General features: G+C 37.3%; 4 protein-coding genes and 2 long non-coding RNA genes across 55 annotated transcripts; 2 read left to right on the top strand and 4 right to left on the bottom strand.

Annotated features, from left to right (window-relative positions):
* Positions 1-73,610: 73,610 nt before the first annotated feature.
* On the bottom strand, positions 73,611-140,091 carry LOC140845406 (uncharacterized). The gene is made up of 3 exons (XR_012124191.1): positions 140,040-140,091; positions 92,802-92,904; positions 73,611-73,700 (listed from the first exon to the last, which is right to left on the bottom strand). It is a non-coding gene; the product is annotated as an uncharacterized lncRNA (long non-coding RNA).
* A 137,255-nt stretch (positions 140,092-277,346) lies between these two features.
* LRP12 (LDL receptor related protein 12) lies at positions 277,347-356,799 on the top strand. Of its 2 annotated transcripts, XM_036995734.2 has the most exons (7): positions 277,347-277,559; positions 312,983-313,039; positions 331,018-331,153; positions 344,447-344,649; positions 345,982-347,086; positions 348,573-348,705; positions 353,207-356,799. In XM_036995734.2, the coding sequence occupies exons 1-7, from the start codon at positions 277,481-277,483 to the stop codon at positions 354,071-354,073; spliced, it is 2,580 nt and encodes an 859-aa protein (XP_036851629.2). In that variant the 5' UTR covers positions 277,347-277,480; the 3' UTR covers positions 354,074-356,799. The 2 variants fall into 2 exon arrangements, with proteins under 2 accessions (XP_036851629.2, XP_036851630.2); XM_036995735.2 differs by lacking the exon at positions 312,983-313,039.
* Positions 356,800-362,704: 5,905 nt separating this feature from the next.
* Positions 362,705-371,464, bottom strand: LOC140847972 (uncharacterized). The gene is made up of 3 exons (XR_012128354.1): positions 371,328-371,464; positions 364,722-364,995; positions 362,705-363,426 (listed from the first exon to the last, which is right to left on the bottom strand). It is a non-coding gene; the product is annotated as an uncharacterized lncRNA (long non-coding RNA).
* On the top strand, positions 371,328-832,622 carry DPYS (dihydropyrimidinase). Of its 12 annotated transcripts, XR_012128351.1 has the most exons (11): positions 371,328-371,682; positions 386,925-387,083; positions 392,536-392,715; positions 393,882-394,071; positions 410,082-410,238; positions 411,457-411,598; positions 413,671-413,813; positions 451,825-452,032; positions 491,254-491,430; positions 500,344-500,397; positions 502,653-503,234. XR_012128351.1 is itself a non-coding variant. In XM_073229947.1 (10 exons), the coding sequence occupies exons 1-9, from the start codon at positions 371,419-371,421 to the stop codon at positions 468,888-468,890; spliced, it is 1,560 nt and encodes a 519-aa protein (XP_073086048.1). In that variant the 5' UTR covers positions 371,328-371,418; the 3' UTR covers positions 468,891-468,904; positions 470,248-470,672. The 12 variants fall into 12 exon arrangements, 10 of the variants coding, with proteins under 10 accessions (XP_073086048.1, XP_073086047.1, XP_073086053.1 ...); XR_012128352.1 differs by lacking the exons at positions 500,344-500,397; positions 502,653-503,234 and adding an exon at positions 491,902-492,127; XM_073229947.1 differs by lacking the exons at positions 491,254-491,430; positions 500,344-500,397; positions 502,653-503,234 and adding exons at positions 468,774-468,904; positions 470,248-470,672.
* DCSTAMP (dendrocyte expressed seven transmembrane protein) lies at positions 492,271-502,657 on the bottom strand. The gene is made up of 3 exons (XM_036995474.2): positions 499,166-502,657; positions 494,103-494,411; positions 492,271-493,222 (listed from the first exon to the last, which is right to left on the bottom strand). Exons 1-3 carry the CDS (start codon positions 500,330-500,332, stop codon positions 493,148-493,150), a joined length of 1,551 nt encoding a protein of 516 aa, XP_036851369.2. The 5' UTR covers positions 500,333-502,657; the 3' UTR covers positions 492,271-493,147.
* RIMS2 (regulating synaptic membrane exocytosis 2) lies at positions 547,120-1,117,782 on the bottom strand. Of its 38 annotated transcripts, XM_073229921.1 has the most exons (35): positions 1,116,692-1,117,782; positions 1,028,733-1,028,765; positions 1,028,236-1,028,322; positions 998,722-998,932; positions 985,899-985,910; positions 935,269-935,579; positions 845,641-846,566; positions 813,370-813,578; positions 811,764-811,883; positions 809,597-809,696; positions 808,679-808,802; positions 806,974-807,020; positions 804,468-804,580; positions 798,370-798,417; positions 794,617-794,747; positions 789,734-789,905; positions 775,243-775,396; positions 766,082-766,108; positions 750,353-750,421; positions 749,066-749,222; positions 747,294-747,410; positions 738,913-738,978; positions 724,096-724,275; positions 723,085-723,194; positions 722,243-722,275; positions 699,539-699,571; positions 680,263-680,363; positions 656,805-656,977; positions 655,688-655,939; positions 625,163-625,404; positions 555,977-556,118; positions 552,303-552,415; positions 551,883-551,984; positions 550,390-550,529; positions 547,120-549,991 (listed from the first exon to the last, which is right to left on the bottom strand). In XM_073229921.1, exons 1-35 carry the CDS (start codon positions 1,116,865-1,116,867, stop codon positions 549,773-549,775), a joined length of 5,250 nt encoding a protein of 1,749 aa, XP_073086022.1. In that variant the 5' UTR covers positions 1,116,868-1,117,782; the 3' UTR covers positions 547,120-549,772. The 38 variants fall into 38 exon arrangements, with proteins under 38 accessions (XP_073086022.1, XP_073086023.1, XP_073086024.1 ...); XM_073229922.1 differs by lacking the exon at positions 655,688-655,939; XM_073229923.1 differs by lacking the exons at positions 655,688-655,939; positions 699,539-699,571; positions 722,243-722,275.
* Positions 1,117,783-1,153,433: the final 35,651 nt, after the last annotated feature.

The raw sequence follows: 1,153,433 nt of genomic DNA, 5'->3' as shown, positions 1-1,153,433 counted from the left end.
AGCAAAAGAAAAGGGTTGCCTCAGGCAAGCTCACCTTCTCTAGGGGGAAGGCTGGAGGTCTTATCCTGTTGATTACCTCACTAGTGCTGATCTGGAAATTCCAGACTGATTGGTTTAAAATTCCACTCCTGCGAAAGGCTGAAATGCAATTAGGTATTAAGTCTTGGTAGGGCATTACATAAGTGACTCCATTTGGGGCCTGTTTTTCTTTTTGCAACAATTTCCTTCTTTTGATGAAACTCTCAGCCTCTGAGATGTGATCAAAATTTAAGGCATCAGTGCTGCTCTCAGCTACTGCTCTGTAGTTCTTACAGCTTTTGTTGGTTCTGGTTTTTCCTGAATTTCTGTGGTATTCACAGGTCACATCTTCAACTCACAATTTTTTAGTCATTTGCTGTGTTCCTTTACTGACATTCCAGGCTTAGGAAGCTCATTTGATTGGTGGTTAGCAGCTGCAAACATTCATTTAAAACTTCTGAGAGAATACAATGCACCAGTTATTATGATAACTGTAAGCAGGATCATTCCCAGTGCTTGGAATGCACTCTGGAGCCAAGGTCCCCAAGACCCAAACCAATCAAAGAACGACCCCGTTGAAGGAGTCACCCTTTTAAGCCAAGAGGCTTGCTTACTGATCTTATATAACTGAGTTTCAGCTTTCCCAGAAGCGCTAATCCAGATACAGCAGGTGGTCTTGGCCGTAGCACAGACACCTCTTTGCTAAGCTAAAAGATAATCCTATTATCAAGAACAACTTAGGTCGGGGAGTCTAAGGATCTTTGCTTGGGCAGCTAGTGTCTTAGCAAAGAATCTGCAATGTCTCCAAGAGTTAAGGAGAGGTTTCTGATTATATTCTCATTTGTATTTACTCCTAAACCAGGGGCCAGTCAGATTTTTAACACATATGGAAAGAGAATCTCCTAGCCTGAAATAAAAATTCATTCTAAATACCTTATATAGGTGAGTGCAGCTGGGAAGATCTCTTAGTGAGTGGGGTCATATCTGATCTACATAATCAGAGGACAGTGGGGGTGCAAACATACTAAGATTTATGTAGGTATATGTGTCTGCTTGGATATATGATTCTAACAGGAGTTGATTATAGTTTGCAGTGACATTGGAAAGAGAAGAGAAATTGGTCACAGGATGGACCAGGGGATCCCTGGCATCATGAAAAATCCAGAAGTCTGAAAGTTTACCCCCCTTAGCAATGCCCTGGGAGATACAGAAAGATACAGATGCTATCTTTCCAGGTCAATGCTAGAGTAAAGAAAAATAAAAAAGAAGAAGGAGAAAGGATTTCATGTATAAGTCTTGATCCTATGTCTTGGGTAGAAGCAGTCTGCTTTGATGTCAGCTGCCTTTTCTTTTCATCAGTTTGATCCACAGGTCTCCAACAACTGTACAGGACCAACATCAGGTGGAGCTTTCTTTAGCTGTGAGATGTGTATCCAAGGCTGAATACCTTCTAGTTTTGCATTAGTGTCAGTGGCCAGGAGTACTTGGTAAGGTCTCTTCCAACAGGGCTCCAGGACTGTCTTTCTCTGATAACACTTTTGGAACACCCATCACCAGACTCTAGAATGTGACCAATAGGAATCCTTGAATTGGGGTCCAGGAAAGCCTCTTTAATCTGTTGATGATATGCATAAGACATTACAGACGTACAGCAGTTAGTCATACTAGCATGAGGCAATAAGGGATCAGCAGAAGACTGTATGCCAATATTGGTCTACCACTGGCTATCTCATGTGAAGTGAGTTTATGTTTCCCAAAGTGGGTATTGAGAACAGTCAGCAAGACCAAATGCAATACCTTAGGCCAGGGGTTTCTAGTGCATTGGGCAAGTCCAGAAATTTTAATTTTGGGATCCCATTAGTTCTCTCAACCTTGCCTGATGATTAAGGGTGATAAGTGAGCATTCCTTGAGGCTTGCAAGGTTTCCATTAATCTCATATGATTTGCCCAATGAAGTGTGTGTGTTGATAACTGGAGATTGTGGAAGATATATACCAAGTGGGAAACACACTTAATAACAGTTTCTTTGCCACTACAAGGGCATCAGCCTTGCAGCAGGAGAAGGCCTCACTACATTCAGAAAATGTACATACAATAACAGGAAAATATTGGAAATCCATACTAGGTAGCAGTTGAACCAAGTCCAGCTGCAGGTGTTCAAACCATCCAGAGGGAGGGCATCTGAGGCCACAGGGGACAAAAACAGTTTTTCCAGAATAATGAACCATACAGGTCAGACATTGATGGTAAACTGTTTTCACAATTTTATAGAAATCTCTGCACCAATGTTAATTTATAGTTTGTCATCTTAAATTGCATATGATAAGTGAAAGAATGCAAAAACTAAAAAATGGGGTTTGTCAGGGAGTCAGGAAGAACCAAGCAGCTATTCTGCATTTCCTGTAGCCCCAATTGTTCATTTAATTCATAGCAATTGTTTGCTCAGCTTAATTTCTCTGATTCAGGAGCAAACTGTTCCCATGTTACAAGGAAATCAGGCTGGCAAAAATCTGATAGTTAAAGATCATTTTATTGCAGAAGCAGAATGTACCTCATCCACATGTGCCACAGACTTTATAGATCCTGTTGCCACTGCCTTTGCATGAAAGTCAACTGGGGCATTTCCCTGATACTTGGGTTCAGTCCTTCTAATTTGAGCCTCAATTTTGATGACAGCAATTTCAGAAAGTAAGAGAATAGCACTAAGAAGATAATTTACTTATTGCCCATTTTTTATTGGGGTCCCAGCGGTCTGAAGAAAACCCCTTTGTTTCCAAGAACATCCCCAATTCATGGATGACCCCCAAAGGCATACTGGCTATCAACATAAATATCAAGTTTGTCCTGATACCTGGCATGCTCCAGTGAGGCCTGGAACTCTGCTAATTGGGTGAATCTGCTAGCATGTGGGAGATTTTCCCTTTCCAGTAGATCATATTGGGTAATAATTGCATAACCAGATGGAAAATTCTCTTTTTTATTTCTACAATATGACCCATCAACAAACAGACCAGGTCAGGATTAAAGGGTATCTGGTAAATCAGAACATGGGGTCACAAAATGGGTTGTTATTACCTTATAGTTGTAAGGCTCGCCTTTGTCAGATAGAGGTAATAACATAGCCGGATTGAGGATTTTGCAGCATTTAATATGTTCGGTAGGTGGTGAAGGCATAAGAAGCTCTAAGGAATTTAGTCTACCTTCAGGGAAATGTTGAATCAATTCAGAATTAAGAAGACTTTGGACAGCATGTGGAATTTGCAAATAAACACCATTTCCTAGTGTCAAATCTACTGAGGCTTCCACTAACCTTGCAGCTGCAGAAGTAGCCTTAAGACAGCTAGATTGGGCAAGCAAGTGAATCAAGCTGTATGCTATACTAGGCAATAGGCCTATGTTCTTGCATGAGCATCTGAGGGCTTGAGTATCCCTTTCACACACAAATAAAGTGAAAGGTTTTGAATAGTTAGGTACTCCTAAAACAGGCAATTCTGGCACTACTTGTTTCAGCCTTTTGAAGTACTGCTCATGTCCTCCCAAGGAAAGGGCTCAAGAACTGAAACTTTTGTAAGTTCTTAGAGTGGGAAAGCTAATAGAGAAATACGGGAACCCATATGTTCATAACCAGTCAAGCCTAGAACTCCACAAAACTGTTGCTTAGTTGTGGGTCTAGGAAATTTGTGGATTATTTTAATTCTCTTAGGAGGCAGCTGGACTCCTTTAGTGCTTAGATCATGACTAACTCTGGAAGCTGGGGCAGGGGGTGTTGGGGGCAACTGAGATCCCAGTCCAGGGCAAATAAACCTTTGAAGCCAAAATCAGTCAAAGGGAAAAATAAAGTGGAAGAAACCTGTTTATTGCTTATAAGAAGTCATCTACTCCTGCTTCCTGTGTTTCTTCCCATCCTGGCTGGGAAGAACCCAAAAAAAACCCTCTCTAGTCCCCATGCACACAAGCCTGTCCATGATATGGAGATGGACTGCTTCTCTCCACCCCTTGGAAACACCTACTGATATGGAGATGCACTGAGGCCAGGTGAGAGTTTCTGGAAATATTTCAATTTTATCCACAGCACACAGCACATCCCTCTAGAAATCTGACCTCACAATTTACTTATTCCCCATCTTTCACAATGGTCCCTGTGCGAAAAAACTGGAGCACTGTAACTATACTAATAACATACAATAAAAACAGCAATAAAATCGTGATAATTCTCAAGCTGGAGGATCCAGCTAGGTTCAAAGTCCTATGCAGATTAGGCCCATAGCTCACCCATTCCACAGGTGCCAGTAACTGAATGGGTAGGGAGTTCAGAGCAATCATCATGCAGCAACTGCAGCCAGGGGGCAAGTCCAGGCCACAGGGACTGTAGAAGAAAATAAACTTAACGGTGATAAGATACATGTTTTAATGACACCAGCAGAGGCAAATCTTGTTCTTCTGTGCTCGTATTGTTTCAACCTCTCCCAGATCTGCTAAAGTACAAGTAGCCTCACTTATGGGTTTTCCTATGTGGGGGGCAAGAAGAGTCACTAGGGACCCGAAGAGAGATGGGGAAGCTAAATGAAGCACCAGATTTCTCATCCCCACTGTGAATGACTCCTCATCAGGACCCTGGGGGTTCACATTATAGATGATATTTTTCATGCCCAACTCCTGAAGCACCTGCTGGAGCTCTGCATACATTTTCCAGCTAGTAGGTAAGTATGGTAAATCATGCTGATTCAGCCAAACTGCCCTGAGGGCTGCTGTCAGCCAATCCAGAAGCATTTGATTCCCTGGGGTGTAACAGGCACTTTGCAACTGCTGCCAGAGTGAGGGGTGAGTTGTCAGGGAAACCAGTCTACCCACTTCAGGACCCGACATAACCATGTTTTCCATCCCCATATCCCAAAGTTGCAAAAGCCATATGGGCAAAGGTTCCAAAAGCTTCTTCTAAAACTGGATACTCAAATCTACGAGCTCATCCTGGATATAGGGATAGAGCATGGAGTGCTCCACAACCTGGGGAGGGGGGTGCTCCTGCCCATGAGGAACCAGTGGCTGTTGCATTTTTATTTTCTTAATTATAGCTGGGCAGGCCTTTAATACAGGAGGAGGTGGTGCCTTGGGCAGTTGTCTGGGCAATGGTTTGGCCCTCCGTTCCACCAACGTCTCTTCTACCAACTCTGGGGCTAAAGGCTACTCTTTCATCCCCCTCCCCCATGGCCTCCTGCAGTATGGAGTCTCCTGCCACCTCCTCCCTCACTGCTAGTGCATCTTTCAGCAGCACAACCTCAGTTCTTAACAGCTGTCTTTCTTTCTTAAAGGCATCCCATAGTTCATCACCCAGCTTCTCCAAGTGATGTAGAATTTCATGTCTCTCCTCAGTAACCCTTTCCACTACCTCAAGAAACAACAATCCCACAATCCCTGCTAACACATGGCCATTCAGGGCCCTTAAGCAGTCTCCTATCTCATGGAGGGCTAATTCCACAGCTTCTGATGTCTATACCCTTCCCCAATTCTGGGGAGGGACCCACTCATCTAGGAGGTACTTCACCCTAGACCAATTCCCCACTAGGGGCTTCCTAGGTGAAAGCCCTATGAATGGGGGGTTCCTGGGTGAAGCTGTACCAGCCACAGGGGAGCCCCCCACATGTACCAGCCACCAGTGGGTCCCCATCATACACAGGGGGATTTCCAAATATCTCCCCACCATCTTTAGGGGCAGCCCACCCAAGCATTGCACCCATGAAGGCAGATTTCAGGTTCAGAGATCCTGCCAACTATGCCAGATGTAACTCCAGGTGGGGGAAAGTGTGTTCCCATCGTGGGGCAAATAAACCAGGGAAACCTGTGAAGCTGAAATCAAAGAAAACGAAGTGGGAGAAATCTGTTTATTGTTCACAAGCAGTTGTCTATTCCCACTCACCCATGTCTCTCCCTGGGCAGAAGCCAAAAAAACCTCTCTGATTTCAGGTCATACTTGCCTCTTCCCCTACATCCCGCCCTCCGGCCCCTTATAAGCACCTTTTGATATGGAGATGACTACTTCTCTCCACCCCTTGCAAATACCTATCCATATGGAGGTGGATTAAGACCAGATGAGAGACTCTGGAAATACTGCAATTTTACCCACACCTATGCACCTTGGAAACAGCTAGAAAGAGAACTCAAAGTGTTCACAGGCACCACATCTATCGTTCTCACTGTCCTCAAAGCTGCTGGAGCCTACTTCAGTCCCACCACTGCTTCCATATATGTTAAAGAACAAGAATTCAAACAAGTAAATTGGAAGATCTAATTGGCTTTATTTAATGATTCATGAATGGATCAGCATCCCACCTAACAAATGGAAGGGTGCTTGGAGGAGTTGTACAGAATGGAAGGCTTGTATATGCAGAAACAGGGCAGGTGGAGGGGGTTATTAGCAAAAGAAAGGATTATATCAGGCAAGCTCACCTTCCCTTAGGGGGAAAGGCAGGGGGGTGTTATCATGCTGATTACCTCCCTAGTGCTGATCAGGAAATTCCAGACTGAGTGGTTTAAAACTTCACTCCTGGGAGAGACAGAAACTGCAGTTAGATTAGGTATTAAATCTCAGTGGGATATTAGGTCTTAGTGTGGCTTAACATAGGTGACTCCATTTGGGGCCTGTTGTTTCTTTTTAACAGAAGAAAGGCCAGTGTCTTTCTGAAAGTAGATCCCTTAGCTGAGTCCTGAAAAACGAGGCGAAGTTCACCAAGTGAACAGTGTGAAGTAGCAGGTGCACTTATTTCTCATGCATCTGCAGGCCACCAGGGGTAGCTGTGCTTCAGGCTCTGGCGGCTACAGTCTTCTTGCCAAAGGCTGTCCTTTAACTGGGGCAGCTCTCCTCCACGTGTGCTCATTACAGAGCCTGGGTGGAAGGGGAAGCCTTAACTGGGAGAAGCACTCTTCATGACAATAGCAGAAGCACAAAAGGGTCAGGGTCAGGGGAAACATTCAAGGCTTGAAATCAGGGTGGAGTCAGCACACTATCATGTCCACCCTGTGCCATTGGCTGAAGCAATATGACCAAAGCCAAAGTCAAGGCAGCAAGGAACAGGGAATTGCACTCTGCCTTTAATAAGAGCTACTGTGAAAAGTTAAATAGATACAGGGCTTACAGGGGCCAGAGTGGGAGGCAGTGAGGAATGGCTCAATGAGTCTGTCTACATAGGAGCATGTGCATGAACCTGCAAACAAACCATACAGGAAATGAAAAACCAGAACCCAGTTTAGTTCAGTTTTAGAGCACAATGGGGAGATGGAAGAGAGTGTGAAATTCAGATGAAGAAAAGTGGGCATGGGTTTCATGAAGGGCTTATTTTAAGTCATGTAAGGTACAAAAATGCAAATAAGCAAGGGGTGCTCTGGGAACAGATAAGATAGCCCTAACCCAGTCTTAGGGAGTTTTTAGGGAGACCTACCAGATAGAGAAGCATGAGCCAAGACTGTGGAATGGCAAGTCCTTTAACAAAGCTAGAGCTTGCTGACTGAAAGTACAGTGTGTTTGTGGGGTTATTATGCGTATTTTGACAGGGTTTGTACTGCAGCAATGTAGCCAGGTCCTTCTGTTCTGAGAGCCTGGGAAAGGTCCTATACCCTCAAAATAACCACTCAACATATTTAGAAAGCCAGTAGAACCCAGGGTGTGTGGAGGAAGTCTGGCTTCATGCTGTGCTGTGCCCAGCCCACCGTGGACAGGTGCTCTGGTGGGATTAAACTGTTTGTTCTCCTGTTAGCAGGCTAGTTAATCCAACAAACTCTTGCCAAAGATATGCACACAGTAAACACTGTTCTGGGAGAGATGTCCCGTCAAAAACCAAGAGAGCTGCTTCCCTTGTGGGACTGAGTACCTCTCCTAGTTTCTGCAATCACCAGAGGTGATAATTGAGCTCCCTAAATGATGCCAGATTTCATAGGAAACTTGCTAATACCTCCCCTTTTTATCATCCAAGTAAAATACTGTGTGTGTATGTGTGTGAGAGATTGAGTGAGGCCAACAACCTCCAAAGACGTGCTTGAGGTCACCTAGGGTCCGTGACTCAATAAGGATTAGCAAAACCCCTTGCCTTGTCTGTGCCCCAATTCCTTTTATCTAACCACAGAACGAGTTGCCATTTGAAGAAAACATTAAAGGCAATAACCTCTGATAAGTTACATTTATTTTCTTGTGCATTTGGCATTTATTTTGGTTGTTTCCATTTGTGTGCCTTAATATATAGAGTACTGTATGGCTGTCCTCTGAATTCTTTCACTTCTGTTGGCATTTTCCTTATTCTTTAGTTATTATTTACTTCAATAAAAGTTGTCTCAAAAATTGTCCTTGGCTTTGATGTCATCACAATGTGGAACTGAGCAGGATTTTTTCCACTCCACATTAAGAAAGTCGTTTTAGCATCAGCCATTCTTGATCAACTGATTTGAATGTTTCCTGGGAGAATAAATTAATTTAACTGTGGTTGCACATATTTTCTTTGGTCATTTATCTCTTTAGTGAAAGTCTCTGGCCTTTAAATACGCTCTAACATTTTCCCACTCACAATGTAGTTGGTGTCTGCATAAGGCATCGGTGCATCTCATGTCCGTGCATGCCTGCAGCTAATTTTCTTTGAAATGTAGAGCTGCTGGCTTTAGTGTGGTGGCACCACAGGCTGGACGCAGGGGTCTCAGAGCCATTAAGAGGCTGCTTTCTGAAAACAACAGAAATAACCCCTGAAAATAAAGGGTTTCACTTGACGCAATCTAAGCAGCACATATGTATCTGCTTTGCACTAACTGCCAAGCAGCCAAGCATATGTGGTGAGATTCATATTTTTCCAAGTAGAGATGGGCATAAAGATGAACTCATTTCTCTTTGCCACAGCATTTTTTTCCAAAAGATTGAAGTCTCCTTGAGAAATATGAAGTTCTCTATTTCTAAAGATTACTATTTAAATGATCATGTCGAGATGGACAAAAAAAATTAAAAGCATCACAATTTCCAATAACGTGGTTTGTCATAAAACAGTTGGGTTTCTAGATTGGAAAGAAATCACTGCATGTAATTGTGATGACACAGTCATCCATGAGCTTCATGGTTGTCCGCATCTAAGGACATTCTTGCCCGCCATGCTAGCAGAGCTGGAACGACAGTGAGCTTTCCTTAGGTGCAAAATTTAAGGAAGGAGGGGTGCCAAAACTGAGTAATCATGTTAAATAGTCGGCCATATTTAAAAACTCAAAATCAGTGCAAAAAACCCATAATGAACAAAATATCAAAACTGATTCATCGAAGTGGATTGACTATCAAGTTCCTACCCTTCAAATGGACACAATACCACAAGATGCGCAGAAAGGGCAATTATTTTGAAACCTATGGCTATAGGGGCAACATTCTGTATGTTCCAAGGGACTTTACAGAGAAAGAGAGAACCTATGCTTATTCAGTATTGTGCTTTATCAACCTCAAATTAAAGGAGATGGAAAATTGGAGAAAAACAGAAAGCTCACAGGAAAAGGAAAAAAGAAACTTCACAGCTGCTCGAGGCTGTCATTAACCTTGATCTGTTCCAGCTACTTAGGGCCCCCCACTTTGAAGAGGAGATGACATTATCTGGCTTCGGTTCATGTTCTGCACTTGGCTTCATTACTTCACTCATCAGCATCCTACCCTGGGAACTATCATTGCGTTCATACCGTAACCCAGTCTTCACTGAAAGCCTGGCTACCAGGCCAAGGGGACATGGAAAGTGACAACAATAGCTCAGATAATTAGGCAAATATATCTGGCCTAAATTATCTTGAGAACCATTTTGCAGGACATATTAACCATTAAAATTATATTTAGAGACAGTGGAGAAAAAAATGTGTGTTATGAAAAGATCAGGTGTTATGTGTGCTGAATAACATTCAACTGCGTAGAGGTATCCGTCGCAATCATCAGGCAGGGAGTCCTTAAGCAGAGAACAAGTATGCATCCCAGGCAGGGCAAGATGAGGCCAGCACCTGGGTGCTGCTTGATATTTTATTAATTTCCACTGCTGAGAATTTCAGCAGATCTTTTCATTATTAGTATGTTTTACTGAGCATGTGATGTCAGGCTTTTCAAGTAAATGGCACAATTTTAAAAAATTACACTTTAAATTGTCATGCATTAAAAGTTGTTTGTTACCATGAGTGTATTTTAAAATGGGGTGAAGTTATCATATAACTCCCCCAAACTGCAATGCAGTAAAAGGAAAATGTGTCTTTGAGGAAGGGAGTCTATGGATAAACAAGTCAGATCAAAGTGGACGAGGCCCTCCTTGGTTCAGTCTGACCACCTTTATGTCTAGTCAGCCAAACACAATGAATGGATTCAGAAACCCATTCCATTGGTTCATGCATTCATTCATTCACTCAACAAATATTATTGAGTGCCTATTATATGTCAAGCACTGAACCAGAAGACCCTGAGCAAAACAGAACCATTTCTTGTACACATGGATCTTACAGTCCTGTGCAGAAGACAGCCTTTAAAAAGATCATCCAGTGGGGAAGGATATACAGCTGGGAGACCTGAACTAAGTTAGGGTTCAAGGAAGAGACATGTATGTTCAGACATAGATGGACAAGCTACAGCTAACTTGGTAAAAGGGTGCCTGCATGGGAATAAGGGAAACTTTTGAGACAAAGTGCAAAGAAAGATCCTGTGATGATAGAAAATGACACATTTTTTTTAAAGGTTTTAAAGTGAATTCAGAACCTTAGCAAAAGAGGTAGCAGGTGTGGGCTAACAGGAACTAGACCCTACAGGAAAGTACAAGAGCCAGACAGGTTAAAGTCTGGAAGGACGCAACTGGAAAATCCGAAGAAAAGTCACCAATGGCTTCAGCCTGGAGTACTGGATTGTGAGTGGGACACGAACTCTCACTTGAAAAACCCACCTCAACACAAAGTGAGAGCTTCCACAAAGGTCTGAGGTTCTGCAGGGTGTGACAGCCCCACGTCTGCATCCCACGGCTGCCTGAGAACAATGGCTTCCCCTCCATGTCTGCCTTTCAAATCTCACACCCAGTCCTGTCATCAGCCATTTCCAACCCAGGACGATAAAGGGGAGGGGATTCTAGATACCATTACTGCCATTTCTAGCAGAAGGGTGGTGATCAGAACAGCAAAGCAGGCATAGAACACTTAGGGCTCATTATTCAGCTTAGAATTTGAGATTTAATTCTAAAACCAATGGGAAGCCTTTGTGGGGGATAGTGTAATTAGGAGTTTATTTTTCCTCTTTACTGTGGCTGTACCACAGAGTAGAGAGGAGAAGGCAGCCAGAGACAGGCAGAAATACAAGTTCGAAGCCTGCTGTAAAGCAAGAGGTGATAATTTGGACTCGGGCAGAGACTGAGAGAAATAAAAAGATTAAAATGTAACCTAAGACTTTGTTGTGCATTAGATTTAGGTAGGTAGTGAAGAGGAGAGGGGAAGCAGTGCAAATGCACATGGGTTTCCCCACTGGGGCAACTCTCCCACCATCTTTAGATTCAGAGACAATCAGTATTTCAAGGGCTTGGGATCAGCTGTCTAACTCGTCCTTAATTCTGAATGATTACTATCTTTATTCAACACCACGATGTTGATTAGGTGAAGGGTGCATGTACGCTTATTTCAGAATTACTTTTAGCCCACATAATTTTCATGTCATTCCATGAAAAAGTCACTGTAACAGCACGGATTCAAGAATCATAGTGCAAACATTTTCTTTTTTACTGCAGATGGATTGTAGTGGGAGCAGCATGCTAGACAAGAACTAGGACAAGGGAAGTCCAGCGCTCAGTGAGGACAGGTCCCTCCCTCCTTCTGAAGCTGTGTCTGGATCAGTAGTCAGATGATCAAGCTTAGAGATGGATAAGAGTGCTGCTTAAAGGGGATTTGAAGGTGATGAGAAGAAACCCTATCTCTATGTGGATAGGGAAAGAGATACAGATACTGCAGGCAGCAACGCTGACGTTCCTCACCATCTCCTTTATCTGTATTGGAAGCTCCGTGGATGGGCAGGAGCTGCCTCACTTGCAGAGTGCTAAATTAATTATGTGTTTGTATTTGATACCATTTGTTAGGAAAAAAATACCAACTTTTTACCGTTCAGCAATGTAGGTGTTGTAAATGAGAAATACTGACAATATAAGTGTGCCTGGTTCTAAGTAAATTTGAAGGCAAGCTTTCAAGTTATAAAACTTTATCAAATTAGTAGGAGGGTCATATCTTCCTAAAACCTTGAACTTGGGGATTTTCGGAATCAATTGTGAGCTGGTGAGACCTAATGGCAAAGTGCAATGTTGCAGCCTCATACACTTATGAAGAATAATGACCTAGGCTTGGTTTTTGCTTATAAATCAAGAAAGGGTGCAACAAAGTTTTTCTGGCATTGAGTGTGAAATCAAGGAATTGCCAGAAAGAAAATATTTGTGGATACACCTGACCCAAGAAGAAAATAAGAGAGAGAGGGTAACATCTAACACTTAGAAGAATGGATATCCTCAGGTTGAAAAAAAAAAGGCTTAAGGGAAAAGCACATTTCTAGTTTAAAACTTTCTCTGGCCAGTAGTTTATAATCCAGTGGTGTACTATGAGGCTCAGTAGTTCTAGAATTGGCAACATCTTAACTGCTTTTACCTCAAAATACATCAAATCATGCCACTGGTGAAATATTCTTCTGGAAAAATTTAGTTTAAATTTTATAAGAAACTCCAATCAGAAATAGCATTCACCTTCAAGAAATACAAATTTTATAAAAATCTTCATTATAAGATACACAATTGTGTTTTATAAACATCTTATTGGCATCTTATAAACAATAGGTATTTATTCTTATGAAAAGGTCTGAATAATCAACCTTCTCTAAAACATCTCAGAACTATAAAAATATTATTTCAATTTTGAAATAAAAATGTGATGATACACAGTTACAAAAATTGATTTTTCAACACTGTTATTCAGAAATGCAACACCTTTCTTCTTTATGACTCCTTAATATATTGTTGTCAACCAATGAAGCATGAAACATTCAAATTACTTTCAAATATAAAATAACAACATCTTGAAAAAATAATTTTATTTCCTGTACTGAAAGCAAATTTTTAAAAATTGTCCTATGTTCTTCAAACATGGAAGGACCAATACTGAAGATTTTAGAAAAAGATTAGTGGCAGTATCTAAAATAATTTTCAAGTTGATGAATGACACAAAAACATTTTAGAAGGACCTGTTTGCATCCGGAATGGGATCATGATGGCTCTTATCATGTCGAATGGTAATATATTAATGCTCCAAGGTGGTCTGAGATTATTAACCCTCAAAAACCTCTTAACAGCACCCCCAGGTCACATTCCTGCTGCATTTCTAATGTTGTATTGTCTGAAAAATAGCATAATGGTAATAACCTCCAAAGTTTTTGCAAAGATTGAATGAGATAATGCATGTAAAGCACTTAACACCATACCTAACAGAAAGCTAAGGCTCAATAAACAATTGCTATCATTATAAGTTAACCTTCCTGCCAGCCAGACAAATTCCATTAACTAGAACATGAATACAATTTTTTGATTGGGAGTTGAGATGCTCTCAATAATTTATTCTCTGTCATCTTCATCTAACAATTATAAAAGAGAATTAATCCAGCTCGGTTTGTTATCCTTTGCAGGTGAATTTCAGGGGGATATAAAGTCATACAAATATTCCAAATCTGAAAGAATTTAATAAAATGCCTCCAGGACTTAAAAACTATGAAAAAGTACTTGAAAGTCCACATAACCTGGGCTGTCTATGAGAGCTGAATCAAATTTATTCTTAATTTACATAGGAACTTATATGGGACCATGAGACTCACCAGCAGACTTCTTGATGCAGATGCGTTTCAATCTGTAAAATAAGATTGATTCTGTTACCTCATGAGCAAATTGCCACCGAGGGCTGTGGGGCTGAATCCAGATAATAACAGTTCTCTTGTTTTGCTGCGGCTTCTTTTCCGGAGCCCCAGCAGTCGCCACAGTTGAGTTTGGCAAAATAAGCAATACTTTTGGCTCCCAATTAACAAACAAGCAAACAAACACACACAAATATCAAAGCATCAAAGTGGTGTGAGTGACAAGGGCACTGTTTACTTATGTAGCAGAAAAACCCAGAAGCAAAGCAGCTTCAGAACCGTTTTGATCAGTGCTATTAGCTCCGTTTCTGCACAAATGTATTGCCTTTCTGCCCTCTACAATTAGTCTTGCCCTCAAACTGACTGCCCACATGGGGCAAAAGGGTCTTGTGAATCCAGGAAGTACATGCACACATGACTTTTTTCCAGGAAACAGAATTTTTCTTCTCCTGCCCATCAAAAACAAGTCCTGAACTTTGCTTTGACTGGGTTGCCTCTTGTTCTGTGCCATCCTGCAAACCAGACCTTATGGCAGAGGAAAAAATGATGCTGGCGGACACGGAGGGTAGAGGCAGAATTACCACTACCCACAGCAGAACTACTACCCAGGGAGGCAGTGATGGATGTTAAGACAATCAAAAGGTGCATGAATTGTTAAATTCTGCCACAGGGCCAGAAAGTAGCTTCAAGGGACTTACAGAAATTCTTTTGTTACTCAGCTCTGCTATATTTACCACCTTTGAGACCTACTGAAGTCTAGGATTGCTAGGAACAATGTGAAATGTATATTTCTTTCTGTGCTAAAAATTGGCACTCCTATGACAACAGCCCATTATCCTGGGACCTTGCTTGTGTACTGTTTCCATCTCCTCTTCACTTGGAATGAATTCTTTTCATAAATTGCCTCCATCCTTTATACAAATAGGCCCCTGATTAATCCCTCTCACAGTGCTGGATGAGTGGTTTAAATTGGTGCCTAGCTCTTCTGCTGTATGTTATTTGGAAGTAAATAATTTTATAAAACTAATTAGAATTCAAGATTCCTGGAGAAAAGTCAATGAATGAGTAAGGAAGCATAAATAGAAATCATATGGATTCTTCCCTGGATGGATTTCAGCACCCAGAATGTGTGTCCATTCTTTTAAGAGTGTAATGTAGGAAATGCTGCAATGTCGTATTGCACTTTGTCTGACCCTCATTTTTAAGATTGGAAGAAATAACCCAAAGACCTTCAGGTTCTGAAATTTTCTCAGGAGTTTTCAAAAATGATTTAGAATGTGAATGAAATATTTTAACACGTTTAAATCATTTTCAAAAGAATTGTTTTCCACTGTGGAGTTTAACTGAAAAAGTAATATGCTCAGTTCTTTTCCATGTGTTTAATGTGTCAAAAATACCATTTTGCTATTCATCTTCAAAGGAATAAATGCAGATCACCTACCAAAAGGAAAGACAAACACCAAAAATACAGCTTATGGGGAATTGAATGGAAAGGTCTATATATATATTTTTTCAAACTTTCTCAGGCCACCCAAGCTATCTACTTAACAGTATATGTCTTTCTTAGTATGTATATGTGTCTGTGTCTTTAGAAAATTCTGAGTTTTCTGGAAAGGTTGTGTAATCTTTTGAGTTATGGATCCCTTTGGCTCTGGTGAAACAAATGGAAGAAACCCTCTCAGAAAAGGAAAATAATAAGGCAATTGAGTATATTAAAATAGTCACCAAAATGATACATGTGTGGTATGGTAATACATGTACTCTTTATTAATATATTCAAGAATGATAAAATTGTTAGGAATTGAATATTTGTATCCCCCCAGATTCAGTCCTATCTGCCCCCTTCCGTGTGGTGGTGCTAGGAGGCTGAGTCTTTGGGAGGTAATTAGCATTGATGAGGTCATGAAGCAAGGGCCCTCATAAATGGGACAGTGCCCTTACAAGAATCAAAGAAAGCTTGCTTCTTTCCTCTACTCTCATCCACGTGAGGACACAATGAGAAATTAGCAGTCTGCAACCCAGAAGAGGATCCTCACCAGAACCTGACCATGCTGGCGCTCTGATCTCAGACTTCCAGCCTCCAGAGCTGTGAGAAACAGTTTCTGTTTATAAGCCACCCAGTCTGTAGCACTTTGTTACAGCGGCCCGAATGGATTAAGACAAAGACCTAGCAGCAGGTCTACTAACCACCATAATTTTGATTAGAAATGACATTCTGAAGTACCTGCAGAATTATCATGTGACATGAAAACATCTGTGATGGTGAGAACTGTGTCACAGATACGGCTGATTCTACAAAGGTTGCTGACGTGACTAAGGTGACACAGCTGAGGTTCAAATGCTGGGAAGTCGGGCTCCAGGGTCTGCTCTCTCAGCCATGTTGCTCTTCCGCCTAAAGCAGACCCATGAGACAATTTAGTTCAAATCCATCATTTTGTAAATAAGATAACTAAGGTTCAGAAAGCAGGAGTAACTTGCATCAGCAGCTACACCTAAGGAGAGCGTGGCTTTGATTTTAGTTTAGTGGCCCCCAAATATATGTAATTGGACTTACCATAATCATTGCTCCAAGACCTATCATCTTTACTGTTCCAAGCATAGCCCTCCTTTTGTTAATTAATGAAGTCATTTAAATAAACCAATGGAATCCATAAACTCACCCACCAGCCCAACATGCAATACTGACAATAACTTATATCTACCACCCCATAATGTCCTTGTCCTCCCTAAGATAACCAGAATGTCTATTGTTCTCTTACATACACATACACACTTAAAAATATTACAGTGTATGCATGCTTAAGCATTGGTCTTTGGTTATTAGTACTTTTGGAACTTTATCATACATACAATAGGTAATCTTATGGAGCTTATGTTTCACATTCAATATCATATTACTAAGATTTATCTGTATTGCTGAGTATACCTTTAGTTCAATCATTGGTACAAATAATTCACACACACACATAGACACATACTCACACAGTCCAGCTCTATGTGGGGGATATATTTGAACTGCAGTCTCCTAACTGAAAGACCAGCACTTGCTCCACTACCCTAGAACTACCACTCTCTCCAACATCCCTTTCTCTTTGGAGCAACATATTTATTCAGAAGGAGCTCATCTCAGGAACCCTGAGCCACAACATTAGGTGGTTGCCAACCATACTTTGGGTAAAGCTGGCTTGTTATCTGATACAGAAATAAATTGGCATTCAGAATTTCTGGACTGGTGGAGAAAAAAGGAAATCCAGCTCACCAAAGTGTACAGAAGCCAGGGGTATGGGCCCACCTAGGGAGGAAATGTTGCTCAAAGTCACAACTGATTGAACTGCGAAGAAGGCCCTCATATTGCTTCACTTGGGCGAAGACCAAAAGCCAAGCATGGCTAGACGTTTGGGGGCAGGACTCCATGCCAGGTTGCTATGGTGATTCTTCCACCAGCTCAGAGGCTTCCTCTGCCCTCCTGCAGAGCCCAGCCTCCAAGATGGGAGGGGATGAGAGTGCTGAGGAAGAAAAAAGAGGGCTGCTAAAACCAACGATAGAAAAATTCTATGAAGAGAAGACCATGAGATGAAAATCCCTTTCTTCTGTATGTATGCACATTTGAGTGTGTGTCTGTGCATGTGCCCACACTGGGGAATGAAGGATGAAGGATGGATTCTCTGCTATGTGCCCACCATAACACATAGCTTTGACTAATTCATTCCAAACTCTGCCCTCTTGCCAAATGGTGATAACTAAGTCAGGTGACTCAGAATGTTGCAGAATTTTTCTCTTCCTGGCCTGTGAAGATATCTTACATGAGTATCCCCCTCCACAACACACACACACACACACACAACATACACCCTTCTGCTATCTTCTCTGAACAAACAACAGATTGCATTGCTGCTGTTCAGAATATTATGCCAGGAAAATTTTTTTTAAACTTCTTCATCAAGATTTAAATCAAATGTATGTGCCTACAAAGTGATATACGGAACAATTACAAGTATTTCATAAATGTTCTTCTAAGCCTATGCCTGAAAAGGTTCAGGAAAACTGTGGCCAGGCCTTACTCTCTGGAGAACAGCCATATGTGAAAGTGAGTCATATTTGCTGTCTGCACAGCACATTCCAGAATGCTCAGCATTCTCTTTAAGGTCACTCACAGTCCCCATTTTACAGAGGGACAATCCAAGTAAGAAAGAGAGGTGATGTGACATCTTTCTCCACTGTTTCTCTCAGGATTCGTGGAAACAAGTAAGTTCCTTTTATTCATTCAAATGATTTAAAAAGAAAAAAGCAGTGACTTCTGCCAGATTACAGAGGCAGAGTGCAGAGTGTGATGATTTTTCAACAGGAAATATATCATCCACCATGACTGTAACCAAATATAAAAGGAAGACCAAATTTTGTTCCCCTTTTTGGGGTAACACAACTTGAAACTTCTGATGGCAGATAATCATAGGCCATCATACAAACCAATGACTCTGCGCAGGCCCCTCACATGAACTAAGGCCATGCTGTGTTGTGGCATCATTGTGATGATATTTTAAAAGTGAAATAAAATTAAAATGCTTGAAACCCATTAATTTTTTCCAAAAAGAAAATTTATAACCTTAACAACAACAAAACAAACACCATTAAAAATAAAAAGTCTTCCTATTTAGTAAAACTCTTTAATGACATTCCTAGACTATGTCATTATTCTATGAATCCAGGCAAGTTACTTTAATCTTTCTCATTTTTCTCATCTGTAAAATGGGGATTTAATAATATCATCCTCTCAACTCAAGGGACTATGGTGATTAAATGACTTACCATGCATGTAAAGATCTTGGCACAGCATCCAACACATGATAAGCACTGAGTCAATTTTAGGAATTCTTATATGGTGCCAAGTTCAAATGTCTTACTTGAACCAGCAAATGATTACCTTTCCCCATGGAAGTGTAAAGAGATCCCTACTTTGTGAATTAGTGACAGGCATTAGCAAAATACTGCTCATTGACAAATACATTCTCAAATTAGTGTTGAACATTCATTATTTATAATTTTCATGAAAAGAGGACCACTGTACAATTCCTAAAATCATGACAGTACTTTCTGCCCTGCCATGAACTCAACGCAGGCTTGGGTGAGCTGAAGTGGAAAAACCATATGCAGGGAAGGATCCAGGTTGTTTCAGGGCATAGATCCCAACTTTGTGGCAAGGACGTGTACAGCTGGGCAGGCTGCATCAGCCTGGCAGCCGCTAAGCCTCGAGCAGCTACTTTGAATAAAGGTTTCCAGCTGACTGCACATCTAAATGGCAGCAAGGTCATGAATGGCCTTAGGTTCTGGGAGACAAGGCTGTATCCACAATTTGAGAAAAGCGTTTACTCGAGGAATGTACAAAACAGGAGGGCAGTACCATCAGTCTCTTGAGCTACAACACATATGTTAAGAAAAAGGATCCCCAATATCTGCCACCTTTGAATAACAGGAAACAGCTACTTATTACAGAGACTTCCATAACTCATTCAGTGTATTTGTTGCATGGGTTCTGATGTAACAATTTCTCTCTTTAACTACCCTAGGAAACAAATTGCTATTTATCAGTGAGCAATTCATAAAAGTGAGTAATTAAGTTTTTTTGTTGCCAATGTCATCATGGAATCCTAAGCCTGTAGCCTAAACTTTTCTCCAAAGAGAACTTAACTAACATATCACTTAATTCACTGTCTTCATTGTATGAGGAAAATACAGTCAAGAGAGATTTGTTGACTGGTCCAAGCCTTCCTAATTTATCACAGTAGATGCTTCCAAAAACATCTAAAAGTAGGACTGCTTCCAAAACTCAAAACTCAAGTAGGTTATTCATTCAGTTGAGGAACTCTCACCCCCACCCAACCTGAGGACCATTACTCAAATATTCTATCAGTTTAAGTCAAATATTCTATGAGTAAAGAACATTCTATGGACACTCACTATTTCTAGAAAATGGCCAACCACAGACTGAACAGCCTCTTCCTCTCATCAAACTGTTTTTCTGTTCACTTGCCACCCAGCAAGGACAACCAAATATACTTAAAAACCAATCACAAAACTTCCCCATCCCCCTTCCAAAAATCTCACTCTAATAGATGGTCCCCTTTTTACTCCATAAAGTTCACTCCCCTTTCAAGCCCTCTTTGAATTCCTGCAGGAGCAAAAGTGATGGGAGATGGTCCTCTTGCAAGCATATGCATAAATATCTGTCACTAATTTGGTTTCTATCTTAGTTTGGTTTGCAAACAGTAGAATTTGAATATGAAAATACTAATAAAAATCCTTGCTCATTAAAAACAATTTTAAAATATAGATTTTAGAATTCAGTGGCTCTTCAACATCTTAACAGCTATCCCTCCATGAGCTGTTTGAGCTGAGGCAGTACAAATCTCATGTATAATTTTCCAGACTTTTCATCCTCTGTTACAGCTACCAAGAACATTCCAGATGCCAACTTTTCTGTCATCTTGTACTGATGGTACAGAAATCAATATTGGTCCATTTTGCACATGCAGTGTGAGATATAAACTCATTTGTGTCAAACCCTGGATATTTGGGGAGGTTGCTATTACCCTATCCCATCCTGCCTAACACATATTGAACAAGTGCACACAAGAAATGTATTCACTCAAATTTTTTGGAAAGATTATATTTAACATAGCTAATTTTTCCAGTTTATGGCCCATGTCATGTGAACTTTAGGAAGCCTTAGTCCATGCCTGGGGACTGAAGAAGGCATAAAGGAGACAAAGACATGAATACTGTAAATTCAAAGTCAGCCTGTATTAAATGCTGTAATAGAAAAATAAAGTGCTCTGAGAGCATAGAGTGAGGCTGGATTAGCTCTGACTGGGGGATCCATAAAGGACTCAAGAAGGATACATCATTAAATCATCAAATCTAGACCTAGAAGAACTTATCTGGGTGAAGATGAGAGGCAAGGGAAGAGAAACAGTATGAGTAAAGGCCCACTCTGCATTTCTGTTGAGAGCTAAATTATAGTCCCCTGTGGCTTTGCAAACTCATAAAATCCAGAGATCATTTTCTAGGTGCTCAATGATTGCACAAAAAGTCTACTTGAAAAGGATGATACTTTATTTGGTAACTCATGGAGGGATAGTTGTTATGGTGTTTTGGATCCATGATTCTGAAATCTCTATTTTAAAAAATGTTTTCAGTGAGCAGGACTTTTAAATAACACCTTCAAATTCAAATTCTACTGTGTCAAACCCCAAATTTGTTGGCAACCAAATTAGTGAGAGCTTTTTATTTGTCTCTATACTTGCTGTAACAGAGGAGCTATCCACCAGCACTTTCGCTTACATGTCGTTGTGCCCACCACCCCCACACTGTTTCATCACAACCCTTCCTGAGGGGCTCCATAAAGGTGCTGTTCTCTTATCTCAGTAAACAGTAAATTCAGCTTTGTCTTATAAAGAGGTCATTTTGGGAAGCCAGCATTCAACAGTCACCACCTTTTGAGTCTCTAGTATTAGTTTATTCACTACCCATGAACTGAACACTAAACCAAAGTGTGTATTTTCATATTTTTGTTCTGCACTACCCAATTTCTGATACCAATTTCTATACTAGTCAAGATAGACTCTTATACTGTGATAACAAATAACAGTAAAATCTCAGTGCCTCAGGACAACAAAAGTATATTTCTCTCACACTACACTACACTACACAGTGAGCACACACACTACATGCTCACTGTGAGTCAAAATAGCGTATCCTTCACACAGTTACTCCTGAACCAGACTGACAGAGGCACCACCAGCTGCATCACTGTTATTCTCCTAAACAGGAGAGAAGCACTGCAGGATGGTCCATGGTTTTTTTTTGCCACCTCAGCCCAGCACTGACAAGGATTATCTCATTGGCCAGAACTATCCAGATGGTCCACCTAACTTTGTGCGGCCAGGGAACGTGGAGAGCATATTTGATGAGAGTCACTGTTCCTGACACACTAAGGTTATGTAAAGTATCAACTATAAGAAAAATAGAGAGACTGCCAGCAAGAGCCTTCAAATCTGGTGAAGAAAAACCACTATAATAACACAAGACACATGATAAATACCTTTTTGAAGTCACTTCCCTCTGCAGTTGCCTCGAAACCAAGCCATGATTAACTGCAGAGAAGCATCAGCAGTTAGGTGGGATCTAGACACCAACCCCCACGCTTTGCTCCAATCCAGGCAAGAAAGAGTCTAGGTGATTTGTGCATGTGTTAAACTGCTCCTCCTTTACCCACCCCAATATTCCCTTGATCAGATTTGAACTTGGAAGATGTGGGACCTTAAAAATGACCAGCTAATCTAGGAAACCTCTAAAGCTCAGGATAATAGCACAACCAAGTTTAACCTACTCAGAACCAATGTGAATAAAGCAATTTGAAAACCTCTAAAATCATCGCAGACACTGGTAGGTATGAATAAGCCTACCACTCCCAGGCTGGAAACTCTGTTGGATTTAATCATCATTGTCATCCCTACTTACTCCTGGGGTCAGGGATGGAGGCCTCTCTTTCTCTGTCTGCTGGGAACCTGCCTTGTTCCTGAGGTTCTGTGTTCCAGAGTCCCATTTCAGTGCTCTGGAGCCTAGGCATGGGTCTAATCAAGTCCACATACATTCGTACATCTGTTCTTCATTCAGATGGCAAGATGTCTGTTGGAATTACCATGATCCTGAGGCTCTGGATGACAAAGCCCTGATAAACCAAGACAAACCACCTCAAAACATGATGAGTGATGTGTCTGCAGGACACATCTGCAGGAAGTGTCTTCTGAGCAGCAGTGATGCCATATTGACCCCATAAGGCTCTCTCCATAGTACCCTATCTATTCGCATGTCTACTCCAAATCTATGAATAACTGCAAGCAAAAGAAAACAGTACCCAGAACCTAAATGCATTTCTCTCTTGCCAGGAGAACAGACTGCAGAGCCGCAGGTGCCCAGAAAACCCAAGACAGCCCTCTCCAGCCCAGCCAAGGCATGGAGAAAAACAAACGCATTTACATTTTTAAAAAGTAAATATTTAAAGTGTATGTTTTCTCCTATTACTTCACATTTCTTTTTGTCATTCCTGTCATCTCCCTGAAGGCAAGGTGTGCTAGCAGTTCCTACCGTTATTTCAACTACCTGAAAAGGTACCAACTTCATCTGTGGAATCAGCCTGTCATGCTGTACATATCTATTGAGTATGGTATGTAATCCTTTTTTATTAAACTGTACAAATAAAATCAGACTGAGGATCATGTGCTCATATTTCACATAAGGAGGGACTGTGGGAGCCCCAAAGAGAGGCCAACTCTGACTACATCAGGACAAAACAAGGCTGGCGAGAAAAAGATAGGGGTTTTGCAGAGAAGGGCCTGGAATCCTGAGCTCTATAGCTAAAGCAGCAACTGTCAACCTTAGAGGAGGAGGGAGCAGTAGGAGGAACTGTACCGAGTCTGAGCCGATACCAGGTGAGAACAGAGCACCCAAAGAATGCACCCAGCAGAAAGACTTTTTGGAATCTCTGAGTGCATTGACTAAGAGGATGCTCAAAGAGAATTCCTTTCACCAGCACAGAGTAGTAACTAATACTTGGCAGTAAATTGCAGAAATAATGTAAGGGTGAGGGAGAAAGAAACCCTAATTCAGGTCTTAAAATAATAGAATCTTAGAGTGAGATTATTTATTCTGTCTGTTACATTTGTAAATAAGGAAATTGAGGCTCAAGAAGATGCTGTGAGTTGCTCAAAGCCACAGAGTTCCTGGAGTATTGCTTTGCAAAGATGTTCTATTTTCCCATATATTTCCATCTTGAAACAAAAGTGAAAAAAAACATATATCATTGTCAATTATCATAGTTTGAGTTCCCCCAGAAGTGGCCCCTAAGACAAGGACACATTTGCAAGTTTAGGAGGTGCAGGGAAGACTGGTAAGGGAGTGGGACAGTAACACAGAGATGGAAAGGGTACCAATATAGCAATAACACAGTGAGGTGTGTTATTGAGCAAGTTACCCCTCTGGGAACTGAGACATGATCCAACTGGGAAAGTCATAGAGATGGAATAGAACACATACTTCAGATTTCTCCCACTTGTGGAGAAGGGAGCTGAGGTATTAATCCACCCTCTTGCATCCATCACTGGTTGAGGGACATACCTAAAAAAGAGTAAATTCCCTGACCCTTCCAGTCTACTCTGCAAGTGGACTGCACAGATTTCCACTGCTTTGGGAAAAGTCCTTAAACCAAAATCTAGAGATGCTGATCACTATATAGCAGCATGAGTGAAAGAAACGAAAAGGTTTGAAGGATACATATGAGACATCAACAGTATCTGCTGTACCAATCCACTATATATTTAGCTATATTTCTGCTCACCACTATTCCAGAGATAATGGAGAGGTGGAGGCACTCTGTTTTCTCTTATTCTCTACATGAATTCATTCCTTACAGGGGTTATTGGGGTGGTACGCACTAAAAAGCTGCCTCAAAAACCCAGTTTTTCTCTTGACCCACTTTTGCCAGCTCTGGACCATAAATGCTACATCACTGGCTTAAAATACACATAATGCATTTTATAGCCACCCCACCCCCACCATTTATCAACATGCATTAGCATACAGCACAACACAGACACTCAGGTATACAGTTCATTTTGTTAACTTCCAAACTAGTAGAAATACGTCCTAAACTCCTGAACATTATATTTTTAATTTTTAATTTTATATTTTAAATTTTAAATTTAATGGACTGTAAGAAAATTCAGTTGATACTTACAATTCACCTCACAGATTTTGGAAACATGACCTAACCCCCACGGTCTTTGTTAATATATCAAAGAGATATATAGGCATATGTCACAACAGCTTTACAAGTTAACAAGTATATCTCATTGAATTTAAAAAGAAGTCTATATCTCGAGGAAAATGTTACAGCTTCTACTGGCACTGCCTGTAATACTATTGGGAAAATTGACTCCTAGAATAGTTAAATTTAAAGTCATTTTAATGTACAAATCTCTAACAAGAACTAGAAGTGCAACTTTAAAGTCATTTTAATGTACAAATCTCTAACAAGAACTAGAAGTGCAACCTATCACCCTGAAAAAATGATAAAATAAAAGTAGATTTAAAAAGGACTTGAATTTCTTTAAAGCTCTCAGAAAATGTTACCATTTAGTAATGACATTCCCTATCCATTTGACCTCAGCTTGACATGCTGAATTGCTCTGAACATCTGTGGCCAGACACATAAGTTCTACATCTTAACTCTTGCTTTTCTAATTTGTATAGAAATGCACATTAAAAGAATGCCAAGGCTAGAGCCAGAGACAATAAAAGAAGCAAAGTCATAAGTAATTATAAAATTCACATCTACCAGTGCAAAGAGGTTACCAACATTTCCCTGCCAACTTTGATAACATTCCACATGGAAACAGCTCAGACTTAGAGATACGTCATGCTTCTTACCTGATTCCATGGATTCAAAATGTTTGGATTAATAATACTTGAACTTATGTCTCTCAAACTAAAATAAAAATGTAACACTCTCATAACTGTTGGACTATTTATTAACTAGATTGTAATATGATTGATTATAAGAGATGTGAGGTAAAGAGAGGAGGTGTTGGATTATTTCAATATAGGCAAGACAATTTAGGAGGTCAGTAGATCTACAAACTAATTTTCATGAATATGTTAGCTATTCCCAATAATGTGACACTAGTGTACACAGCCTCAAAAAGCTGGAAGTGAGCAATAGACTTTGTGTCACAGTTTTCCATGATTCTTTATGGTTCTCAGCCCTGGCCACACATTAGAGTTATGTGAGGAATACTGAAAAACAGCACTCAGGCCTCACCTGGCATCTCTAAGATTAAAGCCAGGAATTAAGATGGTTCTAATATTCAGTCAGAGTGGAGAATCACCACTCATTTTTGGTAGTAAATAAAAAACAACAATATAAGTGGCCTCCAGAGACACCACTTATTAATTTCCAAAAAAGCCATGATAAAAATATTCAGTTGTCCATAAAAATAAACATTTTAGTTTAAAAGTAGGTAATTAATATATTGATTAATTCATTCAACAGAAATTCACTGACCACCTATAATGTGCCAGATATAGTAAGTAATAAATAATATGTGTGTAAAGATTAATAAAACATGGTTACTGACATCATGTGTATATGAGAGGAGCCATACTTGGTTGATTGGATGATTGTAAGATACCGGAATTAATGCTTTAAGAGATTATATAAGCCATAGATGAAAAATGGAAAAGGAAACAACTAATTCTACCTAGAAGGGACAGGGAGAGCTTCACAGAAGAGGAAAAAGTTAACTGTTCATTAAAGGAAAGTTAGATCCTAGGAACCTTGAAAAAAAGTGAAAAAAGATTAGATGCAAGGTTTTAAAACATATGCTCCTGTGAGCAAAGGACACAAATGGACATTTATCCAAAGAAGATATACAAATGGCCAAAAAGCACATGAAACATGCTCAATATGACTAATCATTAGAGAAATGCAAACCAAATCCGAAATGAGCTACTATTTCACACCAATTAGAATGGCTACTATTAAAAAACAAAAACAAAAAAAAAACAAAACAGAAAATAACAAGTGTTAGCAAGGATGTGGAGCAATTGGAATCCTTGTACACTGCTGGGAATGTAAAGTGGTATAGCCAATGTAGAAAGCAGTATGGCAGTTCCTCACAAAATTAAAAATAGAATTACCATATGATGCAACAATTTGTTATATATCCCAAAGAAGTGAGGGTAGGGTCTCAAAGAGGTATTTGTACACCCAGATTCATAGCATCATTATTCACAATATCTAAAATATAGAAGCAAACCGAGTGTCCATTGATGGGTGAATGGATAAGTTAAATATGATACATACATACAATAGAATATTTTTCAGCCTTTAAAAGGAAGGAAATTCTGACACATGCTATAATATGAATCAGCCCTGAGAACATTATGGTAAGTGAAATAAGCCAATCACAAAATATCAAATACTGTATGGTACCATTTACACGAGGTAGCTAGAGTAGTCAGATTCATAGAAACAGAAAGAATGGAGGTTCCAGAGGCTGGAAAGAGAGGGAATTATTTTATGGGTATGGAGTCCAGTTTTACAAGATGGAAAGAGTTTTGGTGATGACTGTTGCATAAAAACATGGAAGTACTTAATATCACTGAACTGTATAGTTACAATGGTTAGCATGGTAAATTTTATATTACATGTTTTTAACCATAATTCAGAAATTGAGAAGATAGAAAAACCATAGGCTCTTAACTTTCACTTGATAGCAACATTTTCTCTTCAGATTGAAAGTTTTTCTGGGGTTACCCAGAGATTCTGAATAGTCAGTTCTTCACAGGGTGAGGGAAGTGGTCCAGGTAAGTACTAATGCAATGGGTAGGATTAAAATTCAAGGTACAGTAGATCATCAGAGTCAGTTAGGAAATGCTGTGATTTAACCAAGACATACCAAGTATAAAAATCAATTTCATAGAACCTCATGAGTAATCAGAGGTAGGATTAAAATGAAGGAAGATTGGAAATAGAAGCAAGAGGGACTTGGGGACATTTCTGAAAGTCCTAGATGGTAATTGGGTTAAGTTCTCCTCCCCATTCCCATTTATTAAGGTAATGGCAGGAGTCTTCTCTGTATTCAGCTTGTATCCATCTTCTCATCTTGAGTTGCTGGAACTAAGCCTGATTATAGGATAGAAGACAAACTGAGTTGGCTGATTAAAACAGGAAGAGGTAGATTTTCATGGAGAAGGACACTTAGAGAAAGAAGGCCATGGAGTTGTTGCCTTACGAATTTTGGAGGAGTTGGTGTTTATTCATTCAACAAGTCACCTTTATGTGAATTTGTTATTTGTCAGGCACAAAAAACAAAGTGCTAGCTCTACCCTTCCAAAGTTTGCAGTTTAGTGGCACAAATAAACAGATCTATTCTTGTAAATTACTGGAAGATTAGAATTATACTTTATAATCTGTTTTTCTCCTTCCATCCCATCCTGACTGCCATTCCCATTTTTCTCAGAAGTGTTGAGAAACTTAAAGAAATATACATAAATGAATGGTTTAAAAGTCTAACATCAGAACTCTGTATGTAAAAAGCCTGAGTTGAAAGAAAACTTAAAAATTGTGTAGAATAAATCTTTCACTTTACAAATGAGAATGTGGTATTAAAAGAAATTGTAACTTGTTCAAGGTCATCACTAGAATCTGTCTCTCCTATTTCCTTTGGGTTTATTTTTTCATAAGACCTTTATACATTTTCAAAAGCCTTTCTAACAGAGTCAATGAAAATTTCTCTTGGGGGCAATTCAAAACCTGAGAAACACATAGAATACCACAAATTATACCATATTTGTCAAAGAAAAAATAAATAGTATTACATGGATAAAGACATTTTGAAAAACAAGCTTAGTGGAGGAAGGGAAACACTAAGCTTCCCAGAGCTCAATATATTATTAAGGTGATATAATTGACTATGTAATAAAACCAGATAAGACAAATTAACAGAAACAAATAGGTAGCCCAGAAACAGAGGTAAGAACATATGAAAATTCAGTATGATATAAAATTAATATCACAGGTCAGAAGGCAATTTAAAATTATTTTTTAAAGGTGCCAGAACATTGAGAAGTATTTAAGGAAAAAAATAGATTTTTCCCTTTACACTGTACACAAAAATTCCAGATGGATTAAAGAACTAAATGAAGAACAATAGAATGACAAGAAAATTCAAAACAGATTATAAGAAATATTTATTAAGAGATAGGAAGACTTTTATAGCTTGTAAGTATAAGGAAAATGGAAGTTCCATGGCCATGATCCTCACCTGATCCTAATCTAATCTACCCATTGTATACATGCAATGATGTAATACTTCACCTACTGTGTAGATGCATGCTTGTATACCCATTGGCAATAAGCCATTATTGCCTGTGTTTGTATAAAAAGAGTTCCCCTGGTGCTGGGAGCACAGCCTAGAGAAGAGAGCAAGAGAGCAGAAGAGAGGAGAACAGGGGCTGGAGGCAAGGGCAGAGCCTGGAGTGGAGACAGAGCCTGGAGCAGAGGCAGACAGAGACAGGCTTGCTACTTGGTGATTGCCTGGTGCAGACATGATGCAAACACTTGACCTACTGCTATGAGAATAAAGCTGGGTATGACCCCCTTTTTACTTTCAACATTCCATTGTCATCCTTTGGTCTCAGTGAATCCAGAGTGAACTTGCCCGGGCTGAAACCCTCAGGGAAGACAATAAGTAATGAAAGAACTCACAAAGAAAGCAACAGACATGGTCATAAAATACTGGAAATTTCAAAAGTTTACCAGAACTAAAAAAAAAATAACAGAAAGTATTTGTAACAAGTATAACAACAGTTTAATACATTTATTCTACTAAAAACTCATATCAATGAAAAAAAAGCCATTAACCTATAGAGAGGAAACATAGACAATAATATGACAATTATGAACACAAAATTAGTGACAAGTTATGACCACAAACTCAAATTGCTAATAAGTACATGAGAAAATATTTTATGTCAAAGGCCACCAATATGTATATTCACCCAGGAGCCAGAGATAGGTCCCTGGCTATACAACAAAGAATAAGAAATGATTATTGGCAAATTTTCTCTTAGATTATGAAACCAAGGGATACTCATTTGTTTCATGTAGTGCCCTCCTCATAACAAACTTCTACCTACACACGACACCTTGGGGGGTCTACCTCTTAGGCTGCCTTTTCAAAACAAAGTGATCTAGTGTTATAAATAAATAAATAATTGTTGAGGAATGAATAAATGAACAATAAGTGGACAGATGGATGGGTGGGTAGATTAATCAGTAAAACCTTAACATCATTTATGACCAAAATTCTGACAAAATGTAGAAGAAAATCAACAAAGAAAGCAACTGTAGGTAAATTTAAAGTATTGTTGGGCACTAAGACGGTAATTTCACTTATTGTGGTGAGCATTTAGTAACATATATAATTGTCAAATCACTATGTTTTACACCTGAAACCAATATAATGTTGTATATCAACTATATTTCAAAAAAGAGAAGCAGGTTGACTAAATGTAATATATGGCATCCTGGATTGGTTCCTGAAACACGAAAGGACATTAGTGGAAAAACTGACAATATTTGAATAAAGTCTGTAAGTAAATAAAAATATTCTTAAGACTTACACCTCAAAGAGCCTACCTTAACCAAACCCCTATGGAAGGTATATAAAATCAATCATGTTTCCAACTAGCCTACAAAACCCAAAAGAGCAAGGATCATACTTATAATTATTGTTTAAAGATATACTGATCTCTTCCTGTAGTTCAGACACGATACATAAATAAATAAATAAATATTGTTTGCTTCCAAACTATGCATATTTATTTGGTCAAGACCACAGAGGTAAGGCCATGTCTAGTCTATGGCTTCTGCAAAAAAAAAAAATAGTTCTGTGAATAGAAGAGTAGGCTCTGATAATACAGAGAGCGTGAATTACTATGAAATGCTCAAAGAAATTGTATAGTCCTTTTTGAGGGTAGTTGCAGGGTAGATGTGAGTATTTAGCTGGAGGAAGCATCCACCTGACTGACATGCAGGAAGCAGGGGCAGAACAATGGTGTGTGTGCTACAGGAGACGCCTGACCTTACATTTGTACTGGGTTAGGATGACACTCGGAAAAAGACTGAGGGACAGGAGACTGATTTCTGGTCCTGGAAAGGGATCAAGGACAGAATCCTTAGAAAACACAAAATGGACTGGGAGGGAAGAGAGAAGACTGCTCAAGGAGAAGAGTTTGGTAAAAACTGAAAAGAAAGGAGGATGATAAATAGTGAGTGATTGACAGAAAGCCATGCCCTACAGAAATCAAGAAAAGATTATGGTTAAAATAAGACATAAAGATTGGGTAAGTAAGAGATTATTAGTTAACTTAATGAAATTTGTCACATTAGTGTAGGAGGAGCATAAACCACAATATAGTGTGGTGAAAACCCAATGTGGAGGAAACAAAAACATCAAATATAAATGTTTTTTTAAGATGCCTGATGATAAAGGAATAGGGGATTGTTTTGAAGTAAAATTGGTGAATAAAAAAATTAGCAAATAAATTAATAACTGGCAAAACAATATGTGCACATTTACTGGTTATGACAATTAATTCCGAATAAATTGTTCTGATTTTTAAAAAGTTGGTTCAAATTTCATGTTCTATTTTGGATTCAGGTAACCCTAAATATTTCCAAATTTGTTTAATAATGTTCTTATGTCTGTTTTAATAACCCCAGGACTCTAATGTCTACTAGATTTTTGTAAGTGGAATCAAATGATCTCATGTCCCACCCCACTTCTTCATTGTAGCATTATTTAACATTCACTAAGCATCAGTAACTTTATTCCAAGGCCTTTTGATTTTGCTTTGCCCATGTAACCCTTGGGAATGTAACCCTTGCCATGTAACTCTTTGATCAGCCACCCTCTTCTACAAATGTCTCTTAGAGATGTTCCTTTCCTGTGCCATCTGACTTGCAGAAAAAACACCCCTATTATAAGATTATAAGAAGAAATTTGGTTAACAGAAAAAAATCATTACAAAAAAAAGGCTAAGTACTCACAAAAGCACTGTTCTTCTTGTGTAAGGATTTTTGTTAAATCCCCAGGCAATGAGGGAGAAAAAATTATTGGGAACCAGGGACATTCCACAGTCCTTTACATTGTCCACATGCATTTCTAAACCTTGCTTTTGTTCATTATTCTTCCACAAATATTGCCTTGCTCCCTAATCACCATCTGCTCCATTTCTGCTTATTATGCATTATTGGCAAGGCCACAGCAGGGAACTACAGAGGGTACTACAGCTACACATGGGCCCCTAGGTAACTGGAACCGTTTTGAACATGGCCAGAGGCTCATTACCAGGCCACCTCTCAGGAAACAGACACCACCTATTTGACATGGAACTTCTATTATGAGAAATGACTATGCTTTGTAAGAGCCTCCCTGTCAATTGTTCTCATGCCCAGCACAGGTCAAGTAGGTTTCCTAACAGGAAGTATTTTCTAACAAGGTATCCAAAACCTATCCCTCTACAGGAATATGACTAGACAATTAATCTAGTACCTGGACTCACATTCCAAAAATTCAGAGCATCCAAGCCTAGCCCTGGGAGGCACAGAATGCCAAAGGACCTATTCTAGAAAAATCATTGACTATATAAACACACCAGGAAAAGCTGAATCTAGACACTGTGATTATGCTATGGTGCATTTCTGGCTGGCCAACTTGGTGCTTGCAAACCTTTTAACAAGGTGTACAGAGACTGTTGGTGGGCACACCCATGACAGTAAATGGTTCGGTTGTCAAGTATAGGCCTAGCCAACCCAAGGGAATACTGTTCCCAGAATGTCCCCAAATATTACCATATTGTGCTGCATCTCTGACTACTGCTTCTCTCAATCACAACAGCACCCAGATAGCTGCGGTTCATTTGACTCTTGTTTCACCTTGCATTTTCTTTACATCTTATCCACCTGCTCTCTCTGACCAAAGGCTCCAGAGGGCAACCTTTCTTTAGGTAATGTTGTTGAAGGTCTCCCACATTCATGCCCACCCAGCCATTGCAGTGAGATGGATTCATGGCCTAGAAAAAGTCCTCTGCTGATACTAATTTACAATACAAATATCCCACCTATAGCATCCCTGAATCTTCTTCATCACACACTTTCACAGCAGTTCAGGCATTCACCCTGACTTCCGTCATTTACCAGTAAGCCTAGTCCAATAAAGCCCTGCCTGACTCTGATGGCCCCATATCAGGAACCCTAGTATGTGTAGGGGAGAGCTGGTCAGACCATCTGGGAGTACAAAACAGAAACATACTGGCCATTAGTAACTTTCCACACATAAACATAGGGAAATCTCGGTGTGATTCTAAGGGGGCGGTCAACTAAAAGTGCACAACTTACTGTGTCTGTCCCTTTATTTGGTCTCAGTTCATCCCTACAAGGGACCCCAAAGCAACAGGAAAAGCCTCCTCCACTTGGGGATTGCCCCAGGCTACCTCCCTTCCTCTGGCTTTTCTACAGCCTCATTCTTAAGCCTCCATCCGCCTCAGGCTCATATGATGTTATAACTAGCTTGCTTGCTTTCTCTTTTTTTGTTCTCTCTCTTTCTCTTTTTCTCTGTACTGATTTGTCTTGGTGACCAAGTTTTCTATTGTTTGCGTGTTGGTGTTCGGCATTTCTGACACACAGCTCTACATCCCTCAAGCCCTGCTTGGGTTCCCAATTCACCATGAGAAAGAAGACAAGTAGGGCCCCAACCTTATGATTATCAAAGTGCAAGAGATACAATGAGGAAATTGCCACTTGGTTTCTTCCCAGCGCCTGTCAGCTTCATTAACTAAATTACAGTCCTGGAACTTGGAGCTATCCCAGTTCAGCCCAACTCTGAACTTTATGAAAGGAAAATGCCACCACCCCACCAGGTGACCAAATTGAAAAGGAGGTCAATCATAACCCTTCTACATTCAAATCCTAGCCCTTCCACTTAACAGCTCCATGAAACTTTGTGCCTCTGCTACCACTTCAGTAAAGTATGAATAATAATACCTGTATGTATGATATATTGTTGCTTCAAGAGGAGGGGGTTCCCCACTCTGGGCAAGTTCACTATGGATTTCATGAGACTGAATAATGACCACAGAACATTGGGGGTAGGAAGGGGCTCACACCAAGCTTCATCCTCACAGCAGTAAGGCAAGTACTGGACTCCAGCCTGCCTGTCTCAGTCTCTGGCCCCGGCTCCAGGCTCTGCTCCCCAGGTGCTGCCTCTGCTCATGGCTCCTTCTCTGCTCCCTGCTGCTCCTCGCACTGGGCTCTGCCCTCCCCTCCCTCCTTCTTCCCTCTTCTCTAGGCTTCCTTCTCTCTTCCTAGCATGGGGCTCCACAGCTTCTCTTCTTAAAGCAATATTGGCAATAAATAGTTTACTGCCAGGGGTATGTAAGCAGGCTAAGTATTACCTCATTGCATGTATACAATGGGTGATATTAAGATCAGATGAGAATCCTGGCCATGAAATTTCCATTTTCCCTACATACATATACCACTAAGGAGATTAAACTACTTAAAAGTCCATCCATCCATCCATCTGTACTTCCACATGTATTCATCTATAGCAAATGCTCAATAAATTACAGCTTCATTACTATATCTGCTCATAGACTCTTACTAGCAAAATATTAAGACATAAACCAGCTCTTCTAAGATTTATATTTGGTACTTATTATAAGATTTAATGTTGTTCAAGAAAATGGCAGAAAACAAAAAACAAGAGCCAGTGAGTCCTTTAACTAACCCACCAAGCTCATTGTATTTATTTAAAAAATCTAAAGAATCTCATATCTTAGGACAATTCTTTCAAAATTCTCATCTGTTTGCATTTGTTTCAGGGAAGTTGAATAATCTGCCCCATTTTTCATCCTAGCTCCCATGCCTTTCTCTGGAAAGTCATATTTTTTAAAATGCCTCAGAAACATACTATTAGGTGAGTAATTTGGAGCCAGAAATGTCTGTTTCATTTTATTTGTTTTCCTCTAGATTGATAAAGTGACAAATATTACTTTACTTGTCCCTAAAGTATTCAGTGTTAGATTTCTTTCCTTACTGAGAAAATAGTGTATACAGTAATTCTTCCTCTGCTACATATAAATTCCAAATGCTACCTTAGCAGAATTATGAAATAAAAATGAATGCTTTCTTAAAGCATTTATGGGGACCAGGGAATAAATGATAGAATTTTCTTATATTTCTTGTATATGCAGATAACAGATACATTTAATGCAAGAAGGAAATAGAATTTTAATAGAATTTTTAACTAAAGATCTTGAAACAAAACTAGACATACATTTTAATTGAATTTCTGGCTCAAATTACAGCAAACCATTATAAATCATTAGGAATCAGTTTTAAAACTGCTTTCACTTTTCCCCATATTACAAACACAGAGGTAAGCTTTTACAGCTTCAGATAAGTGTTAATAAATTACCCGAATTTCAAAATTAATGGCTGCCCGGCTGCTTGGGGGAGATATCATTGTGTTTCATGAATATTTTGATTTTGTGATTAGATCAAAATGCACTGAATTCCTAAACAGTCATAACCAAGGTCTGCTGATCATAAACTGTTCTTTTTTAATAAATTATATTCCTCACAAATCTGCTGATATGGAATAATTAGAAATTGGTTGCCTGCATTTACTGTAATATTTGCATGACTTTAGATCTCCACCTACTGATCTAGAGACAGGCAGGAAATGTACATTTTGTACATTTCTAAATATACCTTGCCTGCAGAGATAATGGTTTATATTGTGATGGTAAGAAGGTTTTTATTTGCAAAAAACAAAGAGGTGTCACTTGCCAGTTCTGGAAGACATTGATTAGGCAGTTTATGTCATTCCTATTCAGAACTTATTATTTACAGCTTTCTTGTTTCCTTTCCTTTGTAGAAGATAAAGATCTGCATCTTGTAAACTGCTTTAAGAGTGTCTGTTTTGTCTTTTTATGGAGTCTTGAAATACATTTTACAGAATGCAAGCATCCTGAAACTAAATGTAAACTGAGTAAAATACAATATTCCAATTTATTCTATCTCCAAGTATAATCTTTAAATTAGGTGACTCATAGTTACACTGAGTAAAAAAAGAAAAAAAATCTCCAGTGTAAATCCATCCTTTACCATGTACAACACATGTAACTAAATTTGAACCTTTGTAACCTATGCTATGTAATCTTATAATTAAGTACATTCACATTGTGGAAACCACTGATTGCAAACACATAGGACTATTTTCATTCTTCTAAATCTATGATCCTTTACAAAGTTGAGTGACTCAAGGAGCTAAAAGTTTGTGTTTTAGAATATTCTAATACAACAATATTTGTGCAGTATTTCTGCAAGCCTTGTAGGGAGAGAGGTTTTCAGCAAGGTAACAGGAACAGTTCTTGATAAAATTCAGCAAAGGATTCAGGAGAAGGGTACAGGGCACTTTTAGCTGCTTCTCAGTTACTATTTAGAGGCCTGGGGGAATACACAAGGGAACCCCGAGGGCATTGTTTTCTCACTATGATACAATTGTCTTCCTCTGAGTCTTCATAAACCAAGGCCAAGGAGTTCAGAGTTCTCTGAGCCTAGTACAAGCACTACATAGAGCAATCCCTCCAGGGGTCTTAGATGTGGGGATTGGGCTTGAATCAGTTGCCTTGATTGTGGATCATGGCACCTGCCATTTCCTCAAAGAGCTTTGAACCTTGGCCAGTTATAATTGCTTACTCTTGAAATTTGCTGCAACTCCTCAATTAACCACAAACACACAGGGAAGGATAAAGAATGACTAGATTCAAACGACTGAGAGTCCACAGAAAGGTTTTCAATGAACAATATTAAACCTTAACATAAGATTCTGCCAGTCCAACACAGTAAATGTACAACTTTTCATTTGTTTGTAGGAAAAGTAAAAGTGGGATAACAGTCATATTTATAATTGGGAAGCCAGGCCTACTACAGCTTGGCATACTAGCAGATATATCTAAGAATCAATCTCAAAATCATGATTAGAGTCCATGAAAGCTAATAACAAACTCAGAGCATAAACTAAAATCAACTGGTTTACCCACCCCAGGGCTGTTCTGTGGATTAAATGAGATAAAATACGTGAGATGCTTACAGGCCAGGAGCAGATACACAGACAGTCCCAATGTTCCAAGTTAAAATTTTTTGACTTTTCAAATAGAAAAGCAATTCATATTCAGTAGAAATTGTACTTTGAATTTTGAATTTTGATATTTTCCTGGCTGCTAATATGTGGTAGACTATTCTCTTCTGGTTCTGGGCGCAGCCTCAAGCTGCAGCTCCCAGTCAACCACAGGATCATGATGGAAAACAACCAACAGACTCACAACCATTCTGTACCCAGACAACCATTCTATTTCTCACTTTCAGTACACTAGTCAATAAATTACATGAGATATTCAACATCTTTTCATAAAATAGGCTTTGTGTTAGATTTTTCCCAAATGCAGGAGGAGTGTTCTGAACACATTTAAGATAGGCTAGGCTGAGCTGTCATCTTGGGTAGGTTTGGTGTTCTAAAACATTTTCTGTTATTATTTGCTTCACATATTTAGGTGCTCCTATGTTGGGCGCATAGATATTTATAATGGTTATATCCTCTTGTTGGACTGACCCCTTTATCATTAAATAATGTCCTTCTTCATCCCATCTTACTTTCTTTGTCTTGAAGTCTATTTTGTCTGATAAAAGTACTATTACTCCTGCTTTTTTCTCCCCATTATTTGCATGAAATATCTTTTCTATCCCTTCACTTTAAGTCTGTGTATGTCTTTGGGTTTGAAGTGAGAAGTGAGTCTCTTGTAGGCAGCATATAGATGGGTCTTGCTTTTTTATACATTCTTTAACTCTATGTCTTTTGATTGGTTCATTCAGTCCATTTACATTTAGGGTGATTATTGATAAATATGTACTTATTGCCATGGCAGGCTTTAGATTCGTGGTTACCAAAGGTTCAAGGGCAGCTTCCTTACTATCTAAAAGTCTAACTTAACTTGCTTATTATGCTATTTAAAACACAATCTAAAGGTTCTTTTTTTTTTTCCTTCCTTCTTCTTCCTCCTCCACTCTTTGTATATTAGGTGTCATATTCTGTACTTTTTGGGTATCCCTTTAATGACTTTGTGAGTAGTTGATTTAATTTTGCACTTTCTTAGTAATTAACTGGCCTACTTTTCCTTAACAGTAGTTTTATTTTCTCTGGTGTCAGCTATTTAGCCTTAGAAGCACTTCCATCTAGAGTAGTCCCTTTTAAATACACTGTAGAGACATTTTGTGGAAGGTAAATTCCCTCAACTTTTTGCTTATCTGGAAATTGTTTAATCCCTCCTTCAAATTTAAATGCTAATCTTGCTGGGGAGAGTATTCTTGGTTGGAGGCCCTTCTGTTTCACTGCATCAAATGTTCATGCCACTCCCTCTGGCCTGTAAGGTTCCTGCTGAGAAGTCTGATGATAGCCTGATAGGCTTTCCTTTATAAGTGATCTTTTTCTCTCTCTGGCTGCTTTCAGTGCTCTCTTCTTGTCCTTGATCTTTGCCATTTTAATTATTATGTGTCTTGGTGTTGCCTTCCTAGAGTACCTTGTGTTGGGAGATCTCTGCACTTCCATGACCTGAGAGACTCTTTCCCCAGACTGGGGAAGTTTTCAGCATTATTTCCTCAAAGAGATTTTCTATGCCTATTTTCTCTCTCTTCTTCTTCTGGTACCTCTATAATGCAAATATTGTTCCATTTGTCTTATTCTTTCATTCCTAGAGATCCTTTTTCTCTCTGTGCCTCAGCTTCTTTGTTTTCCTGTTCTCTAATTTCTATTTCATTTACCATCTCTTCTACCCCATCTAATCTGCTTTTAAATCCCTCTATTGTATGTTTCATTTCAAATACTGTATTTTTCAAAGTTTCTACCTCTTTCTTGAAGTCCTCCCTGACATCTTGAATATTTTTTCTGTAGCTCCATGAGCATGTTTATGATGTTTAATTTGAAATCTTTATCAAGAAGATTGGTGATTTCAGTTTCACATAGCCCTCTTTCTGGCATCTTTTCCTATAATTTTGTTTGGACAATATTTTTTTGCTGTTTCATTTTTTTTTAGTGACTCCTATAGAATAACTTTCTGTAGGCAGTACCCTTTAGTGCCAAGAAACTCTACTCTCTGGAGCTACCAAACACCTGTAGCAATGGCAGGGGTTGCAGGTGAGTAGAACTGGTGCCTGCCAGGAGGAAATAGCTCTTTCCTGCCTTCCATCTGTGGTGCCTGCCTTCTCTGCCAGGTCTAGTGGGCCAAGCATAGGGAGGAGCCTCTGTGCTGCACCCCTGTAACTACCATAGGGAGAGCCACCCTCTGGCTGGCCTGGCATAATGGCAGGGACAGCAGGTGTGCAGGAGTGGTGCCCGCTGGGAGGAAGGAGCGGTAGGCTGTGTACCACAGTGAGGGGCCTCAGGGCTGCATTGCCAACCATGGGATGGAGCATCTGAAGCTCCTGAGAACTCCCAACCTACTGGGCTGAGTGGGCTGGGACGATTTTGTCCACCTGCACTTTCTCCCTGAGCAACAAGCTTTGTGTAATTTTTGCCCCTTTAGCACCCCTCCCACTTGTTGGGAAGTCCTTCAAAGTGCCTACCTTTCTTTTGTCCTGAGGGGCCGGTCTGCATACCTGTTTTCCACAAGAGACTGTAATCTCAGTCTCTCTGATTATTCCACTTGTCTTTGCTTTCCAGCCCCACTAATCTCCAGAGCACCATGTAATGTGGGTTTGTGTTCCTGGAACTGGGTGTTTAGCAGTCTTGGGCTTTTCTACTCCCTCCCCTCTCCACTTTACTTCCTCCTGCCTGGTGTGGGGGGAGGGCTTAGGTCCCATGGATTGCAGCTTTGCTACTTTCCCCTTTTCTGTGAGGTCTTCTCTTTTCCCCCGATGTAGGCAGTCTACTCCGCAGTCTTCAGGTCATTCTTTCAGGATTAGTTGTATTTGCTATATTTTTGTGTTTTATGTGGTTTTGGGAGGAGGTTCCTGCCTGACTTCTCACCCCGCCATCTTTTTCCTAAGTACCCATTCATATTAATACATTTTCAATGTATGATATTTTCAACTTCCAATGGATTTGTCATGACATAACCTCATCATAAGTTGAGGAAGAGCTGTAGTAAATAATAAATATTACTTAAAAACACAGGCCAAATAACCACAGAACTACTAAGGTTTTTACAGAGACAAACTTTCAGCATGGATTTTTTTTGTTCTCATCTGACCTCTTTTACACATTCATTCTGTTTCAGCCATCTGCAATTTTGACATAGATCTTTACATATGCTTCTATTTGCATTGAAAAAAATTTAGGGTATAATAATTTTTTTAACTCAAAAGAGAGGGCACCTACATTAGTTACACATGTCAGCATTTGCATACACAGAAGGCATCTCCATAGCCACAAACAGTCCTGTACTCCTTAATATAAGGAGGATCTGCTTTAGAGAACCATGTTTTCCCAAAATCAACCCCATCAATAGGAAGTTTAAGTCAAATTAAAATATATTCTTCTTGTTTAATATGTTTATGTACCACAGATGTATATATTTTTAAACATTTTAGCTTTTTTCCAAAAATAATGTTTTGCTATTTTGAAATAAAGGAGGCATTTCTACTAATAGAGAGTATGTTTCTCAAAAATGATGTATCCATTTAGCAAATATTTATTGAACATCTGTTCTATTCCAGGCACAGTGTTGGGCCCTTGGGATGTAGAGATGAATAAGGTTAGGTACCACCTTCAGGAAGCTGAGTTTATTGGGCAGACAGAAGACTACATACCCAGTTATAGTTTAGAGTGATCAGTTCTGTGATGGCAGCATGCACAGTATATTGTGGGAAAAAGGGAAGGTCTCTACCAACTGACTGAGTTATCAGGCAAATCTCTCTGAAATACTTGGAATTTAGGAAGACCAGGAGGATTGCTATGGACTGAATGGATTGAATGTGTTTCCTCAAACACATTCCTTTTATGTTGAAATCCTAACCCTTGTGAGGTGGGAACTTTGAGAGATAATTAGGATTAAATGAGTTCATGAGGGTGGGGTCTTCATGGTGGGATTAGTGTTCTTATAAGGAAAAGATATCTCCCTCTCTCTCTCCATGTGCACACAAAGAGCTCATGTGAACACACAGCAGGAGGTGGCCACCTCCAAACCAAAAGAAGCCCCAATGAAACCTACTTTACTGGCACCTTGACCTTGGACTTCCCAGCCTCCAGAACTGTAAGGATAAATTTACGTTATTTAAACTGCCTAATCTATGGTATTCTGTTATGAATGTCAAGCTGACCAATACAAGGAGGGAGGTCAGTGATGGAGAAGGAAAGAAGAGCATTTAGAAGACCAGTGCTTGAGGAAGAATGAAGTAGTAAAATATGTTTGAGAAAGTTTATATATTTCATAAAGGTCAAACCAAAGGTTACTGCTGGGTACCTACAAACACACTGTTCCATTCACAATCCACTGAGCCATGTCTGGGCATTGTCTCAAGAGGCCCAGGTATAGCTATTAAGGTAGCTGTATTCACTGCTTTTTCACAGCCAGTTGAGGTCATTGGGAAACAAATATCTCAAACACAAGATATGCAAAATGGGATTCTTGATCTGCTCACAAGACTTACTTCTTCCCCAACTCTTCCCCTCTTAGTCAACAGCACCATCTACTCAATCCCTCGAGTTAGAAACATAGAAGTCATTCTATATATATCTTTCTCCTTCATATAGCCCTCTTCCTTACTCTTATACTTTCTCAAAATAGGCAATTATACTCTCAGAGTATATCTCAACTGATTGGCTTCTCTCCATTTCTGTTACATCATTATAGTTCAAAGTACCACTACTATTTCTCATCTGAACTATTGCAGTAATTGTCATTCCAGTCTACCTCCTATCTTAAGCCTGTATGATCAATTTTCCTCATAGAAGCCATTGTAAAATTTAATCCAGTCATACCTGCTTTGTGCTTAAAATCCTACAATACTATATACTGCTCTCAGAATCAAGTCCAAATCCTTACTAAGGCAGAAACTGCTAATTTTCCACTAAAATCCAGCCTCCCCTTCTTCTCTGATTGTATCTGGGTACGTGGATGTCTAACAACAGTTGAAATTTTTAGTTTCTCTAGGACCTAAGTATGAGCATGTGATTAGGTTCTAATGATGATTCCATATGAATGGGATTGATGTATGCCATTTCCACATCCAGTAGAACATGGGATACCCAACCGCCTCATGTTCTCTTACCTTCTGATTGCTAAAAAAATGCAACAAGTGGAACAATCTTGGAAGAGATGTATTGAGAATGGCAGGACATTTCTGTTACCCTAGGTCTCTGGGTGAATTTGCCAGAGAGAACTATGAAGACTTTCTGGTTCCATCCTAATGTGGTAATGGACTAGATCAGCCTTGTTTAAAATAACTCCTAGGGCACATTTTTGATCCTAGATATTGAACTGTTCCAGCCCCACTTCTCGAAAGGTACTAGCTGTCATTGGTCTTGCTTTAATTTCTTGTTTCATTTTGATATTTATTTTAAAGTCTAAAATTATTATCATACTAATCCTTATATGTTATAGTACAATATAGAGTAGTGGTTAAGAGCACGCATTCTGAGTCCTAGTTTCCTGGGTTCAAACTCTGGCTCTTCATCTTAGCTAACTGTGTGACCTTGGGCAAGTTACTTAGCCTATCTGTGCCTAAGTGTCCTTATGAAAAACAGAGATAAAAATATCCACATAGGGTTTTTATAATGATTAAATTAATAGATATATTAAAAGTATTAGTGGAATGCCTACCATATAAGTGAGTACATTTTGGTAATAATTATTTTCTAAAAAACAATTATACTTACAGATCTTATTTAATTCTCAAACAAGCTTCAGAGATATAATATTCTCATTCAACAAAGTGGGAAACAGTGGCCCAAAAGCTGAAGTTTCCTATGGATTCATATTAGTAAAATGGGTTGTTTTGTCCTCCCTAGTCCAATGCTTTTCACACTGCCATGATGGTAGAAGGGAGCAGAATACACTGATGAAAGTACATGGGCTCCAGAGCAAGGTAGACTTGGGTTGAGCCCCCAGCTTGTCCACCTTTTGGTTATGTGTCTCTGTCTAAGGTACTTTACTTCTGAGTATGTTTATAATATGACTGTACTGATTCCTACTTCATGAAGTTTTTATAAAAATAACAGAAAAAATACATAGCAGAGTGCCTGTTACATATTATGTGATCAGCAAATGTTAATTCTCTTTTTTTCACATCCCCTTTTAACAATGAAAATGTTCCTTCTTTACAGGAAGCTGTGCTCAAGAGGATCTCTCTGTGACTCTCAGATCAAGAGAGTCAGCTTTGAAAGCTCTCTCACTGCTTTGTAATGTTAAACATTTAATACAATTATTGTGACTGAGATGTGCTCATTATTAGTGGATAGGATGAATGTAAAAAGGAGACTTCTAATAGTAAATTTGTCAAGATTTTAATTTACCAAAATGCCGTATGTAGAGGCAGGAAGAAATCTGGTTTTATTTTGTTTTTGTTTTTTTTGAGTGCTGCAAAATACAAACAAACAAAAAGCAAATACATTTTAAAACAAACCAAAAGAATGGCAAGGGTCCTAGGGGATATAAACATATATGTAGATAGTAATAATCTAGTTATGGGGAAAATCCCATACACTCAGCCTTTCTAATGGAAATTGAATGTCCAGGCTTATGTGACCCGGTTGAATATTCATTATAAATTAGAAGACTTAAATGATTGGAGAGAAAAATTACTGAAAGTATAAAACAAAATTTATGTCATTGCATGTAATTTTTGTGTCTTCTAAACACAAGAAGAGAATAGATTAAAAAGTACTCACCAATTAAATAATCAGAGCAAAGGGGAAAAAATGAGAAAGATCCACTTAATATTGATTTCCAGGAGGAACCTGTAAACAGACAAGAAAGGCAGCCCACCCACCCCTCTAAAGCTGAAGATGGCAGTTATTTTCATTTGCTCTGAATGAGAGGGGAAGTAAACAACAGTTCAGAACAAAGGATGTGGAGCAACTGAGATGTTGGGTTTCACCTATGGAAAATATGCTTTTGCCAAGAAATCTGGATAAATGAGATTTGACAAAAGGCCATCTTCAAAAGGATGGAAACTTTCAGGTCATTTCTAGATTCCGTTTTCAGATGGGGGGACCCAGACCAGAACCATCAACAAAAAAGATGTAATAATTTTTTTTTTTTTGTCTTCCATGATTACCGGCATTTGAGTTGAAAAGAAGACAGAAACATTCCAGCCTTGGCTGTGTGGCCAGATCTGGTGACTCTGGAAAAACAGAACTCTGATGGTCATAATATGATATAATGCATTTCATCCAACTTCATCGATAGGGCTCTCCTTCTCTCTTACATTTTCAAAAGTTATCATCCACGCCTTACAAAATGGACTGAGCACTTGAAGTGGTTCCATTTCCCAGGCATTTAACAGGAACCAGGGGCATTTGCAGAATTATAAGAATATTTCTTTAGTCAAGGGAATATTTTATTAAGAAAATTTAAACTTCATTCTAAAGTTTGAATCACTACCATTTTTGTGTGTGTGTGGTTAAAATACTGAATATGAGATCTGTCATATTAATAAATTTTAAGTATACAACACATTTCTGTTGACTATAGATGCATTGTTGTAAAGCAGATCTCTAGAGCTTATTCATCTTCCTTAATTGGAATATTAAGGACATTGATAACCAACTATGTTTCCCTCTCCCCCAACCTGTGGCAACCACCATTCTGCTCTCTAATTCTATGAATTCAATTGTTTAAGATATTTCATATAAGTGGAATCATGCAATATTTGTCTATCTGAGACAGGTTTATCTCACTTAGCATAATATCCTCAAGGTTGTTATCCATGTTGTCATATATTGCCCTATTTCCTTCCTTTTTTAAGGCTGAATGGTATTCCATTGTATGTGTATACCACCTTTCTTTATCCATTCATCTCTCAATGAACATTTAGGTTGTTTTCATCTTGGCTATTGAGAATAGTGCTGTAGGATGGCTACTATTTAAAAAAAAAAGGTGAGTGTTGGTGAGGATGGAAAAATTGAAACCCTTTTACACCATTGGTGGGAAAGCAAAATGGCATGGCCTCTATGGAATACAGCATGGACTTCCTCAGAAAATCAAAATTAGAACTATCATATGATCCAGGAATTCTATTTCTAGGTATGTATTCAAAAGAGCTGAAATCAGGTCTTGAAGCAGTCCCTTGTTCATTGTCTCACTGCCTTTTTACATCTCATGTGCTCCAGTTCTGTACAGTTATCCTTTTTATTTAACTGCACATTTGCATCAGCTAGATTATAAACTCCTTGAACACAGTAACCCTGTTTTTTATTTAATAGTAAAGAAAGTATTGAGAAACTGGTGACGATGTGACATATCTTTGAGAATCCCCAAATCATTATAATACATGATTGCCTTACAAAAACTAATTAAATTACAACTGAAAAATTTATGTGAACCCTTCAGCCCTAAGGAGAGTTATTGTGTATAAACAGAGAACAACATTGTTGGTTTGAGCCAGTGGTGTTGGGTAGTCAGCTGTTTATTCCACAGTTAAGAGACTTAATATTCAGCTTTAGATTCCTATCACCAATGATTCAAATTCATTTTTAAGGAAATTTAAATCAAATAGATCATGTGTGTGTTCAAAAGTAGAGTTGATTGCATAAAACATACATACACACACAGATCTAAGTGATTCCCTTATCACTGGGAAAGGACTTCTGAGCAAACAATAAAATGAAGACACTAATATGTCATTCATGACCAATCAGACAAAAAATCAGTGTACTCACAATAAGCTAATGGAAATCTTAGGTATAAAAAAGTAACATCTAAAAGGAGCTAAATGAAGCACAAAAAAATAAATAAATACATAAAAGGAGCTAAAGTACAAAGGCACTACCTCATTGCAGGTTCTTGTATGTGTTTTAAAAATAAAAAGTATGTTGCATATTCTCCATAAGTCCTTGAATTTTTCTCCTGATTATTCTCAAAGCCATGACACCTCTCCCTCTTTACATTGAAATGCAGATCCCCAAATACTTTAATAGTGTTAGTAGGTACTGACATGACTGTAGGAAAGCTCCATACATTGTTGAGGAGGTACGACATCATAATAATAGACTACAAGACATTGAATGAGGAACATTATAAAGCACTGAGTTATTAGGATAAAATATATATACTTGCACAAATCTTGGCTTTGTCTATGATCCTGACTTAAAATCACAGTTGTAGTCAGCATACAAAATGCTGTCAGTTCATGTTTCCAATACCTCCTTTCAGTAACCTTCAATTTAGAATGATGCAGGTTGTCATAATCTTAGGATCTGGCATTTTGTTAAATATGAAAATGCCTTTAGTCATTGTTAAAATGAAATTTCAAAGAGTCTCAGGTACAACAGGGTGGATACAATATAGGCAGAAATAACCAAAATATAAAACATCAACATAAAATATAGTTATAGATAAACATAAATACATCAAAATATATAAAGTAAAAAATGCCACAAAGGAGTGCAGAGGAGGAAAGACAGGAATGCCTGAATTCTACCTTTACCTGACAATTTCTTCTGTCCCTTAAGACTGAGGAAGCAATACATACAAGGGACAAAGATGAATGGGTGCATTATCACTTCAGAATTAGCTGGGCTGGGGCCCACTACTCCAGTGTAGGGTTCTCTGGTAAAGCTGTTTTGGGGAATGTATGTGATGCCCAAAACCCATACTAGGCTACTATGTCCCATTCTTAATTACCCAGCTGCTCACCAGAAGTGATGAGAATTTAGAGGCGTGTAAGAAAAGAGGAACAAGAAAGGCTTTCAAGAGAGCCCTGGTACAGCTTAGCAATTCCATCTCCTGGAGGCAGTGGGAAGAAGAAAAGGGTCTTGGCACAAGAGGACATCAATTTGCAATGGTAAATCCATCCAGTAGTAAACATGGTGCAGTAAATTTCCTGAAATCTGACCAGATTAGGATATTGTAAAGAATAAGGGAGAGAAGGAACCCCCTGCTTCTCCCACAGAAAAAAGTGTCAAATGCTTTGGGAATTCAAAGGAAGAGGAACATTGAAATCAAGGGAAAAGTATGTTTCTAATTGTTTTTTCTCTCTTCAATTATTTCTTCCCTATCAACTTCAGCTTCTAATCCTCCATCTCTTCCTTAAGATTTTCGGGGTACACTGCTCTGCTACAGATGCGATCCAGGTATAAAATGCCACCTGGGTGCTAACTAATCCCAGCTGTACAGCCCCGTTCAGGCCTCGCTCATGAGCATCAAGAAGCATTGTCATTCATCCCCACCTGAGGAGATGATGGAACCATTCAAATTTGTCTTTAACTTTTCCCTCTCACTTCTCTCAACAAGACTGCTCCTCATGCACTATAATTTTTTAATCTCACTTTGTAGGACCACTATCCAGCCAATTATGCACACTGGAAATCTGGAAGTCACTGACTGTCTTCCTAATTTCCAACATCAATTTAATATAGTGTTACCAATATTAACTACTAGGTATTTTTGTTTCCCTCTTTCTCATTCTCTCCACCCCATAGATTGTATTAATGTTTTCCACTTCCTGTCATTGGCTGTGTACTCCTGTCCCTCAAATCAATTCTTCCTGCTTGGTCTATGTAAAATGCAAATCTGGCCATATCGCCCCGTGCTTAAATTCATTCATGGTTTCCGTCACCTATAGAACAAATTCAAAGTTTTAAACATGGCACAGCAGTTTCTACCCAAATGCTGCCTACCTCTCTGATCTCATCTGCTGCTGCTCCCTTCACCCCTCCTTTGAGCTCAGGCAACACTTGCCTCCTGGTGGTTTAAGCAAACACCTTTTTTTAGCTAGCTTGTGCTCCTACTAGCTCTGAAATTTGGAAAACCCTTCCTTTTCTGCTAAACTTCTGGGCAGTTATTTGTCACACTTTAAGATTTAGCACAGAGCATAGCTGGAATATCCTCCAAAAAGTCTCCTATGATTCACCCCTCAACTTCCTGAAACAAGACTGTGTTATAGCCTTTTCCACTCTGCTCCCATAGTTGCTTGTACCTATTGATGTACTGGTCATCTCTGAACTGTGAGGTCCTTCATGGCAAGACTGCATGACTTTTTGGACCATAATAGGTGCCTATGAATGTACTTATTCATACAAAAGAAGGAATGAATGAGGGAAGAATTTGAATAGAGTTTTGAAAATGATATTTGGAACCAAAAGTTATGTAGAAGGGAATTAGAGGCAGAGAACCTCATGAGCAAAGGCATGAAATGCAAAACTCAAGGCAATGGGTAGGGAGAGAAGAACATATGGAAAAATATATATGAGAGGAAGATAAAATTGAAAGTTTGAGCAGGTTGTGTAGGACCAGAATACTAGATTAAAAGGTTTGAACTTCACAGAGGTGAACCACTGAAAATTTTTGAGCAGGGATGACTGTATTAAATTAACTTTATGAAAGTAATCTGTGGTTATGGGTAGGCTATAATAGAAGAGTGAGAGTCTGGGGAAATCAGAAGTGTACTGCAGTTCTCAGCATGAGATATAATGAGGAGTTGAAGTAGCGAAGTGGATTTGGGAATAGAAAAACATTCACCCTTAAGATAAATTTCAGGGAAAAGAATTTCCAGGAGTTGGAATGGATTGGAAGTAGAAGAGCAAAATAAGGAAACTGTTTGACTTAGAGAATGATAGCATCATTAGTGCATGGTGAAATTACCAGATGGTACTAGTGTAAGAGGACTGGTGATGAATAAAAACCAGGTTCTTTTGGAGATGCATTTGAAGATAACCAACAAGCCATTGGAAATTCAAGGTTGGAACTCAAGAGAATGACCTTTGCTTCAGAAATAAATTAAGGCAGTCATTCGCACAGATATGAGAAAGAAATATGTCTTTATGACCCATCACCCTGAGGGAATGCCTTTACATTTTGTCTAAGTCATACCTCATCACCTTACTATCTAAAACTTGCTAGCATAAAGCTTCATGAGATAATATAAGAATGCAACCCTTCTCTCTCAACTTTACACACTTAATTCTGGATGATACATATCTAGGGATGTCTCACATCAGGAATCATTCATACAATATGCTCTGCTCCAGCCTCTTGTTGATGTCTACAAGCCACCTAAGAGAGCAGGTAAACCAATAAGAATTCAGAGATGGTCAAAAAGAACTTTTAAGAGAACAATATTGAAGAGCTCATGATCCCAACTAAGTTCCATGGAAGAGAAGTACTTAAGAAGTCTGAAGTGGGATGAAGAATAGGGTCAGGGCAAGTTTTAAAAACATGAAACCAGATCATGATGGTAGAAACACTGGCAAAGTGGATATGGAAGTCACCAAGGACTTCCTGAGAACAGTATGGAGACAAAGGCTGTGGGCCAGTTGCTAAAATCAGCATGGATGATGTGTAAAGTGTCCTTAATATTTCAGCAATGAAACTGGATAAAGAATGGTGTGAATAGACTTTGAAAGAAGTACATAAAGAATACCTGGAATTTACCAAGTGGAAACATTTGTTGTTTTATTTGTTCTTTCTCTCTCTCATAAAAGCTAGTATAATCACACTATTTTGAGAAATCCAGTTACTGCGATTTCAAATACAGAAATTATAGTATGTGGGGCTGTATTTTCTGTATATTTTATATATGTAGGAAGTTCCACTTGCATAGAGATTAATATTTGTTGAATTAATTTGACCCAAAGATAACAGTACACTTGTAATTCCATGTAAGGCAAAAACAATTTGTAAAACCCAAACCCAGAGGACACAAAATACAGGGTAAAATAGGGCATTCAGTCTTAACAATTATCCATGAGAACTTCTACACTAAAATAAGCTTTTCTCATTTGCTTAAAATATTAATTTGCAAAACTCTGCTCTAAAGACACATTTAAGGGTTAGTAAGAATGGCGGTAGAAGGCCATTTTCCATTGGGCTACAGGCATTGTTAGAAGTTTGGACTGTTCAGCTTATCAGATGTAGTACATCTTTCTGAGTCCCAGTGTTGTTAATCAAGATAGATGGCAGACTAGTTAAATGCTGTTGTTACTGAGACTGTGGTTAAAGATTAGAAGGTTATCAAACAGATACAAACAGGAGTTCTAGGATTCCTATCTAACATATGAAATTAACAACTAATAGGTATCTCTCTTTGATAGTTGATTTGATTGAGTGCATGTGGATAAAAGTCAACAAGTGAACAAGTTGTCTGCTGAATTAATAGAATGGAAGAACTTTAAATGATTCTGAAAGCTAATTTAATTCAGAAACCTCAGTGAGGTTCCAGCTCTTTAGTGAAACTAGTGAATAAAATGTTGGCAATTCATGCAGAATAAAAATGTGAGCATTAGCTTCTTCTGTTCTTGGAATAAAAAATTGGTGTTTAAAAATGGTTTGTCAAGGAGGGAGTATTAAACTTATGAGTATGCTCCTATGATCCTCTGAATAAACACTGGAAATTAAAATAAAGGAAAACTGCTCTTTGAATTTGCCTTGAGTTTACAATCATTTCTATTTCAATCCCTCTCTTGCATTCATCTTCCCAGATGTTTTCTTTTATTTGTATTTCCTTCCCTAGAAATTAAAATTGTTCCTTTTCTAGGCCCATTTAAATTTCATTGCAGTGTGATTTGGATGTTTCAACCCTTGGTGGACATTTATTAAATTCTAGTGCAGCATCAATCAGAGGATACAAAATAGAATATACTACTGCATTTGTCTAGACTCTTGTCAAGTCACTTCATCATGCTTCAATCACCCTAGCCTCTCTTTTCCCCAAAACCCAAATTGCTATCTTCCTTGGGGAAATTGTGTATTCTCTTCTCTCTACCTCAATTCTCTCCTTACCTGTGTGTCTTCTGGACAGGTCTTACTCATCCTTCTTCTCCAGAAAAGGTTTCCTTAACTACCCACTCTCCACCAGCCCCTGCCCCAAGGCTCACAGCATCCTATGCTTTATAGGTAGCACTTCCCATTATGGTATTTAGTTAAGCAGTTAGGCAAGCAAATAGTGGTCTACGGCTTTTCGCCCACACTAAAAGCAAAAGTCATGTTGGCCTCACTAATGTGCCTAGTAGAGTGCCTGGTCCAGAGAAGGAGGTCAGTAAGCACTGTGTTGACCAGATGACCCCAGAGGACAGGCAGGAAGCCCCAGGTTATTCCAGAACAAATTCAAACCCAAGACTGACCTCTGATTTGGAGTCCACTTGGGCTCACTTGGAACCCGTTACAGAAAGCAGGTCCAACATCAGGCTCCTTGCTGTGTCTCTAGGAAGCCCCTCCAAGAGGACTGCCCCACTAGAGAGCCTGCTGTATATGAATGGTGCTTTAGTTTGATGAATTCCAAAGTCACCTAGTACCTGCTCCCTTTCTGCAATGTTTTCTAAGAGACTGGTAATTTGGCATTTTCATTCAACCTTTAGTTAAATCAAACCTCCTTCTTAGTGAAAGAATAATTTAGGACAAATTGTACTTTCCAAAACCCTCAAGTAGCCACTCAAATTCTAGCTTGAATAGTGTATAAGACATCGTGTTAAATGGAAAAAGCAGTATTCAAAACTGCTTGTATTGTATGAGCCCTGCTGGGTCATTCCAGATATCTATCTGTTAATAGTAAAAAGAAAAGACTGAGGAGAAATACACGAAAATGTCAACTGTGGTTATCTCTGAGTTGTGAATTGCTGTATTGTCTTCTTCTTTGTTTTCCTGTATTTTTAGATTTTAAGTTTTTTTTTTATGATGCTCATGTACTATTTCTATCATCAAACAAATAAGTTATTTGAATTTATAAGCAATGCCTGGCACATAGCATATACAGTTGACCCTTGAACAACATGGGTTTGAACAGCAAGGATCCACTTGTATACAGGATTTCTTCAATAAATATATTGGAAAATTTTGGAGTTTTATGACAATTTAAAAAAGTATATATTCTCTAGATTATTTTATTGTAAGAATATGTATACAATACATATAACAAGAAAATATGTTTTAACTGTTTCTGTTATCAGAAAAGCTTCTGGTCATCAATAGGTTATTAGTAGTTAAATTTGGGAGGAGTCAAAAATTATATACAGATTTTTTACTTTGAGAGGTCAGCACCACTAACCCCATTGTCGTTCAAGGGTCAACTGCAGTAGACACCAACATGCCCCTCCTGATTCTCCCTTTCCCATCACAGGCACTTAAGTACATGCTCTCAAAGCCTAATAGACAGGTCCTGATAGCTTCCCATCCCTCTTCACATGGAAAGAATGTGGGTTTTGGCGGTAGTCTGTCCATGTTTTAGTCCTACATCTGTCACTTACTAATTTTATAATCTGAAAACAAGTTACTTACGTCATCTCAGTTGACTCTTCTGTAAAAGAAGATAATAATAATTCTATCCACTCCCATTTAAACTAATATCCTTGTGCTTTTCTGCAAGTGGCCAGAGGTACTAATTCCACCCCACTTTATGGTATTCCCAGGAAAGAATCTTCTGCCTTGGAAGTTGCAAGGAGGAATGCTGACATTGGGCAATAGTGGTAACTCATCCTGCCTAATGGAATAGGAATAAGAGTTGCTTTGAACATGTAGACATTAAATTGCAAGTAACTCCACATCAGGAGGGGAAACCTAGAGATCCCACATACAAAATTTCAAGATGGTTATCAACATCTTCATGGAGGACCAGCCAAAGAGAAAACAGTGCTTCTTAGTAACAAAGCAAAAAACCAAAATCACAAAGTTTTGTTATAAAAGTCAGAGAGGGAGAACTTAAAATGTTTCTATTTAAAAGATTGTGGATGGATAGATGGAAATTAATTTCAGAAGAACCATTATTTTCACTTTTTTTTTTTTTTGCTTTTTATAACAGTTTTCATAGGTTCATTCCCCAATCCCATTTTTCTCTCCACAAGTCTTAAATTCCCTCACTCAAGAGTCTGTAATCATATATGTTTCAATAATTCTCATGTCTGGGTAAGGTGAGCTTGGGATTTTTAATTGAACAAGGAATTAATTAATTAAGTAATAATAGCATCTTACATAAAGCTTAATGTGCCAACCATTCTAATTTTCATAAAATTCCTATCAGATAAGTACATAATCCATTTCACTGATGAAGAACTGAATCTCAGAGGTTAAATACTTGGTCCAAGATCACAGAAGTAATACATGCTGGAGCAAAGACTGGAACCCAGCTGTTCCCATTCTACAGTCTGTTGACTACACTGTCTCTCAAATGAAGTGAAGACTTGTTAGAGGACTTCTCAAAATCTAAGAATTGTAGAGAAAAAACAGAATTTAAAAAAAATGCAGTCTAACAACCATATCACACAAAGAGCTAATATAGAAGTAAGGTGAAAACCCAGGGACACATCTATATGACTTTCAGTATAAAATATGGTCTCTTATTTAAAATAATACATGTGCAAGTCAAACTTTGTTAAGTATATACATATCTCAGATATTCTAAATGATTAGCCATTCAAAAAACTCCTATCATAAATCCTCTTATAAGTAAAGAATTTTTTGGCAAAGAAATGTCCATAATTTATTGTTTAAAGATTTTCAAAACACTCAACTTAGAAGGGGATCATGGGAAGATGGCAGAGTGAGTAGTTCAGAGGAAATCTCCTCCCCAAAACATATATATTTATGAAAATACAATAAATACAACTATTCCTAAAAGAGACACCAGTGGATGCAGTACAACAGCCAGGATACATCTATATCTGCGAGAACTCAGCATCACATGAAGGGGGTAAGATACAAGCCGCAGCCAGGCGGGACCCAAACCCCACCCAAAACACACCGGGAAGAAAGGAGTCGGAACGGGGAAGGAGTGAAAGCCCAGGACTGCTAAACAACCAGCTCTAGAAATCCACACCCAGAATGCAGACACAAGGTGCACAGGGTGCTGGATATTAGAGAAATGGAAAAGCAAAACCTGTGGGCAGGTCCCTGCAACTGGCGCCCTGAGACAAAAGAAAAGCGAGTACTTTCTGCAAGTCTTAAAGAGACAGGGACCCCATAGCTGGACGAAGTTGTCCCGGCAGCTGGGAATACCGGGGAAACTTAGGTGCCCTAAACAGAGGCAGTGAAGCTCTGAAGCCCCTCACAGGACTAGGCAGCCTGACAGTTGTTCCTCCAACTGCTGCAGACCCTGACACATGGGCCCAGGAGCAGGAGAGTGGGAGCACAAGCCAGGGGCGGAAGCGCTAAAAGGAAATGAGAGCAGATCCGTGCGCTGCGGGGCTAGCCCGCAGCGGCGCAACCGAACATCCTGGGCATGGCTCGCACGCACCAGTGGCAGTGAAGCCAGAGCCCGGTAGAAGCCTGCATGGAAAAGCCCCACACACACTGGCAGCGGAGCCAGAGGGAGCAGGCGCGCTCCCAGGAATCCCAGCCCAACGCACAGCTGCTCAGGCTAGACCCAAAGGCCGCTGCTGCTACACAGCTGCCCAGCAGGGTCGCCTCTACCACAGAGGAACGCACCTGGCATGCCTGCCACTCTCCGCAGGGTTCCGCGCTGCTCTGACAGACACCCCACCCGCAGCAGTTTAGGAGATTAACCAGGTGGCAGCTTCAGGAGTGCAGGTAGCCATCAGAGGCAGCGGAGAAGGGCAAGGCATCCAGCAAGCAGGAAAGGACTTTCTTCTCCCAGTTGACACACCCGCAACCTGCCTACAGCCACTGCAATAACCATGAAAAGGCAAAAAATCTGGTCCAGTCCAAGATAGTTACACTTGAGAAAGGATCTGCAGATGCAGACCAAACCAGTCTCCCTGAAAAAGAATTCAAAATAAAAATCATAAACATGCTGACAGAGCTGCAGAGAAATATGCAAGACCTAAGGGATGAAGTCTGGAGGGAGATTACAGACATCTGGAGGGAGATCACAGATGTCCGGAGGGAGATTACAGAAGTGAAACAAACTCTGGAAGGATTTATAAGCAGAAAGGAAAAGATGCAAGAGACCATTGATGGAATAGAAACCAGAGAACAGGAACGCATTGAAGCTGATGCAGAGAGAGATAAAAGGATTTCCAGGAATGAAACAATATTAAGAGAACTGTGTGACCAATCCAAAAGGAACAATATCTGCATTATAGGGGTACCAGAGGAAGAAGAGAGAGAAAAAGGGATAGAAAGTGTCTTTGAAGAAATAATTGCTGAGAACTTCCCCAAACTGGGGGAGGAAATAGTTGCTCAGACTAGGGAGGCACACAGAACTCCCGAGAGATGGGATCCAAAGAGGTCAACACCAAGACATATAATAATTAAAATGGCAAACATCAAGGACAGGGACAGAGTATTAAAGGCAGCCAGAGAGAGTAGAAAGGTCACCTACAAAGGAAAACCCATCAGGCTATCAGCAGACTTCTCAACAGAAATCTTACAGGCTAGAAGAGAATGGCATGATATTTTTATTGCAATGAAGGGCCTTGAACCAAGGATACTGTATCCAGCACGATTATCATTTAAATATGAAGGAGGGATTAAACAATTTTCAGACAAGCAAAAGTTGAGGGAATTTGCCTCCCACAAACCACCTCTACAGGGTATCTTAGAGGGACCGCTCTAGATGTGAGCACTCCTAAAAAGAGCACAGAACAAAACACACAACATATGAAGAATGGAGGAGGAGGAAAAAGAAGGGGAAGAAATAATCATCAGACTGTGTTTATAACAGCTCAAAAAGCAAGTGAGGTCAGACAGTAAGGTAGTAAACAAGCTAACCTTGAACCTTTGGTAACCACAAATCTAAAGCCTGCAATGGCAATAAGTACATATCTTTCAATAATCACCCTAAGTGTAAATGGACTGAATGCACCAATCAAAAGACACAGAGTAATAGAATGGATAAAAAAGCAAGAGCCATCTATATGCTGCTTACAAGAGACTCACCTCAAACCCAAAGACATGCACAGATTAAAAGTCAAGGGTTGGAGAAAGATATTTCATGCAAACAACAGAGAGAAAAAAACAGGTGTTGCAATACCAGTATCAGACAAAATAGACTTCAAAATAAAGAAAGTAACAAGAGATAAAGAAGGACATTACATATGATAAAGGTTCAGTCCAACAAGAGGATATAACCATTATAAACATATATGCACCCAATACAGGAGCACCAATATATGTGACATAAATACTAACAGAATTAAAGGAGGAAATAGGATGCAATGCATTCATTTTGGGAGACTTTAACACACCACTCACCCCAAAGGACAGATCTACCAGACGGAAAATAAGTAAGGACACAGAGGCACTGAACAACATGCTAGAACAGATGGACCTAATAGACACCTATAGAACTCTACATCCAAAAGCAACATGATACACATTCTTCTCAAGTGCACATGGAACATTCTCCACAATAGACCACATACTAGGCCACAAAAAGAGCCTCAGTAAATTCCAAAAGATTGAAATCCTACCAACCAACTTTTCAGACCACAAAGGCATAAAACTAGAAATAAATTATACAAAGAAAGCAAAAAGGCTCACAAACACATGGAGGCTTAACAACACGCTCCTAAATAATCAATGGATCAATGACCAAATTGAAATGGAGATCCAGCAATATATGGAAACAAATGACAACAATAACACAAAGTCCCAACTTCTGTGGGACACAGCAAAAGCAGTCTTAAGAGGAAAGTATATACAAATCCACGCATTTTTAAAGAAGGAAGAACAATCCCAAATGAATAGTCTAATGTCACAATTATCGAAATTGGAAAAAGAAGAACAAATGAGGCCTAAGGTCAGCAGACGGAGGGACATAATAAAGATCAGAGAAGAAATAAATAAAATTGAGAAGAATAAAACGATAGAAAAAATCAATGAAACCAAGAGCTGGTTCTTTGAGAAAATAAACATAATAGATAAGCCTCTAGCCAGACTTATTAAGAGAGAAAGAGAGTCAACACACATCAACAGAATTAGAAATGAGAAAGGAAAAATCACGATGGACCCCACAGAAATTCAAAGAATTATTAGAGAATACTATGAAAACCTATATGCTAACAAGCTGGAAAACCTAGGAGAAATGGATAACTCCTTAGAGATATACAACCTTCCAAGACTGACCCAGAAAGAAACAGAAAATCTAAACAGACTAATTACCAGCAACAAAATTGAATCGGTAATTAAAAAACTACCCAAGAACAAAACCCCCAGGCCAGATGGATTTACCTCGGAATTTTATCAGACATACAGAGAAGACATAACACCCATTCTCCTTTAAGTTTTCCAAAAAATAGAAGAGGAGGGAATACTCCCAAACTCATTCTATGAAGCCAACATCACCCTAATACCAAAACCAGGCAAAGACCCCACCAAAAAAGAAAACTACAGACCAATATCCCTGATGAATATAGATGCAAAAATACTCAACAAAATATTAGGAAACCAAATTCAAAAATACATCAAGAGGATCATACACCATGACCAAGTGGGATTCATCCCAGGGATGCAAGGATGGTACAACATTCGAAAATCCATCAACATCATCCACCACATCAACAAAAAGAAGGACAAAAACCATATGATCATCTCCATAGATGCTGAAAAAGCATTTGACAAAATTCAACATCCATTCATGATAAAAACTCTGAACAAAATGGGCATAGAGGGCAAGTACCTCAACATAATAAAGGCCATATATGATAAACACACAACTAACATCATACTGAACAGTGAGAGGCTGAAAGCTTTTCCTCTGAGATCAGGAACAAGACAGGGATGCCCACTCTCCCCACTGCTATTCAATGTGGTACTGGAGGCCCTAGCCACAACAATCAGACAAAACAAAGAAATACAAGGAATCCAGACTGGTAAAGAAGAAGTCAAACTGTCACTATTTGCAGATGACATGATATTGTACATAAAAAACCCTAAAGACTCCACTGCAAAACTAGTAGAACTAATATCGGAATTGAGCAAAGTTGCAGGATACAAAATTAACACAGAAATCTGTAGCTTTCCTATACACTAACAATGAACTAATAGAAAGAGAAATCAGAAGACAATTCCATTCACAATAGCATCAAAAAGAATAAAATACCTAGGAATAAACCTAACCAAGGAAGTGAAAGACCTATACCCTGAAAACTACAAGACACTCTTAAGAGAAATTAAAGAGGTCACTAACAAATGGAAACTCATCCCATGCTCCTGGCTAGGAAGAATTAATATCGTCAAAATGGCCATCCTGCCCAAAGCAATATACAGATTCAATGCAATCCCTATCAAATCACCAACAGCATTCTTCAATGAACTGGAACAAATAGTTCAAAAATTCATGTGGAACCGTCAAAGACCCCGAATAGCCAACGCAATCCTGAGAAGGAAGAATAAAGTGGGGGGGATCTCGCTTCTCAACTTCAAGCTCTACTACAAAGCCTCAGTAATCAAGACAATTTGGTACTGGCACAAGAACAGAGCCACAGACCAGTAGAACAGAATAGAGACTCCAGACATTAACCCAAACATATATGGCCAATTAATATACAATAAAGGAGCCATGGACATACAATGGGGAAATGACAGTCTCTTCAACAGATGGTGCTGGCAAAACTGGACAGGTACATGTAAGAGAATAAAACTGGATCACTGTCTAACCCCATACACAAAAGTAAACTCCAAATGGATCAAAGACCTGAATGTAAGTCATGAAACCGTAAAACTCTTAGAAAAAAACACAGGCAAAAATCTCATGGACATAAACATGAGTGACTTCTTCCCAGGCAACATATCTCCCCAGGCAAGGGAAACAAAGGCAAAAATGAACAAGTGGGACTATATCAAGCTAAAAAGCTTCTGTACAGCAAAGAACACCATCAATAGAACAAAAAGGTATCCTACAGTATGGGAGAACATATTCATAAATGACAGATCCGATAAAGGATTGACATCCAAAATATATAAAGAGCTCGCATGACTCAACAAACAAAAAGCAAATAATCCAATTAAAAAATGGGCAGAGGAGTTGAATAGACAGTTCTCTAAAGAAGAAATCCAGATGGTCAACAGGCACATGAAAAGATGCTCCACATTGCTAATCATCAGAGAAATGCAAATTAAAACCACAATGAGATATTACCTCACACCAGTAAGGATCGCCATCATCGAAAAGACAAACAACAACAAATGTTGGCGAGGTTGTGGAGAAAGGGGAACCCTCCTACACTGCTGGTGGGAGTGTAAACTAGTTCAACCATTGTGGAAAGCAGTATGGAGGTTCCTCAGAATGCTCAAAATAGAAATACCATTTGACCCAGGAATTCCACTTCTAGGAATTTACCCTAAGAATGCAGCACTCCAGTTTGAAAAAGACAGATGCACCCCTATGTTTATCGCTGCACTGTTTACAATAGCCAAGATATGGAAGCAACCTAAATGTCCATCAGTAGATGAATGGATAAGGAAGATGTGGTACATATACACAATGGAATATTATGCAGCCATAAGAAAAAAAACGGATCCTACCATTTGCAACAACATGGATGGAGCTAGAGGGTATTATCTCAGTGAAATAAGCCAAGTGGAGAAGGACAAGTACCAAATGATTTCACTCATATGTGGAGTATAAGAACAAAGGAAAACTGAAGAAACAAAACAGCAGCAGAATCACAGAACTCAAGAATGGACTAATAGTTACCAAAGGAAAAGGGACTGGGGACGATGGGTGGGAAGGGAGGGATAAGGGCGGGGAAAAAGAAAGAGGGCATTACGATTAGCATGTATAGTGTCAGGGGGGGCGGGTGGCACGTGGAGGGCTGTGCAACACAGAGAAGACAAGTAGTGATTTTACAGCATCTTACTACGCAGATAGACAGTGACTGTGAAGGGGTATGTGGGGGGGACTTGGTGAAGGGGGGAACCTAGTAAACATAATGTTCTTTCTGTAATTGTAGATTAATGATACAAAAATTTAAAAAAAAACTTAAAGAAAAACACTCAACTTAGTTAAAGCAACATACCTGAATTAACTATGAAATTGAAATCAGTGAAGTACAATCAATATGGATCATCAACTAAAAGTGATTTTTTCCATATTTTTCGTAAAATTTCTTAGTATACATTGTAGCTTAAGTCCAAATCCCACTGACATTAAGGCAAAAAAAGTTCAGCTGACATCTCTTTCTAAAAATAAGAAATTGAAGCCTTCAATATTGATGTTAACCATATCAGGACAATCTAAGACAAGAGAGTGTTAGCACTTCCAAAGTATAGCTGACTCTTTGAACCAAAACAATCTGAAATCATTCTCCCTAATTATTTTTACCCTATATAGGGTTTTTCCCCCTTTTGCAATAATTTAACAGATACTATGAAACAAATATATATATAATCCCGAATTTATAGATAAGTTACATGTTGTCTTACTCAATGAATACTTCAGTACACTATAATTATAGCATTAATTAAAAAGTGTATATTCCAATACCTTCATTCCTAGAAATGTCGTTACATAAAGCAGAAATGCATGAAATAGAGCCATCAATAAATATTATTCATAGAATAATAGTCATGTGGCTGTTGTTATCATCACCACCATTATCATAAGAACATTGAGTAGTACCAGCACAATGAGAGGTAATCCAAGATACAGCCTCCTTCCCTCTTAGGGATCTTGTAGCATTCTCTATTTCTTCCATATAAGACAAGCCATGGCTCCCCAAATCTCTCACACCACATGAAAAGGGAGATCTACAGCCTTTTTAAAAAAGATACAGTGAAAAACAGTTATTTTCCATGTAATGTTGTAAAAGCAGTAGTATCTACCTTGAAGAGATGATGTGGGATTAAATGTTAAGACATGTACATGAACACACTCAGAAACAAAAACCAGGTACAAAGTAAGCACAAGCAATTGACAAATATTTACTATTTGTATAACTATTGCTTATTACTAGATCTAAAGAGCAGAGCCCCCAAATTCCTGAAAAGAACTCTTTTAAATATAACATTGTTTTCAGAGTCAAATATCCAGTGGTGAAATATCTAATAATATTCATTACAGTTTCAATTATCATTTGACTGTCTCCTCTATTTCTTACTTATAAATTAATTAAGAAAATCTAGCCCCTGATGTTTCTGTCCTTCACCAGAATTTTTCTGTATGCAAAACTACAATCATGGGTAATCTTTCTTATGTATTGCTTCCCTAAGGGTAAAGGATAACTTGTTTATAAATATATAACACTTCAGTTCTAGCCTTTCATTTAACTTGACATTGATTCATTTGATTCTCACAAATCCTCAGTAACACATACCAATAACTGGCTTTTACTAAATTACTACTATGTGCCAAGTTCTGTCCTTGGCAGTTAGAAACCCATGTTCTGTAATCCTTCCCACTATACTGTAAGGTACCATTATTGTCATTTTACATAGGAGAACAAAGTTAGATCACTTTCTCCAAGCCCACAGCCCAGATGGCCTCCACTGTGGCACACTCCACCAACAGAGCCAGGAAAGATGGCTGGCTCCTTCCTGGGTTCTCAGGATGTTCCTGAGCCACGGACAATAAGAATATCTACCTGATAGGCAGCAAAGATATTCCTTAACGCCTTAATTTTCTGGATGATTGCTTTCACACAAAAATGGACAGAAAGGAGTTCTATGTAGGGCTCCTATCCCTGGGAGCAGCTACTGATGCAGGACCCCTAATAGCAGTTCTTAATGAAGGAGAGGCAAGCAGACATAAGCCAAACGATGTTACCTCTGATGAAGGACATCTCATGGAGCATATAACCTGGGAGTGACAATGAGATAAAGAGCCAGGACATCTCTGGCCCACATAACCTGCTGTTACACCCATTTAAATATTAAATCTGACTCTTACAATAAGTAACATATATATTGAGTGCTTATACTGTGATCCACATGGGAATAAATATTCTACATATTTTTATTCATTAATCTTCCACAATATCTCAGTAAGGAAGATATTACTACTCCAGTTTTGCCAATCAAGAACTGCAAGAAATTCACCTAATGTCACACATGTACTAAAAGGAAAAGCCTGGATTCAATTCCAGTCATCTGACCAGCAGGCTATACTGAATATAATGTATTACACATTCCTTTTATTACCATTTGCCATTTAAAGCAAAATAATGTGAGCTTTCAACAAGACACCCTATTTCCTTTCAGCTGAAAGGCCACTGAAGACCATGTAAAAAGTTCTCTGTAAAAAAAAACAACCACCACATGTTTCAGACAGGCTAGAAAACCAGTTGGAAGGCACTGCTTGGCATTCTAGTTTTGAAAGGCCAAGTTCCACTAAATAAAACTTTCATTCTGTATATGTGTGTGGAAGTGATTATATTTAATACTGGAAGCTCTACCTGGAACACATTTCTTAATACATTTTTTTTCACATGCATGATGTCTTTCCACAATTTATTGCCACATTTTATTAAACTCTTGTTACCTAGCGTGTAATTGGAATCATCACTGATACATGAAACATGAGTATACAAATCTGAAACAGAGTGGAGGCAGGTCAAAGTAACAGCAAAGCTAAATTTTAAAATGGGGGGAAAGACAGTGACTGTAGTGCTATGAATTGCTGCACTCTTCGCCAGCCCAGGGCAATTGCTTCCAGGAAAATAATTGCCCCCTCTACTCCCACACAAACTTGATCCTCTGTGAATAAGAAATGATGGGGAAAAACACAAAAACAGACCAAGAACTAAATGAGTAAGAAAATAGGTGAATTACCACAATAGATGCCTTTACATGTTTGACTCTTCAAAATAGAAATTTACCAGAGTCAAATACAAATTTAACTTCACCTTTTATTTCATGAGGTTACTACAGTTTCCGTCAATGTCCTGGAACCTCATTTCACAAGCTCCAACTTGTATGTTTGCTCTGAATCATGTCTGTCGATCTCCTCATTCCTTTCTGAGATCCGAGCACAGGGCTTGCCACAGTATAAGGCAAAAGATGTGTTATGAGTGAGAGCATAGATAAATAGTAAAGCTAGAAGTGGAATTTTTTAAACTTAAATGAAACATTTGGAGGCTTGTTGGGGTCCCATGGAACTCTTCACAAGCAAAATTAGGTCTTCAGCTCTTTTTCTAAAATAACAGTCTCTTTTTTAGTTTCAGTCTTTAAGAATATTTTTCTGAATTCAGTGTCTTCCTCTTCTTTCACCTCCAGATTATAGCCTTATTTTCAGTCCAAAGCATTATATCTATTTCCAGATACACTTAAGAGCCACACTCAAGTTTCACAGAAAAGATACTGTCACCTGTAGACAGAAAATACTGCACTTGTTTTACTGAGAAACAATGAACAAAAAATGAAAGAGGAAAAAATAAAGAGCTTTTCTGACAATTCCTATCACTGTCAGACACCACCATTCTATTCTCTAATTACCATGTTTATCATCACTGACATCATAATTATCAATCATCCTCTGTTGCTTAAACATGGCTATGTATAAATTAATACACATTGTCATTATTTCCAATTGCTATCTAGGTATATATGAAGATATACAATCACAATTTTTTATCTGACCAAATTTTTATAGTGTTCTTTAAAATACTGCTTGATTCTAGAAAGAATAGGTTTATGGAGAAAATATATAAAATGTGGGAATTGTAAGTAGAAAGATTTAAACTACTTTTAATTTCATATCCACAAATAACCACCATTATCACTTTATTGTATACTATGAAAAATTACAATTATGCTATGCATAAAGTAAATAGTGAAGTCCCTTTTTTCTACTCTTTCAAATTATGTTCACAGTCAAAGACAAGAGTTAGTCAACAAAGACCTCCTGAGTGACCCCCACACAGCAGGAACTGTTCTGATCTCTTCGGACACAATGTTGAACACAAGAAATAAAGCCACTCTCCTAAAGAAACGTACATTCTACTGGCTAAAAAAAAAGTTTATAAGTGGAATAAGAAGATAAGTTAGGAAGATAAAATAGGGTAAAGGGATAGAAAGTGCTTCTGGAAGCTGCTATCACTAGGATGGTTTTGAAGGCCTCTGGGGAGAGATGACATTTGAGTTTAGACCTAGCTCTCAGGAAAGAACATTACAAGCAAAAAGAATGTTCATATTTGAAGGGCAGAAAGACTAGCATTTCTGAAATGAGTTGAATTAGGGAAAGGAATTAAATGGAGAAAGATAAAGCTGAAAAGTTAGGGAAGGGCCAGATCAAAGAGAGCCTTGTGGGAGTTTAGATTACACTCTGGTTGCAATGGGAGTGACATCATTTGATTTATGGTTTAAAAAGTTTACTCTGGCCATGTACAGATGGGCTCTAGGAGGACAAGAGAGAAACCAGAGGCACATCAGGAGCCATCACAGCGTTCCAGGCAAGAGATGATAGTGGCTCAGACTAAGCATGTGGCAGTAGAGGGGATGAGTGGTTAGAAGTAAGAACTATTAGTAAAAAGGTACAAATTGCTACAAGATCAGATGTGGTGAGGAGGGGAAATAGAAGAATCAATTCCCAGGTAATTCCTATTGACAGGCAACAAACATCCATCTAGACATCATTCTCACATATACCCTATTACAATCTTTATGAATTTTCTAGTATATTAAATATTGATAATAACAGATACACCATTTACTATGGATCAGGTATGCTACATAAATTATCTCAATTAATTAATATCCATTTAGCAAACCTATAAGACAGATACATGTTATTATTAGCTCCATTTTATGAGTAAGGAAGCAGAGTTAGAAGTTAGGTAGCTTATCCAAATTCACACAACTAATAAATGGTTGAAGTAGAAAGAAATTAAACCCAGGCCAATGCCACACTAAAAGCCATGCCCTTAATAACCATGCAATATATCTGACAAATGTGCCAACATTTAATCCCATTGTTACCCATTTAGCTTGTTTTCAGATTATCCCTGCTAAAAATAATGTTACTAGGAACATTATTGTACATACATTTTACACTTTTGCAATTATTCCTTAAGGTAAATTCTTAGAAGCAAAATTGGTACAATAGAATTATGGAAATTTTTAAGGCTTTTGATTCATATGCCAATTTTCTAATATATGTTTAAAGTTTCACCAGGAGTGAATGTAACCAATTTATGCACCATCGTTATTTTCATAATCACTTTTTTAAATTTCTCATTCATATTTTGAACTGTATCACAAACTATGAAAGAGGGAGAGCTGGAATGTGAACTCAAGCAAGCTGACACCATGTACCCAATCTTAACCAATACATTATGCACTTTCCTTGCTCTTTAATATAACATGGAGTGATTGAGTTAGGGATCTAATTCCATTTTTTTCATATTTTTAGCTATGCAATGCAGCACCATTTTTTGAATAATCAGACTTTCCACAATCTATCTTAAGTATCTGAAAGGCCAAGTTAATTGTCATCATCATCATTACTGTTATTAAATTAACCATTCAGTATATAAGAGGTGCTACACAAAACCAGGTTCACAGCAATCATAAACTAATAACTATTATATCCCATATTTTAATGGACTAAATTTATCTATAGACAACATACGTGAAAGTCTGTTTATTAGTTTGAGTAAGGCTAGCTTCTATAAGAAAACATGCCAAAATAATGGTGGATTAACACAATAGATGTTTACTCCTTGCTCACGTCAAACCCAAAATAATTTTGCAGATTGCCAAGTGGCTCTTCTTCAAGCAGGAATTCAGAGACCCAAGGCTTTCCATGCTGAGACTCCATTTTTTCAGCATGTGCTTGGAAGGTGTCTATGGTGGTCTGTCTCAGGCTGGCTGAAGGGCCGTGAGTATGGAAGATTCTCCACCTCCGAGGGAAGTTTTATGGAGAGGTGGTAAATTCCATTGACGGTAACTTAGACATGGGGTTACATCTAACGGCAGGAAAGGAAGGGAAATGTGCATTTGAAAACCACTTCAGCTCAAATCATATTCTATTTATTACAGGGCTTGGTATCTTTTCCATTTATTCAATACACTTAGGCCAGTTCTGCACTGATTCATCTAGTGGCCATTGATCTTCTTCATTATTATTTTTTCTCAAAATTATCTTGACTGTGCTGATAAACTTCACATTCCCTTCTCATAAAAGTCAAGTCATGGAAGTAGAAATATGAATGTCTATAAGCAGTTTAAAATATTATTTTATAAATATTGTTAATATAGTGGTATTCAAACACTATATATATTTAAATACATCAAACTAGTAACTTGAAAATAATAGTTAAAGTTGGGCAGATGCTATAAAACATATTCTTGTACTTCCTGGTGACAATGTACATTAGTACAAACTTTTTATATGGGGGGGAGAAAGAGGGGGACAGAATCTGGATATATACAGAAAAAAAGTATAATCTCCATAACCTTTAATCACTTATTCTGTCCTTCTTAATAATGAAAACATTTCTTAAAATCTGTTCTTTTTCTCAGACTATGACTCCAGAAAAAATCTCAGATTTAACACTACACTCTCATTGCTAGTATTCTCTAATCTTCCATTAACTACAATTTTAATTTCTTAATCAAGAGCTATTTAGAACAATATTTAAATTATAAGTGATTGCAAATTCAAAAATATTTGAATTTTATTTCAGTATGGTTTGAAGAAAGTGCCTATTTAAATTGTTTTGGATAATGTAATGAGGCTTTCTTATGGCCTAATGTGTGATCATTTTTGTAGATGTTCCATGAAACACCTTGAAAGCAGGTGAATTATTCTCCACTATTAGTACACAAAATTCAACATACATATAATCAATTTAATACATACTAATTAAGTCCTTTAATAACTGTTTTCTCAAATTTGACCTACGAAATAAGGGATGTATTTAAGTCTTCTAATACTATGCTTCTCAAATTATTCCTTATATTTTGATAACTTTTGTATTTGAGTTATATAGTTTAGCCATTTTTATAAATACTAAAATCTATATTGATATAGTTTCAATGCCCACTTTCTGTTCTTACATAGATTTTTCTAATTCTTAAGGTTCTTATTTTGTTTCATTTCTCATTTAGTAGGACATATTCTGAGTAACTCTTTCAGACAAGGACATGTGAAGTAAATACTATGGTTTCTGCTTCTCTTCAACCTTCCGATTTACACTAATTTTCTCCCATTGTTGGCATTTAATACTGAACTCTAGCGGCAGGAATTCTGGGAAAGGCAGTCTCTAGGTTCCCAGCTTCCAGGATACAAGAAAGGGCATAAAAAGGAATAATGTTGCAATGTGACAATAAATGATTCAGTACAAAAACATAATCAGAAATCTATTTTAAAAGCATCACTCTGGCTTCAGGGTTTAGACCAGCCTGGAGGAATAAAAACGTGGAAGCAGGGAAGTGAGTTAGAAGAGTGTTGCAATAATCCATGCAAGAGATCATAGAGACTCAGACCAGGATATGAATAGTGGATAGTTCAGTGGTCATAGTCTAGTAATTGAAGGTAAAACAACAGGATTTTCTGACCTACTGGATATAAGCTAGACAGAAAATGAGAAATTAAGGATGACTCCAACATTTTTGACCTGAGGATCTAGAAGAATAGTCTTTCCACCAACCAAGATCAGGAAGACAGCAGATGGATAGGTTGGAAGGAGAGAGGCAATCAGAAGCTGGAGTTAGGTCAGTAGTTCCTATATTTGCTTCTATGAGAATAACCCAGAGGTATTACTAACGCAGGTATTATTAAAACACAGATGGCCATACCTCACCTTAACGGTTTATGATGTAGTAGTTTGTTATGGGGACTGAGAATTTTCTTTTCTGGGAAGTTCCCAGGTAATACTGACATTACTGTGCATTTTATGTAATTGAATCCACACATAGCTACTTTTTGGAAGATGTTAACTTTCCCCCTTTAATGATCAGGAAACTGATTTTCAAAGAAGTTAAATAATGTGCCCAGGTTCACACAGCTGTTAAGTCTTAGACTCTGATTTCACACCCTGGTCAGGATGATTTTAAAGTCATAGGCTCTTTCCATGGTAGCGCAAGCTTATCTGAAAAAATAATCACCTGGAATGCATGTTAAACATACAGAGTTGTAGACCCACCCTAAACCTAAAGAACCAGAATTCCCAAGGAAGGGTTCAGAAATCTGTACTGTTCAGCAAGCAACCCAGGTGACTCAGCACAGGCCAGTTTGGGAAGCACTGTTGCCCTCCCTTTCTAGAATGCCTTGGGTAGACATGGGGAAGGGAAGTTGCAGAAACTTCCAGATTTTATCTCATTCTTGCAGTATTAATTTTAAAAAGGTAATTATTAAGATACATGTATCTTTATTTACAGCTCTATTATAGTTATTCCCTTACAACAGTTTTTGAATAATGTTAGACATTTCTGTAATCAAAACACTAACTTTCCCATTTTTCTTTAACTGTTAATTTTTATTCTTTACCAGTGTTGCTCAGGAAATATAAATGTTATGATACCAGAATAGCAGAGACCATAAATCCTGTAGATGGATTTAAATTTTAAAAGAATACGTTTGCTATTAAGGAAAAAAAAATTCAGTGGAACTAATTATATCTTTCATGAAGCTCATGAAGCTCATGGAATTTTTGGATAAACGCACTGAGCAAATATTGTACCAAAATTGTAACTCCTCAATGCTGGAAGACTGGACTGATCAAAAAAATTCTTGGTCTACAGAGAAAAGAAAATGTCTCAACTTTAAATTCACTTCTTTTTCCTGAGTAAAAGAGAATCATGTTCAGACTGCAAAGGGTATTATTGATGTCAGTAAGCCCAAAAAGAGTGAAAAAATCATAAAAAGATGTCCTGATATCCTAAATAGTTTAAGTCATTTGTTTTAAACAAAATACATTCCAAAAGCGGGAGGGGAAACTTGTACTGGTGGTGATGTTGCCAGGAAAGATTCCAGAATATTTAAGATATATAAATAACATTTCAATTTTTAAATAGGAGAATGGAAAATGTGAGTAGGGACTATACAAAACATATACCAGATAGTTAGATGTTAATTCCTGAGCAACATTCAACTACAAATCATAATGGGATAAACAACAGATGGTTAAAGCACCAGGGTCCTGAATTTGTCTTCTAAGAACTTAAGTAAAAGTTACTTTTCTTTAATTTCAGTAAGAAAATTCAATGTGAAAGCAATCCTCGTAAATTTATAAGTTATAGTACAGTTTTGTTAACTATAGGCACTAGACCTTAACTCAGCTTATACAACTGAAACTTGATACCTGTTTAACTTTCCATTTCCTTTTCTCCCAACCCCCTAAGCAACCACCTTTCTACTTTCTGCTTTGATGAGTTCGAATACTTTAGATACCTTTTATAAGTGGAAGCATGCAGTAGTTGTCCTGTGACTGGTACGTCATTTAGCAAAACACCCTCTGGGTCAACCTTGTTGTTGCATCTGGCAAGATTTCCTTCTTTCTTCAAGGTTGAATAATATTCCATTGTATGTATATACCACATCTTCTTTATCCATTTACTCATCTATAGATATTTAAGTTGTTTCTTTATCTTGTCTATCATGAATAGTGCTATAATGACATGTAAATAAAGTTATTTCTTTGAGATCCTGACTTCTCAGTTCTCTTGGATTGTACCCATAAGTAAGATGCTGGATCATTTGGTAGTTCTATTTTTAGTTTTTTGACACACCTGCATGTTCTTTTCCATAACAGCTGTATCATTTTACATTCCCACCAACACCGTATAAGGGCTCCAATATTTTCCACATCCACATCAGCACTTCTTTTGGGTTTTAATGTGTTTTATTTTTTGGTTTTTGGTTTTTGGTTTTTTTTATAATAGACATTTTTGGATGGTTTCTTTTTCTCTTCCAGCTGACTGTCCCACTTAAATACCCTGTAACTTAAATCCTGAGATATCTTATCACACAATTTATTTAAAAATATAGTAAAAATAAATATGTGTTTGGGATGGTAAAGGGGATGAGAGAAGAGGAAAAAAAAGAAATAGTTGGTATATAACCTGATATATTCATTTCACTATAAGAAAATACAACTCAAAATACCCTTACCAACTTCACTCAAACCATTAGAAGTGGATTTTGTTTGCACTGTAAATTGTAATATTTATTTTAATTATAATTATGTTTATGAATCTTTCCCACTAGATTGTGAGTTTCTTCATGACAAAAACTATATATGGTTAATTGCTGTATCCATAGCAACTAGCACAATATCTGACATGTGCTCAGTATATACGAACCTTGCATTTCTACATTTAGTATTAATAAACTGTAAACATTCTTACACTAGCTCTCAATGAATAAAACACTGCTGATATAGTGCTTTTAGGTCTTTGACTATCAGAGTAAGACAGAAAATATGTGGGATAAAGGCCAGGGTATGGAAATTTAAGAATAGAAGCATTGAATCATGCATGGTCTATGAGTTGAGGAGTCCTATGGATGCAACCAGCAAGAAAGCATCTGTTAACAGAGACAATAGGTACAGGTGGAAAAAAGTCAAAACACTAGGAATTAGAATACTCAAGTTCTAGTCTCAGCACCTAGTTTAATTCATTGAGTTACTTTGGAAAATTTACTTAACCTATGTGGGCTTCAGTTCTATCTCTACAATGAGAAATTAAGTCAGAAAAATCTCTCAGATCTTTTCCAACTCTATTATATATATTACAGTCCGTTTTCTACTTTTGTATTCTACTATTAGACACTTCCTTCCAATTAGGCCAAAACAGTAGGGCCCTGATCACCGGAAGACAGTGATTCTTACTTGGGCTAGAACAAGTGTTTTAGTTACATTATCAGATTCTCTGTCAGGTTGGAAGACAGCAGATACAGTAGGCTTCAAATATTAGGGTAAAGTAGAATGACTGAAATGAATGTACCGAGATCCCAATGTATCCCAAATTTGGACAGACGGTTTCATAGCACATGTAAGAACTATGGCAGTCTCGTAGAGGCCGTGCTGTGACCAACAGACCCTACGTGACCAGGAAGCATCTTAAGGCTGTAAAGAAGAAAGCAGATCCTTGTGGGATACTCCATCATGACTACTGTCCCCAGATTTCCTGGAAATATATGCAAATAGGTGATAAAAACAACAGGTTGGAGACAATGAGATACAAGCCAGGAAGCGGTTGCCAAAAGATAGTGCCGGGAAGAGCTGTCAGCATGGACTCCCTATTAATGTGTTTTAAGGTTTTGTTCTGACTTATACAGAGATCATATCCCATAATCCTCCCAACACTCAATTAAGTAGGAATTGTGATCCCTTTTACAAATGAGGAAAGAAACGTTGAATAACTTGCTCAGCCAGGGTCCACCATTTTTACAGATCACTGACAAAGAAGCAAATAATTTTTTCAGTCAATTTAAGATCAATCAGAATGAAGATAAAAATAACAAGTCCTGGTAGAGAATCCCTGGACACTTCTTTCTCCCATAGGCTTACTGTCTTCTTGTGAGCCTCCCAAGGATGAGATATTCTTCTGTTCGCCACTAGACTATCTCCTAAAGTAGTTATAGACTGTAAGCCTTAGACACAAAGACGGCCAATATAATTTGACAACACAGAAGGTTGTTTTTAGCTGATAAGGCTTTGTTTAAAATGAAAGATGTAATTGTCACTTGGCATAATTTTTAAGGATAAATTGAGTATTTTTCCTGGGTGTTGGGTGATGGGCTAATCCTCATGTATCTGAACTCATTTTTACAAGCTTCAGTGATCCATCAACCCCTGGACAATTGACACAGTTAGATGCCAGACACTTGCTTGCCTGGCCATTACTATGAAGTACAGATATTTGCCTCTGTGTGTGTGTGTGTGTGTGTGTGTGTGTGAGAGAGAGAGAGAGAGAGAGAGAGAGTGAGAGACAGAGAGACAGAGAGAGACAGAGAGAGACAGAGAGAGAGAGAGAGAGAGATGTGAACATACTGCAAGCATGACTGTGGATCACATTTATTTTAGAAATTGAAGTTTATTTAAATTTTTATCCATTCTCTGAATTTCTGCCTCTTAAATTTTTATCTTTGCTCTATGAATACATGTCTGTTCATTTAGAAAGGAAAGAGCCTACTCCAGCTTGCACCTTTGGAACTAAATAATATTTCATCAGACTAATACTAAGCATCTTTGAAAACATAAGCTTACATGAAAGTTCCATTCAATTTATAAACATGTTTCACTCTCGTGTTTTTAGTATTACATTCACTATAAAACAATAATACCTAGACAGGCAATAAAAATATACAATGGAAGAGAAGGACAGAGTATGTTATCAACAGACAAAGTAGGATATGATGCTGTTAAGACAAGAAGAAAACCTAAACAGATGACAGAACATGACAAAAGAGCTTTAATAAAGAAACAAAAGGAAACCTTTCAAAGTATTAAACAGATGAGGACACTCTGGGGAATAGAAAAGAAACAGTATAAAACCAGTTAAGACTGGAATGAAGTCCTATACATGGAAAAAAGGAGCTTCAGGTCCTTTCAACTCACAAATTCTGTAGTTTTTTACTGTATGGACCTACACATTTGCCCAACGGTTATCTTCAAACTCTGACACATTTTCCACGGAGAAGAAGCACAACTGCTGCTGATACCCAGGCTCCAACTGAGGAGGACAAAACCTCCTTTCTGGCTTCCACCTGAATCCACAGCTTAATGAACATGAGGCCCACATTTAAAGCCCATTCTTTTCAGACAAGTTGAGAACAAGTTAACATGTGTGGCACATACAGAAATCTACAAAAATATAAACACAAATTTCAAAGACCTGAAGACCTTGCCCTGTCGGATGGCTGGGGATGGAAAGTACCCGAGACTCCTGCACTCTGAAACTTTCTGAGAGTATCAACATAAAATAATAGACACTTCAAACCACCAATGTTACAAACTTCTGCCACACAAGAGCTGCTCACAAGTATGTCCTTGAACAGAAAAAGCTCACCATGAATCTTTCTTGCAGGCAGTGTACATTTTAATGAATGCTAACATGTTTGCAAACATAATGAAAATAGCATTTCCCACAGAGCACTGTGAGATTATTTGAATAAAATATCTGCCTTTGGACATGAGTCTCTGCTGATGATCACAGTAGGATCTGGGCTTTATTTGTGGATTAGAAGCCACAGAGCAGGCTGGACATGTGCTTTATGAGAACTGGCTGTGGAAATGTCTCACCCGCTGACATCTGCCTAAATTGCCACTGGTTTTAAATCTCTGCATCTGAATTTTAGAAGCTAAAACTTTGGCACTGCAAAAGAGCCTTGCCTCTAACTGGGAAAGTCTCATGAGGGGATGAAATTCAATACCAGAATTTCAAATATTTTATCATTGTAAAACAGAAGCCGACACAAGAAAGGGATTACAAAGAAAATGGCTGGATCGCAGGACCCCAACAAATGGAAAAATGGTGGCATTTCAATTATAATGGAACTACTACACCCTTGGGAAGGATTAACACATGTCTCATAGGCATTTGCTTCGATGGAAGATACCTTCTTCATTCTCAGGGAGCAGGTTCTAGATTTGTGTTAGACTGCATTTGCTCAGTGCATATAGGAATCTGGACTATTTATTTCTACTAAAAACTGCTTCAGATAGCAGTCCACATTTCTCTCCACATCTCCCCCCTCTTAATACTCTTTAGTTACTTCTGCATGCATTTGATGTACATCTGGCTAGTATCATAGGCTTCCTTCAATAATTGCTCATCTTCCTTTGAACAAGGCCCTGACTTAGACACATCTATAAGCAGGAGCTACAACAGAAAGAACAACAGGAAGCAGAGAGCTGGTCAGGCATCAGGAAGCAAAAGATAACTTGAACTAATAAAATGTCATTAGAATACACACAAAGATAAGTTCAAACCCTGGTCCATAGAAGAAAGCAACCGCCACAGATCAATTCTGAAACCTCATTGGTTTAACACAATAGAATTGTATCTGTCACTCACATGAAGCTTAGGGGCTAAAGTTGTGGTGCAGGTGGGCTTGGGTTCCATGCTGTCCTCAGGGTCCCAAGCTGGCATAGTTTCCAAAGTCACTCAGTGTCAGCATCTAGCCAGAAATTGGGGAGAGAAAGAGTGGAGGATCACACCAGAAGTCATAAATGGTGTACCTTTCTTTTGCTTGCATCCCACTGGCCAGTACTCAGTCATATAGCTACACCCAAAGTGCAAAAGAGGCTGAGAAGTGTAGTCCAGTGACATGCTTGGAAGGTTTGGTGAACCCACTGCACAGCCCTTGTTACAACCAATTAATATGAGACAGATTTTTTTGCATGTTTCAAGAGAATTTGAACTGATGTGTAATATTTGCAAATTAGTAACAAATCTGATGGTAGATATCAGATTTTGAACAGTTTCAATTAATCCTTTGATTCTCCAGAATTAGAATAAATTGGAGTACAATGACAATGTATAATGTAACATAGACCATGTCCATTTGCTATCCACTGAATCCCAATAACACATCTGGTAAATCTATGTGCTCAAGAAATATTTCTTGTATAAATACAAGAAACCTCTACTTCAGACTGAAATTCAGAGGGGTGTGTTCCATCATCTAGAGGCCAAGAAAACTTTTTCTGACAGACTAAGACTTACTTTTTTGGCTTCAAGGAAGTATAAAATTGGCTTCCATGTCTTCTATATGTCACAAGACCCTATGCTTTCTAGGAACAGACCTGCAACCAAAATACAAACTCTAGGCCCATAAGCTGCCAGTGGGTCCAAAAGTCGTCAGCGCACCATCCTAAGCAAGGACAGGCAGCAGGTATGTGGGCCTGACTTCAGAGTTTGAATCTAACTTTGCCAGTTACTATCATGTGACCTGAGGCAATATGGTTAATTTCTCTCTGGTTCAATGTTCCCATCTGTAAATTTGGGATAATAGCACCCTCTGTATGTTATTGTTGGAAGTATTAATTAATAGATGTAAAAGCATTTACAAGAGAGTTCATCCAATAGTAAGCACTTCATAAATACTAGTTGTAAATGATGGCATGTACTTGGGATTTGAAGAAGCTTAAGATAAACCATAGTCAGGGTTGCCCCATTCGCAGTTTCTAATACTCACAAATATCTTTATCAGATTTGCCATGTTGTCATAATTATGGCTTGCATTTAAGTAAACATTCCCTTCATCTGTTTGATATCCAAGGTCATAGGAATGGTAATTAAATTATGAGAGTATTCAGTATTTTCCACAGTTTACATGCATTAACTTACTGATACTTAGGAAAGTTTAAATATTTGCTCCAAGTAACATAGTAAATATGAGAATTTTTAATTTGAAGACAGAGAATCTTATAATAGAATCTGTGTATTTCTCAAGCGTTGGGCATCATGATTTCCTACAGGCTCTTAGAACAGGTAGACACACCACCTTAGCTTGTGTTCCCTCCACAGCACCACCCAGGGCACATGTCGGTACAGCAGAATTTTCCTAGACATCTGTAGAATAGATGGATACCTGAGTGGGCGAACGAATGGGCAGTAACTTGATATATGAACCATGGCACATTTGTGCTTCCAAATTCAGATACCACCAAATTTCATCACAATAAATTCAATTTAAAAACCTCTGAGTGCCTTATACTATGATCCACCGAAGAGCACAAATGGAGTGAGCAGCATTAACAAGGAGGAGGCCATTCTAAAACACTTTGGAATGTTTTCCCTTTCTTGGACTCCCTGATGGTGAAACAGGGTCTTCATTGCTTAGCATACCTATCTACTGAATATTCACACTGATGGAGGGGTAGTGATGCAGAAAATATATAACATCAGATAATCCAAAAGTCATTTATATTTGGCTCAGGAATGCTTTGCATAATAATTTTTCAGCTGATTGATCCTCCTGGGTTTGTTTGTACTGATATTACGGCAATTTTCTTCCTGAGAAAATACTGACAGGAAGTAGTGGGATGAATAGCCAAACATAAATGCAAGAATTCATTCATTCATTCATTCATTCATTCATCACATTCTGGATGACAGTTTACTTATGCCAGGCACTGTTATAGGTATTAAGGAAAATAAGAGAAATGAGTTGTGTACAGTCATTGCTCTGGAGAAACTCATAATAAATACTATAAATAGTTAGCCATATGTAATTTTAACCCTCTACATATGTATGCCATTGCACCCCAGATTCATGTTACCATATATGAATACATTTATCATATCTGAAATAAAAGTTCATTTGGATAAAGTATTTAGAAACCCAGGTTATAGTATTTATTCTTATGGCTCATTAACAATATTAGCAGAACATATATATAACACATTATAAGACTGTTCTAAATGCTTTGCATAAATTAACTAAGATAGCCCTGACAAAAAACACCTATAAAAAGTAATATTAGCATCACTCCTGCTTTACAGATGAGAAAACTGAGGCTCAGAAAATAACCTGCCTAAGGCAACAAAATTTGTCAACGGCAGACGTGGGGTCTGAATTGAGGCAGCCTGGCTACAGAACCTGTGTTCTCAATTAATTCTCTGTTGCCCTCTTCCATCAAAATGTGAAATCGAATGAGACCTAAAGAATATCAACGATCCTTGTAGAAAATATTTACATTAGATCCCTATTCTCACACCAACAAAAATTAAATTTCATTCATTAGAAAACTTCAAACATTATGTATGTCAAAATATAAACAAATTTCAAAGAAAAGTAACAACCTATCAAGAAAAGGCTTTTACAAAATATGTTATAGAGAAACAATTAGTAAACTCCAATTGGAAAGTGAGGAAATAATACAAGGAATTCAGAGAAGAAATTCAAACATTTCTTTAAAATGATGTTCATACTGATTAGCTATTGAGGAATAGCAAATGAAAAAAACACATCAAATTGGCAAAAATCTCAGAATTCAACCACCATAGGATACCAAAACAGTAATAAAAGGAGTGTTTGTACTAATCTGTTTATCTCAACATCTCTATGTAATGCAAAGAATCAAAGTGTGTGATAGCACATAAGTTTATTTGCAAAAACAGAAAAACATTATACGTGGATAAAATACATGTGTGGAGAAATATGAAGCAAGAGACAGAAGGACACATACCATCTTCATTAGAGTAACTGAGACTGGATACAGGCCTAAGCATACAGAATTGGAGGATCAAAGGAAATTTCAACTTTGTCTTAATTTTTCCATAAAAAGGCTCACATAAATATGAAAAAAATAATTTAAAAATAATCAGTCTGGAATGGCAGAAATCTGGTGTTTTTAATATTAACCTATTCTAATTTCTTATTTTTTTTCAAAGGCAAAGAATGAGAACAAGACCATCCTCTTGGGTGGTGATCTTTTTCTTTAAATGTGCATATGAACTAATTACTCAATGGCACATATTCCTTTCCACTTTTTTTTTTTTTTTGAGAGGGCATCTCTCATAGTTATTGATCAAATGGTTGTTAACAACAATAAAATTCAGTATAGGGGGGTCAACGCTCAATGTACAATCATTAATCCATCTCAAGCCTAATTCTCGTCAGTCTCCAATCTTCTGAAGCATAACGAACAAGTTCTTACATGGTGAACGAATTCTTACATAGTGAATAAATTCTTACATGGTGAACAGTACAGGGGCATTCATCACAGAAACTTTCGGTTTTGATCACGCATTATGACCTATAAACAATCAGGTCGAATATGAATATTCGTTTGATTTTTGTACTTGATTTATATGTTGATCCCACATTTCTCCTATTATTATTATTTTTATTTTTAATAAAATGCTGAAGTGGTAGGTAGATGCAAGATAAAGGTAGAAAACATAGTTTAGTGCTGTAAGAAGGCAAATGTAGATGATCAGATGATCAGGTGTGTGCCTATGGACTAAGTATTAATCCAGGCTAGACAAGGGCAGCAAGACATCCACGGATGCAGAAGATTTCTCTCAAAGCAGGGGGGGTGAGGTTCTGAGCCTCACCTCTGTTGATCCCCAAATTCTCACCTGATGGCCCCCCTGCGACTGTGCCTGTCTTAGGTTGTTCCTCCCTTGAGGAATCTTACCCGTCTCTGGCTAACCAGTCATCTTCCGGGGCCATACAGGGAAATGTAAAGTTGGTAAGTGAGAGAGAAGCCATATTGTTTGCAAAGGTTAGCTTTTTACTTCTTTGCAGATTTATGCCCTGTGGCTTCTATGCCCAGCACTTGTCTCGAGGTATCTTTACCACCTGGAGGAATTATGATACTCGGTAAATTCGATATGAGGCACAAATTCTATTTAAGGGTTGTAATTAGGAAGGAAGAAGAAAAGCTATAGATGTAGCATATGAAGGAAACTTGGGAGGATCGATTATTTCTTTGACCTATCTTCTTGTAGAGTACCTTAAGTATGTATAGGTTTTAAACTACTAACTAATTTGCACACATATATTAACATAATAGGAATACGGTGACATAAACAAAGCAAATCTATAATTACCATCCATCTCCAGTGAAGCCAAGAAAACCATTTAGGCACCCTAGGCATTTGTGAAAATTTATCTATGATATGATGGATATTGTCCAACTGTACTTGAACCATCAGACAAATTAAAGCAGCCCATTTCTGGGATCTGTTCACATCCCATATGTTCTTTTAACCATAGATAGTCTATAGTCATGAGATTTTGGAGTGCTACAACTTGCACCCCTCCCAACTCCTGGTTGAGTTCCAACAGTACAGATCCGGTCAAATTCGTTGTCTCACTGTATGCACATGCCAGCCTAGACATCTCCCTCCTCATTCCTATGGCAAGTCCAGGAGACGGTGGGCTGGATGCAGCCACAACCGCAGCATCGTCCGGATCCCTGTGGAGGCTTTTTGATGATCATCCCCTGGCACAAGTCCTCCAGAGAGTGCTGATGCCAGAAGCTCCTCCTCATATCGTATCTTAGTTCATTTTCTGGGTATCCAAGCTAGGCCTTGATCTTCTGCATAGAAACAAACAGTTTGACATGCCCTCTATACCACTGTGCAGAACTCATAGGAGGTCAGCACACAGTAACTGCTTTTTTTTTTTTTTTTTAATTAAGAGAAAGGAATATTATCAGAAAAGAGTACCTCCATAGCTGATCATCTGACACCCTTTAAGTGATCAACATTAAGGATATTTAAAGCATGCGTTGATCTTTGATTTACCAATAGTTTTATCCTGTTAAGGAGTAATCCCCCTTTTCTTTCTTTTTTTCTTTTTTTTTTTTTTTTTTAAATTTTTAATCTACACTTACATGAAGAATACTATGTTTACTATGCTCTCCCCTATATCAGGTCCCCCCTAACAACCACATTACGGTTACTGTCCATCAGCTTAGCAAAATGTTGTAGAGTCACTACTTGTCCTCTCTGTGTTGTGCAGCCCACCCTCCCCTTTCTCCCTCCCCCCCATGCATGCTAATCTTAATACCCCCCTTCTTCTTCCCCCCCCTTATCCCTCCCTGCCCACCCATCCTCCCCAGTTCCTTTCCCTTTGGTACCTGTTAGTCCATTTTTCGGTTCTGTAATTCCACTGCTGTTTTGTTCCTTCAGTTTTTCCTTTGTTCCTATACTCCTCAGATGAGTGAAATCATTTGGTATTTCTCTTTCTCCACTTGGCTTATTTTGCTGAGCATAATACTCTCCAGCTCCATCCATGTTGCTGCAAATGGTTGGATTTTTCCACTTCTTATGGCTGAGTAGTATTCCATTGTGTATATGTACCACATCTTCTTTATCCATTCATCTACCGATGGACATTTAGGTTGCTTCCAATTCTTGGCTATTGTAAATAGTGCTGCGATAAACATAGGAGTGCATCTGTCTTTCTCAAACTTGATTGCTGCGTTCTTAGGGTAAATTCCTAGGAGTGGAATTCCTGGGTCAAATGGTAGGTCTGTTTTGAGCATTTTGATGCACCTCCATACTGCTTTCCACAATGGTTGAACTAATTTACATTCCCACCAGCAGTGTAGGAGGGTTCCCCTTTCTCCACAGCCTCGCCAACATTTGTTGTTGTTTGTCTTTTGGATGGCAGCCATCCTTACTGGTGTGAGGTGATACCTCATTGTAGTTTTAATTTGCATTTCTCTGATAATTAGCGATGTGGAGCATCTTTTCATGTGTCTCTTGGCCATCTGTATTTCTTTTTTGGAGAACTGTCTGTTCAGTTCCTCTGCCCATTTTTTATTTGGGTTATTTGTTTTTTGTTTGTTGAGGCGTGTGAGCTCTTTATATATTCTGGACGTCAAGCCTTTATCGGATCTGTCATTTTCAAATATATTCTCCCATACTGTAGGGTTCCTTTTTGTTCTATTGATGGTGTCTTTCGCTGTACAGAAGCTTTTCAGCTTAATGTAGTCCCACTTGCTCATTTTTGCTGTTGTTTTCCTTGCCCGGGGAGATATGTTCAAGAAGAGATCACTCATGTTTATGTCTAAGAGGTTTTTGCCTATGTTTTTTTCCAAGAGTTTAATGGTTTCATGACTTACATTCAGGTCTTTGATCCATTTTGAGTTTACCTTTGTATATGGGGTTAGACAATGGTCCAGTTTTATTCTCCTACATGTAGCTGTCCAGTTTTGCCAGCACCATCTATTGAAGAGACTGTCATTTTGCCATTGTATGTCCATGGCTCCTTTATCAAATATTAATTGACCATATATGTTTGGGTTAATTTCTGGGGTCTCTAATCTGTTCCACTGGTCTGTGGCTCTGTTCTTGTGCCAGTACCAAATTGTCTTGATTACTATGGCTTTGTAGTAGAGCTTGAAGTTGGGGAGTGAGATCCCCCCTACTTTATTCTTCTTTTTCAGGATTGCTTTGGCTATTCGGGGTCTTTGGTGTTTCCATATGAATTTTTGAATTATTTGTTCCAATTCATTGAAGAATGTTGCTGGTAATTTGAGAGGGATTGCATCAAATCTGTATATTGCTTTGGGCAGGATGGCCATTTTGACGATATTAATTCTTCCTAGCCATGAGCATGGGATGAGTTTCCATTTATTAGTGTCCCCTTTAATTTCTCTTAAGAGTGACTTGTAGTTTTCAGAGTATAAGTCTTTCACTTCTTTGGTTAGGTTTATTCCTAGGTATTTTATTCTTTTTGATGCAATGGTGAATGGAATTGTTTTCCTGATTTCTGTTTCTATTGATTCGTTGTTAGTGTATAGGAAAGCTACAGATTTCTGTGTGTTAATTTTGTATCCTGCAACTTTGCTGTATTCCATTATCAGTTCTAGTAGTTTTGGAGTGGAGTCTTTAGGGTTTTTTATGTACAGTATCATATCATCTGCAAATAGTGACAGTTTAACTTCTTCTTTACCAATCTGGATTCCTTGTATTTCTTTGTTTTGTCTGATTGCCGTGGCTAGGACCTCCAGTATTATGTTAAATAACAGTGGGGAGAGTGGGCATCCCTGTCTGGTTCCCGATCTCAGTGGAAATGCTTTCAGCTTCTCGCTGTTCAGTATAATGCTGGCTGTGGGTTTATCATATATGGCCTTTATTATGTTGAGGTACTTGCCCTCTATTCCCATTTTGCTGAGAGTTTTTATCATGAATGGATGTTGAATTTTGTCAAATGCTTTTTCAGCATCTATGGAGATGATCATGTGGTTTTTGTCTTTCTTTTTGTTGACGTGGTGGATGATGTTGATGGATTTTCGAATGTTGTACCATCCTTGCATCCCTGGGATGAACCCCACTTGGTCATGTTGTATGATCCTTTTGATATACTCTTGAATTCTGCTTGCTAATATTTTATTGAGTATTTTTGCATCTACATTCATCAGGGATATTGGTCTGTAATTTTCTTTTTTGGTGGGGTCTTTGCCTGGTTTTGGTATTAGGGTGATGTTGGCCTCATAGAATGAGTTTGGGAGTATTCCCTCTTCTTCTATTTTGTGGAACACTTTAAGGAGAATGGGTATTATGTCTTCTCTGTGTGTCTGATAAAATTACAAGGTAAATCCGTCCGGCCCCGGGGTTTTGTTCTTGGGTAGTTTTTTGATTACTGTTTCAATTTCTTTGCTTGTAATTGGTTTGTTTAACTTTAGTGTTTCTTCCTCGGTCAGTCTTGGGAGGTTGTATTTTTCTAGGAAGTTGTCCATTTCTTCTAGGTTTTCCAGCTTGTTGGCATATAGGTTTTCATAGTAGTCTTTAATAATTCTTTGTATTTCTGTGGAGTCTGTCGTGATTTTTCCATTCTCATTTCTGATTCTGTTGATTTGTGTTGATTCTCTTTTTCTCTTAATAAGTTTGGCTAGAGGCTTATCTATTTTGTTTATTTTCTCAAAGAACCAGCTCTTGGTTTCGTTGATTTTTGCTATTGTTTTATTCTTCTCAATTTTGTTTATTTCTTCTCTGATCTTTATTATGTCCCTCCTTCTGCTGACTTTAGGCCTCATTTGTTCTTCTTTTTCCAGTTTCGATAATTGTGATGTTAGACTATTCGTTTGGGATTGTTCCTCCTTCTTCAAGTGTGCCTGGATTGCTATATACTTTCCTCTTAAGACTGCTTTCGCTGCATCCCACAGAAGTTGGGGCTTAGTGTTGTTGTTGTCATTTCTTTCTATATATTCCTTGATCTCTATTTTGATTTGTTCATTGATCCATTGATTATTTAGTAGCATGTTGTTAAGCCTCCATGTGTTTGTGAGCCTTTTTGTTTTCTTTGTAGAATTTATTTCTACTTTCATACCTTTGTGGTCTGAAAAATTGGTTGGTAGAATTTCAATATTTTGGAATTTACTGAGGCTCTTTTTGTGAGCTAGTATGTGGTCTATTCTGGAGAATGTTCCATGTGCACTTGAGAAGAATGTATATCCTGTTGCTTTTGGATGTAGAGTTCTATAGATGTCTATTAGGTCCATCTGTTCTAGTGTGTTGTTCAGTGCCTGTGTGTCTTTACTTATTTTCTGCCCGGTGGATCTATCCTTTGGGGTGAGTGGTGTGTTGAAGTCTCCTACAATGAATGCATTGCAGTCTATTTCCCTCTTTAGTTCTGTTAGTATTTGCTTCACATATGCTGGTGCTCCTGTATTGGGTGCATATATATTTAGAATGGTTATATCCTCTTGTTGGACTGAGCCCTTTATCATTATGTAGTGGCCTTCTTTATCTCTTGTTACTTTCTTTGTTTTGAAGTCTATTTTGTCTGATATTAGTACTGCAACCCCTGCTTTCTTCTCACTGTTGTTTGCCTGAAATATGTTTTTCCATCCCTTGACTTTTAGTCTATGCTTATCTTTGGGTTTAAGGTGAGTTTCTTGTAAGCAGCATATAGATGGGTCTTGCTTTTTTATCCATTCTATTACTCTATGTCTTTTGATTGGTGCATTAAGTCCATTTACATTTAGGGTGACTAGTGAGAGATATGTACTTATTGCCATTTCAGGCTTTAGATTCGTGGTTACCAAAGGTTCAAGGTTAGCCTCTTTAGTATCTTACTGCCTAACTTAGCTCGCTTATTGAGCTGTTATATACACCGTCTGGAGATTCTTTTCTTCTCTCCCTTCTTATTCCTCCTCCTCCATTCTTCATATGTTGTGTGTTTTGTTCTGTGCTCTTTTTAGGGGTGCTCCCATCTAGAGCAGTCCCTGTAGGATGCCCTGTAGAGGTGGTTTGTGGGAAGCAAATTCCCTCAGCTTTTGCTTGTCTGGAAATTGTTTAATCCCACCATCATATTTAAATGATAGTCGTGCTGGATACAGTATCCTTGGTTCAAGGCCCTTCTGTTTCATTGCATTAAGTATATCATGCCATTCTCTTCTGGCCTGTAGGGTTTCTGTTGAGAAGTCTGATGTTAGCCTGATTGGTTTTCCTTTATAGATGAGCTTTTTCTCTCTAGCTGCCTTTAAAACTCTTTCCTTGTCCTTGATCCTTGCCATTTTAATTATTATGTGTCTTGGTGTTGTCCTCCTTGGATCCTTTCTGTTGGGGGTTCTGTGTAATTCCATGGTCTGTTCGATTATTTCCTCCCCCAGTTTGGGGAAGTTTTCAGCAATTATTTCTTCAAAGACACTTTCTATCCCTTTTCCTCTTTCTTCCTCTTCTGGTATCCCTATAATACGAATGTTTTTCCTTTTGTATTGGTCACATATTTCTCTTAGTGTTGTTTCATTCCTGGAGATCCTTTTATCTCTCTCTATGTCAGCTTCTATACGTTCCTGTTCTCTGGCTTCTATTCCTTCAATGGCCTCTTGCATCTTATCCATTCTGCTTATAAATCCTTCCAGGGATTGTTTCACTTCTGTGATCTCTTTCCTGACATCTGTGATCTCCTTCTGGACTTCATCCCACTGCTCTTGCATTTTTCTCTGCATCTCATCCCACTGCTCTTGCATTTTTCTCTGCATCTCATCCCATTGCTCTTGCATTTTTCTCTGCATCTCTGTCAGCATGTTCATGATTTTTATTTTGAATTCTTTTTCAGGAGGACTAGTTAGGTCTGTCTCCTTCTCAGGTGTTGTCTCTGTGATCTTTGTCTGCCTGTAGTTTTGCCTTTTCATGGTGATAGAGATAGTTTGCAGAGCTGGTACAAGTGACCGCTGGAAGAGCTTCCCTTCTTGTTGGTTTGTAGCCTTTTCCTGGGAGAATAGCGACCTCTAGTTGCTTGTGCTGGGCAGCTGTGCGCAGACAGGGCTTCTGCTTCCTGCCTAGTTGCTTTGGGATTTATCTCTGCTGTTGCTGTGGGCTTGGCCTGGCTGGGGCTGTTCCTCCAAAATGGTGGAGCCCCGTTGGAGGGGGAGCGGCCAGGAGGCTATTTATCTCCGTAAGGGGCCTCTGTGCTCCCTGCTGCCCAGGGGGTTAGAGTGCCCAGAGATCCCCAGATTCCCTGCCTCTGGTCTAAGTGACCTGTCCTGCCCCTTTAAGACTTCCAAAAAGCACTCTGCAAACCAAAACAACAACAGCAACAATGAGAGAGGGAACAGAAAGAAAGAAAAAAAAAAAAAAAAGGAAAAAACAAGCGATTTTTTTTTTTTTTTTTTTGTCCTCAGGTGCCGGTCCCAGGCACCCACTCACTGGTCCTGCTGCCCTGTCTCCCTAGCACCAGGGTCCCTGTCCTTTCAAGGCTTCCAAAAAGCACCCACCCACCGGTCCCGCAGGGAAGGAACGCTCGATATTCTTTGTCCTCAGGCACTGGTCCCAGGGACCCGCTCACCAGTCCGGCCGCCCTGCCTCCCTAGCACCGGGGTCCCTGTCCCTTTAAGGCTTCCAAAAAGCACTCGCCAAAAAGAGAGAAAAAAAGGGGGAAAATGCGCGATTTCTTCCGTCCTCAGGTGCCGGTCTCAGGCACCCACCCAACGGTCCCACAGGGAAAAACGCGGGATATTCTTTGTCCTCAGGTGCCGGTCCCAGGCACCCGCTCACCAGTCCCGCCGCCCTGCCTTCCTAGCACTGGGGTCCCTGTCCCTTTTAGGCTTCCAAAAAGCACTCGCAGAAAAGAGAAAAAAAAAAGGGGAAAAACGCGCGATTTCGTCTGTCCTCAAGTGCCGGTCTCAGGCACCCGCCCACCGGTCCCACAGGGAAAAACGTGGGATATTCTTTGTCCTCAGGCGCCGGTCCCAGGCACCCGCTCACCAGTCCCGCCACCCTGCCTCCCTAGCACTGGGGTCCCTGTCCCTTTAAGGCTTCCAAAATGCGCTCGCCAAAAAGAGAGGAAAAAAAAGGGGAAAAATGCGCGATTTCCTCCGTCCTCAGGCACTGGTCTCAGGCACCCGCCCGCCGGTCCCGCAGGGAGAAACGCGGGATGTTCTTTGTCCTCAGGCGCCGTTCCCAGGCACCTGCTCACCGGTTCCGCCACCCTGCCTCCCTAGCAACGGGGGCCCGTCCCTTTAAGGCTTCCAAAAAGCGCTCGCCAAAAAAAAAACCGCTCCGGTTTCTTTCCACCTGCCGGGAGCCAGGGGGAGGGGCGCTCGGGTCCCGCCGGGCCGGGGCTTGTATCTTACCCCCTTCGCAAGGCACTGGGTTCTTGCAGGTCTGGATGTGGTCTGGATGTTGTCCTGTGTCCTGTGGTCTCTATTTTAGGAAGATTTTTCTTTGTTATATTTTCATAGCTCTATGTGTTTTTGGGAGGAGATTTCCACTGCTCTACTCACGCCGCCATCCTGGCTCCCTCTCCTTTCCACTTTTGATTGTAATTGTTTGTATGCATGCCTTAGTTCTTACACTAGACCAAGCTCTTTAAAGGTAGGATTAGATCAATGTCAGCTTTGCAGTTCCCCTAATTTGCATACACGTACACATGCACCTGTACATATATATATACATGCACGTACATAGACACACCATTCCCACACATGCACATACACTCATGTTTTCACAAAACCAAACAGTACTTTGCATGCAGTAATCTTCCAATAAACATTTGTGGAGTGAATAAAGAGTTTGGATAAACTACCCTTTCTTTGAATAACTTGACTTGGTATTTGTTTTGCTATAGCAAGCCAATTTTAATAGGAATGGGGCAACAGGTGGCTAACCAATCTTGTCTCACTCAGTCAAATCATCTATTCCAGAGGTTTTAAATTGTTTTTAGCAGTCATTGTTTTTTCAAATAGCATCTTACTTTGAAGCATAAGCAAATAAAACATAATAGGAGAACTTCTCTGGTGGAACCAGGAGAAGTGGTTCTATACCATTCCCAAACACACATACTCCCCCACCCCTCATTTCTGGACAAAAGCTCCAGAAATCCCTTAAAATGCATCCAAGCACTGTTTAAAGCATTGCTGTATTTAAAGTGAAATTAGCACCATGTTTTAATGTACCATTAGCAAATGGCTTGCACAAGAAGTGTTGATATTTCCCTCTGTCTTTTGCTGCTCTGTGCATTAACGTGGCCTTTCTTTCAGCCCCACCCTCTCTCTCCTTTGAAACCATTGTCTCTTTGACATGAAAAATGTACTTCAGAAAGCCTGATGGCTAATTACATCAAAGGGAAGAAAGTCCAAAGCTCAAACAAGGAATGATTAACTGCATGAGCTTCAACGGAAGTTATCACACCCTCGAAACTACTCCTCTTCTTTAATAAAAACGTTTCCAGTAATTTATTTTCTGACAAACTTTATGTTCTCTGCCCAGAAGTGACTCCTGTTTTGTTCACTCCAGGGCTGTGCCCTATCTAGGGCTGGCCCTGGCCATGGGCAAAGCAGGCAGTCACCTACATGATACGATTTATGCAAATACAGCACATTGAGGGAACTGATACCAGGCCTTATGGGAGAGGAAATCCTGCTTGCTTCAGTGGTGTTTCCCAAGTTGTGTTCCATGACATCTTAGTGGGTTTGCATGAAATACAAAAACAATGACAAGAGGTGTCATTCTATGATCAAATAACCATGAGAAATGCTGGGTTAAATCAATATAACAGGTTTAATTATCAACAGAGATTTTAATACTGTATTTTCTTAAAACAAGTACCATGAAATATTATGTAAGCATGTGTTTCCTTTACTTCCTTGAAAGTAAAGACTATGTCTGTGATCATTCACAGCATATCCCCAACACTTAACACAATGCCTGTAATATAACCTTCAGTAATGTTCCTGAATAAGTTAGTAAATCACTATCATTGTTATGAATAATATTTTGCACTTTTACAGTGACCTGAGTACCTTCATAAGCTGCATCTCAACTGTGCCTCAAAAGAATTCCAGAGAGAAGCAAGACTAAAATTAGAATCTCAAAGAAGTATTAAAGATGAGAGGAAGGAAGGAAACTAAAATTTTAGAGGATCTACTGTGCGGCTGTACTACACCTGGGACCTTAAGTGACAGCTACATGCTAAGTTCTTTATGTAATGAGAATTTTATCTTTACAACATTCCTATAAACTACCTATTGCAGACAAGGAAACTCAACATTCCAAGGTTAAATAACTCACCCAAGGACACACAGAGAGGCAACGGAAACACTAAGGGTAGTACCTGGTCCCTGACCTGAGTTTAACTGGACTTTCCTTGCTAAGAGGACATCACCAAGAGAGTAATGGGAGCAAGGGGGCATCAAAGGGAAGCACCATACAGACTTCTGGGCATTTTGTCATTTTCTTTCTTTATTGTATTTTACTTATGTATTTTTTTGAATCCTTCAGATTCAACTAGAGATGATTCAAAGATCACAGGGCCCATGGAACAATCTGGATGAATTAGGATATGTGAATTTGAAAAGATGGTGGCTGAGAAGAGACACGACTAATAGTCAACGATATAAATTTCTTCACTACATCCTAAAATAGAGTCATGTAAATTCAGGTACAATATAATGTTAAAATGATGCTTGAGAGTGACTCCTTCAGGTTGTCACACTATGGAAGATAAAAGATTTCATATGCTGCTTCCTATTTGCTAGACTTTTGCACCAATTGTCTGAGTTTAACCTTAAGACAGCCTTGTAAGGTACCTGCATTTCATAGGCTCTTATACAGATGAGGAAACCAAAGCAGAAAGGGGTTAAGTAACTTGGCCATGATGACACAGTAGTAAGTGGGGGACCAGGAAAACAATCATGATACTCTTTTTCATACTTGATTTAATTAACACTTAATTTCAATAGGCTTTGATATGACTAATCTTTCTTCCCAACAACAGCTCTGTAAGGTAGGCAAGCAGGTGTTATTATCCCGGTTTTACAGAGGAGGAAACTGAGGTTGCATCCATGTCAAGATCACACAACTAGTAGTGAGAACAACAAAAACAGAGGAGATTCAAGTCTTCAGACTTCACTCATTGCTTTTCTATTTCATATTCATTCTCTCTTTCCTCAGAACAAATATTGAACGGAGCCAGAAGAGGCCCTCTGTGCTCCTGGGCATACGACGCTGCCCCAGCACAGCCTTCCCTTTCCTCTCTCCTCCAAAAAAACAAACCCTGTGGGATGAAGCAATGCAATGGGACAATATTGGAAGCACACTACTGTTGAAACACACATATTCTGCCCCAGAAATGAACAAGGCTTCAGCAGCCTCCTCTGGCTTCCTTCTTGAATCATGGGTCACTGATCCAGAGGATGCGTCAGCCATTCTAACCACAGGAAGAGCAGGCCCTACTCACACACCATCCCGAGGCACAATGAGCCACTGTGAACTCTCAGAACATGAATGCCAGCTATCACAGCCATGTTTTCTTCAGTCAATATAGGTAACAATTCCAATTTTCATCACAACAATACTAGAAGGGTCAGGAGCATCTAAAGGTGGTCAACAAGAGGAAATCCTCTCAGTGACCCCAGTAGACTCAGATTTCTTCCTTATGTCTTTTTCTGTACCCATGCGCTCTGCCCTAACTTCAATGATTTCTGCTTACAGGGCCCACATCTGCCATGCTTCTTCAGAGGACCACTCTTGGGCTCTCGGAGCTGTTGTGTCTGCAAGCCCTGAGAATGGATCCTGGGTGACCTTTAGGCAGCAACAGTCTAATGCAAGAGTAGGAAAGCCCAGACCCCTTCCATCAGACTGGGACAACATAGAAGCAAAATCTGCACTCCAGAGAGCCCCTGTGGCATCAGGACTTTTCCAGAAATCACACTCTCATGTGGTTTCTCCCCCTTTCCTATCCTGTTCCTTCTAGCACCCTATCAGATTTTCTTAGGAGCACTTCTTAACCATTCACTTTGTACATGAATTCTCACCTCAGAGTCTACCTCTGGAAAACCAAAGACACTAACCTAGCACAAGCCTAAGAACAGAATATAAAAACAAGGGGGCTCTTCTCTCTTCATGCAGAATTACCATATATATTAATGCTGCACACAGTCCATAGCAGGAAAGAAACAGAACCTGGATTTAATGCTGGGGTTTGCCTTAATTATTACATTATAGTTCTCCCCTTAGATATCATAGAGGAGGCTACAGATTCCATTTACTATACTATACAACTTCATACACATACTTAATTTTATCCCACCTTTACCTAAAATGTCTTTATTTTTAGAGATAGCAAAATTTCTAAACATATTAAAATTCTGAATTCATGAATTGTCTCTGATCCTGGCCCTATATTCAACAAGTATTTATGAAACATCTACTAATGCTAGACTCTACAAAAAAAGAGAATGTGGCACAATTATCTCCTATCCTCAAGAAACCAACATCACTGCCCTATAAAGACAATTCTGGTCCTTCTGACCAGATACTAATGACGTGGAGACAAGATTCCAGGTCTCAAAATTCTCAATCTAGTGTTTTCCTAATTTTTTCAATTTCTCATTACCTAACCTATTTGCTTTATGAGATTTTCCTATAAAATGGACTGAGAGTATGGGTGATGGCAGTGGACAAGGTGAGAAGACGGATGTAAAAAGTGTCATAGATTAGCCTATAGATGGATTTGGAGGTTGACACTGGATCACAGAACGTTCAGGGTGAGGAGGGGAAAGATGTCAAAAATGGTGCCCAGGATGTCTGGAGCATGAACAGATGCTGGTTTTTCCTGAGACAGGGAGCACCCAGAGCAGATTGCCTAGAAGAGGATGGCAGAGGTAAGAGGGAGAGGAGCCCAGTTCCAAATGTGTTGAGTCTGAAGAGTTCATGGAATGTCTAGCCAAAGAAAGTAAAACAAATGTAGACAGTATGGGTCTAAAGCTCAAGAAAACTTAGGACATCTGAGAAGCCAAGAGATAGGGATGTTCTAGAACGAGTGCGCAAAATGAGCAGGGTTCTACAGGCAGGAGCCTCGGGAGCAACGACACTCCAAGAAAGGGAGGAGGGAGATGAGACTGCAAGTGCCCTTGAGAAGGACTGGCAGGAGGGGAGGAAAATCTGTCAGCTATGGTGTTGGAAAGGCAAGGCAACACACATTGTGGAGGAGGGGAGTTTGGTCAACTATGAAAACTGCTGTTGAGACGTCACTGGAGAAATTTTGAAAAGTTCTCATCAACATTTAATGAACACCTGCCAATTTTGATCGCTCCTCCTATATGTTGAAAAACATATCTGGCATTGTTTTCCAGAATCCCTTGTGAGGACCTTAGAAAAGGGGCAAGACCAATCACAACCACTATTTGCCATCTCTCACTTCCTTTTCTTGTTCCTTCCTTTAGGGCCTAGCCTCACTGCTAGAAATGCTCTCATAATGTCAGTTTAGCATACGTCTTTTTCTTCTTCAGAGAAGACTATGTTCCCCCGCCAGTTTGGACCTACATCCTGGAAATGCATGTGCTGATCTCCTGAGACAGCAGCATGCATGAAGGCATGAAAATGGTGCTCAGTATACAGCAAGTGCTTCCTAAATGCCGGCTAAATAATATTCTCTTACCAGGTGCAACAGCCAGGATTCTAATTTTTTCATCTTTCAAAATGTTTCTTTGTGTCCAGAAAAGATTGTTAAGAACTTCAAGAGCCACATGTGTGTGTGTGTGTGTGTGCACATGCATGTGTGGTACATATGCCATTTATGACAATTGGCAACACAGAACACTTACTGACTTGGAGGATTAAGTTATGAATGATACAGTACAGAGAAAACCTGAAAGAACACATTTTTAAATGCAAGGTCTCAGTACTGATTGACATACTTTGTACGATAGTAAAATCTGGCAGGTGCATTAACTTGCATTCCTCTGATCTGTACACATCCACACTTGTCTTCTTAGGGTACTTGGTAATAAGCTTCTTTAAAGATCCTTGAGTAAGCACTGAAGATAATATCTGGAGTATGTAGCACTCAGTCCTTTTAGAATGGCTTTCTCCTGCTCCTTTCATTTTCTTAAGAAAATGTCAGTTTAATCATTTCCTAATGCTTTGATAATGTGTTTCTTTACATAGCTGTAGAACACTCACTTCAGTGTTTTAAAAGCATGAATGTAGATGTAAAAGTGCCAGTTAAATGAGATTACTTTTTCCTAATGAAATAACCAAAGAGGAGTTTAAAGTTTTCTAAACTTAGATGATATTTTCAGAGCAAATAATTAAAGCCCAAGCCCTCCAGTGAGTTTCTTATTCAATAGATTAGCATTCTAATACCATATCTTACTAGAATATAGTCAATTATTGGAAAATAGGGAATTCGTTGATCTGAGGCCATCTGTCATACATTAGGTAAGTTAGCCTCCAGGTGAGTGGGGGCTTTAGCAGCACTGGACAATAAAAAGGAGGACATGGGGTCTGGACAGAAAAGGAAGCTACCATCGCTGACCTTGACGTAGGACACATCCAGGTCAACCTCAGTAAGTTTAGCAGGTCTTCAGCAAACTCAGATTTGTGGATGCAGGTGAGAGTATAAAACATCTAACACAGAAAGTGAAGAACAAACGTAAGAGGCCCTGTGACAGTGAGTACAATAACAGAGACTGTTTCTGGTCAGTCTCTCCATGCACATCCATCTCAGTGGGGGCCAACTCCTTGCCTTGGAGGCAGAAGTCCTGTCCCATAGGCTGGGACAAATGGCAGGAATGGGGGCAGGAGGAGGGAGGTGGAGAAAAAGGAGCAAGTTGCTTATTGGAGGCCCAGTATGGTAGGCAGAGAACAACAGCAGAAGCCCAGAAAAGCAGCAAGAAAGATGATGGGGTTGTGGTCCAGATCCTGCTCAGGAGAAAGAAAGAGTATGGCAAAGACTAGGGAAAAATGCCAATTTCCTGGTCAAGCAGTTAAAGTTCAGGGTAGGGCTATGAAAAGTGACCAGTTCTAAACTTAACTTGTCAACTTAAGTGAGACCCCACCACTGGTGCCAGGGAAAGCTCTGGGCACTCAAGGATCACCCCAGTACTTTAGATTCAGAGAATGAGTCAGTGAAACTAATTCTAGCCTCCAACAAATATTGTCCTCAAAGTGTTAAAATGCTCCCAGAACTGGCAGGATTGGGCTTGGGAATAGGACAGGATGAAACTGACACAGAAAGTGGACAGGAATGAGGGAAGACAGGCATTCATGTTCTCCTGCATATTTATGTGAGCTCCAGAAATCCTCTAGAACATCTTTTCCACTAAGGTAAAAAGAGAGAAAGAGACAGAGAGAGAAAACTGCATTAACACAGGCTCTTCTCTGCTGTTGAACCCACACAAGATTAAAATAATTAAGCCATAATACTTTGTAATACTTCTGTAAACTTTATGGTATCACAGTTCAGTTTCTAGCAGTAACTGAATCTCTAAGAAAAGCTCATGTTAATAATTTTCATGTAGCTAATGATACAAGTCACATTATCTCTAGTGAGCCACTGAAATACAGGAGTGTGGCCATTTACCTGCATCTGAATTTCAAAAGGGACAACAGAAACGCTTCCTCTTCTAATTGGCCTATGGAATGGCCATGCATTCAGATTTCATCAAGGAACCTCTGAGGACTCTCTGTTGATCAAAAAAAAAAATCATCACAGCAAACATTTTCTACCACCCCCAAATTTAAACAGTCAATGAGCACTAACTTTCCTCTTATTACCCCTCTCTCTCCAGGATGAAAGACTGTATTTCCAATACTTACCTGTTACTTAGGTGAAGATGGCCATTTCCTAGCAAATTTTGTTTTGTTTTACCTTCTGTCTTGATTGGCTTTCTAAAAGTGTCTCTTCTAAAAGATGTGGTCTTACGCTCGAATGCAGGGCCCATTAACTGTGACCAGCTGACCTACCTGAGGTCATTTGCCTGGTCCCCTCTGCACTGGATATTCTGTGTGTCCCTCCAGGGCACTCTCCATCCTACTCCACCCTGCTCTGTGCCCCAGGACCCTGACATCTCTGGGTCACATGAACAGCCTCCCTTTCTTTCTGGCTTCCAGGTGGGTTCAGCCAGTGGGAGTCGCTGGCAGGAGACAGAAGGCGAGAGGAGAGCGAGGCTGGTGTTGCCTGTGTGCAGCTCTGGTTGCCTTTATCACCTTCATGCAGGGAGACCACTGCCCTGGCCAAGCAGCCCTGTCCTACAGGCAGGTCTTCTGGGTTCTGCTCACAGCTGTGACTTCTTGCTGCTCCATGCCTAGGGGTGGGAACAGCTCCTGGCCAAGGGCACCCCCAGGATGTTTCCTCAGCCATTTGTCTTCCCTTGACCTTGCCCAAACCTTTGAAAATGGCCCCTTGATTAAAGTTTTTTCCATTGCCTTCTGAGCATACCATCAGTTTCCTGCAAGGCCCCTGAATGGTACAGCATCTTCTGTGTATTTATTTAATAGTTTCTCAACGCTTGCAGGATACGCAATGAGCCAACATCACAGAGAGGAGTTGCAACTCTTTCCTGGGTCTCCTAAAAGGCTTGCAAAGCAGTCAGTTACAATCGAGAGCTAAAATGGAACCTGTGGATTATCTGTGGGTTTCAGTTATCATTGTTACCCTCGTTCTTTCTTGCACAGAGAAGTGGGAATTAGCTATGTCAAGACACACATCACAGAGGCTACACAGCAATCTACCTGCTCATTAGGAGTTATTTGCTGCATATGCCCCACTGCTCTCCCACGTCTTGCAATGCTTTTGATGTGGGTTTAATTCTAAGTTCTAACAGAGAAAGGGTCTCACATCTGCTGTCCCCAGTGCAATCTTCTCATGACTGTCAAAAATGCAACTATTTGTCCCCAGGCTTAAAGTGCCAGCTCCAAAAAAGGTCAAAGATTCTCCCTAGGAACATCTACAACATTCAAGCACATACATAAGATCTTCATTTTATCTTGCACTTTCCTTCAATTTCATGTTAATTTAGGTATCAGATTTCCATAGGCCCAATCTGTGCTGAGCACTTTCTAAAAATATAGAATAATTCCACAGTTCTTATTTCCTTTCTAAGACCACAAGTCAACTTGCTGTGCTATAGAAACAATGATAGACCAAATTTAAACCCTGAAAATGTAATGAATCATTCACCTTAATGAAAGTCACTTTCTTCAGCAAGTTTCTCATATAACTCTTAGAACGATTTCTTATTTCCATCCTCAATAGCTTATGATTTGATTTAAAGAGAAAGCTGAAGAAATAAAATCTTAACAAGTAATAAATAGCAAGTCTTTGTTCACTAACTATCATGGAAATAAAATGTTTCTCCACATGTGGCATAGTTTCTTCCCATGTAACATAATTTTGTTTCATTTTCTTAAAACTTTTGGTCAAAAATTATGTAAACAATGTCTTATAAGTAATAAAATTCCCCATCTTCAATGTTTTAAGAATTGGAGTCCCTTGAAATTCAGAATTTCTCTAGAAATCACAATTAGCAATACCACAGCTAATTAGTTTTCATTAACAGCCCTTCTGTGAAATGAGTACCTATTTTCTTTATAGAAAGGGCTCGTAATGTGGCCAATTTGTGCTTCAAGATTTCACTAGAAGTACTGCAACTGTTGTCATACTTATGTTCAATCCATAATTCATTTTCATTCTCTCCTTCTCTTTTAAACTTGAGTTTGAAGAAAATTATGTCATTTGCTGGACCCTAAAATGAGCTGGAACTGCATAGGGCCAAACCACAATGAGATATCACCTCACACCAGTTAGAATGGCCACTATCCAAAAGACAAGAAATAACATGTGTTGGTGAGGATGTGGAGAAAAGAAATCCTTGTGCACTGTAGATAGGAACATAAGTTGGTACAGCCACTATAAAAAACAGTTTGGAGGGTCCTCAAAGACTTACAAATAGAAATACCATACAACCCAATATTCCACTTCTGGTATTTACCTGAGAAAACCAAAACACTAATTCAAAAAATATGTGCACTCCTGTATTTATTGTAGCATATTTACAACAGCCAAGATATGGAAGCAAGCTAAGTATCCATCAACAGATGAATGGATAAAAAAGATGGGGTATATATATATACCACAATGTAATATTACTCAGCCATAAAAAAGAATGAAATCTTGCCATGTGCAACAGCATGGATGGACCTAGAGGGTATTATGCTAAGTGAAATAAATCAGAGAGAAAAAGTCAAATACCATATGATTCCACCTACATGTGGAATCCAAAAAACAAAACAAATGAAAAACTAGAAATGGGCTCATAAATACAGAGAAAAAACAGGTAGTTGCTAGAGGGAAGGGAGCTGTAGGATGGGCAAAATGGGTGAGAGGGATAAAGAGGCACAAATATACAATTATAAAATAAATTAGTCACAGGGATGAAAAGTACAACATACAGATTATAGTCAATAGCATGGTAATAACGTTGTATGGGGACAGATGGTAACTATATTTACTGTGGCTGAGCATTTCATAATGTATACAATTATTTAATCACTACACTGTACAATAAAAGCAATATAATATTGTATGTCAACTCTACTTCAATAAAAGAAGTATATGGAACTGTTTAAGATCTTATTCATTTGTTTGGAATCCTGGCTATTCCAAGCCATAGCAGTCTAGTTCTCAATATGGACAAAATGATATTTTTCTGACAAAAAAATAGTTATAGAAAAATGTGATACTCTTCTCACAAACCTTGCTGATTCTAAAAACAAGTAAATCTCTACTAAAATTTACATGAGTCTGACTTTTGCTCAGTTACTGAGTTTCCAAATAAGGCAAAGCATCCCACATCTAATTCTGTTACTTACACCCCTCTCTTAGGCTCTATCCCCAGTAAGCAGTATTCCTCTCTACAGTTTGAACAAGGATGTCTCTTCTTTGGTTCTAGAATTTGTACATCTGGTAGCAGCCCATTTTTTCTAATGAAGGAAAAGATGACTTAATTATTTTACGGTCCACCCTGGCCTCATCTAGTGCTCCCTGTCTCAGTCCATCTTGTTCCTGTCAGAAATCTGAGAGCCCCTATATCCTCCGGCTCCCACAGCTCTTTGTCCCAATCAATTTCACTTTCAAAATATCTCTCCAATATGTTTAGCTTTATCTCCACTCCCACCACCCCTGTTTGAGTCACTGGTGACTGCTGCTGGGACCACTGAAAGCTCTCCTCACCAGCCTTCTTTTCTACCCGCCAGACAGCCCTCTGTTCTTCCAACATGCCCATCTGTCCATGTTACTCCTTCTGCTCAGAACCTATTAGGATATGCCCACTGCTTCTGGGATAGACGTGTGACCTTCCTCCGGCCCACAGGGCCCTGCTCAGGCAGGCACCCTGCCCACCCCTCAGCCTCCCACTGACAGCCGCCCTCCAGCCACACTGACCTCGTTGCTGTGCCGTGAATGGGCCAAGCCTCCCCAGTCTGGGATGCTTTTTTCTCTGCCACTGCCTTCTTTTCTCTTTATCCTTCAGACCTCCCTGAGCATCATTTTGTCAGGCAATCCTTTCCTGGACTCCAGGTACCTTTCTTTAACAATACCTATCAAAAGGTATTCCAATTCTTCATAGCACATGTATGCTGGTAATTTTATATTCATTCCTTTTATTTTTTGCTTAACATCTACTCTATCCCCTAGACTGTGAGTCCCACAGGCTAAATTTATTTATCTGATCACTACATCCTCCATGACAAACGCACTAGCTGGCACATACTTGGCTGAATAAAAAAATTACCATAGTGTAAACTGTGGTACATCCAGACAACGGAATATTACTTAGTGCTAAGAAGAAATGAGCCATCAAGCCATGAAAAGATATGGAAGAAACTTAAATGCATATTATTAAGCGAAAGAAGCCAATCTAAGAAGGCTTCATGCTGCAGGACCTTCTGGAAAAGGCAAAAATTATGGAGACAGTAAAAAGATCCAGTGGTTGCCTGAGGTTAGTGGAAAGGGAGGGACGAGCAGGCAGAGCACAGAGGATTTTCAGGCAGTGAAACCACTCTGTCTGATCCCATAATGGTGCATACATACTATCATGCAGTTGCCAAAACCCAGGGAACACACCACCTGGAGAGTGAACGCCAATGCGAACTGTGGACTGTGGATGACAATGCGTCCAGGCAGGCCCACAGACGAAGATGGACGTGCCATGCTGGTGGGCATGTTGTTAAGGGGGAAGGCTCTCCCGGGCGGTGGTGAGGTCAGGCGACACGGGTATATGGAAGCTCTCCTGTAGTTCCCATTCAATGTAGCTGTGAACCTAAATGTCTCTAACAGGTAACGTCTATTTAAAAAAATTAAGGAGTGGCATGAGTGAATGAAAAGATCTCAGCTAGGTCTCTCGTTCCGGCGGCCCCCTGGCCCTTAAGGTAAAATTCAAACTCTTTTCACTGCTCCCAGGGAACAGGCACCTGTCAGCATTTCCCTTCTTCTCACTAACCTCCAACAACCCTGACTTCTTTCTGGATTTACTTGCTCTTAGAAAATCCTTCCTCCAGATGTTACATGGCTGCCTTCTTCCACCTTTCAGGTTTCACAGCAACGTCTCCTGGGAGAAGTCTTCCCTCAAATTAAAAATACCTGCCCCTCCCCCAACTGCCTAATTGAAATAGCTCCCTTACACCCCATTTTATTTTGTTTATAGCACATAACTATGTAATAAACTTAATCATACATATATTTCTGGTCCTTTCTGTTTTGCCCATTAGATGGTAAATTTCATGAAAGCAGGAACTTACTGAATGCCCAGCATTCAGGCACCCGGCACATAATAGGTGCTTAATAAATATTTGTTGAAAGAAAAAATAAATGTGTTAGGCTACTTTTTATTGTCTTGAGTTCTTTCAAGACTTCCTTTAGCCTCTGCTTTCCCCTTTTCCCCACAAAATTTATATCTGCATTGTGTTCATATTTATCTCTAATATGGTCTTAATAAACTCAAATTTGTTAAAGATTTTGCATCTTCTGAGTTTTTTTTAACAAACCAACTCTGTGTTAAGAAAAAAATCCTTATTACAGATGCTTAATTACTTTTAAAACATTTTTTAATGTACAATTTTCATAAAGGCCTAAAAACTTGTGCATATAAAGGAGTATCATATAAGGCAGGACAGAGAATTTGGCTTCCCTCCACTCTAGGTAGCTGTTCTGCCCCTGAAAATGTAACTTTTGGTTAATGTAATCTGAAGTACATAAGGCAATGTAACTGTCATTTTTCTAATAATTGTATTACTTGGAAAAAGAGCTAATGCATCCCTAATATGTATTAGACACTGGAGCACAAAAATAAGGCAGTTTCCGCCTGTATGGAGTTTATAGTCTGAGGAAGGGATTTCTATGCTAAAGTTTTGTTCATTAATAAAATAGTAATTTTTCTCCCTTATCTCTGCCATTTTGCATTTGTTTATGTCCATCTTCATGTAAGTTTCCAAAAATCTAGGTATAACTGGACATTCAGAAAATTTTGCAATGTGGATTGTCCTCCGCTCTGTTTCATCTTTAAAATAATCACATGATCTCTTAGGACTTTGGTTTCTTTATATGTAAAATTGGGAAACTTATTCTTCCTTTCAACTCAGAATATTTAAAACAACACAATGAAAACATTAAGAATAGCAAAAGCCAACAGCTAGATATTTCAAAAGGCTGAGGCATTCTTCCCTTTCTGGGACAAGTTTTCTGGTAACTGCCCTTTAACCAAACAATCCACTGATCTTAATGCCACTTTTTCTTATTTCTACATAACTGATAAATTTTGTAGCAGTTGTTCAATTTACTCACCTAGTCAGTTGTTGCCAAATTCCTGGGCATTTCCCATGGACAAAAAATTGTTAAATATAAGTTAGCACACAAAAAATCAGCATTAAACTTGTGTATCTTCTAATCATAAAATGTTTAAAAAAATATGTTGAATATTTTCATTTGAGCAGAGCTTTAAGTAAACACTCACTTAGGACTTTAGTCCTTGAATAGGCTAACTTGAGCTGTTAATGAAATGCAAATAACTATGTTAATGCAAATGTTAAAGCTACAAATGCAAACATAAAAAAGTCAAGAAATACAAAAGTTAAGGTTCTCCTAGAAACATTAACTCACTCAAATTGTACATATAGAATATTTTCAATTACACTGAAGACAGCAAAATGCTATCCCTTAATGTACTGTATGTACAACCCGGGTAAGTTAATGCTGTTATGAGAACGTTAAATTTTACAACCCCTGACTTTGTTTTTGAAGTTACTGCCTAAATATTGCATCATTCCTATCCGCATTTGTTTCTTTAAATAGAAAGATAGAAGAGGAACAAATGTCATTATATTTTCCACAATATAGGATTCTAAATTTAGACTGTATTTTAGTTAATATGTGAGAAAAATACATGCCTGGAGACTTTCTGAAGTTTCTTTCAGTTGGAAAAAAAATTCCCTTTTTGCTTCATTAACTGGATGGCACACTGAAACAGTCTAGGTTATAGATTGGTAGAAATGTATAATAAATATGTGTGAAGTTGTATTTGCAATTATTTATGTATACTGTGTAAATCATTCAAAGAACAGAAATTCCATCTGTAAAGGAAGTCTTTCTAAGAAGTACAGATGTGGGAAGGAAAACATCAAATGATTTTTTAAAAATGAAATTCCATGCAACTTTTTCCCTGATCTGGTACTATACTTGTTTTTAGTACAGTTTTCCTCAGGGTCATTTTTCTTACATTTTTTAAGGAAAGCATAGTTTATTGTTTAAGTATTTTGATAGCTGAAAATAATATATTTCACTCTCTTTGAATTTAGCTAGTATTTCCTATAAATATTCAGTGGTGCAACAAAACGTTTCATTAGTTGCATAAGTTTTGATTGGCTAAATCTGCCTTAGTTAAATTGTAGTATTGCAGAAACAAGAGAAATGAAAGAAGAGCAATAAATGTGCAAGCCAGAAAAATATGCAGTGGTGTTTTATGGAGTGATGATCTCCTGGGTGAGGACAGAAAGGGGTCCTGAGTTTCCTGAAGGGTGTCCTAGTTTCCTCTTTGTCCCGCAATAAATGAGATATTACACTTCCTGGGTCCCACGCAGGAAAGGTGTTGTAATGATGGGGACTTTAACACTGGAAATGCAGGCATGGATGAGCAAAGCCCCCAGCATACACTGTAACCACAGCAGATAATGTTCTAGATTGATTACTCATTTCCAGCTCTTTGCTGAAAGCCCTTATTACTGCAATTTTCTACAGCATCAGTACCCCATTTAGCAGGTTCTCATTAAAAATTTGTCAGGCTTTTGAGTTCCCAATACAAACTTGTATTTTCTTGTCTTCTGAGGATAATTATTCAATCAGACTTCTTTGTGAAGACCGGGAGATAAATACCTCCACAGTCTGAAAACTATAGTGTCATGCCTGAGACTTGATCTTAGACTTTATGTTAAAAATAAATTGGTATGTTCTTAAATAATTACCAGGCAGTTTGTCTACCACCTCTCTCGGTGGAAATGCCCACATCTCTCTAGCTTTGCGTTAGGGCCCCAGTTCCCACCCATGCCTGTTGTTTTCTCTTTGCAGGACTGTTGCATACACAGCATACAAGGCCTGTGGTTAGAAAAAGGCTGGGGGACGAGAATTTGAGCTATGAATAACTTAACCTATTTGTTTTTTGTCCATAAAATCAGTGTCGTTCTATGGATTTACCTCACAGGGTTTCTTGAGAGACTATATTTACCAATGTTTGTTGATGCTTGGGAATTCGCCAAATCAGAAATCCCAATTTGTATCATGTATTAATTTCTTACTGTTGGTCTGTTTCCCCCACCCTCAACCTGAAGTCAGGGCTATTTTGAATGTCTGTGACAGTCTTTTTACAAAATACTCATCCTAAGATTGAGGGTTAATGCTATAGTGCCTGGAATGGTTCAGAGATTGCTCCAATTTTAAAAGCTTAAATCGATGTTAATAGCAAAGATTTCACAAAATAGAGGCAAACCAAAAAAAAAAAAGGAATTAATAGAATTAATAAACAAAGAGGCAAAGGGGAAAATTTGTTTCCTCCATTTCTAGTTGGAACTGCTATTTTTTACAGCTAGCTGAAATATTTCAAGATTTGAAAAACCTCAAAATAGCTAGAATTCATGTCTAAGGAGGGGAAAAGAAAGCACTTCTCTAAAGTGAAGGAAGTTCAGCGTGTGCAATGTAATTCAAATTGCACTTGTAATTCAGGTCCTGGAATTAACCCACTCAACCAAAGCTTGAAAAGATTTAGATTTAGTCAGACTAGCAACAATACAATACTCCCTTACAATGGCACAACCACCCTGTCTTTTGGTGATACATCCAATACACTCTAAATTATAATTCTAAAACTCAGTTTGTTGTTAAAAAAAATACAATCTGTGCATCATATCAGAGTCTGTCTTGTTGCAATTTAAAGGTGGAAAGGGGACTCACCACCCATTTTAATCAGACTAGAGTAGCACCTAAACCCTTCCTATAAACACTTTAGAAAAATGACTTTCACCACAATTTTTAAATACAGAAAGGTAAATTTGAAATAGAATTCCTGTATTTTCAGCCTATTGACTACAAGGGAAAGAGTAACGTTCCAGATATTGTGGTGTTCAGGGTACAGTTCTGGTCATCCAAGCTGCCGTTTTATTTTTCCAGGTTGATTCTAACAGGGTACATCTCATCGAAGGTGAATAGTTTGGGGAAGATGGAGTCATGGCCCTACACATTTAGACTGCCTGTCCATGAAAGTTCTTTGTAGGTTTTCCATGCAAGCAATTTAAGAAAACTCAGCCATTTTTACCTTTATCTATTTGGACAACAGTTCAAAGCACCAAGAAAAGTTTTGTTGTTTTTTTTTTAAAAAAAAAAAACCCCACCTACTAAGCTTTGTAAAAGGCAATTCTAATTTCTTCATTTTTACCCCGGACATTTTCTGGCAGTAGTAAGCAAAAACGTAGGTGGTTCTTATGATATTTGATAATGAAAAAAATCTTTGTAAAATTTTATAGCCAGGCCCTGAATGGAACTCATTTATTTTAGATCAGTAGCACATAAAAATTGAGAAGATGCTACAGTATTAGTGAAAATAGTCAGATTGGAACTTACATACCAGGCACAGCAATCGAGGTAGGAATGCAGAGACAATATTTTGAACTACATGTGGCAGTTTTGTTTTGTTTTGTTTTGTTTTAAGAAGAATAGCAAGGCAGCATTTTCATGCTATACTAAAAAATTGATATTTGATAGGGTAAAATATCTTCACCTTATAAATCGATTGTGTGGTAGAGAAAACGACCTCAAATTTTACTTTTTTAATCTTATGCAGAGCATCATAGCTTCATATTTATTTAGCCTAGTGTTTTCTTTCTATTTAAAACATTTATTAACCAAGAAGACCTCAGTGACATGTAAATTTCATTTTCTATGCCCTGTAGATTAAAATACATCTGTTTGAGCCATGATTCAGGAAAGAAATAATTTTAATAGTTCATTTTATTTAAAAAAGTTTTATGCCAGCATTCAGGTATGACAGGAGAAGGCAAGTGGCTTGCACATAATACTAAGAGATGCCTTTTTTATTCCAGAATTTTATCCAAATTGAACAGAACTGTGTCCCTAAAATATATGAGGGGAGCCAAGTAACTTTGCCTCCTGGTAGACTGTTACTGGTGGTGATTCACTAAAATAGGAGGTAGTGTTCTTTGTTAAATTTAATCTGTGATGTTCTGGCATTTGCATTATCCCATAATTAAAATAATATGACTCATTCCAGTGAACTTCAGTGGGCTTCTCTCCCATGTTAAGGCAAGATATTAGGGATGCATTTTGAATCTGGCATTTAATGAATGTTTTTTGCTTCTAATTATGTATAGTTTAAAAGCAAATGTTTATGTAAAGAGTCCAGAATAGGTAAATTGTAGAGACAGAAAGTAGATTAGTGGTTCCCTAGGACTAAAGTAGGGACAATTGAGGAATAGAAGAGTGACTGGTGATGGATACAAGGGATTATTTTGGGGTGACGAAACACAAATTGATGGTTGTACACCTCTGTGAATGTGCTAAAAACCACTGACTTGTACACATTAAATGGGTAGATGGCATGTTATGTGAAGTATATCTCAATAAAATTATGTTACAAAACAACAAACAAAAAGATGAGCTCAACCCCAAGACGTGGTAGCTGAAAAAATTAAGTCTTGCTGGGTGGGGAGACAGATGTATAAACACGTAATTATAATAACAACATGATTAATGAGAACCCACAAAAAACAAAGCTCCTTATTAAAGAGTTTTCTGTCTTAGAGACTCCCTTATAAGGAAGATGTTGTTTGAACTAAATCTCAACATCAAGGATGACTAAGGAAGAGCTTTCTTGACTGAGGGAACAGCATATGCAAAGGTGGGAGGGCAAAGAGGCAGGAGAAAGCATTAGATTTCTAAAAAGATAAGAATATTTTAACTCCAAAGGCCAAGGAGTCAGTACCTGGGAAGAGACCAGGCGTCAGGGAAGATATGTAAAAAGGAATTGCCTGAATGTTTCCATCTTTGTTTAAAGTTCTAAAGGAAAGCAAGGGAAACAATTAACATTTGTAACAGCTGAACATTAATAATTAAGGCATCAAATTATAATTAGGGGCTTGTTTTCTTTATTATCTTGTCTAATTGTGTATTCTATATAAGAAAGTTAGTAGCTCTGGCCTATGTTCATGCACAGTTTTAATAAAGAGTTCTATTTTTCTTCAAATGAATTATAATAGTTAAGTGTGAAGAGCCTATCAAATTGTTTCACATTCTTTTTCTTGAAAGATTAACTGTGTAACCACACCCACAGTGAAGACCACTTAGAACACCGGGACCGCCTGTGAGGCACCACAGTCCTCTGTACAGTAGCCTGTTTCATAACAGGAGACAGAAACAGCCTGATGAACCCAATCCTATTACTCAATGGCAAGGGCTATTTGGACCTTTTTAAATCAACTTTAAAGGAGAAGAAATCTGGGAAGAAATATCTTCTGCAATAGCAAAACTAAAATGACTATGATGATATATTGAAAGAATGTTAATGTCCAGATTGGAAAAGGTTGTTGCATGTAGACCGCTTCAGTGCTGGTGGCTCCCCATGCCCAGCTCATCTCTTTCCGGGAGAACACGGGTGTAGGGATGCTGTTAAAGAGAGAACTGCCCCCTACTGCAAAGCCTTTGTGAGCGTCAGTCTTTCCACCCCCATCTCCTTCCTCCCTCCTCTTCTCTGTTTCTCAACACTGGGAACACTGAGAAGACACACAAGGAAACAAAAGCTCACATGCTGTCAAGACTTCTCCCCAGCCAGTCCTTAATGCTAAGTGCTTAATTCATGAGCCCTCTGTACCAAGTTTCACTTCTTGAAAGCAATGAGCTTCCCACATAATGCCTTTATCATTTGGTGCTCACATCAGACATCATCTTGTTAATCCCTCAGCAACCCAACAAGAAAGGCATGATTACTATCAATGCAAAAACACAGAGGAGGAAAATGAGGTGGAGCTAGACTAAGGAGCTTGGTAAGGATCAGATACATCAAGGTGGCAGATCCTGGACTTACGCCTAGACATGTCTGAAGCCCACACCTGAATTCTCAACCCCTTTATTGCTCTGCGCATTACCGAGAAGCCCAGGCTTCACACTGATGCGAACAGAGGGCAACTGAGAGAGGAAGAAGCCCTCAAGAGACTGTAAGGCAGACAGGCTGGGAAGTAGCCAGACATCCGGGCTCTGGGGCAACTTAAGAGGGAGCTAGACAACTGGATGATGATGCTCCCTGCATGGTTCAGACTTGGCGCATCATACATGCCCACCTCCCCAAGCTCTCAGGGCTGGAAAATGGGGATTCCCTTGCCTGCTGTGGTTGAAAATCAGCATTGCTCTACCTCCTCCCTCTCTGAACACATACTTTATTTTTTCAATCAATGCCATCATTCCACAAATATTGCTTAAGGCCCTACTGTGTGCCAAATTCTCTTCTAGGCACTAAGGATACAACATTGAATGAAACAAACAGATTTGCTGTCATATTCCTTACATTCTCGTGGAGTTAGATCATAACCCTGGGTTACAGGTCACTAAAAATGAATTTTACACTGTCTAATAAAGTCTTCAGATTTAGAAAGGAAATATATATCTTTTTTAAAAAGACCTAGAATCAAATTATAAAATAAGCACTCTGGAATCTCTGTTGACCATCCTATACAAGGGCTGGGAGGCTAGAGTTACCTTTAACCACTACACCAACTTATTTGTTTGAAAAAGCTAACAGAAAAGCCAGCTCTCATGAATTACTAAACCTAGCTGTTCCCATTCATGCACACAGACGGTCACCATCTCTGATGTAATCAAATTATTAAGGCTTCATCTGTTTTTGCCTTTCCTTTTAAATAAATTAGCTGTTGACCTTAAATGGAAGACAATTGATCTTCACTTTCTCACACCATTACAGCATTTAAATATCTTCTAAAATGTCTCCTAACAATTGAGAGCTACTGAACAGATACAACTCAACTTCCAAAAAATTCACTTCTTGAAGTAAAGTAATTTCTATTGCAACTTAAACTTTAAAACAGATGGTGTCATATTTGGTAAATGACCTATGACCAATTCTGAGGAAATTTTGATGAAGTGTAAGTACAGAAAAAATTTCCCATACAAAATTGAATGGAGAAATCTTTTTATTACAGGGTAGACATTATTTAAATTATTTCCTATATGATAGTTATAAAAAGAGCATTGTTTTTAAATGTACATACAAAGGAATCAATCTAACTGTATCTATTATCAGGAAAGATAAAAGAAAATTAGAATACATTTACTTAAAAACCAGATTTGCTAAAATTCAGAGCCCACGTGTGTATAAGGTTAAGAAATCTTTTCTCAGTCATTCCTGCTCGTCCTCACTCACTTTCACTTAAAGGGAAATTTCAGTGGAAAATGACAACTAAGAAAAAAATGGAACAAATTCATTTTTCTTACACAGCAAGATCGACATTTCAAAAAAATAAGGGCATATTTTTGAATGAACAAGGACCTACTCAAGGAGCTGCATTTATATAATAAAAGAGCAAATTCAATGAAATAAGGTTATTAACTTATTAATACTTTATAAAAGATGAAAGAGTTGCTTTTGAAATTTTACAAATCAATTACTTTCAGTTAAATTTTAAACCAGTCTTATAGACAAAATCAAAGATTTTTTTTTTATACACTGAGATCAAAATCCAACTGTTCATGTTTGGAACCAATTAAGTTCCATTTCGAAGGCACAAGAGATATTCTTGCTTTTTTAAATTTAAAGGTGCTTCATTAAATGATACTTTAGGCAGCTTTTCCTATTTTCAATAAGTTACATTTGCTAAAAGCCATTATGAGAAGACATTTGTGATAAGAAGACATGCATCTCAATTGAAGGCTTATTTCACTGAACAGATCAGAGAGAAGTCAAAACATCTAGACCTAAGTTGTATGCTTTTGTTTCTACAAATGTAAATGTCTCTGAACTAAGTTTCTGAGGGATTTTTAGTTAGTTGATGACACAATAATTCTAACCAAATAGGCTGAAAAATATGCAACAACCCTTACCCATAGGTATTTCATTTAGGCGGCAAGTGTAGTTTCACTCAATTAAATATTCACCTGTGATTGGCCAACTTTTCAAACAATAGTTAAAAATGTATTGAACTTCTCTGTGGCAAGCACAATAGTGCACAGCTTGCATTTCCTCATTTAATCCTCAAAACATTTTCATCCTTGTTTTTCAGGTGAAAACCCTCTGTATCACCCCATGGTCAGCAAGTAAATGGTTGCACCCAGATACAAATGAAGTCCCTCTGATTTCAGAGGCTGCACCATTACCTGTTGGCCTGTATTCTCATGTGAGCACATGGAAATTTCTAATTCATTATTATTGTTCTTTGTCAAAATAGACCAAACACAAACCATCTGTTTATCAAAAAACTCACCACAGACATTCTTATAATTTAGGGAGGACAGTGAAAATTTATGAGTGCCCCCATCAGAACAACTGATGACTATGTGGGCTGAGCCTGAAATACAGAATTTGCATCTTAAAACATCATTTTAAAAAAAAGATGATGAAGAAGAACAAAGGCTATTTAATTTTAAAAGTGGGGGCAACTTTTTAAACACCACCATGATAGCACTTAATTTCTGTTTTTCCTAGCTTTGGGCTAATACAATGTACTGTGGTGTTATTTGGAGTTTGTGCTTCAGAAATTTCCATGGACACATTAGCTTAGATGGTTTCATTACCCACCCTCATTATTAAGTAGCATTCAATTACTGAGTGTTGTAATGCCAGAGAGCATAAAAGAGAGACAAAATCTCGGTAAGATCTAAGGGCGAAATGGCATTTTTATATTGCTATAAAGATTACTTAACTCCAGTGCGGTACTAATGATCATTTCTGTGACTAAAAACATTCCCTTATGATTAATTATGTAAACTCTCATCATTTCAAGCCCAATAAAGACTTTTAAACATTTTTCATGCATCTTATATTTCTAGTATATTTTTTTCCATTTGCCCACATAAGAATTGACTCATAATTAAAATAACTATTTTCCATTACATTAAAATGGTATATCATTTGGAAGTATTTAGTATATATACAATTCAGGTAAATATATGTGGGAAGTGTTTTTACAGGGGGGAGAGGGAAATTTTGTGCTCTTTGTAAATACTGATTTCTGTTCCTGTAAAAGGCACAGTTCCTCACATTAGAAGGAATCTCTCAGTGGTCAAGTATTTCCAAAGGGGATACATTTGAAAATTAGAATATATAGAATAAATCACCCTCAGATGTTAATTATTATTTCATTTGTATCATCAATAAAACTGGGGGGAGATCCTGCTGTTCAACAAGAAGGGACTGTTTATAATAGAATACAACACAGCTGTTAAATATGAGGTTATTATAAATGCTTAATAAAATGGAAACATATGCTTTAGCATTTTGGGAAAATAAAAGTCATAAGGAATTTTCGTAAAAATTTTATGTATGTATACACCCTTAGACCTTTGACTGAAGGACATACAGAAAGGCATTAGAATTTGTATCCAACGGGGAGGATTACAAATGATTTTTAGTTTTTATTTCTTAAACTATCCGTATTTACCAGAATTATTCTTTTTAATGAACACGATTTGCTTTTCTTTAGGAAAAAGACATGTAAGGAAAAACATGAGAGCAAACCAAAATATTCTGCCCTGAATTTACAAGTCTGAAATTGGAGACATTTCTTGGATAGTCCCCATACTTAGGAAAATTGGTTCAGAGTTATACCCAAATGATGAAGCCCTTTCTCTAGCTGCAAACAGGCTCTGGTGCCTATTTCTCTAGCTGGACAGACGGACGGAAGACAAACAGCTAAGAGTGAGCCAGTGGGCCTGTGAACATTTGCCTACCTAGCTACTCTGTGAGTAGGAGCTGCGGCGGGACAGGTAAAGTGAGTAAGAAGTCCATACCAGTCTTTCAAGCAGCTCTGAAGAAGCTGAAAAGCAGAACACAAAATGGGAAAGCAGAGTCAGGTGCTCCCTGTGACCTTATGCCTCCCAGATTCCCACAGGCTGCAGGTTTGAATGAGGGGTCCTTGGAACTGCTAGGGCCTTCAGCCTGGTCACCAGAGTCATTTCCGCCAGAATGATCCCTCATGGTTTACAATTGTCTCTTCTTTCTTCCTTCCTCCCCCTCCAACTGGACCTATCTGAAAGTACCAGAGTCTCTATCTATGTGAGACAGGAATTTAGTTTTCAGGAAACTAGTCCTGGACACCCTCTGAACAGAGACTGGCAATAATCCCACATTGCATGTTTTATTATGTGGGTTTTATTTGTGTTTCTTATGAAATGAACTGAGACAAAATCATTTCAGATAGCAGCCAAAGCTAAATGGCCTCATGGTCCCTACATGGAAGGCCAACGTGTAACAGGCAAAACTGTCCAGCTCCTGAGTTTTCTCAAAAACTTATACATGAAGCCAAGCTGCTTCAGTCATTGTTTTCAGCAAACTGAGGAATGTATTCCTGAATGGCATGACTGCCTTGGCATGTAAAAGAGAAAGCAAAGGTTTTTACTTCACATTTCTAGATTCCTCTATAAGGTCAAATTGTGATTGAATATAAAAATCACTTTAGAATTTCACTCAGAATAAAGAAGGACAAAAAGTCATTAGCTTTCACTGCTACAGTTTTGTAAGTACAGATATTGAAACTGCTTGTTCTATGGAAATAGAATGTTGGGCTCACTTGCTGGCAGCTGCAGAGCAATTTCTAGTGAGGATTTCCTCTTTTAATCAGCTATAAGATATAATGACAGTCTCCACAACCAGCCACACCCTGTGGGGGCAATGTGAATAAGCACTGGTAGTTTCTGCCAGAAAAAAACACCACATTAATAGCTGGCAGCCTGCACAACAGGCTCCCTGAGACCCCAGATGAGAAATTAATTAAGCTAATACATTTAAAACTAAATCCATTTTACTCCAAATTACCATCCCGAAAAAGTTCAGCAAAAAAAATGTGAAATGCCAAAATTGTAAACTTGCATTATACGTGTATTCAGACTCTTGGTAAAAAACAGTTTCAAATAAAGAAAACCTGAGATACGAAACCCAGCAAGTGATGATTGACTCAAGATCTCCATCTAGTGACGTTATGTTGAATAGCAGGTTGTTTGTTTGCATTTCTGGGTAGGCTGGTAATGAAATAGGCATTTACTCAAGTTCATTATTCAGAAGTGAGACATCTCGTTTTATACTTTTTTAAAAAAGTACCCTTGGGAACAGTTTAGCCACTTTACACAGTTATGGCCATTCACCTCTGAGCCTGGTTCATCTGCTTTCCACAAAGTCAGGCTATCTCCCTGGACTCACCATATATTCCCTAACTTGTGGACCCTGATCAAAGAGGTGGGAAACTCTTGACATGAATTTAAGTCGTCTGAGTAAAACTGTACAGTGCATGTTGCATGTGACAGTACATACATGAGGCAGACAGCATGTACTGTATGTCAGGAACTGTTTAGTATAGTAGCACCTAGTCTATAGCAGGTAAGAAGGGAGTTACAGACCAGACAGTGAGATAAGTGGTTACAAGAGACATGAACCAAAGGATTTCTCCCAACAGACCCAAAGTGTACATTCCACATGAGTCCATTATATGAAGTTCAGGAACGGGCAAAAACAATCAGCAATTATAAAAATCACTGGAGGAAGGATGTGAGTAATTAATTAGAAAAGGGGCATGAAATTATTCTGAGGGGCCAGAATGCTCTCTCTGTTCATTTGGATTATGATTATTCGGTGTATACATACATAAAATACCTAACTATACATTTATGATCAATGTACTTAATGCATGTTATACCTTTACTGTGTTTACGAGAGTTCTCAGAAACAATTTTTTAAAAATGAAGTCCCATAACTGGTTTCCCCTTAATCTTGAGAGATCACACAAGATAACATTTTTGTATCCTATGAAGAGCCACATCCCACAAATTTCTTATGGGTATTCAGAAATTTAGATAAGAAGTTGAATATCTATCAAACTACACATCGTTAAGGATCTGGGGTATTGTCATTTCAGTAATTTGACTGAAGATTTTAGAGTGATCCCTTTGCCCAGATTTTAAATGAACAAAGGGAATTGTGCCTATCTTAGTTTGCATGAGGGCAGGACCTGCTTCTATAAGGAGCTATGAGAACATCTGACAGTCATTGATTGCAACAGATGGTGGAGACAAACGCAAGTGAAAAATTGAAATAGGTGAGTAAATTTGTAATGTGGCCACCCCAAACAAACCCTGCCTGCCCCTCTTCAGAATGTGTGTTTTTATGATTTGTAGGAAGTAGAATGTTAGAGCTGGTAGGGAACTTTGAAACCTCATAGTCCATATCCATGTTTTCAAGGGAGATTAAGTCAAAATCACACTATTGACTAATAACAGAGCTAGACTTCTGCCCAGTCTTTCTGACTTCTAGTCTTTCACATTCCCAGGGCCCCAAAAGCTCCCTAAAGGCCTATATGGAGAAACCAGCCCAAGGCCTTCGAAAGTCTTTACAATGACTTTTAGAGATAGTAATTGCAAAAGTTCCCCACTCATTTTTCTTCCAGGTTATTTTTTTACTTCTTACATTTCTTCATTCCTTCCATCCATTAATCCTTCCTTCCTTTCTTTCCTCATATATTTTCATCTTTCATCACGTTCAAAGTTGATAGAGCCCATGTTCCCCCTCCAACCCAAGAGTAAGAGGTTTGCAACACAAGCAGAAGCAGATGTTCAGCATCATAAGGACCAGTTTCCCAGGCAGTGCAAAAGCAGCTTCTGTGTTTCCTACTAGGAAGGAGGGAAGAGAAGGGTCCCCAGCGGAAGGGTTAGTGGCATTTATCTCACCATAAAGCTCTCAGTTCCAGTCACCACGAGGTGCTCAGCATTGACCCTACTCCAGTCTTGAAGCCCCATTTGAAAAATGCCATCTAAATGCAAGATGGTCTTTCCCTCCCCACAAACTATCTACACCCAAATCAGCCCACAAAGGTTCATCTGTTGCCTCCTGGGTTCTCAGAAGTGTGTAAGCAGTGACACATCAAATAAACGTCATTGTAATACTTTATTCCTGCCCTCAAATATTTTAGAATCTAGTTGAATTAACAAAGTTGTTAGAGAAACAGCACAGGACAGACTCATCACCGACAGCATCTGCAATGGAAAAGCTTTACTGAACTCCTACCCTGGGCAGAGCTTAGTTTTTAACTGCCCCAAGTGTTCAGAGAAGAGAGAAAATAACATGAGGTGGGGAGAGTAAAGCTCAGCATAGCAATGGGGAAGGACCCTGGTGGTTACCTGGTCCAATACCCCCTGGTATTTAAATTAATATAAATACATAACTCATACTCATTCTATAAAAGTTCTCCGGATAATTCATTAAAGTGAAAAGGAGAAGGTAAAAATCACTGTAATCATTTTAATAACACCATGCCCCCTGAAACACCAGCCCTCAGTAGTTTGGCCTGATGACCTCCAGATTTTATTTTATATATGCATTTGCATATTTTTAACATTATTCAGGAGTAAACAGTAAATATAACTGTACATATTTAAAGTATACAACATGATGATTTCATATACATAATCATTGCACAATTATCACCAGGACCAAGATAATTAACACATCCATCATCTCACAAAGTTTACATAGGAGCTCTGAGTGTGTGTGTGTGTGTGTGTGTGTGTGGTGAGAATGCTTAAGATGTATTCTCAACAACTTTCAAGTACACAAGACTGTATTAGTAACTATAGTCACCATGCTGTGCATTAGATCCTTGGCTTCATATCTCTCTCTCTCTCTGCAGATTTTTAATTCATTCACACCAAATATGCTGATTCTAAACTGCTTTTATTACTTAACAATAACTATATATCTAATTAATAACAACCATACTATGCTAATAAGTACAAAGCTATAGAATCATTGCAATGCCTACATCACATCTCTAGATTCACTTACGTATAGATTGCCAATTGGCATATAGATGCTCTAAGCCACTTCACTCTTTATTATTGTTTGTAGCTTCTAATGCTTCACTACTATAAACAAAGCTGGGATTAACTTCCTCACACATGTTTTCGTACTTGTCTGATCTTTCCCTTTGGATAAATTCCTATAATTGCTGCCTCAAAAGGAAACAAGCAGTTTACATTTTGATCCATGGTACTAATCCAGAGGGCACTGAGGAATCTGTACTCCCGCCAGCTTTCCTCACCAGCACTAGGTGTTATTCTTATTTTTATCAATCCAATCATCATAAAACAGTAACTATTGTTTTAACTTGTATGTGTTTGATTCCTTGGGAGTATTTTTCACTTGTAGACACTCCCACCAACCTTTTGACCTGATGCATGCTGTCAGCTGCATCTCTGGTCATTCTCCTCATGGCTTCCCCCCTGCTGCTGGAGGGGATCCTTCCCCCCTGCTGCTGGAGGGGATCCTTTCCCCCTGCTGCTGGAGGGGATCCTTCTCCCCTGCTGCTGGAGGGGATCCTTCCCCCTGACGCTGGAGGGGATCCTTCCCCCCTGATGCTGGAGGGGATCCTTCCCCCTGACGCTGGAGGGGATCCTTCCCCACCTGATGCTGGAGGGGATCCTTCCCACCCTGATGCTGCAGGGGATCTGTCCCCCCTGAAGCTGGAGGGGATCCTTCCCCCTGACGCTGGAGGGGATCCTTCCCCCTGAAGCTGGAGGGGATCCTTCCCTCTGACGCTGGAGGGGATCCTTCCCCCCCTGATGCTGGAGGGGATCCTTCCCCCTGATACTGGAGGGAATTCTTCCCCACCCCCACCCCACCAATGCTGGAGGGAATTTTTCTTCCCTGATGTTGGATGGAATGTCTCCAGGCAAATTTTCACTTGATTGCAAAGCTAGTAAAGTTGTCTAGAAAGTGCCCTGACCCCAGCTGCTGGCCACAATGCCTACAAGAACTATCCATGTCCCTCCTGTACATGAATTTGCCTCAAGCTTTGTGAGGCTGAGAGCAGAGGGTTTCCCAGATTAGAGAAGTGGTTCCCAAAAAGGGGTTAAGTGGAGCTGGCCCAACCATCAACTCCACCAGCCTCTTTCACTTATCTCTGAATATTCCTTCACAAACTCTGATGTTCTGTCTAAACTGAATTTAATTTTGGTTTTGAGCCCTATTTGAGAGGTGGTACCTTAATGTGCCCTCACCTCACCAGATCTAAATTGAGTTGGGTGAGGAGGGTGTTCCATGGTATTCAGGGCTGGGACAGGGTCTTGTCTTGTCCACCTCCACCAACATGCCAATGTCCTCCTTCTTATTTGGGTTATCAGTCCACACCGTGCAAAGCTATGTCTTCCACATTCTCAGCTGCAAGGCCCCTGAATCTTGTGGCTCCCCAGATGTCCTGCCCAGGCTGTTCTGGAAGGACACCTACCAACCCCACATGCCCTGAGCTGCAGGCACTGTGCTGGGCTCCTCTCAGCACAGGGCAAGGTTACAGGGCCCACTGCAAGTGGAGGCACGGGGGACTCTGGTCCGGGGGCAGAGGCCATCTCAATGCTCAGATTCCCCAGACAATGCGGGAGTCCCTGAACACATCTCAGCCTCAGGACACAGCCTCATGAGGGCAGCCTCTTTGGGACCCACCTACAATAACCTCTAGCCCTCTGCCTCTCTTCTGCTCTCCTCCTCACCCAGCCCTGGAAATCTTCATCTATTTTCAGTTTTGCAACCTACTAATGCAGTTGTCAGAATATCTTGTTTCTTCCCAGGACCAGGCTTTTTAAATAAGTCCCAACTATTGACTTCTGCCATCTAAGCCAGGGATGGAAATCGCAGGTCTAACTGCTAACACTGGAGGCAAGGAGGGAAAGAAATAACAAGAAATGGGGAAGGAAGCATTTGTTGCTTCATTGGCAGGAAGAGGCCTTCCCAGATGTGTGAAATAGCACAGACAAGAGAGGGGAATATGTTGGGAGTTCAGAGTCTGGCCTGGCTAGGGCAGACGCCCCCACTGCGGTCCAGTGGAGTAAAGGTTTGGATAGGTAAGATGGGTCAGAACTTTCAGGGCACTGTTAAGTAAACAAAGTGATAATTAGCATTTTAGGTTATCTCAGTACAACTTACTGCTGTAAAAGTTCCATGTCACAAGGCAAGTTTTTACTGTTTAAAGGAAACTAGAGCATGGTGCTAATGAACAAGATATGGGCTTCAAAATCAGACAGTTCTAGGCTTGAGGCTGGATTCTGCTGCTTATTGTCTGTGATGTTAGGCATCAGCCTAATGGGAATAATACTACCTCTTTTATAAGTTCATATACTTCATGTGAATGAGAGAATACATACAAACCAACTAGACTTGGAAAGGTTCCCTTCCCTACTGAGTTCCCTTGTCCCTTTCCTATTTTAGCCCCAACCCTCAGACTAATTTGTAACATGCCCTATCCCTACCCAAATTAATCTACTGCTAATATTCCTTGGGCTACTAGAAATGCATTCATGAATATGTATGAGTTGTATGCAAAAATGTGTAGGCTGGCGGATCGCACGTTTCGTATCTTCTCCCAGGAGCTCTTTCTGATTTTTAATATTCAGTAAGACTTACAAGAAACACTTTATAAACTAGAAGGAATCATCCAGGCTGGCATTGCATAAGTTCTACAGCATCACTTATTCTAGGACAAGCTCAAGACTCCTCACAGCTTTCCCGCCTCCTGACCCACCCCCAGAAGGAACAGAGGAGGACACGGCAAGGTCGGCGAGGGCCGCGCAAGGGCGGGAGCAGGGCTCTAATCAAGCCAAGCAAAGAGGCAGAAGCCCCGGCTTCCCTGTGAAAGGCCTCTCTGGCTTGGCTCTTCGGAGAATGTATCTGCTGTGTGACTAGTGCCCAAAGAGGTGAAAAAATGTCTCTCTCTGGAGCTGTCGGCACCCCGGGAAGGCCGGAGGGTGAGATGGTCAACTCTGCTCCAGAGAGGAGGCTCTAAAGCCAGAGGCTCTAAAGCCGGAGACTCGTAAAGATTTATTTGTCCTTCTGTTTTCTCCTCACCACAGGTGGGATAAGAGTGCAAACACAAGTTCAGGGCCTGGATTTGGGGACAAGAGTTCTATTTCCAGTATAATTCACTTTAGTCTGATAATAATAATAATAACAGTAGCAACAGCAGAAGCTAATGCGCACCAAGCGTGACCCTGTGCTAGGTATGGATGGTGCTGTTTTTACAATGATTTCCTTATTTAATCCTCACCACAAGCCTGTGAGGTAAATGCTGTTATTATATGTTTCTTACAGATGAGAAAATTGAGCTTCGATGGGTTTATGTAACTTCCTTGAGATTAGAAAGGTAGGGAATTACAGAGCCCGGTCCAAACCTGTGCAGTCCGACCTCTCACACCTCCACGGAGCCCGACCCAGCTCACCAGAACCAGACATGCGGCGTCAAAGATCCCGTGAGCGTCCTCTCCTCAGAGCTCCCGAGGGAATGTACTGGTGTGCGGTGCCAAAGAGCCATTTGAGGACTCCGAGCCCTCGATCCCAGCAATCTCTGGTCTTTCTCCGCACACCATGGTCACTCCCGCAGCCCTTCAGCCTGGCTTATGGCTTAGAGCACAGTGCTACCGTGAAGCAAACTCCAAAGGTCTCTCCTAAGAGAAGAATGTCCTTCACTTCCTTGTTCCCAGAGAAATGCGAACATCCTGGTGTATCTTCACTACCGCAGAGACAAGGAGGAGGCTATCTTGCAAGGGGCTCTGTCAGGGCCGTGTGGCTTCCCAAAAGGGTTGACACTCACCATAGACCATCTTCCAGTCTATGAAAAATGATTATTTGTATTCTCTATCTCTATGAACTGTGATCTTTCATGAGGAATGTCAAGGAAACATCACTGGCACCTCCCTGTACATGGAGAAAACATGCAGGAGAGACCTGATTTGTCTCCACCCCACTTCTCCAGAAGTCTCTATAGTTGGCTGTGTTTTAAAACAGACCCAAACCATTCCTTCTTTCCTTGTCTGCTCTCTCATCCAAAATGACCATAAGGCTCAGGCCTCTCAAGTTCATAGCATGGAAGGCTGTCAGCAGCAATCAAGGCTACAGACTCTCCCGTTTTGGTCCTGCAGAAGGGAGACAGTGTCTCTCCTCCACCATCACAAAGGCCCTTCCCTGACATCTGACTGGGCCACTGTAGGTATTATGACTACTTCTGAACCAGAGTAATATTATGCACTGGTCAGCTTAGGCCTGAGTTAATGCCCACCCGTCCATCAAGAACCAAAGTCTATCAAGAAGGTTGGATTTTCTGAGACATACACCAATTAAGAACCATTCCTGGAGCAGAACTGGGTCTGTTCTACCTAACTACATGGTTCTGAGGTAGGGAGTGTGCGTATCAAGATCCAGGTACAGTTCAGAGGGAAAAGTGATGGTTATCAGTACTAAGAGATAGACACCAAAAACAAAAAACAAAAACAAAAAAAAAGGTTAGCAGTGGGTATCTCAGCGATAGGATTGCAAGTATTGTTTGATCTTTACATATGCACGTAATTTTTGCATAATCAGTGAAATAATAAAGTTACTTTAAAATTTTTTGAATATAAAGTATTTGTCAAGAGGGAACCCAGGAGGAAAACCCTTCACATGCCATACTGTGGTGAGGCAACAGCAACACACGCAGAGAAGAGAACGTGTTTCTCCCTGTTTCAACAATTGGCCACTTGGAGTGAAGACACATTGGCTTAGAGGTGGGGAAGGAATCATTTAGGACCCATGAAAGCCAAGCCTCGCAGCATGAGATTGCTACAGAATACTGAGCTGCAGCCTGACAGATTGCTGAAACAGGTGACAGTCCCAGGTAAGGAGGATGTGTAATAGTAAGTTAGCCAATATCTGTTAAAATGTACTAACATGCAAGTGTTTTTGTGTCTGTGCACATTTAATACAATAGCATGTTGGTATTCCTGTGGGAGGGAAGGTTGCTGACGCCCCGCCTGCACGCCCTTACACTCAGCGTTATCCATCCTACCCATCAGCAGCTTTCTCCTGCAAGTCCCAGCCCTCCTCAGCTGTGGGAGGTGGCTGCAGGCGCATGGGGCTGGCCAGAACTACCACAGAGTTAGCATCCCTGGGGGTAGCCCTCAATAACACACAGGAGCATTTGGTAAATAAATAGCTTCCTCGTCCCCTGGATGGGTTAACTCTGAGGCAGGCTCTGCATGTGCCAGGATCAGAGGATCCCAGTGGGATCCAGTCTCACTTACCCACAGTAACACCTGCTCAGGGACACACCTGTATTGGCTTATTTCTTCTCGTCTCACTTTCCCTTTACCTTTGCTTTCTAGGATCCGAGAGTATCCACTCAAGACACCCATTTAAAAGATAAAGTAACTGAGACTTAGCAAGTAAGTAATCTGCCCCAGTCACAATACTAGTAAGTCAATCAGGCCAGATTCCAACCCACAACTGACCCCACCTAATCACGACGGTAATATTACCCCAAACACAGCACAACTGGAGGTACCTGAGGTGTCTTTAGGTTGTCATCAAATTTAGGACACTTTCAATTGTATTATACACTAGCATCTTATGTCCTAAGAAGAACAAAAGAAAACGTGGCTATGACCCATTATTTTCTTTCCTTTCACTTCCCATATATAGTTTATTCTTACTGAAAGAATTCTTTTAGGCTTCTTTGAACATAGCATTTTAGAATAAATTTCACTTGAGCATACATAAAGAAGGACATAGAAGCAAATTTAATTGTCTAAAGTATTCCCTAAATTTATTTACAATCAAGTGTCCAATTCAGCCTTTAAAACTTGAGGTCAACCACGTCGGCGATTGCCACGTGACATCATCATCTATGCCGCCAACAGCACTGGTGTGGCTGTTTCTTCAGGATTCTCATCCATGCTGCTGACATCCATTCTTCAGGTTTGTATCTGGTGCCTTCTTCTTCTCACCAGAAGGGGTCAGGCAAAGTCAACTCTGTCCTGAGTGCCGCCTGGTGCATAGAGTGCCAGCATAGCCCCTGGCATCCTCTCTAAGACCCATCACGACCTCAGTGATGTTCACCTTAGTGTGAAAAAATGTGTACCATAGACCTAGTGAAATAAGGTATACAAATGGCACATCTAATCTCTGATACATGAATATTATTACTTAAGAGGAGGCTAGAGTAGTATGTAAATTTTTTAAATATGAATTAATTTAAAGGATGTTTTAATTTAAAAAAATTGCAGAACCAGTACACAGATACGGCAAAAATTGTGAATTTTTTATTGCCTGTGAGCAGTCAATATCTGAACTTTGAGAAAAGCAGCTTTGTAACGCCCCAGAGCAGGAGAGATACGTGCACAGCCACAAAGAGCAATGACCACAGCATCTATAACCAGCAATGGCTGCAGCCTGTCCACTACTCACATTCACTCGTGACACCACCCCTGGGCCTAATTCCTAAGTCTCTCAACAATTGCATCTACAGCATGAAAGGGGGCTTTAGATTACGATTTGAAGAGTAATTAAAACTTGGGGATGGGGTAGCAGAATGTATACCAAAAGAACAGCACCAGAACAAGGTAATAAATGCATCAAGTTGGAGTTCAGCTTAGGGCCAATGTTTGTGACTAAGGAATATCTGCTAGCAGCCTCTATTTAAGTCAGACTTATACTTCTTTTCAGCTGGACTTCTTTGCATGTAACTGTATGCTTTTTTATTAGTGGTAAGATTAACTTTCATCACTGAAGCGAAATTGTACAACATACTTGCTTGCAGAGTACATGGCCTTATACTTTCACATGAAAGATGTTTCCATGGCAGAGGGACTTATGTAGACTAATAGTTATGCTCATTATCCTTAATAATTGACCTCAAGCAGAACCCCAATTAAGGGATTTTCTCATAATTGTCCCTTCAAGACATTAACTCAGGTTCAGAAACTATAACAGACATATGTTCAAGTTGAAATATGAGCAGAATAACCACTAAAATACATGACTGTTTAAGTCTATTGTGAGGCTTGAAGGAGGTACGAGGCCATGAAAAGAAATGATTCAATGGGTGAATGTTCCATCTGCCAGAGATGTTCAGGTCCACTACCTAGAGCTACTTAAAGGATCTGCAGGATGGAAAGTAAAAGGGTGGATTGCCTTCTTCATATTTTAGATAGGTCAGATGTTGTAAACATCTCAAAGCTCTGGGGTAAAATAGAAACTTCACATTTCTTCTCAAATGAAAGCATTCTGGTCAGTTTTTTTAAATTTCTTCCCAGATCGTCCAACTGATGATGCAAAGCATAAAGAGGTCTAAAACCAATCGTAGGATTTAGGAGTAAATTTTTCTTTATCTTTCCTTACCCTCAAAGCAAAAGAGCTCTGCATACCCAGCGGGGTATGCTGAGTGTTAAGTGTCCTGAAAGGGTATATTATGGAAACACACAAAAGGGGTAACTTAACTCCTTCTTATGGGCACAAGGCAGAAAGTGGGGACACTAGTCAGGGAAGAATTCCTAGAAGAGGCAATCGCTGACCTAAAACTTAAAGGAAAGCAGAAGTCACCAGGTCGACAAGCATTCCAGGCAGAGGGATCAGATGTACAATGAGCAAAAGCAAGAGAAAGCATGGTCCATCAGGGGAGTCCAGGAAAATCTGCACAGCTGGAGCGGTGATTGTTTACACTGTCTAAGTACATATTCTGCCTCAGTGCTTTCTCTGAGCTAAGGAGCATCTGGAAGTCTGCAGGGAGAGCAGGCAGCCCAACTCCAGGCACAGCCCTCCAATGAATGGAAATGGAGTCAGCAGATACACGCTAAATCCCATCCATGTGTGACGGCTCTAATAAGGATACTACACTGATCCTCAGATGGTCTGCAGGAGACTGAGCCCCAGTTACCCACCACAGGAAGCAGCTAAATAACAAACTCTGTATTGACTTCCCTTTTTTCTCAATCTCACTCTCCTGGTTTTATCTCCCAAATAAACCACCAACATCCAATCCAAGGCTCAGGCTCTGCTCTCCGGGGAACCCAAACTAACGCAATTGTGTGATTTGGATATTCTCCCAAGAGCAGTGGGCAGCCAATAAAAGCTTTTAAGCAAGAAAAACATAATCATCAGTGTACTTTAGAACAAGAGCAAGAGAGGATGATGGCCCCGATGAATGGAAGTACAGGCTCAAGAACCTAAAGTAAAGTGGAACTGACAAGCATGACTGGTTGGATACGGAACTGAAGGGGAGGAAGGAATTGAGAACGGTAGAAGGAAAAGGAGCAAATGGCTACAAAGAGGCCCTCAGAGGCAGCTTTGCGCCCTAAGAATAATCAACAAGTGACTAATCTCCATGACCTCCTTTACTCGTTTATTCAAAATTATTGTGTCTTCTATATGCCAAGTTGTAACATATCTAATTCTATAGTACCCACAGCACTGCAAAAGGTGCCTTACAGTACACACACTCACACACATGCACACAGATATGGTCCTTGGTCTACAGTAGTTTGCAGTCCACTTGAGGAAAAAAGGTACAGCTATTGTAAACAAACAAGTAAACCTAAGAAATTTAACAATTACAACATAATATTACATAGATGGTTGTATAAGTTCTAAGGAGTTCACCCAGAGCAAAAGAGTGGTCAATGGGGACTGAGTTGTATGGTGTGGAAGAGCATGAATCAATAGTTTATTTACTTATTAAAGCTCTTTCTGTGCCATGAACAGCATTTCACGTGTCCTACTATTTAATCTTTTTAATAGTCCTTTGCGACTGGTATTATTAATACCATTTTTTTTCATTTTTAAGGAAGAATTCCAAGAGAGAAGAATAGTAAATGTGTGTGTGTGTGCACACGCATGGGTTCGCGTGCCCCTGTAATGGACAGTAAAGAGACTAGTCTAGAGGAAGTGGAGGAATTATGCTGGAGTAAGATCCTAGAAGGAAGGAGAGGCAGCTGGTCAATGTAGAGTCCCTTGTGCTTGGCTAGAGTTAGAATAGACAGTGTGATGGATATTTTTATATGTCAATTTGACTGGGCTAAGAGATGCCCAGAGAGCTGGTGAAGCATTATTTCTGGATGTGTCTGTGAGCATGTTTCTGGGAGAGATGAGCATTACTCAGTGGACAGAGTAAAGAACATCCAACCTCAGCATGTGGGTGGGCATTATACAATCTTTGAGAGTCCAAATACGACAGAAAGGCAGAAGAATTCACTCTCTCTTCTTGAGGTGCAATGTCCATTCTCTCCTGCCCTTAAGACACTGAAGCACCTTCATGCTCAGGCTGAATTATCCACTGGCTTTCCTGTGTCTCCAGCTTGCAGACAGTAGATTATGGGACTTTTTGTTCGCCAAATCTGTGAGCCAATTTCCATTATATATATATATAGTTCCTATTGGCTCTGTTTCTCTTGAAAACCCTAATACAGATGAGATATAGATAAAGAGAATTTACATATTCTTAGGGCAATGGAAGACTGTTAAACATGCTCATAAAGTACGGCTCCAGGAGCTTCCTGCCACGTGTACTGGATTAGGAGCAGTTGCTCAGAAGACTATTAAGAAATTAAAACAAGTGGCCATGAAGACCTGCACTGTCAGCATTAGAAAATTAGAGAAACCTGGAGAAATATCTAATAACCATTTTGGTGCAAGTATAAAGGAAAGAATAAGGCAATCTTCAGATTTAGACCAAGCATTTTGGAAGGATGTTACCCTTACTGGAAAGGAGAATGAGGCAGTTAGGAGTGACAACATAGAGGGCAGGAGGGGTCTAGGAGAACCTCCCAGGGTTCCTTAGGACAGGGACAACTTTTCCTCCCTGTTGCCTCACCTCCCTCCTCAGTAAGCACCTGCAGCAAGAATGGGTAGAAGGAGGTGGAATGGCCAACAAAGCCCAACCAACAGTATCCCCTTTTCTCCATTGTCTGTTTACTCCCACCTGTAGGGTAGACCCTGTAGAAAGGGGGAAAACATAAACTCCAAATCAGAAGATTCAGTTTCCAGATCTTGGCCTCTATATTTGTCACTTTTATACTCTGGGCAAGTCACTTACTGTCTCTGAACTTCATTTTCCTCCTTTGTAAAAGGAGAATGGAAACACTTGTCCTCCTGCTTCAAAATACCAAGTCACATGTTTTTGGTGGGCAGCGGCCACCAAGGACCTGATCATCCACATGGGGGTATTCCCTCCCCACCGGGATCAGGCAGTTTTCTTTCAGAATCCCAACCTTCCTCCCTCATTAAACTGACAGTAAGAGCATGACGATATTTAGTACATTTAAAGGAACACCCATTAGGACTCATTTATTCACAACAATGAATTAACAAAATGATACACAAAGAGGATTTACTCTACCCAGTTCTCACTTCATTACACCAAATGAGTACATTCAAGGCAGACCATGGTCACAGAATGCCGTCAGAGCTTACAAGGTTGCACCAGTTGCATGTCAGTTAACTCTTACACTCTTTACTTTCTTCTTTTTTTTTTTTTTAATAAATAGAAAAAGCATGTGCCTTGTCTCTTCCATGTTACCTCAAGTAGATTAAACTTTCAAAGAGAGACTCCACCTTCCTCACTTTTAGGCCTTTAAAGGCTCCTAGCACAATTCTCTACTCAGAATAAGCACTCAATTAGTACTTATATATTTATACGAGGAATGAGTGAAAAAAAAGAATGAAAATTATTAGCATTTCTCCAACCTATAAAACAAATACTTTAAAGCAGAGGAATGTCACTGACCCTTTTCCTCTCATTCTGGCAAAATTCCATGAGATTTTACAAATCTGTGTATAACTTTCTCTAGCTATATATCTCATGTCATTCAGCCACACTGTGAAATACAGGAGAATGTCTATAATGGGAATTGCTACATCTTCCTTTGGACATGCCAATTCAGGTGTGAATAAGGTGTAAGAAAACCTTAACTCTCTAGTTCCTACTAGTGAATTTGGCTACATTTATGCACACATGCCCCTTGTGAGGCTCAGAGGTCTTCGTTGCAGAATGAGGATAAGTCTTCCTGATCTAGCTGCAGCTGGGAGGAAGGTGGCTGAGGCTTGGAGGTGAGAGGATATCGGAAAACACGCACAGTCCCAGCTAATGTTTTCTGCAGATTGATGATGAGTGTCACAGACCATGTTGAAATGTTGGACCTGCCTCACTACACAGATCTGTTCTATAAGGCTCACTTCCCAGTGACGGCAGAGAAATTACTTGAAATGCTATGAGGCTTTTTCCCTTGTCCTACCATTACCCAACACAACTTGCCTGTCTATGCATGAAATTCTTCGTGGGGACCCATATTTTTGAGTCTCAAATTGCATGTATCAATCCATTTTTTCAATGGATATTTATTAAGCATCTATTATGTTCCAAGGAACAGCTAGGGGTATGAAGGCAAACAAGATAAGGTCTCTGTCCTCCAGAGACTTCAAACTAGTGAAAATGCTGTTAAGACAGAAATAGCACTGAGAACAGTTGTATGTTAAGCTGTTATCCACACCACCATGTCCTGGTGTTGCTATTGGGGTGGGGAGGGGGATTTCTCTGAAAGCAGTAAAACTGCCTGCTAGGTTTTCAAGAAATTGTCTTAGGATCCTTTCATCTGCAGTTTGAGATTTGTAACACCAGATTGTACAATTGAGTCTCATACCAAAAAACTAAGTTCTCTTTGTTTGGGATATTAAGAAGTAAATAGCATGGCTGAACACATCCCTTAAAGAACAAAATATTTATTAATATAAGTTGAATGAAGTAACAATACATCTTCTTATGAAATAATTAAATATAACAATAACAGTTTATGTTATTCTTATTCAGAGAAGTCAGAATGCCCCCTGTCCACTGAGTGGACTTTCAGTCTCCTGAACACATTTATTCTTTGTTACTTTGTAATTCCCAAGTATTTCCTAACCAGGCAGCTCTTCCCCACACCCTAATTTTCACATCTTGAACATTAGGTGCTAGTTATGTTGTGCTCTTCTGCCTACTTCCTGGCCTTCAATGTTGTTTCAGATAGCTACCCTATCAACCGGATTCCCTTATTAAACTCTGTCTCAAATTAGGGCTTGTAGTCTCCATTCCAGTTCAAATCCTGACATTTTCTCAATCTAAAACATAAACTCAAAATCAACTGGAGATGATTTTGCATCCCCCACTCACCCCCAAAAACATTTGGCAATGTCTGTAGACATTTCTGATTGTCACAAGAGCAGAGGGTAGGGTGGGGTGGGAATGCCTTTGGCAAACAGAGGCCAATGGTGCTATTAGACATACTGCAGTGCACAGGACAGCCCCTGTAAGGCTGGAGGCACCAGAGGGAGGAAAGCGAGGACAGTGCAAGCGGAACAAAGACAGCACCAAATAGCTCTGTGCCATATAAGGAAGGAACAGACAGCTCTTCCTGGATTCCAGTCCTGTGATGTGCCGACAAACCCCGGAGGCAGACCCCCTCCATCTGGAAGTAGGAGACCTCTGGCTGTCCATCACCTGACCCTGAGCCAATAAAAAATTCCCCACATACCCCTGGTGCAGCCCACTGCCCCCTCCCGTCCCTGTGCTTATAAAAACTCCCCGCCTATCTGGTTAGGGGTGACTTCTCCAGCCTGTGTTTCAGACTGGTGAACCTCGTCCGGGATTGTGCTCAAATAAACTGCCTGGCCCTTTGTTGCCTCTCATCACCTGCTCATTTCAGCTAGAATTTATCTTACATTTGGTGCCAAAAAAACCCGGGAAGGGGCATGAGCATGGGGCCCCAACCGGCCATCGGTGGCCCTGCCCCCCTCCTTCCCTGACCCGGGACCTCAGCCTGCTCTCCGCTGCATGGACTATTTTCTGGTGAGTTCCTCGGTATCCTCCAGTCTGTTTCCCTTCGTAACTCCTTTTCACCTGGTCCAGCCAAAATCGTAGCTATGTTTAGGTTGGAGCATTCAGCCCCTGCGCATCTGGCCTAGCCACTGTGGGCATCTGGGATACCCGCCCCTGGCCCTGTGGTGTGGGAGACGTCCCTCACCCAGCTCCCAAGCTGTCTCCCCTGACTTGGCACGATTGGGATGCTGGGCGCTCCTCTCAGTGGGATTAGTTGGGAAGTGGTGCAGACATGGGGAACCAGCCCTCGAAAGCAGAGGCTCAGACTCTCCTGCGGTGTCTCACTTCTAATATGGCTACTCTACATTTGTCCCGGGAAGTTCGCAAACCGAAGCTGGTCTTCCTTTGCTCTCAGGCCTGGCCTCAGTATCCCTTGGACAATCAGTCTCGCTGGCCCCCTGAAGGAACTTTTGATTTTGGCCTCCTCACTGACTTGACTAATTATTGCCACCAGAGCAGAAAGTGTGGTGAAATCCCATATGTGCAGGCTTTTTGGACTTTGCGCGCCCGCCCAGATCTCTGTGTTAAGTGTACTCCTTCCCAAGTTTTGTTGGCCGAGGCCTCCACCAAGGATGCCAATCTCTACAGCTCCTATTACTGGGAGGCTGTTCTCTGACGGACTAGGCAGAAGATCTCGGCTACACCCCCCTTCCTGCTCCTCCAGGCCCACCATGGGAGCCAGCTCCCTTCCTCAATGTTCATGTCCTCACCCCTCCTCCTCTCTCTCTCTCTCTCCACCATCTTGTTCCCCTTCTCTTCTGGTCTCTCCACCATCTTGTTCCCCTTCTCTTTTGGTCGCACTACAGTCTTGCTCCACAGATGCCAACTCCACCTCAGAAAAAAATGGATAAAACTCCCCCATATCCTAGTCCCCAGCCTTCAAGTTCCACATCAATTTCCAAGTTGTATCCCCCACTGCCAGTGTCGCCCCCTCCATCCCCTCCTTGAAACCCGCCACTGTCCTACTCACCGCAGTTGACACCCAAGTGGTCTAGCCCTCCCATAACCCACTCTAAGTCATAGCAGTTTCAGGCTCATGTGATGGCTCCTCTGAGGGAGGTAGCAGGGGCTGAAGGGGTAGTGCAAGTTCATGTTCCCTTTTCCCTAGCAGACTTGCCCCAAGTGGAACAGCAATTGGGGTCCTTTTCCTCCAACTCCGTAATGTTTGCTAAACAGTTTAAATATGTCACTCGAGCTTACAAGCTCACCTGGCACGATGTACATGTAGTCCTCCAATCCACTCTAACCCTGGAAGAATATGACTGTGTCATGGCAGTGGCACAGCACTGTGCCAATAAGGCCCATGCCACAGATGAATGGGAACCTATGGGCAGGGAAGCTATTCCTCTACAGGAACCCCTGTGGGATAATTCTCCCAAGGGTGAAGCATGCCGGGATCGCATGGTTCACTACTTGTTAGCGGGTATGAACTCAACCACCCAAAAGGCCATCAATTATGATAAGCTTAGAGAAATTACCCAGAAGCCTGATGAAAACCCATCAGAATTCCTCAACCACCTAAAAGAAACCCTAGGAGCTTTTACTAAGATTGACCCCGCCTCAGTGTTAGGTTCCTCTCTCCTGGCCATGCATTTTATAACTCAGTCGGCTCCCAACATCAGGCACAAACTTAAAAAGGCTGAGGATGATCCCCAGACCCCTCTAGGAGACCTAGCAGATATGGCATTCAAAGGTTTTCATGCCCGAGAGGATGAGAGCGAAAGGAGGTCAGCTGCCCAAATGGCAGAACAGACTCACACCATAACAGCTGCTCTGCAGCCAGCTCGTGGAGATCATCGGGGTGTCCCTGAAGATTGACTCGAACCTCCGGGCCCCTTGCTTTTGATGCAGCGAAGAAGGGCACTGGGCACAGAAGTGCCCCAACCCATGCAGACCAACCAAACCATGCCCCAGCTGTGGTAATTGGAAAGTAGACTGTCATTGGAAAGTAGACTGTCCCCTAGAGGGTGGTCCTCCCCTGGCAGCAGAGCCCCATGGGGGGCAGACGCCCTCAAAAGACTACCCTTCAGATGTGCTGGGCATCCTCGAAGATTGAAGACGCCTGGACTCGGACACCCCAATCACCCTCGCCAAGCCCAGGGTCAAGCTTTGGGCAGCAGGTAAGCCCATCTCCTTCCTGGTGGACATGGGGGCTACCTACTCTGCTCTCCCCTACTTTAAAGGGCCTTTGAACCCTGCCAGGGTCTCCGTAGTTGGGGTCATGGGAACCCTCTCCAAGCCTTTAGAAACGGGCCCGGTGGCCTGCACCTTCCAAGGCATCCCGTTTACCCATTCCTTTCTGGTCATGCCTTCCTGTCCTACCCCTCTGTTAGGATGGGATCTGCTCTATAAGTTAGGAGCCTCTATTTCCTTCCCACTTTTTAAAAGCTTACAGGACACCAGAGACTCCCTCATTGCTTTGGTCGGCAAAGAGGGGTTAGACGATGGGGACCTGAGTCTCCCAATTTCCTGGACTGCTGTCAATCCAGTCATGTGGAACATCTCCACCCCTGTGGTGGCAACCCACCACACCCCAGTTTTAATACGCCTTAAAGACCCATCCCGCTTCCCTTCTCAGCCTCAATTTCCTATTTTGCAGGCTCACTGAAGGGAACTACAGCCTATTGTTAATCATCTGCTCTCACAGGGGCTTTTAGTACTAACTCTCCATGCAATACTCCCACCTTGCCAGTAAAAAAAAGCCTTCTGAAGAATATCGCCTCGTTCAAGACCTCCGAATAATTAACGAGGCTGTTATTCCCTTACACCCAGTGGTGCCTAACCCATATACTATTCTGTCTCAAGTCCCTTCTGGTACCTCTCATTTTACTGTACTAGACCTTAAAGATGCCTTTTTCACTATACCTCTCCACTCAGATTGGCAGCCACTATTTGCCTTCACGTGGGAAGACCCTGACACCTGTCAGTCTAAACAATTAACCTGGACCGTTCTACCTCAAGGTTTTAGAGATAGCCCCCATCTTTTTGGACAGGCCCTGGTGGAGGACCTCTCGTGACACTCAACAGGCAAGAGTACTCTCCTCCAATACATGGATGATCTTTTACTTTGCAGCCCCTCAAAGGAGGCCTTCGTTCTGGACACCACATCCCTTCTTAATTTCCTGGCAAACATGGGAGACAGGGTATCCCATGCCAAAGCACAGCTGTCTCTACCTCAGGTTACATAGCTCGGGCTAGCTCTAACTCCCACCACTAGAGCCCTAATGACAACCTAGCGGGTGCAATTAAAGCTCTCTTGCCACCTACTTCAGGAGCCCAGATACTACCCTTTCTAGGATTGTAGGGGTTTTTCAGACACTGGGTGCCTAACTTTGCCCTTCTAGCCAGACCGCTTAATGCAGCTGCCACAGAGACTCCTACTGGGCTGCTAACTTCACCCACCAAGGTGGCTTCTGCTTTCAATTAGTTGTGGGATGCGTTGCTCTCATCCCCCCCATTGATGCTCCCTGACTTAACTAAACCCTTTACCCTATATACAGCAGAGAGGGCAGGGGTGGCAACTGGAGTGCTGGTACAGCCAGTGGGGCCAGGGTGCCATCCCACTGCCTTTCTCTCCAAACAGTTAGATACCACCACCAGGGTGTGGCAGCCTTGCCTCCAAGCCCTGGCAGCTTGGGAAGTCTGGCCCAAGAAAGCCTGAAATTAACTCTCCAACAGCCCATTACTGTGTATTCCCCACACCGGTTCCAAGATCTTTTGAGTCATAAATCCCTGGCCTCTTTGAGTCCTTCAAGAATACAAGAATTCCATCTTCTGTTCATTGAACATTCACAGGTAACCCTACAAGTTTCTCCACCCCTTAACCTAGCCTCCTTGCTTCCCATAAGTGATCAGGCGGATCAGCCCACTCATTCCTGTGTAGATATTGTAGAGGCTCTTAGGAAACCTAGAGAGGGCCTACAAGATGTGCCCCTCGAAAACCCTGACTTGACTTTTTCATGGATGGAAGTTCGGTGAAAGAGAGTGACGGGGTGTGAAGGACAGCCTATGCAGTAGTGACTCCATTGCAGGTGATAGAAGCAAACCTACTCCCATCTGGGACCACCTCCCAGAAAGCCAAATTAGTGGCTCTTACCCGGGTGTTACAGCTGGCAGCCAGGAAGAGGGCCACAATTTATACTGATTCTAAATATGCCTTCCTAATTGCACACACTCATGCTGCAATTTGGAAAGAAAGGGGCTTCCTTACCACTAAAGGAACCCCAATCATCAACAGCAGGGCTATCAGCCATCTGCTACAAGCCCTACAGGACCCCAAGGAGGTGGCCATCGTGCATTGTAAAGGACATCAGACTGGAAACGATCCAGTAACCAAGGGTAATGCATTGACAGACGACACGGCCCAACAACTAACATCCAGGTCTAGCCAACTCTCGGTGCTGTTTCTTTCCCCCTCTCTATTGCCCCAATACCCCGATGATGAATGGCAACTGCTTCTACATCAAGGGGGATATTAGGAAATGAGGGATGAATATACCTTGGGGGACGAATTGCCCTCCCCCGAGCCCAAGGCAGGGATATCATATCCAAAATTCCAGTTTCTACACATTGGGCCAGAGGCCATGCACCAGTTTCTCTCCCCTATATTTGCCCCTTATGGTCTCCACAAGGCAACAGATCAGGTGCACCAAACCTGCACTACTTGTCATCATGTCTCATCTCAAGGTGCTCTGAAGACCCAGATGGCACGCCACCAGATGAGAGGAACAATCCCCGGACAAGACTGGCAGGTCGATTTCACCCATATGCCTAGGCATAAAAAGCTCCAGTATTTACTAGTTCTGGTTGATACCTTTTCAGGGTGGATCGAGGCCTTCCCCACCTACCGAGAGACTGCATCATTAGTGGTGCAGGTGCTGGTAGAACACATCGTTCCTCGTTTCGGGCTCCCCACTTCACTCCAATCTGATAACGGACCTGCCTTCATCTCCCGGGTCATTCAGCTAACAGCCGAGGCTCTCAATATCACCTGGAACCTCCATATACCCCATCACCCCCAATCGTGGGGTAAAGTCAAAAGGGCTAATGGTCTCCTAAAAGACCAACTAACTAAGCTGTCTCTGTAGGTAAAGCTCTCGTGGCCCAATCTTCTCCCTATCGCTCTCACTCGGCTGTGTGCTGCCCCCCGGGGACCAGCTGGACTAAGCACATTTGAGCTAATGTATGGCAGGCCCTTCTTACTGGACACAAGCTTGCCCACTACCTCTCCTCCTTTGGCCTCCTACCTTCTGTACTTTTCACTGTTGAGACATCTTCTCAGAGAACACACAGACCAGCTCCTACCCCAGCCTACGTCGTCCAACAACCCAGAGGATGCAGCAATCCTTCAGCCAGGGGATGAGGTACTTTTAAAAGAACTCCAGCCTCAATCTCTCCAGCCTCGCTGGACAGGACCATACACTGTAATCCTCACAACCCCCACTGCTGCCAAACTATTGGGACACCCTGTGTGGTACCATATTACCCGACTAAAGAGAGCCCCTCCCCCTGATGATATTTGGCAAGTGGAACAAGTTGGACCTCTACGGATCCAACTCCGACAGGCTCCTCGTCCTACTCGTCCTCCTACATAGTGAAGTAGCCTCACCTTCTCCAGTCAGGTTCCTTCAACCGCGCATAGCAGAAACGTCACACATAAAGGTCAATCAACTGTTGCTGCACAAGTACCCACCCCTCCCGACTGAACCTCCTCTGGCCATCAATCAGCCTTAAAAACCACCCCCCATGATGCCCCTGGTCAGCCAGAAGTAGCCAGATCGAGTCATCACCCATTATGACCAAAAGGCTGGAATGTAAGGCTGAAGGCACCGGAGGGAGGAAAGCGAGGACAGTGCAAACAGAACAAAGACAGCACCAAATAGCTCTGTGCCATATAAGGAAGGAACAGACAGCTCTTCCTGGATTCCAGTCCCATGATGTGCTGACAAACCCTGGAGGCAGACCCCCTCCATCCGGAAGTAGGAGACCTCTGGCTGTCCATCACCCGACCCTGAGCCAATAAAAAAATTCCCCACATACCCCCGGTGTGGCCCACTTCCCCCCTCCCTTCCCTGTGCTTATAAAAACTCTCTGCCTATCTGGTTAGGGGCGACTTCTCCAGCCTGTGTTTCAGACTGGTGAACCTCGCCCAGGATTGCACTCAAATAAACTGCCTGGCCCTTTGTTGCCTCTCATTGCCTGCCTGTTTTGGTTAGAATTTATCTTACAGCCCCCATGACAAAGAATTAGCCAGCCCCTGAGGTTGAGAAGAGACTGCGGGTGCTACAATTACAAGAGACCTATCAGAGCACACCCAGCTGTGTGAAGGAAATGCAAGTCGTGGCAGAGACTTCCATGTAATAGTCCAAGTGAGCCATTGTGTGTCAGGAGTTCAGCTTTTAGAGATCAGAAGTCATAACATAGTCTGAACATAACCTCACAAATAACACTTTTACGTGAATTAGAACCTTAGGTGTTTTACACTTTATTAAGACTTAGCTGACAACTAGCCAGAAACCAGACAGGAGGTCAGCCATGGGAAAAGCAGCCTTTAATGGTAGAGGTGGGCAATAGCAGCACATACATTTGCTTTGCAGTTTTCCCTTGGCCATGCTGAACTTTAACCAAGCCCCGTGTTCCCAGAGCCCAGCTACAGTTAACAACTCCCCCTCCAAGCCTACTGTATTCCAAGGGCAGGCAAAGTGTACTGCCTGCCTTCACATGTGTGCACAAGACTCGCTCACTGTCCACCTTTCCTCGGGACTCCTTGCTTATGTGCTTCTCTACAACTTCATGTTTTCTCCCTTTTCTTAGAGATGGTGCCCACTAATCAACATTTTCCCTAATGTGACAGCCTGAAAGAATCACCTCCTTGATGTCTTTTGCCCTCTCCTCATGTCTCCCTGCTCTCTCACTATAGTGTAGGCAGCTGGCACCTCAGGGCTTTTCTGAGGAAGGCTAATATTCCCAATCTCTTCCAGAAGGCAAACCATGAAGGGAGAAGGAAAGAAGTGGGGTCTCACTCTCTCATCAGCCTGCCATGCCTGACAGTCCCTGAGGTGTCAGTAATGAGAGTCCTGACACTCAAGTTCCAATGTTGGGGGGTCTCTCTCGTCCACACCGCTGTGCCCTACTACACTAGAATCTCCCATTCCCTCTGTTTCTGGGGTGCTAACATGTAGGGGACTTGAGATAGAAGGCCTATGGGATAATCTGTGGATGAGACGAAGTGCCTGGATGCACCTCCCTTCTCCAAGAGCTGTGAGGGCTGCAGCTGGCTGGATGTGTGGCAGCAGAGGGCTTGACTCCCAGAGACTCCTTGGCATCTGCCATTTTCCAAGCTTTTCACATACCTAAAATTGTTTCCCAGGCCACTGCCCATCTAATCCACCTGGTCTTTACCCTTTACCTCTTTCCATCAGTTCTCTTTCTAATCCTTATTACCACTGAATAAATAGTAAATCCATCCTGCCCTGGGGCTTTCCCTTTTGATTTGCAAGAATGTAGTTTGAAAGTTCTTCTGGAAGAACTGACAGCTGTCTCTTCTCTTTACACTCCTGCATTGAAATCCCAGTCCTGCCTAGTCTACCTTGGACAGAAGGTGTGGGCAGGACAGCATGAAAAGCACTGAGACCAACACTACGTGAAACCTTGATGCTAATTCTTCCAGAGTTCAGTGATAGGTAGTCCCTCAACCAACAAGTGTTGGCAAGTGGCTGGATGTAAGGCATTAAGAAGAGGGAGGAGGGAAAGATGATTCCAAAGCTTTGTGCCAGTAACTGTGAAGATGGAAGGTGGTGACACTGGCAGAAATGGGCAGTCTGGGAGGTGAGGTGCACCTGGGAAAGATGAAGAGCATGACTTATGCTCCAGATTGTCATGTGAGATGACAGGAAGGCAGCCAAAAGGAGTATCTTCTTGCCGGGGCAGAAATGGAGTTAGCGATCCGGCAGGGGCCAGGGTGGCAGGCATTACCTGTGAAGGCGTGTTTATTAGCAGCCTATTTTAGGAGAAACTGCCCAGAGATAAACAAGAAGACAGAAACAAAACTGTTAAAAATAAAAATAAAAACCACCCACATTTAGAAGGCAAGAAGAATAAGAAGAAAATTCATCAATGGTGACAACAGAAACTAAAAGAAAATTAAGTGTTTGTCACAAAAGTCCAAGAGATTTTTTTTGTCCAGTGGATGAAATAGTCCCCGGTGTTGGCAGTCCCCTCATTAGCAGCAAGGTCAAAGTAGATGAGTTTGAGAAAAAACTCTTGTATTTGGTCATCAGAACATCACTGGAACCTCAGAGAATGGTTGGGGTGGAGAAGGTAGAGTAGTAATCAAACCTCTGACCCTGCTTATTTTATAAGCCCTAGGACATCACCCAGGAAGTTTGGGATGCTTCTGAGGGCATCACTATTTGCAGGATTGACCATTAAGCAAGCTTTTTTTGCATAGGAACAACTTTTTAAATCAAGGGTTATATTCACAATTTGGGTTTGAGGAGGCATAAGCATATGGTGGGAGAAGCACTAGATCTAAATTCCAGGTTACCAACTGTGAGGACTTGGCCATGGCAGTCACCTGGGCCTTTATTCCTTCATCTGTGGAGGGAATATGGAGCTATTAAAGGATTAATACACAGTAAAATTTGTTTGTTTTGTATTACAGTATTATATATAGGTGTGAGTAAAATTGTAATATTTCCAGAATATCTTGCCTGGCTTTAGTGCATCCTCAGGGGTGGAGAGAAGTATGGTTTTAGTGCATTTGCATATCAGTAGGCATTCCTCAGGGGTGGAGTTAACTTCATCTCCATATCAGTTGTAATTACATGGGCAACCCAGGGCTTATCTGAACCTGAGAGGTTAAGGGGAGGGCTGGTTTTGCTTCTGCCAGAACAGGAAAGAGAGACACCCTGGACTGCAGTTTGTAACCAGTAAACAGTAGTTTTAAACTTTATTTCTCCAATTGACTGATTTCAGTTTTAGAGGTATTTTGCCCTGGGATTTCCTTTCCCTGGATTTACAATGGGTAAGTTATTTAATATATATTTGCCATGGAAAATTGAATCAAATTAGTCTAGAAACCCATAATCCCTCTGTTAATGACATAATTTCAAGTCTTCTAGGAATGGAATAAATAAAATAAAATAAAATGAAGAAGATATACGCACTTTACACACAAAGTGTACAGATCTGAAAGAGAAATAGATCCTTTGGGACAAAAGTCTGCTTCTGACTAAATGATTTATTACATGTTTTTCTCATTGGGGTCCCTAGCTTATCAACTGGGGTGCATCTTTTACAGTGCAAATCAGATGCCTAAGGACACCTAAGTAAATTCAGCAAGGCTGCTTGAAACATGAAATATGTTCAGTTTTTGAGTGAGGGTACAGTGTATTTTTATAACACAAAGTAATAGGGTACATTATGGCACAGAATTCAAAATGTATATGATGTTTTGGATAAAGCCCAGGAATCTGAAGTAATTTCAAAATCACAGCATCCCATTTGGGGCAACATAGCCCAGATGGATGGGAATTTTTTTAAACTATTATTTGCTATTACACACACTTCAGTGAGAAAGTTTGAATGGCAACATTACCTTGTTGCTTATTCTTTTTCAACAGCAAAGACAGAATTGTAAAGTTTATTTTACCTCTATTTAGGATTGACATTCAGTTTTACCAGCAGACTTCTCATTGTTAGCTGCCTATGTCACACCAATGGTTACATAATTTGAATAGTCATGCAATATACTTATTTTTCTATTTGTCTTAATATGTTCTCCTTTTATCATATCTTATAAATCTCTTAGAAGAGGGTCTATACCTAACTTTTCTAGGACTCCTGAGCATGTTCACACCTATATCATTCATGCAATAGGCAATCAATTTAATTGAACCAAACCAAAGACTACAGAAGGCTAATTATTACCATTCATTTTAAGGTCACACTGTGGAAATTTACTATTTAAAAGCACTAGTTTGAAGCACACAATCTCATCTGATTCTCACAGGGACTTAGTGAGACAGGTCAATACACAAGCCACAGAGTCAGAACTAGAAACCATGTCTTCAGAACACTTTTCATTTAGACAATTAACCTAAAAATATTTACTGAGCACCTACTATGTCCTAGGCCCTCTTCTAGGCTTTGGGAAACATATATATATGAATATACACAGTATTTTCAGTATATATATCTATATATAAATATATAGATATATAGATATATATACACACACATTTATGTGTTGTATATATACACACACAGTGTATATGTAAGAAAATTATAATATATATGACATATAAAATAATTAAGTAATCACCAATATGCACTTACTGCTTAAAGAAGTTCAGGGAGCCATGGAGGCATATACAGGGAGGCTCTATTTAGATTAGTGAATATTAGAGTCCCACCTGCTCTCAACAAAATCTCCTTCTATAAGTCTCTTGTCTATTTCTCTGGGTCCATTTTATGTGAGGGAGAGAAAATGTGCCTAGGAAGTCCTAGGAAGAGCTGCAATAGCAGAGAGCTAAAGAATGGGAACAAATATTTAGCCAAAGATCTATTCTCACTGGGGGAGAACAAGGCCCAGTACAGCCTTACTAACCTAAGAATATGCTTCTTCTTTGTTATCTTGTTTGCCATAGGCTTGAATTTTGACAGGGCAATTTTCAGCGCTTAAACATTTAATTGCTACTAATAACCAAAGTAATAGCACAATGTGTTAGGTTTAACTTACTGATATTTAACATAACTTCAAATACTGTTTCTCCAAAGGCACTTGCTATGTCATTGGTGTTAACCTCCACGGACATCCAGTCCTGCTGGAGCAATCACAAGCAATGCAAACAGCCACATATACTCATCTCAGCCCGACAGAACCCTTGTAATACAGAGTATGATGACCAACAATTACTAACACAGTTTGTACTCTTGTTTTAGTAAAGCTTCAGGAGTAGGTACAAGGCAAAGTTGATTTTTTGAATTCCTCTGTCTTTTTTAAAGACCACTTTACCCTCATTTCCTCTAGCACTCTAACAGAGGGTGCTTGCCAAATGCCTGTACGAACAGTTCGACCGGAGAACTTCACATGAAGTCCACCAGGGGCCGCTGTTCTGCAAGCAGTGACATCTCCATAGGCCCTGGGCCTTCCACCTCCAACGGGAGGAAACTGAGCGGACGCAACAAAAATTTCTAAACATGTTTTTCCAATCCTGAAAACACTATGTTAAAAGAAAAAAGACAGATACAAAGGAGCCTAGTGTGTGATTCCATTTATATCAAGTTCAGAGTAGGCAAATCCACAGGGACAGAAAGCCGGGGGAAGGGGCCAGGGGTAGCAAGTGACTGCCCAATAGGTTCAGGGTTTTCTGATGAGCTGGTGATAAAGTTCTGAACTAGATAGTGGTGATGGTTGCACAACATTATGACTATGTTTAATGCCACTGAATTGTACTTTTTAAGATTAAGATGGTAAATTTTTTTATGTACATTTCACCAATAAATATAAATCTCCAGTATTCCTTGCTCTCTGGCATTTACAGCTGTCCTGCTTCATGTAAGTCTCCTATTTAGAAATCATAAATTGATGCCACAAGAAACAGCATCAGGTTTATGTATGTTGCATCTTCCACTTGGAGGAAGCTCCTGACCCAAGCCCCATGTTCTGACACCCCTCATCCCCACCTCCCACCCTCTCCAGCCACCGTTTACTCCAGCCCTGCATCAGCATCTTGCTGCACCTGCACTGGCAGCTACTCTGATACCACAGGAGGAACCCTGAAGGGTCCTGCCATGTGTGTTCTCCACCTGGACATGTGAGGAGTGAACACTCAGGGATTAGGGGCTGGTGGGCAATGGCACCTTCCTGTCCTTGGCCAGATAGCCCTGAGACGCATTCCGCATGGCTCCTTAGAAGGTTCCAGCAGAACTAAGCGGACTCCAGTTTCTCACAGCAGTGACCCACTGGTCAAGATCACACCCCTAGAGCCCTGGAGGGTACCCCTCGTCACCTCTGCTCACTTTCCCCAGTCTCCACTCCTGTTCTCTGGGGTCCCACCCAGGATAAATATCAGATCACAAGCCACTGCCTCAGGAACTGCTTTCCTGAGGTGACATTATGCCTTCAGAGGGCCCACTGTGATGGGGAACATTAGATGGGCGAAGGGATCAGAGGTTTACAGCTTCAGATGCAGCTCCTCACCTTGGCATTCAATGCTAGAAGTCAATGTCCACCATTCCCATCACATAATCTACAATTCCACCCATATACATTCCTCTCCTGACTTCTTAATTCATGTGAGGAGCCTGCATGAATGAGAGGAAGGCACAGTGCCCTTGAAATCAGGGTTTGCCTCCCTGCAAACTGAGGCTTCACCATTACCACCACCTGTGCAGCTTGGCGACGTATTCGCTGTCAATGGAGCTGCTCTGACTTCCCGGGGGAGCCATGAGAGTAGATGACTGAGTCTTCACACCAAGTTATAGAGTTGATAATTCCCTTCTCATACAGCACATGTTACCTTCTCCTCTGCCTAAAATTATTTCAGGATGAACCTAGAAGCAGCAAAGGCTTGGACAGCCATTGGATCTAATTCTTGAAGCCTGTGTTGCCCAGTTACTAGCTGTAAGGCAAATTACTTTCTGGTGAAAAACTTTTATCTATAAAATGGAATAGTAACTTGCTTCACGTGAGGTTGAAATGAAATATAACTAAGTACTCACCTATCACCTATGCTGAGTGAAGACTTATTTCCATGCTACCAGCCTGTACCAATCACACGTGGTCCTCGTTTTCTTTCAATGTCCCTATTAAATACTACTTCCTGTACAAGTCGTTTCTAATACCTCCCCTCTTTACACCATTCATGTCTTTTAACTTTCATAAAATATACATACTTCTTATATATATATATCTCGCTTATATATCTATATATATATATATATATCTATAGATATATATATATATCTTACTCTGCCTTACCCAACGATCAAAACTATGTCTTAGATACCTTCCCCATTCTATCCTTACATGCAATCTTAAGTGTCTCAGGTAAGAACACTTATCTATGCAGCATCTGTATATCTGTGTGGCATCTGTATATCTGTATATCTGTGTGGCATCTGTAGCTAGGGCTGCCTCGCTGCACACCACCAGGGTGGCGGTCACACTGTGGTGTATGGTAACTGCCTCCTCTATTTTTATCCACACCTTACATATGTCACTATAATTATTTATTAAAGCATCCTAAATAATACTACTAGTTGACTGAACATACTAATTTTTAGAGCACTTTCAAATGTATCACAGCACTAATCCACACATCAGTCACTGGGGTATCATTACTCTCATTTTACAAATGAAGAAACTGAGGCTCAGAGAAGCTTAGGGATGACTTAGGGTCTTAGCATCTGGCAGCCAGTCATCAGAGGAGCTGAGATTTGTACTGAGGTCTCACATCTCGATGTACATGGCTCTTTCTGTCTGCTCTTTTCCAGTGATATAACCTGGAAGCTCCAGATTGGCCAGTTTCAGAAGCTCTGTTCCCTTGTCCCCATAAATACCCTCATACTTGACTTATCAGGTAACCCAATTTCTAGTTCAGAAAAAGTAATCACACTTTTGATTCCACGCTGGGCAATGCTGACCACAAAGAGTCCTCAGGCAGTCCCCTTACAATGAGGATAAGTGGCTTCAAGCTTTCAGACGCACACCACAAAAAGGAGGAAGCAGCAATATTCCAGAGGCCATTTGCTAGGCTGGTTGACTAGGTCTGTTTGCATTACACTGACAGAGCCTTTTAAAAGCCATATGTGATCAAACTGGGGCACACATCCAAAGGGGGAACCTCCCCTTCTTCCTCTCGCCCATTACCTCACCATTTCTTCCTATAGCTTCATTTTCACAGGGTCTGCTCCCGCGGTAGGGTTTCTCAGCCTCAGTGCCCTGGCCAGATCATCCTTGGTCAGGGACTGACTTGTGCATTGTGGGCTGTCTACAGGCATTCCTGACCTCTGCTTCTGCTAGATTTCCGTAGTGCCCTTCCAGCTATAACAACCCAAAATGCTTCAGATAAAACCAGATGTCTCCTGCAGGCAGTCCTGGCCTGCATGTGACTAGGAGGGAAGGTGGGAAAGCACAGCCACACTGGTTTCTCTCAGCAGGGCAAACGGCAAAGCGGCTCACCCCACCTGCCAACGGCCAAACCCACTGCAATACGGCTCCTATCTCTGTAACTCTATTGAGATGGGACTAGAAAAATATGATTAAAGACCTCCTTGTTTAGAAACCCAATGCCCTGTTTTCTCTCTTTATCCAATTTGATCCCATCACAGAGTTGACATTACATACCAAGTTTCTTCTAACTCGCCTTTCCAACGTACCATCTTCCTGGATCTCGCCCCCTGCCGGCCACTGCATTTCAAGCGTCTTGACAGGAAGTCCTATTCTGCTGATTTGTTAAGGTCTGGTGGATCCCTGGGTCCCCTGTTAGTTCTCCCCTCATTTGCTGTGCTCTTCCTGGAACATCTTTATGCTTCAGTTTCTCTTTACGACTTCTGTTCATAACTGTGACCTTATTCTTTCCTCTGAGCACCAGACTTGCACAGTGAATGCTGCCACTTGGATGCTTCATAGGCATCCCAAAATAGCCTCATCAGGATGATGCTCATGACATTGCCATTCACCTCATTCGCTTATTATATGTTTGTGGACCATCTACTATGGGCTAGGTGCTATTCTTGTACTGAGGATATACTCATGAAAAAGTTCTTACCCCAGTGAAACCTGTATTCTGTCTAGAAATTTTACTTCTTTTCTTCATCCTCCAATCCAACTAGTCTCTGCTTCTGTAAATTTTTATTTGTTAAATAAATTATAAATTCTGACTCTCCTCTTCATCACTACTGCCACCCCTCTTCTCTCATCCTTTTCTTAACAGCCTCCTCTTTGCCTTTGAGGATGTTTCATCCTCCAATTTATTCTCCACACTGGTACTTATAAACAGAAAAATTGTTTATTTTCATTTCTTTATTTCAAAATCCCTGCTGGCTCACTATCGCTGGATAATAAAAATTCAAATCCCCTAATTAGACACATTCAGTTCTACACAATCTGGTCAGAACTTACCTCTTCAAATTCATCAGTGCTGCCCATCCTACACCCGCTGTACTCCATCCCAGCCGCCCCCGCACTCCAAGCCTCTTGTGCGTCTCTGAACACAGCAGCACTTCCCCATCTCATCTGTTTTGCACGTTCTGGGCCCTCAACTAGAAATGCCTTTTTTCTCCCATTCCACCACTGGCCTTTTTTCCACCTATTGATGGCCTACTCATTCTTCTCAATTCTATAAAATGTCATCCTCTGCAATATAATTGATTCTGTAACATCTCTCTATGTTAATAGATAGTAACTGCACTAGAGGGGGTGAGGATTTAATAATATGGGTAACTGTTGAACCACTGTGTTGTGTATTTGAACCAACATAAGATTGCATATCAATACTTCAATTTAAAAAAGGGACTGAACAGCTATAAAAAAAAGTCATCTCTCTGATCCAGTTCACCAAGCCACTGTTACTCACTCCATCCTTTGGTCCTCAAAGCATTTTGGTGACAACACATAGTGCTTAGACCATTTTAAAGTATATCCACTTATGAGTGAGTCTCTTCCACAAAACGAGGTCTTTAGGCATTGTGTTCCATTCCTTGTGGCATTTCCTGCGGTCTCCATAGAATCTATTTATATGTCAGCGCATATATAGTCATACTGGGGAGAAGGACCATACCAACTAGCTGCGTTTACTCAGTTTTGTTTCAGTTACAATTTTAGCTAATTTTAGCTAGCAGAAATCACTATCTCTAGTTTAAGAATAATAACGAGATTTACACAGGTGTTAGGGGGCTTACACAAGTGCTGGAAGAGTTGGAGAAGCAAGCTCTAGACTAAGCTTCCACGAAAAACTCCCAGTCCTCAGAACCACACATAATAAGGTGAGTGGATCCTCTGGAAATCGTTGACAGCCATCACCTTGTCCCTGTCACAGTCTACATTAGCAAAATGGGCACCTCACTCCCTGCCAGTATCTCTCTCTCTCTCCTTAACTCCATTTCATAGTCAAGTCTTAGTTGAGTGCCTGTAATTGATAGAACTCCAGTCACATTCAGAACTTGAGCTGCAAGCAAGTCTGAGAAATGTTTCACCTTCCAGCCTCTGCTCTAAGGGGCACCCCACTGGGGGTTTGGAATGCATGTTGACGAGCCAATCCACTCACCCAGAAGAGTCTCCTGTGTGGCAGGCACTTTGTAAACTGGGTAAGATAGGTACTATTGCCCCACTTTACCAATGAAGACCCAGAAACTCAGAGTAAAAGCCTTGTCCTAGATGATGTAGCTGGGAGGGGCAGACTCTAATTCAAGGTCAAATCTGCCTCATCCCAAGATTGTGTTCTCTCTACCACACTAGCTATCTACAAGTACTTTAGTTAGAGATACTTCACACATGGTCTAAACAAAATGAAACAACAGATATTTAACCAAGTCTCTTCTTTATTTTTAACATCTTGTCACCCTGACTATAGATTTTAGGGAATATGTGTTTGTGGTAGAAGTCTTTGTCTTTTTATCTAGTCTAGTTATAGGGTTGGGTAAATGTAAGGTTGCATGGAGCCTGTTAAGAAATACTGCATTTTTACTGAAAGTTCACAGATTTCAAATGTAGGCTGTGTGAGAGTGACACCTGGAAACACCTGTATTTCCCAGTGACCTGCCCACGCTCTAAAGCACAGCCTACCCTCCTATTGACTCAAAAGTCCATGCAAAACTGCCCACATCAGCACAGAATCAGACTAGGTCTGCATCTTCTGCTTCTATACTGAGTGTCCCTTTTGTGGCTTCCTGAGTCATTTATTGATCACTCTGAGAGTTAGGAAAGGCAGTTGAATCGACTAATTACAAACAGCATAGGGAAGAGAAAATCCTTAGAAATGTATCAAGGATTTAGCTCAAATCAGGCTATCTCGTTAGAGAAATGCTGAGAAAGAGCAGCAAGAAGCAGGTCATCCCCCAAGTGCCCTCATATCACTACTAAGGGCAACTGTGTTATTTAAGGTCTGGGAGAGTCCATGGGGCCCAAAGTTAGAGTTCTAAAGAGTTCATGACCAGAGGATGAAACAAAAGGCCCTTGGGCACAAACGGAAAGCCAGTCTCACATGCATGTACGGGAACATGGCAGTGCATGTTCGGAAAGGCATTAGACTAGGAGGCAAGAAACCTGACATCTAATTCCTCTGCACAGACAAGGTAAACCTATGAAGATTTCTGTCCAAGAGATCAGTGTTGATGTGTGGCGTAAACACCAGGTATTCATTTGGGTGGCTTCCTAGAGCAGCCAGCAGTAAGAAACACCAATAGGATAGTAGTCTTCTAACAGCAAGATTCAAAGCCGGAGATGCCACATTCAAGGCACATGTGGAAGCTATAAAGTGGAGACAAAAATAAGGCAATCAGAGGTTAAGTGGAAACCATAATGCAACCAGGAGGAAAAGTAACGACTGAATTAAAACCTGGGGTGAGTAGCAAATCAGTCAATTTCAGGTTACCTGAAGCCCATTTATATTGATTGTTTCATATCTGAGTTCTTGTCCTGAGTTTGCAATTTACCCTCCAAAAGTCCTAATTCAGAAAGTCATCCCACTCTGATCACACCCTCTTCTCCTTCCAGTTTACCTGCACCTGTCCTGGGACCTCACTGGTGCCTCTCTTCATTGCCCTCCCCCTTCTGCTGGCAATTCATGCCCTATTTTTTCGATCACTCCCTTGTCCGCACATTCACCATCCTTGCTCACTTGCCCTTTCTTCATCTACTCTCTTGTCAAACCCCCACCCATGGTTGAGCAGCCCTTACTGCCTTCTTCATAACTCATTAAGGATCCAGAGGGGGAAGCTGCACAGGTTGAAAGACAGGTATCTACAAGAATTCATAATCAACACATTTAAATGGGCACCCAGAAAAAAAAATCTGATAAAGAAAATCTGACAGGGGCCACACATGTGTATGTCTAAAAGCTGTATGTATAATGATTCTCATGATGATGAGACCCCTGAAAGAGGATTCTCTCCCTCTCTTTTCTCTCCCAAATATTTATAATAATCCAAGTTCCTGATTGATCTGATATTTTAAGAATTCCTATCTAGAGATAAGCACATGAGGAAAACAACTTTATAAAAGAGAGAGAGCTGGTCTCTCAAGCAGCAGTGATGCCCAATAGCACTGGGGGTCCCTGGGAAGCCAGCGCCCTGGTGTCCGTGGGAGGGAACACTAGCAAGAAGTAATGCTAGCACAAGGGCACGACTAGACGGAAGATCTCCACGAACCCACGTAATGAGGCCATACCATCACTGTGTCCCTTGGGTAAACCATTCAGTCAGGACCAGCCCAGCATAAATCTATAAGGGAAAGACTCAAGAAAACATTGGGTAAAAGTGGATACCATCAGTGCACCCTGGGATCTAATGAGCACTGGTGACACCCAGCTTAGACTGTGTCCTCTGGGGAACCCTCGTGGGTGAAGCCTCTCCCACACAGAGGGGAGGCTGCTTTCCCCTGCCTCCCTTCCTTCCTCGGAGCAGTGGGAGTCAGAACATGGCTCATTACATCTTAACAGGTGCTCCCAAAGCAGTTCCATTAGGTTCTAAAGAGGAAGATATGGCAAAAGAACTGAACACAACTAAGAACAGATACAAAATGTATACCCTAATCTCAACTGGATTAAGCCATTGGTCAGATAAATTCCAAGGGTTTGGAATGAAGAGAGGGAATGCCAGGGTGATTTGGAGACCAACAGGATCAGACTTCGAAGGGAAGGTGAAAAAAATTTTTGGCAAACGCTAAGAGGAAAGCAGAGAGCTCTCTGAAAGGCATGGGCTCCTGAACTCCCATGACCTCTCACTGTTTCTAACGCCACTTAGGGAATTTGATGAAACCAGAGCCTTTCTCTATATATCATCAAACCCCTCCCTTCTACCAACTATTGTATCTGTTTTATAGAGTGGTATGTTCATAATCTATGCATTCAAAATTCTCTGTAGCAATATCCAACACTTTTGGGAGATTAGCTGTAACCTTCTGGGCTCACTGACACCCAAAGTCAAATAGACTGCTTCTAATCCATGGTCAATAACCAAGTCTTAGCACCATCTACCATATTGTTGCTACCATTTTTTGAGCCCATCTATGTACCAAGCTCTTTATTTCATTATTTTATTTAATCCTCACAAAAACTCTATGAAATAAGTACTATTATGTCTTTGTTTTTATATGAGGAAATGAAGGCACAGGAAAATTAAGTAGTTGCAATAAGTCATGGTAGCTCTTAAGTGTCAGAGGGGAGATAAGGGCCCAGGTCTGACTAACCCAGAGTCTATCCTCTTAATTCCCATGCCACGACTCTAATCAACCTGAAAGGGATAAAAACCACACCAGAAGAGATATACAGCCGAAAGTATGCAGCACCCTTTCTGGAAAGGCAAAAGAAATCATGGCAGCCCTAAAACAAAGTAAGCCATAGTTCTAAGAGAAGTTGTATATATTTTGCCTCTTATATCGCCTCCTGAGTTTGGGTTTTACGAGAGCCTGTGGTCTAAACTCAGAAGCAGTCAGAAGTGTTTATCTTCCATCTGTCTTGTAAGTTGATGTACAGGAGAAAGTAATAACAGCTCACAGTCTGGGGACATTAACCACGTGGTAGTTGTTATGCTCCAGTTTACATGCATTGCCTCATTTATTCTTCCAACAACTTTATACGGTTGGTACTTTTAGAACCCCTGCTTTACAGATGGATATACAGAGAAAATGGATATACAGAAAGATTAATCATTTGCCTTAAGTCACATAGCTGGCAAGTAAAAAAAACAGATTCAGACCTGGGCAATATGATTCTAGGACCTGTGATCTTGTGCCTCCTTAGGACATTTCTGGGGTCAGTGCAAACTAGATACTAAATGACACTTTTGTTCTCAGCAGAGATGCCAAATACTCTCACATTCTCTGCAGGACCTGCTGAGACACTGTGTTCTGTCACCTTATTCCCCCTCCAGCCCCAGACTATGTAAAAGATACTAAGAAATTCACTCAGAGTTTGCAGACAGTCAGTAGGGATCACTTTAGATTGGTTCATTTCCCTTCCCTTGGAGCTGCCCATCCACAGCAAAGGCCAGGAGCTGATCCTGCCCCTGCCATGTTAAGCCAAGTGAGGGGGCTACAAAAGAACCATTTGGGGAACAAAACACATGCTCTTTGGAGTTTGTGGGCTGCAGAGACCAGTCCCTGACTTACATATGAGACATCTAAATGGGGAGATTCTGGTGCTAGCCAACATGCCTTGAGCAGTCTAGTGCAGAGTGAATGAAGCTCTTTGGGGACTGTTGGGAGAAAGAGTTAATGCTGTACATTCACCATCCACAAAAGGGCCCCAAACCATATGACTTTCTCTGAACCCTGTCTGTCCTCCCTGGCCCCTATAACCAAACCAGTAAGAGCCTGAAATAGATGCTCATAACTGAGGGAGGGAAGTTTGAGCAAGGAAGAGAAGCTGGTGATCCTCCTCTGCCCCACCATGGGTTTCCCAGCCAGACGCTGACCAAGCTGGGTGAAAGGAGGAGTTTCAGCTTTTCCAAAGACAAAACCCCAAGACAATTAGGATGAGGCATGATGCTCTTTAGAGCCTCAGATTGGAATAAGATAATTTGAGAATGAAATTCTGCTCATCCACTAGCCAGCCCAATGATTTGGGCAAGGAATCTAACACTTAATTTTCAGTTTCCTTGAACCAAGAAAAATGAGAATGTGGGTTTCTTGTGAGAATTAAATGAGATACTGCATGAAATCCCTTACATTGCCTGACACATGGTGAGCAATCAATAAATAGTTATTATTATGACTGCCTGTGATGTCACATTTTGTTCAACAACTCTGGCAGAAGCCTAAGCAGTTGTTTGCAGAATACTCTGCATTCCATTACTACCGCAGCATAATAAAACAGTGTGTAGTTTGGAGAAAGATACATCTAGGCTGAATTGTAGCTTTATCACTTTCAGATTATGTGATCTCAAACATGTTATTTACTTTTTGAGACTCAATGTCTTCATCTGGATTTTTGTCTGTCTTATTCACTGTTGTTTTTTTTCTCTAGAGCCTAAAACACTTTAAGGCAGAAAGAAGATCGTCAATAAATATTTACTGAATGAATTAATTCTTCTGTAAAATGTAATAACAATACCTATCTCACACTGTGATTTGGAGGATTAGAGGAAATAATCATACAGCAAGATAATACATTGGCATATGAATTTTTGTCTTATCCTTGCTTCTCTAGGAAACTCCAAAACACATAAAGCTGATTTTTTACTTTATTTTCCCTCTTCCTTCTCCCATGCCATAGCATCATAGGCCTCTGTCTTGGACTTCCTGGCCACAGAGGGAAAGAACTTCTTTGGTTGCGTGAGCTGCCCTGAAGACGACTTGCACACATGCCTGTCTGGGAGAATGGGATGCTTGGAGGGGAGCTCCGGAAAACGGACGCAGAGGAGGTGGGTGCTCTGAGGAAGCAGGCAATGCCTCACCCCCAGGTACTATGTTGAACAGAGCCTGGAGAAGAGCCAGAAACCCACTCCCAAAGATAATGGACACCGTAATGGGAGAGCCTAGTGGACCTTAGGCAGGGATTTAACACCCAGGCCTCAGCTGACAAAGAGAGAAGATGCACAAAATAAACATCTTAACAACAGTAGATCAAAGACCAGAGGTCCTTTCCTAAACTCCCAGATTGTGTAAATCCTGAAGCTGTGCTATTCCCCCAAGTGAGGGGAAAAAGCCAATTTCCCTCCGGCAAAAGTCAAAATTGAATTTCTCACCAACCCTGACTGGCCTGGGCCAACCCTGAAATAATGTGATGTAATAAAAGAGAAATATGGTGTTTGTGCACATAGATATATGCACATTAGGTATTGTGGAGCTAATTCATATAGGTCCTCTATTGCACAGATCCTCATCTGATGTCTGACGCTTAAGAAACTCAACAGATGCTAGTTTCCTCTTCTAAATGACAGAATATTCTGCACTGGTCAAATTTGTTGATCTTGGAGATGACAGAAGAAGGTTCCTGCTCAAAATTGGAGCCCCATATTGCAAAATAAAGAATTCCTTTATTGACCTCTTACCTCTACTTCCTGCCTCTCTACTGTACAGCCAGTGGATGCTTCCCCCAAACTACTCCAGCCACTGTCTCTTTATTCTTTAAAGGCATTATGTATACACCTGTCCTCTTCACTTTCCTTGCATCCATCTTCCTGCCTAGAATATTCACTCTTCTTTCCATTCCTCTAAGTCCTATCTATCCTCCAAGTATCACCTCCTATCTTTATTCTTTTACAAAGACTTCCCAGTGACTATCAAATATAGTGCTTGTACTTAATGGGGGCTCCATTCATGTAGACATACTTCTTGCTTGAATATTCACTCATTCAATTATTTTTCCAAATGCCTACTAGAGTCCAAGCTCCATGAAAGCCAAAAATTTTTGCCTAATTTGGTCACTGTTATATTCCCAATGCCTATTAGTAGTATACACTTATTAGGTGTCAATAAATATTTGTTGAATGAATGAATGAGTGAATGAATGAATGCTGGGATACAATGATGAACAAAAGAAATAATGTTCTTGTTATTAATTATGGTTGTCTTTTTAGTGAAAACAGTAGCAGGACTACTAAATGGTAGTCCTTCCCCATTACTCATAACTGGTAATATCCTCAGAGGTTCTGTTCTAGATGCCCTTCTCTCTACACACACTGCAGCGACAATACCATCCACTCCAGCAGCTTCAGCCATCATCTCCATGCAAGTGAATTTGTGATTAGGGATTGATTTTTCTTCTCCCAGGGGAAAAGATAAAAGTAACTTCTTTATGTCTATGTGAGTGGACTTAAAGCAGAGACACAATCCTTAGACTAAGGATATAATGGGCTTCATATCATAACCAACTAATCTCCCAAAATATAGAAGAGACGAAAGAAGATCTACAGGCAGACAAGTTAGGATTGAGTTTCTCACCACTCCAGGTAGATTCAACTCATGCTGGCAGAGAGAAATGAGTTTCAGATGAGATTTTGGTTGGGCAGGAGAGGAAGACTGTTCTGGTATCTACAGCCAGAGGATCTCACTGGAGGAGGAGAGGCATGTCCATGAACAGTTCCAGGAGTGTAGCAACAGCAGCCCGGCTGGGTATTTCATGTCTATTAACTTAGTTAACACAACCATCCTGATATTATTACTCCCAACTTACAGATAAAGAAACTGAAGCATAGAGAGGCTCAGCAACATCCCTTATATTTATGGAGTCTGTAAATAGCTGGGTTATACAAAAGCTTTTAACCACTGTATCATATTGTCCTTGTAAATATGAAATGACATTTACAAGGCAAGGACTCCAAGCATAGGATCATCCCACATGTACCTTACCAATATACGCTGAGAACAACAGGATGGAAAAGTGTGCCTTATCTTTTAAAAAGCCCCACTCTCTGTATCATGGGGTCTTTGCCAAAAGCGTGCCCTTAACCAGGCATTCTGGCAATTCTGAGCTGACCCTGTCCACTCTTGGTCATGCTCTGGTGACCAGAAACTTGCTACTGTGGTAGCTTTTCCTCTGGGTACAGAGAGGGGCTGGAATAACATCTCTCCTAACTTACACTCAGCAGCTCACAACACACCATAACTGGCCTGGGCTTCCAAAGCCAGCATCTGTTGTTGACTGAGCTTCTTAAGTTTACACACACACACACACACACACACACACTCCTTGGCGTGCACACACACACACACACACACACACACACACACACTCCTTGGCGTACACACACACACACACACACACACACACACACACACACACACACACACACACACACACACACACACACACACACACACCCATACCTTGGCCAGGAGGTGTTAGCACCAGCCATGCCCTGAGTCTGTTTCTAATGATGACACTGGCCTTGGCCATTCCTGTAGACAGCCCTCTTCTTAAGGTGAGTTTCCTCCTGAGGCCTTCATTTATAAACAGCTGTCCTCACCATGGTTATTGCAATCCATCAGACAATGTTACAGAACACTGAACCTCAGACACAAACTCAAACACAAAGGTATCTGTTCTCTTCCTCCAGGAACCATCTTGGTCCCTGTTCAAATGTACCCTAATAACTACATAACAATGTGCCACAAAGTTGATCCTTTCCAAAACAAAGAAGGTGCACTCCAAAGTAAATTTTAGTATTTTCACCTCTAGTAATTATTAATGCCCAGTTTTTCATTTTAAAATTGTTTTGAGTACCATGCGCCTTGCATCTCCTTCCGTTACTTGTCAGGAAATATATCTGAAATGAAGCAATGAATAAGTAATCAGTTCTCCCTTGATCCACGAATCCTGTCTTCCTTTCACTGTAGGCCTGAGGAATTTCTCCTGCATCTGAGATGGTATTTTATAGTATTTATATTTAATAAAAGTACATAGCAATATCATTTTTGGCCTGTAGATATTGGGTGTATGTGGTTCAAGTCCTTCTGAAACCCAGGCAAGGGAATTTGTTAATTTGGGAAGCAATGGGGAGGCACTGAACCTGAGCACTTAATTTCAAAGTAATAGGAGACTCATTCTCTGCTTTATCAAGACTACAAACTTAGCACACTATATTCCAGTAATTTTAAAAGTAAGAGATAGCTCTGCTACTTTTTTTTTTTTTTCCTTTACAAGATACTAGTGGTAAGCCTTTCACACCTACAGGGCAGAATCAGAGTTTCCATAAACTCCTGCAAAAAACAGTTCCAGATCAGAGAATTTTCAAATACTCCTCATTTTTGCAAAGCACATTTCAAAAGAGAGAGCATTTGCATATTCAAGGTGAAATCCCATGAAAGCATACTTCATGTCCAGTTTTACAGAGTGATTATTTCTACATTTTTGAACTGGCACCACCTTCAAAATATGTCGTCTCAAACTACACAATAGACAGAGGCATTAATTAGCCAGGCTAATAATTCCAACTTGTTTAGACTAATCAAGTGATGAAACACTTCGATCCTTTGGATTTTTCTTGGACAACTAACAGTAAAACATGAACTTGTTATGACTAGTAAATTGCACAAACACAATTTGCAACCAAGAAAGAGATTCTGTGTTCCCTGAATGAAGGTCCTTGCTCATAAAGCCAAGTCCACAGCCAGCTCTGCCTCCAAAGGTACTTTGGAGAAAGGTCTTTCTGTGTCCTTACAGCAGAACATCAATACTGCATGCTGGAGGGGAAGATGGAGAGTGAAAACGTCCTCTTCATATGGGTGAGTGAACACCACCTCTGTGCTAGGGATGGCGCAGCACAGAACTGCAAGGTTCAAGACAGACGCCAAATAAAGCGTGTCCTCAAGCAAAGGGGCAAGGCAAACACTCAGCCCTGAAGCTGGCTCCACAAAGCCCTTTGCCTCAGATCATTTCATTTCTGTGCAACTGCAGATCCGTGTGCGCATGCAAAATTGCATAATGTGCCATTTACCCAGCTGTTCTCCCAGCAAACCTATTCTTTGCATACCGATTTGCCTGCCTGCCTAATAAATCCACAGGAAGGGAGGGAGGGAGAAGCAAAGTTCTCATCATTACAGCGTGTTCTGGGCCTCTCCTTCATCTCAAACTACCTGCTCCTCCCACAGTTAGAGAAAATCACAGGGCTCAAAGCTTCAGTGAATAGAAGCTTTACACGGGTTGCCCTTCACACAGCTCTTATCACTTTCTAGGAAAGATGTATGTTTTTCACGTCCTTTGTGTTTTAGCCTGATTATTTCTCCTCCCCAGATCTAAAACAAAGCTTCCTTCTCTCGGTTCTCCCTTGCTGCTCTCCTGTTTTTTCTGATTTGCTCTGTTATTACTGGCTTCTCCCCACATTGAGTCAGATCAGAGTATGGGTTGCAAAAAGCTTCTCACGTCATCACTAAATACTAAAGGTAGGCAGGCTCTGACAGCTTTCAGCAGCCCACATCCTCAGGCTAGTATTTTTCTGCCACAATGCTGATAAAAGATAAGACATTGTTCAAATGTTCATATGCTGGGAACCATCGAAGAGCAGAGCTTTGAAAATACAAAAACATTGCTGGTTCCATGGGACAAAAATTCACATCTTTATTTTTGTGCTACCACAAAGCTCCTCAACAGCCTGGTACAAGGGAGTCCTAATTACTCACAGCACCCCAGATGAGCTGTGAGAAGCACAAAAGGGACCTGGTGCATAATGATGAGGGACTGGGTGAATCAGAAGTTAAAGTCAGCTGCTCCTGTTTTTTCCCACCAGAACTCCGTAAGCCCTGCTCAAAGGGAACCGCTTACTTTTTTCTATTTATCTTTCTTGCTATTAATTGAACTGGAATATAAAATAATTTCTGAACTATTAATCTCTCCTAATATTAAACTATGTATGTATATGTGCTATTTTGGTTATAGCACATAAAGTAAGGTACACACATGTGTGTACTTGGATTTACACAGTAGAAATGCTTTTGGAAAAGTGGATGAATAATATTTTATAAGTCAAATCAAAGTCTTTGGGGATTTCATTATGTAAGATGCTTTATTGTATATCTGTTTATAAAACACAGTAATATGGTTTTTCCAATGTGTTTTTTTCAAGTGGGAACATGTTTTCTCATTTTAAAATGAGCATAGTACTAGTGTACTTCTTCAAATAGAAAATTCTGAAAATTTTCCTAGATCCCTGCTCACCTATTGCAGTGCTCATTAGGGCTAAGTTTTGGATAGTATACATCCAAGTTCTGGGATACTCCCAGGCATTTCTGCCTCCCACATTAGCCCTTTAGTTTCACAACCTCAGGAAAATGTAGCAACTCTGCTTTGAGTTGGAGTGAACATTTACCTAACTGTCCATGCAAGACTGTTGCCTCTTGCCCAGAGTTGTACCCACTCTGAAGTAAATATGAGGAATATCTGAAATTCCTGATACCCTTTTATCCTGATCATTCAGCAATCTCACTCGAGAATATAGATTTTAATTTCCCTTAATAGTGTGTTTTCTGACAATTAAGGTTCCCGTAAAATGAAATAAGCTTATTTTTGAGCAAATTTTTTCCTCAGGGAAGATACTCTGATAAAATCTGGATGACTACTCATCAGATACGTTGCAGAAATACCTTAGAGATGGAAGTCAGGATTAACCAACCAGTCAGGTACTGTTTTAAAAAGTCTGTGTTTGTGCATGTGCATATATTTTTTTCATTACAATAAAACACACCAAACATAAAAATCACCATTGGTGACATTTAGTACATTCATAACGCTGTGGAACCATCACCACTGCCCAGTTCCAGAACATTTTCGTCGCTCTACAAAGAAACCTGTGTCCATTAAGCAGTCACTCCGCATCCTCTCTCCCCATCTTCCCAGCGCCTGGCAACCAATGATCCATTTTCTATCTATCTCAATGAACTTCTCTCTTCTGGATATTTCATATAAATGCAATCATATGATGCATGGTCTTTGTGTCTGATTCCATTCTCTTGGCATCAGCCACCCTTCTGGACACCCATCACCTCTAGTTAATTGCTTTGAGATCATTTCTGTCCTCTCTTCCCTTTGCAGGCCCAAGAGGTTTGCATCTCATTCAGTGTGCAATCCCCATCCAGGGACTGGCACCCGTGGGGCACCTCAGAGGCACCACGCTGACAGCACTTCTGCAGTCACTTGTTTCCAGGCTGTCTGGGGCCGCTTGTGGGGATGGAAGAGCAGCAAATCACCCCCAGTCTTTGCAGAGATTTTCATATTTTAAAATAAGATGTGAAAGGCACTTTTCCCTTCTTGACAAATTTAAGTGATAATTAGCTGGTAACAGAAAATCTCCCCTGAGGTGTCACAACATGCTCACACTTAACAGAGCCACCCTCAGATCCACACCACAAATTAGCTCCAAGTAGAACATTTGCTTATGGCTCAGTAGCTGGCCCTGCTCACCTCATTCAGAAATTCATCACACACAAAATATGCCTATATGCCTATCACACCTAGATTTCCTTTTGGGGGATGGAAGCCACACAAGAAAGAGAAGATTGTGGTGGCTGGTGAGTGTGCTAGGTCCCAAGTGAGAGGATTCTGGCTCAAGGCTTATTGCTGCCATTTATTAGCAACATAACCACAGGCAAATCATGGAACAACCTGAACTTTAAGTTTAAAAGAAAGATCGTTTTAAACAGTGGCTAACCCCACCAGATCATTGCCAAGATCAAAGCCAAGAAAACAATCGCATATACAAAAGCTTTGTAGTCAACTGTGGCCATACTCCCCAAATGTCCACTAGCAGGTAAGCATCATGTAGGCAGGAAATTTGTAGTATTTTCTGCTTCCATGCCTAATGCATCACTCAAGACATGGTAAACACCGGGGAAGATATTAATGCATTAATGAAAGAAAGAATCGTGCTATTATTACCAGTAACCAGAGCCACACAATTTGCTTCCAATGAGTTCCCCCCTATAGGAGCTACCTGGGTCATTTTTATGCATTGTCACCAAGTTATCACAAGGTAGTGACCTGTACCATTGCGTTTCTTCCAAATGATATTAAACTTGTAAGTAAATAAGAAACATTGTTCTACTATTGTAGGGAATATGGGGAAAAAAGGTGACTTCAATTTCGAATAATTGCTTATTGTGAGTCTAAAAAACTGACTCAAAATTTACCTCTCTGGGGTTCCTTCTTGGTCTCTACTCACGCTGTGACTATGCTTCTATTTCATGCTCCCGTCACAAAGCAAATTTACTCTATGGTGTCTGTAACATTGCAAATGTTTGTTTTCAAGTCTAGAAGCTTTTCCTGGACTGGGACTAGCTAGCTTCCTCCTTCTCTGCCTCCCTCCTTCCTCCCTGTCCTCTTCTTTCATTATTTTTCTGGTAGTAATTTTTAATCCTTTTTGTTTTTAAGCAAACTTTTTGAGGCATTGTGACAATACTTTAATGCAAATCCCTGGCATCATATCATTTCACCCCTAAATACTTCCAGTTTTAACAGTACATTTTTTAGAAAGGTATTTTGTCATACAACCACAATGCTATTATTGCACATGACAAAATAGTCTCTTTTTAACTAATACTCATTCCAAATTCAAATTTCTCTAAACGAATCAAAATCCCCCTTTTCTCCTTCATATATTTTACCTTTTATTGAAAAAAAATAGCATGCAAATAAGAAAGCATATTCCTTGGACTACATATACGTAAGTATATACCTCAGCAAATCTTTATAAACTGACCTAGGTAATCACCACCCAGATCAAGAAAAAGTACATTTCAGGACTCCAGAAGTCCTCCTCCTGCCCGTCAGTTGCTTCCCCCTCTCGTCAAGTTTCTATTTCTATCCTGATTTCTAACACCATAGATCAGTTTTCCCTGTTTTGATCTTCATACAAACAGAATCATACATAGTAGTTTGTGTCTGACTTTTTTGGCTGGACATTATGTTTATGAGACTTCACCCATATTGTTTGTTCATGTTCATTGCTAAATAGTATGTCATTTATTTATGCATTCTCTGTTTATAGACATTTGGATTGTTCCCAGTTTTGACTATTCGGAATGCTTAAGAAAATGCATATTCATGTACATGATTCTTTGTTGTCCAAATATCTGTTACATATATAACTAGGAGTAGAATTGCTGAATCATTGGCTGGGCATTTTCTCAGCATTAAATATTTCTTACCAAAAGGTTTTCCAAAGTTGCCGTATCAATTTATATCCCAACTAACAGTGTGTGAGAGTTCCAGTTACTCCAAGCACTCCTTGAGTTTGGTACTGAAAATCTTCTTTAGACCTCCCGTTGGGTGTAGAGTGGTATCTTATTGTGGTTTTAATTTGTTTCCCTGGTGACAAATGAAGTTGAGAATATTTTCATATGTTACTGACAATTTGGATATGCTCTTTTGTGAAGTGCCCGTCTAAGTCTTTTGAAATGTTTTCTATCATTTTCTTACTGATTGTTGAAATTTTTTGTGTATGTATTCTGACTCTGAGACCTCTGTTGGTCTATGTACTGTAAATATCTGCTCCTGTTTTGTGGCTTACCTTTTCACTTAATATTATCTTTTACTAACAGAAGTTTGAATCTAGAGTGATTTTTCAGTTCTCCTTTTTCCTGAAGTATAGTTGATATACAATCTTATATTAGTTTCAAATATACAACACAGTGGTTCAACTTATTATTGAATATTATTAAATCCTCATCCCCTCTAACGGAGTTACTGTCAACATTGGAAGATGTTACAGAATCATTGGCTATATTCTCCATGCTGGACTACCATCCCTGTGACTAACTTACATATGATTGAGAATTTTTGTGACTTCCTTCCCTCACTCTCCCCACCCACCCACTTCAACCCCTCTCCCATGGTAACCCTCAGTCACTTCTCAGTGTTCATGAGTCTACTGCTATTTTATTCATTTTGTTTTGTTTTGTTTTTAGATTTAACATGTAAGTGAAATCATATGGTATTTATCTTTCTCCACCCGGTTTATTTCACTTAGCATCATACCCTCTAGGTCCATCCACATTGTCACAAATGGCAGGTCTTTAATCCATTTTGAATTTACTTCTGTGTATGGAGTTAAGACAGTAATTCAGCTTCATTCTCTTGCATATAGATGTTCAGTTTTCCCAACATCCAGTTATTGAAGGCTCTTTTTCCCATCATATATTCATGGCTCCTTTATCATATATTTATTGACCACATACACATGGGTTTATATCTGGGCTCTCAATTCTGTTCCATTGATCTATATGTCTGTTGTTGTGCCATACCACACTGTTTTGATTACTGTAGCTCTGTAGTATAGCTCAAAGTCAGGGGGCATAATACACCCAGAATTGATCTTCTTTCTCAAGATTGCTTTGGCTATTCGGGATCTTTTGTGGTTCCAAATGAATTTTAAGATTATTTTGCTCTGGTTCATTAAAAAATGATATTGGTATTTTGATAGCAATTGCACTGAATATGTAAATTGCTTTGGGCAGGATGGCCATTTTGACAATATTAATTCATGAGCATGGGATAGAATTTCATTTATTTGTCTCTTCTTTAATTTCTCTCATGAGTTCTTATAGTTTTCAGAATATAGGTCTTTCACCACCTTTGTTTATTCCTAGATATTTTATTATTTTTGCTGCAACTGCAAATAGAATTGTTTTCCTGATTTCTCTTTCTGCTTGCTCATTGTTAGTATATAAGAATGAAACAGATTTCTGTGTGTTAATTCTGTATCCTGCAATTTTGCTGAATCTAGTTATTAGTTTTAAAAGCTTTATGGCAGAGTCTTTAGCATTCTCAATATATAATATTATGTTATCTGCAAATAGTGACAGTTTTACTTCTTCCTCACCAATTTAGATGCCTTTTATCTCTTTATCTTATTTGATTGCAGTGGGAGGGACTTCCAGTACTATGTTGAATAAAAGTGGTAAGAGTGGACATCCTTCCTTGTCTTGTTCCTGATCTTAAAGGAAAAACTTTCAGCTTTTCACCTTTGACTATGATGTTAGTTGTGGATTTGTCACACATGGCCTTTATTACATTGAGGCATGTTCCCTCTATACCCATTTTGTTGAGAGATTTTATCCTGAATGGATATTGAATTTTCTCAAATGCTTTTTCAGCATCAATTGAAATAATCATATGGTTTTTATCCTTTATTTTGTTAATGTGGTTTATCACATTGATTTATGAATATTGTACAATCCTCACATGCCTGGAATAAATCTCACGAGGTCATGACAGATGATCCTTTTGATGTATTTTGAATTGTCTGCTAATATTCTGTTGAGGATTTTTGCAGCTATGTTCATCAGGAATATTGGTCTATAATTTTCAGTTTTCTTCTTTTGTAGTTTCTTTGGTTTTAATATTGGAGTGATGCTGGCCTCATAGAATGAGTTTGGAAGTATTCTCTCCTTTTCTACTTTTTGGAATACTTTAAGAAGGATGGGTATTAGATCTTCTTCCTCTTTGGTAGAATTCAGCTGTGATGCCATGTGGTTTTGGAATTTTTTTTGTTGGGAGTTTTTTGATTACCAATTCAATTTCATTCCTGTTAATCAGTCTGTTCATATTTTCTGTTTCTTCCTGGGTCAGTCTTGGAAGGTTGCACTTTTCTAGGAATTTTCCCATTTTCATCTAGGCTGTCCAATTTATTGGCATATAATTTTTTATAGAATTATCTAATAATCCTTTGTATTTCTGTGGTGTCAGTTGTAACTAGTTCTTTTTTGTGTCTGATTTTGTTATTTGTGTCCTCTCTTTTTCTTGGTAAGTCTGGCTAGGAATTTGTCTATTTTGTTTACCTTCTGAAAGAACCAGCTCTTGGTTTCACTGATTTTCTTTTTTTACTGTTTTAGTCTTCTCTGTTTTATTTATTTCTGCCTGATCTTTATTATGTCACTTCTCCTACCAACTTTGGGTTTCATTGTTCTTTTTCTGGTTTCTTTAGTTGTGAATCTAGGCTGTTTATTTGGGATTGTTCTTGTTTCTTGAGGTAGGCTTGTATTGCTATGTACTCCCCTCTTAGAACTGCTTTTGCAGAATACCCCGTATTTTGAGTTGGTGTATCTTTGTTTTAATTTGTCTCCATGTATTGTTTGATTTCTTCTTTGATTTGTTCGTTGATCCATTGGTTTAGAAACATGTTGTTTAGTTTCCATGTGTTTGTGGGGTTTCGTTTTCTTTGTGTAATTTATTTATAGACTCATACCATTGTGATCTGAAAAGATGTTTGATACAATTTCAATCTTTTTTGATTTATTGAAGTTCTTTTTGTGTCCTAATATGTGATCTCACCAGGAGAATGTCCCACGTGCACTTGAGAAAAATGTATCCTGCTGCTTTTGGGTGGAATGTTCTATATATCTATTAAACCCGTCTGATCTAGTATTGTTCAGTGCCTGTTTCCTTATTTTCCTTGTGGTTGACCTGCCCATTGATATAAGTGAAGTGTTGAATTCCCCTGGTAAGACTGAGTTTCAGTCTATTTCTCCCCTCAGTTCTGTTAGTATTTGTTTTACATATTTAGGTGCTCCTATGTTGGGTGCATAGATATTTAAAATTATTATATCTTCTTGGTAGACTGATCCCTTTATCATTAGGTAATATCCTTTTTTTTTCCCTTGTTACTTTCTTTGTTTTGAAATCTATTTTGTTTGATGCAAGTACTGCTACTCTCCTTTTTTCTCCCTATTATTTGCATGAAATATTCAAAATCCCCTTTCATAATTGTTTGTTTATTCTAGGTCCAGTTGCAACCTTTAATGCTTTAGAGGCTGAAATTTTGCATTTTGTTACCATACCTCTTGGCCTTACTTAGTTCAGTTCATACTTACTGCTCAGTGGGCACTGTGTGAACATTTTTTTTTCATGGAACAGACATTACTGACCTTCCATATACCAAACAATGTTTTCATTGCTAGTGACATAAATATAAATAAGACATTTTTACATTTTTATCCTCAAAACTTCAAAATTTGGGTGAAGCAAAATGAATATTGAAGTTAATGAAGACAATTAAGGTGAATCTATCAAGCTTACTATCTGCTATTTTTCCTTCAGAGAAGGCTTTGGGGTGGAGTTTGATGAATGTTTCTAATAGCAACATCAAATTGTCATTTCATATAGCTAAAAATATAGATTTAAAGTTCCACTGTATGACCAATACTTCAGGAAGTTTGCTGAACACACATTATTTTTTGTTGTTGGTCCAGAGCTGCTCTTTATGTTTTATTTTTAGAAAGAAACTGGGTATCTAAACATTAGATCACCCTGTTCAATGGCAAAACAATCCATCACTTAGTGGCTTTCTGCTATCTACAAAATAAAAGGTCATCTCCTTAAGCAGCCTGGCAGATTCTCTATAATCCAGTCTTGTCCATTTTTCCAGATGTATCTCCTGCCTCAAAAATTAGGTTCCACCAAAAGTGAACAGCTAATGTTACCCCACCCAAAAACCTCCCCATATTCACCCCATGATTTATGTCCTTGGTTTCTTCCAGGCTTCTGTTCATGCCATTTCTCTGCAAGTAATGCTCCGCCTGCATTTTTCATATCCTCTACCTCCTTCACTTGGTTCATACACATCATTTAAAACTTTGTTCAGATGTCTTTTCCTCGAGGAAGCCTCGTGGTTTTCCTCCATGACCCTTTTGGCCTGCCCTAGAAGCCTCCCTGGGCTTCTAGAACACCATGTATAAATTTCGTTCAGCACATAACATATAATGCTGAAATAATCTGCTAAGAGTCTGGCCTCTCCCTCCTTCCTTCCCCCTAAGCCAGACATAACCCTCTCCAGGGCCAGGAGTATGTACCCTGCATCTCAGTTTCCCCAAGGCATAGCCAAGGCCTGGCAATAGGAGGCCCTCAATAATTATTTAGCCAGAATTGCTAAAAAATGACAATGGGAATTAAGTAGACAGTTACAAAAATTCAAGAGATATTTATTATGATCTTTTCAACTACTTTATGATGTTAGAACTGAAAAGATGTAAGGGAATGTTCTAGTGGAACCTCCTCCTTTGGCAGTTGAGGAAACCAAAGCTGAGAGAGGACATGGGTCTGAGTGTTCATGGACACCAGTGTATAACTCAGAGTCCCAGCAGAAGAGAGACAGCACACCTGAATAAGGTAATTGCAGAACGGTGTGTTTATTTTATGAAAGGACTATTTACAAAGGCAGAGATGAGGTATATGGGAACCACTAGAGATAGCTCAGTTACCTGAAGACAGAAATAGCTGGCAAGCTGTTAACCCTTTCTAGGGCTAGGGTGACCAACTCATCTGCTTGCCAGGACTGTCTTACTTTTAAAAGTCAAAATCCCAGATTCTGGGAATACCCTCAGTATTGTAGCAAACCACGGTGGTTGATCTCCCTACCTAGTGCTAAGGTAGGAAGGCAGGAAATGGTTATTAAACCTGAAAACATAGACAGTCCCCTTTAGAGGAAGCGGTGATCTTCAGACAAGGCCACCTGTAACCCAAAATGACCTCACAGTGGGGAGGTTAGAGGAATAGAACACTGATCTCACTCTCCTCCTTCCTTCATAACTCCTACAGAGTCTGTGCATAGGGCTCCCAGGAGCCAAAGCCAACCAGAAGCCAGGCCCCTGCTGGCCAACCTCCTGGGGCAGTGTGCGGAACGGGCAAGGGCAGAGGTACAGCTGGGCAGCAGAGTAGCCAGCCCAGCCTGTAGTCCCACAAAAGACCTCGGGAAAGATGCCAACTCCCCACCCAATAGGGACATCACATTACCCCATTAATGTGAGTAACATGATGGTATTGCTCAAACCCTCAAACCCTCTCCATGATTTACAAACATTTTCATCAAATGGTAGAGTGACTCAATTCCTATGCTCCCCCTGGCTCCCATCCCTTCTTCAGTCTACTCATCACCTGATCTCTGGTCTGCACTGCACAGATCCAGGTATAAGATGCAGCCCCTTCCTCAAATTCCACAGAAAACACCCACTCCCTTTAGGCAGTTTTTGTGTTTATCAGATATTAGAGATTTGGAAGGAGACCAAAGAAGAGTTTATATTACAAAGAATTTCAAGTTGGACAAGATGCCCTTAGGCTTGGAAGCTCTTCAGCTTCCTCAACCACCCAGAATGAGTCATGGATGACCTAACACTCTAGAGTTCCTCAGCCTTGCCCCATGTCCTCATGCCCCTCCTTTGTGTCTTGTGTCAAGCAGTTTGCCATTTTCTTCTGGGCCTGCACAGGACAGCCACCACCCCAGCCTGTAGAACTCATCGCTTCCCCAAGAGACACCCCTGGGTGCTCTGCCTGCCAGAGCCAGCTCCCTTCCTGTGGAGAATTCTGCTGCCCACCATCAGTTGACAAGTTTTTGACCTCCAGTTGTACATTATACTAGAGAAAGCAGTTGATATTAGTGTAGTCCTGTGAGAAGTTTATTAATCAACTTGCATAAAAGTCTGTATCAATGGCTTTCTTGTCTCAGGGAATTGAATTCTTCCTCTGAACATGTCACACTGCATTACCCCGCCCAGAGTTAGCATATTTAAGCATCTTGTAGTCGCTGGAGTAGCACAGCCATGGCATACTGAGCTCGTCTTTTTCTTTCAAAATCTGATTCAGGCAGCTAGGATCTCAGCTCTTTAAAATTACTCTGAGATGAATCTTACTGAATACAAGCTGTCAGTCCAAACGTAATTTTGATTTCCAAATCCTATAAGGTTCTGTAGCTTAAAGTTATATCCAAAATGCCATCTGTACACCTAGGCATTTTACCAACTTTATGTTTGCCTTTAATGTAGGAGCAATTGTGAACAAAAGGCCAAGTCCTTTCAAGAATGTTCAGAATGTTAGAGAAAAGCATCCTTTTCAATACCGCTAGACCTGTCATAGAAAGCCAAGGGGAAGTGTATAAACTGGGCTCAGAGATCTAGGGGTGCTTCCAGTTTACATTGTTTCTTTTGTAGATAAAAAGAGAATGCACCCACTAACAGCTGGACTTCAAGCTGGAGGATTCAAATGAGACCCCAGAGTTCAAGGGCTGGGGACAAATGAAATTGTTGATAACTCATTTAAATCAGAGAGTATGTGATTTCAGTGCTTCTGCATTGGTTTGCCTTAATGCAGACCTACGTACTGTTATTTTCATCCTTATAATCTACTCTCAAGCCTTGTTTTGCTGTTTTATTTGCTGGATTTCAGCAGTTTTAAAGATTCTTATCAATTAAACAGAACCTGAGATATCTCTTCCTATTTATCCTTCCATACATCTTACTGTTCAGTTTAAAAGTATTTTCTATTTCTTTAATTTTATAAACTATATATACAGAGTTAAAGAGGCATGAAGAAGGGGTTCTGCTAGAGAGCTTTCCTGGCTTTGGCATTAGCTCTATTAATGGGTATATGAACTTTGTTGATTGAGTTTTAGTTACTGTCAGTTGCTTTTAGCTACAGATTATAGAAACAACCTGGGAAATGCCTATCACTAAGGAAGCAATAAATGTCCTTATAGTTTAAGCTCTGATTAGCTGGGTTTCCTATTATGTCGAGGTACTGGATCTGGCATCTCTGCAATTCTCTTGAGGAGAGACCTTTTCCTCATGGTCACAAGATGGCTGCCACAGCTGCAGCCATCTCCCGTGGCTATAGCCAAAGGCAGGAAGAAGGTGGGTAGTCAGCACAGTTAGAAAACATTGTCCTCATATACTACTCTATTAGTGGCTAATTTTATTAGATTTTATAGTGGCAGGCAGACAGGGGAGAAGGTATTTAGGTACTAGGACAATGGCTATACCTGAAAACCTCTTATTACCACATGAGACCCCTCCAGGAAAAATTCTCCAGAGCTGCTGTATTAAACCTTTATCAAAGCCTCATGACTCTGTAATAATAGAGAAGTATATAATAAATCAAGCAGTATCTTGAATAATTCAAATGATGACTATAAGGAAAACTTTCCTCTAAGGAAATAATCCAAAAAGAAAACCAGGAAATGGAATATGGGAGAAGATTCAGAAGTGCTTAAAGTTGTCAAGCAAATAGTATCTTGGGTCTTTCATCATCCGGGAAACCAGTTACTAATAAATCAAAAGTTGAAGATGAGCAATTCTATCACAAAATTATAACATGCCCTGAATTAAGAATAGATTTTCCTGATGAATTTAAATCAGAAAACAAACGTAAAAGTCTGCATGTCTTCCTTTTCAGATAGCTCACTATCCACCCAAGGAGCCACTCCTGAGTCCACTTTCTGAGCACCACCCCAATGGGATTTTGTACATAAATCTGAATTAGTCAACACAGAAATTAAGCTCCAGCTTAACAATAAGCATTTGGTAACTTACAGAGACACACATCATGAGAGAAATGTCACCAACTAGGCAGACATAATTGAAAAAAAACATTCCAGTAGAATGTACTGAAACACAAAATCCAAGCAACACACCAAGCTTTCTGAAGCACTCCAAACATATCCAGGAGGTGGGATGATCAGAGATAAAAAATATATATACGATACATAAAATACAATTCCAAATTAATGACTCCTCATTGGTGTATGGAAATGCCACATCCGGGGTATTAGAATGTCACAGCTGTGCTGAGCAAATTTAGGTTCAGTATTCATTAAATGCTTTGTGATTGACTGGTGATAAGATTTTTCTACCAAGAAATACCCATCAGGCCAACAGACACATGAAAAGATGCTCCACATTGCTAATCATCAGAGAAATGCAAATTAAAACCACAATGAGATATCACCTCACACCAGTAAGGATGGCCACCATCCAAAAGACAAACAACAACAAATGTTGGCGAGGTTGTGGAGAAAGGGGAACCCTCCTACACTGCTGGTGGGAATGTAAATTAGTTCAACCATTGTGGAAAGCAGTATGGAGGTTCCTCAAAATGCTCAAAGTAGAAATACCATTTGACCCAGGAATTCCATTCCTAGGAATTTACCCTAAGAATGCAGCAGCCCAGTTTGAAAAAGACATATGTACCCCTATGTTTATTGCAGCACTATTTACAATGGCCAAGAAATGGAAGCAACCTAAGTGTCCATCAGTAGATGAATGAATAAAGAAGAGGTGGTACATATACACAATGGAATATTATTCAGCCATAAGAAGAAAACAAATCCTACCATTTGCAACAACATGGATGGAGCTAGAGGATATTATGCTCAGTGAAATAAGCCAGGTGGAGAAAGACAAGTACCAAATGATTTCACTTATCTGTGGAGTATAACAACAAAGAAAATACTGAAGAACAAAACAGCAGCAGACTCAGAGAACTCAAGAATGGGCTAACAGCTACCAAAGGGAAAGGGACTGGGAAGGGTGGGTGGAAAAGGAGGGATAAGGGGAAAAAAGGAGGGCATTACTATTAGCAGACATAATGTGTGTGTGGGGGGGGCACAGGGAGGGCTGTACAACACAGAGAAAACAAGTGGTGATTCTATAGCATCTTACTACACTGATGGACAGTGACTGTAATGGGGCATGTGGGGGGGACTTGGTGATGGGTGGAGTCTAGTAAACATAATGTTCCTCATGTAATTGTAGAGTAACAATATCAAAATTTAAAAAATTAATTTAATTAAATTTAAAGAAAACGAAATACCCATGAGCTTCTTGACTTGATCAGAGATCAATCTGGTTGAATCCAAGTGTATAACATTTTCCCCTGCAGTTTGACACTTACATATATCTGCTCACCATTTACTGATAGACACAAAATCATAGGAGAACCCCAGAGGTCTGTCCTTTGCTTTCTTTCCTGGACCCTGGGATGACCACAGGTAACAGAGGTGAAAAGGCAAGGGTATAGGAAGCAACTGCCTTAGAGGCAGTGATGAGTAAATGAGAGGGCCTTGAGGAAGAGGCAGTGCAGAGGCCCACCAGGCAGGAGACACAGGCCAGCCATGGGACCCTCAGAGCCTCCAAGCAGAGTGCATGCAGCCCAGAGCCTCAGGATACCTGGGCACTTGGTCCTGCTGGGGAGCTGCTGAGAGGGGCCACCCCAGGCCCCGGCCAGTGGAGTGAAGACCCTAAGCCAGTGGTTTTCAACAGCTGCCTTCCCCCTGCCCAACCTCCATCGGGGTTTTTGACAATGTCTGGAGATATTTTTTGTTGGCACAACTGGGGTGGGTGCTGTTAGCATCTAGTAGGTAGAAGTTAGAGGTGCTGCTGACCACTCTACAATAAGTAGGACTCTCCCAACAAGGCATTATCCAGCCTGATGGCTGTAGTGCCTACGTGGAGAGGCTCTAAAGCTGGGGCTGGGAAAGAGGGAAGAGCTGTGTGCCACTCATCTCTTTGTCACCAGCACTCAGTAAGTTATAGGGAAGTAATAAACTCATCCTAACCCCATCTCTATTGCTAATATACTTGAAAAGCTTGGACTTGATCAAATCCCTTCATCTCACTCTGCCTCAACTTCCTCACCTGTAAATTGAGCATAACAATATCTACATCTTAGAGTTGTTGGAAATAATTCATATATTATTTTCTGAACTGCATTATGAACTTTTGCTAATACTATTTATCTCCTGGTATTTTTCAAGGATAAGGCAAAATAATGCATGTGAATTTATTATGGAGTTTTAAACACTACACAAATATAAGGAATAAAGGATCAAAAAGTTGCCTCTGTGGTTCATATATAACTAATATTTTAGAGAGGAGAAAAAGCAGTGTGCTCATTTTCTTACTGACAGTTTTCTATTCATTAGAGTAGGACAGCTAGATTATATAAATATATATTCCCCACTTTACCACCCATTGAACAGAGTGAAGGTTTGTTTGCTTGTAATTTTAAAATACAGGGCTCAGTCTCGGGAACCTCTTCTCTGTCTACTTCCATGCTCTAGGCAAACTCATAAATCTAAAACTTAAGTACTAGCCTACAACTGTGTCTTCCAGTCTGGACCTCCCCCCAGAAATACAGACTCATAGATTTTCATTTAAATATAAAGTTGTCATCACAAGTTCAGCATGTTTAAAATTGAACTCCTGATCGCCCCAAACAGTAACTCCATCTTTCTAACTGTTCAGACCAAAAATGTAGGAGTCCTCCATGACGTCCCCCTTCTCACACCCACATTCAATAGATCAGCAAATAAATTCAGAATCGAACTTCTTCTTGCCCCTTCCACCATATTAATCCTGATCCAAGCTACCATCACCTTTCCCTTAATCACAGTAGTTTCCAAATGGTCTCCCTCCAGCTGATTTTCAATAGATCAGCCAGACTGATAGCATTGCAAAATAAGGCAGATCCTATCAGTCCTCTGCCAGAATCCCTGCAATGCTCCCCATCCCCTTAGAATAAAAGCTACATACAGTCTTTACAGCATCTTGTAAGGTCCCTCCCTGCCTTGCCAACTGGGCCCTATCGCTCACTTTTCCCCAGACTCTCTTCTTCCCTAACCTCTCTCGCTGCCATGCATTTCCTGGTGGCCTTGCATTTGCTGCTCCCCTACCTGGAACACTCCACCCTCATAATTGGCCTCAAATGTCACCTCCTCACTGTTCTATTTAAAATTATAACCTCCCCCACCCCACACTCACTTTTGTCCTCTCTGCTTTATTTCTTCCTATAGCAATCCTCTGCATCCAACACAGCAGTTATGTTACCTAATTATTGCTTTGTGTCTTTTCCCCCACTAGAATGAACACAATTCATTAGAGTAGGAATTTTTGTCTTCTTTTGTTCACTACATCATTCCCAGCAACTACACCAGTGTTGGAGGCACAGTAAGCACTCAGTATTTATTAAATAAGTGAATGAATGGACAATACACACACACACACACACACACACACACACACACACACTTCATGAACAATAATTCTTGGAGGGACAGTCTACTTTAACAAAAGAAAAGGAGATTATTCAGTAATGTAACCTAGTCTGTATAACCTTCCCCTCTGAGCATGGATACACTGTTTCACATTGGTTTGTAAAGAAGTTTCAGTTCCCTAGTTTCATACAATGGCCGGGAACCCGCAGATCCACAGAAAACAAGGCGCATTACAATACATGTTCAACGGAAATTTTATTCTCTTCTACCTTCATTTACAGAAAAACCTGATGAAAGTCTGTGGTTAAATTTTCCTTTACTCAGATCAAATTCTTTAGCAGTATTCTCTCCAATGCTCCCCAAACTCTTAGCTGAAAGGCTATAGCGAAAGAATTTATTTTTAGATTGTACTGAGAAAGCACTAAGGTGTTGGGATGGAAGGAGAGCTCAACATGTGTATAACTTGGCCCCAGCTCTGTTTAGATCATGTATTTTAAATGTTAAGGGACCTCAGGATATCACCTGCTTCAATCCAGATAGGTAAACTAGGTATCCTGAGGTCTGTGTGTTTTGGTTTAGTTATTCAGATCTTGGGGTCAAGGTCCTTAATCTCTTGGAGCCTCTATTTGCTTCTGCACAAAACTGAAACAGTAATACTGCCTTAGTATTTGTTAGGATTGGAAATGGCTCTATGTCTGAATGGAGCCTTACTTTATTTCTTTCAGTGCAAAGAAAAGGAAGTTGCAGGACTCCAAGAGCCAGAGACCAGTTTAGAAAGTTTTCTCCCTCTTTATTTCCCATCCAAAAAAATGTTATAAAAATTCAGACGTTACCCTCCCTGCTTCCATTTATCTGCCAAAGTTGGAATACTTTGGGACGGCTAGCAGTCCCATGTCTCTGTATTAGAACAGCTCACTTGGTCGGAGAGAAGGGCCCAGAAGAGTTTGCCTACAACCCTCAGACACCCTGTATAAGACCTGCCAACTGCTTCAAAAGCAAAGGATGTCCCAGCCCTTGAAGAGGTTCCTGAGTGAAAGCGGTGGACCTGTGGAGATAACAAGTCACACCTCTCTCCCATCATTTGGGATATATTCGTTCTTTAAGAGAGATATGGCAAACCAGCATACTTTTAGATAGACCTTTCCCAGGAAATATGCAAACATTACATGTTCTATTTTTTCCATTTTACTATGCATCTTCTTGGAGAGTGCACACAGATCTTTATAGAATCTTCACTAAGAAACAATCATCACCACAGCCTGTTAATTCTATATGCTTTCTCAAAAAAATAAATAAATAAATAAACTACATTGTGAGTATATGTGGTGGGCGTGGAGGCAAGGAGGTGCTTCAAGCCCATGAAGAGGATTCACCATGGAAGCTAAATAAATAAGACATATTTTATAGGGGTCCTGTGAGGCTTTAGTGAAATCAGTATGTAAATGCATAGCACAATACCGAAGCACTCTGCACTTAACAGATGCGGGTTCCCTTCCGTCCCTTTCTCTTCTATCATAACACAATGATGGCTATGAAGTTGAATACCTCAACAGCTCCTCTAGAAAACGGGGGCAAACCTGATGATGCCCTTTATGTAAGCAGCCAGCAAGAGCAGGGGGAGGCAAGGCCTGGTGGGGACGGGATTTGTTCTCTCTGTGGACTGGTTTCAATACAGGCACATGATGTCATACAGACAAGTTAGAAAAGTAACAAGTGAAAACCTATTAAGACATTTTTGAACCATAGAAATGATTAAATTATTCCTCATTAATAGAAGAATGATGAGTTATGATACATCCATACCACACAGGTATTACAAGAATGAGATAGATCTCTATGCAGTAATTTTACACATACACATTAAGTCTGATATATACTTACGATATATGTATGCTCATGTGTTTGTGTGATAAGTCTGTACATCTAAAAGTGCACAATTCAAGCAGTTAAACATGGAATATTTGATGGAGGAGAAAAGTGGTTCTTCATTTTTGTTATTCAGTCACAGAAACATGAAATCCTCAACAACTACCCATATTCCCATGCACTATGTGGAACCGTGTGACTGGTTCCCACCCTTGAAACATGCATAGAAGTGACACACATAATTTATGTCTGGAATACTACTTAAAGTTGTGAGTCCTCCAGGCAATCTCCCCACCACAAAAGGGAAGCAGCCTGGATTACTAAGTGACCCAAGGAGGAGGACAATTTTCCAGGGAGTCATAAATTTGAATCAAAATTATAGTGTGTGCTAGTGTATGTGTTGTGGGGACACTTACTGTGTAAAGCTACTGAGATCTGGGAGTTAATTAATACAGTGTAATACTTATCTATTGGACATAATAAGGTACCTGCCAGACTTAGCAGCTAGAAGCAAGAAACATCATCTCACTGGTCAGGAGTTCAGGAGTGGATGTGACTGAGGACCCCTCATGAGGCTGCAATCAAGGTTTTGGCCAAGGTCGTAGACATCTCAAGGCTCTGCTGGGCCTAGAGAATCTGCTTCCAAGCCCACTCATGTGGCTGCTAGCAAATCTCAACTCTTTGGTGGCTGCTTACCAGAGACATCATTGTCTATGCATTGGGTGACTCAAGGTAAGGCAGCTTGCTCCCCTAGAGGGGAAGATCTGAGAGAGAGAGACTCCAAGATAGCCTTTTTATAACCTAATATCAGAAGTGATATCCCATCACTTTTGCTTTATTCAGTTTGTTAGAAGTCAGTCATTAAATCTAGCCCACATCGGAGGGTATGTGAATTTCAAGACTGTGAATACCAGGCGGTGGACCATTAGAGCCATCTCAGAGACCGACCACCATATGCAGCATAGCTCGCCCACCCAGAGCACTGCAACATTCTTCTCTACGGTTTGACGTTTCTTACAGCAAGCATGAGTTACTTTTATAATTTAAAAACCAAAAATTAAAACATAATATACAGTGCTTTCATACAGAGAGATAGATGACTGATAGATAGATCCCGCTAGAATCTCAGTTCTTTTTCTCTCCCCACCCAAAATAACCACTTCATATGATAGCCAAATGGTAAAATTATCCATTTTGCCTCTACTCCAAATAACCCATTACTCTCCACTTCTTAAGTGCACATCTTGGAAGTGACCCATTTTATCCCTGCTCCATTTGGGCTTTTGTCACACTAGAGACATTTCCTTTGCTACAATCTAAACTAACTGGGAGGTTTCCAGAATATTTTCTCCAGAAAAATACTTTCTTCTACCTTTCCTGAATGTTAACTGTATAGAGCAGCAGCCTCTAAAATACAAGTGAACCAGCTAGTGGTTCCCCTCCTAACATCAGGTGCCCAATGTTTATGCCAGCCTTTGAAGATGCTGTCTTTCAGCAAATTAGCTACAGATTGCTCACAGATAGGAACCTCACTGTTTACCTGCATCTGTGCCATAGTGCTTCCAAATTCTAAGATAAGGTTACCAGGAGATTAAGCTAAACTAGGAGCTGTCAGCTCACCAAGCCAGGAGGATCTGGGTCGATCTCATCTCAGGTATCTTTTCCTTGATGAAAGTGAAAAGGAAGAAAGGAAAAAAGTGAATGTAATCACATAGCTAATACCTTTCAATAAAGGGTAAAGATAAAAACTTCGAGGGTTTCCTCTGTATTTGGAAGGAGAGGACTAAACTGGTAAAAATCCAGAGATATCTTTAATGAAAGAAAGCTCCAAGGTACAAAGAAGCTGATATAAGAGAGAAGATCTAGGAGACAGGAAGTAAGGTCAAACAGAACAAGGGATGTTGGAGAGGTAAGACTGACCTTAGTAGTGGTGTAGATTTCAACTCTGGAAACAGTAGTCATCAAAACCCATGCCATTTTGAGAGTGGACACACTTTGACCAGCTATGCTCTTTTTAAGAGCAGGGTAATATTCAAGTGAGTCCAACAGAATCGTGAAGTTGGCAAGTGACTGTAAATCATTTTTAATAGTTGTAGTTTATAAAATAATGGGTCCTGTGGGAAGAGAATGAGGCATTTTCACCACAGCTGGGTAGTCCCCATAATTTCCCACAATTTTCCTCTAAAAATCTCACATCAGCAATGTAATTGTCTGCCTCACTGTCTCTCTTCCACCCCAGATGGAAGAGAGAAAGCACTGAAGAGAATAATAATATCACATTCAATAAAGTATTCTCAGCAGAGCCCTGGGCTGGGCTGGGCTGGGCTGGGCTGGGGAGTGTGGACAGAATCCACAGAAGAAAGGGTTGCAGCACCACTTCTGGGCAGGGTCCAGTGCTTGGCAAGGTCGGGGTGACTCAGCAGAGACCCTGCCCAGGGCCAGGGGAGGGAAGGCTTACAATGCCAGACTTTGTCATCATCCTTTCAGAGCATTTTAGCTCATGTTTATTTTACTTATTGGCTTTCACTCAGGTTTCATTTGAAAGAGCTTGGAGGAAAAATAAAAACCTTTTTTAAAAAGAAATTGTCTGATGGAATATCCCAGATACCAAACAACCTTAGCACTTTTGTTCTTTCTTCTAAGAGTTGAAGTTCTTTTAGGCATAGGAAGGGGAAAAATATTCAAATTCTTTACAGACTCTAGTCTGGTAATAGTCCAGGACCATCCAGGGGGCTGTAAAAGCAATTCACCTGAGCTTTCTGCATTTGTCTCCCCCAGGTCTTCTAGCCTTAGAGTCTGCAGAAGAATAAGGGTTTACTGTTTGTTAGGATTAAATGTAGCTGCACATGTCAGATAATCTAACCTCTCAGTGTTCTGAGCAATTAAGGACTATGACAGCTCCCCCAAGCCCTTAGGGATCTGTCTGCCTTCCAGTTCACTACCCCACCATCCCCACGTTCTAGCCTGTATCCACACTCCCCACAAAAGTGGCTAGAACTTTAGGTCCTATTCTGGTTTATCAGAGAGCAAAATAGACAAAGGAACTGAGGAAAGGAAACACCACCTATTCCTTAGAGAGGTTTCCAGGGCTGCCTGAATGCGTTACACTACTCCATGGTATCACCGTGTTAAATTCCTGTTGTACTCATGGCTAACCAACCTAGGTTGGGCTCTGCAAGGTGATTCTGCTTCAGATTGTAGGTCTGACCAGGCTTGGCACCCTGCTGCAGTTGGGACTCAGGTCTGCTTTGTGGGCATTCATTCTGTGGCCCAGGCTGACAGAATTAGCAGTTTCCTGAAACATGTTTTTCCCATGGAGGAGGTCAAATGCTCCCAGAAGGTCAAATAGAAACATGCAGTGCCTCCTAGGGTCTAACCTGGAACCAGCACAAGTTGCTTCTACCCACATATCATTGGCAAAAGCAATTCATACAGCCAAGTTCAATATCAGATGGGAAAGTATACTTTTCCCATCAAAGTTAAGGGAGAGGAGTGAATATTTTCTGATTAATTATATAATCTACTATATTATCTGTGTCAGAGTCCCCAATACCACCCAGTGGTTTGGTGATTCACTAGAAGGATTCATGGATCATATATTCACAGGTATGGTTTATTATGGCACAAGTTCATTATGAAAGGGTACAAAGCAAATTCAACAAAGGGTGAAGTCCAGAGAAATCAAGAGTTGACTTCCAGGAGTCTCTCCCAGAGGATTCACCCAGGACACACTAAGACTACTTCAGCTACAATGTATGACAATCCATTCAAAGTGTCACCAGTCAGGGAAGTTTGGCTGAGCCTAGGAGTCCAGTGTGAACCAGGTCAGCATATAGTGCCTGTGTGACTAACTGCAGTCACTGAAGTTCCAGACCCCAGGAAGGAAATTGCACAAAATATCTAGACAAACTGATATAGTGGGATTCAAAGCCCTGAGCACACAAAACACTCTTATCAGTGAGAAGATTCCAAGAGCTTAGTTCCCAGGAATCAGTCCAGGGCCAGTCATAGAACAAACCCTTCTTGGCCATGTGCAAAGTCTGAGACATTTGGGCTTCACTTGGTTTACACTCTCCTGCATATTTTCCCATATGCCTTCCTCTGATAAAGATCAAAACAATCATGCTGTTCACACCTACGTACAGGGGAGTCTGGGAAAGGTAACTTTTTCTCAAGGTATATACATACCATGCTAACAAACAGGAGTGTTACTCTTAAAACATTGGGAAGTGATTTTGGGGTGCCACACTGACCATTTGAGGTGAGCTGGAAAAGTGAGAACAAGAGACAGATCAGAGTCAGAGAAATACTACAACTTGACTACTAGCGATAAATAATAATAGTAATACCATATTTTACCTCAACCAAGATGCTATCAATTGTAACCCACATTATTATTTCAAAACTGCTAAGAAAGGGGGAAAATGCTGCCAATTAAATGACACAATGCTTTCATTTTACATAATTACCAAAAAGGATGAAACTCATAAAATACAGCTCAGTGAGTTTTCATGATGTGCACACACTCATAAATTAAGAACAAGAACTTCCAGGAGCCCTAGGAAACACTGCCTGCTCTCAGTTACTACCTCCCTCCAAAAGTAACCAATATCCTGGCTTCTAACAACATAGATAATTTTTACCTATTTTTGAATTTTATATGAATGGAATTATACATTACGTGCTCTTGTTTTGAGTCTGGCTTTGTTTGCTCAACACTAAGTTGATGATATTCACCAGTGTTATTACATATAGTTATAATACATTCATTCTCCTTGCTATATAATATTTCATGTAAGAATATACCACAATATAATTATCCATTATATTTTTAATGGACATTTGGCTGCTTATTGTTTGGAGGTATTACAAATAGTGCTGCTATAATCATACTTATTTTGGTGAAAATTTATACGCACTTCTGTTGGGTACATACCAAGAAGATTGCTGGGTCAGAGTGTTTAGTAAATACACCCTGTTTCCAAAGCAGTGGTCCAATTTACATTCCCACCAGCGTGTAAGAATTCCAGCTGCTCAACAACCTCACAACTTGATATTGTGTATCTTTTTATTTTAGCCATTCCAGTGGGTATGTAGTATTACCGACTGCAGTTTTAATTTGCATTTTCCTACTGAGTAATGAAGTTAAGCCCCTTTCATATGTCTATTGACCATTTAATAACCTCATTTGTAGTGTGTCTGCTCATACTTTTGCCCATTTTTCTTATTATTTATTTGAAAGAGTTCTCTTATTGTATGGAATATAACTATTTGCAATATATATATATATATACAGTAAATATTTTCTCCCACCTTTTCACTTGCTTTGTCACTCTTTGGTGTGTTTGATGAAGAAAATTTCTTAATGAAGTCCAGTGTCCTTATGTTTTTCTTTATAATTAGAGCTTTTGAGGTACTGCTTAATAAATATTTCCCCATCCTAAGTTCATGAGGATAGTTTCCTACATTATTTTCAGTAGCTTCACTGTTTTAACTTTTACAGTTATCATATGGATATATCTACAGTCCATCTGAGGTTGATTTGGGGTATGAAGAATGTGGACATCTCAATGTCTCAGTACATTTATTGAAAGACCATCACTTCCCATTGCACTGCAATATCACCTTTGCCATAATCATCATTCAGAATGATTTAAATATTAATATAGTTCTTATAGATTTATTTTGATCAAACCTATTACATATCACAGATTTGCCTTTAATATATGCAAAAAGAAAACAAAAACAAAATAAATAGATTTAAATATTTCTAAAATTTTACTCCTTCAGAGCCTGACTCTTCAACTTTTAGACCTTTCAACTGTATCATTGATGACTGTTATTCCACAAAGTATGGTCCTTTGTGCCATCAAGAATGTTGACAATGCAGCAAAAGAATGCTCCCCATTGTTATCCCAGGATTTTCTGTGCATTTTTATTTCAATGTACAGAAAGTGACAACTTTAGCCAAGTCACAAGTGATTTTAAGATGCATGCTGATTTCAGAATTGTTTAACTATGAAAATATATGTGGCTTACAACCAAAGAAATATGGTTCTTTTCTTAGGTCAAGTTACTAGAAGCCTGAAACAGACTTTGAAGTGCATGTGGTTTATTGAGGAAGTACTTTCTAGGGGGAAAAAAAAATCCTGTAACGGAGGGAGAGAATCAGGAGAGGGTAGCAGAAGGAGCTGAGCAAGAAAGTGATCTCCAGAGAAGTCCCACTCTGGCCTGCTCGATGCTGGGAAGGGAGCCAGGACAGGGAGGCCTGTAGCCTTTTGTAACACATACCAATCATCGGCTGCCAACAGCAGAGGGCAGGGTGGCAATGTCCCCAGTCAAGTTCCTTCCCTTGACAAGGACCAGTTCTCAAAGAAGGGGTTAGCTGGGATCTTTTAGCATCAACATTCAAAATAGCTAGAGGATGGATATGCTGGTAAAGGGAATAAGGGCTGGGCACCAATAGTATTTACTATAATCATACCTAAAATTTATTCAGCTCTTACTATGTGACAGGCACTCTCCCCTTTTTATAAGTGAGGAAAATGAAGTGTGGAAAGGCCCTTTAACTTATCTAGGGTCCACAGCTGGCAACAGCAGAGCTGAACACAGGCAGCCTGACTCCAAAGCCCAGGCTCTTAATTTCTATACTGTACCACTTCCAAATAAACTCAAAGAGATGATCAAGTGCATTATTTAAGTGGTGAAAAGGAGAAGTCCCTGTGTACTTGAAGCTGGCCAAGTAAACAAGGTGGGAAGATTATATTCATTTTTAAAATGTTAATTATTTTTCCAAACTCACAATTTTGATATTCCTCTAATGCTGTTTTCTTTAGATTTCTAGACAGGCTCTCATTTCACCTTTGGAGCCAAGGAAGATTGAGAAAAGTAATTACTAATACTTCACCACACACCACACACCACACACCCTTAATTGTGAGCATGTACCATCACACTTAGTTTAGCCCTCCTGGGCAGTTAGGAGTCACCATTCAATGCCTGCTCTGAGGAATCAGCACTTAAGGCTTTGTCTTGGGATCTTGAAGGATCTTTGTAATAAACAGGGCTGATTTTCTTATAGTGGCAATGATTACTTTGGTTCTTTGTAATTTTGATTGTCATTAAATCCCCTCTTTGATGTTCAAAATTATTTTCTTCTTATATATCTTTAACAGCTTTAAATAACATTTCATAGGCACAGACAGCAGAAGGCTGAAAACCACCTTTGTGTCTATTTGACTGACTTGCCCTCAAAAGCAGCACAAAAGTTAGTTCTTTGCAAAACTGCCTAGTCTCATATTAGAATTCTAATTTCATTTTTTGGCTTCAACCATCACTGATTCATCTTCGTTCTTCTTTCCCTTTCCTCCTCACCCTCCCTAACCTTATCCCAAAAAAAGATGCTATGAAAAAGAGAATAGCACCTTAAAGTAACAAGTCCCATAGAAATCAAGTCAGCATGTAAATCTATAGCTCCAAGTACAAACCAATCACCAATGGGTTGCACAGGAATTCAAAAATCAATCCCAGGGTAACCCAGGCTTCTCCTACAATAGCCAATGCAAGCTCAATATTATCAGGGTTAATTAGGTACTATTTGGAATCCCAAGGTAGCTCTTTGGTTAACACCTGGTAGAGATCTAGGCCCTCATAACTAACCTCATGCTTTATAACTGAGCCAAGTCACAGTCAATCCAAAATCCCCAGTGGTTCCTTGATGGCACATACAGGAGAAAAATGGCCCTAACACATTGGCAGGAATGACCACTGGCAGTTGACTGGGGGTGGGGTGTCACAGGAGCCAAGACACTCTAAGGACAAACTGATCTCCATCTTGAAAATGGTGCGTAGCACTTCAATATGCAAGTAAAACACCTAAGGAAAGGTTAAGAACTCACATTTGTGCTTCAGTTCCTGCTGTTCACCATGTGTATAGGCAGGGAAGGGGCCACAGGAATTGCTGCTCTGCAGGATAGCTCAAGGTAATAATAGAGGGGCTAAAATCCATTATCTTCTCATTTCCTTTTTAAGTGGTTCTTTCCTTTATATAGCCAGTGCCTCTTCTCCTGATACTCTGGACCTCGTTTTTCTCTTTCTTCTGTGTGACAATTCAAAGAGATTTGAGCAGAAATTAATGCCTTAATGCAAAGAAATAGAATCTCTAATGGCAGATGGTTAGGCAACAATGGTAGAACTTTTAAAGAGTAGAGGGACCCTGGGTTCATGCTGATGTCACAGCACTGATAACACCCATGACAAAAACTGCCGATCTGGAAAGTACTGTAGATGAAGACATTTAAGCAAGTCTAGACTCTTTATCTTTTACTCATACTTGTGTTTTTCCAGTTGCCACTGTTGTGTTTCTTTATATTGGCGGGAAGGAGGATAGCTGAGGGCTGGCTTCCCCAGCTGATGAAATGTAGGTACGTGAGAGTAAAAGGATTTGCTTCCGTGGAGTAAGGAAATGGAACAACATTGAACTTTTTCATGGAGATTCAAATGAATCTAGCGTGTTTGTTTGGAAAGCTAATAAACAAATCCCCTTACTCCTGGAATAAACTGTTCCAATATTTATGGAGCACTTAGGAAAGTACCTCCCCAAATATTTTCTCATTTATCTTTCCACAACTCTGTGAAATAGGATGTCCTATATATCATTTTCCCCCACTTAAGAGATTGACAGGCCAATGCCCACAGAAGAGTTAGTGGACCTGTCAGGATGCAGCCCAGTCCTCTGGCTTCATGTCCTGTGGCCCTCCCACAGCCGTTTCACAGAGCAGCACAAGGACTCAGTATTTTCACTTCTTCCTATTAGTCTGAAGTTTGAGCATATACTGAAATCTGTGACAACAGTTACCTCATCCTGTTTTTATGAGCCTGGCCTTAGAGATTGGCTTTGTCAACAAGTCCATTCTAACAAATTTCATGTGTCTTTACATTTCTTCTTCCTAGTTCCACTGGTTTTTGCCTAAGTTGGCTTACTTGATCCTCTTCCTTCTGTAAGATAAAACACAAGATGAGTTGTCTCTTCTACCTGAAAAAAGGAGTGGAGTACATTGAAAAGACAAGATAGAAAAAGCAAAAACAAGACAGAAAATGTTTTTTATTACCTATGTCTCACAGGAGAATGCTTTTATGATAAAGTTAAACTGAATAGCTTCTTTTAAACCCTTCTGAACAATAGTGAAAGTCTATTTAGTAAAAGGTCCATTTTGAAGAATTAAAGAGCAGATATGTGAGTAGGAGTTGAATCTAAGCTAAATATGGTTGTTATGGGAAGTGAGTTTAAGCCATCCTTTCTATCCTGGAAATTCTGACTTAGCTAATGACTAGAATAGAAAGCAGGTGTATTCTATACTTTGTCAGTACAATGGGTGCTTCATGAACAGAAAAGATAAACATCCTCACCCTCAAAGACAAACAATAAACCATAAAGTAATGAGTAATTCAATTGCATAGTGTGTTACTGCTATGGAAAAAGAAAAAGTAGAGCAGGTATGAGGAATTAGGAGTACTAGCATTTATGGCTTGCAATTTTAAATAAGGTGATGGGGTAGGCCTCAGTAAGAAAGTCATGCTTAAGCAAAGACTTGAAAGTGAAGAGGTTAGCCAGGAAAAGGTGGTGCAAAGGCCCTGAGGCAGGACTGTGCTTGCATGTTTGAAGAACAGCAAGGAGGCCAGTGTGGCTGGAACAGAAAGAGTATGAGGAGGCTTAGCAAAAGATGAGTCTCAAGAAGTAAATGAAAGCTGCTTTTGTTGGATCCCAGAAGCCATTTCAAGGATTTGGGCTTTCAATCCACATGAAAGTCCTGGTGGTTTCTAAAGAGATGAGAGGCACAATTGACAAGCATCACTCTGGTGACTAAGAACACAAAGGAGAAAGGATGAAATTGGGGAGACTGGCTTAGAGATCACTTCAGTTAATGAATTCATAATATTTTCTTTTGTAGTCTAGATATTGCTGATAGAACTAGTTTTTATTACTCCTTTTGTAAATTCTGCATAGACTATCTAACATCTGCCTTAGAATGTGTAGATAGTTGAAATCCATTGTTCTCAGCTTTCAGGCTTCAAACAATACCCCAAGACAGGAAAAGTCCCATGTTAGCCCCTAATTGCACTCCTCTTATGCTAATGGGAAGACTTCTCGGGCCTGGCTGTCCCAAAAGATACCACTGTTATGTGTGCCAGCCTCAGGAAAAGCTAAGTGATATCAGGGTCACCAAATAGCACCCTACACAGACCCAAATCACGAAGGCTTTAATTGTATCTGATTTGTTGTTTAACTGATACCAGGATATGTGCTAGGGATATTTCAACCAAAAAAAACCAACCAAATTAACAAACAAACCTAATCTTGGAATGTTTACAGTCTATTGGGAAAAACAGTTCTGTAAATAATAACTAATACTGGGAAAAATGATGGGTGTGTCAAGTGCTGTATTTACCAAGTACTATGAGAACAGATGGGGTGTGCTTCATTCTGCCTAGCTGCCAAAATACTCCACAGAAGGGGCAGCATTTGAGCTCTGCCTTGGAAGTTCAGTTCAGAGAGGTGGAAAAGGACACAGTTTGACCCAAAGCATAAAGGTTGGCAATTATATATTTTATTCAAGGACTCGGGAGAGGGGGCTAATGGGGCTGGCTAAGGGCCAAAACAAGGGCAGGGTTGTGATGAGGGATGGAAGGGCATATCACGGGGGATGAGCCTGGAAAGTGCACTGAGTTCAGGTCATTAGGGTGTCAACATCATGCCAACCAGTAGAAGCCAGAAGCAGTTTTATACCAGGGATAAAAATTGCATTTCCAATTTTAGGAAATGATCTGGAATGTGGAAGATGAATAGGAAAGGAGAAAGAATCACAGAATGGCATCTTTCAAGAGAAGAGATAAGAGCAGCCTAAGCTGAGGACAAAGTCAATGGACATTTTGCAGATAGAATATGAAAGGGCTGGAGTATGATTATCATGTATATGACAGAGAAAAGGAGAGAGAAAAACATGCAAATGAATTGCAGGACAATGATACCACTAGCATGCTAATAAACACAGGAAGAGTAGCAGGCTAAGGAGAGAGGTCAAGGCTGATGATCAACATGGTTTTCTGCATTTTCTGCACTTAACCACTGCTTATTACCATGCCAGTATTTCTCTACGGCAACACATCATGCTCCCAGAGCTTGAACATAAGAAATCAGATTAGTTGGAAAGCAGAAAAAAAACAGGTAAAGCTGGCAAGTTGTATACAAGTAAGAGGCCACATCTCAAGAAACTGGTTAGGATCTCTAGTGCCCCTAGAAATGTCCTCAGCAAGCATGGCAGGAGCCCTGACATAGAATTATTGCTCTGGGATGCCAGGACAATGGCCCTGTGTTTCCTGCCTTGTCTCATGCTGCCCAATGAGATGGTGTCCCAGTCAGGGAGTGTTTGTAGCAGCTGAAAGGAAGGTGGGAGCTTGGGGATGGCTCCTGCTCCTGCCAGAGCCACTTTCTGCCAGACTCACTCTTCCACACAGATCATAATTTGTCACTCAGTGAAACCAAGATATTTCTTTTTGAATATTTTACAACATATCAATATATGTAGAAAATTCAGAACTAGTTGTAAAGTGCAGTACAGCAAATTGCCCCTGATAGTGGGTGCCAGGGGTACACAGAATAAGGTATTCAGGCCTTGAATTCCCTTACTGTCCTTCTTTCTCTTCTCTATGGAGGAGGCAGAAAGAGGAAGAAGCATTTCAGGGAGAGAAAGACGTGGGTGGACTAAAAGGGAGGTAGGAAGGCAAATCAGAGTGAGTCAGGAAGAGGGAGGGGAGAGAGGAGCCAATACAAGACCTAAGCAAACTGTGTGATTAAGAGGGAAGAAGGGAGGGAAAGAGGGGCAAAAGGAGGGAAGAAGGGAGGGAGGGATGGAGGGAGGAAGGGAGGGGGGATGGAAGAGGGAGGGAGGGCAGGAAGAATTCTCCTAAGATGGGAGCAAGAGCAAGGGGTGCACAACATCTTCAAACTTGAGTTCTCTGATCCGGTTCCCCATGAGGCTGATATCAAAGGGTTTGCCCAGAGTGGGGGATGAAGGTGGACCCACACCTCCTTTGAATGTGCCTGGAATTAGACAGAATAGTATTGCCTTATTTATTTTCTGACTTTAGCAATTCCAAGCCTGCTTTTCCGCTGCACATCTGCCTCCCTTTTCTCAATTAATTTAAAAGCCCTCTCTTGCTCTTCTGCCACCTCATCTTCTTCTCCTGTTTCACTGAGTCCTTCTCTCAGACTTCTGGCTGACTCCTGTGTCCCAGATCCAGGGACAGTTTCTCCCTGGATCATTTGTGCAGTAGCAAGAATACTCAGACACATCAGGAGCGCCTCATCACAGAATCCCTGTTCACTCTGTGCCCTTCCATAGTCACCAACAGCAACCCAGCTTGTGTTTTAGAAGTGGAACGACTCAAATGCAGTCACACCTGTCTTGACTTCCTCACCGACGTTCTGGATGGTAGCACCTCTGGGGTCCTTACAAGTCTGGAGGCACCACAGGAGACAGTGCAGTGTGCTTGGCCAATGGGTTGTTTCTTTGTGGCTGGAATGCCTGGTGCAGGTCCCTGCTGAGTTGAGTCTAAGTGGACCACTTCCTTCAGATCCCTTGGCCGCATGTCCTCAGCAGGTTATGATGATACCAGTCTTTTGTTAGAACCAATGGGATAGAGTACAGAGAACGCTGTTGTAAGCTAAAAACACTGCATCAGGGATTTTTAATTTTTGTTTCAGAAAAGCCTAGGATTCCTCAGAAAAGCCTCAGCAGGATAAAGAGAAATTTCGGGACTGGCTTCTTGGCTTCCTACCCCGTGTTCAACCAGAGAAGTTTAGCTTTGGTAGAGTTTATATACAATTTAACTCAAAAAAAAGGGGGGGGCGCTGGTAACCTTAAAAAATAGGAAAATTGTATTTCCAAACTGTTTTCTTTTCTCCCACTTTTCCTCTGCAGTGTATCCGGGTTAGGACAAACCTTCCCTCCCACCTACTCTATTTTTAAAAAGGAGGGATGACAATCCATCCTTAACTCCAGCCAAGATACCTCACCTGCATCTTTTTCCTTTCTTCTGCGTGGCCCTGGGGGAGGGTGGAGGACGGTGGTCCCCAGCCCACAGGAAGGGCCCCGTGTTCCAGAACGTTTATCCACTTGCCCTCCAGCTTTCTCTCCTTTAGGCAGCCTGGAGTGCTTCCTTCCACGGCCTCATGTGTCTGTTCCGCCCTTGGATGGCTGCCCTGTGCGCCACGGCTCCGGCGCACCAGTGCGAGCAGGCCACCGCGGGACCTGCTGAAGGCGCTGGGGGCCGAGGCAGGGCGGTGGGGAGGAACCCGGAGGAGGGTGACAATCTGAAGCGTCGGAGACTCGAGTAGCAGGACCACGGGTGCAGGCGGGCACTCCGCGCAGGCCCTCCCGCCCTAGTCATGTGTCGCCAGGACCGCGCAGGCGCAGGCGAGGAAGCCACGGACAGCCAGAACGCCTCCCCTGCCAGAGGCCCACCGGCTGCCTTGCGGGGCAAGGCCCTGCGCGCTTTAGAGCTTGATGCTTGGCATCCTCTCAGCCCCTACTCCTCCCTCCCCACCAGCCTTACCCTTCCAGATTCGTTCACACTGCGGTGTTAAGTGGCTTAATGAGTAGCCCCTCTTGAGAAGACTTGTACTTATAAAGAGACAGCTCAGCCAGGCCAAGGTTTAACACACGGAATGCAACACAAAACATTAGACACCAGTTACATACCAGTGACGGAAGTAAATGGCTGCTGAAATTCACAGCGCAGAGAATTCTACCTTCTCTATGCAGGTCCCCGTGGAATCTGCACCTGACACCAATTCCTGGGTTGACAACTCTTTCTGTATCCTCCATTGCACCCGCCCCCAGGCCTCCTTACTAAAAAAAAATGCTCTAGCCCTTCTTGTGGTAGGGGAGGGCAGGCGGTGACTGCAAGGCTCCTTCTCCAGCCTCCCATCCGCGCGCCGTTTTCTGTCTCTTTAAATTGCGCCAGGTGATGGCTAGACAGCTGTAGCTTCTGAAACCATGTAATGAAGTGAGACTGCAAGAGGGGCAGCTTGATTGCTACTTTGATGAGAGTGCCATTCTTCTAATGTAAACAACTGCAGAAAGCATTTGAAGGCGTTACTTGACCTTCCATCCAGCCCCTAGGACAACAATATAATTAACTTGCTTAGCCACCCAGCTTCCCCTGAAAAATATTTAGTACTCTGGTCTATGGACATATTTATGGCCTGTATTCCTTGGAATAGAGAGTTGTTATTTTCCATGAGAATTGCAAACATCTTTATGTTTATTTTAAGCTGTCTATTCTCTGCATTTGTAATTCTTTAAGTATTAGTTATGGCTTATCTGTGTCTTAAGAACAAGAGAGAGGCTACTACTCTGAAGTGCAGTAAATAATGTAGTATGTAAGCTCTAGCTGGGTGAAGAAATTGTAAAGCTAAAGAATTCAATTTAGTTTCCAACTCCCTCTGGAGCATGTAACCTTACAAACCCTTTGAGGTAAGTTTCAGAAATGCAGCAGGGTTGAAGTGGGATATTTTTTAAAATATTGCTTGAATTAAATGGGGATGGGGTACCCAGGATTCTACAGGAGACAGTCCAAGGTTATACAATAGTTTTCCCATAATGAAATGTCTTCTTGAGCCAAGAAATAATCCACCTCTAAATGAATGCTCTCAGTCTTTTGCCGAATCCCAGGAAGTCACTTTTCCTCCAACCCACCTTCTTAACAGAGACCCATTGACCCATTGTCCATCATCATTGGAGCCTAAAATTTTAAGCTCATTTAATATTTTCTGTACAGACTTGCTCCAAGATGTTTCAAACGACCTAGATGCTGCTGTCACAATCGAATTTGGGCTGGTTATCTGGGAAGCTCCCAACACAGCAAATTGAGGACAAACACAAAATTCTTGCAGACAGTTGTCTGGAAGGAGAGAAGAGAACTGTCCTGTCTCACAGGGTTTGCACTGTAATTTAGCATCTGCCCTACAAGCCTAGCTATCACACTGCCTTTGAAAGATGCCTAATGAAGTGCCCAGAAGTGGAAGAAAAACAGTTCTGTTTTCCCATGTCTTGAATGTGCTTGTGAATACCTCTTTACTGGAGAAGAGCTAAAAATATTTCCAGAGCCATTGTAACTCCTTGCCCCTGTGCACACACACATAGCCTACAATAAATAAGCTCCATTACCATAATAACTCCTGCACTTCTGTTTATGGCATACAAGATATGTTCATATACATTGTCTATTCAATCCTCATAAAAATCCCATGAGAGCAGATATTCAACCCCTATTTTATAAAATGTTTGCACAAGGTCATAAAGCTACTGAAATGTAGTGCTTGGGTTGAAACCAATGGATTCTCATTCTGATTCTTGGTTTTGTGCTATTTTTATTACTGGGTATTGCTTCCCAGCCTGACTTTGCAGTAATCTCCTTAAGAAATACAGAGTTAGGGGATAAAACTGTCTGCCATACCACTGAAGACAGAGTTAACCAAAAGGGAGAAGAGAGTAGCTGGATGTGAAAAAAATCCTCTGGAGCAAGTTAACATTTCTAGGTGCTCAGAAGAACAATTTGCCTAAATGAGTGAGTGATTCATTATCTGTTAGGTGCTGGGAGAGAGCTGCAAACACCAATCAAAATAAATCAGCTCTCACTTAAGATGGCGGCGTGAGTAGAGCAGTGGAAATCTCCTCCCAAAAACACATAGAGCTATGAAAATATAACAAAGAAAAATCTTCCTAAAATAGAGACCACAGGACACAGGACAACATCCAGACCACATCCACACCTGCAAGAACCCAGCGCCTTGTGAAGGGGGTAAGATACAAGCCCCAGCCCGGCGGGACCCGAGCGCCCCTCCCCCCGGCTCCCGGCGGGTGGAGAGAAACCGGAGCAGTTTTTTTTTTTTGGCGAGCGCTTTTTGGAAGCCTTAGAGGGACGGGCCCCCGTTGCTGGGGAGGCAGGGTGGCGGGACCGGTGAGGAGGTGCCTGGGAACAGCGCCGGAGGACAAAGAATATCCCGCGTTTCTCCCTGCGAGACCTGGGGGCGGGTGCCTGAGACCGGTGCCTGAGGACGGAGGAGGTCGCGCGTTTTTCCCCTTTTTTTTTTTCTCTTTATGGCAAGCGCTTTTTGGAAGCCTTGAAGGGACGGGGACCCCAGTGCTAGGGAGGCACGGTGGCGGGACTGGTGAGCGGGTGGCTGGGACCGGCGCCTGAGGACAAAGAATATCCCCCGTTTTTCCCTGCGGGACCGGTGGGCGGGTGCCTGAGACCAGCACTTGAGGACAGAGGAAATCGCGCGTTTTTCCCCTTTTTTTTTTCTCTTTTCTGCGAGTGCTTTTTGGAAGCCTAAAAGGGACAGGGACCCCGGTGCTAGGGAGGCAGGGCGGCGGGACTGGTGAGCGGGTGCCTGGGACCGGCACCTGAGGACAAAGAATATCCCGCATTTTTCCCTGTGGGACCGGTGGGTGGGTGCCTGAGACCAGCACCTGAGGACGGAAGAAATCGCGCGTTTTTCCCCTTTTTTTTCTCTCTTTTTGCCAAGTGCTTTTTGGAAGCCTTGAAGGGACAGGGACCCCGGTGCTAGGGAGGCAGGGCGGCAGGACTGGTGAGCGGGTGCGTGGGACCAGTGCCTGAGGACAAAGAATATTGAGCGTTCCTTCCCTGCGGGACCGGTGGGTGGGTGCTTTTTGGAAGCCTTGAAAGGACAGGGACCCTGGTGCTAGGGAGACAGGGCAGCAGGACCAGTGCGCGGGTGCCTGGGACCGGCACCTGAGGAAAAAAAAAAAAAAAATCGCGTGTTTTTTCTTTTTTTTTTTCCTTTCTGTTCCCTCTCTCATTGTTGCTGTTGTTGTTTTGGTTTGGAGAGTGCTTTTTGGAAATCTTAAAGGGGCAGGACAGGTCACTTAGACCAGAAGCAGGGAATCTGGGGATCTCTGGGCACTCTAACCCCCTGGGCAGCAGGGAGCACAGAGGCCCCTTACGGAGATAAATAGTCTCCTGGCTGCTCCCCCTCTAACGGGGCTCCACCATTTTGGAGGAACAGCCCCAGCCAGGCCAAGCCCACAGCAACAGTGGAGATAAACCCCAAAGCAACTGGGCAGGAAGCAGAAGCCCTGTCTGCGCACAGCTGCCCAGCACAAGCCACTAGAGGTCGCTATTCTCCCAGGAAAAGGCTACAAACCAACAAGAAGGGAAGCTCTTCCAGCGGTCACTTGTACCAGCTCTGCAGACTATCTCTATCACCATGAAAAGGCAAAACTACAGGCAGACAAAGATCACAGAGACAACACCTGAGAAGGAGACAGACCTAACTAGTCCTCCTGAAAAAGAATTCAAAATAAAAATCATGAACATGCTGACAGAGATGCAGAAAAAAATGCAAGAGCAATGGGATGAGATGCAGAGAAAAATGCAAGAGCAGTGGGATGAGATGCAGAGAAAAATGCAAGAGCAGTGGGATGAAGTCCGGAAGGAGATCACAGATGTCAGGAAAGAGATCACAGAAGTGAAACAATCCCTGGAAGGATTTATAAGCAGAATGGATAAGATGCAAGAGGCCATTGAAGGAATAGAAGCCAGAGAACAGGAACGTATAGAAGCTGACATAGAGAGAGATAAAAGGATCTCCAGGAATGAAACAACACTAAGAGAAATATGTGACCAATACAAAAGGAAAAACATTCGTATTATAGGGATACCAGAAGAGGAAGAAAGAGGAAAAGGGATAGAAAGGGTCTTTGAAGAAATAATTGCTGAAAACTTCCCCAAACTGGGGGAGGAAATAATCGAACAGACCATGGAATTATACAGAACCCCCAACAGAAAGGATCCAAGGAGGACAACACCAAGACACATAATAATTAAAATGGCAAGGATCAAGGACAAGGAAAGAGTTTTAAAGGCAGCTAGAGAGAAAAAGGTCACTTATAAAGGAAAACCAATCAGGCTAACATCAGACTTCTCAACAGAAACCCTACAGGCCAGAAGAGAATGGCATGATATACTTAATGCAATGAAACAGAAGGGCCTTGAACCAAGGATACTGTATCCAGCACGACTATCATTTAAATATGATGGTGGGATCAAACAATTCCCAGACAAGCAAAAGCTGAGGGAATTTGCTTCCCACAAACCACCTCTACAGGGCATCCTACAGGGACTGCTCTAGATGGGAGCACCCCTAAAAAGAGCACAGAACAAAACACACAACATATGAAGAAGGGAGGAGGAGGAATAAGAAGGGAGAGAAGAAAAGACTCTCCAGACAGTGTATATAACAGCTCAATAAGTGAGCTAAGTTAGGCAGTAAGATACTAAAGAAGCTAACCTTGAACCTTTGGTAACCACGAATCTAAAGCCTGCAATGGCAATAAGTACATATCTTTCAATAGTCACCCTAAATGTAAATGGACTTAATGCACCAATCAAAAGACATAGAGTAATAGAATGGATAAAAAAGCAAGACCCATCTATATGCTGCTTACAAGAAACTCACCTTAAACCCAAAGATAAGCATAGACTAAAAGTCAAGGGATGGAAAAACATATTTCAGGCAAACAACAGTGAGAAGAAAGCAGGGGTTGCAGTACTAATATCAGACAAAATAGACTTCAAAACAAAGAAAGTAACAAGAGGTAAAGAAGGCCACTACATAATGATAAAGGGCTTAGTCCAACAAGAGGATATAACCATTCTAAATATATATGCACCCAATACAGGAGCACCAGCATATGTGAAGCAAATACTAACAGAACTAAAGAGGGAAATAGACTGCAATGCATTCATTGTAGGAGACTTCAACACACCACTCACCCCAAAGGATAGATCCACCGGGCAGAAAATAAGTAAAGACACACAGGCACTGAACAACACACTAGAACAGATGGACCTAATAGACATCTATAGAACTTTACATCCAAAAGCAACAGGATATACATTCTTCTCAAGTGCACATGGAACATTCTCTAGAATAGACCACATACTAGCTCACAAAAAGAGCCTCAGTAAATTCCACAATATTGAAATTCTACCAACCAATTTTTCAGACCACAAAGGTATGAAAGTAGAAATAAATTCTACAAAGAAAACAAAAAGGCTCACAAACACATGGAGGCTTAACAACATGCTACTAAATAATCAATGGATCAATGAACAAATCAAAATAGAGATCAAGGAATATATAGAAACAAATGACAACAACAACACTAAGCCCCAACTTCTGTGGGATGCAGCGAAAGCAGTCTTAAGAGGAAAGTATATAGCAATCCAGGCACACTTGAAGAAGGAAGAACAATCCCAAATGAATAGTCTAACATCACAATTATTAAAACTGGAAAAAGAAGAACAAATGAGGCCTAAAGTCAGCAGAAGGAGGGACATAATAAAGATCAGAGAAGAAATAAACAAAATTGAGAAGAATAAAACAATAGCAAAAATCAACGAAACCAAGAGCTGGTTCTTTGAGAAAATAAACAAAATAGATAAGCCTCTAGCCCAACTTATTAAGAGAAAAAGAGAGTCAACACAAATCAACATAATCAGAAATGAGAATGGAAAAATCACGACAGACTCCACAGAAATACAAAGAATTATTAAAGACTACTATGAAAACCTATATGCCAACAAGCTGGAAAACCTAGAAGAAATGGACAACTTCCTAGAAAAATACAACCCCCCAAGACTGACCAAGGAAGAAACACAAAAGTTAAACAAACCAATTACAAGCAAAGAATTTGAAACAGTAATCAAAAAACTACCCAAGAACAAAACCCCGGGGCCGGACGGATTTACCTCGGAATTTTATCAGACACACAGAGAAGACATAATACCCATTCTCCTTAAAGTGTTCCACAAAATAGAAGAAGAGGGAATACTCCCAAACTCATTCTATGAAGCCAACATCACCCTAATACCAAAACCAGGCAAAGACCCCACCAAAAAAGAAAATTACAGACCAATATCCCTGATGAACGTAGATGCAAAAATACTCAATAAAATATTAGCAAACAGAATTCAACAGTATATCAAAAGGATCATACACCATGACCAAGTGGGGTTCATCCCAGGGATGCAAGGATGGTACAACATTCGAAAATCCATCAACATCATCCACCACATCAACAAAAAGAAAGACAAAAACCACATGATCATCTCCATAGATGCTGAAAAAGCATTTGACAAAATTCAACATCCATTCATGATAAAAACTCTCAGCAAAATGGGAATAGAGGGCAAGTACCTCAACATAATAAAGGCCATATATGATAAACCCACAGCCAGCATTATACTGAACAGCGAGAAGCTGAAAGCATTTCCACTGAGATCGGGAACCAGACAGGGATGCCCACTCTCCCCACTGTTATTTAACATAGTACTGGAGGTCCTAGCCACGGCAATCAGACAAAACAAAGAAATACAAGGAATCCAGATTGGTAAAGAAGAAGTTAAACTGTCACTATTTGCAGATGATATGATACTGTACATAAAAAACCCTAAAGACTCCACTCCAAAACTACTAGAACTGATATCGGAATACAGCAAAGTTGCAGGATACAAAATCAACACACAGAAATCTGTAGCTTTCCTATACACTAACAACGAATCAATAGAAACAGAAATCAGGAAAACAATTCCATTCACCATTGCATCAAAAAGAATAAAATACCTAGGAATAAACCTAACCAAGGAAGTGAAAGACTTATACTCTGAAAACTACAAGTCACTCTTAAGAGAAATTAAAGGGGACACTAATAAATGGAAACTCATCCCATGCTCATGGCTAGGAAGAATTAATATCGTCAAAATGGCCATCCTGCCAAAAGCAATATACAAATTTGATGCAATCCCTCTCAAATTACCAGCAACATTCTTCAATGAATTGGAACAAATAATTCAAAAATTCATATGGAAACACCAAAGACCCCGAATAGCCAAAGCAATCCTGAAAAAGAAGAATAAAGTAGGGGGGATCTCACTCCCCAACTTCAAGCTCTACTACAAAGCCATAGTAATCAAGACAATTTGGTACTGGCACAAGAACAGAGCCACAGACCAGTGGAACAGATTAGAGACCCCAGAAATTAACCCAAACATATATGGTCAATTAATATTTGATAAAGGAGCCATGGACATACAATGGCAAAATGACAGTCTCTTCAACAGATGGTGCTGGCAAAACTGGACAGCTACATGTAGGAGAATGAAACTGGACCATTGTCTAACCCCATATACAAAGGTAAACTCAAAATGGATCAAAGACCTGAATGTAAGTCACGAAACCATTAAACTCTTGGAAAAAAACATAGGCAAAAACCTCTTAGACATAAACATGAGTGATCTCTTCTTGAACATATCTCCCCGGGCAAGGAAAACAACAGCAAAAATGAGCAAGTGGGACTACATTAAGCTGAAAAGCTTCTGTACAGCGAAAGACACCATCAATAGAACAAAAAGGAACCCTACAGTATGGGAGAATATATTTGAAAATGACAGATCTGATAAAGGCTTGACGTCCAGAATATATAAAGAGCTCACACGCCTCAACAAACAAAAAACAAATAACCCAATTAAAAAATGGGCAGAGGAACTGAACAGACAGTTCTCCAAAAAAGAAATACAGATGGCCAAGAGACACATGAAAAGATGCTCCACATCGCTAATTATCAGAGAAATGCAAATTAAAACTACAATGAGGTATCACCTCACACCAGTAAGGATAGCTGCCATCCAAAAGACAAACAACAACAAATGTTGGCGAGGCTGTGGAGAAAGGGGAACCCTCCTGCACTGCTGGTGGGAATGTAAATTAGTTCAACCATTGTGGAAAGCAGTATGGAGGTGCATCAAAATGCTCAAAACAGACCTACCATTTGACCCAGGAATTCCACTCCTAGGAATTTACCCTAAGAACGCAGCAATCAAGTTTGAGAAAGACAGATGCACTCCTATGTTTATCGCAGCACTATTTACAATAGCCAAGAATTGGAAGCAACCTAAATGTCCATCTGTAGATGAATGGATAAAGAAGATGTGGTACATATACACAATGGAATACTACTCAGCCATAAGAAGTGGAAAAATCCAACCATTTGCAGCAACATGGATGGAGCTGGAGAGTATTATGCTCAGTGAAATAAGCCAAGCGGAGAAAGAGAAATACCAAATGATTTCACTCATCTGAGGAGTATAGGAACAAAGGAAAAACTGAAGGAACAAAACAGCAGCAGAATTACAGAACCCAAAAATGGACTAACAGGTACCAAAGGGAAAGGAACTGGGGAGGATGGGTGGGCAGGGAGGGATAAGGGGGGGGAAGAAGAAGGGGGGTATTAAGATTAGCATGCATGGGGGGGAGGGAGAAAGGGGAGGGTGGGCTGCACAACACAGAGAGGACAAGTAGTGACTCTACAACATTTTGCTAAGCTGATGGACAGTAACCGTAATGTGGTTGTTAGGGGGGACCTGATATAGGGGAGAGCATAGTAAACATAGTATTCTTCAGGTAAGTGTAGATTAAAAATTTAAAAAAAAAAAGAAAGAAAGAAAGAAAGAAAAGGGGGATTACTCCTTAACAGGATAAAACTATTGGTAAATCAAAGATCAACGCATGCTTTAAATATCCTTAATGTTGATCACTTAAAGGGTGTCAGATGATCAGCTATGGAGGTACTCTTTTCTGATAATATTCCTTTCTCTTAATTAAAAAAAAAAAAAAAAAAGCAGTTACTGTGTGCTGACCTCCAATGAGTTCTGCACAGTGGTATAGAGGGCATGTCAAAGTGTGGGCAAAGGGTCTGTTTGTTTCTACGCAGAAGATCAAGGCCTAGCTTGGATACCCAGAAAATGAACTAAGATACGATATGAGGAGGAGCTTCCGGCATCAGCACTCTCTGGAGGACTCGTGCCGGGGGATGATCATCAAAAAACCTCCACAGGGATCCGGACGATGCTGCGGTTGTGGCTGCATCCAGCCCACCATCTCCTGGACTTGCCATGAGAAGGAGGAGGGAGATGTCTAGGCTGGCATGTGCATACAGTGAGACAACGAATTTGACCGGATCTGTCTGTTGGAACTCAACCAGGAGTTGGGAGGGGTGCAAGTTGTAGCACCCCAAAATCTCATGACTATAGACTATCTATGGTTAAAAGAACATATGGGATGTGAACAGATCCCAGAAATGGGCTGCTTTAATTTGTCTGATGGTTCAAGTACAGTTGGAAAATATCCATCATATCATAGATAAATTTTCACAAATGCCTAGGGTGCCTAAATGGTTTTCTTGGCTTCACTGGAGATGGCTGGTAATTATAGATTTGCTTTGTTTATGTCACCGTATTCCTATTATGTCAATATGTGTGTGCAAATTAGTTAGTAGTTTAAAACCTATACATACTTAAGGTACTATACAAGAAGATATGTCAAAGAAATAATCAATCCTCCCAAGTTTCCTTCATATGCTACATCTATAGCTTTTCTTCTTCCTTCCTAATTACAAACTTTAAATAGAATTCGTGCCTCATATCGAATTTACCGAGTATCATAATTCCTCCAGGTGGTAAAGATACCTCGAGACAAGTGCTGGGCATAGAAGCCACAGGGCATAAATCTGCAAAGAAGTAAAAAGCTAACCTTTGCAAACAATATGGCTTCTCTCTCACTTACCAACTTTACATTTCCCTGTATGGCCCCGGAAGATGACTGGTTAGCCAGAGACGGGTAAGATTCCTCAAGGGAGGAACAACCTAAGACAGGCACAGTCGCAGGGGGGCCATCAGGTGAGAATTTGGGGATCAACAGAGGTGAGGCTCAGAACCTCACCCCCCCTGTTTTGAGAGAAATCTTCTGCATCCGTGGATGTTTTGCTGCCCTTGTCTAGCCTGGATTAATACTTAGTCCATAGGCACACACCTGATCATCTGATCATCTACATTTGCCTTCTTACAGCACTAAACTATGTTTTCTACCTTTATCTTGCATCTACCTACCACTTCAGCATTTTATTAAAAATAAAAATAATAATAATAATAGGAGAAATGTGGGATCAACATATAAATCAAGTACAAAAATCAAATGAATATTCATATTTGACCTGATGGTTTATAGGTCATATTGCATGATCAAAACCGAAAGTTTCTGTGATGACTGCCCTTGTACTGTTCACCATGTAAGAATTTATTCACTCTGTAAGAATTCGTTCACCATGTAAGAACTTGTTCGTTATGCTTCAGAAGATTGGAGACTGACGAGAATTAGGCTTGAGATGGATTAATGATTGTACATTGAGCATTGACCCCCCTATACTGAACTTTATTGTTGTTAACAACCATTTGATCAATAAATATGAGAGATGCCCTCTCAAAAAAAAATAAAAAATAAAAAATAAATCAACCTCTGAGGCATTGATTTTAGGATTCTGTAGGATTGCTTGCTTAGGATACTTCCACTGGATGGATGGTAGGAGATAGGAATGGACAAGTCACAGTGGATTAGCCAGATTCAAAGGAGATAGAAATCCTATTATTTGCATTTAATCTTTGTATTATAAAGCCAATTGGCAAAATAAAGCCAAACCTAAAAATTTCCAGAAATTTTTACTGCTTGAAATTTTTTACATTATTTCAAGCAACTGAATTCTTAACAGATTAAGGTGATTAGTTTGTAGTTTTAAAAAATGTCATATAATATATATACAGAAAACTCCACACAGTATAACTATGTGACTCTATTTTCACAAACCACACACTCCGTGGTCACGACCAAGGTCAAGATCATTATCAGCACCCAGATTCCCCCTCCTCTTTCCTTTAACCCTGTACTCTTCCTCCTCCAAGGGTCACCTCTCCCCTGACTCCTAGATTTGGTCCTTCCCTCTAAAATAAACAAACAAACCTCCTGCTAAAATACTTGATTTTGAAGCACTTCTCATCAGTGGGAAAATTAAGAAAACCTCAAGTAATTACCAATTTACACTATGCTGATACAATAACGATCCAGTTGGTACAGCTGAAGCACATAAGACCTACTTTTTAAGGCTTTTTATTCTTCACAGAGACCACAGGGGAGACACAGACATGCCACATTTGGAGATAGTCAGACCTGACATCTGAATCTTCAACTTTTTCTCTGAAAGAATTGTTTTGTAAGATGATAGGCAAGAGTAAATATTTTCAGATCATTTCAAGAAATGCTTTTGAAATCCCTCCTAGAGGAGGTTGGGTCAAGCTCTCCATTTCTATCTGTCGTCATTCTGTCTGTTAAAATCTTAATCTATTGTTCAGCTCAAGGATTGTTCCCCGTCAAAACCAGATCTACAAATGTGTTGTTAGAAAAGTAGTTAGTATTCACAGCACCTGGAGAAGCCCTTTCTAAATTAAATGAAATTTCAGTGAGGTTATATAATACCAAATCAGATTGTCTGATTTTAACAGAGATTCGGTTAAACTCAATTTGTATGTAATTTTCTATTTGTAGAAACTAATAGAAGGAAATGGTAATGGACATGAAAAAGAACAAGAGTCTTACAGAGTCTGTCATATTCTGTTATGTATTAAAATGATAAAACTGATTTCATGGTCTACTATTTCATTAAATTTCCTGCTGTCATTAATGCTTTTATAATTAAAATACCCTTAAATTTAATTCAGAACTTACTTACATATTTACAGCTTTCCCCTAACACTTGGCAATCAGATTTTAGAGGGTCTTCCTTTAAAGGGATGTGATTAACCTTTGCACCAGAGCCTGTATTTGATTTTGGGAGCCTGAAGAAACAGGAAAGAAACAGGAAAGAAGAGCTTATTCACTGAAAATTTGCATAAAGTATTTCCTAGTAGGTAGGATTACATATCAAATAAGGTTTAGTGTGCTTTAAGGGATCTTCTTTTGAATTATTAGTCTACTGGGAAGCTTTATTTACTTTGAATGCTGAACTGACTCCCAACCTTTTGAAGCTGACAACTACGTGTATGAAGCATACTATAGATATAAACACACACATATATGTTTCCCTTGTCTATTCACTGTCATTGCCTTTATTATAGATGTTTGTGTGTGTATATATATGTATTTGTATATGTGTATATGCATTATATCTACATAATGTATATAGTGTATATGTCTATATGTATTTGCATGTATGGATAAATACATGCATAGTAATACATAAACATTTATAATAAAGAAAATATCACAGGTGAATCAAGAAGGGAAATATATATATAAAGTTTGTATCTATAGTATGCTTATTCATACACACGTACACGTACATATAATGAGGTGTCAATTTCAAAAGGTTAGGATTCAGTACTGCATTCAATATACACAAATATACATGTGTGTGTTCTCTCACTAGTTATCTATGATATTTCCTTTATTATAAATTACATTCCTTACATGGGTGGATGGATGGATCAAACACGATAGACAAATTCTGATTCATTTCTCTGAATTCTTGCTTTTTGTTACATTTAAGTACCAGTTAAAACTAATAATAGTTCCACACATGTTGCTAAGTGCTTCAATCCATACAACAACCTCACAAAGTAGCTGCTGCTATAAGCCCCCCTGTACACAGGAGAAAGCTGAGACTTATGGAAGTTGAGTACCTTGGCCAAGTTCCACATTTTAAGTGACATAGCCAAGGCTTAAACTCATACAATTCTAATGACAAGGCCACATTATTATCTGCTCTGTGACCATACTGCCACCTGCATAAATTTAACCTCTGTGCTACTTACTTCTCTTTTCTAGAATTTTGTAGATAAACCCCTTAGACTATTCTCCCACATTAACTTCAGAATTAAGTATCATCCTATTTGAGTTTTGAATGAAGTTACATTTAACTTATAAAAATATTTGCTTGTTAACATTAAAAAAAGGTATAATGTTAATAAAATATGGCATTTTTCTTTATTCAAGTCAATAGTACCTTTTCCATAAATTACCTGTATATACCATAATTTTAATGGTGCAGACAGTAAGATTTATTTTATTATGGTATTAAATATCTACTATAGTTATTTTCAAGAACCATACAGGGTCTGAAATTTTACACTAATTACAAGCTAATATGCCAGCTTGTTACTGTTTCATGAATGCTGGCAGAAGACATGAGAATCCTGTGTCAGAAAAAGAACTTTATTATTCATAGTAGAAGCAGTAGCCAGAATGTCAGCATGATGCTCATGTGGCCTCTCCATCTCCGGGCATAAAGCATGGGCCCATCACGGACACCTGCACACATAGCAGACAGCACTGGCAGAGGAACGTAGAGATTAGAGTATTCTCCATTTGAATAATCAGCAGAAGTAAGCTGTTCTTTCCTTGAGTGGAGATTTTATTTCATCCCTCAAAGTAGCTGGCTGCAAACACAAGCCTAAAAAATGGACAGAGGAAGAAATGGTCGGGTCAGGCCCTTGAATTCTTGGCCTATCCAGCAAGAATATGCATGGGCACTTAGGACTGATGGAAGGTAGCCTCTCAAGAAAGGTATGTATGAACATTTTTGGTTTTTATGTACTTGTCTCATATGCATCAACATTACTGAACTCTGACTTTAATGGCTTTTCAACTTATTCTTTTGGATAAGGTACAAACTACCTTTTGTATATATTTGTTAAAACTTATATGTCAGTGTGGTCAAATAACATAATTAAGGTTACCTGGATAGTAAATACTCTACTGGAACTTCAACCCTGTTATTCTAATTTGAAATGCTTAAATTAATCTTTTCAAGATCAATTGTATGTCCATTCTGTCTGAAAACATATTGTTATAATAGCATTTACATTAGCACATAGTATTGCCAACATCCATTTATATATGTGTCTCTGAACTTAGATCCTAACCTCTTTGAACAGACAGGCTAAGTTTATTCATCTTTGTAGCACCAGTGTCTCATACAGTGCTTCAAGTGAGCCAGAACAGATATGGATGGATGGGTAGATCAATGGATATATGACTGCATCTTTGTTCTACATTTTCATTATATCCAAGAATACTTTTTTCTTTGTCAAATGTGTTCCTAGGAAATTTTATCTAAATTTTATTAGATTGTTTCTGGATAAACTGAAAGCACCAGCTTGAACTTCTAATGTAGCTGCATAGGTTAATTGATTTGTTTGATTTTTAATGAAGACTAAAATATTGTATTGAGCTAATAAATATGGGTACTCACATTTACTTTTATGTAACAGAAAAAAGTAAATACGAAGCAAGGTCAGCAGATTTTAAGCACTATCATTCTTAGCTTTTATTTCCTGAGTAACCACAGCATTTGTATAAAATGAAGACCAAATGGTCTAAATGGTACTGTCAAAGTGAGTTCTCAAGAATGTACGTCTGATCACATCACTCTTTAAGGAGGAAATACACAGCTTTCAGAAATTCTCCTTTGTCTTCAAGATACAAATACTGCTTAGCAAGATATCAAAGCTTCTATGAACTGCCTATTTCTCAAGCTTTGCCACTTAATATAACATTCTCTAAAACTAATCTTCAACAATGTCAAAATGGTTGGAGTTTCTCAAGCAGGTCCAGGCCTTCAGGACTTTTCATACCCTGTTTCTGCTACTGGAATACCTTTCCTTGTGCCACACCCTGACCAATTAATTTGCAAGCCTGTGCTTTCCTGCTGTGTCTAATTTGGTGCTTCATATCTAGAATCTAGCACAGGACCTGGCACACAGTAGGTCCATTCATGTAACTATTAGCTAGCTTCTCTTTCCTGTCCTGCTCTTCCCTTCATATGAGGCCCAAGTCTTTTTACGAATAAGAGTATTCATGACCTTTCAACTCCGAAACCTACCTCCTGTGAAAACATGCAAAGACTTGTCATCTTAAAGTTGCTCAATGTGTTCTATTAATGCTTTTCAGCAACCAGAAAGTCTAAAGAAAAAGGTATGATATGCTGTAAGTGAGAGCACAGATCTTGGGGTGCTGGGGAGACAGGCATCAGCATATATTGCAGGGGGTAATGCATCAGTGATTGTATAAAAGCAAAGGCAGCTCCAGCGGATGTTGTAGTGCACTTCCAGAGACCCCTTGGAATACAGGAGCTGATGACTCCGCTCAGTCCCTTTCTGGAAATTACCATCATTCTGAAGGGTCATCCCTATTCCTGAGTTCTCATGGGATTAGTGGGGGGCTTCAGCATTTCCACAGCACTTCCTTCACTAACTCACAGGAGTAGCTCCTAGGAGCACTCCCCAGGAAACTTCCTGCTTGAAAACCTCCATCTATGGAAATGAATTTCCATCAGAATCTATTTCCTGAAGAGCCCAACCATGGAAGAGAAGCCTTGCACTGTTACAGCATGTTTGTGTTTTGAAGGCTTTGGAATGCTTTTAATTCTGTTGTCTAAATGTTTCTGGGAGTAATATCTCAACCTACTATTAGTTAAAATGACCAAATCAATGAATAAATACACTCCATGGTTTCAAGTATCTTGTTTCTTTTTTATTTACCAATAATATAACTCCCAATCTTAATTTCAATTCAACATGAGTGAACCAGTGTTAAAAAATGAACTGCCATTCTTATTACCAAAAACCAAGACGCTTAAGTGGGTTTCTTCTGTTAGCTTATGCACTTTCACTACAAAGCAAATATATAGCAAATATATAATGTTCAATCCTGGTTTCTTTTACAGGTATTGAAAATAGCACATGTACACCCATTATTACCTTCATGTGTCCCAATAATAGAATCTACTCCAATCTCTTCCATTAGATGTTAGGTAGGAAATAAAGAAACTGAGGAAAAACAGGAACTGAAACTAAAATTATGATGTTTCGTCAACAGGACTTCCATTCTTGATAATCAGACCTACAGGTAAATTGAAATAACCTGCTGATTTAAATGAATGTATGTGTGTTCTTTTTAATTAATTATTAAGCTCTCTCTTCTTTGACATAAACTGGCTTTGTATTCAAACCAGCAAAATATGAAGGCCAAAGAATCAGTATCAACTTTTTGAGTGGCATCACTATTTGAAGTGCCACAAAGAAAACACGAACTTCTGTAACTGTTTCATGAAATTGTAGTAATAAAGATGGCTTTTGATGACAGTACATTCTCCACTGATGTAGCTAAGAGCAAAACCATGAGGTAGGCAAACTATTTTGGAAACTTCCACTGCCTTTTTAAAGTCTCCTCATTTACTCCCTCCTTCTGAAATCTTTATTCTCCCAAAAGACAGAACAGTTCTGCTACTCTGCCCTTCCTTTCTTCCTAGGAAGGTTAATCAGGCATGGGAAGTATGTCTGGAGTCTGTAAGAAATTCCAAAATCATTCAAATACCTAAAAAGTTTTTCATAAATACAGATGTAAGTTCACATCATTAGATGTTCTGATTCCTCTCCAGGTCTGGGGTGAGGCCCTGAAATCTGTATGTTTAACAACTACCCCAGGGACTTGGAATGATCAGCTTAGATTTGGGGACCACCAATCTGAACATTCTTATCAAGCATTTAAAATGTCCTGGTTAGCCTTCTCAAAAGGTATGCCTTTTATAGAGCCTCCTAGAGAAGGTAATGCTTACCTCAAAGGAATAAATCAGAGCAAAAAATGGAGAGGATATATGGGGCAATTGGACAATCCATGTCCAACTTACCGAATCAAACCCCGCAGAAATCATCTACTCCATCTCTCCTTTGAAGTCCACTAAGGTCATTTGTGCCTGCTTCACAGTGTCCAAGATAAAGGAAAAAGAGAAGAGCTGCCTCCCTCTCTTTGCTCCCCCAGCTCGCTCTCCCTCTGTCTCTTCCCATCTTCCCTCTCTCTCTCTCATTTCAGAGATTTATATACTAGTCCTTTCCTTTTTGAAAAAGAAAAAAATAATCATCACAAGACGCTGTTATTTATAAAGGAACTCAAAGGACAAATTTAAGCTAAAGAGCTCAAAATTAAACTCTATACATAAGCACAGGCAACCTAAAATGGCCTGGTTATAAAGTACTGCAGAGGAGGCGGCAGCCACCTCCTAATGACTAACACTAGACAAATGGTTCCCATGCTCTGAAATTGCATGTGTGCGTCCTAGCTGCCCACGCTCTGATGCAGGAAAACAACACAAGGCCTTGGTACCAGTTGTTAAAAATAAACTGTGAGGTCTCAGAGGAAAGACAGTCTTTGCATTGCAGACATACTGTGGGGCCTCAGCAAAGAAGCTCTCAGTCCCCCCGGAGCAGAGGACAACCTCAGTGGGCACAACTGGCCCAGCCCTCCAACCAGCCCTGAGATTAAACCCAGAGGCTGCTGCTTCCAAAGCTGGAAAGGGATGACGAAGGGACATAGTCAAGTTCCCTCTGGGGTAACCATTTTTGCCTCAGAATTTTAAGGAGAGACAAAGCCAGCCAGATGGGGGTTAGGAGTCAAGCACCTGTAATATTCTTGCATTTGACATGTGGGCTCAATAAAAGCCTCCACACTTTTTTGAAGATATTTTTCTCTGTGTCTTGAGCTCATGGGCTGTTTAAGAGAAAATTAATCCAAGGCCTTGCTATATACTTACCTCATTAAAATATTGCATTGGAAGACGTGTTTAATACCCTGCTGATTTTATTAAGCTTTTTAAAGAACTCTTTAAATAGTGAACAGAGTTGAATATTACAGTTTTCATTTAGGCTCAAGTTTCACTTCACTACCAGGGTGCTTACTTCAAGGCTAGATGATCCCTGAGGACATTTATTTACGGGCTCTGTGATCTACGTAGTATCCTGATCTTTCCCAAAGATAAAGTTAAGAGAAAGATCTATAGGAAGAGAAAATCAACTGGGTTGCCCTACCTCACTCCTGAACCACACTAGGTGTTCATACAGGATATAAACCAAAATAGCAAATTTTTAGGAATCACTTATTATGTGGCAAGCACTGTTCTAACTCACATAAACCAACAATATTATGAGGTGAGTGCTCTTGGGAGGTCTGTTTTACAGATGAAGAAACTGAGGCACATAACTTGCCCAAAGAATTTGCCTAGGAATCTACAAAGTCTACCGTGTGGTCATTCAGGATGTCACCAATTCATTAAATGTCTCCCCCACAGCATCCCTAGTCCTGAAAGGCTCTTCCCAGCTTGTCCCAGGTATGCCTATCCTTCATTACTAAACTTCAGCTTCTCCCCCTGGGCTCCTTCATCTCACAGCCATGCACAGTCTAAAGAGGGTTCAGCACATCGCAGCACAAAGAACTTTCCTTGACTTCAGAAGAAACTGTTCTTTTCCTGACTGACCACTTTCTCCACAATCATCTCAGGCAAGTCTGAGTCTCGAAATTCTCATTTTTTAATGGGGGTTGTTATAAAGCTCATACGAGATAACATATGTGGAAAGTAAACTATAAATTGGAAAATGTTGACCAACATTAGTCATAATTATTAAACATGTGAAGACATATTCAATAGCAATGAGAGAAAATGTTACTGTTCTGACCAAGTCAATATATTTGGTGGAAAACCTGGTTATGTTGACAGTTGAATAAGGCAATAAAATAGAGTAGGATATAAATATATTCCTAGGGCCCAGAGCCAGTAATATTGAAAGCGGGTAATGAATAAATCTTTGTGATCATCGTAAGTTATATTGGTACAATAATTCACAGTTTATAAGGCTCTTTGGTGATGGTGCTTTTATTTGATTATGTAAAAGTTATGTAATATAGGCAGGGTACTGTCCAGTGGAGTGTGTAAGCCAGGAAAATGATTGCTACGGGCAGACAGGTCCAGATAAACAATCACTGCGATGGGCTAATTACAAGTCCTCAGGGGAGCCTGAGCCCCTCGAGTAACCCGACTGGCTTTGTGAGATATCACAGGGAAGCAATGAGAGTAATGGAGGAATCTCAGAAGTATTTCCCCGTCCTCACTCCGAGCCCTCATTTCAGAAGTTCTTGTAAGATAGTAGTCCTCTCGGAGCTGCGCCTGTCCTGAGTCTTGTTGTCTGTGTAACTCAGAAATCACCAGGCTGAAAACGAAGGCGTGGCAAGTTCACACCCAGTTTTCCAGAACCCTCTGTGTAGACTTCAGGGTGCTTGCATAGAAGGGTTACATTAAAGGGTCCTAGAAAAAAAAATTCAGCCCATGATGGGAGGATCACCTATTTTGGAGGGCACTGGCTCAAGCTTGCTTTCTGAAGAACCTGTCAAGGACCTTAAGGCTTAGCAAGAATAAAAACCAGAGTGACAAACATATCAGATAGGGTGTTTTCAGCTGCAAATAACAGAACACCCAACTGAAAGGTCTGGTTTAACCAATACAGATACTTAAAATCTCCTAAGCAATTACATGTGCCTGGTACATAAAAGTCTCTATAGAAGTGTTGTCTACTCTCGTTGCTGGTAATAATAATTCCTATGACTATTACTACCATCATTATAACAAGATAGTCAAGATGAGGAAGTTCCAAGTTTACTGCAATAACTCAGGGACCCAAGTACTTGTCTTCTTTGTGCTCTGACAGTCACAGTGTGACATTGATGCTACCCGCTAATCACCCCGAAAGGCTGCATTGGCTTCAGAGGTCGCATGCAGATTAATCATATTCAGAAAATGAAAGTGGGATGCTTCCTCTCTTCCAAAAAGAGCAGCCTTTCCCCAAGGCCCGTGAATTGGCTGTCAGTACTGAGGGGCGTACCTGTGCATTAAGTTTAAAGGTAGGTTGGGAAGAGTAACTGGTATTTTCTGTAGTAACAGACAGGCTTGTCCTATAAGGAAAGAGCAAGTGGTTCCTGGGAAAGCAACTAATTAGGCTCTTTCTCCCACTAGACCCTTCTCAGAAAGGGTGGAATGCCCTCGGAGCACTGGGCCTTTCTCTGGAGGGGGAGTTCCCAGAACAGGAAGAGATGCTACTGGACAACTTGAAGTAGGCCCTCTTTTCCCTTCTGCCTATGTTAGTAAAAGGTATTAGGAGGCTGAATAAGGGGTGTCACCCACTCCCCTAGCAAGAGATCAGTGTAACATGAGTGTGGGTAAAACTAATATTTCCAGAATATCTCACCTGGCTTTAGTGCACTTGCATATCCTCAGGGGTGGAGAGAGAGGTTCATCTCCGTATCAGTGGGTAATTACCTGGCTACAGGCTGGCTGAGCACACTGAAGGAGGGTCTAGGCCTCAGGGAATTCCAGGCGAGCAGTGAACTGGATGTTTGCCTCAGGGCCGGCTATCAGAAGGCAGGAAGAACTCAGTCACCCGGCTGGTGAGCATCAGAGAACATAGCCTCTGGTTAAGAATTAAGTCTCTAATATCAGACAGATATCCTTCAAATCTCACTTATTACCTGAATGAACTCCAGTCAATGTCCTTGCATACAAAAAGAGAATGATTATACCTTCTTAGAGGGTTGACATGAGGAATAAATGAATTAATATATGTACGTTTCCTAGATCAGCACCTGCATATATAAATATTAGTGATTCTTATTATTAGAGACCAGGTGAAGAGAAGGCCTGTAAGTAGTCTGAAATCAATGAATTAACTAACTTGATTGTAGTAAGTCAGTTAACAAAAGGACTCAATGCTAGTAGGTGGGAGTTGACCAAAGAAATTTGGGGGATACACACTTTTTCCCCATGATTTAAATTATTTTTTATTACATTGATTGGGCTTTTACAAAGCAACTTCCCTATATTGGGGATGAAGGTCAACCTCTATGAAACATGCTGGAACGTCTCTGAGACATGCAAAGCAAAGAGGCTGAGCTGAAGAGGGTTAGATCATTTACAGTGCTTATCATCACCCCTGCAACCTGGAGACCAGGCATGTGTGCTGTTTAAACTCCCCTTATGTCACCTTGAAAGACAACACCTGGATAACATAAGGGTGCATATGGAAATGAAGACAACATAAATATCTGTGGAACCTGAGAATACCTGAAATATTTGGCCTCTCAGAGAAGGAATGAAGCTCATGAACTGGGAGATGGCCTGGAATCCAAGGCCATTTTAGATCGTGGTTACCTTAGCAGCCCCTCCGCCCCAGGAATTCACAGAGTTCCACCAGTATAATGTAGTCAGCCTTTTACTGTCTCGCCTTATAAATTTCCTACTGCTATAAACAACTACCTACATCATCTGGTTCTTTCACTCATTTTGGTTTACTCATGACTTTTGCTTGTTCATAATTTCTGTTTTTCATCACCTTTCATGACCCTTCTGCCCTACGGCTTTGCTGCCTTAATTCTCTAGGGTTTTTTTCCCCAGAAATTCTGATTTTTCCAATTTAATTACCATTGTTCTGGTTAAACGAAGCTCTTGCTCCATGACCTCATAACTTACAGATTGTCCTGGATCAATGTCCACAGCTGGCCTAATCAGTCATAGCTAAGAAGATGTGGTCACAATGAGGCCAACAGGAACATATTTGCTTAAAGATCTGCCTAGAATCTTTCTTCAGCAAGAAAGGAAGTGGCCCTCTAAATCATCTAGAACCTTTGAACTCAGAAGTTTAAGTTTTAATAAAGAAAGGATTTGGCACTTGACTGGGCATAAAAGGATCTTCAGCGGACAGGAACACAGACAATGACCAGACAATACCATGCTGAGTCACCTAGGACACTAGGAGGGAGAAAAGCCATACTTTGGTACCAACTTTATGTTAGAATAAAGACCTTCAGGGGTCTAATAAACATATTGATACTTCCATTGGGGTAGTAAATACTAAAACTGTACTAGAGAGAATTTGTTATTGTTGAGTTGTTTGTGTTTTCCATATATTTTGAACATTTTTTATTCTTCACTTTTTAAGTCATTTGTGAAGATGACAGCCTGTCTTACCAGTGCTAAGCTGCGGGCCAATGTAAGGGAAGAGTGGGGTGTGCCCAGTGCGAGAGCCACAGGAAAAGGTGCATCTCAGTACCTGTGTCTCTAGAGGTTATTCCTCAGGGCTCCAATTTATTTTGGTTTTTTGTTTTACACAGCCAAGAGCAGCCTAAGGAAGCATGGCAATTATATGCTCTATGGAATTCTGGATGGGATCCTGGAACAGAAAGAGGACATTAGGAAAAAGATTTAAAAATCTGAATAAACTATGAACTTTAATTAATAATGTATCCATATTGGTTCATTAATTGTAGTAAATTGCTTCATTACTGGTTCATCGATTATTATTGGTTTATTAAATGAGATGTCGATAGTAGGGGTAACCTGGTGCTGGGGCATGGGGAGAGGCAGATGGGAGCTGCCTGTACTAGCCTCTGGATTTTCTGAACTATTCTAAAAAATAAAACCTCTAATAAAAAATACCTGTCCCTAGCATTATATAATTTAGATACTTCTCCAGTTCACTTGAATGGCAAGTTATTTAGGATACTGCAAAAAGCCCACACTTCTGGTATAATGGCAAAAGATGAGTTATGCAACTAGGAGAAGATTATTAGAGCAAATATTCAGATCATCATATGTTGGGTCACCATTTGACCTTGTCAACAACTGAGTATCCAAATTGTCATCCTTGACTCTTCCAAAGGCAACCTTAGCTTACAACAGAAAAACTTGATCAAAAGAAGCAGTACACTGTGATTCTAGTGCCATGACTGAGCTCCAAGTCCTCACATAATGGGCCAGTTGATTTAAAAAAAAATAAGAGTAGAAAGTGCCAAACAGGTGGTACTTGACAGAGGGCTGGACAGAACAGTGAGTTCCCTGTAATGAGTAAGCTTGTAACAAGAACCATTTCAGACATAATCAGCTCAGGACAGAAACTCGGCAGAACAGAATGAACATTCCAATTCAATTTATATTATTATATTGATGATGCATTTACATAGTGCTTTTTTCTCCAAGGTTGTCAAGCACATTAGGCTAAGTTCTGCACAACAAAATTCAGAATATTGAAAGGAGAGCTGCCCTGTGAAATTCCTCCCCTTCAAAAGTCTTTAAGGAGATTCACAAAATGGCATTTTTGGTAAGGTATGACTTAGGAATTACAACTAACCCCAGAGAAACATTTGTCAAGATTTTACTCCTCAGTTTTTTCAACCAGTTCTTGAAAAAGAATTGCCACATCAGTTTTCCAGTCTTCATGGCTAAAGATGGAAAAGTAAAAGCCCAGTTTGGTGCTGGACATACGAGAGCCTCTAGTGGAGGCTGTGGACAGTGGTGAACTGGTGAGAGCAGCCTCCTCAGGGCCCCTCCCTCAGCCCTGGCCTGCTGCTGCTCTTGGAGTACACCTTTCTGTCTTTATTAAGCCTACCATGTGAATAGGAACTCATCCAATCCACTCAGGTAAAGGGATTTTAAATAATAAAACAAAAAATTTCATAGGTGTTCTAAAAACCAAAAATGAAATAGACTCAGGCTGTGTTGTACAGGAGCTGGAGGTCCGATGGAGAGGCTGCTCCTTCCGCTTCTCAGCAGCCCCCTGGGTCTGTCAGTTCGGCTCCCCTCTGGCAGCTCCCTTTGCCCCGGTTCCCTTTGCAGGCTGGCTCTCAAGGCTTGTTCAGGGCCTCTCTGCTGGCCCCTAGTTCAGCCTTCCCGTAGCTGTGGCTGTCACAGTGCCAACTCTGGACCTCGTTCTGTTTGTCCACTCATCTTCTGGTTCTGTCTGTCACGGTCTCAATCCCAGGTCCGCAGGGGAGATGTCCAGGACAAATGGAGTCTACGAATAGGAAAGAGGTGAACATAGTCTCTAAAAACAGAAACTGAGAAGGCAGGAAGTAATTGACTTATCAATGCCCCCAATTCCCCTTTAAAACCTAGATTAATTTATGCTCCAATTCCCCTTTAAAGACAAAATCAATTTATATTATTATACTAACAACTTGCATTCTTTATAGAAAATCGGAAATGAAGATAAGCAGATACATTTTTAAATACCCTTAATCCCAAGTATAACCACTACAAACATTTTGGCACAACTTTTCAGAATTTTTAAATTCTGTATTGATATGTATATATTTATATGTATGCTTATTTTTTAACTAAAGTAGATCACTTCATACACACTACTTTAAAATCTGCCTTTTCACTGAAAATATATATGAATATATTATACATATATATATGTATACATATACAAAGAATATAAATCAATATCATTTTTAACTGTTGCATAATATTCATTTTATGGATGTGCCATAATTCAACCAGGCACCTCTTATTGATGTTTAAATTGTCTTAATTTATCTTGTTATTAACAAAACACACCAGTCAACATCCTTATATACATATGTCTGAACAATCAGTCTCCTGAGATTTCCCTTAATATAAATTCCCTCAAGTGGATTTGCTTGGTTAGAAGGCATGAGACATATGACTAGAGGATTTTGCACAAATATGGTTCCAGGATACATTTCCATGGGTACTATATCTATATTATGTGCCAGTTTCTCCATCTCCTACATACTATCATTCTCTTTAAACTTCCTCAGTTTCTCTTTAACTGGCTTGTTTTCCCATAATTTGCCATTTGTGTGGCAACTCAGGCTAAAGACATGGGTTACAGCTCCCTTTAGACCAAAGAAAGTGTACCTGTGGTTCTCCATGACCAGATGCTTCATTTGAGACAGCGTTATTTTCAGTCTGACCTTTCCTTCCTCACTGTCTTTGTAACTTGCTAAAATATTTGTATTGAGCATCTGTCTTTCCTTTACCAGCTGGGGTGAATCCAAAAGTGTAGCTTTCTTTTTCTATTTAACAGTGTCAAATATACCATTACCAGTTTAGCCCAGAGAGTTTAGTGAATATTCATCTCAAATAGTGCAGATAGATCTGCTAAAAGAAACTGACAATCTGGCGAACTATCTCAGGGTCTTATATTGAATCAGGCTTTACTATAATGGTATCTGCTTTCTGTTGAGGGGAAACACTCATTCACCTACCCATTCATTTCTCCTTCCATATTTACCAAGGAGAATTAAGCTATAAGTCTCTTGACTCTCTTAGGAGAAATATTTTGAGAGTCACCCTTAGATAAATCTTTTAATACTAAACAGTTTACCAATAAGAACAAATAAGAAATGAGTAGGCATTTATGAGACTGATTTAGGTGATCAATGTTAAAATAGCCTAATGATTTTTTAAGGAAAGCAAAACATGCTTATTGTAGAAATTTCCTCAATTTTAAGAAAGCAAAAAAACCAAAAAAAACATTGGGAATTATATAACCAGAAGTAATCAACAGTAACAAAACCACTTATTTCTGTTTGTTTTCTGAATCTTTATCTTCAACATAATCCAAATAATAGCCATCAAAGAATCATTTCCAAACATCTTCAAACTTGTTTTTTTACATAAAATGAATGACAATTATGATAATTAACCACCAGGAAGGAAGAACAAGCGGGCAGTTGGGCAGTGTTAAAAAAAAAAAAAGGAGGGAAAAGGAAAGAATGTTAGACCAGAGAAAAAGGGAAAGGAAATAAAACAGAAAATTACACAGAAAGGAATGGAAATTGCTGGTGGCTTATGAAAGCAAAGGGAAGAATATAGAGGAAAGGGAGACAAGGAGCCAGCATCAGAGATCCATTTGTTAATTCAGGATACTTTGAAGGTTGCAAAAAGTCAATATAAAGCAGAATAATAAAAATGGGGAGATTGTTTGGAAGCATCCTGGTATATTTCTAGTAACTAAAGAACTCATTAAACAACCAAATCATGCAGAGTTAAGCTGGGCCTCCTGAACAATAGGAACCAGGGACACAAACACCACTAGGATTCTTATATTATCTCTCTTGTCTTTGCTTTTCTCTGTATATCACATGCACCATATTCCACTGCGGACCATCTGACACCACGTGATAGAAAACATAACCGTCAAGACTTGGCAAGCTTCCTACCTCAAGCATCCCACAACCTTACTCTCTCTCTTCAATTACAGTTGGGAATAAGACCAGGAATTACTTTGACTTGCCGACTTTGGATAATTTGCACATAATTGAACCAGATCACCTGTGCAAAAGAGGTGATGTCAAGTAAGAGCATGGCGGCTCCCTGTAGAACTGCATGGAGTGTAGAAAAAGTAGTTCCCAAGAGTGAGTGGGATTGTTTCCAGAAGGCTCTGGACACACATACTAGAGGTGCTCACTACTGTTCTCAAAGCAGCATGTGATTCCAAATCATGTGAAAGAATTTTGAGAGATAACAGCAGGTTATTGTAGCTTCCTGTATCCTTAGAAAGTTTAAAACAAGCAGGCTCCTCCATGGTTCATTCTACCAGTGAATGTTTGGTTTGGAGGTTTCATTCAACTCCTGGCAGTAGCCCCCACAACACTGACACAGTGCCAGTAAATAGTGAGTACCCATGGCCTTTTTAAGTGTTTCTTTGCTCAAGGGTGTTTTACAAATCTCCAACTCTGGAAACTGATCCCTTAATATTAGAGTTCATGAGAAATCCACACCAGTGGCATCTGTGAGGCATGGAGGACCGAGAGAGGGTGGTACCATTGCTGGGTGGGAAACTCCCTTGTGCTGAGCAGTTTATGCCAAAGTCCAACAGAATTTTTCATGAAGAGATGGGAAGATGGGTAGAGAGTCAAGTTCCCATTGGAGAAGAAGGGAACCAGCCTGTGAGTCAAGTCTTAATTGTGGAACAAGAAGTCCTGGCTTTTAGTGGAATGGCTCAAAAAGCATTTTTTTTACCCTCAGAGAAACACGATGCACCCAAACCTTTTTTTCTTTTTCTTTTTTTTCTCAATCTTGTACTAAACATTTTGTTTTCCCCTCATTTACCTAGTACTCTTTGAGTAAGGTCAAGTAAAATTTTGCTTCAAACACATTCTGTCTCTGTTACCCAACTTTTAAAAAACAGACCATCATTCTAGTCCATCTGTCTTCCTAGATCATAAATTCCATGACAGAAAGGGGTCTAATAGCTTTGTACTTCTCTCTCTCCCCACTTCCCAGGCTCTTGGTGAAGTGTGGCTAGTAGGATTCAGGAAATATTTGTTAAATTGAATCAGTGTATATTCATAATATACTTGGATCTAATAACCATGCCTACAATTAAAGGAAGCTTACAACACAATAAATAAGATTTTGCTAATCCATTCTCAGTTTCTTCTCAAATCTGACACAATTCACTTCAACCAATAATTTATCAAGTGACCCACTCATACTAGGCACCCACAACATAGGTTCAGTAAAATTGTCACTACATCTCCAAAAAAAGGTGGATGCTCATAAGGAAAAGTTAGACTGCTACAAAAATAAAGAGTAGGCAGACTAAAATGTAATGACTATTTGCTATCAAGATGTGGGGGATGAAGCTGATAGCTTCAAGCTGGCTGGAGATGCCAGCCCCCTTCAGCAGCTCTTACATCAAAAATCCAATAGGCTAAACCCAGCATTTTGTGGTTGCTGTTATTGCTGTTTTAAGAACAAGCAGAGTGAGTCAGAAGGACCAATTTTTTTTTTCTCCAGTGTATTCTCCAGAGAACAGCATGGAAAATTACACCATTTGAAGAGTCACATTTAATATGGAGCCATTGCCATATATTAACTAGATTATTCAGGAACCGTTTTGCAGGCCACGTAGAACTCCAAGGTGCTTAATTGCACATTTGGACAATTAATGGCACTGTCCAGTTTTTTTTTCTTTGTGTTATTTCCTTTCCTGAGTTTAAAGGTTCTTTCTTCATTTGGTGAAAGCAAGTTCTGTTTGGTTTGTCTGGTTTTTAACTCAGTATCACGTGCATTGTTAAAAAGAGAGTCCTTCCTCTTCTCTCCAAATATGATGCTCCCAACGTCGAAAAAATTTCAGGGAAAAAAGTAGCAAAGCCAGTCCAAACAAGAAGCCTCAATGTCCAGGTCATCCATCTCTAGAAATGCCATGAGATTGAATTTTTGCCTCTTAGTCATCCTGGGAAAAATAGGTATGACACAAGTTACGACATAAAGAGGGAAGATAAAATACAGGAAGACCTCAGAGATAGTACAGGCTCAGGTACAGAGTACCACCAAAAAGCTAATACTGCTATAAAGTGAGTTAAATGAATTTTCTGGTTTCTCAGCTCCTATAAAAGTTATGTTTACACTATAATGTAGTTTAGTAAGTATGGAATAGCATTATGTCTAAAAATACAACATACATACCTGAATTTAAAACTCTTCCATTGCTAAAACATGATAACCATCACCTGAGCTTTCAGCGAGTCATAATCCCTGATCACAGAGCCCCATAACAAATATAACAATAATGGGAAGGTTGAAATATTGCAAGCATTACCAAACTGTGACACAGATACAGGAAGTAAGCAAACGCTGTTGGAAAAACGGCGACAATAGATTTGCTCTTTGCAGGGCTGCTACAAACCTTCAATTTGTAAAAAATGCAGTATCTGTGAAGCTACTGGAAGATGTGGGACTTAGGGAACAGTAAACAGAACTGTTCGCATGAGCACATCTAAATTCTGCCATTACCTCCCATGAAGAACTGGCCTCTTTTTACCTTGACTACATACAGAGGTGGTAACAATGCCTGTAGCCTCTCCCCGCAACCCATGTTCAATGTGAGAAGAGATTATCTCCTCCTGTTCTATCAGAGAAAAAAAAAAGAATGTCAAATAGTCAAATACCAGTTAGAATTTTAGATTTATATATCTATTATATATATGAATAATGTATATATGTATAACATGCATGTACTTGTGTGCATGTGCACACACATGTATATGTATGTACATGTGCGTACATGTGTTATGTATATGATTTTTTCTTTGTGACTAGATTGCGGACTGCTAGGAGCCTCTGAATTTAGTTCCTTGACTACTTGGATGCTTTGTTCCTTCACATATTCCTTTGCATTTTTGCTTCCCTCTCCTTGTTCTGTAGCTCTCTAGGCTCTAGTTGTGCCAGCTGACTTCAGCTTGTTTACCAGGAGGTAGCTCCCCTCAGGGATTTTAACACATGCTTCTTTCTGACTGGAATGCCCTCTTCCCATCCCCTGCCACCAGCCTCTGCTTAGCTATTTACTAATCCTCTTCACCAGTGCTCCATACCATTTCCTCAAGAAGCTTCCTCTGAGTCCTTCAGACTCTATTTGTTTTGGTCTGTGAATTTTTTTTTTACGTGCTTTCCCCAGATGTCTGTTGAACATTAGAAATGAGATACTCAAAACTTTAGTAAGCTTGAGTACATGGTGGCACTTGTCCACCGTGGGTTTTACTGCAGTGTGATCTGACTGAACCATTGTATTGGCCAATCCCAGGTGTGAGCATCTTTAAGTACTCTGGACTGATTAGGTTCCTAGAGAAGACACTTCCAGGCTCCTGCCTTAGATAGAGGTAAAGGCTTGGCTGTTGGTATTCTGGAAACTATGTTGGCCAAGACTAATGGAGTCTCAGCATTTAGTATGTAAATATTTTCTAGGCCTCTGGCTTTCAGTAAACACCTATATTAGTTTCCTATTTCTGGTCTAACAAATTACCACATACTTAGTGGCTTAACAAAATATAAATTATTGTGTCGTTCTGTAGTTCCACATCTGAAAGTGTTTTACCTTGGATTAAAATCAAAGCATCAGCAGGGCTGCGCTCCTTTCGGAGCCTCTAGAGAGAAACTATTTCGCTTTTCTTTCCAGCTTCTAGAAGCTACCCACACTCCTGGGCTCCGGCTCTTCCTCCTGCTTCAGAGCCAACAAGAGAAGTCTAGTCCTCGTGCTGCCATTATTCTGATTCTCCCTCTTCCACATATAAGGACCATTGTGAATGCATGGAACCCACATAGATCATCCAGAAATTATGTCCCGCTTCAAGGTCTGCTGATTAGAAACTTTAATTCCACCCACAACCTTAATCCCCTGTTACCGTGTAACCTAATAGAAGATTTGGCGATTAGGATATGGTATCTTTGGTGGCCTTTATTTTGCCTACCACAACATCTCAGTCCTTATTTGTGCCCAGGATGTCAGCAACTCCAGAGACCCTTGGTTTTATCCTCTTCATAAAATAATCTGTTTCCTCTGTGGTAGGATGTAGAGGTGGTGGCAGTTAATGACGAGCAAGACTGGAGAATAGATTTTGAGGGTCTGACTAAAGTACTTCTTGGAATTTCAATGAGTCCTGCTTTTATCTCCACCTTCACACCCCCACTCCCATAAATGCCTGCAATAGATACCAAATATCCAATTCCTAAGCCTTTAGAAACTTGTGAATCACACTAGGACACTGAGCACTGAGTGGCTCCTTGGCTTTCCCCATGGCCAGTTTAGGATTCAGCTTTCTTGGGTATCTTTAATTCAATTGCCACTCATGTGCTTCCTTTCTAGCTTCCAAAATTTCATTAATGTTATTCTGTTCTCTTTGTCCTTGTGGGTTTGTACCTTTATGGTAGATTGATTACAGAAACATCTCTAGATATTCCCCACCTCCCATTCATACTCCTAGCAATGTAAATTTGCAGCTCCTCAATTAAGATGGGAATCAGTTTTCCCATCCCGTAAATCTAGTCAGGCCTGTAACTTGCCTGGGCCAATAGAATGATGCTGAAGTAACAATGTGTCAGAGGATAGACCTCAGGAGATACTATACATTTCCATCCACTTTGTCTGTATGAATCTGGCCAGATAGAGGATGGTAGCCTGAGTGAGCCCAGTGGTCCCAGAGATGGGGGGAACCCAGCCAAGATCAGCAAAGTTGGATTTGACTTGCAGCTGGCAAGATACCTGAGGGACCCCCACTGAGACCAGGTAAATCCGCTATTTGAACCCAGCTCACACTGCTGACCACAGAATCATGAGCTAAATAAATCGTTGTTTTAAGCCACTACATTTTGTGGCATTTTGTTATGCAGCAAAAGTGAACTTTCTGTCTTTAAAAAATCCATTTATTGAGTGGAATTTAAGGTCTGAATGTAGATGTGTATGTTCTATTCTTCATCTTTGCCTAGAATTCTTGATTAGGATGAGGCCAGTTCAATAGGGATCCATACAGCTATGCATGGATATCACCTTAGTAGTTAGTTCTTAAAATTTATCCATTTATTTTATTCACATTTTTCACTTATTCATTATTTTTCATTCATTCATCTGATTTTTATAGAACAATAACTTTGTCCAAGGCTTGGCAGACACAGCTTTTGGTTTATGACAATTCCAGTTGATCAAAGAAGCTGTCACCATGATGATACTGAATAAAAAGTTATTTTTATTCTTGATTCATACAAATAGAATACACTGTGTGTCTTCCCTTATCTTACTCTTCCTTACTTTCTCATGGTGTTCTTAAATAGGAAGGCTTGCAGCATATTTTGTCACAGGTTAATAAGGAAAATTTTGAAATATATTTACTTGACAACACATTAAAATACGTTCTACTGATTTTTTGTGTGTGCTAATTTTGCATTAACAGCCCATTGAAAATTGGGTAGAAATAACCCATCTAACTAAAGCTTTCTACCATAGTAGCCTTGTATATACCACAGTTCAATGTTTCAAATCAAAGTAGTATTAAGATCCAAAAACCTTAATTTATACTTCCTAATATGTACAATGCCTGTTTTGTTGGCATTCATTAATTGATTTTATTTTTGTCAATGCCTCATCATCTGCATAGTTATTTATTTTTTAAGTTTGTTTATAAAAGAAATTTCTTGAAATATTACAGTAAGTCATTCAACAGAACAGGCCTTTCATATATTTGAAGGAAGATTGTTACATCTTGGCTCTGATTGTCAAACAAAGCAGAATATAGCTCTAACCAATACAATAATTATTGTATCCCATTTTGAGGCCCAGGAATGTAATCATCATTATATAGAAACTTTAAAGAATGTTTCTCAGCACTTAGCTTTTGTTAACTTGGTTACAATTAAATGTGCTTATTTTAGCCCTAAATTCAGTGATGATAGCTAATTCCCAGCCACTGTAGGCAACATTAAAGATTTCTGAGCAATATATAGCAAGTAATTAAAGGATGCAATCACCTTGTGACCTCGGTTACTAAAGGATTTGGTGTTTCTCTTGCATCCAATGATCATTACCACGTCCCAGATAGAACAAAATGCCAATTTCTTGGTTGTAGCAACTCTACAGAACATGTAAAAGATAAACAATACGGAAAACCTATGGAAAAACCAAGTCCTGGTGAGAATACATGCTAAAAATGAGAAAGATGGGATATGATAAGAGCCCAAAGAGGAAATGATGAATGATAATAAAAGCTAGCATTTTTGAGAGCTGCCCATTTTATACCCCTCAACAATCCTATGGATTGGTATTATTATCCTCATTTTATAGATAAGACAACTGAGAAACAGAGCAGCTATATAAGTTTTTAAATGTTATGTAGCTAGAAGGAGGTAAAGCTGGGCCTCACCCAGGCAGCCTGTCCCCAGAACCCAGGCTCTTAACCACCACGCTACATTGGCGAGGATTCCACTCCAAATGAAGCTATTGCTTGAACGCACATTGCTTCCATGGAATTTGACCTTCTCTAATCCAGCTTCCTCTGTTAACTCTAAAAATGCTTTACAAGACATGAAATGTGATTATATTGATGTGAGTGTATGCAGAATTATATCATCTTCTTTAAAAAAAATTCTTTGTCTTGGTGATTCTTCTTAAACCTCCTTCTTATAGCCTGCTTTTCACTTATTGATTTTATCTGACTTTATTTTTATAAAATACCCATGTTGGTGGCTTATTTAATTAGTGAAAGAGTGATTTGCCTTCCTGATTACATGCAGTAGTCATATGCAGTTGTATAATCTCTTTTATGTTGTACAGGTGTATAATCAATGCACCTTTGAAATTCTACCGGCGTGTGGGCCTCCTTCTAATTGCAGTAAATTGGTTGTACTAATCACTTCAAGTTGTTGGCCAACATAGTTATAGATTTCTACCAGGTGTTATACCAGAGGATAATTGCTTAACAGTACAGAGTATTTCAACAGTGGTGATTATAAAACAAAATCCAATGGTAACTCCAAATGGGGACTTCATAGTTCATGCACTCATTCATTGATTTACTCATTCAAAAAAAACACAATGTGCATTATGTGTGTGCCAGTCATTGAACTAAACACTGGGGAAATTGTTGCAGTCCGGGACTGCGAAAATGAGGAACAGAGTCAGAATAACGTTTTATGCAGAGGGCTTAGACTTCCTTGAAGACTAAGCACCGAGTCAGTGCTCCCCTGCTCTTTTATTAGGTTACAGCAAGCAAAAAACAGGTATGGATCAATGATTATAGGATGAGTTTCTTCACCAAGCTAAACAATTGCAGGCTAATTATTTCTTAGAGTTTCTCTTATGTTTCATTAAGTCATCCGGCCCCGTGTGTCCCATGGTGTGTTCCTTATCTGGGTTTGCCTCAGAAAGGATCACGACACCTGCTCATGACTCACACCAGATTCCACCACTCAACACTATTCTCTAAGATTAGTTTCCGCTACAAATCATATTGTTCTTTCTCTTAGATTAGTTTTCGACTATAGATTAAGTTTAAGCAGAAACTAAATTACAGCAAGGTTAACTACTGGGGCATCTACAGGAAATGAAAGATATAAGATACATTCCCTTCATTCAAGAATCCCACAATTTAGTGGATATCATAATGTAATAAACTATTTTATGAACCATGAGAAAAAAAGAGATATAAAAAAATTCCCACAAGACCCCCAAAGAATGAATGACTAATTAGTTTGGATTATGAAGTCAGTCAAAAAGGAAGTAATGATACTTGTGCTAAATACTGAAGCAAGTGTAGGAATTTGCCAGTTGTAGGTAATGGGGCAGGTCCCAGGAACATCAGCACATTTTATGTGACTGACACACAGGATGCCCATGGGGGAGGGCATGAAGATGAGGCTATTTTGATAGAGTGGATTCAAATTGTGGAGGATCTTCTATTTTATGGGAACTACTTGAACTTCTGTTCTTAGTAGAGAAACATAAAAAGGTTTTAATCACATAAAACACATAGCACAATTTTCTTGTGATTTTCTGTGTATAAGTGTGCCTTCCCAACTAGACTTGTCACAGGGCCTTCACATTATAAGTGCTTTATAAAGATAAGTGAATCTTGAATGATTGGATAGTGTTTTTTAAAAGATAACTTGTTTGGCCATACAAGCCATAGATTTGATTAGGGTCAGTTGGAAGGCAAGGATACCATTTAGAAAACTTGTATTTGTGCACCTGTGATGTAATGTGAGACTGAGCAATACCATGACAGTAAGAACAAAAATATGAAGCCACTTTAGCACTGTCTTAAAATGGGCCACCAGCCATACTACCAACTGACCTTGTGCAGTCCTGTGCACAGGTGTGAAGAAAACCTTCAGGCCTGGGACAACATTGTGCTATTTACCCAATTTACCAATGGGAGGGCACTTACCTGTTTTGTTACCACCTCCTTGGATGCCCCATAATCTTCTTTGGGGCTGAGGCTGTCAACATCTCATAAGAAAGTGATGCAAACAGTTCTTTCTTGAACTTAAAACTGTGTTGCTTGTTGTAACCCACGTTTTGAATCAGACACTTGAAGTATAATCGCACAGCTTTGATAAGAAGTCTATCCAAACTGTTGAAAATTCAAAATATATCTTTTCCAGCAAAATTCTGTAGCAACAGTAATACTAGGCAAAATGGCTTAGAAATAAGAGAGGAGCTGAGAGTTAACAACACAGGGAGAATGTAGATGAGAAACTAATAGTGAGGGCTCAGGGCACGGTTAAGTACCATGCTTTATAGCTGGAGCAGGAACCTTTGATGGCCCAAAGAGCTTAGGAATAAATGAAACTCTTGCAGGAAAAGTGCTTAGAGAATGTAACAGACCAATATTAAAAACCATTACAAAAGGGAAACTGCCCCTTTATTATAATACTATTAACACTCTATACTTATAAAGATGAACAGAAATTGTTTTTTACCTGATTCTTGGATGCACCTCTTGAAACAAAAGCAGTAGAAACATTAAAAAAAAAAAAAAGCTATTTTCACTCCACAGAACAAAAGCAAAAAATTCTTCCTATGGACTCAAATTGTTTTTGAATAAAGCTTTTCTCCTCTCCAAATTCAAACCAAGAGTATAAGCAGCTTTCATCATTCCCTCTGTCCCCTACCTTGCTCAGAAGCTCAAAGGGCCTCAAAGGTACATTATTACCAAGATACCTTGCAGTAAGAAAAATTTCTTAAGTGTGAAAATTTTAAGTGAAAATAATCAAGCACTTAGAAGTGAATGTCTTTCCATCTTAATCACAAACATGATTAATGGTCACATCACATAATCATAAGCAAAAGTACAATCAATATTAGACCACTATGTTGAGACAGAGGCAAATGGCATTTGAAAAATCACTAAGCAATGAACAGAAAAAAGAAAACAAGAGAAAAAAGCTGGAATTGGTGAGAGATGAGTCTGGCCTCAAGCAATGTTGTTTTTGAAGGAAAGAAAATACCCAGTCTCAGTAAATTGTCTTCCTCATTCCCTATTCAGTTTTAGATAAGAGTTTAACAAAATGAGAAAAAAGCCCAAGTGCTTAAAACCTATAAAAACATTGTCTTCGTTTGCATTTTAAGAAATCAAAATAAGAGCACTACAAAATAATTCTGCTCAAACTTGCCATTTTTTTTTTGAGAGGGCATCTCTATATTTATTGATCAAATGGTTGTTAACAACAATAAAATTCTGTATAGGGGATTCAATGCACAATCATTAATCCACCCCAAGCCTAATTCTCATCATTCTACGATCTTCTGAAGCATAATGAACAAGTTCTTACATGGTGAACAAATTCTTACATAGTGAATAAGTTCTTACATGGTGAACAGTACAAGGGCGGTCATCACAGAAACTTTCGGTTTTGATCACGCATTATGAACTATAAACAATCAGGTCAAATATGAATATTCGTCAAACTTGCCATTTTTATAGAGGACTCTCACATCAAAAGTTTCTACTTCATCCCTTGTTCTGAAAGTCTATTTGCTATCTTGGTATCTCCTTCGTTAGAACCACACACTTGAAGATACACAGGAAATGAGACATTTTCATATTAAAACGTAAACCTCACCAACCTAAATGTGTACACAGGGACAGTCAAATAGCTCCAGAAGTTGATGAATAAGAATAGGAGTATGCATCTGCTCTGTCACTTCCATCTCAACTGACTCATCTGTGGGACCTGACAATCAGCAGTTTGCCAAAAGCCTCACGGGCCCAGGCTTGGGCCAGGGTGACACTGCATAACCTTCCTCTCAATGGAATCAGCAGCACATTCAGCTTGAACAGGAGTCCAGAAATAGGTTAACAGATTTTCTCATAAAAATGCAGAAGAAAAGCACGTTGTTTCCTGTTGCTTATTAGCATCAAACCATAATGATGCTGATCTGCCAATGGGTCTCAGCCCCGGGCAAGTTCACTATGGACTCAGTGAGACCGAGGAATGACAATGGAGCATTCTTGGGGTGAAAGGGTATATACCCAACTTTATTCCCAGGGTGGCAGGTCAAGCACTAGAATCCCATTCACTCAGATCAAATCTGCATGCAGCAAGCCGGTCTCTGCCTCTGGGCCTCTCTGCCCCCGCAGCCGTCTCAGTCTCTGTCCCCAGCACTGCCACCACTCCAGTCTCTGTTCTCCTGCATCCGTGCCACCGTGTCGCCCAGAGTACTTGGTGGAGCTCTTTATATAGAGTCAGTAGCAACGTATTGCCCACACGTGTGTAGTGAGCCAGCCAACCAGGGCCAGGTAAGAATCCTGGCCATAGGAAACTTCACTTTATCCACAGATGCCTTTAATTATTATTTTGGTGAAGAGGTCACATTGATCAACCCACTAGTTGGCTTGTTAATATTTTGTTTTGCCAGTTCCTCAACTGATATGGAAATGTTGCTTCATTTATGCAGCTATATGTTAACAATGTACTTTTAAAAATACCAAATACACAAATCATCTCATCACATACACACACACACAAACACATACACTCAAATGTCCTATGTGTCTATGTATGTATGTGTGGGAAAGACAGAGATTTATTTCTGCATGAGATGAGGGTGTGACATTCAGCTGCAAATGTCAAACAAGTGGCGTGATACTTGGTTCTGGAGTCAAGGAGAGAGGTTTAGTATGGAGACAGGAACATAGGAGGCATCTGTGTAGAATTAACAATTGAAGATATGTCAGTGAGTAAAATCGCAAGTGGAAGAGAAAGAGGCCTTCATGAGTGCCATCATTCTAAATTTTATGTTTATTTCAAATAAACGAATGTGAGTTAATAATGTGGTGAGCATTCATTTTGGTTTGCTTTTTGGGGTTGGGAGGAGTGCTTGTTTTTTCCAATCTTGGATGCTCAGCATCCAGTTTCATTTGGCAATCGGATGATTACACCTCCCCTTTCCTGAGTGAGCACACCTGCCGACTCCAAACTGGGCCAATAAAAGTCAATCCAAAGACTTTTGCTGTCTGGGAAGATCACCCACTTTCAGCAGCAGCTGCTCAGCTGGAAGACTGCATAAGGCTGAAGCTATTGTTCAGTCTTAACTTCACCCCTTGAAGAGAGCTTGCCTTAGATTCCAATAGGATACCAAGGGGAAAATAAACATTCTATCACAGATTAATAGCTGTTCAAAGAGTGAAATATTTTCTTCACAAAATGCAAGGTTTCCAGCAAATTACTATATTGTATGGTTTTACTTGTTTGTTTGCTTGCTTGAGGTATACAGGCACTAGTCTTCCCAGATCAGAGCTGGAAAGATACAAACATTCAGAATTGTGGGAAAGTAACCAAAGCAAAGGAAACAATGGAGTGGTGATCTAGTATGATGGCCTCTCCTTTCTCAGATGGCTGCCTCTCAAGGGCCTCCAGGCAGCCAGCATACAATTACAGTTAGCCAACTTGTCCCAAAATCTTCACTGAGACTTACTTAAAACATACATGAGATTTTTTTTTCAACTGTCAGTTTCTCAATTAACGTATTTCTCCATTCTTGATCTGTTAATCTATGCAATCTCTCAGCAAAATTCATAGATTATATTATTCAATAAAGTAATTTATAAGAAATTTGAACATTTTTGGTGTTTGTATTATCTAGTAAATGCTCAGAAGAGAAATATCAACCTAGCTTCACTGACAATGATTTGCAGTCATTAGAACCTAGAAGAATAATTCCTATCATACAATGAGCCTTACTGTGTGCCAGGGACCATACTAACTGCTTTAATCCCAACAACACTAAGGGAGTGATAGCCTTATCCCATTATACAGATATGAAAAATGACACACAGATGAATTGAGTGACTTGCCTAGCTCATAGAGCAGTGAAATGATAAGCTATTTCATGGATGTTGAATCCATAACCAACGTCCTTAGCCGTTGCTGCTTCTCCAGTACACTGCTTCTAGTTACCATCTCTACCTGAGGGATTATAAAATGACCACCTTTGCTACTGGGACTTGATTTTTGAGACTTTTCTAGGCCTTAAACAAACAGTGGGGAATATTAAAGAGAAACTTAGAATGTTTTCCAAGCCCCTAAATTATGGTGTTTAAGACATTGCAAAAAGGGAGTGATGAGCTCAGAATTCACTCCCTAAAGTGTAGCAGCATAGCTTTATTTTGTCACTTACAAGAATTTGTTACTTCCTTGTTTTCTTCCCCAGTAGACTACGAAGTCCTAGAAGAGAGCCCTGCTCCATTTATCTCTGAATGTCTTGAACCTGACTAAATGGCTCCCACAAAGAAGGAGTTTAATCCACTTCTGTTGACCGAGTGAACATACACATAAGGGATCCATTTGGAGAGTGTGTGGCAGATTCCCCTCAAACAAGAGTAAGTCAGTGGAACTTTTCCTCACCATGAGGTCCCAAGAAAGGACTTCTGGGGCAGCAGAATCTAGGATGCCATGTGGTTTTGAGTAAATTTACTTACTTAATGCAATGCCAAAGGAATCTTTTTTTTTTTAATTATAAAGTAAAACTTGTTCACTATAGAAAAAAAAAAGAACTTTTAACTACCCATAATCTTAGAACCAGAAATAGCCATAGTTAACATTCTAGTGTTTTTCCTCACAATCTTTTACATACTTGTATGCATACAACTACAAGTATATGCTTCTATGTAACATATTTTCTCTTAACATTATACTATGGATATTACCCATATGTTTACAAATTATTAGAAATGCAACTTTAATTTCTATCATGTGGATGTTTCAGATGCATTTAATCTCCCAGCAATCATAACTAACAATATTTATTAAGCACCTACTATGTACAGAGACCAATGCTAAGTTCTGGAGAGGTACACCATGAATGCTATGGACATGAAATGCACGGAGATTATAATTCCCTCTTGTAGAACATTTAATTGGATATGTTGTTTTACTACTTTAAGAAAAAGTATGATGGACACCTTTATACAAAAATCTTCTTAGAAACTTTTTTATAATTATAATCTAAGTCAGTGAGGAAAACACTTTTTATCACAAGTGTATATACTTTTATATATGTGTGTATGTATATGGGTACAAATGTATGTGCAAGCACATATATATACAATAGAATAAAAATTTTATAAAACAATACTAATCATTTCTACCTACAATGTAGTCCTATTTTTCTATTCTATTATAGTGTAGTCTTTTTAAAATTCCTTTTTCAAAATGACTACTCTTAACCCACTATACTGATTTATGACCCACTAGTAAGTAAGGAGCCACAGTGAAAAGCCCTGTCTTAGAGCATGGTAAACACCACGGGTTTCACCAGGGGACCTAATAAGAACTCAAGCACCTACTAAGAGTCAGACTCAGCTATTAGTCTGGAGGAAGCATGGAGCTTTCTGAAAAAAACAAAACGCTCCAGCAAAATCTTATAAAAGCTGCTTTTAGAAGGATTGTTACTATCAAAGAACCGCCAGAAGAATCGTCTCTTTAAGTTGCAACAGGTAATAGGATGAACTAAAGGCAGCGGCCTAAGGAGGGACTCCTTGCAAAGAAGTGCGTGGCCAAGGAGAGTAGGTGCCCGCAGCCCCACTGTCAGGCTCCTCCTCTGCTGGCAGAAATTGCCAAGAACCGCGGAGGCATCCCTGACAGATGATTTCAGGTTACCAGGAATCTTCATTAAGCACCAGTGCATCTGGATGAAGAGACATAAATGCCCAGACACCGTTACCTTTCTTTCACTTCACAGACTTTGTCATCTTTGAAATCAGGGCAGTTGAGTTTCCCAACGCAGTCATCACCAAAGGGGAAGAATAACAATTTTCTGCCTGGAAATCCAATAGGGTTAGAGGCCCAGGAAACCACAGGGATATGGAATTGTCAGTGTTTCGATTTCCTGTGGCCCAGAAAACAGCGTAAAATGGGCTGCAGTTTGTAATAAGAGTCATGCAGTAATGGTGAGCACAGTCTGCTGATGCAATTTATAGAAGAAGGTGGGTAGCTGAGGATTACGGGATCTGGCAGGCTGAATCTTTTAGGGAAAGTTAAGTATTTTAGAATCTGAAGTGAAAAAACAAAGAGCATAGAGTGTCTAAAAGTCAGACACTAGAGTGACCAACCACCCTCTTTTGCCTAGGACTATCTCAGTTCTTCGCACTGACGGTCCTGCATCCCAGGAAACCCCTTAATCCTGAGAAAACTGGGACAGTTGGTCACCTGAGTTTGACTCCAGTTAGTTTAAGTTTACTCACAGTGTGATCTGTTTACTCAACATCTGAATAATTTACTCAGTATCTGTGTGCTTCGGTTTCCTCCTCTGTAAAATAGGGATAATAGTACTTACCCAACACCAATAAAAGGAGATCCTTACTACTTTTTATTAGTTCTGTCAGATACAGAGGCTTGTCTTAAAGCCTGTTTGAACCACAATAGCACCTAAGAAAAGTGCAGAGAGCTGACAGAAATACATCTTTAGGTGGAGCAGGGTCAGAAGGATTGCAGTACTTGGGTTCTATACCCATGGCAGCATTTTGCACCCCTGGTAAGTTAGAAATTATTTAAATAGCACAAAAATGTCCTGGAAGCCAAGCTTTCACAAACAAGAGGACAGAAGTTTGTAGAAAGAAGAACAAGTTTGCTATAATTTTATACCTGTGCCCTGAAATATCTGTGACAAATATGGAAGCTATTCAGGTTTTTTTGCCTTAAAAACAGACTAAAAATTATGGATAATTCTATTGGATGTAGCCTATCAAGTGCAAAGAAGGTGATCTTATTCCAGGGGCGATATTATACACAATTCACATTTTATTGCTTTGCATTGTCTCTGCTTCCCTTGCTTGGATTCTTAGAGCCAGCTATTTTTATCTGATTGGCTTCACTCTCATACTCATATGTTCCAACAAAGTTAATGGCCCTTGTTTTCATTATTGATACAGGCCATGACTAAGCCATTGCATGTTTGTATTTTTGCTTCTTACCGCAAATGTTTCTACGTAATGACTATAAAAATGATCCAAACTTCCTAAGGTAATAAAAACAATCTTTTAAAGTCTTGGGCCCCAGCTTTTCAGAACTATGGTTTGAGAGGGAATCTTTTAGAATAGTGTCAGAAGAAACTGTGGCATAGACTCATAAATGGTTAACAATGGTGAAATGTAAGCCATCAAACAAAGTCCCTGGTCAGGGATGAAGTCTGGAAGGTTCAGTGAAGGGAAGAGATGAATATTATCAGTTACCGTGATGGCCAAGAGTCTTCCAGACCAGTGATGCACAAATCTTAGGAAATGAATTAAGATATTAAATTGTACCTGAGGAGAGAAATGAAAAGAATAGAAATAAAATTTTAACATGAATATTGGAAGAACACAAAATTTAGAAAACAATAAAACTTCACAATCCAAAAATTCCCAACCTTAATAAAGAAAAAGAAATCATCTTTTGCAAACCATCTTATGTGCCAGTCCCTGACAAAAATTTTGTGAGATAGATATTGGAACCCATATTAAGTCTTCAAAGACTTACATAGGTATTAAATGACTGTTGGCATTTGAACCCAAGTCTGTCTCCGAAGTGCATATATAATTCAGGTCTTTCAAAAATTGATTTGCAGAAGACTTCTATTTTTGAGGACTTAAATATGACAATTTAAAACCTGATTTCCTTCTTAACTTCTAAACCAAGTTCCAGCCAACATCCCTTAGGCCCATCCTTAGACTGTGAGCATTCATTCATAACAGATAAACACAATTTTCCTAGAGGTTAAAGCTCTCATCAGAATGGGGCATAAGATGTTTGCCGATTAGACAGTGAGCATCAGCTTTGGGAAGCATCAGCCTGGGTTGGCATCCCTTCTCCACCAGCTGTAGGATGTGGGAAAATCATTTATTCTCTCCAAGTTTCAGTTTCCTGAGCTGAAAAATGAGAATAGTAATAGCATCTGTTTCTAGATGTGTTTGAAGATGAAATTAAAAGGTATTAAAGCAATTAGCATACTGTCTGGTGAATAGGAGGGTTTTATCTGGATCCATATGTACAGTCATTTGTAGATATCCAGGAGTTAGGTCAGTTTCAAAGCAATCTACAAATATCCTACACTGAAACAGAAATCCCCAGGATTAGTTGAGGTCTATTTAATGCTTCAAGAGTTATGAGTACCTACTGAGGCTGCTCTGCCTTCATACAAACCAGTAATGCCTACAGGGAACTAGATAAAGATCACGTCATGTTAGGTACTTGGCCACTTATTTAGACAAGCAGCTAAAAGCTAATTATACTCACCTTAGTGGGCTGAGAGGAAAAGAAGGCAACAGAGCAGCTGGCAAAGAAGGGAATGCTGACATACGTCTTCCACCTGTCTGTGACTGGGACCACCAGTACCCGGCCCTTGCCAGTCTCTCCCTGTTTGAGGATCAGTGTCATACCATTCACCTTAGTCTGCATCTTGAAGAATATGCAACAATTCATCCAGGGTCTGAAGATGCAGAGATAAATCAGACGAATAAAGACAGTTCTCCTAAGAAGCTCCCATATCAGTCAAGGACACAAATGAATAGAAAACATGATTTTGAGTAGCAATAAAAGTTACAAAGTAAATGAAATAGGACATTGTAATTGCGAGTGATGGGAGGGTCTAGAGTCACCTTAGAAGGCATCTGAGGGATAATATCTGAGCTGAGTCATAAAAAATTTCAGGAAATACTTTGGTATTATACAGGAAAAAAGAGGAGGTGGGCATTAAAAGACCAAATTAACATAAAATATGCTGCAGAAGACCCTGGAGTGGCTTAGAGATAGTTATGGGACTGCAAAATTAATGTACTTACATACATCCATAATGAAACATCTTACTTTACAGATGGAGAGTTAACCATAAGGACCTGTTCAGTTGTAAAGTATTCTGTTGGAACATAGCATTCTGTCTGCTTATATGTTCTTCCATCTCTTTTAAAGACCAAAGTACTGTCCTTAAATGGAAAGAACTTTTACAACTATACGCCTCCGCATTCTCATCCATAATATGGAAATAACCATCTCCGAGTCGTTCTGTGGGCTTGTGATAAGGACTAAAATAGAAAATGGACACAAAATACTTAGCCCATAATAAGTTGGTCAACAATGGCAGCCATCACAGAGCAAGTGCCGCTAATCCAGCTGAAAAAAAAAATGACAGATTTGCTCAGCTTTGAACAGACACAGGAGAAACCCTGAGTCTTGTTTTGTTTTTAATTCATCCATGTGGAATTTTCTTAATAAAAGTTTTAATACATGAGATCTTTATATTAGCAAAACTACACAGACCAAATAAGAAAAAGAAAAACAGATGAGCATTAGTGTGTCAGGAAACAATGGGGAGAATAAAAAATGGTGACATCAAACCTTCAAAAAAAAAAGAACACAAGTCCCAAAAAGATCTGATGCTGCCTCACCATCCAGGAAAAACACCATGTTCCTGAATCCCAGGGTCTCATAGGACTTGTTACTGAAAGATGCATCAAGGGGCCCTGGTAGAAGAACTAACAGGCCTGGATTCATATTTTCTCCCACACAAAATCACTTCCCATCTCCTCTGGACTGAATTGATTTGGATGTTTTGTGAGCAGACACATTATGGCAGATAATCACAGTGGTTATTTTTTCACTTAGTCTACAAACATCAATTGGCCTCCTCTTCTGTGCCTGGCACCATGCAGGGCCCTGAAGTTTGGAGGGCTGGGAGACCCCCTTTGCTCTTACTCTCACCATGTCAGGATGATGCTTCTGTAGTTGAAATCCTGATAGAATGAAATCAGCTTACACGGTGCCTGTGCACAAGTTCCTGAATTAATTGTGAATGAAAAGAAGTAGAATGTTAAGCCCCTGCTGTAACGTTAATAATGCATTAGCCTATTCCCTTTGAAGTGTGAAGAGGAGAGTGAGAAGCCTGGTTGATTCTTAGCCTCCCACAGGAGCTCTGAGAAAACTAGTCAGTTACCTAACAACGCAACATTTTTCGATGCTGTTTAACATTTATCAGCTGTAAATGGAAGCCAGCCCTGGCTACTACTTAGTAAAACTTACAGGATGTTATCAAGACAGATTTATGGCTTCAGCATCATCAAAACATGCATCTACAACAAAAAAACAAAAATCAAATGGAAAGAAAAAAATGTTATTTGGGGCTTTGCAAATACTTTGGTATCATCTATAATTCACATTACAAAACCGTTAAAAACATAGAATGTATCAAAAAGCAAAATATCCACTCAGTGGTGAAATCAACATATACCAGTTCAACATTATGCATTATGAATACCCATTTTCTTTCCAATGGTCTTAGTGTGTCTGCATTTTAAATGGCTGTATTCTCAACCTGAGTCAGTGTTAATGCATTTCTTCCCAGATTAGTCTTTGGTAAACCACAACTTCCTGTGATTGCCACTTACTTTGCTCAAATAAATCTAAACTCGGGTAACTGTTTAAAAATGCACCTGCATGAGGGGGAAAGGGTGTCTTACACACAAAACATGTAAGAGAAAGATTCATTCCAAGTTTAAATGAGGGAATCATTTACACAAAAGCATAACAGGTAATTTCAGAAACTTTACTTATAACTAAGTCACTTTCACAGAATGTTAAAACAAAAACTGGAATTCTATGCATCAACATTCATTAGATTTAGTATATGGTATTTCACTTGGTCTTCAATAATGGAATATGTATTGCTATTCCCATTTCACAAATGATGAAACTGAAATGTGGAGTGGTTAAGTAAATTTCCTAGGTCATAGCCAGAATTAAAGTCCCTGTCTGTCTGGCTCTATGATCTATATATGTTGTACAGTATCGCCCATGGCTTCCTTTCAATCTTCCCTATGTGATTACACTATGACAAACCAAATTATAACCTTTATCTGCATAGTTGGAAAATACTAAGAAATAATCTGATGAAATATCTGATCTCGGATGAATTTATGGCATTTATCCTCAGTATTCAAAAGTGATAGTAACACACTGAAAATTGTAATCTGGTAGAATCTTTTTGCTGCATAGTGTATCATTTTTAACATTAGAAGGAATATTGTGGTGTTTTTAGCTTAGAATTCTTTTTGTCTCGATGGACAGGAACCACATTGATCAGATCAGTTATTAGGATTTTAGCAGTTTAGAGGAGTCTTCAGTTTAATAGCATGATGCTTAGTTTTGAATTTCAAAAAGTTCCAGAACCTATCTAAATAGAAATCATTTGATTGCAAGTGATGGGAATACAACAGAAATTGGCTTAAATAAGACAATAAATTTAATGGCTCATGTACCTAAATAATCCAGAGGCAGTGTGGCTTTAGGCACAGTTTGGCTAAATAAGTTCTCATCATTTCTTGGCAAGGTGACCACCAGAACCTCCAGGCTTATGTTCTAACAGGTTAAGTACCACTAGCAGAAGGAGAAAGTCTCTTTCTTAGTACTTTTGGCAAAGTCTGAGGACTGAGCTTCACTAGATCAGGTCACTGTTGAATTAAGTGCCATGACTAGCAACTGAAACATGCTGAATGGCTAGACCTGTGTCACCTGCTCATCTCATGGCCTCAGAGTTGGGAGTGGGAGGGGGATTCCAAAGGAAAACTGAGAAACAGTTTCCTGGAGAAAGGAAAATGGATTCTGAACAGACAAAAATAGCATGTATGTGGGTACTGCATAGTTCTTACTTTTACTGTTTGTTATGCATTGATTTTTTTGTTTGCTAAAAACATAACAAATAATAGAAATTCATAAAATATTTCCTGAGAAACACCTTTTTGTTCTCAGGTCAGCTCAGTCTAACCAGTTCAAGAAGTACTTGGTATATAACATACCTTTTAGGCAATGAATACTCAGTTACAAACCCTGATTTTGCCAAGCTTTGAATGGCTCCCAATGTCTGTGGCCTTCTAAAAGTGATCGGCTCAACCATTTCCTACCTGAGGACCAAACGCAACCAGTAGGCAAAAGAGTTTCCAGGGATATGGGTTCAAGACACTGAAATTCAGCATCAGAGTCTGGTTTGGGTCTTGCCTCCTTTCTGGCCTGTGTCATAACTTGAGTGTGCTTGGCTGGAGAGCATTTTGAGACTCCATAAAAATAGATCAGTAGGCAAGAGAAAGATCAGAACAAGCACTAAATTGAGAAGGCAACTTAAATATCCAAGAAGAGCTAATCCAGCAAGTGAGTCCCACTCAGGGAATTACAGGCACTGGTGTTACTTAAACTCAGGCAAATGGCAGCCTCAAGGTTTCCTGTAGTTTTTTTAATCAACCATCCAGCAGAGGATGTTGGCAGGAGGGTCTAGGAAAGGGGACCAAGATTTAGATCTAGTTCCAGTTCCAGTGGGACAACTGACGTGCTACTCGGGAAGACAAGGTAATCAAGGCATACTGGAGACTGGGTTTACAACCATCAACTCAGTTCACACACAACCTGCTAATGGGCCCTTTGTCATGGGGAAATTTCAGCAGTCTTGGAAATGCCAACAAACATTGTGTGTATATATTATACGTGCTTCTCACTAAGCCAAGTCCTTGGCATGCAATGTAGAAAAAGAAACTGGAACCCGTGAAGATGAAATAGTTTATTCCAGGTCAAAAAATTAATCAGCAGCAGGACCAGAATTTGTAAAGTAAGTCTGTCTGATTTAGAGAATCTAAACATCTCCCAGAGATTCATGGTTCCCTGCTGCCCAGTCCTGTGCCTGGGTCCTTGCTTCTTTCCAGCACGTGTCCCTAATGCTAAGCCCCTGCCTACCGCTTTCCTGGGTTCCCAAATATCCTTGACTCCTGAGTCTCCCCTTGTTGGGTTTAGCCTTGGCCTCCCTGGCACCACCCGCTCTGGCTACTGCTGTTCTAATGAAATGAGCTTCCTCATTCCCTAAGTTACCATCTAGGCCAGATTTCTACTAGAGTTGTTAGCTGGGCTTGTTCATCTGCTCATTCCTATCTAGGTAGACTTTCCAGATTGTAGTATCTCCCAGTCTATCCTATTTTGCTGAAGTTAATAAAATTATCTTTACCAAGTTCCAAGGCAATCACTGTAACCTTCTATTGACTTAAGGGATATGTTTGTCAACAGGAAGAACAGGTCTTCAGGCATTCTTTATAGTAAAAAGCTTCAACTTTGGCTTTTGACCCACAAACTTGAAGTGTGAGTGCCAGTGTAGAACGATAAGATTGTAACCTATGCAATTTAAAACTATTCTATTATTGAGAAAATCTCCAAGGGATAAGAATCACTGTAGCTACTCTGGACAGCAGCCTGGCAATAGAAAGAAATTTGATTATATATGACCTTCACTCTCCCAGTCCTGCTTCTGTGATTCTATAGAGACAAAAGCTGCAGAGACTGATGTTACCTAACAAGGATGTTTGTTATGGCACTGGGGAAGTTGGCAAAAACTTACAAAAACCTGCATGGGGAAGAGTTGAATAAATGATGGCACATTCAAGCAGCCCTTTAAAACAATAAGCAAGATGAGTAATTATTAAACTGCAGGGAATCTGGTCTCTTAGACCAGCCTGGCTCTCACACATACTTGCTGGCAAATAGCCACAAGCCATGGACCATCCCTACATGTTCCTCACCTGACCTCACCCTGTCCAAACCATCCAGCTCTAAATTTCTGGCTCATTCCCTGACTTTGAACCTATCCTTGGCTCTTTGGCTTTTGGTACTTGGTCATCCTAACATATAACTCTCAATGTTCTTCAATAGATTCGACATGCAACCCCTAAAAAGAATGAATTCTATCTATAAACACGGAGCTAAAGGTAAATCTAGGATATTGTAGAGGAACTGTATTATATGCTTTCATTTTTGGAAAAATAAACAATGGCCAAAGACATAGATAAAGCTATAGATATAAATATTCACATTTGATATTTGTATGAGCTTGAAAAAAGGTGTTGAGTTTTGGGGTTTTTATTTTATACCAAGCTGTTTTCACTGACAATCTCAGATGGTGAGGATGGGAATGGAAACATGATAAAGATATATTACTGCACTTACTAAAATGTAGAAACCTTTGACTTATTCAAAAAGTTAGGTGATCACATAAAAATAATATAATTTTGGAAGAAGATTTTAAAGGAAATTGTGTGTGTGTGTGTGTGTGTGTGTGTACATATACCTATGAAGGAAAGGAACCATAACTGAAAACATGCTCTAGTACACCTTTGGGGACACTGTTCACCAGTGTGAATGCCAATCCCTCCTGCTTCCCAGAGGACAACTCAAAAATACAACAGAAATGGTGCTCTCTGGAGCTAGACATTACAGCAGGCTAGGATTAGCCATTCCAGGCAAAAGGGAGGGCACGTGAAAGCGTGGGGAAGTAAATCTACAAGCAGTGTGATAAGTCTAGCACACCCAAAGAGGACAGAGAAGACTGAGGCTGTATGGGACTACCATGCTTGGATTTTGCTAGCAGATCTCAACATATTCTTCTCCAAAACAGATATGACAGATAATATTTTTGTTCACAACACACGCCTACAGGCATACCACAGTTTGATGAAGCCCGGCATGTTAATAATTCATAATCACCTTTTGGTAAATACTATGATTAGGAAAGGTAGGAGCTCTCGAAGGATTCAGGCCTTCAGGACAGGCCTCAGATTATATGACATTCCCGAGGACCTACTTGTAACATGGTACCTTTCATTTCCACTCAAGAAAACACCTCAAATGTAAGGGAGACTGACAAAATATGTATTGGAGAGTCAATTTTCTCTAATTCATATTGGAAAAAAAAATGCTTCACAAACTTCAGCACTTCATTACAAGCAACAAATTACATGAGACATATCTAAATGTGACTGAATGCACCTCGTTGATTGCAACACAGCAGGATATTGTGACTCCATGTCAGGGAGTGTTACAGCAGGTAGTGGAGTTCTCAGCAGAAACCTAAGCATGTTTGTTAAAACGGGAGTTAAATGATGCAATTCATGTATTAGAAAACCCCTTGCATAGGAAGAGAACATCCTGCCCAGACACAGCCTGACCCTCCAATCACCATTCGCACATCCGTTGACCAATAGACATGACCCGTAGCCCATCCTTGTATGTCCCTCACCTGATCTCACCCTGACCTAGTTCTACCCAACTCCAGGTTCTTCACTCATCACCCAACTTTGAACCTGTCTTTGGCCCTTTGGTCTTAATATTTGGACCCTCCAATACTTATGTCTTCATAGTCACCAGGGGACTCAGATTTCAATATGGTGATTTATTTCCTCCACTTCTAGACCACCGTTGTGGGGAGAGTCTGTGCTGGGCTTGCCTTCTCATACTCAGTTCCCACCACTGGCCTCTTGGTGGAAATCCCACTTGGCCAGTACCAGGCCATCCCTAAGGAAGTGGCTGGAAATGAATCAGAGAAAGAGGAGACTAAAGGCAAAAGAAACAAAAATTGGAGGAGAGCAAAATTACAAGAATTCTAACTAGCAATGATGGAGAACAAACTAAACTTGGCAATGTAGCACCACAAAATAAAAAGGGCTGAGTAGACAATAACTAATTCTGTGCTAAGAAAGAAATTGTGAAAAGTTCACTAAAACTGCTAACTTAGGCAAATATATAGCACACACAGGCACCACGCATAGAATAAGTAACATAAAATGAACTCTTGATATTAACTCCAATCCTTCCACATTTGGAAATTCATTGGAGGGGGGGTAAAAACCCTTAAAATGCGTGCCTTTAAAATATGATTCTGAAATATTCTTTTTGTATCTTGCTTGCTCCATTAGAAGAAACTATTTCTGGTTGGTTTCAGGACTTACAGTCCTTGTAGGAAAGTCTCTCACTGCATGCAACTGCGGAAGTTCAAACTCTAAGCACAGTACATTAGGGGTCACAAATCAACCTCAGTGCATTTTATAGGGTCATTTTTTCTTTTAGCTCAAATTGTATCTAAAATGGCATCATAGCTTGATGGGTATTGTACTGGGTAGCAATAAAGACACCAGTATGTTCCTTACAGCCTGCCTCACACCTTTGTGGAACCCTCCTGCTCTCTGTTTACATTTATATTATTTGCTTGGTTGCTGCATGCACTTCAGTTTACTATCCCTGATAGGATTTTCATAGCCTTACCTATATATCTTTCTATCAGATCTAGACAATATGGCATTTAAAGTGGCTTCACTCTCCTCCAATATTCAGTCTCAGGAGCTGTCTGTTGCAGCTGCCTGTTACCTAAGAAGTCTGCCCCCTTACTCTATTTCCTCCCTTTCTATATCTCCTGCCCTTATTCCTTCCCAAATCTTACCCAAGGGCTATAAAGAACTGAGACTGAGTACTATCTGAAAAGTACCCCCCCACAGGACCAATGCCACGACACCAGCTAGCTGGGTTCCACTGTTAGGTGCTAACCTGCGTCCTGGGCAGTCAACTAGTGGAGGGACACTATTTTGTAGCTGCAGGGCCTCTCGTCTATAAAGCCTGAAAGAAACTATTTTTCAAAGAGGCAGATTCACTACAGCATTTGAAAAATCTTTCACTCAGCTCAGTTTGTAAATCTATGTGACCAGGCAGGAGTGACACATTCTAATCAAGCATCTGATCTCATCGTATCACATACAAACCCCTCAGCATCACAAATTGTTTATATTACTCATCTTCAGACATAACCTAGTTTTTTTAATTCCCAATGTTTTGTGTCTCTCTACCTGAAGAAAAGAAAATGTAGCAGCATGAATAACATTTTTAGTTTGGGTGAGGGTGGAATGAACACTGTTCATGATGGCAATTACCTTACTCTCACAGCAACAAATGGAATAATCAAAAAAATCAAAATGAATAAACTGTAGTTGCAAACCTAATGACTAGTCACCAGCACACTAATTTCCCTGTATGCCAAACTAGCCATGTCGCTTATTTGTTGGTGACACTGAATGAAATGGGCTACATTAAGACTGCCATCTGTTCCATTTGATTTGATAAGTGAAATTAAGACAAGAAGCCGCCAATTTATAGTCAATACGACTTAAACTTATGTAACAGAAGGTAAACGATCTTTAATTTGGGAGGACTGAACAGAATATTCTCCAAGGGTGTAACTTAAATTAATGCTTGTTCATAGCAATTTAAGTGGGATTTTTCATGTAGACAGTTTCATCTCCACTGGACATGATGAACGTTGAACATTCACACTTTTTTGACCTAACATTCAATTGTTGCATTTTGTCACTCTTCTATGCTTCATTTGCGATAAGAAGCAACAAACGTTAATACAAAACTTTCAAGGCCAATTAGGTTATTCAATAATGACTTTTTCTTCTGTATAGACTCTTGGTGGCATCTTGTTTACACAGCTTCCTGTTGATTTCCGCATTGCAGAATCCTTTGATTCTTTCATGACAGAAGTGGGGCTATCCCTCATTTTCATCCCCCATGAATGGCCATCCTCCTGCAAGCTCTTTAAATAGATTGTCAGTAGCCATTCTGGCAGTAGAACTTAAGGGCATGAGGAGCTAACTAGGAACAGCTGCTTTGCTGAACCAAACAACATAGAGCTTTCAGAAGCAAAACAACGCTGGACAAGATGTGCTATTGTTCACAATGTGTTCTTCCATGAGGCCTGACAAATTCTTAGACGCTTTATGTATGTGCACACAGAATTTCAGGATGATTGTGGTTTTATTTAACTAGTTATAATTTTTCTAGAGCTTTAAAATATGTCTTTTTCCACTTTTATGAGTAATCCCCTACTACTGCCTGCAAGAGTAATCAAATTATTTTTATCACTTCTTCCGGGTCATTAAAAAGGACATCCAATATAAGTGGCCTCATAATAGTAATAATCCCACTAGCCTTCTCCTAGACAAAATTCTCTCTCCCAGAGCATCATCTTTCATTATGGTGCATGTTCTTGCTGCCCCTCACCCAATCCATTCTCCACACAGCAGTTCAGAGCCATCTTTTGAAACATGTCACTCCCCAGCTTTAAACCCTTTATGGCCCTCCCATTACACTTAGGAGAAAGTCCAAAATCTTAAACCCCCCTGAAAAGCCCTACCTGAGCACGTCCCCCACTGCTGTCTGGACTCACATTGTGCCAGTTTCTCATTTAATCATCTGGGCACCTTGGCCTCTTTTTCATTTTTAAAATATGCCAAAGTTCACTTCATTTGGGTGTCTTTACACACACAAGGAATGGAGACTGCATCCCAATGCCTGAAATTCATTAGCTATACATTGGCTTCCCTCTGAATTTCTTCATAATATGTAATACAATTTAGGAAATCGTTTTCTGACTGTGTCCCCAACTCGCCTGTGAGCTAGGAGGGAAGGCCTGTGGTTGTCACGTTCACAGCAGTCACCTCTGTACACAGATCACAGGCACTTGATGAATATTTGTAGAATGGACGTATGATTTTTAATATTAAGCTTACACCTGAATGATTTAGCATTTCCCTACAGATTAAAAAAGGCAAAGAGGACTTGTTTTGATTGTAGTAGTAACAAGCTTCACTTCAGAAAAACATAACTCTTTCTTTTTCAGTCATCACAGCAGAAAGCGCCCCCAAAATGACAATGTAGAGAGAATATATTTGTGACACAAAACCAAGGCGATATTCCTTTTATGCTTGAAAGTTTCGAGTTTTGGACATATCCTAAGGAGACTGTCTAGTTCTTCCAGTCATCTGCCTGCGTATGTGGTAAGTTCCACTAGGTCATCTTTCACTTCCGCGCTTGAAAGGGACATAATTGCTTACATAGTCGTTGAGTATAAAAAATATTATTGATCAAAACAAGACTGTATCCAGTGATGAACTAGTAAATGTTTAACAACCAGCTGGGTACAGGAGACGGAGAAGAATGACCTGCAGCACTTGCTGGTTTCTGTGACATAAATACTCTTACTGTCTTGCCAATGGGTTTCTGCCCCGGGCAAGTTCACTATGGATTCAGTGTGACCAAAGAAATGACAGTAGAACATTCTTGGGGTGAAAGATTATACTCAACTTTATTTCCACGGTGGCAGGTTAATCACTAGAATCTCATCCACTCAGAGCCAGTCTACATGCAGCAAGTCAGTCTCTGCCTCTGGGCCTCTCTGTCCGCACAGCTGTCCCAGTCTCTGTCCTCAGCGCTGCCACTACTCCAGACTCTGCTCTGCTCTCCTGCAGCCTTGCAGCCATGCCACCGTGCCACCCAGAGCACTGGGCAGGGTTCTTTATATAGAGTCAATGAAAATGCATTGCCCACACATGTGTAGTGAGCTAGCCAACCAGGGCCAGGTGAGAATCCTGGCCACAGGAACCTTCAATTTACCCACACCTACCTTGGCCAATTTAAGCTGTGTTTAATAACCAACTTGTAAGAGTCTAAGAGAATTTAACAGTTGCCTCTTACAAGCCCATATGAGCTTCTCTAGCAGACCACTGGCTATATCATTCCACAAAATCACCCATTTCTCACATGCACATACAATCAGATACAGAATAAATTGTTAAATTCAGTTTCAAAAACTGTGCTCTGTTCAATATAACATGGAAGAAGGAAAAAGAAAAATAACTTCCAGATACAAAGAAAGTAGTCCCTCAGTTTACAATGATAAAATGTATTTTGCAACCCTTTGATTTCTTATTCCCCTCTAGATTCTACCATGAGGCAATTGTACATTTTAGACCCCATGTGTTTCACTTTATTCTAGATTTTTAAGTAGTCAGATTGCAAGTGTTAAACATCACAGTAATACATTCCTCCTAGTTACTAGGAGTGACAAGAGCTCACCATTTTCTGTCTGCCCCCTTCACTGTCTGCTGTAAGTCATTCATCATGGAGCATATGTGAGTGTGTACCATGAACGACTTACTGGGCTGATGGGCTCTGGGGATTCAGACACAACCTCTCCCTTCGAAGAGCTCACAGCCTAGTAAGGAGATGGGCAAGCACACCTCCAAGCAGAAAGCTCTAGGACAGAGGTACCCACAGGGACCTGGAGAGCACACAGAATGTAATGTAATGCCACCAACATTGAAGGAGCCAACATCGACGCTGGGCTGGAAGGATGAATTGGAAGTGACTATGGAAAATAGAGGAGGGGAGGCGGCATTCCACGGAGAAGGAAGAGCAAGTACGAAGTCGTGTGTGGGAGAAGACGCAACTGTGATGGGCGTAGCTGAAGCACACGTGCAGGCAGAGGGCAGGAGGACGCCGGGGGTCGCGAGACAGGCAGTGGTGCAGGTGGGGGTTCACGAACACCCCTGTGCGCCTCTCAGAGAGGCTTGGCTTTACGCTGAAGACAACGCATCATGGAGCACTTCAGGTTTCGAAGGAGGTAAGAGATGGGACTGATGCCTTAGAAAGATTACTCCGGTCACAGTGAGGACCCCAGATCAGAGGAGCGAGCAAGGGCTGGGGCCATGCCCTCTGCCCAGAAATCAACTCTCTCTCCATCATCATTTTCCAGTTGTCTGCTCACTTGAAATCTCTGCAGTTTCAAAGTTACTTCTTTTTATATTGAACTCTATTGTCTCCCTTGGCCCCTAATGATTTCAGGTCCACTCTCCCTAAAAACATTACTCAGCATGAGTCATCATTACATCATAAACTTCAGAGAGGAAGAAAGCACAGGCTTAACAAAGTAAAAGGATCAAATGCTCAGCACAAGCTTGAGTTTTACCGGGGGAGTATCATTGCTTTTCTGGTTATCTACTGCTAGATCAGGAGCCACCCCAGATTTTGTGGTGTAGAGCTAACAATCATTATCACTAGTATCTCTCACGGTTCTCAGGGTTGACTAGATTCAACTAGTACGTTATAGTTTCAGTCTGTTAAGCAGTTGCCGTCTAAGGTGGCTGGGGGTGGAGGCATTTCAAAGGCCTCCTCACTCACAGGTCTGGCAGTTGCTCCTGACTTGGTTGGGATCTTGTTAGGTTCTGTCAGCGAGGCCTCTCCATGTGACCTGGGCTGGCTTCACTTCCGCTACATTCTGTTCTTCAGACATGAGTCACTTTCACCACTCCACAATACGGGCAGGGGAATTAAGAGTCCACCATCTTGATGGGAGAAGTGCCAAAGAATTTGCAGACATGTTTTAGAACCATCACAATTGCTTTTGTGGTTTTGACCTATACAAGGGTCAAATTTCATTTTGACACATCAAGCAGAGAGTGGCAAAATATAAAATAACCAACAATTTCTAGAACACACTGAAAGGGAACAAAACCTCCCATATATGCCCTCTGATAGTGATTCAGGTCTTAAGAGACTTGACTGAAAGATAAATACATAAGCAAAAGTTGAGACCAGGTCATAAAAATCCCTCTTAAGAAGCTTACATCTAAGGGCAGTAAGAAGAGTCCAAGACTGTTCCCTTAGCACTGTGGGAAAAGGTCTAATTCAATTCCAAAGTGAGAAGAATCTGAAGACTGAACAGCAGAATCTTTTCACTTTGAGATATGCATGAATGTATAGCAAGTTGTAAATAGCTGTCATTATAGACTATGAGTTAAATAATTCTCAAAAAATCCTTTTATCACCTTCATAAAGGTGATAAATAATGCCTCTAGCTGTTATGTTTATAGATACCTGGATCCCAGAGTGGACAAAACTAGGTAAGAAGCTTCCTTAACAGAATTTTCTCTTAACAAGATTTATTTCTGTCCAGGTGTGATGTGCTTTACACATCTCTACCTTATAAGATGAGGAATATTTGAAATTCACACAGCTTACAAATAGGTTGAACTAATGTAATTTACAACATCTAAACACCCAACAGGGATTTTTTAAAATTCTGAATAGAAAAGCAAAAAAGTGAACACACTAGTTATGAATCTTAAGAAAAAGGCTGAAGGAAGCTGTTCCTTCTCCCCAGTTTTGAGTACTATTGGGAGATAAGAAGAAAGCAGTTCTATTCCTACCCCTTTATAGATTGCACAATTTCTCAATCTGTTCTTCAAAAAAGCCAACTCTGGTTAATAGAACAGAATCAGAGACTATTCCCTAAATCCGGCAATACTTGGTAGCCATATATTTATTGATCTAGTAACGATCATTGTGATAAATGATTCTCAAATTTTAAAGCTCATTAGAATCATCCACATTGTTTATTAAACTTGCAGATTCCTGGGCACTATCACAGAGATTCTGATTCAGTAGTAGGTTTGAAAAGAGAACTAAAATTTATCTAAGGACCTGCTATGTGCCAATCAATGTTGTAGGCAGAAGGGATATAACCATGAACTAGATAAAGTCTCATGGAACTGACATTCTAGACAGGGAGACAGACAATAAACAAATATATATAGGGAGGTAGAGAGTACTGAGTGATATTTATTTTAAATGGAAGTGTCTTTATTATTTATTATAAATGTAGCCCATCTAAAAGAAAAAAACAGTAAAACACCATATGTGCAAAACAGAAAGTGAATGCCCCTTCAGAGATAAAAATGATTAAATTTTGCCCATTTCCCTGTGCTGATTCTTGAGAAGAATATGATAGGAAACATTTGAACATAATTTTTGTGCAGAGATCCTGATTCATTTGTTCATTTAACAAACATTTATTGAATTATAAATTCAATATGCCTGCCACGTTCTAGGAACTGGGAACAAAGCCATGCGGGAGACAGCGACCCTGCTGTCTTAAGGCTTAGGGTCTCTCTAAAAGGACAGAAATGCATGTATGAAATAAATAACTAATATAATTTCACATTGGGGTGAACGCTATATGGAAAAATTAAGAAGGGATGGAATAGTTCAAGTTTGGGCTTAAGGGATAATTGGGACCAAGAATGAAAGATTTCTTGGTGAATAAAAGCAAGAAATTTGAGGTGAGGCTTAGAACCTCACCCCCCCGTTTTGAGAGAAATCTTCTGTATCTGTGGATGTTTTGTTGCCCTTGTCTAGCTTGGATTAATACTTAGTCCATAGGCACACACCTGATCATCTACATTTGCCTTCTTACAGCACTAAACTATGTTTTCTACCTTTATCTTGCATCTACCTACCACTTCAGCATTTTATTTAAAATAATAATAATAATAGGGAGAAATGTGGGATTCACATATAAATCAAGTATAAAAATCAAATGAATAATCATAATTGACCTGATTGTTTATAGTTCATGATGAGTGATCAAAACCGAAAGTTTCTGTGATGACTGCCCTTGCACTGTTCACCATGTAAGAATTTATTCACTATGTAAGAACTTGTTCACCATGTAAAAACTTTTTCGTTATGCTTCAGAAGATTGGAGACTGTTGAGAATTAGGCTTGAGGTTGATTAATGATTGTGCATTGAGTCCCCTATACAGAATTTTATTGTTGTTAACAACCATATGACCAATAAATATGAGAGATGCCCTCTCAAAAAAAAAAAAAAGCAAGAAATTTTGCACCAGAAGTAGGATAGAAACAACAGAGATAGAGAAATCTTAAGGTGAAGAGAGAGAACCAAGTGAGCACATGGCTGCTGACCTTGACTTCCTTGCACCAGGAGATGGTCTTGCCCTTAAGAGCTGATAGGAAACTGGGAAGAAACCCAGGGAACCTGGGCTGAAACAAAAGCTTTTAATGGCTGCACTGGAAAAGTTGATCGAGAGTCAATGAGATAGGAACTAACAAGCAGAAAAGCTCTGGAGAGCATCTTCAACTCAGAATTCTTGGTCCAAGCTCCCAACTTCTCCCTCTGAACCATTCCTATTTCGTCTCCCCATAACCCTCAAAATCTCCAGTCTCATCTCCCCATGGCCTGCAATTGCTCTCTCCAACCTGCAGCCTGCACAGTGTGTCTTCATGTGGGCCTTTTTTCACCCATCATGCTGATACCTCACTGTACTCCTTCAATCTGGAAATTCATGACCTTCAACTCTGGGAAAATATTTTAAAACAACCTTTGATATTTGTTGTCTCCCCTCATTTAAAAATATTTTTTACTGTGAAATATAATACCAATTAAAAACCGTATGTTTATAACAGATGTTATATGTGTGCATATATATATATGTTATATGTATGTTTATATATGTTATAAATACAACATTTATAACATAACCTGTAAGTAACAATTTCTGTGTTCACTATTTAAGTCAAGAGCCAAAACACCACCAGCATGCTAGAAGCCTAGGAAAACTAAATAGGACAGTGAGGGAAGCCTTCTCTGAGAGATAATATTTGATGAGAGACCTGAATTAAACTTTAACATCTGGGGGGATGGCATTCCAGACAGAAGGGATAGTGAGGGCAGGGTCTCTGAAATAGGAAAAATCTTTACATGTTCCCAAAACAAGAAAGTCCTAGAGCTTTAGGTCTAAGGCTAGAGCAGACCAGAGAGCATCATAAACCATGGTGAGGAGTCTGGGTTTTATTTTAAGTCTGATGGAAATCACTGGAAGATTTTGAGTAGTGGATTATGTGATCTGATATATTTTTGAAATTATCATTCAGGTTATTATGTGGGAAGTTGACAGGGTACAATGGGAGTGCAGGGAGACCAGTGAGGAAGCTATTTCACTTGTCTAGACAAGAAATGGTGGTGGTTAGGGTGGGAGTGTTATGGATGAAAAGTGACTGGATCCTAGAAATTATGCAAGGTAAACCAATAGGATTTGCCAGTGTGTTGACTGTGGGGTATGTAAAAACAAAAAGCAAAGGGCCAAGATGGCTCTGAAGTTTTGAACCTGAGCCATTAAATGCATAGCGGTGCCATTGGGATACCTTGGGGAAGGAGATTTTAAAGAAGACATAGAAGATTTAAGTTTGAAATGCATATTAGATACTCAAGCGGAGATGTTGTGTGCAGCATCCAGAGTTTATAGATGAGGAAAAGGAGGTAGGTAAATCACAGAAAAATAAACCATTGCATAGGAGAGAAACCAAGTTAACATCTTATCTCTGAAGACAGTAAAGAAAGTTTTTCAAGAATAAGAAAGTGATCCATAAGACTTGGGGGGGTTGTGGCACAGGGAAGGCGGTACAGCACAGAAAAGACAAGTGGTGACTCTACAGCATCTTACTATGCTAAGGGACAGTGACTGTTATGGGGTATGAGGTGGGAACTTGAAAACAGGGGGGAAGGTAGTAACCACAATATTGTTCATGTGAAACCTGAGCGTAAGATTGTATATCAATGATACTTTAATTAAAAAAATTTTTTTTAAGAAAGAAAGTGATTGACTGGGGTAAAAGGCTGGGAAGGTAAGACTTGACAGTGGAGTTTGCTAAGAACTGAGGTTATTAGTAAACTTAGTAACCCGAAAAAGATCAGTTTATTGGAGTAGTGATTGAAGTTCAAGCCTGACTGAAGTGAATCAGGGAAAGAATGAGAAGAGAAAGTATAGAGTTTTTCAAGGGTTTTTGCTGACAGGGTACCTGAGATAGAGGGCAGTAGCTATGTAGAAATAAGGGATCCAGAGAATTGTTTTAAGGCTGGAGATAATACAGCACTTCTGTATGCTGAAAGGAATCTGACAGAACTTGATGATGCAGGAGATTCAGGGGGATAACTGTGATAACTGCAATACACAGTCATTGGGTGGATTAGAACTGACACGACCCAGTATGCAGGTGGAAGAATTGCCTTACACAGAAACAAGAGCAGGTCATCCATCGTAAAGAGGAGGAAAAGCACAGGAATATAGATTTTTCATGACCCTAGTTAATTCTGATATGGGTGGGCCTCTAACCACATTCAGATAAGCAGATATAGTAATTCATATAAGCAGTTCTTACACAAGGAAAGGAAAAAAATAGAGTCTGTTCCTGTGCCAATGTGAGATGAGGAGTAGGGAACAACAAAATTACTCTGCAAAGGGTTGATCCACTTCAGAGCAACCTGGGCTGTCAACTTCACCCCCAAAAGGAGATGTAGCTCAGAAGCAGGAAGGAGTACAGTGAAGTTTTGTTTTCATCACTCAAATTCTAGAGAGAGCAGACTCCAGTTCCCTGCCCACCGTCACCTCCTAGAATGGTGACAAGTCCTTTCCCAGCTGCTCCAGACCAACAATGTTTAACATTCTTGGGATCCCTGACTGAACAGAAGGTCTAATGAAGGTTTTAAACCTTCTCCCCAGAAAAAAAGTTACACAGTCACTAGAGTCCTTTGGTTGCAAGCCATAGAACTACTTTTGATTACAAAACACAAAAATTCTTTATGGAAACATATGGGGGAGTTCGCAAAGCAAAGGGGAGGTTGATCAATTGACTTAAAAAAATAGGAGTCAAGCAATTCTAAAGAGTCCTAGTTACAGGATTTGCTCCACCTCTACTAGAATGGATAAACTCCAAATGATTTCATTCTTGTGTTACTTGGGTCATGATTCGAATTCCAAAATGTGATGGTTTAATTAGCTAAATATAGTTCATATGCCTAGACCTGGGCTGGAGATGTGTGGGGCAGTTTCATTAATAGTCTAGCAGTGCATATGCAATAAAGACAAAGTTCAACTCCAAAAGGCAATCAGGGTGATGCTATTACTAAAAGAATGTGGTATACAGCATCCTAGAGTACCAAAAAATATCTAATGTTTGAACTACATGAAAATGCAAATTTTACATATAATTTTGGAAGGTTCACAGACCCTCTGAAACCCATCTTCTGAGATTCTTGCCCCCACCAGGTCAAAGAACCCTTAATATAAACATAACTACTGTATATTCATGCTTATCACCTCACAAAATGCTTCTGTTATTCTGGAAAAGGGAAAGAAAGAGATGCCGTTCCTTGCCCATCTCCTTCCAGCCCTCCCAGTCTCGGGAGATTGGTTTTTCTCCCTCTCCTGAGGGAGAAAGATGGCATTTAACTGGTGGTAAGACTTTACTGTAGCCCCAAGTCATAGAGAAAAAGGGCTGAAGCTCTGAAACAACATCTGGGTTTGAATCCCATTCCTACCAACTACAAACCAGGAGAACTTCAGCTTGAGTCCCTCTTTGAGCTCCAGGTTTTGTTCTTAAGTTTCCCATCTTGCTTCAACAGATACTGTGAGGCTCATGCAATTGCCTCAGAATATATTTTGTAAACTGTAACATTATGAACAAGTTTAGAAATAATCTTGTATCTATATAGGTGATAGAATAGATAAAGTATCAGTGGTTGCTAAGTATGTTTAATGATAAAAACATCTGGAAATTTTTTCAATTCAAATTGTCAGGCTCCTTCCTAGACCTAATAAGTCAAAATCTCTAGACATGGGGATATATATGCATGCATATATGAAAAGCTTCTACCACTATTCTGAAGTTAGATAAGTTTGGGATCCTATCACATTTCAAAATAGAACTATGCATAGTGATTTGCTGTGTGTTGATGATTCCGAAAAAATGGCAATATTATTACTTATGATACTATCTAAAATTTGACTGGATAAAGAAATATGCTATTAACTTATTTTATACCATAACATATAGCCAATCATATGTAGGCAGAGAGCCCAACAGCCTCACTGAGAAAGTGCCAGTATAGCAATAACTTGCTTAGAACAAATTCTGTTCTCATTTATATGCTAAGAACCATTAAAGTAAGATTTTACAGCTCATGATCATTTTAAGCACCATCGATTTATGAGTATGGCTCTTTCCACAGTTTCAAAAACTTTGCAGGCAAGTCTATAGCTTCCTGCAGTCCTTTCATGTGGAGATGATGTAATGGATTCTTCCACTGGGGGTAAATGAGAGAAATTAATGAAAATGTAAAATACAAAATAATGGGTGTCAGGCTTAGGCATAACAACATTCTCTTTAATATCAGATGTGGCTTTATAATTAAGGTATGAAATTAATTTTTTTCTTCAATCTTCCTTAGAGGAGAAAGAAATTGCAAAAAGTATTTAAAAATCAAGGCAAGGAAGCCTTCCATAAATAACTTCTCCAATCTCGGCTTTGCACTGTTTTATACTAGATTTTAATAACGTCCTCACACTGTTTCACATTTTTTAAAATGTTAACTCTTATAACATAAGCCATAGATAAGCATGACAAAGGCCCTGTCATCCTTCTTGCAGTGAATATTAAGTTTTCTTCCTGAGGGCAATGTTGATTTTAGTCCTATTTTGCTGAGAGAATAAAGGCAGCATGTTTCCACCAAGTGCTTTGTCACAGTCTCCCACAAGGCTGTCTCCAGAGAGGAGCACAACTCCTCCCTTGCTAACATCTACCAAACAGAAGGCCATTTTAGGGCTGCCAGTGTGGAGTCAGGAGTACTGTGAGTCAGGATGCTGATTTGTGAATTAATCAACAGAAATGTTTTAAGTCCTACATTGTAAACAAGAATAAGTAAAGATGCAAATTAAAAAATGAGAATACCTCCTTGCATAACTAGGACATCCCCCCCTTACAGGCTTAGGTGCAAAAGATAGCTCCCTGCTGTGCACCGTGCAACGCAGGAGCCGCCAAGTCACAGAGCACACGTAGTTCAGTCTCTCCTCCTGCATCCACCTCCCCGGAATGTTCAAAGAGCCCTCCCAAGACTGCTTTTCAGAATCCAAGTTCCAACTGACCTATTTTCAAATCATACTGACGCCAGACTCATAGAAGTTCCCTTCGAACTGATAGAAACGAGCAGTAATGGAGGCTGGCTTCTACCGGAAGTTCACACAGTGCTGCATTCACCACCATCATCCAGCCCGCACATTGGTCCTTGGCGTGTCACTACCTCCTGATGGCTTCACTGGTACTAGGGCTCATAGTCACCACCTGAGGATTCCTAAAGGGCCAATCTGGGGCTTCTCACCCTATCTTTAGATCCTTGAAGCTGAGGATTCTGCCGCCTCTTCTGGAATCTGGTTGCTCCGAGATGGTGGTTCTTACTCCGAGTGACCTGGAGCACTTGTCAACATGCTGATCCCCACTCCCAGAGACTTTGATCAGCAGGGCTGACGTGGGACCTAAGAACACGCATTTCTGACAAGTTTCCAGGTGAGGTTAATGCTGCTCTTCTGGGGACCAAACTTCCCCAGAACAACAGCCTCGGAGAAGCCCCTTCCCAAGACTGTTTGCAGGAATTCCCCATTTCTTCCTGCTATTGCTTCTCCACAGACATCAACACTTGCCAGTCCACCCCAAGGCAAGGGAGCTGGGCCGAGCCTCCTCTGTGGCAGAGACACCTGGCTGCACTTCTTCAGTTCTTCTTGGAGTGAGAGAGGAAGGTCCTTCTCTGGCCAGGCTTCCTCGCATTGTAGTTCTTGGAATCAGCCACTCAGACACTTTCCCAGGACTCGTCTGCCACCTGGATATAGGTATAGGCAGGTTGTGAGCTCTACTCCCTCAAAGATGAAACACACAGGAAAATCATTGTTTTTTAGCCATCTGTATTGTCTCCCAAGCCTACCCTCTGGTTTTAAGTCTTTCAATCTTCTATAGTAATTTTATCCCACAATTTCATCACTGAAGTTTTTATGCCTACTCTGTCCCTGAACCTTACTCAGGACCAACCAGGTAGCCTCCATAGATTTTTATAACTGATTTTAATGTCATCACAATCCCTTCTGTCCAAGAAGGTGTCTGGGTTCCTAACGCAGTTCAGTTCACCTTTGTCTTAGCAGCCTTTATGTTCCATATTTGAGGTGCCAGAAAGAGACCAACAGACTAAGGGCTGTTAATAGATTTTATCATTTTGGGAGATAAACTCTATTTAATAAAAACAGTAAATTTTTTTGTGAAAACACATTTGCATGTACACAAACACACACACAAAAGAAAAGAGAAATTGCAGATTTTATAGCAGAACAAAGAAAAAACATGCAAGGTTTTCCATTGCAAGGAGATTGCTATACACCTGGCAGTACCATGCAGAACAGTGGATTGAGCATTAAATTATTCAGGAATCAATAGTTCTCGGTAGCATTGTCTGACACATTCCCAATTCCTGACACTTAGGAGAAAGCATTGTGATGTTAGTGCAAATGGGAGCATCATTACCAAGTAGATAAGTAGCAGGTAAATCTCTTTTATGATTATTGACCTTATTATTTCAGCATGGTGTTTTATTAGTTATGCAACCCTAGTAGGCTTGAAAATAAATATTAATAATAACAAAATCTTGCATTCTAGCCAATATTTTCTTATTTCATATGTATAAAGTTTTAAATGCCTAACAATGGTAAAATTTGCTCAAGATTATTCACTACCCATGTTTACTTTGTAAAGCGCCTTTAGGCGCTCTCAGCATAAAACATATTGTATAAAATATTATTTTCTATTCCTGTTACTAATCTAATAGCTAGAACATCTTCTGGTATGGTTTAAAATAAGAATAAAACACTCATCAACATCTTTCACAGGTAAAAGCAACAAGGTAGCAAATAAAAAAAACAATATGAGACTTTTCTATTACAGATAAAAATCATATTTGTATTTAATAATTTAAACATAAGTGCAACATTAAAATCTCATCAATTTTTTAAAATTCCATCTTCATATATGCTTTTCTTCATCTTTTATATTTTGAATAGTAAGCTTTGATTTTTTTTAATCCTATTTTATATGTAGTACTCAATAATGCATGGGTTGTACTTCTGTGAATTTTTTCTTCTGTGAAACACAACAAATAGGTATATGCACAAAATAACAATGTAGAGTTCACTGAAGTATCACAAAGGAGGATCTACCTAACTATAGCCCAGGTCAACAGAGACTATCAGGCTGGGGGAATTATTCTGCAAGTCACCAGATACTGTGAGCACCCCAAAAGCTTCTCACTTATCCACTGCTGGGCATTAACCCCCTGTTCATCTAGAGGTAACTGCTCTCTGGACCTATATAACCACCTCTCTGCCTATTTTGAAACTACCACACCCACTTACATTCCCTAAACCCTAGAATTTAGCTTTGCCTCCTTTTTGAACTTTATGTAAATGGGATCATACACCATTTACTCTTTTGTATCTGGCTGCTCTTAACATAGTTTGTGAGATTTATCCATGGTGAGTATGCAGATGTAATTCATTCATTTTCATTGCTGTGAAGTATTCCACTGTGTGAAGTAACACAATTCATTAATGCATTCTGTTGGAGATGGACACTTGGGTTGTTTACAGTTTGAGACCATGAAAACGTGAAACCCTGTAGATATTTGGAGCAATATATTTTTCAGAAATGTACAACACATCCCAACTTCTCACCTACAGTATTGAGCACTGTGAAGCTAGCACAAATGGGAACATCATTACTAAGTATACAAGTAGACAAATAATCCTTATATGTAATTCTTAGCACAAACTTGCCAACATTTCTGTTGAGTATATACCTGGGAGAGGAATTTCTGAGTCATAGGGCAAGTGTGTCTTCAACTTTCCATTGATTATACCAAAGTGCTATATTCATAAGATTTTCACCAGCCTTAAATAAGTATTCCTGTTGCTCTTCATGCAGGCCTCAGATAAAATTTTATCTCCTTTAAACATCCTTCCCTCACCATTCTAGTTAAAATATCCCATCCCCATCCCCCTACTCTTTAGTCCATTACTCTAATTTATTTTCTTCAAGCTACTCCCCACTATCTGAAATTATCTTAAACTCTATGAAAGAGGAACTTTATCTTGCCCATGACTGGCACAAAATGTCTGGAATGTAATAGATTCTTGATAAATGTTTGTTGAGTGAATAGTTGGTAACTTCCTGAATATAATCAATATTCACAATAATCCCACTCTTTCCAGAGTATAAACTTTGACTCTCCTCTTTGCAAGGAGCAATGCTTTTTGGATAAGAGTTTCATGCTCCATGTAATATGTTTAATAGCCAGTATTTGAGAAAATAATTATCCATTTAGATTTTCTTGTAACATGGCCATCATGACACGTTGAATAATTTTTCCTGTGTCATGAACACAATGGGAGGCAACATTTCATAGAGAAAACAGGTGCCTATAAATCAAGCCTTCTTATTTTTTTTTTTAAAAAACATTCTATATATAATCAATTGACATGCGTGCTATAAATAATAATGCATGGTCTCTCAAGGAATCTAGCATGTAATTGATTCTCTGGTCTGAAGAAGCTGTAGGCCTGTGATTTTTTTGATATTCTATAGAATCCTCAACCAACTTTATTGTTTTGTTTTTAGCTAGCACTTAAAATAAAGGTTCATGAATCTTTATTGTACATCTGGCCTCTCTGGACTAGAGAAACAGTGTGTGACTCTTGAAATATGATCAGCCTATATTTGCATTTCTATTGTAAGGCCATGGTGACAAATGCCCAGTGACACAGCCAACCAGGAGCTACTTTTGTGTCCAGAGCCATCCCCACATGAATCCAAATACTTGAGGAAGGTAATGATGTATTAGACTATGTTTTCACAATAGGCTAAAAATAATCCCAACACAATAGGCTATCCCAACAGACTCAAATCATCAAACATCAATATTAGAGAGGTATGTTTATGTTCTGAGGTCTTTTTTTTTTTTTTTAAGAAGAAATGACCACAGTCACTACTCTGGTCACATTTAATTGGAATAAGGATGGGTGCCTGACTCCATGATGATCAGGGGCACAGGAAATGGCATAAGACCTCTGTCAACAGGATTACTGTACTTGGGAAAGGGACCCACTAACCAAGTCAGGTTATCTCTTGGGGTGTTTAAATGCAGGGCATGTGAAGTGTTAGAAGAAGATGGGGAAACATAATGGAATATGTTATTGTAATTATATGAATTAGGAAATATAAAGTACAGATTTATTTCTTCTATAATCCTAAAAATATTAAAATTATTCATGGGGATAGAAAATAAAAACAAATGCAAACTTTGAGCATATCTACTAATCTCTGATTTAAGACCTTGTGCACCAACTTTTGCCTGGTCAGTGTCAAAATCATCAGTTGAGAGGGAAGTCAGAGCAGGTAGTAATCCAGAAAAGAGAAAAGGCAGGGACCTATGAAGCAGTAGAAGCTTCAAAGTAGTAGATACTATGAATAAGCAAAAATCAGGAGGTAGCAAGCAGGAGAGAAGAGAATGCTAGTTATAAGAGCGAAAGAGGTTGTGATTGAGCTTAAGAAAACAGAGTCATATGGTGAGATATTAAGATAAGTAATACCAATTAATAGGTAAGAAACTATTGTTGGAATCACACCAAATCACAAAAGTTCTTAGTTTTCTGTGAAGCCTGATTTGTATGTCTATAATATTTATTGGTCTTCCTTTCATTAAAAATTTGGTGTACATATCCATCCTTCTCAAACTATTCCAAAAACTTGAAGAGGAAGGAATGCTTTGAAACTTATTCTATGAGGTCAGTGTTACCTGTACCAAGCTTGTTCCCTCTAAGATCTCTGCTCCAGTCAAACTCATCAACTGCCAAACATGGATCAGTTTTTTTTCATATCTGAACCCACCTATATCCCCACCTACCCTATCCCACTTAGGGGAAAAATGAGGAAGGATGCCTAGTGTTAGTTTGTGGAGAATACTGAGTGAAGACTGTATTGGGTCCCACAAGACTGAATTTGGGGAGTGGAATAGAAATTAGAACTGCCTGTGAGAGACAGTCCAACAGACCAAGAATCAAAACAATAGCCAAGTCAAAGTCCACTGGGGAATACCAAGTTTTAAGACTGGACAGAGAAAGTCCAAAGTCCACCAGAATCCGGAGGCAGGAAACAAGGCAGAGGTCTCAGAGCTTGAAGGATAAAAGAGGCAGAAATAGAATCCAAGTAAGAAAGTATTGGGCAATTCCAGGCCAAATGGCAAAAACATCACTGGGTGGTTGCGACTTGAATTCATGGGCTGGTGAATGCATGATTCAGGTCAGAGTAGTGTATTAACCCATCTCCTAACAATCTGCCTGGTTCTCAGATCCTTGTGGAGCTAGAATTTTACCAAGACAGCGTTTGCCCATATATTGGTACTATTTGTGGACAGAATTTCCTTATGCCATTTAACCGGTAAGTATAATCTACTTATGGAGTGATGTCTACATGTCCTGATCTGTACAGTGGGAATTATATTAGTACCTAATCTATAAATTAGTGAGGATCAGAAGGATTAATACATAACATGAGATAATTTAATATAATAATCCTGGTACTTAGCAAGTGACCAAAATTGTTGGTTACTGCAGCCACTATTATTGTTGCTGCTTAATTGTCTTTGTGCCATAATTAACTCTTATTTATGTACAATCACTTATCTTGACATCTTTCTCTTTTATGCTGGACCTCTTGATACCAACTTCTTGCCAAACCATGTCACACGTGTTGGCTGTTAGTTTCCTCCTAGATGCTATAACAGACCAAACTCCCCCCCAGCAATTTCTCTGTCCAGTCCTGGTGCTTGACCCATACTATGGTCTGAATGTATACCCCAGATTTGTTGAAATCTTAATGCCCAACGTGATGGTAACAGGAAGTGGAGCCTTTGGGCGGTGATTTAAACATGAAGCCAGAGCCCTCATGAATGGGATCTGTGTTCTCATAAAAGAGGCCCAAGAGAGCCCCCTCATCCCTTTCACTATTCAAGGGCACAATGAGAAGTCTGCAAACCGGAGGAGCTACCTTGATCTCAGAATTTCCAGCCTCCAGAACTGAGATATAACTTTCTTTTGATTATGAGCTACCTCATCTGTGGTGTTTTGTTACAGGAACCCAAACAGAATAAGACACTGACTACCTACTAACTCCTGATAGTGTTACCTGTCCCACCAGGTAACAGGTCCTTCGCACTTATGTCCCTAAATAATACAAATTCCTTCTTCCTTCCCAGATACTTTTAAAGGCTTAACTGAAATACTTTCTTCTTCATAAGGCCTTACATAACCTTCGTGGTGTTCTCCTCACTCTCTGGAATGCCTACTATACGTAGTCTGAGTAATTAATCTGCCAATTAATGTGAAATCTCTTCAAAGAGCCTTTCGGATTGTTATTTAAATCATGCATTATTATTTAATTTATCAAGCACCTGTCTCGGATACCCAATAAGAAAATACCCTCATTGATGATAGCAACTATATCTTACTCATCTTTGTATGCCCCAAAAATAAGCACCATGCTTTGCACAGACCTCAATAAATGCATGTGATTTGACTTGCAATGCTTAAGTTAGAATACCATAAAAGATTATGCCATTCCACACTCTGAGGAAGTCATTAAGATTTAAAGAGACTATTAATCACTAATTCTATACCTGAGAAGAGAGTAAACTGCTTACTTTTAGTCAGATGTGCTAACTTCCTAGGCCACTAAGGTTCAATTTAAGTAATTTACTAAACGTAAATTACTAAATGGATCCAGGTAGTTCCAAAAGGGTAATACCTGTTACTTCCTCCTAAGAGGTAAGGTCTGCCTCCCTTCCCTGCTCTGAGCAACTCCAGCCAAATCCATCTATTACTTATAAAATGTTTAGAATTATATTTGCATAGAGTAACCATTTGGACTAAACTTATACAGCTAAACAAAGCAGTCCTATAAACTGTAAGACTGAAAGAACTGCTGGTTCCCAGTTGCTGCTGACTTGCCATTTTATTAACATCACTTTTCCCTTCTTCTTATTCCATATTTCAAAATGCTCATATGTAAGATGGGAGAAAAGGAAAAAGAATTAATTCAATTGCATTTGCTATTAATTGAAAATGGGACTAAATTCAAGAATAGGGATACAAAGAGATCAAAACATGAAACCATCGTGCCAGCTTCATGAAACTGCCATCCCAGTTGAGGGTGAATGGGTGGAGAGAGGAGGGCGGAGTAGGAAACACAAGCACTTACGTGCAGTGTGGCACATCCTATAATGGTGATGTTTGCAAAATGCTCTGGGAAGAAGAGTCAGAAGTGCTGCCAGCTTTAGGGGAGAACTGGAAGCAACATATATTGAGCTATGCCTAAAGGGGTTATTAGGAGTTCTCCAAGGGAGACAAGAGGAGAAAGGACATTTCAAACAGAGAGAGGTACATGACAAGAAATGGCTTGACTGGAAAATGGTAAAAATCCTGGAAATGCAGGTCAGGAAGAGAACTTACTGAACTTTAATCCAAGCTCTGGATTTTATATAGAAAAAAAAGTTGCGGGATGTTAGGTGAGATAGTCACAAAATTGAGAATAGAAAAACAAATCCTGAACCTGCATCTATCTGATCTATGTCAAATCTAGTGCTTAGCCTACCTTAATAGTTGCACATTTAATCAAAGCACAATGCAAAAAGGAGTATGGGTAAGTGAATGCTGCTCAACTGGAACTTCTCAACCAGTGCGTTCATTCATTCATTCACTCACTCATTCACTAAGTACTTATTGGCATCAACTATGTGCAGGTATTCTACTAGGAGAAGGAAGCTAGGACTGTGATAGTGGTCGAGACAGACATAAATCAGGGTCTCTTGGAGGTAACAAATCAGTGGAGGGTATGTACAAGTACCTAGGTAGGCAGAATCGAGTTTCAGTGTTGTGACCAGGGAAGCAGAGTGCTATGCAAGCACAAAACACTTGGGAGAAACTTTACTGCAGAGAGTAACATTCCTCTGCAGGCTAAACCTGAAGGTTGATAAGGGTTATCAAGTGTTCCATGAAGAGGCAACATCATGTGTAAAGGCCCAAAGACAAAAATACAAATGTAAGAGGGTATGCACTATGCATGAGGAGAACTAAAATCATTGTATTTTAAAGTACATATGAAGAATGGAAGTATGGTTAGCTTCCTCCCTGACCCCGTGCGATCCCTTAGCCAACTCCCACTTATCTTTCAAGTTGTAAATGATATTATTGCCTCCCTTCTCTGATCCCCTGAGTGCCATGGGCTTTCTCTCATTGTCAACCGCAATTGTTGATTCATTGTCTAGCTTTTCCATCAAACTGTAAGTTTCTTGAGGGCAGGTTCAATGTGCTGGCTCACTGTTGCACCTCCCATACTTTGCAGTGTTTCACAGAAATATGCAAGGAGGTTAATGCATGTACATTGTATAGATGGAAATGTGCCCCCCAAAGATATCCAAGTCCTAATTCCTGGATCATGTAAATGTTACCTTATGGATAAAAGGGTTCTTTGCAGATATGAATCAATAAGAATCTTAAGGTGGGGGGATTATCCTGGATAACCCAGGTGAGCCCTAGATGCAATCACAAGTGTCTTTATAAGTATGATGCAGAGGGAGATATGACTATGGACAGAAGAGAGAAAAACCATGTGACCATAGAGTTAGAGATTGGAGTGGTACAACTCCAAGCCAAGGAACACCAATAGCCACCAGAAGCCGGAGGAAGCAAGAAATAGATTTTCCTCAAGACCTCGGAGGGAGCATAGCCTTGCTAACACCTTGATTCAGCCCAGAAATGATTATTTAGGACTTCCAGACTCCAAAATTGTGAGAGAAATAAATTTCTGTTGTTTTAAGCTACCCAGTTTGTGGTAATTTATTACAGTAGCCATGTGTACTAATATAAACACAGATACAAATATTTTCTCATAAAGGGTTGCTTTAGTTTTGCTTTTAGCAATTAATTCCTTTGGCTAGATTCATAGAAATTGAATTGTGGGTCAAAATATAAGACCATTATTTTAATCTCAATGAAGATTGCTAAATTGATTTTAAAAACAATTTGTATAAATACAAATAATGTAAGAAGAATGTCTATTCACCATACCTTATCCATCACAAAATATTTTCATTAATTCTAATATATGCTATTTTGATATGCAAAAACAGTATTTCAGTCTTGTTTTAATTTACATTTCTTTGGTTGTCAATAAAGAAATATATCTTGCCATATTTTTCAGTTTTATTTCTTTTTTTATGTCTGTGAAGCTAATTTTTAAGAGAGATTTATATATTTTTTTCCTCTAGTAAAGATACTATGAAACTTTTGTTTCATCAGTTGTCTAAAAATACATCATCTGTATTGTTTGCCAGTTAATTTAGGTTGGACTTAAGTTTTTGTGTTTTTAAAGGGCTGTGCAAAACTTGTATCTACAAGAATAAGCCAAAGCTGTTGACTTACCCTTTGGTGATTTCTTCTGGTACTTCTAAACTTAGAAAGTCCTCCCCCTTCTAGAAGCCTGATAAAAAAGCAAATTCTATTTTCTTTTAGGTTACCGATGGGTTAACTTTATATTTAACCTTCTATCTGCCTGAAATTTACTTTTGTGTTTGGTACAGAGTGAATGGCTTTTGCTCAATACAACAATGCCAATTGTTGCACCATTTATTGAATTATCACTTTCTTCTCCACGCCTCTGTAATGCCTCTTTTGTTAAGTATTAAATTCTCATATACAATGGAGTCTGTTTCTGGTGAATATATTGTGTTTTTCCGATCTATTACGGTATTAGTATCATACAGTTTTAAATACTGCATGTTGAAATTAGTTTTCAAACACGGCAGGTAGGTCTTATCCCCAGCCATATTACTTGTTATTTTAAAGTTTCTCTTTGCATTTCCAATCTTCCAGTAACTTTTCAAAAATGATTTAAAAATAACTTATATTCCTTGAAAATAGATTTACTTACTAGTTTTCTGCACAACAGAAGGTATAGTCACAGATCCATGAGGTGTTTATAGCTATTATTAATATTGTCAAACAATAGCTAAAAATAAAAACCACCTTTTGTGCTATGTAGAGTAGATTTTCATGTTGCAAGTTAAAAAACTGAGTCCAAAAATTGTCACCCATTTCTTAGTGAACAAAGTTTTTGCTAGCATCTCCCATACACACACACATACATGCACGCATGCACACACGGTTAAGTGGTGTCTGTTTTAAGACTTTATATGAGTCAGAGATTGGTTTTTCTGATCATAAACTGAACAGACCCAGAGTCTTTTATAGGACTCTTCTTCAAGTTTCCCAAACTACTGAGCTCTGCTTGCCTGTGAGCCCTGAAACAGCAAAGGTACTTCAGTAAAAATTAGGTCAATGGTGAACTTTGACTAGTGTGAGAAACCACTCATTTCTATATATTACTAAACATCTACCTACAACTTTTACAACATAACCATACAATATTGCTTCTTAGAGTTGGCTGATCTACCAGGCTCCTCCTTTTCATCTTATGAACAAAGCTAATCCTTAGGGTCACCTCGTTATGCAGTTAATGTTATTCATCCTACGTCATATGTATCTTCTATGAGTTAAGTACTGGGAACACAAAAATTATTAAGACACTGACCCTGCCATTAAGTAGGTCAGGTGTAGCAGAAGGAGACAAGAAAGTAAACAACTATAAAGGAGCCCTGAGATAACAGCTCGCTTCTTTCAAATGGAGTCAGCAAAAGTTTTTATTTTGAGAATGAGGCCGGGTAGAAACCACAGGAATCCCTCCTCCTTAACCTATTTCATTTTCTTTGAAAAAACAACTGGCACTTCCTATAATGACAAATATTAGGGTAAAAAGTATAACAATAGACATTAGGAGCACAAAGAAGATGCTATTTAAACTGAGCCCTAAAGGTAGGTAGGGTTTTTTTTAATGTGGGAAAAAAAGATGAGAAGAATTTCAGGGTAATGGAACATGGAATGTTCTGGGGAAAGAAAGTACTCCAGCTTAGCAAATTGAATTTCAGTTGTACACATATATGGAAAAGGTAAGATACAGTGTAGGGAGTCAAGTCTTAAAAAAAAAAAAAGAGTTGCAGATAGACTGTAAAACATCCTTAAATGAATTTAGTCTCTATCCTGTTGTCAGCAAGCATCATGTCAGGCTCTAAAGTAAGGGAGTAAAACAATTCATTAATTCAGGCCTTTCTGGCTTTCCTTGCCATCAGTCCATGAAACCCACTGTGATCAAGGCCACAAACAGTTTCCATATTGCAGAGAAGTGTTTTAAAAAATAATGCTGGTGGACATATGGAAGGTTGATTGGAGAGAATCAAGACTTGTGGCATTAGTACCAGTTGGGAGATTGTGGCCACAGTCAAAGCAAGTAAAGATGAGGGTCTGAAAGAAGGAAGCATCAATGACATATTTGATAGTAGGATTATTTACAACAGAGGAAAGAGAGAGACCTGTGATCTGGGGAGGAAAGCAAGAGGGAGGTAAGGCGAGAGAGGAAACAGGAGAGAGGGAGGAGAGAACAGAGAGAGAGAGAATAGGAAACCAGAAACGAAGGGTTTGATTTTCAGGAAAACTGGAGCACAGTGCATAAGGAACAGAGCTTCAGTTTTTGTACTTTGTAAAGGCTATAAGAGAGGAACTTCCGTAAGCAGAGATTTGTGACACCAACACTTACACAATCGAGAGACTTAAAGGTGGTAATTAAGGCTGGCAATCAGAGCTGTCAGCTCTTGTGGATTTAATAACCCTTAATTTGCAAATGTTTGTGCCAGAAAGACTGCATCTTCAAAAAACTAAAACATGAAACATAACTAATAAACAAGCACCAAGGTTTAATTAAATACCAGAGGAAGAATGAAACCCTGAAGGAAACATTGCAATGACTCCATGTATGTCACTAACACAGTAAGGAAAATGTGGACTAGAAGGCTTTGTAGGCTGCCTGGAAGGATGCTGGGAAGAACCACCGTTGGGCCAAATCTCCCCTCTTTCACCAAAGTCTCCAAGGAAAAGGTTTTGGACTAACCTCTCTTCCTGGATTCCTGAACCCATTCCTTCCCATCTCCTCTGCTACCTTGCTGCAAAGGTTATTTCCTTTCTCCTGTATTTCAACATCTTGCTCTTTCCACCAGCTCCTTTCAGAAGTCTAAGCAAGCTCAAGTTCCTCTATTAGAAAATGCCACTCTTAGGCTTTTAATTCCCCATTAGGAATGCCTGTTCCTTCTCAGAAGCTCCTCCAAAGAGCAGCTTTTCTTCTCTTATTGACTCTTTGGTGAACTGTAGTCAGGATTCTGTTCTCACTATTCCCCCAGCACACTGCTTTGGCAAAGGTCGTCTTCGACATCCTCAGCCCCTGGTCTCTTTTTATTCAAAATCTTGACCTCTCTGAATCACCTCACCTTACTGACATCGCCTTTCAGTTGAATAAGTCTTCTTTTGGTTAACAGAAAATAGCCCTCTTAAGTCCCATGCTGTTAATCTTGCCACTCCCTCTTGGTTTATTTTCCAGGCTCCCTGCCTACCCAGTCCTCTAATGTTGATAAGCGCCAGGGATGACTTCTCTATTGCTTTCTGATATTAACATTCTCCTGTATGATCTTATTAATTCCTGTAGCTTCAATAGCTGAACACCTGCTTAGATCAAACTCATGCAGACCTCTCTCCTGTATTCACCAGTATTTATTTTACTGCCTAGATTACTTCCAATCTTATTTGTGCCTCTCCTGAACTTTCCCCATCTTAGTGAATAGTCATTCAGACCAGGAATCTGGGAATCATCTTAGACTTCTCCCTGTTCTTTATTCAGATCAACAACAAATCCTATTGATTCTACCTTTTCAAAATAATTTTCCTGGTCTGTCTCCTTCTTTCCATCCTGTGGCTAGTCCCTTCTTCAATCCCATGGGAACAGTATTCTAAGGCTTCCAATCTATCATCCCTCTTCTCCATTCACTGTTATGGTCGGAATTTTTTTCACAAACTGCAGTTCCTTCTCCATGCCCACCTGTTTGTAGCTTTGAGTTGCAGCTCACCCACATTCTTTGGCCTGGAGTGCTTTAATCTTTGTTTACAAACAGAGCATCTACTCACCTTTCAGGGGCATTTTAAGGATAACCTTCTCTGTGCAGAACTCTTCACCCTCCCAACTCCATAAAATTGACAACTTATCCTTATACGCCCGTTGCATTCTATGCCCACCCCCAACACTTCACTGCACCTAAAAATAATTCTATTATAGTCTAAATTCCCCAAACTTTATTTTAGCTTCCTTGATGTTGGAACTGGAACTTACTCATTTTTCTACTCCCAGCACAACCACAGTGTGCGGCATATAGTTGGCAACAGCATAAGCTTCGTGAGTGAGTAAATAGCCCTTACATTGTCAGTAGAATAAAAACACTACCGCAAAAGGCAGTCCCTTGCCTAAAAATGGCAATAATATATAACATTAAAAATTCACAACATCAACGCTTGTCTCTACCTCAAAATTCAGCTCTGCTTTCAACTACAATCCTAACCCTAATAATAATGAAATATTAAATACTCTTTGAATAATATTTTCCAGGCAGATGGAAAATGTGAGTTTCCCTGACTGCCTAGAGATTTGCTGTACAATCATACTAAGACCCTTCTGACAACCACAGTCCCCAGCTCTTTCCCCACGTGGAAGCAGCATGCCCCTGCTGACCTTGGGGGTTCCCTCAGGCTCCAGCTACACACCCTGAGCCATCTATGTGCTGCTGGCACATAAGAGTGTGGATGGTGCAGAGCAGAAGCAGCATTCTTTACGCCATCACTCTGTGCTTTCCAAGGCAGACTTGGCCTGGAGCCAGACTCACACTGGAGTTCCCCTGAAGGTGTTATCCAGTGCTCATGACTGCACCTTACATAACTCCCTGCCCTCCTGAATTTAGTTGGACTACCTATATCTGACCCATTCCTTACTCTAACTTCCATTCTTTCTCAGAGTTAATTCCAGGAGGACCTGCACCACATTCTATAAGCAAAAGGACACTGCTGCTAAGTAAGGTGAATTCACTGAGATTTGGCAGGAATAACAAAAATAGAGCCAGAAATAGGGTCACTGATGGCAGAGGTCAAGACATACAAGGAGCTACATGCAGGGGCAGTTCAGTCTCAGATCTGGTTTCTTGAAATCAAAGATGACCTTCTGTGGGGGAATTTGCTGGGTGGACTTTCAGAAGTACAGCTAGAGAGAGTCGACCTGTGAGAATCTGAAGCAGGACATTTTAGGAATTGGCCTAGCCCCCGAGAACAGGCAGGTGTGGAGTCCTAACAGAACTGACAGTCAGACTCCCAAGCCTGTGCTTATGGAACAAGTACCTTGAACCTTCAAGAGTATTGGTGAAGATCAGAGCTTAAGCACATAAAACAGCTTGCTCAGCACCTGGCACATAAGATGTGTTTACTATTCATTGTATTATTATTATCTCACAAGGTCATCAGCCACTTTTTCCCCCCTGAAATTTAGCTTAATTGCTTCAACATTTCACTATCTGAAGAAGTTTTATGTACTCTTCAAACCATGCAACTTCATTATGCTCACCTTCCTTATGATTTTTTAAATTGAGGTACATACCATGAAATGCACAAATCTTAGAGTACAATTCAATGAATTTTGATGTATATGTATACTCATGTAATCAGAATATTTTAAGAGGTTGCAATCATGACCTTTCCTAGGGAATTCGATTATGGATCTTTCTCTGTGCAGAGTTTTCTGATATGCTCAGCCTTTATCCAATATATTTAAATAATAACTGCTTTAAAATATGGTCCTCATTCTATGGTGACTCCATTTTGCTTTGTTTTGATTGTAAGCTCCGGAGCTCTCTCTGGATACACCTTCTCAGTGTCTTCTGTGGGCCTCTCTTCCTTCAGTTGACCCTTAACTCTTAGACTTTCAGCCCTGATCCTTCTCACACTCTGATGAGCTGATATATATCTTATCAGGTGCTTAGTGAAGTTATTAAGTATTACTTCACAAATAGCTGAATATCCAGAATGAATCCATTCTAACACTTTTTTACTAACACACTGATGAAGTCAGCTATGCTTTTTTCCTGTAAACATATGCAAAAATCACACTTAAAATATATTTTATTAGTATATTTGATAAAACATACATTTACAGAATGATCTTGCTAAAATTAAATATCCTATCACAAGAACTACATCAGAAAATGAAACAGCCTTTAAAATGTTGTCATAACTTACACAAAAGATATATCTACTTCAAAGAAGCTTAGAAAAGATCAAAAAAGAGGAATTTGTTCATTTTTGTCATGTTTGTATTTTGAATTTCAAATAATTACTTCCACCTAGAAACTGAAGTGTCAGAGATTTTAAAATACATATGTCATATGTATTGTCCATGTCATATATATTGTCACTCAATGATACTCAATATAAGTTTAGGAATACAGAACCTTTCACACAGGTAAACATTAATATTTTACCAGACTGATAGTACCTTTTTAAAAAAGTTGGTTATGATTTTCAGGGAATTTTAAAATTGAAATCTGACCTTCCATAAGAATATAAATGTCTGTTATTTTTCCTTTATCTGTCTCAAATTTTGTTATTGATCCATATGACATGTGCATGGATGAGTGCAGAGTTTCTACCTACCTGGATCATGACTACTGAAAATAGTAGAACATTAACCAGATAACCAGGACTAAGATCAAGTTCTGCCTAAACAATAATTCCTTTATTGCTAAAACTTATTGTTGGTAGTCAATAGTTATACTCAATCCTGAAAAGAAAAGCGCTAGAAAGAATTTGGAGTTCAGAAGTGGACTCTTCTAGGTTCTTTAATTTTGGGTTACAAATTTCATAGCATTATATAGGAAGTCATGATTGCCTCCATTTAAAATATGGGGAAAAAACTGAGCATAGTGATTTGGCTATTAAACGTGGAGAAAAGAGAACAAGAAAGATTTAGACTTAAAAGGTTATACTTATTTCAAAGATTAAAAAATATCTTTGCAATTGCCAGTGACATTTGTTTCCAAAGAGCAATCCAATTTCCGATTTCTGCATGCTTGGCTGGACTGTCTTTTATTTCTGTTTCTCAACGGTCCTTCATGGTGTGAAATGGCTCTTCAGTGTTCTTAATGTGTTTCCTCTGCATTTCTTGCTTGCATTCAGTTCATTAAAGTTTTATGTGCAGTAAATGCTCAGAGTTATTACACAGCTATCATATCGTTCGAGAGACATTAAGAACTCTGCTTTTTCTTTTTTTTAAGTAATTTTTACTACTCTTATTAAAACCATCAAATTTGGACCTGTGAGACCCAATTTTACCCCTTGCCAACTTTGTAAACATGAACAAATCATTGATCTTTATGAACTTCTCTGTAAAATGAGAATCATAGCGACATCTCCTTTCCTTGTTCAACCTCCACCAGCAACTAGCTGTTGGTTTTGGCACATTACTTAACTTTTCACTCCATTTCCTCTTTTTCATAATAAGGGTAATAACACTATCCACCTCATAAAACTGTTTAAGGATTAAATGAGATAATACATGCCAAACATATAAAACAGGTACATAATTGTTCAAAATATCAACTCTTGTTATTGCTAAAAAGATAAAATTAGCTATTGTATGCAGCATGATAGAATGGAAAGAGGAAGGGCTTTAGGATTCAAAACTCGGTTCAAGCCATGCCCTGCCATTTTTTGGCTGTGGCATCTTACATAAGTTACTCTACCTCTCTAAGCCATAGTTATCTCGATTGTAAATTAAAACTTATGAATGTTAATGATAGCATTCATAAAGAATAGAGTGTGTACTCAAAAAGTAGTGGTTATTATAAGTATTAAGTGAAAGTAACCTGCAAAACAAAAATCGTTACTCAAATAGTACTTATAAGAGAGTAGGAATCAGAGATATGTGAAGTCACTGTCTCAAGCCTTACCAGGAAGAGTAAAAAGAAAGTATATTGTAAAAAAAACAGGAGAAACAACAACAGTGAAATAGAACAAATCTGTGACCATAAGAATATGATGAATATGTCAGCAAAATTCACAAAATTAAGAAAAAGGTCACTGTACTCACAGATACAATCTTTTCTGCTTGGTAGTTTTATCAAACAGCAACTTGTAAGTTATACATAGATTTCTTTCTAAGAAAATCAGACTTAGTGAGGGTGGCCCTCACCATAATCACAACAAACATATTTACTATCCGGAACTAAAAAGGCAGGCGTCTATGTCACATAACGTAATTCCAAGAGAGTTAGGATGATACTTCTTGTTGGCCTAGTCTGGCATCTAGGCGAGGACTGACATTATATAGTGAGCTACCCAGCCCTATTTGCTATAGGAAAGTTAGTAGAAAAAAAATAAGCATAGAAAATTCTTTTGTTCTGTTACAAGTGATACGTATCTTATGTAACTATGCAGGAGGAAATTAAATGAGGTAAAATGTCTCTAAGCAAGAGTAACTTCATCTTGTCAAATCTGTTATGTTGACTTTACATTCACTTTCCTTTGACATGCAAGTATTCTGTTGATAATATCCAGCTTGGAATAATTAGCATGGCTCCCTGGGGCAAGTCTCCTTAACTCTAAATTCCAGCAGTAAAACTTGGGCATCAGCCACTGCTCCACTAAGCAAGCAAGTGGTCATCCTGCATGGAGACCCTTCTTCCTATGCCTACCCCTGCATGTAGACCCTTTGTTCTTGCTCTGTGTATTAGTCTTCCTAAACACAAAGCAGCACAGAGATCTAAGCATCCTGCGGCTGCCCCGGACAAGCCTCTGTAGGTAATATCCCTTCAGGAAAATTTTATTGCATTCCAGCTGGACTGGTCAATACCCTTCCCAGCCACTTCAGCCTTTCAGGGGTTGGTTTGGTTATATCTCCCCCAAAGTGGAACAAGTGTTATGACTAGGTAAGTATATTCAACATACATGGCTAGAACGTCAATGACCGTAGCTATCGTGCCCCACAGTATGTCCATCTTGTATACATGTGTGTGTGTGTGTATGTGTGTGTGTGTATGTATGTATGTTCTGTGTCTTCAGAGAACTGTCCATGATATGTCCAACTTGGGGCATATGATTAGGTCACATTTAATTTTGTTTAAAACCAACCAATTCAGATCCCTATTTCCATTTATCTCAGTAATGTATTTCCTTCCTCAGTAGAAGTTCTCACCCCAACTTCCCAACCACAAAATAAGTTGAGAACTCCAATGGGCTGGAAAATTTGTCCTTCCCCATCCTCCCTCAGCTGATAGTCTTGCTCCCTATTTCACTGAGAAAATTGAAGAAACCAGTAGAGAATTTCCTCAAGCTCCTACCACCTCTACCTACCCACTTCTTTGCTGTTGGTCCACACACTCTGCCTTCCTCCCAGTGTACTTCTGTCTGAGATCAGCCCTTCCACTTACTTGCTGATCCCATCCCTTCTCGCCTACTCCAGAAACCCCTCTGCACACATGCCCCTCACCACTACCACTTGCCTCATCAAGTTTTCCACTCTCTCTTCTGGTTCAATGGCAACAGCATAACAATATGCTGTCACTTCTTCCTCACTTCCCCCCTTAAAAAATAAGTTTTTCAAAAACTCTTTGATTTCACAGCCACCTTCACCCAACACCTCAATTCCCTGTTCCTCTTTACAACAAAGCACCTCAAAACTGCTGTCTGTACTTGCTGTCTCCCCTTTCTTTTTTGATCCTTTCCCCACAATTCCATTGAACCCATCCTGTCCAGGTCACCAAAGACCTCCGTGTTGTAAATCTAGTGGTCAATACTCAGTCCTCATTTTACTTGATTTGCAGCTTTTGTTTTACAATTAATTGTTCTCTCCACCTTGAAACCCTTTCTCTTGGTTTTCACTCACCAACATCCTCCTGGGCTTCTTTCATCTGCTACTCCTTCTCAGTTTTCATTTGCTGATTCCTCCTCTTCTCCAAAATGAGAAGGACCCCAAAGCCCAGGGGCCCTATCTTCTGTATTTATCCTTACTTCCTCAGTGATTTCATTCAGCCTCATGACTCACAAATTTGTAATTCTAGCCTGCTCTGCTCTTCCCTCAGAAATGCATATGGCTCATTCTCTCACTTCTTTCCAGTGTTGGTTTAAAAGTCACTTTCTCGGTAGGGCTTTCACCAAAGGAAATTGTACCTTCCTCTCCTCACCTCCCAGCTCTGATAATCTGAGTCTGAAACCTCGGGAGCTTCCCAAGCAAAATCTGAAACTAGCCTTGCACACAGAGGGCAAGAAAAGACAGAAGAAAGAGGCAGACCACTCCAGATTGGTAGGTGGCAGCTTAAGTGAGTAAGAGAACTTACATATGAGGCTTGTCTTGGGTGGTTACAAGATGAGTAGATCTCTGCAACCACCCACCAGAGTCTTAAAAGTTTATATAGAGGCTTTAACTGGGTTCAGTTATATATTCATTCCAGATGGTCTCAATAACACCTTACTCTCTCAAGGTTGCATCCTTGAAATAGCTGCTAGCATGCAAATAGCAGGTGTAACGTACATTCCAAGGACAGGGAAGAGGTTAAGGATCTTCCGATTTCCCTGGTCCAGCTTACAGGTCAGTCAGTGGTCACATCTTCTGGATGACCACCACCAACACTATCCTTATCTTACCCTTGTTTCCTCCTTTATTACTCTTTATAACATTTACCATGATCTGACATGCCACACTTACTCATTTATTATATTGTGTGTCCTCTTTCACTAAAAGCTACATTCCATAAGAACAGGGATCAGGGTTCTCTTGGCCCACTGCTTTATGCCCAGGGCCTAAAACATGGGACACATTGTGGGTGTTCAGTATGCCTGCCGAATGAATGGTCTTGCCTAGCTTTGTTCCCCACTCTCCTTGTGATAGAGGAACTGAGATTCCTTGCTCAGTTTTCCTACAAAAAGGGGTCTTCAAAATCTGTTGGTGGACTTCCCTGATTCTGAACCTGCTCCTGCCACCTCAACTACCTAATTGCCTGCCATTCAGATTTCACCAATTATGTACCCCTTTTCTGCATGAATGGGATCTTCCGAGCATTTTATTAACAGTATTCATCTCTGTCCTGAGGTGGGGGAATTACTGGTCTATTCAAGAAACAACAAGGTGGCCAGTTTGGCTGCTGCAGCAGGCTGAGCTAGGAAGACAGGGGAAGGCAATGAGGTCAGAGGTCAAGTAGTGGCTTATATAACTTGAAAGGACACTTTTGAATAGGTATAACATGATCTTATATGTTTGTAAAAATTCACTCTGGCTGTTGGATTGAAAATAAATCACTATTCAAAGTCATTTAATTTTTCTGTGCCTCCTTTGCAAAATCAGGAAGCTAGATTAGAGAGCCTTTTAAGTCACATAAAATTTTAAGAAATCATACAAATATAAGTGGAAAAGGATTTTTTTAATCCCTAGTTTAATTATATGTTTTGTGATGGACAACAAACAATAAATCAATTGCTTAACTTGACACTGATATTTAATAAATGCTTGGCAAGAGTTAATTCTTAATGATCTAGGATGCTCATTAAAGTGCCCTTCAAATTCTCATTCTCCTATTTGCCATGGCTCCCAGATTATTTTCACATGTCCCCACTAAACCTTGGCTTGAAGAGCTCCTGAGAGGAAAAATGGCAGCCATTCAGCAGATGCAAGATTTATTGTAACTCAAATTCAAACAAAACTAATCAAGTCTTGGCATGAGAAACTGAAGTACACTTTCTCATACTGAGATGTGTTGTTCTCCTGATAACACCGTTATGAGTGCAAATGCTCCTGGGCTAACCACATCAAACTACCTAAGACAATGAAGATTCATCTGCATTTGACTGATTCTCAATGTAAAAAATAGATCATATGTATTAGCCAGGGTTCTCCAAAGAATCAGAACCAATAGGATAGATGGTATTGGTTAATGATTGATTGATTGATTTTAAGGAATAGTCTCATGTGTTTGTGGGGGATGATGAGTCCAAAACTTGTAGAATAGGGCTGCAGGCTAGAAATTCAGGCAAAAGGTTCTGATGCAGTCCAAATTCCACAGAGCATCAGGAAGAAAACTAAGGCAGGATATCTATGTCACACATCTGAGAATTCCTTCTTCAAGAAACCTCAGTCTTTGCTCCTAAGGTCTTCACCTGATTAGACAAGGCCCACCAATGTCACAAAGGGTAATCTGCTTTACTCAAAGTCAACTGATTTAGATGTTAATTAAGTTCAGAAAATACCCTCAAAGCAACATCTAGGCTGGTGGTTTACTAAAACTTTTGGAACCATAGCTTGGTCAAGTTGACAAATAACAATAACCATCATACCATGTTAAACTTGTTCAAAGCTCCTTCACGTGGTAAGGTCTCAGTAAATGCTGAACTAAACAATATTCTCAACCAATACAAATTATCCCACTCATCTGAAATTTTGCATACTATTCCAATTACACTGTCTTTCTCATTTTTCTTTTTGCTGGAAACAAAAGCAAGAGCTATGATTGAAAGTTCTATTATTAAATTCATGCATGAGAACAATCAGTATTATTAATGAGGGAGGAAAGGATAAACTTTCTTCTATTTCTCCATCCCTATGTTGCTAATATGACTTATATCTGAGAATTGCTAGGGTAAAATCTGTAGATTAGGTTCATCTATTAAATGTGAAGAATAACCTAATAATGTACCAAAGTGTTCTACATGAAGTTGGGGCTGCAATATTAAAAGCAACTAAATGTACTTCCATTGGACTTCAAGCCTTCTTCTCAGAGCTGTAACCACTGGATTCCCACATTCTTAGGAAAATCCATTTCTTAAGAGGAATTTAAGGATTTCCATCTTAGTATCTTGGAGTACACTGTCTATTTTGCTTCTGTTAGCTCTCACCCTATGTCCTGGTACTAGGAATCTCTCTTGCTCTAGAATTGCAAGTATTCATCTTACACATACAGTTAAATTCAATGCTAATTATATATTTTCATCCTAACTGGCATACCACTTAGGCATCTTTCTGAAATTGGAGCCCTGTGTCGCTCTTGATAGACTTCCCTCCTTTCCAGGGATGGGACACCTGTATCTGTGGAGATGAATAATGAAGGTGCAAATTACCTGCTCAGGATCCACTCCCTCCTTTGGTTTCCCAGTCCCAGCTGCTGGCCTCCCACTAACAGCTACATGCTATCCATCCATCTGGACGGTCCTGCTGCCTCTGCCCTTCCAGCTGAGAAGAAGGATTCCATCTTCTCTCTGTTGTGGTAACTTTTGTACACCACACTCTTTCTTTGAGATTGGCTTCCTCTCCCCTGCCCCATCTCCACCGAAGTGTGCAAGTACAGTTCTAGGTCTCCACTTCTCCCAGAATGCCTGTCCTCTAACAGAATTCACAGTGTATTGTTACCCTTGTAAAAATAGGCCTGGATTTTCTCACCTGTAAAATTAGGAGATTGGACTAGAGATGACCCTTTCAGCTCTGACAGTCTTATGATTCTATAAATGCCTCTTCTATTTAATGGTCCTTGACAGCACCTCAGAGAAAATAAAATCACACTAGGTTCTGAGTAGATAATTTCTATTCCTACACTTCTTTGCCTCGCTCTCTTTTCTGATGATAAATTTCTCTTCATTCCTTTGATGTAATGCTTCTATTTCCTAGAGAGTACTTTTCTTAAATACTATAGTTATTATCTGTTCACCCAATTTATTCTAGTCAGACCATTAAGGGATGTGCTAAAGATTTTCCTTCTGTGTTCCTCACACAACACAAATTGACCTTAAATGGAAAAGCATTGCTAATCTACTGCTTCCTGCCCTTCAGCAGCTCATCACTGAGCTTTCTGGCCGGGACCCACACATGCCTCTGGTACTGTGCCTTTGCTGGCAAGGATATGTTCAGGCTTGTCCACCTCCTCCTCTCTTTTGGTAAAAGAATATTTTTACACAATGCATTTATTAGAACCCCATTCCCCAAGGCCTAAACATAAACAGAATATTAAGAGCATAACTAATTAACATGAGACACAAACATATGCATGAAAACTTAACACATTTTAAATAATATACTGAGAAAAAGTTAATACAGTTTTCCACTGCATATCCAAACAGGCAAATCCTCTTGTCCTGTTCCTTTACTTTTAGAAATGAACTTCATAACAATAAAATATTTAGCTCACTGAGTTGCTCTTTTTCTCCAGTCCTAGAACTTCAGCAGAGACTGTTTCAGAAACCCTGGTATCTATGCTGCACACATAAACTGACTCTTCAAAAATGATTAATGAGATTATTTCCCTTTCCTGAGCAACTGAATTAAATTAAAAGCATGATCAAGCTACTTGGCTGAACAGAAGTTGGTCATTAATATTGCTTTAAAAAATTCAAGAGGAAACAGCTGATTCAGTGGACATGGATATATAGCCTCTGTAGAGTTGAACTTGTCTGTCCCAAACCACATTTGAAGTTATTCCAATAGCTCTGAGGAAAATAGTGACAGAGTAATTGGCATTAAACAAGATAAGGGATATGTGTTTCTTGGCTATTATGTTAGCAACTAAGTACATTGAAATATTATCAGCCAAAAATATAATTTCCATAAAGAACATTATGGATATAATAAATGTTTGTGACCTTTAAGTCTTCTAAAGGTTCAGTGTGGTTCAAGGAAGAAGAATTAGGCATTCTTGCAATGTCATATCTTCTTCCTCAGGCAGGATTGTTCTCTGTTAAGAAGTCAAGTCACCTTAAAGGAGCGTTAGGAAAACCTCCCAGGCTCCAAATCTCTCTCCCATACATTGACATTCCGCCCTGGAAATACCCACAACCAGTGTTTAATGTTTTTGCCCTTGTGCTCCTGGGAAAGAAACCCTGTTTGGCTTCAAGCTGTATTTGCTTATAAAGTCTTTCCTGAGAATTATTTCTAGAGGATACAGGAAAGGTAAGGGTGAGCAAACATGAGCATGTCATCAGAGGAAGAGCATGTAAGCAACACTGGGAAGAGGAAAATAATTTAAAAAGAAAATGTTGGATAATGAAGATTAATTATGTACTTCAATGTCATGTACAGGGTCCACACTGAACTTAGAAATTCTTAAGTTTAAATTCAAAGTGGATGATGTTGTGACACAATAGGCTAAGGGGGAAAAATGAGAAAAGGCTTGATGAAATAAGAAATGAATATACAGATCACCAAGAATTCAGTGCTGATCTAAATTAAAGGCCCAACAGGTATCCGGAGAAGCCTTCAGATTAGTACATTAGACTTCCTTGTAGCCAATCCTGTCAGCTCCCTTCACATCTTGACCTCTCATTACCTGCGCAGTCTTTGGTACTGATACTCTTTATCTCTCCTTTCTTCTTAAAATTCCGTGTACGTGTTTCTGTAAAACCAGGCTCTTCTGCATTTCCTCCTACTTGCGGGCCATTTCTTTTCACTCTCTTATTGTTGGTTCCTCTTCTCCAATTATTTCTACTCCCTGAAATACTGATGCTTTTCATATTCTCTAAGGGAAAATTCTCCTGCTCCAAAAGTAATCTTATTGATGCCAGTAGTTTTCTTTCTTTAGCCCAATTTTCTCCTCTGATAGATACAGTATATCCAAGTGCCTATTAGACTGCTCTACCTGAATGTGCTGGCTCAGAGTTGTTCTCATCGTTTTCTCTGTCCTCTTCTCCCCACCTATGTAACACTGTATATCAACTATACTTCAATAAAATATATATACATATATATCAGGAAAAGAAAGCTATGGCTTCAACACCAGAATCTTTTTTTAAAAACCTCATTAAGTAGTATTTTGATAGCAGCAAGCAAGGTTACATGGGCCTCATCCTGCAGTGAGGTTTATTACCTTTTGAAGATGGCTCACTCCATTTGTGCCTAGGCTCCAAGACAAGCAGCCTCCTCTGCAGGCTACCTGGGCACTGACGTCAGAACAAGACTAGGTCCTCTCTGCATTGCCTGACACACAGCTCTGCTTCTCCTTTTGCCCCAGGGATCTACTTCATTCCCTAACTCCCTTACTCACTCACTCAACCAGTTTACTAAGCATCTGCTGGGAGACAGGCCCTCTTCTAGGTGCTGGGGATGCAGTAGTGAAGACAAGAGGCCCTCTCTTGATGGAGCTTTCTCTCTCTCTCTTTACCCACCGCCGACCAGGAAGGTGGGAGAATCTGAGGGTGCCAGTTCTACTGTTAAGGTTAGTAGGTATGCCAATCCACAGGCCATAGATGGGATTACTGAATTTAGAGCACCTATTTGCAGAGATTGGTCCTCTTCTCGATTCTTAATATGCTTTTTCTGAGTTGATAAGGGACACCCATGAAGTAGCTTGCCAGAACAGATCTGAAACCTGCACAAGGAGTCTCCTGAGGGGATAAGTTAACTGTTCTGATGAGGGTAGACAACACTGACAACAGACTTTTTGGAAGACATAATGCACTGAATAGGATGAGAGGAAGGAAGAGGGGAAAAAATAAATGTGTGTGGTAGACAGCCTGACTCTCTGCTCTCCCTGTGTGAGGCAATGAAAAAAAGGACAAAATGGCCTGAGAAGCCTCATTCCCACACATCCTGGTGCCTGGAGTCTGGCAGGTTAGAGCTAACCTTGTTTGCTTAGATTAGAGCTGGACTCTAATCCAGACAGGCAGTCAGCAGCTGCTCTGGGACAGTGTCCTGTTGCTCATTCATTGGCCTACTGAAGCAGCCTCCAAAGAACTGGGTCTCTACCTGCTAATTGCCATTAATTACCCTCAAGTCATGCATTTAAAGGTCTAAAAGTATTCTATGAAATTTTGTACTTGTGAGTATTTATAAATTGAGGTTTCCATCTCAAGAGTGTCTGTATTGAAGAAGAGCAAGTAATAACATGGAACAAAGCTGTGGTGACTGTGGTGTATTGTGTCAGATGAGAACCACCTGACACAATATTCTGAAGTGCTTGACTTTCTTTAAGTTACTTAATTCATTTTATTGAGTATGAGAATAAAATTTTTATATTAAAATGCTTTTTCTTTCACATCCCCTGCTGTGCATTGAGGCAGTGGACTATGGGAATCGAAGGGATTAGACTGTTCTCTTCCATCACAGCTAGTACATATTCAAAATGCAAACCCGCCTGGGTATTTCCAAGGGGAATATTCTTTTCATGATGAAGCTAGAGTAATCTATTCTTTAGTAGAAATGACCTCTGTTTTCATGGCTTGATAACTGAGCAGTTTCATATGATTTGATATATTCTTTGGGATCAGAAAATTCTGTCATAGATCTTTTCTGAAGATTAGGGCAATAAGCAACCTGAGGTTCTCTGATCTTCAAAGGAAACTATAAATAATGACTATAAGTTAGTACAAGCATCAAAAAGCCAGACTTATGCTTTACCTGACTGATACTCACTTGGCATTTTTCAAATTCAAGAAAATAAAACTTTAAAAATGACTTCTTTTTAAAAAGAAATCTAAAGAGGTTCAGTCTAAATTAAAACAAACTGAAGGTAGTATCAGTTATCTCCAAGAAATAAAAGACAGAAAATTATTATATATAATTTTAAATTGCATAATATTAGAGTGTAAGGACTATTTTGCTTATGTCATTTATGTATTTAATAATAATTATGTGTTTACTGAGTACCTCCTAAGTGCCTAGCATTGCATTACTTTACATACAACATGGTAGAATGATTAGGAGTGCATACTCTGGAATAAGACCGCCTGAGTTTAAGTTCTAACCACTTACTATCTGTGTGATCTTGAGAAAGTTACCAAACCTCCCTGTGCCTTAGTGCTCATTTGAAAAATGGGGATAATTACAGTATCAGCCTCATAGGGTGTTCGATGACTAAATGTGTAGCATATTATAAGCACTCACTATGTATCTGCAATTATAATATCATTTAAGGCATGTAGATGATTTAATGAGGTCCTCCCTTTTTCCCATTTTGTAGGTGGGAATATAAGGTACAAAAGCTTAAGTTACTTGACCAAGGCTAACTACTTAGGCCAAGCTCAGCCCTGTCAAATTCTTAAGGCTGATATTTTGAATAACTATAGCCTATGGTATTGCCAAATACACTGGCAAACCTCAAATTCTTTTTGATCTTGGCAAGAGTATGAACAAGTAAGTTATACGTGGCTGAAATTAGCAGTATTTCCCTATGAAGACCCATTGGGTTGCAATGACAGTTGTCAAATTCACTTCTGATGGGCTCATATGGGGTAAGAGTCCATCCTATGAGTATTTCCAGTTCATATCCTCAATCAATCATATGAAGAATTTAAAAAACACAGCTACGTGAACTTTGAAACCTAGCAGTTAAACCACAGAAACGCTGAGTATCTCTATGAATACCAGTGTCTGTAGTCATTCCCATCTTCCTTCCTCTTCTCTTGCTGGAGGCAACTGTTTCATATGTCTATAATACATACATGTTATTAGCACTTTAAATCCATGCAAGCTTTGTGGAAGGGTTTTGCAATTAAGAAGCTTAGTTTATGAGGGCCAAACTAAATCTATGTGGATTGGGGCCATTTAATTTAGAGCCAGAATTACTTCTCTGTTTGGTACAATGCTGGGTATGCTGTCAGAGCACAAAGCATAATAAATAATAACTATAATAAATGTACTAGAGTATGGGTATAGAAGTTGCCTATATTGCTAGATCTCATTTGCTACCCTGTATTATTCAACTCCAATGGAAATTACAATTTGCTTGTAAAAACTCATTTACTTTCAATCTTAAAAAAAAATTTTCTTTCCCTTTTAGTTATTTGTATGGGCTTATCAAGTTTGTTTTTCTTTTTAAACATAATATTCCTTTGAGGGGGAGCTAAAAGATTTAGCTTTGCTTCTCAGTATGACACATAAAAACACACTATCATCAGTTCTCTAATAAAATAGGATGCTCAGGGTGGCTTTAAATTTCCAGTTTAACCTCACAGTGTTGATGAAATTCTCAAGCGCTGCTAAGTGGAACAGAGTCTGCACCAGGAAGAAATGAATTTTTATTGGTGACAAGAGTAAGAAATTAAACCATTATATATGGTAATAATGAAATGAGGAGGAAAAGGAAGTATAAAATAAAAACAAAAGGACTATTTATGGGCATGTCTCCATGAAGAAAAGAATTGTCGCCCTATCCTGAATTTGTCAAGGGAAAAAGAAACAGTTCATGTATTTCTCCACTCCCAAATGTATGTATTTGAGGAGTCTGGGAACCATTTGGAAAAGGAAGCAACTCAAATAATCGTCTCATTCAATTTTTCTTAAACATTTTTTTAAAAATTATTGACACAGCTCTTCAAGAATCTGCTGAAAATAAAACTTCTGCCTATAGAAACACATGAACACAAAATTTTCCTATAATTTCAGAAGATTTATGAGACTCCTTGAAGCCTATCTATGGATTCAGGAACCCAGATTAATTTTACCATTCTAGTCTCAGGAGCATACTTTATGCTTTATAGGGTGCAGATCAGAACATTGGTCAACTTAAATTAGCAGTACAACTGTTAGCAATACTAACCACTTTATACAGTTTTTATAGATTTCTAAGTGCTTTCTCATATATGAGTTATTTGATGCATCAGCCCAGAAGTAGATATCTAGAGATCCAGGTAAACAGGTTTAAAAAAAAGGGTAATATTGAATACCTATTCTGTGTCATGCTGCTTATCAATGTTTGATATTTTATTAGAATTATATTTTATACAAATACAACTGTTCCCTCATGAAACATAAACATTATTGGCTGGTGAGCATTGACACATTCAGCTGCAAATAACTTAGAATGAATATTTATTAGATTCTTCCAACCAGAAACAAAGCACTTAAGTTTTGAACCTAAGGTTTGTACTGGTTCAAAACAAATGAACCAGTAAGACAGACACCTAGATCAACAGTTCTCAAAGATTTATCTGAGGACTTTGGGGAGGTTTATGAGGCCCTCCCTTTGCCAATTATTTATCTGTGTGAGGCTGGATTGTCTTCATATACTTTGACAAAAACAACATATTGTAAAAGATTGGATAAAGAAGCAGATATAAGAATCCAGCTATCCACTATTTACAATAGCCAAGAAATGGAAGCAACCTAAGTGTCCATAAAGCAACCTTTATCCATCAGATGAATGGATAAAGAAGACGTGGTACATATACACAATGGAGTATTATTCAGCCATAAGAAGAAAACAAATCCTACCATTTGCAACAACTGGATGGAGCTATTGGGTATTATACTCAGTGAAATAAGCCAGGAGGGAAAGACAAGTACCAAATTATTTCACTCATCTGTGGAGTATCAGAACAAAGAAAAAACTGAAGGAACAAAACAGCAGCAGACTCACAGAACCCAAGAATGGACTAACAGTTACCAAAGGGAAAGGGACTGGGGAGGATGGTTGGGAAAGGAGGGATAAGGGGAAAAAGGGGCATTATGATTAGCACACATAATGTGGGGGGGTGGCACAGGGAAGGCAGTATAGCACAAAGAAAACAAGTAGTGATTCTATAGCATCTTACTACGCTGATGGACAGTGACTATAATGGGGTATGTGGTGGGGACTTGATAATGGGGGGAATCTAGTAACCACAATGTTGCTCATGTAATTGTATGTTAATGATAACAAAATTTTAAAAAAAAAGAAAAGAAAAGAACCCAGCTGTCTTCTACTAAGCCAGACATTAAGGAGATTTACAAAGATGGAAACAATGCCACACTTCTATTATTATTATTACTATTGGTAAAAATATCTTGTAATGAATTTTTAATTTTAAATGAATTTACAAATATTTAAATTTTTTATCTTATTTCTAAATGGTAAATATCAATACACATGATCCACATAAACCAGAGCTCTTTGGAGTCCTCACTGAGTTTTAAGTGTATTTAAAGGGACATTGAGAACAAAGAATTTGAGAACTCGGTAAGCCCCAGAAGACAGCTGTGGGTGGATGAGGAAGTGTTGGAGTGGGAGAGGATAAATACATCTGTCAAGAGACTGATGAGGACACTGTCTTCTCTTGGGGATAAGGTTCCTTGAATTAACAAAAAGCAGAGAGGGAAAGATGCAATCCACAGTGCCTCTTCATTTTGTTTGTGGCGTGTCCTAAACACAGCCGTCGTGTCACCACAATTTCTAGGACAACATCTTAAGAAACAAATAAGTAGAGTTTAGAATCCTAAAACTAGGAAAAACAACTGCAAGTTGGTTAAGGAAAAACACTGAAGCTGCTTTTTTTCAACAAGAGTGAAAAATGTTTTTGCAGTTTCCGATTATTTATTTCCAATTTTTAAAAATCTTTTTGGAATATCATTTCCTGAAATAAAAATCTTAAAGGGGACAAATCTGTAGGGAATAGAGGGAAAGCCTAAATGTAGCTTCATAAAAGTATGTCTTAAAATTTATTATTTACCTGCTATGCGCTAAGCATTGTGCTACTGAATATGCTGTTATAGAGGAAGCAGCCTTGAATTTGGAATGAGAAAAATTGTTTTAAACTATTTACTTATCACTTGGGGTAATTTAACCTGAGTGTTATTTTCTTATTATAAAATGTGGATAATATTTATCTCACACAGTTGTCAGGGATTAAATGGCGATAACCTATGTCAATAGGACAGCATAGGGTATTAAAAGGTCTTCAATGAATAACCGGGAGAGAGTGTAAAGGCCAATGGTAAGTAAGCCAGCCCAGCAGGGAAGAAAAGACTTGCAGACAAACACTAAAAATAAACGGCGGAAGATCTGACACACCAGTGCCACTACAAACGTGTTTAAAAGGTGCTACGGGTATCCAAGGGAAAGAAGGATGGGTCACACTAGCTGGGATGGGGGAAGGCGTTTAGGGAAATTCGGGAGTGCTGAAGGAACCGCCAACCGCCCTCACCCCTCGCATACTCCACTTCTCGACCCCCAAGGTCGGCTCCGGCCGGGCACGGCCACTCGCTGCAGCCCCGCGCTGTCAGGCCGCTTCCCGCGGCTCCCACCCGGACAGGAGGAGCCCCCCACTGCGCCCGGCCCGGCGCAGCCCGGGCACCTGGAGTGCGCCGGAGCCCCGGTACGCGCTCCGCTGACCCTCGCCGCCTCGGCCGCTCGAACTGGCGCCCACTCACCCCGATTTCCGCGCCGGGATTAAGCGGAGGCAGGTAGGGGCAGGGGAGAGGGAACTCCACGCTCCCGGCCTCAGACCACCCACTCGGCGCACCCACCGCCACCCCCAGCCTCCCGATCCGCCCCCAACCGGCCCGCAGGGGAATCCAGCGGGTGCCGTTCGCGCGCTCGCGCATCGATTGGCGCTGCCTTTCTCCCCGGCTCCGGTGCGGGGAGCCTGGCCCCGAAACTCGGCAGGTCCGGCGGAGCGCGGGGCGGGAACCAAGGCAGGCGGACCAGGGGACTGCCGATCGCACGGATGAGCGCCGTGCCGGCTCGCGCGCTGTCTGGCGGCTGGCGGCGCCGGGGGGCTGGTGCGGCGCGGGGCCCGAGTCCGCTTCCGCCGCCCCCTCGCCTCGCGCCCGCACGCGCGTGGCCTGCGCTGCCCCGGGAGAGCGCCCCGGGTGGGAGCTAGTGAGCTGCCGAGGGCTGGCCGCAGGGAGGGCGCGCGGGCGGCGGCGGCCCCTCCCGTGCCCCCGTCCCCCCACGCCGCCGCCGCGGAGAGTGCAGGGAGCCGCCGGGGGCTCGGCGGCGGCGTCTGGCCCCAGCTCCTCCTCCTGCTCCTCCATCTCGCTCCCTCTATCTGCCGTGGTTATGGCCCGTCGCTGGAGCACAAAAGAGTCCCCGCGGTGGAGGTCTGCGTTGGTCTGGCTCTTCCTCGTCTGGGTGTACGGTAAGTGTCCGAGTCCCAGCGCGCCTCTGACCGAAAAAGCCGGGGCGACCCTGGGCCCCGAGGCCTCCAGGACGGGGGTTCCACAAGAGAACCGGGGAGAGACCCCGGGCTCCGGCGGGACAAAGACCTGGTGAGGGGCGGATGCAGCGGAGGCGGTGACCCGCACGAAGATGCTTTGGTCTCCGCGCTCACCTCCAGGTCCTCGACGTGCTGTAGAGGGGCTTGGGCGTCCCGGCCCTGGGGAGCCCGGGTGGAGCGAGGGGGTGGCGGGCGGACTTCCTGATCTGGGCTGGAGGGCCCCTTGCACATTCCACACACAAAGATGTAGGACTGTGAGAAAGAAGCGGAGGTCGCCCCCGCTGCTGCCGGGACGGTCCTGCCACCCTCTTCAGGGGGTCAGGAAGTTCTCTCCCGGGTGAAATCCCACCGTACCAAACCCGCATCTCTCCCATACCTTGAAAAAGCAGCCCACTGCTTTCTTCCCACCCCTGCACCTCGGGCGTCCAAGGCTCTGTTGATCCCGGGCTTGCAGGATCCTGTTCCTTCCCCAGGGGCAGCACTCGGGGAGAAGGCCAGAAAATAGTTTCCAGCTCCACCTCAGTCTCTCCTTCTTAGGGCGTACAAATCTGACTTGACTCGAGTTCATTTGTCATGTCATCCATCATTGCCCGCTAATGTCACCCTGCTTTACTCCACTCTATGAATTGCGTTACGTGTATGCCTTTTAGGTTAAGGGAAGGCTGAAGTCTGTGTGTGAGGACTAAACTTTGTATTATATTAGGGTCCCAAGGGCTAAATGGAATTAACTGGGAAGAACATACATTGCTTGAGAGACTTGAGTTCCACCTTAGACCTCACCGTTCTTAGTTTATCAAGCACATGGAATAAGTGTTTCAGAGAGCACAGTTAACCTTTACTTTTGGCCGGGTGGAGGTGGAGGGATGCTTTGATTTCTAAAGAAAATAACTAGAAGTTACTATTCTTTGATAAATTTTACTTTTAAAAAGTCTAAGTCATTTGCTGCAAACACTAATTCCACTAATGATGGTGGTAGTGATGGAGTTGTCAGTATAATTTATGAACAAGTATTATCTCTTTAGAAAGCACTTAACCTGTGGATTTGAATGTTATGGTAACCTTTAAAAGTTACCTGAGACATTACACTAAATGAAGAATTTAATAAACTTAAATTGACATTTATTGATGTCAAGAAATAGTAGTTATTCAGTGTAGTTCAGAATGTATTGATCCCTAACCTGATTACTATATTACTGTTTTTGTTTGGGGCAGGGGAAGGTTGGTCCACATTTGATGTGATAATTGTCAATGCTATGCTTGTGTGTGCCCAGAAAACCCAGTGCATGACTTTTGATTGTTAGTTGTATCAAGTGGCTGTGATTCCTACTTGCCTGATGACTTGTGGGTTTGGGTCTATACCAGAGATCAATAAGCTATTATCTTGTTTCTTCTAGCCTGAAGATGGGTATAGTTCTGCTGTAGGTTTGGTTTAATGGCCCAAGAGAGAGAATAAAGTGAGAGGCATCTTTAATCTAGGGTGGTTAGGAGTGTCCAGCATTGTCCTCTACTATAATCAGAGTTGAATCTCACTTGGATCAGAATGGATAAACAGGTTCTTTGAGTTCTTCTTTCATTAAAACCTACGTCATTAGTGTTTAAAAGTCTTCTTGCTTGTAGGGATTAAGAGCTCTGAACTCTGTAATTTGTTCTGGTGTATTCTTTTGTACTCGTATACAAAATTACTTTCTGGTAGGTGTTTATCAAAGATTTGTCTTTTTGGAATTTGTGTTGAGTGAGGAATTGTTAGGCAACGACTGACACTCCTTTTTCCAATAGTGTGGGACCAAATTATAAAACTAGCAAGTGATTATGTCAAGGGTTGTTGTCTGAAGCACAGCAAGTTTCAAAGTATAAGAAAAAAGAAGGTAGTGAGCCTAGGCAGAACATTAAACTGTGAGCAGAGATTAAAGGAACCCTTCACCTGCAACTGGGGGTATTCTCTTTATAGCTGCACTTTTTGTCCTCTTTCTTTCTCCCCAAACATCTGTGGGTTTGTATTAGAAAACACAGCTATAAGAATAGTATTAGAGGGTGGGGGTGTTTCCATAACAACAGTGAGGTTTAACTTGAATATGCCCTAGTTGTGATGAGTAGTGGTTGCATCCTGAGAAATACCCATCACCTTGAGCCTTTATAATAGATACTAGCTGTAATTTATCAAACTGTTCCTTGTACATCAAAAAAGTGTTTTTTCTGATAATTAGAAAGCCCTGTAAAACAACTGAGTGTTCAGAGTAAGTCTTGATCTACACCCAGTGAAGAAAAGCGGGTCAATGGGCCAATATATTTAGGCAGTTCCTAAACTAACTCATCATAGAGTGACTCCCTCTTATCTATTAATGGCTTGAATCTTTGACATAAGTCATGTATCTTTTAAAAAATTCTGTGTTTATTTTGGTGTTTATTCTCTTTACCTGGTCATTTTAGCGGACTATGTCACCATTAAGTGCAGCCATTTTAGTGGAATAATGTTGACTATTATACTCCAAGTTATTTTTCTGAATGCTAACGCTTTATTTGAAAATCTAAATTGTGATATGGAACTCAGTTATTATTTTCTAAAAATAGTTGTTTGAGCAACCAATAATTATCTTTCAGGAGCTGCTGTATCTTAACTGAATGTTCTTGAGAGTGAGTAGAAAGTCACAGTTGACCTTTGGAATTTGAAGGGCTAAAAACATTAATGGGGACAACTGTGAGCTTTCCTGGACAATGTTTTAGGCCCACTGTAAAAGAAGTGCATCTTCATCTCTCACATTGGGGTGTCTGGCTTTTACAAATGTGCAAATGTGTGGAGGTTTCCAAAACTGTCTCCAAGTCTGTAGAAGCTGTTAGTCTTGCTCACCTCCCAAGCCATAATTCGGTAATTGTTAACAGTTTCATTGCTTTGTCTTTTATCGCTTCTGTTTCCTAGATCATTGTTTTCTAACTTTTTTAAAAAACTAAAAAAAATCCATTCTTAAAGTACAATTTATGTTACTCCTGGTGTACAGAACAAAACAAAGTCCATGAAATAATCCTTACCCTCACTACCTGCTGTACACTTTGACATTTTATAGTTTATTCTTCCTCCCCGCTCTCACCCTTCCTTTTGTTGTCTGCTGGTTGGGACTCATTAAATTAATTTTGGACCCAATAATAGATTGCAATCCTTACTTTGAAAAATACCGCCCTAGGTGAAGCCTTAAAATGTAATTTAAGGTGCTTGTTGTATTTGTTTATCATTTTACAGTAGCCTTGAAGAGTTGAAGGTGGTTAGTTTTCAGTTACTTACTGCCAGACCATTTGGTAGCAGTAAGAATCCTTCCTGGCATATACTGACTGATCTACGATAAAATTCTTCTTCACACTGGTTTTCAGCATCTTATAGTTTGATGTTTTTGCTGTACACAGCACTGTTCTGATGTTGTGGTATCATAAAATATTCTTTTCCTCTTACATATTGTATCTAATGGGTAAATCTTTTCCCATGAATTTTATGGAACATTCAGCAGCATTTTATACATTTCCAATTTACGGATAGACCAGAAGTTCCAATATTAGAAAGGTTGTAGAAATAACTGACTCATAAGAAAAAAATCTAGAACAGATTTTGGTTACTTCTCAAAAAGTTAAAACTTGATTGCATAAAATATGTTGAATAAAACTAAATTAATTGCTTAACATAAACCCTTCCTTGAGTTTAGACTCAAAATTATGTACATATCCTAGGAAGAATGTGAAGGTATGCGACACATCTCACAAAATTTGAGGTGGTTATCAGGCAGCAATATTAAGTGAGCACTTTCAGAGGGATGGCTGTGTTCCAAGAAGAGTGTGGAGGAGATTTGAATGATGTACAGTAAATGACTTAGAAGGTTCTTAGAAAGTAAAATATCTGAAGAAAATATAAAGTGATGTCAGGCTGGAAAATGAGCAGCAGTAAAGGGAAATGTTTGGGAAGAAAAGACTGACTTCCGTAATTAGAAAATTTAAAACTTATCAAGAAATTAAGGGAACAGTGATTCCTTTTTGTGTTTCTGATCTGAGGTGTATTTGTGGTTGGAGTTTTTTGTATGGTTTTTTTCTTATTTTATCAATAATATTAGAGTTAAAAGAATGAAAAGTAAAAAGGAGGTAAACACATTTAATATCCAGATAAGATTTATATAGACTTAAGCAAATAGAAAATGTTTTTATTTCAGAATTTTAAAATGAATATTAACCCTGTTCTTACAGTTAGTCTTTATAGGTAAATGAAGGTTGTTTCTAAACTTGGGAATTGAAGTTGAACTAATGATCTCTAATTTCTAAGGTTACCTTTTCCTCCTGTTTCTCCTCTTCTCCTCACCCTTACCCTCCACCGTTTTTGGAAGGGGCAAGTCATAGATGTATATATACTACTTACTCCCATTTTCTAAGGTATAGGATTAGATCCTGCAAATAGAAGTTACCGATCTGTTTAGATTCACATCATCAGTCTTTTTAAGTAGATGCAACAGTAGATGTGTATATAGATCTCTCTCTCTCACTCTCTCTCTGTTTTTAGTTTCAATGCTGATTTGACTTAGAGTTCTCACTGTCTTAAGCTATAGGAGGAAGGGAAGGAAACTAACATTTATTAAATTAAGTTTATTAATTTATTAAATTAACTGTGCTTGGTTTTTATTCATAGCCAGATCTTTATTAGATTTTGTTGATCAATCCTATAAGGTATTTATCCCTTTTTTATAGAAGAGAAAATGGAAGCTCAGAGAAGTTGTGACTTACCTAAGATCAAACCACCAGGAAGCAGTAGAACTGGGGTTGCAACATACTGCCTTGTTCATTCATTTATTTAGAAAATATTCTTTGAGCACTTGCTTACGTCTGGTGTTATGTAGGACACAACGGCCTCATAGACATAGTTTCTGCTTACATGAGGCTTACAGTCTAGTAAGGAAGTTCTAATAAGTGCTCTAACAGAAACAAGGAGCAGGGATAGTGAATAACAGACAAGGGTGATTAAGGAAAGGCTTCTTTGTCAAAGAGACATTTATAAGACCTAAAGGATAGCTAACCATGTTATGCTTAGGCTAAGAGAGCCATGGGAACAACATGGGAATCAGGAAAGAGCTGATGTGTTGAAGATAAATTAATAAAATTAAGTGTAGCTGAAGTGCAGTGGTCATTAGGGAGAGTAACAAGGTGAGGTTAGAATCTTAGGTGGGAGCTCAGGATTTTGGAAACCATGGTAGAGTTTGGTTTTATTTTAAATATAACTAACCATTGAAGAGGTTAAAGTGGACACAGTGTGATTTATGTTTTGAAAATAGTCACTTTTGCCACTGTGTGGAGGATTGTTGTGAAGTAGGCAAAAGCAAACACACAGCTGGGGTGATGAGGTTTTGGATGTAATCCAGGTAAGAGACAGGAGCTTGGATCAAGGTGGTAATAGTGGTGATAGGAAGAATAGGGATTGCTCTTTCGTTAGGAAGGAAAGGGCGCTTCCTCTCTTGTCACCAGCGGGAAGCACGATCATACTGATGCAAGTGTACTTAGGTCTGTAGGTTTTGGGGTGGGAAAATGGAGATTTCTCAAAGCAGTATGACATGAGATCATCAGATGAGAGTGAAGAAGAGGCATGAGAGGCTGAGGGTAATTGCTGTTTCCACACAGTTCAGTAGAGCCCTTTAGACCCTTGTGAAGTTAAGTTTCTGTTACTTAATTTTGAAATGAGAAGGTTAAGAATAAGAACATTCAATGCAAGAAGGGATATTGTGGCGAATAGTTGAGGAACGCATGACAAGAAGGGATGAGGACATGTTATAAGGGGAGAGGCTTAAGAAGGGTTCTCTGGAGAACTCAGTTCCATCATTTTTGTCAATGAAATAAGTACAGAACATAACTTCCTACAGTATTTTAAAGAGTATTTCAGACAAGAAACAGAGAGTGGGACAAAAGTTAGATTTCAAGGACCTTTTTGCCGAAGTTAAATGTGTTATACTAAATATCAGTTAAATACTGCTCTATGTCTTAGAATAGTCAAGAATGTATTGTACAATAGAGAATTTCAGAAATTTTTGGAAAAATAAAGTGACCTTTTATCTTTATCCCTGGATTGTATAGTTTTGTTTTTACAGAAGATTAAACTTTAGAAGGTCCTGAAACTTTAAAATAAATGAAGCTGAAAGAACAGTTTTCTAGTTTTCCCTTAAATATTTGATAACTCACTGCCCTGCTAGTATCAGTTTGGTGAAGAAGTGAAATTGTTTTACACTGATGTTCATACCATTGAATGAGAATAACTTGATATCTACCTTTAATTCACTTACAGTTCAGTTTTTAGAAAAATGCAAAATGGTGCCAGTCTTTTAATATTGGGGTTAAATGGAGCACAATACAATGTTTAATAATTGAACAATAAACTTTTCTTACATGACGTAACTTCATTGATGTTAAAGCATCTTTTAGATTTTAAGTTAGTACGTTGAAGAAAATATGAATCTTTGTAAATAGTATATTCTGAAATAAAATTCGGTTTTTTGAAATTTTTACTGCCTATTTTAGTAATACCAAAAACTTTTATCAAGAGTTAGATACAGAACACTTTTACAAAAAAAATGCCTTGCTTAAATAATTCTGTGAAGAAATTGAAGTTTTGAAAGTAATGATTTTCCTGAGGTTCATATCTGTACTGCTGTTCTCTTTTTGTACAAGCCCATTATTTTTTATCTGTATTATTATAGCAGTCCCCGGCTATTCTTGACTCTAGTCTTGCCCTGATTCAGTCATGTCACACATAGCAGCTACCAGAGTGACTTTTCTAAAGTACAGGTAAGATTATGTAACTTTCTTGCTTAAAACCAAACAGTAGTCCTTCCCTATTAAATACAAACGTAACTCAGTAGGCCCTTCATGATCTGGCTCATTTTGACCTTGCTTGTTTCTTGCTGCTCCTTTTCACCACTCGACTAACTCCTGCCTGTTCTTTGTCTTTCCTTTTGATGTTACCTCTTTTGGTAAGTCTTTCGTGGTTCCTCAAAATCAGCACCCTTCTCGTAAGCACCTCAGACTACTCTTATGTGCAGTGTTATTGGCCTGCTTAACTTCTCTCTGTTTCCCCCTAGAACAGGACTGTTCAACACATAAATAATGCAAGTCATATGCATAGTTTTACATTTTCTACTAGCCACATTAAAGAAAATGAAATAGGTGGCATTCATGTTAATAATATATTTAACCCAGTGTATCTAAAATATTATAACTTTGACATGTAATCAATAAAAAATAATTACTGAGATATTCTGCATTAATATTTTTCATATTAAATCTATTCAGTGTAAATTTTATACTTAATAGCCCATCTTAATTAGACCAACCACAATTTCAAGTGCTTAATAGCCACTTTGGGAAACAGTCACTGTCTAATAAAGCTGAATGTGAACTGCCCTGTAATCTACCAATTCCACTCCTAGGTATAAACTCAACAGAAGTGGGGAATGTGCAGCAAAAACATGTAAAGAATATTCATACATCCTTATTTGTTACAGTCCCAGACTAGAAACAAGTCTGTATGCCCATCAGCAATAGAAAGGATGAGTTAATTATGGTATATTAGCATAAGGGAAAGCTGTACAGTTCTCAAATTTTGGGTCTCAGAAGTCCATGGTCATTGAGGAATCCAGGGAATATTTTTTCATATGGGAGGTATATATTCTTAAATAATAATAGAAATTAAAGTTGAGAAATTGTTAAAATAAGTATTAACCCATTTAAAATGACAATAAGAAACCCCATTACATGTGACCATAACAGCATACATTAGATAAAAATATGTAAAAAGACAACTGTATTTTCCAAAACAAAAAAAATGTTTAGTGAGAAGAGTGGCATTGGTATACATTTTTGCAAATTATTATAATGTCTGGCTTAATATAAGATAACTGATTTCTTATATCTGTTTCTGTAATCAGTCTGTTGTGACATATCTTAGTTGAGGTATAGGAAGAAAATCTTGCTTTACCTAGATATGTAATAGTAAAGGGAGAAGTATTTTAATAGCCTTTTCAGATACATGTGAATATTCTTTGGTGCTACGCCAGAACTTTAAAAGTAGTCGTTTATTTTAAAGTTCAGTTGCAACATGGAATCTGAAACCATGTCAGTGAACTTTCAGTATTCTGTTAAACTCTGGAAGGGCCTTGGAGATTCCCAGGAATCCGGTGACCACACTTTTAGAATAACTTGCCATATAGTAATGTAAACAAACAAACTACTGGTACAGGTAGCAGGGGTGAACTTCACATGTTAATCAAAGGAAGTCGAACACAAGATTATAGGTCCTACATGATTACAATCTTAAGAATTCAGAATACAGGAGAATAACCTATGGTGGGTAGGATAGATAAATGGAAGGGTTACAGGATAGCTTTTACTGTATTTTTACCTAAGTGGTACTTTACATGGATACAGTTTTTTTGGTGATAACTTGCAGAACTGTAAACTTTCAATCTGTGTTTTTGAATGTATATTTCAATTAAAAGCTAAGTAGTAAAATTTTTTTAAGTAGAACAATGTTCAATGATAGTAACAGAAGGTTTTCTGATCATTTGGATTATCTAGTGTTTTGCCTTTTGCTTTTGTTCTTTGGATATTTTCCTTTGTGTATGATAATTAAAAACAATTTTAAAACTTTGTACTTAGGAAAATTTCAAACATTCAAAGGTAGAATAACTAGTATAATTAACCAACATCCAGTTTCAACAAATGATCATTATATGGCCAGCCTTGTTTCATCTAGACTTTCACCCACTCCTTAAACACAGATGATTTTGAAGCAAATCCCAGAAGTCTAACTCAGCCATCTTTCAGTATGTATCTCTAAGAAGTGCAGGCTTAAAAAAAAAAGAAATAAACAAATTTCAGCCCAATACCATTATCACACTTAAAAAATTAAAGATTTTTAGTTATCATCAAATACCCACCATGTTCCTGTTTGTCATATAAACATGAACTTTCAGAAAGTGTTTGGATCAGGATCCCATAAAGTCCATGCTCTGCAGTTGTTGATTATCTGTTAAGTCTTTAATTTAATGGTTCCCTATGCCTGTTTTCTTTCTTACTTTCTTCCTTTTTTTTAAAGTGTGGTATTTGCTATAAGTTTCTGGTATTCTTAATCAAATTGGAGATATTCCTTAACTTCCTATATTAATAAGTTTTTGAGAATAGGTATTTAATTTTGTCACATAAATTTTTTCATTTCCAAGATGATCATAAGGTGTTTATGAGGGCCAGAGTTATATGTGATGCATACCTAGCATAATGCCAGACAGTACTTGTTTATCCATGAATGGAGTAAATTATGTTCATGCGATTCCTAATGTTGAATTATTTTTGCACTTAAGAAATAGGCTGTAACAAATTGGTAATGATATACTGTCCTCTAATCTGCTAGAGTACATTTATTAATTTTTTTAAGCCTGTTCATATTTATGAGATAAGGCTGTATGTAGTCAGTTCTAGCTTTCTTCTTTTCTTGACTGTCTCACTCTGTAAACTAACCTAGCCTCTCCTGCTGCCTAATTTTCATAGTTGTAAATCCATTCTTTTAGATACATATGTAACCTTTTATTGTTGATGTCAGTGGTTAGGAACAGTGTAAAAGATTTTAGTGTTCCAGTTGTGATTATTTTGCCTTTTAAGATTAGGAAAAAAGAGTAAGTGCTTATGAACTGTGTAATTTTGCCTTTTAAGATTAGGAAAAGAATGCTTATGAACTGTGTAATAGGAAACTGTGTGATAGGAAAGCAAAAATTCACAGCTTTGTCCTACTGACAGGAGAAATGTTTTCATTTCTAGTGTGGTTAAACTTTGTTTCACTAAACAGGATAATAGGTATGAGCCTATAAGAAGTAGATCCTTTCTTATGAATGGGCCTTAGAACTGAATAAGCTAATAAGATACTTTAGTAGAGACAGATTGGTCCCATGAAAAACAGAATTCACATCTGAAGAAAGAATCTATGTGGGGTAAAATGGAGATGCTAGATGTGAAACTTAAGTGAAGCAGATAGGACTGCAATTGAGCATCTGTCATCTGCTGGGGATTATACTTTAAGGCCAAACTTGCTTGTTCAAAAAGTAGCAGTTAACAAGAGAGTTAACCAAAATGTGGCCCCAGTGCTGTCTAAGCCATGGCCTAGTATGATGACTTGTACATAAGAGTATTCACCCTGGTACAAAGGGTGGGAGATTAAGGGGGAACCTACTCATATTCATATACAGTATACATGTTTTGTATATTCAGTGGATAGTGCACTTTCATTAAGAAAACATCCAGTTTTCTCTCTAGCATTGGTACAGAATTTTGAGCACCACATAAAATGGTTGTATTTAGGAACCACATGAAAAAAATGAGTGAGTATAGTGAAACTGCATAAAATGAATTCTGACTTGGATTCAATTCCATATTACTTTTTTGCACTGCAGTGCAATGAGGGACTGAGTGATCTGATTGATGTATGTGTTGCAGAGAATTTGTATTAAGATACATTATTTAGCCTTGCATTTTGTTTATTTATTATTTGTTTGTTTTATTCCCTGGCCTAAGGAGGAGGCTAGCTACAATAAAATTTAAAATAATAGAAATGACGTTTCTTAAAGGTTTGTTACATCTGTACCTTAAAACTATAAGGACATGGTGCTTTTGTGGAATAACTCTTTTATCTTTTCAGTTTCTACCTCTTTGAGTCAGTTTTGCTAGCATAGTATTATATTTTCCTAGAATATTGTAATTTCATCTGCATTTCCATAATTGCATTAAAGTTATAAGTAATGTGCTCTCAAAAATAATTTTCTACGTGTGTGATTATATGCCATTGTCATTCCTAATACCTATCTGTCATTCTTTTTGAGGATATACTTATATCACAGGCTTCTCTATTTTAGGTTTCCTCAGAGAAGCAGCTCTTGGTTTTATAGTCTGCTGATTTCCTGTGTTCTATTTTATTCATCCCTTGTTTTAATGTAATTCTTTTTCTTTTTTTTATTTTATTTTTGTAGCTTTAAGATTGTTCAGTTTGCTTTTTTAATTTTTATTTTTAAAGTTATGATACAGTAAAATTGACTTTTTCCTTCTCAGAGCTGGTATACAGTTCTGTGAATGTTAACAAATACATATGGATTTGTGTATCTACCACCCAAATCAGCATACATCACCTATAAAAACTCCCTCCTGCTATTCTTTTATAATCACACTTTCCCCGTCCATAATCTCTGATAACCATTGATCTGTTTTTTATCACTACAGTTTTATCTTCTTAAAAATGTCATGTAACATACATGTAAGTCATGAAACCATAAAACTCTTAGAAGAAAACATAGGCAAAACTCTTGAATATAAACATGAGCAACTTTTTCATGAATGTATCTCCTTGGACATGGGAAACAAAAGCAAAAATGAACAAGTGGAACTATATCAAACTAAAAAGCTTCTATACAGCAAAGGACACCATCAGTAGAACAAAAAGCCATCTGACAGTATGGGAGATTATATTCATAAATGACATATCCAATAAGGGGTTGACATCCAAAAGATATAAACAGCTCACATGCCTCAACAAACAAAAAGCAAGTAATCCAATTTAAAAATGGGCACAGGATCTGAACAGACAGTTCTCCAGAAAAGAAAATCAGATGGCCAACAGGCACATGAAAAGATGCTTCACGTAGTTAATCATCAGAGATAGCAAATTAAAACCACAATGAGGTATCACCTCACACCAGTTAGGATGACCAACATCCAAAAGACAAACAACAACAAATGCTGGCAAGGATGTAGAGAAAGGGGAATCCTCCTATACTGTTGGTGGGAATCAACCACTATGGAAAGCAGTATGGAGGTTCCTCAAAAAACTCAAAATAGAAATACCATTTGACCCCGAAATTTCACTCCTAGGAATTTACCCTAAGAATGCAGGATCCTAGATTCAAAAAAGACATATGCACCCCTATGTTTATCGCAGCACTATTTACAATAGCCAAGATATGGAAGCAACCTAAGTGTCCATCAGTAGATGAATAAATTAAGAAGAGGTGGCACATATACATAATGAAATATTATTCAGCCATAAGAAGAAAATAAATCCTTCCATTTGCAACAACTGGATGGAGCTCAAGGGTATTATGCTCAGTGAAATAAGCCAGGCAAGAAAGACAAGTACCAAATTATTTCACTCATCTGGAATATCAGAACAAAGAAAAAACTGAAGGAACAGAACAGCAGCAGACTCACAGAACCCAAGAATGGACTAACAGTTACCAAAGGGAAAGGGACTGGAGAGGGTTGGGGGGAAGGTAGGGATAAGGGGATTAAGGGGCATTATGATTAGCACACATAATGTAGTAGGGGGGCACGGGAAAGGAAGTATAGCACAGAGAAGACAAGTAGTGATTCTATAGCATCTTACTATGCTGATGGACAGTGACTGTAATGGGGTATGTGGTGGGGAGTTGATAATGGGGAGAATCTAGTAACCACAATGTTGCTCATGTGATTGTATATTGAGGATACCATAATGAAAAAAAATAAAAAATAAAAAAAGAGAATGTCATGTAAATGAAATTGCACAGTATGTAACCTTTGGGACTGGGTATTTTTTTTTTTTTACTCACATAATGTCTTTGAGATCATCCACATTGTTGCATGGATCAGTAGTTTAGTATTGCTGATCAGTATCCATTGTACCACACAGATGTGCTACATAGATGTACCACAGTTTGCCAGTTCACCTGGTGAAGGACATTTGAGTTGTTTTCAGTTTTTGGCTATCATAAATAAAGCTGATTATTTATTTATCATTATAAATAAAACATTTATGTCCAGATTTTTATGTGGACATACTTTATTTCTCTGGGGTAAATACTTAAGAGTGGAATTACTGCACCAAAAATTACACATATATGCTTAATTTTATAAAATGCAAAATCATTTTCTAGAGTGGTTGTACCAGTTTGCATTCTGATTAGCAATGCGTGAAAATTCCAGTTGCTTTGCATCCTTGCTAGCCCTTCATATTGTCAATATTTTAATTTTTGTCAAGCTAATAGATATGTAGTAGTGCTTCATGTGATTTGTATTTTATTTAATGACTGTGTTCAAAATCTGAATTTTCATATACTTTTTTGCCATCTTTATATCATCTTGGGTGAACTGTTTCTTTAAGTTCATTACCCATTTTTAGTTTGGTTGGTTGCTTTCTGACTGTTGAATTTTGAAAGTTTTATATCTATATAGATACCAATATGCAGCTGACCCTTGAACAACACGGGTTAACGATGCTGACCCACCATGCGGTTGAAAATCCAGGTGTAAGTTTTGAGTCCCCAAAAACTTAACTTCTAATAGTCTGTTGTTGACCAGAAGTCTTACTGATGACATAAACCATTGATTAACACATATATTGTATATGTATTATATACTGGATTCTTACAATAAAGCTAGAGAAAAGAGTTAAAACCATGAGGAAGAGAGGATACATTTACAGTACTGTACTGTATTTACTGAAAAAATATGCATGTGAGTGGGCCTGCACAGTTCAAACCTGTGTTGTTCATGAGACACTATGTGTATGTGTGTATGTGTGTGGTGTGTATGCTATTGGCAAAGCAAACATTTTTTAATTGATGAAATTCAATTTACCAACTTTTATTTTATGAATTGTGTTTTTGTTGTCACTTGTAAAAACTCTTCATGTAATTCCAGATTATGAGCGTTTTTTTTTTTCTAAAAGCTTTAGAGTTTTATGTTACACTTTTTTATTCTTTTATAAGATGTAAACTTTAAGAAGAGGTTTTATTTTTGCATATGAATAACCAGTTCCAACACCATCAATTGAAAAGAATATCCATTCTCCATTAAGTTGCTTTTGTACCTTTGTCAGTAATCAAGTAAGTGGTCATATCTGGATGGTTCTATTTCTGGACTCTATTCAGTACCATTGATCTGTGTGTTATCACTTTACCATTACCACACAGTCTTGATTTCCATAGCTTTTATAGTTAGTCTTAAAATTGGGTAGTGTGATTCCTCCAACTTTATTCCTTTTCAAATCATCTTAACTACTCTAATTCCTTTGCCCTTCCACTATAAATTTGTTTCAATCCACAAAATTTCCTCCTGTGATTTTGATTAGCATTGTGTTGAATTTATAGATCACTTCAAGAAGAATTGACATCTTTACTGTGTTGAATTTTCTAATCCATGAATATGGGATCTCTCTATTTAGGTCTTTGATTTCTTTCATTAGTGTTTTGTAGTTATCAGCATACAGATCTTATATAAGTTTTGTAAGGTTTATATTTATTTCATTTTTTGAAGATGTTTAAAGTGGTATTTAAAAGTTGTTTGTTTCCATTTGTTTTTTGCATGTGTATATGATATGTGATTGATCTGTGTTGACCCTGTATCCTGCAATGTAACTAAGCCCACTTATTCTAGTAGTATTTGTGTAGATTTTGCTGGAATTTTCTAAATAATTACCATGGCATCTGTGAATTTGGAAAGTTTACATTTTGTCTTTCCAAACACATGCCTTTTATTTTCCTTTTTGCTTTATTGCATTGGCTAAGACTTCCAGTATATAGTTAATAGGAGTGGTAAGAATATTTGCCTTATTTCCCATCATATAATGGAAAGTATTCACTTTCCACTGTTAAGTACATTAGCTGCAGAGTTTTTGTAGAATCCTGTTATCAAGTTGCTGGAATTTTCTAACTAATTACCATGGCATCTGTGAATTTGGAAAGTTTCCATTTTGTCTTTCCAAACACGTGCCTTTTATTTTCCTTTTTGCTTTATTGCATTGGCTAAGACCTCTGGTATATACTTAACAGGAGTGGTAAGAATATTTGCCTTATTTCCCATCATATAATGGAAAGTATTCACTTTCCACTCTTAAGTACATTAGCTGCAGAGTTTTTGTAGAATCCTGTTATCAAGTTGAGGAAGTTCCTCTCTATTTCTAGTGTGCTGAGAATTTTTATCTTAAGTGGCTGTTGTATTTTGAAAAATGCTTTTCTGCATCCTTTTGCTTTCCAAATTATATAGTAAATTACACTGATTTTTCAAATATTTACTTAGCCTTTCATTCTCAGGATAAACCACTATAGATTTACCTGTTCTAGACATTTCATGTAAATGGAATCATATAATATGTGATCTTATGTGTCTGGCTTCTTTAACCTAGCATAATGTTTTCATGGTTCAAACACGTTGTATTTCATTACTTTTCATGGCCAAATAGTATTCTAGTGTATGGATAGACCTCATTTTGTTTATCCTCTCTTTAGTTGACAGACATTTGGGTTATTTCCACTTTTTTGAGTAACACTGTTATATTTATTTATAAGTTTTTGTGTGAACATGTTTTCAGTTCTCTTGAGTAAGTGCATAGAGTGGAATTGCTGGGTCTTTTAATAGCTCAATGTTTGCTTTCCTAAGTAAATGCCAAACTATTTTCCAAATGGTTGTACAATTTACATTCCCACATGCAATGTATAAAGGTTCTAATTTTTCTACGTACTTGTCAACACTTGTTATTGTCCATCTTTTTGTTTGCATATCCCTAATGTGTAGTGAGCTCTTTTCATGTGTTAATGGCCATTTCTGTATGTTCTTTGCAGAAATGTCTATTCAAATCTTTTGCCCATTTCTTATTTGGTGGAATTATTTGTCCTTTTTTTCGATATTGAGTTGTAAGAGTTCTTTATATATTGTGTATATTAATTTCTTGTTAGATATGTAATTTGCAAATTTTTCTCCCCTTCTGTAATTTGATGTTTTTACTTTCTTGATGGTATCCTTTGAAGCACAGTGTTTTTTGCTTTGAGACGATCCAGTTTACTTATTTTTTCTTTTGTTGTGCTGTGGTGTCATTTCTAAGAATCTATTTCCTAACCAAGGTCACAAAGATGTACTCCTATGTTTTCTTCTAAGACTTTTATTGTTTTATCACTTATATTTAGGTCTCTGACCCATTTTGAGTTAATTGTTGTGTACAGTATGAGATAGGGGTCAAATTTCATTCTTTTGCATGTGAATAATCAGTTCTCTCATAAAATTTGATGAAAAGATTATTCTTTTCCCATTGAGTAATCATGGCACTCATGTAGAAAATCAATTGAATGTAAGTGTAGGGGTTTATTTCTGACCTCTCAATTCTATTCCCTTGATTATGTCTGTCTATTCCTATGCCAGGATCATATTACTATATAAGCTTACTTATAGCTCTTATTACTATAGCTTTGTAGTATGTTTTGAAATCAAGAAATGTGAATCTCCAACTTTGTTCTTTATCAGGATTGTTTTTGTTATTCTGGATTCTCTGAATTTTTGTGTGAATTTCTGAGGGAGAAGGGAAGGTAGGTAGGATTTTGATAGGGCTTGCATTGAATCTGTAGGTCAATATAGGCAGTAGTGCTGTCTATATTGCATATAAGTGCTGTCCATATTGCCCATGAATATGAGATGTCTTTCCAGTTATGTAGGCCTTCTTTAATTTTTTTCAACAATGTTTTATATTTCAGAGTAAAAGTTTTATACTTCTTTTGTTAAATTTATTTCAATTTTTTGCTATTATTGTAATTGTTTTCCTAACTTGAATTTTAGATTGTTCATTGCTAGTGTGTCAAATATAATTTTTCTTATATTCTGCAGTAATACTGAAGTTATTTATTAGTTCTAAGTCTTGTTTGTGTGTGTGAATTCCTTAGAATTTTCTGAAGTTCTAAGGTCATAGCATATTTGCACACAGACATGGTTCTAATTCTTCCTTTAAGCTACAGATATTATTTTCTTTTTACCCACCCCCGTCAACTTCTCCCCCATTGTAACCACTAGTCACTTCTTAGTGTCTGTGTTTGTTAATTTTGTTTTGTTTTTAGATTCCACAAGTATGAAATCATATGGTGTTTGTCTTTCTCCACCTGTCTTATTTAACTTAGCATAATACCCTCTAGATCCATCCATGTTGTCACAAGTGGCAGGATTTCTTTCTTTTTTATCACTTAATAATATTCCATTGTATGTATATGTACCACAACTTCTTTATCCATTTTTTTGTTGATGAACACTTTGGTTGCTCCCATATCTTGGCTGTTGTAAATAATGCAGCAATAAACAGGGGTGTATATATCTTTTCAAATTGGATACTTGGTTTTCTTCAGGTAAATTCCTGGGAGTGAAATTACTTGATCATAAGGTATTTCTATTTTTAGTTTTTTTGAGGAACTTCCATATTGCTTTCCATAGTGGCTGTACCAATTTACATTCCCACAGTGTTGGAATGTTTTTCCCCATATCCTCACCACTTGTTATATCCTGCCTTTTGAATAGTGGCCATCCTGACAAGTGTGAGGTGATAACACTTTGTGGTTTTGATTTTCATTTCCCTGATATTAGTGATAGGGAGTGTCTATATGTGTCTGTTAGACATCTGTATGTCTTCTTTGGAAAAATGCTTATTCATGTCCTTTACCCATTTTTTAACTGGGTTATTTGTTTTTTTTGGTGTTGAGTCATGTGAGTTCTTTCTGTATTCTGGATGTTAACCCCTTATTGGATATATCATTTATTCTCCCATGTTATATGTTGCCTTTATGTTTTGTTGATAATGTCCCTTGCTGAACAGAAACTTTGTAGTTTGATATAGTCCCACTTGTTTATTTTTGCCTTGTTTCCCTTGCCCAGGAAGATGTATCCAGAAAAAAATTACTCATGCTTATGTCCAAGAGATTTTTGCCTGTGTTTTCTTCTAAGAATTTTATGGTTTCATGTCTTATATTTAGGTCTTTAATACATTTTGAGTTTACTTTTGTATATGGTTTTAGGGAGTAATCCAGTTTCATTCTCTTGCATGTAGCTGTCCAGTTTTCCCAACACTATTTATTGAAGAGACTGTCCTTTCCCCATTGTATATTCTTGCTTCCTTTGTTGTATATTAATTGACCATATATGTGTGATTTATTTCTGGGCTCTACTCTGTTCCATTGGGCTAGGTCTGTGCTTGTACCCATACCATACTGTTTTGATTACTGTAGCTTTGAGGTATAGCTCAAAGTCAGGGAGTATGATACTCCCCACTCTGTCTTTCTGTCTCAAGTTTGCCTTGTCATTCAGTCTTTTATGGTTCCATATGAATTTTAGGGTTATTTGCTCTAGTGCATTGAAAAATGCCACTGGTTTTTTGATACAGAGTGCATAAAATCTGTACATTGCTTTGGGTGGTATGGCCATTTTGACAATATTAATTCTTCCTATCCATGAACATGAGATAGATTTCTACTTATTTGTGTCTTCTTCCATTTTTTCATCAGTGTCTTACAGTTTTCAGAGTACAGGTCTTTCACTACCTTAGTTAGGTTTATTCCTAGCTATTTTATTCTTTTTGATGCAATTGTAAATGGAATCATTTTCTTGATTTCTCTTTCTGATGGTTCTTTGTTAGTATATAGTAATGCAACAGATTTTGTATCCTGTGACTTTGCTGAGTCCAGTTATTCTGATAGTTTTTTGGTGGAGTCTTAAGAGTTTTCTATTTATCATGTCATCTGCAAATATTGAGAGTTTTACTTCTTTCTTACCAATTTGGATGTCCTTCTTCTGTTCTTGTCTGATTGCTGTGGCTAGAAATTTTAGAGCTATGTTAAATATAAATGGTGAGAGTAGACATCCTTATCTTGTTCCTGATCTTAGAGGAAAAGGTTTTCATCACCAAGTATGATGTTAACTGTGGGTTTGTCGTGTATGGCCTTTATTATGTTGAGGTATGTTCCCTCTATACCCATTTTTAAATGTTGAAAGTTTTTATCATGAATGGATATTGAATTTTGTCAAATGCTTTTTCATCACCTATTGAGATGATCACATGGTTTTTATCTTCCCTTTTGTTAAAGTAGTGTATCACATTAATTGATTTATTAATTGTACTCTCCTTGCATCCCTGGAATAAATCCCACATATTCATGATGAATGATACTTTTGATGTATTTTTAATTCAGCTTGCTAATATTTTGGAGAGGATTTTACATCTGTTCATCAGGGATAGTGATCTGTAATTTTCTTTTTTTGTAGTGTTTTTGTCTGGTTTTGGTATTAGAGTGATACTGGCCTTATAGAATGAGTTTGTAAGTATTCCCTCCTCATTAGCTTTTCTTTAAATGTTGGGTAGAATTCAGCTGTGAAGCCATATGGTCCTAGAATCTTACTTGCTGTGAGTTTTTTGATTGCCATTTCAATTTTGTTACTGATAATAGGTCTGTCAGATTTTTTTATCTTCCTGGGTCAGCTCTGGAAGATCATACATTTCTAGGAATTTATCCATTTCTTCTAGGCTGTCTAATTTATTGACAATTTTTTGTAGAATTCTCATATAATTCTTTGAATTTCTGTGGTGTCAATTGTAATTTCTCCTCTTTCATTTCTGATTTTGTTTTGTGTCCTCTCTCTTTTCTCTTGATAATTCTAGCTAGGGGTTTGTCTGTTTTGTTTATCTTCTTGAAGAACCAGCTCTTGGTTTCATGGATTTTTTTATGTTGTTTTCTTATTCTTTACTTTATTTCTGCTCTGATCTTTATTGTGTCCTTCCTTCTACTGACTTTGGACTTTGTTTGTTCTTTTTCTGGTTCCTTTAGTTTTGAGGTTAGATTGTTTATTTGGGTTTGTTCATGTTTCTTGAGGTGGGCCTATATTGCTATGTACTTCCCTCTTAGAACCACTTTTACTGCATCCCACATATCGATGCTCTTTACTATTATTTTTTTCTTGTCTTCATTGCCCCTGCTAGAATCTCCAGTATAGTGTTGAATAGAAGTGGCAAGAGGGAGGCATCCTTATATTTATTTATAATCACCTTTAAAACAATTATAGTAAAACATGGTATTGTTTCTGAAGCTGGGAGAGTGATGCATGAGAACTTAAATACTTCTCTACTTTGTGCATATTTTCAAATTCACATAATAAAACCCAAAAAACATGTTAAAATACTTGTCAAAATAAATTACATTAAAATTTCCTTCCCCATTCTCAACAATTATTTTGATTTCTTAAGGTTTCTTCTCCTCCCTTACCATTTTCTTTGTTCCATGTCATTTTTCTTGAAGTCATAATTAAATTGATTTTTTAAATTTTGTTGAAATACACTCATGAATTGTGTTTTCTCTCTAAGAAATATGTACTGGTTGTATATATTCTTAGGTGTGTACAGCTGAAAATGGCTTTTTTATTTTGCCATGTCACTTGAATAATGGTTTAGCTGGGTATAGAATTCCAGGTTCTCATATTTTCTGTTCAGAATTTTGTGTATGTTACTTTATCATCATGTAACTGTATGTTGCCATTTTGGTTCTCATACCTTTGTTCCTTTTGAAGCTTATAATTCCATTTATCTTTGGAGCTCACAGTTTTCACCAGTGTGTTTTTGTATGTATCTTTAGTCACTATTACTATTTGGCATTTGGTGGGCATTTTATCTGAATGTGTCTATATGTATGTTCTAAAGATACTTTTCTAAAATACATACATGTACATATGTGTCAGTATACACTTGTGTTTTGACTCCCTCTTTCCTGAAGATTCTGTACTTTTAAAACTTCTATTAAGTGAGTATGATATATCTTGGCTTTATTTCTTTTGTTGCTTAGAATTTTGTATTCTTGTCATTTTATTCTAGAATTTAAAGATTCTTCAGTTTAGTTTGTTGTAATTGTCTATAATATAGAATTATGTATGATTCTTCAGTTTAGTCTTCTAAATTTTAATGTTGTACAAATATAAATATAAATTTGTCTTAACAAATAGTTTTCCTTTTTTATAATGACAGTTTTGTTGTTTTCATTTAACTATGGTCTTTCTCACCTCTCCTGCAAATTCTCTTACCTGTCCTTTCCTCCACTTGCACCCACACTCCCAAGAGTATGGCAGGAACTCTCAGTGCTTTCTGGAGAAAAATAATCCATGTATGCACATTCACAGAAAATTTTTCATATGATACGTTGTGATTCTAGAACTCCCTAAAGCTTATTCATGACCCCTAATAGTGCTATTTTTGAATGAATTGCAGTGGTACTACCTGAGAGCTTGTTAGAAATACAGAATCTCAAGTCCCTGCTCAGACACTGAATTCTAATCTCTATTTTAACAGGATCTCCAGGTGATTTTCTTCATATTCAAGCTTGAGAAACACTGCTGTAGGAGGTTGTGGTGTCTGTGATCTACATTGATTGTTGTGTTTTTTAGATATTATATCTGGCAGATCATCAGGAGTATATTTTTTTAAATCACACGTTGATATCCCAGATATTTCAAGGGTAATTAAAGTAGAAATATTTATAAAGTACACAGTATTTGAATGGCAAGCTATGCTACATTAAGTTTCAGGAGACAGAGGGACTTATTTATAAACTCATTTTTGTATCAATAGCAAACATATGGCAGTTGCTATTAATCGCTGTGTATATATATGTGTGTGTGTGTATGTGAGTATGTACACATTCTCATTTTCTTCTCATAACAACTCTATTAGCCTAGATATCATTATTATTTCCATTTTACAGAGAAGGAACCTGAGACACAAAGAAGTTAGTATTTTAGTTAAGGTCACATAATTAGTAAGAAGAGCTAGGATTTGAACCCAGGTAGCATGACTCTGGAGTCTGCTCTTAACCATTGCACATACTGCTTCTTTGTAGTTTTCTTTAGAGATGTCCTTAAACTCAATGCAGCTTATATGCAAATGGATTAATTCCTGATAACATTTGCTCTTTTTTAATTCATTACTAGAACTCATCTGCTTGTGGTACTGATATATGAGCCACAGATGCCAGATCGTTAGTGTTTTCTGAATTAATCTGATTTGCTATTAATTGAGATTTCTAAATGGCACAATGCTGGATAATTGGGTTTTATTCTACTTACCCTCAAGGTTTGTTGTGAGGCTGTTAAGTAACTCATGCAAATACTTTTTACATGAAATGTTCATTTTCTTCCTTAGTAGACGGACAAAAGATAATTTATAGGATTGGTAATTAGATGACTAATAAAATTAGAGGCAAAAATTGACTTTATAAAGAAATGCAAATTAATGCCACATACTAATGTAATAAATTTGTAAAAACCAAACTGTTCTGTTAAGTGTTCAAAATATTTTTTTAAAGATGTAAAACATCAAAATTGTGATTAGAGTGCAATGAAATGAGCATTCATACTTGACTAATAGAAATGGTAATCTTTGGCTGATGGGTTTATTTGTATTTCTTGACATGTATCCTGGGTATTTTTCCGTATTACTTTTTCTCCATAAACTTTCCCTACGGTTGAATACTAGATTATTTACAGTTTTGTTCATATTTATAAACCCTATAATTGACTTGCTTTATTAATTTTTATCTTAATTTTTTTCTTTTTTTGTTGTGTTTATCATAAAAGTAGAATTACTGAGCCAAAAGTTGGAGTATTTCATACATGTCAGTACAGAAAAATAAGAATAAAACCTGATTTTGAGTGCTTACCATGTGCTAGGCATTGCTTTAAATGCCATATATGCTCATTTAAGTCTTTATATCAAAACTATGAGATAGGCCCTGTTTTAACTCCATTGTGCAAAAAACAGAGGGATTAAATATGTTTCTTAAGCTCATACAATTACAAGCATGATTTGTTTTCCAGAAAGAATATGCTACTTTAAGCTTCTGCCCATAAAATTTTAAATTACATACCTTTTTATACCCTCATTAGTGAAATATTGAAATAATAGCATAATATTAGTAAACACAGCTAGAATCCTCATTATTGTCTCTAACTACCATCCTTCACTGAAAGGATCTTAATGTTATAGGTAAATGGCTTATTCACTGGGGCAAAGGATGAGCCTAGGACATTCTGTTGTATCAGAAAACAAGGAAGCTCTCAAAGACTAGTGGTTCATGCCAAAAGGACTCGCACTGTAGAGTCAATATAAATGGGCTCTCATTGGCTGAAGGTGAGAAAGCTGAACTATCACAAAGAGTAATGAGGATAGTTGGTTGAAATTCACTGAATATAGGAAAACTCCATGCTTCATAATAATGACAAGACTTATAATAAGAAACACAAACATACATACCACTACAAGTGACTAGAGACTAGTGGTAACAAATAGGGCAGTAACTCCATATTCTGAAAATAAGCTATTCTAAAGAAAGAATTAAGCATTTATCCTCTCTTTTTCTGTATGAACTATGTTTCAAGGTAAGCAAATAACATCTGTTGAGGAGAAGTTTTTGCGGAATTTCAGTTAATAAATGTATAAAGAATGGCAGGGTTAGAAAATCATTTTGCAATCCCTACTGAAATAATTTAGTCAAAATCTAACCATTAGTAGGTAAAACTATTAGACAGATGGTTGTGGGGGAATTTTACAATGAAGGGATCAGATTACCCTACCTGAACCTATTGATTAGGACAAGCAGATGGTATGTGTGTCCTCCTGTGCTCCCTACAAAGCATACAGTACCAGCTCTGAAGTATCCTAGCTGAAAATGTTGACCCTGTGTCAGATCAAGCTTCTGCAACAAGGGTTGGGAACTATGGCCTTTGAGCCAAATCCAGCCTGCTGCCTGTTTTTTGCTTTGTTTTGTGTTTTTCATAGTGTTTTATTAAAACACAGCCACTTTGGTCTAAGTATTGTCTTTGGCTAATTTCATGCTACAGTGTCAGAGCTGAGTAGTTGCAGAGACTGTAATGGCCCACAAAGCCTAAAGTATTATTATCTGGCCATTTTACAGAAGAAGTTTGCTGACGCTTGAGCTAGATGAACATAGTTAAGTGACCCCAAAAGGAAATGACACCATAGAATATGGGCCTCTTACAGGACAACCGATCTGATGTCTGTAACCAGTCAGTGCTGTGGAAAATAAGGGAGTATCACTGTTGGTTAAGAGAGACGTAAACACACCAACCAAATGAAACATCGAGACTTTGTTTGGATCTTGCTTCAAATAAGCCAACTGTAAAAACACATTTATGAAACTATGAAGAAAATCTGATATGGCCTGGACTATATTAATATTTTCAAGAATTATTATTAATTTTGTTAATAACATTATAGTTAGGTAAGAAGTCTGTATTTTTAGAGATGCATATTGAGATATGTAGAAGTAAAATTATATGTGGCATATGCTTTAATTACTTCACAAGAAAAAGAAAGTAAGTAGCAAAGGCATGAGCCAAACTTAAGACTCTTTGATGTAAGACTTAGAGAGTTCCACTGTGTCATCCTGTCATACTATACTATCTATAGTAGATTTTAGTATTGCCTTCTGGCTTGCTTTTAATAATTACTGACCCATCTTTCTAAAATTCTGTCATCTCTTAGAATCTTTGTCAGTCTAAGCATACCCTTGATTTTCTCCTAATCCACTATATGTAGACATTATTACCAGAGAGGCATCTATCAAGGATGGATGTACATCTCTGGTCTTAGCAGCAGAAGAGCCTGGTATTCCATTCTTAATTCTACTCCTCAATACCTATAAGAGTTAGTCCTGTCAATTTAATTGCTGAGTCCCAACATAAAATGGGAATATCAGTTATTCCTGGGATTGTTTTAAAACTAAAGAATATGTATTAGGAAAATGTTTTGTATGTACTTGATGAAATTACTCTCCAAAAAATGACTCATTTATGTTTTGGAAAGTATAGTGATGGAATTAAATGCAGGAACTTTGTGATAAGACAGACCTTGGTTTGGATACTATTTCTTAGCCATGTCACCCTGAGCAGGTTATTTACTATTTCTAAAATTCAGTTTCTGCATTGTAAATTGGAGACAATACCTACATGAAATATTAATTATGATGATTAAATTAAAATCTGATATATAAATTAAAATCTGAAGGTACATAGTATAGCAATAAATACATACTGAGTAAATAAATATTTTATCTCTATTCACTTGAGGAAATTATACCTAAATAGCAGGGATAGATATATTTTCATTGGGTAATTTTGTACAGTTATATGAAAAGGATACCCTCAACTTCATATATGATACTTATATAGGAAAATGCCAAGTTGACAAGATTAAACTGCAAGATACTATTTTAAAAGTCTATGAAATTATAGATCAGTTAGAAGATGAGCTTCAATAGAGATAAGTGAAAACTTATCATTTGCCCCAAGGAAAAAAATTCTTCAAATATATTTATTGTACTGCTGGGCTGTTTTTCTTCTATAAGCTATTAAGAACCCAAGAAGGTCAAAAATGATGGAAGCATCATGCCTTTGACTTGGTGTCCTTTTCTCCCCCCAAGCAAGTTGCTAAAGCTAATACAGAATAGAGTCCTTACAATAAATTTGCTCAAGAACTTCTAACAGTCATTTGAGAAATATTTTACATTTTGAAGAACAATGATAAGAAATAGCTCGCTAAAGCTTATAATCCAAGTGAACAATTGGATCTGAAATTTCTCTGTCCTCTTGTGGCTTTCTAAAACTTCATTCACTAGTAAAAGAATGCCTGTCTTCCTTTTCATATTTCTCTATCCTTTTCCTTCTTTTCTCTTATATCTGAGCAAACTATAACATGAAGCCAAAATGTTAATTATACAGAGAGTATCTCATGCTTAATTTTAAACTCTGATACTTTTGATCCTATAAATCAACAAACCTTCATTGAGCTCTCAGTCTGTACCAGAAACTGGGAGATAGTTGCCAGGAAATAAGAAGGCAGGAAGAAAGATTGAAAAAGAAAGAAAAGAGACAAGAGAAGGAAGGAAAGACTTCCTTTGCTCTTAGAACACTCAAAATTTGGTATGGAAGATGGGCACTTAAATTAATAACCCAAAGTAGAATGATAAAGACCGTCATCATAATAGGCTCATAATCCAGTACCAGTATGATGTACTGTGGGAACATCAAGGAAAACTCCTAACTTGCCTGAGATGGATGGAGATCTTGTTCCTGAGCTAAGCTGAAGGAGTTAGGTGGCTAACTGGTGGCTGTGCATTAGACTGTTCAGGCAGAGAGAACATCGTGCTCAGAGATATCACAACTTCAGAAACTGTATATACGTTATCAGTGCTGAAACCAGTATATATGTAAAAAGTAAAAGCAGACAAGGAGCAGTAAGAGTCAAGAGTAAAAAAAATGGAGATGAGCCAGATTATGGGGAGCCTTTTAGAGGCTCTTCATGCATATAAGGAGTTGAACCAGTTACAGTTTAATAAGTTGAAGGTGAATATCAGTATGCATTTAAAAAGATCTCTAGTGCCTTGTGAAGAGTGGATCAGAGAACTGTAAGACCAAAAGAAAGAAGCTTGAAAGCAAATGCACTTATGCACACATTCAGTAGATATTTACCATGTATCTAATATAGGCCAGGCACTATTCTACACTTCTGTCCTTGGGAAACATATCAATACAGTAACACTGGAAACAAATAATCGATGACATGAAGGAAGGGAATAGCAGCAGGTCTGAAAAGTATCAAGAGGGCCTAATATATAGTGCATGAGGGGAAGAAAGGGATGGTAAAGAAGAAATCTAGAATGACTTCCAGGTTTCTGCGTGGACAACTGAAGAATGTTGGTATCATTCACCAAGGTAAAGAGTACAAGAGAAATTACAGAGTAAGGGTAGATAAAAGGTTTTCAGTCTTAGACATAATGAGTTTGAGATACCTAGTTGACATTAAGGTAATGCAGATTCCTATCCATTAGGAAGTTTAAAATACAGCTTAGGATGAATATGATAATAGCAGATCTTTCATAAGGTGATTTTGAAGATTAAATGTACTGAAACTTGTAAACTGCTTAGGCCATCATCTCTTACATAGTACACACTCATTAGTTTGCTCTTGGTATTTCAAGAATCTGGGCTTTGAGCTAGACAAATCTGCTAAGTTCTAGCAATGCCACTTACTACTTGTGTGGCCTTGAGCAAGTCTCTTAACCCTTTTGAGTCTCGTTTCTCTGCATGTACAATGAAGATAGTATTATTTTACAGGGCTACTATAAGAATTAGTAACAATGCATGAAAGGCACCAACCACGATGACTGGCACAAGGCAAATGTACAATGAATGTTGGGGGTGGGGACATGTCAAGTAAATATTTGCACCTCAGGAGAAAGATCTGATTAGGTGTAGAAATTTAAGAGGTATCAACATGGAAGATTGGAACCTTTAAACATATATGCTGAAAAGAAAGGGTTTCTGGAAAGGGAGAGGATAATACGCCAAAAGATCTCTGAATGGTTGGCAAGGGAGATCATTTACTAAGAGTATTGTTCTAGGAAGTTGTTTGGAGCCTGAAAGAGAATAATGAAGGACTAAAGTCATTTTTGAGGAAATTAGAGACACAGTTGAATGAGGCTTTATTAAAAAGATTATACTTCAGCACTGAGTATGTAGATGAATTTAAAACCATGAATTCATAATGACACTTACTCATAGGATTTTCTCAAACTATCAGAAAACTGGATTCAGAGTTGGTGTTTTTGAGGAAAAGGTGTTTGATAGGTCATTGGTAATCTTGCTACATGCGTTTTGGAAATGTACTAGGGGTAAAAGGTAGACTGAGGCAGATTGAGGAGCAAGTGATAGGTAAGGAATTTCCATTAGTGAGTGTAGGTTCTTCCTTCAAAAAGTTTGAGAAAGGGAAGACCAAGAGAGGAAGATAGGAAAGCAGAAATGGGTGATACACCGGCAAGACAGAGGGTTTTTTTTTTATGGAGGAGAAAGATGTCAAGGGGAGACAAAGGAACTAGAAGAGGAAAGATCTGAAGGGGAAGGAGAGGGAGAGTAATGAATGACTGCAGGATTCAGAGTGACTCTAGACTGGGTGTCCTTGGCTCCCATGACGGAGCCCCCGGTAATCTTAAGAACAGCCTTTCCTGTCAATCGAATACTTACCGTTCATAATGCCATGTTCTGTAGTCACAAATATTACCAGAAGTAAAAACACTTACTTACTGTCTCATCTTTTGTAAATAATAAAGGTAGGAAAAAGAAAACAAATGTGGATATCTGATTCAAAAAGAAGAAAACGTGGTTAATGTCAAGAAAAACTGAAATTATAAATGGTATAGGCTGATTTAAACAATTTAGTAATTCCTTTTAAATATCATAAGTATACTTTAAAATTTAGAATTTTACTGATTTCTAAATTCCTTATAATTCTACCTCTAATAAGTTATTTTCCTGCAGTCTAATATTTAAAAAACATTTATCTTTGTTGTTATTACAAAATGCAACATTTCTATTTGCTTTAGCCGCTGCATTAACACCATGATGTTATTAATGATGTCGGGAAGAAAAGGAAAGTTGCAGCCACGCTTTAGTCTTCTCATTATTGAATCTCATGTATGAGAACATTTTAATAAAAACACTCAACGAGGTAGGAATAGAAGGGAATTTCATCAGTCTGATAAAGACCATCTATAAAAAACCCAAGCTAACATCATATTTAAAAGCAAAAGACTGAAAGCTTTCTCTCTGTGATCAGGAACAAGATAAGGATATCTATTCTTGCTCCTCTTATTAAGTATTGCATTGGGGGTTCTATGCAGGGAAATTAGACAAGAAAAGGGGCATCTTAATTGGAAGGGAAGAAGTAAAACCATCTCTGTTTTAATAGATGTTACATGCTCATATAAAAAAAAATTCTGAAAAATTCGCAAAAAGCCCATTAGAGCTAACAAACAAGTTCAGCAAATTTGCAGGATAGAAGAAAAAACATATTCCTGTACATTAACAATGAACAACTGAAAATCAAGTTAAGAAAGCAATTCCATTAACAATAGCATGAAAAAGAATAAAATACTTAGACGTAAATTAAATGAAGTACATAACTTATACTCTGAAACTGTATTTATGGAAAGAAATTAAGGAAATCTTCAGTAAGTAGAAAGGCATCCAATATTATTTATGTATCTGAAGAATTAAGATTAAGAATTAGTATTTTTAATACTCTGCAAGTTGATCTACAGGTTCAACACTATCCCTATCAAAATCTTAACTGTCTTTGCAGATATTAACAAGCTATCCTAAAATTTGTGTGGAAATTCAAGTGATTCAGAATAACCAAAACAATCTCAAAATACAGGAAAATCGAAGTACTCATACTTCTCAATTTCACAACTATCAAGCTACAGTAATCAAGAGTGTGTGGTACTAGCATAAAGATAAGCATTGTAGATGAAGGGAATAGATTTGAAAATCCGTAAGTATTCAGAGTGCCAAAAGAAAAAAAACCCTGCTAACCAAGAATAGTTTAGAATTTATCCCCACTACACTGGCATTGTAAGAAGTGTTAAAGGGATTTTGTAAAGTTGAAAAGGGCGCTAATTAGTAATAGAAAACCTAAAGTATGAATCTCACTGGTAAAAGTAAATGTATAGATAAATTCAGAACACTCTAATTGTTGTAACTGTGGTGGGTAAATTACTTACAACTCTAGTGTGAAGGTTAAAAGAAGTATTAAAGATATATAACTACAATAATTTGTTATGGATACACAAGGTTAAAGGGTAAAACTGTGTCATGAAAAATATAAAATCGGGGGGAGAATAAAGATGAGGGTATGCATTTATTGTGCATCTGAAGTTAAGTTGTTACTAGCTTAAAATAGACTTACGTTTTGTCAAAACCACAAAGATAAAACCTGTAGTAGATACACAAAAGATAACAAGAAAAAAATTAATTATACTACTACAGAAAATAGTCAACTAAGACAAAGGAAGAGAGCAAGAAAAGAAGGAACAAAGGAATTATAAAAATGGCTAGAAAATAATTAACAGAATGGCAGTAGTAAATTCACTTTGGATTTCTTTCTCTCCTTGCTCATCAGAATATCAGGATCTTCCAAATCCTGTGGGATGAAAGTTATTAAGCTTCCAGCTTCCAGTAGTTGTTCTTTGCCTATCCTTGTGAAGTCTCACTTAGCATTCAGCCTAAGTTTAGAGCCCTGATACAGATTTTTAGAGTTTTTTTTTAAATAAGGTTCCTCCCTCCCTGGCACTCTGAATATTTCAGCTGCCTCAGCATCTCTGAACTCCAATCTCTGTTTCCTCAGTTTATCAGGAACTTAGTTTCTCTCTCAATGGGCCAGGGTCTAGAAAATCTCCAGGCAGAAAGTCAGTACAGTAATACATTCATCTTAACTTGTTTCCCTTTTCTCAGAGATCACATTCTTATACTGCCAGCTGTCCAGTGTCTGAATTTTTTTCACATATTTTTACCAACTTTTTAAATTGTTCATAACAGAATTGCTGGCCCATTGCCAATTACTCCATCAAGACCAACAGAAGGAGTTCTGTGTCTGAGTTTTTAAAAATCTTTTCATGTTGCTACTAATAATGAAGTTTTCTGACGTATCTTCTGACTTGCTATTGTTTGTATTTACAAAAGCTTCTGTATGCTTATTTTATGTCCTGCTACTTTACTAAATTTTCATATTGTTTATAATTGTTTTTCTATTGATTGTCTTGGGTTTTCTAATAGATAAACAATCATGTAATCTACAGATTCTTTTAACTTATTTATTTTACCTCTTCTTTTCCAATTCTTAATGTCTACAATTGTTTTTCTTGTCTATTTGCACTGGTTCATATCAGTAACTATAGTGGGTACTGCTGTCTTCCAGTCCCTTTTTTTAGTGGAAAAGCTTCTATGGGACACTTGAGTAAGAAGCTTGCTAGTTTTGTTTTTGTATTTTTTGTTTCTGTTTCATATATATTTTTTAATTTCTAATAGATTGTTAACTCTTTGGGGCAGGGACTATGCATCTTATGTATGACTTGACCTACCAGTCATTCATACCAGCAGATGTGGACTATGTTTCTCCTAGTATGTGTTATATTCTGTGCTAGTTGTCAAAACAAAACAAACCAACCCAGCTGTCTCATCACCATATCACACTCACATTCCCATCAGATTAAGATCTGGTGGGAAATACAGACATTACACAGATAACACAAATATGATAACTTTTCAAAAAGTGACAGTATTGGATAGTGTAGGAGCCTATAACAGAATGACCTAACCTAGGTGGAATCAGGAGGTGCCTCCCTAAAGAAATATTAAAGTCCAAAGGCAAGAGAGAGCTGACACTTTCCTAAAAGAATTCTACTATTTCTGGAGAGAAGAAATTGAATGTAGAAGTGGATCACAAGAGATGAAGCTTTTGAAGTAGTGAAGAACCAGACTGGAAAGTTTGGTAAACCCTGTTGTGATTTTGGACCTTTTCCTTAATTATAATAGAATAGGAATGATGTTTGCTTTTGCGGTGTATATATGTATGTACATATTTATGTTTGATAACTGTTCTCACTGCACATTGAAAATAAGGATGCTGAGCATATAAGTTACTTGTAACTGCTGCTCGTTAACTTTGAAACTAATGATTTTCCCCCATACAGATGGGAATAGCTGTGCCAGGTGGGTTTTAACTCCAAAAAGCTAAGTACTGTTTCTTTTATAAGCAAAAAACATATTCATGTCTGAATTCTTTTAAAATAAGGAACACAAACTTCATAATGACTATAGATTTGAATTCTCATTCCATCCTATTTCTGTTTATAAAAAAATGACTAAATTGTTAGAAGCATTGGTCTCACCTGTTAAATGAGTTGTTGTTCTAAAGATGAAGTAAGGGAAGCCTTGTAAGGCACTAAGGATTTGGATGGCACATCCTATCAAATATTACCTGTATTTTTTAGCTATTCTTGGAGAACCTTAGTTCTTAAAAAGAAAGAACAGAAATAGAAAGGTACAAAGCATCAGGGACACAGAGACCCTAATTTTAGACATTTTCTTAATGATGACATCCTAATTATTCAGGTGTTTAAATCAAATCTTAGAAGTAGTTTAATTAAGGTTCATGACTAAATAAATACTAGAGCTGGGGTTTGGTTCCAGGTTCTGGTTGCAGAGCTCAAACACACCACCCTGTGGCCTCTTTTCCTAAACAGCAACTCCTTTGGAAGATTCTTTCTCGTATTGCATTAAAAAATTACAAAACCAAGTTTCAACTTGGCAATAATAATAATAAATGGGGATGATTGATCACCCTTGGTATTTAGTTAGGTGGACTTAAAAAATATTAAGTTAAAAAAATCATTTCCTGATTTAGGTGTTAATGAATCTATTCTTACTTGAAAAAGTAAAGTTTTTAGGAGTTCTAGTTAATTAACTACTGAGTGACTAATGTATAGTTAAAGAAATAATGTTTGATCAGACTGTATATTTGTCCAGTATATGCTAAAGGGTGACTTCTGCAAGAACATCTAATATGGGTGTATTTGGACACTGTAGTTACAGTAAGGAGATGGTGTGTATACATCCCCATATGCATGGAGTTCTGGGAATTAAGTGAGGGGCATTAGAGAGAATATACTTAGATTTGTATCAGCAAAGCAGTTTGGAGCAGGGGCTGTCAGCTTAGGACGTGCAAATAGTTGTGTTATATAAGTGGCAGCTTTGTAAAAATACTTTTTAGAATGGCAGGACACCTAAGTTAAGTAGCCCACTTACTTCAAATGACACTTAGAATAAGAAATATCTAATGTAACCAAAAAAGGTCATAGTTATTTGATATTAACAGAAATTATCATTGATTTTTTAACTTTGAAATTGGATTATTTTTTATTTAATGTATGAGGAATTAGCAGTATCATGCTTTATGTTTTAAAATATTGCTTATCAATTTTAAAGATCAGTGATACTTTCATGAAATTAAAATATTTTATAATCTTTCTCAGTATTTATCAGACATCTCCTTATTCAGAATGATGGGAAATGAGCTACATTCTCTTCACCTATTCCTTTTTTTTCTTGGTAGTAAGTTTTCAAAGAAATCTGTACCTACTGTAACAAATTTGGTCAATGATGTAGTAAAACTGGCCTTCCTCTCTAATTCCAGTTCCAGAGGTTTTCTTCCAATATTTGTGTATATCCTTAGATTCTTCTATTTATATCTCTCTATGTATAATGTATATATGTAAATGTATATATGTATATGTCAGATGCTTATGTAAATGTATGCATGTTAACTGTGCATACATCACTTTTAAGTTAAAATTAGATGATATTCTAATGTCATTCTGAAATACATTTAGCTAAATGTGCACATCTTTCCAAGTCAGTACATATAAAATTACTTAATTCCGTTTATTGAATATTTTATTATAAGGCTATATTTATTCATGGGCATGCTAATGGAGATTTAGATTAAATTCTATTATTTTTTATTGTAAAGGACTCCACTAAGTCCTGTAAGATAGTTATTATCTTCCTTTTAGAGATGAAATTGAGACACAAAGAGGTTAAGTAACTTGTCCTAAATTGCAGTGAGTCATAGAGCTGGAATTAGAATCCTGGTGGTCTAGACCACAATCCACAGTTTTAAATACTACATTATGATACTCTTTTGCATCTGCCTGTATTTACTGTTTACTAAATTGGGGGGTAAATGTAATGTGTAAAATCTTATCTAATATTAAAACTCTCCTGAGGATAATTTAATATGCTACACTTAAAGATACTCAAATTCTTAGGGTCACAAACTGCACAGCTATAATTTGTAGTTGTATCTAATATAGAAGTAGAAGGTTTAAACTGGTGCTTCTTAAATGGTAATGTGTATACAAATCACTGGGAGGGGTGATCTTATTAAAATGTAGATTCTGATTCAGTAATCTGGGATAGGGCCTGAGACTCTGCATTTCTGGTAATCCCAAAGATGCCAGTGCTCCTGATTTATTAGTGAGTAGCAAAGGTTTAGGCAATTTACATATACTGAGCTTTGGCAAATCTTGTTAGTTGTTTTATTGAATCAGTTTTTTATGCTACCAATTTTTATAAGTTGTGTGCAATAAAGAGGTGAGGGCTTTCTAGTACTTTCAATTCTATGACTGTAGCTTTTAATATTGCTGGGAAAAATAAATCATGGCTTCTGTGGTATTAATGTTGAGTACTTAAATAACAGTAATCAGATTTTTTTGTGTACTAAATAAATAGGACTTACACATCTATATCACTATTTCCATTGTATCATTCTCAATGGAAACACTTTCATTTTGAAGTCTGTAGTTGTAGTTGAACTAAGAAGTCTGTTTTATCACTGTTATTTTATTCTTTAATCCTAATAATAATTGTATTATGTTTCAATAGTTACAAAAGTGAATACCTGTTCACTGTTATGTGCCAGGTACCATATCAAGTATCAAGTGCTTCATTGACTTGATTTCATTTAATCATTGTGACTTCCTTCCCTCGTTTACTCGTTCACCAGCTCTCTGAGCACTGCTCTGTTCTAGGAACTGTGCATACAGTGGTGAGCCAAGTAAGTGCGGATTCTGCTCCCCGAGAGCTTAGGGCATTGGGGGAATGCTGTACAACAGTCAGGCAATCAGAGAAGAATCAAGCAGTTGTCTGTGCTCTTAAACTGTCTAAGAGAGGTCGGCTTTGGTCTCTATGCTTCTCCCACCTTGCTTTCTCCCCTGCCCACTCCATGAATTCTTTCTCTGTCAGCTGGGTTCCTGAGCTCTTGTGATGCCAGTTCAACCAAGAATAGAAAGAGAGAAAATTTTAGAAGTAATGATGAACATATGTAAAAGAAAAGAAAGAACAGAAGTAGATAGAAATAATTTGTAATTAAACTAAATAAAAGTAATGCCTGAAGGGGCAATATTCACATTAATTTGAAGAAGTAAATATCCTCAGTACTTTAAATGGGAGTCTTTTTAAAACAATACTTGTATTTTTTTAGGTAACACTCAGTAACTCATTTCAGTGAATTACTAGAATGCTTCCATGGGCCAACTTTGTGGTAAGAGGTCTAGAAAATCAAGGGTGACCAAAATAGGATATGATGTTGTCCCTACCCTTAAAACTATTAGAGTTGTTGGTTAGACAAGGTTGAAAGATTTATTAGAAGATAATGAAGGACACTCTTTTTTAAAAAGCACCACCATGTGTGACTCTAGCAGCAGCATGTTGTGGACTGGTTGAGCATGCTCATAGAGGAATGCTGTTTTTAAAATAATGTGATTCTCTCTTTTCCAGAAATAGTGTTGAGTTCTCTTTTGATAGAAAATTCCCTATGGTATTAATCAGATCTATATATTTGATCTTTATATATTATTCTCCATTGTTGTGATTTCCAAAATGTTTCTTTATCCTTACTACCATAATGTTGGGCTTCCTGTGATTGTTTTGAAGATTATTATGAGACTTTAATTCAGTTTCTGAATATCGCAAGTAGCTCTATGTAGTTGTCCTTTAAAGGGAGAATGTGAAAGCTTTTTTATAAATTTTATCTTGGAAATTAGTTTATTCATTATGTTTAATTTTAGGAAATGGTGCTCTTGCAGAACGTTCTGAAAATGTGCATATTTCAGGAGTGTCAACTGGTAAGTCATTTTTTGTAATGTTTAAATTTCATGCATGACTTATATGGTAAATATTGAAAGCCACCTGGTATCTTACGAAGTGATATTTGGCTATAAAAACGATTACTGCTTTTTGCAGCATGTAATAAGGAATGAAATAACTGGAACATGGAGAAATTCTTATAAGATAAAACTGATACTACCATGCCATGGATTGATTATACTTTTCCTAACAGACAGCATAATTATTTTTTCATACAAACATTGAATCAAGAGAAAAGTTAGTTCAAGTTGAATGAGTCTTTTCTTTTCACACAAAACTAGATGAGATGAAATTTATTAAAATATGATTTTGAATGCTATTTCCAGTATTAGAACCTTAGAAATTAAGCATTTTGCTTGATTTTTAGAGAGCTACTATACATTAAACTGTTGTACTTGAATACACAATTTATCTGCTATTAAAAAGCAACCCAACAACATATTAGTGTCCATGTAACCCAGAAGCTCATTGAGGTAAATGCATTTTTTTCAAGTCATCAAAGCTTTTATAACTTAATTACTTAAAGGCCTAGACTATTAAATTTTTATTTTTTAATGTGACTTCCACAGCTTTGTTACCATTTTTGCTATATCAATTAAAATTACTAGGAAAGCAAATCTTTTATTTTTCCAATTACTGAAATAGAGTTTCTTACTGTTATTTTATTGTTTCCCTATATTATTGATAAGTTTTGTGTAGTTAAGAAAAGTATACTTTATGCATTTATCAATCTACTGATTGATTTCTTTATGTCATCTTGTAATTTGATTATTTTTCCTCACATGAAGGACTGCAATTTTCCTCCTTTGTTTTATGTCTGGTTTTATATTCAGAAAGTTAGTAGACTTAACAAAATACTCTAGCAGTGAGTTTGCATAGCCTGACTCACCAACAAGCCTGGTTTTCTGAAAGTGAAAAGCAAGCGCCTTAGTAGCCTGTGTTAATCCTTCACAATTGTCTCACTATTTTCATATCTTTTCCAATGGTACATAATTATATACATCAAATAAAAATTGGTTATTTTTAAAATGATCTTAATTTTCTTCCTATTTTAAATAGCTAATGAGAATTATAATTACTTTCCCAAGTTCTAACTAAAGTAAGAAGATTGTGTACAAACTTGTTAATTTACACAACCACAGGGTTTTGGCTAATTCACTGATTTTCAAAAGTTTTGGTCTCAGGACCCCCGTTAAGCTTCTAAAAATATTGAGGATTATAGTAATCCCTTGGGGCTTCCTTAACAAAATACCATAGATTGAGTGGCTTAAATAACAGGTTTTATTTTCTCATAGTTCTGGAGGCTGGTTACTGGCTGGGTTGGTTTCTGGTGAGGCATCTCTTTCTGGCTTGCAGATGGCTGTCTTCTTGCTGTGTCCTCACATGGACTTTCTTCTGTGCCCTCAGAGAGAAAGAGGTCTCTGGTGACTCTTCATCTTCTTATAAGCACACCAATTTTGTGGCTTTACAGCTCCATCCTTAGGACCTCTTTTAACCCTTTACCTCCTTAAAGGGCCTGTAACAAAATGTATGTTTTAATTAAGTGTATTTATGCATCAATAAAATGCTTAATTTCAGAGGTCAGGGAAAACTTATTAATGTTGTATTGTTTTTCCCGAAGGTTGATCTTATAAAATCTTTCTTATGTGAAAAGAGAAGGATTAATACAAAACTATTCCAATTTTACCATTAAAAAATAAATGGATGCTGTCTCAAAAGGTGCTTTTGGATGCACAGATCCATCACAGTTTTGCTTTGGTCTATATGGAACTGTAAGATGTAATGTTCTAGTATAAGCCTTCTGAATTCCTTGCATCCCATGTTGAAATGGCAGCCCTCTCAGTGCTGGTCTAAATGGAACCCTAGCCTTTGGAAGAATCACTAAATGGAGGACTTGCTTTTCCTTGAGACTAGCAAACAGCAGAAGTGGTGAGGTAGCTGTTTCTGCTCCTCGCCTGCCCTTTTCACGGCTAGTACTCCATTTGATGGTGCTCAATGCCTTCGTCCAGTCATTCCTTGCATTTTGGAAATTTTACTGGCAACTTTAGAAAGAATTTTAACTTGTCTGCAATTAGTGTTTCCAGGTATTTTATTATCCAAATCAGGACACTTTGAAAGTGAAAGGGTACACTGTTAATTGTTCTGTCACCACAGACAGATCTGGGACTGTCCGAGGCAGTTCAGTATGCACAGCCACCCTGCCTATAATGAGTTAATTCATTTAGCATGTATGAAGCTCCTGGTAGGGACCTTGTGCCAAAAAGGGTGGGAGTAAGCAATGAAGAAACATTCTTCTCTCAAGGAACTTACCATTTTATGGAGGGAATAGACATGTGCAAAATGCTGTAATGTGGTCTTAATGTAGTAAATCCTGTGATGAATAATAAGTACACTGTTAGATAATTTATAAAAGCCCTCATTATAATGTCTAGTGATAAATTACAATGTTAATTTTTCTTATTTATTGTAAGCAGCACTAAATGCTTAGTTTTAATTATTCATATTATTTTATGGGAATTATTCTGATTGATAGTATATTATTGGTTTCCATACTCATAATAATTCATTTCTATTTCTAATATTCTGTGCATTTTTATCTTCCTTCTCCTCAAATCTTTGCCAAGAGAGTAAGTCTTTGTCCTTTTGTTGGGTCTTATGCTGCAGGTATTGGTTGACATAAGAAAATGTAAAAGATGTATTTACCTGGAGATTATATAATGGGAAAGACTTATTGGATAAAATCTCATTTTTATACATTATTTTCTTTATTTTCAAACTTTTTATGATCTGGAATTTTAAATCTGCTTTCATGTATAAAACAGAGAAAAGACAAATGGTATTCTTGTAAATTTAATAAATATGAAAATCATTATGAAGTCACAGGCATCCCTCAGAGATATTGCAAGTTTGATTCCAGACTGGTGCAATAAAGCAAATACTGCAACAAAGTGAGTCAAAAGAAATTTTTGGTTTCCCAATGCATATAAAAATTTATATTTACATTGTACTGTAGTCTGTTAAGTGTGCATGCAGTAGCATTATGTCTTAAATGTACCTACTTGAATCAAAAACACTTATTATTAAAAAATGTTAACCATCATCTGAGCTTTCAGTGAGTCATAATCACTGATCAGAGATCACTGTAATAAATATAATAAGAATGAAAAAGTTTGAAATATTGGGAGAATTACCAAAATTTGATAGAGACAGGAAGTGAGTAAGTGTTGTTGGAAAAATGGTGCCAATAGACTTGCTCTACACAAGGTTGCCACAAACCTTCAGTCTGTTAAAAAAAAAAAAAACAGTATTTGTGAAGGACATTAAAGCAAAGTGTAATAAAATGAGGTTTGCCTGTATATCATGGAAACTGCCAAGTAATTTAATTGTATATATAGGAGACTGGAAGGCTATTTTAGTGTTCTTTTTTTAATATCTAAATTAAATATTTTGTATTCCTTTTAAATATCTAAATTTTTAAAACAGCTAAATTACTGCTCCTCTGCTACAGAGAACAAAACATTCTTTAGGTCCAATTGATTTTATAACAAGACCTTTGCCTACGTTAAACAAATATATATGATTTTTTAAATCTACTTTAAACTGAATTTTATTAGTCTGTGACCTGAGATATTTATTTAATCAGAATAATTCTAGAAATAATTTGATGATGCCCTCCTTATTCTTAATTACTTCCAAATCAAGTTTTTTTACTTGTCTTCACAATTGTATTTATTCATTATACAAGTTTCATTAAATATTTAGAAAAAAACCCCAAAAACTAAGAAAATCACCCATTAACCTTTTATTCTTAGTGTAATTAATAATAGTATTTTGTTTCATTCATTCTTTTTCTGTGCAAACCTTAAAAATAATTGTGTATGCATTTGAATCATAACTAATTTATCTCCTGCCCTTTCTATTTAATATTTAATAGAATACTTTTTTATAACCATTATTTTAATACCTGTATAAAATTTCCATCCAGCAGCTATATAGTAGTGTGCCTAAACGTATCAGTGGATAATTTCCAGTTTCTCCCTAGTCTGGGTCATGTTGCAAGGGACATATTAATATATATCTAGCCCTTTTTTATTTTGAAGACTGTTTCTTTAGCATAGATTTCTAGAGTGAAATTATTGTACCAAAGGTCACAATTTAATGACTCTAGAAGCCTTTTGACAGATTAATTTCAAAAAGAATTTTAGCAATTTGGGACTGTCTTGTCCCCTCCTGGCTGAGCTGGGAGCTCTGTCCTTTTACTTTATCTCTAAATAAAAGCCTGTACCTTGCTCTCCTACAGAAAAAAAAAAAAAAAGAATTGTAGCAATTTATACAGCAATGTGCAGTGTATGAGAGCACTTACCTACTACCCAGAGCAATCTACAGATTTAGTGAAATCCCTATCAAAATACCAATGGCATTTTTCACAGAACCAGAGCTAATGATCCTAAAATTTGTATGTTACCACAAAAGACCCCAAATACCCAAAACAGTCTTGAGAAAGAAGAGCAAGGTTGGCATCATATGCTCTGCTTTTGGACTATACTACAAAGCTATAGTAATCAAAACAGTATGGCACTGGCATATAAATAGGCACATAGGTAAGTGGAATAAAATTAAAAGTCCAGAAATAAACCCTTATATGGTCAATTAATATATAACAAAGGGGGCAAGAATATACAATGGGGAAAAGGCAGTCTCTTCCACAGATAGTATTGGGAAAACTAGAGAGCACATGAGAGAGATGAAACTGTATGTAAAAATAAATTCAAAATAGATTTAAGACCTAAGTATAAGGTCTGAAACCATGAAACTCCTGAAGGAAAATACAAGCAGTGAACTCCTGAACATCAGCATTAGTAGTTTTTTTCTGGATATTTTCCCAGAAAGTGAAACTTTCCAAGCAAGTGAAACAAAAGCAAAAGTAAACAAGTGGGACTACATCAAACTAAAAAGCTTCTCCACAGCAGAGGGAAACATCAAGAAATGGAAAAGGCAGTCTACTGAATGGGAAAATATGTTTGCAAATGATATATCCAATAATGGGCTAATGTGCAAAATTATATATAAAGAACTCAACACCAAAAGAATAATCCAATTTAAAAATAGGCAGTAGACCTAAGTAGACATTTTTCCAAAGAGATATAAAGATGGCCAACAGACACATGAAAAGATGTTCCACATAAGTAATCATCAGGGAAATGAAAATCAAAACCACAATGTTATATCACCTAACACCAGTCAGAATGGTTAATATTGATAAGACAAGAAATAAGAAGTGTTGGTGAGGATGTGGAGAAAAGGGAATGCTTGTGCCCTGTTGGTGGGAATATAAATTGGTACAGCCACTATGGAAAACAATATGGAGGTTCCTCAAGATATTAAAAATTAAAGTACCACATGACCCAGTAATTTCACTTCTAAAAATTTACCTAAAAAAACCAAACCCACTAATTCAGAAAGTTATATGCACCCCTATATTTATTGCAGCATTATTTACAATAGCCAAGAAATGGAAGCAACCTAAGTGTTCATTGGTAGATGAATGAGTAAGAAGATGTGGTACATACATACATACAATGGAATATTACTCAACTGTAAAAGAAAAAAAGGTATGAAATCTTACCATTTGCAACAATGTGGATGGACCTAGTGAATAAAATAAGTGCAACAAATCAGAAAGAGTAAAACAAATACCATATGATTTCACTTACATGTGGAATCTAAAAAATAAACAAACAAGACAAATAGAATCACAAGCATGGAGAACAACGGGGTGAACAACCTGGTGGTTGCCACCAGGAAAGGTTGATGGGGGGATATGCAAGATAGGTGAAGGGGATAGAGAGGGACAAACTTCCAATTATAAAATAAGTCATAGGGGTAAAAAGTACAGCATAGGAAACATAGTCAATAAAAAGAAAGGAGCACTTACCTTGGGCATGATCATGTTTTTCCCATTTAACTTTTTTCTTACCATGTTTCTATTAAAGTCCCAACCGTTTCTTACCCCAAACTGTCGAGAAATATAACTGTTTACTTCTCCTTTTGATTCATGGCCTAGAGTTCTGACATTACAAAGAATAAGAGTTAGATTGACTTCCCTAGTAATTAAGCAAAAACTACCCTGAAACTTTACAAAGATTTACTGGTGGCTGTAGGAACAGATGTTGGGGCTTGATGCTTTCTCAAGTAGAAAGTTTTTACATATGAGGATTAACAGCTTATTCCCAATTTGATACAGCTTCTAAAAATGTTTCTATTTCATAACCTCTGCAACTGAGGGTGCTAGTAGGTTAGCTTCATCTTGAGCCTACTATACATTCAACTTGGAATCTTTTGTCAGGCAAAGCAACATTTCTGAGAGCTGAGAAAGAGAATACCTTCTTAGGTTTTTTTTCTTAATCTGTGTTAATATTAACTGAATTAGAGTCTGTGAAATAGACTTCAAGTAATTTTAGCATTGTTCTCCCTTTACTCTGTCAGAATTTTTCTTCTATCAACATTATCACCCTTTCTTACTTTGGTGTGTTTGCATTTTATAATTCCTTATTCTAAGACTCAAAAGGCCTAGCACATTGCTAATCTTAAGCCTTGTAAAGCTAATAACTTAGTTATAGCCTTTTAAATTAGGATGTATTTTCTAAATTGTAATTAATTTACTTACAAATTAGCAACATTTTTATGTTAGTGTAGAGTATTATAGTAAGGTGACTTGTTTTTAACCACAATTTCAGGCTTAAATACTATATAACATGGTATTTTGACATCTCCCTTGAAGAACTGCTAGTCTTATAACACTTTCATTATCCACAAATTTTCAGGTGTTCCAAATAAAGAATCTGGAAGGAAATAAAGCTTTAACTATAATTATTTGATATCAATTTACAATTATTTTTAAATATATAAAATTTATATGAATAAAGCAGCAGGTACATATGGTTCTTTGTATCATCATGCCTATGTGATTTTAATATTTTCAGTTATTCATTCAAATACCTTGACCTCTTGCTAAACTTACTAAAATGAATTTCACCAGTTCCTTTGGCCTATATTATATGGTGTGTCTTTTATCCATGTTTCAAATAAAGAAGGGAAAAAAAGCTTATATTTTGGGCAAGAATAAATCCATAAAGGTTTTTAGGATTTCAGAATATAAAAACAGTACTTAATGTGAACCCAGAAACTATCCTTCAAATGAATAGAGTGAGTGGAGAGTACAAGACTACATTTTTTGAGGAAGAACACACACATTACTTTAGGATACTATTAATTCTTAAAAAGCATTGTCAGTCTTCAGAGAATTTATTTATGAAGCACTTAAGCTTTTGGAGTAGAGCACTACCTATAAATCTTAGAAAAGAAAGCAATGGTAGTGTTATAATTTTCTATATCATACTTTTATATACAATATTATATACTGTAATTAAGTCTTATAATGTTTTATTATACAATAATATTTTAAGAGAGGCATATTTCTATATTATATAATCATAACATTCCATGTACTATCAAGACTATTGAATAATTATGTAGTAATAGCAAGATGATTATTTAGTATAATTTTCTATTACATTATTATAATAAACAATGAATAGACTAAGTAGAACAATAAATGTGAGTACCAGGACCACAGACAGAATAGGTTGTAATATGCCAGAAGTATGCAATGCCTAGATGGTAGAAGTGAAGATCATCCGCTCAAGTGCACCAGATCCAGTGAAGGGATAAAAACAAGTTGCATTCAAACGTTTAACATTTCCTTTCCACTCTGTAACTTGGAGAATAATTATTTTTCCACTTTGAGTACAATTCTTCAATGTGTGATAGCCTGTTAATTATTTGTAGTTTCGCTAAAGCATGAATTTGAATTGGATGTACTATACAACTGTAGTGCAGAAGACAGACACTTAGCAGGGGAGCAAATTAGGCTTTGGATTTCAGTTGACTAATAACCCAATATAAGTTAGGGGGTGATTTGATCTTAACCTGCAGTAATAGCAATAACAGTATCAAAGCAAAGTAGACAATAGTTGTTCCTTACTCCTCCCTGAAATACATGCAGAGTATTATATTTATTTCTGGGCATCACCTTTGAAAAAAGACACTAAGACTGGAACACTCCCAGAAGGTGTGAGTGTACTGTGCTAACAGCTATGTCAAGCTGATAGAGATGGCTTAGAAAATCCTTAGCTCCAATCCCGTTGGCCCAGCTGCTGACTTCCGCTGTCTTCTTCTACAGTTCTAGCAAGAAAAACAAGAAATTTCAAGAATTAATTTTTTGCCACTCAGGAAATAGTAGTAGCTTGTTTAGCATTTTAATCTTCTGTAGTTCTTAAAATTTGAAAATAAAAACCATTTTTATGCCATTACAAGAAAAAATTGCTCTTTATGCCCGTCAAAAAAAGGTGTGAAAGATTGAATCTTCCCTATTCATCTTATCTTATGCTTTGCTAGCAAAATTCAGAACTGTTCTTACACTTAGAAATTTTAGGGTAAAGCTGGTTTGATAGCTCCATTAAGGGTACTCTCCTCATCTTATTCATATTATTCTATGACCCTATTGGAACTAGTAAAATTGTATATTTTTTCTATTTTTCCTTCTTTTTCCATATTTTGTGTCTGGAGTTTTGTTTTGTTTTTTTTAATGCATTTTATTGTACTGCCATCTAGCCCTTAATTATTATTTATTTTGGACATTAGTGACCTTCAAGAAACCAAAGAATTAATCACTTGCCTTCATTAGAACTAATGATCAAGTGAAATATTTCGGTCCTTAAAAAACATCACTTAGAATAATAAGAATAAAGATACTGCTTCATTCATTCTTAAGTATCTGTGCTAAATGCAGAGGAATATTCATTTAATTATAAGCAGCTGGATGTAGGACCTCCTGCTTGCCATAGAAATGTGCAATTTCTGGTAAGAGGACTGTGAGTAATGAGAGCAAGTTCTACATGTTGAGTGATAAGTTAATTTAAAGTTTTCTGCTTGCACTGATTCTTACCTTTTAAATGACAAAAACTTTCCCATCCAGCCTAGTAAATACTGCTGTTCGAGTGCTGGTAATTGTTTGTATAAAGGAGAAGTTCAATTTTCTGACTCCTTGAAAAAATTTGAATGAAATTTGTAGTAATTCTAATTACTACTCATGTCCAATCTCTGTCTCCTTCCAGCTCTGTCCATCCTCAGTATGTTGACTGTTCTAACATTTCTATTATGTTGGAGCTCAGCTCACGTACCAGGTACTCTGGGCAACACAGGGTCAAAGAAATGAAGACACAAGGTATGGGCAACAACCCAGTCAAGTTGGAAGAAGACAACTTAAACTGAAGTCGTTTCTTCCTAACCACGGCCTTCTTGCATTTCCCGTTGAGGTTGCAGGGCTTAGCTATGTCGTATGGGGTAGTCTGACCAAGGGTGGCTCTAGTACTTCATCTTGTAGATTCTGGCACACACTTGATATTCGCCCTGTGTTCTCAAAAGCTTATAAACTTCATACTCAACTTACTTTCTAAACTATCAGTCCAACGGTAACCATTTTTAAAAAATCTACCACCTTTCATTAGTCACCCAGCCTTCCCTACTTTTCCCCTTCTCTGTTTCTCTTTCCTTTCAAATATCTCCCTCAGCCTCCACTGCATCCCCCTTTTGCTACTATTCTACCCCATGCTCTGATCATCTGTAATTCATATATACCTGTACATTTTCCTTATTATTAAAGGTGGGTTCTGGAATGCTGTTTACAAAGCCTTGCTTAATTCCAAAGAGACTAAGAAACAGTTTAGGCCTGCCAGCAGTTCCTACACAGATTGGTAGCAGATAAGACTCAGTCTTAAGCAACTTTAAAATTAAGTATATGCTCTTCTCTACGTTATCATAAATTCTATATTTTTCTCCTAATATAGAACCAAGAGATTTACTTATTTCCAAAATAGACCACTTTTATCTTTATTGAAATTCTATAGCGTCAGTTCCTCTCCTCCTCCCTGATAATTATCTCTAGCATCCTAGGGAGCACCCTAGTGGGCAGTGAAGGGCCCCCACCAGTAAGATGGCAAACTTACGGCTTCTCTTCGGGGGTGGGGGGGGTGGTCCTCGGTTCCCGCCGGCGCCACCTGAAGCCCAATCACCTCTCGCCCCCCTCCCAATCCCAGCACCTAGCCAACAGCCAACAGCCCCGTAGAAGTAACACCACAATCACCCAATGCCCCTTCCTATATAACCCATCACCTTTCCCTAATAAAGCGGAATTCTCCTGTGAATTGCTGCTGTGTGTTGCTCCTTTCCTTTCAGGCAGTAGTGTTTCTTACTGGGTTAGGAAGGCAGCTTCTGAAGGCTGTTTCCTGGGTTCCAATCCCAGTTCTGACACTTACTAGCTTTTTTGTGATCTTAGAAAATTACTTAGTTTCTCTGTACCTCCATTTTTTCCTCATCTGTTAAATAGGGATAATAACACTAAGAATTAAATGAGGAAAGACCTGTGAAAAGGAAGTAGTGACAAGTAGTAACATTATCCTCAGCCACAGAATCCACAGGCCTGGCCACACACTCCTCATTTTGATTAAATTCACAGGCCTCAAACTTATGAACCATGAACTTCTAACTTGCAACAGAAATCTCATCTTTAGCACTGTATGCTGTACTTAGCTTTTATGTTTTCAAACTGCTACCCTTCTAAATTCACAGTGGGCCAGTAGGAATCTGGTTTTCATGCTAATCATCTATCTGCATATTCTAATTTTTCCATGTCTCGGTGCCTTTTATTGTTTTCATTGGTGCAGTATTTTCCATGTATTGCGTGATTCACTTGTTAATCTCAGAGTCATTCTTATTCCATGTGGTCTTTCAACAGTCACCATTTGCTTACTAATTTTCTATTTTGGAAATGGTATTTTTTTAAGTACATTTATTTCCATTGGAATCAAACCCTTCTTACTTAGTGTTTTCAACATTTGGAATTGCTTTTTTATTCTTCAGTCATAATGGAATTAGTTTTATAATGCACTCTATACTCTGAAAAATGAGAAAACCAAATGATAGTGACCACCTTTGACTATGAATACAATCCTTTGCTTATAAACAGGGTAAGCATGCTTTTGTTACGTAGTGAAATTTCATAAAGTAAAATTTTACAAGTAAAGAATCTTCTGTATTTGCTTTTTAGCTGATCACACCAGTTTCCTTTCCCAGACGTTACACTGAAAGTAATCATCACAATATATTTGTATCATACCGCTTTTTTTCATAGTAGCCTGCCTTAGCTCGACTAGTGTCTGTGGGATTGAGTAATTAAATTCTTCTCATTTGGAATGTGATCCTTCCTCTGGTTCTATCTAATTTTGTTCTATGAAAAAAAATTGTATGTTAATTATCAAGTAAACCCTCCTGTAATATAGTTCAATAATGCAGAGGATTGTAGGAGGAGTGGGGGCTTTGTTTCTGTTTAGTAATACCACATGCCCATATGATACATTGTTTAAAAGTACTTTATGCATTATATCATTTAGGACTATATTATTTTGTATGCTCTCATAATTGTTTCTTGGATTAAGCTAATTAGAATATCTCATTATTACAAATCTACCATTTCCATAAGAACATGAATTCTCTTTTGTGCTTTTCATATGTGTCTTGTGTACTTAGGTGGTCAATAGGATAGTTTATCTTTACTTGCATTTCCATTTTGTGATTTATTAAAATCGAAGGCACAAAGATTGCATGCCATTTTTAGTCTCAACTACTTGTAGTCATAAAGTGTCAACCCTTGTCAATTTTGAAAAGAAACCCAGTTCTTCATCTGTAGAGCAGGAAGTTGTACTTTCTTTTTCTTTTACAAATAGTTTAGCTATAATCATAAATTTCCTTGCCTGTCTCTTTTTTTCAGGTTTTAAAACCATGAAATCTCAAATTGAAGGACACTTTGACATTATTTTGAAATCATCCTTTTCTCTCCCATGTGCCTTCTAAAATAGAGGTTGTTTGAATACTTTCTACTTTTTAAATTATTTCTTTAAAAATAATAAAGTGTATTAATCTAATTAAAACCATTGTTCTTTGCTTTTCTTTAAGATTATTGAAATAGTGTCAGAATAAACGTGAAGAAGTCTCAAGTATTGCTCAGTTTTGCCATTTTCTAAACTGTACATTGAAATCTTTGTGTTTTAAAACTGGAAACTAATATCAAAATCTTATTAAGACTCCATCAGAGAATCTCTACCTAGTCATTCTTCAGTTAATTCTCCCTTTCTTAACCGACAAAACACAGGGTAAATTAAAAACTGTATGTATTGTTTATTGTCACACTGTTTTGCAATAGCCAAGATAATGGAAGCAACGTAAGTGTCCATCAGTAGGTGAGTAGATAAAGAAGATGTGGTACATGTAGACAATGGAATATTATTCAGCCATAAAAAGAAAAGAAATCCTGTCATTTGCAACAACATAGATGGATCTAGAGGGTATTATGCTCAGTGAAATAAGCCAGGTGGGGAAAGACAAACACCATATGATTTCACTTATTTGTAGAATATAAAAACAAAGCAAAACAGAAGGAACAAAACAGCATTAGACTCATAGACACTGAGAAATGACTAGTGGTTACCAAGAGAGAGAAGAATAGGCTAGAACTGTAGTGTGGGGGGGCATGAGGGTAGGGACTGTTGAACCACTGTGATGTACATTTGATTTAAAAAATTTTTTAAAGCAAACCTGTTTGTATTTAGTTTATCCTTTTAGTGTATTGTAATAGTGCCAGTTTATTTTCTACTCCAGATGTCCTGTACACTAGAACCACTACCAATTAAGTTGGCTTTGGGGGGAAATAAGCAGATAACCTAATCAGTACTGAAAGGAAAGGAGCGACACAGCAGCAATTCACCGGAGAATTCCGCTTTATTAGGGAAAGGTGCTGGGTTATATAGGAAGGGGCATGAATTGATTGAGGTGTCACTTCTACGGGGCTGGTGGCTATTGGCTAGGTGCTGGGATTGGGAGGGGGGCGAGAGGTGATTGGGCTTCAGGTGGCGCCGGCGGGAACCGAGGACCCCCGAAAAGAAGCCGGAAGTTTGCCATCTTACTGGTGGGGGTCCTTCAAGTACATAATCCTATAAAGAAGATGCTGCCCAAGTTGAAAGTTGCTATCTGTTGAATGAACATTTGGAACTCCTTTAATTTGGGCATTTCTGGAGTTATGGGAAATTTATCAAAAGTTTACATATGTCTCATCATTACCCCAAATACTTGAATGTTTGTTTATATCTAGAGATACTGACCAAAGTAAATTGATAGATAAGTTTTTTACAGATGTTTGTATTCCAAGAATGAAATTTGATGCTGGTTATTAAAAGATATGATATATTAAAGGAGCAAAATGAACAAAGACCAAAATACAGTCATTGCTTCCATAATGCTATGTATGTGTTCTGGAAAATCTCATTCTGTAAAATCAAACACTAGACTAACAGAACTTAGGAGAAAATTATTGGTATAGATCACTTAGAGTGATGTAACTTTGTAAGTATAGCCCTAACAAATACAATACCAGTCCAGATACTAGCACAGTCAGATGTCCTCTGACATTTCTAAGGATCAGTCCATACTTTGCAGCTGTATACTCTGGGGTTCCCACCTCCTGCTTGAAGACATTTGCTTCTAATAGAGACTAGTTTAATCAAAATTAAAAATATTGTTCAGAGATATCTTTGATCAATTAAGGTGTTTTGTTTTGTTTTGTTTTGTTTTGTTTTTATGTGAGGGAAATCTTTCCACATCTCCATCTATACTTGCAGACTCTCAAAATAGCTTAATAGAGAGGAAAGTCAAGCAGTTCTTTAGGCCAGTCAAGTAACCACTTTACAATAAAAGAAGGCTATTCAACAGGGTTTTTTTTTTTTTCCTGAAATTGTGAAGACTCTTGCCTCTTGTTATTTCAAATCACTAACGTGCTGGAAAAACATTTTTTCATGACTTTATATTATGCTGACAATATTCCTCTATTTGCCAATTACATACAAATCTTATTGCAGAATTAATCAGACTGTGGCTAAAATTGCTTCTCGATAAGCAGTAGAGGAGGAATGGGTAGAACAAACATAGGTTAAAGAATGTTGGGTTTGGTATACCCTAAATTGGGAATATAGTCAAAATCTAGAAAGATAATTTTTAAACTAGCAGAGTCACATAACCACTTTGACTTAAAACAAAAAAATTAATTTCCTGTAACAGTGTTTTGTGAATATGTATCCCAGCCTGGTCTTTATCCTAGCTTCAGCCTGCCAAATAACCTGTTATTCGTGGCATAGCTTCTCATTCTTCCAGAGCAGAGCAGTGCCCAGTACATATTAAATTAGCAATCACTGCCCTCTTTGCAGGTTTAGTAGCCATCTCAACATAGCATTTCAGGCATTATTATCTGGAATAATAATTTGGAGTATCATGTATTATTTATTGACAATTTACTGTAATCCCAGCAGTGTACTAAGTCCTTTACTAGAATATTGTATTTGATCTTTGTAACACTCTTTGTGGTAGGTAGTATTTTAACCCCCATTCACAAGTGAGGAAATGAAGGTTTAAAATATTATCAAATTGATTGCAATGTAAATCACCCCAAATCTTTTATGTAGAAAGGTATAAAATAAGATAAATAACATTAGTATAAATATAACAAAGAAAAAAATGAAATTATAGTTGTTGACTACATATGAGCTAAAGGGTTGTGATGAGCTGAGAATGAGAAATTTCTCTAATGAATGAGAAATCATTAGAACTCTGATAATGAAAAAATAGAAGACTCAGAGGAAGCCAGTTGGAAGATTGGAGCAAATGTTAGGAGATAAAATAGGCCTTGATTCCCTAAGAGGTGGAAGTAGTGAAGGAAGCTTCAATTTCTGACTTTTAAATGTCTACTTTTAGTCATTATGAGGTGTGGCTTTGTTTATTTCCTGTGCTTCAAAATCCTTAAAATTACCTGTGGTGTTCTTAAAAGTAAATTTCTTTTTTATTTGAGTTAGGTGAAGTAACTATTCTATTAGCCAACGATGCCTAAGACAGTAAAGATTCAGAATATAGGATAAAAAGAAGGACTTGAGAAACAGTCAGTTCTGATCATGTTGGATTTCAGGTTGGAATGTCCAGTGGGCAGTTGGCTATGCAGAATATCGGTTAAAGATTTTAAATGCATTAATTATAAATCCTAGTTGAAACTGTAGGAGTGAGTGAGATTGTCAATAATGAGTGAGAAGAGCAGAAAGCTTGGGAATGAACCTTGAATATAAGCATACCAAAATTTATCAGTGCATCCTGATGAGCTATCAGAAATATAGTGGAACTACATCATGGTGATGGGGGGAGGAAGTATGATTTAGGGCTGAAGTAGACATTAGAGATACTCAGATAGCAACTCCTTATTTTAACACATGAAGAAACCAAAACCCAAAACATTTTAGTAGCTTGCACTATGGCAAAGCCAGTAAATGGCAGGTAGAACAGAGAGCATCCAGGACTTTTGTTTCCAAATCTACCAGTATATATATATATATGCAAACTTTTAACCCAGAGAGGGAAACATTTTTAAATGTCTGATATATATATATATATATATACACGCAAACTTTTAACCCAGAAGAGAGGGAAACATTTTTAAATGTTGTCTGTTAATCTTACTTTTTTGGCATTTGAATTTATTCCTTGTCAGATATAGAAGGGAATAAGAGTTGTACTAGACTATATATCTACGTGCTCAAGTGTATTGCACATGTAAAAAATGGGTTGATAAAAAGCCACTAGCTGGATCTGAAACAAAAAGCCAAGCTCAGTCATGTTGCAAATGTGTAAAATTAAAATATGTATTCATAACCAGTTAAAGGAGAAATTACACTGTAGTTTTGTTTTTAAAGTACTTACTGAATTAGAAATGTAAAATACTGAACCTTAAAATAATCATTCTTATTTATGGGTGGTGTGTTTTATCCTTGTGCAGTTGTATGAAAATAAAATGTTCACAACAGTATTTCTAAGCATTTATACCAGAACATTTCTTTAGTTTTTTGGCAAAAGAGCACCACCTATGGGTTTCTTGGGTATTTGGGGAAAAAAATTTTAAACAAAACCTAATAAAACAAAAACCCAACAAAGTTCTTTCTAGTTTTCCCCTATAACTAGTCTATCTACTTATTTAAAGGTTAACAATTGTCTGCTTTGTCATAAATCATTCCCACCTAGTTTTTGAATGTATCCCACTGCTATTAAATCAGTTAGTATTTGAGTACTTAGATATGTTTTATTATTCTAAGTTAAATATAATTAAACTCAAAATTATTCTCTTTAATGTAGATAAATCTTTTAATGAAATTAATAATTTTCTATATTCTGGAGGGTGGGATGATGATTGTTTTGCTATTCATTTCTATGTTAGTATTTTCATGAACTTAAGAACTCCTTCAGTATGCTACTCCCAAATCCTTTGCCAAGAGATAATGTAGAAAAAGTTCTTAAAGGTGATTTAGGTTATCTTTTCATTAATTGTGATGGTAACTCATTAGAGCAGATTTAGAAGCAAAGCTCTTGCACTTGATCTGCTGAGCTCTTAAAATAGAATTATATTTTGATGGATTTAATCTTTTTCTAAAGTATGCATTAAATTTTAAAAAATTAAAGGGAGATTTTACTCTTAATGAAATTTAACAAAAAAATTAGAAGCTTTCATTATGGGTAGGCAATAAGATGTATGCTAGGCCTCTATATACTATATCCTTGTATTCTCTGCTGTGAAACTCTGTTCTAAAAGTGATTGAAAACAAGGTCCTTTGGCACAATGTACCCTAATTCCAGGGTAGACCCATTTGAGGCATAAACATTTTTTCTGCAGTAAAGTGTATATTAAAACCTTGATCACATGTTTTCTTCAGGAAATGAGTTACTCCATAGAAATAAAGAGTGACTCTTTGAGTAATAAACTTGCTTTATTTTGATCAGTATGAATAAAAACTTTCTTAAATTATATAGTATATTTACTTCCTAACATTCTAACCTAAACTGAACACCTACTTTCCTGGCAACTACTTTCCCCACTTCTAACTTGCTGCTTCTAATCACTATTATTTTCAAAAGCAGACAATAAAATTTGTTGAAACTGTATCAGATTAAAGATTCTAGGATTTTACATTCTACTGAAGGTTTAAACATTCTTCACATATTTTTTTTATAGCCCAGTGGCCATTTTTTGAATTGAGGGAAAATAAATTGTCACACTGTCAGCTGAATTCTGGGGAAGTTGAATGCTGACTGTATTATTGCTGGAGTTCAAGATAATACAAGGAGAATAACCCAAGGAAGTGTTGGTAGTTTGAACTTACTCTGTATTTTTCTATGATACTCAGATATTTAATCACATAATGATATTTTAATCCCTATTTCAAGCCTCTGTTTCTAAAATAAGCTAAGAATCATTCATGACCTTGCAATTAAATTTAGAAGTATAAGTAGAATACATTGAAGAACTGGTTTGGAGTAATTTTGAAGTAATGTCATTTGAAGTGTCTAAAAACCAAAATGGTACTCCTAAGGATCTAACACAGTAGTTCTTTCAATATTGAGCTTTAGGTAGTTTACAATAAGAAAATTAAGGGGAAAGGATGGGTCGATGGCTATATGGGTTAATTAGTAGATCTCCACAGCTAAAGCTAACAGTCCTGACTCAAGTTGTTATTCAAAGATCCAGTTTGAAAACTTGCATGTCTCTCCCAAATGTGTACTTCATAGAATAAGATACATTGACTAAATGGAAGAAAAATAAAATATCATTAGAATAACAAAAGCTTTTTAAGGTTGATAATACCGTATTTTATTGTTTATGATTTGCTGTCTTAAATGTTGTTTTTAATAAACACTGATTTACTTAATGCTTTGTTTTAAAGTATAATAATTAGCTAAGATTGCTTTGGCTATCTTCCAGCTTGTGGAGAGACTCCAGAACAGATTCGAGCACCAAGTGGTGTAATCACGAGCCCAGGCTGGCCTTCTGAATATCCTGCCAAAATCAACTGTAGCTGGTTCATAAAGGCAAACCCAGGGGAAATCATAACTATAAGGTAATTCTAATACCTTTCTAAATCAATATATATTTTATCACAAAGTTTAAACTCAGTTTCTAAGTATCATCACTCATCATGCAGTTACATGAAAAGGCAATTTCAGAAATGTACTAAATTATAGTTCTCAGTACCATCTTAAGGGTAGGAATAATGGTCTGTCCTTCCCCTACTGGTAATACATCTGTTTTGAATATTTTCTAATGATGATAATAGATTTATACTGAGCCATTGTATTCTTCCAGGTCATTTGTTAACAAAAGGTACAGATTTCAAAATAATAGGATCAGGAGTGTAATTTTTGGCCATGGGACAAATAGAAAAAAACCTCACTACTTTACTTGGAGATCTTTGGTTTCATTAGTACGGTCCTTTATCTTAATGAGTTAAAATGTGATTTTAGGGTATGTCTTTGTATATGCATATATGTATAAAACTTGAAACAAGCTGATAATGGGTAATACTGCATCTAGGAAAATCTCTTTTTTCATAACTTTGAAACAAAAAAAATTTGTTAAAAATACAAAGTGAAAGATATTCCCAGGGGCAATAATCAGATATTTAAGGTTCTAAGAATCAATATATAAATAAGAAAGGCAAAGATTCATTTTTAAAAACATTTAAAATTGCAGAAAAAACTGTGGGAATAAGATATAAAGGAGGAAGTAGTCAGTGGAACTAGATAATGCTTGCTTAAGGAAATTATATCAAGGTTATTTGGGAAAAAAAACTTGCCTGAAGGGAGTGTGGGGAAAGCAGTGTACCTAAACCAGGAATTGTAATCAGAGCTGAAACACAAACGAGGATGCCCATCCGTCACAGACACAGTATTCTGCAACAGCGCAAAGGCATCTCCAACATTCTTTCATTAATAACATTTTTTATAGGTAAGAATCATGCAATTTTAGATTTAGAAGAGACTTGGCAGCTCTTAGGCTCAAATCCCTTCATTTTACATTTTTCAAAAATGAGATTGTAAATGTAGCCTACTTTTGAATCTTTCCGTCTTCCTTTTCTATATCCATTAATTAATGGGAGAATCAGTCTCTCTTAAGAAACACAACTATAATCTCTCCCCCTTTTTCTGTGGGAGCCATAAAACAGGAGCCATATGGTTTGTTTTCCTTTGGTCCCCTCTGCCTAAGGCCACATGTCCTGGAGCACTGGAGCTAAGCTTGTATGAAAGCAATTCTACTCCTCTGTGAGAAGTGATTGACTTGCCTAATGAATTGGTAGGATGTGTTATTAAGGTTATCCTTGTGCAACAGTACCAACAGTATCTGAACGATATGCCTAGTTTCTGTTACTTATATATGACTAAGTGTAAATGTTTTTACAAAATAGCATTTTTACCATAGGAATTCCAAGTGTTCTCAAGTGTTGGGTTTCTTTCAACATAAAACTAGAAATTTTGGAGATTTTAATTTTAACCTAAAAATATCCAACCCCAAAATTAAATTTGTGGCCTACCAGTTCAGTTACATAAAACTTAGAAATTCTTGCCAACATAGAGGACACTACGTGGAATACTGCCATCCGGATCTGATCATGCATTGGATCCTTGGGATTTCACTAAGTAAGATATGCTAAAAGCAAGCACAGTTCTGAAATACAGAACATAAACAGAGGTGAGCACTACATCTCAAGGAAAATTTCCTAAATTCTGCATCAGTTAATTGCTTTGGATTTATACAGACTAATAAAATCAGAAAGTGACTTTAGTGACTCTCCTATTTCCTACTGATGTCATTATCATAATAATTCTAAAGTTTAAAAAGACGACACACATATACAAAAAGACAGTCAAGAGTTACCTGTGTTGGCATATTCTTAATAAATTAGTCAAAAGATATTTAAATCATAATTAAATACAACTCATTTGGACATGCAAATTACTCAGTATTAGGAATTTTTCAATTAATTTATGATACAAGTCAAAGAAAAAGCATATGATTATCTAGAAGATAGCTATTATAAAGCATTTTGGCAAAAAGAAAATCAACATCCATTCCTACGTTGAAAATAAAATTAAAATCAAGATAACAGAGGGAAACTAAAATGATGGACTAGAAACAAATAATACTTACAGATCTCCATATAAAACTGGTTAAAGATGATGATGTAAAGATATTTTTACTGTCTTTACTACTCTCCCCTGAAACCTACCAGCATCAACACAGGCCACCTTTTCCACAGGAGATAGAGGATTGGATTCTAGTTATCTGCTTAACGTCAAGGACTAAGGTCAGAATATTTGCTTAAGAAAGGAGGCTGAAAAAAAACTTCCACTAACCGTTGCCTGAACTTTTATAGGGCTGAGAACTTACAGAGGTGGGAAGACACACCCTAACAAATGGGAATTTACCCAGTCCACCCACTGACTCTGTGACAGGATCTACAATACTCTGAACCACCATGTTAACACTGGTTCTAGAATGAAGACCCAGGAGGTAGTTATAAAGCATGTAATGGGAACACAAAGGAAGAGAGGATTAAAAAAAGAGAACCAGAAAACCTTCCACAAAATTAGCCTGCAATCCAAATTTTCAGAATGTATGGAAAAATTTAATGCTATAAAAACAGTCAACAAAATCAAGTTGGAACACAAATTTACTGGAGACCTTACATACTTTATTACATTGGGGTTTTTTTCTTAACCTTTTTATGGCATGAACACTTTGGTATTTTGGTGAAACCTACAGATCCTTTCCTAGAATAATGTTTTTTAATTCATTAAAAAAATACATGGCATTACAAAGGAAACCAATTATATTGGAATAACTTAATCAGAAATTTTTACAAATTTGTAATATAGTAATAAAAACTTATTTATTAAACTTATTTATATATTAGCAAGTGATGATTCTAACAACTATAAATTAGAGTAGTTCTGAGTATAAATAGCCTAGATACCATTTAAAACTGAAATGTAATGTGAAATTACCTGTGATTTCTGTTGGTGACACGTGACAAATACTGGAAATACTATTATGGTTTGTTGTTTATAAGTGAATGAAATGTCAAATTTCAGTTAGAGATTAATAAAAATAAAGTAAATTTTCTACCAAATTTGAGAATTTGAGGAGGACACAGAAACACTAGCTACTCTTACTCGGACTTCATTTAAATAAAAGTTTTAGTACTTCAATTGCAACATCTAAAGATTACTGAAAAAAATAGAAATAGCAGTCTTGAGCATCTGGTAAAGAAAAAGAAACTAAAAAAAAATCCAAAAACCTATTAATACAGAAAAGCTGGTAAATGAGAACTCTCCCCCAAATAGAAAGGTATTCAATGAAAAACTTATTTAACCTTTAAAAGATAGACTAGCTGATCAGTTTATTGGTTTGTTGATTGGATGATCCTCCTATTAAGAGCTTATAGCAAGATACCTAAAACAAAAACTAACACAAAGTGTAAAAACATGGGATAGAAAAAGTTAAGCTTTGGAAATACTGATCAATAGAAAGCTAGTGTAAGATTAACATTAGATATAATTGGGTTTAAGACAAAATATTAGTAACAAATGGGTTAATCCACTAGGAAGATATAATCATGGCAAACTTTATGTACCTAATAACACAGTCTAAAATACGTATAAAGAAAAATGTGGGGCATTACCAGGCGAAATTTACTAATTCACAGTTATAACTATATAGAGATATAGATATACATATCTTCAATCAGAGCTTAGATTAAAAACAAAAGAAATTAGTAAAATTAGAAGATTTGATAATAATATTAACAAGCTTGTTAAAAGTAACAAGCTCCAGTAGGAGCATATATTATATATGTGTGTAATGTTTATACCTATTTCAACAAATAGAAAATTCACATTCTTTTCAAAAACATGTGGAACACTTAGAAAAACTGATTAGGTATTAATCACAATGGAATTCTGAATGCATTGCCAAGACTTTGCATCATTCAGATTGTGTTCTCTGACCTCAGTGCAATGAAGTTAGAAACCCACAATAACTGAAGAGAGAGTAACTCGGGAGCCAACGTGTGGCATGAGTAGGACAGTGGGAATCTCCTCCCAAAAACATACATATTTTTGAAAATACAACAAATACAACTAATCCTAAAAGAGAGACCAGAAGACACAGGACAACAGCCAGACTACATCCACACATGCGAGAGCCCAGCACCTGGTGAAAGGGGTAAGATACAACCCCTGGCCCAGCGGGACCCGAGCACACCTCCCCCCAGCTCCCGGCGGGAGGGAGAGGGAGCTCAGGACTGCTAAACACCGAGCCCCAGCCACCCGCACCAGAGCACAGACACAGTGCATGCGTGGAGGGCTGGAAACTAGGGAAATAGGGCATCAAGACCTCTGAGCAGGTTCCGAAGCTGATGCCCCTGTGACAAAGAAAAGCAAGTGCTTTTTGAAAGTCTTAAAGGGACAGGGACATAACAGCTGGATGGATACAACACAGGTCACAGCCCAGTGGCTGGAAATTACAGGGAAAACTGGGCGCACTAACCCCCTGGGCAACAGCTCTGAGACCCCTCACGGAGGTAAACAGCCAAAAAGCACCCCCCCCCCCCCCGGTCCATTACCCCTCCGGGCACTGCGAAAGCAGAGAAACAGCCTAAGGCAGACCCCGCCCACAGAAAGGGAAATTCTTCCATATCAGCCGGGCAAGACACCAAGACCCAGTCTACACGCAATTACCCAACACAAGCCACTAGGGGTCGCAGTTGTCCCAGTAAAGAAAGGCCAGTAGTAAGTGAAAAGTTTGGCCCTCCCAGCTGACAGTCAATAGCACCTGTCAACATGAAAAGGCAAAAAAATATGATCCAGACAAGACTAACCCGGACAACTTCGGCATCTGCTACATCTTCCCCTGAGAAGGAACCTGGGGAAATAGATTAAACCAGTCTTCCTGAAAAAGAATTCAAAACAAAAGTCATAACCATGCTGATGGACTTGCAGAGAAATATGCAAGAACTAAGGAAGGAGAATACAGAAATAAAACAAGCTCTGGAAGGACTTCAAAACAGAATGGACAAGATGCAAGAGACCATTAATGGACTAGAAAACAGAACAGGAACACAGAGAAGCTGATGCAGAGAGAGATAAAAGGATCTCCAGGAATGAAAGAATTCTAAGAGAGCTGACTGACCAATCGAAACGGAACAATATCCGCATTATAGGGGTATCAGAAGAAGAGAGAGAAAAAGGGATAGAAAGTGTCTTTGAAGAAATAATTGCTGAAAACTTCCCCAAACTAGGGGAAGAAATGGCCTCTCAGACCACAGAGGTACACAGAACTCCCATGACAAGGGATCCAAGGAGGGCAACACCAAGACACATAATAATTAAAAAGGCAAAGATCAAAGACAAGGACAAAGTATTAAAGGCAGTCAGAGAGAAAAAAAAGGTTACCTACAAAGGAAAACCCATCAGGCTATCATCAGACTTCTCAACAGAAACCCTATAGGCCAGAAGAGAATGGCATGATATACTTAATGTAATGAAACAGAAGGGCCTCGAACCAAGACTACTGTATCTAGCACGAATGTCATTTAAATATGAAGGAGGGATCAAACAATTCCCAGACAAGCAAAAGTTGAGGGAATTTGCCTCCCACAAACCACCTCTACAGGGCATCCTACAGGGACTGCTCTAGATGGGAGCACTCCTAAAAAGAGCACAGAACAAAACACCCAACATATGAAGAAGGGAGGAGGAGAATAAGAAGGGAGAGAAATAAAGAATCATCAGACCATGTTTACTCAACAAGTGAGTTAAGTTACACAGTAAGATAGTAAAGAAGCTAACCCTGAACCTTTGGTAACCACAAATGTAAAGCCTGCAATGGCAATAAGTTCCTCTCAATAATCACCCTAAATGTAAATGGACTGAATCCACCAATCAAAAGACACAGAGTAATAGAATGGATAAAAAAGCAAGATCCATCCATATGCTGCTTACAAGAGACTCACCTCAAACCCAAAGACATGCACAGACTTAAAGTCAAGGGATGGAAAAAGATATTTCATGCAAACAACAGAGAGAAGAAAGCAGGTGTTGCAATTCTGGTATCAGACAAAACAGACTTCAAAATAAAAGAAAGTAACAAAAGACAAAGAAGGACATTACATAATCATAAAGGGCTCAGTCCAACAAGAGGATATAACCATTATAAATATATATGCACCCACTACAGGAGCACCAACATACCTGAAACAAATACTAACAGAACTAAAGGAGGAAATAGAATGCAGTGCATTCATTCTAGGAGACTTCAACACACCACTCACTCCAAAGGACAGATCCACTAGACAGAAAATAAGTAAGGACACAGAGGCACTGAACAACACACTAGAACAGATGGACCTAATAGACATCTACAGAACTCTACATCCAAAAGCAACAGGATACACATTCTTCTCAAGTGCATATGGAACATTCTCCAGAATAGACCACATACTAGGCCACAAAAAGATCCTCAGTAAATTCCAAAAGACTGAAATCCTACCAACTTTTCAGACCACAAAGGCATAAAACTAGAAATAAACTGTACAAAGACAGCAAAAAGGCTCACAAACCCATGGAGGCTAAACAACACGCTACTCAATAATCAATGGATCAATGACCAAATCAAAATGGAGATCCAGCAATATATGGAAACAAACGACAACAACAACACTAGGCCCCAACTACTATGGGACACAGCAAAAGCAGTCTTAAGAGGAAAGTATATAGCAATCCAGGCATATTTAAAAAAGGAAGAACAATCCCAAATAAATGGTCTAATGTCACAATTATCAAACTTGGAAAAAGAAGAACAAATAAGGCCTAAGGTCAGCAGAAGGAGGGACATAATAACGATCAGAGAATAAATAAATAAAATTGAGAAGAATAAAACAATAGCAAAAATCAATGAAACCAAGAGCTGTTTCTTCGAGAAAATAAACAAAATAGATAAGCCTCTAGCCAGACTTATTAAGAGGAAAAGAGAGTCAACACAAATCAACAGTATCAGAAACGAGAAAGGAAAAATCATGACGGACCCCACAGTAATACAAACAATTATTAGTGAGTACTATGAAAACCTATATGCTAACAAGCTGGGAAACCTAGGAGAAATGGACAACTTTCTAGAAAAATACAACCTTCCAAGACTGACCCAGAAAGAAACAGAAAATCTAAACAGACTAATTACCAGCAACGATATTGAAGCGGTAATCAAAAAACTACCAAAGAACAAAACCCCCAGGTGAGATGGATTCACCTCAGAATTTTATCAGACATATAGGGAAGACATAATACCCATTCTCCTTAAAGTTTTCCAAAAAATAGAAGAGGAGGGGATACTCCCAAACTCATTCTATGAAGCTAACATCACCCTAATACCAAAACCGGGCAAAGACACCACCAAAAAAGAAAATTACAGACCAATATCCCTGATGAACGTAGATGCAAAAATACTCAACAAAATATTAGCAAACCGAATTCAAAAATACATCAAAAGGATCGTACACCATGACCAAGTGGGATTCATCCCAGGGATGCAAGGATGGTACAACATTCGAAAGTCCATCAACATCATCACCACATCAACAAAAAGAAAGACAAAAACCACATGATCATCTCCATAGATGCTGAAAAAGCATTTGACAAAGTTCAACATCCATTCATGATAAAAACTCTCAGCAAAATGGAAATAGAAGGCAAGTACCTCAACATAATAAAGGCCATATATGATAAACCCACAGCCAACATTATACTGAACAGCGAGATGCTGAAAGCTTTTCCTCTGAGATCGGGACCTAGACAGGGATGCCCACTCTCCCCACTGTTATTTAACATAGTACTAGAGGTCCTAGCCATGGCAATCAGACAAAACAAAGAAATACAAGGAATCCAGATTGGTAAAGAAGAAGTTAAACTGTCACTATTTGCAGATGATATGATATTGTACATAAAAAACCCTAAAGACTCCACTCCAAAACTACTAGAACTGATATCGGAATACAGCAAAGTTGCAGGATACAAAATTAACACACAGAAATCTGTAGCTTTCCTATACACTAACAATGAACCAATAGAAAGAGAAATCAGGAAAACAATTCCATTCACAATTGCATCAAAAAGAATAAAATACCTAGGAATAAACCTAACCAAAGAAGTGAAAGACTTATACCCTGAAAACTACAAGTCACTCTTAAGAGAAATTAAAGGGGACACTAACAAATGGAAACTCATCCCATGCTCATGGCTAGGAAGAATTAATATTGTCAAAATGGCCATCCTGCCCAAAGCAATATACAGATTTGATGCAATCCCTCTCAAATTACCAGCAACATTCTTCAATGAACTGGAGCAAATAATTAAAAAATTCATATGGAAACACCAAAGACCCTGAATAGCCAAAGCAATCCTGAGAAAGAAGAATAAAGTAGGGTGGATCTCACTCCCCAACTTCAAGCTCTACTACAAAGCCACAGTAATCAAGACAATTTGGTACTGGCACAAGAACAGAGCCACAGACCAATGGAACACACTAGAGAATCCAGACATTAACCCAGACATATATGGTCAATTAATATTTGATAAAGGAGCCATGGACATACAATGGGGAAATGACAGTCTCTTCAACAGATGGTGCTGGCAAAACTGGACAGCTACATGTAGGAGAATGAAACTGGACCATTGTCTAACCCCATATACAAAAGTAAACTCAAAACACATCAAAGACCTGAATGTAAGTCATGAAACCATTAAACTCTTGGAAAAAAACATAGGCAAAAACCTCTTAGACATAAACATGAGTGACCTCTTCTTGAACATATCTCCCTGGGCAAGGAAAACAACAGCAAAAATGAACAAGTGGGACTATATTAAGCTGAAAACCTTCTGTACAGCAAAAGACACCATCAATAGAACAAAAAGGAACCCTACAGTATGGGAGAATATATTTGAAAATGACAGATCCGATAAAGGCTTGACGTCCAGAATATATAAAGAGCTCACATGCCTCAACAAACAAAAAACAAATAACCCAATTAAAAATTGGGCAGAGGAACTGAACAGACAGTTCTCTAAAAAAGAAATACAGGTGGCCAACAGACACATGAAAAGGTGCTCCACATCGCTAATTATCAGAGAAATGCAAATTAAAACTACAATGAGGTATCACCTCACACCAGTAAGGATGGCTGCCATCCCAAAGACAAACAACAACAAATGTAGGCGAGGCTGTGGAGAAAGGGGAACCCTCCTACACTGCTGGTGGGAATGTAAATTAGTTCAACCATTGTGGAAAGCAGTATGGAGGTTCCTCAAAATGCTCAAAACAGACTTACCATTTGACCCAGCAATTCCACTCCTAGGAATTTACCCTAAGAATGCAGCAATCAAGTTTGAGAAAGACAGATGCACCCCTATGTTTATCGCACCACTATTTACAGTAGCCAAGAATTGGAAGCAACCTAAATGTCCATCGATAGATGAATGGATAAAGAAGATGTGGTACATATACACAATGGAATACTACTTAGCCATAAGAAAAGGGCAAATCCTACCATTTGCAGCAACATGGATGGAGCTGGAGGGTATTATGCTCACTAAGTAAGCCAAGCGGAGAAAGAGAAATACCAAATGATTTCACTCATCTGTGGAGTATAAGAACAAAGGAAAAACTGAAGGAACAAAACAGCAGCAGAATCACAGAACTCAAGAATGGACTAACAGGTACCAAAGGGAAAGGGACTGAGGAGGATGGGTGGGTAGGGAGGGATAAGGGGGGGGGAGAAGAAGGGGGGCATTAAGATTAGCATGCATGGGGGGGTGGGAGAAAGGGGAGGGCTGTACAACACAGAGAAGACAAGTAGTGATTCTACAACATTTTGCTATGCTGATGGACAGTGACTGTAAAGGGGTCTATAGGGGGGACCTGGTTATACAGAGGATCAAAGCCTAAGTTGGCTACCCCAAAATTGAACTAAGATACGATATGAAAAAGAACTTCCAACATCAGCACTCTCTGGAAGACTCATGCCAGAAGATGATCATCAAAATACCCCAACAAAGATCCATGCGCTGCTACGGGTGTAGATGCACTCATCCCACCGGTTTCTGGACTTGCCATGGGAATGAAGAAGGAGATATCTAAGCTGGCCTGTGCATACAGTAAAACAACAAATTTGACTGGATCTGTACTGTTGGAACTCAACCAAGAATTAGGAGAAGTGCAAATTTTAGCGCTCCAAAATCTTACAACTACAGACTATTTACTGTTAAAAGAACATATGGGATGTGAACAGTCCCCAGGAATGGGCTGTTTTAATTTGTCTGATTTCTCTCAGACTGTTCAAGTTCAGTTGGACAGTATCCACCATATCAGATAAGTTTTCACAAATGCCTAAGGTGCCTAACTGGTTTTCTTGGTTTCAATGGAGATGGCTGATAATTATAGGTATGCTTTGGTTATGTAACTGTACTCCTATTATGTTAATATGTGTGCACAATTAAATTAGTAGTTTAAAACCTATACATGCTTATGTTACTCTACAAGAAGATATGTCAAAGAAATAATCAATCTTCCCATTTTCTTCCGCCTGTTACTTCTATAGCTTTTCTTCTTCCTTCCTAATTACAACCCTTAAATAGAATTCGTGCCTCATATCGAATTTACGGTGTATCATAATTCTTCCAAGTGGTAAAGATACCTCAAGACAAATGCTGGGCATAGAAGCCACAGGGCATAAATATGCAAAGAATTAAAAAACTAACCTTTTCAAACAATAAGGCTTCTCTCTCACTTACCAACTTTACATTTCCCTGTATGGTCGCGGAAGATGACTGGTTAGCCAGAGACAGGTAAGATTCCTCAAGGGAGGAACAACCTAAGACAGGCACAGTCGCAGGGGGCCATCAGGTGAGAAATTGGGGATCAACAGAGGTGAGGCTTAGAACCTCTCCCCCCCTGTTCTGAGAGAAATCTGCTGCATCCATGGATGTTTTATTGCCCTTGTCTAGCTTGGATTAACACATAGTCTACAGGCACACACCTGATCATCTACATTTGCTCTCTTACAACACTAAACTATGTTTTCTACCTTTATCTTGCATCTACCTACCACTTCAGCATTTTATTAAAAATAATAATAATAAAGAGAGAAATGTGGTAGCCACATATAAATCAAGTATAAAAATCAAACAAATATTCATATTTGGACTGATTGTTTATAGTTCATAATGCATGATCAAAATCGAAAGTTTCTGTGATGACTGCCGTTGTACTGTTCACCATGTAACTTATTCACTATGTAAGAATTTGTTCTCCATGTAAGAACTTGTTCGTTATGCTTCAGAAGATTGGAGACTGACAAAAATTAGGCTTGGGGTGGATTAATGATTGTGCATTGAGCATTGACTCCCCTATATACAGAAGTTTATTGTTGTTAACAACCATTTGATCAATAAATAGGAGAGATGCCCTCACAAAAAAAAAAAAAAATACATTAACTCACCTCGGAATTCTACATACTGGTGGTTGCCCTGAGGGAGTGCAGTGGGGGGGACTGGCTGGGGATGAGAAAGATCACATTTTCACTGATCACTCCCTTGTACTGTTTAAATGTTTTGCTGTGTATCTGTGTAATTTTTGCAAAAAATAAAACAAAAAAAGAACTGAAGAGAAAAATAACAAAACCAATATGTTTGGGAACATATTCCTGAATAACTCCTGCTACGTTGGATATCACAGTAGAACTAATAAAAAACTTTTTAAATAACCATAATGAAAGTATTACATACTAAAACTGTTTGAAAACATTGAAAGAGTACCTAGAGAAAAATGTACAGCTTTCAAGAATTGATAAAAATTAGTAAGATGGGAAACTATAAGCTCAGCATTTACTAAAGGGTTTAAAACAAGCAAAAGCTACAGGGTAAATCTCAATTAGAAAAAAATAGATAAATTCAGCAAATAATTAAATAGAAAAATATATAATAAAACAGAAAACTGGCTTTCTGGAAAACTGGGGAAAATAGACAAATCTCAAGGCAGGACTGAAGAAAAGAGAGATAAGGTAAAAATTAAAAAGAGCAAAAGTGTCTATAAATACAATAAAAGATTTTAAAAGTCATAAGGGAAAATTATGAATGGTTATGCTAATAGTTTTATACAGTTACTTGAATTTGGATCTTTTTCTGTAAAATGGATATTACCAAAATGGACTGAAGAATCAGAAAGCTGACTAAGTAAGTAGCCATAAAGGATGTTTTCAGTGAACATTCAAAATAAGATTCTACACCCAGATAGTTTTACCAAATCATTTTTGTTCACCTAACTGGCAATAATTTTTTTTTCAAATAGAAAATCTCATTTTTTCAGAGCTGTGAGATATGAGGTACTTCATACACACTCAATGGAATTCTGAGATGAATAAGCATTTCAGTTTCTTAGCAAATTTAAAGTGGAATTACGTCTTTCAACCTAGCATTTCTACTTCTAGAAAAATTTGTCCTGAAGAGATATTTGCTCATGTGTATACAAAGAGATACATGTATAAGAATTCTTTAATGTTCATAATAATGAAAAACTGGAAATAATCAAATTATCAGTTTTCATTATGATTATTCAGAATATTTAAAGAGGAAATATCCTGGTATAGTAATCCTTGGGTAAGTAAGCTCATTATCACTTAGTTTAAGGCAGAAGCGAGGAAAGAAATATCTTCATTTTTTAGTGAGACGTATTATTGGAAAATGATACCTTCATTTCTCTTTTTTCATAGCAGTCGCTACTTTTGTATTTTTGCACTTTGTAGTCATACCCATAATTTATATATGATAATGTCTGGCTATGAGGTAATTTAAGGTAAAAAAAAAAGTATTCCCAAACTCAGGGACTTTTCACTGAAAAAGATTTTTTGTTTGTTCATTTTTAATTTCTTTATTCAGATTTGTGTTATTTGCTTCCTTAAAAAATTTAAGCTGTAAACTTTCCATTGAGCAAGCAAATGAGCCAGTCTAATCTAAGAGAAGGCTGTCTTTCCCCGTGTGTGCTTCAGTTAGATTATGGAGTGGTGTTTCTGGCTCAAACAACAATTTAGGATATTCTGAATTAGAAGTGCTCTTTCCTAAACACACAAAGAAAGAAGAAAAAGAAAAAAGGTGCCATCTACCACCTGTTTTTTAGCCTTTTTTAAAAATCTGGTATTACTTATGGAATATATGGAGGCTTATAATGAAGTCCTTAGTTACATTATATTATCATGAAGTTTTTTTCTGAAATTAGCCTTCTTAAAGTCTTTCTGACTTTGCATTTGTAGTTTTCAGGATTTTGATATTCAAGGATCCAGAAGATGCAGTTTGGACTGGTTGACAATAGAAACGTACAAGAATATTGAAAGTTACAGAGCTTGCGGTTCCACAATTCCACCACCATATATTTCTTCACAAGACCACATCTGGATCAGGTTCCATTCTGATGACAGTATCTCCAGAAAGGGTTTCAGACTGGCATATTTTTCAGGTGTGTTTTAAGTAAGAAGAAAGATATTAAACAGAATTCTGTAGTATTAAGTGCCCAGTCACTTTGGGGCTAGTCTCCTAAACAATGTCCATTTAATTGTGACTGTCTTCAAGGTAGTTGAGACTGAAGAATAGAAGCTAAATATTCAGATGCCCTAAAGCTGGGTCTCAAAGTATAATACTAATAAAATGATTAATTTTATAAACTGAGGTCAGTTTTCTTTTTAAATATGTTAAATACATTTATTTTTAAAGTAACTTTTTTCTCCCTCAATGGTTTATCCATATACTGAAAGTTACTTCAGAATTATTTCTCTGTGTGTGAATTACCATTGTCTTTATACCTTCAAAGAAAGGACATACTCAGTTTTACCTTCATAGTTTGTAGTATCAGAAGTCTTCTTTTGCTACTCGTAAACTTTGTCCAAAAAGGGTGACTAGATATACAAATTTAAATAACTCAGAGCATTAGGGTTATGTATATTTCTTGCTGAAAATCATTTTACATCTTCTGTAAGTACATGGTCTCCCTTAGCAAATACCTTTTTTCTCCTTTTTTCTTGCGAACAATCTTTGTCAGATTTATCTAGCTTCTGAAGCACCTATGTACCAATAAATTTTCTCTCACCTGTTTAACAATATGTAAGTTGTTAATGGAGAAGTATGTATTGTTCTGACATTATCAGTTTGGGACTATAGGGATCTGATGTTTGGTTTTCTTTCCCTACCTCATTATTGTTACATATTTAGGGTGGTACACTAAAATAATTAGAATTATAAAAGCATTTCCATTTTTTCTTTGTCCTTACCCCTGATATTTTGATGACTAAATTTATGCCTGACTCAGACTCAGATAGGATTTTGCAGCTGTGTTAATACAATAGAATTATAGAATGAAAGTATTGTATTATTACATGAAACATGATCAAATGTATAAAATCTTACAATAATCTAAGCAAAAATTTGGGTCTAAATAAGGGGATAGCAAAGTACACTATAATATACATAGTAAATACTGTATATGTGTCAACAAGAACTAGGAAAGAATACAAAGGATTGATTGAAAAGGTGATTATTGTGTATGAAATTATCTTTATGTCAAAATGTCTCATTTTCATGATGTTTATACAGGAGGTTTATACAGTATATTCTGTTGGCTCATGTATCTTATATTACTTTACTAAGTGATCTTTTCAAACAAGCATTTTTAAACCCCTATCACTTGGGCTTAATCAATATTTATTATAAAATTATCACTTGCTATTTTTTATCTTCTCAAAATACGTTTTTTCCTCCTTTCCTCTCCGTCTCCCTCCTCCCCATGTCCTCCCAGGGAAATCGGAGCAGCCAAGCTGTGCCTGTGATCAGTTCCGTTGTGGTAATGGAAAGTGTATACCAGAAACCTGGAAGTGTAATAGCATGGATGAGTGTGGGGATGGTTCTGATGAAGAGATCTGTGCCCAAGAAGCCAGTCCTCCAACATCTGCTGCTTTTCAACCGTGTGCTTACAACCAGTTCCAGTGTCTGTCTCGGTTTACCAAAGTTTACACTTGCCTCCCCGAATCTTTAAAATGTGATGGTAACATTGACTGCCTCGACCTAGGAGATGAGATAGACTGTGATGTGCCAACCTGTGGGCAGTGGTTAAAATATTTCTATGGTACTTTTAATTCTCCCAATTATCCAGACTTCTATCCTCCTGGAAGTAATTGCACCTGGTTAATAGACACTGGTGATCACCGTAAAGTCATTTTACGCTTCACTGATTTTAAACTTGATGGTACTGGTTATGGTGATTATGTCAAAATATATGATGGGTTAGAGGAGAACCCACACAAGCTTCTGCGTGTATTAACTGCTTTTGATTCTCATGCTCCTCTTACAGTTGTTTCCTCTTCTGGACAGATCAGGGTACATTTTTGTGCCGATAAAGTGAACGCTGCAAGGGGATTTAATGCTACTTACCAAGTAGATGGCTTCTGTTTGCCATGGGAAATACCCTGTGGAGGAAACTGGGGGTGCTATACTGAGCAACAGCGTTGCGATGGGTACTGGCATTGTCCAAATGGAAGGGATGAAATCAACTGTACCATGTGCCAAAAAGAAGAATTTCCATGTTCCCGAAATGGTGTCTGTTATCCCCGTTCTGATCGCTGCAACTATCAGAATCATTGCCCAAATGGCTCAGATGAAAAAAACTGCTTTTTTTGCCAGCCAGGAAATTTTCACTGTAAGAATAATCGTTGTGTGTTTGAAAGCTGGGTGTGTGATTCCCAGGATGACTGCGGTGATGGCAGCGATGAAGAGAATTGCCCAGTAATCGTGCCCACCAGAGTCATAACTGCAGCTGTCATAGGGAGTCTGATCTGTGGCCTGTTACTGGTCATTGCGCTGGGATGTACCTGCAAGCTTTATTCTCTGAGAATGTTTGAACGAAGGTCAGTATCAAGACAAAGCTATAGGGTTGTGCCCTCTGCAGTAAAAACATGCACAAATATTTGCAGCAGGTATTTTAGTGTGACTAGCTAAATATTTTTTTACATTAATTTATAAATAAATGTGTTTTTATGACTTACAAGATTAGTGTGAAGAGACTTAGACTCAAAAGCCTAAGCCCATTTAAAAGTAAATAGCTTAGAGTCATGAGGGGAGAAAAGGCAACCCATGTTTACCAGTTCCTGTTTTCTGATTCATTTGTTTTATAGGAACTTTGCAACCTGCAACTCTCAGTTGTATTTTTTAACCTGTGTTTCTACAAATATTATTCAACAATTCCAGATATGTGAGGACCTACTGTGTTCAAAGCACTATACAAATAGAAAAATGAATAAGTCATAATCTCACAGGCCCTTTATAGTTAGTAGGAAGGACTTAGTGGGTGGAATAAGATGACAAAAATATAAGTGCTGTAAAAGCTATAAAACAAAGTGACAGAAAAGATAACCTAATCTGTTGGGGGGGATGTGGAATGGCTTCCATTGAAGAAGTGCCATTTGAAATCTCCTAGGAGATGTAGATAGGGAAAAGGTGTTGTAATTGAAAAGCAGCCTGGGAAAGTACACAGAAGTAGGAAGACCCAGCATTGCTTGGATAGTCAGGACATAGTTCAGTTTGTCTGGAGCCTAAAATACATACGAAGGACTAAAAGGTAAGGCTTGGAATACAAGGCTAGTGTCATGTTGTAGAGCTCAGTGAGGGCCATTATTTCAGTTAAATAAGAAATGCTTAAGCACCAGAGGGTGACCTTGACAGACAGTTGTCTTCTGTGTGGTGCAAGATGGATTGGACCTGGGAGAAGCTGATAGCAGAGATAAGTCGCCTAGGAGGCCTTTAGACCCTCAGTCTCAGGAGAGTTGGGAATAATAGATTCAAAAAAGAACTTCACTTACCAGACACTTAGATGCACACAGATGCACAGTATCACAGTAATCATGCTGCATCTTTTCTTTGGGTGAGTATAAATGGCCAGAAAACTTTTCACTACATTGCAACATAAAAGCACAATGAAGAAACAGAGGTTTTGGTTCAGAAACAAGCTTAGCTATTTCAGAAAACTTATTGGTGACTCATTTCACTCTTTTCCTTATCTGAAAATAAATGTTAGATTTGATGAACTACTAAAGTTCCAAACCCCTTATGTTCTTAGGATATTAAAAATCCAATACCTTTACCTTTCACTGCAATTTCTCATTTATTAAAATTTAGTGATCCAGACTCACAGTGTGAAGCCCCATGAGGATAGACTGTCTGCTTCATCTTTGTCCTCAGTGAAGTAGTAGCATAGAAAACCAGTAAATGTTGGTTGACTAAGCTTTAAGATCAAATATATTAAGGTTCAGATTGTTCTAATTGTTGATTTAAAAAATTAATGGTTTTGCTTGCCTTCTTTTAACCCTTTTTATCTTCCTGTTTCCTCTCTCAAAGATCATTTGAAACGCAGTTGTCAAGGGTGGAAGCAGAATTGTTAAGAAGAGAAGCTCCCCCTTCTTATGGACAATTGATTGCTCAGGGTTTAATTCCACCAGTTGAAGATTTTCCTGTTTGTTCACCTAATCAGGTATATTGCAATTTACGATTACACTTCAGTACCCCTTAAATGAAATCTATACTTTACTGTGTCAGAATTTTTACAAGCAAGTCAATGATTAAATATATAGAGAATTTGAAATTATAATTTATTTCATTGTATTTTAACAAATCTTACAAAATACAAAAGTATACTTTTAATTCTTCTGATTTGGTTATGTGATTCTTAAGCATTTTATTGTTTAGGATAATTTAGTGCATTAAAATTCAAAAGTAAAGTTTGGTGAACTATTTTCTACTTAGACTGAATGTTTAGAAGATGAATGAATATTCAAATTAATATGCTAGTAACACATAAGTAAAATGCTAGATTGACCATTTACAAGTAGAATTGAGATTAGCTTAACATTTCTACCTGACTTGAGAGAAAACTTCCTCACAGCTGGATTTTATAGTGTTTAAGAATTTATATCATTTTCTTTAAATAGTAATGCATTATTAATCTTTCTGAATTCTTTAAATTTCTGTTTGTAATTTTTTATAATTACTTTTTCAGTCCTTAAAATTGTACCACGGTCAATAAGAATATAAGGGTATATGCATTTAAAATATATTTAAATTTACATTTAAGATGTAAATTTATCCAGAAACATAAAAATTGTTTCCAATATTAGAATTAAGATAATTGGTAAACACTGTAATGCTAGTTATGCAAAATGGAAGACCCTTTCCTTTTCAGTAAGTAAGATTTCTGATTATAGTCTGTTACCTTATTTGAGTCTTTTAGGAGATCTTTGGTGAGAATTTGTAGTTTTAAAAACATTTCTGTGGATATAATTTGCTAAACAAATTATTCAAAAGTTCCACTGGTGTAACATTTCCTGCGCAAGTAGGAAAAAGATAAATTGTAGTTTCTATATGTTGTTGGTCCTGTCATAGTAAAGGTTTCTTTTTAGATAGGAATTCAGATGATAGTTAATTCCATCCACCCGCTCACCATCTACCACCCACCACCCCTGTATCCTGAGGCCACCTTCAAGAGGTCAGCCAACTGTGAAGTAGGAGGAAGAGGGAGCACAGCCCACACAGGACAGCCCTCACTTCTCACACCAATTGCAAGTCCAGGGGATCCCCAAACCATCCTCATGTTTGATAGTTCACTAGATGGACTCAGACCCATTGAAAGCTGTCACACATATGGTTATGGTTTATTACAGAGAAAAGACCCAGATTAAATCATCCAAAGGAAGAAACACAGGACAGCGTTCAGGAGGGTGCCAAACACAGAGCTTCCTGTGTCCTCTCCCTGCAAAGTCAGGACAGTGCTACTCTCTCAACACAAATGTATGATGGTGTCCTGCCAATGGGTTTCTGCCCCGGGCAAGTTCACTATGGATTCAGGGAGACCAAAGAAATGACAGTAGAACATTCTTGGGGTGAAAGGTTATACCCAGCTTTATTTCCACAGTGGCAGGTCAGTCACTAAAATCCCGTTCACTCAGAGTGAGTGCATGCAGCAAGGTGGTCTCTGCCTTCAGGCCTCTCTGCCCGCGTGGCTGTCCTCTGCGCCTCTCGGCCCGCACAGCCATCCTCTGGGCCTCTTGTCCTTGGTGCTGCCACTGCTCCAGCCTCTGCTCTGCTCTCCTGCAGCCTTGCAGCCGTGCCAGTGTGTCACCCAGAGCCCTGGGCGGAGCTCTTTATTTAGTCAATAACAACATATTGCCCACACATGTGTAGTGAGCTAGCCAACCAGGGCCATGTGAGAATCCTGGCCACAGGAACCTTCATTTTATCCACAGATGGTATGCTGGAATACTGTCAACTAGGGAGGCTCACCCAAGCCTCGTTGTCCAGAGTTTTACTGGGGCTCCATCACCTAGGTATGGTTAGGTGTACATGTGGCCAGTCTCAGTCTCTAGCCCTGCTGGAGACTGACTGATACAGCTGACCCAAAGCTCCCACCCTACACCCGATTGTTGGTGTGGCTCAGAGCCTCCGCCTAAAGCGTAGTGTTAACTGTTTGGCTGGCCCAAGGCTCCACGCAATGATAATCCTATCAGAGATGACATTGTAAGGTCCAGAAGCAGAGAGCAAAGATCAGACCGCACTCTGGGTAAGGTTTAATTCTTTATGACATGCTACACCATTCTGTTCTCTAGGGTTATAATTTACTCTTGGGAAGAAATTCTCCTTCAACAAAGTTTTAAGATAAAATAATGTTTTTGAATGGTAACCAGATTTTATTTAATTGATGAGATTAAACTCTTTAAGTTTTAACCTTTTGGTAACATTATCAAATTTCCATAGCAGTTTTTAAAGAAAAAACTAATCTTCTAAATTACCATCTCATTCAAAGTAGATACGCTTTCTGAAGGTTTTTTTCTGCTTCGTAAATTGAAGAATATAAAATTCCTAGAACATTCATGAGACCACCTCATAGAATCTAATGTTAAATTGACAGTCTTTTAATTAAAACAGACTTTAAAGTAAAGTAGTAAGTATCACAGACTGTAATGTTAAGGTAGCATTATTGATCTTGATGTAGCTGCATGAAAAGGAAGCATATCTGGAGAGTATTTTGTTCATGGCTACATGTAATAACATAGTGCTCACACAGAGCCTTAGAACTTCAGTGTCTAATGGTAAGGACCAAATCTATGGAGACGTTCCCTAGGGATGTGAACCATTTTTTTATTTTTAATGTGTAATCAGGTACTTCTTAATTGGTGAAAAATCTTTCTTGTATAACATATCTATATGTGCTGATATCCACCTTTCTTATTGATAATCTGTGGTTTATTAGGACTAAACTGTGAAATATTCCTATGATAGTAGCCTCTTAGCTTTCTAGGAATTACATTCTTGGGATTATGTTTGAAAGGCCTGTATGGAAATCACAAAGAAAGTCAATACCAGTCATGAAGAGAGATGAACATAGGCTCTCTCCTCTAATTTTTTCTGCTCTTGTTTTCTGTGAGTGGAAAGGCAAGATCCATTCATTTTGGCAGAAGGAAACTATATCATCATTTGAAAGGGAGTGTATCAACTCACCATTGTTTCCTGGAAACACTGTATTTTAAATACTAAATGCCAGATGGGTGAAACTATGTGCTCCAAGTTTTAATACTCTTTTATAACCACTAGATGGAGCTTAAAGACTTACAGAGAGAGAGAGAGAGAGAGGGAGAGAGAGAGTGTGTGTATGTGTGTGTGTGTGAATCCGTAATCTCATTCATCCACAAAGGTGTTTTCCTTTCACTTGGGCCATATAGTTACCTCTCCTATGCACTAATTAAAAATCACCAGATTTCAAAGAATAAGGATATGATAATTTATGCTTAACACTATGCTGGAGAAAATAAAACTTAAAATCTTTAAAGATTGAGAAGGAATCAAATACCATTGTGTGGTGCTATAAACAAATTAATTTCTTTAGCTTTTTTTGTTTCCTTTGCTGTATTACAAATTAAATTCTTTACTTATGATAAATAAATCCTTAGTATCCATTCATTCAAGAAATCCTTGAGAACCAACTGTGAAATACAATCTTCACATGTTTTAGAAAGTGTTTCAGCCTTGTAAATGAAGTCTAACTTATTCTGTGTTTTAAAAAGAAGAAGAAAAACAGATAAAGGGTGTAGTTTTGACACTGCTGTAGGTCATTAAATGATTATGGTGGAGATTCTTCCTTCCTAGCTAAAGAAGTATCAAATACTTTTATTTTTCAGCTTGGGTTGGATTTTTCAGCTTGGGTTGGATTACTATGTGAAGTTTTGAAATAAAATAATTGTTAAAATTGACACTAATTATCACTTGAAATATCAAGAAAATCTTAAAAATGTAGTACATGCACACCATGGAATATTATTCAGCCATAAAAAAGGAAGGAAATCTTGCTGCTTGTGACAACATAGGTGGACCTAGAGGGTATTATGCTAAGTGAAATAATCCAGGCAAAAGATAAATACCATATGATTTCACTTACATATAGAATCGAAAAACAAAATGAACAAAACAGCAGTAGACTCATAGACACTAAGAAACGACTGGTGGTTACCATGGGGGAGGGATTTGGGTGGGAGGTTGCAGTAGGTGAGGGGAATAAAGAGGCACAAAATCTCAGTCATAATATAAATTAGTCATGGGGATGAAAAGTACAACAAAGTATATAGTCCATAGTTCTGTAACATCTTTCTGTGTTGACACACAGTAACTGCACTAGTTGGAATGAGGATTTAATGTATATAACATGAATCACTATGTTGTATACTTGAAACTGTATGACATTGTATATTTCATATATCAACTGCAATTTAAAAGAAGAAAATCTTAAACAGTGAACAATGGTTCAGATTATAACTTAGATTGTGTAATAGAGTGAACCTGTATAGGTGAGAGAATTTAATTCATCTTTCATAGCCCCTAACAATGAGTAAGAAAATGTTTAGCCACAATGCATTCTTATTAGAGGGGTGTTTTCTATCTTAACACCTCTTCAGTAGCTATCTTAAGATCTTTTCTTATTTCTCTAGGCTTCTGTTTTGGAAAACCTGAGGCTGGCTGTAAGATCTCAGCTTGGATTTACTTCAATCAGGCTTCCTATGGCAGGCAGATCTAGCAACATTTGGAATCGGATTTTTAATTTTGCAAGATCACGTCATTCAGGGTCACTGGCTTTGGTCTCAGCAGATGGAGATGAGGTTGTCCCTAGTCAGAGTACCAGCAGAGATCCTGAAAGAAGTCACACTCACAGAAGCTTGTTTTCCGTGGAGTCCGATGACACAGACACAGAAAATGAGAGGAGAGATACAGCAGGAGCATCTGGTGGGGTTGCAGCTCCTTTGCCCCAAAAAGTCCCTCCCACAATGGCAGTAGAAGCCACGGTGGGAGCAAGTGGAAGTTCCTCGACTCAGAGTACCCGAGGTGGTCACACAGATCATGGAAGGGATGTGACAAGTGTGGAGCCCCCAAGTGTGAGCCCAGCACGTCACCAGCTCACAAGTGCACTAAGTCGCATGACTCAGGGGCTGCGTTGGGTACGTTTTACATTAGGGCGGTCAAGCTCTGTAAACCAGAACCAGAGTCCTTTGAGACAGCTTGATAACGGGGTAAGTGGTAGAGAAGAAGATGATGATGTGGAAATGTTAATTCCAGTTTCTGATGGAGCTTCAGACTTTGATGTGAATGACTGCTCCAGACCTCTTCTTGATCTTGCGTCAGATCAAGGACAAGAGTTCAGACAGCCGCACAGCGCAACAAACCCTGGCGTAAGACCGAGTAACCGAGACGGCCCCTGTGAGCGCTGTGGGATTGTCCACACTGCCCAGATTCCGGACACTTGCTTAGAAGCAACACTGAAAAATGAAACAAGCGATGATGAGGCTTTGTTACTCTGTTAGGTACGAATCAATAAGGGAGGTTGTGTACAAGTTGGAGCAATATTCATTCACTGTTTTGTTACTTTATAATTATACTATATTTAATTTAAAAACAAAAAAGATGCAGGGTGATTTCTTATTATTATATGTCAGCCTGCATGGTTAAATTAAACAACTTGTAACTCTATGAACTTTAGAGTTTACTGTTTTCGCAGCTGGAAATGCATTATGTATTCATATTGTTCAACAATGTTCTTCCATTCATTTCTAATTTTTTTATCCTAGTACTGTAGTTCACAGTAGAAGTGTGGCTGCTGAAACTCATTTGACTGTCCATATATCTTCCCTATGTTACATTTGTCTGTACAAAATCATATCTGCTTTTAATTGACCTGTTTATGTTTTTGTCAATACATCTTGTAACTTGATATATTAGATGTTAAGGTTGTTAGTATACAAAAAAAAGCCCCTTATATTCCTCCCATGTTTTTATTTGTGTATAACATTTGTCTACTTATTACTGGATTTCATCATAATATGAGCTTGTCAAAGGGAAAAACCTTTGTTTAAAAATTTTTCTCTTATGTTCAACCTTCAGTGGTATGAAATTTAGAGTTAGATAAATTAATGGCAAAAACAGAACTCTTTTATAGATTTTCTAATGTTGACTTTAATACTCTAATATGATACCAACCAAATGGTAAAATACCAAGTCATTTCTTTTTTCATCTCTATTTAGGGACAGAATTAAACAGATGAAGATATTCTACTATGCATTAAATCTTGAACTTTATAAAATATGTACAAAAATTGTACAAGATAAGTTCCAACTGCTAATGTCTTTCCCTGATACAGGGTTATGCTTGTATTGGACCCTAGGGATTTGCACTAAAATCATATCAAGGTCTCAGATGAGTTTAGTGCACAAGCACTATCACTTTAAATACGATTATTTGCTATCACAATGACTATATATTTCCATAGCTTTCTTTTGGGGTTGGGGGCATTTTTATTACAACTTGAAATTGCTTTGCTAGTTTCATATTTATTTGTTGTATTTAAAGACTGCATTATTGTAAGGATGTGTTTTTTTCAATATATTTTACTAATGGGGGGATCATGCTACATGTTGAAAAGCAAATTAAGAAATCATTCGGATCACCCCCCTTTTTTAAGTAGAGTGAATTGCAAAACCCCACATATTTTTTTAATTGTCAATTCCTATTTATTTATTCTTTAACTGTCTGTTTTATTAGCTTAATGATTGAGTATGAAAAATGTATTTGTGTGTGATTATTGCTATTTATTAAATTTTAAATATTTTGCTGAATGTCATTTTAAAGCATGTTTGAGGTCTTGTGTATTTGTCCTGTTATGCTGTCAGGAAGAACTGACAAATGTTTTAATATGTATCAGAATTAAAACGACTTATTTTGTATTGCCTTGAGGTACTCCTTAAATCAGAGTTGCTCTTTGTTTTTGTTGTATTTTGGTACATTACAAATTTAGGCCATAAGATATGTAATCTGTGTAGAAGAAAAATTAAAGGGGAGCTATTATTAACTACTTTGTAGTAAAGTAGTAACTTATACCAGTACTTGAGGGTAAAAATCGCTAAGGACCTGAATATTATTTTGCCTTTGAGAAAACTGCTTCTTAATTGATGAACCTTATAAATTGCAGTAGCTTAATCAATTCTCTTTTTATATTATTTTCAGATAAGTTTCAGACCCCTTTACTGGGCAGAATTTGTGTTAACCAAATTAACCTTGCTTAGTCCTCCTAATAATATACTGCAGTATATAGGTATTTCGGTTTTGTTTCTGGCATATGTTTTTATTTCTTTTTTAAATTAACATCTTCCTGGGTGAAACAGCAAAAAGTAAGCTCTGTCCTATCCCTGGCACTCATTTTTTAGTTCCCTTTCAAAGAGACAGAAACTAATATCAGATCTTTGTATGCCCCTCCATGAATCTATCCATATGCATAAATGCCAAATATTGTAATGCAAATTATACTATGCATACTTTTTCTGCACCTTTTTTTTAAGGGGAAAAAAGTATCAGTTTAACTACTGAAAGTAAAGTTGGGCATTTCTGTTTTTTGTTTTTTCACATTTAAATCATTTAAGTTGAAGGCTCCACTTTTTTCTCTCAGGCAACTTTATCCTGAAGCTGTTTATTAAATAATCCAACCTTTCCTTACTGTTTGAAATGACCCTTTTATTATATAGTAAATTTCCATATTACTTGGATATGGTTCTAGATTCTAAGACCTATTCAATTGATCGACATTTCTTTTTTGTACCAGTCCTAAACTATTTCAATAACTGATTTTTAAATATTTCAAATGTTCTTACTTTTCCACTTGAACTTTAGAAGCAACCACAAAATAAATCCAACTTTTTTTTTAAGTTTTAATTTTATAGATTAATTTGACATAATCATGAAATGGTGTCCATTTGTTCAAGTCTTTCTTTTATTGCTGTTTCCTTCATATATTTCACATTTTGCTCATAGAGATCTTGTACATTTTACAAAAGTTTATTCTTAGGAATTTGATTGTTTTTGTTACCATTATTAGGAGTCCTTTCTGTTTATAACTTAGTTTGATTATAGTATGTATGAAGCCTAACGATCTTTCTATGTTAGTTTTCTACTCAGCTACCAGACTCTTGATCCCTGGTTTTTAATATTATTTCCGTTCAGTCTTTTGTGTTTTCCACTGACACAGTTATGTCTTCCAATTTGCATACCTCTTTGCATCATCGCCTGGTACATCAAGAATAATGTTAATATGTTGGCTATAATGAATTGTATTGAGATAGAGACATTTAATCATGTCAAGGAATATGCATTGATCCCTATTAAGAAAATTTTAATCAAGATTGCATGTTGATTTTATCACATGCCTTTTCACTATGGAGATGATCATATGATTTTTTTCTCCTTTGATCTTTTAATATTAATTTTATTAATATATTTTATAATTTTGAACCATCCTCCATTCCTGAAATAAACTCTACTTGGCCATGTGTGTTATTATTTTAATATATTGCTATATTATGTTTGTTTAGGATATTTGCATCTTTATTGATCAGTGAGATTAGTCTATATAGTTTTTATGTATGGGTGTGCTCTTTAAGAATTCTGTTATTAATTTTGTGCTAGTGAACTTAGAAATTCCCCACCTTTTCCTATGCTCTGGAAGAGTTTAAGTAGCATTGGAATTTTCTGTTCATTGAAATTATCTAGGTCTGGTGGCTGGCAAGTGACTCTGAAAAATTTGTTGGTATCTTCTATGGTAATTTGTCTGTGTAGTTTTTTTATCTTAGTTGAGATCATAAACCATTTCATCCAGGTTTTCAGATTTATTTGCCTAGAATTGAGCAAAGTTACCTCCTTCTCTCTGTGCATATGGCTCTTTCCCCCTTACTATATATTATGCTTGCTCCCTTATTTTCTTAATTAAGATCGCTAACAGTAGACCTGTTTTGTTACTGTTTTTTTGTTTCCTCAAAGTGATATGCTTTGAGTATCTCTATGTTTCTGTTTTCCAGTTAATTGATTTCTGTTTTAATAAATTTCCTTCTTCCTTTCCTTATTTTGCTTTTTTTTCCCTGACTCCTTGAGTTAACACTTCATTCATTTTTATTTTTTCTTAGTTATTGATAGGAGATTTAAGGTGTAGGCTTAATCCTGACCACTGCTTAAGCTGAATCATTTAGATACATTAGTGTTGTCATTACCTTTATATTCTAGGTGTTCTGAAGTTTAAGTTTTTATTTCCTCTGTAACCCAAAAGTTGTATAAAAGAGGAGGTTTTTTCCCCTTCTTTTTCTTGGCTCTTCATTTCTAGACAATGGGATTTGGAGTGTGGGTAGTAATTTTGTTTTCTGATTCTTTTATTTTCATTTTTATAGCATCAAGATCAGAGAATGTTATGTGTATTATATCTGGAACAGTTTAAGCTCTGGGGAGTTTATTATAGTCTTCTCAATTTTTTAAATGTTCCAGGAGCACTTTCAAAAAGTGTATTCTGTTTACAGGATGCAGATTTAGTAGCTATTACTCAGGTTTATTCCATATCATTTAGGTTTTTCCACAGTATTTTGTCTTGTCAGTCTGTTAGAACTCCACGATTCGTTTGGAAAAGAATAGAAACAAAGGGGCTGTGTTAGAAGGGTTCTGTGGGCCAGCAGCCCCTGCCTTAGCTCATGTCATAAGTAAGGACTGGGAACAGAAGCACAGGAAGAAGGGGAGTCTTCAGCAAGATGTTCTACTGCTTACCACCATCGTCTGCCATTAAACTGGAGCTAAATGGGTAGGTCAGGCTGAAAGGGTAAAGGAGAAGACTACATGCAATCGTCCAGAACTGAGTACCTACCACCGACTCGGTGATGCTGACAACAGGTTGCCTTACTGCTGTCCATTCAGGTGCTTGGTCATTCTCTCGTACCCTTTCTCCTGAATTCCAAGGGAGAGGATGACAGCAACTTGATAGTACCTGTCTTACTCAAGTGGGTCACTGTTTAAAAACTGATAGAACCAGGCAATAGAGGAAGGTCGGTTCCCAGAATATCCGATCACTTGTTGAGGAATAGCACACGGATTACAAATTGCATGTAGATAAGGTCGAGGGTTGGAAGAAGGCTAATTGCATTTTCTTCTAAGGTACTCAACATTCAAGGTGACAGAATGAGGCAAAGTAAAATCACAGAATTTTAGAGTTGTAAGGAGTCTTTAAAATGAAGTCATTGATGAATGACCAGTGTTCTCAACTCCAAAGAAATCTGTATTTTTCTATATACTATATAACATAAGCCATATATGATTTAACCATTGTTATGTTACAGATTTTTTCTTTAAAAGCAGGTCATTGTTTTGACATATTTGACACATACTTGATCCTAAATTTGAGTATATCCTGTGTTCATACTATCAAAGGCCATTTCTGAGAATCTTGTACCACCAGCTACTTTTTCATCATAGGAAAGAATTCTCAAAGCAGATGTTCACCCATTGTTGAGTACCTACCACCTGCTAAGTCCTTTATATGTAACTTTGGATTCTTCACAGTCCTACAAATATGAACCACATCTTCTATTTACCAGTAGGGCAGAACTAAAAATTGACCTTAGTCTTGGCTGACTCAACAGTTGTGCTGTGAATGAGATGGATCATGAAGTGAAATATTACCAATCAGGAGAAATACCCACCTTCAAACTGAAGCCGATGGACCTGGATGATTATACAAACTCACTAGCCTGAGCCTCCTCATCTTAAAATAAGGATCCTACTAGCTACCTCGTAAGATTATTGTGAGGAACGAATTAAGAGAACATTTGTAAAGGCCTTAGCAAATGGGCTGGATGTCTTGCTGTGTAACAGAGTTCTCCCAAACTTTTTGTTGAAATCAACCAAAGTCATTCAGCTGCTCACAAATCAATATTTTGGGAAGAGCTCACCTGTGCGTTTGGCAGGTCTATGTGGCTGTCTGGGGGAGCTCAGCCTGGGCCAGCAGCCAAGAACCTTGGGTGCCCTCCAGGGGGCTGCTTGGGTTTCCTTATAGCATGAAGCTGGGATCCAAGACACCTCTGCAGAAGCTGCAATGCTTCTCAAGTCCCCAAACATCACTTCTGCCATATTCTGTTGATCAAACAAATCACTAAGGCCAGCTCAGACTCAATAGAGAAATAGACTCCACTCTCAATACTAGAAATAACAGAATTTGTGACATGTGTAATCTACCACAGCACAGTACCACATACATAAGAAACACTAAATTGCCAGAATTGATATTTTAAGCAGAAAAACAGTATTACAGTCCCAGTAGGAAGTTCATTTGCTAAAATATATTAACTCAGATCCTCTGTCATAGGTCAAGTACATTAATTGTACATATTTTTGTTACAAATACAAGGGTAAAACAATTTGCCGCATCATATAATCTGAGTCAGAAATAGCACTGATGCCAGTTTAAATAAACATTTAGGCAGTTGTAAATATTAATTAGTTTTCAACTACATTTAAAATAAATTGTATTTCATCATGAGATGCCTGTAAAATCTTTATTTTTAAGTTTATTAAAGGCAACAGAGTAGGTAAAAATCTGGAGCAAGATCGCTTGAATTTTAATTATCCTGCTCCTCATTAGCATGCGATTTTCAGCAAGTCCCTTAATCACTGTCTACTTCAGTCCTTCATCTGTGAGTGGTATGGATAAAATGAGAGTTCCTGTGGCCAGGATTCTCACCTGACCCTGGTTGACACCTATGGGCAATTTGACTCTATATAAAGAGCTCTGCCCAGTGCTGTGGGCGTGACACAGTGACAGGGCTGCAAAGCTGCAGGAGAGCAGAGGTTGGAGTCATGGCAGCACCGAGGACAGAGGCCCGGAGGATGGCTGTGCAGGACGACTGTGCAGAGAGGCCCAGGGGACGGCTGTGCAAGCAGAGAGACCCAGAGAACAGCTGTGGGGAAAGAGGGGCCCAGAAGACGGCTGTGCGGACAGAGAGGCCCAGAGGACGGCTGTGTGGGACGGCTGTGCAAGCAGAGAGACCCAGAGAACAGCTGTGCGGACAGAGGGGCCCAGAGGACAGCTGTGCGGATGGAGGGGCCCAGAGGCAGAGACCATCTTGCTGCATGCAGACTCGCTCTGAGTGAACAGGATTCTAGTGACTGACCTGCCACCTGGAAATAAAGTTGGGTATAACCCTTTCACCCCAAGAACATTTTACTGTCAATTTCTTTGGTCACATTGAATCCATAGCGAACTTGCCCGAGGCTGAGACCCATTGACAAGACAGTGGAGATACTCATACTGTTGGAGGATTAAATTAATTAACGTATGCGATGCACATGGAGCATGGTCTGGTTCATAGTAAGAGTTGTGTGTTTGCTATTACAGTCATCATCTGAATGTTAAACAGAGAATGTCAGCCATGCTTCAATTAAATGAGACACTATATGAAAATGACCAAGAGAGTCATGGTTTCTGAAGATCATGAAACTGTACTCAGGTGCTTCTGGGTGCAGTCATTTCCCTTGGGACCATGGAAGTGAACTGCAACCCAGAGTACAAGTCAAAATGGGACCAAGAAAAGGAAGAAGAAATAGGAGCCTACTGTGCTGAGCTGAAAGGAATTCTAAGAATGAGGAGACAGGATCCTGCTGAGTTTGGGGCTAAGGAAATTACCTTAGTGACTGGATCTGGAGAGAGTTCTTTATGGCAATCCTAGAACCTAATGATTTTGAGATCACTTAGTTCTCTCATTGTAGCAAACACTGCTAGTTGTATACCCAATATCCACTATGAGAAAAGCCTCATTTTAAGAGTTTGGGAAAAGGAGAAAACCTTGTATCTCTCAGCACCTGTACCAGCCTTGGCTTGACTACCTTGACTGCTGGTTACATGAAGTAACTGCAGTAGGCTCTTTAGTTACCCACAGAATACATCACTACCTCATCGACTGGTTCCTGAATTGGGAAGAATAACTGATTTGGAGAACTGAGCCAATGTAAGTAAGCCAGTTAGAATAGTGTCAGTTAGGAACAGTGTAAATTCTCAGTAAGAGTAACTGGTTGATAGGTTATCAATTGTCTGCTCACCCTGTTCTCTTCCAACAACTTTGTATCTTGGACTTTCCTAAAAAATTTCACTTGAACAAAGCATTTTCAGGATTAATAAAATTTAGAAACCAGTGCTAGAACATTACAGGACTGCTCACAATATGCTAACCTAGGGCACACATGGCTTATTGATAATGAAATACATTTTGTATATAGAACTTACTGAGTGATTTCAAGTAAAGATACTGAGATGTCAGTTGGCATGGATTTTCCTATGTGCTGAGGGAGGCTCAAGCCCAAAGCTTTATATCCTCCAAAAAGTGACATGGAAGCTTTATTGAGGATAAAGGCTGAGAAGGAAAAGCGTGGGCTTTGGAGTTGGACATGTCACAGCTGAATCCTGGCTCTGCTACTTAAGAGTTTTATAGCTGAATAAATCACTTGGCCTCTCTAAGCCTTGTCTCATCCGGAAAATAGGAAAACACTACCCTTAAGGGTTACTGTAAGGACTAAACAAAAGGAAAAAAAAGACTTTCTGCAGAAGCCTGTCCTAAAGCCTTAGTGATGTTAAAAAAATTTAATTGTCAATATTATAGATTCATTTTTGAAATTAAAACTTTTTTGGATCTCCCCTCCACTGTGTGTTAATAATGCATTTTGTGTATTAGTGGAGCTTTCTGAAAGAGATTTTTCATAGCAGTTTTCTTGATTATGGAGCAACTTGTGGCTGTATCTCAATGAAAAAGTAAACTCATTAAACAAAGGTAGAATGATATCTTGACACAGATTTTTTTTATCATAAAAAGTTCAAAATGAAGAAATTCCATACAGCCCCAAAACATGAAAGACATGGCTACATGCTATGGACTTTGTAACATGTATTGAATATAAATAACAGAAATGCAGGGAATTATTTCTATTCAGAAATTATGGCAAAAAGTATATAAACAATATTCAAAAAATTTTCCCAATTTTACTACAATAGGATCAGGTTTTACCTGAATATATATATTTCTATCTTATCTACTGAGCTCTGGTTTCAAGGAACATACAAATTCCGTATGTTCCCTATACAAATTCAAGGAACATATCAAATTTGCTTTTAGATTTAGTTTTCCAAAGTTTGACTTAAAAATTTGCATTTCTTATTGTGCATCAGGTGAATTTTAACTTCATGTTCCATTAGTTTCCTTTGGTTGGACTGGGTTTGCTTTATTGCCATTTTTTTATAGAGGTTTTACCATACAACACAATTTCCATTTCTCTAGCTCATGAGCGTCCATTAGAGTTGTTAGCCAAGTGTGCAAAGCAATTCTTTGTAATCATTTTCTTTATTTGAAATGAAAATAAGCATCCACATGTTGACGGTTCCCTGAGTACCAACCGCAGCACTAGATGCCTTATGTACTTCATGTCTTATTCTCAGGACAAATCTGTGGTAGGTTTTGTCCTCTCAAACATCAGCTAAAGCATCAGTAAGTCTGTTGTCATTGATACTGGAAGTGGTATAACTTTTGGAACTTGAACTAATTCTTTATTAGATTGTTACATAAAGAATAATGAGGAGATGTAACTTTATATTTAAGATTTTATTATAGCCATAAAGATTTGTTTTATTTGGAATCATTTGCTTCATTAAAAAAAAGTAACATAAGATTAGAAAACCACTTCAGAATCACTAGGATGGCTCTAATCAAATAGGGGATAAACAAGGGCAGACAGGGATGTGGAGAAATTGGAACCCTCATCCATTGCTGTTGGGATGTAAATGGTGCAGCCTCTTTGGAAAGCAATTTGGCAGAGCTGCAAAAGTCAAACAGAGTTACCATATGACCCAGCAATTCCACTTCTTGATATATACCCAAAAGAAAAGTAAACATAAGACCACACAAAAATGTTTAAAGTAGCATTATTCATAATAGCCAAAACCAAACAACCCAAACATACTTGATTAATGGATAAAGAATGATAAATTTATAGAGTGAAATATTTGGCAATAATGAAGTGCTAAAACATACTACAGCATGAATGAACTTTGAAAATCTCATGCTAAGTGAAAGAAGCCAGTCACAAAGACCACAAATTGTATAATCCTATTTACATGAAATGCCCTGAAATCTACAGAGACAGAAAATAGATTATTGATTACCTGAGGCTAGGGAATAGGGGATGAGGATGGAGGTGGTTAGCTTTGGTGACTTCTAGTGGGTACAGTGTATTTGGAGGTTGATAAAAATATTCTGAAATCAGATAGGTGAATGTTGTAAAACTTTGTAAACATTAAAAACCACTGAACACTTCAAATCGGTGAACTTTTTGATAAATTATATCAATAAAGCTGTTAAAGATTACAGAACAAAAGCACAAATACTTTTTTTCTGTTTCCTTTTAGAATTGGGTCTAAACAATTCCTCTACAAATAATCTTGCTTATTCTGTATGATAAAAGTAGTTGTTTCATCAAATTAAAGACAGAAAATGTATCTTCATCTTCTGAGCAGTATAATGTAGTTGCGGGTACCATTGGCCTTGAAATCTGATCAACTATATTACTTTGACAATGTCTCTGAGCAATAGTTTTTACATCTGTAAAATGGAAGTAATACTTCCTACTTCATGGAGTTCTTGTAGAAATTAGATAATATATATAAGGGCCTTAGCCCCCCATGTGTGATGCGTTCAAATTCAACAACTAATTTTTCCATAAATACTACTTGAGGGATTACTATATGCTCAATAATCAGGCTCAGTCTATATGTTCTTTTAATCATAATGTGAACATTTGTTTAATGTGTGGAATATATTTCAAAAACCTAGAAAGTCATAATTTTAAAATATGAAATTATATTTTTACATTACAGATGTCTACAAAATAATGCATTAATCATATTCAAGGGAACAAAGAAACAATCTATTTTCCTTTCCAACTTTAAAGAAAGGAAACAACTATGCAAGGTCGCCAGGAGTGGCTGACCTTTCATTTATAGCAAATTGCTGAACAGACCAAAGGCAGAGTTGGTTGTTTCAAGAAGCCATCTAGTGGGTTTATTGCAACATTTCAGTTATTTTTTTTGCAACACAATTAGTTGAATACTTAACCATAACACTCAAATGAACTTCTTTGAAGGTGAAAGTGTGAATTGAAAATTAAACAAGGCTGAAACTGAATTTGGAGCTCCAAAGAAGTCTGAAAGAGACTTAATTGTGTTCTTATTAATGCAGACCCAACGCTAAAAAAGTGAGACTCCATAGTCTCCTACTGTGGTGTGACAAGGTGAAAATGAAGTTAGCGCTTATGTGCCACCAATAAGTCTTTGAATGCAAAGATAAATATGATGCAGTTTTCATTTTCCAGAAGTTCACAGATTAGTGCCTGTAAGTACACAGATATGTAACAGATGAGTAGTTAGTTATTATCCTTCATCCATAACATTTTCACTGGGTCTAGTACTAAACACCTCTTACAGCAAAAGAGTAACTTTACCCCAAGAAGTATGTAAGATGAACAACATTTTTAATGAAAGAGGAAAAATACATTGTATTAGAGAAATTAAAATGTAAACTTTATGTCATAGACAGTGCAGAAGTAGAAAGGTTCAAGTCAGAGGGAGTGAGGCCAGGCGGGACAGTACAGGGGCCACACCTGACTGCTGGCTTTCTATGCCTGGTGCTGTTGTTTTTACAGTGGTTCCTCCTACATCTGGGGCATCAGAGTCTCAACTCTGTCACGTCTACATAACTTAAGTGTTGTGAGGGCTCCAGAATAGTGCCTGCTGACCCTGCTCCACCCAGCTGTGGTGTGGCCTAGGGCCCTTGGGGTAAACCCCCGGAAGGTCTGCCTTGAGTACCTTTTCCTTTAGATCTTGACAGTATCAGGGGATTTTGCTTTAGATGTAGGGCACAGAGAGACTGCTACAAAGTTGCAGATGACTTTTAGAACCAAAGTAGATAAACTTGCCAGCAGATACCCTGCAGCTCACTTTGTAACCAAGTCTAAAGTCAACAAAATTCAAAGGACAGAAAGGAGACCCAGTTGTCAGGGGCCAGGGGCAGCAGGGAGAGGGGGCAGCGGAGGGGTTGACTGCACAGGGACACAAGGGAACTTGTTGGGGGCTTGGGAATATTCGTTATCCTGAATGTGGTGGTAGTTACTGACAAAAGACTGCATGCCTTTGTCAGAATTCATAATACTGTATGCTTAAAAAGATGAATTTTCTCTATGCATTCTACTCTATTTTTATTTTAAAAGTTTAAAAATAAATAAAAAGTAATATCCAAAGCCTATTTGGTCTATGTAGTAAAAGTCCAAATAGTATTTTTTTTTCAAATAATTTGCTTTTGTTTAGAATAGTTAAGAAACTTAGCCAAGAATCCACAGAGGATAGGTAATAATCCTTAAATCAAACCCACATCAGTTTGGCTCCAAAGTGCAGACTTATTTCTTTATTTTACTTTCTTGGCTCCAAAGTGCAGACTTATTTATTTCACTCTCTTATATTCTTTCTAATGAAGGGAGCACATTGCTATTTCCTTAAGTATTATTATATTGCTGGAATATGTTTTGCTAAGAAAGCTCAAAATAAGTTGGAAGCCATGGCACACTGTAAGTTGAAGGACCAGGAGAGTTTCTGGAAGCACAGGTTAGTGCTGCTGGCAGAATGAACCCTCTGAGCCTAGCCTGTTGTTCCTAACACCATCACTTGAGAAGGCAGCATCTCTGTTCAAGGGGAACAATGACAGGTGCTGTGCCAGGCAGAAAAATGGGCCCAAAGCTATCTAGATGTCTTTCTAGAAAGTGCCTGGAACCTGTGAATGTTGCCTTAATATAGCAAAAGGTACCGTGCAGATATGAAGTTAAGGCTTGGAAACGGGGATAGTACCCTGGATTATCTAGGTGGGCCCAGCTGTAATCACAAGAGTCTTTACAAGAGGGAGGTGGAGGGAGACTTGACACAGAGGAGAAGGCAGTGTCACTGCAGAGGCAAAGACTGGCACGAGCGGCCGCAGCCCTGTGGGCACCGGCGCCCACCAGAAGCTGGAAGAGGCAAGGAACAAAAAAATTCCCCCCCAGAGCCCTCGAAGGAATCGCTGCTGCCAACATCTTTGACTTCAGCCCAGTGACACTGACTTCAGACTCCTGACTCTAACTACAAGAAATTTGTGTTCCTCTCAAGCGCATTTTGTGGGCCTTTGTTAGAGCCGCTGCAGGGCATGAACTTTCACTGCCAGAGCCAACGGCTCCAGGATGTGCTTGGAACGCCAGCTGAGCACCAGAGTATCTTCAACAAACAAAACAAGCAAGCTAACAAACAAAAACCATGTAATACCACCGGACTGTACAGGAGATAAAAACTTACTAAAAAGCATTTTCTTGATTTTCTTTGTGTTTTGCAACAGTATTTCCTGACAGATTCCCACCCCCTGCCCCACACCCCCCTCCAGGCAGGTCAGTGTTAGTGAGTTGGATTTGGCCACACCAAAATTGTTCATTTATTATAGGAAAGATCCCTTTATAATTTTTTCAGATCTCATGACATTAATTATCTGACTAAAAACATAGAGTGGCTGAATAATATTGTCATCCCAAGCTAGGTGAGCACAGAAGCAACTTTGAGGCAGTGCCAGGGAGGCTGAGGTAAGTGTCAGGGGTGTAGGATTTCATTCTCACATCATTTATCCACTGACGTAACCTGAGGCCCAAGTTGATTTGAACCTGGTTTTAGAATTTGGAGTCACATAATGGGTAAATTATAGGTCCCACAATGACCTCCAGCATTACTGCTCTGTGACTGTGGGCAAATCACTGTACCTCAGAAGGCTCATCTATTATAGGCACAAATAGTACTTAGGCCAGAGTAATGAGAATGAAGCAGTTCAATGCACATGAAGAATCTAGCCCAATACTGACTTGATGTGAGTGCACAGCACATGTTAGCTGCTGCTGCTGGTGATGTTCTTCAGGGCGGCTGCTTCTCTGCTGCCCAGGAGTGGTGCTTCAGCAAAGGGCATCCTCTGGAGCTGTGCAGTGGCCAGCTCTCCCTTCCTGGCCTTCCAGAGTCGGGGGGCCATTCCCTGCCATGCATTTCTTTGCCGAGCAGTGATAAAAATGTCCCTGCACATCCCCACAAAGACTTCAGGATCAGTCCCACCAAGCGGCTTCCCAATGATTGCAGGTTTTATACTCTGTACGAGGCACCCTCTCCAAGCAGATCCTGTCTGCCTCAGTGGAGGACCCAGAAATAAAATAGTCCTGAACAGAAGCCAAGTCCTATTTAGCCTCCAGTTCACTCATCTTGACCCAAGAAGAGTTCAACCCTAGGACTATGCTGAGCGCTCTCTGGATAGGCTTCTGTCCTTGTTCGCAGAATGACAACACTCTAGAAGTGCAAAGGGTGGTTTTGCAAGCTCTTGTACACCTAGCTCCTTAGTTTTCAGTGAGAGTAAGTGATGTGTCCAAGCTTACACCAGAAGTTGGCATCAGAGCCAAGAGTAAACTGCCAGTTCTAATTCCTTTTTCACTTTTCTTTTCTTTCAACACTTCCATGTTTCCTACACTCCCTCTTCTACCGCTGCTGATGCAGGGTTAGCCTCATTACCCTGCCAGGGACTTCAGTCCAAGTGTGGCCCAGCAGACAGAGGCTTTGCACAGACCCCAGCTTGGCATGCTGTCTGGAGATGCCCAGCTCTGTCCTGCTCTGTTCTTGCTCACACTGTTCCCAGCGCTTACTCTTCCACAGGGACAATAGCCTGACACCCTCTCAGGGCCACAGGGACCTAAGTGGGAGTGGGGAGGGGAGGGAAAACAAACTCAGTGGCTCCAGGATTGCTGGGAACTTAAAAAGCACTGGACCTGGCAGGTTTGCATCCACTCAGTGAAGGAAGTCACCTCGCTGTCCCTTTCAACCATCAGTCAGGGCTGGGAGGCCTTCCTGATGACTTGCTCTCACCTATACTTCAAAGTGGATAGACTTCTGTGGTTGAGCATTAATTGTTCTAGTCCTCCTTTAAAATTAATGCTCTGAAGAGTAATGTGTTTGTTGGTTAATCAAACAGATTCAGATTCCTACGCCAGCAAGAAGAATGCAAAACAGCAGAGTCTCGCTTCCCACCTTCCTCCCAGTGCCCACATAGTGTCTGTCTCCATGGCCCTTCTTTACTGCCCACTGAGGCTGCAAGGGTCCAGGTAGGGAGGTGGCTGAGTAGGGTGAGGAAAAGGCAGGTGGCAGTGGTCTGAGGACAAGCTTCCTCCATGAGTACGTATGCCCAGGCTTGTCCTGCCTGGCAAGCTGGCTGGGACACTGATGGTCAGAAAGGGGGGTGAGTTCGGTGAGCTAACATTTCTACTTAAACTCCCCCACCTCTCTCTTCTGCTGCTGTCAGTGACTCTCAATGAGCCATTCCCTCCTGCTTCAGTGACATTCTTCTACAAACTCCCTTTTCTGATAAAAGTTGGGGTTAATTAAAGGTGGGAAGTTTGTTTTGTGCTGTGTTGCAGGGCATGTCATGGCATAGAGTATCTAAGATGAAAAAAACTTTGAAATCACTCATCTGGACAGTTTCAGAAAGGATGTCACAACCGTTCATTATATTTATAATGACTCCTTTCACCTGTACACAATAGTCTTTTGACAATAATTGCATAACTTCCTGAGTTTCTTGTTTCTGGCTTGACAGCCCAATCTGGAACTTGAAATTATGTAAACTTTCTAATTTTTAATCATTTTGAGGCTTATATAATCTGAGGATTGAGGAAATCTGGAAATAATAACATCTTGCATTCCACTATTAGAAAAGCCATCTCTGAGGTCATGTGTGACCACACAGTCTTCAAATTCGATGATATCTTCCTGGTTGCTGTTGGTTGACAGCTGAAAATGACAAAAGTCCCAGAGTAAACTAGCGTCAGCCACCAGCAGGAAGTCTCGAGGAGGGGGGTGCAGGCACGGCCTGTTTCGAGCTCCAACAAGGCCGTGAGAACCTAGTCTCTCGCCCTCTCCCCATCCTATCTTCTTGTTGCCTTTGTTCACAGGACTGTTTCACTGTGTTGTCTAGATGGCTCCCAGAAGCCTGTCGTTCATATTTTCCTGGATTCAAGTCCAGCAGGGAAGAACAGGCTTCTCATCCGCCCAGCCTGATGACGTCTTGGAATCGCTCTCACTGAGCACACTCAGTCTGCTTGGGAGCATGCCCATCCCTGCGGCTGTGAGGACATCCCGCTGTGATTGGCAGAGCCCAGGGGCCCAGCAGCTCACCTAGGCAAGGCTCCTGAGAATGCAGGGACTGGTCCCACGATGAGGCAGAGAAGAGATGCCCAACAGCAGAGAGCCACCACACTCCCCAGCTTCCAGCTTCATCCAGTCCTGGGGCCCCACTTGAAACTCTATACCGCTGCCTTCCCTCGCCCTGGGCTTCCGGGTCTCCCTTCTCTCTGCTCCTCCTGCGTCTCCTCTCCCTCCTCCTCCCCTGTGAAGAAAGGGGTGGTCCACACTTGCCTAGCCCTATCCCCCCAGCTTAGCTACCTGGAGTTCAGACTCAGCTTCCATCACCTCCTCTGCGCCTTTACCTACACTCTAGCATACCATGCCTCTTTCTGCCCCTTTTTTCTGTATGTTCACGTTCTCTACAGCCTGGTTCAAATACCTCTTTGTGAATCTTCCATATCTAATTTTCTTCAAGGCAGAAATTAACTCTTCCTTTCCTCTAAACTCTTATCTTTATCCTCTCTCAAAGGCAGAACTTTTTTTAATGTAGTCTGTTAAATAATGAAATATGTTTGTGCGTCATGGTTTGCTCTTAGCTCCTTGAGGGCAGGAATATCGTTCATCTTTATCACTTACCCCCTATCCAACCCCCTTCCACCATCAGTCCTAACAAAGCTAGTATTCGTTAAATACATGTGTGTGGCATTTCCCATTTTATTAAGGTCCACTCATATCCATCACTGTATGTGCGTCTCAAAACAAATCTGGAACGGAAGAGCATGCATTCTTTCAGTTTTGTAAATGAGAAAACTGAGGAATCAAGAGGACAGATTTCCCTAAAGACCTCTGAGCTAATTTTGTGGAAAATCTGGGAGTGAAAAACCTAGATCTTTAGAGTTATATTACCTACTATTTTCCAAGGAAAAACTTGCTGGTATACATTGTATCATTAAAACCTGGAGAATAGTTCATACCAAATAGTTTAAGTTTCAAACAATGAACTATTTCACCCTGAACTTTCATACTCTGCCAGTTACTGGAATTATGTAATGATTTGCTTCTGGTTGTAGTTAAAGAATGTTTCAAAGGAAATCCAGACCAAGTGGTTCTTTCTGAAGAGGGTATTTTCATTGCTGCTGTTGCCCCAGCCAGTGAGAGAGAGAGACAGAGACAGAGACAGAGACAGAGACAGAGACAGAGAGAGAGAGACAGAGAGAGACAGAGAGAGAGAGACAGAGAGAGAGACAGAGAGAGAGAGAGAGTGTGTGTGTGTGTGTGTGTGTGTGTATGTTTGGCACAAACAAACGCTCCTCATCAAGGGAAGCTACCAGGTGGGTTTTGTCTTCCCAAAGTACCTCTTCTCATGGTCAGGGAACCAGCACCTGGGGTCTGGCCCGGGCTCCTCCGTTCTGCCCTGGCTCCCAGCAGCACCCGACCCGCCCCGGGGGTGGAGCCCGCCCCGCCGGCCCAAAAGCCCGCCCGCGCGCCGCCGCCCCGGACTTGCCCGCGCTCTGCAGCCGGGGCAGGAGGGTCGCGACTGTCCTCGGAGGCCGTGAAGGAGGACGACCCCGCGTGCAGCCCGTGCACCCCTCGCCATGGCGGCGCCGTCGCGGCTCCTGATCCGCGGGGGCCGCGTGGTCAACGACGACTTTTCGCAGGCGGCCGACGTGCTGGTGGAGGACGGCGTGGTGCGCGCGCTCGGGCGCGACCTGCTGCCGCCGGGGGCCGCCCCCTCCGGGCTGCGGGTCCTCGACGCCGCTGGCAAGCTCGTCCTACCCGGAGGCATCGACACGCACACGCACCTGCAGTTCCCCTTCATGGGCTCGCGGTCTATCGACGACTTCCACCAGGGCACCAAGGTACGCGCCGCCGAGCCCGCACCCCGGGACGCCCCGCGGCGCCCTGTCCGTCGGCCCTGCCAGGGCCGCTGCGCGGAAGGACGAGCGGGCAGGAGCCACCGAGCAGGCGCAGGCCTGCGGTTAAGGGTCCCCGCTCTGAGCTCCCTTCTAGGCGCCCCTTCTCCGTGGCATCAGCTGGGCTTCGGCCAAGCCTGACTCCCCCCACTCCTCCTTAAGGAGGGTAAGGTTATTAACCTAAGTGATTTGGCAAGTTTAAAGGAACCCTAACCCTCGTTTCTTTAAATAGTGTACTCTGCACCTCCTACCCATTTTCATAGGTATTTTATGTACATCCACAAATCTTTTAAAATTTCTATATAGAATCTTTCAGTTTAGTGGCCACTCCCAGACATTTCTCCCCATCCTCCATCACTAGCCAAAACCAATTGAAAAAACCCATTCATCTAATAGCTCCTGCCTGACTCAAAGTCAGCCATGTGTGCTGGGTGATGGTAAGTCCGGGAAGGCTGAAGTCCATTGTGCCCACAGCCCTTGCCTCCGCCCTCCGGTAGAAAAAACACAGCCTCTGACAGGGTTTGGAGGAGAAATATTACAGGAATGGTCTCCCAGCCCTCACCCTTGCACCAAGACAACCTGGTCCACATCTTCTCCACCTGTTTGCCCTGAGAACATCAACTAGAGACCCTGATTCTTGCTGCTTGAGCACCTTCAGCTTTGCTGATGGTGTGGAAGGATCAGATCACTGGTGCCCAAGTGAGGGAGGCTTGGGTTTCTCTAGACACAGAGGCCTAGAGGCTCGGGTCAATGAAAAGAACCTCAAGCGTTTCTCCAAAGCTTCTGAAAACAAGGACAGGAGATGAACAGGGCTGCCTCACAGGACTATGAAGTTGAAACTCCACTGAACACTTCAGCTAAAAGCCAAACCCACACACTCCTTGAGGCTTGCGTTTTGGACCCTTCCAAAATGGAAGTACCAACTCCCTAAGGCCTAAACTCAATGTTGTGCCTGTATTTACCCCAGGGCCATGCCTTGCTGTGCATGAAACAACTCAGGCTATGGAGCCCAGGCTGTGTGGCAGGTGCAGGTTTAGCCTGGGCAATCGTTCATTTACTGTACTCCTTTTTAGCAGTTTTACTGTCCTTACATCTCCCCCCTCCAGAGTCCCCAATCATCTATGATTGACCTGAATGTTTAATAGAAAAAAAAAACGACTCCACCCAGAGAGAAGGGTCTGGGGCAGGCTGCTCACATCAATATTTGGAAAGTTTCCTCCTACTTACTAATTATCAACCTTCACCATCAGAGCATAGTCAAAGTCTGTTGTAGGAGAGATCATTATCTGTTTTGAAAATTGACTTCATTTTTTCCTTTTGCTAAAAAGTGAAATTTGCTAAGTTTTAATGAACTTATTTTTACGATTTAAATACATTTTTCAGATATCAAGGCAATACAAGATTATATAAAATTGGGAAAATATAGGAAAATAGAACCAAGAAAAAAACTACCTGTAATTTAACACTTGATGACAACCAATGTTTTGGTGTTTTCTCTTTATGCTCTTTAATATGCTTTATTTGACATAATTGAGATTGTTTTGTGCATGTGTGTATGTGTGTGTATATCTGTACATATGAGTTTGCAACCTACTGCTTTCAGTTATAGAACTGAAAGCGTCGTTAACAAAGCACTTGGCTCATGCCAAGCCTTGCACTAATACCTCCGTTTTCCAGGTGAGGAGCCACTATTTTTGACCATCAGTTAGTTGCCAGACCCCCCAGCATCATTTCTTCCCTCCATCTCCCTTTCTTTCATCAGGGTTCTAGAGGAAGCAGTCAAGAAGAGGGGGGGGTGGAATGTTGTGGGGGAGGGACATTCCCTCCCTCTCTCAAGGTTATCTGTGCTTGCCCCAAGGTCCTGGGAAGTGGTTCTTAGTTATCTTTGTTATTCGGCCATTCTGGGATTCCTAGGTTGGAGAGATTTACAGTTTCATACTGAGAAGGCTGATCTTTGTAGCATATGACAGTCTGTTGTCAACATCTGAAAGAATTTATCCACCAGCACATTCTCTAGGCACTTCTATACATAAAGGTTGTCAAAACATTAAATAAAAACATGTTCTTCATGAGCTTAGGGATCTAAGCAGAAAACAGTATGGTCAGAGAGATTAAGGTCAAAGATTTAGCAAAGGCTAAACTCATGTTAAATATTAAACATTACTCACAAAGGTCTTAAGTTGCAAAAGTCTGCTTCAAAATTGGTTGGATCCCAAGAGATAATGGCTCCTGGCCCACAAACATGAGATTCCATAAGAGAGCCAGATGGGTAAATAAAGATCAAACGGAGCAGGAAAGCACTGCCTGAGTTCTGAAAGGAGGGCATCATGGCATCACCTTGTCCTCTTCTCCAGAGTCTTCGCAGTAATTCTCAAGGGTTGGTGGACTTTCTGGTTTAGGGAAAGAGGGACAAAGAAGTCTTTTATAAATGCTGGTCATATTATATCTTAACCTTGAAAAACATTTTATTAATACTGTTAAAAAACATTTTATTAGTACTGTTATTTTATTAAACACTTCCAACATACGAGGCACTGTGCTAAGTTGTGCATCTTCCAACAATCCCATGGGCCCTTATCTACTTTTTACAATTGAGGAAACTGAATCTTATATCACACATAAGGTCACATACCTATTAAGTGACCAAGTGACTTTTTTTTATTAAGATATCATTGATATACACTTTTATGAAGGTTTCACATAAAAAACAATGTGATTACTACATTCACCCATATTATTGAGTACCACCCCATGCCCCATTGCAGTCACTGTCCATCAGTGTAAATAAGATGTCACAAAGTCACTACTTGTCTTCTCTGTGTTACACTGTCATCTCCATGATCCCCCCCACACCATGTGTACTAATCATAATACCCCTCAATCCCCTTCTCCCTCCCCCACCCATCCCCTTTCGTAACTTCTATCCCTTCTCGGAGTCTGTGATTCTGATGCTGTTTTATTCCTTCAGTTTTCCTTTGTTGTTATACTCCACAAATGAGGGAAATCATTTGGTATTTGTCATTCTCTGCCTGACTTACTTCACTGAGCATAATACCCTACATCCATGTGGTTGCAAATGGTAGGATTTGTTTCTTTCTTATGGCTGAATAGTATTCCATTGTGTATATGTACCACATCTTCTTTATCCATTCCTCTACAGATGGACACTTAGGTTGCTTCCATATCTTGGCTATTGTAAATAGTACTGCAATAAACATAGGGATGCCTATGTCTTTTTGAATCTGAGAACTTGTTTTCCAAGTGACTTTTCAAAATCAGTGCTGCCTGCCATCGCTAAAGCACTTACCTACCCACTCTGTTCTCTTCCTTGCGGAAAGGACTGTTGAAAAACATCTAATGTTTATATTTTTCAGAGTAGCAACTGATGGGAGAAAAAGCTGTATAAGCTGCATACAAATGTGAAATTGCTTTTCTCAAAAATACGGCAGAGTCATCCTTAAGAAATACAGTGGCCCTTCACCTCAATACTAGAGGCAGATAAGGTTATCAACTTAAATGCACATCTCAGACATTAGGTTTTGGAGGCATTTGTACATGCATTTGTACCACATTATCTGTGGGGGTGCAGAAATGTGTACCTTAAGGATAGAAAAAAAAGTAAAAATGATGCATCATGCTTTCAGAAGATGGGCCCCAAAATGTTAGACCAATAGGTATTTGCTTTCTGTATCCACCAGGCCGATCATTTGTAATACCTGACAAACAGAAGGATATTATTTGTGATATTCTATTTATTGATCACTAGATTGTGATGGGGCCCAATTTAAACAATGAAATATAGGTCAACCAAAGGTTATATTTTATAAGTCTAATTCATGCCAGAGGTTGGCTTAAAGCCTATAATTGATTTACATAATTATAGGTAAAAGCTTTCTCTCTGGTGTAACTAATGGAATTAATGTTCTGCTTTAAAGAAATCATATTTCATGTTGTTTGTCTATAGAGGTCTCCAATAATTCAGTATCCTTGAGGAAAGACAATGGGATTTTTTATTCAAATGAATATGGTAAATTAGATAAACTTGGAGGAATTATGACCTTGCTTTTACTACATGCTGTGATAAGAGAGTGAATTACAAGAGCTCAGCCAATTTTCAAATACATATATTTATATTCAGACATATATGCAGCTTGGAGTGGGTGGACTTGCAGTAAAAACCTGGCAGCAGCAGTAAGTGGTGGAAGGATCTTTTTTTTAATTGGAAAAACATGCAGAACACTTTTTGGTAAAGAACAAAAAGTCCTCAAAAGCACTGAAAAAGGAAGTTGTACTTTGCTCTGGAACTTATTGGTAAAAATGCCATCAAAATGATGACTTAGAATAAAGCAGTGGAAGGTCTGTGACTAAGCACACATTTATGGTTGTATTTATAGTGCTTCCACACCTTGTAGAAGAACTGTGCTTCAGAAAACTTGATTACAAACCAAGACCCTTTTCTGTTGCTTGCCCAAGGTCCACTCTGGGCTTGAAAGGGTGTGTGGGCTGACTGTGTGACCTGTGACCTTAGACGCGTCACTTCCTCTCAACTTGTCAACATTTCCTCATCTGTAAAATGAGGCACTGATTGGAAGAACAACTTCAATTACAAAAATATTTTTAGAAGTGATGAAAACATATTCATTATCCAGCCTTCAGGAAAATGCTAGCACATTATAGCTCAATATGTAGTAGTTGAATTAAACTTTTTTTATAAAAGGAAAATTGAAATGAGTATAAAGGAAAATAATACTTAAATCACCTTTATTTTAAACACTTTGCTTCCTGTCCTTCCAGGTTTTTCTATGGGGGCACATAAACATTTCTCCTTCTGCTAAATTGTGTGTACTCTTTGAAGTCTGCCTTGTTCATTAAACATTTCCCCATGACCTTAACTATCCTAGGAGAATGTGATTTCCATGGCATCATCTCCTCTGAGGCTGGGTCTCAGAGCTTTCTCTCTGGTCTTGGTATTTCTTATGCATCAGGCTTCCATTTGTCTGTCTGAAGACACCACAAGCTAGTGTTGTGGGACAACTGCGTCTGGGAAGGGTTCTCCCTGCGCAGTAGGTGAAACCTCAGCCTGGATGGGTGGGGGCAGTTCTTGACTCTGAACAAGTAAGAATTCTCCAGCAGGTCAGATGAATGTAGGTAAGGAAGGAGTTCATTAGAGCAAGAGCAGTAGGAAATGGCAGCTGCCTTGCAGGCAGCAGAAGACAGCAAAGTGCAGAGGGAAACAGGGGAAGTTCTCAGCCTAGGGCAGATTCCCTTGCCAACTCTTAAAGCCGGGGTCACCTGGTGTCCTGTGTCCAGTTGGATCGGTGCAGTGTGAGGACTAAGCCTCTACCACCCCAGGATTTGGGGAGCTGCAGAGCATGGGATGGAGTGAGATTATGTTCTGAGAACTTCCCAAAGAAAAGGGATTTTCATGCAGGCTCCTGCAACTGCGATTCTGCCGGGCCACCCAGGTGAGGGGAACTTGCAGGCCCAAATCTGAGCTCTCAGCAGCCCCTCCTACTTATCAGGGGTAAAATGGAGACCTGGAAATAGACTGAAATAGCAAAAAGACAAAACGCACTAAGTTGAGCACTGAGAAAGCTTTATTTAAAAGTATGCATTTAAAGAAAGGAAAGTGCGGGCCTCCTCAGAGAGGAGGCAGTATGAAAAACTGGGGATTCTGTCTTTTTAAGGCTCTCTAGAAGGGGCAGAGGGTGAAGGGGGTGTTGTTGGGCATAGACTTGACCTGTGGTCTCATGATGTCTCTCTCTGGTGAAGGACACTACATCCTCACCACAGTCAGGCCTCTAGGTGATTCAGTAAGGTAAACTCAGCACAAGGGGTTTATTTCTGTTCTTCTCCAAGATAGAAAGAGTGTAGGTAAGGAAGGAGTTCATTAACGGTCCCCTCAGCAGTGGGGACACATCAGTTAAGACTGCTTTCCTGCCTTAAGATTGGGTGGGTTACTGTATGATTACCAAAGAATATGTTTGAAATCCTACTTCTCAACTCTCTGCTTTTTAAAATGGAATCTTAGCCTTAAGATAGGGTCCCTCCTACCCTTACTATACTGTTTATGTCTCAGCATTTTTCATCATAGGCAGGAAAAGTTACCACGATGCTTGTCCCATGTCCCTGCCCTGCCTTATTAGATGCCCCGCCTTATTAGATGCCCCACAGGCGCCTCAAACTCAGCATGTTCCAAACCAAACTTATCCTTCCCTCCAAGTGCCCACTCTATTTTCCATCCTGTTTCCAAAACTGTTAACCACTGTGTTCTCATCTTCTCAGTGTTGGACATTTGGGTGGTTTTTTGCTTGTGTATAATGGTGCCATGATGTGAATCACCACTTGGAATCTTGGTGATTGACTTAGAAATCACCCCTCAGAAGATATGACTGGGCCAGTGAGTATTATACGTGACTTAAGGAGTTAATACATCCAGATTGCTCTTCAATTCATGCTTCTATGAGAAATTCATTAGAATTCTTATTTCACGGCATCCTAGCTAATTGTGGATATTGACTTGAGAAAAAATCAATGCCAAGTTAGTAGGAAAAACAGAATTTCTTAATCTTCTTAAATGAACATTTCTTTAATTGCTGGTGAGACTGAACTTTGAATATTCTGTGCTAATAGCTTGCATGTACCAGCTCTAAGAGTTTATAATTCCGTGATTTCTTTGAGTGGCTCTTTACTGGTAAGAAAGTTAATGCACTAATTAGAGGAAGAAAAAAAAACTCAAAGATTAATTTGAGACCATTTGGTGGTGTAGGGGCTAAGAGCAGGCCACCCCAAGATTTGCCACTTTAGCATGTAAATTTTGTCAGAGCTGAAAAGAATCAAGGCACAAAAGACTTGGAAAGAAACCTTGACCTTCCCCTTAACTGCATAAACAGGATTTAGATAGAATGAGAGCTATAACTGTAGGTAAGTATTTTTTGATATGAACTAGGTAAACAGGAAAGAATGTGGCAGTCTGTTAAATTCCTTTCTGTCTGTAACTCTGGGAAGGAAAATCTTTCTCCCAGCCTGGGGCAAATTACCTTTGAAACCGAAATCAGTCAAAGGGAGAAATAAAGTGGGAGAAATCCGTTTATTGGTTACAAGCAGTCATCCACTTCTGCTCGCCAGTGTCTCTCACCACCCAGCTGTGCAAAAGGGGACCCATAGAACCTCTCCTGTCCAGATATACCCTTGCTCCCCCAACCCTTGTAATTACCTCTGATTGTGAAGATGGACTACTCTCCAGCCCTTGTAAACACCTGTTGATATGGAGATGCACTAAGGCCAGGCGAGAGATTCTGGAAATACTACAGTTTTACCCACACTGTCCCATTGTTTCAATGAACGTTTGTATATCAAACATTTACTCTCTCATATTCCTGTGAACTGCTTCCCTTTGCTTTTGAAGTCCCAGACCCCTAATTTCTCCTTAGTTCAGGATGACATATATACTTTATTGTTCCTCATTATCTTTGGGATCTCACGTCTGTGGGTTCTCCATACATACTTAATTAAACTTTAGTTTTTTTTCCCCTGTTAATCTGTCTCTTTTCAGTTAGGAGAACCTTGAAGGGTAGAATAAAATTCTTCCCAACAGTGTTAAATACACCAAATGAGGATGTTGTGTATTAGAAATCCTTTCACAGAATCTGGGACTTGCCTTTTCTCAGGCCTTAGCACTTGACTTCTCCCTGCTTTTGTTCCAGCACTTGCTTCCTCCCTCATTTGCCTGGACTGGTTGTTTTCAACATCTAACACAGGTAGTATTGAGATCAAGGTTTCCATGAAAACTTTTACTGTAAACTCTTATGTTTAGTTCTTAGGGCATGCAAGTTAAACTGACAAAAGATTAACAAGAGAAAAGACAGATTTTAAAATTCAGGAATATGTAGTTCACAGAAAAATGTGACTTGAGGCATTTAGAATTTGGGGCTTATATACAACTTTGACAAGGGAAGGAGAGGAGAAGAAGGGCATTTATGGGAAAATAAATGACTTCCTACTAAGAGAAGGAGGTAACAGGAAGGGCACTTATGGGAAAACACATGACTTCTGGGAAAGACAAATGGGCTTAGGGTAATAGGTGGGCAATATGATACTTTTCTGAAGAGGGCTGTTAAGGTGTGGTATAGGTTTCTAGTTTCAGGTGATGAGTCAGTCTTCCCTGGTGCTGAAAGTTCCTGGAAGAGGATTTATGAAAATTGGATACCATGGGAGGCTTTGCTTTTTAGGCAGATAAGGGTATTCAGGAAAAAAGGGCCTATTTTCAAATTCCTTCAGCTCAAAATGATTTTTATGCCACAGTGGCATATTCTGGACCATGTCACTGCTATTAAATTCATATTAACCCTAAACTAAGGGTTTTTCAAGTTAATGGTTAAATTCTATTAATTCAGTCAATGAGTATTTCCTGGTAACTCATTAAGTACTGTTTTAGTCCAGTCAGAAGATGAAGGTAGTTGTAGGCAGTGGAGGGGAAGATGCCAGCAGCAAGGAGACTCATGGAATCTGTTGGGGTGGGGTTTCCTGGTGGCTCGGATTTTGGGGATGTAGGAAAGAAGAGAGGTTAAAGTCAAGGGTGATTCTGAAGTCTGGTTTGCACGGTTGAATGGATGATGGCATGATTAATATTCCAAATTTGAGGAGACAAGGAGATGAGCAGGGAGAGGCAACGTGGAGGTCATCCTTACAAAGTCAAATGTGCTTCTGGAGGTGGAATGTAGACTGGGATCATGACGTTTGTTTTCTTAAGTCTTAGTGGCTATTTGAAAGCTGAGAATTCAGCCAAGTGTTTTTCTCCCTAAGGCTCAGATGTACAGTTGGATTTCTTTTTGCCTTATTTGGATTGAGAAGGTCCTGTGCTTGATTTTAGTGAAAAAAAAGTCACTTGTTCCAGGATGAGCCTAGAAATGACAGTTCAGTGGCACCACTGAAAGAAAGAACATGCTTGGGATGCTTTCAGCATGATCTACGACCTAATACAGTCTTACATAAAATCTTGTGTTATGTAATACTGTGACCCCCACTGTTGGTTAGAGTTTATCTCAATTTATGTTCTATCACATTTGCACCTGAGACAACACATGCTCTCCTCCCTGCAAGAGGTTTTAGATAAATTGGAAGGTATTCAGGAGAGAACAGCCAAAGTAATTAGGAGCTGAAAGAATTGATTTATGAGCCAAGATTAGATAAGGTGCAGGCACCATGTTTGGCTCTGACAAATAAAAGTGGAGCTAAGTCAGTCAGCAGTGAAAACAAAGGAAACAATTAGGTTTTGTAGGGAAATATGAAAGAAATCCACCCTGTATGGCTCTTCCTCCCCTACTTAACCTCTCTTCATTCTCTTCAAATGTTAGGTAAGTCCTGATGAACATTCATGAAGTGAATCTAAAAGCATCTGATCCTAAAAGCAATTAAATGAATCTGGAGAATATCTAAGGTGCGCCAGGAATATGTGTTCTCACCAGCTGGTTTGCTGGATAAAAGAGATTATCCCAAGGATAGCAGGTGTGTGAAGGTGAAGAAGCACTAGTATAGGGCCCTTCCTTATAAAGCTTTTAGGGACACATTATTTCAATAGCAATTATCTCAGGGATGAACATCAAATGAGCTTAATAAAATTGTGTTTCATTTGTGGATTTACAATTTGTAGTTTGATGGGATTTTTTTCTTTCATTTTGTATGGCTTTTAGTTTCCTAAGTACTCGATTCATTTCACCAACCTATGCATTTCTGTAATGATTCACTGAGGACCTGGAGCAACCAGTCAGAAATCAGATCACAATAAACAGAAGATGGATAAAGGGAAATGGCCTGCCTAGTGTTGACACCCAGAGTGGGCTGAATATAAGATTTATTGCTCAAAGTTGGATCTTCCTCCACGTTACCAATGAGGGTTTACCAGCCATGTGTCCTTGGAGAGTCGTCTGACATCTCTGTGCCTCAGTATCCTGAACTGTAAAATCAGAGAAACAATTCCTACCTCTCTGAACCAAAGCCAGGCTTAATAAATGACCTAATGTGTATGAGAAGCTTAGCCCAGGACTGGGCATTTGAACAAGCTCCTCTTCTGGAGGCAAGTAACTCCTCCAAGGAGCAAGTCACCCTTATACCCTCGGCGGGGCTGCTCTGATTGGGATAACAAATCTGCAGCTCTGGCGTCCAGTGGAAAGAAGGGAACATGTCAGTTCCTAAAATAATATTCAGGGATTTGAGATAACTTTGGGCAGTGAAGGGACTCTAGGTAGCCAGAGAAATGAGAAAAGGCAGAAGGTAGAAGTTCAAAGGAGGCTGGGGCGCAGGCAGAGCCTGGCGGCCACTTGCCAAAACCCAAAATAGCAGCAGGGATCCTGCAGCAAGTGACAGGTACTCGGTGGTTTAGCAAAGACAGATGCTGTCTTTCCCCTGTTGGTCCATGCTTTCTGCCCCATTCAGTACAGCTTCTCTAAATTCCTTTGCATTTTGAAGGTGGGGAGAGGGAGGAAGAGTGAAGAGCAGAAACAGAACAAAGTAAAGTAAAAAAGTAAAAAAATAAATGATGAATAAAAGTAAAAAAACTAAATAAAAAATAAATGGTGACTCCTTTCATATTCCTGGTGAATTAGGGAGGTGAATAAATCCTTACTTAGGAACTTTCTTTCAAATTATAGTCCCAGGAATTTCCATCAGCTGTAGTTTTAGAAAATGGCCCTTTGACCGTCACATCTACAGTCTACTACTAAGGCCATCAACAGTCCGTGTGATTTATACAGCATATACATGTAGTGTGTATATCTGTAAAATCTTTTTTTTAAAAGAAGTTAAAACTTAGCAAATACTGAAAATGAAATTTAACTAGAGGAAAGTTAAAACAACCAGTAACCATGCCTCCCAGAAACAGGCACTGTAAATATTTTGCCTTGGCTCAGTACCATTTTGTTTTCATGCTGCATGTTGGCATGTTCTGGAGCATGTGCTGTGGCTCATATGTCTCGCTTCTCTCTCCCTGGGCATTTTGGACCCTCAGGATCCATGCCCAGGGCACTGCCGCATCTTTCTCCCGCCCCTGATTGCTCTTACGCATCGCACCTACCTTTCTTTCCATCTGCAGATACACAGAGCACCTCATGCTCAGGATTCTGCTCGGAACTCATGCTCGCTCTAAATGCCAGATCTCCTCCCCACCTCTGTCCCCGGCTCCGCCACCCTCTCAGTCATCCCAGTCAAAATGGGCTCTTGGATTCCCTTCACGCCTGCATGCAGCCACTGCCCCAGCCTCCCTCCTCTGAGAACCACTGCCTTGCACTGTCCAGAGTCATCTTAATTCTGCCACTCTTCACCACCTGCTGCCAGATGGCTCTTCATCATGGGCCCCTTCCTCAGAGTTCCTGTGCTGTGGGCTGTCCCTAAAAGCACAGCTCTGGAGCCTGATGACCTGGTTCCAACCCTGCCTTTGTCACTCGTGGCTGTGAGGCTTTGGGCATGTGACCGGAGCTGTGCTCAGTTTCCTTGGCTGTCAGGAGGGGTTGATGGTACTACCTGCCATGGAGCTGGTGAGATGATTACAACAGTTAAACCATCTAGAACGTCAGCATAGCTCCTGGCACCTCATAAGCATTCACTGCAAGTTAGGTATTATTATCCTACCGGCAATGTCACGTGGGGGTCCTAATGCCAGTGTAAGTCCAAGCCTCTTCTAATCTCCGAGTCTATCTTTTCTTCCTCTGAAAACCTAGTAGTCTTCTCCTTGGATCTATTCTCAGGAGCTTAGCAATTTTTACCTCCCTTTAACAATTTCTATATTACTGTTTATTATGGAAGTATACTTGCTACCTGTTGTGACAATCTGAATATTTTATTATGATTACTGATTCATATTTCCATCTTCCCCTCCAGACTGTCAATACCTAAGGGCAGAATCTTGGATGATTTGTGTACTCCCTTCCCCCATGCCCCTCACTTCATGCAATGAGCATGTGGTAGACTTTTTTTCGGGTAACCCTGTTACTAAGATAAAATTCATACACATTCAACTCAGCCATTTAAGGTGTACAGTTCAATGGTTTTTAGTATATTCACAGAATTGTGCAACCACCACCACGATCAATTTTAGAACATTTTGATCACCCCAAGAAAGAAACTCTGTGCCCTTTAGCTGTCGCCCTGACTGTCCCCAGTCCCTCCGGCCCCAGACAAGCACTATTCTACTCACTGTCTCTATGGATTTGCATGTTCTGCACATTTCCTATAAATGGAATCATATAACACGTGATCTTTTGTGACTGGCTCCTTCCACTTAATGTTTGCAAGGTTTGTCCACACTGTAGCATGTGTCAGTACTTCTTTTTATGGCCCAGTAATACTCTGTTTTTAATATCGGTAATAATATATCACATTTTGTTTACCTATTCACCAGTTGATGAGCATTTAGGTTGTTTCTACTTTTTGGCTACTGTGGATATGCTGTGTACAGGTTTTTGCACGGACATGTTTTCATTTTTCTTGAATATATACCTAGGAGGAGAATTGCTGGGCATATATAGTAACCCTATGTTTAACTTTCTGAGGAACTGCCAAACTGTTTTCCGAAGTGCTGCACCATCTTATTTACATTTCCGCCAGTAGTGTATCTAGTCTCCCCACATCCTACATGTGGTAGACTTTTAATATGGAAACAATAGTTCTTTAAGCTTGATTTTGTATTTCAGTAGAGACTAAAAAAGTACTTTCTTCTAACACTTTAATTAAAAGCACTTTGTGTTAGAAAAATGCCCTTCATCCTCAAGGGATGTCTGTATCATATTGGGAAGGCACTTTAAGAAGGAAAAAGGTGAGAAGATTAATCTGCATTCAAATAAAAACACAGAGCCTGGGGAATTTTTCCTAGTTTTGTCATTACACCATTTGGAATTTCTTAAAAAATATAAATATGTTTTTCTTACCATGAATAAGGCAATGTTATTTAAAGGTAGAAACATAGTATAGGACCTTGTACAGACAGTGAGGTTTTTGAGAGTAAAAAGAATTGGAGTGGGGCCAGGGAACTTAGGAAAAATAGCAATCTATTGAAGTAAGCAAGAAAAAGGAGGTAGAATAGAGCTAGTGGGCCAGGTGGGACATGGAACCACTCTCAGCATGTTTGGGGGGCTTTGGGGGAGGGTGGATGGGTGCAGTTGGAGGAACCTGGGAGAGAGGCTGGTGGCACTCTTTTCTGTCTTGTCACATAACTACATTTCCGATAGTGAGAAGAAGAGATGTATGAAAATGTGAAACACGCCTAATTCTAAGGCAGTGGTGCAAAGGTTCATGAACATTATGGGCTGAAGCTGGTAAAGCACTTACCATGAGTCTAGCACTGTATCAAGTACTTTAGACATATCACCTCAATTTAATCCTCCTAACAACCCTATGGTTTGGGTACAATTATTGTCCTCACTTTATAGATAAGGAATCAAAGACACACAGGTTAAGAAATTACTGGTACCTGCACCACCATATCAACTGCAACATTGTGCACAATAGCCATAATATGGAAACAAAGTATCTATAGGTGGCTGGATCAAGATGTGGCATATACAGTGGAATATTATTCAGCCATAAAAAAGAAGAAAATCTTGCCATTTGCGACAACACAGATGGACCTCGCAGGCCTCATGCTAAGTGAAATAAGTCAGACAGAGAAAGACAAATACCATATGATATCATTTACAATGTGGAATCTAAAAAAGCCAAACTCAGAGAAACAGAGGGTTAAGTCATGGTTGCCAGGGGCAGGAAGGTGGGGGAAATTGGGAGATGTTGGTCATAGGGTACAAACTTCCAGTTAGAAGATTAGTTAAGTTCCAGGGTTCTAATGTACAGCATGATGACTGTACTTAATAATGCTGTGTTTTATACTTGAAAATTGCTGAGAGAGTAGATCTTGAATGTTCTCACCACAGAAAACAAATGCTAATTATGTGAGATAATGGAGGATGTTAGCTAACTCTCTGTGGTAATCATTCACATTATGTAATTGTAGCAAAGCAACATACTGTACACCTTACACTTACATTATGTGATATGTCAGTTGTATGTCAGTGATGCTGGGGGGGAGCAATTCTTTTCTTCTGCTCTCAGGAAAACTGGAAATAATTAAATTATAAAGGAATGGAGGGAGGGAGGGAGAGAGAGACAAGTAAAAAGAGAAGGGGAGGGAGGGAGGGTGGAAGAAACGGTGAACTGCTCAGGGTCCCATGGCTGGTGAGCACTGAAGCCAAGCCTTGTGCCCAGAAGCTTCCTTGGTCAGCACTTCTGAGCCAATGCTGCCTTCACCTGCATTGTTTGATAACAATAGTTAAAAGTACATTAGTCACCTCCTGATTTTAGTTTAAATAATATCATCTTCAGTAATTGGTCAAAGACACTTGATTAAGCAACTTGATTTTTAAGTTAGTCATAATCTAATATAATAGGCGAAGGAGAATGTAAGCATTGAGGCAGAGGTCACGTGGGGTCTTGTAGACCATGTAAGAACATTAGACTTTATTCCAGAGGCCATGAGAAGCATTCAGGTTTAAACGTCGCATGTGTGCTTTGGGACACGCCTCTGGTTGTAATGAGGGTTTATACTGGAGGGAATGGGAGCAAAACTGGGGACAGAAAGATGGGGGATAAGAGGAGCCTGAACTAAGGCCAGAACAGTGGGGATGGACTCAAGAGGATGGCTGGGAGTGAGGGAGAGGTGGCAGGGTTACCAGTTGGTTGTGGGGATTGCAGCTGAGGCAGGAATCATGTGAGTCTCCCAGGGTTCTGCTTGGAGCACAGGGTATTTGGAGATAGAACTTGCCAAGACTGAGTCTAATGGAATGGGATTTTAGAAGAATGAATAAAGTTTTCTTGAGAAGGAAAATATTTGAATCTTCTCCATTTTTCCACTTGGGGTTTTTCTTAGTTGTCACTCTGTTTTCTTTGCATCAAAGCCATTTTCTTTTCGTCAGATATGTCATTCTTTTAACAGAAGGCATTCCAGCAGTTTTAACACTTCAAGCTTTAATTTATGGAAAGTCTATTCATATCCCTCTGGGTCTTTTAAATAGGCAACATTTTTGTGCAATTTCCTGGACACATCAAGTTTGCTCAAATGCTTGCAAATGCATATTGTTTAAAAAGATAAATGACTTAACTAGAAAATTGATGGCTAACCTGTTGAAACCCTCTTGTAATTTCAGGCTGCCCTGGCAGGAGGCACCACCACAATCATTGATTTTGCCATTCCTCACAAAGGCAGCTCCCTCATCGAGGCCTTCGAGACCTGGCGAAGCTGGGCTGATCCCAAAGTCTGCTGTGACTACAGCCTTCATGTGGGAGTGACATGGTGGAGTGATCAGGTGAACCCCCTAGGGGTCCAGTTTCTTCCATTAAGTACCCTAGTCCTTGCTCTGTACAAGCTCAAGAAACTGATAACATCAAAACATAAGACACTGGTGAGGTTAGTTGCTTCCTGGATGACTGGAAGTCAGAACTGGAAGAAATACTGTCTTTTGCATATTCTTTTGAATTGTGAATTTTGAATCCTGTGAAGCATTATCAGTGAAAGAACTAAAACTTTTTTAAAAGCATATAGAGGTGATAGGATAAATCTTACATAATCATTCACAATAACCTTTCCTAAAATTTCATTCATGAATGTAAGTACTTTAATTTTAAAAAGTACTGAACTTTTCAACTTCAATAGCTACAGACTTTTTTAAGCAGTAGTTTTCTGCAGATTATAACTTCAATTAGAAATACATAGTATCTGGAGAGAATCCAAGGAAAGGGACGGTCAGGAACGATTCCAGGGCCCTTTTCCCAGCTGCATTTATTGTCATCTGGAAACTCTGCTGATGTCAACACCTGGTCAGGTCAGGTCGCAATATAGCTTAAAACCCAGCTTCATCGCTGACAATTAGGCCATGGTAGAAATGATAACATGATTTAAATAAAGACTGTTTTGAGAGATGTTAAAATGTGTTTATTTTCCCCCATAAAAAAGGGTATGTGTACTTTAGGAGAAATTCTAGTGATTTAAGTCAACATGTTTTTCTATACTGAACTGAATTGAGAACTCTTTTGACCAGAAAGGGTTCAAAAGGGTGACTTTATTTGAGATTACCATGCAACTGATATCCTCTGCTCCCCCTAAAAGTTGGGTTTTAGACCAAGTTAATATAAAACAAGTAATTAATCTTTAATAGATAATTGAGCAAACAAATCAGGAAGGTTTATAGTACACAGCAAAGTTAATTTTTCTCCACAAATGTCATTCTAAGGGATGCATCTGATCTCCTTTTTGCTTTTTTTCACCTGCCTTCTTCCCTCCCTCCTTCCCTTTCTTCCTTCCTTCTTTCTTTCTTTCCTTCCTCTCTTTATTTTATAAGATAGAGCAAAGGTGAAGATGTTTGCCCTTACCAGTGTTTATCACAGTTTTAATATGCAAATGGTTAACTGGTAAATATTGTTAAAATACAGATTATGTTCAATAAGTGTATTAGTTGGTCAAGACTGCTGTAACAAACTACCACAGACTAGGTGAATTAAACAACAGAAATTTATTTTCTCACAGATTTGGAGGCTAGAAGTCTGAGATAAAGGTGTGGACAGGGTTGGTTCTTTCTGGGGGGCCAGGAGGGAGAATGTGGCTCTCCCTGAACTTCTGCTGGTTTGTTGGTTCCCTCATTTGTAGAGGCACCATTCCATCCCTGCCTTCATCTTTGCATGGTGTTCTCCCTACACACACGTTCCTGTCGGAATTTCCCCTTCAATAAAGTAACTAATCATATTTAGGGCCTACCCTAATGACCTCATCTTAACTTATCATGTCTTTAATACTTCTATTTTCAAATAAGGGCACATTCTGAGGTACTGGGGGTTGGGATAGCAACATATGAATTTTGGGGGTACACCAGTGAACCCATACCAGTAGGTCTGGGGAAGGCGGGGCATTAGGTTTTGCATTTCAGGCAGGCTCTCAGGTGGTGTGGACACTGCTGGTTCAGGTACCACACTTTTGGAGGAGCAAGGCTTAAGCTAATGTGCACTAGAGTAGTTTACCCACAGCTGAGGGTGATTAATGAGGCTGCCTTCAGAAAGGCTCTTCTGCTCAGAGAGAAATAGGTATTTCATCTGAACATAATCCCCTCTGGAAGCCCACCATGTAAGTATGTGTGGATAAAGTGAAGGTTACTGTGGCCAGGAGTCTCACCTGGTCGTGGTTGGCTGACTCAAAGCACATGTGTGGGCAATACATTGCTATTGACTCTATATAAAGGGCTCCGCCCAGTGCTCTGGGAGACATGGTGGCACAGCTGCAACACTGCAGGAGAGCAGAGCAGAGGCTGGAATGGTGGCAGCGCTGAGGACAGAGGCCCAGAGGCAGAGACCGGCTTGCTGCATGCAGACTCGCTCTGAGCGGGTGGGACTCTAGTGATTGATCTGCCACTGTGGGATTAAAATTGGGTATAACCCTTTCACCCCAAGAACGTTCTACTGTTGTTTCTTTGGTCACAATGAATCCATAGTGAACTTGCCTGGGGCTGAAATCCATTGGCAAGACTATTGGTAACAGTAGGTGACCAAGGAAAAAGAACAGGTTACCCTCCTGGAAGGAGTGTTTCAGCGGGCTGCACGTATGTGGATGGGAAGACATGTGGTACTGTGAAGGGGTGGAGGACTGGGGTACACCCCAAGAGAAAGCTGACTGAAATGGCATCACAATGAAGTGCTGTGGCCCAAGAGGAAGCAGCAGGAGAAGGAGCAGTGGCCCGAGAAGCAGCAGTGTGGGCGTGCAGGCTGCCAGGCGCCATGGAGCAGGGGAAGAAAGGGGCCCGAGAAGGAGCAGTGCGGGCGTGCAGGCTGCCAGGTGCCGTGGGGCAGGTGAAGGAAGAGGCCTGAGAAGCAGCAGTGTGGGTGTGCAGGCTGCCAGGTCCCATGGGGCAGGGGAAGGAAGAGGCCTGAGAAGCAGCAGTGCGGGCGTGCAGGCTGGCAGGTGCCATGGGGCAGGGGAAGAAAGAGGCCCGAGAAGGAGCAGTGCGGGCGTGCAGGCTGCCAGATGCCGTGGGGCAGGTAAAGGAAGAGGCCTGAGAAGCAGCAGTGTGGGCGTGCAGGCTGCCAGGTGCGGTGGTGCAGGGGAAGGAAGAGGCCCAAGAAGCAGCAGTGTGGGCGTGCAGGCTGCCAGGTGCGGTGGGGCAGGGGAAGAAAGAGGCCCGAGAAGCAGCAGTGTGGGCGTGCAGGCTGCCAAGTGTGGTGGGGCTGGTGAAGGATGTAGTGGAGCCGTCAGCCCCAGAAATGGAGGAGCGGAGGTTTGACGAACAGGTAGGCATGGAGGCCCTGCCAGTGCCGAGGCATTGGCCCGTCCTCGGTTGAGACCCCACCTGGTTGAAGGCTGGTGGAAAGCCAGAAGGACTCAGCAACCGTGGGTTCTTCCAGGAGAGGTGCAGCCCCCTCCTCAGGTCATGGAGGACTCCATGCTCTGCTGCTATCCTCAGGCTCACGCACAAAAGGAAATACGGTCTGCTTCTCGAAGAAAGAATTTAAAGGGCTCCATGAAGGTCACAAGGACCCAGATGTGGGTTGGTTTGAAAAGGCAGAAGCAGACAGAAGGAAATTGGATGACCAGCTGTGGCAGCGATTGAGACCAGAGCAGTGGTTCCAGCTGCTGAGGATGAAGCAGAGGCAGAGATAAAGCAACAAGATCAGCCTGTGCATCTGCAAGACTTTTTGCTGGAAAGGCTAGAGAAGGTGGATATTGCAAGACCCACATGGTCCTTTTGGTTTTGGTTAACTCCTTTGAGTAGAACTGGTTTGAATACAGCCAGGATGACCACTTGATGGCAATGGATCTCAGGCTTGAGGGTTATTATAATTTATTGTAATTTTTGCTATTTGTATATTGTCATAGATTATAGAATTGATTACAATGTTCCAGCTTCCTTGCAGAGGGGACCATTGCAGAGGACTTTGGGCACACAGATTGAGAGGCAAGAATCCTGGAGGGGTGGAGTGTGGATAAAGTGAAGGTTCCTGTGGCAAGAATTCTCATCTGCTCCTGGTTGGCTAGCTCACTGCACATGTGTGGGCAAGATGTTGTTACTGATTCTATATAAAGAGCCCTGCCCAGTGCTCTGGGCGACATAGTGGCACAGCTGCAAGGCTGCAGGAGAGCAGAGCAGAGGCTGGAGTGGTGGCAGCGCCAATGACAGAGACTTGGATGGCTGTGCGGGCAGAGAGGCCCAGAGGACGGCTGTGCAGGTAGAGAGGCCCAGAGGCAGAGACCAGCTTGCTGCATGCAGACTCGCTCTGAATGGCTGGGATTTTAGTGACTGACCTGCCACCCTGGAAATAAAGTTGGGTATAACCCTTTCACCCCAAAACGTTTCTCCTGTCATTTCTTTGGTCACACTGAATCCATAGTGAACTTGCCCGGGGCTGAAACCCATGGCAAGACAGTATGCTAACAATGTTTAAGACATATATATATATTATTTTTTACTATAAAAATAGGATAGTCATGGTAGAAATTGAAACTATGGAAAAGTAAAAAATTAAAAATGAGGCATACTGTATCATGTTCTGTCCCTTGCTGTTGTCACTTAACATATCTTGGAACCCAGGTTGTTGCTTCAGTGATGAACATTCTCAACGTTTTGGTATATTTTCCATGTTATGTATATATACACACACACACTGTACATGTATTCATTCACTCACTTATTCATTTAACACATGGTTATTGACTGGCCGCTATGCATCAGGCAGTGTTCTAGGATATGGCAGTGGACAAACTAAAAAGCCCCTGCTCTCAGGGGGCTGAAATTCTAGAGGGAAAGGCAGGCCATTACCAAGCAGATATAAAATATGCCAAATGATAAAGTACCATAGAGAGAAGTAAAAACAATTAGTAAGAAATAAATAGTGATGGAAGTGAGGAACTTAACATGTAATATTGTCAATGATAAACTTTCCTGATTCAATGGAAAAAAATTGCATTTTAATCAGAAAGGTTAACTTTTTTCATGTTTATTAGATGTTTGCATTTACTGTTTGAATTGTTGGTTACATTTTTCACCTGGGATGTTAGAGTTTTCTTATTAAGGTAGTAAAATATCAACTAAGAGCAATAATCCCATGCCTAGTATATCTGTGTGCATGTGTGTTTTAACATAGAGAAGTTTAAACAGTTTTATTTGGTCAAATCTCCTGATTGTTCCTTTGCGGTTTTTATTTATTATTGAGACTTTAATTGAATCTACAGTTACTAAGCTTGTTTTGATCTTAGCATGTTCCTTACAAACCAGAAGGCTCCTGAGAATTCTGGCTGGTCCAGGATCTCTCACCTCCTCAGAGCTTCCAGTGGGCCAATGCACATCTACTTCCTCTAAGAACTCATCCTGTGGGTTTCATATTCGAACTCAAACTATCTCACGTTAGCTTCGATTCCTTCTGGAGACAAGATTGCTTCTTTTGCTGCCAAACAACTTTGCTTCCATTTTCTAGAATAATTTTCTCACATTAGGAGATAGATGCTGACAATTTTATGTCCAAGTATAGAAATGAAGTAGTTTGGGGAAAACCATCAACTTTCATAATTTAAAAGTATCATAGCAGCAATTCATCAGATGAAAAGGGGTCCAACCTGGGGGAAAGATCTAGACCTTCATTGCATTTTTTCTGGAATTAAACTGTTGTCCTTATTTTACTTAATTCTCTTCTAAAAGCAACATTTTTGATGTTGAAGAGAATGTTGCAATGATCATTTAAATTAAAGAGTGACATATGTTGTGGTTGTTAATTCCCGTTTAGGTCAAAGAAGAGATGAAAATCCTTGCCCAAGATAAAGGTGTGAACTCTTTCAAAATGTTTATGGCCTATAAAGATCTGTACATGGTGAGAGATGTGGAGTTGTACGCAGCCTTCTCTTGGTGCAAAGAAATTGGAGCAATTGCTCAGGTCCATGCAGAAAATGGAGACCTAATTGCAGAGGTAAGCATTTTGCATACCAGAGCTTCTACAGCAATGAAAATGACCATAATTTAAGGTGAGGAAACTCATTTAATGCACTGGAAATCCAGAAACTAATATTCTGTGGCTTGGAAACACTTGACTCGGTTTACTTGAGTCCCTGTTCTAAGTTTTATTCAGGTAGTATATTCATTTGAATGAAGATTTCCATTTTACAATTCAGCTATTAGATATCAGATACGTTTTATGATAAAAGCACAAATGTTTTTCTTTGCGTATCTCAGCACTTTTTTTTCATTTTAGGAGCTCAGGCTACTGGCTCAGAATGCCAATCAGTGGATATTAGGGTAGTCTGATGACTTAAGCAGCATATTAGGTAGCTGTTTAAAGCCCAACCCTTTTCAGCAACTTGGTATTAAAATGTACTCTGGAGGAATCTAGATGATATTTATTCCTCACATTAGTTTCATTATTAATGCCTGAAGGGTATACCATCTGCAAGATTTAAAGAGCTGTCTCTTACCCTTTGTATTAGCTGATTTTTTTCTCTTCCTAGGCTCAGTTCCCATTAAAGTCAGTAAGAGTGAGGCTTAGTGCCAGGAGGCAGTGGGGGAGAATGAGAAGCAAGAGTATGAGCTATAGACTCAGACGGGGCTTAAACTGGACTCTTCCTCTTCTGAGCTGTGTGACACCGGGCCAGTCATTTTACCACACAAAGTCTTGACATCCTGCCTCTTCTGAAAAGAAGAAATAACATTTTGGAGAGGGAAAATAACTGGTACAGTATCACATAGTGGGTAGGGGAAGGCATAAAGACAATAATTTGGGAAAAAGTACAACTAAATACATGATATAATATGAGTGACTTGAACATGATCTAATACTGGGAGTTAGTATGTTTTGTTCTAAACCAATCATAAGAATGTAATTAGAATTCACCTCATATCTTTTGCAGCTTTTCAATGAAAATAATTTAATCATGAACCATGCATATGAAAAATTAACACCTAATTTCAGAGTATAAAAATTATTATTACCAAATACACAGTATACACACACATATTCCCATACATACACACACCCCTCTATCAGATCTCAAAGCAGTCTATTTAATTTCCAATAAATTATTGGTATTTCTCAGTAATAAACCTGGCATGTATGTATGTATGCCTCTGCTGTCTTTTTAGGGGGCAAAGAAGATGTTAGCATTGGGCATAACAGGTCCTGAGGGCCATGAGCTGTGCCGCCCCGAAGCAGTGGAGGCAGAGGCCACACTGCGGGCCATCACCATAGCCAGCGCCATCAACTGCCCTCTCTACATCGTGCACGTGATGAGCAAGTCGGCAGCAAAGGTGATAGCGGATGCAAGGAGAGAAGGTAATGCCCGAACCAGAGCCTTCCTTGTGACTCTGTCTCTGTGCTAGCTAAAGAGTAAAGTAAAATAGTGGTAGCCGCAGCCTCTGCTTTGCTTATGAGAGAGTTGCACATGGATTTCCACAACGTTTCCTCCTCCCTTTATGAGGCCTCCTTTCTGGTTTCTATCCTCCTTGCACATGACTCTTTTCATCCTCCTTTTTGCTCATCTTCATGACTGTTTCTTTTCCTTCAGTTATTTTTTGCCATCCTTGGAACCTCAGGACATTTTTTTCAGCCACAGTCCCTATCCTTGAAGCCACTAGCAGCCCACTTTTTAATCTGCTGCCTAAATGCCAGCTCTCCAGTTCACTTTAAGATACCCTGTTTTTAGGCATCTCCACTACCCCCAGTACCTGAATCAGGATGGTGCTGGGTACTTGCTAGGTGTGCAACATATTTCTTTTATATTGAATTGGTTTGTCTAGTAGCACCTTGGATATTGGAGAGATTGAACCAATTATCCAAGTAGTATTTTTATGACAATTATTGTAAGATTTTAAAACTAGAGGAGGAAAAGAGGGCGGTATGAGTAGGATGACAGAAATCTCCTCCCAAAACCATATATATTTTGAAATTACAGCAAATACAAATACTCTTAAAATAGTGAGCAAAAGATACAGTACACCAGCCAGGCTACATCTGCGAGAACCCAGTATCTCAAGGAACAGGGTAAGATACAAAGCCGTGACCCACCCCACTGCAGCTCACTGGTGGGAGGAAAAGAATCAGAGTGGGGAGGGAGTGGAAGTGCAAGACTGCTAAATAACCAGCCCTAGTGATCTTCCCCAGAAGCACAGCCACATATTGCATGGTGCTCTGAATATTAGAGGAGCAGAAAAGGAAAATCCAAGACTAAGACTGCGAACAGGTTCCCACAGCCAGCTGCCCTGGGACAAAAGAAAAGCAGGTGCTTTAACAGTCTTAAAGGAACAAGGATTTAACAGGTGGACAAAATCGTCCTGGCACATTCAGCCCAGCAGGCTGGGAACTTTAAGGAACTTCAGGTGCCCTGATCCCTTGGTTGGCAACACAGCTCCAAGGCCCCTCACAGCAATAAGCAGCCTGCCGTTCCTTCCCCACTGCCAGCACTGCAAGCAAACTGGCTGACCTGCCATTACTGCAGACCAGCCGTGGGGCAGCCTCACCTACAGCAACCACACAGTTTAACAAAGTGGCTTCTCCCTGTGCTCGGCTAACCGGCCCAGACCCAGAGGCTGCTCCCTACATGCGGTTGACCAGCACAGACAGAGGAGATAGCGCAGAGTCCGGGCGACATGAAGGGGCCCTGTTCTCATGGCAGAACATGTGCTGCTTGCCTGTGACCCCTGCCAGTGCCCCAGGCCATCCCAAGGGCCACCCCACCCATGACAGCTTAGGGGATTAACCCAGAGGCTGCTCCCTTTGCACGGTTGACCAGGACAGACAGAGGAGATGGCGGCAGAGTCTGGGAGGCACGGATTCTTAAATCTTAAAATCTTAAAATAATTCTCACAGCAGAATACACCCTGCTCACCTGCGATCCTTGCCAGCATCCTAGGCCATCCTGAGGGCTGTCCCACCCATGGCAGCTTAGGGGATTAACCCGCAGGCTGCTCCCTGTATGCAGTTAAACAGCACAAACAGCAGAGACAGGCAAGGCAACCAGTAAGTAGGAAAGGACTTTGTTCTCCCAGCTGACACACACCCCACTCACCAGTGACCACTCCCATCTCCATGAAAAGGCAGAAGAACCTTGTTCAGTGCAAAACCTCTCAAACACCAGAGAGAGGGCTTGGTGAGACTGAAATCACCAATCTTCCTGAAAAAGAATTCAAAATAAAAGTCATAAGCATACTGATGGAGCCACAGAGAAATATTTAAGACCCAAGGGATGAGTTCAGGAGGGAGATAACAGAAATGAAACAAACAATGGAAGAGTTAAGAGCAGACTGGATGAGGTGGAAGAGACTGTTAATGGAATAGAAATCAGAGAACAGAGAAGCTGAGACAGAGAGAGAGAAAAGGATCTCTAGGAATGAAAGAATATTAAGAGAACTGTGTGACCAATCCAAACAAAACATTATTCACATTATAAGGGTACCAGAAGAAGAAGAGGGAGAAAAAGGGATAGAAAGTGTCTTCAAAGAAATAATTGCTGAAAACTTCCCCAATCTGGGGAAGGAAATGGTCTCTAAGACCATGGTAGTCCACAGATCTCCCAACACAAGGGACCCAAGGAGGACAACACCAAGACATATAATTAAAATGGCAAAGATCAAAGACAAGGACAGAGTATTAAAAGCAGCCAGAGAGAGGAAAAAGTTCACACACAATGGAAAACCCATCAGGCTATCATCAGACTTCTCAGCAGAAACCTTACGGGCCAGAAAGGAGTGGCATGATATATTGAATGCAATGAAACAGAAGGGCCTTGAACCAAAAATACTGTACCCAGCAAAATTATCACTTAAATTTAAAGGAAGGGATTAAACAATTCCCAGATAAGCAAAAGTTGAGGAAATTTACCTCCCACATACCATTTCTACAATGCATTTTAAAGGGACTGCTCTAGATGGAAGTATGCCTAAGGCTAAATAGCTGTCACCAGAGAAAAAAAAACCACAGCAAAGAAAGTAGACTAACCAAACACTAACTAAATGAAAAATAAAACCAGCTATCCACAAATTCAGTCAAGAGAAACACAAAGAGTACAGAATAAAATACCTAACATATAAAGAGTGGAGGAGGAAGAAAAAGAAGAGAGAGAAATGAAGAATCATCAGACTGTGTTTATAATAGCGTAATAAGAGAGTTAAAGTTAGATGTTTAGATAGTAAAGAAGCTACCCTTGAACCTTTGGTAACCACAAATCCAAAGCCTGCAGTGAATAATTACATATCTATCAATAATCACCCTAAATGTAAATGGGCTGAATGCACCAATCAAAAGACACAGAGTGACAGAATGGATAAAAAAATAAGACCCATCTATATGCTGCCTACAAGAGACTCACTTCAAACCCAAAGACATACACAAACTAAAAGTGAAGAAATGGAAAAAGATATTTCATGCAAACAAATAGGGAGAAAAAAGCAGGTGTTGCAGTACTAGTATCAGACAAAATAGACTTCAAAACAAAGAAAGAAACAAGAGACAAAGAGGGACATTACATAATGATAAAGGGGTCAGTCCAACAAAAGGATATAACCATTATAAATATATTCATCCAACACAGGAGCACCTACATATGTGAAACAAATACTAACAGAATTAAAGGAGGAAATAGAATGGAATGCATTCATTGTAGGAGACTTCAACACACCACTCACTCCAAAGGACAGATCAACCAGACAGAAAATAAGTAAGGACACAGAGGCACTGAACAACACACTAGAACAGATGGACCTAACAGACATCTATAGAACATTCCACCCAAAAGCAGCAGGATACACATTCTTCTCAAGTGCACATGGAACATTTTCCAGAATAGACCACATACTAGGCCACAAAAAGAGTCAGTAAATTAAAAAAGATTGAAATTGTACCAAACAACTTCTCAGATCACAAGGTATAAAACTAGAATTGTACAAAGAAAACAAAAGGCTCACAAATGTCTGGAGGCTTAACAACATGCTCCTAAATAATCAATAGATCAATGACCAAATTAAAACAGAGATCAAGCAATATATGGAGACAAATGAAAACAACAGCACAAAGCCCCAACTTCTCTGGGATGCAGTGAAGGCAGTTCTAAGAGGAAACTATATAGCAATCCAGGCATATTTAAAGAAGGAAGAACAATCCCAAATGAACAGTCTAAACTCACAATTTTTGAAATTGGAAATAGAAGAACAATTAAGGCCCAAAGTCAGCAGAAGCAGGGACATAATAAGATCAGAGAAGAAATAAATAAAATTAAGAAGAATAAAACAATAGAAAAAATTAATGAAACCAAGAGCTGGTTCTTTGAGAAAATAAACAAAATAGGTAAATCCCTAGCCAGACTTATTAAGAAAAAAAGAATCTACACACAGAAACAGAATCAGAAAAGAGAAAGGAAACATCACTACAGACACCATAGAAATACAAACAATTATTAGAGAATACAATGAAAAACTATATGCTAATAAACTGGATAACCTAGAAGAATTGGACAATTTTCTAGAAAAATACAACCTTCCACGACGGACCCAGGAAGAACAGAAAATCTAAACAGACCAATTACCAGCAATGAAATTGAATCAGTAATCAAAAAAATAACCAAGAATAAAAGTCCCAGACCAGATGGATTCACCACTGAACTTTATCAGACATTTAGAGAAGACATAATATCCATTCTCCTTAAAGTTTTCCAAAAAAAAAAAGAAGAGGAGGGAATACTTCCAAACTCATTCTATGAGGACAACATCACTCTATTACCAAAACCAGGCAAAGACCCCACAAAAAAAGAAAACTACAGACCGGTATCCCTGATGAACATAGATGCAAAAATACTCAACAAAATATTAGCAAACCAAATTCAAAAAAACGTCAGAAAGATCATCCATCATGATCAAGTGGGATTCATCCCAGGGATGCAAGGATGGTACAACATTCGAAAATCCATCAACATCATCCACCACATCAACAAAAAGGACAAAGACCACATGATCATCTCCATAGATGCTGAAAAAGCATTTGACAAAATTCAGCATCCATTCATGACAGAAATTCTCACACAATGGGTATAGAGGGCAGGTACCTCAACATAATAAAGGCCATATATGACAAACCCACAGCCAACATCATACTTAACAGCGAGAAGCTGAAAGCTTTTCCTCTAAGGTCGGGAACAAGACAAGGATGCCCACTCTCCCTGCTTTCATTCAACATAGTACTGGAGGTCCTAGCCATGCCATCAGACAACACAAAGAAATAAAAGGCATCCAGATTGGTAAGGAAGAAGTCAGACTGTCACTATTTGCAGATGACATGATATTGTACATAAAAAACACTAAAGAATCCACTCCAAAACTACTAGAACTAATATCTGAATTCAGCAAAGTTGCAGGATACATAATTAATACACAGAAATCTGTTGCTTTCCTATACACTAATGATGAACTAGCAGAAAGAGAAATCAGGAGAACAATTCCATTCACAATTGCATCACAAAGAATAAAATACCTAGGAATAAACCTAACCAAGGAAGTGAAAGACCTATACCCTGAAAACTACAAGATACTCTTAAAAGAAATTATAGAGGACACTAATAAATGGAAATTAATCCCATGCTCTTGGCTAGGAAGAATTAACATTGTCAAAATGGCCATCCTGCCTAAAGCAATCTACAGATTCAATGCAATCCCTCTCAAAATACCAACAGCATTCTTCAACGAACTGGAACAAATAGTTCTAAAATTCATATGGAACCACAAAAGACCCCGAATAGCAAAAGCAATCCTGAGAAGGAAGAATAAAGCTGGAGGATTATGCTCCCAAACTTCAAGCTCTACTCCAAAGCCACAGTAATCAAGACAATTTGGTACTGGCACAAGAACAGACCCATAGACCAATGGAACAGAATAGAGAGTCCAGATATTAACCCAAGCATATGTGGTCAATTAATATATGATAAAGGAGCCATGGACATGCAATGGGGAAATGACAGCCTCTTCAACAGCTGGTGTTGGCAAAACTGGACAGCTACATGTAAGAGAATGAAACTGGATCACTCCCTAACTCCATACACAAAAGTAAAGTAAACTCGAAATGGATCAAAGACATGAATATAATTCATGAAACCATAAAACTCTTAGAAGAAAACATAGGCAAAACTCTCTTGAATATAAACTTGAGCAACTTTTCATGAACATATCTCCACAGGTAAGGGAAACAAAAACAAAAATGAACAAGTGGACTTTATCAAACTAAAAAGTTTCTGTAAAACAAAGGACAACATCAGTAGGACAAAATGGCATTCTACAGTATGGGAGAATATATTTGTAAATGGCATATCTGGTAAGAGGTTGACATCCAAAATATACAAAGAGTTCATGCATCTCAACAAACAAAAAGTAAATAATCCAATTGAAAAATGGGCAAAGGATCTGAACAGACACTTCTCCAAAGAAGAAATTCAGATGCCCAACAGACACATGAAAAGATGCTCCAAATCGCTAATCATCAGAGAAATGCAAATTAAAACCACAATAAGATATCACCTCACACCAGTTAGGATGGCCACCATGCAAAAAACACACAACAACAAATGTTGGCGAGGTTGTGGAGAAAGGGGAACCCTCCTACACTGCTGGTGGGAATGCAAACTGGTTCAACCATTGTGGAAAGCAGTATGGAGGTTCCTCAAAAAACTCAAAATAGAAATACCATTTGACCCAGAAATTCCACTCCTAGAAATTTACCCTACAAATGCAGGAGCCTAGTTTCAAAAAGACATATGCACCCCTATGTTTATCACAGCACTATTTACCATAGCCAAGATATGGAAGCAACCTAAGTGTCCATCAGTAGGTGAATGGATAAACAAGAGGTGGTACATATACACAATGGAATACTATTCAGCCATAAGAAGAAAACAAATCCTACCATTTGCAACAGCATGGATGGAACTAGAGGGTATTATGCTCAGTGAAATAAGCCACATGGAGAAAGACAAGTACCAGATGATTTCACTCATCTGTGGAGTATCAGAACAAAGAAAAAACGGAAGGAACAAAACAGCAGCAGACTCACAGAATCCAAGAATCGACTAACAGTTACCAAAGGGAAAGGGACTGGGGAAGATGGGTGGGAAGGGAGGGATAAGTGGAATAAGGGGCATTAAATTAGCACACATAATGTAGAAGGGGGCACAGGGAAGGCAGTATAGCACAGAGAAGACAAGAAGTGATTCTATAGCATCTTACTATGCTGATGGACAGTGACTGTAATGGGGTACGTGGTGGGGACTTGATAATGGGGGGAATCTAGTAGCCACTGTGTTGCTCATGTAATTGTATATTAATGATACCAAAATGAAAAAAAAATTTCCCCCTCTATATAATAGACCCTGCCTTGGGATGTGCTAGCAGCTTCTGACAACTCACTTTTAGGAACCAGGAGAATTAGAAATAGTCTTATAAATCATCCTGGCAGTTTGTTTACACTGAAACTGACTTCATTTTAATAATATGGATTATAAAACTATGAAAATAGGCTTGACACCTCTGTCATTGATACTAAAATAAACTTAATCAAAATTGCTTCCTATTGCATGAGGTTTCAATAAGGATTTTGTACAAGCCTAATGTATTTTTAAAATGTAATCAGTATGTGTGTTTAGAGTAAAGTCATTTTCACAAAGGAACTAATAAGGTCTCACTACCAACGCTTTCTCCCCCCATGTAATATAATTTCAGTATAAAAGAGGTCAGGACTTCACAAAGAAAATACTGCCATTTTAAAGTGATAGTACTTGGTTTCTGCCACCAGATGGCTCTGTGGTCAGCTTCCTAGAATTAGTTGCATAAGTATTTGCTTTGTAAATTGTATGCTATGCCTTATCGACTGCCAGTCAGGTTCATAATGTCAGAATATGATTTAAGAAATAGTAAAATCAGCAGAAATGGTCAATTTGAACCTACCAGCAAGCTACGATTTTGACAGTTCTGTCAGGAACCACTTTTTAATCTTGGTTATTTGTTCTGTACTGGAATAGAATTCCATTAGGAGCAGAGTAAAAGTCTAGGAAAGATTTTGAAATGAATCATAGGCAGAAGCCTATTAAAATTAAATATGGACTTTAAAATTTTTCATTTTCATTTTCATTTTATTTTTTGAATATGTAACATTTACATAATTCAAAAGTCAAAAATATATATTAAAAATGTATTCTCAGAAAAGTCTTATTCCTTCCCAAGCTCCTTCATCCTACACCCTGTAATTATTTTTATTAACTTATTTTGGCCTATCTTTATAGTGGTTCTCTTTACCAAAAAGCAATATATGTATATTCATATTTCTGCTTCTTTCCTACATGAAAGATAAAAATCTGTACATAATGTTCTGGATCTTGCGTTTCTTCCCACTTGAAAACACATCCTAAAGGTCAGCTTCTATTAGGTACAAAGCATTTCCTCATTCTCTTTTAAAGGTGCAGAGTGTGCTGCTGTGTTTGTTCTGCTAGTCCCCGCTAAGAGTGGGAATACTGGTTCGTGTTTATGTGCTTTTTGAATATTGTTAAATCCTCTCCCAAAAGCATTATAAATATGAAATACAGTAAATATCAACCAAGATGTTTTAGTTGAGTCACACTTTCATAGCAGTTGTAAAAAATACCTAATGCACAACTGTCAGGAGCAGTAGTGGGCCAGAGTAAATTAGCATGAGGTTTCCCACCACGGTACAGGACCTCTTGCATATGATGGAGCAGGAACCCCAAGGGAGCAGGGGAAGAGTTGGGCATAAGCAGTGCCAGATTGTTTGTTCACACAGTGACTGCATCAGCCAAGCGAAGGGCAGATCCCTGGGGAGTACACAGGACAAAGAGGTGGTAGACCATACAGAAGATTCACCTACTCTGCATTCATTTATTGTCCAAAATAATTTGTGAATATAAAAGAGCAATTGTCTAAATAAGAAACAATTCAGCCTTTTAGATTTATAGTATAAACATTTCCTGTCTATAAATGCCTTTGTCAACCCATGCCACCATCTAGGGCCTCACCGTCCAGAGTATATATAGTCCATAGAATGCAGCACTGGCATCCACTGAGAGACCTTGGACCCCATCCCAAACCACTGAGTCAGAATATGCACCCCAGGTGGTTCATATGCATATTAATGTTTGAGAATCAGCGTTCTAGGAGACACAAAAAGTATCCAATTATTTTCTCTATTTAAGTAGCCTAGAAATACAAAGTTGTTACATTTGATTTTATTGTGGAATTGCCAACTGTATGCCCAGAAGAGAGAAATAGTGAAGGTTAATGATTATATAACTACCAACATTATTTGTTGAATGCTTAATAGGCCTGACACATATTTTAGTGTATCTTATCTTATTTCAGATTTTATTATATTATTACTGCATTTTAATATGTGCTATCTTTTTAAATTGTCATAACAATGTGTTTTCTGGCTGATGAAACTGAGGCCTGGAAAAGTTTGGTAAATTAAGCTCAAGACCACTTACTAGTAAGTGCTAAACCTAGAATTCAAGCCCTATCCCAAAGCCCAAATTTTTTCCATTATTCTCCACTCTGTTCAGGAAGAAATTGGCTTACAGAGTTGGGAAACATGGCTGTCAAATTTACATTTGATTGGTTTTGGTTTTTGGATTTACGTTTAAAAATTTATTTAAAACAGTATCATCATTTTGTTATATTTTATCATTGTCATTATTAAAAGAAACAAACATGGTAGGAGTGATGTCCCCGAGGTGGTGACATAGGTTGTTCCTGACTTCACTCTCCCTCACAAAAAGAGCATCTAACAGCTCTTCAAGAACAAGATGCCACTGAGAGACTCCTAGAACACAGGGTGAGGCTGAGGCTCCCTGCAGCACGGAGAGCGCTCCATGCACCGCCCTGCTGCTCCCCCAGGCCAGTGGGGCGCCTGAGACAGGTCTCTCTTGAGCCTCAGGTTCTTCCAGTGGGAAGAGAGAACCCAGGAGGGACAACCAACCCCACCCAGCATGGGGGTCACTTCTAGGAGCGCCTACTCTGGCCTGGCACCACAGACATCACAGAGGAATCTGTGGGGCCCGACCACTAGGAATCTGTGATGGAGGGAGGGGCTTTCAAAAACCCACAGGTGGATCTTGGCTGACCAAGTTCATACCCGCAGTGCCCAAGTAGTAATCCCAACCAGAGGCTTTCTCCATCTGCAGAACCAAGTCAGAGGCTCACTCTGACCACGGAACTCAGGCAGGTCCAGATCTGCCTGGTTTGGGTCCACAAACAAGGAGTTTTGCTTACCCTAGAGCCCAGTTTGCCCACACCGGGCAAGGTGCTGAGTCACAGCTCCATCCGCCGAGGAGAGTGCCTTCATCTGACCACTTGAGAAGGGCTGGTGAGCACTCCTGGAAGCGGTGCAGTGCCTGAGCTGAGAGGTGGCCCAGCAGCGCTGATCGCCCCCAAAGCAAAGCCAGTAGCACCGGAGTCGCATTCCTGGGCCACGCGCGCTGGCAGGGGGATTAATTAACAGCCAAGGCTGAGCACAGCTTCCAGAGCCTCCCCCTCCCCATCCCACCCCTTCAAGCAGCTGAGACACAGCCTCACCCACTGTGGGGAGTGTCTTTCCTGCCCCTTCTGACGAGAAGGTCTAGCAAGAACATCTGAAAGCTGAGTGGCCGACAGCGCTCTAGCCAAGAGAAACGGCTGACAGAACCGATAGTTTGCAGGGCAAAGCCAAAGAACCCGCTTCAGCTAAGGAACTTGCGGTATGGGTCTGCTTGAGCTGTGATAGCAAAAAAGAGCTTTACCAGCTTTGAAACTGCCTCTCCTGCTGCACCCAGGCAGGGAATCTAATTTGCAGCCCTGCTTACCACTGAATACCACTTCCAGCCTCTGTGATCAGGAACCTAACCAGAACACACAGGAAGCTGCATGGCACATTCAACAGACTGCATACATAGCACTTGAGCAGAGAGCAGAATGCGTGTTTTCCCTGTGTGCAGCTCAAAACCAGTGGCCTCACCTGACCAGGGAATTTGGTGGCCTGATCCAGGTCTCCCACAAAAGTGCTATATTGGACTCGGGTCCTGTTCTGCTGCCCTGGCAGGACAAGGAATTTAATTCATCTATTAACTGAATAGAGTACCCAGTCCTGACCATCTAGTTAGGCTGAACAGAGAGTCCATGCAGCCATGGAGCCCATTCCACAGCCTCACACAGGTAAGGGACTAAGCCAGTAGTCCTAGCCAACTGTTCTCAGCTAGCGGCCCCCCCTCCTCACCCCATGTTCAGAGCTTGAACAGATCATAGTTGCAGGCCCCACCTGCCCAAAGGCATTACCAGCAGGCACACCCAGAGCTGTCTGGTGAAGACAGGCTTGCCAAAGCAAGCCTGTGAAGCCTAGAGGAGGACCTGCCTGGTCACTCACAGATGCAGATGCCAGCGTAAGGGGTCAAGTGTCACAAAGAATCAGGTGAACAGGGCACCACCAGAGGAAACCAATAAAGCTCCAATAACTGACCCTAAAAAAATGGAAATCTTTGAACTGTCAGACAAAGAATTCAGTTTAAGGAAGTTTAGTGAAGTACAAGAAAACACAGATTGACAACTAAATGAAATTAGGAAAATAATGCATAAACAACGTGAGAAGTTTGACAATGAAGTAGCAATCCTATCAAAAAAAAAAAAAAGAAAAAAGTAGAAATCCTGGAGTTGAAAATGCAATAACTGAATGGGAGAATTCATTAGAGAGTTTGGAAAGTAGACTTGACCGTGTGGGAGAGGAGCAAAGAGGAAAAATAAATGAGAAAGAGTGAAGAAAGCCTGCAGGAATTATGGCATACAATGAAAAGACACAATATTCGCATTATGGGAATTTCAGAAGAAGAGAAAGGGAAATGAAGTGTTATGTTAAACAATAGTGGCTGAAAATGTCCCTAACCTGGGAAGAGAAATGGACATGCAGATCCATGGGGATTGAAGGACCCCAAAAAATTGAACCCAAATAGGGCTACCCTGGGACACATTATAAACGTCAAAAGTCAAAGAAAAAGAATTTTCCAAGCAGCTAAGAACTTGGCTACATTGTGGTTGGGTTTTTTTGTTTGTTTGACTTGGTTTGGTTTTGGTTATCTTTGTTTTCCATTGTAGAAAGCTTTGTTTTCCAGGCTTAATACTGTAAAATATGAACTTCTCTTACAGAGAGGCTTTAGATGTCTTATTTTCCATTTTATTTAAACTCTGCCTCTCATATATTCCTCTTGTGTTTTAAAAGATGAGGAGAAAGGTCTGTCCAAGAGGCCACTCTCTCCCCATGTGGTCACGTTGACCCATCGATGGTTAGAGCTGAACAAGAGTGAAGTTCGCACACACAGGATGAACGGTGTTCAGTAACTACTGCTGTTCCTAAGGAAAGATTAAAAGTGTAGCTGAGTCAAGATGGATTTGAATCTCAGACTTTCTTTTTCTTTCATGTATATGAACATCTGAACATCCCTTGTCCTTTAAGTTTAGAACAAGATGATTGACCTAATGTCCAACGGCAAAGCAGTTGGAGACCGGCCATTTTAAAACTTAAAAAAAAAAATTGTGTAACCATGAGGACATTAACATTTGTTAAATGTATTTGTTTGCTGCTGTAACAAAGACCCACAGACAGGGTGGCCTACAGGACAGAAATTAATTTTCTTACTGTCCTGGAGTCTAAAAGTCCAAGAGCAAAGGGTTGGCAGGGTTGTTCTTGCTGAGGCTGTGCAGGAGGATGTGTTTCTTTCCTTGGCTTGCCGGTGATTGTCTTCTCCCTTCACATTGTTTCCCCCTCTGCGTGTGTGCCTGTGTCCAAATTTCCTTAGTCATACTACAGTAGGGCCCAGCCAAATTACCTCATTTTAGCATAATTACCTCTCAATGGTAATGAACTTAGTTACCCCATCTCCAAATACAGTGACATTCAACATTCAAATGTAGGCAAGGGACACAATTCAATCCATATCATGAAGTGACATCTGGGTCCCAAGAACGTGCTATGTACTTTCATATACATCAAAGTATTTGATCCTCCCAGAGTTGTCACACTAGAGGGACACTGTGGTCCCATTTCATAGATAAGGAGAAATTAAAAAGTAGCAAAATCAGGATTTGAACATTAATCTGTGTGATCTACTCCGTTATGCTGCTTCTATGTAGTATCCTTCTCAATTACTTTCTTCCTTTGTAAATAATGTTTTGAATCAAAGCAAAGCTCAGGAAGGTTCTACTCTATCCTTCTAGCCAGGAAAATTTATTTTTATAAATGTGTGCGGCTTTCTGTTTGGCAGCTGTGCTTCCAGTCCTGGGCAAGTGTGCCACCCTCCGTGCATCTTTCAACCTGCTCGACCGGGTCTCGGGACTTAAGTGTTGCTGCAAAGTCCAAGCAAGGTGTTAGCATCTGCCCTAGCGCTTTCATCTAATCAGTGGGTTGTCCAGTCAGGGGGATGTTTGGGTTGGTTTGACATGTTTCCTTATTTGGAAATCTTTAGAATCTCTCAGAGGGCAAAACTCCTTTAAGTGGGAGATTTGCCTCGTAAGTGCAGAGTCTCTCTTGGTTTTGCGCCGAAGGATGGAGAAAGGGGAGCACCCGTGTGTGTAGACAGGGAACTATCTAATGTGACACTTGCTGAGACAGTGGGAGATTAATGAGGAAAGATGTGCTATCTCCCAGAGTTGGTGAAACCATCTGGCCTCAGGTGTAATCAGGAGAGAACAGACTAGGACAGATACAACGGTTTTCATTACCTCATAATCATAGCAAATGAAACCGGGAAGTAAAATTAGTAAAGTGCTCGGCCACATCCACAGGTAGCTTGTGGTTGACTTAAACATTTAAAAATACATGCTCTTTACCAAATGAAAATGACACTTCTAGTAACATCGTGCATGTGTGCAATATGTCAGATACCAGGATTCTAATTGTAGTGTACCACTCACTACCTGTGTGTCTCAGGCAAATTAGTTTCATGAGATGTCAGTCTCTTTATCCATCAAACCAGCATGAGGTTTGAGTTGAAGGTCAAATGAGATATATGACCTTCATCCTATATTTGCAAACTATACAGTGCCATACATATGTTAGCTATTTTCATTATTATATTATTTTTTACCCAAATCTAACAGAATCCACAATTATGCTGAATTATCCAGTCTGATTCTCTAATTTACGAATTACCTAAGCTCCTCGTTTTCCTTTCCCTTTGCACTTCCTGTTTGCTGTTTAGTCCTTTAAAAATGTCCTAGAACTATTACAAAATAGGGGAAAGAGTAGTTAGGAATTGTTACTTTTTCATTAGTTTTTTAAAATATATTTACAGGTGCTTAATGGTGAGACAGTTGAAAATAGCTGAGTTAACAAAGAGCTTGTATATATACCAAAAAAGTGGCCTGTCACATTGTAAAGATGCCAGGGTCCTTCCAAGGAAATTACCTGTCTTCTGGTTTTAAAACAGTCCTGGTAGACTCCTGGTAGATGCTGACACTTTTAATTTTTTCTGAGAGCTATTAAAATTGTAGAACTTTTGGAATTATATTCCCATATCACCTTGATGGGCCAAATGATTGAATAGAACATGTGATAAGTATCTTTCCTCTCTGATGAAGCACCGCAGAAAACCCTGAGCTGGCAACTTGTGAACTGACTGCAGATCAACTCTCTTGAGTTTCTCTCTGGTCAAGCATCTGTAAGAAGTTCTCTTGCGGGTCTCTTCATACCTGCAAATAAAATACCGTGTCCATCCTATTATCTCTGCAGTAAATAGTACATTACCTCCTAGTTCACATTAAGAATGATTGCTTTTTGCCCAACACTCCAGAACACTAATGGTATCTCCTCTTTTCTGGGAGTAGGACAGTAAGAAACAGGAGGGGAATGAGATTCTCCTAGTATATGTGAGCATCATGAAAACAAAGGATCAGAATAGTGGCTGAGTTCAGGGGGACAACTTGTATAGACCTGGTTAAATACTTGGTTACTAAGAAAGCACTTTGTTAGTCGCCTGTAAGTCTTGCTTTCATGGTTTTTCAGATTCCCAGATGAGCTAGAGGGAGGTGGCTGTTTTGGGGGAGAAAAGATCTGTGAGCTAATAGGGTGCTACATTCCAATTTAATATGACTCAGGCAGCTGGTGGCCTTCCACGGTCAGTACTCTCTGAGCAAATCAGTTAATTTCAGTTATGTATCAGGATTTTAACTAAAATCTGGCATGTGATTAACCAGAGTGAACTAATTTGGTATGCTAGTATTTCTTTACTATGCACACTCCTTTATGACTGCTAGATATGATCAGGTGGATGCCAGTGAATCTATTATTCTGACAAATGCTAATCAGAGATAGGACTCTGATTTTAAAGTCAAATTCACTACACACGATTAACTTATTCTAACATTGTGTGCTTTTTGATGGTCTCATTTGCATGATTTTTAAAATATCCACTTCTGGCTACAATTTTATTATCTGAGTGTTCTTTTATTTAAGCTTTTAGAGGAGATTTCTTTTTCCCCTTAGGGTGTGAAAAGACTATCAATCTATTTGCAACAGAGGTATACTGTGGTTGAACTCCATATGACCATATGATAATCATCAATATAGTATATAGCATAGAAGTGGGAGTCAAAATGCCTAGATCCAAATCCTACCTCCACCCCTCCACCAATGTCAAGTGCATGTAATGTAACTGTAGAGGTTATTTAACCCCATAAGCTTTGTCCTCATCTTTGGATGGAGATAATAATAGCATTTTCTAGATAGGGTTTTGGAGGACATTCCATTAGAATGGTACTTACATCAGCCAGCTTTTGCTAGGTTAAAAAGCAATAAAAAATGAATCTTAAGTATCAGTGACTTACAACCACAGAGATTTATTTCTCACTCATACTCATGTCCCTCAGGAGCTAACTCAGCTACTCTATTCCATAGTCTTTTCATTCTGAGACCGAACTGGCGAAGCAGCCTCTGCTGGTCTCATGACAGAAGGAAAACTCAGTGTGGCTTTAATACTTCCTACTTGGAGGCAGCACATGTCACTTCCATTCATATTTAATTGACTAAAGTAAGCCATATGGCCAAGCCTCATGTCAGTGAGTGGGAATGACCTTCTACCATGACACACAATATATACATTGACTGGAACATAGGAAGTACTCAATGAACAGTTGTTAATTTTAAATCCTTTCTACAAAAGGGAAGTTATAGTTTGGGACTACTGTTATCCTTTGCTAAGACACAGAACACTAATATTATGTGTTTGGCAGATGGTTCTCTAAAGAGCCAGTTGTGGTGCTGAATGCTTCCTTTGACATTTCCAGGGAAGGTGGTGTACGGAGAGCCCATTGCAGCATGTCTCGGCACGGACGGTACTCACTACTGGAATAAAGAGTGGCACCACGCAGCCCACTATGTTATGGGCCCACCCCTGCGACCGGACCCATCAACGCCAGACTTCCTCATGAATCTCTTGGCTAAGTAATCATTTAGCAGATGACTGTGAAGTGTTTTTCCAAAATAGGGTGTTCTATGAGTCTCAGGTTAAATGTACGAGGCCTTGTCCTGCCATCTGGACCTTCCATTCACCTCCCACTATTCTGTTCTACTTGGCCTGTCAGTCCTTTGGGAGTCTCTCACCTGGAAGCCAAAAAACTCTGGTTTATTTATGATATGGTAACAAAAATCTCTCCTGGACAAAGAGAAATCAGATAATTTTGGCTGAAATATTACTATTTTCTGATTTCTTCCTTGTCTCTTCTATCTCTTGTTGCTTAGTGCCAGGTCTTTTCATTAGGCCTTGTTGTTATCCTTCAGAATATTCTTGAATATTTTTCTGTGCTAAGAAAACCTAGGAACCAGATGTGCCTGTTGTATAGGTACAGCAGGTCATGATCTGGGGCGGAGCCACCATAAGCGTGAGATGCAAAATCCTGCTCTCAAGTAGGTTAGCCCCATGAAAGGCCACCCAAACTGTTTTCAAAGATGCACCTTTCTGGGATCTTATGATCATTTTTCTTGAGAAATAACACCATCCATGGGTATCTGTCTACACATGGTTCACAAATATTCAGATCCAAATTAACAAAGAGCTTTTCACAACAGACTGTGCAGGAGTACACTTGCTCTTTCCTGTCAGCCTTCCTCCTTCGTATACCTGCACCCCAGAGATGACGCACAAGTCAGAGCAGAATTCCTGCCGCTGGTGATGCCAGCACCCTCAGCCAGTGTGCCACCTTCGCTCATCACAGCTCTGCTGTTTGGCCAGGGGCTGCCCCTGTTTCCATGTACCACCATAGCTCATCTTTGTGTAGTTCTCTATTCACAAGGAATTTTCACTTACATTATTGCCAGGGACCCTGAAATAATTGCTATCCTGTACATGTAATTATCAATTTCTAGATGAGAAACCAAAACATTGGACAAACTCATAATTCCAGAGCCAGTAAGCAATGGAGCCCAGAACCCAGTTTTTCTGATCTAAGTGTGATCCTGCATCACGCGTCTTGTAAGAGTGCTTCCTATAATAGAGACGGTGTGGAGCAATGTGTATACTGAGAAAAGCTGTTCACTCTCCATGGCAGCTCCCTGACTTTCAGCTGAGAAGAGCATCAGGAAATCAGGAAAGATTATGGTAGCTTCCTCCTGACGTATCCTACCTGCTCACGCTCATCCGTCTTGTGTGTTTTTCTTTTACAGCGATGATCTCACCACCACAGGGACTGACAACTGCACTTTCAACACCTGCCAGAAAGCTCTGGGGAAGGATGATTTTACTAAGATTCCCAATGGGGTGAATGGCTTGGAGGACCGGATGTCAGTGATTTGGGAAAAAGGCGTGGTGAGTTTCACTGGATCCAGCCTGCTTTGCTGACTTCTTCAGTCAAGATCTGGCCCATTGTAGGACCAGAGTGCCACAGGCCTTCACATGGAAGCTTTTTGGCTGTTTTTACTAGAGTGGAGACTGAAAATGTGACACCACCTCATCCCCCAGGACAATAATAAGAATAACTTTCTTCTCTGAATAGTTTAGTTAAGAAGATGCATTGCACCACGTTGGAGACAGTAGAGGATAGATTTAGATTGGGTACAAAGAGGGTTATTCTTGAAGTCTTTGAAATGCTAGCATTCTTCTACTTGATTTCTCATTTTTTTTTTTTAATCCAAGTTCCTCATGTGTCACTGGTATAAATACTTGGAATGATTGAAAATATATGAAGTATCTTAACATGTTCATATCCCCTTTTCACAAAATCTTTGTAGATAAACCTTTTAAGAAACTTTGAGTATCATATTTTAAAAACTGCTACATGAGGTCCCATAAGTAATAATCCAAAGACTAGAAAAAGAGATTTTTGTAAGATTTCCATAATTTAAAAATTTCTCCCTGAGGATGGAGAAGAATCAAAAGGCTATATGTTCGTACGTTAACTTCTCCAGCCGGGTGATGGGTAGTTGTGAAGACCATCAGGGGAGACTTGCCTGGTTACTTCTGCGGTCAGCATTGTCATGTCATGCTCACCCATCCCACAGAAAGCCTCCCTTGGGTAGTGCACTACTCGTATCTCACATCTCAGAACACCTACACGTACCACACACTTTTAACTCTAATTGTTTACCAGTCTTGTCAGTTTTATTTCCCATATGCCTCCTTATTTCCATCTTCATGTCTACTGTTCTAGTTTCAGGCCCATCTCTTATTAGGACTATTGCAGTAGTCTCACAGCCAGTGCCTCTGCCTCTAGTCTCTCACTTGCTGCAATCTGTTCTGTATTCCAGTACCAGAGCTGCCATTCAGAAATGAAGGTCTGTTCATGCTACTTTCCTCTCTAAAATCCTTTAATTTTCTCCATTACTTATAGGATGATATTTGAGGAATTAATTTACATGTTAGGGTCTCCAAAAACATCTCTGAAATAAAGCTCTATCATCTGCTAATTTTCCTCTTCACCCCCTTTGACCTCTACTCTAACTCTTATCATCCCAGAGGTTTCTCTTCTCCTTCTTTTTGCTTAGATTTTCTTGATAACAGTTCAGTCTTTTTTTTTGACCTTGTATTGTTACAATGAGTATCTTCATTACTATACATTTTCATCATACATAAAGTGTGTAAATGGCTTTAAAGTAATCAGATATTTATTAATAACATAGAAAGCTGTATTTTTTTCTGGAAACATTAAGGAGACTTACTTATGAGTTTATTATTTTTAGAACATGGCCCTTTTTTTGAGACAGGGACCCTTTGATAATTAAATAAACCTTAAGGATGCTCTTAGCAATATAAATGTACATGGGGATAAACTCAACATTAAAAAAAAATCATTTTACAGTGATCACATCCATCCAAAGTTTATCCGTGTTAAAATCTCTTGCAATGACTACCCATGATTGTTAGTTCATGTAAATTTCAATAGCACAAAATCGAACCTCTTGAGTTGATTTTTCCTCTTTCTGAAAGCATTGTCAACTAATTTAAAGGTCAATCTTATTTTAACTCTATAATATTCCATCTATATGATCATCTCATAAATCTTAAGTCTGCAGATCATAATGTAGTAGGTGCTGGTAGTAAACTTGAAATAAGGATAGAAAATACCACTGCCAACATTTAACTATTGTTGGTGTGATTCTGGGAAGGACAGGAAAAGTTAGAGTGGTTGTTTTTTTAAGCTAGTAGGTTTGTGAAAAGTTATCTTCAGGCTTCCGTATGTTACCACATCATTCCCCTCATTATCAATATGATTACTTAAGATTTATCAGCATCAACAGATGTGTTTGGTTTCACAATATAAAAAGTTAGGTGCAGTTCTGTTTGATTTTAAGAGATATAAGTCTTATACTTCTATCAATAGGAGATGTTTTTGTATTTGACCATTAGAGCAAATGCATTTTCTTTCTTGGATTGTTTTATAGCATAGTGGTAAAATGGATGAAAACCGATTTGTGGCAGTTACCAGCACAAATGCAGCTAAAATTTTTAATCTCTATCCAAGAAAAGGAAGAATAGCTGTGGGGTCAGATGCTGACATTGTGATTTGGGACCCAAAAGCCACAAGGTAAGACTCAGTTCTTGTATTCCTTGGTTTCCCCATGAAGAAAAAGCACTTAACTTGCAAAGAAATTGGCCCTAATCAGCCACTTCTTACCAGGCGATGTATTTAGCCATGCTCAGGTATTTTGAGATTGTGCACAAATTAATGGTATTGATATACAAATATTCCTTTGTTTTCCTTGGCATAGAGGATGTAAAAGTTGTGTTGCTTGTCATTCCATGGAAATGGATATATGTTTAAAACCAATATGAATTTACCACTCCAGTGCTTGGCAAACACCTGAGTTCACATGGAGGAAATGAACAGAGCAATGAAGAAAATAAAAGGCTTAGTTTGAAAAGGACTCAATTGAGAACTCGAAATAATTACAGCCTTTTTAAAACTTTCAGATAGAAAAATTCCAGTGCAAAGGGTATCACTTTTAGTCAGCCAGATTTTCCAGTTGAGTTCATCTTGAACTTATCATTCCCAGTAGACTCCAGCTTTTTGTTTCCAATCTCTGTAATTCTATGTTAATACTGCAGCTTTGGCAAATTCCACCAACTCAGGAAAGCATTCAATAGAGCCTGAAGCTCTGGTAATTTCTCCTTATAAGATGTTAGCACTGATAACACCTGCATCCTGATTTGTGTTTTTCATAAGCTTTGCAGTTGCAATGGAGAAAATCCCACACACATTTTGAGTATGTGTGTGTGTGTGTACACTCACATGTGTGTAAACAGGAACCCATAGGAACTTCTACCTTCATTGAATAGATATTTATTCAAAGTTTATTAGGTTTTTTTATTACAGTAAGCAAAATCTATAGTTCTTTGGGGGGTGATGTCATCACAGAGACCCAGTTTCAGTTGATGCATTTCTGGGGTACCCTCTGGGGAAAAGAAGACCTTCAAAGAAGCACTAGGCCACCATTGCTATGAGCCCCAGATATTTCCTTAGATGACACCTGTCTTTCTGAGCTTAACATTCTCCTCTGGACACTCATTATCCCAACTCGAGCACCAGCTGACGTACATAACTGGCTGCTCATGGTCATTGCAAGTAGCCTCTAGTGAACGGCTATCACTTTGTTACTGACTTGTAATTCATGCAATGCAGCAAATGATGGTATAGACATTTTATTTATGTAACTGTCCCAAGATATCAGCAAGGCACAGCTCAGTATCATTGTTATGATATTAACAAGGAACTATTGCCCATTTAAGAACTAAATATCTGCCTTTTAAATGGTCTAGACTTCTCCCCCTGCATAAGAGATGAAGACAAATAAAACCAAATGCAGGCAGCATATCGACCAGGCTAGAAAAATTGTCCTTGGAAAGATAATGGAGAAAAAGATGGCTTGGATTTGGATTGGTCTGTGGATGAATTGAACATGCTGTGTTTAGAGAGCTCCTGGTATCTTAAATGACTCTATGAGGGTTGTTGTATGCTCAGCAGAGGATGCCCAGGTATGTTTCTGCGGCAGTTCAAACAGTTTAGGCTTCTCCAAGTGCTGGGACCAGATAGGTCTTTTGAAATAACCTATGGCAAGGAGATCATGAGACTTAATACAGAAAACCGAGAAATTCGAAAAGGGTAAAAGCTCTCATGTGGAAGAAATATCTGTGGGAAATGGCATTTTTGAAAAAAAGCATCTGAGAAAGTCATAATAATGATAATTATTAGTAATAATTTGCATTTGCACAGCTCTCATTAGTTTTTAAAAGGGCTTTGGGTATTTAAAAATGTAACTTACAAGAAAGACAATATGACCACCTTAGGATGATGAGAAATCTATAGCCCAAAGGACCTTCTGGTGTAACAGGTTTGATACAAGAACTCTGATACAGGGTCTTTGACTTTGCAAACTCATGGTATGTTTTTCATGAGCTTCGGTACCAAGGTATCTCCTGATATCAAAGCAGAACACTTTGTATTGTACTGGATTGTTTATGTTCCATTCTGTCTTCCAATCAAGTAGGCCAGTAACCAGAGCTCTATAATTCCTCTTCAAAGGTGTGGGAGACATGAAAATACTCTATAGTGTGCTGTGACCATCCAGTCTCATTTCTGATAATGTCAAGGGCCGAGGGAGGCAGTTCCCCGTGGCTCTTCTCTTCCACCTTACACATGGTTGTTGCCAGCAGTATCCACCGTAAGAGTCTCCTCAGCAGTTTTAATTTCTGAGGGTGATACCAGCTCAGGAGCAAAGCATTGTCTTCTGTAGACAACTGGACAAAGAGAAATGACCTCAACCTAAGGGTGTGAATAATTCACTTACTTTATTTTCCACATATATTATTGCTTGGAGGATATTTATAGGCTGTGATTGTGTCTCTTTGAGTCATGTTTTTAGACTATATAAATTTAGACCACTTTCTTGCAAGTTTTAGCTACTGTTTTCTGTAACATTGCTTTGTCCTTCCCATCCTATTCGGTTGTTTCAGAAGAGCAAAGAATGATCCAGATGTTCAGTTCTTGTTTTTTTAAGGTCTATATATCTGGGGGAGTGGATTGACTGAGAAGGAATAGGAGGGAACTCTCTGGGGGGGTGACATAAATATTCTATATCTTGAAAGGGGTATGGGCTACTGGAGTATATTCATCATTATCAGGATGCTATGAATTTTGATTTGTAAATTTTACTGTATGTTAACTTCACATTTCAATGTCTGTAAAGAAATAATGAACTCTAATAAATAGATTGGCTTTTGCAGATAAAAAAAAAAGATCTATATATTACCTGCCTAATTTCCTTCCTTTCCAGTTAAGAATAACTAACTTAAGGTCAAACTAAAAAGCTTTGGTGCTTGTAAGTTCCTTTCTTTCTCTTCCTCTTATCAGTTCTTTAATATTTCTTTGTAATACCTGTCCTTCACTTTATGATCCTAATGGCAACAGAAAATTCAGTGTTTTCATTTTTGTATATGTGTCTTTTTCTAAGTCTTCTTCATCTCCGTCTGCTTTTTGTGCACACCTAGGTGCCGGGCATGATGAAGGCCAGCAGCGACTGTCTGCAGGCCTGATGTGTAGGTTCTGGTCCAGCTAGGGGACCGGGGCAGGTCATTTAAGGTCTCTGACTATCTAGTCTCTTCTCATGTATAAGATGAGACTATTAATAATTGTCATGTCTACCTCATAAAGTTCTTGTTAAAAATCACATGAGATAATATATGTGAAAATGCTTTGTAAACCAAGAAAGTGTTTCACAAAGCCAAATATATATTATTATGGTAATTTTCTATTTATCTAGTTTGGTTGGTGTCATTCTTTACAGTATGTTTTCATTTTTAGGTATTCTTGGCTATTTGCCTGCGGCGACCAGGGAGGCAGATGAACCATAGGGTTCTATTTCTCTGACCCTCAGATTATCTTTAAAAACTGGACACCTTTTTGTTTTATGCTTCTTTTTTTTACTGTCCTTTTGAAAAATGTAGAAATATTATCCTTTCTTAGCAGGATGTATTGAAACGATATAGTCCCCTTTGAATTTATTTTACTCTTTCTACATGTTGTTTGTTTCTCCAACCCTTCATCTTAGGAATTCTCTCTAAGCCACCATCAGAATATTTTGCAGTGTCATTATTCATCTTTTTCAATGTGAAACCTGCAGAATATGTGGGAGGCAGGAGAGAAGGGGCAGTTGAAGAAGAGGCTTCATAGAATAGTGGATATGGAAGAATGTGGATCTTTGAACAGGAAGAGAATGCATTTATTATGGTTTATTTCAGTTTGTGGAAACTGTATGCTGATTCCTTATCTAGACTGACCACAGCACCCACTTTCTCTATTCTTAGCCTGGTTGTTATGAGAAAGTTGCTTATCTGGGCTAGCTGTTCCTGACCAAAATTTATGCTGATGACCTCAGCGAGGATCTTTCTGATGCACCACAATATTTTTAGCCTTCTCTCACTGTCCATGCATCACCCACAGCTTCCTACTGCCCTCAGCCACTACCTCGCCACCGTCACACCTGCCTCTTGTCCCTGAGCAGACCGAGTCCTGGGGACCGCTGCACGCCCACTTGCAGTTCTGTACCACAGTTTTCATTTACTGTTTTCCTCCCTCATTAACATTCTTGAAGCCTAATACCATTTTGTAAAATAGCTGGTTTATTTCAGAATAGTTTCAGATTTGCAGAGAAATTGCAAAGACAATACAGAGAGTTCCTGTATACCCCACACTCAGGTTCCATTATTATTATAGTATATTCCTATGGTACATTTGTTATAATTCATGAACCGATGCTGATATGCTGTTATTAATTAGATACCATATTTTACTGAGATTTCCTTAGTTTTTGCCTACTATTCTCTGGTCCAAGATCCCACCCAGGACACCACAGGACATTTACTCCTCATATTTCCTTGGGCTCCTGTGGTCTATGAGTTTCTCTGGCTTTCTTTGCTTTTGATGACTTTAACAGTTTTGAGAAATAGTGGTCAGGTATTTTGCAGAATGTCTCTCTCATGATTTTTCTGATGTTTTTTCTCATTATTGGCCTGGGGTTGTGGGTTTTTGGGGAAAGACCATACAAGTAAAGTACCTTTTCATTATATCCTTTCAAGGGTACATTCTGTCAACATAATCCCTCCCTGCTGATGGTGCCCTGGATCAGCCGGCCCAGGTAGACTGTCAGGTTTTCCACTGTACAGTTACTCACTTCCTCCTTTTCCATATTGTACCTTTTGAAGGAAATCACTGTGCACAGGTCACACTTAAGGAGTGGGGAATTATGTTTTAGTAGATCCTGCATCCCCAGGGCCTGGCTCACTTCAGCACAGAGTAGAAGCACAGTAAATGTTGAACAGGTGAGTGAGAAGAACACAGCTTTCCACATGCATGGAAGATTGCTATGATTCAAAAATGGCATAAACTGCATTATATACTTGAAAGTTGCTAAGAGAGTAGATCTTAAATGTTCTCACCACAGAGAAGAAATGGTAATTATGTGACATGATGAAGGTGTTAGCTAATGCTGTGGTGGTGATCATTTTGCAATATATAAGTATAACAAACCAACATGTTATACACCTTGAACTTACACAGTGTTTTATGTCAATTATATCTCAGTAAAGCTGGGAAAAAATAAAGAAATGATATAAAAGAAAATTGGAAAGATTTTATTCAGCAACAGTTATGGTTAGAGGAAAAGTAAAAGTTGTACTTCCTCACCTCATGTTTTTAACTTATTGCAAGTTATCAGTAAATGATTGTTGCAAGAATGAATGAATAAAGATGACTGTCAGTGGAAAGGATTTTCCAAAGAGAGAAGAAAGAACTGCTTCACTGGTCTTATTTTTTTGTGTCCTCTTCATATTTGAGGTCGGGGAGCTATTAACTGGTTAAGCAGCTCTTACAGGGAAAAAAATTAAGTGAATAGGAGCTTGTGCTCTTTCACTCACAGGTTCACTCAGCCAGACATGAGGTCAAGATCATGTGAGAGCCTGGTTCTGCCTTTAGGAAGCTGACGGTCTAGGGAGAGGAGAGGAGATATAAAGTCAGGTACTCTCAGTCTCAGAAGGAACGTGTTAAGAATATGACATGAGAGGCAAAAATAAAATGGCACTGAAGACAGCTGACATTGGTGCAGTCACATCAAAGAGGAGAGTCAATGGCACCTCCCGCCCTGAGAGTCAAAACTAAACAGGCGAGATAAACTGAGGCACTGATGGGAGGCCTGGGAGGAAGCAGTTAAAGCCAGACATTCCAGGAAACAGAGACAGGTTCAAGCTGTGCAAGGGAGTGGGAAGGTGAGGAGGTCATAGGCTGATCTCTCCAGTTTTCATTTTGTTTATTACAATTTTACGCAGAACTCCTTGAGTGGAGAAATACTGTTTAATCAAATGAATAAATGGATACACTTAAAGGGGTTTTTTCCTTGCAAGATGCTCCTTTTTAATATTAAATTTTACCTACTTGATTTTAACATTAGCTGAAATCTGGCAGTGTGAAGGCTTACTGTCTGAGGTAAGTAGAGGTTTGCCAAAATTTTCCTTTGAAATTTCTTGAAAGGTCTAAGCAAAAACAATGGTCCAGCCAGTTAGTCTCCTAAGTGAGAGCAACATGCATTTCCACTCCAGGCCCTGAAGGGGGCACCCACAGCCCACACTGAGCTCAGGCCCCAAGCAGATCCCTCCAGGGGGCCGGTTATGCAAGAACTGGCCAGCCTCAAGAAGAACGGATGCATTTGCTGATGATTTTTGGCTTCACGGTACACAGATGTTTTTCTTTCTTTCCTTTAAAAAAAATTCTCGTTACTTATTAATAGCATGGAGTGTTAAGTATGCTTGCAACATAATCTGTAACCTTAAACATGGACTGCATTGAAGTTACTGAGAAAGACGAGGGGAAGGAAAGCAGTGCAGCCATGCTTTTTTTCTTTTAAACCTGTAAAAAGCCCAGATGATTCAGAGTGAGGGTTCTGACACGTGGGATGGACGGTGAGAGAGAACTGGGAGTGGGAGTCAGTAGAGAAAGTCTGGACATCCTGATGAAAGATTATCTAAGACGTTACTAGCCTGTAAAAAGTTGCTGCAAAAATCAACTGCAGTAGCTCTTCTGTGTCATTGAACAATAAAAACAAACTACATCTGGTGCATCCAGAGCACCTCCCTTTCCAGAAGTAAAACGAGTCTGCTGGATTCAGCTTGACAGCTCATTGAGTCCGCGTCTATTGCTTGTGACAGAGGTATGTGTCCTCACGCCCCACTACTTGGGTCAAAGCTTCGAATTTAAGGACACAGTCCCAATCTAAATGTTTGCCCTGTTTCTGCAGAATATCTTGTGTCCTTAGAGTCCAGGGGAAGAAGCCAGGGGTATGATTTTCATGTGGTATCAGGACAGAATTTTGTGGTGTCATGTGGTCAAGACAGAGGGTGGTCATATTGGCCAACTTCTTAAAGGTCTTATTAGAGAAGATGTTCTGCAAATTACTTGCAAGCCCATAGCAGCAGCAGTAACTCATGTTCTGTCAATTTAAGACTATCCTGTGAGCCTCAGTTCTTCGGTATTCATTAAAGAGCACTTAGTTTCTATGGCAACTGTCCCTTTTCAGTATTTATGAGCTACAGGGTATCTCATAGAATCTCAAGCACACAAGCACACAACTAACACATTGTGTGAACTGGAACATTTAATGAAGACTTGTAGCTGGGCTGTATCTGCAGAGCAGGCATAGTTTGCTCATAGTTATTTTCATTTATTATTTTTGTAACTCGATTATAGCAGGCTTTGACCTTGAATACACCATTCTTGGAGGCATTGTGCCGCCTTTCCTGCTTAATTTCCTTCCCTTTCTCATTGACTGTAGAGATAAATGAATTTAACTTTATATTCTGTGAGGTGTAATGACTTGCAGCTCGTGAAAGTGCCCCTCTGTATTCTAGAGGGGGTGTTGTGTGTGAAAGAAAGCAGGGGGAGAGTGCCTGTTTGATCCTTGGGATTGTGGAGTGTGGGGGTAAAGAAGAAACAGTGTGCAAGGTGCCCTTTGGCAGAGCAGTGCTTATATTGTATTATCCTAGGTGTTTCACAGAAGCTACTGGGCATTTTACCTTGACACTGCACAAAGGTGTGTGTATCATCTGACCAATTTGTGCACCATCTTCCTTCTCCTCAAAGGAAGTGTAGGTACACATGCTCGCACACACTCACACGTGCCCGTAAACACAGCACCTGCCTTGCTGCTCATACAAATTGGTCAGCCAAAGACTCAGCTGTTTCTAAGTGTGTTTAGAACTAACTCCTCCCTCCCCCTGGCCTCAAGCCCCCACCACTGCAGAGCACATTGTAGGGAGGAGGGGGGTGGGGAGTGTGGAGGCCTTGTACCAGATGCATGAGTGGAAGTGAAGATGGTTTGCGGCATCATTTTCACTGTGTTGTTCTGCATATGTTCATGGAAGCAACAGGCCATCAGGTTAGGTTACCCGGGTTGTACTTTTGCACAGCTGCAAGCCACTCTTCACACAGTAGTTACTGCAGATTTCTATAGTAATCACAACAATTTTCTGGCTTTTGATAGCAAAGAATCTTGAGGAATAAGTGTATTTTGCTAGCCCACCTAATGTCCAGCCCTTCATCCAGGCTACAGGGGACAGAAGCAGAGCCTGTAAAGAGAAAGTCTTTGGAGTTAAATTCCTACTCTGCCACTTCCTAACTGGATGTGACCTTAGAAATGTTATTTAATTTTTCTGCACTTCAGTTTATTTGTAAAGTAGGGATGCTGCCAGTGATACTTATTTCATAGTGCTGTTGTGAGAGTTTAAGATAGGGCACATAAAATGCTTGATATAATAAATAAAAAACAAAATAACTAAAATGCTTGGCACATAGTGTTCAGTGGTGCTTGGCATGCAGTAGGGCTCAAAAGTATTAGATGATCAATTTATCAAATAAGGGGAGCTGTTATTAGCTAGAGTTGTGATTCAAAAGTCTGTACAGTAATGCCTTACTGCAGACATGACCAAAAGGTACTAGAATCATATTTCATGGGAAAGCTTCACCTCTTGTATTTCATGCACATCTCCAATTTGCATCAAGAATGACTAACAGTAAGAAGCTTGGATGGATTCATTTGGCTAAGATAACCTGGTTAAACCAGAACTCTTAAGTGCCCCCAGAGCTAAGTCCTTTGAATAATTATTTTTAGTGGAACTGTTCTAACCAACTACCTAAGATCCATTTTGTGGCCTTCAGAAAGACATTTGCTTTAAAGAGAGTTTTGGACTATGCATAAAAAAATGCTAGCTTTGCTGATTACATACGAGTACATTTTTAGCCTCTGTTTATTCCAGGTTGTTTATTTAAACATGTTCTTATGCAACTGTACCTTTCAAGTGAACTAGAAATGATTTTCAGGGACTTTGCTACTAATAGCTGCATTTTTTTTTTTTTGCAAATCATACAAGAAAAACAGCTTAGGAACAGATCACAGCAACCCATTCTATCATTGATCATTTGCCTTTGCCAGAGTAAGCACAGTTTATTTTAAGCATTAGGATTTGGGCAAAAAATAAGCACCAAGGGAGGGGGGTGTTTGTGTGAAAGGCATAGGCTTTTCTGACTAAACACGTGTTGTATTTTTTTCTATACCTGATATATATGTTTCTGTCTTTGACATTTTATTGTCTTAGTTGCAAGCTGTGTCTGTAGGTTCCAAAACAGTGCCAGGCATACATAAGAGTGCAATAATTATTTGTTGAGTGAGTAAACCAGATACTAATAATCTTGGATCAGTGAACAGATGTGTGATTTAAAAATTTTGGTTGGGCTTTATTTATCTGTTCCTGGAACTGGTTCAAGATCCAGGTTTTACATTTTTTCCCTTTGAGTTAAAAGAAAAAAGAATTATTGGTTCTTCTGCCTTCTCCTTCCCCAGTGCAGTGCATGACAAAGGTGCATTCCAGAGTCAGTGGCCAGTAGCACTGCTGACCTGGCCATGAATGTGGTCTAAGCCTGGTTGGAGCTTTTGTGGGCCGAACAACTCTATTTTTTCTATCTCAGACACACTCCTAATTCTGACCAGCTATCTTAAAAACATGGACCCTCGGTTATGGAAGAAACAGAAGATGAAGTGAAATGGATAAAAGGAAATTTAATATCACTACCTGAAAAGAAAATCCCAAGGTCCTTGTATTCTCAAACATAGCAAAGAGCCATGGCTTCCTATAAAGAGCTTTGGAGAAAGTATCAGTAAAAATGCACCCTTTCCTTCAGAAGAGGATCACAGTGGACATCTCTTTGGAGGCAGTAATTTAGGGAAGGGCAGTCTTTTTAATAGCCTGAACAAAACTCCACAAAACTTACTTTAAGCTGATTTATCTTTTTCTTTTTTATAAATCAAGATTTCTCCAAGTATGGTCCCTGGATCAGCATCATCAACATCATCTGGGAATCGCTATTCTAAATGCAGATTCTCAGGTGTGAGCCCGGAGCTGCTGGCTCAGAAACGCTGTGGGTGGAGCCCAGCCTTCTGTGTTTTAAAGAGTTCTCCAGGGATTCTGATGTGCACCCAAATTTGGAACTCATAAAGTGCAGTTAGCTCCCCAGAGTTCCTCATAGCCTTGCTTGATTACTACTAGTTTTAGGGAACTTACCATCTAACCAAAGTGTTCAGTCCTTTCTGAGATGGCTGTGATTGTTAGGAGCGTCCCTTGGTTGCATTAAAATTACCTACTTCCATTTCCTAACATGTTTGGCCTCTAGAGCTATGCAGAATATATCTGAGCTCTCATAGGACAGTCTATTCATTCATTCATTCATTCATTCATTCATTCAAATATTTGAAGGAAGTCATTGACCCAAATAAACCTTCTCATGACCAGGTAAGCATTCTCAGATCCCCCAGTGGATCATTAGGTCTATGACTAGCAGAATCCCAATGTCCTGACCACTCTTCTGAGCTTATCTTGACACACACTTGCCAATGTCCTATGAAGATGGGAGTCTCAGAACTGGACGCAATTCTGCCTGTAACACTACCAGAGCAAGAACATGTGAGACTGTTAGTTTTACAACTCCAATGTAGAACTTTTAATTTCCTTTATTAGATTTTCCAGGATGCATCTTATGAAATTGCTGTTTGAAGGTTAAAAACAGTGAAACATGAGCTGTTGCATGAAGTTCTAATATCACATTTATTCAGTCAGTAATTTTAAAACTTCTTGATGTTTATGTTAAGATGACTGGGATTATAGTAAATTATTGCTTTTCCATATTGCACTTTTAAGTTCACTTGAGCAGACAGTAATTTACAATGTCCATAATTTTAAAAAGGTGCAATATTTAATAAAAACAAAAGGCAGAAAGAATAGTGCAGTTAACACTTGCATATTAACCTTCTCAAGCCCATCTCCTTGCCTCTCCCCAACAACTGCCTTGGATCTTGGCTTTGATGTTTATTATTCCCGTGCATTTCTTTCTGTTGTACTATATATAGATACATTGCAAAGCCATTATATATATGTGTATATATATCCATATATATTTTTAGCTTTATATTTTATGTATTTTTATCTTTGTATGAATGGTATTGTACTGCAGGTATTATTGTATAACTTTCTCAGAATTATGTTGGTGGGCCTTATTGTGTAGGTTGTTGAAATGTGTAAGTTATTCCATCCTTTTTCACTGCTATATAGCATTCTATTTTATGACTATAGCATAATTGATTATATATTCTTCAGCCAATAGACATTTTGGTTGTTTCCAGTCTTTCACTGTTTCACTATGTACATCCTTGTATATGTGTGTGAGAGTTTCTCTAGAACATCCATCTAGCCCCTGATTTGTTTTAGATCAAATGCTGCCAAATTCTTGCCAGTGGAAACATAAAATTGCTGGATTCTTGTAACTAAATGCAAGACTTTCCATTTGTCTCTATTATATTTTATCTTGGCCCACATCTGTTCATTCAGTAATTAAAAGCCATATATTGTGCCCCTGATATGTGCCAGAGACCATGATAGCTTGCTGAAGACAAAAGTGAATATGGCATAATGCCACCCTTTACCCAGGGCTGCAAGGGCAGGGCAAGTAGACAGGTGGTGGCTTTACTTTTTGCTGCAGTTGTTGTGTCTTGAAGTGTGAGTCTGGTGGTCCAGCTATTAGGTCTCACTGCAGAGTGAGATGGGCTGTGGTACTGGGATGTGGGGTTGGAGGAAATACAGTTGGACGAATTGGGTTCATGACCCCTGCTACACCCTGAGGTGACACAGCAAGTATTCACTTTAGAGCTGCCTCTGTATTTTGTTGTTCTAACTTCATACCTACTTCTTGAAATAGAGAATATGGGCACTCACCCAAGACACGTGCACACAGACATAGAACTCTTTCCTCTCAATCAGGGTCTCTGCTTACAGCCACATGGATTTTGCACAATTGTGCAAGAGGACCCTGATTGCCCCACTCTCATCATGTATGAACTGAGGTTAAGGAATATACATATATATATATGTATATAGGCTCATGCGGAGCAGTGAGCTGGGGCTGCTGAGCAGGCTGCCAGTGAATTCAAGGTCAGAGTTTCCTCACTGCACTGCAGGGCAGCAGATTGCATGCTCTGTCCTCAGTGACAAGTGTGCTCTTGGCCAGAGGGAGGCACGGGTCCTTGCAAATCTGCCAGCTCCTGGACATCACTCCCCAGCACATCCTGGCAGTGGGATTCCTTGGACACCAGAGGGCAGTTGACTTGTTTTTCTAAAAGATTCCATGTGCCTATGAAACAGCTACTCAGTGCCTTCCCAGGAGAGTGGCCTGTGCAAACCAGAGAGAGCTTGGGCAGGAAAGTCAGGGTACATTAGGTTTATTTTGCAGCTGCAGTTGGAGTCACATTAAAGCTATTGCCTAATTTCCTTTATCTAACTTGATTTCTCTTTGGCCAGGAGGCAAATGGATCAATATTGTTTTTTATGCTGAGATTATGTTGCCTGAAGGAAGTTTTCCATCGGTTCATTGTGCCTGCCTTCAGTCCTGTAATTGGGGCTCTGTGCTGCGTGGGCAATGAGGGGCCTCCCCAGACATGCATATGAGGTCTGCCATCTGCACAGAGCGCTCTGAAGGCGCCCTTCTGGAGGGGTCAAGCAGGCTGCCCCTCTCTAGGCAGAGACTGGCATCTGTGCTGGCCTTTTTGCACATGTTCCCCTGGCCACACACTAATACAGACAGCTTCATTTTACTTTTTTCTGTACTGTGAAGCCCTTTTTATCCTACCTTTCCTCTGTTTTTTTTTTTTCTATATTTGGAAGGCTCTCTGCCTCTCCAAAAGTTCTTCAAAGTGGTTCCTTTACATTTCTAATATTTCCTTCCTGTCGTTCTAATATTTCTTCCTGTCCCTCTCCACCCCCACTGTGATGCTGCCCTTTTCCTATCACCATGGGAGGAAAGCATTCATCCTTGGTTCTCAGTTCTATCTTCTACCAGACATATAAGGAAAGCTAAGATTCTGGAGTCAGAATAATGAGAAGGCTATTTACCCACCCAAAAAAATATCAGAGGCTTTATTTGTGTGGAAGGTTTACTGAATTCCTCACATGGCCAGTTTGGAGAAAGTATTAATCAGTTATCTATAAACATGTATTTATTGCATGACGATTCTATATAAGAAATGGCATTGCTGAGTACTGTGGGGGACATAAATATAAGGTGTCACAGCTGCTACCAAAGAGACTACATTCTGGCTGGACAGACAAAATATAAGCATGGGGAAGGATAAATAACTCTTGGAAGAGGAACAGTAATAGCTCAACACAGCAGTTCAAGTTCAAGAACTGGGAGGCTCCCATGTGCCTGGCTCCTTGACCAAGGGGCTGCCCGAAGGATTGTCCTGAGGTGAGGTCCTTAAGACCTTATGGAAGACGAGCTTGGGCTTCAGAAGTGGCTTTCAGCCAACTGAATCTTTGGGGGTGGCTCTGAGTAAATGAGGGAAAATGGAAAAGCTACATTCAAGGGGTAATCAGGAGACTGGAGAGATTGGGCAGTGGGGTCAGGATGGGCAGATAGTTGAAGGTTAGTCCTGGCCAGACTCCCAAGGGCTTTGCATGTTAGTTTAAGATTGGAGGATTTTCTGTTAGGCAGCATGAGCTATTGAAAGGGAGTTTGAATTGTTGTAAATCTGCGCTTCCCAATTTTTCCATGGCACAAGTAGAAACTGATGATATTTGCAGAATGCATAGCAGTTAAGAGAAGAGGATTTGGAGACTGGGAAAAGAATGTAGCATAACCAGCTCCCCTGGTTTAGCCCTGAAAGCGCCACATCCAGGCAACCCCTTCAGTGTAAGCCTCTAGCGCCACATCCAGGCAACCCCTTCAGTGTAAGCCTCTACCAGGATCCCTGATGCCTGGAGCTCTGCCCACACTCGGTCACCCAGGGACCTGGGAGTTTGGGGCTTGCATCTCGGCTCACCAGATGGGAAGCCTTTTGCTTAAATGGTATTTTGAGGTGATGAACGTGATGGACGGGTTGGAGTCTAGAAGATTGGTCAGGAGGCTATTGGTGGAACCTGGGTGAGGAGATAGAGTCTCAAACAAGATGATGTCACCAGAAATGGTTAAAAAAGGTATTGATTTAGATACTCTCCACTGGAAGAAAAAGCTCCCCAACAAAACAACTTAAAGATTTAAATTTGAATGAGGTAGAAGATTCAGAAGTGACTTCAAAACAAGTACAACTTTGTTCATTTATGACTCAAGCATTTATTGTCAACTGGGTATAATACATTTTACTCTTAAGTTGAGTAAGAAATGTATTCCCCTAGTATAACTTAGGGCCTAATTCAATAGATTAAAAAAAACATCCAAGTAACTATTATTATAAGGTCAAACATCGTAGTGTGTGTGGCTCAGAGGTCAAGGAACCTGGGATTTAGAGCAGGACTGGATCACTGCCAACACTGGCTGCTTGATTTTGGACAAGTTACTCACCTCTCTGAGGCTCAGTTTCTTCCCAGCAAAATGTAGATATGCTAATAATAGTACCAACCTCCGGAAGGAGATAATGCCTTCAACATAGAACATGACATATAGTAAATCTTTAAGAAACATTAATATCATTATTCTCATGATCATGTACAGAATGACAATGTGAGCTATTTACACACTAGCAGGGAGGTATCGAAGTAAATGGTTTGTGATCTGAGATGCTAGAGGAATAAAAACCGGGATAAATCAACAATAGTCTCAGAATTACAGCTTGTTTTGTCAATCGTAGTTTCATCCCCGATTATACATATCCTCTTCCACACATTCAGTTTGTAGTCGGCGTGTTAGTGGGGCACAGTTGTGCCTTCAGTTTTGGCAGAGTGCCCCTTGGCCACTCCGCGCAGGACTGCGGCACAGTCTGCATGTCTGACAGCATGTGGCACTGGTCTCCTTCCAGGGAAGGCTCGCAGTACGATTTCTTTTCATTAGGTGCTTCATCTAGGTTTCATGTAACTTGGATAACATTTGCAGTTTTAAAATCATTTTGCTATGGTAAACCCAAATCTCTGATTATTTCTGTTGGGTGGATAACTGAAAGCAAAATTACTGTGTTAAAGGGCACATGCATTGAAGGGCTTACCATGCTGAAATGCACCAAGGTCACCACCTCCTGATTCCTTACCAGCCCTGTGCACAATCTTTTCTCTTCATTTTTGTTACTTTTACAGGTAAAAATTGTTACTTTTCCACTATAAATTACATATTTTTGAGCACTTGAAGCTGAATGCTTTTTCATTTTTTTCCTTTTAAAGAAATATCTGTTTATCCCCTTTGTTCCTTTTCCTTTTGACAGCATAATATTATTTATCACTCTATTTAAATGGTCTGTTATATTTCTTGCAAATTCCCCAAAGGACCTTTTGAGGAATAAATGCTATAGTGACATGAAAGTGTTTTTGCATAAACTGTAAAGTACTGTATACATGTTATTAATGTTGAAAAATTGACCTTGTTCATATGTTAGAATCATGTTTATAACAAAGAGGTTCTTGCAAATGCAGAAATAGTCATGGCTAGAGTGTGAGCTTCATTCAGCAGGAATTTTTGTCTGTTCTATTCACTACTGCATTCCTAGTGCCTAGGACAGTGTATGGCACTATAATTTTGACATATAATAAGAAGTAGGTGATCAAGAAATATACATTACATGAGTGAATAAAGATAAACACACAGGTGAATAGGGATTTTCTACAGTGTTCCACCAAGATGACTTCTTCATTTTATTTTCTTTTTTGCCTCTAGCCAGAAGTGAATAGAGTTGCATAGGGCTGTGAAACAGTGTTCTGCAACCTGGGTTTATGAAATGCCTTTCTTAGAACCTAGCTGTATTTATTGTAACCCTGTAAGCCTAATTAGTACTTCTACCCCATTTATTTAATGACAAACCAAAGACAAGAAGAGTTTAATGACCCGAGCATGGCTTTTAGCAATATGATTAAAGACCCAAGTTGTTTGTTTTTAATGTAAGAGCATTTTTAATTCCTAAACAAATGGCAAATATCCTAGTCCTCTTATGCTTAATTTATTGTTTTCTGGCACCTATGAGGATAAATTGTACACAGGTCTAAAAGAAATCATGACTGCATGCCTTGAATTTGATTCATTCTTTGGCAGCTTTTTTTTTTTTTTGGAGAAAGGTTTTACATTTAAATTTATGCCATAAGTATAATCTCCTGTATAGACCTAAAATACTACCCACAGGTGTCTGGTACCATCTTGTTTCCTAAACTTTTTCTATTCTGTTTTTATCCCCAATTATCCTCCCTTGCATTACATTTTCCTTTTAGTATTTCTGGAAGAAGATGGGGTAAAATTTCACATAAATATGCATTTCACTTCAAGCTTGTGTTCTGGGTTGATCATTTGTAGTGGGAGGCAATACACAGTGGTTAAGCACTTAGTGTTTGAGTCACAGATTCTTATGATCTTAAGTGAGTTACTCAGCTTCCCTGGGCCTCAATCTCTTCATTTATACAACAGATACTTTTTTAAATCCCTGCTACCATTCAGTAATAAGGAGGATTTAATAAAATAATGTATGAAAAAATGCTCAAATAGGATTTGACATATAATAAACATGCAGTAAATGGAGGCTGTAACTGGATATTATTATTTATCATTATCAGGTTCATCATTAATGATTTGGCCATGACTCCTAGCCACTGACTGCTATTAGTCAATGTAAGAAAAGCAGGTAAAAATGTCAAAGGTGAATGCTTTTGGATAGCAAAAGGCAAGGAAAGAGAGATCCCTGCAAGAACTATGCCAGGCATGTCATGTAAACCACCCATCCGGAATTTATTAGTCAGGGTTTAAACAGAGAAGTAGAGCTAGATCTAGATCTAGATACATAGGTATAGATAGATAGATCTAGGTATGGGTATAGGTATTGATATAGATACAGCTATTGATATAGATATAGGTATTGATATATATGCACACATTATATACATACACACATGTGTGTATATACATACATAGATATACATACACACATAAACATGCATGTGCACATACATATATGTATATAAATTTGACCTTCCATAATTGTAGGAGAAAGTTAAGCAGTGTCTGTAAGGCTACTGTCTTTGCATCTGAAGCTAGAACTTGAAGTTCAGAGAGCAAGCAGCCTGGAAGGAAAAACAGAGGTAAAGTGGGAAGAACAAGGACAGGTGGGACCCCAAGCACAAGCCGGAGCCCCAGCGGATGGAGTGGAAGCAGTGCCTGTTCTGGCTGCCTCTGCCCTGGGTCGTGTGGGTGGGTCTCTGCTTCCGGTCATGGGGCCCCGCCCACACCTGCCCAGGAGTCAGAGCAGCTGGAGGAGGATCCAGGGGAAGAGGGAGCAGGTGCAGCTCGGGTGGCTCCTCATGCCAGGAGATGAGCCAGCCAAGAATTTGGGTGGCAAAATGGTTGCTGCTTCACTTCTCCCTCCACCTTCTGAGGCATAGATGCCATCAGCATTGTGGGTATCCATTTTAAGATGACACGGAGGCTCAGAGGGGTAGTCACTCGCCCCAGATCACTCAGCTGGAAAGGGCAGAGCTGATATTCCGAGCAGGCCTGGCTGATGTGTCAAATTTCTTAAACAATACACACTGCAAAGGTAGCCTCCCAAAAGGGCAGGGAAGGCAGGGGCACCGCAGCACAGAGGCTAAGACTTGGTGTCTGGAGTCCGACGTCCTGGCTTTGTCATCTGGCACGTCAGCTACCTGACAGTGTACGGGCAAATCCCTTCACCTGGGTTCGCTTCAATTTCCTCCTCTGTCAGGAGCAGGATTATGATACCCATATCAAAGGCTGCACAGTAGAGTCAGGGCATTACTTATGTGAGTTCTTTGCAACAGTGCCCGGGGCTTTAAGCACCCCATGAATGTTGGCAGTTACCACTCCAGTTTGCTCAAGTCAGCAGGTGTCGGCAGTGGCAGAGAGCTGACCATAGCATTCCCCTAAGCACCCCCTGGGTGTATATCCCCTCCCCTACCTCCTTTTTGGCCAGGTCTGCCCTTAGGTGTGCTCTGGGGTGTGGCTGAGCCAGTTTCATTGGCTGCATTTCTGTACCTTCTCAGCATCACCGCCTTGGATTCTGGGCCACCTGCCCTGCTATAGGCAGACCGAGGTGGCATTGCAGTGACAACATCACCCCGAATAACCCGATGGTGCTGATGCTGGGGTTCTTGTTCACGGAGCCAAAGAATAAACTTCGTGAACAGTCAAGGTAGGAGAGCAAGGCAGAGGCTTTTATTTAGAGAGAAAGTGAAAAGACAGAGCTCCTGCCTCAGGCCAGGAGGGGACAAGAGAGTCTCTGGGTGGTGCGTTGTCTAGGGGTTTTACAGGCAGTTGAGAGACAAAGGGCTAGGCATGTACCCCTGCTAAGTGGTCTCAAATACTCTGAAGAAATACTAAGTTTCTTATTAGTCTTCCTGGTTATTTACAAGAATTTTACTGCTCTGATTTCCTCCCAGGGTAGAGCTTCCTGGTCTGGGAGCATATCACTCAAGGCTGCCTGCTTTGCTCCCAAGATGGGCTGAGTTATTGTCTTACTTTTAACTTTTTGGGTTTCAAGATGGAATCCTTCCTGTTTTTTACTATGTTGTTCTGGGCTTGCAGTAGTTTTGGGCTTGCTTGCTACATTGCCCAAGTTGCAACAAATCATTTGTTTAGGGCTGGAGGAAGGAAAGCAGCACTTGGGTAAAGTTAGAAAAATAAGCTGGGCCCCCCAGCAGGCTAAAGCAAATCTCACAATGGTTATCTTGCTTAGTCTTTTTCCAGAGGCCCTCACCCTGCTCTGTCTAAGCCCAGGGTCCCTGTCTCAGTGCTTTGCAGAAGAGGGTACCTTTGGGTGGGGTCAAGTTTGAGCTGTACAGCCTTGTTGCCAGTTGGTTCTCTAGGGCCATGCTTCTACCTCAGAGCCTCCAAACTGCTCTTTTTTAAGGGGGGTTGATGAAACACTAGAATGTACCAAATTCTTGCCCAGATGGAAAGCAGATAACTCTATTGCAAGCATTCTGGTAACCTTTCTAATGAGTGAAGAAGGTGGTGATTTCATCCTTTCAGCAGCAGAATGGTCCCTGGCAGCTGGATGTGGTGGAAGGAGAGTGGAAGGGGCAGTCAGCCTGACTGTGTGTCATTTCTGGCCCTGTCACTTACTTACTGGAGACTCTAGCAAGGTACAAGCTCACCTTGTTTTATTGGGCTTTGCTTTGTTGCACTTTGCAGATAGTGAGTTTTTATGAATTGAAGGTTTGTGGGTAACCCAGTATCCAGCAAGTCTACTGGCACCATTTTTCCAACAGCATTTGCTCATTTCCTGTCTCTGTGTCACATTTTGGTAATTCTCTCAATTATTTCAAGCTTTTGTTACTATATTTGTTATGGTGATCTGTGACCAATGCACTTTGATGTTACTATTGGAATCACCACAAACTGCTCGTGCAAGATGGTAAGCCTGGTAAGTGTGTGTGTTCTGACTGCCCTACTGACTGCCTGTTCCTCTCTTTCCCTCTCCTCTGGGCTCCCCATTCCCGAGATGCAACAGTATTGGAATTAGGCCAATTCATAAGCCTACAGTGGATTCTAAGTGTCCAGGTGAAAGAGTCACACATCTCTCACTGTAAATCAGAAGCTAGAAATGATTAAGCTCAGTGAGGAAGGTACATCAAAAGCTAAGATAGGCCAAAAGCTAGGCCCCTTGTGCCAATGGTTAACCAAGCTGTGAATGCAAAGGAAAAACCCTTGAAGGAAATTAAAAGTGCTCCTCCAGTGAACACACAAAAGCTGAGAAAGGGAAATGGCCTTATTGCTAACAGAGAAGGTTTTAGTGGCCCGGGTAGAAGATCAAACCAGCCGTAACACTCCCTTAAGGCAAAACCTCATCCAGAGCAAGGCTCCAACTTTCTTCAATTCTATGAAGGCTGAGAGAGGTGAGGAAGCTGCAGAGGAAAGGTTGGAAGTTAGCAGAGGTGTTCAGGAGGGTTAAGGAAAGAAGCTTCTCCACAACATCAGAGCACAAGGTGAAGCAGCAAGTGCTGATGGAGAAGCTGCAGCAAGTTTTCCAGAAGATCTAGCAGAGAGAACTCATGAAGGGGGCTATGCTGAACAACATATTTTCAGTGTAGAGCAAACAACCTTATAGTGGAAGAAGATGCCATCTCGGACTTTATTGCTTGAGAGGAGAAGTCAATGCCTGGCTTTAAAACTTCCAAGGACAGGCCAACTTCTTGTTAGGGGCTAATGCTGCTGGCAACTTTAAGTTGAAGCTAATGCTTAGTTACCATTCTGAAAAACCCTAGGGCCCTTAAGAATGATGCTAGATCTACTCTACCTGTGCTCTCTAAATGGAACAGCAAAGTCTGGATGACAGCCCATCTGTTTACAATATGTTTACTGAATATTTTAGGCCCACCGTTAAGACTACTGCTTAGGAGAAAAGGGAAGCACCAGAGTTCAGCAGATGTTTAATGGGCAGTGATGATACCTGGAACCTGCAGGGATGGTCTCTGGCATGCCTCTGCCTCACAACATTGCGGTCACTTTCCTTGTCCTCCTTTGCACTCTTTTTATTAATTGTTTTTCCTTATCCCTCCTCCTTTTCTCTCTCTCTCTCTTTGTGGCACTTTTAGTTTTCTCCTTGTGGCTCTTTCTCTCTTGTCAAGGTTTTAGGTCTTGCCATCTTCTCAGGGTCCTTGTATTTCTCACCAGTGGAAGCATGTCGAGCAGGCATTAGCAGACTCCTTTTGTAGGGCCAGATAGTAAGTATATAGACTTTATGGGCTGTAGGGTCTCTGTTGCTGCTATTCAGTTCTGCCACTGTAGTGCAAAAGCAACCCCAGACAATACATAAATGAATGAACATGACTGTGTTCCAATAAAACATTACTAAAAAAGTATAGCTATGGGCCCGATTTGACTTGCAAGCTTTAGTGTTCCAATTCCTGATTTAGAGTTTTGGAGATTACAGGTTCCTCTCATTGAACATCCAAAGTCAGGTGCCTGATAGACATCCTGGTTCTCCAGTTCATTCCATGACACCAAGGAAGGCTTTCATACCTCAAGGGCTCTTGGTCTGAATTTTTCCACAGTACAGTCTTTAGACAGTGAATCAGGAAATGGTTGGAAAGAGTTACCTTATTATTCATAACTGAATACCATTCAAGTCTGAAAGATTCAAGAGAGAGTCTGTTTGGATCATAAGTGACTCCATTCATTTAAAACTGACTGATGGTTTTTGAGCAGTGGGCATTAGGTAAAACTTGCTGTCCATGGCAGAACTATATAAACATAGTGCTGGCACCACACCCTTTGCATAGTTATCCACTGATTGTCTCAGGCCACTTCTGAAAAAACTTATACACTTTGCAGTATGCTTAAAATGAGCTGTTCTTCATCATTAAAGCAAGTCTTCTTACTTCACAGACCTCAGTTCAACATCTAACTTTGCCACATGCTAGCTGCGTCCTAGGCAATTTGATCCCTTACAGCCTCAGTTTTCTCGTCCATAAAATAGGGGTAGTAATAATAGATGAATATAATACTGTGAGGATTAGAGGAGATAATGCTTTTCATGCCTATCACACAGTAAACATTCCATAAATATTTGTTATGGTTATTTTAAGAAAATGTTTTTGATGATTGTGGAGTTTCTGAAGTCCCTAATTAAAGTATTCAGGAATAGAATCATGTGCCATTACATCTGCCTCATCCCCTCTCAGTAATGCCGAGGCCAGGCCTCTGTTCTTAGGATTTCAGAGCTAGAAATTCTCTGACGTTTGATGACATCCTGCAGCCCATTGTGGAGTCCACCAATTCCTTGGCAGTCTGCACTCACGGTTCCCTCACCTGGCTACAGACTTTGCTTTTCTCCTTCACTAACACACTACACTCCCAGTTGCCAACAAGTCATTTGCCAGGTCACACTGCATTTCGTATGCCAGCATTTGTACTTTCTACCTCTTTTCATGGCCCTCCGTAGAGACGGAGGGAAAACAGGTCATCTTCTTCCTTTCAAAAAAAATTAAAGTTTAGAAGACCCCAGCCATTTCTGTTATCGACTTCCTCTTTTCCATCCCTTTAGTAGAGACCATCACTGTTCCCTTTATACTGCAGTCATTTCATTTCCTTCCGAAAATATGGAGTTAGAGCTAAGCATAATAATAAGTACCTGGCCTACTTGGAATTTTCAGGATGGATATTGTGAATTTTACCTAGTATATTCCTATGTGAAAAACCGACATCCTTTTCTGCCCACGTTGTGCCCATAGATCGGCTGTCAAACAACGTCAACTGGCCAAGGGCAGGGCAGCTTCATTAAGAATGGTAACAATGTAATTACAGGATCAAGTCCACACACCATCCCGGGAAGTTATTTCTAACTCTTACCAATATGTTAGGCCAGCAGCCTGGCCTTTGGAAAGCCGATGATCATCCCTCACTATAAGCACTTAGCTGTTTAATATTCATAGGGCATACATCCCAGTACCATGCTTGCCTTGCTGATTCACATTCAGTTCCTGTTCCTTCAAGACACTAAATTATTTTTAGTTCTTCTTTCTGAAAACTAGTATATAGAACATGTGTATTTATATAGGGTAGTAATGTAGAAATTTGCTAATAACTAGTTTTCAGATAAACAAATATGAATAAAAATGCCTCTCTTTGGTCAGTGCCTTATGAGACATGGGGTGAAGGATGTGGTGCCTACTCACAAGATCAGCTTTCCAGGGTCCAAATCCAGCTCGTCTCACCATGATCTACACCACCATCCGTGACCTACGTGATGTAACTCCAAGGACAAAATAGGGTGTTACCTGATCAGTTTCTTTCCTTAAACCAATGTTTGGGCAGCATTTTTATGAACCTGCATTAAGTATGTTGGCATCCGTTGAGCACCAATAGAGCTCCAAGTTATTGTCTAATTTAAATTTCATAACGTGGCTGAAGCAATTCCCATTTTCTCTTCTGTGGAAGGCGGGTGTAGAAGTCTGAGCAGAGGGCGGGAGATTGATGGGTGCAGTGAGCAGCAACTCAGTTTAATAATGATGATGTACGTGAAGTTGCACCATTAGGTGTTTTCAGAGATGAGGCTGCTTTTCTCCTCATTTTATATCTCCTCATGTCCAAGAAATTGACACAAGAGGTAGTTTGGAACACTTGTCAAAAAAATATCTTCCATCATGATCACACTGAGAATGAGCAGGCAATTTCAGTTACAGGAAGTTTTAATAGTATCCTAAATTCCTTGCTGCTAAACAGAAAACAGACCAAGAAACATCAGGATGTATGGAATGACCCACTTCCCATTTGTTTTCTGGTGGATGAAGGCTCTTTCTATTGATAGAATGCTTTCAGGTAGCTTCAAGGGGCTTTACTGTCCAGAGGTTTCAAGGGGCAATACTGTCTACTTGTTAGGAGCCCACACTCTGATCTCATCTGAGCTGAATGAACATATTAGCTATGCAACATGGGGTGAGTTACTAGCCTTTTTGTATCTCATCATCCTCATCTTTTGCATAGGAGTACAAATAGTGCCTACCTCATAGCACTATTGGGAAGATTTAATGATGATTATTCTTTGTTGCAGACACACGATATTATATAATACAATGCAGAGATATGGTGAGGTATAGATTTAAAGAAGCCATGAATAGACCTGGCTTGATCCTTTTAACTCTTTTTTTGTTCTCATGGCAACATGGTAAGTATCCATCTGCACCACGGACAAAGTGACTGAGTTGGGGAAAATACAACAAAATACCTAAACAAGTCATTTCTCTAGGGTCAGAAAGACCCACAGGTGCTCTAAGAAATTCCCTTCCTTGCCACAGTGTTCTCTCTGCATGCACATGGGTGCTGGTGCAGACTCCTGCAGGCTTTGCTTCAGTGATTTTCCCATCTAGAAGAGCTCACCGCTCTTGCATAGAAAGCTATTTGCAAAGGGACTGAATGTTTTTCTGCAGCTGTGATGTGAGTGATATCAAAGTCATTGACTAAGTTGGAAAATAGCTTAATGTTATCTTTAGGTCTCTTGCTTCCCTGTCAGCTTGAGCCTTGGAGATGTGTATAATTGGGATTCAATAAGACAACCTTGACACCCCTCTGCAGAGAAGCATGCAGTGTGATAAAGGATTAAAGGAAGCTTGACAAAGAGCAGCTTTTCCGTTGGGGCAGAATGACCACTGAGAATGCCCTTCCTGTGAGTCTGCTAATGAAGAGTTAATGGCTGGGAAGCCCTGGCCCCACTTACCAGATGAGGCATTAATTATTCCTCTCCTTCCTGTCACCTCAGGGACAGGCCAATAGCCTAGACATTCAATCAGTAATTAGAGAGAAGGTATTTCTCATAACTGCTGCTCTCCTGAACTGATGTGCATATTGTTAAATTTGAAAAACATTTGATGATGTACCTTGCCCCTAGGTTTTGCTTACAAATGGAATCAGAGCATGACCCCATATTTGCAACTGTTCTGCAGACAGGTTTGGGTGAAAACAGCTGCTAGGTTCTTTTTTAGTCAGAGCCTTTTTGAACCCTGCCTCAGAGACATCATGGACTCTTCACTGAGGGAATTACTCTCCGAAGGTAAGGTCTTTATCAGTCAGGGTCTTTGGCTGCAAACCATAGTAAAGACCTTGCCTTCACTTAAGCACAAACACACTCTGCAGGAAGGCCATGGGGAGCTCACAGACCAAATGACAGTCAATGCGGCAGGCTTTGCGAGGGCACAGCCCAGGCCAGCTCTCAGCAGCATGGCGCAGGAGCTGCTCTGTGTTGAGGGATGCATCCTCCAATCTCTTTTAATATCTTTGTCTCTCTACCAGACTCAAATTCCTGGAAAATAGAATGCAATTGCCCATCTCTTGGTTAGGAAGAACAGGGCACCATGCCTAACCATCTTGCCAAATTATCTCCAATAGGGGAACGAAGTTTCCAAAAGAAGAATTAGAGTGCCAACACCAGAGGAAGGAAGAGTGGTTGTTAAGGGATAAAATCCCAGTGCTTGTACCCTGCATTTCTCAGGATGGGATCATGTATGCAAATCACCTAAGATCTGTTATACACTGTAAGCTCCGTGACACCTGCTCCAGTTTATATTACAGTGTCTCTGAAGCTTGTGATGACATGTTAGTCCATAGACTGAATCTCCCTTTTAGTCAGAGCCTGGGCATGTGTGTACTTGCTTTCTTCTAAGATGGGCTCCAGGTATTCAAAGCACTGCCAGCTCACCGATGACATGAAACCCACCAGCTCTGCATGGGGACATTATATGAGCCTGACTTTGGCCTTCACACCTGGACTTGTGCTGTATCCAAGGGAGCCCCTTTGAGCAATGTATGAAAACCTATGGGATGTTTCAATATTTTCCATAACATTCTGAGAAGGATGGGTCTGCTCGTGTATTCTGCATGGTCTTAGATGGAAAATCAAGAGACAGTGCTTAATGCTCTCATGTCCAGAGCCTATCACAGGGATGAGACCCGGATGGCAGCTGAGCTCAGACGCATGCTCAACAAGTGCCTCAAATGTATACTTTTGGGATTATCGCAAAGGGAGATTTTTCTAAAAGTCTCAGAAATACACTGCAATTATTAAAAGAAAAAGATGTATCAGGCAGGATTCTTAGCTGCAACCAAGGGAAATCTACCCTAGGTACTTAACAAAAGGGGAGTGTATTAAAGGTCACTGGGCAGCTCAGAGAGTCTCCAGGAGCGCCCGAGGGCCAGGCTGAGGGGCTGTGCAGCCAGGACCAGTGCTCCAGGCCTGCCGCAGGGAACAGCTCCAGTGCTGCCCTGGGAACAGTCACCATGGACCGCTTCACTGAGGTGGAACCTGGACCGAACTGCACACCTCTGTCACAGGTGGCACTAAAAGCAAGATTATCCATCTCCCTCCTCACCAACATGGATTCTTGTACCTGCTCCTGGAGTCGTTAGCCTGCCATGTAAAGTCTGGTGCCAGGACACCATTTTGGAGGAGGCCAGGTCCCATGACTGGGCCCCAGTTGCAAAAGAGGCTGGGAAGGCGTATTCCTGGCTTCTGCCTTCAAACAGAAGACCTCTGCTGTGGAGGAAGCATTTTCAAAGGAACGGCAGGTGTCCTTACAAAGGCAGTTGTTTGAACTTGTGTTCATTCCAGTAATGGACCAAATCTTCCATACTGCATTAGTAATGAGTAGATTTTAAGTACAGTGTATAATAATTTTATTAATCTTATGATAGTATTGCATTCTATATTTGTTTAAAGCAATCAAATATTGAAAATGCACACATTTTTAAACTCTTGGCAGGGTTAGAGATAAACCACATATTCTCAAAAACTGGAAGTGATTCCAACCTCTCAGAGGCTCGTTCAATATCAAACTTTGTGATTCTAGGGCAAACTTATACTTAGCTCTATTTCAGCCTTGTCAGGGACATGGGATAATACTGTTACTGGGAAGTAGATTATGGAATTCCTCAGTCTTCTTGAAGGTAAGAATTCAGTCAAGAGACCCTGTAGAGACCTAAAGCTGCAGGAGGCTTTAGTTAGCACACCTTAATGGCAGGAGTAGCAATCCAAGTAATGGCACCAAATATGCTAAGGTCGTGTTTGTTCTCATCTGTTCTTAACCCCACCAAAACAAATAATTGAAAGGCAGAGACACAATAGCAAAACAGTGAAAGTTTCATTTTCGTACACTCCAAGGAAGGAGTGAATCAGAGTCAAGGTAGACAAAGGCCCCAAACTTTTAGGGGAGGGTCTATTAATCAAGTCCTAGCCAGGAGGTGCATCTTTGATTGACAGGGTGAGGTCATTTGATTGACAGTTCTAGTTATATTCCCATTCCTTTTGGTGTGCCTGTCTTTTCTCAAAATGCACACAGAAAAGCGTGGAGAGTGGTTGGCAGTTGTTGTGGGGCTGGTAAGACCACAGTTTTAAGGAGATTATGATGAGGGGTGGTGAAAGGAAAGGAGCGACACATAGCAGCAATTCACCGGAGAGTTCCGCTTTATTAGGGAAAGGTGCTGGGTTATATAGGAGGGGGCATGAATTGATTGAGGTGTCACTTCTACGGGGCTGGTGGCTGTTGGCTAGGTGCTGGGATTGGGAGGGGGGCGAGAGGTGATTGGGCTTCAGGTGGCGCCGGCGGGAACTGAGGACCCCGAAGAGAAGCCAGAAGTTTGCCATCTTACTGGTGGGGACCCTTCATTCCCCCCTTTCTCCTCTATGGGTTTGTGGATGTTGCTTTCTCTCTGGCTGCTTCCTGCTGAACAGGGGCGGAGAAGGGAGTGAGGGCTTGAGGATTGGGAGGAAAGGGTTGATAGGACTCCCTACAGTAAGGACGAGTAGATGTGGACTTCTTCAGGTTGGAAATCAATGAAGGTTCCCTGTAACCATAGGTTGGCCAAGAGGATATGGGTGTCAGGAGCCAGGCGTCTGCGGCTATTGTTTCCAGGAACAGTTTCCAGTGGAGAGAGGGGTCCATCTCAGCGTGTGGTGAGGAGGTCACGTGAGGGTGAGGGATCTTCTGTGGCCAGAAGCTGGTAGTTCCTGAGTAAAAGCTGGTTGAAAGCTTGATGTAGAGATTTTTCTCACTTGGGATTTGATGAACTTTATTATACAGGGTAAGAAGAGACAGGCGAGAAGAATGATTATTATGGGGCCTGCAATGGGCCAGAGCCAGGTGAGGAGGGGGTTTGTTAGTATTGACGAGAATGGGTTGGAATTGGAAGCAGAGTAGAGACTGGAGGCAAGGTCGGTAAGTTTGGTAATGTCAGTTTCTACAATGCCGGATTCGTTGATGTAATAGCAGCACTCTTCCCAGAGGAAGACGCAGGTGCCGCCCTTCTCGGCTGTAAGCAGATCTAGGGCCTGCCTGTTTTGAAGGGTGACTTTAGCTAGCGAAGTGACCTGTCTTTGGAGAGAGGTTAGAGAATCGGCAGTGGATGTCAGGGCTCCCTCAAGTTTGGCGTTGAGATCTCTAACTGCCTATAGAGAGTGACCCAAGGCTTCTCCCGAAAACCCTGCCCCAATGGCTGAGGTGATCAAAGAGCTACTGACCATGATGGGAAGGAAAGCAGCTCTTTTTGTGCGCGAGAGCAAGGGAGGTTGGAGCTCAAGGAATTCTGCCATGCTGTAAAGTGTTAACTGTGGGATTAGGGTGACGAGAATGCAGGGTGTATCGGAGTTGAGAGGCAGTGAGTTGAAAAGACTGCTATTACACTAAAAGAAGTGTCCCGGTTGCGTAAAAGTCTTAGAGCCGGAGGTAGGGGTGTAGACAGAGAGGCAGTGAAGTGCGCTGGAGGGGGGGTGGAGTTGGGCTTACACAGTGGTGGATGGTGAGATTATCTGCGTATTCTGGTTCCCATAGGGGTATGTCTGCCAGGGGGCAGAGGGGTTGTCTTTCTGCATGGAAGGAGTAGTTGGAAATATTAAGGGGCATGGCGGCCAGCAGTGGGCGCTGTAGTGATGCGCACAAGAAACAATTGGCTGTGTTAAGGGTGTGGTTGAGAAAGATGGTGGTGTCCTGAATGAGCTGTAATGAAGAGTAGGAGAAATGGGAAGAGGGGTGGGGATAAGAAGATGAAGAGGCGCTATCAAGAGTTTGGATAATGACTTTTTCGGAATGTCTGCTATCTGATGCAACTTGAGAGATCTGGGAATGAGAGGGAACATACTTTCGAGAGATATGAAGGGTACTGTGGGGGGTCGAGGACCCCCCGTAGTAAACTGAGGCTGTGACTCTGGCAGCCCATCGAGAGTCCCAGGGATCTGGGATTGATAAGGAGAATGAGCCATTGGGATATTTCATGAAACGGTTGGAGGAGTAATACTGTGGGTACTGGAAGTTACTCATGTAGTGAATGTTGCAAGACTAGTAGGGACATCTCCTGTAGGTATCTGGCCATCGCCTGCAATAGGCTTGTTTTTGGTCATAGAGGAAGCAGAGGTAGGGAGAATAAGGGTAGCTGCTAGTGAACACTTCAGTGGAGGGAGGAAAGTGGAGGTATAAAGGCTCAGAGCAGCTTTTCAGAGGGCAGTCTGGTGTGGCAATGAGGGCAGTAACTTTTGTTTGATGCTGTGTGTAAGTCTGTCTGACTTTGAATCGCCATACAAAGGAGGCTGGGGTGGTGGGGAAGACAATAGGAATGAGGAAAAAAAGCAAGAGAGCAGTAAAGGAGGAAAAAGTCATGATTCGGGTATGGATGGCAAAGGGGGTGAACGGGATTTTGGAGGAAAGAGGACAGTAAGGTCAGGAGTCTGGAGGGAGGGAGAGTCTGTAAACTTTTGTAGGTTAAGAGATCTTTTAGGTGATGTGGGGACAGAATGGTAAGGGGCGCCCTGAATGTCAGTTTATGAGCTTCTTCCTGCAAGAGCTGTCTAGCGGCTAATGCTCGTAGGCAGGGGGCTCATCCCCGAACTGTGGGGTCTAATTGCTTGGAGAGATAAGCTCCTGGGGGGCAAAGGATGGGCCATAATATTGGCCTAGGACTCTTAGAGCTTGACTGGACCTCTCATGAATGTATAATGAGAAGGGCTTCGACAAATCAGGAAGATGGAGAGCTGGGGCTTCCACAAGGGCTTGACAGAGCTTAATGAAGGAGTGTCGGGGTGAGGAGGATAATGGTTTTTTAGGGGGGCTCTTGCTGAGGTTGTATAGGGGTCTTGCCAACAGGGTGCAGGGAGAAGTTAGGGATCTACGTTCTAAAATATCTAGCTAGGCTTAGAAAGGGCCTAGAAAGGAAAGGATTTTTGTCTTGGTTTTGGGCATGGGCAGGTCAGAGAGGAGCCATTTTCTGTCTAAGGTAATGGACTTTCTTTGTTGAGATAGAAGGAATCTGAGGTAAGTGATAGGAGGGGAAGAGATTTGAGCTTTGACGGGGGATACTCGGTAACTTCTGGAAGCTAGAAGGTTAAGTAGGGAGGCAGTGTCAAGTTGAGACTGTTCCCACGAGAGACTGCAGAGTAGAAGATTGTCTATGTATTATAAGGTGGACTTGGAGTGATCATGATGAAACTGTTTGAGGTCCTGAGCTAGGACCTGTCTAAAAATATGGGGACTATCTCGGAAGCTTTGTGGCAAAACTGACCAAGTGAGTTGTTTAGAATGTCTTGTGTATGGGTCCGTCCAGGTGAAGATGAAAAAATCTTGGGAGCAGGGGTCTAGAGGGATAGAAAAATGGGTCTTTGAGATCTAGGACTGAGAAGTGGGATGCTGAGGCTGTATGGATTTGGAACTAAGGGATGGATAGGGACAATGGCTATGTTGATGAGGCGAAGGTCTTGGACAAGGCGGCAAGATCCGTTGGTTTTTTTAACAGCTAATATGGGGGTATTAAATGGGGAGTGAGTGGGTCTGCTTGAATGATGGGTTGGAGGCCTATGAGGGCTGAAGTGGTTAGGGGGTATTGGGCCTGACAGATATACTGAGAGGGGTCACATAATTTGATAGAGGCAGGGCTACATAGGGCCACGGAGGGACTTGTAATGTTCCAAACTTTGGAATTTACAGGGTGTATGAGGGCAGAACCGGAGCTTTCATTGGGTAGAGGGGGGTCGTCGGCTATGAGGGCCATCAGAAAGGGAGTACTGGGGGCTGTGGGATTGGATATAGTTATGGAAACGTGGAGGAGGGAAAGGATGTCTCGTCCTAGTAAAGGGATGGGACACTGGGGCATAACCAGGAAGGAGTGGGAGAAAGGTATGGGATTGTCTTGGATTGTGCATAAAAGGGTGGGTGGGGGGGTTTAATGGGAAAATCTGTTTACCTCCTACTCTGACTATAGGAGTAATGGCTGGCGTGGTAGGGCCCCGGTATTCTCACAAGACTGAGAAGGTGGCTCCTGTATCTAGGAGGAAGGAGATGGGGTGACCGTCTACTGTTAAAGTAACCCTGGGCTCCTGTTTGGTGATGGAAATGGTCAGGCGAGAAGCCCCCGGACCCCATCAATCTTCTTCTGGCAGCCCCACTACGGCGGGCTTAGGATGGGGGTTGTTCGTCCAGCCTCCCCTTCGGGTGGTTGGGCAATCAGACCCCCAGTGGCCCTTTTTGTGGCATCTGGGGCATGGGGTGGTAGGAGATCTGGGGGAGGGGCACGCCCTTGACCAATGTCCCTCTTTTCTGCACTTGAAACAAGCTCTTGGGGGGGCTTGTTTGTAGAGGGGCGCCCAGGTTGTGGTTTTATCAGCTGGGCCAACATCTGGAAATTGGCCTGATCAGCCTTTTTTTATGGCATTCTTTCTCCTCCTCCCGCTTATGGAAGACTTTAAAGGCCACTGTTAGGATCTCAGTCTGTGGGGTAGCGGGGCCCTGTTCTAACTTTTTGAATTTAGCTTTAATGTCGGGGTAGCCTTGAGCTAGGAAGTATGTCACAAGGACATGTCTTCCTTCAGGTGTTTCTGGGTCCAGGCTGGTATACTGTAATAGGGCTTGAGTGAGTCTGTCTAAGAACTCGGAGGGGATTTCATCTCTCTTTTGAATTATGTCTTGGAGCTTTTGAAAATTGACTGCTTTACAAGCTGCCCTTTTTCAGACCTGCTATTAAGCAGGAGGCAAAAATATCTCGAGAGCGGAGACTCATGGTGGTGTTATAATTTCAGTGTGGGTCTTGTTCGGGGACAGCAGTGGGGCCAGGGGAATAGGTGGGGTCAGTCCTGTGGGTTTCAGTAGCCTGCATTTGGGCGAAGTCCTAAACTCGTCTACGCTCTTCAGGGAGGAGAGTATTGGCCAGGAGCATGAAAATGTCATGATGTGTGAGGCTGTAAGACTGGAGGGTGTATTGAAACTCCCTAATGTATGTCATGGGATCAGTGGAAAAGGAACTTAGGCGTTTCTCTAGTTGGGCTAAATCTCTTAAGGAGAAAGGGATGTGAACGCGCACGCTGCCTTCGGATCCTGCTACCTCCTGGAGGGGGGCGATAATTTTGGGAGGCTCTCGGGACTGAGTCTGAGGGGGACTGAAGGGTTCTGGCTCAGTCTGTGGGGGAGTGACGCGGTCTAGCCGTGCCTAGTCGAGCAGGTCCTGAAGTGCAGAAGGGGGGCAAAGAAAATAAAGAAAGATAGAATCGGACCCACATGTTGCCAGCTAGCAGCCCAGCTGCTTACCTCTGCTGCTTTAGTTGGGCTTGAACTCATGACTCTGAGGTTAAGAGTCCCATGCTCTACTGAGCTACAGCAGGGCTCCAGTTAATTGCTTATGGAATGTGTTGTTTTCTATTCCTGCCACATCGGCAAGTGGGGGAAGGGCATAGCTAGAAGCAGGGGCGGTGTTTCTACACATCTTCAAGGCCTCCCTATTTTCAGAGTGAGGAGTCTTGGCAAGATATGTTTTTGTGGACAGATAACTTCTAAGGACTGCACCGGTTGTTCTCTAGCTTGTGCTTTCCCATGCTGCGTTCAGACATGGGGGGAGGTGCTTTCCCATTCTCTCTACAAACATGTGAGAAGATAAAGGCGGTCCCTAACAGGGGAGAAACAGGTGATGAGGGCAAAGACGGAGGAGGCCTCTGGGACCTAGTTAAAGGGGGGCTGAAAGGCTCAGGCTTAATCTGCAGGGAATGAAGGTGGAGGAGGTGAGATGGGGGAGGAGATGGTTGGGGAGGAAGGGAGAAGGGCTGTTGTAGGAGAAGAAGGGGAAGGGAGTGAACAGGAGGCTTCTGCGGGGGCTGCGGCTTGCAGGCTAGGAGTACTTGGGAGGGGGCGGGGAGAGGAGGAGGCAGAAAGCTTCGATATAGGGAATCTCCTTCCATTTTTTCAGGCGCTGGCAGTAGTTAAAAAGATCGCGAGTGATGTTAGGATCAAGAGTTCCCCCTGCGGGCCATTGCTTGTTATTGTCTAGGGGGGTATGTCGGCCAATCTTGGGAGCAATATTTACGGAGAAGTTTTGGTTTTATATCAGGCATCAGGGAGAGGGTAGCCAGATGCTTAAGCAGGCATTCAAGAGGTGAACTTTCAGGGAGGGATGAGGAGGCTCCCATGGCTAAAGGACAGAGAAGGAGACAAACAGGGGAAGACGAACGGAGATCCTCGGACTGGAAGCAGACCACAAGGAGACAAAGGGCGTCCCCGATGATCCTTGGTGGTCTGCGGAAACTCGTATACGAGTCGGAATTTCTTGGAAAGTGTGGGTCGTCACCCAGACTTCCCTAAGAAGGCAGAGTGCCGGAGTCTCGAGGTACCTAGCGCTAGGCGTTTTCGGCGGACGGAACAGAAGGAGGAGGGTGGGGAAAGGGAGCGTTCTCATCCACAAAGGAGTCACCTCATTTATGGCTGTTGGAGGGGGGTGCCTGAGAGTCAGCTGCAGCCGTGAAGGCCTGAGGTGGGGATTTATGACTGTCAGAGCAGGGGCCTGAGCGTCCGCCGCAGCCGTAAAGGCTTGAGGCGGGGATTTATGGCTGTTTGGGGAGGGGCCTGAGGGTCCACCGCAGCCGTGAAGGCCTGAGGCGGGGAGCATTCCCTCCTCATCCCCGAGCGTCAGGGCCTTGCCGGACGATCACGGTCAATGGCACTGCGATAGCTCGGGGAAGAGTGGCCCACTCCGGGGGGAAAACTTACCTAAAGGCCAGAGAGGAGTGGTGAGTGTGATGAGCCAGCGCCGGAAAAAGAGGACAAGGGCGAGCTGCTGCTGGTGTCGGGGGAAGACGGGGCCCAGTTGAGGTGTCCCGTCTCCCGGGTTTCGGCACCAATGAAAGGAAAGGAGCGACACATAGCAGCAATTCACCTGAGAGTTCCGCTTTATTAGGGAAAGGTGCTGGGTTATATAGGAGGGGGCATGAATTGATTGAGGTGTCACTTCTACGGGGCTGGTGGCTGTTGGCTAGGTGCTGGGATTGGGAGGGGGGCGAGAGGTGATTGGGCTTCAGGTGGCGCCGGCGGGAACTGAGGACCCCGAAGAGAAGCCGGAAGTTTGCCATCTTACTGGTGGGGACCCTTCAGGTGGTTTGGGCAATTCTTAGTTTTGTTCGATTGCTCCTGCATTGTGATCTGGTTGGGACCTGTTTGGCCTGTCCCAATAAGCAAAGCCTTTGTTGTCTTCAGGTGGGACTCCTTAACTGGGCACTTTTCTCCTTGAACCTTATCTTCTCCTTTCCCAACTGTTCATGTGTATCTTTCTACCTAATAATACTGCTTAGTTGAGTACTTATGAGTGCTGGTAATATTGGTATTACTAAATATTGCTAGGTATTGATGAATAAGCATTTCATACAACTTGATAAGCTGTAACTAAGAATGATAATCATAACAATTTTATTTTATTTATTTATTACTAAGGAACTTCTACAGCTCACCAGAACTGTTAATTACACAACCGAACTTTGGGGGTGGTCTCTGTGTTAAAGTGAGTACCAAGTAGGAAAAGAGGGACGTACCACACGATGATTACAATCGCAGTTCAGATAATGGTAAGGCCACGGAGAAAAGAGGCTCAGTTTTGCCTAGGCTTTGCCCTGGGTCATCAGGGTCGGCTTCTAGGGGCCAGGGTACCTTTTTTTTCTTTTTTCTTCCAGCTTTATTGAGATGTAATTGACATGGGACAAGATTCTCCAGCAGAACCTTAGTTAGGGAAGGGAGAGGGGCAGACATGTGCATGAGGAGGGCATTCTGGGTAAAGGGAATCGTGCATGTGAAGATTCAGAAGTGAGAAAGCTGCTAAAGACTTGGAGAATTGCAGCTCCGACTGGAAGGAAAAAGTCGGGTGAGGAATGACACCCTGTCAGACACCTTCCAATGTGAAAGCAGAAGCACATTCTTTTTGTGGCTGGTGATAATGCCTAGAATTTATATTTTGAGTTAATCTGACCTCATTTACGTAATGCCTTATTATAAAGAATCACTCAGATGTTGCCTAATTGTCTTCTTTCTCTTGCTAACCCCAAGGCTGAGAAATGTCCAGGTAATGACCTTTGTTTGGCTGAGATAGAGAAATCTGATTTGATATTTTGCTGTCATAGACGTTTTGCTTTCATAATTTTTTGCATATTCCTTCTTTCTTAGCACACAAAAACACTTTACTTTGTATATTTTCTTTTATATTTGCCCACATGCATATGTATTTTCTTTGTAGATATAGTGTACATATTTTCTATAACTTTTTTCCATTCAATACCATATAATTATCGTTTTCTTTGTTTCCCCAGTGTAGTCTTAATTCCAGTCTTTCATAGTGCCCAATATTCCATGGAACAGTCATTAGAAAATTGTTATGCTTCAGTTTTTCAACAGTTCAGGCAGTACCATAATGACAATCTTTGTATATAGAGCATATTTCTTCTGTGATTATTTTCCTAAGAGCATCAGTAATTCTTAACTTCTCATTAAGAAAAATGGAGTTCTATGATTTAGGGCTTTCCCTTTCTCACTCCCATCCTTGTACTTTCAGTAACCATTTCAGCATGAATTTTTATGGATTTTACTTTCTCTGTATAGCAGCCTTACTAATGCATTAGTCCAGACATGCTTATGTAATATTTTACAATGTAAGTTCAAGAGTATCTGCCATCAATATAATTGTGATATATAGGCAAGCAGCAGCCCAGAGTCTGGAAGTACCACAGAGAGATCAGATGGTCATAAAAAGTCACTTTAATCTGAGGCACCTCTGTATTATTCACTAGATTTCTTTGAGTTTGTGTCTTTCATCCCCCACTCATAACTTATCATAACTAATTTCTGTACTTAGTAACCCATTAAATATTTTATTCATTTTCCTACTTTGAAGACATTACTTACTATTTGATCAGCATCCCTCTCTCCTCCTTAGTGTTTGAAATTATGTGTACAATACTTGTACCTACTTCCTATTCATTAGTGATCTTTTAAACTTGTCCTTTTAACAGCAAGTTGGATCCTAAAGCAACTGAAAGCTTTTTTCATTGTAGCATACACTGGCCATGTGACCCATTGATTCCACTCCTGGATATTTACAGTACAGATGCAATCACACAAAACAAGTACATGAAAGTTTATAACAGCTCTGTTCATTATCATCAAAAACTGGAAACAACCCAAATGTCCTTCGGTAGATGACTAGGTGAATGGATACACACTCCACTCTGTGGTGTATGTCTACAATGGAATATTACTCAATAATTAAAATGGAGTGAACTACTGATAAACACAAGTTGGATAAATCTCAAAATAGTTACCTTGAAGGGATGAAGTCAGTCTCAAAAGATTACATACTGTCGGATTCCATTTATATGACATTCTTGGAAAGAGAAAGATCCAGTGATAGAGAATAGATCACTGGTTTCCAGGATCTATTGGGTGGAAAGAGGGTGTGACTACAAAGGGATAGGAGGAGTTTGGGGGCTGATGGAACTGTTTGTGTCCCAGTTGTTGTGAGGATAATAAATCTTACATGTGTGTCAAATTCATAGAACCATACACCAAATAGGTAATTTTTTATTGATATTAATTTTAAAAGTATAAAAAGATCCCAGTTTCCTCAAACTATTCATTATGTCTTTGACAAGTTATTTAACCTTTTTAAATCCCAATTTGTTTGCCTATATTATGTAGACAATACTGTGCCTTGAAGAGGTGTTATAAAGGTGAAGTAAGATGTTCAAGGTATCTGTCTGACATACAGGAGGGCCCCTCTTTATCTTTTCCATGGTGATATTTCTTACAAGGAGCAGATTCTTGTTATCCTTTGTGCTTCTTTACACAGTTACTTGGCTCTTGGGGAGCAGACTGGACCTATTGGGAGTTTCAAGTAGGAAACTGACGTGATCTGATTTTCATTTTTGGAAAACCCTGGTGCAGCTTTGTGGAGAGTGGTGAGGGTTGTGGGGGAGGGTAAGAGTGGAGACAGAGAGGCCAGCAAGAGGCCTTCGGTCGTCCAGATGAGAGACCTACTTGGGTGAGAGCAATGGAGAGGGAGAGGCAGAATTAATAGGTTTGATAATGGCTTAGGGGTGCGGAAAGGCCAATGGTGCTTTCGTTTGCTCAGATGAGAAACCCAGCGTGGAGCAAACATGGAGCAAACTTGAGTGAGTGGTTTGTGGTAGCCATTGAAAATCATGAATTCTGTTTGGATATATGTTAGAAGTAAAAATCAAGTAGGGGTAGTTGGGTGTAGGATTCTGGGGCCAAGGACCAGGCCAGCATTGTCTCATTCATTGCCAGGATGGCGGTTCCCAAAGCGGTGCCTCCCAACTCTGCCCTTCCAGATGAGGGTTGGGGGAGCTTTGCTTACTCTTCCTTTGAAACAGCCTAGGGGGTTTTAGCGAAGTACTTCTCTTCAATTCTTTCCTGAGAGGGGTTGTAGAAACTTCTATGAGAATTCAGATTATGCTCATATTATTCACTGATGCCAAGTTCCCTCCACCCCTTTTTCCACTTAATGAGATTTAGGGAAAGGAGACATCCAACATTTCCAAATATCCAGCCTGGAAGTCATCAGTCATGTTCTGGAAGATAGAAAGCATTAATCAACTACTGAGTGATGATGAGTATGCAAATGCATGACATAGAATATGCTAAGAGATTGTATGCTAACATTTTGTTATTTTTATTATCCTCAAATTTCCACTTTTGCCACCAACAAGGGAAAGAAATTCAAGATACAATTTTCCTTGAAAACTACCAAATTCTATTGGATAACTACTAACTAGTGATTGCATCTGGGAAGGGAGGGACAGGAATGGAATTGGGGGTGGGAACTGAGGGATTCTCACCTGCATCCTCAAAAACAGTAAAATTCTGCAGAGCTGGGGATTGGGTCAGTGTATACATGAGATTTGTCTCTGTGGGAAATGCTCTACAATTAATATTTGTTTTTTAAACACATAAATAAAAACAATTATAAAATGTATGCACAAGAGACAATGCCATCTTTCCCTGTGCTCTGTCCTCATTAATCACCATAAAGAGTGATTGATCCGTTAGGTTTTTCTCTCAGAAAATGTAATTACTTTGTAATGAAATGTTAATGCTATATTCTATTCTTAAAGTCATTTGTTCCAGAGATGAAGCTATGGCTTAATAGAGTTGCTAAATTTTCTTCTAAGTCATTCTTTGAATATTTTATCTTTGTCAGATGAGCTTGTGATGAGCTGGATCTTCTTTGTTTTTACAAACAGGACTATTTCGGCAAAAACTCATCATCAGGCTGTCAACTTCAACATCTTTGAGGGCATGGTTTGCCATGGGGTGCCGCTCGTGACTATTTCCAGAGGCAAAGTGGTGTACGAAGCTGGAGTTTTCAATGTCTCAGCAGGAGATGGGAAGTTTATTCCTCGTAAACCATTTGCTGAATATATTTACAAGCGGATCAAGCAGCGGGACCAGGTGAGTTGTGCCAACATGGGCTGGTACCACCAGCTGGACCCTTCAATGGCTCCTGGACATTGTTGGTGTTCTTGTCACATACAGTCAGTTTAATACATTCCTGGGATGTCAAGATTGATAGGAAAGTTTCCAGAAAAATGCCAGTTTTCAAAGAAAGATTCACTGGATGGATGCATTTTCCCTTGCCTATTGGTGTCTTCAGGGTTTCCTGATGGACCAAGTCAGGTTTTCTCCTGCAAATTCAAGGCCTCTGGGGGCAGGTTGACAATTGCATCAGTAGGGGTTCTCTGAGAAGCAGACTCCAAGAGGGATAAAGTTGTGATGCATTTACAAGGGGCAACACCTGTGAGAGAAAATGGGAGGAAGCCAGGAAAGGCTGGGAGAGCCCTCAGACTGCAATTCATGTCTGACCCCAGTGAAGGAGAGAGAGAGAGAGAAAAAAAAAAGGGGGTGGAAGCATCCTGGTCTACCTACAGTCTGAGGTGGGCTGAGTGAGGCCTTTGGGCAGCCTCGAGCCAAGTCTCCTGTCAGCCAATGACATGGGTGGGCTGTCATTGCCTGGGAGCAGCCATGGGAGGCTGGCCTCCATGCAAATGTGAGGGTGGAGTTCAGAAGTCAGAAGTGGCCCCTTGGAAAATTATGCGCCCTTGAGTTGAATGTCTCAAGGTGTATTCTAATGACCACCAGAGCAATGGTGGAGTTTTGGGGTCAGGCAGATCTAAATATGAATTCTACCTTGCCCTCCCATTTCCTAGCTGTGTGGTCAAAGCAAGTTTCTCTTTCACCCGTGAGCTCAATTCCCTCATCTAGAAAATGTCAGCAGCATTTCCTCCTTAGCACATGGTAAGGCTCAGATGAGAGTTTAAAATATAAAACACATAATAGGAGGTGAATAAGTGCTTGTTCTGCCTCTTTGCTTTCCTCTTTTGTTGATCAAATCTATAATAAAGTTCCCCTAACTCTTTGTAACAGTTGTTATTATAAAAGGGATATTTTCTCAATATATCTTAGGCTTGTGAAATTTAATTTTCACAAAATTGAAAATTAAAACAATTTTAAATTTCACTTCAATAAATACACTAACATGTCAGAAAATTTCATATTAAAGCCATCTAAATTGCTGGACTTGGGGGGGCACAGACCCGTGCCCTCAGTGCCCCATGGGGAGAATAGGCCAGAGCTGGATGGCCAGGCCCTGCAGTGGCCGCCTTTCTGATTCTCACCAGCAGGCTTCGCTCATTAATGCTCCTTCCCTGCCACGTAGACATTCAAATGTGCAACCCCTGAGTTAGTTCTAAGGCGTCTCTCTCTTCTTTCCATTTTAAAATATGCTTTTCTTTTCCAAAGTTCTCTGGCTGTTTTTTGATTCATTTTATTTGGGTCTTGTAATCTGTTTGATTTCTCTTCTAACATCTTGTGAAAAAATTTTACTTGTGAATTACCAGAGATCCATACCCAAGATTCATCTATTTAAAAAAAAAAAATTTCCTAATGCTTTAAGTAAGTGAATGCTCTAACATACTTTAAACTCTCACAATGCTATAATTCTTTATATATTATATTTCAGTCAAAATGTCCAAGGGTATGATTCATTTTGCTGGGGACTAATTTGTAGATGTTGACACTGACAGATGACAGGTAGGCAGTAACTATAAGAATCCTATGTGTTTCTGCGTACTGATGCTATAGACAAGGGCAATACTGACATTTCCTGATGCTTCCTGAATGCAAGGCATGGTGTGAAGGTTCCCCTCTGAGGGAAGGAAGTATTATTTCCTCCATTTGAAAGATTCAGAAGCTTCAAAAAATAAACTTATCCAAGTCACACAGCTAGTATAGGGCAGGGCTGAAACATCAACTCTGGTGATCTGACTCCAAAAACTAAACAATGCTGTAAATCATAATGATTGCAGTAAATGAGTTAATGGGAGACAAATTACTCAGCACTAGGTTTGGAAAATAATAGTCTCTCAAAAACACTACTCGGGATTGGAGGCGCTGATGGCAGCTGGTGCACTCATGAAGCAATAGGAGTAATCTAAGGGATGAACAGCAAGGGGCAGAGTCAGCAGTGGGCTGGGTGATCAGTCCCAGTTGCTCACCAGCAGTGTCGCCAGACTAATTGGGAACACCTGGTAGAATACATCTTCCTCTTGTAGGGACGTTTGAAGCAGTGGAGACCACCAAGTGACTGGCTTCATCAACTCTTCTGTTTAAATTATCATATTATGTTTGCTGGCAAAATTAATGTCGACTTCCTTTTTTAAGAGTTCACTGTCAATTTCATGAGTTTAGTTTCATAGAATTTCTTCTGATATTGTCAATTTTGTAGGCATTCCAGTGCATTATTGCTCTTGAAACAACAATAAGTAATAGTTGTCATTATTACCATATGTTGTTGTGAGCACCTACTGCTAGGTGGTTTATACTTACTATTTTTTTTTAATCTGCACAACAGGCCATGTGGTAGATATTATCATCCCCTATTTACAGAACAGAAAGCTGAATCTCAGCAAGATTAATAATTTGCCCAGGGCTGAGCAGTAAGTAAACATATGTAGAGAAAATGGAAGTTCCTGTGGCCAGGATTACCCCCTAACCCTGGTCAGCTAGCTTACTGCACAAATGTGGGCAATACATTATTATTGACTCTGTATAAAGAGCTCTGCCCAGTGTTCTGGGCTGCACAGCTGCAGGAGAGCAGAGACTGGAGTAGTGGCAGTGCCAGGGACAGAGACCGAGACAGAGAGAGAGACTCCACCCTGCAGGGGCAGAGAGGCCCAGAGGCAGACCGGCTTACTGCATGCAAGCTTGCTCTGAGTGGGCGGGATTCTAGCACTTGACCTGCCACTGTGGCAATAAAGTTGGGTATAACTCTTTCACCCGAAGAGCATTCCACTGTCATTTTTCGGTCTTACCAAATTAAGAGTGAACTTGCCCAAGGCTGAAACCCACTAATAAGACAAAACAGTAAGAGCCAAGATTTGTGACAAGGCCTTTCTGATTCCCCCAGTATCATGGGAGCTCTGCAGGGCAAGAAAGGAGAAGAAAATGATTGTGAAATTCAAAGCAAGGGGAAGTTCATTACTTAAGAAAAGTTGATGTGAAAAAAGTACCAAATAAAATGGGGAAAATGAGGTGTGAGGATCATCTGGAGGCATTTCAAATGTTTTTATTTTCCATTAGGCAAAGATAATTTTATAGAAGAAAACTATCACTTTAGGGTTAAGAAAAGAGTTTTAGGAATCCTTGATTTAAATTCACATGAGGTTATTAGGGCTCTTGCTTTGGTTTTCATTTAAAATATTCAGATTTTTTTGTGAGTGAGGGTAAGAGTTTGAAAGCAAGTAGGAATGACCATACCATTTCTCCTGCTCACCTCTCATCCTTTGCAAGAAAATTAATCCTTTACCATTCTTGACTCCTGAAGCACAGATTATAGAGACTATCAGCCTTTGCCAGCTCGAGAACTTGGCTGGTCTCCTGGCTGGAATGTTATAGTTCCTGGAGGACAGCATCTTAAATTTTCATGCCCAGGGCTTGGTACATAGTAGGTATTTAATAAATGAATTAGTTGAAAATGGAAGGAATAAAAACTATAGTTGCAGAGCCTAGAAGGAAATTTACATCAATTTACCCGGAAGATTATCCCCGACTCATCCCAAATACTGGGTTTATCTGTGGGCTTGATTCTTGTCCTTGATTTTATTACTTAATAAAGCTTACCGGTATCATGCCAGGAAGCTATCACTGTTACTGTATATTGTGAGGAAATTCAAAGGAAAGAAATGACATTTTAATGCAATTGGATAGCTTTGGGAAATTGTTACTTTATTCATTTTAACATTTAAGCAGCTGATCCTTAAGGGAAAAAATTTAAATCAGAAAATAAGACGTCAAACTTTATTTGATAAATATAACATAATAAAATACATATTCTAGTTTTATATATAAAGGAGAGTTATATAAGGAAGATTTTATATAAAGAAGAGCTATAAAGGGATTTTAATTTTTTTTTGAGAGGGCATCTCTCATATTTATTGATCAAATGGTTGTTAACAACAATAAAATTCTGTATAGGGGAGTCAATGCTCAATGCACAATCATTAATCCACCCCAAGCCTAATTCTTGTCAGTCTCCAATCTTCTGAAGCATAACGAACAAGTTCTTCAATGGTGAACAAATTCTTACATAGTGAATAAGTTCTTACATGGTGAATACTACAAGGGCAGTCATCACAGAAACTTTCGGTTTTGATCACCCATTATGAAATATAAACAGGTCAAATATGAATACTTGTTTGATTTTTATACTTGATTTATATGTGGATCCCACATTTCTCCCTTTATTATTATTATTATTTTTATTTTTAATAAAATGCTGAAGTGGTAGGTAGATGCAAGATAAAGGTAGAAAACATAGTTTAGTGTTGTAAGAGAGCAAATGTAGATGATCAGGTGTGTGCCTGTAGACTATGTGTTAATCCAAGCTAGACAAGGGCATTAAAACATCCACCGATGCAGAGGATTTCTCTCAAAACAGGGGGGGGTGAGGTCTAAGCCTCACCAGTGTTGATCCCCAATTTCTCACCTGATGGCCCCCCTGCGACTGTGCCTGTCTTAGGTTGTTCCTCCCTTAAGAAATCTTACCCGTCCCTGGCTAACCAGTCATCTTCCGGGGCCACACAGGGAGATGTAAAGTTGGTAAGTGAGAGAGAAGCCATATTGTTTGAAAAGGTTAGCTTTTTACTTCTTTGCATATTTATGCCCTGTAGCTTCTATGCCCAGCATTTGTCTTGAGGTATCTTTACCACTTGGAGGAATTATGATACTTGGTGAATTCGATATGAGGCACGAATTCTATTTAAGGGTTGTAATTAGGAAGGAAGAAGAAAAGCTATAGAGGTAGCAGACAGAAGAAAACATGGGAGGATTGACTATTTCTTTGACATATCTTCTTGTAGAGTAACTTAAGCATGTAAAGGTTTTAAACTACTAATTAAATTGCGCACACACATTAACATAATAGGAATACAGTTACATAACCAAAGCAGATCTATAATTACCAGCCATCTCCAGTGAAGCCAAGAAAACCAGTTAGGCACCCTAGGCATTTGTGAAAATTTGTCTATGATATGATGGATATTGTCCAACTGTACTTAAACAGTCTGAGAGAAATCAGACAAATTAAAACAACCCATTCCTGGGAACTGTTCACATCCCATATGTTCTTTTAACAGTAGATAGTCTGTAGTTGTAAGATTTTGGAGTGCTACAACTTGCACTTCTCCTAATTCTTGGTTGAGTTCCAACAGTATAGATCCAGTCAAATTTGTTGTTTTACAGAAAGCACAGGCCAGCTTAGATATCTCCTTCTTCATTCCAATGGCAAGTCCAGGAACCGGTGGGATGAGTGCATCTACACCTGTAGCAGTGCATGGATCTTTGTTGGGGTTTTTTGATGATCATCTTCTGGTATGAGTCTTCTAGAGAGTGCTGATGTTGGAAGTTCTTCATATCATTTCTTAGTTCATTTTCTGGGTAGCCAAATTAGGCTTTGATCCTCTGTATAAACACAAACAGACCCTTTGCCCACACTTTGATATGCCCTTTATACCATTGTGTAGAACTCATTGGAGGTCATCACACAGGAACTGCTTTTTTTTTTTAAGAGAAAGGAATATTATCAGAAAAGTGTACCTCCATAGCCGATCATCTGACACCCTTTAAGTGATCAAAATTAAGGATATTTAAAGCATGCATAAATCATTGATTTATAGTTAGTTTTATCCTATCAAGGAGTAATCCCCGTTTTCTTTCTTTCCTTTTTTTTTTATCTTTAATCTACACTTACATGAAGAATATTATGTTTACTAGGCTCTCCCCTATACCAGGTCCCCCCTATAAACCACTTTACAGTCACTGTCCATCAGCATAGCAAAATGTTGTAGAATCACTACTTGTCTTCTCTGTGTTGTACAGCCCTCCCCTTTCTCCCTCCCACCCCATGCATGCTAATCTTAATACCCCCTTTCATCTACCCCCGACTTATCCCTCCCTACCCACCCATCCTCCCCAGTCCCTTTCCCTTTGGTACCTGTTAGTCCATTTTTGGGTTCTGTAATTCTGCTGCTGTTTTGTTCTTTCAGTTTTTCCTTTGTTCTTATACTCCACAGATGAATGAAATCATTTGGTATTTCTCTTTCTCCGCTTGGCTTATTTCATTGAGCGTAATACCCTCCAGCTCCATCCATGTTGCTGCAAATGGTAGGATTTGCCCTCTTCTTATGGCTGAGTAGTATTCCATTGTGTATATGTACCACACCTTCTTTATCCATTCATCTACCGATGCACATTTAGGTTGCTTCCAATTCTTGGCTATTGTAAATAGTACTGCAATAAACATAGGGGTCCATCTGTCTTTCTCAAACTTGATTGCTGCGTTTTTAGGGTAAATTCCTAGGAGTGGAATTCCTGGGTCAAATGGTAGATCTCTTTTGAGCATTTTGAGGAACCTCCATACTGCTTTCCACAATGGTTGAACTAATTTACATTCCCACTAGCAGTGTTGGAGGGTTCCCCTTTCTTCACAGCTTTACCAACATTTGTTGTTTGGATGGTAGCCATCCTTACTGGTGTGAGGTGATATCTCATTGTAGTTTTAATTTGCATTTCTCTGATAATTAGTGATGTGGAACATCTTTTCATGTGTCTGTTGGCCATCTGTATTTCTTTTTTGGAGAACTGTCTGTTCAGTTCATCTGCCCATTTTTTAATTGGATTATTTGCTTTTTGTTTGTTGAGGTGTGTGAGCTCTTTATATATTTTGGACGTCAAGCCTTTATCAGATCTGTCATTTAAAAATATATTCTCCCATACTGTAGGGTTCCTTTTTGTTCTATTGATGGTGTGTTTTGCTATACAGAAGCTTTTCAGCTTAATATAGTCCCACTTGTTCATTTTTGCTGTTGTTTTCCTTGCCCAGGGAGATATGTTCAAGAAGAGGTCACTCATGTTTATGTCTAAAAGGTTCTTGCCTGTGTTTTTTCTAAGAGTTTTATGGTTTCATGACTTACATTCAGGTCTTTGATCCATTTTGAATTTACTTTTGTGTATGGGGTTAGACAGTGGTCCAGTTTCATTCTCCTATATGTAGCTGTCCAGTTTTGCCAGCACCATCTGTTGAAGAGACTGTCATTTCCCCATTATATTTCCATGGCTCCTTTATCAGATATTAATTGACCATATATGTTTAGGTTAATGTCTGGAGTCTCTAATCTGTTCCACTGGTCTGTGGCTCTGTTCTTGTGCCAGTACCAAATTGTCTTGATTACTATGGCTTTGTAGTAGAGCTTGAAGTTGGAGAGTGAGATCCCCCCTACTTTATTCTTCTTTCTCAGGATTGCTTTGGCTATTCGGGGTCTTTGGTGTTTCCATATGAATTTTTTAATTATTTGCTCCAGTTCATTGAAGAATGTTGCTGGTAATTTGAGAGGGATTGCATCAAATCTGTATATTGCTTTGGGCAGGATGGCCATTTTGACGATACTAATTCTTCCTAGCCATGAGCATGGGATGAGTTTCCATTTGTTAGTGTCCCCTTTAATTTCTTTTAAGAGTGACTTGTAGTTTTCAGGGTATAGGTCTTTCACTTCTTTGGTTAGGTTTATTCCTAGGTATTTTATTCTTTTTGATGCAATTGTGAATGGAATTGTTTTCCTGATTTCTCTTTCTATTGGTTCATTGTTAGTGTATAGGAAAGCTACAGATTTCTGTGTGTTAATTTTGTATCCTGCAACTTTGCTGTATTCCAATATCAGTTCTAGTAGTTTTGGAGTGGAGTCTTTAGGGTTTTTTATGTACAGTATCATATCATCTGCAAATAGTGACAGTTTAACTTCTTCTTTACCAATCTGGATTCCTTGTATTTCTTTGTTTTGTCTGATTGCCGTGGCTAGGACCTCCAGTACTATGTTAAATAACAGTGGGGAGAGTGGGCATCCCTGTCTAGTTCCCGATCTCAGAGGAAAAGCTTTCAGCTTCTCGCTGTTCAGTATAATGCTGGCTGTGGGTTTATCATATATGGCCTTTATTATGTTGAGGTACTTGCCCTCTATTCCCATTTTGCTGAGAGTTTTTATCATGAATGGATGTTGAATTTTGTCGAATGCTTTTTCAGCATCTATGGAGATGATCATGTGGTTTTTGTCTTTCTTTTTGTTGATGTGGTGGATGATGTTGATGGATTTTCGAATGTTGTACCATCCTTGCATCCCTGGGATGAATCCCACTTGGTCATGGTGTATGATCCTTTTGATATGCTGTTGAATTCTGTTTGCTAATATTTTGTTGAGTATTTTTGCATCTACATTCATCAGGGATATTGGTCTGTAATTTTCTTTTCTGGTGGGGTCTTTGCCTGGTTTTGGTATTAGGGTGATGTTGGCTTTATAGAATGAGTTTGGGAGTATTCCCTCTTCTTCTATTTTTTGGAAAACTTTAAGGAGAATGTGTATTATGTCTGATAAAATTCCGAGGTAAATCCATCCGGCCGTGGGGTTTTGTTCTTGGGTAGTTTTTTGATTACCATTTCAATTTCTTTGCTCGTAATTGGTTTGTTTAACTTTTGTGTTTCTTCCTTTGTTCAGTCTTGGGAGTTTGTATTTTTGTAGGAAGTTGTCCATTTCTTCTAGGTTTTCCAGCTTGTTGGCATATAGGTTTTCATAGTAGTCTTTAATAATTCTTTGTATTTCTGTGGAGTCTGTTGTGATTTTTCCATTCTCATTTCTGATTCTGTTGATTTGTGTTGATTCTCTTTTTCTCTGAATAAGTTTGGCTAGAGGCTTATCTATTTTGTTTATTTTCTCAAAGAACCAGCTCTTGGTTTCATTGTTTTTTGTTATTGTTTTATTCTCCTCAATTTTGTTTATTTCTTCTCTGATCTTTATTATGTCCCTCCTTCTGCTGACTTTAAGCCTCATTTGTTCTTCTTTTTCCAGTTTCGATAATTGTAATGTTAGACTATTCATTTGGGATTGTTCTTCCTTCTTCAAGTGTGCCTGGATTGCTATATAGTTTCCTCTTAAGACTGCTTTCGCTGCATCCCACAGAAGTTGGGGCTTTGTGTTGTTGTTATCATTTGTTTCTATATATTGCTTGATCTCTATTTTGATTTGTTCATTGATCCATTGATTATTTAGAAGCATGTTGTTAAGCCTCCATGTGTTTGTGAGCCTTTTTGTTTTCTTTGTAGAATTTATTTCAAGTTTTATACCTTTGTGGTCTGAAAAATTGGTTGGTAGAATTTCAATATTTTGGAATTTACTGAGGCTCTTTTTGTGGGCTAGTATGTGGTCTATTCTGGAGAATGTTCCATGTGCACTTGAGAAGAATGTATATCCTGTTGCTTTTGGATGTAGAGTTCTATAGATGTCTATTAGGTCCATCTGTTCTAGTGTGTTGTTCAGTGCCTGTGTGTCTTTACTTATTTTCTGCCCGGTGTATCTATCCTTTGGGGTGAGTGGTGTGTTGAAGTCTCCTACAATGAATGCATTGCAGTCTATTTCCCTCTTTAGTTCTGTTAGTATTTGCTTCACATATGCTGGTGCTCCTGTATTGGGTGCATATATATTTAGAATGGTTATATCCTCTTGTTGGACTGAGCCCTTTATCATTATGTAGTGGCCTTCTTTATCTCTTGTTACTTTCTTTGTTTTGAAGTCTATTTTGTCTGATATTAGTACTGCAACCCCAGCTTTCTTCTCACTGTTGTTTGCCTGAAATATGTTTTTCCATCCCTTGACTTTTAGTCTATGCTTATCTTTGGGTTTAAGGTGAGTTTCTTGTAAGCAGCATATAGATGGGTCTTGCTTTTTTATCCATTCTATTACTCTATGTCTTTTAATTGGTGCATTAAGTCCATTTACATTTAGGGTGACTATTGAGAGATATGTACTTATTGCCATTTCAGGCTATAGATTCGTGGTTACCAAAGGTTCAAGGTTAGCTTCTTTAGTATCTTACTGCCTAACTTAGCTCGCTTATTGAGCTTTTATATGCACTGTCTGGAGATTCTTTTCTTCTCTCCTTTCTTATTCCTCCTCCTCTATTCTTCATATGTTGTGTGTTTTGTTCTGTGCTGTTTTTAGTCGTGCTCCCATCTAGAGCAGTCCCTGTAAAATGCCCTGTAGAGGTGGTTTGTGGGAAGCAAATTCCCTCAGCTTTTGCTTGTCTGGGAATTGTTTAATCCCGCCATCATATTTAAATGATAGTCGTGCTGGATACAGTATCCTTGGTTCAAGGCCCTTATGTTTCATTGTATTAAATATATCATGCCATTCTCTTCTGGCCTGTAGGGTTTCTGTCTAGAAGTCTGATGATAGCCTGATGGGTTTTCCTTTATAGGTGATCTTTTTTTCTCTAGCTGCCTTTAAAACTCTTTCTGTGTCCTTGATCCTTGACATTTTAATTATTATGTGACTTGGTGTTGTCCTCCTTGGATCCTTTCTGTTGGGGGTTCTGTGTATTTCCATGGTCTGTTCGATTATTTCCTCCCCCAGTTTGGGGAGACTTTCAGCAATTATTTCTTTAAAGACACTTTCTATCCCTTTTCCTCTCTCTTCTTCTTCTGGTACCCCTATAACACGGATATTATTCCTTTTGGATTGGTCACATAGTTCTCTTAGTGTTGTTTCATTCCTGGAGATCCTTTTATCTCTCTCTATGTCAGCTTCTGTACGTTCCTGTTCTCTGGTTTCTATTCCTTCAATGGCCTCTTGCATCTTATCCATTCTGCTTATAAATCCTTCCAGGGTTTGTTTCACTTCTGTGATCTCCTTCCTGACATCTGTGATCTCCCTCCGGACTTCATCCCATTGCTCTTGCATTTTTCTCTGCATCTCCATCAGCATGTTCATGATTTTTATTTTGAATTCTTTTTCAGGAAGACTGGTTAGATCTTCCGTCTCCTTCTCAGGTGTTGACTCTGTGATCTTGGTCTGCCTGTAGTTTTGCCTTTTCATGGTGATAGAGATAGTTTGCAGAGCTGGTACGAGTGACGGCTGGAAGAGCTTTCCTTCTTGTTGGTTTGTGGCCTTCCTCTCCTGGGAGAATAGCGACCTCTAGTGGCTTGTGCTGGGCAGCTGTGTGCAGACAGGGCTTCTGCTTCCTGCCCGGCTGCTATGGAGTTTGTCTCCGCTGTTGCTATGGGCATCGCCTGGCTCTGGCTGCTGCTCCAAAATGGTGGAGCCCCATTGGAGGGTGAGCGGCCAGGAGGCTATTTATCTCCGTAAGGGGCCTCCGTTCTCCCTGCTGTCCAGGGGGTTAGAGTGCCCAGAGGTCCCCAGATTCCCTGCCTCTGGACTAAGTGTCCTGCCCTGCCCCTTTAAGACTTCCAAAAAGCACTCTCCAAACCAAAACAACAACAGCAACAACAACAACAAAAATTTAATAAATAATTAAAAAAAAGAAAAACACACGATTTTCTTTGTCCTCAGGTGCCGGTCTCAGTCACCCACTCACCGGTCTTGCTGCCCTGTTTCCCTAGTATTGGGGTCCCTGTCCCTCTAAGCCTTCCAAAAAGCACTTGCCAAAAAAAAAAAAATGGCCGCTCCTGTTTCTTTGTTCTCCGGCGTCGGCCTCAGGCACCCGCTTACCGGCCCTGCCACCCTGTTTCCCTAATATCCAGGACCCCACGCATGCACTGTGTCTGCGCTCTGGTCTGGATGGCTGAGGCTGGGTATTCAGCAGTCCTGGGCTCCTTCTCCCTCCCTGCTGACTCCTCTCCTCCTGCTGGGAGCTGGGGGGAGGGGCACTCGGTCCCGCCGGGCTGGAGCTTGTATCTTACCCCCTTCACGAGGCACTGGGTTCTCGCAGGTGTGGATGTGGTCTGCATGTTGTCCTGTGTCCTCTGGTCTCTATTTTAGGAAGAGTTCTCTTTGTTATATTTTCATAGATATATGTGGTTTGGGGAGGAGATTTCTGCTGCTCTACTCACACCGCCATCTTGGCTCTCGGATTTTAATTTTATATAAGGAAGAGTTATAAGGGATGCAGGAATGAGAAATAAAAGAAGAACAAAAGTAATAGCAACTTTGATGTTCAAGAGCATCTTGAAAGAACAAAGTGAAATTACATAGTGTCAATTCTTAACCAAAAACTATAGCTCTTTAAACTCAAATGGATTATTCTAGAAATTTTGTGTGTTTTGAGTCTTATAATTTTCACCCAAAATTGTAAGTACAGACATTCTTTGAGTCATCTTTTCTTTTTTTTTTTTTTTCTTTTATAAGCCACCCAATCTATTCTGGAAAATAAAGGTCACATTGCATTTTATAAAAAAGAAACAGGAATAGCATCATGGAGTAACGCACAGTTTCAGAATACTGCTTCCAAAGCTTTTTAACTAGGTTGTAACTTTGCAATTATAAGCATAATTTGCCCTTCAGATAAGGTAAAAATGAGTGGATGGCTTAGCTGGTCTCTGAAATGGGTGTTCTCCATTTCTGAAATAATAGCTTGCCAATGTTTTTGTCAATGTGGTAATTCAAGAAAAATAAGACATGTCTTTAACTGCCATATAATCCTAATTTTCTCACATTGATTGTTAACAATTATAAAAGGTGACATGTATGTTGGAATCGATTCATTTTGGCTCATGACAGAAACTTGTATTATCTCTTCCAAGCTCCTCATTCAATGATGTCACTCAGATAGCTTGATATCACTCAGGGTGGAAGTATTTACACCACAGAAATAGGCACATGCTGCAGATCAGGGCTTCTGGGATGGAGGGAGAAGGGGAGGTAGGGCTGGCTGTTAACATTTGCCACACAGCACAGTACACAGGGGCTTTCTAGATACTCACTGTTCTTGCTTTATGTCTGACCATTCAGCATTCATTCAGCAAATATTTATTGATGATCAATTATGTACCAGGCATAGTTTAAGCCTTACAACAACCCTCTGAGATAAGTAGTGGTATTCCTATTTTATAAAGTAAGAGATTGAGGCTTATGGAGCTTACATAGTTACTAAGTAGAAGCACCAGAGTTCAAACCCTGATTTTTCTACCTGCAAAGCCAATCCCTTTCATTCTACCTCTGTATTAATTACAGTTTAATTCCTACTCAAACACAGAGCCACCCACCTCCCATCCTCCAGACACTGCCACCCCAGTTCCCCTCCTGCACATGGAGTTCAGTTCCTCCAGACTGGCTGACTTACCAGAGGAGCCAGTCCTGAAATGAGAGGGCCCAGCTTTGCCCCAACGTCCGTAAGAAACAGCTTACCAGGTATTTGGAGGATTAAGTGGAAATATTTGGTGAACTGTAAAATAAAACATCATCGAAATGCAGATTTTCACTGTTACAGATCGCCTCTACTGAACCTAGTCCTCGCGTCCTAGTGACTCACTGTCCCTGGGGAGCCTAGCTCACTGTGAGCTCGGTGCCTCTGTTCACCAGCCACCCGAGGATTTCATTCTCAGGGAGTTGGTGTTCGTGTGGACTGCTTAGTGCTGGGCCAGTGTCTGCTGTTTGGTGTTTGAGACATCTGTTGTCTTCGTTGGTATTTTAGTATCTTGGCCTCCCTGGGCAGCATGGTAACAATAAACGGTATCTCCTTCAGGGTCTAGGATTCTTCTTTGTGGGTCTTGCTAGTCTCAGAAAATCCAGTATCCCAGTACCCCACTCTCTGTAGACAACACAGTTAAATTTTCTATCAACTTAAAGCTTCCTCTATCCCCTGATCAGCTAACCAAAGAGCATTTCTGCAATTATACAAGTGTGAAGACTATTACAATTAACATTTGTTCACAGCACTGCATATATTATGTTATAATTCTCATTTTTGTCTTCCTATTAACTCATCACAATGACAATCATCATTAAAACACCATGAACTTAAAATGAACTCTCATCTACCAAAGTAAACCACCAGTACCCTACTTGGTAAGGTGCTGTCTCTCTTAAGTCACACATCACTGATGAAAGACTCTCGTGTTTGTACCCTCAAGCCATTTTACTTGTGACATCATCACATCATCAAGATGGGAAGACCTGCTGGTGGGGTGAGAGCATCTAATTGTGACCAGCCTGTCCTGGGGGGAAAAGATGCCCAACCCAGATGAGCCCTGCAGTGGTGTGTTCTCGGGGCTCTTGGGTCTTGAGGTGCACCTTGAGAAAGCTGACAAAGAATTGTAGATGGTGCTGCTCTCAGGTGATTCTATTGACCAATGCCACGTAGAAAGTTCTGAGACCTTCCTTTGTTTAACAAACATCTCTTGAGCACCAAGCACTATTCTAGGCACTGGAGATACAGGTATAAAAGGTCAGCAGTCCCTGATCTCAGGGCTGAAATTTGCCTTCTGATTCAGCTACAGTTTGTGGTGCTGATGTTCTCATTCTGTTTGAGTTGCTCACACCTCCCTGTGATGTGCTCAGTTCGCCACTTGGATAGGGGAGTCTAGAGATTGGGAAAATCAGGGCTGGACATAAAATTTGGGTATCATTGCACAGACATTGACAACCGTAAGTCTGAGGCCACTAGGGAGACTGTGGAGGCCGAGAAGAAAGGATCCCTGGGGTTGCTGACCTTCAGAAGTGGAGGGGAAGAGGACCCGGCAGAGGAGCCTGAAAAAGCTGAGACATGAAGTAGGAAAAAGACCCCTCAGATCCTCCATCCTGCTCTTTCTGTGTGTGTCATGCTGCAGAACTGGCCTCTAAAATGTAGGTACATGTTGAGCTGGGAGACTCAGGACAGAGTCCATGTCATCACCCTATTCATCTGGCATGCCGCGGAAAGGAGCCCAGTCTGTTTTGGACCCAACAGCAAGGATAACCCGTAGTCATTCTGCAATGGTCCCACCACATGCCCAGGGCCTTGCTCAGCCCTTCACACTTCAGACGGACCTTTGTCGTGGTCACCCACAGAAGTCACAAGATTACTTCTCCTAAGAGTTGTAGCTTAGGTCTACTTAAAAAACAAATGTGCCCCTGAACCTCTAAATAACACAGTGATGGCTTACCATTCTGCAGAAGGAGTGCCGTCACCTTTCCATTTAGTCACAGTGAACATTTACTGAGGTTCTAAAATATATGTAGAGCACAATGCCAGGGGCAACAGACAGTACAAAGATGAACACGATGTGAGTCTGGCATTAAAGAGTTTATGTAATCCATTTCTAAGGATAAGAAAATAGTTCAAGGTTAAAAGTACTGGGAGGCTTGAGACCAGAACTTAAATTGTCGTTGGTTCCTGTCAACTTGTCTATCAAAGGAGACTGTGAAGTGTGGGAGAGAAGAGCCTGCCCAGAGAGGCTGGTTTGTTTCTGAGGTGGCGGTGCAGGCGTGAAGGAGCCCACCTGGAAATCCAGCAGAGCGCCTACCCAGACGCAGAAAGTGGACAGTGGCTCAGACTGGGGAGCGAACGGCAGGGGTCCTGCCTTCCACTGAGTGCTCGGGGCACACCTGACACTACGCTTCAGATGCCGCAGCTGTGGGGACGGCCTCTGTCTTGTTCTTTGCTTTATCCTCTGTGCCTGGCAGAATATCTGGGGCTGGTTGTGCTCAATAAATACCTATTGAATGAAGGAAATGGTTTATATCTGGGAAATCTCATGTATCTGGGAGAGATGGCTTTTAATCTCTCCATTTCATCGATGATGAGGCTCAGAGAGGTTTATAAGCCTGCCAGTTTGCGGCAGCTAGTGAATGGCAAAGCTAGAACCCAAACTTAGATCTGTTTTACTCTAAAGCCCACACTGTTGATCACTAAATATATTAATTTTGCTGGTCCAAATAAGACAAATGTTATTATTTGTGTGTGTGTGTGTGCATGTGTGTTTACATACACATATTTATTTATTTGTTAGGGGCTTTTTGTATGGTAGGCCTTATTCTAAAGGTTTTGCTCATATTTAATCTTCTTAACGTTTAATCCTCACTACCACCCTGTAAAGTAGGTGCTGTTATTAGTCCCAGTTTACAACCAAGGAAACTGAAGCACTGTGCTAAGTAACCTGCCCAGCCAAATTGGTTCCTGAGCCTCTGCCCTTGATCACTGTGCTTTATTGCCTCTCGACCTGCCAGTGAATTTGTGTCTGTGTTTACAAACAGTTATGATTTAGTTACTTTGGGTTAATTCTTTTGTTTATAAAGTCCAGATTTCTAAACTCTGTTCAAGTGCTGCCTTGACTGCAGCTGAATCCAGTCACAGATTCTGCTGCCCAGGGGGCCACACAAGAGATGTAGTTAGAGATGTGAGATTCAGGCCTGTTACACACAGGCAGTTGGGAAAAAGAGAAAAATACACAGAAGTTACTGGGATCTGAAGAAATATGCTGAGAGTTTTAGAAGAGGTACAACGAAGTGCTCTAGGACAACAGGCATCTAGGATTGAAATGAGAAGAAAAGGGAGAATGTTGAGAGGACTGAAGGCTCCTAATAGAACTCAGCAAGGTGTGCGAATATGGCAGAGGCCCCACTGCAAGTTGCAGTGGAAAGAATCACCCTTAGAAGTGTCCCTTGGCCCTTCGTCTGACGCAGATTAACACCAGCAGAGACTGGGGAAACACAGGTACCTGAGGTTGCCAGGAATTTCTGGGAAAAGACAAGAGGTGGGAAGCATGTAAAAAATATACAAGTTTCATTTTTCCTCTCACAATTCATTAAGGGAGCTGCAGTTAGCTTTGAAATCTTGAATTCAGTAAGCGACAAGAGGAAAATGAAATGCTCTGTTTCAGACTTGCACACCCACCCCTGTGAAGCGTGAGCCCTATACGGGAGAAGTCATCACAGTGAAGCCTGGAGGGACGAAAGGAGACGCCATGGCCGGGCCCGGGAAACAGGCCCGCCCCTGAGCCGGGTGCCTTTGGTAAGGGACAGTGGGCAAAGCCTTCCTGCAAGATGGCACATAAAATTAGCATCTATCTCTTCAATTTAAAAAGTCCAAGGTCAAGGTCAAAGCCTTTAAAGTGATGTAAGGACAGTTTAGCCAAGGGAAGATTGATAAAAGGCCTCTTGACACAGAACACTTAGATCAGCCTCCAGACTGAACAAGGCCTTGGGCTAACTCAAGATTTATTCTCGGAGATGTCAGGAAACATGCGGTGTAGCCTTGAAGAATCAAACAGGAGCAAGAGGCATGCAGGCTGGTAACATAGAGAGGGACCTGTTATTGAGGAAATCTGGCACTACTTAAAACAGAGAGTAGAATTTCATGGTCAGAATATATAAAGTATTTGATTAGGACTTTATCTGGTTAAACATCTTCACATTGTTGAAGCAACCATGTTCTAGAACTTTGAATGAAAAATGAACCAAATGTTACTTTTGGGGATATAATTTTTCAGGAAAATTGATAGTGTTTGAGGTACTTTATTTTACACTTAATTTTTAGAATAATATTATAGATAGAGTCATTTTGGAAAAAAATATTTGAGTTCTGCATCAGTTTTCTCTAAGACTTTTGACATTGAGATGTTTCTCTTTGGAAGCTCCTGTTATCCTCATCCTTGTCAGTTTTCTTATTCTACAGTTGTTTTCTGATTCTGCTTTGCCAGATGCCTATTTGGGAGAAGCTTTGCTGTGATTCAAGCACAAACTTCTATTTGGGAGAAGCTTTGCTGTGATTCTCCAACATCACGTCCACTGTCTTCATGTAATCTATGTGTTTTGCTATTGCAGTTTCACTCAACTCTAAATTTTTTTGAATTTATGATATGTTTTCAGATGTTTCAACACAGCAATCTGCAAAAAATCAACACAAGAATCATGATGGATGGGGATAGATTTTGTGTTAATTTGTGACACTGTTTGGACTAGTTTTATACATACCTAGTTATCTTTGGTACATTTCCACATTACAATAACCTGTACTTCCCTACATAAACTCTCTGACTTGAATGAGGCCCTGTACTCCCAATAAATAATATTGTGAGAGTTCAACAATGTTGTATAGCCGAAAGTGTCAGCTTTTTTGTCATTTCTTGACTATTGGAATTATTCTTCCAATCTAGGAAGATTGTGTTAAAAATTCAGAGGAAGATTAGCAAGAGAAAAAATGTCTGTGGCTTGCTCTAATATGCTATTAACAGCATTTGTAGGAGCGGGATGGGTGTTTACTTTGATTATAGCATTTCTTGGGGGTTAGGCTTGAGTTCTGCATCTCTTTGTGAGGGAGAATATTACACTGAGTTCCTTTTATTCTCTTCAAAGGTAAAATCAGAGAGAAGGATGCTGCTCTTCCCATCACAGTTAAATGTTGTCAGCCCATGGGGAAGCAGGCCTTATTTCAACTCCCCAAGATCCTTTTGAAAAAATAATGGCTCTAGGTCTCTTTGATTCCCTTTCAGAAGCAATTCTGTCTTCCTCACTGTGACTGTTGCTGTGTAAGATTGAAGATATAAATGAATATTATTGTGATGTAAAGTCTGTGTGAAAATTCATTGATGACACTTTAAAATGTCACCTTGCTTGTGCTAGATTTCCTACCTTGAATTTTTTAAAATTACTTTCTTGTTTCAGGTTTTTTAATGGCTCCATTTGCTTAAAAATAGCAAACTCTGTGGTTTTACGTTCTATTATAATTGATACACATTTGGATCTTCATTGAACTAATAAACATTTACATCTTTAGTTTATGTTCTGTTATCTGAGTTATGTGTATCTTCTTCTAACTAGTAGGATTGGGACTCTGGGAGGTTGGGTTTGATTCAAAAGCATAATTTCCTGGGTGACATCTGCTTCAGCAACTCCTGGAAATCAGGTCCCTCAGCAACCCCCAAGTACTCAAACTAGACACTCAACCTCAGAATAACTCCAAGCAAATTATCCCATCACACCGATGAGAGCAGGATTTGAGGGAACTCAGTGGCATCAGCACTGCTGAAAGATGCACAGAGATCCCCTCCCCCCCGTGGCCTTCCTGGTCTGAACTGTAACTCCTCTGTGTGTGCAGGGAAGCTGGGCTTTTATTTCTTCGCCTGGGCAACTAGGTCAAGAGGGATTTTAAAAACATGGAGTAAAATCAGGGCAATTATACTCTCATTGCAGATACATCTGCCCCTGACTAGCTCACTAAGATCAGGGGTGTATTCAAACCTTTGAAAAAGAGTGGTAGGAAGCCAGTTTATTCAACTGGGATTTGTTTTGAACACGCAGAAAAAAGGGTGGTAAACAACAGCTACAGAGATTTACAGGTCTTTTTTCTCAAGTAAGAGATACACTAAAATATTTTCTCCTCCTCTTTGGTTGACAATAGAAACTCCACATTAAGAAGACTGAATTCTCTGAAAAGGAATAATTAAATTGCTTTCTTATATAGAAGCCAATTCCCACTCATCCTTTAGAATTCAGCTTAAATGTCACCCCTTCTCAGAGGCTTTCCCAGATGGGCTTGACAGGCTTCTGTCCTGCTCCCCCATTGCAGGGCTGACCACGTCCACCACTGCAGCACCCAGTCTCATTGCATTATAACCACTGGCTTTCTGGTCTGTCTTCTCCAGGAAACTGAAAGCTCAGGGCAGGGCCTCTTTGGTTCGCTACTGTGCTCCTGGCATCTTGCAGAGTGCCTGGCAATTGATGGTCGTCCGATGGATATTTATTAATTTTTAAATAAAGGAGGATGTAAAAGAGCTCCTGTTAAGTCCCTAAAGTGATGTCGATGAACTTAGTGAGAACTCTTCACAAAATAGATACAAATTTTGTGGAGTATTTTAGTGTAAGTGTGCTTTAAATGAAGACTACATTATCTATGGATAGAGCTGTTTGGGGGAATGAAATGGCTCTAGGGTTTGGCATTAACAAGGTCATTCAAAATGAAGGTGGGGATCCCTTGTTGCTTTTATTAGGCTTTGTTGAGAATATTTTTCTAGAAACAGTTGTAAATAGTATAAGTCAATAGGAAAACATGATACAAGCTATTAATATTTAAAAGAATGTTTTTCCGGATCACTTCTGGTAAAGTAAGATCCCATCTCATAAGTGCATTGTTAAGGTCTATACAAATAGGTGGAATTAGTAGCATTCCTTCCTCACATTTATGTGCCACCACCTACTCCCTACTGAGCAATATGAGGTACTGGAAAGCCAAAAAATTGTGAGCTCTGAACTTCCATTTATTAGCTGTGAGGCCTTGAGTAATTTTTAACATTAAAATATGAGTGTATTAAAACACACAAAAAGCAAAAAAGTGAACATAATCACACCTGTTACCTATCACCCCATTTAAGAAATACAACTTCACCAATAAAGCTGCAGGGTCCTGTGTTCCTCTCCCTTTCCATTTCCCCTTCCTCCCTGTGGTTCTGGGAGGAAGGGGTTTCCCTGCCCGGGGCAAATTTTCTATGAATCTGGTGAAGGAAGACAATGGAAAGGGTAGGTTGGAGGTTAAAGGTTTGTTTGTCATGGCTCAGTCTCGCTTCTGCATGGCACTCTCTCTGAGCCCCAGCTGCCCCACTCTCTCTCTCCCTGCACTGTGCCCCACCTCCCTTGGCTCTCTACCATGCGCTCCCTCTCCAGTCATGCCACGCTCTGCTTCACGCTGGCCCCAACTTACTGACAGGAACTCCGTGGGCTGGTCCTTAGTGACTGGCAGGCACCTGACCAAATACATATCAGGAAAGGAGGGAAGGGGAAAGTGGTTGCTGCTCCCCACCCCTTACCCAGGACCTGCAATCCCCTGACAGACACACCACCACCACCACCACCACCCTGCCATGGTAAACATCACCCTGATGTGCAAACAGGTGATTATATGCATATCACTATCAAGGCCAGGCAGGAATTCTGGTTGAAAACTTCTATTTACCCACACTCCCCCAAGGTACCCAGGGTCCTGAATCTGTTGTTTTTTCCCCTGCCCATCATTGATACCTTTCCTCTACAGGTACATATTTCTAAGCACTAACAGTAGGTGGTTAAGCCTTATAAAAACATTACATAGTATGTACTAGTTTTCTTGCTAGTTTTTAGTATGTATTGTTTGATCCCTGCTTTTTCACAATCAAGGTGTTCAAGAGTTACTTGCTTTGACAGGTCTAGCTCTTGTTATCCATTTTATTGCTGCATAGTATTTCATTGTGTAACCACATCACCATGAATTTACTCATTTTCTAGTTGATAGGCATTTAGGTTGTTTCCATCATTTTGCTATCAAAACACAGGCTGCTATAAGCATTTTTATATGGATTTCCCTCTGTACACTATGGGAGGTTCTCTAGGGGACATGCCTTCAGTGTGGAGGCTCCTAAGGTGTACATGGCCTCCCCTTTCTTAGGTCCTGGCAGACTGTCCTCCCAAGTGCAGTCCTGCCTTCAGTAGCAGAGGGTAGGTCTTTCTGTTACTCCACATTCTCACCAACATCGGATATTGTCCAATTTCTTAATTTCACTACTCTGATTTGTGGAAAAGGTATCTTACTGGAGTTGTGATTTGCATTTTCCTGAGTCCAAATAAGGTTGAGCTCCTTGTCATTGTGCAGTTTAATTAAACTTACTATGCTCAGTTTCTCCATTTATAAAATAAGAATAATAGGTTGCTGTGGAGGTTATGAAGCCCATACTGTATGGTCAGCACATGCCAGTTAGGATTATAATGCTAATAGCCTATGACAAAACAATAACAATGTGATCCCTGGAGACTGCCAAAGTCTTGACTCTTCTCTTCCTGTGGGGAAGCTCACCAGGCTTAGTAGTGCCAGCTCCTTTGGCAGCTAGGGGCACATGGACGCCAAAACTAGAAGGGCAGAATGAGAGCAGGCATAGGGCAGGAGCGTAGTGTGGGTCTGGAGAGGGCTCTGAGGTCAGTGGCCCTAGGCCTGGCACCACAGGAGCAGTCTAGCAGGGGCATGGGTGGGATGGGTGGAGCTGGCTCTCAAATGCCACCTGCAGGTCCAGCAGGTCCCCAGCTCAACATCTCCAGCTACAGCTGGGATGTCTTTCCCAGTTGTTTCTCCTCCCTCTGCCTGCCCACTGTCCAGGAGGCAGCATCCTGTAGGGGAAAGATCATCGGCCTGTCACAGGCTCTAAAGCCGCAAAGGCTAGATTTGAACCAATTGATCAACATCCTTGATCCCCTGGACCTCAGTCTCTTCACTAGTAAGGTGGGAACAATTCCTACCTCCTTTGCAAAGATTAGTTGCCTCTAGGGTTTGTGGGAGAATTCAATGAGATACGGCATAAACGCTGAACATGGTGCTGGAGCAAAGAGTAAGCCCTCAATCCACATTAGCTACTGTTATTTCTTTGAGCTTGAATGCTTTTTTGTTTATTCTATGTTGAGGCGGAACAAGGCCATCTAATGCCACCTTAGGAAATTTCCATCTCCTCTGAGTCATGGTTTATGGCCATTGTTGCTCAGTAGTACAGTTACAAAATGAGAACTAAAGCACAAAGCAGATCTCTCTGTGGAAGAGGTTCCATAGTGATTGACTATGATCTTCCCATTTCCTTCTGTTTCCTCTCCAACTTAAAAGTGAGGTGTGGGGAAGCCCATCTTATTGCCCCAGTAATTTATGAAGCTACATGAGAAATGAAACTCACTGTGTATCAAATTTTCTCACAAGCCAACTAAACATAAATCTGTCAGTCTCATAAAATATATTATTTGAGTTAATTATTAGGGAATGAGATGTTAACAATAAATGGAATTAAACCATTTCTGCAATCAGTTCTTTCAAAGTCATAAATGTTTTGAAATTTTATTTTCACAAAAACCAAACTTGAATGCTTGGAGTTCATGTGTCAGAACCCATACTAGAATGGGAAGAGAGAGGAAAAAACATTTGTTTGTTGGAAGCATTCAAACGTGGTTCAGACTTAAACTTCATTCAGACAGGAAATGAAAGAGTCACAGAGATAAAAAGACCTTTCAGCCCCACATAAGAGAGAGGAAGCAATGTGGCCCCATGGCTATCCTGCCCTCAGTTCCACTCCTGGCTCCACTATTCACTGCTAGCTCTGCTCTTGGACAGCGAATATTTATTGTTTATTATGTGCCAGATATTGGCACCAGATATAAAATTATAAACAAAAGCAGATATGGTCCCTGCCATTCTGGGAAAAGCAGATGTTGATCAAATAATCACAAACCGGCCTAAATTTATAATGATTCCAAGGGCTGCAAAGAAGAGGTATACAATGAAACAAGAACCTGAGAGAGAGCTGATGATTTGGAGAATGGTCAGGAAGAGCTTCCCAGAGAAGGTGATGTATGAGCTGAGACCTAAAGAATAAGTAGGAGATAGCCAGGAAGAGCAGGGCAGAGAACATTCTATGAGGCTGGAGATGGGGAGGCCAGGACCTGGTATTATGAGTAAGGGAATGAAGGCTGAAGAATCTGATGGATGGCAAAGAGAGAGAGAAGCACTGGAGAGGCAGGCAGGAGCCAGGGCAGTGTTTCTTCATCCTAAGAGCAATGGGAAGCCTTTGAAGGATCTTCAGCAGAAGCATGGCCTGATCACCTGATCAGATTTGCATTTGGTAAGGATCGCTGGAGCTCTAGTACAAAGGGTGGATTGGCTTGGAGGGCAGCAGAATGGAAACTGCAGACCAGAAAGGAAGGAAGATTAAACAGCTCAACTGTAGCAACCTCTTAACTTACTGAAATAACAAGACATAAAGGCTAATTCTTCTGGACAAGAAAGCCCAGTTTCTGAGCAGTAGCATCTAACACACTTTTTTTCAGGTAATGTGCTGGGTTCAGGAAATAGGAAATCACCTCTTTATGGATGAGCTGGGCTTGGAAGGGTGCAGTCAAAAAGTAACTTTAATCTCCCTCCTCCCTTGGGTTAAATTTTGAGCAGATGCCATAGCTCTGATGAGTCTGCTTAGATACCAAGTAATAGGAGCCTTCTTCTGGCATTAGAAAATCAACTCCAGGCTAGAGATGACAAAATGACAGTCCAGTCTAGGATAATAATTGAAACTCTGAATCTGATTACATAAATTGACTCTTCTCACCATCCACACCCATTTTCTTCTCTCCTCTGTGCTCCCTTTCTCCCCACTCATCTGGTGCAGTTTCTTCCAGCAACTCACAATCCCACCTGTGACTCTGGGCAAGCCACCGAGCCCCTGCTCCTGACATCATCAACTCTAAAATACTGATCGTATTTTGTCTCCCTCCCTGAATTGTCAAGAAGCTTAAACTGATTGTATTTTGATCAGTGTCTAGCACATAATAAACGTTCAGTAAGTGTTAGCCTAGCAATTACTGTTTTTAGTGCCTTCTCTTTTCCTTAGGTTTTTCCCATCCTAAAGGAATTCCTCAACCCTATTTTCGATTCAAGCTGCAGTCTGTCTTTCCTTCCCACCCATTTTGAGGAGTCTGTATTCATTCCTCAAAACTTTGCATTTTGGGACCTACGTACAACAACTAGACTAAGACTTCTCCCTCCCCTTAAGTTCACCAGTCACTATGCACAATGACTGTCTCCTCACATTCCCTGTTAGTCACATAAAATCTCTCGTTGAAACTCGCATTTCATTTGACTTCATTGACACTGTGCTGATTGATTTCTTAATTAATTTAACAAGCAGGGGACTTTAAGATACTTGCTATGATTCCCTTTGTTAAACCTCACCAGGAAGGAACTCTAGCAGGTCTTATATTCAATTAGGGAAAATGAGCAGAGAATGGAGAAGAAATCAAGGTCACACTCTACAGTGGCAGGAAGGGTGGACTGGGCCCCCAGCCTCTGGGCTCATGGTCCAAAGCCCCTCTCTGTGGTCTGAGCTACAAAATAGGAGAGGATGTGTTCAGTCCTTTTGCTGCAGAGTTCTGGTGTCTTTTGTTTGGTGTGCCAGACAGCTGAACTAGATGCCAGAATATAACAACGAAGGGCCAGCTCAGAGTCCTGGAGACTAGACAGACCAGGAAAGTAGTGTTTCCAGTACAGTATGGTAGGGACTGGGGCAGTGGCAGGGGGCTTTGGGAGCAGAGAGGGAGGATGTCAGTCAAAGATCCCCCTTGTATCTCCAGCAACCCCTTCTCAACCTTCTTTGCCCATCTCACTGCCTCTGTCCTCTCTCCTTAAGCTTCCTCTAGTTCCCTCAACTCTTATGCCACATTGTAGTTATGGTTGGCCTCACCCCCAGAAAGAGCACTGTTATTTGTCACGGCGATTATTTTGCACATGCTGGGGGTGTCTTCTCAATAGGATTTCCTCATCACCAAGAGCCAGATCTTTTGCTTTCTTTTTATTCCTCATCATAACCTGTAACTTGATGGGTAAATTCATCACCGTTCCCAAGCATCTAACGGTCCCTGGCACATAGTAAGAATTAAAAAAGCTAAGCTCGTTAAATAAACACATATTGACAGTTAACCATAATGAAACAAAACTGGTGTAATTAACAGATTTGGGGCCATGTAAGGGTTGAATCAACCCTTCTCTCTCTCAGATTGTGGGTCCTTTTATGTCTTACTGTGCCTTTGGGATGGAAAGGTGTTGTGTGTGTGGGGGGGTGGCAATAAATCAGTGGTAGCTGTTACCTTTTTCCTGTTTTTGTGTCTAGTCCAAGCTCAAAGCAATTCCTGACTCGCACAGTCTGTTCTCTGAGCTCTCATAAGGCATGACATGTACAATTTTGACAACCATCAGCCATGAACATTCTAGAAGAGTTTGGAGTTCTAATAGCCCACCCAGTTCACTGTCCTCCCCAGAGTCCTCACCTTGGCAGTCTTTGAAAGGGTTGAGTTTGAGTAAACCAAGTCCAGTTACACACTCCTGTTTTTCCCCCAACCATGTGCCATTCTTCCAACTGGGCTATGAATTCCTCCAGACAACGACCACAGCTTACTCATCTTTGCGTTTCCAATGCCTAGCATTGAGGCCACGCCAAAAATAGGTACAGCTGTGGAAGGCAGATGGCAATTCCTCAATAGATTAAACAACAATTATCATATGACCTAACACTTCCCCTCCTAGGTGTATACTCCAAATAATTGACAAGAGGTGTTCAAACAAAAATTTGTACACTAATGTTTATAGCAGCATTATGCATAATAGCCAAAAGGTGGAAACTTGAACATCCGTCAGCTGTTGAATGCATAAACAAAATGTGGTATATCCATACAATGGAATATTATTCAGCTATAAAAATAATTTAAATACTGACACATACTACAACACAGATGAACCTTGTAAAGATAAGTAAAAGAAGCCAGAAAATATTGTATGATTCCATTTATATGAAATACCCAGAATATGCAAGTCCACAGAGGCAGAAAACAGTTTGGTGGTTGCCAGGGGCTAAAGGAAGGGAGAAATGGGCAGTGACTGCTTCAAGGGTATGTATGGGCTTTCTTTGGGGGCTGATAAAAATGTTCTGAAATTAGAGAGTGGTGATTGTTACACAATACCATGAATGTATGGAAAGGCACCGAATTGCACACTTGAAAAATGTTTGCAAAGATAAGTGTTCTGTTGTATGTATTTAATCACAATAAAAAAAAAGCACACAACCATTTTAAAAGTAAGACAAGTGAGGGGTTCAGGAGTTTAGGTGAATGGAACGTCTGAAGGACAGATGGAGGGGGAAAGAATAGTGAGCCTCCTAATGACATCACACACATTAAGGGGCTTAGCTGCAACCCCCTCAGTGGTCTTCCAGGGCTGAAAAACCAAGTCCTTCCAGGTGATATGAGAGAGAGAGATGGGAAATGAGTCGTCAGAGAGCTAGATGTAGCAGTAGGCACTGTGCAAACTCCCTTAGGTCCTGGGCTGGGTGTGGAGACGATTTGTGATGGTGAAGTTGCTATAAAAGCATTCTTCCTGGTCAGATTCCTTTGTTAGTTCAACAAGAACCTCTGGATTGCCCATCTGGGCCAGGCATTGTACCCTGCTTGCTCTATCCTTACTGCCTCTGGGGTCATGGACCTGTGCTCTCCACCCACTCCCCAGGCTGAAACCTGTGGGGACCTCCAAAAAGTGACTTTGCTCATAGTCACAAGACGTGACCACCACGGAGTAAGATTTGGCAGCCGCAGGCTCCTAACATCAGTATCCACAGGCCTAAGCTCTCTGCCCTCCTCTGCCTCTCTCTAGCTGTGTGGCCTGAGGCAAGCCACTCAACCTCTCTGAGCTTCAATATCCACGGGGAAGTGATAAGATTGACCCAGCCTAGATCACAGGGTTGTTGTGAGGCACACAAAGATCATGTCTGTGAAATTGCTGCCTATCAGATGTCCTATAAGGGCTCATTTTCAGAGTGGGCTCGGGGCACAGGTTTTGAAGTCAAAAAGCCAGAGTTCAGCAGCTGGGGCATCGTGGACAAGAGACTTAACTTGTCAGGGAACCTCGGGTTCTTATTCCGTAAATGCGGCACGAGCGCGCTTGTCAGAATTTTCTGTGAGGTCCAGAGGAGACGGTGCCCACAAGCAACCAGCACGGAGCTGGAAGGGGGCGAGCAGCAGGTAAAGGAGGGCGACCGCGAATTTCCCAGCCAGGGCCATTTGCCTTAGTCACTGCGGGCCCCCTAAAGGGACTGAGGGAAGAGAGGAAGGCAGCGCAGCCTCCCGCACACCCCGTGACGGCGCCTGTCCCTCTCAGCGGGAATCCGACTGCGCTGTCCGCGTCCCAGTCGGGTGGGCGTCTCCTCCTCCGCATCCGCATCTCTGCAGCTCTCGCGGGCGCTGCGGACAGTCGTCGTGGGGCTTTGCTCCCCACTCCCCCACCTCCCCCAAGGTCGAGGCTCTCTTCTCTAATGGTTTACAGTACTCGGGCTGGCCTTACACCTTCCGGCCAGTCGCACTGTAAATAATTTTCTTGTCTTGGGAATTCTAGAATGAAATAGAATGAAACGGCTTGCTCCCCACCCCCCCACCCCCTTCTGAAGGAGCGCGCCCCGCCCCGCCCCGCGGACTGACAGTCCGTGGCCCTGCCTGGGTCTGCTGAGCCGGGGAGAGCCTACAGCACGTTGGGAGGATGGAGACGCAGCCCTGGGGGAGCTCATCATAAAAAGGTTACCAGGAGTCCAAAAATTACTAGGCTTCTTGGAGTGTATGGATACTATGCAGGCAGTGCTGGGATTTCAAGAGCTCCTGAAAAAAAGGATTTTCTTGTTGTGTTTCTTTGTTAGGTGTGGCTTTCTCTTTTTTTCTTGTTGGTAGTCAAAAAATGGAAGATGGAGCTTCCTGAACCTGAGTTGCAAGATCCTAGAATTACCATGGAATCTAATGGGAAAGGGTTAAATGTAGGAGTGAGCTGGCATTTCTCTTTATTGAAATCCTTTGGCAGACAGTGGTTTAACACTGAGAATTAAAAAGCACCCTTAGAATAAAGAGTGGGGCCTGGTGTGGGCCAGGACTCAGCCCCAAGTCAGTGCCTCTTACACCAAAGGACACGCGACGTGGGCCAGGAGCCCACAGCTTGGAGGGAGACAACAGCTTTCATTGCTTCTCAGTGCGTGACCTGGGGAAAGTCACAAAACCTCTCTGAACCTCAATTTCTTGATCCATGAAATGGAAATGATAATACCTGCCCTGCCTGCTTTCCTGCACTGTCAAAAGCACCAAATGAAGTGAAGGTTTTGGACAATAAACAATGAGTGGAATATCATTACAATTCAATGTCATGAGCAAAAAGCCAGTTACTCTGGGAAGGTGGTTTCTACTGAAAATGTTTCAGACCAAGAGAGATTATAAAGGTCATGGGGATTTAAAAATAAATTGGTGAGATGACAGTAATAATGGAAGGGCACTTTTGAGGTGCCAGTAATAACAGAAGGAAGAGTGCCAAGGAAGGGAGAGCAGTGGGGCACTCAGGGAGTTCAGCGATGGCAGCAGGGAAGGAGGAGGTGTGGCCGGGTCCCGCTGGCGGAAGCTGGGGGTTTGTTCACCCCAGGCAGAGGAGTTGAGTGGGTGGTGACAGCTTGTGATGTGAGCTTATGATTCTGTGAGTCACAGCACCGTCCATACTGAGGGTCCCATACAAAAAGCCAGAGCCAGGAATAGGCATGCCTTCAGGACTGCTCAAGAACCAGGGAGAAGCTGGCTGGCTGGGAGGGCCAGGACGCTGCACTCAGTGGGTGCTGCAGGCAAGTTCTGGGAAAGCCCAGCAGGAGGCCATCAGGGGAGATCAAAAGCATACAGACATGTGAGCTAACAGGTGTAAAGACCAGCCACAGGGATGGGATTGGAGGCCAAGACCAGTTCTGAAGGAGGTAGAACGCTAGGCAGGGTGAAAAGAATGCCACTGGGCAATAAGGAAACCTAGAAGGCTCCCTGGGACAGAGCCAGGGCTGCAGGGCAAAGGGAGTCTTGATTCCCAGCAGTGAGACACCTGTGTTTAGGTCATGCTCCTCCAGAGGGCAATTAGGGACAGCGGGCTCCTTGAGACCTGGTGCAGTGTCTCATTCCTCTCTGTGGCCTTTCTGCCTTGCACATTGCCAAGCATGCAGAAGGCATTCAGTCAGTGTTCACTGGAATGAACCAACACATGAACAAGGCCAAATTCAAAATACCCAGTAAGCTTTGAATTTTATTCCCCACTTTGGTGACTTTTGACAGCCTTTGGCTTTCTTCTTAGTGCCAGATAGCTAATCCCAAGACCATCCACACTGTGCCTCCTGAGAACTCCTGGCCATCCAGCTCATCTCTGGTCTCCTTCCCTTCTCTTTATATGGTAGATGTGCTCAAAATAGTCACAGTCCACTTAGTGGCTTGTTTCCATGGCATCTTGCTCCTTCATTATGCCAAACCCAACCTGTCTCTAGATACCAGGCATTGTTGTACCTTATTCAGTTCCCAGCTGCATTTATATCCTTTCCCGATACAGAATGTCTTACATTAGAAGTTAACTTTTAAGATGCACTTAAATGCATTTAGGACATGGGTTTTTTTCAACTAGAAATAGAAAACTTCTCAATAACTTCCTTGCAAACCAAGTTTCCTTGTCAGCCCTTTTCAGTGACTCTTTCAAAACTTTTTCCCACACATAATGTACATGAGCCCTGGAAAGAGTATCCAGGAGAAGCATCTGGCTCCCCAAATAATGTCAGGTTCTCAAACTTCCACCTATATCTGGGAACTCAACCCCAGCATTGGTCACTGTCATAATCAGCAGTCTCACCCTCAATACTGAAGGAGACTGAACAATGTCTCAAGAAATGTAGGAGCAAGAGTCACAGTGACATTTAATTTTATTTTACTCTGTCATTCTTATTACACCAGACCATTTGTATTTTTAAGGTTTCCAACATGGTTTTCAGCACTATAATGAAGAAGGATCTATCTGGCCCATTCTTATAATCCATTTTGCTCCACTCAGAGACTCTGAGTGACTTGCCCACAGCTACTTTCTCAGCTGTAAACTTCTAAGACTTAAGAAGCACTCAGATGGGGCCCACTACTGCCAGTTCAGGATATTTTCAAGGTGGATTTTTACATCTGTTGGCAGAACTGTCTGCCACAACAGTGGTCACTTGTAGCAGCCAGTGTGGATAGGCTTGTCGTTGGCCCAGCAGCTAGTCTTGTTCTTCACTTGGGGTCCTTGCCTGCCATTCCCTACCTTCCCATAAAGCACCATATTGATTCCCACATTTGGTATCTCTCACTTAAAAGACTTCTCATGGCTCAGCTCAATGTATTGCAGAAGTCTTCCATCCTTACCCTTCCTTCAATGCTCAATGGGCCTCTACATAGCAGACCATTTATTGTGGCTAAGGTATAATTCCAAGTTCCTTAGAACAACTTCCCTCTGAGTATGCATCAAAAATCCAATTTTGATTTCCCCTGCTCTTTCTATGCCTGCACTTAGAGCTAAAGTGGATATATAAAGTTCATGTGAACTGCAACTTGTAAGAGAGATTTTTCTAAAGGGCTGGTTGTGCATACTGCACATGTAGTAATTCTTGTAGGGGAAAGTCTTTGCTGCTTGCTCACTGTGCTGGGTTGAATTATGTCCCCCATAAAAATATATTCAAGTATGTCCTAATTCCCAGTATCCCTGAATTTGACTTTATTAGAAGTAGGGTCTTCAAAGATGTAACCAAATGAAGATGAGGACATACTGGATTAGGGTGGGCCTTAATCCATCAACTGCTGTTCTTAATGATAAGAGAGACCATTATACACAGAAGGAAGGTGGCCAGGTGCAGACAGAAGCAGAAATTGGGAGTTATGCTGCCATAGGCCAAGGAATGCAAAGGATTTCTAGCACCTGCCAGCAGGTAGAGGAGACAGGAAGGAGTCTTCCCTGGAGACTTTATTCAGCTTCTAACCTCCAGACCTGTGAGAATATACATTTCTGTTGTTTCAAACCCCCGAGTTTGTGGTAATTTGTTATAGCAGCCCTAGGCAGCTAATACCTATTCCCCAACCAGAAAACTAGATAAAGGTGTGGTTTGAATCTCTTGAATTTTGTCCCGCCTCCAGTGTTCAACTTCCCCAAGGATAAATGGCAATTTGCCCAGTTTTTTTGGGTGATAATATTTTTTGTACTTTTGGAAGAAAAAAGTGCAGATTTCCTTGTCCCCTGATATTGGTAACATTATTATCCATAATGCATAATACATTTGAGATACTACCTAAATATTTATAGCTCCCCCTGGAGTAGAAATGCCTGACTGATACCCTGATGAAAGGCTGCTTGGGAGCTGCTCCTAGCTGTGCCACAGACCGCTGGAACCTTCCCTCACACCCAGCTAGTGCACTAAACGTTGTGGCTGCCTGAGTTGACTCATTAACCTGCAAGGACAGCAGGCAACTTGGGGGTCACATGTGATAGGTAATGGGGAGTATAATGACCATTGTAAATTATCTTCCAAGGAAAATCTCTAAACAAAGAGCTTTTTTTTAATTTTTTTTAATTTTGTCTTTGGAGAAAGAATTCTAGAAAATATCTAGGTCACTGACTATGGTGGGGAATTGGTCTTTGAGATCAAGGAGGGCAAGTAAGAGGGGATGAAGATGAGGATCTATCAGATTCCCGGGCTACCAGAGCTTAGCAGAGCCCTCAAACTCATTGACTCCAAGTGACATTTTACAGACAAGGGAACCGAGGTCCAGAGAAGGAAAGCTACTCAACTAGAGCTCCATGTCTAGCAAAGGGCGGAGCCAATATCAGAGTCCAGGACTCCCATCATAATCCAAATTAGAAATCAAGCACTGAAAAAGTAGGAGGGTTTAGATGCGTGGATATAAATTTTGTAGAACCCCACTTTGTAGCTGGTGACACACGTTTCCCAAGGGAGAATATACTGAGAAGAAGCCACAAACCACAAACTCATGGTTTGACCTCTACTTTATATTTTTTAATTATATTTAGCTTCATTCTTAACATTGAAAGATTCGGTGAGTTTCCGTAAAACTCTGGCCTCTGGCTGCTCTGCGAAAAGTCAGCTGATGTGTGAGAAACTCAGGAAGAGCTGCCCTCCTCTCAGATGGGCCCTTGCGCCCAGGCTGATTTGTCCCACCACCTGGTGGCTTCACAACTCATCCCCCGCAGGCCCTGGAGTTTGCAGCCCCTGGGAGCTGGGCAAGAAGGGCAGATGCCCTGAGCCCAAGGCTGACAATTAGGATTAGAAATGGTGGAGGGTTAAGGGAAGCTAGCAAAGGAGCCGGGAGACAAGAAAAACCAGAGAACCTAGGTCACATCTTGTCCAAAAATTCAGGGACAGAGTTTTCAACTATTTTTAGATAAAGTAACAGGATGTGGAAACCAAAAAAAGTGATCAGTTCTCTGATACTGCACAATGGTGATGACTTATGCAAAACATCCTACTTCCTATTTTTAACTAGATCAGAGAAGCTGCGTCAGAGGGCTCACTGCTGACTCATCCTGTTGAGGGGCCTTTCTCTGAATTGTATAAATACCATCTACACAAGCTGAGACCATTTGAAAAGGAAAAAAAAAAAGCAGTAAAGACTACTTCACCCAGGGTGTTCTTATAAATAGTGTTCTGAGTGGGATCGGGGTGTTTCGGGCCACAGTTTTCTGGAAATTGTCTAGGATTTCATGGTTGAATGGTGCAGACATTCAAAAAGAAATCAATCACTTATTTAAGCTGAATTAATGATCCTGTGTCTTTTTTTGCACTCTCTAGTGACAATTTTTTCAGTAGATAACAGGGAGAATTATGCTGATTTTTCAGCAAAATTATTTTCTAGGTGTATAAATATCCCTAATCCAGGGCTAAGCATTTTATTGGAGAAAAGGAATCAGGAGCGAGAGCAAAGGATTCTCAATGCTTTGTAGGTGAGAACTACACCATGACTCCAGTGGGACTTGAATGAGACCTCAGCCGCCATGGAATGCAGCCCCTCCCCAGCTCACTAGTAGGAAATGGAGCCTTAGCAGATGCTGTGGGGGCCGAGTTCCACCCCGGGGCTGCATCATTCAGTGTGCTCCAGTGATTTCCAGCTGCCCGGCTCTGCTGTGCTTCGCCTGGGGGCTTTTTCATAACCAAGGAAAGCCAGCTATCCAGGGAATGAATAACACCCAGGAGCTACAACAGCCCACAGCCAGCAACTGGCAGGAGTTGGTGTATAGATACCCCAGTCCTGCACCTCTCAGAGAGATAACCTCTATGCATGGGTCCTACAAGACGTTTAACACAGAGAGTAGGATGCTGGCTTTGGTAGGGAAAGATCTCACTAGAAGTTAATGCTGTAAAAATGTTTTGTTTTCATTGTGTGTGCAAGTTGTCATTTTATGTATGTATATATACAATGTACATACTATGTGTATAATGTACATATAATATTTGCATATAATAATGTGTATATGATGTATACACACACATTACTTTCTGTTTATGGAAGGTGATACTATTTTTCCATTTACAATTATGTTATAAGGTTTCCTCTTAGAATGGACTTATTTAAGCAAAAATTCTGAATTGACTGAAAGAACATTTAAGTACATGAGAGAGCATGGCCTCCGTCAATATGATAAAAAATTGCAGAGGGTGAGCATGGATGACCACAGTTAGTCCGGTGTCCTCCTGCTCCATTTTGCAGATCCCTCGAGTGTTGTAGCAACGGCCAAGAAGCACAAGAGGACAGAAGGCTGGCTGTAGGCCACTTGCCTCTATTTCAAGCAGGGCAAATGTGTCTTCACTCAGCTGGGAATCTGTGATTGAAAGAGTGAATCAGAGGAAGAATCTGCTGTTTAAACTTCAGTTTGAAAATTTCAGATGGAGTCCAACACTTAATTGATCCAAGAGATTGAGGCCCAGAGAGGGTCAATGACATTTGGCAGTTCCCATGTGGAGTTGATGACAGAGCCAGGACAAGCCCCCAGTCAGTCACATAACTCCCACCCGCGTCCTTCCCCCTGGGCTTGCTTCCTGAGGAGGCAGGAACTTGGGGAGGGCCTTGCAGGAGGCGGGCAGTGACTGGGGGAGAACCGGGGAGATCCAGGAGGGCCCAAGTGTGAAGGGACCTGCAGGTGGCTCTGCAGGGGGGGTAGGTGGGAAGAGCTTGTCACTAAAGGGAGGGTTCAGACCAAGGGAGAGTGAGGCATGAGGTGGGGAAATAGGCGGGGTCAAGCCGGAGGAGAGCCAGAAGGTCAGCTCGCCAGGACGTGTGGATCCAGATCTCCAAGCTGGGAAATGACACATAAAAACCATGCTTTAGGAGGCAGCGTGATAGAGAGTAACTATGTCCAAATATTGCTTCAGAACACACTGTGGACAAGTTTCTTAGCCTCTCTGTGCCTCAGTGTCCCCATCTATTCAATAGCAATAGCATGAGAACTTCCTTCAGAAGATTTTGGTGAGCACTAACGGAAATAAGACACCATAAAAAGTGCCCGGTACCTAGTAAGTGCTCAATAAATACTGGCTATTATGATGTTTTCTCTGAAGGACTGAATTGAGCCAAGAGAGGGAAGGGCTTTGGCTAAGCTAGGTCATAGCAGAGCTAGAATTAGAAGTCAGTTCTTCTAATTTCTAATTCAATATTCTTTTTCTTTCATTGCATCATGTTTTTAAGCAGGGTATTATTTATTTTATTGAATGTGTTAGCATTTCCACTTGCAAGATGTAGCACCAGTATTGTGTCAGTACAAACATACTTTCACAATGGCTTCCTTCCGGAAAAACCATGCTGACTGATTTATTTCACTCCCTCATTAACATCGCATTTAGAGTGAGTGCACTGCTTGCTTTGAAAAGCGAGACTTCCCATTTTCAGGTCTTCAGCCACTGACATCGAAGCCTGACTTCGAGCTGTACGAAATTACACATGACATTTGGAATTTAATAACAAATCTGGTAGCTTCTTTGTGTCTGTGGAGAAAATAACATTATTTTGACCAAATGTTATCTTTTTTCCTTTTTTTCATCAAATAAATCATACTTAAAATCCAAGAGCTTCTGTTGTTCTTTATGATTCACTAATCAACCATGAAAGAACAAAACACCCAAATGCTGAAACGTGGATGTCAGCATGTAGGTGGCCCTCTCCCGGAGACTACGGGCTCCCAGAGAGTCAGGACTTGAAGAGACAGCCACTTCCTCAGAGACTCTGTAGCCCACCGCCTTCATCGTGTAGACGAGAAAATTAAGCTCAGGAGGGTGAAGTGAATTCCGCAAAGTCACCAAGCTAGTTGGTGTGTGAAAAGGGATTTTGAACCCATTTTTTGCTGACTTTGAGTTTCCATTGCATCATGTCCTGCAACAACTCATGGATTCCTAAGAAGTCTTCTTGCCTTGTTAAGCACAGCAAATCCAGTTTGCTGCTTGTTTTGGCAAATAAGTTTTACTGAAGCACAGTCATGCTCCTTCATATACTTGTATCCTCTCTACAGAGGCAGAGCAGCTGCAGCAGAAACCCCCTGGCTACAAAGCCTAAAATACTGACTGTGTGTCCCTACAAGGAGAAGTCTGCCACACCCCGCTGTGTACCAAGCTTAGCTGAAATCCTTTTTGCTTTTATTCTTTTTGTATCAGACTCTACTGTCAAAAGTTGAAGAAAGTGGATTGGGCAGGGAATAATGGAAAAGGAGAAAAAAGAAAGAGCTACCATTTCTTTATCCAATTTGGGGAGACTTCATATGTGTCATCTCATTTCATTCTCAGGAAGATGCCTTTCAGATTGCTGTTTTTAGCCCCAGTATATAAATAAGAAAACTGAGGCTCACAGAGATAAGAGCTAAGTTGTCTAAATTTGATGTCACTATTAGCAGAAGTAGGGTTTTGAGTCCAGCCTTCCCCATTCTAAAAATCTCTATCTACTATACCATATGATTCTCAGAGTCAAGGTTACTTTCAGTGTTTAAAAAAACTTCATACACCATTGCCTAAATTGAAATAGTTTAATTAAAAAATAATGCTGTTTACCAAATTATTTGATAAGTAGTTAGTGATGGGTGAAAATGGTCTAATCCATGATGCTGTAATCAGTTTTGTGTTTGGGTGTTCAATCACACAAGTGAGAGAGTTGGACTGCAGAAATTGAGAACAGAGCATTTTTTAACAATTAGCATTTTGCATATTTGAAGAAACTTGATGGATTAATGATCCCTTCAGCAACAGGCAGAATGGGAATCCCATGTGTATGTCTACACAACTAATTACATAGGCACCATGTTGATGTGTTTTTATGTGATCAGTAATCCCTCCTGTCCAAGACTTGCTAAAATTTTCTAAAGCAGTGGGTACCAAATACATCTAGCCGTCTGAATCACCAGTGAAGTCCCTTAACACATGGACTCCCAGGATCCTCCCCCGCTGTCTAGTCAGTATATCTGGGTTTAGGTTTGGGAATCTGTAATGTTATTTCATTTGTTAACCTCTGGAAGAGACTCTGATGGTCAGCTAGCCTGAGGAACCACTGCTGTGGGAAGTGAGCTGAGGGACACCTGTATCTCTGTGGCAGCCCTGCTGGCCCTCCCCTCCACCCTCTAAGCCTATCTACTTCCTGAGCCCCAGGCTGGGGACAGTGGGCACATTGTTCTTTGTCTTGGCTGGATGAGGCTGGGGACCAGGGCACCACACCATGTATTTCTCAGCATCCGGTAAAGCAGTGCAAACACATTCTGCCTCCATTGTAATTACTGTGGCTACTTATGCTTTCATTTCCATCATGGCCTTTCTGCTTTCCATTTGCATTTGTGAACATTCATCAAAGGACACCTCAAATGACAGATCAAACTCTGATTTCTTCTGCAACCTGACTATAAAACTCAGGTTCATGGACACCCAGAATTTAGATGACAAAAGGCTATTATCCTGTGTACCCTATTATTCATCTCCTTTTCCTCTCCCACTTTTAAAAAATGTCACTGCAACCATTAAGGATTAAAACCAAAAGGGACTTCAGACCCTGAACGTTTGGTAGTCTCAGTCACCCATTAACTTAAATCTGTCCTCTCCACTACATGGAGGTTATATCAGCCTGATACAACAGGCTTTTACATATAGGTATATAACCACACTTAACCCACATTAATTTTTTTAACAAGTTTCTCTCTTTTCCATAGTATAAGTTAAGTGAAATAATTACTGTCAATGGTCTTTGCCAGTGTTATTGAGTGGATGAGAAAGCTAGTTCTTACTCATTTAGGATTAGATATTCTTGTTTCTTTCAGGTGAGTAAGACAAAAATATATGATGTGTGAAGATTTCAACATATCTCATATTATAATTAGGATTGATTAAGTCCTAACAGAGAAAGCTGCAGATATATAATCTACAAAGAGGGAAGACAATGTTTAACATTGGATGTAGAACAATAAAATAATTATATTACTATGAAAGTGTTTCAAATTATTGTATCTGACTGCCAGAGTGAAATATGGCTGACCACAAACATGGAGTCAGTGAGGACATCAGAATGACACTTGGAAGACCCCAACCCATTATAGCCACCATGGTGGGGTTCATGAGATGAGAAACAGTGACTCCGGTTAAAATGCAGTACACTTTTATAAGCCATTAAAATCAGAGGTGAACAAGGAAGCTCTATTAAATTACCGTGGGCAGTATCTTTTGGCTTCTACAAGATTAACAGCACATTTCACAATAGATGTCTTAAGAAATTTAACTAACCATTCATTTAAATCTAACATGAATAAGCTGCAGTTAAACAAGTATTTTATGTCCCAAGTTTAACTGGCTCTAATAGACAAGCCTAAATCATGTTTTCAGAATCAAAATTGTCTTTTGTGACAGCATCTCCTTGCCAGACGGTCCTTCCAATAGGGACAAGTACTTCAGAGTAAGGGCAAGCGTGCCTAACAGGTAAAGACAGCAAGATACTTCCCAGAAGTCTGGTGAACTGTTCAAAGTCCCAGTCTGTTGGAAACAAAGGAGATTATGCTACTTCAGAAAGGTAGTTTTGTTTTGAAGGAAATTAAGATCCCTTTACCAATCTCTCTAATGCCCTTCTCATTGAGAAGAAGGGTAAACTGAGGGAGAGAACCTGGCCATGGGTCCCTAAAGGGACTGCCTCCCCTGTGCCTTGGCACTTACTATATTATATATAGTATAGTAGCACTAAATGCTACTATATAATGTTAAGTATTGTCAAAGCATTAAACAAGGACTTCCCAACTAGACTGGGAGCATACCAAAGTCAGGGACCAAGGTGAACTATCTGAACATTACCAGGACCTTCTTTGAGATCTGTTCAAATGTTTGCTGTAGATGTTGGTAATGTTGTTAGGTAGATGAGTTAGTTAATAAATAGAATTTAGAAGTGCAAGAGCACCCAATTCCCTCTAAAAGTTGAGCAGTTCACTCTTTGCCTTAGTTAATATGGAGCATATACCTTCTGTGTAGGAGCAATACATGGAAAATGAGGGTAGAAGTTCACACATTGTATCCATTTATTAATATATTTATACACACTTGGTTATTTAGAAAATGCAACAAAGTGTAAAATCATCAGAATATTTAAATAGGCCAGAACCACAAATGCATCTTTACTTTCTCCAATAATTTTTTGGTTGAAAGTCACGCCAGTTATATCACCATTTTGCTGAGTATAGGCTGTAGAACTGGTCCTGCTTGGTAATAGTTATTATAGGTACAATTATTCCATGGTTTAATAATTTAGGGAAATTCCAGGTGAAACAAAGTTAAGAGAGATTTCTTTATTACAGAGTTTCTCAAATTTTTGAATTATGCCAACACGCTTTCTGAATCTTCAAGGTTGGAAGGCAGGTAGGATGGATTCACTAGCATCATGTAATTCTTTATGGAACAATTAAGGGACAAGGGATCTGAGGAACACACTTTGGGAAATGCTAAATCAGACACTTTTCTATTGTAGGCTCCTTCTGTTAGAGAAACTTCACCATCCAAGACCTGAAATGCAAGACCTGCAATTCTGTAAAACTTCCTGGAGTGGTGGTTCTCTATCCTGGCTGCCCATTAGAATCACCAGGGAGCTTTAAACAGGCCAGTGCCCAAGCCCCATCCCAGGCCAGCTACATCAGCATCTATGAGGGTGAGTTTTCTGATCTACAAAATGGTAATAATACCTACCCCCAACAGGGTTGCTGTAAAACACAAATGCGATCATGCATGTAAAATACCTACTCTTCAAAAAAAATGTTTCTTTCTGGGGATAGTATAGATTTCCAATTCAGAAATATAGAAAATATTATGAAAATAGAAAATCACTATTTGGCCTCCCTGGTTTTGCACCCATGGATGCTAAAATTAGAGGGTAAATGAATAATGGCGAACAAGATGTTTGCATTGTCTCAGAGTATTTCTCCACAATATACTAGTTAATTGCAAAGGGAAACTTAGTAACTTTCCTGTGAAAGACCATGACAGACCCCATCTTAACCCAGTGATGTAAGGCAGCCTCACCAGTAATGAGGGACCTCAGCGTCACGATCCAGAGGGACACTGAGCCGAGCACAGTCTGTAGTATTCTTGCAAATGTACATTATCTGGGTTTACTTACCAGGAAACATCAGACAAACCCAAATCAAAGGACATTTTACACAGTAACTGGCCAGGACTCTTCAAAAGAGTCAAGGTCATGAAAGAAGACTGCAGAGCTGTCCCTGAGTGGATGGGACTGAAGAACTATGAAAATTAAAAGCAGTGTGTGAGTCTAGATTGAACTAAGTACTGGAAAAGGGACATTAGTGGGACAATTGACAAAGAGTCAATAAACTCTGTAGATCATGCATTTTTCACTGGTTTTTTTTTTACCTGGTTTTAATAATTGTGCTATGGTTATGTAACATGGTAATATTTGGGGATGATGAATAAGAGTAAATGGAACTCTGTACTATTTTGTAACTTTTTTGTAAGTCCGAAAAATTTTCAAAATGAAAAGCTAAAATATAAAAAACTTAATGTGTCTATTTCTTTCTCCTTCTGGGACTTGAGAGATAATAGAATCAATATTCAAGGAGGTTTTTCTCCCTCCTAAGTACTTGGAGTATAGGGAAAATAGGCCCCTGTACTGTATAGTATATATTGAGCAGAGGGAAAAGGGGCCCAAGATGTGCTTTTAAACAAGCATTTCATATGACTGTACCCATGTGGTTCCTAGGTAACCTCGTCGTAACCACCAGATAGAGGATTTGGTAGAAGAGGAAAAAGCAGAAGCGATCCAGGAAAGTAGAGGGTAGGAGCAGAGGGGGTGGTGAGAGGAAGTTAGGAGCTGCTGGTGGTGGGTTTCAGAAAGAGTTATTGGCTTTTGAATTAAGGGGCGACGAAGAGAGACAGTTGTGGGGGGTAGGGAGTCACTATGGAGATATTAGGAAGGGCAGAGAAGGGACAGGGAGTTTAAAGATATTTTACTGGCATTATGCATATATGTTCTTTTTGCCATTTTCCTGTGAGTCTGCAATAAGGTTTTGATTTTTTATATATATTTTTTCCTGTTTTTCCTTCTTTGAGTAGCAGTCTATGCTGTGACTCGTCCTCAAAGGGCCTGTTTATAATCCTGTTACACTGTGACACGGTCCCGAGCATGCGCCTTGTACAGAAGACAGACAACATAACCATTTACCACTGACACAGGTAGATCTGGCCTTATGAAGAAAAACAGTTTGGCTCTGCAGGCTCAAATCCCACACGTCCGTGCACTACATCCTCCATTGCTGGGTGGGGATAGAGGCCCCACCCCCACCCTCCCCGTGAGTGGACCCGAGGAGGTTCTGCTGGGGCAGGGCAGCCAAGGGGCGACTCGGGCTCCTTCAAGGATCCCCTTCACCCTCAAAGCCCCTTTGTTTCTTCTTCACCATTTTCAGGACTGGAAACCAGAAATCAATCTGGAAAGAAAAAAAGGTAGATGAAAAAGCATTCAAGTCATTTCAAATGCCTCTGGCATAACCTTCTCACTGTGTGTTACTGGTGTCAGGAAAAATGCAAAAGCCTTTGAGATGGCTTATCCCTGTGGGTTATCTTGGGTTTTCATTGTCTTTGAGCTATTTTCCAATTCTGTACGTTGTAGATAGCTCATAGCAACAATGCAAATGATTCTCGGTCACGGACATACAAATGAATTTCACCTTATAGAGTATAATTGATCCTCCCATCCACCCATGTGGAAGAAGTTAGTCTTGCATCTATCAAGCAAACTCTTTTTGGTATTCCCCTTGGCCTATATATGTGTATGCTTTGAACTGTTTGGAACTTCTTACTGTTCCCTCTTTAATAAGTTAAATAAAATCTTTAACAAGTGTTCATTTTGTATGTGTGTGAAAGTCATCATTACCATATATATGTACAAGTGTATATATATGGTATACATTTATATATATAAATGGTGGAGAATGAGGAAATTCTAAGTTGCAGTAGATATTTCCCTCTTTGTTACTTATTTAGTCTTGACGTGGTAAAGTCACTCTTATTGGGCCCTGCCCTTTAGTGGCCACTACAGAGCATCTTCCCAGGTATCCTCTCTAGGATATGACTGAATAGACTCACTTGAAATCAGTGTTTTGAAGGATATCTTGTAGAATTCTCTGAACCAGCATGCAAAATCACAAAGCTAAGAGTCTTAGCCGTGTAAATCTGTTGATTTTTTCCCCCGTGTCCCATCTATTGCTGGGATATAAGCCCTAATGTGAAGGTGAAGAACTTTGAAATTCCGCATGTCCTTCAAACTCAAAATTTCCTTAATTACCTTATACCACCATCTGGCCTTACCTTTGTAAAGTACAGACTCAATTTCCTTTTTACTTCTCCCACTGGCTGCTTTGATCTTTTCTTCAGTAGCTTTGCATGTAAGTATTGGATACGCTTGCTCTGCACGCTAGGGTAGAAGGATGCTGATACCAGGATTTTAAGTTGCGTCAGGATGGAGGCCAACAGTCCTAGCAAGACTAGCATCACAAGAATAATACTGAGAGGAATCCAGATCTTAGACAGAAGGAGCTTTGGTTTAGGGAGGCAGTTGGGTTCAAACAGAGATATATTAAAGGAAGAATCATGAATGATGTCCTGAGTTCCTTGCTCCTAAAATTAAAGAATAAAATCATCAATATCCATGCCATTTTCATACTCAGTCCTCATCTTTCTCAATACTGCCCTGCAACATGTACCAGTTATCTTAAAATATGCAGGGAGCTTTGCTGAAGGAGTTCCACTTTGTGAAAGGAGAAGGGCTGAGTCCTATTTGTACCTATTGCAGTGTTATCCCAAGTGATTTTGTAGAAACAGAGATGTCCTTGAGAGAAAGGCATCAAAAAAGCTTGTCTGCTCTGTCCCTTCTTTGGAGAATCAGGATGCCCTTCTTTGAAGAGTCACTGTTGAAGCCTCTAACTTCAGCCAGCAGTTCTTCCTAAATACTCATCTTGGGCCCCTTGCTCCTCTGCTCGGTATATACTACATAGAATGAGGTTCGATTTCCCTTATACTCAGAGTACCTAGGAGGGAGAAAAAGATCCTTGAATACTGATACTATTGCCTCTAAAGTTCCGGAATGAGGAAGAAATAAAGATACATTAATTGTTTTATATTTTAGCCTTTCATTCTGAAAAAAAATTAAATAAAATGTCAAAAACAACCTGTGTTTCTACACCTTAGGGTATGTGGGAATAATGAAAGATGGCTTTAGCTCCACTGGGGGAGATTTTTCGGAGCATAGCCCCTTAAGACCCAGTCAGGGCCTCTCCATCTAGACATATGTACGGTCACAAGGATGCAGAGCGCTAAATTATGTTCTAAGTCAACTTTATAGAGTTTGGGATCTGGGGATTACTCTTAGCGAGTAATATTTATATTTTAATATGAATACTAGTTTACTAGTTAGTATTTACTGAAGGTGGCTGTAAAGTCTTATTTATAGAGGTCTTAAAATAGGACACTTTCTCCTCTCTTGGATGCTCAAGAGGAGCACAGTCCTTCCTGCTGGGAGGCAGAGAACAAGCCAGCTGCCCCCCGAGACTGACACGGAGGACAGAAGATGACGCTGAGCCACTGAGCCAAGCCACCAGCAAAAGAAATGTGTGCTGACTCAGCTCTTTCTTTTCCCTGACCTGAGAAAGTCATTTAATCTCTTGGTGGATTTGTTTTCTAATTTGGTAAAACAGGAATTAATGGGCCAGATCATGCCCATGAATAAACTACTCCCAGTGTAAATGAAGCACCTTGGGGATGGAACATTAACCTTACAGACTGGAGTACTTAGTAAGTTATTATTGCCCCAGCACCCCAGAGCCCTGGGGCCAGGAGGAGGTGAATGACTTCTTGGAAAGAATCCAGCCACACCCAGAGCACCTAGTGCACCTGGGATCTACCCCAGCACCTGTGAAGAATCTGGAAACCCCAAACCTGGGACCTCTACACAGATGTCAAGACAAATCTGTAATTTCCCCAGCACTGTGCCTAAGCAATGAAAAGCATTTGCGTTGCCTCTCCTTCTCTCCTATTAAAAAGACAGTTCACCTACAATTAGAGAGATTTGGGTCCCCAGAGCAAAGGCATTCACTCTTTTTTAATACTATTGGAGAAACAAACACATAGATTGAGTCAGTGATAAGAAATCCTGCAATAAGAAAGCAGCGGGTGTTTGGTCTGGGGAGAAATTATTTAGTCTAGGACTCTAACTAGGGATTCTGCTGTTGGGAGTTAGGGCCTCATAAAGGTTGAATCAACATTTTTGTATGGGGTTGGTGAAGGGTAATGTGGAAGACAAATGAACTCTCTCAAAATGCTGAGCAATATCCTAAATGGTACCCTGATGTTTTAAAATGTGTTTACCTCTCTTAAGTAAACAATTTGCTAGGACAGCATTAAAGAATGGATGGAGGCCCCGCTCTGGTATCAGTCCTGAAAAGTTAATGTAGACAGTGCTGTGCTCAGTAAGTAACAACTATGGCTATTTTTATTTACAATGCCCACCCATCCAGCTCGCTGATTTGTGTCATTCTCCTTTCTTCTTTACGAAAAACATTTATTTAAAATCCTATGAAAGTGGGAGAGAAATGCTGGTAAATCCTTGAGCTGATGTTCCTCATCCTGCTTGACTTCTCCTTGGCAAATCTGCAGCAACAGACAGACCAGGAGCCTCCAGGGGCATCGGGGGATAAGGGTGGGCAGTGCCAGGCATGTGGAAGCCAGCTGCTGGCAGTACCCCGGGCCGGCAGGGGAGAGTCTGAGAGGGCCTCCCAGGGCAGTCTCACACTCACATCTGCTCCGGAGCCCACCACCCTCCTGCCATGAGGGTGCCTGGCAACCTCCCCAACCAGGACGTGAGCCTCCGTGGCAGCCCGCACACCCTAGACATTTTTGCATTCCTACCCAGCAATTCCCCAAAAGGTATTTGTCAGGACATTGTCATTGGAACACTTCTGTGCTTTTTCTGGAAAGCAGAACTTGGCTTTTTTGCCTTCTGTCTAAAACAGTGAGAATTCACCAAAACAGGCATGGGTGTTGGCTGACAGAGAAAAAAATGAGAGACACAAACGGAGAAAGGAAAGGAGGAACTGAGAAAAGAAGACCAAAAAAGAGGATAAGGAGAAGAAAGGGATGTGGGAAGAGAGGCCCTTTTATCAGCCCACCGTCCCCCATGTACAAGCACGTCTGAAAACCTTGTTAGGCTTCCATTTCAAACACGGCTTCCATTATCTGCCCTGCCGCAGATATCTAGAGCAACAGGGTTCTTGTAATTAGCTGAATTCTTCAGGGGAAGCAGAGTGCTCAGAGTAATCAACTCTGAGAAGCAGCCCAGGATTAGGAGGGGAGGGAGCCGGGAGGTACCTGCTGACCCAGAAGAAAATGGGAGGGAAAGTGTGGGTGTAGCAGGAGGATCCCAGGCCCAGAGAGACAGAAATGGCAAGTGGGCCTTCAAAGGAGGGTCTACAGGCACTCCTTCTGCCATTTTCCCTCTGAGATTCCTCCAGCTGCCGGCATAACGTATTGTAGCCCCATAAAAAGGAAGGACAATCAGACATGTGCCAACAGCTGTTAGTGTTTTCACCTGCCTGGGCTAGTGCATCCCACCCACAGTGCATGCATGACACGCAGCACACACACAAACACGCACAGATGTGCACATCCCACCTAGCTCAGATTCACAATCTCTGGATTTAGAAAATAATAAGACTATACCTGACTATATCCAGATCCACTCAAGTGGCCACATAATCACAAATTTCCACAGAGGAAAAAGGAAAAGAGAAAAGATGGAATGTGCAAAACCTACAGTTTTCTCAGTTGGAACACAGCTGCCCAAAAGAGCAAGAACGGACGAGGGGAGGCAGATTGCCTAAGACTCAGGGGGCACCAGCTCAGAGGAACACACTGTTTTGGCTAATTAAGATTTTCATAGATCCCTCCAGTGGCGTTTAGAGGTTAAACTTTGGCTCCATTGTTTAGGTGGCGGGTTTAGAACAGTGGTTCTCAATCCTGGCTGCACATTAGAATTACTTGGAGTTTTTTTTTTTAATTGTTCCCCTAGGCCTCACCCCAGGCCAATTAAATGTGAATCCCTGTGTGGCCAGAGCAGAGCGTCAGGTTTGTTTGCACGTTAGCTCAGTGCCGAAGCTGGGCAGCCCTGGTCAAGGACCACTGGTTAGAAGGCCCTTGCTCTCCAGCACATGGGCGAGTTTCCCAAAGAATACTACGAGCCACCTACTTTGAAATCACTCAGAGTGCTTATTGTAAGTGCTCTCCTGCTTACAACAGAGTTTCTGTAAATCGAGGCCTGAGATTCTGCATCCATTCCAGGAAATTGTCAACACATACTGACAGTTGAGAGCTACTGTCCTAAAAAGACAGAGTAGCTCTTTCCATTTTTGTAGTGGATGTTACTAGCACCAGCCATTTTATTGCAGCCCTTCATCAATGACCTATCACTACACTGATGCATTGGGAGCCTTCCAGGCTTGATAAGGACTCAGGATGTAAAGAAAAGAAGTTCTTATTCAGAGGAGGTGCTCGAAGGCCACCTGCACAAGTTGGAGGGAAGGAAGAAGTCAGGCACTAACTTACCTCTTAGGCTAATCTTAGGTATTCCACTTAAGAATCAACTTTACGTTCCACATCAGAGACCCCTATTCCACGTTTCAGTATTTGCTCACTGTAGGCAGCCAAAAAATGCCTGTCTGAAGATGTAACGTCCTAATCCCTGAAATCTGTTAAGTATTACTTTATTTGGAAAAAAGGAACTTTGCAGATGTGACTAAGTTAAGGATCTTGAGATAGAAAAGTTACCCTGGATTATCCTCATGAGCCCTAATTCGATTTCACGCATCCTTTAAGAGGGAGGCAGAAAGATTTCACACACCAAGAAGTAGGCGATGTGAAGACAAGCAAAGTTAGAGTGAAGCAGCCAGCAGCCCAGGAATGCCAACAGCCACCGGAAGCTGGCAGAAGCAGAGGAGGTCCCCCCAGAGTCCAAAGGGAGTGTGGCTCTGCCAACACCACCTTGATCTCAGCCCAGTGACACTCATTTTGGATTGTTGCCCCTAGCACCATAAGAAAGTAAATTTCTGTGTTTTAAATCACCCAGTTTGTGACAATTTGTAACAGCAGCCACAGGTAACTAACAGAGACCAAAGATTTCCAGAATGATATCATTTTCTAACATCAGAACTTTGATTCGATTTAACCAGCAATTGGGCTCCTTCTGCATGCCCGGTGCTGTGCCAGCACAGGGGCCCCGAGGTGAACAAGACACTGGCCCACCTTGTTTGAATCATGATCTGTTGCGAGACAGACCACCAATGGGCTGGCGGATGCTGCAAGAAGTCCCTGTGAGGGCTTACCTCTCTGTGCAGTGTCAGGTGAACCTCAAGCCCTGGTAAGCTTTGGAAATGTTTGCTCACTGAGAAAATGAGCCAGTACAGCAGGTAATCTATGGCTGCGAACAGCACCCAGAGGTAGAGATGGATAAGTATGGGGAGGAAAAACAGCCCCAGGTTCTTCCTTTCTCCAGGAGTCAGCCAGAACGACGGGATGATGACATACTTCTTCCTTTCCGTCCTGTTTAGCGGGAGGACACAGGGCCTCTGGTGATGCCTCTCCCTTTCATCGAACCTAACAAATTGTCTGGTGATGTAGATGTTTTCAAACTTCCAACCACAAGGGTCCAGAAATCGCTTCATGAAGAGGCCAGTGCCAAGTAGCGCCAGGAAAAGCCCCGTGAGGGCAAGGAGCTGCTGGCCCAGGGAAGACAACACCTCACTTGCCGTCACCATCCTGTACAAGACACCCAGAACTCTGCCTTTGGTGTCATTTAGCTGTGCCTCCAGGGCCTGGCTGGGACTGGAAAGAGACACTGCCAGAGTCTGGTTCCAAGAAACAAGGTCATCAAATAGACTTACGTGTGTGGCAAGGCCATAAATCCACTGAATTGCTTCAATATATTTTTTCAAAAGTGGAAAATATATGGAAAAGCTCTTTGCCCTTAGGTTGCAAGTCATACTGTCCAGGAGAACTTTAAAGTTGTGAAAAATATTTTCCACATGTCCAAAGATGACCATCCCCATGCCAGCTGCAATCAAAGCACCCCGGCCTTCACGCAAGCCACAGGAGAGGACGAAGAGGAGCACGAAGCACCGGGCGTGCCTGGAGCAGCACAGCAGAGTGCACATGATCATCCAGGAGGCGGCAAGGACCCCAAATGAGGACAGAAGCCAGTGGGAGACCACAGAGAGGAGGCCCACGGAAGTGAAAGCCATACAGCAGCAAACTCCCAAATGCTGGAGGAGGTCCCTCCATCCTCGGCTTCTGGGAGCCACATAAGTCCCCCAAAGACTTAGGATTATATCAGTGCCTGAGCTCCAGACACCCATGCTTCCTATTTCCCTGGAAATGAAAGGGAAACCATGGTCAACTGTTGCCTTTGAATGTCCTCTATCACTTTGTAAAGGGCCTGGTGGTGGATTGATTGCCAAAAATAGCCATAATTCTTTACCCCTCTCTATCTCCATATGCCTTCAAGGTGACTTTACAGCTTCTCTCATCAAGAAGTGAGAGAAACAGAGTCCATCAAGAGGTGAGTCTATTTCTCTGACCCTTGCATTTGGAATGGCTTTGTGATGTCTTTGGCCAATAGAATGGCCAAGTATGGCGGAAGTGGCTGCAGGCCCATCCTGAGTCTATGATTCACTCCTGCTTCTCTCTCAGAGCCCTGCTGCTAACTTTTTTAACAAGTCCAGGTGTATTAGTCTCCTACTGAGGCTATAGCAAGTTACAAGCTTAGTGGCTTATGAAAACACATGTTTCTCTCTTACAGTTCTGGAGGCTCCAGGGGAGAATCCATTTCCTTGCCTTTCCCAGCTCAAGAGGCTGCCCGTTCCCTTGGCTTGGGGGCTCTGCTCCCTGCCAAAGCCAGGAGCATTGCATCTTCTTTTCTCTCTGTCTGCTCTCTTCTCTTTATGGCTCTGACCCTCCTGCTTCCTTTTTATAAGGACCCCTGTGATTATATTGGGCTACCCCTCCAGATAATCCAGAATAATCTCCCCATCTATGGATCCTTAACTTAATCACACACATATAGAGTCCCTTTTGCCACGTAAGGTAACACATTCACAGGTTCTGCGCGTTAGGGCATGGACATTTCGTGGAGGTGGGCATTACTCGGCCTGTCACGCCAGGTGGGGCTGCTTCATGACAACAGGCACACGACCAGTCAATCCCACCAACTCAGCCGATAGCCAGCTACCTGGCAGACGGGCGAAGGATGCCATCGCCTAGACCAGCCAGTCCCCAGCCAGCCCACCAGCTGAGAACACACACTTTAGTGATAATAGATAGTTATTTATTTTAAGCCACTGAATTCTGTGATTTGTTAGGCAGTGATTGTTAATGATAAAAGCAGCCATACCGCCTCAGGGGTCTTCAAAGTTGAAATAAACCCTATGCTGATAGATAGGCTAAACTGTCAATTAACTGTATTATGTAAGATTGCTTTTTGATAGTCATCTATTTTCTTGTGCTCCAGTTTTATGACCAGAAAGAACACCAAGGGCATCTGAGCTTCAGTGTGGTGGTGCCCTGAGGCCACTGGGTCTGCTCTGTGACCGTTGCATCTTCCACTTCCTCTCCCCCTGCCCCTCCCCTCTGAGGGGAGTTGCCGCTGGAGAATCTTACAAGGAAAACAAGAATATTTTGTCACTGAGTTAATCATATTTTTTCTCCCATATCAGGCGTAATTCAAATGAAGGTTCTATGAGGCTGCTACTGCCCTGTCAGTCATGCCGAGTCTGTGATGAACTCAGAGAACCTTGGGTTCATTTGGACTGATATAAAATCAACTTGAGACATTTCTCTCTTGATTGACATGATATATCCTATTGTACCGTATATATGCATGCATCTAATTATACCATATGTGTGCATTGAGTATACCATATATATGCAAGCATTATACCATATATATGGTACTTTAATAAAGACATTGATCAGTTTTTAAACATCCTCAAATAAATCCCTTCTCACATTGAATATGAGGGGACTGGATTTTTGCAGTAGCTTAATACTGTTGGAACCATGCATTACACTGAGAGTGTACGAGGGGTGTCTAGGCATTGGCTAGAGGGTGTGAACTGAGTAACCGAATTCTCTCTCTGTGTTGAGGCTGAATGAGGGTCATGACAGACAGAAATGGGATGGAGACATTGGCAGGTTAGGAACAAACGTGTGGGATTTTCTCCTGCAATAATATAGGGGGGCTTGCAGCTCCTACCACGTGATCTGAAGGCAAATGCTCACACAGAAAAGAGATATGGGGAGAGATTAAGTGTTGAAGAAGGGTCATTTCTATATGGGACTGGCCTTATCAGAGATTCAAGACCCCTCATAAAAGGGTGTTCTCACTCTCTCAGGAAAAAAGGGGATTGAAATGGCGGAAAAAAGGGGATTGAAATGGCCGTTAGAACCTAAAAAAGGATGCAGCTTTTTTCTTGCAAGCTTGCTTCCTTTCGGAATCTGAGGCTGCTCTGAAGGTTGGTGGTGCTCCACGCACCAACCCCCAACTCTGACCCCCAGAAATCACCAAAGGGCATCAGTGCTCCTGAGCCTTCCCAGCATTGCCAGCCTGAGTCAGAGCCTCCTCGAGGCCTGGCAGCAAGACCTGAGCAGTCAGCAGCCAGCAGGAGGGTAGCAGGCAGGACGCGAGCCCCAGAGCCAGCCGCAGTGCTGCTGCTCCTCCCAGATGCATCCCCATTTGTCTCAGCTTCAAATTTGACCCCAAGCCATTGTTTGACTAATTGATACACTAACAGGGATTAATTACCTCTTATGTTTTAGGCACTTTACATAAAGCAGCTCTCTACATCCTCCCTGAAGCCTTTGGAGAGGAATACTCTGCATTTCACCCAGAGGAAAGTGAGGCTCAGAGTGCTGATTGAAATGTATCCGCCATCACACTGAGAGTAGGTGGTACGGTGAGATTCCACCCTGGTCTCCCAGACTCCTGGCTGAGCTCCCTGCCGCCTGCTCCAGGCCCAGATTGAATGACTCTGGGTTGTGTGACAGGACACTCAATTCACTCTTTCTGCTGGAAACACATTACACTTTCTGCCAGTGACCACCGAAGAGCAGGCCTATGTATCACGAATGCATTTCTATCCCATTTTTTTTCCATTTTATAGTTGGCCCTGTAAAGACATGTCTCAAATTAGCATATTCAGAGATCCCAGCTATTTTATTTTTTCTAATATCCTTTATGAGGCATCCTTTTGCTTGCTTCCTAAAAAATTAATAATGTATATTTTGGATTCATTTTTCCCTTGTCTTGCTTTCATTTTGTACAGTGTGTTCTTAATACAGATATTTCTGTGAAAGTAAGAAACAGATTTATGGATACATTAAAACTTTAACATTCAGCAATAAAATCCGATATCAATTAAATAAGATATATGACTGCAATTTTGTCCTGCAAGAGGCACATATTTTCTTAACGCGCAACAGATCTAGTATTATCCTTCTTGTTTTTGTGCTGCAAAGAGCACGTCACCCAAGGACACCCAAGGAACTTCTGCAGGAAGAGAACCAAATGCATTCTCTCCTACTTTATAGTTCAAGCCACAAAGAGCAGGACCGTGGGCTCCAAGCCCAGGGGCTGGTGTCGCACTCCTCCCTTCCTGTCACTCTTGAGTGTGGCCTGCATTTCTTCTCCATCCTCTCTGCTCTTTATTGTCCCTACTTGAATATAAGACCTGCCTGATCTCCTTCCAGGTAAGCTTTACAAGGTGAGGTTTGGCAAGCACTTTAAGATGCCCTGGAGAGAAAGTGTCCAGTAAATGCAGCCCATTTCTTCTTGTTTCCTTGCAGCCACAGAACATTGAGCCCTTCCATTCTCTGAAGACCTTTAGGCAGGGACTGAATGCCCAGGTTGACAGGAGGCTTCGTGCTAGGAGCTGGGCCGGACTGCCTCCTCAGCACTGGTGTTTACACGTCTCCTGCAGTTGTCTGCTGAGGCTCTCCTCTGGTGCTTGCAGTGGTGCAGCGGTTCTGATCTTTCTTCACATAGTCCAGCTCTTTCCTATTAGCAAGTCACTGAGTCAGAATTTGGATAAGCCAGTTGCTTGTTTCTTTCTCAAAGACTTTGTCAAGCGGATATCTGATTCTTAAATTTTATTTTTAGAGCTAGAAAGAATCTTACTGATCAAAGTCTCTTAAAGCTGAGTATGTAATTACTGAGGGAAACTTATTAAAATGCAGGTTTCAATTCCAAAGGTCTAGAGAGACACAGGAGATTTTGCATGTCTAACAAGTTCCCCAGATGGGGCTGAGGCTGCTCATCAGAGAGCCAGACACTGAATAGGACGTTCTAGAGCTCAACACTGTCTGACAGGCCTTTCTGTGATGATGGAAATGTTCTGTATCTGTGCTGTCTTACACGACCGGCACTAGCTGTATGATGATTGAGCACTTGAAATAGTGCCAGTGTGACTAAGGAGTTGAATTTTTAACTTTATTTAATTTTAATTAATTTAAATTTAAATAGTCACGCGTGGCTGGTGTCTAGGTGTTGAAGAGTGCAGCTCTAGACGATTGACACCTAGCTGGCTGGTTTCCACAGATGAGGAAATGAAAATCCAAAATGGCAAAGGGACTCACTGGGGCCATCCTGGCATTGGAGGCAGAGCTGGCAGGGAGACCCCAGTTTCCCACTACTCAGTGACACAGGGTTGCCGTCTCATCTCTGACCTCTCATGAACCCTGTTTTAAAGTCCTTACCGGTACTCCTGAATAATGGAGTTTAAATTTCCCACATAACAAACTTGCCTCAGGCTCCACAAAATAAAAACTATAGCCTATGCCTCTATCTGAGACCTGGAAAAAAAAGAACCATGACAGATAATAGTTATAAATTTTTTAACCAAGTGCCTGGCCACTGCTTTAGCATCTCACATGCATCAGGTCTAATCTTCATAGCAGCTCTTTATTATTATGTATACATCTTTTAGATGAAGAAACTGAGGCTCAGAGAGGTTAAATAACTTACCCAATCTCACACAGCTAATAAGTGGAAGAGCCAGGATTCTAACCCATGTTTAAATGACACGGAGGGTTCAGGATGAGGAGCCTCTCAGATCCTCTTTTAACATGGTCTTCAAAGAGGAGCTTCTAATTTTGGTTGAAATATTCCCAGCATCAAGCACATATCCTGAAATGGATTCAGTAATGCTGGCATAAGCTCTCCTTGTGCTGTCACCTGCACCTGGGGTCCTCCACCTTCTCTGCCAGCACAGCCATACTGAACCCTCCAGAACCAACCGTGAATCTCCTTTCCCTGCGCCAACTTTTTCTCAGCTGTGTCATGCTGCCACGTTCTACCTAGGCTGCTCCAGCCAGCGTTAGGTTTTCACTTATGCATCCCTTAAACCAGGCCCATCTTGGTATCAGGCCCATCCTGGTCTGAGGTCCTTGCTGCAGGGCCCTCATTCTCAACTGAGCCATCGCTCCAGGTCAGGGAGATAAGAAGTGCATTAAGTAGTGGTCCCACCTTCTCTGTTGTGCTGGGGGTCAGGATTGGGCCAATCAGAGCAGGGAGGGCAGCACTCCACATTTCAAATGCTGACGAGCACTGTACAGAGTGAAGTAAATCAGGAGTTGCAGATGCTTCCTGGAGGTGAGAGCCGTGGTCTCAGGGGCCAGAGAGCCCAAACCCCAGTTTAAATTACAGGGGCAGCAGGCCCTAGCCCAGTAGATTTTCTTCAAGGCTATATAGAGACCCAGTGTTGCTAGATTTCCTGATTTTTTTCAAAGTGAGGAATCTAGATTTCTTTAGGTGACATCTCCTAATTAGAAAAAAGAAAAATTGCCTCAAATTATTTTTAAATGCTCTGACTGGCTGGTTTTGGTTGTTGACTGCCAGTCTGCAACCCTTGGTCTTTGGGGAATCCTCATTGCCCCTCCTTTGCCTTCTGCTCTGCCTCCCTGCTCACCATATGTTCCCTCTTCTCCTCTCATCTGAAGTACCTTTCCCTCTTTTTATCCCCTGGCATTTTCAAATCATGCTGTAGGTCAGTTTCCAATCTCATGCAAAAGACTTTTCCTTATGCCTTGGGAATACTTATTTTTGCCCAAAGATCTCTCACTCTATTTTATGCCCTCCTCTCATGCTGCTAGATGGAGCCCCTCCCTCCCTCTTTCAATGGCATCTTCTGGCAGCTTCTAAAAGGCTAACCTGATTCCTTTAACCGCAATTTCTCTTTATTTTGTCTCCATTATCAATAATGTCTACTGCCTGAGTCAGCATCCTTGTCTGCCCAGGACAGAGCACCAGCTTCTTGCTTTTACCAACAGCAACATCCTGAGAGTCATGACCACTTTCCTGCCTTTATCCTTAAACTACACCCTGGGCTGGGGAACCACTTCTGAAGTCCACAGGAGAGTACCACCAAGGCCCCACCTCTTCCATGGGGTTAAAGCAACTTTGGTGGCTGGGTGGGAGGAAACAAGGGCTGGTGATGAGGAGACCCTGGTCCAAGCTGGAGCCATGCAGTCTGTGCGGTCTGTGTGTCCAGCCTGAGCCCCCCACTGTCTGCTTTCATGTAGGGCCAAGCTGTTGCCATGGGAAACAGAAGCAGCCTTCTCCATCACCCTTGCACATGCTAACAAACACCGACCGTGAAGCACACACAAGGCGGCCTCATTGTTTTCCCTGGGGGATGCCAGTAGAATCCCTGGCATGGAGGGCATAGGCTCCCAGCTGCAGCCCCACCCTCAGAGCCCTGTTAGCCTGCTTTGTTGGGAGTCAAGGAGAACAACATTTTTGAACATCGTCCTTTGAGCACAGGTCAGCTGTCAAGGTGCAAGAATGCATCCTTGGGTCAGACAGAAGGACCGCTCAGCAGCCAGGACAAACGCAGCCATGAGCTAATAACTAGAGCCTCCCAATGAATGGCCCACCCCATGAGCCTACTAGATGGGGACACTGAAGACGCACAGCACCAGTGCCACTCCAGGTCTGCCCAACAGAAACCCACAGGATTGCTGCTTTTGCAGGTGTGAGAGAGATCAATGTGGCCTTCTCTGTGGCAGGATCTGGAGATGAGGACCTCGGGAGCTGTCCTATTGCTCCCACGTTTCCCCACTTGCAAATCACCCACCTTGTCTGATATCCAGAAATTTCCATTAAATGAGATTAGCTCATTCAGCCCCTGCTCCTCATGCAGAAGCCGTGGCTTAAGCTCAACAATCCCAAATATGGTCTGTAGACACCCTGGGGAAAAATAAACCCAGGCTGACGATCCCTCTATTCTTCCTGTGCTCCTCCAACCAGTCCCTTGTGGGAACATGGTCTGAACCCATCAGGCACTCTCACTGTCTTTAGGACTTGATAAGAATAGCATTTTAAAGGAGACTGAGACAAAGGGCAGAGTGGAAAAGGAAAAAAGCAAGGAGCAGGAAGATGGGAGACATGTGGTCCAGACTGCCTCCACCCGGAACAGGCTGTGAGACCTTGGGTAGGTCACTTCCCCTCTCAGGACTACAGCTCCCTCAGGTTAGCCAAGTTCTAAGGTCTCTGCTAGCCCAATAATCTGAGATAAAAGGCAAAGGAGGCTGCGAGCTGTCTCCAGGCCCTGGCGTTCTGCAGCAGCCCAGCACCTGCAAGCGGGACCAAAGAATAGAGGGTTTCTCATCCTTTCCTTTCTTCCTTGTTAAACTCTTGCAACCTTATAGCCTGGTCGGGAGCAAACCGTTCTTTCAGACTGTCAAAATAGCTCAAGCAGGCACCGAGGCCTCTGTTTGAGGCAGAATGAATTCCTCATAACTTTGTTTTGATCATTTTTGCCTTAGGAAAGCCAGCAAATGCCTTCCTCTGTGAAAGCAGCCTTCACACAAGAAAGGGAAGGTTAGTGAAAGCTACCGGGCAAACGGAAGAGCATTACAGGACAGTTCAGCGCATCACTGTGCACGGCGTTGTCAGCAAGGCCTGGCAGCTCTTCTGTGGCAGGACAGGGCCAGCCCGGCTCTGCCCCTCTGCCAGGAGGCTGGGCGACAGGGATTGAGCCTTCCAAAGCTGGGGTATGGTGCGTTTACACAAGCTGCTCTGTGAGGTGGATATTCATGCCATAGTCTTCCCTGAGATGGGAGTATTCATATCCCTCAGGCCAACATTAACCAAGATTTTCTGCTATTTCTGCCCAGAGGTAAACTGCCAGGGGTAGAGGAGGGGGCTTAAAGTATCCTCTGGTCTCAATTGTTTATTTCAATTTACTAAATTTTTCCATAAAAAAGAGTAATTGCAAGAACGAGTATTCTGAAGGTTTACTTACGGGTTCTTGTCAGGTTCTTCTTTGAGTGCAAAAATGCACTTCCCATGGGCTCTGAGTCTTGATATAGAACAGGAAAAAAGGAACCAGAAGTGACAAGAGGGTCACATCGCCATGAATCAACCTCTTTATTTCCCCTGCAAAGTGACTAAGTCATTTAATATTGACAAAATCCGTGCAAAGGAATTGCATATTCTTTCTAGTATTGTCTTCAGAATAGATGCTACAGAACTCAATTGTAGAAAATAATGAAATAGGACATTTTCAAACACAAGGCAGTAAGTCATGAAAGCCTGGATAGTCTCTTTCTCTCTTCCTTTCCCCTCAGTTTTCTACACCCCACTCCCGCAGCAGGGCCATGACAGACCTGCACCGTCCTCACTCCCATCCACAGCTGAAGAGGCAGACTGCATGGAGGAGCCCCCTCTGCACTGATGACACAAGACAGGTGTCATGATCTGTGCAAGGGACTCTCAGTCTTGCAAGGGACTTTCCATCTTATAAACTCCGCTTCCAAGTCAAGAGGAGCAGCTTGTGTGCTTCCAGATGTTGCTGGGCAGCTGTGTCGGGGGAGTTCTCTCCCTGTGCACTAGGTGAGACCTCAACATTGTGAGGGAAGGGCTCTTAATTCTGATCAGGAAAGAATTCTCAATCAGGTCAAATATCTTCCAGTGAGGAAGGAATTCTTTAGAGCAAGAGTAGAAGCGAATGTCAGCAGCCATGCAAGCAGTAGAGAGCAAGGAAGAACAGAGGGAGAAAAGGAAAGTTCATTGAACTACTGAGCAGCATAGGGCAAACCCCTTGTGAACCTGGCATCCACCGTCTGCTTGATCTGCACAGTGTGGAAATTACTTACCTACCACCCCAGTTTGGGGAAGCCACGGAGCACTGTACGGAGTGAGATTGTGTTCTGAGAACTTCCACTCTCCTGCTGGTCTGAAATAAAACAGGGAGAGAGGAAAAGGACTGTGTTAAGACTAGAAGGCTGAATGAAATAGCAAAATAACAGACATTTACCACTGAAGGTGGAGGTCAGCGATTTCTTGTCTTTGTCATGAAAAAAGTTCAGAGACCAAGTGTAATAGGCTTATGCAACAAGAAAGTTGATTTCATTGGACAGTACACACTGATGGGGGGTGCAGGTGACCTCAGAGAGGAGGCAGGCTGAAGGGTTTAGGTTTGGGATTTATAGGGTCTTTTGGATAGTGTTGGCATAAGGCATGATGTATTCAGATGATTAATAATTCCTTCAAAGTTTTGTCTTAAGAGCAGGGTTGATCCAGATTTGGGAATTCCTCACCCATGTAGATTCATTTACACTCTGGAGGTCTATGTCTTGTCCTGGTTACAAAATTACTATTGATTAAGGGGCTTGAAGAAGAGAAAGAACAGCATATAGATTAAATTAAAGAATAAACTGGGCCTTTTTTGAAGGTTAAATAGATTTTACAATGGCATGACCCTTGTCCCATTTCCCTGCTCTATCGTACAGGGATAGGAAAGCCTCAAAACCCTTCTACAAAATTGGTGTTCGCCTTTGGATTGAGATTCATGCCAAAATGCAAACATTCCTGAGAAGGGTTGATATAAAAAATAGGTACAAAATAAATAATTATATAGATGGGTCCCTGAAAACTCTTATCAAACATCATGGTGAATAGACACAAATGCTGGGATATCACGTGACTATCTTTCAAAAAATAGTAGAGATCCAGTGAATGTTGTGAGCAAATTTACATTACAAAACATCAGTGGCCATCACTGGAGTGTGTTGGAGGGGACTGAGTATAGGGACAGGGAGCTGAGTTAGGAGATAGGATCAGTGTATTCATCAGGGTTCTCCAGACTAGTAGAATCAATAGAGTGTGTGTGTGTAGAAAGAGAGATTTATTTTTAAGGAATTAACTCACATGATTGTGGGGACTGGCAAGTTCAGTATCTGCAGGGTGGGCAGGCAGGCAGGAGACCCAGGGAAGAGTTGATATTGCAGCTCAAGTCCAAAGATAAATCACAGGTAGAATCCCTCTTTCTTGGAGGATCTAAGTCTTTTTTCCCTTAAGGCCTTCAACTGATTGGATGAGGCCCACTCATATTATAGAGGATAATCAGCTTTACTCAAAGCCTACTGACACAAATGTTAATCTCATTGAAAATATACCTTCCCATTAACATCTAGATTAGATGTTTGTCTAGGCTCTGAAGAGTGAATGGATAGACTGGTAGCTGAGGGAAGAAAGGAAAGGAATCAGTGATGATCAGGACTTTCTGTTTGAGCTGAGAAGAATGTGGTGGTTCATAGGAAATGTGGCTGGAGAAATCAAGTCCTAGGAAGATGCTGTAAACAGCCAGGAATGTGGGCCTGGGCTTAGGAGAAGATGTGAGGTACAAAGACAGAGAGATGAGAATTAGCCAGACAGTGTCTGTAACATAGCACCCAGAGCATTTCTGTTGAATTGAGTTGTAAGTTGAAACTATGAAACCAAATGGATTTTTAGAGGGGACAACGTGGAGAGAAAAGAGCAAAGAGTGGGGATCTCGATCTAGCGTGTACTGGGCTGCAGGGCACCCTCCTGGCCCTCAAAGGGCTGGGGCTGCTCTCACAGATACCTTCAGGGAGTGCTTCAGAAGCCTGTGTGCCTCCAGCAAGGCAAAGAGGCCTGTCCTGGCCTCAGGAGGGGTGATGGGGGGAAGGAAGGCATTCCAGGCAGAGGAAACAGTGTATACAGATGCCTGGAGACCAGTGAGAGCTGCAAAAGTCTGGTTGTGACTGAAGTGTAAGGGACTAGGGACAGGTGGTCACAAATGATGCAGGCACGCCTGCCAGGTCCATATGCTTGACAGCCCTTCATGTCAGCCAGCTGGCTTAGTCCTGAAGGTGAAGCAAGCTATCGAACCAAGATATTTTTCACTTGAATAAGAAAGTCCAGACCACAGTGTGGATGCCTGATTGGGTAATCTAGAAGCTACGCTGGGAGCCCTAAGGAAGGGATGCGTTGGGGAATGGAGAGCCAGAGGCAGGCTGGAGAACATGAGGGTGAAAAGGAGAAGGAGGCGCAGGAAATGGCCCCAGATTTTGGTGGGAGGGTCACTAAGTGCCCTTGAAAGAGCCATTTCGGTAGAGGGCTGGGAGTGGTCCAGAGGCAAGGAGGGGAGGGGCAAGCCAACCATCACTTCCTAGTAGTGCTGGGGAGGGAAATGGAGAGGGAGAGGGCAGCAGTAGAGAAGCAATGGTTTGGGTTTTAGGAAGAGCAGAGAAAACTTTGTATATCAACTTTGCAAAGGAGAATGAAATAGGAGTTAAGAAGGAAGGCTGCTGAGGACGGTCTCAGTCCTCCTGGGGAAGGAGGAGAGGGGGCTTCTGCTAAAAGAGGGGAGACAGAGGGTGCTCACTCATGGAGAGCAGCAGCTAGAGGGAGCACAGGGCTAGAGAAAGAAAGCAACGGCCCCCCAGGCTTAGGGGCCATCACGGGAAGAGTGAGCACGGTTTAGAGAGCCCCCAGCAGAGCCCAAGCTTTGGAGCCGGAGAAAACGCCAACTGAGTTTAGATCTTGGAGACTCTGAAAAGTGGGTACAGCTTAGAGTCAGGGGGCTGGAGGCAAGAGGATGAGATTTTGCTGTTGCTGCAAGATTCCTTTCCTGGGCTTCCCAGGAACTTAAGAGAATGGGAAAGCTATGCTCAGCAGGGAAGTTTAACCTGATTCAGCTCAAATGTTCCTTAATGATTTTGAAAGTCTGAAATTAGTGAGCCTCACTCTTTGAGAGTGTCTGTACACCTCAGATAAATAGCTTCAGAGCAGCAATGGTTTAGAAGGCCTGATATGCAGGGTTCATCCTGATCCCAGTGCCAGGGCCTGGTGGCCACCAGCCAGCTAAACCAGGGCCGGATGTCCAGGGCACCTCTAGGGCTCTGCCTGAGGCGGCTGACGAGCAGCAGTGAGTCAGGGGTGAGATGACTCTAAGGGCCCAGGGCCAGGAGCAGCTGCCATCGGCGTCTCTGTCCCACAGAAGGATTTTCAATTTGATGAGTCATGAAGTATGGATAAAACAAGGATCATGTAAGACTCATGATTCATTCAACCAAGGGATCCTTTTGGAGGACTGAGATAAGGAGAAGTTGTTTTGTAAGGCCTTGCATAGACAAGTGTTGCCATTTTGTCCATTTAGTAGCTTTTAGCCCCTTAGAAATTGCTGTAGTCTTTCCTGAACTACCTCTTAGAGGTGCTAAATTTCATATGTTGAATGACCAATGAAAGAATTCTGTCCCATGAATCCAGTGTACCGTCTCTACTCTAAAAGTCCCTCCTTTTACTTTTGGAGTGATATTCCCATGTCTATTTTTCTAAGATGGTCAAGTTATGTCCTTTACAATGAAAAATCTTGTTCATTTCTGCTGTTTCAACACTAAAGTCTTCTGGTGTTTTGCACCCACATCCCCTGAGTCCCACTTCACCTTTTTTGTCCTCTCCAGGATATTTTTCTAGCTCCATCAGCTACTTCTCCTGTTTCAGGCGTAACTGTGCACCAGGCCTGTGCTGGGACCCAAGGCTCCCTGATTCCACGAGCTTGGTCTGGCTCTCACAACAGACGCACATGCCAGGAAGTCTAGACAAAGGAATGAAGAAGGTACATAGAAAGGCCAATGGAAACCCAGAGAGGATCCCTGGACCGTCTCGGGGGTAGAGGGTGCAGTGAAAGAGAGCCATAGAGGAGAGGGCACATGAGGGTGAGGATGAGTTCACCAGATGCGGCGAGTGGGAGGAGCATGAGTCAAACCACAGAGCCCGGCGACTGCCACTGTCCAGCCCTGCTGCAAGCTCACCCTCCCTGCGATCAGACTGTGGGTGCCTCAGCCCTGGCCAGGGGGACCCAAGGGGAGTCTACAAGGAGCTTGTAGAAGAACGTCCCTCTCTCTTAAGAAGACACTCAGGAAGAAGTAAGTTCATCTTACTAGCCGTGGTTGTGCCTGCCTGTGACTCCAGAAGAGCTGCACCATTTCTGTAATGCAAAGGGAGGCAGCGCCAAACGATGGGAAGCACCTGGGTCCTCAATGACATGCAGTCCCTGAACAAACCCTTCATTCTCCTGCCCCCAGACCCCTGACAAAATATCCCCCCAAATATCCCAGTTGCTTGAGCCACTTTTTAAAAACAAACTTCATTTTTTAGAGCAGTTTTGGGTTCACAGCAAAACTGAGCAGAAGGCACAGAGATGTCTCATACACACCCTGCAGGACACAGGCACAGCCCACCACCATCAACAGCTCACAGCAGAGTGGGCAATTTGTCACAGTGGATGGCCTATACTGACACATTATAATCACCCAAAGGCCATAGTTTATATTACAAATAACTCTTGGTGCTTTATAATCATTGTATAATGTATAATGTATTATCAAATGTATAATGACTTGTGTCTGCCCTTACAGTGAATATTTAGTCATACTGAATAGTTTCACTGCCCTAAAAACCCACCTGTGATCCCTCGCTTCCCCCCGACCACTGCAACCACTAATCTTTTTACCGTTTGCATAGTTTTGTCTTTTCCAGAATGTCATAGAGGTGGAATCATACAGAGCATAGCCTTCTCAGATTGGCTTCTTTCACTTAGTAATATGCACTTAAGTTTCTCCCATATCAGCTCAAGGTCAAGCCACTTTTAAACACCACTTATTAATGTATACATACAACAAGCTGCACATAGTTAAAATGTATAATTCGATATTTTGACATATGCGTATACCCACAAACCATCTTCACAGTCAAGATAGTGAACATACCCATCACCCCAGAAGTTTCCTGGTACACAATTGTGACCCCTTCCTTTCCCCCACCCCCTTTTACCCCATCCTCAGGCCACTGCTGATCTGCTTTCTACCACTGTAGATAAATTTTTATTTTCTAGAATTTTACAGATGGAACCACACAGTATGTGTTTTCTTTTTGTTGTTGTTCTTTTCATGCAGAGCAATTATTTTGAGATGTACCCATATTGTTGCATGTATCAGTAGTTCATTCCCTTTTATTGCTCAGTAGTACTCTAAGAATCATCATATGAGAAGTTCATGAGATGCATATTTTCAATTTTGTTCCTCTGATGAGTAGAACACACTTTCTAACATGCACACCTGGTCCCCATTGCTACAGGTCACAGTTCAAACTCCTCCTCATGACTCCTGAGACCTCCACAGCTCTCTCCTGCCTCTCTTCTTGCCTCTTTGCATACCATGCCTAGCAGGCCCACTGGGCTCCAGCCTGGGTGACTGGGTGACCTGTGTAGTATGCAAGTGACAAAATGGTGTAAGTGTACCACCTGCTAAGGGACACCAAAGTGAAAATAACAAACTGAATAATATGTGCAATGACAGAATGCCACCTCACACTCTGTGAACAATGAAGAGCTATATTTAACATTGCCCAGTTTCAGCTCAACAAATGTTTATTGAGAACAAATGACTCACCAAATGCCAAGCTACTCACTAGGGCTATAGAAGGAATAGGCCACTATCTTCAACTTTGAGGAACTCCTAATCTGGTGGAGAACTCAAATATGAAAAAAGGATTTTTAGCATAGAAAGATAACTATTTTAACAGAGGCATGTTTTAGCTCACTCACCAGAGTTACATCCTTGTTTACCCTTCTTGATGCTTCCATTATGTTAGCATTCATTAGAAACCACCATATTATTTATTTTATCAAAGAGCAGAATCTGTTAAGATTGCAAAGTGCCCTTACCAGTATTGACTGTAATGATAATATCTGACAGTAGTCATTGGTAAAATTGCTATAAATATCCTGAGCTCACATTGAGAAGCTGCTGGCATTTGCTTCTTTAGCCACATCAGCTGCCTGGTGGCATGAAGTCCAGCAGCCAGTGTAGGAAATGCTACAGGTGTTTCTCTGGTCATCACAGACACCTCTGCCACTGGCTGTCAAACTGCATTCTCAATGAAGTCACCAACTGCTCTGAGCTTCTGTTTTGCATTTGCAATGTGGCACTGTACACCCAAATGACCTGTAGAGTCATTTCTAGCTTTAAATTCTATTATACCAATTCTCATTCACTGCTAGGAATGTAAAGTGATTCAGCCACTTTGGAAGACAGTTTGGAAGTTTCTTACAAAACTAACTCTTGCCATAAAATCCAGCAATTGTATTCCTTGGTACTTACCCAAAGGAGTTTAAAACTTATGTCCACACAAACTCCTGCACACAGATGTTTATAAAACCTGGTAGCAATTGAAATGTCCTTCAGAGGTGGATGGATAAATAAACTGTGGTACATCCAGACAATGGAATATTATACTGTGCTAAAAAGAAATGAGTATCAACCATGAAAAGACATAAAAGAAACTTGCATGCATATTAATAAGTGAAAGAAACTAATCTGGTAATTCCAATAATATTATATGCTGAAAAGGCAAAACTATGGAGACAGTAAAAAGTTACCAGGATTAGAGAGGAGAAGTGTACAAATAGATGGAGCATAGATGGTTTTCAGGGCAGTGACACTACTCAGCATGATGCTACAATGATGGATATATGTCATTATACATTTGTCCAAACCCTCAGAATGTAAAACCCCCAAGTGAACCACAATGTAAACTGTGGACTTTGGGTGATTATGATGCATCAGTATGGGCTCATCGATTGTGTTCTACCTGGTACAGGTTGTTGATAGTGGGGGAGGCTGTGCATGTGTGGAGGCAGGGGTACTTAGGAAACTCTCTGTACTTTCCATTCAATTTTGCTGTGAACCTGAAATTGCTCTAAGAAATAAAACCTATTTTTAAAATTACTATTTATACCATATTCTCTATTACTGAAAATTCATTGAATGTTTAGCTCTCACTGACATCAAAAGTTACAGCATTTCCCAATATTTTCTCTTTAAACCCATAAGACTTCTGGTGTCAAACCACCTTGACTTCTGAGAACATGGGCCCTGCACATGGCAGGATAATCCCAGAAATGCTTCTTGCTCACAGATGGAAGCAGCGATGACCCGGTCCCAGAGGATGGCTGAGGAGCCTGCCCTGCAGAAGGCAGGGACTTCAGTTTGTGCAGTGGGCCAGACAGAGGCCCGCAGAGACCCTGCCAAAGAGCAGGTCATGTAGGGTCAGACCTGGGGTCCCCCACTGCATACCCCACACAAAAAATTCACTCCAGACTAGAAGACCTGAGTTCAAAGTGGAAAGTTAAATTCAACAGAAGAATGAACTTTTTAAATAAATGCTGAAAACAGGAGGGGGCAGAGAATTTGCCTCTTGAGATTAATACATAATTTAACATAGTATCTTCACACCATGAAGCCATAAATAGAAATGAAGAGGCTCTTTTTATTATTTTATGCACTAAAATTGAATATTCTCCAATAAATTCTCCAAAAAACAAAGAGCAGAATGAGATATACTGCATGCACTATTTATATAAAAAAGAGTAGAAAAGAATATATAGGTGTATTATTTTAAACCTCTATCATTGTTTCCGAAAGAATACACAAAAAAACCTGATAAACTGTGGTTGCCCCTGAACATGACCTGGGTGGCTGAAGGACAAAGGCAGAGGAGGGCAACTTTTCACAGCATTCCTTTGGTATAGTGTGAATTTTGAATTTTGAATACCATATAACTATTGCTTTTCAAAAGATACATAACATAAAACCCCACCAGTAATTTTAAAAAAACATAACAGAAATATATTAAATTAATATGTTTATTTTATGAATATATTTATGTAAATATATAAGCCAATAACTTACTCTAATATAAATACTGGAAAAATAATAGGTAAATCATAAAGCAGATGGACCTGCCTTTGAAGCCAGTTACCAGCTGTGTGGTCCTGGACAAGTCATCTTTCCTGATGCTCTGTTTGGCTCTGAGCACAATGACATCAATGACCGTCGGGGAAATTAAATGTGAGGCAGGTGCATTGCGTGCCGCGAGGCCAGCGCAGCGCAGGGAGCAGGTGGCTGGTGTATCAGCTCTGGGACCGGCTCCCAGGGGTCCAGAAGGCCAGGCACCAGATGGCGACAGAGCACGGCCCCCCTGGGGGAGTAAAGCGTCCCTCAGCATGACTCCACCTTTGGGGAAGTTCTGGCTTCCAAGGTGGAGGCGGCTGTAACTTCTTCCCACTCTGGCGTTTTCTTAGTCCCTGGCCTCATCTTGGCCTCTGTCCTTTAGGCCAACAGGATAAACACTTGGCCTTTACAGGGCCACAGACACCTGCCCACGCTGAGTCCCTAACGGCCTCCTGGCTCGGCCTGCCGCTGAGAAGCCAGGCCAGGCGGCTGCCTGGGCCCCAGCCCCACCGCCGAATTTCTCCTCCCTCCGCCGTGCGGCGCCGCCAGCGCGCGATTAGTGCCCCGTCGGCGCCTGGCCTGCAGTTTTTCATTCTCAAGAAGAGGGGTCAGGAATCAGCTCATGGGTCCTGAGTCGGGGAAGTGGCTTCTCCCCTAGTTCTGCTCGAGGGTAAAACTGAGACAGCAAAGCCTGGGTCGGAAGCCCAGGGTGGGGCAGCTGCCCTGCCCGGCTCCAGCCCCCACCTGCCCGCTCGACGTGCACGGGCGCTTGAAGGGTCCCCACCAGTAAGATGGCAAACTTCTGGCTTCTCTTCGGGGTCCTCAGTTCCCGCCGGCGCCACCTGAAGCCCAATCACCTCTCGCCCCCCTCCCAATCCCAGCACCTAGCCAACAGCCACCAGCCCCGTAGAAGTGACACCTCAATCAATTCATGCCCCTTCCTATATAACCCAGCACCTTTCCCTAATAAAGTGGAACTCTCCGGTGAATTGCTGCTATGTGTCGCTCCTTTCCTTTCATTGGTGCCGAAATCCGGGAGACAGGACACCCCAACTGGGCCCCGTCTTCCCCCCGACACCAGCAGCAGCTTGCCCTCGTCCTCTTTTTCCGGTGCTGGCTCATCACACTCACTACTCCTCTCTGGCCTTTAGGTAAGTTTTCCCCCCCGGAGTGGGCCACTCTTCCCCGAGCTATCGCAGTGCCATTGACCGTGATCGTCCGGCAAGGCCCTGACGCTCGGGGATGAGGAGGGAATGCTCCCCGCCTCAGGCCTTCACGGCTGCAGCGGACCCTCAGGCCCCTCCTCCAACAGCCATAAATCCCCGCCTCAAGCCTTTACGGCTGCGGTGGACCCTCAGGCCCCTCCTCTGACAGTCATAAACGCATTCACCGTCCCTTCCATCAGTGCTGAAAGATTTTAAGCAAAATTTCCCCGGGGTGGGCCACTCTTCCCCGAGCTATCACAGTGCCATTGACCGTGATCGTCCGGCAAGGCCCTGACGCTCGGGGATGAGGAGGGAACTCTCCCCACCTCAAGCCTTCACGGCTGCGGCGGACCCTCAGGCCCTTCCTCTGAAAGCCATAAATCCCTGCCTCAGGCCTTCATGGCTGCGGCGGACCCTCAGGCCCCTCGTCCGACAGCCATAAATCCCTGCCTCAGGCCTTCACGGCTGCGGTGGACCCTCAGGCCCCCCCTCCAACAGCCGTAAACAAGGTGACTCCTTTGCAGATGAGAACGCTCCCTTTCCCCACCCCCTCCTCCTTCTGTTCCGTCCTCCGAAATCTGTTCTGTCTGCCGAAAACGCCTAGCGCTAGGTACCTCGTGACTCCGGCACTCTGCCTTCTTAGGGAAGTCTGGGTGACGACCCACACTTCCCAAGAAATTCCGACTCGTATACGAGTTTCCGCAGACCACCAAGGATCATCGGGGACGCCCTTTGTCTCCTTGCTGTCTGCCTCCGGTCCGAGGATCTCCGTTCATCTTCCCCTGTTTGTCTCCTTCTCTGTCCTTTAGCCATGGGAGCCTCCTCATCCCTCCCTGAAAGTTCACCTCTTGAATGCCTGCTTAAGCATCTGGCTACCCCCTCCCTGACGCCTGATATAAAACCAAAACTTCTCCATAAATATTGCTCCCAAGATTGGCCAACATACCCCCTAGACAATAACAACCAATGGCCCGCAGGGGGATCTCTTGATCCTAACATCACTCGCGATCTTTTTAACTACTGCCAGCGCCTGAAAAAATGGAAGGAGATTCCCTATATGGAAGCTTTCCGCCTCCTCCTCTCCCCGCCCCCTCCCAAGTTCTCCTAGCCTGGAAGCCGCCGCCCCAGCAGAAGCCTCCCCTTCACTCCCTTCCCCTTCTTCCCCTACAACAGCCCTTCTCCCTTCCTCCCCAACCATCTCCTCCCCCATCTCACCTCCTCCACCTTCATTCCCTGCAGATTAAGCCTGAGCCTTTCAGCCCCCCTTTAACTAGGTCCCAAGAGCCTCGTCCATCTTTGCCCTCATCACCTGTTTCTCCCCTGTTAGGGACCGCCTTTGTCTTCTCACATGTTTGTAGGGAGAATGGGAAAGCACCTTCCCCCATGTCTGAACGCAGCATGGGAAAGCACAAGCTAGAGAACAACCGGTGCAGTCCTTAAAAGTTATCTGTCCACAAAAACATATCTTGCCAAGACTCCTCACTCTGAAAATAGGGAGACCTTGAAGATGTGTAGAAACACCGGTGGCCCCTGCTTCTAAATATGCCCTTCCCCCACTTGCAGATGTGGCAGGAATGGAGAACAAAGAACATTCTGTTTACGCATTCCATAAGCAATTAACTAGAGCCCTGCTGTAGCTCAGTTAGTAGAGCATGGGACTCTTAATTCAGAGTTATGAGTTCAAGCCCAACTAGAGTGGCAGAGGCAAGCAGCTGGGCTGCTAGCTGGCGACATCGTGGGTCCGATTCTATCTTTCTTTATTTTCTTTGCCCCCCTTCTGCACTTCAGGACCTGCTCGACTAGGCGCAGCTAGACCGCGTCACTCCCCCACAGACTGAGCCAGAACCCTTCAGTCCCCCTCAGACTCAGTCCCAAGAGCCTCCCAAACTTATTGCCCCCCTCTGGGAGGTAGCAGGATCCAAAGGCATCGTGCGCGTTCACGTTCCTTTCTCCTTATGAGATTTAGCCCAACTAGAGAAACACCTAAGTTCCTTTTCCACTGATCCCATGACATACATCAGGGAGTTTCAATAGACCCTCCAGTCTTACAGCCTCACACATCATGACATTTTCATGCTCCTGGCCAATACTCTCCTCCCTGAAGAGCGTAGACGAGTTTGGGACTTCGCCCAAACGCACACTACCGAAACCCACAAGACTGACCCCACCTATCCCCCTGGCCCCACTGCTGTCTCCGAACAAGACCCACACTGGAATTATAACACCGCCGTAGGTCTCCGCTCTCGAGATATTTTTGCCTCCTGCTTAATAGCAGGTCTGAAAAAGGCAGCTCGTAAAGTAGTCAATTTTCAAAAGCTCCAAGACATAATTCAAAAGAGAGATGAAACCCCCTCCGAGTTCTTAGACAGAGTCACTCAAGCCCTATTACAGTATACCAGCCTGGACCCAGAAACACCTAAAGGAAGACATGTCCTTATGACATACATCCTAGCTCAAAGCTACCCCGACATTAAAGCTAAACTCAAAAAGTTAGAACAGGGCCCCGCTACCCCACAAACTGAGATCCTAACAGTGGCCTTTAAAGTCTTCCATAAGCGGGAGGAGGAGAAAGAACGCCATAAACAAAAGGCTGATCAGGCCAATTTCCAAATGTTGGCCCAGCTGATAAAACCACAACCTGGGCGCCCCTCTACAAACAAACCCCCCCCAGGAGCTTGTTTCAAGTGTGGAAAAGAGGGACATTGGTCAAGGGCGTGCCCCTCCCCCAGATCTCCTACCACCCCATGCCCCAGATGCCACAAAAAGGGCCACTGGGGGTCTGATTGCCCAACCACCCGAAGGGGAGGCTGGACGAACAACCCCCATCCTAAGCCCGCCGTAGTGGGGCTGGCAGAAGAAGATTGATGGGGCCCGGGGGCTTCTCGCCTGACCATTTCCATCAACAGGAGCCCAAGGTTACTTTAACAGTAGACGGTCGCCCCATCTCCTTCCTCCTAGACACAGGAGCCACCTTCTCAGTCTTGCGAGAATACCGGGGCCCTACCATGCCTGCCATTACTCCTATAGTCAGAGTAGGAGGTAAACAGATTTTCCCATTAAACCCCCCCCTTTATGCACAATCCAAGACAATCCCATACCTTTCTCCCACTCCTTCCTAGTTATGCCCTAGTGTCCCATCCCTTTACTAAGATGAGACATCCTTTCCCTCCTCCACGTTTCCATAACTATATCCACTCCCACAGCCCCCAGTACTCCCTTTCTGATGGCCCTCATAGCCAACAACCCCCCTCTACCAAATGGAAGCTCCGGTTCTGCCCTCATACACCCTGTAAATCCCCAAGTTTAGGACATTACAAGCCCCTCCGTGGCCCTATGTCCCCCTGCCTCTATCAAATTACGTGACACCTCTCAGTATATCTGTCAGGCCCAATACCCCCTAACCACTTCAGCCCTCATAGGCCTCCAACCCATCATTCAAGATCTCTTAAACAAAAATTACCTCAGACCCACTCACTCCCCATTTAATACCCCCATATTAGCTGTTAAAAAAACCAACAGATCTTTCCGCCTTGTCCAAGACCTTCGTCTCATCAACATAGCCGTTCTCCCTATCCATCCCTTAGTTCCAAATCCATACAGCCTTTTATCGCAGATCCCTGCCTCAGCTTCCCACTTCTCAGTCCTAGATCTCAAGGACCCATTTTTCTATCCCTCTAAGCCCCTGCTCCCAAGATTTTTTCATCTTCACCTGGACGGACCCATACACAAGACATTCTGAACAACTCACTTGGACAGTTTTGCCACAAAGCTTCCGAAATAGTCCCCATATTTTTAGACAGGTCCTAGCTCAGGACCTCAAACAGTTTCATCATGATCACTCCGAGTCCACCTTATTATAATATATAGACAATCTTCTACTCTGCAGTCTCTCGTGAGAACAGTCTCAACTTGACACTGCCTCCCTACTTAACCTTCTAGCGTCCAGAAGTTACCGAGTATCCCCCGTCAAAGCTCAAATCTCTTCCCCTCCTGTCACTTACCTCAGATTCCTTCTATCTCAACAAAGAAAGTCCATTACCTTAGACAGAAAATAGCTCCTCTCTGACCTGCCCATTCCCAAAACCAAGACAGAAGTCCTTTCCTTTCTAAGCCTGGCTAGATATTTTAGAACGTAGATCCCTAACTTCTCCCTGCTCCCTGTTGGCAAGACCCCTATATGACCTCAGCAAGAGCCCCCCTAAAAAACCATTATCCTCCTCACCCCGACACTCCTTCATTAAGCTCCGTCAAGCCCTTGTAGAAGCCCCAGCTCTCCATCTTCCTGATTTGTTGAAGCCCTTTTCATTATACATTCATGAGAGGTCCAGTCAAGCTCTAAGAGTCCTAGGCCAATATTATGGCCCATCCTTTGCCCCAGTAGCTTATCTCTCCAAGCAATTAGACCCCACAGTTTGGAGATGGGCCCCCTGCCTACGAGCATTAGCCGCTAGACAGCTCTTGCAGAAAGAAGCTCATAAACTGACATTCAGGGCGCCCCTTACCATTCTGTCCCCACATCACCTAAAAGATCTCTTAACCTACAAAAGTTTACAGACTCTCACTCCCTCCAGACTCCTCACCTTACTGTCCTCTTTCCTCCAAAATCCCATTCACCCCCTTTGCCATCCATACCCGAATCATGACTTTTTCCTCCTTTACTGCTCTCTTGCTTTTTCCCTCATTCCTATTGTCTTCCCCACCACCCCAGCCTCCTTTGTATGGCGATTCAAAGTCAGACAGACTTACACACAGCATCAAACAAAAGTTACTGCCCTCATTGCCACACCAGACTGCCCTCTGAAAAGCTGCTCTGAGCCTTTATACCTCCACCTTCCTCCCTCCACCGAAGTGTTCACTAGCAGCTACCCTTATTCTCCCTACCTCTGCTTCCTCTATGACCAAAAACAAGCCTATTGCAGGCAATGGCCAGACACCTATAAGAGATGTCCCTACTGGTCTTGCGCCATTCACTACATGAGTAACTTCCAGTACCCACAGTATTACTCCTCCAACCATTTCATGAAATATCCGAACGGCTCATTCTCCTTATCAATCCCAGATCCCTGGGACTCTCGATGGGCTGCCAGAGTCACAGCCTCAGTTTACTACGGGGGTCCTTGACCCCCCAAGGTACTCTTCATATCTCTCGAAAGTATGTTCCCTCTCATTCCCAGATCTCTCAAGTTGCATCAGATAGCAGACATTCCGAAAAAGTCATTATCCAAACTCTTGATAGCGCCTCTTCATCTTCTTATCCCCACCCCTCTTCCCATTTCTCCTACTCTTCATTACAGCTCATTCAGGACACCACCATCTTTCTCAACCACACCCTTAACACAGCCAATTGTTTCTTGTGCGCATCGCTACAGCGCCCACTGCTGGCCGCTGTGCCCCTTAATATTTCCAACTACTCCTTCCATGCAGAAAGACAACCCCTCTGCCCCCTGGCAGACATACCCCTATGGGAACCAGAATACGCAGATAATCTCACCATCCACCACTGTGTAAGCCCAACTCCACCCCCCTCCAGCGCACTTCACTGCCTCTCTATCTACACCCCTACCTCCGGCTCTAAGACTTTTATGCAACCGGGACACTTCTTTTAGTGTAATAGCAGTCTTTTCAACTCACTGCCTCTCAACTCCGATACACCCTGCATTCTCGTCACCCTAATCCCACAGTTAACACTTTACAGCATGGCAGAATTCCTTGAGCTCCAACCTCCCTTGCCCTTGCGCACAAAAAGAGCTGCTTTCCTTCCCATCATGGTCAGTAGCTCTTTGATCACCTCAGCCATTGGGGCACGGTTTTCGGGAGAAGCCTTGGGTCACTCTCTATAGGCAGTTAGAGATCTCAACGCCAAACTTGAGGGAGCCCTGACATCCACTGCCGATTCTCTGGCCTCTCTCCAAAGACAGGTCACTTCGCTAGCTAAAGTCACCCTTCAAAACCGGCAGGCCCTAGATCTGCTTACAGCCGAGAAGGGCGGCATCTGTGTCTTCCTCTGGGAAGAGTGCTGCTATTACATCAACGAATCCAGCATTGTAGAAACTGACATTACCAAACTCACCGACCTTGCCTCCAGTCTCCACTCTGCTTCCAATTCCAACCCATTCTCGTCAATACTAACAAACCCCCTCCTCACCTGGCTCTGGCCCATTGCAGGCCCCATAATAATCATTCTTCTTGCCTGTCTCTTCTTACCCTGTATAATAAAGTTCATCAAATCCCAAGTCAGAAAAATCTCTAATCAAGCTTTCAACCAGTTTTTACTCAGGAACTACCAGCTTCTGGCCACAGAAGATCCCTCACCCTCACGTGACCTCCTCACCACATGCTGAGATGGACCCCTCTCTCCGCTGGAAACTGTTCCTGGAAACAATGGCCGCAGACGCCTAGCTCCTGACACCCATATCCTCTTAGCACCATTAGAATCAACAGGTCCTCGACCTATAGTTACAAAGAACCTTCATTAATTTCCAACCTGAAGAAGTCCACATCTACTCATCCTTACTGTGGGGAATCCTATCAACCCTTTCCTCCCAATCCTCAAACCCTCACTCCCTTCTACGCCCCTGTTCAGCAAGAAGCAGTCAGAGAGAAAGCAACGTCCACAAACCCATAGAGGAGAAAGGGGGGAATGAAGGGTCCCCACCAGTAAGATGACAAACTTCCGGCTTCTCTTCGGGGTCCTCAGTTCCCGCCAGCGCCACCTGAAGCCCAATCACCTCTCACCCCCCTCCCAATCCCAGCACCTAGCCAATAGCCACCAGCCCCGTAGAAGTGACACCTCAATCAATTCATGCCCCTTCCTATATAACCCAGCACCTTTCCCTAATAAAGCGGAACTCTCCGGTGAATTGCTGCTGTGTGTCGCTCCTTTCCTTTCAGCGCTTTCATCTCCGTCCCTGCTTTTAAGAATCAGATTTTGTAAGGGAAAATAAAAGATTGAAATGAACGACTCCTGTTTTTCATCTGGTATTCGTGGGACCCTCCAGCCCTGCTGCCTCCCCCAACTCCACCACAGTTGTTCACTTGAAATTACGAAATTATTTTTTTTACAAATAAGCAGGGGAAAAATGGAAATGTCTAAATTTAATTGTTCCTTTGGTGTAGGCATCACAGGCTCACTCAGACTGGTCTCCCTCAGTGCCTTGAAGAGCCAGATTTAGAAGAAATATTACTTCAGCTCTCAAGATGGAAAAAGATTTAGCCCGGAGGCAGAGGCTCTGGAAAATTGCTAATAAATTGTTACTGCCTGCTATTAAAAGGATCGATCAGATAAGGCGGTAAATGACTGATGGAAGGGACGTGTGCTTTGAGTGCTAATGGGGGAAGTGGCGCCTGACAACTCCCAGCATCTCATCTCTGGCTGGGGCCATACATGCCCATGGCCCTACTTCCACCGAACCCGGGCAGTTTCATTCATTGCCCTGAAGATCAGGAGTTTCTGATGGTGCTTATGAATAATTAAATCAAACGTCATGTGGGTATCAGGGAAATTGCCTGATTTGTGTCTGTAACACTGAAAATGCACCAGCATGCATGCCTCCTCTCTGGCATTATTTGTGATGCTCTCATGGGGCAGAACTGGGGTAGGGGGTACTGGTTCCCTATGAGGCTGCCAGGCAGGGAACCTGGCAGGGCCCCCGGCTCAGCCCCTGCCCAGCTGCCCCACATCCTGCCTGCTCACACCTCTTGTTCCTTGAGACCCTCCCTTCCCTTCTTCTGTAGGTGGGTGGCCCTGAGGGAGGCAGCATGGGCCACACATCCAGATGGGTACTTGATGACCAGGCTCTTCTGTGGGACCAAAACTACTTTCTAGCCAGTAGACCTTCCAAGCTCCAAGAGGCTGCATCCGTGTATCCAAGAGCCTGATCTTTCAGTCATACACATCTCAGTCCATCTTCTCACGTTTTACCTGGCTGTCAACTGTACTAGCACAAGGCCTGGGAAGGATTCCAAGGTGGCCCAGGAACCTTGTTAGCAGCAAGTTCTCCCCGGCCCCTCATTCTTCCATAGGATTTCCATCCTGAGAACCTCCTTAATGGCTTGAGCAGGCCACATCTTTCTGCTACCATCCCCCTAACACAGACAAGTGTTTGCATTCTCAGGGAATCGGCTGCCTCTGCAAGAGCAACGCAATGAGGCGATGGGACCTGAGTGGGCTGCAGCGGGGTGTGGGCAGGGACCTCCAGAATCTGGACTTCACCTGAGGACAGCTCATCCTCGGGCAAAATGGCAAAACAGGCAGTCATTTGCATTGCCCTTGTCATCTCTTCTCTTTCTTTCCCAAATGCCTTCAGTGTCTCCCTCTTCTGCTCAGGGCAGCTATGGATTTTGTTGCTGTCCTTTTAAGGCAGAGCCTAGGCTCAAGGTGACACCCTACCTTTTCTCCCAGCCTCACATGAACCCAGCCTCCTTTCAGCAGGACCTCATGCCCAGCCAGTGGCCATGCTTAATGGTAGATGGGCGGTAATGAGCTTAATGGTAAATCGTTTAGCAAGCAGCTAAGGAGTTCAGAGTGTGTGCATGTCCTGTGCACAGATCGCTGTGCTGTCACCTGCTCTCATAATGACAGCAGAGCTGCTACTCTTCTGTGCGCAGAGTGTGCTTTAGAGTAGAGCTACCCCTTGCCCAAGGCTATATAGCACTGAAGGTCTAAAGCCCAGATCTGGCCCCAAGCCAGGTTCTACCCTCAACATCCTTCCATCCACTTCTGTAGGGGCCTCCAGAAGATGGATTAAAACAGGGGCAGTGAAGGCTCCAGAATAGCAGCGGCATGACGTAGGATCCCAGATCCTTGACATTTGCTGAGATTGCCAGGCAGGCAGATTGGCAGATTCCTTGAAAGTGATTGACACCAAAGACTCTGGTAGCTTCTAAAGTCAACCTGGGGCTGCCTTGCCTACCAAGACCAGCACTGGTGTAGCCTTTATCTAGGGAAATTCTTCCTATCACAGCCCCTCCTCAGGCGATGTAACCAGAGACTGAAGAGAGAGATCATCAGGGGCAAGGGCCTGGCCTCTTTGGTGGGAAGTACTGGGCACAGAAGGCCCCGGGAGGCTTTGCTGGCAGGTTACAGACATGCAGCTCCATCTACCTCACATCCCGCGCACAGCCATCAGGAAACCTACACCGCTGGCATTCACCCACACCGCCCAGCTTGTCAGAGGCCAAGTGCAGCCTGGAATCTTGGAGTGGCTGCAGACACTTGGCTTTTCTACACTGTTGGGCAGCCACTAACTGAGGCAACAGACGGTGTGATACAAACGAACTAGGAAAATGCAGAGGCGTGGCTGACAGAGAGAGCTGTGCATCCTCCTGGCAGGGGACTGGATTTGACACGGGCAGAGGCTTTATCCACACAGGCCCGAAGTGGGGCCACATAGGGAGTCAGCAGGCCACAGGCTCTAGCTTGATCCTGGGGCTCCTTGTCAGTGGGCAGGAGCAGAGTTTTGTGAGGTGTTGGGCCCTACAAGGGTCAGACTGGTGCCAGAGAATTTTAGGAAGAGGCCCTATCATGTACACTTGGCCTGAGGGTGGCGGCTCACCCTGTGTCTGGAGAAGGTTGGGAACTTTCTTTTCTGAGACTTGTAAAGTAGGCCAGCTTCTCTTTCCTGGAATATCTCCAACCTTTGGAGGTTATAACACAGCCTCATTTCTGCTTTCAGAGCTTGTTGGTGGGATCATCCACGATACTCACCAATCCATAGCCTGGAATTGCCCAGAGCAGCCCCTGGCAATGGGGCCATCACCCAAAGGAGCCTCATCGGCAAGGGTGCCCCTGGGAGCCAAGCCAATGGGGATGTGAACCCCTCAGTGCCACCTGCTAAAGCCAATGGGGATGTGAACCCCTGAAATGCCACTTGCTAGTCAGCGGCCTTGGCCCAGTGACTGAACCCTTGTTTCTCCCTGCCTGCCTGGCCTCCTCAGACAAGTCATATTCCAGGGATCACCAGGACAAGCGGGTTGGAGGGTTAAGGAAGGAGCCTGTGAAGAGAGGGAAGCACCAGTTGGTCCAAAGGAACCCAATATGTGGGTACCAGGCAGTTAGCATCTGGTGGACAGGGCAGTGCTGGCTGCCTCCTCCACACACCTTGCGGGTGAGATGCAGGGCACACCCTGCTGGGCAAGCTGGGCATTGCAACTCCAGCCTCTGCATCCAGGCCAAGCCCAGGAGGGACTAGTAAGGGTAACGGTGATTGCAGCCACCCTCTCTGATGCTGTTTCTTGCACTCTTCCAGGCAATTTATATCTATTAACTCGTTTAATGCTAACAACAGCCTAACGTTGCTAACAATGTCCTGTTGGTACCCAATTTACAGATGACAAAACTGAGGCACAGAGACGTTAAAGAACTTGCCCAGGGTCACACCAGCTGGTAAGTGGTAGTTCTGAGATTCAAACCCAAGGCAGCCCAACTTAGCTGTAGATTGTGCTTCACAAGGCTAAACTTAAAGATACGGTCAGACTGCCGTTGGCAGAAGCCAGACATGGAATCGTGGAGAGCAGGTGTTGGGGACGAGAGTCTGTTCCATGTACAAAGCACAGGGCTCTGTCACTTGGCCATCAGTGTAGAAGGGACACTGGCAGCCAGCAGAACTAATGGGCGGCCTACCTCTGGGGCCAGGAGGGATGAAGCCATGGGTAGCTCATTTCCAGGGCGCCGGGTTCGTCTGAGCCCCCACCACTGCCACCTGAGCTCTGAGTTATGCCCCCAAACCGTGGAGTGGAACAGCGCAGGGCCCTGACAGAACAGCAGACCCTGGGGACAACAGTAACAGAATTAGAATAATAATATCTAGTGATGGTGGAAACTACATACACATTAGGATGGAAATTAAGTTGGAAACGAGACAGCAAGAATGGACTTTGGGGACTGCTTTCTTTCATTCCAGAGATTGCCTTTCAAAGAGAAAATTAAACACTAAACATAAAGCAAATGTTCAAGGGAAGAGGGACTGTGTTTTCCTCCTGGTAGCCTGGATGTTCTAGGTTGGGGCTGCCTCTGAGGTCCCTGCCACGCCTCAAGCCTGGTGCCATGGCCTAGATATTCCCCACCACCTTTGGCAGACACTGTGGGTGTGGGGGGTGATGAGGGTATATTGCTACATAACTGAGCTCATCAAAGGGTCTAGCTCAGGGGAATGGGGAAAGTTATAAGGCATCAACTGAAATCTCTAATTGCTCCTGATGATCCAAGCTCTAACTGGGGCTTTCCTGAACCTGCAGAGTTCCCAGGGAGCCGGCAGGGCTGCAGCTTCCCAGCTTCCTCCTGCAGAGAAGCAGCAGCCATTGCACTGACCACAATGTCCTCAGCCTGCCATCCCTTCCCTCCCCTACCTCGGTTCAGTTCCCAGCATCTTGCAGCCTAATCATTGCAGGGATGGGGGTGCATATGGAGGTGGGACTCTGGTAATTATGTTAAAAGTTTTTGACAGGACCAACCTTTCTGTCTTCTATTTCTGTCTTGTTGAAATTCTACTGTGCCATGATAGTGGCTGAAATAAATGTGAGCGGAAGGATCCATCAACCCTTTCTCGAAACAAGGTAGACAGCAGAGTGTATTGTGTGTCCAGCACTTGCATCCAGAGGAATTTACAGCTTGTTCTCTTGACTGATAGGGAGAATTCCCAGACTTAGGTTGGGTTAGCAGGGTGGGGGTGGGGGGGAGAGGATCCATGTTGTCTCCCTTACAGTTACACTTATCACATTACTCAGTTTGACTCGAATAGCAAATCATATGGCTGCAAGGCCCCCAGAGGGTATTTGGCCCACTCTGTTCCGATCTCATGGGCTGGCTCTGTCCTCAAAGCCCTGCTCATGTCCTGACCTAACCCATGGCACTGCGTCCTGTTGGGTAAGAAGGTTAGCACTGGCGAAGTCAAGGCTGCTGGCCAGGACCCCCAGCTGGCATGTTGGCCATGGTCCTGACCTGACTGCCTTCCATCCCAGCCACCTGCTTCTCTGACCTCAAGGGGAATTAACAATATAAAACAATAATGGCCGGCACAGCAGGACTCCAGCAGAGAGCAGTAGTTAGAGGCAAGATGGCCTCCTCCATGTGAGAACAGGTCAAGAAAAGCACTGTGGACAAATGTGGACAAATAGCCACCTGCTCTCCCTGAAGACCCTAACAATATCTAGCATCATCAACTATGTGCCATGTGCCAGTCCCGAGTTACACACATAACTTGGCTTATCCAATTTAAGCTTCATGATCTAGCTCATTTTGTAGCTGAAAAAGTAGAGGCTTATGGAACATAAGTAACTTGCCGAAAGTCATATGGAGAGTAAGTTTCATGATTAGAACTGTATTCATAACTGAGATGTGACCCAAGCAATCTGAAGCCTACCCTCTTAGCCTTGCATTAAATTGCCAATTATACACCCAAATGATGGCTAGAGAGTGGAGGAGGAAGGAGCTTGCTAGGCAAAATCCCCAGTATCCCCACATTTCCTGGAACTCCCTGGGAAATGTCCCTTGGGGTCTCCAGCATTGACTTCTGTCCTCCTTAACTGCTCTCCTTTCCATCCTTCTCAGGAAGGTTTCCACCAGGGTTTGACAGGATCTCGAGGGACTGGCCGCAGAGAGGAACCGCAGCCCCTGACAGCTTTGCTCCCTGACAGTCCACTGATTTTAGCTCATCTGTGCCTGTCCATTGATCTGTCTTTCATGGTTTTTACTTTGGGGAATTGAAGCACCACTTTTACATAAATCTAGTTATGCCAAGAGTTTCACAGTCACATCCAAGATCTTTATTTCTGGAGAAGGTATGAATTCATATCTCAGCACTAAATCAATAGATACAACAGGACTAGGGCAACAGAAGGTGCACTGCTGCTCCATTCTCCCCTATAGGGCCCTGTGTCCGACAGGAGTATGCTGGGCTGACAGCAACGGAAAACCAGATGCACAGGGGTTTAAACCAAAAGGGTACCCTTGCTGCATCCCAAGAAGTCTTTGGTTAGATAGCTGATCATGTTGGTCCAGTGGCTCAGTGGCCTCAGGGCCAGCCACTCTTGGCCTTTCTTACAAGACTGCACAATGGTGGGTGTTCCTCAAGGCACATGAGCCCATTAAATCAACCAGCAGGCAGGAAGAGGTAGAGTTAACAGAATCAGCCCTTCCATCAGAAAGAGCAAGGACCTTTCCATAAGCCTGTAATCGACTTTCACTGATATCCCATTGGCAGGAACTGTGTCATGTGACCATACCAGGGCCTGAGAAAGGCAGCAGCTGCCCTTTATAAAGGGTTGGGGGGAGCCAAGGTTAAGGCAGTGGGACTATCTGAAAGTCAGTCAACAAGTAGTATCTGCCAGAAGACCCATTTTTCAAACACTTTCTAGCCAGCAACGATTCCTACCCAAGCTCTGCCTTTTACTAGCTATGAGGCTGCAGTAGAGTCACTTCACCTAGGTAGCCAGAATTGACCTGCTTTGTAAAATGGAGATAATTACTCCTACTTAACAAAGTTATTCTGAGAGTTAATCAATGTCATAAATGTGAGTGCATCCTCCCAGTGCCTGGCACACACAGCTGAATCCCAACTAGACGGGGACAGATGGCAGAGCTCACACCCAAGCTGGCCTTCCACATATGCAATGCCCTTTCTCTGCCTGTCTTCAGGACCCACTGCCTGCCATGTGCAGCAGCCCAGACAGGATGCACTCTTAAGATGAAAGTCAGCAACCACTGGACAGGGCACTGGAGCCCACTGGCTCGGACTGTGTGGGCCCTCATGTCAGACAGGCCTGGGCTTGAACTTGATTTAGCCCAGTTCAGCTGTGGCCTGTGGATAAGTAACTGAAGTTCCCAGAGCCCTTGCTTCCTAAAACATTGGTAATGATATCATAGGATTGTAAAAAATTAATGCACTACTAATGGTAAAACACAGGCTCGACATAGAGCAAGAGTTTGATGAAGGGCAGCTGTTACTTTTGTGGTAGCAGCTGATGTGGACTGGATGGCCCCAGTGCAAGGCCACTTTTGGGCACCAATCAATCTAGGCTTAGCCTTGCTGAGCTGGAATTAAGTTTAGCAGAAAGAGTAGGCCTGGGTTCAAATCCTGGCTCTGTCCAGCTGGGCTGCCCTTGACTGCTCTAGGCTTGAATTCATCCACTGTCCAATGAGGACAGAGCCTTCCCTGCTGACTCTGGGAGGGCAGGAGAGCCCTGGAAAAGCACCAAGCAGAGAGTCAGTTGCAGGGGAAGTACTCAGTGCACAGTAGAGGCTCTTACCTCCGGGACATTAATCAGGGCTGCCAGGCTGTGACGAGTGTGACTTTGGGCACAGAGGCGCTTAATACCTCTTCTGAAAAACAGCTTGGAGATTTCTTTGGCATTCTTTAACAGGACACCTGCTTTATGAAACCAGACAACACCACAACCCCTGGAGCTCAGCCGCTTAATGTTTATGTAAAAGTATACAAAATATATTAAGAAATGTTATATCAAGCAATAGAATATAAAATGGTACATGAATTATGGTTACAATTGTGTGAAAACTACACATTGAAAAATATTAGAAATTATATAGAAATCGAAATTAATGCCAGTGAGGGGAGGCAAGCAAGCAAGATATCTTACAATTTCCGTGTGAACCTCCTTCCATAAACAAAGGAACTTCAGCCTATGGGTCAGGTAAATCTCACTGCTGTTCCCTGTGATTTAAGAGGGAACCTGATGGTGGAAGACAGCTTTGCTCCACACAGACAGAAACAGCAGCTTCATTGCTGAGGCTGTGTAAAATGATTTCTGTGAGGAGTTCATAGGATCGCTCTGCACCCTGCAGGAACAGGGCATCAGAGGGCCAAGCAGACACCGATCCAGGGAATGAGGTGCATATTTTCTTTGCAGGACACAAAGGTTAAAGCTGATGCTATTTTATGTTACCTCCTAGAAGCATTATTTCTCAATTCACCAATAGTTGAATAGGCCTTGCTTCACAGTAGTTAGAATAGACATTGTTAGTTTGTGTGGTACTTATACAAACCAGGAGGAGTTAATGAAGACTTTCTATACATATTTTCCCATTCAGCACTCACAAGAATTGGTTGGTAGTATGAAAATTGGAAAAATGAAAAAACTAGGGCACAAAGAGTTATACAATGTTTCTAAGGTCCTAAGTAGGAAATCTCAGAAAGGGCTCAAACCCAGTCCTCAGACTCAACTCCCTTTATTGCACCATTTTGCACGTTCTGTACCCATGCACAGTAAGTCAGATTGCCAGTCCACAAGCTGGTTTCCTCATCTGGACCCAGACCTGTGGCTTTGCCACTCACTACTCACTCTGTAGTAGTAGCTTGGATGGCTTCACAAAGTCTGCCGATGACAAAATAGGGATGGCACCTCTCAAACACCGTTGTTGCCAGGCACAGTAAAGATGCTCAGTAAATGGTGTTATTACTAATATTATTAATAAGAATATTGAATAGTCCAGCTCTGACAAGAGGGATCACCCTTGTTGGGTAAATAAAAGTTTCTTCTACCTTTCAAGGTTCTTCTAGCTGATCTAAGAATCAAAGTGATGTGAGACAGATAAGCAGAAGAAGAAAATAATGTTTTATTGTGTGTGCACAGGGCCCAGTGATGAAACTGAGACCCAAGGAAGTGACCAAGCAGGAGGAGTGTGCTGAGATGGGTTTATATATCTAAAACGAATAATCAATAGCTCTGCGAGGCAATGATAGGATGAAGAAAATTTATATCTGGGAGCTTCAAGTAGTAAGGAATTCTAAATGGCATTTGGGTAGTAAATTAGAAAAAAGGAACAAGATTTGGTTGTGCAGGCTTCTCAGCTCTGAGTTCTCTGCCTCTGGTGATGAGGCCGTCCCTCTGCCTCCTGGTGCTGGGAGGGCACCCTTCACAGGGAGATTTACTCCCTGGTCTCAGGGGCGGACAGAGGAGGGACAGAGGGTCCCTCCTGCACCAGCTGTGTCTCCAGTCACTTTAACTCAAGGTAATCATTGGGTCAAAGTGTCACATCCTGGGGCAGGCTCCCCTTGGCCCCTACACGCTCTCGTGCTGTATGTATTGATTTAAACTGATCTATTTAAAGATTAGATGGTTACTTAATTTGAATTCCTCCTGGAGTTCAGGAACTCTCATAATTCTCTGTGATGCTGAACTTCTCCCCTTTCCTCACCCCCACAGCACCCGCTTTGGTCTTAAATTAGGTGACAGAAAGGGTGAAACTACAACATACAGGTGTGTTAATGCGGTCGGCACAATTATCCACAAGCAAACCACAGAGAGCTAGGGGAATTCATTCTAACAACTTTGAGAAGAGAAAATGAGGAAAGATTTAGAAGACTAGACCCAGTGGCTTTAACTAGGCATGACCCTCTGGTCTGGATGCTTTGCCCTCCTGCAGAACCAACCAGCAGGTCTGGCTGCACTCTGCACTTGCTGGGTCCTGCAGCTGCGGCTTAGGAAAGGAGACAGCCCACCCGGTAACCCTCCTCCCCGCTGTCCAGCTTGCAGAGTACTGGGGGCAGGCACCGCAAACAAACAGACAAAATGGAAATAATCTCATAAACACACAGAACAGACTGGGGACTGCTGTAGGGGAGAGTGGTGGGGGGAGGGGCACGGAACAGGCGATGGCTATCAAGAGGCGCAAACTTCAGTTATAAATAAGTCACGGAGGTGAAAAGTACAGCATAGGGAATATAGGCAATGATGCTGTAATAACTTTGTAGGGTGACAGTGGTAACCATACTTACCGTTAGGGGCTCTTCCTGGTGTATATAATGTTGAATCACTATGTTGTACACTTGAAACTGATATAATGTATATCAACTATACTTCGGTAAAAAAAATTAAGTGAAGAAGTTCCTCTTAAAAGTGTATGTTGTCACATATAGCTCTCAGAAAATCAAAAGCAGGTCTTTGGAAGAAACCTCATTCCAGCACAGTTGGTCCTGCGTGACCATCCCAGCCAGCCTTGGAAGTGAGAGTGGAGACAAGCCTCAGCAGCCGGGACTCTGCACCAAGGTGAATGAAGGGTGGTACTTAAAGGGGAAAAGACGCGTTAGAGCATATTCATACTCCATTCACTGGGTTTCCTTCACCCTTCTTTCATTCTTCTACTAGATTCATTTTTCTAAGATCTACAGCAATTTTCTTGAAAGGAAACTTCTTTAAACATTGCACCTTGCTCACAGCAATGAGGCATTTTCTTTTCTAAATTGAGTCAACCGTTTTATATTATATCCATCCCTCCTTCTTCCAGGCAAGTCATTCTCTCCCCAGCCCCAGAAACAATCCTGCATCTCCCCTCACCCCGTAAGGAGCCATCTTGGGCCAGAATCACTCATCTCTCCATGTCAGTGATGGCAGGAGGCGCTCGGGGTACATATCCAGAGGCTGCAGGCAGGAGGAGTGTGCTGAGATGGGTTCACATCCTGGGTCCCTATTTAGAGCGGTGTGAACTTGGGCAGGTCATTTAACCTCTCTGAGCTTCAGTTTCTTCATTGGTAAAATGGTGACACTTCATAAGATTGTAATGAGGATGAGAAAAATTAAGCAAAGCATTGCCTAGTGCAGTGGGCAGCAGCTTTGAGCAGAGGATTAGTCTGCTCAGGCTGCCATAACAAAATGCCACAGACTTGGTGCCTTAAACGACAGAAAGTTATTTTCTCCCACTTCTGGAGGCTTGAAGTCCAAGATTCAGGTTCCAGCAGGTTTGGTTTCTCCAGAGACCCTGGTTTCCAGATGGACCCTGCCTCAGGAGTCCTCACAGGTCCTTTGATCTGTGCATGTGCGTCTCTCTGTGCATCTAGATTTCCACATCCTGTAAGGACACCAGTCATACTGAATTAGCTCGCCCTAATGGACTCATTTTAACTCAAACAGTTCTTCAAAGTCCCAGTCTCCAAATACAGTCACATTCTGAAGTCCTGGGGATTCACAATTCAGCTCATAACCAGCTGTGTAAGAGCATGGAACACAGAACCATCAGCTTTGTGGGTTTGAAAGGATGGGAGTGCAAAAGAAAGATGTGGTAGCAGTTAGGATCAAGGGTGAGGTGTGGAGTTTAAAATCATCAGTTAGAATTGAGATTATGTTATTGACTGAATGGTGCTTCCCTTCCCCCCAAAAGATATATTGAAATCCTAACCTCCGGTACCTCAGAATGTCACTTATTTGGACATAGTCTTCACAGAGGTAATCAAGTCAAAATGAGGTCATTAGTGTAGGCCCTAATCAAATTTGATTTGGTGTCCTTATAAAAAGGAGAAATTTGGATACAGATGGAGGTGACATAGAGGCCTGGATGATGGATCTATGAGCCAAGGAACGCCAAAGATTGTTAATAAACCACCAGAAGCTAAGAAGAAGCCAGAAAGGATTCCCTAGAGTTCTCAGAGAGAACATTAGCTCTTTTTTTTGACCTCACAGTTTGGGTATTATTTTTTATGGCATCAGTGTTAGGTATTTGCAAATTTAGAATTCCTTAAAAATTTATTTACCTTTCTTGCTTGTATCTCAGAACTATCTTCTGGAATCTATTTTTTCTTTTTCTTTTTCTCTTTATATTACAACCTCTGTAATTTCCATTAGTGGAAGTTTGGAGGTCAACTTTCTCAGGTAAAATGTCTTTACTTGCCTTTGTTCTTGAGATGTAGTTCTGCTAAGTATTTCAATCTAAGTTGATAGTTATCTTTTTTGATTTATTTTTTGAATTGAAGTATGGTTGATATACAATATTATATTGGTTTCAAGTCTACAATATAGTGATTCAACAGTTATATACATTATTACATCCTCACTCCAACTACTGTAGTTACTATCTACCAACATAAAAAAATTACAACTATTGACTATATTCTCTATGCTATACCTTCATCCCGTGACTAATTTATCTTATGATTTAGATTTTATGCCTCTTCATCTCTTTCACCTATTTGACCCACCCACCCCTACCTCTCCCCCGTGGTAAACACTAGCCATTTCTCAGTGTTATGAGACTATTGCTGTTTTGTTCATTTTGTTTGTTTTTAGATTCCGCAAATAAGTGAAATCATATGGTATTTGCCTTTCTCCACCTGGCTCATTTCACTGAGCATAATACCCTCTAGGTCCATCCATGGTTATCGCAAATGGTAGGATTTATTTCATTTTTATGGCCGAATAATATTCCATTGTGTACATGTACCACATCTTCTTTATCCACTCATCTATTGATGGACTCTTAAGTTGCTTCCATTATATGTACCACCTCTTCAGGTCCTCTGCCTATTTTTTAATCAGGTATTTGGTTTTTTTGGTTTTGTATTTGAATTGTATGAGTTCTTTGTATATTTTTGGATGTTTATCCCTTATTGGATAAATCATTTACAAATATATTCTCCTGGACTGGCACACCTATTGGTCATCTCCCTGCTCCATTCTCTTCACTCTGTGACCAACCGTGCTTCCTTTGTCACTGGCCACTCATGAATGTGATACAGATAAATATTTAGATCATATTATTCCTTTCCTCTAAAACTTCAGTGGGTCCCCATTGTCTACTGAATAAACCCTCAATCCTTAATCTGGAATTTAAGAATTTCTTACCTTTTCCTCTCATCTCCCCTCCTGCTGCTCCTTTGCATGGATCTTACATGAGCACTAAACCAATTTCCTCACTATAAATGGAACGTTCCCTGAGTGGACGCCTCTCCTGCTCTCAGAATTAATTCCCTGTCCATGCTTTTCTTCCCACATAGGACTACCAAATTCCTGCCGAGATGCCACTTTCTTCATAGAGCCTTTGATCCCTTCAACCAGAAGCAACTCCACTGTCCTCTGACCCCAAGGGCATCTGCTCAGCTCTGCTTCTTGCTGTCACAGTAGTTCCTGCAGAAACTGCATCTCTTCTACTGGACAGCAAGCTTTCCTCGGTGCATTTGCCACATCCTAAACATCCTTGTCTTCCCCACAGAGCACAGTTCTTCACTGTCGGTGGTTTGCCATAAACATTAGTTGAGTAAAGAAGCACCAAGACGTGGCCTTGATTCACAGAAAAGCTGTGTGACTAAGAAGGGAATTCATGTGGGAATTTCACCTTTTGACAAAACAGAGCTATATAAATCCTAGGCAATAATTAGTGTTATGATTGTTGCTTTTTAGTTTTGTAAATAATAAAAAATGGGCCGTGATTTGGTTGTGAAATTTCATTTTATATGAATTAGAGACATACTGCTGGTGATAATAACCCCCTAAATATTAGAAACATCTGTAGTTCACCATCGTTAGCTTCCCCCTGAAAAGTCTATTAAAGAAATACTGCTAGACCCCAGTTGTATACTTACCATTGTTTATGCATAACACAGTAAACACTGGAGAAGTAACTGGAAACCCTCAAATCTCCCTGATGCTATTTCTTCCAGGAAAAAAAAAGTCATTATTAATGAAATGGACCCTTAAAATATTCTCCTTGCTCTAGGATATCAACTTCCAAACCTACCCATCTAACGCTGGGAATACAGATGACGTAATGTTGTACAGTAAGTAATGAGTGACCGGGGAGCTGGTGACTTTCTAAAAGGTGGGGAACAAAAACGCATAAACATAAACATGAACTTGCTCTGAGAACTCTCTGTATCAGTGATTCATAAAATGTGGTCCCCAGGATGTGGGGGGGACTTGGTGAAGGGGAGCCTAGTAAACATAATGCCCTTCATGTAATTGTAGATTAATGATACCAAAATAAAATTTAAAAAAAAATTAGGTCCCCAGACCAGTAGCACCATGAGCAACTGGATGCTTATTGGAAAAGCAAATTCTTGAGGACTTCATTAGACCTGCTAAATCAGAAATCTGGCACTTGTATCTTAATGAATTCTTCTTGGTGATTCTGATGCACACTCATGTTTGAATACCACTTCTCCAGATCATCTATTAAGATATAAAGTCATGAGAACTGAGTAGATTTCACTACCCAGGATGGTCAGAAAATATTTCTGGGCTTCCTGTTGCTCATCTGCTCATAACACATCAGGCTTCTAGCTGCAGTGACACAGGACTCAGCTTTAAAGAAAGGACTGGCATTATGGCTTAACAAATATCCTGAATTATAATAGATTATATTACCAATTACCTTCTTCCATTTAACCATGTTTCTGATCTCCCATAATTTTGGGTTGCAGAGCTAATTCTTTAAAGGTTTTTCCCTTGAGAGAGTACAATCAGTCTACATTATCGGTCATTTGTGGTGATAGTTAAATATCTGGCAGCTGACACAGCACAGACATCACCCAGTCTGAAAGGGAAAGCGGCCAATGAGAACGAGGCGTCAGCCGACTCGAGCGCACACCGACTTCCCACCCCTGCACAGCACAGCCATACCGGGGCTGCCTGCTGCTTCCCAGGCTGAGAGAATGGCTGTGCAGGTTTGTCCCTTCAGAAGGGACTTGGGGCACAGCAAAAAAGATCCAGGTAGGCAGTAACTATGGGGTTTTTTGGTTCAACAACACATCCGCAGAGCTCAGCACAGTGCCTAGTACACAGAGGATACTTATTAATATTTAAGAGAACATGTCGGAAAGCTTTATTTCTAAGTATTTAACTAATACCAATAAATATACTTAACATACAAGCTCTAAGTGCGTGTTCCTTCCTTACAAAGGTGTTTGAGTCTCCTTGGTTGCTCCTCTTGCCCCGACAGCTGCCTCACCCCCATGCAGGGGCAGGACCGTGACCCTGCGGAGGAAGCTCAGGAGCTGAGCCCAGGGACGCTCTGCTCTTCCATCCGGGACACTCTGCTGGCTCAGCATAAGGAGGCACAGCCAAGCAGTTTCATCCTGCGGGGCTAAGGAGTTAGGGAGATAGGTTCTGGGCTGTTATAAGCTAAAATTTGTGGGCTAGAGCACATGAGAAAAGGGAGCTGTACGGAGAGGTGACCCCAGAAGTCAGCAGAGAATTCACCTCAGTTCCTTGGCTAAAGGCCAGACTATGCATGAAAGGGCTAGACTCCAGAGATCAAATATTTTGAGGATATTAGCTGAAAGATGATGCTGGGAGATGGTGAGATTCTAGAGCAGCCAAAGTAGAGACTCCTCATCGAGTACTTTATATATTCAGTTTTGACTCCATAAAGACTGTGGCCTAGATACGAGGCCTTCAAACTAAGTTCAAAACTGAAATGACCTTAACAAAGAATGAAACAAGCCTGACAGAACCCTAAGAACCCACCTGTGACCTAATAGCAATGTGACTACAGAGAGAAGCACACCTGGGTACACTGCCGTCATTCACTGAAAACCAAAGATGAAGAGAAAACTTTAAAATCAGCCATACTTTTAAAAAAGTTGAAAAGGGGAAAAAAGGGCTTGGGTGATGGCTGACTTCTCATCAAAAATAATGGAGGCCAGAAGGCAACGAAATAACACCTTCAGAGTTCCGCAGGAGGGGAAAAAACTCAGTACAGAATTCTTCACCCAGCAAAAATATACTACAAAAATTAGGGTGACATAAAGAGATTTTCCGAACAACAAAACCCTAGAGAATTTGTTGACAGCAGACCTGTATTACAAGAAATGCTACGGAAAATTCTTTAAGCTAAAAAGAAATGATGCTGGACAGAAACCTGTATCTCCAGGACAGAATGAAAGAACCACAAACAGTAAATATTATTGACCCTTTTTCATCTCCTAATTTTTTTGAAAAAACATTGACTATTTAAAGCAAAATAATATATTGCATTATGGTGTTTTCTTACTTTTGTAGACAAAATAAATAACAATAGCAAAAACAATAGGTAGGGTAAATAGAATTTACTGTTATAAGGTTCCTACATTTTATGTGAGCTAAGAGAATATTAACTGTAAGTTGACAGTAATAAGTTAAGGATTTGTTTGTAATCTCTCCAAAAGCAACAATAAAAAAATCAATGTAAAGCAAATAGAGTAATTAAAACGGGATATTAAACAAAATGCATTCATCTAAAAGACAGGGAAAGAACAGATAAACACAAGTAGGTAGATAATTTGGAAATAATTCCATGATGGTACTCTTAAACCCTGTCATGTTCATAGATAAGCTGACCCAGAGAGGCTAAGAGTAAAAGGGTGGAAGAGTGAAGCCTAAGCAGCATTTCAGCACAAAGTAAAATCGCAGACAGGAATATTACCAGTGGCGAAAGGGTACTGCATAGTGATAATTTGGTTAATCAGGAAAATATAACCATCGTAGATGTTATGCAAGTAGTAACTGAGGTTGAGAGCATAGGAAGGGAAGCAGCTGACAGGACTGGAGGCAGCAGTGGGCAGACCTACCTGTGGCTGCAGATTATTATTACCTTGCTCGGTAACTGACAGGACCACTAGGCCATCAATAAGGAAGCTGAAGATTTTAACAATATCAACCAACTTGGTCTAATTAACATTTGTAGACCATTCACGCTGTACCCACTCACCTGACTCACTCTGAGCTCAGTGTGAGAACCAGGCACCAAACCCTAGATAAGAAAGCAGATGGAATTCTAGCTCAGGGCTAAGTGGTTTTTGAGTTTTCTTTCCCTCCAAGTTCCCTCCTTTCCCATCATCTTCTTCTCCTCTCCCTCCTTCTCCCTCTACTTTCTCTTTCACAAGGCAGTTTCTTGCTGCCTTCACTCCTAGACAGGCCCACGTCATCGATGGTTCTGGGTTTGGTACCCCAGCACATCATTATGGCCCCATTGCAGTCTACAGGGGTCCTGCTGTCTTTGGGTGGCCACCCAAGAAGCCACTGGGCAGCCCACCATTAGACCTGCAACAGAGGGGAGACCAACCTCCGGATGTGAGAATGGGAGAAGAACAGGCCCTATTTTTTTGCTTGGGAAATAACCAGAGAAGCTGCATGATAAAAACTCACGGATCTGCCCATGAGCCTTCTGTGGTCAGCCTGTCCCCATGCAGTGTTACCTTCCAGGAGCCGGGACTTCCTCTCTGCAGCCATTACTGGGCCAGCCCACACAGAGACCTCTCCCAGGGCATCTTTAAGGGCCTATCTTTTGGATGACTGTAGGATGCTGTCTGTCCAGCTGCTCCCTCTGAGAAGGCCCCGAGGTGCTTGCAATTCCTCACTGGGGTCTGTATTTTATGTAGACAGTGGATTGCTGAATCCACTCAGGGAAGATTCAACAAGACTTGCTTTAGGGAGCTCGGCAGAACTACCTCCAAACGCAGCAGCTGACAACCCAGCTTGGCCCTGAATGTTCCAGGGAACTATGTGTTTCCTTAGGAGGACTTGTAGCCTTTGATGAGACAAAACCAGCAAAAAACGAAATGGTCTTTAGGACATTCTAATCAATTACTTAAGCTTGTAGCAGTTGGCATTTACTAGCGTTTATTTTATATCACTCACAGGGCTATGTGTTCTAAATGCATTACCTCATTTAATCCCCAAGACAACCCAGTGACCTGGGTGGTTTTACTATTCCCATTTGGAGTTGTGTGTAGTGAGACTCAGAGAATATAAATTACATTGTCAAGGCTGAACACTAAGTGGCAATAGAGTATATCAGCCAGCAGAGTATGATTCTAAAAGCAAAACCCAAAGCAAACTAAACAAATAAGCTGCCACCCAAACTGGTCTGTGATACAGAAGTTACTCATTTACACTCTCGTAAGTCACCATTTCTTTTATAGTCATGACAGTGAGGAAGGAAGACACTGGGCATTATCAGACATTTTAATACATGTGGCCTAGAGTTTTTAAACTGATGTATTAAACAATTCCGAGGATTTAGGATGATTCCCCAGCAAGATTGGTAATGGCCAAAGAGGCATGGGAATATCTAGGAATAAAAAATTCTAATATTCCAACAAGAATAAAAGGGAAAGGCAGGCAAAACAGAAATATATAAAACAAGTATATGAATAAAAATAGTCTAATTCGGGAGAGGCTCCACTGATGAGCTCTGATGAGAAAACAAGGACTCAGGGCCTGTGCCTATAGGAGTGGCTGGAGGCTGAAGGGTAGGACACAATGAGGCTAGAAAAATGCTTAAGGTAATAAAAATGGCCCTTTTAGTTCTTTTGGGGCCACCATGCTTTGTTAGCACATAGATGGCAGAAGGAGGGAAATGTAATAAAGGCAGTAGGTCTGTATTCCAGCAGGTCATCTGAGAAAGGGCCTGATAAATGCCGTGAGGATAAAGCCAGGAAATGTCCAGTGGCTGATGGTAGGGGAAAATGGTTCTACAGTTGATTGAACAGGCCGATTTATTGCCCGAGGACCTGGGTTTGCATCTGAACATGCCACTATCAGATGGGGGACCTTCTTCCCATTTTCTAAACTCTCTGAACTACAGTTTCCTTATCTGCAAAATAAAGATAGTACGACTACTCACCTCATAAGGTAGTCATAGGATTAACTTAGATCATGTATATTAAAGTCATTTTGTAAACTATAAGGTATTACATGACAACAACTAAAATAACTATGATTGAAACTAATATTGTCAGTAGAGAATTATGAAGCTTTGATCTTGACCCTATTTTAGTCGACATTTTACCAAAGACATGGATGAAGATAGAGGAAACAATCTTATCAGATTTGCAGGTGACCAGAACTGGCAATGAAAGCGAGTACATTTGACAGTCTTGACGACTCAGTTTATGCTAGAGGTAAGATGGTTATAATGATTTTGGCAACCTGGACTACTTGATAGAACCAATGAGAAAAATATTTCCCAAGAATGAACTTTTACATCTGTGCTTGGCCCAAACCAAAATTCATAAGGACAAAGAGAAGCCATTCACACGAAGGAGGGTCTGGGAGAAATGGTCAACCTCCAGTCCCATCCTAAGGAACTATGCAAGGTGGCCACAGAGTGAATGACAGGTTGTGTTTATAGAAGTAGAGGCCACAGCATAGTACTCTCCTTGGGTGGGGCAAAGTCCCCCATCTGATACGGAGTCATTTGCTAACATAAGTATATATAGTAGGCAATAAGTATAGGGCCATGTGTTAGGAAGAAGAGTCGAACTGGTAAAGACTATGGAATGAGGGGCTTCGCAGAGCTTATTTCTCCAGGCACTTACCAAGCAGGGCTTGATGGCTACTTCTTAGGGCTCCTCTTAATGCTATGACAGTGTCCTAGGTAACCTCAGTGACTCCTCCAAGATTCACAGCTCCATTAGGCTTTTCCTGGGCCCAATGTATTAACTAGGACTCCTGCCTTCAAGTAGCAGGAATCCAACTAGCTACAGCTGGAATAGACGGACTTCCTTGGAAGAGCCAGGACGCAGCAGATCCTCGATTCTAATGGGATCGGGAATATGCAGCCTGTAGGACTGTCTTCCATCCTTGCCTTCACTTGGCTTTGTTGACTTTCTTCTCCGGTAATTCAATTTCCATCATATATATATATCAGAAAACATAGCCACTGGCAGCCCTGACCTTTTTTTTCCATCTAATAGTTTCTGTCACAAGAGATGGACTGTTTCTCTGGTACCAAGGCAAAATAAAATGAAACTAAAGATGACGAATCTTCACAACTAAGGATACAGATTGTCTATACCCCCTATACCACTGTCAGTGGGGCCAAGAGAACGGGATTAGTTAGAAAACGGCAGGTCTCATGGGAACAGGATGGATGGATCAGGAAAGCACCTTACTCCACGGCAAAATGACAGAAAATTGGTACTCAAAAAGCATTAAGAACACCACATGTTTAAAGGCTTTCTGACTCAACCACATGCAAACTATGAGCATAAACTTTAGACTCAGGAATCTTCCATGGCAATAACAGTAATCTTTCTGAGAATCACTGATGGAATATTTGTTGTTAAGTCTGACACCTATCACGTGCTCTGAGCAGGTGCTATGCTGGGAACAGAAGAACTACAGGTCCTGGTTCCTATATTCAAAGATCTAACAACTGAATGGGGTTAAGGACTAAGCAGCAATCTGAGAATCATTTCAAATACAATTATACATAGGATTAGACCTTATCAATTATCTCACCTACAAGTAGACCTTACACCAAGTTTAAATTAAAACTAACTTCTCAGAGAAACTGTCAAAGGCTCAGAAATAGCTCAAGCTGCAGAAATCTGTATTCAGTTGTTTATTCATTCGCCAGTATTCACTTAGGTGCTCACCCATACTTTAGACACTCTATAAGGTAGTAAAAGTTGTAGTCATAGTTCTCTTCCCTCAAGTTTCTTATCTGCTGCCCTGCCTTGTATGTCCTTCACCTCATGCCCGTCTCCCACCGCTGTCATCTTTCATTTAACTCTGGTACATTTGTTTAGATACCGGCTTTCCTTGACTCTCTCAACTGGGTTAAAATACTTTGCTGTGTGCTCTATAATACCACAGGAGTTTCCCTTTTGGAAAGTTATCATACTTGTCATTTTTTACCCAATGTGTGTTTTTAATAGAATGAAAGCCCTGTGAGGAGAGGGCCATGCTTGTTTGGTTCACTATGATTCCTAGAACTGTGTCCCAAAATAGCAGGCACTAAATATTCATTAATTTGGAAGATATTTACTGAGCATCTATGTGTCAAGCATTGTTCTTGGCCCTGATGATAGAACAGAGGAGAAAAGTGGACGTGGTCCTTGCCTTAAAGGAGCTTACATGTTGATCAAAGTGCTGCTTTTGATGGTAGAAGAGTATGTAACTCAAACTCCGTATTTCCCAGATGAAGGAATAAATGCTAGAAATTAAGAGACTTGAGTCCAGCCACATGGACAATGTGCACGGCACGAGTATTACTGTTCTTCTTTAATTTCCTCTTTCATACTGCTTCTCAATACACATTTCATAAACCAAAGGCAGGCATGTGAGCTTTTTTTTGTTTGTTCAGTCCATTAATGCCAGCAGGATGTTGAGGGCATCGTGAGCTGAGTGAGTGGGGACAAACAAGCAGAGAACATGATTTTTACAAGCACAGAACATTGAAGGTTAAGTCTGCACAGGCTTTGGTGCTTTCTTGAACAATTCTCTCTCAGTCCCCATGGGAGTGACACTGTGTCCTCCACTGTTGCCTGGGAGCGTTGGCATCGGGAGTTCCTGGGACAGCGAAACTGTTGGCATCAGTGGCAGCCACGTTGTTAGGGTTTCGCCAGGAACTAAAGAACTCATCCGAAAACGGAGTTGAAGGACGGGACTAACATGGGTCATTTCCGGGAAAGTAGAGGGCTTTTCCGGAGAGGGCATATGAGAAAGGCAAGGGGACTTTTATAATAAGAGTGTATGGACAGCAAAGAAATACCTCACTCGAACTGAAAAATGAAAAATACCGGATAGGTATGGGGGACTGGGCTGGAACTGAGTCCTTGGCAATGGAAGAAATGGCTGTTTCCAGGAATGGGGAGAGGACTAGATTTGGATTTCAACTGGATTTCTGATTAATCAAACTAGCTCTTAAATTTAGGGCTGGGGAGGACTCCAGTCAAAGCGCCGCTGGGGTGCTCTTCGTTAGAGCAACTGACCTACGACACGGAGAAACCCTCCCATGCATCCCCTACTCCCACGACAGAAGCCAGTCTCTGGGCAGGTTTGTTACAGGTCAGGTTATCACATGTCTCCCAAAATGAAAATGCAGCCGCCACCCCTCCAAAGCCGAAATGACACGTCAGTGGAAACACGCAGCGTAAAGCCAACCGCCCCCCTTGCCGCCTCCACCCGGGGACCGGCAGAGCCCGTGTGTGATTCTCTGTGACTCAGCCACCAGTCGGGGTGACACTGACACACCAATCTCACTCCTTCCTGCTCATAAAATCTGCGAGTCATTTAACCAGAAAGCACTCAATGCAGAATAACAACCTTTTTTAAAAAACAGCAACTTGTAATGAGGCCAATGAGCAGGAATCCTTCAGCATTTTAAAGAAATGCTCTACGGAGGGCTGTCTGCAAAGACCAGCAGTCTGTTTCTGCCTTGGAGAGGTAGCAGAAGTTTTTTCGTTGTCTTTAAACGATGTGTGAGGTTAGGGAATGGGTTGCAGCAGGCTTAGGGATGTGTGAGAAGAGAAGCCAGAGAAAGTCATGCATACAACGTCTGTAAAGAAAATGTTTTATTTAAAGTGTTAAATACCATCACCAGAATGAATTTGATTTACATCGTTGGTGTTCATTACAGGACTGATCTGCCCCTTTTTTTCTTTTTTCCAACTGGAATTCCCTTGACTTTGAAACACACTATGTACAGGGCAGCAATGGTCACTGGAATAGTGCTATTTACATGACTAAACCACAAGTCGAGGTGCAGACATGTGAAAATTAAAAAAAAATACACCAACTTTTAAATAAATACTGCATAATGACAAGTATGTACAAATATTCCATACGGCCATGTCCTTCTTATTAAAATTAGAAATAATTTATATAGGAATATGCACAAAAGATGATGTGACTGCCTCTTAGTATCAGGAAAATGGTAAATGTTTATTCTAAGGGAAAGTATAGACACTATAGGTCTATTAAATCAATTGTTGCTGGTACACAAGTGACTAAATTATTTCCATAAGGTTTTATTCATTCTTTTAACAACTTGACCTGGGTTCATCGTAGATCTCAGAAAGTCAAGACACAGTCTCAGTGTATTTCATATTGCACCACATAAAGAGAAGGTATTTTTAGTGACAACTTATTTTAACTTTTGTACCATACCAAGCATGACAGTTTTTAATAGTCAGTACTTAATTTAAAAAAAGGAAAAAAAAAAGCAGTTTTTGTGCATGGCCTGAAGCCAATGGCATGTATGTGGATTTCAAAAATTATTCTAAGAAATTAATACCAACCAGTAGGGACGTGTTATCCAAGTGTGCATAAAGAAACAAAGTATGGGTGGTTTATTCCATTAACCAGTGCCTTTTCCTCTAAATGGGGGAACTTAAGAGAAATTTGACCTTGCAGCAGCACCCAATGGTAATAGCTGTCTGTTAAACCAAAGGCAAGGGTTGACTTCAGGGGTTGGTGTGGACTTTGGTGACGGCATCAAAGAACTATTAATAGGCAGACGGACTTTGTTTGACTGTCCTAAAAATTGGAGCTTTAAAATTATTTGTTGCAAATTCACGCTTACTATATTTCTTTAGAAATATAATTTGTGAAAAATTGAACTTTACCACAGAAAAATGAATTAATAAACAGCCCTGTGTTTCAGGACTCCAGATTTTTAGCAGTGTTTCTATTCACATAGTAAATGGAAATTGGCTAAAGAAATTGCTTTGATTAATTAAAAAACAAAACCTAAGACCTCCTAGAAATAATACTCTAACCCCTGTATGAATAATGCTGGTGCTAAAAACAAATTTATTAGACATTACAATGGCCACATGATTTTAGGATTTTCCTGTAAACTGAACTTTGAAGGTGAAAATAAAATTACCATGCACTGTACAATAAATTGCAAAAGTTCAAATATCTTCTTTATCAAATACATGCTGATTTACTTTAATGTACTCCCAAGTCATGTTGCAAAATCCTTTTCAACATGCTTGAAATAAAGAAAGCTCTTAGTTTATTTTTCCCTTGAGAAATTAATAAATTCAGAAGCATCTATAGCTCTGAATCAAACCTGGGATGTAAGAGAGTATCAGGTCAAAACTTGTAACTTTTTTAGTATAATGTTCACTCTGGTAGAGAGAAAGAAAATGAAAGATTAAAAGAGGGAAAAGAGGAAAAGTGAGATAGAGACAAGGAGGAAAAGATGTGAACAATATGCACATAGTGAACTTTGTAAGATTTGTATATTTAATTTGGAAATAAATTTTCAATATACTATGCATATTTGTCGGAAAGAGAATTGTAAGTATCTTCTAGAAAGTATTTTATTTGTAATGTCTGCCAAAACACAGACTATGATTAGTTTAAAGAATAAACATGGTGTGTCTTTGTACCACCCTGTTGCATTCTCTCCCCCTTTTAAAACCATGCACTAGTGAAATTTATTTTTAAAAATAATATAAATTGTTGAAAACGGCTGATTTTTATTTTTATTTTTTGCAAGTTGCAGCCCCAAGAAAATAATTTAAGTATTCAGCTTAATCTGTGTCCATGCAAAAAAGGTTTCTTTAATTTCATTCAGTACAGTGTAGCCACAGAATTTCGTGTTTCAGAGTCCAGCACATCTTGGCCTTTGTGAACGGTGTGCCTGCTGAAGCTCTGAAGTCTGCCACTGTTCCCGTTGGACTGGCGGCTCCTGGTCCCCCTCCAAAGGAGGGCTGATGTCTTGTCCTGGCCCACTTCTTTGGTCTCTTGCTTTTCACCTGATGCTTCCTAGCACTTCATTCTTTGATTCATAACATGGTTTAATGGCTGTACAGCTCAATTTCTGTGGCCTAACAGGGCTTTGGGTTCAGAGAAAGGAAGAAAAAGGAATGATAAAAATATAAAGGTGCCATTGAAAAGGGCTTTTGTTGCATGAAACTGACTGATGCTTTGCAATTAATCCATGGCTCCAGATTGGACCAAAACTTGAGTGTTACTGAACTCCAAACCTGATAGTTCTTCACAGCTCTGCTCTTTCACCTGAGGGCCTTCTTTAGGGCACAATGTGTGCAACTTCCTCTGAGAACACAGGATCGCTTGTATCCCTAGAAACAGGCTCAGAAGACACAACATTAAGCATGCAGTGTTACCAGGGTTTGCGACCTGTGATTTTTTTTTTTTGTAACGCTGGTTCCTATGATAACAGTTTTACAGCTGCTATGAACGAGAGTAGGAAGGTCCAGTTGAACTTTCCAGAGATGACTGGGAAGCTCTTCTTGTCAGAGGGGCCAAGGTTGGATCTACTAGGGAGGAAGGGGGGAAAAGTTTGAACCACCCGATTACCATATTGGATAGCTCCAGTTCATCTAAAAGTATCTGGGCCACCCCCATGAAGGATTTGTGATCCATGCGGCCATAATCTCCCCAGACGATGATCTGTTGGTAAAATAGAAAGGTGATGAATGTCAGCATAATTACGTACATGAAAATTTGTAAACTAAAATACATTCAGTTAATGTGTAGACTAATATTAAACATTAAGTTAAATAGTTGTATTTAATTACTGGGATAGTTGTGCTTACCTACTAGAATCCACAAGCACACTAGAAAAACTGTACTGGAGTGTTAGGATGATAAGCAGTCCAGGGAGCCTGGGGTTTATGTGTGATGGCGTTTGCAAGTTCACTTTAAAGGAAACTACAGTGTCTACAGCATTGAAGTTTCATGATAATTTCAGCAGTTAAGAACAGAAAAGAATGTGATAACAAAGATGGTGGGTACAAGCTTTGACTCCAAGAGAGTCACAGGTAAGAGATAAACAATTTGGTAAATACCTGTAAAACTTTTCCTTGGGGACTTTCTTCGAAAGATAATAGCTGCTGGTAAAGGGGTTCCAGCGTTTTTCTTGCCACTTTTGTTTTCTTTTTGGCTATGCAGACTCCATTATCTAATAGATACACCTTTACATACGGTGCTTGGGACAGAAAGCAGAAGAGAGAGAAGTGAGGAGTAGTGGCGATGGAGCACCCAACCCCAGGTGACAGCAGCAGCAGCCTGATCGTAGGCGGAAGGAGCTAGCAATCAAGTGACTGGCTTTTCTACATTAGGTCAAAATAATTAGATACGCAATAGGTGACTATTAGCCATTCACATAGTTTTAGGCAATGTTGACACAGCCTCTGAGTTGATTACTGTTTTGTGATCAACTTGTTACACAGATTTGAACATTGCATTAATAAGGTGAAATGCTTCCAGTCCTGAACAATATTCAAGAGTGATGTCTTCATCTTTCATTTATCAACACTTAGATCTAATTATATTGTCTTATTCACCCATCCCCACAAGTGATTTTTTTATTATTCAAAAGAGTTTATTTATTGATGGTGGTATGGGTACAAATCATAGGTAGTGCTTGATGTATACGATGTTCAAATTAGCTGAGAAGAGGCAATTAATTAGAATTCCATAGCTTGAAATTTATCTGACAGACTCTTCATAGAAGCATTTTTATGCATGTACAATTTATGACCGCTTTATAGCAGAGCGGGTTGATTAGCTCCAAGACCATTATAAACACAAAGGTCTGAATTACCACTGCAAGGTTGTACAATGGGTGATACATATTGTAATTTAGAATTTCTGCAAAGATAGGCAAGTTAAGAGATTCAAAATTACAGTTCAGTCACTGGGGGCACTGTGGTGAGAAATCAAGTTTCGGAATCCTCTGTAACTGTTCTATACATCAGACCCAACGTTCTATACATCTTTGTACAATGTAGCTAGAGGCTGTGGCATTTTCTGTGAATCCACACAGCTTAGACTATGGCATTTCAGTACAAAATATGTGATAAAAACTTACAGTGTTGCCTCTCTTGATGCACTATAGGAAGTAGAAGTCTTCTAATTTGAATGTACTTCATACATAGGCTTGTGTTACTTTGGGGGCCTGCATCTATTTTTATGCTAATTCCAGAACTCTAAGGATTCTCAAGGAGAATTTTAAAGCTCCAGATAAACTGAAGAATAACACAAAATACCAGCTTAACAGAAAAAGAACTTCTCATGTACATGCTGTACAAAATGAATGATTTAACTGTACTAGTTTTTATTTTGCAGTGGTTTCCACTACATATTACCTAACACCTTGTATTATCCCCCCAACTGGATGCTCACGCTGGAAAAGCAAACAAACCACTACAGATAAGTGACGTATTTATTAATATCCCTGATTATCTAAAAATTACGTTTTCAACTCTAGTCAAAAACAAAGTCTCTGAATTGAAAAGTGTGGATTATGAAGAATAAGAGAAGAATTTCATGTTTTTACCTGGCAGTGTCTTGGAACCTGGTTTTACAACAAGGCCACGGGCCCGGATGATTTCCACCTCCAACTGTCCCTTTTTGTCCATCATTCCTACCTGAATGTCACCTAATGTGAGGAAGAAACAAACAGGACTTAATATACAAGTGCACTGAGAAAAATGCTTATGCTGAAGACCTTGATTTAACACAATGGTCTGAATTTCATCATTTCCCATATATTTTCCTAAATTCAAAGACATTTAAAATTTTATCAATGATATCTTACTTTAAAAAGCATATAAATTAAAATGGAAGAAAATTAATTGAAGATTTTTTTTTGGTTGAAGTCTAAGCTGATAATACTGTTAAGGATCCTATAAAATTACAGTGTAATTTTCAGTGATCTAGAAGAAAAACAAGGAAATCACATGACAGAAATTCTTACCCATTGCAGGTGTAGCCAGAGTCTGGCGTCCCACTAGCTGGGCGGGGCCAAGGCCATCCAGAAAATCGCTGAACTGGCTATCAGAGGCCAAGCGGACACCAGGGAAAATTAGACTAAAAGTAAAATAACACATGGGATTAAATCCTCAACTCCTATTTACTTTTAGCAGCTCAGGTTTCCCTCTCTCCCCCTTCCTGTGGCAGAAGCAGTTGGTACCACTATCTTGTCACTTCTATAAATTGGACCCGAACACCCTACTCCGCCTCCGATGCCCATCCCTCCTTATCTTCTAGCAGCCCATGTACATCGCCAAGAACACTTTCACACTGTATTGCAGGCTTCTGGTTATGTGTCTCTCTCTTCTTTGTCTGGAGGGCATGGACTGTGATTTCTATCAATAGTACTCAATACTTACTGAGACTTAATTCCAGGAATTATCATACTTAATCCACTTAGCTGCACTATGAGATAGATTCTCTTATTTAACTTATTCTATAGATAAGGAAATTCTTCTGGATCATTTCCACCATCACACAAACATACTGCTATTTCTTCCACCTTAAAAAAAGAGTCCCTCTCCTAACCTCACTTCCCTTTCCAGCGACCACCCCATCTCTCCTGAAACCCCTTGAAAGAGTTGTGTCCATGTGCTAGGTTTAATTTTTTTCCCTCTCATCCGCTCTTGAAACTCTGATCAGTTTTTCCTTGCTTTATTTTTCTCCTCTATACCAAAATTTCTCTGATCAAGGTTACCTAATAGCCACAGGGGTGACCTACCTGTTAACACTCATACTTGTCTAATTTAGCTTTAGCATCATTTGACACAATGGATTCCTCCTTCTTTCTTCAAACACTTTCTCTGCTTTGCTTCTGGGATGTTCTAGTCTCCTGGTTTTCCCCTGTAGCCATTACCTTAGCCTCCTTCACTTGTTCTACCCTTAAATACTGGAAGCTTGATTTGTTGACTTCCTTTCTTTTCTCTATGTCCTAACTCCCCCGGTAATCCCACCCAGTCTCATGGCTTTAAATGCCGTCTATGTTGATATAGTCTAGATTGACATCTCCAGCTTGCACCTCTCTGCTGGGCCACAGACTTGTCTTCCAACTGCTTTGTTTACATATCTGCTTGGAAGTCTAGTAGGAAATTGAAACTCAACTTGTCCCAAACTGACTTCCAACCCCTAAACAAACAAAAAAATAAAACTCTGTTCTGCTCTGTGGATTCCCACCTTCAGAAGAATCGCAACTTTATTCTTTCAACTGCTCAACCTTGGAGTTTTCTTTCCTCTGTTATGGACTGAATTATGTTCCCCCTGTTCCCCAGTTCATATGTGGAAGCCTTAACCCTCTGTATGACTGTATTTGGAGACAGGGCCTTAAAGAAATAATTAAGGTTAAATGAGGTCTTAAGGGTGGGACCCTAATCTAATATGACTGGTGTCCTTCTAAGAACAGGAAGAGACACCAGGGCTGTGCATGCATGAAGGAAAGGCCATGTAAAGAGACTCATGAGAAGATCAGAGGAAATACTCAGAGTGAAAAGGCGGCCATCTGCAAGCCAGGACTGAGGCTTCAGGAGAAACCAAACCAGCTGATACCCTGATCTTGAACTTTCAGCCTCCAGAACTCTAAGAAAATTAATTTCTGTTGTTAAGGCACCCAGTTTGTGGTATTTGGTTATGGCAGCCTAGGCAGACCAATCACTCTCTTTCTCTCATTACCTCAAATGCTTCCATAAATGCTACTGGCTTTACAACCAGAATCCGACCTCACTAATGCTGCCATTCTGGCCCAAACCATCATCTGTCTTCTGTATTCCCTGAGAAATTGTGAATGGTCTCCCTGCCACCACCTTTACCCCCCACACCCACAGCACTTGGCGTGGTCTGTTAAAGCTGAATACAGATGATGTCAGCCCTCTGTTTAAAATCCTCCATTCGTTTCTCATCTGTGACAGAGTAAAAGCAAAGTCCTTACAATGCTGTATAAGCACAACAGAAGCTGTCCACCTCCGCTCCTAATTCATTTCCAGTTTGTTCCTATGTGTGTCCTTACTCCACAGTACTGCTTGCTCTTCTCACTACTGACCAGCATTGCTTCAGCCTGGAATATTCTTCCCTCAAATACCTATATGCTCCCTAACTTCAGATCTTTACTAAAATATGTCCTTCTCCCTATCTTATCCTACATAAAACCCTACCCTTATCCTCTTACCCTCTGTCATCTCTCTTACTTAATTTTCTCCTTAGCACTTATACCAACTAATCGACTATGTCTTTTACTATTTTTCTTATACATACATTTTGACAACTTTTCTTGTTTATTGTTTATCTGATCAATTAAACTGTAAGTTTGCTGAGGCTAGGTTTTTGTTTTTTCTCTGTTTTGTTCTCTGATAAATCTCCAGCACCTAGAATCATGCCTGGAATACTGTTAAGCAATGAATACTTGTTAAGCTCCATCAATTAATTAAAATAAAGCTCAGAAAAATTAAGTACTTGCTCATGTTTCCACAGAACTGAACAACAGATGAGATTGGAAGCCTGTATGATTCTAAAGCCCACAGTCTTAACTGTCAACTGATTCTGTCTTCTTTGATTTATACCCCTGACTCATAGCTCAGTGCCTAGAAGGTATGGGAATATTTATTGAATGAATTCCTGAGTAGTCATCCCATTTCTCCAATAAGACTATAAACATCTGGAGTGCGGGTCATAGTTCACACATATCTATACCCCTAACAGCACCTAACACTGCACTTCACAACAACAGTGCTCGGTGCACATTTATTTTTCACTTGATTCTTCATCTCTTTTAGGACTTCCTTGATTAACATCAAAAACCTTTCTTCCCCCAAACCTTAATTCCCAAATATGCAGTTAATCCAAACATTTTAATGTTTCCATAAGTATACCACAAAGCCTTATTTATAAATGTGTGGAAACCAGATACATCTCTTGTATTTATTTGACGGTGCTAGAAAAATGATCTTCAGAGCATATCAGCAGTACTCTGCCCAGCTCCTATGGTCTCACACCTGTGAATGGCTATATATATGTTGTCCAAACATCTGATACTTCCATGGTGATGACAGAGTGAGGTCAGTAAAGCTCACTTTCCTCTATTAATGTCCTTTATGCACCCATCTACCAATCTGTAGTTGCTCATTTTTGTTAATTTGTTGGTGACAGGGCTACACAATCTTCACCATTTAAAAATACCTCAGATACAGGTGGTTCAAGAGAAAGCTACATAACAACTACATAAAGGAAAAGCTTACCAACTTATTCTGTGGCATTTCTTTTTGGTTATTACATTTATCTGAACTGTTTGTTACTGCACAGAACTAAGTATGTATCAGTATTCTATATTTTTTAGTAATAACTCTTAGAGCAATGATTTTAAAAATTACCACTGTTCATGTGGTCTGGGACAAGTGTTTGTTATTTCTATGCTTTTCTATATTACTTCACACTATCACAAAGTTTTATTTGCCTGTATTGACAGTCACATTTTAGCATCTTGCCATTAAAGCAAAATACTTCATCCCCAAACCTATTTCCCTTGGTATAAAAAGCCAGATACATCCCATTTCTGGTGGCAGAGAGTGAGAATGAAAAGGTGGTCTCTGGCAAGGCCTGGAAGAGACACACAGCACAGGCGGCCTCACTCACTTTCCTTCTGAGCTGTAGCTATTCATGCTGCCATCTGTGGATTCTCGGCTTGCCTGCCGGGTCATCCAGTGCCGCATTTCCACAGCCAGTCCTGTTTCTGTGCTTCGCTGGACGGTGCTCCGGAGCTTTTTACCCCCTGCTTCTGCACAGACAGAAAACACAGTGGTGATGGTTTTGTCACCATCTGGTAACAAAAAATGTCAGCCACATCCTCAGGTGAAAAGAGCTGCATAAATATAAAGTGCTCTTATTAAGGACACAGAAAGAATAGGTATTTCAAACAATGCCTTATTGAGTGGGATGAAAATTTTCCTAAACATCTTTAAGAAGCACAAAATACCATTGTTTTATTTCCATTTAAAACAGTGTTCAAATCGGTAACAAAAGGAATAAAAAGGTTCAACCTAAGGAACAATATAATAAGCTTTATTTTCATTGTAATAACTTAAATGCAAGATTTTTTTTTCCCCTTTCTTTGTATCGTGGTGCAGTAACTAGGCCTTCCACATTAGTTCCAAAGAACAGGTGGTGAGCTATCCTCAATTCCAGCCCTACCTTCCACACAAAAACCTGTTTTTTGTAGCATGATAATATTTGAAGGCAAAAAAAGCTATAAAAGGAGATAGCCCTATTTGATAATTGTTTCACGTCTGTTGGTAACTTTCAGAGAGCTTCTCAATGGGAATGCAAAAACCCAGCCAACTCATGTGAAAAAGAGCTTTTTTCAGTTTTGGTCATAGAAAGTCATGTCCTTAAAGATCTTCCACAGTTTGGATATGAGGTTTACTTACGGAAGCCAATTAGAAGACCAAAGAGGAAAATGAGTCAAGCACCCCAGATGTGACAGAGGTAAGAAATGCTATCTAGAGAAGGAAGCAAGAAAGGAGCTTCAAAGAGGGTGCAGGACTTGAGCGGGGCTTGAAAATGGGCAGACTGGGACCTGAGAAGAGGTAAGAAAAGAATGTTTTTGGCAAGGAAAGAGCATGGACCACAGCGTGGAGACAGGAATGAACATGTGCAGCTGAAGGATGGTAGAAATAACCCAAATACCTGGTCAAATAATGGCGAGGGTGGGCCAGACAAGAAACTGAGCCCGAGTTATAAAGGGCCTTGCACGTTGGAATGTGGTATTGAGAAACTACAAAAGCTGGAGCACAAGGCGATAGTCCAAAATACTTGTATTAATTTACTCCTCATCAGGCCTAAATACTTATCCACACTGACTATGCTTATCATTAGCTTTTAGGGATGCAGTAAGTTCTTTCAGTTCCTGGCATTAATAATTTCATTTTAGATCAATAAATATTTGCTGATGTTGGTGGAGACTTGGTGAGATCCCCTTCACTAAGCCTCTTACAATATTTGCTCACCATTTTGAAACACTGTTTTAAATTTCATCTTTTCTCTACTTTCAACTTTCATGTACATCAAAATATTTTTTAAAGTGTATATATAAATATTAGTTATGACTGATCGACAACTCAGCCCCATAATCTAAGGCTGATATTTTACAGTGTTGATGCTGGTAAACATGTTGTACTGATATGAACTATAAGATGATATAAAGCATCCCCCACTGATGAGGTAAAGCTCTTCTTTGCCAAGGAATGTTAGTTAATACATGTAAAAGGAATGAAGATATTTTTAAATTACCAATCTGTAACCTCCAATGGAATAGTTCAAGTGAGGTACATCAATAGACACTAACACAATTACATGAAAGCATAATCATATGAATCAAAAGAAACATTCCACAAGTTGGTTCTACTTATTTAAAGAAAAACATATACTTTTAACACTTAGAGACCTGGCTATTACCATCTTAATTAAGTGACCAAACTTTTATACACTAATAGTGGGGCAATCATATGTACACAGTTGTTCTGGACAAAAAAGACACAATACATTTAAAATCAGGTCTTTGGAAATAACTTTCAGTATTCAAAAATACGGAGGATAGAGTAACAAAAGAGACACACATACAATCAGACAAACCAAAAACATGGGACTTTGTTTAAGAGAATTGGCCTGGTCTCTTAAAAAAGCTGGTATCATGAAAACAAACTAACTGGGTGGGGAAGTTCTAGATTAAAAAATATCAGAGATGTAACCATTAAATGCTAGGACTATAAATATGTGTGTGTGTGTGTGTGTGTGTGTGTGTGTGTGTGTGTTTGTTTTTTAGTTGGGGAAAGCAAAAGAAGAAACCCTAAAAGCAAAACACTCAAGTAATTTTAGGACAAGTAGGGAAGATGAGTATGATTGGCTATTAAATGGAATAAGAAAATCATTAATTTTCCTAGGTAGATAATGGCATATATTATAAAAAAATCTCCTTAGCATTAGGAGATACACACTAAAGGGTTTAGATCTGAAATGTTATACTGTCTGCAATTATTTTCAAATGGTATATACAAGTACATAAAGAGGATTGGATGTCTAAAAAAAAGGACCAGGATGAAGAATAGACCTCATAAGTTTATATATATGATTTCATTTGACAGTGATCCCCAAATGGCCACACGAAAAAGTAATAAAATTCTATCCAGATGTGAACTGGAATCATGGAAGGTGCTGGCTGGTGTGTGGGAACCAGGCCAAGGGCTGAGTCCTGACCTTTCCATGAAGCTTAACTGTGACAAATACCTGTGTGAAAATTCACCAACAAGTGAGACAAACAACTTCAGCAAAGTCTGAAATGTGGAATGAGGATATATACAGGAAACATAGGACTTTCAATGGAAATGAGATTCCTAAAGATCTCAGGATATACATAGCCTCTGCAATGTCAAAGATCGACTGCTTTTTATTAAATGTCTTACTATCACAGCAAAAGTGACTTGGAAAAGCTATTACAGGGTAACAAGATGGAGACACCATTTATCAAAGAACAACAGTACAATGAAAATGTAATCCTTTTGTTTATGGACTGCTTTTTATATGCATCCTCTTCAGAGCAAGTCTAACAATCTGCATTTTATAAATGGAGCATCCAAGGGCCCCAGGGGGTCACACAATTCCTTGAAGCCACTTCGAAAGTCACAAAACCAGAGTTTAAACACAGTTCCCTGACTCCAAATTCTTGTTCACTTCACTGAATCATTGTCGGAATATAACCAATGCGTAGCTTGTACAGTTGTCTATGGAGACCATGCCAAGCCAGCTCTGTGATGACCTATGGAAGACCCTGTTAGCAGCAGCCAGTGGGGTGGGAAGAGCAGAGCAGAGAGCACAGGTCAGGACCTGGCGTCGCTCTATTTCTCTTTGAATCCCCACTCAACCATGTGCAAGCTGGGTGACGATGAGCAAGTTACTTACCCTCTCTGGGACAGTTTTCTCAAACTGTGAAATGGCAGTGAAAATAGTAATGCCTCCCTTACAGGATTTTTGTAAGGATTAAGGAAAATAATACGTTTAAAGTACCTGTGGTAGTGCTGATACACAGAAAAATCTCAGTTAATGGTGGTGTTGTTACTATTACTAACAGATAGGGAATCAGAAAACATGTATTCTAGGTCCATCTCTACCACTAACTAGCTGGCTCTGTGGCCTTCTCTGAGTCTCTGGCTCCTCATCTTTGAAAAAGGCAGAGAAGAGAGGAGGGAAACAGATGACCTCTGATCTCTCAGCTCTAAAGTCTATGAGTTTGTGTGGTTAGTGTATGAAGAGCATGCTTAACACCATCCCTTGAGATTATGCTACTCATGGTCATCTGAGGGAAGTGAGGAATTCTAGGCAATATCCTAAGCATTTATAATAGCTCTTTAAAATATGTCTGTTAAATGTACTTGTACCTGATACATTTACAGACTTATTTAAAAAATAGTATTTTTCAGTACCACAAATCCTTTGCATCACATTCACAATATAAGTAATTTAACCTAAATATAATTCATCATGGTGACTCACATTTAATGTTCCAAATGCTTTCTCATGTTATTCAGCCTAAGACAGAATCTATATAACAGCAAATGTCTCTATAAGGGCAGTGTGGTAGGCAGAATTCTAAGCTAGACCCCACGATTAAGTTACACGGCAAAAAGGATCTTGTGGATGCAGTTAAGGTTACTAGTCAGTTGACTCAGAGATAGGGAGATTATCTGAGTGGCCTAACCTACCACATGAACCCTTTAGAAGCAGAGTGGTTTCTATGGCTGGTTCCAGAAGAGTCTACTAGAGAGATCTGAAACACAAAAAGGACTCAGTGTGCCTTTACTGGCTTGAAGATGGAGGGGACCCTGTGGAAACGACCTGAGGGCAGCCTGCACCTGCTGGCTGATAGGCAGCAATAAAATCTGGCCTGTAACTGCAGTGACCTGGATTTGGCCAACAGCCTGAATGACGCTAGAAACGGATTTTACCCCAGAGCCTCTGGACAGGAATTCAGCCTAGCCAACACCTTGATTTTAGCCATGAGATACTTTAAGCAGAAAACCCAGCCATGCCATGCTGTACCAGATGTGTGACCTATAGAACTGTGAACTAATAGATGGGTGTAGTTTTAAGCTGCTAAAATTGTGGTAATTGTTAAGCAGCAAAAGGTAATTTTTTAGATAATTTTTCAATGGGGAGATCTATAAAAATAACCTATTGTGACCATAAGAGTGAATCAACTGAAATTCTGTGTAAGAACTCAACAGCCATGATTAAGAGAAGTGCATTTTTTAAAGTATATATATGTATACATATATACATAGTATATACTACATGCATGTATAATATGCATGTGAACTGAGATTTTAAAAATTACTCAGGCAACAAAACTGCAGAACTAAGCCCCGATTATGCAGTTGTAGAGCCTTGAAACAGCTCACTCTGGGGTTAAGTGCTGTGAGCCAAAGGGTCTTTGGAAAAGATGCCTTCAGGTAAAAATCAAGTTCTTGAATTGCAAAATATCACAGGCAGAAAACAGAACACAGGAAGTGTCCTTTTTATTCTGCTCTGCTTAGTCTGATGACTCATTTCCTTGGCACCCTCTGCAGGAAAAGCAAGCTACTAGTTAGGTCAGTTTCCCCTATTCCCCTACAGCATCAGAAAACCCTCTGAGTGACTCGACAGCAAAAACCAAAAGGTTTTCTCTGCTACCGATCTGGAAACTTCCCCAAACCCTGAGAGGAGGCTCACAGTCAAATCCCAAGCCTAGTGTCATGGTGGCCTCTTTCCTATTCTTGTATCTGCAGAACCCACTCCTAATTGCTCTCACCTGCCAGGTCTCATTTCCTATTGAGGACAGACTTTAGAGTCAGGATTTCCTTATTGTTGATAAGGGAAGGGTTTATGGAAACAAGTTGAAAACAAGTTGGTAGATTCTGAAAACTGACTTTAATTTTTAATTTGACCACAATTTATGTGCTTTGAGTTATTAAGGCACTATATATTTGCATTTTACTCAAAATTACCATTTTTCCAGAGTGTGCATAATTTAGAGAAGCCATTTCATTACATATATTTTTAAAAATGCAGTAAAAGTTAGAATTTCTAAAATTATCGATTCATAGAATTTCAGAAGCGATCTTAGGGATCCAGTTTATGTACTTCTAGTTTATGTACTCCCACATTGCAGCGATGAGAATAGTTGAGGTCCACAGTGAGTAGTTCCTCTTTAGTAGATTTTCATCTTTAAAAACCAGTAGTAAGTTCAAATGTACTTTAAATATCTTCCACCTTGCTCCTCTAATTCCTCAAACCTTCAACCGTAAGAATTGCTTCCAAAAAACAACCAGAACAGCTTCCAGTACTCTCCCCAATGTCCATGGTGGCTACTGTGGACATAACTTAGTGGATTTTTATATCAAGACATGAAAAGGGCTGATTTATTTACCTGTTTGGTCCCATGAGACCTCAATATGGGACAGTCATGAAGAGACTACTGTAACTGCATATAAACCCGTACACTGACATTTATGTTTGTCAGGGCTTCTTACTATAATGGATACAGTTCAAACCTCTGAAAGTCTATCTCAGTTATGTCCACAGTAGCCACCATGGAGACTGGGGAGAGTACTGGATACCTGATTATTTCTTTTGGGCTAAAACAGGTCTGCATTAACAACTAAAGTAAGATAGAAACTAATAGAAATTAACAGTTGATTTCCAAAATTGTTTCATAGTTTAACACAAATCCACTCATTCTAACAGCTTTGTCACAACACTTTGAAAGTTATGTAATTAATAGCTACAGCACAGTGAGCTACAAGCATAGGTCACAATTAAGGCAGACATTAGGACTGTTTCACTTTTCACTTTCTCCCCCATTTCTGAAGTTAGGTGTGGTTTGCTTGGCCAATGAACTGTGAGGAAATCTGCCCATTTAACTTGAGGGCAGAAGCTTAAACAATACATGACCCACTGTGTCCCTCCTTTTCTATGGGGAGGCAGATAACAGGTGCCTCCAGCCTGGGTGTCTGCCTACAGCCACAAGGATGACCCTCAGTGGACACACAGCAGGAGTGAGATATCCATTTTTTGTTAGGCTACCAATAATTTTGAGTCACTTGTTATTTCCACCTAACCTAAAGTGTTCTGACAGATACACATACAATGGCCATAAGACAGTATTCCATTGTCCTGTGACTAAGAGATTGTCACATTTTGTAACTTTTCCTTTTTTTAATATCATTGAAATATTGATACTTTGAATACAGCTTTGTTTATAAAAACTCTGCATTTAATATTCTACTTTGTAACTCCATTTATGGCTTTTGTCTTACAAGTTGCTTAAAGACATTTAATTGTTGTTCTTAAACTCCAGATTCATATTTTAAATACATTAAAATAATTTTAATAAACTTAATTTTAGAATAATTTTAGACATACAGGAAAATTGTGAAATAGTTCAGAAAATTCCAGTGTACCCCACACTCAATTTCCCCTACTATTAACACTTTACATTTGTCACAACTAATGGTGATAACTGGTACATCTATTACAATTAATAAACTAATAATGATACATGACTATTGACTAAAGTCCATATGTGATTTAGATTTCTTTAGTTTTTCCCTTAAGTTTTTTTTTTCTTATCCATGATGTCACATTATATTTAGTAATCTTATCTCTTTAGGCTTCTCTCAGAGACAGATTTCTAATGTCTCTAATTCCTGACATTCTTATATATTTGTAACTCCTTTCAGTTTGTGCTGTTTGTAAAGTTAACATGCAATATGATAATTCACTGTAGTATAAATATACCCATAGTGTGAAACCACTTTTTTCAGTAAAAACAATACATAAGTTGAAAATACTCATCTATAGAAAAATAGAAAATATTACTTGCCATGAGTGAAAGATTCTGAAGTATGAAAATAAGTTTTCAATATGAAACTAATTTATATGGCATAGCATAATGTAAATGTGCAGGGTTAACATACTATTTCTAAATAGTTTATTAAAATAAGTTTAGGTACACTTCAGATAAAAATTAAATTAAAATCACCACTTCAGTGTAATAACAGATTCACGTGAGGATCGGCACTGGATGTTGAAATCATTGGACAAGAAGTTTATGGGAAACAGGTTATTCACATGGTACTAAAATATCACCTCACCCCAGCAATTACTTAGCAAATATAAAGGGAAATATATATTTCTTCCAGAGAGAAACTGGCAGCCACCTCTCAACCAAGTGATCAAACTGCATGTGTAAGAGTGAGAAATCTTGACATGATTTGTCTACTGATGGGTCCAAGAGGTTTACATCATCTGTGACATTTATACTGAATCTAATCATGGCACAAGACCTAATATCCATTTTACAGGAAACACAAGGAATAGAGAAAACGATTAGACAAACCCAGATTGTTGGACATTCTACAAGACAACTTTGGACTGTTCAAAAGTCAGTATTTTGAAAAAAAGTAGAAGTACCATTTTAGACTAAGCATAACAATCAAATGCAGTGAATGAGGGTCAACTAGGTCCTGGACTGAGGAGAAAAATAACACAGAAAAAAATCTATAAAAACATTTGTGGGACAACAGAAGGAAACTGAATATGGAAGGAATATTAGATGATAGAGATTGTTAGTTTAACTGTTCGCATTGTTTTTTTAAAACTAGGAGATGCATACTTTAGTACTTTACCTGTAAGTATCATGACATCTGCAACTTACCTTACTCTCAAATGTTCAGCAAAAAATATGTACCATATGTGTGCATTTGAAGGGAGTGGGGAGAGAGACAGGAAAGATAAAGTCAACTAAAAGTTAGTCTATACAGTGGATGTTCATTGTACTACTCCCTTTTCTTATGTTTAAAATATGTCACAATAAAAGTTGGGAAATTTTCAATTATTAAATTCAAAACAAAAGGGAGGAAAGAAGGGGCTGTTATTTCTTGACTTACCACTACATGAACACACTTTGGATATAAATCTCCCTGTCTCTAGTCCTCATAACAGTGTTACATGGTGGGTATTATGGCCATCACTTACTGTATGAGAATACTGTCTAATTCACACAGCTGACAAATGATGTAGATGAGACTCGAACCCATATCCTAGTGATATCAAAGCTTAGGCTTATTCCATCTTCAGTATCTTGGACAGTAATTTCTGATTCCAGAATAATTAGTAACTTGAAACCATCTCATGTTCTCTCTGCATGTCCAAAGAAACTTCAAATAAATTATTCTATGGACATTGTTGAGACTCAGATCATCTGTACTCTCTTATTCTCATGAAAAATGGGAAAATGTCAATTTCATTGCTAAATTCTAACTTCAGGAACATGATAGCAACACATTTTTATTGTAAAATTTAAACAAATGTGATGAAAATAGCTAGTCACTAGTATATACATTATGTATCTCTATCTTTTAGCATGTTGCTTTGAAACTAACCACACTGAAAAGTAGAGATTTCATCAAATGGTGCCACAGCAGTCAAATAGTACCAAACACATTGTGAAAAACTGTGGATTTGCCAGTATGTGGACTTGAAAAGGACTTTGACCCTTTTGTGTCCTGATCCTCATCTGTATAAGGACAGAAAACTATAGATCAGTATCTCCCATAAACACAGATGCAAAATCCTCAACAAAATATTAGCAAATAAAATCCAACAATGTATAAAAATAATTGTATGCCATGAAGAAGTGGGATTTATTCCAGCTATGCAACGCTGGTACAACACTGAAAATCAACTAATGTATCTATCACATCAACATGATAGAAAAGAAACAAATCACATGATCGCATCAACAGAGGTAGAAAAAGCACTTGACAAAATCCAACACCTACTCATGATAAAAACTCTCAGCAAATCAGGAATAGAAGACAACTTCCACAACTTGATAAAAAAAACCTTTAAAAAACTTACAGCTAATATCATCCTTAATAATGAGAAACTTGAAACTTTCCTACTAAGATCAGATACAAAGCAAGAATGTTCCTTCTCACACTCCTTTTAACTTTGTACTAGAAGTTCTAGCTAATGCAATTAGAGAAGAAAAGGAAATAAAAGGTATAGAGATTGAAAAGGAAGAAACAAAACTGTCTTTGTTTACAAAGGCCATAAATGTGTAGAAAATCTGAAAGAGCTGACATAAAAACTCCTGGAACTAATATATGAGTATATCCAGGTTGCAGTATACAAGTATAATATACAAAAAAACTATTGCTTTCCCTTAAACCAGCAATGAACAAATGGAATTTGAAATTAAAAACACAATACCATTCTCTCAAGGGACCCCAACGAGCCAAATCTACATAATAAACATTGTAATATTGTGATTTATAAGAGGAAAAAAACAAAAAAAAACCAAAAAACAAACCACAATACCATTTACATTAGGATACAAAAAATAAAATACTTAGGTATAAATCTAGCAAAATATGTATGAGATCTCAATGAGGAAAACTACAAAAATTATATGTAAAATCAAAGAACTAAATTAATGGATTTTTCCTGTTCATGGATAGGAAGACAATATTTTTGAGATTTCAGTTCTTCCCAAGTTGATCTCTGCATTCAAAGCAATCTTAATCAAAAGGCCAGCAAGTTATTTTGTAGATATCAAGAAATTAATTCTAAAGTTTATATGGAGAGTCCAAAGACCTAGAATAACCAACACAATATTAAACAGAAGAATAAAGCTGGAGGACTGATACTACCCAACTTCAAAACTTATAATGTTACAGTAATTAAGACAGAATAGTATTGGTGAAAGAACAGACAAATAAATTAATGGAACACAGCACAGGGCCCAGAAATAGATCTACATAAATAAAGTCAACTAATATTTGACAAAGAAACATAGGCAATACAATGGAGCAAAGATAGTCTCCTCAGCAAATGGTGCTGGAACAACTGGAGAGCCATGTGCATAAAAATGAATCTAGACACAGATATTACAACTTTCACAAAAATTAACACAAAATGAACTATAGACATAAATGTAAAATGCAAAATTATAAACCTCCTGGAAGATAACAGTGGAGAAAACCTAGATGACCTTGGATATGGTAATGACTTTTTGGATACCAATGGTATGACTCATGAAAGAAGGAATTGAAAAGCTGGACTTCATTAAAAATAAAAAGTTCTGCTCTTCAAAAAACACTGTCAGGAGAATGAGAAGACAAGCAACAGAATGGGAGAAAATATTTGCAAAAGAATATACAAAGAACTCTTGAAACTCAAATAAGAACAAATACCCTGATTAAAAGATGGTCCAAACACCCTAACAGACACTCACCAAAGAAAACACACAAATTCAAATAGGCATATGAAAAGGTGCCCCATATCATATGTCATCAGGAAAATGCAAACTAAAATGAAATGCCACTACCCACACATTAGAATGGACAAAATCTAGAACACTGTAAACACTAAATGCTGGCAAGCATGAGAAGCAATAGGAACTCTCATTCATTGATGGTGGGAATGTAAACTGGTATAGCCACTGTGGAAGACAGTTTGCTGGTTTCTCACAAAACAAAGGGGCCACGTCACAAGATCAGAACACACTGTTCCCACTGAGAGTGCCTATAATTATTAATCCTGATTTTAACAAGAAATAAAACCAGGTTTATGACTTTCACAGTGAGATCATTCAATTTTTAAAAAAATAAAAGTTAAGGTTTATCATTTTGGTATTCTTAACATATTTCAGTACAAGAAATTATAGCTCTCATTGTTATTCTTTTGGGACTTGTCATTTTTATGACAACTTTCTTGTTCCTACTAGATGTTGTTATAATGGCACTAATGGTGATCAAGTCAAAGCTTACTAGAAAATAATCAAGTCCTGATTCAAAGTCAAATTATTCAGAAAATTGATTCCCCCCAAATTTTGGCTTTTTTTTAAAAAAACTGAGCTATGCATCAGTCCACTGATATCTGTGCCTGCTTTTCTCTCACGAATGGACATGAAATGCCACCAACCTCTTAACTCTCAAGTTAGCCATTTTGAGATGGCATTTTGTGGGAAAAGCATGCCAATTTAGAATCAGATTATATGAGTTAAAATGCCCATTTGCCTTTTGTAAACTCTGGGCAGGTAGTAACTGCCTTTTTGAAGCTGAGTTCTTTCATGCAAACTTGAGATGATACTCAGCCTATGTTACAAGATACATTACATGTTGGGGTATTTAATGAACAGTGATGAATAAGGATCAGATACAATAATCTATGTTGAAGAATTTTGAAAACTGTAATATGCTATACAAATCCTATTTGAAAAAGTACTGGAATAACTGAGACAATCCTAAACTTACAGGAAGAAAACTATGCATGAATAAGTGGGGCTTTGCCATACATGGGGGAGAGCCTGCTGGCCAAACTGGATTGACAAGTTGCCTTCCCATCTAACCCATTGTTTTCAGATATCAGGTGGCTGCCATGAAGTTGAGGGCAAAGGAAGTGGGCAGGGCACAGAAACTAGAAACTAAAAGAACAGAATCTTGAGGCTTAAATTTTTACCCAATGAGGTATTTGATGGGATTGTTCATACCTGAAACTGAGTGGAATCAAACAGACTGTAAGCCTACAGTATTTCTAAAGGGCCTGTATAGAAAAAAATAGCCCCCGCACAAAAGTCTGTTTAGCCCTTCAGGTAACTACTGAGTTTCCTAATCTGCACTAGCAAGAAGCGAACTATGGAAACTATGAAGTCTCTTCAAGGCAGATCTTAGAGGCCAGGAGGAACAAAGGGCAAAAGAAACACTTTACAGAAAACAGACCCAAGGTTGCCCGATGAGTAAAACAAGAAATGTATTCTACTGTCAATCTTTGGCATTCTTTCTGAGTGGGATTTGATCATTCATATGGATGACTGACTGCTTTGTGTTTCTTATTCTGTCCTCTTGAAAATGAGAATTTTTATTTTGGTAATCCTTTTGCTACTGTACCATTTCAATTGGATATATTGGAGGAAGATAGCTTGTCCTTAGGTTTACAGGGCCTTAAGACATGACAGGCCACATCTAGGTATGAGGGAGAGGACTACACCCACTCAAAGATTCTGTATTCAACCTGCATGCAGTAAGTAGATAACATTTAAAGACTGTCTTTCTGGGGAGGAATTAACTATGTTCTATATGCAAAATTAGAGGGTGTATAGATATTTAGGTGGCCAATTTTCAGAAAAAGTTAAAATTAAGAGAGCCATGTTCTTTACCTGAAGCTTCTTTCATAGATTTTTTTTCCTTCCCTGTATGTTTATGCTTATTGAGCAAAGAGGAAAATAACCAAATAGAAAACTAAGATTATTAAAAAATTGGTAGTTAGGCTGAGATTAATGTTTTTTTCCCACTGGTAATTATTTTATGTAGATATTTGTTAATGTTTTTGTCTCACCAGCATTTTGAACCCTCTTCCCAGGTATGAGAAACAATCCATCCTTCAATTGTAGAAGCTAAAATTGTTAGGTCTCATTTTTCCAGTCTACCTGGCAATTAGGGCAATGAGCAAATGGCTGAGGTTCTGCTGATAAGACATCAGTGCCCCAAATGTTGGGACTGGAGCTATGGAAGCAAAGAAACCAAGACAGAACAGGTACCCATTTTAGTGAGGGTGGTAACCATGGTATCTAACTTCCAGGAGGTGTCCTAAGTAATATGCAGATTGAACGTCAAATGTTGATGACAGTGCAGGCTGTGATGTCTGTGCCAAGCAGCAGTGGAAGTTTGGTAGGACTAGCTCTCCAGTATGGTGTGGGGCAACTTTCCTAACCTCTAGCCCAGGATACACAGTCTTCCTAGAGATTCTGTGACTAATACCCCTTAGCAAATACCCACTTAAATTGCTAAAATCAGTTTCTAGGCACCCTAAATGGAACACATTGCATATAAATGTTTCATTTGCAATTTATATTAGAAACATATATATATATATAGTTTACATGGAGCTAAGTAAACCCAACTTTAATGTGTAGCACAAAGAACACGTCCCTTTCAAGCATTCTTATACCTACAAGAATGGAAATAGTTATTTAATTAATCTGGTCCCTTCTGGTGCTGATAGCTTCTTTCCATTCCATGATACGAACATAGAAACCAGCCAGATACTTACTCATTTATTCATTCACTACGTATTTGCTAAGTACTTACTTGGTATAAGGCACCATGGGAAATTAATAAATGTATGTAACTTCTGATTATATAATTCTTGATGATTTTACAATTTAGTAGGGGAGGTTAAGGTAGTAAGGAAGTAATGGCAATCCAAGGTAATATATTCTAAGTGCTATATGAGTGGTATTAAGTATCTAGAGTTGTGCTCCAATAGAACTTTGTGTGAATGATGGAAATGTTCTATAATTCCACACTGTCCAATAGGGTACTCACTAGCCATGCAGAACTGGTTTTTAATTTAATTTAATTTTGTTTTATTTATAATTAAAGAGATACATATGACCAGTGCTTCCCATATTGGACAGCACAGAATTAGAGGTGCAGAAAAAGGTAAAAATATTTTGAAATGGGTTTACAAGGGAATAATAACCATAATAACACTAGTTCCCAACATGTCTCCAAGATAAGCATTATTATATACAATTCACAAAAAAATGAGGAAACCAAAGTTCAAAGAAATTAAGTATCTTGCTTTTAGTTTGCACAACTAGGAAGAGGTAGAGCTGATATTGCAACCCAGGTCTAATTCTATGCCCATTCATCTTTTCTCTGCCTACAAAAGTTTATAGAGCTTCTAAAGACTTCATAGAATAGATCGGTTATGAGCTGAACTTTGAAGGGCAATTAGACATGATGTATGTAGATGAAAAATAGACTTGAACAAAAATGTGGAGGCCAGGAGCAAGAGGGAGGCTTAGTTTTACTGAATTACTTGGTTCCTAAAGGGCCTTGGAAGGCAGGGAAGCTAAATAGTATGTAAGAACCAGATTGTGAAAGACTTTGAATGTCAGGCTAAAGGCTTTATTTATTAGGAGATGGGAATTTACAGAAGTTTTTAGAGGAAGAGTAGTGTCAAGATCAAGATGATGTTTAAGAGAAATAAGACAGGGTCAATGAGGTTGGACTGGAGTGGGGAGAAGTAGAGAATAGGTTGGGAGACTCTCTGATGATTTCGAAGATGAGCTAACGCGGTGCCAGTGAGAAGGGAAAGGAGGAAAGAGAATAGAGAAAAGTTGGGAAGGAAGCATTTCCTCAGCACAAATTGCCAACTGGTGGCACATGTTTGGGCCACATTTGGTCAATAGGTATGTTTTGTTTGGCCTAAACAATGTTTACACTTTTTCATTTAGGTGTCAACATTTTAAAATTTAAAGGTTTTAAGTGAAATTTATAGCTTTCCTCTCAGGGAAAAAAAGGAAGAGTAAATCTGCCAACTCTAGGCTGATATTCAATTTGGCATCAACTGCCCAGAACTGAGTATGACCATTCCTTTTTGGATGGATAAGCTTTCTCCAGCTTTTCAGAGTCTTTGCTTTACCCTTTTGTTTTACATCTAGGCTGCTTCACTGATGTATGTTAACCTTCCTGGCCCCTGATTCACAGGGATAATAAAGGAACAACTGATTGCTGAAATAGCTAAAAAACATGGTCTTTTCACTGTAGTCCCATTAGGCAAAATCTAAATTGTAAGAAATACTATTTCAAAGCTAGAATTTATACTAGCATTATTATGTTAGCTTTTTCTTTAATTGTTCAATTATATGTACATCGCACTAGGTAAATCCCCCTCCTCTCCTATCAAACACCATTACAATATGAGATGAGACACACATATAGAATGGTCTTGTCTGGTCAATGATAAGGGCCCACTTAGGAACATCATAGAAGATTTACGGCAAATCAGAGACTTGGCAGCAACGGGATGCCGCCATTACAGCTCTGTAGTGGGTTTCCTTTGGGCATCATTCTGTACGAGATGTCGCCATGGAATAGCTCATCCCCATTTCTAGTTTTGAATTTAGTGAATCTGCTGAAGGATGAAAACAAAGTGGGGTTTACGTGACTTTTGTATGAAAGTTCTAAATTACTTTAAGGCTATGGTTTGGACAGTTAACAGTGAAAGATTCTGAATCACAGATTAAAAAGGTAATATGTGATGAGCACTCTGACTAGAACTGTTCTTTGTTTATTTTTTGGAATTCTAAAATGTTTCATTTTATCTTATCTGCCTAGAATGTAAATCTAACATAAAAATATTGTGCTATTATTGAATATGGTATGGACTTATTTATGAAATGATTTATTATACATAATCAACAATAATCTAGGAAAAGTAATATCCCAAGAGATACATATTTAGACTATAACTATCCATGTCTTGCCCCCAATATTGGCATTGTGAAGATGTGCAAAAACTAAGATCAATGAATTTTAAAAAGTCTAGATCACATATTATAATTTAAAAACAGGATAAATGGGTAGCAGTTATACTGATATTCAGCTTGAAAAGAATGGTAGACTATATACTGTCATTATTGATATTGACTGAATACCTACTGTGCTAGGCATGATATCTGTACTTAGGAGGATTACATTTAAGTCCATGGAGAATTTTTTATTCCAATGGAGTGTTAAGCTCCATTTTGATCAAACTGGACTGCTTATTAAGAATTAAGTGTGTTATGTACCATACACAAAGATAAGACCAAGATAATGTCTTTTATACTCTTCTTATGGATTCCATGGACTAGTGGGGGAGAATTAAATAGGTCTTTCTATTATGATCTCTTTAGTTTCCTTTATATTCATTCTTCATAGCTTCTCTATCACATGCAAAGAAACTTTTCTCAGTTATTCTGGTGATTTTTAAACTATTTCTGTTTCTTAGACGGTTTCTATAATTTAATTTCAAGCTAGTGGCATATAAAATAAGTTAAATTAATTCATTTATTCAGTTAGATAGCATTAAGTTGATAGGATCTCTTCTGTATGATTACCAAGCCATATTTTAACCAAAGAAGGCAGGCCATGAAAATCAAGCAAATCAAATTTATCACATATTATATGTGCATAACTGAACAAAAACCACGAGCCCAGAACCACTGACATTATGATGTACTCTGAAAGCCAGATCTACCAAGTATTAGGAGATGTACCATTTTTCTATATTATATGACCATAAATATTTACCCTGGGATCAATGGGTGGGAAGTTACAGGGTTGCTTCTCCTACTAAAAACGGCAACTTTTCCTTGAAGTGGTTCCTTCTTTCTTAGAATTATCTACAATGTTAAAAAATTCTACATACAGTAATACTCTACCTGAGGGAGGGAGACACAATGTTGGGGCCAACCACTCCATATAGTGAAGCTAAACCTTATCTCATTGGGGTCAATAAACATTATTTTAAACTGTTAAATAACATATAAGGTACTATTATTATTACTTTTTCTTAAAAAAAACTACTCAGATTTGGAGAATAGTGATATGAAATATATCCACGGACAAGGAGGCAAAAAAAACCCCAAAATAAAATAAAAAAGAACTGCAAGCATATCAAAAAGATGCTACAAAGACCAGCCAACAATCTTATTTTGCTGATGGGAATGCCCCTTTCATTGTCACTGAAGGCAGCCCTATTGAGATTTACAATTCACGGCCAACTTGTTGAACTTCTCTAAGTCCCAGTTTTCACTTGTGAAAAATGATGAGAATAGTAACTTCCTTGAAGAATTATCATGAAAGAGATGTGGCACATAGAAGGTGCTCAATAAACAGTAGCTATTATTATTGTATTTGGTTTTCAAGACCATAGCATATTACAAAAAACTGTTGTGTAATAATGAAGAAACAATATACATAGGATTAAGGATTGTAAACCCCAGAGCCAGATTGGAGGTTTAGATCCTGGCTCTACGTCTCACTAGCTGTGGGCTCCAGGCAAAATGTTTGCAGAGGTGTGCAGGAGGCATGTGAGAAACAGAGAGCTGTCACTGGCGCCAGATTCAGGTTGACCCTCACTTTCTCAGGACATCCTTGTCTAATCCCTAAATTAGCTTTCCTTATAATCTATTATTGCACTCTGTACTTTACTTTCCTAAAACCTGTCACAGCTTTAATTACATAACTACTTTATTAATATCGATCTCCATTAGACTGTAAGCTCTAAGAGGGTAGAAGTATATCCGTCTAATTCAGGAACTACCATACCTACTAACACATGCAATAGCCTCAGTAAATATTTTGAAAGAACAAAGAAATGAAAAGAATATGGCCTCTCAAACTTTTTGGCACTTCTTGTGTAGAATGGTAATGTCTGGGTATGCTGTACAAGAATAAAATGAGGACGTGGAACTGGAAGACAGAGTACATTTGAGATTACTAGCTATTGCATTATTTCTGAAGAGACAAAAAAAAAATACAAATAAAAAACAGCTTTAAAATCAGCCAGCCTTATGGAACTGATCAGTTAATTTAGTCAAATCACCTGATTAGTAGACTACTGTTCTCTTTAGACAAGTTGTTCTCAACCAGTGTGAAATCATCATTTGCAATGCATTTACTTGTCTTTACAAATTAGAATGGATTTCACAGTTACGACTATAATAACGTATTCCTGAGTGAGCTCATGAGCATGTGCTGCCAACCTGCACTTCACATGTTCTGTGTGGGCGTCCCATCAGAAAACAACTGCAGAGAGGCACTGCTCCAGACAGTGATTTCTGACTTTTACAACCCTGCGGAGTATACTGAAATAGCCTAAAAAGTGTCAGGACTCTAGGGTGGTTGGAGTATTGAAAAATCAAAGAAAAAATTATGATTTCTTCTCTTGGCTATAAAACAACTGTAACCCAGTGGAAAGACCCTCATTTACAGGGAGTGCCTACTCCCTAGTTACTTGTAGAGAACTATCCTTCATTTTAAAAAAGCTGGCTTCCTTATGAATATTTTTTGTCTTGGCAACTCTAGAAGCCATATTATGGGACAGAAATCTGTTCCAATTTCCCATATGTAGATGTAGGAATTTCCTTAAGGATTTGTCTGTATTGAGGCAAGGTTAAGTGAATGTACTTTAAATTTTGAAAAATTTTCATATTTACATAAGCTTTTCTTATTTCAGGAAGGCTTTTAGGATGGTATTTTGTAAACCCAACAATTCTAGTTATGACTTGAGAAGGAATGATCATCATTTATCTGAAGCAAACTTAAGGCTGAAGACTTGGTATAAAAATTAAAAGCTGAGAAATTAGTGTATAATCATGAGTTTTATTTAAATATGTATTTTCAGGCACCCCAGGATATGAGTTCTAGCCAACACTTACTAGGTATGTGATTGTGGCCAAGTGTATAATTAACCTGTCCATCGAATCACCCCTTCCCCTCATCTGGATCTGAAGATTTCACAGGCCAAGATTCCTGTTTCAAAGTTTTGCTTTTGCCTTTCCCTTTAATTTTTTGAGTATTTCTGTTCTTGATGCCAAATGCTAATAATAATGCAAATAATAATCTAGTATAGCCTGGAGTTGAGTGTATAGGTTGTATTGCTGGCTGCCTGGGTTCATATGCCAACTATTATCCACTAGCTGGGTGATGTTGGGCAAGTTTCTGAACCTCTCTCTGCCTCAGTTTCCTCATTTGTGAAGTGGGGATAATAAAAGCACTACCTCATAAGGTTGTTGTGGGCCTAAAAGTGTAAAAATGTGCCAAGTTCTTTAAACAGTATCTGGTTAATAATAAATACTGAAAGCTTTAGCTTTAATTATGATCATCCATTTACACAATTTGATTTTCCAGTTTCTAGACTTGTTTACATTTCCTGAGACTTTACACAATAGAAAACAAGTGAATTGTAAATGTACAAACAAGAACAGCAAAGGATTAATATGAAAATTAAGCCATGTTTATATAAGGAAGTATTAAACCTGTATTAATCTATAGCAAACTGATATTGCACCAATAAGCTAGAAGAAATACGAGTAGCTTCAACTAGTGAAGACCACTTTGCTTTGAAGACCATTTTCCAGACACTATTCATCCTCCATCTTCTACCTCCCTGGGAAAAGTAGGGAGAAAATTATTTCCACCTGTTCTTAGAGCTGGTTGTTTGTTCTAGATCAGGGCTCACTATAGATTTCCCAAGAGGTCACTGATTGTCATAGAATAAAAGCAAAATAAATATTATATACAATAAAAGAGTTAACATGAGATGCTAATTAATCTACACCAGATACATGAGTGAAGATGAACAGTTTGCAACTAACATATCAATAAATTAATATTTCAAAATTAATAGTATTTCAAATGTTGGGATGCTGTTGGCTGTCAATTCTTACTTTGACTTATGAATTACATTTTTAGTGTTACTTGTTCAAACTTATAGGAGAGTTCTTCATGAAGAAAATATATGTTGTATTATTCAAAACTTTATGAAGAACTTCAAACGACTTGCTGAAAAGTTAACAATAGTGAGTCCCCTTCCCCGTCTTTCTCATCAGCTTAATTGTAATGATCATCATTTATCGCTCAGACCGGCTGTCAGATTCACAGTATTGTGCCCTGTGAACAGGGCCAAGTGTCCTCAGCGCAAACCCACCTTTGGTACCGTCACCCTTTGACCTGTCCACTGAATCACCCCTTCCCCTCGTCCGGATCTTAGGATTTCAGAGGCTGAGATTCCTGTTTCAAAGTTGTGCTGCGGCCTTTCCCATTAATTTTTTGAGTAGTTCTGTCCTCGATGCCAAATGCTAATACTGCGACCGCGGGACGGAGCGGGGTGCACTGGCGCTGCCTTGCCTCCCACCAGCCTACAGCCTCATTCAACTTGGAAGCACTTGGTAATTCAACCTCACTACGAAGGCCGCTTCCCAAGCCAGCGCATGTGGAGCTCTCCCAAGAACCAGGGAACCCAACTTCTGGCTGGGCTGCGCGCTCTGGGGGTCCCTCGTCCCAGCAGTCCCAAGAGCAAAGGCGGGTAGGGGCACCACTGCCCGCCGAGTTCTCGCGCCCCGCGCCAACCCTCAACCACCGACTTCTCGGAGACGCGAGGGGTGAACAGAAACGCCAGCCAGAGGCTCACCTCCTTCGTCCTCCTCCAGGGAGTTCATGCAGGGGAAGTAGCCGGCCAGCGCCTCGAAGGAGGCGGTGAGGCTGCTCCGGCTCTGCGAGCGCTGCATGGAGCGCCCCGCAGCGCCGGCGCCCCCCAGGCCCTGCCGGCCCATCTTGGACGAAGACCCGCTTTTCCCGCGGTACAAGATGCGAGGCGTCTTGGCGGCTGGGGCGCGGCGACCGCAGCGTTTCGGGGGCCGGGATGGCGGCGCGGGTCCCCTGCCTCCCTGGACCGGCGGCCTGGACCTCCCCTCTGCTGGGGAGTCGCCACGAGGACGGGACGGCGGCGGCGGGCGGAGACGCGGCGGCTCGCAGGGCAAGACGGCGGTGTCGTCGGGAGGGAGCGGAGGATCCCGGGGCCGCGGCTGCCGGAGGGCGGCGCGCCCCGCTCGCTGGAGATGCTGCCGCGGCGGCGGCCCCGCCAATCAGCAACCAGAGGGGGGCGGCGGGCTGGCGGCTCCCGAGTGCGCTCCGCAGGTCGGGGGACTCGGACCCCGGGAGTCGCGCTCTTTGCTCCTCTCCCCGGCGCGGTCAAGGCCCGCGAACGGTGGTTAATTAGATGCAACACGCAGGGCAGCGCAGGTGGGTGACATGTCAGGCACACTTGGAGGTCACTTTCCCTTTCCTCAGTTTCACTTACAATTTGTTAACACTCAGGACATAATGACATTTTCTCCAAATCATAACACAAAGACTCCCTAATTTTTAACAGGTTCCACGAACGTCTAAAATTTAAGCTTTCTTTTACCTTCTTTTTTAATTAAAAATATAAAAAGTCAACAGAGGAGAAAAAAGGTTAAAAAAAATCGAGAGCCTGAAAAAGCACTGACACTGAAAAAGTACTATGCTGTTATCAACTTCGTTTTAACTTCAGAAATTTTTAATGCTTTCTTTGTCCACATGAAATAATCTGCTACCTGTTGCTAAGAATGCAGTGTAAGGCTTTAACATCTAAATGAAAGGTAACACTTTCAACATAAATTTAGAAGCAACACAGACATACCAGAAACAAAACAGCTTATAAGTGAAGTAACATGTCGCACTCTGCAAATTGCAAATCTCTGTCCCAGAATGTAAAGCAACCATATTCTTATTTAATAGCAGTTGGAAGACTACTGCACTTTTTGTACACAACCTCTGTTTCCTATCCAGTGGGATGGGAAGGGACGGTACAATGATTCCAGTCCTAATCACATCACAGATCAATTGTTGGGTATATATAAAGGGGATTTCAAGAATGTTTCATAAAATGTAAATTACAATCTAAGATGGTTCTTTCATACAATAAATATTTTCTGAGTAGTATATTTGCACAGGTATTTGCTTGATGTACTGGGTGATTCACACACACTCATTCAATTAATATCGATTGAGCTACTAGTATATGCCAGGTACCTTCGTAAACACTTAGGACATAGTCGTGCTCAAAGCAGATAAAAATCCCTGCTCTCATGCTGCATGCAGTTCTAGTCGGGGAAGAGAGACACAATAAATCAGCCAATGATATGTTACTAGTGGGATATGTGCAAGTGTAAAAAAATTAAGGGGTATGGGACAGTCTGCAGTTTTTTATTAAAAGGGGCTCATTTGACATTTGAACAGAGGTTTGAAGAAGCTGAGGAAGTTAGCCATTCATATATGTGAGGAAGAGAGCTTGAGACAAAGAGAACCTCCAGTGCAAAGGTTCCTGTGTGTCTATGGCACAGCAAAGAGGGCAGCATAGCTGGAGTGGAGGCACTGGGTGGGAAGGTAAGGAGGTCAGAGATATAAGAGGCAGAGAAGGGGGCAGATCACACCGGGGCTTCTAGGTTTGTTAATGACACTGGCCATTGGACATTACTTAAAATGCATTCAAGTAATGATCCTCTAAAATCTTTCTGAACACCAGGAAACTTTCAGTACAAATAATAGTGCCATCACATAATAACAACTTTTAGTTGCTTAGACTTAAGATCATGCAGGTTTCTTGCTTCCATTTTTTCTGATAGGCTTTTTTTGTTCTTTCTCAATGTTTCTACAACTCTCTCTGTTTAATTTCCTATTCATTCACTTTCCTCAAACATCAGCATTTCAATAGAACATAGATAAAACCTGGAAATTTATGAGCACTTTAAATTCCATATTTTTTTTCAGGGAATAGAAATGTTTTTATTAAATGAAATTTTCATTCTAAGAATAAAGAGAATTACAGACTTTTAGAAACCAAAAGGATTATTGAAAGTCATCTATTTTTTTTAAATGTGGGTCACAAATTTTTGGTGAGTCATGAAAACAACTTATTAGGTTTTGATCAGCATTCTAAAAAAAATGAAATAAAATATCAGAGTATAGCCCATGTAGTTACTGTATCAACTATAGCACTGTTTCATAAGTATGTATGCGTGTGTGTGCGCACATGTATGTCCATGTTTGTACTAAGTTATGTTCAAGAGTAAAGTATCAAGAGAAGTGGAAATCTTTGAAAAGTAAATTGGCTGGTGTGGAAAAGCTTTACTTTGGCATCTAGGACGTCACTATGATGGTCCCTTGGGAAGGGACTCTCTTGGGTTTCTACTAGTGATTGCATGAGGATAGGAATTAAGAGCTGAATCAGGAGGTCATGTCTGGCTTGCTGGAGCCCTGCCTTCTCTGTGTCAATAACCTGGCTTTATGCACCAAGCAAAGGTTGGGCTGGAATAGTTCAGATGCATGGATTTCTAGATAAGCTTCATTTCTCTCTTGCAGTTTCAGAAAAGGTTGTCCTGGGAAACTTTTTGGTACTTTCGCCTATGGTTAGGATCTTAGAGATAGAGACAAGTGATAGAAGATGGCATGGGAAGGAGCTGGAAGAACTAGAGAAGAAGAAAATTATCTTATTTCAGGGAAGAAAGCTTTAAAGGAAAAGAATAATTTTGGCACATAGATAGCAGAGAGACAAACCACAATTATGGTCAGAAATCTCTAGTCTCTAGTCTGAACCATAACTTGTGATATATACTGAATTTACTGAGAAAATTTAGAATTCCACTTTTTTTTGTCCTATGCTCAATGGATTTCCTATGTATAATAAATATTATATAAGTAATATTTCTGGTTTATATATTTTTAACAAGTTGACTTATTAGTTCTTATTCCATTCTGATATAAGTACTACCACCCCCAAAAGAATTTAAAAAATTACATTAAAAAAATAAACAACTGATAAAAGATTGGAATGTCACTCCTCTATATCAGAATATACATTCAAATAACTTTGGATGTAGCTCTGGGTCCCTCTACAGCTTCATTATATAAAACTAAGTATAATTCCAGAATCATCATAATCCAGTATTCGAATTATTTATAACTTTCTTATTCATCCAACAATAACCAGCAAAAAAAGGTGAGTCACAAATAAACACAATAAGTTGCCTTGTAAATACAAAATGTGGCCTTGAAAATAGATTCTACCAATTAATATGAAAATCATCTTTTGAAGAAAAGATACATAGTTTGCATATACTATCATAGCATTCTATTTGATGAATATGGAACATATACTAATTATGTCACTTAGTTCTTATATCAATCCTGAGAGTGTCATCATTATTTCTTCTTCATATAAGAGTTAAGACTCAATAGTATTACATTACTTGCTTAATTAGAAAGTGCCGGAGCAGGACTCAAATTCAGATTGTCTGGTTTCAGGTTCAGTGCCCTGTATACTATATCACAGGTGTGTCACATCATATACACTTACAACAAAAACAGATACAGATATAATATTAACTGTACAGTAAATTATTTGGTTCAAAATAAAATAAATATTGAAAATAAATCTTTAAGGCCATAATTTTAAAAAATTTTATATGGATGTAAATCTGCATTTGCCTTTTTTGTCAGACTATTACATAGCCATATATGCTTTTCAGCTGGTCAATTCTTAACAGGGCTGGAAAGTTACATGTCATTTATATATCAATTTTGGTAATAGTTTCTCAAAAAAAAACCCACCAAAATTTTTAAGTATATTAATTTATTCCTGAAATAGAGGCTTGGTCACTTAAGTGGATACAGACAAACGTTGTATTTAAATGGTGGCTAGACCTCAGATCAGTTCAATCAGGCACACAGTTGTATCTGGCCCTTTTCTATGCTAAATATGATGTGGGTTAGGAGGATAAGAATGTAAACTACTAACAAAGTGAAGAGAAGAGGAGAAAAGTTACTCTGGGAAGTATATATATCTACAAGTACAAAAAATATATATATATTTCTGTAACAAAATATCTTTGCATTTATGTAATGGGAAATAAAATCCATGTACTCATCATTTTTGCACTGACTTCAAATTGCTTAAAGTATTTAAAAGTTTTGGGCAATTACTCTTGACCTGAATATAAACTCCAAAATACAATCTTTTTTCCCATCCCCAGCTTAATGCCAGTATGGTACAAATAAATTGTAAGCTTTTGTGACTTCAGTTTTCAGAAGTATGTTTTTGTGTTTGATCAGCAGATTTTGAAAGCGAATAGCAGATGTTACACTTCAGCAGCTGGTCAATGCAAAATCTGCACAAAGGTTAGAGATGTCAAAAAATGTTTGGGATATGAGAAGATGAAAAAGGAAGATTAAAATGATCAGCATTTTCATTATTTCTGTAATGAGATTTATGATAAATTTGCCTTTATGTTATGACAGAAAATGTACACAGAAGTAAGCAAATTAATTTATTGATTAGGCTAAAAAATAGTGCTGATTTGATTGAGAAATGAAGGGTAAAAACTAAGATCAAAGTCATAAGTTGTAAAAGCAGAATAGCTAGGCAATACAGGGAGAAACCAAATATTTGGAGTCTAATATTAATTATGACCCCTTATATTTAATAACAATATGATGGTAATAGCTAATGTTATGTTCTTCATATACATTACTTCATTTAGCCTTCAAAAAAAACCTATATAAAGTAGCTACTCTCATTATTCTCATTTCACAGACAATAAAAGTGAGGCATACTCATTCAGTAAATATATGTTGAATGCCTACCACATGCCAGGGACTATTCTAGTCACTAGGCTACAGCAGTGAACAAAAATATACAAAGATCTCATGGGGCTCATACTCTGGTGGAATAGTCTAGCACATGTCCCTCTTACTATATATGCCAGGCCTTTTCCTGAACTTTACAAAGAAGCACATTAACTCATTTAATAAACACACAACCCTATGAGGGAGATATTATTATTAATATCCTCATTTTATAAATGAGAAAACTGAGGCATGAGGGTAAGTCCAAGGTCACATAGGTTACCAAGAAAGAAAACAAAATTTAAGCCTGATATACAATGTTATAATTTGTCTGATATACAATGTTATAATTTGTCCAGTGTCATAAGTAGCAACAAGCAGCAACCCAGAATGTGATTCAGGTTCTCTGATTCTGTCATCCATACTCTGAACTGCAGTGTAACACTGCATAAGCCCTTTGATGTCCTCTCACTGCAATTACAGTACAATACAACATACAGCATGGCTTACAAGGACCTGCATGTCTCTCCTGCCTTATCACAAGCCACACTTGCCACTGATCACCAGGCTAAGACCACATGGGTCCACCCCTCAAACAGGCCAAATTCTTTTCTGCTTCATGGCCTTTTGTCATAGCTGACTTCTCATTTCTTAGGACTCAGCCTAAAAGACCTTTCTGCTCATCCAGTCCAAAGTAGGAGGTGATTTTTATTCTCTAGCATGGTATCCTTGTCTTTTTCTTCATAATATTGTTCCCAAGTATATATATTTGTTTATATTTTATTCTCTCCCCAACCCTACTTAACTGATCATCTATTAAAAAAAAAAATCTGTTTTATTCACTAATGCACACTTTCTCTATCCAGTGCCTAATGCTTAGGAGACATGTAATCTTGTTGAGTTAATGTAATAAAATAGAATTTCACCATGAGCTTCCAGTTTTGAACTAGCTTGAAATCTAGTTCCTCATTTTATATTGTGTGATGTCGAACATCCAGAGGAAGCATTTCTTGAGTCCTAAAGCCTATAATGGAAGTTTTATTTCAACAGACCTGCGATTGCTAAGTCAGTCAATTTACTCCCAATCCAAAGAAGCTCTATGTCAGAGCTGCATTTTGTCCATATGTAATTGAACTGAGCTTCTTTCATGTTATTTAAAATATCAGAACATATTGCTTCAGGTTGTACCAATTGTCACTGGCCTTGAAATGCCAATTTTAGTGAAAGGAGTAGAACTTAGAGTAGAAAAAGAAACGGGAAGCAGCCTGCCACTCTGCAAAGGCCAGATGGAAAGGCTCTGTGTGCTGCATCTCCGTAACGCAAAAGTCCATGGGCAAAGATGAGCATTCTGAATTTTATGGGAGGAATCTAGTGACATTAAAGAAAATAAGAGGTACATATATGTGGGGAGCAGGAGAGGAATAAATCCTTTGCATAAATGTCTTTTTCAATTTAAAAGAATCTCCTTTAATTTTCTTCTAGAACTCAAACTTCAGGACCTTCATTCCAACCACAAGCCCAGTAAAATTCCATTATACAGTTGAAGTGATAGGTACAGTTTAACATTCTATGCAGTGCAGAATTTCTATCAGAAGTCTCAAAGACGTCCAACGATGGAGAATTGCAGTGTTAGTTATTAAATAATTATTCTTATGAAGTCAAAAACAGCCTTCCAAAATTAGTTCTATTTGTGCTTTCTGTAATGGTACAGAAAAAGTCCTCTTCCATAGGGTAGTCTTGGAATATATAAAACACAGATAATACTTTCTTCCACAACTTTCTGTTTCCCCTCTTTCTTTTGTTCCTTGTGCCTCTACCTGTATTAAAAGTATGGATTATTTGGACTTTTAGTCTTTCTGGTATTATACTTGGAGGTCTACACCACTTCATTTTATAATTTATTGGCATCTTTCTTTGTATTCCCTCTACTTCTCCTCCATTCTTAGGTCTTTTAAAATATGTAGTTATCAGAAGCTCCTTGCTTAGCCTACAGTGGTTTCTTATGTGTTCTCCCCTCTCACTTTTTAAAGCTTAGAATCAAGTCAGTTTTTAGTCTACTGTCATCATTATATATTTAAGCTTCTTCTGCTTCCTTTAAGTGTAATTATTCAGCCAAAATAGTATAATTATAATTTCAATATATTCTCAGTTTGTGCCTTTCAGGTATTCAGGCAAAAAGTTTAATTCTTCTTCTATGAGACAGCCTTTCAGATATTTCATTTACTTAACAAATACTTTTACATGCCTATAACTCTAAGTACCTCAGATGTATTAGTACACAAATCAAAGGTTGTTGTGCCCTTGAGGTTCAAGTTCTAGCAGGAGGAGACAGTCAGCAAACGACAAACATAAGAAATGAGTACATTATGCAGAAAGTTAAAAGATGGCCAGTGTTATGGAAAGAGTACAGCACAGGAAGGGAGTTCAGGAGGGGAATCACAAGTGGTGGGAGGGGACAGTTCAGGGTGGTGCTCAGCAAGAGGTGTTAAGTTTGAGCAAAGTTTTGGGGATAGTTCTCTTGTCCCTCTTGCCCCTGCCTCCCCTTCCTTTCAGGTTTTCCTTGTTTACTAACCCATAGGACTTCTCCTGTGGTATTTATTCAGCTTCTGTTATTTACTCTAACAAATCACTGAGCACCTTTCTCAATTGCGATTTTTCTTGTTATGTCATATTGATACCCACCACACAAAGTATTCTATTTTAAATAGATCTTTTTCTCCTTACTTCTCATATTTCAGTTTAAAGAGAACTATGTAAAGGTCAGTCAATTCCCACCAAACATATTTCCCCATATCTCATGAAATGTACGATATCTGTGGCCAGGAATTCTTCATAGCAGTATCATAATTCAGTGATTACTTAACACAGCATTCATTTGTTGGAAGAGGGCTTTAAAACTTACACTTACCTCGCTAAAGAACCTGTGACTCATTTACGCAGCGAGCTGCTTTTACTGATTGATGGGAATGCACGTCATTCCCAAGATGAAAAAGTAGGAGCAGGCCCAGAATCTCAGGACCGTGATACAGGCAGCCAAATATTACTTGTCATTATTTAACCATCTAATAATACTATGATTATATTATTATTTGATTCCATCTACATAGCCATTAGAGATATATTAGAATGGATTTTGTAATAAAAAATTTTGTTTTTAATTTCACCTCTCATGTGGCCTCAATAAAATATGCCAGTTCCTATTGGCTAGCTCTGCAGCTGGACAAAGAATGGTTATCCATGAGGGAAGGATGAGCTGGGTCCAGCAGAAATGGTCAGACAGGCCCAGCTCTTCCTCTTCAAACAGAAGCAACTATGCAAAACAGAGCCTCCATCTTCTCTTTTCGGTCTTTGGTAGACATTTCAAGTCTCATGTGTCAAAAGAAGTCTGTTTTTTTATTCTGGGACTAACTAGGTATTTCTTTAACAGGTGTGTGATTTTAGCAAGTCATTTAATCTCTCAGTTCCTTGACTTCTTTCCTAAAAAGAGGTCAGATAACATTTCTATACCGTTTATACAGGTCACTGAGCTCCCTTCCAGCTTTACTAGCTTGCAGTTTAAACTTTCTGCTTTGCTCCATGCAGCGCTGACAGTCCCCACTCTCCATCCCCGTGAAGGGGCAGGAATATATGTAACTGGAAGCTAGGCCTCATTACTCCTTGTGGTGTCCTCCAAATGGCCTGGTCAGATGTTTACTCAAACTTACTTAGGAGACCTGAAGATACAGTGGTCAATGGTGTGAGCTTGAATTAGACAGGCTTGAATATATCTCCCTGCCCTTCCGCCTCCTAGCTGTACGACCTTGGGTGACTTAAACTCTCTGTATCTCAGTTTTCTCACCTGTAAATGGAAGCTAATAATAGTAATGACCTGAGAGGTTGTTGTGAGAGTTGCCTCATTTCAGAGTGAAATGAAGATCAGAAATGCCAAACCATCACTCCTTGTCATCCATCCTACAATTAAGACTCCTGCTCCGGAGGTATTGCTCATCTCAGGCTGGTTTCAGGTTGAAAATAAACTGGGGGAATGAATTCACCTTTCAGAAATCTTTTTACTTTCAAACAATATCCTTAACTAATTAGTGAAATTTCAGGGAGAGTTAGAAGTGATTTTTAAAAATATGTAGACAAATTTTTGGAGTGTTTATAATTTGGAATGGGTGACTTTTCTCACATACAAACAAGGCTCTCCTGAGATTCTTTTCTGGCCTCAGTTCTCCAGAGTTCTGGCTTTGGTACAGCTATAGGCGTGCTTTGTTTCACTGCACTTCACTTTATTGTGCTTTGCAGACATAGAAGTTTTTACAATCTGAAGGTTTTTGGCAACTCTGTGCTAACCCCACACCATCGTTCCAAGACACTTCATGTCTCTGTGTCACATTCTGGCAATTCTCGCAATGTTTCAAACTTTTTCATCATTATTATGTTTGTTATGGTGATCTGTGATCAGTGATCTTTGATGCTACTATTGTAATTGTTTTGGGGGCCATGAACTGTGCCCGCATAAGGTGGAGAACTTAATAAATGTGTGTGCTCTGACTGTTGCACTGACTGGTGTCCCCCTGTCTCTCTCCCTCTTCTGGGACCTCCCTATTCTCTCAGACACAACAATGTTGAAATTACGCCAACAATAACCATACAGTGGCCTGTGAGTATTCAAATGAAAGGAAGAGTCACACATGACTTAGTTTAAATCAAAAACTAAAAACGATTAAGCTCAGTGAGGAAGGCATGTGAAAAGCTGAGACAGGCCAAAAGCTAGGTCTCTTGTGCCAACAGTTAGCCAAGTTGTGAATGCAAAGGGAAATGCCCTTATTGCTGAGATGGAGAAGGTTTTAGTGGTCTGGATAGAAGAGCAAACCAGCCACAGTATTCCCTTAGGCCGAAGTCTGATCGGGAGCAAGGCCCCAGCTCTCTTCAATTCTATGAGAGCTGAGAGAGGTGAGGAAGCTGCATAGAAAAAGTAGGAAGCTAGCAGAGGTTAGTTCAGGAGGTTTAAGGAAAGAAGCTTCTCCACAACATCAAGCAGCAAGTGCTGATGGAGAAGCCACAGAAGGTTATCCAAAGATTTAGCTAAGATAATTCATGAAGGGGGCCACACTAAACAACAGATTTCCAGTGTACAGCAAACAGCCTTTTATTGGAAGAAGATGCCATCTAGGACTTTATTGCTTGAGAGAAGTCAACCTGGCTTCAAAGTTTCAAAACAGGCCAACTCTCTTGTTAGGGGCTAGCAGCTGGTGACTTTAAATTGAAGCCGGTGCTCATTTACCATTCCAAAAATCCTATGGCTCTTAAGAATGATGCTAAATCTATTCTGCCTGTGCTCTCTAAATAGAACAAAGCTTGGATAACAACACATCTGTTGACATGAGTTAATGAGTCTGCAGCCTACTGGTGAGACCTACTGCTCAGCAAAAAAAAGATTCCTTTCAAAATGTTACTGCTTCATGACAAGGCACTTGGTCACCCAAGAGCTCTGATGGAGATGTACAATGAGACGAATGCTATTTTCATGGCTTCTAACACAATATCCATTCTGCAGCCCATGGATCAAGGAGTAATTTCCATTATCAAGTGCTAATTTTGAAGAAATACATTTTGTAAGGCTTTAGCTATCACAGACAGTGATTCCTCTGATGGATCTGGGCAAAATAAATAAAATACATTCTGGAAAGGATTCACCATTCTATATGCCCTTAAGAACATTCATGCTTCATGAGAATGATCAAAATACCAACATTAAAAGGATTTTGGAAGAGGATTCCAACCCTTATGGATGACTTTGAGGGGTTCAAGACTTCAGTGGAGGAAGTAACTGCAACTGTGGTAGAAATGGCAAGAGAACTAGAATAAGAAGCAGAGCCTGAAGATGTGACTGAACCACTGTAATCTCATGATACAACTTTAATGCATGGGGAATTGCTTCTTACGGATGAGCAAAGAGAGTGGTTTCTGAAGATGGAATCTGCTCCTGGTGAAGATGCTGGGAAGACTGCTGAAATGACAAGAAAGTTTTTAGAATTACATGAACTTAGCTGATAAAGCATCAGCAGGGTTTGAGAGGACTGACCCCAATTTTGCTATAAAGACATCATTCATGAACAGAAGAGACAACCAATGTGGAAAACGTCATTGTTGTCTTATTTTAAGAAATGTCCACAGCCACCCTAACTTGAAGCAATTACCACCTTGATAGTCAGCAGCCATTAACATAGAGGCAAGATCCTTTAATAGCAAAAAGATCTCAACTTGCTGAAAGCTCAGATGACGGTTAGAACTTTTTTAAGCCATAAATTAAGATATATATTTAAAAGCAAACCAGCCACAGTATTCCCTTAGGCCGAAGGGAATGTTTCTTAAGACATAATGCTATTGTTTTGTACACTTTATAAAAGACTATAATATAAACACAATTTTTATATGCATTGGGAATATCAAAAAATCCATTTGACTTGCCTTACTGTGACACATGCTTTATGGTGGTGATCTGTCACTGACTGTGCAGTACCTCAGAGGTATGCCTGTACTCTCATTCCTTTAAAACTGAACATGGATTTGCTAAAAAGGCCAAGTAATTTTTTTTAATCAGGTGTTTTAGAGGTGGAGATTGAGGGGCTGAGGCCAATTTTTCAGTAAGACATTTGTACGTTAGAGATCTACCAGTGCATATATTTTCAATATATTAAAACTTCATTAACACTGTTCATAGAAATTTAACACCAGCCTCTGTGCAACACTCCTCTGAGGCAGACAGGAATACCATACACAGATACTGTACACTAATATAACAGTATCAGGTTGGACAAATTCTCAACTAAGTAATACCAAGCTTGACAAAGCAGCCATCTCAAAGTGATTCATTCCACTTTTAGGACTTAAGTTTATCATCTAGTTTGCAGTACTTCATGACTGTAATGTAAATACCACAAAGATTATTAAAATATAACTTGTATTACAAAGTTTCAAAATTCTCCCCTAACCGTTGTATATACACAGTTCACAATAGGATACCATATGATGTATTTATGTATATTTCAATGTAAGTCCACATGTGAGTAAGTGCTGACAGGTTTTTTATTTTATTCAAGTGGCCAGATGGACTCAGGATAAATTTATGTCCCCAAATGGTTTTCCTACATTTCATCTAACATTTTCATGTGAGTTGAAGGGAGGTAAAGCGTTTCTGCATCAACTACTTCTGCCATATTAACTGTGAAACAGCTTTGTAGACCTCGGAAGTGTCAATTTAAACTATTTGAACTACTGACTTTGCCTCTCCCCTTACTTAACTGAGAAGTAGCTACAGCAGTTCTCTGTACAAGTTCCCAAAGCAGAAACTCAAAGTTTGAATATTTCAGAAGTAGTTTCTAATGGTTAGTTGCTTCAATTATTTCATTTAGTGTAATTAAAATAAAAAAGTATGGATTCTAGTTACATGAAAAATAATTCTTTTAAAACTTGTGTTGAGAATTCAATCACTTTCAACTAAAACTTGTGCTGAAAATTCAATAGTCTAATTCTATTGATTTAGACAGAGTCCATCTGGTCATTTAAATTAAGTTTCTGCATTTGGGCCCTAATATATTATGAGATAAGATATAACTAATAGTTTGAGAAATTTTCTATTTAAAAGCTCACATCTTTTCTAATGCAATTCTTTTTCAAATAATAGCCATATATTATGTAATGAAATTTTGTGGTATTAAAAATTATACATAATTTTCTATTCCCCCAAATTATTTATTTCTGGAAAAAGAACCAGATAATTTTATTAAGTGTGTTACTATTATACATGTTTTTTAGTTTCTAGGCCTGATTAATCATTTTGTATTTAGGTGATGGGGAAGACTGACAGTATCTTAAAGATTTGAAAATGTCTTTAGAAGGTACTGGTATAATCTCTATAAGCACAACATTATATGAAGGCAATCAATTACATTTCTCTTCTAAATAATTGGGAAAGATGCTTCCCAATCTCCTGTACTTCCAGGGTCATGGAAGTTTTAAACTGGAGACACTACTATCCTTTATATCTTACTCCATAGTTATTCCTAGTAAATTGAAGAAAATTTATTGTGAGTTATATCTCATATATAATATCTCTTTTCTAAAACTTCAAGGTGTTTTGGCTGAATTGTGTTGCCTCAAAATTGGTATGTTCAAGTACCAAACCCTAGTACCTCAGTATGTAATTATATTTGGAGATAAGGTCTTTAAAGAGTTGAGCTGAGGCTGCTTGGGTAGGGTCCTAATCCAATATGAGTGGGGTCCTTCTAAGAAATTTCGGTCATAGGGAGACACCAGGGATGCACTTGCATGGAGAAAAGATCATGTGAACAGGCAGTAAGAGGATGGTCATCTACAAGTCAGGGAGAGAGGACTTTTAGCCTCCAGAACTATGAGAAAATCAAGGCCTGCTGTTTAAGTCACCCAGTGTATAGTATTTTATTATGGCAGCCCTAGCAACATAACATAATGTTTTTGAGATAAATTAAGTCTTCTATAATCTTCAGCTTTATAGTGCTTTCAAAAACTTTCACCAGTTTCTTGTCTAAAAATTTAACTAATTTCCTTAACACAACTTAGATCTATTCTAAATTTTTTAACATCTTGTACTATTCTGCTGTCCCCAAAGAACACATCTCTGTATAATAAAGTTTTAGCTGTAAAGTGAATTTCCGTAAATCAAATGGTATTTTCTAATTACTTTTGCTGTTCTGAAAATTAGTGTTTCCAAACCAATAGTGGATATTATGCTTCCAGTTTAAACAAAGGTAGATTATATATATAGTCTCTTGAAAAATACACTTATCACTACACTTTTATACACATAAAACTTTAACTTTCTTAAGAACAGAAATTGTATTTTATTGTATTATTCGAATTCCAACGGCCTACAACAATGACCATGGCCTGGCTCAATGATTTGCTTCTAAGGATACTGTTTTATCTAAGTAAATCCTAAAAAGGAAACTGGGCATTATCAATATGCATACTTGACTTCTCATTTCATTATTTTTTTAAGGAAAAGATTTTAAAATTAAAACTGCTAATACCAGCTTCTGTGGTGAATGAGGATGAATCACCTGACTACTATTACTATGGATTGTGGCTTTTGGAATTGATTTTTCTTCATTAACATTCTAAATCATTACTTACACATTACATTTTTTGATATCTAAAAAGTTCTACAAAATGCAATTATAACTTATCCAATTCACCAAAGTAAATGGGTGCCCTGAATACATCTTTTATACCTCCACTTATTAGGAAGCAAATCAAAAGCGAACTTATGCTTCTCATTTTTGTCATCTGCAGTGTTCAGTACAAGAAGCCTGGTTAATTTTTTAAGCACTGAATACATTAAAAATTAACTGTGCCACTTTCTAGGTACTTAATATAACAGAAATGTAAAATCTTCTATTTCTAAAACATCTCAGCCCCATATCATCATTTAAACCTGTGATATTGAATTCTTTATATCCCTTAATTGCTCATTTGCTTTCATGACCATCTCCTTCTCCTAGACATCATCACTAATATATTTAAAGTTGAAGAGAGTTAGTTTATTTTGAGAATCTTCTGATAGTTCTGGAATATAGAGACCCTAAATGTTGTTACTAATTTGGTGTTGGGATACCCTGATCTATCTAGCAATTTAAGTTTCCTATAAATCTAAGCATGTGTTTATGACCCTATACCTATGTTATATATTAAAACAAGACAAAGCAAACATATCTAATTATGTTCTTGAAATTATTTCAAAAGTCAATTCTTATGCTAGGATTAAAACTTTGTTTCAGTACACATTGGTATAGTTTTAAGATTAAAAACTACAACTGATGCTGGTACCAACTCAGAGATTAAAATACATATGGCAAATACATCTTTTCAATTTTCAGTCTGGACCACCCCTCTTTTCTTGGTGTCTGGATTCCTTCACAACCCACACATTAGCATTCCTGCCTTCAGTCCTTCCCTTTAATCCATCCTGGACATTTTTGCCAGATTCATTTTCCTAGAATAGATTTTTTTTTTCCTAATCAAGTCTCTTACTAAGGAAAACAACAAACTCAGTGAGTTCATAGGACAAAACCTTATCTACTAATCTTGGAATTCAGGGTTTCCAACCTTCCCAATTTTATTCCCACTTTTCAAACACATCCAGCTTAAACCAAGCTTCGCTACTCTATTCACTGACCCTCAAGCACACCTCTGCTTCTCATCCCTTATTTCCTTTCATTTGGGCCCATTAGTAGGGTGTGGAGTGCATCTTCTTGTCCAAAACTCCTGTCTGCAGTGCTAGAGCTAAATGCTACCCTAATTGTTCCCTTATGCAGGGCTGGAAGCTATTGATGCCTCACAGCCTCTGCCTCTGTCCCCTTAGAATCATAGCTTCTAGTCTGACTTGGAGTATTGCCATCTTTAAGCGAGTTCTCTTGTCATGTGCCTCCTACTTCCTTTTACCAAATAGGACCAGGTTCATCACATTACTCTTTATAGCACATTTTAGAATGTGAATCAGGACCTTCAGGAAGAGGCCCAGCTCTATAGCACCCTAGCATCACCCAGTTCAAGTTGCCTTCCTCCTAACCCTCAGGATATGAATTCAGGTCCCAGCAGGCTTGCAAATACAATTCTGTTAAAGACACTAGTGTGTGTTGAACTCAGAATGCTCTTATGCATCTTCTTTATTGATATACTGCCCATCCTTCACATTCAGTTTAATCCCACCAGCTCTCTGAATCCCCTGAGCCACTGTGATGTCTCCCTACTTGAAATTCCCTTATCTCCTTCTCTCTCTGGGGGCTTACCATAGTCTCACTCCATTATTATTGAACTTATTATTCAACTGCTTACTGCACATCTTTACTTGAAAGTTCCAGAGGTATCAAACCCTCAAAATACCAAAAAAATGTCTCATTCCTTGACAAACTTGCTCCTAATACCATATTCCCTCATGATAGCACCCTTCATTCACTGAGTCACCCAGGGTAGAAAACCAGGAGTTATCTTTTACTGCTCCCTCTCTTAAGCCCCCACCCACATCTAATCAACCATCAAGCCCTAATTCATACCTTCTAAATATCTATTAAACTGATTTTTTATCTCTAGTTCAGGGCTTCACAATCTCTTATTTCTGCTATTTAAAATATTCCTCATTTGTTGTTCTATTTTCAGTCTAAGTACCTTCCAATCTGTCCTTCATGAAGCCAGGTGGCATATTTAAAAAGTGATTAATCCATCACTGTTTAAAAAATTTTCAGTGGTATCCCTTTCCTTGGCCTGAAAGGCATTCCTACTACCCATCTTTATCTCTTCCTTCTTCCCGTCTTCTAGCTCCAGCAATGCTCGATCGTGTGGGCTGCGCTGCACATTCCAGGTGACCGCTTAACTCCCACGTGTTTGTGAAGGTGGGGGCACCTGGCATACCCTCTTCCCTCCTCCTTCTTTCCCTAGATATTTCCTACTTACGTGTTCAGGTATCTCCCAGGGAACATTCCTAGCCTTGGGTTGGAGTAGATGCCCTTCTCTAAGATTCCACATCATCTAGAGTCTGTCTCTACCACATAGTATTAAAAACTATAACTGTGTGCTAACTATATTATATTCATTCATTCATTTGTTGATACATAAACTATTTTTTGAACACCTATAATGGGCCAGACATTTTTTGTGCCAGGTAACCAAATGTTCAATAAGTGACTTTTGTTAATGAGTGAATATAACCAACTGAATTAACTTTAAGAGAACACTACTGTGTTTATTTATTTGAATTTATTTCCATTCACCTTCATGTCCTCACCCTATATGTCTAACAAAGTATTTTCTATGTAGTAATAGATCAAAAACATTTTTTATTTTATTTTTATATTCAGCCTTAATAAAAAGACTTTAAAGAAATTATTATTGATTACAAATCACCATGAAGATTTTGAAAAGTTATATGATCATATGGTATAAATAATAACAATAATATTTATAAACTCTAAAATATTAACTGATCATAATTTTGGTAAACTATTTGCAAGAAGCTTGTTCCAGAAAATGAATTTTGGAGCCACAATATTTGATGGTTACAGAGAAATCATATATAAGAAAGATTTAAATACAAAAGTAGACTATAAGAGTATGTTGAAAATTTGAAAAAAAAAACCTCTCATGATATTGATATTTTCTATGGGAATTTATTCTAAGCAGGCTGGAAAACAATGCAGTCACTGTGAAAAAGACCATTTGAAGCTCTTCAGGGCTCTAGGCATTATGCTTAATGGTTGAGTCTTGTTTTGAGGGGTTTTGAATTCTTCCAGATTTTATCCCAGCACATTCGTAATGAAAAAAAGGCCTCGGCTGATAGATACAGAGAAGATTTTTATAATATCTCACACCAAAGAAGGAACTAATGTCAGAAACTTGTGAAAACCAAAAAAGACAAGGATACAGACAAAAAATGAGCAAAAGTTAGGCATAAGCAATTTGCACAAGAGCAAACAAAAAGATTGATGGGTATGGAGAGATTTTCAAACTCATTAGTTAGATTAGAGAAACTCAAAGTGATACAACAATGTGCAATCACTCATTGCTATTATCACTCATGCTAGTATCAGAAATACTGATATTAAAAATTAGGAAGTAATGCTAATTGTTGGCATGGATGTGTGGATACAGGTAGAGAACCTTTTATGCACTGGTGAGAAAGTAGACTAGAGCAGGCAATCTAGTGAGGAAGCGGGCAGAACCTGGCCAAATTAATTAAACACACACTGAATAACTCAATAAATCTTGTTCTGGGTCTATATAGATACATGTAAAAGAAATTCTCACCCAGACTCATAAAGAGAGCTATATGAGGATATTCCTCTCAGTGGTATTTGTGGTGGCAGGAGTTGGAGTGTATCTGGATGTTCAGCATTGAAGAACAAGAGAGGAAAAATGCGGTAAATGCATACCATGTAGTACTATGCAGCAATCAGAAAACTAGGACTAAATGTACACATAGACGCTCTGAAAACCATGATGCTCCATAGGAAAAGCAAAAAGAGAATGCAAATTAAAAATGCATATATAAATGCATGTATGTATATATAAAATAATAATGCATATTTACCAGAGCACCCACATATACTTAAAGTATGCATTAAACATATTAAAATAACCATTCTAATAGATGGAAGGAGAAAGATGGGGATTAAAGGGGATGAAGTAAGGAGAGAAAGAGAGTGAAAGAGAAGAGAGAGAGAAACTCTTCTCCCATTGTGGACCCGTGTAACCCCTCTCCACCCCGTTTCTCTAGGTGTTTTCTTGTGCTGCTTCATTTCAACCCCTTGACAGTGTGATTATACTTCTCTACAACTAGGTCATAATCCATGTGACAGTGGGTACCTGTTTTATTCCCTGCTATATCCTCACAACCTGGTAGTGTGCTTGTACACAGTAGATAATCCAAGAATATTTGTTGAAGGAATGAATGAATATACAATTTCATATTGGTCTGATTTATGGTAAAAGAAAACCAAAAGCTGAACTTAAAATCTTGAAAAAAATTTCACAGGGATCTTTTCAGTATTAATTTCAGGTTTCATCTCAAAAAAGATAAGTTCTTATATTTCACTTAAGTGAAGCAGTAAAGCAGCAATTTTGTTTTTAATGATACTCATATGTGGCACTAACTGAACCACTTCTGTATTAGATAATACACTTAAAATGGACAGAATAAAGATTTTTATCTTCAGCATTTTTAGTATCAGATAGATACTACTGCTCATATAGCAAGAAGTGAATTTCTTTCAAAATTTAAAGTAGGTGTATTATAATTTTCCTTCCAAAATAGGAATTTTATGTTCTTTTGTATTGTGATGTCTTAGTCACAAATGCTGCCAGTGAATTTTCTTTCAGTTTGTAACATAACATTACAAAATGATTCAGACCAGCACTTCACCTCAGTTTCACACTGTGCATTTTCAACATATTTCACTTGTCACCAAATAAAGTACTGCACAAAATAAAGAGAGATATTATATTGTACTGAACAAATGATCCTATCCTTTCAATGCAGATACCGTTCCTTGATTTCCCCAACAGTATTCATAAATGCCCATTCACTGCTGCCTGCAACGGACAGAACTCTTACCAAGGAATTATTTGTCACAAAAGGAATCTTTTAACTGCATCAGCAGCCTAACTTCTCTTTTACAGTAAAACCACATTTTCTTTCTGCTCATACGTATTATAGTGACAATTTTCATTAGGCTTAATTCTCCTGGAAACAATTTTTTTTCTAGGATAACTGCTCCTCTTGGGAAGTGAACTTATTTTCCAGGACATAGGATAATTTACTTCAACAGAATTTTGTCCAAGGGCTGTGCTGATCAGTTCTAAACTAATAAATCTTCACTGTGCCAATTGATTGCTAATTCTTAAGAGATTAGAAATAGCCAAATATTACAAACTTAAAAGACTGATTAACTCGAGATAATTTGCACTTAGATAATATTTAGAACTCTGAAGTTTCTAAATGATCTCTTCTGGTTTTTAAGTCAGGTATTACTTTCAATATACTTCTAAACCTCTTTATCTTTTGCTCTGAAGCTCCTTTCATGGAAAAGCATAGAATTCATGCTAGTATGCAGAGTGCCTTGCTTTACTAAATCTGATCTGATAAACCTGAGTCTTGAGAGATACATATGAAATAGATATGAATTAGAAGATTATTTCCACCACAAAAATACTTATTAGGAAGAGTATGCTGATTTATAAAAATGGGAATTTACTAACAACTGTCTTTTTTGCAGCAGTCTATTCATTTCACAGGCAGAAGCTATGGCACCATCTTCACAAAAATAAGACTTGAAATGACAGGCTTGGTTATAACTGTGGTGAGAAGCCCACTATACATCCCATGAGAACTGAGAGTATGTTTCAGTCAACAAATTACATTTTTTTTTTAGGAGCAAATAATAAAAATCAGATCCTGCTAAAAGAGAGACTCCAAAAAAGCAGGACATTTTATGTAGTACCATCTCCTCTGGTCCTTCTATATAAATGACTGCTTATCTTTGCTCTATCCTACATACTACCACCACCTCTCCCTACTGTTTCCTACGCTAGTAAAGGAAGAGATTAAAACAAAGTTACAAACAGAAAAGAAAAAGATTAAATGTAACATTTCTCACACATTTGAGAAAGTGAGATACTGGAGGAATAGGCCCCTTTAAAATAGTTGCTCCTATGACTACTCAAAACCTGACAGTGGCAACTGCATCCTCTTATTTTTGATGGTTTGAAATTATCTGTGAAACAGTAGGGCTATTATTAAGTAGTGACCCAAAAAGTCAACGTGCTTATAGGCTGCCAAAATAACGCACACTCTCAACTATAGGAAAGGAGGTGAGAGGCCATTCGCTGCACACTCTGTCATCATGTTTCAGTGCTAAACTTAAGCAGAAAGACAGGCAAACTTGAACAAAGCGGGAGCAGATGAATCAAAGTATTTGGAGACTTGGATAGTAAAGACTAAAAAAGAAACTCAGGCAGGACATCAGAACTCTCTTAGAAATACGAAAAACTGTCATATAAGGGTTGTGTTAGTCCAAAGAGTTTAACTACACCAAGATGGACATCACAGTGAGCAGATACAAATCAGAATCAAAGCTCTTGGGAAGATGGAGTAAGTATCCTTATCTTTAGGTAGGGAATTCCCTGTCACTGCAGGGGTTTAGCACAGGGCAATGACCATGGAAGATAACATGAGGAGAGTCAGGAAACAAACGGATAGTTGGAGTAGATGGTCCCTCTAGTTCTTGTATTCTGTGCTCTCCAAGGCAAAGTGATTAATGAGTTTTTTCTTTGTCTTCAGAGATTTAGATTAAAAACTGGCTTGTTTCATAATTTAATAATTAAAAAAATAGATACTACCTCAAATTATAATTTAGTAGCCATTATTCAGAATTTTGGGGAATATATATAATTTAAATTATACATACATATACATGGAATATATATTTGGAATACATTTGGAATATAGATATATACCTATCTGCATATATATCTGTATATATATATATATACACACACACACACGCACATATATATTTGTAATATACATACATTTCTTTGTTCTCATTGGACATTTGGTCAGGCCTTTCCAGAGTTTTATGCTAGCATCTTCTGGTGAGTTCATTCTTTTGGACCTCTACGGAAATAACAGGTTCAGTTCAACAGTAAGAGGGTATGGGAGCTAAAGGGCAGCACCTACGGGAGTGGTGAGTGCTGTGACAGTCCCTGGGTCAGGAGGACGGACCAGTGCCCTGGAGACAAAAGCCTCATGATTCATCTCTGTCAGATACCTAAGCACTTAGGAGCTACAGCGTGTCTCTAATGCCAAATGCTTTAAATAAGGAGAGAGAATATGCTGCTTACTGTTTCCTACTTCTCATTTGTTCTTTGAAAACTCACTGAAAGCTTTTTCTTTTTTAGATTCTCACAGAAACAGCTATCCTGTAAGGGTAGTTTATGGAAAAGTCTGGCTGTTTGCTGTTCTTAAGATAAATAATTATTAAGAAGCCAATAATACACAGTTTATTTTTTGAAAGACAAAAACATAATTTAATTTATAAGGAGCAATTCAAGTGAAGGAAGACCGAGCAATTTGTAGACATGGGCACACCAGTGCCGGAATACTTATGAAAGGCTGAACTATCTGTAACTCACAAGTCTAGTCATGCTCACCAGTGGTCCCAGTCCATACAACTACTGTTACTTTCAGGATACAAAAAAAATATGTGGTTTTAAAAGCATGATATGTTTATTGTAGAAACCCTGAAAAATACTGAAAAGCCTAATTTAAAAAATCCTCATACTTCTACTATCTAACAGAAAGAGAGTGTTTTGGAGTGTGTACTACCTGTAATTAAATAGAATGAAAATTGAATCATACTATTATAATTTTGTGTCTTTCTTTTTTAAACTTAATGTATTGTGAGCCTTTTCCCATGCATATAGAGCAAACTTTCAATTTGGTGCCACATCTCTCCACAATGCCTACTAAAATGTTAACTATTTTATACCTCTCAGATTGGGCACACATTTTATCTGCTTTACTTGATAGATTTTGAGTGTTTCATGCATAGGAAATACATAAATCTTATTTATGTTCGGCTATCTCGGGCTTCTATAATGCCTGGCACATAATGGACACTAGAAATGTCTATTATTTACTCTTTGTGAATTGGATATATAGCAATAAATATTAACCTACTGATTAAAAGAAGAATTCTGAAATGGAGACTAGGAATCTTGAGGAATTTTTAGCTCAGGATGGCTCTAGATAAAAATCTAGATAGTATCAACTATATACTTGGATGATTTTATAAACATACACAGGCACAGACCCACTGTAAACAAACCACTCAAAGTCCTACTTCTTTAAGGATACCTTTCCTGACAAATGCGGTACCCAAGCTGAAGTCTCCTTTCTGTAACTTTATCAACCACTAAGCAAAGGAATATGGAAAGATATGTTAGGTTTCATCAATTCTTATCTTATAAATACTCCAACTTTTTATGACTCCTAGATCTCCAATTTTATTTCTACAGCCCACTCCAATCCCTTAAACTTTAAACTGGTGTATCAGCTGCTTCCTAGCTATCATCACAGGCATTTCAAAAATCATCTTTCCTAAGATGGCAATGGTATTTCTTTCCTCACCTGCACTCCCTATTTTGATAATGCTTCCACCATAATGGAATTTAGTTCAAATATGGACTAAATTGTGCCTCTCCCCCAAATACATATGTAGAAGTACTTGCCCCCAAGATGCTGGTATTTAGAGATGGGGCCTTTGGGAGCTAATTAAGTTTAGAGGAGAGTGAGGCTCTCATGATGGATCAGCGCCCTTATAAGAAGAGACACCAGAAAGCTTGATTCCTTTGTCTTCCTCAAGCATTAGAGGACAAAGCAAGAAGGCAGCTGTCTACAAGCCAGAAAGAGAGCCCTCACCAGAGAACCAAATTGGTAGGCAACTTGATTGGACTTCTAGGCTCTAAAACCTAGAAATAAAATCATGTGGTTTAAGATACTCACTCTCTGGAATTTTGTTATGGCAGCCCAGTAGATTATGACGACTACTAAATCGGTCATTTAAGTCTCAAATAAGGGAAACTTCCTAGGCTCCTCTCACATTCATTCATGACACCCAAAGTCTGTAGTCTAGTCAACATTATTGTACACATCTGAATCTCCTGGTTTTGACAGTATATTATATTTATAAAAGATATTACCTGAGGGAAGTTGGATGAAGGATACAGAATTCATTTTGTGTTATTTTTACAACTTCCTGTTAACTTCATAATTAAAAAGTTAAAAAAATACTTCAGTATCATTTCAAACTCTAGTAATAAGATGTTCTGACAAAAAAGTGTGTGTGATGTTGGAAGGTACTCACTATGAAGGGAAAGATTTTGTGTTGAGCCTGATAAATTTTTATCAAAGTGAAGTCTTAAAAAGTCTGGCTGATCTTACTTCTTCAGACTCTCATGATTTCTAAATAATAAATAATATACCTAAAATATGATTATATTTTATTTCCTTAATTATCCATAAAACCAATTAAAGTAATTCAATAAAAATATAGGAACAAAAGACTTTAGCCAAACAAAATGGATTTCAAGCCTCCAAATAAAACTGTAAAAAAGTATATGTGTTGTTTTTAATGTTGAAAGCAAGAGATTTAGTTTTCAAGTAAGAATATATCTAAATGAAAATGGAGTTACATTTCTATGCTAGGGCTGAACATAGTGATAGAATAAAAGGCTCCTGCTTTGAAATGTTTCCGTTTCACCTACAGACTTATTTTCTAAGGCTATTTTAACCCTGCAATGATATTTCATTAGCAGCAGGAAACTATTTGCCTGTCACATCACTATGATCCTTGACATTTATTCTTAAACACACTAACATCATCAGCAGCATATTGTTCATATTATAACAATGAAAAGAAATTCTCACAGTGAAGAGGAACTAATCCCCAAAAAACAAACGAATGAACTAAGTGGCTATATTGAATTATTTTGGAATTTACAAGAACATATATTTTCCACACTTACATTTCTTCTAAGAGTTTGCCTTATGAAACCTGTGAAGGAAAAGGCAAGAGTCATATAAAGACTTTTGCAGAGATAACTATGCTTCACAGGTATCCATTTGACTTCCTCTAAGAGAAAACATATAAAATTCACATAACTTTAGATTTAAGCCTAGTATTAAGGCTTTGTTCCATTTCTCAGTCTGTCAGTGCTATTTCTTCCCATCCTTTTCTTTTTCCCAGACCTCCCTATTCCTTCCAGATTTATTTTTCTTTGAATAATATCCTTTCCTGCATTTTGGGAACACCAGCAGACTGCTGGAATTATGCTAAAGGTATGGGCATTTCAGGCTACGAGGGCTGTCTGGATCCTGACTTGGTGCTGGAATAGGTAAAAGGCCAAGGAGATGGAATATCAAATATTCTCTAATATAAATAAGGAGACCAATCTGGCCTTGTATTGGAAAACTTTCTGCACCACAACTCGGCCATCTCTGAGTAGGTGAGACCTAAATGAAAGGTTGTAGCGGTGGAAGGTATTAACGCAGAAGGCCACAGGCCTGAAGATTAACATGAAGGGCCAGTAAGAGACCTTGGAATTCTGAGAACAGAGCAACATTGGTAGTCAGCTCTGTAGACAGAGAGAATTATTTCTCCCTAACTTGTTCTACATCCTCTATTCTCCACCCTGGCAATGCTAGAAGTCAGACCCCTGTGAGTGAAGAATGGTAGAAATAATTGTTAACTAAGGAAATACTTAGTTAGGAAGAAAACAATGAAATTACGTTGAACCTTTAGATGTTGATTACATCATTTGGAGTTTTAATGATAAATCTCTTTAATTTCTATCTGTATCTCCATAGCCTAAGGCTCTCTTTTGGTATAATGCTTACTATTTGCATTGGTGCATTTTGTCAGGCTACAGATAACACCCATCCAGACAAACCTAGAAAGGATGAAGTGGCCTTTGGCCCTTTGGAACACCACCTATACATTTTTTAGACATGTTGCATAGCTCTTCATTCGAATCAGAAAATAAATGAAGACTTCAAATGACAGTTTTGAATGGTTACAAAGATCAGGGATACTTAAAAATTTATACATAACCCACTATTACCAGGAAGGAAAAAACATAAAAATTTAATGAAATCATTTTTGTTTACTACGAAATATAATTAATTGCTGGCTTAAGCAAGATTTTATGTTTTATTCTCATGGGTTACTGAGTTGAAATTAGGTGCCTGGTGTGAAATGTAAATGTAACTGGAGAAATTTAAACACATTTTTGCCTACTCATATGTATAAAAAGATATAATCAAGGCAATTATGCTTCACACAAGCCAGGTAACTATGGAAAATATTTTGCAACTCATCAGTCAGAAAAGATGCTAGCCAGTACTATTGGTATACCCACAATAATAAAACTAAAACTAAAACTATCCCATCGATCATGAATTTCCTGTGTTTCTTCTTTATTATAAATTTAAGCTTGAAACTAACTTCTTAACCATGATACATATGTATATACATATATACTAAAAGGTTTCTTAAACACAGTACTTTTCAAAGGAGGTAGATGAGTCTCAATTGATTTGTTCTTAATTTTTTGGTAAATAAATCTTTGATTTACTAAGGATTTCTAAGAAGCAGGAATCTTTTAGGATTAACCAAATAAAATAAAAAGTCATTCAACAGTAACTACTGAAAATATCACTGATCTTCTTAGAAACAGTTCCAAACCTAGATATCAGAAGAGGAATCACAGAGACTTGGGACTATAGTCAGTGACAGCTGTCATCTTGATAATATCAGGAATAGGATTTATGACCAAACAAGAAATACCTTTCACATTATCCAATAAAAATAGTTTTAGATATCATGAAATAGGTAAAAGTTATATTAAATGTTTTCTAATAGTTTTTAATCTCACTATAGAACTAGTAAGTCAAATTACATAAAAAATACAAAGTTAAGTGAAGATGTTTTTAGAATATTTTATATACAAGATAGAGTCTTTGTCCTTGACAAGCATGTAACTTAACAGTATGAGCAATCTAAGGAGAGTATAGACATGATGACCTTGAGAAAACACAGGGCCCCAGAAATACTGTGTGCCTTTAGGGGGGTGAGGATTTAATAATATGGGTAACTGATGAACCACTGTGTTATATTCTTGAAACCAACGTAAGATATTTCAATTAAAAAAAGAAAAGAAAAGGAAAGAAATATTGTGTGCCTAAATTTTATCGTTTGCCCTTGGTGCATAGATCGCCTGTTTATAAAAAAATCACATTATATTCAGTTTCCTACATAATTGAGGTAGATTATAAGTTCTAACATACAAAGCACAGTGTTTCTTTTTTTTTTGACATATTCCACATTTTCATAATCTTAATAGGTCATGCCTATTATCAACAAAAGGATACTTCAGTACCAACTAAAGAAACAATGCTTTTCTCCTTGTACATTCCTATAATGTAAGAGCCATTGAGTGTTACAGGAAATTTTACCAAAAATATATTGCTTCCATAGTTTTTAAGTCTAGACCAAACTTCAACATATCTGTATCTGTAAAACTTCAACTAATAACTGCTTTCACAAGTCTTCTAATGGTGAAAATACATATAATTAATAAGACTATCAAATACAGACTACAGATTTAATTTTATTAAACCTCATTTAATTCTAGTAATAGTTATGGATCTCACACTTAACAAAACCATATTCTCTTGTACTCTGATGAGCTGTCCAGAATTAAATTTTTTTACAGGAATATCTGTAGCATTTCCTAACAATTTCAGTTCTATACTCCTTGATAACTCTGATATTCCTCTCTTTAAAAAAAGTCAGTTTATTGTCAAAATAATGTTCTTTTTTTTTTCATGGTTTTTTGGAACTTTTGCATTCTGATGTGAATGACATTTTAGTATTTAGAACTGTCTAATTTGAATGTCAATCTATAATTGTAAAAATCTGTGAAAATTTTCCCTTGCAAATAAACTTTTGTTTATCTTTATTTACATAACTAGTTTTACAAATATATTAGTTTACTTAAAAAGGATAAATGGAAAAAATAATGGTAAATAAAGTAGAAAAAAATGAAAAAACATGTAATGAGTAGACATACAGTCCTACTTAATTGTTATAATTGAACTGCAAATTTAACTCCAAACTTCTTGGCAGCCCAAGTCAAAAGCAGTACAGAAGTAAATAATTAGACAAAAAAAGTATATCAGTTCTTCCATATGAAAGCAATTCTTCTGATAATTTAATTCTTTGGAAAGCTCAGACATAAAGCATTTATTTTATTTAGTTGTGTTTCATCAGACAGAACAGAATACTGAGCAGCAAAATAACTTTCACGTGGTAAAAATTATAGTTACTTCTGTATCATTATGGATTCATTTTTAATGCCTTCATTTATTTCATTTTTTTTGAGGTTTAAGGAAGAGCGTGCTTTTAGCTGCTTCTTTGGAATAGTTGCAACTGTTCCATCACTTATAATTAAATAATGATCAATGTTTGTAACAATTTACAAAGTATTCACATATATTTTATAACTGGATTCTCATATTGACCCACTGAAATGGATGTTATCTCCATGTACAAATGAGAAAGCTGAGACTCAAGAGGATGCACACCTACGAAGCGGTAGAGTCTAAACCCGTACTGTCTGACAGGTAAGCACAAGCCACACATGGCAATTTAGCACTTGAAATGTGGCTGGTCTGAATTGAGATGTGCTGTAAATATAAAATGCACACCAGTTTTCAAATATTTGGTAAAAAAAATTGAACGCAAAATATCTCAGTAATTTTTATTGATTACACATTGAAATAATATTTTGGATATAGTGGGTTAAATACAAAATATTATTAAAATTAATTTCACCTGTTTTCCTTTACTTTTTAATAGGGTTACTAGAAAATTTATGTTTACCCATGTGGCTCACATTTTATTTCTTTCGCATGTATTTGTCTAGACTAAATGTCAGAGCCCTGTTGACTCTTTCCCAATATCCTTTACTCTTAATATGCATATCAGTAACTTTGTTTTGTAAATGAATGATCCTTTTTGTAAAATTTTCTCAACTGTTGCCTCTGATGGTTGCAACTGTGGTATAAATCTCACTCTATGTCAGTCTAATTCACTCCCCCACCCAGTTCTCCCCAAACACATTAGGGACATTTGAAAACGATCACAGTATTTATACTACATTTTATTGTGACAATGTATTTCAAATCTGCAAGTCCTATTAATGCCTTCAGTACCATTTTAGATTAGATCAATTCATGTCTGGCTACATCACCACACCTTAATTCCACCTGGCTCCTTTGCTCTATCATTGCCCCTTATTTTTTCCTACCACATCTCTCACCTCACTTATTACCACTGAGTAAGTACTGAATGCTATCTTCATGATTCAGTGAAAGAATGGAAAGATACAACAACAACTAAACCGGTCAATTTAGTCCTTAAATCAATCCATTCAAGGAAAATGCAAATAGAGATGTGCAACTAGACATCAATTAGATAATCAGAGAAAACTTTTTTGTCTACTTTTTCTAACTCTGTTTTTTCCTAACACACATGCTACAATTTAAGTTTGAGGATGTTTAGGTGTTTTCCAAAGTATAAGGAATATTAATTCTAAGATACACCTTATATACAAAGGACTACTTGGTCTGCATGAATTCAAGGACAAGCTACATATTCTTTGAAAAGTCACAAAATGCATAAACATACCAAAGGACTTTACCAAGTTCTGCAATTCAAAAAAATTGAAACTGTTTAACTCACACTTTCTATACTTATTTGACCATGAAACCTTATTTTTCTGCTTAAAATCTGTTGGCATCCAAAGACCTATTAGTCTGTGGGATACACTATGGGAAATGGTACTGTAGGTGAAAAGTTCCATTTTCATGATGCTTGATACTGTCCATTTTTAACAACACACTTAAATGAGAAAAGTTAGAATGCCACAAGCATAGAAGCTCTTAATAAATATTGCTTCTGATTACTATTGCCCTTGTTCCTGTGACTTTGATAATTCATTTTTAAAATTTATCTTTTCATGCTTTTAAAAATACTGATAACTGGAAATAGATCTTAGACTGGCAAAAGATCCAGTATCATATCAATAGATTAAGTAGTGCACTGACCTTTAAAAGCAATGACTCACAGATTAAAATTTATGCTTCAAAGAACTACAAAGGATACAGTACAAATGAAACTTAATTTTGCTCTTATTTGACAACATGACTTATATAATGCAGATCTGGGGTGGGGAGGAAACAAATATTACTTCTCTTTAATTTAAAAGCAGAGAGTCATAGTGATTCATTTTCTATAGTAGCAAGGAACAAATGTGGTATCATTTCTGAACATACCTCAAGTCATTTCTCCAATTAATTTATGATAGATCTGAGCTGAGGCACCTTGAAAGTACACTTGGAGGAAGAGAGAAAATTATTTTCAGAAGATCAGAGGTTGTGTTTAGAAAACCTAAAGGGAAAACTAGTAATACTAACGAGAAAAAAGTATTAGAATTAATTATAGTTCAGTAAGGTGGCCTGATACAAGATTCAAAACACTATTTACACCAATAACTTTAATAAGTAAATATGAAAAATAACCAGTTAGAAAACATAATAGAAAAGAATATGGTATGTATAATAGTAATACAAATTACAGAATATCTAGGAAAATTAACAAGTTATAACCAGAAGATAATGTTGAAAATGACCAAATGTTACTAAAAGACACCAAAAAGAAGGCCCGAATCAATGGAGAGACATACTATGAATCTGAAGAATTGTATTACAAAGATGCCAATTCTTTAAAAATTAGTCTAAATTTTAATGCAATTTTAAATGTATAGTTTACTAAGAAAAGGAATATGAGCCAAGAGAAGTTTGAAGATGAATAATAAAGGAAGTCTTGACGTACAAGCTAGTAAAATCAAGCTAGGTTAGTATTTAAAATATTGATAGTTTTAACTTCTAAAATTGATGGACTAAAACAGAAAATCCAGTAACAATAAAAATAAGGACAATATATGCACAGAAAGAGGATTTTTACATAAATAAATAAAACTTAGGTTATTCAATGAATTAATTACCTAGGTTCAACTATCTACTTGGGAACAATTAGTCTAGAGCTCTACTTTTTAACAAAATATATTCCAGATGCATCAAAGAACTAAACTCATAAAAACTTTATACACATCTGAGAATAAAATATAATAATTTTTTATAGTATTGGAGAGGAAAAGGGTTTACTAAATATAACACAGAACCAAGAATATGGACAAAGATTAGGAACAAGTATTTCACCGAAAAAGAAGAAATAAACATGGTTAATAAAACCAGTAAGTACATGGAAGTATTCTTAACCTAATCAATAATCAAAGAATGCATTTAGTGTTTGTTGAGTACTAAATAAAGTGAAAATGAAAATTTGAACTAGACTGGAAAGATGAAAAAAAATTAACCCAAGTATGGCCAAGAATGAGTAAAAACAAGCTCTCTCACACCCTATTGGAGAGAATGCCCATCAATGATGCAATGCTTTTAGAGGGTAATTTGCATTATTTTCAAAATTAAATATGTGCACACTCCTTTAGCTAACTAGTTATTCTACTTGTAGAAAATATCCTATAGATTAGTCATACATAAACTAGGATCAGTATAAGCATGTTCATGTAGCACTGTATAGAAAAAGCCTCAATGTCCTTCAATAGGGCGTCATGTTAAATCTGAAATTGACAAGTATTCAGCAGAATTCCCCACAAAATGAGATAGATTTATATACACAGACATGTAGATTCTAAAATTTGTTTTTAAGTGAAAAACAAAAAGCAAATTGCTTTTATTTTCTACCATATGTGTTTGTATTATTTTGTTTCTTACAAAAGAAAACCAGATATTGATTTAAGTTAAAAACACAAATACTTTTGATGCATGATTTCATGGAAAGACAGGTAATGATTATATTTAGGTAACAGATGTATATTCACCAGTTACAATTTAAAGTAATTTGCTATCATTTTATTACATTTTCCTAGCCAAACCACTTAACTTCAGTGGCTGATTTTTTTTAGCAACAAAATAGATACTATACAAATTCTAAAGGAGAAAGTTCTATGTAGTAGTTAGTAGTTATATAAAATTATGCATAAATACAACAAATTATTTTATCAAGTAAAAATAGACTCTCCTGTGCATCATTATTAGTAAATGACAATAAAAGAGCAAAGGAGAAGTCAATTTTTTCAGTATAAATCCAGAAAACATTTTTCTTAGAATCTGCTTTGATAAAGTAATAAAACATGAGCATAAAGAATTTAGGGATTACCAGAAGTTTATATTACTGAAATGTAATCACTTCATTGAACTGGTATTTCATAGAGTCACTATCATCAAACTATTAAAATGCATGTTTGTTGTTCTTGAAATAAGAAAATAACCAAGAAGATTCTTATTCTTAGTAGGAGACATCTATTTTGTTTTTTTTCTAGATTAACCTGAGCTATTCTTATTGTTATGCCTAGGCTCCCTATATCCAATGACATCTCAGCAAAAATAAAAGCCAATAGCCATGATCATACCAGCACTACAGCTCAACAATCGACAATGTCAATTCAGGTAAATGTCTAAGAATTACTACTTAGCTTTGTATTCTTTAGTAACTGCAAAGAAACTCATTTTCCTCAGTAACATAAAATCCCAATTTTCAAGTTGGCAAGAATTTCCACATGGAGGACAATTTAAATATAGTTTCTCTTATTATCCAAGAACTTTTCTGCTAACTGCTATTGCCACTACCACGTTGGTACAGTAGTCTTCCAGTCCTGTTTTAAGTATGTATGGTTGAGTGTACAAACTTTTTCTGCATTCCCTGAAGCATAGCAGAGAGATTATTGGAACAGTTAAATATGACCTCACCAAGGCTTGTGTATCAACAACAAAATCTAGATTTAAATATGAAACTAGATAAGCTCATTTATAAATACGGCTGTTTCTATGGTTTTGTGGGAGGCAGAATTCTGAACAATGTCCCCACAAGATTCCTATCCTGTGGTTATTCAATCAAACACTAATCCAGGTACTGAAGTTAGAACTAGGAGATTGTTCTGGATTATCCATGTGGGCCTGGTGTAATTGAGTTCTCACAAGCAGAAGACGAAGGCAGAGAGTCCATCGGAGTTGCAGCAGAGGAGACGCAAGGCAGAAGGAGAGCTCAGGGAGACTGGAAGCGTGAGGAGGATCTGACCCGCTGTTCTGGCTTTGAAAGCGGAAGGCGGCCCACAAACCAAGGACTGCAGGTTGCCACCAGAAGCTGACAATGACCCCCTGGCTGACATTTGGCAAAAAAAATGGGGCTTCAGTCCCACAACTGTTGGAATGGACCTCTGCTAACAAGGTGAATGAGTTTGGAAGAGGATTCTTCCCTGACCCACTGGAAGGAAACCCAGTCGTGCCAACACCTTGACTTTGGCCTGTGAGATTCTAAGCAGGGAACCAGCTGAGCTATACTGTGCCTGGACTTCTATCTACACAGAATATGAGATAATAAATTTGTGTTATTTTAAGCATCTAAATTTGTGGCAATTTGTTAAAGTAGCAATAGAAAATCAATACAATCTCGCAAACTCTAGCCCACCCTCGTTTCTCGCTTGCTTGCACATGGCAGATGCTATCTACATTAGAGGTCCTTATATGCAGCTTTGATGTCTTCCCTTGAGCCAGAACAAAGAAAGTAAGGCCCAAAGAGAGGTGCATTAGGGGGTCACTATTACTAAGGACCACTTTCCCTTGGCCTGTTACTACTTTATTATCTATGCATATGACATGTGATTCTTTCTTCTTTGCCTCTATGACTAATTTGAAGAGATCACCTTTAAGCATTTGAATTTATTTTACCTTTGTAATCACTTATGTTAGGAACATTTTTCAGTAGCACTTCATCTTGCTTGATATATGAAAGCCACAAGTTGAGCATATATCTGTGAGCTCTTACTAAGCAAGGAGCCAGCTTGGTAAAGATATTACACATAAGGTATAAAAATTTGCCATCCTAATGTACTGCTTACAGAAACAGCTACTACATAGAATATGCTATGAATTTAAAAAGAAATTTCCCTAGTACAAAAATGTCTTGATCACATTATTGAACAATGAACTAGGTTTTATCTTTGCTTTATTATTATACAAGATCTTGAGAAAGCCACTTAACAATTTTTGCTTCTGTTTCACATCCATGAAACAATCTTACCACCTGTCTTAGTCTACTGAGAAAAGTAATTCAAGTTTTAAGATATATTGTTATGTCCTTTAGATGCAAATGAAATATAGATATTATTAAACATAATTATAGTAAATTATATTTAAACACAGTTGACTAATATATTATAGAACTAGTCTATGCATATGTGCATATTAGCCTTCCATATTTCAACATAAATTCACTTGATTTTGTCACATTTTTTACACATGGTAATAACCATACTGATTATAGTAAGTAAATATTTGTAAAGGTTGCTAATGATAAAATAGGAGCTATACATAAAACCATGTGCTGTTTCTCCTTTTTAGATATAAGGTGAAAAACATACATAACTTCTGTATAGTACAGAAATACTGAGGAAGCCTGGTGGGAGTAATATGATGGTCATTCAATTATTTCTGTTTAACTTTTTTTAAAAAGAGAACTATCATATATTTATCTTTTCTTCATTATGGAAAGGCTTACCTTGTCTCTCCATAGCTATGGAGATACTATTACTGTTACTATGGAAACATTATGTATAATTTCACAGCAAAGAGGAGAGAAAAAAATAAACCAATAGCTTAAAGCATCAGAATCAAGCGCTACAAAATGGAACCATGCCACCTATGACCTAAAGCCAGGCCAGGACTAGTGTGCAGGAACAGATTGGCAAGAATGATGATGATGGCTGAGGTAGTAGTGGTGATGGTACATGGTCAAGGTTAAATTCCAAAATCAGGCTTTGTCCCCAAAGAGCTCAGTGGTTAGTAGCGTAGGCTGTGGGTCCTGCGGCTTCCTCTGGCGACCACCCGGCTGAGCCAGTGTAGGACAAAAGTGACCACAGACAAAAAAACTCACAAGCATAAAGGTAATAATAAACAAATGAACATGGCTGTGTTCCAATAAAACTTTATCAAATAAAAAGATTATTATCAAGAAAAAGAAGCAGCATGTTGAATTTAGCCTGTGCTCCATCCTTTGCTAGGCCCTGCACCAAAGCTTTCCCCCTTTGCTTCTCTATGACTGGTACCTCCAATTTTTAACATGTATTTCTTCCTTAAGCCCTGATGGTCTGGCTGCCTTCACATTTAAAAGCTAATATTCACTGAGAATTAAATAGGTAGTACATTAAAAATGATTAATAGATAATGCATTGAAGAAAATGCATATGAAACACTTAGCATGGTATCTAGCATTGTAGTAAGTACTAACACACAGTTATATTCCTCAAAATAAATACGTAACCTCATGGTTCTCACGGCTCCATGTCTGGTTCCCCATCTCAATAAACAGCAAAACATTTGCCTACCCAGTCACTCAAGGCACTCTCAGAAACCAGCTTTGAGTCCCCTCTCCCCCTTACCCCTAACCTACCATTAGTCCTACTGAGTCTATCAGGCCTGTCTGTATCTCTCCCTCCTCATCACTACCTGATAGTCCAGGCCACTACTCTTTCTTGAGAAATCACTGAAAATCTCTCTAGCAGCATCTCCCTGCCTCTAATCTTTCTCCTTTCGGCACAACTTTCAATAATTTAAAAATAAAAACCAAATTCCTGATGTGACGGTTAAGATATTCCTCAGCCCAGCTCTCTAGCCTTATATCTCGACTCTACCTGTTCTTCTCTATGCTTCAGGCACACATCATATAGTTTAGTTCCTCAAGGATAACTTTTCCAAATATTAAAAGGGTTTCAATTGCTTAGAAAGTTTGAAAACCAATTCTTTAGTCAAATTAGATCACTGATCTTTCTCTGACTCATATTTTATTTTCCTGATCTTATACTACTAAAGTTTCCCATGCTTCTCGTATCATTTCATTGCAGTGCTTCTTAATCTTCATATTCTGGTATGAATCATAAAGTTTCCAAGAACTTCCCAAAAAGCCACACAAAATCTCACGTCAGTCAGAATCTCTCTGAAACTGTACAGCACTGCGTGCTACTGATGTGCTACCTTACATATCTGCCCCAATAGATCCTAAGCTTTTTGAGAATGGGTCTATGATAGGTATGGGATTTGTATAATTTTTAAGTATTCCATATTGCCTGCACAACACCTTTGTTTAATTAAGTACAGTTAATCATATTGATTAAATGTTTTAAATTTATAATAGTTTTAAAAAGTGTCTAGTTCTAGTCTGGGTAGTCTATTAAAAGTTTAAGCAATGTTTAAATGCAAAGGAGTTTTAATTGACCTTAGTAGATTAAAATGTCTCATTGGAAATTGGGTGAAACTCAGTGGAACTATTAAGAACAAAAAGAAAATTACACCAAGAATAGATAAAGAAAGAAGTGTCAACCATAAAAGACCAAGATGATAAAGCAGATTAAAACCAAATGAATTTAAGACAGTTCTTTTATTAAAAGTGAAGCAAAGAGACTGATATGATTTTATAGACTCTCCCTAATATTCCATGAAAAAGCCAGAAAAAAATAAGTATCTACACATTAAGATAAATGTAAAATAAATACACATCCAGACAATATTAATATGACTGATGGGATTAAAAAGAGGAAAAATCCAGCATGCAAAATCTGTGAGGAAATTTTACTGGTACTGAGATTGTATAACCCAGAATAAGAAGGCTAACTCATGTCTTAACATAGGAAAGCTTATTCAAATATATAAGGAATGTGAATCAGTTGGTTTTCATTACTATAAAATATAAAACAAAAAAAATTGACTGTAAATGGGATTAAATTCTAGAACAATTCAAAGAGAGGACACTGTATAGCTTCAAAACTGTGCAGTGTGCTGTATGATTTGGAAGGAAGAGATAGTTCCTTCCTTGAGGAAGGAAATAAACATCAGTTTTCCATTTGTTAGAAATAGGAAATAGATTTTCAAACATATAGTTATGTGTATTTAGTTGTATGGTATGAAGTCTTTCTCATTGTTCATTACGTGTACTATTTTGTTTTTAAAACACAGGTATTTTTATCTCTGTAAACAATTTTTATTGCCCTTATTTTTTTGGAAAACTTTCCAAATGAAATAAGTCAAATGAACAGATTCTAAATAGCCTTTTTTTTTTTTTTTAAGAAATCTATTTTAACATACTGAAACAGAACTCTGTTGCTTCCGGTAAGACAATTTCACAATTGGAAGAACTTGGTTATCCGCCTTCCCTTGACACAGATACAGTACTCCCCCCTTATCCACAGTTTGCTTTCCATGGTTTCAGTTACCTGCAGTTAACTGTGGTCGGGAAGCAGGTGATCCTCCTCAGTACTGTCAGAAGATCAATACCTCATCACAGCGCCTGTGTCATTCACCTCACTTCATCTCATCATGTAGGTATTTACTCATCTCACATCACCACAAGGGTGAGTGCAGTACAGTAAGATATTTTGAGAGAGACACCACATTCACTCAACTTTCATTACACTATATTGCTATAATTGTTCTATCTTATTATTGGTTATTATTGTTAATCTCTTACTGTGCCTGAATTGTAAATCTGACCTTATCATAGGCATACATGTATAAGAAAAACACAGTATATATAGTGTTCAGTACTGTCTGTGTTTCAGGCATCCACTGGGGGTCTGGAATATAATGCCTGTGGATAAGAAGGATTCCAGGATAAAAAGACTGCTGGCAGAGGAAGAGGAGAATGAAAGGGGATAAGACAATGAGACACTTCAAATGTCAAAGGTATTAGAAGGGATATGATAGGAGGCTGGTGGCCACTGTGCTACCTCTGGCCACTTTCTCTTTGGTAAGGAGATTTTGGTTGAAAGGTGTTGAAATGCCTGTTATAATAGTACAGCCCCCTGGTGGTTCTCCATGGTTTTCTGCAATTATTTTTTTGTCTTTTAACACCTTTTAATTTTTTCCTACACTTCTGCATTACATTGCCTCACCATCATTTCCTCATCAGAATATTTCCCCATCTCACCTCATACTTCTCTACTGGCTCTGCCCTGCTCTCATTTTCTAAGCAATCATGAAGTTTTGAGAAAAAAGCAATGAATTCCTCAGATACCAGAAGAAAAGCAAAAACAAAGCAAAACTACTCTTTGGACTAAAAGCTACAGAAACTACGTTTTATGTCAGTGCCAAACTTTAATGCCTAAGAAAAGCATACTAGACTACTTCCCACTACATCAACTTGAAGCATATTTGTAGGTTAAAATAGAATATACTGTTTCTTCCCCTCATGGTATAAAAAATACACAAATTCAGAACCAACACAATTGAATTTAAATCCAATTTCAGAAGACCATTTAACAGAAGAAGAGTTGTCTTTAACAGAAAACACACATACAAACACACACACACTGACCCCACAGGAGATTTGTGGACCATACTCATGAATGCAGAGATGACCAAACAAACCAAACACAGAGACAGAAGGGCAGTGTATATACAATGTGCAACATTTTATACCACTGAACAGGGATTTGTTGAACTCCTACTATGTGCAAAGTATTTGATGGATAGAAAGATGAGCCAGACTAGGTTAGGATCTCCTGTGATACACTTCAACGGCACTTGGTACTTTCCAAGGCAAGCTTTGTAATTTTGACTAATTCTTACTTTGTATTTGTTAAGGCCTGTCTCTCCCACTGGAATATAAATACCATGTCATACATGGTTAATATATACCATGGTGTCTGTCACAGAGTAGAAAAATTTTTTTAAATTTTTTATTAAGGTATGATTGATATACACTCACAAAGTAGAAATTTAATAATTATTTACTGAATAACAATCTGATGTTAGGTACTTACATGGTAGTGAATAAGAGTGTCAGTTTAAAAACAAGAAGCCTCCATCTTACAGTAAAAAGTCAGAAGGATTTTTCCACTTACAGCAGCATCAGAAAGGAAAGATGGAATCTGCCTGAGGGTTTTTCATTCTACAAAGTCTGTGTTACCAAACAGCTTTCAAAGCCCAACAGGCCAGTGAGTTGACACTCCTACATTTTTCCACATGGAGGAAGAATGAGCTACCATCACCCCTAGTAGTTTACACTGCTTAGCTAGGGCTTTATTAAATTTCCAACAAATATCTGCAGCTGTCTCTTTGGAAGTCTTCCAGGTAAATAAAAGGAATAGAACTCAATTAAATAAAAAGCATCTAGTACCTCCATATACCTATTCAGACAGTATGGGAATTTTATTACAAATGGACTGTACCTTAAAATTACATTTCTATATACACTCAGAATCTCAAAAACCTTAAAGCATTTAATTTTAATGAAATCAAAAGACTACTTTTCCTTAGTATATATTTCTCAGCTCACAATTAAACTCTTGATGGTTTAGTTATTTAGAGTTACTAGCACATAAAATGCCTTTGGATAAAATTATATCCAATTGAACTAAATGAAAATCTATATTAAATTAAAAGTAGTTCCCTGAGAAATTTTTAGGTTGAAGAGGAAGTTTTTCTCCTTTAATGATATGGAAAGAACTAATTATAAAAGCGTATTGCTAGTGACAGTGAGTCACATAAACAGCATCACCTTTGCAGTGTGTCTGCCCACCATGAACCTTGAGTCTTAGTTTTCTGACATGTGAAATGGGAGTGCTATGCATACATCTAAGGTTGTAAAAGTTAAAATGAAAAAATTCAAGCTATTGCTAAATATGTTACTTAATGACTGATCAATTCTTTCCTGAATTTTATATTAGAAAAAAAGCTTATATCTTAATAACTGGTATGTGTTGTTTGCCAGATAGTATAAATTGTAAAGACTAACTACAAGATTTACATTTTGCATTGACTCCCAGAAAGCATATAATAAATACATAAATAATAATAACTTTTATAAAGTGTATCTACAATATTTCTGAAATCTCCCCACTTTTCTATATCTTTCCACTATTATCCATATTGGTAGGCAGAATGGACCCCAAAGATGTCCATGAACTATTTTCTGGAATCTGAAAATACATTATATTACATGGCAAAATGCACTTTGAAGATGTTAAAATAAAGTTAAAGATCTTAACAGGGAAATTATCCTGGATCATCTGAACTGGCCCAATCTAATTACATGAAACCTTAAAAGCAAAGAACTTTCCCTAGCTGGAAGGCAGAAGAAATGCAACAGAATGGGTACTCAGAGAGAGAGAGAAGCACAGAAAGTATAAACTGTGCCATAGTTAGCTTGAAGATGAAGGGGGCCATGTGTCAAAGAAAACTGGACCTCAGTCCTATGAAAGCAAGGAATTGAATCCTGCTAACAGTTTGATGGAATGTGGAAATGGAATATTCCCTTGAGCTTTCAGATAAAAGCCCAGCTTTGATGACACTTTGATTTTGGTCTTGTGAAACACAGAATAGAGAAACCAGCTGAGTTCAACCAGATTTCTGACAGAATGGTAGATTTACACTGTTTTAAGTTGCTAAGTTTGTGGTTATTTATTGTGGCAGCAGTAGAAAATTGATACACCATCGATCGATCAGGCCTTCATTATCTCTGCTCTAAAATAATAGAATGATCTCTCATTATTGATCTCTTTCTTACTGATAAAATCTTTCTCGCTCTGTCATGTCTCTGCCGCGAACCCTGCAATAGCTCCCGACTTCCAACTCGATGGTTCTAACTCTTTGGCATAACATTAAGTTATTTGCCAATGACCTCAACCTCTAATTGCTACTCTCATCTCCCACTGTGTACAAATACTCTCTGCTCTCTTCACACATAAATGGCATCTCTGTTCTCTGGGTCTAATACTGTCCATGTCTGAAATGTCCAGGCTTATTCTCAGCATTTTCACAGTTTAAACATTATCCATAATTCAAGGCTCAGATTAACTGTTATCTTAGTGTTGGAAGTGATCATTTCCACTGGTACACTGATAATAATGATAATATTAATAACAGCTAAACTAATGCTAACAATAATATTAACAACAGCAACTGCCATTTATTAAGAACTTAGTATATGTTGGACAATGTTATAAGTACTTTCATAAATTCTCATAATCACCTTATGAGGTAGGGAGGTAGACTCCATTAATTTTACAGCTTAGCACATGGAGGGTGAGAGAGGTTAAGTAACTTGTTCATGTAGCAGAGTTGCAATCTAAGCTCTAAAACTCTAAAATCTGTTTTTTTCCATTCTGCAACACTTCTTTATAGAATATTCTTTGTTCTTGCTTGTCCTTATCATGTTCAACCTTGTTTTATGTTTACTCAAATCTAAAATTCATTTCTTGTAATAGATATTAAGATCCTTGAGTATAAAAGCTATGAAAGAGTAGGGACTATATTTTGTCAAGTTTTGTCTTCCACAGCACCTACCAAAATGCCTTTCTTGCAAATAGTGTAGTTGATTAAAAAAAAAAGTTTACTTAATGAGATGAATAAATATGTAAATACTTTAGGGAAGTAATTAAAATACCATAAGAATTCATTAAAAAAATTTAAATAGCCTGATTACAAGTATAATCATTATGTTTGGGAAGGGATAATGCAAGATAATTTGCATTTATAGATATAAATGGCTACTTCCTTAACAATAGTTTTCAAGAGTTCTATTTATAATTTCTATAAATAACAATAACAGAACACTAGAATATGAGATGTTAAGAAATATTTGACATATATTTATGTGATCATTTATAGCTTTTAAAACTTCAGTGTACCAGTTTAACATGTTGAGGAACACAGTTTTAAATTATCTTCTCTATAACAAAGATGAATGGAATTTCTTTATCCATTCATTCTAACAAATACTGAGTATTTAGTAAATATCAACTATTATCTTAGGTACCAGAGATCTCAAAATGAACAAGATATAGTTCCTCCTTTCAAGGAATTTATAGTCTAATGTGATTCAGAGAAATAATAATAATACAACATGTTATTACTATACAAATAACACTTAAGAATCAGAAAACAGGCTTATATTTTACTATTATAAAAAAAATTTTCAATTCAACAACAAAAAAACAACACAATTAGAAAATGGCCAGAGGACTCACACAGACATTTCTCTAAAGAAGATAAACAAATGGTCAATAAGCACATGAAAAGATGCTAAATATTACTAATCATTAGGGAAATGCAAATCTAAACTACAATGTAATACTACCTTACACTACTATGACTATTATCAAAAAAGAACAAGTGTTGGCAAAGATGTGGAACACCTCAATGCTTGTGTACTGCTGGTGGGAATGTAAAATGGTGCAGTTGCTATGGAAAACAGTATGGCAGTTCCTCAGAAAATTAAAAATAGAGTTACTGAATGATTGAGTAATATCACTGAGCATATGTCCAAAAGAAATGAAAGCAGGGTTTCTAGATATTTGTACATCCAAGTTCATAGCAGAATTATTCACAACTGCTGAAAGGTGGAAGCAATCCAAAATGTCCATTCATAGATGAATGGATAAACAAAATGCGGTGTGTGTATAAACACACACACACACAGACAATGTAGTACTATTCAACCTTAAAAAGAAAGAAAATCTGACAAATGCCACAACATGGATGAACCTTAAGGACATTATGATACATGACATAACCCAGTCACAAAAGGACAGATACTGTATAGGTCCACTTATATGAAGTACCAAATGTAGTCAAATTCAGAGACAGAAAATGAATTGTGGTTGCCAGAAGATGGAGGAAAGGGGGAACAGGGAATTGTTTAATGGGCACAGAGTTTGAGTTTTGCAAGATAAAACAGTTCTGGAGATGGAGGGTGATAATGTTCATACAATAATGTGAAGGTACTTAATGCCACTGAACTGTACATTTGAAAATGGTTAATAAGTAAAATTTATGTTATGTGTATTTTACCAATTTAAAAAATAAGGTTCTTTAAAGAACAAACAATATAAAATTCAGTAAAATTTAAGAAATGCTAAATTGATCTCCATTAACAATAAAATTACTATCTTTCCCAGCTACTTGCTGATCCAAGCTTGCTACAGAAGTACTCTTATTACAATTCATAAAGTGTTAACACCTTTCACTTATAAGGAATACTTTACCTCACCTGTAAGAACCACTTGACAAATAATGGCATGATTATCAAAACTTTTGATTAGTAACAGTTGATAGCATTATAAGTGTTAAAACATTATAATTTCAAAAATGAGAAATATGCCTAAATCTAGTGTTAAAGGCACATTCTTTCTTAGAATACTTAACCTGTTTATCCTGTAGTTCTACCTTGAGATCTATGACAGGAAAAGACACTACTACTATTTAACTTCTCTATTATTCTTCATTATTACAAAGTTCTCAGTTAAATAGACCTGCAAATTCAGCAAACATTTACTTGGAACTATTAAATATTAGAACTGTGGTTTTAAGCCTTTTAGAATCACATACTAGATATACATATTATATAGTTGTCTTAAATCTTTTAAAGTATCTCTATTTCAGTAAAAAATTGCTTATAAATGACAATTCTATTATACCTCTACAATATGTAAAATATACATAAATATTTTAAAAGATTAAAATGCAATAAATACTTGCAAATCATTACTTATAATGGTAAAATGAGACTTCATGCTCTCAGGAAAAATGTCTGAAGTAACATGCATTATAATTTTCAAAAATACTGATTTGCTCCCCAAACAGGCTTCGTCTTTTCCCTGAGTACTTCCTAGACTACATTTCCCAACCTCCTATTGTCCAGAGTCAGCTGTAGCCAATGAAATACAAGCAAAAGGGAACACCATTTCATTTCCTGCCCATAAAAACTTCCCATGTGTGCTGGCTGAACAGAGTGCTCCAAGCCCCTGGAAGAGGGTAAAGTCACAAATGAAAAGGGCCTTCAGATGCTGCATGCCCACAAGAGAAGGCCACCACCCACTGGGAATAATTGTGTTGCACTGGTATTGGCTTGGTATTAAATTTATTTTGTATTGTTTTCAAGGTTTACATATTAGAGCAGCTGGCATTATATTAGCTAATAAATAGAGCAATTTGAAGTCTGCTTCCAAATTCAGATTTCTTATATTTAGTTAAATGATGTTATAGTTGAAAAAGAAACTTCACAAAAACATACACATAGACCATGTAATGTATAAAGGTAAGTGAGGTTCACTGTTAATAACAGTGGATGTGTATAAATCTCTATTCAGGTCTTCCTTTTTTGCTTAATTGTAACATTAGTATTATGTTCATCCACAGTTTTACTGCAGGAATTTACTTAAGTCACTTGCCCATCTTTTGATGGTTAATTAACCCCTCAGAAAGACATGCAACACAAGACCACCTGACATCCAGACTAACTGAGAACACAAGGGCAAAGCACATATTACATATTAGTAATGTTTAATTTCTTTTTTGTGTTTTAAAGCAATGAAAATAAGTTCCTCCATTTTCTTTCCATTCCTCAGAGAACTTGATTATGCACCCCAAGGAGTACATATGCCCTACACTGCAGATCACTATATTGGAAACTATACCAGACACCAAGAAACATATATATTATAAGAAAAACAGGCTAGTCAGGAGATGGACAGATAAATAAATGACTACAGCTCCTAAGTGTTATCAACAGAGTAAATATAAAATACCGTGTGAGCTTAGAAATTATTACAAGATGAAAAGGGCATAGATTTCATGAGTGACTTAGGTCATAACAGTTGATACCCACTTGGGCTCTGAATCCAAAGCTTTTTCACCTACTCAGTTGTTCCCACAAGGATTCTCTATCTCATTAAAATAACAAAACTTTTTGACTCCATCTCCCCCAAGCTATGGTCCCATTTCTATATTTCCTTTCTATTGAAAACCCTAGAAAGAGTTGTTTTCATCTGTTCTGTCACATGCTTCTATTTAAATTTAAATTAATAAAATTAAAATGTAAAAAAAACCAAAAAATTCCATTACTCAGTCACACTAGTCACATTTCAAGTGCTCAGCAGCTGCACATGGCTAGTGGTATCACGTTGTTTTGGATAGCACAGATGGAGAACACTGCCACCATTGCTGAAGTCACAGGGCTAACCTAGACTAAGAGGGAAGTCTCCAAAACTATACTGCCTGGAATCAAATCCCAATTTCTACTCTTACTAAGTGAGTAAACCTGGGGAAGATATCCCCCCCTCTGCTTACTTTAGTTTCCTTATCTGTAAAACAAGGAAAATTGTAATTAATTCCTGCTTCATAACATTGTTGTGAAGTTTAAATGAATGACATGTAAAGTGCTTAGAATAGTACCTAGCATATAAGAATGCTAAGTATTAGGTGTTCTTATATTTGTCCTTGAAATTATTCTCATTGACTCTATTTCACCACCCATTTTTTTTTAACCAGCTCCAATCAGGCTTTGCCCACCACTGCAAGGTTTGTCAAGGTTTAACAAATTCCTCCATCTTGCTAAATCCAATGATCAATTGTCAGTCTTCATCTTACCAGACTTTGGAGAAGCACTTGACACAACTGATCATCTTTCTTAAAATATTTTATTTGGTTTCCATACTATATTCTTTTTTTCTCTTTCTTTTTCTTTTAACAACAGCTCTTTTTTAAGTCTCCTTTGATGGATTCTTTTCCTGATTTCTAAATGTTAGCGTATCCCAGAGCTGGGATCTTTAGAAATGTGGGTTTCATGAACAGGCGAAGGAGCATACAAAAAGCCCAGCATCAGGAGAGAGACATGACTCAGCTGCTATGTGTACTTGCCAACATACCTTCAAAAACAGTCCCCATTTGCCAATTATTGTCATCCAGAGTAATTTCACTGTTCCTTAAAAGATCCCATTTTGTTGAGTTTTCTACCCTCAGAAGACAAGTAAACTGTCTTGTCTGATCTTGAAATCCACAGTAGTAAAATGATATTTATATTTATAATGATAAATATCACCTTAAAAAATTGAAAACATTATGGTACACATTCATTAAATGATAACTCTGTAACTTAATTACATGCAGATTTCCATAGGGGCCAGAAAAATCAAGACAATATTAAATGAGTCTTTGAAAATGCAAACTTTCTAGTTGAAAATATATCTTGGTTTTGGGTAGTTAGGCAACACATCTTATGCCTAAAAAAAGGATCTATTGTAAGATCCAACATCATAAAAATAATTACTTTAGATAATGATATCATATGATCAAATAGTTTAGATATTAAATTTGAAGATTTTAGTTTTAAATACTGTTGGAGCTTGTGATGGCATTTTTTTCTTAAGAAAAGAAAACAAAGTCCTTATTTTGAAACACATATATGTATACACACAAATATGGAACTTAGAAACCCATTTAAATTTTGGAGTACAGTAATGGAAAACAATCTCTGTTGGCTATTCTAAAGCTAAACTTGGGCTTTAAAATGACAGATACTCTGAATTCTATTGTAAGTCAAAGCTATTGGTGGGTAGGTGGATAAATTGCACATTTAAGAACAATTAAAATTTTGACCATTACAGTGTTACTGAATGAAGACAACAGCAAAAAGAAATACTTGATTTTTTCCATATATATATATATATAAAGGAGCTATATGATATAATAAGGAGCAAGACTGTATTTCTTAAGTCTGCCAACATAAAATGCTTTTGAAGATAAAAACCAAATCAAAGTTGTTACAGAATCTCAGTGTATGGTCAACTTATATTTTTAAATAAGAATATTATTTAAAAAATAGATATATGGGATATTTATATCAAAACTGTAAAAATATGAACTTGACCACTGAGAAATACTGAACATTCTCTTCCCGAGATCCTTCACATGCTCAGTGCCTGTGACACTCTCTCATAGTTTCTGTCCTTGCTTCATGTTCTCTTAGCCTCCTTAGTAATCTCTTCTTCCTCCCAGTTCTAAAATGGTAACTTCCACGGGGCATTGTCTTGGCCTACTGCTCTTTTGTCTCTTGTGTTCTCCTTGAGCAATCTCAGCCATGTTTATAGTTTAAAGCATCATCTAAACTTAATAACTCCCAGATTTATGTCCCTGGTTCTGATACCAACTTCAGAAGTTGCTTATTTAAATAGGTTCCAGCCATTTCTACTAGAATGTCCCATAGATAGCTCAAATTTGAAATGTCCTAAACTGAAGGACACATCCTCTCCCTCTTCCCCCTACCTACGCCTTCTTTCAGACTTCCAATATCCATTAACAGCACTATGCCATCAACCCAGGGATGCAAGCCAGGAACACGGGAATTCTCTTGGAACCTCTCTCCTTCACCTCCGCATATCCAACCAGTCATTAAATCAGGTGAGTGACTACTAACTGTTTTTTAAAAATTCCCTGAACAACTGATTTAATTCAGGATCATATCTCTTGTTCTGAATTATCATACTACTTGTCTGAATCATTGTACATTCATTCTAAAATACTCTTTACCAGATGCTGATCTAAGTTTACTGTATATTGCAGCCCTAATAGAGTCTAAGTGCTGAGAGCAGTATCTCTCTTGTTCATGTTTTCTTTAGGGTAGTCCCTGGCATATGGTAGATGCTCAAAAAATACTTGTTAGATAAATAAATGGCGGCCTGAATTGCCTATAAATTATACATTACGCAAATATGACCATACTACTGAAAACCTTTTAAAACTTCCTATCACCTGTAAATTAGTATGATCTACAGGACTCTTGATGCTTTGTTCTCTATTTATCTATCAGCCTGATCTCAAGCCACATTCAGTCCAACATTTTATGTTAAAATTATACCTAATTGCCTATCATTCTTATACATATGGTGCTTCTGTGTCTTTTTTCATCATGCTTTCTGTCTGGGACACCTTTCTAATGCCCTTTACTTGGTTAGCAATCACTTCAAGCCTCAAATCAGGTATTCATCCCAGCTGGTCTTCCTCTGAGCACCCCAACACACATTCTAAGTAATTCTAGTTTTATCATTAACATACAGAAGTTTCTATTTTCTATTAGATTATAAGCAAATCAGATTATAAGTGAGTTCTTACTCATCTTTATTCTCCATGTGCATAGTACATAGTACTCAATATTTAGCAAAAAACCCTGAATGAATGGAATTATTTAGCTTAACACCACATACTCCTTAACTTTTTACAGAATTATTAATATCTGTTTACATTCTTAGTTTTAATTGATAGACTTTATTTCTAGATCAGTAAAGTTTATAGATACTTCCAAGTATTAAAGAGAAAAATGCAATAAATAAAATTCTAACTGCTAGAGATATATTAAAAAACTCTCAACCCAGCATCTATCATATTATCCCAATGCAGCTAATTACATATAAATATTAGCAATTAAAAAAATCATTTAACTATGGTCTCTATGTGTCCATAAATTAAAATTTTATTTCTATATTAAAATGCAAAACATTTTTAAAGACCAAATGAAAAATTCCTGTGACAATAGTTATATTAAATATAGTGAGTTACAACCAAGGTATAAAGAATACCACCAAGTAACTAGTTTCATATAATATTAGTACATAAGGCTCAAATTGCAGAATCACTGTTATAGTTTATAAAATCAAGATTAGCCGGGTCCAGGAATTAATGCATCCTTAAATTCTTTCACGTTGCAGATTTGTGTCCTGATTTCTGTGTACAAGAATCCTATTATTCAAGCATCAATGAGACTTAATCCATTTGCCTATAATTTATTTGCTGTGAAAGAAACACCATATTACAAGCTTTTGTAGAAGCAGAAGATCTGCTATTGTTTCCAAAATACCAGGATTTAATGTTTAATTATCAACACCCATTTGAAAAGGCATTGCTTTGACTCACAAATTTCTTAATTACTAACAGTGGCTTTTCTGAGTGGGAGTGCTGTATCTAATTTATTTTTGCAGATGTGACTTAGAAACTGAATTTTAAAGTAGGAAAGCTTTGAACATCTTCACTTGTCAGCAGAAAATTCCTCCATCCCTGCTGCTGAAGAATATTGCTGCTTGAGATTTTAACAGGGAAATAAAAACTTCAGTGAGTAAATTGATACTACTGGCAAATGCTGCTTACAAACTGAAAAAGAAGTTAGGATGTCAGCAATAAAAGAACTAAATTAGTCACACAAAATATGAGATGTCATCTTCATCTTGGTAACTTGCTGGGAATGAAAATTAATTTGGCTTGTTCCAACTTGAGGAACCTAAAGAAAAGCAAATATCTCAGAGATCAGAGTACTTTACAAAGGACCAATAACTGGCAATCAGGGTACCATCGCTTAACTCCTCCCTAAGGAGGAGACATACATGCATTTCAAAAACAGTAATCAAGGGTCACTTTGAAGCAGGTTCATTCACTTCTGGAAAACAAAGTACCTGTTTTATTTTCAGAAAAAGTAACTAGCTTAAGATGCCCCTTTCCTCTGGAACATGTCATCTTCCACATATTACTGTAATCAAATAAGTAAAAGGAAAGAATATGTATTTTTAAATTATCTTAAATGTTAATGTAAAACTTTTTTTCATTAAAGCTCAAATATGAAGTTAAAAGTAACATAAAAATGCCTACCCGTTTGGCTGAGCTGCGAGGCGCTGCGACTTTTCCGGGAGAGTCCAACAATAGCTACCATTTTGGCCCCGATGCTAGAGCGCCGCTTTTTGCTGCCGGTGGCCAAGGCGCCCACTGCAGTGTCAGACTGGCTGCCGTCATTCTTCTCCAGCGAGCACATGTCTCCACTGATGCTGCTGCTTTTAGTCATGTTCTTCCCTGAGATGCCCATTTGTCTGCTTTGCATTTTGGATGTAAAGACACTGCAGGCCGATGGATCATTAAAAGTGAGGACACGAGTAAAAAGGAAAAGAGAAAATGTACTTTAGATGAAACATATGGAGTATAAATTTTATCATTTATGGGACACATTTTTACGTTGTCCAATACCGTGTTCTTGGATAGGCTTTACTATTCAGGGCCAACCTAATGCAACTATGTAAAATCAGACTTATGATTTCATTACTGCTGTCAAAGAAGATACTGGTTTGCACAGCCACATGGAAAAAAAAATTCACAAAAGATTAGCAGGCTCATTTGAGAGAACAGGCTGCCTTGCCAGTAAAAATATGTTTTCAGGCAGCCATACAACATAAGGAAGAAGTTTCCAAAAGCATTCTTCTCTAATTTGCCTTACTATCATCTTCAAAAAGAAATTAAATGAGTGGGGGAATTTTGCAAAAATGTCAAAAATTACAGCATCCACTGCTAAGAGTGGCCCTTTAAAACAAGTTTTCTCATTTTATGGAAAACCTCATAAGGCTTATTTAATGATGGTTGAATTTTCTAACAGGGATTGATGTTTCCATGAGCTATGAATTAAAAATAATTTATTTCACTTTACATAATTTCATTTCCTGATATGTCTATGTTCCAAAAATAAAGAAAAATTTCCCTCTTGTATTCATGTGAAAGAAAAAAATCATCAGTTTTCTCAACAATGTGGTCAGAAAGCCATCACTGAGCCAATGAAGCAAATGAGCTCATTGACAATCTACTACTAGACTAACATTGCCAGTGGGAGTAATTCAGGAAAGGACGCTGGGCTCTCTGTGATGACTGGCGTAGGGGTTGAAGAATCTGGAAGCGAGCTACCCAGCTGGCCCCATAAACTTCTGAAGAGTATGAAGAAAAAAGCCTGCTTTGCAAGAATGGGAAGACTTATTTACATGTCAATTTTTGACTCAGTGTTAGAGAGTCATAGTTTCTGCTCTAATTTAGTCTGGTAACGTCAGTGTATAACATAACTACAGAAATAAAGAAAAACAATGAAAACCAAGGAATAGCAGAAATATACATCATTTAAAGGATGAGAATTAGAAAACTGACCTATTAAGGTGAGCTCTTATCTCTAATTGTATTTCTTAGTCTTCCTAAACACTTTTTTGTCCTCATTTTGACCTGCCATATCTAGGGTCCCCTTTATTAAATGCTTTGCTCCCCTGGATATCATTTATTGCATGTATTCTGGACAAATAAACACAGAAGTGCAATATATGATTTTCATAGTATGCTGTCATCAGAAAAAGTGTGACTAGAAAAGTCAAAGTTTGGTTGAAACTAAGGCTGTGAAAATAATAACATATTCCATAGTCCCAGTAATCTAGTGCTCCTGTTACATAGGAATTTTTACCCTAAACATACACTTTTCTAAAAGAGTCACTGTGTCTATTACCTATCAATGAAGGTACCTATGTATCAAAGATATACAAAATATTGCTTATTATTCTTGTGATATTTGTATTTTAATTTTCATGGCTGGATATAAAAACTATAAAGAATTTGGCCAAAATCAAGCAGCATATAATAAAAAACTAACTGGAACCGATAAGTCAGTTTACAGATAAATATTTCAATGGGCATAAGAGTAACAGTGTAAATAAAACATATAGTCATTTCAAAACAAATATTTCATTCTATTGAGAGCCAGAAAAGTGGTTAGGAAAGAACTTACTCAAAGAATTAGAGGCAAAGGTGATTTAGAATTTTGTGCCTAGAAATATAGAGGCTCCAGCAGGTACTACAATGGAGAATGAGAATTGCCGCATGAGAACAGAAAAGACACTTGAGGATAGGACATAGAGATAATTCCAGGAGTGGAAAGATTTATAAAATCTTGAGATAGGAAGTGGTGCTAGAAAAGGTCTCTAGGCTCTGAAGTTAGAAGACAATAGTAATAATGGTAGAGCAGGAAAAACCCAGGGACATGGCCGAACTCCCAAACATTGTGGCACCTTGGAAGCCTTAATTCCTTTTCTCTCCCATTGTTGTGTTCCCAGAGGCAAGTGCCAAGAGCAAAGTGGATACCTTTCACTATGAGAACTCATACCTGATTGTACCAGTTGCCAATGACTGGGCAGATGTCTGTATTTTAAAGTGCCATTTTCTTCAATTCTGGCATATTCCTTGGGTGGGGTAAAGGGAAGAACAGATTCTGCTTTTGTCTAAAGTTCCCCTGATTAAAATCTTTCTCTGTCTTAAATACTATTCCTTCCCTAAAATGTGGAGCTAATAGAAAGCAAAGATTCATGTAAAAGTTACTTGGAAGGAACTGTCTATACAGGTTAGTAGCTGGTTCTGGCAATAAGGAAATAATAATAGCTCGAATTAGTAAGCAGCTTAGTAGCTGGTTCTGGCAATAAAGAAATAATAATAGCTCAAATTAGTAAGCATTTACTACATGCCAGATGCTATTCTAGGTGCTTTAAATGAATTAATTCCTGTTGTTCTCACAATTGTTATAGAAGAGGAAACCGAAGCCCTTATAGATCACAGCAATTGCCTGAGTAGTGCTGGTTAGGAAATAATCAACACTGGAACCACTGGAATTTCTTGATGGAGAGTTTCAGTAGGAGGAAGCTGGATACTTAGGCCAAATGTTCAAGGGAATGGTCAGGGCTAAAAAGACAGAGTCAGTAAATATTTGTTGAACAGGGGAGGATAGATTCAGTTAGGAGGTGGCTGAAGCAGGCAAGCCAAGAGTGTAAAGAGAAAGAATGAAAAGGGTTGAGAAGGTATTCTGAAGAATACTTAACATTTAAAGGGGAGGAAGAAGAGGAGTGACTGAGGGGAACAGAAGAACGAAAGAAGAAAATAATTTCCACAGAAGACAGAAGAACAAAGTTTAAGAATGTTGAGGTGATCAAAATGATGCAAAGAATTAATCAGTAGTAATATTTAAGTAGGGCTGCAGAAGGAGTCCTGAAGGCACAACTGACCTTTAAGACAGGGGCTATTGAAATAGAGATTTGTTAGTTTCCACGGAGTCAACAAGAGAATTTAATGGGAAGAAGTAGAAGCTATGAAGACAGATAACATTTTGGAGAAATTTGCTATTGAAGATTAAGAAAGAAATAGTAAACTCATGGGGGCAGCAAAATGGAGAGAAAAGTTACTAAAATAAGGATTACTGGACAATTATTTATTTTTAGGCAAAATCAAAAGGCCTTGAGGAGAGAGAATGATTAAGAAGAAAGCTAAGAATTGATACAAAAAATTTCCTTCAAGATGGAGAAATACGTGAGTTCAAGAACTCAAGACAAACGGAGTATGATTTAGAGCATTCAACTTTTATATTTCTCTTACTCATTGGACTCCTTTTCCTAACCTAGCAAATAAGGTAACAGATGATTGTTAAAATACTTCTAATCTTCGAACTTCTATGACTATCCTACCTCTCCTAATTTTTTAAATAACTGATTCCTTTCAGGTTTCATGGCTCTTTTCCTCTTTCTTTTGAATTCAGCTTTTTGTATAATTTTACACAATATTCCTCAGTATACGATCTTTAAGCAATAACATCTTTCCCTTTACAGATTTCCAGATTAAACTCCAAAACTCTAAGCCAGCAATTCAATGTGTACAAAATCCCCTTATACTTTTTGTTTCATCTGTACTTTTCAGCTAAACCTGATTATTTCTATATTTAAGTATTTTAGTCAGGAATAAACTTCCTTAGAACTCATTTTCATTTTAGCGTCTTCTGATTTTACCACATAATTACATAGTAATTCTGATAACATGAAAAGGTCCATGACAAATTATCAGAAGGTATGTTCACTGGCCTTTAACTTAAAACATCGATTTACATTTTTCACGTTCTTACTAATATCAAAGGAACATTAACAGTTAAGTTTTTGTGAAGATAAAACTGAGAGCTTTTATTTATTCCTGCTAATCATCCAACTCTATAATCAGGGTATCAAGTTTGTAGAGTATTTAACATATGATGAATATTCTGCACTACTGAAGTGATTACACTAAATAAAATTCACATTAGGTCTCTAGACATTATACTGAAAGCCAAACCATAATAGAAAGATATTCTTAGATGGTAGCTTTTACCCATATAAAATCATTAGATGTGTTTCAAAGTGTATAAAATGTATAAATGACTATATATTAAGGATAATAATTCCACAGATTATAAGTACAAAATACATTAGTCCCATATTTTGAAATATAATACTCTAATTTTTTTTTGAAAACTTGACTATAAATCAAATCCAAGTAAAAAAACAACTCTACTTTGTGTGGTCACATTGCATCATTTTAGATACTGAGAACATGCTTTAAACATATATATTAATAACTCTAAATATTATCTATTCAGCTTCCATATCTAATTAAAATCAATCTTTCAAATTTGCATAGAAGAATCTGTCAGGAGTTCTGGATCCCATGGGATTAAAAAAACCAAAAACGCATTCTAGAATTTTTTTTCAAGTGGCCAAATATATATTACCCATACATTTATAATTCCTTTATTTCTGGAAACAAAGATGCTTTTATTGAGGTTAACTGTTTCCCTTAGATTTGACTTTTGCCTCACTTCGATCCCTTCTGCTTGCTGACCTACACTGTTGCTTGCCCATGTAGCCCTGGATGGCATAGCGTGGCTTCCCTATTTCCTAGATCCTGTTATTATAATAAACTTTGTTTTCCTGAGTCTCTCCTGTGTCTCCTCTTGTAGCCATATGTAACTGACCATCACACAGAACAAAGGAGGCATGTAAGTATATATATGTAAGATGACTGTACTTCTTGTGGAGGACCATGGTTTATACCCTAATTAATAAATTTAGAAAAACACAATGATAAATTAGGCAGGATATGAAGCAAAATTCTAAGGGAGCATGAATATATAAATTACTTTGTGAAGTATAGCACAGTATCTTGGTTAAGACTTAAACTTGCATTTTTTTAAGTTTAATTTAGGCATTTCATGTGGAAAGCAAAATGCTTTCTATCACAGGAGTCTGTTACTCTTTGTTAAAATAAACTTTCCTTGCCTAATTAGATGAACACCAGTAATTTCTCTTTGACTAAATCTTGTGTTAATAAATCCAATGTATTAAAATTTCCAAGATTATCCCTTTATTTGCGCCTAAAGGAAATGTTATTATTCTTTCATGTAAAAACATGCAAATACCTGATTGGACTTAGAATATTTGTTTACCTTATATTTGTACATGTAGACAATGATCCAGTCATCATTATGCAAGTACAAGTTTGTTTTATGTCACTCAGAAATCACCATGAAAAGGAAGATCATAATCTCCTTCAATAATTAAAATGAAAGCTATTATTTCATTTGACAAGATGTCCTCGATCACATATACTGAATCTACCTTGGAACCATTTAAAGGAAGGCCTTTAGTCAGTTAAAATCTGAACTTTGGTTTTTTTTTCCTTCTTAGATTCCAAGTCCATCATCCTGCAAAGATTGTGAATTTTTTCTACTCTGGGATGATGTCTCAGAATGCATAATGCTAGTCTTTCAAGACTAGGAAATCCACTGAACCTGTAGCTGACACACAATCATTTTCTGAAAGATGCTACAGAATCATTGTCTATAATCTCCATGCTGTACTACCATCTCTGCAACCAACTTATATTATGATTGAAAATTTCTGTGCCCTTTTATCCCCTTTATCATCCCCACCAACAGGCCCACCCCAACCCCTCCTTTATGGTAGCCACCAGTCACTTCTCAGTGTCTATGAGTCTACTGTTATTTTGTTCATTTTGTTTTGTTTGTTTTTGATTTTACAAATACGTGAAATCATATGCTTTTTGTCTTCCTCCACCTGGCCTATTCATTTACCGTAATACCCTCTGGGTCCATCCATGTTGTCACAAATGGTAGGATTTTTTTTCATGGCTGAATAATACTCCACTGTGTATATGTACCACATCTTCCTAGTCCATTCATCTAACAGACACTGGTTGCTTCCATATCTTGGCTGTTGTAAATGATGTGGTGATAAACAACAGGAGTGCATATATCTTTTCAAATCAGGGATTTTGTTTTCTTTGGGTAAATTCCTAGAAGTGAGATTATTGGGTCACATGGTATTTCTATTGTTAGTTTTTTGAGGAACCTCCATACTGCTTTCCACAGTGGCTGCACAATTTACATTCCCACCAAAAGTGTAGGGGGGTTTCCTTTTCTCCACATCCTCACCAACACTTGTTATTTCTTGTCTTTTGGATTGTGGCCATTCTAACTCATGTGAGGTAATATGTTATTGTGGTTTTGATTTGCATTTCCCTGATGATTAGTGATTTGGAGCACTTTTCATGTGCTTGTGGCTCACATTTTATTTTTTACTGGACAATGCTGCTCTAGGTAATTGATCTAAGTGGCATAGATTTATTCCAGGAAAAATATTTGATAGAAAATGTATTTTCCTGTGTAAATTATCATTTTCCTTTGATATTAACTATGAAATGAGTGTTGTTCTTTGAATAGAGTGACTAGTACAAAATCTTACAAAGAAAATCAAATATCATTGACAAAACACTAAGTAAGCTTGAAACTAAAGATAACAACTAAAATACAATTGACACTCAAAATAAAACATAAAATACATTGAAAGCAAAAATATAAAGCAGCAAAAGAATATTTAGCAAGTAGATGTTAAAAAGATAAGGCAGAAACATGGCTCTAAAATGAAAAATCTATTTTTCTACTTTAATGCTTATTAGGACACACATATTTCTATTCTGTTAAGAACCTTGTTTCCTAAACTTAAAACAAAGAATATCTGTGATTTGTGTATCTAGTAAGAAAAATAATTACCTATGGGGAAGCCAAGTGAATTTGCCACTCGCTCACATTCAAGATGTAGCTTCATTACTCATGCAGTAACTAAGTAACCAAAGTTGTTTGTGTTTGAGTTCCCTGTTAAGTAAAATGAGGATAATAATACCCCAACCTTATCTAGAAAGTTGCTGTAAGACTTTCTCCTTTTTTCCTAGTTCATTTAATCAGTAATCTTTACTCTTCACTGTTATGAGAACTTCAATTTCCCCACTTTTTCTCCAACTATCAGCCCCCTCATCTTTAGTTATGCTTAATTAACTTAAATTCCATGCTTCTCATTTCAACCACTCTTTTGCAAATACCCTCAGGCTTTTTAGTATTCCTCATGATATATGGTATCCAACTGTCAGAACTACTACTATCACATGCTTCTTCTATGCTTGCTTAATGTTTGAGCATTGTTATAAAAAAATTTGAATTCAGTAGGACACATTGGTTCTACTTTAATTCCCCATCATCGGCCTCTGCACATGCGCTCCCACTTCCCACAATAATCACTGCAATCCTTCTTCACACTACTCAAACCTCCCACTTTCTGCTTTCCTCTCAGAAGATAACTTCCTTGTATGTCACAAAGAATACAGAAGCTGTCAGAATAAATTATCTTGTCATAAAAATAATATAGACATATGCCAATCTTATCAATATACACACACTCACTCACATACACATCTATCATCTTTAAGTTAGCTAAGTTTCTTTTCTGAACTACAGAACTGTCTACCCAATACTTACAATAAACCCTCAGATATCACACAGGATATCACAAATTGCATGTGTCTCAACCTGAATTTAATCGTTTTTCTCAAATATATTCCTCTTTCAGTCTTCCATTTCAGTAAAGAATATACCTTGCTTAGGATGGAGATCCAAGAAGCACCCTTGACTTCTCCCTTTCCTTCACCCCTCACCTAATCTATCACCAGGTCCAACAGATTCTACCTCTACAACATGCTCATATCCTTTTATTTCTCCCCATCCTGACATTACCACTCAAGTCCACGCTACTCTTGTCTGCTCTACTGCAGTAGCACCTAGCTGCTCATGTTGCATTTTCCACAGATCAGCCAGATTGATTTTATTATAAAATACAAATAGAGTATCTCACTCTTCTGCTAAATTTCTTCAATGTCTTCTCACTGTAGTTAGGAAAAATCCAAAATCAATAATATAGAAGCTATCAGAAGAAGTTCCTTTATCTTCCAACTATCAGTCTCTAAACCTAATTGTTTCTATACACTATTCTCTGTATTCCTTCCCATAACAACAACAAAAAGTCCCCCTTCCTTGTAAATACCAATGCCTTCACTGTAGCTCAGGATTCCGCCGTCTTCTCCAAAGTCCTACAAGACTGCATGATCTGGTCCAAGACTTTCTCTTTCACCTCATCTCATTTTTCTTTATAAACTACTTTCAAGCTACAGCAGCCTCTTTTAAATTCCTGAAATGTCAAGCACTTTTCCACTTCGGCACCTTCACAGATATTGTACCCATTTGAAATACTCCTCAGAATAACCTTATAAAATAGGATCTACCATAAGCCCAGAAGAAGAACGTGAAGTACAGAAAGGTGATGAGTTTGTCCAAGGTCTCTTTGCTAGTAAGTCGTGAAGGTGGTGCTTGGACCCAGCATCATGGACGGGAACTCATACTCTAAGCCATCACATTTTACCAGTACCACAAAAAGGTGAAAAAGAATTCCACTAGCTTAGAGAAGGGGTGGCCAAACTTTAACCTGCATCAGAACAATCTGGAGGGCTTGTTAAAACATGGAGTACTCTGCCCCATTCCTAGACATTTTGATTCAGTAGGTCTGATGTCTGAAAATGTGCATTTCTAACAAGTGCCCAGATGAGGCTGATGCTGCAGATCCTGCATCCATATTTTGCGAATCACTGGTTGAGGGTACCACTGTATCCCATGTGAAAAGGGAGAAAGCCTTCATTTGCTGCCTAGTAAACATTCAGGTCACCCCTTTTGTTCTGTTCAATTCTTTCAGCCTTGCATTTACTATCTACCTACAAGCTGCTATTTTACTTCCCTTTATAGACATTATGCTACATGTGTTAACGGCGCTTATCCATTCTCCTATATGCCTTAGTCAGAGAGTTTTGCAATCCCCACAGAGGTTTTTGTTTTATCTCTGCCTACCTGGTCAGCTTTTTTGCTTTCATGTCTTCCATAATTGTAGGTTGAGATGAGTTAGGGTAGAAATTGAAGTATTTTGTCCATTAGAGGGTAGTTCTGTGCTTTTAAATTTTAACAAAATTAGGTTAATAAGTAAGAATTACACTCATGAGACTGGATTTTTGCCTTTAAGACTAGAAAGCATATGCCTTTAGACAAATGACTTCATCTCCCTGGACTCAGTTCCTCAATTGTAAACTTAAGGGAATGAATTTTACAGAATGTAAGATAATTCTATTATAAAAGACATAAATTCTAAAATGACCCAAAGAGAAATTTCACAGGGCAGAACTTTTTATTAAGGCTAAGCTTACAGTAGCCTAGAACATGAATATTCCATCTAAGAAAAAAATGTTAAAATGCATTTAGCTTAGTTCTAATTACATTAATGTGCAAAATAGGAAAGTAAAAGGAATAGCTTCCAAAATTATTTAAATGTATACATGGATTTGTCACTGAAACAGAAAATACATGTGTTTATTAATTTAGAAAATAGCTAGCTACAAGCTTCTAGCCCTTCCCCTTCCAATCACTAATTACAATAATATGAATATAACATTAATAGCTACTAATCAAATGCTTTGCATTGAACTCTATGCAAAATATTTCACTTATTTTCTAACTCCTACCATCCTATGAAGTGCTATTGTCTCTACTTTTCAGATGAGAATACTGAGTTTTATAGTGATCTTTTACAAATAAAATTAATGCAAAAATTTATCTAATGGCTTCTTCCTACATAGAATAAGACAGAAATTCTGTTGCATATCCTAAGGATTGAGTAATGCTCTGACCCATGTTTAACATTCCAACTTTATCCCCTTCTCCCTTTCCTCTCAAACATTATGCTCTAGAAATACACCATTAAGGTAATTACCTGAAATTCCTACATACTTTCAGTTTTCTATGCCTTGACATCCACTTTTCTTCTATCTCAGAAACATCCTTCTTTCACACAGCCATTTAGCAAGCCACCATATTGTAGGAAAACCACCAAGGATATACCTGGACTCTGCTGCTATACTAAAAGTTTTAGACAGCAACAGGATTCGGAAATCACCTTCATTTTTGGTATTTTCACTGGAGTAGACAACTGCCGCCATGTGGTACCAAACAGCAACTGGAATCTGGGCATTTAAATTCATGTAGCAAGGCAGCTAACTGCACAGGTTTACCCAGATCATTTCATGAACTTAACAACATGGTAACATTACATTTTACATCATGAAATTTTGGATGCCAATTAAAGTGATCCCTTAGGGTTTTACCACCATTATAGAAATTCTATTTAAATTGTTTACTCTTTTCTCATGGAACATGGATAGGTCATTATGTCAGTGTATTTCAGCATCCTAGTACCTGATTTATGGCCCTAAGTAGCTCTAAAGAATTTATTGAATAAGTGAATTCAATAAGTTTGTTATATGAATGAACAAATAAGTTTTCACATAAAAGTTTTGCCTTTAAAGTTGCAACTTATTTCTTATTTATTTTGTTTATTTTAGCAAATATGTACCAGTGTTCACTTTTACAGATGTTTTGTTAATTTTAATGTATTTAATCCTCAGATGATCTAATGAGAAACTAGGCCTAAAGAGACTAAGTAATTTCTTCAGGGTCACACACACACTAGTGTGGGAAAGCCAGGATTAAAACCAACTGTCTGCCTCCAGAGACTGCACTCTTAAATGTAATGCTGTATTTACACACATTACTCTTTCTTTCATTTACTCATTCGCCCATCCTTCCTAACATTTAATGAGCACTTAATATCTATACCAGCTCTGGGCTGAATACTAGCATTGGGCACAGAGGTAGGATCCTCAGAAGACGATTGTTGAATTAATGGTTTTACTTCTAATTTACTATATTTTTATGAACCCTTAAGTCACTTCTTAAGTAATTATCATTAGAATTCAAGTAAGTACAACCTTAGGGTCAGGACAATATTTTAGAACAGCACACATTTATAGAAAAAATTAATGTGGAATAAGTAAATGTTCTAGAGCTAACATGACTAAAATTAAAAATATACATATATATATCTACACACATATATATAGTATTATGTAGTTTCCTACCTTTTACAAAAGTCACTGATATAAATTTTCCTTGATGACTAGGATAATCCTTATAAATATCATTTATGATTCTGAGTTTCAGATAACTTGGAATTAGGGCTGAATGGGCACTAGTTCCAGAGTGGCTATAATGAAAATTGGTTTGAAAACTTGCACTCTTTGATCCCTTATCTCTGGAGGCTACTGTAGCTATATGGTTTTACTATCTTGAAAATTACTGAGGAAATCAAAGACCAAAACAATGTTATTAGAGGATATTTCTTGCCTTTTAAAAACATATAACTTTCACTAATGCCATCAATGTGACGTGGGTTTTCAGTTCCATTCAAAATTTCTTTATGACACTATTTCAAAAACAGTAACTTTAGAAGTTATCAAACATATGCCCATTGATGGCTTACTCTATGCTAACTATTGTGATAAGCACCTCAGATATATTTTATTTCATTTCATGTTCATAACAATCTTTAAGGTAGGTAATTCTCCCTATTCTGCCAATAAAGAAACAGATTATTTGGGGAGTAAGTTGTTCAGGGTCACACACTGATGAGTGGTTTTGATTTAAACCCAAGTTTACCTGGTCCTACAGACTATTTGCATGACTACTGTACTACAGTGCTGGTGTAATATACCCATCAACAGAACATCAACATATTTCATTGCCCCACATGTTATTTTTTAAATTGTATGCATCACTTGATTTCATTGGCATTATTTATTGTCTAGCTGTGGAAGAGTTTTGATGTGCTAAAATGAGTTTGCAATGTTTCACTTTAGTTGTAAAAAGGTGGAAGAACCTGTAAAATATTACTTTCCATTTATGCATTAGCATATTTATTTATTTATTTTGGCTTGGCCAACCTTTTCTTTTTCATTTGACAAGAATTTATCAGCTTCCATACTTCTGTTACTTTTCAGTAAGTAAATAATGTTGGAGTGAACTTGTTTTTTTCCAGCCATAGTAACACATAAGGAAAAGATGCAAAATTTGACCAAAATTCCAATTCCTCCCTATCAGGGAAAAAGGAGCCTCTGGCTTTCAGGGATTATGAGTATACAGAATTTGGTTTTTGTTAGGAAAATACTTGTATTACAGCACTGAAATAAATTTCACTTTCATCTATCTTACCTCCTAATTTTGAGCACAGAAATACCTAAATTAGCCAACATGTAACCTTGCTTCTCAGAAGGGAAACAATAAACACAAAGAAAAACAGGAAGGTGAGCAAAGGCAGCAAGATGTTTTAAATATGTAAAACAAATACTAACAGAACCTAAGTGAGAAATAGACTGCAACTTAACTTAATCATATTAGGGGACTTTAACACACCACTTAAATCAATGGACAGGTCAGCCAAACAGAAAATAAATAAGGAAACAGAGTCACTGAACAACACACTGGACCAGATGGACTTAGCAAATATCTACAGAACATGCTACCCCAAAGCAGCAGGATACATATTTTTTTCTCAAGTGCACATGGAAATGTTCCCCGGAATAGATCACATAAAAGGCCACAAGGGCCTCAATAAATTAAAAAAGACTGAAATTGTATTAATCAACTTCCCTGAATACAATGGTATGAAACTAGAAATAAACTACATGAAGAAAACAACCCCATAAATACATGGAGGCTAAACAACATACTTCTAAGTAATCAATGGATCAGTGAACAAATCAAAGTAGAAATCAAGCAATACATGGAGACAAATAAAAACAAAAATACAACAGTTTAAAATTCATGGGATACCATAAAAGCAGTCCTAAGAGGGAAGTAAATAGCAATACAGGCCAACCTCACAAAACAAAAACAATACCAAATAAATAGTCTAAAGTCACAACTAAAGACATTAGAAAAGGAAGAACAAATGCAACCCAAAGTATAGTAAAGATCAGAGAAGAAAAAAATAAAATTAGAAGAATAAAACAATAGAAAAATCAATGAAACAAAGAGTGAGTATTTTGAGAAGATAAACAAAATAGATAAACTTCTAGACTCGCTTGTCAAGAAAAAAAGAGAGAGGACACAAATAAACAAAATCAGGCAAAAAAGGAATAGTTACAACTGACACTACAGAAATGTAAAAATTATTAGAGAATTCTATGAAAAATTATATGCCAATAAATGGGATGACCTAGAAGAAATGGACAAATTCCTAGAAAAATACACCTCTCCAAGGCTGACCCAGGATGAAACAGAAAATCTGAATAGACCAATTACCAGTAACAAAACTGAACAGATAATCAAAAAATTCCCAACAAACAAAATTCCAGGACAAGATACCTTCACAGCTGAATTCTACCAAACATTTAAAGAAGAGCTAGTATCCACCCTTCTTAAAGTATTCTGAAAAGTAGAAGAGGTATTCCAAACTCATTCTAAGAGGACAGCATCACTCTAATACCAAAAAAAATCAGACAAAGAGACTACAAAAAAATAAAATTATAGATCAATATTCCTGATGAAGATAGATACAAAATCCTCAACAAAATATTGGCAAACTGAATCGAAAAATACATCTAAAGGATCATCCATCATGACCAAGTGGGATTTATTCCAGGGATCCAAGGATGGTACAATATTCATTAATCAATCAATGTGATACATCACATTAACAAAAAGAAGGATAAAAACCATATGATCATCTCAACAGATGCTGAGAAAGCATTTGACAAAATTCAACATCCATTCACGGTAAGTGGACTCTTAACAAAATGGGTATAGAGGGAATGTATCTCAACATGATAAAGGCCACATACAACAAACTCACAGCCAACATCATACTCAATGGTGAAAAGCTGAAAGCTTTCCTCTAAAGACAAGGAACAAGAAAAGGATGCCCACTCTCATCACTTTATTCAACATAGTACTGGAAGTTCTAGCTACAGAAATCAGAGAAGATAAAGAAATAAAAGACATCCAAATTGGTAAGTAAGCAATAAAACTGTCACTATTTGCATATGACATTCACTAGTTTGTGGAAAACCCTAAAGACTCCACCAAAAAACTACTAGAACTAATGACTAGATTCAGCAAAGTTGTAGGATACAAAATTAATACATAGAAATCTGTTGCATTCCTATATACTAACAATGAACAAGCAGAAAGAAAAATTAGGAAAACAATTGCATCAAAAAGAATAAAATACCTAAGAATAAAGCTAACCAAGGAAGTGAGACCTGTACTCTGAAAACTGTAAGACACTTTTGAGAGAAATTAAAGATACAAATAAATGGAAATCTATCCCATGCTAATGGATAGGAAAAATTCATATTGTCAAAGCAATTTACAGATTCAGTGTAACCCCTATCAAAATACCAATGGCATTTTTCAATGAACTAGAACAAACATTCCTATAATTCATATGGAACCACAAAAGACCCCAAATAGCCAAAGCAATTCTGAGAAAGAAGAATAAAGCAGGGGATTATACTCCCTGACTTCAAACTACACTACAAAGCTACAGTAATCAAAGTAGTATGGTACTGGCACAAGAACAGACCCACAGATCCATGGAACAGAACAGAAAGCACAGATACAACTCACACCATATGAGATCAATTAATATATGATAAAGGAGTCAAGATTTTACAATGGGGAATAGACAGTCACTTAAATAATTCATTAGGAAAACTGGACAGCTATATGCAAGAGAATGAAACTGGATTACTGTCTAACTCCATACACAAAAGTAAACTAGAAATGGATTAAAGACCTAAATGTAAGATATGAAACCAAAAAACTCTTAGAAGAAAACAGGCAAAAATTTCTTGGACATAAGCATGAGCAATTTTTTTTGGACATGTTCCAGGCAGCAATGAAATGTTTTAGCAAATTGAAAATTAAGATACCAGAACAAGAGTGTCACTTGGTAAATCATATAATTCTGCCTTGCATTTATTCAGCAATAAGAGAAACTTTCTTCAGGTTTATGTTTGTTGGAATTCTGAAAGGAAAAAAGTAATGTGTTGACTGTCAAATACTCTATTCAGAAAGTATATAGGGCAATAGGAAATTTAAATATCTGCAAAAGAAATCACTTAAAATAATCTCTATGTGGTATAATTAATGCCTTATTTTTATTACCACAGTTTTAAAAACTGAAGTTAAACATGGAGTTAACATCTACTTCTGTAACAATAACATGGGTTGTTCTTATTACATTTCAGCAGATTATAAGTATGAATCTAAATAGAAATATGCAGATCACTCTCCAATTAGTTTCCAGCCAATTTTTTGCCTTTTAAATTTTTTAAATTTAAAAAATGTTTAACTTTTCATCATCTCAAAATTCCTAACCCCTTTAACTTCCCAGTTTTCTTTCAACAGTCACAGTTACCAAAAATAGGAACATTGAGGTTTTCTACCTCCTCCATTCCCTTTGTTCCCTACGTTCAGGGTAAGAGGGAACCCCAAAGCTTCAATTGCTTCATGTAAGATCACTCCCTCCACCACCATATTCCTCAAAGAAGTGGGCCCTAGAATCCGGGTGTTCCTGGTAAGAAATCCTAACTCCAGCAAACACAGCCTCAACTCCATTATCAGCTTTGAGACCATCAGGACCAGTCTCATGATCTAGTCCCTTTAATCATGTTAATTTTAGTCACCACATGAAGCTCAGCATTCTTAAATCTGTCTTTACTTTCTGGATTCCAAACCTCACTCTGCTCTCTGGTCAGTGAGGCAGTTTTCACTTCCTTTGACTCTGGCACACACTACTGCCCTCTACTCATCATCTTACACCCAGTATATTTTACTTTGTCAGTTTCTTCCAACAGAATACAAACTCCATGATGAAAGGAATTTTGTCTGTTAGTTTATTGCTTTATCCCAAGTATACAGAATAGGGCCTGGCACTTAATAAGCACTCAATAATATTTGATGAATAAGTGAATGAAATAATTCAGTTATCAAAACATATTGACTCATTCTTTGTAATACGTTTGCATTTTCCCCTTTCTTTTCCCTTCTTGCTCTCTCTCTAGTCCAGCATTTACTAAAAGCAAATGGAAATGACTTAATATTCAGGTAATTGGAAGAGTTAATAACACTCTGCGATGATGTATCATACACAGGAATATGGTGGAATCAGGAAGGAGAATTTGTGCCTCAGAACTTAACTGGTATCTCCCAAGGAAGGAAGTTAATTACATAATTCACCTGTCAAACACTGCTAAGGAGAGAGGCCACTTAATCAATCTGCATGCTCATTTCTTTCTGTATTTCAGTGGTGACTAAAGGGAAAGGATTGAATCTGTTACACACCTATATACAGTGCAATTTCCCCCACAGTGCAATGGAGTTAATTATGTCTTGACACTGAAAAATGTGATTTCTTTAACCTCTTTTTCTTTTTTCTTCCTTCATTTTGTATTTTAGGTTTACAATACTGTAATAACAGTATTATAAATATTAATATTCTAATACTAATACTACTGTAAGATCAATAGTCCAATATTTTTCCTAGTACAGTTGTTTACAAAGTTTTAAGTAAAAACCATTGTTGCTTAATTTGGTTTACACTGTTATAAAATGAACCAAACCAGGGAATAAAAATAGCCTTTAACTTTTTTAGCTAATGAGTTATTTGTTATAAAGACAACACACAATTCTCAATGAGAATGAATTACTATTTTTGGTTGGTGGATACAGAAATGACTAACATGTAGTCTTCAGCCTCATGAAGATCACAGTCTAGAAACACATCTCAAAATTATCCAATAGAGGAAGAAAACATGGGTGAAAAGGTTACAAGATACTTTTTTGAGAAATTGCCAATAACTAACTTGAGTAATTAAATGGCTCATTCAAATAGTAATATAAAAATGCCTTATATTATTGGGTAAAAAGCCAAAAAAGTTCATTTTTCAAAGTTATAAATTATGTTCATATTCTTTGAAGTTTAGATTAAATGTTAAATGTTTACATGAATGTTACTTCAGTGTTAAAATTATGATGATCTAAGTCTTAACTGTGTAAGTGAAAGAGACTTGAAGATCATCTGGTTGATCTCTATATGAGTGAGAAAATTGAGGAAATGAAAATGCTTGCTGCAGGTCTCACAGAATACTTGTAGCCAAATGGCTTCGAATCTATCCAACTGAATGCTGTTTCTACTACAACATATGGAAATATGCTTGGGAAATTAATGGACATTAACTGCTTATCACAATGTGCTCTACATTTATCTAAAAATACAAGCTTTGCTATGCTTAAGTAAAATAGAGTTCTGAAATTCTTCTATTAAACATGACAGAGTAAATCTCAATCAAAATTTGTCCATTGATGCATTTGCTTTTGCTGTTCAAGCAATGGATAAGGATGTGTATCTCTTTTGCAAGCTCTAGGATACTGTTCTTTTTTAGTCACCATGGATTTTGTTTTGAATGAGGCTGCAGCAATAATATGATAGGCCATCATGGTAAATTGCCCTCATTCAGCTTCAACCTGGGAGCACTTGATCCATGGGCACCAAAACAGATAGAAGTTGACTACAGAAACTGACAGCTTTTTTGATATTGTCAATTCTGTTTCAGAAAGAACACTGAGAAATCAATTTAGAAGTAAACAAAAATGAAAACATAATTTTTTAACTTAAAAATAATCATTTTAATTTACATTTAGACAGTCTTACTCTAATGAATAAGTAGATACTGGGACATTTTGAATGTATTTGAAAATGTTACTCTTCAAATGCATGGGCAAAGTGGATTTTGCTAAGTGTTTTTCTTTAATTGCTATTTATATCTGGATTTATAGCATGCCTAAAGTGCTATAATCACACACAAAGTTCTGGTTCTGTAACCTAAGAATTTATAATCATCAACTGGAAATAGAGTGAATATTTTTTATCAGGTGTTTTCCTATGAAATTTTCATAAACACCTTTCTTATGAAGCTCTTTCTTTGTAGTATCACACTACATAGAGAATTCTAATGTTTTTATACTTCTTATCTATCAAAATAAATAGCTAAAAGAGCATTTGAAAAGGAAACTCCTCTTTCATTGGGATGGTTTTCTTGGTTTTTAGAAGTAGTTTTACTTCATTTCCTGTGCTGAAATTTTCAGGACCCAATGCAATGGACAGAGTATGCTGTCCAGAACTGCTGTGCATTTCTATTTATTGTATCCTTGATATAATTCTAAACAATCTTTGTAATCACAATATAAATGTCCTAATAAGAGATCAGTTTGATGGCTTAAGGATTCCCTTAAATTATGTATTTAAATATTAACTGTATACAAATATTGGGCAACCTCAGGACAACCAGAAATTTGATATGGCTATAGAGAAATAGAAGATGGGTTTTGTTGATTAGACAAGAAGACAATTCTCCATTTAACCTAATCAATAGAAAATGTCAAGATTATTTTGCTCAAAATTACATCTGGAAATTCTCAAAGATAAATTTTCTTTCAAATGTACATATCCCTACACAAATTTTAAAGTTCCTCTACCAGAAAACATTAAGCCTATTTGAATACATTAGATTATATCTATGAAATACAGAATATATGCCAATATACACACTGTATATTCATATATCATTTACATGATTAAAATATTAATGTGTACAGTGTAATGAATTTTGAACAAAGCTGAATTAAACTTGTGCAAATAAATTTTTGAGTTACTTGATCATAAAAAAAAGGCAAAGCTGTGGGCAGATATCCAATGCATAGTTATTGACTTTTTTACTGCATGTAGAATTATTTCAAATTCACAAAATACTTTATATACTTCCAGTGATATAAGAAAAGCTCTTTATCATTTAAAAATAATCTGAGAAGTATATTATGACCACCATTTACACTTAAGTTAGACTGATAATGGAAGGTGTTTTATTTTAAAGAAATCTTATCTTTACAAACAGCAATAATCATTATATTATAATTAAGATAATTATAATACAATAATGCCATGCTTTTTGGTTTTAGATGCACATTGCTTATAGTTAAAAACAAAATTGAAACCATCCTTTTTCATGGTAAAACAGTATCTCCAAATTTCCAAAACTACCAGCTGAAAGTATAAAATTCAATCCAACTCACTATATACAATATGAATCCTAGAATGGTTATTTAATTTTGCATTTTAAAGAGTTTCTTTTATTAAAACCATTTTTTAGAACCAACTTAACTAGTTTCTAGCAATTCTATTAAAGCTTAATTTAATTTCCCCTTAATCTACATAATCATATTATGAAATATAGAAGTTTTCCACATGAGCACCATCATTTATTTATACTTACTTAGCATTTCTATAATTAGCTCCACTCCTAGACTGTCAAAAACCATCACAGCACATCTTTTTCATCTAAAAGGGTCTTATAGTATTCTATACCATAATTCCATATAACATCCTATTATTTTGCCTGTTATCTGAGAAAATGAGGCTGATCCAGAGTTTCTATCAATTTATCTACCTACCTACCTGCCTTCTAACCTATCTAGATAATCAGTAACAAGAATACTTTAGAAATTCAATATTCTGACTAATCTATTTGTATTAAAGAATGTACCACAACATATGAGCAGTTTTCTGACTTAGAATGAATGATATGAAGAACTTGATGATTCCCTTTCTGGCCATCTGGAACTTCTGGAACTAAGGGTCATTATAAAGTCAACATTAGCATTATAGGCTTTGGTGTCCTGAGACATCAGATCTGGCAACACTGCCTCCATTCCTGAATGGTGAGGATTAGCTGAAGGCCAGCAGCAGCTCTCCCCTTTAAAGGGGAGCATGTGATGTTCACTTTGCCCCAGCTCTCAACACATACTAGTTTTTAAACCTGATTTTCATCATTTATATTACCTGCTTGGCCCCTTGAGGGCTGAGTTTGAGAGTCTCCAGATTAGTATTAGAACACTGTAACTGTAGGAGTCATAGAAATTAAACTTAAGTCTGGAGAAAATTCCATGGGAGTTGCGTTTAGAAGAAATCTGTTACCTTGATGTAGGAAGTTTCTATGGTCACTTCTTATTTCTGGTAAAGCACAGAGGTAAAATATGGTTAATGACAATTCTATTTAGTTTGTTTCTAGTTGATCAATACCACATACAATTAGCAACTTTTTCTATGTTGTTAGGAGGAACAATTAAGCTTTTGTTCTAATAAAGTTAAAAAATCCTACCCTCCTTCCTTCTCACTGAACCACCTAAAAGATCACCAAAGTATTTTTTCTTTGCACATGATTTTAATGTACATATGTAAATACTGGAACCAGGAATATTTAGTGACTCAGTAAAGACATCAAGTATGTTATTGTCAATCTAGCGCTGAGAAAACTTAATCCTTGACTTAATGAACAAACACCTTGAATAGACAACTATTTCTGAAATAAAAAGAAATGAGAGGCAGCTGTTATTCTTATGCAATTTTTATTTTGCTAAAAGCTGAAGAACTTAATCACCATTATTAACATTATATTTTAGAGTTTATACTAATTGAATGCAAATTTAAATACCTTTAGAGTCTTAGCTTCAGAGCACTATTACATCTTATCATTTCAGAATAATTATTATAAACTATTATGTGGTAATATTCTGAGACCATGCATCTAGTTATTTTGAATTCATAAAGAAATCTGACTCACAGGTGTTCTCATAGCTATTAGAGCTTAAAATTTTGCAGTTCCTCCAATACAAGCTTAGAAAGCTATCATATCTTAGTTTTCTTTTAACTTTTTTATAAATGAAAATTTTTAATGATTTAGAAAAGAAATTAAGTTGAACAATAAAAGCATTGTAGGAATATTGGGTTTTTAGTCTGTCATTCTCCACTGCAACTCTGCTGATGATTAAGGGGTGTATATCTAATCCATGAATTCAGAAAAATGGAATTGTGAAATTTTTCAAAATGAATTTGGTTCTAGAGTCTTACTTTGGCTAATAGGAATATCAGCCTAACATTTATGAGCGAATTTCTAAAGAGTTCAAATACTACTAATCACTAGAACTGATTTTATGTGAAAGATTAATAAGAATGCTTTATGGCACATTTATATATTTCTTAAAGAAAATAAATTAACTAAACCTTTCAATATCTTTGTCCTTTTCTTTATCTTTCATCTTCCTTTTTTTGCATTTTTTTCATATTGTTACATACATGCTTTGAAATTGTGCTTAAGACGTTAAGTTTTCACTACTTTGAAGTATTTGCAACCTTTCAATACAAGATGTATGAACATATTATTTGAGATCAGCAATCCAGGGTTGGAGCATGAAGGCTTGATGAAAATATTAATATTAAATTGTGTAATAACCTCAAATGAAGAAACAATTTGTACGTAGGAAGTGAAATGCACATATAAATGTATAGAGATCAATGGACAAACTCTTATTCGGGAAATAAACACTATGTAAAATGCAAAGGTGGAATTTTTCTTAGGTATGTCTTGTTTTGTCTTAAAGGTAAATAATAATTTAAAAATAACAGTCAGAATATTTTAAACACACTTGGAGGAAAAGAAAATTGCTTTCTAGTAGAAATTTGGCATAGACTAGGAATTTTAAAATCAGAAAAATTTATTTGCAACAGACAAATTCAGATCTTTAATAATAAATAAGCTGCATAACAGAAAATATCTGCAAAATAGATCATGAAATGAGATTTTCTTTATTTGTAGCTAGTTTTATCATTTTATATGCTGTTATTCCATTATCTCATCTTACATTGTGGTAGAAAGACTAAAAACTGTGGATTTTTAAAAAAAATCAGTGAATTGCTTAAATATTTTATAGTGGCCCTCAGTAAGATTTTATGGTGAGAGAAATTTACGGTACTGAAAAAAACAGATAATTTGAGATCAGCAATCTAGGGTTGGAACATAAAGTCTATATGAAAAATCTGAAGAATTGCACCAAAGAAGAGTTAGTTATATGTGTAATATCTTAACATACTGGTTAGATACATCTCACTGATTTTATGTACACTAAAATATGTAATCCTCCCATCTAGATATACTGGACTATAAGCCTCATGTCAAGGGCAGAGAACTTAGGTTTTTGAAAAGCTCCCCTAATAATTTGTTTGAGCTTGGTTTGGAAACGTTATAGAAGGAGTCATGTAGATAACTTCTAAAGTCCCTTTCAATAATTGTCTGAGGCTTTCTGTGTATAATGGTCTAACTATGAAAGAGAAGCACTAACTTAAGATTTTAAGAGTGAATCATTAGCAAGAAAAATTGTAATTAAGAAGAGGGAATATGATGATTACTGTATTTCATAGCAGTTAAAGGAAGGCACTCAATTTTATCTGATTACTTGGTATTTTAAAATCTTTAGAATTATCTTTCTCACACATCTGCTAAGTTCATCTGTTTTAATGAAAATCCACATAAAAATTACTTAAAATAATTAGCCATCCATTCATCTACTCATTCTTCAAGAAATATTTGTTGAGGACTCACACTATGCTGGGCAGTGTTCCAGGCACTGGGGATACAGTACTGCCAGAAAGATGAAAACTCTGCTCCTATGAAGCTGAAATTTGAATCACTCCCAAAAATCATTGTTTTCTGAGCAGAGCATGCCTAAATTATAACTTCTTTTTATTTTTGTAGTGATAATCACTTGTAGAGATTGAACCTAAATTTTAAATTTATTTCATTAGCGTAGCATCAGAATCTTATACCAGGAGAATCCTCACCTCAAAATGTAAATAATAAAACCTGACCTGTCAATCTCTCAGGTTTACTGTTAATATCTCATGACATATACATAGATGCTTAATATACAAATATGCATGTAATATATGAATATATTACATATATATACATACTTGTACATGATATATAAAATCAGTTTTTAACAAGTAGAGCACTGTATATTTGATACTATTATTATTTATTAAAATAAAACAATGATAAAATGGCAAAGACTGAAAATATAATAGCATAATGAAGTAGTTACATATTAAATTAAAAGGTTCTATAAATCTTTCTTATATTTGCTTGTTATTATATTGACAGACTGTGATGAATACTTTATTATATACCCTTAAAGATAAAAGAGTTCTCTTGTTTCTTCTACATAATATGTAGAAATAATTCTTTTAATGAAGGGTGTATTCCAATAAATGGTAGAAATAGTAAAATTTAATGATGTGTTAAAGTATTAGATATGGGAGTCAAGGACTACATTAAATAACAATGTAAAACCAACTCTGGGAATCTAGGAAATTAGAAATAGGAAGACATCAAGTTAAAAGTAAGATGGACCAATTTACAGAAAGAGTTTTCCTGTCCTGTATAATACTGAGTGTCACTTGGCCCTTCTCGCTTATTTATTATGTTAAAGGCATTCTACATACAATGAAGTAGGAGGAACACTGGACTTCAGTGTCAAATGATATGACTTCTGTTTCTACTTTGACTTTTAAGTTACTAAATGTTAGGTAATTTTGATAACCTCTTATAACTTCAATTTTCCATACATCTGCACTTCAAAGGTAGTAGAGAGCTTTAAATAAGATAATTAAGTGGCTTATTAAAATGTTTTACTGAGAGGAAGTATTATCGAATTATATATTATAATTACTTTTATCACTTAAATTCTATATTGTAATCATTTATTTACTTCTCAATGTCCCCTCTGGACTTCAAGCTCTTTAAGGGAAGGGAATAGGTCTTGTTGACCAGTATTTCACAAGATCTGGCGTTTGGAGATGTTCAAAATATTTGCTGACTAAATGAAGGCAATTTAAGCAATAAGATCATCTTAACTCCAAGAACATTAAAGGTCAACCATATCAAACTATAAAACAAACCTTATAAACATTTTCCAGAATCTCTACCATGACTTTATGAAATTATATTTTAATGATATCTTTTTTTAGCATTCTGTAAAGCATTTTCCCTTGTACAAAATGTAAGATGGATCTAACTTATTCTGAACTGTCATCTGGCAAAGTGTTACAGGAAAGTCTCTATGAAATACACAGTTCTAAAAAGCTAAAATAAGAGAATTTTATAAATTAATTATCTTTGCTTTCCTTTTCTTTTTTAGTCTCTACCCTATATCAAATTCTTATCATGTGTCAGGAATGTCACTAAGAGCTTTAAAAATATAATCTTACTGAATTTCAGGACAACCCTGCAAAATAGTTACTATTATTATCTCCCATATATAGGTGAAGAATTTGGTTTTTATTTGCCCAAGTTGATACTGTTAGGAACTGGCAGAACCAAGATCAATCCAGTTATGTCTGAATCCAGAGTAAGTTTTAACAATTATGCTGTATTATCTCTCAAGTATATTTTCAGAGGACTTAGGCATTTATTATAATATTAAAAATAAATTTTGGGTGATGATAAGTGATACCATGCTTACTATATGAATCAGTGAAACATGGCATAAGCTCTTACAATTTTGCCAAGCAAGCCAGCTGTATCCCCAATGTGCCAGACTGGAAGGCTATGTCTCTACATTGACAGGTGCACCATGTATGGCTGTATTCCATACTCCATGATCAACAGAAACAGTAAAATACAGTTGTTCAACCCACAGATTGCCCTGAAAATATGCAGTTGTCTTCAGAGGACTTCAATATTAAGTCCCATATATCATCTTCAAAGTATTTTGAAAGAATGCCTCAGAAGACTAATTTGCAAGTTTCCTCATTTTTAGCATCCCCAAATGATAATCGTTATTTTATATGTAAAAATCCTGTATGAAGTCTAACAAGAGGGAGAAAAGCACATAAGAAAATATGACAAAAGGGTTCATTAGACAGTATTTAAAGATTAGACAAACTCATACCAATTTAATGTGTCCAAAAGAATAGTTATAAATGAATTCTCAAGTCCTACTGGAAGGTGCAAAGATGAAAGAAATGACTATTCATCATCGATCAAATCAATAAACCAACCAATCAAGTAAATCTTTCCTGAATGGAATACATGGGCATATGTACAAAACAAATTTCCATGAAGCAAATTCCACTAGCTTCTGAAATAAATGAGTTTGTTCCCATTGGGGAAAAAAAATGATCTCTTGGACTATTTAAAAATTTTTGTCAGAAAAGACTGAGATGAGTATGTTGAGTATTACACAATGGCAGAAGCACTATGTTGGAAACTCTTCATGTCTCTTAACAGCTTTATCACAAGTCTATTATTCATACATTCATACAGAAACTTTTATTGGGTTTGCCTAATGTTTGTGAGGTATTGTTCATATTGGGAGGTAAGACAATAGAAAGATAAAAATGACAGATGTCCTATCCTCAACAGGTTAACTAATGGTCAACCATGGTAGGTTAAATATATACATAACTGTTATCACAGGGATGCCTGTGATATATTATCACAAATGAGTGCCACAAGAAAAACTGTTATTGTAAAAGAATTGTGAAAACAAAGATAAATTGTGAAAGAAAAGGAGAGAAGTTATTTCTTGAATGAATTTATATTTGCATTGGGTATTGAAGGATGGATAGGTAGTGTACTCATAAAGAGAAAGAAAGAAACTGTCCTTCAGGCACAAGAATCAATGTGAGCATACACACGGAGGAATAAAAGTAAGAACATGTAAGAAGTGTGTCACTGACTGTGAAAGGCTTAAGTCAAGATAAGTCTAAAAAATAAAGACTGGAATTGTGTCATTACAGTCCCAAAGTCTCAGTGTTTGTGGATTTTTTTCCTTGACTTTTACTTCCTTAAGATTAGATCCCATTTTTCTACATGGAGAATTAGAATTTGAAAATGAAGCCATACTACATCATACCTCATTATATTAATATACTGATATCTAACATAATAATACTCAGGCATGGAAATTCTTTGACTTCAAACTTGATCTTACTTTCATATTTTCTATAAAAATAAAACTTCTATATATAGTAAATTTTTCATCCCAAGAGATACCTGTAGTTCTATTAGGAGTCACTGGCTAGAATATTGTATTTAGTTTAGAATAACAGCTGTAGATTAACTGTCCTTATTGGTTTATGAAAATAAATATTGAATATGACAAAAGCTACTGTAGCAGTTTTTTTAAAAAAGCTACTGGTATTATTTATATGGAAGAGGTCATTCCAATTTAAGTATTTCTAAACATTTACACTAAATTTACCTCACTCTCTTAACATAGAGCCAGTGGGGAAAATATTAGAAATATATGTAAAAAGGAGCATAAAAATGAATTTATTCATTACAGCAGCAAGTCTACAGGAGCACTATTTATTTATAGATTTATCAATTGTGGTAATGCCAGAAACGAGAGTTCAATATATAAATGAATGGTAATGGACATTTAATAATGTTTACAACACTATTCTAACCATAATATAATCAATTCATCAATAAAAATGAATCTATATAGGCATCTCTGAATAAGACTTTCTGTGTGATAACAGGGTAGAATAACCAGTCACCACAGAAATACAAATGAACAGAAATTGCTAATAATGATTACATTATAAAGTCAATTAAATTTTGGAAGTCTCTTAAAATTTATGTAAGATTTGGCAGTAAATTTTAATTAATGCTGATCTCCAATTTCATATCAAAGAATGGAAATGTGGAATTGAACTATCAATATTATGAGTTAGCTGAAAAGATCACCTGGTGCTTCCTTGAACACACTGCTTCCCCTGAAATACTCTAGTGACAAATATGCATCCTTTTTCATAGGTTGTAATGTTTCTAACTGCTGGCTATTTTTTCTTCAGTATTTCTCTTCTACTTTTATTTAAAAGTTTAAATTTCTTTGCAACTTACGATTTCTGGCTATGCCAACATATACCTCTCCCTTTTTCTCCTTTCTTCCTTATCTGTTGACCTCATAGTTACTGACTCATTCACTGAGGTTTATAGGAGCTAGCTTACACCGCTTTTTCAATTCTCAATTTTACCATAATTCTATGAGACTTAAGTATTCATTAAGAAGACCTAGGCCAAAATTCTAAATTCTAAAACTTGCACATCACCAGTGATCTTCATATTTATTCTTTTCATCCACTCTATTTTACTCACTCTAATGCTTGTATCTCAGAATTTGTCAACTAATGAAACAGCTTCATCACAAAACCTTAAATTTCAAAGATGAACCCTAAAATTTTTCACCCTTTCAGCATCCTAAACTTGCTTTTTTACTACATGATATAATTTTCTAATTCTTGGATTTTCTCTATTTTCCTTGTCTATCAGATCCCATCTGGATTTTTCTTCTTTATTATCTAGCACTGACATTTACACAGCACCCTCAATTTCTTTCCACTGCTCTTTTCCAACAACCTTATCCATCAAAACTCCCACTCCTCCATAAATGCTACAGTCTGACTGTGTCTCTGCACTTGGATTGGCTCAGTGGTGTTAGAAAAGATCACATTACTCTCCCACACTGATGTCTCTTGAAATTGTTGGTCTCCAGTCCTCAGCTGGATCTGCAGAGTTATATTTGGAACTCTTCTTCACTCTCTAATTTGTCCTTGGTCAGCTGGCTACTTCTCTTATTTTCTTCAATGATTATTCCAGATCTTCAAATCAAATATCTAATTCAACTTCCAAACGCTTATATTCTTGCCTCATACATGTTTGAGAAAATTAAGGCCATCAGGCAGTGGCAGCTAACTGCTGAACTCCCTGTCTAATAAATGATCAATTTTCATATCTGCCTTTGGGTTTGATCCAGTCCATCCACCTATGCTTCTGACACAAACCCCTCTTCCATCTTCAGATTCTTACTCTAGTAGCTGTGCATTCTCAACACTATCTTCAAAGGCTCCTCTTCTTCAGACCATATACATGATACAATCTCAAATCTCTCACTTTCAGTGATCCAATATGCAGACTGAAATCACAAGTATACTCTGGTTTACTGTGTATGGAAAAATAATATGATAGAGAATCAACACTGAATCCAATAATTTTCCTACATTTTTATAAGATTAGTGTATTTACTTATTAACTGAGAAATGTCTCTCTCTCTCTATATATATATATAGAGAGAGAGGGCACATGTGCAGGCAAGTGCACAGTTTTAGGCCAACAATCATATATATTTATGTGTAAAGGATAAATTGTGGGCTGAAAAAAAGAGAAAGAAAATCCACCTTTTCTTGAGAATAAGGTCTGTGTTTTGTTCATCTTTAGTAGCATAGTAATGTTAAAAATGTATGCAGAAATTTAAAAAAAGAGATGAACATTTTACAGAAAGGTGGCTCTTAGGAGTACTGGAATAGAACAAAAACATGCTTTGACAAATGAAACCCTAAACAAAATATCAGCTGCCTTTTATCACCACTATACTCAAAATACTTACAATATTTACTGAGAAGCAATATAGGTTGTAGATTTCTCTTTTCTTTGGCAGAGACCTTTAAAGCATTTTTCAAGATGTAATTCATATAACCTAAAATTCATCTTCATAAAGTATATAATACAGAAATGAACTACTTCAGAGAAGTTGACAACTCATTTTGCATAACGAGCTCAGATTTCTGGGTTATTATTTTCAAAATATAAAAATTTCCTCTGAAACAAATCTCCATAGAGATAATAAAGCTTAAATTATGGAAGTAGAAAATAGGGTCAGGGAGAAATGGACATATTTCAGAGGTAATTAAGCATTAGAATCAGTAAGACTTGGTGACTGGAGGGAGGGACTTGCGCTCAGTGGAGAAAGACTACAGAGGCATTCTTCTCTGGGCAGGTGTGACCACAGTGGTGTCATACACTGACAAAGAAGGTACAAAGGGAGAAGCAAGTTATTAATTTTGGTTACATGTTTGGTGAGGGGTATGATGAGTTTAATTTTACATGCTGAGTTTGGTATATCCACAGGACAGACAAGAAGATGGCCAGAACAGGGCTGGATAGATCTGACAGGTGATTAATGAAGAGATCTGGGCTGGAAATACAGATTTGGAAGTCATCAACATATAGATGTTACCTGAAGCCATGGGAATAGAAAGCACCATCAAGGTAGATTTGCCCAACAAATCAGAAAAATTGTCTTTGTTAATAAACTAATGTAATTACCAAAAGTTACATAAATAATGAAGGTAGACTTGAAATTACTAGTTTAGACTCAACTCACAAAATATGCCTAACTTAAGATTCACTTTCATTTGTAATGTCTGTTATACAAAAACTTTCATAGATCACAAATGTAGTTAAATCTATCAACCTGAGACAAAAAAAAATAAACTGACATAGACTAAACCACTGAATTGCATACCCAAGGGGTAAACATCTGTCCTAATTATCTTTTTCATTAATTATGAGGAAAGCACAAGTTGAGATTGGGTTTGGATACAATAATGCAAAATTTGGCTTATTACAGGGTGTGCTTATCAAGCTGACTTTGTACTAACACAAAAATCAAATTCTGGATAGACTACCATGAAACCAAATTCCTCCAAAACGTACATGACTTGCAATTCTCCATGTCAGAGAAACCTCATTCCCTCAGGCAGGAAGGTGAAGCTGACTGCACACCTGCACCGCTCAGGCTTTCGGTGCAGCGCTGCCAAGAGAGCTTCCTGCTTTCACAGGCCTCGTGCCACGACAGTGAACGCGTCTTGCTGCTTCTGTTTTCTCCTGCCTTTCTCCCCTGTTCAAAGCTCCTCCGCTGGCAATTTCTCTAGCTGAATGAGTTTCAGCTAGAAGGGCCTAACACAACACATTTGCTTTTCAACGAGCCCTAGGGCATCTATCCCTTCTCAGAGTATCAAAGAGCATGGTCCCAGCTTCCTCAGGCTCAAAACTGCACCAGAACCCATCAGAAAACTAAGAAGTGAAGCAGCCAGAGACTCAAGAAAGTTTACTTTTTGCCAGCTCTTATTTCTTATAAAATAGGCGAAATTTTTCATCCCCTTCAGAGCCTCATTTTAAATGTTTCGACTTCTACAAATGGGGAAGATATACAGGAATTCATGCTAAAAAAAACTAAAGGGAAATTTGCATTTGATTCAGCTAGTCATAAAGAACTTGAAAACCACATTAATCAGACTCTCAGAACTAGTGGGTACAAATTAAAAACTATTTAATAATTCAATCTATTTGATAATGACTTGCCAACACATTAATTAAGTGTATTAGAAGCTAAATAGGTAGAACACAAGAAAAGAAACCAAATGTATAGGGCAAAATAGTTTTCAGGAGAAGGACAAAGGACTATATTACTATTGGGATAAGTCTACAAAAATAAGCAAATTTTACCTGTCATCATCTTGTGAGAACCGCCTTTGCAAATCCTCTTTATTCCACTGTTCTTTTTCTTTCCCTTGCTCAGGCATATCTTGTGTTTTTTCCTTGTCTCCTGATTCTCTGTTTTTCTCCTGATTACACATTTTTGTAATGCCTTTCCCTTTCCCATTCTCATGAATTCTTTCTTCCTTTACCTCTTCCTCCTCAAGAACTACCTCTTCATGCTTATCCCCTTCTGTCCCTCCCTCTTCTATTCCCTTTGGCCTTTGAAAACAACACAAGTTGAAGGCATGCAAATAAACACAAAGAAAGAAAGAAAAAGTCAAAAAATGTATACAAAATTAAACAGAAATGTAATGAAAATTACTAAAACATAAATAAAATGACATCTTTTAAACATTCAAAACATTTTTCCAGTATGTACCAGAGAAGCATTGTGTAAAACACTTACTCCTAAATCTTTGTAAACCATATTTTTCTGTTACAAAGTTAGACAGAAAAAGTTGTGGTCACTCCTTTATAGATTATTTTGATGCAATAAGAGTAGAAAAAAATAATTTATCTCAGGTACCCATAAAATCCAGTCAGGTGATAAATGAAAATTACACTAACTTATAATTACATTTATGAATTTTCTTGAGAAACTGAGGACGTTTTCCACACATTTATAAAAGTCTCAGGAGAATGGAAGAGAGAATCCTACTAAAAAAGTGATATTCTTATGTATTCCGAATCTCTGAAGTGTACTGAGCTAGGGAAAAAAACAACCCTCCAAAATAGTATTTTTCATATCTTTGGGACATCAAAAATGAAGTCTTCACTTAACCATCATTTTAATTTCAGTGACAATATGAAAACAGAATTATTTCTTAATAGCAAACATAAAAAAATCTAATGATACTATTTCAAGTAATCTACTTACAAAATTGTTATAAGTTCTAAAAAACTTTTCTGTGCAAGAAGTTTGAAATGTACACCAAAATGTTGTAAAAATATGTACAGAATGTCTTATTTCCTTAATGATATATACTAAATCTTTAGAAAAAAGGGTTTTGTGTTTATCCAAAGACAATACAGACATTCTAAAATATATTTAGAAGAATTTTCCTACTCAAATCCCCTTACTCACCTGATTTTCTTGTTTCCTCCTGGCCGTTCTGACTGGACAGACATGTAGCTTGTGCTGCTGAAACGAGAAGCACTACTAGTCCTTGAAACCGCAGATATATCACTTACATCACTGTCCGAAGATTTAGTGGAAATATTATCTGCCCCTCTATGAGGATCCCATCCTGATCGATACTGTTAACACAGATTGACAAATACGCACAAGTTGTCAGTATTACCACACAGAGTAATTACTAGCTTCTCCTATTTCAGCACTTTAATTGTCCACAGAAGATACTGCAGAACCCCACTCAGATGCATATAAAACAAAAGTGAATGGCAATTATCCTAAAAGAAAAATTCAATTTATACGAAACCCTTGTTTTTAGGAAAGGCCATTAGAGCATTTTCACCGCAGCCCAATGGAAAGCCATTAAAACAGTTTCACAACAGCAATGGAAGAACATTTAGGTAAAATCTGGGAAATAAATATTTGGCTTAAAATTAGGAAGTAGAGTTATTTTTATTTTTGAATAAAATTTGAAAGAAAGCATGATAAAGTTACTATTGTAACTTATAAAAACCAATTTTAGTAGGCATCCATTTTCTTTAATCCATTACATTTCACTGAAAACCTAGAGATAATACAAAATCTAATTATTAAAACACTAACTTTTTTTTTTTTAGAAAAGCCAAGAGAAAAGAGAAGTTTAACTTCTGAATGGTTGCTGGAATTTTGATGAATCCTAGGAATACTAGAAAGAGTCATTATTATTTTTAATAGTCCAAACTTCCTGGAATTGAAATACTCAGATAGTTATGTGGCACAGCCAGGGTAGGGTGCAGGGTTCTGGGTGTTCAGATGTTCTGGTAAACTGAGAACCATCATAGATGCTTTATGTTAATGATATTGAGACGTGAAAAAGAATTGACTTTGGAGTCCTAGTAAGGAAAATTTACTAGCTGGATAAACTTGAGCCAATTGCCGAACTTTTCAAAGCCCGTTTATACAGTAATAGTGCTAATAACTTCTTTGCAGGATTGCTTCAAAACTTAGAAAAATACATGTCTGGAATCCTGCATAATATAAATGCAATCAATATTTTCACTGTCTCATTGTTACCTGACAGCTATTAGTGGGTTAAAAGAGTATCTGCTATTAGATTTTTCTTTATTTATATGCACTTCAAACAGAACGCTAAAACATCCTTACTTCATCAATTTTACAAAGGAGATTTTTCTAATTATAGATACTGGCAAATTTCACAAAGCCTTAGAAAAATGATTATCTTATATAAAGCATTTACTGTGACTTGGAGAATCATTACCTAATCAGCAGTTCGGTATCAATAACCATTTACTGAAAATATTAGATAAATAAAAACATTTTGACAAAGGTAAATTGAATGGCAGGAGGGTGTAGCAGAAACATTAAATGATATTCAATGATCTGTTTTTTTTATTTCCAGAATCTCCCAGTATCTAGTTGTCTATTTTTGAGTTAATAACTAACCTTTTTCTTCAAATGTAAAATAAAGGGACTATTCCTAAAACTCCATAAAATTTCAATAGTCAAACCCTTAATCTAGAAATAGACGTTCAAGTTAGGTGAAATATTGGCCTTTCTTGGTCTATTTAACTTTCTACTTTATTGGATGAACTCTCAATAATCAAAAGAATACAATTAAATTCTTCAAAAGATTCCTGCCTTTTTTCAGGAAATATATGTAAAGAGAACCTTCACATTTGATTTTAAAAGGAAAAGTGCTTATTTACAGGGGATTTATTTGGACATAATTTAATCTATGATATTCTTTTTCAAATTGTCATTTTACAATATCAAAAACAATTTACTTTAAATGACAATGTATTCAGTCATTGCCTAGACAGCATTTCAGTGGGTGGATCCAACATTATGTGTTAGCCAGTATATATAAATATGTAGATGTATTAGAGTATGTTATTAACATTATATTATATATAAATGCATAATTAAAATCAACAAACATTTATATTTTATATATTGTATAAATTGGCTAAAATTGGTAATGTTGGATATACATATATATATTTCACCAAATTTATTAAAAGTAAATATGGTCTCAAGTTGACTAAATGGAAGTATTTTATTTATATTTATTTTGGACATTTCATCTATATGAAAAATGAATCTTTCAAAACATTTTTCAAAATGATGAAACTGTTCAATAGATACTGTACTATATTTGAGGGACTTTCTCATATAATTTATAATAAAAAGGAGAAGCAGTCTGATATTATATATTTTTAAATAATTTATCATTTGATAAAAAAGCAGTTTTCTTATATTTTTTTCTTTGGTTTCACTCATGGAATTATTATATCATCTGAATTCAAATAAAAACCATAAGTTTTAACTCTAGGAAATAGTATGGGTATTAATATAATCAAGAGTACATGCTCTGGAGTGACACCGAATCATTGGTCTGAATCCTGCCAACAGAAAATGATTAGATTTGCAAATGATCTTAGGCTGATTGCTTCTATGAGTCCCAGTTTCAAAATGAGGACAACAATTGTACCCACCTCCTAGGTTTGCTGAAAGGATTAAATATGGTGTTTGTAAAGAACTTAGCACAATATCTGACATATAACAGGTGTTTAATAAATGACAAATGATGGTAATGGTGATGATGATGATTAGACAGTAGCTCATAGTACTGGCTTAGCAGCAATTCCAGGAATATCTTTACTGAAAGAAATATTAGGTAGAAATAGCCAATAACAAATATATTATTTTAAGACTATTCTAAGCCACAATAAAAACAGAACTATCATTTCAGAAAATATGCTCATAAATCAAAATTAAAATATTAAACCAAACTTTTCCACTCATTCCTAGTATGTCCTTAGGCCTCAACTTCCCCATTTGGCCAGGTTCATCCATGTACTATTATCTTATGGCGAACTACTAATTGTAACTGCAGGTTGAGGAATAGCTTTTTCACATCAGGAAATATGTGATACATCTTGGCTGACACAGAAGATGTCTCATTTTTAATATTTGTCTCTTTTACTTTCCAAAGCTACCTGGTATTGGTGTATCCCATGTCTTGTGATCAGGTCTTGCTCGATATGCTTTGCTTTCAATTCTGAATCCTAACTGCTTACTTGACTTCAGTAGCTCAGTAGTTAGGATTCTGACTTTGCATGTTCTAGCCTTTGTCTTTTTAGGTCATCATGATTTTTGATACTGTTGCTGTGACTCATAAGTGCATTAAGGCAAATTTGTTTTTTCAAAACACACTTGGCATACAGTGCATTTATTGTTGGCTAAGACTTCTCAGGTAATCTAGTTTGTAAGCTAAATTTTTGCATACCCCAAATTTAAGGGAAGATATGATTCTACATATTATAGTTTTTGGCCTTTTTATAATTCATCACATGCTACCTCTTGTTACAGGTGTTATGTGTATATGTGCGTTCATGTTTAATGTTCAAACTCTCATTAGAATATAAGCTTCTAAGGTCCAGAACAATATCTTCCTTATCTTCGTAACTCTATTAGCACCTAAGAGTCAAAGATAAGATTTAGTTCAATTTAAACTCAGGTTTAGCTTCTGTACCAGTAAGAGAAGGATAAATCCCATTTTAAGGATGGTTGTGAGGAATAAGAGAAATAATATATTCAAAATAAAATGTGCTTAGAACATAACAGCTGCTCATTTCTAGCACGTAATGCAGAAGGTCATTAAATAAAAAGACAATGAATGGAATAGTTCATATAAAGAAAGAATACAAATTAGCTAGAAGCTCTAGTTTGATGATTATGCTATATTCAAGGCTTATATCAAGTTCATTTATTTCTCTACTTCTAAGCAACTGAACATGTTTATCTTTGGATATAGCTCAGGTTTCCATGACAAACAGACACATGACAATGAAATTTGTAAACTGAGAAATAACAGGAAAAACATTTTTATAAATAAAACTTCAGAAGAAGATATTCTTTTCCTCCTTTTTCTTCCTCCTCCATTCTTTGTATGTTATGAATCATATTCTGTACTCTTTGTCTATCCCTTGGGTTACATCTATTTAGCCTTAGGGATACTTCCATCTATATTCTGAATATATTTAGAATATAACATCTTCACATATACAACTCACAAACCCAGAAATCAAAGTAATAAATGACCTAACACTGGAGTTTACTTTTAAAATGGTATTTTTTTTTTTGCTTCTCGTAAATGTGTTTTTGCTTTTCTTGAAGGATAATTAACAAAAGTTATATACTTTAACACTGAAGTAGAATATGCTAATTATTATTATACCAAGATAATGAGTTATGAATGTGCATAAAAAGTTCACTTCTTAGGAAATGGTTGGTGTTGTCCTGGCACTATACAATAAACAATTAGCACTTATTTGTTTACAGCTGACAGATGAACAATAAATGATATGCTCATCATTCCCTCTAATGGAGAACAAACAAAGATTTATTGCATAGGATTACACAGTTTCAGCTGAAAACTGGGCTCTGATTGGAGATCATTAAAATCTTGGAAGAGAGTGAGAAAGCTTTTCCCAACAACATTTTAATGTTCTGTACATTACTATTAAGCAGATCATGAACTAGAAAATTTTACAGGAAATTATTATTTTTCAGGATGTTCCAGATTCTAAAGAGTTCCTAAGTGGCCTGGAAAAGTTAATGTTGTCCCTATTTATTTAACATTAGCAGAAAGTAACAGCATGTCAGCAAAGCTCCATTGAAAGGGAAGTTAGGAAAATTTTACAATAATATTCCTGAGGAATCAGTAAATTCTAAAAATATTGAAATTCTTAGGTAATTTTCTAGTTTGATTTCTAGTATCTCAGCAACTCAGGCTGTTTGAGTTTGTACATGAACTTCTCAGACAAAACATGGGGTGGGATTATGAGAGTTCCATTAGGCTTTGCTTATCTTGAATTAATTAAATCTCAGCAGAAAACTACAATTTGTTGTCTAATACTCTGGCCCAAAATTTAGTTATTGCAAAATACTTGGCAGTAAGAAAGCCCAAGTTTGAAGAAAAGTAAGTTTTATGCCATCAAGAAGTCCCTGGAGGAATATTCCTATCATATTCAGAGAGAAAACACAATGAGCAGATGAAAAGATATAGAAAGAAAAGGACATACATAATGTTGGGGTGAGGGAGAAAAGGCAGAAGTTCTGAAAAGAGCTCTTGTTATCAGTCTGGGGGTCTAAGGGAGACAAGAACAAAGCAGAGGGAGTCCTGGCACTACGGTGAACTAAATAATTATGTGAGCAAGAAGATGCTCTCATTTTCACCATTCTATTTTTATTTCATGTCATTATTCAAAGAGATTATCTATTGTCTTTTGATAGTATCACAATTACAGGTACTCTCTTTGAGGAGCTATTTCCAGGTGATTTTTTTCTCTGTTCTAGCCAAGTCTCTTATAGTGCCTGATTTCAATGCTGCACTGTGCAAAAGTCTTTTTGTAAGAGATAATTTTGTTTAAATAGGACTCCTTAGAGAGGGTATTTTGTGATAGGATCTCTACTTGGGAGGGAGAAGACAGTGAGGAAAGGCCACAAAAAATTGAGGGCCAGTTTAAGATATAGCCTTGTAAATAATATTCTACAAATGATATCTCAGCTAGAAAACTGGGATAGTTCTATCATGTGTGTATTTCTCTCTCTCCTATCTTCTATCTATCTATCTATATCTATCTGTCTACCTACGTACCTACCTACCTATCTATTATCTATCTATCCTACTAGATTATAAACTCCCTGAGGATGATGACTATCTTATTTATTTTAGTAGTATTCCCATTATCTAGATCAGTGCCTGGCATGTAGCAGGAACTCAATGAATGTTAATAAATCAGAATGAATGGAATGTTTTTTCTGGGCTATATACAAGAGTATTATCTCCAGTATGAACTATCAACTCAGAGTATAAAATACTGTGATGATAGCTGAATAGAGTTTAGTCACCTACTCCCTTCATTCTCTGTGGTCGGAATAGGCAGTGGTGTGGGGGGATTCGTTTAACAACCAGCTATCCAAGGAGAAACCATTTTGATTTACGGTTTGCTCATTTCCAAGGAATAGCAGGGCTAATTTCAAGCTACCAAGTCTCTGAATGCCAAGGTAGCGCATACTACCACGTGTGGCATCTGAAAGTACATGCATTGTTTGTAGGACTTATTAAGACATCTTAGAAGACAATAAGTAAGGAACAATAGATATCATATCTAAATTACTCATCCAGGAGAATCTTAAAAAGAACAGCAAGAACAGCTTGAGGTAAAAAACCATACCCAGAGAAAGGGTTGCCATTGGCCTGTAGGACAAGAACTTACTAAAGAGCCAACTTTCTCTTGGACTGTAGGAAATTTAAGGTTATTATATTATTTTTTCCTGGAGAATTTGTAGAGGAGGAAGTATTGCTGGTAGTCAGTTATGACTTTCCCAAAGGTTTGGCTCTGTGGGAACTTTATGTCTATTAGTAATCAGCTGCTCTATGAGAAACATCATCCTTTATTTACTTCTACTGATTCCTCACAATTTTCAGAAATGCCAGTGGTGCCATGATTTTTAGTTTTGAGACCTTAGGTGACTGCAGAGCTCATGCTTTTGCCCTTAAGTGCATTTGCCACTTCTTCCTTAGAACCCATAACCTTCATTCATTCTAATCTCTTTACTTAAACTGTTCTCAGAAACAAAACCAGCAATAATATAACCAGCCAGTAGTGTCTTTTTAGCTTTCTTCTTTCTTAATTTTGCTATTATGTTTAATATTGTAATATTGTGTAGTCCTCTTTGGTTTCTCCTCTATCTCCTGGACTATCCTCATATTCTCCTTTGCTGGCATCACTTTCCCTAACCTGATTTAAAATTTTATTTTCACAAAATTTCAGTCTCTAACCCTCTTTTCTTTTCACTATACATACTGACCCAGGATTATCTACTCCATTATCTATCCACTTTAACTACCATGGAGTGACTTATAATCCCTCACCTTTGTCCTCCCTCACCTTTCTCCCAAACTTCAGACATGTATTTCCAGATGTTAAAAGGACATCTCCCATATGTTGTTTTATAGGTACATCTCAATTTAATGTGTCCAAAACCAAATTTACTCTCTGTTACCCCAAACTAGCTGTTCTTGTATCTCTTATACTCCCTGCATTGATAGGTTTCAATATCCAACAAAAATCTGGAAAATTTGTGAGTTATCTTTGGCTTCTCCAATATTCTCCATTCTAATCAGTCAAGAAATATTATTTAATCATTTTATGGAACCAATATCTCAATATTTAGCTATTTGGGGCTTATGATTGGAACCTTGGTCTTTCATGTGGTAATTAGAGTCCATTACACCATTTATTTGTCATAGTTGCTACTGGATGACAACCAGTATTCTTTCTCCTCTTCTGTTCTTTACTAAAAGAATCCAGATTTATTTTGTTAGTCTACTAACAATAACAAATAAAACAACTCAATTTTCCAGGATTCCTTGCAGCAAAGGTGATCATTTGACTGAAGTCTGGCCCCTGATATAAAAGCAGGAATCTAGGCAGTAGGGTTTAGAGAAAGTTATTATTTTCTGATTTCAGCAGGCTGACTTAGTTGCTATGGCCATTTGCCTTTCCCTCCTCGCTTTTCTTTCTAACTAGAGTTAAACACAAGCCTTGGGTGTAGCAGTCATTTCTGTGACAATTAGCATGAATGCCTCACTCTAAGAACAGGGAGCAGGAAGACAAGCTTCTTAAGACAGGGAGCTTGGCTCCTTAAAAAATAGTACCAGCCCAGGGCTGCTGTTTGGAGTCAGCAAATTTAAAAAAAAATTCTTATTTATTTAAATAATGTTGTCAGGTTTTTTTGTTATGAACATCTGAAGGCAAACCTGAATGATATGCTACTCATTCTATTCTGCATCAGAAAAATATTTTTTGACCTTTGATTGGTTACTCTTTAACCAACACTATTGATGACAATCACAATGTAGTCATCTAATTTTGATGATAAGAGGTAGTATGACATAATGACCATGGGATTTAGAGTTGAAAATCTGGCTGTGTAACTGCTTTCTCAAGTCCTGGTAGCTGACTATGAAACCTTGGGCAAGTCTCTTAACCTCTCTGGGCCTGATGTGAGCTTTAAATAATATCACAGGTCTTGACATAGTAAAATACTTGTCACAGTAAATATTTATGATGATAATAATTAGGCATAGTTCATGATGCAACTAAAGAAGCTCTAGATTGTGATAATTTTCATCATTTGGTCATGATTTAAAACATTTTATCTGGACTTGAAAACAACTATGAAAATGGTGTTGGTTCCTAATTCCATGTCTCATTATAAAAATAAGGCATTGTCCTTTGACACCAGATTGGCTTATTTACTTAAAGTAGGATAACACCAAACCTGACTTGAAAATTCATGCTTTTTCATTCTTGAAACTATCAACGTGGGTTATTTTTATAACAATGTTTATATTTGACATCAAGGAAGTTAAATGAAGGAAAGTAACAATCATGACCACAACACTAATAATTATCAAAATCTGGATAATTTTTATTGTTTACAAACAATTTTCAAATATTTTATGTACCATTCTCTTTTTCTCAACATCTACAATGGCTATTATTTTTAAATTACAGATAATTTGTACTGACACTTTGCCATTTATTGATTTAGATGTACCCACATAAGATAAACGTTTTTCTTTTTCAACAGCATTAGTGAGTCTTAGATTTATTTTTATGTACTTTATTATTCATTGATATCTCAAACAGATGTCATCTGAAATTTCTACCTCAATCAAGAGGTGTTCTCAAAATCTGTTCTTCACAAATTCTTAAATGTATTAAAAACAATATCTCAGTCTGATGTACATAACACTTCATTTACATCCAAGCCCAGAAAGAGTGAACAGAATGCCTGCTGCTAATGCAAACCAATGAGCCTATTATTTTTCCAGAAGAGAGAAGAGTCACTGTTAAAGCACTTATACCATTATTATGACTAAGTGCTTCTCAAAGTCCTCAGATTAGAAACCTAAGATCTAGCTAAAATTAAGAAATATCATAAAGAAATTCTACTCAGCCATAAGAGTCCCTGATACTTGGTCATTTGAAAATATCATTAACTATTACAAGGCTTAGTATATGATTTTTATATATTTTTTGAGAACATATTTTTTTTATTAGGATATAAGGTATAGATATTGTAGATATTGAATGGCAAGATAGCATCCTAAAAGTAGGAACAGAAATAAGACATGAGAACATAAAGGTAGGAGCAAGGTAATGGGAATCTGAAGCAGGCAGAAAAACAACAAACATTAATGGATTGGAGATGTGGAGTGGGGCTCCCTTTCAAAATTAGTACCTTAAAAAGTAAGAGTAACTCAAGGTACTTGAATCTAAGTGAATCAGGATTAAAACAGCCTGAATAACCACATAGTGTTGAAAAACCTGAAAGGGACTGAGACTTGCCCTGACCCACCAAATTCAGGCTTAGAGAAGATGTAATTACAATCTGTTGAAAATATGGAGAAAGCCCACTATTTTTGTTCGTGTGTGAGAAGACAGAGCAGCACTAGTTGGGTTTGCATGGAGACCATCTGGGATGGAGCCAACAGTCAAAACATGACACGAGACAACATTTATGTCTTGCCTGAACTATAGCAATAGCCTCTGAATGGGCTCCTTGTTTTTTATCTCCTTTCAAATGCATTATAAGTACAGCATTAGAGTTATCTTTTAGAAGCACAAATTTGTTTATATTAGTGACTTCTTCAAAAATCTTCAAAGCTCATTATTGTAAAGAAGAACATTCTAGATTTTTAATTGATTCAAAGCCCTCCCAAATCTGGTCTTAGTCAATTTTTCCACTCTTATCTCCAAATTCGTATCCCAATTTGTTATATATTTCCATTCTAAGGGACTACCAGCTGTTTCTTAAATATGGCTTATATTCATGCTTCTATAACTTTGCTTAAGCTCTCCCCTCTGCCTGATATGTCCTTCACTTCATGTATTATTCTATAATATATTCCCAGGTTTCTCCAAACCAAATGAGTGTTTCTCTTCTTATTCTTCCTTTCTATGGTTTACTTTTATGTATCACTTACAGCGTGTTTTCAATGAGCATGACTTATGTACATGTGTTTCCCTAGTTAGACTGTGAACTCCTGGATTGGGAAGGTTTTGCCTGCTTCCCTCCGTTTTCTCCCTCCTTCCTTCCCTTCATCCTCTCTCCCCACTCTTTTTAATATTACTCCTTCCCTTCATCCTTTCCCTCCTTTTTTCCTTCCTTATTTATTTTGTCTTTCATTTTATTGTTATTTGTATGGTTGTTTCTCTGGCAATTTCTGTTTCTTTTAATGTTGCAGGACCAGAATCCAGAATTACAGTTGATCAGCTTCCAAGACATCCCAGGTACACACTTCTGAGTTGCAGGAAGAGAAAGTCACTAAACGTTTCCTGAGATCACAAAATATGCTCACATATACAAAAGGGGACTTAGATAACCACCCTTTAAGAAAAAAGCCTACAAAAGTTATTTGGTGCTCAAACATACTTTTAGTTATTCTGCGCATCACTGAGTCATTCAAACACCAAAATATTTAAAAGCTGAAAGTGACCTCAGAAAGGACCTAATTTAGCTTCCTCATTTTATAGATAAGAAAATTGAGAGTGAAGTGAATTGACTAAGCTTACACAACTTGTTACTATTCAAGTCTTTCTATTTCTTTTCACTTAAAAAAATTTTGTGAACTCTAATTTCACATGTAATGGGATACTAGGCAAGCATATTTAGAATCTGTCATTTCTTTTTGGAATATTCACATATTATTTTCATCTTTAAGTGTATATTTTAAAGTAAAGCTTTTTTTCCTGTATTGAAATTTTGAAAATTAAAGTGACTTGTATATATAATCTGAACACAAAAAACAGCATGAATGTCACACTACAATACTACTTATAGATATAATTGGATGGATTTTAAACAATTAAAACTAAAATAATAAAAAAATCCTACAAACTACCTTAAAAAAAAGATGCTTTATGTTTAATTGAAATACTCGCTTTACATTCTATTTACAATTCAGGTACATCTTTTTTTGTTGTTGTTGGCAGAAAATGGAAACAGGCTTAAGAAAGTACTGTATTCATATATGACTGGACCCTGTAGACAGCTACATTTGCTGTGACTATTCCTAGTCAGGAAAATGAACTGCAGAGCTGCGCAAATCATAAAATCATAGCATTTCCTTCATCAGGAATTTCTACTGAAGTGGTGGGTTTTGGTTTATCCATCAGAATGGAGTTCAAATGTATCTTTTTTTAAATGTAAGTTCAAGTGTAAGTGAGGAAGGGGGCAATATTACCCCTATCTCACACATTACAATAAATAATAAAAATTACTACATTACTGGGCACACCCAAGTGCCACACCAACTTATGTACCCTTTTACATATAATATTTCTACCTCCTAAACTTATCACCAGTTAAAAATTCCTTTTCTCCTATGAGATATATTCTGAGGGCAGTTATATTATTCCCAGACTGGAGTATTATTTTATAATCTTCAAATGAAGAGAAATAATAAAAATTATATGTTTAGGAAAACACTAGTAAATTTAGTTTTGCTAATTAATAATATCTGTAATCCTTCCAACCGAAGAAAAAATTACAGTTAATTTTTGTGTTAATAAACAAAGCTACTACATAATAAAACTGTAGTTATGTTCAAACAGTAATTAATCAAATTAAATTGAAATTATAGATGTGGACCGCACCATGCTGTCCTAGTTGACTAATTGCCCTAACTAAAGGTTTTGAATTAAGTGTCAATTCAAATTTAGCTATTATTTCATGTTAAGTAATAGGCAACAACATTATACATATAAATTTATTCTCTAAATCATAATTATGCCATGTTAATTTAAAAATACATAGATTCAATCATTTGTGAGAACAGATTTAGCAGACAGCCTGATTGATCAGATTACCAAATCAATGAATGAAACAATATTAGATGAAGGAAATGAAATATAGAAAATCTAGTTCAAACCTAATTTTAGTTGTTAGGCTATGAGATGAAATGATTTGCTTAATTAATGATGAAGTTGCCTAAAACCCAAGTGCTAATACATAGTAATTTTTTTTCAATGCAGCCTCCAAAAGTGCCACATACTGATGTAGTACTTTATACATTACAGGATTCCCTCAATTTGTACACAGAAAAAAGTTGGATTATGAAGAACTATTGGGCCATTTATCCAATGTCTTTTCATGTAAGTGGTAGTATCAAAATTAGAATCCAAATACTCCAAATCTTTCTCAATATTCTTTCTCCTATGAGTAACTCTAGATAGATATCAATAATCATATATCCATCAGAAAACTTGCTTTTGACTCTAATGCAATAACCTATCCATACCTTCTCCTAAAGTTCATTTATTATCCTCATCTTGGTACAAAATGCTTACAAAATTCACCTCCTCTAAAATTTTTCCCAAAGTATGTCACCCCAACCATTCTAGCTGCCATCTGTGTCCAAATTCATTTACATACAAAAAATCCCTTAGTGCATATTATAGCCAAGACAAAGTGCCTGCCACTGGAGAGACTACAAAGATTAATAAAATATAAGCCCCACTCTCAATAAGTGTGTAGTTTAATATGAAAGATAATAAATAAGCAAATAATCACTACCTCAGATGGACTACGTGAATTTTGGATGTGATAAATATCATGGCTGGTTCAAAAGGTATACGTTCCATTGTTTTGAATATTCTTATATTTGTTAACTTTTTATTATGTCTACACTTAACCCTTTTAGATTATATGAAATCTGAGTTGGAAATAACCTTCCTGCCCTATTTATCATTTTTTTCTTCCTTCCTCATTTCCCATATCCTTCTTGCTTCTATAAAGCAAGATTTCTCTCCCCTCAGTGACCCATTATCATTCATCCCTCCTATACCCTATAGGGTATTCCTATTGTTAGCAAGCCAGCAGCTCCGGAGGTTTGATGAAAGCAAAGGTGAATGCATGAAACACCTTTTTTTTGCTGGAGGAAAAAGAAAAATGGTTTCCTTATGTGTTCTTAGACAATATGCAGGAAGAAACTATGCTCTTGGCAATAACAAAGACCTAACAGTCCTTTCAACAGTAGGTACCTGGATGTAATTTATCTAAAATGCTTTCTTTCCTTAGTTTTTAGCAATACTATATTGACTTAAAGGAAGAAATTAAAATTTCTTCCATAATTTATAGTATTCTATAACATGCAAATTGCTTAGTCATCTCAAATGACTTTTTCATAATTAAAAAAATACCTCTTTTGTATTTCCTAGCCTGCTATATAGTAGCAGGTAGGAATTCACAAATACAGGTAAAGGAAAAGGACCTATGGTTCAATGCATTATGAAATAAAATTACGGCTAAGAAAACCATATTTAAATGTGGTTTTATGACTAAGAGAAGTAATTTTTAAAATGAACTTGTAAACACAAAAACAAAATGTTTCTATCTCCTCACATGTGAAGTTGTACAAACAGAAAAAGAAAAGTAACAAAATTTCAATAGATCAAAAAGCCATAAAAAAGAAAGCAATTCTGCCATTTGCAACAACATGGATGCACTTAGAAGGTATATGCTAAGTGAAAGAAGCCAGGCAGAGGAAGACAAATACCATATGATTTCACTTATATGTGGAACCTAAAAACAAAACAAAACAAAACAATAGTACACTCAGACACTGATAAGTGACTGGTGGTTACCATGGGGGAGAGGTTGGGGTGGGCAGGTGGGTGAAATAGGTGAAGGGGATAAACGGGCACAAAATCAAAATCTCAATCATAATATAAGTTGGTCATGGGATGAAAGTGCAGCATGTAGAGTACAGTCAATGGTTCTGTAACATCTCTCCATGTTGACAGATTGTAACTATACTAGCTGGGGTGAGCATTTAATAGAGTGTGCAACTGCCGAATCACTGTGTTGTATATTTGAAACCAATATAATATTGTATATTAACTATACTTCAATTTAAAAAATATTTGAAACAAAATTGCTAGTTAGTTGCCTTACAATCTCTATTGACATCATAATCAAATATGCTTTCATAATGCATTAAAATGATAATTTAAAAGGACATTAATTAATGTGTAGAGATATGTATGGCTAAACTGTGTGTTCAGCAGGAAGCTAGATATTCGCAGGAGGAGGGGTTAGGCCACCGCAAGTGTCTCCAACCAGTGAGAAGACAAAACTACTGAGCTGTTAATCAGTGCTTGTTCGTATGCCTCACCCCGCCTGAAAACACTTGCAAAGTACATAAAAAGAAGTCCTCCCTGAACACAGGGGCCTGTCAGACATCAAGTTGGGGCCTGCTCTGATACAGAGCATAATAAACTTTCTATCTTTCTTGACTTTTGTTTCACTCTGTCTGGCTTCCCTATGATACCGAACCTAACTCTTCCCAACATAAATACCCTCAAATTCATAAATTATAATCCTAACACCTAGTACCTCAGAATGTTGACTGTATTTGGAAATAGGGTCTTTAAAGAGGTAAATAAGGCAAAATGAGGTCATATAGGTGGGCCTTAATCCAATACGACTGGTAGAGTTATAAGAAAAGGAAATTTGGACATAGACACACACAGAGGACACAGCAAGAAGGTGGCCATCTGTAAGCCCAGGAGAGAGGTCTCAGAGGAAACTGAACCTGCCAACACTTTGATCTTGGACTTCCAGCCTCCAGAACTGTGAAAAAATTAATTTCTGTTGTTTAAGTCTGTGGCATTTTATTATGGCAGTTCTAGAAAACTAATACAAGATTTTATGGAAAAGAAAAGAACCTGAAAGTAGAAACTTTGATCACAGATAAAATATAAAATTTCTAAAATTCTATTAAAATTATTTACCATTAAGTTTTTAAATGTAGATCTTTTACTAAGGCAAGGTATATTTGTGGCCTTCAGACATGGAAGAAATGAATAGCTGTTGCTTCCAACAGTGAAAATATAAAGGAGAGAAATTCTCCTTTGGCTCAGAGAGAGGGGTGGTGTGGTGTGGTGTGGTGTGGTGTGGTGCGTGTGTGTGTGTGTGTGTGTGTGTGTGTGTTGTAAATAATTATGTGTAAATATAATTCTCTCTCTCTCTGTGTCTTTAAATTAAAGTTGAAGTACAACCAGCTTGCTAAGTAGAAATGGTAAGAATAATAATTTGGGGTAGATAAAAATTTGACTAAACTGGTAAGACAACCCAAGTCAATGTTACACTTTTTAAATTACCATTAATTTGTACACTTTTCCATTTTCCAGCACATATTTTTAAAATTGTCTTAAAGAAATATTTATCTAGATGTCTAGTAAATTGTTTATGGTAACAAATATAGACCTGAACCTCTACGGGCTTTGGTAAGAGCAAGCTATCTGTTGGAAATGACTTTTTTTTCTCTTTCCTCCCCATCACCATCATCACCATCATTACCATATCACAGCTAACACTTATTTATTCCCTATTATATTCCAAACTTTGCTTAAGAGTTATACTTGCATAAAAACAGATTTAATCTTGAAAATAATTCTATGAAGTAGGTGCTATTATTGTCATACTTTCCAGAGTAAGAAACCTAGGCACAAGTAACTTGCCCTTGGTCATACAAATAATGACAGAGGACAGATTGGAACTCAGGCAGTCTGGTTCTTCAGTCCACACTTTTAATACTGCTCTGTAGTGTATATTTAACCATAGTTACTAAAAATAAATTAGATTAACAAAACTGCCTTTATATCTCCATTGCTACAGTGAAGACTTCAGAGGTTGTGCTGTGAACATAGCTGCTACTGTGGTTACTGATAGTGCTCACTAACAGCAAGAAGTTTCAGTAGCAACTTCTGGCTTAATTTGATTGACCATCCCTTAATTTATTTATCTCAAAGATAAAGGAAGAAATTATACACATATATATAATATATATATATATATATACACACATATATATATATACACACATATACATATATATTATTTACTTCAGTAATTTAGCAAATTTTAGTCATAATATACAATACTTTAAAATTCTACTTTGGTAGATGTTTAACATAATATAAATGAGAATCTATGCTCACAAACATGAAATAAGAAGAAACTATAGAAGAGGGAAAATAGGATATGAAGGTCTTTTAAAATATAATTTTATTTAGTTCCTTTTTCATTTCAATAATAACTCTCTTTTAATTATGCTATATAGCCATTAGTCAGTTTTGTAGGTAGGACTGAAGTTGTTTTTAATCAGGCCTTGGCAAGATTATCATTAATACCTCTTGCACTTCTAGGGCCATATTGTATACTGCTGCTCTTACTTGCTAGTTTAGTAACCTAGATGTTAAATTCTAGTTTTATTTCTTTTAAATATACTTGGTAAAGGAACAACCATCAGGTGATGTTTAAAAAAAAAAAAGGACAGAGCAGGTGACTAATGAAAGGCTTGGAGGCCGACTGCCTTGGACAAGCAGCCAGTCTTGAAGGGTGTGGCCTAGTGTGGGGCCAAGGAAGCAATCTAACGTGTGCAGTGCTTGGTTAAAATGTATCTTGAGCAGGGAGAGGAGAGGAGGGGAATGTGAGAGCTGGCAGCAGCACCCAGAACTCGGCATACCCTCTCAGAGCCTTGTAGGCTGTGTGGCACTAAGAGTGCTTCCAGGTTAATGTAACCTGTCTTTTTTTCCCCTGTGCTCCCATATCAGCAATTTCACTGATTTCCAGAAATATTTCTTGGGATTTTTTTCATGTTTCATTATAAAACATAAAGCTAAGTGGTTACATGGTTATGTAGAAGTGAACAATAGAAAAATCTGACAAAGCAGAATAGAAGTTTAGAGAAATGATGGGTTTCATTGAAGAAATCTGGGTGTAGCCACTGGTTTTCTCTCTCACATCTTCATCAGTAAGTGGTAAGATTTTTTGACTCGGCTTTGAATGGAAACTATGAGTAGGTGATCTTCATTATGATTTTGCAAAATGAAAACATTCTGTTGGCTATCTGGTTAGACTAGCAGGGATTTTTTTGAAAATCTGAATCCTACTTCTGGCTATGAAACAGTAGACAGCTCATTCCAAGAAAGGATGTTTCATTACTTCCTATGGAACATGGTAACCTACTCCTTGAGGACCTTGCAGAATGGCAATTAGTATACTGACATCACTCTTGTTAGAATTCTCCTGCTCTATTCATCCAGTGATGCCTCTAACTCTCACTGGCACAAAAGTGTGTTTTATGTAAGTACCAGGTTTTCTTAGCAGCTTGAGAACTGAAGCTGCAGCAGCTCTCCCTCCAGAGGGCGCAAGCCCTAACTCAACTGTACTGTTACTGGGCTGTATTACATGCCGCCAGGAACTCGACTTTTCTGTTTAGGAAAAAAAAAATTTTCAAGTGTTTTATTTCAATTACTGCTGTAAAATTAGAACATTTTACTCTTTACTTCTAATAAGTACTAATAAGTACTTTACTTCTAATAATGTATTTTCATGTATCTTCTTAGTAATTTGTACACGGTACATTACTTGTACACAAACGTGACAAGTAGATAAAAATTTACTTTTTATAAATGTAGTCCTTCAGTTTACAGATCCATTTGTGTCACTGCTACTAAAGAGTACTTCTTGTTAAATACTTATACTCATATGCATACATGTTAATCACTTCTCAACCTTGATAACATTTCTTAATTTCAGTAATTTAGTTTGTAATTTCTCTGTACACATTATGTTCCAGTCTCTTTTTTAAAAATTTCCATATACTTCGAAGATTCATAAATTATTTTCCCCTAAATTTGATTTTTTCTTGTAGACCTCTGATGCTTAAACTTCTTTATTTGAGATAAAGGGAACATTTATTCAATGATATTTGAGTTACACTAAAATCCTCATTAGCTCAACTCTTCCTTCACCATTTCTTTTTGACTTCATCATATTCATTTCTGGTGCTTATGATCACATTTGCTGTTGCTATAATAAGTAATATAATGAATATTATCTGCACCATTTATTTAGCATATTACTAAATGCTAAACCATTTATATACATTATCTCATGTCATCCCAATCAGTGCCCTATGAAACAGATTTCAAAGCCCTGTTTAATAATCAAACTGAGAATAAGGGGTTAGCCGACCCTGAGTCCCGAGGTGGAGTCTGCCTGGCCCCAGGCTGTGCCCTCATCTACCGCACATGCTCATCTGTGCTGCTGCGTCATCTGACGATGCTGGGGTCTTAAAGTTCTCCTGACTTGCAGACATCAAACTTATACAGAGCCCATATATGGATGGCCGCTCCTAACCAGTCCCCGACCAGTCTCCCCTCTTCAATTGCCTACCCTTTGGAAGTTAATTTAAAACACAAGTCTGGCACTGAATGTGTATTCTTAGTGTTGAGAAGAGAATAAACTCTAATAAAGGGAACAGCTCAGTTAACACTGTGATTTACTTGCCAAAAATACTTTGTCTTATATTTTTATATTGATTTTTGCCTATAATTCAATCAATGTAAGTTTTATTTATATTTACAGGTTTTTTAAATTAAACCATTTTTGTGTTATGTTATTCATATTATAATGTAAATTACTTTAGTTGGATTGCTTTCCTCCTAATGTCTCTTTGAAATCAGTGAATGGATCCTTAGGAGGACAAGGAGAGGCCTGAGAGAAAAGGTGACAAGTGCCTAGGATCAGGCATGCACAGTAAATAGAGAAAAACTCTTTTCCTTTCCCTTATTACACTGTCCTCTGTTCCCAGAACACTAACTCAATCTATTAATTATGGATAAAATGGATTAGTATGGATGTCTGGTCTACATTTGAAAAGTTCTGAGCAACTTTGGGCTATATTAGTTAAGTCTACAGAGATAAATAAGAAAATAGAAAATTATAAGTGCTGTAATAAGGATAAGATATTTTTGTGATAATTTTCTGGGAACACTATCACTATTTAAAAAAGAACATTATCTCTACAGAGATATAAGCTTGAGTTCCAAATAAATCCTGTACCAAAGAACTGTAAAGCATTCTCTGTTAAATGTCATGGACTACCCTTTTAAAAAATATCCTCTGGGGACATTTAAAAATATTAAATATGACTATTTATAAAATAAACATTACATATTTAAATAAACATGAAATTCTCCATATTACTATTCAGATATATTTACATTGTTTGACTGTCAATTTTGCCAATTATGTTAACTAATCATTATATAATTCACAGAAGAGTAGTTGGAATGTGTTGAATTGTAATTTGTTCTGTTAAATTAGTAGATAGACAACATTTTTCTGAACCAATGAAGAGAAGAGAATATTGGTTTTATAGAAAAACCAATTTTATAGAAAAAAGCTGATTTATAAATTTCTGCTAAGGGTAGAATGGATCAATCACATTTAAGCTGGGAAAAAGGGAATGCAAGAGGCATGAAAAAGTATATTAGCTGCATAGTTAAATCCTGCTTTAAGAGAAAATCCTCCGAGAAATCATCCACCAATTTAATAGGAATCATGTCTACACGCCTTTTGCTGTTCTTTTTAAATATAGAATCTATACTTTCAAATTTCTTAATATACTTAAAATATTCTTAGAAAGCCAGTAATTTAATAGTCATTGCTCTACAGATGCTTTCAAAGTAAGTTACTAAGTGATTTTTTTTAATTAGTAAGAATTGTTTGCAACTATCAGTGCAGAAGGCTCGAGAAATTCAGGAAAGCAATGCCATTTAAAATGTGGAATGTTTAGTTAAAAAGCAAACACATAGATTGCATCAAAGCTTTTTAATAGCTTCTCTGGAATTTTAGGAATATAGCTGAGAAGTATTAGCATATGCTCCATATGTCTGAGTTTTGGATTTAATCTCACTTACTTTAAATTTGAAAAGCAGATTAGCCACAAATAACAGTTTTCATGACTTTGTGGCTATATGAAATTGGATAGATTACTTAACCTTTTTACACTTATTTCTCTCATCTCCGTTATGATTTTTAGGAATTAGATCTACTGTATTAAAGCACATAGTTCAAAAGCAAGCTTTTAATTGGCACTTGTTATAAAAATAAGAAAGAAAAGAATAGAAATACATTAACTATTCCTAATTAAAAAGAAAGGGATGTGGAAGATGACTGGTTAGCCAGAGACAGGTAAGATTCCTCAAGGGACGAACAACCTAAGACAGGCACAGTCGCAGGGGGGCCATCAGGTGAGAAATCGGGGAACAACAGTGGTGAAACTTAGAACCTCACCCCACCCCTGTTTTGAGAGAAAGCTTCTGCATCCGTGGATGTTTTATTGCCCTTGTCTAGCTCGGATTAGCAGATAGTCTACAGGCACACACCTGATCATCTAGAATTGCTATTTTACAGCACTAAACTATGTTTTCTACCTTTATCTTGCATCTACCTACCACTTCAGCATTTTATTAAAAATAAAAATAATAATAATAATAAAGGGAGAAATGTGGGGTCCACATATAAATCAAGTATAAAAATCAAACAAATATTCATATTTGACCTGATTGTTTATAGTTCATAATGCGTGATCAGAAGCGAAAGTTTCTGTGATGACTGCCCTTGTACTGTTCACCATGTAAGAACTTATTCACTATGTAAGAATTCGTTCACCATGTAAGAACTTGTTCGTTATGCTTCAGAAGATTGGAGACTGATGAGAATTAGGCTTGAGATGGGTTAATGATTGTGCTTTGAGCATTGACCCCCCTATACAGAATTTAATTGTTGTCAACAACCATTTGATCAATAAATATGAGAGATGGCCTCTCAAAAAAAAAAAAAAAAGAAAGGGATGCTGTTGAAAATTTTAACTTGAGGAACTGTTAGTGTGGAAATTAATAATAACTAAATCAATATATGCCCAGAACTAAAAAAGAATCCTCTGTAATTTCTTTTCGATCCATGAGAGAGAGAGAGATTAAACTAGGGATGATGGGGAGAGAGAGAGATGACCCAGTAAAGGAAGTTTCACATCAGGAAATAATTAGTAGCGGAACAAAACAGAGTTGTGTTTTGGACCTTTTTAAAAGTTGTACCTTAATGATTTAATTACAGTTTTGGTTAAGCTAAACGCATAAATCCAGCAATAGAAAACATAATGACAGTATTCTATATTCAAGTGATAGGATTTGTTATAAACTATGAGAGGCCTTGTAAAGGTGTCAGATCATCTATCCTCAAAACAAGTCTCCATTTTTTACTGACATCATTCATCACTGGCTTCTAGCCAAAACCCTAATAGAGGAAGTCTACAGTTAACCTGGAAGTAAGTTTTACAAGAGTTCCCCTTAGAGCAGAAGACTGATCTCAAACTTCAGATCACATCAGAATCACCTGTGATGTTAAAATACAGAGACCCCATCCCCAGAGTTTTGGTTAAGCAGGTCTGGAGGGAGGCCAGAGAACTGCATTTCTAAAAGTCTTTAGACGTGTTGATGTTATTGGTCTTGGGCTACACTTTCAAAACCACTGCCTTAGAGAGCACCTAGGAAATTAGACTCCTTAGTAATTAGTCCTTTGCCAATACTTAAATTTTTTCTAACCTAAAATAATTGGTGTCAACATTATGAAACTTTGAAGGCTCAAGCATTCATTCATTTACGCATTGGAATGCAGTCATAACTTGTTATTCTGAAAAAGAAATTTTAAGCCATGCTTATAGTATTCCTGTGGCCCATCCTCCTGTAATAATTTTCTGTTAGTTATCCCAACAAGAATCATTGGTATTGCTCATAAGGAACCTGTTTTAATTGTACGAACAAAGTAAGTCAAACAACTGACCCAGGTTCTCTCTTTGCCGTTGCTGCCCGATAGGATGCTCACAGTCATGCAGATACACCCGCCACCCCACATGCAGCAGGTGTACAGGATCTCACACTATGCACTTTGTTCACAGATTTACTTCTGCTGTTTCTCTGTTTTATCTTAATTTCACTTTTCCTTGATACCCATTTCTTCATAGACAATATTACTGAGAGTATTACATGTATTTTTAAAAATCATCAACATTTCTTTCTGAAGTGGGATATAAAAAAAACTAATCTGTGTAATCTGGAGACATGCTTGCAGAAGTTCTAATATCCTATCTTATTAGGACTTCATGCCTTGGTCTCTGGATTATATAAAATGAGCAAATGAGATATGAGAGCATAACAGATGCCACCAGAGATCAGGTATATCTATTTAGCCCTAGGCAGAAATATCAAAGAGTACCTGGGAAAGCACAGATACTATTTCTGACATGAAGCTCAAAAGGTTAAGGATACATCTGAAATATTTTATCACCAAAGAATTATATTCTATGAAATTCACTGAACCTATTTGAAGTTGTTCATATTTTCATTTAAAAAATTCTCAGAAACTTAGGACCTGTTGAGTAATATTTGTCTTAAATTGACCTTTCTCTGGCTTTGGGCCCATGCCATTTTTGTACACCAGAATCTGGATGAATAATCCTGTATTCACCATGCCAGTATTCATGTCATTTGGAGAAGAGACTGGTGATTTGGAAGATGATGCTGATATAAGAGTCTCTGCCTCCTCTAGGTTGCATCATGGAGAAACTAGAAACCTGTGCTGCCCACCGCCACATTAGGCATATCCAACAAAGTTATTTAGGCCTTATTTACATAAGGACACAATAGTTCTGAGTTTGTAAAAATCCAAGTTGCTTTTTTCTAACACACAGATACACAGACCACCAATATTACATGATCGCAATGATTACATTACTAAGACACAGAGCACGTAATAACTAAACGTTATGAGTAAGTTTTGCTATTTTCATCCTTTTGTTAAATCTTAAATGGCACATCAGCAAAGTCTTTTCATGACTTTGGGTGTGAATAATACTAAGAACCGAGAAAGGTTTTGAAAATATAAAAGTAACTAAGAGCATGAGTCTGCCTTGGTAGACCTCATACCTCAACTTTTTCCCCAAAAATAGTTAGAAAAAGATTCTCACTAAAAACCTTTCGAATGCATTACAACACCTCATGAGTATGTATTTCGCTCCAATAATTCACTAAGAAACCAGATTCTATTAAAGTACTATAAAATTGTAAAAAAAGTATGTAGGAAAACTATGAGAAGATAATAAAAGTTATACCTTAACATTTTTGAAGGTGTTAGGGCCTTTATAGGTTTTATAAAATGAAAAATTCTAAGATTTGTTTTTCAGATAATTTATGAGTTCCATTTCTTTAATCTCCTATATAATGATTTTTTAAATAAAATAAATTCTATCCCTAAAACTTGGTATATAAACACATTATAAATTTTGGCATTTAATATCATGGGGCCATTGCCTTCTACGTTTATGTCTGACTAAACTGTACTCTGCAGTTTAAGAGAATCTAACGGTTTCATATGATTGATTATTTTACAACTTTTAAAAAGAAAAATGTCTTGCCTTCAAATGGTAATCTTGTTCCAGTCTGGGATCTGATCCGGCTACCTGTTTGTATTTGTTAATTTTCATTTGGCGATTTCTCTCCTCTATATCCATAGCACCTATCGAGTAGAAAAAAACCCATAAAATTAATGTGCAGTTCTTATTTCTGAGTCCTACTAACAGGATGTATAAAAGAAGAAATGCTAGGCTGATATATTAGTTTCATTCAAGGTAGTATGTACAAATTAACTATCATATTATTTCTTAGTTTTCTTTAAAGAATGCAATTTGGTGAATAAAAGCATGATTACTAAATAGGTAAAATTATTTTAATCTGAATAAAACATAAATGAATTTCAACAGAAAAACAAATATTCACTGGATAGAAAACACTTTCTGGTACATGTATGTCCAGCACATACATTTGATAATATTCTATTTGATAATATTATAAGCCTGTGACTTATAATTCAACCAAGATTTAATTAATTTACTAAAAAAAAGTTAATTTTAATTGATTTCAAATGCAATTTTACAGTAGCATTTAGAAACTATTATCATAAGATTAGCCCATGTATTAGAACAGGTTGCCCAAGCTTACATGTGGGGGCAGTTATCAAGATACTTTGACCTTGAATTTTCAAGAACAGGATCAAGAAAAAGGCCCTTGGAATAATACTCCTGAGAACATACCATGCCAGTAAAGACAAAAAGTATTACTGAAATCATTTCAGAAAAACAAAAATGACGTCAGGAGGTGAGAATATGAGATGGTAAACCTATTAAAAAATCAGATGAATGCTCTCTATAACAAGATTTACCTTGAAATACATCAATTGTAGACATCAAAAGTTCCCAAAAACTTTGGATAGAACAAGAACTAAATTCTAGCAAGTCTTTGCAAACATGAAAGTGTTTTTAAAGTATATTTGTGATTTTTATTAGAGATATTTTATAGTAAAATTCCATTACTCATAAATAGGCATAAAGGAAAAACAAAATCTCAATTGTATACTACAAATCTACAATAGGAAAAATAATCATAACTTAGTGGGCTAAAATGGCTATGGCTATCTATAATAAAATGTTGTCATGTAAATACACAAGCACTGGGTGTGGGTAGAAATATAAACATACACACCCCGTGCTTAAGATCATAATTAAAACTGCAGTAAAATTTTGGTACCTAGACAAAATTGTGCCTATTCAAAAATGGGGATTTTAATACTCATCCTGAAAAAAAATCATTATATATCAGATAATTCTGGTTAGTAACAAATTTTAAGTAAAAGTTGATTAAGTAAAATAAGATAAAAATGGGAAGAGACAGTTTCAACAAGGAGTGAAAAATTTTTGAATAAAAGAATGTATAAAGAGCTTACATTATATGACCTCTAATTCTAATAGCAAACCTAAATCACCTGTTCAATAAAGTGAGGCAATTTGTTCCTCTTAAAAGTCACCTTTTAATGATTTGGTTAATTGATTCTGTGACAAATTATAAAATGGAGAATATAAATATTATGTTAATATAAATTTAATGATACAGAAAATCAAATGAGTGCCTCCATGATATGAATGTGAAATATAGTCAAGTATAAATGGCTATTAGTCTATTAAAATACAATTTTGGAATTTTTGTACCAATATTGTACAATTGGTTTGTACCTCAGGAGATATTCTCAGGCAAATATGTTTATTTTCTCCAAGGACAAGGGTACAAAAAAGCCAACCCAGGATCAAAAAATTATTGAAAGAATATTTACTAAATTTAGTGTTTAGGAAGTTTATTTTTAAAAGTTTCATTTTATATGTCATAGCAAACTAGTATTTTAACATGAATAGCACCTACAGACAAAGAAGTTTAAACACATTTTATATATACATAAATAAATATATACACATACATACATATACACATACAAACATACATACATGTGCATTTTCTAATATTCATACTATTTTCTGGACGTCAACCTTCTACGAAGCTACATTAAATTCTTTCTGATTACTAGATAATAATGAGATATGCTGGCAGGCGTTGGTGAACTTTTTCTGTAAAGGGCCTGATAGGAAATATCTTAGGTTTTGCTGACCATTTGGTCTCTGCCACAGCTCTGTCGTTGTAACATGAAGGCACTATAGACAATGCAGGCCCAAATGAGGGTAGCTGTCTTCCAAAAAAATCTCATGTACAAAACAGGCAGTAGGCCTGATTTGGTCTGTGGGCCATAGTTTGCTGACACCTGCATTAAAGGATACTAGTTTAATATTTCTTCTCAAAAAAGCCTTCCTCCTTAGTAATGGTTTAAAGATTTGTAGAATCAGGTCTACAGAACATCATTTATTTAACAGATCAGTTGCGGGTGGGGAGTTTAAGAAAGATATTAACCTGTATTTGTTATAAGCAAACAAAGATGTAAATAGAAAAAGTGATATAAGAATTTAGATATTTAGTTGGTTTAGATAATATAACCAACTAAATTCCAATCTCAAACACATCTCTCATCTCCTGACTCAATCATTATCTAGACATGGTTGCTAAATGGAAAAATTCTTGGTTAGTGCCTTAGCCAGTGAAGTTTCAAGGGACCATCTTAACAGATGTAGGTAGCAAACGTGGCTACATATACTTTTTAGCTTATAAATATAAATTCTCTTAGGAGGCCAATCCGTAGGCCAAACAGTAACCAGACATGGCTTTCTCCAAAATTATTTGGCTCAGATGAAGTCTTTCATTCCTTTTCTACATTTTTATCAACTTATTCTCACAAAGAAACACTCCACAAAGTATAATATCCTTAGAGAGGAGAGCACTCTATTGGTAAAAAGATCCATCACAGGAGAATTCTTCACTAGCAAGTTGATTTTTCTTTGCTGGTCCTTTTCTCTAAGGAAAATAACCTAGAAATATTTTCAATATTATTATTTTGGTTTCAACCAAACTTCATCTTTCCCCGGTGGAATGAAATACAATTTAGAGGAATCAGTGCTTGTAGAGAGGAACTGTTCTCTATCTGGTTGAGGAATGGAATATGTGATTTCTAAACTTTCTTTCCACTCTGACGTCCTATGCCGTACTCTATAAAAGGAAAATAAGTGAAAATGTTAAAGAGGCAGGTTTTTTTTAATCTTCTCTCTCAGATTTACAGTACAAATTTGTACATAAAAGATCCTGAAAATTGTACAATAAATAATCATTTGATCACAGAAATTTCCCCTCCTCCCACCTATTATCTGTTAATACCATGCTGAAATAGTCTCAAAAATACATTTTGGGAAATGCTAGCTCATAGGTTTAAAAGGTAAATTTATCTAAGAATCTCTAGTACACATACTCTTATATGTGATGACACTATGCTTACTACAGAAGACATCTTAGTAGTTTAATTTCATTTTATAATTTAAGTATGCTTAAAATAGTAGTTATTACATGTAAAAATCACATTAAATGTTGAAGTACTTTCTAATGATAAGTGCTAATTAAGAGTTAATGAGACAGACTTTGTGGACAAACTCATTTACATCAAAAGTTTGCATATATTTGTGTCTATTGAGTGATAATCTCTTTCAGTGCACTTTTTGTTCAATTTTTAAATTTTTAATTAATATTTTAATAACATTTTATTAATTTAACTTTATTCAAATTGCCTAAAATTCTTTTTGGTATAAGGTAAATTATTAACTAAGTAAACTAAGAAAACATGATTTTTTGGTTCATTAACATCTTATTTCATAAATTACAGAGTTCATTTATATTAGGCTGCTGGAAGTGGTGGCCCTGTAATTTTTGGACATGTATATACAAATACTTTGAATACCATCAATTTTCACACTGCAACTTGACCAACAATCAAAGCTGCCTCATTGCCATTCCTAAAAATGCATTTAAATTAACCAACAAGCTTTTTTTCACTCTAAAAATTTTAAGACATAGAAAAAAAAAATGTCACATGTAGATGTTCTGCAATTCATAAATACCTCAGAATATTTTTTCTTCTCAAATTGGAAGCTTCTGGTCCATTCTCAGTCACTGAATTTTAAAAATTCAATGTTTTGTTTATCCTGATTAAATGTTTTCTTAAAATCATATAACATATTCTATAAGCTATTTATCTTGATAAAAGCCATTTAAGAGGTTTACTTATTCTTAAATCAACTAACTATTTTTGTGGTTATTTTGAACTTAAAAAAAATACTACTAAACATGTCCAGAAAGTTAGAGTCATAATTATAATGCTGATATGTCAATCAAGTTAAAAAAAAAAGTTAGATGTAGATTTTTTTTTTAAAGTCCTAAGTAGATTTTTGTATCTAGAGATATTTCCTGTATCTGAAATTCAGGAAAAAATGAGAGGATTCATGATTACAGACATCATGGAAGCCTAAGATTATTAATCTTATTTAAGAATATTAATCTTATTTATTACTCATAACTACAGAGAATAACTGGTGGTTGTGAGAGGGGAGAGGATTGGAAGGGGTGGGAAATAAGTGAAAAGGATTAAGAGGTACCAGTTTCCAATTACAAAATAAATAAGTTACAGGTTAAAAGTATAGCATAGAGAATATAGTAAATTATATTGTAATAACTTTACAGTGACAGATGTAACTACACTTATCATGATGAGCATTTTGTATATAAATGTTAAATCATTATGTTGTACACCTGAAACTAACATAATAGTGTATGTCAACTATATTTCAATTGTAAAAATAAGTTAAATAAAAGGATGAAAAAAACCATGAAAATAAAAATATCCATCATATAAAAACTGAGATAAGACCTATGCTAGAAAAGAGACCCATAATTTTATTTGTAAATTAGAAACACTTATAGTAGAGAATACTCTTTATCTAAAATTGAAACTAACTTAAGTCTGTACGTGTCACATTAAAATTGAGCTCTCTGAATTCCAACTTGTATTCAGACTTATTATTGATACTCAGTTCTTATTTAAAAATTATCATGGTATGATTCCAAAAACATGGTGAGATTTTGGAATTTTTAATATTGGATATTTTGCTTATGAAATTGTGTTTAGTAAAGTTCACAGACTTTTTCCTACATAAATAATTCTAACCACCTCATAAAGATTATTAGCTTAGTTTTGAAAATGAATTGATAGTAATGATTACCAAAACGTTTGACCTGTGGTATGTAGCTAATAAAAATGAAACCCAAACAATATAACTTCCAACAATTAGTTTTAGTGATATTTACTATTATTCATAATGATTACTTCTTTATTTTTCATTTCAGCATTTCTAAGACTCCTGTGAGGACTTTTAAATTATATTGACTATGGCATTAAAATGGTAATATAAAATACTTTGGAAAGTATGAAAGATATCTTTTACCTTCTAAGAACAAAGAGGTAGGTAAGAAGTGAGAAATCATTCATGGTACAACTGTTAAAATGTAGAGACTCTTAAAAGGATCCAAACACATGTGATTATATCCCCCAAACCATAATCAAAGTGTGAAATGATGAACCTAGCTTTGTTCCTTCCAAGAATACAGGGGTTACTGAACAGGGAGAGGAGTGGAATAAACTGGGCAAAATTACCAGGAGGAACATAAATTTCAGTTGTAAGATATGATATTTCACTTCATATTTTCAATGATGCTATGCATAAAAGTTCTAAAATCTTCAACTTTCCTATAGAGTTAATACCATGTTGCAAACAGCAGTCATGTCAGCTAAGATAATATACTTGAAAAATTAAATTGAGAAGGTACATAGACACAAATAACTTTTTGACACTGAAATTAAGAAAACATCACTAAAATAAATTATGGTTATAAACTGCAAATGTGACATAAACTTCCAATACAAGAATAGAGAAAATGATCTGTACAAGTAATTTCCTCCATATCTGGTGATCACTCTAGAAAACGAGTGATCACTCTAGAAAATGACTACATATTTGGATTACAAATTGGAATAAAAATGAGTGAAGCCTAAGTACCAAGTATGATTAAAAGAAAATAAGTATATTTTAATTTATATTATATAATTTTATCCATCTTAGCTAAATAAATATTTCACAAAGTGAAATCCACATTTTTCATTAAATTAGGATCATTAAATTATGTTGGGGATTATTACTTACAATGAGAAAAGGAAACACTTAGATATATGGATTTTAAATAATACTCATGCCTGGGTAGCAAGCTGTATCTCTCCAAAGGTGTTAATGATGCTTGTTACTGGTCAAGGGAACAAGAATGACTATGCTAAGTAACTAATGTCATATAGTAGAACACTCCATCAGAATTCCAAATTTATACTGTTCCATGAATAGGGACATCTTATAACATGTTTCTGTGCAATATGAGAAGAAAGAGGAATAACAATTAGATGTGATCCCTCTCAGAGAAGGACAGATGAGGACTAAATGAAGAGCCATCATGAGAGACTAAGCTAAACCAGAAACTGAACTGAATTTCATTCAACCTTCCAAATACCCACATAGGAATACCGGTTACACTGAGGACCCTAAATAAAACTGAACAAGAATGAGTCAGTCTCTATTGATACTGTTAAAGCTCCCTTTCTGAATTCTCTTAACCTGTACAGTGTTCTCTGCACGACGTCCCTCTTTCTTGGCTTTAACATTTCTATACTTGTCACACTGTCAAAAGTAAATCCCGTTTCCGGAGATTAACAGCATAAATTCTGGAACAAAGACCAATGGTTTCAGTTTAAATTCCAGTTTCAAATGGTTGGAGTAAGTTATTCAACTGATCTGTGTCTCAATTTTTTTTTAACTTAAAATATTGATTGATTATTTGTACTCTTAAAAGAAAAAAAAAGTAGGTTTTTCACTTGGAAGATATTTGCAAACAAATAGGGGTTTGTTTCTCATGAGCCAAGATGGACTTTGGTGTTTCCTGACTTCCCTTTTTTTTTTTAAATTTAAGTATAGTTGTTACATAATCTTATATTGGTTTCAAGTATACAACACAGTGGTTCAACAGTGACCCACATTATTAAATCCTCATCCCAACTAGTGCAGTTACTATCTGTCAACATAGGAAGATGTTACAGACCCACTGGCTATGTTCTCCATGCTGTACTACCATCCCGTCACCAATATATATTAAGATTGAGAATTTTTATTGTGCCTCAATTTTTTCAGTCTGTAAACTAGAAATAAAAATAGTACTTATGAAGGGTCCTAAACTCAATTATGCATTAAAATAATACTACAGTGACTTATTTGCCCAAAATATGGGCTGCATTTGGAAAGCAGAACTTAACAACCAGAAGAAATCTCTGATTGAGGAAATGCAAAGTAAAAATTAGTTTTAATCACTGAGCCATTGTTCTGCAACTACTCCAAAGTAAAACCCTCTTAATCCCCTTGTCTAAGTTTTTATACCAGGTCTCCCAACAGTAAACTGTAGTATGTAGAATTAATACCCTAGTCATCAACTATTCATCACCATTCCAAGTCTTATAAGTGGAATCTACTGTATGTAGTATTAAAGTATTGGTTTTATACATGACTTGAGCACTTGTACTTATACAAATGAGCCTTATATATTTGAGATATAAAGTAAGAATACCCAAATGTTGAAAGCTTCCAACTGCTTCTCCAGTACTGAGTCAAGTGTAACATGTTATTTGGTTAGTGCTGGCATATTTAATAAGAACTTCCTCTGCTTGGGGCTCTTTTATTTCATGGTGACTTTACTCAAAGGAAGACTTCATTGGGTACTGTAGCTAAGGTAACTCCGATATTGTAAAATTTCTCCCTCAAAGGTTACCAGGAATGTCCTATTTGCCAAAGCTAGTGATCATTCCTCAGCCGCGTTCCACTGGACCTCACTGAAGCATCTGATAAAATTCCTTCAACTGTCTATGGTGGCACTTTTCTGCCATTCCTTCCGTTCATTCATTACCAGACTATTTTGCTGGCTCATCTTTCTTAGTCCACCTTCCAGATATATGCATTTCCTAAAGTGTGTTATTAACTTTCATTTTATTCTATCTCTGAGCGATTTTATCCAAGACCATAGCTTCAATTCCTGTTTAATTCTTTTCCTTTATTCAGCATCCTCCCTTTTAGCATTTCCCCTTTTTCTTTTCTAGCTGCATCTCCTCTTTGGCCTTTTTTTTAAGAAGGCTTCAACTTATTTCCCTGTAAACCCAACCTTAGACATAATACAGTTGTTTTTAATCTTCTTTTTAGAGACTCCTTTGGCTTCTCATCCCTTTGATCTGAACTGGCCTACCAACCTCCTTCACATTCTGCATGACCTTATAACCTATAACTATGTTCTCCCCATCAGTCATGTCACATTATTAATTAATCCAATTACTTTTACTTATCATCATTTTGCTTTCCATTAAACTTTGCCTTTCCTCCTTAAGTTACCTTCCTCATCCTTGCCCTCACATTCCATACTCCATCCCCTCAATCTCTGTACAGGCTGATAAAAAGAAACCAGTATCTCTCAGGTGGCATCCTTGTCTTCAGTTAAATTATAGCCTAATTTTTCTTAGAAATTATCTTCACTGGAGCATTATTCATGCCAACTTACCCTCTTTCATATGAAACCCATTTATCTTTCATGCCAACCCTTGTATAATATTTTCATTATAGATCTGAAAGTATAGAAATGTAAATGAGGAAGAAAGTGATCTGAAAACAATCATAACTTCTTTTACCACGTTCTAATGGTAAAGTAAGGGTGCACATAGTAATACTAAATAACTTGATTACTAACTTATTATTTATATACTCTTTCCTTTCAACTCAAATGATTTAAAAAATACTTTAATCATAACTACCATCCAGAGCTACATTTTATTTCTCCATCTCCTTGCAAATCTCAAATATTTAAAATTTTCTCAAATGTCACTGATAAATTCCTTTTTGGAAAAAAAGTTTCATAACAAAAATTATCATTTTCTTTCAAACTTCAAATGCCCTTACTTTATATTTTGTTTATTGATCTTAATTTCATATGTATCTCCTTGCTCCTTTCTGTAGCTTGTTCTTTGTTCTTTATTCTTCTGGTTTGGTTCAAATGCTATTTCTTTAGACAAGACTTCCTAGATCACTTATCTAAAATAACTCCTTCCCCATCCCAGTTGCATGAGGTTACATAAGGGCATTAAATAATAGCACTTAAAACAATCTAAGCTTTGTTTAGTGACCATTTGCTCTCTCAAGAAAACAATTTCCATGATGGGAGAAGTCTGTCTGCTTGTCACTGTGATGTCCCAACATCTAGAATAAGGCCTGGCATATAAACATGTTTAGAAGATAACTGTCTGACAAATTAATTTTTAGGACTGAAGAACCTTTATATCACTGGAATGAGAATATCAGGAATAACCTCTCTTTTACTGAAGGCCACCATGTTATATGACAGTTTAATATGCCACTATGATACTTAGAGAATGCTTAGAGTTTAGCAGAGTCAAACTTGTAGATGATTTGGCTATTTTACAAGGAGATCTTAAAAGTCTCTGCCTTGGACTTTTTACCTATTTTAATAAGGATTCAATTTCATTGTTTAGGTTATTTACATATCTGTCAGAAAAAATAATCTTTTGGATAATTTGTTTTAGTAGTATTAATTTATAAAAGCTACAATTTTTTTGATTATGCAGTAGGGACAAAACTGTGACAAGTTCTTTACAGATATTTTTTCAATTTGTTTCAAATTACAGGAAAATATAGAAATAAGTGTTTCTAATTTCTGTCAAGAATTATTCAACTCCATGGTTGCATATGCACTATAATTTAGTCACTCCCCCATTATTTAACATTCATGAAAACATCCTTTTCAAAGCTACAAATAATGCTTTCGTGAAACTTTTGTACATGCATTTTTATCTGAATCACTATTTCCACCATGTCAAAACTGAGTATTTTTAAGGATCTCAATTTATACTGAAAAATTACTGTTTATAAAGATTATACTCTTACCACACTCTTAGCTATTAGAATGTTGTTTTCAAATAGGTGAAACACAGTATCTCATTTAATAAAAAATTCCTCAGTTTGGTTATGAATGGAATATATTTTATTTGTTTCCTGACCACTGAATTTCTTATTTCGTGAAATATCTGTACATGTCTTTTGCTCATTTTTCTATTAGAGTTTTATAGAATATATTATCTATTTGTCAAAGTGATTCAGGTGTTAAGGCTCTTATTATTCTGAGTTGCTACAAATATGTTTCCCAATCTGTTGTTTGCCTTTAATTTTTTCTGCTGATTTTGATATTCTAAAGTTTATACCTGCCACATTATAGTCAAGTCTTTTATTCTTAGGAAGGCTTCCTCTTTCCAGAGAGAAACTCCTTTATCCTTTCACTAAAACATTATTAACACCTTAATCTAAGTAAAGTTTATTTTTTTAATAGTGTTAAGCAAGTAGTCCAATGTCACATCTAGTGGATGACAGAACCTGATTAAAATTCAAATCTACTTGATTTCAAAATCTTGACGTTTCTACCAATCTGTTGCCTCAGAAATGATAAGGCTCAACAGTACAGGTGCAGCAGTCATGATACACAGGTCTGTATGACAACTATCTCCTAGCCAAAAACTAGAATAAGATATTTGTATTGCATATAGCAAAAAGAATTAATTCTGTATCACAGAAAGAATGCCTACACATCACATGCACAGACTTCAATACAGTTGATTCAAAATAAAAGTTCCATTTCTTAATGTATTTATAAGTAAAATAATAGCTTTACTTATATAGTGCTTACTATGTACCAGACACTATTTTGAGGTGCTTGACATGTTATACATTAACTAAAAGAATCCTTACAATAACCTTTTGAAGTAGTATTATTATCCCCACATCAGAGATAAGGAATCTTTGACACAAGGAGTAAATTTCTCAGGATCACACAGCAACTAAGTGATGGGGCTGACCAGGCAGTCTAGTTCCACAGTCTATCCTCTAATACTGCTTCTTAGACTACCATTTCTTACAAGTAAGAACAAATGTTTCCCCAATAGCTGCAATTTTTAGGAAAGAGAGTTAACTTGGACAATAGACCTAGGTAAGATTGAATGTTAGAGTATTCAGAATGCATGAAAAATATTTTGAGAATTTATCAGTAACATCTTAAATTCAGGATTTATCCTCAAATGAAGATGGAATTTTATATCCATAAAGAAGTAAGGAACAATGTATTCCAAACTTCCATTTTCAATATGAGGCAGCTGAAACCAAAGACATTAAATTAAGTATCTAAGGTCACACAGCTCAGTAGCAAGAATAGGTCTAAAACTAAGTCTTACCCCAGTAATCTTTCCAATTTTAAGATTCTTATCCCAGTAATCTTTCCAATTTCCTCCACACCATCCACACAAGGAAGAAATGTTCAAGATCACATTTATTTCTTGTTTGGGTATACCTATTATTTCAAGTTCCAAAAATTTTCGTAACTCTCTTCTTTTATATTTGAAGATTTATAGGCTTTGGAGAATTAATCTCCTGCATTATACTTTATCAATAGAAGCTTTCATATAATATATGTTTATATAAACAGGCGCACATACATATTTCACTTCAGACTTTTTGGTTAAAATATCACAATACCACTCAATAAAATGTTAAGCTTAACCTTGTATAAATATACCTCTAAGCTACTGTCTCTCTTGGAACATCTGTCAACCACAGTACTAAATAGACAGTTGACACCCCATGCCTCCTTATGAACTGAGTGATTTACATTTTCATTTTACTAGGGTTATGGTTTTCATAACTAAGCAAAATCTTAAGTATCTGTGTCTTAGACTTTCATCAATAATTGAGTCCATTAAATATAGGATGTAATCAATGCACAGAGAATACCTATAAAATGAGTAGAATGTATAATGATAGGATGGATAATAAATCAATAATTGAACAGTTTGGGAAAATTTCAGTATAAGCTTATATATGCATTTATACATGTACACATACACGTATGTTATATTTCCCCTACAATGAATGCTACTTCTCTTTAACTTTACAACATAATATAAGTAGAAGAAAATATCAAGTGAAAGCATAAAGCACTCATAACATGGCATACATGCCAAGCAAATCTGATAAGAATTGAACTGCAGATTTGAAATAATACATATCAATGGACAGCATTCAGAATAATCAGAAATAAAGAAAAAAAGAGGAATTGTTTTCATGTTAAAAAGAATACTGTCTGATCATCTCCATAGATGCTGAAAGAGCATTTGACAAAATTCCACATCCATTCATGAAAAACACACTCAACAAAATGGGTATAGAGGGCAAGTACCTCAACATTATAAAGGCCATATACAAAAAACCCACAGCCAACAACATACTTAACAGTGAGAAGCTGAAAGCTTTTCTTTTAAGTTCGGGAACAAGACAAGGATGCCCCATCCCCACTTTTATTCAACATAGAACTTGGAGGTCATGGCTACGGCATTCAGACAACACAAAGAAGTAAAAGGCATCCAGATTGGTAAAGAAGAAGTTAAAATATCGTTGTTTGCAGATGACATAATATTGTATGTAAAAGAAAATAAAGACTCTACTTCAAAACTACTAGAACCAATAACTGAATTCAGTAAAGTTGCAGGATACAAAATTAACACAGAAATCTGTTGTATTCCTATACTCTAACAATGAACTAACAGAAAGAGAAGTCAGGAAAACAATTTCAATCACAGTTGCATCTAAAAGAATAAAAGAACTAGGAATTAACCTAACCAAGGAGGTGAAAGAACTATACTCTGAAGACTACAAGATACTCATGAAAAAAATTAAAGAAAACACCTATAAATGGAAATACATCCCTTGCTCATGGATAGGAAGATTTAATATTGTCCAAATGGCCATCCTGCCCAAAGCAATCTTCAGATTCAATGCAATCCCTATCAAAACACCAATAGCATTCTTAAACGAACTAGAACAAATAGTTCTAAAATTCATATGGAACCACAGAAGACCCTAAATAGCCAAGCAATTCTGAGAATGAAGAATAAAGCTGGGGATTTGCTACCCAACTTCAAGCTCTACTACAAAGCCACAGTAATCAAGACAATTTGGTACTGGCACAAGAACAGAACAATAGACCAATGGAACAGACTAAAGAGTCCAGCTATAAACCCAAGCATATATGGTCAATTAATATATGATAAAGGAACCATGGATACACAATGGGGAAATGACAGCCTCTTCAACAACTGGTGTTGGCAAAACTGGACAGCTACATGCAAGAGAATGAAACTGGATCACTGTCTAACCCCATACAGAAAAGTAAACTCAAAATGGATCAAAGACCTGAATGTAAGTCATAAAACCATAAAACTCTTAGAAGAAAACATAGGCAAAAATCTCTTAAATATAAACATGAGCAACTTTTTCCTGAACGCATCTCCTCAAGCAAGGGAAACAAAAGCAAAAATGAACAAATGGGACTACATCAAGCTAAAAAGCTTCTGTACAGCAAAGGACACCATCAGCAGAACAAAAAGGCATCCTACAATATGGGAGAACATATTTGTAAATGACATATCCGACAAGGGGTTAACATCCAAAATATATAAAGAACTTATACACCTCAACACCCAAAAAGCAAATAACCCGATTAAAAAATGGGCAGAGGATGTGAACAGACACTTCTCCATAGAAGAAATTCAGATGGCCAATGGCACATGAAATGATGCTCCACATCACTAATTGTCAGGGAAATGCAAATTAAAACCACAATGAGATATCTTCTCACACCAGTTAGGATGGCCAACATAGAAAAGACTAGGAACAACAAATGCTGGCAAGGATGGGGAGAAAGGGGAACCCTCCTACACTGTTGGTGGAAATGTAAATTAAATTAGTTCAACCACTGTGGAAAGCAATATGGAGGTTCCTCAAAAAACTAAAAATAGAAATACCATTTGACCCAGGAATTCCACTCATAGGAATTTACCCAAAGAAAACAAGATCCCTGATTCAAAAAGACATATTCACCCCTATGTTTATAACAGCACTATTTACAATAGCCAAGACATGGAAGCAACCTAAGTGTCCATCAGTAGATGATGGATAAAGAAGAGGTGGTACATATACACAATGGAATATTACTCAGCCATAAGAAGAAAACAAATCCTACCATTTGCAACCACATGGATGGAGCTAGAGGGTATTATGCTCAGTGAAATAAGCCAGGCAGAGAAAGACAAGTACTAAATGATTTCACTCATTTGTGGAGTATTAACAACAAAGCAAAACTGAAGGAACAAAAGAACAGCAGACTCAAGACTCCAAGAAGAGACTAGCGAGACTAGTTACCAAACGGAAAGGGGTGGGGTGCATGGGAAGGGAGGTACAAGGAGATTAAAGGGTTTTATGATTAACACACATAATGTAGAGGGGTCACTGGGAAGGCAGTATAGCACAAAGAAAACAAGTAATGATTCTATAGCATTTTACTAGGCTGATGGACAGTGAGTGCAATGGAGTAGGCGGCAGGGGACTTGATAATATGGGTGAATATAGTAACCACAATGCTGCCCATGTGAAATCTTCCTAAGACTGTATATCAATGATACCTCAATAAAAAACAGAATACTGTAATTGTATAAATTTTGAAAAATTTTCCTTAGCTAACCCTAACAGGAAATAATTATTCTAAGAACTATAGTACATTAACTAAATTTATTGTGGCAATCATTTCACAATATATACATATTCAAATAATCATGTTTTGCATCTTTAACATTCCAATTATATCTCAAAGAAACTGGAAAAAAATTTTAAGGAATTGAAAATATATTAAAAATTTTTTTAAAGAATTATGATTATAATATGAAGTATATTTTACTTATTCCCAATTGTATTTTTATTAAGAAGTGTTTGAAAATATTCAACTTGAATTGTTACATTTTCCAAATTAATATTAGTACCTGGGAAGTTAATAGACCAGGCTGATTCAGTAATTATAAACATACTTTCTAAAACTCTTGATGTAGCACAGAATCAACTATAATAATAATGTAATAGCTACTTAACATACTACAAAAATTGGTATTATAATATAATAATTTACCTGAGGAATTAGTAAGAAATATGACTGACAAAAATCATTTGTTCTTGAGATCTCCTTATGAATAAAAACATATATTACACAAGCACTAAGATCATCAGATGCTCTAGACCAGGTCTGGAAGGAGTTCTGAAAATGTATGAGGTTGAAAGTTGAATTCAAAACATGAGCAGATGGCATTTTATGGAACTTACCAAGTAGTAATTTAAAATCCCTTTTGTATTGTTAGCTCTCTTTCAAATGGTCTCTAAAACTTGTTCTACAATTATTTAAAAATTACCATATGAAATTTCATAAGAGTAAGAAAAAAAAGTATAAATTCTTATAAAACTTGCTACTTCTAATTTAAAAGTAACTTAATTATGATTGGTAAGAGCTAAAATCAATGTTCTTTTGCTTCTTCAAAATATGTGATCAACTCCATTCCTCCATTCATTGTATAGAATTAAACTGCAGTGACTATATGTAGACCTATTAACATAAATGAAGATCCTAAGATTGTGGTATAAATATAAAACATACACTTCAATATAATAAGTCAAGGAAATGGTTAGCCTTATGAAATTATTTTTCCATTACATTTTTAGGTGAAGTATTAACAGGTGGTGTTGACAGAGAAATAAAACCAACTTACATATTCCTTAGAGATGTGAGTGATAAGTTAATAAAGATCTTACATTTTATTGGTCACACATACTCCAGTCAGTTCTTGAAAAGCCCTAACTTCATCAACTTTTAAGTAGTCGAAATCCATCCTAGATTGACTGTTACAAAACTTACTGCTCTTTCTTCTAAAATTATTTCCTTTTTCTCTGAAGCTCTTATTACCTTCTCTATCATTCCCTCTTTACTCTCACTTCATTTGAAAGAGAATGCACAATGCTTCATTTATCTCTAGGCTTAGAGAACTTTGGAAATCCTAAACTCATTTCTAGTTAATACAGACCACGTCCCCACTTAACAGTATCAGGCGTCTACCACTAGAACTGAGAAAGCTCATTCTTCAGCTTCCTCACACCAGGAAGGAAGGGTTATAGATATATAGCTACAATTGCAATTTTAAAGTTTATGCTACAAAAGACTTCAACTAAGTTTAAGTAACATTTAAGAGTAATTTAGGATCTAATATTTGAATCCAACAGAATTCTCTTCCCTCTATAACCATTCCACACATGCTCTAAATACAATTTTTTTTCTTAAGGTTGCTTCCATTATTAATCTCTCCCTAATCTTCAAAATCCCTTAACTAAGTACTTGCCCTATGCCTTTATGGACATCATGAAGATTTCTTTGTTCAACCCTGTTGAATTCTCTCCTCCCCAAACTTAGCTTAAATTCCTTATTTAGTTTCCTCCCCTACTAAACTAAATAATCCTTTCTTCCATTTGCCTGATATCTATTTTTTCTTAACAATTTCCAATCTGTATTGTCAACCTTACCTATCTTGAGCTTCTTTCTCTAATTCTACATTGCATAGAGACATACCAATCTTTTCCACTGTGGATTCTGTAACATGACCCCTTTTATTGAAATCTTATACATCCTCAGCCTCATCACAGAATGCTCATTTCATATCTTAGCCTGAATGGAAAGTTGATACTTCAACAAGAATATTGCCTACCTCAGAAACATTTTAAGCTCAAAATCCTGTACCTTAAGTACTATAGAACTCTGGAAGTGGTATCAGCATTCTTCTAGGTCTGCATTGTTGCATCCATGTTTATTTTTCTAATTTCAGGTAAAATCTGCTCCTTTTGTGTTCATATCATTATACTTCCTTGCTCTTACCTACTTTCAAAGCAACTTTTTACATCCATTGCCAGTCAAACTTAGGCCTTCAGTGACTTCAACGCCAAAAAAATTCTAGCATCAAAGTACGTTGCTTTCCTTGCCTTCACAAACTGCAATCCATGATCCATCTCAGAAACCCATTCCCAGGAGCAAACCCTGAATCTTTACATTATTTGGGATTTTCTAATATCTGAAAATACTAAACCTCAGTAAATCAATCTCCAAAAATAACCTGTATTTGTTTCTATTAGCCTTCAATATCTGAACCAACTCCAGTTCTTTCATTGCACCACTTCTCTTTCAGTTCACAGAAAACTCTGCATCTAAACATGATTTAACATAACCACTCTCTTCCCTAATCTGTCTGGGACAGCACTTTCAGCACTCTCCTTGCCAGCTTCCTCAGCATCCTCAACATCTTTTTCTTTCTACTATAGCTACCTATTAACTTCCAACCATAGATCCTAATGATTATATATGAAGTGTGCTAATGAAACAATCACAAAATCTTAGAGACTCAATGACATTGTAAATTTAAGTTCACTTTAAGTATCATCATTCAACATATCTTTTCTTTGGTGATCTCCCTCTTGCATCTCCCATGGTAAGCTACTCTTAATTTTATGATTTCCCAAGCCATCAGGAATCCTAGTCTAAATTCATTTCCTTTCTCTTTGTTTTTTTCCATTTATTTCTTTTAGATCTCCCTTCCCTTCTTTTCAATCTGGCTTCCACCTTCCACAACTTTACTGGAACCAATTAGGCAAAGAATATTGATTAGTTTTATCATTTAACAACATATTTGTCTTCCTCTGGCATTATTCTATGTAGAGTATAAGTATATATACATATATCTTGGCTCTATATTTTTCATAATGCTTTTGGCATTTCATTCATTCTAATGGAATCAATTAGATGATACTCTAATCTATGTCTCCTGCCCAGAATTTTCTCCTGAGTTCTAGACCCATATATCCAATCACTTTTACTAGATATTCATACCTGAATACTTCAAAAGAACCTGAAACTCAACCCATTCCCAAACTGAACTCTTTATTTTTCCCATAAAACTTCTTCAATCTATATTCCCTATCTTGATAGGATGCCACCATCTATCCAAACATTTCAGTCACTTGAGATCTTATTCCTCTTTTTCCTGCATCAATATCTAATCAGTCACTAAGTCTTACAGATTCTACCTCTTTAAATAACTTCTCAGATATCAACTGCTTCCACTGATCTTGAATCATCCCATTATAATCTTTTCTGATCTATGCAATATCTTCATAAATGATCTTTTTGCTTATATTGCTCCAGTCCATTTTTTATATAGTTTCCAAAGTAATCTTTCTAGAAACAAATATCTGATATTGTTCCTCTCTTGCTTTACATTTTTCAGTAACCTACATGATCTTCAGGAATACTATCCTACCTGCTTTCCCTAAACTTGTTTGTAGCCACTTTGTCCATATCATTTCTTCTGCCTGAAATGCCTCTGCACGAGGCCAACATAACAGTTGATTTATGAGTCATCTCTTCTATGAAGTCTTTCTTGAACTAATGTCCATCCTTCTCAGGTGAAAATGATCATACCATCCTTTGTGATTCCATTGTATTTCTCTATAGAGAAATTTCTTCTAGCACTTATAGTATTATTGCGTTTACTTGTCAGACTCACACTAAAAAAAAAGCTACATGGATAGAGGGCTATTTTGTGTGTCCTATTATTTCCAGCACCTAGAACAGTAACACACAGCATGTGCTTAATAAGTGAGTGTTGAATGAATATTAAATTTTAGTGCAAGTGCTACTTCTTCCATGAAGCCTTTTCTGGCCATCTGGGTGGAATAAATTTTATTAGTCTTTCTAGATTTGTAGAATGTATTGTGAAAGAGTCATCCATATTGGCACATTAACATAGCATGTTATCTGCATATTTTAACTATTCAGTGATACTGCTAGCCTGTTTAGGGCCTGTATTATGTCTTTAGTATTCTTCACAGTCTAGCACATTGCAGAACTGATGATAGAAATAAAATACTTTTAGAATTATTTTTTTAAAGTTAAAAACTAGTTTTAAGTCTAAAGTAAGTTGAAGAACAAATTATGATTAATTTGTTAATTTAATCAAGCTGACTATACACACACACAAACACACATACAATGACATACATTTGGATCTGGAGTTAGTTACCCAGTTATGGAAAAAAATATGCACATATTACATAAAAATCACTTCATTTTTCTCCATCTAATTAGATCAAGTGCTGTTAAAAGTTGAATATGCAACTACCTAAAATAAAAATGCCTGCAAGATTTAACATTTTGTTATATTTAGAAGAGAATGAAAAATTATGAGGTGAATAAAAAAATAGTAAAAAATTTCTTAGACAAGTTAAATAAATGAATAAATAACAAAGAAAAGCAGTAGAAGAGACAGACCTGCATGTCTTCTCCTTGTGGAGTCCACTTCTTCTGTGATCACATCGTGTAAAGGACAGACATAGACAAAGGAGATGGGTGTGAGTGGATGTACTCAAAAGATAAAAAGTGACACTGAAGGAAAGAGCCCCAAATCATTTTGAGAAAGAATCCTCTGCATAGTTGTAGGGAAGATGTAATCAGATACATATCATACTTAAAGAAGAATTGATGGTGAATTGGTTAAGCTACTATGGGTTAGCAGAATCAGAAAAATAAAGTTAGTGTAGAAATAAAAAGGATTCAAGAGTTTGTAATTCTTTATGAATAGCCAATCCTAAATACTGATGCCAAAGAAAGATACCATTAGTAAAAACAATTTTACTTGTATGCCCATATTATTCAAGATATTTCTGAGTCCATTTAAAATCTGTGGAGATGCTTTTAGAATTTTTAATTATCATCTAAAGAAGAATGTAATTAAATCAACTTCAAAAAGAGCAATAAAAATAGTTTCAACAGTTTTCTATACTTTAAAAAATTTCTAAATTAATCAGTATGCACATGAAAATAAAGTTTGGCCATCATGTCAATATTTCACTGAAATTGCTTCAGTACAGCCAAATATTATCATAAGAATGTTATAAAGAATAACAAATAAAATTCATTACAAGAATAGTTGAACTATATGACTTTATTTAAATATTACAAATTCAAATTAGCCTTCAATTTAGATAGATTTTCTTTAATCATATTCCTTATAATGCGTATTTATCAGAAAATTCTTACAGACACCACATATCATTGATGATTCCATTTAAATTACCCCATCAAAATCCAACATCTACTATAATAGATATGATATGCATTTTGGAAACACTTGTTTCTCCATTGCTAGTAGATAATTTCAGAAGACATTTTATAGAGTGATTGAAACGGAAAATATTGGCTAAATTCGGCATTCTGAGAAAAAAATTACTTCCAAAGGTATGAATGAGTTAGTATTAGTATGACTGATGCAGATAAATAATAAAGCACAAAATTAAAATCTCCTATTTAACTGCCTGCTTAGCTTTGAGTCAGGTACAACAAAATTCTTAGAACACCATATTCATTTCTGCATCATAGGTTTTGAGAGATTTATAGAAAAACATATATGAAATACACTTGGAATATTGATATATTGAAATTATAACTCTTGAGAGGATTATTTCCTGTAACAAATTTATCATTTTATGAGTAGTGCAAAAATGAAAACTTTCTACTAGGAAAAAAAAAGTGCTAAGATGACCAAAACACTTTTTCTTAAAAATAACACAAATCCTAGTATAAATAGTAGAGAACTGAAAAAGGAGTGACACATTTTGAAAATTAACAGCATCATTTTGATTATAATACATGCACATCTTTGATCTGATCAAATTACTAAATTTCATCATAATTGTGTTACAAACCAGACTCTGCTGATAAGATTGGCCAGTAGGAGAGGTACTATTCTCCTGAAATGTACTCATACAGTAATATATGTCATATTTTGCTTTCATTCCCAATCCACCCATTTCTCAAAGAAGATAGAAAAATCAGAGATTTATTAGTAACATAGGTTAACTTTGAATTCTATCATATCTTGAAATTATTTCTTCTATGCAAAACCCCACTACATACATCATACATATTTACCATACTATTAAAATAACTTCCTTGCATGTTGAAATGAAACTGGTATGAATTTGATGAAATAACTACATAAATTATTCCACCTCTAAGAAAATATTTGTTTCTTTTTTTGCAGAAAACATAAAAATAACAGAAGTAAATGAAGTTTCTTTGTCTACCTAGTATTTTCCTTTACCCTGGATTATTTTTAATGGCACTGAGGCAATACTTTTCATGTTATATGGACACAAAGCATTCAAAATTCTTCTCATTCATTAATTTATTATAGAGAATAACTGAGGCACAAATAGTTCAAGTGACTTACCAAAGGTCACAAAACAAGTTCAGTGGCAGAACCAGAAATAGAACAGAGGTCTCCTGATTACCAGCTCATTTTTCTTTCTACCAGATGCTATATAACTCAATGCAAACAAGTGAAATAAAAAGTCAAACAAGGGAAAACAAAAAATTTCACTGTGACACCTGAACTGGATATTTTATTACATAGTATTGATTAGAATGTTTTTAAAAAGAGATACTTACTACAACTACACTAGTAATTAAACAATACTCTTACGCAGAATAGAGTAACATTTAGCACCAACAATTTATTTTCTTTTAGAAAATAATTCAAAATTTGAATAATACAAAGGATGAAAATGAAAGACTTGACAGGAATCACAGTCTATGCAAAACTAGTCCATTAAACCATTTTTCCATTTATGTGAACATGATCCATAAATAGGTTATAACAGATCTTAGATTTAAAAAATCACTTAACTTTAATTAGCAGACAGAATGTTCTTTTAAATTCTAAAATTTCAATGTGTAATTTACAGCTATGTCAAATATATTTTTTAAAATTTTATGGCTTTGTCTTCCTTGTAGTTACTATTTTTATTATATGTAATTTGTATTAAAAGCCTCATTTTAAAAGAGAAACAGCAAACCTTACCATTTAAGCAGCTATGTCTTATTTAAATGGTAATAAACTATAAATACTGATTTCACATACATTATTATAATGAAGTGTAGACTTCAGTGAACCTTGAGAAGCCTTCACTCTTCTTATCTCCCTACTTTACCTTTGATCAATCACTTTGCCATAAACATTCTACTTTGCAGTGCTATTAATGGCAGTTCTAATGTAACTCTTTCCAATGCTTCATGTAACCAATTACCATTTAGAGTGATTGAGAATAACAAAAGTATACACTCTCTTAGGTGTCCATTACTGCCACAACTACAGTTGGATTTTAGTTTTAGACTTAGAAAATATAAAGACTTCGGTAAAGAGAATGTACAGCTTTTTTTTTTTTGGTTCATTCCAATATATGAACTAATGAAGGAAAAATAAAATACTTCCATGTATATTACTGAAATAGATGAAATTTATAAGATAGGAATAACTCATAAACATCATTTCCTCACTTATGGTAAATTACTTTTGAACAAATATTTTTAAATTTAAGGTACCATCAAGGTACAAACTATAAAAAGGATGGGTTTTTAATCAAACAAAGTAATACAACACACACACACACACACACACTAAAGCAGTCTGTATTTTGGTCCTTAAAAATTAAAAACAAAATCTACTGACAATAAATAGCTATATAAAATAATCATTTTCATAAAGTTATTTGATTTAAAAAAGTAAGTTTTGAGAATGAATAATGTCAGCTTTTATATACAATTTTTTGCAAACCAAAAATTTTTCCCTTGCCAACATTAATGTATTAATTATTGTTAGGTTTTAAGTGAACACATTTCAAGTTCAAACAGAAATAATAATCTGCAAATCAACTTAATTTAAAAAAGTATACACATGGGGCCTGTTTATCGATGAATACAGTTTTTACCAAAGGTGTATGACGTCTATTTGAAACTGTTGATTGGCTAATATTTTTATTTACCACCATTTACAACAGACATAATATTCATCAGAGTTAATTGTACTTAAGAAAATATATGTCTTATAGAAGCAAGATTTCTGTTTAAAAGATTCCTGACAATGAAACAGAAGCCCGAAGATTTAAGTGTATATTAGAACCTCTGCATAATTAAAAACTAATCATATTATGAGAGCTTTTTAAAGGTCATAAATTTTTAGAATGTTTCCTTTGAGGTCAGGAGAGACACCTTTCAAAGCAAAGCCTAATTAAGCATCTACTTCATAGGAGACCCTCAATGATAGATACAAAGATAGGATAGACTTAGAATACAAAAGCAAAGTGTTTACCAAGTTACAGATTTCAACTAAAATTTCTCCATTGTGACAAAAATCGTGTTGAAAAATTCCTCAATCCAAGTAATCTGAAACTACTTTTAAGCTAATTGTTATTTTCCATAATGTGGTCAACAATCAAAATTAGTGAAAATTAATAATAACTTCTACCTACTAAAATAAGGTACAATCTCTTTAGACATTTCACTATTTTTATAAGCTAATTAATAAAAAAATGTTTATCTTACTTCTAGCTGTGCTGTTTTTTTCTGATTCTATTCTTGTGACCTGACATTTAATGCAACTTCAAATGCACAAGAAAAATCAACTTAAGAGTATGTTTTGAGGGACTTTAAAATAATTGATTTTCAAGCTGTAACACACTATTTATCATAAAAAAGACTGTCATTAAAGCGCAGGCTTGGCATTATAAACTTATCTGTATATTCAGAGGAAACTGAACCAACTTTAAATGAACTAAATTCATAAATCATAAGATTTCATTTTATTTACAGAAAACACGCTTGTTAAACAAAGAGTGCTATATTTACATCTAAAGGTGCCAGTAGTATTTAATTCTAAAATTCATTAGTTTATTTGTGTTTTATAAAATATTTACTTTGTTTACATCACTTTTTTTTCTGTCAGAAATAAATACATTCACTGCAACAGTCCAGAAATTACCAACCTGGTTTACTGACCAAGAATACAAACGACCTTGACTCTTTTAGATTAGACATATTAACAAGTATCAAATAAGACTAATTTAGAATACTGATTTAGACTGAAATAAATTGCTTCTACCTTTAAACATGTCAAAATATTCATTAATAAAAGGAAACAGAAGTCCATAATATCAAAATACTCGAGAACTGTTAAAGTGTACAATTCACTAACAAAATACATCTTTGAATATTTACTTTTTCTTAAGACAAATTTCATAAAGTATAATTCCAAAGGTAGAATTAAAAAAAAATCCTACCTTCACCACAGTTATAGATCCATAAAGAACATAATATGGAAATATCCATGTTGAAAAAAATTAAAGGTTAATACATTACCTAAATCACATAATGTTAAAACTAGGGGCTTAGCCACACAAGAGGTTATAGTAATAATAAAATATAACTCATTACTTTGAATATTTTCAATTTCCAAAATATTATGTAATGACACAGTAACCCAGAAAAGTATTTTGCTATGCTTCCAGAAAAATGCTGATTTATTTTCCAGATAGGATACAGCAAGTTTAAGTAGCCCTGGCATGGTTTTCATGGTAATTACACTAAGGGTAGCTATGCTGATTCAAGATTTTCCTAGATTTACCATACCTTATGCTTAGAAAATAACAAATCAAAGCAGATAATCCTTTTATGAATAGTACCAATTAATCATCAAACATATCGAATTATTTAAAATTATATCTCAAAATAGATTCTGAATTATTTAAGTCCAAGAGTTTTTATTTTGGAGAAACTGAAAAACTATCGATTCTAAAACCATCATTCAGTCTAACTGAAGTTAGCTTTCCCACCATACTTTTGTGGGATGAGTTTAAGTAAAATATGAGATACATATTTTACGTAAAATATGCTCTTTTCTCAGACACATTTCTTATTACTATTAAAGATAAATTCACAAAGTGAAAATAATAAAATTCAATAGACTAAGGTTTATTTCCACTGTTTAATAATACTGCATAATTATTGACCATAGTATTCTAGTCTATTATCAGATTGATCACTGAAAAAATAAAAACAGATTTTCCATGCTCATATAATTCTTGATTTATATTACGAATGTTTTATTAACATCACAGACTAAACAAAATTTAATTCGTATTTCATATGAGGAAGACATTTAATGAATCACTCTAAACACTATCCATAAAACCTGGAGCTTAAAATCATTTGTAGAATTCTTATATTTTATGCTTACACAAAAGGTATTACTATGAAAATATCATATTTCCCAGGAATATTCATCAATACTGCTGTCAATTAAGTTGAAATACTGAAAATAAATCACCCCTTTTGCTGATAATCCTAGGACACCCTAGTTCAGAAATGTCCAAGTTTTCCTTTAAAAAATGCAGATACCAGTCCATAATGCTTAAAATCATCCAAATACTGAAAATTTCATTTTCTAGTCTATTTAATGCCACACAGTCCTCCAGTTCTATAGTCTTATATTTAAAATAAGAATATTTTTGTTGTTAATATGCATACTAAAAATGACAAAATTCCCATGTACTGTTGTTACATAGACTTTCATATACCAGCAAGTAAAAATGATAATAAATTACGCTATTGATACATAGCTGAGTTCGCATCTCAGCTCTGTGTTCAAGTTTTTACAAACTTTTTCTAATGCCACAAGTCTACTATAAAATGCTCTGATGAAGAATCTTGAATAATTAATGGAAGATGATCTCTTAGACTTTAGTGAGTAAAAATTATATATTAAACACTGATTATACTTAACAGATAATTAATATCATAGATACACTTTGATATAAAATAAAGAATAACTTCAAACATGTCTTTTGTAAAGTCCAGACTCATGAACAGGTTACTAAAATGTAATTAGCCCCACCTAATATTCCATTCCTTTCTTCTCATTTTATCACCCCGAAGTTATAAGAATTAAAAATATTCTGTGCATCTCCTACTTTTCTTTTGGAAACAAACAAAAATATTTTTGGAACACTAAAATTTAATATAGCATTTGCTGCCTTGCATACTGCATACTTACTCATGTGTTTAGGGTTTGAATTTCCAGAACCAGTTTGAATTTCCTGGTATATAGGAAAATGCACAATTGCCAAAACAGAAAAATCCATAAATATTTTAAACCATGATATTATGGCACTCTAATTATATTAACTTTCCTCTACTGCACACATAGCTCATATTCAAGTCAAGGGCTAAAATCATAATATATATAGGAGATATATACATACATATATCTCCTATATATATGAGAATATATAAATTAATAATATTTAAAGGAAATTTTCAAAATTTTGCTTGTGGGATTCTAAAATAATTTTAACTAAACATTGCATTGCTTCATGATTTTAATTTACAATGTAATTTATTTACATAGATATATATGGCCACATGGTCATGTAGTCAAACAAGACAAACAAATAAGTTTATGACAAAGGATAACCCACATCACACCACAGCAAAGAAAGATTTTTACCGTAGTAACTTTTGTTATATAAATCATAAAACATTAATTTTACACTTAATTTGTTTCCTTTTAAAAATCTATTGAGCTAATTATTACTTTCCAAATAAACTGATTCTTAAATGAAGATCTGAAAAAACATGTAAGATATTCTTACAACTTTATGAACATACTTAAATTTCCAATGTGAATTCTAGTTTATTTTATTAAATTTTTATATGTGACTGATTTACTAAATGAGAATTCACAGATTGAACCATTGCACTGCAGTATTTTCCCTTGTTCTCCAGACCTATGTAATTTCTAAGTATTTTCTTCTCGAAGTACCCTATTCTCCTTAATAACACTATCACAATTTAATCACTGGTATAATTATTTTTAATTTATGTATTTTTGCTTGAATGTAAGCTCTATGAGGGCAACTGCTGCATCTGTCTTGTGTACCCAGTAATTGTGCCAAACACAATGCCTGGCATACCACAGGAGAGCAATGAACACTCACTAATAAATTAGCTTTTATTATTTATCAATTTATACACTGACATATTTTAATACATAGGTTTTAGAAATCTAAGATGAACTGAGACAATACGGAAAAATACATTAATATTGTTACTATAGACATATCCATTTTAATAATGATCTATTAAAAACATTTGAATTGTAAAATTTTCAATGAAATTTTCAGTGTATTCTCATCCAATTACTGATTAAAAGTGGTACTGATTATTCAGCTGATTTATTATTTCTGTACTTTGCTGCTCTTCCTTTTACTCCTGGCTGAAGTTTTTGTCTTCTACCTCATTAATCTTATATTGCCAAAAAAAAAGAAGAGGAAAATAAAGTCACTTCATTTCAGTTCTTTGGTAGAATGGATGCCCCAAGGAGGCTTCATTGCCTTCACATGCTTTACTACATTCCTTGTTGTGGTTGTTGCTGGCAGTATTTTCAGCTACAGAAGGTATAAATAAATAATTCCCAGGATAGGGCATAATACCTTGACAGCATTTGCAATTAAAAACAAGGAATGGCCTACAAAGACAAACTTTAAATAATACATTGATCTTTCTGTAGTACTTTTTAGGGAAGCAAGAACCCCTCCATTGGGTACTTTAATTTGGTCAAAACAACGTATAGGTAAAATATGACCATTTGTGCTTAATAATCTAACTGTTTTCCTAAATAAGTAGCCTTAATTATAAAATAATTGTTCTTTTTCCAAATACGTAGAACTAGTTTACTAAACAAACTTGAAATGAAGTGCTCACCACTATAATATAAATAGGATCTATACACTACAAAGTTCACACCAAAATGAGAAAAATGAGGTACAAAAAGCACACATCTATTTAAAAAGCACGAAATGCAATGCTTATCGTCTCATGCTTTCAGTGGTTTTCCAAACCCTGACAAACCTGTCTCAGATTGCTGTTTCTTTTTCGGCAATGGTTTGTCATCATTTATTGTACCATTCACCTTTTTCTGCTGGTCTTCCCATGTAACTTCTAATACAAATAAAAAAAAAAAATCAGAGCTTGGCAGAAACACAGACAATGTGCATAATAAGAACCTAAACATACTTCAGGAATCTAATTATTTTTTAGATATTTTTCCCCCTACAGTCTCCCATAAAGTTCCAGTAATACGTAGTTAATGTTTAAAATAGAGTAATGCAGCATGTGAATTTTTATAATTTCAAAATCCACAGCACTAAAATTTACTTCCAGATTTCAAAATTTATTTTCAATAAAATGCATGGGGCCAAGGTATGAAGAAAATAATTAAAAGGATTGACAAAATATTTTCTTGGTTGATATTAAATAATATTAATTTATTTTAGAAATGAACATTTTGATAAATACTGTGTTACTGTATGGTGAAATGAAATGTTCATATGGAATTAAAATGCAGAGTTTTTGTACATAACAATTAGAGAAAATCCAAAAATCCATTTTAATATATAAGATTAAATATTTATTTTACTGCAATATTTAGTACTTTCATTAAATGGCAAGAAACTTTCTCTGCTGTGAGATATTATTTTAATAAAAATAGTAAGAATTTAGTATAATTAAATATGAGTTACCTGACTTATCTAAGATTATTTAGAATTATTTTTAGGGTAGTAAATAGTCTTTCACTCAACAAGTCTATATATAGCACCTACTGTAATTCAGGCATGTCTAGGCACTGGGGATAAACCAGCAAACAAAACAGACAAAAATCCATGCTCTCATAAAGTTTATATTCTAGTAGGAGAAAAAGATTATAAACAAGATAAATGAATAGAATATCTTGTGACTTAAATATTGGTTAAGTGTTAATAAGATAAACATGAAGTAGGTAAGAAGGCAATGAAATGTCTAGGGTGATGATGGTTTGAATAGAGTAGTTAAGGAATCCCTCACTAAGAAGGCAAGTTTTCAGTTAAGAATTTGAAGTAAGGGAGTTAGTCATAAAGTTATATGTAGAGAGGGCATTAGAGGGAGAAGAGCATGTACAAATGTCCTGAGGTAGGAGTATGTCTGACATTTTTTAGAAAAGCAGAGATATCTGTGGCTGAAGTAGAGTGAACAAAGGGGGAAGCACTAGATGAGGTTAAAGAGGTAATGGAATGGGAAGTGAGGGGACTACAGATCATAGGTCTTCTATCAAAAGATTTACTGGTCACCATTTGATCTTTATCTCACATATTTATCATTCATGAACACTTAAGTATACATTTGCCTTTTTTTATTCACATAATGCCTTTCATTTTATTCACGTATTTTTATACATATGCTATAAGTCAATTAGACAGTTACTATCTATGTACATTTTAATTACCCAAAAGTTTCACCATGCCATACACAATTACCTGGTGCCTTATCTATCTTCAGCCATAAATAATGAGATACTAACGTATTTGTACTAGTAAGCTAAGCAAAACACAAACAGGAAGATGAAAATCACTGTCAAAATAGGGAAAGAATGTTATATTGGAACATAAAATATAGGTGATTTTGGATACACTACTATTTTTTATTACTTATATTGTTAGAATTGACTTCATCAAGTGTAAGCATTTTCCAGTTCCTAGATCTGAAATAAACACTATAAACAATCAGATACTTTATTCTGGCCCAACATAAATCAACTACTGCAAGGAAACCAACTTCTTGCTTTGGAGTATTAATGTTACACTTGAGTGTGTAGCTGACACCCTGATTTTCTAATTGAATAATCTGCTAAAGATGCACTATAGGATTTCCATATGATAAACAATCTGGATAAAAATACTATATTTTATCAATCGCCAGTAAAAATGAGGACTTTTAAAATCCTTAAAGAATATATACATTTTCTGAAAAATCCCCACATTCCAGGTAAGTCCTCTTAAGTTACAAGAACAAAGGAATCATCTGGTCCTTCATCAAAATTAATCTGTAATAACACAAAAAACAACAGACTAATTTCCCCATGTTGGGGAAAATAATAAGTTCATTAGTAATAAAATATTTCTTGATTTTTGAATGACCTCCCTTTTTGATTATATACCAATAAACAATATGAAAGATTTTATAAGTACTACAAAATTGTTCCTAAAATCAAGTTTTCTAAAATCCCTATACATTTGTCTTTTTAAAAAGCTATTTCACCTCTCATCTTTTGGTAGTTTGTAAAGTTCCAAAAGTAGAAGACATGTTACCATTTGAAGTAAGATTGAGTGTGTAGAAGTAGAAATGCTCATTTTGAAAATAGTTCAGCCTGCATGTAAATTGGCAGAAAGCATCTTCCAAAATGTGCAGGAAAAAACCCTCACACATAACGCGTTTAATTTTTAAGCATTTTCTTTGAGTTGACAAATATTTTATTTGATGAAAAATTGTTAACAGGGTCATCTGTCTTGTACTGACAGAGTGAAATTAGCAGTATTTGTTGAAAATCTGTTACATGACAATAACCAAAAAGTCCCATAATCATAAATTTGTAAATACCAGCCAATACAACAATGAAGAACCTCGATCAGGAGTATCAATGATTGATAGAAAAGGTAATACATGTTACTGGACTGAGTTCGGAATGCTGAGATTTGGGAACATTTCTGCCATTAGAGAAGTTCAGTAACCTTAGACAAGTTTCCTAACCTTGCCGGTGTGGGTAAAATTGAAACATTTCCATAATATCTCGCCTGGCTTTGGTATCTGCATATCAACAGGCGTTCAGAGGTGTAAACAAATGTGGCTTTAGTGCATTTGCATCTTTCCTCAGGGATGGAGAAGTTCATCTGCTTATCAATGGGTAATTACCGAGGCAACAGAGGGCTTATCTGTACCTGAGAGGTGAGGGGGAGGGCCAGTGTTGTGGTTGCTGCTTGAGCAGAGAAGTGAAGACAGACGGCCTGGGACTGCAGTTTGTGAGCAATAAATGGGTTTTAAACTTTATTTCTCCCTTAGACTGATTTTGGTTTTTAGGGGTATTTTGCCCCGGGATTTCCTTTCCCCGGATTTACAGCCGCCATCTAGCTTGTTGAAAGCTGGTCCTTAAAATTTCTAAGGTATTTTCCAGCTATAAATTACAAAGTTGCTCTTGCTTCTCAATGATTGTAGACTGATTAGATTTTGTTGAAAAGAACTTATACCGGAGATGATTAACTTAAGACGATGAGAGAGTTTAGAAGATTTTCCTAAAGTTCTAAATGCGGCTGTTACTAAACCCTACACTGAAATCCAAGTTCTATTTTAAAACAAAATTAGTCGTAAAAAGAATTTGACTGCTGACTCATTAATTCATTTATCACCCAAAGAAACAATGCTAAGAGCTACCTATGCCCAGCTTTCTCTAAATTATAGAGCATATGGTCAAAATGAGACACTTAAAGTAATTAAAAGCAAACTAGTTGTATATAAGGAAAATGTTAAAATCGCTCAAAAGTTGTTTCAGTTACATTAAATAAAAATAGCAAAAAATCACTGAGCATGCAGTACCTTAAAGACAGTCTTTTCTAATTAAAACTACTGTTGCAATTTAAAAAATAGTCTTCTTAATGTTAAATGATAACGATCTTAAAACTGAAATTTAAGTGCAATGCAGTAGGCCCCATGGTATTGCGTATCTACTCCCAAAGGGTAAAAGTGAAAATCGGAGATATATAATGTAATTTAATGGTAAATATTACTTTGAAAGAATATATGTCAAATTGCTGAGATGCAAACTAAGAATTTATTCAAATACAGAAAAAAATTTATTCTAGGGGGATAAATTTATTTTCACCAAAACTCTGAGTATTTTCAAATTGCTGTGAATTTAATTTGTAGATGGGAAAGCTTAAATATTGATTTAATAAATATTAGAGTACTTGAAGAGTGATTTTACTCATGAACTTAACTATGAGATGCATTTTTAAAGTGATATTTAACAAATCCTTACATCCACAAAATATATTCCAGCTAGTCTTCATGATACCATATAGCCAATCCTGTATCAACACTGATTTAAAGAGCACCAACTCCCCTATTAGCAGGACTGTATTTGTACAATACTGTATGTTTCAATGAGCTTTCACATTTAGCATCATAATTGATCCTATAAAGCACAGAAAGGACCTGTGGGTAAGAAAACAAATAGCTGATTGGTAAGGATAAGAACTGAATAGCTATCCTAGTTTACAAACATTTTTTTTTTCACTTGCATGACCTCATTTGATTCTCAAAGTAGCACATTGGGAATAAAAGAAATATGCTGATTTCCTTTTCTCAGATGCACTAACTTCGGTTAAGGGCCTAGAGTAACACAGGTGGTCCATGGTAAAGGCAGGTCCTGAGCCAAGGTTCCAAAACCTGTGCTCTTTCTCTTCCTAATGTTAACACCTTCTTAAGACTATTATTTTAAAAAACAGGAGATGGCTTTAGGATTATATTTTGGAAGTCAACAACGATAGGCCTCAAACAATGGATGAAATTTGCAAAAAAGAATGAAGTGGAAGGGGGTTCTTTCCTAAATCTGATTAGTCAATTGAGGCTTTGGAAGTACAGGAGAAATAAAATGAGCAAAAATGGAAGAAAAGTAAAATAAGGAGGAAGGCCCCCCCCAGGAAAGGAAAGGAAAGGAAAAGAAAGCTTAGGAAAAGAAATGAGAAAATATCTACTTACAAGGATTTAACTTCTATAACTGAATCACTTAAGCTGTGGATCTGAATGGAGAGGAACATTTTTTAATGCATTTATTTCTCTTGATTGCAGTCTCTGCCCTAGTTCAGTCCATCATATAGTGAACTACTGAAATACTCTGAAAGGGCATATGCCATCAGATTCTTTTCATTCAAATCCATCTAGCTGACTATCACCGAATTAATATTCCATAATGGAGGTTAATATTATATAAGATTAGTATCAGTAAGCTTAGTAGAACTGAGCTTAAAACCACTGACTTTTAATGGAGTTCTCCAAATCTACAAAACTTGAGAAGTTTAATGGTTTTAATAGTTCTCTAATGCAGAGAAAAGTATTTAAATATTTGCATATTGATTTTTACACAGGGATTGAAATAAGCACCAATGTATTAACACATTATGCAATAATTTATGCTGTAATCCAATTTGATTTATTCCCTCCTGGTATTGTTTCTCATGCAAGCTATATGGTCAAGAATAGCAGCAAGATTACTAATTTCCTAAAAATTACTAAACAATATGTATTGAATAATTGGTTCAGGGTGACCATAATCAGGTTTAATTTTATTTAAAATCTAATCTACAGCACACTCAGACTGTGTGCTGAAAATACAAAATTATAGCAAGACATCACTAAGAAATAATAGCTATAACTTAAACAATACTTACTATGTGACACATATTGTTCTAGCAACTTACCAAATATATCATATCTAAGAAAGTAAATTTATAGTATATTTATAGAGCAAGTAATGTTACTTAGACTTAGAGCTAGTTCAAGGCAGAGTTTACCATCATCACCCTCCCAAAGCTCCTAGAGTTCTACTAAATTTTTAAGCATCCCTCTCCCCACAGCTGATTTTCTCTACTCATAGGGTCTAATTGCTTCTTATGAAAATTTGTACATGATAATACTTCAGGTCAGTCCCCTCAGGAATATTTACATTTCAGTGTTCTGGAAAGCCTAAAAACTTTACATTAGAATAATTAAACCATGAGAGAATATCACAATATGAAGTACTACGACAAGTAGTGGGAGAAATATTTTGGGTTGAAAACCTAGCCAGAACCCCTGAAAATTTACCTCCACTTTACATGTATCACAGTCTTAAGACACTAAGTGACTGCTATAAAATAATATCATAAACTACGTTTCATTTGTTGTTATTATTGGTTTTTTTTCCTTGTGAGCTCTCCAAAACAGGGAATATATCTTCTTCATTATTGCATCCTCAATGACCACCTGGTACAACATTAGAAATAGCGGATATTTGCTGAACTAAATTGAACTATTAGCTAATACATAAAATACAATAAATGGTTGGAATCATGCAAGGAGAATGCCCTTTATCTAAGGAGGCATAGTATATAAATGCATGGGACTAAGAGTCAAGACTAAACATCAGCTACTGTGTAGAATGAAGAAAGACAATTATTCTCTAGAATTCTGCTCTTTTATCAGTAAAGGAAAGCAGTTTTATTAAAAGATTATAAATTACCTTTCAATCTAACAGTCTTAACTCTAAATCTAGGAGTGAAGCCACAGAATACTGATAGATATGTTGGTAAACTAACTATAGGCAGATGGCTTGAAGCAAGATGGTTCTCCACAGTGAACCAGGAGATCCAGGTTTAGAAGAAAAAGACCGAACAGTTTCGCACACATCCTTCATGTATTCTGTTCCCATGACTCCTACTTTCAGCTCTAGATTTTTTTTTCTTCCCTTTACAGCCAGACTCTTTCAAAGGTGCCTATACTTACTCTCCATTTCTCTCCTCTTCTTTTAAATCCACCCTAATCACCCTCTTATCCCCATGAATCCACCAAAATTGCTCTTGATGAAGGTTAACATGGTAACTTCCTACTTGCTAAATCTAGTGACCATTCCACACTTGGTTACTTGTACTCAAAAATACTACACTCCTGTGGTTTCCCACCTCTCTCTCTTCCTACTCTTTCTCAGTCTCTTGCTGTTTGATATTCTCAATTCTCTGAACACTGGAGTCGTTCAGTTCATAATCTTTGGACCTCTTCTTTTAGTTCTCTTGGTTAGTTATCTGATTCTCTCAGTGATCTCTACCATTCTTATTTAAATCTTTCTTTACAAAGATGACCCCCAAATTTATATCTACAGTCCAAATCTCTACAGGCCAACCTGAAATCCAGACTATATTTTAAACTATTTGACATCTTATCTTTCATGTCATCCCAAACTGAGCACCTGATATTTCCAACAAATCTACTCTTCTTAAGTTTCCCATATATCAGTTAATAGAAACACCATATTTTTCTAGTTACACGGGCCCAAAACTTGGATGTCATCATTGAATCTCTCTCGCCCTATTAAGGAAATTCTGTTGGGTCTGTCTTTAATATCTATCCAGAATTCAACTACTCCTATCACTCTGGTCTAAGTCACCATCATCTCTTTCTTGGGTTATTTCAAAAGCCTCCTAATGGTTCTGCCTGTTTCCAATTTTAGTTATTTCAGGTTATTCTCAACATAGTAATTAAAATGATCATATTGTAAAGAGAAATGTGTGAAAATAAATGTATTTTTAAAATAAATGGTATTATGTCACTTTAATCAAAATCTTCCCATTTTCATTCAGTAAAAAAGCAAAATCCTAACATTAACGGGCAGGTCATAGATGAGTAACCCCCACCCCCAGCCCCTTTCTGACCACACCTGCCACCATTCTCCACCCTGCACTCAACTGACCTCTTTACTATTCCTCAAATATGTCAAGCTTGCTCCAATTACAGAGTCTATATTCACTGTTTCCTCTGCCAGGATCATCCTCTTTCTCAGACCTTCACATGATAATTCTGTGACTTTATTTAGATCACTGCTCAAGTATTTACTTAGATGGGAGTACTTCTCAGAATACATAATCAAAACCATTTTACCCTATTCTCTTGAACACTATCTATCCTACTATGCTGATTCAATTTTCTTCTTTGTACTTGTATCTGAAATTATAAGATACATTCTTTTATTTATTATTTGCTTCCCCCAATAAATGTAAGGCCTATGAAGGCAGGGAACTTGTTTGACATGTACACTAGTATATCTCCAGCACCAGAACAGAAACTGGAGCACAGTAGATACTCAAAAATTATTTGAGGAAAGAATGAAAAACTAAATGAAAAAAATAAAAATATGTAGCTAGAAACTCACCAATTACGCTGTTATTTGAGTTTTAATTTATAGTGTCATGCTGTGGAATAAGCACAGTCTGGTTTTAGCTCATCAGAGGTGTAAGGGGCCAAATGTATCAAAAGAGATGGGCTTAGACAGTCATTTGAAAACTCAGAAAGTGATTTCATATACCAAAGAATCTGACCTTAATACAGGGTTAATGGAGAAGCTCTAGCTGACTGATCACATATCTCACTAATTGAAGGGCAATGTACACTATGTTTATTCCAAAATGATATGTGGGTACTTCATAGCAAGAGGTAGAATAAAGTTATTTTTATTATTTCCTCCTTTTGCATTTTAAATCAGAAGAGAGGATGATAATTCCTCAGTCAATACTTGAGCATTTCTAACACATGGTTACATCTGGAATTCATAGTTATTTTTTTTACAGTAACATCCCTTCTGGAATTTTCTCTGATCCACACATATCCTTTAATCAAGTAAAAAAAAAACCCTTCCACCCTAATCTTACTTCTGTTCTTTACTGTGATATTCAAAATCAACAGTAAATTAGTCCTTTTCAAAAGAAAACAGCAAAAGGGAAAATTAGATACCTAGACCTCAATTATAGGTAGAGTATAAAAAAATTACAGTAAATAAAAACAAGAGTTAGCATATGTGAAACATACAGAATTCTCATCTTTCAAATTTTTATTAAGTCCTTTCTAGGTCCCACTATATCATACACAAGATTGGTTTACATAACAAGAATGATGTTATGCAGTGGAGAGGATTTTCACATAAATGACAAAAAATTAATGAGTGCAAGTGACTGGTCCAATAATCATTGTCACTAGAACCTTTACATTCAAGATCAAAGCACATAAGAAGAATGCAAACAGTTTAGAGGTGAAAAATTTGCCAGTATTGAGGGCCAATTAGAGATTAGGGAACCAAAAATCTGCTGAGAGTACTAATGTGAAGAAAATACTATTTTGATACATTTCAATGCACTTAAATACAAAATGACATTAAATATTCTTAAAACTTGTTGCACCCTAAAAATTAAACATTCAAGAAAATGTACTGACTCTTTCAGATCACTTACACATACTTAAGTACATATGAATGTGTCCTTTCATAGATACTAAGCAAAAATCACAGAGGCCAAGAAATAAAAATGACAATATATAAATACATATTGAGAGCTCATTTAAATTTTTATATTTTTTACCAAGAATACACCTATTTTATAATACTTGATTTAACTATGTTTATTTTGTTACATTGTTTCTACCTTTTTATAGTATCTTAGCATATTTGAAAATAATTTTGTATTTAGAGAGGTGTTAATGAATAATTAACACTCCACAGTAAGAAAAATTATAAACTTATTTTGGTGCTAATTAAATCTCATATTTTAGACATTTTAGACATTATTTATAAGAGATGAACACAAGAAAGAAAGAAGGGAAGAAAGAAAAAACATTCAAGACTAAAGGACATTTCAATGACAAATCATTTTATATGATTTAATTAATGATGTTATTAATATGTGTAGAACTGAAAATCTACAATTACGTTTGTTTAATATTGCTGAACTCACAATCAAGTGCATTTTCTGTTTTAAAATATTTTTTAAAATTGTTCAATATTAAAAGTTTCTGGTTTGAAAAATATCTGTGTTGTGCTTTTCTACACACATGATAACATGACCAACACTATTTTCCTCAGAATCTTACTTCTTAACATGGCCAAGAAAATTTCTGATTTTAATGCCATACATCTCAAAATAGCACTGTACCAAGATTCAGTAAAAAGATAATTATTTTAAAAATGAATTTCATATTCATAAATACATACTGAAAAGAGCTGACATTTTAAATATTGGATCATTTAAATTGGGATCCATACTAGTATTTATACTTATTAAGAAAGCCTATCCCACATATCACTAATATCAAATACTGAGTGTCTAATATATGGAAATGCACTCAATTTCATATTAGACTTGCCTTTTTTCCCATTATTAGGTGGGCTAGGTGTTTCTGCTTCATTGTCTTTATAACATTGAAAACAGACAATAACGATTAATAATTATGTCATTAACAACCCAAATAAAAACCAAGCACACTATAAAAAATGATATCACACTACTAGAGAAACAAATTCATGCACTAAATATGACATCTCACATTAATAAACACAGGAGTAAACTATATCCTTCCTAGCCTATGAGAAAATAAAAACAAATATAAAAGACTAAAGAGTTATTGTATAATATGCCAGGAAGATTATAGTTATGGTGCACTGCTAATTTGAGAAATTATTTAATTCACTAATTAAGTTAATTTTGAGAATAAAGCATAGGCAATAAAGTGGTTCAACAAATACACTTATCTTAATGAAATTAAAAATAAATAAAAATGATATTAACTCCTGCTGAAGTATCCAAACTAATGATAAACTAAAAAGTGATGTTGCTGTGGAAGACAATTCATGAACAGTGTGAAAGCATTTCAGTATTTGTATGGACTAGTATGACACTTACAGGAATGAGCAAATAGGAAAACATTAACTTCACAGCTAAATTAAGCTGAAGTTCATTCTTGATTCCATAAAAATGTTATTACTGTAGCATTTCAGGAAAATGGATGATTTGTGACATTTATGTAGTTGTAATATTAGATATTCAGAACAAAGATTATACATTTCTATAAATATGCATCTACACCTGCCTTTGTTTTCATGATCAGATGTACTCTGATTATTCTCATCATTATGACATTAATAATAGTTACTGGTAATTAACAATTGCTGCTTATGTGTTCTTCTGTCTTAAACTACAAACACAACTGAGAGAATGCATCCATGAAAATACATCTCATTCATGATATACATAATGGCACTGCTTTCACACAGTAGTAAAGGATAGAACTAAAGGTATATAAAGTACACACTACTACTCATGAATAGAAAATGATGAACTCAACAAGGCAAAATTAGATCTAAGGTTATGCTGCATTGTTCAAGGAACTTTAAAAAAAAATTTTAAACCTGACAGCCTAGATAAGATTAGGATTCACATCTAAGTTTCAAAAAAATAGTGAAAATTTGATGAAAGTACATGAATATATTTACTGATTACATAATATTTTAAGTTTTAAATCCTTTCAGAGGCATTCTGACAAAGGAAGTGTTAAAATTATGATATGTAAACATAATAAAGACTTAAAAATATGAAAATGAAGAGTCTCCATACTCTATAGAAAGACGACTTTTAGGGAGAAATTAAGAGTTCCAGTAAGTATAGAACAATATTGAGCTAGGCTGAAGAAGAGTAATTTATTGTTAATTGCTTTATTTTAGGAAAAAAGTTTATGGATAAAATGGTAACAGGCTCTGAAAGTTTTGGAATGGAATTTATACTCTGGCTTTATATTAATTGTGACCTGCCTCTAGCAAACCAAAATTATTGAGAGAAGAGGCTAAGGCTGGAGCGCACTTTTCCTCAGTGTAACACATGGTAAATTTTAGTTTTTTAGTGTGTATTCAAATATTTTTGAATAAATAAGTAAGCCAAATGTAAAGCTGGGGTGAGAAATAGAAATTTTGGTCAGAGGCACTGTCTATAATTCTAGTTTGATTAAAACACTTAGGAAAATGTTCAAATAGGTAAATTAAATACTCTGATAATTTACCTAGATAGCTTAGATAATATTTCTGCATTAATAAAATTAGGTAATTTATTTTTAAATTTGTACTGAAAAAACAACCTGTTTCTTATTGTACATTTATAAATTTGGTCCCCAAAGTCTTAGGTGAAATTGAGAAATCATACTTCTAAAACACTCAACTATTTATTTTGGACACACAGTCAGACAGACCTGCTTTGACCTCTTCACCCTGCTTTTCTCCCCACTGTTCTTCCACATGCCCAGTTTCTTCATTAACTTCTGTATTCACACAGTAAAAGTGAAAAAGATAAGACCAGATATGTATATTTGTTACTCTTCAGTGAAACGAAACAAAAAATTCCAAATTATTCATGATATAACAAGTGATTATAAGGAGACTAGCCAAATACTTCTAATGAGTTTCTGACAAGTTATGAAAGCAAATCACTATACTGTTAGTAAAGTATCACATGGTGACTTTGATTTGTAAAAGAGAAACTGTGGCCCCTAAAACATTGGCAATATGTGATAACTGTAAAATAGGAAAAATATTTTGTCCATAAACTTGATACATTCTTAGAAAAATAATATTATATAACTGTCCTTCAAGAGAAACAAAAAATAATAATATTATAAACTCTTGTTTTTATAAAATTCTAGTTTATCAAAGTTAGGAGGGCAAATGCCTTGCAGCTTAGTCCACTGTACTATAACTGCTCCTATTTTCTCTGGTTCTCATTGTACTGCTCCACCATCAAGACCAATGTATGTAAAGGTTTTAATTAATTTAATTAACAGACTAAAATATAACATAATCAAAATAAACATGAATTAAATTAGAACTTGCTTGTTTCTTTAGGGGTTGAACAGAATTAGAAAACAGACATCATTTCTTTGATTCTAAAATAATACCATTAAACTACAACTTGTGGCAACTTTTGAAGAGATAATCCAAACACAGTTTGATTTAGACCATCAACAGACTTCTAAAAGAGATATTACGTACCTCCTTCAAAGCTAAAGAAGTTATACAATCATATCTATTGAAGTCTTAGTATCAACACTTAAGTAAACACTGTTAAAACCATCCATACTTTTAAGCAAAACAAAAAACAAAACCCAAAAATTCCTTTTATTTCATACTGAAAAGGATAAGAGATGTTTTGGGTCTCCTCTATTTTATGTATAAAAATGGAAAAGTGCAACTGAGGACATTAAAGAAAAACTATATTAAAGGAAAATTTTTTATATAGAATAGTATAGATAGTATACAGAATATCTGTTGACAAACCTGACAAAAACTTCAACCCATACTTTCAGTATCAGCTATATGTCAGTTTTTTTGGCATGTTTATCATTACAAAGAATGGAACTATTCATATCACAACAGACTATTGTTGTAAAAGACATTAAAACTGAATTTTAAAAATGTGACATAAACTATGTTTCTGACTTTATATGCAACAAATGACATTAAAACTCTATTTTTAAAACTCCCAAGGAGACAAAAAATTCCCTATGTACTACAGAACTTTCCTTATGGAATGCACTTTTAAAATTATACACACCAATTCTTATGCAAATGCTGCTGACATCTTTTTATCAGCAGCGTAATAGACACTTGAGTTGTTTAAAATCATCATACATGGTAAATAGAAAGGACCACAAAACAGAAGTCAGTAAGTCACTGAACCACAATTAAGAAGAACAAAACTTGCTCCAAGTTATATAAGGCAATAAAAGCAGTGCTGCTCAAAGGCAGTGTACTTAAAAATTTGTTACAAATAGGTTATAGAAAAAGGAATTTTAACATAAACGTGTATAGATTGACAAGATTATTTCAGTGGTACTTTATATACTATCTGAAGAAGCATTTCAGTTTTTAAAGAAATATTTCATGCATTCATTCAACAAACATTTATTGAGGGCCTGTAATATGCCAGACATTATTCTATGTGCTGGAAATTCATCAGTAAATAGAAGCTAACAGTTCTTTAAAGTTACAAAATCAATTTCAGAATTCTATAATTGGCAGAGGAATTTTTATTTGTTTCAGTAAATATATGACACTCCATAGATCAAAACTCAGTGTTTTCTCTTGAGTCATAATGCAGTGCTGATAATAAAACTGTATATATTTAATTTTTATATATATAAATAGTCTTGCTACAACATGAAAAATTGTAGAAAATACAAACCACAATCACTATCTAATTCAACAACTTTCTTTATTACAAAGCCAAATTTGATAATTAAAAGATCATAAATACAAAATGAAATATATGATGTAAAATATAACTAGACTAGGTGTACATCCTCAATGACATAAACATACACTGCAATTGATATCTCTGGTTAAAGTTTTGCACAAAACATAGGATTCTACTTTAAAGGAAAATTAAATTTCTTAAGAGAAAATTTCATCTTGTCATTCAAAAGAAGTTAAACTCCTTGCATTCTTAATTGACATGACCAAAGAAATTTAACTCCTTGGTATAATTTTCAAGTAAAATTAAGGTCGAATACTTTATCAAAAATTAAAAACAGAATAATTTTGCTGTGTATAAAAGCCCTTTCAGTGGAGGGACACCAATTGCAGTTGGGTTTATTTTTGCTTACACAGCCCCCCAAAAAGGCTGTCAGCACAAAACAAACCCTGCTTTATGTACAGACCTTCATAAGATTCTATCTCCTTGCTTCCATTGTCTAGGAAAAACAAAATAAAAACAAAACAAAAAGGGAACCAAAGCACAGGGGTTAAAAACAACAGAAATTTCCAAAGGCACAGCATGTATCATCTATTAAAGAAAAGTTAAATGGTGATTTAAATATATATATAAAATTTTTTGGCAAAGCACATCCAGTTACCAAATAATGGGACCACTTAAAAAAATTATGTCAAAATTATTATATTCTATCATCCATGCTTTTTAGAGGTCCTTTATCCCAGAATTTATGGATGTTTGGGGAGTATTTTCATCTGTGTATAAACAATAGTGCCTCTTAAGCAAAAATTTTAAGGTATTAAAAATATCAGTACAACATGCATCTTTCTTTGTATATTCATGATTACCTTTTTCTGGTACTCCAGTTTTGAGAAGGATCACCATTGTTGTGCATCAGCTAACCAGTCCTTTGCAGTGTGTGAAAATTGATTTGGCTAGTTACTAAGAAACTTTATGTAACTATCGATAATTACATAAACTTAGCTGTAGCAAAGAAATATCATCCAACTGCTTATCTAAGAATATTAATTTTACTTTTAAAATGCATTTATTCAAATATGAAAAATGTCCAAAAGCAATGATTGGTTATTTTACTTCCAAATACTATAAATTTAAAATGTAAATATATAATATTTATAAACATATTTATAAATATAACTACTAGCAAATGTGGACAAGGCGTTCAATTAATGAAAGAAAAAACTAGCACAAAAGTAGTAAAAAAAAATATTGATTCACCTTAGCTTCCATGTGTATTTCCTACATGACATAATTAGAAATAAAACTTACTTCTCTCTAGTGTTCCCTTTGATGGAAGCTGCGGAAGTTGTCGGCCCCTTCGTCCTGCCACTGGAGTACTTGATGGGCTTGTTTGGACAGACCCAGTACGAGGATGAGACCTACAAGATATACCATTAATATTAATTTTCAATAGGATGAGTTAAATAATGTTAGCACATTTGCTTCACATGATAGCTGTTTACGTGCAATTTTAAAAGAGGTTTAGCTGCTGATCAAAGGTTAGGAAAGTAGGACAAAATATGGGTATTTGAATGATTATCTAAATAGCAAAAGATGTCTATACTTTTATGTAATATACATACATACACAGATACATGCACACAAAGTCCTACAGTAAAATCCATGGAATTATTAATGTAAATTAGTATTCTATCCATATAAAAGCAAGAGGAAAGTTCTGCTGCTCAGAAATAAAACATAATGCTTTATACTTCTTCTACCAGATTTCAAAGTCTTAAGCACTAACCTCCCTCCCTTGATCCAAAGAGATATTTACTCAGGCTTATGCTAGATATCCTTTTATTAGAAAATATCTCATGAAACTAAAAATAAAACCCAGAACAATTCAAAATTCAACTAAAGAAGATATTGGTTAATATGTGGTATTAATATTGATAGAAAGAAACTGAAAATCTGGTTTCATTCATTGTTATGATTATTCCAAAAGTGATATCTAATGGACACAAACATTTCTCATTCTGTAGGAGAAGAACATGATAGTTATGAGGTGCGTTATGTGGGAATTTACCCAAGACTCCTGATAAATGAGAAATCACAAAACAAATGCAGTCAGGACAGTTAATAAACAAATTACAATGAGAGCCACACACTATTATATCCACTGAATATAAATAGTGTGCTTACATTGAAGAGGTTAATATTGATTGTTATTAGTGATCAGCCAAGGATGATAGAAGAGACCATTTATCTGCTGGGAAAATAAAATGGTGTGCTGGTGGGGCAAAGGGGAAGAGTTAGTCTGATGGATTTATCTTTCACCTCGATAAGGCAGGTGAAGGAGGGGCAGATCTTCCAGTCATTAATGAAGGCATCGACCTCATGAGGTTTGTATCAGGACGTTCAGTGGATCTGGAGCGGGTGGAGGTCCGCTCTAGGAGAGGCCGTTGTTCTGTTGATCTGGATCTGTGATATGGCTGTCTATCTGCTGCTTCACAATCCCTGAAACGTTAGTCAAAAAGCAGCTCAGTGATCTTTAGTGCCCTTCTGCTATTTGGTTATGATGCATCAAACTGATTTTGAAAAAGGTAATTGTTTAAAATTATTGAGTATGTAAAAAATTTCTCTTCCCCAACATACTCTGAGCAACTTCTCACTAAACTGCTTAAGAATTTTTAAGGAACCCAAACCTGCTTTTAACAGCAATTCTCAGTAAAGATAATAATAAGAGTTGCTCAGTTATAATCAATAACAAACAAAACTGCCTGCTTTCCAAAATGAATTCCCTAAATGAAATATGTGAAATATGTGAAGTATTCTATTTTAAAAGAATCCAGTGACTTTTCCTAACATTTTCAGAAGAGTGAAGGAGCTGAATAAGCCCTAATTCTCCAGCCCCTGGAGTTATTTATTCATATATAAACCATGATATAAAAAAGCTTTCAGCACAATTGTAGCATACTGATACACTTGAGCATTCAAACAGAAGAATCAAAGTGTGTAAGAAAACAGTGCATCTCTGCAGTCTACAGCCATATTTAAAGATGATTCACAAGAAAAATCAGTATATAGAAAGCTGGTTAATCAGCAAACCTATGCCATCTATTTCAGTGCACTTTAGCAATGCCAACCAATAAAATTCAGAATGAATATTACTTGAGTGAAATAATAATGGTACTGAAACAATGTGATTTCTTTGATCATAAAGAAATTCAATATCAAAACCTAATTCTTGTTGAAGAAGTATACTTAAATTTAATCTACATTATTGATTTTTTAATCCCTGGAGTTTAGCATAATGCTTTATACCCAACATGTAATCAATAAATGTTGAGAAAACAAGTGTAACACCAGCTCCATAGTCTGTGAGACAACCCTAAAAATACTAGCTTTGGCTCTAAAACACCAAAGTAATATATACTCCAAAGTATACTTCATATCAAATTATTACCTCTCCACCTAGTTATAACCACAGTAATGGAAATGTTTATATGTTATAGACAGCAAATCAAGCATTAGCCCCTCTCAAGATTAATGTATCAAGGACTTCCACTTTACCTATAAGTTCTCTCAATCTTATTTTTGATAATGAAAAATAGAAGCAATTTAAAAAAAAAAGGACACAATTTCCCAAATATAATTAATTATATGGCATACAATTCTAGATCACTAGACACGAGATTAGGTGACTTTAGGAAGTGAACCCCGGGTTTATTCTACAACATATCTTGTGATTATTTTATACTTTAAATTCATAGGGGAACATAAGTCAAATAATTTCTAATATTTTTAAATCCATGAACCAAATATGATTGATTTCCTAAGTTTAGTATTTTTACATAAGTATATCCAGAATATGTCCAAAAAGCTGACATTAAATGTAAATAAATATACAATATCCAATCACTGGGAGAAATGAAAAAAGCAACCTGACAATGTAAGAAATCATAATGCTGTTTTGGGTCCTGAAAAACTATTCTAGAAAGAACACTTTTTTTGGAAATAAATACACTCAATAGTTTGTTAAATGCTTTTACTGTATATATCTTTGTATATCTGCATCACAATAGATAACTAGTATCAAAGATGTATATATATATATCTTAGATTCCTTAAAACCTATTTTTGGAGAGTACTAATCTTTACATTTTCAAATTTCCTATTATCTTAAGTTAATAATAAAATTATTATATAACACATAGGAACAAACCTTTGTGAAACATCTTTCATTACCCTAGCAGAAAAATAGGTTAATAATTCATTTGTTCATGTAAAATTTGATTTATTCTGGTTCTATCAAGCAATTTTTCTAAGTAGAAAGAGTGAAATGCTAGGATATACACTTCCACTTATTTGACACTATACTTTTAACCACTGAAATACATGATTGTGAATGAAATTCAGAAAATTATTTCAAATGTGTTGCTATCTTAAATGTCCTTAAAAGGCCACTATTATTCATGAAGCAAACAGGTCACTCCTTAAGAAATGTATCCCTTAATAAAAATCTCTTTGGTGAAAAAGTTGTTTAAAGACTGTAGTTAATATACATTTTACTTTTAGTTTTCTCTCCATATTCATAAATAGTATGAATTATATAATAGTGTGAAATGAAAATCCGTTAAGTGAAACCTGAAAAGAGACACAGTAGAAGGTAGACATTTATTGCAATGCTCTGCCACAGTTAAAGAGGATGGAAAGCTACCATATTTTAAACTTTGATAACACAACAGAAGGCCAAGATAGGCTCCTGCTCCCATTACGTAAGAATATGCGTTACTAGATAATATTTAGTATTAGAATATTACAAATGCCTAAGTCTCATAGTAGGTTCTTTATTGAGATATAAAACTTGGCAACTAAATTATTAGTGAACTTTAATATTAAGATAAGAACTTACAAATAATTCCTTTTCAATAGTAGCAACTGAGACATGGGAAATAATAGCCATTTGCAAGGCATAAAATATTCTAGTGCTTACCTGGATTTCTTAGCTTGGGGTCTGTATTCAATATAAGTACTTTCCTTTGTAACTCTACTTATTTACTTGATTTTACTTTATCCATTTTGAAACCTTATTCTAAAAAGGGTGGTCATAGGTTTTACAAGATTGCCAAAGGGCAAGCCATTTAAAAGGTTAGGAACCAATCAACTGTCAATTTAAATGTTTCTTAGGTAAATAATTTGGTTGTCTTTTAAAAAGTGATTGATATTTGTTATGGTTCTATTTTTTAATAAATAGTTTATGTTTTAACTTATGTTTCAAAGTTTCATATTTGTATATGCCATTTACATGAGCAGGTACAGATTACTGCTCTGCGTTATTTAGTGGCCACTATTCCGATCTGTAAGCATTTGCAGAGGATATTGTTTAATAGCCCCTCCACAAAGAGAACCAACTCACTGACTGACAGTATCATAAGGAGCCAGTATTGTCACAATCCAGCTTTAAAAGCAAATAAATAGCACATGCAGATTTTGAGATAAGAATTTCTAAGGGAAAAACATTTTACAATCATCTAATAAACTGACCATTTTGAATAATTTTTCTCAGTACAGTTGTTCTTAAAAGACTTTAAAAATTTTGTGAGTGTCTGGCACAAGTTCCTATTTATTTCATTAACTTTGCTTCTGATTTCCCTTATCCTCACATTACACGGGAGTATAACAGGGAAGAATAGGTCAGTGGGCATTCTTTCCTATAACCACTTATATTCAACAGTCTCGATGATAGAGCTCCAGGTCACCATAAAATCAAGAGAGTATCTCTCCAGGTATAATAGGCTACTAAGAATACTCAATAAAATGAAAAACAGCAAGCAAGCAGCACAATGCAAAACTTCACAGTAATATTTAGATATTAATGAAAATTGTCCTAGAATGTAAGTCAGAACTTACAGTCTAGTTAAATCTGACAAGATTTATTTCATGTTTAGATTGTAAAGATGCCATAAGCAGATATAATACATTTTCTTGAAAAATAAACTTATAAAAAGTAAAGCCATTTAGGAATTAGCTATACTTCTTTCCTTTTTATAAATAAATAATTTCTTTATAAAGCTGTTATCTTAAATTAAGAAAAAACTTTGACATATCTCTGAAAGGCAAGAAGTATAATCTCAGATTTGAGGCAAGGAACACCTCCTTTATATTCATATTGTGGGAAACAGTAAGTTGATTAACAGCAAAAGCATTACTCTTTTAATAAAGTATGTAGAATATCTTGAAATTTTCTGAACATCAGAAAATATAATATAGTACAATATAACAAATTTAAAGTAATTATATGACAACTCTATGATTATCATGTTCATCATAATGGGCAAGGGACAAGTTTAACTTTGAAAAACTCTGTATTATTTCAGCATTGCTACCAAAGTTAAGAAAATTAAAAGACATAAAACATCACCATGAAAATCATGCTAAATAAGTAAATAAGTATTGTGTACAAACAGGGATACTATATTATTTTGGTGGAAGATAGATTAATTTGTCCTTAGGCATGATGCATTTCCCTATAGAACATTTCTGTTCATTTAGATGTAAAATCTGTATGTCAGTTAAAAGTAACAGCAATATCTAGAGTCAGCCAAGTTAATAACAATCTGAAATGGTAATAACACATTAACTGATGAGAGAAAGAAAGACACCTTTAATGTAGAAAAACATATTACTATTACCCATAAGCCTATTTTATCATCAAAAAGAAGTATTCTTATATCTAGACAAATATTTTCTTAAAAATACTTATTGGAGACAGCAAGAAAAAAAGATTAAATTTCCCAATTTTCTCAAGAAAATTTGGGACAAATATAATATTAAACAATAAAGACATATTATTAAATATGCACACACAGAAACATATAAGATGTAAATGTCTTGAGGATATTTTGAGCACTTCAGTAAATATTTGATTTTCATTATTTTTTATTTTAAAAAACACAAATAAGCAGGATTATTTACCCAGCAACAATTAACATGCAGCAAATTAATACATCTTTAAAATATATTTTTATATGTATATGAGAGAATATAATTACCATCAATAATCTATAACAGTCTTATTTTACTAAATAATTTCCATTTTCAGTAAATATCAAAGTTTAATTACATTTTGTCAATTTTAGAAATTCAAGTCATTCTACCAAGGTGGGATAGTTATTAGCGCTATGTTTTCCCTTCCAAGGTCTTCAAAGTTTCCATAAAATAACAAACATTTTAAAGATGTAGCTCCGAATTATGCACTGCTACTGTAATATGTGAGTAAATGTAATGAGGCATGGTCCTCCCACTAGAATATCTGAGTGCTATGTTCAACAGTTTCACTGATCAACTTTAAGCAATTCACTAGCCTTCCTTTTGTTTTACATTGATAATGGAATGGCAGAGTGCAAATTCCTCAGATACACCACAGTCTGTTCTTCTTGCTGCCATTTCATGTCAGTCACAACCATATAGTCAGAAGTAGCAGTCAGAGGATTGATTATCTCCCCCAAACAGACATAACAGATCAAGAGATGTGCACATTTTCAGACATAAATACTATCTGCCTCAGTCAGTACTGATGACCTCATGTCAATAAAAAACTATTAGAAACACCAAAAAGTAAGAAAAATAAGACTCACTGACAGGAGACAACACAATCAACAGAGTCAGACTCAAAAATGACAGATGTTGGAACTATCAGAGAATGAATTTAAAATAAAAATGATTGATGGATGGAGACCATGAGGAAGGGTCAAATGGGGGGCCTGTGGCAGAGGACAGGACATGAGCATTAGAAGGAATCTCAGAAGTCGTCTAATTTAATCTCTCTCACTTCATAAATAAAGCAAACTAAGGCTTACAGAAACTTGGACATACTACACAAGTAGATATTTTCTGAGCTGGAAGTGGAATTAAAGTTAAAAAAAATTTTTTTTATGCTAAATCCTATTACCTTAACTGAACTGTGAATTCTTTGAGAAAAGAATGGTTTGCCTTCTTCGTAATGTTTGACAAATCACCATATAAATTAAATGTAGAAATGAGTAAATCAAAGAAAAAATCTGAAATTCCCAGTCTCCAAAATGAAATGATGATCTATTAACAGAACCAGAATAATTCTTGGGAGGAATGATAGTAACTTAAGGTTTGGGCTTAAATTTGTTAAGTGTTGAAGAATATTCTTATATAGATGTCAAAAGAGAAATTGGGGCTTCAAAGAAGAGACTTGTACTGGAGATACAGTTTGAGAAGTCACTCTATAGTATTAATATTTCAGTATTCATTGATTATTCATTCTTTCAATACTATTTATTGTGTCCACAGCATGTGCCAGGCAATATACTAGGTATTAGATAGGTATGAAAAATTTTGATCAAAGCCATAGAGATGACGGGATTTGGATCAATATACCATCAAAAAGTTGAGGACACGAGAAATAGGACAGAAGTGAAGGAGACAGAACAGCAATCAAGGGATAGAATGAGAATCAGGATAGTGCTGCATTAGAGAAATTAAGTAAAAAAAAAGTGATTAATAACGGAAGATACAAAGAGGCAACACAGAAAAAACTATGTATAAAAGATCTGGCAAATAATAGCCATGGAGAAAATAATTTAAAATAATGTACTGGAAAGGGGTATTATAATTGGCACACATAATGTAGTGGGGGAACACATGAGGAAGGAAGTACAACACAGAGAAGACAAGCAGTGACTCTATAGTGTCTTAGTACACTGATGGACAGTGTCTGTAATGGGGTAGGTGCTGGGGACTTGATAATGTGGGGGGGAGTCTAGTAACCACAATGGTGCTCATGTAATTGTACACTGATGATACAAAAAAAAAAAAAAAGAACAAGTGAATAATCTGGATATAAAATTAATTAATTAATTAATTTAATTAAAGATTAAAAATTAAAAAAAGTAAAGTACTGGAGGCAGAGGCCAAACTGTAGAAGCTTAAAGCTTACGAGCTGATGAAGGAGTGGATAAAGCATATGTAAAAATACATACTCAAGAAATATGACCTAAGTAAGAGAGAGAGAAATGATCATTTTCAAAGTAGCCTGAAGGTGTGGCAGAATATAAAGAAGGTATTATTAAGGCAACTTCAACAGTAATTTAAGAAGAAACAAAATCATTAAAGTAAAAGTGACTGAAATGCAAAAGAAATAAGAAATAATTAATGGAGAATTCCAGAAAAATTAAGAGAAGTTATAGTCAGAAAAACAAAAGTTGTGACGCAAAACACTTGTAAGAGGGGAAAAGAGTGGTAATAATGCAAAGAAATTAGGGCAAAAAGAAGGGTAGCTTAGTTACACTGAGATGTTTGGATTTGACCACACTTACTGAGGGCTTTTAGTAAAATGGCCCAGATAGGACATCTATAAGAAAACATTCTACAGTCCACAAAGGAGTCTCACCCTCCCGTGACTCCACTAGCTTTGTCAGAATCCTTTCTGTAATCAGGGTCATAGTCATGGACCCAAACACCTTGTGAGACCATTCACTGCTTCTCTTCGAACTCCACGGTATCCCTCAGTGCTACTTCAGACTCAGGTCAGTACCTTCCCAGAACCCTACTCAGTTCTAGCATCAAAACAATTCAGGGTTAATTTAGGATATTTGAGGTTAATCACTTCTATTCAAGCATCTTATCTCTGTAATTCTTAGTTTTCAACTAAAGGTAAGCACAATTGCTCCCTGATATTTTTTCTCTCTTAATTCTTCTTCTCTTGTACTCTTCTGCACCATTTTAATCTCCTCTAATTTTCTTAGCTGTATTTTCAAGAATCCTTATCCACTGTTAACAAACCTCTTTATATCATCAACCGTTCTGCAGAATGCTTTCTGCCTATCCTTACCTTAGATAATATTTAGCTCAATCTTGCATGCTCTTCTTGTCTGCAGAAGCTACTTACTCTTTCACATTTCATAGTCCATGGATCCAGCAGGCGTTGGCGCCCTAGAAACACTTTGGGCATCACTCTCCCACCGTAACATATATATGTCCTATTTCTAGTAAGCATGATACTTAGCTGAAACATCCATTAATAATTCAGGTTTTGCTAACACCTGACTTCCAATAATTATATCTTAATCACTGATAATTTGGGGAATTGGTTGCCAGCCATCTTCTTTACCCTAATTCCTACGGTAATGCTAGGAGATTTCAAAGCACATGCAGAAAATGTTCACTAATCTTGAACTGCAAGATGTTCAAAATTTCAGTGATCCTTGCTTTTTTCCTGCATCAACTTCCTGTCTTTTCTGAGGAAATACTGTGGATCTGAGAATCCAGTGAATCTGTCTAAACTCAGCAATATTAAACAGCAGTATCTCAAGCTCTGATTACAACCATTAATTCTTTCAGGTGTCTCATGATCTCATTCCCACTTCACTTCATCTTCACTTGATACCTCTCATTCCTTGGTTTCACCAATTCCTGCTAGTAAATATCACTGTTTGCCTTTCTTCCTTCCTCACCTATTTTAGCTTCTATGATGGATCATCTGAACCACTCCCATATCAGCACTCAGATTCCCTTCTAACCCCAATCTTCCCAACGTTCATCAGAACCCTAAAACTGTTCAATGCTATCATCTGATTTCTCTATATCAAGGCAACCAGGTATTGCTTAAGTAAAACATACATTTATACAAACTGGCACACTGCAAATTCATGGTTTCTAACTTCTGCTATTCTGGTATTGCTAATAATCTTTTTACTTTATTTTATTTTCACTTTAATAATCCTAATTACAGTGACAACAAAATTAAGGGTAGCAAACATAATTACCTCCAACTTAACATCTTTTTACTTAAAAACTTAGTTCCCACTCTCCCCTGTTTTCCTCTTCTCAATGGTAAACGGTAAATAAGAGCTTCTTTCTTTTTACAAACTCTTTTTGTTTATTAAGGTATCATTGATATACAATCTTATGAAGGTTTCACATGAGCAACATTGTGGTTACTACATTCACCCATGTTATCAAGTCCCCCACACACCACATTGCAGTCATTGTCATAAGTGTAGTAAGATGCTATAGAGTCACTATTTGTCATCTGTACTGCCTTTCCCATGACCTACCAACATTATATGTGCTAATCATAATGCCCCTTAATCCCCTTTTCCCTCCCTCCCCACCCACCCTTGTTAACCCCTTTCCTTTGGTAACCACTAGTCCCTTCCGGGAGTCTGTGAATCTTGGGCTGTACTCTTTTTACAAACTCTGTGTGTTCAGACCAGCCTCCTGCACCAAGACCTTTCTTCCAGTCATCCTTTGTTTTTTGTGTATTCCCAACCTATCTTTTCCCAAAGGGTCCTTTGCTCCAGCCTATAAACACATGATGTATTTCCTATTCTAAAACAAAGAAAACTACTTTGGTATCACATTCCACTATCCAGTACTTCTCCTCCACACTGCCTTGGCGTGTTCCATTTTTTACTTCACAATCATGTCTCAGGCCACCACAATCTGCTTTTTCCCTCACCAATGACTCTCACTTGACCAATCTAATGGGAATTCTTCAGTTATTATCTTTACTGTTGACATTCTCTATTCCTTCTTAAAACTCTCTATTCTTTCAGCTTTATTCTTCTTAGTCTTCTCACTCTTCCTGCTCTATGTCCTTCAGAAGCTTCTATTCCTCTATCTACCACTTAAGGTTTAGTGCTTTCCAAAGCAGAGAAAAACTCCTGCATCTTCATTTCATGGGTTGTTTCTCTGGATGATTACACTGTTATTTCTTTGGGTCCTTTCCATTAGCAGTAAATTTAACCCAAATTGCTTTATGTAGCTTAAACTTCTCTAAGCTTGAAAATTACTTATTTTATGCCTTTCTAGAGGGATCCCATGAGCCCTCTCAAAATTCGAAAACTAAACATGTCTCTCACCTAAACTAATTCCTCACCTAAAGCCTCCCCAACCTTTGTTAAGGCACTACATGCACAGTTACCCACACTCTAAAACTGGGAATGTTTCTGGCTTCTTTGCTCTCCCTCAACATCCAAATCCTATTATTTACCTTGCATTACTGATTTTAATTGATTAAATCTATCATCTCTCTATCTCTTCATCCACTACCTTACACAGTACAGGGCCTCAAAGAGATCCCCCTTTCCTAGACCAAGGCAAACACCTCAATACATGCTTTTCTTTTCCACACCCTTTTCTCTCAAATCAACAATCCATACGGTCTCTAATTATTCTACAGCAATAAATATAATGTAGCCATACCCTAATTAAAACTCTTCAAAGTACCTCTATCACTTATAGTCTTGGGTCTAAATTGTTAACAGAGCATACAAGGTTATTTATAATCAGGACCCATCTCTATCATTCCAGATTCATTTTTTGCTATTCCCTGCCTTCTGCTCCAACAGCACTAAAACATGGTGTTTATTACTTTAGTGACTTTGCTCATACATTTCTTTGAAATTCCACTAACATCCTAGCTTACCTCCATATAAATCTAAATCCAATTCCTCTTTTAAGATATGGCCTAGCTGTTGTCTTCTCCATGACATCTTTCATAAAAGTACACCACCACACTGCCCACCATCAATGCCAGTGATTCCTTAACATGCTGTGTATACCTTTAAATGAAATAAATACTAGGAAAAAAATTAGAATATGGGGGTAAATCTTAAAATATAAAAGGTATATTTATTAAAATAAGGGATATATTTTAATAAAGGGATATTAATAAAAGGAATCACAATATCCATTCTAAATATGTTTGTTTAAATAGTGACTGCATTTTAAAATAGACAATGAATCAGAGATAATTTTGTACTGGGCAGCATAATCTGGCCAAAAGAAAAAGAGTTTTGATTCTTAATATTAGTTAATATTTGTCCCTGAAATAATATAAAGAAATTTAACTAACATTATTTAAACCTCTACTCATCTGTTCCAAAGAAATAGCATTCATGAATTTCACATTACAACCTTGGTGTAGAGAGACCAGTGATTCTGATTCTTCACAGACTGGGGATACCATTTTGAGTTTACTGCATTCATTCCATTTATCAGATTTCATATAGCCAAACTATGACCCACTTAGACATTTAACACATATTGATCCCCAGAAGGGGAATTCCCAGACCATGATAGTAAATGCTACCTTGAAATCTGGGCTGGGAAAATGGACCCTTAAGAGTTGGTGTCACTTTGTTTTCTCCCAGAACCCTCAATAGAGAGGCGACTTTTCTTTAAGTGATCAGTTGTTTTGACTCAAGAAGGTGAGTTGTTTTAAATCAAGAAGATGAGTGAGGAAGAATTTAGATAATTAGTTCAAAACCCCCTTTTTTTTGGTATCATTAATATACAATCACATGAGCAACATCGTGTTTACTAGATTCCCCCATTATCAAGTCCCCCCCACATACCCCATTATAGTCACAGTCCATCAGCATAGTAAGATGCTATAGAGTTACGACTTGTCTTCTCTGTGCTATACTGCCTTTCCTGTGCCCCCCTCTACATTACGTGTGCTAATTGTAATGCCCTTTATTCCCCTTATCCCTCCCTTGCTACCCATCCTCCCCAGTCCTTTTCCCTTTGGTAACTGTTAGTCCATTCTTGGGTCCTGTGAGTCTGCTGCTGTTATGTTCCTTCAATTTTTGCTTTGTTCTTATATTCCACATATGAGTGAAATCATTTGGTACTTGTCTTTCTCCACCTGGCTTATTTCACCAAGCATAATACCCTCTAGCTCCATCCATGTTGTTGCAAATGGTAGGATTTGTTTTCTTCTTATGACTGAATAATATTCCATTATATATATGTACCACATCTTCTTTATCCATTCATCTACTGATGGACACTTAGATTGCTTCCATTTCTTGGCTATTGTAAATAGTGCTGTGATAAACATAGGGGTGCATATGTCTTTTTGAAACTGGGCTGCTGCATTCTTAGGGTAAATTCCTAGGAGTGGAATTCCTGGTTCAAATGGTATTTCTATTTTGAGTTTTTTGAGGACTCTCCATACTGCTTTCTACAACAGTTGAACTAATTTGCATTCCCACCAGCAGTGTAGGAGGATTCTCCTTTCTCTGCATCCTCGCCAGCATTTGTTGTTCCTAGTCTTTTCTATGTTGGCCATCCTAACTGGTGTGATAGCTCATTGTGGTTTTAATTTGCATTTCCCTGATAATTAGTGGTGTGGAGCATCTTTTCATAAGCCTGTTGGCCATGTGAATTTCTTCTTTGGAGAAGTGTCTATTCATATCCTCCGCACATTTTTTAATAGGGTTATTTGCTTTTTGGGTGTTGAGGCATGTGAGTTCTTTAAAACCCTTTTTTAAAACAGAGATTGATCCAGATTTAAATTTTGTCCAATTGATAAAAGAAGAACAATGTAGAAAGGAAACTGAGTATATATCTGAGAATAGATTCAAGCTTTGGATATGTAAGTAAGCAAAGAAAAGTAGAAACTAATTGGTAAAGGTAAAGAGACTAACTGGTAAAGGTAAAGGGACCAGGAGAATGGAGTTCTCCACTGAGATAAAAGAACTAGTGAGGTAGAAGTAACTCAATGAAAAACAAAGAAAGAACCAGTTGCATCTCTGGTCCAAGAATGGAGTACTTGAATTAAGATTTCTAAGGTAGAACAATATCAAATTATCATAAAACTCAGAGTATGGCCATAGGAGTGGCTGACTGAAGTAGAATTGGGAGTATAGTCCAATATCTCTAATTTAAGACAGTCAAGGAAGAGAATGGGTTCTAAATAGGTCATTCAGATGAATGCCAACATCTCTTTCATTGATTGCAGGAATTTATGATAAAGAGGAAGACTAAAATCAGGTACTGAATCTTCAGTGAATAAAATAACCAAGAGGTCAAAAGATGATATCAACATGGAAGGCTAATAGGGTGGTTGTGCTCACTGGCATTACATACAAAGGCACAGGAGTTAAAGACAAGAAGCATAGAATATTATTGTAATAAATACAGGAAAATGGGTAGATGACTAGATAAGCTTTTACATCTTCAATAATCCCTGAATCTCACAGTGGATTGAGGTAGGGATCAGAGGCACTGAGTAACTTAGAAAATTAGCCGACTGAAAACATATGATGATCAAAGTCACTTAAAACAAAAACAAAAACAAAGGAAGGAAACGTGATACTGAAGATTCAGGGTAGAATTACTTCTGTGGAAAAGGCATATGGATTCAATACGCAAGGTGCCAATGGGAAGATGCCAAAAATGTAACTACATATTCTGGATCTTGGTTTGGGTAGTAAATTCACAGATGTTCATTTTATTATTATGCTTTGAAACATGTACACATTCTTCTGTATGTCTCAAAGTGATAATGATAAAAGGTAATATTTTGAAGAACAACTGAAGAACTTCATTCTTACAAAATCTACCCAATTTATCTGGTAATAGGTATACACTAGACTCAAAAATTTGAATCATTTAAGCAATGGCAAATTTTACAGCAAGATATTTGATTGTTTTCTAAAATTGATTTTATTTTACTTTAATATAAATATCAATAATATTGTGTTTCCTGGCCATAAACCAAATCATGTTACAAAAGGCAATTCAGAAATGTATTCTTCAAAATAGGCAGTTAGGCTATTCATAAAAGTACACCACCTTTTAAGGTTGAGAATTTGGATAAGTATATGAAATTGATAACCTAGAGCTGATTGAAAACTGATTCTATGTTATTTTATTGAAAGAATAAATGATATGGAGCAGAAAATCTTGACAACTAGGACTAAGAAATATAGAGTATAAAAAAACCTAATGTGGTGCATGATTTTAACCTACATTTAAATGAAGAGATCCCAGATAAGTAGAATAATCCTATAATCAGTAATGTCTCATCCACATCACCTACCTTAAGAAAGATCTGACTAACTATAAGGACAGTTATATAACTACTTTTTCACATTTTGTACATTCCAAGTATAATCATTGCAACCAAAAAATAAGATGTATAGAGTACTAGTAAAAATAAAAGACATAACAACAAAAAATAATTAATATTGAAGCAAGATAACAGAAGAGACTGAGAAAATGCAAAAGAAAAGAAAAAGAAAACAAAAAAAAATGCTCATACAAATAAACTGAAAGGCACCACATTTCAATTACAGTTACTGCAAGACATCACAAAACTTGAATTATTAGGAATTTATTTTTGATGGTATCTGTTTCCTTCCACATGTATCTACATGATTTCCATCCTTACAGATTTACCCATTAGTTTCAATTTTTTCTAAACTCTTTTATTACAAATTAACTATATTAATAGTATTAATTAACTATATTAATAGTATAAAAGTGGTCACATATAACCCAAATCACTGAAACAATAGAGTGAGTACACACAAAATTTCTTACGTGTATTAGCTGAACCCACCACCACATTATTACTGACATTCTCTTCTCTACCTACAAAGCCTCAAATCTTGAAATTTGACAGGCTCAAATCTGTAAAGCTACATATACAGCATTAGAAACTGAAAGATTTAGAGACTTCCTTTCCCTTCTCTTTCTAGTTAATTGTGTTAAATGCCAGATAATTGATATTTCTCTTCAATATAAGGGGACCTGTGGTAGAGTAGAAATGAACAAGGATTTTCTACCGAACCTAGTATTCTCTATGGATCCCGGATCATCTATTATGACCAGTAAGTAGATCACAGCCATTTTTGGCAAGGTAACCATACACCTATCTGTTCAACCTAAGGACTTCAAGGACTGACTCCTCACTGTGGAAGGAAGTGGGGAAGCAGGTTGTTGAGATATGTACAAATTCTCCAGCACTGTCCAAAAATCTAAGTATGAACTCTGCTGAGGAAGGTGGGCAATTACTTTTTAAAAATACTGTTTATCTATCCTTCTAGGTAATCAAAAGTTAACTGTAATTCCTGGTGAGCTAAATTTTTTGATAATCAAAGAGATGATCCTAACTCATTAAAGGGATGCTATGTTTTTGACACCCTTCTACAATTAAAGGGTTAATATGTTTTATTTTCTACTACTTTGTAAGGACAATATTTCTGTATTTCATTGACAACCATAAAAGTATATATAAAAAACAAAAATAGAAGTGAGTTATACAATATAAATAGACAGGCACATGCAATTCTACAGACAGACTCAATTGTAAGAAAAATATACCTGCCATCCCTGTGGTGATGCTCAATGGTCTGACTGTATCTGGAGCGAGGTAGAGTAAGAAAGTGACTGCAAGCATGGCAGAAACAAGAATAGAAATGAGACTCAAGAAAGAAATGAAAAGGTACAATTTAATTTTTTTAAGTGAGATTCAAAAAGGATAAACAGATAGTAAGCAAAGCAAATGAAAACTATTAACAGAAAACTTGTTCTTTCCTCCCAACATCCGCCATAACATGGCAGTGCTAACAATTAAATATTCTAAATATTCTAAAATAAAACACAACAAAAATATGACAAATTGAGATTTAAGCAAATCAAATTTCAAAATAAAATCATATCAATTATTACTCAAACATCTTCAGCACCATTTAGAAAATGTTACACAATATAGATGGTTTCCCCTTTTCTAGGAGGAAAGGTGAGAAAAGAAAAATAATAAAATAACTAGAAAGTTTAAGAAGAAACTAAAAGAGGTAATTTCTAATACCTATCATATGCAGGAGATTTTAAAAGGTAATTATTTCTTTCTCAATCATTAATAATTAAGAATAACTAGAGGGACTTCCAGCTTCCATTTAGTAAGGAACAAACTGATTCAAATTATTCTTATTTATTAATTCTACTTATTAAATTTATTTCATGCTACCCATTTTCCCATCAGTATGTTTATTACATGCTATTGGCTCTGCCACATTCCATGCCTCACAAGTCATCAAAATAGCACACTGACCCTTTTAACCATCTGTATTTGATTTTCTTCTCATAACACAAACTTAAAATTTTCTATTTTCTTAAAACTCTTCATGCCAAATCACTTAATTTTGGCAGACGATCATTATGTTTCAGTAAAAAATGGAAACCAACCTTGAATTCTCTCAACTTTCATATTTCTGCCTCTAAATACAGAGTACATATATCTTGTCCTTTTCTTCTTCACCAGAGGAAAGACTTCTTGTACTCCTACTTCCCATGTGACTTTGTTTCATTTATTATTGTCTCATGACTTCCTTCCTCAACTGCACTTAATCCTAAAAATAAAACCTTTGCTAACTTGCTTTCCTCTCAAGCCACTGCATCTTTCTGATGTTCCTTCCATCATAAAACATTCTAGACATATCTACAATTTTTTGCCACCAGTTCACTTCTCATTCATGACTTAAGCTGTTAAACATTAAACATTAATACATTAAATATAAATTAACTTCTGACTCTACCATTCTTTTGAAGCTATCCTGTGAATGCTACCTGTGAAGTCCCCCCAAAAATCCTTTTATCTCCTCTTGATCTTCCCTATGTGCCAAGTACTCCATTAGAGCTTTGTCTACTTTATCTCATTTACCTCTCATAACAACTCTTTAAGGTAGGTTCTAGTGTTCCTGTAAGCAGAGAAACTAAGGCTGTGAATGCTGGCCCACAGCCATATAGTAAGTAATGGGACTGGGTTTTAAATTAGGGGCTTTCTTCATCAAAAATTCAGGTGTTAATATTTATATGTATGGCATAGTCTCCTTCCTATCCCTTTCAATTACGGGATTTCCTTTCTCTATATTCTTCAGAGGCAAAGGTTTTCTAAAATTTGTATTTCAACTTTCTTTATATTCTAACACATTATTTCTGAATAATACTATTTGTTTTTGTAGTGTAAAATCTCCCTTTGCTTTAGCCTTGATGTTTTCTTTAGGTTTCATAGCACATTTCCAGCTGCTTTCAGGACTCTCCACGTGGCTGCTTGAGTGTTGTGCAGACACAATTAATACATGTTAATTGTGAGGCTTGAGAAAGACATTTGCTTATTTGGACATCTGATACTCCATCTGTGAAATGAGGGGCTAGAATTGCAGTTTTCAAACTTTCTTTTTGAGGAGAAGACCACTTGTTTTTTCAGACAAGTTTTTATGTAAACCAATATATAGTAATCCAATAAAATCAGAATGACTCTGGCTAAAGAGGGATTGAGAAGCCTACCCACTACCCATTTTGCTTTACTCTTAGCTACAAGAGCAGTCTTCCAAGTACCTCCTCAGAACCTAATGACTCTGATATCTAAAGCCCCTTCTAGTTTCAAATATAATTCTTTAATCCCTCTTTGGAAACACTTGAGTTCCTTTTCTTCTTGTAATTCCAGTTTCAACTAAGGATTTAAATATTTACTCAACAAACCAAGTTTCAAAATCTCAGAATTTAACTTTCCATTTTCCTTATTTTCTATATTGAATTGCTAGTTCTAATGCCTAAATAACTCAGATTTATCTCTTCTCCTTTTCTTGTGTCACTACCTTAAGTCAGGCTTACTTGTCTATTGAAATAACTTTCCATCAGGTCTCCCTTCCCAACTCTCTCTTGATTCAACCCATTCTCACTCTGGCTACAGCATTTTTGCAAATTATGCTTGTGATCAAATAGGTTCCTTGCCAAAATTCTTCAATAGCTTCCCGTATCTTAAAATGGCATATAAATTAAGTTCTAGACTACTTTTGATGTTCATCTCCTATCATTTCCCATCTCCCATACCACAACTTTTGACCTACATACAGCACACTACCTAAGAATCTCTATACACATCGTACTTTCCTAACCTGAGCACTTCATTCATGCTCCTCACGCTTCTATGAGCACTCATTATCACCCTCTGTCTCCACTTTATTGCCTTTCAAAATTCTACTCAATCTTTAAGGTCTAACTTCTCTTTGAAGCCTTTTCCACTAGATCCAAACAAGTAATTTTCTCTCCATTCTGTTCCAATAATATTATGCTTAGGCCTCACAGCCCTCAACATTTTATAATTAATTGATGATTGTATAATTAGTTGGTATATAATAGTGGTATAACTAGTTGTTGGATCATCTGTTTACCTAGACCAAGATGGTTATTTAAAAAATTTGCACATGATAGCTGACCCACTCAATAAACACATTTAGGACTGAACTAAAAAGTGAAAGCAGAATATCAGTATTTTCATGGTGAACCTACTCTTCAAAAAGAGCAGTGATTTGTATAATCATAGCAACATCCTAGAAATGTAAACAGAAGATCATAAACCTATGTAGTATAAGAAAATAAGGAAAATGGTATTTTTAAAAAGGTATTCCTTGCTTTACAAAGAGTAGAGAACTAACACCCACAGTTGTGATGTTGGGATTTATTGCATTAAATAGGAATAGATTATCTCAGAAGAAGGAAAATGCCAAACTTCAAAGTAATGAAAATATATTAACTTCAAAGCTTGTTAGAATTTTCAAATTAACAGAACTTATGTAATTGTCCAATTTCTAATATTTTCCTTGAAGAGCCTTATCATGAATTTGGTCCCTATAATGCCAAAGAAAACATTTATCAAGAATCACTTCTATCAAGTATCTGTTCTATTTCCTTTTTTGTGATAGTTGATTTTATATATCACCTTACCTGGCCAAGGGTGCCCACATTAAACATTATTTCTGGGTGTATCTGTGAGGGTGTTTCCAGATGAGATTAGCATTTGATTCAGTGGATTCAGTAGATTACCCTCCTCAATGTGGGTGGGCATCATGCAATCTGGTGAGGGCCTGAATACAACAAAAAAAAGAGGAGTCCCTCCCTTCTTTTCCTGCCTCACTTTTAAGCTGGACAGATCTCTCTCTGGTCCTAAGACTGAGATTCATAGCCTGGGCTTCCCTGTTTCTTAGGCCTTCTGACTCTGAATGAGTTATTCCACTATTTCATGGGTCTCCAGTTTGCAGGCAGCAGATGGTAGATCTTCTCAGCTTCCATATCCTGGGAGAAATTCCTTACTATCTATCTATCTATCTATCTATCTATCTATCCATCCATCCATCCTACTGGTTCTGTTTCTCTGGAGAATCTTGATAATATACTTTTCTATAGTCATATTATACCTATTCTGGTCATGATTCCCTTTGAAATTCTGTTTAAAACTATACAAATGCATCTAAATAGTATATAAAATTAATCACACTGTTTTAGCAAGCTCCCTAAAATCTACCTAAGGTCCAGAGATGCATCCAAGGTCCTTTGCTGCATTTACTGATACAACATAAAAATATTTTATTTACACTTCTCAACTAAACGATGCTTATTTTTCTCCCCAAATTGAGGACATTATAAAATCTAAGCAATAAATACTGTCTTGAATATACATAATGAGTTAAACAAATAAGTTATATTAAAAGTTGCATTTAATCCAATCTGTTTGAATTTTTTAAAAAATTGAACAGAACAGTAATTCATTGTAAAAGGAAAACACAAAACTAAGAAAACTACTAAATTACTAAAAATGAAGATGTTAGATTATAAAATTGTGATTAAAAAAAATCACTATTCAAAGAACCAAACTAGATTACTGATTCAATTTCTAGACGTGCTTTTACTCTTTTTAAGAAATGTTATCTTTAAAAACAGAACAAAATTGTACTTATAATGAATTATCCTTCCACTTCATTAGGCTAGCCTGAATGTCCCCCTTTAGGAACCACCAGACACATAAAAAGGACTGCAAAAGGAGGAGGGAAAATATCCTTAAGTAACCTTGTTTTTGAAAGCTAAGTTTCAGAAAAAGCTCAACTTAGTGCAAAACTTTCTACTCTGTGTCTTTCATATTGTTAATGTTTTGCTACTTCATAGCCCTAAAATATTCTCTATATTATTTAATTATGCTAAAATACACCCTGAAATATAATAAATAAAATTTAGTATTTTTGTAAAGTGAATTCTTTTTTCATTTACTTTCTCTATATTTTGATACTTTCAGAGATGTGTTTCCCACATAGGTAACTGAAAGGACCAACAAGAGTATAAATAGCTATGAGTATGTTTGACACTTTCTGGCAGCTGATTGCCTGATAAAGAGTGGAGAAATGGCATTAAGTGTGTGAGGTACACCAAAGATCCATATAATAGGACATTTTTATTTTCAGAATATAAATGTATTAATTGAATACACAAAAGAAAGAAATTTATGAGGTAATATATCTTCTGACAGTGTTAATTATATTTTTTTCTTACTATACTAAAAATATATTCCATGGAATTAAATGTACCCAATATACTTTGTCTTCTAGGATAGACATAAAGATGCATACTAGAGGATACCTCTGACTTGTCACAAAAATATTATCTAGTACTCTATTCACAGTCTAATAGTAAATTAACTTATGTAAATAAATAGGGCCTAAATGACTGCTAGTAGTAAAGCCACATAGTTTGCTCCAGGCAAATTATGTTCCTAGTTGTGGTAGTTACTAGGATTTACCAGAGAAACAATGATACAAAAAAGTAGCAGGGATGGAGACAAAGATGAAAAATGTTTGTTAAAATGCATCATTTTACCTAATATCCCTGTACCCAAGTTCCTGAATTACTTGTAAAGAACCTATTTCTTCTCAAAACAGAATAGGATTTTCACTAATGATTAGAGTGAGATGTCAGAGAAATAAAGATCAAATCAAATTTTAATATGCAATTCTTTTTACACTACCTATAAGAAAAGGATATGAATACTGTATCTCCTTCTTATACCATTTAAGTTTAACTAGGTACTATATATAAATTAAAGTCAGATAGTATCATTTCTCACCCAATATAGCCAATGTAAAAGCCATTATCTTCATGTACAACTTTACACTGTGCACCAAGTCTCAACTCCTTCACCCTTTATACTGGGTCTTTCTGATGCCTATGAGTGTTCTGCCTCTGCTGTTGTTATTTATTGCCTGAGTAAATATGCTTATTTTCAGGGCCCAACTCATGTCCTACATTCTCTACAAAACCTTTTTAAATCTACCTAAATGGACTGTTTTATCTATTTTCTGCTGAATTTTAAGCACATTAAAACATCAATTATTTGTAAGCCAAAAGATCCTTTTAAAATATTTAAAAACTTTGAGTACCTACTATGCACCTGAAGGCACTGTCATTTAATCTACCTTACAAACCTATAAAGTTGGTACTAAGAGTCTAATCTTATAGATAAGAAAATCAAGTGTCAAAGAGGTCAATTTTCCCAAAGATACACACAGCTAGCAAGTGTAAAAAGCCTAAGTTCAAACCCAACGCCATTTGGTTCCAAATCCTATGAAAAAGAGTACATTCAATGAAATATTATTCTGGTCCAGTATGTCAACTCTTACTGACAAAAAAGATTAAAATACCACTAAAAATACCTAAATTTTACTTATTATCTCAAAGGAAATTCTCTTTAGGCTTTTTAATCAACAATTTATTGACTGACTCTAAAAATGTTGTTAATGAAAATTCACTTTAAGAGTTCTAGAGTATTTTACATTCTAAATAGTACATTAAAATCACAATGCCTTACATGCATTCTATTATTTAAACTCTCTTCGACTATTAGGACAAAACAAAAATTAAGGATCCATTTTCAATAACGTGATAGACTGCCTACATGAATAATACTGTACATTTTTATTTTTTGTTCCTCATGTTAATTAATGATTACACAGATAATTCATAATAATATATTAGAAATGGTTTTATGGTCTCATTTAAATGAATTTCTACTTTACTTATTTCAAAAGATACTTAAAACAACTCACAATTAAGAGTCATTATGAACTGTAATCTATACCCCTCTAAAAAAGTGAAACCACATGGATCACTTTCCCCCCAAAATTCTTAATGACCTGAACATTTTTGCTAAACTAAAAGATCCACAAAGTTATAAAGTAAACAAGAAAAACATAATGACATTTCAACAATGTATATTAGCTAAAACTAAGGATTTAAGAGAAAATTATTCATCATTAACTCTAGGGCTATTTGTCTTAAAAATATTGATGAAATATTATGTGTTTGATATGATACTGACTATTTTTGCTTATGTGTATAATTCTAGAGGTTAATTTATTCTATTCTTCTCTGCAAGATTTAGACTATACTGACTTCAGAGAAAATATTAAGTTCATTTTCCATTAAAAGAAAAACTTTATGTAAACTTGAAGGATTTAAAGTCCTTTCAGACTCTTCTCTCTCATCATTTCCTTAACAAACCTTAAATGAACAAGGAGTTTATGAAGTGCTGTATACGTAATTTCCAGAAATAATCAAACTCATCAGAATCTATTAGGTAACAAAAGTAGTCATTCATCCACCCTAATATGACACCTTTCAACTCCTAATCACGCCAACATAATTATCTTTCATTATTATTGTACTTGATAAGCATCAATTTCTATAGGTAACATGCCTGTAATTACCCCTAGAAACACAGATCATTATGAAAAAATCTAGTTAAAAAGAAATAATATATTGCTTCTCATTCAACACTGATAAAAATATTGATTAAATAACTTCCTATTTATTCTTAGATTTCATATACAAAAGCCAATACTTGTTTGATACTATTGAAGACTAAGATATTCTCTACCTTTTCTTTTGGAAAAGTGTACTAAAACACAATGAAATTATAAGCACAAACTGAGTATAACCCTAGATTTAGACAAAACAAGTTTATAATTACTGAGAGCGGTTTGTCATATCCATTAATGTTAAAGGCCCTAAGTATTTTTACTAAAATTGTTTTAGGACACATCCAAAGAGATATCTGTGTTTCCTTTTATTTTATCATAATATTCTCTGAATAGTAGATTAAGCTTTATTTCCTTGTCCTTATTTCAAACATTTATGAAAGTCTTGGAGAAATATCACAGCATTCTTCATTTTATATATAACCAAACCATGAATTAGAGGGTTTATCAATTTTGCTTAACTTAAAAAAAATTAGTAGTAATTAACGTATGTATTGAAATTAATGTATGTATACTGTGTTACTTTCAAGTACATCACTTTAAATGGAGCAAATTCAGAGAACTCTTCCAAATGCGGAAATCAATAAGCATGATTGTTTAAGATGCTTAAATGGTTTGCTGATAGTCATGAAGAAAATTTACATCTTCATGAATCAGTTTTTGTGTTTGTTTCTTAAATAAAACAGACGTCTCCATTATTTTATATGTAAAATGTCACACTAATATCCCTAGTGAATGTGAAAAGACTTTAAATCTATTGTCTCATGAAAGTATTTTATATGTATAATTGGTTATGATAAGTTAAAAAAAAATCTTGTTTTCTTTATGACTATCATTATAACTTCATATGCAAATTCACTAATCTAACTGGTTTGATTTAACAAAGAACCAAACTTGTAAGAGCAAGATATTTTTTTTTACCATAGAATATTTGTTTTTGTTTATTTGTTTTTTAATGATATAGCAGTCATAAGAATGAATGTAGGCATTGTAAAGGAAATATATAGTTTTTGAAACTAAGATAAGAAATACCCAAGTTCAGGATGAAAACATTTTATAGTAACACCTTTTGGAGGGTAGTAATTGTAATAAGACCTAATAGTATTTAATCACATTTACCTGTCTCTATCTGGAGAATAATGGTCATCCATGACACGATGTCTATCCATTCGGCTAACTGTATTATAATGTCCAGTAGTAGAGCGTGTCCCTCGAAGGCCCTGTTCCACATTCCGACTGAAATAGCAAGATCCATTAAATATCTTAATAAATCAAAATCATATACCATACTAAGAAATAAGGTTTATTAATAAAGATAGTCAAAGAAAGACAAAAATCACTGTAATATCAAGTACAAGTTTTTTGTTTTAACTAATTGCATTTCTAGCAAAGGATATAAATTTCAACTGGAAATTGATAGTGAAGTAAGGAGATTGCTGCTGTAGCAGAGATATGACATAAAATTAAACTAATATCAACGGGGACAGAGATAAAGATTATCAAAACTATGAATAGATGACTCTCAGGTCTCTGGTAGTGATACTCAAGATGTATTAAATACAGGAGGATGAATTGATTTGTGTGGAGAAAATGGGTTCAGCATGTTGACTACTGACAATATACTGGTGAACCTTGTTTAAATGACAATGATTATTATTTGTGTTTTTAAACCTAAACTGGAATCTTTAGAATTGATCAATCATGATTTTTTTTGAGCTAACATTCTTGGCCTGGATTGTCTACTTACTTTCTTTACAAAATAGAATAAACATTTTATGCAAGCTCCTGATGTTACAGGCTTCTTATTATGTGCAGAGAATCTAATCGAAAACCTATACCTGTTTCCTACTGGAATGTTCAAATATTCTTTCCCTGGTAAAAGCAAAGCTTTTTTTTTTTTTTTTTAATGAGGAAGGGTTTAATTTATTAAAATTACAAATTCAAAAATATAGTTCTTTCTTAAACTTCAAATTCCATGTTACAGATCTTATTATTTTTTTGATAGGTCAACAACCATTAAGCAATTACTTTTCAGAAGACTTAATAGTTTTAGTCCCATTTACAAATTTAGAAAATTCAATATCTTCAAATATTTTAAACTATGTTTATAAACTTATAATTAGTTTTTAATTATTTTAGTTTTCAAGACTGACACTTCTTAAGGAATTAATATCCTTATACTTTAAAAAGCTGAATTTGTAAATACAGTACATCTTAAGTTCTCTTAGTCTAATGTCCTATATAAAATTATGATTATAATTTAATATTCTAAGTCTAAAACTAAATCAATTACTCATTTAAAATAGGAGTTATAAGGCTACCATTCTGAGTTCAAATTTTCTTAAACATGCAAGTATATAAAATGTGAATTACACATCAATTTCTTATTAGCAAACACTTTACTTCTGTGGCTCTTACTCCATTAAGCCTTTCTGTACTTCAATGGGTAGATTAGTTTTCCACTAGACAGTAAGATCTGGAGCTGCTTATTTTCTGAGCCATTCTTCCCACTCCTATGCATTCCTTTTTATTCTTTGCATGATTGTTCCTGTTTTAAAGCCCCATCAGATGTTTCTTTTTTCGTATTTCTTAAATTATCAATATCTATATCATTCATGAGCAGTTGGTTCTAACTAGACCTACTGATATTGATAAGTAGTTATCCACAAAAAAGCTGGGTCTTCTTTACAATTTTGACTCTTACAATAAGATAACACAAAGGTCATCCAAAGTTACAAAAACAGCCCATATTTCATATTACTCTCATTATATAGGTTATTATTTTTCTGTAAGTTTTTACTACAATTTACTATCTTAGGGATTATTAATGGTACTTTATGACAAATAGGTTTCTAATACCATCTTACAAATAAATGATTACACTATCTTACCTCTGTGGAGGAGGGACACTGGGTGACCATGATCTAGTCCTTCCTATAACATCTACTCGTTGAGGAGACCCTGATGGTGAACAATGGTTTGATGACATTACTTGTTCTGGCACTGACAATGTTGAACTTTGAAGATCTCGACCATTGTGTCGATAATCTAAAGGTAGAAAAATTAAAAGTATAGTTATCTACATACTGAGCCCTCTTGTATTCTGTACTTTACTGAAAAACACAAAATGTGGTAAAGTTGAAAGATTTTGGATATATTAAATGTAAAGTATAATGAATAAAGCATAATACTAAGATAAAATAATATTTTATAAACACTTAAAGAGTTATGATGAATATTCAAATATTTAGATAGCTACTCTACCCACAGCATTGTGTTAGGTACAGTAAAACTTTTATGTATTTTTGCAGTCCTAGTAAATAAAATATTTCTCATTTTTTGCAAAAACAAAAGGATAAACGATAGTTATTTTGAATTTTTAAACTGTAGTACACTGAGAGCATTCTAATTAACCCATACTTTAACAAAATTTGTCAAACAAAATTTATCAGTCACTGATGCAACTACAGCATGACTTATATATAATAGAACATATATTGTCCAGAGTAAAATTCATCACATTTATGAAATTTGTTAGGCTAATTAACATTTAAGAAGAAAATCGAACATTTTTATTATATTAATAATATATATACACACACACACACACATATTATAAACACGTTTTCTAGAATTTACTTTAAAATGCTACTTAACCAAAATATACTGCATATAAATTTCTGACAATAAATTATACAACATTTTAAACTACAATAATTTAAGTTCAAAATGAAGTTATACCTGATACTAATCAACATAGTAACAATGAAAAACTTTCGAAAATGGTCATTCAAATATTTGATTTGGATATGCTGGTGATGTCAAAAAGATATTTTATTTTTTCACTGTTAATTTCACTGTTTCAATTTCATTGTTAATGTAGTTATAACTCTTCAAATTTACAGCAAAGTCCTTACTATTGAGTAGTTTAAAAACAGAAAATTTGTAAATATTCACTTACCTGACATCTTTCAATACGAACATTCAGTCTAACAACTGGTACAGATGGTCCAGCAACCAGAATTATTCAGCTTACATTGCCGTAAGATTGTGTTTTAGACAATAAAGAGGCAAGTTCTTTCTTTCTCATTTAATTAATTAGTCAATTATCTATTTATTTATTGGTAAATAATGAATTATATTTCCTTATTACTGTGAAATAACTCTGAAATTCTTACCTGATACTATACCAATTCCATCATCACAGTCATAGTCAGAGACTTCACTGTCACTTATTCTCTTTGATCCTATGAAGCAAACAATAGCAATAATTAGAATTACTGATAATTAAGCAGGGAAAAAAAAACCTCACAGACCAAAAAAAAAAAAAAAAGGGAAGATTTTGAATGGGACACTTCAGAATAAAATAATACAGGGAGAAGGAAAGTCATTATGAATGCACAAACATTTATTTTCATATTTCACAATGTGAAGATATTATTTTCAAAATAAATTCTTGAAATGTGTAAGATAAAGTTCCTAAATGGCTTAAAGCTTGAAGTAATATTAAATACTAAATAACATACATGTGATTTGATGCTGATTGATAAAAATATACTAAACCAAAAGCTAAGTCAAAATAGTTCAGTTAGTCAGTTTTAGATGATTTTAGACAAAGGTGTTTAAGTTCAGGTAAATTTCAAAACAAAAAATATTTTATTTTCTCTTTTTGATTTTAATTTTTAAATTAATTTCTTAAATTTCAGTTGACATACAGTATTATATTAGCTTCAGGTGCACAACAGTGATTTGACAGTTATATACACTACAAAATGTTCACCACAGTAAGTGTAGTTATTGTATGTCACCATAAAGGTATTATTGACTATATTTCCTATGCTGCACTTTACATTTCTGTGACTAACTTTTTTTATGACCTAAATACTATACCTCTTTATCTCCTTTACCTATTTTACGCATCCCATATGCCCCTCTCCTCTGGCAACACTTTGTTCTCTATATTTATGAATCTGTTTTGTTTGCTCATTTGTTTTGTATTTTAGATTCCACAAATAAGTGAAATTATGTGGTTCTTTGCCTTTCAAAAGCATTCATATGTCTTTTTCTAATATGCATGACTCATAAATTGAATATACCCAATTTTTTATTTTTCACATCATGAAGAGGAAGCATAACTTCAGGCATCTTAAACGTCCTTCTATTATTAGTTTAGCTATTTCTCTATTGCTTTGAGAAGTGAGAAATCAATCATTCACAAACTAATACTTTTAAATTGTTAACTGTTATTCTTTCTAAGAAACAGCCTAAGACACACCACTAATAATTACTGTAATTCAAGAGCTCCATGTGTGTTTCCATGACAAAGCATATCCGTAACAAAATTTTTAACTGTTAATTATTCCATGGCAAAAATAGCATTGAACTGAATTAAGCAGAGTTTTAACAGCTAACACAGATTATGTCTTCACACTTAATCATGAAATGTATCACATATATTCATAATTTATTTTTTAATATATCTTTTTTCCCTATATGTTTCTCAAGAATAAATATACCCCATAAAATAGATTCCTTTATTAAAGCATTTTTCCCTTGTTATCAGAAAACAATGACAAATGAAAACAGTGTTGCTGAAAACTGATTTGTTTTATCTGTCTACTCACACTGCACAACATTCATTGAGTAGACTAACAAGTTTACCAGAAAAATAAATGCTTTCCTGTAAGGTTTAGAAAACACTGAAAGCCTACATTCTGCAACGTATCTGAAGTAGCAATAATTAAACATTCTAAGAATGCCCTCCAATATTTCAACTTTCTCTTAGAAATACCCTGTACATTTTCTTTGTTTTAATCCCTGCTGTCCTGGAAGAGGGAGAATTTTTGTTGCCAGGAATTGCAGTTCGTGCTTTTGTCCTTTTAATGGTGGGGTAGAAGACATCTATCTACCTGTTTTGATCATGTATTCCTACTGAATGAACTCATTACTATTTTCCCTACAAATCCTTATCATAAAACTTTAGACCTGATCAAAACTGAGGCCCTTATGGCTCCAGTTGATATGGAAATCACAATTATCTTACAACATCCTAACAGATTGGGTACAAAAGTATTTATAGTATTAAGACATACATTATATGTGGACTTCGGAGAGGGGAGAGAGAACACAGATGAAGCTATTGAGAAATTTAAGAATTAGTACTCAGCTTGCAGCAAGGTTTTACCTTGTAAATACTCAAGTACAGGGTAATGATTTGTTTAATGTACACAAAGATTGCATGCTTTGGGTAATGGTCAAGAATCAGATATGCCTCTGGTGTAAAATAAGAAGATACCATCAAAAACAAAAGTTTATTTTATCAGCTTTTGTGAGGGGTCCTCTGAGAGTGTGTGAGTGGATTTGGGAGGAAGGGATGGATGTGGTTTGTAAATGTTGCTTCTTTCCAAATCCTACGGATTAGTTTCCTGTGGTATCTTGACCTATTTTGCTATTAATTCCATAGAGGTTAAACATATTGCAATTATGTTCTGTTTGAATCTTCTCTTCACATTCTGATGAATTAAGCACTTAAGTTTAATGTCATTGAATGTATCAATCTTCTCTTTCAATAGAAGTGTTCTTAGTCTCGTTTAAGAACCCTACTCTGAGCCTCTAAAGAGATATATCCTGTATTTTATTCTGAAACTTGAAAATGTTGCTTCTAGTGTTCATGTTCTCATCTATCTTGAATTGAGTTTCTGATATGGATGCTTTTTCCACACAGATAACATGTATCTCAGCATTGTTTATTTAATATTTCCAGTTTTCCCCAATGATCATGATCTCAGCTCTGTCATAAATACATGTAACCTATCCATAGGATCTGTTCAGTGCCCTTTTTTTTAAAACCTGTACAGGCTGTCTAGCCATAAATGAAGAACTCACTGTCTTTTTATAACATTATATATTAAAATGCAAATGCATCATATATTGGATCTTTTTCCTTTGCGCTTTGATTTAAATTTTAGACTCAGGTTATCAAATTGCACAAAACATCCTAAGATCTAAATTCAATTAAATTTAAATCTCGTCACTTAAATTTTTAAGAAGTTTTTAATTTGGGCCATTTAAATTTTCCACATTTGCTGTATTGAGCATTCATATATTATAATTTCCATTACTATAAGAAATACTGTTAAAATTATGTTTACTAACCTAGTTGCTCACATACAGAAATACAATTTTATTATAAAATAATGTTAACCAACCACCTTGTTAGCCTTTTTTAAATTTCTAATAAATTTACTGTGGTTTAATTTGGATTTTTCTATTCAACACTGTACTTGCATGACAGTAAAATACAGAAAGGAAAATAAATAAAAGGCACACAGAATTAGAAAGCAACAAGTAATGTAATCATCTAAATTAAAATTCCTAATGAAGCTAATAAAAACTTACTAAGCTAAGATTAGCAAGAGTTCAAGATGCATAACCAAGATACAAAAAAGAGCTTTATTTCTTAGGGAATAGCAATGAATAATTTCAAAACCACTATCAGTTAGAAGGCTATCCAAACACAAGAAATACTTAGGAATACACTTAACAAAGATTGTGCAAAACACCTAAAACCCTAAACTACAAAACACTGCTGTGTTAGTTTCTTAGGGCTGCTGTAACAAAGTACCATAAATTGGTGGCTTAAAACAGCAGAAATTTATTGTCTCACAGTTGTGGGGAGTAGAAGTCCAAAATTAGGGTGTCTGCAGTGCCATGCTCATTCCCTCGCTCCCTGATGGCTCTACGGAAGAGTCCTTCCTTGTCTCTTCTGGTTTCTGGTGTTTGTTAACAATCCTTGGCATTTTTTCACTTGTGGATGCATCCCTCCAGTCACACGTCATCTTCTTCCTGAATGTCTTCATATTGTCTTCCTTCTGTGCATGTCTATCTCTGTCTAAACCTCTCCCTTTTTATAAGGACACCAGTCTTATTGGATTAGGGCCTACCATAATGAAAACGAAAACTTGACTAACTCTGTTAAGACTATTTTACATCCAAACATATTGGTAAACTAATTTGTCTGTAGATTCTTTCTAGAGTCTGAGAAAAACAATTATGTCATCTGCATATAATGAAAGTTTTTATTTCTTCTTTTGAATACTTAATATTTCTAAAACCTTGGTCTTATTGCCCTAAAATCTGTTACAATCATTCTCTTGTTCATGTATATATTTAAAAAATAAGTCTATAGACCACTTTAGATGAGAGATTTCCTGTAGATTTTTAATAGACATTCTATCAGATTGAGGAAGTCCCTTTTCTACTTTATAATTTGCTGATAGAACTCAACATAAATTCAGAATGCTATCAAATTTTTAATTCATTGAAAAATGAACATAGTTTTTCTCCTTCAACTTGTAATTGTTTTAAATCATGTTTATAGATTTCCTTATAAAACTACTGATTTGATTTGCCATTTATATTTTCTGCTATTTATATTTATGAGTGAAATAGGTCTATAAATTTCATTCTTTGGAATGGCTCTGCCAACTTCCTGTATAAGTTTTGATTTCCTTGTAAGAGCTTGGAATATTCCCACTTTACGTATATTATGCATACATAGTTTTATTACATTGAAGTAATATGTTAAGACTTAGTATATATTACCTGTAAAAATGTCTGGGTCTAGTGTTTTCTTTGTAAAAAAAAAAAGTTTTACTTCAACTTTCAACATATTAATTATACTTGTAGTTATAGAAATGTTCAAACATCTTATTTCCTACTGAGTAAAATTTTATAACTACTACTTTTCTAGGATTTTGTCCCTAATTCAGTATTTTCAGTTATCGGCATATACTTGTAGATGGAGTTCCATCCGCTGAACTGATTTTAATATTGACTTTAACTGAAGTTACCTCTTTTACACTCATATTACCTAGGTATGCCTAATCCATTTATCATTCATTTTGCATTTCTTAGAATTATATACAAGTGGAATCATACAAAATGCATTCCTTTTGTCTCTCCTCTTTCACTCTCTGAGATTGGTCCATGTTGTCATGTACATCAATAGTTCATTCTTTTTTATTTATGAAAAATATTCCATTTTATGGTTGTACCACAGTTTCTTCATCTATCACCCAACTGAAGGGCACTTGGGGTTGTTTGTTACAAAGCAAATTACAATGAACATTCATGTACAAGTTGTTGTGTGAGCATGTGCTTTCACCTTTCTTTGGTAAACATTTGTAAGTGGAATGGCTGAATTTTACAGTAGATGTATGTTTAACTTTTTAAGGAAAACTGCCAAAGTATTTTCCAAATGTAACATTTTACATTACTACCAACAGTGTATGAGAATTTCAGTCACTTTCCATCCTTCGAATACTTGGTATGGATATTCTTCTTCATTTTAGCCATTCTATTAAGTATCTAAAGGTATCTCATTTGCATTTCCCTTAAGACTAATGGTGAACATCTTTTCATGTGTGTATTTATCCCTGTATCTTCTTTAATGGTCTTTCAATGTCCATTTTTTACTGGTTATCTCTTATTCATCTTATTCATGAGTTTTGACAGTTCTCTACATATTCTGGACATAAATTTTTTATCAGATATGTGATTTGTAAATATTTCTTCTGGCCTGTGGTTTGGCTTTTCATTATTTTAACATTGGCCTTTAAGGGGGAAAAAAAAACAAAGATTTATATTTTGAGTAGTCCAAATTAATCAACTTATTATTTAATGGAACATGATTTTGGTACCCTAAGAAATCTTTGCTTAACCAAAAGTGACAAAGTTTTCTTTTAGTTTTATAATTTTAGGGTTTAAATTGATCTTTTGTATGTAATGTGGTATTCAACTTGCTGAATTTCTATTCTGCAAAACCTTTCTAAGGTTAATTTCTTAAGTTTGATGAGGTCTATAGATGTCTTTCCTTTAATATATTTTTCAGGTGTTAGTATCAGGAAAATGTCTATCGCATAAAATGAGTTGGGAATTGTAAGATAAATTCTAGCCAAAATAAGCAGGCGAAGAGAGGCAATAAAGGGCCAGGTAGTTTATTTGAATGCAAATACCCGGGTGATATTCTGCAGTCTGGCTATCACAGGCCGGGGAAGTCACACTCAGCAGGGCAGGCAGCGAGTTTTTAAAGAAGGTAGGGGGAGGCAGAGCAGTGTCTGATGTGCTCACCCCTCTCCCCAGTGCCTTCAACCTTACATTCCAGCCTTTTGGTCATAATGGGCAAGGGCTTGATTTGGCTACTTTTGGCTGACAAGGGGCATTGTGGTGGGGGGGGGGGGTTCATAGCATGTAGTTACATTGCTCTGACTGCAAATATCTTGCCTTGCTTTCTCTAGAGGCTCTCACTTTATTTTGTCTAAGCTTACGGTTTCTGTCTCATTTTCTCTTTTACAGATAGAGACTCTAGCTGCTGCTAGGGAAAAGGGGTCACGACTGCTCTGGCTGCTTCATGCTGAGAAGGGGCGCAGCAAAGGGTGCAGCTAGGTTTTTATCACTGGTCAGTTGAGAGGGCCTCGGAAGGTTGGCGCTTCTGTTTTGGAAGGACAAACTTGATGAGATTAAGAATGCATGGCTGAATATGAGAACTAGAAATATGAAGAGTCTAATTGAGAATCATAGCTAGGTATCATGGGGAAACTAAAATTCTGAATTGAGTTTACATTCCAATTACTAGTATTAGGATTTAGTATAGATAAGACTGCATTACTGAAACAATATTTTTCTCTAAAATCACTCTTATTTTTATTAGAAGTGGCCAGATTAAGAAAATAATTAACAGTTGGCTTGATTATTTGCCTAAGTGCAGCAAGAAAAGCAATTGATTACATAGGCTCTTTAAATGTGCTTTGCTGGAACGTTTTGTAAGGAATTTCAGATTGAACTTTTAAAGGCCTCTTGAGGCCAGAAGGCCAAGCCTGACTTGCCATCAGGTTTTGCCTGCAGTACTTGTAGATTTGGGTGAATTCCTCTCTTCTCGAGGTCTTCAAGACATCTTGAGGTTCTTGCTCTTGCCAGGAAGTGACTTTTTTACTCACCTGGTAAGACTACTGAGAACTCTGTAAGCAAGGTACTAGGCTAGTTCTTCCAAGGGGCTTTGTTGGCTTTATAAAGTTAATCTTAGTTTTTTAAAGTTGTCTGTTCATATCTGAGTTGACACATGTGTCTCTCAGGTATGACGTTCTAGTTAAAGCTTTGTTAATATAACTAGTGTTTCTAATTGGTCTTCTTACAAGGAAAGCAGATTTTTATTGAACTTGTGCAAATAAACATACTGCTATGAAATATAAAAATAGTCACTGAGAGTTTTTTTAAATTCTGGAGGGATCAGGTAGAGAGAAAGAAAAGTTTCAATTGTGCTTATAAAGGCAGTCATTTACTAAACTGTTCTCAGCTTAAGAGAAAAAGCTTAAAACACTTTATAAGCAACATTTGAAACAAAAGCCACAAAATCATCTTCTTTAGTTTACTTAATCTTATGTAACCAATACTTGTTCTGCTGAAATCTAGTTTTTTCACTGATATCTAATTGCTTTCCCTCTCTTTAGCTTCTTGTCCGTGGCTTCTTGAACTAGAGGGCAGGAGGGGTGTGTTCTGGTGGGGGAAGAGGGTGGTGAAGGTGGAAGGAGAGGGGGAGGGGGTAGTGCAGCCACAGGAAGAGGAGAGCAGGACAACAGCATGGGTGAGAATGTAGGACTTTAAGATGGCGGCGACATGTGTGAAGACAAAAAACTTAAAGATGGTGGTGGAGAGAGGGGGAGGGGATTGCGAGCTGAGGGAGGCGGGCGACTGAGGTTTTCTGGCTGATCTGAAAAGGAAGAAGGACTGGGCAGAGTAAGAGGCTGACAATCTTTAACTGGAGATCGGGCTAGGAGAACATGAGTTATTGAACACTTAACATAAACGTCTGGGCAGGAGCACCAAGTCCAAAAAGCCTGCACATATGGGATTTCACTCTACTCTCCGCTCTAGTGGCAATAATTAATCAAGTCGGTGCGGAGGCCAAAATTGAAAGTTCCCTCAGGGGGCCAGCGAGATTGACTGTCCAAGGGATACTGTGGCCCGGCCTCAGAGCAAAGAAAGACTAGCTTCCATTTGCAACCTTCCTGGGACAAATATAGAGTAGCCAAATTAGAAATGAGACACCACAACAGGGTCTGAGCCTCTGCTTTTGAGGGCTGATTCTCCATGTCTGTGCCACTTCCCAACTAATCCCACTGAGAGGAGCGCCCAGTGTCCTAAGCATGCCAAGTCAGGGGAGACAGCCTGGCAGCCTGGGTGAGGGACGTCTCCCACACTGCAGGGCCAGGGCAGGTATCCTGGATACCCGGAATGGATGAGCTGGATGCCCAAACTTGGACGTATATACGTATACGATTTCAGACAGACCAGGTGAAACAGAATTAGGAAGGGAAACAGACCGGGGGAAACTGAGGGACTCACCAGAAAATAGTCCACACAGCAGAGAGCAGGTTGAAGTCCCAGATTGGGGAAGGATGGGGTGGGGCTGCCAGTGGCCGGTCGGGGCCCTGCGCTCACGCTCCTTCCCGGGTTTCGGCACCAAATGTAAGATAAATTCTAGCCAAAATAAGCAGGCGAAGAGAGGCAACAAAGGGCCAGGTAGTTTATTTGAATACAAATTCCCGGGTGATGTTCCGTGGTCTGGCTATCACAGGCCAGGGAAGTCACACTCAGCGGGGCAGGCAGTGAGTTTTTAAAGAAGGTAGGGGGAGGCAGAGCTTAGATTTACAGTAGTGCGAGGATTGGCTAGCTTAAGGCACATTTTTCAGGTTGCGAGGGGGCAGCAGCTGGGGACTTTAGCACATCATCAGTGTCTGACATGCTCACCCCTCTCCCCAGTGCCTTCAACCTTACAGGAAGTATTCCCAACTTTACAATTTTCTGGAAAAGTTTATGTAGAATTTGTGTTATATTGTCTTTAAATGTTTGGAACAATTCATTTATGAAATCACTTGGGCCTTAAATTTTCTTTGTGACAAGGTTTCAAATCACACATTCAATTTCTTTAATAGATATAGGGCTATTCAAGTTACTTCTTTTTGAGTGAGCCTTAAGTCCCTGTCTTTCAAGGAAATTTTCTATTTCTTCTAAGTTGCCAGATGTATCAGTGTAAAGTTATTCATAACATTTCATTACTATCTTTAAATATTCATAGAATCTATAATGACATCAGCTGATTATTTTCAGATATTGGTAATTTATATCTTCTCTTTTTGGTAATCATTCTGCCTAAAAGTAGATCAATTTTATTGATTTTACAGTTAATCTTTGTTTTCATTTTCTTGATTGCCTTTCTGTTTTTATTTCATGAATTTCTGTTCTGAATTTATTACTCCCTTTCTTCTATTTAATGGGTTTAATTTGCTCTGTTTTTATATTTTGTTGAGATAACAAGTCATTGATCTGCAATGTTTCTTGTTTTGTAATATATTTGTTTAGTGCTGTAAATTTCCTCTTATGTTCTGCTTTAGCTCCATGAATTTTGGTATGTTATGCCATTTCAGACAGTTCAAAATACATTTTAATTTCCTTTTCAATTCTTCTTTGACTTTTGGTTATTTAAAAGTGTTTTATGGGGTTTCTAAATACTGGGAGATATTCCAGAGATATATCTGTTATTGGTTTCTAATTTAATTGTGTTATGGTCAGCTAACATGATTTGCATGACATGAATTCTTTTAAATGTATTCAGATTTCTTTTTTGGCCAGAATATGGTATCTTGGTAAATGTTCTGAACGCATTTGGCTTAAAGAATGTGTATTCTGCTGTTGCTATGTGGAGTGTTTTATAAATACTAATTAGAACAAGTTAGTTGTTAGTATTGTTCAAGTCCTCTCTAGTATTACTGCTTTTCTATTTGTCCTATGATTTATTAACAAAGAAGTATTAAAATCTCTGACTTTAATTGTGGCTTTATCTATTTCTTTGCAGTTTCATCACTGTATTTTAAAAATTGAGTTATAATTTATACTACATAAATCTAAGTGCACAATATGATAATTTTAGGTATACTTTAAGAGTTGAGTAAACACCACCACAATCCAATTTTAGAACATTTCTATCATCCCAAAAATATTTATCATACTCATTTCAGTCACTCCTTATTCCTACCACTAGCCATAGAACTATTAATTTAATCTCTGGCTCTACAGACTTGCCTTTTCTGTACTTGTAATATAAATGGAATCATATAACACATGACCTTTTTGTATCTGGCATCTTTTATTTAGCATGATAGTTTTTAGGTTAAACCATGTATTACACATTAATATTTTGTTCTGTTACTTATAGTAATTCACTGTATGGATACCACATTTTATTTATTCATTCATCCATTGATAGATATTTGGACTATTTTTACTTTTTGACCATTATGAATAATGTGACTGTAAATACTCCAAGTCTTAGAGTGGATTTTCATTTTCATTTTTCTTGGGTTTATATCTAGGAGTGTACTGCTGGATCATATGGTAAATTTATTTTTAACTCTTTATCAAACCACCAAACTGTTTACCAAAGGCCTACACTATTTCACATTTCCATCAGCAAATATATGAGAGTTCTGATTTCTTAAAATCCTTGATACAATTTTTTTATCTGTCCATTTTTTTGTTACAATCATTCTAGTGGATATAATGTGATGTCTCATTGTTATAATTTGCATTTTACTCATAACTAATGACATTGGGCACCTTTTCATGTATTTATGTGCCATCCTGTATCTTCTTCAGTGAAATAACTATTCAAATATTTTGCTCACTTTTTGATTGCATTATTTGTCCTCTCATTGTAGACTTTAAAGAGTTCTTTATATATTCTAGACAAATCTTTTATCAAATATGTGATTTGCAAATTTTTTTCAAGTCTGTGGCTCATCTTTTACCTTCTTAATGGTGTCTTTGAATTATAAATATCTTAAATTTTGATGAAGTCCAATTTATCACTATGTTCTTTTATTGATCCTGATTTTTGCTCTTGTACTGTTTGGAAATAAAGATTTTTTTTTGCCATGTATTCTTCTAAGAGTTTTATAGTTTCAGTTGTTACAATTAGGTCTATGATTCATTTTAAATTAATTTTTGTGAACAGTGTGGGGTAGGGTCTAAATTAATCTTTTTGCATGTTAATGTTCAATTTTTCAAGCATTAAGCTAGAAAATCTTCCCCCATTAATTGCCATAGCACCTTTGCTGAAAATAAACTGACCATAAATAGACCATAAACTTATTCTTGAATTCTGGATTAGGTTCCATTTATCTATAGATCTGTCATTATGCTAGTACCATAATGCTGTGATTATTGCAGCTTTATAGTAAGTTTTAAAATCAGGAAGTATTAGTTTTCTAAATTTGTTCTTTTTTGGCTGCTCTGGATCCTATGCATTCCCATAAAAATTTTAAGATCAGCTTATTAATTTCATCAAAATATTCTATTTACATTTTGATATGGATTGCATTGAATCTGTGCAAACTTGAGGGAGAATTGCAGCTTAACAATATTGAGTCTTCCAGTCCATGAATTTGGGATATTTCTTCATTTATTTAGACCTTCCTTTAATCTCCTTCAGCAATGTTTTGTATTTCTTTAATATGCAAATTTGCATTTACTTTGTGAAATTTGTTCATAAGTATTCTAAAAATTTGGATACTATTGTGAATGAAAATATTTTTCTTAATTTCCTTTTCAAAATGTTAGTGACTAGTATATAAAATAAAATTGATTTTGTATACTGTTTGTGTATCTTGGGAACTTCCTGACATTGTTTATTAGTTATAGTAGTTTTTTTTAATATTCTTGAGAATTTTCTACATATAAAATCACCTTGTCTATGAATAAAGACAGTTTCACTCTTTTCATTCAATATTTAATGCCTTTATTTATTATTCTTGCTTCACTACTCTAACTGGACTCTCCAGTGCAATGCTGAATAAAATAGTAAAAGCAGACATTCTTGCCACTCCCCAATTAAGAGGAAAGCATTCAGTCTTTTAAAACCAAAAATGATATCATCAGTAGGTTTTTGTAGGTCTTCTTTATCAGGTTGAGGAAGTTCCCTTCTTTTCCTACTTTGTTAATAGTTTTCATTGTGAATCGGTGTCGGATTTTTGTCACAGCTTTTCTCCTTGTCTCTTTATTTGATCATATGGTTTGTCCTTTTTCTACTAAAATGTGGAACTACACAATTGATTTTTAGTTAGGAAATAAACTCTACGTTACTGGGATTTATCAGTTATCATACAGTTAGTATGTAATCACGTATCTCTGGATTTCATTTACTAATACTTTTTTGAGGGTTTCATGATGATATGAGGGATACTGGTCTGCAGTTTTCTTCTGACATGTTTATAGGGCTTTGTGTGGTATCAGGATAATATTGGCTTCATAAAATGAACTGGAGAGTATTTCCTTCTCTTTTTTCCTCTAAAAGAAATGTGAGACGGATGGGTATGTCTTTCCATGTATTTGATAGGATTCATTAGTGAAGTCTCTTGGCCTAGGATTTCCTTGTGGGAAGAATTTGCATTACTAATTTAACTTCTTTAAATAGATTTATTCAGATTTTTTATCTTTCCTGGATCTGTTTCTGCAATTTGTGGCTGTCTAGAAATTTGTTCATTTCATCTCTGCTGTTTAATTTCATGGCATAAAGATGTTCATTGTATTCCCATAGTAAACCATTTAATTTTTGTTAAACTGGTAGTGATTTCCAGAGCTTTATTGATTTTGGTAATCTGTGTCTTTTCTCTTTGTCAGACTAGTTAAATGTTTGTCAATGTTGAGCTTTTTAAAGCACCAGTCTGACAGTCCATAAATTTTTTACTCCAGTCTGACAATCTACAAATTTTTCTCCATGTAATTTGAAACTCTGTTATCAAGTGCTTAAATGTTTAGGTCTGAGGTGTTCTCTTAATCAGTTAACCCCTTTACTGTTAGAAAATGACCTCTTTTAACCCTGTTAATATTCTTTGCTCTAAAATGTAATTTGCCTGATTTTGAGGTAAGTACTCAATATTTCTTTTAATTAGTATTAGTGTGGTATATCTTTTTCATCCTTTTATATTAAAACTCCATGTGTTTTTATATTTAAAAGAGGTTTCTTACAGATAGTATATAGTTGGTTTTTGCCATTTAAAAAAAATCAAACCCAACAAGCCCTGCCTCTTAACTGGTGTATTTTGACTATTTACATTTAATGTGATAATTGATTTGGTTAGATTACACCATCAACTTGCTGTTTATTTTCAATTTGTCCCCATCTCTTCTTTGTTCTCTTTTCCTCTTTTTCTGTTTTCTTTTGGATGAAATGGATATTTTTATGGTTCCATTTTATCTTTTCTGTTGGCTTATTAGTTTTGACTCAGCTCCATCTACTTTTGTGGTTTTAGGGCTTAGAGTATATATATTTAACTTATTACAATCTCCTTTCAGATGATTATCATACTACTTATTATATTGTATAGTGTAAAACATGTTTTTCCTCTCCTATCCTTTGTGTTGCTATTGCCATATATTTTACATATGTTGCAAGCCACATATTACATTGCTATTTGTTTTAGCAACCAATTATATTTAAAGATATTTAAATGATAAGAAAAAAATCATGTATTTAACCATGCAGTTACCATTTCTGGAGTTCCCCATGTCTTTACGTAAGTCGATATCCTATATTTTCATCTGTTCTCATTATTTTTTTGCCTAAAGGGCTTCCTTTAACATGGGTTCTGCTGATGTTCTTTTAGTAGTTGTTTGTTTAAAAAGTCTTTATTTTGCTTTCATTTTTGAGGAAATGAATGGGATTCTAGATTGAAATTTTTATCTTTGAGTACTTGCACTATTACATATAATAAAAAATCTGCATTTTTATCTTCATTCCTCAACTTATGTACTGAGTCTTTTTTCTATGGGTGCTTTAAGATTTTCTATTTATTACTGGTTTTAAGTAATTTAATTATGATGCACCTTGGTATATCTTTATTCATGTTTCTTGTGTTTTAAATTCATTGTTTCCTGGATATATGGGTTTATAGTTTTCATCAAATAATGACAATTGTCAGCCATTATTTTTCAAATATTTTTGTTTTTCCCTCTCTTCTCCTGCAGGGACTTAAATTAGCTGGGTATTAGGCAGTTTCAAGTTGTCCATTGCTCAAAGGTACTCTGTTACTGCTTTAAAATTCTCCTTTCTACTTATGCTTCACTTTGGGTAGTTTCTATTGCTGTATCTCCAAGTTCATTAATGTTTTTCTTTGCATTATTTATTGTCATTAATCCCATTTAGTGTATTTTTATTTCAGATGTTTGATTTGGACCATTTATTGCTTCCATGTCTCCATTACTTTTTTAACAAATGGAGTACTTTTCTAAACTGTTTAATGTCTTTGTCTACTAATTATAACATCTAATTTTAATAGTTCTTGTTTAGTTTTGATTGATTTATATCCTTTTTAATGAGCGTTTTCTTTTTTTCTTTCTTGCATGGCTGGGAATTTTTTATTAGATACCAACCATTGTGAATTTTATATTGTTGTTGGTTCGGTATTTTTGTATTCCTTTAAGTATTTCTGACATATTTTTCTGTTGTATTATTTAGAAATATTTTAATCCTTTCATTTCTTGTTGTTAAGATTTTTTTATGTGATACAATGTTCAGTCTAGAGCAAGTTATTCTCCACTACTGAGGCCAGACACTACTGTGTACTTAAGGCAATGTCTCTTGAAATTTGATGTTTTCCTCTCTCACTAAAAAAATAAAAAACAGACATTATTCTCAGGCATTATAACTTCAAATCCTTTTGTGTGAGTCTTTCCCCAGCTTTGGGTAGATACCTCCATTTATGCACGGATAAATACTCAGCTGAAGAACTGAGATGGACCCTCTGCAGATCATTGGAGCTTTCTCCCCAGCAGTCTGTTACATGAACGGTAGCCACTTTGGTCTCCCTGCCCTCAGCTGCATTTCCTCAGCTCAAGGAGTCCATAGGCTTCATGGGTTCTCTCCCCTCGTGTGCAGAAAACTGTGGTAGGTGAGGACAACTCATTTGCAGTTCAACTCTTTTGTTTCCTTTCTCTTAGTAATGATTATTCTTTGTTGCCTGATTAGCCAGTGTTTTCCAAGCAATTGCTTTGTTATTTGACCATTTTTGCTGTTTAAGGTGGGAAAGGTGACTTCAGTTCCTTTTATTCCATCTTAGTTAAAAGTGGTAGCCTTCCTCAGTAGATTTGAAACTTCATGTGCCATTCCTGAGGCTTTTTATAATTACTTCCTCATCTAATTCAAGAGGATAATTATTAAAAATATAAAAGTTCATTAGGCTAAGTACATTTTTAAATATTTTCAATTAAAATTATTAAAACTAAGGGAAATATCAGTTAAAAATTTAACATCAGTTTAAAATATCTTGACATAAAAAAATATCTTGACATATACTTCACACTTAAAAGTTAAAAATATGTTGAAGTAATAAAATTAAATCTATTCAGTTTTCTTTGCAAGATATGAGAAAGTGGCTAAAGTGATGAAAACTACAACAAACATTGTAGTTTTAATTCAACATACTTAGAATTTTTAATACTAACCCTCCGTAAGTCAAAACATTGAAAATTGTATCCATATAAATTCAAATCTTCTGAAACATACATAATAACAGTATACACTAAAACATAATTCATCAATGAAATAGCACCATACTAAAGGAGGTGACATTAGACACATTAAAATTATAGTATTTTAACAAATGGTTTTCATAATAATAAAGATGTAAACACTGAGATACTGGAAAAGTACTATAGGCAGAAAAGGAAGGCTATTGACATTTTATTTAAGAATTTAACATATGCACAATAACCAGACAAAGCACAAAACAACAAAACTGATTAAACTGTGCATATGAATACATGCATTAAACATTGCACATGCTAAAATTTACCTGAATTATATGAACATAAGGCTTTATCTGGAAAAAAATGTTAAAATGATGTCAAAAATACATTAAAAAATCTTTACATATAATAGGGATATTGAAATCTAATATTGCTTTACAACACATACTGCAGTTTAACATTTTATTTTAGGAATTCCTGATTTTGAAAAAGTATAGTTTAAATTTGATTTCTTTTAATTTTTTTAGAAAGAGGAAAACTGAAAATTTATAGGGGACAAGTTATTTTGACATTCTCATTTGATTAAAAAATTACTTATTTATATTTACATATATAAACTGTCACAATTAAGCAGAATAAAAATTCGATTTTTCTATGTATACATACTTACAACACTTTAAAAGGTGGCAAAATATTAAGGTTTTCACATTGAAAGATGAGTAAATTCTATGAATATACATTGTAATTCCAAGAAATGTATGAACTATCATGCTGCAAAAATACAAGACTAGTGTAAAGATGCCTTAATACCTGGAAAAAAATGTAAATATTTATCCTGACACATCTAAGGTGTTAGCACAAAGATAATAAATCACAGGAAAATAAAATAATAGGTTCATACATTAACAGAAGCTTTGTTTCTAATATTCAATTAAAAGATTTAAAATACGAACAACAACTCTGAACTTCATTTAACAAATAAAGTAGTGTTTTAGCATTAACTTACATGACTGATCTGTCCCATTAGTAATCTACAGTGTTGAAATTATGTATTTTAAGAAAAAAAAGAACTTTATTTTGGCCATTTTATAGGGATTTCATAAGGACATAAGTATAAAATCGCAGAAATTAGAAAAAATAGAAGAGTTGAATAATTTTATAAGCATTGTAACATTATATCCAGTACATATTTTCACAAATTAAATATAAAGAAATTAACTAGACTAAAATAGGATTTTAAAAAATCAACACAAATTTTAATTATCAGGTTGTCAACTTACCTTTCCAACATTTTCATTTAAAATAGATTTAATATATTCATTATATATTTTAAAAATCTATTGATACTCCTATCTGTGTTTCCTTCCATTGCTTTCATAAAGCTATTGGTCAAATACTCATTTATGTTTCTCTAGCCCTTTAACATTTTAGCTTTTTACATTTAAATTTTACTAAACTTTAATTTAATTTTGGTACATGATATAAGCCAGTGAGTGATGTGCTGATAGAGATTTAACAACTCTCTCAGGGGAAAAAGCCATGATATGTAACATTTAACATAAGCATATACTTCATATATGTAACAATATATAATATATATTAACAATGCTTACAGTATAACAATGTAAATACTCCCATATAGCCAATTTCAAGCTACCAATGTCACTGGATATGAAAGGAAGAGAAGTTCACAATTGGCTCTAGCTCCAGCATAACACTGGATAAAAGTTACTGACCATACTGAAATTAAAATATAATAGAAAGTAATGATTCCAGTGGAAGTTACACACATAAACCGAAAATGAAAAGACTGATACTTCAAAATGTCAAAAACTCCTGGAATACCATGAAATAAAGGAAAACAATGTAATAGAAATGAAGAAGCTCATTGTTCAAAAAATAGAGAAAAATAACAAAAGATATAAAGTTACAACAATCCTTCTAAACAAGAAAAAAACAGAAGTTAAAAAAGGAATATGAAGAGCAATAATTTGTACCATCAATATAGCACACATGTAAACAGCTGATACTAGAAAACTGTACTATGAAGAGGTGATCATAATGCGTATAGTGCAAAACTGTAGGAGAGAGTAATAGAGGTGTATTACACAGTAAGTTAAAAAATTATTACTTTAAAAAAGACTTCACTCCTTAGTATATATAATGTAAAGTTGCAATATCAATGAGTTTTTACATATTTCCTTAAGTTAAAACATTGATTATAACTATAAATGTAAGTCAACATAAATACTGAACCATATTTTACATGCTGTAACAAGTAATATTTTTAGCAGTTACACTGTATCATGTTAAACACTTTTTATTAAAATATTTAAGATGATTATCCATATTCATAGCAACTTACCCACATATGCAAATACATGCTAATACAATACATCCAAACCATAGAACTTAAGACTGGATATATATGTACTAAATATCCAGTCTAATGCGTTGTATTCTTCCTACTTTAGGTCACTCTGCTGTTCATGTTCTTTAATGGTAACTCTGAATCATGAAACTTTATTCTTGGGAAAAATGTTTTCACATATAACAATGTTTCTTCAGTAAAACTACTAATGCCCCCAAATTGATATTATAATACATAGAATGCTTGTCTGTTTTAAGAACACTAAGAAAAAAAGTATTATTTCATGTCTTTTTTAGCTCTTGAATGACCTAACATTATGGTTTAATGACAGATATAACTGATCTAAGTTTACTATGCGTTTTTTATTTTGAAAGGCATTATTTGAGGATTTTCTGCAAGGCACATTGTTGTTAAGCAGACTCCCAGAGTAGTTTTCTGAAATCCATTTTATCACTATATCAATTTTAAATTCAGAGATAACCTCATGTGACTTTCCTTTTTTAATTACTATTTGCCTAATAGGAAAAGGATATAAAGCAAAATAATCAGTACCATCATCAAGAAGTGTAAGGTTTAATTCAGTAGTGCAGATTTTCACTGCCAAAATTTAGAACAAGATATTGTAATGAGTTGAGATTAACAGTCAAAGGATTACACTATTTCTTGAAGCTATATTTCTTAAAACTATAATCAATATAGAACAAAAGACACTAAACTTTTCCAACCATAGCTCTTTCTCCGCTGGTATTGTAAAGTGCTTAAAATTTTTAAATGAGATAAGAAAGTGAACATGAGTGTTTTCTGTCAAAGATATAATTCCTTTGTCTTTCTAAAATTAAAATTTCTCTTCACTATTAAAAATTCATCATTTATGAAAGCAGTTTTTAAATGAGAAAAAAGGTTAGCTGTCAAATGTTTCAAGCTATTAATTAAAAGCTTAAATTTTTATTGAAGGGATTGTAACAATGAATATTGAAAATATCTCTCATGATATATATTACATAAAATTTTACATATATAACATTAAAAAAATAATGTATACATTTTGGTCCAAACTGTGATGTTGAAAATTGTTGAAAGGGATTTTTATGAGGGGAGATAGGGAATTATTTACATACTGTGACATTTGCCAATTGGAAACAATTATAACCATTACTTAATAAAAACTTGTGCTTTAAATGCAAGCAAAGCCATTTTCCCCCTAATTTTTCCCATTTCAGTTTGTTGCTTTCCCTAATATTTGCTACATTTAACTTTCTCTTCAATTCCAACATACATGAGGATTCATTTTTAAGCAAGATAGGCAATTGCATATATAATAAGCTGAAGGAAAACACATCTCTTCAAAACACACTTTTTTTTTCAGGTTACAGCACACCAAGGAGAGGTGATACATTAAAATGTTATTGTGCTATTTTTTTCAGACTTCTATCCTCAGATCCTATTTGAAAATGCTAAATCCCCTATTCCTTAGCCTGGCATTCAATGCTTTCAAAAATAAATCTCATTATACTATTTAGATTTTATATGCTCATCTTCTCAAACTTACTATTTACTTTTCTCATCTCCATTTGTTGGAATCTTATCTATTCTTTCCAGGCCTAGCTAAAATGCTTATCACAGCTTGTACTAGTCTCTCATACTTCTTCTACATTACTATGGCATTCCATATAAGCTTACAATTTTAATTTTTACATCTTTCCTTTCTATATATGATTTTGAAAATTATACAAAGTCAAAGATTAAGTATGACTTTATCGGGTACTGGGACATAAACTGTTTTATTATCTTTACATTTCCCTTCCACATTTAGTAGAAAGACTTGTGTGTTTCTTTTAATTAGGGAGATTTATGTTTCAGAATTAAAAGCAAAGTGAGACGTAGACACTTTCATTTTCATATCTTAGATTTATTAATGTGATTATGCTAGAGGAGAGAAAAGAGAGAGGAGTATACAGGAGGCAAAAAACGGAGGTAAGCACTGCTGAAGGTCAAGATTTCTCAGAATTAGTAAAGGGATGAAGGTTTGAAAGCCTTGTGACTAATACAGACCTAGGTTCTAAGAACTTCTCCAGAACCCAGTGATATTTTAGTATTCCAGGATAGTAGCTCCACGATGCAGTAAGAAGACTGGATGCTAAGCACCAGAGCAATCAGAATTAGTAAAAACTGCTATGTGTAGACCTGGTTTCAGTTAACCACTGTATAGTGGGACATGTCAGTGAAGCTTAGTAAGGAGTAAAAATTAATAGGTCTTCCTTGAAAATTGTCATTTTTTTACAGCTTCCTAGAACCTCTATTGAGAGGTAGGAAAAGGTAAGAAGGAAAAATACTGATACTTAACTAAGACAAAAGGTACCTAAGAACCAGATTAAACATGACTTTTGGAAAAAAAAGTGTATTTCACATCCAAGTGTGTGAATAAGAATTTTACTTCCTACTTAAGTATAATGAATCTTTGGATCGATCTGTCATAATATCAGCACCACAAATGTGATAGGTAACTAATTATTTGTTGATATAATCAAAATAATGTGGATTTCAAAGAAAGCAAGAAAGGAGAAAAAAGGCAAACCAAACCTTAATAATAACGTGTAAAATATTAAGCAAAATTTGTAAGAAATTACATCAAATGTAAATGTATAAATTACCCCAATAAAAGATATATCCTGTCAGAATGGATTTAAGACCAACTTTACATTGTTTTCAAAAGACAAATGGCACAAAGAGGTAAAAAGTAAAAGGCTTGAGAAAAATACATCACACAAAAAACATTAACCAAGAAAAAAGCAGCTGCAGCAATAGTAACATTAAGCAGAGTACGTCTTACGGAAAAAATGCTCGTAAATATAAAAAGAGATAATATTTTACTATGCTGATGGACAGTGACTACAATGGAGTGGAGGTGCGTGTGTGTGTGGGCGGGGGAACGTGATAATATGGGTGAATGCTGTAATTACAATCTTAATCATGTGAAACCTTCATAAGATTGTATATCAATGATACCTAAATAAAAAAAGAGATGCTAAGATTATCAATCTATTAGAAAAAAATAACACTTCTAGTTTGTATGCATCTAAAAACATAATCTCAAAATAGTTAAAGCAAACAGTGACAAAATTAAAAGGAAAATGTCTACAACCATACATGGAGATTAAAACATACCTCTCTATAACTGATGCAGTAATCAGAAAAAAAAATCAGCAAAAACAGAAAATTTAAACCAAATTTATAAGCTTGATGAATTTTACATATATAGAACATATACCAAACTATGACAAAATATTCTTTTCAAGAACTTCTACAAAAATCAATTACATGCATCACCATAAATTAAACAAATAATTTTAAAGATTCCAATTATTCAAAGTACACTCTGACAAGAGGGAAATTATGCCATACAGCAATATCCAAAAATTTAAAAACCTAGAAATCTCTTTAGTTTGGAAATTTAACATTACCCTCTTGAATAATCCATTGGTAAATGAAACACCACATTAATAATTAACTATCTTTCTGAAGAAATGAGGAAAAACAAAGTAAACCTAAAGAAAGTAGAGAAATAATAGTAAGAAAAACTAATGGGAAAGAAAAACAAACATACAACCTAGAAAGTAAACAAAAATTTTTTTTTTGTTGAAAACACTAATAAGATGACAGGTTATTAGCAAGTCTAACCAAAGGGGAAGAAAAAGAGAAGGAACAAATTAGCAATATTCCAGAAAAGAGGACATCACTGCACACCAACAATTAAATGGATAATAAGATATTACGATGAACAATTTCATTGAAATATTTTTTAAATTAGGAGAAACGTTCAAATTCCAAGAAAAATCCAATTTAACGAAGCTGACACAAGAAGATATAATATTCTGAATAGTTCTAGATCTAGTAGAGAAATTAAAATTGCAGTTTAAAATCTATACACAAAGAAATTGCCAACCTTAATGACTTAAATGGTGAATGCTTCTAAACATTTAAAGAAGAAATAATATAGTAGTGTGCAAATTGTTTCAAACAACAGAAAATGAGGGTATACTTCCAAACACTATTTATAAGGCCAGCATAATACTGAAATCAAAACTTAAAAAGATTACTCAATAAAGGAAAAGATTACTACAATAAAAGACATCAAACAGAAAAGAAGAAACATATCCTATACTTTTTATGAAGCCAGTATAACATTGATAACAGAAACTAATGAAAGACAATCTTTCTCTATCTCATGAATATAAATGCAAAAGTTCTACACATAACATTAGCAAAGTCAATCCAGAGATGGATAAAATGATAATGCATCAAGAGCTAGCTGAGTTTATTACAGGAATGATAGATTGCCTTAACATTTGAAAATCAATGCATTTACCATATTAATAGAATAAAAGAGAAATATCATATGGTTACTATCTATATACACATTTAAAAATTGGCATAATGAAACATCAATGCATGATTAAAAACTTTTATCAAACCAGGAATAAAACAAAATTTCCTGAATCTCATAGCAGCACAAAAATCTTACAATAAATATCAACTGTAATGGGGAAATATTTAAAACTTTTCCCAAGGAATGGGGGACAAAACTTGGACATCAACTTCTACTCAACAATATCACTTTTATTCAGCATTGTATTATAGGACCAAGCCAAAGCAGTAAGAAAAAGAAAAGCAATGTATAACCGATCTGAACGAGGAGAATTGTCATTATTTACAGATGACATAATATTGTACATCAGAATTCAAAATAATGTATGGAGTCATTGAAAATAATACATAACTTTTATTTCTGCATGTTAGCATCAATTTAAATCAAATTTCTAGTTGTAGATCTAATAAAGGTACAAAACCTCTGCACTGAAACCTATTATAATATTATTTGGAGATACATCAGATTCATGGATGGAATTCTCCTCATTCCATGGAGAGATGTCTGTTGTACCCAAATGAATCAAAGTAATTGAATCAAAGCCCGAAAGGGTGTTTGTGGAAAATGATTATTTGATACTTAATTTGTTTGTAAGAAAAAAATGTCAAGAACAGTAATAACCATCTTAGAGAACAAAGTTGGGCTAATTACATTACTGGATATCACAATTTAGTATAGGCTACAGTAATTAAGACACTTTGGTATTGGTACAAGAATAGCAAAGACTAATTGAAAGGAACAGAGTTCAGAAACTTAACCACATAGATGTGATTTTTTTTCAGTAAATGTGCTGGGTCAAGTGAACAACCAGAAGATTAAAAATGAATTTTTCAATCTCTACTTTGCAAATATACAAAAATTAATTCCAAATGAATTTTAGATTTAGTAAGAGTAAGTAGGTAGTGACAAGACTGACACAGTACAACATGGAGCTGTTATATTACCCATGGGTAAATCAATACTATTAAAAATTAAGTAACAGAAGAGTCATTTGGGGAATGGAAAATATTAACAGCTGCAAAGTTGATTAACTTCACGAAAATCCATGATACATACAGCTAACTAGAAAGTACTCTATTTTCATTGTTCCTGGCATACTCTATTCTTAATTAGCTAGGCAGAAAAAAATTATGAGAATTGTTGGTAAACTTAAGAATTTCATATGTTGAGAGTCGGGAAAACTACTCCTTATTGTATTAATAACTGGAGTAAATGGGGAGAAGGCCAACCCTCTAAGAGAGGGCAATGGTGGCTAGTATTAACCAATAAATGTAAACTATAAGAATTACTACATCATGAATTATATTAGCAACCTTCATGTACTAACCCATCATACTACACTGTGATTTAGAGAGAATGTACTGAGTAGATTACAGTGGCCAGATAGAGAAAACACTCTAAAACTAGTCCACATAAAATTCATGGTAATGTTATTATTACAATAAAGGATGTTGTAATGGCAATGGTAACAGTGGGTGGTGTTTACTCCTGGGGAGGCTGAAAGAAGTGAGTTCTATAAAATGAGTGTTCAGTTAATACCATCCAAGTGTAAAAGACTATATCTAGTATTCCAGTCATTAGAGAGATTATTTTTAAAAGGAGTGACAGTAATTCTCTATGCTTCCCTATGACTAAACACCACAGGACCAATTCTTTGCTCTAATTCTGTTTGTCAAACAGCCTTCTGATACACAATTTAATTGTCTATTCAGTAGGAAGGGTGTGATGCATATAACAGTTATATGTTATATTGCCAAATATACTTACCATGATTGATAAGCAATAGGGCATTTTGGGTATAAATTGACACTTCTGAAATCTGGTTAATGTCAGTCAGTTTACCATTACTTGACAAAAATGTTGCTAAACCTGGAACATGCTGACTCATGAAGATAAAATTATCCTATGAATACTATTCAAAGCAGTAAGCAGACACCTCACTTTTCAATAATATAATCAGGAAAACAAACTTGAGTTGTAGGAGTAACTAACGAACAACACCACTTTTCAATCTGCAAAACACTTCTGATTTTCCTTTAAGTTTCTCTGAATTGATCTAATTCTCTTTTACAGTTTTAGACTATAAATATTTCAGGATAAAATGCAAACACTGACAATAATAATAACAATAACATCAGCTTGTATTCCTGAGATTATTTAACTCTTAAAATCACACTGTAATGTAGGTACAACTATTCCCATTTTTTAAATGAGGAAAGTGAAGCATAGAGAGATGACCTACCCAAAGTCATTCTGTTCTTAAGTCAGAGAATAAAATTTAAACTCTGGTTTATCTGAGTAACGTTCATGGTCATGACTTCAACTACTATTTTATATTTGTTATCCTACATATTCATAAAATATTTGCCATAATGCAGGAAGGAAGCACAAGATATCTATAGCTACATGACCAAATTCTATTATATTAGCTATCTCATTCCTACAAGTAAGATTCTAAGGGCTAAAATTTAAACATACCTCTGCTTCATTTGGGATCATACTGTGATGAGTGACAACTGTTAAGTATAAACTGATCTTAGTGTATAAAACAACTTAAAAGCTTCAACAAATAGTTATGAAAACACCAAAAGACACCTGCTAATACCCATAATGGTATCTTCAAAGTCTATGTTATATATATCATTCAAGATAATTCAATAAAGTTATGATAAAGTTTACTGAAAACTTACTTTGCAACCTTCGTGTTGGGCTCTCTCCGTGGAGGTGTCGTCGCGGCATGTACGGAGAAGGATGGGGAAGCGGCAATGAAGAGACGTCATGGGTCTGCAGTTTATACCAGTGTGGCTCATCATCTAATAACGCTGTTTCTAACTCAATTAAAATCTACAAAGCCAAGAGATGAAGGATGGTTATATACAAGACAGAAATTTTCTTAAATGGTCTCATAACTTTTATAAGGCAGTTAAAATAGTAATGTTGTTAGTTGAAAAAGCAAGGTCATGTTACAAAATTGCCCATATGTTTTGGACATTACAAAATTGACCATTTGTTTATAACCTCTTACTGATTTAACAGTTTTAAATATCTAAGACATTCTTGTGTAGACCTTTGACCACCAAACTACTAAGCTATTAAATTTGCAACTACAGAAATAACACTTTTTACTAAAAGTCTGTAATAATAACTAATATCTGTACATCATTTTATAATTTAAAAAGCATTTCGATTTATATTGATTAATTTAACCTTTACAAAAACTCTTATGATGAGAGAAAAAAGAAATTATAAGTGTGATAAGTTCTTACTATGAGTTAAGAACCACATCATATATTACCTTAATTCTGAGAAAAAAAATCTACTAATTTGTTCTTATTATTCAAATTTTATAGATAAGGATACCAAAGCTAAAAAAGGTTGAAAGCACTTGTCTAAGCCCACACACCAGTTAGTAAGTGAAAGAGGTATAATCAGTTTGTCTTACTTAAAACTCTGTGTTCAACATGTTGTTAAGGATTCAAAACAGGAAAGAAAAAAATGAATGGATTTAATAAATGACTTTATTTTCTTTTAGGGTCATGTGTAAATATGAGTGCTTGTTCTTTTTGTATATGAGAACTGCTATATGATGATAAATCACTACTTTGCTATAGGACGTAAAGGAGAAACACAGCTAAGTTATTCTTTCATTCTTCCTAAATCTCCTTATTTTCAAAATTAAATTTTGTGTGTTCACACACATACAAACACACACACATATGTAACCTTCATATTATCCCTGAGTTGCATAATACTATTTTTCCATTTGTTTGAAGAAAAAACTGAGGCACAAATAGATTAAATAAATTGCTCGAGAATACAAGGCTAGGAAGTGGTAGTGTCAGGAATGGAGACCCAACAGCTGGCACCAGTTTCTGCTCCTAACAGCTATGTTAACTTTCTTTGATTCTTTAGTTAACAACTTCAGTTCAGAATTTTTATGGATTGCTGTTTTTCCCATGAGATTACCATTGAAATTACTCAGGAGAAAACCAAGGACACTGCAAAAGGCTGAAAGCAGATTACTTAGTGGGTTAACAGCTGGAGAACTGCCTCTCATCTTGGCCCTTTCCACCTCATTCTCCACATTACAGCTGAAAATGTTTTTCTCAAGTAAAATACAATCAAACCATTTTCTTTTAAAATCTATCATTTGGGAAAGATGGCAGCATGAGAGGAGAGACAGAGGCTTCCTCCTAAAACTGGATACAATTAGAAAACATAGTTGGTGCAACTAATCCTGAGAGAGCAACACGGAAGAGGATGGTGCCAGACTGCATACAGCTGGAGAAAAGAGCAGACCTCACAGAACGGGGTAATGTACCAAAGCAGCTGTGGCTGGGTGATACCCAAGCCCTTCCCCCACCCCAGCTCACCAGCAGGAGGAAGAGAAACAGAGCAGGGAGGGAGTGGAAGACCTGGGAATGTTGAATACCTAGCTCTGGAGATATGCTCTGGGAACACAAACCTACATTTCATGGTGTTTTCATGAGACTCTCATGATTATGGGGTTGGAAAGCAAATACAGGCAGAATTCCTGGAGAGACTGAGATTCCAACCACTTCTGGAAAGCAGGGATGCATATCCGGCTGCTCTGGGACAAAAGCTTATATCTGTGTGCTTGGCCCACTGATTCAGGCAGTGGAGAAAGGCATAGCAGCCGGGAAGCAGGAAACAGCTCTTTCCTCCCCCCTGACACCAATATCACTCCTCTTGACCCCTAACATTGCTTCCGGGACTGAGCAGCTACACAGTAGAGCTTCTGGACACTAGAGGGCGCCATATAAAACCATGAAACACCAAAGGAATCTGGTCCAGAGAAAAATTAATATAACTCCAGAGAAAGATTTAAATGACATGGACCTTAAGACTCTTCCTGAAAGGGAGTTCAAAATAAAAATCACCAACATGCTAATGGAGGTACAGAAAGACATCGAAGAACTCAGGAATGAATTCAAGTCAGAGATCCAATCATTGAAGAGCACAATGGAGGGTATTAAAAGCAGGTTGGATATGGTGGAGGAGACGATAAATGAAATAGAAACTAGAGAAAAGGAATACAAAGAAGCTGAGGCACAGAGAGAAAAAAGGATCTCTAAGAATGAAGTAATATTGAGAGAACTGTGTGACCAATCCAAACAGAACAATACTCACATTACAGGGCTACCAGAAGAAGAAGAGAGAGAGAAAGGAATAGACTGAAAACTTCCCCAATCTGGGGAAGGAGATAGAGTCTCCACAGATCTCCAAACACAAGGGACCCAGGGAAGACAACACCAAGACATGTAGTAATAAAATTGGCAAAGATCAAGGATAAGGACAAACTATTAATAGCAGCCAGAGAGAGAAATAAGATAACATACAGAGGAAAGCCCATCAGGCTAACATCAGACTTCTCAGCAGAAACCTTACAGGCCAGAAGGGAGTGGCATGATGTATTTAATGCAATGAAGCAGAAAGGCCTGGAACCAAGATTACTTTATCTGGGACGATTATCTTTTAAATTTAAAGGAGGGATTAAACAATTTCCAGATAAACAAAAGCTGAGAGAATTTACCTCCCACAAATCATCTCTACAGTCTATTTTGGAGAGATAGCTATAGATGGAAGTGTTTCTAAGGTTTAATAGCTGTCACCAGAGGTAATAAAACCACAGTAAAGAAAGTAGAATAGCTAATTACAAAGCAAATGCAAAATTAAATTAACTATCCCAAAAGCCAATCAAGGGATAGACAAAGAATACAGAATACGATACCTAATATTTAAAGAATGGAGGAGGAAAAAAAAGGAGGAGAAAAAGAAAAGAACCTTTAGATTGTGTTTATAACAGCATATTGAGTTAAGTTAGACTCTTACAGAGTAAGGAAATTCAACTTGAGCCTTTGGTAACCACGATTCTAAAGTCTGCAATGGCAATAAGTACATACCTACCAATAATCACCCTAAATGTAAATGGACTGAAAGCACCAATCAAAAGACACAGAGTCACTGAATGGACAAAAAAAACAAGACCCATCTATATGCTGCCTACAAGAGACTCACTTTAAACCCAAAGACATACACAGACTAAAAGTGAAGGGACGGAAAAAGATATTTCATGAAACTAACAGAGAGAAAAAAGCAGGAGTTGCAGTACTTGTATCACACAAAATAGACTTCAAAACACAGAAAGTAACAAGAGAAAAAGAAGGACATTACATAATGATAAAGGGGTCAGCCAACAAGAAGATATGACATTTATAAATATCTATGCTGTCTACACAGGAGCACCTACATATGTGAAACAAATACTAACAGAATTAAAAGGGGAAATACAATGCAATGCATTCATTCTAGGAGACTTCAACACTCCACTCACTCTGAAGGACAGATCAACCACACAGAAAATAAGTAAGGACACAGAGGCACTGAACAACACAATACAACAGATGGACCTAACAGACATCTACAGAACTCTACACCCAAAAGCAACAGAATACACATTCTTCTCAAGTGCACATGGTACATTTTCAAGAATACATCATATACTAGGCCACAGAAAGAGCCTCAGTAAATTCAAAAAGATTGAAATTGTACCAACCACTTTCTCAGATCACAAAGGTATGAAAATAGAAATAAATTACACAAAGAAAATGACAAATCCCACAGACACATGGAGGCTTCACAACATGCTCTGAACTAACCAATGGATCAATGACCAGAGAAAAACAGACATCAAGCAATATATGGAGACAAATGACAACAATAATTCAACCCAGCAAAATCTGTGGGGTGCAGCCAAGGCTGTGCTAAGAGGAAAGTATACTGCAATACAGGCCAACCTTAAGAAAGAACAATCCCATACAAGCAGTCTAAACTCACAATTAATGAAACTAGAAAAAGAAGAACAAATGAGGCCCAAAGTCAGTAGAAGGAGGGACATAATAAAGATTAGAGCAGATAAATAAAATGGAGAAGAATAAAAAACTAAAAAGAATTAATGAAAGCAAGAGCTGGTTCTTCAAGGAAATAAACAAAATAGATAAACCCCTAGTGAGACTTACCAAGAAATAAAGACAGTCTATACACATAAACAGACTCAGAAATGAGAAAGGAAAAATCACTACAGACACAAGAGAAATACAAAGAATTATTAGAAGTACTATGAAAAATTATATTCTAAAAAACTGGATAACCTAGAAGAAATGGACAACTTTCTAGAAAAATACAACCTTCCAATGCTGACCAAGGAAGAAACAGCAAATCTGAACAGAAAAATTACCAGCAACGAAATTGAATCAGTAATCAAAAAACTACCTAAGAACAAACCCCCTGAACCAGAGGGCTTCATCACTGAATTTTATCAAACATTTAGTGAAGACCTAATACCCATTCTCCATAAAGTTTTCCAAAAAATAGAAGAGGAGGGAATGCTCCCAAACGCATTCTATGAGGCTAGCATCACTCTAATACCAAAATCAGGCAAAAAAAAAAAAAAGAAAGAAAATTACAGACCAATATCCCTGATGAACATAGATGCAAAAATACTCAACAAAATATTAGCAAACTGAATTCAAAAATACATTAAAAAAATCATCCATCATGATCAAGTAGGATTTATGCCAGGGATGTAAAGATGGTACAACACTGGAAAATCCATCAACATCATCTACCACATCAATGAAAAGAAGGACAAAAAGCACATAATCATCTCCATAGATGCAGAAAAAGCATTTGACAAAATTCAACATCTAATCATGATAAAAACTCTCAACAAAATGGGTATAGAGGGTAAGTACCTCAACATAATAAAGACCATATATGACAAACCCACAGCCAACATTATACTGAAAAGCAAGAAGCTGAAAGCTTTTCCTTTAAGATGGGGAACAAGACAAGGATGCCCACTCACCCCACTTCTATTCAACGTAGTACTGGAGGTCCTAGCCATGGCAAGCAGACAACACAAAGAAATAAAAGGCATACAGATTGGCAAGGAAGAAGTTAAACTGTCCCTGTTTGCAGATGACTTGATATTGTACATAAAAAGCCCAAAAGAATCCACTCCAAAATTACTAGATCTAATATCTGAATTCAGCAAAGTTACTGGATACAAAATTAATACACAGAAATCTGTGGCGTTCCTATACACTAACAATGAACTAGCAGAGAGAGAAATCAGGAAAACAATTCCATTCACAATTGCATCAAAAAGAGTAAAATACCTAGGAATAAACCTAACCAAGGAAGTGAAAGACCTATACTCTGAAAACTACAAGACACTCATGAGAGAAATTAAAGAAGATACCAATAAATAGAAACACATTCCATGCTCATGGATAGGAAGAAATAATATTGCAAAATGGCCATCCTGCCTAAAGCAATCTATAGATTCAATGCAATTCTTATCAAAATACCAACAGCATTCTTCAATGAACTAGAGAAAATCATCCTAAAATTCATGTGGAACCACAAAAGACCTTGAATAGTCAAAGCAATCCTGAGAAGGAAGAATAAAGCAGGGGGAATTACGCTCCCCAACTACAAGCTCTACTACAAAGCCACAGTAATCAGGACAATTTGGTACTGGCACAAGAACAGACCCACAGACCAATGGAACAGACTAGAGAGCCGTGATATAAACCCAACCTTATATGGTCAAGTAATATATGATAAAGGAGCCATGGACATACAATGAGGAAATGACAGCCTCTTCAACAGCTGGTGTTGACAAAACTGGACAGCTACATGCAAGAGAATGAAACTGGATTATTGTTTAAACCCATACACAAAAGTAAACTTGAAATGGATTAAAGACTTGAATGTAAGTCATGAAACCATAAAATCCTTAGCAGACAACATAGGCAAACATCTGAAAATAAGCATGAGCAACTTCTTCCTGAACCTATCTCCTTGAGAAAGGGAAACAAAAGCAAAAATGAACTCATGGGACTACATCAAACTAAAAATTTTTTGCATGGCAAAGGACATCATCAACAAAACAAAAAGGCATCCTACAGTATGGAGAATGTATTTGTAAATGACATATCCAACAAGGGGTTAACATCCAAAATATATAAAGAACTTATACACCTCAACACCCAAAAAGCAAATAACCCAATTAACAAATGGGCAGAGGATATGAAGAGACAGTTCTCCAAAGAAGAAATTCAGGTGGCCATGAAAAGATGCTCCACATCACTAATCATCAGGGAAATGCAAATTAAAACCACAATGAGATATCACCTCACACCAGTAAGGATGGGCAGTATTGAAAAGACTAAGAACAACAAATGCTGGCAAGGATGCAGACAAAGGGGAACCCTCCTACACTGCTGGTGGGAATGTAAGCTAGTTCAACCATTGTGGAAAGCAATATGGAGGTTCCTCAAAAAACTAAAAATAGAAATACCATTTGACCCTGGAATACCACTCCTGGGAATTTACCCAAAGAATACAAATTCTCAGAGTCAAAAAGACATATGCACCCCTATGTTTATCGCAGCACTTTTTACACTAGTGAAGATATGGAAGCAACCTAAGTGTCCATCTGTAGATGAATGGATAAAGAAGATGTGGTACATGTACACAATGGAATATTATTCAGCCGTAAGAAAGAAACAAATCCTACCATTTGCAACAACATGGACGGAGCTTGAGGACATTATGCTCAGTGAAATAAGCCAGGTGGAGAAAGACAAATGCCAAATGATTTCCCTCATTTTTGGAGTATAACAATGAAGCAAAACTGAATGAATAAAATGACAGCAGACTCAGAGACTCCAAGAATGAACTAGTGGTTACCAAACGGGAGGGGTGTGGGAGGGTGGGTGGGAGGGAGGGAGAAAGGGACTGAGGGGTATTATATTTAGTACACATGATGTGGGGGGTCATGGGAAAAACAGTGCATCACAGAGAAGGAACATAGTGGATCTCTGGCAACTTGCTGCACTGATGGACAGTAACTGCATTGGGGTATGGGTGAGGACTTGGTAATATGGGTAAATGTAGTAACCACACCGTTTTTTTCATGTGAAACCTCCATAAGAGTGTATATCAATCATACCTTAATAAAAAATTTAAAAAAGAAAAAGGACTGGGAATATTTGTACCAACATGCTACCAGTGAGTCTCTCTGGGTTGAAAGGGTTTATGGATATGTTTTATCTTGCTCTTTGTATTTTCCTGACTTTTTCCAAATTATTTACAATAAATATTCATTACTTTGTTATTTTAAAATGTAAAAATAAAAAAAAAATTCTTCCAGGAGAAAAAAAAAAATCTATCATTTGTTCCTATTAACACAGGATAAAATCCAAACTTAATATGACATATTAAGAGACATGACCTAGTTGGTGTCCGTTTAATCCTCGATCCTCTTCTTTTACCACTTCCCCTTCCAATTTCAGTGCAAGTTGTCCAAAACCCCTTCAACTCTAGTATCTTGTTATACCAGCTGCAGGAACTTCACTCTCCTTGATTTTGCTAAATTTCACTTTCTCTGTGGAGCCTTCCCTGGACCACTTCCCCTCCCCTGCCCAGCACGTATTCCTACTGCTTTTTCCCTGCAACATCATGTGCCATACAATGATATAATTACCTATTGATTTATCTGTATCCCCAGCAGATTATAAATCCTTGAAGGAAATAACACACCTTATTTACCTTTGAAGCCTTGGTCCTTAGCACATTACAGATGAATTACAGAGCTTAAAAAAAATAATCCATGAATGAATGATTAACCTAGTAGTGGTACAATTGATTCAGTAAACCAAAATGATACACAGACACTATAAAACATAGCAATATATTCGTAAACTACAAAGCAACCTTTCATCATTCAACACAGATTTCTACAATAGGAGTGAACGTGTAAAAACTGTCAGAGTATTTAGAACCATTATTTTTTATGGCATCAGTATGTTTTGACTTACAGCAGTAGCTAAACTCATTCTGTTACGGAATTATGTTTACTCTTGCAGATATTAAAAATGAAATTTTACTAATACCCTTATAAACAAAAGTATTCAAAATGTCATGAATAATCAATGCTTTAAAATAATTCTGGAAGATGGCAGTATGAGAAGAGCAGCAGAAGTCTTGTCCCAAAACCATATGTATTTTTGAAAATTCAACAAATACAACTATCCCTAAAAGAGAGAACAGAAGGTACAGGAAAACAGCCAGGCTACATCTACAACTCCGAGAACCCAGCACCTCGCGAAGGGGGTAAGATACAAGCCGCAGCCTGGTGGGACCCGAGTGCCCCTCACCCCAGCTCCCAGCAGGAGGAGAGGAGTTGGAGCGGGGAGGTAGAGGGAGCTCAGGACTGCTAAACACCCAGCCCTAGCCATCTGCACAGGAGGGCAGACACACAGTGCATGGGGTGCTGGATACTAAGGAAACGGGACAGTAAAACGTGCAAGTGGATCCCCGCAGCTGGCACCCTGGGGACAAAGAAAAGTGAATGTTTTTGAAAGACTTAATGGGACAGGGACCCCACAGCTGGATGGGAACATTCCGGGACACTTAGCCCAGCAGCTGGGAATCCCGGGGAACTCCGAGCACCCTAACCCCCTGAGGGGCAGCGCTGCTTGGAGGCCCCTCATGGAGATCAACAGCCTCCTGCCCGTTTACCCTCCGACACTGCTCCACCATAGTGGAGCAGAAGCCTGAGGTGGCCACACCCACAGCAGCAGGGCAGAGATTCTTCCACAGGGGCCAAGCAAAAATTAGAAACCCCGTCTGTGTGCAGCTGCCCAGCACAAGCCGCTAGGGTTCACCGTTCTCCAAGGAGAGGAAGGCCACAAACCAGCAAGAAGGGACATTCTCCCAGCCAACACATGGGCCAGCTCCCCACAAACACGTCTATCGCCATGAAAAGGCAGAAGAATTTGATACAGACGAGACTAACCCAGACATCCTCCCCTGAGAAGGAATTTGGGGAGATAGACCTAACCAATCCCCCTAAAAAAGAATTCAAAATAAAGGTCATAACCATGCTGATGGAGCTGCAGAGAAATATGCAAGAGTTAAAGGATGACGTCCAGAAGGAGATTACAGAAATGAAACAATCTCTGGAAGGATTTATATAAGCAGAATGGATAAGATGCAAAAGGCCATTGATGGAACAGAAACCAGAGAACAGGAACGCATAGAAGCTGAAGCAGAGAGAGATAAAAGGGTCTCCCGGAATGAAACAATATTAAGAGAATTGTGTGACCAATCCAAATGGAAGAATATTCACATTATAGTGGTACTAGAAGAAGAAGAGAGAGAGAGAAAAAGAAATAGAAAGTATATTTGAAGAAATAATTGCTGAAAACTTCCCCAAACTGCGGGAAGAAATAATTGTTCAGACCATGGAAGTACACAGAACTCCCAACAGAAAGGACCCAAAGACAACAACACCAAGACACATAATAATTAAAATGGCAAAGATTAAGAACAAAGATAGAGTTTTAAAGGCAGCTAGAGAGAGGAAAACGGTCACCTACAAAGGAAAACCCATCAGGTTATCATCAGATTTCTCAACAGAAACCTTACAGGCCAGAAGAGAATGGAATGATATATTTAATGCAATGAAACAGAAGATCCTTGAATCAAGAATACTGTATCCAGCACGATTATCATTTAAATATGAAGGAGGGATTAAACAATTTCCAGACAAGCAAAAGTTGAGGGAATTTGCCTCCCACAAACCACCTGCACAGGGTATTTTAGAGGGACTGCTCTAGATGGGAGCACTCCTAAGGCTAAACAGATGTCACCAGAGAAAACAAAATCAGAACAAAGAGAGCAGACCAACCAAATACTAACTAAAGGCAAAAAATAAAATCAACTACCCACAAAAGCAGTTAAAAGAAATGCAAAAGAGCACAGAATAAGACAGCCAACATATAAAGAATGGAGGAGGAGGAATAAGAAGGGAGAGAAATGAAGAATCACCAGACAATGTCTATAACAGCTCAATAAGTGAGTTAAGTTAGGCAGTAAGATACTAAAGAAGCTAACCTTGAACCTTTGGTAACCACGAATCTAAAGCCTGCAATGGCAATAAGTACATATAACTCAATAGTCACCCTAAATGTAAATGGAGTGAATGCACCAATCAAAAGACACAGAGTAGTAGAATAGATGAAAAAGCAAGACCCATCTATATGCTGCTTACGAGAGACCCAACTCAAACCCAAAGACATGCAAAGATTAAAAGTCAAGGGATGGAAAAAGATATTCCATGCAAACAACAGGGAGAAAAAAGCAGGTGTTGCAGTAATAGTATCAGACAAAATAGACTTCAAAACAAAGAAAGTAACAAGAGATAAAGAAGGACATTACATAATGATAAAGGGCTCAGTCCAACAAGAGGATATAACCATTCTAAATATATATGTACCCAACACAGGAGCACCAGCATATGTGAAACAAATACTAACAGAACTAAAGGAGGAAATGGAATGCAATGCATTCATTTTAGGAGACTTCAAAACACCACTTACCCCAAAGGATAGATCCACCAGACAGAAAATAAGTAAAGACACAGAGGCACTAAACAACACACTAGAACATATGGACCTAACAGACATCTATAGAACTCTATATCCAAAAGCAACAGGATACACATTCTTCTCAAGTACACATGGAATATTCTCCAGAATAGACCACATACTAGGCCACAAAAAGAGCCTCAGTAAATTCCAAAAGATTGAAATCCTATCAACCAACTTTTAAGACCACAAAGGTATAAAACTAGAAATAAATTGTACAAAGAAAGCAAAAAGGCTCATAAACACATGGAGGCTTAACAACATGCTCCTAAATGATCAATGGATCAACGAGCAAATTAAAATGGAGATCAAGGAAATATGGAAACAAATGACAACAACAACACAAATCCCCAACTTCTGTGGGACGCAGAAAAAGCAGTCTTAAGAGGAAAGTATATAGCATTCCAGGCATATTTAAAGAAGGGAGAACAATCCCAAATGAATAGTCTAACATAACAACTATCAAAATTGGAAAAAGAAGAACAAATGAGGCCTAAAGTCAGCAGAAGGAGGGACATAATAAAGATCAGAGAAGAAATAAATAAAATTAAGAATAAAACAATAGAAAAAAATCAATGAAACCAAGAGCTGGTTCTTTGAGAAAATAAACAAAATAGATAAGGCTCTAGCCAGACTTATTAAGAGAATCAACACACATCAACAGAATCAGAAACGAGAAAGGAATAGTCACAACGGACCCCATAGAAATACAAAGAATTATTAAAGAACACTACAAAAACCTATATCCAAACATGCTGGAAAACCTAGAAGAAATGGACTTCTTAGAAAAATACAACCTTCCAAGACTGACCAAGGAAGAAACACAAAATCTAAACAAAACAATTACCAGCAAAGAAACTGAAGTGGTAATCAAAAAACTCCCCAAAAACAAAACCCCCGGGCCAGATGGATTTACCTTGGAATTTTATCAGACATACAGAGAAGACATAATACCCATTCTCCTTAAAGTTTTCCAGAAAATAGAAGAGGAGGGAATACTCCCAAACTCATTATAGGAAGCCAACATTACCCTAATACCAAACCAGGCAAAGACCCCACCAAAAAAGAAAATTACAGACCAATATTCCTGATGAACGTAGATGCAAAAATACTCAACAAAATATGGCAAACCAAATTCAAAAATACATCAAAAGGATCATACACCATGACCAAGTGGGATTCATCCCAGGGATGCAAGGATGGTACGACATTCGAAAATCCATCAATATCATCCACCACATCAAAAAAAAGAACGACAAAAACCATATGATCACCTCCATAGATGCTGAAAAAGCATTCGACAAAATTCAACATCTATTCATGATAAAAACTCTCAGCAAAATGGGTATAGAGGGCAAGTACCTCAACATAATAAAGGCCATATATGATAAGCCCACAGCCAACATCATACTGAACAGCGAGAAGCTGAAAGCTTTTCCTCTGAGATCGGGAACAGGACAGGGATGCCCACTCTCCCCACTGTTATTCAACATAGTACTGGAGGTCCTAGCCATAGCAATTAGACAAAACATAGAAATACAACCAATCCAAATTGGTAAAGAAGAAGTTAAACTGTCACTATTTGCAGATGACATGATACTGTACATAAAAAACCCTAAAGACTCCATTTCAAAACTACTAGAACTGATATTGGAATACAGCAAAGTTGCAGGATACAAAATTAGCACACAGAAATCTGTGGCTTTCCTATACACTTTTCTTTTCTATTAGAAAATAGGAAGAGAAATCAGGAAAACAATTCCATTCACATTTGCATCAAAAATAATAAAATACCTAGGAATAAACATAACCAAGGAAGTGAAAGACCTAGACCCTGAAAACTATAAGACACTCTTAAGAGAAATTAAAGAGGACACTAACAAATGGAAACTCATCCCATGCTCTTGGCTAGGAAAAATCAATATCGTCAAAATGGCGATCCTGCCCAAAGCAATCCCTATCAAATTACCAACAACATTCTTCAATGAACTGGAATAAATACTTCAAAAATTCATATGGAAACACCAAAGACCCCAAATAGCTAAAGAAATCCTGAGAAGGAAGAATAAAGTGGGGGGGGGGGATCTGGCTCCCCAACTTCAAGCTCTACTACAAAGCCATAGTAATCAAGACAATTTGGTACTGGCACAAGAACAGACCCACAGACAAGTGGAACAGAATAGAGACTCCAGACATTAACCCAAACATATATGATCAATTAATATACGATAAAGGAGCCATGGACATACAATGAGGAAATGACAGTCTCTTCAACAGATGGTGCTGGCAAAACTGGACAGCTACATGTAAGAGAATGAAACTGGATCACTATCTAACCCCAGACACAAAAGTAAATTTGAAATGGATCAAAGACTTGAATGTAAGTCATGAAACCATAAAACTCCTAGAAAAAAACATAGGCAAAAATCTCTTGGACATAAACATGAGCAACTTCTTCATGAACATATTTCCCCGGGCAAGGGAAACAAAGGCAAAAATGAACAAGTGGGACTATATCAAGCTGAAATGCTTCTGAACAGCAAAGGACACCATCAATAGAACAAAAAGGTACCCTACAGTATGGGAGAATATATTCATAAATGACAGATCCGATAAAGGGTTGACATCCAAAATATATAAAGAGCTCACACACCCTCAACAAACAAAAAGCAAATAATCCAATTAAAAAATGGGCAGAGGAGCTGAACAGACATTCTCCAAAGAAGAAATTCAGATGGCCAACAGACACATGAAAAGATGCTCCACATGACTAGTCATCAGAGAAATGCAAATTAAAACCACAATGAGATATCACCTCACACCAGTAAGGATCACCACCATCCAAAAGACAAAAAACAACACATGTTGGCGAGGTTGTGTAGAAAGGGGAACCCTCCTACACTGCTGGTGGGAATGTAAATTAGTTCAGCCATTAAGGAAAGCAGTGTGGAGGTTCCTCAAAAAGCTCAAAATAGAAATACCATTTGACTCTGGAATTCCACTTCCAGGAATTTACCGTAAGAATGCAGCAGCCCAGTTTGAAAAAGACAGATGCACCCCTATGTTTATCGTGGCACTATTTACAGTAGCCAAGAAATGGAAGCAACCTAAATGTCCATCAGTAGGTGAATGGATAAAGAAGATGTGGTACATATACACAATGGAATATTATTCAGTCATAAGAAGATAGCAAATCCTACCATTTGCAACAACATGAATGGAGCTAGAGGGTATTATGCTCAGTGAAATAAGCCAGGCGGAGAAAGACAAGTATCAAATGATTTCACTCATATGTGGAGTGAGAATAAAGAAAAACTGAAGGAACTAAACAGCAGCAGAGTCACAGAACCCAAGAATGGACTAACAGTTACCAAAGGGAAAGGGACTGGGGAGGTTGGGTGGGAAGGGAGGGATAAGGTCAGGGAAAAAGAAAGGGGGTATTACGATTAGCATGTATAATTAGCATGTGGGGGGGCACGGGGAGGGCTGTGCAACACAGTGAAGACAAGTAGTGATTCTATAGCATCTTACCACACTGATGGACAGTGACTATAATGGGGTGGGGGTGGGGGGCTTGGTGAACAGGGGAGCGTAGTAAACATAATGTTCTTCATGTAATTGTAGATTTATGATAACAAAATTTAAAAATTCTAGATACCTCTCCTAAGAATTCACTTTCTTCCTCTCGAACTCGAGCTTGATCCCAAAGGGTAATCTCTAGCATTCGTTCCCGAAATTCTCTTCGGTGGACAGGAGAATAAATGAATGTTTGGTTCCATTTAGGTTCCAGTGTTTTCTTCACTGTTTTAGTTCTTCTCTTGTTTTTATCACTATGATAAAAATAAAAGTATGGGAATTTCTATAAACCTTTAAGTTTTGCCCTAAAAATTATAAGTTTAAAATTTCTTGGAGTAAAGTCTTATCACAAATTTACCATGTTAAAAATACCATGATCCTTAAAATTACTATAAAAATTTGTAAGATATATATCACATTATAAGAGCAATCAATACTTCAATAAATTTGAGATCTATCCATGACAGATCATTAAAAACTGAATTAAAAACTTAATTAAAAATTGAAGAATCTTAACACTAAAATTCTTTTAATATATTGCCCTATTAGAAATGAAAATAGAAGTTAACCAGTATCATTACATATACTACTCACTCAAAGTACTGAAAACTGATACCAAATATCTCCTAAATTGTTACGTTCACAACTTCACATCCACATAGTTTAGCTAATGACCAATTGTAATTACATCTTATCAAGTTATTTTCTTATATACAAAAAACACACACTTGCCAATCTGACAGTCATCAGGTCTTTAAAAACACTGTAAAATTATTTCTGTGTGAGGTAGCCACTGTAATGCAGGCTTGAAATGAAAGCTGCCCATCCCTTAAAGATGGGACTTCCAGCTCAAGAGTCTTCCACACTTCTTTACATTGCCTATCTCTATCCAGTAAGTTTTTGACAATGCATTCTATTATATGCACATATATTTATGAATGATATACATGTATTACTATACTGTTTTCCTAACATGTTGTGCCCACTAGTAAATTAAACAAAAATTAAAATTAAAAAAATTTTTTAATTCAAATTGTTCATGAACTCTGACAGATGACTCAACTCCTGGGCACACCCATTCCTTATAGAGATCACTACTCTAACTTATTAGAGAGGATCAATGGCTGAACAGGAAGCAAATCATCTAGGAAGGAAACCTTAAGCTTTCTGGAGAGCCTATTGGAAGTGATCACTAACAGCATCATTAAATTCTTGAGAATGTAGTTAACTTCTCTAGAAAAACCAAAATCTAATGTAAAGCTTTTTCTATTTATTTTCATGTTACCAGTACTTTTGTTAGGTAGAAAGGTAGACATGAGCAGCCAGGGAAGGAGAAGATAAGGTTCAAGGTAAAAACTGCCCAAACTCTGTCCAGGTAAAGAGTCCTATGTGAAAACAACAAAGGCTTTACAGGGAGATAACTTCCTGTCTATTGAGTTCAGGTCTCAATGCAGGCACAACTGAACAAAACTAAGAATCCCTCAAACCACACCTCTTCATAAATTCATTAAAATAAAATTACGGTTTTGCTCCCTCCACCACCCGTGGGCTTTTCTGTGTGCATTTAGGTAAAAGACATATGCACCAAGAGGAATGGCTATATAACTAGAACTGTCAACTAAATGACCTCACCCTGTCAATCAAAGAAGTGCCTCCCAGCTAGGTCATGATAAATAGACCCTCCTCTAAAAGTTCCATGCCTTTGTCTACCTTGACTCTGGCCCGCTACTCCCTTGGAGTATATTCAAATGAAACTTTCACTCTCCTTCGCTATTGTGTCTCTGCCTTTCAATTCTTTATTACACTGGGGACAAAACAGAGGATAACAAACTCAACCCGTAACACTTTTGGTTTCCATTTAACTTAACTTAGTAATAGTATGCAAATACCATGTTTTCACTCAAAATGAAAGAAAGAAATATATCTTGAATGGTAACCAACTTTACCTCGAGATATAAAAAAAGATTGTAAAGCACACACAGCTATTTTTTAGGATACACAGTACATTATTTAGAAAATGTTTTGAATGGCTTAAGTGACATACTAGACTAAATCTCTATGTACCCTCACTTGGCTAAGGGTACTTATCAATAAAAAGGCATCTGTTGTTCTTACATTCAGTTAATAAGTAGTTTGTCTCTCAAAAACATTGTCAAGAAAAATAAAGTAATTCATACCAAAAATATTAAAAGTCCTTTATTCATGTGTAAAAACTTGTGTCAACAGCAAAAGAAAAAAAATTTTGTTGCAATGATAATGTATAATTCTGAGTTAACCAAAGAATTATTTTCTCTCTGTTAAAGAAAACCTAACCCAACTTTATCAATAAAGTAATCTACAAACTTGCCTAAATATTCTTTATATTGGTGTCATGAAAAAGATTAAAAACATTACATCTGGAATATGCAGGAGTGGTTAAAGGGACATTCTCTTTCATTTAAGATCTATCTGCTCAGAAAGTGGAGTGCAGGGATATGTAAAATAAAACTAAACAAAAATAATCAAGAAATAAATTCTATGATTTGAGACTTGTATCATATTATAAAGGCAAACATTTTTCTTCAAAGGTTTAAATAAGCAGAATATTTAAGCTATGAGTGTGCATAAAAGCATAGATGGAAATGGAGTATTTCTGAGACATCTGTTATCAACTGAAGTTTAAGTTAGATTTAACAGCTTTATATGGATATTCTCTTCCTTTCCTGCAGTTCAAGGTGTATCCTTCACCAAACGACAGCCTAAGTTGTTAGAGACCAACTTTCTTCAAGCAAATTTTGTAAGATAAAATTATATAGCAAACATTTCTAAGAACTTTAGCTGTTAAGGCACCTGGACATATTTTCTGAGGAATTTCCTCTGCAAATATGTATCAAACAAAATGTAAGGCCCTTGTTAATTGTCTACTTCTTTGTCTTCTGTCCTTTTCTTTATTCTGATTTTTCTTCTAATGATATCTTGGCACTCAACTCAACCCAGATGACTTTCAACTTGAACTAAGTAAATGAGGGTGCAAAACTGGACAAACATGTTTAAGACAACATGCCCAGCCACTTCCAACCACAGAAAAATGACCAGACTTTTCGCAGAGTAGTAGGGGAGAGGGTATTTAATGCCATCAACTCTTTCTTTTTTCATGGTGCCTATTGAATAATCTTTTATTTTTTCTGTGCCTGAAATTGAGTGAATAGATAGTGTTTGATAAACTATTTTTCCAATCTTAATTCCTCTATTTAAATCAAGTACAGTGATATCATTTATATTGATTAGCATGGACATAAAGCAAATACTACTTGAAGCAGCTGATATACTGCTTGGCCAGTGGTAAACTTTATTTGATGATATGGGGTGATGAAGTATAAAGTACACTCATTTATTTTCAGAATATACAGCAATAATATCTAAGTGAGAGGTAGAACTGGAGAGGAATAGATGAGTCCCCAAGGACATGGGCAGGGACATGGGATAAGCATCATGATGCTTCTCCTGACTATGATGAAAAATTCCAAGATATAGACAGTATAGTAAGAACAGGAGGGACTCCATCTGAAGGCTGAGATTCCATTTTAAAAACCAGGGATTTAGGAGGTAAGATTCCCAACATATTATTTGGTAATCAGACAATAACCCACCCTATCTTAGGGCAGGACAAGAAGTCTTAACTGCTATGTCCCCAGTGTTTGAGGGAAACCACTATCTTGGAGAACAACAGGATCAGTAAATTTCATGTGTTAAGTTTATTTTACAGAATCATCCAGAGGACTGACTGTGGATAGTGGCATAATGTCTCTAGGTGCTGAGAGAAATCATGATACCACAGTCAAGCCTACGCCGAACAATCTCCTCCACCCTGCCCTTTGCCTCATTCTTGAAAGCCTTAAAAGACAGAATCCTAAGCCCTTCAGGGTGCCTCCTCTCTGAGGTTGCCTGCACTCCCCTTTCTTCAAGTGTGTACCTTTTAAATAAAGCCTTCTCATTGTTCAACTTACTGTGTTTTGTCTCTGCACTCTTCCAATGGTTTAAGTGTCTTTGTCACTTTGCTATTTCATTCTAGTTTTCAGACTTAAGCACAAGTCTTCACTCTCTCTGTCCTACTTCAGATAAGTAGGGAGGGTCTACTGACAGCTCTGGTTTGGGCTTGCAAGTCCCCATTGCCTGGGTGACCTGGACAGGACTGCAGGTGTATATCATGCTTTTTAGTAGCCTGCCTGAAAATCTCCTTTCTTTGCCTTTGGTAAGTTCTCAGAACATATTCTCACTCCATCCAGTGCTCTGAACCTCCCCCAAATCCTAGGGTGGTAAGAGCTTAGTTCCTATGCCTTGCAGATCTAAGTGGACACTGGATTTAGGAGGTGGCAAGGTATTTGCCCTATGCCAAGCAGGAGTTCAATGAGCTTCCCTTTCCTCTCTCTGCCCTTCCTTTCTCTCTGCTGCCTGTAAAGCAGCTGCTATTCCTTGCTACTCTTCCTTTAATAAAGGTCTTCCTTACCTACTCATTGGACCTACTCAAGAATTCTTTCTCATTCAGAGTCAAGAACCCTCCCCCAATGTCCAGGTCAAGAGTTTGCAGCAAGAGACCTTCCCAGACATAGCTGCCCGGCAACACCTTTAGTACCATTTCCAGCTTTCTGCCTTTGTAGTTTGTGTTAAAAATGCATTTTACTTAATGAAGCATAATATTTAGTGATTTTGATAAATGAAAACATACATTATTTAAGAAATAACCCACATAACCTAAAATAAACATTCAATAAAATATACTATGTTTGATGTAAGTTTTAAAACAATTTCAAAGTATTTACTTACTGTCACTATTTTGATTCCTAAGAATCATTCTGCTTATGTTAAACTTCAGTAGTATCTGACTGGTATGATATATAAATATAAGTGATGCAGAATCGAAATACCCACTGCTATTAACATTTCTCATTTATTTTCAAGAACATTTATTTCATTTCATATTCCTACCTTCTGTCTGGAAGAAAGTAAATTTTAACATAAGGATTCCTTGGTCTTCCATCTTCCCTGGAAGGGAGATCCTTAGCTCCCAAAATTGTTACTATTAATTGGTGACCCACCTTGTCAAACCATAGTTTTATCTGAAAAGCAAAAATATTCATCTATCAGCTCAAACATTTACTACCACAACATAATGTTTACATTCCCAATCTTTGCCCCATTCTCTTACACTAGTATTAGCAAAGAACATAAATTTCACTTAGTAAATTGTGGTTAATTAAAATAAAAGGATATGCTATAATAACTTCAATGAATAGAGGAATTAATTCAGACATTTTGGGTTGATTCATAAATAACTTGGGCTTTCTGTTATTCTAATTTCATTGTTTATTAACATGCACATAAATAATTACACTACCATAACTAAGGACTTTATATATAATGATTGCTCTGTGTTGATGTTTATGTAAGAATCACTGTAGTTCATTTTAGTTCCCCTACTACAGTGACTTCAGAATGAGTACTCAAAATGAACTGAATAGATAACTCATTTATACGGCATTCATAGAGAACATTTAAGCAAATGTTTATATTATTCCATAGCAAAAGACATTTTAAGGATTTTATGCAGGGGGAAATTACTAGTAACTTTGGTCAACAGACTCCTTAAATTTGTATTTAAAACTGTAGTAAATTCATCTTTTTAAATTTTTCTTACACAATGTCTCATTTTTGTTTGTGAAGCAAATGCATTGCATCTGTAAGAATAATGGGCTATATTTTATAATTTCAGATAAGAAAATGTGAATAATTTTATTATGCCTTAATTAGGGATGGGAACTTCACATCCAGCTGCTAAATTCATTTCATTTAACAACTGTCACCTCCCACACACATATCTAACACTCCCACACCTACTTAGCTGATTCTACCATGTCAAGATCTGTGATAACTATGGCTCTGAACCAGTTTTGGTTCCGAACTCAGCACATCGCTAATCACTATCTTGAAATTAAAATGAATCAGAAATTTGAAATTTGGGAATAAAACTGTATTTATATAGTATATACATTTGTGGTTTATACATAATTTATGGTTATATTATTTTTAATGGGTTAATTTTTTTCCTCTAAAATTGGATGTACAATGTTTGCAGCAGTTTAGAACAATTTAATATACATTTCACGTCAGTCCTTCTTTTCCTCTCTTCTCCAAAACAGATATGGTCAAGTCTGGGCCATGCTCTGGGATATATAAATAAATCATATAAACAAATATGCATCTACATATGATATATTGGTAGCTCAGTTCCAATTCTAACTTGTCTTTGTTGAGTCTCACTTCATATCTTAAGAGAATGAGAGGCTAAGACTTGAGTCAGAAGAGAAAGACTGAGGACCCAGAAGAATATATAAAATTATGCATTTTTCTTTTTTGTCAAATGGAATTAGCCCTCTTGTAAGAATAACAGTAATAAGTATCTAAATTTTTTAAATTATAATTACTACACCTCATGTTATGTTAAAACCTTATATTTCAAGCAGGTATTATCTTCCTGTTGTGTAACATAAAGTTTTCCTAATAGAGCTGCTAAGTAGTCTCTAGACAAGTACTGTGGTTCACAAACTTTCTGCATCAGTGTTATCTGGCTTATTTGTTAAAAAGTTACAAATTTCTGTGGCCCAACTCTCACCTGATGAGTCAGACTGGGCTGTGAATTTGCATTTTAATAAATTCTCCTAGTGATTCTCATGGGCACTGAAGTTTGAGAAACGGGATCAAAACTTGAAAAAAAAGCCTCTAACATTTGAATGGAAAAACCTCAAATATTGAATGTGTGACAATACTAGAACATAGATACAGATGAAGATAAGTGGAAAAAAGAAGCTAAACTATTCTTCTGGCAAAAGACATGAGGCGAAAACAAAAAGTAAGAAATACAAGGGTGTCTCATATATGAAATGACACAGAGATGTCAAATAACATTGTTCTTCTAAAATGTGTAACCAAAAGCAGATTAATTTCTGATATTCTCTATTTTCTATAGCACTAAAAAAGCATAAGGCCTTATTTTTCCATGATATTAACAATCCTTCTCTGAGGATCATGACATGAATACTGGGCACTACAAAAACATAAAGATTCTGAAAGAGTAAGAAAATTTTTTTCCAATAAACTACATTTAAGAAGAGAGAATCAACAATTATTATCATTAGACTAAGCTCTATCAGTATTGGAGCAAATTACTGATTTTTGTGAGTTGTTTATTGAGGGATTAAGACTAAGCACTTGTTGCCATCTTCAGAGGTAATATTTTTGCTCCTTGAAAATCATTTCAGCAAAACTTTTAAGATATGTATATCAAGTGCTTGAAAAGGAGTATTCTTTTTAGATTCTCTAATGCCATGGAAAACCAAAAACATTACTTATTAATAATACTCATTTCTCATACAGATTTTAGGCATATGGCTTTCATATTTTCACAATACTTCACAATTTATTAAGTTATACCTTACAAAAATATAAATGTTTAATATAAATATGAAACAGGTAAATTTAATTTTACTGATTTTTTATCAATATTATACTTTTTAATAAACTGTCTGAAATTTGGCATCGATCAATAGCCCTCATGTTCATTTTATAATATAGGACTTGCATTGAAGTTTTTAATAGATATCCAATTCACAATATCAAAACAGAATTATTTTATTAGCTATATTATTTTATCACATTCCCAAATTTCTATCTGTGCTTTTTAAATGGATGGTTAAAAAATATCTGTTGACTCCCTAAAATATAACATGTGTATTTCCACAATTCTAGATAAGACATACTTATTTTATTTTAATTTTGTTAATAAAAATCTCGGCATTACTTTAATTGTTTTAATATAATTATCATTACAGCTTTACCATGTGATCACTTTTAAGTTTCCTAAGTAGAATCTAGGTAGCACACGTAAATATTTTACACTATATAATATTAACTAGAACTTTAATTTTTAAAATTTAAGCCAAAAGTAGTGTTATTCAAAACCAATAATAATAACAAAAAACATGCAGCAAAGCAAGGAAAGCATAATACTACTTTGAAAAAACTATATTATTACTTTACCATAGAAGAATTTCTTAATGAAAAGAGGCAAACAACTTGTACTCAAGTATGACAGTAAAATTAAGTGGAATTATAATTACAAAATGTAAACAAAATAAACCCAAAACATTTTATTGGATTGTGATTTTGTTCTCTCAAGGTAATAAAATTTCCATAAGTTGAATCTTATATATAATATACATAAAATTTGTATTTTAGAAAAGGTACAAATTTATTTGCCAATCTCCTCGAGGAGTTATTGCTTGGAAAATGCAAGAGAATGTGGACGCTAAGTGACGTAATGAATGATTTAAAGAGACAGCAGCCTTAGTGTAATAAAGGAAAATATCAACAGTATAAAATTAGCTCTTTGTCAATGTTACATATATAAATGGAATCTACATGAAATGCCTCTATGAAACCTACGGAATTTTAGTATTCAGTTCACCATATAAAATCACTAACAAAGATTGTCTCTTTAAATTTTTATTGTAGTTGAATCCCCATGCAGAATTTTACAAGCTGGCTCATAAAATGCTTGGAAAGTCAATAATATGGTTTAAAGCAACATACCAAAAAAACTTTTCCTACTATGCATTTTCCAGAAACATACAAATATGGGTTAAAACACAACTTTAGTTTCTATCAGGCAGACAAGGCCTTTACCTGAACCCTAGGAACAAAAGGCGTTGTTCTTCTACTAAGGCTTTGGCTCTGGTAAGCAAAATTAAAGAAAAAAAGCAATAAAACAAAACCAAAAAGGACAACACGCTGGAACTAAAAGACCAAAGTAAAAAACACATACAACTATCCCTTAAATATAACTTTTCCATAACAATATATATCCAAATTAAGTACTTCAATGCAATGAATAAAATAATTTTTCCAAAATGCTAAAATACATAAAACTATATAAAAACTTAGAATTTATAAATCTGATTTTTAAATGTAACCAACATAACAGATTAAGGCTGAATGTAAAATAACATATTTGGGCTCAAATATTCTGAAAGAATGAGTGTAAACAAAACCTGGAAGCAAAGAAATGTCAGGTTTCACTCTTAAACACACTGCACAGAAAAAGGCATAGTCCAAGAAGAAGTTAGATGAAAATGCATTACAGAATTATTAATGAAAAGTCATTTGTAGAAGTAATTATATAACTTCTCCAAAATGACATTACTAACAAAAGTCTAAATAACATTAGCCAAGTCAGCTTTAGCATTTCTTGAAAGGATAAACACAGAAAAATAAGTGAGCTGGAATGCACTGAATTAGCTATTTCAAACCTTAAGAATCTATACCAGGTTCCAGTATTTAAACACCATTTTCAGGTACTTATCATATACCGCTTGAGATAACACTGTCTATTGCTAACTACACTTATTAATGACGGTATCTCAAGTCTTTTTATTTATACAGTTGTTTGTTTCTTCAAGCCTTTACCGAGAGTTTATTTCAAGTGCATTGTCTCCAACAACATTAGAAGGTAGTTGCTATGATCTCCAGTTTGTGGATGAGAGAACAGTAACATAACAAAAGGCTAGATGCACTTGCCTAAATGCAAACCAAAAGATAGCATAAAGATAGAAAATAAAGCCCAGTCCTGACTGAATCATTCTATTTCAAATTCTTATAATAAAACCGAATTTCCTTTCTTTTCTGACTTATTTTGTTTTGATTTTGAAACAGTTTCCAAAAGACACCACAATAATTAGAATTTTGTGCCTTTTTAAAGACATACCAACAGTTAAATTAGGAGCAAAATTAGAAGCATATCTCTGGGTTTGAGAAAAAATTTCAAGGCATTTAATTCTGCTTCTTTCACCAAGATTCCATCCTATTCCTCATATTTCTCATGACGTTTGTATTGTCTAATTCAAAGTTATAAATAGTTAAAGGATTCAGACTTTTCCACTGCTATAAGGAAATAGAAAATAGGTCCTAGGAGAACAGTGGCCCAATTCAACTATCATCAGACAGACACTGTTCAAGACAGTCAATCTAAAACCCAAAGGAAAGCAGACCTTAAAAGCAGAGTATCATTCAATCATATGTGTTATCTTTCTCTCTCTCCAAAAACCAAAGTCTCAGATCTAAGCTGCCTTACTTTTTGTGTGGAGAATTTCCAAAGGAGGAAGTGTTTAAATAGGGAGTGTGTTACTGTTACCTGTCTGCATAACCCTAGGTGGATAATTCTCTAGCAAATGGGGAAAGGATTACCTAGGCATGCTGAAGGGACTAACCAGGTACTCTACAAATAGATTTACTTCCTTTGCCCTCTCACCTGTTCCACTTATTTTAAACCCAAAATATCAAGGTAATGGAAGATTTTTACAAGTAGATATTACTTCATAAACTAAAGACTTAGTTTAAAAGGAGTAGTACTTTGAAATAAATTAATCCTTTATTGCAAAAAGTTTCTATCTTCTATAATGATCTCAAACAGGCAATTCAGATTTCTGAAATGAGTTGTCTAAAATCCATGGCAAGTTAAACCTAATCTTCACCTATAAATTTATACATTAAACTTGCTATAAAAACATACTTCTTTATTTTTTAATGGAGGTGAAATTCAAGTAATATACAAACCATTTTAAAGTGTACAATTCAGTGGCATGTACTACACTCACAATGCTGTGCACACCACTTCCCTCGCTTCAGAACTTATCACCCTGAGATCACCCTAGAAGAATACCCTACAAAGGTATTCTTAATAATCACTCCCCCATTCCCTTATTGCCCCAACTCCTGGCAGCTATTAAACTGCTTTCTGTCTCTATGAATTCTGGAAATTGTATATAGGAATGGTGAAGTATGATGTTTTTCATTGTAATTTGCACATTTCATTAATTCATGTATTTTAGCATGAAATATCTGATAAAATCTATAAGGACTCAGCTCCATACAAATGAAGATTTGCATTTGTACACTGAAATTTATTTTGCATTTTTAATGTCACTTCCTACTCTATACTTCACTACTATCTTTAAGACATTCCTTTTATGCAATGCTTCTGGAGTAACAAGGTTGTGATGAGGTATAAAAGATAAAAAATTCAAAAATTTCATTTACATAAAGTTTAAAAAAAACTACAGAGTTTCTAAGGATATATAGAAGATACATACCTATTCTTCAGTTACTTATCCCTTTATATGGGCATATAAAATGGATATGCACAATATTTACAAACTCATCATTAAAAATGGAGCCAGAAAAATATTAAACCAAAGTAACTTAGGAAACATTGCAACCATAAATTAACCATAGGCCCTGATGTAAAATAAAGTATGATTGTCAAGAAGAATCAGTATGTTCTGAAAGAAAGAATTCTGAGCCATTTCTCACTTATAAGAAAGTTGAAGTCTATACTTTTCCTTAACATTCTATGAAAAAACTGACCAAAGACTACTAATCAATCTAAAAACATTGAGAGAGTTATAAGAGTAATCATCTGAAGAAGGAAACTATTAGATTGTAGAAGTGAGCAAATTTTAAAAAGAATCAAAATAAAGGGAGGGCTGACTCTGAAAAGGCCAACATATAGTCTGAGTGTCATTAACTTGAGCTTATACAAATCTTCTCACTTAGTGTATATTAATTTAATGCATATTAATGGTACTAATTAATGTATCACTAATATATTAATAATGTATTGGTATAACTATTGATTTACATTAATTGTATGTTAAATAATTGTAAATTAATCACTGGTTAATGTATATTAATGGCACTTTCATAGTTATGAACTAGAATAATAAGCAGCAGCACAATTTAAGCATGGAGAGGAAATAAACTGCATGAATTTTTAAAAGTCATCAACAGCCTTGAGCATGAAAGTTTAAGTGACAATTTGCATTATACATACATTTATATTTGAGAAAATATCAGTCCAAGAACTGACAGAAATATATTAGGAAGGTCAGCTCACATACTATACAAATTATCTTTTTTCTCAGGCATTAGGACTCTGATTTTGTGAGTCATGGGCCCAGGTAAAATCTCAACAAAATCAAAAATTCCCAAAAGTAAAATAGAAGGATACAAGAATTATAATATTGTCTTGTGACTTTTTAGAGGTTTTCACAAAGGGTGATACATGTGGACACATATTTTCTCAACCTCTACATCATCACAACGAACTGAAATTGTCTCTAGTTGGCAGAAATATGGTTAAATATAAAGGGAAATACTATATTCAGAAGGGTATCTTGCTTATGTTTTCCTGCATGCAAAGAATAAAATTAAAATGGAGTTTCATGAGGGTTACATCCATGTCTATCTCATTCACTGTTGCATTCTCAATGACTAGTATATGGCTGACCCGGGGTCAGAACATGACATATATTTCTTAAATAGATGATTGAAGTTTAAATTGGTAAAAGTATTTTCGAGAAAAATTTTAGCAACAGAGTTTAAGAATCATAAAATTTTTCTTTTCCCTTTCATGTTGTAATTTTACCTCTGGAAGTTATGCCAACAAAAGAATTTTGTCCTAACAAAATATGTAAATTTATATTCAAGGATTTCCATGACATCATTATTTATAATAATCTAAATCATAAACAAGCAAGATATCCCATAAAAGTAAACTAAATTAAAATGGAGTAGTAAATAGCTATTGCAACCATTTTAAGAGGAAATTTTAAAGAAAAAAATGTTTAAGGAAAAAAGTGCACAATGTATTACTAAATGAAAAGCAGGTTTCAAAAAGCATACACAACTTTACTACAGTTTTGTTTAAAAAATTTATATGTATGTGAATGGTTATATTTTAGAGGCAGGATCATAGATGATTTTTATTTTTATTTATTTACCTGTAATTTCCAGAATTACCACAACAGATTTGCTTTATATTTATAAACATATTCCTGGAACATACCCTTTCCAAATCATAAGAACATGATAAAACTTGTATACATTTTAAATTATAATTACATGGATTTTAAATCAACATTATTTATAAATATAAATGGTAAAACTTTATACCACTATATATACATTTAGAAGTAAAGCTTTTAAGTTTATATTTCCCCCCAAATATTTAACAGTTTTATCTTCCTACTATATTCATTTTGAACCATGAGGAAAAATAGTTGTACTGAAATTTGTCTACGTGACTGCACTATGCTCCTCACCCTTCCCTCCTAGTCCAATTTCTTACGAGGTCTTGGGATTTCAAACATGGTAACAAAATGGTACTTACTTATTATGGAAGTCTAACTTCCACTGCCTTCTCTACCAAATGAAGCCAACTACAGGCACACACCGATTATTTGTGTATTGGCATCTTCCAGCCATCCTGAGCACTACTTAAAGATGGAGTATTTAAACAGATCCATGATCATTAAAAGCAAAACAAAACAAAACAAGAAACAGTAGCTAACACTTATTAGCACTTTATAAAGTGGTGGAAGAAAATACATATACATTTGTAACCATAAATGACAACATCTATGCTGTCAATATACGTAAGGGATAAGTAGAAAGATGCTACTTATTGTGGAAAATGGAAAAAAGACCACTGTCCTCAAATGAAAAAGTTCACTCTGTTTATGAAAGAGAAAGAAAAAGAAAATGATAAAGAGAAGAAATTCATTTTAGTTAAGACATTTACAATCTCCTAATAGTATCTCATCTTCTTTCTTGCATAACTTTTCTGTTACTGTCACCTTTGTGATCAAAATACTCCCAGAACAGACATTTCTAATAACTACTTCAATAATTTTTAATGTTTATTTTACTTATACTCTCTGTATTTTCTTTAAATTAATGAAAATTCTTCAGTAAAAAATCAAACACCCACCTGCCCCCAAAAACAAAAGGAGAAATTTCATAGCTGATTTAACAAAAAGCTTCTCTATTGCTTTTAAAACAGCAGCCCGAGAATAGTTTAGCTTTTAATTATAATATTTTTTTATCCAAAATTCAATGTCTGGATTTTGAGAATCTGAATAGTTTTTAATATTCATAAAATTTCAAGTTTCTTAACTTATCAGCCTTATTATAAATATTAACCTGCATGTTTCATGTTTCTAAAATGTAACTGGGTAAATTAAACTGTTTAAATATTTTAAACAATTTAAAAAGGGGATCATAACTAAAGAAATTAAAGAAGTCTGGGCTTACATTTGCAAAGCTCTTCTAATATGGACATAAAATGAAAACTGAATTTTTTACTTTTATTATAAAATGTTTAAATTATGGATCACTTAACATGAAATCACCCAGTGTACTCAGTAATCTATTATCTATTTCCCCATTTACTTAGTTCTGTCTCATATTCAGAGCAATATTCAAACCCTAATAATTACTATGAAATTTACTCCAAACTTCCTTAAATTTGAAAAGCAGGGAAGAATATATAAATATTTACTTTCATCATAAATATGCCATTTTTGTATAGTACAGCATTTTAATTTATCTTAAAAGACTATGACAAATTATAGTCATTCTAAGGTATTGAGGGAAAATCATGACCTTGAATTTTGGAATAATATTACTAAGGTAAAAAAAGGTTTTTATATATCTTCACAACTTCTAACTCTCATTAAATTCCAGAAAGTTTAATAAAGAAACACTATACTGAATACTTAATATTGAATTTCAATTAATTAAAATTACTAAGAATGAGAAAGTTGGTGGTCAAAAACTCAATTGTACTGTAAGAGTTTTGTTTACAAAAACAAAAAAAACCTTAGCATCACATAGTAAAAATACTACTTAATATTCCAAAAACAGAAAACAACTTAGTGATTACATACTGAAAGTTGTCCAGATAAGAACTGTGGAACATCCCTTAACATGCCTGGACTCATGGGAGAGGTAACAGATATAGAAGGACGATCCATTTTCTGAGATTCAAATGAGCTAGAACCTGAAATGGTAATTATACATAAAGAATAATAATGAGGGTTCTTCATTAGTATTTAATAATATATGCCATATGTCTTTTAAATTATTTATTTAAAATGTTCATAAAATGTCATTACATTGATCATTTTCTTAGCCACAGTACCCCAAATGTTCTCAGAGCTTTCTTTGAAGCAGAAATACAGCTTAGGGGATCTCTTAAGACCAAGGGTGAATCATTTTCTGAGCCAATTATAGTAGAGACAGATCTCTAACTCAGGACCTAGTTACTTTGTTATGTGTACTAAATTTATATCTTATAATAACATAATAAGAAACTTTAAAAAGCAAAACCTAAAATCAATAAAGCAGCTTGAAGATGGGCTAAACTTGTAATGCTAAAAACATGGATGTGTGGATGTGAATCTGCAAGCCTTGAGATAAGAATGAACAGGAATAGTTTTTACAGTATTTATATGTAGAAAGAATGATGGCTTTATATAGTAAGAAATAAGCTGTTTTCTACATATTAAGTTTCAAGTAACAGGAAGATACTTAAGAACATATTCTTTAAACATCCAGGGATGATGGAACAATGACAGGTCATTTTGATTATGTAAACTTAAGAGTCATATGATAATTAAAACCACAAGAAGAGAATTAATTGAGGAATTAAGGACAGAGAGTTAAGAACTGCGCCTTGGAGAAACCTATTCTTCAACCTTTAGAATAAAGGACTGAATCTAATTGGACAAATGACATCTATCTCCACAGGAACAGTTTTAAAATTATAGATGAGGGGATTTTTAAATAGTTATAATAAGATAAAGGGTTAGATCCTGCTCACACAGTATCCGATTGATGTTATGTAAGTGAATAACAATTTAACCTACTTCCTAGGACTTTTGTAAGAAATAAATGTGATAATGTAGGTAGAACATCAAGCACAGTTCTAGGCACTCAATAAAATAGGAGCAATGATGATGATGATATCAGTATACATAATAATGGCCATTATATTTGTATTTATTTATTATGTTGTAGTTTATGTGATTCTGATGTCATTTTCAATAACGTGATTGAGCACCTGACCAAAGGTACTAATGAAATAGGTCATTTGACCATATTTTAAAGTATAGAACCATGCCATTCCAAAAGGATTGCACTACTCTGGTAAAGATTTTAAAGAAACATACACTCATAACTGTAATATAAAAGTCAAATATCTCTTTTAATAGTGTATTCTTAGTTATTGTGTGTAGAGATTCCGACCACTTCTTACCACCTTCATTGGTACCACCATGGTCTAAGTCACCAAACAAAATACGAAATACTAAAACAGTTCCCTCACTGGTCCCTCTGCTTTCACCCTTGAATCCATTTAAACTATTTTCAACATAGTAACCAGATTTTAAAACATAAATCCCTCCTCAAAGCCATCGTCTGCGGCTACTGATTTCCCTCAGAGTAAAGGCCAAAGTCTTCTCAGTAGCTTATAAAGTCTATGCAGTTTGGCTCTCCGCCACTCCCGTATCCTCCTTCCCACCCTTCTCCCCTGCACTGGCCTCCTTGCTTTTCCTTAAACGCATCTTAGGCTTTCCTGCCTTAGAGCCACTCCACAGTCTGGTCTCTGCACCTGCAAAGCTTTCCCCCAGACAGCTACTCTTCCAAATCTTTGCTCCAATCTTTTCCTTCTCAATACGGTCTTTACTGATCAACAGTTTGAACTGCAAGTGTCCTCCTCTCTTCTATTACAGTAGCCCTTACTCTCGATCAATCAAGAAACATAGATAGTTCATTGAAAAAAAAACATTTAACATCTGAAATTGCACTCAAACACAAGTAATAAAAAGTATTTATGTATTTAACATTAAACTTATATGTCTATGTTCCATTACTACTCAGATGTTAAATTAGAACTACTATCCCATTTTCTAAAAATATTAATTAGAATATATATAATTATTCACTAGATTGTCCCAAGCATTTCCCCCACTTATTGAAGGTTAGGTTACAAAGTAATATATAATTAAATGAGGGGAAATTATGAGGGGGGGTAATTTTGGGAGCAATGTGTATGTTCATTATTTTTTACTGTGATGATAGTTTCATCTGTAAGTCAAAACTTAGCTCTTTGTATTCTTTAAATATGTACAGATTTTTGTATATGTCTTAATAAAGGTATCCAAAAATACATGGTAGTTACACAGTGCGGCTTAAAAAAGCATCTAAAATACTATAGAATTTTATACTTTTTCCTACAATGTCATGAAATAATACTAAAATTTGCATCTTTATCTAAGTATATAATTGATAACAAGATTATTATATTTCTTACTTCATATTAATAGATAAAATACTTCTTGAACCCTGATGAACAGCATTAGTAATATTTCTTCTAGAACAAATGAAACTTACTAGATTCCAGTTGTACATGTGTGCTATCAGGTATTCTAGGTATATCTCTGAAATGATAGGAAAAGAAAACAAGACATTGGTTCAACAATTAATGCAATTGCTATTTGGATCATTATTGACCTAAATTATAACAGGACAGTTATGAAATGACAAAACTGTACATGATAGTGGTATTATATAAATAAGAAAAGAACAAGCCATAGCTTTTTATTGCTAACAAAAATATTCTGAGCTAACCCCAACTACTTAAAATAAATAATTCATATGCATTTATAGCAGATTTGTAAAAACATACACTTTATTTACTATGTGCCTCACTATGCAATTACCCATTCTAATACATGTTTTATGATACATAATTCTATTATACTCTTATTTTTACCTGTTGTTCTAAATCTGAAATGCAAATAAAATATCAACAGAAGAAAAATTTTTAAATCCAGATTTTGATTGAAATTTTTAAAATGTAATAAATCCATTGAAAAAAAAACGCAAACGTTACTTTCAGGACTTACAAAATTCCCTTGTAACTTCATTTATACCAAAACTATGTACATTGTTCTTTAAGATTTTCCAGGAAGGGTAGGCATTAATGGTTAAGATCATTCAAAAAGTTACATACAAGAATAGTTAAAATATTAAACAAAATTATGATTAGAAGATCCTTCATACTAATAACTATATTTGACTAATACACTAATCTGATACACTGCAGTTTTACCATATTACAAAAACTATGAAAAGACAAAATGAAAAACATACAATTTTATGTGCCAGATTCATTACTTTGAAAGGAATATTTTAATAAAACTAAGTTACCAACTTAAGTCATTTTCTCTTTTCATTTCCGGAAAGAGATCAAAATAATACTGTCTGATCATTTCCTACACAAATGAGTGAAAACTGGGCTTTAGTATTCTACAACAAAGTAGAGTCCCTGTAGCCTATACCCTCAAATATTCTTACTCCAGACATGCATGTAATAATTTGCTATTAGTTTATATTTTTCTATTGCTTTTATTTAGTTTTATATTTAGTTTTATATTATTTAGTTTTATATATCTTTTATATTGGCTTAGAATATAAGCTTCTATAGAGGAAACACTGCTGTGATTATTTATGAGTAATTCTCATAATACAGACAAAAAGAATTATAGTTATTGCCAACCTTTGGGAATTGTTCATTAAATCCACAGGTAACAAATTGCAGACATCAAAGAGTAGTTGTTGCTTGTTTATTTTTGTTTGTTTCCTTAAAGATTATGTTTTTCCTTAAATGTTCTATCGACAAGTAGCATGTTCTTATGCCCTTCCTTTCCCATATTGAAATCTCCATTTTGAAAAAATATGTAAAATTCGCTGACTGTCATTTTTACCATGGAGAGGTTCATAGTCCACGAAACTTCTTTTAAAACTTATCTTTACTACAGTCCCCTTCTCGTACTAATGTCCCCATCTATTAAGCTGCTAAGATAATAAAAATAATAAACACTAAATATTTCTTTTTCTATACTTAACTATATATTCTAACATATTTAAATAAAGAGAGTCATGATTTTTGGGTGAGGTGCTTTTAGTGGAGAAGGAGAAAAACATTTCCCTGAAAATAATTTATTTTTACAATCAGACTTTTTTGGATCACACATTACAAATTATTTAATAGTAGTCAACTTTATGCATATATAAAGTACTCAAACCAACTCACCCAATAGGTCTTGAAACAACAAGCTCCACTTGTGGTTCAGGTTTGGATTCAAAAATGATATTATATACTTCTTCAAATGTGGCTCCTTGCAATAACCTTCCATTCCATTCCAACACTTCATCACCTATAGCATATACATCAGTAATGATAATCTTAGAAGAAACAGTAATCCTGTAAAATATACTCAAAACAAGAACAATCTTCAACAGCAACAAACTCCATAGCATAAAATCACCATTATGGAATGAGATGCATTTTAAGAACAGCATCAGATGCAAAAAATATGATGACTAGGGTGATTAATATATTTTACCCAAAAGGGCAGGGGCCAAAGGGAAAAACTTACAAATAAAAGTTCTCTCTGTGATTTCTGAATAGAAATTCTAATTCTAGAAACAATCACCAGCAGTTGCCTCTTTGAAGGTTTTATGACACTGTATTGTGGGTTTCTCAATATATATGCAACTGAGCATCTTGTCTAAACTCTCTTGTAAAAAGCTTAATATTAGCATCTTATTGAAACCTCTCCAAGGCATGCAAGGATCTCTCCAATAGTATCCATTACCAAAGAGATAAAGAGTAACACATTTTAGGAAATATGTATTTATCCATGAAGTTTTGTTCCTTAAGTTGTTAGGATTTTTTCAAAAGAAAAATGAAAACTTATGCGAAACAAAATAATACTAGATATAAAATGGGAATATCTATCACAAAGAAATAAGATCATAAATATAAAAATCTTTTTATCTAATGTAACTCAAGAAATAATAATTACAACTTTCTATCAATAAGTAAAGATTTATATTTAAGTTCAATGAACTCTTTGTTACCGTTCAAATCACTTCTAAATGAGAATAACTTTTTTATAACTACTCAAGTTAACAGTTTAAATGTAAATAATCAAAGACAGAAACTTACCTGGTCTAAGATGTCCTACAGTATCAGCTAAACTTCCTTTTTTTACTTTGGTAATAAATGCACAGAGCCGACCTGATTCAGTCATCTTTCCTCCTACAACCTGTTTAAAAGAGGAAAATGTTAAAACAAGCGTATTGTTCAAATGAACATAGCTGAAGATTCAAGTAAAAAATAACTAGACAATGTGCAGCCTTTAAAACTATAATTTAATATACTAAAAATAATTTTTAAAATAATACAGTGTTATTATTAGGAACTGAGTACATATCCCAAGAACAGACTCATTTTACATATTCCAAATGTTTTACAATTTAATTCACTATTTCTTCAAAATATTATTTACCTTAGAAACGATTTAACAATTTGTAAATTACAGACTTCTGACTTTTGTCATTTCTAAAAACATGTATTATAGTACTACATAATTACAGTAACATTTCTAGTTACAGATTTCAAGTATTATAATCATATACTTTTTTTGCCTTTACTATAATTATGATAACCTGCCAAAATCTCATTAGTTACTAATCTTTTAGTCACATTGATAATGTGCATCATGAGAGATTTTTCCTGAGAAAATTACAAAATTTACTTAATTTCATCTGAATTAATATAAATTCTAAACCATTTGCATCCCAGTTTTTCTATTTTTATGTTTCTATTAATCTTAATCTCTTAGAAAAAGAGAAAACAAATGTTAGCTATAATATTGTATCTGTAAGACTGGTACCTCACAGACCTAATACTTTGATTCTGATCAGTTACCATTCAATTACTATATCAACTTTACAGCGAGTTAAGAAAATAATAGTAATTTCTTGACTAAAATGGTTTTTTCCTCTTTTAAATTGTGTGAAAGATATTTTAATTTTAAAAATTGTTGATAGATCTTATTTTTTGTATTTATTCCAGAATTGCAGTGAATTATACTCAACTGTAGTTCAGTTAATATTAACTAGTTATTCCACAGTTTGATTCTGAAAATTAAATATGTAGATACTATAGGCTGACATCCCTATATTAATATTAAAAAAAACTTTCATAGCTTAATATATTTCAATAATAGTAATTATTCATACTGGCTATTATTATTATTGAAATCTTACACAGATCCATACTGGCTAAATGTTTGTATGTTGCTTTACTTAGTCTTATTACAACTCAGTACATGATATTATCTCCATTGCACAGGTGAGGAATGAAGCTAAGAGTTTAATTGCTCTAGTTAGTAATTCCTGTAACTAGAATTCAAGTCAAGACTTCCTAACCTTTATTGTACTAAAATACTATACTGGGTAGATCTGGACTTAAATCTCACCTTCATCACCATCTTTGTGACAGTAAATTACAACATTTCTCTAAGCCTATTTCTCATCTGTTGTGTTAAATAAGATGGTAGATATAAAATACTCACATGAGTGGCAATGACATGTCAGACACCCAATAAATGTTAGTTGCCCAGTTCTGCTTACAACCAAAGTTTTCTAATATTACTCACTATATTTACAGGACAACTTCTATGGCAGGGGTTTACCTTAAAACATTTCCTCTTTTCTCATTTCAGTTTTTAATTCACCATAGAGGTACACACTACACACACACACTCACACACACAAAACAGAGTTCTAATTGGTATACTTACCAATGTCTGGAATTTTTGCAGTAAAATATAAATCAATATTTATATTAATTCCCCTAACAAGTATTTTTGTATATACAGACTTCAAACAGGATTCTCTTTCACATACACAAATACACACACACATTTTGCTATATTAATACAAAGACTATGTACCTATGTAATACATATATTACATTTCCAAAATTTGCATATTTAGCAGTTGAATAAAGCTATCAGTTTAGTATAATATAAATACAGATACAGACTTAAAGGACAAACTGTATATATAAAATAAGTTTGAGCAATGTATTTAGAATTCAAGTATATAACTCAAGTTATAGTTTCCAAAATTATATATACAAGTATCATTGTAGAACGATGGCAACTTCTTAAATAGTATTTGGAAACTGAAAAAGTTTTGATTAATGAACACAAATATTTGGAGACTCTTTAAGATGATACAAGTAAAAAGAGTTACTATGTCTTGTTTTCTGATGAACCTGTAAAGTAGTAGAGAGCCAAAATCCCATATATTTGATCATATACCTTCAGGCCAAGCATTGCTCCTGAATCTCGAGGTACGCTGCCATCTTTCAGACGCTTATTTAATAAAATGCGACCAATTAAACGATCTCCATCTTTAGACGGCTGCCACGTCACAGGGTGCTGACATATTGCATTAACAACAACAACAAAAATTAATGCTCTTTTATTAGAAATGACTCCTTCTACAATCTCTACAAACTTTAGATTTTCAAAGTGTTATGATTACACAAATCTGTTTGCCTTTAGAATATTGATCAAAAGGGCTTATTATATTATGCTAATAACCGCGATTTTATAATCTCGAATTTTTTCACAATCTAATCACTTCAAGTTTTTACAATGCCCTGACACAATACTGCAGTTATATTGTGCTACAAAATATGAGAAATCTTGAAAATATATGCAAACTCTATCTACACACTCAAGATTAAAAATTCACAAGCAGAAGAGATAGATGGAAATTCCATGTAATTGAATTTTAAAATGAGAATTTAATCTTCAAAGACTTTTGGAAGACTTTGAAAGACTTTATTAAGTGTCTTTCATTAAAAGTTAAAAGGTCAAATTATACTAAAATATGAAATTTGAACCTATGATGGGGGCTTTCTGAAATAGGTTTCTATGTCAAAATATAAAAATAACACAAACCCCAGTAACTTTCCAATTAAATATGCGTAAGAGAAATAGGCCTAATTCAAAGGTGAGGCTCAATTGTATTTCTCACTTTTTGGAGGTTCATTGATTCTTTGAGGTCTTTGATCTATTTAGTAAATTAATTTTACTAGATAATTCAATGGTATCCATTGTTAAATAACTTGAAAATGTTAGGAGTTAACTCTTTTTCAGGCCAGAACCATGCCCTTTATAAATCATGATGCAATTCCTTAACAAATTACATGTCAAACAACAAAGCAAAATGACTTGTGTAATCAGAGCCTCACAGTTATCAAAAGGTAGCATGCACATCTTCATGCAAAATTTAACAGGCAAAAGACAAGTTCCACTCAATCACGTCTATATGGTAAAAAGACTTCAAAAGTCTCACTATACTAAAAGCAAAAATAATAAATGACAAAGCAGATGGCAATGACTCTGTTAATTAATACTACATTAAAATGCTATGACAATAAAACAAAAGAGCAAAATGACAGTGAAAGGGAAAAAAGAAAAACAACTTTTTCTGTGCAAACAGACCCAATTATCTCCCTTTTGCCTGGGAGTCAAACTATTAATAATTTAATTTCATCCCAAGGAAAATAAATGCAAGCAATCAAATAAGCCAATCCAAAAATTCTTTACGTTTGTGTTTTATATTAACGTTACAAAGTTCTCTCATGCAACCATAGACAAAACATTCCTTTGTTCCTAATTTTTTATTTCATTTACGTATTTTTTGGTATGCCGTCAAACAACAAAAACAGCAAAGCAAGCAAGAAATATTTTGGTTTGTTTGTTTAGGTTTTGTTTTTCTTTTCTGCACCTTAAGAAATGCTACATTCACCCTTGATATGCCCTGTTCTTTTATTATGTTCTGTTTAAATGAGTGACAAAGAGCAAACAAAGACCAAATGAGCAGGTTAAAAGGCAGGCTCCACAATCTCAGTACCTTATCACTATGGCTATGCTCCTCGTTAAGGGTTGTGCTACTACACGTATCTACCCCAGAGTCCTTAATCTGAGGCTCAGACCATTCCAAATCCTCTTCCAAAGAGTGGCCACCAAAGTACATCATTTTCTTTTGTCTCTCAGACCTGGTGTTAGAGTCCGACAAAACTGCCTGCTCACTAGTTTTTCTTTTTCCCTTTTGACTGTCCCCTACAGGTGTGGGATAAAAAAAAAAATACAAAAAAGAAAACATGCAAAAGTGTAAATAAAAAAAGGAAAAGTGAAATGATAACGAAAATTAAATAGTAAGGCTCCACATGTCTCACCAAAGACATTGGGGATGCCTCACTGCTATGCCAAGACGTGTGGTCCAACCAGTTGTGATCCACGTCTCCTGTGAGAGTCAGACAGACAGAAGAGTGCGGTAAAGGAGACGGCGAAAAAAAGGACAGACAGAGACATTATAAACATTTTGGCTGTGTGATCCTGTCTGGTTTCAAGAACTTTGTCTGTAGACTCACTATATATATGAAGAGAAAGCTAAAATTCCAAATGAGTAAAATTTATAGAATGTAGAATATAAAGTTTATGTACTCTAGACAGATCCTATGGAAGAAAAGTCCTGCAAGAAGGGAAAAGGCCAATAGTAAACAGGAATAGAAATGAAAAAAATTACATTTTCTGAAAAAGAAAAAGATTATCATATATGTCTTTTACACTATTTTTTTCATGCCGGCCTACAGACATGAGTTTGTGTTTAAAGATGAAGGAACATTTAAAAAATTAAACAGTGGTTTGCAATAACCACTGTAACAAAAAGCCAACCAATTAAATGTTGTTCCTGGAATGTAGTAGTATATTCTTTATAATGCTGAAACCTCCTAAAAAATTTGGGTGATTAAAAAAAAAACTCAGTTACAGAAAGACTAATTTTGTATGAAATGACAAAAACAGATTCACTAATTTCTATTAGTAAAAATAAAATAAGCTTTTACCTAAGTGTCATGGATTTAATATTACTCTGAAACAATTTTTCTACTTTTTTTCAGAAATTGCATTCTCATAAAAATTAAGCTCTCTTTTAAAATAATTTTGTCAGACAATTTATGCAGTTGGCAACTAAGAATGAAAGCCCATTTCCCAAACTTGTGTTCCTTATTTGCCTTACATGAGAAAGAATCTCTTTCTTAGTCTTTATGTGCACATACATCTCTCAAAGCTTTATTTGTGTTTTCATTTATTTAAAACTATTTATTAAACACCTTCCATTTGCTATGCATTGTGCTAGGCTCTAGTATGAGTAAAACAATGAGACATACAACAGAGTGGAAATAAACAAAATAAATAATCAGGGTCATACAGGAGGGTACACTATGAAAGACTATAATAAGTACAAAAGGCAGAACTCTCAAAATACTATCAGAGAGTATAATAAGATCTAACTTGGATTTTGGGGTCAGCAACACCTCTAAAGTAGTGATGTTTAAGATGAGAACTGAAATATGTGACTTAAAGGATAAGTAAGAAGATAGGCAGATGGAATGTGTTGGAAAGAGCATTGCAGGAAGAAACACCAAGGTACTTACTATAAAAGAACTGACGGAATATTCATGTCTGAACCAAAAAGAATGAGGGAAAATATAGAGCTAAATAAGGTGAGGCAGCATAAACCAGCTTAGAGAGGCCTTTTTATGCCATATTCAAGTTACTAATTTCATTCATTGAAGAATTTTAAGCAATATAGTGACATGAACTGATTTACATATTTAAAAGATGAATGTAAGTACTAAATAGAGATTTAGTTGGAAGACACCAAGAGTTAAAAGCTATTTGTTACAATCCATGGGATAGGTAATTATGGCATGAACAAAGGTGATGGCAATAGACATGATAAGCAAAGAAAATTGAGAGATTTCTGGAGATAGAAATAAGAGAGCTAAGAAAGACTAAAGAGTCAATGATAACTTCTAGGCTGCCAGAATTAATAACTGAATGGAAGGGAAAACCACTTATGAGATGGAGAAAAATAGAGGAACAACACTTTTTATGAGGAAGGGGGTAGAAAGGAATTACTCAGTTTCATAGAATCTTAGATGTCATTGACTGTAAGATTCATAGAAATTAAAATGATAAAAAACATGCACCTTAGAATTAATTACAGTGATTGATTTGGGATATATTTATCAATATACCTATAAGTCATTCAAGTGGGTATATAAGAAATCAATTGGTTAAGCTGTAATTAAGAATCAAAGTCTGACAGAGAGAGGTAAATACCATATGCTTTCACTTATAAGTGGAATCTAAAAAATAAAACAAGCAAACAAACAAAACATAAACAACTCACAGATACTGAGAACAAACTGATGACTGCCAGAGGGGAGAAGGGTAAGGGGATAAACAAAATAGGGGAAGGTGATCCCGAGCTGGAGACATAAATCAGGAATTATTAGCATACAGATAGGAGTAGGTGGATCATTTAGGAACAGAGGGTAAAGTAAGATATGAAAAGGACTCAGATTGAATTCTAACATTTAGGGTTTGATTTGCAAGAAAAAGAGACAGACTGATGAAGGAGAATGAAGAAATGAAAAGGAGGAGGAAGAGATGGAGATCTCCAAACCAAATAGAAGAGCTTCCTAAACAGGAGAAGAAATCAACTACAGCATGATTTCTACACATCAGGTAAGATACGAAACTGAAAAGTATGCAATTGATTTGGCAACACAAAGATCAGGAAGGATATTAGAAAAAGCACTTTGTTAGAATGATGAAAATTAAAATCTGATTGAAGTAACTGAAGTCAAAGAAGATGAGGAAGTACAAAAATTGTATGTAGTGAAATCCCCAAAAGACTATAATCAGAATCACTTGGGAACTTGCTAGAAATGCATCAATTCTTGGTCACAAACCCTAGACTTAATTAATCAGAAATTCTGTAGATGATGTCTAGAAAACTGTGTTTTAACAAGACCACCATGTGATTGAGAACTCCTGGATGCAATTATTTTAAGTTTATTTGTGTAGGATGATGAACTTGTGCTAATACACACAAAATTTAACTTGTAGGGAAACAAAAAACAAAAAAAACACCTTCTTTTATTTCTGAACTTGAGAAGTACTTCCCAATCTTTTTCATGACACAAATTGACGAGTATTATTTTATGACTACCCAAAAAACTGAGACTATTTTATCTCAGAAATAGTATAACCCATTCAAGATAATCTATTGTCCCACAACAAAACATTGACAAAACTCTGAATTGGATTAAATATAATGTGAAGACTGTAAATGAAAATTCTTGGCTGGTTTATGTGAAGGTATGAGAACTCAGCTTTCGATCTCTCTTCTCCCTCTATGCCTGCAGCTTACCAAAAAAAGCAGAAATATAGGTCTTTCCTCTGTAAATAAAGGAAAAAAGCTGTTTAGCCATCTGAAGTTCATGCAAAAAAAGAATTTTTGTCAGTTTGACTGATGAAGAGCAGCCATATGTGGTAGGCACCAGTAAATATTTGTACATAAAAATTAGTATTACTATAAAAATTAAATACAGTAATCAATGTAGATCATACAGAAAATAGTCCTAAACTACTAAGACTATTAGTAGTTAGATAATACTGCTTTTCATTTAATATTCTTATTTTGTATAGCTTCAAAGGGCAGAACTAGGATAATAAAATATCATTTCTTTAGAAGCAGTACAAAAAATTGTATTTCTGGGCTTTCCAGTTCCAGAACAGGAAAGAGAAGATACAAAAGAGAATCAAATGGAAATTTTAGTGAAAAATAAATGAAATTTAAAAAGGAAATGGCTGTGGTTTATTGCAGAATGGAGAGGAGAAAACAACTCGGTGAACTTGACAATAGAACAGAAAATATCCAATTTGAAAACAGAGAGAATACAGACTAAAGAATAAAATAAAATAAACAGAGCTTTCAAGGCTTGTGGGACTGTAACAAAAGATCTAAGATTCATTCATATCATTGTAGTCCCAGGAGAGAAGATAGGGTTGAAAATGTATTTGAAAAAAAAAATGACCTAAAACTTCCCAAATTTGCAAAACACATAAGTTTACTGATTCAAGAAGCTACATAAATCCAAAATAAGAAATATAAAAGAAATCTGTGCCAAGAAACCTCATAACCAAACTAAAATCTAAAGACAAACTGTCTTCAAAGCAGCAAGAAAGAAACACCTTACCTAAAGGGAAAACAATTCAAATGACAGTGGATTTCTCTCAGAAACTTTAGGAGCCAGAAGGAAGTGGCATAATATTTTTCAATTGCTGAAATAAAAGTAGAGTCAACCCTGAATTCTAAATATGATAAATTATCTTTCAGGAATTAATGAGAAATAAACACATTCTCAAACAAAAGAAAAACTAACAGAATTTGTCACCAGCAGAAATGCACTAAAAGAATGGCTAAAGGAAGTTTTGGAAACAAAAAACAAAAAGAAGAAATCTGGAAATATCAAGGAAGAGTAAAGAATGTGATAAGCTAAAATATGAGTAAATACAATAGACTTGAGTTTTCTTCTTAAGTTTTCTAAATTATGTTTGATGACTGAAGCAAAAACTATACATTGACTGATGTGTTTTTCAACATATATAGCTGTGTTTAAGACAATTACCTTATAAATAGGAAAAGGGTAAAGGAACTTGAAGTATGTAAGGTTTCTACATTCCACTCTAGTAAAATATCAACACCAGTAGGATGTGATAAACGGTGCAAATGTAATATGGTACCATGTGCAAATGTAATATGGTACCTAGAGCAACCACTAAAAAAACGCTTTGCAAGGAAATGTACTCAGAAATACTACAGATGATTATTGTCTAACTCCATACACAAAAGTAAACTAGAAATGGATCAAAGACCTGAATGTAAGTCAAGAAACCATAAAACTCTTACAAGAAAACATATGCAAAAATCTCTTGAACATAAGTATGAACAATTTTTTCCTGTACACATTTCCTCAAGCAAGGAAAACAAAATAAAAAATGAACAAGTGGGACTACATCAAACTAAAAACTTCTGTACAGCAAAGGACACCATCAGGAGAACAAAAAGGCATTGACAGTATGGGAAACTATTAGTAAATGACTCATCTAATAAAGGGTTAACACCCAAAATACATAAAGAACTCATACACCTCAACACCCAAAAATATAACCTGATTAAAAAGCAGATGGAGGACCTGAACAAACATTTCTCCAAAGAAGAAGTACAGATGGCCAACAAGCACATGAAAAGATGCTCCACATGGCTAATCATCAAGAAAATGCAAATCAAAACCACAATGAGATAACACGTCACACCATTAGAATGGCCACTATACAAAAAACAAGAAATGACCAGTGTTGACAAGGATGTGGAGAAATAGAATTCTCCTACACTGTTGGTGGGAATGTAAATTGGTGCAGCCACTGTGGAAAGCAGTATGGAAGTTCCTCAAAAAACTAAAATTAGAAATACCATTTGATCTAGTAATTCCACTTCTAGAAATTTACCCCAAGAAAACAAAAATCCCTGATTTGAAAAGATGTATGCACCTTTTTGTTTACTGCTGCATTATTTACAGTATGGAAGCAACCTAAGTGTCCATCAACAGATGAATGGATAAAGAAGATGTGGTACATATACACAATGTAGTATTATTCAGCCATAAAAAGAAGAGAAATCCTGCCATTTGCAACAACATGGATGGATCTCAAGGGTATTATGTTCAGTGAAATAAGCCAGGTGGAGAAAGACAAATACCATATGATTTCACTTATTTGTGGAATATAAAAAGCAAAGCAAAACAGAAGGAACAAAAAAGCAGGACTCACAGACACTGAGAAGTGACTAGTGGTTCCCAAGGGAAAGGGGTTGGGAGGAGTGGGTGGGAGTATAAAGGGGAACAAAAATTCTCAACCATAATATAAGATGGTTGCAGGATGGTAGTACAGCATGGAAAATATAGTCAGTGATTCTATAACATCTTTTTATGTTGATGGGTAGTAACCACACTAGAGTGGGATAAGATTTAATAATATGGATAACTGCTGAACCATTGTGTTGTACATTTTAAACCAATATAAGATTGTACATCAATAATGCTTGCATAAAAAATGTAAAAAACACTATAGATGAATCAAAATTAAATTCTGAAGTGTTCAAATAAGCCATTGGAAGGCAAGAAAAAGAAAACAAATTTAAAAATGGAAGGAATAACAGAAAACAAAAAAAATTACAAACAAAAAATGAAGACCAATATCCCTCAAGAATGAAGACACAGAAATACTTAAAAAGATATTAGCAAATAGAATTCAACAATATGTGAAAAGAATTATACACTCTGACCAAATGGGTGTATAATTCTTAAATGCTGGAATGCAAGGCTGGTTGAATATTGAAAATCAGTGTAACCTATTATATACACCAATTAAAGGAGAAAAGTCACATGATCCTGTTCACTGATACAGAAAATACACTCATGATAATTTTAAAAACCTCTCAGAAAACAAGAAATAGAGAATAACTCACTCAAATAAATAAAGGACATCATTCAAAATAAAGGATATTAACAAAAACCAATAGGTATGATTATATTTAATGGTAAAAGGTTGAATGCTTTAAATGAAGAGAAATTTTACCAAAAAGATTATCTTTATTTGAAAAATGGAAACAACCAAAATGTCTTTCAATAGGCAATGGCTAAATCAACTGTGGTATATCCATACCCTAGAATACTACTAAGTAATAAAAAGGAAAAAAACTACTAATAGATACATCATGGATGGACTTCAAGGGTAACATGCTGAATAGAAAAAAAAAAATCACAAAATATCACATTCTATATGATACATTCATATAACATTCTCCAAATAATAGAATTATAGTGATGGAGAGTAAATTAGTGGTTAGCAGAAGTTAGGAATAAGGGACGAGTGAGTGGAGGAGGAAAGAGTTATAACAAAGGGGTAGCATACGGAAGATCTTTGTATAGTAGTTCTCTATCTTTATAATAGTGGCAGTTATATGAATCCATATAACAGTAAGATATCATGGAACTATATAAACATATTATTCCAATGTCAATTTTCTGGTTTTTATATTGCACTAGTTATATAAGATGCAATAACTGGGGAAATTAGATGAAGTGCACATGGGATCTTTCTGTATTATCTCTGCAACTTCCTGCAAATCTGTAATTTCAAGATTAAAAATAATGTGTTGCTGCCTTCACAGGTAGTAATCACCCCATTGCTGAAGTGTCCAAAGAAAAGGCTAGAATATCACTTGTCAGCATATGTAGAGAAGGATCAATGCTTCAGTTAGGAAGTTACACTGAAAGTGCACTAAATCCTATGTAATTCTGATATCCAATGATTCTGTTAGTGCAAGTTAAGGACACTTAATATGAAACTTGGTCAAAAATAGTAATCAAAAGATTCTTTTTTTAAGCTAAGATGTTTTTCCTTCACTTACATTTACTGTAATGTATAAACTAACCCAGTAGTGTGTGTTTTCATGTATGTGTGCTCAACACACACAGAAAAAAAAAAATTCAAATATTCTAACATTTTTTTGTACAATCATTAAATGAATTCAAGAGTTTATTAACTGTTTTATGTCATTGTTTTTATTACTTTAGGACAATAGAGGTTTTGCAATTAAATCACAACTATAAAAAGATACTCTTCACTGTCCCCATTTTTAAGTTAACCATGTTTATAATGTCAGAGCACACTGTGACAAAGAGAGCTTTATAGCTAGAGCCACAAAGCTTATGTTAAAATATTGGCTCCACTGCTTATTAATTTTATGATTTGGGCAAATCACATAATTAGGCCTCATTTACTCATCTGTATAAAATGAGATTACTTGTGATACTTTACATATTGTTAAAAGGTTTAAGTAAGATAATGGTCATGAAAGGTCTTTGCAAATTATAGAGTCATCCCAATGTTGATGGTATCATCATCTTCATCATTATTAAAATAACATAGTCATAACTTTCATTCTAAAGAGATAGGGAAAATTTACTTATGACCTTTTTATTTTTCCTGTCATTTTACCTTCTTCGACTTGTGAGGCTATGTATGTTGGCATTTCCCAAAATGGGACACTGATTCTGCAAAATATTAAGAGGCTGAGTGATATAAAGGTCCTCTAGTCAAATAAGTTTGGAAAACTCTGGATTAAATGCTATTAGATTTCTCAAGTGCAGAATTTTTCATATAGTAATGACAATATGCTTCTTTACAAGAATTATATAACATAGAATTTCTACAAACTTACTTGGAACACTAACGTTTCCCACAGGAAAAGTGTTCCAGGAACTGTACTTAAGACACAATGCTGAAATCTTCCTGGAAGGTCATTTTTCCTCCTAAGATAGACATTAAAGCTAATAATAAGGCTTAAGTCTTTTCTCCACCAAAATGTTCAGTAGTAAAGGAGACTCAAGGTCCAAGTAAAATAAAAAAGGTTATGCAGAGAGAATATTATGTACAGCAATGGTTCTCAAACTATGTTCCAATAGTCTGGAACACAGTTGGAGGGTATGTGGAGACCTGATTCTAAGGTGGTACCCATAATTTCCACTTCATGGTGTTCATGCCTTTGTACAGGACCTGGGATTTATTCCTAATCAAGATAGTGGGATAGCAAGGTGAATGTTTGTCACTCACATGATATCGTTAATAAGACTGCCTAGCTAGTCAACTTGCTCTTGCAAATCTTTTGCTAGTTTGACAAAGCAGCCATGATGAGAAGTCCACATGTAAAGGAATACCAGGCGATCTCTAGGAAATGTGGATACCATCTAGGAACTTTGGGTGACATCCAGTCACAAAGAAATGAATTCTGCCAACAATCTCACTGAACTTGGAATCTGATTCTTCCCTAGTCGAACCCCCAGATAAGAAAGAGCCCAGCCAACACTTTGATTGTAGCTCTGAAACTAAGCAGAGTACCTACCCAAGCCATGCTGTGACTACTAAACAATAGAAATTGTGAAACAGTAAATCTGTAGACATTCTTCAAAGCAGCAGATTTTTAAAGATAGAAACCAAAACACAGAAGTCAGTAGATCTAAAAGGCCAGATAGAACCTTAGGCCATGTCTCAACCTCCAAAACCAAACCAAGGCTACCCAAAATAATAGCATTTGAAATAGGGTGATAAAACATTATGCATAATTAGCTTATGTTTTTAAAAAACCCTGCTCTATTGGTATTACCACTATATTCTTCTTAATAACATCTAATTGATTAAATGATTGTATATATTACATATATTATAATTCATTTTAGTAATTACAGTGTGAAACTGTTTTAGGTTCAGTGAGTACAAAAAGAACCTCACCAAAAAAAATCACATTCTAGAAAGGTAGATAGGTAAAATATACAACATAGCATAGCATAGTATACATACCTTAATGTAATATACACCCATACTATCTTATTTTATTACATCAAAGTCACTATCAATTATAATATGTGCATTATTTTATATGTCACTAAAAAGGAAAAACTGCTGCCATTAAACAGTGACAAGCTTTTGATGGTAAGAAGTATCCCTACTTCCAAAATGCTATCATGTGAAAACAATCTGCTTCTTAGGATAAAAAAATTATGGCATTTCATGAAAAAGAAATAGATTTTTCAGAAAGGGGACAGATACTTAGGAAATGCTTCAAAATGAAGGGATATTTAAACTGTACCTTGAAAGATGCTGTAAAATTTTTCTTACTAGAGGATTTTATTTTCTTAGAGGAAAACAACATGAATATTCCTGGCAGAGAAAAAAGCCTTTATGAAATTATCACTGCCAATGAATGTACATGATATGTTTGGGAAATGGTACATAGTAGAATATTAGCAAACAACCTTTCCCTGGATCTGTAATTGCTATTATTTCATGACCTGATTCTCAAACACTATGTTGTAACACAGTAATAAAATACCAGAAGTGATGCTATTACTGATAAAGTAACATAGTTTACAAATTATATAATTTTAGGATAGAGTATGTTTTAAATTGGAATAAAGTCTACTTTGCATCTATGCTAATATCAATCTCAGTTTATTAAATAAAAAGGAAAGAAGAGGTGTAAAGCTACTACAATAAAGTAGAAATTGCCCATATCTCTAGGAAAGGAATATGACCTATGAATTATGTATCATACTATAAAGAAGAGCTGGGATTATTGATCTCTATTATTAATTTATATAACTTCATCAGATGTGAGACAACATTGTTTTAATATATTACCAAGAGAGAAAAATAAAATGCTGCCAATTATGTTCTAATTTCAGAGATAATAAAACTGGGAGAAAAATGTGTGTCTTAAATTTGAAGAAATGCTTTACTTTGTTCCTAGGGGCTACTCATGAAGAATTATAAATCAGAAGACAAGAATCAGAATCTACTTTGAACATGAAATGGATTATGACCTTAAGCCAGTCATTTTACAAAGCAAATAATTTGCAAAAGATCCTTTCCCTCCTAACACAATGTGATTAGTGAATAAATGACTGACTGAACACCTACCTACACATTATAATCTGCTATGATAACCTACCACCATAAGGTAATTACCCTGAATTGAGACCCCAGTTCAGGTTTTATTTCATAATAATAATGACATTTATTGGGCACTCACTCTGTGCCAGGAACTAGACACATAAATACTAGGGTAGATTGTATTTTCCAAAGGTAGCTGCACCATTACACATCCCATTACACATGTTCTTTTTACATTGTGACAGTGACACTCTACTGAGAGGCGGGTGTCCATATTCCCTCCTCTTGAACCCAGAAAGATCTAGGACCAATAGAATGTGGTGGGAGTAACACTTGTGTGCTCTGAGGCTAGGTTTAAAAGGACAGCATGGTTTTCTCCTGACTCTTTCAGGAAATGTGTACTTTGGGAGCTATGAAACTATACATAAAAAATCCACTTCCTTGAAACTGCCAGGCTAGAGAGATCACATGGGGAGACAGGGGGAGAGGGTGTGAGAGAGAAATACCCAAGAAGGCACAACTGTTTTAATCCCCAACTGGAGTCCAAGACAGGGAGGAGCAGAGCAAGCAGTCCCTGCTACATCCTGTTCAAATTCCGCTCCTGTTCAAAATCCTGTTCATATCCTATGGTTGTTTATGCCACTAAATTTTGGGGTGATTTGTAGTAACTGCAATATGCATGCTACATGATTTCATTATTTAACCCTCTCAGTGACTATTTCAGCTAGATAATAATATTATTCATTCTGCATGTGAGGAAAGTAAAACTGAGAGATTCGAATAACCTGCACAAGATCACATTATTAGGATATAATAAAGCCAGGATTAAAATTGATGTAGTCTGTTTCCCAAAATCTACATTCTTGTATCCTGTGCTAAAAATAAATTTTATGGAATTATTAGCCCACAAATTTGATCTTATTCAGTACTCAAAGGTTACATAACCCAAATCAGCCTTTAATAATTTATGATATTAAAAATGATTCTTAATAATTACTATCGATGGATTTTAAACAAGTGTAAGGGGCCACTAAAAATGGCTAAAAATAAAATTAATCTAATGCTAGGAAGCAGGTAAAAATTATTAGCAAATCCATTTTTTGAGTTTTAGTGAATATTCCTCTTAAGTGGAATATATTAATTTAATCTGAATTGAAGTAACCTCAATCTCTTACAAGCAGGAAAGTAGGTCTGTGAGAATGTGTTTTCCCAAGTATATGTGAAGTCTACATATTTACTGTTTGCAAGTTGTTTTTATAAATAGTTCAAATTTTGTTTTTACTTAATAGCTCTTTCATTTGTTTTACTGAGTATTATTTAGTGTACTCTGAGCTTTATAAACAGAGCAAAAGAATTTTCTTAAGCTAAGGTATAACTGACATAAATCACACAATTTTAGAGCAAAAAGAGATCTTAAAAATATTGTGTCATTCACTCACTAATATATTGCTCCATACATTCACCAATTTATTCAAAAAATATTTGTTGAGAGCCTACCATGTGCCAGGTATCAGGCTAACTTCTGGGATACAATAGTAAAGGACATAGGTAAGATTTCTGCCTTCAAGGAGGTCGCAGTCTAACAGTAATGAAAGATAATTAAGTTCATTCACTGTAGAATCCTAATTTAAATAAGCTAACACACTGAGACCTATAACCTGTAGATTCCTCCATCTTTTTTTTTTTTCTGGTTTTCTTCACTTCTCCCCACACACAGTTTAAATCCATGGTCCATTATGAAAATCACACACTTGCAAATACTTTCAATTCCTCTGCCCACTCTCCTTTTTTGGTACTCACTTGGCAACACCAAAGCACTAGTAAAATTCAGTTTGCCATTTACTCCATGCTATAGTCTGCATGTTTGTGCCCCCCCCCCCACAAAGCCCCAGATTAATATGTTGAAATCCTAATTCCCAAGATAATGCTAATATTATGTGGTGGGGCCTCTGGGACATGACTGGGTCATGAGGGTGGAGCCATCATCACTGGGATTAATGCCCTTATAAAAGAAACCCGAGAGAAGTAGCTTGCCTCCTTCTGCCATGTGAGGATACCCTCACCTCATCATGCTGGCACCCTGAGTGCAGACTTCCAGGCTTCAGAGCTGTAAGATGTACATTCTGTTGTCTATAAGCTACTCAAACTGTAGTATTTTGTTAGAGCAACCCAAATGGACTAAAACATCCATGTTTTAACCTACACAGCTGAATACATCTAGAAAAAAACTTAAAAACACACTAATCTCCATTAAAAATTTTAACCACTAATTCTAGGTCAGTTCTTATTACTTCCAGGCAGTTGTACTGAATTTCCTCAGGTCTTATCTTTCATACTCTCCTAGTTAAGAATTTCACATTTTCTCTCTCCATAGAATTTTAACCTCCTCCCCAAATCCTGATTCTCAGATAATAGCACTGCTAATTTTCCCACTTCTAAAAAAGAGGAATAATCAGGTAAGATATTTCCAAACTTTTAGAACCAACCATATTTATCAACCTACATGTATCTGTTTTCATATATTCTGCCTTCCTTCCTCTTATTATGAACAATTGCTCCTGCTCTTTTAGCAAGCCATCTAGTCCACCCACCAGTGCACTAAATCCCATCTTTAATTACTTAGGATAAGGCTCTAACAATGATCCTTTCTCTCTCACACATCATCAGCTTTTCCTCTCTACATGATCATTCCCTTAAGAACACAGATAGGTTGCCTTATCTCCCATCTTCAACAAAACATCCCTCACTCTCCAGTGAGCATTCTTTTTTGTTATTGTTTCTCTACACAGCAAAATTCCCCCCAAAAGAGCTGTCTGAACTATATCCAATTCCTTCCTTTCCATCTTTCTTGAGCCCACATCAGACTTCCAACCCCATCATTCCACTAAAAGTGCTCCCATAGAGGGCACAACACTGGCAAGCAGTTTCTGCCTTGCTAAATCTAGTGGTTAATAATCATTTGACTTCCAAGCAGCAACTGACACTATCAATACTTCTTGGAATGCTTTCTTCAGTTGTTTTCTGGGAGATCACTTTCTTCCTGGTTTTCCTCCCACTTCACTGGTCAGTTATTCTCAATTTCTTTTGCTGGTTTTTCCTCATCCCCTTCTAATTGTGGGAGTATTCCAAGGCTTAATCCCGAGAGCCCCTTTTTCCTAGAAATAAATGCCATCAGCAGTCTTGCAGTTCCACAGCCTTACATGTCATACATATACTGATGACTTGCAAATTCATGCATTCAAACCAAATCATGCCAGTGAGTTCCACATTAGTAATGCAGTAGCTTACTTACCTAGCTTTCCTATCTTTCCTACTGGTAAGCAGGAAATTTCAAACTTCATATGTGCAAACTTGAATCCCTGAAACTCCTTTCCTCCCCCCACCCCCGAAAAAATCTGTCATAGTTTCCTTATGTTATTTAATGGTAACTCCCACCTTCCACTTCCTCAGACAAAAATCTCTGCAGTGATCCTTCACCCACTTCTCTCTTACTTTCACACCATACCTCTAACCTATCAGAAAATTTTGTTGGCTGTATTTTCAAAATAGCCAAAATCTGTCTGCCTCTCTTCACCCCCACTACTACCCACTTGGTACAAGCAAACATCATCTCTCATTAGGCATTGGATTAGCCTCCTAACTCTTCTCCTTGCACCCATCTTTGCTCCTATTAATTCTATTTCCAACATAGCATCAAGAATTACCCTCAAAAGGTAAATTAGATCAAGTGATTTCATTATTCAAAACTTCCCAATGGCTCCTCATCTTACTGGGAGAAAAAGCCTAAATTTGTGCACTGACTTAATAAGCCCTACATGATCTGGCCTTCCACTACCCCTTTGACCTCGAGTAATTTGTCTGGGTTTTTGTTTTATCTTTTTAACTGTTATAGTCTTTGGCACACGGAGCAGTGCCTGTAATTTAAATATTAAGTGAATAAATTAACATACCAAGTCTGGTCATTTCACACTTTTCTATGCTATGGAGCCTCTTTCCTTATGGAATCCCCAAATATAAAACTGGTTAAGAGAAAAGTTTGGTTGAAACAAGTGGAAAACTCAGATGCTCAACCTTATAGATATGCCCTTGTACCCTCTTAAGCTGTTCCCAAAACGTTACCACAGATACCTGGTGTTTCATTGAGCAAAGTTTTTAGAACAACAAATTAGTCTATTTTCCTCATTTCTAAGAGGAAATTGAAGCCCAGAAAATTTACTAACCTTAAGATTACAGTGGGGTCACTAGCAGAGCCAAGAATAGAACCTGATGTGTGTATTTTTCAATCCATCACTTTTTCTATTATACCACACTGCCTTTCTATAAAAAAAGAATAATCAATAAACCTATCCACTCCTCTAACTCCTCAATAGAGTGTTTCTTTTTTTTCTTTCTCTCTTTCTCTCTCTTTTTTTGCATTCCAAATACCATGTATTTAACTTTACCAAACACATCCGAATACATAAAATTGAAATAGTAGTTATCTATTTCTTGGAAAAAGAAAGTATATTCTAAACCTTAAATTTATAGTTGAAATTCAAGTATAGTATTAACCATTAATTAAACATCCTCTGCATATACAGTGTTTCACAAAATCTTTAAATTGCTTGTTGGCTCTAACTATATAAGTAACTATCAGAACTTGAAGTACAGACTATTTAAACTAAGTTAAAATAATCATTTCAGCATTGTTCATAATAGGAATTGTTTGGGACACTTTATGTCAAATACATATTATCAGGAAGTTTTTACAAAACATCTGACAGGTCAAATAAATAAACTATATCACTAAGACTGAAAAACAAATTTTGGAAGAGTATTTTTTGTATGGCATTATTGTTGTTAAAATATATACACTAACCCATTTAATCTTCAAAACAACCATATGTAGATGTTATTATTATAACATATTTAGAAATGTGGTAAATAAGATACAAATAAATTAAAAACAAAACAAAAATGCCTAAGGAACTGAGGTTTTTTAATCCAGAGTACACTCCTAAACCAGCTACTCACTGCTTTAGAAAAGTAATTTCACTGAGTTAATAAAAAAAAGTAAAGGAAAGAAAAGAGAAGACAAGAAAAAATATATATATAACAAATTTGTCAAAATGCAAAATGTTTCAATATTCAACTTAAAAAATTAATTTCAAAAATTTCTCAAATTGATTAATAAATTTATAATTTTATTAAGGAAAGGAATCTTTGAATGTGTTCCCCTCAATGCCAAGCAATACCTGACAAAAAGTACTCCACAGAACTTGTTCCTACTGACACAATGCTTATATTCCACTGTGTAAAATGACCACCTATCCCCATACCATACTTGTCTTGTTCACCTGGGAAATTACATTAGGCCTTCACAACCCAATGCACATAGCAACTTCTCTGTAAAGTTCTCCCTGATGAGTCAAGGTAGACTATCTCTACGTTCTCTGAATTACATCTATGTGTTGTATTTAACTACTTTCACATCTATCATATTGTATTGCTCGTTTGCTTACATGATTATCTCCCAAGGGTCAATGTTATATTCATCTTAACACAAAGCACTTAGCACAGCATCAAGCATACAATAAGCATGCAATATTTTTTTTGCTTTCCTAGATTAAACTGTATTAAACAGAATTTGAAAGTGGGGTTTGAGAGAATGTTGGTATTACAATGTTCTGTTTCGCTAATGGTTAAACAGAATTGATTATCATTCAGCATCATTGTATGTTCTGTCAGTTAAACTAGATTCTTATCATATATGAAACCTAATAGTTATTTATCTTTAATAACTGTTTACATCATTGATTAATTCTAATTTTCCTTTCTCTTCTAATCTTTCCTAGGGATTTACAATTTAAATATTAATCATTTGATTTAGGTCTTCACTCTTACAAATATTTTCAAAATCATATCTATAGAATTTTTAACTATTAGAAACCATTACAGAATAGAATAAAATCTAGTAACCTTATATAAAAAAAATAAAATGTAAGTATAGTTTCCTATATCAATATATTTTTATAATAAGATAATAGTGAATTTTAATGGCTGTAACAGCTATAATTCATAGAACTAAAAAGATGTTATACTTTTTGCAGAACAGATTTAAGTTTTTCAACAGCTAATGCAGTCAAGGCAATTATTAAGAAATAACACGTAAGTTCAAACATACAAGGTGACATATATACTTCAATTATTTACTTAATATAACTAAAATGTCTGATGTGAAATGTAGAAATTCACATCTTAATTTAAAATTTTAATATAATAACACATCTCTTTTCTCCGTAGTTCTCAAGGTAGCCTAACATTAAACAGAAAACACCTACACTAGCCCTTCTAATATTCAAGAATTAGAAGTGATTAGTTAATGCAGCTTGTCTCTCAATAGATGGTTTATACAAAATAGAAGAAAAAAAATTACCCAGCTAAACCCTGCCTGAATTCTACACTCACAAAATCATGAGAAAGGACTTCTGGCTTACTGACATCAAGTGTGAACTAGTTTTCTTCACAAAACCAAGTGCAAGTCTGGATGAAATTGTCAAAAACAATAGTTGAATGACTGTGGAAATCAAACAAAGGCACATAAAATCTGAGAAAAACTGATAGAGGTTCAAATAATAACAACAGAAGTCTGTTGTTACCTTCTTTCCTGCATTGCTCCCATAGGCCCCTTCTGCTACAGTAAATATAAAAGAAGGGATTTACAGAAAGGATCAATAGTTTTCGCAATGTGGGGCTGGCTGGGAAAACCAGCAGCTCTGCTACCAGCACCTTTGCTATATGATTTCAGGAGGGGGTGGTAAAGACCCCTGCCTTTATCAGCTAAAAGTGGCAAACTCAGTAGTAAACAAAAAGAAAAACTTTACTTGTGTATATCCTACTTGGGAATCATTACTAGCCTAAGATTGCAGATAGGGAAAATGGCAGACTAGCCAGAAACTCAATAGGGAAGCCTTAGAAATGACAGCCACAGAAAAAGCTGGATAAACTCTTGACACGTATCTGACTGACTAGGAAACTATGTTCAGGGGAGATCCCAAGAGAGCCTAGTAGAAAGCAAAACCCAAGGGTGACTTGAGAACTGGCTGAACTTTCAGTGTCCTCACACTATACACAAATTGACTGACAGAGAGTAGAAGCCTTGTAAGTTCAAAATACTTGAGCACAACTTCTGCCCATTCTTTGGCCAACATTTAGGCTATGCAGACAGAGGAATGACCCATAGAAAGGTGGAGATATGTATATATGAATAAAAACAAACTGAACTGAGACAACAGTGGACATATACTACAGGGGGGACAGATTCCACACTTTAAGTCCAGGGAAGTTACAGAAAAGAGGGAAGGAAAGAGAAAAGAAAAGAAAGACAAGGCAATCCTCAGGAAAATAAATAAGAAGTGCGATTATAATACATCATCTAAAACCTCCAGTTTTTAACCAAAAATTATAAGACATGCAAGGAAAGAAGAAAATGTGACCAATAACCAGGTAAAGAAGCAGTCAAACAAACTAACTCTGGGTGAACCAAATGGTTGATTTGGCAGTTATTATAAAGATTTTAAAGCAGTTTTGGTAAATATGTTCAAAAATGAAATAACCATGTCAAAGAATTACAGGAAATTATGAGCAATGTCTCAATAAATGAGATTCTCAGTGGAGAAATAAAACTATAAAAGGAAACAAATTAAAATTCTAGGGTTGAAAAATACAATAGCCAAAATAAAATATTCATTACATGAACTCAACAGCAGATTTGAGATGGCAGATGAAACAATCAGCACACCCTACCAGACAGCAACAGAAACTATCCACTCTGATGAACAGAGAGAAAAAATTCTGAAAAAAAAAAAGAAAGAAAGAAAGAAAAAGAAAAGAACCTCAGATACATGTAGGAAAATATCAAGCACATTAAAATACATGTAATGGGACTCCTGGGAGAAAAAGGAGGCAGAAAAAATAATTGAAGAAATATTCCCCAAACTTAAGGAAAAACATTAATCTACAGATCCACAAATCTTAATGATTCCCAAATAGGATATACACAAGAAACCTAAGCCTAGACACTAACAGTCAAACTGCTGAAATCCAAAGACAAAGAGAATATACTGAAAACAGCAAGAGATCAAACTCTTATCTCTAGAAAAACAATGGAATGACATATACCAAGTGCTGAAAGGGGACATGGGGGTGGGGAATCCAACCAAGAATTCTACATCCAAAGAAATTATCCTCCAAATATGAAGATGAAGTTTAAAAATTTCCCAGATTAAAAAAAGAAAACAGGGGCGGAGCCAAGATGGCGGCGTGAGTAGAGCAGTGGAAATCTCCTCCCAAAAACACATAGAGCTATGAAAATATAACAAAGAAAAATCTTCCTAAAATAGAGACCACAGGACACAGGACAACATCCAGACCACATCCACACCTGCAAGAACCCAGCACCTTGTGAAGGGGGTAAGATACAAGCCCCAGCCCGGCGGGACCCGAGCGCCCCTCCCCCCAGCTCCCGGCGGGTGGAGAGAAACCGGAGCGGTTTTTTTTTTTTTTTTTTTTTTTTTTTTTTTGGCGAGCGCTTTTTGGAAGCCTTAGAGGGACGGGCCCCCGTTTCTGGGGAGGCAGGGTGGCGGGACCGGTGAGGAGGTGCCTGGGAACGGCGCCGGAGGACAAAGAATATCCCGCGTTTCTCCCTGCGAGACCTGGGGGCGGGTGCCTGAGACCAGTGCCTGAGGACGGAGGAGGTTGCGCGTTTTTCCCCTTTTTTTTTTTTTTCTCTTTTTGGCGAGTGCTTTTTGGAAGCCTTGAAGGGACGGGGACCCCAGTGCTAGGGAGGCACGGTGGCGGGACTGGTGAGCGGGTGGCTGGGACCGGCGCCTGAGGACAAAGAATATCCCCCGTTTTTCCCTGCGGGACCGGTGGGCGGGTGCCTGAGACCGGCACTTGAGGACAGAGGAAATCGCGCGTTTTTCCCCTTTTTTTTTTCTCTTTTCTGCGAGTGCTTTTTGGAAGCCTAAAAGGGACAGGGACCCGGTGCGAGGGAGGCAGGGCGGCGGGACTGGTGAGCGGGTGCCTGGGACCGGCACCTGAGGACAAAGAATATCCCGCATTTTTCCCTGTGGGACCGGTGGGTGGGTGCCTGAGACCAGCACCTGAGGACGGAAGAAATCGCGCGTTTTTCCCCTTTTTTTTCTCTCTTTTTGCCGAGTGCTTTTTGGAAGCCTTGAAGGGACAGGGACCCCGGTGCTAGGGAGGCAGGGCGGCGGGACTGGTGAGCGGGTGCGTGGGACCAGTGCCTGAGGACAAAGAATATTGAGCGTTCCTTCCCTGCGGGACCGGTGGGTGGGTGCTTTTTGGAAGCCTTGAAAGGACAGGGACCCTGGTGCTAGGGAGACAGGGCAGCAGGACCAGTGAGCGGGTGCCTGGGACCGGCACCTGAGGACAAAAAAAAAAAAAAAAAAAATCGCTTGTTTTTTCCTTTTTTTTCCTTTTTTTTTTCTCTTTCTTTCTGTTCCCTCTCTCATTGTTGCTGCTGTTGTTTTGGTTTGGAGAGTGCTTTTTGGAAATCTTAAAGGGGCAGGACAGGTCACTTAGACCAGAAGCAGGGAATCTGGGGATCTCTGGGCACTCTAACCCCCTGGGCAGCAGGGAGCACAGAGGCCCCTTACGGAGATAAATAGTCTCCTGGCTGCTCCCCCTCCAACGGGGCTCCACCATTTTGGAGGAACAGCCCCAGCCAGGCCAAGCCCACAGCAACAGCGGAGATAAACCCCAAAGCAACTGGGCAGGAAGCAGAAGCCCTGTCTGCGCACAGCTGCCCAGCACAAGCCACTAGAGGTCGCTGTTCTCCCAGGAAAAGGCTACAAACCAACAAGAAGGGAAGCTCTTCCAGCGGTCACTTGTACCAGCTCTGCAAACTATCTCTATCACCATGAAAAGGCAAAACTACAGGCAGACAAAGATCACAGAAACAACACCTGAGAAGGAGACAGACCTAACTAGTCTTCCTGAAAAAGAATTCAAAATAAAAATCATGAACATGCTGACAGAGATGCAGAAAAAAATGCAAGAGCAATGGGATGAGATGCAGAGAAAAATGCAAGAGCAGTGGGATGAAGTCCGGAAGGAGATCACAGATGTCAGGAAAGAGATCACAGAAGTGAAACAATCCCTGGAAGGATTTATAAGCAGAATGGATAAGATGCAAGAGGCCATGGAAGGAATAGAAGCCAGAGAACAGGAACGTATAGAAGCTGACATAGAGAGAGATAAAAGGATCTCCAGGAATGAAACAACACTAAGAGAAATATGTGACCAATACAAAAGGAAAAACATTCGTATTATAGGGATACCAGAAGAGGAAGAAAGACGAAAAGGGATAGAAAGTGTCTTTGAAGAAATAATTGCTGAAAACTTCCCCAAACTGGGGGAGGAAATAATCGAACAGACCATGGAATTACACAGAACCCCCAACAGAAAGGATCCAAGGAGGACAACACCAAGACACATAATAATTAAAATGGCAAGGATCAAGGACAAGGAAAGAGTTTTAAAGGCAGCTAGAGAGAAAAAGGTCACCTATAAAGGAAAACCAATCAGGCTAACATCAGACTTCTCAACAGAAACCCTACAGGCCAGAAGAGAATGGCATGATATACTTAATGCAATGAAACAGAAGGGCCTTGAACCAAGGATACTGTATCCAGCACGACTATCATTTAAATATGATGGTGGGATCAAACAATTCCCAGACAAGCAAAAGCTGAGGGAATTTGCTTCCCACAAACCACCTCTACAGGGCATCCTACAGGGACTGCTCTAGATGGGAGCACCCCTAAAAAGAGCACAGAACAAAACACACAACATATGAAGAATGGAGGAGGAGGAATAAGAAGGGAGAGAAGAAAAGACTCTCCAGACAGTGTATATAACAGCTCAATAAGCGAGCTAAGTTAGGCAGTAAGATACTAAAGAAGCTAACCTTGAACCTTTGGTAACCACGAATCTAAAGCCTGCAATGGCAATAAGTACATATCTTTCAATAGTCACCCTAAATGTAAATGGACTTAATGCACCAATCAAAAGACATAGAGTAATAGAATGGATAAAAAAGCAAGACCCATCTATATGCTGCTTACAAGAAACTCACCTTAAACCCAAAGATAAGCATAGACTAAAAGTCAAGGGATGGAAAAACATATTTCAGGCAAACAACAGTGAGAAGAAAGCAGGGGTTGCAGTACTAATATCAGACAAAATAGACTTCAAAACAAAGAAAGTAACAAGAGATAAAGAAGGCCACTACATAATGATAAAGGGCTTAGTCCAACAAGAGGATATAACCATTCTAAATATATATGCACCCAATACAGGAGCACCAGCATATGTGAAGCAAATACTAACAGAACTAAGGAGGGAAATAGACTGCAATGCATTCATTGTAGGAGACTTCAACACACCACTCACCCCAAAGGATAGATCCACCGGGCAGAAAATAAGTAAAGACACACAGGCACTGAACAACACACTAGAACAGATGGACCTAATAGACATCTATAGAACTTTACATCCAAAAACAACAGGATATACATTCTTCTCAAGTGCACATGGAACATTCTCCAGAATAGACCACATACTAGCTCACAAAAAGAGCCTCAGTAAATTCCACAATATTGAAATTCTACCAACCAATTTTTCAGACCACAAAGGTATGAAAGTAGAAATAAATTCTACAAAGAAAACAAAAAGGCTCACAAACACATGGAGGCTTAACAACATGCTACTAAATAATCAATGGATCAATGAACAAATCAAAATAGAGATCAAGGAATATATAGAAACAAATGACAACAACAACACTAAGCCCCAACTTCTGCGGGATGCAGCGAAAGCAGTCTTAAGAGGAAAGTATATAGCAATCCAGGCACACTTGAAGAAGGAAGAACAATCCCAAATGAATAGTCTAACATCACAACTATTAAAACTGGAAAAAGAAGAACAAATGAGGCCTAAAGTCAGCAGAAGGAGGGACATAATAAAGATCAGAGAAGAAATAAACAAAATTGAGAAGAATAAAACAATAGCAAAAATCAACGAAACCAAGAGCTGGTTCTTTGAGAAAATAAACAAAATAGATAAGCCTCTAGCCCAACTTATTAAGAGAAAAAGAGAGTCAACACAAATCAACATAATCAGAAATGAGAATGGAAAAATCACGACAGACTCCACAGAAATACAAAGAATTATTAAAGACTACTATGAAAACCTATATGCCAACAAGCTGGAAAACCTAGAAGAAATGGACAACTTCCTAGAAAAATACAACCTCCCAAGACTGACCAAGGAAGAAACACAAAAGTTAAACAAACCAATTACAAGCAAAGAAATTGAAACAGTAATCAAAAAACTACCCAAGAACAAAACCCCGGGGCCGGACGGATTTACCTCGGAATTTTATCAGACACACAGAGAAGACATAATACCCATTCTCCTTAAAGTGTTCCAAAAATAGAAGAAGAGGGAATACTCCCAAACTCATTCTATGAAGCCAACATCACCCTAATACCAAAACCAGGCAAAGACCCCACCAAAAAAGAAAATTACAGACCAATATCCCTGATGAATGTAGATGCAAAAATACTCAATAAAATATTAGCAAACAGAATTCAACAGTATATCAAAAGGATCATACACCATGACCAAGTGGGGTTCATCCCAGGGATGCAAGGATGGTACAACATTCGAAAATCCATCAACATCATCCACCACATCAACAAAAAGAAAGACAAAAACCACATGATCATCTCCATAGATGCTGAAAAAGCATTTGACAAAATTCAACATCCATTCATGATAAAAACTCTCAGCAAAATGGGAATAGAGGGCAAGTACCTCAACATAATAAAGGCCATATATGATAAACCCACAGCCAGCATTATACTGAACAGCGAGAAGCTGAAAGCATTTCCACTGAGATCGGGAACCAGACAGTGATGCCCACTCTCCCCACTGTTATTTAACATAGTACTGGAGGTCCTAGCCACGGCAATCAGACAAAACAAAGAAATACAAGGAATCCAGATTGGTAAAGAAGAAGTTAAACTGTCACTATTTGCAGATGATATGATACTGTACATAAAAAACCCTAAAGACTCCACTCCAAAACTACTAGAACTGATATCGGAATACAGCAAAGTTGCAGGATACAAAATCAACACACAGAAATCTGTAGCTTTCCTATACACTAACAACGAATCAATAGAAAGAGAAATCAGGAAAACAATTCCATTCACCATTGCATCAAAAAGAATAAAATACCTAGGAATAAACCTAACCAAGGAAGTGAAAGACTTATACTCTGAAAACTACAAGTCACTCTTAAGAGAAATTAAAGGGGACACTAATAAATGGAAACTCATCCCATGCTCATGGCTAGGAAGAATTAATATCATCAAAATGGCCATCCTGCCGAAAGCAATATACAAATTTGATGCAATCCCTCTCAAATTACCAGCAACATTCTTCAATGAATTGGAACAAATAATTCAAAAATTCATATGGAAACACCAAAGACCCCGAATAGCCAAAGCAATCCTAAAAAAGAAGAATAAAGTAGGGGGGATCTCACTCCCCAACTTCAAGCTCTACTACAAAGCCATAGTAATCAAGACAATTTGGTACTGGCACAAGAACAGAGCCACAGACCAGTGGAACAGATTAGAGACCCCAGAAATTAACCCAAACATATATGGTCAATTAATATTTGATAAAGGAGCCATGGACATACAATGGCAAAATGACAGTCTCTTCAACAGATGGTGCTGGCAAAACTGGACAGCTACATGTAGGAGAATGAAACTGGACCATTGTCTAACCCCATATACAAAGGTAAACTCAAAATGGATCAAAGACCTGAATGTAAGTCACGAAACCATTAAACTCTTGGAAAAAAACATAGGCAAAAACCTCTTAGATATAAACATGAGTGATCTCTTCTTGAACATATCTCCCCGGGCAAGGAAAACAACAGCAAAAATGAGCAAGTGGGACTACATTAAGCTGAAAAGCTTCTGTACAGCGAAAGACACCATCAATAGAACAAAAAGGAACCCTACAGTATGGGAGAATATATTTGAAAATGACAGATCTGATAAAGGCTTGACGTCCAGAATATATAAAGAGCTCACACGCCTCAACAAACAAAAAACAAATAACCCAATTAAAAAATGGGCAGAGGAACTGAACAGACAGTTCTCCAAAAAAGAAATACAGATGGCCAAGAGACACATGAAAAGATGCTCCACATCACTAATTATCAGAGAAATGCAAATTAAAACTACAATGAGGTATCACCTCACACCAGTAAGGATAGCTGCCATCCAAAAGACAAACAACAACAAATGTTGGCGAGGCTGTGGAGAAAGGGGAACCCTCCTACACTGCTGGTGGGAATGTAAATTAGTTCAACCATTGTGGAAAGCAGTATGGAGGTGCATCAAAATGCTCAAAACAGACCTACCATTTGACCCAGGAATTCCACTCCTAGGAATTTACCCTAAGAACGCAGCAATCAAGTTTGAGAAAGACAGATGCACTCCTATGTTTATCGCAGCACTATTTACAATAGCCAAGAATTGGAAGCAACCTAAATGTCCATCTGTAGATGAATGGATAAAGAAGATGTGGTACATATACACAATGGAATACTACTCAGCCATAAGAAGTGGAAAAATCCAACCATTTGCAGCAACATGGATGGAGCTGGAGAGTATTATGCTCAGTGAAATAAGCCAAGCGGAGAAAGAGAAATACCAAATGATTTCACTCATCTGAGGAGTATAGGAACAAAGGAAAAACTGAAGGAACAAAACAGCAGCAGAATTACAGAACCCAAAAATGGACTAACAGGTACCAAAGGGAAAGGAACTGGGGAGGATGGGTGGGCAGGGAGGGATAAGGGGGGGGAAGAAGAAGGGGGGTATTAAGATTAGCATGCATGAGGGGGAGGGAGAAAGGGGAGGGTGGGCTGCACAACACAGAGAGGACAAGTAGTGACTCTACCACATTTTGCTAAGCTGATGGACAGTAACCGTAATGTGGTTGTTAGGGGGGACCTGATATAGGGGAGAGCATAGTAAACATAGTATTCTTCAGGTAAGTGTAGATTAAAAATTTAAAAAAAAAAAAAGAAAGAAAGAAAGAAAAGGGGGATTACTCCTTAACAGGATAAAACTATTGGTAAATCAAAGATCAATGCATGCTTTAAATATCCTTAATGTTGATCACTTAAAGGGTGTCAGATGATCAGCTATGGAGGTACTCTTTTCTGATAATATTCCTTTCTCTTAATTAAAAAAAAAAAAAAAAAGCAGTTACTGTGTGCTGACCTCCAATGAGTTCACAGTGGTATAGAGGGCATGTCAAAGTGTGGGCAAAGGGTCTGTTTGTTTCTACGCAGAAGATCAAGGCCTAGCTTGGATACCCAGAAAATGAACTAAGATACGATATGAGGAGGAGCTTCCGGCATCAGCACTCTCTGGAGGACTCGTGCCGGGGGATGATCATCAAAAAGCCTCCACAGGGATCCGGACGATGCTGCGGTTGTGGCTGCATCCAGCCCACCGTCTCCTGGACTTGCCATAAGAAGGAGGAGGGAGATGTCTAGGCTGGCATGTGCATACAGTGAGACAACGAATTTGACTGGATCTGTACTGTTGGAACTCAACCAGGAGTTGGGAGGGGTGCAAGTTGTAGCACCCCAAAATCTCATGACTATAGACTATCTATGGTTAAAAGAACATATGGGATGTGAACAGATCCCAGAAATGGGCTGCTTTAATTTGTCTGATGGTTCAAGTACAGTTGGACAATATCCATCATATCATAGATAAATTTTCACAAATGCCTAGGGTGCCTAAATGGTTTTCTTGGCTTCACTGGAGATGGCTGGCAATTATAGATTTGCTTTGTTTATGTCACCGTATTCCTATTATGTTAATATGTGTGTGCAAATTAGTTAGTAGTTTAAAACCTATACATACTTAAGGTACTATACAAGAAGATATGTCAAAGAAATAATCAATCCTCCCAAGTTTCCTTCATATGCTACATCTATAGCTTTTCTTCTTCCTTCCTAATTACAAACCTTAAATAGAATTCGTGCCTCATATAGAATTTACCGAGTATCATAATTCCTCCAGGTGGTAAAGATACCTCGAGACAAGTGCTGGGCATAGAAGCCACAGGGCATAAATCTGCAAAGAAGTAAAAAGCTAACCTTTGCAAACAATATGGCTTCTCTCTCACTTACCAACTTTACATTTCCCTGTATGGCCCCGGAAGATGACTGGTTAGCCAGAGACGGGTAAGATTCCTCAAGGGAGGAACAACCTAAGACAGGCACAGTCGCAGGGGGGCCATCAGGTGAGAATTTGGGGATCAACAGAGGTGAGGCTCAGAACCTCACCCCCCCTGCTTTGAGAGAAATCTTCTGCATCCGTGGATGTCTTGCTGCCCTTGTCTAGCCTGGATTAATACTTAGTCCATAGGCACACACCTGATCATCTGATCATCTATATTTGCCTTCTTACAGCACTAAACTATGTTTTCTACCTTTATCTTGCATCTACCTACCACTTCAGCATTTTATTAAAAATAAAAATAATAATAATAATAGGAGAAATGTGGGATCAACATATAAATCAAGTACAAAAATCAAATGAATATTCATATTTGACCTGATGGTTTATAGGTCATATTGCATGATCAAAACCGAAAGTTTCTGTGATGACTGCCCTTGTACTGTTCACCATGTAAGAATTTATTCACTCTGTAAGAATTCGTTCACCATGTAAGAACTTGTTCGTTATGCTTCAGAAGATTGGAGACTGACGAGAATTAGGCTTGAGATGGATTAATGATTGTACATTGAGCATTGACCCCCCTATACTGAATTTTATTGTTGTTAACAACCATTTGATCAATAAATGAGAGATGCCCTCTCAAAAAAAAAAAAAAAAAAAAAAAAGAAAACAAAGCAACAAAATGGAGACATTTGGCTTTTACATCCAAGCTTAGTGGCTAGAACAGATTCCTTCAATTTGTAGAATCAAATGAATAAAGAGGTATAATTTATTGTCACTTAATATTTCTTTGGAAAAATGCATTGAAAATTCAAATTAGAAGCACATATTTCCTGTTTCATCATCAAAATTTGGAGTTGTCCCCTTCTATTATCTCAAGAAAAGGATATAAGACACAAATTCTGTTAATCAAACCATGGGTATCCCTAATTACAAAGCAAAGGTCAGTCCCATGGGAAATAAATTTTCCTTTAAGAAATTCCCAAAGTGAACTAAAGTGACCTATACAGTCACCCATAAGAATAAAATTTAAAACTCAATATGCTGACTCTTTCAACATTGCATGTGAATACACACACACTTCCAAATATGTGCACTGTTTGGTAAAATATAATCATACCTAAAATGCATTTGGTTTAAAGAAACTGCAAAGTATTTAATTCATACCCATCTATTCTTAGTCCAGAATTTTAACACCCTTTTACTCTCTTTTGCCTAATCTCTTTTTTTGATGTTCATCTTACACATAGTGTAATGTTATAATCTTAGTCATTCATTAAAGTTCATGGTTTTCATAGATGCTACTATTTTATTCAACAGTTCATTCCACAGATTAATTAACGTGATGATATATTTCAATATTGGAACAAAAGGTATGAGCATTTTAGATCCCTATAAAATTAAATATTTATATTTCATTAGGTCCTTTGTTAAAAGAATTAACATAAGTCTTGTTCTGTAGGAGTCCTTGCTTGAACTTTTAGTATGTCAGGCTCACTTTATTTGCTCCTGAATAAAGAGTTCTTAAGCTAAACCCTACAAAAAAAGGCAGATAAGCAGTTCCTCGGAAAAATGGGGTTATATATGTCAATAACTTGGGCTTCCCTTCTGCTGTGAAACGTACCTCCCCATACTCCAAACGTTTCCTCAAAAAGCCCTTCTCATGAATATATCCTAGAAAGGAAAACAGAGAGCATCCAGAACAAGCTAACAAAAACAAAAGCCCATCCCATGTGCAATTTTCTTGGATGTGTTAACTTGCATAAGTGCAGTCAAATTGATAGCACAAGTTCTTAACTGTGTTCCACAAAGCTGCAATTCTAGTGTGATTCAATATGCTTTCATATATCGCTTCATACTCTGGTACTGTAGATTATGACATTTAATATATTTTAGTTGAATGAATTAAAGAATGAATAAACGAATGAATGAATGAATGAATCTACTATATCTTTCTTGAAATACTGAATTAGTCTTAGACCCAACTTTTTGGTTATTTCAATGCTTTTCTAACTCAAATACAATTGGCTTATACAGAAATTGTAACACCATTAAGGTATTTGCTTTGATATGCCTCTTTATCAAATAATCTTTACAAAACTTTGTATTTGTCTATCTACTAAACAAATTTCATCATTAACATTTTTAACTGTGCTAAATATCAACATCTAGGCATCATCTACTGAATTCTAATTTAACTGAACTTCACTTTAAGTCAAAAGTTTACATTTTCTATATTCCAAACTAACTTCAGTGACTAGTCTACAATTTAATTTTTGCTTTTAATTTTTCATTCAAATAGCTAAGCACCCTCTCAAATACCCCACAAAATTGAAATCTGTAAAATTTTTTTCTTTGATACCTTGGGTACTAAGTTAAAAACAATCCTTTTTCTTTATGCAAATGGTTAACATAGTGTTTCATCCATAAAAATGAAATATTTTGTCAAAGAAAGGAATTCCCACTTTAAACATTTTATATGCTGCAGTTTATCAAGAAACAAAAAATTCTCCTTTATTCCCATTTGTAAACATACCTTCTGGCTACACACTTTACAAATTAACTTTGAGTTAGTTTACCTTCTTAATTTGCTCACATTTATGTTGTATTACTTCAAGACTGAAATCAGCTTATAATGTGTATTTGCAACTTAACTTCTCATCTGATGAAAAGTATTCTGTTTTTGGAAAAGGCAAGATGAGGTAATTTCATAATGTTCCCTAATAAACCAACAGTGTATTAATTTTATCCATGTTAACTTTGATGCGATGAGTTAGTGTTATTCCCTAGTGGGGCTCTAAGATTCATGTTACAATTGGAATATTTATTTAGCAAAATATTATTTTACCATTAGATGGAATGAAAATATAAGAAAGTAATCTTTGACTTTTAAAAAATCTTACTTGTAAAAGTCTTAGTAATAAAATAGCTAACTGAAAATTTCAAAAATATTCCCATCATTACAACTTGGTCTACAAATTTTTCAGTCTTGGTTCAAAATTCCTTACATGTTTAATTGGTCTCAAATACCATAAATTAGTATTTCCTCAAATTTCTAATGTATATTGTCTATGTCAGCCTATTTTCTTTATAAACATAGGCAATAGATTAAATATTTAAACTTTCACGAAACTTGAGATGATGCAAGGGTATAAATTTTACTTTGATACACCAAAACTCAGACATAAATAAAGCTGACTTCTTTAGGGATTATTTTTAATACTTTAAGACCCCTGCTTCTACCTGGAGGCTTGCAGTCTACCTCCCCTTTTTCCTATTACTGGTCAGTTGTCCAAAGTGCCCCACCTTCATTCATACTTCCATTCACTGTATCCCAAAAATTAGCAAAAGAAGGCAGGAAGCTCTGCTACTTTTAAGAGTCTAATAACTCATCAAGCATTTCACAATTTACAGCTTATGAGACTGCCATACACACATATTCTTGCTTTTATTAGCCTAGTCTCTCCAGATTTTACAAACAAAAGACATCTGCAATGACCAACATGACTATGCAATTAGTGAAATAAAATGTTGCATTATAATATTAAGATTAAAATATATCAAATAAAAATTATAGTTTTTTCATGTCTTTTTAATTTGATATATATTAATATAGTATTAACATTCCCAAATAGGAACATAAAATGAATCTCTACTCACATCTTCCTTTATGTTACTCAGTAAATTTGGTAGCTTTCTTCATATAGGCCCCCCTCATTTCTTATTAGTTATTTTTAAATCTCACTTTATGTTTTTGATTCAGAATAGGAAATGTCTTTCATTTAAACTTTCTGATTATTTTTAGTACAGTATAAAGTGATTCTATATTAATTCCATATCTAGGAGCCTTCTTGATTCCTTTATTGATTCCTGTCGATTCTTCAAACTGTAATTTGATAATTCATAATTCACTCCTGATAATTCATCAAATGGTGACAGAAAATTGTGTGGGGCAAGGGCTAGTCCAAGGGATTCATATTAAATACTCACCTATCTGGTGTTTTGGCATACACCAAAATAAATTACAGAAAGATTAAGTTAAAATTAAAGGTTAAAGTTAAAAGTAAAAAGTTAAAGGTTAAAAATAATGTTAGAATAAAAACATAAGAAAATATACAGTTGAATATTTAACTGATTTGGGAATCAGTAAAGAGCTTCTAAGGATAAAAGGAAATAGAAAAAAATCAAGAAAAATGCAAAGACTTTGCTATATTAAATTCAGTATTTCCAAATGACCAAAGAAAATTAGTAGATAAACACCAAAATGGGAAATACAGTTGGAATGGGTGACAGTTAAGTGGGTAAAATCCTAACCATATAAAAAGTTCTCCCAAATCAATAAAAGAAAAACTAATTAATACCCAATATTATGGGTAGTAATGCACAGAAGAAATAAAAAGAATAAACAGTTGATTCACAGAAGATATCAAACACCAACATACAAAACACTCAGCTTCATGGTCAAATTCAAGTTAAGAAGACAAGAGACAGCATTTTTTTGTGGTGCATTCAATGCAAAGACCTAGCTCATGGAGACTGAAAGCTGGAGCACATCTCACAGGAGGACAAGAGCATTATAAACCTTCTGGAAAGCAGGTTGGTAATCTGAATTAAAAGCTTTAAAGAATCAAAGCACAAATATGTATTTGTGGAATACTCAATAAATATAAGCAAAAAAATCATATATAAAGATAAACATTATAATATTATTTATATTGGCAACTGGAAGCAACTACAATGTCCCTGAAGAAAGGAACTTCAGTTTATGGTACATCCTTCTGATAGAATGTAAGTGCAGCCCCTTAAAACATATTTCTGAAGAATGGCTAAGGGCTTGGGAAAAAGCTCATGATATGATGTCAATTGAAAAAAATTAGAATACAAGATTATACATAGTATGATACTAATTGTATAAACATATAAAATATACGTGCATAGGAAAAAGGTAAGAAAATACAACAAAATGTTACTAATGGTTATATATGGGGATATTTGAGGGAAAGGATTATGAATAGTTTGTATTTCATTCTTTACACTTTGAGGAACTTTTCAGATGTTTGTTAGTAAACATATTATTACTTTTAAAAGGAAACACAAAAAATAGATATTATTTTTACATCTATACCTAATAGATATTCTTTAAATATGCCATCAAGTGATGCAAGAAGATTTTCAGAAACAAAGCAAAAACAATTTTAGATAAATAGACTTTTCTTCTACATGAACAACAGAATATATTGACTTTTTAAAACTTGAAATTTTCTTCATTTAATCAGTACCACTAAAAAAAAAACTTTAAAAATAAATCTAACTATTAAATGTTTACTCGGAAGTACAACCTAAAAAGAAAATCCTTATCTAATCAACTACAGGGAAAAGTGTAATTAGAATATAGTGCTTACCTTTTTCACTTACACTCTCACTTTCAATCTCAACATCATCACAACTTGTATATTCAGGTGTGGAAGCTAATTCCTCCTCTGAACTGCTCAATGAAACCTGGCGCATTTTACCTCCTTTCTTTGATTTATGAGGCTTTGGTGGTGGAGGTCTCACTGACTCTGACTGGTCAGAACTGAGAGAATCATTCCTTAACATTGTCTCCATTTTTTCCCTTTTTGTTTTCCTTACAGCTGAGCTAGGATCTAAGTGGTGTTGTTTCCTTAGTGAGTCAGTTCGCCTCATGTCTGGTCTATCAATGGGTATTGGACTCCTCCGCGGGGTAGGAGGACTATGGTTTGTGGTCCTTTGTGGATAAGAACTTGGTCCCTGAGCCTCTCGAGTTCTTTCCATTGAATAAGATCTCTGATTTTCCATGGCAGCTCTACGTTCAGATATAGATCTCTGCCTTGATGGTCGTTCCATCCTTAGCGTAGAATTCCTGGAATCTTCCATTTCAGCATTTGCCAAAGAAACATCACTATGCCTTCTCTCATGCCTTGCTCGGGACACTTCAGCATGAATCCGCATTTGTTCTTCATAGGGCTGTGGCTTTACTGGATAGCGGGCCAAATTTGGATCACTCCGGTAGCGTGCCTGGTATTCCTCCTCTCTCCTTTGTCTTTCATATTCATCTCTGCTATCCACATCCTCATCATCTACAATATATTCTTTGGAATGCCTATGACTTCTCCTGTTGGAGTCCCTATAATTCATATGGTCAGACTCTTCATAAAACTGAGGCTCATGTTGAGACCTCCTATCAGCATAATCTGATGGAGATCTAGGCATTGTACTATCTGAAGCAGCATACTGTGAATATTCCTCTCTTTCTTCCCTTTGGTCGTATCTTCTATTCTGATCTCTGGACACTGATGGACTTCTTTTCCTACATAATCAAAAACAAAAACAAAAAAAGAATGATGAGAACAACAACATTTAAACAATTTTACATTTTATTGATTCACTAGCAGGTTGACAGGTAAATTTAAATAGTTGTGCTACTTTTTTAAAATGTAATTTTTAAGTTGTGCCGTAACAAAAGTTTTACTAATACATTTTATTCCATTCAAATAGGAAATTTAAAAGGTATTTTGATATGGTTATTAAATGCCTGACATACTACATATAAAATATAGTTATGCCCTGAAATTAGATTATGGACATCAAATTCTGCTGCTGCAAAAATAGATTTTATTCTAATTTCCTTGCTTGGCTCAATACATGTCAGTTTTTACCAACTATTATAGAGAAGCTTAGAAAAATTCCACCTTCTGTACTCTTTATTCCTAACTTGTTGATGTGAAAATTACTACAAAACATAATGAAGCCAAACCAACTTGCTCAAGAGTTGAGTACTTTCTAATACTACGTGTTGGTTCTCAAAAATCACTTTTCATTCATCGGCTATCGAGATCACTCCTAGTACTGGTTCAACTAATCTTCACCTTAACATTGTATCTCCAACCCTCCTTTATTGCTCTAACTTGAGATAACCAATTTAAATAAATACCAACAATAATTCATTGCAAAAAGAAATGACTGCTACTTTTATTCCATCTTCGTTAAGATTAGGCCAACTTGATGACATGTCTCCTCTGTCTTCATACCTGACCCCTCATATTTACATACAGCCTCAGAAGAATAGATTGTATTAAGTTTTCAACCTGCCCCTCTAACACTGGTATAATGTGGTGGACCTTGCAATCACACATAGTACCCTGCCAACAAAATATTCACTGTCCTCTTCTCGGTCACAAACTCAGATAATGTCAACTACTATACATGAGAAGCAATGAGACTGTAATCCTCAAGATGACAGAAAAGGTTTAGAATAAATGTTAGGGGACTTTGCCAGGATATATGAACAGATAATAAAAAAAGTAGGGTCAGCTGAAGTTAAAGATGATGAGGATTAGACAGTTCAGTTGTGAATTTGTTAGACAACAGTTTTTTGGCCCAAAAGCAGGAGCAGAGAAAGGATACATGTGGGATGACCCAACCCAACAACCCTGTCATTCGCTTCTATCTCCCGTGTCACTGAATCCGTTTACCCCGTGTCTGGAATACAATCTGCCAATGTACCAATTAGAGTTAATTAACGAAAACAGAAGTCACTCTAGGTTTTCCAGGAGTAAGGGTTTTAATAAAGGAATCAGAAGCTACAAAACTGTTGAAACCAGCTAAGGAATGAAGGCCAGAGGCATTAATGCTGCCTTTCTTAGCCTGAATAACCAAAGACCAGGGTTCTCAAATTTGTCATTAGGAAGCTGCTATGAATCTCAAGTCTTTGAGAATTTGTCCCCAATTATCCACTGCCTAGAGTATTAGGGTGGTCAGTTATCAGCACCTTGCCAAGGAGCCACTAAGACTCACATTGCCCATCTGTCTGCCAATAAGTGTTGCTTGACAATGATGGCTTCTGTAACTTTCTACCTTTCAAATCTCACACAAACATTGCTAGGCTAACCTAGAACCAGAAAGGAAAAAGTATTGCAGTAAATGAAGGAATTGGTCTATTCCCCTGTTTTACGACTAAGCAATTGGATAAAAATTTTTTTACCTTTACATTCCTACATTTACATATAAACCATCTAGGATTTAATTATGAATCTTTTAGTTTACAATTGTTACATAAAACCAGACTCCTACATTTTAAAACATACAATCAAAACCAGAGCACTCAAAATAAATTTCACAGTATTGGCCTAGATAACATCCTATATATGTGTGTCTGTTATGCATAATTCATTTCATTATTTTTATGCATACGACTTAAAAAGTTACTCTAGCATGGTAGCAAATTATCATGAAATGAGCAACTAGGATTAAGGGATCTGGGTATCTCAGTCCTATTAACTTTTGCTATTAAACGATTATTTGAAACTATATAGCCATTTAATCTTTCAGTGGGTGTACTTTAAAGTGATAGACATAGATTACATGCATTAACTCATATATTATTTTAACAAATATATTCCAGGTAAGAACTAAATGCCACTGTAATACAGACTAGGAATATAGAAATGATTAAGAGATGAATCTTGATTTTAAGATGCTGAATGAATCTTCCATTTCTTAGGGACTATAATCTTATAACCTTGATACCATAATTTCATCAAGTTGATATGACTAAATGAAAGCCTCAAGCATAGCAAAAAAACATTAAGGATACTCCTCTCAAGATGTAATTAACTGGTGCCAATTTGCAACATACTTACGTCTCATTACTTGGCTACTAATATCTAACTTACTGTACTAAAAGAAAAAAAGTACTGAGAGAAATAAGAATTTCTCTAGGGAACTCCAAAGAATAAGCAATTATATCAGTTATTTCTCAAATTGAACATCTAACCATTAAAATGATAAGAATTGTTTTCAATTTAAGTTAATAAATATATTTGTCTCAAAAAATAACAGTATGTATAAATTCATAAGATCAAGAAATTGATACTGTTCCAAGAGTAAGATTCTAGTGTTTCTCAGATTAATGTGATACATAAAAAAACAAATTTTAATATTTCATTTAGATATTAATTAAACAAATTCTAACTTCCCTAAAATTCTGTGTGACTGAGTAGGAAATTTTACAGCTATATATACGTATTGAATTTTAGAAATATAAAAAAGGAAGTAAAATGTGATTTTTTTAATGAAAACAGTATTACTCCTCCCTCTCAAAAGAAAAGGAACTATTTTTACAAGCAGTGTGGTTTAGCTCTATTATATGTTAATTTGGGTTTTGTTGGGCTTCAGAAATCCAACTATCATTTACAAAATGACCTCCTAAGCAAATGAATTTTGAGTGATAATCACTATACAACTAAACATTTAGAACAGAACTTCTTTGTACATTAGGGTTTTCTAGTAATATATTTAATATCACACTTGATATTGTAGGACAGAGGTGGGGGGAAAAGGAACACTTCATTCCTAAGGAATTGTCATAAATTTATGCAAATAAGTAGGGTATAAAGTGAAGATAGTGAGCCTTTAAACACAGGTAATATATTCTATTTTATTCATAAATAAGAATATTTATTTATTATAGAATTCAGTTCCAAAAGAAAATCTATTATTAATTAGTCCTTAGCCAGCCATCTAAGTGCTTACAAATCATAACTTGGAAAAATTAAATTCAATATTAAATCCAGCAATCACTTGATTCTAGAGATTATGAAATTTGCCTGAAGCATGTGATTCATACTGTAGATGCTGATTTCTACTGGATTTAAGTAAAAACAGAACAGTGGTTATGATTGCTGAAATTGGAATGACTATTGTCACTATTACTTAACATGGACTAAGTTTTTTAAAAAAAACTTTTAGGTAAAGTACCTTACAGCATATTAAAGCTATACTAGAAGCAAGGCAAGATTTTATTCCAAGAATACTCTCAACAAACAATGACGAATCTGCTATAATACTCCAAAGTATTAAAATACTCTGTCAAAATTTTAGCAACTATGCCATGAATTATTGCATATATATATATTTCTTCAAATTAAAACTACTGTATTTCTTTGATACTACATTTTTTTCAGGAACTGAAGAAAATCCAAGAAAATTTAAGTATTACATCTCTAATCTCTATCTTTGCCACTGGCCTTTATAATTAGCAATCCTTAGCATTTATTACTATCAGATGGAAAACATTTAATAGGTAAAAGGATATAATAATAATTTGTATACTTCTCTAAACAATCATAAAGCACTTAATATGTGATGTAGAAGTTCTAAGTCAGAAGAATGGAACAATTCATCTGAAATGTTTTATTTAGCTCAATCCTTTCTTCAAAGACCATGAGAAATTGAGACAGAATCCAAAATTATGCTTTTTTTTTAGATGAAAATGTATTTGTGACATCATATTGGGCCTTACTTTTCATTCCTATATATCAACCAATCCCTATTTAAGCTATAACACTACCAGTACATATTTAGTACACATTGTATTTACCTAATAATCATTTCATCTTAATTGTCTCTATTGGAACCTAGTTGTTAGAATCATTTACTCTTTCACCATATTATATTGGTCTTAACTAGAACCAGTTTATAGAAAATCACATACAGATATATATCATAAATCTACTTCAGTCAGTAGCATTTCTGTTCATTGCTTATACATTTTTGTCATATTGACTAACTATTCAATCTATTTCTAAATATTCCTGCTATGTATTCCTTGATACTCCATTATAAATGTCATTCTGATTAGGCATAATAGTTTTAGCAAGAAACTCTACAAATTAGTCTTTTTAAAATTCCATGTCTAAAAATCAGACCGACTGATAGGAAATCTTCAAATAAAAAAATTCTTTCCCAATTTAAGTCACTTTCAACAATTTCCCAAAGGCAGTCTCAATTTACATACTGTATATTATTAATTCATTATGTTTTTACCACAGTATCTATTTTAATATTTATGATATTTACCATTGTATGTGGTTTGTGTTATACTACATAAAATACTGACAATATATACTATAAAATAATCATCAAGTCTCTGAAAATATATTCCACTAAATATTTGAAAACATTCATAAGGACAGTGGAGTTTACACAGAAACTTAAGTTTTAATATTTATATACTTTAACTTTTAATTCTTTGGACCTATATAATTCTTAAGAATCATAACAACATTGAAAGTAAAGAATTGAAGGATTACAAATTTCTGTATATTAATATTGTCATTGAAATTAAGCTCTTCTATGAAAACATTACTCATAATCCTTACTAGTAGAGATCATTAAATAACTCATTTTTATTAAAAAATAGAAACATTTAAAGAATCACTAATCTGAAAAAAATATTTTTTACTCCACCTTGTAAAAAACTTTATAAAGCATAGATATTATTAAATAAACTTAAGTGATACTTATTAATTCAATTACACAACACTAACCAAATAGTGTAAACATAACATTGCAATCAAATTCTGAAATCTGAAGCTGTTAAGACTCATTAAATAAAGGATTTAACAGAAGTATCCAATCCTATAAAACATGAAAGTTATGCTTCATTCCTATAATTCCTGTAACAAATCAATGTATGTTAATTGAAAAAAAAAATTTTAGTCAATCTTTTTTTACATATCACAATATTTAACATATTATTATACTTTTACCTTTTGCTTAACCAGTGCACATCTGTCGAAAGTGAAGCATCATGTTGACAAAAATACATCAACACCGTGCCAGGCAGTGCTTTCATTTAATCCTTGTAGCTCTGGCAAAATCACAGGGATCCATCCTTAATCAAAGGATTTGAAAGTCTCTACCTACTTACAATCATTTTTTTCAAAACTCAATTATTAAAAATTTACACATAAAATAACACTCATTTATGGATGGAGTCATAAAATCTTGTAGTAATGGGCCTGTTAAGAAACAGGTTATTCTTTAATGCTGTTATTATGCGGCTGTATATAGCTCCAGGTCAAGTAAGAATGTACGCTGTTAGGAGGATTATCATACTTAGCTGATTAGTGCCTCACAATACAGAACACCAAATGCATCCTACATCCAAGGCATTTCTGGATACAATACTTAAAACAGACAGATTCAGAAATTTGTAAACCATTCTCTTAAATGAATTACAGTACTTCTAAAACAACAGATTCATTGTGTTTGTTATTAATAAGTCTACTGCACTGCTTTCACTATCAAATGTATAATGGTAACAAAAGATGGTAATAGTTTAATAGGCCTACTCTAATTTCTTTTCATTTATTCAATAAGAAGTTTCTCAATCTTTACGGAAAGGAGAAGGCTTCCCCAAAGGTGTAATGGGACAGGAAATAACAGTTTCTATAGAAATTTAATAAAAAAATAATGTGTTCTATGAGCTAAGAAATTGGTTACACTGAGTTTAAATCGAGCTTTGCTCACTTTATCTCTTAACAATGCCTCTATTCAGTCATTCAAAAACATAAAAAATAGAAATGAAAATAACACCACCAATTTCTTTCTACCCACAGCCAATTACCTATATGTTAATAGTACAGTTCTGAGAATTATATTTAAGTGATTCCAAATAAACTTAAGGTCAGCGTTTAAATGGGGAAAGAAATATCAAAGTGCTGTGCTTTTTTGGGGGGTTCCCAAGTTTCAAGTTCAAGTGAGGGCTTACGAACATTTACTAGCACAATTCAACTAATTGTGTTACATTCATCTATAGAATTCTCACCTAGAAGTAATACAGATCTCAGATTGTGAAGGAGTAGCAGGGACAGTAATTTTTACCCTCAGAGATTCCTAAAAACACTCATTCCAACAGAAATGCAAGAAAAACTCAAGGTAACTCATTTTCATAGAAATGTCAACCAATAATAAAATTCAACCATTTGGACCCCACAGTCCATATCAAACTGAATAAAAATTCCACAAAATATTTTGATTCTTCCAAGCTCATAAGTCCAGAAGATTCCAGAAACAACATTACAGCTGATGCTATGGTAACAAGCCTTCTTTTCCTTCCAATTAAATGTTACCATCTCAGTGAGTTCTCTTTGCAGTGTTCTCCCAACTGCAACGCACACTCTGCTGCTGATCCTCCTCCACCACCAACTTTGTTGAGTGTTCCTCTTATTTGTCTATCTCAGACTTTCATTCACATCCCTTCTAATAACTTTACACTCTACCAATCTTTCTGGGTCTCCTTTTTCTCCCTCTCTACCCTTCAAGAGTTATACTGTTCTTTAAGGGCTATTTTCCAATTTTTAACTCTTTACTTTTAAATGTTTCATATTTTGTTTTGGGGTTTTTTTTCTTAATTTTCTGGGTAAGTACTTTCCGTGCATTCAAATTTATGATGAGCTAATCTGGGGCTTAAAAAGTTTTCATGAGAATAATTCTAATTTTAGAATCTATAGACTCCTTCATTAAGTACAAAATAACAAAAAGATTCTATGAATCAGATACCAGTTTAAATTAATTTTTATTTTATTCATGATGGTATTTTCAACTTATATTTGAAAGATGAAATCTGTATATTCAAATCTTCAGAAAATAGTGCACAAATGATGCTCCATTATAATAACTCATTGTACCAACTCTTCTCTTCCAACTACCCCTCCCAAAAATACCATGTCAGAAAAAAGACATAAAGACTAGGAACCATTCTATATTAGAAGATACTTTAAACCTGGTTTTATTTCCCTTCTTTAAGGTGCTCCATATGAGTCTATGCCAGGCTTAGAAACAATCCTACAATAAAGAAAGATTCACTGAAACAATATAAGGAAGTACAATGAGCAGAAGAGGAGAAACAAAGGAGGAAAAAATATCTATAAGCAAGCTTAGCTAACAACTACCCCCCCCCCAAATGATCGGTGAAAGCCCTCAGAAAGTTGTTTTAAGTCCATTCTCCCCTAAAACAGTTATATTATTTTAATATGACTTTTAATTTCCTTTACTGAACTCATTTAATGCACCTATTACATTCTTTCCTCCTTTTTCTATTTGCTCCAAAAAAACACCTTTTAGATTTTTGGTTGGTGCCTACAACTACAGCTATTCAGAGAAGAGAAATCGCTTCCTATAAAAGGAAGCAAACCCATCTAGAAGTGTGTACTATTATAAAAGACGGATGCTGCTTATCTGCAAATAAACATTATGTATAATTTATTTTCACCTTAAGTGTGTACTTATTGGGAAAAAGGATCATACAGTGTTTTAAAATGAGATATATAGATAAGTGAGTTGAAGTAGAAGCAGTATATTCCATCTCAGTTAATGGTAATTGTTTCTTTCCATTTGCTCATCCAATCCATGAGGAAATTCTGTTGGATCTACCCATAGAATATATCCAGAATCCAAACACTTCTCACCACTTCCACTACTACAAGCCTAATGAAGTCGCCATTATTCTCATGTGAATTACAGCAAAAACTTCCCACTGGTCTCCCTGCTTCAACTCTATCCCTCTGCAGCTCAGTCTCAACACAGCAGCAAGAATGCACATCAGATCATATTACTAGTATTCTTGAAACCCTTCAGTAACACCCCATTTTGCTTACAAGGACTATGGGATCTGGCACCCATTCTCTCTCGTCTCCTGCTCTACTGCTCATCCCTGGCACTTTCAGACCCAGCAGCACTGGTTTCCCTCCTGTTCTCACTTTAGGACCATTGCTCTGGCAGCTCCCCCTGCCTAGAATGTTGATATTCCAGATAAAAGTAGAGATATTTTTTATTCTTCTAATCAGTAGTGACCTTCTTTGAGTCTTCCCTCATATTTCACTTTCTCAAGGAAGCCAACACTGGCCACCCTATTTAATCCTTCAATCTCCATCTCCACCCCCTGGGCTCCCAGCCCCACCCCCTTAACCTGCTTTGCTTTTTTAAAGATGTTCTTAACACTTGTCACGTTCTGTGGTATTTTTTTCATTTGTCATGTTTACCATTTCCTCAAGTTTTACAGGCATGGATCATTGTTTTGGTCACTTTATTTCCAAATACGTGGTACACAATAGGTACTCAATAAATATTTAATGATAAGTAAATAAAGCTACATCAGCAAGGTATTTTTTACACTATGATATAAATAAATGCCACTTGTCCAACTTGCCCAGTATATCTACAATATAAACTTAAAAGGATTAGGCAAAATTCATACTACTTGTTTTCCTTTCTTATATTTTACCTTGTAAAGCAAACTCACAAATTACCCAAAATACTACTCTCAAGTGAACAAGCAAAAGATGTACCTTCAGTGTATGAGTTTTGAGAATATCAACCTTTCACTCTCCCAGCTACTGAATCTTTTTTGTGCAATTTTGTTGATTTGTAAGAAGGATTTGAGGATTTAAGTGACTTTCTCATAGATGTGGTGAAAACTGAATGTTGAGATAGGGAGAAGAGAGGGGTCAGAGAAAAGCTGATTCCTGACAGCAGAAGAGGAAGACTCTTCACCGGTCGGTCAAGTGACCTGTCACCAATCTGCATGAGAATACAACTCAATCACATTATTTCTGAGAGTGACAGGTACAAAAAAAAAGCATGTCCTAAACACGATTTTTCTTGGAAGAGAATTCATGATAGCCAAATCAATACAGTACATTTTGGAGCATCTACTATGACAAAACAAAAAAAATAAGCAAACTATATTTTATTTAAATGTGGGAACCTTCATTATACTAGTATTTGCAGTTATAGAACTTTTCCTACAGAATCCCTATGTTTATGTGCCAATAAATACACACATGCCGTGTTATATATCTTGGTAAAGCTAAAGGACTGTCACAAATTATGTCTGCATGATCTGCACATTCAGCTCTGACTCAACTAAAGAAACTTGATTTATCTTCCAGTTAGCAGAATGCTTTATCACAGAGAAAAGAGCACCTAACATCTGCATGCCAGCATGATACGCTGGTGTTCCTTAGCTATCTATAGCAATATGCATTGCTTCAAATTAGGCATTAATCAGCCCACCATTTACATATGTACTGTATACTCTGAAAGATAGATAGTCTTGATTAATTTTTTAAGACCAGTAAAATACTATACAGCAAAATCTTTAGCAAATTGTCTTCAATAGTGGCTGAAATACATAATTATTTGTATATTTTGTGTTTCATTATGGTATTACTGTTTCATTCCATTCCCAGTCTCAGAAAGTCTGCCCAGAACCATATATGTACAGCACAAACATATATGTACACCATTAAAACATGAAGAAATTTTAAGGAAGGTTTATTGAGGAGGTGAAGATAAAATTGCACCCCAAGTAGTGCTCCATAAAACATCCTCTTTTTAAATAATTCTCTTTCCTTGAAGTAATTCTCCATTCAATAAAGGTCTCTTACCTTCTTACCAGCTTGTCTCTAACACTCCTCTACATTCTGCCAGTGATAGACATATATTTTTTGGTATCATTAATATATACTTACATGAACAACATTGTGGTTACTAGATTACCCCCATTATCAAGTCCCCACCACATACACCATTAGAGTCACTGTACATCAGCATAGTAAGATACTATAGAATCACTACTTGCCTTCTCTGTGCTATACTGCCTTCCCCGTGCCCCTTCTCTACATTATGTGTGCATTATGTCCCCTTTTCCCCTTATCCCTCCCTTCCCACCCATCCTCCCCAGTCCCTTTCCCTTTGGTAACTGTTAGTCGATTCTTGGGTTCTGTGAGTCTGCTGCTGTTTTGTTCCTTCAGTTTTTGCTTTGTTCTTATGCTCCACAGATGAGTGAAATCATTTGGTACTTGTCTTTCTCTGCCTGGCTTATTTCACTGAGCATAATGCCCTTTAGCTCCATCCATGTTGTTGCAAATGGTAGTATTTGTTTTCTTCTTATGGCTGAAGAATATTTCCTTGTGTATATATACCACATCTTCTTTATCCATTCATCTACTGATGGACACTTAGGTTGCTTTCATTTCTTGGTTATTGTAAATAGTGCTGTGATAAACATAGGGGTGCATATGTCTTTTTCAAACTGGGCTCCCGCATTCTTAGGGTAAATTCCTTGGAGGGGAATTCCTGGGTCAAATTGTATTTCTATTTTGAGTTTTTTGAGGAACCTCCATACAGCTTTCCACAATGGTTGAATTAGTTTACATTCCCCCCAGCAGTGTAGGAGGGTTCCCCTTTCTCCACAATCTTGCCAACATTTGTTGTTTGCCTCATCCTAACAGGTGTGAGGTGATATCTCATTGTGGTTTTAATTTGCATTTCTCTGATTATTAGCATTGTGGATCATCTTTTCATGTGCCTGTTTCCATCTAAATTTCTTCTTTGGAAAAGTGTCTGTTCAGATCCTCTGCCCATTTCTTAATTGGGTTGTTTGCTTTTTGTTTGTTGAGGTAAATGAGCTCTTGGTATATTTGGGATATCAACCCCTTATCAGGTATGTCATTTATGAATATATTCTCCCATACAGTAGGATGCCTATTTGTTCTACTGATGGTGTCTTTTGCTATACAGAAGCTTTTAGTTTGATATAGTCCCATTTGTTCATGTTTGCTTTTGTTTCCCTTGCCCATGGAGATGTGTTCGAGAAGTTGCTCATATTCAAGAGAGTTTTGCCTATGTTTTCTTCTAAGAGTTTTATGGTTTCATGACTTACATTCAGGTCTTTGATCTATTTTGAGTTTACTTTTGTATATGGAGTTAGACAGTAATCCAGTTTCATTCTCTTACATGTAGCTGTTCAGTTTTGCCAACAACAGCCGTTGAATAGGCTGTTATATCCCCATTGTATATCCATGGCTCCTTTATCATATATTAATTGACCACATATGCTTGGGTTAATATCTGGACTCTCTATTCTGTTCCATTGGTCTATGTGTCTATGCCAGTGATATATTACAGCCAGGGGGGAAAAAAAGATAAACAAAGTGTGATGCTTGCTGGATCTAGACTCCAAATAAGTTGAAACAGAATGTGATGGAAGCCACTGGTGGAGCTGAGCTAATGAAAGAAGGCTGTTAAATTTCAACAAGTGTTTTTATATAGTTTGATAATATTTCAAACATGATGTTCTCTTCTAAACATCACATTAAAAGAAGGGTATCAACTAAGAGGTATGTTGGAAACTGTGAAGATAAGTCACCACATTAGACTCTGGAGTTACTTTCTTCTGAAAATGGAACATGTTTTTTTAATACAAATTCCTCCAGATAAGTTATGCACTTTACCTCATTTGTAGAAAAGTATCCTTAGCAATTTTTAAAGTAACTGATAGAAAATAATACCACACAGTGAAATTCCTTGTTAACCTTTAATTCATGCCTAGTCCCTAAAAATGTGTTAGGTAACAAACTAAAAATAGGTGAAATGGAAACAACTGTAATGAATATACGTTGTTGGCCCTCTGTCACCTATTTCACTTCTTTCTTGGAAGGGAGAATATGTCTCCTCCCTTCTCAGCTTCATGATTTGATTGAATATGCCTCTCTGTCCTAGGGGTGAGCCATAATAAGCAGAGTACCACCCCTGTTCATAATGACATAGCGCGATGACCTAAATGGTCCAATCTCAGTGACTCTTAAGGACACTTATCTGACATTGCTGCAACACTGATATCCTGTTCTTTGAGCATTTGTGTAACTCTCAGAGCTACTAAAGTCAATTTAGGATCATGAGCTGGAGGAGAATCCCCAAAATGGAGTCCATATCCACTTAGTGACAATTAAAAATTGAAAGAAAGAAATTAGGTTCCAAGTCATGTTATATATATGATTCAGGATCAATTCTCACCTGAAGCAATAAGTACCTCTGGATTTTTCAATCAGGTAAACCAATAAATTCCCTTTATTTTTTAAGCCAAACTCAGTCGAGTTTTCTACTACTTGCAACTGAAATCTTGGCTGACACAGAGTCCGTGATACAGACTCTAGAGTCTATAAATAAACTTTCTCATCAGCAGCTATCATGCTTATTATGAACTCTGTTTCTATGGAAAATGGTTTTTACTTTGCAGAAAGTAAGCACGCTGGGACCCTTATATACCAAGTAGTCACCTGGTATATAAGTATTTATATACTTTAAAGTATTTCCAGTTTTATACTTTAAAGTATTTCCAGTTCTACAGTAAATACAGTCATTCAATGAAACCAAAACCTTTTGTGATCAAGAATCACGAGGTTGCATGTTTAAAATTTCATATGATAATTATGACATTAGACTTGTTCTATTTAAGGCTAGAAAGTGATAAAAACAAATCACACTCAAAGTGGCTCAAATAGCAAGAAGCTGTTTTAAAATAATTCACATTAAACGACCTCCCACCCAACTACTAAGCTAATTCAGAAATACATTAGAAAGGTAGTATATGAAAGAATATGTCTATTACTGATAAAACTAAAATTGGAGAATGAATTTTATCTATGTAAAAGTGGGCTTCCTAATATCAAATCTCAGAATCATACACACACACTTATCCAGGCAGAGATGACACTGGTCTAAGAGTATTTTATAGCCTGTCCCAGTAAAACTCAAAGCAGGACCAAAAAAGAATGCATATTGTGTGCAGCTTGCTCCCAAAATAAAAAGAAGAAGAAGAAAGTGCTACTTATGTTCCCTTTCTTATCCCCAAGGACAGGGTAAGATAGGGAATCCAGGGAAGCCAAGAATATTATTCTGGTGTAGCTCTCTCTACATGGAAGGCAACACAGGAGTAAGAAAGGAGGATAACCTCTTCACCAAAACCCTAGAACATTTAAGTCTAGAATTGTGTTAACTTAAAACAGCTCTACTGAACACAGGGGTTCATGCCTGAAGGTTCAAAATACACTTTGCTTTAAATTGTAAGTTGATGAGATAGTAGTAAGGAATTATAGCTTTATAGAGTTCATAGGGTTGAACCAGGAACAAAGGCAAAAGAGAACGTGGCAGACAAAGCTGCTTGCCTACTGAGTATCTATATCTCTTTCCTTTCTTACAAATAGAATCTTAATTTTTTTCAGATCAACAGTTGGCCCAGTCTAAATATTTTCCAGCCTCTCTTGTGGCTATGGGTGGTCACATGACATAGTTCAGGCCAGTCAGATTTAGATAAAGTTTACTAGGTAGAGCTTCTACAGAGCTGTTTATTCCTAATGGAAAGAGAGAGACCCAGCTGACATACACCTTTCATACTTAGGCCCTTCCTCCTTTATGACTGGAATGTAGCCCTGCTTCCTTTAACTCATCTGCCCTCCTTCCACCATGAGTTTGACAGCCACACACTGTGAGTAGCAGGGCAGTATGCAAAAAAATGTAGTCCTTTGTTAATTTCCTTGAGCAATTGTATCATCCTTGAGCTATCTCCAGACTTGTTTTCAAGTAGCTTAAATCATCCATACAGGGAATATTTGCATTATGAAAATTAGCAAATGCTATAAATCAGGATTTTTTTCCCATGGAGAGCTGATTGTCAAATATTTACCAGCATGCCACTGCTTATTTACCAGCACATCCACTGCTCAGCTAAACAAGGAACTAGAAAAAAATTGCAATGCTTAACCAAACAGTCGTCACTATTCATCTGGAGACTGCAATTCATTAGTGCAAAGTATACTTAATAGAGAGTTTGACATTTAACAGGAGCTTAGTCACTGTTTGAGAAAGGGAGAGTCAGGGAGAGTAAAAGAATTCTTTCTCAGTCACTGATAGCTATAGTTAACTTTACTTTTTAAAAGAATTCAAAATAGGAAAACAAACACCTTAGGATTAAATTTAATAATACCTGAAAATCTCTGCAATTCTTTCATCATGGCATTCCACCCCATCCTACACTCTTTTGTTTGTGCTCCATGTTGTAACATGTATATTCAAGTGTATTTATGAAGTCAGAAAAAAAAACCTTGTAGGTATGATTTCCAAAGATCCAATGGTCAGCATATGCACAGTAGGCAGGGAAAGACTGTGTCAAACTGCATTTAAAATTCTCCACTGAGTTATACAGAGAAAACTGAAAGGCCTTACCATTATGTGGCACTACATTATATAACTGAATCATCATTTTGAGATCTTCCACAACAAAAATTATTTTCAAATTATGTTCATTATTCTAGATTTTCACATTCTGCAACTTATATTATTTATCAGAATTATTTATGCGGTAATGCTTTGCACAAAGACTTTGAAATGGCGCAAAAAAATATAGAAAACAGTTGAGTAGAAACAGAAAATCAGGATCAAACTCAGAAGTGGCAGGAGAGACCAGAAATTAAAACTGGGTGAATATTTAAAGGGCTCTTGTGCTATGCTAAGCATTTTGTGCTTTTATCCTGTATACAAATGGGAGGCTGTCAGATATTTTATGTTAATTAGCAAGTTAATTCATGCAACAGTCCATTAAACAAGGAACAGGATAAGTCAAGGAGTAGGAAGATCAACTGGATTATTCCAATGATTCTGATAAGAAATTATGACATCCTTAACTAAAGAAGGGAATGAAACAAAATATTTTTGGAAGGTTAAATCTGTAAAACTTTGTGAGATTAGATGTAGGAGAGAAGAAAAATGAGTGACACAAAGGATTACTATGAATCTTACTTCTTGAGGGACTAAATGAATAGATTTAGAATTAAGGAAAAAGGTTAGTAGGAAAATATATGTTGTATTGTCTAATGAATAGATGTATTTCACAAATGACATTAAACAATAAAAATCTGGCAGTGTTTCTCCACCAATGAACAAAAGAGAGGATGTCCTGATTAGCCAACACGAGCATTTTTGTCTACTTGATAGACAAATTAGATAAACTTCTATACGGGGTATGAATGCATGGATACATTATGCAATAAGTTAATGTGTGTGGTGAAGAGTATTATAAATTATTGCTTTTATTATTATTCTATTGGTGGTGGTGGTGATTTAGCTAAACTAAGCACTGATTATATACCAGGTAGTATTCTGGGAATTTTACATGTACCTACTCACTCATCTTTCAAAATAATCCTACGATGAGAATACCATCATCATCTCCATTTTTCTGATGTGTAAACTGAGCACAAAGTTATTTACCTCAGCTAAAATCACACAGCTGGTAAATGGCAGAGTAAGAATTTAAAACTAGTGAGAGAAAAGGCTGCCTTTACAGCTATCAGCTTGTAGATGGCCTAGTTGCTATCAGTTGGGCACCGGTACACCCCTGGGAAATGTAAACAATTTTACAAATATTAACATCAGATAGGGACTCTTTGTGACTATCACAGGATAAGGCAAAAACTATGCTACTCCATCATGTCTGAACATAGGCAAAAGCAAAGACACTGTGCAAGCAAAATGACCAAGCATACCCCTCCCTCAGCTGCAAAGTGACTATTCGTTCTTCTCCAGGAATAGCTCTAGTGCCCCTGTTCTTCCTACCTCCTAAACAAAAATTAAGATACTCAAACTGCCCCTGCTTTCTAACAGCATCCAAATTCAACATAGATGCCTACATCTTTGACTCTTTCCTCAAACAACCTAATACAAGCCCAAATCCTATAACAAGATTCCCTTAACTGTTCTAGCTAAGATACCCCACAAGGTATGAAATTAATTTTCACAAAAATGTAAAATTAATTAATGGTTGTAGCAAATAATAAAATCAAACTTGACTATGGACATGTTCCCAGTTATCTTTGACTGGTGGACACCAACAACAGCTCTTCAGGTTCCAAAGCTGCTGCCTTAAACACTGTGCTCTGTGTGAACACTCCCAATAGAAGAAAGATACAGAGAAAGTGTCAATCTTAAAACCAGTTGAACACCTGGGAAAATAACAAATACCAGAGAAAACCAAAAAATAATGTCTTTAGTTTTAAAAAAGCACTTGTAATTAAATGCTTAATCTGCTGCCTACTTGATAATGCATGGCGTGTTACAGAAGTTGCATTACTTTTTTTATACCTCACTCCACAACAGAACTATAGTATATTCATAGCTACTTATAATGAATAAAAATCTGAACACCACTTTAACAAAATAATAGGCAGTTATTTTTAAACCTAGCCCTGGAATTAGTAGTGTGGCCTCAGTTTCCTGATCTATTAATGGTAATAAGAAATGTAATAAAAATTAAATGAGCTAATATATGTTCAGTGGTTAACACAGTATTTGAAACACAGTAAGTGCTCAATGATGAAAGGCATTATTTTTGGATATGTCTGCTTACTGGATATGCAGAAGTCGCAGTATAAAAAGCAAATTTCATTTCCTTTGTTTGAACCTAGAAGAATTATTGAATTTAAAATATTTTGTCATATTTATTTCCCCACATCATTTTCTTTATTCCTAGTTTCTTTCCAGTCCACCCATTTCCTAGCCCCCAAAATACCTAACTTGGCCAGCAACATTTGATTACTTACTATATGCTAAATACTATGCATGCTAATTTACCATATCTCATTTGCTTCTAACAAATAGTGTGAAGAAGGTTCTATTATAATACCCTTTGTATAAATAAGGAAAGTGAAGCTTAGCGTAGGTAAAAGGAAGCAATTAGGGAGTGACAGAGGCTGAATTCGAGCCCAAGTTTGTTTTACTCCAGAACCCATACTCTTAAAATAGTCCATTTCTTTATGCGTGCAATTTAGTGAGCTGTCTTAGCTTTCCAGGGAATAAATATGAAAATGTTACTATTGTCCTACAGTCAATACATTCCACTGCGTTCTGTTACATCTACCTTTCCCATTCCATATACTTCAGAATGGCTCAAGTATAGACATCTTCAATGACATCAAATTGAACTATAGGAAACTCACTGTGGTAGACATTGCTAGGTCCTATAACATCAAATTTTCCTCCCCTCTAGGCACAGAAACTGTACTTCTCATCCTCTTTCCAGATGTAAGAGGCCAAATGATTGATACCAGCCAAGGAACTGTGAGGGAAAATGTATCATTTCTGGGCTGAGGTGGTGGTAAAAAAACAAAAACCCATGACCAATTCTCCAGTTCCTCCTCCTCTGCCCACACATACCGGATAGTGCAGCTGCAAGATGATAAAGCTGGTATGGCTGAACCACATAGGAGGCAGATGCTGTGGAGAGTCCCTCTCACACAGAGTACTATATTGGGCCATACTGTACCACATTACATAAGAGCAAGATGTAAACTAGTTTCCTGTGTTAAGCACTAAGATTTCAGAGTTGCTTGTGTTGCTACATAACCTTGACATTCATGAATCATATACATTCCTTTCCACCCCACACATGGAAATAAAACTGTTCTTTGTCCACACATCCCCTCCTCCCTTTCTTGCCAACTGTCTTTTCCTCTGTTGAAATAGGTACAAGAATAGGCAGATCAATAACTCTATTACCTAAATAGTTAGCTGCCCAGGAAATAGAATGTTTTCACCCCCTTCCTGTTAGAACCTCTAATCACTAAAATTAACTCAGAGATTCCCTTCACTTGGTTTTTGGTGGAAGGGGATTATAATTGCTTCCCAAAGTGGTGGAAAAGGGAGGAAGGCCACCGCACCCCAACTAGGATCCAGATTCATTTTTCAAGTTGCTCTCTTCTTCCTTCTAGCTAATACTCTATTAGCTATTATTAAACTTCTGAGAATCTGCAGATTTGGAGGGGAAAAACTCAAAGCTTAATGTAATGATATTCACTGTCTCCAAAAATATCTAAAGGAAAAAATTAACTCAGCTGAAACTTCTTTGGAAAGCTTTTTAAAAAGACCTGAGTTACCTATACTATGCCGCCAATTTAAAGGTGGTAAATTAAACAAACTATTAATGGAAATATTAATTGATGTTTATTTTATTGCATCTAGTATTATATATATGGCAGATGTGTCATAAGTAGGATGAATGTTTTGGTTACTTAAATAGGAATGCTTTTAAGCCAAACAATCTTGAGAAAGAAGAACAAAGCTGGAGGGATCCCTCATTTCAAACTATACTTCAGAGCTATAGTAACCAACACAGTATGGTACTGATGCAACAATGGACACACAGATCAATGGAACAAAAAAGAGATCCCAGAGATAAACCCATGCTTATATGATAAATTAATAGATGACAAAGGAGACAAGAATATGCAATGTAGAAAAGAGAGTCTCTTCAATAGATGGTGTTGAGAAAACTACAGCTACATTCAAAAGAATGAAACTGGATCACTGTCTTACACCATATACAAAAATAAACTTGAAATGAATTTAAAGCCTACACATAAGACCTGACACCATAAAACTCCTAGAAGAAAACATAGGTAGTAAACTCTTGAACATTAGCATTAATAATTTTTTACTAAAAAAACAAACAAATGGGACTTCATCAAACTAAAAAGTTTCTGCACAGCAAAGGAAACCATCAACAAAATGAAAAGGCAACCTCCTGTATGGGATAATGTATCTGCATATGATGCATACAATAAGTGACTAATATCCAAAATTATGAAGAACTCACACAACACAAAAAAAACAAAAATCTGATTAAAAAATGGTCAGAGAACCTGAGTAGACATTTTTACAAAGAAGGTATACATATGGCCAATAGACATATGAAAAGATGCTCAACATAATTAATCATCAGAGAAATTCAAATCAAAACCACAATGAAATAAGACCTCACACTAGTCAGAGTGGTTAATACCAAAAGACAAGAAATAACAAGTGTTGACAAGGATGTGGATAAAGGAAACCCTCATACACAGTTGGTAGGAATGTAAATTTTTAGTACAGCTACTATGGTAAGCAGTGTGGAGTTTTCTCATAAAACTAAACATAGAAATACTGTAAGATCCAGTAATTCCACTTATGGGAATTACCCAAAGAAAACAAAATTGAAAAGATACATGTGCTCCTATATTTACTGCAGCATTATTTACAATAGCCAAGATGTGGAAGCAACTTAAGTATCCATCTATAGTTGAGTAGATAAAAAAGATGCACTACACATATAAATGGAATAATACTCAGTGCCCGCCCCCTACCAAAAAAGGGAAATCTTGTCATTTGTGACAATATGGATGGACCTAGAGGGTATTACACTAAGTAAAATAAGTCAGGCAGAGAAAGACAAATACCATATGATTTCACTTCTATGTGGAATTAAAAAACAAAAACAAAAACAGACCAATCACAGAGAACAGACTGGTGGTTGCCACGGTGAGGGGATGGGAAGGGGAATGGGTGAAATAGGTGAAGAGGAAAATAATTAGTGAGAAAGTTTGATATCTTTATCTGGGTGATGGTTAGTTGAGTGCATACGCCTATCAAAATTCACAGAGTTATACACTAAGATATGTGCATTTTATTGTATGTACCTCAATAATAAATAATAATAAAATGAATGCTTTTAGACATATCCCGATAAACTGTAAAAGGTCTTCAACTTTCTTTTCTTGTACCTTCTTTTGTCCCTTCTTTCCAAATTGCCATGTGAACTTGTTCCTAACAAATTAATCAGTTACAACTGAAAATTATTACCACAAAGCAGACATGACAGCTTCTTCTGAATGAAAAATATTTCATAATGTCATTCCAATGCAAAAGTCACAGATATTACTTTGTGCCAGGTTAATAAGTTAAAACTTGTATGTAAAAATGCTTTGTAAACTGTAGAATTTAAATATTACCAGTGTATTAACTATAATCTTACTTTCAAAATTCAAATAAAGAAAAACATTTTTGTGTGTATTTAATTCATTTCTAATTAAACTGCTAAAATTAGTTTCCAATTCCCTGCTTGACTCTACTGCTATTGCATCCATATTACATGCTGTTCATCACTTGCTGTGTTTCTTAGTTCTGTTAGTGCTGATTCCCCTTATGCAAACCAGCTAACTATGCCATATGGGAAAAAACAGGATCCAGTTCTGCTGAAGTTGCAACCGTAGTTCTATTGTCAAAGTAGCTCCTTCACTCTCTCAGATAATGTTTTGGGAAAAAGAAGTCATTAGAATCTATCTTGGAGTAAGGGGAAAGGATATAGACACTGCAGTGGAAGACTGCTTTAAATACAATCTGCCTGAATATTACTTGCAGCATGTACACAGGAGGGATAGGGAGCTACAATCCAGATGTCTCTGATTCTTGACTGTTTGTGGTGCTGAATCATGAATTAATTAATGATTTTCCTAAAAGTGTAATTATATTTTCATGTTTTTACTTGTCTTTATAGTACAATCACCAATATATACAGAAAACAACATCACAGCATATACTAAGTTCCATTTTGAACAGTACTGCAAATAATTTCTTTGGCTTTATTTATTTAAGATAAAAAACTGTCATCCTTTGAGTGTTCAGCTTTTGGGTTGCATGTGTATATATGTGTGTATACATATGTATCATATATATATGGGCATATACACAGACACGCAACTGTTCTACAGCTATCAATTGAAAAAATATTGAAATCAAACTATTTTTTGAACATGAAAAAAAAGAAATATGCTCAACTGTTAGGCACATATTTGAAAGCTCATTGTTCTATGCAGAATATGACTTTTTTACTTACATTATTTTTCTTAGATTATTTATTTTATTTCAAGGAATCATCCCCATAACATTAGCAGATTTTTAATATTTTGAGGGCATTACAAATATTTTTGGATTATCAAAATTATAGGTCAACTTAACAAACATTAAAAAATAATAACAAATTGCTTACAATTCTTATTAAAAATATATTACACATGGCAATAGAAAATTCACAACAACTTGAAAAAAAGTTTCTCTGGCTCTAAAAAAATATCAGTAAGAAAACTGACTTAACTCTGTGACTGCAACTCCACACTTTTTTCCCTTTTCATCTACCAAATTACTTCATAAAGAAAAAAACCTTAAATGAATATGGGAAGAGCTAAGACTGAATATAAAAATTCACACCATATGACAGTAAATAATTTACAATCTAAAACTATAAAGTATAATAAGAGTTTAAAAACAAATTTTCAAAAACTTTGACAAAGTGAGTAAATAACTAGGATGTTAACATGTACCTAAAATTACCAAAAGCTTGTCCTATTAGAAGACGTGATAGAGTGAATATAGAAAATTATATAACTAAGACTCTTTATACTCAAGAATTAGCAGTCTTATCCAGTAGTAAGTACTGGATAAGAAAAGCAATAGGATTCTAAATATACTTTCAGATAAGAAGATCATGTGTAAACAGGGCAGATCCAGTACATTTCAATCATTCACATTAAAAATATATGACTTACCTCCTAAACCCCAAGCCTACTTTCTTAGCTCTGCTTCCTTAGAGTTGTTAACAGGAAATATAAGCATAAAGTAAAATTAGAAAGTCAGAGTCATGCAAAAAGAATAGGTGGCTACAAAAGATAAAAAGATCAGAACTAGGGTACCTCCACAGTTTCTTCTCCCTCAACCAAAATCCAGAGCATTTGGTCTTTGGCATTCACTGGAGAACTGAACAGGCACCAGGGAGCTGCACTGGAAGATGATCCTTCCTCCAAGATAGCGTACTTAGCAGCCTCTGTAACAGGACTCCAAATGGCACATGCACCAAAGGAAATCTACCAAGCTGTTAATGACTTAGGGACCCCAAGGGTGATGGAATGAGAATTTTGCTTGACAATTTATTATCCCTCAAAGTATATATTACATTTAAATATTAAATACCCACTCCACAAAAATGTTGTCATAAAATAGGATAGTATTCTTTTGCTCTACAAATAGAAATCATAGATGCAAATCTTAGAAATGTTTCCATTTGTATAGTATGTAGTCATATGTGATTTAATAACTATATCTAAATAGCACTCCATCAGTAATATTATCTTCAAGTATAAAGAAAAATTTCTAGATAAGTGAGTAAAAAGAAATAAATGTTAATTCTTTACATATTCCAATATTAAATTTCCAATATTAAATTATTGTTATCTTTGTAGTATGGAATCCACTCAATGCTTGCCTTTTTCTACATTGATCCTCTTTAGCAGTTACTTATAAACACTTATATTTACATCATCTTTCTTTCCAACATTTTTCTCACTAACTACTCTATGAAATACAGATCCCTCCTTTTCTAGACAAAATAGCTAATTCTTACGGTAGAACACTGAAACCTACAGACAGTCCCTGAGTCTCTGTACTCCAAGAAGATATACATAACTTTGTTTCTCCTTGTGGTAGACACTGTTCATGTCCTTCCAGATCCCCTTTACCAGGCTGACAAATCCTTCGCCCAGCTTCTGTGAGTGTTGATGTCAACAATGGCATGCACTTCACCCCTTCAGCAAACTGCCCTCATCAACTGACAGGAGTCACCTCCACTAGAAAATAACACTGCAATTCCTTCCCCGGGCATGGCCCAGGGCCAATGATCTACTGACAATGGGGAATACCAAAGTTTGGCACTCTTGCCACAAGACACTCCCTTGCGTATTACACTCAAGATTCAAGCTCCCAAACACACACTCACCATGTGTACACACACCAGATTAGACCAAGGCTAGATGTTAGCTGAGACCACATCATTTCTCAGCCCTTACCGCTTCTCTGTCCTGCTTTTATCACTTCCTTAAAGGTTTTTCCCAAAGAACAGTCCCTCAACAAATCATGCACACAGAAATCCCTGGCTCAGACTCTGCTTCTAATGAACTTGACCTAAGATATTTAACGCCAGGAATATGCCTAAGAGACAGTCTCAAAGGAAGACATTTTGGAATTGGATCACTCACTGGCCAACTGGAAATGAGTAACCTATTATTGGTATAAGCTGAGTATCAATGGTTCCCTATATACAATGGTAATGCAATTGTTAAGATTTTTACCTGTAGTGAGCTGGAATGGATTATAGATAGAAAGGGATACACTGGATCATACAATATCTCATTGGAGAAACAGTCATTGCAAATACTAGAATGGGATGGCTATTGTTGAAAGCAAGACGGATGCACTGGAAATAAAAAATGACTAGCTCAGCATGACAATCAGTCACCAATATAAAATGAAGTAAGAAAGTCAAAGGGCTTTCCATGCCTTAATTGAAGGGTTCTCTTCTCTTAAAGCCAGAAGAAAGACAGAGCTGAAGACTAATTAAAGTAATTAAGTTTCAGGGTTTAATTATAAAGGTGAAAGAACTTCAGAAAAGGCTAAATTTTCAACCTAGGCAAATCTTTTATGTCAAAGAGAGCGTCCTGACAGAGCAGCAATAGGAACATGAGACTTGAGATTGTACTGGTAGATACACAGGAGGTCTTTAAAACAAGATTCCTCTGAATTTTTCAGGCCTGTGGAAGTGACCTATCCCCACCTTTGCTTGTTGGAAGATGAAAAACCCCCTTGACTGCAGAATCCTTAAATGAGGTAGTTGCCTTAGAAGAATGTGTTGGCCTCCTCAGTATCTGCCTCCACCTCTTCTCTTGGCTAACTGATAGGAAAGGGTCAAATCTTAACATAACCCAACTGAGAAAGTACTGGGCTTGTGAAGGATGGAAAGAGATTATACACCAAAACAGAACCTGGCTAACACACACCAACAAGTATTAAGAGAGTACAAATTGGCAGTGATCCCTTAAACTGCTAGGTCAAAGAGGGAAAATATAAAGCTGGTTAAGAGTTTGGATAAGATAAGATTTTAACACTCTGGCAGAGCCCACAACAGATGGTATAAATATTCAGCCAGATAGCTGCTGAATGCTTAAAAAGTGATGATCTATATTAAACAAAGTAGAGATACCAGTATTTCCCTGGGTGATTGCAGAAGGAGATATCAAAGTTTTAATGAATTGTGCATACTAGAATAGTTCTTGTATGTTAAGACTGGAAAACACACTGATTGACTAGTTTCTCAGAGAACTCAAGGGGCATGCCATTTACCATGTTGGTACAAATACAGTGGTGAGGGGACATGAGCATAGCTGAGAAGCTAGCAGTGGCTGTTCTCCATAGGCCAAGGACACAGGTAGAAGATGCTATTAAAAAACTATGCTCCCTAGTATCAATGGGAATGATAGGACAGAATAACCAGACTGTTTTAGGGCTGAATACAGGATCCAAATGGGCAATAATTTCCAGGGACCTAAAGAGCCATCATGATCCCCCACTCCCAATTAGAATAGGGGCACTTAGTGTCAGATAACAAATGCAATCCAAGCCCAAATCTATCTCACAGTGGATCCATCCATGGATTATTTACCTGATTCCCAAATGTGTAATCAAAATGGACATACTTAGTAATTGGCAGGACTGTAACATTGTTTATTTTAATCTGGAGAGTATCTGCCACCCACCACCACCATCAAGATAGTAAATGAAAAACTACATTATGAGGGAAATGTCAGTGATTAGTAACACCCTTGAAGACTAAATGATACCATATTGATGGTCCCTACAATATCCCCATGTAATTCACCTGTCTGGCATTCGCAAATACAAGTGGACCATGGAAAATGATGATATACTATTATAAATACAACCAAGAAATAGCCCCAGCTGCGACTGCTGTGCCAAATGTGGTACCTTTATTAAAGTTGATGAACACAGTCTTGAATATGTGATGTGTCATTATTTATTTTATGGAAGTGTTCTTCTACCACCAGAAAGAAGATTTAGAAACAATTCACACTCATATTAGCCAAACAACTGTATATATTCACAGACTTGCCCCAAGGATATGTTAATTCTACTGCTCTCTGACACAATATAGTCAGAAGGAAATTTGCCATCTAAATGTTCCACAGAACATCATTCTGATCCACTGCTTAATAACAGCATGTTAACTGGACAAGAACAGTAACCTGCATGCACTACAGAAGGTAAAGTGATAAGTAAACCTCAAAAGTTTAAGTTCTTAGGATTTCAGTGGTATGGAACATGCCAGAACATCTCCAACAGAAAGGAATGTTGGTTGCACCTTGTACCTCCAAACACTAAGAAAAAGGTCTAAAATTTGTTAGAGCCCTTTGGGTCTTGAGAGTAACATATTCTATACTTGAGAATATTGCTCTGACCCATTTTTGTCAGAGAAGAAAAAGGCTGCTTATTTGGAGCCTTTTTCAAAGGCTCAAATTTCAATTTTTCAAAAATTTGAGACCTGCAATGGGTCCAGGCTTCTGTACAATCCCACATAACCTATAGTACTATAGATATCTGTGATAGAACAAGAAGTTATGTGGAATTCTGGAAGCCCCAACAGGAGAAGAGCAATACAAACCCATATGATTCTGGAATAAGGCCATGCTATCAAAGCAGAGAACCATTCAAAGAAAGAACTTCTATCATGTTTCTGGATCCTAGTAGAGATAGAACATCTTACCTTAGTATATCAAGTGACCATGCAACCAAAAAGGCCATAATGAGACCAACAAATCATAAGGTCAGACAGGCTAAGCAGCATTCTATAATAAAATGAAAGCAGTTCATCTGGGATTAGGTTGAGAGGGATTATGCATGTGCCCAAACAAGTCGCCGAGGCTACCAAGTCACTTAACACTAATGCATCACTGCCTCGTCTGAAGTTCATGTCTACTTACAATCAATTGAAGAAGAAAGAAGTTAAGCTTGGATAACGAATGGTCCAGCTCAGTACATGACTGTAAGCTAAAAATGGTGTGATGCTGGACCTCAGCCTCATTCAAGGTCGGCCCTGAAATGCAGTGATGATGGCATCCTCACCATAGGCAGAGCTGCAGGGAGTACATCTTGTTATCCACTTTTGTTAAAAGAAAAAATATATATGTACTCATGAATATTAGTGAATAGCTTAGCTGATTGAATAGTAGCCAGAAAAAAAAAAAGCAAGATTGGAAGATCTGGGTCTGAGACAAAGAGTTTCAATAAAGAGGCATGAAGATGGACCTATGGGAATGTGGTGAAGGTATGTGGACCTTTGTATTCCACATAATCTTTGCCAGAGAGTATCTGTTACAAAGGAAGTTTTATTAAATAACAAGGAGACCAATGAGTTGGTCATGAGATGTCAGCCAGCCTCTGCCTTCACTAACCCCACAACTCCAATAAGTGAAAAAAAGCCACTGTGGCAGACATGTAAGTTATGAATGTGAGCAACAATATACTCTACTCTCACCATAACTGATAAAGCTTCTGCTCCTGCTGAACCCCCACCCCAATATGATTCCATCTTTCACAGAGACCAACTAGATATATTGTAATTAGTTGGCTACACTAGAGATCTTCTACCCTATAAGGGTCCGCAATTCATTCAAACAGGCATAGATGGTTATTCAGGTATAGGTTCATGTTTCCTGCCCAAAGTGCCTCAGCAAGTACCAGTAGAGATGTGCTCAGAGTGCCTGCTTTACCTACAGGGGTATATCATAACATACTTCAACTTAAGCAAAGGAGAAATAAATGTCTTCTTTGTAGTCATAAGGAAGTGAGGACATCAATCATGGGATCCACTGATTCTACCATATACTGTGTCACCCAGAACCTTTCAGCCTGATAGAGCAGTAGAATGTCCTCTTAAACATGTAGCTGAGACTCCAGCTTGTAGTACACATACTACAAGGAAAGGACATTATCTTTGAGGATATAATATACTCCTTAAATCTTGTGCCCTCAATAGGTAGAACACACAAGCCAGGAACCAAGGAATAGAAGTGAGAGTGGCCCACTAACCATTATTGCCAGTTATCCACTTGGGAAGTTTGCACCATACTGCTGCTTCAGGCTCTACAGGTCTAGAGATCCCAAAGCAGGGAATGCTTCATCAGGAATACATAATCAAAGCTATGGCTACTCCCTGCTCATTGTGTATTTCTTGTGCCAGAAAAGAATAACCATACTGGCAGGAGAAACTGACCCTGATCATTTTAAGGAGGTAAGATGGTTGTTACAAAATGGGGGCAGAAGCATATGTTTGACATTCAGGTTATCCACTGGAGTGCCTCTTGTTATTTGTAAGTCATGTCACCACTATAAATGGGAAACCATGATAAGGACATGATGATAAGGGACTTATGACTCTGCAGGGATGAGGGTCAGAGTGACCTACCAGGCAAGTCACTTAGACCAACAGAAGTGGGAGGAAAAGTAGTTGATAAGTATCAACTATAGCCATAAGGTCAACTACAGTGCTAGGGGAGATAGTTCTCCTCATACAAGTTTTTACAGAAACTGTAAACACAGAATCCCTGGGACTCCTGTCTGAATGGAGTAAACTTAATTTGGAACAACTGACCCCAGTGCAAGGGATACACTAAAGTACACATTACTGGTGGCCTGCCCAAATCCCCTTTGTCAGGCCACTGTACCCATCTTCCAGCTGCTGTGAGTATTGGCTGCTAATGGCTCAGAGCTACCCCTGTTCACCAAAGAAATGCTCTCAGGACAGCCATCTCACCCAGGAGGTGACACGCATCCTAGGGATAGCTTTTAACCAAGGAATCAATGAGATAGGGGTATGTGGATAGGAGGAACAACTCTGAGGAATGGTTCATGCTTGTGGGGAAAATGGAAGTTCCTATGGCCAGGATCTTCATCTGATCCTAAATTACTTGAGGATGTAGTTAGCCTACTTCTAGGCTACTGCTTCCACACCCACTAGCAATGAGCTATTATTTACTAAGTCACTATATAAAGAGCTCCACCCAGTGCTGTGGGTGGAGGCAGAGACAGAGGTGGGTTGCAGGCCTGCAGACTGCTAGATGCAGATGTGATTCTAGTGCTCAACCTACCTGCATGAGAAGAAAGCCAGGTATAAACCCTTTTACCCCAAGAATATTCTGTTGTCATTTCTCGGTTTCACTGAATAGTGAACTTGCCCAGAGCTGAAACCCTCAGGCAAGACACTCAAGAGGCCCCCACTCTCATGGCTAGACTCAGCCTGAAATCACATCCTTCACTAGGTCTTCCCTATCCTGCCTCATTCACTCCCTTATTATTTTTTCCTGAAGAGCATGTACTCAAAAACATAATACCTGAATTCCAGTCATGCTCAGTTTCTAACCAACTTGCACTAGGATACTCCTTTTTTTCTTTTTCAAACCCAGCACAAATTCTAATGAACTAGACTTTTCAAGGCAAGAACAAGACAGGAGACTTCAAGATTAATATAAATTAAATATCAAGATTCTGACTTCTATTCCTCAGGCCCAAGAGTCCATTCAAACTGAAAAAGGAAGTGAGAGTCAGTCATCTGCAAGTGGCTTTTCAATTAAGGCAGATTCAAGTTGAGACCAAAAGCCGAGTTTAAGAGTGGTTCTGTTGAACACAGGTTTCCCTTGTAGTGAGTGGACATGTCACAGTATGAATCCAAGCATAACACCTTGGAGGTTGGCAGCCTCGTTCACCAACTTTCCCCACAGGGCCTATAAAGCACTTGGCAAATTGTAGGTAATAATTGTTAAGTAAAAAAGAATAGATAAAAATACCTGATAGCTGCCTTTGTTTAAAATAGACGTTTTCTTAACTTGTCACAGGAGAAAATTATGTATACTCAGCATCCTAGGAAAGGACTTAGCAAAATTTAATACCTATACCAGGGTCAAGGTTCCAGATAAAAATTAAAGTATATAGTTCAGTTTTGTCTAAGGTTGTTTAAGTCTCAAAAAGGAAAAAACAGAAAAAAGAACCTGCACAAAAAGGATTCTTCGAAAATAAAGACAGGTAACATTTTAAACAGTGTATAAGACAACATAGTAGGAAAAACAGGAAATGCAACAAAGCAGTAAATGAGAGAAAGCATCAAAAACATAAAAACTTTGAGGTGAACTGCAAGTAATATTTATGTCACTTGATTTTATCAAATCCCTCTATTCCTCTTGCTATAATAGAACTATATTTGGGGTCCAGAGCTATCATAATCCAGTTAAAAGCAGGAAAATGATAATCAAATATACTTATAAAGACTATGAATTCCATTCTATGACCTTGTTTGCCCTTTTCTTGCATTTTTGTTTTATTCTACAGTCTGTATATTCAGATCCACATTATTTACCTCCTGTTTTTTCACTTAATTAAGCATTATGTTTCCTTCTGACCAGCCTTGTACTAACATGCTAGCATAAGAGTGCCTGCCATTGTAGAAATACCTAAATTAGGAATAGGGTCCTAATCTTATCTGACTGATGTCCTTATAAGACAAAATTTGAACACAGACAACAGGGACACATGTGCAGAGAGAAAGGACCATGTGAGGTCACAGCAAGAAAGCAGTTATCTGCAATCCAAGGAAAGAAATTCCAGAAGAAACCACACCTGCCAAACTTTATCTTGGACTTCTAACTTCCAGAACTGTGAAAGAAACATGTCTATTGTTTAAGCCACCCCATCTGTGGTATATTGCTATGGAAGTCCTAGCAAACTAATGCAGATGAGTACTTTTTAAAAATATTTCTAAAACTCTTATAACATCCAATGAAGTAAAAAATGGACAACATGAAAGCAACCAATGCCGATTATGAAAAGTAATTTCATGTGCCCAGTGTGGAAATATAATTAGCTTAACCTTTTAGGAAAGCAATTTGGCAAGAATGGGAGTCTTAAAAAGTTGATAGCTTTTTGACCTAACAATTGGATTTCAGAGACTCTTTCTGAGTATAAAAAATTCTGAATATAAAAAAGGTGTAATTTTTTATTATTATTATTATTATTATTATTATTATTATTATTATACTTTCTTAGTGTTCATAAGTTGTCAGACCATGTATTAAGTGCTTTATATATTTTGGCTTATTATATTTTCATAAAATTCATTGTCACATTATTTTTTAAATTATATTTAATTATAAAACCCAAGCATTTGCTATTAATATTTTGGTATAGTTTCTCCAATGCTTTTTTGTTTTCCTATTTGTGAAACAAAAATAAAAACTACATCTACATTCTTTTTTCATTTGACATGAGTGAAGACATCAAAAAGCATTCTATTATCAAATCACTTAAAGAATAATGAAAATCAATCGAAAACTAGGATTTTGCTTTATGTGCAGGATTGTATGAACCCACATAAAATGAAGCTAAGCTCTATTTCCTTGAACACACTAATCTCATACATTTTTGGGCTTTGTTTTTATTTTTCATCTCAATTATAGCTGTACTAGAAGTAATGTTAATATAGGGTAAATATAAAATATAGAGCTATTTCTCAATGCTAATCTTCAAATGTCTACAGATGCATAATCAAATATAACCACAAATAGGATTCAAACAAATTTGGTGAAAACAGTTTGAGAATTTTAAGCAGATGCTAAGAGACGTCTGAAAACATCCAAGCCATCTGTAAAATGTGATGGAGGGAGATGCCCAGCTGAGTGGGTTAACAAGGCTCACCGGCATTTCTTCAGATAGCGGCAACACGACAGAGCGCCATCACGATGCAAGGACTGAAAATCTTACCCTGATTTGCTTGCTTGCATCTCATTGCTGATAATGGAGATTTACACCAAGAAAGAACATTGTCAAGTCTAGTTATTTCCATGTTCAACAATAAACATCCAAATAAAGGAGATAATTCATAAAGTAATATCATATATGAGAGAGAAAACGGTTTGGAAACCTATTCTTCAGAGATAGTAAGAAAGAAAGCAACAGTTTCAGATATGGAAATAAATTACAGAGATTTGGCATTTATTGTTTCTGGAGATAAAGATCATGAAGAAATTAATTTCCCAATAGAGGTGTGTGTAGAAGAATATGGGAAGTTGTGGTAACTAATTTATTGAGAATAAAAAAATAATTCCCCAGAAATTTCATTAAGGACCTAGATGAGACCTTATAACCTAATTTAATGTTACCACAGACAGTACAGTTTTTCTCAGCAATCTGCAGACATTATCCATGAAAATGCTAGACCCTGTGTTCTTTAAGACCTCCTATATACCTGCTATTACTGCCTGTTTCAAAGATTTTAACACTAACAGAACTTCTTCAAGTGGAAAAGAAATGCCAAAAAGACACCTGTATCTTGAGAAAGCAATGAAGATAACCAGAAACAGTAAATGTCTAGGCACCTGTAAAGAGCTTTTAAAAAACTGTTAAAATAAAAAATGTTGATATTTATTGCAAAATTAATAATAACGAAAGTAAAAACTAAATTATACTAGCTAGACTGATGTTATCAAGATGGCAACATAGTTTCTGACTTTTCTCCACCTTGCAGTAAGAACAACTAAAACTATCCAAGAACAATCAGTTGAGAATCCTGGAACATGGGGATGACAATAAAGCATCCCCTGCACTCACAGAACGAGACAAGAGTGCATTAGGGGGTATGTGACAGACTGCATTAGGGGGTAGGAGAAGCAGCTACACACTGACTGGATTGTCCCTCCCCCAGGCCAGTGCAGCACCATGCAGAGAGGTTTCCCTTGAGCCTCCAGCTCCTCTATAGGAAAAGAGTGCCCGGAAGGTACAACTAGCTGCCTCAGCATTGTAGGTCACTTTTCAGCAACCCCTACTCTGGTCTCACACCACAGCAACTACAGGGGAATCTGTAGCCCAACCACTGGGAATCTGACTGTGATGCACAAGGGGAGAAGGTTTTTGGCTTGCAAAAACCAGCACATGGATCTTGGCAGAACAAATTCATACTTGCAGTGCCCAAGTAGCAATCCCAACCAGATGTTTTGCTCATCTGCAGAATCAAGTCAGAGATGCACTCTGGCCAGGGAACTCAGCAGGTTGCACAACTGCCTAATTCAAATCCTAAAACAAGGAGTTTTGTCTATTTTAGAGCCTAATTTCCCCACACCCAGGCAAGAAGCTGAATCACAGCCCCATCCACTGTGGAGAATGTCTTGTGACCCCATCTGACCTGAAGAGCTTGCAACAACTCCTGGAAGTCTTACGGCCTAGTGGTACTTGAGCTGAGAGGCAGGTGGGCACAGCTAATTGTCCCCAGGGCAAAGCCAATACTGAGCAGGGAGTGTTCCAGTGCTATAAACAGGCAGGGGTTTTAATTCATAGCCAATGGTGAAAGTAGCTCCCAGCCCCTCCCAACTGGAGAACCTGTTTAGGAAATTGAGAGTAGCCTGGATCAGCCACTGCCCTGCTCACCCAAGCTATGGACCCGTGATGTTGCCTCATCCATTGACTTTCAGCCCCAGTTGACCAGAAGATATGCAGCCCAGTGGTACTCAAGCCAGGAGGTAGAAGGCAGAGCCAATACTTTGACAGCAAAGCCAGTAACCCTGTTCAGTTAGGAAACTTGGGGTGCAGGTTGGCATGAGTTAAGACAGCAAAGAGTTTTACGAGCTTTAGAACTGTTTCTCCTACTGTGTTTGGGCATGGAATCTGGTTTGTAGATCTTCACTGAATACAGCCTTCAGCCTGTCCTAAACAGAGCACACAGAAGCCTGCAGAGCCCATCTGGCAGTCCTATACAGAGTGCACTTGAGCAGAACAGAGCCTATGGCTTCCACCATCTGCAGAGCAAAACTAGCGGCTTCACCTGAGCAGAGAATTTAGTACACACTCTAGGCCCCCAAACAACAAGCTGTATAGTCCCTGGGTACCAACCTGCGCCTTGCAAGGGCAGGAAAGCTAATTTATAGCCTCATCTATTAATGACTGTAGTACACAGCCTGACCATCATACACACAACTGAACAAAATTAGGAAAACAATGCATGAACAAAATGAGAAGTTCAACAAGGAAATAGCAGCCATCAAAAAACAAGCAGAAAACCTAGAATTGAAAAATACAATAACGAACTGAAAAATTCAACAGTACATTCGACCATGCAGAAGAATCAGAGGCTTGGAAGATAGGACACTGGAAATTACCCAGTCAGAGGAGCAAAAAGAAAGAAGAATGAACACGAGTGAAGAGAGCCTACAGGAATTAGGAGACACAATGGAAAAAAACAATACTCACATTACAGGAATTCTAGAAGAGAAAAAGAAAGAAAAAATATTGAAAGCCATAATGACTGAGAACTTCCTGAACCTGGAAGAGAAATGGACATCCAGATTCATGAGATCCAAAGGACACCAAATAGTTGAACCCACACAGGACTACACTGAGACATATTATAATTAAATTATCAAAAATCAAAGACAAAGAAAGAATTTTAGAAGCAGCAAGAGAAAAGAGAGAAGTTATGTATAAGGAACCCCATAAAACTATGATGGATTTCTCAACAGAAATTTTTCAGGCCAGGAGAGAATGGGATGACATATTCAAAGTACTGAAAGAAAATAACTGTAAAACAGGAATTCCACACCAGGCGAAAGCCCTTCAGGAATGAAGGAGGGATAAACATTTCCAAAAAAACCACAATCTGGCAGAATTCATTACCACCAGAACTGCCTTATAAGAAATGCTAAAGGGAATTACTGAGTGGAGGTAAAAGAACACTAATTAAATCATAAAAACATAAAAATGTAGTTTAAATCTCAGTGTTAATGAAAAATATACAGTCATAGTTAGATTCTGCAATATGGTAATAGTGGTGCACAAATGACTTATAATTCTAGTTTAAAAGATTTTTTAAAAGTAGTAAAAATAACTATAACTACAATAATCTATAGTAGTTACACACTATAAAAAATAAGTAAATTATAAAAGCAATAACCTAAGCTATAAAGAGGACAAAACATAAAAGTATACAAATTTTACTGAAGATACATTGTTATTAGTTAAAAGTAAGATCTTAAAAGTTTAAGATATTTTATGTAAACCTTGGTAACTGCAAGGGAAAATCCTGTAGTAATTATACCAAAAAACCTGATAAAGAAGTCAAAGCCTACCGATATCAAAACACAAAAAACAACAGCAGGATAAGAGCAAGTAACAATAACACTTGGAGACTTTAATAACCCACTCTCACCAAATTTTGTTTCAAAATTAAGATATATCTCAGCAAGGCCCAAAGAAGTAATATTTGGGAATGCAACACAAAAAATACATTGTGTTATTGGGAAATTTATTAATTTAAAAGGTGGCCATGATTATCAACAGTTATCAGAATTTCAGCACATGCTTTTTATTTCTTATACTGTGGCTGACACCAATTGAATCAATTGGCGACTCCTCTCACAAAGTGGAATTTCATCTTCTGCCTACTCATTCTCATCATAACATCATCAAATTTCCTTTAAAAAAATTCCCTGTGGAGAGAGTAAAGATGGTGGCATATGTATATCAATGATACCTTAATAAATAAATAAATAAATGATTCCCTGTGGAAATTATCTTTGAAATGGATGACCATCCAATTAAAAGATGAAGAATAAATATGGTGGGTTCGTCTCTTCACTGTATCTGATCATTTTCTCTTGCAGTTAGATCAAAGATAACAATATTGTATTTTCTGTAAAGAAAGTCTGTGCACATGTTACTCATATTTTACTAGTAGCAGTAGTCATTAAAATATGGAAGAAGTAGAGTAGTAAGGAAAAAAATATTTGAAAGTTATGTGTTTCCCTATATACTGAACATACAATGATAATTTAAGACATGCAGTTCCCAATTAGTCACTGGACAACTGGCTATCCAGTGCTATTTGGAAAAGCACACATTACAGAAAATGAAGATGGGATTACTAAAGAAATTACAAATATGATTTCTGCTTGCACAGTGTTTAACAAATACAATTTAAAACATTAAAGAATGGATTCCTCTTTTAATAATGGCTAAGGAGCTCCCATCATACTAACCCTTCCAGGGACAGTAAGTTCTGGACAAATTAGAAACAAACAATTATTTGAAGGATTTAGTGACAAAGAAGACAGACACAGAGGTGCAACTGATATTTGGAAGAAGGAAATGACACTGGGTGAGTTCCCATTTTTTTTATGACTTTTAGCCAAATTAAATCAATGCCTGGAGGCTAAATCAATGTTAGAAAATTCAGAGTCTTACCAGCCTGAAAAACTAGAGCAAAGAGTTTGAGCAAACACAGAAGGTAGAAAGTGGGGAGCAAGGGTATGACAAAAAGAAAGCTACCAGGAGGAAAAATAATAAATACTGCTCAAATCTCAAGTAAAGAAAAAATATTTAAAAGTTATGTGTTTCCCTATATATTGATTCTGTATATAATAAAAATAAAATTTTATAAAATTTTATAAAGGAAGGCTTCAAGCAGCTCATTTAAAATTAAAATAAACCAAAATTTCAGCCGCTATATCTCAGGGAAACAAAGTCTGCAGCTCAATCTCCGCCAAATTAACTTCCTGCTTTAGAAAATAATCAACACTCTTCAGAACAGGTATCAAGAGTCTCTATTTGTCTTGTTAACCATGTCCAAGATGAAATTAGGATTATTTGATGTGCTAAGTAATAGGAAAACATGACCCATACTCAAGAAAAAACCTACACTCAATGAAAAATCCTGAGGGATAACCTAGATGTTAAAATTAGCAGAAAAGGATTTTAAAGTTAGTATAAAAACTATGTTAAAGGAAATGAAGTGAATACACTCATAATGAGTGAAAAGATAGGAAATCTCAAAGGAGAAATAATGACTATAAAAAATAATCAAATGAAAATTTAGAACAAAAAATAAACTCTATGAAATTAAAAATTCAATAGATGAGCTTTCATCTGATAGCAGATTATGAAAGAAAGAATCAAGGAATATGAAAATTACTCAATTTGAAGAACTGGGAAAAATTGAAAAAAATTACAAGAATTTATCAGACAATTTATAAAAGGCCTAAAATGCAGATAATTGAGAAATCAGAAGGAAAAGAGAAAGAAAGAATGGAGGACAGAAAAAAATTGTTAGAACAATAAACAAAAAATTATCAAATTAGGTAAAAGTTAAATTTACCTAATGTAGGTGAGAGGTAGAAAAATGCAGAAACACAGAAAACCTGAAGAAGATAAATACAGTAAAAATCACATATAGGCACATCTCAGGAAAATTATTAGAAACAAAAAATAAAGAGGAAATTTTGAAAGCAGACTGAAAAAAACAACACATTAAGTAGAAAATACATTAAACACAAAACAGCAGTGAAATAAAGAAGTGAGAAGTCTAGAGTTTGATTTAAGTAAGCAGCTGAAAATTGTGTTTCTTAGAGCCTAATATGGGTTCCATGTCCTGCTTTCTAAATCAGAACTACCCCACTTTGACCTGCTTTACATACTGAGTTAGATTTTGAAGTAAGTGTTCTCTAATAAAAACAAAAGGCATAGTTTAAAAAATGAGGCAATATAAAGTGCCCTCATGTTTTAAGACACTGTACCATGCAATGGCTTTTTCCATTTTATCCAAAAAGAAATGTTCACACACAGTTCTGAGATACTTCAAACTTTCCAAATTCAGAAACTAAATTCATATTGTAGATGAGTCCTAGGGATTTTTTTTTATTGGGTACATAAATCTTTGTGAGTAATTTATAAATGGATAAGAATATGTAGCCTTTATTACATATGAAATGAACTCATTTTACTATTAAGTGAACAGTGCCAGAATTAAACAGAAAATTTACTAGTAACTAAGTTCTATGAGTTTTCTAAGATCCTATTATGATCATATAGAAGTTGATAGTAAAAAAGTATAGTTAACATTTACCTGTCAGTTATCAATAAAAGCAGCAACTTTATAAAAATTTCTTTCAATAAAGAAATACTTAAAGACTGTATATAAGTATCAGATTAAGTATCTATATTAATAATTGTGGTACATAGCTGAGGCCTACAGTAAATATTGTGGTAAAAATATTAATGATACACATTTATGAATCAAAGTCATTTTCATTAGAAATAGAGATAATTGTTAAAATTGGTATTATGGCTATAAAATTATTATTTTTATAATAATTGTTATACAAACTTAACAATGTTTCCATATGCACATAAACTTGTACATGTGTGCATCAGACTATTGGGTGCATTTTATTTCAGAATACAGACTATTCATGAAATATGTTCCTATCATGAAAAATAAATTGTGCTGTGATCCTACCAACTGCAAACAATGCATACTGTGCAGATTGCACTCTCTGAGCTATGAAAAGTAGGCACGCTGTTCGTTCAATGTCAAAGTAGTCATTAATGTGCCATGATGAATAGCAAGTGTCTGTGCCAGAAATCCTGAACACAAATTGATGACTTCATTATAAACTAAAGCAAGAGTAAATGCTATGTAAAGGACTAAATATTTCTGACCAAAAACATTCCCAGACTAAATAAACATTTATTTCGCAAAATCAAATTTTATTTAAAACAATATTAATGTTTTAGAACTTTGGGAATGTTTCAATGGAAAAGAGTCCATTTATACTAGATGAATTCAAGCTCTACATTTCATTTTTATAATTCGAGTGGCCCTGTAAGTTATTGCCAAATAATAACACTTTGAGAGAAAAGAAATAATTAGTGGAGGACAGCAGACACAAATTGGGATTAGTCCAAGCAAACCAGACCAAATGGTTACTTTAATATGTAATTGAAAACACCAACAAATTCAAATATTCTTTCATTTACTGTTTTTTGTAATCTTAGTTTTAAATATGAAAGTCTGCATATTTTATTTTATGTAGACAGAAGGGACAGTAAAGCTGTCTTTACACCTACTCTGAATAAATTCCAGTCCTATTATGCCCCTGTGTGGCCAGTTAGCACAGCAAATTCACTGTCACACACTGAACAATGATGAAATAATTCCATCTGGAAGAAAAAATATTTTTTTTCAAGCAGCAGCAGACTCACAGACTCCAAGAAGGGACTAGTGGTTACCAAAGGGGAGGGGTGTGGGAAGGCAGGTGGAGAGGGAGGGAGATGGGGATTGAGGGGTATCATGTTTAGTACACATGGTGTGAGGGGTCACGGGGAAAAGTGTTGCACAGAGAAGGCAAATAGTGACTCTGGGCATCTTATTACACTGATGGACAGTGACTGCATTGGGGTATGGGGGGGACTTGATAATATGGGTAAATGTAGTAACCACATTGTTTTTTCATGTGAAAACTTCATATAGTATATATCAATAATACCTTAATAAAAATTAAAAATATATATATGTGTATATATATATTTGTTCATGTACAATAAAGATTACTAAAATTAGTAAATGGAAAAATTTAGAGGATATTAAGTAGATTTTTCCACAGATTTCATCACAAAAGATAGTCATCACTATCATGTTTATATGAATACTGCTCAAAGCAACTGATTACTCAATGCAGTGAACTCTATTAAAAATATACCTTCCAGCAGTTCCAAATTTATATTTACTTCTGAAGACAAGATCACAAAATTTAGATTTCATAATGTACTTAGTAGGTGAGGACTTTTTACTGGGGACAAAAGCAGTTACCTTTGTACTCTGATTAAATAACCTTAATTTGGGGGAAATTAGTTTATATTAATAAAACTTGATAATCAGAATTTAAACTAAAGTGGTATTTCATCAAAACCTACCAACCAAATTTACATAGGATGCAGACACTGATTTTCTTTTTCTTGCTGTACCTTCAGTTGCCTCATTTTCACTGTAAAAGAACAGAGGATATCCTGCCACCTTTTTTATGCACTAAAATGGTACTCAACAGCCACAATGATAAAAGAATAAACTAAGAACTTTCAGTGTGAAATAAAAGGGTCATGCTATATGGTTTCCAACAAAATTTAGTCTAAAATATTCTAATGATTTTCATTTATAAATAAATTCCAGTATTTATTTCATACTAAAATAACAAACTATAGTAATCTCCAGTTGAGTGATTTATGATACATAAAATATTATTGGTGTATTTAAAATCTTTGATCCTTTGTTAAGTTGAACTTGGAAATGTTTTTGAAGTAATTATTATGGAAGCTTTTCATCTTTTGACCTTTTATTGCTTATACGTCCATAGAAGTAAACTCTCCTACCACCTGAAAACCTAATGAAAGTTCAGTTGCTGATATAGAGAGATTAGTTACCTAAGAAAAGTCTCAAGAAAACTACTTGAAACAATCCACTTTTAATATATTGACTAAAATTGATGCATAGTATTATTCTAATATTTCTCCTACAAAACAATCAAAATAAAATATAATTGTCCATATTTATATTTTTCTATCAAAGATCATATTTAATGTCACAATGCAAATACTTAATATTCTACTTGAACTAATCCAAACAAACAATTACTATTCACATTATAATAACCAAAACTGTTCTTTCCAGGATGATAGTGAGATAATTGATGCTTCCAATCTCAAGACCATTAATGTCCAGGCCACAAAGGTGAAAGGCCTATTATTTAGGAACAGTTTTAAAGTTGTTTAAGATCACATCTTCTAATGACATACTCAGATCATTCTTACCCCATGACTTTTTTCTTCAAGAATGATTTTTTAGTCAACATCTTACTTTCTGATTCATTGCTAACTGGTTATATATTGATGCTTAGGCATCTGTATTTTTTTAGAAGAATCTAAGCAGAATAAGAATTTTTAAAGACCATTGAATCTGATGTGAACACAAAGTAATCGAAAGGTTAAAATATGTTGTGGCCTTAACTATGAGTTACATAAACTTATTTTCACTCTTCATACTTCTAAGATAACTATTTGTATAACTGGTTTTGATGGATTTTAAAAGTAAATTAAGTAGTTGATTTATTTATGGAAATCAACAGATCCTTGTATAAAAAATGTTACATTTTTTGAAGACTAAGAAATTAACATATAAAGGCAGTGATGTTTTTCTCTAAAATGGAGTAAGTACTGATTAACTGGTAAGTTTCAGATAATCTTAGATTAAAATAAGTCAAAGTTTAAAAAAATAAAAATAAATAAAAAATAAATAAGTCAAAGTAAGTTAAGTAAGTCTGGTCTCACAGAAGCATTAGAAACTTCACAATTTATGTTTAATTGCAGCACCATAAAATTCCACATTTTTAACGAGAGCATTTCAATTATAAGCATGCCAACAATAAAAGAAACTTGAAGCTAAACAGAGCAAAAGCATAATGATAGGGATGCATGATTCCCTCAAAAAAATATATATTCTCATATTTTAAAATAAAATTTACTTTAAAACTGATTTTATACCATAATGTTAACAGCATAATTTTTAAACTGAACATAACACCCAGCCCTAATATTAATGTCTTTTAACATATAGATTTGTGACATTAAAGAAAAGAGATAGAAATCAAACAAGGAAAAGATTCATAAAACATGAGTACAAATTCTAACACTCTAGTACCTTTGGGTAGTGGAAATTTTAAGAAAGGCATACTGCCTCTCTTAGTTAAATATAACCTGCAATAAAGATTATTTTTTATCACAAATTACAGACACTCAAGTGATGTGTTACTAAACTAAAAAATCCAGTATCTTAAAATACAGACAGCCTATTATAGAATATCACAGCATTTCAGATACTGTTACATATTTTAAGTTAGTCCAAACACTACATATTAAAAAAAGTCAGATTAATCAATTGAACAGAACTACACTAAGGAAAGAAGTGAAATTTTATAAAGAGCAGATATGTTATTCCATATTCAATGAAAAGGTCATAGATAAATTTATCATCAGTAGACATTTTAAATATCAAAAATTTTTAAAGCCTCCCTTTCATTTGCAAAATTAGGACATATTGGGTAATAAATATTTTTTTATCTGTAGAATAGGCTGCCTCAACATTGTTCAGAGATCCTAGAAGAAAGAAACCGCAAAACCATTCAATATTCTATACACTATTAGTTCTCCTTCAATTTCCAAAAGGTTTCAGTGCATTATCATGTTCACAGAATTTCTTTCTCAGTCTTTCTGCCATATATTTAGTTAAAATGGGATCTTTTCTATACTAGGTATAGAACATTAGAAATTCTCAAAAGGCAAACAAATTAAACAAGGGAAGAACTGGGTGATAAAACTGCATTTTAAGAGCATTCTTTAATAGGCTAGCTCTTTTAGTGTAAGCCAGAGAAACCATTTAAAAATTGTTCATGATTTAACAACCTTCATCACACACACACACACACACACACACACACGACTGAAAAAGCAGTAGGAATTTATAACAAAGCATCCTTCCAAACTAGCCACCTAATACAAAGCTGTTACTAACTGCTCCATAATATAGCTTGTTTAAAGTGATTATTGATCTACCCTGCATAGAAAAATGTCTTAGACCTAGAGATCATCTTCCGCATGTTTTACAGAAAGCATGCATGATTGCTAATTCACATTTTCCAACAAATCACATATAATTATATAGCCCCATCCCTTTATATGCAATGTAATCACTGCCATGATCACAAAGAAAACCTATCAGGCATTTTAAGTTAATCATTTTATTTATTAGAAAAAGAAATCATGAAACAGCCTGTCTTATGTTTCAGAGGTCAAGCTAGTTAAATTTAAGATGCTTTTTTGTGCTTTGAAGTAAGCTTATTTTCCTTCTTAAAATCTATTAAGAATCCTACATAAATTTTATATTTATCATAAAAAACACTATTGTAACACTAATATTTCAACACAGAACAATTTTACAGACATATAAGATTATAATTCTGAAAATGTCAATTCTAAAAGAAAATATAGTTTGGCTTTACTCACCTTGCATTGTTCAGTGTTTGTCCAAAAAGCTCATTTTGTAAAATATTTGGTGGGGATGAAAAAACCCCATGAAAATGAGATAAAACAGAATTGCAGACCTGGCGCAATGTCTCAAATTGCATTTTCCTTTTTTTTTTCTTCTTCTCTTATTTTTCCTTACCACCTGTCTTTAAAGTCATCTATTTGGAGACACCATCAAATAAAAACATGCCAATCAAGTTCCATATTTCTCCTGAGCTCTGTAAAAACTGTGCTTAAATGAGCAGAGGTTGATAGTTAATTGTACAGTCATTATTTCTTCTAATTCAGTCGTAGAAGATTTGGTACCCGAGCGGCTTTCGGCTTTCTCCTGACTGTAGCAAGAATTCTAAACAGCAGTAAGCTTTTTGGGCATTCCCAGCTGAAGTGTGAAGCTGAGCTGCTTTCATGTACTCTACTCATATTTCTCTAAGCCTATTAAAAACACGCAATGAATAGATGCTGTCGTCAGGAGTCTCAGCACATCTGGCTGCCAGCAATAAAATCTCAGTAGTAATAAAAATGGGGACAAGGTATCTTCTCAATGTGACTACTGGTAAGAGGAAGAGAAATTATGCATTTCCCAACCTTTTTCTCTTTCCCTGAAAAATGAGTAGCTCCAACAACAGAGTATATAGGTCTCTTCAATGTGCAGACTACTGCATAGGACCAAATACTCTAAAAATAAATGATATATCCTTCTTTTGATTTCATGAAGCAGTAAAAATATGACAGACAATAGGGCTGCATTTGTAATGCTGTACTTCTAAAGAGATATTTGAAAAATATATTTAGTTGTCTTAACTTATTTAATTTTAAAATGTCTTCATTTATCTATCTTTTTAAAACAGTGTATAATGCTCTCTCTGGTCCCTTTCTAAAAGTCATACATACGGACTACATGATTATTCACGTACTTTTAGAAAGAAATTATACACCATCAATTAAAAATCACTTTAACAGCGCATATTAAATATGAACTTTCTCACAAATCAAAAAAACACAGCTAAGGCCAAGGAGACTTTAATTGTTACTAACTTATTTCAAAAATGGTGGTCATAGCATTCTTCAGAAAAAGATAGTTCCTGAAGGCTCTAGTTGTCTTACATTGCCCAGATCACCATCCATTCTCAATGAATAGCTCTGGTTCAGGTAAAAATCTTAGGTTATTCTACATCCAGGTACATCCATTTTTCTACAAAAGATGCTCTAAAGGTAGAATGTAAACCAAACTTAAAAAATAAACTCATGGAGATGATTAATATATTTTTTGATCTTTAATTGATCCAAAACCATGACATTTCATTAACAGATACATTGCTTTTAACCCTTTTTTACCTCAGCTTTTAGCCATAACCCTCTCTCTCCTCTTCCATACACATACCACTATCGACATACAGGGACTTAAATACACTAAGTTTTTTAAAAACTGGTGAATTCTTTTTCGACATGAATAAACATGTCACAAAAAAGCAACACAAAATAAACATGCAATAATATAAATTTTCAATTTATTTCTTTTATAAACTAAGATGTTCAATTATGGGTTTGTCTTCAACTAAGAGTGCTTCATTGGCTTATTATTTATTATTTTATATTTTTATAGATGCACACTAATCTATTTATGAAATATATATATATATATATACACACACACACATATATACATAATAAAGTATTTTCTGGTTTATAAAGCACTTCCACATTTAATTAATATCCACAAAAAATAATTCACCACTTTTTTAAAAACTTTCTAGCGTATTTAAGTTTCTGTATGTAGACAGTGGTATGTGTGTGGAAGGGGAGAGAAGGAGTTAGGGCTAAAATTTGAGGTAATGCTGCTATCTTTTATAGATAAAAAGAGACAGGCTTTAAGGGATTAAAGATCACACAGCTTGTAAAAGATAAGAGTATTTGAATGAAGGTCTCTGCTTTGGACTCCATTCCAAATGCTCCCCCCCCATCAACCTTCTGTATATGTACACATGGGCATGCACACACAACAAACACATGCATCTATTTGTGAATAGGTCTGTTTCTGTGAGATGAATAGGAAAACCACCTGTCAGTAACCTGACCAATGATATTTCAGTTACAGAAAACATCTCAATTTTTTTAAATTTCACAAGTAACTTCACAAGTAACTTTAAATGGGTTTCTTCCATTTAACTCAAACAGGAGCAACTTCATGTACTTCAAAATATTATGCTTCTGATCATAAGCTTATTTTTAACATTTATAAAGGTCAATTTCTATTAAGTGGAAACACATTTTTAAATTCTTCATTTCAAAGCTCATACTAATCTGTGATAAAATATATATGTATATATATTTCCCCCTTATGGGTAGATTCTATTTTTAAAAGAATCAAAGCCCTTTTCAAGCAAATCTGTTAAATGAAGTGATTATACTGCAAAACGGTGCTGTTTAAAAAAAAAAAGCTTCTTTTATGTTTCAAAATTGGATCTGAAGAAAAGATCATAAGAAGAGTTCCAGAAATGGTCTAAGTGATGTGAACATCACTGAAATGAAACTTAACATGACTTCTTTGAACAAGTAAACAATAGAGAAGCTGTCTTCCTCAGAGCCCTATTTTCCAGCTCTCACCATACAACACACACATTGGTTAGCTTTCTCTCTTTCCTTCAGAATTCCAGAAGCAATTTCTCCCACTTTCCCCACCATTACCACCTTTCACCTGATCCTATTCATTCTTAAGGACTAAATGCTTCTTTCTGTGAAGAAAAGAACATGTGACTTTAGTTAAATGTGACTTTCTTTTAACTAGATTAGGGCCTCACTGTTTTACAGCACTTGATAAAAGTATAACTAGATATTTACTTGAAAACAATGTTTAATGTCTTTCACCCTCAATTCCATGAATTAAAGCTCACATTTGTTTTTTGTCTAGTATAGTGCCTAGTATGGAGTAGGTGCTTAGTAAATATTTACTGGATGAAAAGAAGCCTAATTGTATTGAAAAGTCAATTATTTTTTAGTCACACCCCATAAATATGATAGGAAACCACTCAGGGCTCAATTTGGTTCTTAGTTTCTGTTTTTGCTTTACCCTACCGTACCATGTTATAAGTTTCATAAATATAAGAGTGACCAATATTTTCAGTCAAAAACATTGTGCCTTGGATGTACTTTATAATTTTTTATGAATATCCTGAATACTGTAAAGAACATTTATAGCTAATATTTGTTTTACATTTTCTACATACTGCAGGATCACAGGTATGAATATTGTAAGCTTCTATGAGGAAAGAGAACATGACACTTGGAGTCAAATGGCCTAGATTTCAGTACTGACTCCAAACCTCATTAGCCATAATACCTCAGGACATTCACTTTGTATTCCTGGGCTATGGTTTCTTCACATGTAAAATAAGCTATATCACAGACCTTAGAGGGTTATTAATTGTATTAAAACATATCATATATATAAATGCATTTTATAAGCTCTAAAGTATATAGCATTTAAAAGTAACCTCACTATTAACTCTCTGAGGATTCAAATTCTTGGAACCAGGATTCTAGAACTTATGTTCAAGTAACTTTTATTTATCACATTTATTCATGCAACACATATTTATAGAATTTCTTTGGGCAAGGCTCTATCACTTCCATTACGCTGTAACAGGATGCAAAGCTTACGCTTACCCCTTTCTGGGAAAATCAGACAAATTCAGAATGTCCTCCAAGTAAGGTCAGCTCCATATTTACACTGAGTCCAGCAGACAGGCATTAACTCTCACAAATGGTGTAGGTGGAGGCAACTGCTTTCTCTATGGCTGTTCTAGCAGGCACCTCAATGGAAATGACAGGGCTAACTAGAGTTCCCACAGAAGTGTTAAGAAACTTCTAACAGCAAAGGCAGTTTCATTAAAAGTTATCTAAAAAGCCAATCAACACTTGAAAAGTTCAATCTGAAAGTAATCAAAAAAAAAAAGTAATGTAATTTTACCTATTACATTGGCAAAGATTTGGCTAGAGGGTTAAAGAAGAAGTACTCATACCATATTTGTTGGCAGGAATGTACACTGGTAAAACTTTTTTGAGAAATACTTAGTAAGTATAGCAAAGAAATTTTAAATGTTCAAAATCTCAGAGAACACTAGACAAATAAACACCAAAATGTTAATACTGATTATCTCTGAATAAAAACATCACAGATTTTTTTTTCATTATACTGTTTGATACACTAGCCAGAAGAAAAGCCCAGTTTAATCTTACTAATGTGGGGAACTCTACAATTGCAATGAAATCATTAACCATAACATATTAAGTACGATATTCACCCATAAACTTTTTCTTATTAATGCTCAAGTAAATCAAATACTAGAACATTAGTTTTCATGTGATTAGCCATAACCATTACCAATGGTAACTTCTTCTTTATCAGTAAGTTCCTAAAACTCTACAAATCAAATAGTTTAATTAGAACTATGAAACATCCAAATGAGAAGACAGCATTTAACACTAACTTCTTTATAACATCCTCAAAATTACTTGAAGTATTTTCTCTTAAATTAAAATTATTTAAAAGAATTGATTTACAAATGCCTAGTGGCTGTAAATTAAATGCCTTAAGAAATGTAACACAAACTCAAAAGTCAAATAAAAAAAATAAAAATTGGGAACTTATGCTCTTCTAAATTAATAACACAAGCCTCTCAGCATATTTAAATTTTATAGTTTTAAATACATCTGGGTTTATTTTGAGTTTTTATGGGTTTGAAAGTATTCCTGCTAAAATGCTTCATACATGCAAACATTTGAACATAGCTAAGCAATTACTGAAACCATATGATATATAATATGTATAATCTGTAACAAAATTCTCTGAAATGCTGAAGGAACTTTTCATTTTCTTAAAATACACATGTAGTTTTATCTATATAACTGAAACAATTCCACTACCTCTTCTACTGCACTATTTTTGTTAAATTGACCATCTGAAGCATCTGACTGATAAACATCTATTATGAGAAAGACGGCCCAAAGAAAAAGATGTCTTCATATGTTTTGCAGTTTAAAGTCTTACACTGTAAATATTTCTGAGATAAGCCTATAGAACCATTCACCTCAAAGATAACAAATAAGCAAAGAAATAAAAGACAGATGATTTAGTTTCTAAGACATGAAAGAAAGAAAAGGCATCCAATAAAGGTAAACTGGTCTGTGCTCCAACTTACAGTGGACCTTACAATATATGAAAGGAAGAAAAGAATAGTTCAGACCTAAATGAGTACACAGTAAGATACAAGTCAGAAAAAGTTTAGTTCAAAATTCCTATCGCAGTTTCCATTAAGTTTCTTAAAATGTGTTGATGCTCAGTTGTTTTCTGATGTACAAAAAATTCTGTAGCATTTCCTGGAGATTGAACTCTGTATCTGCCTGTCCCTACTTGTGATTGCTGCTGCAAACATACTTCCTAACAGTTGCTATCATCTATCATCTAATGCAGAAAGAAAAGTGGGAGCACAGTGAAAGCCTCCAAACATGTATGAAGCCCCACCAACACTATCATCTCTCTGACTCCTCTTTCTAGGCCAGAAATATGCGGGCTGATCCTATGCTGCTTTGGCTCAAGATGCATCATTGTGAGAGGTATCACAGGGTTGCCTCAACAGTGCAGTGCTGGAGTACCTCTTACTAGAGCAGTTCACACACCTACCGGCTGGCAGCAGCAGGAATATCTTTCCCCTGGAAACAAGAGTCAGGCTGGGGAGTACCAATATCAGACTTAAGCAATAGAATGAAAATGTCCAGACTGATTATCTACTCTGACACCTACAGATTCTACCTGTTAGAGGAAACAGAACCAAGATCTCTGAAAACACAATTTAGTCAGTCCCTCCAGTGTTAGGGCTGCTAGTTCCAAGAATATACTCCCTTGATAACCATCAAGTATGTTGTCACTGTCACGGAAGATAGTCACTAGAAGCAACACTACAATTTCAGGAAGCTGTATTAATATGAATACAATCCAACTCCACCTCCAATAGCTACATTCACCAGGAAAAGTATAAGGACGTTTATAGCCTTGATGTTAGAAAAAGCATAAAACCTAAATGTGATTTATTTTCACCAGGAGGTTCAAACGTTTTAACAATAAAGTATTAACAAAGGGCCACAAGGTGAAAAACATGCCTGGAAGTCGCTCAGGCTGAGTAGGGGGTGGGGAGTTGATAAGGACCAGGCTGTACCTGTTTGGGAAAAGAAGTAAGTTTTAACCTGCCAATAGAATTAAGAGAAATGTAAGGGAAAGCCTTATATGGCTATAACTTGCTTAGGCGATGTCCGGGAAAGAATGTAAACCCTGTAGTACTCAGCCAATGAGGAACCAGGGGAGGGACTCTGTGCTAGGGAATAAATTACTTGCACCAACTGCCCCAGGTATGCCTGTTTACCAGACACCCGATCTTGCAAGACCGCCATCAAAGCCTCGCTGTGCTGTCCTCTTTGTCTCTGTGACCACTTACGGAGTTTGGACTAGTGTGTTTCTCACATTGAGACTTCAAGTATTCATACTAAAGCTTGCAAACTGCCTCCACAAGGCACTTTGCTACCCAATAACTCCTAAGTCTCCCTAGATTCTTCAAGAATGAAATACTGACTGCACGTGTTGTTATATTAAATTAGAAAGAATAATTGTTGGCACAACTTTAAAATGTGTTTTAGCAAAATTTGGAGACAAATGAAATACTATGCAATAATACTGACCTCTAAGTTTCCCATCCACAATTCCTTTCTTTTGTGCAATTTCCTTCTACTAATTACATCCTGGGAAAAAGGAAAACTGGAGACATCATAAATACACTAAAACATCATCTGACTACCTGTGGATGCAGGGAGATCAATTAGAAAGCAAATGCAGTAGTAAAGGAAAAAGAGGGGCAGCCAATACTAGGTACGAGGGAAATCAGGAGGGTGGCCTAGAAGCCAATAAAAGACAATGTTTTAAGAAGACTGGTATGATCCACTCTGTGTTTATATATATTATGTTATCTGGAATCTAAAGAATTGCCACTTGTGACCCTATGCTTCAAAACAATTCTCCTGAAAATAGCTCTTGTAGCCTGAAATCACTCACCAGACCTGGCCTCTGAAAACGGACTGGGAGCAGACATCGTCTAAGCTTCCTTCATCAACTCCCTTTCCTCCTTTGACAACAGGTAAGCAAACAAAATTTTTAGTCTTAGTTCAGCCAAAGTGGGAGACTCTATGCAAATAAACTCATGCAAATCTACATACATTTTGATCCAATCCTACCAACTTAAATAAAATACAATTAGACATGCCCTTAGAAATGGACAGGGATCAAGATTAATCAGAGAACACAGCTACTTATAAGTCGAAGGTGATTAAGCACCAAAAACAAAAGTAGAAAAGAAAGTATAATGTAAACAAGACTTATTCTATCAATTTTCCTTCTAGCTTACTCTTTTTCTTACAAACTCCTTCCTCAAAATACCTAGGTCATTAATTATTGAATCTATTTTAGTAGCCTCTTAGTTCTAATGATACTTATAATGATAAATGAATCACATTTATTTTATGTATGAATCAAAGCACCAGTGATTTTATCACTATATTTTTCCTATCTTAAAATAATCTCCTTTGATCCCACATTGCATTCTAGGTACTGCCCCATTTTTATGCTCCTCTTAACAGCAAGATTTCTTGAAGTAGTTATCTGTCATTGCTATGTCTTTCTCATTTCACATTCTTTTTTCAATCGACAACAATCAAATTCCATCTCTAATAGTTCATTATGATTGCTCTCACCAAAGACTTCCATGTTGCCAAATTCAAAGACAAAATTCTCTTTTCTTTTCTTAATATGACTTCTGTGCCTTCTTTGACATTAATGCTATACTGTCCATGGCTCCTACACCATTTTTACTCTTTGTTACTGAGACATATTCTTCTGACTTTCTACTTGCTCAGTGGCAATTTTTCTCAGTGTCTTCTGTTGGCTCTTACTCCTCTCTAAGATCTTTAAACTTTGGGAATATCTGAGGCTCTGTTGTGGCTACAGGGTAGACTTCTTCTGTCCTTTAATCTATATGCTCTCCCTAGGTGATTAATACCCCTTGGCTTCTATGTAATATATATAGGTAAGGTATATATATATTCTATATGTTATAACTTCTATATCTTCCCCTAGAACTTCAAACTCATATGTCTGTCAACCTGACATTCCCAAATGGAAGTCAAAAGATCACCTCAAATATAATATCACAAAACAGAATTCCTGATTTCTTCACCCAAATCTGTTCCTCCTCAGTTTTTCCTATCTTGTAAAACACCATGATTTATCAAGGAGCTATTTTTGATATGCTTCTTTCACACTCCACCACATATATCCAATCTATCAACAGGTTCTGTCAACTCCACCTTCAAAGTGAAACACAAATCCATCAACATTTCGATCTTGCTTCTACAATCTAGTTGAAGCTACCAAAATCTCTCTCCTAGACTATTTCAAAAGCCTCTTCTCTCTGCATCAATTCTTCTTTCCTACAAACCACACATTCTCCTCACAACAGAATGATCTTGCAAAATCATAAATAATATCATTTTCCTTCCAGATTTAACCCCTACAATGATATACTATCACATTTAAAACAGAATCTAAACTCCCTCATTTTACAGAAAGGGAGATGCATTTTTTATTTTTGTCCAACTGGTTGGTGACAAACTGAGAATAGGTATCCACATCTTCTTATTCAATATCTAGTGTTCCTTACATAGTAGTGCCATGTCTTTGTCATTCAGCAACTCCATACGAATGCTCTCAAATAAAATGTCAGTGACTTTTACAGTTTATAAGTGTCCCCAGAATGTAAAAAACAGAGGAGAGGAAAATGCAAATTAAAAAAAACAATGTAGGCTTGGACATAAACATAATCTCAAATCTCACATTTTTGAAGAGAATAAAATACAGTTATGCACTAAATGTATTTATTTAGGCAGAACAGGGAATACTGCAATGAAAAAAATCAAATATTCATAATCCTCCCCACTCACATGGCTCCAATTATTACTAAGCAAATTGACCACAAGAAACAGGTTTCTTAACACTTTCCAGACAGGGATTTTAAATCATACCTCAAAACTTTTTACCATATCAAATAATTTATATAAGTGAATTTCAGAAATGCATGACAGATGTGAAAAGCAGTTATTTTACATAACAATTCTGAGTCCATATATTTTATAGTCTTGGAGCCTTATTTATATAACAAAAACTTTCTGAGAGAAATGACTAAAATTTGTTAATCCTGCTTTATCAACAGAAATCATTCTCATGCAAAGAAAAGAGTAAATAGTTAAAGAGCTTGGATAAACAGAGAAGTCAATAGGAATTTGAAAATACAACACGAAAAATGAATTGAAAACTAACATCTAAAAAGTAGGCAAAAAAACTCTCAGGTGGAAATATAATAAAAGAGAAGGACTGAAAAGAAAAAAATGGAAGGGGGCTTCAACAGAAGAGGAGGTCACCCTTAATTTAATTTTCCAGTTCAAGCACTGTGTAAGCATAGTGACAACTGTTCAACCAATAACCTTTAAATTGACCTTGGAAGATGTTCTTTCCAGACAAAAAGCTCTAGGTCATACTTCAAAACTTCCAACTGTGTCAAATAATATATACAAGCATTTCCCAGCTATACTTTTCACAGAAATAAAAATCGTTGATTATACGTAACACCAATTTTGAGTATCTACACTATTTATTTTTGCTCCATTACTTGTCTGAAAAAGCTAGAGTAGTCACAGATTACTAAAGAGGAAACCCACATGATTCTATAAATGTTCCTAAAAACAAACTATCCCAAACCTTAGGACAATAGCAATTTATCATGTATTGAGATGTATGAGACTAATTCATTCTTCAGGATTCCTAGGGATAAAAGAGATCACACAAAACAAAAACACTAATGAGAAATATGCACTAGTACCATTACTAAGTAATACACATATGCACACACATAAAAATGGATATCATGATTAAAATGAGACAATTATTGTAAATTTCCTTCAAATGAAAAAATAGTACATCTTAAAAGCTCCTCCTGAGTTACAAACAAATCTCTCTGTAGCTAAGCATCTTTGCAGGTAAAGATTACAGTCAAAAGATGCCAGGATCATTTCAAGAAAAACCCTATTTCAAACCAGCACATATGAAACATTATCCTACCTACTCCTCCTAGAAACTAAAGTCAGGAAAGATCATTTGCATTTGTTTACAATAAGGAGCAGAGGAAATAAGCCAGATAGATAAATTCAAAGACAAAAGTAAAAATCAAGTGAAAAGCCGGTAAGAAAGCTGATAGTTCTGTATAGTTTAGGTTATCTTATATAATCCTGTCTATATACAATTAGATACTGTATTGGTGATGGAACAGGAGGCTACTAAAAATTTATTCTCTAATCTAGCAATTCTCAAAAGTGTAGTCTAGTGACCTCAGAGCAGGGGTCCCCAAGACTCTTTCAGAGGACTGCAGGGCCAAACCTTTATTCATAATACTAAAATGTTATTTGCGTTTTGGGCTTTTACTCTCTCATGGGTGTACAGTGGATTTATTCAGAGGCTACATTATGTGTGATATCTCAAGATATTGAATACAGAGGAGATAAAAGAATCCAGCTGTCTTTAAGATATTCAGATATTTGCAAATATAGATTAATACCAATTTTCTCACTAAATTTTTCTTTTCTTTTTGAAATATCCTGTATTAGTTTTCTACTGCTGTAAAATAAATCAACACAATCTTCCTGGTGTAAAAAAAAACCATACATTTATTATTTTATAGTTCCTGTAAGTCAGAAGTGTGTGATTTGAAGGGTGTAATCAAGGTGTTGGCCAGGCCCTATTCCCTCCTGGAGCTCAGGGTCCTTCTCCAAGCTGGTGTGACATCAGTTTCTTGTAGCTAAGAATGAGGTCCCATTTTCCTGCTGGTCATCAGCCATGGGATGCCTTCGGCTCCCAGGGACGCCCCCTGCCACGTGGGCTTCCCACAGCCCCTTACAGTATGGTAACTTACTTCTTGAAAGCCACCAGAAGAATCTCTTGCTTTAATCTAAGACAGTCTCACTAACTATATCACTTTCTGTAAATTTTGGTGTTCCTATTTTATTTATTTTTATTTATTTATTTTTACTAAGGTATCATTGATATACCATCTTTTTTTTGGAATCATTAATGTACAATTACATGAGCAACATTATGGTTACTAGACTCTCCCCATTATCAAGTCCCCACCACATTCCCCATTACAGTCACTGTCCATTAGCGTAGTAAGATGCTATAGAATCATTACTTGTCTTCTCTGTGTTGTACTGCCTTCCCGGTGCTCCCCCTCTACATTATGTGTGCTAATCGTAATGCCTCTTTTTCCCCCTTATCCCTCCCTTCCCACCCATCGTTCCCAGTCCCTTTCCCTTTGGTAACTGTTACTCCATTCTTGGGTTCTGTGAGTCTGCTGCTGTTTTGTTCCTTCAGTTTTTGCTTTTGTTCTTATACTCCACATATGAGTGAAATCATTTGATACTTGTCTTTCTCCACCTGGCTTATTTCACTGAGCATAATACCCTCTAGCTCCACCCATGTTATTGCAAATAGTACAATTTGTTTTCTTCTTGTGGACCAATAATATTCCATTGTGTATATGTACCACATCTTCTTTATCCATTCATCTACCGATGGACACTTAGGTTGCTTCCATTTCTTGGCTATTGTAAATAATGCTATGATAAACATAGGGGTACATATGTTTTTTCAAACTGGGCTCCTGCATTCTTAGCATAAATTCTTAGGAGTGAAATTCCTGGGTCAAATTGTATTTCTATTTTTAGTTTTTTGAGGAACCTCCATATTGCTTTCCACAACAGTTGAACTAATTTACATTCCCAACAGCAGTGTAGAAGAGTTTCCCTTTCTCCACATCCTTACTACCATTTGTTATTGTTTGTCTTTTGGATGTTGACCATCCTAACTGGTGTGAGATGACATCTCATTGTGGTTTTAATTTGCATTTCTCTGATGATTAGCGAAGTGGAGCATTTTTTCATGTGCATGTTGGACATGTGAATTTCTTCTCTAGAGAAGTGTCTGTTTAGATCCTTTGCCCATTTTTTAAATTGGATTATTTGCTTTTTGTTTGTTGAGGTGCATGAACTCCTTATATATTTTGGATGCTAACCCTTTATCGGATATGTCATTTATGAATATATTCTCCCATACTGTAGGATACCTTTTTGTTCTATTGATGATGTCCTTTGCTGTACAGAAGTTTTTCAGCTTGATATAGTCCCACTTGTTTATTTTTGCTTTTGTTTCCCTTGCCTGGGGAGATATGTTCATGGAGAAGTCCCTCATGTTTATGTCCAAGAGATTTTTGCCTATATTTTTTATAAGACTTTTATGGTTTCATGACTTACATTAAGGTCTTTGATCCATTTCGAGTTTACTTTTGTATATGAGGTTAGACAATGATCCAGTTTCATTCTCTTACATGTAGCTGTCCAGTTTTGCCAACACCAACTGTTGAAGAGGCTGTCATTTCCCCTTGTATATCCATGGCTCTTTTATCATATATAATTGACTATATATGTTTGGGTTAATATCTGGACTCTCTAGTCTGTTCCTCTTGTCTATGGGTCTGTTCTTGTGCCAGCACCAAATTGTCTTGATTACTGTGGCTTTGTAGTACAGCTTAAAGTTGGGAAACAAGATCCCCCTTGCTTTATTCTTCCTTCTCAGGACTGCTTTGGCTATTCAAGGTCTTTTGTGGTTCCATAAGAATTTTAGAACTATTTGTTCCAGTTCGTTGAAGAATGCTATTGGTATTTTGATAGGGATTGCATCGAATCTGTAGATTGCTTTAGGCAGGATGGTCATTTTGACAATATTAATTCTTCCTAGCCAAGAGCATGGGATGAATTTCCATTTGTTAGTGTCCTCTTTAATTTCTCTTTAGGGTGTCTTGTAGTTTTCAGGGTATAAGTCTTTCACTTCCTCGGTTAGGTTTATTCCTAGGTATTTTATTCTTTTTGATGCAATTGTGAACGGAAATGTTTTCCTGATTGCTCTTTATGCTAGTTCATCATTAGTGTATAAGAATCCAACAGGTTTCTGTGTATTAATTTTATATCCTGCAACTTTACTGAATTCAGATATTAGTTCTAGTAGTTTTGGAGTGGATTCTTCAGGGTTTTTTGTATACACTATCATGTCATTGGTGTTGCTGTTTTAAAGTAAATAAGTAGTCATGCTCCCAAAGTAGAATGAAATTTAAAATTGAGAAAATTACTCAAGTTATTCAGCTTTCAGTATCATTTAGATTAAAAATTTGAATTATGATCATTTATTTTTGTGAATGACTAAATATTCCCCATCCAATACCATATATTCACAATTTCAGGGAATTGCAGGAGTTATGTTATTCAGTAGATAAAAACAGACAGGTTCTGTGCAGAACTAGAACAGGGATTGTTATCTATAGTAACATGCAGGAAGGTAGAGAATATGAGCACAGATACTTGAGGGTAAATGAATATTAAAAAATTCAAAGTCTCCACCATGATACTGACTAACATTATACATGTTATTATTGACTGATAAATTCAGATTCATGAATCCTTTAACAGTTAAGGATATCAAATAGGAAAATGTATCTTTATTTAAAGCTTTGACTCCAACTCCCTTTTTTTTTTAACTCTTATGAGATATGCTAGACTTTTTATAAGCCTTGAAAATACTATTCTTTTTCCTTTAGCTTCAGTACTCAACAAGACAATCTAGTGGCTGTCTTCTTAGTCTCACCCATCTTCTCCTTTCATCTTACTCTCAATTGTTGCATCCCAGCCCTGTCTTATCACAGTAGTTAGAAGAGTTGAAAATATACAGTGAAAAATATAGAAGTAAACATTTACCTCAAACTAGTTCTGTCTATTACTACTTTATTCACTTTACTAAAAAATCTAAAATATATTTCTGTACTCATCAACCCTCACCTTTTCCCACCTCTGACCAATTGGTTTACTTGATTCACATGGGAAAACCAAAAAGGTAAGGGAAAGGCAGGTGAGATCTCCTAGAAGTCAGTATAACATCAACATTGCCATAAAAGCCAAACTAGATGCAATATAGTACCATAGTTCACTGTGCAGACTCACACATATATCTCTACTGTCAATATATCTTTAAAAAAATCTGTGAAAAAGGATTATATATGTTAAAATTTATTAAACTGTATATTTTTACTTCATAAGGTACTTGAGTACTCCAAGATATACATTAATGTTGGGATGAACAAAAAGTCTCAAAAACAGTCATTTTGATATTAACAAATAATTTTCTCAGCAATAGCTTTAAAAGAATGGTGCTGGCTAACAAAGCCAACTAACGAATTCCTCCCATCTTAACATCTTTCTAGGTTTTCTTTACTTCTTATTTACTACTAAAGCATTTTCCTTGATATAATTCTCAATACCAAAACAAACTATAGTTTACAAGTGAATATATGGCACTCAAAAGAAGCTTATTAAAAATGAATTTATATTTGTTCCAATGCAGTTGATATATAAGGAACAGCTTGGGCCCAACAAGACTTCCCTGTCTGCTTATGCCACTTTTGTTTGTGAGAAATACAAAACAAAATCAGAAAATTGTATAGCTTTAAACTGAATCATGTAGGAATACATAAAATGCATACACATGCACACCTCAGACATCTACCAGCTACCTTGGTTCACCATGTGTTAGGAGCCAAGCCATCCTCATCTGATGTGACAACTGTCCATGAGATTCAGGTAACCCTCCTTACAACCTTTACAGTGACTCACAAACTGCAGCCTTCTAACACCACTTCCACAAGCAAATATCAGGTCATTTCCAAGTTAAAATGCCATCGTTATTTTAGCTTTCATGCATTTCTTAATCTTTGAACATGTGTAAAAAATTACTACCATTTTATTAGTGTCCTTTGTTTTATTTATGTGTCACTAGTGAAGGTGTTTCTTGGTCTTTTTTTCTCTTTTACTGATGAAGTTGAGTTTTGTGCCCCTAAACCCGTTGTTACCACAAGCCCTGTGATTGGTATGGTCAATTTTGCACAGCACAATGGTTTTTAAGAATGCATGTTTCACATTGTGGCAAAATTGACTCTATATCTTGCATGCAACCAGCACTAAGACAATGTCATTTTTATTGTAATTATAAGAAACTTATTTTTGGTATATATGACCTGGATATTTCTCACATCATTTTATGTTTGAGTTAATTTGATTATTATTATAAATTTGAATTATGTCTGTTATTATTATTATTTTTATTATATCATATTCAGGAATATCTTTATGATTTTCACATTTGTAAGACTGTTCAAAGTATATAAAAATACAGGGACAATCCATCAAAAAATGAATTTATAGAAACATTCAAGAAATAATAAATTATAAGTAGAATCTCAGTCAATTAAATGTCACTGATTAGAAGAATGAATATTGGCTTATAATATTTGAAGTATGACTGAAAAGCAACTAATTGAAAAGAAACCTGTACAGTCAAGTTACACTCTAAAGGAAGTGGGTAAAACTTCCTCACTTGTCCAAAACAGGTGGACAATAAACTAAAAGATAAAACTTCTATAAGACAAAGGAAAATAACTATAAAATGAAAAGTCACCAAATAAACCCAGCCAGAGACAGAGGGATGGTCACTGAAGGATCCCAAAGATACTGCAGATACAAAGGTGACTTGAAATTATAATGAAATATAGTTCTAAGATATAGATCAGTATGGGACATGGAAAAGGTGAAATTGGAAAGAAGTATTCTATCAAAATGTCATATTCTGTCTCTAGCATTTTAAAAGAAAGAAGACAAACGGTTACCAAATGATCAGCCGGACATCCACAAAATGAAAACAGCTGCCATGGCTTATACAACTAGACAGTAAAAACATACATATGCTCAAGAATAAATAATCTGAACAGTTCTATATCTATTGAAGAAATTCAATTCATAGTTTTAAAAAACATAGCCAAACAAAAATTCTATGCCCCTGGCAACAGAGTCAAATTCTACTATTTAGAGAAAAATTAACAACAGTTCTACATAAATTCTTACAGGAAACTGAAGACAGAAGATCACTTCCTAACTCATCTCATGAGGCCAGCATTCCCGATACCAAAAACAATGATGGAAAGGAAAGGAAACTACTACCAATATTCTTCATTAACATAAAAAATTGTACAGCCAAATATTAATAAATCAAATCCAGCAATATATAAATAAAATAATACCATCATAACCAAAAAGGCTATCCAGGAAAGCAAGAATAATCAGTGTGACTCATTATATAAGTAGACCAAGGTAAAAAAAACATATTACCATCTCATTACAGGTAGAAAAAGGCAATGACAAAATTCCACAACCACTCATGATAAAAAAACTCTCAGCAAACTAGCAAAAGAAGAGAATTCCTTCAATTTCATAAAGAACATCTATGAAAAACCTACAACCAGTAACACATTAGATTGTGAAAGACTCAAAACCTTCATACTAAAACTGGAAACAAGACATAGATGCCATAATCACCATTTCTGGCATTGTAGCCAGTAAAACAGTACAAGAAATGAAAATAAATGACTTACAAATTGAAAAGTAAGAAATAAAGTTGCCTTTTTTACAAGTGGCATATCATCTATGCAAAAAGTCTCAAAGAATGTTAAAAAAAACATAGTATGGTACTATCATAAGATAAACAGACCAATAGAACAAAATGAAGAAGTCAAAAATGACCCAACTACATATACATTATAGACATGTTATAAACACAGGTTCTACCAAAAACCAGTGGTATGCAAATGGATTGTCTAATAGCTCCTAAAGGGAATACTGACTCACTATATGGGAACTGAACTGCAATTCATACTTCACTATCTCAACAGGTAAATAACAGGTGATTACAGACATATGGGAAAAAATAACTAAAACCTTAGTTTAGTTTAAAGGGTATATCTAGAGTCAGTCTGACTTCTTAATCATGACTAAAAGATCACAAACTATAAAGTAAAAAAGGTAATGAACCTCACTACTTCAAAGTAAGAATGTCTGGTCAACAAAGACACTGTAGACAAAAATGATGAGATAATTATTTTTCCAAATGGGTGAATGACATAAATAAATAATTCACAGTAATGGCAACCCAAATAGCTAACAAGTACATGGAATGTCTGCCTTCAGTGTAACCATAAAATTGCAAAATAAAACAAATATCCCTTAATATCTACCCGACTGGCTGAAGCAAATAATAATATTAAGTATTAGTAATGATATACCTTCAAGCACTGCAGGTAAGAGTATGGATAGACTCATTCTTGAGAACAAAACAAGTGAAATAAATTATACCTACCATATGTTACATTAATTCCACACCTAGATATACAGACAACAGAAAAAGCCTTGCATAGGTCCATAAGCAGACATGTTACAAGGATGTTCACTGATTCACTGTTTGTGAGCTTCCACACAGCCTAAATTATTCATCTCTAATGAACTGTCAAATAAAATACAGTAGATACACACTAGGGAATATGTATTAGTTTTCTATTGCCACCATAACAAATTACCACTAATTTAGTGGTTTGAAAAAACATCAGTTAATTATCTTACAGTTCTGTAGGTAAAAAGTCTGATAGAAGCCTCAGTCAACTAAAATCAAGGTGCCAGCTTAATTTTTTTGAAGGCCTTAGAGGAGAATCCATTTTTTGCTCATTCAGGTTGGGCAGAATCCAGTTCCTTGTGGTGCAGCCAAGGACCAAAGCCACCATTTTCCTCCTGGCTGTAAACTGAGGGTGGTCTGCCTTCCCGAGGCTGCTGAACTGACTCATGGCCCACCTTCTTCATCTTCAAACTCAGCAATGGCTAGCCAGTCCACCTTGTACACTGAATCCTCCTCCTTCTACCTGATCTCTTTGATCCAGTCAAGAAAAATTCTCCACTTTTAAGGACTCATATGATTAGATTGGACTCACCTAGATAATCCAGAGCAATCTGCCCATATCATGGTCCATAATGGTAATCACACCTGCAAACTCTCTTTTGACATGTAAGGTAATATGTTCACAAGTTCCAGGGCCCAGGGTGCAGAATCTCTAGAGACCACTATTATGTCTACCAATGAGTATAAAGCAGCAATCTGGAGCAATGAACTAGTATGGCTACATGAATACATCTTTTTAAATATAATATCTAAAGCACCATACCATTTATGTAATTTAAACACATACATACACAAAGAAGATTTTCTTATTCAAAGATAGGTATTTAGGTGAAAAAAAAAAACATAAAAATACAGAGATCAGGCGGAGCCAAGACGGCAGCATGAGTAGGACAGTGGGAATCTCCTCCCAAAAACATATACATTTTTGAAAATACAACAAATACAACTATCCCTAAAAGAGAGACCAGAAGACACAGGACAACAGCCACACTACATCCACACCTGCGAGAACCAAGCACCTGGTGAAAGGGGTAAGATACAAGCCGCAGCCTGGTGGGACCCAAGGCCTCTCACCCCAGCTCCCTGCAGGAGGAGAGGAGTCAGAGTGGGGAGGGAGAGTGAGCCCAGGACTGCTAAACACCCAGCCCCAGCCATCCGCACCAGAGCGCAGACACACAGTGCATGCGTGGGGTGCTGGAAAGTAGGGAAGCAGGACAGTAAGAGCTGTGAGCGTGTCCCTGCAGCCAGCGCCTCTGGGACAAAGAAAAGCGAGTGCTTTTTGAAAGTCTTAAAGGGACAGGGACCCCACAACTGGACGGAAGCATCCTGGGTCACAGTGCAACACCTGGAAATTCCAGGGAACTCCGGGCTCACTAACCCCCTGGACAACAGCTCTGAGACCCCTCATGGAGGTAAACAGCCAAACAGCCCCCCATCAATTACCTCTCTGGGGCCCCACCATAGCAGAGCAGCAGCCTGAGGCTGGCCACACCCACAGCAAGGGAGCTTCCTCCATACCGGCCGGGCAAGTTACAGAGACCCAGTCTACATGCAATTTCCCAACACAAGCCACTAGGGGTCGCAGTTGTCCCAGTAAAGAAAGGCCAGGAGCAAGTGGAAAAAGTCTAGGCTCTCCCAGCTGACAGATGCCTCAATAGCATACCACTGCAACTATCAACATGAAAAGGCAAAAAAATTTGATCGAGACAAGACTAACCCAGACAGCTTTGACATCTTCTACATCTTCCCCTGAGGAGGAACCTGGGGAGATAGATTTAACCAGTCTTCCAAAAAAAGAATTCAAAACAAAAGTCATAACCATGCTGATAGACTTGCAGACAAATATGCAAGAACTAAGGAGGGAGAATACAGAAATAAAACAATCTCTGGAAGGACTTCAAAGCAGAATGGACGAGATGCAAGAGACCATTAATGGACTGGAAAACAGAGAATAGGAACACAGAGAAGCTGATGGAGAGAGAGATAGAAGGATCTCCAAGAATGAAAGATTATAAAGAGAACTGAGTGACCAATCGAAATGGAACAATATCCGCATTATAGGGGTACCAGAAGAAGAAGAGAGAGAGAAAGGGATAGAAAGTGTCTCTGAAGAAATAATTGTTGAAAACTTCCCAAAACTAGGGGAGGAAATGAACTCTCAGACCACACAGGTACACAGAACTCCCATGACAAGGGATCCAAGGAGAGCAACACCAAGACACATAATAATGGAAATCGTAAAGATGAAAGACAAGGACACAGTATTAAACTCAGCCAGAGAGAAAAAAAAAGGTCACGTACAAAGGAAAACCTGTCAGGCTATCGTCAGACTTCTCAACAGAAACCTTACAGGCCAGAAGAGAATGACATGATATATTTAATGCAATGAAACAGAAGGGCCTCGAACCAAGAATACTGTATACAGCACGATTATTATTTAAATATGAAGAAGGGATTAAACAATTCCCAGACAAGCAAATGTTGAGGGAATTTGCCTCCCACAAACCACCTCTACAGGGCATCTTACAGGGACTGCTCTAGATGGAAGCACTCCTAAAAAGAGCAGAGAACAAAACACCCAACATATGAAGAAGGGAGAAGGACAAATAAGAAGGGAGAGAAATAAAGAATCATCAGACCATGTTTATAATAACTCAATAAGCAAGTTAAGTTAGATAGTAAGATGGTAAAGAAGCTAACCTTGAACCTTTGGTAACCACAAACTTAAAGCCTGCAATGGCAATAAGTACATAACTTTCAATAATCACATGAAATGTAAATGGACTGAATGCACCAATCAAAAGACACAGAGTAATAGAATGGATAGAAAAGCAAGACCCATCCATATGCTGCATACAAGAAACTCACCTCAAACCCAAAGACATGCACAGACTAAAAGTCAAGGGATGGAAAAACATATTTCAGGCAAACAACAGTGAGAAGAAAGCAGGGGTTGCAGTACTAATATCAGACAAAATAGACTTCAAAACAAAGAAAGTCACAAAAGATAAAGAAGGACATTACATAATGATAAAGGGCTCAGTCCAACAAGAGGATATAACCATTATAAATAAATATGCACCCAACACAAGAGCACCAGCATTTGTGAAACAAATACTGACAGAACTAAAGAGGGGAATGGACTGCAGTGCATTCATTTTGGGAGATTTCAACACACCACTCACCCCAAAGGATAGATCCACCGGGCAGAAAACAAGTAAGGACACAGAGGCACTGAACAACACCCTAGAACAGATGGACCTAATAGACATCTATAGAACTCTACATCCAAAAGCAACAGGATATACATTCTTCTCAAGTACACATGGAACATTCTCCAGAATAGACCACATACTAGCTCACAAAAAGAGCCTCAGTAAATTCCAAAATATTGAAATTCTACCAACCAATTTTTCAGACCACAAAGGTATAAAACTAGAAATAAATTCTACAAAGAAAACAAAAAGGCTCACAAACACATGGAGGCTTAACAACATGCTTCTAAATAATCAATGGATCAATGAACAAATCAAAATAGAGATCAAGCAATATATAGAAACAAATGACAACAACAACACAAAGCCCCAACTTCTGTGGGATGCAGCGAAAGCAGTCTTAAGAGGAAAGTATATAGCGATCCAGGCACACTTGAAGAAGGAAGAACAATCCCAAATGAATAGTCTAACATCACAATTATCGAAACTGGAAAAAGAAGAACAAATGAGGCCTAAAGTCAGCAGAAGGAGGGACATAATAAAGATCAGAGAAGAAATAAACAAAATTGAGAAGAATAAAACAATAGCAAAAATCAACGAAACCAAGAGCTGGTTCTTTGAGAATATAAACAAAATAGATAAGCCTCTAGCCAAACTTATTAAGAGAAAAAGAGAATCAACACACAACAACATAATCAGAAATGAGAATGGAAAAATCACGACAGACTCCATAGAAATACAAAGAATTATTAAAGACTACTATGAAAACCTATATGCCAACAAGCTGGAAAACCTAGAAGAAATGGGCAACTTCCTAGAAAAATACAACCTGCCAAGACTGACCAAGGAAGAAACACAAAAGTTAAACAAACCAATTACAAGCAAAGAAATTGAAACGGTAATCAAAAAACTACCCAAGAACAAAACCCCGGGGCCGGACGGATTTACCTCGGAATTTTATCAGACACACAGAGAAGACATAATACCCATTCTCCTTAAAGTGTTCCAAAAATAGAAGAAGAGGTAATACTCCCAAACTCATTCTATGAAGCCAACATCACCCTAATACCAAAACCAGGCAAAGACCCCACCAAAAAAGAAAATTACAGACCAATATCCCTGATGAATGTATATGCAAAAATACTCAATAAAATATTAGCAAACAGAATTCAAAAGTATATCAAAAGGATCATACACCATGACCAAGTGGGATTCATCCCAGGGATGCAAGGATGGTACAACATTCGAAAATCCATCAACATCATCCACCACATCAACAAAAAGAAAGACAAAAACCACATGATCATCTCCATAGATGCTGAAAAAGCATTTGACAAAATTCAACATCCATTCATGATTAAAAACTCTCAGCAAAATGGGAATAGAGGGCAAGTACCTCAACATAATAAAGGCTATATATCATAAACCCACAGCCAACATTATACTGAACAGCAAGAAGCTGAAAGCATTTCCTCTGAGATCGGGAACCAGACAGGGATGCCCACTCTCCCCACTGTTATTGAACATAGTACTGGAGGTCCTAGCCACGGCAATCAGACAAAACAAAGAAATACAAGGAATCCAGATTTGTAAAGTAGAAGTTAAAGTGTCACTATTTGCAGATGATATGATACTGTACATAAAAAAACCTAAAGACTCCACCCGAAAACTACTAGAACTGCTATCAGAATACAGCAAAGTTACAGGATACAAAATTAACACACAGAAATCTGTAGCTTTCCTATACACTAACAATGAGCCAATAGAAAGAGAAATCAGGAAAACAATTCCATTCACAACTGCATGAAAAAGAATAAAATATCTAGGAATAAACCTAACCAAAGAAGTGAAAGACCTATACCCTGAAAACTACAAGTCACTCTTAAGAGAAATTAAAGGGAACACTAACAAATGGAAACTCATCCCCTGCTCATGGCTAGGAAGAATCAATATCATCAAAATGGCCATCCTGCCCAAAGCAATATACAGATTTGATGCAATCCCTATCAAATTACCAGCAACATTCTTCAATGAACTGGAACAAATAATTCAAAAATTCATATGGAAACACCAAAGACCCCGAATAGCCAAAGCAATCCTGAGAAAGAAGAATAAAGTAGGGGGGATCTCACTCTCCAACTTCAAGCTCTACTACAAAGCCATAGTAATCAAGACAATTTGGTACTGGCACAAGAACAGAGCCACAGACCAGTGGAACAGATTAGAGACTCCAGAAATTAACCCAAACATATATGGTCAATTAATATTTGATAAAGGAGCCATGGACATACAATGGCAAAATGACAGTCTCTTCAACAGATGGTGCTGGCAAAACTGGACAGCTACATGTAGGAGAATGAAACTGGACCATTGTCTGACCCCATATACAAAGGTAAACTCAAAATGGATCACAGACCTGAATGTAAGTCATGAAACCATTAAACTCTTGGAAAAAAACATAGGCAAAAACCTCTTAGACATAAACATGAGTGATCTCTTCTTGAACATATCTCCCTGGGCAAGGAAAACAACAGCAAAATGAGCAAGTGGGACTACATTAAGCTGAAAAGCTTCTGTACAGCGAAAGACACCATCAATAGAACAAAAAGGAACCCTACAGTATGGGAGAATATATTTGAAAATGACAGATCCGATAAAGGCTTGACGTCCAGAATATATAAAGAGCTCACACGCCTCAACAAACAAAAAACAAATAACCCAATTAAAAAATGGGCAGAGGAACTGAACAGACAGTTCTCTAAAAAAGAAATACAGATGGCCAACAGACACATGAAAAGATGCTCCACATCGCTAATTATCAGAGAAATGCAAATTAAAACTACAATGAGGTATCACCTCACACCAGTAAGGATAGCTGCCATCCAAAAGACAAACAACAACAAATGTTGGCGAGGCTGTGGAGAAAGGGGAACCCTCCTACACTGCTGGTGGGAATGTAAATTAGTTCAACCATTGTGGAAAGTAGTATGGAGGTTCATCAAAATGCTCAAAACAGACTTACCATTTGACCCAGGAATTCCAATCCTAGGAATTTAACCTAAGAATGCAGCAGTCAAGTTTGAGAAAGACAGATGCACCCCTATGTTTATCGCAGCACTATTTACAATAGCCAAGAATTGGGAGCAACCTAAATGTCCATCGGTAGATGAATGGATAAAGAAGATGTGGTACATATACACAATGGAATACTACTCAGCCATAAGAAGAGGGAAAATCCAACCATTTGCAGCAACATGGATGGAGTTGGAGAGTATTATGCTCAGTGAAATAAGCCAAGTGGAGAAAGAGAAATACCAAATGATTTCACTCATCTGAGGAATATAAGAACAAAGGAAAAACTGAAGGAATGAAACAGCAGCGGAATTACAGAACCCAAAAATGGACTAACAGGTACCAAAGGGAAAGGAACTGGGGAGGATGGGTGGGCAGGGAGGGACAAGGCAGGGGAAGAAGAAAGGGGGTATTAAGATTAGCATGCATGGGGGGGAGGGAGAAAGGAGAGGGAGGGCTCTACAACACAGAGAGGACAAGTAGTGATTTTACAACATTTTGCTATGCTGATGGACAGTGACTGTAATGTGGTTTTTAGGGGGGACCTGGTATAGGGGAGAGCATAGTAAACATAGTATTCTTCATGTAAGTGTAGATTAAAGATTAAAAAAAAAAGCAGTTCCTGTGTGCTGACCTCCAATGAGTTCTACACAGTGGTATAGAGGGCATGTCAAAGTGTGGGCAAAGGGTATCAAAGCCTAGCTTGGCTACCCAGAAAATGAACTAAGATACAATATGAGGAGGAGCTTCCAGCATCAGCACTCTCTGGAGGACTCGTACTGGGGGATGATCATCAAAAAGCCTCCATAGGGATCCGGGCGATGCTGCGGTTGTGGCTGCATCCATCCCACCATTTCCTGGACTTGCCATTGGAATGAGGAGGGAGATGTCTAGGCTGGCATGCGCATACAGTGAGACAACGAATTTGACCGGATCTATACTGTTGGAACTCAACCAGGAGTTGGGAGGGGTGCAAGGTGTAGCACTCCAAAATCTTACGACTATAGACTATGTATGGTTAAAAGAACATATGGGATGTGAACAGATCCCAGAAATGGGTTGCTTTAATTTGTCTGATTTCTCTCAGACTGTTCAAATACAGTTGGACAATATCCATCATATCATAGACAAATTTTCACAAATGCCTAGGGTGTGCCTAACTGGTTTTCTTGGCTTCACTGGAGATGGCTGGTAATTATAGATTTGCTTTGTTTATGTCACCGTATTCCTAGTATGTTAATATGTGTGCGCAAGTTAGTAGTTTAAAACCTATACATGCTTAAGGTACTCTACAAGAAGATATGGCAAAGAAATAATCAATCTTCCCATGTTTTCTTCCATATGCTACCTCTATAGCTTTTCTTCTTCCTTCCTAATTACAATCATTAAATAGAATTCGTGCCTCATATCGAATTTACCGAGTATCATAATTCCTCCAGGTGGTAAAGATACCTCGAGACAAGTGCTGGTCATAGAAGCCACAGGGCATAAATCTGCAAAGAAGTAAAAAGCTAACCTTTTCAAACAATATGGCTTCTCTCTCACTTACCAACTTTACATTTCCCTGTATGGCCCCAGAAGATGACTGGTTAACCAGAGACGGGTAAGATTCCTCAAGGGAGGAACAACCTAAGACAGGCACAGTCACAGGGGGGCCATCAAGTGAGAAATCAGGGAACAGCAGTGGTGAAGCTTAGAACCTCACTCCCCCGTGTTTTGAGAGAAAGCTTCTGCATCCGTGGATGTTTTATTGCCCTTGTCTAGCTCGGATTAGCACATAGTCTACAGGCACACACATGATCATCTACAATTGCTCTCTTACAACACTAAACTATGTTTTCTACCTCTATCTTGCATCTACCTACCACTTCAGCATTTTATTAAAAATAAAAATAATAATAATAAAGGGAGAAATGTGGGATCCACATATAAATCAAGTATAAAAATCAAACGAATATTCATATTTGACCTGATTGTTTATAATTCATAATGCGTGATCAAAACCGAAAGTTTCGGTGATGAATGCCCTTGTACTGTTCACCATGTAAGAACTTATTCACTATGTAAGAATTCATTCACCATGTAAGAACTTGTTCATTATGCTTCAGAAGATTGGAGACTGACCAGAATTAGGCTTGAGATGGATTAATGATTGTGCATTGAGCACTGACCCCCCTATACAGAATTTTATTGTTGTTAACAACCATTTGATCAATAAATATGAGAGATGCCCTCTCAAAAAAAAAAATTAACCTAATATATGAAGGTCAAAGCAAACACACATAAAAACTGCCTTAAAAATATGTTAAGGCACGTAAAATGCTCCATCATTTTGGTGTCTAAGAAACAATAAAATTCTAGAGACCAATCTTAAATGTGCAAACAGAAGTTTAGTTCTTTTAAGCAGGCTAATGTGTTTTTACAGAGACATTATGAAAAGAATGAGTCTAAGAGACAAAGAAAGACACAATACTGGGTTTCATAAATAAATTCAATTTTTGTAAATGCAGCATAATTGTAACAGCTAAAAGGTATGGAACAGATAACTTTATATAGTCATCTTTTCAGTGATTTGATTTATTTCAATTCATTCCAATTCAATTAATGTTCAATGAATGCCTACTATTTCAAGAACCTAAACCAAACATGTATGGACACAAAGGTATAAAAGGCAGAATGCTCTCAAGTTGCTCAAAATTTAATAAGAGGGAAAGAAACATTATTAGCACAAGTGTACTGAAGGTCAAACGGTGGAAAGTACTATAGTATTCTTCATAAGCAAAAAATGTCATTCTTATGAAAAATAAATGAGGAGGGTTTATATGTAAGGAGGGACAGTTGAGGTGGGCTTTCAAAAAAAAGTTAGATTTAGGCAGAAGTGCCAGCACACACCATCATTTAAGAATCTTGGCACTTAACTGTTTCTCTGTCTGGAATGTTCTTACCGGATATCCACACGAATGACTTAGTTCTTCACCTCTTTCAAGTCTTAACTCAGTATTAGGGCCTTCCCTAACCCATACTTAAAAATGTTAACCATCCCCCCTCAAAAAAATTCCTTTCTCTCTTCCCCTGTGTTGTTTTCCTCTACAGCACTTGTCTCTTGGGGCTGGGAGGTGCCAAGGCCAGTTTTTACTGCTCACAGTTAAGTGAATGGCGCCCCCTGGAGTTTTGTTCTGTACAGTCTGTACAAATAGATCTAATGCAAAGGCCTGAAGTTACATTGCTTTCCAGTATACCTGTTATTTCTTATTTCTTTGTCTTCCAAACTGAAAAGCAATGTCTGTGAGGGATTTTATCTGTTTTGTTTATTGCTATGCTGTCAGCACCTAGAAATCTGTCTGGCACACAATCAACACTAATTAAATTATATATATATATACACACTTTTTTTTTCTTCCTAGGAAGTATACTTATTTGATTCTGGTAAGAAAAACCTTGAAATTTAAATCTACATTTCCTTTAAATCATTAAAAAGAATAAGATAGTTTTCAGTTATCATACCTCCTATAGATTTCTTTAGTGCATTATTATTTTGTTATTTTATTGACATATAATTGAATATCCTATTCATTTCAGGTGTACATCATAGTGACACAATATTTTTATACATTACAAAATGATACCCTAATAAGTGGTTACCCATCTGTCACCAAAGTTATTACAATATTATTGACTAAATTTTCTATGCTGTGTATTACATGCCTATGACTTATTTATTTTATAAATAGATTTTGTACCTCTTGACCCCTTTTACCTATTTCACCCACCTCCCTACCTCCCCTGGTTCTAATATCTGGCAGTTTTTTCCCGAATCTATGCCTCTGTTTCTGTTTTGTTTTATTTGTTCATTCATTTGTTTTGTTTTTTAGTTTCCACATATAAGTGAAATCATGTGGTATTTTTCTTTCTGTGTCTGACTTACTTCACTTAGCATAATACACTCAAGATCCATCCATGTTATCACAAATGGCAAGATTTCACTCTTTTTATGGCTGAGTAAATATTCCATTATATATATATATATATATATATATATATATATATATACTATATCTTCTTTATCCATTATCTATTGATGAAAGCTTAGTTTGCTTCCAATATCTTGACTATTGTAAATAATGCAGTAAACATAGAGGTATATCTATATCTCTTCAAACTGGTGTTTTCATTTTCTTCAGATAAATACACAGAACTGAAATTAATGGATGATATGGTATTTTAAATTTTTTGAGCAATCTCCATACTGTTTTCCATAGTGGCTGCACTAATTTATACTGACACCAACAGTGTACAAACACTCAGTATATATTTGTTGAATTAGTGTATGCATAGCTAGAACAGAATTTTAGATAAGAGGAGTAGCATTAGCATATACTTGGAATTTTACAAATGAAAGATGTTTTTTAATTCATTAGTCATGTGCTACAGATAGATTACAGGTTGCATGGGTGAAAAAACAGAGGTAATAGAGATGAGGTTAGAAAGAACAAGTAATAACCTCAAAAGTAGAATGACAGGATTCTGAGTCAAAAAAACCTTTTTCAGCTAAAACTCTACCTCTAATTTTGGACTCATGAGAAATGATTTCAATATAAATAGGGGTATCTTAAACCTCACCTTACAACATCACTATAAAATTAAATGCCTTAAATTTTTTCTCACAGAACCTAGACCATAGAAGGTACTCAACAAATGCTTGTTTCCCTTAGAAAACTAATGGTTTGACTTTAACTCCAAAATGAGTAGGCATCAAAAGTGAGAAAACGAATGACTTTGTCATATCTGTACTTAAAAATCAAAATTTTCTAAACGAAATAGAAAGCAAGTAAACTGAGAGGCAGGAAGCCAGGAGAGCAAGACATGGTTATGGCCTAAAGAGGACAGTGATAATATCCATATTAGAAGGGAAAGGTTGAATGCAAGAGATGAAGCAGAGATGGAATTGACTACAAACAAATAAATTTTCACTGAATATGAAAATCGAGAGTAAGAGGATTAGAAAATAACACTAAATACCTTAATCTGGACAGCAGAATGATTGATTGTACAATCAGAAGGGCTAGGGAATGACAGGAAGCTGTTACTTGGGAAGGAACAGACACTTAGATTTGGAGCACTTTGATTTTCAGGTATTTGTGGAACACAAGGCAAGATTGTACAATCTCCAGTTGTAAACACAAGGCTGGTGCATGGAGATGTCACAACCAGAAATAAACATTTTGGAATAAATATTATATATAAATAAGAAAGGCAATGATACACAATAAGTCCTGTTTTCCCAATCTCAAGTGCCAACTTAATCCACTTACTAGTCTTACACCAGCTCTGCAACTACTTCAGGAAGAACAATCACAGAATTAAATCGTTTTGCTTTTGGGATGCACCTTTGCCATCTGGTGACAAAAATTTTAAATACAGATTTATTCTTATTCAAAAGCTAAATGATCCTTTACTTGCCATTCAGCTTATCAATGCCATTTCCAGCAATATATTATAAGAAAAGGACCTTTCATTCTTTATTTCTATCCTAATTGCTATTTCTCTTCTCATTTTTTACTGTGGCTACTGTACATTCAAACAGTATAACTGGAAGAAGTATTATTGGTAAAAACATAACCTGATTCTCCAGGACCTTTCCACTTCATAATTCCCTCATTGCATAATTCAATATACACCATAAGACAGTAAAATAACTAAATTAAATGTATTATTAAAGCTCGTGTTGCCAAGTTTCTTGCTTTCAATAACTAATGGTTTGGATTAAGTAACGGAAATGGGCTTTTTGAAACTAAGTACACACTTTAAACAGATTGATCAATAGAACAGTGCTTTCAATACTAATGGTTTGGATTAAGTAACAGAAATGGGCTTTTTGAAACTAAGTACATACTTTAAACAGATTGATCAATAGAACAGTACAGAACATCTACAAATATATCCTAATGTACAGTAATTCAATATATGATAAAAATGCATCTCAAATCAGTGGGAAGAAATAAATGATCATTCAATAAACAATTGTGGAAAAAGGGGTAATCACATATAAAAAAGTAAGATTGGATCTGCACCTCACACCATACTCTAAGTTTCAGGAAGATCACTGTTTTACAATGTAAAACTAATGTCATAATAGTTTTAGAAAAAATCATAGAAATTTTCTTAATCTTAATAAGGAGAGGGCCACAACAAAGGATTACACTAGACATTTTCTATTGAAAATATATAAATGGCCAATAAGCACAAGAAAAGATTCCAGAATCATTAGTCATTCTGGAAATGCAAAGCCAACTCACAAAGAGGTAAGACTTATACTCATAGGGATGACTATAATCCAAAAAACAAACAAGAGAATTGAAAATATATAATCACATAAAAACTTGTACAACACATTACTCATAATAGCCACAAAGTGGAAACAACTCAAATGTCCATCAGCTGCTGAACGGACAAATGAAATGTGATATCTCAATACAAAGAAATTTTATTCAGCCATAAAAAATGAATTACTGATACATGCTACAAAATAGATAAATCTTGAAAAGAGTATTCTAAGTAAAAGAAGCCAGACACAAAAGGTCACATATTGTATGATTCCATTTTCAAGAAATGTCTAGAACAGGCAGGTCCATAGAGACATAAAGTAGATTAGTGTCTGCCAGGGAGCTGAGGTCAGGGAGTGACTGCTCCTGAGTACAGAGTTTCTTTTGGGGGTAATAGAAATGCTCTGGAATTAGACAGTGGTGATGGTTGCACAAATTCGTAAATATACTAAAACCCATGAATTATATACTTTAAAGGGTAAATTTTACGGCAAGGGAATTATATCACCATTTATTTTTAAATGGAGAGTCATAAAAGGAAAAATATTCCACCACAGCAAAAGACATGTTTATGCTTATGCACAGGAAAAACAACTGTGTAAGTAAAGCCAAAAGGTAATAGCAAACTGGGGGAAAGTATGTGCAATCTGAGGTAAACTGAAATCTAAATGAGCCCTAGGATCCCTGCCACCTGGATGCACAAACCTTGTGTTATCCTCTCCCCTCGTGTGTGAGCAGGACCTGTGAGTACGATGGGATTACCACTCTAATGCATTACAAGATTTTCTTATATGACAAAAGTGAAGTGATTTTGTGGATATGATCCAGGTCCCTACTCAGTTGATTCTGAGTTATTCAAAAGGAAATTATCATAGGTATGCCTGGTCATGCAGGTTAGCCCTTTAAAAGAGAGTTTATAGAAGTCAGAGACAGAAGACAGAGAGAGTCAAAGCAGCATAAACATTCTCCTGATGGTTTTGAAGAAGAATTTATGTTGTTTTAAGCCACTAGGTTTGTGGTAATTCATTACACAGCAATAGCAAGGTAATACACAATCTATTCCACATAGGGTTATTTTCCATAATATAAATGAAAATGCTAAAAATCCATTTAGATAAAGACTAACAGTTGAGAAAAATGGGCAAGATGTGTGAATAGTTAAAAAAAAGTATAAATATTCTTAAAAATGAAGAAATGCTCAACCTGACTCATTTATGATATAAGAAGGAAAGATTAAAAGTATAATGCAGTATCATTTTTCACCAGTCAGATTGGTAAAGAAGAGAAAAGATTTTATAACATGTGCTGGCTAAAGAGTTAGAAAGCAGGAACCCTAGTACTTGTTGACAGAAGTATAAATTGGTACACCTTCTATAGTGAGCAATTTGGCAATGCCTACAAAAAATTAAAACTGCACATACTCTTTGACCAAGTGATTCCACTTCTGGTCATTTTAGTTCATCTACAGATTTACCCTTATACAAAATTATAATATATACATATATTATTTATTATAACAGTGTTTGTAATAGCAACATTTTTTGCAATAATCTAACTGTCCACCATTAGGGACTCATTTTGACACATCCATAAAAATAATGATGAAGCACATTCCTTATGTACTGATAAATCTAACATATGTTGTTAAATGAAAAAAGAAAAATAACAATGCATGTATTTATATAAATATGCATATAACATATATACATACATACATATGTTAGCATTTTAAAGGAATAAGTATGTATACACATAAAAGTATGTATATATTCCTATATTTGTACAATATATAAAAATACAAACAAATTAGTAACTGGTTGCAGAAAGAAAAAAAATTAAGATGCTAGGGTATGAAATAGGTATACAGAATAGGGGGATAATACACAGAAGCTTGAATTGAAGCATAAGAAAATCCTTCTCCATGAGCTCAGAGGTCATAAAACTCATTCCAAAAACAAGAATTCAAAGAGAAAATGCAAACCAAAATATTGTGATAATTATGGAACAAGATCTTAAACCATATTTTAAATAAGTATAGTGAGTTCTCAAGTAGCTATCAAAGCCATCTCTATAGTAATAATAATAAGTCATTTTGAACAAAACAAATTTTAATACTTGCTAACAAAGAAATAATTTAATTTAACCTAGTAATTTTTGTATGGTCCACTGGCAAGATCAAACTTGATATTCACTGTCAGGCCAAAATGCACCCAGCCTATCCTAAAATATTTTATATGTGTATAATTATGCACATAACCAAACGATGAGACATTTTAATAACTTTCAAATGGCAGAGCTTATACTTAATGTTGTATCTATTTCAACCCTAAGTAGCATAAATCCCAATTCAACTATGTGTTATCTTGGATCTTAACTGTATTTTCAAGGCAAAGTTTTGTTTATTGACTATTAAATCTCTCCCTATAGCTTTTATTTAAATTAACTTACCATATAAATTCCCAAGCATTATATAAAACATATACGCTGATAACTTACTGATTTTCAGTTTAAAGGTTACTACAAAACTCCTTTCATTCATTTATTTTACAAATTTCTATTGATGGTCATTTTCCCATCAGGTAGAACAGCTGAGCAGTGATAGCCATTTTGGAGAGACACAAGAATACAACAGACAGGCTAGAAAATAGAGATGAGATATTGAGATCATAGTACTGGAGTCCATAATCCAGTTGTTCATAAGGTCTATCCTCTTTCTTTTCCTGGAGTTCTGTCAGACACTTCAATATCCTTATAATTCATCTCTCTTTTTCCTTAAGCCATTTTATTATTTCAGCCATTATTTCAACAACTATTCACTGACCACCACTATGTATCAATTACTGTGTGAGGTGCTAGGAATACATTGATGGAGAAGATCCACATGACTCTCGCATTATGAAATTTGTTTAATTTGTTCAATTCCTCCCTTGCTTTTATAGTTAAATTTTCAATATCTTTAGTTGACCAGCACTGCTTTTAAAGTGCTTTCTTAAGTGTCAACACTTATCAGTGCAGTAAATTTCTTCTATTAATGGAGCCAATAATTTACTTTTTCAGTGCACAAAAAAACTTAAGATTGAAAATGACTAAAATTAATTTTAAGGAACAGTCATTTAACATAAAGGAAAAGTCATGCTTCACAGAACAACATGTAAAATACACTACCTGTAAGTGTAAATATTTTGTCATCTTTGGGTCTCCTTAAAACAACTCCACTAACTTTGGAAATAGACATTGTTGCTTCTTCCCCAGATTTTTTCATTTTTGCATTCATGTGTTCAGTGACTGTGAGCCCCCTGGTGGATGGCAAATGAAACAAAAAATCTGGGCAAGTTAACACATCCATCAGTAAAAATGAGGATGTTTTAGCACCTTGCTAAAGCGCTAAAGTGATTAAATACTTATCACAAATTGTTTTAAACTACAGATATAATAAAATGCATGAATAGTTATAGGTTTATGCTAAACACTAAATGGAAATACTGCTGTAGAAAAAACATCCAGACTACCTTCTATACATTCTATGATAAGATAGTTCAGTCACATATTTCACATACACCTAAGTAATAATTTCCAAAGTCTCCCACAAACATTTCTTCTTGTAGCTCAAATGCTAAAGGAGGAGCCATGACAAAACTGACCTATATGCCAAAGGACAAGTGGGCAGCAATATCCAACACTTCTCCCATCACCTCTGAGACTTTTGGATCCCACTTTATTTTGCCAGCAAGCACCTTACATCTCATCCTTTAAAGAGAAATGGGAGCTCTCTCATGTCTGAAAAGATGGATTACTGGTGGTTGTATTTCATATGAGAGCCATGTTCACTGCACAGGTCCCGTACAGAATGAGTCATATCAAAGTGGAGGCATACCAAACTCATGCCATCTTTTTTTGATTCAACTGTTAATTAAATACTTCATAGAAAAAAACCAGGACAATGCCAACCTATGCAGGCTGCCAGAAGAGCAGGTGTATACTGGGACTGTCCTGGGCAAACTGGCACATATTGTAATTCTATTTACAGATCACTTAAATGAAGGAAACTTGAGAATGGTTAATTCAGTTGAAAATAGGAATAAAAATTCTCTTCTTTCACCTATTAACATTAAAACTGTTAGTTATTTATTCCAAGAGAACATATTGACTTCTACACAGTCAAACCTATTATCATAGTACATTAAATATCCATTTTTTAAAAGAAGACACACAATCCTTCAAAGCTCATATCATATTCTTAAAAATAAAGAAGTCTCTAGTGTTGGCTATATGAGAACATGATTGATCATTCTGCCAATAAAAGACAAAGATGCTACAAAAATGATAACAGTCACATTAAATACATTAGTATTACAGAAAACCAATTCATCACCTGATCTGCTCCAAGCATTTATTAAACATGCATAATTCACTAGAAGGGGCAACAAACATATAACCATCGCTGTTACCTTTTTGTTGCATCTGATATTCTAAAAACTGTAAGAAGAACCATCTAGGAATAAAGGTTATGAGACCACTGCTTCCAAGTTACTGAGGTTTTTTTTCCCAAAGGTAACCATTGAGTTCTACCTTTTCTAGTTCCTTAGCTCTTTGTTGTTAAATCCTCTTTCTTAACAATACTTTGATTCCCTTTTTAAAATTATTTCCCTTTACACTTTTTTATATTTTTTCTCTGATCTTCATGTTGTCTTTCCCTTATCAAGTATCTTAGATAACCATTTTGAATAAGACTCATGAGAACTCTGCCACTGTTTCATAGGACAGCTCATAGAAATAAGTTACATTAGTCCTTAAATCATATGTAATCCACACTTTGTAAATTCTAAATACAACTATTTGGTTCTAAGTCTACTAACAGCATTCTCTGAGCCAATGCTGAAAGGTTGATTATGAAGAGAAATTCATTATTCCTAATCCCAATTCCACAATAAACCTTAAACATTTAGTACCAATAAAATTTCAGTGAAACCAGTGATTTTAAAACATAGCAAACATAAGAGAATAGATCTTAAAAGCTCTCATCGCAAGAAAATGATTTTGTATTATGTGAGGTGACAGATGTTAACTTATTGTGGTGACCATTTTACAATATATAAATATATCAAGTTATTATGTTGTACACAAACTAACACTGTTATATATAAATTATATTTCAATTTTATCTTTGAAAATGTTTGAAGAAAAAATTCTAGTATAGCAATTATGCACATAATTCTTTTTTACTGAAATATAATTTATATTCAGTAAAAAGTATACAGACCCTAAGTGCAATGTCACAATAATTAATAACAAATATATTCAACAAGTAATCTACACCTCTGTCAAGATACAGAACATTTCCATGGCTCCAGAAAGTTCCCTCAAGGAAAGCATTGTTATGGTTTCTTCTCCTATAGATTTGTTTTGTCTTTTCTTGAACTTCATATAAATGGAATCATATAATATGTACTCTTTTGTGCCTGGCTTATTTCACTCAGCACAATGGTTTTGAAACTTATCCATGTTTCTGTGCATGTAAATAGTTCCCCGGTTTTATTTTATCTTTTATTTACAGGGAAATTATCCAGTCTTTCACCATTAGATGTGATATCAGCTGCAGAATCATCATAAATATCTTTGATCGGGTTGAGGAAGTTCTGTCTATTTCCAGTTTGCTGAGAGTTTTTATTAAAAATGGATGCTGAACAGAAAAAGACATCCTACAGTATTCATAAATTACTTATCTGGTAAGGGGTTAACATCCAAAGTATATAAAGAGCTCATTCATCTCAACACCAAAAAGCAAATAACCTGATTAAAAAATGGGCAGAGGATCTGAACAGATACTTCTCCAAAGAAGAAATTCAGATGGCCAACAGCACATGAAAAAAAGCTCCACTCAGCTAATCATCAGAGAAATGCAAATTAAAACCACAATGAAATTTCACCTCACACCAGTTAGGACGGCTAACATTCAAAAGACAAGGAACAACAAATGCTGGGAGAGATGTGGAGAAAGGGGAACTCTCCTACACTGCTGGTAGGAATGTAAATTAGTTCAACCATTGAGGAAAACAATATGGAGGTTCCTGAAAAAACTAAAAATACAAATAACATTTGACCCAGGAATTCCACTCATAGGAATTTAGCCAAAGAAAACAAGATCCCTGATTCAAAAAGACATATACACCCCTATGTTTACTGTAGCACTATTTACAGTAGCCAAGGTATGGAAGCAACCTAAGTGTCCATCAGTAGATGAATGGATAAAGAAGATGGGGTACACAATGGAATATTATTCAGCCACCAGAAGAAAACAAATCCTACCATTTGCAACAACATGGATGGAGCTAGAGGGTATTATGCTCAGTGAAATAAGCCTGGTGGAGAAAGACAAGTACCAAATGATTTCACTCATTTGTGGAGTATAACAATAAAGCAAAACTGAAGGAACAAAACAGCGGCAGACTCACAGACTCCAAGAAGGGACTAGTAGTTACAAAAGGGAAGGGGTTGAGGAGGGAGGGAGGGAGAAGGGGATTAAGGGGCATTATAATTAGCACACAACACAGGCAGGTCATGGGGATGGCAGTATTGCACCAAAAAAAGACAAGTAATGACTCTATAGTATCTTACTACACTGATGGATAGTGCTTGCAATGGGGTTGGGGGGCGGGGGGGCTTGGTAATGTGGGTGAATGTTGAGACCACAATGTTTCTCATGTGAAACCTTCATAACATTGTATATCAATGATACCTTAATAAAAAAAAATGTATGCTTAAGTTTGTCAAATGATTTTCTGGATGTATTGAAATGATAATACAATTTTTTTTATTTTATTAAAATGGTGAATTACCAGGATTTTCAAATGTTAAACTAACTCTATTTTCCTGGGATAAACACCATTTAAATGATGCATTATCCTTTATATATATTGATCAATTTGTTTAATTTGTTTAGAATTTTTGCATTTATGTTTATGAATGATGTTCACAAGTTTTTTTTTTTGTTTCTTTTCTTTGTAATATCTTTGATTTTGGTATCAGGATAATGTTGGCTGGAAGTAGGCACTAAGAAATATTCTATCCTCCTTAATTTCCCAGAAAAGTATGTGTAAAGATGGCATTATTTCTTCCTTTAAAGTCTGTTTACCAGTGATGCCATCAGGTCGTTTTATTTGTAGGAAGGTTTTTAATCATAAATACAATTTTCTAATACATATAATGCTATTTAAGCATTTCTTCCTGAGTGAGCTTCAGTGATTTGTGTCTTTCAAGGGAATTGTCCATTTCAGCTAATGTGTCAATTTTATAGGCATAATGTTTTTCAAAAGAATTCCTCTTTAATATTTTAGTATAATGAGAGTTTGTGTTGATGTTAGCTCTCTTGCTCGTGACATAGGAAATTTCTATCTTCTCTTTCTTTTCATAATTAGTCTGTCTAGAAGTTTAATAATTTTATTGGTCTTCTCAAAGATTCAGCTTTTGCATTCATTGTTTCCATTTTCTTTTCTGCTTTAATTGTGATTGTTTCCTTTATTCTGTTTACTTGAGCTTAATTAGCATTGCTTTTCTCGATTTAAGATGGAAGCCAAGATCAATGCTTTGAGGCTCTTCTTTTCTAATATAGGTGTCTAGTGCTATAAATTCTGGCCTAAGTACTGCTTTAGAGGCATCCTACAAATTATGCTACTGTTTTCATTTTAACTCAGTTAAAAATGGTTTCTATGTTCTCTTTTGAATTCTTCTTTGATCTATAGATTACCTAAAAGTGTGTTATTTAGCTTCCAAATATGGGGGGATTTCCCAGAGATCTTTCTGTTTCTGATTTCTAACATAATTCCATTGTGATCAGAGAACACATTTTTTATTACTTGGATTACTTTCAACTTAATGAGATTTGTTTAATAACCAAAATATGGTATATCTTGGTGATTGTTCTATGTACCCCTAATAAGAGTGAATGTTCTGCTGTTGTTTGGTAGATTGTGCTACAAACATCAATTATGTCAGACTAGTTGAGACTGTTGTTCGAGTCTACAATATTTTTGCTGATTTTCTGCCTACTTGTTCTATCAGTTATTGAGAATATTGAAATATCCAATTACAACTGGGATTTGTCTATTTCTCTTATACAATTTTATCAGTTTTTTGCTTCATATATTTTGAAGCTCTGTTAATAAAGACATAAACATTTAACATTTTAATGTCCTCTTGATTAACGGACCTATTTATCATGAAGTAAAATTATTTATTCCTAGTAATATTATTTGCTCTGAAATCTACTTTGATCTGAGTATAACCACTACAGCTATCTCTAGCTTATGAGTAGTACTGGTATGGTGTATCTTTTCCATTCTTTTACTTTTTACTATGTTTGTCTTTATATTTACAGTGTGTTTCTTGCAGACAGGAGATGGTTGGGTCTTCATTTACCACCGGTCTGACAATCTGTTCCTTGGGGTGTTTAGACAAATTATATTTAACATGATTATCAATATGATTAGGTTTGTCTATCAATCTTGCTCTTTGCTTTCTATTTGTCTGATGTGTCTTTGTTCTGTTTTTACACCTTTTCTGTCTTCTTTTGGTTGACTATATTTTACATTCCTTTTACATTCCATTTTATCTCCTTTGTTGACTTACTAGCTGTAACAGTTTATTTTGGGGTTTATGGTTCACCTTTAACATATCATAGTCCCTCTTCAAACCATACTATGCCACTTTAAGAACCTAGCAATAGTGTACTTACATTTCTCCCCTCCCACACTTTGTCATTGCTGTCACGTATTTTATTTTTCATATGGCGTAAGTACCACAATACATTATTATTTTATTTAAATAGCCAAGTGTCTTCTAAGGATATTTAAAATAATAAGAAAAAAGTTATGTTTTTACTAATATATTAATCATTTCCATTACTCTTCATTTCCTGGTGTAGATACATATTTCCAGCTGGTATAATTTTCCTTCTGCCTGAAGGACTCTGTTCAATATTTCCTATAGTGTAATTTATGCTGGTGATGAATCTTTCAACCTTTGTATATCTGAAATAGTCATTCTTTTGATATTTTCACTGGGTCTAGAATACTGATTGATGGCTTTTTCTTTTTTAATCTTTCAGTACTTTAAAGGTATTTGCTCCATTCTCTTCCCTCTTGCCTTGTTTGCAACAAGAAATTGGTGCCATCTTTATCCTTGTTTTTTTCTCTGGCTGATTTCCACATTATCACTGGTTTTAAGCTATTTGATTATGAAGTGATTTGGTGTGCTTTTTCTTGTGTTTGTTGTGTGTGAAATTTGTAGAGCTTCTTGGATCTGTGGTTTAGCACTTTTCATAAATTTGAAAAATTCTTTCTCCAAATTTTTCTTAGTACTCTCTATACTCTCCTCCCCCTCAAAGACTCCAGTTACATGTATAGTAAGTACTTGATAATGTCCCATAGCCCATGATGCTCTCTCCCTTTACAAATTACTTTATTCACTTTTTGTTCTGCATTTCATTGTGTATCACTTGCATTAATTTTTATTCAAATTCACTAATCTTTTCTTCCTAAATACCTAACCTTCCATTATACCTAACAAGGGTACTTTTCATTTCAGATATTACAATTCTCATCTTTATAAGCTTAATTTGGGGGTCATTTTAATATCTTACATATCTCTATTTCACTTTTTAAATTATATGGAACATAATTATAATAACTATTTTAATATTCCTGTCTGATAATTCAAATATTTGTGTCACCACTGGGTTGATTACTTCCTCATTATTGATTGTGTTTTCCTGATGTTTTGTATGCCCAGAGTTATTTTTTATTGTATACCAACTATTATAAATGCCTGTAAGCACCAATTTTTACCTAGTTCAGTGCTGCATATTTTTGTATTCTTATGAATTTTAAACTTTGTTCTGAGAGGAGTTAAATTACTTGGAAATGGTCTGTTCCTTTCAGGTCCTGCTTTTATGATTTGTTATTCTGTCCCAGAGCAGTGCTCAATTTAGCATTAATTATTCTCCACTGCTGAAGCAAGACTTCCCAAGATAGTCTACCCAAGGTTCCAGGAATCTTTAGGTTCTTTAGTCTGGCTGCTGGGAGAACACTATTCTTGATCCTGTATGAATGCAGGTTAGTGTTTCTTCTAATAACCCTGGAAGATTCTCTGTCTGGACTTGAGTAGTTTCTTCACATGCATGTAACAATCATTATTCCACCAGATACACCCTCTGCAGATCTCCAAGGTATCTTGCTGCTCAGCCTTCTCTTCTCTGGCACTGTGTCTAGCAAACTGCAGTTGCCTTGGTCTCCACAAACCCTCAGAACTATCTCAACTCAGGAAAACCTCTAGGGTCTGCCTAGACTCCCCTCCCTGTGCAACAGCATGGAAACTTTATCAAAGCAGTATTCTAAGGTGATCACAGAGCTCATTCTATTTATTTCCTATCTCTCAGGTATTACTTCCTTTTGTTGCCTTATGCCCAATTTCTAAAAAACCATTCTTTCAAATACATTATCTGTTTTTTCAGATGTTTCAGGCAGAAGAGTAAATTCACTACCTATTACTCCATCTATACTGGAAGAAGAAGTCTTAAGATTATATTTTAATTATGAATTTTACTTTAAAATAATCAAATACCACAAACATACTTGGAATGTCCTAAGGTTCTGAACTTTGTTCTGGGAAGAGTTAAATACTTGGAAATTAAGGAAATAATGGTGATTACCAAACCGTAAATACTCACTATAATGAACATGATTTAAACCTTTACATTTTAGATCCAAAATAACCACCTTACATCTTTATTACTCTCGTCATCACTTATACCTAGTAGCATTTTCACCATTTAATGGAATGCCCTGAAATGTAATTGGGTCATCATGACTTTTTTTTTAGTTTTTCACTCTTGCCTAATTAAAATTCCAGATAAAATCTTAATGAAGTCTCTCAGTATTTTCATTAAGGGTTATTATTTAAACAGTAAAATGTACAAATTCTTAAGAATCTGTATGGCCTATGAAATATTACTTCCTTGTAGTTATGCTTCTTAAAATGCCTCTTAGTCCATTAGAAACAAGTAACCCTGTTACTTTTCCCTATCACTGGTTATTTTTTATTTTATAATAGAATTAGGATATAGGGAAAAATAGAGTAAATATTACATAGCAATATAAGGTCAGAGTCAAAATGTCCTATTGGAGATTTAACCTAATATGCCAAGTATATTCAATTTCAAATATGAACCATAGTAAATTTGTTTGAGCCATGTGGTAACAAGTAATATCTATACTGAAATTCAATAAGTATCTGTTGAATAAATGAATTATAACAATGAATTATTAAAATATGAATGAAGATAATCCTCTATTAATTGAACATGATACTATTAGTTATAGGAGAGAAAAAAATAATGGAAAAGAATACTTTAAAGTTTATACCATGGCTGAGGACCTTAATATACAATATAACAAAGAATTTTAGAACTAGTATATTTTCAAGATCTTGTAGGACACTGGTGTTTCTCTCCCTAATATATTTCTAGATACTTTTGTGCCTTGCTACTGGTCTGCACTAGCAGTATTGGCATCTCTTGGAAGTTTGTTAGAAAAACAGACTCTCAGGCCCTACTTCAGACCTACTAAATTCAAATCTGTATTTTAATAAAAACAGCAAGTTATTATATATGTAAATTAAAGGTTGAGAAGCCACTAGGGTATTCCTGGAGGACACAGCAAAGGGTAGGCAAATAGCACATAACATTTTTTAAAAGGTTACCTCAAAACTTATTTTGAAATAAAAAAAATTGAAAACACTTAACATTATTTTGCATCTAAACTGATAATAGATATTAGCCATTTGTATAAATAAATGAATTAAGCAAATACTCATCAACTCAAAGTTAAGGTCTTGAGCCAACTTTGTATTCATTCATTCAATAAATACTAAGCCCTGTGCTAAGACCTGTGAGAGAAGTAAAAAGTCATAAAACAGGTCAAAACTACTTTAGCACGTAGTTAAACATAAAACTAAGGCTTCTTAAAAAAAGGAAATGTAACATACTTTCACATGTGTTGAACATAATTCTAGACCTATAGAGATTTAAATTTATGGACCAGTTTTCTCTTTTTGAGGCTACTGGTTTCTGAATGATATTAAAGAAACAAATTACTAATAATACTTTAAACTGGAGTTACATTCCTTATCAGTAGCTCCATTTCACTGTCCAACTCAAATACTGCTATAAGACCCATTCTGGCAAGAAAGGACACAGGTGGGGAGAGAAAAAAAAAAGACAGGGAAGAGGAAAGGGAGAGAGGGGAACAAGAAACCAGGCTTAACTGAAATAATTTAAACATTAATAAAAAAATATGGACAAAAGAAATGATACATTTCAACAGAACTAGAAGAACTAATTACTCTAGGGCAGGAACTGGCAAACTTTTCTGTAAGGGGTCAGAGTGTAAATATCTTAGGCTATGAGGGCCATATGGTCTACTGTAACAACTCAACTCTGGAGTTGCAGCTGAAAACAGCCATAGACAATAAAAAAATGGGTAGGGTGGCTGTGTTCCAATAAAACTTTATTTACAAAAAACAGGTGACAAGCCAGATTTGGCCCAGGGACATAGTTTACTGACTCCTTGTTCTAGGGGAAAGAATTCTATGGGTTTATAAATATATGACTAATTACTATAGAATCTGCATTTTAAAATACAACAAATGCTCTTTCTTTATGATAAGGAGAATTGAATTATTCTTGAAGAGAAAGTTATTTTCCAAATAAAAGTTAAAACAAATTATTAACAGTTCCAATTTCTAGGCATAACCTCAAATCTGATATTAAACTCTAACTTCTTCCCTGACTAACATAATTCTTATAAACAAAAGGAGCTATTGGTTTGACTTATGTGAGATTCAAAAATGAAGGATATAATTACAGGATACTTTAAGTCATTAAAGTATGCATTTCCTAGTAGGAGCAGCCAAAGGCACCAGGCAAAAGAAAAAAGAAGTAACTATATCTTGCTTCCCCACAATGGGTCATATGCTACTGTTTATTCAGTCTAGTACTTGTCTGTGAAAGAAGCATTGAGACCATATTGAAAGAGATCTATTTCTTCCCATCACCACCTTCAAAGATTAGAGATAATGCTTCTTGCTGCACTACAGTGATGAATTAATTACCCATAGGTTTGTTGGATTTACTTTTAATATCCACAACTTTCTGATAATATGCATTCCAAAACTACATAATCTATTATGTGACCCAGTGTTTTAGTATTTCCTTTTATTCTTCCTAAACCTATCTTTCTAAGCTCCAAAGGAGACTATCATGCATCTATCTAGTTTTTGAAGAATGAGTATATATTCACATTATCTATTTTATTTAATTATCCATTCATTAAAATTCTATATCCATTGGTTATCTTTTATCTTTTTCATCCAAGCTCATATACCTTGACCATTTTAGTTGACACTTTATAGACTTTGTTGATTTCTAAAGTACTTGGGCAGCAAACACTGCTACTATCCCAATCCCACTGCCTCTTCATTCACTGTTCCCTACCCAGCAATGTCTTCTTACTGTTCGTTCCTGAGTGCCCCTGGTCACAGGAACATGCTTGGCCTGTGAGTTCCAGAGAGTTAATACTCTCCAGGAACAGCCTAAGACCAATAGCAAAGAAGACTTAGGAATAAATACCCTAGTCTCCTTGCCCATTAGGAGGGATAACTGAAGTCATTCTACCCTCTCTCCCAGAAGTACCAGTAAAATGGGGCACAATTTCCAGAAGAAGTAACTTGCTCTTGAATGCACTCAGTATTGTGTTCGTTCTCTGAACTGAATCATTTCCCACTCACATATAGGTGTGTCTAGGATTGCCTTTCAAATAAACTATTTGGACTCAAATATTTGTCTACTTAAGGTAGGCCTCAACCTAACATGGTCTCTAAACTTAAAATTCTTGGGTTCCTGAGATTTTACACTAAGAAGTGTTGTTCATAGTATTCCATCCATAAAACCACGAAGGTCTTGCCCAAAGAAAGGATTACACTATCTGTTTCACATTTGCTAGTTTTCAAAAGAACTGGTGAAGCCAGCATTGTATTACTCTTCAAAGACGTAGCAACACATCAGGGTGCTGACTTTAGGCAGTATCTGAAGTGATTCCTAGTTATCTTACCTGTAATAACTGAATGCTCAGAACCCACCATCCTATAAGTAAAATTTCAGTTGTTTTTTTCACAAATGCATGACTTTATACTTGTTCACACAGAAATTTATGAGAAATTTCTGTTCTGGACAACAGAAATAGTGTAAACCAGATTTTGTTTTAAAAACTTTCCTCAAATATGTTATAGAAAAATGATCTTCCCATAAAAATTTTGCATTCCCCCCCTACCAAAGGTAGGAAATATAAGGACCTTAATAAATACTATTTATAAAAGTCTAACACTTTGAATATTGAAAAGCCCATAGAATTGAGCCAAATAGTAATAAAGAGTTAGCCCATTGATACATCAAATTCATGAAACATTTTCATCTGCATTTATCTGCTTGGAAAACCACCTCTTCCTTTAGCCCTAGGTAGAACTTTATAGAGACATAATTAGCCTTCCCCATCTTATTAACTTCAAGTTCCAGTTAGCCCAATCAATACCTCTCTAAAGTGCCTTAAAACCACCTCTCCTTCATGCCCATTATTCTTATCCCAGTTTGTCTTTCCTGTGACAATAACCTTCTATTCAAGTCTCCTGTTTTATTTCACTTATTTATTCTGTAAAATCTGGTGACCTAACATTGCTTCATCAAACCTAAGATTGTTCAAAACTGTAATAGCTCAAGTCCTGAACATCACTTTCAGCACTTAATAAAACATATGGACATTTACATTATATTCAGACAACTCACGGTTGCCCAAATACTTCATGTATTTTTACTTCTGTTTGGAATGAAGATTAAAAATATGTTTACCTGGGCATATCAAAGTGTGGGCAAAGGGTCTGTTTGTTTTTATACAGAGGATCAAAGCCTAATTTGGCTACCCAGAAAATGAACTAAGATACGATATGAAGAAGAACCTCCAACATCATCACTCTCTGGAAGAGTCATACCAAAAGATGATCATCAAAAAACCTCAACAAAGATCCAGGCAATGCTGCAGTTGTAGCTACATCCATTCCACTGGTTCCTGGACTTGTCATTGGAATGAAGAAGGAGATATCTAAGCTGGCCTGTGCATACTGTAAAACAACAAATTTGACTGGATCTATACTGTTGGAACTCAACCAAGAATTAGGAGAAGTGCAAGTTGTAAAACTCCAAAATCTTATGACTACAGACTATCTACTGTTAAAAGAACATATGGGATGTGAACAGTTCCCAGGAATGGGTTGTTTTAATTTGTCTAATTTCTCTCAGACTGTTCAAGTACAGTTGGACAATATCCATCATTTCATAGACAAATTTTCACAAATGCCTAGGGTGCCTAACTGGTTTTCTTGGCTTCACTGGAGATGGCTGGTAATTGTAGATCTGCTTTAGTTATGTAACTGTATTCCTATTATGTTAATGTGTGTGCACAATTTAATTAGTAGTTTAAAACCTATACATGCTTAAGTTACTCTACAAGAAGATATGTCAAAGAAATAATCAATCTTCCCATGTTTTCTTCCATCTGCTACCTCTGTAGCTTTTCTTCCTTCCTAATTACAACCCTTAAATAGAATTCATGCCTCATATCGAATTCACCGAGTATTGTAATTCCTCCAAGTGGTAAAGATACCTCAAGACAAATGCTGGGCATAGAAGCCACAGGGCATAAATATGCAAAGAAGTAAAAAGCTAACCTTTTCAAACAATATGGCTTCTCTCTCACTTATCAACTTTACATCTCCCTGTATGGCCCCGGAAGATGACTGGTTAGCCAGAGACGGGTAAGATTCCTCAAGGGAGGAACAACCTAAGACAGGCACAGTCGCAGGGGGGCCATCAGGTGAGAAATTGGGGATCAAAAGTGGTGAAGCTTAGAAGCTCACCCCCCATTTTGAGAGAAATCTTCTGCATCCATGGATGTTTTAATGCCCTTGTCTAGCTTGGATTAACAAATAGTCTACAGGCACACACATGATCATCTACAATTGCTCTCTTACAACACTAAACTATGTTTTCTATCTTTATCTTGTATCTACCTACCACTTCAGCATTTTATTAAAAATAAAAATAATAATAATAATAAAGGGAGAAATGTGGGATCCACATATAAATCAAGTATAAAAATCAAACAAATATTCATATTTGACCTGATTGTTTATAGTTCATAATGCATGATCAAAACCGAAAGTTTCTGTGATGACTACCCTTGTATTGTTCACCATGTAAGAACTTATTCACTATGTAAGAATTTGTTCACCATGTAAGAACTTGTTCATTATGCTTCAGAAGATTGGAGACTGTTGAGAATTAGGCTTGAGTTGGATTAATGATTGTGCATTGAGCATTGACTCCCCTGTACAGAATTTTATTGTTGTTAACAACCATTTGATCAATAAATATGAGAGATGCCCTCTCAAAAAAATATATATATATATGTTTACCTAAAGATTAAGCAAAATGTTTACCTGTCTGAAGCTATGTCACTGGCAATTTGCTGCTTCACTCCTGACCCATTTTTAATAGAATCCTGTCTTGTGAGCCCATGAGATCGACTTTTCTCCATTGCAGGTACAGATAAGTCACCTGAGGGTCCTTGGAAGTGGGCCTGTTCATGCAGTTTTGCTTTCTTCCCCTGAGGCGCCTCCTCATTCCTCAGTCCTCGGAGAACTTTTTGATCGGGTTGCTGTGGTGTATTAGTTCCACTATTATAAAACCATGCGCCTGATTTAGTGAGGATTTCTTGTTGTTTTCGGCACAAATTACATACCCACATAACCTGCACATGAATACATAGGGAAAAGAAATTAGTGTTTCCAAAAGTTATAAACAAACAAAAAGACAACAATTAAAGCCAACAAAAGAATTACATGGTTTTCCTTCTTAAGTTAAAATGTAACCCAGATTAAATACTACCATTAATTATATATATATCCTTTCTTTTAATTTTGTCAGAATAATTATAATGAAATAGATAATGTTTACTAACAGTAGAGTGCCAAATTACTAGTTGTTGGTGTTCTTTATTTTTTATTTAAATTAGAGGTATGGTGCAGTAAACAGAACAGATTTTGGGGCAAGACAGACTTTAGTTCAAGACCAACTTCAATGTTAGAAACTTTGTAACTTTGAACAAGGTTCTGAACCTTCATACATAAAACTTAGTTTCCTTAATGATAAAAGAGAGAAACAGAGATGATAATACTAATTTTCTAATATTGTTTTGAGAACTAAAGATCACAAATAATTTATTAAAATGTCTAGCACAATGGCTGGCATATGTTAGACCTAGCAAATTACCTACTAATATCAGGTTAATCTTCTATCACCAAATAAAAGCTTCTTGAAGGGGCTTTTTTTTCTTTAATTCCTAATGGCTAAAAGAAACAAAAACTAGGAATATTATTGATCCTCAAAAAAAACCTATTAATTGCCTATAATTTGTAAAAGGAAACTCATTTCCTTTTTAAATTGTGATAAAACACACATTTCTTTTATTAAAGTGTAGGTGATATACAATCTTATGTTGGTTTCAGATACACAACACAGTGGTTCAACAGTTACCCATATAATTAAATCCTCACCCCCTCTATCGTGGTCACTATCTATCAACTTAGTAAGATGTTACAGAATCACTGACTATATTATCCATGCTGTACTACCATTCCTGTGACAAACTTAATATTGTGATTGTGAATTATTGAAAACACACATCAAATGTACCATTTTAACCATTTTTTAAGTGCACAGTTAGTAGCGTTAGGTATAGTCACACTGTGAAACAGAGCTTCAAAAGCTGTTCATGTTAAAAATTCAAAATCTATACCCATTAAATAGCAAATCCCTTTTCTCCTTCCCCCCATTACCTTGTAACCACTATTCTACACTTGATTTTTTAAAAGATACACTTTTCAGACTTCAGGAATCTAAGAATATTATAACTAAGATCTGTGTGACCAGAAAACCTTCACCCTCATCTGAAAAATCTTTCTCAATTCAGAAAAAATAAAAAATTACGTATTCATGAAATAAAAGGTGAGTTCATGCTTCTGTTGAGCATTTCTGATGATTTGTTTATGTCAAATGCTGAATCTTACACAGGTCTCCAAATTGCTAAACATTTCCTCATAGTAAATAATAATAATATAAATAATCACAGTAATAAATAGAAAGATTCAGTATGGTGTTTTCAACCAAAACAAAAATGTTTTGGTAAAATACCATTTAAAATTTTTGTTTAATTATCCATTATCCAGTTCATATTGTTTGTTCAGTCCATATCATATATTATTGTACCTGATCATTTTTTATTATTTTATTCTCTCTTTGAATTATATATAATTCTTTTCTCCCAGCTGAATTTGAAGCTCACTGGGGACAACGTCTGTATCTTCCTATTTGCATAATAACACCCAATAAATCATAAAACAGAAAGACCTTCTAAATGCTTGGCAACTTGAATTCTTTTGAAGTCTTTCTGGAGGAAATATGATATTTGTATTACTATTTATTTTTGTAAGTAAAGTATTTTTATATAGAAATACCAAAATCCCACTCAAACTTTTACAATACACTTTGCAGTTCAAATTTCTTTTGGTTTGAATACACATAAAAGATAAATATTATCTTTAAAAAAAAAAAATTTAAACCACAATCTTCAGCCTTTTGATGCCATCTTGTGACAAATGTCGGTATTACCAATCTCTTTTAGAAGTGAAAGGTACAATACAGAACCACAAAATAATGTTGAAGTTAGTTAGTTTTTGAATTTCAACTTGTTTTATTTTAAACAAATCACTCCTTGTATTATTGTGATAATACATGCTATATAATGGCATGATATGATTTTATCTGGAATAAGTCACACTCAGAGTATTGAAAATAGCATTTTGTACCTATTGACAATGAAAACAGAAATGAGTTTATGAGACAATTATCCAATTATAATCATCAGCAGAAACAACCTATTTCTGCTTCATTATTTGTCAAAAGTTAAGCAGATTTTTTAATATCTTCTGGGACAGGTATTCAGAAAGGATAACCTTGGGACACGGGCAGTATAACCTGGGATCTCACTGAAGTGTTAATTCTCAGGCCCTACTCCAGACCTGCTAAATCCGAAATTCTGGGGCAGGACTCAGAAATAGGATTTTATTATGCCAAATCTTACAGGTGATTCTGATGCGTGATAAAGTTAAAGAACCATGGCTGAAGCAGAAATCCCCAACTCAGTATGCTGAATGGGTTACACGTGCGCTCCTCAAAGCAGTATGTCAGGCCATGAGCAGCCTTGCCAGTTAACTTCAGTGTTAACTGTTCACTGTACAAGTAGTAATAGTATCGTTTCTATGTGACCCAAAATGAGAAAAAGAATTGGAAGAACTATGGGCTTTCTTTTCCTCATCTGCAAAAACCCAATGGATATTAATATAAGATAAATGAGTATAAGGCATGAAGGATGTTTGTTTTCTATTGAAAACTCTCTTGTGTGTTATATATCCTCCCCATACTCTGAAAGCTATTCATATTAGTTGCTATTTTTCTGACTAGATGCCATGTTCCCTCCTAAACTGTTACCTCTTATTATCCTCATATCCTAACACCCAATTCACTTTCCTTTTCTTCTTTTACTATCTCCTCTCAGTTTGAATTAGTAATTTATTAATCTTTAAAGCTCAGGAAGCCTAAATCCACTCACATCAAGTAGTACAGGGACTGACATTTTTTGCTTGAGCCCTTTACACACATGCAGCTTGACTTATAAACTGATGATAACTTAACTGCATGTCACAAACACATACACCTATATATGCTGTGAGATAACTTTTCACTAACTGGCTATGAAATAACCAGTGTCTATTAGAGGCAACTTCTGTGTCTATGGAACAAAATTCAATTTGGGAATAGAATTACAGGACATTTGTTATGGAACACTTGACCCAGTTAAGTTAACCAGCGAATATATCTTATGATGAATGCTGTTAAAAATATCTTAGTAATATATATGCCTGTAAATCACACAGTTAGAGTCTATTCAGTTTGCTGGTCCTCATAATTATCAAAAATATTCAGTCACTGAGAATGCAAAGATATATATAGGATTCAAAATTATATTATTAACTTCAGTTAAAAAGTTAACTGTTCTTAAAAATGGTTAACAGTTAACTGTTCATAACAGATCTAAATATGACAAATTTTTCAAAGTAATATAGCAATATTAAGAGATGGAACACTTAATGACCCAAATTTGTCATTTGTTACTGTATGTTCCATTACACAAATATCCTTAGTGGAGTTGAAAGGGAGAAAAAAACTAAGGAAAAAAGACATATCTCTCATTAAAATGGTAAAGGTAATAGATAAACTGAATAGACAAAGAAAGCAAAAATCAAAATTATGTTAACTTTACATACAACAGTTCAAATGAATTTAAAGTTCTACAAAATTCTGTGGTTTTCATCTAAACAGGCATAATGAATAATAAAGTAATTCAGGGAAGAGAAAGATTATTGATTAGAGACTGGCACTAGTAAGACCATAGACCAAGTTCATAACACCCAGTTAACTCTGTACTTAAAGAATTTACTAGACTCTCTCTCTAAACATTGCCAGACTGCTTATAAATGTGTGTATTAATCAGTTTTCTGATCAGTTTAATCTAGCACATGACTAGAAAATTGTGGAATGTCTAGCAATTAAACATTTTTTTTCCTCTTAGAAAACTGAATTCTCAATCTCCCCTGTAGTTAGGGATGACCGTGGCCATCTAGGTTCTGGCCAATGGATTACAAGTGCAATGATGTATGCCACTTCCATGACAATAAAAAAACTCTTACATGCAACTACCCAATCTCATATGTTACTATGCTGCTCGCCATCCAAGAAGCTGGAGGATAAAAGAGCCACAAAAAAGGAGTTTAGGAACCCGAAGGAGAACTTGGAAGAGAGCCCTCTGGCTAATCAGCCACACCAGTGTGGATTTCAACATAGGTAAAAAATAAACTTCTACTAGGTTGAGCTACAGAAACTTTTTGAGTTCATCTTTTACAGTTGATAGCATTACCTTAACTAATTAAAAATCCTTTTAAAGTGCATGTTCTAATGAATGTATATCATCAGAACAATCTTTGTATGTGTAAACCAACACGTTACTAAAACTCATCTATAAAAGTACTTCCATGTTGTTCGGGAGCCAGTTTTTACTGAGTCATAACAACCAATTATACACATTTCTTCCCAACTCCATATTCAGTGAGTAACATGGGTTAGCTTTGAAATCATCTCTGGGGGGTGTATTTAGACAATGGAAATTGGAAAAATGCCACAAATCAGGGCTGTACCATACAGGAAGCCAATTGTTAGCATTTTCCAGCACACCACTGAATATAATCATCTACTGTATTCTACTAAAAGATTAATACTACCTTCAATATTAGTAAATAAACTCAAATGAAGATGTACTTTATCATCCAAATTGATTCAGACCATAAAATTCCAATTTATTTATAAATGGGCAAATAACTATTAACACTAATTCATTAATTACTCATTCATACAATATTCACTAAATGCCTAGTATATGCCAGACACTATGTTAATAGCTAGTGAATACAGCTCAACAAGACATATATTTTGATGTGTTTAAAGTGTAGTGGGGGAGACAGTAAGTAAATATTATAATTGCACAAATGTTTATATCATAATTATGAATATAAAAGCAATGAATTCACACCACAGATGCCTTGATGCTTTCTTCTCCTGTAGCTTACGCTGTGTTTGGGAAAAAAACAGGGATGCAGAGGAGTTCAAAAGGATGCAAGAGCCCTGAAAATCCAGAGAAACTCAATCACAGCATTACCCTCAAGTGTTCCCCATCATCAGATCCATGGTGTCTGTCTCTTAAAAGGCAGAATTCAGTAGCATTTTGGGCTACCAACCTACAAGCCCTTCCCCAGCACTGCATGGTGGATTTGGAAAGTTGAAGAACTGGTCCATCTCCTACAGAATAAAGGTTTTCAAATATGTTCCTAAGCAATTAAGAAATCACTGTAATTTCTATATAATAAGCATCTGGATTACAAAAAAAAAATCAGAAATTTTGGTTCATCTCATACTCCAAGACAAACAGTAAAACTTTCCCAATTCCCCATCAACTGCCAGCATGGCATCTCTAGCAATAGCCACGTTTGTAAAAGGCTGAAGCGGGGAAGTTTCATAGCGCATTCCGTAGGTCTCTCAGGACACGGCAACAGTACAGAAGAAGCTTTAACCTGGAACATCACCAAGTCTTCGTTGTTACGTACTCTTTTCTGTTGGCTGTGGCTTTGAAAATTACCTGCAAAGAAATGTAGCTTCTTTCCTTCTTCCTCTCTCCTCCTCTTTCCCTCCCTTCCTACTTTCCCCTGAGCTTATCCGTTTCTTATAACAATTCTGTGATTGCCTTCAAGCAATCTCTAGACTCTCCAATCCAGAACCAGGTCTTCAGTAGGGAGGTGGGCCTTGCCTCCAACTTGGTAGTTAATAATACTGCGAATTAATATATTAGTGATCTTGCAAATTCATTTATTAAAACCAAGACCATGGTTGGCTTTGTTCAGTGCCATATTACAAGACTGTATGACACTTGCCTAAATTGTGTGGCGTGTGCCCATAGCTCCATGGAACTTGTAGTCTGAGGCAGCTTTTTAGAGCATTTTCCCAGCTCCTTTTATTAATGAAGAAGGCCCTGGGCATCAAGAAGTAAATGTGACTCTAGATTCTCATTTTACATGGAGCACTTTTAGTTGTTATCCCAAACCAGCCATGCTTTCACCCACTAGTGCCTGCTTTTTGGCTTGAGGAAGACAGTGGGCCTGAGGCTTCAGCTTTGCTCATATCCTTTCATTTCTTGTCTGGTTTATTTTATTTTAATGTGTTTATTGATATTTATAAACTAAAAATTATGGGTACAGAAACAAAAATCCTTCTAAAAAGTCATGTCTATTTTAGCAGAAAAATGTTAAAACTTAAGATTTATATGATAGCATAGAACAAACTACTTTAACATGTAGAGTTTAGGGTAAGTAGAAAGAGGGATAAATGTTAAAGTATAGGCAGACTGGTAAAGCTCACTATAATTTTTAATTCTCTATAATTTCCCTGAGGCTTCAAGTATAAATTGACTTGTGTAGGTCTTTTCTTGTTGTTGCAATTGTGTGTTTTATTTTGATAAATAGGAGTGTAGATATCTGAAATCTATAGTAAAACTGACTACATTGTAATACAATAAATGATTGTTTTTTCAACCAAATTGTCTTTCATTTTCATTATCATTTCCTGTCTTTCAATTAATATTTGACATCTCAAATTGCCAGAACATGTGAGATGAACCCATCATACTTTGTACTGTATTATTAAGCAGTTGAAATTGCTACCCAATTACCTGATTTCCTCAGTTTTCTAATTTAATTGGTTGTTTATTGGTTATTTATTATTTATCATGGAAATTAATACTCAATGATTTAATCACCTCAGCTCACTAATTTAATTAATTGAAAACAATTTAGTTTTACTTGATAACCCTTTTTTTGGAGCATACTCAAAAAGTGAGTGAATCCCTCGAGGTTTATGATACTGCTATCTGTTTCTTTTCAAAGGAACTAGCTTACTACTAACAAGCTATGAATGTACACATTGAAGTTCAAAAATAGGAAGCAGTGGTCCCCAAGGAACTCCATTAGCAGGCTCTAGGGAAAATAATTCCCTTGTTTTCTGGCAATCAGTTTCTGATGGCTACCAGCATTCCTTGCCTTTCGGCCACATCACTTACAGATAGTATCCAACAACAGCACAATAAACATTCTTCTCAAGTACACATGGAACATTTTCTAGGAAAGCCCATATGTTAGGTGACAAAACAACTGTTAGCAAATTCAACAAGACTGAAACCATACCAAGTATCTTCTCTGAACACAATGGCATGAAACTAGAGGAAACACAAGAGGAAAACTGAAAATTCACAAACATGTGAAAATTAAACAACACTCTCCTGAACAACCAAAGGCTCAAAGAAAAAAACTAAAGAGGGGAAAAAAAGTTTCTTGAAACAAGTGAAAATGGAAACATAAATACCAGAACTTATGGGATACAGCACAAGCAATTCTAACAGGGAGGTTCATAGCAATAAATGCCTATATTAAGAAGCAAGGCAGAGCTCAAATAAACTACCTAAGTTTATTATTCCTTTTAGAACTAGACAAAGAAATTAGCTGCAGGAAGGAAATAACTAAGATTAGGGCAGAAATAAGTAAAAGAGAAAACAGAAAAACAACAGAAAAGATAACCAACCTAGGAGTTAGTTATTTGAAAAGATAGAACTGCAAAACCTTCAGTCAGACTAACCAAGGAAAAGAGAGGGCCCAAATCAATTGTAATTATTATAACTATAAATTAAATATAATTATAAATGAAAAAGGAGACATTACAAATGATACCACAGAAATACAAAGGATCACAAAAGGCTTCTGTGAACAACTATACACCAACAAACTGGACAACCTAGAAGAAATGGAAAAATTCTTAGAAACATATAACCTATCAAGACTGACCACTTATTAGTGAGTATATCAATAATCAAAAATCTCCCAAAAAGAAAAGGTCATGGCCTGGATGTCTTCACCAGGACTTCATTGGTGAACTTTGCAAACATTTAAAGATGAACTAACACCAATCCTTTACAAATTCTTCCAAAAAGTCAAAGAGGAGGGGGAACATTCCCAAGCCTATCTTACAAGGCCAGCATTATCCTAACACCAAAGCCAAATGAGGACACTACCAGAAAAGAAGACTGTAGGCCAATATCCCTGGTGAATATAGATGCAAAAATTCTCAACAAAATGTTAGCAAACCAAATTCAACTGCACATTAAAAGGATAATGCACCATGATGAAGTGGGATTTATCTCTGGGCTGTAAAGACAGTTTGACACATGCAAATTAATCAACATGATATATGACATTAATAGAATGAAAGAAAAGAATCAATATGATCATGTCAATAGACACAGAAAACTCAATGTCTGTTCATGATAAAAACACTTAAATTAGGGCTTAAAAGAAACATCTTAACATAATAAAAGCCATATATGACAAGCCCCCAGCTAACACCATACTCTGTGATGAAAGGTAGAAAGCTTTTCCCCTAAGATCAGGAACAAGTCAAGGGTAACCACTCTCACCGCTCCTATTCAACATAGTACTGGAAGTCCTAGCTAAAACAATCAGGGAAGAAAAATAAATAAAGGCATTATAATTGGGAAGAAGTATAACTGTTTCTATTTGCAGGTGACATAATTTTACAGAAAATATTTTTACAGAAAATCCTCAAGACTCAACTAAATAAACTTAGAACTAACAATAAATTCAGCAAAGTTGCAAGATACAAAACTAACAATCAAAAATCAGTAGTATTCCTACACTTAAACAATGCATTTTCTGGAAAAGAAAGAAATTTATCTTATTTATAATAAGCTCAAAAACAATAAAATACTTAGGAATAAATTTCACTGAGGAGAAAGATCTCTACTCTGAAAGCTACAAGACACTGATGAAAGAACTTTCATAAGGTGAAAACAAATGGAAAGGTATCCCATGTCTATGGATTAGATGGACAAATATTATTAATGTGTCAATCCTGCCAGAAACCATCTACAGATATAATTCAATCCCTATCAAGATTCCAGTGGCATTTTTTACAGAAATAAACATTCCTAAAATTTATATGGAACCACAAAGGCCCCCAAATAGCCAAAGAAATCCTGAGAAAGAAGAACAAAGCAGGAGGAATCACACTTCCCAATTTCAAGATATACTATAAAGCCAGAGTCATCAAAACAGTATAGTACTGGCATAAAAACAAATAGACCAATGGAACAGAATCAAGAGCCTAGAAATAAATCCAGGCATATAGTCAACTAATACTTAACAAGACAAACAGGAATACTCAATAGAGAAAAGATACGGATATTCACATTTAAAGAATGAAATTTCACACCTGTCTCACACCATTTACAAAAATTAAATCAAACTGAATTAAAGACTTAAAACTAAAACCTGAAATCATGAAACTCCTAAAAGAAACACAGGAATAAAACTCCTTGATGTGGGTCTCAGCAATGATTTTTTGGAAATCACACTTGAAGCATAAGAAATACTAACAGGTGGGACTACATCAAACTAAAAATCTTCAAAACAAAAGAAACTATCAACAAAATGAAAAGACAACCTACAGAATGGCAAAATAAAAATTTCAAACCATATATCAGACAAGGGGCTAATATCCAAAATATATAAAGAGCTAATAAAACTCAATAGCAAAAAAAACAAATAATCCAATTTAAAACAGGCAAAGGACCTGAACAGGTGTTCTTCCAAAGAAAATACATGAATGTACAACAGGTACATGAAAAGATACTGAACATCGACAGTCATTAGGGAAATGCAAATTAAAACCACAATGTGATATCACCTCATACCTGTTAGAATGGCCATCATCAAAAAGATAAGAGATAATAAATGCTGCCGTGGATGGAGTGAAAAAGGTGGGATTGTAAATTGGTACAGCCACTATAAAAAACAATTGGCATTCCCTCAAACAATTAAAAATAGAACTACCATATGATCCAGCAATCCACTTCTGGGAATATACCCAAAAGAAATGAAAACACTAACTTGAAAATACATCTGCACTGCATATTCAGAGCACCATTATTTACAAAAGCCAACACATGGAAACAACCTAAGTATTCACTGATGGATGAACAAGTAAAACAGTTCACACACACACACACACACACTATGGAACATTACTCAGCAATAAAAATGAGGAAATCCTATCATTTGTAAAAATGTAAATGTATCTTGAAGGCATTATTCTGAATGAAATAAGTGAGACAAAGACAAATACTATTATGATCTCACTTTTTGTGGAATCTAAAAAAAACTCAACTCATAGAAAAAGATCATATTTGTAATTACAAAAGATGGAAGGTGTGGGAGGAACTTGGAGGAAGGTGATCAAAAGGCACAAACTTTCAGTTCTAATTTAAATGAGTACTAGGGATGCAATGTACAACATGATGGCTATAGTCAACACTGTTCTGTGATATATATAAAAGAGTTCTAAGAGTCCTCATCACAGGGAGAAATTTTTGTTTCTTTTCATTATATGAGACGACGGATGTTAACTAAAAAAAAAAAAATTCTACTGAATTAAAATGTTTAAACAATGTTGACTAGTAAATAATCAGATAAAATATAGCAAAAGAGAAACCACAGTCTGGGAGAGGTTTTATTTTGATGCACCCAGTTAACAAAGGACAGGCAGTCAGACTATATAGAAAATACCCATACAACATCACAGTAGAATAACAGGTCAAAGAAAGAATATGAAATTCCACAGAGAAACTCAAGTGGACAAGAAACAAATCAAGGTGCTTGACCTCATCAGTCAGAAGATGCAAATTTAAAGCTAGTTACTATTTCACTCCCAGTCTGGCAACATTAAAAAATCTGACAACACCATCCACTGGACAGGAAGCAGAGGAATAAGTACAACCATTCCTCTTAGGACTATAAATTTCAACCAGTTTGAAGAGCCATCCTACAATATATACCTAGTGAAACTGAAAAGGCTACCAATACACTCTATAACCCAGAAATCATATTTCTACCCTAGAGATATTCTCAAGGAGGCATAAATGTTCATTGAACACTATTTCTATCAGAAAAAATTCTGGATAACCTAAAGCAACATGACAATTGATAAAGTGTATCATACTCATGAAGAATTATATTCAGCAGTCAAAATGAATAAATTAGATTTAGATGAATCTAAATTTTGAGATAACTCTCAAAATACAAAATTAAAGAAAACAAGTTGCAGAAAACTATACACAATATTATCCATGATACATGTTAAAAACCTTGTAAAATAATACTATATACAGCTTAGCAGGTATATGTGTATGTGTGTGTATAAAGTCAGACTGTACAAATGAAAATACATTTGAAATGATAAGTATTCAAGATAATTGTTGTATCTCTAAAATAAAATTGCGAAACAAATACAGCAAAGTGTTAAGATTTGTATAAACGTGGTGGTATTCTCTAAACTTCTTGACATGTTTGAAATATTTCAAAATAAAAAGAGGGTAAAGAAGAAACAGTGGGAGAAAATGGGAATGTATAAGTAGGAATGTCAGACTAATAACCAATTAAGGTTGATTGTATTAGTGAAAATAGTATTTATAATCACACTGAAAGTAAATGTGTATTTAACATACATATTTTAGTTAACTGAAAACTCATGACAATTCTCTAAAAATATAATTTTTAAATTACAATATAGCTATCTTTTTAAGGTTTTGTTTTTTGGAGGAGTGTGACTAAAGGAGTCAGAATATATTAAAGGTAACCAACCAATTCACAGTACATATTTCGTAGTTTTTTTTTTCATTTTTCCTTTCATCAAAGCATGTGACTGATGTCATAAATTTGCTGTTTTAAATTAAATTTTATTAAAAAACTAGGGAAGTGGTTGCCTAGGTAAACAGTCATTGAGCAGAATTTGATTGTGTATTGATTATTATCAGGATTGGTAATTGCTGCCTTTATAATAACTATTTGACTTTTAAATCTAATTTTAATTCAGAATTGCATTTTAAGCTTAAAATTTTCTCAGTAATCTTAAAGGAAAGACAAATTTTAAAACAGTAAGTATGTCTAACAAATTAAGGAAAAGTGAATATTTCTGCAGTTATTCAATTTTCTCACTAGTCTGTGCTATAGCGCTTTTTCAATCTGAACCCACTGGATTGTGCATATATAAACACTGCATTGGTAGCCTGCTTTTTCCCTAAAAATAAATTAAATTTCAGTTAAAAATATACTAACTTTAATAAAATGAAAATATGAATTGAAAGAGTATCATTCTACATTACCAAACATAATGATATTAATCAGAATAATCATTTTCCATCACATATTGACTGACTCAAAGATTTAAGAGTAAATACAAATACACCATCAGTTGACAGTTTCCTTTTCCATTGTTTAGAAGAACTTAGCTATGATATATAAATTATGGAACTATAAAATCATTTCAATAAATTTAAAGCAAAATTATGGTTTAAAAATGGGTGAAAGCAAGTTTAATTTTTCTTAAAATAGAAATATTTAACAATGTTTCACTTAAAATGGAGAACAGAACATAATTTCTGAAGTGGACATCTTATGAAAAGAGAGCCAGAACATAATTATATGAAGGTATGCAGATGGTAAAGAAGATGCTTTATTCATACTAAAGAGAATTGGCAATGTAAGACCATAGGCAATACTAAGAAAATAGTAACAAAATATGGTGATACGGAAATCAGAAGGAATCTTGGGGAGGAGAAATTTTAAGTGAGAGGTAATAATTCAGAGAAAAAAGTTCAAACTATAAAGCTTCATATACATGCCTCTCAGATTCTTGCTAGTAATTCTTTAAAACATAAGGTTGATGGACAAAACTATTTAGGATCGTCCTTGATTTTTTTGCAAGTAAATTTTCAGAAGTCATGGACTATTATATGAACTTCCTTTTGCAAATTATGCTTCTTGTTCCTGTAACTGCTAAAAGGCAATAAGATCACTAAGCACATACAGTCATCTGACCTTCAAAACAGAGTTCAATGTAAGGCAAGTCCAATTTGGCCCACCCAAAGGAGATTTGCTATTCTAAGAATTATAATTCTAGTGTGATGATACAACACAAAATTGAAAGTACAGCCTTATATATCTAAAGCTTCAGTGCATTTGTATTTTGATTCATCTCAAACTTAACACAACTGAATTCCAGATCTTCACCCAAAACTGCCCCATCCACAGTCTTACTCATAGTAGTTTATGGTAACTCTCTATACTCCCAGTTTGCCTTGGACCATAAATCTTAGAATAATCTTCTCTCATATCCCACTTTGATTGCACCAGGAAAGTTTGTTGGTTCTACTCTTATAATATCTTCTCACCACCTCCACTAAAACCACCTTAGTCTAAGTCAAAACCATCACCAGCCTAAATTACTACAACAACCTCATACTGGTCTCCCAGGTTCCACCCTTTTCTCAGTCTCCCCACTAATCTAAAAAACACAGTTAAAGTAAACCCTTTAAAATGTTTTAAAATGTAAGACATATATCAGCAGGACACTTGTAATGCTCCCCATTTTGCTCAGAATAAATGCCAAAGTCTTTACATGATCCAAAAGGTCCTCTGTAATCCCTAACTTTGCATCTCACCATTCTCACCCACTTGCTCTGCTGCACCACATTCACTTCCTTGCTATTTTTTCAACATACAAAGCCGGCCACTACCTTTGTATATACAGGTATATACAGGACCTTTGTATATTCACTATTACCTCATTCTGTACTGCTTTTCTGCTAACCCCCTCTTCTCTTTCAAATTGTTGCTTAACTGCCAGTTGTCAAGGCCATTCAGATTTAAATTCCACACCACCCAAAATTATCTAGATTTTAATTTTTTCCATGCCCTTACACCTTTTAACACTTACTCATCTCAAATATCATATTTTGCATACATCTCTTAATTAAATTATATTTTCCAGGGAGTTAAATACTCACTGCTATAATCCCAAGTGCCTAAAAAACACCAAGGTGTGTTCAATCAATATTTGAACAGTAAGTATATAACAGTTATATGTTACTTGCTTTAAAATCTGTTTGTTTAGCAAATTTCTACAATCCAAATACCATGGTCTTTCATTAAACTGCCTTTAAGAAAAAAACAAAATAACACTTAAGAACTCTCCAATTTAAAATCTTATTAAGTATATTTTCTTGATAAAAATATTGCTTAATAAAATTGAAAATGCACAAGCATTTTAAGATTATTTTTATGTACACTATAATTGCTTAAATATTTAAATGAAAATAAAATATGTATAGCTTATCTCAAACATTTCCAAATTTGTTCAGACAAGGTTCTATTTTTGATATATCCCAGCTGATTTTAAGTTTTACTAGGTTTGAGGGAGGGGAGAAACACATTTATTTGCTTATTTCAGAGGTGATGGATATGTTGATCACCTTGATTGTGTTTATACATTCATCATTGTATGTACAGAAATTGTACACATTAAATCAAATTTACACATTAAATTGTATATTTTAAATACGTACAGTTTTTGTACAGCAATTACACCTAAATAAAACTATTAAAACAAATTTAAAACAGAAGTGTGGAAACTGTCCGCTATAATGAACTGGGTAAGTTGACAGCAGCAAAATGATGTACTAGACCAGTGATTCTCAAACTGTAATGTGTATTCAAATCACCAAGGGATCTTTATAGAATGCAGATTCTGATTCCCAGGTCTGGGGGCAGAGAGACAGGAATTTTGAATTTGTAACAATCTCCAAAATGATTCTGCTTCTCCTGTGCGCAGATTATTCTTTGCATAGCAAGGCTCTAGAGTAGACTTGACTGTGAGTAAAACTCTGGACTCTAGCCCAAACCCTTGTATTATTAATAACACCACAACCATAACCACTATTATTACCACTGGTACTGCTATTGCTACTAACAACAATAATAAAAAAACAAAAATAAGTAGCATTTTTTTAGTTCTCCCTATGTTTCAAGCACTCTTCTAATTCTTGTATATTTGTAATATTATCTCATTGAATCTAAATTAATTCATATCATTTTATGGTAGAAGAAACTGAAGGCTGAAAAGGTTAAGTTACATACACAAGGTCTTCTAGCTGATAAGTAATATAGCCAGATTTCATACCCCAGACTCTTATGATCAAGGGACATGAGTTTTTTCATGTGAAGTCCATCTTAAGTCTCATATAGCAGAAAATTTTGGTACCCAGGGTCAAATCTCCTTGACTCATGTAAGATTTTAGATATACCTGTGATGGACAGGGATGGCAGCAACTGAACCCAAATGACCCACTGGGATGGATAAGCAATTTTTTTAATGGAAAATAACAAGTGTTGGTGAGGATGTGGGATATTGTAACCCTTGTATATTCATGGTAGGAATATACAATGAAGCAATCGCTATAGAAAACTGTTTGACAGTTCTTCAAAAACTTAAGCATAGATTTACCCTTTGATCCAGCAATTCTACTACTGGGTAATACCCAAGATAATTGAAAATATATGCTCATAAAACAACTAGTAAATATATGTTCCAAACAGCATTATTCATATAACCAAAAAATATAAGCCTAGTGTCCTTCAATCAGTGAGCAATTGAACACCATGTGGTATATTCATAAAATGGAATATTATTCATCCATAAAAATGAATTAAAGAAATTCTTGCTACAACACAGATGATCCTTTAAAGCATTTTGTTAACTGAAAGAGCCAGACACAAGAGGCCACATACTATATAAATCCATTTATATGAAATGTCCAGAATAGGTAAATCCACTGAGAAAGAAAATAGGTTAATGGGTGTGAAGTGAGTTGGGCATGGCACAGAGCTCTTTTCAGGGTGATGGAAATGTTCTGGAATTAAATTATGGTGACAGTTGCACAACATTGAGAACATAAAAAGAACCACTAATTTGTATAATTTAAATGGTGAATTTTATGTTATGTGAATTATATCTCAATTTTAAAAAATGTTTAAATACCTCTTCTACAGAAAATCTCAGGCCAGATGATTTTTGTCTTTTTGAGCTTCTCCAAAATCAGATCCCAAGACAAAGATCTAAATGCAAAGTGGGTTATTTATTTGAAAGATAATCTCAAAAAGTACAGTGAAAGAGCAGAGAAGTGAAGCATGGAAGGGGGAAAAGCCAACAAACAGCCAATAAAAGAGCAGGTTAAAGCTGGAGGCAAACAGAGTTGGTCTTCTTGGAACTCTTTCAGAATCACCCAACTAAGAGTAAAGGAGGTGGGGTATTAGCTATTAGCTGCCTGGCACTTATGTCCTTCTCCTTCTGGCTAAACCTATTGCAGTGTCCATAAAATGTCCTTAAGCAGAGAGATGCAGGAACCATTTGCAGGTGTCACCTGGAGTGGGCTGAAGCCTATGAAAAGGTTTCCTATAGCAATTGCTACCATCTTAATAGGCAAATTCTGCCAAACTTCTAAGGGACCATTCATTCATATCCTTATATAAATTGTTCCATAAAATTAAATTTAAGAAAGAACAAAAGCTATACAGCTCATTTTATGAGGCATGTATAAATTTGAAAAAAAAAAGCATAGGTAAATTCTACTCATATAAATGTAGAGAGAGCCAAAACATACGCTCAAACTTAAATAAATACAAGACAACTAAAAAACATGTCATATCACAATCAACCACCATGTAATAAGCCCAGGAAGGTAGGGATGGTGCAACATCAGAAAATCAACTTACACAATGCAACAAAACAAACCAAAAAAGAAAAATTATATGATTATATTAATCAAGAAAAGCCTTTGATAAAACTCAACACCATTTTATGGTTTAAAGTAACTCTTAGAAAACTAGAAATACAAATTTATTTATTTAATTCGATAACAGAAGTAGGAATAAAAGGCCATTTCCTTAGGTTGGTAAAGATTACACATCAAAAACCCTCAGCAAAGAGTATACTTAATGGAGAAGCTTTAGATCAGTCTGACCAAATAAAACTGCTTCCTCAAATACTTCCTTCCTTATGAAAAATAAAAGATAGAAGCAAACAGAAGAATCTGAGATACCAATAAAACCATAAGACAAATAATCCAGAAATACACACTGATTATTTATAGGACATCATAGAAGTGACACATCAGTTCAGTTATATTGTTGATGGTCTTGACAGCTAGGTAAGTTGTAAATAAACTATAATGTGCACTTTTCTTCATGTCCAATGATCTAGAGTTATTGATTTCGAGAATATTTTCAAACAGACACTAGTATCACCACAATGGAATAGAAACTGCAGATGAAGAAAGTCAACTGGCAGTCTTACCCTACATGTAAACATGATCTTCTTAGTTTATCAATACATCTCTAGTCATTAAATATAACTGGTAAATAGCTTGAGAATAAAGAAATATGTCACTGCTTCCTGTTATATATATATATACATGATATGTAATATACTTGCAGATTACTGATATAAGTGGAGTTGTGCAAGACCAATACTTGCTTGTTAAATGTGCAGTTTTCTTCTGTGTTCAGAAAACATTAAAGATGCTACAGTTATACACCCATGACTAAACAAGGTACTGGCTGAACAAACTTCAAAAAGAGGCATAATAAGAACCTAATTCTGATTGCAATAATACTGAAAAATATAATTTGAGGGTAAGAAGCAGTTGAGATTATTATTTTTAACTGGCACTGTTCTTTATAAAAATACCTTCATTGCTAATAAGTAGATCATACCTTATAAAGTCTGTTTGTGATATGCTACCCAGTAATGAAGCTAATGTTATTTAATAACTTACAATTCATTAGAATCTGTACAGAGTTAAGAAGGGAGGCATAAGAATATACAAACGTTATATATCCAACTTGTGGAAGAATGCATTGCTTCAGGGACACCCTCAGAGACTCTGATTTTAAGACATTATGGTCAAGCAATAGTGTGAAACCATCTCTCTTGCAGCACCATTTATGTGCAAAACATTCAAACCCTAAAAGAAAGCCATTCATATATTAAGAAAAATTAAGCGTATTAGCAACTTATAAGCAGTAATAAAAACTAGCTTTAGAAAATGATTACAAATTAGTACTACTCACTGCTAAAACTAGGAAATCTTACATGACAAAAAATCTTATTCTGCTCCACAGTGAATAGCTAAGATATATTAGCTGGTATGTCCATAAGTGCAATTTTATTAAACCTGTATAGATACCACCATACTTTTTAGAGTTCATAAAATCACAGGAGGCATTGTTTAGAAATTGTGCACAACAATCATTCCCAGTTATACTGAAAACAAAACATAAAATTATGGCACACAGAGACCTGAACAGGAATCAATCACAGAAGGGATTTCAAAACTGTGAAATACCCAATATTCAGTTTGTTTTGGATTTAGCTGGCAATGAATGTAAGGATCTCCATGAACAGCACTGATTCAGTGAGTAATCACAAGTAATAGCCTCATGGACAATAACTGAATTTAAACCATATGTTAAGAATACTCATATTCATAAAGAAACTTTTCCCAAAAAGTTGAGTACTGATTAGAGTATCAGGTGCTATCATTAAAATGAGAATATTATTATATTAATATAGCATATTAATTTTTTCAAGTGACACATGAGTAAATTGGTCCACTCATACATAGCTTTTGTCACATTAAGAAATCACATTAAGAAATCCAATTAAGATTATCAAAGGATTGTATTAACATTTTTATATAAATTGGAAAGTAAAGTTAGAGTTTTATAGAGAGTTTCATTTGGCTAAATGATGTGATGCTAAGGATAAGCTTTGCCTATTAGCTCATATATTCCACATTAACAGAATACGCAATTCTAAGTTATTTATAACAAAATAAAGCACGTACAAAGGCAAAATAATTATATCAATATAAATTATCATTGGCAGCTTAAATTAACATTTTCCAAATCCTTGTTGGTATAATGGCTTAAACAAGGTGCCTCTAAGTGAAAAAGTGGTAAGAATCAACTGTCATTTGAAAAGTTTAGTAAGGCCTTTTTATATAACTCCCAGAAACTGACACCAAATCATTTTCAGTTCTTTATTTTGAAGGGAAACCTAAATGAATAGTCAGCCGATGACTACTATGTAGTTGACCCTTGAACAACATGGGCTTGAACTATGCAGGTTCACTTATATGCAGATTTTTTTCAATAAACATATTGGAAAATTTCCTGGAGATTTATGACAATTTGAAAAAGCTCATAGATGAACCACATACCATAGATACATCAAAAATTAAGAAAAAGGCATGTCATGAATGCAGAAAATGTATGTAGATACTAGTCTATTTTATTATTTACTACCATAAAATCAAAAGTAGACTATTAGTAGAGTTAACCATGGATTTTGACTACACAGATGACAGCACTCCTAACCCCTGCATTTTCAAGAGTCCACTGTATTTTATGTCACATAACTTAGAAAGAGTTCAAAGGATTCAATGAATTGTTATAACCACACCTCTATTCATACTTAGTCATTCATGTGAACACATTTCCTCAGTACTTGCATCTATAAAAATAAAAGAAATAGAAATAGAATTGATGCTGAATTCTGTCTCAGATTGTATAGTCACACAAAGATTTATGAACAAAATTTAAAAGAAATCTAGTCTCAATTACCTAACTAAAAAATGTATTTCTAATAAAATTTTATTTCTTATATTTAATAATTCTTAATCAAGATTTTTGTTTGTTAATCAAACAAAAATTCATAATAACTTAAATGGGTGATCAGTTGATAAATAAATTAAACAATTTTTGGTGATAGTTTATTATTGCTATTACTCTTAAAAATTATAATTAAACTCAATCCATTATAAATTTTTTAAATTAAGACTTACAGTCATTGTTTTTAAATATTTAATTTAATTATACATATTTTACTGGAACAGAGTATAAAATGGTGACTTTCAAAAGTTTTCTGCTGAAAACATATTACACGATGATAAAATACTGTGGGGAAGTAGAATGTAAATACAACTTCAAGGAAAAACAGGGAAGAAAACTTCTAACCATTCAAAGAGTTTGTTCATTCCTTGATTTTTAAGAATAATGGAGGTTATCAAACTGGTACACTATTTGGATTCCACTGTATGCATTTTTGAAGGAACCATAACAGTGCTACTATAAAATGCCAGTATTAATAATTTTAGAAATTATATCCTTTGCAACCACTTAACACATGATGAAAATATTAGATGTCATCTTAAAAGTATGTGATAAGGTAAAAATTTTTTAAAACTTCAGTAAAAGGCTGAAAATAAACATTTTAAGATCAATGTCTGAACTGCCATCTCAGCTACTTATAACATTCAGCCTCCTCCACTCCCAACCCCCAGACTAAGCAAGTTCCCCAATCTGTAGCCATCTTACACTGTGCTAAAGTGTACTATTGTATCTGAGCAGAATCATGTAGGCTGTGGATCACCCTCCTCTGCAACAAATCCTCTAAGCCCTTGCCTACTGAGGAGTTTCTTCCCTTTTCCACTAGCTGACTGACAAAAAGCCAGCAGGCATCTACGTTAACTCAGCATAGACTTATTCAGCAATACTCCCTAATACTCTATTTAATCATCACTTACAAAATTGTTTCTGTGAAAAAATACATCTTCAGTTCCACTTGGCATGTAAAAATTATACATATTCTCCCCCTCCCTTCCATTCACTATCCTACAATCTTAATAGTAGTGACTAATACGATTAGTACTACTAATACAAAGAGCTACATACTCTTAAACACTAACAGAATATTAACCTCCCATGTTGCCATAAAACAATAGCTATTCAGTGCAATCATTTCCCATACATTCTTAATTACGGCAAAAGGGCAGATATGCTTTCTGATCCAGGAACAAGGTTCATATTTATAAATCATTTTTTGCTGAAAGGTTTAAGCCACAGGCTACCTGCACATAATTTTATTATTCACATATATTCTATCTTTGGAAATCTAGGATTCATGGCATGTTGACTTTTGAATGTGTTAACACTGAGAGAAAGGCAGTGCCTCAGGTTTTAAAAGGAGTCATCTTTGAGTCAGAGAAATTAGTGGGTGGTGTCTAAACTTGATAATACATCAGAATAATCTGAGTAACTACATAAAAATACACATTCCTGGGCATTATCCTCAGATATTCTCATTCAGTCAGCCCAGTGTGCACTGAAATGTGCATAAAAGCTCCCGCAGATAATTATGACAAATCCAATCCAAGCACAGAATTAGGGAACTCCTGAGCTAGTTTATCCCAGATCTAACACTTATTAGTTGTGGGACTTTGGGCAAAGTATTTATTTGAGACTTTGTTTTCTATATTAAAAATGCAGATAATTGAGCTCTTGAGGAGGAATGACTATATCTTATCCAGTTCTATATTCCCCACACACACTACCTGGAAGCAGCTTCTAAATAAATATTGCTAATATATTACATATATATAGATATCCTTAAATACAAGTAAATTCAATACATTTGTTACTTTCCATCAAGGAATATCTGCAATCATTGCAGAAACTAAAATTCATGGAATATATTTTAAGTATATTGCATAAAGTTCTCATTTATAAAAATTTGCTTCTCTGATGCTCCCACCTGCAAATGCTTATCAACTGGCACATGAAAACAGCAAAAGTGTGTCTTAGTATAGGTATACAGGCTGCAGTAGTATTAATTACAACAGCTATAATAATTAGACCTTAAGACTGGAAACACACATTTCATTTTTAATGAAAACCCTAGAAAATGATCCAATACAGGCAATTCTGTTTGGAGATCATTTTTCAAGAATATACCCTTTTTTATCTTTTTAGAGGTACCTGTCGTATACAATTTGAAAAAAGAATATTTTGGTATTAATTCTATCTTTAATAAATACAGAATTTTCTTAAACAAATTTTTATTTTTTGTTAGCAATTCTAAACTGCCTCTACTAAGCAATAATTTGTTGCAATGTAAAATTCATACTATTCACAAAAGTCAACTCAAAATGGATCAAAGACCTGAATGTAAGTCATGAAACCATAAAACTCTTAGAAGAAAACATTAGCAAAAATCTCTTTAAAATAGACATGAGCAACTTTTTCCTGAATGCATCTCCTCAGACAAGGGAAACAAAAGCAAAAATGAACAAATGGGACTACATCAAACTAAAAAGCTCTGTACAGCAAAGAACACCATCAGCAGAACAAAAAGACATCCTACAGTATGGGAGAATATATTCATAAATGACTTATCAGATAAGGGGTTAACATCCAAAATATATAAAGAACTCACATGCCTCAAAACCCAAAAAGCAAATAACCCAATTAAAAAATGGGCAGAGGATCTGAACAGACACTTCTCCAAAGAAGAAAATCAGATGGCCAACAGGCACATGAAAAGATGCTCCACTTAGTTAATCATCAGGGAAATGCAAATTAAAACCACAATGAGATGTCACCTCACACCAGTTAGGATGGTCAACATCCAAAAGACAAGGAAAAACAAATGCTGGAGAGGATGCAGAGAAAGGGGAAACCTCCTACACTGCTGCTGGGAAGGTAAATTTGTTCAACCATTGTGGAAAGCAATATGGAGGTTCCTCAAAAAACTAAAATTAGAAATACCATTTGACCCAGGAATTCCACTCCTAGGATTTACCTAAAGAAAACAAGATCCCTGATTCAAAAAGACATATGCACCCCTATGTTTATCACAGCACTTTGGCTATTTCCAATAGCCAACATATGGAAGTAATCTAAGTATCCATCAGTAGATGAATGGATAAAGATGTGGTATGTATACACAATGGAATATTATCCAGTCATAAAAAGAAAACAAATCCTACCATTTGCAACAACATGGATGGAGCTAGAGGGTATTATGCTCAGTGAAATAAGCCAGGTGGAGAAAGACAAGTACTAAATGATTTCACTCATTTGTGGAGTATAAGAACAAAGCAAGCTGAAGGAACAAAACAGCAGCACACTCACAGACTCCAGGAAGGGCCCAGCGATTACCAAAGGGAAACAGGGAAGGTGGGTGGGAGGGAGGACAAAGGGGATTAAGGATTATAATTAGCACACTGGGGAAGTCCTTACAGCTTGGAGAAGACAATTAATGACTCTATAGCATCTTACTATGCTGATGGACAGTAATTGCAAGGGGGGGGGGGACTTGATAATATGGGTGAATGGGTTTCACAATGTTGCTCATGTGAAACCTTCATAAGATTGTATATCAATGACACCTTAATAAAAAAAATCATACTATAACCATTTAGAATGAATTTTGGCAGTACTTGTTAATGCAGAGACCTTTCTTGTGTAACATCTCCCACTCCTCAGAAAGGCCTCAAGGTATAAAGTCTAAATAGGCCATGCTTTCAACCCCAAAGTGGATCTATATATCTGACATGATGAGGCTGTCTTATGTTTATTCTGTCTTTTAACTGTGTAAGATGACTTTAATCATGGTCAAAATAAAGATATCAACATTAAATCTCATTCCCTTACAGCTCCTATAGAGCATAATTACTTATGAAAGTAAGTTTATACAAAAAACAGATGAGAAATTGAGAAATTAAAATAAAATGTTTTCCATAGAAGTAAAGAATATTATTTCTCTCAGCTTATTCCCTTCTATTAATTTTTAAAAAGAATCATAGAAGACTGACAATTTCTTTTACTCATGCAGGAGAACCAACAAACACAATCACTACATTAAAAAAAAGAAAAAAGAATAAAGATCTTGCCACTCACCATTCTTTCCATCTACAGGCATTGACTAAACACACAGGACTAATATCTGGCCAGTACACAATAGTAAGGCATCATAGCCATTGTCTTTTCTGATTATTCACTTTATTGCCTGATTGGTTGGCATCCAGGATCTGCTAATTTTTAAATAATCTGAATATCAGCCATCTCCTATCTCTTAGTAATTACGCTAAATGCTTATGATAAAGAAATTAATAAAATGCAAGTTCTACATGCAGGAAACCAACAAACAAAATCTAAGTTAAAAAAAATTTATTACTACTTGAGAAGGACAGTAGTTCCAACATGTAGAAAATACTGAACAAGGATTGATAAATAGCCTATTAGGGTTTATGAAAGAAGAACTATCTAGGCTGGATTTAGAAGAATCTATATGAAATTTTTTAAATGGATGAAATAAAGAAGAGGACTCCAGATAAAGCAAACAACATATAAATGGGCACAGAAGCATTAAAGAGAACTGTGCCTCCTTAACAAAAAATGTATAAATTTTTAATTATGAAAACAAGAGTAGAAGCAAGTGTAGTAAAGAATTTGGTAAAATCCCAATCATGGGAAGATGGTAAAGTAGGAAGCCCTAGTAACTGTCCCCCATCTAGATAAGAATTGCACTGGCAGGATCTGTCATATGTAACTATTTTGGAACTCTGGAGTTTACTGAAAGATTTCAATTCCCAGGGGAAGTCTTCCATGGTAAATTGCACTTACTTTCAGTCAATTTCAGCTTTTAGCACAGTAGTAGCTACCCATCCTCTACCTCAACCCCTTAGCAAGTACTGTGCATGTGTTCCTGAAGCAGATTCACATAGCTCGCAGGGACCAAGAGAGCAAAAAAGATCCTGTCCTCCAAATACTGGGCATCTGTGCTCTAATCACTTATTACTATGTCTGATGAGAGAAATGCAGATGAAGAACAGAGTGGCCATTGCTATTGCACCTCCCCCCACTACAGCAAACTCCTCCTACTCTGGGTGAAGTGACTTCCATGGGGTTTTAAAAGCTTGTGCCCTTTTTCTCTCTACCCTGCCTTTCATTTTTCTCTTTCCTCTTTTGGGAAATAGAAACTAAGACCAGAACATTTAACAGCAACTGCATATACAGGAAAAATTAGAAACTGACTACACATGCCCAGGGAAGGTGAAAGCACAGGAAAGATCTGCGAAGAACTTCAATTTGCACCACCGGCTTATCCTTGGCACAGACAGCCAAAACAATCAAAAAAAAAAATTAAAAAATAACAAAAAGCAAGAAACCCTGGGGAAGAAGGAGAATCTGATTTCCAGAGTTATGACATTATTAGATTCAAATGTCCAGTTTTCAACCTAAAATCACAAGACATACTGAGAAACAGGAAAATATGACCCATTCAAAGGAAAAAGGATCAACAGAAACTGTCCATGAGAAAGACCTGATGACAGATCTACTAGACAAAGACTTCAGAACAACCATCATAAACATGGTCAAAGAACTAAAGGAAAATGTGGGAAGAGTCAAGAAAACAATGCAAACAAAATGGAAATATTAGTAAAAAGAAAGAAAATCTAAACAGAAACCCAAAAGATATTCCAGAGCTGAAAAGTACAATAACTTAAATGAAAATTTCACCAGAGGAATTCAAAGACCTATTTGAGCAGACAGAAGAATGAATCAGCAAATGTGAAGCTAGAACAGTGGATATCATTGAGTTTGAGAAACAGAAAGAAAAAGGAATAATGAAAAGTGAACAGAACTAAGGGACCTGTGTAACACCATCAAGCAAACCAACATATCTATTTTGGATGTCCCAAAAGAAGAGTGAGAAAAAGGGGCAGAGAGTATACTGAAGAAATAATTTCCTAAATTTGATGAAATACATGAATATAAACATCAAAGAAAATCAATAAACTCCAACTAAAATGAACTCCAAGAGACCCACACCAAGATAAATTACAATCAAACTTCCTACTTCCTAAAGCCAAAGATAAAGATAAAAATTTTGAAAACAGCAACAAATAAGTGGCTTCTCCCATACAAAGGATCCTCAATGCATCCATCATAAGCAGATTTCTCATCAGGAACTTGAGGATGGAAGGAGTGGCAGATATATTCAAAATGCTAAGAGAAAACTGTCAAACAGGAATCCTATATCCAGCAAATCTGTCACTCAAAAGTAAGAAATCAATCATTTCCAGATAAACAAAAGCAAAGGGAGTTCATTATGAGGCTTGCCCTGCAAGAAATGCTAAAAGGAACCCTGCAGGGTGAAATGAAAGGACACTAGACAGTAACTCAAAGTCAAATGAAGAAATAAACTACTAAATGAATTCAGCAAAGTAGAAGGATACAAAGTCAATACACAAAAATCAGCTGTATTTCTGTACACTAACAGTGAACAATCTGAAAAGGAAATTACAAAAGCAACTCCATTTACTACAGCATCAAAAAGAATAAAATACTTAGGAATTAACTTTACCACATTGGTTAAAGACTTGTTAAATCTCAACTATAAAACACTACTGAAGGAAATTAAGAAGACATAAAAAAATAGAAATACATCTCATGTTCATGGATGCGAAGTCTTGATATTACTAAGATGTCAAACTTTTCTAAAAAACTAAAGAGGAAGTATACTTCCTAACTCATTCTTTCAGGCCACAGTGATATCATGGTACCAAGCCAGACAAAAACACCACCAGAAAAGAAATCTATAGACAAATATCCCAATACAGGCATACCTGGTTATATTATACTTTACTTATTACATTTCACATATACTGAGATTTCAAATTAAAAATTTGTGGCACCCAGGTCAAGCAAGTCTATCAGTGCCATTTTCCAAAAGCATTTGCTCACTTCATGTCTGTTTCACAATTTGATAATCCTCACAATATTTCCAAAGTTATTCATTATTATTTTATTTGTTATGGTCACCTGTAATCAATGATTACAACTTGCCAAAAGTTCAGATGATGGTTAGCACTTTTTTAGCAATAAAGTATATTTTAATTAAGGCATGTACATTGTTTTTTTAGGAATAATGTATTACACACTTAGAGTACAGTATAGTGTAAACATAACTTCTATATATACACTAGGAAACCAAAAAATTCATTTGATTCACTTTATTGCAATATTTGCTTTACTGCAGTGGTCTGGAATTAACCCTGAAATATCTCTGAGGTATACTGTACTACCCAAAGCAATGTACAGATTCAGTGCAATGCCTAATAAAACCCTGATAATAATTTTTTCAGAAATAGAAAAACCCATCCTACAATTCATAGGTATCTTAAGGGACCCTGAATGGCCTAAACAATCTTGAAAAAGAACAAAGCTAGAGAACTCACACTTCCTGATTTCAAAGTTTACTACAAAACTACAGTAGTCAACACAGTGTGGTACTGGCATAAAGATAGATATAGACCAATGGAATAGAAAAGAAGTCCAGAAATAAACCCTCACATATATAGTTAAATAATTTTTGAAAAGGGTGCCAACATAGTCTTTTAAACAAATGGCATTGGGAGAACTGGATAGCCAGATACAAAAGAATAAAGTTGAACCCTTATCTAACCATATACAAAAATTAACTCAAAATGATCAAAGACCTAAATATAAGGCCTAAAACTATTAAAAAATTAGAAAATATCATAGGGTAAAACTCCATGAACACTGGATTTGGCAAGGATTTCTAGGATGTGACACAAAAGGCAGAGACAATAAAGAATAAATAGACAAATTTGGATTCATTAAAATTTTTTAATTGTGCATCAAAAGACACTATCAACAGAAAAAAGGCAACCCACAGAATGGGAGGAAATATTTTCAAATTACATATTTAAGTGAATAATATCCAGAATATATAGAGAACTCCTATAATTCAACAATAATAAAGCATACATACAACAATTCAAAAATAGAAAAAGGACTTGAATAGGTATTTCCGCAAAGAAGATACATGGTCAATAAGTGCATGAAAAGATGCTCAATCTCTTGGGTCCCTGGACCCAGTTCTAATGTGTATGTGTGTTGGGAGTAGGGGTGTGGGGAGTGGTTATAGGCTTCCCCACACCAAAGAGGAATTCTTTGACACTAGCATGGTGACCAAGAATTCAACTCAATTTTGACATTATCTACCCAGAGACAGCATCAGATTCCACAGACAAAGAGCTCAGTCCCACAAGACTACCCTCCACTTCAGATGCCAATTCCAAGTCCAAGTTGTTACCTGAACTTCTAACTAACTGACTGACTATAAATTAGAGGTAATCGGGACCTCCTCCTCAGGTTGAATTAATTTGCTAGAGCAGTTCCCAGAACTTAGAAAAGCATCTTACTTACTAGATCACCAATTTACTGTAAAAAGATGTAACTCAGGAACAGCCAGATGGAAGAGTCCAAGGGACGAGGTCTGCGGGAAGAGGTGTAGAGCTTCCACACCGCTCCAGGCTCACCAAATGTTCACCAACCTGGGAGCTGCCAAAACCCCTTTGAGGTTTTTATGGAGGCCTCATTATATAGGCATGATTGGTCACTGGTGACTGGTTCAACATCCAGCCCCTTTCCCCTTCCCCCAGGTCAGGGGTAATCGCATGGTTGGTTCCCCCAGGCAACCTAGTCCCATCTTTAGGTGCAGTCCTAAAGTCTCTTCATTAACATAACAAAAGACACCCTGATCACTCTCATCATTTAGGAAATTCCAAAGGTTTTAGTAACTGTGCCAGAAATGGGACAAAGACTAAATATATATTTCTTATTGTAAATCACAGTATCACAACCTCACTAATCATTGGAGAAATGCAAATCAAAACTACTATGAGAAATTACTTCACACCCATTAAGATGGCTACTATCAAAAAAAACAAAAAATAGCAAATAATGGTGAGGATGTAGAGAAATTGAAATATTTTTGCACTGTTGGTAGGGATGTAAAATATTATAGTCACTATGGAAAACAAAATGGCAGTCCCTTAAAAAATTAAAAACAGAATTATCATATTATCCAGCAATTCTTCTTCTAGATATATACCCAAAAGAACTGAAAGCAGGGCATCATGGAGATATTTGTACAACCTTGTTCACAGCAACATTACTCACAATACCTAAACCATGGAAGCAACCCAAGTGTCCATCCACAAATGAGTGGATAAGCAAGAATATTATACAGCCTTAAAAAGAAAGAAAATTCTAACATGTGCTACAATGTGGATGACCCTTGAGGACATTATGCTCAGTGATATAAGCCAAACAGGAAAGGACAAATACTGCATGATTCCAATTATCCTGGATAGTTAGAGTAGTCAAACTCATAGAGATAGAAAGTAGAATGGTGTTGCCAGATGAGGAAAGGGTGTTACTGGTTAATGGGTATAGATTTTCAGTTTTATAAGATAAAAAGAGTTGTGGAGATGGATGATGGTGATAGTCGCACAACAGTATGAATGCATTTAATGCCATGGAACTGTATACTTAAAAATAGTCACAACAGTAAAATTTATGTTTGTATATGTTACTGCAATAATTTTAAAAATTAAGAGAAAAAAATTCCCAATGATGAATGGCTTTATATGCCAAGGTAACTAAATCCCAATAGCAATTACTAGCTTTCTCTATTACCCTGTCCTCTCCCCAAACCAAATATATTTATTGAAGTCAAGGTTCTTAGATTTTCATGAACTTGGGCTCTTGTATGGGCTACTTTCAGTATATTCCTAATGATTATTATCTTTTATTTGGCCACTTCCCTGCTTTTTCAACATCACAATAAATTCCAGTACTATGCTATTAGGCTCACACTAGCCTCCTTTGGTGCCATCTTAACTAAATAAGCATACCCTCACTTCCAAGAAGCACAATGTGCTGGCATTTTTAAAAGTCAAACAAACAACTCAGCAAATTCCCTTATGATAAATACCTAAAAATAAATTCTGGACAAAAAGTTAACCCAGCTACCAATGCACATCCTGCCTAGTAGACATAAGTCCCTGAGGTATCACTACCTATTCACTGAAAGCCCAGGTCAGTTACTCTGTGGATGCTAGAGCTAACACAGAGCTATTCTTAGAGATCCAATTTGTTCAGCTCCCAGGCTGATTACACTCTGGTGGGCTCTCAGATAATGTCGATTCAGAGAGTGTGCTGTATAAAGCACCAAATCTGAATTCCCATTATAGGTTTTATTTACTCAGATCTACTAGAAGGGCTCCAGATGAGAACATACCTTTCTCACCTATGCCCATTTTAATCTAGTTCCACCATCCAATATAATAAGAATGGCTCTCAAAAGCGAAACAAGCCACAAATACATGATTATGGTACTTATAAAGACCTGGTCCGAAATATTAAGAAATAAACTCTGGGCCAGTAAGCACTCTATTAGACTTAAGGAAGGTACTATAATTTGTTCCCAGAGACAATTGGTACCTAAGACACATATAAAGAAATACCTTGCAAGGCACACTGAAGAGTGGACAATACATGATAAAGAGATGATTGTCATAATACCTAACTGAACTTTTCACTTTTATTCTGTAAGTTCTCTTAATATCAAATGACTTGAGAAAAAATTGGAGAACTGATGTTGACAGAGGAAGAATCACTTGGCCTGATGGAGTCAGTTTTACCTAAGCTCATTTGTTATGCCTTATGTAATCTTTCAAAATTTTAAGTAAATCAAGTGATTGAAATGTAAAATTTTGCTTTTATGATGCTGTTATTTCTTAAAAATAAAAAAGTATCTCATTTTATGTCTTTTATTATTTCATAATGTCATTTTTGGTTAAGGGCACAGAAAAATTAATGCTATCAGGAAATATCTATTTAATTCAATTATTCATATATTCACAAATAGTTATTGAAACCACTATAATGTACCAAGCCCCAAACTACTTACTAGAGATGCAGTGATAGAGAAGTTATTTTCCATGGGCCTTACAGTTCAGTGAGAAAGATAAACAATAAATAAGTAAATAAACAAATCATAAACAAGATACACATGTTTTTTTAGAAAATTAAGAGTAATATGATAGAGAGTAAGCAATATTGAATGGGAGTAACACCCTACAGAGCACAGTCAGAGAAGGCCTCTCTGAAGCGCTGACAGGTGAGCTGGTACCAAAGATAAGAATGAGCCTTCCACATGGAAAACTGGTGAAATGCATTCCAGGTAAGGAAGCAATATATGTGAATGCCTATATGAAGGGAAGGACCTGGTGGCTTCGGGGACAGAAAAAAGAAATGAGGGGAGAATGGTATGAGATAAGGTTAAAAAGGGTATGAGATGATGTGAAAAAGACAGCCAGAGCCAGATGGGTATTGCCTTCCCCGCATGTCCCAGTAAGAAGTTGTGTGAGAAAGCACTTGAGAATTTAAGCACAGGAATGACATAATCTGATTCCATTTTGAAAAAGATCTCCCCTAAAGATGTATGGAGACTGGGTTGGAGAAGGAAGCAGAGAGACTAATTAGGAAACTATTGCTGGAGTCCAAATGACAGAAAATAGTGGCTTAGAGTAAAACGATAATAACAGAAATAGAAAGCTATATTTTAGAAGGAGAAGCCAACAGGATTTAGTGATGAAGTCCAATTGTGTAAAGAAAGGGGAATAATATAGGGTTATGCCTAGGCTTTGGGTTCAAGGAACAGGGTATCCAATGATGCTCTTTTGGGGGGTGCATATTAAATTTGAGATATCTATTATATATCCAAAAGAGATGTCAAGTAGAAAGGATATATGACTATACAGCACAGGTCAGGATTAAAATACACATTTAGAAAACATTAGCTGCTATGGACTAAATATCTGTCTCTTAATCCCCAAGGTGATGGTATTAGGAGGTTAAGCCTTTAGGTGTGATTAAGTCATAATGGTAGAGTCCTCATGAATGGGATTAATGCCCTTATGGAGACCCCATAGGGATCCCCCACCACTTCTACCAGGTGAGGACCCAGGGAAAAGATGCCATCTATGACACAGAAAGTGAGTCCTCACCAGACATGAAATCTGCCAATGCCTTAATCTTGGACTTCCCAGCTTCCAGAACTGTGAAGATAAATTTCTGTTGTTTATAAGCCAGCTAGTCTATGGTACTTTGTTATAATAGCCCAGATGGACTAAGACATTAGTAAACATGCAGATCATATTTAAAGCCATAGGAGTTCCCCATAATCTACTCTTTCATCCTTAGAATTTGGTTTATATTCAGTTGACCTTATAGGTAAATTGGAGTATTTATCTGAGGAATACAAGCCAAATAACTGATAATACACTCCTGTTCACAAAGGACTATAAGATTCTGTTCTAGCTAAATATCACCCCTGGTAAAATAGAGAAAAAAAAAAAAAAGAAACCTTCATAGGAGTCATTTTAGGTGGCAAAACTTGTTTGAGACCATTCATTATGTTTCAAGAATCCCCTAAGCCCTCCCAAAAACATACCAAAGTATTGATTCCATGTAAAAACCAATTCTCAAATTAAAATCAGTCAAAAACTAAAATTGAGCCAAACTTTAAGTAGAAATTCTACAGAGAAAAAGGTTACTCGTGCCAACCAAATCATAACTGCTCACAAGAGGTCAAAATTAGTCCAAGGTAAGATCTGAAAGAAATCAAAGCCACATTCTTTTCAACACCAGAATACATTTCTTTACCTTGTCAAAGAACTTAGGTAAATTGTTTCTTGTAAATAACTGGCTTTTCAAGCACAATTTCAAAGCTAGTAAACTGGTTAGGTCAATTCATGCTAGTGAAAATATGGAACAAGCTATTTGTTATTGGACTGTTCCCTTCATTAAAATGTAGCTTTGTGATTAACAGGTCTTTAATGTCCAAGTATCTATATTATCCATTGTTATATAGTGTTACATCTTCACTAAAATATAATAGGTATTAAAACAAAGAATATTCTAATCACCATAAATTATCTCAAGGAACTCAAGTCAAAGCTCATTAAAACTAGGAAGACGGCATATGAAAATAATCTGAAAATTATCCTGCCTACAAAAACAAAAATTAATTTAAATACAAAGCTGAGTACACAGGAAGTAAAAGCTGAGGTACCAAAAATGAAGATGTAGATACAAACCAGAGCAATATGCTCCAGAACTGACACTGTGTGTTTAAGATTTTAATATCTACACAGGGACAGCACAAAGATAAAAAAAAGTAAAGCCGTAGGCCTACAGGGCTGAGTTGAATTGATAATGATGCACAATCCAGGATACAGAAAACTCTATACCTTCAGTGAAAGGGTGCCTTTCTTTGCTATACTTGGTACACCTTCCCTTGGACTTAGTATGAGAGTGTGGCTGGGAATGGGATGGACGGGAAAGTTGAGAGACCCCTTCTGAGGAACAGGCATAAAGTGCTGCTTGAGGTACAGGGGCAAGACAGGAAGACTGAGAGAAAATCTGCAGATAATCAAGGTCTTTCCATGAATAATAAGCAGTAGCTGTCTAGTGTTTGACATAAAAATAGAGGAGTCCAGAAAGCAACATAAGAACTAAATTCGTTAAAAAGTTTAAAAGTGCTAAGACAAAAAACCATTCAATGCAAATTCTAAATCCAGCCAACATATCCTTCAAAAATATGGGCGAAATAAGGACATTTCAAATGTGCAAAAACTGAAACATTAAATCTCCAGCAGACCTGCACTACAAGAAGTATTAAAAGATTTTGACTGAAGGGAAGATACCTGGTTCTACAAAAAGGAATAAAGAATATCAGAAAGAACAAACATGTTAGTAAAAGACTGTTGTTTAAACTTAAGTATATGCACATACACAGACACATACAATTTATTTTTAAAAACTGTTGATAACTTACGGTTAATTTTAATAACAGTGTAAGGTGGGGTTTCTAGCACATACAGGTAAAGGCATGTAGAGCACAAAAGGCAGGAGGGTGGCCACAGGAAGTAACCTGATGTAAGAGCCTTGCATTATTCATAAAGTAAGAGAACATTTTGAAAGTAGACTGTGATAAGTTAAAGATGCATGCTGTAATCTCTTAAGCAACCCATAATAAAGATAACAGAAAGAGATACAACTGAAAAAGTCAATAGAGAGAAAACAAACTAAAAAAAGCACTTACAAGAAAGGAGAAACAGAGGAACAAAGAACAGAGAGGACAAAGAGAAAAAAACACCAAAGACAGTAGACTTAAACATATTGATAATTACATTAAATGTTAATAGACTCATTAACAGCAGAGATTACCAGACAGGATACAAAAAGCAAGACTCAATTAGATGTTATTTACAAGAAATTCATTGTAAACACGAGACATGTGGGGTACTTGCTTGCTTATTTTATCAGATACTGAAGAGGAGTGTTAAAGTCTCCTAACTCTGATTGTGGATTTGTCTACTTTTCTCCTCAAAACATTCAATAAAAATAAAGACAGCTTCAAAGTAAAAGAATAGCAAAAGATTTACCACAGAAACACTAAGCATAGAAAGCTGGTGTGGCTACAATAATATCAAAAAAAGTAGACATCAAAATTGGATGTTACCAAACAGAAAGAGAAACACATTATAATTAAAAATGTCAATTCATCAAGAAAACATTCACATTCACAATCTTGAATGTGAGTGACCTAATAAAAAAGCTCTCCAGCAGATGATACAAAATTGCAAGTATTAAAGAGAACAGTAAATAAATCCACAGAGTTATGAGACTTTAATACCTCTCCCTCAGCAACTTATAAAATAAGTACACAAGAAATCAATAAGGATTTAGAAGTCTTGAACCAAGTCATTAACAACTTAATCTAATTGATGTATATGAAAAATACATTCAACATCAGAAATCATCTTCTTCCCCAGTGCATACAGAACATTCACCAAGAAAGACTACATGCTGTCTCAATATTAATTCCAAAGGATCAAAATCTCAGAGCACGCCCTCTGATTGCAATGGCTTTAAATTAGAAATTCGTAAGATGTCTAAAAAGTACCCAAATATTTGGAAATAGAGCAACACATTTTAGTAACCTATGGGTCAGATTTAAAAATCAATAAGAGAACTTTTTAAAATAGTTTAACCCGGTAATAAAATGTAAACATACATATCAAAATTTCTGTGATGTAGCTAAAGGAGTTCTTAGTAGGAAATTCATAGTTTTAAATGCCAGTTATTGAAAGGACAGTATAGAATTAATAAGGATTATTAAAATTATAGAAAATTAAAACTGTTGAAATTATAAAAATAATGCTTCTACTTTAAGATGCTAGAAAAGGAAGCAAAATAAAGCCAAGTAAGTAGAAAGAAGGAAATAATAAAGAAAAGAGTATAAAACAACTTAACAAAAATCTAACAAAGCAAAACACAGACAAAAAAAGAAAAAACTGATTCACTTCTGCCAAGACTGATTGTGTAGACAGAAACAGCGATAGAGAGAAAACACAAATGATCAGTAGCAAGCATGAAAGAGGGGAAACCTCTACAGATCACATCAACATGAAAGGTTAATAAGTGATTATGATGATTAGCTCTATGGTAACAGATTCAACAACTTCCGATTTCCCTCAAAAACAAACATCAAAATACATAATAAGAAATAATCTGAATGACTTCATATAAAATTGAACACATAATTTTTTAACTCCCCACAGAGAACTCTAAACTCAGCTGGCCTCACTGGTGAATTCTGCTATAAGTTTAAGGAAGAAATAAACTCTTTTGAATAAAATTATTCATTTTATAAGATCAGCACAACCTTGAAACCAAAACCAGAAAAGGACATTGAGAAACAGAAAATTACAGGCCAATATTCTCCATGAACACAGATGAAGAAATTCTCTATAAAATATTAGTAAATCAAATCAGAAATAAGGATATATTTTTTAAAGAATATTATATCATAACCAAGTGAATTTTACCCTAAGGATGCAAAGTTGCTTATGAAAAATCAAAGATTTTTATTTACCACATAGCAAATTAGTGGAGAAAAATCATGTAATGATATCAATAGAGGGAAAAAACTCCTAAATAAAGGCAAACTCAGTAAGAAAAATATTTTCTTTTCATTGTCTTCCTTGATCTCTACAAAAATTTTACATCATGTTAAAGTAAAAAGTCATCTGACTTTTTATCCCCATACTCCAACCCTCTTTACCACTTTATTAAGTGACCAAAAATTCCTACACTAACATCTCAGTGACTATCCTTAGAATTGAAACTGGCCAAAAGGCAGCAAAAGACAAGGAAGACAGCTGGATGACTTCTAACTCTTAGAAACCATGAAGTAGACAATTAGTACATACAATTCTGGGATACATTTGCAACAGAAACATATCTGCATGTTGTACAGGGCAGGGGGAAGAACTAAAAGTAATCATACCATTATAAAGTAAATTTTAAATACAAAAAAACAGCTCATGTAGATTATTTTAATTATATAAGTGAATATATTTTTATTTGACATTGTTCTGAAGGTTCTAGCTAATGCAATTAAACAGGAGAAATAAATCAGGAAGGAGGAGGTAAATTATATTCTTATTTTCAGGTCATATGGTTTTATATGGCTAAAACTCAAGAGAAACATTTGAAAAATTATAGTAAACAGTATAATTTAGAAAGGTGGCTGTATATAATAACATACAAAAATCAATATACTATTACATAAAAGAAAAAGTAATAAAATACTTCATTTATAATTTTAAAATAAATTGTCAAGAAGTATGCAAATTAAATAAATAATGCCACTAGAAGATACAAAGATGAATAAATAAAAAATATTGTAATTTTAAATATGAAGACAATATCATTAAGATGACAATTCTCAAATTTATCCATAACTTAACATGAGACCAATAAATAAATACTTTTATGATTTATTTAGAACTGAACAAACTGATTCTAACACATAGAAGGAAAAACAAAGGAACAAATATGGCCAAGAGACTTACCTTGCAACCTTGGGGTAGGCAAAGATACCTTAGGTTACGAGAAACACTAACGGTAAAAGAAAAAAGTTAATAAACCAGAGTACATCAAAATTAAATTTTTCTGTTCTCCAAAAAATAACATTAAAAAATAAAAAAGCAAGCAAAATGGTGAGAGAAAACATACTCTATATATAGATTTGATACTTATATCTAGAATATAGAGAGAGAATGCCTGCAAATCCATAATAAATAAGACAAAAATGGTATTTTAAAATGGACAGATTTAAGCATACATTTCACAATATACATAATATGTACAGCCATAATGCTGCTCAACATCATTAGTCATGAGGGAAATGGAAATCACTCCACATTCACCGGAATAAATCAAATGAAAAGACTGACAACACCAAAAGCTGGTGAAGTTGTGGAGCAATGGAACTTTCATGTATTGCTAATGGAAGTTAAAATTATACCTGAACTTTGGAAAACTGTTTGTAATTAAAGTTAAACATATACCAAACATCTCGTCCCAGCAACTCTAACTCCTCAGTATTTATCAAAGAGAAATAATAATATATGCCCACCAAAGACCTGTAACACTAATGTTTGTACATATAGCATCTGTATTTGATACAGCCAAAAAATAATGTGAACTTCCCACATGCCCTTCAGCAGGAGAATGGATAAACAAATTGTGATATACTCATTCAGTATAAATAGTCAGGAATAAAAAGGAACAAACTATTGATATAGGAAAAAACATGAATTAATCTCATAGACTTTGAGAGAAAGAAGACAGTACATAATTTATTATTCTATTTATATGTGAAGTTCAAGAACAGGCAAAACTAAGTACAGTAATAGAAGCCAGAAGGATAAGTGATAGACTCTTGGGAGAGGGTGGTGAAGAACTGACATGGGAACTTTCTAGGCTGATGGAAATAATATACACCTTGATGAGGGATGGTAATGTTGAAAATACATATTTTTCAAAACTCATCAAACTATACTCAAATCCTGTACATTTTATTGTAAGTTAACACTTCAATTTTTTTAAAGGAATTCATTTTACATATAAATAAACAAATTGAAAATTTTCATTGTAAGTATCACTTCAATTTTTTTAATAGCCAAGAAATTTTTGAGAGGAAAAGAGCAATGTGAGGTAACTGGCTCCAGTGTTGTAACAGTGGAGGAGGGGGGAAGGGATCTGACACAATCTGTCCCAGTAGGGAGAAGTAGTTTATCACCAAATGGTTTAGAAGTACCTCAGCATCTCATATGGAGATAATGATAAACTTTTAGTTCGTTTTTTAACTATTCTTGACAGACAACATAATTTCTCCCCCCACCCCTCTATTGCTTATAGCCAGGGTGGGGAGCCCACTCCCACTGCCACTCCCTAATAGGCCACTGACTAGTGGCTATAAGGTACCAGTAACCATATTAAAAAGGTACAGTCATTAAACTATGAACTACTTGGTACTGGCTCAAGAAGAGAAAAAACAATGTAAGGATTAAAGGGTCCAGAATGGACCATAATACATATGGGAATTCCATATATGAAAAAGGTGGCTGTGTACATTAGTGAATAAAAATCGGTTACTAAATAAGTAGCACTGTGATGAATGGGTAACAGTATGAAATAAAGCTGGATCTGTGTCCTATAGCTTATATTAAATTAATTCTGAACAAGTCAAAGTTCTAAATACTTAAAAAATGGGATACCACACACACATGCGCGCTTGCGCGCGTGCCAGGATAGAATATGGGAGAATTTGTTTTTGGCATCTTGGAATAAAGAAGGGTTTTCTTTGTGTTATAAAACCCAGATGCCAAAAAAGACCAATAAACTTAACTACAAGGCAATTAAACATTTTTACATATAAATAAAAGGAAAAATGAACACCTGCGATATTTGCAGCATATGTCAAAAGGAATTACTTTAATATTTAAAGGACTCATATTGTTAAAAAACACAGGAAAGAAACTTTGTTATCACTAATCTTTTGAATTTTGACTATGTCCCTATATTACTCATCCAAATACATAATAATGTCCTTAAAATAAGCATAAACATTTTGTATGCACTGTAACAGTAATAATGAGGTACTATATTCTAGAGACATTGGAATTGGAAGTCAGAATGGGACCAGAAGAAGGAGTTAAGGGCACTGAAGTACTATTCGTGTGGGAGGGGAACTGAGAGCAGAGACCACTTTAAAGGAAGAAAAAAATGAAAAGAGGAATCATGAAAATACGAAATTAGTTTATTCAGCCAGGGATGAAGACTCACAAGCAGCTCCATACAAAAAAGAGCTGGCCCTTCCTCAAGGGAGGAACAACCTAAGACAGGCACAGTCGCAGGGGGGCCATCAGGTGAGAAATTGGGGATCAACAGAGGTGAGGCTTAGAACCTCACCCCCCTGTTTTGAGAGAAATCTTCTGCATCCGTGGATGTTTTGTTGCCTGGATTAATACTTAGTCTATAGGCACACCTGATCATCTACATTTGCCCTCTTACAACTAAACTATGTTTTCTACCTCTATCTTGCATCTACCTACCACTTCAGCATTTTATTTAAAATAATAATAATAATAATAATAATAATAATAATAATAATAATACTAAGGGAGAAACGTGAGATTCACATATAAATCAAGTATAAAAATCAAACGAATATTCATATTTGACCTGATTGTTTATAGTTCATGATGCGTGATCAAAACTGACAGTTTCTGTGATGAATGCCCTTGTACTGTTCACCATGTAAGAATTTATTCACTATGTAAGAATTTGTTCACCATGTAAGAACTTGTTTGTTATGCTTCAGAAGATTGGAGACTGTTGAGAATTAGGCTTGGGGTTGATTAATGATTATGCACTGAGTCCCCTTTACAGAATTTTATTATTGTTAACAACCATTTGATCAATAAATATGAGAGATGACCTCTCAAAAAAAAAAAAAAAAGAGCTGGCCCATAACGTGTTCTCTCCTGGCTCTGTCCTAGTCAAATTCAGTGAGGGCCTTGGGGAGACTAGGCAGAGCCAAGAGTGGAAGAAAACATCCAAGACCTGTTAGATCACCACTGGACCCCATGGCGATCACAGAAGAATGACCAAACCAGTAGCATATCTGGTTCTAGTTTACCCTTTATGTTAAAATGCAACAACCTGCCATTTAGTTTTGAAATATGATGGTGAGTTTTATGTTCCTTATGAAAGTAAACCTTAGGCACTTAGGAAAGAGGGTCCTAGGAATCCTGGGGAAGGAGTCAATATTGAAATACAAAAACTCTTGAGTTAGGCCCTGTTATTACATACTTATTTATTACCTCCATGTAAGACATGAGAAAGCGAGACTGAAATGCAAAGTAATTGGCCCAATAATGTAGTCAGCAAAGTGATAAAGCCTGGCTTTAAACTCAGGCATTCTGAGAGCAGACTTTATGTTCTTAGCCACTTCGTGCTGCATCCCACCTCAGCCCATTTTATACCATCGCCCACAGCTCACTGTTAGAGAGAAGCTGTCATGAGAATTAATGAAATGATACATGTTAAAAAGTTCAGTGCTCTTTACACATATTATTTAATAAATGTTAGCTGTTATTATTAACAAAAATCTCTTGCTTAGTTTCCTAAAAGCCCTTCAAACTCAACTATCTCCATAAGGAAAATAATTGTGCTGTCTTCCTGTCCCAAATATTCCCTCTATCTTCCATATGCTAGCTTTAGCACAAATATCCTCATTCAATGCAAAAATCTAATTATCATCATGGACTCCTCTATCTTTTCTATCCTCTTTATTCAACCATGAAACTACTGAATTTTAGCTCTCTATTCTCAAATCCATTACCCCATTAGCCACCAACACTTGTACTATCTCAGGAGCTCATAAGCTCTCATCTACGGGAGTTTGAAGTTATGGGAATCCCTTAGAAGACAAAGAAACAGGCTTCATTTTCAGTTATAGATTGGATGGAATGGAATACACAATTGTAATCATTTGATCAAAGGAAAAATTATCTAAAAGATGGGAAAGTGGCAAAATATATAATCAGAATATGTATGACCTTTCTCTGCTCTTATTACCCTATGCTGCAATTGTAAATATTTACTATAGTCTCTCCAACTTTCTCAGAACTCTCTTGTAACTAAACTGAAAATCTCTGTAAGTCAGTTTTTATTACTAATATCAACTTCTATAAAACTTCAACATATTATCATTACCAGCATTTTCATTTGTCATATATATTTTTCATAATTTTCCTGTAGGATATTTTATTTTAGAGATACTTTATTTCTATGAAATGATACATAGAACTTACACAATATGAATGTTTGAGTCCTGTTTATAAGAGACCATAACCAGATTTTCCAAGGTCAGTTGCCCACTTACACAAATTACACAGGTAATCAGGTGAATAAGGTTTAGAATTATATGTTTTTCACTAAGTTTAGAATATATAATATATTCAAAAAATTTCAGCAGTCTTTATCTTTTGATTTACTCTAAACTCTTCCTGCTTTCTAAATGAATTTTTTTCTGTATTCTTGTTGAATTGTTATGTTATCTAAATAATACAGTTCAAAATACTTCTATATTGAAAAACTCTAGATGTTCGTATTACACTGTGTTGCATTACACTGAACAATGTAAGACTTCAGGTCTTTGTCAGGCTTACAATAAAACAGGCAGAATGGGAATAGCAGAATTTAAACTTATGATTTCATTATAACAGCTTGGCTCCAACAAAGCTGTTATGTTCAGTTTCTAGAACAATTTTATTTAAGTCATACATGTTACTGTATTATTAAATAGGAATACAAAAGCAAATAAATTAATCTACCACTGTTAAACAGTGTTAACAGGAAGGAATACAGCTCCACACAACTATTGCCCAGATGAAATGGAACAATAAAATACACTATAAATTGAAAAATACTTTTAAGTATATGCTGAATTGCAACTTACATATGAGAATAACATTGGGTAGCTAGACATACATACCGGGTATGAAAGCCTGGATAATGTGCTTAAATCAGAAAAGGCATCAGATTGCAGTGAAAACAAAGAGCACCTTGCTCTAAATAACATAGCTGCAGCTGCAACCCAACAGATAACCTTTATACTTCTAAAATGTGAGAAATACTACAAGTCATATATCATCCTTCCACACTCTTCATTTCAATAATAATCATTAGCAACATCATATTTTACAATAAAGGTTAGTAACCTGTCAATAATGAGTAAAATTTTTATTTATTATTGTCTCAAGAGATACGGGTAACCTAAGAGAACTAATAACTACTGCAAAAAGTGAAAGAGGAATAATTTAAGATCTGTATTAAAGTGGTCTTTAAATAAATGATATATCTCTAGATAGAGAAAGGAACATCATTTTGTTCCCAATACCATAATTCCACTATGCTCTCAATAGGCATGAGTAGCTCACTATTTTTAAAGATAGTTAGAAATATGTTCTAACCTAAAGGAAATAATTTACCATAGAAGTTTAGTTACGTTATTTGTTCCACACATCCTAAAAAGTCTGAGAAACATCCAAATTTTATAAAGAATAATTTATTCCTCTTTACTTTGATTCTATGTGAAGATAGATCCATATTTAAGGAAATAGTCAATCTCCAAGATAACATATTCATATTAATTTGCTGTTTGCAACCTAAGGTGGTTTGTAATATATGACTATGAATGTTACATTGTGTTAAGTGATCCTAATTCTTCAAATATTTACAGAGGCAAAAACAGATAGATGAGTATCTGAGCAATACTTAACATGTACACCTTTATTCCACTTCTGTATTTCTGAAGCACAGATATAGATGGTTGTATGGTTTCCCTGCTGCACATTGCATCTTTGCTAAGGTGTCCATTACAAATGTTTTTGGCTGTAATAGAAAATCTGATTACTGGTGGAGAAAACAGGGGGTGGGGATTATTCTCACATTGAAGAAAGGGGTCCCACGGAGTTGGCTCAGTGTCTCAACAATATCATTACTAGTGACTTAAATACACTGATTTTTCTCTCATCTTCACAAATGAATGAAGCTTAAGCATCACTTTTGCTTTAAAAGGTAGTGTGAGCTACATCTTCACTCTTATATCATGACTTCCTAGAAGCCCTTATACATTTTTTATATATATCATTTGTTAGAACTATATCACATATCTATTCCAAGTTGCAAGGAAAGCTAAAATTTTTCTGTTTCTTATGTCCTTCACTTGGGGATTGCAAGAGATAAGAAAGTTGAAAATGTCTGTTAGGCTAGTCATTGAAGAGGGTCTAGAACAATCAGCTCTTTCGATGCATTTATTCAAAGTTCCATACATATGTTTCACATGTAACACATTCACCTCCTCCATTAGGGAGATAATCCCAAAGTCTCATCTAGTTATAAAATCTAGCCCTGAATCTAGGATCTCAAAAGTAAAGCAAATCCTTCCATTATTGTTGAGTGTGGATCCTTGTGAACCACTGCCGCATACACAAACAACAAGCCAGCAGTTCCCAACACACCTCATACACAATGGTGGAGAAAGAACAAGGTTACAAAAACTCTCACTCAAACTCTCACTCAAAAATGAGAAGAATGAGGAGGAGGGGGAAAGAGATGGCAGTGTGAGAAGTGAGGCAGAAACCTCCTCCCAAAACCACATAAAACACAAAAATGCAGCAAATACAACTAATTCTGAAGAGCAACCTCAAGACTGGCAGAACAGTCTGCCTACATCTAGGGAAAAGAGAAGACCTCACAGAAAAGGGTAAAGTAGCAAAGCCATGATCTGGCAGGACCCAAGCCCTGCCCCAACCCCAGCTCACATGCAGGAGGAAAAGAAACAAAGCATACAGAGAGTAGAAGCCCAACACTGGTAAACACCCAACCCTGGAGATCTGCTCTGGGGGCAGAAACCCACATTACAAGGTGCCCTGGACATTCGTGGGATTGGAAGGCAAATACAGGCAGAACACTCAGAGAGACTGAGATTCCAGCCACTTATGGAGAACAGGTACCCACAGCCAGCTGCTCTGGAACAAAAGAAAGGTAGGCACTTTGAAAGAATTCCCAACAATGAGAGGGGTGCTAAAGGGTCAAAGACTACACAGAGATTGCTCTTCAGGAGAAAGGCAGGTGGACAAAATCGTCCTGGCACACTCAGGCCAGCAGGCTGGGAACTTTCAGAAGCTTCAGACTCTCTATCCCCCTGTCTGGCAATGCAGCCCCAAGGCCCTCCACAGTGATACAAGGCCTGCCACTCTTTCTTCCTGGTAGGCACAGGTCTCCACACCTGCTACCCCACCATTGTGCCAAGCCAGAAGGAGGGTGGCCCCATCTACAGCACTTACAGGGGCAAAGCACAGAGGCCCCTCCCTGCAAACAGCCCAATGGACCTGGCAGTAGAGGCAAGCACTGCTCCAGGAAGCAGGAAAAAGCTCTTTCCTTCTGGCAGGTGCCAGTGCCATTCGCCTGCTATATCCACCATTGCAGTAGGTGCTCAGCAGCTCCACAAAGTAGAGCTTCTGGGCAATAGAGGGTGCCACCTACACACAGTTACTATATCATAAGACTAGAAAAATTAAACAGCTAAAAAATTCAGCAGACACCAGAAAGAGGGTCAAGAGAAATTGCAATCATCAATCTTCTTCATAAAGGTGTCAAAATAAAAATCATAAAACATGCTCATGGAGCAACAGAAAAATATTCAAGATCTCAGGGGGGACTTCAAGAAACAGATAGAAACTTTAAAAAATACAGTACCTGAAATGAAACATACAATGGAGGGATTTAAAAGCAGATTAGATGAGGTAGAGGGGACAGTAAATGAAATAGAAATTAGAGAATAAGAAAACAAAGAAGGTGCGGCACAGAGAGAAAAAAAGATCTCTAGGAATTAAAGAATAATATGAGAGTTATGTGACCAATCCAAACAGAAGAATGTTCACATTATAGGGATACCAGAAGAAGAAGAGAGAGAAAAAGGGAAAGTCTCTGAGGAAATAATTGCGGAGAATTTCACCAATCTAGGGAACAAAATACTCTCTCAGGTCATGAAAGTGCAGTGATCTCCCAACACAAGGGATTCTAGGAAGATAGAAAGACAACACCAAGACATATAATAATTAAAATGGCAAAGATTAGGGACAAGGACAGAGTACTGAACGAAGCCAGAGAGAAAAAATGATCACGTATAAAGGAAAGGCCATCAGGCTATCAGCAGATTTCCCAGCAGAAACTTTACAGGCCAGAAGGGAATGGCATGATATACTTAATACAGTGAAACAGAAGGGACTCCAACCAAGAATACTCTACCCAGCAAGATTATCGTTTAAATTTGAAACAGGGATTAAATAATTTCCAGATACGCAAAAGTTAAGGGAATTTATCTCCCACTAACCATCTCTACAGTGTATTTTAAAGGGACTGCTGTAGATGGAAGCGCTTCTAAGACTAAATAGCTGTCACCAGAGAAAATAAAACCAGAGTAAAGAAAGTAGACCAATTAATTACTAACCAAATGCATAATTAAATCAACTACCCACAAAGTCGGTCAAGGAATACACCAAGAGTACAGAATATGACACCTAATATATAAAAAGTGGAGGAGGAGGAAGAAGATAAGGGAGAAAAAAAAACTTTTGATTGTGTATGAAATAGGATAAAAAGCAAGTTAAGCTAGACTGTTAGATAGTACAGAAGCTGCCCTTGAACCTTGGCTAACCAGGAATCTAAAGCCTGTAATGGCAATAACTACATATCTATCAATAATCACCCTAAATGTAAATGGGCTGAATGCACAAATCAAAAGACATAGTTACAGAATGGATAAAAAAACAAGACCCATATGCTGTCTACAAGAGACACACTTCAAACCCAAAGACACAGACTAAAAGTGAAGGGATGGGAAAATATATTTCATAAAACTAATAGGGAGAAAAAAGCAGGAGTAGCAGTACTTATATATCAGACAAAATGGACTTCAAAAAATAAAAAGTCACAAGAGACAAATAAGGACATTACATAATGATAAAGGGGTCAGTCCAACAAGAGGGTATAACCATTATCAATATCTATGTACCCAACAGAGGAGCACCCAAATATGTACAAAAAATACGAACAGAATTAAAAGGGGAAATAGAATGCAATGCATTCATTTTAGGAGACTTCAACACACGACTCACTCCAAAGGAGAGACCGACCAGACAGAAAATAAGTAAGGAGACAGAGGGACTGAACAACACAGTAGAACAGATGGACCTACGAGACATCTACAGAACACTCCACCCAAAAACAGCAGAATACATACTCTTCTCAAGTGCACATGGAACATTTTCAAGAATAGAGCATATACTAGGCCACAAAAAGAGCCTCAGTAAATTCAAAAAGATGGTTATTGTACCAACCAGCTTCTCAGACCACAAAGGTATGAAACTAGAAATTAACTGTGCAAAAAAATAAAATAAAAAGGCCCATAACACATGAAGGCTTAACAACATGCTCATAAATAATCAGTGGATCATGACCAAATAAAAACAGAGATCAAACAATATATGGAGACAAATGAAAACAGCTCAACACCCCAAAACCTATGGGATGCAGTGAAAGTAGTTCTAAGGAGAAAGAATATTGCAAAACACACTTACCTCAAGAAAGAGAACAATCCCAAATGAACTGTCTAAACTCACAGTTAATGAAACTAGAAAAAGAACAAATGGGGTCTAAAGTAAGTAGGAGGGACATAATAAATATTAGAGCAGAAATAAATAAAATTGAAAAGAATAAAAGAATAGAATCAATGAAAGTGGAGCTGATTCGTCAAGAAAATACAATAATTACCCTGAACACTAAAGACACTCATGAGAGAAATTAAGGACACCAATAAATGGAAATACATTCCATGCTCACAGACAGGAAGAATTAATATTGCCAAAATGGCCATCCTACCTAAAGCAATCTACAGATTCAATGCAATCCCTACCAAAATGCCAACAGCATTCCTCAACAAACTAGAGCAAACCATTCTAAAATTCATATGGAACCACAAAAGACCTGGTATAGCGAAAGAAATCCTGAGAAGGAAGAATAAAGCTGGGGAAATTATGCTCCCTGACTTAAAGCTCTATTACAAAGCCACAGTAATCAAAACAATTTGATTCTGGCACAAGAACAGAGACATAGATCAATGGAACAGAATAGAGAACCCAGATATAAACCCACACATATATGGTCAATTAATATATGATAAAGGAGCTATGGATATACAATGGGGAAATGACAGCTTCTTCAACAACTGGTATTGGCAAAACTGGACAGCTATATCTAAGAGAATGAAACTGGATTATTGTCTAACTCCATACATAAAAAAGTAAACTCAAAATGGATCAAAGACCTGAATTTAAGTCATGAAACCATAAAACTCTTAGAAGAAAACATAGGCAAAAATCTCTTGAATATAAACATGAGCAACTTTTTCCTGAACACATCTCCTCAGGCAAGGGAAACAAAAGCAAAAATGAACAAGTGGAACTATATCAAACTAAAAACTTCTGTACAGCAAAGGACACCATCAGCAGAACAAAAAGACATCCAACAGTATGGGAGAATATATTCATAAATGACTTATCAGATAAGGGGTTAACATCCAAAATATCAGCAGAACAAAAGGGCATCTTACAGTATGGGACAATATATTCATAAATGACTTATCAGATAAGGGGTTAACATCTAAAATATATAAACAACTCACACGCCTCAACACACAAAAAGCAAATAATCCGATTAAGAAATGGGCAGACAATCTGAACTGACACTTCTCCAAAGAAGAAATTCAGATGGCCAACAGGCACATGAAAAAATGCTCCACATCATAATTATCAGAAAGATGCAAATTAAAACCACAATGAGATATCATCTCACACCAGTTAGGATGGCCAACATCCACAAGACAAAGAACAACAAATGCTGGCGAGGATGCGAAGAAAGGGGAACCCTCCTACACTGCTGCTGGGAATGTAAATTAGTTCAACTATTATGGAAAGCAACATGGAGGTTCCTGAAAAAACTAAATATAGAAATACCATTTGACCCAGGAATTCCACTAGAAATTTACCTGAAGAAAAAAAGATCCTTGATTCAAAAAGACATATATACCCCTATGTTTATCACAGCACTATTTACAATACCTAAGACATGGAAGCAACCTAAGTGTCCAGCAAATGGATGGATAAAGAAAATGTGGTATACACACACACACACACACACACACACACACACACACACACACACAATGGAATTTTATTCAGCCACAAGAAGAAAACAAATCCTACCATTTGCAACAACATGGATGGAGCTGGAGGATATTATGCTCAGTGAAACAAGCCAGGCAGAGAAAGACAAGTGCCAAATGATTTCACTCATTTGTGGAGTATGACAATGAGGCAAAACTGAAGGAACAAAACAGCAGTGGACTCACAGACTCCAAGAAGGGACTAGTGGGTACCAAAGGGAAGGAGTTAGGGAGGGTAGGTGAGGCGGGAGGGAAAAGGGGATTAAGGAGCATTATAATCAGCACACACAATATAGGAAGGTCATAGGGAAGTCCTTACAGCATGGAGAAGAGAAGTAATGACTCTATAGCATCTTACTATGCTGATGGACAGTGAGTGCAATGGGGTGTGCTGTACTTGATAATATGGGTGAATGTTGAAACCACAATGCTACTCATGTGAATCCTTCATAAGATTGTATATCAATGATTTCTTAATTTAAAAAAAAAAGTGTGAAGAATGAAAAATATACAGTGGTCAACTGTCCATAGCACACAGCAATCCCTACATAAACAATACCTTAATTTCCTTGGTTATCCTATCTACCAGACTCCGATTCAGCTATCTGGGAAGTTCTTCCTTGACTGCTAGAATTCTCATTCCTTGTTTCTGCCCATGGAACAATGTTCTTTATCCATTACCCCCCTTGGCTCTATACAAGGTTGGCATTAGCAAATGTACCCTTCTTGCATTCTGTACAGCCTCTATCTCCACTGCTAGAATACACATCATACTGCTGCTATGTGTACAGGATATTGCCTTGGAGACCAAACAGTCATAGAATATTTGCTATCTAAGCTTGGGGTTTCTTTAGCCACTAACCACATATGGCTCTTTAAACTTAATTTAAATTAAATTAAATTAATTCAATTTCAGTTCCTCAATCACAATAGCCATATTTCAAGTGTTGAATAGCTCTATATGACTACAGCCCACTGTACTGGATGTTAAAGATATAAAACATTTTCATCATTGGCAAAAGTTCTATCGAACAGTGCTGCATAAAGAGTATCATAAAAAGCCTTGTTGAATTTTATTGGCAATGTTCCAAATCCACATAAAATTAGTGTATTTTTATCTGTTAGTCAATCTGTGTTTTAAAATACAGACTGTTGCATTATGAAATCTTCTCAGTAGAAGAACGTCATTTCTACAGCTGAGTTGTCACTAAGTATTTCATTTCTGAAATAGGTGTCAGAATTCATTATGAAAACTACAGACAATTATCAGACCGTTCTGTATGTTGTGTTAACTATGGACACAAAAGTAGCACTAGAGATTCTAAAGGCTTTGAATTGCCTGAATTGCACTAATTAAGAGTGAGATAATAAGGTTGCCTGATAGAAAGCTGACAGGTTCTCTAGGGAACCTGTTCTGGATTGAGGAGAATGATGATGCACAATCTGAGACATGTCTACAGTAATTGACCTGTACATCTTCAAAACTGCCTCAAAAGTTTGTTAGAATTACTGCAGAGAGAAAAAGAAGATAGTCCCAGTATATTTTCTTCTGCTCAGAGATTTCATCTTAAACATATATCTATATTTGCCAACACCTACATTATCCACAACCTAATAAGTAACTGAAGCCTGAAAAGAATGAGAAGATTCTGGCAAAAAAGTAAGCACTATTTAGATGTCAGCTAACAGATGTTCTCTTTGGCTTTTATGCCAATTTGAGTTTGGAAAACTTGAAAAGACCTCAAGTTGTAGTCTGACTCATCAAAAAGAATCAGAATAGAAAGATGTTATCTATGTTTGAAGGAAGCCACCTGTCTCCAGAGCAAACCTCAATCCAAATTAGGCTTCTAAGGGTAGACACTAGCAGAGTATTAAAGCCTGGCATATAATCAAATTCTTTATAACTATTTTTAAATTCTAATTATATCTGATAACATGAGGATATGAGGTAGATATCTTACCAATCTCTAAAACAATTATTAATAAAAATAAAAACATATTAAGTACTTAACTGCAAATATATACTTCAGAAAATCCATGTTCAATGTTTTATATGACTCATTATTACAAAGGTTGAATCTTTATGTTAACTCAAAACCTTTTAAAAACTCTCACCAGTACAATAATGAGTTTAGGGAAACATAATAAGATTAAAGGATTTCTTATCACAATGAGGAATGATAGAATATCTCCTTTAAAAAAATATGAAATTCTAAGGATGCAAGCCTCTTTAAGAATCAAATAAAGTCATTAAATTTCAATCTGTAATATAGTAAAATATGTGTGTTTTAGTAAAATCAGATAGCATGCTTAAAATATATTAATGTTTAGCAATTATCATGCACTAAAACTATAACAAAACACATGAAAGTATGTAAATTAAATACAGCTATAAGATTAAAATTAGCAATAATAATAAGAAAAAAATAATATTAGACAGAAAAAAGACTCTAACCACTTTGTCCTCCTGGTGTGAATATCCACGAAAGCAAGTCAGAAAGGACAAAAAAGACAAAACAAAAAAGAAATAATTAATTCCATTCTTAAAACAAGTAAGAGTTTTTAAGAATTTGTTAGTGAAATGAAAATTCTGAAAAGTCTAAATTACGTTTTGACTAAAATATAAACATCTTAAGAGGAAAAACGTTTCCATACATTCAAGCAGAGCATGCTATATCCTAAAACATATTAAGATATATAACAGATTAATTTATATAAAAGCAAGTAAATACCCAAATATAAAGGAGAATGTTATTCCCACAAATAGAATCATAATTAAACACACAATTAAAGAAGAAAATTGAAAAATGTTAAGGAAAATAGCTTTTATGTACAGACAATAAAAATTTATCTTTAATTTCATCATACTATCAAAAAATACACAAAATGCAATTTTATGTGAATATTGCTCTAAAAGTTATTTTTGTCCCATTAAGTTAAACTTTTCCACTAAAAAAAAAAGAAAAAAATTAATTAGAAGAAGTCATTAGAGATAAAATGTTATTGATTATAATTGGTAGTTTGAGGTCATAATTTCCCAATATTATAAATATGGCAAATGGTAAGACACATGATTTGGTCAGGAGAACATATTTAAATATGCTAAATTTTAAACTTGTTGCATTTCTCTTTATTTAAGTATAAAATAATGATAATATTAGTAAAAGTGATAATGTAATAATCTAACAACTTATATACATTTGAAATTAAAATAATGTGTTGAGGTATCACTGTTTTTCTGAAATATTGGTGGCAGTACATTATACTTGTGACTAAAAGGAAGGATTTTACAATCAGACTTCTTAAAATTCTACCTTTTTAAAATAACATTTCTACCAGTATATCTTGTGTAATTTTCTTAAGCTCTCTAAACCTTTACTTCCTTATCTGCAAAATAGGGTATTAATGTTTACAATAGGGTTTTCAAAGAACTGAATAACAACATAAAAAGCTCTCATTACAATGCCTAGTACATAGTTCTATATCTGATATTCTAGCCTATTACAACATAGGCAATTGCATAAAAGAGATAGGATTGTATCTTTTACATTACTATGTTCTTGACTGCTTCATTTGAACAAATGTTTAAAAATAAAGATCATATAAAAGCTATTTACATAGTCAAGGACATCTACATCTACTGCCAACCATTGAGTCCAACAAAAATCATTTATGGAGCATTCATTATACATGTATCAGTAATATACTAGGTTTCCAAAATATAAAAAATGAGTAAGACAGTTTTTGCCATCAAGGAACTAAAATGTGACAGAGAAATCAATCATTGCAGAACAGGAATAACAAAGCACTATGGAAACACAAATGATCGAAGACGCAACAGAACTTGAAGAAGGATTAAGAGGAAGGTTTCTAAGATGTAAGCACGTTTTTAAAGAATAATTAAGAGAATGTCAAGCAAGACTGGCAAGAGAAAACATTTTATGCAAAGAACATGGAATATGCAAAAAGCATGAAAAAACAAACAAGACTGGCATAATTTGGAATACATGTAGTTGGGAATAACTAGATTTCAACATATGGGTGAACTAAAATTTAGAAGCATAACTCTTTCACAAGAAAGCTCACATTGTAGAAATTGAAAGAAAGAAAACGAAGTTGTAACTTATCAATTTGCTAATAGTTTATCCTTAACAGATAAAACAAGTTCAATGTTATAATATTCATGGAAAACTTGGCTACAATAGGTATATGAAAAAATACTGCCATCATAATATTTCAACAAGAATAAAAATATATAAACAAAGTCTATGATATGATTTATAAAAAAGGCATAATATTATTAGGTACTATTTACTGAGTGTTCTCTATTCTACAGTGTTCAGACTGGAAGGCGACAAGTCTGGAAGAAGGAAGAACAATTAGGAAGTTGATTCAGTATTTTGGGTAAAACAAATGTGACGATGGTATGAACTATTATAGTAACAGGAGAAATTGAAAAAAGTACACTGATTTAGAAGATACTGAGAGGTAAAACCCCTTAAGACTTCATTGAGGTAGAGGAGGAAGTAGAGAAAGACTCCCAGAGTCTGCCTTGGATAACTGGGAGGATAAGAGGACAATTCCTTGAAAGAAAAACAAACAACCACCTCCCAAAAAGAATGAGAAACAGATTTGGGGGAAAATAATGAATGTAGGTATAAACAAGGTGAATTTGAGGTGCCTATTAATACATCCAAACAGATTTTCAGTAGGCAGCTATATAGGTGGACCTGGAGCTTCAATGAATAATCCAGTTAATGAAATCATAACTGTAAATCAGCAGCATATCTATATTTGAAGCTTTAGGACTGAATAAATCTCCCAAGGAGATTGTCAAAAGGAGAATGAGGATGATAAACCCTAATCAAAATAGTTCTTCTCTCTGAACCAAAAGCCTTCCAAAGCAAAGCAATTCAAAACCAAAGGACTGGCTACATCTTCTAACCAGATTTTAATAATAAAACTAAGTCAGTAGTTTCACTGCATTTGTCAAAAGTGTTATTAATCTCATTAATAATCAAACTGGAATTGTAATGTATAAATATAAAATATTATCAAGGACCTTAAGACAAAGATGGATTAAAAGCTCACATGAAATATAAAAAATAAGTCACTGTGGAGGATTATTTTTACTTTAAGCATATGGATAATTTGGATTTTAAAATGTTCTTTAAGAGTGAATTTCAATGAATCATTTGGGTGCTTTATGCTTATTTCAACTTTGTACTTAGTCTGTGTTTTAAAAGAAGACTAAATGGCTCAATTCAAAGACTGAAATTGCCTTATATATTTTATATGCATATTCATTGTGGCAGAGTTGTTTTATGTATAAAATAAAAATATTAACCCAATATACAAATACAATTACCTAACTGAATAAGAAAACATGTGACAGTACCTTGCATGATACCTGACATATACAGTATGTAAGAAATCTAATAGCATAAAATTATTGCAACACACTCCCATAGGACCTACTGTGTGTCAGGTATATGTCTAAGTGCTTCACAAATACTAATTAATTTTCACAATAGGTACTATTATTTCTATTTACAGAGGAGGAAACTAGGCAGAGAGATTAAACATTCTGGACAAGGTCACATAGGTAGTAAATGATGAATCTTGTATTCAAACTTAGTCTCACTTCAGAACTTGCGCTGAAGCTGCTACACAATACTACCTCTATAATAAGTGTCCTCTGTTGGCTTTATATATTTTTCTACAATTTAGTTGAGCAATTAATTATTTAGGTCATAATTACTAGACTTTAAAACTCTAATAATAACTTAGAGAATGTCCATAAGTATCTATAAACAATTTAATAGTATAAATATATAGGCATATATATTTAAACTTTTTAAATAGCTATTAAAATGTATGTTTTATTTCCTAAAATAATTTTATACTCAAAAACTTTTTCTTCATAATCAATTCTCCTTATGTCCATCCTTACTATCTCTTCTGATTGTAACTAATCACATTGTCTCTCCCCAAGATCAATCTACCTTAAGAATTAATATATTCTTGTCCTGATCATCTATAGAATTGATCTATTGTTCTCTTTCCTCTCTGATATTTCTCTTGATAGTCATAGTACCATTTCAGACAATGATGAATGGTGGCAGTTTCATCTGCCAACATCTATTCTTTGTGCAACTTTCTGTTATTAGTTCCTCAGTCACCTAGGAAACTATCAGTTTCCCTTCGACTCCTTCTCTAGATATTCAGTCCTTCTATACTTTCTTTTGTGAATTGCCAAAAAGACAGACACCTCTTTCTCTACCAATGCTGTGTATTCTCCATTAGCTACCATCACTGTCTCTCTCTCTTTGCCTAGCTTCTATAATCATTCCAAAACCACCTCTTTTTTGCACCAGTACAATATTTGTCCATCTTCTGTGTCCATCTTCTGGTCTCATTTTTCAAGAACTGCAACAATTACATACTGCCTATACCATTTATCTTCATTCATCCACAAGTTTGGACTGCCATCTTCAAGAAAACATTACCACAGTGCTGAGTTGCAGCAAGCAGCTAGATCAAAAGACAATGCCTAACTCAGAATAACAAGCCCATGATAAGTACACCAGATATTTTTCTTTCATTCATTCACTCATTTATAATGAAGAATTATGTGCCAAGCATATAGCAATCTACAGTAAGCAAGAGAAATTAGAGACATACAATCAATCAATAATAGTAGAATGTTATGAGTATTACATTAGAAGTCTGTAGAATCCACTCAGGAACAAATGAGTGAGTGATTAACTTATATGGGCACCCAAAGAAAGCATCATGGAGGGAAGATGATTAAATTCAGAAAAATGAGAGGTGTTCATCAAGTGGATAAGGGTTGTAGGTAGACGTAGGGTCTAGGGGGAAGCAGTACTATAGTTTAGATTAAAGCAGCAGGGTAAGCAAATGCACAAGAGATGAAAGGTAATGATAGAGCTCTCCTTGGGACAGTGCATTCTAGAATTATTACTTCATTTGGTGTCCCAGAGATTTTTACATGATGATGTTATATAAAGACAAGATTCAGATTAAGCAGGGTTGAGGAGCATACTTTTCCTTTGAGGAGTCAAAGGGCAATTATAAAAGTCAGTTGAAAAGAAAAATTCACCAAACAATAAGTGTTCACAGGTAGACCAATTTTAAGAAAAAATGAAAAATGCATATGAAATCTTTGCCTTATGTTATTCACACCCATCTATTCTCCAGAAATCCTTCCTTCCATTGCAGGGGTATACTATTCGCAAGACTATTGCCACATACCTCCAAGTATAAAAAGCCAATGGAATCATTCATAGATTCTTGAATAGAACATCACCAAATTGGTAGCTACAATAGTTTTTGTAAGCTCACTTGATCTTCTAGTTACCCACAGAGAATTTTGCTTTTACAGATATGTCGGGGTTTGGAGACTGAACCAGATGAAAGCTGTACAAAAAATGCAATGTAGAGAAGGACTGAGCTCATATGAACTTTGGTGAAAATGTCTTCTATTATGCTGGGTTTGAAATATTTTGCTTCCTTCTAATGCTAATAAACATTAGGAGGTATAAAAATATCCTAAGATTCTGCAAGTTAAACTGTTTCTTATGGTCACTACATCATCATGCACCATTAGGAAAGTTGACATCAATGAGGAAAAACAATTCTTTCTTCCTTTTAAATTCTACTAACATTTTCTAATAATATTCTCACACTTTCTAGATTTATTCAGCCTAAAGGCTTGAAATTGAGGATTCACCTAATGCAACCACTTGCTTACTGGTAGAACTGTAAATTATATAATTCTGATAAGCTTGCCTGCTTTACTTATTCTTCAAATTCCTATGAACATAGTTTTCTAAAAGAGCACTGCCCTCAACACTCCCATGTTATATAAATGTGATAGGGGATAAAAAGCAAAGCTTAATACATTAGATATAGTGACATAAGAGAATTAATGAAGTTTCTCAATTCCTTTTTAAAAATTACTTTAGCAATAGAAATATTTGGCTTTGTAATATATTTTTCCAGGTACTTTTAAGAATATCAAGAGCAATCTAGTATTAATTTTGAAACCATACAATGTCAAACAAACCTAGAGGAAATCTAGAAATCATTTAGATTGATGTTTCCATTTTACAGATTTTAAAACAGGACACTACGACATGAAGTAACATGCCAAACAAAAGTCATACAACACCAAGACAGGAACATAATTGTTTCAACTTAAGCTACTTTCTTCCCAGGCAATGTAAAATTTTCCCAATATGCTGACACACAATAATTCAATGAAGTCTAAAAGAAAATTTATATACAACATATTTGTCTTGGGTATGTGGAAACTGACTGTGTATTTCACTAGCACACTACCTATAGACTTGCAGGTAATTACCATGACTTGAAATTTTTAAAAAAACTTCCTAGAGGATTGCAGAAATATTCTAATCACTATTTTATCTCTTAGTGCAATTTAAATACTAATCATCAAAATCGCTCATGTAAATGATAATGACTTGGTTATAAAGTATGACATCTACATTATTCCATTCTTACTCTCTAATATGCTGAACATACATATCAATATATTATAAGGGACTTGCTTAAGGATCACTTTCTTTTATATTCATCCTAAAGTTTTAAATCATTCTGCTTCAAATCTGATAATTTATGGTGAAATGATTCACATTACATTTGTAAATTAAATACATTTCTGAAAAGTTAATATTCTTCATTTTTTTCAAAATTAAAATTAGATTACCTATTATACATGTGGTAATGTATCTGTCCCAGCAAAAAGTAAAAGAAATAAAAAATTAATGTCATAATTGTAAGTTTAAAATAATCCTCACTGTAAATTATCTTTAATGTCTTTCCTTCTAGAGTTACCATTCTATGATTAAGAAATAATTTCTGCCTTATAAAGTTCTTAAATTTGACTAAATATAAAGCTTTAGTTTATTAAGTGGGATCCCCTTAAAAGAAATTAAAGCAAGATTTCATAAAATGTTATTGTTTAGTATTTCCATGTGTCCTATACTTTATTCTCTCTGTATCTTAAATGTACCTCAGAAGAGTTAATTAATTGTTAAGAATGTGTTCACATGAAAAAGCCTCACAATTAAAACAAAGGGTTACTTTTATCTTGTTCCCTTAAGAGATTATTAAAACAATTTTTAAAAGCTTTATAATTAAATTTTAAGAAAAATATTTGTATTCTAATTATTCTACTTCATACAAAGTAATCTGACCAAACTTCACTGAGCTTAATCCTTTGGAACTATGATAAATCAAATATATTCATCATCTACTGAAAGCAAATGTCTTCTTCTGTTACATAAGGCAACTGTGAATATATAGGATGATACAATTTGAAAAGAAAAATTGATGCAATACTTTTTTTTACTGAGAACTTAGACAACCTCTATATATATCATACAAATGAATGTATTACCAAGTAAATTATGAATGCAAATGCAGAAAACTAATTTAGGATTATCTTCTTTGAGCTAAAAATTTAGATTTTTTCTTAAGCTCCATTCCCCTAACACTTCCTTCAGATGTAAGAGAAAATACAAGCAATAACAGTAGAGTTTCTGGTTCCTTCCTTCTAAAAACCATCCCATTAGGCTAATCAACAATACACAGAGTTTTATAGTTGATTACTATACACCAGGTTTACAAGGGGCATTCCAATTTTTCACTGTACTTAATTTACTGACTACATTTCTGTTTTGTATACAGGGGCCAAAGTTAGAAACCGGAAAATATATTTTCAAGCAAACAATAATCAAATGTCATTACAGACTTCTGTTTGTGACCAAAATCTGGTAGTAAGGACTAGGTTTTTCCACCTACCTAAAACAAATTTTTTTTAAAAGTCAAAACATAAAGAAGAATGGTTTCTAAAACACTGGACTTCATGCAAAAAAGACCACTGATAGCTGAAATTTGGGAAACAAACAAGATAAGCAATATAATTGCCCTAGCCTACTGCTTTGAGAGCCTTTCCAAGCAACAGAGCAATACAGAAGAGATGAAGTTTAGCTTAGCAGATACCTTGAATTGAAGCAGATACCTTCTCAGAGTCCGAGGAGGCCAACACAGCTAGATTTCCTTGAACAACTTAACAGAGAAGAGAAAACTACACATGCTGAGAACTGCAGAGAGTCCCTATAAGTATTCCACTTAGTAATGATCAGTGAGTATGTATGTGACAAAATACACAAGAGTGGGGAAAAAAATCACCTGAAAGGATTAGACAGAACAATGGATCTGCCCACCACCATGACTAGAAAAACTCTTAATTCATGGGACATTGGTTAAAGAATTCAGGAAAGCCTTGCCTCAGAAAAAGAATAATTAGTGCTAAACTGAGCACTGCTCCAGATTCAACTAACATATCATAAAAGATGCAAAAGCATTAAATTGTGTTCATGTAACTTAACTGTATCCCAGAACAAAACTCACGAAGAGTTATAGGAATGCAAAAATATCCAACACCCAAGAAAATAAAATTTCCACCTGGCATTCAACATAAGATACCAACCACAGAAAGTCAGTACAATATATGCCATAATGAGAATGATCAGTCAAAACCAACCAAAAACTGACAGAGATGTTAGAATTACTAGAGGAGGACATCAGAAGATTATTATAAATAATGTATTCTCCATGTTCAAAAAGCTAAATAGATCATGGAAGATATTTTTTAAGTCCAAAATTGAAATTCTAGACATGAAAACTATGTCTAAGATGAAAAATATATTGAATGATATTAAATTTTGACACTGTAAAAGAAAAGATCATTACACTTTGAGGCATAGCAATACAAAATGGAAAACATACAAAATGGAAAATGGAGAAAAAGAAAATTTGCTTTAACAAAAAGAATGTAAGTGAGCTGTAGGACAACTTCAAGCAGCTAAATGTATGAATAATGGGAGTCCCTGAAGGAGAAAAGAGAGAAGAGGGGTCAGTAAACATATCTTAAAAAGCGATGGTCAAAATTTTCCAATGCCCTATGAAAACTAAATTCACAGATCCAAAAGGCTCAAAAAAAAAAAACTGAACACAAGAAAGATGAAGAAAAATATACCAAAAAACATAATTAAGTCACACATAACTAGTGATAAAAAGATTGTCTTAAAAGCAATCAGACATAAAAGACCCATTACATAAATTAGATTAGGATGGTATCGCTCTAAATGGAAACAGTAAAAGGGAGAAGGTAGTAACGTAAATCTTCAAAATAATAAAAGAAAATAACTGTCAATCTAGAATTCTATACCTAGCAAAAATATCTTTTAGCAACAAAAGGTAAAATCCCAGCACAAAAAGTTGAAAGGATTCATTAGCAATAGACTCACACTACAAGAAATATTGAAGGAGATCCTTTCAGCAGATCAAATACAACACCAGATAGAAATACAGATTTACAAAAAAGAAATTAACAGTACCGGAAATGGTAATAACAAGAGTAAATACACAATGTTCCTTTCATTATTTAAAGCTCCTTTAAAGATTTCTTTTTAAACAAAAAATAGTACCAATGTATTGTAGGCCTCATAAAATAGGTGAAGGTAAAATACATGACACCCATAACATAAAGTCCAGAAGGGTAGAAATGGAAGTATACTATTATAAATTTCTTATAATATACATGAAATGATATAATATCAGTTAAACTTGACTACAATAATTTAAAGATGTACACTACAAATCCTGAAGCAACTAATAACAAAACAGAGCCAACAAAACTACCAAACAGTCAACAAAGGAGATAAAACTGAGACATAAAAATTACTTGATTAATCCAAAAGAAGACTAGAAAAAAGAAATCAGATGATACAAGTTGAAATTAAATTGTGTTCATGTAACTTAACTGTATCCCAGAACAAAACTCACGAAGAGTTATAGGAATGCAAAAATACCCAGCATCCAAGAAAATAAAATTTATGCCTGGCATTCAACCTAAGATACCAACCACAGAAAGTCAGTACAATATATGCCATAATAAGAATGATCAGTCAAAACCAACCGAAAACTGACAGAGATGTTAGAATTACTAGAGGGGGACATCAGAAGATTATTACAAATAATGTATTCTCCATGTTCAAAAAGCTAAATAGATCATGGAAGATTTTTTTTAAGTCCAAAATTGAAATTCTAGACATGAAAACTATGTTTTCATGTAACAGGAGTAAATACACAATGTTAGAGACATGAAAACTCTAAGTGGAAACAGTAAAAGGGAGAGTAAAGTTGAAAAAAAAAAGAGCAAAATCATATAATAAAGCCTAACCATATCAATAATCATATTAAATGTAAACTGCATAAATACTTCAATTAAAATGCAGAGATTGTCAGGTTGCATAACAAAGCAAGGCCTAACTATATGTTGCCTATAAGAAAAATACTTAAAATATGAAGACACAAATTAGTTTAACAGAAAAGAATACAAAAAAATAAACCATATTAATACTATCCAATGGAAACTTGGAGTAGCTATATTAAGATATGATAAAGTAGATTTCATAGCAAAGAATATTACCAGGAATAAGGAAAATCAGTTAATAGTTATAAAAAGGTCAATTAATTAATAGGACATAATAATTCCAAATGTTTATGCACCTAAAAACAGAGCTTAAAAATACATAAAATAAAAACTGTTAGAAATGCAAAGAGAAAAAGACAAATCCAAATATGGCTGTATATTTCAAAACCCTCCCTTAATAATTGATAGAATAAATAGGCAGATAATCAACAAGGACACAGTAGACTCCAACACTCTTATTAACGAACTTGACCTGATGAACATTTAAAAACACTACCAAAAAATAAAATATATATCCTTTTTAAATATACACAGAACATTTACCAAAATAAACCATATTCTGGGCCATAAAATAAATATCAATATATTTCAAAAGATTCAAGGCCAAGTGTCCAGGACCATAATAGAATTAAATTAAAGATCATTAACAGAAAGATCTCTGGAAATCCCCTACCTAATATTTGGGGAAAAAACAACATACTTTAAATTATTCTGGGCTACAAAAGAAAAGGAAAATTAAAAAGCATTTTTAACTGAACGAAAATGAAAAGACAACATATTGGAAATCTGGGGATGTCACTGAATTGTCACATATTGATATTTAGGGGAAACTGACAGCACACAATGCCTATATTAGAAAAGAAGAGACATCTCAAACAATGACCTTAGTTTTCCCCTTAAGAAATCAAAAGAAAAACAAGGGAAAATTAAACCCACTGTAGCAGAAGAAAAGAAATAATAAGGATCAAAGACAAAATCAACAATAGAGTAAATCAATGAAACAAAAAGCTGGTTCTTTGAGAAGACCAATAGATTGGCAAGTATCTAACCAGACTGAGCAAGGGAAAAAAAGAGAAAACCAAACTACCATTATTAGGCATGAAAGGAGTAGCATTATAACAGATTCTACAGATGTTAAAATAATAATAATGGAATACAATAATGAAAAAGTTTATGCCAATATTTTTGACAACTTATGAGGAACTGGAGAAATTCCATGAAAATACAAACTACCAAAGTTCATTCAAGAAAAAATAGATACCCTGAATAACCCTATATCTATTAAAGGAAATGAAAATACTTTAAAACCATCCCAAAAAAATAAAACTGCATATCCAGTTGGCTTAACTGATAAAATCTACAAAACATTAAAGGATAAATAATACCAATTCTACAGAAACTCTCCTAAAATACTAAAGAGAAGGAAATACTTCCCAACTCATTCCATGAGGTCAGAATTACTCTGACACCAAAACCAAAGGAAGACATTATAAGAAAACTATAAACACTAACCCTCATGAATATAAAAACAAAAACTGTAAACAAATTTTTATCCAATAAACCCTATTATATTTGTGTGTGTATATATATATGTATACATATATATGTGTGTGTATATAATACCCATTAATACATAATAAGGATAATGTATCACAACCAAATGTGGTTTATCCCAGGAATACAGGGTTGTTTTGACATTTTAAAATCTATCAATGTACTTTACCATATAAACAAAGAAAGAAAAAAACAAATAATTAATCTCAATAGATGGAGGAAAAGCATTTGACAAAATCCAGCATCTATTCCTGATATACATACACACACATACACACACACATATATATATATACATATGTAAAACCTCTTAGCAAATTACAAATAGACAGCATCTATGAAAAGCTGACGGCTAACATAATACTTAAAAATGAAAGACTGAATGCTTTCTCCCTAAGATCAAGAACAAAACAGGGATACCTGCTCTTACTACTTCTATTCAGAATTTTAATGGAGTTTCTAGTCAATGTAACCAGTCAAGGGGAGAAAAAAATATCAGATAAATCAAGGGGAAAGATTAGGAAAAATAAAGAAAAGTTTTTAGTTCTGGGCAAATCAAAATAATGAGAAAAGGAAATGAGAAAATGGAGAAATGAAATCACACAAGGAAGCAAATTCCCATAATTATGTCAAAGTAATGCACGCAAAGACATCAGCTTCCTATTTTAAAACTAGTGATAAAATACTAATGAGAAGATGAACGCAATCCTAAAGAACTAACTGAGATGAACACTTAAAAATACTGCTTTTGTTAATTTCAACAAAGCATTTCTTGGGTAGCATTAACATAATCCCCAAAGTGGATGGATAAACCGCAAGAATCTAAACAAATGCCTCCTTAAGATTTCTTCTTAAAATTCCACAGTCTGATGTTTATTTCATTGATGTGAAAATAAAAATAAAGGATAATGTAGCTTCAAAAGCTATAAAATTATGAAACAGAATCTCAAAGCTAGAAAGAGCCTCCTTTCGAAAGGAAAGAAAATGGGCAAAAGGAAGAGTGGGTCTACAAAGTTTGTAAAATATATGTAGTAATGGAAAAAGCTGTGTCACTGCTCTAACAATGAGTTTTGTGACTTCAAGAATGAACTTTAGTCTCTCTAGCTCTGAGTTTTCTTCATCTGTAAAATAAAAGAGTTAGTCCAATTGATTTCTGAGTTTTCTTCATTTTCTTTGAAAGTCTGAGGTCATATGATTCTAAACAAAATCATAAGCTAAAGGACAAAAAGACAAAATTTTTTTTAACTGAGAGGGAAAAATTAAAAATTTCTTTTATGTAAAATGAAGAGAAGGTGTTTGTTCACTGGTTAACTTCAATATTAATTTCAGATGTCTTCTTTTATTTACACTAAGCTTAATTATAAGAGAATTACTATATGCAATTTTCATGCTGTACCTTGTTTGAGCGTAATGACACTCGACCTCCACAGCGAGCACAGAACTTTGTTTGGCAATATGAACAGTTATGACCACATCCATCAGCAAACTTTGTTTTGTGGCAGATACCACAGGTTGGGGCATCACCCTTCTGTTCTTGCTGCTGCTGTGATTCTTCTCCCATCTTCTTTACCTGTTCCTTATACATTTCAAACTGCTGATGAAGTTTTCTGCAAAGGAAACAAGAAAAATCTGGTTTCTTGATGGTCTTAAAATAAATAATAACAATCACAATCTGTGGACACAATTTTATATCCAAAATATCTGTAGGATAAAATAAAGAATAAAAATTTAATTCTGATTATAGAATATGGCATTCCACATGATAAAAGTATACAACTAATTCTGCCTTCTGATATACATGTTAATTTAAGAACCAATTAATACAATATATGTTCATGGAGATATTTCTTTCAATCATAATTGTAAAATTTCTGCCTACCATCTTCAATATATTTTCAATCATATGCCCTAATATATTTACAATATTATTTTTCAACAGTTTAACTTCCCAAACAGACAGAGCTAATTTAACATACACAATGAAGCCAAAACCTATTAACTTCAAATCAATGACACGGAATCTCAACTGGAGTGATCTTAAAAATCCAAACAGAGGGAAAAACACTGGATGAGTGCTCTCACTAACTGTTTAAATCTGTTTAACAGTCTGGACATTAGTTGGCTATAAAAACACTGAAATATTAGGAGTCTACTAAATAAGGCTGTATAAATAAAAGGCCAAGTTTTACCTTAAAAATAAAGGATAAAAAAAATTAAAATAAAAGGTATTATTTACTCTAGCTAAAAATAAGTAGTGATAAACCTTTTCATTTCTACTATCCTTATAAGGAAAATTAAAAATACTTTAAAACTGTAATTAGTTCTGCTTAGCATTACAAACTGTAAATAATGCCACTCCCATCCTAAAAATGACAAAAGGCTAAATAATTTATAAAATCATAACTTTTCTTGAGCCCATCTGAGAGTTAAGGTTATAAAGCAAACAATCTGGCCTCCAAAGAGCAACAAGCCCTCCAAAGAAAAGCAGGACATACTGTTTCACCTTTGGCTGAGCACAGGAAAAAGAGGAGGCTACCATACAGCCAGGCAAGAGGAAATCAGTTAAAACTTCAACAAATAGTAAAAGGCCAAGCATGAACTATCATGACAGTGTGGAATAGCTAGGGGCCCAGATTCAAGGGAAGTTCACATTCGCTCACACTTTTCGGCAGGCCTCCACTCATGAGGAAGACTGGGAGTAGGGTGGAAAAACAAAGAGTCCTTCAGGGATCCACAGGTACAAATGTAAAAGTGGTGACCAGCGGCTCCTAGAGCATAGGCACAATTCCCCAGACAATCACTCCTAAAAAAGCCAAAGCTCTAAGCTACAGAGAGAGGGGTAAACTCTGGTCATCCCACAGGCAAAGCCAAAGACCCCCTGCAGCCAGAGATAAGACTGAAAGCTAGAAACACTCTACCTGTGAAAGAAGGACAAGAAACCATCTTCATGAAAATTCAATCCAAATATCAAAGGCCTCTTTTATCACTAGGGGAGGAGTGCAGACTCTCACTCCAAACCAAAGTTACAAGGTAGATTTTTCTCCCATGGGAAGAAGAGGCTAGGAACTCTGTGCAAGCCTTATCTGTAAGGCCCTAGGTTGAAGGGCCTGTCAAAGATGGACAATCGAAAAACATAGCAGAAGTCCCTTACCACTCCTGCATGGTGAAAAAGAATCAAAGGACATGTAAATAGGAAAAATACACTGTATAACAAGAAGACTCATTATCGTTAGGATAACAATTGTCTCCAAATTGATCTTCTGGTTTTATGTCATCTCAATAAAAATCTCAGCATGATTTTTTGAAGAAATTAACAAGCTAAGTCTAAATTTATATGGAAAAGCAAAATTCTGAGAATAGGCAAAATATTTTGAAAAAGAAAGTGGAAGGACTCAAACTACCTGATTTCAAGACTTACTTCAAAAACTACAGAAGTAATCAAGTCAATATGGTATTGGCAAAGAATAAACACACATATCAATGTAGCAGAATAGAGCCCAGAATAATCTAATACTTAGATGGTCATTAATTATTTTTTAAAAAGGTACCAAGGTCGTATTATGTTTATGTTAATGTGTGTGTGTGCAATTTAATTAGTAGTTTAAAACCTATACATGCTGAAGTTACTCTATAAGAAGATATGTCAAAGAAATAATCAATCTTCCCAGGTTTTCTTCCGCCTGCTACTTCTATAGCTTTTCTTCTTCCTTCATAATTATAACCCTTAAGTAGAATTCGTGCCTCATATCAAATTTACCGAGTATCATAATTCTTCCAAGTGGTAAAGATACCTCAAGACAAATGCTGGGCATGGAAGCCACAGGGAATAAAATATGCAAAGAAGTAAAAAGCTAACCTTTTCAAACAATAAGGCTTCTCTCTCACTTACCAACTTAACATTTCCCTGTATGGCCCCGGAAGATGACTGGTTAGCCAGAGACGGGTAAGATTCCTCAAGGGAGGAACAACCTAAGACAGGCACAGTCGCAGGGGGGCCATCAGGTGAGAAAATGGGGATCAACAGAGGTGAGGCTTAGAACCTCCCCCCCACTATTCTGAGAGAAATCTTCTGCATACGTGGATGTTTTATTGCCCTTGTCTAGCTTGGATTAACACATAGTCTACAGGCACACACCTGATCATCTACATTTGCTCTCTTACAACACTAAACTGTTTTCTACCTTTATCTTGTATCTACCTACCAGTTCAGCATTTTATTAAAAATAATAATAATAAAGAGAGAAATGTGGTATCCACATATAAATCAAGTATAAAAATCAAATGAAAATTCATATTTGAACTGACTGTTTATAGTTCATAATGCATGATCAAAACCAAAAGCTTCTGTGATGACTGCCCTTGTAATGTTCACCATGTAACTTATTCACTATGTAAGAATTTGTTCTCCATGTAAGAACTTGTTCATTATGCTTCAGAAGATTGGAGACTGACGACAATTAGGCTTGGGGTGGATTAATGATTGTGCATTGAGCATTGACCCCCCTATACAGAATTTTATTGTGGTTAACAACCATTTGATCAATAAATATGAGAAATGCCCTCACAAAAAAAAAAAAAAGTACAGACTTCCAATTGTAAAATAAATAAGTAACCAGGATGTAATGTATAGGATAAGAAATATAGTCAAAATATTGTAACAACTTGGTATGGTGATAGCTGGTACCTAGAATTATCATGTATATAAATGTTGAATCACTGTGTTGTACACCTGAAACTAATGTAATACTGTGTGTCAACTACCCTTCAATAAAAAATACTTATCTTAAAAAAAAAAAAAAAAAGGTACCAAGGTAATTCAGTGGAGAAAGAATAGTCAGGTCAGCCATGGGAAATTCATGTATGCAAAAAGTAATTGGGAATCTATGTATAAAAAAAAGTGAACCTCAACTCATATCTCATACCTTATATAAAAATCAACTTAATGGATTATAGAACTAACTATAATGACTAAAAACAATAAAACTTCTAGAAGAAAACATTCAAGAAAATTGTGACCTTTAAACAAATACTTCTTATATAGGTCAGGCAAGTATTCCTTCAATAGGATATAAAAAATATGAACCAGACAGCAGCCATTGGCAAGATATAAATGAATGAGTGTGGCTATGTTCCAATAAAATATTTTTAATGGACACTGAAATTTGAATTTCTTCTCATTTTTATAGTCTCAAACATTATTATTAAAATTTTTTTTGATCATTTTAAGATGTAGAAACTATTCCTAATTCACTAGTTATACAAAAACAAGCAATGACCAGATTTGGCCCATAGGCCATAGTTTGTTCACTTCTATATATGATTTCATTTATATAACATTCTGGAAAAGGCAGAATTACGAGGACAGAAATCAGATCAATGGTTGCTAAGGGCTGGTCTAAAACAAGAGGATTAACTACAAATGAGACAGGATCTTTTTGGAGTGAAGGAAATATTCTATGTCTTCATTATGGTGGTAGATTTATAACTATGTTTTCAAAATTCACTGAAATATATATCTCAAAGGGCTGAATTTTACTGTAAATAAATTATACCTCAAAAAATCTGGCTCTAAAAGTTTAAAGTGCTAACCTAAAATCACTACAAATTTAAAATAGAGCTCTAAGACTGAGTTCTCATAATCACAAAGCATACTTTTAATTTCATACCTAACATCCAGTAAATTCAGATACTGGCTATACCAGTTTTACTGACTTTTCCTGGAACTTCAGATAATACACTGTTTCTCCCTGATGATCTCCCACCAGGTTTAAGTGAAACTCTGTTACATGAATCAAGCACCGCAACAGAGGTTCAAGCCCATGAAATAGCTACTGGAATACACATGATTTTAAGTGAAACATTGAATGGGCTCTGCATCAGTTCTTCTCCCACTGTTTGTTTAGAAGAATTGTCCTTCTACGTATGAGATAACGTTGTACATTCCCTATAGCATACCTGTTCATAACTTAGGATCTCTGGCATACCTCTCAATAAATGGCTGAACTACACTGAAAGAAAAAGAAAGAGGAAAAAAGAAGGAAACTGGAAAGAACAATGCTTCCTTTCAGTTCTACAGGCACTGGAGAAGCAGGCATCTTGCTAATTGAACTGCACTCTAATATATAGTACCTCAAGGGAAGTGAAAGCCCCATTTCACACATGGGGCAAAGGCCAGTTTACATTAGTAGCAAAGTAAGTAATTATGTATCCCAAAGTGCTAGATTATAACTATTTAAAACTCTCTTACGTAAGAACTGTAGAAATTCCACAGACGGCAGCATTATTAAGGCTGCAGGTTGGAATCAAATGCTCAGTTGTGGGGAAAAAAGAGAATGAGAAGCTGCAATCCAGACAGGACTTGACTAAAATAGTTTGAGGTAGTAACAGAAGGCCTTTAGAGAGATTTTGTGTATTCATCTTTCCAGTTCTACAAAATGCAGAAGTGGTGGCATACAGGCAGATTGTGGAGCTAACTACGTTCTTGGCCAGGAAGAGCATATGTCCCTTCCCATTTATAAATAAGCAAAATTTCATCTCTACTTACTCACCCCAGTCATTCAACAAATCTAATATAGTTTACCATCAAATTCCTAATTCTCACAAATTCATCAATGGTCATCCTGTACCTAAAATTAATAGAGAAATTTTTTATTCTTCATCTTACTGAGTTCTCAACATTACTTGAAATTATGTTCACTAATACCTTGGTTTTCATAGCACTCTCCTGCCTTTACTGTATCTATGGCTTTTAATTTCTTTCTCCTTTGAAGGACTCAGGCACTCTTCTCTTTCCATTCTGTAGTGTCTTCTATAGAATGAACCCATACCTAAGGCTTCCTACCTATATATAAATCACTTATACATGTAAATCCCCAGCTCAGACTTTTCCTCTGTGCTTGAATATTCAGTCCCACTTGACATCTCAATGCCACCTGAAATTCCTTATGTGTGACATGGAACTCTTAACTTTCCTATACAAACCAGAATCCCTTCCCATGTTCCCTGTTTCAGTAAATGGTGCCACCATTCAATTATACAGGCCTAAAAATCTAGAATTATTCTGGAAATATCTTTCTCCCTCAAATGCATAATTTATCTATCCTTAAGTCCTTTCAATGTTACTTCCTACAATGTACCTTGACTACTTAACTTGTCTCCATAGCAACTTCAATACCATAGAACTTGTTCCCAAGAATGACCACCTAGTCTAACTAGGCTGTTCACATTCACAATTCTCCCTTTCAATCTGCTTTGTATCCTATAGAAAAAATTACCTTTCCTAAAACAAATTGTCATATCAATGCTTAAAATACTCTAATGACTTCTGATTGCTCTTAAGAAGAAAAAACTTTTTATGAAAACCTACAAAGCTCGAATGTTCTAATGTACATTCACCTCTTTGACCTCGTTTTTGCACTGTTTTCCCTCCTGTTAAGCCATCTGGCTTTCTTTTGTGCTTTTGATTCACCATGGTTCACTTCATTACAGGGTCTTTGTATTTCATACATGCTATTGCCTCTGCCCAGAAGGATTTGCAATGCACACCATTTTCTTTTTTTTCCTCTCTCTCTCTTTTTAAACCCTAGGTACCCAATATAGAATTGATCCTAAGTTTGGGAGTAGTGATCCATGCTTGGCTCCGATTTTTTAAATATTTTCCCTTACCCAGTGTGATTTCCCTTCCATCAGGTAACTGGCATTGTATATTTACATAAATTGCATTTATTTATATTGCTTCTTATATTTGATACCCAACTTCACACTTTTTCCTTTTTTACATTTTTATATTAAAATCTATGTATAAATTATAGCTATTGCATATGGTACTTACTGTGTATCACACAGGTATTATTATTATTATTCCTATTGTACACAGAATTAATTTTGTTCATGGTCACACAGATGATAAGTGTTAAAGCCAGATTCAAATTCAGTGTTGCTCCAGAATCCATGCTTTTTATCACTATTGTTTCTACATTTAGTTTATGCATTTTAATGGCTGTATAATATTCCCTGTTTACACAAGCCACATTTTATTCATACATTTACTTTTTTAGTTGGCCTTTTATCATTTACTACTATAATATTTCTGTAATGAAATATTTAGAAACCCATATAGTTTTCTCTGGAGTATACATGCAGGAATACAATACATACTCATGTTCACTAAATATTTCTAAACTGCTCTCTGAAATGGCTTAAACTAGTTAGCATACCTGCAAGCAGGGTATGAAGGTTCCAGTTTTCTCTTGTCTATGCCAATATATGACATGATTCAACTTTTAAAATTTTTATATCTTTGATACCTATGAATTGATATTCCATTTTTTTAATTCATGTTTTCCTGACTCCTCATGAAGTCCAGACAATTTGACTGCTCTTCATATGAGTTGCCTACTCACTCCATCCTTTACCAATACTCTGTTGGATTTCCTGTATTTTTCTTGCTGATTTGCAGTACTCTACACAGTCTATATGATAATCCTTTATAAATTAAGCATAATATGCTAGACTGACATCTAACTGTTGATCTTGTACATGGTGCCCTTTGTTAAACTGTAATTCTGAAATATTTAATTTTGATGTAGTCAAATACATCTATATCTCCCTTCGTGGTATGTGGTTTTTGTGGCTACTATAAAAAAACCTTACTTATCCTTAAGTCAGACACAAAAAATTCTACAGTTTCGTTTAATAGCTTTATAATTTTGTCCCTTACATTTAGGCTTTTAATCAATCTGAAGTTATTTTTATATTTGATATGATGCAAGAATTTAATTTCAATCTTCTCCATATAGAGATTCTACTTGCCCAGCACCTTTAAATAGTCCACCCTCTTTTCTACTGATGGGTGATAGCAATCTATCATATACTAAGTTCTCACATGTGCATAGGGCTATTTATGGACTCGGTATTCTATTTCTTCAGGTTTTTTTAATTATCTCCTACTCCAGAACTACATGGTCAGAACCAAACTCCAGAAACAATGAAAGGTCTAAAATATTTTAAATATATAAACTTGAATGTATAATTTTCCAGTAATGTAAATCAGAGGCCAGCAAACTTCTTCTGTGTAAAGGGCCAAGCAATAGATATTTTGGGCCTTGTGAGCAATAGGGTCTCTATTATAACTACTCAACCCAGCCACTGGAATGCAGGAGGAGCCATAGATAATATATAAACAAGTAAGCTTGTCTGTGTTCCAATAAAATTTCATTTACTGAACCATGCAGCAGTCAAGATTTGACCTATAGACCATGTTTCGCAGATCCCTGATATAGATGAGTCAAATTTAAAGTAAAATTCCTATTTAATTTGAAACTCATTACAAATAAATATTTTAAAGACATATACAATAATACATTAATTTAGAAATACTGGTTTTTTCCAATTTACTTCCTAAAGCTATTCATCCAAAAATTTTATGTGTATTTTCCATATCAATGCCTCCATCTTCACTAAACTCATGAACTCAGCGTTTCCCAAAGTCAATTTTCTTCACTTATGAGTTCTTTGAGATACTGGAACATTTTCAACATGTTAGTTCCTGGCAATCCTGCAATTTCCTGATCATTTATACCCACCCCCATATGTTTTTGTTGCTAATGTTGTTTTACCATTCATCTTATAGGTGTGTTTTAATGATCTCCATAAGCTAACCACTTACACTACCCCTCTGTTAGAGTAATCTTAAAAAATTTTTGTTTACTACATCTTCCAACACTAGCCACTGTGAGGTCATACCCTGAGAATTTCTCAAGTGATGCAAATATCTTTATACCCTCTTTCACAGATTCCATCAGGTAACCTCTATAGATATAGGCATGCTTGTTTAAGGTCCTTTTAGGATACTGTGTCTTCTCCAAACAATACTTTATAGTTCAAACTAAAGAAACTGAGGGCTTCACAAAATAAGACAGTTTAATTAGAACACAAAGCAATTGTCTTTTATTAGAGACCTGTCTCAGAGGAAAAATAAAAAAGAACTCCAGAATTGCCTTAAAGATGGTGGTGTGAGAGGTGAGACAGAAACCTCCTCCCAAAACTACACATAATATGAAAATATAGCAAATACAACTAATCCTGAAAGAGCAACAGGAAAGAAGGCTGCGGCAGACTGCCTACACCTGAGAAAGGAGCAGACCTCATGGAAAAGGGTAAAGTACCAAAGCCGTGATCCGGCAGGACCCAAGCCCTTCCCCCACCCCAGCTCACTGGTGGGAGGAAGAGAAACAGAGCAGGGAGGGGGTGGAGGCATAGGACTACTGAACACCCAGGCCTGGAGATCTGCTCTGGGAGCACAACATACATTGCATGGTGCTCTGCAGATTAGTGGGGTTGGAAAACTAAGACAGGAGGAATACCTGGAGAGACTGAGAGTCTAGCCACTTGTGGAAAACAGGGATCCACATCCAGCTGCTCTGAGACAAAAGAAAGGCGGGCAGTCTGAGTGACTTCCTAACAATGAGAGGATTGCTAAAGGGACAATGATTGCACAGAGATTGCTGCTCAGAAGAAAGGGCAGGTGGACAAAATTGTCCAAGCGCACTCTGCCCAGCAGATTGGGCACTTTCAGGAGTTCAGGTGCTCCATAACCCTGGCTGGCTATGCAGCTCCACGGCCCCCCACTATGATATGCAGCATGCTGCACCTTCCTGCAGCTGGGACCAGCTCGCAAACTGGCAGCCCCTGCATTGGCATCAGGCCAGATGTAGGGAGGCCCTGCCTATGGCAGGTACAAACGCAAAGCATAGAGAGGCTTACACCTGTGCCCTTAGCCCAGTGGTTCTGGTAGTGGAGACGGGCATAGCAGCCAGGAAACAGGAAACAGCTCGTTCCTCCCCCAGGCACCAGTGTCACTCACTGCCCTGCGACCTGCAACATCACTCCAGGGACTGGGCAGCTCCAGAGAGTAGAACTTCCAGGCACTAGAGGGAGCCACATACAAATATGAAAGGTCAAAGGACCTGCTTCAAACCAAAATCTCACAAACATCAGAAAAAGGGACAAGTGAAACTGAACTTATCAATCTTCCTGAAAGAGATTTCAAAATAAAAATCATAAACATGCTCATGGAAGTACAGAAAAATATTCAAGAACTCAGAGAGGAATTCAGGAATGAGATACAAACATTGAAGAATACATTATCTGAAATGAAACTTACAATGGAAGGATTTAAAAGCAGACTACATGTAGTAGAGTAGATGATAAATGGAATAGAAATTAGAGAAGAGGAATAAAAAGAAGCTGAGGAACAGAGAGAAAAAAGGATCTCTAGGAATGAAAGAACACTGACAGGACAGTGTGACCAAACCAAATGGAACAATATTCACATTATAGGGGTAAAAGAAGAAGAGAGAGAAAAAGGGTTAAAAAGTGCCTTTGAGAAGGTAATTGCTGAAAACTTCCCTGATCTGGGGAAGAAGACAGTCTCAGACCATGGAGGTGCACAGATAACCCAACACAAGGGACCCAAGGAAGACAACATCAAGACATATAATAATTAAAATGGCAAAGATCAAGGATAAGAGCAGACTATTAAAAGCAGCCAGAGAGAGAAAAAAGATCACATACAAAGGAAAACCCATCAGGCTACCATCAGACTTCTAAACAGAAACTTACAGGCCAGAAGGGAGTGGCATCATATGTTTGTTACAATGAAGTAGAAGGGCCTCAAACTAAGAATACTGTACCTGGAAAGATTATAATTTGAATTTAAAGGAGGGATTAAACAATTTTTAGATAAGCAAAAACTGAGAGAATTTACCTCCCATAAACCATCTAAGTCTAAATTAGACTTTTAGATAGTAAGGAAGTTACCCTTGAACCTATGGGAACCATGAATCTAAAGCCTGCAATGGCAAAGTACATATCTATCAATAATCACCCAAAATGTACATGGTCTGAATGCACCAGTCAAAAGACACAGAGTCACTGAATGGATAAAACAACAAGACTGTCTATCTGATGCCTACAAGAGACTCCCTTCCAATCCAAAGACATACACAGACTAAAAATGAAGGGATGGCAAAAGATACTTCATGCAACTAATAGGAAGGAAAAAGCAGGAGTTACAGTACTTAGATCAGCCAAAATAGACTTCAAAACAAAGAAAGTCACAAGAGACAAAGAAGGACATTACATAATGATAAAGAGGTCAGTCCAACAAGAGAATATAACCATTATAAATATCTATGCACCCAATATAGGAGTACCTAAGTATGTGAAACAAATACTAACAGAATTAAAAGGGGAAATAGAATGTAATGCATTCATTTGAGCAGACTTCAACACACCACTCACTACAAGGGCCAGAGCAACCAGACAGAAAATAAGTAAGGAGACAGAGGCGCTGAACCACACATTAGAACAGATGGACCTAGGAGGCATCTACAGAACACTCCACCCAAAAGTAACATAATACATATTCTACTCAAGGGCACATGGAATATTTTCAAGAATAGATCACATACTAGGCCACAAAAAGAGCCTCAGTAAATTTTAAAAGGTTGAAACTGTACCAACCAGCTGCTCAGACCAGAGATATGAACCTAGAAATAAATTACACAAAGAAAAAAGAGTCCACAACACATGGAGGCTTAACAACATGCTCCTAAATAATCAACGGATTAATGACCAAATAAAAACAGAGATCAAGCAATATATGGAGATAAAAGACAATAACTCAACAATGAAAAATCACTGTGATGCAGCGAAGGCCATGCTAAGAAGGAAGTATATTGCAATACACGCCTACCTCAGAAAAGAAGAAAAATTCCATATGAACAGTCTAAACTCACAATTAATGAAACTAGAAAAAGAAGAACAAGTGAAGCCCCAAGTCAGTAGAAGGAGGAACATAATAAAGATCAGAGCACAAATAAATAAAATCGAGAAGAATAAAACAATAGAAAGAATCAAGGAAAGCTGAAGCTGGTGCTTTCAGAAAATAACCAAAATAGATAAAACCCTAGCCAGACTAATCAAGAAAAAAGAGTGTACACACATAAACAGAATAAAAATGAGAAAGGAAAAATCACTACGGACACCACAGAAATACGAAGAATTATTAGAGAATACTATGAAAAATTATGTGCTAACAAACTGGATAATGGATGGAAGGAAGGAAGGAAGGGAGGGAGGGAGGGAGGGAGGGAGGGAGGGATGAAGGAGGGAAGGAAGGAAGGAAGGAAGGAAGGAAGAAAGGAAGGAAGGAAGGAAGGAAGGAAGGAAGGAAGGAAGGAAGGAAGGAAGGGAGGGAGGGAGGACCTCCACATATTCCAAAATATATAGTACTTTGGCTTTTTAAGTTGTTTTGATTATCGGGCAAAATGGAGCCTCCCCTTTGCTATTCTTTTTGAAAATCATTTTACTATTTGTAACATGTTTTTCTTCCATATAAATATTTAAATTCTTTTATCCAGTTCTCTTGAAACTCCTGGTAGAATTTTTATTGAAGTTGTGTTACATTTATTGGCTAGTTTTTGGAGAATTGACATCTTTAAAATGTTGACTCTTCCCTCCTACTAACATGGTGAGTCCATTTATTGCCAATCCTCAAAAGCAATAACCAACTATATGGCTTCACAGGTGAATTTTTAAGTCAAATTTTTCCACCTTAACTTGTAATCCAGCTTCTTGGAAGTCCATGGATGGATCTGTATTTCAACTTACTTGGCTCCCCATTATTGTTTATATTATATTTTATGCATTTGAAAACATTATTTGAAAATGAGTTCATAGGAGTCACAAACTTGAAAAAAAGCATGCATATAAAAAAGAGAATAAGGATCTCTGTAAGATATTCTCATGTTCCATTTGTTGTTTCAGAAAAAAAGTAAAAGCAAGTTCCCCACAATTTCATGAGGCCTACATAACCATGATATCTTCTACTCTTAATTTCCTTAACTCCTTATTATTCTCATTGCACTTCAATATCACTTCTTTTTAAGATAGTCCTTAACATCTCTGTCTATGTCAAATCCCTCCATTAAATATTTGCAAAGCACTACAGTATAGTACATTTCCACATTGCTTTTTTATTTATACATATGATTATTTGATTAATGCCCATCAGTCTTACTAGAAAATATCATCTATGAGGACAGGATTGTTTTTCTGTTTCTGATGTCCATTTTATCCCACTGACTGGCATAATGCATGGTCCATTGTCAAGTTTTTAGTAAACAGTTACCAAACGTTTGAATTGATGATGAATAAACAACTGTGTATTGTGTGTGTACCATTTAACAAGTGATGAAGCAAAAATATAATGTAGAGTTGAAATGACCAAGTACTGTCATCAGAAAGACAGGATAATACTTATGGACAGGTATAGACATGAGATATATGTAAACAAACTATAATACAAGGCAAAATGAAACACGTACTAAATAAGTATATATATGTAAAATGGTCCTGAAGCACAAAGAGCCATTAATTGTGAATGGTATTGACATGACTTAACAGAAGAGGGACACTTCTTAGTTTTGTAAAATCCCACACATCCTGGACTTGAAGGATGTGCAAAACTGTGATAGGCAGAAAATAAAGAATGATACAACCTGCATTATTCTGTATACAATGCCTAAAAGCATATAGAGAAGTCAGGAAGTTGAAAATATTCTCATTTGGCATAAAGTCTGCATGAAGAAAGAAGAGGGAAGAAATATAGTAGAAGAAGCTGAAAAAGCAGCTTGCGAGAGAATATCTCAAATTTCATGCTAAGGATTATTTCCCATTTTATCTAATATCCAACTTAGTTTGTGAAATTACACGTTACAAAAATCAGTAAGACAAATTTGAGAAATATAAAGCTGTCTCAAACAAATCATGTATTTGCCTCACTCTTTAGACTAACAATATTTCTCCAACTCAATTTGCAACTATTGCACAATAAAAAAACTCACATTGAAATACTCTTTTTATCAAAACTTACATGAAGTACTTAAGGTAATATTAATCCTTTATACTTAATGTAATTTTTAATACAAATGGCTTTGCTTCTCTATTTCACAATGCTATCATAAACACTACCCAAAAGGCAATGAAATTCAGAAGATCCATTTCTTAAAGAAAAAAAAACTTTATATAAACACTAGATAAAAGATCTTTGGAATTGAAATGATTATTCCATTCACAAGATGAAATATTCTTGATGTTAGAGACCAGTATTTAAAATAAGTGAAAATACGCTTATAGCTTATTATTACACTATGAAATGATTCATCCTAAATACCTAGGTACCCATCTCTGATGCTGAGGGGAAAGAATGTTTTATTGCTTCTCTGAAATTTGTTTCTTAAAGAAATATATCTAACAAAGTCAATTGAAAACAAATGATAAATAGAAAAAAACTTCTAAGCCATTATAAATATTCTACCTTCAACTTCTTTCTGCTTAACCAATACAATGTACTTCTTTGAAAATGACATCAGGAAAATAAAACACTTTTACGCACTGCTGGGTGGATAAAACACATTGCTCTTCATCTAAAAACAGTGACAGAAAAAAGAAAAAAATGATCACATTGTTTACAATGTGTAAAATTTTGTACAATTTGTGTGAACTTAATTGTACTTAATCTGAGATTGGTGTAAATAACTGTAAACCCTGAATTATTCCCTGATATAGCAACATAGTTGCTATTTATCTTGCTAGCAACCAAGATATCAAAATTAATAATAACTAATATTAGTAAATATATGAAAATGTACTTTTAAAAACTGCATGTAAATTACAAGGTTATAAACTAGTAAAATATATTTGCATGACATTTTACACTGCTTGCCAAATCTTCCTGATTATCAGAATTACCTGGAGGGTTTTGGGGTTTTTTTTTTAATGCAGATTCCCTGAATCCACCCCAAACCACTAAATTTAAATCTCTGGAATAGGGACCCAAGAATCTAACTTCTTTTTATTAAAGTATCATTGATAAACAATCTTATGAACGCTTCATATGAACAAAATTGTGGTTTCAACATTCACCCATATTATCAAGTCCCCATCCCATCATTGCAGTCACTGTCTATCAGTGTAGTAAGATGCTGTAGAGTAATTACTTGTCTTCTCTGTGCTGTACTGCCTTGCCATAACTTACCTATATTGTGATTGTGAAGTATAGTGCTCCTTAATCCCCTTCGTCCAACCAACATCCTCCCTAACTCTTCCCCTTTAGTAACTACTAGTCCCTTCAAAGAGTCTGTAAGTCTGCTGCTATTTTGTTCCTTCAGTTTTGCTTCGTTGTTGTATTCCACAAATGAAGTCATTTGGTACTTGTCTTTCTCTGCCTGGTTTATTTTACTGAGCATAATGCACTCTAGCTCCATCCATGTTGTTGCAAATGGTAGGATCCAAGAATGTAATTTTTAAAGAAGCTTCTAGATGGTTCTCAGGACTACTACCATACAGATTCATTCATGATTTGAATCCTACTTTGCTCTACAGCTTAATCTATGGCTGCTTCTTCTCTAACATTTACACTAGAACAGTAACATTCTCCTACAGTTCTCCAAGTACATCATGCTTTTTCACACCTCTGCACACGTTATTCCATCAACCAGAATATAATTTATTTTCACTTAGTACACAGTTTTTCAGAATTCAAGACTAGCTCACATTCCAACAAACCCTGTCTGATCCCCACCAAGCAGAGCCAAACACTCTCTCTTATGTTGTACCTCTGCACAATATATTATAATGTAATTATTCTTATGTATATTGTCTATCTAGGACCATTCATCGTTTGCCTAGAGCACTGTCTGACACATATTAGGTAATTAATATATACCTTATTTAAACTTGAGTTGAGGTATTTTAAATTGGCAAGAAAAATTCATTATTTCAAGGAAATAATGTAAAATGTCCCTGTAATCCCAAATGCCAAATGCAAAAATTTAATAGCTGTACCTTGACATATTACATACAGTAAATTTCCTTCCTTCCAGAGGTCTATATTTGAATTCTCTTAATATTATTAACCCTAATCTTCAGTCTTGTAAAAATTAGACCTTGATCCTAAGTCATTACAGCAGTTTCAGTAGAACCAACAGTACCACAAGTGGGTACTAACACTGGAGTTTTTCTTGGTACAATAGCATTCCTTTGGCAAATCTTTATCTTTTGTAATCCTGAAATTTCCCTCTCATTGCAATAAGTGAGAAATAAATGTAAGCCAACTGTAGTAAATATTATTAGTGCTCATTACATAGAGTGACCTCTCTTTAGGATCACAGAAAAACTTTCTAGACATCGTTACAGTTAATTAAGAGGCTGTGACAAGTCTTGGGCAATGAGCTGTGAGTAAAAATGAACTAAGACACTTTGTATCTTATACAATTAAGAATATGAGTTTTCCATTGTTTTGCTTCCTCTGATGCAGCAACGCTGGTAGCTATGTGTTCCAGTTGGCTTACCAACAAAATGGAAGCAGCCTGGATCCCTGAGCTGCCACTTGAAAGAAAAGCATTCTATAATCCTATTATAGAAAAGTCTTAGTCTTTTAGTGGACCTGTGCCCCTCAGCTGTGACCTTCACAAGTGTTTCTTGGCTTCTTTTTCCCTTTGGATGGACGAGAGGGCTAGAGAGAAAGGCTGTTGGGGATTTCCCTTCTTTCATGTTGATTAGGCTCTGGTAAAGCAGTTTTTCTCTTGAGAATGAAAACCTCTGGGAATATTTCAAAATAGTTACTTTTTCCCCTCCCTCCTGCTAGGACTCTCTTTCACCTTGAGAATCCAGTGAGGTTTCTAGAGGTAAAACTCACAAAACTGGGTTGAGGTTCCCCTAACCCTGAGCTCCCAGGGATTTTTAACTCTAAGTCAGTTCACACTTAGCCTTCAGTGGTACATGAATTACAGTTCTTTTTCCTACTAGATCTCAGCTCCAGTGGTTTTGGATCCCAGTAAGCTACAATTCTCTTATTTGCCTCTTTTTCAATTGTCAGGGCATTGATTTGCTCTGTGACCTAAATTTTCTGATGGATCTAATAGGAGTTTTTGGTTTTCAGTTTGTTCAGCTTTGTTGTTATTGTAAGGATTGAAATGACAACATACAAATTCCTTATATATCAAAGAGGAAACCAGAAGTCTCCACAATATCGTTTTTAATTGCTTAGCATGTGTTTTTCCCACATGAATGCAAAATATTTGAGAGCAGAAATCATAGTCCTTTTATCTCCTTTTATCTCTAGATTCCTGATGTGTTCACTGAAAATTCTTCAGGCCTCAACTCAAACACAGACCTTCTTACCTGCTCTTCATCACACATTAAGTTATCTTATCTATACTTCTAGCTTTACATACCACACTGACAATTCCAAAAGTTGTACCTACAGCCAATCTGTATCTCTCCTTCACAGTTGGCTAATTTATAGACATCTTAAAAACTTTAAAAGTTGAAAACTTAAGCTTTAGTTTCTACTGCTAACCTGTTTATCCTTTCTTCTTCTTGATCACAGTTATGGCATCACCACCCAATTTGTTCTTCCAATCAAAATATGGCAGTCATCTTTGAGCCATTCTCTTCCTTACTACCTCCCTCTAAATCTACTCCACAAACATCATGTCATTTCAACCTCCAAATATGTCCCACACCTACTTTCCTACTTCTTCACATAATTAACCTGATCCAAGTCATCATGATCTCTAGCAAAGTCCTTCATGAAATTTAATAGCTTTGCTCTCTCCACTTCTATTCTCACTCTACTCATAGAACAGCCAGATTGATCTTTATACATAAGTTGAATCATTGATCCCATTTTTTAAAACTTTTCAGTATTTCCCATTTATACTGAGACTTAGATCCAAACCCCTTATCATTCTCTATAAAACCACTGTCCTAAATTCTACCTCCAGAACCTCATCTCCTGCCACACTCCCTCTTGTCCACTATATTACAGCCACACTAGACTTCATTGTGTCCCTCAGATCCTTTGCTACCTAAAGACTTTAACATATGACGTTCTGTATGCTAAAAACACTTCCTCTTCACAATTTTTCTCACTAAAAGACCTCATAACCAAAGACGATTTTATTATATTAAGTGGTCACCTAATGCAGATGATTCAAATTTTAGATGTTCCTAGTATTTTTAAAGTATATTTATTATGTATTATATCATAAATAAAACTGCTATCATGTGAAATTTCAAAACAAATCCAATTGATTAGACTTGTTTTGCTCTTTACATGTAATGTGTATTATGCTGTCTTTATACAAACTGTCCCTCATTTTGATACTGACACAAAAAATAGTGAAAGAAGAAAAACTTAAGTTAAAATTATTTAATTTGGCGGGAGCCAAGATGGCGGCGTGAGTAGAGCAGTGGAAATCTCCTCCCAAAAACACATAGAGCTATGAAAATATAACAAAGAAAAATCTTCCTAAAATAGAGACCACAGGACACAGGACAACATCCAGACCACATCCACACCTGCAAGAACCCAGCGCCTTGTGAAGGGGGTAAGATACAAGCCCCAGCCCGGCGGGACCCGAGCGCCCCTCCCCCCGGCTCCCGGCGGGTGGAGAGAAACCGGAGCAGTTTTTTTTTTTGGCGAGCGCTTTTTGGAAGCCTTAGAGGGACGGGCCCCCGTTGCTGGGGAGGCAGGGTGGCGGGACCGGTGAGGAGGTGCCTGGGAACGGCGCCGGAGGACAAAGAATATCCCGCGTTTCTCCCTGCGAGACCTGGGGGCGGGTGCCTGAGACCGGTGCCTGAGGACGGAGGAGGTCGCGCGTTTTTCCCCTTTTTTTTTTTCTCTTTTTGGCAAGCGCTTTTTGGAAGCCTTGAAGGGACGGGGACCCCAGTGCTAGGGAGGCAAGGTGGCGGGACTGGTGAGCGGGTGGCTGGGACCGGCGCCTGAGGACAAAGAATATCCCCCGTTTTTCCCTGTGGGACCGGTGGGCGGGTGCCTGAGACCGGCACTTGAGGACAGAGGAAATCGCGCGTTTTTCCCCTTTTTTTTTTTCTCTTTTCTGCGAGTGCTTTTTGGAAGCCTAAAAGGGACAGGGACCCCGGTGCTAGGGAGGCAGGGCGGCGGGACTGGTGAGCGGGTGCCTGGGACCGGCACCTGAGGACAAAGAATATCCCGCATTTTTCCCTGTGGGACCGGTGGGTGGGTGCCTGAGACCAGCACCTGAGGACGGAAGAAATCGCGCGTTTTTCCCCTTTTTTTTCTCTCTTTTTGCCAAGTGCTTTTTGGAAGCCTTGAAGGACAGGGACCCCGGTGCTAGGGAGGCAGGGCGGCAGGACTGGTGAGCGGGTGCGTGGGACCAGTGCCTGAGGACAAAGAATATTGAGCGTTCCTTCCCTGCGGGACCGGTGGGTGGGTGCTTTTTGGAAGCCTTGAAAGGACAGGGACCCTGGTGCTAGGGAGACAGGGCAGCAGGACCAGTGCGTGGGTGCCTGGGACCGGCACCTGAGGAAAAAAAAAAAAATCGCGTGTTTTTTCTTTTTTTTTTCCTTTCTGTTCCCTCTCTCATTGTTGCTGTTGTTGTTTTGGTTTGGAGAGTGCTTTTTGGAAATCTTAAAGGGGCAGGACAGGTCACTTAGACCAGAAGCAGGGAATCTGGGGATCTCTGGGCACTCTAACCCCCTGGGCAGCAGGGAGCACAAAGGCCCCTTACGGAGATAAATAGTCTCCTGGCTGCTCCCCCTCTAACGGGGCTCCACCATTTTGGAGGAACAGCCCCAGCCAGGCCAAGCCCACAGCAACAGTGGAGATAAACCCCAAAGCAACTGGGCAGGAAGCAGAAGCCCTGTCTGCGCACAGCTGCCCAGCACAAGCCACTAGAGGTCGCTATTCTCCCAGGAAAAGGCTACAAACCAACAAGAAGGGAAGCTCTTCCAGCGGTCACTTGTACCAGCTCTGCAGACTATCTCTATCACCATGAAAAGGCAAAACTACAGGCAGACAAAGATCACAGAGACAACACCTGAGAAGGAGACAGACCTAACTAGTCCTCCTGAAAAAGAATTCAAAATAAAAATCATGAACATGCTGACAGAGATGCAGAAAAAAATGCAAGAGCAATGGGATGAGATGCAGAGAAAAATGCAAGAGCAGTGGGATGAGATGCAGAGAAAAATGCAAGAGCAGTGGGATGAAGTCCGGAAGGAGATCACAGATGTCAGGAAAGAGATCACAGAAGTGAAACAATCCCTGGAAGGATTTATAAGCAGAATGGATAAGATGCAAGAGGCCATTGAAGGAATAGAAGCCAGAGAACAGGAACGTATAGAAGCTGACATAGAGAGAGATAAAAGGATCTCCAGGAATGAAACAACACTAAGAGAAATATGTGACCAATACAAAAGGAAAAACATTCGTATTATAGGGATACCAGAAGAGGAAGAAAGAGGAAAAGGGATAGAAAGGGTCTTTGAAGAAATAATTGCTGAAAACTTCCCCAAACTGGGGGAGGAAATAATCGAACAGACCATGGAATTATACAGAACCCCCAACAGAAAGGATCCAAGGAGGACAACACCAAGACACATAATAATTAAAATGGCAAGGATCAAGGACAAGGAAAGAGTTTTAAAGGCAGCTAGAGAGAAAAAGGTCACCTATAAAGGAAAACCAATCAGGCTAACATCAGACTTCTCAACAGAAACCCTACAGGCCAGAAGAGAATGGCATGATATACTTAATGCAATGAAACAGAAGGGCCTTGAACCAAGGATACTGTATCCAGCACGACTATCATTTAAATATGATGGTGGGATCAAACAATTCCCAGACAAGCAAAAGCTGAGGGAATTTGCTTCCCACAAACCACCTCTACAGGGCATCCTACAGGGACTGCTCTAGATGGGAGCACCCCTAAAAAGAGCACAGAACAAAACACACAACATATGAAGAAGGGAGGAGGAGGAATAAGAAGGGAGAGAAGAAAAGACTCTCCAGACAGTGTATATAACAGCTCAATAAGCGAGCTAAGTTAGGCAGTAAGATACTAAAGAAGCTAACCTTGAACCTTTGGTAACCACGAATCTAAAGCCTGCAATGGCAATAAGTACATATCTTTCAATAGTCACCCTAAATGTAAATGGACTTAATGCACCAATCAAAAGACATAGAGTAATAGAATGGATAAAAAAGCAAGACCCATCTATATGCTGCTTACAAGAAACTCACCTTAAACCCAAAGATAAGCATAGACTAAAAGTCAAGGGATGGAAAAACATATTTCAGGCAAACAACAGTGAGAAGAAAGCAGGGGTTGCAGTACTAATATCAGACAAAATAGACTTCAAAACAAAGAAAGTAACAAGAGATAAAGAAGGCCACTACATAATGATAAAGGGCTTAGTCCAACAAGAGGATATAACCATTCTAAATATATATGCACCCAATACAGGAGCACCAGCATATGTGAAGCAAATACTAACAGAACTAAAGAGGGAAATAGACTGCAATGCATTCATTGTAGGAGACTTCAACACACCACTCACCCCAAAGGATAGATCCACCGGGCAGAAAATAAGTAAAGACACACAGGCACTGAACAACACACTAGAACAGATGGACCTAATAGACATCTATAGAACTTTACATCCAAAAGCAACAGGATATACATTCTTCTCAAGTGCACATGGAACATTCTCTAGAATAGACCACATACTAGCTCACAAAAAGAGCCTCAGTAAATTCCACAATATTGAAATTCTACCAACCAATTTTTCAGACCACAAAGGTATGAAAGTAGAAATAAATTCTACAAAGAAAACAAAAAGGCTCACAAACACATGGAGGCTTAACAACATGCTACTAAATAATCAATGGATCAATGAACAAATCAAAATAGAGATCAAGGAATATATAGAAACAAATGACAACAACAACACTAAGCCCCAACTTCTCTGGGATGCAGCGAAAGCAGTCTTAAGAGGAAAGTATATAGCAATCCAGGCACACTTGAAGAAGGAAGAACAATCCCAAATGAATAGTCTAACATCACAATTATTAAAACTGGAAAAAGAAGAACAAATGAGGCCTAAAGTCAGCAGAAGGAGGGACATAATAAAGATCAGAGAAGAAATAAACAAAATTGAGAAGAATAAAACAATAGCAAAAATCAACGAAACCAAGAGCTGGTTCTTTGAGAAAATAAACAAAATAGATAAGCCTCTAGCCCAACTTATTAAGAGAAAAAGAGAGTCAACACAAATCAACATAATCAGAAATGAGAATGGAAAAATCACGACAGACTCCACAGAAATACAAAGAATTATTAAAGACTACTATGAAAACCTATATGCCAACAAGCTGGAAAACCTAGAAGAAATGGACAACTTCCTAGAAAAATACAACCTCCCAAGACTGACCAAGGAAGAAACACAAAAGTTAAACAAACCAATTACAAGCAAAGAAATTGAAACAGTAATCAAAAAACTACCCAAGAACAAAACCCCGGGGCCGGACGGATTTACCTCGGAATTTTATCAGACACACAGAGAAGACATAATACCCATTCTCCTTAAAGTGTTCCACAAAATAGAAGAAGAGGGAATACTCCCAAACTCATTCTATGAAGCCAACATCACCCTAATACCAAAACCAGGCAAAGACCCCACCAAAAAAGAAAATTACAGACCAATATCCCTGATGAACGTAGATGCAAAAATACTCAATAAAATATTAGCAAACAGAATTCAACAGTATATCAAAAGGATCATACACCATGACCAAGTGGGGTTCATCCCAGGGATGCAAGGATGGTACAACATTCGAAAATCCATCAACATCATCCACCACATCAACAAAAAGAAAGACAAAAACCACATGATCATCTCCATAGATGCTGAAAAAGCATTTGACAAAATTCAACATCCATTCATGATAAAAACTCTCAGCAAAATGGGAATAGAGGGCAAGTACCTCAACATAATAAAGGCCATATATGATAAACCCACAGCCAGCATTATACTGAACAGCGAGAAGCTGAAAGCATTTCCACTGAGATCGGGAACCAGACAGGGATGCCCACTCTCCCCACTGTTATTTAACATAGTACTGGAGGTCCTAGCTACGGCAATCAGACAAAACAAAGAAATACAAGGAATCCAGATTGGTAAAGAAGAAGTTAAACTGTCACTATTTGCAGATGATATGATACTGTACATAAAAAACCCTAAAGACTCCACTCCAAAACTACTAGAACTGATATCGGAATACAGCAAAGTTGCAGGATACAAAATCAACACACAGAAATCTGTAGCTTTCCTATACACTAACAACGAATCAATAGAAAGAGAAATCAGGAAAACAATTCCATTCACCATAGAATCAAAAAGAATAAAATACCTAGGAATAAACCTAACCAAGGAAGTGAAAGACTTATACTCTGAAAACTACAAGTCACTCTTAAGAGAAATTAAAGGGGACACTAATAAATGGAAACTCATCCCATGCTCATGGCTAGGAAGAATTAATATCGTCAAAATGGCCATCCTGCCAAAAGCAATATACAAATTTGATGCAATCCCTCTCAAATTACCAGCAACATTCTTCAATGAATTGGAACAAATAATTCAAAAATTCATATGGAAACACCAAAGACCCCGAATAGCCAAAGCAATCCTGAAAAAGAAGAATAAAGTAGGGGGGATCTCACTCCCCAACTTCAAGCTCTACTACAAAGCCATAGTAATCAAGACAATTTGGTACTGGCACAAGAACAGAGCCACAGACCAGTGGAACAGATTAGAGACCCCAGAAATTAACCCAAACATATATGGTCAATTAATATTTGATAAAGGAGCCATGGACATACAATGGCAAAATGACAGTCTCTTCAACAGATGGTGCTGGCAAAACTGGACAGCTACATGTAGGAGAATGAAACTGGACCATTGTCTAACCCCATATACAAAGGTAAACTCAAAATGGATCAAAGACCTGAATGTAAGTCACGAAACCATTAAACTCTTAGAAAAAAACATAGGCAAAAACCTCTTAGACATAAACATGAGTGATCTCTTCTTGAACATATCTCCCCGGGCAAGGAAAACAACAGCAAAAATGAGCAAGTGGGACTACATTAAGCTGAAAAGCTTCTGTACAGCGAAAGACACCATCAATAGAACAAAAAGGAACCCTACAGTATGGGAGAATATATTTGAAAATGACAGATCTGATAAAGGCTTGACGTCCAGAATATATAAAGAGCTCACACGCCTCAACAAACAAAAAACAAATAACCCAATTAAAAAATGGGCAGAGGAACTGAGCAGACAGTTCTCCAAAAAAGAAATACAGATGGCCAAGAGACACATGAAAAGATGCTCCACATCGCTAATTATCAGAGAAATGCAAATTAAAACTACAATGAGGTATCACCTCACACCAGTAAGGATAGCTGCCATCCAAAAGACAAACAACAACAAATGTTGGCGAGGCTGTGGAGAAAGGGGAACCCTCCTACACTGCTGGTGGGAATGTAAATTAGTTCAACCATTGTGGAAAGCAGTATGGAGGTGCATCAAAATGCTCAAAACAGACCTACCATTTGACCCAGGAATTCCACTCCTAGGAATTTACCCTAAGAACGCAGCAATCAAGTTTGAGAAAGACAGATGCACTCCTATGTTTATCGCAGCACTATTTACAATAGCCAAGAATTGGAAGCAACCTAAATGTCCATCTGTAGATGAATGGATAAAGAAGATGTGGTACATATACACAATGGAATACTACTCAGCCATAAGAAGTGGAAAAATCCAACCATTTGTAGCAACATGGATGGAGCTGGAGAGTATTATGCTCAGTGAAATAAGCCAAGCAGAAAAGAGAAATACCAAATGATTTCACTCATCTGAGGAGTATAGGAACAAAGGAAAAACTGAAGGAACAAAACAGCAGCAGAATTACAGAACCCAAAAATGGACTAACAGGTACCAAAGGGAAAGGAACTGGGGAGGATGGGTGGGCAGGGAGGGATAAGGGGGGGGAAGAAGAAGGGGGGTATTAAGATTAGCATGCATGGGGGGGAGGGAGAAAGGGGAGGGTGGGCTGCACAACACAGAGAGGACAAGTAGTGACTCTACAACATTTTGCTAAGCTGATGGACAGTAACCGTAATGTGGTTGTTAGGGGGGACCTGATATAGGGGAGAGCATAGTAAACATAGTATTCTTCAGGTAAGTGTAGATTAAAAATTTAAAAAAAAAAAAAAGAAAGAAAGAAAGAAAAGGGGGATTACTCCTTAACAGGATAAAACTATTGGTAAATCAAAGATCAACGCATGCTTTAAATATCCTTAATGTTGATCACTTAAAGGGTGTCAGATGATCAGCTATGGAGGTACTCTTTTCTGATAATATTCCTTTCTCTTAATTAAAAAAAAAAAAAAAAAGCAGTTACTGTGTGCTGACCTCCAATGAGTTCTGCACAGTGGTATAGAGGGCATGTCAAAGTGTGGGCAAAGGGTCTGTTTGTTTCTACGCAGAAGATCAAGGCCTAGCTTGGATACCCAGAAAATGAACTAAGATACGATATGAGGAGGAGCTTCCGGCATCAGCACTCTCTGGAGGACTCGTGCCGGGGGATGATCATCAAAAAGCCTCCACAGGGATCCGGACGATGCTGCGGTTGTGGCTGCATCCAGCCCACCATCTCCTGGACTTGCCATGAGAAGGAGGAGGGAGATGTCTAGGCTGGCATGTGCATACAGTGAGACAACGAATTTGACTGGATCTGTACTGTTGGAACTCAACCAGGAGTTGGGAGGGGTGCAAGTTGTAGCACCCCAAAATCTCATGACTATAGACTATCTATGGTTAAAAGAACATATGGGATGTGAACAGATCCCAGAAATGGGCTGCTTTAATTTGTCTGATGGTTCAAGTACAGTTGGAAAATATCCATCATATCATAGATAAATTTTCACAAATGCCTAGGGTGCCTAAATGGTTTTCTTGGCTTCACTGGAGATGGCTGGTAATTATAGATTTGCTTTGTTTATGTCACCGTATTCCTATTATGTCAATATGTGTGTGCAAATTAGTTAGTAGTTTAAAACCTATACATACTTAAGGTACTATACAAGAAGATATGTCAAAGAAATAATCAATCCTCCCAAGTTTCCTTCATATGCTACATCTATAGCTTTTCTTCTTCCTTCCTAATTACAAACTTTAAATAGAATTCGTGCCTCATATCGAATTTACCGAGTATCATAATTCCTCCAGGTGGTAAAGATACCTCGAGACAAGTGCTGGGCATAGAAGCCACAGGGCATAAATCTGCAAAGAAGTAAAAAGCTAACCTTTGCAAACAATATGGCTTCTCTCTCACTTACCAACTTTACATTTCCCTGTATGGCCCCGGAAGATGACTGGTTAGCCAGAGACGGGTAAGATTCCTCAAGGGAGGAACAACCTAAGACAGGCACAGTCGCAGGGGGGCCATCAGGTGAGAATTTGGGGATCAACAGAGGTGAGGCTCAGAACCTCACCCCCCCTGCTTTGAGAGAAATCTTCTGCATCCGTGGATGTTTTGCTGCCCTTGTCTAGCCTGGATTAATACTTAGTCCATAGGCACACACCTGATCATCTGATCATCTACATTTGCCTTCTTACAGCACTAAACTATGTTTTCTACCTTTATCTTGCATCTACCTACCACTTCAGCATTTTATTAAAAATAAAAATAATAATAATAATAGGAGAAATGTGGGATCAACATATAAATCAAGTACAAAAATCAAATGAATATTCATATTTGACCTGATGGTTTATAGGTCATATTGCATGATCAAAACCGAAAGTTTCTGTGATGACTGCCCTTGTACTGTTCACCATGTAAGAATTTATTCACTCTGTAAGAATTCGTTCACCATGTAAGAACTTGTTCGTTATGCTTCAGAAGATTGGAGACTGACGAGAATTAGGCTTGAGATGGATTAATGATTGTACATTGAGCATTGACCCCCCTATACTGAATTTTATTGTTGTTAACAACCATTTGATCAATAAATATGAGAGATGCCCTCTCAAAAATAAAAAATAAAAAAAAAAAAAAAAAAAAAAAAAAAAAAATTATTTAATTTGTAAACTGAGTAATTTCTGCAAAGGTTGACTTAATTGACAACTGAACAAATGGCTCAATCAATTTTCTATGCCTCAAAATTACATAAAGTCAAAGTTGGATACACTGTTCTACTTATACCTGCAATCACATGAACTACCCAAATCAAAATTAGTAAATTGTCATATTACTTTAAAAAACAACAAAATAAACAGACCCCAAAAATACAGACCTCAAGACACTGACATTATCATGGCTTTGAAAAACCAAAAAATGGGATTTATATAAATTCATTAAAGTGAAACTATTCAGGGAATATTAGATTTTTGATACTGATAGAATATTTACTTACTCTATTATGAAAATGCTGACACAGAGGTATGAAAGAATATTAAGTCCTACTTTTTAACATTTATAAATTAAAATGAATATCCAGAATTCAGATCTTAGAAATAATTTTATAGATGAATGACTAGAAGATGAACAGACAGGAAGTTACTCCATTCAAATGAGAGTCAAAAAAATGAGAATGACCCAGAAAGAAGTATTAGAACTCTGAGATGAATTAAAAGAGAAGATTCAGAAGCAACCCTGGTCTATGGATCAGAAAGATAAAAGCAAAGCTCCTAAAAAATGAATGCCAAAAATCTTTGTGTAACAAGAACATAAGATGAAGAAGGAAATTATTGAGAAAATACATTAATTCTGCATTTTAAAACTGCATAAATCACAGAGCAACAAGAATGAATTAGCTGTCCAAGATACTTTAATAGAAATAGTATCTACTAATCAAGAATTAATTTTTAAAACATCTGAAAGTTTTAGTCTTTTCTCCTACCATCTTCCCATTCAAAAATTATGCAAATTGAATTATACTTATTAATGGAGTAAAGCTATTTCTTCTCAAGTTTGCCTTGATCTTTATTTTTTATTTATGCCAATCAAATTGAAGCACTTTATTTCAATAGTCAGAGATGACTTTTTAGTTACTAACAAAATACCTATTTTATTTAATGCACACTGTAATCTACTACATGATATAACTTAATCTTTATTATTTCTAAAACTTACAAAGACACATAACTGAAATCACTTAAAATTCAGGCAAAGTTGCTTCTAATTATGTTTTGCTATTGATTTTATGCAAGTTTCAGAGCTTTAGAGAAAAATTAGCAAAACAGTATGTGTGCCATATTAATACAACTTCTAATAAGAAAATTAATTAATTAATTTCTGTCCCTGTGGCACAGTATTATTATACCATAAAAGGATAAACATGCAAAATCACTTGTGAAGAAATATTTACTGAGTTCCTACTATGGATCAGGCATTCCGCTAGATGTCAAAGATAAAACAGTAGACAGACAAACCGAGCCTTAACTTCAAGTAATTTAAACACAGTAACAGTTCCCCCTTATCTGTGGTTTCACTTTCCCCAGTTCCAGTAACTTGTGGGCAACTGCAGCCTGGAAGCAGATGATCCTCCTGACTAATTGTCAGAAGGTCAATAGTAGCCTAATGGCATGTCACAATGGACATTTTATCATCTCACATTATCACAAGAAGAAGGGTGAGTATAGTACAAGATATTTTGAGAGCGAGACAATACTCACATAACTTTTATTACAATATATTGTTATAATTGCTGTTTTATTAATAGTTATTGTTGTTAATCTCTTACTGTGCTTAATTTATAACAAACTTAATCATAGATATGTGTGTAGGAAAAAACATAGGATTATTTAAGGTCCAGTACTATCTTCAGTTTCAAGCAACCACTGGGAGTCTTGGAAAGTATCTCCTGCAGAAAAGGGGGACTACATATCACAACATAAGTTTCACTTCAGTTGAAACTGAAACACTGACAAAATTTTAAACAAAATACATACAATGTAACATAAAATGGATGAGGGGATTACTCTCATTAGTAACAACACAAAAAAAGACGTTTATCTTCTAGTTTACACTAAAGGCAAAATGTGAATGTTTTTCTGAATATTTTATCTTAGTGTTCGTAGTACTCATTCTCATTCTCTCCTAGTGTTGGTGGCACCTCTCAGTCTGTCCATTTCTACAACCAAACCGTCTTCTACACAGACATAACTCCTACTTTTAAAAAGCACAGAGGTTGAGTGGTAAGAGCATTTTCAGTAATATGTCAGTTATGGAGAGACTAGAATTTAAATACATGCAGTCTTTCTCACATTCTCAGTTACCTCCACTTCGTAACATAAATAACACTGCACAAAGTTAAAAAAATAAAAGTGTAAAGAATTCTTTAATGAATGTATTCGAATCTGTTGACAAGTAAAATAAATGTAATTTTTTTTTAACCTTCAGGTCAATGTGAGAAAAAATTGCTGCAGTTCCCAAATTGTAACGTTCAGTGAAAACAGGATTCAGTGATCGAATAACTTTAGTAAACACTATGTGTTCTAACACCTTTGGAGCATACTTAGACACTCACAAGTATCACAATAAAGAAACCTCCTAAATCTTTTTTAAAAAACACCTTTCCAAAGCTATTTAACCAAAGACTGAATTGGGGGTTAACTGCTCTTAATATCCTCTGAGTTATTTTTTAAAGAAACGCACTTTGGAATATATTGCATTATTGGAGTAAGATATTTTACTAGAGAAATACAGTTTACATTACTTATAAAACTGGGGGAAGGATCACCTTTTCGTTTTTACTACACTATAACTTATCATTCTTTCCTTTTTAGACTTCCACAGAATAATTAAAGGTGAAAGAATCAAACTCATAACCTAAAGATTTCCATTTCTAAGGAATACTATTCCAAGGGCAGTATTTTTAACATACTCTTCAGTATGTTACACTATCAGAGAGAGTATTTAATCTATATAGATCAGCTTACTTACGTCTGGGGCTCCTTTTCATTTTGTTGTTTTTGCTGGGGCTGAAGAACGTTATTTACCAGTTCAGTGATCCCACTAAAGGGAAACCACCTGTTTAAATAAGCAAATAATGTGACTGAATAACCAAATGAATAACAAGGTATGTCAAATGTTTTCTTTACCATAATAATAAAAATACAAAAAATACAGGCACAAAAGCTACAGCCAATGGAAATGTGAGCTCTAATTACCATCCAGGCAAGTCAGAATGTAGGGAAATTAAATTTGAACACTTAACCAGTCCACAAGCAGGCAGCAAAAAACTACATCCAGTCATTATGTGGATGAAGTAAGAAGCTGCGGGCAGCTCTCTTACAAGCCAGAGAGTCAGAAAGCAGAAGACACACTAGCTGCAGCCTATCCAGTATTAGTGTAAGCTAATACCATCCAAGGTGCAGAAAGCAGAATGTGGCAAAAGGTACAGAAGTCAAGCCTACTGCACTCTTTACACATTTACTTACTGTGTCGGTTGTGGTTTGTGTTCTTCTTTAACCCTAAAAAGATAAGTTTGCACAACTGAGTGCATTGTACTAGATAGAATTTCTATCTACAGATTTGTGGTCATATAAAAATGAAAATGAAGTTTGTTACAAAGAAAAGCTTCATGCTTTGCTATATATTGGAATTACACATTTGAATTAATTTAACACAAAATAGAGGAGTCATTTGTTTTTAATAGAGGGTGGATATTAAACTCTATTGCTGTTATATTAAAACTCTACTGCTCAAATGATTTCATAATTTAGTGCTCAAGTTTTCTGCATACTGTTACTGACACTAATGCTTTAAAAATAACTATTTTAGAGTATCATTTTAAACACAGTTACATTTGGTTAACCGAAGGTAAATAGATTTCCTCTTTACTTTTTAAATTTCTGCCTTAATATAAATTGAAGTAAACACATAAATATTTTAAATAAAATATAGGGCATTACAAACATATTTTACAAGTCTTACAAATGAATTTATTTACAGCTTAAAGGAGCAGATAAAGGAATTGGGGGTTATGTATCCAATTTGCCTAAAAATAGCTACTAAAATAAGTATGTATACTAAATTTAAAATATCTATAAGCTAAAGTAAATTATCCATATAACTATAAAGGACTAAAAATTCACTTAAACTATAATCAATTCAGTGCTTCACTAACACAGCACTGGATATTTAAAAGGTAGAAAAAAATCATACACAAGGGTTTATACATCTGAAATTTGGCTTCTAACAGTTGGCCCGAGACTGATTCTGAGAGGTAAACCAACGTTTCGGTGATGAGCTTATTAACTCTTACTTTCCCAGAGGAAGAGTAAGAATTGGTAGCTAAAATTGGTCACCAAAATCTAGAGCTTTCATCAGGAAAATATATTAACACTGTAAATTAAATCTCTTTACATCAAATTGATTCCCATGTCCAATGTGTCCCTATTTTTAATGATATAAGCAATAAGTGACAGGTACATTATTGTATACAATATATATAGCATAAATATAATTGGCAATTATATATCTCAAAAATATATTAAAAAGGAGTATCTTGTGTTCTCTGCATAAACTTCAAAAAATGTAACAGTCATTCTACAGCTAAAGACAAATCATTTAGTATTTAAATAAATTCATATAATGGATTAATAACAAAAGATTGTATTTAGCACCAAATATCACAAGCAAACTATAGTGACACTGGACTCTGTCTGAAAATTAATCATTGCTTTTCCTTGAGGATAAGACAAAAATCTCTTAACAGTTTATAACAAAGCAGATCCTATATAGATAATGACAAAAAAAATACTAGTTCACGAAAGATACTAGCTTACCATACTAGCTCACCAAAATGGAGAGAATAACTCAAGATTACCCTTTACCAAATATTATATATTTGTATATATAATGTTGTATATTAAAAACAACAAATATTGAAATAATATTCAAATGAGAAGATATATGTTACAGAAGTTCTGGTTGATACTCTGCAAGGAATCATGTTGTTCTTAATTAGTGACAAAGCTTTTAACAAATAAAATGACATTAAAGTACAAATTAAATTCTAATTTCAAAATCTTTACTTGAAAAAATTAAGAGCTATAAGAATTTTAAATACCAATTCAGGAATTATTTCTGGGTTTTGTAAAATATTTCATATATATGAAATATTCAAATGCATATATCAGCATCCCAAATCAAATATGTATCATAATATGATAGTAAAAATATTTATCCTGTCTTTAAAACAATCCAGAGTTCAATTGACTCTTGAACAAAATGGGTTTGAACTTCATGGGTCCACTTATGCATGAATATTTTTCAATAAATACATTGAAAAAATTTGGGGGGACTTACAAACATTTGGAAAAACATTTTTAACTACCTTACTTTATTGTAAAAATACAGTATATAATACATATACAATATATGTATTAACTGTTTATGTTATTGTTCAGGCTCTGGTCAACAATAGGCTATTAGTAAAGTATTGGAAGAGTTAAAAGTTTTATGTGGTTTTTCAATTGTGTGGGGATTCAAGGCCCTAAACCTCATGTTTTTCAAGGATAAATATAAAAAATTATTCTCCTTCTTCCCAATACTTTACATAAAATCAAACCTCAAAGTATCTCACTATAAAAATGTTGAGATAATTTATAAACTGTTAATACAGAAGTATAATTATATCATGTATTTCTTTGAAAATACACTAACATTACTGACAATGAACCCCTATATTTCTATATCCCCAAAAGTGTATGAGGGGCTTCCAGTTTCCAGTCTGATAACATAAAAAGCTTGGAAATCGGGGCTCTCTTGTCCCCTCCTGGCATGAGCCAGGAGCTCTTTCCTCTCACTGTATCTCTAAATAAATGCCTCTACCCTGGCTCTCCTGAAAAAAAAAAGCTTGGAAATCATCACTCCCATCCTTATAACAAGAAAAAAACTGAACAAACTTAAAATCAACAACTCTTCTCATAGCCATCAAAGAATTTAGATCACAGGGCAAACTGCTGTCCTCAAATATAAAGAAACAAACAGTGGATGCAGAGCATCACAGTTTACCAGGAATAGAGGGCCAAGGTAGAAGCCCAGACCCTGGAGCCAGTATCTGCAGGAAAACTTTTAACTATAATTGACCTATTCCTAGAGGTTCAATGTGGACTAGATTGAGAAGTTAAAATTCCAAAAGGTTCCAGTCTTAGGCACACCACCACACTTCTATAAATTTTACCTGTAGGAGCCTTACCAGTTGTTCACTGAAAAACCAGAGAAAAATTTTTCTGTGCATGCAGCAGGGGAAAGGGAAAGTAACCATTTGAAATACTCCCAAAGCTCTTTACTGTCCTTATCAATTCTAAAGTCAAAGGGAAATCTTTTTTTAGGGTCAAACCACCCAGGACTTCACCAAAACCAAACAAGCCTGAGGAAGGTAAATACTCAATAATATTCTCCTCTAGCCTTTGATGTGGGAAAAGGAAAATACCAAACCACAGCCCACTCTAGCCATGGGGGAAGAGGAGTAGCAAAGTCAGACTCACTAAAAGACTGAGACCTACTGCATCGAAAAGAATAAAATACCTAGGAATAAACCTAACCACAGAGGCTAAAGACCTGGACTCTGAAAACTATAAGACACTGATAAGAGAAATTAAGAAAGATACAAATAAATGGAAATCTACCCATGCTCATGAATAGAAAGAATTAATATTGTCAAAACTGCCATTGCCCAAAGCAATATACTTATTCAGTGCAATCCCTAACAAAATACCAACAGCATTTTTCAATGGACTGGAGCAAATGATCCTAAAATTTATATGGAACCATGAAAGATTCCCCAATAGCCAAAGCAATCCTGAGAAAAAAGAACAAAGTTGGGGGTATTATGCTCCCCGGCTTCAAGGCATACTGCAAAGCCACAGTAACCAAAACAGTATGGTACCAGTACAAGCACAGAACCATAGATCAATGGAACAGAATAGAGAGCCCAGGGGTAAACCCAGGCATATATGGTCAATTAATATACAATAAAGGAGCCATAAATAAACAATGGGTAAAAGATATTCTCTTCAATAACTGGTGTTGGGCAAACTGGACAGCTACATGCAAACTGGACAGCTACAAACTGGATTACTGTCTAACTACACACACAAAAGTAAAGTTGAAACAAATTAAAGACCTACATGTAAGACATGAAACCAAAAACTCTTAGAAGAAATCATAGGCAAAAATGTCTTGAACATAAGCATAAGCAAATTTTTTCTGGACACATCTCCCCAGGCAAGGGAAACAAAATAAAAAATTAACAAGTGGGACTACATCAAACTAAAAAGCTTCTGGACAGCAAAGGACACCATCAATGGGAGAAAAAGGCAGCCCACAGTAGGATAGAAAATATTCATAAGTAATTTATCCAATAAGAGGTAAACACCCAAAATATATAAAGAACTCATTAAAAAATGGGTAGAGGACCTGAACAGACATTTTTCCAATGAAGAAATACAGATGGCCAACAGGCACATGAAAAGATGCTCCGTATCACCAATCATCAGGGAAATGTAAATCAAAACCACAATGAGATATCACCTCATACCAGTTCGAATGCCCACAAGGTGCAGCCACTGTGGAAAACAGATTGGAGGTTCCTCCAAAACTAAAAAGAGAAATAGCATATGACCCACTAATTCCACTTCTAGGAATTTACCCAAGAAAAACAAAATCCTTGATTTGAAAAGATATATGCACCCCTTTGTTAAATGCCACATTATTTACAGTGGCCAAGATATGGAAACAACCAAAGTGTCCATTAACAGATGAATGGATAAAGAAGATGTGGTACATATACACAATGTAGTATTATTCAGACATAAAAATAAAGAAATCATGACACTTGTAACAACATAGATGGACCTAGAGGGCATTATGCCAGGTGAAATAAGCCAGGCAAGGAAAAACAAATACCATATGATTTCACTTACGTGTGGAAATGAAAAACAAAGCAAAATGAGCAAAATAGCAGTAGATTTATAGACCCTGAGAAGTGAGCAGAGGTTACCATGGGGGAGGGGTTGGGGTTGATGGGTGGGGAGGGTAAGGATGATAAAGGGACACAAAAATTCTCAATCATACTACAAGTTGGTCATGCTGATGGTAGGACAGCATGGAGAATACAGCCAATGATTCTGTAACATCTTCCCATGTTGACAGATAGTAACTGCACTAGTTGGGGTGAGGATTTAAAAATGTGTGTAAGTGCTGAACCACTGTTATATACTTGAAATCAATATAAGATTGTATATCAACTATACTTCAATTTTAAAAAAAGATAGTACTATTGTGAGCAACATCAGCAAAAATATCTGAGTAAGAACCTCCAAAAGTTACCTACTTCACAAAGCAGTAAGAAAACTGGCAAAATTGTCAGAATCAACTTTTTCAGAAATCAGGAGATTAGCCAAAAGCTTACAGCAACAAGGAACATTTATTCTACAAAAATGGGTGATTTCAGAAAGAACAGTGAGCTTTGTAGTATCTGCAGTACTCCCATCCCCTGCTTTATTTCCACAGTAGCCTTGAAAATCAACAACCCACAATCACAGCGAAACAGCAGCCTGGCAGCCAAAAGAAAGAGCAGAAAGGGGTAGGAGGGCCTTCAAAGTCTCATTCCCAAAGAAGTGTCATTATTTGACTTATCTGGTGGTACCTAGAAGACTCCATTTGCAAGGTTATCTATATTTTACCTCACTTGGAGCTTGCCCAATGCAAAAAAGCTTTTTCCCTGGAGTACTTTATAAAACACAGACCATTTTGCCAAAGAAGACATACAGAGAGCCAACAGGCACATGAAAAAATGCTCAACATCACTAATCATCAGGGAAATGCAAATGCAAACCACCATGAGACGTCACTTCACAACAGTCAGAATGGCTAATATCAACAAGTCTAGAAATAACAAGTGTTGGTAAGGATGTGGAGAAAGGGAACCTGGTATACTGCTGGCGACATTACAAATTGGTACAGTGCAGCCACCATGGTAAGCAGTATGGAGGTTTCCCAATAACTAAAAATAGAAATACTATATGACCTAATAATTCCACTTCAGGGAATTTATCCAAAGAAAACAAAATCACTAATCTGAAAATACATATGCATCCCTGTGTTTATCACAACATTATTTACAATAGCCAAAATATAGAAACAACCTAAATGTCCACCAATAGATAAAAGAATAAAATAGATATGGTATGTGTGTGTATATATATACATGAATAAAAATCATGTGCTATTACTATTTACAATAGCCAAGACATGGAAGCAACCTAAGTGTCCATCAGTAGATGAATGGATAAAGAAGATGTGGTACATATACACAACGGAATAACTCAGCCACAGAAAGGAATTAAATCTTGCCATATGTGACAACATAGAGGGACCTAAAGGATATTATACTGAGAGAAATAAGTCAAACACTGTATGATTTCACTTATAAGTGAAATCTAAACAGCAAAACAAATTAACAAAAAACAAAACTGAAATAGACTCATAAATACAGAGAACAGGCTGGTGACTGCCAGAAGGGCAGGAGGTGGAGGATGGGTGAACTAGGTAAAGGGAAATAAAATTAGTGAGAATGTTTAATATCTTGTTATGGGTGATGGTTATATGAATACATACATGTCAAAATTAATCAAGCCACACACTAAGATATGTGCATTTTACTGTATGTACCTCAATGTAAATTTAACTTAAAAATAAAAATTAATTAAATTTGAATTTTTTAAATAAAAAATAAACTGTCCATCAAAAATTTATGAGGCATGCAAAGAAATAAAGTATGGACCACATACAGGAAAAAAAACAACCAATAGAAATTGTCCCTAAGGAAATGTAAAATCTAAAAAAATCACTCAACTGGAATACTATGCATATTAATGTGACATAAGTATTATATATATATATAATAAATATGGATATATTAAATCTTTCCATATCTAAGGTCTCTATCTTTCAGATAAAGCTCAGTGTTCCATTATAGTCTAAATCAGCATTATGAAGGATAATACTGGCATTATGAAGGACAACTCTAAGTTCCAATGAATCATTCAAGGATACCATTGTCAAAGACAGTATTTTAAGCTCAACAAATATAGGACTGACCCAACATGGCAAGCCTACTGTTTTTCTAAAATATTGACCAATTGAGGGACACACACAAACGAGTATTTCCATCTCCACTTGATATAAATTGAAGGAAATGAAGGAATTATAAAATATAAGCAAGTGTGTCTAGTATCCAATCATTCCGTAATTCTATTTTTCTAACTTCAGTTAAAAGCAGCAAGACTCTTTCTTGGCCACCACTTGACCAAGCCCAATACATACAGCCAAGCAGTAAATAGTCTCCCTGACTGATAATTACTGTGCAAGTAACCTCTGATTCATAGTCATCTTGATAATAGTATAAAATTCCACTTGAGCTCCCTAGACCTCTACATCCAATATAAGCTAATTTAAAGAAAGAGAAGATGTACTGGCATAAGCTGCATTACGGCCACCAAAGTGTCACAATAGTACTTTAAATTATTACTTTAAAAGTCATAATAAATGTAATGATGTCTGAGCACAGAAGGGGAAGGGAGACTGAAATGTCTAGTACCTCAAAGCCACTTTTAATGCTCTTCTACATTGACAAAAGCAAAACTCAACAATGTTACCTTTTTCAATCAATCAAACAAGTATTCTTTGAGTACACTAGAAAATGTTTCCTTTTATTTTACCTTGTCTACTTTATATATATTCATTCATGTCTCAAGTATTTCAACAAGATGTTTCAAATCATTTAAAATAAAAATATTTTGAAGTGGTTGATAAAATTTAATGAAAAGAGTATAAGATTCCGGGCCACTTGGTTCTAGAAAGAAGCCTACCTCTAACTTTCTAGTTGTGTGAAAAAATTCAGCTTAGTCTCTTCTTTCTTTCAAATGCAGGTATTCTTTTTTTTTTTTTTTGAGAGGGCATCTCTCATATTTATTGATCATATGGTTGTTAACAACAATAAAATTCTGTATAGGGGACTCAATGCACAATCATTAATCAACCCCAAGCCTAATTCTTAACAGTCTCCAATCTTCTGAAGCATAACGAACAAGTTTTTACATGGTGAACAAGTTCTTACATAGTGAATAAGTTCTTACATGGTGAACAGTACAAGGGCAGTCATCACAGAAACTTTTGGTTTTAATCACTCATCATGAACTATAAACAATCAGGTCAATTATGATTATTCGTTTGATTTTTATACTTGATTTATATGTGAATCCCACATTTCTCCCCTATTATTATTATTATTTTTAATAAAATGCTGAAGTGGTAGGTAGATGCAAGATAAAGGTAGAAAACATAGTTTAGTGCTGTAAGAGAGCAAATGTAGATGATCAGGTGTGTGCCTATAGACTAAGTATTAATCCAAGCTAGACAAGGGCAACAAAACATCCACGGATGCAGAAGATTTCTCTCAAAACAGGGGGTGTGAGGTTCTAAGCCTCACCTCTGTTGATCCCCAATTTCTCATCTTATGGCCCCCCTGTGACTGTGCCTGTCTTAGGTTGTTCCTCCCTTGAGGAATCTTACCCATCTCTGGCTAACCAGTCATCTTCCGGGGCCATACAGGGAAATGTAAAGTTGGTAAGTGAGAGAGAAGCAATGTTGTTTGAAAAGGTTAGCTTTTTACTTTTTTGCAGATTTATGCCCCAAATGCAGGCATTCTTTCTGAGGTGGTTGCAAGGAATAAAAATAACATATGGTAAGTAGTGTAGAATCATGCCAAAAACAGTATTAAGAGTTAAAAATACCTAAATTCTAATAAACTCTGTCATTTCTACATCTCTGGAACAAATTATTTAAATCTCTGAGACAAAGGAATTTTACCATCTTAAAAACAGGGATAATCTGAGGTTGTTGTGAGAATTAAGTGAAATAATATATGAAAAGTTCTTAGCACAGTGTCTAGAAGAGTTTTATATAATAAACAAGAGTTTTACGCCTGATGCTTCCTGCTTTGGATATTACCCTGTGAAGATGTGAGGCCTGGAGCTGCCACAGCCATTTTGCAACCATGAATTGAAAAGCTTAAAGACAAAAAGTAGGAGATTTAAGATGTCAGCATGAGAGATGAGACAGAGAACTCCTCCCAAAACCACATATATTATGAAAATATAGTTAATACAACTAATCCCAAAAGAGCAACAGTAAAGAAGGCTGCATTAGACTGAACAGAACTGGAAAACAAAGCAGACCTCACGAAACAGGGAAACGTACCAAACTCTTGATCTGGCAGAACCCAAGCCCTTCTTCCCCCACCCCAGCTCACCAGCAGCAGGAAGAGAAAGGGAGCAGGGAGGGGGGTGGAAGCCTAGGACTGATGAAGACTCAGCCCTGGAGATCTGCTATAGGAACAGAAACCTACATTGCACGGTGCTCTGGAGATTAGTAGGGTTGGAAAGCTAAGACAGATGGAATACTTGGGGACACTGAGATTCCAGCCAGTTGTGGAGGACAGGGATCCACGTCCAGCTACTCTGAGACAAAGAAAAGGAGGGCGGTCTGACAGGCTTCCTACCAGTTAGAGGGCTGCTGAAGGGGCGGGGTTTGCATGGAGGTTGCTGCATGGGAGAAGGGATAGGTGAACAAGGTTGTCTGGGCGTGCTTTACTCAGCAGGTTGGGAACTTTCAAGAGCTTCAGGCACTCCATTCCCCTGGCTGCCAACTCAGAACAGAGACCCCTCACTGTGATAAGCAGCCTCCTGCACCTTCCTTCTGGCCTACTGGCACCAGCTCACAAACCAGCAGTCCCTGCTGGGGTGTCAAGACAACTAGAGGGAAGCCCCACCTACAGCAGCTACAGAGGCACAGAGGCTTACACGTAATTGCTGGCCCATTGGTTCTGACAATGAAGACAGGCGCTGCAGCTGGGAAGCAGGAAACAGCTCTTTCCTCCCCCCAGGCACCAATGTCGATCCCCTGTGGCCCCCAACATAGCTCTAGGGGTCTGAGGAGCTCAAGAGACTAGAGCTTCTGGGCACTAGAGGGCGCACATACAAATATGAAATATCAAAGGAACCTGGTTCGGACAAAAATCTCAAAAGCACTAGAAAAAGGCCCAAATGAAAGAAACTGAACTCACCAATCTTCCTGGAAGTGAGTTCAAAATAAAAAATCAAACATGCTCATGGAGGTACAGAAAAATATTCAAGAACTCAGGGATGAATTTAAGATGGAGATTAAATTATTAAGAAATTCCATATCTGAAAGGAAACATACAATGGAGGGATTTAAAAGCAGATTAGATGTAGTAGAAGAGACAGTAAATGGAACAGAAATTAAAGAAGAAGAATGCAAAGAAGCTGAGGCACAGAGAGAAAAAAGGATCTCTAAGAATGAAAGAATATTGGTCTGGAAGATTTTGAGACTAGGATTTACTGCAAAAACAATGTTCTATAATAATGTCAAAGAACACTTCCCATTCAGGCAGGTGACAATAATGTCCTGGTATGAGGACAAAGCATAAGGATACGGTTTTGCTTCTAAAACTGTTTGTTCTTAATTTGTTGACAAATTGCTGCCACTTTAGTCAGCCACATTTCTGGTCCTAACACACTATTACAGTCCCTAATGCATACTTTTCAGATTTAAAAAATCACTACCTCAATGAATTTAATTTTTGGTAAGATTATAAATAGGAAGATGAGTAAGTACTTAAAGATCTCTGCATATTTCAGTCCATTCCTCTTAGCCTACTCATTTCCAAATGTAGCATAGGACCAAAGAAGCTAAAACATAGCTTCAAATGCTGAATTTCCCTTTGGAATCCCAATTGCCATGATGGCATCATAAAATTAACTGCTAAGCCACACAACTCAGAGAGAGTAATGTTTTTCTGGACTCATGCAAAGGCTATGATAGAATTTAAAGGCTTATACTGTAAATCAGATTATTTCAGACCCACTTTTTCAAGGCTTATATGTATGCTTCTAAAGTTGATCAGAACCATATAGAATGGTCTCTTTCAATAGGTATCAATGAAAGCAGCCAAAGCTAAAGGTACATTTTCTATTCAATGACATTGAGACATTTTTTAACTTGACCCACAGTAAGAAGTACATTTTACATATGGTATATACATTTATATAAATTCATATAATAAAATTCCATGGAACAATACCTACTAAATGCAATACACTATAATAGTCTATATTCTCCTTTATTCTTAATTGCTAGTTCTACTCCCTCTAAATTTATTTCATGACACCCAGTTTGAAAAACACTCTGCTACAGTAATGATAGAATATTCTTTATAAACTCAGGCCACATCTATCTTTTGAGTTCTCATAATTTTCAGAATATTCCGTAAGTATAGGAAAGCATGTTGACACTCAAAAATAGGCAAATAACATGAGGTACCATAATAATTGTCTATTACACATGCAGATGTAATAGGCTGTTGGGTCACTATGTATATATATTCAAATCATTGTGCAAATTTCAAATTCTATGTGTAAAAGATTACAAAGGAGAGCAAGTCAGAAGTGGGAGGCTTATTAGAGGCAGAAGGGAAGTATAAGCATTGAGCAGAGAAAAGGAAATAAACACTAAGTAGGCAGAGGCAGGAGGTGTGGGACCTTCTGGGCTCACAAAGGAAGCAGAGAATTGAAGACAAACACAGCCAAAATCGAGAAAGTAAGTAGAACCTGAAGTAGGAAGCTAAATGGAACCAGAGCCAGAAGAGAAAGCAGAAACAGGCACACAGAGGAAACCGGCCAGAAGAAAATAATGTGCTATGCCAGAAAGGAAAAAGGCTGACAGAATTTTGCTGCATCATGCATGAGAGAAGAAATGTGTTATTATGTGTATTCTCTCAGGTCAGCAGAAAATTTTAACTTTTTGTGCAGCTAAAACTATATAGTTAAAAAAAAAAGGTAGTCATTATTATGTTCCATCATCACTTCTTCTCTACCATAATTTTGAACCATTTTATTTAAAATGCTTGATGGAACAAATAAACATATATTCTTTATCTATTTGATACTTTTCCATTACCAGAATTAAGAACCTCATTTCCACCATATTGTTTTACCAAATGGCTTACTCATTTCTTTAACACTTCATGCATATACAACTATGCTATGGAAATACTTATGTTGCTTTAGGGGAAAAATGCATTAAGATTCATATTACAAGGAGCTAACATTTTATCTTCTTCTTCTTCTTTACTAATAAAAGAATAAATTCCAAAAAAGAAAGTGGGGAAGATCGCTGTATGAGAAGTGAGGCAGAAACCTCCTTCCAAAACCACATATAACATGAAAGTACAGCAAATACAACTAATTCTGAAAGAGTGACCCAAAGTCTGCAACAGATTGCCTATATCTGGGGGAAAGAGAAGACCTAACAGAAAACGTTAAAGTAGCAAAGTCACAATCTAATGGGACCCAAGCCCTCCACCCACCCCAGCTCACAGGTGGGAGGAAGAGAAATGGAGCAGGCAGGGAGTAGAAGCTCAGAACTGCTAAACACCCACTCCTGGAGATCTGCTCCAGGAGCATGAACCCACATTACATGGTGCTCTGGAGATTAGAGGGGTTGGAAAGTAAAGACAGGCAGAATACTCAGAGAGACTGAGATACCAGCTGCTTGTGGAGAACAGATATGCACAACCAGCCACTCCAGGACAAAAGAAAGGTGGGCACTCTTAAAGGCTTCCCAACAGGGAGAGGGAAGGATTACACAGACCTTCCTGCTCAGAAGAAGGAACAGGTGGACAAAATCGTCCCGGCATACTCAGCCCAGCAGGTTGGGAACTTTCAGGAGCTTCAGACACACCATCCCCATGGCTGGTAACAGAGCCCTGAAGCCCCCCACAGTGACATGCGGCCTACCACTCCTTCCTCCTGACAGTCAGCAGCTTGCACACCTGCTGCCCCCATGATCACACCAGACAAGCTAGAGGGTAGCCATGCCTATGGCAGCTACAGGGACATAAAGCAGAAGCTCCTCACTGCACGAGCAGGCACTGCAGCTGAGAAACAGCAAAGAGCTCTTTCCTACCGGCAGGCACCAACGCTGTGTGCCTGTGAACCCCACCATCTCTCCAGGTGATTTGATGCTCCAGAGCATAAAGATTCTGCAGACGGCACCACCCACACAGTTATTATTCCATAGTTATCATTATAAATGTGACTCGGCAAAAAATTTGTGTACAAAAGATAATCTCTAAAACACGAGAAAGAGGGTTAAGTAAAACTAAAATCACCAGTTTTCTAGATACAGATTTCAAAATAAAAATCATAAACATGCTCATGGAGTGAGAGAAAAATATTCAATATTCAACACCTCTGGAAGGACACCAAGAATTAGATAGAAACTTTGAAAAATACAGTATCTGAATTGAAAAATACAATGGAGGGATTTAAAAGCAGATTAGATGAGACAAAGGAGACGGTAAATGAAATGGAAATTAAAGAACAGGTAAACAAAGAAGCTGGGGCACAGAGGATATCTAGGAATGAAAGAATAATAAGAGAACTGTGTGACCAATGCAAATAGAAGAATGTTCACATTATAGGGGTACCAAAAGAAAAAGGGACAAAAAAAGGGATAGAAAGTCTCTTGGAGGAAATAACTGCTGAAAACTTCACCAATGTGGGGAAGGAAATAGTCTCTCAGGTCAAGGAACTGCAAGATCTCCCAACACAAGTGACATACGGAAGACAACACCAAGACATATAATAATCAAAACAGAAAAGATCAAGGACAAGGACAGAGTATTAGAAGTAGCCAGAGAGAAAAAAAAAAGATCACATACAAAGGCAAGCCCACCTGGAAATCAGCAGACTTCTCAGCAAAAATCTTACATGCCAGAAGGGAATGGCATGATATATTCAATGGAATGAAACAGAAAGCACTCCAACCAAGAATAATCAACTTGGCAAAATTATCATTTAAATTTGAAAGACGGTTTAAACAATTTTTAGGTAAGCAAAAGTTGAGGGAATTTACCTCCCACAAACTGTCTCTACAGTGTATTTTAAAGGGACTGCTAAAGATGGAAGGGGTCCTAATGCTAAAGAGCTGTAATCATAAACCCACAGTAAAGGAAGCAGACCAAGTAATTATTAAGCAAATGCAAAATTGAATCAACTACCCACAAAGTCAGTTGAGGGATACACAAAAGGTACAGAGTATGACAACTACTATATAAGAATGGAGGAGGAAGAAAAAGAAGGGGGAAAAGAAAATAACTTTTAAATTGTGTTTGAAATAGTGTACTAAGCAAGGTAAGTTAGACTGTTAGTTCATAAATAAACTGCCCTTGAAACTTTGGAAACCACGAATCTAAACCTGCAATGGCAATAAGTACAAATCTATCAATAATCACTCTAAATGTAAATGGTCTGAATGCACCAATCAAAAGACAGAGAATCACTGAATGGATATATAAACAAGACCTGTCTACATGCTGCCTACAAGAGACTCACTTTAAACCCAAAGACATACACAGACTGAAAGTAAAGGGATGATAAAAGATATTTCATGAAACTAATAAGGAGAAAAAAAGCAGGAGTTGCAATACTTCTATCAGACAAAATAGACTTCAAAACAAAGAAAGTCAGAGACAAAAAAAGCACATTACATAATGATAAAGGGGTCAGTACAACAAGACTTATATATAATTTATAACCATTATAAACATCTCTGCACCCAATAATGGAATACCTAAGTATGTGAAACAAATACTAACAGAATTAAAGGGGAAAATAGAATGCAATGCATTCATTTGAGCAAACTGCAACATACCATTCATTCCAAAGAACAGATCAATGAGACAGAAAATAAGTAAAGAGAAAGAGGCACTGAAAAACACAGAAGAACAAGTGGACCTAGGAGACATCTACAGAACACTCCACCCAAAAGCAGAGGATACACATTCTTCTCAAGTGCACCTGGAATATTTTCCAGGATAGATCATATACTAGGCCACAAAAAGCGCCTCAGGAAAATCAAAAAGATTGAAATTGTATCAACCTACTTTTCAGACCACAAAGGTATGAAACTAGAAATAAATTACACAAAGAAAGCAAAAAAGCCCACAAACACATGGAGGCTTAACAACATGTTCCTAAATAATCAATGGATCAATGACCAAATAAAAACAGAGATCAAGCAACATATGAAGACAAATGAAAATAACAGCTCAATACCCCCAAAACCTGTGGGATGCAGTGAAGGCAGTTCTAAGAGGAAAGCATGTTGCAAAACAGGTTGAGCTCAAGAAAGAAGAAAAATCCCAAATGAACAGTCTAAACTCACAATTAATGAAACAAGAAAAAGAACAACAAATGAGGTCCAAAGTCAGTAGAAGGAGGGACATAATAAAGACCAGAGCAGAAATAAATAAAATCAAGAAGAATAAAACAATAGAAAGAATCAAAGAAAATACAACCTGGTTCTTTGAGAAAATAAACAAGATAGATAAACCCCTAGCCAGACTTATCAAGAAAAGAGAGTCCATACATATAAACAGAATCAGAAATGATATAGGAAAAGATCACTATGGACACCACAGATGTACAAAGAATTATTAGAGAATACTATGAAAAATTATGTGCTAACACACAGATAAACTGGAAGAAATGGACAATCTTCTAGAAAAATACAACCTTGCAAGACTGACACAGGAAGAAACAGAAAATCTGAACAGACATACTACCAGAAATGAATTTGAATCAGTAATCAAAAAACTACCCAAGAACAAAACCAATGGTCCATATGGCTTCACCACTCAATTTTACCAAACAATTATAAAAGACCTAATACCCATCCTCCTTAAAGTTTCCCCAAAAAATAGAAGAGGGAATACTTCCAAACACATTCTATGAGGCCCGCATAACTCTCATATCAAAACCAGACAAACAACAGAAAAAATAAAATTACAGACAACTATCCTTGAAGAACATAGATGTAAAAACACTCAATAAAACATCAGCAAGCCAAATTCAAAAATATATCAAAAAAGGGGAGTAAGGGGCATTATAATTAGCACACATAACATGGAGGGCAGCATGGGGAAGGCAGTATATCCCAGAGAAGACAAGTAGTAACTCTATAGCATCTTACTATGCTGATGGACAGTGACTGTAATGGGGTATGTGGTGGAGACTTGATAATGTGGGAATCTAGTACCCACAATGTTGCTCATGTGGTTGTATATTAATGATACCAAAATAAATAAATAAAAATACATCAAAAAGATCATGCATCACAATTAAGTGGAATTTATTCCAGGGCTGCTAGGATATACCACATCAACAAAAACAAAGACAAAAACCACAAAATCATCTCGATAGATGCTGAAAAAGCATTTAACAAAATACAACATCCATTCCTGATAAAAATCTCTCAACAAAATGAGTATAGTTAAGCACCTCAACATAATAAAGGCCATATATAACAAACCCACAGCCAGCATCATATTTAACACCAAAAAGTTGAAAGCTTCTCCTCTAAGATGGGGAACAAGACAAGGATGCCCACTCTTCTGACTTTTATGTCAGAAGACAACAACATACTATTGGAGGTCCTAGCTACAGCAATCAGACAACACAAAGATATAAAAGGCATTCAGATTGGTAAGGACAAAGTCAAACTGTCACTATTTGCAGACAACATGATACTGTACATAAAAAACCCTAAAGGCTCCACTCCAAAACTACTAGAACTAATATCTGAATTCAGCAAAGTTACAGGACACAAAATTAATACACAGAAATCTATTGCTTTCCTATACACTAACAATGAACTAATACAAAGAGAAATCAGGAAAACAATTCTATTCACAACGGCATAAAAAAGAATAAAATACCTAGGAATAAACCTAACAAAGGAAGTGAAAGACCTATACCCTGAAAACTATAAGACACTCTTAAGAAAAATTATAGAGGACACTAACAAATGGAAACTCATCCCATGCTCTTGGCTAGGAAGAATTAATATTGTCAAAATGGCCATCCTGCCCAAAGCAATATACAGATTCGATGCAATCCCTATCTAATTACCAACAACATTCTTCAATGAACTGGAACAAATAGTTCAAAAATTCATATGGAAATACCAAAGACCCCAAATAGCCAAAGCAATTCTGAGAAGGAAGAATAAAGTGGGGGGGATCTTGCTCCCCAACTTCAAGCTCTACTACAAAGCCACAGTAATCAAGACAATTTGGTACTGGCACAAGAACAGAGCCACAGACCAGTGGAACAGAATAGAGACTTCAAACATTAACCTAAACATTTAAGGTCAAATAATATATGATAAAGGAGCCACAGACATACAATGGGGTAATGACAGTCTCTTCAACAGTTAGTGTTGGCAAAACTGGACAGCTACATGTAAGAGAATGAAATTGGATCATTGTCTAACCCCATACACAAAAGTAAATTTGAAATGGATCAAAGACCTGAATGTAAGTTATGAAACCATAAAACCCTAAGAAAAAAACGTAGGCAAAAATCTCTTGGGACATAAACATGAGTGACTTCTTCATGAACCTATCTCCCCAGGCAAGGGAAACAAAAGCAAAAATGAACAAGTGGGACTATATCAAGCTGAAAAGTTTCTGTACAGCAAAGGACACCACCAATAGAACAAAAAGGTATCCTACAGTACGGGAGAATACATTCATAAACAACAGATCCGATAAAGGGTAGAAATCCAAAATATATAAAGAGCTCACACACCTCAACAAACAAAAAGCAAATAATCCAATTAAAAAATGGGCAAAGGAGCTGACAGACCGTTCTCCAAAGAAGAAAGTCAGATGGCCAACAGACACATGAAAAGATGCTCCACATCACTAGTCATCAGAGAAATGCAAATTAAAACCACAATGAGATACCACCTCACACCAGTAAGGTCGCCACCATCCAAAAGACAAACAACAATAAATGTTGGCAAGGTTGTGGAGATAGGGGAACCCTCCTACACTGCTGGTGGAAATGTAAATTAGTTCAACCATTGTGGAAAGCAGTATGGAGGTTCCTCAAAATTCAAAACAGAAATACCATTTGACCCAGGAATTCCACTTCTAGGAATTTACCCTAAGAATGCAGCAGCCCAGTTTGAAAAAGACATAGGCACCCCTATGCTTATCACAGCACTGTTTATAATAGCCAAGAAATGGAAGCAACCTAAGTGTCCATCAGTAGATGAATGGCTAAAGAAGATGTGGTACATATACACAATGGAATATTATTCAGCCATAAGAAGAAAACAAATCCTGCCATTTGCAACAACATGGATGGAGCTAGAGGGTATTATGCTCAGTGAAATAACCAGGTGGAGAAAGATAAGTATCAAATTATTTCACTCATCTGTGGAGTATAAAAACAAAGAAAAAACTGAAGGAGCAAAATAGCAGCCGACTCACAGGACCCAAGAATGGACTAACAGTTACCAAAGGGAAAGGGACTGGGGAGGATGAGTGGGAAGGGAGGGATAAGGGGAGGGGAAAAAGAAAGGGAGCATTATGATTAGCATGTATAATGTGGGGGGGGGCACAGGGAAGGCGGTACAACACAGAGAAGACAAGTAGTCATTCTACAGCATCTTACTAAGCTGATGAACAGTGACTGTAATGGGGTATGTCGGTGGGGGGACTTGGTGAGGGGGGGATTTGAGTAAACATAATGTTCATGTAATTGTAGATTAATGATACCAAAATAAAATTTTTTAAAAACATCCACTTAAAAAAATATATACCAACAGCATTCTTCAACTAGAACAAATTGTTTTAAAATTCATGTGGAACTACAAAATTCCCCAAATAGCCAAAGCAATCCTGAGCAGGAAGAATAAAGCTGAGGGGATTACACTCCCTGACTTCAAACTCTACTACAAAGCCACAGTAATTAAAACAATTTGGTTCTGGCACAAGAACAGACCCATAGATCAATGGAACAGACTAGAGAGCCCAGAGATAAAACCTAATATATATGGCCAATTAACATATGATAAAGGAAACATGGATATATTTCAAAAATAATTACAATGTAGAATAAATAAATATACAATGGAGAAATGACAGGCTTTTCAACAACTGGTGTTGGCAAAACTGGACAGCTACATGTAAGAAAATGAAACTGGATTACTGTCTAACTCCATACATAAAAATAAACTCAAAATGGATGAAAGACCTGAATGTAAGTCATGAAACCATAAAACTCTTAGAAGAAAACATAAGCAAATATCTCTTGAATATAAACATTAGCAACTTTCCTGAACACATGTCCTCACGTAAGGGAGACAAAGTAAAAATGAACAAATGGGACTATATCAAACTAAAAAGCTCCTGTACAGCAAAGGACACAATCAGTAGAACAAAAAGCATCCTACAGCATGGGAGAATATATTTGTAAATGACATATCCAATAAGGGGTTAACATCCAAAATGTATAAAGAACTCACATGCCTCAACACCCAAAAAACAAATGACCTGATTAAAAAATGGGCAGAGGATCTGAACAGACACTTCTCCAAAGAAGAATTTCAGATGGCCAACAGGCACATGAAAATATGCTCCACATCACTACAGGGAAACACAAATTAAAACCACAATGAGATATCACCTCATACAAGTTAGGATGGCCAACATCCATAAGACAAGGAATAACAAATGCTGAAGAGGATGCAAAAAAAGGGGAACCCTCCTAAACTGCTGGTGGGAATGTAAATTAGTTCAACCATTGTGGAAAGCAATATGGAGGTTCCTCAAAAAACTACAAGTAGAAATACCATTTGACCCATGAATTCCACTCCTAGGAATTTACCCAAAGAAAACAAGATTCCTGATTCAAAAAGACATATTCACCCCTATGTTTTTCACAGCACTATTTACAATAGCCAAGAAATGGAAGCAATCTAAGTGTCCATCAGTAGATGAATGGATAAAGAAGATGTGGTACATATACACAATGGAATATTATTCAGTCATAAGAAGAAAACATATCCTACCATTTGCAGTAACATGGATGGAGCTAGAGGGTATTATACTCAATGAAACAAGCCACGTGGAGATAGACAAGTACCAAATGATCTCACTCACTTGTGAGTATAACAACCAAAGAAAACTGAAGAAACAATAGAACAACAGACTCTCAGACTCCAAGAAGAGACTAATGGTTACCAAAGGAAGGGGCTGGAGAGGCACAGTGAGTATGGAAGGAGAAGGGGATTAAGGGGCATTATGATTAACACACATAATGTAAGTAGGTGGGTCATGGGGAAGGCAGTATAGCACAGAGAAGACAAGTAGTGACTCTATAGGATCTTGTTACCCTGATGGACAGTGACTAAAATGAGGTGTGGGGGGCGACTTGATAAAATGGGTGAATGTTTTAACCACAGTGTTGCTCATGTGAAACCTTATTAACATTGTATATCAATGAAATCTTAATAAGAAAAGAACAAATTCCAATGTAGATCATTCAATATTTATATAGCTCAACAACTTTGAAATTTGGAATCTGTCCCTAGTCAATTGACTTATTATTAAGTAAGACATTACAAAAAATTTTACAAAACAAGTTTCTTATTCAAGAAAAAATGGCATAAAATTTAGTTTAATTAAAGATAAATTCCAGAAGAGCAATTTAGAAAAACCTCTATGATTAAAAGGTGCAAATACATTAAAATCCAAAATATATAAGCATGGTCACTGCAACACAATTTATAAGAGAAATAGTGAGAGTAACCTATAACAGATGTGTACCAAAAACAACTTCCCACATTTTTGTTTATTTTGTCATTTTTTAATTCAATATAATTGGCATATAGTGAAAGTTTAAAGTGTACAATGTATTGACTTGATTCATTTATATATTACAATAGTTACAGTCTGTTGATTTGCTATATTTATATTTATACTTATATTTATATTTGCAATGACTACAACCTTAGCATTAGCTAACACCTCTATCACTTCACATAATTATCATTTCTTTTTTGTGGTGCAAACATTTAAGATCCAGTCTCAGCAGCTTTGAAGTGCAGCTCACACTTGAATAACTAGGCAATTAGGGGCACTGAACCTCATGCAGCAGAAAGCCCACATATAACTTTTCACTTCCAAAAACTTTACTAATAGCCTACTGTTGACAAGGAGTCTTACTGGTAACATTAACATCAATTAATGTATATTTCGTTCACTATATGTATTATATACTGTATTCTTACATAAAGTAAACTAGGGAAAATGTTTTTTTTCAAATTGTTGCAAATCTCCAAATACTTTTCCAATAGTTATTGAAAGATATCCATATACAAGTGAACCCACATAATTCAAACCTGTGTTGTTCAAAAGTCAACTATATATAACATGTTATTGTTGACAATAATTGCTATACTGTGCATTATATCTCCAGAACTTATTCATCTTCTAGTTGCAAGTTTGCTCCCTTTAACATCTCCCCAATACCCATACCACCAGCCCTAGGTAACCCTAGGTACTTTTAAAATTTTAATTCCATATGTAAGTGATATCACTCATTATTTGTCTTTCTCTATCAGACTTATGTCACTTAGCATTATGCCCTAACAGTCCATCAGTCCATTCATGTTGTCACAAAAGACAGGATTTCCTTCTTTCTCATGGATGAATAATATTCCAGTATGTGTGTGTGTCTGTGTGTGTGTGTGTGTGTGTGTGTGTGTGTGTGTGTGTGTGTGCGCGCGCGCGTGTCCATTGATGAATTGTTTCCATATCCACTTAGGTTGTTTCCCTTTCTTGGTTATTGTAAATAATGATACAACAAAATTGAGAGTGCAGATATCTCTCAATACCGTTTTCATGTATTTTGAATATATACAAGAAGAGGGATTGCTAGTGCTTTCTCTAGTTTTATGGTTTCAGGTCTTATGCTCAAGTCTTTAGTCCAGTTTGAGTTTATTTTTGTGTATAGAGTAAGATAGGGGACCAGCTTCATTCTTTTGCACTTAGCTGTCCAGTTTTCCCAACACCATTTATTAGAGAGACTATCCTTTCCCCATTATATGTTCTTTCTCCTCTGTCATAAGTTAATTGACCATAGATTCAAAGGTTTATTTCTGGGATCTCTACTCTGTTCCATTGATCAATATGTCTGTTTTTAGGCTAATACCATACTGTTTTGATTACTATTGCTTTGTAATATAGTTTGTAATCAGGATATGTGATGCCTCCAGCTTTGTTCTTTCTTAAGATATCCTGTGCTGTTTTTGTGGTTCCATACAAATTTTTGGACTGTTTGTTCTATTTCTGTGAAAAATGCTATTGGAATGTTGATAGGGATTGCACTGAATCTATACCTGCTTTGTATAATATAAACATTTTAACAATATTTAACTTTTCCAATCTATGAGCACAAAATATTTTCCATTTGTGTCTTTTTTCAATTTCTTTCATCAATGCCTTATAGTATTCAGTATAAAGATCTTTCATTAACTTGGTTAAATTTATTCCAATGTATTTTATTTTTTGATGTAATTGTAAATGGGATTGTTTTATTAACTTCTCTTTATGATACTTCACTATTAGTATAATAAACAATTCATTATGTATTTTTATTCATTCACAATGAATAAATTAATAATGATTTTGTATTCTGCAACTTTACTGAATTTGTTTAATCTGACAGCTTTTTGGTGGGTCTTTTTCACTTCCAAAAAGGAACAGTTTTACTTCTTCTTTTCTGATTTGATTGACTTTTATTTCTTTTCTTGCCTAATTGCTTGGGTTAGGACTTCCAGCATTGAATAAAAGTTAAAGAGTTGGCATCCATATCTTGTTCCTGATCTTTAGTATGATGTTAGCTGTAGGCTTGTCATAAATGACTTTTATTATGTTGAGGTATGTTCCCTCTATACAAAGTTTGTTGAGATTTTTTATAATGAATGGATGTTGAATTCTGTCAAATTATTTTTCTTCATCTATTGAGATGACCATATGATTTTTATCCTTCATTTTGTTAATGTGGTGCATCACACTTATTGATTTGCAAATGTTCACTCATCCCTGCATCCCTTGAATAAATCCCAGTTCATTATGGCATATGATACTTTTAAAATGTACTTTTCAACTCAGTGCACTAAAATTCTGTTGAGGATTTTCCGTCTATGTTCATCAGGGATATTGGTCTGTATTTTTCTTTTCTTGCAGTGTCCTTGTTTGAGTTTGGTGTCAGAGCAATGCTGACCTCATAAAATAAATTCAGAAGTATTCCCTTCTCTTCAATTTTTGGAAGAATTTGAGAAGGAATGATATTAATTCTTCTTTAAACTTTTGGTAGAATTCACCAGTGAAGCCATCTGGTCCTAGATTTTTGGTTTTGGTAGGTTATGATTATTGATTCAATCTCATTATTATTGGTCTATTCAGATTTTTCTAGTTCTTTATGAATCAGTCTTGGCAAGTTGTATGTTTTAGGAATTTATCCATTTCTTCTAGGTTGCCCAATTTGTTGGCATGGAATTGTTCATAGTAGTCTCATGATCCTTTGTACTTCTACAGCATCAGTTGTGACACTGCTTTCATTTGTAATTGTATTGAGTCTTTTCTTTTTCATGAATCCAGCTAACAGTTTGTCTATTTTTTAATTTTAAAAAAAGGCAGGTCTTAATTTCCTGATATTTTCTATTATCTCTATTTCATTTACTTTTGCTCTGATCTTTGTTATTTCCTACCTTTTTGGTTTCTAGTTCCTTGAGGTGTAGAGTTAGGTTGTTAACTGGAGCTCTCTCATTTTTTTAAATGTTCCTATGAACTCCCCTCTTAGAACTGCTTCCCTCTTAGAACAAATCCCATAAGTTTTGGTATGCTGTGTTTCCATTCTCATTTGTCTCAAGATATTTTTTATTTCCCTTTTGATTTCTTCATTGGTCCAGTAGTTGTACAGTAGCATGTTGTTCAATCTCCACATTCTGTGGATTTTCTTCATTGTTCCAGTAATTGTACAGTAGCATGTTATTCAATCTCCACATTCTGTGGATTTTCTTCATTGTTCCAGTAGTTGTACAGTAGCATGTTCTTCAATCTCCACATTCTGTGGATTTTCCAGTTTTCTTCTTATAATTGATTTCTAGTGTCATGCCATTGTGGCAGGAAAAGATGCCCAATATTATTTCAATCTTCTTAAATTTATTAAGACTTATTTTAACATATGATCTATCCTGGAGAATGTTTCATGTGCCCTTGAGAAGAATGTGCATTCTACTGCTATTGGATGGAATGTTCTGTAAATGTATGCCAGCTCCATATGGTTAAATGCAGTTTAAGTCCAATCTTTCCTTGCTGATTTTCTCTCTGGATGTTCTATCCACTGTTGAAAGGAGGACACTGAAGTCCCCTACTATTACTGTATTGCTGTATTTCTCCTTTCAGATCTGTAATATTTGCTTTATATATTTAGGTACCTCTTTTCAAGCTTTAAGATTCTATTTTTCCTTTCTTCACCAAACCACAATAGAAGATATCAATGGATGGGCAACCTCCTCACTATACTTGACTTCTGAAATTCAGTCAGTTCTAAATCTGATACTTCCATTGTTTCCCTAAACTATTCCCTCTTGTTATACTGTAAGGAAAAAAAACTGCTTTTTTCTTGCAAGAATTGTTAAACATGCCTGTTAATCAAGCAGACTCTGTACCTTTTTGTAGTGTATGCTGTGGTGCACTGCCCAGATCTCCTTTAGGGACAAAGGCATACAAACCCCAGTATTGTCAAGAGCATTGCCTGCTGACAGCTTATAATGGAATGCCTCCCCAGAAACTTCACTCAGCTGAAAGGAGATGCTTCTTCCAAGTTGATGAGCCTCCCCAAAGGCATTCCACATCCAATGGCCCAGGGATAAGGACACACAAAATCCCGGCCCTTTTGCCTCAAGTCAGGGCAAACCTGAAGGGCCATCCCACCTCCAGGACTCCCCCAAGGATTGGTTAAGGCCTTTGTTGCAACTGCATCACATAGTACTTATTCTCCCTATTTCTGCTTCTTTAATACCCTGCACAGTATTACCCAGAGCACTCTTCAATAAACTTCCTTCAGGCAAATCTCCGTGTCAGAATCTATTTCCTAGGAAACCCAACCTACTGTTTCACTGTTCTCCCCTATTCATCTATTCATTCTACCACTGTGTCACCAAAATTGGACTACTCTGATAACGTCATTCTCTATTGTTTGCATTCATTACAATTTCCTTCTTTCTTTCTAAGATGTCTGATTATCCTGTAAAACTATACTTTTGGGTTCTGCCTCACTCCTGGGACTCCCTGGTACTTGGCTGGTACACATTTGCTAGAGTTTTAATAATTGTGAATGGCTCATAACCAGAAAGTTCTTACTTAGCAAGTTAAATAAATTCTGTTTACCTTGGGAAACTCTTTCATTTAAAACTGAACATGTGATCCCCCATGACCCAGCAATTTCATACTTAGAGACATATACCTAACAGAAATGAATACATGTACACACCAGAAGAAAAGTAAAAAATGTCTATGGCAGCATTATTTGTAATGTTCCTGTATTAGTTTCCCATTGCTGCTGTAGCAAGTTACCATAAACCTAGTGGCTTAAAGCAACATAAATTTATTCTCTCATGGTTCTTGAACTCAAAAGTCCAAAATATGTATCACTGAGCTAAATTCAAGGTATTGGCAGACTGCTTCCTTTTGGAGACTCTAGAAAAAGAATCCCTTTCCAACTTCTACAGGCCTTTTTCATTCCTTGGTTTGGACCCCTGCATTGCATTGTCTTTTCTCCTTTTGCTTCTGTTGTCACATGGCCTCTTCTCTGACTCTCTTATATGTCTCGTATAAAGGTCCCTTGATCGCATTTCGCCCACCTGGGTAGTCTAAGAGTATGTTCTCATCTCAAGAACATTAACTTGATCACATCCATAACGTTCCTTTTGCCACATAAGATAGCATATTCACAGGTTCTGAGTTTTAGGACATAGACATCTCTGAAGGGCCATTATTTGGCCTACAACAGTCCCTAAACTGGAAACGACCTGAATGTCTTTGAGAATAGAATGGATAAATGCATGATGATATATTTATATAACTGAATACTAAATAGTACACAAATGAAAGAACTAAACTCAAAAACATGGATAAATCTTTCATAAACATAATGTTTACAAAGAAACCAGATACAAAAGAATATATAATAAAAGGTTCAAAAACAGGAAGAATTAAACTGCAGTTGTCAGCAAAGTAATTAACTTTGGGAAGTGTTAATGACTGAGAGCATCAAGAAGCCTTTTAGAGTGTTGATAACAATCTATCACATGATCATTGTGCTCATTACAAGATGTACTCACTTTGTAAAAATTAACTGAGTTGTACATATAATATTTGTGTACATTTCTGTAAGTATATTATACTCCAGTAAAGAAACCCTGTGTAACTATGACTTCAAATTATAAATGTTTAATTTAGGGAAATTCCAACTCTTTTCCAGTCAACTTTATGGATATAAATGCTTACTGATGGGGCACAAGTCAAGTGAGTTACAGAGAATAGTGATATGAAATTCTTCGAAAGGGATATTGTGAGAGCATACAAGTCAACCATATTATAATTAAACTAGGGCAAGGAGCTCAGGATATGGCTATGAACAATATTAGGCTGAGAGATACCTGCTTTTACGTGACAAAGCCTTACTGGAAATTACACAAGGGAAGGCTGCTGTAGGGAAGTATTACTGTCTGAAGATTTACTGCTGTAAAAAGAATAACCAAAGCACTCCATATCAGGATTATTACTGTTTTAAATACCTTTTGTCCAAATATCTTTTTATTTAATAAACTGGGGAAACCTAGGGCAAATTTGATATCCAGTTTTTCTTTAAAAAGCATCCAATAAATGTTGTCTCTTAAATAATTCTAAATAGATTACAGTACAAGGAAGAAATTCACCTCACAAAAGAATAAAGTCTGCATATGCTACTAGCCAGATGAAACACATTTTGCTAGAGGGGGGAAAAAACAAACAGCTTATTAGAGTCAATGGCCAACTGAGGAAAATTATGAGAAAGATGCAGAGACCTGAAACAAGTAAACACAATACTGACATACCAGTTGAAAATAACACAAATATCTAAAATCAAATCTGCTTAAAGACAAAAGACAAATCCTGCCTTAATGACTAAGGTTATCCTAGTTAATCTGCTTTAATAACTTTGGTCTTACCTTGTCTGAATTTCACTTTTTTTTAAATAAAGAATAGCTTGAAAAGTGTCTTTTGTCATTATTTTATCTGCTTCATTTTCCTTTCTTCCATCTAAGACTTTTTAGTATTATTATAAATCAAATTTATCTTAAAATATAGGTGGCTTTAAAGTGTCAAAACAGTCCCAAGTGAATTGTTTTAAAAAGTTTATTACTCGCAGATTTTCATAATTTAACTACTCAATGTACTACCAGCAAATGGTCACCTCAAAAAACACAACACATTTAAATGATCTATAATCCAAATTGACAATACCACTGGCCTCTGACAGTTACAATTGAGCTTTCAATGTTTAATATGGAGCTCTCTGTTGCCAAGCACCATGGTCAATAAAATGTTTGTTTAGTGAACATATGTGTTCTTTTATATGACCAAGATAACTTTCTTTAGGTAATACCCTCCCCCATGCTATGTGGTTTTAATAAGGCTGCCAATGGGGCCAGGTAGATAACTCAGCTCTGAATAAACATGGAACCATTATTTTTCTGAATAGAGTAATTAGTCTGAGAATGGACATGTGCCTGAAACAAAGATAGTAAGAGTTCTTCCCTGGATTTATACTGAGCAGACAGTATATCATAATAGTAAGCATGCCTGGATTTTATTTCTTGGCTCAATCCCTAACTAACTGAATGATTAAGCAAGTTACTTAATAGGTCTATCTGTTATTTCCTCATCTTTAAAATCTAGATACTTAAAATACCTACTTCACAGATATTATGAAGATTAAATACAGTAAAATACATAAAGAACTTACTGTAGTCACTGGCATATAAAGAACATTAAATAATTTAATATTAACTATTAATACCATTACTATTACACTTGCTCTTTTTATTGGTACTATAAATACGTAAGAATGCTAAGTTTGGAGGATGTTGTCTAAATATGCAAGTAGCCTGTTTTTGTCAGTTGCATAGCAGATAGAAAAAAAATTTTTGAAGCCAACAAGTAAAAGGAAACAGAACCAAGAGAACAGAGAAGCAAATCCTACATTCTTCGAGGCCCTGTGTCCTATCACCTACTGGACTTCCCAGTTATATAAGTCAATAATTTTTTTTTCCTTAAGCTTATTTAAGATAAGTTTTTTTACTAAAAAAAAAGGTACTAATATAACATCTTTTGTCTAAGAAATCGTAAAGGAAAGGAAATGTATATATACACACACACACACAAGGAACATAGCTTTACTCTATAAACTCGGATGATACAGAGCTGAATATAACTCTACTGGGTGGTAAGATTTGCCTTAGAATCTTGGCCAAATCTTCAAATTAATATCCTATTTCCACAAATGTCCTATTACAGTATTTACAGGAAACCTCAAACGGACTGGTGTGGGTAAGGTGGGAAAAGGGAAATAAGCAGTTGAAGTTGAAAAGGTAAATTGATCAGATTATCATGGACTTTGTAATTCATATTAAGGAATTTTACATTTATTCTGTTGAAAATAGGGATCATGCTGCTTTTAAAAAAGTAACATTCATTTATTCATTTAATGACTATTTTCTGAGTATCTACTATGTGCCAGGAACTGTATTAAAGCAAACATACACATGAGAGCTGCTTTATTGGAATTTATAATAGAGTGATCAGGTCTACATTCTTTAATGATAATACTGATGGCAGATAAGAATGGATAAGAAAATGGATGAGAATAGCTATAGACAGATAAGAAAACAGAAAAATTAGAAGTAGACCAATTAGTCACCAGAATAGTATGATAGTCAAAACTGACTTCAAAATATCTACTTTTAGTAATTGATATTAGAAAAGCAGTAAAAAGCAATAACTTTTGTCAATAAATACTACAAACTTGATTTGAAAACTCTGTTTTTAAGTTCTTACTACTAAAAAGTAAGTTTCATGAAAGTTCTAATTATTATTTAAACCCAAGGTCTAGAATGTCTGGCCCTTAGTAGATGGCTCAATAAATATTATTTTTTTAACAAGTTATCTTTAAGATTTACAGGTAGAAATATTCACTTAATAATAAATTTATTGATAACTATTATGTGTCAGGCACTGTTCTAACAATAAATCAAACTAATTCCTTGCCCTTAAGGGACTCATTGTTTTAACCTTTTCCATCTCTAAGCATCATTTGCATTTTCCTACCAACACTTTTTCCTTAAAAAAATGTTTACAGTAGTAATTAATCAGAGAATCAATGGACTAGGAGACAATTATTCATAAAAGCATTTGATATGCATGTGAGTTTAGTGAACTCTGTTAAAGAACAAAAAAAATTTTCATTTTATCAGAGATAAATAAGTAATAAAGAATAGGAAACAGAACACAGAATTTTTTAAATCCTGAACTCTATTTTTTTCAAAATTGGTCTCTTCTTCAAAACTCTCTAGATATTTTAAGTAAGAGGACAGAATAAGTGCCACTGAAAATAGAGGGAAAAAAAACCCTTATTATGTTTTTAAAGCTAGAATTTACAGTTTTAATGTTAGCTATTATTAGGTAGTAAGTAAATCATTCACAAACTTCAGTACTTCAAACTATTGTTAGTAAAAAATATTTGGGGCAAACCTTTTCACTAAACTTGGCACACAAGTATGTTACAACATCAGAATTGAAAGCCAACCTAACAGTTTAGATGATAAACCTAGAAATAAACCTACAATAACAAAATAGTATAGAAGTGCAGTGTATAATGAGGGCATGAGTAGGGATCACAAAAGAGTCTGTGAACACTTCCTAAAAAAGATATTTGAGAAGAGTCTTAAGTGAGTAGGTTAGAATTAATTGGAAGATAAAAGACCAATATACAAAATCAACTGTACTTCTGTACACCAGCAATGAACATTACAAAGTGAAATTAAGAAAACAACTGCATTTAAAAACAGCATCAAAAAGAATTAAATGCTTAGATATGAATTTAACAAAAGAAGTACGATTTGTACACTGAAAACTGCAAATCATTGTTGATAGCCACTAAACAAGATCAAAATAAACAGAAAGACATGTCCATGTATCAGAAGACATAATATATTGTGAGATATTATTATTAATATCTAGTGAGATGACAATACTCCCAAAATTGACCTACCAATTCAATGCAATCATTATAAAAATCCAACTTGGCATTTTTGCACATACTGACAAGCTGATCCTAAAATTCAAATGGAAATTCAAAGGACCCAGAGTAGCCAAAACAATGTTGAAAAAGAGGAGCAAGTTTATTCACTTCTTGATTTCAAGTTACTACAAAGCTAGAATAATCAAAATGCTGTAGTAGCAGTATAAAGAAAGCTGTATGGATCAAAAGAATTGAAATTGTACAAATAAACCCTTATACCAATGATGAAGTGATTTTCAACAAGAGTCTCAAAAAATTTAATAGGGAATGAATAGTCTTTACAACAAATGGTGCTGGGAAAACTGAATATCCACATGCAAGAAAATGAAATTAGACACCTACCTCACATAATGTAAAATTAACTAAAAATGGATCAAAGACCTAAATGTCAGAGCTGAAACAATAAAATTCTTAGAAGAAAACAGAGAAGTAAATTTTCTTGACTTAGAGGTAGGCAATACTGTATAGATATGACAAGTACAAGCAACAAAAGAAAAAAAGATAAATTGGACTATATCAATATTTAAAACCTTTGTATATCAATGGATATCAGCACAAAAGCAAAAAACAATCCACAGAATGGGAAAAAATATTTATAAATCCCATATCCAATAAGGGACTTGTATGCAAAATATACAATTCCCAAAACTCAATAATAAGAATATAATTCAATTTAAAACTGGGCAAAGGATTTGAACAGACATTTCTTCAAGCAAGATATAAAAATGGCCAATGAGCACATACATGAAAAGATGTTCAACATCATTAGTCATTAGGGAAATACAAGTCAAAAACCACAATGAGAGAAATGAACTTCTGTACACATACATGTTTTCAGTCCATATGTCTGTCATCTCTCAAACGAGAGCCCAAATAGGACCTAGCCGGAGTCCCCAGTATTAGGATTCTCTAAAGCTGTGGCTAAAAATCTGAAGATGGAGCTATGTTACTTAATTGTCTCTCTGCTCTTGTTCTCACTCCCTCCCTACTCACTTTCTCTGTTCTCACTCTCACAAAAAGGTGACCACACTTAATCCCTAAAAAATGTCAACAGAGATGACAGAATAGTCGGAACAATCCCATAGTCTCCCAAGGTAAAGAAGACAACATTTGTTCAAAGTTATAGGATCTGATGTGTTTAAAAAATCAGTTCACTTTCCTGGTGGTAACCATGGGTGGGTGGGCAGAGTGAAGGAGATAAAGGGGCACACAGAAGTTCTCAATCATAACAAGCTGGTCACAAGGATAGTAGTAGAACAGCACAGAGAATATAGCCAATGATTCTGTAACATCTTCCTATGTTGACAGATAGTAACTGCACTAGTTGGGTGAGGATTTAATAACATAGCTAACTGTTGAACAACTGTGTTGTATACTTCAAACCAATATAAGATTGTTTATCAATGACACTTCAATAAAAATAATCAGTTCACTTTCCCTATAATCATATTTCAAATAAACACATGTGAGATGAGAATTGGAAGGCGAGATTAACTTTAGCACAGGGCTAAAAAAGTTATGATCCTCCTTTATACAGAGGTAAGACCAGGACTATGCAACAGACTTAGACATTGCAGTGCAATAGTACACACTGTGATTTGAGGCCATCAAAAACATGACAAAAAAAACATTTGCCTATATAAAGATCTTGAGTAACCCAGTCACTTAGGCACTAACTCATTTTTATGGTTATCAAATAGCTAATATTCATTAAATCATGATATATTAGGAGCATACCTTTTTATTTTGTTAGTGCTATTGTATTGTTGTTGGTAATATAATTAAGTATTTTGCTTTTTTTAAAGGTAAAAGGTTCTCAGAACTGGTCATTTGCTTAAGTTCCTCCATAGTGATGATAGATAAATAATTTTAACCATTACAAAAGCAATAGATCAACTTAAGACATCTACTAAATGTTTAAGTAGCTATCTCTAAGTGAAAAGAATACTTCCTTTATATGCCTTAATCTTCTAAATTGATACAATGAGCTTGGGTTTCTTATTTTAAAAATACATAATTATTTGGAATTCCTATTATTTTTACCTATCCAGATGAAAGTACCTAAAATAAAAAATGTATGAAAACTGTTCTTCATAAAGCCTATACTAGACTGTTATTCTTAGTCTTAAATATGAACAACTGAGAGAATCCCTTAAGATTTCAGATTCTTGATCACAACAAGGAAAAAACGGCAGGAAGCTGCACTCTGTTAAATTAAGCCAGATAGTATAAAAAGCTCATGACCAATTATTTGAAACAGCTGCAACTGAGTCACTGCGCTAAATTTTAAAACCAACCTAACTTTGTCAAACAAATTCCAGAACACATTTAAGAATTTAAAGATACAGACAGTAGCTTTGATTTTGGTTTGTTTTCATTAGTCTTTGATTTTTGGATTTTTGGGGGGAGGTTTTTTTTTGCTTGTTTGTTTGTTTATTTGTTTGCAAGCATACAAGTCAAGCTGCTAACCGATTCCTACTGAAAGAGTACATCTTTATTTATTAACAGAACCTCAAAAGAACATTAATACGGTATCAGGGGTTTCATTTCTCATTAAGGAATTTGATAAAGTGAATGAGAATCTTGAAATAACTTATTTTTTAAATTAAAACATGTTAAATTTCATGAGTGTACAATATGTTTGCCTTGTGTTTTTCAAGTCTCCAAATCCCTAGACATGGATGGACATGCAACTGTACATGTAACTTGAATTATCACATGTGCCACCATTCCATCTCCATTGATTCAAAGAGTAAATGTGGTCAAATGTTTGATTTGAGTAACGAGCAACATTCAAGAATTTACTTCGATATTGCTTTCAGGTGTACTCAATCCTGAAGATTTTTATATACATTTATCACTTTCTAGTATTTTAGTAGATAAATACTAGACAGATAAGATGAAATCTAAATTGCTTTTTCATCCTTTAACATAACAATTCTACTAAAGAATGTATTGAGAGAGAATTCTCCATGGCTCTCTCCTTTCAGCATGTTTTGTGAGGACAGATGCTGACTTTTCATTCATCTATACTATCTTCTCAAGGATGTTTGTATAGAAAAGAGATATAGAAGATAAAATCTGCCTCCAAAGTCAAGGACAGATTTGCTTACAGACTTGGAATATAAGGATAACGTCTCCTTCCAAAGCAACCGGCATGCTTACTGCATGTTATAAAAGATATGCGGATCCTAGGCTCAGAGTTCCTCTCCTATAATCGAACTCACTGCATGTATAGCCCTCTTCGTATCACCCTATGGGAATAGGAGTTCAGAGAATTGACACAAATGATGATATTCTGGCTACTGCTACTGTTGCAAGTTATCAACTGTCCATCTGTGACCCAGAGTCTCATACCTTCTAACAGCATTCATGAAACTAGCAGGCCAACTTGTAAGCAGAGTAAAAATCTCAGACCTTCCAGTTACTGACAATCTACTGAATCAATATAATTCAGTAAGTACTTACTGGCCAGCAAGAGAGAAAGAAATTTCTTTAAACCTAAAAAGCTAAAGAATGTCACATCATTTTAAATTTTGCTTCTGCTCCAGAAATGATCTTTTGTTCAACATACCATCTAGTTAACTAGTATTGAGGTTGCTGACTATCATATTTTGGGTAAATCCTTATGTACAACTAGGATGGGAAATTTTAAGTAGAAATGCTGAGGTATAGAATCTGCAAAGATGTAAGCATTTTGGTTTATCAGTAGCCTTACCTAGTCTCCTTGATTCTGATTCAGATCAATACAGGTGATATAGTTTCAATCCATAAAGAATAAGGCTTGAATTCTGGATTCTCAATGAGTTGACAGTATCATTAGGACAGTAACATATTCTATAAAGGAGGTACTTTTTATATCCTTTTCAAACTTTAGTATCACAGAAATTTTTTAGAGCTGAAGAAAATTTAGAAATGATCCAATCTTACATTTTAATTTTACACATGGTTGGAGAATGCCCATTTACTTATATGACAGTTAGAACTAAAGCACAGATTATCCACTTTCAGCACTGTTTCTGTAGTACCTATACATAACAGATACATCAAGCAGAGCAAAACTATGTTTTTATGTATGTTTGATTTACATACACTTTCAAAATCATTTCCAGTTAGGCCTGAATTATAACTGAAAGTGTTGGGGGAAAAAAGTTTATGGACCCAGAATATTGTAAATACTTAAGGAAACATTAATGTAGAATGTAAACTACAGCAGGGTTGACATTATTATTTATTTGACAGTTTAATTCACTGCTGTATTCCAAATTTCTAACAGTGGATGGAACATAGTAAATGATAAATATTTGTTAAATGATATATAAATCATGTTTTAAAATATCATCATGTGTAACACCAATATACTACTATGCTTACTTTTTTTTTTGTTTTGCCTAAAGGTTGAGGCAAAAAAGAAAATCAGAAGGAACACACATGGACATTTTTCCTAACTAAGAATGCCGAGAAAGCAAATAAGGCCATTAAACTCTCAGGAGTTAATATATATTCAAAGTGAATGGGCAATTTGACAGTGGCAATGAAGAAGAGCTTTGAAAGGCTTTTAACAACACACTGGTTAGCAGTAGTGTTAAGGCAAGGTAGTTCTGTCCTATTCAGGAGGCAGAATGGAGATAAGTACTTATCATTAAGGATTAATATATGGTAAAAGGATAAGAGATGTTACCACTTTTAACCATCAAACTTCTATGTAATAGAGCAAGTCATGCTATTCAATTTTCTATTTTGACAAAAAAGCACAGAACTGATGGTTAAGTCCAAAAGAGGGAATGAATTCACTGTTGAAAATGCTGATTCAATAATCCATCATGATTCAAATATTTTTGGCAAAGTACCTACTCACAAATAACACACGAACAACCATGAGCCTACATAGCTTATATTTTCACAAACCTTGTAAATGTGTCTAATTTATCCTTTTTCTACTCCATATACATCTTTATCATCAGTTTTAACACATCCTACCAGATTCTACTTTAGGTTGTACTGAAATGGTGTTTTTCTCAAATTCTTTGAAAATGTTCTTGCCTCTTGTTATTCCCACTCTAACTATACATTGAGATGTATTCTTCAGTCACTTTAAACTCAATACTGACTCCTCAAACAAAAACAGAGCAGTATCAATAGCATCTGTCCATTCAGTGAGAGACAAGGAAAACCACTCAAAATCATTTGTGTTGTTTTTTAATTGACTATAAGATGTTGTTTTAATGTCCTCAACTCTAAGAAACTGTTCTCATTGAAAGGCTGCTGCAATCAAATGTGATTAAACTAATTAACCACAGTAAATGGATAAGCTATCGAATGAGTCATCTGGAAACTTTCTTTGAGGCCTCATTTTCATTTTTTACTTTTGTAAAGAAATTTATCTATAAATTTTCTAATTTTCCCTAAATGGGAGCATTGTAATGGGTGCTTAGTATGGTAATATCAACACATATTGCATTCTTTTAGCAAAACTATAGTGTCAATACAGATTATTAACACAAGACTTTGCCATCTAATTTGGTAAAAATAAATAAATAATCCACAACTCCATTGTGCTTTAAAAGCACAACATTTGAAGTCTACTTTTCTCTTCTTGTTTTGACATTATGGGTAAGCACTGATAAGTAAAAAATAAACAGAGCTAAATTTCACTGTACACCAATACACATGGCACTTAAAATGTCATTGAGTTTTAACTGCAACTTAAATGTAGTGGATCCAGCAGCAGTGCAAAGTGAAAAGGGTGCCACATACATCCTCTGTCCTAACTACTCAACTCTGCCATTATACTGCAAAATCAGCCACACACAAGACATAAACAAATGAGGATAACTTCATTCCAATGGAAATTTATTTATAAACACTGGAATTTGAATTTCATATAATTTTCATAAGCCATCTATTGAATTTTTTTTAACCATTTTTAAATGTAAAAACCATTCTTAACTCATAGGTCATACAAAAAGAGAGTGGATCAGATTTGGCCCATGGTCAGCCAAAACCAATCAATGAGGTAAGAGATGTAAAAATTGCAATGTCTTAGAAAACTTTTCCTTCATTCCGAGGACCACATTTAGACCTAATGAATCACAATTCTGTGATGTAACAAGTGGGAAATAGAGTTAAATGAAACAGAAAATCGTATTTGTGGACAATGGAGAGTCAAAAAATGAAAGAGGATCTGACTGGGACCATAACAAAGCTATTTCTTTCAGCCACACTTGGTTGAGCATTTCACCATAACTGAAGTGAGGAATAAGTAGAAATTAACCCTAGAAGCACACAATAATTACACCTGGATATTACTGTACTTCATTGTATTATTTGTGCCTAAAATAACCTTGGCTATTTATCGAACATTGTGTATTGTGTCATTTCTATTTCTCTTGTTCTTATGTAACCTCAGGTAAAGAGCCCTATGCGGTATTGTTAGAGAGAATAGAAAAGAAAATATTAAATGCAATTAACAGCTACAGGTAAGCACACTATTAGGTACATCATATGTCTTCTCACTTAATTCTTACACCCTACAAGGTAAAAATTATTACCTTAAATTACAGTTCCTTAGGGTAAAATATATTTAATAAAGGCCAAAATAAGAGATGATAGGCCAGTATCATCTGCTTCCAAAACCTATGCTGTTTACTCAAATGCAATAAAGCCAATCAATAATACTATAGCAAATATTTTGTTATTCAAAGTGTGATTGATTTTTTCTTAGAGTTTTTAAATAATTTTAAGTGACATTATTGACCCTAAATGTATTTTCTGTAGGATACAATTTTAAAGCCATATTATATTCATAGAACAGAAAATGTTACAATAATTAGCAGAAACTGGATATGTACTATTGAAATTATTAAAAGATTTACATTTCAAAATTATGAAAAATCTAAAGTAAAATTCGTTTGCTTCATAATACAACAATTGGGTAAAAATTAAATATTCTTCTAATCATAATATAGCACATTGAAAGTGGAAGAAGTACATAGATATAATCTAACCTAGGCTTTTAATTTTACAAATAAAGATATGAAATTTAGAGGGAACAGAACTGATGCAAAGAGATAGGACTAGAGCCTAGATGACCTGACTCCTGGTACAATGCTCACTTCTAGTCTTCATTTACCATTAAACAATTCTCAGGGGGGATTGTGTAAACTCTTCACTATTTTCAATATAAAAGTATAAAAACTGACTTTCTAGTATGTGAGTAAACTGAGTTTGGCTAGCCAGAATGGCCTGGAATTTCTCTTTTAAAACATAATAATCATGTTTATAGTTTGCCACTAGTAGTATCATTGCCAACCTAAATCTGTACTACTCATTTATCCATCAAACAATATAATAAATAAAACATAGCTCAGAGTCTACTGAAGAAACAGAAACAGACTGTTTTATTACAAGTATCATAAGTAGAATATAGAAAAAAATGCAGTCCCTTTGGACTAAATATATTATTTAATATAATACTTTAAATTAGATGCTTTACCAGCAAAAAGAACTGTATAAGATCCCATTTGAACAACTATACTAAAGAACCTAAGAAATCACTTAGTAGAGAAAGTATCTGATACAATGCATATTAATCCACCTAAAAGATACCATGACAGTCCAGTCAGGCCATGGTTTTTACCCAAATTTTCAAGTATCTTCTACTCTATGACTTTCTTTGTAATTAGTGGTAGTATTTGATGAATGAGAGTTCTTTTCAATGTACAATACAGTTCACCAATCATTTGCTGTAATAGTTACTGCTCTTTTTCTATTTAAGAATTATTTCCTCATCCCAAAGTCATTAAGGTATTTTCCTATATTATTCTCTACAAAATCTATTATTTTGCTTTCACACTTAAATGGGATTGACATGTGGATATAGTGTAAGGCAAAAGGAAAACGTAAATTGGTTCCCACCAGGATATCACAACTGGTCCTGCATCACTTACTGAAAAGACAATCTCTCCCCACTGTTCTGCTGTGCATTTCATAAATCCAAGTGTCCATTCTGTCACACTGATCAATTTGCTTACCTTTGTTCCATTAACTCAACATCTTAATTATGGAAGAATTAAAATAATTCTTAATGTCTGACAGAGCAATTGCTTTCACTTTGTTTTTCTAAGTGTTTCTGCCTATTGAGGTCCTCTGCATTTCCATATAAACATGTAAGAATTTGCAAATTAGTTTACTGAAAAAAATTTTTTAATTACTCTAATTCTTTTTGATTGCACCAAATCTATAGATACATTTGGCTGGAATTAAGTTTAATAACAGAGACTTCCAATCTATTAATATTATTTGATTACTTAATTTCTTATTTAAACATAAATAACATTAAAAGCTTTCAGTGTGAAGGCCTTGCATATATTTCTTTAAATTTATTTCTAGTTATCTGATGTCATATTTTAGATTTATTTTCTGGTGTTTTATTTATATAGAAATAAACTTGATTCCTGTATTTATATAGAAATAAACTTTAATCTCATTAAATTTAATGAGATTTATTTAATCTCACTTAATGAGATGATTTAATCTTATTAAAATTCTTATATTTATATAGAAATAAACTTTAATCTTATTAAAATCCTTATTAATTCTAAGTGTATCTATAATTTTAATTCTCCCCATACTAACATCTCCAAATACTGTTTAATTTTCCCCTTCTCAATCCCTACCCAGTGTATTTCTTTTTCTTACCTTATTATATTGACTAGGACTCAAAAGACGTGGTGAGAGTGGGTATCCTTTTATCATTCCTTATCTCAACAAGAATGTTTCAATGCATTATCATAAATATGATATCTGCTGCAGTGTTCGTAATATTTTTATCAGATTAATGGTGTACCTTTCAATTCTCAATTTGCTAAGACTTTCTATCAAAAATGCATAGTGGGTTTTATCAAACACATTTTCTATATCTAATGACATCAGCTTTTTTCTCCTTTATTCTGTTAATGTTGGAATTCTGTTAATAGATAGTAACTGCCCTAGAGGAGGTGAGGATTTAATAATAAAGGTAACTTGAGTGTGTTGTACCTTTCAAACCAATGTAAGATAGTATATCAATGATACTTCAATAAAAAAAATTTCCTAGTTATTTCTTCTTTGATCCTTGCATTATTTGAAAGTGGATTTCTTGATTTATAAATACATTTTCAAATGTTTTAAACAAATTTATATTCCTGGACTATACACAACTTAATCATATTCTGTCTTTTTTATTTCTTTATGTATCTGCTAATTTTATTTTATGACTTCTGCATCTACATTCCTAAGCAAAATTTGGCCCATAATTTTCCTTTAAATTAACCTGAGGTTTTGTTATCAAAATTTTGCTGACCTTATAAAATGAATTTTAAATTCTTCTCATTTTTTTCTATTCTCTGAGTTTCAGACAAGCATTATTTCCTTCTTACATGTCTAGTAAGCCATTTGATCTTCAAGTTTTCATTCTAAGAAAGTTTTTAAATTATAGATTCAATTTCATTAAGACAGGATAGTTAAAGTTTTCTATTTCTTCTTGTAGCAATTTTGAGAATTCTATTTGTGTATACATTTACCCATTCCAATTAATTTTTATTTCTGTTCTTATAAGATTAATCATTATATCCTTTAATTTCTTCTTAATGTCTATAAGGTCTTTAGTGATATCCTCTTTTTCATTCCTGGGATTAGGTAGTTGTGCCTTCTTTCTTATATTTTTTTTCATCACTCCTATCTTTTTTTTTCATCAGTGATTTCAACTATTTACCACTTTCATTAATATTTTCTTTGTTTATCTTCTATTTCATGTTTGCTTTTCCTTTCATCCATTTCTCCCATATTTACTATTTCCTTCTGATTTCTTTGGCCTTAATTTGCTAGGGTTTTTTGTTTTTACTTTCTTGAGATAAATGCTTAGGTCATTAATTGTCACCCATTCTTCTTTTATGATATATGTTTCTAAAGCTATTAATTACCTTCAAAGGACCTTAAGTGCATCATATAAATTTTGACAAGTTGTGTTTTCATTATGATTCAAGTAAAGATATTTTTTAATTTCCTTGTTATTCCTGAACACACCTTCTCAGGCAAGGGAAACAAAGTTAAAAAATGAACAAGTGGGGCTACATCAAACAAAAAAGCTTCTGCACAGCAAAGGACGCCATCAGCAGAACAAAAAGGCACCCTACAGTATGGGAGAATATATTCATAAATTAGTCATCTGATAAGAGGTTAACATCCAAAATATATAAAGAACTCATACACCCCAACACCCAAAAAAAATAATAACTGAGTTAAAAAATGGGCAGGGAGCCAGAACAGACATTTCTCCAAAGAAGAAATGCAAATGGCCAATGGGGACCCCACAAGTTAGTATGCCCACTATCCAAAAGACAAGAAATAACAAATGTTGATGAAGATGTGGGGAAATGGGAACCCTCCTACACTGCTGGTGGGAATGTATATTGGTGTAACAATTGTGGAAAGCAGTCCTCAAAAAACCAAAAACAGAAATGCCATTTGATCCAGTAATTCCACTTCAAGGAATTTACTTGAAGAAAACAAAATCCTTGATTCAAAAAGATATATGCACCCTATGTTTATCACCATACTATTTGCAATAGCCAAGATATGGAAGCAACCTAAGCACCCATTAGTACATGAATGGATAAAGAAGATATCGTATATATACACAATGGAATATATGCAGCCATAAAAAGAAAATAAATCATGCCGCTTGCAACAACATAGATGTACTAGACGATATTATGCTATGTGAAATGAGCCAGGAGGAGAAAAGCAAACACCATATGATTTCACTTGTTTGTTGAACAGAAAAACAAAGCAAAACAGAAGAAGCAAAACAGCAGTAGAATCATAGATACTGAGTAGTGACTAGTGGTTAACAAGGCCAAAGGACTGGGGCAGGAGGGGAGAGGGAAGGGAATAAAGTGGTACAGTAATTCGCAATCACAATGTAAGTTGGTCACAGAGATGGCAGTAAGCATACAGAATATAGTCAATGATCTGTTAACATTATTCTACATTGATAGATAGTAACTGCCCTAGAGAAGGTGAGGATTTAATAATAAGGGTAACTGTTGAGCCACTGTGTTGTACCTTTCAAACCAATGTAAGATAGTAAATCAATGATACTTCAATAAAAAAAATTCCTAGTTATTTCTTCTTTGATCCTTGTATTATTTGGAAGTGGATTTCTTGATTTATAAATACATTAGAATTTTCTAATTATCTTTTTGTTACTGATTTCCAGCACTGTGGTCAGAAAACATACTTCAGTCATCTGATCTTTGGTTGATAATTACTTTATGATCCAGGATAAGGTCGTTTTCATATTCCACGTGCACTTGAGAAGAATATGTATTCTTCAGTTGTTGGGTGCAGAGCTCCCTATATATTGTAGGTGCAGCATATTAATCATTTTGCTCACATATTCTAGTTCACTAATTTTTTGTCTGCTTCATTTACTAAGTGACTGCAAACTCCATTCTTTGAATTCCTTGTGAGTCTGTTGCTATGGTTTGTTTCTTTACTTTCAGTCATATGATCTTGTCTCCTTTATGCCTGGTTATTTTTGTGTCCATGCAAGGCATTTTATGTAAAAACTGTGGAAATTATTTGAGGACTAGGATAATGTTATCTTCCTCTAGAAAAGATTTGCTTTTGTTCTAACAGATGGCTAGAATCACTAACAATTCTGGATACCCTTAATCTAATCAATGATAAGGATGATTCTAAGTTGGGTTTTATTTTATAAATAAAGTATCCTATTTTTGGTTCATCCTTTCTCCTAAGGCATAGCCCTTCAAGGTTCAAACCAAAGCCTGGAAAGCTCCCTTCTTGGTGGGCCTTGAATAAAACTGTTGCTCCCTTAGCACAACCCCATGTGTGTTAAAAGCTCTTTTCAGCTTAGGCTTTCAGACACCTCTACCAAAAACAGAAATTTCTCCTGAGGGAAAAAGCCTCACATACCCAGCTTACATCTTCAGGTTTCATTCTTCTCCAGGATCTTGTCCCCATAGTCTTCACCGATGTGTTAGCTCTCTGATTCATTCAAACAGGTGATTTTTATATCTGATCCAGCTTCTCTAGCTGTTCTCAGTGAGAGAATTAGTCCAAATTACCTAATCTACCATCACCATTATATGACTTGTTTGTGCTGGTTCTTTGTCAGCTCTCAGCCCCATTCCTGCCCTTCCAGGATCTCCTTTTACTTAATGGAACTGAAGCCTACAGAAGTCTATGACTATACTGCTTACACTCTCTTGATTGCTGGTTTCCAATTAAGTTCTACCACTAGGAAACACTGGCGAAAATTAGATAGGAGAATATAAACCATTTATTTTCCTCCTGTTTCTCGTTTGAGCAGAGGCAGCCACGGAAAATTCCAGGAGTCTCAGCGAAGTCTGACCGCAGCCTCTGGCTCTGGCAGCAGTGGCCACACAAGGCTACTCTCACGGAAACACCAGCTGCAACACCAGCGCAGTCCTGCTGGGGGCAGCAATGAGTAGCTGCAGGCTCTAGATCTCCGAGGTCTGTTCAGCATTAACCAGACTGGGTTTTCTACATCACTAGAAGCACAGGCTCCCCAGCTTCCTGAAAAGCAGCAGCAACGCCAAGGGTACAAAAGTGGTACTCCAACAACCTTAATATCATAGTACTTATGGGCTGTTTAACACCATTTTCATTTTTTCTCTCCTTGCCAGAGGAGTGGTAATGGTTTCCTGCAGTTACTGATTTTTTGGTAAATTCATCAGCCACGTTTTGCTTGTCCAACCCTACCAATACTTCTGTAATTAATTCCCTGTATTAAATTCCCTTTGTTTGAAATATTTAGTTACTATAATAGATACATATTAGTTATTATATGAGATATGTATATCTAATTATACAACACTCAGTGGCATGGGCCACTTCTTTTTCTGTTTCCTTATTTTTGTGTTTCTTTTATCTTCTCTTTCTCATTCATCCACTCCATTTCTCTCTGCTCTCTTCATTTCCTTTTATCTTTCTTCTTCACCTATCTCTTAAGTATACCAATAGTATCTATGTCATTATTTATTATAATGAAACTCAGGGCAAAAAGAGGTTGGAGAACTTTCAATTTAATTAACAATTCAAATACAAAAACAATTATTTCCTCAGAAAATCCAACTAAATAAAATCCAATTTTTATTATAATTACAATTGTCAATACCTAGAAAATATTTTCTTACCACAAGTCACCACCTGAGTGGCAACATCGTCTTAGCCTTAAAGCCTCATGGCAAAAAACTAATTTTAACAAATAGAAATTGTCATTTATAGCTTTAGGTTATATTTCATGCATCACTTCAAATGTATCATCATTATCCCACAATAAACAAGAAAAGCCTCGTACATGTTTAGAAGACAGCAATAAGACAATGTCAAGATATTTTAACTCATCTGAAAACTTGAAAAAACATCTGCAAGTTATATCTGAAGACACCTTATTTATTAACTTAGGATCACAAATCAAACTTCACGTTTCTTTAAAACTGAACTCTTATTTAAGCCAGACACCTGCTACATCACTTATCCTGCTGTGAAACACTCTCCACCACTACTTCCCCCTACATCCTACCACTCACCTATCTTCTTACATTGTCATTATATTTAGAATAACACCAAACTCCTTGCCATGTTTTATTAAGTCCCTGACTAATCTGACTCCTGCCTACTGGTCTATTCTCAACCTATCTCCTTTCCTTATTCAACACAGAGTTAGGGAAAATAACCAATAGTCACAGAATGACTTGATTCTAACAATCCTAACAATCCTAACACACACACACATGCATATGTGCGTGTACACACACGTATGTACACATGCACTAAGTCCCTTTCAGTCCTTGGGCAAGTGCCTCCTATGCACTTATAATCCCCACATAATTTCTTGTCTCCTATACTCCTTCTTCCAAAGAAGTAGATAGAAAAAGTCAATAACACCTTTCCTCAGCAAATAAGTTGATGCTCAATCCAAAATTGAAGGTGGAACCTGCACAGTTTGGTAGGGAATACATTAGCAGAATGGATACTGAATATTCAAGGTGTCTACTCTTTCTGCTCTATGCTGAAAAGTAAACCATCACCCCATTTCCTCTCTCTTACACACACACACACACACACACACACACACATCCTCATTTCTGGATATACCAAAATGATTAACTCAAGTTTACTTTCAGGGTCAGTTTTTAGAGTATTTTTTAATAGTATTTCTATTACTATTCTACAAATCCCTGATATTGTACCCCTTCATATCATCTGTCAGTTCCTTGAAACTCTTTAAACAAGGTGTCTTTAATTCATTCATTAATTCATTACTGAGCACCTACTAGCTGTCAGGCACTGAACTAATCCAAAAAGGAATGGAATGGCACGTCACACACAATTCCCACCCTTAGCCTCCGCATAATAAACATACTGAGTTAACCAGTAAATTAATATCTCCTTAAGGTTATAACTTTATTGCTAACTACTTGGAAATTTTAAGATTATCTTATTATTATTTGCCATTTGGGAAAATATAAGTGATTGAGTACTCTTTCCCTAATGTGCTAGAGATTAAAGAGTAGGAGAGCAGTAGGTACCCAAAGAAGTCATTCACAAATGGGGAAAAAGTATTGAATGGGAAAACTAGGAAGAACACAAGTTAGGTTCCACCAAGTTCACGATTTTACCATGACCCAGCCTTCTTTATCATCAAACTTGGGCAGATAAATAGAAGCTGTCTGTCATTAAGAACATTGTCTTTGGGTCACAAGAATCACAACAACCTTGTTTCACAAGATTAATTTTTTCTTTTTCTATTTTACTGAGGTGATTTTAAAGGAGTTCTGTCCTTAGAGGATTTATTAATCAAGATTATCAATATACTGTATATAAACCTAAGGAAAATAATGGTGAAATTTAACTATAATGTCAACCTTGTGCTCTTCAACCTTTCTCTTAAGTAGATACAGTAAAACTCTAACCCACATTTTCATACTATTAAGGTCCAAGTGAACTTATACTCTCAAGAAACCCCCTAAAGATCACCCCAAACTAAACAACAGTTTATGGAAAAACCTATGCAATAAAACAGAGAAAAAATATTTTACCAAATGATATTGGAGATTTTTTGTCTTTAGGAAGAAAGCATGTGCATTTAGGAAAAATACCTTGATAAACACTTCAGAGTATAAGGGGAATTTCAAGGGATGGGTTGGAAGAAAAAAATACATGTATAAAAATTAATAGAAATAGGAGGAGAGGAAATAAGGAAAAAAATGGAAATGAAAAGGTAGGGCTAAAAAGATGGCCATAACTTGGGTTCCAAGCAGACAAAATGGTAAAATGCTTTTTAAGAATGGGAAAATCTAATTCAATTTTGAAGTATCCACTGTGTGGAAACTTTATCATCATTATGCCTAAATCTTTAGAGAACTGCTATGAACACAGCTGTCTGTTATGAGTATAACTTAAGAATCCGAGAACTACGGCTATGTCCCAAATTGGCTTGACACCAGCGTAGAGATAAAAGCAAAATATACAGCAAAAATGAAGAGTGAAATGTTGAACTTTTTCATTATAATTGCAGCAGAATGTTCTGCAAGTATTAAAAATTAGAATGGAGGATGGAGCCAGGATGGCGGCGTGAGTAGAGCAATGGAACTCTCCTCCCAAAACCACATAGAATTATGAAAATATAACAAAGACAACTCTTCCTAAAATAGAGACCAGAGGACACAGGACAACATCTAGACCACATCCACACCTGCGAGAACCCAGCACCTCATGAAGGGGGTAAGATACAAGCCCCAGCCCGGCGGGACCCGAGCGCCCCTTCCCCCGGCTCCCGGCGGGTGGAAAGAAACCGGAGCGGTTTTTTTTTCTTTTTTGGCGAGTGCTTTTTGGAAGCCTTAAAGGGACAGGGACCCCAATAACAGGGAAACAGGGCAGTAAGACCGGTGAGCAGGTGACTGAGACCGGCGCCTGAGGACAAAGAAAATCGCGCATTTTTCCCTTTTTTTTCTTGGCGAGTGCTTTTTGGAAGCCTTAAAGAGACAGGGACCCCAATACTAGGGAAACGGGGCAGCAAGACCGGTGAGCGTGTGCCTGAGACCGGCGCCTGAGGACAAAGAAAATTGCACGTTTTTCCCCTTTTTTTTGGTGAGTGCTTTTTGGAAGCCTCAAAGGGACAGGGACCCCAATACTAGGGAAACAGGGCAGCAAGGCTGGTGAGGGGGTGCCTGAGACTGGCGCCTGAGGACAAAGAAATTTGTGCATTTTTCCCTTTTTTATTTTGGTGAGTGCTTTTTGGAAGCCTTAAAGGGACAGGGACCGCAAAACTAGGTAAACAGGGCAGCAAGACAGGTGAGCGGGTGCCTGAGACAGACACCTCAGGACAAAGAAAATCGCGCGTTTTTCCCTTTTCTTTTTTTTGGCGAGTGCTTTTTGGAAGCTTTAAAGGGACAGGGACCCCAATACTAGGGAAACAGGGCAGCAAGGCCGGTAAGCGGGTGCCTGAGACCGGCGCCTGAGGACAAAGAATATCATGCGCTTTTCCCTTTTTTTTTTGTGAGTGCTTTTTGGAAGCTTTAAAGGGACAAGGACCCCAATACTAGGGAAACAGGGCAACAAGACCAGTGAGCAGGTGCCTCAGACCAGTGCCTGGGGACAAAGAAAATCGCAAGTATTTCCCCTTTTTTTTGGCAAGTGCTTTTTGGAAGCCTTAAGGGGACAGGGACCCCAATACTAGGGAAACAGGGCAGCAAAACCGGTAAGCGAGTGCCTGAGACCGGCACCTGAGGACAAAAACAATCACGCGTTTTATTCCTTTTTTTTTTTTTCCTCTTTCGCTGTTGCTGTTGTTGTTTTGCTTTGGAGAGTGCTTTCTGGAAGTCTTAAAGGGGCAGGACAGGACACTTAGCCCAGAGGCAGGGAATCTGGGAATCTCTGGGCACTCTAACCCCCTGGGCAACAGGGAGCACAGAGGCCCCTTATGAAGATAAATAGCCTCCCGGCCGCACCCCCTCCAATGGGGCTCCACCATTTTGGAGGAGCAGCCCCAGCCAGGCCAGGCCCACAGCAACAGCAGAGATAAATTCCATAGCAACCAGGCAGGTAACAGAAGCCCTGTCTGCGCACAGCTGCCAAGCATAAGCCACTAGAGGTCACTATTCTCCCAGGAGACGAAGGCCACAAACCAACCAGAAGGAAAGCTCTTCCAGCTGTCACTCGTACCAGCTCTGCAAACTCTATCACCATGAAAAGGCAAAACTACAGGCAGACAAAGATCACAGAGACAACAACTGAGAAGCAGAAAGACCTAACCAGTCCTCCTGAAAAAGAATTCAAAATAAAAATCATGAACATGCTGACAGAGATGCAGTGAAAAATGCAAGAGCAATGGGATGAGATGCAGAGAAAAATGCAAGAGCAATGGGATGAAGTCCGGAGGAAGATCACAGATGTCAGGAAGGAGATCACAGAAGTGAAACAATCCCTGGAAGGATTTATAAGCAGAATGGATAAGATGCAAGAGGCCACTGAAGCAATAGAAACCAGAGAACAGGAACGTATAGAAGCTGACACAGAGAGAGATAAAAGGATCTCCAGGAATGAAACAACACTAAGACAACTATGTGACCAATCCAAAAGGAATAATATTCATATAATAGGGGTACCAGAAGAAGAAGAAAGAGGAAACCGGATAGAAAGTCTCTTTGAAGAAATAATTGCTGAAAACTTCCCCAAACTGGGGGAGGAAATAATCGAACAGACCACGGAAATAAACAGAACCTCCAACAGAAAGGATCCAAGGAGGAAAACACCAAGACACATAATAATTAAAATGACAAGGATCAAGGACAAGGAAAGAGTTTTAAAGGCAGCTAGAGAGAAAAAGGTCACCTATAAAGGAAAATCTATCAGCCTATCATCAGACTTCTAGACAGAAACCCTACAGGCCAGAAGAGAATGGCATGATATATTTAATACAATGAAACAGAAGGGCCTTGAACCAAGGATACTGTATCCAGCATGACTATCATTTAAATATGATGGCGGGATTAAACAATTCCCAGACATGCAAAAGCTGAGGGAATTTGCTTCCCACAAACCACCACTACAGGGAATCTTACAGGGACTGCTCAAGATGGGAGCACTCCTAAAAAGAGCACAGAAGAAAACATACAACATATGAAGAATGGAGGAGGAGGAATAAGAAGGGAGAGAAGAAAAGAATCTCCAGACAGTGTATATAACAGCTCAATAAGCGAGCTAAGTTAGGCAGTAAGATACTAAAGAGGCTAACCTTGAACCTTTGGTAACCACGAATCTAAAGCCTGCAATGGCAATAAGTACATATCTCTCAATAGTCACCCTAAATGTAAATGGACTTAATGCACCAATCAAAAGACACAGAGTAATAGAATGGATTAAAAAGCAAGACCCATCTATATGCTGCTTACAAGAAACTCACCTCAAACCCAAAGACAAGCACAGACTAAAAGTCAAAGGATGGAAAAACATATTTCAGGCAAACAACAGTGAGAAGAAAGCAGGGGTTGCAGTACTAATATCAGACAAAATAGACTTCAAAACAAAGAAAGTAACAAGAGATAAAGAAGGACACTACATAATGATAAAGGGCTCAGTCCAACAAGAGGATATAACCATTCTAAATATATATATGCACCCAACACAGGAGCACCAGCATTTGTGAAACAAATACTAACAGAACTAAAGAGGGAAATAGACTGCAATGCATTCATTTTAGGACACTTCAACACACCACTCACCCCAAAGGATAGATCCACCGGGCAGAAAATAAGTAAGGACACAGAGGCACTGAATAACACCCTAGAACAGATGGACCTAATAGACATCTATAGAACTCTACATCCAAAAGCAACAGGATATACATTCTTCTCAAGTGCACATGGAACATTCTCCAGAATAGACCACATACTAGCTCACAAAAAGAGCCTCAGTAAATTCCAAAATATTGAAATTCTACCAACCAATTTTTCAGACCACAAAGGTATAAAAGTAGAAATAAATTTTACAAAGAAAACAAAAGGGCTCACAAACACATGGAGGCTTAACAACATCCTTCTAAATAATCAATGGATCAATGAACAAATCAAAATAGAGATCAAGGAATATATAGAAACAAATGACAACAACAACACAAAGCCCCAACTTCTGTGGGATGCAGCAAAGGCAGTCTTAAGAGGAAAGTACATAGCGATCAAGGCACACCTGAAGAAGGAAGAACAATCCCAAATGAATAGTCTAACATCACAATTATCGAAACTGGAAAAAGAAGAACAAATGAGGCCTAAAGTCAGCAGAAGGAGGGACATAATAAAGATCAGAGAAGAAATAAACAAAATTGAGAAGAATAAAACAATAGCAAAAATCAACGAAACCAAGAGCTGGTTCTTTGAGAAAATAAACAAAATAGATAAGCCTCTAGCCAAACTTATTAAGAGAAAAAGAATCAACACAAATCAACACAATCAGAATGAGAATGGAAAAATCACGACAGACGCCACAGAAATACAAAGAATTATTAAAGACTACTATGAAAACCTATATGCCAACAAGCTGGAAAACCTAGAAGAAATGGACAACTTCCTAGAAAAATACAACCTTCCAAGACTGACCAAGGAAGAAACACAAAAGTTAAACAAACCAATTACGAGCAAAGAAACTGAAACAGTAATCAAAAAACTACCCAAGAACAAAACCCCGGGCCGGACAGATTTACCTCGGAATTTTATCAGACACACAGAGAAGACATAATACCCATTCTCCTTAAAGTGTTCCAAAAAATAGAAGAGGAGGGAATACTCCCAAACTCATTCTATGAAGCCAACATCACCCTAATACCAAAACCAAGCAAAGACCCCACCAAAAAAGAAAATTACAGACCAATATCCCTGATGAATGTAGATGCAAAAATACTCAATAAAATATTAGCAAACAGAATTCAACTATATATCAAAAGGATCATACACCATGACCAAGTGGGATTCATCCCAGGGATGCAAGGATGGTACAACATTCGAAAATCCATCAACATCATCCACCACATCAACAAAAAGAAAGACAAAAACCACATGATCATCTCCATAGATGCTGAAAAAGCATTTGACAAAATTCAACATCCATTCATGATAAAAACTCTCAGCAAAATGGGAATAGAGGGCAAGTACCTCAACATAATAAAGGCCATATATGATAAACCCACAGCCAGCATTATACTGAACAGCGAGAAGCTGAAAGCATTTCCTCTGAGATCGGGAACCAAACAGGGATGCCCACTCTCCACTGTTATTTAACATAGTACTGGAGGTCCTAGCCACGGCAATCAGACAAAACAAAGAAATACAAGGAATCCAGATTGGTAAAGAAGAAGTTAAACTGTCACTATTTGCAGATGATATGATACTGTACATAAAAAACCCTAAAGACTCCACTCCAAAACTACTAGAATTGGTATCAGAATACAGCAAAGTTGCAGCTACAAAATCAACACAGAGAAATCTGTAGCTTTCCTATACACTAACAATGAACCAATAGAAAGAGAAATCAGGAAAACAATTCCATTCACCATTGCATCAAAAAGAATAAAATACCTAGGAATAAACCTAACCAAAGAAGTGAAAGACTTATACTCTGAAAACTACAAGTCACTCTTAAGAGAAATTAAAGGGGACACTAACAAATGGAAACTCATCCCCTGCTCATGGCTAAGAAGAATTAATATCGTCAAATGGCCATCCTGCCTAAAGCAATATACAGATTTGATGCAATCCCTATCAAATTACCAGCAACATTCTTCAATGAACTGGAACAATAATTCAAAAATTCATATGGAAACACCAAAGACCCCGAATAGCCAAAGCAATCCTAAGAAGCTCTACTACAAAGCCATAGTAATCAAGACAATTTGGTACCGGCACAAGAACAGAGCCACAGACCAGTGGAACAGATTAGAGACTCCAGAAATTAACCCAAACATATATGGTCAATCAATATTTGATAAAGGAGCCATGGACATACAATGGCAAAATGACAGTCTCTTCAACAGATGGTGCTGGCAAAACTGGACAGCTACATATAGGACAATGAAACTGGACCTTTGTCTAACCCCATATACAAAGGTAAACTCAAAATGGATCAAAGACCTGAATGTAAGTCATGAAACCATTAAACTCTTGGGAAAAAACATAGGCAAAATCCCCTTAGACATAAACATGAGTGACCTCTTCTTAACATATCTCCCCGGGCAAGGAAAACAATAGCAAAAATGAGCAAGTGGGACTACATTAAGCTGAAAAGCTTCTGTACAGTGAAAGACACCATCAATAGAACAAAAAGGAGAATATATTTGAAAATGACAGATCTGATAAAGGCTTGACGTCCAGAATATATAGAGCTCACACGCCTCAACAAACAAAAAACAAATAACCCAATTAAAAAATGGGCAGAGGAACTGAACAGACAGTTCTCTAAAAAAGAAATACAGATGGCCAACAGACACATGAAAAGATGCTCCACATCACTAATTATCAGAGAAATGCAAATTAAAACTACAATGAGGTATCACCTCACACCAGTAAGGATAGCTGCCATCCAAAAGACAAACAACAACAAATTTTGGCAAGGCTGTGGAGAAAGGGGAACCCTCCTACACTGCTGGTGGGCATGTAAATTAGTTCAACCATTGTGGAAAGCAGTATGGAGGTTCATCAAAATGCTCAAAACAGACTTACCATTTGACCCAGGAATTCCACCCCTAGGAATTTACCCTAAGAACGCAGCAATCAAGTTTGAGAAAGACAGATGCACCCCTATGTTTATGGCAGCACTATTTACAATAGCCAAGAATTGGAAGCAACCTAAATGTCCATCGGTAGATGAATGGATAAAGAAGATGTGGTACATATACACAGTGGAATACTACTCAGCCATAAGAAGAGGAAAAATCCTACCATTTGCAGCAACATGGATGGAGCTGGAGAGTATGCTCAGTGAAATAAGCCAAGTGGAGAAAGAGAAATACCAAATGATTTCACTCATCTGAGGAGTATAAGAACAAAGGAAAAACTGAAGGAGCAAAACAGCAGCAGAATTACAGAACCCAAAAATGGACTAACAGGTACCAAAGGGAAAGGACCTGGGGAGGATTGGTGGGCAGGGGGGGGATAAGAGGGGGGGAGAGGAATGTGGATATTAAGATTAGCATGCATGGGGCGGGAGGGAGAAAGGGGAGGGAGGGCTCTACAACACAGAGAGGACAAGTAGTGATTCTACATTTTGCTATGCTGATGGACAGTGACCATAAGGTGGTTTTTAGGGGGGACCTGATATAGGGGAGAGCATAGTAAGCACAGTATTCTTCATGTAAGTGTAGATTATAGATTAAAAAAAAAAAAAAAGAAAGAAAGAAAAGGGATTACTCCTTGATAGGATAAAACAATTGGTAAATCAAAGATTAACGCATGCTTTAAATATCCTTTATGTTGATCACTTAAAGGGTGGCAGATGATCAGCTATGGAGGTACTCTTTTCTGATAATATTTCTTTCTCTATTAAAAATTAAAAATTAAAAAATTTAAAAAAAAAGCAGTTCCTGTGTGCTGACCTCCAATGAGTTCTGCACAGTGGTATAGAGGGCATGTCAAAGTGTGGGCAAAGGGTCTGTTTGTTTGTATGCAGAAGATCAAGGCCTAGCTTGGATACCCAGAAAATGAACTAAGATACGATATGAGGAGGAGCTTCCGGCATCAGCACTCTCTGGAGGACTCGTGCCGGGGGATGATCATCAAAAAGCCTCCACAGGGATCCGGGCGATGCTGCGGTTGTGGCTGCGTCCACTCCACCGTTTCCTGGACTTGCCATTGGAATGAGGAGGGAGATGTCTAGGCTAGCATGTGCATACAGTGAGACAACGAATTTGACCGGATCTATACTGTTGGAACTCAATCAGGAGTTGGGAGGGGTGCAAGTTGTAGCGCTCCAAAATCTTACGACTATAGACTATCTACGGTTAAAAGAACATATGGTATGTGAACAGATGCCAGAAATGGGTTACTTTAATTTGTCTGATTTCTCTCAGACTGTTCAAGTACAGTTGGACAATATCCATCATATCATAGACTAATTTTCACAAATGCCTAGGGTGCCTAAATGGTTTTCTTGGCTTCACTGGAAATGGCTGGTAATTATAGATTTGCTTTGTTTATGTCACCATATTCCTATTATGTTAATATGTGTGCGCAAGTTAGTTAGTAGTTTAAAACCTATACATACTTAAGGTACTCTACAAGAAGATATGTCAAAGAAATAATCAATCCTCCCATGTTTTCTTCCATATGCTACCTCTATAGCTTTTCTTCTTCCTTCCTAATTACAACCCTTAAATAGAATTCGTGCCTCATATCGAATGTACCGAGTATCATAATTCCTCCAGGTGGTAAAGATACCTCGAGACAAGTGCTGGGCATAGAAGCCACAGGGCATAAATCTGCAAAGAAGTAGAAAGCTAACCTTTTGAAACAATATGGCTTCTCTCTCACTTACCAACTTTACATTTCCCTGTATGGCCCCGGAAGATGACTGGTTAGCCAGAGACGGGTAAGATTCCTCAAGGGAGGAACAACCTAAGACAGGCACAGTCACAGGGGGGCCATCAGGTGATAAATTGGGGAACAACAGTGGTGAGGCTTAGAACCTCACCCCCACCTGTGTTGAGAGAAAGCTTCTGCATCCATGGATGTTTTATTGCCCTTGTCTAGCTCGGATTAGCACATAGTCTACAGGCACACACTTGATCATCTACAATTGCTCTCTTACAACACTAAACTATGTTTTCTACCTTTATCTTGCATCTACCTACCACTTCAGCAGTTCATTAAAAATTAAAATAATAATAATAATAAAGGGAGAAATGTGGGATCCACATATAAATCAAGTATAAAAATCAAACAAATATTCATATTTGACCTGATTGTTTATAGTTCATAATGCGTGATCAGAACCGAAAGTTTCTGTGATGAATGCCCTTGTACTGTTCACCATGTAAGAACTTATTCGCTATGTAAGAATTTGTTCACCATGTAAGAACTTGTTCGTTATGCTTCAGAAGATTGGAGACTAACAAGAATTAGGCTTGAGATGGATTAATGATTATGCATTGAGCACTGACCCCCCTATACAGAATTTTATTCTCATTAACGACCATTTGATCAATAAATATGAGAGATGCCCTCTCAAAAAAAAAAAATTAGAATGAAGGGGAACCCAGTTAACTGAATATGCCTAAGCATGTAACAGAGTGTGAGAAAAAATATTCATGGATAAAACATTTATAATGAACTATTAAGTAAAATATAATAAAGTACTAAACATAATTTAAAATTGTATGTATAACATAATTGCATATATGTAAAACATGATTTATACTATGTGATTAAAACTATAATTTATTGATAAAAAATTTTTTAACTATAATTCATATGATAAAAACTATAACGGAAATACAAAAATGAACAGTTGTGTAGGGTGGTGAGAGTATACAGAGTTTTGTCCATTTTTGAATGTCTATTATTGTTATTAAATTTGTTCATTAAAATTGAGATAAAACTAAGTCTTTGAATTTTCTATTTCTATATAATGTAATTAGTGTTTTAGGTGAAAAATGGTGATTTCAGTACCTAGGATGTTCAAAATAGAATTAATATAAATTTAGGACTCCTACAATTTGGATCCATCCAAAATTGTTATAATCAGCCTTGAAATATACATGTGTCAACCTACATGATAAACCCATAGCAGGGCTTAGATTAGAATAAACTTTTTGCAGAATTTTTAAAACAAAGCAATTTTTATATACTATTATTTTTTAAATAGTTGTAGAACACTTTAAAAATACAATTGTCAGGTTACTAATGACAAAAATAGAGCAAAGCTGAGATTCAAATTAACTATTTTCATGTTTTTTATGAAAAAATTAATTAAAATAAATCATTTTAAAAACACCTTCCAGCCTCAAAGTGGCTATCTGCTATAATCCACAACCTCAAAAATCCTTTAGTGAAGAAAATGTTCAAGGACAAATACCCCAAAGAATTTCACTTGTGTTCTTCTCACTTTCTCTCACTCTAATCTCATCTAACTGACCCTCATATAAATAAATGAATCTAACTTCAGAAAGAGATGGCAAGCACAAACAGGTGGCAGAAAAAGTAACCTAAAATGCTTAGTGCCTATTTTTTCCTGTTAATGTTTATCACATATCTTCTGTGTGCCAGGTGCATTATATCTGCATCTCACTACAACCCTATGAAACAGGCATTAGTGTCTTCAACTTAAAGCAACGCAGTCCAAGAGATTAAGTGACTTGCTCAAGGCGAGCAACTAGTAACTAGCTAGCTACGATATGACCCAGAGTTGACTAATGCCAAAGCCTTCCTATTATGCTGCTTACACAGACAAATTTTGCTCTATTCTTGCCTTGATTCCTTGAAACCAGCTAAGGAAATGGGATTAGGAGAAAAAATAAGCAGAAAGAAGAACTATCTACAGTATCCTGAACATCCAGCTACTTATATAAAGCTATCTTAACTGATGAGATTTAGACTACAGAATTTGTCCTAAACTGTAACCAGATGAAAACAAGATTCATAAGAGGGAAATTTTTACTAGAACTGCTATCAATATATATCTTATATTGCCAACCCACTATAAATTATGATATTGCTGATTATAGTAACTTTAAAAGGAGGTAAAAGACAAGGAGCAAAGCCATAAAAACAAGCAGTGAGATTGGAATGCTGAGCCTTTGCCAGGAATCAAGATTCTAAATTGAGGATGAAGCACTGCTTATGTTAACAGTCTAGAAAAGGGTCCAGAAAAGAGAATCATTAATTGACTCTAAACTGAAATGCTGTAACAGAGATTATTCATGAATAACAGAAATGAATGAGAATTGTAGGGTGAAAACTGGGACAAAACTGAGAAATATAAACTGGAAAGGGTGGGAAAGAGGAGAGTGTTTGAAAACACTGGAAATATTGAAACATATGGTAAACTGTGAAACAGTTTGAGCTATGGTGTGGTTATATAAATTCCTGCTGCAAAATCTGGTGGCAGATTGGAAGCATGTGTTCCAAAACAATTCCGTAAGATTTCCTATTGAAGAAAATGAATAATGAGAGTTTCATGTCAGTATCTGATTCTCTTCAAAATGTGATTTTTAGTATAGCTTTTAAATGAGTGCCGATTTAGTCCCGATATCAAATATTTCAGATATATAGTATATATGGTACATTTATTCACTGAATTCTTTATTCCACACATATCCTCCTTATGAGAAGGTCCCCTCCCCTACTTAAATGCCCCAGAAATAGTGAAATTGTTATTACAACCAAAACATCTGTGAAAGGGAGAAGTGAAAGATGAAGCTGGAAATATAGACTGGGGAGAGACTGGGAAGGATCTTGAATGCAAAAGTAAGGAGTCTGAATTTTATCCAAAGGAACAGGAAGCCTAGAGAGATCTTTAACCCAGTGAATAAGTGATTTAAGTTTTATTTTTAAGAGGGGACTTTGCAGCAATACAGAAGACAAACACAGGATAGAGACAGAAGATACAGAATACAAGACAGAAGCAGTCCTGGTGGAAATACATTGATGAGAATTCCCACACTAGTCAGATTTTTTGTTTTGGTTTTGTTTTGGTTTTCTGTTTTTTGTTTTTGAGAATGAGGAAGATAACATTTGTTAGATTACTTTAGCAGACCCTGGGCTTGTGTATCTTTTCAAATAAACTTTTACTATAATCTTATGACACTGGTCAATATTATGCTCACTTTATAGATGAGGAGACCAAATCTGAGAGTGGCAAAATGACTTAATCTGTGCCATACTGCCTGTGAATCACACTAGTTAGATTTTCTAAGTCAATAAAATCTATTGACAAAACAGTCCCTATCATGCTTTTGTTTTAAACTCTTTCAATGATAACAAACATGCAAATGAGAAAAATGCAACTTTCTTAACATGGCATACCAGAATAGGTGATTCTGAATATTTAATAACATAAAATTATATAAACTTAATATACATATCAATACATAAATTAACATTAAAATAAATGTTTTCCAAGTAAACTATAGATGAAGGTATGTAGATATTTGCTTACTGTATAATAAGAGTTGTAGGGTAAATTATTCAGTCATTTTAATAATTTCCAAATCATGTTGAGTTTTACAAAGTGTTTATTTAATCTCTTTAATGGGGCCATGATTTGATATTTAGAACCACACCAAACTTTTCCCAACATCTTCTCATTAAAATGACAATCAATAGTCCCTAGCACCCAGCAGCACTTTGTTGCAGCTGTAAGGCAGCTGGGCCTGTTATTTGCATGTCATTGTCACATAAACATATGGATGCTAGTGTTTCCCACAAAACATGAGTCAAACTCTTGTGCCTCAGGACCCTCCCACATTAATGCACACCAACACATTACTAGGACCCATAATCCACCTCTACAGACTGCACTGGACAACATCATTGGGTAGCTTACTCTCTCAACAAAATTTACCAATCTGCATGAAACAGACTCAATATTTTAATAACTAATATCCCTGTACTAGTGCATATCTGTACTAGGGCATATCAGTTGAATATCAGACCTGCAAACAAGACCCTTTACAACTGACCCCCAACCAACTAGCTTCCACCACTCCATACGTCCCTTCCATTTTCCACACACTTAGCAATATAGGAATACTGGTCATTCCCCAAAGACACTATGTTCTTTCACAGTCCATGCTCTTCACATATCTAAAATGTCCTTCTCCTCCACATTCTGAATAATAATTTTCCTGCAAAGCCAGTTTGAATGTTCTCTTTGGTTATAAAGCCTTCTCTGTAAATCCTGCATGTTCCTATACTCACCAAACTTTTTCAGCTCAACAATTAATACATAACTACTTTAAAGCATTTAACCATGTATTCTAATTATTTATTTACATGACTTACCCACCAGATAGTGAGCACCTCAAGAGTAGAAACTAGATTTTATTCCTATTTCCTGAATGAGTACAGTGGCTGGTACATAGCAGGCACTCAAAACACACTTAAAAGAGGAAGGAATAAATACCTAAACCAAAAACAATCATTACCTTTGATTTCCTATACTGTATGCTATACTGGAAAATATTACATATGAATTTAAACATATACAAGGGGATACCTATTTTTTTCTAAATTATTTTAGGGAGTACAGAGTATACGTGGCTTTGTAGAAGTGGCACCATGTAGCACCTCTCCCTGTCCTTCCCACTGATCATCTCAGGTCATCTAATTATTACCTTTGCCAACAATAAGGTTATTTATAGTGAAGTTCCTTGTTTTATATACATATGTAAAATACTCATTTTTAATTTAATTTGCCCTTATATTCACATTTTTCTAACATACAAAGTATGTATGATTGTTTTCATTATCCCCATCAGCAGCAGCATATTAGATGTCCCTACTAGAACATAAATTATTTTGACAATTTTTTGTTTATCCTTTTTCTTCTTCTTCCTTTTTTTCTCTTATTGGCTTTATTTAAGATAATTGAGGTAAAATTGGTATGTAACATATTAGTTTCAGGTGTACAATATAATAATTCGCTATTTGTATACACTACAAATTGATCACCACAACAGTAACTAGACTCAAGCCAGCACCACCATACAATTGACCCCCTTCGCCATTTTCACCCATCCTCAAATCCCTTCCCCTCTGATAACCACCAATCTGCTGTCTAGTTTTGTTTTGTTTTTTTACGATTCTACATACAAGTGAAATCACATAGTATTTGTCTTTTGCTGTCTGCCTTAATTCACTCAGCATAATACCTGCAGGGTCGATCCATGTTGTTGTAAATGGCAATATTTCCTTCTTTTCTATGACTGAGTAATATTCCTTTGTATATATAAACTACATCTTCTTTATCTACTCATCTATTGATGGACATTTAGGTTTCCATATTGTGACTGTTGTAAATTATGTTTCAATGAACATGAAGAACATACATCTTTGCAAATCTGTGTTTTCCTTTTCTTTCAATAAATACCCAGAAGTGGATTAGCTTAATCATATGGTAGACTTTTAATTTTTTGAGGAACCTCTGTACTGTGGCTGCACCAATTTACATTCCACCAACAGTATACAAGGGTTCCTTTTCACCCACATCCTCTCCAACACGTGCTATCTCCTTTTTTGATAATAACCATTCTTACAGGTAGTATCTCACTGTAGCTTTGATTTGCATTTACCTGAAAATTAGTAAAGTTGAACATTTTTTCACGTGCCTGTTGGCCATCTATATGTCTTACTTGTGAAAACGTATATTCCATCCCTCTATGCACTTCTTAATTGCTTAATTCTGTTGTTTTTGCTATTGAGTTGTATGAGTTCTTTATATATTTTGGATATTGACCCCTTATCAGATACATGATTTGCAAATATTTTCTCCCATCTAGTAGGTTGCCTTTTCATTTTGTTGGCTTCCTTTGCAGCACAAAAGTTTTTTAGCTGGATAAGGTCCCACTTACTCCTTTTTGCTTTGGTTGCCTTTACTTTTGATGTCAAATCCAAAAAAATCATCACTAAGACCAATGTCAAGGAGCTTACTGCCTATGTTTCCTTCTGGGAGTTTTATGGTTTCAGGTCTTACATTCAAGTCTTTCATCCATTTTGAGTTAATTTTTGTGTATGGTCAAAGACTATCGTCTAGTTTTATTCTTTTGCATGTAGCAACCCAGTTTTCCTGACACCAGTTATTGAAACAACTGTCCTTTCCCCGTTGAAAATTCTTGGCTTCTTTGTCATAATTAATAGACCATTCATATTTGGGTTTATTCCTGGGCTCTTTATTCTGTTACATTGGTCTATGTGTCTATTTTTATGACAATACCATACTGTTTTAATTACTACAGCTTTGTGTTATAGTTTGAAATCAGGAAGCATGATACCTGGAGCTTTGTTCTCAAGATTGTTTTGGCTATTTGGGGTCTTCTGTGTTCCATACAAATTTTAGAATTAATGTGTTCTAGTTCTGTGAAAAAATGCCATTGTAATTTTGATAGGTATTGCACTGAATCTGTAGATTGCTTGGCTAGTATGGATTTTAACAATACTAATTCTTCCAATACATGAGCATGGAATATCTTTCCACTTGTGTCTTCAATTTACTTCATCAATGTCTTATAATTTTCTGTGTACAAGTCTTTTACCTCCTCAGTTAAATTTATTCCTAGGTACTTTATTATTTTTGATGCAATTGTAAATGGGTTTGTTTTCTTAATTTCTCTTTCTAATAGTTCATTATTAGTGTATAGAAACACAACAGATTTCTGTATTTTGATCTTGTATCCTGTAGTTTTATTGAGTTCATTTTTTAGTTCTAAGAGTTTTTTGGTGGAATGTTCAAGGTTTTCTATATACAGTATCATGTCATCTGCAAATAGTGACAATTTTACCTCTTCCTTTACAGTTTGGATTACTCTTATTTTTTTTTTCTAGCCTAACTACCATGGCTAGAAATCCCAATACAATGTTAAATAAAAGTAGCAAGAGAGAGCATCTTTGTCTTATTCCTCATATTGGCTTTTGTTGTTAACATTAAGCAACAGACTCATTCATGACAGAACTTCAAAATGAGTCATTTTAATTTTAAAAATTAAAAAATTAACATAACTAAGTATAATTAAGAGGACTGCAGACTTTTTAAAATATACTTCATCAAGCATGAGCACAAATGTGAATTTTTCAAAACTTTAATTATTGAAGTAAAAGTTTAAACCACTAGTTATGCAGTATAATACAGATCTCAAATTTGGATTCCTGTGTTCTGATAATTCTTCTCTTCCTCAAACAAAATGTCTTATTTGCATAAAAAGTTATTACAAAGCAATGAGACCAAGTAAATAATACCAGCACATTACAACAAAGCAAAATATTTTAACTTTATTTGAAGTGCCTTTAAATGAAAAATAACAAAGCACAATTGCAGAACTACTCATTTAGCCATTTGCATGGGAACTGCCAACATTACATTTTAAGTCATGAACCTAAAAAGGGGTAAAAAATACCTGATAAAATGAATAACACTTTCAACAATATTATTAGTAAACATATAGACATCATGTAAGAGGATGTAGACACAACCCTAATCAAGAAGATTACTAACTAAAGTTTTCATTGCAAATTAATAAATCTAGTTAGTAATATACCTAATAACTGACATTATAGCCCCTGAATCGAAATGACTAAAAATGTTACTTGTCTACAAAAAAGTACCCCAAAAAATGAAAGAGTCAAATCAAATTAAGATTTTGAAACAAAATATTATAGGAATACTGTATAAGTATGCAATGATAGAAAGGTAAAAAGATACTACAACCAGAATTCAATCTGCAAAATCTGAAACTCAAGTAACAATATTTTATTACCAGAGAAGCTCATGAAGGTAAAAGCTTAACTGTGGGTACTAATTCTATATTAAATGTTTTCAAAATGAAAAATCTAATGAATCCCAAGCTGCTACAATACCAACTACTTTTGGTTTCATACAAAGAAATCAGTTCAGAATACTACTCTGGGGAGGGGAGCCAAGATGGCGGCATTGAGTAGGACAGTGTAAATCTCCTCCCAAAACCATATATATCTTTGAAAATACAACAAATACCACTATTCCTAAAAGAGAGACCAGAAGATACAGGACAACAGCCAGGCTACATCTACATCTGCGAGAACCCAGCACCTCACGAAGGAGCAGCCTGAAAGCGGCCACGCCCACAGCAACCATGCGGAGCTTACTCCACAGCAGCCCGGGCAGGAATCAAAGACCCCCTCTGCACGCAACTGCCCAGCACAAGCCACTAGGGGTCGCCATTCTCCCAGGAAAGGGAGACCAGGAGCAAGTGGAAAGGGTCTTGGTTCTCCAGCTGACACACATGCCAACTGCATACGACTACCTCTATTGCCATGAAAAGTCAGAAGAATTTGATCCAGACTGGATTCACACAGACATCCTCCCCTGAGAGGGAATCTGGGGAGATAGATTAAACCAATCTTCCTGAAAAATAATTCAAAATAAAGGTCATAACCATGCTGATGGACCTGCAGAGAAATACGCAAGAGCTAAGAAGAGAGAACAGAGAAATAAAACAATCTCTGGAATAACTTAAAAGTAAAATGGACGAGATGCAAGAAGCCATTAATGGAATAGAAACCAGAGAACAGGAATGCAGAGAAGCTGACGCAGAAAGAGAGAAAAGGATCTCCAGGAATGAAAGAAGAGAACTGTGTGACCAATCGAAACGGAACAATATCCACATTATGGGGGTACCAGAAGAAGAAGAGAGAGAAAAAGGGATAGAAAGTGTCTTTGAAGAAATAACTGCTGTAAACTTCCCCAAACTGGGGAAGGAAATAGCCTCTCAGACCACAGAAGCACACAGAACTCCCAACACAAGGGACCCAAGGAGGACAACACCAAGACACATAATAATTAAAATGGAAAAGATCAAAGACAAGGACAGAGTGTTAAAGGCAGCCAGAGAGAGAAAAAAGGTCACCTACAAAGGAAAACCCATCAGGCTATCATCAGACTTCTCAACAGAAACCTTACAGGCCAGAAAAGACTGGCATAATATATTTAATGCAATGAAACAGAAGGGCCTTGAACCAAGAATACTGTATCCAGCACGATTATCATTTAAATACAAAGGAGGGATTAAACAATTCCCAGACAAGCAAAACTTGAGGGAATTTGCCTCCAACAAACCACCTCTACAGGGTATTTTAAGGGGCTGCTCTAGATGGAAGCACTCCTAAGGCTAAAAAGATGTCACCAGAGAAAATAAAATCACAGCAAAGAAAGCAGAACAATCAAATACTAACTAAAGGCAAAAAAAAAAAAAAATCAACTACCCACAAAAGCAGTCAAAGGAAATACAAAAAAGCACAAAAATAAAAAAACACGTGACATACAAAGAATGGAAGAGGAGGAATAAGAAGGGAGAAAAATAAAGAATCATCAGACTGTGTTTATAATGTTTATAATAGCTCAATAAGTGGGTTAAGATAGACAGTAAGATAGTAAAGAAGCTAACCTTCAGCCTTTGGTAACCATGAACCTAAAGCCTGTAATGGCAATAAGTACATATCTTTCAATAATCACCCTAAATGTAAATAGACTGAATGCACCAATCAAAAGACACAGAGTAATAGAATGGATAAAAAAGCAAGACCTATCTATACACTGCTTACAAGAGACTCACCTCAAACCCAAAGACATGCACAGACTAAGTCAAGGGATGGAAAAAGATATTTCATGCAAACAACAAGGAGAAAAAAGCAGGTATTGCAGTACTAGTATCAGATAAAATAGACTTCAAAACAAAGAGAGTAACAAGAGATAAAGGACATTATATAATGACAAAGGGGTCAATCCAACAAGAGGATATAACCATAATAAATATATGCACCCAATACAGGAGCACCAGTATATGTGAAACAAATACTAACAGAATTAAAGGAGGAAATAGAATGCAATGCATTTATTTTAGGAGACTTCAACACACCACTCACTCCAAAGGACAGATCCACCAGACAGAAAATAAGTAAGGACACACAGGCACTGAACAACACACTAGAACAGATGGACCTAATAGACATCTATAGAACTCGACACCCAAAAGCAGCAGGATACACATTCTTCTTGAGTGTACACGGATCATTCTCCAAAACAGACCACATACGAGGCCACAAAAAAAAGCCTCAGTAAATTCCACAAGATTAAAATTCTACCAACCAACTTTTCAGACCGCAAAGGTATAAAACTAGAAATAAATCGTACAAAGAGAGCAAAAAGGCTCACAAACACATGGAGGCCTAACAACATGCTCCTAAATAATCAATGGATCAACGATCAAATCAAAATAGAGATCAAGCAATATATGGAAACAAATGACAACAACAACACAAAGCCCCAACTTCTGTGGGACGCAGTGAAAGCAGTTTTAAAAGGACAGTATATAGCAATCCAGGCATATTTAAAGAAGGAAGAACAATCCCAAATGAATGGTCTAAAGACACAATTATTTAAACTGGAAAAAGAAGAACAAATGAGGCCTAAAGTCAGGAGAAGGAGGGACATAATAAAGACCAGAGAAGAAATAAAATAGAGAATAAAACAATAGAAAAAAATCAATGAAACCAAGAGCCAGTTCATTGAGAAAATAAACAAAATAGATAAGCCCCTAGCCAGACTTATAAAAAGAAAAAGAGAATCTACACACATCAACAGAATCAGAAATGAGAAAGGAAAAAATCATGATGGACCCCACAGAAATACAAAGAATTATTAGAGAATACTACAAAAAACTATATGTTAACAAGCTGGAAAACCTAGAAGAAATGGACAACTTCCTAGAAAAATACAACCTTCAAAGACTGACCAAGGAAGAAACAGAAAATCTAAACAGACCAATTACCAGCAACGAAATTGAAGCGGTAATCAAAAAACTACCCAAGAGCAAAACTCCCGGGCCAGATGGATTTACCAGTTTTATCAGACATACAGAGAAGACATAATACCCATTCTCCTTAAAGTTTTCCAAAAAATAGAAGAAGAGGGAATACTTCTAGACTCATTCTATGAAGCCAGTATCACCCTAATACCAAAACCAGGCAAAGACCCCACCAAAAAAGAAAATTACAGACCAATATCCCTGATGAACATAGATGCAAAAATACTCAACAAAATATTAGCAAACCGAATTCAAAAGTACATCAAAAGGATCATACAGCATGATCAAGTGGGATTCATCTCAGGGATGCAGAATACTACTCTGCTGCTCCATATCTCAGTGTGTTGTCTATTCAAAGGGAAAGCCTTTAAAATTTGTGGGTTAAAAATAAGCATTGACAGTATGAGTGATTCTATCTTTACAGATTTCTTGAAGGTTGGTAGTTGACTTCAGAGAATGGCTTATTTAACTGACAGTTTTGAACACTTGAATGAACTTAATCAAAAATTTCCATGAACTGTGTGAAAGCATATTATGACAAAATTTAACATTTAAAGCAGTAGTTCAGCTTCATGAAAATCAGGTTAAAATGATTTGCCAGCATTACACAATGTTATAATTTGAGTCCTAATTAAGGTTAGTATTTTATATGCATGAAGAATATCAACATTACTCTAAAATAACTTATTTTTTTAAGTTCAATTAGATTTGAAATCCATTCACATTATCAGAAGAAATTTCAACATTACATTTGTCAATGAAACAAAAGGAAGAATAGTGAAAGTATGTTACCACCATTCAACTGAAAATGAAAGAGGATGAATTTTGAAAAATCTGGTTAATAGGACAAAAGGAGTTTCCATCAAAGAAAAGTAAGTTATTTCCTGCAACTTGCTACCAACTGTTTATGTAGAGCTTGTCAATGGAAACCAACAGGAGTTTGAAAAGATCACCAATGACCAGTCTTGATTAGGAATTATGCATATGTTTCAAGAATAAGTAAAAAAATGTGATTTTTTAAAATATGCTCATAGATGCCAGCTGTTTCTCATTTTAGAAGTTGAAAGACACTATATAAAGGTTTTTACAATTCAACACTTACTATCTTTCATAATACCCTGCATCTTGTTTTGCTTATAATTATATAGTAGACAATGTGATTCATTTTTTCACAAAGTCCCATGTAAATGCCCCTAAACCTTTTCTAGTTTACCCCAATATGACATACATGTCTACTATTGTTTTCTATGTATTGCACAACCTGAAAAAGTTTAGGAAGCACCAAGTAGAGGAATGCAACTATTTAGTTAAAATATACAATGGAAGGGGAGAAAACCAGACTGCAAATAGTAATAAACAGAGGACAGATCAAGACAGGCCTTGTTTGCCCTGCTCTGAAGTATTTTAAGCTCTGAAGTACTGAAGCATCATTGTATGCATAAATTAATTTATCGTTTACACATCTAGAATGGTAGTAGTTATATACCCATCCAGGGAGAAATGAAAAAATAATTACTCATCATTTTGTATTCCATGGTTCAGAGTAAGGACTCCTTTTAAAGGCTGCACACTGCTCGCAAGGGGAAGACACTATTTTAAACAAGAGTTACATGATCAGATTTTTCATGTGAAAAGCTCTGACAACAGTACCATTTAAATAATTTTAAGTAAAAATTGAAAAGATCCAGGGTAAATAAAGACCCCAATATTGGTCTATTTAAGTGAGCCTACAGCAGCTAAATCTAATTTTCAATTCCTCCCTGTAAATATTATTTTAAAGGTTGGTGATAATGATAACATCAATGGCCATTGTGATTATGGTAATTAATATTTAAAGCAATTCATAGCTCACAGGCACTTTCATTTCCACAGTGTCTCTTTAACCCTATGATAAAGATACCACAGGCCAGTAATTCCTTACCCACATCCCAAAATCCAAAAAGCTCTAAAAAGAGAACATTTTTGTAAGTCTGGGCCAAAATACCTGACCTTAATTAGCACGAGGCTATATACAATTTTTATTTAAACCACCTGTAAATATTCATGTTTCATCAGAGAAATATAAATGTGTTTGATTAGGGGTTGCTGTCCAGACTCCACAGAGAATTACATTACATGGCGTATGCACCTTTACATTTCTAAAGTCCAAAAACCTGAGTTCTAAAACACAATATGGTTTATGGATCTTTAAATTTCTAAAATCCAAAATGTTTGAATTCTAAAACACATCTGGCACTGCACGTTTTAGTTAAGGGATTTTGGACCTGTGTTTTCAGTATTCATTTTACAGAGTTTGGGGAATTTAAATGACTTCTTCAAGATAACCTGCTTGTAAATGATTAAGCTGGGGCTCTAATCCAGATCTCTAAATCTTATTTTTTATTCCCCTGTCCAAGACTGACCATAAATGAAAAAAACTTTTTCTACACAAAGAGACATTTCATATTTTATGTAAGCATAAGTTAATATAAAAATTTGTTAATACAAAGTTTTAAGAAAAGTCTGTTTGTATATAACCTTCAAAAAATATTTCCTACCCTTAAATTTGTTTGCAACTTCACTGTTTGACACAAATGATGAGTTCACTGTCTGGTCTGAGGTCACTGACCCAGAAGTTAAGAGCATCATCAACCCAAAAAGCAAATAAACTGATTAAAAAATGGGCAGAGGAGCTGAACAGACAGTTCTCCAAGGAAGAAATTCAGATGGCCAACAGGCACATGAAGAAATGCTCCACATCACTAATCATCAGGAAAAGCAAATTAAAACCACAATGAGGTATCACCTCACACCAGTTAGTATGGCCAACACCCAAAAGACAAGCAACAACAAATGCTGACAAGAATGCCAAGAAAGGGGAACCCTCCTACACTGTTGGTGGGAATATAAATTAGGTCAACCATTGTGGAAAGCAATATGGAGGTTCCTCAAAAAACTAAAAATAGAAATGCCATTTGACCCAGGAATTCCACTCCTAGGAATTTACCTAAAGAAAACAAAATCCCAGATTCAAAAAGATACGTGCACCCCTATGTTTATCGCAGCACTAGTTACAATAGCCAAGACATGGAAGCAACCTAAGTAGATGATGGATAAAGAAGACGTGGTACATAGACACAATGAAATATTATTCAGCCATAAAAAGAAAACAAATCCTACCGTTTGCAACAACAGGGATGGAGCTAGAGGGTATTATGCTCAGTGAAATAAGCCAGACAGAGAAAGATAAGTATCAAATGATTTCACTTATTTGTGGAGTAAAACAGCATAAGCAAAACTGAAGGAACAAAACAGCAGCAGACTCTCATACTCCAAGAAGGGACTAGCGGTTACCAAAGAGAAAGTGTGGGGGTGGGGGTCGGGGAAGGAGGTCAAGGGGATTAGGGGCATTATGATTAGCACACATAATATAGGGGGAGCACGGGGAAAGCAGTATAGCACAGAGAAGAAAGTAGTGACTCCATGACTCTACAGCTTATTACTATGCTGATGGACAGTGACTGCAAGGGGGGGTGGGGGGGCTTGAAAATATTGGTGAATGTAGTAACCACAATGTTGATCATAAGATTGTACATCAATACCTTAATTTAAAAAGAGAGCATCAATTTTTATGTTGATGTTATTTTTCACTAAAATTCATAAAAACTACAAAGCAAATAAAATTTTAAAAGGAGAAATATAATTAATCATCCTAGGGATTGCCAAAATTTTTAATACCATTCCTGTCAATCTTGTGGTAGTTATATTTTTCAACAGTATTTCTATTTCTCCCTCCATATATGGTAGGATTACACTTCTCTACCTGAGTTAGGCATAATCATGTAACATTCTCTGCTGGTGAAATATGATAAGTTGTATACATATTTTTGAGAGGAAACTCTAAGAGACAACCAGTGATTTACTGTAGCCTCTCTTTTCTTCTGCTCTCAGTGTTCCAGATAGCTTCTCCTTCAGCCTATGTCCCAGGATGAGGAAGACATGGAGTAGACTGCCCCCAGAGAAAACATACAACATGAAAAGAAATAAGCCTGTGTTGTTTTAAGCCTCTGATATTTGGGGTTAACATACCCTACTGTAAATCAATGACTTTATTGCCTGTCAGTCAGCTCCAAATCCACTCTTCTGTGTCCTGCTCCATGACATGTGCCTGGACTCTAACCACTTCTCCCTTACCAGTTGCACAATGTTAAAGCTTTGTCAGTAGAGGGAGCTGGAGAGACACTAAAGGCAGGAAGAAGAAGCTTCTCTTTTGGATTCTCGATTCTATGTTTTTTCCTACAGAGCTTGGCTGCCAAGAGCTTCCAGGACATGCAGTTGCACTCACCCTCCTAGCACATTTCACCAGCACTCCAGTGGGCATGCTTCCAGCGGTTTCAGCAACACCTAGCAGGCAGTACTCCAGCAAGCCTTGCTGACACCCAGTGAGTTTCCTGAGTGCTCCAGCCAGCTTGTCAGCAAGCCCCACCAACCCCTCCACACGGTATCTTTTTTGCATGCCCAGTCTGTAGCAGCTCCATGGCCACAATCACACCCTGCAGCAAGGCCTTAGCCCTGGGGAACAGGCAGCTTCCAAGTTTGTTCCTTCCCTAAAGGAGGTAACTGCTCCCTACTACAGGTTAATAATCCTTTATATTAAAATCTCACAGTTCAAATTACTATTGTAGTTTCTGTCTCCTGATTGGACTCTGATATCTAGTGTATCCTAACATAAAACTAAATACAACAACATGAATTAATAATTAGTAATTTTGAAAGACAACCTTGGATTTTTTTCTTGTTCTACTTTATTTCATAGCTACCTTTAATGTTTTATATACCTAAGTTAAAAATTGATTATATTCTAAACACTGTCATGCACTTTAAGTCATAAAACAAACATTGTCATTGCATTAAGTCAGATCTCCTAACTAATAATATGTGAAAGTATACACACTGTGGGGTAAGAAATAGCTCTTCAATCAAACATACCGTGAGAAACCATATTCTTATCAAAAGACTAAATCCAAATCTTTATTTACTCATACTGCAACATAAAGCTTATGTTGAGTCTATAAAAATGACCATCAGATAATGAAAATACTGAATTTGGAAAGATTTCATTAACTCTTCACTGTTCATTATATGGCAAAATCATCCCTCCCTCTATAAAAAGTATCCAATTATTAACTAAAATGAGTACTTAGGAAGAGTACCTATGTATTCTTTATGTACAAAGCCCAGAATAATCATTACTACTTACCACCAACCCCCCATACCACCCCCCAGGTAGATGAAAATTTTAATTCAGGAGGAAAATGTTGAATAAATAAAAAGTGAAGAGCAGATTGGCAGTAATTTGAGGGCAATAAAGTACTATAAACCCATGGAAAAGTTCATTGTAAAATATTATTTCGGAGATAATCATTCAGGAATTTGTATCTTGGAATACAAAGTTCAAAAAAATAACAGTAGGTATTATGCTAAGTGAAATAAGCCAGGCATATGATTTGTTTCAATGCCATATTTCACTTATTTGAGGAATATAAAAACAAAACAAAACAAAATGAACAAAATAGCAGTAGACTCACAGATACTGAGAAGTGACTGGTGGTTAACATGGAGGAGGGGTTGGGTGGGCGGACGGGGAGATAAAAAAGCACAAAAACTCTCAATCATAATATAAGTTGGTCACAGGGATGGTAGTACACCATGGAGAAAAGAGCAATGATTCTCTAACATCTTCCTATGTTGAAAGATAGTAACTGCACTAATGGGGGTGAGAGTGAGGATTTAAAAATATGGGTAATTGCTGACCCACTATGTTTTATACCTGAAACCAATGATACTTCAATAAAAAATTTAAAAAATAAGAGTGGCACAAAGTCTACTTTATAAAAAACATATATTCAAATTTTTATCTAGTGGCATTCATTAAAGAAATGTAAGAATAATGGCCCTCCAAAGATGTTCTCGTTCTAATCCAAGGCACATGTAAACATGTATCCTTACATGGCAAAAGGGATTTTATAGATGTTATTAAGATGGGAAAATTATTCTGGAATATAATGTGTTCCTAAAAAATATGTATTTTCCCAGCTATGGACAGAGAGAGATACAATGACAGAAGATGGGGCACAGAGAGAGCATCATGGGAAGGATTCAACATCCCTCTGTTGGTTCTGCGATGTAGGCAGCTATGTACAAGCACCTGAAAGAGACCTCTAGGAGGACAGACAGAAGAGCACTCAGCTGATAACCAAGGAAATGTGGGTCTCAGTTCTAATACCTCAAGGAACTGAACTCGAATTTCAACAACCCAAATGAGCAAGCAAACATCCTCCCCTTTAGCTTCCAGAAAAAATGTAGCCAGTTCCTCTGGTTTTAGACCAGTGAAACCTGTGTCAGACTTCTGACTTACAGAACCACAAGATAATACATTTGTGTTGTTTTAAGCCACTGTTTGTTAGTAGAAAACAAATACAAGGAATACTACTAAATCCTTGGAAATTCAGGCTTTACCTTGCAACAAGTATTAAAAAATTGGGGGTTCATCAAAGTAATTAATGATGATGAACTGGATTGATATTCTCTAAAGTTATTAATGTTTTCCTCTTCTAGCTAATTTGTATATTTAACAAACACTTATGTGGTATTTATGTGCTAGGACCTGTTTTAAGGGCTGTACAAATATAAACTCAATTAATCCTCACTACAGCTTTTACAGCTTCTGAAATACGTATTTTTATCCCCATTTTACAGATAAACACACAGAGGTACACAGCTACCAAGTAATAGTGCTGGGATTCAAATCCAATCTTATTTGATTCCAAAGTCCAGGCACTTAAGCACTAGGCTCTTAACTGTTTTCCACAAGACTAGACAGCAATGTGATGGAAAGAGAATGGGTTTTGGAGGTAGAAAGATCTCGGTATAAATCTGTGTTCTATTTATTTACAAGCTTTGTGACATGGATCCTAATACATGGTAGACATGTTACAAATGTTAGTTCCCTCCTTCAATTTCTGCTACAAGTCTAAAGATAGATTCAGATTAAAAGAAAATTGTATGTGGAACATAAGATAAAAACTGAATATTAGTCTCATACTTCTGAACGTCCACTTCTCTTTCCTCCAGTTCCACATATTTCTTCTCAGATCTCAGCTGACAATCTATGGTAGCACAAGAGTGTTTCTAGGGGTACTCTAAGCTCTTATTATTATAGCAACTAAAATAGACTGTAATCTTACTGTAAGAACATTACTAGAAAGGGGAAATTCTTTACAAAGAAATTAAACATGGGGGTACAGATAGAACAAAGAGACTTAAAGTAATCATAGCACAGATTCCTTCAAATGAAACATCTAATAAGACACACACCTTCTGGGTCATTTCTTCAGCTCAACATTGTTACCGTGATACCTTGTTCTTGTTAACATATTTGAAGAGTGGTCACTGTTCATTTTGTATTCTTTATATTCTTTATCACATAGAAATGAGCTTCATCACCTCATATCCTAGACACTGAACCTGGCCTTAATGAAGATGCTTTGTCCTCAAAGATGCATACCTTCTGTACTAGTTGATCATTTAAATATCAGTGCTCAAGTTCCCTTTATTTTAAATTAATGTGTTGTTTTGAAGTATATCTACCAGATGATCCAACTACACATATTCTCTCAAGATTCACTTAGCATCCTACCCCTGCAATACTACCATCATCACTACCCAGGGAATTTTTTGTTGGTGGTGGTTTCTAAAATGCTAACAACCATATTTCAAATAGAAAAATACTCCAACCTACAGGAAAAAAAGTAGTGCCTACCACAGCAAAAAAGGTGGTTTACTCTCTCACATCTTTGATTAAGTGTTTTTTGTTTTTTATGGTATCATTAATCTACAATTACATGAAGAACATTAGGTTTACTAGGCTCCCCCCTTCACCAAGTCCCCCCCACAAACCCCATTACAGTCACTGTCCATCAGCGTAGTAAAATGCTGTAGAATCACTACTTGTCTTCTGTGTTGCACAGCCCTCCCCGTGCCCCACACACACATTATACATGCTAATCGTAATGCCCCCTTTCCTTCTCCCTGCCCTAATCCCTCCCCTCCCACCCATCCTCCCCGGTCCCTTTCCCTTTGGTAACTGTTAGTCCATTCTTGGGTTCTGTGAGTGTGCTGCTGTTTTGTTCCTTCAGTTTTTGCTTTGTTCTTATACTCTACATATGAGTGAAATCATTTGGTACCTGGCTTATTTCACTGAGCATAATACCCTCTAGCTCCATCCATGTTGTTGCAAATGGTAGGATCTGTTTTCTTCTTATGGCTGAATAATATTCCATTGTGTATATGTACCACATCTTCTTTAGCCATTCATGTACTGATGGACACTTAGGTTGCTTCCATTTCTTGGCTATTGTAAATAGTGCTGCGATAAACATAGGGGTGCACCTGTCTTTTTCAAACCGGAGTGCCGCATTCTTAGGGTAAATTCCTAGAAGTGGAATTCCTGGGTCAAATGGTATTTCTACTTTGAGCTTTTTGAGGAACCTCCATACTGCTTCCCAAAATGGTTGAACTAATTTACATTCCCACCAGCAGTGTAGGAGGGTTCCCCTTTCTCCACAACCTTGCCAACATTTGTTGTTGTTTGTCTTTTGGATGGTGGCGACCTTACTGGTGTGAGGTGGTATCTCATTGTGGTTTTAATTTGCATTTCTCTGATGACTAGTGATGTGGAGCATCTTTTCATGTGTCTGTTGGCCATCTGAATTTTTTCTTTGGAGAACTGTCCAGATCCTCTGCCCATTTTTTAATTGGATTATTTGCTTTTTGTTTGTTGAGGTGCATGAGCTCTTTAGATATTTTGGATGTCAACCCTTTATCGGATCTGTTATTTACAAATATATTCTCCCATACTGTAGGATGCCTTTTTGTTCTATTGATGGTGTCCTTTGCTGTACAGAAGTTTTTCAACTTGATATAGTCCCACTTGTCCACTCTTGCTTTTGTTTCCCTTGCCTGGGGAGATACGTTCATGAAGAAGTCGCTCATGTTTCTGTCCAAGAGATTTTTGCCTATGTTTTTTTCTAAGAGTTTTATGGTTTTATGACTTACATTCAGGTCTTTGATCCATTTCAAATTTACTTTTGTGTATGGGGTTAGACAATGGTCTAGTTTCATTCTCTTACATATAGCTGTCCAGTTTTGCCAACATCAGCTGTTAAAGAGGCTGTCATTTCCACATTGTATGTCCATGGCTCCTTTATCGTATATTAATTGACCATATATGTTTGGGTTAATGTCTGGAGTCTCTATTCTGTTCCACTGGTCTGTGGCTCTGTTCTTGTGCCAGTACCAAATTGTCTTGATTACTGTAGCTTTGTAGTAGAGCTTGAAGTTGGGGAGCGAGATGCCCCCCACCCCACTTTATTCTTCCTTCTCAGGATTGCTTTGGCTATTCAGGGTCTTTGGTGGTTCCATATGAATTTTTGAACCTATTTGTTCCAGTTCGTTAAAGAATGCTGTTGGTAATTTGATAGAGATTGCATTGAATCTGTATATTGCTTTGGGCAGGATGGCCATTTGACGATATTAATTCTTCCTAGCCAACAGCATGGGATGAGTTTCCCTTTGTTAGTGTCCTCTTTAATTTCTCTTAAGAGTGTCCTGTAGTTTTCAGGGTATAGGTCTTTCACTTCCTTGATTAGGTTTATTCCTAGGTATTTTATTCTTTTTGATGCCATTGTGAATGGAATTGTTTTCCTGATTTCTCTATTAGTTCATTGTTAGTGTATAGGAAAGCCACAGATTTCTGTGTATTAATTTTGTATCCTGCAACTTTGCTGTATTCTGGTATCAGTTCAAGTAGTTTTGGAGTGGAATCTTTAGGGGTTTTTATGTACAATATCATGTCATCTGCAGATAGTGAGTTTCACTTCTTCTTTACCAATCTGGATTCCTTGTATTTCTTTGTTTTGTCTAATTGCCATGGCTAGGACCTCCAGTACTACGTTGAATAACACTGGGGAGAGTGGGCATCCCTGTCTTGTTCCCGATCTCAGAGGAAAAGCTTTCAGCTTCTCGCTGTTCAGTATGTTGGCTGTGGGTTTATCATATACCCATTTTGTTGAGAGTTTTTATCATGAATGGATGTTGAATTTTGTCGAATGCTTTTTCAGCATCTATGGAGATGATCATGTGGTTTTTGTCTTTCTTTTTGTTGATGTGGTGGATGATGTTGATGGATTTTCGAATGTTGTACCATCTTTGCATCCCTGAGATGAATCCCACTTGATTATGGTGTATGATCCTTTTTATGTATTTTTTAATTCGGTTTGCTAATATTTTGTTGAGTATTTTTGCATCTACATTCATCAGGGATATTGGTCTGTAATTTTCTTTTTTAGTAGGATCTTTGCCTGATTTTGGTATTAGGGTGATGTTGGCTTCGTAGAATGAGTTTGGGAGTATTCCCTCCTCTTCTATTTTTTGGAACACTTTAAGGAGAATGGGTATTATGTCTTCTCTGTATGTCTGATAAAATTCCGAGGTAAATCCATATGGCCCGGGGGTTTTGTTCTTGGGTAGTTTTTTGATTACCACTTGAATTTTGTTGCTGGTAATTGGTCTGTTTAGATTTTCTGTTTCTTTCTGGGTCAATCTTGGTGATCAAGTATTTTTTTTTCCTCTTTTGAGAGGGCATCTCTCATATTTACTGATCATATGGTTGTTAACAATAGAATTCTGTATAGGGGACTCAATGCACAATCATTAATCAACCCCAAGCCTAATTCTCAACAGTCTCCAATCTTCTGAAGCATAACGAACAAGTTTTTACATGGTGAACACGTTCTTACATAGTGAATAAGTTCTTACATGGTGAACAGTGCAAGGGCAGTCATCACAGAAACTTTCGGTTTTGATCACACATCATAAACTATAAACAATCAGGTCAATTATGATTATTCATTTGATTTTTATACTTGATTTATATGTGAATCCCACATTTCTCCCTTATTATTATTTTTTTTTTAAATAAAATGCTGAAGTGGTAGGTAGATGCAAGATAAAGGTAGAAAACATAGTTTAGTGCTGTAAGAGGTCAAATGTAGATGATCAGGTGTGTGCCTATAGACTAAGTATTAATCCAAGCTAGACAAGGGCAACAAAACAGGTGATCAAGTATTTTTAAATGAAGTTTTTAAGTGGAAAAATTGTATTTTTTAAGTGTATTTTGTTCTCACTGATTTCATTTGTTCCCCGTAGATTGTTAATTTAATACCATGCACTATAACCAACAGCTCTCACATCCAAGAGAAGTTAACAATGAAACTTCTTGCAAATATGACCACGAAATCCCAAAGATTATTATTTCTTGAGGTATTAGTACCTAACCACTGTTAGGCAGTGCTAGACTTATTCATCACAAAAACATTTATATCCACTCACAATGGACCACCCACTAGGAACACTGTGCTTTCTCTACAATCTATTAAAAAAGAGGAAGTAAATCAACATCTATAGTTTAACAAAGTATTGATATTAGGAACACAAATTCTAGAATATGACTGCTTAGGTTTAAATCCTTGGTCCATATTGAAAACTTTGAGCAGAGATCTTTAGTCTTTATTTCTTTCATCTGTAAACTGGAAGAAATACTAATAGCTATCTCATAAGGTTATTGTAGTGGCTGAATTAGATAATGCAAATTTAATGCAGCATATTAATCACACAGTAAGCACTCAATAAACATTGGCTCTTGATTAATGCAGTAAGAGTAATAATAGAAGTATGTAATCAGAGTAATGAGCACACAAAAGTCACCTAACACAGTTTTCAGTAGGTTGATGACCTGAGATGAATTCAGGTAAGAACTAGTAGGACTTATCCAGAGAAAAGTAGGCAGGGCTTTCTAAGCAAAGAGAACAGTATATGGTAAACTACAGATGGAAGATTTTAAAAAAAATAGGAAACTAACTTCAAACAGTCTAATATAATCAAAACAGGTGATGCTCATGAAAGACTACCAGGATGTAAGAACTGATAAAACTTCACTAAAAGACTTTTATGACATACTTAGAAATCTGGCCTGCATGGTACATGCAATGGGAGGCACTGAAGAATATTAAGAATTTTTAAATAGATTTGTGTGTTTGAGTGCTGTACTATTATGGAGATTGGATTAGAGGAGTGACCAGAAAGTAGAGATTGTTTAGAGATGAATAATGAAGGAATATCTAATAAATGAAACAATGCAGTGACAATGAAGCTAGAAAGAAGGAAACAGATTTCAAAGTTATATGGGAGATAATAATGATAGGATTTGATGACTGATTATGTTTGAGAGCTGAGAAAGAGGAAAGGAATTGGAACAACTCCCACCACGACCAGCTTTTATTAACAAATGTTTATTGACTGACAGCTGTTGTCTGGTACTACATTAGGCATAAAAAGATGATTAAGCTTGGTCCATGACTTCAAAGAAACCAGTTATACTAAGGAGAACATAGAGATTAGTAACTACCATTAAATATCAGAAACATAAAATAATTATATACAAAATGCTATGGAAATTGAGAGAAGAGACAGTTAACTGGCAGAAATGCATCAAAGAGATGTCTCTTCACAGCAATGGAGCTAGGAACAAAACACCTCATTAGGTAAAGAGTAAGGGTATGTGCATAATCAAAGAGTTAAAAAGCATGATACACAGAGGGATTCATAAAAAGATTACCATGCTTATACAGAAGGAAATGAGTTGTGAATACCCAAAGTCATGATCCATTCACATTCATAATCCCAATAAATTTTTACTGAACCACAGTGTGTCAGTATGGGTCCTGAAAGGAAAAGATGGCATATTCAAACTGAGTAACTAAGAAGAGTTTAAAAAAAGGACTGTCTTATAAAGTTGTGGGGAGGGTTTAAAGAAACCAACAAAGAATGGTGCAGTACCAGGCCAGCAACAGTGAAAACAATTTCCAGAACCAGAAGATAACAGCTATACTAAAAGGGTAACCAGATGGAACTGTTGTTTTTCAGTAGAAAGTCAAACTGCAAAGACCTTGTATGGAGGAAGCCAGGATCAAATAATCTGACCTCATTTTCCTCCTCTAATTTGGGAATGTCTCACATTAACAAAACCCAACAGGAAGTAAGAGAACAAGGGAGCCAGCTGGTACAATCCATAGAAGTCAGCCTCCTATAGTTGACAGCATAGTGGTAAAAAAGTGGGGTAGATCTGTATGGGTGAATGAAAAAATACATAACATGCAATGATAAAGCTCAATAACATTCAACTATATCTGCCTCTAGTCTTGTAAAATTCACGTCAAATTTCTATAATACTTTCTAACCTTTAGTTTAGAGATGGAATTTAACCATTAGCCTCCGACCTGCACAACTTCTAACACTGGGCTTCAATTTGTTCTAAAATGGATCCTTAGTATTGCAAATTTTGTCTCATCCTTAAGTCTATGTGCTTTATTTGCTTCCAGTGTAATTACCTCAGCAAAGATACAGTGTATGTACCTTCTTGCACCTTCAACAACAAATCTGCAGTTGGGGTACAGCCCATTTGTCACCAAGCAAATGGAACAGGCTCTTCCTGATAAATTCTATATTCAAGAATCCTATAGCTGGGTTAAGACTTAAGTTAGCCTAGACCAGACAATTACTGAAGAGAGATCAGCCTGTGGAAGTAATTCTGAGGTGACCAATGCAGATGTGAACTTTAAAGCTTTTCCAAAGTTAAATAAGTAACAGATAATAATCATAAGAGAATTTGTATTAGTTAAGGTGATATTAGTCCCTCCACCACAAAGTTCATTTTTGACAGAAAAAAAAGATTTTGTGCTAATAAAAGCATTAATTCAATCTTTCAGCTTTTGGTCAAAAAGGATTATGTGTGAGGTGATGTGTGATAAAACATCTTTCATACATGTGCCTGAGAAGCAAACCATTACATAAAGTATAATAGATACCTAATACAATGACAAGATGGATGTGAGCATCATCTTCACCTGCCAACTAAACAATACCAAAGCACCAAATAGCAATAAACACCACTGTGGTTATTCTGCTATCTAGCTATACTGTTCAGTGTATCCTTTGTCCTCCAGTTTTAGCACCCTGGAACAGCCTACTTGCAGGATGCATGAAACTGCAGTTATTTTTCCCTTCCAACTAAACTTAAGCTTTGTTGGAAAAAAAAAATGCCAAAGGGCATAGAGAATTCCATCTTCCTCCTATGCCTAAAGGAGCATTTATCCAGCACCTCTGTTTAGAAGAACCTACCAAGTTATGCGCGTATTACATAAAAATACTAAATGTTTATACTGTATGAACTGTACAACAGTACTTAATTCTAAATGTCTTTAAAAAACATCCAGCTAGCACTCCGTTGTATGGAATTACAAATTAGAGCTTTTTGACATGTATCTATAGATATAATACAGATCTTTAATATATAAACTGTATAAAGGTTGCTCCTTCTTAGCATAATTTATACTATCTGGTTGCCCACAATTTTTTTTGTGTGTGTAACTGTTCTAGAGAGAAAGTAGGTGAAATAACACTATATCACTCCTGGGTCTAAACCTGTTATTAACTTTTTCCTTTCTATAACCCTATGTCTAAATCCTACTTCTAGAACTTCCCATCACAAAATCCAACAAAATTTACCTCTTTCTCATAATACAAATACTTTCTGAAATCCAGCAATAATTCAGCAAGCTAACATTAAAAAACAACAGAAGCTTTATCAACTGCAACTTACTATTTCCTCCTCTCTGTATTTTCCTAAATTTCATTTCTAAAATTCCCTTAGAAGTGATAGAGGAATACATACGAGGAAATTTGCCCTAATTAAATCTAACATATAAAACAAAGACTGTGTAATAGTTAAAAACAACCAAAGAATGATACAAAACCAGACTGTGAAAAGTTCACTGAGACTAAATTGTCAATGAGAGCAAGGAATGTTCAATAAAAGGAAGACAGACCTGGAGTTTTGAAAAGATTCATGGTGTTAATATATGCAGCAAAAAAAAAACGGTTTATAAGCTAAGATATTGAGAAGGGTTCCTTCCATTTACAAATAGATTTAGTCCTGATCTCCTAGTTCTCTCCTTTTCTTTGCCTAAAGAAAAAAGGCTCTTCTTTCTCCTTTTTTGCCCTTTTACTACTGCTCTATTATTTCCCATGCTATCCCACCATATCCCAAATTGTAGTCACTTCTACATATTCATGTTATACTCATATTGTAAACCCTTTAGAATAAATAAAATAATAAAAGAAGCTGCTTCCCAACCACTCTCCCAAGAGAATACTGGTCCTGAGACTAGCTGAGTTCAGAGGGCTGCCCATTAGGGAGATAAACAAAGACAGGTGTATATCATATTGGCAGTCAGCCGAGCAAGTCAGGCATAGGAGCTTACTTCACCCCTTACAAAGTTATCAAACAACTTGGGATATGGTGGGGATAGCATGAGAAATAATAGAGCAGTAGTAAAAAGGGCAAAAAGGGAGAAAGAAGAGTCTTTTTCTTTAGGCAAAGAAAAAGGAGAGAACTAGGAGATCAGGACTGAAATCTATTTGTAAATGGAAGAAACCCTTATAGCTTATAAACCTTTTTTTTTTGCTGGATATATTAACATCATGAATCTATTCGAAACTCCAGGTCTGTCTTCCTTTTATTGAACATTCCTTGCTCTCAGGGACCATTTGCTCATTCCATGTCTCTCTGACACATTTTCATAATCCTAGCATTTTTCCAACAGCATTTGCTCATTCCATGGCTCTCTGACACATTTTCATAATTCTAGCAATATTTCAATATTTTGTTTTTTGGTTGTAATATCTTCCTCTGCCCAACTAACATCTGCTATCCTTTGAGACGCAGCATGTCATCTCCCCAAGACTGCATTAGATGTTCCTCTTGTATGAATATATCCGTAATACACTACACACAGTGGTCTAGAACTTATAACAATATTTAAATTGTGATTTATCATGTTTCTTATAAGTGAGTTCCTTAAGGGTTAGTTGATAATGGTTAAAAGGGTTTTAACACCCAGAGACATCTGCATTTCATTAGGTGACTACAGAATACAAAAGGATCTCTAATCTCTAGTATCTTCAATATTTTAAAAAGATAAACTGACTGACGCTCTTAAACAATCCCAAAGAGGCAACAAACTACTCACTAGCTAGCCTAGTCTGACATATTTTTTACTATGGTGATAATGTACTAAAAACATCTTAACAGTGTTTTTCATGACACTTTACATTTTTATGTATTCATATGATTATGGTTGGCCTTAGACGGCCTGCCCCTGGAAGAAATGAATTATAGGTATAGCTTGTTTTATTGTGCTTCACAGATACTGTATTTTTTTTACAAATTGAAGGTTTGTGGTCACCCTATACAGAGCAAGTCTGTGGGTGCCACTTTTCCAACAGCATTTGCTCATTCCATGTCTCTCTGACACATTTTCATAATTCTAGCAATATTTCAAACCTTTGTATTACTGTATTTGTTCTGGTGCTCTGTGATCCGTAATTATAATTCACTGAAAACTCAGACTGATGGTTAGCATTTGTTAATAAAGTATTTTCTAATTAAGATATGCACAATGTCTTTTAGACACAGTACAATAGAACACTTACTAGACTACAGTGTAGTACAAACATAACTTTTATGTGCACTGGGAAACCAAAAAATTCATTTGACTTGCCTTATTGTGATATTCACTTTATTGCAGTGGTCTGGAACCAAACCCACAATATCTTCAAGGTATGCCTATATTTCTATCCTAAACATTCCATACATTCGGATATGTGTAAATGCTTTGAAAGTAAAGTAACAATTTTTAAAGCAAAATAGTCCTTAATTTGTAACATCTTTACATTAAAAAAGATATATCACAACACTCTTCTGGTTTTAGTCAAAACAGGTATGTTCTTCATCCAAAAGAAAAATGAGTTGCAATCATACACAAACACTGAAGTTTGCTTCCAAATAAGCAAAATTGGACATATGTTTAAAAATTACATTTGATTAAAAAAATAATAGCACTGCTACCTAAGAAGACCTTTTTCTTTAAGATTATTGAATTTCACCTTGAAAGCAACCAGCACCTAAATAAACAAAATATTTCATTTCCAATGTTTCACTCAGTCACACAACTAATAATTTTGAGTACTACTACATATATAAGGCATTGTATTGAATTAGAAGCTGAGGCTGAATGGTGAACAAGACAGACATGCTAACTGCTCTCTGGGAGTTTATAATCTAGTAAGGTAGACAGACCAAATAAAGAAATCACTGTAATTTTAATAAGCATAATTGGGAAAATATTAAAGATGTTGTGATAAAGAATAAAGAAGAGAATGTATGTAAGACAGCATGGTCAGGAAAGAGTTCTCTAAGGAGGCAGATGTGAAGCTAAAGTCAGAAGGATGAGAAAGAGGCAATCATACAAAGACTGCGTGTATTTAATGGGCAATGCAAAAAAAAAAAAAAAAACAGATGCATCCTAAGCTCTAAAAAGCATGCTTCAGAATTAGAATAACCTGATAAGATTCTCTGAGTTCTCAAATATAACACAAATAAGACAAGACAAGTAAATACATATTTCAGTTTATCACTAGAGTAAAAAATTGCTCTCAGGCAAACCTAAGGACAATCAGAGTAATTTCCACAAATTAGTTCCCTCACATTCGCCTACCACAAACAGTATCTTGTCAATAACCAACAGCTTGGTGTCAGAATTATTTTCACTACAATCCCTTAGTTACCAGACTCCCTAAGAATGGTTTCGCTAAATAAAATGCTTCCAATTAGTCACCTTCCTTCTCCTCATCCCTGGCCTTCTAGACAAATAATGATGTCACTTAAAAAATTCTTCCAGGCATATTTTGACTTCTGAGTACACAACAATAATCGCTCATGAAAAAAAAAAAGCGGGTACAGGGAGATTTCATCCAGAAATGCTACAATCTTAAGATTTAGAGACCACTGTCTATCATCAGTTAATAACAACTATTTATTGCAAACCTACTTGTGCCAACACACTTAAATAATCTATACTGATCACAACATCCAAGGTAAATATTACTACTCAGATAGTATAGCTGAGGGAGCATGGGCCAGTGAGTTTAAGAATGCAAACGAGACCTTAACAGTTATTAATTACTAAAGTAAGGTCTCAAGTCAAAATCTACCTGGTCCATCACACTTGCCTCCATTACTTCTCTCCTCATCACACAGTATAATCCGTTCTTTATCAATATATATTGTCAAGAAGAAGATATTATTTAATTGTCCTAGTTACTTTAAAATATAGAATGTATATTAAGAATTTATTAGGTACTTTCTCATAGAATGCCAATCAAATTTTAGAATGCATTTTGAATCTTTAAAAACTATAGGTTTCCTATTTTTGGCAATGGCCATAGTTATTTACATACACAATAATGATTTTTATTTGTCTACATAATTAAATTTAATATTTTATATGACATGCCATGTTCTTAAAATTTCACTTAGCTATAAAAAGAAAAAGAGGGTTTTTTTAACATTAGAATGAAGATCATTCTAAGTATATCAGAAACCCAAAAGCCATAAATCAAAAAGTAGTAAGTTCAAATACATTTTTGAAAATTCTTACCTGTAAAAAAGGGGGAAAAAAAGATCATAAACCAAGTGACATTATGTATTAAAGAGCTTCTACAAATGACTAATAATGACCAAAACAAAGAGAAATACAAAACAAATGTAAACAAATATAAAAAGCTCTCAATCTCACTGATAATAGGAAAATTGCAGTTAAATTTACAATGGCATCTTTCTCACCAAAATATTGGCAAAGATTATCACAAACTGCATTGGCAAGGATGTGGAAATTTCCCTCATATGTATCACTCATGCATACTTCCTCTGTGAAAGTAAATTTGGCAATACTTATTAAAATTTAAAATATACTGACCTTTTAAACAAACAAAATTCCATTTCTAGGAATTTATCCCAGATATACAACAATAATGTGGAAATTCATATACGTAAAACGATATTTATCACAATATTGTTTCTAATGGCAAAATCAGAGCGGACTTAAATACCCAAAATATGGCACTAGTAAAGAAATTGCAGGACATTCATAAAATGGGATATTACATAGCCATTGAAATGAATGAGACATACATATTAGCAGGTGTAGAACTGATCTCCTAAAAAGCTGCAGCACACATTTGGTTTTTGTTCTTATGTTTATACATATACATCACACACATACACAAAAATGCAGACTACACAGTCTTTAATATATACCCACATCTACTTTTATGCACAGAATATTTCAGGAAGAGTATACAATAAACTGGCAATAGTAGTTGACTCTGGCTAACTAAGAAGGTAGCTAATAAATTTTGTGCCATGTGTGAATACTACCTATTAAATAAAGAAGTTTATCAATTGACTTTGTAAAGCACTTTTAAAATTGAAGTATTAAAAAGAAATTTAGAACTGCTCGCCGATGTTTTAAATATAAGCTAAATTATTATGCTAATCTATCATGGAAGTATCTACATATTGCCTTCTTTTATTTAGGTAGCAAATTATCCATTTGTCATTAACAGAAAATCTAAACTGAGAATAGAAAGATAATTTTCATGTCAAGAATGACATAACTTCTAATTTATTACATAAACACCTCATCTGAAAGACTATGAAATGCACATAGTAGAAACTCAATAAATATTTCCTGAATATTTTCTATTTGATTTTCTATTTCTAAATCGATTTTCTATTGATTTCAGTAGGCTTGCTTCCCTCATACAATTTGTTCACTATACCACATCAAAAAACAAGAACAAAAACCTCACTGGAAAACATAACTTTTAATAAATTATGCCTTTCTTTCAAAAAGAATATTCTTAATTTTCTCAAAAAAATTGGTGAACTACCTCATTAACATTACCACAAGTCAAATCAACATTACTTATTAGGTATCTACCATATGCAGGTATTTAGGATGCTGCAAAACACAAAAGTCCAAAGAAGAATACATTTTTATTCTTGCCCTCAAGAAGTTTACAATCTTAAAGACAAGGCTTAAAACATTAATGAGTAAAAGACATTACAGATTTTACTGATTGGGTTATCCAAACTAAAACTGTTAAAGAATTCATGTAAGAATAAAAAAAAGTAATTGTTCATCTTTTGAGGGATTTACTGGGATATAAAAATTCTTCCAAAATTCTAGTATTTCACTTGCATGTAAAATGAAATTATTTGGTGGTGATGGAAGACTTTCTGAGTATGTGGATGCTCAGTTAGGCTTTGCTAATAACTAAACATAAATAGCTTTTAATTATTCACACTCCTAAGAAGAGAAATTACTGTGTGGCCTAATTCTGTTTTGATCACTCACTCTCATTAAAAATATTTCAGGCATGAACCTCTTAATATACATATACCTAGAAATTATATGTATCTTAACACTGTCTATATATTATCTGTCTATATGTTATCAGGAAGGACTGCTTTCTTTTTCAAAGAAAAATAGAAATGTAAATATAAGTTTTAACATTTTCCTCCTGTACTTTAATATATCATCCTACAATGCCCTCAGGTACGTACAGCCCACTTTGTATGAATAGTTCATATGAATATTGAAACTCACAGATCATGCAAAAATATTCTCATCCAATAGTTTCAATTTTTCACACACTTATTTTTAACATAATTGTTAAAAGGCAGCAGATACAAATTTGAATTTCAGCTTCTTTCTTTCTGACCATGACCTTCTCTCAGAACAGATGCTACCATGCAATTAAATGGACATCACTAAAAAAGAAACAAAGGATAGTATAGTCATGACCAGATAAATGGACCCTAACACTTAATGGGAAATAGTAATTATTGAAGAATATTAGCATTATATATATAAGAAAAAAATAATGCTAATATTCTTCAATAATTACTATTTCTCATTAAGTTTTATATATATATATATATATATATATATATATATATATATATAGCATGAGTAACTTAATACTCTATATTGATTTTACTTAATAGAATGTCAAATTCTTCAAACCAGTATGTCTATCATTATTATAATCTTATTATAAAGTCTAGTCTTTTCTCCATTTTCCTTGCTTACTCCTATTTTATTACAAAAACCAAAGCATATTTAGAGAATGTTTAAAATTAAATTTTCAAACATATTATGCTTTAACCTCTAAAACTCTTGTTAAAATAAATATAAAAATAATTCTAAAACCAGTTAGGCCATTTTGAGATACAATCCCTTATAACACTAAGTTAGGTGGAAATGCAAGAAGATATTGAAAATTAGTATGAATAGATTTTTCATCAATGTAATTCTATAGATTATATGAATTTTTATGTTTAGAAAATGTTTGTTTCTAACTAAACTATGCTAATATAAATGTACAAACATTATATGCATTTGCATAGTATGTAGGTTTACATAGAAATGTAACACATTCACATGCACCTACCTGAAAAACCCTTTCACATTTTCCTAATATACTGTTCATTCTGAGTGTACTGTTCAGAATATACTGTTCATTCTGAGTAATCCTTAATTCAGTACTCAAAAGTTCATTTACATTTCTATTTCATTTGGAACTACCCAATAAATACTATGATTTAGCATACTATGAAGAAATGAACACATTCTACATTTAAGTATATGGGTCAAAGAAATAAAACTACATCTTATTTTAGCATGATTTTGGCAACACTAGTTTTAGAGCAATTTAGTGGAATATATGGATTCATATATCTAAATAACAACTCTAAGTCATCAAAAGGTTGGCATTGTTAGTATATAAAGTTAGTACATAAAGTTAACCTCTTAACCTTTCTCATTTCCCAAGCCTTCTAATAATAAATCACATTCCCAAACAAGTATTCAAACCCAGAAATGAGCTTTGAATAAATTCTTCATTTCCATTAACAAGTCAGGAACACTTTTGCTCTTAGCCCTTCAATCTTTTTTAAGAAATAGTACTTTCCTCTAACATGTACTGATATTTGATGTTTTCATAAATTATACTATTGTCATTAAGATATGAAATGTATATGTATAGACAGATCATTTTTATAATAAGGGTATTATAGAACACTGAATTCAACAACCTAGTTTATTTTAATTTACTTGATTAGAGGTCTGTATGTTAAGTTCCTCCATACAGGAACTCTACACTTTCCATTGTGTGCTTCTGGAGAAGCTGGGGTAAGTATATTTGATAACACCCAATAGAATGGTCCCACCTTTGGCCTATAAACTGTACAAGTTAATCTTAGTGAAAAACTGATCTCAATTAAAAAGAAAAATGTTGGGTTGTAAAAACATAAAAGATTACACATGCTCTGCACAATCTCTTTCTCATAGTAACTGAGAAATCAAATAACCATAAAACATTTTAAAGCAAACCTATAGAAACAAATCTCTTTGCTAGACTGACAAGAAAAGAAGTCTCAAAGCTATAGGTATTTCAGTCTGGACAGTTCCCTGGTGCTGAAGTTACACAGTCGCTAAACGTACGCCTGGGTGCTGCTTTCAGTCCCCACCCTCAGCAAAATCCTGGCTGCTTAAACTATGCGCACGAATAGTAGAACTTCACAAGGTAGGAAGCACCCCAAACGGCAGCAATGGTAGGAACTGGAGTATCTTCAGAGTCTCTTCAGGATTAAACAGATTTACTAGTTGCAAACAGGAAGAGCAGCAGAGTGCAGGGAGTTAGACCCGCCAAGGGGGAGGGGCTGGAAGATGGCGGCGGGAGCACACCCACCCGACACACAGCAGAGCTTAGGTTCCTCGCCCGCACCGCCGCCCTCCTGCCCGCAGCGACCCTGGGCAGTTCTGCTCTTCTCCGCGTTGGGGGCAGAGCCGCCCTGCGGAAGCGAGGGACTAGGGGCCCCGGCGGCGCCCGCATTCCGGGCCGGCGCGCCTTCGCCCGGGTCCCGGCCAGGGAGCACCTGTGCACGGCCATATTGGATTCATTGCCCCAGTCACTGCCTCCGCGCGGGGGCGACGGGAAAGGAGCAGGGACGCACGGAGCCTGGGTTCAGCCCCAGCCCCACCGGGGTCCCGGAGCCAAATTGGCCCGCGGGGAAAGCCGGAAGGACGCCGGGGATAATTACCACGCCCAAAAGCCCGCCACCCTCACCTAGCTGGCCACGAGCCCTCCCTCCCCGACACACACACCCGTGCTCCGACACCCGGAAAGCAGCCCCGGCGGCGGGCGGCGGCCGCAGCCCTCATGGCCCCGGCGCTAGCGGCTGAGCAAAGGCGGCGGTCAGGACGCGCCGACGGCCGCAGGGCAGCGGGCGAGGGGGCGGAGGGCAGGCGGGGAGGAGGGAGGCGGGAAGGAGCCGGGTCCTTACTTGAGCACCGACTGCTCCTTCTCCTCTTCTTTCTTCTGCCGATCCATGACGGCCAGGATGATTTTCCTCTCCTCCTCCGTGAGGTGGCTGAGATCGGGCATCTCGGGCTGCAGAGGCGGCTGAGAGGCCGCCGGGGTGGGAGCCGGGCGGCCCCGCGGCCCGACAGGAGCCGACATGTTTGGTGGAGCCTAACCACCCTAGGGAAGCAGGGAAGGAACTCCCCTGGCGGCAGCGGCGGCACCCGCGCGGGCGGCTCGGGCAGCCTCCAGCGCCGGGACAAATACATACAAATCAATAGCCTTCAATCCAAGGCGACAGCCCCCCTCCCCCGAGAAAGAACGAGCTGGGGGAGGGGAGACGAGCGCGGGGGGGGCTAGGCCTGAGGAGTGCGCTCCGGTAAATGTTTCTTCTTCCCTGGGGAAAGGGCTGCAGAGTGAGTGGTCTCGGGGACAGAGGCGCGGGAGGCCGGGCCGGGACGCGGTGAGCGCGGAGCGGCAGGAGAGGGCGGTGGAGTAGGGTGGCGCGGACTGCTAGGGGTGGGGTGACCGGCGGCAGGGCCGCGCGCCGGCCGGGGCGGGAAGGAAAGGGGAGCTGCGCACCAGCCCCTCGGGGGAGTCCCAGGAACTCGCTCCGAGCGCCCGAAGGCAGAGTCCCTCAAGCCGGAGAGGCGCCGAGGCGGGAGCGGAGAAGGTAGTGAGGCAGCCGGGGCTAATTTCCCAGAGAAGCAGCTCAGAGGTCCCGCTGGCGGACGCGTCACAGGGCTCCCAGCGCCCCGGAGGGAGGACCCCCCAGAAGCGACGGCCGCCGGAGACCTCTCCGGGCTGGAGCGAGGAAGCGAAAGCGAAGGGAAGACAAGGGCCAGTGGCGGAGAGTCCCGGGGCCGGGGGCAGTCGCCTGCCCGCACCCGGATCCCAGCGAGCTCCGACGCGCCGTCCTTCCTCCTCACGCGCCCGCCCGCAGTCCCTCAGCCGCCGCCGCCCTCTGGGTCGGTGGCGGCCGCGCAGAGGCCCGCTCCCTACGCCGCCGGTGCTCGGTGCCACCGCCTGCACCTCCTCCGCCTCCCGGGCTCCTCCCGCGGGGGCCGCGTCACCGCCCCGCCGCCCAGGCAAAGCGGGCCCCCCGCGGACGGCAGCCGCCCCTCCCGAGCGCGAGGTGCTGGCTGGGGCCGGGCGGGGAGGGGCTGCGCGGGGAACGGTGTGAGCGGGGAGGCGGGGTCCGGGAGCAAGTTTTCGAGGGGGAGGGTGGAGAATGGGGGCGCCGGAGGACTCGAGTTTGGGGGGAAGAGTGCGGACCTGGGTGGATGCGGACGCCCTGTGGATCAGTTCGGGAAGTAGAGGAGTGGGAGCGAGGGGGAAGGGTCAGGTCCGGAGATAGGGTGTGGCTGAGGAGTGGGGGCACCCGGGGTTTTGAAAGGGAGGGTGCTCTCGGGTGTCCGGCCCGGAGGTGACAATGTGAGCACGAAGGGGCTCCCGAGTTGTCTTGGGTGGGGTCCTGGAAGGTGGAAGACAGTTGGGGGGCGGGGGACCCACGAGTTTACCTGAGGGGAGGGAACGGGAAGTATAAGCGGGTGGGGAGTGCAGGGGACGTCCAGGACCTGGGACTGGGAGGGGTCGGGGTGGAAGGAAGGGGATGAGGAAGTTCTGAAAAACAGAGCTGATGGCGAAGAATACGAGACGTACTGATGGAGTATTTAGGAAAGTTGGGGAAGTGGGAAGTTGAGATTGGGGGAGTTAGGGTTCGTCTGGGAGAGGTGTGAGGATAAGAAGGAGACGGGAAGCTGTGAGGGTGCGAGGACTAGGAATGAGCCCCAGGGTGATGAGCCCATGCTCGGGCCAAGGTTCGGTCTGTTTGGCCTTTTAGGTCGGCCTAGTCTAGACAGAAAAGGCAGAAAAGCAAGGGTCGGACTAGAATCAGACTCTAGTTTTCGAAGCAGTGAAAGAGATCGAGAGCAGATAGAAAACCAGCTTCTACAGAAGAGCAGTGGCCACTGCCGCCACCTACTCTTGTTGGGGCTGACCACAGCCCTAACAACCTTATGGGTGGGGTGGGGTGGGGAGGGGCAGCGAGCTGGCGGGAAGGAGTAGAGGTGAGGCCAGGGAGGGCCTTGCTGGAGGTGGGTGTCTGTGGACCACTCCTTCTTCTGGGTGCTGTTGGCAAGAGCAGTGGATGACAGAGTTGGTGTGTGTGTGTACGTGTATGTACACACCCCTACCCCGCCTTCCACCCTCGCGATGTTTAGCACCAGGCTGGATTATGGTCCAGTGAGCAGTGTAAGGCCTCTGGGATTTGTATTACATATACCTTATTGGTGTGTAGTAAGCTTTCTCCCTCCTCCCTCTGTCCCCAGGTACCATCTGACTAGCTCCCAATTTAAGAGAGCTGGGAACAGACAAAGCAGCCCTAGAAATCTCCTGTGATTTCTAAACTTAAATTTCTATGTCTCTTTTTTCTCATGCCTTGTAGTTAGAAAGAGGGAAGTTAAGTACTTTTTTGTTTGTTTTAATTACTCATCTGCTTCAAACAAACTCATATTCTAAATAATTCAGTTTTCATCTCTTTGAAGCTGAACAAATTCGATGACATCCTAATTTATTTAATTTTAGAGTTAAACAATTTTTGTAAATCACTAATCTAACTTCATCATCCTGTGGGAAATTGAGGACTAAGATCCACCAGCAAGTAAATGGCAGAACTGCAACTAGAACCTAGATACTTTTACTCCAATTTGAAACCACGGTGGTTTTCAATGCTAGCCGCACATTAAAATTACCTGGGTCCCTATTTTAAAATACTACCTGGGGCCAGCCTTACATCAAATGAATCAGTCTCTGTGGTCAGAATCCTGGTAGTATATTCTGAAAATTCCCCAAGTGACTACAGCAAAGGTTGAGAACTACACTATGCGCATTGCAAAACAGATAATGGAGGAAAAACTGGCAAGTGGAAAACAAGCAAAAAGAACTCTTCTAGAGAGACTTATTTTTTTTTACCTAAAATTGAAATGTGTTTTATATTAATATCCACACTTTCCATTCAAATAAAATGACAGGTACCAGTAAATACACAGATCTATGACTTTAGCCTAGGATACCCTAAGTACCGCTAAAATACACTAAGAGCTCCTTTAAAAGAAAGGAGAGCAGAACTAAAAATAATCAAAAACAATGGGTGGAACACTCTGCTTATTCAACTATTTCGGAGCCAAATTTGAAGAAGTAACACCACCTCCACCCGCCAACCATCAACCCAAGCAGAAACAGGAGTCAGAATACACACACTATTCTGAGGCTGAACCTCTGAGGTTAAAATAGCCTAGTTATTTTGAGTACATAAAATGTGAACTTAAAAGTGGTTGTCTAAACTGGACAATTTTGGCTTCCTTTACAGTAGAGGGTCACATCCTGGGTCTTGCACTATTTTCTACCAGTCACATAGCAAGCTGGGTGCCTGTGGCTGTGTTTCCCTATAGCACCCCTACTGCCTCTCATGTACCTGGAGACAGTGCCAGCATATGAAATACAGTGTGCAGGAGCCAGTACCATCCACTGCTCTTGCCAATCACTTCTCACAGGATTGAAGCAGAAGTGAGTGAGCTGTTACCATGTTTCCTTTTTCTTTTCTTCACTACAATTACATGTGTTTTTCCTATTAAAGAGAATCCTTAGGAGTAGAAGTACGTTAATACCATCTTCTACCCTGATTCATACACTTTTTCCAAAAAAAACATTTAGATACAATATATCACACAGAATTTTGAATGGACTACTTTTCAAAGTAGTAGGCCCAATTTAATGTAAGACTGCTGTGCTCAGAACTAAAGAAAGCAAAATACCTTCAGAAGATCTTTCTCTCTTGATCTAACTACAATAAGCTTTGTTTTGTTAGTTCTGGTTTAGATTTGTACTTGAAATGTTTATCACATTTCACTGTATCCTATATGGCATCATGTTTTACTTGGGCATGTCCCTCAAATATATGCACACATTTGAAGTGTGTGCATTGTTGACACTGCATTGTTATTATTTAACTCAAGAAGAAACTAGCCATCTTCATCATTCAATTCTCAAGGTCTCCTTGAAAGGCTGCAGACTAATACCAAAATGCAAGTCCTTCAGTTCCTGTAGGAACACAAGTTTGTGAAGCCTGTTAGTCTTTGGACTTTCATTTTTATGTGATCTCTGTGACCTCGCCTACTACTTTCTTTTAGGCTTTCCTCTAGCTATTCCCTCTGCCTAGAGCATTCTTCACTAAGATATTCACATGGCTGACTCATTCTTCGAATTTTGTTCAGTTACCCATCCTATTTTATACTGCCCCACTCATTCCCTGGTCACTCCAATCTCCTTTACCTTACCGTATTTTTCTTTTTTCCATAGAACTTGCCACTCTCAGACAAATTTACTTTTACTCCAAGTTGAATAATATCCCAATTTCTAATGTTTATCATTAATTATCAATGTCCCCCTATTAGAATATAAGCCCTGGATAAATGACATCCAATAAGGGGTTGACATCCAAAATATATAAAGAGCTCATGCATCTCAACAAACAAAAGGCAAATAATCCAATTAAAAAATGGGCACAGGATCTGAACAGACACTTCTCCAAAGAAGAAATTCAGATAGCCAACAGGCACATGAAAAGATGTTCCACATCGCTAATCATCAGAGACACCTTGCTGAATAAAAAAATATATATATATATATGGATGTATAAGCCCTTGATAGAGTAGGATTTTTGCTAATGCATCCCAAGCACTTAGAACAGTACATAGCATATAGTGTTCCAACAAATACTTGTTGAATGAATTTCTGTGGAGACAATTTGTCATCTTTATTGGTTTAATTGGGCATTCCCCAAAAAGGGAAGCACATGGGGAGAGAAAAAGCATTCTCAAAAGAGGAAAACAGTGGCAGAGAATATCTAAACTCTTTGTCAAGGTATATAGGTTCCTCAGGATGCAGATTTTGCCTACGTCTGTAACCTTATCTCCAACCCAGCCAACCAGCACACCCCCCTCTTCAGCCATGACAACCTTCCTGAAATTATGAACACGTAGTAGCTTCTCTGTGACTCTATTCACTCATCTTGGATCACATTTTCTACTCCCTCTCCCATAATCCTACTCTGTTAACTTCTTTGTCTTCTGCACCATATGCTCATCCTTCCCTTTCTTTCCTTCCACCTGTTTGCCCCTGGCTCTCTCAGCACTGTGCATACCTTGCTCACAGATAGTACATAGTGTCACAGAATGTACTTGTCAAACAGTGATGTAGTCATTTATTTCCTTGTCTGTCTCCTCAATTAGACCATGAATTCTTTAAGGGCAAGGAATTTACCTTTCACTCTAGTTCATCCAGAGCCAACCAGACTGTCTCATGTATTTTAGGGACTCAATAAATATGCAGTGTACAATTACATGAGCAATTGCAAAATAATGAGAAAAAACACTGTTATTGAAGTATGAAGAGAGGGAGGCAGGGAGTTTTAGCAAGAGATAAAGCTGCAGAAATAGGATGTGACAAGCTTGTGCCACAAACTTATATACTATGTGAGAGAATTTGAATTTGTTCTATAGTCACTAGACAGGCCTTGGAGGCTTTTTTAGCCAGAAAACTGATGATCTTATCTGCTTTGGTTTTCAGGAGAATATCCTGCTTTCAGTTCCTCATCCATATCTGAAACACTTGCTAATAGAATTACCAAAAAACACAGATGTGCAGTGGTTTAGGCTTAGAGATACAAATAGCAGAATTTTTTACTTCCTGTCTTCAGAAATTGTATTTCTGGCTATTTGGTTTGGTAGATTATAACAGGATGATAGTGAGTCCAAGGTCATGATTTAAATCCCTGGGTGAGTCAGTTAGTGCAGTGGCCACAGCTGACTGTTAATCTTTGCCAGTTGTCAAATGACATGTTATTTCTTGATCAGCAACTGGGTGAGAGAATGTGACTAGTTTATTAAAAGTTAATCAGCATTACTGGAAAAGTAACGTGCTTAACCTATAACGTGGTTATAGGGCCACATTGTCATTTTAAATTAAAATAACAATGTTATATTAGTGATAATAAAAGAGCACAGCATCATAAAAAGAATACATCGTTTGTTCCTAAAAAAAAAAAAAGGTAGAGATTAGTACAGCTTAATTATTAAGACATGAGGCCAAGAAGTAATGAAAAAATTAGTGGATGTTAGTGTAGATAAGCTTTATTAATTACTTTTTGTACATGTAGCAATATAGGAAGTTCTTAATTATTGTGTCGTAAGACCCATAGAGCCATTTATATTAAAGGATCTGAGAAAATCGTATTCTAATCATTTTCATTTATGGCATTATAACGTTATTTCTATTTTTGTTTCTTCTTTGCAATCATGAGCACATCTTCAAAGTGAAATAGGACAATATTAGAGGTTGCAACATATAGGATAATTGATGTTACTATTTTCTTATTACATCTTCATCTTAATTACAACTCTGACCACTTAAGTAAAAAAAACAAGTGAATGTATGGGATCAGAAATAAATTTAAAATCCCTAATGAACAAATTGATCTAGGTATTAAATATAAATTAAAGAGCAACAGCAGCTAACATCATAAAAGATAATCAACCAGGCATTATGTGCTCCTGTTGGAAGAACACAACACAACCTGTGAATCTGTCTCAAAAAAAGACCTGAATTTGAATTTCTTCTAGATCCACCTACCAATTTACAGGAAATACTGAGAACAGAGGAACATATTAGACTGCACCATCAGATTGCAATATGTGGAACACTCTGTAGAGCATCCTGCAGGACAAAATATATTCAGCAAATACATTGCAAGGAAAAAAAGAGATGGAGGGGGGAGCTATACTTTAAATGAAACTTAAAAGACATCAACCAAGTACAAGGATTCATGGATGTGATTTGGACCTTGATTTAGAAAAAAGACTGGAAAAAAATTTTATAAGAGCCCTAGAAATTTGGGCAGTAACTATATATTTGATGATAATGGAATTGTTTTTTTAGGTTAATAATGCTACTGTGATGGAATTAAAAAATAATCCTTAATGATACATACTGAAAACCTGTGGGTAAAATTATGTGATATCTAAGATTTGTTTCAAAATAATATGGATTGAAGTGTGAATGGGGCAAAATTGACCATAGAAAATAGTAAAAAATTCTTCATAATGTAAGTCTTTGGAAAAAGAGTCTCTAACTTCTACTCTAGCTGCCTTTCATTCAGCTAGGAAATTAACAAACTCAGATAACCCCTTATCAAGAATTTATTATTTGATAGATACTATGTTAACTGCTTTCACAGTTTTTGACATCTCCTCACACCATCTATGAATAATTAATGAGCATTCCATTTTATAAGTAAGAAAACAGCCTGAAAGATTAGGTTATTTGACCAAAGACATTGAATTTTAAGGCAAATTTTCATATCTAGGTCTCCTGGCTTCCTGTCCAATATTCAAGCCACTATGCATAATTGCTTAATATGGTTATATGTACATATTCTATTTTTCTGACTAAAATCTGAGTATCTGAGTACATTTTTAAGGTAGTGTCTGACATATAACAGGTATCATAAAAGTTACATTTAATCTGCTCACTAATTATCATACTTAAAATGTGAAAAACATTTATTACAGAAGCTGATGTTTAATTATGGTGACCATATGTTCCAGTTTGCCTGACACTATCCCAGTTTGCCCAGGACAGCTCTTGTTTAATCTGTTGATCAAGTGTAATTATTAATTGCAACTCCTTTCACTCTTAAAAGTATCACAGTTTGCACCTCAAATTTTCCAGTCATACCATATTTAGTGTAATATGAATTAGGCTCAGATTCTCAATATGTTATGGGTATAGAAAATCTAGGAAATTCAAACAGTATGTTCCTAGAGTAAAGGTCTATGTTATAACCATCCTGTAATTACCATACTACATGCTAGGTATTTAATAAATGTGCTTAATAATAGAGTTAATGAGTTCTCCATTAGAAAAGAACAAATCATTCTGATTAGATTATATTCTTCCCCAGGACAAGATTTTGACCCCAGCTGGGATCTAGAAATAACTAATAGGAATACAAAGAATACTAAGCCCATCATCTAATGAAGATTGATAGTAAAAGTGTATCAAACTGCCTAGGATTTGTAAGATAAGCATAATAATTCATATAGAAGCCATCCACATAGGCTGAAATATGGTGCAAGAAGATAAAGCCATAGCAAGCTTCCCAACTGGAAGAAAAAATAATACTTGTTCATTTGAAAGCATGTAGGAAGTGATTATAGAAATCTTGGCCAAAATCTAATCATTTACGAAAAGCCTGACATCCAAGATTTCCCACAAAATTGTGGCTTTCAAAAATTTAGGATGGGTTTCTCTTCCTCATTGTGATCTGGCTGCTGTATGCTTTAAGTGTCTCCCTCTGCCTGTAAGGTTTGTTTTAGTCTTATCTAGATGGTGCCTGATCCAACTGCTTTCGTCCATGTCCTTTACTCTGCCAGACACTGAAATTCAAGACACCCCATCCTAGATCTGATGAAAGGAGACGCAAAGCTTACTATCAGCTGTGTACTGATGGTACTGCATCCCTAATTACTTTACTATCTTTCTGATTAGCATCATGTAACACTAAACTGAAAGGGAGATAGAAACGAGTCCTGTCATTTCCCACAAGAGAGAGGTGAAGAAAAGATTAGCAGAAGAGGTCAAGAATAACCCATTTATTAGAGTATACCTTAGTTAGTTGAGGGAGATTTAGTTGATCCAAATACCAGAGAGAGAAAAATAAGTTTATCATACTTATTGGCTGGATATTTTACAGGATGCCTAATATATACAGAGAAAATGACACCATACCAATATTTTTGGAAAAGTCATTCAATCCGAAGGGTCTTCAGTTTTCCTCTTGTAAAAAATCCTCTACAAGGTGATCAGTAAGATTCTTTATACCTATTAAATGTAATGATTCTATAAAATACTACCATTATCTAACACTTCTGAAACATCATTCAAATAACAAGCATGTATTACAAACTATTGAGAAAAACATAACTATATAAGAAATAATGTTTGCCTCAAAAACCAGTCTAGTATGAGACACACAGATACTTTATAATGCATTGTAGTATATCCTATAATAATTATCTATAAAATTCTGTGGGAGTGAATATACCTAACTCTTATAAGAAACCATAGAAAATAAATTTTTCAAATGGTAAAGACCATCTTTTGAAGACCAGGAAAAAAAGGTTATTTAGGCAGAGGAACAGAAATGAATATACAGAATTGCAAATTATTTTGTATGACTTGGAGTATGGGTTTTAAGAGGCCAGGAAGGGGTAGTTGTTGGAGATGAGGCTGAAAACAGAGCTGGAACAGAACCTCTAAGATAGGCTAATGAAGTTGGACTTCATCCTGAAACTGCTTTTCAAACTTGAATGTGCATAAAATCACCTCTGTAGATTTCATTAAAGACGCAGATTCTGATTCAGTTAGTTTGGGGTGGAGCCCAGATTCTGCATTTCTAATGAGTTCCAAGTGATGCCTCCTATACTGCTGATCCATGGACCACATTATGAATGTGAAATATATTCTAAAGCAGGGAAGTGATATGGTGAGACTGTTCAGGGAAGACTACTCTATGAACCTAAGTGAAATGGAGGGAAGCAAGAGTGGTAGTAAAGAGAAAATTGGGACCCTATTAAAAAAAGGTCAGATAGCACCTGAACAATGGTAATGGAAGTATAAAAGAGGGGATAGCTTTAAGATACTTTTAAGATGTAAGATAAGTAAGATTTGGTGACCAATTAGCTATGACAGGTGAGGGAGAGAGGGGTGTCCACACAAGAATCCAGTAGTCTCATTTAATTTAAGTGAATAAAATCTCATTGAATCAATGTTGAACTGCATCCCAAAGATAAGGCTATAAAATCGCACTTGTTTGGCTACAGAAATCTATTGCCATTGTTCTATTTAATCCTGTAGTAGTCTCAGGTCCATCAAGAGCTATGTTGTCTAATATGTAACCACTAGCCATAGCCACACTGACCACATGTGGCTATTTAAATTTATATTAATTTATTGTATTAACTAAAATTAAATAACACTAAAAATTCAGTTCTTCAGTTACACTAGTCACATTTCAAGTGCTCAATATCTATATGTGGCTAGTGGCTAGTTGCAAGGAGTCAACATTATGAAAAATACCACATTGTCTTTATTCCTTATTTCTTTTAAAATGTACCTTTTTCTTCTTGTAAGATAATAAATTTTTTCATGCAACAGTCAGTGAATTAAGAGATGGGAGCATTTGAAAACCACATTGAAGGTGAGAACTTGGCAGATGCAACATTATATTTTCCTTTGAGAAACAATACCAAGGTTTGGAAATCCCAGAGGACATCTCAAGATCATAATACCCTTGAAAAAATGAGCTCATTTGTAAGTAAATCCATGAGAATGATAACAGACACATTCCCCATATATAAGCAGTGGATAAGTAAAGCTCAATTTTAAAGCTTTGTGCAATTGTCATGAATTGTTCCGTCAAGAAAAAAACACTAAGTTCAGCGATTGAAAGGTAGAAGCTCTTCCAATACTTCTCTTCATAACTACAGCCAGTTTACAATAAAGAAAGAATGCTTCACCTCTTACGATGCTTTCAGTGATGTATAAAGGAAAACAACAGAAACTGACAAACAATATGGAAATTTATTCACTCATTTAAGTAGAAAATCCGTAAGTACATAAGGTTTCAGAATTGCATGATCCAGCAGTCTAGTTATGTTTAGTCAGGGACTTGGTTTCATTCTGGATCTGTAGATGACTGTCCACGGTGATGGTTTTAACAATGATTTCTTTCACTGACATAATATGACTGACAAAAACGAGCAAGGCCTTTCCATACCTGAGCTAGACTGCTCCCAATACCATTCAACAGACATTCTAAACTATGCACTGATTGGAGCACTTCTCATTCACCCCTGTAGCCAGGGCAGACCATGCACTGATGACTTAGTTCTGACTAATCTGAACCTATCACTATAGCAAGAGAATGGGATTACCTGATAGGATTAGCCAACACAAACCACATTGTTGCCACAGAATCAGAATGGGGGAAGAGTGACATAGATGTTGGGGAAATAACCATAATATATGTTATGTCAGCAGAAAAATAATGTTAACTATTCTTTAGTTTTCATTTATATCAACCCATTTTTAAGTCTTTACATTTAAAGTGATTTTTTTCTATGATAAAATATACTGTGAAATGTGGAAGTAAGTAAATCATCATTTGCAAAAAAATCTGTGATTATTCTTTATGTTTTTCTTTTTTTTATTTTGCTATCATTTAAGTACAATTACATGAGCAACATTATGCTTACTAGACTCCCCCCATTATCAAATTCCCACCACATACCCCATTATCCTTATGTTTTCTTACATCTAATCAGCACCTACATGTTATCAATTATGATGTCTCAGAGATATCCCTTAAATTATTCTCATTGCCACCACTCTAACCTAGGTTATTATCACATCCTATTACATCCTATTAAATGTAATGATTCTATAAAATACTACCATTATCTAACACTTCCGAAACATCATTCAAATAACAAGCATGTATTAGAAACTATTGAGAAAAGTTTTCATATAAGTGCAATATCCTAGGCATGTTATAGGAGAAAAAAAAATCACTGGACTTTAAGTCAGTATTACCACTAATTAGTTATATCAGTTCAGGTATTAAAATCTTTAAGCCCCAAATTCCTCTATAAAATGAATAGGACTTTCTCTTCAGTTTTAAAATTTTGGCCAAAACTATTTTCCCTTGCTTCAGTCTCTTCTACTCTTCTCGAAATCATTCTGTACACTGCTCCCAGATTAACCTTTCAGAAAACGCCGCTTTTATTATGACGTGTAGGAGGCAGACTAAAGCAACAATTAGGAGTGTCAGCTCTAAGGTCAGAATGCAAGGACTCTATGTCAGCTCTGCCACTTACCAATCATGTTACTAAGCATGTTCCTCATATGTCAAACAGGAAAAAAAGGTAGCACCTCATTAAAGATTTCAATAATTAAATGAGGTAATAGCCTGTATAATGCTTGGCACATTGTAAGTGCTCAATAAATGTTTGTTATTCCTATATTTCCCATTCAAAACCCATTAAGTTACCCTGCCTACAAAACAAGTCCAAAATCCATAGTTTGAATTTTAATTTTTATACATCTGCATCTGAACCATTTTTGTTACACTCGCCCTTACTATTACAGTCTACAGACTCTCCACCCCAAACATATTAGTCAACACTCTGTCTTCAACTTGTTCCTGACTTACTTACATTTCTTCAGTATTACTTATGCACAGAATGCCCCAGCCTCTTCACTTCTTTGAAATGTACCCATATAAATGAGAAGGCTTTCAGCTATATGAAACAAAAGACCAACTTAAACTAGTCTAAGCAATAAGGAAATATATTGTTCTAGTGATAAAACAGATTTCAGATTGGCTTGATCTAGTGGCTCTACCTCTGTTTCTCTGCAGTTCTTGGCAGTGCCCTCTGTATATTTCCTTGGGCCTCAGGAGGACTTACAACAGGAAAAATGATTCTAGAGGTTCAAGGCTACACATCCATACACCATGTCATTAAGCGAAGAGAGAGATTCTTCCCAGCAATCGAAACAGGAGTCCTGAAGTTTACTTTATTGGGTCACATCCTACTCTTCCCATTCCCTACCCTCAGCCCCAAAGAAACAATCATTGATACTACCAGGGAAATGGAATGTGCAGGTAATTGGATTACACCATCCACAGCTCCTCCTGAAGCCTGGGGTGGGATCCGCTTCCCCCAAAGTACCTGAGTTTATGGTAGAGGATATTATACAAATTAAAGTCTGGATGCCATTAGTAATGGCAAAGCAGGTAATGAATATTGGTTATGGAGCCAAGAATGTCCACTCCAGTGTCCCTAAGGCCCAGCTAAAAGTATCTCTTTGGCAGTGTCAGATCCTAAAAATTCTACCTTGACTTGCCTTAAAGTGGTGTTTTATGTGTATAAGTCTTGCCTCCCTAAGTAGATTTTAAGTTCCTTGAAGCCAGGGACATTATATTCCTATTCAGCACTGAGTTGCATACAGTGAGCACTCAATGAAGGATAAAATAGTTCATGGTGGATTCAGTTCTTTCCAAATTAGTGGAACTAGGTGGCTGAAAGAAGTTGGGGTGGGTGGAAAAACTATCACAGCTCTCAGAACTGCCCTTTGGAGAGAGGAACAAATTGTGCAATAGATCCCTGGGTAAAATAACTCAGGCAATTTCACTCCCTAAAACAAGAGCCTACAGAATCCCATTTCTGCTTTCAGAATGAATTTGAGGCTAACATGATTTTCTAATATCTGTGTTTGATGATATTTTTTGATGATTATATATTGTATACCTTCACAGTGGCTTTCTTAGCCTTAACAATCTAAAAGTTTCATATGTCCTTTGGATCTTCCAAAGTGTTTTCCTTTAAAAGGCACCTGGGAAAACATTCATCTATTTCATAACTACCCCCTTGACTCTTACTCCTTCCCTAACTATTAGAATCCAAGATGTTCTTGCAAACAAGACTTATTATTGACAGTCTTCATCCTTTGCAAATGGAAGTGATGACAGACCCACTATTTTGAATTTTGAATAAAAATATTTTGCTATTTCTGTGCAAAATACTTTATTAATGGAGACCACATGTATTTTACCAAAATGTTATGACTTGAAATTTAGGTATCTAATTTCTCTCTGATGATAAAGGCTTCTTAGTGCAAATGTTACTTGATTTGCAGCTGGCTGGCATTTTAATTTTTAATTCACATTTTTAGTTCAAATATAATCAATGTGAAATATTAAGAAAAATTCTCCTGAAATCATTGCACTTCAAAAGAAGAAAGCAAATCTAGCTAATTATGATGCAATCTTTTATTTATATATTGAGAGCATTACCACTCACCTAATGCTTTTTTCTTTCTATTAAGTCTGCTCCTAATAATGCCAAGTGAAATGAAGGCACTGTATAGAGTTAAATATCCCACAATAACACAGCAAAGTGTAGCAGTGAGAATTATTAACATGTTAAGGAAAAAATTCATTTCTAAAAACAGATTCAATAAATAATAAGCATGCAAATAACTACTGCAGTTTCTCTATCTCAAACCTTAAAAAATTCCTAGGTAATGGTTCTAATAATTGTTCTGTCTTCCTCACTGGATTATGAACTCCTGAAAGTGTGAAATTATTCACCTATCCTCTAGCATAGCGCCTTCTACCCCACTAAGTATATATTGAATTTAACTTAAGAACAGTAAGCTCTGCTAATAAGCCAACAATTGGTAGGCAGTGTTTGAACTCTAAAAAGCTGACATCTGGAAGAAAAACTCTTAAGCACTGGAATGTGATTTTCTTCATTTAATGTTGCAGTATTTTTCCTTTTGCTTTTAATTTCTATTGTTATGAAAAAAATTTAGATGTCTCTTTTAGATGAATTGATGAAACACCACATTTTCAAATTAGAGTTCACCTTCATTTTAGTTTTAATTTATCTTTTAATTTTTTTAGAAGAAAAGGAAAAATGACTAAACTCTTTTCTAACTCAGAAGGTAGTAAGTCATAATTTTCTACTCCAGGATTGCTGATATTTTCTCTTTAATCATTCCCTCTGTGTTTCTATTAGAGGACTACCCTGTTGTTACTATGTATATATTATAGTGATATGATTAAAGTCATTCAGTGATGAGGGTAATGATGATAATCCTTTAGATCACTTCCTCACAGAACGCTCAAGAAGTTGGTAGATCTGCTATCCTCAGCCAGAAACATTTAGAAAACTCATTGTGTGAATTATAATAATTCCAGTAATCCACTATGGATAAGATACACTATACCTTAATCTAGAAACCTGAACTGCATGAAAAGATTCCAGTTAATATAAGACATTTAAACCAGCCTCCTAAACTTGGCCCAAAAATGAGTCAGTAAATCATGAAAATAGATCATTTCTGATGGTAAATGAGATTCCCTGTCATATAGAGGCAAGGAGATAAAAAAAGAGGAAATCATGCTTGCAAAACTGATGTAATCTAAGGTTGCTGTTAGTTTATAATTATCTCAGAATCAGAAACATGTCTTTTATGCTCTTTTCCTATTTAATTTTCTGTTCTATCTTAATATTTAGTAAATTTTTCAAAATGACCACCTATTTCTTCTGTCCTAAGGAGAATTAAGGAAATATTGTCCACATTTGGACCACAGTTTGTCACCCAGCATAATTCAAAGTCAGACACACAAATTTTCCCAAGGGGAGATGAAAATGGAGATGAAAGTATTAGAGTCATTTACCTGGCTTCTCCTCCTAGATATTTTCCTTTCAGAATTTGCATTGAATGACCTTCAGAAAGTATCATGTTTAGCTTTTATATGAAAAGGGCATCATATTATGACAGTATATAATTTTTTACAGAGTTTATAAGATCATTCTTAAGCATATCAACTCATGTGGTTTCCCTAAAGACGTGATAGCAAAAATAGGAAAATCTCAGCAAAACAAGACTGAAGATGTTGGGACATTTCTCTTACCATCATCAATTTAATTATAGATCCTCATGGTGCCTGATGATGACCTTCTGTTCCATGTAATGCTATGTTAGGCTGGTACAAAGATAACTCCCTAATGGCTTCAAGTATTTACTAGGAAGATTGTGAGCTGCTTGAGTATATGCACCATATTTTTAACTCCTTTTTTGTCCAAGTAATAATTTGGAGTAGGAGATTTAACCAAGTTGAAATAATATTTCATAAAAGACATAAAAATTCAGAGGAAAGCTTAGAGAATTTAAAAATGAAAGAGAAATAGCATGGAGATCAGGAGGAATTGTGGGTTGGGTCTTTACAAGTATAATTTAGAAAAAAATGACAGGAGAAATGGCTGGGGAAAACATCTTAATGTGTATAAAATGTTCCTGAATTTCAAGGGAAGATTAGACCCAGGAGGTTCATAAAGTGTGGAGAAATATAGTTCTTGTTACCTTTAATCAACCAATTAACAGTGTCACCTAGAGCATATTGATCAATTCATCTAGGCTTGGTCTGTTTTAACCATTTTGTCTCCTTTTCCTTTTTCCTTTCCTTCTCTACTGCTATTACTCCAGTGCAGTTCACACTACTTCAGTCTATCCACATATGGCTATCAGATTAATATTTCTAATAATTATTTCCATGTCACTATTCATCCTCTCAAAAACTGAATTGCTTAGAGTATCAAAGCCAACCTTCTCTTTCTGAGAAATGAGAATCCTCCTCAACCCAACTCTGTCCTACTCGTAAAAATTTTATTTCCCAGAAGTGCCTAAAACATACACTCATTTCAGACAGGAACATCTGTCTAGGCCCTTCCCCCACAATGCCAAGAACATTCTTACTTTAATGACTGTGCAAATGCCAGTATATTGATGGAATGACCTTGCTGCTTCCGCTCTCTAAATTGTCTCATTTTCAAAGTCTGGTTCAAGTCCCATTGTCAGAATAAGGCCTTTTCCATTACTCTAGCTTTTACAACACAGATGCCACCTCTTTCTGAAATTCTGTACTTAGAGTTATGCAGATAAGAGCTACTTCTCTTTTAATGCTTCACTAGGAAGACTGTAAGCTGCTTGAGGATATGCACCATATTTTTAACTCCTTTTTTGTCCAATAGTGTTATACAATGAGCTGGGCCTCTGTTTATTCTTAATGCTTTGACTCAGAAAAACTGAAATTTAAATTTGAATATTATGATTTAGGAAAAATATTTAGGGATTTGTACAAATTTAGAAATATATACAGTGTTTATGTGGTATAGGATTTTTTTTAATCTTTCTTTTATTTATTAATTTTTTATTAAGGTATCACTGATATACACTCTTATGAAGGTTTCACATGGAAAACATTGTGGTTACTACAATCACCCATATTATCAAGTTCCCATACTCCATTGAAGTCACTGTTCATCAGTGTAGTAAGGTGCCACAGAGACACTACTTGTCCTCTCTGTGCTACACTGTCTTCTCCATGACCTCCCCCCACACCATGTGTACCAATCATAATACCCCTTAATCCCCTTCTCCCTCCCCACCCAACCTTCCTCATCCCTCCCCTTGGTAACTGCTAGCCCCTTCTTGGAGTCTGTGAGTCTGCTGCTGTTTTGTACCTTCACTTTTGCTTCATTGTTATACTCCACAAATGAGGGGAATCATTTGGAACTTTTCTTTCTCTGCCTGGCTTTTTTCACTGAGCATATACCCTGTAACTCCATCCACCTTGTTGCAAATGGTAGGATTTGTTTTCTTCTTATAGCTGAATAATATTCCATTGTGTTTGTACTGCATCTTCTTTATCCATTCATCTACTGATGGACACTTAGGTTGCTTCCATATCTTGGCTATTGTAAATAGTGCTGCAATAAACATAGGGGTGCATCTGTCTTTTTGAATCTGAGATCTTGCTTTCTTTGGGTAAATTCCTAGGAGTGGAATTCCTGGGTCAAATGGTATTTCTATTTTAGTTTTTTGAGGAACCTTCCAACTTCTTTCCACAATGGTTGAACTAATTTACATTCCCACCAACAGTGTAGGAGGGTTCCCTTTCTCCACATCCTCTCCAGCATTAGTTGTTCCTTATCTTTTGAATGTTGTCCATCCTAACTGGTGTGAGGTGATATCTCTTTGTGGTTGTGGTGTAAGTTTTTACAATTGATATTAAATATTTTTAAATAAATTACACTCATAGCAAACAAAAAGTCAAAAGTTTTCCTCTTTTTTCAGCAGCTTACTAGGTTGAGATTTATTAGTACTAAAAACAAAATTGAGCAAGTTAGGCTTAAGTTTGCTGACTTTAAAAAGAACACATTAGTTATACCTCAGTGGTGTTAATAGTTTAATGGAGGTGGAGATTGAGAAAACGGTTCACATTAGTGTTGGAGTATAGGTAATAACCAGTTATATAATTAAACAAACAAAAAACTTAGTACCAGGAAAAATATACAATATATACAAGTATATCTATAATAATAAATTATTATAATATATATAATCTCTAAGAACATGATCATTGGGGGAAAAAAAGGCCAGCCACTCTATCATCAGTTCCACTCTACAGGGGTAACCATTATTAAGTTTCTTTCAAAATCATTCAGAAATTTGTTATGCATATATAATATATAATCAAGGCAAATCAGGTAATACAATACTGTTCTGCCAATTTGCATTTTTATTTTAAAATGCATCTTATAGCCCTTTCCGTATTAGCACTGTGGAGTTATAGCATTCTTAATGTTTTGTTAGTTTCCTGTTTACATTAATGATACAGATTTTTTCCTAGTCAGTTTATTTAACCAATCCCCTACTTATAGGCATTGAATTATTTCCAGTTTTCTTGCTGCCATGAATGATACTACAGTGAACATCTTTTTATACATTTTTGTGTATTCATGCAAGTATATCCTATATGAGAAATTTCTAGGTCAAATGGTAGATGTAAATTTTTGTAATGACTGCCAAACACTGTCCTCTGACAAAGGCTGCACAAACTTATGCACCCACCAACTGTGCAAGAGGGCTTGTTTCCCTAACCCTCATCAGCACTGGATATTATAACTATTTTTAGTCTTTGCCAATCCAATAGATGAAAAATAATATTTTCTTGCTATTTTAATGTTCATGTCTTTAATTATGAATGACAATTGTTTACTGGCCATTTGGGGGGTGTTACTACAAAATATGTTCCTCTCCTTTATGGTATTTTTCTTACTGATGCCTAAAAAACCCTTCACATATGATGGAACTTGGTCATTTGTGTGTCACATGTGTTAAGAATATATTTTCCAGTTTGCTTTCGTCCTCTTGAATATTTTTATGGTACATTTTTCTCATATAAATGTTTCAGTTTTTATGTTGCCAACTGTGTCATTATTCTTTGGATCTATAAAGTCTGCACTTTATACCATACTAAAGGCCTCTGCATCTCCAAAATATTTTTTTTAATGTATCCATTTTCCCAATGGCATTTTCATGATTTCATTTCCTTTTTTTCATCTAAATTTATCTATCTGAACTGCATAGGAGGACAGTGTAAGAAATGAAGTACTGATAAAGATTTTATCCTAAATAGTCAGTTGTCCAAAAATGATTTATTGGATAATACATCTTTTCCTGATGTATTTAAGATGTGTGCATATGTGTGTATGTGTGGGTTTACAAACTTTTTACATATATATATATACGTATATATACATATATGTTTACAAACTTTGTTATTACCTATTATTGTCAAGCACAAGACAAGGTCAAATAGATTCGGCTAGAAAAGAAACAACACCCTTTTTTCAGATTCAGACAGTTTCTTACTTACATAGACAGCAAAAGGAAGGGTATCCAAAGGTGCCAACTCCCTGTGGCCCTTGGGCATGGCAACATCACAATATGAGACCTGACAACTGCCACACCAATGAGGGGACACCCTATTGCTGAGAAGCCAACAGCCAGTGTCACACTACAGCTAAGCAGCTTTACAGGCCGCAGCTATGCCCTAAGTAGAGGGTGGGGGCAATTCAGAAAGCCTCACACCTCACCCAAAGCTGGGAGGAGATAAGAAAGTCTTTCAGGACACCATCCCTCGTAGATTGGGGGCAAGTGGGGAATGGATATGAAGCAATAACTCATATGCCTCCTATGCTCCCATAGGATTAATAAACCCATAATAGCTCAAATTTGTTTTGAGATTTATATCATGGTTGAATAAGAGAATTATCTGGCCTAAGCAGAGGAAGAGTGGGAGTGAAATGAATTCTACTCCAAAGTCAAATATTTCCTCTTAAAAAAAAATTTTTAAAGAGGAAAACTTTTAAACTCTTTTAAACTTTTAAACTCCTTTAAAAATATTTTTTTGTGAATAGAAATGTTAAGTCCTAATACACAAAAGAAAAAAGAGAAGTGTCCATATAACCAATATTTTCTTAATTGAAGATCAAAAAATTGACTTGTAATCTATATGAAGCAGTTTTTTTATTAACATACCAATGCATTATCATAAGTAAAGCTGAGAATTTTATGAAAATTTTCAAATAACTAAACTAATTGTTATTAGTACATTTACTTCCTGAACAGTATCTTCTTGGATTTTAATACATCTTAAAATAAAAACTTTATTGTTACTGTCTTCAAAATATTAGTATACTCTGTATGATCATATAAACTAAAAATATAAATTTGTTAATTCCTTAAGAATCTTAAATATATGGAACAACCTTATAATATTACATTTGCATATGAAAATTTCCAGACAATGCATTTTTCCAACTCATTATATTTATCAAATGTCACATTAAAAACAAGCTTTTCTTTTTAAAACAAATAAATATTGTAAAATTTATTTGGCCTTATTATTCAAAAATGAAGAGTCCTTAAAATAAGTTAAACTTATCTTTTATTCATAAGAAAATATTTCTAAATGAAAGAGAAGGATTTTTTTTAGTATTAGCCTGCCTGATGCAAATTCAACACATAAACATCTAGATTTACATGAAAGATAAAATAGGGCATGATTATTTGCTCTGCAAAAGACACCTCTTTCACAGGAAATTCAGATTGAAATAAAATCTTCCCAAGTCTTAAAATAGGGAAGCAGCAGGGAATAACCCCTGACCAGTTAGAGTGTGGGCCCCTGGAAAAGGACAAAGTCTTACTAAGACTTCAGGAATGTAAAGAAAAAACAGGGTGCTTGAGGTTGAAACCATGAGCACTTTATAGAGAAGTCCCCCTCCCCAACCACCCAGTGATATGGAAGAGCTTGCTGACCATAGTCACATAGGCACATTATTTTAAAATAGGGTAACCTTTAATGAGATAGGTTAAGATATAACTAGCATTCTAGCTGAACCTATAGAAAATAGACAGCTCCCACTGCAACAGCCATGAAGCCCTAGACACCGAGACCCCAAGTGGTAGCCTTGCCCCTCCCTGCACCTGTGGGGAGTTCCATATATCTTATCCCTAATCAAACTTTCTCTGTAAATCTCCCACCTTCCTCATTCACGAAGTTTATTCTTCTACTCTGCGAACAAGAACCCTGGCATCAGTCTTACTCTATGACAATTACTATCCCTGGTGTTTTCAGACATACATCTCATGTGATTCCCATGAGGCCATGTGAAATTCAACCTTTCTTGTATATTTAATATGATTTGAACATCTGCCTAAACATGGGAATGGATGGAGAAGTTGCAACAGATTTAGCAAAATGGATTAGGCCAACACCTATGGGCTTCCTCGGGGTAGGGGTGGGAGGGCAGGGAGGAACCAGCAGGGAGGATTTTAAAGAATGAAGTAGGTTTAATCTGGAACCATGAAAAGGCTTCAACTTGAAGGCCCAGGATACAGCAAGTGACAGAGGTGATGTCTGGAGCTGAAAGAAAGCTTGAATGAAAAATCTGGACAGAAAACAACTGTAGATTCCCTAGGTTCCCTTCCCAACCCCATGCAATTTTACTCCACATCCACCACCACCATCCTCCACCCCCACCATCCTCCACCCCTACCATACATGCACTTTCATCAAGATACCATAGATATATGAGGACCCTAAACCAGTTCTGGACTTCTGTTACGAGGCATGGAGGTGAAGTAGGAAGACAAGGGGCAACATGAGAGATTAAGAAAACATAATGGACCCCCTCTCCTAACCTCATTCTGGCACATAAGAGCCAACAACACCTGCTGCAGTCTACTGAAAAGTGTCCCAAAATTCATGTCCACCCAGAACCTTAGAATGTAACCTTATTTGGAAATAGGATCTTTGTAGAAGTAATTAAGAAGACATATGCTAGATTAGGATGGGCTCTAAATCCAGTGACTGGTGTCATCATCAGAGGAGAGAATAGACAGGGCTACATAGACAGAGGCCATGTGAAGATGGAAGCAGAGCCTGGAGTGATGGAGCTATAAACCAAGGAATACCAATGATTGCCAGGAGCCATCAGCATTGAAGCATTGCCAGGGCCATCAAATACATGGCTAAAACTTAAGCCATTGTATTTGGGGGTATCTTTGATACAAGAGCGTGGCCTTTCTCCTACTAATTCAATACTATTTAGTTTTTTTAAAGTTACTTGGTAGATATAAAAGTTTATTTTAAAAACATGAGGCACAGAAAGAGTCTTCCCTAGAGGCTTCAGAGTGTAGGGGCCAAAGGCAGCCACCCCAAGATGGTGACATGCAGATTATGTTGAGCTGAAAATAATCAAGGACCATAAAAAGGGCTTGGAAAGATACTTTGACCTTCCCCCTACTGCCAATGAAAATAATTTAGATAGAGGACCTGCTTCAGAAAGGGAGTTATCACCATAGGTAACTACATCAAGATACATACTAGGTGTGGTAGAAAGGAAGGGATGTGGCTAATCTGTTAAAATTCCTCACTGTACCCCATTATTTCTGTGTGGCCCAGCAAATATTTGTTTTATTCAACAATATTTTACAAATATTTACTCTTTCATAGTCCTGTGAATTGCTTCCCTTTTCCTTTGAAGTCTCAGAACTCCACCCCCTTTCTCCTCGGTTTAGGATGACATATAAATCCTATTGTCCCTCTCTGTCTTCGGATTCTGTATCTATGGACTCCCTGAACTGCATAATTAAACTTTGGCTTTTTCTCCCATTAATCTGTCTCATGTCAATTTGATACTTAGACCAGCTAAAAGAACCTTAAGGGGTAGAGAAAATTTCTTCCTCACCAGTAAGAACATAGCCCTGACCAATACCTTGACTTCTGACTTCCAGCCTGCAGAATTGTGAAAAAACAATTTCTATTGTTTTAAGAAACCAAATTTGTGACACTTTGTTATAGTAGCACTAAGGAAACTAATATATCTGTCCTTAGAATTGGAGGACTATTTTCTAGAAAAACTGAGCAGTCCCAGAAAAAAGACCTATAAATATTGACATACAAGGAAAAACTGGCCAACTGTCAAATAAACCATGAGTGAAACCTAAGTCCCCCACCTCCACCCCATACTACTCACTACTACAGATCAATCTTCAGATCAGTTCCTTAGTACCTCACTCTTAAATATGAGTGGATAGCCAAGAATTACCAGACATTTGAGGAAAGCCTCCAAGTACTTGAGACAGAGACTATAAATGTCCTCAAATCCATTCTTCTCATTGTCTTTCTGGCAAAAGAACCTCCTGAATTGTTGCTGGGCATATGACTGTTCAGCTAAAGATGATTATTCCCTATCATCTCTTCCAGCTAAAGTGTCCAGTGGGATATGAAATGAAAAATGTTGCTGCTTCCACTTTATGTCCTTGTGGGTAAAATTGCAGTATTTCCAGAATCTCTTGCCTGGCCTTAGTGCGCCTCCAAATCAATAGGTGTTTCCAAGGTGTGGAGAGAAGTAGTCCATCTCCATTATCAATAGTAATTACAAGGAGGAGTGAGGGCTTATCTGGACCGGAGAGGTTGGGTGGGCTCCTTTTTTGCAGCTGGGTTGTGAGAGACAAGGGCAAGCAGAAGTGGACTACTTGTAAGCAATAAATGGGTTTCTTCCACTTTATTTCTCCTTTTGACTGATTTTGGTTTCAAAGATATTTTGCTCCAAACTGGGAAAATATTTCCCCCTCACGGAGTTAGTCCTTAAAAGGCAGCCATTTGGTGTTCATTTCTTCTTTTCCTCTTCCTTCAAGCTGGAACATGGGTTTATCGATGGTAAGCCAGTTTCAATTGTTTATCTTAAACTTAAAACATCCAGTTATCTTACCAGCAAAAACAAGTTTATTTGGGAATAGCAAAGAATTGCAATCTGGGACATACAAGCCATAGTCATGTCCAGAGAACAGAGAAGAGGACTACTCTTTATTATAGAGGAAAGGGCCGAACTTGGAGGGCTTTTTTAAGCAAAAAGGTCACTGGGGCAAACTAGGAGTCCCATGTATTGTGGCTTCTCATTGGCTGAGTTGTGACAATCTCTTACTGGCTGGGCCCTTGTGGGGAGGCACAAGATGGAAGCCTTCCTCTTCCTGCTAGGTAGTAAAGTAGCAAAACAGTATGGTGTCAGTCTCTTCCTGTGGAGTGTCTTTATGAGGACTGTTGGGTGTGAGCTTCTACTGCAGGTCTCCCTATGCCATGTTAGTGAGGTTTCCCCTAATTAATTTACACACAACCATGCAGAAAAGAAAAATACTCTAGGGAATTTGAGAGTATAATGATGGAAGATACCCAAATCCCTGGATAACCCACTGGAGCAGAGCTACCCACCCTCATGGACTGCCTCATACCTCAGCCTGTTAAATGAGAGAAAAATTAATTTCTGTTTTGAGCCATTGTATTTTGGGTTATCTTTGTTATAATAGCTTAGCACCTCTCTCCTATGAATTCAGTACTTTTCACTTCTTAAAACTACTTTAATAGAAATAAAATTTTATTTAAAAAAATACTGACTTTAAAAAATTGTTTTGAATAAAAGATGAACCTGGTCTCTCTTATCTCTAAAGACTGGTGTGTCCCTCCAGTTTCTACATAAAAAACACCTAAATTTTCAGTCTGCTTGACCATAGGAAGTCTTATTTTTCAACAGATTATTGCCCAGATTTTTGGGAAAGTCCCTAAGGATGCTTATATCTTCTGTCATACCTAGAACATAGTAGGAGAGCAATAAGTATTTATTAAATGAATGAAAAAATATTATTTAATTCACAAAAATTGATAATACATATGATTTTTTAAATGGATTTTATTTTTTAGTGCATTTAGGTACACAGTAATACTCAGCAGAAAATTCCCATATACCCTTTGCCCCCACACATATATAATCTCCCCCATTATCAGCATCCCATTATGCCCCATTATCAACAACAAAGTGGTAGAGTTGTTACAAATGATGACCTTACAGTGACACATCATTATCACCCAAAGTCCATACTTTACATTAGGGTTTATTCTTAGTGTTGTACATTCTGGGTTTTGACAAATGTATAATGACATGTACCCACCGTTATAATATCACACTAAATAATTTCACTGCCCTAAAAATCCTCTGTACTTTGGCTAACCCTTCCTCTCCACCAACCCCTTGTCTCACCTGAGGGTTTCAGCCCCAGGCAAGCTAAAGATTCAATGCAATCCCTATCAAAATACCAACAACATTCTTCGATGAACTAGAGCAAATAGTTCTAAAATTCATATGGAACCACAAAAGACCCCAAATAGCCAAAACAATCCTGAGAAGGAAGAATAAAGCTGGGAGGATTATGCTCCCCAACTTCAGGCTCTACTACAAAGTCATAGTAATCTAGACTTTTTGGTACTGGCACAAGAACAGACCCATAGGTCAATGGAATAATATAGATAGCCCAGATATAAACCCACACATAAAAGGCCAATTACTATATGATAAAGGAGCCATGGACATACAATGGAGAAAAAACAGCCTCTTCAACAACTGGTATTGGCAAAACAGGACAGCTATATGTAAGAGAATGAAACTGGATTACTATTTAATTCCATACACAAAAGTAAACTCAAAATGGATCAAAGACCTGAATGTAAGTCATGAAACCATAAAACTCACAGAAAAAAACATAGGTAAAAATCTCTTAAATACAAACATGAGCAACTTTTTCATGAACATATCTCCTTGGACAAGGGAAACAAAAGCAAAAATGAACAAATGGGACTACATCAAATGAAAAAGCTTTTGTACAGCAAAGCATACCATCAGTAGAACAAAAATGCATCCTACAGTATAGGAGAATATATTTGTAAATGACATATCCAACAAGGGGTTAACATCCAAAATATGTAAAGAGCTCACATGCCTCAACACCCAAAAAGCAAATAACCTATTTAAAAAATGGGCAGAGGATCTGAACAGACACTTCTCCAAAGAAGAAATTCAGATGGTCAAGAGGCACATGAAAAGATGCTCCACATCGCTAATCATCAGGGAAATGCAAATTAAAACCACAATGAGCTATCACCTCACACGAGTTAAGATGGCCAACATCCAAAAGACAAGCAACAACAAATGATGATTCAGAAAAAGGGGAACTTTTCTACACTGTTGGTGGGAATGTAAATTAGTACAACCATTGTGGAAAGCAATTTGAAGTTTACTCAAAAGACTAAAAATAGACCCAGGAATTACACTCCTAGGAATTTACCTGAAGAAAACAAGATCACAGATTCAAAAAGACATATGTACCCCTATGTTTATCACAGCACTCTTTACAATAGCCAAGCTATGGATGCAACCTAAGTGTGTATCAGTAGATGAATAGATAAAGAAGATGTGGTACATAGACACAATGGAATATTATCCAGCCATAAGAAGAAAACAAATCCTATCATTTGCAACAACAGGGATGGAGCTAGAGGGTATTAAGCTCAGTGAAATAAGTCAGGCAGAGAAAGACAAGTACCAAATGATTTTACTCATCTGTGGAGTAAAACAACAAAGCAAAACTGAAGGGACAAAACAGCAGCAGATTCATGAACCCAAGAATGGACTAGTAGTTACAAAAGGGAAAGGCATAAGGAAAGGATAAGGGGATTAAGGGGTATTATGATTATAGCACCCATAATATAGGGACACCAAGAGGAAGGCAGCATAGCACAGAGAAGACAAGTAGTGACTCTATAGCATCTTACTACACTGATGGACACTGACTGCAATGGGGTGTGGGGGGGGTACTTGATATATGGCTGAATGCAGTAACCACATTGCTGGTCATGTGAAACCTGAGCAAAAGATTGTATATCAATGATACCTTAATAAAAAAGATAATAATAAAAAATAAAATAAATTTAAAAAGGCATGGTTGAGGTTCTCATTCTTGTACATGAGAAGAAAATTAAAGTGATATAATGGTGAAAATGTGTTTACCAAGTAGTATTTATTCCTAAGGACCTTATTTTATATAGTTGAATTATATCACACATGAGAGTTAAGTTCTAAAGATATCATGAGAAACATTTTAATTAAGTAAATATTTAACTGAAATGATTTTGAAGGTACCACTTTTGAAGACTATGGAAGAGATTGTTAGTTGTGTCCAATATCCATTTTCCTAGCTTTTGTGGTATTAGAATTTTCAGCTAAGCACATAGCCACCCAGGATAAATACTGTATTTTCCAGCACCATTTGCAGCTCCTGTGGCCAGTATGGCTAGGTTCTGGTCAAAGGGATGTAAGTGTAAACGTCCTGTGACAGCCTGAGAACTTCTCTTGAGAGAGCTGGAGCTTGCCCATGGCTGCTTTTCCTTCAGGCCTTCCTGCATCCTGATATCTCAAATATGGGTGGCTACTGGGGACCCTAAAGATGAGGACCTGTGTTAGTGAGGGTTCTCCAGAGAAACAGAACCTATAAGATGTATCTATCTATATTTATATGTTTATTTAATCAGGCATATGTTCAACAAATATTAACAGAGTATCTGCTACATCTAAATCACTATGTTAAACTCTTCTCTTTCTCTGGGCTCCAAGAACAAAAGCCTTGCCTTCCTAGAATTGACTGGTAGCTTCAGGGTAAATTTGCATTAGTAATAACCACAGCTATCCAAAGAAACAGTTTCAGCATTATCCTCTCTCTTATTTTCTGAAATACTTCACTAGTATCTCTAAAAATCTTACAAAATATTACACCAAGATGGCGGCGTGAGTAGAGCAGTGGAAATCTCCTCCCAAAACCACATGTATCTATGAAAATATAACAAAGACAACTCTTCCTAAAATAGAGACCAGAGGACACACGACAACATCCAGACCACATCCACACCTGCGAGAACCCAGCACCTCGTGAAGGGGGTAAGATACAAGTCCCAGCCCCGTGGGACCTGAGCACCCCTCCCCCCATCTCCCGGAGGGCGGGGAGGAGTCAGCAGGGAGGGAGAAGGAGCCCAGGACTGCTGAACACCCAGCCCCAGCCATCCAGATCAGAGCGCAGACAAAGTGCATGCGTGGGGTCCTGGATACTAGGGAAACAAGGCACCAGGACCAGTGAGTGGGTGCCTGAGGCCAATGCCAGAGAATAAAGAAACGGGAGCGGCCATTTTTTTTTCCTCTTTTTTTTTTTGGCGACTGCTGTTTGGAAGTCTTAAAGGGACAGGGACCCCAATACTAGGGAAACAGGGCAGCAAGATTGGTGAGCGCGTGCCTGAGGCTGGTACCTGAGGACAAAGAAAATCGTGCGTTTTTCTTTTTTTTTTAATTATTTATTTAATTTTTTTGTTTGTTTGTTTTGCTTTGGTTTGGCAAGTGCTTTTTGGAAGTCTTAAAGGAGCAGGGTGGGACACTTAGTCCAGAGGCAGGGAATCTGGGGATCTCTGGGCACTCTAACCCCCTGGGCAGCAGGGAGCATGGAGGCCCCTTACAGAGATAAATAGCCTCCCGGCCACTCCCCCTCCAACAGGGCTCCACCATTTTGTAGCAGCAGCCTGAGCTAGGCCACACCCACAGCAACAGCAGAGATAAACTCCACAGCAGCCGGGCAGGAAACAGAAGCCCTGTCTGCGCACCCCTGTCTGCGCACAGCTGCCCAGCACAAGCCACTAGAGGTTGCTGTTCTCCCAGGAGAGGAAGGCCACAAACCAATAAGAAGGAAAGCTCTTCCAGCCATCACTCATACCAGCTCTGCAAACTATCTCTATCACCATGAAAAGGCAAAACTACAGGCAGACAAAGATCATGGAGTCAACACCTGAGAAGGAGACAGACCTAACCAGTCTTCCTGAAAAAGAATTCAAAATAAAAATCATGAACATGTTGAAGGAGATGCAGAGAAAAATGCAAGAGCAATGGGATGAAGTCCAGAGGGAGATCACAGATGCCAGGAAGGAGATTACAGAAGTGAAACAAACCCTGGAAGGACTTATAAGCAGAATGGATAAGATGCAAGAGGCCACTGAAGCAATAGAAACCAGAGAACAGGAACATATAGAAGCTGACATAGAGAGAGATAAAAGGATCTCCAGGAATGAAACAATACTAAGAGAACTGTGTGACTAATCAAAAAGGAACAATATCCGTATTATAGGATTACCAGAAGAAGAAGAGAGAAGAAAAGGGATAGAAAGTGTCTTTGAAGAAATAATTGCTGAAAACTTCCCCAAACTGGGGGAGGAAATAATCGAACAGACCACAGAAATACACAGAACCCCCAACAGAAAGGATCCAAGGAGGACAACACCAAGACACATAATAATTAAAATGGCAAGGATCAAGGACAAAGAAAGAGTTTTAAAGGCAGCTAGAGAGAAAAAGGTCACCTATAAAGGAAAACCTATCAGGCTATCATCAGACTTCTCAACAGAAACCCTACAGGCCAGAAGAGAATGGCATGATATATTTAATACAATGAAACACAAGGGCCTTGAACCAAGGATACTGTATCCAGCACGACTATCATTTAAATATGATGGCGGGATTAAATAATTCCCAGACAAGAAAAAGCTGAGGGAATTTGCTTCCCACAAACCACCTCTACAGGGAATCTTACAGAGACTGCTCTAGATGGGAGCACTCCTAAAAAGACCACAGAACAAAACACCCAACATATGAAGAAAGGAGGAGGAGGAATAAGAATTGAGAGAAGAAAAGAATCTCCAGACAGTGTATATAACAGCTCAATAAGCGAGCTAAGTTAGGCAGTAAGATACTAAAGAGGCTAAACTTGAACCTTTGGTGACCATGAATTTAAAGCCTGCAATGGCAATAAGTACATATCTCTCAATAGTCACCCTAAATGTAAATGGACTTAATGCACCAATCAAAAGACACAGAGCAATAGACTGGATAAAAAAGCAAGACCCATCTTTATGCTGCATACAAGAAACTCACCTCAAACCCAAAGACATGCACATACTAAAAGTTAAGGGAAGGAAAAACATTTTTCAGGCAAACAACAGCAAGAAGAAAGCAGGGGTTGCAGTATTAATATCAGACAAAATAGACTTCAAAACAAAGAAAGTAACAAGAGATAAAGAAGGACTCTACATAATGATAAAGGGCTCAGTCCAACAAGAGGATATAACCATTCTAAATATATATGCACCCAACACAGGAGCACCAGCATATGTGAAACAAATACTAACAGAACTAAACGGGGAAATAGACTGCAATGCATTCATTTTAGGAGATTTCAACACACCACTCACCCCAAAGGATAGATCCACCGGGCAGAAAATAAGTAAGGACACAGAGACACTGAACAACACACTAGAACAGATGGACCTAATAGACATCTGTAGAACTCTACATCCAAAAGTAACAGGATATACATTCTTCTCAAGTGCACATGGAACATTCTCCAGAATAGACCACAAAAAGAGCCTCAGTAAATTCCAAAATATTGAAATTCTACCAACCAATTTTTCAGACCACAAAGGTACAAAACTAGAAATAAATTCTACAAAGAAAACAAAAAGGCTCACAAACACATGGAGTCTTAACAACATGCTTCTAAATAATCAATGGATCAATGAACAAATCAAAATAGATATCAAGTAATATATAGAAACAAATGACAACAACAATACAAAGCCCCAACTTCTGTGGGATGCAGCAAAAGCAGTCTTAAGAGGAAAGTATATAGCGATCCAGGAACACTTGAAGAAGGAAGGACAATCCCAAATGAATAGTCTAACATCACAATTATCGAAACTGGAAAAAGAAGAACAAATGAGGCCTAAAGTCAGCAGAAGGAGGGACATAATAAAGATCAGAGAAGAAATAAACAAAATTGAGAAGAATAAAACAATAGCAAAAATCAACGAAACCAAGAGCTGGTTCTTTGAGAAAATAAACAAAATAGATAAGCCTCTAGCCAAACTTATTAAGAGAAAAAGAGAATCAACACAAATCAACAGAATCAGAAATGAGAATGGAAAAATCATGACAGACACCATAGAAACACAAAGAATTATTAAAGACTACTATGAAAACTTATATGCCAACAAGCTGGAAATCCTAGAAGAAACGGACAACTTCCTAGAAAAATACAACCTTCCAATACTGACCAACGAAGAAACACAAAAGTTAAACAAACCAATTACGAGCAAAGAAATTGAAACAGTAATCAAAAAACTACCCAAGAACAAAACCCCGGGCCGGACAGATTTACCTCGGAATTTTATCAGACACACAGAGAAGACATAATACCCATTCTCCTAAAAGTGTTCCAAAAAATAGAAGAGGAGGGAATACTCCCAAACTCATTCTATGAAGCCAACATCACCCTAATACCAAAACCAGGCAAAGACCTCACCAAAAAAGAAAGTTACAGACCAATATCCCTGATGAATGTAGATGCAAAAATACTCAATAAAATATTAGCAAACAGAATTCAACAATATATCAAAAGGATCATACACCATGACCAAGTGGGATTCATCCCAGGGATGCAGGGATGGTAAAACATTCGAAAATCCATCAACATCATCCACCACATCAACAAAAAGAAAGACAAAAACCACATGATCATCTCCATAGATGCTGAAAAAGCATTTGACAAAATTCAACATCCATTCATGATAAAAACTCTCAGCAAAATGGGAATAGAGGGCAAGTACCTCAACATAATAAAGGCCATATATGATAAACCACAGCCAACATTATATTCAACAGCGAGAAGCTGAAAGCTTTTCCTCTGAGATAGGGAACTAGACAGGGATGCCCACTCTCCCCACTGTTATTTAACATAGTACTGGAGGTCCTAGCCACAGCAATCAGACAAAATAAAGAAATACAAGGAATCCAGATTGGTAAAGAAGTTAAACTGTCACTTTTTGCAGATTATATGATATTGTACATAAAAAACCCTAAAGACTCCACTCCAAAACTACTAGAGCTAATATCGGAATACAACAAAGTTGCAGGCTACAAAATCAACACACAGAAATCTGTAGCTTTCCTATACACTAACAATGAATCAATAGAAAGAGAAATCAGGAAAACAATTCCATTCACAATTGCATCAAAAAGAATAAAATATCTAGGAATAAACCTAACCAAAGAAGTGAAAGACTTATACTCTGAAAACTACAAGTCACTCTTAAGAGAAATTAAAGGGGACACTAACAAATGGAAACTCATCCCCTGCTCATGGCTAGGAAGAATTAATATCATCAAAATGGCCATCCTGCCCAAAGCAATATACAGATTTGATGCAATCCCTCTCAAATTACCAGCAACATTCTTCAATGAACTGGAACAAATAATTCAAAAATTCATATGGAAACACCAAAGACCCCGAATAGCCAAAGCAATCCTGAGAAAGAAGAATAAAGTAGGGGGGATTTCACTCCCCAACTTCAAGCTCTACTACAAAGCCATAGTAATCAAGACAATTTGATACTGGCACAAGAACAGAGCCACAGATCAGTGGAACAGATTAGAGACTCCAGACATTATCCCAAACATATATGGTCAATTAATATTTGATAAAGGAGCCATGGACATACAATGGGGAAATGACAGTCTCTTCAACAGATGGTGCTGGCAAAACTGGACAGCTACATGTAGGAGAATGAAACTGGACCATTGTCTAACCCCATACACAAAAGTAAATTCAAAATGGATCAAAGACCTGAATGTAAGTCATGAAACCATAAAACTCTTAGAAAAAACATAGGCAAAAACCTCTTAGACATAAACATGAGTGACCTCTTCTTGAACATATCTCCCTGGGCAAGGAAAACAACAGCAAAAATGAGCAAGTGGGACTATATTAAGCTGAAAAACTTCTGTACAGCAAAGGACACCATCAATAGAACAAAAAGGAACCCTACAGTATGGGAGAATATATTTGTAAATGACAGATGTGATAAAGGCTTGACATCCAAAATATATAAAGAGCTCACATGCCTCAACAAACAAAAATCAAATAACCCAATTAAAAAATGGGCAGAGGAACTGAACAGACAGTTCTCTAAAAAAGAAATACAGATGGCCAACAGACACATGAAAAGATGCTCCACATCACTAATTATCAGAGAAATGCAAATTAAAACTACAATGAGGTATCACCTCACACCAGTAAGGATGGCTGCCATCCAAAAGACAAACAACAACAAATGTTGGCGAGGCTGTGGAAAAAGGGGAACCCTCCTACACTGCTGGTGGGAATGTAAATTAGTTCAACCATTGCGGAAAGCAGTATGGAGGTTCATCAAAATGCTCAAAACAGACTTAACATTTGACCCAAGAATTCCACTCCTAGGAATTTACCCTAAGAACACAGCAATCAAGTTTGAGAAAGACAGATGCACACCCATGTTTATTGCAGCACTATTTACAATAGCCAAGAATTGGAAGCAACCTGAATGTCCATCGGTAGATGAATGGATAAAGAAGATGTGGTACATATACACAATGGAATACTACTCAGCCATAAGAAGAAGGAAAATCCTACCATTTTCAGCAACATGGATAGAGCTGGAGGGTATTATGCTCAGTGAAATAAGCCAAGCGGAGAAGGAGAAATACCAAATGATTTCACTCATCTGTGAAGTATAAGAACAAAGGAAAAACTGAAGAAACAAAACAGCAGCGAAATCACAGAACCCAAGATGGACTAACAGGTACCAAAGGGAAAGGGACTGGGGAGGATGGGTGGGTAGGGAGGGATAAGGGGGGGAAGAAGTAGGGTGGTATTAAGATTAGCATTCATGGGGGGGAGGGAGAAAGGGGAGGGCTGTACAACACAGAGAAGACAAGTAGTGATTCTACAATATTTTGCTATGCTGATGGACAGTGACTGTAAAGTGGTTTATAGGGGGGACCTGGTATAGGGGAGAGCCTAGTAAACATAATATTCTTCATGTAAGTGTAGATTAAAGATAAAAAAAAAAGAAAGAAAGAAAGAAAAGGGGGAATAGTTCCTGATAGGATAAAACTAATTGTAAATCAACGATTAATGCATGCTTTAAATATCCTTAATTTTGATCACTTAAAGGGTGTCAGATGATTGGCTATGGAGGTACATTTTTCTGACAATATTCCTTTCTCTTAAAAAAAAAAGCAGTTCCTGTGTGGTGACCTCCAATGAGTTCTACACAATGGTATAATGGGCTTATCAAAGTGTGGGCAAAGGGTCTGTTTGTGTTTATACAGAGGAGCAAAGCCTAATTCGGCTACCCAGAAAATGAACTAAGATACAATATGAAGAAGAACTTCCAACATCAGCACTCTCTGGAAGAGTCATACCAGAAGATGATCATCAAAAAACCTCAACAAAGATCCAGGCGATGGTGCAGTTGTAGCTGCATTCATCCCACTGGTCCCTGGATTTGCCAGTGGAATGAAGAAGGAGATATCTAAGCTGGCCTGTGCATACTGTAAAACAACAAATTTGACTGAATCTATACTGTTGGAACTCAACCAAGAATTAGGAGAAGTGCAAGTTGTAGCGCTCCAAAATCTTATGACTACAGACTATCTACTGTTAAAAGAACATATGGGATGTGAACAGTCCCCAGGAATGGGTTGTTTTAATTTGTCTGGTTTCTCTCAGACTGTTCAAGTTCAGTTGGACAATATCCACCATATCATAGATAAGTTTTCACAAATGCCTAGGGTGCCTAACTGGTTTTCTTGGTTTCACTGGAGATGGCTGGTAATTATAGGTCTGCTTTGGTTATGTAACTGTATTCCTATTATGTTAATGTGTGTATGCAATTTAATTAGTAGTTTAAAACCTATACATGCTTAAGTTACTCTACAAGAAGATATGTCAAAGAAATAATCAATCTTCCCATGTTATCTTCCGTCTGCTACTCCTATAGCTTTTCTTCTTCCTTCCTAATTACAACCCTTAAATAGAATTCATGCCTCATATCGAATTTACCAAGTATCATAATTCTTCCAAGTGGTAAAGATACCTCAAGACAGATACTGGGCATAGAAGCCACAGGGCATAAATCTGCAAAGAAGTAAAAAGCTAACCTTTTCAAACAATATGGCTTCTCTCTCACTTACCAACTTTACATTTCCCTGAATGGCCCCAGAAGATGACTGGTTAGCCAGAGATGGGTAAGATTCCTCAAGGGAGGAATAACCTAAGACAGGCACAGTCGCAGGGGGGCCATCAGGTGAGAAATTGGGGATCAACAGAGGTGAGGCTCAGAACCTCACCCCCCCGTTTTGAGAGAAATCTTCTGCATCCGTGGATGTTTTATTGCCCTTGTCTAGCTTGGATTAACACTTAGTCTACAGGCACACACCTGATCATCTAAATTTGCTCTCTTACAGCACTAAACTATGTTTTCTACCTTTATCTTGCATCTACCTACCACTTCAGCATTTTATTAAAAATAATAATAATAATAGGGGAGAAATGTGGGATTCACATATGAATCAAATATAAAAATCAAACGAATATTCATATTTGACCTGATTGTTTATAGTTCATAATGTGTGATCAAAACTGAAAGTTTCTGTGATGAATGCCCTTGTACTGTTCACTAAAAACTTATTCACTATGTAAGAACTTGTTCACCATGTAAGAATTTGTTCATTATGCTTCAGAATTAGGCTAGGGGTGGACTAATGATTGTACATTGAGCACTGAGTCCCCTATACAGAATTTTATTGTTGTTAACAACCATTTGATCAATAAATATGAGAGATGCCCTCTCAAAAAAAAATATTACACATTTATATCTATAGATTAGATCATAAGATACATGATCTAATCTAGAGAAATATTCCAAGCTGGCTATGAGTTTGCAAAATGAATTAGTCAGTGTATTACACCTCAGCATAGATTATTCAACCTTGTATCACTAAGCTGTAAATGAGCAAACCACGTGGTTATGTAAAACCCTTAGGAAAAGTGTCTTACAGAAGAAGACCAAATGCCTTGTAAACTTTTGTTCTTCTCATGAGAAACAGATGGATTAGCAGACCATGACTATTGTCCACTGCTGTTTAGCAAGGTTCATTAAATTTTTCTGTTACCCTTCCAAAAGCAGAATAAGCTGTATATCTACACTGAGGAAGAACATGTAAGACCTACAAATCCCCTAAATCTTTGTTTACAAATCCTGCTTAGTTGGTCTTTTGATATGATAAGATGATAGATAGATGATATACACAGATAGATAGATGGTAGATAGATGATAGATAGATAGATAGATAATTATAATTTATATACTATACCTAGAATACAGAAATATATGTGTTACACACATTTATTCATAAATAAATTAGGAGAAATTGATCTCTTAGGATCCCATATAAGGTGAAATGCAGTTGTCATTGGTTATCAGGATGTGCCAACCATTTGTACTCCAAGAAAAGTAATAAAAGGCAGAGGGGATCCCATCCCACTTCCTCCTCCTATCTGGGTATCCCCACAGGGCTTGGCTGTAGGTGCAAGAAGACCCCTCTATCCACACTGCTGCCAAGCAAGTCCTGCCAAATGGATTGAGAACCTTTGTCTTATTAAGAATCTCACGTTCAGTGAAGGGTTGAAAACACTGCAGGTAAAAGATCCAGAGTGCGTAATGGAGAGAGACGGGAGGCATCCTTAACTGGGAGGGCTCTGAAACAAGTTCATTAAATATTCCTACCTTGTCCTTTAATATTACATATTTGGTCTTTTGTTTCTTTCATAAGATATATGAGCAGTCAGTAATGTGGGAAGAATGTTAAAGCTAGCAGCAATGTGAG

Source organism: Manis javanica, chromosome 2 (genome assembly GCF_040802235.1).
Source record: "Manis javanica isolate MJ-LG chromosome 2, MJ_LKY, whole genome shotgun sequence".
Lineage (NCBI taxonomy): Eukaryota > Metazoa > Chordata > Mammalia > Pholidota > Manidae > Manis > Manis javanica.
The sequence above is the reverse complement of the archived record's forward strand: the minus strand, read 5'-3'. Positions and strand labels throughout refer to the sequence as shown.

Coding starts and splice junctions, on each gene's coding strand:
- DPYS (XM_073229947.1), top strand. CDS start 371,419: ATGGCGGCGCCGTCGCGGCTCCTGATCCGCGGGGGCCGCGTGGTCAAC. Junction 371,683..386,924: donor ACTTCCACCAGGGCACCAAG/GTACGCGCCGCC, acceptor TTGTAATTTCAG/GCTGCCCTGGCAGGAGGCAC. Junction 410,239..411,456: donor CTCATGAATCTCTTGGCTAA/GTAATCATTTAG, acceptor TTTCTTTTACAG/CGATGATCTCACCACCACAG.
- LRP12 (XM_036995734.2), top strand. CDS start 277,481: ATGGCCCGTCGCTGGAGCACAAAAGAGTCCCCGCGGTGGAGGTCTGCG. Junction 313,040..331,017: donor TATTTCAGGAGTGTCAACTG/GTAAGTCATTTT, acceptor GCTATCTTCCAG/CTTGTGGAGAGACTCCAGAA. Junction 331,154..344,446: donor GGGGAAATCATAACTATAAG/GTAATTCTAATA, acceptor TTGCATTTGTAG/TTTTCAGGATTTTGATATTC.
- DCSTAMP (XM_036995474.2), bottom strand. CDS start 500,332: ATGGAGATAGAGAGGGGTAAAGAATTATGGCTATTTTTGGCAATCAAT. Junction 494,412..499,165: donor ACCTGACACTGCACAGAGAG/GTAAGCCCTCAC, acceptor CTTTAATTTTAG/GAGCAAGGAACTCAGGACAT. Junction 493,223..494,102: donor TGAGTCTGTACTTTACAAAG/GTAAGGCCAGAT, acceptor TTTTCTTTCCAG/ATTGATTTCTGGTTTCCAGT.
- RIMS2 (XM_073229921.1), bottom strand. CDS start 1,116,867: ATGTCGGCTCCTGTCGGGCCGCGGGGCCGCCCGGCTCCCACCCCGGCG. Junction 808,803..809,596: donor TGTAGGACATCTTAGACCAG/GTAAGTTTCTGT, acceptor TATATGCTATAG/GTGATGAAGTGTTGGAATGG. Junction 724,276..738,912: donor CATCACCACAGGGATGGCAG/GTATATTTTTCT, acceptor CTAACGTTTCAG/GGATTGTGAAGCAGCAGATA.